This window comes from Orcinus orca, chromosome 12, assembly GCF_937001465.1.
Source record: "Orcinus orca chromosome 12, mOrcOrc1.1, whole genome shotgun sequence".
NCBI classification, from domain to species: Eukaryota; Metazoa; Chordata; class Mammalia; order Artiodactyla; family Delphinidae; genus Orcinus; species Orcinus orca.
The window spans coordinates 11,226,021-12,357,395 of record NC_064570.1 but is presented as its reverse complement, the minus strand read 5'-3'; the positions used below and the strand labels follow the sequence as shown (position 1 = coordinate 12,357,395).

Sequence of the window (1,131,375 nt, the reverse complement as noted above, 5' to 3'; positions counted from 1 at the left end):
CAAGATGTGGTCGCTAGATCGCTAGCACGTGTATTTAGTTATCTATCACTACGTAACAGAAGACCCCAGGACTTAGAGGCTGAAAACAACACACACCTATTACCTCTTAGTCTCTGAGTGTCAGGACTCCGGGCCCACGTTAGCTGGTTCTCCAGCTAAGGTCTCCCCCAAGGTTACTGCCAAGGTGCCAGCGGAGACTTTAATCATCTCAAGGCTCGGCTGGGAAAGGAAATTCCTCCAAGCTCACCCACGTAGTCCTTGGCAGGATTCAGTTTCTCAAGGGCTACGGGACCGAGGGCCTCAGTTCAATGCTGGCTGTTGCCTGGAAGCCACTCTCTGTTCCTCACCCCGTGGGTCTCCCCTCGGGCAGCTCACAACATGGCGTCTGGCCTCATCAGAGCAAATATGCGAGAGTGAAAGAGGATGGGAGCAAGGAGTCCAGCTCCTGGTTACACTCCCACGTGTCATCTTTCAGGCCTGACCATAGGTAATTGCGAGGGCTTTCCCTGGCAGGTCGCACAGGGACACTGCCCTCCCCGCAGCAGACTTGGTGACAGCAGGGCACGGCAGCGTCTGAGGCAAGCTCTTGGCCCTCCCGGGTCAGTCTTGCTCTTTTGCATATTTATATCCCAGAGTCATTTTATCTGAGACCTTGGACAAGGTCCTCTTCTGGTGTCTCTGCTGAGACCCCCTTATAAAGGGAGGTGTGAGAACGCCCGTTACTCAGCCAGGACTAGTCCATTCCCGGCCCCCTCTCACACACGTACACACACCTCGGGGGCCCTCACACCGCTGGAGCCTTTTATTTGGGGTTCCCTGCCCAGTGAGAAGATCCCCACCTTGGTCCTGACCCCCAACAATGCACCTTGCCCTGGGGAAAATGGGACAGGGGGAGCGGGCCCTTCCTCCAGCTATAGACTTGCCTGTGCGCTCACGGGCAGTGATCTCTCACTGTCGCCTTATGGCTGCTCCGCCACCGACAGCTCAGCTCTCCTGCCCAGCTCAGCTGACCTCCTGACAGAAAGCGAGTGTGAGCAAGAGAGAACTCACAGGGCTTCCCTGGTGGTGCAGTGGTTGAGAGTCCGCCTGCCGATACAGGGGACACGGGTTCGTGCCCTGATCCGGGAAGATCCCACATGCCGCGGAGCGGCTGGGGCCATGAGCCATGGCCGCTGAGCCTGCGCATCCGGAGCCTGTGCTCCGCAAGGGGAGGGGCCACAGCGGCTGAGCCTGCGCGTCCGGAGCCTGTGCTCCGCGACGGGAGGGGTCACAGCAGCGAGGGGCCTGCGTAAAAAAAAGAGAGAAGTCACAGTCTTTTGTAACCTACTCTCAGAAGTGATATCCTAACACTTTTGCGTCATTCTGTTTGTTAGAAGCGAGTTACTTGGTCCAGTCTACACTCCGGAGGAGAGGACTCTAGAAAGTGTGCATTCTAGGAGGTGGGGATCACAGGGCGTTACCCTACAGTTTTATTTAAATAAAGTATATAAAATTTTATCCAAACGGAAGTTGTCCCTGTCCATTCAAATATTAACAAGAGGGAAGACTCATCTAAGGATAAAATCATCAATATAGTCATAGTACTAAGGGGAACTCTGAGCCTTTCATCCAAGCGGTAAATTAGCCTGCAGCCCACTCTAGTCATTACCAAGATCACACCGCTCAGACCTGAAAACCTAACGACCCTCATCATTCTATCTCTAAGAAACAAAGTGACACACAAGCAAAAACCTAAATGACACTATAAAACTAGCCTAGAATCTGGAAGGTGGCTGAAGCAATTTCAGTAAAGAGAATACCTTTTCACCTAACCACAGGAATGAGAAAAACCTCAAAGCAAGCCCAGAGTTGGACTCTTCTATAAGCTTATATAGGTTTATACAGTCACCTTAATCACTTACCCCATGAGGATCAGAAATCCCTGAGACCTGGCCTTTCTCCTCTTAATGGTCAATGAATCTGCTCCTTCCTAAGAATGAAAAGGCAGAGCTTCACTGCATGGGGCTCCCCCAACCCTACCAAGTACAAAAGCAGATCACTCCTTCCGTCTTCCTTTCTAAGCAGGAGCTGCTTAGATCAGGGCAAATAGAGGGTCTGTTTCCTGGCCCACAACCACTGGAGATAAGGAGAAAAGGGTCATTCTGGGTGGAGGAGTAAATAATTCTAAGATCTAAATTGACTTTAGATCTTCCTAATTTGAAGAGGTACTGATAACAGGTGACAGAAACCAGTGTCACTTGACTTGCAGTTTAACTGGCAATGGATTAAGGGCAACATTTTCAAAAGCAAAGTGGAAACCCTCTGTAAGGCATGGTTTACGTTTCTGCTTTTTCAGAAGTTTTTGAATTTATAGATTAAACATGACATCCCCCATACCTCACAATCCAAATGTCAATAAAAACTGTGTTAAAAATAAATAACTGTTGAGGGAGCAAAGAAAGAGAATGTATAACAAAGTTGCTATCTTGTCAAAGCTTTGCCTTTGGGGATTAAATAATAGTTTGAAAACTAGTTCAGTCTCTGGTCTCAGACATCTTTGATTTCTTTATGTTAGTTTCATGAGAAGATAAAAATTAAATCAAATCTGTGGAGGAGTGACAGGATTATAAAATACTATACTTTTCTTTTTTTTTTCGGTACGTGGGCCTCTCACTGTTGTTGTGGCCTCTCCTGTTGCAGAGCACAGGCTCCAGACGCGCAGGCTCAGCGGCTATGGCTCATGGGCCCAGCCGCTCCGCGGCATGTGGGATCCTCCTGGACCGGGGCACGAACCTGCATCCCCTGCATCGGCAGGCGGACTCTCAACCACTGCGCCACCAGGGAAGCCCAAAATGCTATACATTTTGACCAGGGATAAAATGAAAGTTCTCCCAGTGGCTTCTTGTTTGTAGAAACTTCTCTTTCTGGGCAGTTCTGCCTCCTCTTATCCCTGTGTTGAGTTGTCCTCTAGTGGTCCTCTAGTAATAGATGTCCTCTAGTGTCCTCTAGTAATAGATGATATGAAAAGTATTTAGTGACATCAGTAGCAGGGCCTCGTTTCTCATCAGGCTTTTAGATGTCATCTTCAAAGACATCCTCAAAGGGCACATAATTTACAATTGTAGGGCTAGAATTGGAGCCACTTAAATTCTCTGAGCGTAATCACCTGATTTATAGAAGTGGAATCCTCTTCAAGTCCCTCCAGTTCAAGATGGGCTGATCACAGATTTTTTTTTCCCCTTTCCCTCCCTCCCAAGACTTCATTAAAATGATAGGAAAAGTATAAAAAATATATAAACCGACAATAGCAAAAGTAAAAAATGGAGGAAGTGCGTTAGAGCTTGAGAGATCTCAACAGATTTCTGGCAGATGGGATGACAGAGGAGGGGTAAGAGATGAAGGAGGGCAGGGGAATCACAGCATCCCACCCATAAGAAGGACACTATGGGAGAAATGGACTGCCTGTGATGAGGAATCCCTGAGCAAATCAGGACTCAGAAAGCCAAGAGAAGCTTGAAAACCTAAATAAGTGAGGGGGCTGAAAATTGGAAGATTCACTGAAAGTCTGTAAGAACCTAGCCCTCCTCCCATACCCCTCTGTCAAACATCTCTATCAGCCCAGCCTTTACACAGCAAACACCCACAATCCTGCAGGCAGCCATTTCACCCCACCCTGGGCAATATTACGGGGGATTCTCCTCTAAAAATTTGAAATTATACAGAGAATACAGGCAATGTATGTGCATATGGGTACTTCAGAGTGAGAACTCCGAATTCTGGTATGAGAGTGTCACTCAGCACATGCTGGGGCATGACATCATCTCCTTTTTGGGTAACCACGAAATGTAGAAAAGCGGGAAAACAACCTTCTAATCAGTGTCCTTACAGATATTTATGAATATATTGTATCCATAAAAAAAGAACAGGGTGCTAAGAAAGATAAATAATCTGAGAACAAGAAAGAACCCTTGGATATTATAAATATGATTGCCAATTAAAGATTCTAATGGAAGCTTGGATGATAAATTCAAGTAAATCTTTCAGGAAATGTTACTCAATGATCTCATCAAAGAAATAACATGACAGGTTTCCGTTAAGCGAGGTTCAAGAGTATTTGGATTAAAAAGTCTCACTGTGGGGCTTCCCAGGTGGCACAGTGGTTGAGAGTCCACCTGCCGATGCAGGGGACATGGGTTCGTGCCCCGGTCCGGGAAGATCCCACATGCCGCGGAGCGGCTGGGCCCATGAGCCATGGCTGGTGAGCCTGCGCGTCCGGAGCCTGTGCTCCGCAACAGGAGGGGCCGCAACAGTGAGAGGCCCGCGTACCACAAAAAAAAAAGTCTCACTGAGTACCCAGGAAAAAGAATTTCAAGTTATGGTCAAATTCCCAAAGACAAAGAGAAAATCCTAAAATCTCCCAAATAGAGAAAACAAGTCACTTCCACAGAAACAAGAAACTGAAAGTTTCCAGATTTCTCTGGAAGTAGAATTGAGGGTTAGAAGGCAAGTGAGCAAAACCTCCCAAGTTCTGCAGGACCTTGATTTCACACTAGAGTACAACATTCATTCATTCAGCAAACATCTTGGAGCACCATTTCAGGCCCTGGGGATACAGCAGAGGATGAACAATAAGGCAAACCCTGCCCTCAGGAGCCTTCTGTTCTTGCCCCAATCAGGATGGTGCGCTCTCTACACAAAACAAGCCACAGCTAATGTGTTAGGTAGTAATAAGTGCTAAGGAGGAAAAAAAATAAAGCAGTGTAAGAAATGCACAGAGTATAGGGAGAAAATTAGGCTAAAAATTAGACGGGGTATCCAGGGAAGGACTCATAAAGAAGGTGATCCCAGAGAAAATATCTGAAAGAAGTGGAGTGAGCCAGCGGACATCAGAGGAAAGAGCATGATCAGAAGAGGGATGAGCAAATGCAAAAGTCCGGAGACTCCAGAGCCTGACTGGTAGGGTAGAAGAACAGCAAGGAGGCCGGTCTGGCCAGAGGAGAGAAGTATTCAGGAAGGTAAAGGGAGGTATTCAGGAAGAGAAGTATTCAGGAAGGTAAAGGTTGGGTTACATGGGGTCATGAAACCTGGCTTTTGGCTCTGATCACCTAAACCAGGAGTTGCCAAGCTTTTTCTGTAAAGGGTTAGATAGTAAATATTTAAATAATAAGTAGTCACAGATCAGCTATTCACCTCTGCTGCTGCAATCTGAAAACAGCCATAGACAATATGTCAGTGAATGAACAAGACTGTGTTCCATTAAAACTTTATGGTCACCAGAATTTGAATTGTGTATGATTTTTGTGCGTCACAAAATATTCTTCTTCTTCTGACTTTTTTTCATCCATTTAAAAATGTCAAAACTATCTTAACTTATGAACTGTACAGAAAACAGTCAGCAGCTAGATTTGGCCCATGGGCAGTAGCTCGTTGATCCTGAACTAAGCTATCAATGAAGTATGAAGGCAGAACATGCCTATTTTCAGTCACAAAAGAGCTGATGCAGAAAGATGACCTCCCACACACCCTGTCTTAGAAATTTACTTGCAAAAAAGGGAGTAAACCAGATAACAGAGGAGGTAGAATCCAGGAAATAGAAGACCCAGCTTAGCAATGGAGTGAAAAGGTGCAGTAAAGCTGCTGGCAGAGACAGCAATGCAGCAGACTGAAGCATGAGGGGAAATGGCTCCAAAAGCAAAGTTTGGGGGAGAAACATGGGATCACAGAGTGTGGTACTATCCTGGAAAATATGGAGTAAGCTAAGGGTCGGTAGAGAATTAAAAAAGTAAATTGAGGGACTTCCTGGCAGTCCAGTGGTTAAGACTTCGCCTTCCACTGCAGGGGGTGTGGGTTCAATCCCTGGTGAAGGAGCTAAGATCCCACATGCCTTGTGGCCAAAAAAACTGAAACATAAAACAGAAGCAATATTGTAACAAATTCAATAAAGACTTTGAAAATGGTCCACATCAAAAAAAAATCTTAAAAAAAAAACAAATTGAAAAAGTAGTTAGAATACCCCAAAATAAAAATAAAAACAGCAAAAGAACTAAAACTCAATTATTCTATATTACTTGGAGGTAAAGTAAGTAATACTTATATAGGCACGACAATGCAATACTCACAACTGATTTCCAACTTTAAGAATCAAGGTATAAAGAAAATATAAAATTAGAAAAGACTGTAAATAAGCCTTGACAATATAAAAGTTAAAATGTGCTGCGCTATCCATTGACAGATGAATGGATGAAGAAGATGTGGTACATATATACAATGGAATATTACTCAGCCATAAAAAGGAATGAAATTGAGACGTGGATGGACCTAGAGACTGTCATACAGAGTGAAGTAAGTCAGAAAGAGAAAAACAAATATCCTATATTAACGCATATATGTGGAATCTAGAAAAATGGTACAGATGAACCGGTTTGCAAGGCAGTAATAGAGACACAGGTGTAGAGAACAAACGTATGGACACCAAGGGAGGAAAGCGGGGGTGGGGTGGTGGTGGTGTGATGAATTGGGAGATTGGGATTGACATATATACACTAATATGTGTAAAATAGACAACTAATAAGAACCTGCTGTATAATTAATTAATTAATTTAAAAAATATATATGCTGGGCTGTAAAACACGATAGCCACTAACCATTGAAATTTAAATGTTAGTTAATTAAGGTGAAATAAAATTTAAAACTCCAGTTCCTAGGTCACACTAGCTGCATTTCAAGTGCTCAAGACCACTTGTGTCCAGTGGCTACCATATTGGACATGGAACATCTCTACTAATGCAGAAATTTCCATTGGAGAGCACTGGAGAAGTGGGGAAGTGGATGGTGCTGGGGGGGGGACACAGTTTGAGGTGCTAACTGACAATGTGAAAAGTCAGGAGATGCTGTATAGGCAAGAAACAAAGTGTAAGCATATTGTTCAGAAAGTCACCCAAGTAACTAACAGAAGCACTAAAAATAGAAATTTAATTATAATGGGAGGAGGAAAGAGATGATGAGGGTATTTGTTCTCAAGTGAGCCAAACTCTCATTGCTTGTTCTCTGAGGTCAGTAGATAATGTCTGAAATTGACAAAACAAGAAGACCATGAATACAGTGTAAAGAAATCACAAGAAGGATTCAAAACAGAAGAGCTAAGTGGAAAGCCTGTGAGCAGGTTGGAGGGAAGAAGGTTGCAGCAGCGGGAAGATGCTTTTCCCTTAGCTCCCCTTGCCGGGATCACCCCAGCTACCCCAGCTGTCTGTCCTTCAAGGTGCAGCCCATGAGTCAATTCCTCGGGAAAGCATTCCCCATCCTTCAGACTATGCTATTTCCTCCTCTTTGCTCTCAAAGTATTATCTACAAAATCTCAAATTCTGTTTTATTATGATTATGTTATGTGACATGTGTCTTCTCAAGTCCCTGTCCTTAGAAAGGCCCTGAACTGGGCTTCCCTGGTGGCACAGTGGTTGAGAGTCCGCCTGCCGATGCAGGGGACACGGGTTCGTGCCCCGGTCCGGGAAGATCCCACATGCCGCGGAGTGGCTGGGCCCGTGAGCCGTGGCCGCTGAGCCTGCGCGTCAGGAGCCTGTGCTCCGCAACGGGAGAGGCCACAACAGTAAGAGGCCCGCATACCGCAAAAAAAAAAAAAAAAAAAAAAGGCCCTGAACTTTGTTTAATGCTCTAATATCACCCTTTCAAAATTCCTAATAATCCATGGACAAGGGTTCCCCTATTTTCATTTTTAACTGGGACCTGCAAATGATGCAGCTGTCCTGCTTGGAAGTTTCGCTGCTAACTGGACGGTCAGCTCTTTGAAAGCAGGGACGGATTGTTTTTTAAATTTGTATCCCCATAGGCCCCTCGGTAAATTACCATTTGCCTAACTGATACTTACATATAGTTTACTTGTGAGGGCTATAATTTTACACTCTAAGATCCAAACACATAATCCATCTTTCAGGAAAACTACGATTTATGCTATGCCAGGAGTCACCCTAACACCATCCATAAAGCATCTCTGACTCTTTCTCTGATTCGAAATGACATAATTACAGTTTTATTCCTTTCTTTTTAAGCCGTCTCCTTCTCTTGTGCTGTCAATCCCTCTGGGTGAGGCAGCCTTTAAATTTCACTAGTGAACCATCACCAATATGAGCTTGTCAGATCCCTTCAGTTCAGACAGAATCGACCCTATCCCAAAAGCGGGCGAATCGTTTCCAGCTCACACTTTGAACACAGCACACAGCTGTGTTCCTGATTTGGGACGGTATTGGTAAAACATACATACAAATAACTCAGCTTCCTGAGCCTCAGCCATTGCAAATCAGTGAAGTGAAAACGTTACATCAATACTCAAGATTTTTTTTAAAAAAGAATATACATATGTCCAAAACATACGACATCCTCTCTAATTTTTGCCTGACCTGAAGCATCTTTTCAATATTTTCCACTAATCAATATAATAACCTTCACCTTATTTACTATTTATTACTATTAATATTAAATACTGTTCAATGTATTTATGGAATATGGGTTTTTTTTGTTTTTTTTTTTGCGGTACGCGGGCCTCTCACTGTTGTGGCCTCTCCCGTTGCGGAGCACAGGCTCCGGACGCGCAGGCTCAGCGGCCATGGCTCATGGGCCCAGCCGCTCCGCGGCATGTGGGATCTTCCCGGACCGGGGCACGAACCCGTGTCCCCTGCATCGGCAGGCGGACTCTCAACCACTGCGCCACCAGGGAAGCCCTGGAATATGTTTCTTGAGTGCTAGAATCTGAGGGTTCTGAAGCCTGGTCAGGAGGAGAACTCAGAGACTTAGGAGGAAAAGGAGGACAGGAGACAGCATAGGACTGGGGCCAAATAGAAGGACTATGAAAGGTCAGAGACGGAGGAAAACAATCTGGTTGGATCTCCCTGAGCCAGATTCGCACAGGACACAGCATAGTCTCTGATCCTTGAGGCACAGATGAAGTATCAACAGGGGAGGTGGGGCAGGGGGTGACCATCTATGCCGAGAGAGAAGGTTCAGGAGGTTGGCACGTTGACGACCAGCTTGGTGGTTCTCACTGAGCTTGTACAGCCGCCTAAGGGACATTTTGGAGATTTATAAGGGCTTTTGTTTGTTACAGGGATTGAGAGTTGTTTCTGGCATTGAGTTGGGCTGGGGGTGGGTTTCATGGCAAGAGTTTGATGCTGCTCAAAACCAAAGCGAAGCCTCATAACAACGAATTATCCTATGTCCCACCCAACTTCGTGTCCTGCCAGATATTCGTAAATATGAGTATTATACAAGTTTTACCTTCCTGAGTCTAGAAGCAAAGAATTTTTTGCATGGCTTTAATATTAAAATATTAAATATTTAACATTATATTAATATTTAATATTAATATTAGTATATTAATATTTAACATTAAAATATCATTACTTCCAAATTTATCTTGTAAATTTGTTTTGTTTGGAACTTTATGAAGAACCATTCACCATTTCAAAAAACCAAAATAGCACTGGAAGCCCTGCTTATGGAATCAGTCTTATATCCACCTGTATTAGTAGCTGTGACATTCACAGTGTTTTGACATATGTATGTGAATATGGTTAGCTAGGTATTCTTCAAAAGCTAAATATCCTTTTAAAGTATCAACAGTATTTAGTTGAGTACCATCTTACTAAACTAAATCAAAACTTATTCCTTGGGAGACGCAAGAGGGAAGAGATATGGGAACATATGTATATGTATAACTGATTCACTTTGTTATAAAGCAGAAACTAACACACCATTGTAAAGCAATTATATTCCAATAAAGATATAAAAAAAAACTGATTCCTTATAAATTGGAGCAAGGGTCTGACTATTTCTTTTGTTTTCCTAGTATGATCATGTCTGAGCATTTATAGATTAAAATACATATTATTTTATTGTAAACCACTTTTATTTCTTCCTCATATCTCATTTAGGACATGAAGAATTAATAGAGCGCTTATTGTGTGCCAGACATATTCTATGAGCTGTGCAGGCGACTCTCTCGATCCTCACAATAACTCCTTGAGACAGGTATTCTTACCCCCATCTCAGAGATGAGAAACTAAGGCACAGAGAGGTCGAGTAACTTGCCCAAGGTACCATGGCAGAGCCCGGTTTCAAACCTGGGCAAGCTGGCTCCAGGCCTCACGCCCTCAGCCAAATTACTGTACTGCATTATATTGGGGTGTTTTCTTTAAGTTTAAATGTAAGTAGGGTTTTTTAAGTTTATAAGTAGGTTATATTATTTGTGAATCTCATTTCGAGATAGTAAAGAGGGCATTTCAATATATATTTTATCAAGAAAAGGGAAGCATGGAGTTGGATAAGGATGAGAATCATTGGTGTAGCTGAGAAATGAAGCTATGGGAGGGAGGAGTAGCAAGAAATAAAAGTGAAAGGATGTCTGAGGCTGGGACTAAGGCACATCTCACCTGCCAAGCCAAGGAGTGTGGAATGAGTTGTATAGAAGGACTCCAGCCCCCTTGAATAAAAAGCATCTTGGGGCTTCCCTGGTGGCGCAGTGGTTGAGAGTCCGCCTGCCGATGCAGGGGACACGGGTTCGTGCCCCGGTCCAGGAAGATCCCACATGCCGCGGAGCGGCTGGGCCCGTGAGCCATGGCCACCGAGCCTGCACGTCCGGAGCCGGTGCTCCGCAACGGGAAAGGCCACAACAGTGAGAGGCCCACGTACCGCAGAAAAAGAAACAAAAACAAAAAGCATCCTGGATATAATGTAGTTTCCTAACATTCTATCATTTTTCTTTGCAGAAATCTTCTCCTTGTTAAAAGAAGCAAGATTTCCAAAGACAGGGATTTTTTTAAAAACTGTAAACCCCAAGGTACAGTGTCTGTCACCTGATGGTCAAGTAATGTTTGTTGAATTAATTAAATTTTCCAGTATTAAAGACTAGAATGTAAAAGCTTGGTGCTTGGCTTCTCTCTGTCTCTCTTTCTCTCTCTCTTTCCTCTCCACCCTTCAGTCACTTGCTTAATTAGGAAAATCAATAGCTCCAACCTGATACCTTTGGGTCTTCCTCTTAACAAGCAAAGATCCCCGTATTAGTCTCACCAATGGGTTATTTTATCACTTTAAGAAACCCCTATGCCTAAGAATTGCAAAGTTTAAAATAATCATTCCCTGTTTCAGTAAATGAGTTAGTCACTGGGGCAATTTTAGCCTGGATTGTTTCTTAATAGCAACCTGCTGACAAATCCCATGGAGTCTGCAATGCTGTTGGTTGAGAACCTTGTTTTACCATCTCTGAATCAAGCCTTAATCAATAATAATAGGAAGACCACACCCAGGTAGGACACAGCATCTCAGCCTTACTTACCTCACTCGGTCTTGAGGACAGGACTAAACCAACATTCTGTAGGTAAGGCCAGGGCCCACCCAAGGCAGGTGAGCCCCCAGCCAGACTGTAGCTGGTTTCACGAAGCAGGCCTTTGGCAAGTGAAGGTCTCATCTCTCAGCCACAAAGTACTCTTCTAGCACTCTTGAGCACTCTTTCCCCATCTCCTACATTTCCAGCCATGACTGTATCCATGGCCCTGGCCCAGGCAGAGGCTCAGCTCCCCTGGATCTTCCACGCCTGCCATCTATGAGCATCGTCCATCAGCAGACACTATGGAGCCTGAAACGATGGATCATGGTGGAGGCAAAATAAGAGACTCTCACAAAATAGATGATCAAAGAATTGGACACACAAGTCATGGGGTAGTTGCTGGAAATATTTTTAAATATATATCTGCCATAAGATTTCTAGTATACATTACAGTAAGTCCCGTACATACAAACCTTCAAGTTGCAAACTTTCAAAGATGCGAACATGCGTTCCATCAACATCAGGCGTGCGTGAAACTGCATCTTGCCCTCCGTCTCCTGTTGCTGGCGATCCTTCAGCTCTACCATCTCCCACCTCCCCTCCCTCCTCCACTCAGTAATTCTTCTTGCCTGTTCACTCGATGCCAGCCCCTGTGTGCCAGCTGTTGTACTGTACTTTTCAAGGCACTGTACTGTAAGATTTAAAATGTTTTCTTTATTTTTTGTGTTTGTTTTTTATGTATTATTTGTGTGAAAAATATTATCAACCTATTACATATAGTACTATATAGCCGCTTGTGTTACTTGGGTACCTAGGCTAACTTAATTGGACTTCCAAACGCGATCTTAGAACAGAACTCATTTGTAGGTAGGGGACTTACTGTATTTGTTGAATTTTCAAGATGTTACTAGCAACTAGAGTCAGTAAAGAATGAAGACAGAAGTGTTGTAGAACAAGGATTCATCTATAAGTAAGGACTGATAGTTTCTTCAACAGCTACAGGTCCAGAAATTCATGGTACTATAAATTGGAGTACTTCTATGATCGTAATTCCCTCTACACTATAAATTCCTATAAGCCAGGGCCAGTATCTTGGTCATCGATGAACCTCACACAGGTCAGCACTCCATTAATATTTGTTGAGAAAGTGAAGGAAAGATGGAAGAAGTAGAGGAACAACGTAAGTGGATGCGCCGGTTTCCCACTGCTCTTGTAACAAATCACCACAAATCTGGTGACTTAAAGCATCACAGACCTATTATCTTATGGTTTTGAAGGTCAAAATTTCAAAATGGGCTGTCAGGGCTGTATTCCTTCAGAGAATCTAAGGGAGAACGACTTCTTTGCTTTTCCAACCTCTAAAGGTTACCTGAATTGCTTGGCCCGTTGCCCCACATCACTCCAATCTCAGCTTCTGTTGTCACATCACCTTCTCTTACTCTGACCTTCCTACCTCCCTCTTATAAGGACCCTGTGATTGCACCGGACCCACTAGGATAATCCAAAATACTTTCTCAGTCTCAAGATCTTTAATCACATCTGCAATGTCCCTTTGCCATGTGAAATGACAGATTCTGGGGATTAGCACAGGGACATAATTGGGGGGCCATTATTCAGACTACCAACAGTCTACTGGGGTAGACTTTTTCCTTCACTTAATTCTAATAGTTTATAATACACACTGCTTGTGTATTCCGTAAGTGGCTAGATTTCACTTAGAATGTGAGCTATTATAATTTCCTTCCAAGCCCTAGCTCGGTTAATGAAACTAACTAAGCCAAAGCAAGAGAGACATTAGGTTTTTTCCAGACCCCTATCTACCCTTATGAGTAACTCACCAAATTTTACCACTTTAACTTTCTTCCAACCCTACCTGCAACCTTACTCCACCTGCAGGTCTCATCCTCAGCAGAACTGCAATACTTTTCCGGCCAATCCCCTCACCTGCAACAGATCTCACCAAGTCATCCTCCGTGATTCCGAGTAATCCCTCAAACACACAGATCTGTCACTCCTCAGGAGCTGCACAAAACCCCTCAAGAAATATTTGCTGAAACATAACTGGTGATAATGGATATTGATTTGAAAAAAACAAATTATTTGAAAAGCAGATCCTATAATCTAGGATCTGCTGCTTCCTGATTATTTTGATTAGATTTCACATATTTCAGTTTTGTAAGGAGGCCCATTAGATTTCCACGATTCAGAAGATAAATCACAGGAGTTTGTAATCGATTCCTTCGGCAGGTCTACACTGATCACTGCCACCCAGTGGCAAATGCTGTCATTGGAATGAGGGAACCCAGACAGCACCCCCTCACTCTTCCCATTAAGCCTTAGACGTGTAAGGAAGGCCATGAAATATATCTCAGACCTTCATTGGCCCAGTGATGAGCTGAGACTTAGAATAGCAATTTGCAGGATTTTTATATCACAACAGGAAAGAAGAGGTAAAAATTCTTGTGAGCGTCACCATAGAAATCAGTTATTTTTTCCTTCTACTTTCCACATTCAACCTTGCAAAACACAATAATACATCGTTTACTTGACATTAAAGGGAATACGACAACCTGGAAGGTTATTTTCAAGGTAACTCAAGCTTATGTCTTTAAGGATTAAAACTTATTTTTACAATGTAACCATCTATAATTAAACTTCCCTGTGATAGAAGTTAGAACTGCATGGTGCGCCTGTTTCTCTTGGTGCAGCCATAAAAGGCCAGTAGTTGCCTAGAGGGTTGGCTCCTGCTGTCCAGGGTCGGGCTCATTCCTGAGGGCACAGAAACTCCACTTTGTCCCTGCCTTGGGGTTTCCTGGACACAAGGATGCTGATTTACCCTAACCTAGTCACACACAAAAACCTGAAAGCAGATTTATGTATGCATTTGAGATAAGAAATGCAGCACATTATATTTTGACATTAACCTGATTACTCTCTTCAGTACCTATAACAGGAGTTGGAGTCAAGGGCAGGAGGAAAGAGGTGGGGGAGACATAGATGCCCCCTAAGAGAGAGAAGCAGGGAGCTGGGTTCTGATGGCATTTCTGCTCCTATTCTAGTTCCTGTAGCTTAGCAACATGCTCCCCTTTTCCTGAGACAAATTACATGACTCTCTGTTCCTTGAGAACAAAAGAATGAGCTAAAAATACTATTAAACCTGAAAGTCATTAAGGATGATGTTTTGATTTGCTTTTTTGTTTGTTTTTGAGTTTGGAGCATTTGATTGTTTTTTATCATTGTTTAAAGTTTTGCTATTCGTTTCTATTTCTGTTACAAAATATAAGAGAATGTAAGGTGTATAATTTATGCTTTGTAAAATAGATTTGCATATTCTTATTATCCAAGTATATGATTGATTACTGTATTTGTTCTATGAACACCTTTTAAAAAAAAAAAGTCAATTCTCTGTATCGTAAATAATTTATATCTATTAATTCAACTTTCAAATTATATCCCTGCTCTTTAAATCCTTATTTACTTTGTCTACTTGATCTGTCAAAGACTGACGGAGGTTTGTTAACCTCTATGACATTTGGGTATTTGTCAATTTCTCCTTATGTTTCCAGTGGGAGTTGTTTTATATGTTTTACATTCATGTACTTGGGCTTACCCAGGCTTTTGACTGCTACATCTTCCTTGTAGATTGTATCTTTTATCTAAAATGACACTCTGTCTTATCTAATGCTTTTGCCTCGAAATTTATCTTATCTGAAATTAATATTGCCACTCCCTGTTTTCTTTTGTCCGCATGACTAATCTTTGCCCATCTTTTTTTTCTTACACCTTTAAGTAATTTCATTTTTGGTGTTTTTTGTTGTTTGTAGTATATTGTTTGGTACTTTGTAGAAACATATTTTAAGACTTTGTATTTGCTTGTGTTTCTCAAAACTGCTATATCTGCTCCTCTGTCAGCTTGTTTTATGCTTTCCGCTCATTTGTGTTTCATTGATGCTGCAGGGTCCAGGACTAGAGCCCATGGCTAAGCCTGAGCCAATCAGAGACTTCCTTGTGATCCGAGCTGGTCCAATCAGCCCGATTCCAGCATTTGTACAGGATCTCTTGGGCAGAGAATCTCTTGCATGTTGAACTTAACTTGTTAAGAGGTGAGATTACAGCTGCTATGGCCATCTTGCTGGACTGAGAATGGAGCCAACACAACAGAAAAAATAGTTGAAAGATAGAAAGAAGCAAGAGTCCCGAAGGCTTTGTTCAAACACCCAAATTCAGCTATACTTGAAAAGTATACCTCTAGGCCCAGCACTGTCCAACAGAATTTCCTGCAAAGATAGAAATGTTTCATGATTTGCACTGTCCAATATGGCAGCCACTAGATACACCATGACTATTGAAATGTGACTCGTGCAACCAAGGAGTTGATAGAGACGGTGCATTATTAACAGATGGGAAAATGCAAATAAAGAAGAAGCATCTCGGGGAGTTCCCTGGTGGCCTAGTGGTTAGGATTCTGGGCTTCCACTGCCATGGCTGTGTTTCAATCCCTGGTCTGGGAACAGAGATTCCACAAGCTGTGTGGCCAAAGAAAGAAGAAGAAGCATCTCAACTAAATTCACAGAATTGGTGGCAGAGTCAAACTAGTAGCCAGGTCTCCTAGAATCTATTCCTGTGCTCTGAATATATGAGCTGAGATTTGCAGTCATTAATTAACGAGGCAGTAATGAGGAACTAAAAAATAAGATCTGCATTTGATGTGTGGATTTCTGACCATCTCTTTTCTGTTTTTCATTGGTTGTAGTCACTGGCACCAAATCTAAACAACAGTCTTTGGAGCTAAATTATCTCTAATTATGATGAATATAAACGAATTGGTCTTATTATGTTTTCACCCCTAAAATTGGTATGCCAAATGTTTCTTAGGATGTGGTTAGGGATCCTGTTGAGAAAACTTTAAATAATTCTGATTCCATATTCTAACTCCTAGTTTACATCAAATACTTCTGACATTTAAAATTACAGGATGGAAAATGTGATTCTTGAAAAAACTAGTTCTGGAATAGCCTCTCGAAGCTACTTGGAAGGACCTGATGCAAAGGGCTGCTGATGGTGTACTAAAGGGCCCTAGTATGGGAATCACAACATGTTCATTTTCCCTTTTATGCAGGCACTGTCCATTATCTTTTGCCTTTTGCCTTTCTCTTATTTGGGTCTATTTAGAGATTTTTTAAATATTTATAATAATATTGTGGTGTATTTAGATTATAATTCTTGGTAAAATGCCAGCCCTCAGTTTTGTTTGAGACAGAACTGGTAACTCAGGACATATCTGAAGCCCAAATTATTCACCAATGACCTCTCAATGATTATGCTGTTACGGCCTCAAATATGTCCTAAATGGGTACGCAAGCAGCAAGGAAATCTAGGTAGCCGCAAAACTTGAAACGAACTAAAATATAGCTGAGTTTGTTTTTTGTTTTTGTTTTTTGTTTTTTTTTTTGATGTGGCATTTCGGATTTACATTTTTGCAGACCCAAGTAAAGTGGAGAAGATTTTCACATGTTGATAATAATCGGGGGAAAAAAATGAACATCAGAGCCAAACCAGGAAGATTTAGGGCCAAGGCTGCACCAGCCAGAGAGCAGAGAAGCAGGAGAAATCCCAAAGAGACTGGACTCTGGAAAGACTATTTTCCCCTACAAGTGGGGCAGAAGAACACCCAGGACCTAACGTCATTCAACTCTCAAGTTAATTGTCAGCAATTTCTATAATGAAATCCCCCGTAGAAAAGTTCTTCCGTTTATCATCAACAGCCTTGCTATGGGACGGATCTAACCCTGTTTTCCTACAGAGTTGCCTGTGGCTCTAAGCTCTGCATTTCAAGGAGAAAAGAATTCCAGAGCACCTTCCTGAAGGCTCACTGCTCTTAGCCTTACATGACCCCTGGGCTGTGCTGCTCTGACATCCTTCCAGAGAGCAAAAAGGGAGGGAGGAGGAACCAGATGCATGGTTAAGCTCATAAAACACACCCCAAGCATCACCACTGAGCAAGAGACTGAACTGTTCCCACCAAAGGCTGTGCGAGCTCCCCAGATCTGTGAGGCCAACGGCAAACGGCCCGCCTGCAGGGTGGTCCAAGCATCTCTCACTGGAATCCTCATGTCTTGCTTCTGACGGGAGTTTACAGAGAGCCCTTGCAGGCACTGGAAGAAGGAAAACAAAGCCTGAAAACCCTGGCTCTGTTTGAAAGACTGAGTCCAAACTAAGATTATAACTAAAAGGCCATGACTGGAAGCAAAATGCATTTAGGGATAAGTTAACACGAAGTTGAATGTGGAATTCGAGATCAGATCAGTAAGCTTCACCTCAGTTTTTGAAATTAAGAGCATGGGGGGGTGGGAAATGCTATTGGGATCATTTTTGACCCAGAGAAAGAGAAAGAAGAAGACTGGGGAGAAATGGTGTCAGAGATTAATTAACTTATTAGCAGTGATGGCATTTTGCAAATAAACTTAAAATTTTATATTAGGATAATATAGGTGGCTTTATTGTATGATTGTCCTTATCAAAAATTAAGAAATAAAACACATCCAAATATTGCAACCTTATATACAGATAGTCCACACTTTGTATAGTTCCAATATGCATGAATTTCAGTTACTATCGTTTAAACAACACCAGACATGCAACAACGTGGTGCAAACGGCAGTTACCGAAGTGTATTAACTGTGAGCAACTGCATAAAGTATAAACTTCGCTGCTAGCCTTTCAGTCCCCTAATCACTACGTAAATAGCAGGCGCACATCAAGATCAGTGTCCAAAGATGGACAAACATGTAATAGCAAAAAGTGCAGCAAAGAAATAAAAAGAAATAACGCTGGAAGTCAATTTCCAACCAAATGTAAATGGGTTAGGGCCAAAGAAGGCAAGCAACTATTCCTGATAAAGTCTTTTACAAAGAAATAAAATGCTTTCAGTCTCAATCTTTCTAACATTTGAAATTACCAGGTACTAAATATATATATCAGTTTTACTAGTGTTTCATTTCCCTATACATTTATAACTGACAGAAAGGGAGCGTTTGAGGTTTTGACAAAAAAGTTTAAAAGTCGCAGAAGAGTTGTACCTTTGCCCATTGATTATTAAGATCACTTTGCAAGGTGTCGGTCTGCATGATCGTACTCATGGTCCTGCACTACTGTGCAAAGCAAGAACTGTCTACTCTGTTTTAAATGGGAACGTAAATTCCGCTTTTTGCTCAAGACACTGATACGTATGCTCTTGATGAGAATTCCCAAGGCGACATCACCTCCTGCCTACCATGCACTGCCATGCGTCCCCCCCAAAAAGAGAAAATAAATGGTCATCACCCTTCCTCCAGATTAACATACACACTATTAAACTGAAAATCAGTGCTGTTTTTCAGGGATCATCATTCTTATTTCACATATAAAGAAAACTATTTCAGTAACCACTCCCTTGGTGATCTTGGCAATTCAAAGACAGATTTCTGAAACCTTGGGTTCTCCCCACACCAAGCATCTTTCCCCATAAAAAGCTGAGTGTACCTGGAGTGTCGTTGCCATCTTCAGGCCAGTTTTCAGCCTCAAAACAAGGGATATGCAGGAGTGTCTCCCCTCAGTCTAGTCTCACATATTACATTTTGCACATATTCTACTTCTATCCTGAATTACCAGCTACTCACTAGAAAGCCTCCTTCTCTGGCAGCCCTGATATTCAGAGTCATTTCCCCTCTAGAATGCCTGCCCCGCCCCCCCAGTGTCTGACTGCCTAACTCAGTGACCTGTTTATGTTTATAGCCTTAGTCTCTGCCACAGCCTATCAAATAGTAGGTGCTCAGTAATATCAGTTTTGAATAAATGAATGAATGACTGAATCCTCAAGTCTCATCTCAGACAACACCTCCTTTGAGAAGCCTTCCCCTCCTCTACCATGTGGACCTCGGACCAGGCCCCTCACCTCTGCAGCTCATACTTCTCTTTGTTCTCAACAACGCTTTGTTATCTTTCAAAAGTAAGTTGCAATCTTTGCCCTTCTTTAAAGAAAACAAACCTCTCCTGTGTCCTCAGAATCTCAGATAAAGTTCAAACTCCTTCGCTGACGTTCGTTTATTCCATTCTTTCACTCAACGAGGATATATTAATCGTTGGGTGTGTTACGAACAGGTTAAGGGCGCTCTTCTCAGAGTCAGCTGTTTGCACTGACAGATACACAAACAGATCATTATGGCACAATGCAGGGAGTGCCGTGGCAGAGATGTGCACAGGGTATTTTAAAAGCAGAGGGGAGGGGCACCTAATCCATCTTGAGAATGAATGGGAAAGAAAGGTTTTTTCCTGAGAAGGCAATTGCTTGTACTCTCTTAAGGATGCATAAGAATCCACCCACCAAAGAAAGGTGAAGAGGCATACTCTGTTTTCATAAACTTAATATATCAGGATACTTAATACACCAGGAGATGACACCCGAGCAGCGGAGAGAGAACCTCACCCCTTCTTACAGCTTGGGAGCACTCCATTATGTGGATGCACTGTAGCTTGTTCAACCAGCCCTCTGCTGATGGGCATTAATGACATTTCTACTTCTGTTATCTGCTATCATAAATAATGCTGCAATGAATGGCGCGGTATCTATTTGCTGCTTTTTGTGTTTTTACCCGTTGTAACTTTGGAATCAATTCTTAGAAGTGCGATTGCTAGGCTTCCCTGGTGGCGCAGTGGTTACGAATCCTCCTGCCAATGCAGGAGACACGGGTTCGAGCCCTGGTCCCGGAAGATCCCACATGCCGCAGAGCAACTAAGCCCGTGCGCCACAACTACTGAGCCTGCACTCTAGAGCCCGGGAGCCACAACTACTGAAGCCCGCGCGCCTGGAGCCCGTGCTCTGCAACAAGAGAAGCCACCGCAAGGAAAATCCTGCGCACCACCTCAAAGAGTAGCCCCCGCTTGCCGCAACTAGAGGAAGCCCACGCGCAGCAACGAAGACCCAACGCAGCCATAAATAAATAAATAAATTTCAAAAAAAAAAAAGAAGTGCGATTGCTGGACCAAAGGGTGAATGCAGGTGTAATTATGCTCAATATTGCCAAATAAACGCATGGGGGTTGTGTCATGTTGCATTCTCATTAGCAATGTATGAGACCAAAAGGCGATTCATAGAAAGATATTTTGAAAGGTGATGTAAAAATTCTGGCCTCAGAACTGTACTCTAGCAGCCTCCATGGGAAAGGGCAGAGTTAAAAACTGAAAAGCACTGGGAAGTCAGAGCTGTGGAGGCTGAATCATAAAATCAGAAGGTTTATTTAAATGGAAACAAGATGCAGAAGAATAAACAAGGCTTCTGACTACCCTTTGTCCTGCAAAAGAACAAAACAAATACCCAACCTGCCCTGAAAACCATGGGGAAGTGATAACCTATCTATCAAGCGAGAGCTAGTGGAAGGAATTAATAGACATTACCCATTATTAGTAATCCAACCTTCCTCTGTTCCCCAACTCCATTTTTCTATCAAGTGAATCTAACAACTACAAACGTTTTCTGTCCTAGAAGTTTTCAAGGTCTTCACCCTCGATGAGGGAGCGCTGTCATCCTCGTCCCTTCTCCTCCCAGACCCTGGAGTCCTCATTTTCCTTGGGAGGGACCTAGTCAGGGCAGCAGCACTTTAAAGCTTGGCAATTTGAACTGCATGGCTGGACTCCTATCCCTGATCTTACTCTGCTGAACTCCTAAATCTATCTTCTGGGTTCTTGGTTTGTGGGGACAGGTAAGGAAGGGAGATTGTGTTGTCTTATTTATTCATTTTCCTATATTTGGTTTAAATAAAAAATGCTACATATATATATGCAAATTCTATGTAACTAATGATGCAAATACAAACACAATGCATGCCGCAATTTAAGAACTAGACTATCACAATATCCTTGAAGCTACCTGTGTGTTCTTGCTTGATCCTATCTGTCTCCTTTCTTTCCTTCTTGCCTCTGCCAAAGAGGATGTGTGTTTGCATTTGCTGAGAGTTGGGTGACTACTGGGCCACCTTTGCCTCCTATGAGTCCTACTGGTGAGACTCTGTATTATTTGGACAAGGCTTAGGCTCCACCTCTCAGGACTGATGTAAGAGTTTGCCCTCAGGAACACTTTTGTGTCCCTCCCCGTCATTCTGAGCTCACTGGTAGAGGTCCCGTGCATTTACAAATCCAGCAATGCCTTATAAAATATCTTCACGGTGATGAATGCAAGATTTATTTGTAGTGTAGCAGGAGGGTTCCTCATAGTAGCTAGCAGGCCAAACTACTCTGAGTAGAAGTCTGTGGTTTCATAATTCTAGCCTCTGGTCTTGTGATAGTATCACTCTTCCTTGCTATACTATAAGGAAGGATTACAACAAATCCTATTTCAAATGCTACTACCCCTTAAGAGTTTTATTATCTACAACAGTTTCAAATAGTTGATAGTGGTTACCTGACATTCTGTCTTGAAGGCCTTGAGATTTTTTTCCTAAACTCTTCAGGAATGCATGCTCAACTTCTACTGTGAGTAGGCATGCGATGAGGGACAGCCTAACAAGAACTTAGCCTGGACAGCCCAAGTTCCAACCTCTGCATTTTTCAGATGAATGTATGTTTCTTGGTATTTTACTCTTCAGGGATTAGTCCTTGATTACCTAGATCTACCCTCAGAGCCCTGCTCGTTAATAAGATAGTAGGAATTTGAAAAACAAACATCTTCTCTCCCTACCCCATTTCTTATCTCATCCTTCACTCATTCAAGTGAGTACTGTAACTCATGTACTGCTTACAAAGTGGACTCCTCAAACTAAAAGGCCTCGCATTGCCTTGGTTTTTAAAATCCTGGTAAAAAGTACGCAACCAAAAAACACTTTTACCTGAGCTTGTGCCTCATCTCGGGTCCTATTCTGATCATTCTTAATGACTAATTCTAATTCCTAGTTAATAATCATCGCTTGGTATCTGTTACCTATTGCTGTGTAACAAATCCTGTAAAATTGAACAGTTTGGAGAAGCAATAAACATTTATTTTCTGACCCCGTTTATGTTAGTCAGAAATTGCGGGATGATCAGCTGAGGGGCCGCAGATTTCATATGGGGTTTTACTGTCAGGGTGTCGGCTGGGGCTGCCGTCATCTGAAGACTTGACTGATCACAGGATCCACCTCCAAGCTGGCTCATTCACATGGCGGGTGACTCAGTGCTAAGTGCTGCAGGGAAACTCACTTTCTCAGCACGTGGTCCTCTCCGTAAAAGGACTGCTTGAGTGTCCTCACAACATGGCAGCTGGCTTCCCTCAGGATGAGTGATCCAAGAGAGAACAAGGTGGAAGCCTCCACACCTCCCATGACCTACCTCAAAAGTCACATGCTGTCCTTTCCACGGTATCACCATTGCTATCCCAAGTCCTCTCTATTCAGTGTGGGAGGGACTGACACAGGGGGTTGAACACTTGGAAATGGAGATCATTGGAGGTCTTCCTTAGGCTGCCTACTAAGCCTGGCAAATCGTTTTCCTTTGAAAGGGATGTAAAGCCAAAGATCCCCAAAGCCTGAAGATTGATAGTTTGTAAGCTGCTCCAACATGCTGAATAAAGAGCAGAAAGTGAACTTCTACATTTCCTGTGCAGACGATGATGATTTCACATTTTTGCAAGAAATCTCCTATCTTTGGGGCTTATCACCTACATCTTTCTTGAGATTCCAAAAATGAAATGACATTTCACGACTAAAGATCAAGAAGCAGCCAGGCTGATAGAAACAATGGGGTGCGGCAGAAAGTTGTTGCTGGAAGGTTCCTAAGTACGCCTCCCGAGAGTCTTTTGGGTTCGTTATTTTTCCACAGAATAATAAGCTCCATTTAATGGAAAAACGTCTTGCCCTTCTACTCCGGACAGTAAGTGTCATCTTAATGAATAATGGCAGACTCCATTTTTTTGTTTTGCTTTGCTTTCGGGAATGCTTGATATGATAGCACCTGCAGAGTTTCCGGAATCTCCTTACAATCTTCTAAGGAGGCGGGAAGTCATAAGTCTAATTGTAAAACCATGGTAGCCTTGTCACTACTAGGTTAGCAAGCCAGAAAGCTGACAAAGTTCAACAAAGCGGTGGTTATAAAATATTTATATATAACTTTAATTGCCAAACCTCTGAAGAACTGGTGGATCTTTCCACAAGGCGCGTCAACATCACAAAGTCATCTCTTCTAAGCGCCCTCTTCCTCCTGAATAATCAAATTCAAGAGATGTTTATAAGAGAATCAACCACCAGAATGTGCCTGACATTTTTCTAGACTTCCAGGAGACAATAAGAAAGCTAAGATCCTGCCCTTCGGCAACTAGTGCATCCCTGTTCAGTGCCGGAAACTTCTCTGACCTCGCGGTGGGTTTTCATCATGTCCTCTCCCCATTATCAACTTGCAGGAAGACACAGAAGCTGGTGATACAGGAATTCAAGGAGGAAGCCTCTGCCTTACTCTTTTCCTTCTTCATCCCCCCCACTCCCCTCAGTTTTCCTGGGAACAGCACACCTGGAGAGGGCAGCCACCTAGCTCTAGGAATGATCTTCCCTCCAAATTTTAGATGTTTGGAATCTCCTTCTGTTTAACTCTTCCCCAAATCTGCTCAACATGGACTGTGAGCCTGCCCAGGCATTACTTTCAGATTTTAGACTTTTCATCGTGTCAGCGTCGTGGTTTTATGATATAATAGCATCCGGAAGCAAAGCTCAGCCCCTGGTGATTTACACAGGACGGGTGGGTCCAGGGCTCCCCCAAAGCCTTGACTGCAAGGAAAACTGCCCAAGTGACAGAGAATGACAACCTTCCAAGGAAAGGAGAGTAGGAGTGCCAAGAGCAATGGCTTTTTCAACTAGACTCTAGAGGTTACATACATCCTAGGAACTTTCTTCTTTTCTAGAGGAAGAAAATGTAATCCTACCCCATCCAAACTAAAGACTCACTCAAACGCATAATCCTATTTATACGCATGAACTTCCTTTTTCTTATCTATCAGAATCCTTTGAAAAGAAAACGGCACAATGCAAAGGCAGCTAGGTTTATGGAGTAGAGCCCTGAGTCTATTCCATCTTGAAATATCTAAATTTCTTAAAGACAACATCTTCCTTTTTTTGAGATATAATCGACATATACCCTTATATTAGTTTCAGGGGTACAACGTAATGAGTCGGTATTTGTATGCATTTTGAAATCATCAGTAAGTCTAGTTAACACTAGTTAACTAGTAAGTCTAGTTAACACTCAGCACCACACATAGATACAACATTTTTTTTTCTCAAGAACGTTTTTTTGTCTCGAGGACTTTTAAGATCTACTTTCTTAGCAACTTTTAAATATGCAACATGGTATTATTAACTGTAGCCGCCATGATGTATATTACATCCCAGGATTTATTTATCTTGTAATTGGAAATGTGTGCCTTTTGACCCCCTTCACCCCTTTTGCTCACCCCCCCACCTTCCACCTCTAGCAACCACCAATCAGTTCTTTGCATTTATGAGCTTGGGTTTTGTTTTTGTTTTTGTTTTTTGCAGATTCCACATATAAGTGAGATCATGCAGTATTGGCCAAAGACATCTTTCTACATTACAGATTAGCAATCCCCAAACCTTCCATTTAAAAGTAATTTTAAGGCACGTATGGATTACATAAATGCAAAGATTCATACGAAATTATTAGCATTCTGCCCTCCTGTGTCCCTCCTCCCTAACAAAGAGCATGTGTTTCTGACACCATCCTTCCACCTGTCCATCCCCAGGATCAAAAACGGTAACAACCATCCCCCGAAATCCAAAGGCAAGTTTCCCCGGTAGAGTGCTTCACTTTTGAAATCGGACTAAGTCCGACTGAATTATTAAAAATGTATTTACCCCTGTAGAATTGCCCTGTGAGTGTATCAAATGCTTTTTGTTTGTCCCGTCAAGAGTTACCCTTCACGCCCTCGAACATCCCCCCTCCCCCCACCCTTGTTTTGGGCCAAGGATACTGCCCTCCATGGACACCCCATCAACGGGGCTCTTCAGCCCCTGGCTTCTGGTTGGGTCCTGCCAAGTGGCGGGTACTCACAGAAGGAGAGAAAGGTCAGAACACATATTCCCTCCTCTCTCTCTCTCTCTTTCTCTCTCTCTCTCTCTCTCTCTCTCTCTCTCTCTTCCTCCCTCCCTTCCTCCCTCTCCCTTCCCACCACCTCCTCTGCATTACCAGTGATCTTCTACCAAAGATCATGGCTACGGAAGGGCATCCCCTCCCCTCTCCAACTGCCACATTCTCCCTGGGTTCCCTGGACCTTTCCCTCCCCTAACCAGCCATCCTTCTTGCTGATCCTGGGATGCTTCACCACCCCTTGTGGAATCTCTACATCTCCTGACACTTTTGTAAACAGCCCGTTCATGAGACTCTCATTAGGGTCCCCTGTGAGGATGCCATGTGTTTCCTTCAATGACCATGACCAGTACTGTGCGCAACTGGCTTTTTTAGCCTTCGTATCAATATATCAAGTATTCCACTCTTTTCCAAATGAAAGTAAATTAGAAAAGAATAAGCCAACCACAGGGTGCACAACTTTACATAACTAAGAAAATAATTTAGGCACTGCTGCAAAGAAAATTAAAGAAAGCTGTTTCACTGTGCGCATTATTTAATCAAGGCAATAGGAAAGGAATGTTAAGAAAAGCTGGAATGTTTGTCAAGTTCAGGGTCCCTGATACCATAGATTGCTGCCTGTTGCAGCCACATGAGTAATTCACAATGGACGTGAACATGCACATGCAACAATTTTTCCACTTTTAATGAAACATAAGAAACTGGCAAGTCTTAGAAGTTAGAAACGTATGTATTTAATTATTTTGTTAGGCTTTATTTAATAAGAAAGGTTTTCTATAATCAAATGTATTGTACATTATTTTTTAACATTTGAAATAATAGCTTAGGAATAAAACTGGTCAAAGACTTAATAGTTGAATTTTTACTGGAGATTTGATTCCTTCTGTCTTCAAAATAGGTTTAAATTAGCTTTTCAAAATAGCCAGCTAATTTCCTGGATGTAAGGAAGAGTAAGGGGTTCTCAGAATAGAAAAGCAGCCTCTATTCTCTTTTGTACAGAAAAACAAACACTCAGGAACACAGAATTGAATTAATCGTAATTTAGTCTTTGATTCTTTATACATCATCATTACCATCATTGGTCCATGCTTGTCCTTCTTTTACTTTTTAAATTTCATTTAAAAAATAATAAATGAACACCTACAGACCCACTATCCTAACCAAGGACTGGAATATTCCCGATTAGTCAAAAATCCAACTCACCTGATTTCCCGGGTCCACGGTCCAGGGCAGATCAGCGCAGGGCAACTCCTTGACCACCGAGCATGCAGCCGGACCAACCTCCTGCATATCCAGTTCCTCCTGCCTTTTGCAGACTCAGGTGAAAAGCTACACTGCACAGCACGGGTGCTGGCATTTTGAGCAGCCATCAGAGAGGCTAGGTGACATGAAAAAGTACAGGGACTTTAACTTCTCATGGGCTGCCCTGACCTGGAAGATAAATCTCCCCTTCAGCTCCCTCCTTAGAGTGTCCAGAGGAGCCCCACTGAGTGGAACACCATTGCCCAGAGACCCACTCTGTGTCCTCCTGGCTCCTCTCAGAAGTGACGGTGGATGAGGCCATGCATCTCTCTGGGTCTTAGTCTTCTCAGGATGCTGTAACCAAGTCCCACAGACTGTGTTGCTTAAAAAGCAGAAATTTATTGTCTCACAGTTCTGGAAACTAGAAGTCTGAGATCAGGGTGTCAGCATGGTTGGTTTTTACTGAGGTCTGTCTCCTTGGCTTGTAGATGGCCGTCTTCTCCCTGTGTCTTCACATGGTCCTTCCTCTGTGCACATACACGTCTGTGTCCAAATTCCCTCTTATAAGGACACCATATTGAATTAAGGCCCATCCTAAAGACCTCATTACTTCTTTGAAGATCTTATCTCCAAATATGGTTACATTCTGAGATACTGGGGTTAGGACTTCAACACATGAATTTGTGGGGGACACAATTCAGCCCATAACACCATGTACCACTTCACATCTTCTTTTGCTTTACGTCTCTTTTTCTCATTCTAGTTGCCCTGAGTTTTAACTTGCAGATAAAGCATCAATACTTTTATCCTTGACTCTGGTGAGAACTGGACTAATACAAGAATCCATTACACACATCCACCTGTGGATTCCTCCCTTTCTTATGCTCTTGTCACCCCACCGGTAATCAACATCCTGAACTGGGTGTTTTCATCCCCTTTCTTTTCTCTTTTCACTTACGTGTTGTGTCTAAATGATATTTCCTTCAGTTTCGCCTGTTTTAGATGTTTAAAGAGTGTTACACTATATGCTGCCTTGTGGTACTTACTTTTCCTGCTCAACATTACATTAATAAAACCCATCTCTTTGATGTGAACAGCTATAATTCATTCATTTTTCACTGGCTGCAGATTATTCCATTTTAAGAATAAACCATAGTATAAACATTATTTTGCTGATGGACATTAGGTTGTGTTGTGCAAACAAAGGCAGATGGCCAAGGAGCACAAGCAGGCCTTTTAGAGACTATGGGCTGGGGACCCTCAGAAAAAGCAGCAGCAGGAGTGCAGCTCCTGTTGTCAGTTTCATCGAGGGCAGTAGATGGAAGGTCGACAGAGCCCAATCTCAGACTCTGGGACAGAGTCACTAGACCTGTGGGGATTTCAAGCTGCATCTTTAAGGAAGCAGCAGGCCCTCCCCTGGCATGATCAGGGGTCGCGATTGCAGCTGAGTGACACTGCCAACCAGCAGCAGGAGTTGCTTCTTTAGCATCCATGGTCGGGAACAACCAGCCCTTTCCTCCCCTGGTAGCACCAGGAAAGTAGGTTCTAAGCCTTGCATTTGATCAGATTTTATTGCCCTAAATGATGGGTCATAGCCAGTTTCCATGGAGCTCTGCAGGAGCCCAACTCCTTTACTGGGATAACAGCTGAGAGGGTATCAGTCTTTGACATGTTAGCATTTACATCTCAGGTAGTTACCATTTTATTCTCTAGAATATATTCCCAGGGGTGAAACTGCTGGGTCACATGGTATGAATATTCAGGGCTAATTCAATCTCACACCAGCCAATGCATGTGAGGTCCCACTGATCCTCTGAGTACATCCTCCTAGTATTTTTCAGTTACTTCATTTCTGGTGATCAATTAGGTATGGAAGAATACCTCCCTGTGGTTTTGATTTCGATTTCTCTGATGACTAATGAGTAGCTTTTCATGTGCATATGGACCATTTGTGGTTTTTTTGTGTGAAATGCTTTTTGCTCATTTTTTCTACTGGTTTATCTTTCTCTAACCAACCTGTAAGAATTATTTATATATTCTTGATGATTATCTTTAAGATTTGTTATTCTTCCTCAATTTGTAGCCTTCCTTTTATTTTCTTTACAGTGTGTTTTGATGAACAGTTCTTAGCTTTAATGTAATTGAATTTATCAATCATCTTTTTAGTTGGCCTTTTTATTGTCTTGTATAAGAAATTCTTCCCTATTCCAATATCATAAAAATATATAAACCTCAAAATGAAGCATGAACCAAGAATAAGTCATAATGGAAATTAAAAATTAGTTGGAATTGAACGATAATGAAAACACTACATACCAAACCTTGTGAAATATAGCAAAAGTAATGTTTTGGGGGAAATTTATAGCCTTAAGTGTTAATATTAGACAAGAAAAATTATATATTAATGAACTAAGTATCCAACTTAGAGAACATGGTAGAGACCATTAGCCCTCACCAATATCCCTTTCCCAACCTCCCTTGCAGTTAAGGTGGCCATGATCGTCATTTCTAGGCCAAGTTGGTTAACTACTCAGTTTCACTTTCTCATATCTCACACCCCAATCTACCAGATGGATAATGCCAGGGTAAGCTTGAAGCCCCAAGTTGGAGAAACCAGAAATAGGAGTGTGGCCTGTGTCCCTGAGTCACTGGTTGGAGCAGGGCCATCGTAGAGTGTTGTCCATCCTGGAACACCCACAGTGGACTTTGCATGTGGAAAATGTAAACTCTTAGTGCGTTAAGTCACTGAGATACTGGGGTTGTTACAGCATGAGCCTAAAACAAGAAGTTTAAAAAAAAGAAAAAAAAAAGAATAACCCCAAAGGAAATAAAGGAGAAAAGGAAAGAGCAGAGGTCAATGAAATGGAAAACAAAGAAGCAGACTCAACAGAGGGAGAGCTGTTCTTTCCTGAGCCTTAGAAAAGCCATCAGGTAACTGCCCAACTCTGGTCTTGGTCTCCTTGTCAAATGTGTTTTCATCTCTCCACACTGTTCCAAAGAACACACTGAGAGCCCACATATATAAATCTGAATAGGCTGGATTATTTGTTTCTTATTCTTCTGATTGCCAAATAAATGTGCTGTATTTTCTCAAGGCAGGAAGCAAAAAGGTTGGAGATGGACTGAGCATAGATAGCAAATCTGGGGAACAGGGGTGACTGGGGTTTGAGTGGCATCAGGAAAACACAAAGGCAAAAGAGCAGAGCAAGAGGCCAAAAGTCAGAGACTGAAGGTGAAAAAGGGCAAGAGGAAGAAAAACAAGCAGAGCCGGAAGCAGGGTTTCCTGGAGCATGCAGGGCAAAGGCTCCCCTGCGATGAGAAAAGACACAAACAGAATAGGTATTATCATTTGAGTGCACCAAGTATTTTCCACCGCCAAGAAGAGGATCCAATTCTATTTCCCACATTTTCAGCTAATTCTACAAGAGCTCTTTTGATAAAAGTACAATACATGGCTGTATTTATTGCAAAATGCAGCCCCACAGAGACCCAGTAATCATCATCATTAACTTCAATTTGCAGTTTACTTAATCATCTGATATTTCTTCCTTTTAATCTTTTTATTGCTTGTTGAACTACATCCTAGTTGAATGTCTCCTGCTACTTGTCATCTTTTTGGAGAGTCAGATTCCTGGGGGAGCAGAGTTTCTGCTTGTTTTCATACATCAACAAAGCAGAATTCCACAGACTCATGTGAGCCCAATGTAGCCTCAAGCAAAGGACATTATTTTAAAACTAGACTTATATCTCACACAGTATCAGCAGCATTGTTTGTTGTCTCTAAAACACAGCAACAATATTCTCGGTAGTTCCTTCACTTGGATGAAGGTTCTTAATAATATTTCACTGTCTGGTCAACAGCTTTAGTATTTATACACTTGGTTTTCTCAGGTCCAAACTACTTCTCCTTCAGCCAAACGTCATACAACTGGAATTGTCCTCCATCTTGCTTAACTTTATAGGAACGTCCTTTTGCCAGTACTCTCCACTATTAATTTTCCTATGGCTAATTTAAAACTGCCTGTATGATTCTTAAATGAGTCCTTTGTAGACTTTGGAAAGTGCTTACATTCTCAGCAGTTACTGTAACCCTGTAACCAAAGAAGCTACGGTTGACAGCCAAGGTTTATTCTTGCTATAAATATGATTGAGTTCTGACACCTGGTATAATGTTTTTCTTTAACATGTGAGCCAATGTAATGAAATTCTATATGTAGTTGTCCGCAAAAAAAACCTTAATATAAAATCTTTTTTTCTCACATAAAAACTTTAATAATCTTTTTCAATTTTCTCCTGACTGCAAGGTCATTAATTTTACCATCTAGTTACTTCAATAATATTGACTCTCCCTACCATGTGAGTTATACAGACCCTGCTTTAGAAAGGTTCAAAATCCAAGCTGGAGAGCCAAACATCTAACAAGATGAGTCAGTGCTATGGAAAAACTGCAGAGACTAATGAATTCTGTCCAGAGGAAGGTCAAGGAGGGTCTCATAGGGACGACCTTGGAAGTCCTGTTGGTGACTGGATCTAGAAGGATGAGTCCATCCTCTGGTTAAGAAGCCAGAACTCAGGGCTAAGTCAGGGGCCTAAGGAAGAGCATTAGCTAAAATTAACTAGTTGTTAGTTAATTTAGTTAATTAAAACTAACACACAAACCCAACCTTACACCTTGATAATTTGTATTTTATGTTGTCTAAAGAGTATAATTCAATTAACTTCCTTGAATACCCTCTAAGGGGGGGTTCAATGACATTCCTTCCTTGAGGAGAAATCTGAAAAAAAGCAGTAGCACTTCCAAGTAAAATACAGTGTTCTAAACAAGATTGGCTTAAATATTTTTCCATTTATTAAACTGTCATAAGAGCTAAAAAGAGAAGCAAATATTGAAAGGTCTAGGTTAATTTCTTTTCTTCTCTAAAAATCAGGTTCTAGGGTTTTTGTTCTGTTTTTTTTTTGTTTGTTTTGTGGGCTTTTTTCTTTTGTTTTCTTAATTGCTCATCTGAGCTAAATACCCTTGGCATTGCCATGAGCATTATAATGTAAAACTGCCACTCTAGTCATTCACCCATGATTGTCTTCCTTTTTTCCTAGGAATTAAACAGATTATTTCCTAGGAAATAAACATAAGTAGGATCCAATTTGAGGGTCTTCTTTGGGTGTTCAGTGAAGTGGGGGAGAGGTCCACAGAGGCAAACAGTTATTACAAAATATAACTGTGACACGCGGCACAGAACAGAATTGAGTTTTGCTAGAAAGTAAAAAGAAGAAACAAATATGATCTCTGTCCTTGGGGCATTTGTAATCTACTAGGTTGAATCACACTGACTGCTGACTATGCAGGTTTTTTATTTCAATACGTCCAAATATTCACAAATTCATACGATTCTGCTTAACAGATGAGAAAGACAAACACAAAAGTTCAAGCAGGGAAGGGCGCTGCTGTGTGTGTATTAGCTAAGCATCCTTGGTCTGTGTGCTCGCAGTCTACACGGCATGTGTCCAGATGGTTGAAAGTCAGGCAAAACTCAGTAAACCAAATGAAAGCTGAGCCTAACAACCATTTTCTAGTTCCCTTTGTCCCTCTCATAGAACCTCTTTCCCTTTTTCTCCCTGGACCTACCAAAGCATTAGTTGGGAGCAGCATCAGAGGACAATCCTTTCCAGCTTCTGCAAAGGCAACACAATCTATTAGTTTTATATGTATGAAAGAGTTCCTTTTCAGGAGAATTTCCAACACAGAAACCATTTTACATGATTCCTTTTTTTTTCTAGTCTTATTGAAACAGGAGTGAAGGGGGCAGGGCACAACCTCTGAAAGAATGACATAGCCCGAGGACATGACATAAACGGATTAGAACCAAATGGGTCCAAGATGGCGGACAAGTCAACTTCCACTAGATCTTGAGCCTCAGTATCGGCTCACTGTAACACTTCAGCAAGCTAAATGACACATCCACAGGCGCCATGACAGTTGAAGACCCACCACAAGGATCAAAAAGTGGGCAGTGGCCCACTTCCTGGAAATCCCCGCCCCTTCTGGAAATAGCTGGAATACTCCTCCCACTCTTTAGCCTATGAAATCACCCACCCCTATAAAAACTGACAACCCCATACCCTGGTGCCTTTCCCACCTTCTGGGATGGCCCACACTCAGTGGAGTGTGTCTCTCTATAAACAAATCCACTTCTTACCTATTGCTTTGTCTCTCGCTGAATTCTTTCTGTGATGAGACATCAAGAACCTGAGCTTCATTAAGTCCTGAAACCAAGTGTGTGATCTCAGTTGGAAGATCATGGGTTTTGGCCGGGTTCGAGTCCCGGCCACGTGGGTTCAAGTTCCAATCTGAGGTGCACGGTTTCAATATGAAACACAGAAATAAATTTGGGGGTACCACTTCGAACCAGGGATGGGAGGCAAAAGTCATTCAGCCAAGTAGGCGATGGGGAAGTGCTCAGATTTCTTTTGTTTTCATACATGATTCTGTTGAAAGTTGGGGGATTAAAGAGGGAAAATATTCTGCTGATGAATCAAGCCAATATTAAAATAATACTCCATTATTCTGAGTGTGTCCAATCATAGACTTTTCTCATTTTTTGGGTTCTGATTCAGCCAAAACTTCTTTGTACCAGTAAACTTTGTACCAGTAAAAGCCACATTTCCAGGCTATGGACTACAGAGCCGCCTTCTGACAGTGTGTCCGTGGCATTATCTTGCTGGTGATGGACGAAAGCCTACTGGCCACCTCTGAATGCTTTATTTACTAAAGGTTAAGACGGAGCAAACTGCTACTAGAGTGTTCCAGCAAGAGTCAACATCTCCTCAGTGCTGGCCGCTGGACTACCCTACGGGCCTTACAAAATTGTCTCATTTAATCCCCAGAAGCCTATGAATGAGATTCTATTATTATCCCCATTTCATAGATAACCGGGGAGCAAAGCGATAAGTAACTTGTTTCAAGTCACAGAGCTTGTGAGACAGCTGGATTATCGAACTTCAAAAGCTGAGCCCTCAACTGCTTCTAACTACTGGACGCATTTCCAAAAGGCAAAGACTTCTAAAGGAGTACGAATCCCTGAAATCCCTCCATTCTTATCCTGACAAGGCCTCAGCTGGAATGACAGAGAAGGTATATATGAGTGAGAAAAGAGAACCCCACACCCACGAAATTCAAAGGACAATTTCTTACTTCAGGCACCATATTACTTCATATTGAACTGCATTTTTAAAGTCTTTTCTCTTTAAGAGAAATCAAAATGTTCAGACTGAGATATGCCAAAATGCTGAAGGATTATCTTAAAATCCAGTCTTTGTCACCCAAAAAACAAAGTTAAATGGGAAATCTTTTTTAATGGGTCTAGTCAATGGAAGCACAAGGAAAACAATGGGTTTTTTCCCTAATGTTCTCTCCTTTTAAATCATTCCTTCACAAACATTTGAGTGTTTACAGTGCTCCAGGCGAGGAGAGAGAAAATGATGAGAATATCAACATCCCTGGACTCGAGGGGTGATGTAGCCCTTCTTCTTTTTAAAATACCTTTGAATTTATTTCTTAATTTTCTCCTACAGCTTCAGTTTCAAAACTTTTCAGAGAAACAGGAAGCTTGGGAAAGGAGAGCATGTGTAATCTTCAGCTGCAAGCATGACAATGTAGGCCCGGGCTGGGAACTGTCTTCCTCTGCGCAGTGACTCCAGGGCCGTCAGATCCAGGAGAAACATTGGAAAGGTCAGCTTTGTGTTCTCTTTAATCCAGTTTTTAATCAATAGAGTTTTAAATACTCACCTTCCAGGTGATTAGCAAGAATATATCAAAAAAATACACAAGCAGGGTAACTCCAAAGGTGAATAAAATCAAATGTCATTGGCCAACCCCAAAAGTGGCCCTACCAAATGGAGTTTTTTCATTTTCAAGGTGCCCACCTTCCATATAATCTCCAAGGAAGTAGCAGGCAGAAGTCGCATCCCAAAGGAAATGATGCAGTGATTCTCTCCATAAGAGTGGGAGCAAAGACAGTTATGAAGACAGTTGCACTGAGGTCAGGAGATGGGAGAATCTGATTAAAGCCAGTCACTGGGAAAATAACATGAGTACAGATACAGACCCTAAGAAGGACATGACAGGTACACTTTCTATAACCTTGTCTATTGCATTGACAATTATGCTCTCACCGGGCATTCTATTTTGACTTTCCAGTATATTCATAATATATTAACAAGAAGTCATTCTAAACAATTCATTTGAATGATGTTCAGTTTTAAAATATGAGCTTGAAAAAACACACACACACCTACTCAAACGCCCTGCTAAGATGCTGTGTCTTCAATAATCTTGAATTACCTGCACCTCCTGGCTAATGGTTTCATTACTCTGACAGCTGAAATAACATGTTCATGGCTTACGTGAGCCTTGGATGTTTGGGGTTAGGAAAAGAATGGGCAGGTTGTGCATGTGTTTTCTAAATTAACTCGACTCTGTGTTTGTCAACAGCGCTACACGGTTCAATCACATGGATGGTACCAGGGGTGGCGGCGGGGTGTTGGGGGAGCAGGCACACTTGGAAGGTGCTACTTGACTGGGTGCCACTGTCATGAGAAGCCAGGTGTCACCCCTTGCAATGTAAAGGAATCAAATAATTTAATCTTTTAAGACAGATTTGATGAATCCATTCTACCTTGAAAGAGATAAACTGGTACATAAACTGGTACATAAAGAGATAAACTGGTACATAAAACATAAAACTGGCACATAAAGAGATAAACTGGTACACATAGCACAGGGAGATCAGCTCTGTGCTTTGTGACCACCTGGAGGGGTGGGATAGGGAGGGTGGGAGGGAGACACAAGAGGGAGGAGATATGGGGATATATGTATATGTATAGCTGATTCACTTTGTTATACAGCAGAAACTAACACACCATTGTAAGGCAATTATACTCCAAGAAAGATGTTTAAAAAAAAAATTGGTACATAAAGGACAAAAAGTTAAAAAAAAAAAAAGAGTGGGAGCAAAATGTGACCCACTTCTCTGTAAGGACTAACCACAGATTCAATAGGTAGAAACATCCAAATTAGGCCTGCATGGCCATCCCATTTATGCCTCTGGTGGCAAAAAAGCAACATACTTGTGTCAAAGACATTTACTTACACCAGCTCTTTGGCAGATGAAAAGTTAAGAGTAAATACCTCTTAGAGTTTTCTGAGGGCTAATAAACTGAAACTTGGGAATACTGATGGTCTTTGGGCCAGAGGAGGCAACAAACAACTGCTTGACTTTCAGGTGGAAAAACAAAAACGAAAACAACCCTCACAAAACAGATTCTAAAACTTCCGGTGTGGTGGGGAGAGAACTGAGGAGACAGAAGTAAAGATAGAAAATTGACAAATATATAACGTGAAGACTGGAACTCGACTCAAAGATGAAACAGCATTTCTTTTAAATCACTTGTTCTCAAAGGGATGGTACTGCCCCTTAGATGTGGTTTTGGAACTGTAAGGGCTTTTGAGGTGCTAATGATAGGACGGCCACTATCTACATTCAGCAGATGGAACACGGATGCTACACAAGTTCTACAGGTTAGACCCCTCCCAGCAAGAAACCGTCCCCCATCAGCACAACTATCAATTGCCCGACGAAATATTCATGTAGATGGAAAGCCAGTCTAGAATTATCTGAGTTTAGTTGAAAATTAGAATCTAATTTTGTTTTATATATAAACATACAGGGAACCTCTAGCCCAGTTTTAATATGCATTGGATTTTTCAGGAATGCAATTATTCTATAAACTGAGGGAAAGTGTACAGCAAAGTGATGATGAACAAGGTTGCCAGAGCTAGACTGCTTTGACTTTAATCCCAGCTCTGCCCTACCAGCCCTGTGCTCTCATATGTAAAATGGGAATCACAGTGGCACCCGCCTCATAACGTTGTCAGGTAAGTATTTAGAACAATCCAGGCACCCAGTAAACACTATATGGATGTAACTGTTACAGAATTCTGTTTTGTCTAGAACCTTATCGAGAATTGGCCACATGTTAAGAAAAGGGAACTCTCGTACAATGTTGGTGGGAATATAGATTGGTGCAGCCACTGTGGAAAACAGTATGGAGGTTTCTCAAAAAACTAAGAATTAGAGCTACCATATGGCCCAGCAATTCCACTCCTGTGTATACATCCAAAAAAACCATAAACACTAATTCAAAAAGATACAAGCACCCCAATGTTCATAGCAGCATTATTTACAATGTCAAGGTATAGAAGCAACCTAGGCGTCCATCAACAGATGAATGGACAAAGAAGATGTGCAATACATACATATATATATATATACATGGAATACTATTCAGCCATAAAAAAGAATGACATTTTGTTATTTGTGCCCACATGGATGGACCTGGAGGGCTTTATGCTAAGTGAAATAAGTCAGACAGAGACAGACACATACTGTGTGACGTCACGTATATGTTGAATCTAAAAAAATACAACCAGTGAATAAAGCAAAAAAGAAGCAGACTCACAGATATAGAGAAGAAACTAGTAGTTATCAGTGGGGAGAGGGAAGGAGAAGGGGCAGGATAGGGGTAGGGGAAAAAAAGGATTATTATGGGATTATATGAAATCACGTGTGTGAAACTTTTAAAAATTGTAAAGCGCTATAGAATTTAAAGAATTGTTCGTTCAATTAAAAAAAAAAGAATTGGCCCCATTTTAGAAAATTGCATTGCTGACATCAATTCCATTTCTGATGTTGAGTTGCCAGCACAGCAGGCCTGCGTAGCTGCCACAGGCCTGGTGATTTCAGGTACAGATACAAGTGTGTGCTTTGTTACATGATTTCATACATCTTGTAATGTAATCATGCTAGAGCATTTACATATTAAAATAATGATGTCATTACAAAATATTTATATATTTGTTTATATTCAGTTAGGACATTATATTGATGGGGATGTATAGAGGTCAGTTATAGTACCTATTTCATTTTGGAACAGCAAATAGGGATCATGCTCTTATGTATGAAAGAAGGTTTTATCATCCATGAATTTCATTTGATGACTGTAGTGATATTATAAAATATTTACTATACAAAAGGGTTAGTGTTGAGTTGGGTCTGGTAGTAATCAAAAATCACTGTTTTAAAGGATCATGTCAAAAAGTGTCATTCTACATCTTCATATGTTCACACATGTCTACCATTAAACCTGGATTAATACTGAGGCCAGCAGTTTCCATTAATTTCTAAGAAATTAGTATTAAACTATTAATTATATATGTCAACAGTAAAGATACATAGAAACTTCTTTAAGCAGCAATCTATTTCTCAAACACATTTCAGGAGAAAATCCCAAATAAAAATAAAACTGAAGTGGTGGAGGCTGACTGAAGGTAGAGAACCCAGAAACTTCTGTGGCCTCCCCTTAGGACTTCAGGGAACAGTCTGAGAAACACTGATTGGGCACAGTTACTGTACTTGAGTTGGGCACTGAAAATTCATCTGAGGATGGTCATTTGATCACAAAGGACATTTACTCCACAGAAAAGGGGCTGACCTCCAGCTAAGACCTCCAAAACCACTAAACTCATTACTCAGGGGATCTGAGAGTGATGTGAGAGGAAGAGTGAGAGGAAGAGTTGCCACCCCATTTTCTGGGCCACGCTAACAGTCAAAGGGCGAGGGCTGGCTCTCCCCAGCTTTCCATAGTCCCTTCTAGTCATCAGTGCCCTGTTACCAGACTTCCCCGCCCCTGCTCTGCCCTTATACTGTATTGTCAAGCACCCAATGAATCACGCATTCCAAGCCTCTTCTCTCCTCCACTGGCCAAACCCCTTTTCATTCCCCATGAAACAACTATATCTTCACTGCAGTTCCCTTGGGGGTTGGTTGACAGGAAAACAGCCTGACTGAATTCATTCACACTAATATACGAGCGGTTGCCAGCTCCCTTAACCCCACCAGAGGCTTTTTTTTTAAATATTTTGCCCGCAACGCGCAGCACGTGGGATCTTTGTTCCCCGACCAGAGATTGAACCTGCACCCCCTACATTGGAAGCATGGAGTCTTAACCACCGGACCGCCTGGGAAGTCCCACCAGAGGCATTTTAAAAGGAAGATGTTAACTCCAAGCAATCTCCAATTTCAGGCAGTTCAGCAAAGTAGACATTTCAAGGGGTGAGGGGAAGATATTTTTGAATAGGAGATACCAGCTTTGCCCAGAGATATAGCTCAGAAAATTTTCCAAATGTAATTTTACTTTACACACGGTCCCTCAACACCCCCATTTCTAATCCATAAAATCCTAAAATGGTTGGGAGGGTTTATTTTGTTTTTTTAACAATAGTGCCCGCAGTGGCAACAGCCAAGGTGGTCACTGGTAAACCTGAAAACATTTTGAACACTTTTTTCGTTAGCTTCATGTAGGACACAAAACAGAAATATATCAATTACATGTGACTAAGAGTAAGAAAAATATACAACTATATTTAAAACACTTAAATTAACAAGATAGTACTTTTCCATTCTAGCAAAATATCATACATTCAGTTTAAACAAGAGTTAATATCCAGACACACTTTTCCAAAATACCTGATGCTAGTTGAAAATGAGTGACCGTGAGATTTTCCAAGAGATTTCTAATTAGCAAAATGTGTACAGTTTTGAAGAACTGTCCATTCTTTTCTAGAAGATAGTCATTGAACAGGTCAAAATGCAAACTGATGTCTCTCTCATAAACCTAAGTATGGTTGTTTCATTTTTCTCAATGATACTTTGGCTGTCAGCAAATCTTATAGCTTCTTTTCCCTTAAAGACAATAATATACAACACCCTTCACAAATAACCATAAACGTCTTTGTGTGTAGTAAGCCCTATCTAAACCTTTTCACGTGCTTCTGTATTAACTGACCTACACTGAGACTGTTATGAAAAGGGCATTAACTAAGTGTAACTGGCCTACACTCAAACCTCTGCTCTGAAAGAGCATCAGATGCTTCCCACGTGTTATTTCAAAGTCAAAGCTGCTACACTTACACATGTGGCATGGAGCTTGAAAGATCAAAACAAAACTGTTTTCTCCACTGGCTTTTTCAGGTGAAGAGGTTGGACCAAAAACCAACACATCTGTGTGACACTGGCCACCAACTGTAGTCCCACCCCCCTAAGAAGAACAATGGCCCAGATCCTCCTAATGACGATAAGATTCCTGGCCAAGGCTCTGGTTTAGGGAGTGTGTCTCCGTGTTCTGACTCTCAAGGAAGCAAAAAGAAAAAGCGGACTCTCCCCATTTCTCTCCTTTGGCCTCCATAAGCCAGCATCTAAGATTCTCTGGATTTGTTCCCATCCAATGATTTCAAAATTCCAAGTGCAGTATACAACTTAAAAAAAACAAAAAAAGAAGAAGAAGAAAAAAGAAAACCCACGAAATCGCATAAGGTCGCTGCATAATACTGTGGATGAAAATCAAAACAAGTTGCTGATTGAGGACGCAAGGCACTTGGTAGCAGGAGACAGGGAGGGTCCCGGGAACGCAGGGCTCAGTGAGTCAACAGTTTCAGGCGAGTAAACCAGCTGACCAGCAGGGACGGTTCTGGAGAAGAGGACTTGGCTGCTGAGGAGCTGGCTTTCTTTTTGGTCCCTTCCTCCGAGAATGGAATCGTGGCGCTGCTGTGGAGATCTGAGCTGATGTAGCACCTGCTGCCTCGGATGTAGTCGGCACCTCGGACCAGCTGCCTCTCGGTCGTGGGCCTTGAGAAACGGTATGGGGGGGATGACCTTTCTTCGATGATCGGAGAGATCCGCTCGTTACTGAAATACCGGCAAAGGCCGTCCTCACCTGTTTTCAGACAAAGCCCACAAGTAGTCCGTTAAAATACCCGTCCTCTGCATGGCGCTGCCTCTGAAGGTGGCGGCACACCCTGCCCTCCTCCCAGGGATGGGCTACCAGGCCCCCCAGGCGGCCAGGCTCACACCACTGGGTGCTGAGAAAGCAGAAACGGAAGAGGTAGGTGCACACTTCAGGCTGCTTTTCCATCTGAGAGGTAACACAGGGGCAGAGCAGAATCAGAGGGCCTGCACTTCTTTTTTTTTTTTTTTTGCGGTACGCGGGCCTCTCACTGCTGTGGCCTCTCCCTTGCGGAGCACAGGCTCCGGACGCGCAGGCTCAGTGGCCATGGCTCACGGGCCCAGCCGCTCCGCGGCATGTGGGATCTTCCCGGACCAGGGCACGAACCCGTGTCCCCTGCATCGGCAGGCGGACTCTCAACCACTGTGCCACCAGGGAAGCCCTTTTTTTTTTCCCCGCACTTCTTAATCAGTGTAGAATTTTCATGATTTCACTTGAAATCAAAAAACCAAAGAGAAAATCTTATAATTCTATCAGTCCTTCCACATCTGTCCCTGCTCAATGCCTGCAGCCCAGAGCACGTGCCCCTGGAACGGTGGTTCTTATTCGCGAGCATCCCTAAGGAGCATTCAGGAGGTGGGATGCCTTTGGGTATCACTCTGAATGCAGGGCAGGCACTCTTCACCTTTAATGGATGGGGTTCAAAGATTTTAATGCTCTGCAAGGCTTGGGACATTTCTGGAGAAGGAAGAATGACCCCACCCTAAAAGCCAGTAGACCCCCTGGGATGGGGGCAGGGGGGTAAGAAACTGAATAGAAACATAAAATGCAGGGCACCCTGGCAACATGTAGCATTCTTTTGACTCAGAAATTCCACTTTTAAAAACGGATGAAGAACTACGTACAAGATGCTTATTGAAGCAATATTAACAACTGGGGGGGAAAACACAGATAACCTAAATGCTCAACCATAGCAGACTGAATGAAGAGGTGCTATTGCCATAAGATGGATTACTAATGCAGCTATTACCAAAAATATACCTGTTAACGTTCCCCTTTCATAGTATTACTGAATATCTATCTATTCCATTTTGCACATTTTTCTAAGCGTATAATACGTAAATATAGGAACAACTAGAAGATACACAAAACATTCAGAGTGATTATTTCTAGGTTGGGGAAGCAGATTACAGATTAGTTTTCTCGTACCTTCTAGAGGTTTTCCAACAATTTGTTTTGTTTCTGTAATCAAAGGGGAAAAGTTACATTAAAAAGTGCCCACTGTCAAAAAGCCACATTTTGTAGGAGTCTATTTATATGAAATGCCTTGAAAAAGTAAATCCAGAGACAGAAAGTAGATTTTCAGGGCTTCCCTGGTGGCTCAGTAGTTAAGAATCCGCCTGCCAATGCAGGGGACGTGGGTTTGAGCCCTGGTCCAGGAAGATCCCACATCCCACACGCCGCAAAGCAACTAAGCCTGTGCGCCGCAACGACTGAACCCACGTGCCACAACTCCTGAAGCCCACGTGCCTAGAGCCCGCGCTCCGCGACAAGAGAAGCCACCAAAATGAGAAGCCCGCGCACTGCAACGAAGACCCAACGCAGCCAAAAATAAATACATTTATTTAAAAAAAAAAAAAAAAGATGACTATGAAAGTTAAAAAAAAAAAGAAAGTAGATTTTTGGTTGCCAGGAGCTGAAGGAGGAGGGAATGAGGAATGACTGCTTACAGGCGTTTTTTGTTGAAGTGACAGAATATTCTGGAATTAGCACAACTCTATGAATATACTAAAAACCACTGAATCGTACATTTTAACAGGGTGAGCTTTATGGTATGCGAGTTGTCTCTCAAAAAAGCTGTTTTTTTTTTAATTGCCCTTTATGCAGGTACCTTTCTTTCTAAAATGATAACACCAGAAAAAATGTAGAAGGTGGGATGGAGGTCAAGTATCTTTCCATTTTCCTGACCTCACACTCCCCACCCCTACACCCCATATCTCAACCTTAAACGAAATAAAAGTCTAAATCGGGGATTTCAAATGCTAAAAAGAATGGCAAAGAAGATGTGGACATTTCTCAATCTAAACAAAGAACTGCCCTGCCCCCTGCTGTCTGCTCCACAGATTTTCTTGTCAACTAAGGGTATCTTGGACCTTAGAAGGCAACTTCTTTCTCCCTTTTCCAATTTAGTGTAATCCAGGTGATTTGGGTACTTAGGTGACAAACTTTACCAAGTCGCAGGGAGAAGTCAGGGGTTGATCACTTTGGAAGTTAGGCCGCCAGAACTTTTCTCTTCTTCCTTTTACAATCTAAGGCCTACTGTTCTCTAACTTTTCACCAGCTCTTTGTTTCAGTGCCACAAAAGCAATGTTACGATGTCCTGACAATCGAATGTAATCTGGCCAAAAATAAGACTATAAACATTTTCCTCAAAAGACCAGTGCTATCACCTGTAACTTTGATTACAGGGTAAATTAAACACAAGTTTCTTTTCCAATAGTAGTTATTCTCTAACTCAAGAAGGATTGGGGAGAAAAACACCCATGTCTGTTGGTCAAAAATCAAACAGGTTCCAATAATAATAGTCATAAAATTGACGATGAGATTGCTTAACGAATAGTGTATTTCTATGTGTTTAGAAATTGGACCATCAGTGTCTACAGCCTTTTTAAAGCACACAATACTGTTTAGGAGATTTACAATCACTACCTAGGAATATATATTTCTGCCATTCTACACACAGATAGGACCTTAGAGGCCTTCAGCAACCCCTGATTTTGCAGATGAGAAGATGATTTTACGGTCATTAGAGCACAAAAGGGCTGAAACGAGGGTCTGGGCTTTGGACTCCAGGTTTGGTGTTTTTCAATTTGCTTAAATTAAACTTACTTTTCCTCCCATGACTTCGAGGTCTAGCAAAAGGGTCCACAATCCCCATCCAGCTCGCATCCGCAGGCATGGACAAAGGCCGGGGCTTGCCTTCAGAGGGAGGGGAAGGAAAAGGAAAAGCTGACAGAGTTTTTGGACTTTAGAGAATCCTTCCCTTTATTTAGAACTAGACCCTCCCCCACCCTGACATCACACTCACTTCAGCATAAGCAAAATAACACAGTTTAAAAATAAGAAAAGTATTTTAAAGCACTGTATTTCCACAGCAAACCATTAGGACAGAGGCATGCTGAACTTGCGTCTGCGGGTCCACAGAGCAAAGCGGCTCCAAGTTAAAATGCAGGCACTGAAAGTTGGAACTGTAACATGATCTCACCCCGCTGGGCTTGCATGCCAGGCAGTGTAATGACTCATCAAGCCTTAGCTTTAGAAAGATGAACAAAGGTCTCATACTTAGAATTTCATTGAGGTTTATGTTTTCCTTGGATTACCCTTCAAGTCTGCCGAATTCATCCAACAGTTCCAAATAAGGAAGGGGGAGGGGAAGAGAAACAAAACAAACACTCAGCAACGTACCATAGGATGGTGTTTTCTCTCTCATTTTTGTGGGCAGAATATTGGTTTCCACGGAATACCCTGGCAACTGATCGGAATCAGCGATGGTAAATCTCCGTCTCCGGCTTTCCTGGTCCAGGAAGGAATTGGGGGACTCAGAACCCTTAGGGACAGGCTGTGGCTGTTTACATTTACTGAATCCGTAAACGGAACTCCCATTCTCTTCCCTGCAAGATAGAGGGCAATAATTACGTTGCTTACGAAGATCCTCTCACACTGAAGAATTATAGGATACACTCTGCTTCTAGCACACGGAAGAAAACAAATCCTCCTCTCCCTGTGGAGGAAAAAGCAACACTTTTTCAATCACAGTTGCTTCTCAAATACACAGAGATCCTATTGAATAAGAGTAAATACCATGATCCTACTAAATAAGAGAAAATGAGATTTTTTTTCATAGTTGTGTAAGGGATACACATATATCTCGAAGAGCTAGCTCTGGTTTTCCTGTACATCTGTCCTAGAGTTGAATCTCCTCCTTACTACAGACACCACAAGTGAAGGTATGATCTATTGAACCTTTTTTCTCATGCCAGGAGTAGTCTCTTTGCCAAGATCCAGCAAAGAAGACACTTGATGTGCAATGGCAGTTGTCAGGTTTGGAAATGATGTCAAAGATTCCAAAGGGGCCTTTAGAGCGGCCAATGGAAAGTGTCTATTTTCTAAACAAAGTACAGAAACCAGCAAAAATTGGACCGCTGCTTGCAACTTCGTTCTTTCTAAATGTCAGCTTATAATAAAACTTAAAATTAATTTTAGTTGAGTCCAGATTACCAGCTGGTTAAATTTTTGGCACTGAGTAAATTCCATTAGGGGCTCATTGCAAAACTACTCGATAAACCCAGAATCCACTGAGTTCAAAAACAGTCTAAGGATCAGCCTTGCCTATTGGTGTTCCCAGTGAGCCTGCTGCCTGCATACCCTTTCCCCACCACGAATCTATCTCCTTCTATACTTTTAAACCTGGCATATAACTTTCCCATTCACAAAGCTTTCACGACTCACCACTTGTTCTCTGTGACCATTTGCACATTTCATTCCTAATAAAATATGCTTCAGTGACTTCCCTGGTGGTCCAGTGGTAAAGAACCCACCTTCCGATGCAGGGGATGCGGGTTCGACCCCTGGTCAGGGAACTAAGATCTCACATGCCGCGGGGCAACTAAGCCCTCGCGCCGCAACTACTGAGCTCGCGCGCCTCGACTAGAGAGGCTGCGTGCTGCAAACTACAGAGCCCACATGCTCTGGAGCCTGTGCGCCACAACTAGTGAGAGAAAACCCGCACGCCACAACTAGAGAGAAGCCCGCGTTGCAACGAAAGATCCCGCATGCTTCAATGAAGATCCCGCGTGCCACAGATCCACTAAGACCCGACACAACCAAAACTAAATAAGTAAATAATAAATTTTTAAAAAATAAAATAAAATATCCTTCATTAATGGTGTGCGTGTGCCCATGTGTTTCCCCCAGTAGAATCAAAGCACCAGATCCCTTTCACTTTTACTACGTACATACCCTTCTTCTTACCACAGCTCCTGTGACCCCTCACTGAGACCCAGACAAGAATATTCAGGATTAGGGGGGTCGGGGCCATCCTCCCTACAGCCTACAGTTTCTGATAGAACAGTCCACACACTGGTTTGTTCTATCAGTGAAACCCTCTGCTCTCTATGTGCAAAAGCAACAACTCCTTGTAATTTTAAACACAATTTAGATCTCGTGACCACAGGACTCTGGTCTGTGAATACAGGGAAGAGCCTGGTCTACCAACCAGAAAGCCCCTGATCACTGCAGCCACTGCTCTACATGCTATAATAACTTCTGGGCAAACCAAGACTCAAGGAAGAGGAAAATGACATTAAGTTTTCTTTGTGCCCAGGAAAGAAACACAGCAGAAGCGAAGAGCACAGCTTCAAACAAAAACAAACAAATGAAAAAGTCCACCCTGAAGTGAAAAATCACTGTAAGTTCAGTCCAAACTGTGTCTTATGAAATATTACAGCATGATTAAGTATTTCTCAATTTATTCTTGAACAGTTGACTAAGATACTGGCAGTTCTCTGGGGGCAAGAACTACATCTGTTTTGCATAAGATGGTAAATCAGGCCCAACTCTCAGTAAATGTATGTTTCATAAATGAGCCAGATTCTCTACTTTACCAGCATATGTAAACATGTAAGATGATACAAATAAGCCTATATTTTCATACCTTAATCGCCCCCTATATAACACCTAGCATAACCGTCCTCATTTTACCATAAACATTTACGATAGCAATTAAGAAAGTAACGATCCTGAAGAATTTCTAATAGACACACACACACACACACACACACATAAACACACGTGGCCCTGAAAATACAGCCCATCCACACCTATTTTCACATTTTTTAAGTCCTACGAAGAACACATCCCTCTCAGCAAAATAAAACTGTAACTTTAATCAATCTCACAGGAATATTTATTATCTTCTGCCCCAGAGATAAATGTACCGTGTAGTTAATGAAACTTCGATGCCCAGTGAAGAATTAAAACAATGCAGTCCCCGAGAGCACGTGCTTTAATCAGCCCCCTCCCCATCATACTGGCTGGCTTCAAGGCCCATAAAACTAGATCTGTTCCTACACTTCCCCCTAAAGGATCACACTTCCCCTACCCCCGGTTTCATGGAGATATAATCGACATATAACACTGTATTCATTTCAGAGGTACAACGTAATGATTTACGTATGTACGGCAAAACAATCATCGCATGTGGTTACCAATTCTTGCTTTCCTGTGAGGAGCACTTTTAAGATCTACTCCCTCCGCAACTTTGAAAGATACACAACATTGTTAACAACAGTCACCACGCTGTACATTACACCCCCAGGACTTCGCCTGTAACTGGAAGTCTGTCCTTTTCGACCCCCTTCACCCATTCCCCAACGCCCACGCCCAGGGCGATACTTTTGGACGGTGGATTCAAGACTCATCCCCAACACACTGGAGTGTCAGCAGCGTCTCCTCTCGAGATACTTGTGGTCTTCACACCACCACTAGCACCTCCACGCAAGGAGACGTGCACACCACAGAAATGGGCACCGACATACCGGGGGGAGTAGGGAACGGTCGGTGGAGGAGGGATATAAAGATCCAGGATGGCTGGCTTCTCCTTCTTCAGTGAGGCATCCATCGTGCTGTCCGGGGACTGAGTGGTTGTGGGCGGAGGCGAGGTCTGAAAGGGAGTAAGTGTAAAAGCATGAACGTTACCTCGGAGATTGTTCTCCCCAAAACCAACACCAGCCCCTGGGTAAACAGGGGCCCAGGTCATTTGTGTGTCTGCAGCTACTGGAAACATCCAACGTGTATTCTGCTTTGCGACACTCAAAATGTACCGAGAGTTTTTTTGTTTTGTTTTTTTTAAAGTATGGTTGATTTACAATGTTGTGTTAGTTTCAGGTGTACAGCAAAGTGATACAGTTGTGTGTGTGTGTGTGTGTGTATATATATATACACATATTCTTTTTCAGATGCTTTTCTATTAAAGGTTATTATAAGGTATTGAATATAGTTCCCTGTGCTATACAATAGGACCTTTTTATTTATTTATTTATTTTTTTGCGGTACGCCGGGCCTCTCACTGTTGTGGCCTCTCCCGTTGCGGAGCACAGGCTCCGGACGCGCAGGCCCAGCGGCCATGGCTCACGGGCCCAGCCGCTCCGCGGCACGTGGGATCTTCCCGGACCGGGGCACGAACCCGTGTCCCCTGCATCGGCAGGCGGACTCTCAACCACTGGGCCACCAGGGAAGCCCGGACCTTTTTATTTTATATATAGTAGTGTGTATCTGTTAATCCCAAACTCCTAATTTATCCCTCCCTCCCTCCCCACTTTGGTAACCATAAGTTTGTTTTCTGTGAGATTGTTTCTGTTTTGTAAATAAGTTCATTTGTATCATTTTTTAGATTCCACGAATGAGTGGTACCATATGGTATTTGTCTCTGACTTACTTCACTTAGTATGATAATGTCTAGGTACTTCCATGTTGTTACAAATGGCATTATTTCATTCTTTTTTATGGCTGAGTGGTATTCCGTTGTATATATTATATAAACCATTTACCAAGAAGTCTAAAAGCCTAGGTGCATAGTGCAAGAAAGGAAGAGGCCCAGGAGCCAGGTGTCAGGCAGGTTAGAATTCCAGCTCTGAGCAAATCACTTAAACTCCCAAGTCTTAGTTTTCTCCTCTGAAAAACAGCCATACTGACACTGCCTCTCACGTAGGGCTGCAGTGAGGACAGAATGAGTTAGTTCACACTAATTACTAACAATGCTACCACTCACTAGGAGTATGGGCTCGGAATTCAGACTGCCTGGGTGCAATCTTGGTTATACCTCTGATTAGGTGTGTATCTTCCAGGCAAATCACTCAACTTCTCTGTGCCTCTTCTATAGAATGGGAATAAACAGGGACAAAGATAGTAGCAACACAGGGTAGCTGTGAGAATTAGGTAACGTAATACATGTAACGGGCTTAGCACAGGGCTCGTCGCACAGTAAGTACCCAACCTTATGCTGTCTAATTTAGTATTATACACACAAGTTAATTTTTCAAATTTAAAATCCACACAGCTTTTAAAAAATATTTTAAAATCTTGTGTGAGACCTTCAATCCTCTCTCTTCTACAATCTAACAGCAATGACTGGCCTTTTCTAGTTGGTAAAGGAACAGCAAGAAAATGAGTCAGGGCACGAAGATGTTGGGTGAAGGCCAGTGGGAGGCAGCAAGTGAGGACAGTGCTAGACCCCGGGGCGTAATAAAAGGACACCTGCGCCCTATCTAGCCCAGGTGGCGATGGATGGAAGACCCCCATCTCCTGGAAGTGAGAGTGGGAATGGGAGTCTAAGGGTTGGGAGGACGGGAGTAGCCAGTGCTCACAGAAAGACAGCCCCATTTTGGGGAGAGATGCCGAGGCCCAGAGAAACAGTCTCCCAGAGCATACACCACAGTCTGTCAACTCTCCGAACTATATAATTGATCCACATCTCATTCGGACAATCTTGGACAATGTCTGAAAACATGGGGCCAGGACCCAGGCCCTCAACAAATAGAAACAGAAGAAAATTGGAGCATTTCCATAGAACAGGCATTTTCCGAAAACTCCAACACTGATGGTTACTTTTAAATAAATAACCCTTGTTAACCATGATTGTGGCCTAAAAACAGAGCGATGAACAGCTTTTCAGTGACAGCATGAATGATGTGGACAAGAACTAAAGATGCTCCCTCCCAGCAGAGGTGGGCACCCAGGCATACAGACCCCTGAAGAATGACACACAGGGCAACAGCCAGGGCGGGGGCTACGAAACTGTACGCAGTACTGGTCTACCAGAGTTCATGTTCTGAAAATATCCTGGACACGTCACCAGATGCCTAATAGCTAAGCTGTAAAACGGGCTCTGCATTTTGACGGTTTTCCCTCCCTGGGTCAGAAGCAAAGCTAGGTGTCTCACGCCTCACCTTCACCTCTTCCCCCAAATTGCACAGTTAGTGGAACCGGGCAGGAAGGTAGAGAAAACCAAAGAAAAAGGAAGCATGCCCCTTCTTAAGTGAGTTTCCATAGGTCAAGGAACTAACTCTAGCCTATACTTAGATATCATTTTCACTTCCCTTCTGAACACATCCACCTGAATTTTCCTGTCACTTCAAGCTCAGCGATGCCCAGAAGACCTGTCATCTCTGCCTCCCAGATGGCTCTTTCCTGACATTCTAACTTTTGTCACTGGTATTGCCACCCAGGTTCACTGCCACGTTTCACATCTGCTTCTTCCTTGCCTTGCCTACCTTCCTCACCCCTACCCCAAAACCTCTGCTGTCAACATGAGTAATTAGGAGTGAGATTCAGAAATACCAAATACTTAGCTGAGGTCCCACAGCTAAGACGTGGCAGAGGTGGGATTTGAACTCAAGGAGTTCAGCTCCGGGGCCCCTTCCCGTCCACTATGCTGTGCTGCTCTGTGAGTCCTCTCGATGCTTCTTCCAAATGGCCTCTTGCATTAGTCTTTCACTAGAATTGCCCCGTCCTAGCCTCGCCCGGAACAACATTACCCATCACCTACACGTGTAACAGCTCCCAACTGGTGTTTCTTGTGTGTAGGTAGTATCATGGGCTAAACTGTGTCCCCCAAACCCCCAGGAGCTCAGAATGTGACTGTACTTTGGAGATAGGATTATTAAAGACATGTTTAATTTAAAATGAGGGGCTTCCCTGGTGGCGCAGTGGCTGAGAGTCCGCCTGCCGATGCAGGGGACGCGGGTTCGTGCCCCGGTCCGGGAAGATCCCACATGCCGCGGAGCGGCTGGGCCCGTGAGCCATGGCCGCTGAGCCTGCGCGTCCGGAGCCTGTGCTCCGCAGCGGGAGAGGCCACAACAGTGAGAGGCCCGCGTACCGCAAAATAAATAATTAAATAAACAAATAAATAAATAAATAAAATGAGGTCATGTGGGAATTCCCTGGTGGTCCAATGGTTAAGACTCTGCACTTTCACTGCAGGGGGCGCAGGTTTGATCCCTGGGTCAGGCAACTAAGATCCCACATGCCACATAGCACGCATCCCCCCACAAAAAAATTAAATAAATAAAAATTAAAAATTAAAAAAATAATACGAGGTCATATGGGTGGGCCTTAATCCAGTATGACTGGTGTCCCTATAAGAAGAGGAGAGGACACAGACACACAGAGGAAAGACAACGTGAAGACAGGGAGAAGACAGTCATCTGCAAGCCAAGGAGAGAGACCTTAGAAGCAGCTAACCTTGATCTGAGACTTCTAGCCTCCAGACTTTTGAAGGAGTAAACTTTTGTTTCGGTCGCCCAGTCGTTGGTACTTTGTTACAGTGGCCCTAGCAAACTGACGCAATATTAGTGTAAAAATCAACCGTCAACCTGCTGACAAAAATTACCTGTGAGATGAAGTCCACACTCCGTAGCCTGGGACTCTATACCCACCCATCCAGCTCAGTCCACTGGTCCAGCTTTCTCTCCCACCCTCTGCCCCAAAGAGTCTGGTCTACTTATTCTTACAGGAGCGCTGTGGTGTCTACCCAGAGCCCTGGGTCAGTCAGTGAACCCGGCTGCTGTGAGTGTCTGTTGCTAAAAGCTCACGGCTGCCCCCTTCTCTGGAAAACTGCCCTCAGCGGACAGCTGCCACCCCTGAGTACAGCTACCAGTGCCCGTGCTGTGTGGTTACACCTGGGTAACAGGCCAAGACTAGACTTTACCTGAGACAGCATCTGCTGGCTTAGCCTCCTTATTCTGCCTCCCTCCCTCCCGGACAAGTTTTACCTAAAGCACAGGCACTAAATCGCTTTCACAAGAATGTCTGTCACACACTCTGCTTCTAGGAAACCTTGTCTGGGCACCGCCCTTCCCTGATGGCAGCACATCCTCGGTTGGTGGGCGTGTGTCTGAAGAACAGCGTTCCTCTCCTCCACCAAACAGCCTCCCATCTGCCTCCCAAATCCCACCTAGTTTTCCAGGCTCCAAAGGGCTCCCACCTCCTCAGGAGGAGGCTCCTTCACCTACCTGTCCATACCCACCGCCCCTTCTTCAGAACCTAACATTTACGCCCCTGCACCAAGGAGCTGACAGAGTTGCTGTGTGGCAAGCACTCCATCAACCATCAGTGAAGACCTCTTCGATGTTACTTAACACACTCTGAGAATCCCAAAACTATTGAAAGATGGTGCCCCTTATACTGAGCGATGCAAACAGAAGCAGCTGGGGTGCGACTGATATGTTCCGTTATTATTTAAAAAGTGAACTTAATTACATGCCCCTTCCTGGCTCCACCCTCCACATCCTGGTCTTTACTTTTATGTGCCTCCACACCCCTAAGGTACACACATAGGCATACTTCCAGTGCTGTATGCATCACGAAGTGTCCAAATTGATGGCTTGAGACCACTGCTGTTCCTTCCATTTGAAGATGTACAATAAGATCACAGAAAGTTACATATAAATGGCAAATCTCAATCTTATGAAAGGGCACTGAAACGTGATTGCTTTTCATTCATGACTTAGGAATTAAACACTAAGAACCGATGACATAAGGAAGAGGTTGCTCAGGGTGCATGGTCCAGCCAGGTGTAGGCAGTAAGGAGTGCACTGTGTGTAGAGAATTTAAATAATAAAACTCACTAAAGACCAGTGTGCTTTTTATTATCACCCAAGACTGCCAAATCTAAACAACGGAGCGATGCAGCTCCCCGCTGGGTGGGCTGTTCTCACAGTCCACACCCCTGCCTTTTTAAACCATGCTGAGGGCTCAACCCCAGGCGGTCTCTCTAAGATCAGCGGTCAAACGGGATTCCTTTATGTGAGCACGTGTTTGCAACGAGAGAGGAAAAGGACCAGAAGGAACTTTGTGTAGTGCTGGCAGCCACTCGCCACCAAGTGGCTACCAAGCACTGAAATGTGGCCGCTGAGACCGAGGAACTGAAGCTTTCATTTTAATTGTTGAAATAGACACTGGTGGCTAGTGGCTGCCATACTGTTCAATGCAAATCCAGCATGGCTATTTTCATATAAGTAAGATTATAGGATAATTATCCATGCACAAGCTCCTGAAACCAATCAAAGTGCAGTCTTTCTTTTTGGAGACAAATCGGATATTGGACATTGTTCTTGCGCCGATGTCAGAGGAAAGGTTTCAACCAGTGACAGTACCTGGACCAGAGGCGGCTTCCATCGTAGGTTTTTCAGGGGGGCGGGAGTGAAGTTGAAGGAACTCGTGGGCCGCTTCTTAAGCAGTAACACAACTCCTGTAGGATTCTCTCTCAACTTTCTCACCAGATTTTTTAGCTGCCATCCCACCTTCAAGGAAAGAAAATGAGGAGAGCGCACTTGCTCATGAATAACGAAAACTCAAACCCCTGTGAACTTATCTCAAGGAAATCAGCTATGAGCAAATAGGTAGACACAAATCTGTTCATCCTAGCACTGCTTAAAATTATGGAAAATTGGATATAAATTGAAAAATTTTTAAATGCATGCAAAACGGTTTAAAAGTTCTAGAGGGGAATATGAAGTCGGAAGTCTCAATGAACAAACTCACCACAGTTTGCTGATTGACCTGAATCACTTCATCACCGGCGTGAATCTTCTGAGATCTGTCTGCAGGAGACTGTTAGAAAAAAACAGAGAGACCTGTCATATTTTTTTAAACCTAATTCTTTCTGCTTCTATTTCTTCTCCCTTCTTTTTTCTACAGAAAACGAGCAATGGAAATATAATCTTCTCAGGAAACGTTACACAGTGTACTTGAGTTCCCTCAAAGTACACAGCCTGTAGAACTTGGCATTGGGTACTGGTGTTCTCTCTTTTATTAGCAGTTTGTTATAACAGATAATCTGTCAGTTGGAACAGCCAAGGTTCATCTAACCTATCGCGAAGAGTGGGACGCACTGTCCACATAAGGGGCTGATCAAAGCCATTGGTTCATCTAAAATGAGACTTACCTATATCCCTATCGAAATTAATCTTGTAAAAGCCAACCAACTGCTTAACGTGGACCAACTGCTTAATGTGTAAAGATCATCATGTACCTCTGTCCTACCGTTTCCTTTTAAGCAATTATTAAAACTAAATCTTACTTTTCCTTAAACTTGTTTTGCATGTTATCATAATGCTATTAACATAGAAAGATAGTGACAATAGAAAATATTTCTTTAGAGAAAATTTAAATTTTTGCATTTTCAGGTGGAATTCTAAGTGCATGTGTTGTCACAGTATCAAAACAAAGTCCAGGCTTTGTTTCTCTCAGATAATAGTTTGCTACAAATTTGCAAATATTGATACAAATATATATACATCCACATATGTATGTACAGACAGATAAATAGATGTAACCTGTCTGTCAAATATTTTCCCATAGTTTCTGGTTCACTGAATCAAACTAAACTCTTTATGTTTAAGGTATTTCAGATGATTTTTAAAAATGGTTAGAAAAAATTCTGCCAACAACCTTTACCTAAGCCTAAGATATCATTAGGTTTATTTTATAGAGTTTTGAGAACACTGAGATTCAGTGTTAAATAACTTACTATGTGTCCAGTGTTATGGACACATAGTAAGTGAAAGATGCAGAATGTAATTTTATGCTTATTATGTGGTTTTTAAAATTAAAATAGTACCTTAAAACTTTTCCCCTGACAAATTATAATTATATGTTGAAGTGATTATTTCATCTTAAAAGGAATCTGTGCCATAATTTCATCTCAAATTTTTTTCTCTCACTAATATATTTTTCAGACTTAAACATTTTGGCATTTAGTTGTACGTGAAATTTGAAAAATATTTTAGAATAAGAGTAATGTCTAATCCTTCCTAGAAGTATAAGTTTATTATTATTTAATTGCAAAAACAACAAATGCATGGAATAAAATAAAACAGAACTATGTAAAAAAAAAGATATTTCCTATGATCAAAAGAGAAAGAAAGGATCAAACTTTAATTTCAAATTATAATCAAATGTTATCTAAGTCAGAGTGTTTTATTTTGTGACTTACATAGCTGACTGAACCTTCAATTTACAACCATCCTTTAAAAATAGCATCTTTGAACACAGTGATGGGGACAGCAACTAAACTCAAGACACCCTTGCTGAATTTTCTCACTCAGCTGTTGTGGTAGGCTCAACAAAGAAATGAGCAAGTTAAAAAAAAAAAAAAGAGAGAGAGGAAAAAAAAGAAAGGAAATGAGCAAGTAGTGTTAAACTGTAGAAACAGTCTCTTTGATTTACCTAGGGCCAACGTAAGGCATAGGTAACTATAACAGTTATTTTTGAAAGCATTTAACCTGCTACCATAACAACCAGCAGTGCCTCACCTGAGAGACTAGCATCGTGGGTACCACAGGGAGATGGCTTGTCTCAAATCTCTTTCTACTGAAGCACTTCTTAAACAAATGAATGTATCAAAGCTCCTTTTTGCCCCTGGTGTCAGATGCCTAACCCATGGTTACAGATCAACTTTAGTAAGTCGGATCGTAATCAGTCCAGTCCAGTTAATCTTCCTGGGCTGGAGATTCTTCTAAGGTCGCTTCACTTTCTAAAAGATGGCCCTGAGGCCAGGAAGTCCCTGTTTATAGATATGCAATCTAAAAAACAAGCCCCGGTGTCCTGAACTGACTTCCCTTCCTAAGGATCCTCTTCCATTCATTTCTCAAATATCCTACCAAGTGATTAAGAGTTGTGCTTGGCAGAACACTGGTAAAGAGAGAGCCTGATAACCAAAATTCTCCCTGGGGCAGTAGCTCTTGCCTATCTTCACCATGTGCCGGACTACTGAAAAATGATGCTTGTTCTGGTTTGCTGCAGAAGAGTGATGACCTGGAGAAGAGTGCATCCATTCTTCAGAGGCTCACCTACTTCCCAACTCATTTTGGGGGTGGGGGATAGGAGTACGGATGAGGTCCTATCAAGACGTCTGCCAAGGTCTTGAACAACATCAAAAAAGAAGATAGAGAATCACTAGATCTTGTTAGTCTCACCTTGGAATGATCCTGGCTGCTCAGGTAACCTCCAAAAAAACCCAGAAAAAGTGGACAGGAGGCCTGAGATGACCTGCTGGCATTGCTTCAGCCTGGAGTCCAAGATAGAGGGAATGCAGTTTGGGAATTCTGTCCACGACCACCCCCCAACACTAGACTTGCATTAAAACATTCTGACTTAGGGTTGCTTAAGTCAGAGCGACCTTAAGTGATAGCCAGAAAGCTGTCCTGGAGCTGGCATTTTTCTACTGTCATTTAAGTGTAAAATGTCCAGCATTAAGTGTAACCTATCCAGCCCAAGCCCTTGAGAAGTGGACTCTTACCTAACTTCCCACTTTCATCGACAAGAATTAGAAAGTATCTGGCATATTCCAGACACACAATGAACACAAGGTGATTGACTGAAAGAATGAGGGACATTTTAAAGTGGATTACCCGATGGAAAAAGACAAGTTTTCCCTTTTTTGATCTTTAACAAGATGGAAACCACCTCTCTCTAGGATGACTTGTTTACCATCCTGTATGGAAGCGGTAGGATCGACCACATCCAGGTGAACCCTGAATCTCTCACCCAGTCCTATATGATCTGGTAGGGATTCTACAGAATGTATCACTTGACATTTCATTTGATTCAAAGGCAGTTTTGTTTAGTTATCGCATCCTTAAAAGTGGCGGCGGGGGGCAGAGGGGGGAGGTGAGGGAGAGCGGTAGACAGTGAAAGGAAGAAATCTGTGCGCCTTCTGCTAATACTATTATAGTGTTCTACATGTTCTTCCGAGATTGAAATTGATTCAAAGACCCGATTGAGTCTGGGACTGCACAGGTCTGGTTGTTAATGCAATCACCAAATTGCTAGACACAAAACTTTAACTCTCTTAAAAACTGAAACGACATTCACCATTCTTTTGAATCTATCCAGCCCCCGCCCCCGCAAAATGTACTGAGTGGTACAAAATGTACTGAGTGGTTCAGCTAAAATATATAAAGTCTCTGATAAGGATGAGGGAGGATCATTTGTTGTGATTTTTTGTTCTTTTGCACCATCCCCAGCCCATAAGGAGAACGTTCTGTGCCATTATTGCCTATTAGGTGATGCAGTATAAAAATTCCCAGTGGTCTCTGTGTATTCTCAGTAGAGCTCAACAAAGAATGCTTAAAGACACTACCATCTTCTATTCATTCATCTCCCAGAACTGCACAATTAATTTATAACTCATTGACTGCCTTAAGCGATGCCACTGTTTTCTTATTACAAAAATCAAGTGTGTGTCACAAACTCTCATCAAAGATCATGCTATTTTATTTTATCAACAGACCTAGCAGCTGAAGCTCAAACTCCGATACATATTTCCACCAGATTAGAAAAGTAGTTGCTAAGTCTCTTGTTTCTTGAACTACTTCCTCTTGTCTTAATTGATTAAATAGTAACTAATTCCATAGACACATGCTTCTTTTCCACAGATGCAGGGAAGCTTTTCAGACATTTCTAGCTTCATATCAGTGTCGTTCAAAAGCTAGCCATACTGTAGGTTGCATAAAGAAAGTATTCAATTAGCTCTACTTTTCACAAATTCAAAATGTTTGAGGGGCTAAAGAAAAACCTTTCATGTAGCAGAATTTTCAAAAGGAAGATAACAGGGTACAAAGTCACTTTCAGTAGAAGCAGCCCTGCTTGTTCTATTCAAAGGATTAGGGGGGAGAAAAACTAAATTTCAATATCATGCAAATATTATGAAATACAGCTCTATAAAAAGAATCTTTGTCATGCAAAAATCCCAAAATAGTCACTCTGGTGACATATATAAATTCCATTTTTAAAAAACCATAGTTTACACATATGGTCACCAATTCCAGCTCTTATAAAAGGGATTCTCAACAACAAAGAGATCATTGTTTTTTGTATTTATGGGTTAACATTTTCAGGGTGCAAAAATAATAATAATAAACGCAAGGGTGGCGGTAAAAACTGGGCAAGGTGTGTGAACGAGAGCAATAAAGGACAACTTAAATAATACATTGACGACAGCTGGATAAGCTGCATGCTAGCCACAGACATAAACAAAATAGGCACGGTTGCTCCCACTACAGATAAGACAACCGAACAGCACACACACATTTAAATGAAAAGTATAGGGACTCTGTCAAATCTGCTGGAACATACAATGGTTTTACATTTAATGGATAAGCACTTACATTTTCTGTGGTTCCAGTAATCACGTGCAATCCATCATAGGTTGATTTGATGTACATGCCCTAGAGTGAGTCAGACATATTAACTCATTAGAAATAGAGCCGCAAGTGAGACGTAAACTTATAAAACATTAAAGGCAGTCCCTTCAGAACACCACTCATTTTTCAGTCTCCTGAAACACTGCAAAGCGAGATCCACAGAGCAGGAAGGGGAACTAACCAAGGCGAAATACTGGGGAAAGAAATCAGAAACGAGATCTCTTTGATATTATAATTTGTGTACCAGGCGCACAGAATTTTGGTCTAACTCTGGGGACTCAGAAAGAATGTTCTCAGACCTGTTGAATGAATGAGGCAGTTCAAACAAGGCCGGTCCTCTCCCCACCACTTCTCTGTGTAGTGAGACAATATATTCAGTTAATTTGGTCTCAGCAGTCCCTGCACGGTAACTTATTCAAGCCACTAACAACCAGACCAGGATGTATGAGCAAAGACTGTTAAGTAACACAACATAGGAAATAAATTAGAAACAGGCACTCCTGCATTTTAAGGGGGGGCGTATAGATTAATACTCTCCTTCCTCAAAGGCCCGACAGTCAAACTCAGAGGTGAATGCCTAGCGTGGAGGAAACATCTCTGTAGTTTGACACAGCATGTATAAAAGAGAAGGTTTATTAAACTTTGATAAGATGGGGAAAGAGCAAAAGTAAACAGAGCAAAGAGTAGTTGCTCACCCTGGTACCAATACTGTATTGATAATAACATAGATTCTCCTCAGAAGTCATTCTGACCGTGAACTTGCCCTGCTCAGTAACATACCGCACTCTGCAACGAGCACCTCATCCGATACTAACACCTGCACGGTTCTGCCTGTCCTCTCCTTTCCCATCACTTTCATCGGCAGAGTAACTGGCTTCCCCCTCCACACAGTACTCCTCTTCCCAGAGCTTTGCATGTATAACTTTACCTTCTGAAACGGCAACTCCATTTCTGCCCACGCCAGGCAGTTCTCCGCTTCAATATGTGAATAAACCCATCCCCAGGAAGTCTTCTGTGTGTACTCCATTATAAGCCATCATTTGCTTTGAAGCCAAGCAGTCTCGGTATGTACATTTCTCCTTACCAAGAATGTGGGCTTGTCAACATTTGGTTGATTTTTGTTTTCCTATCTGAGAGCAGAGACTGCCCTGATACCTTCCCACAGCTACCTACACACTAGGCACTCCCCGTCCCCCTTCCCCTTCCCTCCTCATCAATACCAGTCACAGTAGCTGCAGCCACCAATGACTGCACACGTACTATTCGTCCAGCATCTGCACTCAGCATGCATCATCTAATTTAATACATTCAACAACCTTGTGAGGGTTATTATCATTATTATTATTCACTTTTGACAGACGAGGAAATTGACACATAAAGAGGTAAAGTCACTTGACTGCTGGGATTTGAACCACACTCTCTGACTCAAAGCCTCTAAGCTCATCAATGGGCCTCGCAGTTTCCTCACTTAAATTTCAGCAGATTAACCATATCGGCTGCATGCTAGGTATTTGGAGATGTAGGTACCTAGGTGCTGATCTAGGAATCTACCTGTATGTATTCTCAGGGCCTGTTATTACAGAGCTCATACATTACTTCTAAAGCATTTCTGAACTTCTTCTTAAGAATCATTTCTTTCAGCCAGTCTCTTCTCAGCCTAAGTGGTAACAGAGACTTCAAAGCAGATGTTGTTTCATACCCAGAGACCACCTTTCCTTTGTGGAAATGTTTTCTATCTCCTTAAATTGCTAAGACCTAAAAATAAAACTGTTAAGACAATTCCTTCGAGATATGAGTATATAGTTTTAAAACAGTATTTATTTTTATACTTTGAAGACATAAAACTTATCAACAGTTCAAGATGGCAAATTCCTAACTACATAATGGAAGACAGTCTAACTGAATTCTACTCTTCAGAATTCTAGTGAAAGCAATAAGGAATTTAAAAAAACACACACACATACACACCAACTTTAATAAATGATGATGTTATTTGAAAATAAACAAGTGTTGTCAGAATTCTTACCAAGCCTTCCCCAGGTTTAATGTTTGGTAAGTGAACTTCTTCCAGACATGCACACTGGCTCATAACAGGATCCGTGGTAGATCGGATTGTTTTATCACAGATGCCATTTAAAACCTTGACCTAGAGTTGGAGAGGCAAACAGGGAAGGTTCAATCATTAACCAAGTTTATCTCCAGCTGAATTTTTTTTTAATGCACTTCACCTATCATCTTTAGCTCTGGTTGTGATAATACTGCTCAGTGAACACATGGCACTTGGGTTCCACGTTTGCAATGTGTGGGAATAGTGCCACTATTTCAGCTTTGCTTAAAAAGTGCACCTTTTATATTAACTCGTTTACAACCACTGAAGCGCACAGGCTGGGCAGAAACCCCCTTTCAGCAGTTAAACAATCCTGTATTCCCCAGCCATCTGTGTGGTTTTTTAGGATTGCTCACATTCTCTGCAGACCAAATGCAGAGAAGGTAAAAAGATATATACTTTTGCCTGCACCTTTTTTTTTTTTTGCGGTACGCGGGCCTCTCATTGTTGTGGCCTCTCCCGTTGCGGAGCACAGGCTCCGGACGCGCAGGCTCAGTGGCCATGGCTCACGGGCCCAGCCGCTCCGCGGCATGTGGGATCTTCCCGGACCGGGGCACGAACCCACGTCCCCTGCATCGGCAGGCGGACTCTCAACCACTGCGCCACCAGGGAAGCCCTGCACCATTTTCTTTAAAATAGATTTTATATTTTAAACAGTTTTTAGAGAAAAACTGAGCAGAAATTAGAGTTCTATATACTTCCTTCCCTACCCCAATACAGTTCCCAACACAGTTATATTATTATAACAGTTAATAATAACAAGATTTTATTAACATCTTGCATTAGTGTGGTACATGCGTTACAATTGATCAACCAATAGTGTTACATTATTGTTAACTAAGGTCTGTAGTTTACATCAGGGTTCACCCTCTGTGGTGTACAGTTCTACGCGTTTTCACAAATGCATAATGTCATATATTCACCATCACAGTATCATAGAGAAGAGCTTCACTACCGTAAAAGTTCCCTCTGCCCCACCTACTTGTCTGTCCCCAGTCCCCTACTATGAACCCCTGGCAATCACCCATCTTCTCACTGTCTCTATAGTTTTGTCTTTTCCAGAATCCTATATAGTTGGAATCATACAGTATGTAGCCTGTTCAGATTGGCTTCTTTCCCTTAGTCATATGCATTTAAGATTCCTCCATATCTTTTCAAGGCTTGATAGCTCATTTCTTTTTATTGCTGAATAACATTCCATTGTCTGGATGTACCAGTTTGTTTACCAGTCACCTACAGGCCATCTTGGCTACTTCTAAGTTTTGGCAGCTAGGATTAAAGCTGCTATGACATTCTATGAAGGTTCTTGTGATATAAGCTTCTTTCCTTTGGGTAAATACCTAGGTGTACAACTGCTGGATCGTAGGGTGAGAGTATGTTTAGTTTTGTAAAAAGCTGCCACAGGGTTTTCCAGTGTGGCTGTACCACTTTGCATTCCTATCAGCAACGAACAAGGGTTCCTACTGCCCCACATTTGACGCCGTCATGTGTTGGATTATAGTTATCCTAATAGGTGTAGAGTGGTACCTTGTTACTTTAATTTGCAATTCCTTAATGAAACATGATGTGGAACATCTTTTCATATACTTATCTGCCAGCTGCATATCAGTTTCCATGAGGTGTCTGTTCGGACCTTTTGTCCACTTTTTAATTAGGTTGTTTGTTTTCTTTTTGAGTTTTAAGAATTCTCTGTGTATTTTGGCTACAAGTCCTTTATCTGATATGTGTTTCAGAAAACAGTTTCTCCCAGTCCGTGGCTTGTCTTTTCATTCTCGGTGCACTGATGGAGCAGTGTTTTTCATTTTAATGCCGTCTACCTCGTCCGTGTTTCTCTCACGGATCACGCTTTTCGTGTTGTATCTAAAACCTCATCGCCAAACCCGAGGTCACCAAGATTTTCTCCTGTTATTTCTCGGCATTTTATAGTTTTGCGTTTTACATGTAGGTCTATGATTTTTTAGTGACGGCTCACATTCTCTGAACGCCAAACACTGAGCAGGTACAACTGTAGAGACGTGAGGATCCCTATTAAGTGGTCCCCGTGTAGAAATCACAGTGGCTACGTGTGGTTATTTCTCCCGATCAGATTCATCTAACCTTTGAAAATTAAACAACTAAGGAAATCAGGAGATTCCAAAGAGTGATTTTTTTTTCCCAAGGGGGAGAATCCAAGAAGTGACACTTTTTACATTCCTCCAATGTGTTTAGCCTCCCTATTTATGGAAAATATATTTATAGAAGTTTCATTGCTAAATTCCTCAACACCAGTAGGAGGAAGGCCTTATCAAAAGAGCACAGGCTGGCTTATGTCAAAAGGAGGAAGCGATGATGAATAGTTACAGAATGCTCTTTAAACAGTCACAGTACATCTCCCCTCTATCATAAGGTTTTGGCCAAGATTTTTTTTTTAAACAAAATGGTCCTAAAGTGAAATTTGCACATCAGTTTCACCCTGATTAACAGGCTAGTTAGTAATTTAAGTATAATTGTACCCTGATGAAGGGTTCAGAGCAGGGGAAAAAAAGAGTAAAGCAGAGACCCCAATATACCCAAGTTAAGCACAGGAATTTCCACAGGAGTTGGTCTTATTGTTAAATAGTTTTTATTCTTCCTTTTCCACCTAAATTAATAGACTCATATCCCAAAAGCCAATATTTCGAAGCATATCCTGAAATAATTAGCCACCGTACATTTACGTTAATTCATGTGATTCCCACTGTTTTGGGAAAAGGAATTTTACTGTCACTTTTAGAAGGTATACTTACTACAGCCAAAACTTTATCCTCCATTTCTGCTACAAGGCAATCCTAAAGGAAGAAAGAAGAAAATGAAAACTATAAGAGCTAAAAACTTTCAGAAACCGTCAGCTTAGCTCACTAGATATTTCCTGGGGTCCAAGGAGGTCCCTGACACACCTCCCACCCTGCAGCCCGAGCGGTCCTGGACCATCTGGAGGAGAGACCTGGATGGGAGAAGAGGGCAGACAGGAAAGGAGCTGACATTTGACTCCTCCTAAGATTTCCATCTCTCCTGACCCCGGAGGCTAATCACCCTAGGAATCCATCTGACCAATTATTTAATCAGAAAGCCTATAAAAATCACCAGAACTGAAAGTCCACCTATTATCCAGACCGTACAGAGAGTAGGAAGCCAGAAAGAGTCCAAGAAAGTTGACAATGACTCTCCAATGTGACCCCAGGCTGAGCCAGCACTGGGCCAACAAGCCTGGAGTCTTTCGCTCTGGGCCTGCCCATAAGAATAGCTTTCAAATAAGGGCTTGAGTAAACTTAGCCACAGAGTTTATTTTAAGCACCACTGAGATTAAATCAGATATTTCAGTCCTTAATAGATGAAAAGCGTTCAACAAAACGTTCATTAACACACTGCCAGAAAAGTGGTCTTGAGGTATGCTATTGATGACATTAAAGAATGGGCTGGAATGCAAAGCATTGTTTACTCAGCTTAAGAACAAAAGACTCGGAACCGTATGAACCCAGTTAGCTGATGATAGGAATAACCATTGTCCGGTGGAACGTGAAACTCTCAGTTAACCTTCTAAAGCGTACCTACAGCAGATTTCAATCAACACGGCAGAGGGCATGCAGACGAAGAGGGAGATCAACGAGATTCTTGACAGTTTATTTGGCACCATTCAGTAAATCCCAAACTGGGGCACCCGAAGGAAAATGCGAATTATGATATGTACAGGAAGGATACTGATCAAGTCTGTTGGATTCATCCGACAAAGATGTTCACTTCAATCAAAATGTCATTTTAGGTCACATTTTACTGCCACTGGGGGTAGGGGTGAAAATGTATGATATTCTACCCTATGTCATTTTATAATCAGACGTTAGGTGCCTTCTTCTTAAAAGGTTTTTAAATTTTCTCTACTAGGTAAAAATGTGGGAAATAATAGTCACTCTACTGCTCCCAAAATTTACACAGACTCTCAGGAAAAGAGCAGCCTAGTGAGAAAACACTTAAAAAAAGGAAACTTAGGAATGTATTTTTGCATGTGTGAATCAGATATAAATTCAAACTCCAGGAACAACTGCTGTAAAATATGAATGATTACAGTTCAAAATTGTGCTTTTCGTCCTCCAACTTGTGCATGGAACTAAACCGTCAACTGCTGTGACGGCCCCTCCCCTACTCACACCATCTGAAGGACAGAATTCTCAAATAAATGTCAACTGTAGCAAAACAGAATACTTACACAGTCTCGTGCTAGAAATAAAACTAATGATTTGTGTTTATGATTTTTCACTACACATCCCAAATGACACGAGGGCTGTCGTCCTCAGGAGGTAATCACCCACTGGCAGAGAGCTCCTGTCCATACACTGGGGCCCACGCACCAAGGTGCATGTGTGACCTCATGGTCGATTCCTTGACGGATCCGAGAAGCCACCAAGAAAATGGGCTCCTGTGGTGATGGAGCCAGTGGGAGAGGGGCGCGCCCGTCTCCACGAACTGTCCAAGGCAGCGTGTGAAAGCGCCGCTTTTTACCTTCCGCCCCCGTGAACGTGGGTTCCCACACCCATTCCTACCGGGAGGAAGCAGCTGCAGGCCTGACTTCATGCTATTTGGCATGAAGGCAACAGAATGGAAAAAAGAAGAACTGGAAGCAAGTCAGCCCTTATGACCCCGACAGCAGGCCTGAGCTGTGTCACATTCCTTGGTCACCTGAATCAGCAGACTCAGGCCAATCAACCTGGCAGAGACCCAGCCAGGGCAGCTAGCAGCTGCCCCTTCTCTGCCACTCTTCCTTATTCTACTCTCTTACTAACTGAGGAGCCTTGGGAGATGGGTTTAACCTCTCCAGAGCTCAGTTTCCTTCTCTGTAAAGTGAGGATAATAAAACCCGTCTCAGAGAACTGTTGAGAATTAAACGTGACAACACACGTCAGGCAGACAGTCCACACCTGAGACCCAACCAGCTCCCAGAAATGGTCTCCTGACTTTCCCTCCTCTGCTGGATGGTATGCTTTCTTTCCACGCAGTTTTTCTGGGCTCTCCGCTGCTCAGCATTTCTTCCTACACTGGAACCCGGTATCTGTCACTGCCATGTCGTCTCCTGCCAGTTTTCACGCCCTCGCAACTTCAGGAGGACCGATTAAAGAAAGAGATCAGAATCCCTTCCCACCAGGAGACTTCACCTGAAATTATAGCCTGAAAACTGGACGGAAGGTCTATCCACGGACTCGGCGTGGGACGTAAATGAATCGCTTTGCTATACACCTGAAACTAATACAACGTGGTGGATTGACTATACTTCAACTAAAAAAAGGAAAGAAAAAAGTTAATTAGCACGAGGAAGAAGAAGAGTGCCCTTTTCTTACGGAGGAAGAAAACAACTGTTTATCCTTCCAGTCTGGAGAGGTACACACTCATCAGAGGGAAGGATGCAGAGAAAGTAACAAGAAAGAGGGGGGGAGAGTGGCAGTATGTGGAACAGAGAAAGAAGAAAGGGACAAACAAACGCCTGTCTTCACACACACGGACACAGAGAATAAAGACTCTAGGAGAACATGTTCCTTGTCACCAGAAATAAAGAGACACAGCTTTTATTCCTTCAATTCTCCAGGAAAAAAAAAAAGCAATAAATGGAAAAGGCAGGTTTCTTCCTAAACAGTCAAAAGATCTTTTGCCAAGAAGTTTGGAGAAAAACTGCACTTCTCGCAGTTGTGAGAGGGTGTGAAACCCCTGGCAAATTCCGCCTTGCTGCTGCCACGACACCGCACGTGGAAAAAGACATTCCACTCATCCTTCAACTGTGCACACAAATTTTACTACTTGCCAAAGCGACTACGTTCTCCAATTACTACAGAAAACACACGTCCGTCAAGAGCTAAACATGTTTTTCAAACTAAGTTCATAAAATGACATTCCCATATATATTTACACATGGCCAGTCTTAATCCTTAAAAATTGCTCAAATTTAAATAAACTAAAAAGTACCAGAAATCCCAACATGTTTGTTAACTTTGTCGTCTTCTTAAGCCATCAAGTTCGGCTCCAGAAAAGCAGTACCAGAAAAGATTTTTATATTTCCTACTATAGGCTACTATTTCTTAAGTAGGCACTGTGCTATACATATATCTTATTTAATCTTCATAATCTTTTGAGGTAGGTATTACTATTTTTAAAATATTCTATACTAATTCTCTAGATATAATTTTGCATGAGTAAATGTGGTCACATACATGCTTTTTGTAAAAGAATAAGTGTTTTCTGTTCTTTGGCTTGCCTCCTACATTCTCTCCCCACTTTTCTCCCAGCCAAAGTAAACCCAACTTTTCTTCCAGCCAAAGTAAACCCAACTTTTCTTCCAAATTGCCCACTGTATTTATATATTCCTTTGTATATAGGTTTTCAGATGTACTGCATATTACAAATACATATATAACATATATTTTAAAAATTTTTGGTCACCATTTGTCTTCCTCTTACACTTTTTTTCCCTTTTTTCTTACTCCACGATAACTTGTAGAAATTCCAGCAAATCATCTGGTAAGGTAACTGTTAGTATTCCCATTTTACAGGTAAGAAAATTAAGACTCATAAGTTTGAAGTGACTTGTCCAATGTCCCAGGGCTAAGTAATGGTAGCGGTAGGATTTGAACCCATAGCTGTCTGTCTCTGAAACATACGCTCAATGAGCACCAAAAGGAAAACAAAAACAAAAACTAAACACAAATAGAAACAATACCTGTTGTGTCCCTTAAGTTTGGGTTAAATTTTTCCTGATAAGCGACAAATTCTCAACAGCATATTTGTCAAAAGCATTATCTCATTCGTTTAAACACACATTTAAAAAGTACCATGAAACATGGGCCAGGCATCATGCGGCCCCAGTAAACAGGGGTAAGTGATGAGAATGCCCAGTGGGCACCCTTCTGAGTGGGATCTGTACCCCTGGGCAGCCTCTACCGCAAATGCCAGGACTTGGTGGCTACATGATGAATGCACCGTGATTGGTATCAGACTCTTTCTGTCAAGATTAGTTTATGCACCATAAAAAAGAGCTGAATCTCAGAGCCACTTTACTGCTCTGAGCGTTTTCCTAAGAACATGGCCTCAAAAGCATAATGATGAAGTCCCACGTGCCTCAAGTTCAAGGGCTGCTCAGGACTGGACCTTAAACAACAGCCAAACTTCACTCTTCATGTTCCGGGAACAGACAGAAAGCACATAGCTTTTCAGAACTGCATCTATTTTATGGCATGGTTAGAACTGAGGAAAGGATGTTCTTTACTTTTTGCCAAATCACCAGTGGAAACAAACGTGCAATCACAGAATTTTCAAACCTAGTGAGATGTGAAAAAAGAACAAGTTCTTCCTTACATTTTATGGCCTCAACTCAATTCAAAAATAATTTTACAACAGTCTGCTACATGCCAGTTAATATCTTCCTGGCCTTCACTAAGATGTGAAGGTCTGGCAAATGAGCTGTGTGTGAAACTGACGTGTCACTTCCAAACCAGAACATTTGTCAGTGTGAGAATCACCCAGGTTCTCTGCACCTCTGCCCCAGAGACAAACAACATAAGATACTGGTTGTTCTGTTAGCCTACAACCTGAAGTGAGGCGAGCTGAAGCAGATCCCTCAGCTGACCCATTTGGATGTAGATAATCCAGGAATAAATTGCTGAGGTTTGGGGGCTGTTTGTTACTGAATCACCACCAAGCTCCTCCTGACTGGTAAACCTAACCACCAGAGGTCAAAATGAAAAGAAAATTAACAAGCAGATACAGTAACATACTCAGAACAAAGATTATGGTGAAATGTAGTTACTCCAGAATTTCTATTTAAAAAAAATTAAGTGCTCTAACATTTTAGAGGAAGTAAAGGGCTATTAGCTCAACTATTTTAAAGCAAAAGAAGGTAATCTTTGATGTAAAGGTCACTGGTCATTTTTCACAGAAACTATCGGTAAATTCATCTAACTTAAAGCCCTTCATCTCTCCCCAGCTCTGATGGGGGGAGAAAGAATGGTACTTCATACCTGCACGTAAACCCTTTGAAGAAAAGGAAAAGGGAAAAAAAACTTTTAGAAAACACCAGTGATGTACTGACCTTCTGGACTGTAGTGGTCAGGTCCAAGCAAAGCTGAATGATTTTGTTCTTCGTTATTGAGAAATCAGTGATCCCTGTAAATGGAGCCCTAGGAAGCAACGAAAATTCTCTTTAAAGAAAAAAAGTGGAGAGGATGAACCCACTGGGATCCCACACTGTGTGTTAACAAGCACAGCTACACAACAGGCTGGTTTAAATTGTTATGTAACTGTTTCCTCTCAAGTAACACACAAAATAGGAATCTCAATAGAACAGAGACAGAGAAGTTCTAGATAAAAACACATCCAAAAATGAGCCAAGAGAATGAACATCCCTTCAAAAGTCAACTAACAGCCTTCATACAAACCAATAACCAGTAACGTTTAACCTCAGTAAAACTCAACTTAAACTCTTCTCTACGCTGAGGTTAATTTGTTCCTGCTATTCACCTCAGGAACTTCCAAAGGGACTCTAAAATGGACCACTGGCTCCAAACTCCTGGACAGGTCCAACGGCAAGGGCAAGAAAGGGATAAAGGTTCCTCTTCCTCAGGCAAAACACTGACTTCTATGCATCTCAGACCCTCCTTTTACAGGACAGTAAGGCACACCCATCACTTACCGGTCCAGCCAAGCTAACAAGGCCTTGGCAGCACCTATGAGCTCCACCACAGAAGTCAGGAACTCATTGGGGGGCTTGTGGGAGGTGTTCCCATCATAGGCTGGACTTTTTCTCCGGCTGCTTATGTAATTCTGTAAATTGTGGGAAGATGCTCGTAGTTTCAGAACCAAGTTTTTCATATTGTCAGTTTCGAGGCCATAATTCTGGAAAACAAAATCAAAGGGAAACATTCAAAACAATCAACAACGTCCAAACTCTCATAATAACCAAAAACCCACTGAGTTACCTGAATAACTCCTATGTCAGCCACAAAACCCTACATGATTTGCTCACAGTGTTGATCTCACCCACATGGGCCACACCAGCCTTGCCTCTGTTCCTCTTGCCTCAGGGACTTTGTCTTGCTAGTTTCTCTTCCCGAAATTCTCCTTCCACAAAGGTTGGCATGGACAGCTCTTTCCTATCACATCCTAATTAGCCCAAATGTCCCCTCCTCTTCAAGGCTTCCAGGACCATCTGGAGCAGTTCCTCATCCTGGGCCCTAGTGACACTGAAAGCCTAGTAATTGTTTGTTTGGGTTGCGGGGTGGGATTCCTGTAGATGGTAGAATGTTTAGCTGGCCTCTACTCGTTAGGTATCAGTAGCATCCGGTCCCCAGGTGTGACAAACAAAAATGTCTCCAGACACTGCCAAGTACCTCCTGAGGTCACTCTCTAGCCATCACCTCTGTCATCTCTGAACCACCTTGTTCACTGCTGTCTTTCTAAGTCGGATGCAAGGTCTGTGAGAGCTGGGCTCTGTGTGTATTACTCATGACTGCATTTCCAGGACAGCAGACGTAAAGCAGTCATTGAATGGAGGAATTTCCATCAGATAAAAGTCACACAGAAACAGAACAGCACTGACTAAACATCAATTCACCTGGAAGGTCATTTCCATCTTGTGAGCTTCTAACCTCCGTTCTTTCTGAACAGTGTTTGACTTACCTGGATGCTTTTAAAAATTCCGTTTCACGTGATAATATTGCCCTAGACTACTCTCTTCCAGATAAAGAACAAATCCCAAGTAACAACAAGAAATGACATGTAAATCTGACATGACTTTGGGGGGAGGATGAATTTCAGTATTCAATTGCATGTACACATCCTAACTTGGCGTTTCATCCTTTCTTTAAGAAAAAAGTGAAAATATTTCTGGGGTATATTAAACTGTGTCAATAGCATCCCAAAGCAAGAATGTGGTATCATTTAAAAATTGGTTATAATATATGGCCAACACTATTGAACACTTTATGCCAGAAACCGGGCTTAGTGCTCGGCAAATATTATCTCAGGTAAAACAGCGTATGAGGGTGGAAGTGATATTATCTCTATTTTGCAGGTAAGAAAACTGAGGCACAGAGACATTCCATCAATTCTCCGGAGTCACACAGCTAATCGGTGGGAGTCGGGAGGGATTCTAACCAAGGCAATCTGCACCGAGGGTACAAGCTTTGGATCACGATGCTGTACATGCCCCCTTCCACACGCCCTGTCCAAGAACGGGCAAAGCGATGAGACAGAAACCAGGATGGGCACTGGACAAGAAAAAAGAGAAGTGGCCAGTCACCCTGGATCTAGCACAAACCAGCAAACTGTTTAACCCCCCTAAGTTCTATCCTGACCTGCTCCATCCCCTATGATGTGTTAGAAGCTTCTTTCAGCCAGCTTCGGCCAACCTGGACCTCACTCTTCTGAGAGGCCGGTGGGCCCTCTTTGGATCTGATCACTGCTTTTGTCCCCACTGCATCTAGCCTGTCCCTTGGTCCCTCCTCTGTTATAGCCCCATCTCTAATGCCTCAGGGAGGGGTGAGCCATGTCCCCAAATCAAGAGACATAAAGTATAAATAAACCAGGGAGTCTGTGAGAACTTTTTTCTTTTGGCAAGATGAACAATGGTAAGTAGCAACAGTAACAACAAAAGACAATACCCTGAATGAAAACATTGCAAACTTTCATTAGATTTTATGTGAAGTTTAAATTTATGTGGCATGTTGCTTCTTAGAAAATAAAAAATATTTTTAAAAAATTTATATAGAAAAGAGTTAAGAACAATTATAAAGAAAAAAACCTCTTCAGATGCATTAACTGAAATTGTCTTTGTGAGCTTTAAAAAAAAATGTAAATTTCAGAACAAAAATGAGTCTTCTGTATTAACAGTGATGTTCCGTCTAAACTTGATATTCATTCTTTTTTTTTTCACTGTCATTTTCTGGACACCAAAATATGGCATTGTCCTTCAGTAGAGAAGACAAAAATAAAAAGATGCATTGTCACCAGGGCTTTTTTTTTTTTTTTTTTTTTTTGCGGTACACAGGCCTCTCACCGCCGTGGCCTCTCCCATTGCGGAGCACAGGATCCGGACGCGCAGGCTCTTTGGCCATGGCTCACGGGCCCAGCCGCTCCGCAGCACGTGGGATCTTCCTGGACCGGGGCACGAACCCGTGTCCCCTGCATCAGCAGGCGGACTCTCAACCACTGCGCCACCAGGGAAGCCCCACCATGGCTTTTTAAATCAGAGAATCAAAGACTCAAAACTGAGTGGATAAAGAGCCACATGACACAGCCTGTTTTGAAGCACTTGTGACTATGATTAAAGGGAAGTGTCCCCTTATTCAGTCAGCCTGCCGACTTATAACAAGAGCTCTGAACTAAAAGCAGGAAACTCAGCTTTCTATAGCCAATGACACCATGAATTACTCGGAACTTTTATTACTGTAGACAACATTTATTTCTCAAAGAGGATTAAATTCATCTTAGTGTTACAGGAAATTTTAAACCTCAATCTTCTACAAACCTACGACTTTTAATATTAAAATAAAGGAGAATGTAGCTTGTTAACTGGTTCTTTTCATTTCCATTCAGTTTCTCTGATTCTTTTTTTTTTTTTCCCAAAAAACAAATCACAGGACTAGAAGGATAGACAGATGTAGCTATAATAGATTATAATTTTATTTTATGTTTTAAGGTACTTCAGAGATTTTAATCAGCTTTATTAAGGTATACTTTATGATGTATAAAACTCACTAATTTTAAGTGCACGACATAATCAATTTGAACAAATGTATATAGTCATATAAGCACCATCACAATCACAATACAGAACATTTGCATCGCCCCCAAAACATCCCTCATACCCCTGCATAGTCACTTTCCCCAACCCCCAGGCCCTGGCAACCTCTGATCTTCTTTCTGTCACTGCAGTTTTGCTTTTTCTATATAGATTATAATTTTAAAAAGCAGTAAAGAAGGAACAAAGAAAGGAAGGAAAATTCCATCCCCTTCCACCCCATTCCACAATAAGAAGAGAACAAGAAACTGATTATATTAGCTCCAGAGAACCTCTACTATAGAAACATAATCAGGAAAGGATTATTGACTTAAGTGTCCCACAATGAAAGACAGTAAATGAATAATTTCTCAGACCAGATCTGATTATTTTCACTAATCTTTTCCCTAATATCTGTCTCCTTCAGAAATTGCTTAACTTAAGGTATCAAGACAGTACAAACTAAGAAATGAAATGAATCTCCAAAAATCTAGACACGTACTACGAACCTTCCACTGAGATCTCACGTCATTAGAAGTTAGCCATCAGGGGTCACTTCCTGGTCTGGCTAGAGAAACAACACATGAGACAGGAGAAAAGGAAAGAGGCAGATGCTCACTCTTCTGGTGTCATAAATTGTACACATTTTAGCTAAGGACAAACCTTACACAACTTCTCCGCCACTTTCTTTCCCCATTCCTACTAGCTCTGTCTGTGGTCTAACATACATGGTGATTAAGGAGTTTCACAGTCACACAATCAAATCCATTTTACTGACTTGGGTCAATTAAGTTTCAGCCTAAGAAGTATACTTCACAGTTTAATAAGTTCATAAGCAAGATCAAGTTAAATACAAATTGCTAGAATAGATTCCTCTTCCTTCACTATTTCTCCCCATAACAAAAAGGATACCAGTTTTTAACTGTTGCCATGGCTGGGTAAACGATAAACAGTGAGTCATCTCAGGGGTACACTCAGGGGTACACGAGTGCACAGAAGCACCCAGGGCAGGTAGATACATTACAGGTATTTCACTTAAGCACACAGGTAGGTGGCATCACTTCATACGTGTATGGATTCCAACTTCGTTCACTTTCTCAGCCTACTTCAACCTTAAAAACGAATCTGCCCCTGCCTTGGTCTTTAGGAAACTAGGGTTTGTTGATCTGGCAACGAAAATGGGTCTCACAATTACACATTTTGACTCTCAATCCCACCCTAGAGACAAATGCTGTCCCCAGCAGAACTTTCTGCAATGATGAATATGTTCTCTATCTGTACTATCCAAATATGGTAGACACTGGCCACAAGTAGCTACTGAGCACTTGAAATGTAGCTCTGTGACTAAGGAACTGAATTTTATTATTTCACTTTAATTAATTTTAATGTAAATAGTCACATGTGGCTAATAGCTACTGGAAAAAGCAGCTCTACAGCCGGTCCCAGTCACCCTCTGCCCCAGACAGAGGGAGAAAAATTGGGCTCCGACTCTGAACTCAATCCTGGGAAGTGGTCCTGGTTTGCCTCAGAAAACAAGTCACTCTCCCAAGCCACTCCAGCCAGCCAAGGTCAGTGTTCACGAAAGGGAGTTTTTCTCCTTGCTCCCTATCCAGAAGCAGCTCTTTGTGGCCCATCTGCTCATCGGTTCTGGAAGCTTAATCAATAGCTATTCCCTATTTTAGATTCCTAAAGATCCTATCGGCACTTTTCTTTCCAAAACTTTCCAGTGGTTTTTGTTTTTTCCTCCCCATCTCTTACTTCTAATTCTACTCATTTCCTGTCCATCATAAAATCAACAGCCACTAAACTGTTTACATAAAAATGTCTTCCATAATACCAGGGACAACAGCAAACACATATTAACCGTCCAGGGGATGGACAGTTCAAGGCAAAAACTTACCACCTATGTATATACACAAAGATCTATATGGTGTGAATGGGTTAAATACAGTATAATCAATAGATGCATTACCATAAGAATATTTTAAAAGGAGATTATAGCAAGGCTAAAGATATTTTAGTGAAATGATCTAAAATCCTCCCCAACCCAGAAAAGGCACATTCATTTAAGAACTCTCTGTGACCCTCGTGTCAAATGCATTCACTGGCACTCTGCTACACGGAACACGTCCAGAATGAGTCTGAGGTCAACACTTTGTCTACAAAGGAAATTAGGAGGAAATTGTAAGAGATAAAACACAGCTTTAGGTTCTGGCATTTGTCCAGCTCTGTTCACTTTAGTCTAATATTTTAAGAGGTAGGGAAGGGAGGAAAGCGGGGAGGCAGCTGTTATGTTAATTATCCCACTTGAGGTCCACAACGTGCCTCCAGTCCATCCTGCCTGCTCTCCTCCCACACTGTGGATTTCAAAGTCATTGACCTGCCCTCCAAGTCCTACCACAAAGTGAAAGAGATGATCTGAAATAGCAGAAAAGTCCAAAAAGTAATGTTCCCAGAAAGGACAAGACTAAACTCAAACATCTCTTACTGTATGAAAAACAAACAGTTTTAATAATAAACAGGACTCAGATATCTTCTGGGCAGTGCAAAACACTTACAGGTTAGTACACAGCCACATCTAGGGGAGCATCACTGTACAAACGGGGAAAACACACACCACCATCTCCCTGGAGGTCACAGAGCCAGGAGTGTGCAGCAAAGCCTGGATTAAAATGCAAAAGCCTGCTTCCCAGACCAGCTCTCACATCACTTGGCCACAGCATCTTCCTGGTGGCAGCTCATTTATCAACCACAAATAATTTCCCCATTACTTTCCTAAACAAGAGTAGCACATCTCAGAGCAGAAGACAAGGCTCTATCCACTTTAAGAAGAAGAACACGCGCAATGCAGCAGGTGTTGAAGAATCAATGGAACGCGGACCAGCAACGGCAAAATAATCGGGAGCACATTTCTTCCCACCATTCTCGGTGATATAATTGTATATACCCCTTGCTCAGGTTCACAGCGTAACTAAACCAGCCTGAATGCTGCCGACTTTGCCCAAAACCTGACAGTTAAGGAAACAGCAACCTTCGCATGGCATCACAGCAGACTGACAAGGATTCCACCCTATGCCAACCAATTTATAAACACAGTACCCTTGGAGGTGGTTTTAAACCATACCTAAAAGAGCTACTACCCACACAGCCACAGATGTAATGACGAGTCGGAACCTGGCAGGATTTAACTCACTCACATTCAAGCCAAAACTCAGTCAGCTGCGAAATGTAACTAAGTCCACATTTTTTCCCATCTAGCTGCCATTTCACAGGTTGATTATTCCAAGCACCAGTATCAGTTATTGAAATATCACAGATATCTGTGAAACATAAAAATTCTTTTTATAGTAACAAAAACAGACACGAAAATCAGAACCCATTTGTCCTTTCAATATAGAAGATGACATGTTCATTCAGGACCATCTTCATCTTTTTATTCTTTTTGAAAAGAAAATAAGATGAATACAGAAATTTTTTCCATAAAAGGCCAACTTTTTCTGTAAAGGCCAAGAGAGTAAATATTTTAGGATTTGAGGGGCCACACGGTCCCTGTTACCACTACCCATCTCTGCCACGGTAGCACAAAAGCAGCCACAGATAACACTTAAATGAATGGGCATGGTTGCGTTCCAATAAAACTTTATTTACAAAAATAGTGGGCCAGATTGAACTTGTAGGCCATCGCTTGCCAACTCTACCTAGCAAATGATTTCTTTTCTTCCCTTCTGATATTATCTTCAGCTCATGCTCTACTTCCATGGATCATTAAGAAAATGATGATAAGCTAAAGTGCAAAACTGTGGAGATTTAGAAGATGAGATTCTTAAAAACATATGGTGGTACAGATCACCTTTTCCTGAACTAACCAGTGCACAGAGAAGGTCGACAGCCTCCAACACAAGTTCCTGGTGTCCAATCCGTGTGACACCCAGCTCCTCAAGATCCTGATGGGAAATCTGCAGCAGCTGCTCTCCATTTATCTTCTCCCGTTCAAACTTGTAGACATACTGCTGCAGGCAATCATCTAACCCTACCAAAAAAAAAAGCAAAAGGGTCCATTATTGTCATTTTTGTTCCTTTACTCAAAAAGATGCCCACATTTAAATCAACCTCAGGAATTGTCAATTATGCTCCACTATTTGATTGTCTATACAATGTATATTCCACCTGAAGGACATCTTTCAAGTGTGTCCTCATCTTTTTAAGTAGATTTTAAATCTAATGCACAGCTTATTTGTACAACAGAAAGTAACACAACATTGTAAAGCAATTATACTGCGATAAAAAAGGTTAAAATAGTCAATTTTATGTGCTGTATCTTTTACCACCTTTAAAAAATAAATAATTAAAAATGTTTTATTTTTAAAAATGCAAAAAGAGAAATTTCAAATGGATCCTACACAATTTTTTTTTTTTTTTTTTTTTTGCGGTATGCGGGCCTCTCACTGTCGTGGCCTCTCCCGTTGCAGAGCACAGGCTCCGGACGCGCAGGCTCAGCAGCCATAGCTCACGGGCCCAGCTGCTCCGCGGCATGTGGGATCCTCCCGGACTGGGGCACGAACCCGTGGCCCCTGCATCGGCAGGCGGGCTCTCAACCACTGCGCCACCAGGGAAGCCTTATCCTACACAATTTTGACAGTTACCATCCCATTCCCTTTCAGCTAAAAGAATAAACACTAACCCCTGCTGACTTGAAATGCTAGTTATCTGTGCTAGACATATGTTTGTCTGTTTGCTAAGCAGTCTTCCTCTGGAACACCATCCCTCTCCCAGCCCATGTGATCCCAGTGGACTTGCCAATCAAGATGCTTTGCCACAGTGATTGGCCACACTATTCTATCCATCAGCCAGTTATAGGTTCAGGGATGACCATGTGACTCAAGCAGAACCAATCAAAATCTTCCCTGATATTTGATATATGAACATAGGAAGACAAAGTCCCCTTCTTCCTTTCCAATTAGAAGTCATAAAGATACAAACTTGGGGATGCTGGCAGTCATTTTTCTGATCAATTTTACAAAATAAATCTATTCGAGACAAAGAAGATGTCCCAGTAATATCCAACATGTCCCTGGATCTAACCCTACTTAAAGATACTTCTAACCCCAGCATTTTTTACTTAAATCAAAATAAATTCCCTTGTTAGCTTAAGCTTATCTGTGTTGAGTTTCTGTCCCTTGCAACTGAAAAAGTTCTGATGAATATAAGATCTAGAGGAGTAGGTACCAGCAGTGGTACCAGAGAAAGACAATGTTAAATGGGTTAGTTTATGGGAATTTTTCCAGGTCAAATACTACTGCCAACAGTGTTGTATTTTTTTTTTTTTTTTTTTTTGCAGTACGCGGGCCTCTCACTGTCGCGGCCTCTCCCATTGCGGAGCACAGGCTCCGGACGCGCAGGCTCAGCGGCCATGGCTCACGGGCCCAGCCTTTCCGCAGCATGTGGGATCTTCCCGGACCGGGGCACGAACCCGTGTGCCCTGCATCGGCAGGCGGACTCTCAACCACTGCGCCACCAGGGAAGCCCCAGTGTTGTATTTTAATGTTCTTATATAATGATTAAAATAGGTAACCCTAAAAGAACTTGGGATTCTTTACTCCTGTATAGAGAACTCTCTGGTCAACACGTTAATGGTTTTACTGGAAAATCTTATACTAAATTAGTTGATCTATTTAAGCCCAAAAATAAAAGCCACCTTAGTGTTTTAAAAGGTAGATTTATATAAATTCAATCCCAACACAAAGGATGAAAATTCAATTTAACTAGAATAAAGTATGTGGAAGGCATGCTGCTGTCCCCTTCCCACCCAAACACACAAGCACACACACACTTCATTTAACTCTCACGAAAGCTCTATGCGGGTACTCTGAACCAGGAAAAGTAGACGTAGGTCCGGCACTTACTTCTGGCAATACTAAGGTCCATGCATCTCAAAATCTGATATCCTAGGCTAAACGATATCTCTGCCCCACTTTTTTGAAAGTTTTGAAAGCGGCAAAAGCTTTCACCTCCTGATAAGATGTAGAAAGAGGTGCAATGTCCTGATAACTGTTTGGGACGATCAAATAAATACAGGAAGAGATTAAGAAAAAATTAATTTTATGATAACTAGTCAGAACCAACCCATCCTCCCTGGGGTGACATCTGTCTATCAGAGGGGATCTGTCACACAGCAGCAAGGTTGGGGACACTGATATAAACTCAGCTCTACTTTGATCGCCTCGAGCCACACGTGGCCTCCATGGCATGTGAGTGGGGCAGACAGTGGAGGCCACACAAGTCAGCAGGCATGAAGTATCATGCCACTGGGGCAGCCGGGGGCAGCTGCACAGAATCCAGCTGCAGTAGTCAACAGTGACAAGGGCCAAAAGCCGAGGAGAGCCTCCTTACAACTTTATTCCCATTTCATAGATGACTAAATTAGGGCTCGTGTAAGTTGCATAACTTGTCCACAGTCACATAGCTGGTAAGATGCCAAGAGAAGGATTTTGTCAGCCATTTTCTTCAGCTCAATACAGAAGAGCTCAAATTCAGATCAAGGTTTGTTGCCCCAAGCCCTGATCCTTTTGCATTCTACCCTACTCTCCAAACACCTTCCTAAATCAGCAGTAAGGTCTAATTACAAAACAGTTATTATTAAAATAGAATCATGGAAACCTAGAGGTACTTAAAAGATACTTCACATTTTATTGAATGCAAAAAATTGGGAAAGTATGGACAAAAGACTAATTACTATGAATTTTGCCCTAAATGACTTAGCCAATTTTAAGCCAGATCAAACCAATATCTTACAATCTCCCCTCCTTCAGAAGGTTCTCTTCCTTTGCCTACTTTTAAGCTTTAAAAGGAATTTTTGTTTTAACTTGTCATAAAAATTTAAGACAACTATATTGTACATTTCAACCCTGTCACGGCTGAATTGATCTTCCTAAGATTCATATGTTGAAGTTCTAATCAGCAATACAATACCTCAGAACACCACTGTATTTGGAGGTAGCGTCTTTAAAGAGCTGATTAAGTTAAATGAGGTCATATGGATGAGCCCAAACCCAGTATGACTGAGTCCTTATAAGAAGAGGAGACACACATACACAGACAAGAACATGTAAAGACACAGGGAGAAGAAGGCATCTACAAGCCAAGGAGAGAGGCCTCAGAAGAAACCATCTCTGCTAACACTGTGATCTCAGACTTCTAGCCTCCAGAATTTCAAGAGAATAAATTCCTGTTGTTTCAGCCACGCAGTCTGTGATACTTTGTTATGACAGCCCTAACAAACCAACACAAACCTACACTTTATTTCATGTTCATCCACATGCGATAAACTCTTTCCTAAAATAAACAAGGCCCAATGACCAAAAGAACTGCAATTCATGTTTACTGTGCCAAGCAAGTTCTTTGCTCAAAATACGAGAACAAAACCAACTCATATTAGTTGTCATGTGCAGGATAAACCAGTCCATTAAGTGTAAAGCGAAGGAACCATGCACTATGGATGTTCATAAAATTTCACCCTTGAATAATAAGTAGAAATAAAGATGAGGCCAGATTTCTCTCTCTTTTTTTTTTTTTTTTTTTTGCAGTACGCAGGCCTCTCACTGCTGTGGCCTCTCCCGTTGCGGAGCACAGGCTCCGGACGCGCAGGCTCAGCGGCCATGGCTCACGGGCCCAGCCGCTCCGTGGCACGTGGGATCTTCCTGGACCAGGGCACAAACCCGTGTCCCCTGCATCGGCAGGTGGACTCTCAACCACTGCGCCACCAGGGAAGCCCCAGATTTCTCTTTTAACTATGAAAAGTTTCACTGAAGAAACAGGATTTCAGAAATAGCTTCAGTGCATTAAGGAAATATTTCGGACACAGAGAAGAAGGTTGAGATGAAAGGTGTGATGAAGTTTCTGGATAGGACAAGAGGGAACTGAACAAAACAGCAGAACATTTGCCTGAGAAAAGGCAAGAATCTCCTTGAAGATTCTGAGGAATATAAATGGTCTGATCTCAACTAATCAGAAGATCCCTGAGATGTAGGAGAATTACCAAGTAGACACCATGTTGCTACCTACCCAAATACAGAATCTAGAGTGGCTTAAAGACTTTCCCCTATGGAAGCAGCCTAAATGCCCGTCAACAGATGAATGGATAAAGAAGATGTGATATGCATATTACTCAGCCATAAAAAAGAATGAACTAATGCCATTTGCGGCAACATGGATGGACCTTGAGATTATCATACTACGCAAAGTAAGTCAGACAAAGACAAATATCATATGATATCACTTATATATGGAATCTAAAAAAATGACACAAATGAATTTTGAAACAAACTCACAGACAAAGAAAACAAATTTATGGTTACCAAAGGGGAAGGGGTGGGGAGAGATAAATTAGGAGCTTGGGATTAGCAGATAAACACTACTATATATAAAATATATAAGCAACAAGGGCCTACTGTATAGTACAGGGAACTATATTCAATATCTTGTAATAACCTATAATGGAAAAGACTCTGGAGAGGAATAGAAATACATATATATGTATATATATATATGTATATATATACATATATATATATGTATATATAACTGAATTACTTTGCTAAACACCTGAAACTAACACAACACTGTAAATCAACTATACTTCAATAAAAAATTTAAAAAGTAAAAAGAATTTCCCCTCAAGGGACATGTCTATTGAATATGCTAAGTTTTAAATAGTATTGTCTCCCGTTTTATTATTCCAATACAAGACGGCCTATTGTTCAGTTATCCTATTGTTTAGAATACAATTACACATTTATAAACAGCCAAATCAAACTATTACGCAGTCCCACGAAGGAGGGGAAAATCCCCAATTTCAAATAAACTGGTTTTAGAATTTGGAATACACAGTACACTTTAACCTATTTGTCAAATGTATCTATTTACCAGTTCTTTGCTTCAAAGAACTTACTGAAAGTCTAGCAGCGCTGAGAGAAACACAGAATTAAATAAAATTAGATTAAACACATTCCATTTACACAAATTAAACACATAATTCAATGTGAAAAGAACCAGGAAGGCAAAGGACAGGGAGTTCCCACAGAATGGAAGCAGCAGGGAGAGACAGCCAGACTTTCTCCCCTCTTCCCAAACCTGTAAATGACCCTAAAATTTCAGAGAAATCCCAAAGGCAAAAAGGAAAAAAAAAAAGAAATATCTTACGATTTTTAAAAATACTATTTTATAATTTATATCAGAAAGCAACAGGGCAGTGGTTAAGAGCCTGAGTTCCAATCTCAATCCTACTTCTTGCTAACTGGGTACCTGGGGCAAGTTACCCAGTTGGCTCATTTGTAAAACAGAGATAATAACACTACCTACTACACAGATCTGTGATGAAAATTAAGTGTTAATAGTTATAAAGAGCTTAGAACACTATGAAGCAAATAATTACATATTTCGTTCGATTAAAAAGTGATTTATTCAGGTCGTCAGTCCCCTCGGTGTTCAAAACAAAAGTTGCTAGAGAGACACACAAACTCGCAAAAGCTTAGGTAGCCCCCTCTGGAACAGCATAAATTGGAGATAAAATAAAATCTCAACAGCCTTTCTTATTAGCTTCCCCAGAATATATTCCCAAATTTGGTCGTTTACCGTTATCATTGATCCTACCTAAAAATGTTTTAGGATTTATATATTGGAATACAAGCACCATGAAAGTAGAGTCTTCGTTTTTATTCATTGCTATTCCCCAGCATCTAGAACATTGCTGGTGCATAATGTTTGTGAAATAAATAACTGAATGCATAAGATAGACAAAGAACTTCATGTTCTTACCAATGCACAAGTCACCTGATTTTATTTTCCAACACAAGTGAGTCACTAAAATTAACAGAACTACTGATTGTGATATCAGGGTATTTGTTGCAAGTTTCAATGTTTCAAGATTAAAGGAGGTCATTTCTATACTGGGAAATATTATAAACAAAATGAAACCCCAAAACAAAACTCCAATCTTTGACAAGTTACTTGCTCTGTACTAAGGATTAGTTTTTATTAACTAATTAATGTCTCCAAAATGTGGAAAGGATTGTGTACATGAAGATTAAGACATGAGAGTAAATGCCCCAGTGTAAAAACTCTAGAGCTATTTCCTCTAATTTTCTGTACGAGACTGAAATCAGATTGTTGACTAGATCAGCCTCTGTCCTGGCAGGTGTGGCGCATGAGAAAGACATCCCAAAGCTATGCTTTCAGCCTATAGGCTCAAGGCAGCAAAACCTCTAATTCCACAAAGACAGTGAGCCCAGAGTTGTTCTGACAGCCCTTCACATCAAGTACTTTGATCATTAAAGTATTTTTAACCACAGGATTTTGCTTTATTTTGCTATGTTTTAAAGGAAATGTGTTGGTGTCCCGGTTCAAGATGGCGGAGTAGAAGGACATGCGCTCACTCCCTCTTGCAAGAGCACCAGAATCACAACTAACTGCTGAACAATCATTGACAGGAAGACACTGGAACTCACCAAAAAAGACACCCCACATCCAAAGACAAAGGAGAAGCTGCAATGAAACGGCAGGAAGGGCGCAATCACAATAAAATCAAATCCCATTACCACTGGGCGTGTGAATCACAAACTGGAGATCACTTATACCACAGAAATCCAGCCACTAGAGTGCAGGTTCTGAGCCCCACAGCAGGCTTCCCAACCTGGGGGTCTGGCAACAGGAGGAGAAATTCCCAGAGAATCAGACTTTGGAGGCTAGCAGAATTTGATTGCAGGACTTCGACAGGACTTGGGGAAAAACAGACTCCACTCTTGGAGGGCACACACAAAGTAGTGTGCTCATCAGGACCGGGGGGAAAGAGCAGTGACCCCAGAGGAGACTGAACCAGACCTACCTGCTAGTGTTGGAGGGTCTCCTGCAGAGGCTGGGAGTGGCTATGGCTCACCATGGGGACAAGGACACTGGCAGCAGAATTTCTGGGAAGTACTCCTTGGCATGAGCCCTCCCAGAGTCCGCCATGAGCCCCACCAAAGAGCCGGGTAGACTCCAGTGCTGGGTCGCCTCAGGCCAAACAACCAACAGGGAGGGAACCCAGCCCCACCCATCAGCAGACAAGTGGATTCAAGCTATACTGAGCTCTGTCCACCAGAGCAAAACCCAGCTCTACCCGCCACCAATCCCTCCCATCAGGAAGCTTGCATAAGACTCTTAGATAGCCTCATCCACTAGAGGGCAGACAGCAGAAGCAAGAAGAACTACAATCCTGCAGCCTGTGGAATGAAAACCACATTCACAGAAAGATAGACAAAATGAAAAGGCAGAGGGCTATGAACCAGAAGAAGGAACAAGATAAAACCCCAGAAAAACAATTAAAGGAAGTGGAGATAGGCAACCTTCCAGAAAAATAATTCAGAATAATGATAGTGAAGATGATCCAGGACCTCAGATAAAGAATGGAGGCAAAGATCAAGAAGATGCAAGAAATGTTTAACAAAGGCCTAGAAGAATTAAAGAACAAACAAACAGAGATGAACAACACAGTAACTGAAATGAAAAATACACTAGAAGGAATCAATAGCAGAATAACTGAGGCAGAAGAACAGATAAGTGACCTGGAAGACAGAATGGTGGAATTCACTGCCATGGAACAGAATAAAGAAAAAAGAATGAAAAGAAATGAAGACAGCCTAAGAGAACTCTGGGACAACATTAAATGCACCAACATTCACATTACAGCAGTCCCAGGAGAAGAGAGAGAGAAAGGACCCAAGAAAATATTTGAAGAGATTATAGTCGAAAACTTCCCTAACATGGGAAGGGAAATAGCCACCCAAGTCCAGGAAGTGCAGAGAGTCCCAGGCAGGATAAACACAACGAGAAACACGCTGAGACACATAGTAATCAAACTGACAAAATCAAAGACAAAGAAAAATTATTAAAAGCAACAAGGGAAAAATGACAAATAACATACAAGGGAACTCCCATAAGATTAACAGCTGATTGCTCAGCAGAAATTAAAAAGCCAGAGGGAGTGGCACGATATACTTAAAGTGATGAAGGGGAAGAACCTACAACCAAGATTACTCTACTGGCAAGGATCTCATTCAGACTCGATGGAGAAGTCAAGAGCTTTACAGACAAGCAAAAGCCAAGAGAATTCAGCACCACCAAACGAGCTCTACAACAAATGCTAAAGAAACTTCTCTAAGTGGGAAACACAAGAGAAGAAAAGGACCCACAAAAACAAACCCAAAACAATTAAGGAAATGGTCATAGGAACATATATATAGATAATTACCTTAAACGTGAATGGATTAAATGCTCCAACCAAAAGACACAGGCTTGCTGAATAGATACAAAAACAAGACACATATATATGCTGTGCACAAGAGACCCACTTCAGACCTAGGGACACATACAGACTGAAAGTGAGGGGATGGAAAAAGATATTCCATGCAAATGGAAATCAAAAGAAAGCTGGAGTAGCAATTCTCATATCAGACAAAATAGACTTTAAAATAAAACTATTATAAGAGACAGACAAGGACACTACATAATGATCAAGGGATCAATCCAAGAAGAAGATATAACAATGATAAATATTTATGCACCCAACATAGGAGCACCTCAACACATAAGGCAAGTGCTAACAGCTATAAAAGAGGAAATCGACAGTAACACAATAATAGTGGGGTATTTTAACACCTCATTTACACCAATGGACAGATCATCCAAACAGAAAATTAATAAGGAAACACAAGCTTTAAATGACACAATAGACCAGATAGATTTAATTGATATTTATTGGACATTCCATCCAAACACAGATTACACTTTCTTGTCACACGGAACATTCTCCAGGATAGATCACATCTTGGGTCACAAATCAAGCCTCAGTAAATTTAAGAAAATTGAAATCATATCAAGCATCTTTTCTAACCACAACACTATGAGATTAGAAATGAATTACAGGGAAAAAAACGTAAAGAACACATACACATGGAGGTTAAACAATACGTTACTAAATAACCAGAGATCACTGAAGAAATCAAAGACGAAATCAAAAAATACCTAGAGACAAATGACAATGAAAACACAATGATCCAAAACCTATGGGTGCAGCAAAAGCAGTTCTAAGAGGTAAGTTTATAGCTATAAAAGCCTACCTCAAGAAACAAGAAAAATCTCAAATAAACAATCTAACCTTACACCTAAAGGAACTAGAGAAAGAAGAACAAACAAAACCCAAAGTTAGCAGGAGGAAAGAAATCATAAAGATCACAGCAAAAATAAATGAAATAGACAAAGGATTAATCTGCAAAATTTACAAGCAGCTCATGCAGCTCAATAACAAAAAAACAAACAACCCAATCCAAAAATGGGCAGAAGACCTAAATAGACATTTCTCCAAAGAAGATATACAGACTGCCAACAAACACATGAAAGAATGCTCAACATCATTAATCATTAGAGAAATGCAAATCAAAACTACAATGAGATATCATCTCTCACCAGTCAGAATGGCCATCATCAAAAAATCTAGAAACAATAAATGCTGGAGAGGGTGTGGAGAAAAGGGAACACTCTTGCACTGCTGGTGGGAATGTGAATTGGTTCAGCCACTATGGAGAACAGTATGGAGGTTCCTTAAAAAACTACAAATAGAACTACCATATGACCCAGCAATCCCACTACTGGGCATATACCCTGAGAAAACCAAAATTCAAAAAGAGTCATGTACCAAAACGTTCATTGCAGCTCTATTTACAATAGCCCGGAGATGGAAACAACCTAAGTGCCCATCATCGGATGAATGGATAAAGAAGATGTGGCACATATATACAATGGAATATTACTCAGCCATAAAAAGAAACGAAATTGAGCTATTTGTAATGAGGTGGATAGACCTAGAGTCTGTCATACAGAGTGAAGTAAGTCAGAAAGAAAAAGACAAATACCGTATGCTAACACATATATATGGAATTTAAGAAAAAAAATGTCATGAAGAACCTAGGGGTAAGGCAGGAATAAAGACACAGACCTCCTAGAGAATGGACTTGAGGTTATGGGGAGGGGGAAGGGTGAGCTGTGACAGGGCGAGAGAGAGTCATGGACATATACACACTAACAAACGTAGTAAGGTAGATAGCTAGTGGGAAGCAGCCGCATGGCACAGGGATATTGGCTCGGTGCTTTGTGACAGCCTGGAGGGGTGGGATAGGGAGGGTGGGAGGGAGGGAGACGCAAGAGGGAAGACATATGGGAACATATGTTTATGTATGACTGATTCACTTTGTTATAAAGCAGAAACTAACACACCATTGTAAAGCAATTATGCCCCAATAAAGATGTTAAAAAAAATAATAATAATAAAAATAATAAATAAAATAAATTAAAAAAATGAAATAGAAACAAAGAAAACAATAGCTAAGATAAATAAAAGTAAAAGCTGGTTCTTTGAGAAGATAAACAAAATTGATAAACCATTAGTCAGACTCATCAAGAAAAAGAAACAAAATGGATAAACCATTAGTCAGATTCAAGAAAAAGAGGGAGAGGACTCAAATCAATAAAGTTAGAATTGAAAAGGAAGTTACAACAGACACTGCAGAAATACAAAGCATCCTTAGAGACTACTAAAAGCAACTCTATGCCAATAAAATGGATAACCTGGAAGAAATGGACAAATTCTTAGAAAGGTATAACCTTCCAAGACTGAACCAGGAAGAAATAGAAAATATGAACAGACCAAGCACAAGTAATGAAATTGAAACTGTGATTAAAAATCTTCCAACCAACAAAAGTCCAGGACCAGAGGGCTTCACAGGTGAATTTTATCAAACATTTAGAGAAGAGCTAACACCTATCCTTCTCAAACTCTTCCAAAAAATTCCAGAGGAAGGAACACTCCCAAACTCATTCTATGAGGCCACCATCATCATGATACCAAAACCAGACAAAGATGTTACAAAAAAGAAAATTACAGGCCAATAACCCTGATGAACATAGATGCAAAAATCCTCAACAAAATACTAGCAAACAGAATCCAACAACACATTAAAAGGATCATACACCATGATCAAGTGGGATTTATCCCAGGGATGCAAGGATTCTTCAATATACGCAAATCAATGTGATACACCATATTAAGAAATTGAAGAATAAAAACCATATGATCATCTCAATAGATGCAGAAAAAGCTTTTGACAAAATTCAACACCATTTATGATCAAAACTCTCCAGAAAATGGGCATAGAGGGAACCTACCTCAACATAATAAAGGCCATATACAACAAACGCACAGCAAACATCATTCTCAATGGAGAAAAACTGAAACCATTTCCTCTAAGATAGGAACAAGACAAGGATGTCCACTCTCACCACTATTATCAACATAGTTTTGGAAGTCCTGGTCACAGCAATCAGAGAAGAAAAAGGAATAAAAGGAATACAAATTGGCAAAGAAGAAGTAAAACTGTCACTGTTTGCAGATGACATGGTACTATACATAGAGAATCCTAAAGATGCCACCAGAAAACTACTAGAGCTAATCAATGAATTTGGTAAAGTTTCAGGATATAAAATTAATGCACAGAAATCTCTTGCATTCCTATATACTAATGATGAAAAACCTGAAAGAGAAATTAAGGAAACACTTCCATTTACCATTGCAACAAAAAGAATAAAATACCTAGGAATAAACCTACCTAGGGAGACAAAAGACCTGTATGCAGAAAACTATAAGACACTGATGAAAGAAATTAAAGATGATACCAACAGATGAAAGATATACTATCCAAGATATATGTTCTTGGATTGGAAGAATCAATATTGTGAAAATGACTATACTACCCAAAGCAATCTACAGATTCAATGCAATCCCTATCAAATTACCAATGGAATATTTTACAGAACTAGAACAAAAAATCTTAAAATTTGTATGGAGACAAAAAAGACCCCGAATAGCCAAAGCAGTCTTGAGGGAGAAAAACGGAGCTGGAGAAATCAGACTTCCTGACTTCAGACTATACTACAAAGCTACAGTAATCAAGACAATATGGTGCTGGCACAAAAACAGAAATATAGATCAATGGAACAGGATAGAAAGCCCAGAGATAAACCCACGCACCTATGGGTAACTAATCTATGACAAAGGAGGCAAGGATATACAATGGAGAAAAGGTAGTCTCTTCAGGAAGTGGTGCTGGGAAAACTGGACAGCTACATGTAAAAGAATGAAATTAGAACACTCCCTAACACCATACACAAAAATAAACTCAAAATGGATTAAAGACCTAAATGTAAGGCCAGACACTATGAAACTCTTAGAGGAAAGCATAGGAAGAACACTCTTTGACATAAATCACAGCAGTATCTTTTTTGATACACCTCCTAGAGTAATGGAAATAAAAACAAAAATAAACAAATCGGACCTAACGAAACTTAAACGCTTTTGCAAAGCAAAAGAAACTACAGACAAGACAAAAAGACAACCCTCAAAATGGGAGAAAATATTTGCAAACAAATCAACGGACAAAGGATTAATCTCCAAAATATATAAACAGCGCATGCAGCTCAATATTAAAAAAACAACAATCCAGTCCAAAAATGGGCAGAAGACCTAAGTAGACATTTCTCCAAAGAAGACATACAGATGACCAAGAAGCACATGAAAAGCTGCTCAACATCACTAATTATTAGAGAAATGCAAATCAAAACTGCAGTGAGGTATCATCTCACACCAGTTAGAATGGGCATCATCAGAAAATCTACAAGCAACAAATGCTGGAGAGGGTGTGGAGAAAAGGGAAACCTCTTGAACTGTTGGTGGGAATGTAAATTGATACAGCCACTATGGAGAACAGTAGGGAGGTTCCTTAAAAAACTGAAAATAGAACTACCATATGGCCCAGCAATCCCACTACTGGGCATATACCCAGAGAAAACCATAATTCAAAAAGACACATGCACCCCAATGTTCATTGCAGCACTATTTACAACAGCCAGGTCATGGAAGCCACCTAAATGCCCATCAACAGATGAACGGATAAAGAAGATGTAGTACATATATACAATGGAATGTTACTCAGCCATAAAAAGGAACGAAACTGAGTCAGTTGTAGAGACATGGATGGATCTAGAGACTGTCATACAGAGTGAAGTAAGTCAGAAAGAGAAAAAAAATACCGTATATTAACGCATATATGTGGAACCTAGAAAAATGGTACAGATCATCCAGTTTGCAGGGTAGAAATAGAGACACAGATGTAGAGAACAAACATATGGACACGAAGGGGGGAAAGCGGCAAGGGGTGGGGGTGGCGGTGTGATGAATTGGACGATTGGGATTGACACGTATACACTGATGTGTATAAAATGGATGACTAATAAGTACCTGCTGTATAAAAAAAAATAAGTAAAATAAAACTCAAAAATAAATAAATAAAGTAAATGTGTTGATTTGGAAATCGATCTAACTAACGCTTGTAGATTTGCATCTCATGTAGGTCCCCTAAAAGGGCCACCAAGTGCCAGATGATGCAAACAGGGTTTGGGTATACTGTATTCTTTGACTAGGACAATCAGTCACAGATCACACAATTCAATTTAATTCCACGACAGTATGGAGCAATGACCACATACAAGGCACTGTACTGGGGAGGAACCTCCAATGCAAAGGAGATGAACATTTAGCAGGAGGTCCGTTCTTGATGATCTGAACCAAAGGGAAGGAAGCAAGGCTTGGGTGGAACATTTACATCTCATTACAATATTCTCGGAATTCCCAACACTTCTAAAAACATTAAATGGTTAAGGATCTGACATCAAAACTCCTCCGCCTTCTCAACTTACTGACACTCCTGATTCAATGTATTATAACATCTCCCCAAAATTCAGAAGGGTGGTCTACTGTTCGGACCTCCAAGTATCTTTTCGTGAAGTGAGACACGCAACTCTATCCTAGAATGACTTTCTTTGTCACCCCGTTTTGTTGAAGTCCGTAGGCCTTAATTTTAAAACTAGCTGATAGGGGACTTCCCTGGTGATCCAGTGGCTAAGACTCTGCCTTCCCAATGTAGGGGACCCAGGTTCAATCCCTGATCAGGGAACTAGATCCCACATGCCACATCTAAGAGTTCACTTGCCGCAATGAAAAGATCCTGCATGCAGAAACGAAGATCCCGTGTACTGCAACTAAGACCCGGCGCAGCCAAATAAATAAATAAATATTAAAAAACAAAAAACTACCTGATAAAACTGGTTTAAGTATAGCAGTATGAATTCAGGCAATAACACCATGTTTGAAACACAGGGTGTACTGAGTTTTAGCTCCATAACGTTGAAGGATTGAGGAATTCTTTTTGCCTGGTCAGATGGGCCCCTGACCCACTGGCCTTTCCTAATGAGTCAAAACTACAATCAGTGTCTCCAGGAAGAACGGTGAAGGGGGGAGTCTGTTACCGACCAGGGTTCTTGGCCTCCTTAATCAACAGAAATTGATCAGAGGCCAGACAAAAAATTCCGGCAAGGCTTTATTGGGGCCCCTGCTGCAGCAGGGTGAGCAAAAACAAGTAATAGGTTCCCTTGCTCACTCCCGGAGGTGGGGCAAGCTGGTTCCTTATATAGGGTGAGGGTGGGGGCGGGTCCAGAGGGATGGGCTGGAGTGGGGGCTTAGGTGTTTTGCCCGCCCCTTTGGAGGGGTTGAGTGCAGGGGGCATGCGCAGTGCCCTGCTTTTGCTCCCAGCTCTTCAGAAGCAGCTGTTGGGTTTTTGCTCTTTTTGTATCTTGTCCAGAATCTGCCCCAGCTGTGCATGCACGCAGTTCTTTTTAGTCCCTTGTAGCTTCTTTGTATTCTGTTGCCCGAGGAGACGTGTGTCCAGGTGCAGGCGCTGAAGCAAAGGGTCCCAGGTCCCAGCCTGTCTCAGCCCCAGCGGCAGCCTGAGACAAAAGGACACAGCCAGCTGTGCCGTTGCCTTTGCAGCTGCTGAGACCCCTGATGGAAGCACAGTTCCTCCATCTGGATATGGAAGGACCCAATTTCCTCACAAGCCATCCTCTTTCTCCCGTGTCAGAATATCCTGTGTGCACTCTGAGGGGAGAAAACTGCAGCCATGACCTCCCTTCTTCAGCTCAGGATCCGCCACCGATCTCGAAAGGACAAGGAGTAGCAAGAAAAGCAAAATGAACTGCACACTGAAGGTAACACAAGCCCAAGCCAACTATCAAAAACGGTGAATTGATGTTGCTAATCAAATGATGACCAGATCTAAGAGAACCACTAGAAATATGGTGTCACATCTCATGATGTAACATCTTAATGTTAATGAAGAATCGCACATTAAACATACATTTGCCTTGTGATTTTTAAAAAAATATTTCTTACCCTTTGGATATGCCTAATTCTTACGTTAGGTTTTATAATATGCACTATAGTCCAGTAGAATGTGTGTATTACTTAGAGATAAATGTCTACGTACTGTCAGTGTGTGCCCGCAAATTATTTACTTATGGAAAAGCACGATCAAAAATCTGAAGGCGGGGCTTCCCTGGTGGCGCAGTGGTTGAGAGTCCGCCTGCCGATGCAGGGGACACGGGTTCGTGCCCCGGTCCGGGAAGATCCCACGTGCCGCGGAGCGGCGGGGCCCGTGAGCCATGGCCGCTGAGCCTGCGCGTCCGGAGCCTGTGCTCCGCAACGGGAGAGGCCACAACAGTGAGAGGCCCGTGTACCGCCAAAAAAAAAAATTAAAAAAAAAAAAAATCTGAAGGCTACAGAGCTATACAGTGATGCGTTCCAAATTCTGCTCTCTAATCTAAAACTCAACACAGTTCAAACCTAAACTCATCCTTCTCATCAAGCCTGCCTCTCCCCCATTTTCCTTATTTTGGTCAATGACCCCAAGGCGTACAGAGCTGTCTGGCCAGAAAGTGGAAGCCATCCGCCTCCTCCTCCAGATTCTTCATCCCCAGGACTTCAAGTCTTCAGGTTTTTGAGTTCTCGCCATCTTAATGTTGAGTACCCCTCCACTAGATCTCCTCTGTCTTGTCTTACTGTCACAGCTGCCCAGGTTTCTACAATCATCCAGAAACTGGTTCCCATGCTCAGTCCCTCCTTCCTCTTGGTTCGTCCTCCACAATCTCACCTGAGCAAAACCATCCCCTCCTTGACAGAGCGAAATCTGTGAGCTTAGCTGGGCATTCCAAGCGCTTGAGGACCTGTTGTCTGCCAAACGCCTCTACAATCCCACTTTTCTATAACATTCATCTTTCTGGTGAGGATGTAGAAAAACACCCATTTCGCTGAGTTTCTCCAAAAGGAACGAAGGTGTAACTCACAGATCGGCAAATACAGCGCATGGACCAAATCTGGCCCACCGCCCGGTTTTGGAGGTAAACTTTTATGGGAACACAGCCATGCTCTTTTGTTTACATACTGTCTCTGGCTGTCTTCGAGATACAATAACAGAACTGAGTAACTGAGACAGAGACCAAATGCCCACAAGGCCTAAAATACTTACTATCTGGCCTTCTAGAGAAAAGGTGTGCAAAGCCTTGGTATAAGTAACAGCAGCAAGGAGTACAGAGTGATGGTAAATCTGCCAACTGGAAAAACAGACTAGACTGGGAATGAAGTGAATCTGATTGTTTCTTTTCTTTTGATATTTTTGAAAGAATCATTTAATATAATTACACTGAATTAAAAAGCAGAGAAAGTGTTATCTCCTTCCCTCCCTCCCCAAAAAAATCCTGAACATGTTTTAGGAGACCTCTTACAACTTTTTATCCACTTTGTATATAATAAAACTCACCAATTTTCAGTGTACCAGTCAATGAGTTTTGACTAATACATACAGCCATGTAACCACACCACAATCATGATGTGAACATTTCTGTCACCCCAGACAGTTCCCTTGTGCCCTCTTGCTGTGTCAGTTCTTTCCCTACGGCCCCTGCAGCCAATAACCTGCTTTCTAATGAAGGGAACCTGATTTCTTAGTCTGGCTTTAGTCCATGTCCTGCCATGCACAACACTGGCTAAACCACTTACTTCCGGTTCTTGGGCTCCTCGAGTGAACTAAGAGGCTTCCTTTAAAACTGACACCCACATACACTACTGCTCGCTGCTCTGATTTTCTCAGTCATCCTGCCAGGCTTCTGGTTAAATATAATTTGAAGAAAGGGGACAACAACTCAATTCATTGTCTGAAAAGCAGGTTCAAAGAACTCTCAGTACCTTTCAGATCTAAAAGTCTACACTTCTCCACTTAGTATGTTACCTGTACTTACAATTGCAGAGTATGAAGAAGGAAATAAACTGCCCAGAAACTTAAATCCCAAACCTCCTCAGAGCCAAAAACAATTAGCAAATGAATGAACTTGGTCCTGAGAAAAACTCTGTCAGGTCTTCTGCCCTGATGAGAGCTGTGAGCATGTGAAGTCGTTGCTGAGGCCTCCCAGCTGCCTTCAAAGCAGAAGCTGCGTGAAATCCAAACACAACCACAGATCCAGCCGCGAGGACCCTGGAAGCTCAATTAAGAACCAACAAAGCCTCTTCACTATGTTTATGGAAGAAGCAACCGATTTGAAGGAGGAGGAACGTGCGCCTGTCCATTTGGGGTGGGGAGGAAGGCATCAAGCTGAAAGAACAGAAATGCTGAAGACAAAATAAAAGTCTGTGCTCTTAACCATCTGGGCAAAGCTGGTCTGCACATCATGGAAGAGCTGCAAGAGAATGCAGCAACAAATCCATGGCTTCAAGTTCTTACAAGAAGCAACCAAAAAACAGTACTTTGTTTCTAAAGCAAACTCACCCTTCTTACTAGTTACCAGTGTCTTCTAAGACTTACCTCACTCAGAAGACATCAGAAGATGGAACCGAAAAACAGCTACTCTTTGGGTTTTACTACATAAGTAGAGGATTTATTACTAAAACAAAACTTGGAAGTAGCAAATATGTCCATGCCAGGATAATTTAAGGAAGTGAAAATAGGAGTTCAAGGATTCAAGCTACCCAGAAAACAAGTCAGATGGACTGCTCTCGTCTGAGGTTTCTGAACTGGGAAGGAATGCATCCCAGCTGAAGATTTTAACCAGGAAAGCCTGGGTTCCAAGTTGAAGGCCTGGCAAACCCACCCGCCGCCCCCCAGCCCTCCACCCACCCAGACTCTGCACAACTTCTGATGCTGTGAAAGGGACCCAGCCTGCCATGCCCCCAGCAACCCGAGTCCAGCCACGAAGGGGAGAAGTGCCCAGAGAGGGGACAGGACAGAAGTTAGTGTTATCTGAAATCATCTTCTGGATGATCTTTAGACACTGCTCTAAATCACTGGGGGAAAAAAACTGACATGCAAATCACAATCAACCAAAGAACTGAGGGTCTAAAGGCCAGAATTCAGACTATAATGACAGCCCTGAATGCTCAGCGTCGAGTTCCTCTTCCCTTACCCCCACCCCCAAAAGGTATCATGAACTTGAAAGATAACACCAAGGGCAGGGAAGAAATTGAACAGTGACGTAGACGTCTGAGGTTGTGTGTGTGTGTATGCGTGTGTTTGCGTAGACGTCCATATACGTACATATCATCGTTGTTATTCAACAAAAACTGCAAACCAAGTTTTCAGATTCTAAAAGCAAAACCAAAATTGTGAAGATGAACACAAAGCATGCCACAATACTCTGGTAAAAGAAATGTGTACTTTCCAAGGTTGGTTGTTGTAATTCAGTAACCAAACCATTGTATCCAATTCTGGAACACCTGGACCAAGGGGGGAGGGGGGCAACATGTGAAAGAGGAGGAAAGAATGTCCTTCACCCAGTAAATTGTACTCTCCACCACCCCCAGCACAGTTTATTTTTCCAAAACTATAAATTAGATTTGGTCTAAGAACCAAACATTGGCTACAAGTATTGTCACTGGCATGCCTACCCTGAACCGAAGGAAGAATTAACTAGTTCCCTGGACACGCAGCAAGTGTAAGTTCATAGAACTGCAGACGATCAACTCAGAGTGTGGACCATGCGGTGGCCACGGCAACAAACCTGGAAGCTTCGCCCACTGCTTGGGTGTCATTACTGCCCAGGGGCAAGTCCCATCTTGAGATGAACGTACAATGCATCAATCACCTCCAATTCACCTGGGTCCATCAACATTTCCATGGGAAAACTGCAGTCTATTCAACCATCTACCAACACTGCACAGTCCAAACAGCTGGGCTGCATAGGAAACTGAACTCCTGCATTGCTAGGGGGCTGCAGGGTTTACAGGGCGCCTGCCCATGCGATGATGTCTCATTGATCCCTGCGAGGAGCCGGGGGAGGATGCTGGCCAGGTCATTACTATCTCTACTTTACTGACTGAGGAAACGTAAATGCAGAGCGTGCCTTCCCCGTGACATCATGGCCCTAAAAGGCAGAGCTAAGGCAGAGCCCAAACATCAATGGGGCACCCAAATCCTTGTGGGGTCTGAGGTCATCAGTAAAGAAATGGATGAAAGTGACTTAATTAAGTACATTAACTAAGTACAGACTATGCTTCAGGCACCATGCTGAGCACAGCAGAAATGGTATAAGGTATAGTAATTGAAGATCAAAGGATCATAAACGAAACAAGGGAAGGAGCTTAGATTAAGCCCATTTTACAGGCCAGGAGAGTACCTGTGACCATGGAGGTAGAGCGTTTGGGAGCAAGGCCTCTGGAGCCCGACTGCCTGGATTCAGTTCCGCTACTTCCCAGCTGTGTGACCTCATACAAGTAACTTAACCTCTCTGTGCCTCAGTTTTTTCATCCACAAAATGGAGAAGCTAAGAGTACCTACACCTCGTGGGGATATCTGGATGAGTAAATGTGTTAAAATTTGTAAATAAGTTAATATTCTTAAAGCACTTACAGATATTATTGATAGGTACATAGTAAGTGCTAGTTAAGTGTTTGTGAAAATACAAAGTTTTTGGTTTGTTTTTTTTGGTTTGTTTTTTTTGCGGTACAGGGGCCTCTCACTGTTGTGGCCTCTCACTATTGTGGCCTCTCCCATTACGGAGCACAGGCTCCGGACGCGCAGGCTCAGCGGCCATGGCTCACGGGCCCAGCTGCTCCGCGGCATGTGGGATCTTCCCAGACCGGGGCACGAACCACGTCCCCTGCATCGGCAGGCGGACTCCCAACCACCGCGCCACCAGGGAAGCCCACAAAGTGTTAAATTTTAAAAAAAAGAAATGAAACTGGGGCTCACGGACCTGTCGAATAACTGGCCTAAGTCACACAACCAACAAGACGCAGAGTCAGGATTGAAAACCATTTCTGAGCATTGTGAAAGGACAGCGCAGAAGCCTGTACGGGATCGGAAGACATGGAGGTTTGATGCAAGAAGCTGACATTATCAGCAGCTGATGCCTTTTCCTTGGTGAGGTCGCAGGAGAAGGGGCCGAAGGAGATGCTCACATACCAGGAGGGTGGAGAAAGGCCCTCACAGCTGCTATATTGGGGACAGCTGCCTCGAACAATGAAGCAGGTTTGTCAGGCAGCAGTAGACTTTTTTTATTTTTTAATAACAGCTTTATTGAAATACAATGTATATACCCTACAAGTCACCTATATAGAGTGTACAATTCAATGAGTTCTGGTATATCCATGCCACCATAACCATAACCAATTTTATTTTCAACACCCCCCCCCCAAAAAAACTCCCTGGGCCCAAAATCAGTCACTGCCCATGTCACACAGCCCACCGCCTACCACCGGGCCATCACTAACCTATTTTCTGTCTCTTTGGGTTCGCCTGGCGATTTCACACGATGGATTCCGCACATTGCACATAAATCGGGTCATACAATATACGCTCTTGGGCGATGGGCGTCTTTCACGTAGATTAACGTTCTGAAGACTCATTAAAACCTTCTCAACACACAGTTTAAATGTTACTCCCTTGCTCCAAGCCCTGTGGGATCAAAATCCACAGCCAGCAAAGTCCAGGCCAGTCTGTCCGGGTCCTGCCCGCCTCTCCAACTTCGTCTCCTGCCACATTCTCCCCAGACCACCGCGTTGGACACAGGATATCTGGCCCTTTCTACCTCAAGGCCTGTCACTGTGACGCTCCTTTAACCTGGAACGTTCGTGCCTTCTCACCTCTCAGTCTCAACTCAAATATCACATCGCAGGGATGCCTCCGGTGGAGCCCGGTACGCAAAAGAGCCCCCAAATCGCTGTTCTTCCCTGTGTGTCCCGTTTGCTTCCTTCACAGGACTTAGCAAGCCTGTGAGTATTTATTTGTTCATTATCCTGCATTTGCCTCTCTCCCTCTCTAAAATACGGGGCTGGGGCCACGCCTGTGCTGATGACTCAGCCTTCCACCTCATGCATTGCCTGGCACAATGCGACGCTCAAATATTGGCTGGATAAAAGAGAGAAAAGAAAAGAAATCCTGGTTGAGGTTGAAGATCCCAACTCTGACAGGGGTGAATTGTTGAGGTTGTAGGACCCCCTCACCTGTCACATTCCTCTTAGTGACCCTGTCCGGTTCTCACCTTCTTATCTTTCTTTCATGAACCCCCTGAGACCAGAGCTACAGTTAGTCCTGATGGGAAAATCGATAGAGAAGGTCCTAGCCCTTGCAGCTTATGGTGTGGCGGGGGAAGAATCTTCTAGATTCTTCAACACAAATTCCCCACAAGTTTACCATAATTGTGGCTTGAGAGAACGTCCACTCTGGTTTCCTGAGTGATTAAAGTGAAGTTTTCTCCTCGTCCTCCAGAAAATCCGATTGTTACTGCACTCTGGGGAAACATGAAATGCCTCATGTCCTATGCTACTGAGTGACACTGATCTCATAGGTCCTCATCTTGCAAAGTCGCCTTTATGTTGTGCAGGGGGAACACCAGGTAGGCCTGTGGCTCTAACCTTAGGAGCTATGTGACCTCGAGCAGACCTTGTCCCCTGTTCTCCAGTGTGTAAAGGCAGGGGCTGGAAAGTTGACCCCATGGCCAACCAGCACTGAATTTCTACCACTCTGTAATCTTTTTTGCTTTTCTCTTTGGCCATGCCATGCAGCTTGCAGGATCTTAGTTCCCCAACCAGGGATCAAACCCAGGCCCACGGCAGTAAAAGTGCCAAGCCCTAACCATTGGACCACCAGGGAATTCCCATACGGATCTATAATCTTCCATCATTGCCTTCTTCCCATCTTCAAATTAATAGGATACCACCATCATCCAACCTCCTATTAACAGAAAGGGCAAGGGCCCAAATACCAAAGCCGGCTCCCATCCACAGGGCAGGTAGTTGGCACTATTTGTACACAGTAACGGACACGAGGAAAAAATAGTACTTTTGAGGTTAATACCTTATACGATCATATAGGCCCAGAATGAGGGCAGAATTCAAAAGTATACTTCTTGTTTTTGAATTATACATGATTTAAAGACTGGCCCTCTGCTGGCTCAGCAAGCACTGACTCAGGATGCGGTGCAACTAGCCTCCCTGGATCCGCTCCCTTCTCATGAAGCAGGGCCGGCAGCGCCCGCTCTGCCTCCCTCAACGAGGGACCAGACGATGGCTACAGAGCTTTCTGAGATACACAAAAGAAAAAAATCTACACATGGGAACATTCACACTGACATACAGTACAAATTATAGATTTTAAGAGAACATTAAAGAAAGTCAAGGGCCAGGGCTCCCCTGGTGGTGCAGTGGTTAAGAATCCACCTGCCAATGCAGGGGACACGGGTTCGAGCCCTGGTCCAGGAAGATCCCACATGCCGTGGAGCAACTAAGCCCGTGCTCCGCAACAGGCAAAGCCACTGCAATGAGAAGCCTGCGCACCGCCACGAAGAGCAGCCCCCGCTCGCCTCAAACAGAGAAAGCCCGTGCGCAGCAACAAAGACCCAACGCAGCCAAAATAAATAAATTTATTAAAAAAAAAAAAAGAAAGAAAGAAAGTCAAGGGCCAGACTGAGCCACAAAGCCTAAGCTCCCAGGATCCTCTCAGGTGTGGCATCAGGATACGGGAGGAAATGCAGGTGAACACCCTCCAAGAGGTCTGTATTTGGTGAACAAACAGAGGAGTTTCAGTCTTAAGACCTGCAAAATTGATGGCTTCCAACAAATTCTAAAGCCTTTAATGCAAAATAAAATAGGGTTGATTTCTCTCACCAAATACTATGGCTGAGAAGATATCAAGTTTTCTGTGATATAAAATTAAGAAGAAGAAACTTCTTAAAATTGGGAAAAATAAATATATAAAATTACAAACAGTTAAATGTCACTTACCACATGGCAGGCACCTTGCCAAAATTTAATATATATAAACCATTTAATCCTCCCAGTGTCCCCAAGATTGGGTACTATAAGTGTCCCACTTTGGAGCTGAAGAGCTGAGGCACAGAGAGGGGAGGTGACTTGCCCAAGGCCACACAGAGCCAGGCTGAGAGCCAGGGAGCTGGCACCAGGGTCTCTGCTCTTCACCACCATATAGTGCCTCTCTATCCTCCAATGCAGATTCACAGACATCCCTTTAAATGATCTAAAGAAAGTACAGTGTTATATACCAGGAAATTATTCACGTCATTTAAGCTGACTTAGTTTACCGTCTATGACTACCATCAGAAATTTTAATGGTAATGTAAATATAAATGGCTCTCCCACCTAGATGGGTCGATGAGAAAATTAAGGAACTTGGGACACCAATGCCTACAGGCTTGTTGTTGATAACATCTTGAGTTGCTGTCCCAAGTTTCTTAACAGCACTCTAAAATACAGGTGAGATGGATTCTATTTTTTTTCTAGGAAATCTGAATTGAATTCTTTTCTAGTTCTTTCACTTTTGAAGGTGACTCTCGAAACTGGCCTTTTAGGCCAGCAGTGACTATAAGAGGGTGGTGATACACCAATAAAAATGACTGCCTTTAAAGGATTAAATATCTGCAGGATTCATAAAATTCTCTACATACCTGTATTTCCCAGAGTAAGTTTTCAAAAACTTGAATTTAGAAAAAGGTAAGCTATCTCTTTCCAGGATCAAATAAAAATAGGGAAGATTAGGGGGTGTACTTCAAGATTTCCGCATGCCATAAGCATCCCAGGAAAAGACAAAAGCAGAGAGAGAGAATACAAAAAAAAAAAAAGAGAGAGAGAGAAAACAAGAAGCAGCTGTCAGTGCAGGTCAACACCAACCTGTATATCCTGAGGGCTACAGAAAAAAAAAAAAAAAGGCATGCATCCCAGCATTCATAGCAGCACCATTTACAATCGCCAGGACGTGGAAGCAACCTAGGCATCCATCAACAGATGACTGGATAGAGAAGATGTGGTGCATAGATACAGTGGAATATTACTCAGCCATAAAAAAGAATGAAAAATGCCATCTGCAGCAACATGGATGGACCAAGAGATTATCATACTAAGTGAAGTCAGTCAGACAGAGGAAGACAAGTATCATATGATATCACCTACATGTGGAATCTAAAAAAGTGATACAATGAACTTATTTACCAAACAGAAATAGACTCACAGACACAGAAAACAAACCTGTGGTTACCAGAGGGGAGAGGCGGGCGGGCAGGATAAATTAGGAGTGTGGCAGATAAACACTACCATATATAAAACAGATAATAAGGACCTACTGTATAGCACAGGGAACTTTATTCAATATCTTGTAATAACCTACAATGGAAAAGAATCTGAAAAAGAACAGAGGGAGATATATATATGTATAACTGAATCACTTTGCTGCACACCTGAAACTAACACAACGTTGTAAATCAACTATACTTAAATTAAAAAAAAAATCAGCCAAGTAAACCACAGGAGAAAAAAAGAAAGAAAGAAAAGAAAAAAACCCGTGTGTGGTACGCTTTCTAGGCAGCGAACAGCTCAGTTCACTGGGCTCCTATACTGATTTGCATCTACGATGCACACAAAAAGAAGCACCTGCCCTCCAGAAGCACACGCAAGCATGAGCAAGGATGCTGCAAAAACTGGGAAATACCGTAAAACTGGAAGGTTCTACCACAGTCTGGGACCCAGGCTCTGCTCTCAGGGCAGAATGGAGAACTCCCTGGGAGAAGCCTTTGTTGGGGAGCGATGGGACTGGGGGAGGGGGACAGAGATGTCCTGAGCTGTTGTCCTCCACTTGTATTTTTTTACAAGGGGAAGAAAATGTGGAAGGGTTGCTCTATGAAAAGAGTTAACTGCAGGGCTTCCCTGGTGGCGCAGTGGTTGAGAGTCTGCCTGCCAGTGCAGGGAACACGGGTTCGGGCCCTGGCCCGGGAGGATCCCACATGCCACTGAGCAACTGGGCCCGCAAGCAACAGCTCCTGAGCCTGCGCTCTAGAGCCCGCGAGCCACAACTACTGAAGCCTGCACGCCTAGAGCCCGTGCTCTGCAAGAAGAGAGGCCACGACAGTGAGAGGCCCGCGCACGGCAACGAGGAGTGGCCCCCGCTCACTGCAACTAGAGAAAGCCCATGCGCAGCAACAAAAAGACCCAACACAGCCATAAATAAATAAATAATTAAAAAAAAAAAGTTAACTGCAAGGAGAACATACAGTGTAGGGAGGTACGGAAAAGCAAGGAGGCAGGTGAAGCTTTGAGGAAGAGGAATTGAGGTTCGACAGCGGCTCTGTTTCCACTGAGAGCCCCAGAGAGCCTTGACCATCATCACCGAGACCGGTTCTTAAGGGAGACGGCAGCTACCGAAATCCTTTTCACGGAACCTCCTACCTCATCCTCCCCAAATGCCACTGCAGTCGCCACCAGCCACCTCCCACCCCGAAACTCACAGCATTTGACCCAAATCACCTCTATCCTTTCATCGGCCTGTTTCTTATTTTAGAATGCATGGCACTACCTAAAAAACAAAAGCTTTCTGCTTGGAAGTTCTGAAAGAATGACATCTTCCCTGGAACAAAGTATTCATTCAATCTGAGCCAACTCAGATCTATTTATTTAGCATCAAATAGACACTGCCCGACAGCACTTGTGTGTGTAGGGTTTGCAAATGCCTTCAGGGAGTCTCATGAAATATATGGTCAACAGGTGGTCCTGAGGAGGGCCAACAACTGGAGATGCCACCTTCTTCTCATGGTCATCACAACAACTGTTTAGTCACCCAAGCAAAAACCCCAGGTCAGATTCCTAAGAGGGAATCACTCAAAGTGATGTCGCAAAAGGCTTATGCCTGATAGGAAAATCACACCTTTAGAATGATATTTTTCTACTGAAAAAGAAGTACTTAATTTGAAATTTATTTTTATAATTGTTTATTTATACTATGTATAATACAACGTGTGTTATATCTATAGGTACATACACACACATGCTATATTATACATATATATATACATAGGTATATACACATACACACACACACATACATACACACTGACAAAAAGTAGAAAATGACAGATGTGTGTACAGAAGAAGACCAGAGCAATGGTTTAAATTCAGGACTCAGAAGTCGATTCCTAGAAGGAGCATTAGAAACGCTGGGGCTATGCAGAACACTAGATGTTCATCTTTCTAGAAAAATCTTCTGCCGGATCTTTGCCTGGCTGACTTTTCTCAGGTCCTTCTGGTCTCAACTCAAATGTCACCTTTCAGAGAGGTGCTCCCTGACAATCAAATTTTAAAAAGTCCTTGGACATGTCTCAGTCCCTTCTGTCATACCACCTTCTTATTTTCTTCTTAAGGCATCACTCTTTGAAAGTACCTTGCTTTATTAGGCCAATGGTCTCCAGCTGGGCCCCTCCCTCTAAACCATCTGCACCAAAAGATTTAGGGTCCTCGTCTAGCCTGGCTCCAGCTCCGAGAACAGATTCTTACCCCTACGAGGCACTCAGTAAGTAACCGTCAAATGAATGGAGAATGAATGGATCCACACGTTCCAAACAAAACAACGGGAGGGCGTGAGGAAAGAACGAAAACACAGCAGGCATGGAGTCAGACAACCCGGCTTAAAATCCAGCTTGATTTCTGACTTGCCTGTGTGTCTAGGGCCAGTTACTCAACTTTCAGACTTTGGTTTCCCTAGATTTAAACTAAGATGACATGAAGTATTGTGTTTGAGAGTGCTTTGTAAATTATGAAGTATTCTATTATTGCTGTTTAAGACATCTTGAGTCAATATTGACAGTGGCATCAATGAAAAGGTTCATGAGAATACATCCTTACATAAGTGAGTTAATCTGGCAAGAGTGAACTTTCTCATCTTCAACCCCATTTTGCAACTGTGACCTTGGCCTGCTACCTCTCAAGTGTGTGACAAGTTGTTTACAGATTATAGCAGAAAGTATAGCACAAAGAACTGGTTCAAGGCCCTACCTACTCTACCACCCAACTTCTTTAGTCTCATCTCCCCCATTACATATGAGTAATATATGTATTCATACATCCATATATATATTCAGTTAGGTATATATATGTATATACACATACATGTGGATAGCCCACAGATCTCAGAGTACTACTGTGAAGATGGAGATGTAATGTTACCCTTTGCACAGCATGTTAGAACTTACCCATGGTGGTCTGTGTTAGGATTCTGGCTCCAAAGGCCACGTGGGCACCACTGGGAAAAGCATAATCCTAATAACAGAGGGGCAATGTCATTCTACCGGCAGCAGTAGTAGTCAACACTGCCACGTAAAGCCTTCATACGGACAGCTACACTTTTTTATGCTGCCCAATTTTATTATTGAGATACAATTCACGTACCATAAATTCTATGGTATTAGGAATTATATCCTAATTTTAAAAGCGTACGATTCAGTGATTTTTAGTATATTTAATAGCTTGTCCCTCAACCTTGTGAGGATACAAAGAAAAGTCTGCAACTCAGAAGAGGACCCTCACCCAACCATGCCGGCACCTTGAACTTGGACGTATGGCCTCCAGAACCGTGAGAAATAAATTTGAGCTGTTTATTAAAAAAAAAAAAAAGGTTGTGTGACCACCATCTAATTTGAGAACATTTCCATCACCCAAAAAAGAAACCCCATACCCACTGGCAGCCACTCTCCATTCCCTCTCCACCCAACCCTTGCAGTCACTAATCTACATTCTACCTCTATTGATAGGCCTGTTCTGGACATTTCCCATAAATGGAACGCTACAAGATGTAACCTTTTGTGTCTGGCTTATTTCACTTAGCATAACGTTTCCAAGGTTTATCCAAGTTGCAGCATGCGTCAATACTTCATTCCTTTTTATGGCTGAATAATATCTGCATGGATGGATACACTCTACATTTTAATCCATTCATCAGCTGATGGACGTATGGGTTGTTTCTACTTTTGGGCCATTATGAAGAACGCTGCAATCGGCATTCGGGTACAGGTGTTTACCTGAACACAGGTTTTCAATTCTCTTGAGTATATACCTAGGAGTGAAATTGTTGGATCATAAGGTAACTCTATGTTTTAACTTTGTGAGGAACTGTCACACTGTTTCCCAAAAAAATTGCACCATTTTTCATTCCTACTCTCAATTTATGAGGGTTCCAACTTCTCCATATCCTCACCAACACTTACTATTATCCATCCTTTTGATTAGAGCCACAGTGAGAGTAACATAATATTTTATCGTGTCATCAGATTTTAACACCCAATTTTTATAGGCCCTCAGAACCAGAATACAAATGCCAGATAGCAGGAAAAAAGTCCAGATTACACCAAGGCAGTGTTCCCAAACTTCAGTCATTCAAGAACCACCTTAATGATTTTGTCAACTCTGAGTGCCATTTCTACTATTATGTGCTTTATTTTTTTAAAAATCAATTCATTTTTAACATCATTTTTGAAAAAGTCTGTAAATCACTGCTATAAATTAGTATCACTTGCCATAAACAGAAAGTATCATAAACATAAGTATAATGAAAACAAAGCAAAGTTATTAATGTCCTAGGGCCTGCTTCTTGATGTCAAAAGGGAAACCACAAGTGACAGGTGTTGAAGAAAGGCTAGCTACAAACACAGTCTTCCCTTGACCTAGTCAGGCAGCCTAAAATCATCTCTAATACTATCATGGGCTCATCACTTTGGAAAACTCTGCTGTAATGTTTCAGGAAATACCTTTCCTGAAAGAGGTCAGAAAATGGGTTCCATTGAGATGATTATACTAGGGGAAGCAGCGGGGAGGGGTTTAAAGGACTGTTCCTTAACAGCTATCGTATTTTAGTAGCCCGTTACACCTGGCTGAAGGGTGTCCCTTCTTTGTGTTAACAAACTTCATTCAAATTTCCAAAAAGTTGGCCCATACTCTAGCTGCAAGCACCTGGCTCTCCAAGTTCCAACAAACAACAACTTACAGAGCAAATATACGTAATACAAATTAAAATAAAGAGCGCCTGCCCTTGAGCAGACAAGCCCAGACAGCGCGACCCGCAACGTGACAAAGTGCCTGGGTGAGCCTGACTGACAGCATTGGCCCCGAGTGTAATGAAAACACGACGCCTGACTGTGCTCAAGTACATTCAGCCTCCCTCTCCCAGCCTGACACACACACTATTTACGCACAAGTGAGATAAAAACAGTCAGTGACAGCATATTTAGGCACCCCCAGGTTTGCAAACTAATTATCGTCTGTCATCATCCAAGCTTCACAGAACACTAAATAGCATCTTACATTAAGAGAATAAGAGTGAGTATTAAATCTGAAGGTTTCCCTTGCCTCCTTCCTTGGGCTCTCGTACTCAGCCCTCAGATCTCAGCTCAAACATCTCTTTCACTGGGAACATTTCCCTGGCCTTCAACACTAAATCCCCTTAGCATGTATCTCCTAGCACCTTTGCTTTCCCCTCATAACACATCCAGCTTTATAATGTAATATTTGCATGGCTGGTGTCTGTCTCCCCGGCAGGACAAGCTCTGTGAAGACGAAAACCAGGCTGGTTTTGTCCATCATCATACCCTCGACAGCTAGGACTGTTCTTGGCACAAAGTAGGTATTCAAGAATCATTTGTTGGGTTTCCCTGGTGGCGCAGTGGTTGAGAGTCCGCCTGCCGATGCAGGGGACACGGGTTCGTGCCGCGGTCCGGGAAGATCCCACATGCCGCGGAGCGGCTGGGCCCGTGAGCCATGGCCACTGAGCCTGCACGTCCGGAGCCTGTGCTCCGCAACGGGAGAGGCCACAACAGTGAGAGGCCCGCGTACCACAAAAAAAAAAAAAAAAAAAAAAAGAATCATTTGTTGAATTAATGAGTCCAAAGGATGTCAAAATTTTGTTACACAGTGTAAAACTTGGTTATGTTTATAAGGGACCACCAAGAGTACATTTCAACAAGACCAAAGGGCACAGGGCAAGGGTTCTTCAACTTAGAGTTTCCTGCTACTGGACCTCAATCCAGTCCTTTCCATACAGTAGAAGTCTCCCTTTCTTCCATGTAACTTCCAAACAACGAAGTTAGGACTTGAGTCTGTCAATGAGCCTTTATGGGGGCCTGCTGGTCTGTCGGTAGAGGAGGAGTTGGTGACGAGGGAGGGAAAAAAAGGCAAGAAAACTAAAATTAACTGAGTGCTTACAATGTGTCACATACTCCTTCTTTACTCCACACAAAGAAAACCCTTTTTTATCACCATAATACACCTGAGACTTGTACAATGTAGTAACATGCTCAAAGTCACGCAGCTAATAAATGGTCAAAAAGAAGCAAGTGTCTGGTTCTTTGTGAGCTGAAGAAGTTACACAGGTGTCAGATAGATGATGCGAGTTGAGATAGGCCTAAAAGAAAGACAAAAGTGAGTTGAAAGAGGCAGGGGAGGGCATAATTCTACTGCTTACAAGAGCTGATGTTTATGGACCCTTTTCCACGTGCAGGTACAGGACTAAAGCATTTGACACACGTTACTTCATTGATTCTTCGTGTAAACTTTATGAGGTGGCGTTACTATTATCCCCATTTTGTAGAGGAAAACTGTGGCTTCAGAGAAGTGACCCAACCAAGGTGAAATAGTGGGTAAATGTCTGAGATACGAACCCAGGTTGTATGAGTTCATATCAGACCACCGACCCCTTCCTGAACCTCCCGCCATGATGCTGGGAGAGAACGGCGTGAACTAGGGCCCAGAGAAGGAATGAGGAAATTATGCAGAGAACGCATTCAGTGGTGTCTACTGTATGTCCGGACAAGGCACGGAGCGTGGGGAGCAGTGATAAGTCATGTGGCCCCTGCTCTCTAGGAGTTTATACGGATGGAAGCCAATGAAGATACACAGGTCTGAAGAGTGCAGCCTCTGAGGACTTCCCTGGTGGACCAGGGGTTAGGACTCCAAGCTTCCACTGCAGGGGGCGCAGGTTTGATCCCCAATCGGGGAACTATGATCCCGCATGCCACCTGCTGCAGCAAAAAACAAAAAAAAAAGAGTGAACCCAGATTGCCTGGGTTCAAACACTGATTAACTGTGCAACGTTGGGGGCTGAAATAAAGAAAATGGTCTAATATAAATAAAGTCCTTAACACATACCTGGCACACACGCAGCATAAATAAATGTGTCCGTTATTACTCTAAGAACTAATGAAAAACAAGGTTAGATGGAAAAGGTACGGCCAAATCAAAGGATTATGGAAGGACAGAGGTGCTCAGTGGTATCTAAAGAATGTGCAAGCTGGATAGGGCTGACCAAAGTCAGAAAGCTTCTGAGCAATCCATTCATGACATGGTGTGAGCCCCCCGGAGACGGAGACGATAACATCGCAAGAGAAAGAAACGGACGGGATCAGATGACGGACTAGAAATGTCACATGAAAGGCAAAAGTTAACCAAAGACGACACCAAGGGTTTGAGCTGGGTTAACTGTAAGAATTCAAACGCTAACCAGATAGAAACAGCAACAGGGAAGGGCAAACAATTGAGATCTGTACCTCAACTCAGATCTGTATCTGAGTTGAACTGTACCTCTAATTGAGTTAGTAAGCGGACACAGCCTGTGGGCATCAGGAGCTCAAGGCCCTGAGGAAGGGCTGGCCCGAGGAAATTACCAATGACTGAGCACACGCTATGTTTATATAGCACATGGTCAAATATAACTCTCCTGTATTCTTCCGAGGAGTCCACAGATCGGTCATTCTTCCGAGGAGTCCACAGATGGGTCTTATTATCTCCCTTCCTTTTAGGAGGAAGCTGATGTTACAGGGAGTAAGAAAGCTGCTGAGGATGACACAACTAGAAAGTGGTAGAACTGGTCTGGAGACCAGTTCATCCAACTCCAGAACCCATTGTCTTCCCACTGGGAGGCTCAGAGAGAGAAGTCTTCTTCTCGGGAAGAGAGCAGAACAGAGTTATAACACACACCTGGCCTTTCGGCACCCCCCACCCCCCATCCCAGGCAGTCTTCTCCTCTTGGCCAGCCTTCTCTCCCCTTCTGCAATTCAGCAATTGTACTCATTCATCGAGATCCAACAGTCACCCTCCCATTCCATGTGGTTTTCACGAATCACCCTCCTCCCCACGTGGACGTGATCACCTACCCCAACTCCCATGGCCCTTGCTGTCCACCCCGCTCTCCTGGCACGTGCAGACAATACGCTGATCTGGCCACGATGTGCCACCCCACAGATGGACACGGCTGATTCCACTACTGGGCCTTCCCTGGGGCTGCTTCATTCCCCTCGGTTCCATCTGGGTTGCCTGTATTCTCAGTCAAAGGTCAACCTTCTGGAGAAAGGACTCTTGTTCAGCCCTGGACTTTCTAGGGGTGTACTACGCTGCTGCATCCCCTGACAAAATCCAAGTACTGTAGTTGTTTCTCTTCCACTACTTCCTCTTCCAAACTAGGATTTAAATTTCTAGGAAGAAGGCACTCCCTGTGTTGTTCCCAGTGCCTTACATACGACAGATGCCCAGTAAGTAATCAAAGATGATGACAAACAAACTTTAGTATAGGAACACCTCCAGTGACCTCACCTCATACACCCTGGACCCAAAGGGAAGAGAGGAGGCCTCTGGACAGACACTATAAGAGGCTTGGAGATTTTTCTTTCACTTCGCAAAGCCAGCATCATTGACAGTAGAAGGGGAGATATTCTAATCTTTTTTTTTTTTCCAGATACGGATAGTTTAATGTTAGGAAGACTTGAAAAATACAAAATGAGTCCTCTTTCTTTGAAATGTTAAAGATATAATAAAGCCTGTGCAATAAAATCCGTTCACTTGACTTACACAGGCCTTCTCAGCCTCCCCCCTTACTCTCATTTTACAAAGCGAGTAACCTATCTTGTTTCCCAGGCTTCAAGAGACAAGTTGAGTGAATTCAAGAAAGGCACACGTGGGTATGCTGCTAGAAGCACCCACTACCTAAAAACTAAGGGCAGTAATGTTGAAAACATGGCATTCTGGGGTCACTTGGCAAGACACTCCCAAGTGCCAATACATTATCACATACTTCAATCATTGTGCAAAATTCTTTCTTCCCCAAGAAAGGAATGTTGAGTTCACTCTGCTTATGAGCACAAGAAAGTAAATAATTTTAGAAAGATTTCCATCCAAAACTGAAGAGAAAAATTTTAAATATCCAGGTCTTAAAGTGTTGAAGTTCCGTTACCAGGAAAAGTTATATATGGGGAACTGTTCATTCCCTCCTCAAGCCCAGCCAACAGGATGATACATCATATCAATTCTCTCAGAAGAACTGCAGAATGTCCGCTTTCTTATCTTATTTTTAACCTTCCAGACAACCTAACTAGTGTGACCCAAACAGCTATGAGGTCAGCCATCTTGAAACTATTAAACCTATTTTTACATAAAGAATCCATTTTATATCAAAGCATTCAATGCATTGCAAAGAAAGATAATTCATTAAGATTTCTCAAATCTATCATGGAAGTAGCAATAAATGAAGAAAATGATTATCACGTATGACATCGTGACATCTACTGGAATGCCTGGGCAGCTACTGGCTTTGTAGAATAGGGAAAAAAGATTCTCGGAGCGTCTCTGTAATGTTTAGCAAAGTTTCCAAACATGTGCCATAAAATGAGATTGACACTGGCTACTGATAATTAACCAGGTCGGCAAAGCTGGGCACCATCCAAGGTAGCCAAGGAGTAAGATCAGTACCTCCTTCCTTCTCCTGCCCCCCGTATGCACCAAGGAGCTCGCTTCCTAAAGACCTGTCATCGGCTATAGGCGACATTCACATTGAGCTTCCTAACACCCCAATGGACTCATGGGACCCCACCTCCACTTCCACCCCTATTTAGCATCTGCAGTGGTTCTCCAGCCCTCAGAGGATGAAGCCAAACTCTATAACATCACTGATGCCAGGCACTGGGGACACAGCCATCCACCCAGAAGAAAGTCCCTTCTCTCCTGGGGTCTTCATTCTAACAACGGGGCCTAGGAAATAAACTCACAAGCCTAAAACAGGTCAGGGGTAAGTGCTAGGAAGAAGGCTAAAGCAGGGAAAGGAAATAAGAATGATCCTAGTCAGGGAAGGCCTCTCACACGACGGGAGCAAAGTCCTAAAGGCGACAGCACGACCCTACGACCTGCAGAGGCCTCCGGAAGTTGGCCCTGGGCTTCCTGGGCGCGCCCCTCCCCTGCTTTCTCCCTCCTGCATGCGACTACTCCGGCCTCCCTGGGCTGGGGTTCCTTCTCCCAACACCCTGCTGCTTCATAGATCTGAGTCTCTGCGTTTGCTCTTCTTCTGCCCGCAATGCCGACCACACTCCTCTCTGATCCGGCAAATTCCTCCTGATCTTTCGAGATTCACTTGAAGCTTCTCTTCCTTTATGAGGCCGTCTCTGGACACCGGCCATCCAGCACCTCCCACCCCAGCCAAGTTCATCACCCACTCCTTCCTGCCATCTGGACCAGGTATTTTGACTCATGTCTCTGGCTCCTGAGTAAAAGGGAGCTACTTAAAGGCCAGAGGGTGACACTCATCCCTGTATCCCCAGCACCTGGTCCTTCAAGACAGCTGTACCTTAAGGACTCAGGTAATGCATGAAAGAAATGTATGTCCTCTTTTTACAATTTCCATCTTTGAAAAGATCTGCCCGTGAGGAAAGCATAAACCCATGAATGCCCTTTTATTTAAAACTCTCTTGGTAAAACAGACTTTTTTTTTCCCCGAAAGCTGCACGTTTTAAAAGTCTTTTGGGGTTTTTTGTCCCATAAAATGCTCTTGACACCTAGCCATGCGTCATGGCAATGAAGCAGCTCTAACTCTGCAGTTGGAAAAACATTACACTGCGAAGGAAGAGCCGCTATCTGCCAAGACACTTTACAAGGATTGCCAACGATGCAGTGAGAATGCGGTGTTGGACCCAAGGAAAGCAGCTAATCCTCTCTTTTATAGCCTGGGATCCTTTTCACCAGACTTTCTTTTTTAGGAGGATAAATTGTTCAGAAACGGGGAGGAACACACACTTTTTTTTTTTTTTTTTTTTTGGTTCTTCTTTTCGTACAATTAAACTCTGGACCTTTAACGACTCGGCCTACACCTTCTCCATCCTCATGGTACCCAAGCAGTTGAGGAGAAGGAAAAACCAAAAAAAGGCAGAGAGCAGGACACAAGACATATGGGTCTTGATAAAGAAGACAAATTCAGGGTAAAAAACTCTTCGTTCAGTGAAAATTCCTCTACCCTATTTTAGTTTCCAGTTGGTTTTTAGGGTTGGGCAAACCAAAGTTTTAGAAAGGAGAGCCTCCTGCTTCAACGTAAGGATGCTGGGTTCAGAGCCAGATCTCACGAGGACCGGCCTAAGCCACACTGCCAGCTATTCTGCTGTTCTGCTCAAGCCCCGAGTGGAGCTCTGAAACTGAAGACCCTTTAAAAGTAACAAAGGAAAACAACTCAGCGGCTCCATCCCAACTCAAGCACAAAAGAAAGAGGGGGAAGAAATCGTTTCCATATTTCACATAAACACAGATCTTACTGTGGCGGTGAGGAATGCATGAGTCAAACCGGGGCTGACAGAGATCACCACACAAATTGAGCCCCCTGCTGAAGATTAATACGGAGATGTACAACCCACAACTACAGCAACGACCATCCCTATTGCGAAAAGCTTGTGTTCACGTATTTCAAAATGGCCTTTTAAAAACTGAAGTGTCCTTTTCTGTGGAATTCTAACTTCCTCAGTCTAGAGGAAGCACCTGGAAGAGACTTTCAAATGTAAAACCTGTGCCAAAGTAATCTGAGATTCTGTACATGCAACTCACTGTAACTCTATATTGTTGGTTCTCCCAGCCCCCAGACTCCTTCACTCTGTGGTTAAAACTAGTTCTGCCCTTGCACAGATCTGGGGTTTACTGCACTGCGGAGGTCAGGGTGTGGGAGGGACGGAGGCAAACAGATGGTAGAATGGCTGCAACTCCAGAAGGGTAATTTTTGGAGAAGTCAACTTTCTTTCTGTTGACTGTCAACAAAAGAAAGTTATCACTGGTGAATGAGAACCAAGCACCAGAATGGCCGGGGCTGGGACCATCTCATTTCGGGACAGGGAATATGAAAGAAAAAGAAAGGAAGAAAGAAATCACCCAAGTACCATTGCCTAGGCCTTTCTGTAGTCCCCAGCATGGGCTGGGCACTCACTCCCAGTGTCTGATTAATTCTCAGAAGGACCACATGACGGATTATGATCCCCGTTTTGCAGATGAGGAAGGAAGCTCTGAAGGGCTAAGTGTGTAAGGTTATCCCACCAGAGAAAGCACTGGAGTGAGAACTCTGCACAGGCTTCTCTGCTCCGCCCCAGGCTGGCTCCACCTTCTCCCTGTAGCAGGTGACAGCATGGGAAGCTCCCTTCCTGCAGTGTGACCTCCCCAGGCAAGTAATGCCCTCGAGTGTGGGAGGGTCGCAAGAGCAGGATGGATCCAGGGAAACAGAGCTGAGGACCTGACTGGTCCTCTATGTGATCAAACTGGCTGATGTTTAAGTGATGCTTAAGTGAAGAAAGGCAGTGGGTGAAAAAAAAAAAAACAAATGTGTGAGCCTGTCCCTATTAGCCACAGTGACATGACACCACGGAGCTGGAAAGAGCAATTTCACAGCCAACAGAAGAAATACCACGTTCCCAGCCTCTTAATCTCCCACAAACCCCAACTTCCCTGAAAGCCGGATTAAAACAGTTCACTGCGCGCGTGCCATTTTATCTAGAGATTACGATTTCTTTATAAAGCCACGACATGGCCACACATCCTCGAGAAATTTGAAGGTCATTTTGATGCTTATTTGATAACAGTTCGTTCCGGTAAAAGATCTGAGGAACTTTCCCTGAAAGTCTATCTCTCCTCTAGAATTTCCCTCCTTAAGGCAGCAACTGGCCACGTGAAATATAAGAGACCCGATGCCTTCAAGAGAAGAGATGAGGAAAATAGGCACCCATTGCCATGTGTCCTCTATAATTACATCAGCTTTTTGGATTTTGTGATTTTATACGTGCCTGCGTTGTTATTTTTAAAAGAGGCCTGATGACCAGATTCTGGCCACTTTCAAAGCACTGAAGAAAAAGAATGATAGCAGGTGGTTGGCAAATTGTCAAGCCAAGAAAGCGTCTTCCCCTTTTGTCTAAACAACGTGTACCGAGGTTACAACGACGGCATTCCAACAGCTCCTGGGACAACTGCTGTTGCACTTTGGGGAGCAGACACAAATGCCCGTGGTCTGTTTGGGTTTGGCAAGCTCAAATGTACAATTTTAGCAAGATGTCACCGACTGCTTCCCATGTCAGCAGCCCATGAATATATCAAAACAATGACCTGTCCCATTTCTCCTTCCAAAGGGTTCCCCCTCATCAATTCTGGGTCCCACTTCTCTGGGTTAAAATTCAAAGTCCGCTTGTCTTTTGGGTCAACTTCTCTTAAACAAGCTTTACAAGTTTATAAAGCAAGCTTTGGAGAAAGATTCAAGTCCCACATTCTCCTGATGCCTCAGTCGGAGATCTCAAAGATTATATATCAGGCCACCTCTCACTTTAATATGATTCTGGCAAGAAAAGACTAAAGGTGTGCTTGAAGCAGAGCTGGTGTCACAGTAATAAACTCTCAGAGCAAGAGATCAGTTCTCTCTTGCCAGGCTGATCCAAGATGTTTTGCCAGGTGCCAGCCAGTCTGCCGTAAAACATCCTGAATCCTTGTTCGGTACCCATGTGCGTAAACCATCGCACCCTCCTGTTCCACAGAGGCACCCATATTTCCATACAGCCATTCCTGAATTACTGACAAAGGTAATTAAGTTTGATTGTATAAAAAATTACTTCTGCAATGGTTGAGGATTATCTAAATAGAGTGATGTGGAAAGACCTTTAAGACAGTATGAAACTTAAAAAGAAACTTTGGATCAGATTCAAGCTACATGTGAATCCATTTATGTAAATGAAAATAATTATACATTAATCTGTATAAACATGTATGCAAATGTCTAGGAAGGATTCTGGAAGGTGCTCACACCCAACTCTGAAAAAAGTGAAGAGTTTAAATGAGATATCATCTCACACCAGTCAGAATGGCCATCATCAAAAAATCTACAAACAATAAATGCTGGAGAGGGTGTGGAGAAAAGGGAACCCTCTTGCACTGTTGGTGGGAATGTAAATTGATACAGCCACTGTGGAGAACAGTAGGGAGGTTCCTTAAGAAACTAAAAATAGAACTACCATAGGACCCAGCAATCCCACTACTGGGCATATACCCTGAGAAAACGATAATTCATAAAGAGTCATGTACCAAAATGTTCACTGCAGCCCTATTTACAATAGCCAGGACATGGAAGCAACCTAAGTGTCCATCATCGGATGAATGGATAAAGAAGATGTGGCACATATATACAATGGAATATTACTCAGCCATAAAAAGAAATGAAATTGAGATATTTGTAGTGAGGTGGATGGACCTAGAGTCTGTCATACAGAGTGAAGTAAGTCAGAAAGAGAAAAACAAATACCATATGCTAATACATACATACGGAATCTAAGAAAAAAAAAAAGGTCATGAAGAACCTAGGGGTAAGACGGGAATAAAGACACAGACCCACTGGAGAATGGACTTGAGGATATGGGGAGGGGGAAGGGTAAGCTGTGACAAAATGAGAGAGTGGCATGGACATATATACACTACCAAACGTAAAATAGATAGCTAGTGGGAAGCAGCCGCATAGCACAGGGAGATCAGCTCGGTGCTTTGTGACCACCTAGAGGGGTGGGATAGGGAGGGGGGGAGGGAGGGAGATGCAAGAGGAAAGAGATATGGGAACATATGTATATGTATAACTGATTCACTTCGTTATAAAGCAGAAACTAACACACCATTTTAAGCAATTATACCCCAATAAAGATGTTAAAAAATTAAAAAAATTAAATTAAATTAAAAAGTGAAGGGTCTAGCAGGAAATTAGATTTTTAAAAATTATCTATTTTTTTAAATTACTCTAGATAACTTTCTTGTAATACTTTACAAGAAAGTATTTCTGTATGATTGGACAAATAAAAATAAAATCTGCAGACAACAGAAAGACAATGGGGGGAGGGGTACATATATGAAAACAAACCACATTCCACAGCTCCCAGTGTTTAATCAGAGAGGACTTTCCATTAATATTCTCGTGATTACCACGTTGCTCCATGAGGCTGCATTTCTGGCTGCCACGTTAGGAGCAGCTGTTTCCTATCATTCATTATCTGTTTCCTCCAAGGCCGTGAAAACTGAAAGGCAGTTGTGTCTGGTTCCAGAAGCCGACCATGTAAACCTGCCTCCACCCCTTCACCCCAATGGCACCACGGAGGAAGGGCAGGAAGGCTCCGGACAGAACCTGTTGCCTTTACATTTCTGAGTCCAAAGCAAAGCACTATTCCTGAACTTTCTTCCCTGATCACACCTGAGTCACAGAGCCTCCAGGCACCTGGCAGTCCACACTCGTCACCGCCTCTCCACATCATACCTACTCAAAGACATTTCATGTTCTTTAGCCCGAAAGAAAACAGAGGATCACTGATGAACTTTCAACACCTCTCTCCATTCTGAAACAGGTTGGAGCAGGTGAACGATGTGAGTACAACCTATAGACGTCAGCAGGGGGCCGTGATCCTACCACCAAGTTCACCCTCCAGCACTGCCAATGGACTGGTTTTTAGTTTCCCAAATCTCTTCACCTAGAGGAATCCATCTTCAACCCCAATCTGGCTGGCAAAGTCCCCTTTATCCTTTAAAACCCTCTGCAAACTGCCCCCTAAACTACATGCGCACGCACACACACACACACACACACACACACACACACAATGCATTCTATGCTCCTCTGAACGGCTCCTAGACCTGTAAACATGTCCATCATCGAATGCACCACACCGTATGGTATCCTAATCAGTGTTGCCACCTACCTCCCTGCTAGATGGAAAGCACCTCCCCACTGGACCCCATAAGCCAACACTGAGTCTGCATCACAGATGGTTAACCAGGCTCACTGCATGCCCTGGATGGCAGTACAGACGGGCAAGTGATGCTCCACACTATGCTGGTGGGTGGGACCTACAAGGCCAATAAATTTTATAGGATTTGGGGGTAGAGGGCAATTCGGGTAAGGCTGGGAAAATAGTATAATCAGAAACATCCAGAACCGCGAGTCTGGAGAATTCCATTCCAGTCTGGGTCCTGCCATTCCATCTTAGCCGTGGAACTCTCTGGGCCACAGTTTCTTTAGCGTTAAACTGAAACAATTTATTCACTCAAAAGAACACGTATTTGGGCTGCGTGACCTACGGTTATCACCAACACTCAAGATTAGATAGTTAGCGATGGGAAAAAAACATGGAAATCAGAGTGCTGGAACCACAGCCCGAGGAAAAATGCCCTTGCCTTTCCCAATAGAAGTCAAGAAACACCCCAATTTTCCCAATACACAGGCCGTCTTCCAGTTCACAAACCGAAACAAGATGAACATCTTAGCATTTCCAAACACGTAATAGTTCTTCACTAGAAAGATCATCCTGGTCTCCCTTATCTCAAACCTAATATGATTTTCCCCTACACCTTCCTCCAAACAAAATTAAGAAAAAATATGAAAATAAATCGCTAATATCTTAATTGCAGCAAAGTCCTCTGTTGCAATTTTAAGCAGCAAAGGACACTGACAGTGAACCTGGGTCTTTAAGGCTTGTAAACAGATGGTAATGTAGGCACCCAGGCTGCTCCCAGCCTGACTGCTTCAGGCCCCTGGATGGGGGATTTTTAGCTTGAGTCATCACCCCTGCTTTCTTCGACAGCAAAACTGCAGTTCCCCTGAAGACAGTGCAGCCGATTAACACAGATTTTTAACTCTCTCTTTATGGGATTTTCGGTGGCTTTTTTTTTCAACTTTTAAATTCAGTGTACACTGTATAGCACAGGAAACTATACTCATTATTTTGTAATAACCTATAAGGGAAAAGAATCTGAAAAAGAATATATATATATATATATGTATATATATGTATATAAAACTGAATCTCTTTGCTGTACACCTGAAACTAACACAACATTGTAAATCAACTATACTTCAATTTTAAAAATAATCTTTTTAAAAAATTCAATGTGTAAGTTAAAAATGGGTAGCATCCATTTTTATGGATGCTGTGCATTAATTCATTAATTCCATTTTTATTATGCTGTGCTGTGCATTAATTTATTAACAATGGATTGCATCTCTCTACACAGAGTTCTGAAGCTGTAATGCGGGAGGGAGGGGGGGAGTAGTATAGGTAGCTTACAAACACATATTTTTAAAGCAATAATAAATAGAAACTAATTAAGCAAGTATATTAAGTTGGAAACTGATCGAGAAGAAATCATGTGACAGTTTCTCAAGGGGGAAAGGGGCTTCTCTGGCTAATAGAGATTAATCTAGTTTTAAGACAATTTGTCTACATTCAACACGGCTGAAATCCTGTTCCGGAAGCAGGTACACATGGACTAAAATATAAAAACACTTATTCCCTCAGCTCAAGGACGTTTTACAAAAAGTACTCCATCTATAGATAAGCAAGTCAGGTAAACTCTGAAGCTCTTTCTTTCACTCCCTATGCCTCCCAAAGAAACATCAGGGATGAGTCTTGCCCATAAACCCGGGTCTGCTCTAGCACTAACGGCAGACTCCACATCACTCCAGGTGCCTACCTGCAAAGGTGCCTCTTTGAGACCTGTGGGGACCATTTTTTCTCCCTTTGCAGGTATAACCCTAAATAAAAGTCCTTTGAGAAGTCTGCAACTTTCTGAGGTTTTGAAACTGAGGGAATCAACTCTGGTGACTAAAGAACAGAAGTAATCGCCATTCTGACAGCTATTCCCACAGTGCTTACAGGAGCACATCTTACGAAATAACTTCTTGGCTCCCAAGAAGAAATCGGGCTGGTTTCCTTAATTGGACTTGGTGAGACAGACTGCCTTCCATCGGGGGCTAATGGGCCAGTTGATCACAGAAGATGATTACTCAGAGGAACACACACTACACCAGGGACACACCCAGGGATTACTGTCACACCCACCGGTTATCGAATGCCACAGCAAAGCAGGAAATGGAATAAGCCGCCGTGGACATTAATTGTGATAAAACAGGAAATACAAACTTGAAGGGCCTGACTTTGGCGACAGCCTTCCCTCTGACTTTTAGTGACTGTATTCTACAGATTACTATTAGCAGCGGTCAAGCCTCAGAACACTATGTTAGTGGAATAACCAGGGAAAGAGATTTAAGAAGTCATCCATATCTTACAATTTAAGAGGTATAATTGGCACCTCCCCTTTTTAATGCCATGTGATGTCGACACACTCCCCAAAGGGTATGTGAGCCAATCTTTCTCTTCACCATTCTTCTCACTGAGCTGTAATTTACCATCTGTAAAAGGCAGCGTATGTGTTCACTTTGAAACTATTCTGTCAGAAATGTGAAAATTTTTCCCCAGGATATCCCTGTAATGGATGCAACAAAACAACGGCTAGAGTTTTTTTCAGCACTTACTATATGCTATACAGTTTATTTTACCATTTATTGTGGTAACTGCTTCACCTGCATTATCTCACTGAATCCTCAACATAAACCCTCAAAGTTTAGTAACGGCATGACCCCAAATTTAAAAATAAGCTAGTTGACTAAGCAATGCATAGAAATTGGCCAACATCACACATCTAGTAAGCGACTGGTAAAGGATCCAAACGTAAGCAGCCAGCCCTGGTCTTAACCACCATGTACTACCGTAGCGGCCACAAATGTTTTTAGAATGAGGAATGGCCCAAACACAAACACACAAATTTAGACAACCGTAACAGACAGAAAAGAGAGAGACGGGGCTTCCCTGGTGGCGCGGTGGTTGAGAGTCCGCCTGCCGATGCAGGGGACACGGGTTCGTGCCCCGGTCCGGGAGGATCCCACATGCCGCGGAGCGGCTGGGCCCGTGAGCCATGGCCGCTGGGCCTGCGCGTCCGGAGCCTGTGCTCCGCAACGGGAGAGGCCACAACAGTGAGAGGCCCGCATACCGCAAAAAAAAAAAAAAAAAAGAAAAGAGAGAGACTATGAATGGATACGTGAATACCTTTTCTCTCCAGGCAAAATCCTCAAAGCAGTTATTCCTCTGTTGCAGGCAATTAACTACAGGCATCCAATGTAGACACATTCCATTGAGACCCATGATTTTTAAACACTAATTCCAACTTTGTTAGGGAGACTCCCAGGTTTTTCCTTCTCCCCCATCAAGTGCTGACCAAAGGCCTTTATTGCAGGAGCCCTGATTTGTGCAGATAAACAGACACCATCCCTGACCACCTCAAGTGCAAATGTTAATCCTGTCACTGGGCTTTGGAATGAAAATGTTTGTTTGGGTTTTTTTTAAAGAGAAAAAGAATGTTAACTGCATGGAACAAAAAACCAAAACAAAACAACTCTATTCCTTACATCTCACTGCAACAATATGTTACTTTCATTATGTTGTATCTTTGGATCTATAAAAAGCAAACAAAACCAACAATTATAATAAAAAGATCTATAATATGAAGTCTGCTTTTAGAAGAAAAAATCTTGTAATGTTTTTAGAACATTATAGTCATTATAGTTACCACCAAGGATGATAATTACGTACCTTAACCCACAAAACTGTTTTTAGATCTTCTGGTGACAATTAAGTCATTATAAGAGATTGATTTCACTACGCTCATCACTTGCAGAAAGTCTACCACAACTACATTTAATAAGATAGCTTTCTCTTAGGTCCTCAGCATTCTCCCTGAATTCCCAAGGTTGCTGCTAGGCATTTATACTTTTCTTTTTTTGTTGTTATTAGTTAGTCTTAAATGTTTCTTTTCTCCCTGATTCATTAGAACATGATTTTAGGAGATGGAATTTCTACAGCTGAGCTGGAACATTACATATTATCTAACATTGTTAGTTTTAAAATCAGAAAATAGGAAAAAGGTACCAATATGCATGCTACCTTAATAAGATATTTTTTTAATTATTTTATATTGGAGTAGAGTTGATTGACAATGTTGTGTTAGTTTTAGGTGTACAGCAAAGTGGATTCAATTATACATATACAAGTATCTATTCTTTTTCAAATTCTTTTCCCATTTAGGTTATTACAGAATATTGAGCAGAGTTCCTGTGCTATACAGTAGTCAATAAAATACTTTTGCGATATCCATTCTAGGGCTTTTTTTAAAAAAGATGAGGGAGAAACAGAAACACCCTCAGTGATGCAAGAAGAAGTTATCAAACAGAATTTCAAATTGCTAAAATATACAGAGAAAGGTGTTAAATTGATTAAAGTAATAGCTATAAATATCCTCCAAGGGACCACACACTCAGAAATCATGGGGAAGGAGCGAGGCGGACATAGAAGCAGAAAAACTGCCTGGTTTTTTTAAGTGGTAACTACTAAAAAGTAAAAATTTACCTTGTTAAATTATTTTTAAAACCACATTCCCCTGAACTGTCACTGTGGACGGTTAAAGGTGGAAGCTTTCCCAGAACTGAGTATATGTTTAACCCTGGGAATGGTGTGGCAATGGCAACCACCCACAACAATCTGGGAAACAACGCAGAGCAAGAGAAAGGGCAGCCACGCCCTGCAGAGGTGGGTCCTCAGGTTTTTTTCATCCTATCATAATCTAGCCCCATTAGTTTTAAGTATAATCTGTGCGTTCTTCCAGAGTCCAGGACCTCAGCCATGAAGACCCATGCAGCTGCTTCTGGATCTGGTAGAGCCAGTATGACTCATCTGGGCCTGGGTCTGAAATGCTCAGAGTATATATTTTTAAGATTTCGGTACACCATGCACCAAGCTAAAAGTGGAAATGGGAGTAGGGGGCAGTGTTTCTTACATGCTCCAGCATCCTTCTGGGGTGGCAAGAGTGGGGAGACTTCCAAACACTTGGATTGGGACTTCCCTGGTGGTCCAGTGATTAAAACTCTGGGCATCCACTGCAGGGCTCGATCCCTGATTGGGGAGCTAAGATCCCACACGCAGGTGTGGTCAGAAAAAAACAAACAAACGCTTGCATGTTATTTCTGACCACTTCTAGAGCATACATTCCTACAAATGCTCTGCTATTGTTTTGGCTCAACCACTAGAGTGAAGACTCTGAACATATAAAGACTACATTATATGCAGAGCTAGGAGCGATGGTTAATCATTGATCAGTCACGGGCAGCAGACGGCAGGTGCTAACACACAGGACACCCACAGCTCCAGGCGTGACCTCCAGGCCACACCCCCTCAGCCCTCACTTCCCGCAGCACCCTCCTCTGCAGACACCTTTCCTCTCCGGTCCTCACCGCCTTCTCCCTCTCCCACCTGCACTGCCTGGCAGCCCAAACTCCTCTTTTTTTCACTCTAGTCAATGTTTTAGTAGTTCCTCCTTTTTTCAATGAAGAGGTTTTATGTTTCCTTATGCTATAAAAGTCCAGTCAATTTCACATTTCACAGATCAAAGGAAATAAATACTCAGGAAGTCAAGTTAAGTTTTGCACAGAGCCTTTGACTGGTTTTTCTTCTTGAGATTCAGGGGCTTCCCCTACAGTAGAAGGCCCAGTTCACTCCAGGTCTAAAACCCAGTAGACTGCCATGTTCCTTAACAGCAAGGCAGGTGCCACCCTAATAGAATCCTGAATCGAGTAACATTCAGGAGCCTGAAAAAATTCATATACATATGTGTATAGTTCTATATGTGTGTGTGAGGATAGACAGGTAAATAGATATAGATATTTACATATGTATTACATATGTATACACACACACACACACACACACGCACTTCCTCCACAAAGAAAGGCCACTCAAAAACATAAAGTCCAGGCTTCCCTGGTGGCGCAGTGGTTGAGAGTCTGCCTGCCAATGCAGGGGACACGGGTTCGTGCCCCGATCTGGGAAGATCCCACATGCCGCGGAGCGGCTGGGCCCGTGAGCCATGGCCGCTGAGCCTGCACGTCCGGAGCCTGTGCTCCGCAACGGAAGAGGCCACAGCAGTGAGAGGCCCGCGTACCGCAAAAAACAAACAAACAAACAAAAAACATAAAGTCCTCCATTGGCCTCTACCTACTAAGAGGCATAAACAGGGCCTTGGTGATGTAGCCCACCTCCCCACACAGCACCCCTCCAGGTTCACCTCTCTCCACCCGACCTCAGGACAGGCCCAGCACAATCAAGTTCTTTCAGTTGTGAGCAAATGCCTTATCTCTCTTGCCTCCCAGTTTTCTCCCAAATCTTTTCTTTCCCCTCCTCTAGACCTGGCCACCCCCGCTCATCCTGCAGGTCTGGATTTGGATGTGGCTTCCTCCAGGAAGCCCTCCGTGCTGTGCCTGTTCAAACTCTGAGTGAATTACTCTTCTGCTGACATACCTGTGGGCTTGTCTGTGTTCTCCACTCAATGGAAGGTGCCAAAGACAGGGACCCTGTCCACTTCACCGCACCTAGTAGAGACATTACACATGACAGGTGCTCTATGTATGTTTGATGACTTATATTTAAAGTTAGTTAATCTCTACTTGCACCAATTTTCCTGCTAACAAATGGCTTCCACCTCTGGGCTGTAATAGACATTATTTGTACAAAATTTCACGGCATTCAGAATATTTCAGATAAATCCTACAATATATGAAGGTAAATCAAAAGCAATAAGGTATTCTTCCAAGGTTTTGGGGCGTCCATAACAAATCTTTTCTGCCTAAATGGTTAAACTATGGAATAATACAGAACCCAGGTAGAGACGCATTTACTCTCATTTCAAAAAAAAAAAAAAAAAGTGGGAAAACTTGGAGTAGAGAGAGAGTTTCTGTGGAATAACTCTTCTCTATAGAAGCCACTAGTACATAGTCATTCAATGAATGAATAGCTCTGTTAGTATTAAAGTAAGAGAATGCATAATCTATGGTGTTCTGTTACCCAGTTCAGGGAGGGCGGAACATGTCCCAATTCATCAAACATCTACTTTACCAAACAGTCATCTATTCCAAAAGATGGTTACAGATTTTAAAGAATTCAAATAAAATGCATTCCGTGCTTAAGTCATGCTGAGACTGTGCTGTGCTCATTCAGGAAGATGCTTTAACACAACGTGATCTCTCGGGACAGCGATGCCTCGTCTCCCATTTGCTCTTGGATCTACTCAGACGTTTGCACCCATCAATCCACCAAAACTAACTTTCAAGTTCAATGTCCTCCACACACTAAACACACTGGTCAATTCTCAGTCTCCCCTTATTAGCCCACCAGCAGTACTGGGTCCAGTTGACCACTCTTTCCTTCTGGGAGCACTTTCCTCACTGGCCCCAGGACACCACCCTTCCCGAGATTTCCTGTACTTACAGGCAGCAACTTGCTGGTTGCTCAACCCCCAGACTTGTAAGGGTGGGAACGCCCTAGATTTCTTCTCTCTCCTTGTCTCCCTCTGCCCACTCATTGGGTGATATCATCCAGTCTCAGACATTTAATACCATGTATATACCCCAATGGCCACCAAATTTCTATCTAGTCCCAAACTCCCCCATTAATGCAGACACACATCTCTACTTCACTTGGCGAACTAACAAGCACGGATGTTTCGAACCCAAATATCCCCTTCACCGTCTCCTCCCACGCTCTTCCAGCTCTTTGCGGACGGCAACTCTAACCTTCCAATTCCCCAGACCAAAGACGCCATGGGTATCCTCTCACACCACCACCCGATCTCTTGGTAAATCCCACTGGCCTTTCGGACCACCCAGAACATGGCCACCTCTCGTGATGGTGACCACAGCTGCCACCTGCTCCAAGCATCATCTTTCAGATGGTTATTGCCCCAGTATCTTAACTGGCTTCCTGATTCCACCCTTGCTAACTTCTGTCTACTCAACACAGCAACCACTGTCATCTTAAAATGTAAATCTGATATCACTCCTTGGCTCCGAAGCCTCCAATGGCTCCCCAAACATCAAATTAAAGCCAAAACATACATAACGGTCTCTAAGGCTCTGCACCATCTGGCCTCAACCCGTCCCGTGATCTCATCTCCTGCCGCTCTGCCCTTGGCTCCCGCTGTCCCAGCCACGCTGGCCTCCCTGCTCCCTCCATGTGTCAGGCTCTGGCCTGTCTCAGGGCATTTGCACCGACTGTTCCCTCTGCCAAGAACATCCCTCCGCCTGTTAGCCGAGTGCTCGCTGAGAGCTTTCCCCCAGCCATCCCGGTTAACACTGCATCCCCACTTCCCTCCTGCATCCACCTATGGCCCTTGCCTGCAACATGTACTACAATCCACGCGCTACGAGTTTTACTTACTGTGTGTCAACCCCCACTAGAATGTCAGATCCGGGAAGACAGGAACTACTTACCGTCTCTTCTAGTCACTGCTGTATCCTCAGCTCTCTCGGAACAGCTCCTGGTACAGGGTCAGCACTCAATAAGCACTGCTGAATGAATGCATGGTGACTAGCTACTTTCATCAGACTTAGTGGAAGTGTCAGTTAAGAGGGCACTCTAGTTAACAGGCGACAAGTTAAATGCAAAGGGTTAGTTCTATTTCTCCTAATGTGACCTGGTGCACTACTTCATCCAAAACTTCATTTCCCGAATTAACGTGAAAGACAAGCGCATCATTTCAGAATACCAGGTTGTGCAGTTAGGATTACTTTAAAAATCATAGACGAGAAATGAGCAAAAAAACCTTTTTCTTTTGGCCGCGCCATGCGGCATGCAAGATTTTAGTTCCCCAACCAGGGACTGAACCCGTGCCAACCTGCAGTGGAAGCGAGGAGTCTTAACCACTGGACCGCCAGGGAAGTCCCAGAAATGAGCAAATTCTAATGGAAACGTCAGCTGTGCAGAATACCGGGGAGATGTTATAAGAAAAATCACCTATTGTTTTATAGCTGATCCTATTAAGAATCTGTTCACTTTACCTGAAACTCACAGACAAAATCACAGCTACTTGTAAGGGTTGGATGGGCCAATGACGAACAAGAAAACGGGCCCCATCATGCCTGTGAAGGACGGACCTGCCACCCCCTTGAGCGCCGCGCCCTGGAAGAGCCCTCCACACCCTTGGCTCTCTCCCAGCCGGTACGACCCAAAGGAGGCACTAATCTCAGGGAAACGGCTCCCCATCTCACAAAGCAACTGCAGCCAGAACTGCTGATCTCACTAAGCACTGGGCAAGACTGCAGGGACTACTCTACGATGCATTTAGCATTTATCAGCACTGATTTTGTATCTCCATTGACAAGCTTCCTGTAGGACCCTAATCTTCTCTACTTCACTACGTGTTCTATGTCTTAGACTGCGATGTACAGAAATAATTCAGCGTGCCATATTCATGTATATTGCATCATTTCACACTCAAGTTGGAGGACCTGAATTTCAGCTAACACTCTCCTATTTTAACACATTCCATGTGCCAAGCTGCATGATATTTACACCTCATTAAAACATGAGACAATCAGAGTGCTGCAGTGAGAGAAGGCACTGTGTTTTCTGAAGCATTTGAATCATGCAAGATGCTGGTACCATGCAAGATGTCTCCTCTACAAACTAGAACGGCTTTTGAGGTTGCTACCCGCAAGGTGTGCTCACTCTCGAACCTGCAAAGCAGCTCCTCCTGGACTTCAGCACACTGCAATGGTACTGCCATGCTAAGGCCCTGAGGCACAAACCGTGGACATGAACGTCCCCTTCTCTCCACGCTCACATGCAGACCCTGCCAGGCTTCTGGAACACTCATGGGTGGTGCCTCTCTCAGCAGCCCTTCTCCCGTCTCTGTCTCTCTCAAGGCCCCTGCTCTTACTCAGGCCTCTTCAACTCTCTCCAAGAGACCACCCCGAATGCCTCCCAGAGCTGGTCTCTCAGATTCCAATCACTCCTGCCTGCAAAGCCCTCCCTCTACATCCCACAGTTCTGCCAGCAACACACCTCCTTTCAAACCCCTCTATCATTTCTCCATGATCCACTGAATTAAGTACAAACTTCCTAAAAGTCAGTGGCTCTCAAACTGTGGTCCACAGAACACCTGAAACAGATTCACGGTTTGCCTGCTAAGCACCCAGGGCCTCACCTACACCCACACCTACGGCAGCAGGCTCTGGGGAGTTAGGGCCGGGAATCATTTGATCCTCATTAGTGAGTGACTCTCAGGCCCACTAAAATCTAAGTGCCAACACCCTACGTCTTGCATTCAAGCAACATGGCTGGACACATCTGGCTGTGCTGGCTTAACACATATCAAACCAACCCGTAAGAGTAAAAAGGAAATTTTTTTAAAGATGGGCTAGCAGTTTGAAGGTAAGAGAGAGCCGCTAAGGCTGCCAAACTTAAGGGTTCAAGATCCTGGAGAGAAAGACAGGAAAGTAAGTCCCACGTTCTCTCTCTGTAGCCCTTTATGGCCTTTCTGAGTCCCCAGCAGCCTAAGGATGAGGCCAAGCAGAAAGGAGCCCTGGCTCTGAACACAGTAGAAAAATCATCGGATTACCCTAGAATGTACAAACAAGAGAACAAAAGCCATCTCTAATCCCACCATCCATAGAGGACCAGTGCTGCCATTGTAATATATTTCCTTCTAGTCTTTGTACGTATATATTCATACAACCTCGGAAATTTACCTTAGGCAAAACTAGAACTTGAAAACATTAAGTGACCATCCAAAAGTGCACAATCCCTATTAAGTATATTTTTAAATCCCTCTTCTTCCCTTTCCAGTCACCCTATCAAATATTAAAAAGAGAAAAAATATAGATACAGTATTCCCTACAATTATTTTTATCGAGTGGTAAAATTACAGGTTAAATTTAAGTAGAGCAATTCAGACCATACTGTTAGTAACGTCAGTGTTCTCCTCTTGCCCTCAAAACTTATTATCAGGACGAACTTACGTCGGCGCCTACCCAAGAGCAGCCAGGTAAGGTCAGCTTCTAGAATCAAACGTTTCTTGACTCAAACCCCATCTACTGTGTACACAACCTCAGAAGGATCGGGGCCTGGCCTCCTTCACTCTGAAATGAAGACGATGAAAGTGCTGCCGTCAAACAAGTATTGTGAGGACCAAACGAGATAATTCACGAAAAGCCATAGCAAGGGCCGAGCACGTAAGAAATCTCAGTGAATGTCACCTGCTAACGGCTGCCTCCCCGACCAAGGAGCGTGCTTCTTCATGACAGGCTTGTTTACATCTCATCTTTTTGCTCCTAGCGTGAAGCAGAGGAACTGGTACTAAAAAGGAAATCTATATATTTTTTTTCATTTTAAGTTTCTAAAGGGAATAAATGGTTGAAAGAAACACCTCATGAAGGTTTAACAAAATATCATCCATAATGAATATACGCGTGTATATATATATGTAAATATAGTCTGTATACTTATATGTGTGCATGTGAATACAGACACGTATATGGACGGTTCACTTACAAAACAAGCTGAAAAGTTACAACATTCTGAATTTTTTTTTAATTTATTTCTTTATTTATCTATTCATTTATTTATTTTTGGCTGCGTTGGGTCTTCATTGCTGAGCGTGGGCTTTTCTCTAGTTGCAATGAGCAGGGGCTACTCTTCGCTGTGATGGCTTCTCTTGTTGCGGAGCATGGGCTCTAGGCACACAGGCTTCAGTAGGTGTGGCTCGTGGGCTTCAGTAGTTGTGGCATGTGGGCTCAGTAGTTGTGGCATGTGGGCTCAGTAGTTGTGGCTCACGGGCTTAGTTGCTCTGCGGCATGTGGGATCTTCCAGGGCCAGGGTTCAAACCCGCGTCTCCTGCATTGGCAGGCGGATTCTTAACCACTGCGCCACCAGGGAAGCCCAACATTCTGAGATTTTTATTGAGAAGTTTTGCAGATTGTATCCTGGGGTCAGTACCACTCCAGTTTAAGTATTAAAACTAGTGCTTTTCCTGTTTGTTTTGTCTCCCAATTCAGAGCACCAGGAAGATAGAAAGACCTTGAGTAAACTGATAACTTACTATTTCAAACAGGACCGCACAAGCCAGCACGGAAGTTAGCAGCACATACCTTATTTCCAAAGTATATGCTTTATTTTATACATAGAATCTTTCTGTACAAACAGAAACAGTTCCTGTCAGGGACCAATACCACACAGCCAGTGAGTGGCAAAGTAAACTCACTCAGAAAAAGCCAAATTCTTGCTTTTACACTGAAGAGTAACTACTCAATGGCCTGCTGGGTTCAACAAGGTATTGGTATTTCTGGCTTAACAATACCTGCAGGGAGTTACATGTTACAATTTTAGAAATAAGGTAATCAGTTAAGTAGCAAAATGAAATTATAGGTTAAGAAACAGATTTACTAAATAATTAATGAGTTGCTCTCTGGCTACTTGTATTCACATATCATATGTCTGTTTCTCACTAAGACAAACCTGACCACAGCTGTCCACAGTGGGAATCAACACGCTAGTCCACAGATATGTTATGCTTGGCCTATACCAAAAAAAAACTGACAGATTTCTAAAAACTGGAAAATGTCACAGAGAAATACAGACACCCAACTTCATCTGAAAACAACAAGAACAACAACAAAGAAGCATAAGATTCTAGAAACTGTAGGTCCATAGTCAGCAGAAACTGAGCAGTCCATGTATCTTTGGGTTCGCCACAGTCTCCACCACTCCCTACTGTCTCAGTTGCCCCTACATTTCAATTTCTGACATTGCCTCCTGGCCCCTGCAGGCGTCTAAGTTTGCAACTCTTGTTGCAAGTCTCAGGGCCATTCCCAGTCCTCAATGTTCACTTCTGTAGCAGCTTTTTTTATTTTGGACTCTCTTGGCCTTTGTTGACTGTGCAGAGGGCGGGGTGGGGTGGAGGGGGAATGGGGAACTCTCGAACTCCATCTGCACTGATTCTATGTCCATGAACTAAAACCAAAGAGCTTTTCACCTTGGCCTGCAGCATATTTGCCACTCTGAGTATTTCTCTTTTCTGCTTTTTCTTCCTCTCATTTCCCTTTGCATCTGCATGCATTGTTCAAAGCCAAAACCTGAGTGCTACGTGAAAGAGAACAACTATCCACTCTCCCTCAAAATGGAACGGGGGACGGGGTGTCACATTCTACTCTTCTATGAGAGCGAGGCCTGGAAATTCCACACAAAACCTAAACGGGTCCCTTCAGGCGGTGAAACATTCCCCTCATTCTGTTTTCCTGGGGCTGAACACTCATAGAGATACACAACAAAAGGGTCCCCTGGGCCTGGAGTGGCACAGCTGTCTAGGAGCCCACGGGGACAAAGGTTTTTAACTCTTCCCTGCCCACTCTGTGGGAAGGACACTTACAGACCTCAGTGCATTAATGCACCTACTGAAATATGCAACAACTGTCCCTACTAGAAAAGTTCTCCTTCCTACCCAATCACTATGTATTAGCTGAAAACCAACTGCAGACAAGAATTATGGGGGATGGTCTGACATACATTATTTATTTTTCTAGGCTCCACACGAGTGGTATAGACTGGTGGTCCTCAAATTTCAGCCAGCACTAGAATCACTGAGGGACCACAGCTTCCTGCATCCCACCCCCAGAGTTTCTGATTCTGTGAGTCTGGGATGGGGCCTGAGAATGTACACGTCTAAGCTCTAATGTTGAAAAAGGAAGGTCCATGGATAAACAACAAGGTCCTACCGTATAGCACAAGGAACTCTATTCAATATCCTGCGATAAACCATAACGGAAAAGAATATGAAAAAGAATGTATCAACATATATGTATAACTGAGTCCCTCTGCTGTACAGCAGAAATTAAACACGACATTGTAAATCAACTATACTTCAATAAAAGTTTTTACAAAACTGACAAATTAAAACAGGATCTAGGTTTTAAATGTGTATATTTGTTTAAAACAAAGTAGATTACGCTTTGCAAACACTAAAAAAAAAGAGGAAATTCAAGAACAACGGTGACAAGATGTTGAGCCATATATATGTGGCTGGGAAAGGGTTTCTTGAAAATCTCCATTTAAAAACATCGGGACTCAGGGACAACTGTCATAGGTTTACAGGTGCTCATTAAGTATCCCGATTACATGGCGGCAAATAAGAAGAACAAAGAGTTTCTCCACCTCCAAAAAGAGTCTTTCTTTACACATCAGTTTTAGATGAGATTCTTCAACTTGGCCTAGGGGTGCTTGTAACCAAACCACTTCATACCATCTGTCTTTAGATGTCTTACTCACAAGCAGTATTTGTGTTTTTTATTTAACACTTATTACCAACAATTTTAGGCTTTAGTGTAGACAGCCATCTTCATAAACGCTACTCACAGCTCTGTCATCTGCTCATGGCTAGTTTAAGACGCCAGTTGGAATCCATGTTAAGATGGTGCCTCGTGAAATCTGTTCCACTCTACACATTAAGCTAGTTTTCCTGTTTCAAAGGTCATATTCCAGGTAGACTTTTGACTTGATTCTCCCTAAGACATGGTGATATAAAATTACCCTGAGAACATGAAAATCTGTTCAGTTAACACAGGTTAAAGTTAGAAACACATAAACACACACACACACACACACACACACACACACACACACACACACACACTCATGTACACACACATCCACTCCTAAACCCAAAAGCACTGAATTTCCCTTCTGCTGCAAATCTCTGAAAATAGGAAATAGAGTGTTTCTTTTCACTAAAAGGTTTTCCTCAGGAAAGCATGATTCAGATGACCATAGTCACTGCCTTTTCTGATTGATGACACGTAGGGGTTACTCCTCTAAAAGTCTGAAAGATACTCTCCCTATAGGGGGCGACATGAGGTGTGTGTTGTAAAGTTTCTAGGTTATTCTAACATAAACCTACCAACCTTCGATTCTCTCCCAGTCACTCCTACCCTGTTGATAAGTGATGCACTGAGTGTTTAAAAACAAAAAAGAATGTGTTCAACTCCTACCTGTTGAAATTTCTCAAAATACCATCTATTCAATCAAAAAATGGTGACTCTATTTTCCAAAGTAAAATTAGGACAGTCTATCAGCGGAGCAAAATATTTTAAATTAGATCTATTGACCAGTTCCTTTGACTCCACTATTTTTCACTTTCATAAAAAAATTTTCTAATTTTGACAACAACTGATCTGCATTCTAAGGAACTGTTTTGCTCTAGTAAACACACTGCATCTGCCCTTCTGATCCCAGGTTAAAAACTGTTCCATCAGCCATCTGATGTCAAAGAAAACAAACTAGGCTAAGTCCACTTTCACAAAAACCCTATTCATAGATGAATAAACAGCTTCAGAAACTGTAGCTCCCTGCAAAATGTGCCAGAAGAGAACAATGATGTAAACAAAGCATGTGAATGCAGAAAGACAGACTGTGCTCTGCCTTTCAAATGACAAGAGAGTAATCGGGATGAGGGAAGGGCAGGGAGAGCTCTTAACCCTGGCAGAGAAAGAAAAAAATGAATCTACACCCCAAGTTCAAATATAGTTTTTTGTTTTTTTGCGGTACGTGGGCCTCTCACTGTTGTGGCCTCTTCTGTTGCGGAACACAGGCTCCAGACGCGCAGGCTCAGCGGCCATGGCTCATGGACCCAGCCACTCCGCAGCATGTGGGATCTTCCCAGACCGGGGCACGAACCCGTGTATCCTGCATCGGCAGGCGGACTCTCAACCACTGCACCACCAGGGAAGCCCACAAATACAGTTTTTAAATTATCTGGATGTGAAGCTATCAGTGAACCAACTCTACCTAGAACTTGGCTTCACAAATGCTAGAACCACCAATACCTTCGTTCAAGACACCATCATCTCCAGAATACTGCAATGCCTTCCATCTGGGCTCCCTAAACTCATTTGTGCCCCAATAACCCAAATCAGATCATGTCACTCCCCTGCTTTTCATGATTAGAAAATGTTGCAAATGCCTGTCCAAGACTTATAAGACCCTCCATGATCTGACAGCTGTGTCTCTCACCCCACCCACCACAGCCCCACTGTCCTTGCTCATGACTCCACTGCGCTTCCTTTCCTCAAACACTCCAAGCTCATCTGCACCTCAGGGCCTTTGCACTAGCTATGCCTTCTGCCTACAGTGCTCTTCCCCCTAATTTTCCAATGGCTGGCTCCTTCTTGTCATTCATACCCAGTGTCATCTTCTCAGAGAGGCTTCCCCAATGACACCATCCAAAGAAGTCTCCCACCCGGCCACTCTCCTTCACCTCTCTGCTTTACTTTCTTCTTAGCACTTATCACTAGCGAATATTTTCTTGTTCATCTGCTTCGTTGTGGTGGTGGTTTTGGTATTGTTGTTTGTCATCCCCACATCCACCATATTAAAGGAGGGACCCAGCTGAAACCCTGCACCTAGAACACAGCTGGATTTCCAGCAGCTGGAACAACACCTGGAACTTAGCAGGTCCTCAGCAATCACTTGTTGAATGAATGAAACTCTCTCATTACTACAGGGTGGAATTTGTCATCAAGGAAAGTGCTCCTCTGAAGCTGTCTGCAAGAGAACTACTACTAAACCTTTCCATGGCGTCACCTTCCTCCAGGACATCCGAGGTCCTCAAAGGAAGTGAGGGAAAAGTGTCCAAGGAAACAACGAGGAGAAGACAAAAAGTAGAGTTAATTTAACTCACCACCTATCCACCAATACAGAGAAGGATGGAATTGTAGTAAATTATTAGTAAACACGTGAAAGGTGACTATCAGACACAGCAGCATTAAATATGTAAGCAACAATAATCCAATTATACTACATATTAACTTGGAGTTATTATGAATTAATCAGTAATGAGTTTGTCAACATTTATATGCCGTACATTATGCAAAATGCTTTCCCTACGTTACCTCTTTTAATTCTAACAAAAACAGAAGAGTTATCAGTTAGTAACAGTTATCAGTTAGTAACAGTTAGTAACAGTTATCAGTTAGTAACAGTAACAGTTATCAGTCACATTTCACAAATGAGAAACCTAAGGCGGGCTTGGGGAAGTTAAGATACTTTACTAAGTTTTCAAATCGGTTAGTATCAAATACAAAATCTGTTGTCAAGCAACTACACCTCAATAAAAATTTTTTTAAAAAATACAGAATATGAATCCAGCTCTATTTTATTCCAAAGCCTGTGTGTTATTCGCCATGCCCAATCTCTCCCTCAGCAGTTAAAATGAAAATGCTGTGAAGAATCAAAGGCAAGCAGGAAATGAAGCCATAAAAATCATTTAAGAAAGTTAAATGGATGGATGGATGGGTGTGATTCCACCAAATAGAAATGTTAATTTTACCAGACGAAAAATCTGCCACATGACACTCAAGATAAAATAAAAATTAGATTAAGAGAGTCAAAAAGAGAAATGATTCATTACTGAGTAGCATTCTGAAACAATACAACACAGTCAACAAACTACAATAAAAATAAATGACTGGCAAGAAGTGTCTCAAATGCTAAAAGGTCAGCTTCAGAATAGTAGGGCCCTGCTTAAGCTATGTAATTTTAAAAAAGAAAGAAAGAAAAGAAAAAGAAAGAGAAAGAAAAGGAATGCAGCCCATGAGTGTAAACCCTGAAGGGATAATCGGGAAACACAAAAGTCAAAAGTTCTTTGAAGTTGCCCCTCCCAACACTTGATGAAGAGAGAACGAAAAGCACCACCTTGACCAGAGGAGGAACCAGGGGCTGCACAGAACAAGAGGACAGAAGCCTGTGGAGTCAGGTCCCAACTCCTGGCCTTCTGACCTTGGACAACTCACTTCATGTCCGAAAGCCTCTATCCTCACTGGGCCTTCACTGTGCTCCTCTCGGGCTTGTGAAAATATCAAATGAGAACAAATATGGAAGAGCCCGCGTAAATAAAACTTGCTTTAAAGCCTAGCTAATGGCTATACCAGTGGTGAAAACACCAGAAACCTCACAAAATGAGAGCAAAGAGGGAAAAGGAGGTGAGAACATGGATGTCCCAGAGCTAGAACACAACAGGCTAGGAATGAACAAACATCGAGGCAGTGACACAGAAACAGCAAGACAGAGAACTGAGGTGCCCGCAGCTCTCCACAATGATGTGGACGCAAAAGGGAAGCGTGCAGGTGAGGCCTGAACAAGGACAGGTCACCTCCCAATCTCCACCGACACAGAACTCAGACACCCGGCCTCCGCACAGCATGTACTTCCAAATTTTGGGAACTGCCCTGAATGATGTTCAGTGTCACTTTCCAGCAACAATGAAATCTTCCCCCAAAATCATCTAAGTTTGATAAACCCGGTGCAATCACAGACTACAGGACCATGTGGCTGGCCAAAAGCTCAGCTCATCCTCCAAAGTCCACCTAAGGATCCTGAGAACACACTTCAACCACACAAGCCCACTGACCATCCCATGACTCCCTTCTTCCTACTTGGCTTAAAAAAAAAAAAAAAAAAGGATTGTTATGAGAACTCTTCAAATCCCAAGAAATATGGCAGACAGCTCAAGGGAAATGTCTCATTTAGTTTACAGAGAATCACCTGATGTTGTCGCTAGGTGGTGCTTATAAATATATAAATATAAGCACACACCCTAAGATTGCTTTTCTGTTTTAATTAGTGGCCAAGTCAAGTGTCGTCACCAGGGAACTTAAATAAAATAGGTGGAGCCCATGTCAGATCAGACAGCAGGACCTACCAGTGAAGTGCGAAAACACATTTGCAGTGGCTGCTAGGGCAGAGCTTCTCAAGCTGCAATGTGCACATGGATCACCAGGGGATCTTGTTCGAATGCAGAGTTAGCAGGCTTGTGCTTCTGCATCTCCAACAAGCTCCCGGGAGATGCGGGTACCACTAGCCATGGACCAGGTGCCACAGAGCGGTCAACAGTCCAAAGCAAGAGCCAGTCCTAACGCCATGCTCACTGGAAGTCCAGTGACTATGAGAAAAAAGTTGAGAAAATACGGTTTGAACTTATTTACCCCAAGAGGGCTCATGATATTGGCAAGAGGCATCTACCACTCAGCTCACCAAGAACCTTCCCCTGATTAGTGATGTTGAGCATCCTTTCATATACTTGTTGGGCATCGGTATGTCTCGTCACTTTTTATTATTTCTGCTTCTTAGTATTTTTAAAAGAAATTTGCCTAAGAGGAATTAATAGAGTCCTTCGTATACTTGTTCTAATTTTTTTTTTTTTTTTTTTTTTTTGCGGTACGCAGGCTTCTCACTGTTGTGGCCTCCGGAGCACAGCCTCCGGACGCGCAGGCTCAGTGGCCATGGCTCACGGGCCCAGCCGCTCCGCGGCATGTGGGATCTTCCCGGGCCAAGGCACGAACTCGTGTCCCCTGCATCAGCAGGCAGACTCTCAACCACTGCGCCACCAGGGAAGCCCTGTTCTAATATTTTTAAGTTTGCTCTTCATAATTAAGCTTTAGATACACCTAGAATTTACTTTGCACAGAGGATGCCATAGTATTGTTGTGAGTATAATATGTAAAGAATTTAATAAAATATCAACATAGAAAAAGCAAAAAACAAAAACAAGAACCTTCCTGACCAGCTGCAAGTCCCACCCCGGGTCCTCTGAGTGGTTGGCAAACGGCAGGGAAATCTCCACGGCACTGGCTGGTGTCCCTGAATGGTAAGAATCAACCTTATGACAGACCATGTGGCTCAGAGAGAATAATTTATGTCCTGGAGCTATAGGATAAAAGAGGAGAGGAAGCAATAAAAACAAGTAGTAATTTATTGAGAGCTTACATAAGATCACACAGGCAGAGGTGGTACCGGGATACAAAGCCAGAGACTGATTCCAGAGCCCACACTCTCACCTTTAAGTTCCAATGCCTGGTACAAGCCACAGGAGCGATGAAGTGATGGAGGAGAGGAGAGCATTTAAGAGCACCACCGCCTATCAGCGCGAGACCAGAGACTCCCTGTCTCTGCTTTAGTTTCTTCGCCTTTAATGCGGGCTAATAATTGTTCGCACACCTCACCCGGGTTTTCTGAGGAGTAAATGAGGGAGTCTAAATAAAGCGCTTAGCCCAGTGTCTGATACATAATAAATACCTCAATGAATGTTTTTCTATTATTATGATTAAGAAAACTCTGTGGCTGGAGTCCAGGAGATAGAACTGGCAAGAAATTGGAATGAAGAAAAGAGTTCTTGACCTATAGCCAAATGGTGGACCTACAACTGCCAAAAGAAACGACCTCCCTTTTTCAGCGACCCTAGTGGCTAAAGGAAGGACAACCTAACTGGAATCAGAATGACAAAAAGAACTGGCCTTTGACCAGCCACGAACAAGATCTCTACAGTTAACGTGAGAACTCCAGCTCCTCTGTGACCAGATAGTGAGACACTTTAAAACTGCTGACCTGCCACATGTTACAGACACATCAAGAGAAAAGCAGTGCCCAAGGCCAGATATAGAGAATGAGCAGATGTCCCGAGCACACGCTCAGACCTCAAACAAGAAAGCTCCCTTTCCTCTTGGTTGGTGATGGGGAAACATTAACCACACTGGCCGCACCAGAAGGTGGCCAGAGATACTTCCGTTCTGGGACTAAAGCTGGTGTTATAGATGTGCTCCCCCAACAACAAACACACTTATTTCGAGACTGTCCGTCGCAGATCGATCAATGACCAAGGGCTGGATGGACGGGGCTGCAGGGACAAACCAGTAACCACTCCTCCTTGCTGAAGACACTCCCCCAATGGCCTGAAAGCAGAAACACAACTTGGGACGCGGCATTTTACGATGCAACTTCTAATATTTAAATCAAGCTTAGAATGATTTGGCTTTAAGCCAGACTCTTTCCAACTTTTCCCATTATTACAAGGAACTCCAGATGTGAATTTTTTAATTTAATTCTTTACCATAAAGTTGCAATTAACTGTTGTCAATGAAACATCTTTGTAAATGAAATGAGCATATTAAATATAACAAGAAAAAAAAATCAGGCTTAGAGACGAAGACCTCATAATCAGCTTAAGGTTCTGACCTAAGAAAAAGTAACAGGGATGAAAATACAACACTATTTCTAAAATAAGGCGGACCCATGGGCTTGAGGGAAGTGGGAAATTGTGACATGTGTCCTACTTTGAGAGCTGATCTATGAGTATCAGGACATGTAAATTACCGTATATCAGACACTACAGGCTGCCTACCAATATCTATTCTCCCCCTCTTCCTTACTGAATAAACTCCAAATTTTTTTCAAGGCCACAGTGTACGAAACTTTGGAAAAAAACTACAGTGACCAGCTTCCCTTGTAGCATGAGGTAATCACGTGACAGTTGTAGCAACTACGATGAAGCCAAGGCATTTGATGGAAGCTCTAGGAGAGCTCTTTGAAGGGGAAGACTTGGCTACCACCAGTGTTCTGTCTCCTCTGGGTCTCCTTTCTCCAGCCTGGAACAAGAATATGATCCTGCTGGTGGAGCACCCACCCTGCACTGAGGCGTTTGGTATAAAGGGCTCAGCCCCCTGCTCAGAATGGCTGAACACGATGACAGAAGGAGCCTGGAGTCCTGATGGCGCCACGGAAACCCCACACGATCCTGAATTCCCTATTTCCAGACTTCTTTTCCAAGGAAAAATCAAAACTCTCATTTGGAGAGTCCACCAAAAACTGGGTTTTCTGTTTTATGCAGCTGACCCTATTCTTGCCTGATACAAGTTCATCTGCTTTGCAAAAGCCTTCACCAAATCATTTGGAAGGCAAGGTGTCATCAAACTATGAATTAATTTGATTAACAAATAACTTTCCTGACATATATGGAATAGGCAGAATAAGACACACATATAGCGAAGGACTCTCCTCCACTAACACATGATCTATAAGTCATCACAGGGATCCTGATGGTCTATTCATCAATGTGGTGAAGGTGCTGAGCGTCCTCTGGGGGTGACCCTGCGAAGAACCTCCCAAGAAGATGGAAGGAAATGAAGCCAAACTGTCTGGGGTCAAACGGCGCTCTGTCACTTCGTGGCTGTGTGACGCTGGTCAGAGTACTTAACCTTCCTGTGCCTCGGTGTGCTCAAGTGCAAAGTGGGAATGATAGTTCCTACCTCAAAGCGTGTTAACGCCTTGAAATGAGCTAATGCTTCGCTCATTGAAATGTACAATGCTTAGACCTGCGCTAACACGCACTGAGGATCTACTAATATTACACTGGTGTTGACAGAGCTAGTGATTAATACAAATAAAAATTATAATAATAATAAAATACTACTACTAATAAAAGCCAGATGAATTACTTCATTCTGTAGACAGCAACCTTTTTCCTAATATATGCATCTGCCTAACAACATCAACATGAGAGCAAGTTGGAAATTGTGGCCGGATTTAGACAGTTTTAAGTCTAAGGCTTTCTACAGTGGTCACAATCACCACTGCCACACGCACGCGATGCCAAGAGTGGCAATCTACAAGAAGAGCTACTTATCAGTAGGATGTATTTATAAAATGGGGGTTGGGCAGGGAGGTTAGCAAAGACAGCTAAAAATAGTTCTATCAGCAAACAAGTTTGCATAAGCCAATAGTTCATGAAAAAGTCAATATTTTCACATCATGACTATGAGAAATATTCAAGTAATGTGTTACCCAATTTGGGAGAATGTAGCCTCTCGTCTAAGAGTTCACCACACACTTCCTCCTTTTATCTTCTCTAGATTCTAACACAAAAAGTATCCAGGTCATTCTATGAGGCTGTACTTAAGGGTCCAAAAGGGCACATGAATTTTGTATAAAGTTGCCACGTACTACCCACAGGTATTTAACCTAATCAGTATCCAATGCTCCAGACACCAAGATACTGAACCACCCATAATTCCTCTTTCAGGTCAGTAGAAAACTTTCCCTGGGTGAAAGTAATCTCAACTAAGTCACAATGTCAAGGCACGGGATACCAAAAACAGTTTAATCTGCTCTGACTTAAATGCTAAACAAACATAACAGGATGTGAATTTATGCTTCTCTTCTCCCAATCCCAAGAGGGACCAAAAAAAAAAAAAAAAAGACACAAATCTTGAGGGTGTGAAGATCTCACTCCATAATCTCCCTGTTTGCCTGTTACCGGCTTTCTGGTTGTACCTTATCAACTAGGCTGGCAGCAGCTCAGAAAAGCCAAAGCGTGATAAATTGTAACCCTTTCTTTTACTCAGGAGCAGTACTGTCCAGTACAAATATAATGTGAGCTGCAAAAGTCAGCCGCCTGTGTAATTTTAAAATTTTTCGGAGCCACCTTTCAGAAGGTAAAAATAAATAGGTGAAGTTAATTTTAGTAATAAACTTTATTTAACCCAATATATTAAAATATTATCATTTCAACATGTAATAAGTATAAAAATCTAGCAATGAGATAGTTTATATGCTGTTATTCACACGAGTGTGTATTTTACACTTACAGCACATGGCAATTTGGACCAGCCATATTTCAAGGGCCCAAGAGCCACTTGTGGTCTGGTTACCATTTTGGACAAAGCAGCTCCTGAGGTCAAAAACCGCTGAAGTCATCAGTTTCTTAGTTTGCTTCTATGACGGATACACTGGTAAAATAGATCAACCAACTCAGACTGGGCAAGTCTCTAGACAGGGGACCTAGTAGTATCTTGAATGGGGGAACACACCCCATTTCAAAATAGGATCTGGGTCTTCATAGCTTTTTTAAGTTTATGTTTCGTATCAAGCTGTGACATTGCTGTTTACACGTTACTCAGTGTACAAGTACTTGGTGTTTTCATGTTTGTTTTAAATAAGAGCCCAGGAAATTTTGGTCCCTGGGCAAACCTCTTCTCAGGAGCGATGTACCCTGTCCCTTCTCCCAAAGGAGCAGGAAATGGTCAGACATGCCCCGCTGACAGGTGCCATGCCTCCCATACATCTGGGACATCCCATTCCACGTGGTCTGTGTGTACTACGCAGGCATGAGAAATGAGATGCAGAGATGACCAGTGTTTGTGATGCCGCAGCCATGGGTGAGACAGTTAGAAAGACAACCTGATCTTACCAGTGTTACCTACCTCTCAGGCTGAAGACCAAGGGCAATAACAGAGAGAGAGCTCTTAGCAAACCGTAAAGCGCTATACAATTCTAGTTATTATTATTGAGAAAGGACACCATTCCTCTCACCTGGAAGAGCAGATAGAAGAAAGTAAAAAAAAAAAAAAATAGTAACTTGAAACAGAGAGATGCTGAGCTGGGAGGGGAGTGAGGAACCCATTAAAACACTAGCTGTTCTTGGAGGGCTTGTGCTCTTGGAAGGGTTCAAAGAGGCTTGAGGAACCTCCGTCACTTCTCCCTCGAAATCTTGGCAGGTACTTAAAAGTAACCGTGACAGCTCAGGGTCCAAGCTTCCACCCACCCCTGCTCCAGCACCCGCTGCCTGTCCAACCAAACCCCTGCTTTTCCTCATTCCAAATGACGGCATAACTCAGGGAAAAGGTTCCAAACAGTTCGACTTCTTCTTTCCCGGGTTTAAATATGGCCTAAAAATGCGGCGCCACGGGGGTACTGGCGCCTTCCCGGAGCGAAAGTCGCCGAGTCCCGGGGAGTCTGGCTCAAGGCTCGTCGCCGGCGCGAATGCCTCAGTGTTGGTTCTTGCGCTGCCCTCTCTCCCTCTCCGACAAAAACAGGCTCGCCGAGCCGCCGGGGTCTCCCTTTACCTGTCCAACCGCCTCGTCACGCCTGCGAACTGCTCTGGGCAGGCGGCGTTGACGACGTCCGAGGGGAGTCACCCACACAAAGGCTCCTTGTGCCTCTGCGCTCCGGGACAGGCAGCCGGGGCGCCGGGAAGGGCAGGGACGGCGCCCCGCGTCCGAGATCCGCACCCCCGACCCCCATCCTCCATCAGAGGCCACCCCTACTCCGCCTCAGGTTTAAAGACGGGCCTCTCCTCGTCTTGCCACCACCACTCGCACCCCCGAAAGCAGGCACAAGAGCTAGGGGCGCACAAGCCACTGGGATGAAGTTTGCATTGTCACCGCGCTGCGCTCTCAACGCTTCTCGCCTGCAGGAAGGGCTGAGCACCCCCTACCTCAGCTCCCCGCCAGCCGATGCCCGGGGTCGGAGACGCCGGGCCCCCCCAGGCTCGCTCACCTCTAGTCCAGTCCACCACTTGTTTGGGGCTCCACTTGGTCACGGGCTCCATGGTGGATGACTGGGCACGCAGCGGGGCTGGAGTCGGCGGTAAAGTCCTGCTGCCCGCGCCCGTTGCCCCTTCCCGGGAGGGCGCGCCCCGCGGCTGGTCTCCGCGCTCGAGCGCCCCGTCAAGGCTGCATGACTGCCGCGGTCAGCGGGACATCCCAGCGCGGCTCAGCCCGCGCGGCGCGGCCCCTCCTCCAGCTGCCACCGTCCAGCTGCAGCTCCTCCTCCCGCGGCCGCCGCGGCCGGGACCCCGGGCACAGCTGCTGCTCCTGGGCGACGGCAGCTGCCGAGCCTCGGGGCCGTGAGCCCAGATTCCCCCGGCCTCGGCTCCGAGTGGGACTCTCCCGGCCCTGCTGCTCCCCGCCGCCCCTCTGCGCCTCCGGCCGGGACCGCTGCCTCCAGTTCTCGGGCCGCGCGCTCCGCTCCCCCTCCAGCTCCTCCTCTGGGCTGCGAGCTCTCCCGGGTCCCCGCTCCTCGCGCGCCGGCGTCCGGAGTCTTCCCGCCCGCAGGTCCCACCTCCTGCGCCTCCCTCGCGGGCTGCACCGGGGCGGGGAGGAACGCAGGGCGAGCGCGCTCGGGTTACAAAGTTCCAGCTCCAGGCTGCGCGCTCGGAATAAAAGAAGGGGCGGGGCCGGACACCCAGCGAAACTCGTGGGAGGGGGCGGGGCCGCCCAGCCAGCCTACTCCGGTTACTTTCCCTCTCTCAGCGGGTCTCCGCACACTCGGAGTGGCCCGGGCCGGACTTTCTTTCTCAGGGGGCGGGTTGTAGATACGCGTGCATCCTGCAGAGCCCGTCGGCTTTGGTGAGGCCCGGGTCCTATTGGTAGCTGTACAGGCTGGCTGTGAGCAACAGTGCACTAAAGAAAGTAATAATAAAATCAAAACTAAAGTGAGACCTGCACGTTCTGTTCGTTTTAAGTGCTGTGGGTCAATACTGCTATGCGATTAAGCCCTCCTGCTTTTAAATTGCTTAAGGGAAAATTATTTTATTTTATTTATATTTTGGATGACATTGTGACAATCTAATTCACTTCTTTTTAAATTTATTTTACTGAAGTATAGTTGATTTACCATGTGTTAACTTCTGCTGTATAGCAAAGTGATTCAGTTATACATATACATTCGTTTTCATACCCTTTCCCATTACGGTTTATCACAGGACACTGAATACAATTCCCTGTGCTATACAGTAGGAACCTTGTTTATCCATTCTCTATACAACAGTTTGCATCTGCTAATCCCAAACTCCCAATCCATCCCTCTCCCACCTCCCCTCCCCCTTGGCGACCCGTTCTCTATGTCTGTAACTCACTTCTCTTTTAATGCTACTGCGATATTTCAACTTCGCAACTAAGATGAATCATAATAAACTGGTAGCTTTTAGCGTTCTATATTGCCATACTGTAATATTCATATTTGCAAAGTGAGCTAATGCTCATTTGAATTAGTCATCAATCGTGAAGGGAAAGTTGTTAGCCAGCTCCAAAAATAAAAGATACTGTGTGCAGTTTCAGCGACTGACAGAAGGGCCCTTTTACTTTCAGGGGCTCAATCTGGGGCCAGAGTTAACCCCGAACCGGGGGAAAATCCTAAATTTGAAAACCTACCTCTCCTCCTTCAAGCCTCACTTCACCCCCTCCTCTCCAGCCCCAGTGCGCTCTACCTCCCACTCACAGATGCTCTGGGACTTAGTGATTCTCACCTTCCATTGCGTTATTTATTTACATCTTCCCCTTGGAGACTGTTAACCCCTGGGAGGCAGAACTTACCTGATATTATATAGAGCTTTTTCTCCTCTCCCTCTTCCTACCACCTAGCTGGTGCCACCTAGCAGGGAGTCAAAGGTGCGGTTGGTATTTATTCTTTCATTTAACATATATCTGGATGCCTCCTGTGTGCCAGCCACTTCATTCATGAAATATCTGTTGAATTAGTATGATATGGACTATTTATACAGGTCAACTTGGATGCACCTGTTGGAAGGATGGCTAGCAGAAGGCCTAAGCATCTGTTGCATAGTGTGATGATCTGGAGTACCCAAGAAGAAGAAACCTACTTTAAAAAGTGAAACATCGGACTCACCTTCCATGCAACTCATCTACAGCAGAGGAGCCACAACAACACAAAGACATGCAGTTATCAAATCCAATAATTTTTTTGCTGTCGTTTTTTGAGCAAGAGTTGCTGGTTGACCAGGAAACTTGGTAAAGGCGGTGACAAAATTCCAGATGGCGTAGTTGTCCTTCAAAAAAGAAATGACTTTTAAAACTTAATAACATCAATTGTTAACCATCTTTTCTTTATGGCAGCAAGTAGGGAGCATCTTAACATCTGTCATTGGATTCACTGGAAAATGTAACCCATCTTACCCACACCTTTAGTTACAGCAATCACTGTATTTTGTATCATCTTTAATGATGATTAGTGTGACCACATAATTTATCTCCAAACCAAGATATTCCTGAATCTGAAAGGGGATTTATCAATACTTACACTGGAATAACATGAATAGATTGAGCCATATGGTCCCTGTAACTATGAAGAAAAAGTCAACTGTTAATGATTTTGCCACAGAATTTTACTTGATATTTTCATGACGTTTTCAAATTCATTTGCATTCATCATTACCAGAGAGTTAAAAGCTAAAATTCTGAGAGTCAAACAAGAGTTTGCAAAATTTCACTGCACTCAGTCAACACACTATCTGTATGTTGATGACAAATACATCATTGCTGAAGGGGAAGGCCATGCTAAGATCTCCAACCCAGAAGACCAATTAACTATCTAAATGAATTAGCATTCTGTTTACACCTTAAGTCTTGAAGGCTAATTACTACCTAAATAAGGCCTTCTACCTTAATTACAGCTGTTAGCACGTGAAAGTTTGAGGGAGGCCTTCTGGTCTGAAATGCAAACTTGAAGACATCCAATGTCACTAATGGCAGATAATAAAGGCAGAATCTTAGGTAAATAGCTTTGGAAATTAAAGTGGATACAAAATGATCATTGACGAATGTGCTTATTTTTCTTCTCTGCTAGCTATCATCTTTGCCATCCTATTACATTGTATATGCATGCGCATTACCAAATGACAGCCAGGCCGTCTTCCTGAGAAGCAGAATTCCTCACGGGCAGCCTGATGTTTTACCACAATCCCTGACACAGAACAAAGAGCTGAAGAAATCCTTTTTTTTTTTAATTGAATTGAATTTGTAGAACTGATACTAGAGCCCAGGTTCCCTAGATTTCTCTTTTCAGCACCTTTATTTTTCTGACTTGGGGTTGCACATTTAGGTCATTTATTTATTCTGTACTTGTAAGGCACTAAACTAGGCACGGGGAGGGTTCAGAAACAAATGCCAAGTCGCCTTTGTAGATCAAAGATATCATGTGATTTTCAGAGGGTGGATTTTCTTCTTTGGTCTTTAATCAGAGGAAAGTACCCTGCTAGACCCAGGTGGAGAGTTCTAAGGATCAATGTGATATCAACATTTTGAGCCAGTCCATATTTTATTAATTTTTTGAGAACTAGGAATGGAGCATTTTGAATTAGTAGTTATTACCATACTTTGTTTGATAAACACAAAAGGAGCAAAATAAGCAAACTTTTAAACAAATTAATCTGTAAAGACCCAGCCTCCTTCCCCAGTTCAAAACAATGTTTTCCAGAATGAGAGAAAAAATGAAAAAACGGAGCTGCTCCAAATAATCTACTTTATCTCACAACCTATGATCTTTCTCTTTTTTTTTTTTTTTTTTTTTGCCGTACACGGGCCTCTCACCGTTGTGGTCTCTCCCGTTGCGGAGCACAGGCTCTGGACGCGCAGGCTCAGCGGCCATGGCTCACGGGCCCAGCCACTCCGCGGCATGTGGGATCTTCCCGGACCGGGGCACGAACCCACGTCCCCTGCATTAGCAGACGGACTCTCAACCACTGCGCCACCAGGGAATCCCAATCTTTCTCTTGATTATCACTTTTTTCCCATCACATTGCTTTTTAACTCTTTTCAGAACATTCAAAATTACTTAACATTCTGTGCACATATTGTCTCATGTATGTCTGTTATGCCATCTTTTATCTTGAAAGATCCCAAACAATTCTTCAAAATGCTGCCTGGGAAATATCCTACTTGGTTTGCGTTAAGCATTCTTATCTGTGACATTACCTCACTGCAAAGTAATCAGGTAAGTAAATTATCCAGGCTGTTGATGATCTTGTCTTTCATTCAATTCCATTTGGTCTGAATTCTTCACACCATAGTCATGTTATTATCTTCCTAAATATGCCAGGTCCTCTATCAGATAATTCAGGTGGGAAAGTCCTCCAACTTTTTTTTGTTTTTTTTTAAGTCTCACAGGGGCTGCTGTACGTATTCAAATTCTTCTGATCAGTTATATTAATTGTCCTCCTAACAGTAGGAAAGCTGATATTTGGCTTTCTTTTACTGAGCCCTATTTGTAACCCAGAGATCGTGATTGGGTAAATGTTCAAAAACCTCACCTATTTTAAATCAGACTTGGAGAAGTTGATGACGCTTTTCTTGCACAAAAGAGAAGCATTTGACACCGTTAAATCCTCTTTTCCAGGATTTATAGCTGTATTTTTGAAGAGTTGTTATATGAGGCCATACCCGGAAAAGAAGTTGAGCTTCTTTATGTGCAACTGTTAAAGTAGCTAACAGGGGAGCGTGCTATAGACCAAAAAGAAACAATCAATCCTACTCATTCCCCCACAGATTTATGCTGCCTTTCCTTCCAGCTATCAAGTTGCGGAGTATCCAGAAAGAACCAAATTCCATTTGCACCAGTGGCTCTTACAGTTTCAGTTTAACATTGTGGGGCTCAGCATCTCTGAACAAGTAAATCTAATGCCAAGAGTTTCAGACCCAATGACTTCTGTTTCAAACATAAGTTCCATGTTGATAATGACACACAAAAGCTCAGGGTGAAAAAAGATTAATGTTTGTCATGCTAAACCTAAAACTATAAATTAGGCCAAGTAAAAATATTTTTTAATTTTTTAATTTAAGTATAGTTGATTTATAATGTTTCAGGTGTACAGCAAAGTGATTTAGTTATACACACACACACACATATATGTATATATGTGTGTGTGTGTGTATATATATGTATATATATATGTATGTATATATATTTTTTTCTTTTTCAGATTCTTTTCCATTCTAGGTTATTACAAGATTTTGAATATAGTTCCCTGTGCTATACAGTAGGTCCTTATTTTTTTATCCATTTTATATATAGCAGTGTGTATCTATTAATCCCAAATTCCTAATTTATGCCTCCCCCCAACCCTGCCTTCCCCTTTGGTAACCGTAAGTTTGTTTTCTATGTCTCTGAGTCTCTGTTTTGTAAATAAGTTCATTTGTATCATTTTTTAGATTCCACATATAAGTGATATCACATGGTATTTTTCTATCTGTATCTGATTTACTTCACTTAGTATGATAATCTCTAGGTCCATCCATGTTGCTACAAATGGCATTATTTCATTCTTTTTTATGGCTGTGCAATATTCCATTGTACATATGTACCACATCTTCCTTATCCATTCATCTGTTGATGGACATTTATGTTGTTTCCATGTCTTGGCTATTGTAAATAGTGCTGCTTAGAACTTTGGGGTGTATGTATCTTTTCTAATTAGAGCTTTGGTCTTTTCTGGGTATATGCCCAGGAGTGGGATGGCTGGATCATATGGTGACACTATTTTTACTTTTTTAAGGAACCTCCATATTGTTCTCCATAGTAAACCAAGTACACTTTTAACATTAGAAATAAAAAACAGATTTGAGGGTCATAAACACACTAAGCCACAATTTTACAAAATTCTCTAAAGTGTTAACAAGAAGAATGTAAAAATAATTTGTTTACTATTTTGTATTTTCCTAATTTGACATTGGCATAACAGAGATATTTTATAATGCCACTTCAGATCAAATAGGAATATTTGTGGTCCAGTGGCTAAGACTCCATGCTCCCAATTCAGGGGAGCCCAGGTTCAATTCCTGATCGGAGAACTAGATCCCACATGCTGCAACTAAGAGTTCACATGCCACAACTAAAGATTCTGCACGTCGCAACAAAGATCCCACATGCCACAACTAAAGACCTGGCACAGCCAAATAAATAAATAAATATTTTAAAAAGAAAAAGAAATATAAATTCAAGTGCTCCAGACTGTAATTAAGCACTTTAATGAACTTTGAGTTCAGTCTAAAGGATGCTTGGCTCTTTCATTACATAGTTACACTTGCACACAGAAGAGGAAACTTTCTTCTAGTTGTAACCTATCAAGGGTATTTAAATTCTGCAGCCCCTGCTATTCAACACACCCACATTTTCACTAAAAGCACGTTTACGCCTCCCATTTGGGATCCTTAGAAATGTGAGCCTGTAACAGGAGCCTATTCCTTAATTTTCCACAACAGTCCCTTGTACTTGGAAATACTGTAATCATTGGGGATGGGGGAACGGTGGAAAGAAAAAGAACATATTAGAAAAGCAGGAAGTATTTCAGTCTACTTCGGCATCAAAAGGGAAAGGATGAAAGTTAACACCAATCAGTGTTTTCCCAGAGGAAGTCAGATGATTCCACAGGATTTTAAGAGCACTCCCAAAGGTCTAATTGAACAGGAAAACTCACACTTGCTGCCTAAAAGTCAGCAAAATGGTTGTTAAAACCCACAACCAACTAACTCACAAATGCTAGCCACAGTAATTGTTTTACAGTAATCATTTTACAGTATGCATTCCACTCTGGAAAAAAAACTCCCAGATCAAATCTCTTTTTCCATTTGCATTCCATATAAGTTTTGCTTTGAGTTACAGAGGAATGGGGTTGTATTCGTTCCTTTTCCGCATTGTTTTCCTTCTCCTGGGCTTAGTCCCAGTAAAACAACTGTGGGGTGAGGGTGTGGGGGATTCCAGGAGCTGGAGGAACCTCAGTTCAGGGGCCAACAGAAAGCTCTTTGGTGGTTGAGCTCGTGCTACCTGGGTCCTAGGAAATCCTTGGTGCTGGGAGGAATGAAACAAAGGGGGGACCTGCATAACACCAGGGAGGCAAACCAGCAGGCCTCACCTCTGTCCTGCTCCAAATAATGTCCCCTGTGGATACCACACAGTCACCAGCCAGGTGGAGCAGGAGATAAGAATAGGAGAAATACGATGCTGGCCTCACCTGCGAGGACCCAGGCAACATGGTCAAGGAGGCCAAGTCTGCCTCCTGTATCACCTCTGCTCCCAGGGCCGCCTCCACCCCCTTTGTGTCCATGTCTTGTGGTTAGACAACTTCATCTCTACTAAGATTCTGGCCTAAGATGGTTCCTTTCTCAGAGAATTCATCTTGAAGGAAAACTCTCTGAGATCCCAGCTGACTTTATGATCCCAATCCTGAAGCAGTCTACAACCAGCCCTGTAACCTTGAGAAAACCAGCTTCTTTGGGGCTATATATTGAGGATTTAGGTCTAAAGGAACTCTGAGGATCCATCTAGCTTCAAAATTCCCTTTTCTGGGACTTCCCTAGTGGTACAACGGTTAAGAATCCGCCTGCCAATGCAGGGGACACGGGTTCAATCCCTGGTCCGGGAAGATTCCACATGCCACAGAGCAACTAAGCCCGTGTGCCACAACTACTGAGCCTGCGCTCTAGAGCCTGGGAGCCACAACTACTGAGCCTGCGCTCTAGAGCCTGCAAGCCACAACTACTGAGCCTATGCTCTAGAGCCTGCACACCACAACTACTGAGCCCACGTGCCTAGAGCCTGTGCTCCGCAACAAGAGAAGCCACTGCAATGAGAAGCCTGCGCACCGCAACGAAGAGTAGCCCCCGCTTGTCCAACTAGAGGAAGCCCACGTGCAGCAATGAAGACCCAACGCAGCCAAAAATAAATAAATTTATTTTTTTAAAAAATTCTCTTTTCTAATGCTGCAGTATCAGTTGTTGAGGGCAGACCCGGGGGAAGGCTGTTTTGCATGAGGGACCTGAGCCCTTCCTTTCTGACTACTGTAAATCTGCAGGACTCACCATGGTTGTGTAAACTGACTTGCTGACATTGGCTTTGAAAGCAGGACATGGAATAATGATAAGAGGAGAAAACAGAGATTCAGTATTCTGTGTATTGTTTATAGATTTTAACACAGAGTGGAGATATGCAATTTGTCAGAATGAAGTTTTGCCATTTGTGAGAAGCTATCAATAATGTAATGATAGCAAATCACACTTTGGTTGTCAAACCAAGGGTCTCACTTCTGTCAGTATCAAAACAAAATAAACAAAAATATTAAATGCACAGAGAAGTACTTATTACTATTGCTAGTCATCAGATGCCACCTCTGACTCCTCTGGAGGGTCTGGCTCCCCAAGAAAGAAATGTCACCTGGTGTGAAGGGAGATGCCCCAATTTCATTTAGGACCCAAACCACTGTCTCACTTCCTGTCCCCTTCACCCTGCCTTCTTCTCAGCCCAAGATGTCTCATAGGCAAACACTGTTTGAATTATAATTTCAATGTTGGTTTTTTTTTTTTTACAATTCCTATTCTACTTAATTCTGTGGCTCTTGGTCTTTTTTTTTTTTTTCCTACCCCTCAGATGAAAACATATCCACAAAACAACCTCTAATTAAATTACTGTTTTACCAAATGTAAAAATCCAAAATCAGTGGTTCGGTTTTTCCAGAAAAAAATGTACTGGAAGTTTCTAGAACTAGCTCTGACCACATCCCTTCACCAAGTAATGATTCACCAAATCATTTCATCTCTCTGGGGTCAGAACCAAACCATCTACAAAGTCTCTCCCAGCTCTGTGTCATCATAAATTTAACCATTGCAACGCTGCCTAACATTGGTTAAACATCAGCATAAATACATTTGAGGAGTGCCTCCTCCTACCCAAAAGAATTCCCAGATCCAAGCATGGCTTTAATCAGAAATTGATTTCTTTTTTAGTCTTCATTTCACTCTCACTGTGTAAAATAGTATGCCTTTCCGAGACAACAAGCTTCCATCCTTGTCTGTACAACTAGAAATGTCTCAGATACTCAAGACGCTAAACTCCCACGAATGCAGGGGGAGAAAAATACCTCTCCTGCTCCCCCTTTCCTCTTTAACACCTGACTCCATCCACAGCTTCCTCTATTTAGGGCAGGATCTAGGAGTAGGAATAAAATCTCCACATAAATGACAAGGTCTGAAATTTGATCATCTTTTATATGTTTTTTTCTTATTTCTCCTTCTGACAGCACTTGTTTCCATTGTTATTTGTTGTAAAAGTGGGAACAATTCAAAGAATGGTGCTATTTTCAGTTACTAATTAATCCACTAAGAAACTTAAAAGCATTCTTCCCTTCTGAGAAAGGAGGCCTTATACAGTTGACAAGAGTCCTTTATCTTTAAAGGTCCAAAGGTTAAATCATTGTCAATCTCCAGTAGAGCTGCCGTACTTTTAAAGATTCACTAAAGGCTTCCCATGGAAGACTGTCCAAAGGGGAAGTCCAGTCGTGGAGAAAAGTTAAGTTTGAGGAATTCCAAATTTATCATTTCAGTCATTAAGAGATAAGCCCTGGAACTGTCATCATACATGAGCCACAAAGGGGAGCCTCTCATCTATTCTAGTCAAATGTACAAATATTATAGCCAAGTAGCCAAAGAATTATCCTTCACCCACATTTCTCTATATGTTATTTCTATCTTCTGAACAGCCGTACACGATCTCTCACCAGCTTTCTAAGCTAAGGTGGAGCTGACTGCAATTTTAAATGGTCATCCCATTGTACAGCATTTATGTGCAGACAGGCTTAAGTGGATTCCACACAGGAGCTACGTTTCTGTAGACTTTAGATGCCCCACCAAAAGTAACTTATTTGAGAACCAAAGGGGATTTTATTTTACCCCTGGGCCATGAAATTCCATTCTCCCAGTCACTTAGACAATTCATGTTCAATACAAACATGAAGTAATATAAATAATCTTGAATTCATCAACTAATCCCAGAAATGAAAAAAAAAAATCTCAAATAGTTTCATCTATGGAACCCTAAACAATGTTGACAGCATTGTAGCAAAGCAACCAAAGCAGGAAGAAAAGAGTAAGAAGAAACCTAAATTTTCAATGATTCTGTGTCCAAAAGTAACACTAAAAAGCAATTAAAAAAAAAAGCTGCAAAATAAGGCATAACAAGGCATTATATACTAACAAACAGTGAGTATAAAACAAGGTATAATTCATTGTGAAATATCTCTGAAACATACCATTTAATTTGCTTAATTTGCTCTTAAATGTATCTAAGTAATTATGGTGGTTTTTTTTACAATGTGCAAATTCTTTGATACCACACCTTCAAAAGGCAGACTCTAAATTCTCCTCTCCTAGAGTGAGTGACTCTCTTCTAACAGAATATGGCAGAGGTGAAGATAAGTGATTTGGAGACCAAGGCTTACAGGACATGTGGCTTCTGCCTCTTGCTCTTGGATCACTCTCTTGGGGGGGGGAGGGGGGAAGCCAGCCTCCATGTTGTGGGCACCCCAAGCAGCCCTGCAGAGAGGTCCAGGTGGGGAGTAACTGAGGCCTCCTGCCAAAGACCAGCACCAACTTGCCAACCCTGGGAGTCAGCTTCCTTGAAAGGAATCCTTCAAACGCAGTCCACCCTCAGAAAACTCCAGCCCTGGCCAGCATCTTGATTCCAACCTCATGAGAGACCCTGAGCTGAACCATTAGCTAGGCCGATCCTGGATCCCTGACTCATGGAAAGTAGGTGAGATAATAGGCATTTATTTAGTAGCTAAATTGGGGGTTTAGCTCTGCAGCACTAGGTAACTAAAGAGAATATTTGAACCACTTTTACATTAAGATTTCTTTCACATAAATATACGTCACTATCTCAAACATTATTAATTTTTCCATTGTCAAACCCATTTCAATAGAATGTAAGCTGCCTGAAAGCAGAAAATTCCTGTTTTGTGCTGTGCATTTACAGTGAAAAACAGTGCATGGCACAGAGTGGGTGCTCAATAAATATTTCTTAAGTGTATGACTCACTTGATGAATTTGTTGTAATCTCTATCAGAGGAAGGGTTCAGGTTAAAAAAAAGTTTTCAACTACTGTTTCATCAGTAGTAAACGAAATAAAGTTCAGCAAGGGGGCTAAGTGGTAATAATATTTATAGTAAAGGTGGAATAACGTTTCTAATGTTAAGATAATTTTCATTAGATAGATATAATATCTGTGAAATTTGTTGGCAAAAGGAACAGGCTCAACTGGAGATAAATTTTATAATCTCTCCACGTAGTGTTAACAAACAAATAAGTATGAGAAGAGAATCAATTAAAAAAATACAGGGCTCCCGTGGTGGCGCAGTGGTTGAGAGTCCGCCTGCCGATGCAGGGGACGCAGGTTCGTGCCCCGGTCGGGGAAGATCCCACATGCCCTGGAGCGGCTGGGCCCGTAAGCCATGGCCGCTGAGCCTGCGAGTCCAGAGTCTGTGCTCTGCAACGGGAGAGGCCACAGCAGTGAGAGGCCCGCGTACCGCAAAAAAAAAAAAAAAAAGGATTAGCAGATGAAGCTCAGATTCTTGTGAAGTGACCATCAAGGATCAAACCCGAATGATGGGATGGGATGCACGCAGTAAGTAATCATATGGATATTAAGTTAAGCAGGAAGTGAGTAATGCATTCAGGGCAGGAACATACACAGAATCAAAACCAGAGGAGCCGAAACTTAAAAATTTATCCTAGCTAAGAGAATAATCAAGAAATAAAAAGCTTACTAAAAATAGATGATTCCGGGCTTCCCTGGTGGCGCAGTGGTTGAGAGTCCGCCTGCCGATTCAGGGGACGCGGGTTCGTGCCCCGGTCCGGGAGGATCCCGCATGCCGCGGAGCGGCTGGGCCCGTGAGCCATGGCCGCTGAGCCTGCGCGTCCGGAGCCTGTGCTCCGCGGCGGGAGGGGCCGCGGCAGTGAGAGGCCCGCGTACCGGGAAAAAAAAAAAAAAGATGATTCCAAATCCAATATATGAATGACAGGGCAGAACGAAGCACGTTCAAGCATAAAAAGGGCAAAAAGCCAGTTCAGACTGGCTGGCCTAGAGCAAGGGATTCTGCCGTAAAGGAAACATGGACGTATGAGCCAGGCCCAGGTTAAGTTTGACCAAGGACATGTGTGAAGCATAAGATGTATGATTATGCACAAAAAATACTCGGCAGAAAGATGAGAAGATGCAGTCAAAAACTGATAGACTAATCTGGACTTTTTAACAGCCCCTCAAAGAGCAGATCATGATTGCAAGTTCATTGCCATAGTTGTCTAATGAAACTTCAAATCACCCAATAACAAGAAAATTAAAGAATGATTAGTGACTTTCAAAATAAGCCTTTGATTCCTAAAGTGATGATAATTATGATTAGCAATAATAAGTAAAACACACGCTTCTATGGGCCAAGAACAAGATATTATTTTACTTTCTCATTTAATACTCACAGTAATCTTAGGTAGATACTAGCAATAACTTCAATTTACAGGTTAAAAAAAATGGGTAAGGGCTTCCCTGGTGGCGCAGTGGTTGAGCGTCCGCCTGCCGATGCAAGGGACGCGGGTTCGTGCCCCGGTCCAGGAAGATCCCACATGCCGCGGAGCGGCTGGGCCCGTGAGCCATGGTCGCTGAGCCTGCGTGTCCGGAGCCTGTGCTCTGGAACGGGAGAGGCCACAACAGTGAGAAGCCCGCATACCGCAAAAAAAAAAAAAAGGGTAAGAAAGAGGTCAAGGGACTTCCCTGGTGGTGCAGTGGTTAAGAATCCGCCTGCCAATGCAGGGGACACGGCTTAGAGCCCTGGTCCGGGAAGATCCCACATGCCGCGGAGCAGCTAAGCCTGTGTGCCACAACTACTGAAGCCTACATACCTAGAGCCAGTGCTCCACAGCAAGAGAAGCCACTGTAATGAGAAGCCCACGCACCACAATGAAGAGTAGCCTCCACTCACCTCAACTAGAGAAAGCCCACCTGCAGCAACGAAGACCCAAGGCAGCCAAAAATAACTTAATTTTAAAAATAGATGTTATTCTAAAAAAAATTATTTTCATGATAAAACGAAGTTATTTGCCTTTTTTGCAGTAGAGTTTTCCAGAAACTACATGATGTGTGATATTGCAACAGATTGAAGCAGAAACAGATATGAGAATTCAGCTGTCTTCTATTAAAGCAGATATGGAAGACATTTGCAAAAATGTAAAACAATGCCATTCTCATAAAATTCTTTTGGTTTGGTATTTTTTTATTAAAAAAAGTTACTTCTGTTAAGATTATTATTGCTATTTTAAATGAATTATAGATAAATATTTTGCAACTTTCTTAGTTTTAATTTCTATTATGGGTAAACCTTGGTAGATATACCCCAGAAAAACCCACATAAGAATTCTCTCGGGTTGTTTGATAATTTTTAAGAGTATGAAAGATCCTGAGACTAAAAAGTTTGAGAACCACTGATTTGGTCATTTACAGATCTGCTGGTACATTATAAGTAACATAAACCTGTCTCTACTCATAGAAAAATGATCTGCACATGGAATTCAAAAGGCAAGAGTAAAAAGCAAAAGTCCATAAGAGCAACTGTTCCCCAGCTGCTAAGAGTGGGCTGAGAATATCTTGCCATATAAAAACAACAGATTTTTTAATCTCATTTAAAAATTAAATGAACCTCTTTTCTTATTTTAAAATTAGAAAAGAGTAGGATTAGCAGGGAAGCAGTTCAATATTTAATACTCTGTGGTAGAATATTTTATAGGTGACATTAAAACAACAGAACTCAGCTATTCCAAGAGAAAGAAAGCTTCCTAAGATGTCTCATAGAAGCAATATTTGATGCCAGATGTCAGCAAGTTGAAGGATTTTTATGGTCCCTTCAAATTCATTATAAACAGAATGTGATAATATGACTAGAATGAAGACTGTAGGACGCAATTTCCAAAATTAGGATAGTTTTATTTTCAGTTTTTCAAAATTGCCGCTAATAATTCTTGCTGAGATGAAAAAGTAGACCCTCCAAGGGCCCAGTTCCCTTTTGTGACAGTTCTCTTTTTTAAAAATTAATTAATTAATTAATTAATTTGGTTGCACCAGGTCTTAGTTGCAGTTCTCTGGCTCCTTAGTTGTGGCTCACTGGATCCTTAGTTGTGGCATGAGAACTCTTAGTTGCGGCATGCGTGTGGGATCTAGCTCCCCGACTAGGGATCGAACCTGGGCCCTCTGCATTGGGAGCGCAGAGTCTTAGCCACTGCACCACCAGGGAAGTCCCTTGTGACAGTTCTTAACTGACTGCACAAAGATGAAGGTAAATTGAGGCCAGCCCAACAAAATGGGGAGTGGGAGAGACGAATCACTCTTCTTGGGCCCCCATCTTCCGTTTTCTTTCCCTTCACCTTCACAGCATCTCCTCTGAGTTCCCTGCTTCGTGAGTCAGGGTTCTGGCTTGACCACCGGATGGGATGGCTCATCTCCGAGCCTCAACTGACTTGTTTAAAAATGGGTATAATTGGGGCTTCCCTGGTGGCGCAGTGGTTGAGAGTCCGCCTGCCGATGCAGGGGACACAGGTTCGTGCCCCAGTCCGGGAACATCCCACGTGCCACGGAGCAGCTGGGCCCGTGGGCCATGGCCGCTGAGCCTGTGCGTCCGGAGCCTGTGCTCCGCAACAGGAGAGGCCACAACAGTGAGAGGCCCGTGTACCAAAAAAAAAAAAAAAAAAAAAGGGTATAATTGAAATTTGCTAAGAGAGTAGAACTTAAGTGTTCTCACCAAGGGGGGAGAAAAAAGATAAACATGTGAGGTGATGGACATGTTCATTAACCAAATAGGGGGAATCCTTTCACAATATATGCACGTATCAGATTACCGTGATATACAGTTTAAGTATCTTACAATTTTATACGTCAATTATAACTCAATGAAGCTGAAATTTAAAAATTATTTTTTAAATGGGAATGATAATAATGCCTACCACACAGGGTTACTGGAGTAAAATGAGAACACTCTTAAAATTATATAGCTCCAAACACAATAGGCATGGTATAATTATTAACCTACTAAAATTCACATCCAGGTAGAATATTCACACTAGGCGTGCCCCATGTGAGTACTGAAGGGGAGCCAGGCTACAAGTCTGTGGCTTCGGGTCAGGGTGGGAGGTGATGCTGAGAGCAGGGTTGACACGGTGCTTGCGACAGGCCCTCGTCTTCCTTCCTCTTCCTTCCTGCCACGTCTCCTTCAGCACATGTGATCACAATTCAAGGATTCTGGGGAGTCAGCCCTTAATCTCAATGGATCCTTTTATTCTTATATGACTGTCCCTGAACTTCAGCCTCCCGTCCCTTTTACATCGGACTGTTACCTTCTTACTCACCCTTTTACACTGGATTATTACCTTCTCGCTCAGCCACTGTGGAGTCCACAGCCCTCTGACCTCGCGCTCACCCCCTTGGCTCTGGGCGCAGGGAGCATGGTGTAAGGACCCCATTGATGTGAGTAGTGGGGGAAGATGGAGGAGGCTGGGCCAGGGTCCGAGTGCACAGACAGGACATTGGCTTGGGGATACAGGAGGGATGCCACAGAAGGCAAGGGGTCCCAGGTACTCTGTGAGCAAATGCAGTTGGATTTGGTGATGAGGATGACAGAAAGGAATGGTAGGTTTTACAGGGAATATTCTGGGCTGGTTACAAATACACCCAAGCAAAAAATTAAAAACCTGTGTTTTTTGTAAAAATAGAATAATTATTATAGCAATTTATATAAAATGCTGAACATTTCTGCTTAATTACCATGCATCTCTGTGACAATTATGTTTACTACTAGGCATGTGTGAGCGTACCTGTATTGTTTTCTTTGACAACAATAGCACACAGCTGCATCTGGGTGTTCACAGGTCACCATGTGGTATGGTCATCAGTTAAAGGCCATAAAACACCACATGAGCCCGCAGGGCCGTCACAGAGGCAGCCATTTGTTAGTGTGCACGTGTGTGTGTGTGTGTGTGTGTGTGTGTGCCTCCTTCTCTGTGTCTTCCATCTTGAAGACTTGCCCACAATAACTGCGTCTGGAGTAGTGATTTAAGAGTTCTTTTAATAGCAGCAGCAAACTAAAACATTCAAACAAAAAAGATCCCTGTGTGATTTTTTTAGCTAGAAAAGGATCTGGAGACACTGTCCTGATTTTTCATCCTCTATTCTTTCCCATTGAAATAAATGACTAATTGGCACAAATTAAATTTTATTTCTTTTTGGAGGGTATACGCTGACAAGTGACCTTATTACTTTTTGCAAATCATCTTCCAGGAAGGGAAAAAGCAGCGATGAGAAAGATTTTTCCCCTAATAATTTATTTGACAAGTTAAGAGCCAGGGGGAAATGCAAAAATAAATAAAATCCAGCCCTGATTTCAGAGGCATTACAACATAGTACAAGGGTCAGACAGTCGTGGATACTATAACTGTGATATAAGGAGATGTTATGGTTTCCCATTTAGCAATGCACTAGGAAACTGCAGAACAAAAGGTTTTATATTTTCATTAAAGTTTAAGGTTAAAGAAAAGAAAAGGAGGGCAAAAAATGCCTATATTACAGTACATTATCAAAATCTTCTGAACAGATTTAGCAATAATCAATGATAATTTTTTAAGTAGCACAACCTGTATTAAGATGTTAGTGAAATGAAATTTTTTTGTTTTGTTGTGTCTATTTGTCAATTTGCTTTTAGGTTTTTTTAATTAATTAATTTATTTATTTTATTTTTGGCTGTGTTGGGTCTTCGTTGCTGCACGGGCTTTCTCTAGTTGCGGTGAGTGGGGGCTACTCTTCATTGCAGTGCGCGGGCTCAGTAGTTGTGGCTCAGAGGCTTTGGAGCACAGGCTCAGTAGTTGTGGCTTATGGGCTTAGTTGCTCTGTGGCATGTGGAATCTTCCTGGACCAGGGCTCGAACCCACGTCCCCTGCATTGGCAGGCGGATTCTTAACCACTGCGCCACCAGGGAAGTCCGGCTTTTAGTTTTTAAATACTAAATTCCTTCCCCAGCCACACAATCCCTGATGCCATTTTCAGGTACAGTGGATTCACTTTTATGTGGTATTTAGATCACAGCAAAGATTGATGCAGTATACATGAATTATAAAACTTTTTTGGAAATAATTAGAAAAGCAGATACTCTGAGTTAAGAACAGAAAAAATTAGGTAAAGCAAAAGCTAAGGTTTTTGTGATCAAGTCCAGTACAGACCAGGAACGTAACGTGGGAGTTTATGGAAATGCAAACCTGAGACTCAGAAGAGTTAGACGGGCTAGAGAGATTCAGGCACATGGGCAAGAAGTGATCACGGGCAGAGCTAAGACTATAACCTGTGTTCCGGGAAAAGTGAGGATGGGGGCTTGGGAAATTGAGAAATGTTTAACTATATCAGATAGCTTAAGTAAAGTTTTCTCCAAACTTTTCTCATCCCAACTATTCAGGTCTGCACCTCCTGGGATCATACGGGGACCCCAGAGACCAGCATTAACAGCTCTGGAGGGTGAAGCCAGAAGAGGCTCTGAACGTGTGGATGGAGGACCAGAAAGGGGAAAAACTACTCTTAGGATCTGTTTTGTTACAGAGTAAAATTAATTTATTTAAGATGCTAGAAAAGGAGGAGAGAAAGAAAGCTTCTAGCTAGAGTATATGACAAGAAATGGTCCCTTACTATTAGTGTAATGTGTATAAGATGCCACCAAAAGCATTTTAATTTAGTGTACTCTTTTCTTTTATTAAATGTAAAACTACGAACAAAGGGGGGTTTCCCTGGTGGCGCAGTGGTTGAGAGTCCGCCTGCCGATGCAGGGGACACGGGTTCGTGCCCCGGTCCGGGAAGATCCCATGTGCCGCGGAGCGGCTGGGCCCGTGAGCCATGGCCTCTGAGCCTGCGCGTCCGGAGCCTGTGCTCCGCAACGTGAGAGGCCACAACTGTGAGAGGTCCGCGTACCGCAAAAAAAAAAAAAAAAACTACGAACAAGGGACTTGGTAAAGACTACGTAAATTGTCATCACACAAAGACTGTGTCTTAATTGGACCTTCATCTGCTCTGTACAGAATTAGTTTTGCTTTATACAGAAAAGCCACTCTGGGCCTCTCCTATAGAGGTGGCAAGCACGGACATTCCAGTATTAAGAGAATAGTGGTGAAAATACCTCCACTATTTAAGTTGAAAGCAGAATGTTGATACTTGGCTCGTCGCCAAGTATTAGGACTATAAAAAAGATACTCACATCCCATACATATATAATATTTTTTTAGGTATGATAGTGACAACAGTAAACCATTAATTTGACATCCTATGGTTATAGTAATTTTCTTAACAATAAACAACTTTTACTTCAGCTATTTCCTACAATGCATTTAAAAAAAATATATGTTGGTAAAAACCCAGCCAAGATTTCCTTACAAAAGTTCCTAATGTCAGTCTGCTAAGAATTAGAATGTGCCACCTCCCAGCTGCCACCCTTTCCTCCCAGGGAGTCTCCTCTCTTTAAAGGATGTCAGCAAGACACGTCTTCTGGGGTTTAAACAGCCAGCTTGGGAGCACCCAAACTGGCACACCTTGCAATGATCCCATTTGCCACCATGTTCGGAAACATCTGTATAGCATGTTCCGAGAAACTTTGTAAAATGTCCTAACTATCGTTCTCCAACTGTAAGTGATCTTACAACACCTGCAGAAGTTTGGGCTGCTTTTGTGCTGATTAATGTTCCAAATTTGATTGTCATTAGCTAGAGTTGGTAAATCTGAGGATAGAATCTATCGCATCGTGGCCCAGTCTCCCATCTCTGTTTTGTTTTCCCATAAGGCATTATGTTTCTGAACTGTGAATTCTTTCATATTTTCTGGAACTCAGGTCTAGGGGGAACTTTAAGTCAAGAAGGGCACAACCTGCTACTATGATCACAACTAACAGAAATAAATGGATCTACAAGTGAGCCCCAGAGTTGAGGCACCTGCCCAAGTTACGATCAGGGGCAGGGGAAAAATACTCCCACTGAATACATTTTAAAGAAGACAAAACAAAGCTATATTTTGGAATATATCCTGTGCTCAATGTACTTATTTTTGTTGTTTTTATTTTTGGCCACACCACGAAGTTTGTGGGATCTTAGTTCCCTGACCAGGGATAGAACCCAGGACCTTGGCAGTGAACGCATGAAGTCCCAACCACTGGGACTGCCAGGGAATTCCCTTCGTTGTTTTTAAATGAAGTAAATTGGCTGGGCATAAAATTAAATTTTCTCATGATGGCTAAATTGTAACCACTTGAAATACCTAGGAATTAATATTTCCATATATAACATACTGGAGAAATAAATTCACTTCAAAATGACTGTCTCCTTAATGCTAAAAACTGGGAACAAAGTTTGGCTGTTGCATGATTCCTAATGCATTTGGCTAAGGTGGTGCCTTAACTTTAGTGTATTCTCCACAGACCTAGGCCTCTTTCTTGGCTTTTAGGGATCTCTTTCCTACCAGGGTGACACTTCCTTATTATCTTGAGGCCAGGGACCACATCTTATTCATCTACAGAGATGATGCCCATATTACATGGTACAAAGTGTTATGCAATCAATTCTTAATAACTTTTTATTAAATGAATTTTCTTTATATCTAATAAGTTTTTTAAATGAATTTTATTTGTTCTTAATAAACTTTTTTGAGGGCTTGTCACTCAAAAATTTTATGTGCTGCTACTATCCCATTTCACAGATGAGGAAACTGAGGCTCAAAGAGACTGAGTAATAAAATCAAAGTCCCAAAGGAAGAGTTAGGCCAGCATTCACAGTGAGGCAGGGTAACTCCAGAGGCTTTGCCCTTAATAACTTTACTGTATGCCTATTTCCTACTGGTTTGCTCAATTAAAAATCCATTGGGTACCTGCCATGTGACAAACTCTGTTCCAAATGTCAGAGACAGAGCAGCAACCAGACAGACCAGGCCTGCACTCTCCCGGAGCTTACACTCTAGGGTGGAGAGTTGGAAAGAATGTAGGGAGAAGGGGTAGGGAGAGAGAGAAAGAGGAGTGGAATTGCCCAAACAGGAACTGTATGTTTAACCATTTAAGGAAGTGCCAGACTGTTTTCCAAATCAGCTGCACCATTTTGCATCCCATCAATGAAATACGTGGGTTCCACTTTCTCTACATCTTTGCCAACATTTGTTATTACCCAACTTTTAAAAAAAACAGCCATAATGAACTTCATTTTTAATCTGATGTAATTACTTCTAAAATAAAACCACAGATAATGTCACAAATCACTCAGATTAAGGAAAAAATAAAGTCTTAAATTTCCGAGCCCTAATTAAGCCCAAACACGGGCTGCAGAGCTTCTCCATGCTGTGTGGGACAATGGTGCCCAGCACTCAGTGTCTGGGACGCCCACCGGCTATTTGGAGGCAAGTTTCCCAGATGGTCTTTAAATGATCAATCAGGCTACTTTTCATCACAAGACCCTTTCTCACACATCTTCCTCCCTGCTGTGTCGGTGAAAAAACAGGTGAAACGCTAACTCTTATACAGGCAACAGAAAGTCAACTGAGAAGTATGGGTTCATCTTTCTTTCCTATACATTTGCATTTTACAAGGGTCATATCGCATGAAGACAAAAGCAGATCACCAGTGCATTAGATCTTTACCAGAAAAAAGAAAGTCACCTCTTTATAAGTGGCTTATATCAGAATTGGGGTTATTTTTAAATTAAAGAAATACAAAATAAATTCTTATATACTGGGGGTATATTTTTACATCTACCTGTAATTTTTACCTTTTAAAAGATATGTTCCAACTCTTGGGAATATTTTAAAACCTGGCCTAAAACAGTGTGTAAACAGTACATCCATTTAGCAATTACATTACACGTTGTACAAAATGTAACCGTAATATCTAAAACCCCGGCATAGCAACCTCAGCCAACGTATATTCCTGCAAGAAAATGTTACATAAAACTGGATTTGTAATAAGAACAAGAAGTGACTATACATTTGGACTTTCCCATTTCTCTGTTATGATTAAAGAACTGCCAAACTCAATAAAATAACCAAGCATATTTGTACTAAAGGTTAAGAAAGGAGTGAAGTGGGTTTCAAACCACGGCTTCACGCTCTTTCAACTATGAAAGAACATCAATAAAATGTAACTGAAAATTCTTACCTTAAGAATTCTTTAGATGGTAGTTACATAAAATTCTTGTTTCCTGGTTTTTCACTTAGTGCTTTGATCTTATAACTATTTTTCTTGTCGGGAACTCCCACAGACTCCAATTTAAATAAATAAGGTTTGTTTTGAGATCCACTTCCATGGGAAGGCACTAATGAGAAGCCTTTGCTGTACTTAGTATATATAGCACACTCCTTCCACAATTTTACTTTGCCAATTACCTTGACAATTACCTCATTCCTTTTCCAACATTTGTGACTTTTGACAGAATACTATATTGAAATCATACTTAAAGTAACTTGTATCTTTCATTTGAAGATCTCACAAAACTTGGTCTCTCATAAAATAAAACATCTCCCTGCCCATGCTTTCCAGGTGCCACGAATGTATAAACTTCAGTGTTGAGAAGGTTAAGAATTTTTCGTGCAGGACCTATAATGGAAAAGAATCTGAAAAACAACATATATATATATATATGTATATGTGTAACAATCACTTTGCTGTACACTTGAAACTAACACAACATTGTAAATTAACTACACTTCAATTTAAAAAATGGTTAAAAAAAGAGAAAAAAGAAAATGACGCTGACTTCAGCAGGGCACTGGGGAGCTCTTTGCCTTGATGGAAAAAGTCTTCCCATCTTGCCTGTGGTGGTGGTTACACGCATGAATACATTTGTCCCACCTCACTATCGCCTTAAGATTCATGCATGTCATTGCATGTAAATTACACCTCAATAAAGTTGTTTTTATTTTAAAGAATCCTTTTGTGCAGGAAAAGACCTTTAAAATGATCTCTAAGCCACTAGTTCTCGAAATATGGTCCTCAGACAACCTACAAACTTGTTAGAAATGCAAATTCTCAGGCCCCACCTGGAGGGACTGAACCTGAAACTTGGGGGCTGGGCCTAGATGACTAGTTTTGAACAAGCCCTCCAGGTGATGCATGGTAAAGTTGGAGAATCACTCGTTTCGGCCAACACATTTTTTTTTTTTTAACCATTGAGGCATCTAAGCCTAAAATCGTAAATGTCAAAATTGGGGTTCGATTCAAAATCTCTTGCAGGCTTCAAGGTGTGAAACACATCAAGGCAAATTTCACCTGCTTTTGCCCCTTGACCCTGCTTGGTTAGTTCCATTTGGTTCAGAGTTGTGGATTCCAAAAAGGCTGGACTCAGCAAAGAGAACTCGGTGATAATTATTTTCAAAATCCTGTCCCAATCCCCCTTATTCCCCCTACCTCCACTTACATGATTTGTTGGAAAGTAAGCAGAGCATTGAATTTGGACACTAGAGTTCAGCCCCAGCTCCGTCTCTACCACTAACACCTAAATACCTTCAGACAAATCACCTCCTTTCTCTTCTGCCCTTATCTGTATAAAAATAAGAGAGTTGTATTCGATTATAATAGAATTAAAGATTCTCCATACCTCAGAAATTTCATGATTCTCTGACCCTGACTTCCAAACAAATTTTCTCATTTTCATCTTGCCAGGTGGAAAAAAATCCGTTCCCTGGTGACCAGAAAATCTATATTCCCACTGCTTTTATTTCACACTTTCCCTCCATCCTAAGCCTACGTTCTTTAAAAAATAGCTAGTGAGCTAGGGAATTCCCTGGCGGTCCAGCAGTTAGGACTCCGCGCTTTCACTGCCAGGGGCCCGGGTTCAATCCCTGGTGGGGGAACTCCCACAAGCTGTGCTGTGCAGCCAAAAGCTAACGTGCTGTCATTGTTCAAATGTCAAACTATATCATGCTGTGGTCGTTAAAGCCGGATTTAAAGCATGAATCATAAAACAATCAAGAAAAAAAGACTGACCAAAAGCACTGGACGTTTTAACTTTTCCAAGAGTGGAAATTTAACACGCATAGAAGTTCAGTCTGAATTAACATTTGCATCATTTCCTTCGTGGATTTGATCTCAGTCCAAAACAGCAAGAAAATTTTAAAAACACTTAAAGCAAATAGTGTTATAATATAGGTTAAATCATTGGTAATTAGCAAAGTCAACAGCTTTTCAGTTTGCTCACGTGGTGACGTCTGTTTACAGACATCATACTCAGTACACAGATGCCACTATACAGCTACGCAAAACAACTTACAACTTCAGTTAAACTAAAGGGGTATAGTCCAGAAAGTGGAACCACCTGGACTGCCAAAAAGAGTCACAGCACCAGTGGAGGGGGCTAGATGGTCCAAGGACTGCACTTACATTGACCTCTGACCAGTGGAGGGGGCTAGATGGTCCGAGGACTGCACTTACATTGACCTCTGACCAGTGGAGGGGGCTAGATGGTCCGAGCACTGCACTTACATTGACCTCTGGTCATATTTTCAAGCCAAGCATCTGTACAGGATATCCACATCTGAAGTGTTGATGTATTTCATAGACTTAATATCAAGGAGATAACATCATTAATAAACCCCATGCAGTGTCTTTCCATCTCTTCTCATGACTCTCCTGATAATTGCCATTTAACAGGAAAAGGTCACTTTCCAAGAAAAGTCAAAGAGAGCTGCATGGGTGAAGACCTTTTTCTTACCCATCAGCAACAGATACTGCATCCTAACTTAAACACAAGTCTAAAGCCATAAATTTATTCTGGATTTTTAATTTCCGTGTAAGAAAGCTTTTCTAAGGATAAGAACCTTAACAGTTAGATACCGAAATAAAGAGGTTGCAAACTTCCAAATTAAATTTGAAAGTATGTGAGAAAAAGGAAGAGAAGGAAAAATAACAGTACTTCAGGAAATTTCACAGGTTGTTTCATTAAAACAAGCAACGGCAATTTATAGAAAAAAAAACATTGTTAAATCAGTATCACAATGGATTAAATTAACTTCTTTGATTAATAGCTACATGAAAATACTTGTACATTTTATTTATTATATAAAGAGAACAAGACATACAAAAGAAGTTTAATTCATCTAATGACTTCAAAGATAGTGGATGTTAAAAAAATAAGAGCACAATATTTTAATGGCAATATTACCTGTATTTGTTGAGCAAGGAAAACTACTTACAAAGAAAAATAGCACAAATTTTAAGTAATTTTTTAGGATAGGAGTATTATATGCATATTATATGCTTTCAGAATATGTTTTTAGGGAATTTTCTGGCGGTCCGGTGGTTAGGACTTGGCGCTTTCACTGCCAAGGGCCCAGGTTCAATCCCTGGTCAGGGAACTAGGATCCCGCAAGCCGCGCGGTGCAGCCAGAACTAATATATACGTGTACATGTTTTTAAATGGAAAAAAGAGAATGAGCTGGGTATTTAAATCCATCAAAATATATGTGCCATATAAATTGTGTATCAAAACATTGTACATCAACGCCTATTCCTCAGCCTCTTACTGGATGTAACCTAATCCCATAGCTCTGAGTAAAGAAACCCCACATACGGATTGGACCTAGAAGTAAACTGACATAGCCACCATCACCATCACCAATGCCATCCTTTCCAAGGTAAGGTCCCTTTGCAAGGTAAGAGTCTTCAGGCTGGACCAGACTCAGGTCAAGGTGGGCGATGGGTAGGGAGGCCCCCTCCCAAGCATATACCAGGACAGCTCTCTTGGGTACTGTTTTCCTGTCAAGCCTTATCATTGTAATATGGCTTCTGTTGTTCTTGGGCACAGTACAAAGAGACTTCAGTGTTGGATAAAACCGTTTGCTTAAAAAAATACTTCAGGGGGGAAAAAATATCACTGAACTACAGAGTAACAGAAACCTTAGAAGTCTTAGGAGTTCCCAGCCCCCCTCCACCTCCCCGCAGGCAGCTTTCTAAATGTTATCACTCTCCTCTGGCCCCATCCAGATCCTCCCTCCAGGCCCTTGCTCTCAGACAAGCTCCTCAAGTAGTTCTCTAAGACAATACAGTTCATAATGTAAGAAACCCTTCAGCAACCTCTGCTTCTGTTTCAAAGTCTTTCTCTCTCCCCATGTGTACAGCCTACTGGCTACCTACCTGCTATGGTGCCAGGCATTACGCCAGGCCCTTAGCACGTGTGAGCCAATTTAATCCCAAGGATAATTCTCTGCTTTATAAAAAAGGCTCAGAGAGGTTCAGGAATTCACCAGAGTTTCTTCACTTATGTGTTCCTCCTCTGCGTCTAAAAAGAAGCATCCCAGAGTTGATAACACTGTGTTGCATAATTGAAATTTGCTGAGAGTAGAGCTAAATGTTCTCACCAGAAAAAAAAAAAAAGTAAATATGTGAGGTGATGGATGTAAGTCCCTGGAGGGGATGGGGGAGAATCTTTCACGATATATACATATATCAAATCAGCACGTTGTACACTTTACATACCTTACAATTGTATTTGTCAATTATGCCTCAAAAAACTGGGAAAAAATAAAAAAATAAGATAAAATACAACGGGGACTTCCCTGGTCGTCCAGTGGTTAAGAATCCTCCAGACGCAGGCTCAATCCCTGGTCAGGGAACTAAGATCCCACATGCCGTGGGGAAACTAAGCCCGTGCACCGCAACTACGGAGCCCGAGCACTCTAGAGCCCGTGAGCCACAACTAGAGAGCCCTTGCACCGCAAGTACTGAGCCTGCGTGCTCTGGAGCCTGAGTGCCTCAACAAAGAGCCGTGCGCCACAACGAAGGACCCCGCATGCCGCAACAAAGATCCCATGTGCCGCAATTAAGACCCGATGCAGCCAAATAACTAAATATTAAAAAAAAAAGATAAAATGAAGCATCCCTATCAAATCTTACACACACACACCTGTGAACACACACCCGTGCCTCTCACCTCTTCGAGGGATTTTATCAATTGCTCCATCCTCATGTGACGTCCCTTTTTTCTAATCCAGTCTTTCCTTTAACCCCTGTGATGATAAACTTTATGTGCCAGCTTGACTGGACTGAGGGATGCCCAGATAGCTGGTATTTCTGGGCCTGTCTGTGAGGCTGTTTCTCCATCAGCGTTTGAACCTGAGTGAAGAGTCAAGAGCTCCACATGCCCCGCGAGGGCGGCACCGTCAGTCTCTTGGAGGCCCGCCTGGAACGGGAAAGCGGAAGGAAGGGCCAATCCTCACTCTTTTCTTCTGGAGCGGGACGTCCATCCTCTGCTGCCCTGGCACATCGGCACTGCTGGTTCTCCAGCCTTCGGACTCCCGGCCTTAAACCAGCAGGCCCCTGGTTCTCAGGCCTGTGGGTTGGGACTGAACCACATCACCGACTTTCCTGGGTCTCCTGATGGCATTACATTCCAAAAATGCCCTAAGTGCCACCGCTTGGCAACATCCTCGGTGCCAAACGCCTAGGCCTGGTCCAGGCCCAGCACTCCGGCCTCACCCACCACCCAGGCCTCCCTGCCATGTCTCTTCTCCCAACAGACTCTCTGCATTAATAGCCAAGGTGCCTCAAGAGAAAACATCAAGCCCCCGTTTAAAACCTCCAGTCGTTTCCCAGCGCCATTAAAACACAAAAGCCGATCGCTTTGCCCTGCCCAGCGAAGCCCTGCGCCAGCTGACGCGGCCTGGGTTTCCAGCCTCCCCTCCTGCAGCCCTGCTCCTGCCTGGCGTTCCCCCCCCCATCCCCACCCCTGCCCGCCCCCCGACGGCTCATCTGGGTGACTGGGCGCTGCCCCTCCCCTCACTCAGGTCTCAGCGTCCCCCCCGAGGGGTTCCAGCCTCTGCACAAGGGCCCCTCCCTCACTTCACCCGTCTTGTATGTTGTTTATAACATTTGCCACCGCCTGAAAATGTTTATATACGTTCAGATTTATGTCTGTCTCCCCGACTAGATTGGGGCCCCTGAGGACAGCGTTTTAGTCACTGTTTCACACGCTCCCCTGCAATAACAGTGTCTGACACAGTCGAGCTGTTCCGTAAATATTTGCTGAAAGAACATATTGAATCCATTTGGCTTACTCCTCTCAGTTTACACACATTGTCTTGTTACCCTCCCTAAAACACCCTTCTTCCCAATATGCATCCCAGGGAGCCCCACTGGTTTCCTGCATTTCACCCCAAACTGCCTTGAAAGAGTCTCCTCCTCTTCAGCCCCACCTCAGCTGCCGCAGCTTTACCTCTAATCCCATCACTTTATTGAAACTACATACACTGTGCCTTCCTGGTGGCAAAATCCAGTGGCCTCTTCCAAATTCACTTGCTACCAATGACTTTGCAGCTCTTGTCTTTTCATCTTTGTATCTCCAGAGCCTAATTCCGGGCCCAGGATGAGTGCTTAATTGCTGTCAAATGGATTAATAATTAATTCACTAATTTGACCCAGATTATCACAGACGCTTTCCTGAAACTCTCTCTCCTTTGCCTTCCACGACATTGTCGTGCTTTTTCCCAGTTGGCCACTTGACAAAAAATATTCTTCTTTCTCAGTCTTTTTTACTGGCCTTTTCCTCTGCCATCCATACATGTCCTTCTTAATATTCACAAAAGGAGACCTTATCCAGCCCCATAGCTTCACATATCACTCATCTATTGAAGACTCTCCAGTCTGTACCTCCTGCCCCAATCTCTTGCTTAAGCTCCATGTAGATACCCCCAACTTCCAAAATATATCTTGATGTTGATCGTGCATAATTACATCGAGTTAAACTTGTCCGAAATGCAGTCATAATCACATTCCCAGTTCCCAATCCACTCCAGTCTCACGTGTGTTTGCAGTAGCCTCATGCAATCAGTCGCCCAAAACTGGAGCCTCAAAACATTGCCCTCTGTTCTCTACCGACTTTGCAAAACACTTGAAGCAGGAGAAAGGGGGGAAATGGGAAAGGGGAAGTGAGCATTTTATATTCCACTTTATACCATACTCTTCTTCGAGTTTACAAATAACAACAGCAAGCAGAATGTTTCCCACATTCCAACGGAGACGTGCAGAACCATGTGATTTCTTTCGGTTGGTCTTTTTCATAAGTCTACTTAATAGAAAAACAAATTAAGGTAAGTTCACATCTGTTAAAAGCGTAGCTCAGTCCAGTAGTGGAAATAGCACAGGTAGGGAATGCCAGGTCTCTCTGGAATAAATGCTTAAGAAGCCTGCTCACCTTCTGTGTCTCTCTTGAAGTGTTCATGGGGGTACAGGAACCGAAGTATGGGAGGGATGTGTCTCTGAGGTTTGGGGGAGATGCTACGGTTCTCAGATCCACACAGCATCGTCCAGCGTTCCTCGGCATCCTAGGTGTTTGTGGGACGTATAACCGGGTCCTCTGGGCTTGGTCAGGACCAGAAGGGCCCTGTGGCTGCCCCCCACCTCACCTGGGCTCCAGCCGGCTCTCTTCCCTGGCCCAGGTGCCCTGAGCTCCGAGCCCTGCCGCAGGTCGCCTTGCCATGCCTCAACAGGCCCCAGGCTGACTTAGCTCCGTGGTCACACAGAAACTGAGGCTGAACCTCAGAAAGTATCCATGCTGCTGTATTTTTCCAAGGCCGCACCCTTGGGTGGCTGTGGCGATACCTCCCCAACTTGCCCTCGATGTAACCCGCTGATTTAATGGGTCCCCACCCTCTCAGAGACTCAGGACTGATGTCTGGCTCTCCCCCCCTACCTGAGCCTTCATACAGACGCTCTGGGTCTCCCTGCACCTCCCCACCCTCCCCAGGGCCAGAAAACGAACAGGTGGACTTTTCTTGCACTTTGCCACCATCCTGTCCTTCTCTTTCTGACTTCATCTACGGTTGATGGCAGGAGTCTCTCCTCTACACTGCGGGAAAATTCTGTAAGCTCTCCTCTCCAAGCTTAGTTGTTGGTATGCTAAGAAAGGAATTAAAAGAATTTGGAAAATATTTTCTCAAGCTAGCCTGGCAAGCCTGATATAAATTAAGGCTGATGAAGTGAACTTAATCAAGCAGGCTAAAGGAATTTTGATTGATCCTAAAGGTAACGTGAAGAGCCACTGACTTATAAACATGATGGTATTTTCTTTCAAAGGTCCCTTTGGCTGCAGTGTAGAGTGGATTAGATGCTAGGTCTTCCCTGATTTTGCACCCATGACACTCATGGAAAATGGTAATATTGTAAGACACCATGAGGGAACAGAAAGAGGTGGCCCCAGGCCCTTCCACGAGGGCTGAGGGGATGAACACACCTGGAGTGCATTCATGGTTACGCATTGATAAAGTAGGTAGTACAAGTCTGGAAGTCAGGAAGCCAGTTAAAAGGCGATTGCCACATGATCCAGCAATCCCACTCCTGGGCATATATCCTGAGAAAACTCTAGTTCGCAAAGATACGTGCACCTCTATGTTCATAGCAGCACTGTTTACGATAGCCAAGACGTGGAAGCAACCTAAGTGTCCATCGACAGACAGATGAATGGCTAAAGAAGATGTGGTACACATATACAAGGGAATATTACTCAGCCATAAAAAAGAATAAAATAATGCCATTTGCAGCAACATGGATGGACCTAGAGATGATCATAGGAAGTGAAGGAAGTCAGACAGAAAGACAAATACCATGTGACATCAAATATGTGGAATCTACAAAAGTGATACAAATGAACTCATTAATAAAACAGAAACAGACTCACAGACATGGAAAACAAACTTATGGTTACTGAAAGGGAAAGGCGGGGAGGGATAAATTAGGAGTTTGGGATTAGCAGATACAAACTACTATATATAAAATATTAGATAAACAACAAGGTGCTACTGTAAATTACAGAGAGCTACATTCAATATCTTGTAATAAACTCTAATGCAAAAGAATCTGAAAAAGAATATACGTATATATTATATATACATACTTCAATTTTTTAAAAAAAGGCAATTGCAACAATTCATGCAAGAGATAATTGTCTAAGTTTTAGGACAGTTCTCAAAGTAAAACAAACAGGAAATTTAATACTCTCATAAGTGGATGAAAAGTCAGAAGAGAAACTTAGATTTCTAAATGAAATTTCACAGCTCATACACCAAGATGGTTTCTAACAGTATGTGATGCTAGGATATTAGGTAGCAAGTGACAGGATTAATGGAGATGGTGAGGAAAGCAAAAAAAAAAAAAAAAAAAGCAGGGGAGAGAGAGAGATCATTATCTAAACAGTAGTTCTCTGTGGCAGTGGATATGGGGAAAAATGAATGGATCTGAGGGATACTAATTAGATGGAAGAAGGACCTTGTGTTTGACTGAACAGCTGAATAAAAAGTGGTACCAATTCATGGAGATTGGAAGGAGTTTCCAAAGCAGTGGGGAAGATGTTGTTCTTGCAAAGTCTGAAGTAAGGAAGGTATTACTATGGGGCAAAGGAGTTGCTGATTACAAAGACCCTAGAGATCATGTTACCCAACCTGCCCATTTTACAGAGAATAAGAATTCTTGCTCTTCACTGAGTACCTCCTCTTTTTTAGGCAATGACCTGGTTGCACAACAGATATGATGGCATTAATTCACAGGAAACTCTATGAGGTAGCTATTTTTACTTAAGAGGGAGGGAGTGGAATCCCTGAGAGATTCCAAGGGTAACTTGCCTGGACAATTCAGAAATTCAGTCCCAGAGCCAAGATTCAGACCTGACCTCTCTGCTGCCCAAATAAGTCATTGTTCCCCTATCCCACACAATTTATTTTTAAAAGTTGCAATTCTATGTATATTTTACCACTTCCAAAATGCTTCCATTTTATGTGTAAAGTCACAGAGACAGTTAAAAGTGAACCAGGATAAGGTCCAGGGTTCCACCTGTCCTTCAAGTTTCTGTCCCGGCCCCATGCCTTTTCCTTCCTGAGCAGAACGCACATTGGAAAAAATGAGACTGTTCTGTTTGTGATCCACGGAGGCTCAGTGTTTAACGTACAGCCACACACGTATCTCTAGAGCCTCCCCACTGGTATCGTATTACCATGCCGACTCTCTCTGCAGAGATGTTAGGGTCCTAGGCTCAGCACGCCTCTTGGTCATAGCATCTCCCATTTAGTGGTGTCTAGAGTATCATTGGCAGGTAAAGAATGGGGAAAGGTGGGCAACTTCAGATTTTCCCTGAACCAGTTCACATACTGCTTCTTTGAGTCCAATTGTAGGAAGCCCAGTTTTAAGACTTTGAACATGATTTGCACTTCATTTGCTTTAAACCTGATGTCTTTTCTTCTCGTAGTGAAAGACACAAGATAACTCCCCCTTTATTAAGGATGCAACATACAGTACACATGAGGCCAAACGCCCCAAGTCAGGATGAGGTCGTTTCTGTGTTCAACTTAACCATGACCTAGCCCAAGGGAATGACTCCTTTTACTCATTATAAAAAGTCACAGTTTTGCACCTGTGTTAAGGTAGGCTCGGTGATATGGTTTCACTTTTAAACTATGACATTTCTAATGCCTTAAATTTATGCCACCTTGAGCTGCTTAATGATGTATGTTGCTGGTATAAACAAATGCCAACCTTAGCACCAGCACTGTCGAATTCCTTAGATAGCTCAGCACAATTAAGAGAACTAAGTTTCAAGGTAATTACACAGTCTGGATTAATGTGTAATCCTGGAGCACAGTAACACCCACGGCAAGCAAGCATGAACTCCGTTTTGTTGCCGTGAGGGTGAGAAGTCAGAGGGGTCAGAGGTCGCCCATCTGAACAGGCTGAAATGAGGAGTGTTTTGGTAACACGACATCTAACACTCCTGAATTCTTCCGCTACAGTCGGAATGCCTTGGGAAACCCATTCCATCCTAGGCCAGGCACAACCCCAAAAGGCTTTTTCTGACAGAAGAGAGGGGACAAGTATCCTTATGAAATTTCTTCTAGGGTGTAAACTGGCAACTGTTCTTATAACTCTCACTACTTATTTTCCGGTGAAGAGAAAGGTTTTTTTCTATTTGTCTTTCTCTCATGTGGGCAAAGAAAAGCTCTACAAATATTCTGACCACGTATAGGGTTAGCAAATCAGAGTAAAAACTTGGGTGTGTTGCTCTGATGGAAGTGTTTTCTGTTTTACTACCATGTAATGATTCTACAGAGGACGGGTGAAATGAAACACACTTCCCACACTTAAAAGCAGGTTTTAATGTGACGGAGAAAACAATGACCAATATGTAAAGCAGATGTTCAGCCATCTAAATAACTGTCTGGACATTTACATCTTCGTCCCCATGAGGACTTCCAGGAGCCTGTGGAAGAAAGTGTCTAGAGTCTGGTAGGTTACCAATGGACAGGCCCACGGGTGGCCGGCAGTGAGCGTGTTCCAGGGGCTGACCGGGTTTGCCGAGCTTGCCCCCATCACTCTATTGCTCCTTTGAAGACAGCACCTTGACCACACCTGGCATAGCCGAATAGGGTATCCTGAAAAGTGGCACCACCATCCGGATCCTTCAGAGGGAATCGGGGGAGGGCAGGAGGCTCCCTCAATTCACCCAAACTCCCTGTATTCTCCTGCGCTCAGGGTCTAGCTGCAACCCCGCAAGCAGCAAGCGTGGAACTGACCCAAGAACTCAAATTGTCAGATGTGGAGAAGAGGCATTTTGAAATATTGGGACAAGTTTAAAGCCAAAAGTCATATCCAGTTCACATATTCACCACAACAAACTGCAGCCAAGTACTAGGGAAACACGTAAGGAGAGTGGTTTTGTCCTTTTCCGATTCCCTTATTCACTAGCTTCACTGCATTGATGTTTGTAGTTGTCTATTCCGTCGTGACCTAGGTCCTGCTGACCGCCCCAAGTTCATCTCTTGCTCTGGGCACGCTGAACTGCTTGCAAATTCCCAAAGACCCTGCCCCCCAGGCATCCTTATTTATTCAGTAAGACTCAACTCTGATATAGCATCCTCCTGAGAACGGTCTCTGCCACCAAGCCGGGATGGACGTTCCTCCTACGTCTTCCTTTAGTGCTCTGTGCCTCAGGGATCAACCACATGAAATTACACGTCTTTCTGCCTTTTGGCAGAAAGCTCCTTAAGTAACAGGGACTGACTCTCATTCGCTGTATCTGTGGTGCTCAGCACAGAGCCTGCAATGTGATAAGCGTATAAGAATATTTGCTTTCATGAGTGATCAGATGAAGCTCTTTCTTGTGAACTGCAGTTTGCAGATGACGTGTGTACGGCACACGCACGTGCATGCGTGAGTGGGTGTGAGGGTGACTAGAACGGTGATGAGCATCGCGAGCCTGCGGGTCAAGACCCCCTGTGCCCGCCGTGTTGAAAGTGGTGGAAACAAAATTCTCAAAACCTTATTGGGAAAAGAATTGATTGTTTCCCATCATCCTCGAGAAGAAAGACTGGAGGCTGAGTCTGGTTTCACAAATGGCTAAAATAAGAGGTTCTAACACTGGAATCTCTCTCTCTCTCCCCCCCCCTCTCCCCTCTCCCTCCCTCTCTCCCCCCTCCCTCCCTCCCTCCCTCTCTCTCTCTCTGTCTCTCTCCCCATCTCTTTTTTTTTTTTTTTTTAGATGTTGGGGGTAGGAGTTTATTAATTTATTTATTTTTGCTGCGTTGGGCCTTCGTCTCTGTGCGAGGGCTTTCTCTAGTTGTGGCAAGAGGGGGCCACTCTTCATCGCGGTGCGCGGGCCTCTCACTGTCGCAGCCTCTCTTGTTGCAGAGCACAGGCTCCAGACGCACAGGCTCCAGACACGCAGGCTCAGTAGTTGTGGCTCACGGGCCTAGTTGCTCCACGGCATGTGGGATCTTCCCAGACCAGGGCTCGAACCCGTGTCCCCTGCATTAGCAGGCAGATTCTCAACCACTGCGCCACCAGGGAAGCCCCCCATCTCTTATCTCTGCCCTGGATGAAGCAGGTGGCTTTCTCCAAATGTTAAGAGAAACAGAAACAACCACCGGAAACACTGAACTTACATCCTGCTAACTTCGCAGGGAAAGCCGTCTTCTTCTCTTGGTCCTAATTTGTATCCTGGAGATACTCTCTTCTGGCTGGGGTCACGTGTTTCCCTGCATTTACTTCTGAGCCCTTGACGGGCCTCTTGGTTTTCTAAATAATTCCCACTCCTCCTTCCATTCCCAACCCATCCCTTGTGTTTGCTGTTCTCTCAATAGTCAGTACAACTACTGATTGATCCTCTAATTTACTTTTCTTTCTTTCTTTTTATTTTTTTTCTCCAGTGTCTTTTTTTCCTCTATTTTTGGGAACAGTTTGCTCAACTTCATTTTTCTTACCTTCTATTTAATTTTTTAGTTTTGCCGTCTTCATTTTAATATCCATTAGGCTCTTTTTGTTCTCTGTTATTTTTTAAGCTTTCTCATTTATTTTTATAAGAACTTTGTCTCTCATCCTCTCTGAGTATATTAGCTAATAGTGAGTGGTTTGTTTATTTGTTTGTTTGTTTTTGATGTTTCCTTCTGTTTTTTTCCAAGTTGCCTTTATTTGCGATCGCTCCTGCATCTTAGAGGCTGTCCTCAGATGCCTGGCCATCCCGGGCTCTCTGTTCATATTTAGGCATAAAACAGTCAAATGCTGCTCGAAAGTTCTGAGTGTTGCTGGACTTCCAGATAGGGTGACTGTGATGGTTAAATTTATATGTCAACTTGGCTGGGCCATGGGGTGCCCAGATATTTGGTCAAACATTATTCTGGGTATTTCTTGAGGGTGTTTTGGGATGTGATTAACATTTAAATGGGTAGACTGAGTAAAGCAGATTGCCCTCCCTAATGTGGGTGGGTATCACCCAATCAGTTGAAGGCCTGCATAGAACAAAAAAAGCTGACCTTCCCTCGAATAAGAGGGCATTTCTCCTGCCTGACTGCTTTCAAGGGGGGACACTGGTTTTTTTTTTTCCTCCATGGTGTCTTCAGCCTCAAGCTGAAACATTACCTCTTCCTTTAAAAGTGTTTCAACCAGCTTCCCAATAATCAGAGTCTAACTGCAGCCCCATTCAGCACCTCTGCTTTCAGGTTGCAGATGCCTCACATTTCTGAGCCTTTCTGGGGTCCTGCAGTGAGAATTCGCTTGTTGCTGATTGGCCGCCACCTGCCACCCCTGGCAGGTACTTAGCTTTCAGTGTCCTCTCTTTCAGTCTGAGTCAGTTACAACTTGTCCATTCACAGTTCAGTTTCCAAAATCACTTAGAATCACTTGCTGTTACCTCCTCTCTTCTTTCTGTCTGTGGTTTTAAGCTTTTAAAAGAAATTCTTTCTTTATTATTATTTTAGTGGGGCTTTGAGAAAAAGCAGAGATAAACACATGTATTAATCTTCTGGGTTTAAGCAGAATTTGCAGGGCTGTAATCATATACAAAAGATTGTCCATGCACTACTAAAGAGCATGAGGTTTCTCTTGGGGGTGATGAAATATTCTAAAATTTATTACGGCTGTGGTTGCACAACTCTGTAAACATACTAAAAACCATTGAATTTTATACTGTAAACAAGTGAATTGTATGGCATTTAAATTCTATATCTATAAAGCTGTTATATTTAAAGAAACAAAAATAGGGAATTCCATGGTGGTCCAGTGGTTAAGACTCCACGTTTCCACTGCAGGGGGCATAGGTTCAATCCCTGGTCAGGGAACTAAGATCCCACGTGCTGCATGGTGCGGCCAAAACAAAAAATAAAAGACTTCCCATGCACCTGAAGTCCTGAGCAATACCAAGAAACAAAGCTGTATACACCAAGTTCAAACATGGATCATGGATGAGTGGGTGGATTAATGAATGTTCGAGAAAAGAAATTATAATTCAAAATCTTTTATAAAATCTATTGTTAACTCCTAAGAAAAGCACAAGCTAGCATTTCTGTAGACTTTTGTGTTTGTAATACAAGACAAATACCTAGGTTCCAAAGTATGAACTCAAACAATAAGTGAAATCAGGCGAGGCAATTCAATATATCAATTTAAAGATATAAAATCGAGGGCGCTTGAGTGGGTTCACTTCAGCTGCCTGTGTTTTAAACAGCCGTCAAAATAGCATTTTGGGGTGGACTTTATTGAATGATTTTTTTCAGATCTTTCTGTGTATGCCAGCTGTTAGGTTTTGGGGGGAAACGTCTTGTAATTTGAGGACATGTCAAAACCAGAAGGCAAGTTCAGTTCCTATTTCTGCATCGATTAAATTGCTGCCAGGAAGTAGAAGAGCATCCAGGAAGATTTCCATCAGGTACCAGAGATCTACAGGGATAGCTCTGTGTTTTAGTAACCACTTCGTGCATACAATGAGGGGAAACGGCCCACTAGAAGAATAACATCTGGAGTGCTCTGAATGCATTACTGGTCAGTTTGAATGTCACGAGACGGATGATGGTATCATTGTAAAATACGTTTCCGTCAAAGTGCCAGATGGGGTTGGACACGGTATTATTCTGTGTGGCATATGGGACATTTGCTCTCCTAACATGCTGGAAAGCGATATTTATTTTTTGGTTTGTGTTTTTATGACCGGCTGATACTACGTTCTTACTTTGCGGGCCAAAACCTCATGCCCCAAGAAACAAAACAGACTCCCCCAAACCCAGCACTAAACAGGCCAGCTGGCCCCCGAGTCTAGTGGAAATGAAGTGAGAGAGACTCACATGACCTGGCTTCCTGCCAGAGGCAATTCACCACAGATGTGAGCTTAATGTGATCATAAGATCTCTGACCTCGAGTTTCCTCCCTTGTTAAATGGGTATAATCCAGCCAGCCTGGCTCACAGGGTGAGGTCAAGGAGCCATAAGATAACGTCTGTGAATGTGATCTGTCAAGGACACAGTGCTAGAAGTGTGCATCATCATTCTGAGTGGACAGGGATATGATATGTAAGAGGAAAAAAAGGGGGGAAGAAATAAGTGGGACCTGCTCAATAAGAAATTTCTCACCTCTAATTCTAACAATTTTAAGGTAAAAGGGATACTCGGACAGTATTGATGCCTGCTTTCTATTAAATGTCTGCTGGCACTGATTCTCTCATACTGTTTCACACACACACTAAACCCCAAGTGTAGGTTACCTCACAGTCCACACCAAAAAGCACTAATCTTTAGAGACATTTCAACCATGGCTGCAACAAGCAAGTCAACTTACAGGAAACGCTGTAGAATGTAATTTTATTGACCCAGTTCTGAATGGCCTGGCATTACCTACACCGTGTACCCGCTGAGGAACTGAGGGGATTCCCGTTTGCTGAGCGTTTAGGTACCTCAGCCACGTGAGGAAAGAGTGGCTAAGTCAACAGCGGGCGCGGTGGGCAGGATGTCGAGGGAGGGGCTGCCCAGACCTAAGACACATAGCTACCCAGTTTGGGATTAGGAACTAGATAACTGATCCTGAATTTTGCAGACACACAGAAAAGATCTGACCTATCGATTACAATCATAGTCAAGCAAACTATAGATGGTTAGTGGGATACAGGCAGTCAGGCAGACCCCAGAGGCCCCTCGATTTAAAGGACCCATGCCTTCCTGGGAGAATCCAGCAGCCCAAGTTCAACTTGGGTGGCGGAGGGGCGGGGCAGGGGAAGGAGATCAGAAGAAGGTGACAAAATAACTATCATAAAATATTAATAACAAATAGAGCTGTCTGAATACTAACTCTAGCTGCTCCACAGTCCCAACTCAGTCTCCCATTGCCTTCTCCCTGCCACCTTCCCCGCTATTGCTACCTTTGATCTGAACAAGACTTCAACAGGATAAAAAAACTCAGAAACAGGGACAAGCGATTTCTTATGCAGTGTTATTTGGGGGTTCCTCCTTCAGAAGACATTGTAGAGTCGATTAGAAAAAGTCTGCAAGGATTCGAATCCCACTTTCCTCATTTCCACTTATTATTCACATGATCATGAGCAACTCACTGAACTCCTCCAAGCTTCACTTTTCTCCTCGTGTACAAACCAGAGTCCGCACATAATAATATTCGTCTTAGAGTGGTGTGTGTACCTTAAATGACATAACAACCCATAAGGCAGGTACTCAGTACATGTTAAAAGAGTTATTATTGTTCTTGCTTTTACTAATGGGCTTTGTATTAGGGGATTATTCTTTCAGGAAAAAAAAAATCAAACAGGGGGTTGAGGGAGGGAGAGTTATGGCTTTCAAATTTGGAGAAAAGTATCTTATCTAAGAGGGAAAAAAAAGTTAACTTCATCAAGAGTGTTCTATAGCTCAAGCAATCAGCTTCTTGTTCACTGTCAAGTTCAATAAAAGTACACAAGGTCTTAGAGACCCGATAATAATTAAGGATATTCACAGGCTTCTTCCTAAAGCGCCTTGCAATCACTGCCTCAATATTTGGGTCGTCTTTCAATTGGCTGCTTTTGTTGTTTTATGTCATCTCTCGTTCTCAATCTGGAATAAGTGGGGGAAATTTCTCAATCAGAACATTTGCTACAACACTTGTTCTTCTTTCCTGCTCTGGTTTTCATGAGAGGGTATTCAACTGGAGAAACCTTTCAGAAACTGAACATTGTTTCAAAATCTGCTTATTCACATTTCTCGTGGGACTTGCTGCAGCATGCTGTGTTTGGTAGGAAACATCTGTCTTTGGGGTTTTCATCACTAAGAGACAGTTTACTACAGGGCATGGCAGGCCTGGGTGCAAGCCGATAACTCCCCAGCAGGGATTGGCCGGCACACACGTGTCCACGGACAGCCACAACCGTATCCTCAGGGGAACACTCATGCGAATGAGCAGAGAACACACCGTGGTGTGGTCCAAGGGAAAATGTCCCCAGAGTTTCCCAAAAAAGTGTCTGTTAGTGATAAGAGGCTGGCCCGTTGTTAGAAGAGAGTCCTCAGTGCTGTAGCGATGCTGTAACGCTGGACGCTCTTCTTAAAACAAGCTCAGGTCCTTTGAGGGATGTGCATTTCAGAAAATTTTAACTAATCAGAGTACTAACTTTCCATTGAGATGCCTCATTTCTGTGGAACCCCTAGGTGACAAGTATGACGATGGTCTTTTCTTGTTCTGGGCTTTGTTTGCCTAGACCTGGCCTTTATATTTTGGACTAACAAGTGAAATTCGCTATTTTATTTTTTTACATCTTTATTGGAGTATAATTGCTTTACAATGGTGTGTTAGTTTCTGCTTTATAACAAAGTGAATCAGCTATACATATACATATATCCCCATATCTCCTCCCTCTTGCTTCTCCCTCCCACGCCTCTAGGTGGTCACAAAGCACCAAGCTGATCTCCCTGTGCTATGCGGCTGCTGCCCACTAGCTATCTATTTTACATTTGGTAGTGTATATATGACCATGCCACTCTCTCACTTCATCCCAGCTTATCCTTCCCCCTCCCTGTGTCCTCAAGTCCATTCTCTATGTCTGCGTCTTTTTTCCTGTCCTGCCCCTACGTTCTTCAGAACCTTTTGTTTTGTTTTGTTTTAGATTCCATATATATGTGTTAGGATACAGTATTTGTTTTTCTCTTTCTGACTTACTTCACTCTGTATGATAGACTCTAGGTCCATCCACCTCACTACAAAGAACTCGATTACGTTTCTTTATATGGCTGAGTAATATTCCATTGTATATATGTGCCACATCTTTATCCATTCATCTGTCGATGGACACTTAGGTTGCTTCCATGTCCTGTCTATTGTAAATAGAGCTGCAATGAACATTGTGGTACATGAATGACTCTTTTTAAATTATGGTTTTCTCAGGGTATATCCCAGTAGTGGGATTACTGGGTCGCATGGTAGTTGTATTTTTAATTTTTTAAGGAACCTCCATACTGTTCTCCATAGTGGCTGTATCAATTTACATCCACACCAACAGTGCAAGAGGGTTCCCTTTTCTCCACACCCTCTCCAGCATTTATTGTTTCTAGATTTTTTGATGATGCCCATTCTGACTGGTGTGAAGTGATACCTCATTGTAGTTTTGATTTGCATTCTTCTAATGGTTAGTGATGTTGAGCATCCTTTCATGTGTTTGTTGGCAATCTGTATATCTTCTTTGGAGAAATGTCTGTTTAGGTCTTTTGCCCATTTTTGGATTGGGCTGTTTGTTTTTTTGATATTGAGCTGCATGAGCTGCTTGTAAATTTTGGAGATTAATCCTTGTCATTTGCTTCATTTGTAAATATTTTCTCCCATTCTGAGGGTTGTCTTTTCGTCTTGTTTATAGTTTCCTTTGCTGTGCAAAAGCTTTTAAATTTCATTAGGTCCACTTTGTTTATTTTTGTTTTTATTTCCATTTCTCTAGGAGGTGGGTCAAAAAGGACCTTGCTGTGATTTATGTCATAGAGGGTTCTGCCTGTGTTTTCCTCTAAGAGTTTTATAGCGTCAGGCCTTACGTTTAGGTCTTTAATCCATTTTGAGTTTATTTTTGTGTATGGTGTTAGGGAGTGTTCTAATTTCATTCTTCTACATGTAGCTTTCCAGTTTTTGCAGCACCACTTATTGAAGAGGCTATCTTTTCTCCATTGTATTTTCTCACCTCCTTTATCAAAAATAAGGTGACCATATGTGTGTAGGTTTATCTCTGGGTGTTCTATCCTGTTCCTTTGATCTATATTTCTGTTTTTGTGCCAGTACCATACTGTCTTGCTTACTGTAGCTTTGTAGTATAGTCTGAAGTCAGGGAGCCAGGTACTCCAGCTCCATTTTTCCCACTGATTCTGCATTATGGTGAGTTGTATAATTATTTCATTATATATCACAATGTAATAATAATAGAAATAAAGTGCACAATAAATGGAATGCACTTGAATCATCCCAAAACCATCCCCCCAACCCCCCAGTCCATGGAAAAATTGTCTTCCATGAAACTGGTCCCTGGTGCCAAAAAGATTAGGGACCACTGCTGTAGAAGGTACCCAACTGTCCCTCTGAAGGAGGGCGTCTTGGCATTTGCCCCTGACTCCCTTCCTCTACTGGTAGAGGGCTGCCCCTGGGGATATAACTCCCCAGCACTTCCAGGCTATGAGGCAACTTCCCAGACAACTTCTGAGAAAGCCTGATGCAGAGAAGCAGGGGACTCAGCCTGCAGGTGAGGTGAACCAGCATTCGACGTGCACAGAAAGTCCACCTCCTGGCCACCTCCGCCCCACTGCCCCGGCACAGCTGCAGGCAGAGGGCACCAGTGGTATCTGCTGCAGACAAGATTGATTGGATTTAAACCTACCTAGATTTCAATTCCTGGTCTAATAATTACTAACTTTGTAGTTTTAAACAAATTTTTGTACCCTCTAAGCTTCGTGGGTAAAAGGGAGATAATGTCTACTCTGGAACATTATGGGGACTAAATCAGATCAGGTGTATAAAACATCTGATTCATAATAGAGTATGGAAATGGATTATTATTATTATATCGATCACACAATGGAAACACTGCGATTTGTATGTTTTTTTATCTAAACCAAAAAAACAGTGAAATAGCGCACCCAGAATGGAAGCTAAGTAAACAAACTAAAAGGAGCTTGTAAATAGATCTGACAAAACAGTTCGGTTCAATTAGCCCAAGACACTTATTTAGTATTCATGGGAAATTGCTGGGCGTAGGGAGAAAGGGATACAGTAGAAAGTAAAAGTCAACAGCACGTGGATGATTTCTGGAAAAGTGTTTCTTTCCAGATCTTTTGTTTGAGGACAGGTCAGACTGACGATAAAACACAGATGCTGAAGCGTCACACTGAGGAGTAAGATTCTACAAGGTCCAGTCCCCACAAGGTAATTGTCTTGATGATCCAGCAAGAAATTCTTGTTAGTACAAGAATACATGCCTGCCATCTGTAAAGGGAGGCTGTCATCACCTCACTGGCTCCCACTCAGCAAGTGGAGCATAAGCACCTTTTACTGGGCCACAGAGATCACAGGAGTAAGCCTGCCCCAGGACTGGCACCACCCAGCAAGGTAAGGAATTCACAGGTGTGTCTGGATCCACTTCAGGTCAGCCAGTTTGAGGCAGCTACACTGGGACCTCCCCCAACCCAGAGAAGGCGGTCAGCCCCGGGCAGAATCTCCCACACTAAGGGAAGGGAAGCTGGGTACCACGTGCACCTACTTCACTGTCTCCTGGGCATCAAACTTAATCACATTTAGACTGGACCACAAGCAATGACTACAAATCCAACAGGGAAGTGAAAACCGGAAAGAGTACTGAGAGCAAAAGCTTACTGTTGTCTCATCAGGAAAAGCAGCAAAATAATACAGTACATTCAGAAGTACAGGCCAGAGGGCTACAGAGTTTTCAGACCTCGGAATCTTTCAACAGGCCCCCTACCCTACTCATCATCACTGACCACTACAGCAATGCGTACATGTATGGTGTACGTATGCCTGTATGTATATGGTACTGTGTGACTTGCAACTCATTCTGACATACATGGCTTCATTGTAATCCTTATAACAACTCTTGAACAAAGTTACCATTGTCCTTGTTTTAGAGTTGGAGTCACTGAGCCTCCGAAAAGAATTTATTGGTTCCCCCCAGGATCCATACGAAGTAGATCTTGTGTCAGGGATTTGAACCTAGGACTCCTAACACCAAGTTTTATTTTTGTGACTACACATTCCATAGAGTTGCAGATCCCAAATTTCCCCTTGCAGCCCCATGGTGGTATTGCAGCTGTCTGGGGGGAGGGGGACAACGTGCATTTTACTTGAGGCCACATCAGAGAGTGAACCAGAGAATCCGTTCAAACAAGCCAAGTGGTCATCAATCCAGAATTCAAGTTGCCGGATCTAAGGAAGTATGTTCTGAAAGTGGGATCCCAGCCAAACTAATAATTCTTCAACAGCCAAGGTGATCTAGGGCAACTGAGTTCTGTGAGAAAGGAGGCTTCTTCTGCTCTTTCAGGAAAGCATGAAGTGTGGGTTGAGCAGGATTATTTGATGATCCCTTTGAACCTATCGATATAATTGAAGCAGATCATCCAAATTTGATTGGATGCCCTGGTCTTCAACTTTGGTTATGCACTTCTTCAGAGCAATGTTCTTTTTGTTTTGTTTTTAATATTTATTATTTATTTATTTGTTTGTTTGTTTATTTCGACTGCACCAGGTCTTAACTGCAGCATGTGAACTCTTAGTTGTGGCATGCATGTGGGATCTAGTTCCCCACCCAGGGATTGAACCCCAGCCCCCTGCATTGGGAGCATGGAGTCTTACCTGCTGGGCTACCAGGGAAGTCCCCAGAAGCGATATTGTAACAAATTCAATAAAGACTTTAAAAATGGTCCACATCAAAAAAATCTTAATAAATAAATAAAATTCTCATAACCTGTTTTATTACTTAACGGAAATGTGTGATGTGGAAACTCTGTCTTTAAATTTGAGGGATGTGTGAATGTTTCCTTTGGTGGCCAGTTTCTCTGCCCTGAACCTTAATAAACATGGAAGCTCCGTGAGGACAGAGATTCTTGTCTGTTTGAATCACTCATATATCCTCAATACCTGGCACATATGGAAGCTCAATAAAAATTTGTTGAATGAGTGAATTATGATCATGCGGGAACATTTTACAATGACTTTCTGCAGAAAGAGTCCCTTGTTTGGAAGGTGAACTAAAAATAGATTCCTTCATTATAAAGGAATGATCATTTACCATGATTATCTTGGTAAAATAATGTTAAGTATCTCTTCTTTTCCCTTAACAGGAACCACAGCTAAGATGTAACTTATTTATTGCCTTTCCCACCACATGTAGGCTTCAAAATTACCACACGGTTATGCATTCAGCAGATAAAATACATGAAGTATGAAAGACACCCATTATGCAGACAGTGGTTTCCAACAAGGGCCAAGGATGCCACACCACAGTCCTACACAAGGGATTGTGGTCCCATATCCTACGTGACTTTTCTGTAAAAGGAAAACCCATTTACAGGTATATTATCTGAGCCCAGAACCTAACTCCATTTTACATCTAAACACAAAGTATTTTCATTTTAATATTTACGAAATTCTCTAAGAATGCAACTATCATGTAACGAGGGAAAATTGAGACCTATTTTGTTTGGAAATTTACCAAAAGTAATTCACCATTGAAGAAAATCACCATCAGAAATTGCTCCCGATATGGGAGGCACCAAAAAGAGAGCACCTATGTCAGTTTGTTTTGTAACTGTTGCAGTCACAGTGATACTAAAGTAACATTCAAAGGTACTTATTTAGACTTGCACCGACTGCATAAAGTATGCATGGCTATAGTAATTATCTTCCTGCCGTGCACAAATTGAAAACTGAACCAACTACATGAAACATCTGTTTTCAGATGTTGGACAGCGGGCAGCACCAGCCACACTGTGATCCCTGGAAGGAGATCTAATGAAGCGAGTGCTATCGTTGCTGCAGCTTTCTGCCTAGCAGCAGTTTCCAAACCACGGCACACAGCCCAGGAATCTCACTGAGATGAGGAGACAGAGATTAGAGTTAAAAAGGCCAGAGTGGGTAGAATTTGTGTGACAGAGTATTGGCAAGAAGGGAGCTGCACACATAGAGAGAACGCCTGAGATCTGCAAAAAGTTTCTCTCAATTTTTTTTTTTTTTTGGCAGTACGCGGGCCTCTCACCGCTGTGGCCTCTCCCGTTGCGGAGCACAGGCTCCGGACACGCAGGCTCAGCAGCCATGGCTCACAGGCCCAGCCGCTCCGCAGCATGTGGGACCTTCCCGGACCAGGGCACGAACCCGCGTCCCCTGCATCGGCAGGCGGACTCTCAACCACTGCACCACCAGGGAAGCCCTCAAATTTTTTACTAAATACTGATGATAAATATGATACCTGAAGGAGTTCCCTGGTGGCCTAGTGGTTAGGATTCAGGCTTTTACTGCCATGGCCTGGGTTCAATCCCTGGTCCCAGAACTGAGATCCTGCAAGCCATACAGTGCAGCCAAAAATATATATATTTATGTAAATGAAAAATATATTATATATATATATTTATATATATATATAATATATATGTGATACCTGATAGGAAAAAACACTAGATGGGATTAATAGCAGATTAAACACTGCAGTAAAAATGATCAGTAAACTTGAAACAAGAGTATCTCTCCAAAATGAAGCACAAAGAGAAGATAGAAGAAAAAAAAAATAGAGGATCAGTGACACATCGAAAAACATCAAGTGGTCTAAAACATGTATAAATGGAGTACCAGCTAGAATAGGTGGGAGGAACAAAAAAATTAAAGAATGATAGCTGGAACTGTCAAATTTGATGAAAGTTATAAACTCTCAGATTTAGGATTCTCAAGGAACTCAAAGAAGAACAAACATAAAGAATAAAGCTAAGAAACATCATAAAATCAATGATAAAGAGAAAATCTTAAAAGGTCTGGAGGGAGAGTTGTAGGTACACGTTACATACGGAAGAACAAAGATTAAAAATGACAGCAGATTTCTCATCAGAAACTTTGCAGGCTGGAAGGCAATGGAGTGACATCTCTAAAGTATTGAAGAAAAAGTTTTCTATCTAGAATTCTACATACAAAAGCTGAAAGAACTCTTCACCAGAGAGATGCAACACAGCAACATGAACAGAATTCTTTCAGGCAGAAGGAAAATAACGCCAAATGAAATTCTGTATCTGCGCAAAGGAATGAAGAGCATGGAAATGATAGACATGTGGAAACATATAAAAAGACTCTCATTTTAAATCTCTTTAAAAGAAAAGTGATTATTTAAAGCCACAATAATAGCAAGTACTGTGGGGCATGTATGACAAAAACTGTGCCAATGTATGATAACATATGTAAGAAGCAACAGTGCAAAGGGCTAGAAGGAAAAAAACAAAGGTACCCTGTTGTAAGGGCCTTACATTATATGTGTAGTCATATAATATTATTTGGAGATGGACTGTGGTCATTTAAAGATGTATATTGTAAACCTTGGAGCAGCCACTAAAAAATAAAACAAAATGTATCAGCCAATAGTGAGGAAAGAATGAAATCATCTGGAAAACAAAAACAAACAAACAAAACACATGATTAATCCAAAAGGAAGCAGGAAGCAAGAAAAAAGAGGAAAAAAATCTAAATTGGATAACTAGAAAACAAATAGCGAGATGGTAGATTTAATCCCAACCATATCAATATTTACATTAAACACTCCAATTAAAAGACAGAGGTTGTCAGCTAAAAAATAGCAAGACCTAACTACAGTGCTGTCTATGAGAAAAGAACTTTAAATGTAAAGAAAAAGATGATTGAAAGCAAAAGGATGGAGAAATTGGTGTTTCTTTATGAATTGGACTATTCTAGGTACCTCATAGAGGGGGAATTATTCAGTATTTGTGACTGGCTTATTTCACTTAGCATAATGTTCTCCAGGTTCATCCATGCTGTAGCATGTGTCAGAACTTCCTTCTTTTCTGTTAGGTTTTCTTTCACTGACTTAAGAATCATAGTTCTAGTCTACTGTGATAAACTGGAATATTAATCCTGATGGATTTCATAGAGGTGCCTCCTATCCCCCATTTTTGTGTCATAGATAAGTTTGATTAGCATGTCTTTAGGCAGGAGATGAAATGTCTGACATATTCACATTCATGCTTTTTAATCAATCAGTAATTGCTCTGCTGAAGAACTCCGATATATTGATACTTAGCACCATGGATTCTAAACTGGGGGCTGCCTGGGAGCAGAAGTCTCTTAGTGACTGTTGTCTCCCAGCTCTCTGACCCACCAAGGCTGCGGGTCCGCATGCCACATTCTCTACATCCTTGTCAGCTCTCTAACTGTTAGGTTCTGTCAGGAAGAAGCAGTAATCCGAGGCAGAGAGAAGCCTTTGGTTTAGTGGTAGCTGCTGGCAGTTTTCAGCAGTTGGTAAGATGGAGGTAGGCTGGGAAGCTACCTCATCAGTCCAGGAAGTGTCCACTTCCTTAACGGTACCTACTTCTTCAGTAGATCGAGAAGCAACAGTGGAACAGCAGGTGCAGGCTCAGGATCCTGGGCTTCTTTCAGCTCAGGGGCATCTGTGGCTTCCGGTCTTTGGGAATCACCCTTATTCTTTGTTGCTCTTCAGGCTCCCCTCTCTTCATTCTTTCGCTCCTCCAGCTCTTCTGATGCATTTGAAACCAACTCCCCATAGTAAGTCATCTCTATCGGAAATACTCGGAGTGATCTCTACTTTTCTGTTTGGACTCTGATTAATATAGTGACTATAGAACAACATTCTCAAAGCCCCCAGTTTTTCATTAAAAAATCATAATAATTCATTGGGCAATTACAAAATGCCAGGCACTTTTTTAGGCACTGGAAACACAAAGTTAAATAAATAAGATATGATCCCTATCCTAAAAGAGATTTCATTATGGCCAGGGAGAAAGAAAGGTAAACACATGGTTACAGTCATTGGATATAGGTTAAATTAGACATATGGGTAGGATTTGGGGTATGGAGGAGGAATATCTCAGCAAAAATAATTCACTCCAGAAGTGAACCTGGAGTAGGCGATGCTTGTATGACATTTTGAAGGTTAAATAAGACAGACATAGGTGGAAAAAGTGAGAAGGACATTCTAAGTAGTTGCAATAGATGTAGATGTGAAATACGAGGATAACTTTGAGAATGTTACATTCTGAAAGGCTACAGTTCACAGATGTACAAAGAGTTAACAAAAAGGCAATCACAGGGCTTTGCTGGTGGTGCAGTGGTTGAGAATCTGCCTGCCAATGCAGAGGACACGGGTTCGTGCCCCGGTCTGGGAAGATCCCCCATGCCACGGAGTGGCTGGGCCCGTGAGCCATGACTGCTGAGCCTGCATGTCCGGAGCCTGTGCTCCGCAACGGGAGAGGCCACAGCAGTGAGAGGCCCCCATATGCCAAAAAAAAAAGAAAGGACCTTGCAGAAGCCCGGTGCCTCCTCCTGTTGCACATTGAACTGGTAATTCCTAAGCTTTGGGCTTCTGCAGAGGAAAGCTTTAACAAAACTCAGCCCTGTTGCACTGTGAGTGATGTATCCAGAGCCACCTTCCTTTGTCCAGTTACCCATTTGTGTTTTGAATAATTGACCAGGAATTTTGGTCTGAATACTCTAGCCATCCCCAATTCCACTGGTTTATCTGTACAGTTAAAACTAATTATACTCATATGCACTTAATAAATAGATCATGAAACCAAGCAGGACCCTGTGAGGCCCTCCTGGGCACAAAAGCTTTTCTGTGTCCCCTGTTTCTTGTTTGTAGAAAATAGGCTTCATTCAGCCTCCTTGACCTTCACTAACTTCCAAGGGCAGATTCAAACAGTTGCTAATCAGGGAAGGGAGGAAAGGCAGAAACAAAGGTGGAGCAGTCAAGAAACTATAGTGCAGCCTTGGGCCAAGGTCCTGGTTCCTCCTCAAGGAATATACCTAACAATGTCTCTGAGTTCTTCTGCAAGAACTAAGGCCCCCACCCAAGTGGAGGATGGTAACTTCAGGCTGAGCACAAGATTCCTGGAGCACCACCCTGTTACCACACTATCAACCAAACAGAAGAAAGTTACACACCCTGCAGCCCTCACCCCAAATTTTGCCTATTAAAAACTTCTCCCCAGAAACCATCAGGGAGTTCAGGGTTTTTTGAGCATGAGCCACCCATTCTCCTTGCTTGGCCCTGCAATAAACTTTTCTCTGCTCCAAATTCCGATGTTTCAGTTTGTGTGGCCTCACTGTGTGTCAGGCACATGAACTTGGGTTTGGTAACAATCGGCCTGCTTAACCTTCTCTTCTTCATTCAGAAATCAAAGCTTAGATCACCCTGCTTTTTGCTAGCTTTCTAGTGACATTGATTTGGGAAACATATTATACAAACTTCAAGTCCTGATTCCCAGCTTTTGGACTAATAATTTTTTTAAGTTTACCATTTAAACATATAATAATCACTAAGATTTCAGAAAGTTAAAAACTAAATATATTTGAACTTTTCTAATCATTTTCTCCCCCAGTCTTTTCATACCCCTGCTAATTGGGGTAACATACTTCTTCAGAAATAAAGATGCTGGGTTTCCCTGGTGGCACAGTGGTTGAGAGTCCGCCTGCCGATGCAGGGGACACGGGTTCGTGCCCCGGTCCGGGAAGATCCCAAATGCCACAGAGCGGCTGGGCCCGTGAGCCATGGCCGCTGATCCTGCGCGTCCAGAACCTGTGCTCCGCAACGGGAGAGACCACAACAGTGAGAGGCCCGTGTACCGCAAAAAAAAAAAACAAAAAAAAAAACAAAGATGCTGCCCAAGAATATTCAGTGTTTGCTCAGTCAAAAAGGACATTGGAAAAAGAAACCCTGCAAGCACATTAATAGTAGTTTGGAAGTAACACTTCCTAGTTGTTATATTATCATCATTTTCCTTAAAAATGTGCAGTTAAATACGTGGTGTGTCTCAGTTCCAAGAAAAAATGGAACCTGACATGAAATAAACTAATAACAAAAAATGAATCCAGTATTGTGGGATCAACAAAGCCTGTGTTGTTCTGATCTGACGATAGCACCACTACACTTAAACTCTATACATCTGCTTCTATCTAATATGTACACATATGTACTCTGAGGAAATGAGAAAGCAAAGCTGGCTCAAGAGCAGTAAAGTAAACAGCACTGCACCTACTCTCAGCTGGAATCGTTTGCACACCTGTCTTTCTTGGAAATGTTTCAACTGGTTGTTTTCTCAGGTTCATGTACATTTTCATAGGCTTTGGAAACACCTACTCTGGGTCAACTGTGCTGGCCATTAGAGAGACACAGAGAGAGAGAGAACATTCTATAGTAGATTTAGTTTTCTAGATGCTTGTTCAATGTACGTCAGACACAAATATAAAAACTTATAACTGGGGGCTTCCCTGGTGGCGCAGTGGTTGAGAGTCCACCTGCCGATGCAGGGGACATGGGTTCATGCCCCGGTCCGGGAAGACCCCATGTGCCGTGGAGTGGCTGGCCCCGCGAGCCATGGCCGCTGAGCCTGCGCGGAGCCTGTGCTCTGCAACGGGAGAGGCCACAACAGTGAGAGGCCCGCGTACCACAAAAAAAAAAAAAAAAAAAACTTATAATTGTTACTGAGTCCAAGCTCATACTGCTCCCCACACGACCAAAAGGCCAATATATCAAGAGATGAGTTGTTGTGGCAAAGAATAGCGACTTTATTCAAAAGACAGAGAAGATGGTGGACTAGTGTCCCAAAGAACCATCTTTCCTGCGTTAGAAGGCTTCTTTTTCACTAAAAGGGGAGGGGGTGTATTTGGTTGCTGCAAACCTCTTGGTGCTAGAATCCTTTGTTCTTGCAGCTGCCCATGTTGGTCTGGTCACAATGTTCCTATAAACCTCCAACAAGACAGAGGTTATTCTCTGTTCTACAACTTTTTAATCTTGTATGAATGGGAAAATGTTATACCTTTAAAGGTCAGAACCTTGAGAATGGGCTATCCTGTATATTTCAGGCTATAGGCAACGTTCTTAACTTGTAGGAAAAGCAGTAGAATACAAAGGTTAGAGTAAAAGAAACAGATCCCATATGGAGTCAGATTTATTCTTCCCTATTACATAAATATAACACAGAGTAATAGAGAGTTGCATACATATTAAGGAGGTGAAAACAAGAATCCTAAAGCAGCTAGGGGAGAAGTGAGGAAAGGAGTTAGGGAGGGCTTCCTGGAAGCAGTGACCACTGAATGTTTAAAGAAGAGGAGGAGTGAAGTAGAAGGAAATACATTCTCTACAGAGAACATAGCAGTGAACAGGACTGAGAGATAAAGAGCTGTTCAAAGTCTCTAAAGTCTTCTGTGTGGGGCACGGGGGTATTACAAGAAGTTTAATATTGCCAGAACTTAAAGTGCGAGTCAAGCAAGGCTTGAGAGATGAGGCTAGCAAGATAAGCAAGAATAAAACCATATAGAGCCTTGCACACCACTGTGTTTGGCAAAAGGCACATGTTAGGAAAAGCTGCTCAACACAATGTAATAAAAACTAATTACTGTGGACTCATGAAAGCTTATCCAAGATACATCCTGTCCCTTTAATCCCCAGGCAGGATATTAAAGATAGTTTCGTATCTTTGAAAACCTTTGTAATTCTCATCTCTGTGATGTTGCCATCTACTCTTCCATTTTCAAATTCTAGCTACTTAGGCCTAATGGTGATTCTTTAAGACTGTAGGAAAAGGAAGTACAAACTATAAAAAAAAATTATAATTTTTTTTAAAAAACAAAACAAATAACCAAAAGGGTCTGCTTAAATTCTGCTTTCTGAGCTTCAAAAATCCTGACAGATTCAGGAAACTGAATTGAAGAAAAGTCGTATTTGTCTTAACCAACATTTTCTTCAAATACGAGAGGCTGAAAATGTTGCCATCGTGCAAAGGTTTCCTTATATATAGCTCTGATGTTCCTCAGGTCAAAGAAATAAAGACAGATTCACCCAAAGCCCTCGAAAGGAACAATCAGTCCTTGTCACCAGTGGCTGACTTGGGTCCTTGAAACCCCTGTGAGTAATCCCTGCCTTCTTTCCCTCCCCACCTCGTTCTCTCTCCAGCTCCAAGTAAAGCAGGTCCACTGGATACTCAGATCTAGCTCCCTTTGTCTGTGTGAACATTGCTTTGCTCCCCAGCACACAGGAAGGGTGACCTGGGCTCATCAATTTCTACTTTTATAAAATGAAAGAGTCTTCTAAGGAGGGTGACCAGATGTCCTCCTTTATCAGGTACAGTCCTAGTTTACGTCTGTGTTGCCAACATAAATACAAATCAACGGTAGATTTTTTTCACTCTCAAAAGTGTCTCTGTTTGGATAATAAACTATATGGTCACGCTGTTTCTAACCAATTTTAGTAGGAGCTCAGCCTCTGCTTCTGAGCCTCTCTCCCATTTATTCCACACAGCAGCTGATAGGATGAAATTCCAGTGAATTCCTATGAAACATAATAATTTGAGCAGTGCCTTATGGCTTACGGCTAAGAGTTTGATCTATAATTTACACATTCCAGGAACCTTCAAATCAATTATAGAATTACATTTAATAAACATAAATCCTTGCTGCACTCTCCTGAAAAATAAATGGGTAATTTTTTAAAACACAAAGACGGCCCATCTCCCACGTTAAGCAGAGATGATCAAGGGACTCACAAAACCTAGGTAAAGCATCTAGAGAAAGCAGACCTGGAAGGAGGCCACTGGAAGTGCCGTTCATAAAGAAATGGCTTTTGGTCGTGGTGTGGGTCTTCCGATCTGGCCATCACCTGTGAGCTGAGTTGGCAGCTTTTTCAAAATAGTGCTTTCCACATCCTCTTTGGCCATTTGGAACAGCAGGTCAGCAGACTTCCTGATCGTTTGGCGCTCTCTCCTTCCCTAACTGTTTACACAGTCTTTTTTGAACTGTTTCATTTTTTATAAACAACCTTGTTGAGCTATAATTGACACAGAACAGACTGCACATGCTTAAAGTGTACAATTTAATTAGTTTTGAGGTATGTTTGCTGTTATCAAGATGATGAACATCCTCATCTCCTCAAAAGTTTCCTCCCACTCCTGGGTAATTCCTCCCATCAGCCCCTCCCACTGCCCAACTCCCATCCCCAGGCATCTTTCATTTGGCTTAAAAACAAAACAAAAGAAACAAACAAATCACTTTAAAAAAGTGATTCTTTGCAAATACTCTTTTAATTGCTTAATTTAAACCTTCTGAAGCTCTAAGGCTTCTTGCTAATCCATGTGAAATTTACATGGCAATCTGCCTGGTCGTCTGGCACACTTTTCACGTTAAAAAATAAATAAGTAAAATACAAGAAAATTCCAAGGGAGCAAAGAACGTATTTGGCTTGTTTAGCAAGCATCAGGAAAAGAAGTATTTGCTTTAGCTTAAGGCCATTAAAAGCATTCTTTCCTATGGAAAAGGGAACGCCAGGAACAGCTAGACACTGAAATGGTCCAAGTTTTTATTAAAAATCGAGAGAGGGCATTGCTAAAGGAAATACCCACTCAGATAATAGAAATAAACCAGATTTCACCTGAGTGGAATGCCTTCTGTTTCCATGGAAGTGTCGATTACTGAGCAACTTCTTCATCAATACTTTAGGGAACAAACTAACTGGAAACTTTAACTTTGAAAAACAAAGTGCTCCAAGTTTATTCTTGGTTTGGATTGCATTTGCTCTGGGGAGCGGGGGGGGGGGGGGGGGGGAACTAAGCAACAGCAACAAAACCCTTTTTAATGATGGAAAATTTGGGGGAACGCATGGTTCTGAATTTCTAGAGATTCTTCCATTAACTATGTGAGCCTGCAAGCCCTTTCACTTTGGCTTCGTAGTAGTATTGCTATAATGAAAGGATTGAACTAGAAGAACCTTCAAAGCCCCTGCAAGCTCTAGATTTTATAATGTGTGACTTTTCAGGAACATCTTTGTCCAACAAAAGGCTCAGGTTGCTCAGATTCACCCTGGAAAGAGAAGAAAAGTATCTGCTCTCCTAACCAGTTTCCCCTCCCTTAGGGTTTCTGTGTTGTAACTGTTGCAGTAGCTGTTATTGTATAGCTATTACAGAACGCTGACTGATTGAGACAGAAAATGGATCTATTAAAATTTTTACATATTAACTGAAGGAATGGAGAACGATGTCACAGAAGTGGTCCCAGGGAGAACACTTAGCCCAGGGCAGCCCACTATGCGACATCTTGCAGCAACAATGGAGAGAACCTTCCAAGCTCCCAGTTCAGTTTCCTAGTCCAGTGCCTCCCAGCTTTTTCATGCCACCGCACTACAGAAAATTGTATTTTTACACTACACTGGGGTACATGAGGGTGCTGCAGTCAGAGGTGACATGTCCAGGAGCTTTGACCACCCCAGGCCCTACCAGACTTTTCCAAGGACTGAAGAATTCCCTATCTCAGCCTTCCTATGATCTATTCATGGTCTACCGCTTTGCCACAGCACACTGGTTGAGAAGCTCTGCCCTAGGTAGGTGTGTCTACTTGGTTAAGCCCAGGTCATATTCCCCAGCTGCAAAGGAGAATGGGAAAGCAAGTATCAATTTTCATCTTTTATTTCTATAACAAGGGGCAGCTTCCCACAAACTGAAGAATTCCTCAAACAAATGCAGGCAGTGGAGGGGAAAAGAGGGGCTGAAAAGTGTTGCCAAAGACCTGTCGTGTACACATATCTATTTCAACAGACCTTGCCAAGACCAATGGTACCGTATGACAGGAGGCATCCTACTTGGGCTTAGAGACTTGATTTCAAGAGGCCTAATACCCCATGATCATGAGATCTGTCTGACTCTCTGGAGCTAATCAAAATAGCCACACTGGATTCTGCGAGCCCATTCTTTCAAAGTTATAATTCCAAGATGAAAACTATAAACGGAATGGCCCCCAGGTTCTGGAGCCCCTGTTTTAGAGGGTCCTGTTCTGGCCCTTCTCTGGCCACACCCCTCCTGTTCAGATGAAGTGACCAGGGGACAACTCTGAGCTTCACCTGATGTCCCCACTCTGAGTGCACATCACTCACCACATCTAGAATCTGCTCTGGTCATCCAAGACCCAGAATTTCCTGCCCACGTGATCCTGAGCTCACTTCATGTAGGGCCAACACAGGCCTTTTCCTAAGGGAGCCAACATTGCACAGCTGGGATGCACGCCCTCAGGACTGAAGGATGGCCCGTGGGTGACTGTGTGTGGGGAGAGTACGCATCACTGGGACACATGGGCTGGAGGGTCTGTACTCTTGAGTGAGGTCCTTGAAGTGAAAGACAAAGCTGGGGGCGGGGGAGCGCTGAGAGTGAAGGGCACTGCACGGCAGGTGGAGGGCCTCTGTGTTCTTGTCCCAGACATCGCATCTACCACACCTACTCAAAAGTCAAGTCTGCCAGGCCATTGCCAAGCCCTCAAAGCATGGCCTTTCAGCACTTCCTTCCCCCAGAGCCTGGAGTTCGTTAGCCCCATTCAGAACGGAAAACCCGTACGGAGACTGAGCCACCTCCATGCCTCAGTTAACGGGGATAGGGTTCAAGCGTTCCCATGTCACTGACACCAGCTGAATCTCCCGGCAGACCCGAGAGTACTGCTGTGGAAGGGCTGTCCCCAATGTTGTACTGTACCTAGATGTGCAAAAAATGGGAAGGCCACAGCCAGGACCAAAGACACACTGGGACACTGTCAGGGCAGCGGGTTGCTCCTGCCTGGGATCCTACAACCACAGACTTTGGCACGAGCCCCTACCTTATCCCACGGCCACCACAGTCTTCGTCGGACCAGCCATGCTGGCACCAGCCCCTGTCACTCTGCTTCCGAGAAGGATGGTCAGACTACAGCCTAACCCACTGCAGCACGGCAGATGGAGGGATTCAGGACTACACTCTTCTTCCAGCCACAGTTCACTCCAGCCTTTGAAGGGACAGTGCTACGTCTTTCACTACAGCCATAGGTGACTGGATTGGAGCTGCACACGTGATCCCAGGCCAGCCAATCCATGGACTTCCCAGCATCCAAGCGATTTCCCCCTTGGAAAAAACGTGAACTAATAGATAGCCCCAGCCAGTGATGGTCTGATGTAGCATCAGGGCTGGCAACCAAGCTGGCCCATGTGTGAGATGAAAAAGCAGAGAAAGTCTGCTGTTGGGGACACCGCAGTCAATGCACAGAGAGAAACAGAGGCAAGAAACCGCATTTCCCATGAGAAACTGGGGGAGAGGTTTCAGGTTCCAGCAGGCTTTTCAGCTTTCAGTCTCAGTGAAATAACTGCAGTTTCATTGAAATCAAAATTTCCTTCCTGTGCTTGGAGTCAGTGGGATTTCTATAACATTACACGTGTACACGCGCATGTGCGCACACACGCTCACACACACACACACTCACACACAGGGTGAAATAAACAAAAACGTGATTTCACCTGAGCACACTTGAATATGTCCAGCTTGAAGCCCAAAGAAACTTAACTGGAAGTCTCTGCGGTTCAAAGTCGCTCTTCAAGATCCCATTCATACAAAGCAACGTGCCCAGTGTCTGCCACTTGGGTTCCACGTCCATTCTATGTGGAATGCATGAACCACGTTGCTCTAAGGACACTTGGCCCCATGACCATTTTTTTTTTTTTTTTTTTTTTGCGGTACGTGGGCCTCTCACTGTTGTGGCCTCTCCCATTGCGGAGCACAGGCTCCTGACGCGCAGGCTCAGCGGCCATGGCTCACGGGCACAGCCACTTGGCGGCATGTGGGATCTTCCCGGACCGGGGCACAAACCCGTGGCCCCGGCATCGGCAGGCGGACTCTCAACCACTGCGCCACCAGGGAAGCCCGGCCCCATGACCTTTGATCTTAGGATGACTGGGTCACCCACCTTCCAACTCTGACTTTCCCTGAAACACCATCTGTTCCTCTACACTGAGGTCCTGACACAGAGCTCCCTCTCTCACCCATACAGGACACCAACACCCCCCTGCCCCCCACCCAGGAAAGAATGGAGTCCAGTCTCCGTATGGTTCCTCTGGGCCCGGTTGCATCACACACCAGGCATCGTGGCATCAGCCCCTTCTCGAAGAACTGCCTATAACAACCGTTCCTCACGTTGCACTGTGTCCTGCTTTCAGTCCTCAAACTTCTTTGTTGTTTTTTTTTTCTTTCTGGCCGCACTGAGCGGCTTGTGGGATCTTAGCTCCCCAACCGGGGATTGAACCTGGACCCTCGGCAGTGAGAGCCCGGAGTCTTAACCACTGGACCGCTAAGGAATTCCCACAATCCTCAAACTTCTTACTTTGCAAACGTATCTTATTTCCACCCTTAGATTTAACGCCAAGCGCTATCTTTCTGGATGCACCCTTGGCACCTCAATATCTACAACTGGGGTTCACACCAACTGCTCTCCTCTGAACACCCTCTACAGACCCCCTGATCAACAGCAATCCTTTCCCATCCCTCTCCAAAGGAAGTGTATTCCTCCAATGTGACCCAGACTGGCTGGCAGGTACCAACCACCAGACTTCACTCTTCCCTAGGCACAAAACCAGAAATCATTTGGCTAATACAGAAAATTCATTCCTGCAAAATTGTAGGGAATCAAAACTCTCTGAGTCACAGCTGTACTGAACACTTTTCATACCAAACTTAAAAATCCCATCAGACACATTGTTTACACAAATTCACCTTTTAAATATAAGCTGTCACAACGGAGTTCACAGAAACAACAGTCCAGGGAAAATGTCATTATCTGCACCTGAAGGTCTTAATCTGACCGGGCGGTGAGTGAAATTATCCACAAAGAGTAATTCTCCAGAGAAGGCCTCTAATGACCTGAGTTAAGCAACCAAAGAGATTTTTTTTTTCCTAGTAGAGAAGCTAAACCTTAAAAGTCCAATCACTGATGAAGGGAATGGCTCTCCTGAGCAGTATCAAAAGAGATTCAAGGTTTATAGAATTAAACAAACTGCCTCGCAGGACCATCATTTCTCTTTCTGCTTTTCAACTGAAGTCTTCAGAAAGCTGCCAGTCATTCTTATCTGGGAACTCAAATTTTCCCGTAACACAATGACCACCTGAAAGCCGTGGAGGCTCTGGCCAGTCAATAAAACTGAAGTTCTTTGATGTTATGCAGAGGCTGGTACCTCCTCACCCCTCTGTCTTTGTTCACGCCACCAACCCTGCCTGTGGTTTCACCCCTCCTCTCCTCCTATTGAAATCCCAGCTCTTCTTCAAGGCCAAGCTCAGATTCCACCCCATTCGGAAGTGATTTTCTCACAGCTCTGAATTCTGATAGCGCTCGCTACCCATGCCGCCAATTTGGTATCTATCATGGATTGTATTATGTTGCTGACTTTCAATGAAGTCAGCTTTCTCACTCTATCTCATTCCTTTAGAACTCTGATGTCTCTTAGCATTTAGCCCTCTTAGTTCAGTGACGTAAACATAATTAGTACTTAATAAATTCATTTTACCATATGATATCACTTATAAGTGGAATTTAAAATATGACACAAATGAACTTATCTATGAAACAGAAACAGACTCACAGACGTAGAGAACAGACTTGTGGTTGCCAAGGGGGAGGGCGGATGTGGAAGGGATGGATTGGGAGTTTCGGATTAGCAGATGCAAACTGTTATGTATAGGATGGATAAAGAACAAGGTTCTACTGTATAGCATAAGGAACTATATTCAATATCCTGTAATAAACCATAATGGAAAAGAATATGAAAAAGAATATATATATGTATAACTGAATCACTTTGCTGTACAGCAGAAATTAATACAACATTGTAAACAACTATACTTCAATTTTTTTTAATTCATTTTGATTTATTGGCTAAGCATATTAATGAAGTATAGGCTGGTTTCTAAATATAACAATCTTTTTATAAGGGTTACTGTAATCTTTAAGGATAAGGGTTTAAGCTGATCAACTGCAAAGCAATACAAGAGCCTCAAGTATCAGAAAGATTCAAGTCAATGTATTGTAGAGACATAAGGCGGAAATGGATACAGACATCTGAGAAAGATTTTGAGAAACAAGATTTGAAATAAATTGGGTTTGTTCAAATTCTACTCTTGGATTTGGGATGGCCTCATAAAGTGTCGGTCAGCTGGAACATCCGCAATCCTGGGTCTGGCTGAACTGGGACAGGAGTTAGGCCAAGGAGGGAAAGCTCTGACTGTGGTCCAGGAGAACCCAGGGTATGAGCACCAAGTTCAAGATTCAAGGTTAATCTAGAAAATGGAAAACCAAAAGGAGGAAAAAACGTCATGTATGGAATAGGGCAACTGTTTCAAAATTAGAGCTGTTCAACAGGGCTTCCCTGGTGGCGCAGTGGTTAAGAATCCGCCTGCCAATGCAGGGGACACGGGTTCAAGCCCTGGTCCAGGAAGATCCCACATGCCGCAGAGCAGCTAAGCCCGTGCGCCACAACTACTGAGCCTGCGCTCTAGAGCCCGTGAGCCACAACTAGTGAGCCTGCGTGCCACAACTACCGAAGCCCGCACTCCTAGAGCCTGTGCTCCGCAACAAGAGAAGCCACCACAATGAGAAGCCCACGCACTGCAGCAAAGAGTAGCCCCCGCTCGCCACAACTAGAGAAAAGCCCTCGCGCAGCAGTGAACACCCAATGCAGCCAAAAATAAATAAATATTTAAAAAATAAAGCCGTTCAACAGCTGTAAAATTCTGCTGAAGCTCTTTACTGTGGTGCCTGGGGCGTGATTTAGGGACAAAAGTGGAGACTTGGAGTAACCATACAAGGCTGGGCATCTATTCTTAAGTGTTAACACTCAAGGAGGCAGAAAACCATCTTTACAGGTACTCACGTTCTCCCCATCTGTGAATATGTTCCATCATTGGTATATTTCCTGTGCAGCCAGAACTCATTTTTTCTTGGTGTATCTCCAGAGTGCGCCATAGTGCCTGGAACCTAGGAGGTCCTCAGTAACAATATTTTTAACTCTAAACTCTAAACTTAGCTGCCTTGTTCACTGTTGTATGTTCAGTACCTAAAACGGTGCCTGACACATAGTAGACTCAATAAATATTCCTTGAATGAATGGGAGTGAATGAATTGGTGAATGAACGCTTGCCCATGTGTCAGACCCTCTCTAGGGTGGGAAACATGAGCTTTCTCTCTAGCAGGTTAAAGGAATTAAATTATTGTTATATATTTTATTCACTATCAAGTTCTCCAGGCAATGATTATGGGAGAGATGGGTACATCATTAAATAGAGGTGAATGTGAAATAACCATTGAGTCATCTAAGACCAAATGCCCCCAGGTGATCTAGGTCTAGTGCTATAAACAATTAAATAAAAAACTATCCAGTCATTAACTCATGGCAGACATTAACAGTCAAAGGCATTACTACTTAATATATAAGGCAATCAAAATTTAGTCATTGAAAGGCTGGGCTAATCATAATAACTCACTCCCACAGTATCTGTGAGAACCAAACACCTCTCTATAACAAACACATGCCATAAAAATCAGATTGATAAACACCGTCCCCAAGGGCCCCCAGCCCAGCCATAAAAACACATGCACCTCTCCTTAAATCTGTATCATTGGTGAAAATTAAATTTCAACCCAATTTATAACTTGACGTAGAAAATAGCCAATGACCTCATGTTCTACAGGTTCAGTCTTCAGCACACATACACACATGCGCACACACACACATACACACACACCACACACACACAGACACAAACGTACTTCCTGAAGGTAATCATTTAATACTTCTCTGAAAAAACCAAGAGCTTAAAGACTACTGAATTAGGGGATATCTGTTAATTACTCATTTATTAATTTATTCATGTATTCTGTCTTCATTCATTAAACAATTATCAAGTCCATTCTCCTGCCAAGTATATTTCTAGATAGTGTGGAAGATTCTAAGATAAAATTAAGAAACATTTCTTCTCTTCAAGGAGACTGCAATCAATTGGGGGAAAGAGACAATCAAAAAATCACTGTAGGGCTTCCCTGGTGGCGCAGTGGTTGAGAGTCCGCCTGCCGATGCAGGGGACACGGGTTCGTGCCCCGGTCCGGGAAGATCCCACGTGCCGCAGAGTGGCTGGGCACGTGAGCCATGGCCGCTGAGCCTGCGCGTCCGGAGCCTGTGCTCCGCAACGGGAGAGGCCACAACAGTGAGAGGCCCGCGTACGGCAAAAAAAAAAAAAAAAAAAATCACTGTAGAGTGGGATCTATGCTAAAACAGAGATTCCAAGAAACTACTGTGATTACACAGAAGACAGGAACCCACCTTCACTGAGGGCCTGCCCTGTGCAAGGTGTTTTCCAAGGGTATTCATTCGTTCTTATAACAGCCTAATGAAATATTGATAGGTATTATTATATTCGTTTTCCAAGTTTCAAAAAGGAAACTGAGGAGTATTTGTTCAAAGTCATACAGCCAGCAAGTAGTAGAACCAGGATTTTAATCTAGTTGTATTTGACTCGTAAATCTGATGCCTGGAATATTAGGGCATGGCTTCCCTGAGGAGATGAAACTTTAATTAAATATCGAAAGATGAAAGTCTTATACCAGGAAGGACTTGTGATTGGGTAAGAGGACACTCTTGGCGGGGGGGGGGGGGGTAGGAGCTGCATATTTGGGGGCTCCAAGGAGTATTAGTTAAGGGACAGCAAGTACTGATAGACCAGTGTAGCTGAACAAAGGATAAGGTAAAAGATGGCATTTCATCTGGACCGCTTCCCTACACTTCCTGGTTCCTTGTGGAAGTTATTCTGGACCAGATACACCATCGCACCTGCCATGACGAATCTGAGTTTTTGAACCCATGTGCATAGCCAGCCAAAGGAATTCTGTCACCCTCCCTTCGCTGTCAGCTTAGATATGTTTATTTTTCTTCACTGCCTCTAACTCATTAACCTCACTGTGAGGAATTCAGGCTCATCAAAGCAGCATTACCAATATTTACGTCGGTTTTCAAACTTAATTTCTCAGCGTGGAGGAGGAAACAATGTCGTTGTGGAATGTTTTTATTTCATGAGCACAGAATTTCTAAAATTGCTTCTCATTTGGGCTGAGGTTACAGATACCGCCCTGTTTTCTCAAACAGTAAACATTTCCTTTGACTTCCTGGACTTCCTGAGTAAGAAGATAAATAATAATGACTCTAACAAATTCTACTATAACGATCTATATTTTACTTTTCTATTCTTTTAACATTTTATTGGAGTATAATTGCCTACAATGTTGTGCTAGTTTCCACTGTACAACGAAGCGAATCAGCCACATGTGTACATATATCCCCATACCACCCCCTCTTGCGTCTCGCTCCCTCCCTCCCTATCCCACCCCTCTAGGTGGTCACAAAGCACCGAGCTGATCTCCCTGTGCTATGTGGCTGCTTCCTACTAGCTATCTATTTTACATTTGGTAGCGTATATATGTCAATGCCACTCTCTCACTTCGTCCCAGCTTACCCGTCCCCCTCCTCGTGTCCTCAAGTCCATTCTCTACGTGTGCATCGTTATTCCTGTCCTGCCCCTACGTTCTTAAGAACCTTTTTGTTTTCCTTAGATTCCATATATATGTGTTAGCATACGGTATTTCTTTTTCTCTTTCTGACTTACTTCACTCTGTATGACAGACTCTAGGTTCATCCACCTCACTACAAATAACTCAATTTCGTTTCTTTTTATGGCTGAGTAATATTCCATTTTATATATGTGCCACATCTTCTTTATCCATTCATCTGTCAAGGGACACTTAGGGTGCTTCTATGTCCTGGCTATTATAAATACTGCTGCAGTGAACACTGGGGTACATGACTCTTTGAATTATAGTTTTCTCAGATTATATACCCAATAGCAGGATTGCTAGGTCAAATGGTAGTTCTATTTTTAGTTTTTTAAGGAACCTCCATACTGTTCTCCATAGTAGCTGTATCAATTTACATTCCCAAAAACAGTGCAAGAGGGTTCCCTTTTCTCCACACCCTCTCCAGCATTTATTGTTTGTAGATTTTTGTTGATGGCCATTCTGACTGGTGTGAGGTGATAGCTCACTGTAGTTTTGATTTGCATTTCTCTAATGATTAATGATGTTGAGTGTTCTTTCATGTGTTTGTTGGCAATCTGTATATCTTCTTTGGAAAAATGTCTATTTAGGTCTTCTGCCCATTTTTGGATTGGGTTGTTTGTTTGTTTTTTTGATATTGAGCTGCATGAGCTGCTTGCATATTTTGGAGATAAATCCGTTGTCAGTTGCTTCATTTGCAAATATTTTCTCCCATTCTGAGGGTTGTCTTTTCGTCTTCTTTATGGTTTCCTTTGCTGTGCAAAAGCTTTTAAGTTTTATTAGGTCCCATTTGTTTATTTTTCTTTTTATTTCCATTTCTCTAGGAGGTGGGTCAAAAAGATTCTTGCAGGCTTCCCTGGTGGCGCAGTGGTTGAGAGTCCGCCTGCCGATGCAGGGGACACTGGTTCGTGCCCCGGTCCAGGAAGATCCCACATGCCGCAGAGCGGCTGGGCCCATGAGCCATGGCCGCTGAGCCTGCGCGTCCGGAGCCTGTGCTCCGCAACGGGAGAGACCACAACAACAGTGAGAGGCCCGTGTACCGCAAAAAAAAGAAAAACAAAAAAAAAGATTCTTGCTATGACTTATGTCAAAGAGAGTTCTTCCTATGTTTTCCTCTAAGAGTTTTATAGTGTCTGCCGCAGCAATACAAAGCATCCTAAGAGACTACTACAAGCAACTCTATGCCAATAAAATGGACAACCTGGAAAAAATGGACAAATTCTTAGAAAGGTATAACCTTCCAAGACTGAACCAAGAAGAAATAGAAAATATGAACAGACCAATCACAAGTAATGAAATTGAAACTGTGATTTAAAATCTTGCAACAGGGCTTCCCTGGTGGTGCAGTGATTGAGAGTCCTCCCGCCCATGCAGGGGACATGGGTTCTTGCCCCGGTCCGGGAATATCCCACATGCCGTGGAGCAGTAGGCCCGTGAGCCATGGCCGCTGAGCCTGCGCGTCCAGAGCCTGTGCTCCGCAACGGGAGAGGCCACAACAGTGAGAGGTCCTCATACCGCAAAAAAAAAAAAAAAAAAAAAAAATCTTCCAACAAACAAAAGTCCAGGACCAGATGGCCTCACAAGTCAATTCTACCAAACATTTAGAGAAGAGCTAACACCCATCCTTCTCAAACTCTTCCAAAAAATTTCAGAGGAAGGAATACTCCCAAACTCATTCTATAAGGCAACCATCACCCTGATACTAAAACTACACAAAGATACTACAAAAAAAGAAAATTACAGACCAATATCACTGATGAATATAGATGCAAAAATCCTCAACAAAATACTAGCAAACAGAATCCAACAACACATTAAAAGAATCATACATCATGAACAAGTGGGATTTATCCCAGGGATGCAAGGATTCTTCAATATAGGCAAATCAATCAATGTGATACACCATATTAACAAATTGAAGAATAAAAACCATATGATCATCTCAATAGATGCAGAAAAAGCTTTTGAGAAAGTTCAACACCGATTTATGATAAAAACTCTCCAGAAAGTGGGCATAGTGGGAACCTACCTCAACATAATAAAGGCCATATACGAAAAACCCACAGCAAACATCATTCTCAATGGTGAAAAACTGAAAGCATTGCCTCTAAGATCAGGAACAAGACAAGGATGCCCACTCTCACCATTATTATTCAACATAGTTTTGGAAGTCCTAACCACGGCAGTCAGAGAAGAAAAAGGAATAAAAGGAATCCAAATTGGAAAAGAAGAAGTAAAACTGTCACTGTTTGCAGATGACGTGATACTATACATAGAGAATCCTAAAGATGCCACCAGAAAACTACTAGAGCTAATCAATGAATCTGGTAAACTAGAAGGATACAAAAATAATGCACAGAAATCTCTTGAATTCCTATACACTAATGATGAAAAATCTGAAAGAGAAATTAAGGAAACACTCCCATTTACCATTGCAACAAAAAGAATAAAATACCTAGGAATAAACTTACCTAGGGAGACAAAAGACCTGTATGCAGAAAACTATAAGACACTGATGAAAGAAATTAAAGATGATACAAGCAGAGAGATATACCATGTTCTTGTATTGGAAGAATGAACATTGTGAAAATGACTATACCACCCAAAGCAATCTACAGATTCAATGCAATCCCTATCAAATTACCAATGGAATTTTTTACAGAACTAGAACAAAAAATCTTAAAATTTGCATGGAGACATTAAGACCCCGAATAGCCAAAGCAGTCTTGAGGGAAAAAAACAGAGCTGGAGGAATCGGACTCCTTGACTTCAGACTATACTACAAAGCTACAGTAATCAAGACAATATGGTACTGGTACAAAAACAGAAATATAGATCAATGGAACAGGATAGAAAGCCCAGAGGTAAACTCACGCACCTATGGTCAACTAATCTATGACAAAGGAGGCAAGGATATACAATGGAGAAAAGATAGTCTCTTCAGGAAGTGGTTCTGGGAAAACTGGACAGCTACATGTAAAAGAATGAAATTAGAACATTCCCTAACACCATTCACAAAAATAAATTCAAAATGGATTAAAGACCTAAATGTAAGACCAGACACTATAAAACTCTTAGAGGAAAACATAGGAAGAACACTCTTTGACATAAATCACAGCAATATCTTTTTTGATCCACCTCCTAGAGTAACAGAAATAAAAACAAAAATAAACAAATGGGACCTAATGAAACTTAAAAACATTTGCAAAGCAAAAGAAACTACAGACAAGACAAAAAGAAAACCCTCAGAATGGGAGAAAATATTTGCAAACGAATCAACAGACAAAGGATTAATCTCCAAAATATATAAACAGCTCATGCAGCTCAATATTGAAAAAACAAACAACCCAATTCAAAAATGGGCAGAAGATGTAAACAGACATTTCTCCAAAGAAGACATACAGATGGCCAACAAGCACATGAAAAGCTGCTCAACATCACTAATAAATATTAGAGAAACGCAAATCAAGACTACAATGAGGTATCACCTCACACCAGTCAGAATGGCCATCATCAAAAAATCTAGAAACAATAAATGCTGGAGAGAGTGTGGAGAAAAGGGAACCCTCTTGCACTGTTGGTGGGAATGTAAACTGATACAGCCACTATGGAGAACAGTATGGAGGTTCCTTAAAAAACTAAAAATAGAATTGCCATATGACCCAGCAATCCCACTACTGGGCATATACCCAGAGAAAACCATAATTCAAAAAGACACATGCACCCCAATGTTCACTGCAGCACTATTTACAATAGCCAGGTCATGGAAGCAACCTAAATGCCCATCGACAGACAAATGGATAAAGAAGGTATGGTACATATATACAATGGAATATTACTCAGCCATAAAAAGGAACGAAATTGAGTCATTTGTAGAGACATGGATGAATCTAGAGACTGTCATACAGAGTGAAGTAAGTCAGAAAGAGAACAACAAATATCATATATTAACGTATATATGTGGAACCTAGAAAAATGGTACAGATCATCCAGTTTGCAGGGCAGAAGTAGAGACACAGATGTAGAGAACAAACTTATGGACACCAAGGGGAGAAAGCGGCGGCGGGGGGAGTGGGGGTGATGAATTGGGATATTGGGATTGACATGTTTACACTAATATGTATAAAATGGATAACCAATAAGAAACTGCTATATAAAAAAAATGAATAAAATAAAATTTAAAAATTAAAAAGAGTTTTATATTGTCTGGCCTTACACTTAGGTCTTTAACCCATTTTGAGCTTATTTTTGTGTATGGTGTTAGGAAGTGTTCTTTTTTTTTTTTTTAATTTTCTTTTATTTAGTTATTTTGGGGGGGGCGGGGGCTGCTTTGTGTCTTTGTTGCTGCGTGCAGTCTTTCTCTAGTTGCAGCGACCAGGGGCTACTCTTTGTTGCAGTGTGTGGGCTTCTCATTGCGGTGGCTTCTCTTGCTGCAGAGCACCGTCTCTAGGCAGTCTCTAGGCACGCAGACTTCAGTAGCTGTGGCACGCAGCCTCAGTAGTTGTGGTGCACAGACTTAGTTGCTTCGCGACATGTGGGATCTTCCCGGACCAAGGTTCGTACCCGTGTCCCCTGTACTGGCAGGCAGATTCTTAACCACCGCACCAACAGGGAAGTTCCTGGAAGGGTTCTAATTTCATTCTTTTATATGTAGCTGTCCAGTTTTCCCAGCACCACTTATTGAAGAGGTTGTCTTTTCTCCATTTTATATTCTTGCTTCCTTTGTCAAAGATAAGGTGACTGGGCACAGTGGTTGAGAGTCCGCCTGCCAATGCAGGGGACACGGGTTCGTGCCCCGGTCCGGGAAGGTCCCACATGCTGCGGAGCGGCTAGTGCTGTGAGCCATGGCCGCTGAGCCTGCGCGTCCGGAGCCTGTGCTCCGCGACGGGAGAGGCCACAACAGTGAGAGGCCCACGTACCAAAAAAAAAAAAAAAAAAAAAAAAGATAAGGTGACCGTATGGGCATGGGTTTATCTCTGGGCTTTCTATCCTGTTCTATTGATCTATATTTCTGTTTTTGTGCCAGTACCATACTGTCTTGATTACTGTAGGTTTGTAGTATAGTCTGAAGTCAGGAAGTCCGATTCCTCCAGCTCCGTTTTTCTTTCTCAAGATTGCTTTGGCTATTCAGGGTCTTTTGTGTTTTCATACAAATTGTGAAATTTTTTGTTCTAGTTCTGTGAAAAATGCCATTGGTAGTTTGATAGGAATTGCAATTAATCTGTAGATTGCTTTGGGTGGTATAGTCATTTTCACAATGTTCATTCTTCTAATACAAGAACATGGTATATCTCTCTATTTGCTTGTATCATCTTTAATTTCTTTCATCAGTGTCTTATAGTTTTCTGATACAGCTCTTTTGTCACCTTAGGTATGTTTATTCCTAGGTATTTTATTCTTTTTGTTGCAGTGGTAAATGGGAGTGTTTCCTTAATTTCTCTTTCAGATTTTTCATCATTAGTGTATAGGAATGCAAGAGATTTCTGTGCATTAATTTTGTATCCTGCTACTTTACCAAATTCATTGATTAGCTCTAGTAGTTTTCTGGTGGCATCTTTAGGATTCTCTATGTATAGTATCACGTCATCTGCAAACAGCGACAGTTTTACTTCTTCTTTTCCGATTTGGATTCTTTTTGTTTCTTTTCCTTCTCTGACTGCTGTGGCTAAATCTTCCAAAACTATGTTGCATAATAGTGGTGAGAGTGGGCACCCTTTTCTTGTTCCTGATCTTAGAGGAAATGGTTTCAGTTTTTCGCCATTGAGAATGATGTTGGGTGTGGGGTTGTTGTATATGACCTTGATTATGTTGAGATAAGTTCCCTCTATGCCTACTTTCCAGAGAAAAAAGTTTTTCTCATTTTTTATCATAAATGGGCGTTGAATTTTGTTGAAAGCTTTTTCTGTATCTATTGAGATGATCGTATGGTTTTTCTCCTTCAGTTTGTTAATATGGTGTATCACATTGATTGATTTGTGTATATTGAAGAATCCTTGCATTCCTGGGATAAACCCCACTTGATCATGGTGTATGATCCTTTTAATGTGCTGTTGGATTCTGTTTGCTAGTATTTTGTTGAGGATTTTTGCATCTATGTTCATCAGGGTTATTGGCCTGTAATTTTCTTTTTTGTAACATCTTTGTCTGGTTTTGGTATCAGAGTGATGGTGGCCTCGTAGAATGAGTTTGGGAGTGTTCCATCTCCATCTCCACCTCCACCTCCATCTCCATCTCTATCTCTGCAGCCTCCTGCAAAGCTGCTAACCCAAGTGCCTGCTGAATGGAATGGACTGGAACGGAACTGAGCTGTAATTAAGCCCAGCATCAGATGACATATTCTTTTTAACAACCCCAGTGGTGGCAAATCTTAATGCTCTGAGGATAGATATATGATGAGAAAAAGATCAAAGCAGATTAGTACCTACTTTGATGAACAAAGTGGGTAATTGGGCTGACCAATGCTATCTTATACAAACCCAGAAATGTCTACAAATAATGAGATTAATGTCTTTATATGTGTCATAAGGTAACTTGGTGCAAAAATCAGTCTTAATATTTTATAACTAAATCTGTACCTACTACAAAATGCTTACACATGTAGATAATAGAATCTAGTTATTGCAAGGATTTATTCATTCATTCATTCAACAAAGTACTTTTTAAAAAATTCAATAAGCAGAGCACTGCCTAGGTCTGAGGTACAGGAAGAATGGGTGATACCTGGTCTCTGTGCCTAAGGAACTCACATTCAAGGGTAGGTGAATCAAGACATCTACCTGGTTATCACACAAGTCAGACTGTGAGCAATAACAAATAACGGTGTAAACACTATACTTTGGGAACACAGATTCTGGAATAGGTCTTTTTTTTTAATTTGGCAATAATTTAAGATTTGATTTGATGTGATTTTTTTATTGAGGAGAACATTTAACATACAATCTACCCTCTTAACAAACTTTTATGTGTACAATAGAGTACTGTTGACTAGAGGTACAATGTTCTCTAGAAGTTGCTCATCTTGCTTAACTGAAAAGTTCTGCCCGTTGATTAGTAACTCCCCATTTCCTCCTCTCTCACCAGCCCCTGGCAACCACCATCCCATTGTTTGATTCTATAAATCTAACAATTTTTGATAACTCATATAATTGGAATCATACAGTGTTTGTCTTTCTGTGATTGGCTTATTTCATTTAACAAACGTTCTCAAGATTTATTCACATTGTCACATATTACAGAATTTCCTTATTTTTTTAAGGCTGAGTAAGATTCCACTGTATTTATACCACATTTTCTTTATCCATTCATCTATCAATGGACATTTAGGCTGTTTCCACATCTTGGCTATTGTGAATAGTGCTGCGATGAACATGAGAGTAGGTCATTTTGATTGGGAGGTTATGAAGAAAACGTACTGAGTGAATTGTCTTCAGTCATCTTTAACTCTGGATGCCTAGGGTTTAGGTGATGTGGTATATGGTAGGAGATGGAACTAGAAAGGAAGATTTAGGCCAGACTGTGACAACCTTTCAATGGTCTTCTAGGGTGTCATTCTGTACAAAAATGTGAAACCATTGTAAACATCTAAGCTCAAGGCAACTACCAGAGCTATGTCTCAGAAAGAAGACTCTGTTGTGTGTGTGTATGGTGATCGGGGTAGGGACAAGTCTGCAGAAGCATGAGAAGTAAAGACATCAAGGTCAGCAATTCTCTCACTAGTGGTCTCAAGTCCTCTTTACCCTCTTAAAAATTATTGGGGACCCCAAAAAACTTTCATTTACATGAGTTTTATCTATCTATATACTACTGTGTTATAAATTTAACTTAAGAGAATTCTGAAATACAAGAATGCAAGCACACATTCTGTTAGCCATCAGAGACGTGATAGCATCATAGTTTCTGCAGCTTCTGAAAAGCTCCACTTTCTACTCCCTGAAGCATGAGAGTGAAAGAAGAAATTAATGTTTCACTATTGTTATGAAAATATTTTGATCTCACAGCTCTCCTGCAAGAGTTTCAGGGATCCCAGGGATCTTGAGAACATACTTTGAGAGCCACTGAATAGGTAATAGGCCCAAGGTACAGAGAGCAGGGAAGAAAAAAGCACAGAAAGATTACACTTCAGAGGTAGACTCAGTGGGACTTGATGATAGACTGAATTAGTGGTGGGGTTGAGTGGGGTGGCTGGGAGCAAATTAAGGAGAGGAAAAATAGCTAAGAATAACTCAGATTTTTACCTTGGCATACTGCTTCGAGGGTGAGTCTCCCCATCCCCTTCACATTTAATAATTGATAGATAAAATGCAATAAATAAAATTAACTTTAAAAATGTGTATATGCTTATAAAATACTTCAAACTTGTCCCTTAATTTGTTTTTCATTTTCCTATTGAGATTCTTAAGCAAACTCATGATATTCTACCTATGGAGAGTCTATGAATCTCTTCCTCCTACTGACTTAGTACCAAGTACAGTAAAAACTAAAAAGTATAAATGTTTGATGACTGCATGGGCATTGACTAAACTAATTGAGTCTATTAAATAATTTTCTAAGCCCTCAGATGAAAAAAATAAAAGTGCAAATGTCCAATCTTGAGCAATGAATCACCTTTTAAATATTTATTGAAATTATTTTCATAGGGGGACAGCCTTCAACAGTGCTGGTCCAAGAACAACAGTAATAAACCAACCTTACTCTAAGAAACACCCATCACTTAACTGTGCTTTTCTTTAAGTAGGGCATGTTCATTTAATTAGTTTTAAGGTAAAGTCCAATTAACAAAGTTTCAACATAGCACAAGGTAAAAGTCAACTTTTTATTTCCTGAACTACTGAATCAATCTCTGATGATTCTGACTGAACCTGAACTCATTTTTTTTAATATAATTTTTTAAATTGAAGTAGAGTTGATTTACAATATTGTGTTAGTTTCAAGGGTACAGCAAAGTGATTTGGTTATACATATATATGTATATATCTATATTCTTTTTTTCTATTCTTTTCCATTATCGTTTATAAGAAGATAATGAATACAGTTCCCCGTGCTCTACAGTAAATTTAAAATATAATTTTATACTAGAGTCTTTATTCAGCCCATATTCAGTTAATCTTCCCCGTATTCAGTTCCCCACCCCTCTGTTTTTTAGCCTATTAACCTCAGTAAGTGTATTTGGTTTGACATTTGATTTCAATCAGCCACTTTATTCCATTTTTTCTGTCCTGCAACAGTAATGTTCCAACAAACCCAGATACACTCCCAGAATCCCATACTATGTCTTGTGATGTGGTATGGTAATTAACATGTTTTTAAAATTCAGAAAATTTTTGCTCAGCACATGCAGAGCCATTGTGAGACCTTAGCTCACGTTCATCTATGTCCTTCTCCAACTCTCCATGGACCGCCCCTGCCATGTCCTGGGGGTCTTGTCATTCTCTGATCAGCTTGGGCATGGCATGCTTCTGTGCCTTTCCTCATGCTGTTCCCTTCATCTGGTTTGGTTTTTCCTCCCTCTTCTTCCTTTCCTTCTTCTACAGTTCAATTTTCCCTTTCTCTAGGAAGCCTTTTCCAGTCCCTCTGGCCTGGTTTAATCGCTCAATTCCCATAGCCCCATAGCTCTTCTCTAGCAGTTTCACTATCCTTTACCCCATGACTCATTTGACTGTGAGCTGCTTTTATCCATAACGCCATGTGTATAATCAGCTCTTCGTAGTTGTTGCTTGGATGGCATTGAACACCCAGCAAGGATAAGAGGAGATAAATGCAACCTCATTACTCAATACATATATGGGAGTTTCCTCAAATCCCTAGTCCCCATTTGATCTCTTTCCTTGTCAGTAAGAAAAAACTTCTCTGTAGCATTTAGCAGGTAGTCCCATATATATTTTTGTTTGTTTTGTTTTGTTTTGTTTTTTGGCTGTGTGGCATGCAGGATCTTAGTTCCCCGACCAGGGATCAAATCCTTGCGCCCCGCAGTTGAAGCATGGAGTCTTAACCACTGGACCACCAGCGAATTCCCATGTCATTATATTTTAAGAATTATTAAATTTCCAATTCACCATCTCAGAGTGAAGAGTAAGAAACTTTTAACTAGAGGGAAAATAGATGAGATGAGATTCACAACGAGTGGGTTAAGCATGGACCTCCAAATCCTTTCTACATTGGCATTGCTCTCACCCTCTGTCTAAACTGTACTGTACTTTGCTTTGTGAATGAACTTATGAGGTCTGTTACTGACCCCAAGAATACAGCTTGTCTGAACTCATCTCAGAGCTTAAATTACTCTCCTAATCTGAACTGTCCTTCCATCATTCCTTCACTTCTCCCTTCAAGACAAAGTTCGTATAGTTGTTCCTTCCAAACTTCCTTGATCAGAACCAGAAAACGTTAGCACTGGAACTTCTAATTCTATTGCTCACACTCTTGATTGACAAATGGGAGACTGAGCCCAGTTAGGTTAAGTGACTCACCTAAAACTAACCGGCTGCCCTGGAGTCCAAGTCTCTGGATTTGTAATCCTCTTCCCCATTCCCATCTCAATCTTTTTGCACCTTGTTCTGCTCTCAGCTGCTATATCTGGTAGAGTTTTTTTCATGTGGCAGAAACACTTGCAATGCCCACCAACTGGTACAATTCTGGCACAGGATTGTGAATGTCAGCGCAATGCAATGGAGAATACATGGCATTTGGCGTCAAACAAACCTAGACTCGAAGGGAGGCTCTATCAGACGCTAAGTATGTGACCTTGGGCCGTGTGACCCTGAGCAACTGATGTAACTCTCTGAGTCTCAGTTTCCCCATCAGTAAAATAGGACTAAACATGAGTGGGGCCCAGTGTGTGCCAGGAGACTGGACCAGCCATTAGAAGATAGACACCTACCAGAGCCTACAGTGTAGATGAGGGTAAGTCCCTTATGCTGAATGTCCTAGAAGGTACAGGCCATAACTGTGTGGCTCCCTTTCAGTGCTAAACAGTTCCTTAACTCTGGGACCCGGGGCGATGCCTAGCAGCTTGTTATCAAGAAGGGAAATGTTTATGCTGTCTCTGCATACAGTCATAAGGAAAAAGCAACAGGTAACCTTCCAAGGAGATAGTCTAGAACATAAACATTGAAAACTTTAGCTCTCTGCCAAAGTGACTCCAAAATGTTCTTAAAGAGTTCAAAACTCTAAAGCCTGACTTTACGGTCAAGGGCATCAACCTCCCAGCGCAGCTATTCTGGTTCTCTTACCCTGACCAAGGGCCACGTTTCCTTCTTGAGCAGATATGACATCCTGTAACCCTCACCTCTGGGTCCCTATGCGTGGAATTTCCACTTGTTATCATTTTAATAAAGCAGAGCTTAGCACAAATGGTGCTCACTGAACCCAGGGCCACAGTATGTCATCATAGGGCTACTTTTTTAAAAAGGTAATCCCTTTTGTTAAAAGATAGAAAAGGAAGCTTTAAGTGCTTCACGTTTTATGTGTTCAGAAACGGGAAGAGACAAGATGACTGTCTCTTTCTTTAAATACCTCGCATACTCCAAATTGTACCAATGAGCGATTAGTAGTTTTGGCATTTAATAAAATAAATAAAATAATTACTTTTTTTTAAAGGCACTCCTTTCAGTTTTTAATCCAATAGGTGTTGGTGTTTTTGTTTTTTATCCCCAACTGGGCTTCACTTTCCTAAAGAGCTACAAAAGGAGTTTAAGAGAAAGGGAACAATTTGATCTCAGGTTTATTAAATTAGCAATAAACTTTAAGTTCTCAAAGGTCTGACGGTAAGACGATTCAGTTCTCCCTTTTCTTTTGAGTTATAGACATGACTATGTGCAGGTTCACTTTCCCTGATCAGAAGTCACTTAATAACTGATTAAGATGGAAAATAATTCCAAATGTCAAAGGGCAGCCAAATCCAAGTTTCCCATTTCTGTGAGATTACTGTTAATTTCTCCCTATCCCGCTTCCCTGGGGTGTGTGGTGGACACTGTTGGTGCCTTGCCCTGTCCCTTTACCAGGAGAGCGGCCCACCCCCAAACCCCTGGCCAGCTTCGATAAGTGCCCGCTGCTGGTGGCTCACAGTTACCCCTTCCCAGGAGAACTGTCCTCACCAAGAACCACCCACAAGTTTATGGGCCTCCTACCCCTCCCCGCTGGGCAGGGCACGCCACTGGCTGAGCTAAAAAGCACAGTCCCTTCTCTCCACGCTCCAGAGCTACCCTTGGGATTCATCTAAAGCCAAGTCTTTGCTTATTTTCTTGTTATTTTCTCACTTACCTATAGGTGTTTCCCTCAGTACTAAATCACTTAATTGCACTTGGAACTTCCCTGGCTGTTCAGTGGTTAAGACTCCACGCTCCCAATACTGGTGACACGGGTTCGATCCCTGGGCGGGGAACTGAGATCCCACATGCTGTATGGCCTAAAAAATAAATAAATAAAAATAAAATAAATAAATAAATAAATAAATCACTTGCACTAGATAAGAAAATCACTCTCCCTTCAGGCCCAAGACTGTGCCTTTGGAGTGCCTAATGAGAGGCATTTATATAATTTTTCATGCATTTATAGTTGATATATAAATTTATATAATTCATATAGTTATACAATTTCATATAAATTTTATATAATTTATAGTTGATTGAAACCTAAGTGTTTTTTTAATTTACAAACTATTACAAAGAAATAGTCAATTCACTAACCCAAATATGCAGGTATGACAAAATCCAAAATGTTTTTTAGATTAACAGCAAGAGCCAATGCTCCAAAGCAGAGAAATCAAGACAAAATGCAATTCTGATGTCTGGCATACATGGTGGCTGTTTCATATACATTTAACAACTGGAGAAATTGGAAATTATGCCCAATTCAAGAATGAAAGTAACTGACAAATGAGTGTTTATAAAAATGTTTTTGAGGGCTTCCCTGGTGGCGCAGTGGCTGACAGTCCGCCTGCCGATGCAGGGGACACAGGTTCGTGCCCCGGTCCGGGAAGATTCCACATGCCACGGAGCGGCTGGGCCCGTGAGCCATGGCCGCTGAGCCTGCGCGTCCGGAGCCTGTGCTCCGCAACGGGAGAGGCCGCAACAGTGAGAGGCCCGCGTACCGCAAAAACAAACAAACAAACAAACAAAAAATGTTTTTGAGATGCCACAGATTGAAACAAGCATCTCTGTTCCAGAAATACTAATGTGAAAAACTGTGTGCCTCAGAATCAGTGAAGTACTAACAGAGGTTTAGAAAAGGGCATCTAGATTCTCTTATTGATACATTCTAAGTAGAGCCCCAACCCCAGAAAGGGAAACCTTCCCAAGGTGCAGTTGCAAAGGTAACAGCTGAGCTTTGACTTCAGCAGTGAGGAAGGGAAAGCCCCTAAGGGAAGACTATGTTTTACATGAGGTGAAGAAAATGCAGAGGAACGTGGAAAATTTTGAGTGAGCATAAACGGTTCCTACTGCGGGTGTTCAAAACTCCTCAAGTAAATTCTGAAATTCAGAACTATTTTTCTATCTATGGAAAGAGTACATTGTTCCAGTTAAAAGCAAAATAGCCACCGAAGAGGGAAGAACTCTCAAGCTTCTCTTTCCAAGTTGCCCTTTGGGTTTCCGGTAGCTCCAGGTTTGGCCCTCAACCATAATTACCATCACCTGGGCCGGCTGGTCTTCATCTAATGGTACCAGAGCCCAGAGACCTTGCAAATAGCATTAATGAATGCAAACGGATCAGGAGGCCCCAAAGCCAGATCCCCTTTGAAACCAATTCTTTCTATATTCCGATTCAACAAATGTTAATCAAAGAATCTGGACTACATGCAGAGTATTGTTTTAAAAATGGGACCAGGTGCAGAATATTTGGTCCTAAGGGATGAGAAACTGACTCAAATTTGGCATCCACCTGGAACTTCATTCCGTGCTGGGAACGAAGGGAATATTAATGGGGAGGGGGGCTAGGGAGAGGGGGAAGAGGAGGGGCAAGGAGAGGGAGGTTTACATCTGTAAACAGTCCAATTTTCCTAGTGTCTTAGATGGCCCTAAAAAGAACTTTACACGGAAGTGTAGGAAAGCCTGCCTCTGGTAATCCTTTGTAATCCATCAATCGCAAATTTTTAAGAGACTGACAAAGTGGTCCCAAGTTTCTTTGCATCTCACTCTCCCCCTACCCTCACCAGCCTATGACTGTCTCATTTGTAAATGCGTAGCACATTCCCTATATAAGAATGTGACTTTTGGATCCATCTCCCCAGCTGGTTTGGAGGCATTTTTGCATAAAGTTTAATCTTTTGAGCAAACCTCTGAATGAACCTACTGCTGTTTTGCAGACGAATGGAGTATCATTCAAGACTGATTCATATTGGAACTTCCCTGGCGGTCCAGTGGTTAAGACTCTGTGTTTCCAATGCAGGGGACGAGAGGCAGGGTCGATCCCTGGTTGGGGAGATGGGATCCCACATGCCATGCAGCCAAAAAAAAAGAAGACTGATTCATTTCTTAGTATAAAACCTGGAAGATGATCAGCAGCATAATTTATCATCCTTTTTAAAATCAGGGTAGAAAAAGTGTATCTTATTTTTATCCATTGAAAAATATCTTCTTTATAGAACAATTAACAGCTATGTTTCTGTACTTTCATAGTTATTTAATAATAGTATTGCTCTTACTCTATTACAAGTAATTCTAAATTGTTTAATGTCTTCCACTTATGATTTGGATCTAACGTTACTTGAATTAGACCACTGAACATCTGGGACTTGGAGATCTTATATTTATACAAGGATTTTTAGAAAATAAGATTGGCATTTATTACAGCAGGAACTAGCAGGCATCTATCAGGAGACTGTCTCAGATAATCATTTACCTAACTCAAATTTTCCTTGTTTTTTTTTTTTTTAATCTTATGAATTTTAAAAGACAACTGTGCAAAACATAGAAATAAATAGGTTTGGTTAAATTGTCTCTAGTCTTTGTATAACTAACCCATAGATGTCATTGTTAAAGTTTTTGTATCACGTTTTTCTCATTGGCAAACTGAGTCAGTAACATATTCACAGCCTGGCAGCTCTAATTTTTTGATTATCTTTCAAGCTTACTGACCTCACGGCAAAGAACTTGAAGTCTTTTCCACTACCCCCATTCTTCCTGGTATTTTTCTGACATGCCTGAGCGCTAGGGTTTATGCCATTATGTCTGTGTATCTGAAAGATGGAAATGATAAAGCACATGACATCATGTAAACGATGTAATTTTGACTTTTTTTTTTTTTTTTTTTTTTTTTTTTGTAATTTTGACTTTTAAGTTTTCCTTAAATATAAATCCTGGCTCAGGCTGCCAAGAGGTCTGACAAAGGTCAGCCTGGTTTTACTCGACGTGGGTGAAACCAGAATTCCTTGGCCTTAGAAATTCCTGTGGTCTCCATGAACACCTCTCTTTTCTAACATTAAGTTCATATTCTGTGTTTACTCAAATGTGTTGGGCCCACTAATACCTCTTTTAATGAGAATGCAGCTCCCTGCCAGAAGTCCCATTTGGATCATTTACGTTTCCTTTGTTGATCAAGTCAAGCAAATCATTACAAATAATAATACTGTAATCACATAGTCCTTTCCAGGAGATGTCATCTTACTGATGGCATCTACGACTGGATATTATTAAAATCTGACCTGTTTTTTCTTCCTGACTGCCCTGCAATTTAACACCCCTTGAAGAGAGATGACGTGGAGAGACTTTCTGGTTTGTGATCAGCATTTCAGGTTGGTGGTCAGATGAAAGTTCTGTTAGAATTCTTTCCAAGGATTTGTTGTGCCCACTCAGATTCCTTGTTCTATGTTGACTCTAGCTGTTTTCTAAAATACCTTTGTAAAAACAGGTCATGGAGGCAGTTCAGAATGAAATAGAAAATTTTTTTCATCTTTTAAAAGTGTTTGGAACATGTATAATCCAAATAACTTGATTATCCCTTAACGACAAATTAATGCAAAATTTGCCAAACCATGCAAAAACTTTACAAAAAGCTCATTCTGAAGTAAAAGCATTTGCCTCAATCTTTTATTGCATCTACTCTTATTCCATCCGTTCTGATGTTCTACCAACCACACAGAAAGAGATTCTCCTTAGTTAAACAGTGAAACGGTGCTGGTTTCAATGAACCATACAAAATCGGTCCAAAGTAATATCTGTTTCCAACAGAATTTTGTAGAGCACATTTGTAAATTACTTCTCAGAAAAATGGCAAGAAGTACTTCTTTGGCAGTAGACAGATAACAAAAAGGGGGGGTGGTTAGAGTCTAAGGGAAAAAAGACTTTTAATCTCTTTTTTAATATTTATTTATTTTTTTTTGGCTGCATCAGGTCTTAGTTGCAGCACGCGGGCTCTTTGTTGCAGTGTGTGGGCTTCTCTCTAGTGGTAGCGAGGGCTTGTTAATTGCAGCGGGCGCGTGGGTTCCAGGTGAGTGGGCTCAGTAGTTGTGGCACACCGGCTGTCTAGTTGTGGCACATGGGCTCAGTTGCCCCGTGGCACGTGGGGTCTTAGTTCCCTGACTAGGGATTGAACCGGCGTCCTCTGCATTGCAAGACAGATTCTTAACGACTGGACCACCAGGGAAGTCCCAAAACACTTTTAATCTTAATGTCAGGATCTATTTGACTACAATTACAGAACACCCAAAATAACAAACAATATAAGAATTTCAAAAATAACAAACAATATAAGAATTTCTGTTTCATTTAACCAGAAGCTTCTTAAAGGATTGATAGCACAGCTCGACCATGTCAGAGCCCTGAGTCGACAACATCTATTGAGTTCATTCATTCTTTCATCCAACGTGCCCCTTTACATATTCCCTTGGCCTCCTCTGTGCTAGGAGAAGGTGGCACCTGCTGGTCCTGGACCCAGTACCATGCAGGACTCTGAGGCTGATACAAACAAAAAGCAAGGTAGGGTTTTGTAGTTCAGAAGTGAACTCCCTCTTTATCAGGAAAAGGCGCATATAAACGAAACCAAAGTAAAACAGTCTGACACAGTAGTCAGACATTCATTTGATTGTCACAGACAATATCCATCTGGATATGGGTTCTGGCAAACTTAAAGCCAAAAAAGAATTTTCTGGAAAGTTATTGAGTGGCTCACAAAATTGATTGGTAGGCTGGAGGACTACATTTGGAAAACAGGACAAAACCAAAGGAATCCACAACCAGAGTCATGTAAAAGGAACAGCTTAGTTGCTAAGCCACCACCAGACTCCAGGTATAAGACACGGCCACTGCCAGATGGATTCTAAATTGTCTCTGTTTGGTTGCCTTGTTGGCCCCTTCACAGTAAGAATTCACATCTACTGTGAGTTTATACTCTGTGGAGTCTGTTCTAAGCAAGTTAACACCGTCTCATTTAATTCTCACTGACACCCAGAGGGAAGTGATGGTCCCATTTTACAGGTGAGGCTACTGAGGCTCACAAAAACTGAGCAGCTTGCCTAAGGCCCTCAAACCCAGGCAGGCCAGCTCCACCGCTTTATCTGCCTCTCAGCGTCTAAGGAGCAGCCTCTGAATTCCTGAGCCAATGGCTGGTATCCTAACTGCCAGGAGTCAGGAGAAGCACATAAGTGACTCTTTGGCTTCCAAAACTTACACATGGCTGATTCTCCAACACAGGAAGGGAGGTCAAATGCTGGCAAGGAAAAATTTACAAATATGACTCCAAAGACTACAGAGAGAGATGTGTAAGAAGTAAAATAGGTGAGAGAGCCAAACTTGGGAAGAAATATCCTAATTATTCTCAGAGTGTAATTTTCTACATTCAGCTATATTCTGAATGTTTGTTTCAGCTTAGGAATACCTCAGTATTTTGTTGTTGTCTATGGGAAGACAAATTAAAGTCATGAAATACATTTTCCCTTTTCTCTCCCTTTAAATCGTGCAAAGACAACTCTGGCAAAAGATAGCTATCTAGTTTGAGTGTTCAAATCAATGAAGATAAAAATGTCCTTATGCCATCCTACTTCTCAAATATCTAAATGATTTTCAAGAAATCACATACTCAAGCATGAAATTGGAGATGGTTTTATTGAACGCAAAAGAAGGAAAACCAACCAAGACAAAAGAACCTTATATTTCTATTCTCCCCTATATCTCTGGCTATGGAGTAGAAGGAAAGAATGACCATTTTATGGATGCCAAGTTAAGCCAGCCAGCTTGAGGCCATCTTTTCTTTCTAAGGGATATAGTTAAATAATTGTGATCAGAACTTGCCTTTGTCTCTCCCCTTAGCATTTTGCCCTGAATCTACAGACTATTTCAATTTATATTCTAATAGTAGCACAGAAAAAACACAAATTGCCCATGTTCACATAAATCAACCCTATTTGTTCCCAAATATAGAGGAAAAGAAACAGTGTTATTCCCAAATTACTTATTGGATTTATGTATCCAATATACATTACAACATATATAATATTGATGTATTTTCATAGCAGAGATAGGGAATATAAGAGAGATCAAGGGAAATTTTAAACTGTTTAGAAACGAAGCCTTATTCCAAATCATAAGAATAAATTATAAGGGACTTCCCTGGTGGCACAGTGGTTAAGAATCCATCTGCCAGTGCAAGGGACACGGGTTCGAGTCCTGGTCCAGGAAGATCCCACATGCCGTGGAGCAACCAAGCCCGCGAGCCACAACTACTGAGCCCACGTGCCACAACTACTGAAGCCTGCGGACCCAGAGCCCGTGCTCCGCAACAAGAGAAGCCACTGCCATGAGAAGCCCACGCACCGCAACGAAGAGTAGCCCCCGCTCGCCGCAACTAGAGAAAGCCCGCATGCAGCAATGAAGACCCAACACAGCCATAAATAAATAATTTTTTTTAAAAAAAGAATAAATTATAAGTACAAATTTTTGAAGAAAATGCTCAATGTCTTCTTGGATAAAAGTATATACATAAATATCTAAAGTATATAAGTACTCAGTATTTTTCTTACAGAAGAAATTCTGGCTTGGTAAAATCCAAAATGTAAACTTCAAAGGACACATGCCACAGGACCTGGCTTAGCTAAGTTAGGAACAAAGAGAAAAAAACTAGGAACACATCTCAGAAAAGAATTCTGCTCTCATATTTCCTTTTTCATATTTTGCAGACAATCTATCCTCAATTTCCTGAAATGTCATCACTCTCCGCTTAATAAACAACTGATAAAGAAAGATCAAGTCTTGAAATCAGTGACACAATAGTCTTCATTTAATTTTTTTTAAACCCTACAGTTAGTTCTAAAGGTCATTTTGATTTTAAGCCTAGAGCCAATGACTTTTTGAGACGTTTCCTGTTTTCTTTTTAGAAGAAAAACAGCCAGCATGAAAGATAAGAATTTGTGGCAAATTCTAAACATAAAGCCTTTTGCATTTAAATATTTGTACAGATTTTAATTCTCGCCACAGGACTCTGGCTTTTAAAACTTCATTTCTTTTATAATTCCACAAATATGAATTTCCCTGAATGTGCCTCTTGACAGCTTTCCAACAGCCAGAATGGGGAATTGACTTTATTGTTTTTCTAATAACATGGGCAGTTAGGGAAAAGGAATCTCATTCATTTGTTAGGAACAAATATTAGGAACAAATACTGTTCCTAATATTTGTTTTTCATTTGTAAGGATAATTATTCTGAAAGGAAGTTTTTGGTGACTGGAAGAGACATAATGTTATTTCTATTTAAACTGACATTCATTAAGAAAACTTCCTACTGAGTTAAACCAGCCTACTATCCTATTCCTGACAGGGATGGATTCTGAAAAGCCATGGTTGCCTTCCATGAAGTTAAACTCAAAAGGTAAAAAATGTACTCAGAAGAACTCTAGTTTTTCTTAATAATATAATCATCCATAAACTTAACCTCTTTGTAGTTTAACAGGGAGCATTTTCTGAGGAAATAAGTTCCATGAACTTACTCTTCACATAGAAAAATCATTCCTGTTTGTCCTAAAATGATTTAGTTGAGCTTTCCAAGCTGCCCCTAAATCTCTTTCTGATATTTGAAAACTTATTTCAAATATTTTCTTTATAAGGCAACACATTTTACTTTCTCTTAGGAAGACTGATGAATTAAAAGATTTTTTATTTTCTCTCCCTACTTTCTGTATTTTTATGCATTTCTATAAATCCATAAATACTTTGTTTTAAACCTATTTGCTAGTAATATGAAGTCTGTAGACATGTTATCTGATCTTATTGATCCTTTATTTCTTAATCAGCAAAATGAGAAGATTAAAGATTATCTCCAAAGTAACTTTCTATGGTTCAACTGAACTTTAAACGAAAGCTCAAACTTACTCACAATATGCATTCTATTTCAGCCCTACACTACTGTTGACTTGGAAAAAAAAACGCACAAGGTAAGAGCTGTGAGTTGAGTTTATTCAGTGTTTTAAGGAGGACTACTGCCCAGGAGACTGCCTCTCAGAGAGCTCTGAGAAACTGTTATGAAGAGGTAATGGGGGAGGTCAGGATATACATGATTTGGGCAAAGGGTACTTGCAACCAAGCACACATCTTGGTAGAAGGTTCTGCTAGTGCCAAGGAACAGACATCTTAGTTAATGGTTTTAGTGCTTTTCTAAGTATGGGAAGATGCAAGAATCCAGGTTCATAAAAAATTTCTCCTGAAAATATCTAATTATCTGAAGGCCTGTTCTGCCAGTTTTCCCAGAGCATAGAGTGCCTCATTCCTGATCTCTGCCCTGAATTCCTTTCAGGGTGTGTTGAAGGTCAGCGACTGCTATGGCTAATGACTTAATTATTCTTGTAGAACTGGGTGGCAGCAAGTGGCCTTCTTTAGCAGGCACTACACTTTAACAAAAACAGAGTAAATAACAACCAAGGTCACTCTTAAGTAGACATAAATCCAAAATGTTTTACTTAGTTGAATTATCTGTTTTTACTTTAAATTCCTTAATTAGGTTCAGTAAAAGTTAGCAAAATGATAGAGAAACTTAACAATTTTTCTTCTGCCTTTGGCCCTGAAATCTGTTTATTGACATTTCCTATCTTTCCGCTGTGGTATCCTTTCAATGCCCCCATGCTGGAGAAGTCAAAAGTTACAAAAAGCTTCTGTATGGTCTGGGCTTACAAAATGACCTCTTTCACATGGAAAAACATCCTGAAATACATCAATAAGACTTACTTTACCCAATATGTTAAACACTGATTCTTTTGCAGGAAGTGTTTATTTTTGAGAGGTGCAATTAAGTTCAGCCTCAAATTACGCAAAATAAAATTTTCAATCTGTAATATTAAGATATTTTTTAATGATACAATGGAGATCTTGTACTACAGAAAACAACGTTTATACAGTTAACAATCTACTCGGTAGTGCTTTAAATGTTTCATAACCTTCATGGGCACACTGATTTATTTCTTATTAGATTCAAGTTTCATTCCTTCTAAGAGCCATTGTTGGTTCTATAAACCACACTGACATGGTAACTAACTTTATGAGAGTGGGCATATCAATGACAAAGCAGTCATCTGATACTGCAACAAATTTAAATTAAAGGATCTCACAAATTATACCAACATAAATTTCAGGTGGATCAAAGAATTAAATGTAAATGGAGAGAAAAAAAGAGAGAAAGCCTTACAGAACTCATGGTGAAGGCCTTTTTAAATATGACTCAAAATATAGAAACCATTAAATAAAGAGTTGCTAATCTTGGCTACATAAAAGTAATATTAAACTGGAAAATACTTGCAATTCCTATCACTGACAAAGAGCTCATTTCCCTAATATGTACAGATATCCCAGAATTAAGGAAAAAATCAGGGACTTCCCTGGTGGTCCAGCAGTTAAAGACTCCGTGCTCCCAATGCAGGGGGCCCAGGTTCAATCCCTGGTCGTTTAACTAGATCCCATATGCATGCCACAACTAAGAAGTCTGCATGCCGCAACTAAGAGTCTGGATGCCACAACTAAGCCGGCGCAGCCAAAATAAATAAATATTAAAAAACAACAACAACAGCAAACCAGTAGAAAAATAGGTAAAAGATATTACCAGACAGATCACAGAAAGGGAAATACAAATAGCTTTTTAACGTATGAAAAGATAGTCTACCTCACTTGAAATCAAGGAAATGCTAATTCAAATTTTACTGAGGTATTTTTTTCCAATGATCAGATTTATAAAGATGAAAAATTCAATGATGCAGTGTGTTAGTGCTTGGACATTACTGACTGGGTTGTACTTGATGCCTCCATGGAGGGAATTTGGTAATAACTACTAATATTTAAAATATGCATACCTACTGTATAGCACAGGAAACTCTACTCAATACTTTATAATGACCTATATGGGAATAGAATCTAAAAAAGAGTGGATATATGTATATGTATAACTGATTCACTTTGCCATACAGCAGAAACTAACACAATGTTGTAAATCAACTATACTCCAATAAAAACTAATTTAAAAAAAATAAATTAAATAAAATATGCATACGTTTTAACCTAGCCAATTACACACACACACACACACACACACACACACACTACATATATACTCACACCTCTATAAGATGATATATTTTAAGGCTATTCATTAATTATAGTAGAATATTAAGTAGCAAAATAGCAGAAGTACCATAAAAGTCAATCAAGAGTTGGCTGATTTGAAAAATCATGACACTTCCTACGTTGGCACAGAATGCTAAAGAGCAATTTAAAGCCAGGATGAGGAAGCTCCTTACATTCTTTTTTTTTATATAAATTTGTTTATTTATTTATTTATTTTTGGCTGCATTGGGTCTTCGTTGCTGCGCGCGGGCTTTCTCTAGTTGCGGCGAGCGGGGGCTACTCTTCATTGCGGTGCGTGGGCTTCTCATTGCAGTGGCTTCTCTTGTTGTGGAGCGCGGGCTCTAGAGCGTGGGCTCAGTAGTTGTGGAGCACGGGCTCAGTTGCTCTGCGGCATGTGGGCTCTTCCAGGACCAGGGAGCGAACCCGTGTTCCCTGTATTGGCAGGCGGATTCTTAACCACTGCGCCACCAGGGAAGTCCGCTCCTTATATTCTGATGTGCAACAAAAATCAAGATATATCTTTGGATGAAAAAATGCAGAATATCATTTGGGTAAAAATGGGGCTTGGGGAACCATACATGTAACTATAGGAATATCCAGAGATTGTCACTGGAAGGCCATCCAAGAAACTGGGAATGTTCCCCTCTGAAGAGGGTAACTGGGTGGATGGGGAACAACGCAAAGTGTAACTTTTCAAAAGTCATGGATCAGTGAGTACTTATTACTTATGTAGTACTGAAACCGCACAACTCAGATGGGACTTGAACCCATGGGCAGGGACTTGAGCCCACTGTCTTCTAATTGAGATCACACACCTGGTCTCAGGACTTAACGAAGTTCAGGTTCTTGATGTCTCATCACAGAAAGAATTCAGTGAGAGAAAAAGTGATAGGTAAGAAGTGGATTTATTTAGAGAGATGCACATTCATAGAAAGAATGCAATTTGTCTCAAAAGGCGAGAGCAGCCCCGGGGCATGGGGTCATCTCAGGAAGTAAGAGCGGCCAAGGGAGACACACCCACTGTAGCATGTGGGCCATCTCAGAAGGCCAGAGGCCTGAGATATGGGGTGGTTAGTTTTTATGGGCTGGGTAATTTCATAGGCTAATGAGTGGGAGGATTATTCCAACTATTTGGGGAAAGGGCGGAGATTTCCAAGAATTCAGCCACCGCCCACTTTTTGGCCTTTTATGGTTGACTTTGGGACTGTCATGGTGCTGGTGGGTCATTTAGCTAATGCATTGCAATGAGTATACAATGAGGCTCAGCTTCACTGGAAGTTGAATCTTCCATCATCTTGGACCTAGATGGTTCTAACCAGGTTATGTCCTCAAGGGCTATGTCATTCTTTTAAAGGTTGTACCCTGCCCACTCCTCTCCTGTTTCAGTACCACCATGCATTGTGACACACACGGAGGATTTCTTATGAAGATACAGCGTATTAGAAAGAGAAAGCTAGCAAATAAGATATATTAGAAAACCATTATTTATTAAACTACTTGGCCTTACTTGTCTTTTTTTTTTTTTTTTTTTTTGCCACGCCGCGCAGCTTGTGGGATCTTAGTTACCGGACCAGGGATTGAACCCAGGCCCTCAGCAGTGAGAGTGTGGAGTCCTAACCACTGGACAGCCATGGAATTCCCTCTTGGCCTTACTTGTAAATGCAACTGACATGCAGAGGAGCTAGAGACAGAAAGACTCGTGGAAAACATCTGTGCTGTCATGGAAGAGTCAATATTCCAGGCCACGGCACTAGCACAAAAATGTGTGGCCAGCCTGCCTGTGTCTAGAATTTGGTAATAACTACGAATACTTAAACTAGTGGGAGCTAATGGTATCTTTTTCCTTCCTTCCTTCCTTCCTTTCTTCCTTTCCTTCCTTCCTTCATTTCCTTCCTTCCTTCCTTCCTTCCTTTCCTTCCTTCCTTCCTTCCTTTCCTTCCTTCCTTTCCTGGTCTGCTCCTGCTGCTTTCTCCTCCTCCTCTTCTTCTTCTTCGTCTTCCTCCACCTCCTTTTTCTTCTTTCTTCCTGCAAGTGGGGTCCTTAGCATTCATATTTCATGACTACGGGTCTTTCAAGCACTTTAATGATAAGCAAGTACACGCCAACCTCCAGTGATCTTGCCAGTACTTTCCTGGGTATAGAATGAGGTCTCTACGTTTCCTGTGTTTTGGGTAAGTACATACTAATCCAATGGTCATGAGATCATTCTTAGGTACCTAAAGCATTGGATATGGCCAATTGATATAGATATATAAAAAACAAATTGAGGGGCTTCCCTGGTGGCGCAGTGGTTGAGAGTCCGCCTGCCGATGCAGGGGACACGGGTTCGTGCCCTGGTCCGGGAAGATCCCGCATGCCGCGGAGCGGCTGGGCCCGTGCGCCATGGCCACTGAACCTGCGCGTCCGGAGCGTGTGCTCCGCAACAGGAGAGGCCACAACAGTGAGAGGCCCGCGTACCAAAAAAAAAAAAGCAAAAAAAACAAATTGATTAGAAAGCAAATACTAGGAAGTGTCCATATTTAGTAATACCAAATTTACATCCACAGCAATAGAAGTACAATAGAAGCTTCTCTCTCTCCCGCTCTAGCTCTCTGTATCTCTCTCTCCCTCTGATAAGCTATTGTGAATGAGAAATTTAATTAAAATGCATGTATTTTGTATACGAAAGAGTGAAAGCAACAAAGTTAAAACTTCAGTGTCACTGGCCCTTATTCAGCAGGTTAGAGGGACCAAACCTCTGGGTTGTAGTTGCTTTTTTCATCATAAGATTCTTTCCATCTTCCCACATCAATTCTGAATTGAAAATTCCTAATAACTGTCCAAGTCTGCAACAGAGACACACACACACAGCTTGCTTCCTACTCTGGAAGTCTTCCCTGTGCCCTTGGGTGGAAAGAACGCAGGAATCAAAGCATTTCCTTAAACAATGGAAGCCAAGATAAATCTACTTATTCTGAGAAACAATGGATATGAAATTTCCACTGGGATCAAACTCCACAGAGCTGATTAGCATTTCTTTCATGCTAAGTATTTGGCTTAGATGTCAGGTTAGGGGTTAGTAGAGGTGAGTCCATTAGCCATTATATTAAACTTGGACATTTATTCACATTCAATTAACCTGTGTTTTACTTCTTCAAATGCCCTTTCTCATTCTTAATGATCAGAATTAAGTATCCTATCTTGGGTCATAATTTTTGTTTGGTTCTTACATTTTTCCAGCTTGACAGTAAGAGGCTTATTCTAGAACAATTAACAAGCCAGACCACCCACCAACTGCCAACTGGTAATATCTTGTTGTATTTTATGTTGTGTTTTTAATCCATCTTCAGCAGAATTTATACTCCGTTAATGAAAAGACTCAAGTTTCCTGTTGTTGTTTCTATTCAACATGTAACCTAAGTGGACAGGAGTAGGAATCTAAGAAAATACCAGAAGATGTAATATGTTCTTGTGGGGGGAGAGTATGACCAACAATGTTTATGCATCCTTTACCAGGCAATTAAAACTTTTATCTTCTTTTTAATAAAGATGATACTTAAAACGGAATCAAGTGCAATTTATCTAGGTTTGCAGTTAAGACAAAGCAGACCTAACCACAGGTTCTTGTGAGTTCCAGAGTTATATCACATTTCCTGCACATATATTTTTTCATCTGTTTTCTTTTGTTCCCCTGGCCACCTAGCTCAATGTACTTAACCTTAATATCAAACCTCCAGCGCCAGCAGTTACCTGTGCTTCATTTTACCCTTCTTCACTCTCTTTTAGGACGTTAATTTCCCCATTGCCTTCTACTGTGGATTCACTTCTTTTTGTTGCCCCTGTCTCAAATTTCTGGCTTTGAAACCTGGCCTGCTTATCTTCTACTGACCTGCTTCACTTTTTTACCAACCTCCAAATGCCTCTCCGTGTTTTTAGATCTCTGCTTAGCCTTACTCTAACTAAACATTTCCTTCATTTTTGGCATTCTTTTTTTTTTTCTTTCTTTCATGAGTTCTGCTTAAATACCCACAAGCCCATCCACTGCAGAGACATCACCCTCTCCAGGAAATGCTCCAATGGATGAGAGATAAAGCCAACAGCTTCAGGACACACCACTCTGAGAGACAGGGAACCAAGCCCCTGAGGGCTCAGGGTTCTCTCCAATCTCATCAAGCAGGTAAGTCACCAAGTGGAGGTAGATGACAGAAAAGCAGAAGTTATCCTCCTAAGGTTCCCTCTAAGGAACTAGAGCGGACATTCTCTTTTATGAAAACATGAAGATTCAGAAATATGGTCCCCTCAAGTCTCTGGATATGTGGTTGACTGAATGATCCTTAAGGGCTCCATAAATCGAGATTCTGTGATTCCAAAGGAAAGAAATGCAGTCTTCCTTTTCTATCCTTCACTACAGGGTATCTTAAAGCAAGTTTGTCAATAAGTAAACAAGCAAACAATTTCAGTGAAATAAAAAGAAACTTTAAAGAACTGTATGGAGTCTTATACTTAAAGGACATCTTCTGTCATACAAAGGGTTGAAAGTCCCCGAGAATATCTACATTATTGAAAAGACAAAACAAAGTAAAACTGGCTTGCTAGTAACTGATCCTCTCTGTGCCTGAATTTCCAAACTCATCTTAATCTCATTGTCACAACCTGAGATGATGAGTCACTGGAGTATCTGTGTCAAGGGCAGCTGGCAGTAGATTAAATACTGAAACTGAAATTCCCACCAAGCTGGTTTTTGTAACCTGTGAAACACATCCAAACTACTCAAGGCCCATTTCCTGAAAGGATATTCTCAACTTTCCAGCTACTCTGCTGACTTAAAATTGGGCCCAGCCTTCAGCTGGAGACTGTGAGGATGCTGAAAAGGAAACAAAATTTTTCTTCAAGTAAAAAACTTCAAGGTGGGATGGGAAAGGGAAAAGTTTACAAGATAATGATTTACTTCCCCTTCAAAGAATTCTCAGAAAGACTCCATGCTTGTTTATTTACTTATTTTGTAAGTTAAGTTCATTTTATTGAAACATAACATACACGTAGGAAAGCGCACAAGCCATGAGAGCTTGTTGAATGTTTGAGAATGAACACATCTGTGTAACCAGCCCCAAATCAAGATCTAGAGCATCACCAGCACTGCCAAAACTTCCCACTGCCTCTTCCTCTACATTTCCATCCCCAAAGGGACTGCTATCCTGGCTTCTAATGCCGTACAATAATTTTGCCTAATTTTGAGCTTTATGTAAATGGAATCAGACAGTATGTACTCTGTGTGTCTGGGTGCTTTTGCTCTCTGCTACATTTGGGAGAGTCATCCATGTACTTACACGTAGTAATAGTAGTAGTTCCTTCATTCTCATTGCTGTCTAGTATTCCATTACATGAATATGCCTCAAATACACCTCAATTTATTTATTCATTTTACTGTTGCTGGAGATTTGGATAGTTTCCAGTTGGAAGCTATTATGACTAGTACTACTGTGTGGATTCATAGCATATGTATCTTGATAAGTTTTGGTACACATTTCTGTTGGGTTTAATCCAAGGAGTCATTCATAGATCACTAAGCTTGTGGTAACTTGTTATAGCAGCAGTTAGAAACTCATATAGTAACCTTTTCATATGTGTATTGGCTGTATGGATACCCTTTTTTGTGAAGTGACTGTCTGGTTAAGTCTTTTGTCCACTTTCTTTTTTTTTTTTTTTTTTTTGCGGTATACGGGCCTCTCACTGCTGTGGCCTCTCCCGTTGCGGAGCACAGGCTCCGGATGCGCAGGCCTCAGCGGCCATGGCTCACGGGCCCAGCCGCTCCACGGCATGTGGGATCCTCCCGGACCGGACCGGGGCAAGAACCCGCGTCCCCTGCATCGGCAGGCGGACTCTCAACCGCTGCGCCACTAGGGAAGCCCTAGAAAGTTTTTAAGAGACTTTGTTCTTAAGCTATTATGATACTCGATTGGCTCATGGGGCAGATGTACCTGAACCAGTGGTTGGTAAGTGGAGAGAGGGATTTATGTTATTTGTCTGGAGTGTTTGCCCTGGAATAGTTGACAGTAAGACAGCACCATCTGTTGGAAAGAAGCAATGTCAATCACCAGTTAAACATTTCTGATATATGAAAAAAATGTTTGTCTTTCTGAAGTGCTTGATAAAGAACCATATTAGGGTTGGAAGCCACAGTTCAGTGGGACAAGCACCAAATTGTGTTTACATATCACATCTCCCATTTGTGTAGCAGTCCGTTTGTGTAGGTTGGGCTGTTAAACACACACAAAGTCTAAATTATTTTATATATAATATATAATTTATATATTATTTATATATAAATATAAAAATCTTTATTAATTTTTGAAGCCTGTAGATATCTTTGAAATGTCACCACCTTTACTTCTTCCACTTCTTTAAACTCTGAAACAACTACACTTGTCACACAGAATCTGTTCCTCTGAATTTGTGGAAGTTTCTGATTTTGATAGTTACATATTATACTCCTGTAAACCACTGCCAGATTTGAAGTGATTGTCAATAAATTTTGCACAGTACATTAAAACCCTCTTTCCAAAACAAATAAATTAAAACTTAAATAAATAGACATTCTCATTGCAATACCAATCTTTGGGAAAGATGATATGTTTATTTTGTATTTTGAACAAAATTTCTGGCCTACTACAATGCATAAACATCTAAACACCAGAGTACCTGGTCTTCCTACTTGAGTTCAGTAAGTACAAGAAGGGAAGAAAATGTATTATCACTAATCACAATGACCTAGAAGTCAATCTTTTAGATCCAAATTCTTTTCTCAACCTTTCAAGCTTCCTAAAAACTCAATGCTTCTAAAATCACTTTCTGTGGGCTTCCCTGGTGACGCAGTGTTTAAGAATCCACCTGCCAATGCAGGGGACATGGGTTCGAGCCCTGGTCTGGGAAGATCCCACATGCCGCAGAGCAACTAAGCCCGTGCACCACAACTACTAAGCCTGTGCTCTACAGCCCGTGAGCCATAACTACTGAGCCCACGTGCCACAACTACTGAAGCCCGCGTACCTAGAGCCCGTGCTCCGCAACAAGAGAAGCCACCACAAAGAGAAGCCCACGCACCTCAACGAAGAGTAGCCCCTGCTCGCCGCAACTAGAGAAAGCCCGCCTGCAGCAACGAAGACCTGACGCAGCCAAAAATAAATAAATTTATTTTAAATAAATAAATAAATAAAATAAAATCACTTTCTGTGATAAAAATAAATAAAACATGGGTAGTTCCAGCCATGAGCACAGAAAGTTCTTTAATCCTTTTCTGGAAGATATCAGCCATTATGCAAAAAATATATTTTAAAAAATATGTCTAGCACATAGTAGTTCCTGTGCTTCAAATTTATGATTCCTAAATTTGTTATTAGTTTTGATATAAAATGTTATAGATGAGTCAAAGTATATTTACTACAAAAAAGTTCAGGCATCTTTCATATTATAGAAACATATCACATGAAATCTTATACATGCAATTTACAGTTTCTGGATCCAACTTGCTAACCGTTGTTGTTTAATTGCTTGCAGTTGTAAACTTTCAGATGCTTGTTGATTCCTCTGTACAATTTCCACTTGATCCAGCTTAGGAAGAACCCACTTGAAAGAGTCAGGGAAGAGTTGTCAAGGGGTGTAACTTACCATGATCTAAAAATGGAGACCTGGGGTGGGATGTCTTGTGACAATAGGAAAGACGCAAAAATGAATGTAGAGTAGCCAACCCATGTGAGAGAATCCTAACTCCGATCAGAGATGTCAGCCACCTGGAACATACAGCATCCTTCTCCCTTTGCTTGACAGGCATTGCTACTCAGTAAGAACTGAGCCTTCTCCCATTCTGTGGGTTGTTTATGGTTTCCTGAGCAACCGACAAGGGATTAATCTCCAAAATATACAAACAGCTCATGCAGCTCTATATCAAAAAACCAAACAACCCAATCCGAAAATGGGCAGAAGATCTAAATAGACATTTCTCCAAAGAAGACATACAGATTGCCAAAAAGCATACAAAAATATGCTTGGGCTTCCCTGGTGGCGCAGTGGTTGAGAGTCCGCCTGCTGATGCAGGGGACACGGGTTCGTACCCAGGTCCGGGAAGATCCCACGTGCCACGGAGCGGCTAGGCCCGTGAGCCATGGCCGCTGAGCCTGCGCGTCCAGAGCCTGTGCTCCGCAACGGGAGAGGCCACAACAGTGAGAGGCCCGCGTACCGCAAAAAAAAAAAAAAAAAAAGCTCAACATCACTAATTATTAGAGAAACGCAAATCAAAACTACAATGAGGTATCACGTCACACCAGTCAGAATGGCCATCATCAAAAAATCTATAAATGCGGAAGAGGGTGTGGGGAAAAGGGAAACGTCTTACACTGTTGATGGGAATGTAAGTTGGTACAGCCACCACTATGGAGAACAGTATGGAGGTTCCTCAAAATAGAGCTACCATATGATCCAGCAATCCCACTCCTGAGCATATATCCGGAGACAAAGATAATTTGAAAAGATACATGCACCCCAGTGTTCATTGCAGCACTATTTACAATAGCCAGGGCATGGAGGCAACCTAAATGTCCATAAACAGAGGAATGGATAAAGAAGATGTGGTACATATATACAAAGGAATATTACTCAGCCATAAAAGAGAATGAAATAATGCCATTTGCAGTGACATGGATGGACCTAGAGATTGTCATATGGAGTGAAGTCAGACGGAGAATGACAAATATCTTATGATATCACTTACTTATGTGGAATCTAAAAAAATGGTACAAATGAACTTATTTACAAAACAGAAATAGAGTCACAAATGTAGAGTACAAACATGATTACCAAGGGGGAAAACGGGGGAGGGATAAATCGGGAGATTGACATATGACATAGCAGACATATAAAGTCTACTATATATAAAATAGATAACTAACAAGAACCTACTGTATAGCACAGGGAACTCTACTCAATACTCTGTAATGACCTATATGGGAAAATAATCTAAAAAAGAGTGGATATATGTATATGTATAACTGATTCACTTTGCTGTACAGCAGAAACTAACACAACATTGTAAATCATCTATGCTCCAATAAAAATCAATTAAAAAAAAAAAAGGAGAAGAACTGAGCCTTAATCTAGCCTGAAAATCCAGTTCAACAAGTGCTAAAGAACTGTTGTTTCCAAAGTGGACAGATAAGACAGTTCTTTGTGAGGTAGGAAGAAACTGCCTATTTCTAGTTTTAAGCTCTATTTTTGCCAATGTTTTTCAGTATATGCAATAAGTAGTAGTAATTTATAATTAAATAAATATATATATGAGGGGAGGTGAAAGTAAATAAGTTGTGTGCTTTACCAACAGGAATGAGAAATATCAAAGAAGTTTGGAGTTTGCTATTTTAAGGTGCCATAACCAATCAATTGGAATTTTTATAGAAGATAAAATCGAACTGCCATCTCTACTCTAGAACCTCTCTAACATACTGCAGCATCTTCTGCCCAGAAAACAAACAAAAAACTTGACTTACTACTTTACTTCCTGATCAAAGAAGAGCTTCCTTCCCCCAAGCTCATGAACAATGTGTAATAATGACTACATTAAAATCCCATTTTCCTCCTAACCTTGAACCACACTTCTCATTTAGTGACTATAGCTATGAACAAGCATCTTAGAATAGTCCATTTTTTAGATAATTGTATCATCAACATCATTAGGAAAAAATATTTGATTTACAGGATTTTATTTACCACGGTCTCATCTATTTATGTATGGAGCGTGAGAGCCACTGGTGCTAGTTTCCAGTATTTCCAGTTTTCTGCCTTCTGGGCACACAGTAGGACTGGATTTCCTGGTCCCATTAGGGGCGGAGCCATATGACTGATCTGGCCAGTGGACTATGAACCATGTCGCTTCTATTCTGGAGGATTTTTTTTTTTTTTTTTTTTGCGGTACGCGGGCCTCTCACGGCTGTGGCCTCTCCCGCTGCGGAGCACAGGCTCCGGACGCGCAGGCTCAGCGGCCATGGCTCACGGGCCCAGCCGCTCCGCGGCATGTGGGATCTTCCCGGACCGGGGCACGAACCCGTGTCCCCTGCATCGGCAGGCGGACTCTCAACCGCTGCACCACCAGGGAAGCCCCTATTCTGGAGGATTTGATTTTCAGCGTGAGATTTCCTGGGTTCTCTCTTTGCTCCCTCTATCATGGCGACCTTCTCCATCAGCCTGAAGATCTGAAGGACCACTGTAAGCAAAGCCCCTCTGCCAGCCCACTAGAAAGTGTAGCATGAGTGAGAAAGGAACCTTTGTTGTGTTCAGCCACTGAGATCTGGGGGTTGATTGTTACCAGAGCATGATCTGGTCTGCCCCCATGTCAGCTTGAGAGATACCTGAAATTCCACTCAAAACCCAACAAGTCATAACGCAAAGTTTTGGTTAATAAGCTATTGTATATTGCAAGAGATCCAGCCTTAATTTAAAAACCACAGGAAGTTCTCTATTAATAAATCCCCAAAGAGACAAGTTGGTCCTACATATTCCTATAGTTTTGAAAGAGGAATTTCTCCCTTTGAAATTTCAAAGAGAAGTCTTGGTATCAGGTGCCAGGCTGGTCTGCTCTGAGAGCCAAAAAGCAGGAAACTGTCCTGTTTGATCCCGACTTGGAATTTTCAACCTCGAGACCTGTATCTCGAGGTAAGAGCAGGTAAGATTTGCAGAACCGCCTATTCTTCCCATTTTTCCTTAATGTCACTTTAAGTGAAAAGAGAATCTGATGTAATCAATTCCTGCCCCCAAAGTCCATCTATATTTCACAAATATATTCTCATACCGTTTTACTTTCATCCTAAGTCACTATATTTTTTTCACCCCAGTAGAATAGGAAGGAAGAGATCTGTGCTAGGCTTTTCCCCAGAGCATCACTTAAACACAGGAGGCAGCCTGGCTCAGTGGGTGAGGACTCAACTCAGGACATGTGTGACTCGGGTCACAGCTCTGTCACTAAGCAGCTGTGTGATCTCGCAGGCCTCTTAACTTCTGTCAGCCCATTTCGTCACCCGAAAAGGCAACTCCTAAGAGTGTCCTTGCCTCACTTTGAGGCTTGTCCGTTTCTAAAGAGACTTTATGTCTGAAACCAAACAGTTGAATTACATTATTGGAAGGACCATCTGTTTGTGGGTATTTACGATGTATCAACACAGATTTACTCTCTTATAACATTCTTAATCAAATTGCCTGACACTTTTCTACGATTTTTAATTTTTTATTTCTCCTTTCTTATTTTTCTCACCTCCATTTACAGAACCAGACACACTAGTTTATCCCCTGAACTGGGTAGAGGCCAGTTCAAGGCAAAATGGGAAGCTTAAGCTCTCAACCCGTGCCGTATCCTTCTTCCTCTGGGTGCCTGCCTTTGCTCTGATTCAATGTCAGGTGTGTACAGTCCCCTGAAGTTTGTCGTTTCTTCTACCTGTCCATTGTCTTTACACTTCAGGACGTGGCTTCCCGTATGTACCCACTCGCCAGTCAGCTGACCGGACAGAATCATGTGCGCTAGTGAAGCCTCTGCTGCCTCTGGGTGGCCTTCTGCCCTCACCCCACCTGCCTCGCTAAGCAGAAAAGAAATTATGTGGTTCAGCCTTGGGAAAAGATAGAAAGGGAGAACGGTATTTTGAGAAAGGGGAACTTGAATCACCTTCTGCAAACCACCATGTTCACAGCCCATAAACAGGGGACACTGGCCAAGCCAGTGTGAGACATGAGCTGGAAGCCTGGGCCAGAACCAGGAACCGGGCAGGGGTCAAGCTCTGCACCGGTCACCAGTGGAAACAAAAAGAATCATCCCAGCGACGCTGAGAAAGCAAAGGAAAAGAGTGTTTCTTGTCTGTTTTCTATAAGGGATGGAAAAATATATGTTTGGTGTCTGCCTGCCAAAGAAAACCTCTGGAGTTTGTGTTGCTGGCCTTGAGCTGCAAAGTGTCGAAGGAAATGAAGGGAATGTTGTGAGGGGTGTGTGCGCGTGTGTTTGATTTTTAAATGATCGCTGTGTGCTGCTTAAGAATTTCTGGGTTTGTGATGTGTTGTCCTGTTGTTTTGTTTTCAACGACGTGGAAAACGTGCCACTTTCAGGGACGAGGGCCTGGAGAGGAGGGAGGTTCATGGAAAAGGAATCAAAACAAGACTGGGAACTCCCGGAACGCTCAAGCGTCTCAAACCACATGACCGCAGAGGCAGCGGCAGCTGAGGAATCAACCAGGCTTTCCCGTGAACCGTGTATTTCTTTGTGATCACAACAACGCTTCCTGTCTGAGTCAACAGTGCTTTCAAGGTGGAGTTCATGAGAAAACCTTAGTCATGAAATACCAATTTTCAACTCTTTAATAGAGCCAAGCAATATTCTGTAAGAATATCGTGTCCAGAGTTTGCCAAAAAGATTTCTGAAGAAGTTTTGAATCTTATTGCTGGGCACAGAAGGGGGTACAGAATTAATTCAAGGCACGTCCCCTGCCCTGAAAGAGCTTTTGGAGGCCCTTCTGGGAGGTGTGGGATCTGAGAACTGCAATGTGAGGATGGGGCAGAGAACCACAGTGAAAGGCACTGGACCCGACTTGCTTTCTGTAGCTCTCATTGAATGATCAGCCTATCCAGAGCCAGACCCTCTGAGCGCATCCACTCTGCCTGCTGGTCCTCTGGTTTGCTTTCTCAGTAGAGAAGGGCAGGAGAGTTCAGCTGTCACCATGAAGGGCCAGTCTCATGTGCATTTGCCTGCCTGGAGGACAAAATGGAAGCTAGGAGGGCTCCGTGCCTCTAAAATATTGGTCCCTAATCTATTACAGCACCTGAGGTTGTATAATTAGAGAGTTCTTCCTGTATAGGCAGTGTGATAAAGTAGAGGGAGCTTGGACTTCAATTTCAGGCAGACCTGAGCTCAAATCTCAGCTCTTCTGCACACTATGGACTTTTAGCAGGTCGCTTCTTCTGTGAACACTTATTTCCACATCTGTTACCTGGGGATAATGTATGTGAAAATGGTGAGACATAGGAACTTGGCAAGGACTATTTTCCTTCCTTTCTTTTCCGAGTCTAGTGGCATAAATACTCCAGAGCTGAGGAACATCCTAAGCTCTTATGTTCTGGCAAACTGGATGTCTCTGTAGGGAAGTTAATTACCACCTTCAGCTGTTAGCCGGAATATTGGTACTCTAACCACTCAAGGATGTAATACCTTTGGCAAAGACTTCTCTCTTGTGATTTTTTTCCCCCTTATTCTCATAATCTTTCACTTCACTAGACCATCCTGGAGACGAAGGACTATTATTCGTTTTTGTATTCCTGGCACATGGCATAGAAGGTACTCAATAAATCTCTGCTGGATGAATAAATAAATGTATGAAAATAATTTCTAGGGAAAAGAGTAAAAGAGAGACAACATTAGTTAAAGGAGAAAGTACCCCAGGACTAAGAAGAGGAAGATGAGAAGGCAAAACAATTTTTTTACTAATTTATCATTTTACCCAGAATCAGAACTGCTGCTGCTGCTTTAGAGAGTACAGCACCCCTCCAACTCCCCTCCCTGCTACAGCCACCTGCAGGGTTACAGGTGCCGCTTCCGCTGCTGCGAATGGTGATGATGATGATACTGTGCAACAGGATTAGGAAACCACCTTTTCTTAAAATGACCTTGGCAATTTTTGCAACTATTTTGCTGATTTTTAAATTTTTTTTTTTTTTTTTTTTTTTTTTGCGGTACGCGGGCCTCTCACTGTTGTGGCCTCTCCCATTGCGGAGCACAGGCTCCGGACGCGCAGGCTCAGCGGCCATGGCTCACGGGCCCAGCCGCTCCGCGGCATGTGGGATCTTCCCGGACCGGGGCACGAACCCGTGTCCCCTGCATCAGCAGGCGGACTCTCAACCACTGCGCCACCAGGGAAGCCCTAAATTTTTTTTTTTTTTGATTAACTAATGTATTAATTTATTTTTGGCTACCTTGGGTCTTCATTGCTGCACGCGGGCTTTCTCTAGTTGCAGCGAGCAGGGGCTACTCTTCGTTGCGGTGCGCGGGCTTCTCATCACAGTGGCTTCTCTGGTTGTGGAGCACGGGCTCTAGGCACTCGGGCTTCAGTAGTGGTGGCACGTGGCCTCTCAGTAGTTGTGGCTGGCAGGTTTAGTTGCTCCGCGGCATGTGGGATCTTCCCGGACTAGGGATCTGAACCCATGTCCGCTGTTTTGGCAGGCGGATTCCTAACCACTGCACCACCAAGGAAGTCCCTGCTGCTGATTTTCTGAAGGATTTCAAGCCACATCTGCTTTCTAAGCCACAGCTGTTTTCAACATCTTGACCACACTAAGTACAGAACAGGTGTGACTTATTTTAATACAAATCTGGCCTCACTGGGGATGGGATGAGTGCCCGAAGGGGGCATGCAGGGTATTTATTTCTCAGGCTTCAGGAGCTTTCCCGCTACCCCTGGGGTACCCGCAGGTACCAGTGCATCAATGCAGGCTGAGTTGTGCCCTACGCTGAGTGCCAAAGCCTCATTTTGTTTGTAAGGGTAACTCCCATAGTCAGACATCACATCCCAAAACAAAACGAAACAAAAGCTTCCCACCTGTCGTCAGAATGATCTTTATCTCTGCTTCATATCAGTAACAGGTAGATGTCATATTTTAAACATGGCCATCTCATGGATGTGCTCTGCATGCAGAAACAGGTAGATGTCGTATTTTAAACATGGCCATCTCATGGATGTGCTCTACATGCAGGTACTGGAACTCTGACTCCCCTCTCTGACCCCCCTCTCTCCCCTCACCACTTCACTTTCAAACTCAAGAGCTGGGAGGCAGGATTGAGTAGACTATGCAGTGGAGTCAGGGCACTTTAGAACACCAGAAGTTTATTTCTCACTCACGACATACTCTGATGCCAGTCACATGGCTCTCTTCCAAGGGGTGAGTCAAGAACATATGTATTCTATACAAATGGGTTGTTTCAACGTGTCTCCTGTTGATGCTTCTACTAACAATTCTGCATTTTCCAGGAGGGGAAGGGGGCAACAGGGAGGAAGAAGAGTATGGAAACCAGATATATCAGGGTAATATTTATAAGTGACCTTTATTAATAGTCTATGTAGAAAATTCCTGTAAAAATGGCCGTCGTCTCAGGGGTAGAATTAGATTTGGTAACCAGGGAGAAGGCAAACTAACAATGGGTGAGGTAATACGTTTGTGACTTAGTGTGTAAAGTCTGTCCTTTGGAAGGTTGTCTATTGATGACACCCTGCAGTTTGGACCCAGCAATACAGTGAATGTGAAATTCAGACCCCACTTTCCATACTCAAGTTTGAGTGAGTCTGTGATTCTGAGAGTGAGTGAGACTTCACAGAGGTCCATGCCCCAACTCGTGTGGTTCAGTGACCATTAGCAATAAAGGCTTTTATTTATAATGAGAAACAGTTGAAATATGGAAGGAAATGATAGAATGACAGGATTTCCTATAAAGTGCACGAACAAAGCAATAATACACAAGGTGCCTTTACAAAGAGCTCTAATAAATTTTACACAAATGCCTGACATGACCTTTTGTGCTTCTGAGCTACTTCAGTTACAGTAACATCAGAGACAGTGGCCAAAGCATTTACTATAAATTCAAATGCTTTGGGACTTCCCTGGTGGCGCAGTGGTTAAGAATCCGCCTTCCAATGCAGGAGACACGAGTTCGAGCCCTAGTCCTGGAAGATCCCACATGCCGTGGAGCAATCAAGCCCATGTGCCACAACTACTGAAGCCCGCGCACCTAGAGACCGAGCTCCGCAACAAGAGAAGCCACCGCAATGAGAAGCCTGCGCACCGCAACGAAGAGTAGCACCCGCTCGCTGCAACTAAAGTCTGCGTGCAGCAATGAAAACCCAACGCAGCCAAAAAAAAAAAAAAAAAAAGCTTTCCTATTAATGTGAATCAATGTATGAAAATCAATGCATATTTCATACTCAGACATGCTCAGAAATGCTATGCACAGGCACATACACAGGGAAAAAGAACGTCTATGCCCTGATCTCATTTTCTTTAAAAATGTTACACTCAGGGAGCCCCAGCAAGTACACATAGCCTAGGGAAGAAAACAGCAGACTTCACTAAGCAATTAGGAAATGCAAGCCAACAAGTGAGCATTCTTAAATCGTATGGGAATGACTTCACCGAGATGTGTCCTAAATAATTAACAAGTCAAACACTTTTTCCTTAAGAGCCAAGAACTTTGCAACATTAAAGAATCGTTTCATTAATTGACTTTTAAAATTCATGGACTTCTCCTTTATATGTATTTGAAACTTTTTAAGTTTAAATTTTTTAACTATTAGAAATAAGGGGAGATAATATTAGTCTATCCTGCACTCTCAAAGCTTTTTTTCTTCCTTTATGTTACTTTGGTCAACTGATTGCTATCAAAGAAAGCAATTTCCTGTAACGTTTTATTTTACTGCAAAATGATTTTCCTGTACTTTATCTGGAAAATATATCGTGATGTTGCCTCAGCACCAATATGGGAATGACAGGCAGGCAAGACATTGACAAGAGGGACCAGATGAGAGTAAGGGAAAGTGTAAGCCTTTGGGGACTTGGCAGGTCAGAATAACAGGAAGAGCTATTTAAAATGTATGTCTGGGGCTTACCCTCTGAGCTTCTAGTTCACTACAAATATTATGAGTGGGCACACTTTTTTTGCCACAGGGGCTATCAGAACACTTGGGCCCGGTCTGGGGTTCATCCGCGTCACGTGCCAGCATCACATGTGCATCGTCCGCCAGCATCACTCCTGGGCCCACCTTCTTTCCTCCTCACGTTTTCTATACACCTATTTTTTCTTACTTATTTTTAGTTGATCTTGCTAAATTGTGTGCATCTTCATATGCAGACTTCAATTCCTTTCACTCTGTGGATAATGTTAAATAAGTGAATAAATAAGAACGCTGCAGAGCAAGTTTTCCAATAGGGAGAGTTTATATTCCATATTACAGTTCTGTCCTTTCCATGACCTTTTGTCTTACTTCAGAATTCCGGTGCTGTGGTGTTCACTCCTCACATCATCAACCCTGTTCTTGGGAGAGCACTTCACCCTCGTCATTTATACTCAGAATAAACTTAAACCAGTGTACAACCCCTGCCAGGGGTATTTGCTTTTCCTTTAATTGCAAAATAAGATTTACTACCTCAAATCAATTTTAGATATCAAGGAAATGGGAGAAAATAGAGGAAATAATCATGGACAGAAAGGTGTCTTCTCAGTACTGCAAAAATGATACCACCCACCGAGGATTATTTTTGCTTATAACATTTGAAAGAAAAATGTTAGGGCTTAAGTAACAACTTTAATTTATTTTTTTACTGATGGCCTTCTGTGAGCCATGTGAAAAGCCAAATTAACAAAGATGCTGAAGAGAGAATGAAAGAGATGGCTATGTGAAAACTGAAAGGCAATCTGGAGGAAGGAAGGGAGACAGAAGAGGTCCAAAATATGTATTAAGGAAGAAAAGGTTAAATAAAAATAACTCGATCATTGTTAGGCCCGGATGAGAGTTCAAGGATGGACTTTAAAACACAAGGTCGGACTTCCCTGGTGGCGCAGTGGTTGTGAGTCCGCCGATGCAGGGGACATGGGTTCGTGCCCCGGTCTGGGAAGATCCCACATGCCGCAGAGCAGCTAGGCCTGTGAGCCATGGCCGCTGAGCCTGCGCGTCCAGAGCCTGTGCTCCGCAACGGGAGAGGCCACAACAGTGAGAGGCCCACGTACTGAAAAGAACGTACCAAAAAAAAAAAAAAAAAGATGGACAAAACACAAGGTCAGGGACTTTCCTGGTGGCACAGTGGTTAAGAATCCACCTGCCAATGCAGGAGACATGGGTTCGAGCCCTAGTCTGGGAAGATCCCACATGCCACGGAGCAACTAAGCCCGTGCGCCACAACTACTGAGCTTGTGCTCTAGAGCCCGCGAGCCACAACTACTGAGTCCACATGCCACAACTACTGCAGCCCACATGCCTAGAGCTTGTTCTCCACAAGAGAAGCCACTGCAATGAGAAGCCCACACACCGCAATGAAGAGTAGCCCCCGCTCACTGCAACTAGAGAAAGCCCACATGCAGCAATGAAGACCCAACACAGCCAAAAATTAATTAATTCATTAATTAATTTTTTAAAAACCAGAAGGTCATGTGTTTGAGTGGCTGTGGTGGCAACTGCTGCTTGCTCTGCATTTTGGAGAGAATTTTGCCTATTTGTTTGGACTCCCCTGTGTGGACTCAGAATACAATGTCTCTGTTATGGATTGAATTGTGTCCCCAAAAAAGATATGTTGAAGTCTCAACCCCCAGTACCCATGAACTTGACCTTACTTAGAAATAGGGTCTTGGAAGATCTAACCAAGTTAAGATGAGGTCATGCTGGATTCGGGTGAGCCTTAGCCCAGTATAGCCCAGTGTCTTAGAAGAAGAGGGAAATTCAGAGACAGAGACACACACAGGGAGAAGACTGTGTGAAGAGGAAGGCAGAGGTTGGAGTGATGCCACTACAAGCCAAGGACACCAAGGATTGCTGGGAGTCACCAGAAACTAGGAAGAGGCAAGGAAGGATCCTCGCCTGCTGATTTCACAGTTCACACAGGCCTGCTGACCCCTTGATTTCAGACTTTTAGCCTCCAGAACTGTGAGACATTAAACTTCTGTTGTTTCAAGTCAAGCACGTACGGTACTTTGTTACAGCAACCCTAAGAAACAAATATAGTCACTGTAAGTGCAGAAAGAGATGTTGCAGCAGATGGAACAGCAAACAGAGCAGAATGAGGCCTCTTTCTGCCCCAGACCCTCCAGAACTCACGTACCTCTGAAAGGAACACCTTGCAGGCCAGTTCCCAGCACAGCTTCCTTTCCAGGCATGTTTTGCCTCCATGGCCTTGGGGCTATGATTCCAAATAATCTAGATGACTCCCACCACCCCACAGCCAGCCCCCAACATAAGTAAAAATAAGAACACAAAATTCACGTGTTTTTATAGATTCCTATACTTCTCAAATATTTAGTAGGAAGTATGTATTAATTTTGCTGTAACTAGTAAAAAAAACCCAAAACTTTGTCTAAAATATCGTGTAAGAAAGGCTCTTTGCACAGTATTTAACAGTTTTCTACAATCACCATGAGTCCTGTGTCCTAAAGTCTCTAACTGCACCTGAGAAAACTTAAAATTTTGGTGACATTGGTGTAACAATGTCTCTCAGCTCCCCAGTAAGCCTACACCTTCTTTGTTGGGTGGGGGGTTGTCAAATGTTGGGGCAACCCTCTTTTGAGTTCCTTTTTACTGTGTTGAACATTTGAGAGAGACCAAGTGAAGACACGTCCACCAAGTGAAGACACGTCCAGTGGTGATGCTCAGTAGCAACTTGACTCACCACCCAGATGTCCAGACACTGCCCTGGGGCCCAATTTGTAGCCACTACACAAGTACACAACTCCGGCTTCAAGCATCTTGATAAGGGTCTTCAGACTCTCATCTTTGGGCTTCTTTCCATGTGTCATTGAAGGAATGGCCTGGGTATGAATTGTTGCCTCAAATTTCCCAAGCAACTCTTCTGCCCTGGATGCTACAAGAATGAAGCTCTGGAGTCTAGATGTTCCTAAGAGTGTTGGGGTCCAGAAAAAAAAAATCTCACTATAAAGGATGCTTTTCCCTCACACCCTCATATCCCCATCCCCATCTGCATTCACAGAGATGAAGCCAAGTCAAAATAAAAATTAGGAGCAGACTTGAAGCCAATAGAGAACAATTCAATCTCACCTCCTCAGCTTTAGCTTAATGGGTGGCTTGGAGGAGGATAGGTGAGGAGAAATAGGGGGATGCATATGGCCTTAGTTTCCTTGTGGTTCTTTTTTGTTGGTATACCAGATGGCTTAATTATCCATAATTATTCATACAGCTCTTTCTGTACATCCCCAACACTTCCACCTTTTTATAAACTACCATTTATTGAGAAATTTCTCTCAGTCACTATCCTAAGCATTATTTCCTTTAACCTTTTCAGTGGAATGTGAGGTAATTACTAGTATTATCTCCATACATCACATAGAAAGGTTAACTAACTTGCTCGATTCCATCCTGCTGATAAGAGACAGAGCTGGTCTATCTGATTCCCAAGCCCATTCTCTCCCCCTAAGTTATGTGCTGCCTCCTGACTGCTCCACTTGGCTGTAACTACAGTCTCTTAAGTGTCCCACGAGATACAGTGGTGGAGAGAACTTATATGAAATCCACTGACTGAGAATTCTGAAGAAACTAAATGGAATTTAATGAAGAAATTGAATGGAAAAAGGATTCCAGAGTCTGGAGGAAAACCAAAAGGATGGAGCATGGAAAAGGTACATTTTAGGAAAGGAGGAGAAGTGAACAGAAAAATAGGACTACGACACACACTTATACACATTGTACCTGCTCAATTGCAAGAGGGGAACCATTCACTTATATTTTATGTAAAAGATGTCTTCCAGGGTTGTTCAGTGCACAACCTGGGCAGCCGAGTGAGGTGGTCCTGGGAATGATACTGTACATGCTCCAGCATTGGTAGTAATTTTTTTAATATTTATTTATTCATTGATTTGGCTGCGCCAGATCTTAGTTGCAGCATGCAGGATCTTTGCTGCGGCATGCAGGATCTTTAGTTGCAACACGCAGGCTCTTAGTTGCGGCATGTGGGATCTAGTTCTCTGACCAGGGATCGAACCTGGGCCCCCTGCATTGGGAGCGTGGAGTCTTAACCACTGGACCACCAGGGAAGTGTTGCATTGGTAGTAATTTGAAGAAAAGGAGCTGGGGTTCTTGTTTAAAAGAAAAGGATGGGCTTCCCTGGTGGCACAGTGGTTAAGAATCTGCCTGCCAATGCAGGGGACACAGGTTCAAGCCCTGGTCCAGGAAGATCCCACATGCCGCGGAGCAACTAAGCCCGTGCACCACAACTTCTGTGCCTGCATGCCACAACTACTGAAGCCCACACACCTAGAGCCTGTGCTCCGCGACAAGAAAAGCCACCGCAATGAGAAGCCTGTGCACCGCAACGAGGAGTAGCCCCCGCTCACCGCAACTAGAGGGAGCACATGTGCAGCAACGAAGACCCAACACAGCCATAAATAAATAAATAACATAAATAAATTTTTAAAAAAATAAAAGAAAAGGATGACCCTGAACAGACACAGTATAATATATGAATGGTTTTGTTCACATCACTCAGGCTTCTGACCTGTAACTAATGTTAATAATTACTTATGGGACATACCTATGTACATACATAAAATATATATGAATTGAATACTTGAATACAATGTAATTGTTGTATTATGATTTAAACTTCTCTGAAAATTAGTTTTTCTCCTTCACAGATATATTTGTAGTTCATTCAGATTACATTTAAATGAACTTTTGTAAGAGGTGGGAGTGAAAGTAGAGATTTGGCAAAGGTTAATAGAAAAAGTGAGAGCGAGAACATGCAACAAACTTGCCAAAAAAAGAAAATGAAATTTTGGAGAAATGCTGCGTGTGGTATATAACATCCAAGGTTTTTTTTAAAATAAGGGCATTGTTGACAAGAATATGAAAGTGATCATTTTATTATACTTCAGTAGGATTGAAGACTTGAAGAAACAGTGTGTCCTTCATATCACTTGTGTAAATAATCCAAAATAACAGACGCACCAACCCTAAATTTCTAAAACCACGTATTTGTGGCCTAAACTTGCTCCCAAACTCCTACACCTTCAGTGATTTCCTGCATGGGGGTAGGAGATGGAGAGGCAAGGCAGCATAAATCTATCAGCTATTCCCAAAAGAGGTGACATTTCCCAGATTAAATGATTTTTGCTCCCAAGAGTCTGGGATTATAACAAAATTCTCCTCAAAGAAGGAAGGCGTAAAATAAGAGAGAATGGAGTGGGAGACACAGCAAATTAGAAGTCCCGGTGTCTTGATGGTACTCTGGTCCTCCCAGAGTCCACCTCTGTGAAGCTTTAACCAGGAGTCGGCATAAAGAATTCCTACCCAGTGTCAAGGCGGTCCAGCCCCAAATTCAGTTATACGGGACCTAATAGTAACTGTATAGGTTCTTGGAGGAGAGTGGACTTTGAAGTTAGATTAATCTGGGTTCATATCCTATTTATTCACTTAATAATTATTCAACAAGCACCTGCCACATTCCAAACACTAAAAGTAAAGAATAAAGTAGAGCATGTCTTTCCCTTTGAGAGCTTAATTACATGCCATGTGCCCTGGAGCAATACCAAACCTCTGCTGGCCTCATCCATGAATGGGGATTGTTAATAACCTCCTCTCAAAGGTGGAGTTCCTGGGGAAGGGGATAGGGTTCCCTTCAATGTTACCCTTCCTCCCCAACGTAGCGGGGTGATTTGAGGAAACTTTCCTGCCCCCAAAACTTTCTCTGTGCCCAATGCCTAGATCATGGAAGTATGTTGAAAATATGAATATTATAATATGGTAAGATCTTATCATATTCATTGACTCTCTATTAGAAGCCTTACTACTCATTTTTTATTTTTTTCCACTCCTGATTATTATGCAGTCCTTCACTCAAATACTCCTTCTCTATTTTATTGTGGTAAAATACACATAACATAAAATTTACCATTTTAATTACTTTTAGTGCAGTTCGGTAGTATTAAGGACATTCACACTGTTGTCCAACCACTACCACCATCCGTCTCCAGACCTTTTTCACCTTCCCCAACTGAAACTCCACACCCATCAACCACTAACTCCCCATTCCCCCTCCTATAGCCCCTGGCAACCACCCTTCTACTTTCTGTCACTATGAATTTGGCTACTCTCAGTACCTCATATAAGCGGAATTACACTGTATTTGTCCTCTTGAGACTGGCTTATTTCACTTAATAATGTCCTCAAGGTTCATCCATGCTGTACCATGTGTCAGAATTCCCTTCCTCTCTGAGGGTGAATAATTATTTCATTGCATGCATGAGCCACAGTTCATTTACCCATTCATTCGTCAATGCACAGTTGTATCGTTTCCACCTTTTGGCTGCTGCGAATAGTGCTGCTATGAACATTGGTGGATTTATTCACTTTTGCCTGCTGGGTACATATAGGGTTATGAAAAATTAGAACCACATAGTCCATAGATTATAGAGTCTGAAAATGTGCTTGGAGATAATGGAGTCAGGCTGCCACACTGTGCCAACAAGGAAGCAGTCACAGAGGGATTACACAATACTTCCAAGACTTGAAGAACTTCCAGGTTCTTTATAGCAAAGCCTAGCAATGAAACTCACTACATCAGTGAAACTTACTACAAGTGGTAGTGCTGTATTCATATGTGGATCTAATCAACAAAGCATCCAGCATATATAAAATATTTATCAACAAAAGAAAGGTTATATTTCTGGCCCTAAAGCAAGTCTCAACATATTTCAAAGGACTGAAATCATGCAGACTATATTCTCTGACCAAAATGCAATTCAGATGAAAATTAATAACAAGCCATATGTAGATTACTGTCTATTTAAAAATTAGGAAATATGCTTCAAAAAACCAATGACTCAGAGAAAAAATTATAAGGAAATTAGAAAATATTTGTAACTGTGTAACAATAAAAACATATCAAAATGTATATCAAAATCTTGTAGTATTTAAAGCACACTTATGATCCTTTTGTATGAGAAAGGAATTAAGTTAAAAAGCAACGAGCTGAGTAACCATCTCACGAAGGTGGAAAAGAACAGGAAATAAACACAAAGAAAAGTTAACAATAAAAACAAAAGCCAAATAAATAATATATAATGAAAAGAATCAAGAGTATCAAAACGTTGTTTTGTGAAAAGATTAAGAAAATTAATAAAACAGTTGGTGAAACTGATTAAGGGAAAAAGAAAGAAGGCATAAATGACCAATGCAAAGAATGAAAGGAAGCTATATGTTCTACCAACATTAAAAACATAAGACAACTTTGTGAATAACTATGCCAATGAAGTTGAAAATGTAGGTAAAATGGACAAAATTCCAGCAAAATAAACCTTACCAAAATTAGTTTATGAATATCAGAAAATCTGAATAATCAGTTTAAAGTCTGTGTCTGATAATTAACATTTGAGTCACTTGCAGATCTTTTCTTTCTCTAAATATTGTGCTGAAATAAGTAGTAACTTTTTATTGAATGCTGGACATCGTATATGAAAAACTGCAGAAACTCTGAGTGATCTTTTTCTTTTTTTAACATCTTTATTGGAGTATAGTTGCTTTACAATGATGTGTTAGTTTCTGCTGTATAACAGAGTGAATCAGCTATACGTATGCATATATCCCCTTATCTCCTCCCTCTTGCCTCTCCCTCCCACCCTCCCAATCCCACTCCTCTAGTTGGACACAAGGCACTGAGCTAATCTCCCTGTAATATGTGGCTGCTTCCCACTAGCTATCTATTTTACATTTGGTAGCGTATATATGTCCATGCCACTCTCTCACTTCGTCCCAGCTTACCCTTCCCCCTCCCCGTGTCCTCAAATCCATTCTCTACGTCTGCATCTTTATTCCTGTCCTGTCCCTAGTTTCTTCAGAACCCTTTTTTTTTTTTTTAGATTCCATATGTATGTGTTAACATACAGTATTTGTTTTTCTCTTTCTGACGTCTGTGATGTGGTCTCCATGGATTCTCCATCTAGATTATATGAGGCGACAAGCACAAATGTGAACCCTCCCTTTTATCAAATCTCTCCCCCATCCTCAGGATGAGTCTTTTGTCCTCAGCTTACTCCCAACAAAGAGATAGCTAAGACAGTAATTTTATCACAGAATGAGAGAAACTGCAGGGATTTCGTTAATTTTCTTGTAATAAAAATAGCTAACAGTTGTTGAGTGTTTTACTTTGTGTCAGACAATGTTCTCATCTCTATGATGTAGGTACAATTGTCCCCATTTTAAGCCAAGGAAACTGAGGCACAGGAAAGTTCAATAACCTGCTCAGGGCAAAAATTTACTAAGTGACAAATCCTGTATTTTAACTCTGGCTCTGACTCCAGAGCCTTTGCTCTAAATGACTAAATTACATAGCCTTTTGATATAAAACAACATGTCAATGCAAAATGATAAATCAATAAAACAGGCTATAATCATCAAATTTTATTCTGGTACATCTAGGAGATTTCTCTTCACAGGGCAAAGAACTGAACATCACTGATGAGTTTGAATATGCTCAGTGCTTACACTCTTACCTTTCTTATCCCTAATTATATATTGTCTAAATGGTATTCTAAGCCTTTATAAATTCAATTAAAAAGAAAATTTCCAAGGATCTTTCGCTAGAGGTCACTCTCCTAACTGTGAGGTCTGGTTGTCTTTTGTCACAGTGGAAGAGACAGGGTTAACCAACCAACGATGGCTACCATTTGATGAGTCCAGCAGGTGTCACTAGAATCCCACAGATCCTGAGGTTGATTTTTTTTCACCAACAACTACACTTCGCAGACATAAGCATCTCACTTCTGTCAAGGCAGGTTATGCTAAGTTTATTCTTTTCATAAAACTTAAAGTATTTATAACACTACTTGGTTGTCAAGATAGTCTACCCAAAACTCAAACACAACTCACTTATCTTCTGAGAACGCAAAATAAAATATCTTGCTTGAAATGACAAGGTAACAGGGAAAGATAAGAGGGTTAATTGACAGGAATGACAGCTCAGACTGGGTTCAAGGTTGTTTTCTCAACGGCTTTCACCAAAAACCATACTACACCTAAGATCACGGATACAAATGAGTGTTTCCAGTGTTTCTATTGTCCCCTCATCAGTGTGCTCCCAAGTGTCAGCTTGGGCTGCCGTAACCAAATACCATAGACTGGGGGCCTTAAACAACAGGAGTTTATTTCTCACAGTTCTGGAATCTAGGAAGTCCAAGATCAAGGTGCTGGCCAATTTAGCTCCCTGGTGAGGAATCTTCCTGGCTTGCAGACAGCCGCCTTCTTGATGTGTTCTCACACAGGAGACAGAGAGGAAGCAAACTTTCTGGTATCTCCTCTTACTAGGGCACTAATCCCATCCTGAGGGCCCCAACCTTATGACCTCAACTAAACCTAATTATCTCCCAAAGGCCCCATCCACAAATAACATCACGTTGGAGGTTAGGGCTCCAATATATCAGTTTGGAGGGGACACAATTCAGTCCATAGCACCAAGTTTAGTGGTCAACAGAGGTGGTCAATGAAGTGCAGATTAAGTGAGGACTTGGCTGTGCCAGAGGAACCCAGAACACAGGTTCCTGATCTTTTATACCATGTATAAAGGAGGCCGTGTCAGCCTGGAAGGATGAACCCTATGATCTTATAAGGAATGCATTGCTGCACCAATTGCTTACTTCAGAGTTCTCATTCTTATGCCATCAGCCTACCTAAAGCAGCCCTACCCACACCTTACCTCTTGGACTTTACTTGATTTATCTAGAAAGCTATCTCAATTTATCATTTCATATGCAGATGCAGCCTATATGAGACATTCATGGAGGTCTCTTGTCAACAACCCTCAGAGTCTGGTGTATCTCATCCAATTCTACTTACTGCCTATTTCATAAAGATGACATCCCAAGAGCAAAAGGCTATCTAGTGAGGATGGGTATGGAGATAATCATTAACATCTTTTTGTTGTTATTATGACAGCTGAAGTAGTTAAAACTAATGGTTCCATTTATGAAGACTATTTTACTTGAGGTAAAACCTACCCCACTTTATCAACACTGTTGCTTAAAAGAACCCAGTGCTGAGAAAGACCTGACCAAGACACCAACAAGGGCTTCCACTTGTACTTTTACTCATTTTATAATTTTTAAAATGTTAAGTATATTAAAATATATATCTATATATCTTGAAATATAAAGTGAGAGAGGAAAAGCACTGAGGCAAAGTGTACTTTATAGGTAGGCTGGGATACTGAGAATAGATCGTTCACAGGTAAAGGGTTTAAAGAGACTGGAGAATTTACCCAAAATACAGAACACGTTTCTGGAATATTCCATGCCCATCTTCTGAGTGCCTTTTCAGAGGATGTCTCTTCTGTTTGAACTCTCCTCTCTACCTATAAATCCTACTCATCATTTAAGTTTAAGTTCAAATAGTTCTTCCACTGTAAAATATTCTCCAGCCTCCTCTATCTATGGTCAAAATCAACAGCTCTGACCTCTCTTCCCTCATTATATTTTACAAACTGCTATCATGAAAGAGCTTATCAAATTAAATCACTGCCGGGCAGGTAACATGAGGCAGTGTGTGTAGTGGTGAGAAACATGGGCTCCAGAGTAAACTCCGGCATTGATGTTTGGTTCTCTCACATACTAACTCTGTGGCCTTGGATATGTCGTTAAACTTTGCCCTGACTCATTTGCTCATCCATAAATGGAAGTTGCAATATATTTATCCTATTGGGTTATTGGAGGGATAAAATGATATAAAACATAAGAAAAGACTAGTTCCTGGCATAAAGCAGTCCTCAATACATGTTAACTTGTATTAGCTCACCTATTACGTTGGTTGGTCTTCATTGTATATTAGAATCTCCTGGGGAGCTTTTAAAAAAAATACTGATGCCCAGACTCCACCCAAGACCTATTTTAAAAGATTCTGGTTAGGGCTTCCCTGGTGGTGCAGTGGTTGAAGAGTCCGCCTGCCGATGCAGGGGACACGGGTTCGTGCCCCGGTCCGGGAGGATCCCACATGCTGCGGAGCGGCTGGGCCCGTGAGCCATGGCCGCTGAGCCTGCGCGTCCGGAGCCTGTGCTCCGCAACGGGAGAGGCCACAACAGTGAGACGCCCGCGTACCACAAAAAAAAAAAAAAAAGACTCTGGTTGTGGCTGCTCAGGTATTGGTATGTTTCAGGCTCCCCAAGTGAGCTGCATGCTCCAGGGCTGGGTATCATTGCATTAGATTGTTACCACTGACAACAGGAACTACTCATCTTTGTATCCCCATCACTTGCGTTAATGTTGCACACATGGGAGAATTCAATAATGTTTGTTGAATTGAACTTATGTGAAAGATCCGGAAGGACATCAAATTAAAGTACATCCTCAAAGCACCTCCTAAGACCTAGAGATGATTTTAGGTGTAATTATTTCCCAAGATTCCACCCACTTACCCACCAGGAGTGGAAGGCTTACCAGAGTATATTAACATTTGGGGAATAAGGAGTGGAGGAAAAACATTGATCAGGTGCCATGTTTTCCATACCAAAAATTCATACTGAACCCAGAATTCATACTGATAGAATGTCAACAATTGTAAGGTTAAGTTAAACCCTCTTTTGGAGGGCTTCAGCATATTAGACTACTGTCCAGTCTCCAAAACTATTTTCTAGTCATTTCCTGGTTCTTCCAACAGAATTGGCCGTGCTCTGAACAAGCAGAATGCACTACACCAAGAAGCACAATGGCTAATAAAACTAACTAGTTCGACGGGAAAATGCTGAACCCCCAAAGATTAAGGAAAGATAAAGGACATGGATTTTAGAATTTGAAAACAAAACAGCCCAGAGATTTCCCTCAACAATTTAGAGGCTGTTAGAATTATGAGGGAATCATAGGGGTATTTTTATACTACTTCAGAAAGGCTAGGTGTTGGGAATTGTGCAAACTGAAAATATAAGGGCTTTGATTGCTGAAATTAGAAGCTTTCATTAGGTCCTCTTCTTTCTGTGTATCTGCTTTGCAATGATTATTGTAACCGCAATGAAGACAGTATTTTGAAGCCCTTTGTTATTTTTGAGTGTTCTTTCACCTATCCCCAATTCAACTGAGCTCAGTTTTAGTGAGTGTTATAGAATTTTGCTAAAGATTTTCTTGTAATCAATCAAAAAGCATTTATTAAGTACCCATATACTCAGAGCACTGTACTAGATACTTCAGAGATTGGGTTACGTACGTGATACAAGCTCTCAAGTGGTTCCTAATTCCAATAACTCAACAACAAAATGGTTCAACTAGTAACTCAGAACTTAAACAGACTGAGATAATATATTTAGTACTTTGTGCTTACATTGCAATTTTTTGGCTTACCACTGAGGGAATTTAAGAGTGTCTCAAAACAAATACCATTTATTACAAGCCTAGAAACACATTTCAGTAGGAACACCAAAGGCCGAAAGGTTTTTTCCCCTCACCTGAAAGCTCTATTAATAGCTAGACACGTATATGCCGACCAAGTGATCTTTGTGAGTAAATCAGATGACTATTGATGGACTGAGTGAAAGATTATTCCTAATAAACTGACGTAGAGCTGTCACATTATTGTCTGCAATGAAATAAAGGTCCAAGCTCTTTCACTCTTAACCCTGAGCCCTGTACCACCCCACTGTCCCCTCCGAGGTGTGCCTTCTTCCAAACTTCTTCATTCTCTCTACACGATCACCAGCCAGAGGTGGAAACCGAGACTTCCCCTTTTGAAAGTGAGAAGTATCAAGTGAAATTCCTGATACTCTCACACTTTAGCGGTTTTCTGTTTTTCTCCTAAGTGTTAGCTACTGGAATCTGGGAATCTCTGACAGGCACGTTATTATGGAGAAGAATTTCAGAGTAAGGAATAGAGAGTGCACGATACAGTTACTCGGCAATGAGTCATTTTGTTCAAACCTAAAGCATCTTCATCAGGCATTGCTGTCCTCACTTCCTTCAGTAACTTACAGCTTGTGGGAAGCCTCCACCTAGTCTCTTTTAGTGACCTATGGGTTCTTCGCTCAGTCTCAGGTTTAAGTTGTAACGAATCACTGCCACACACCTCATCAATCTTGAGATCTGAGTGCATTCCAATGCAGCCGATCCTTCCTATGGCCATGACCTAGGCTTTAATGTAGACCATATAGTCTCATTTTAATTATCTGAGAGCATATCTAGCGGTCTCTGACCCACCTCCTCATTGTTGGAATCTCTTATAGATGTGTTTCTGCCTTCTCGCATTTCTAACTTCCTTAACCCTATTTGCCTCTCCTTTTTCCTCTGATTTTCTTATATGACTCAGTTGTAATTTCCAAGCAAAACTTTAAATACATTTGCATCTACTTGTGACTACTTAAAATAATCAAGTCACAGAATGTCTCAAAAGAAAACATGTTTACTTACAATAGTAGTCTTTAACCACACACACCTACACACACACACACACGCACACGCACACACACACACACACATAGAGGCAGCAGTGGGGAAACCTCAGTCTTTTTAATAAATGGTGGTGCCAGGTCAGTTAGGCAACTATGCAGAACAATAATACTTTTTCCATACCGCACGTCATTCACAAAAATTAATTCCAGGTGGATTATAGCTCTAACTATGAAATATAAAACAGTAAAGTTACTAGAAGATAGCAGAGGAAAAGATTCATTACCTTGGGATAGGAAAATCTTTCTTAAACAGGATACAGAAAGCACTTTCAACTGAAAAAAAAAGTGATAGAAAAATTATGCTTTATTAAGTTTCTGCTTTTCAACAAAACACCATTAAAATCATGAAAATGCAAATCAGAGTAGAAGAGGATATTTGCAATTGATATAATTGACTAAAGACTTGTGTCCATAATATATAAGCTCTTACAAATTAGTGAAAACAGACAACCTAATAGAAAAGTGGACAAGAGTCTTGAACAGATACCATATATGAGGATAATTTAATGACCAATGAACATTTGAAAAGGGGCCTAAATTCATTAGTCACCAGGGCAGTGCAAATTATAATGGCAATGAGATAACATAAGCTGCCCCAAGAAATAAAATTTAAAAGACATATTTTTGGTGAGGCTAAGAACAAATGAGAAATCTCTTACACTGTAAGTTAAGCATCAACTGGTACAACTATGCTGGAAAACACTGGCATCATCTACTAAAGTTGAATACATATATATATTCAGATATACCCAACAGAAATGAATGCTCACGTACCCCAAAAGAAATGCACAAGAATGTCCAGAACAGCGTTACTCACAAGAGCCAAAATCTGGGGGTAGATTAGGTAAATAAATTACAGTTTATTTGTACAATGGAATTCTACACAACAGTGAAGAAGAATGAAGTGTCTATATGTAACAACCTGGTTGGATATCACAAACACAATGTGGAGTGTAAGAGGCCAGTCATGAGAGAATATACACTGTACAACTTTCTGTACATAAAGTGCAGCAGCAGGCCCTAGGAGACAGACTAGTGTAAACTTTGGGCAGAAAGGAGCAGATACTGATTGGCAGGGAACACAGACTTCCGGGGTCCTGATAATGTTCTATTTCTTAACCAGGTATTGGTAATAAGTGTGTGCACGTCGAGATAATCTATTGAGCACTTATGATTTGTGCACTTTCCTTTATGCATGTCATACTGTCTGTGTTATAGGAAAAAAAAAGTTTTCAGAGAAAAGATAATTTCTAAATATTAGAAGTGAAGATAGGGTCAAAGCTGGATCATTAGCATTAGTGAGGAAGGTTCTACTGAATTCTACACCGATTGCCGAATATGCTTTAACGTATCCTACTTAAAGACAGGATTGGTCCTAAAGGTAGTGATGTGAGCTTGTGGAGAAAGTTCAATAGTTACCACTGTGGCAAAATGAGGGCTTAAGTCCTAGCTTCAGGATTTTTAATGTATCAGGTCATATTTTATAATATTCAGTATTGCTATGAGAAGCCTATGCCAGTCTGATTCATGTTCTTTCTAGATGACCCGGATTGTTTTTATGCTTTTTTACTCTCTGGAAATGTTTTAATCTACTTTCACTATTAAAAAATGTATAGGGGACTTCCCTGGTGGCACAGCAGTTAAGAATCTGCCTGCCAATGCAGGGGACATGGGTTTCAGCCCTGGTCTGGGAAGATCCCATGTGCCGCAGAGCAACTAGGCCCATGTGCCACAACTACTGAGCCTGCACTCTAGAGCCCACGAGCCATAACTACTGAGCCCATGTGCCACAACTACTGAAGCCTGTGTGCCTAGAGCCCATGCTCCACAAGAGAAGCCCGTGTACCGAAGAGTAGTCCCCACTCGCCACAACTAGAGAAAGCCCGCACACAGCAATGAAGACCCAACACAGCCAACACATAATTTAAAAACATTTTTTGAAATGTATAGAACTATATTTTTATTTTTAAATACAATATATGACTGTAAATATACATCAGAATACCACTTTGCATACTTGCTTTTTTCCTCAACATTATGTTTTTGAGAGTTATCTATGTTGATACATAGCAATTTTTTTTTTTTTTGTGGTACGCAGGCCTCTCACTGTTGTGGCCTCTCCCGTTGCGGAGCACAGGCTCCGGATGCGCAGGCTCAGCGGCCACGGTTCACAGGCCCAGCCGCTCCGCGGCATGTGGGATCCTCCCAGACCAGGGCACGAACCCATGTCCCCTGCATCGGCAGGCGGACTCCCAACCACTGCGCCACCAGGGAAGCCCGATACATAGTAATTTTAACTATTACACAAGCTGTTTTTCTATTATAAACAATGTTGCAAAGAACATTTTTGTTTATGTTTCCTTAAGGAAAGGTAGCATTTTCTCCAGGGAATATATCTTTAAGTGGAAGTATTGAGTCACAGTCTGTGTGTTACCTAACTCAGGTTCTGCTGCTTGTCACTCAAGAATCCAATACTGAGACACAAAGTTGGGTAAAAGGAAAGATAGCTTTATTGAGGAAGCCAGCAATCCTGGGGAGAAGGTTGACTCATGTCCCAAAGAACTGACTTCTCATTGCCAATTGGGAGCAAGAGTTTTTAAAGGGGTACACAGGTGGGAGCTGGGTGGGGGGTTGGACTACATGCAGAACAATACAGTTAGCTCTGACAGTCATCTTGAAATTGGTCACGTGGGGGCTTCCCTGGTGGCGCAGTAGTTAGAATCCGCCTGCCAAAGCAGGGGACACGGGTTCGAGCCCTGGTCCAGGAAGATCCCACATGCCGCAGGATGTGGGACGCAACTAAGCCCGTGCGTCGCAACTACTGAGCCTGTGCCCTAGAACCTGTGAGTCACAAGTACTGAGCCTGCGTGCCACAACTACTGAGCCTGCGCGCCTAGAGCCCACGCTCTGCAACAAGAGAAGCCACTGCAATGAGAAGCCTGCACACCGCAACGAAGAGTAGCCCCCACTCGCCACAACTAGAGGGAGCCCCTGCACAGCAACAAAGACTCAATGCAGCCAAAAATAAGTAAATAAACAAATAAATTTATTTTTTAAAAAAAAGAAAGTGGTCACGTGATGGTCTGATCAGCATCATTTTGATTGTTTTTTTTTTTTTAAACTTTTTTTTTGAAGATGTTGGGGGTAGGGGTTTATTAATTAATTTGTTTGTTTTTGCTATGTTGCGTCTTCATTTCTGTGTGTGGGCCTTCTCTAGTTGTGGCAAGCGGGGGCCACGCTTCATCGCGGTGCGCGGGCCTCTCACTATCGCGGCCTCTCTTGTTGCGGAGCACAGGCTCCAGATGCACAGGCTCAGTAGTTGTGGCGCACGGGCTTAGTTGCTCCGCAGCATGTGGGATCCTCCCAGACCAGGGCTCGAACCTGTGTCCCCTGCATTAGCAGGCAGATTCTCAACCACTGCGCCACCAGGGAAGCCCCCATTTTGATTGTTTTATGTACAGTTAATCTTCAGTCCCACAGTTGGTTTGTTCCCATTTCCTTGAGGCCAGTTCTTGGAATTGTGTGAGATGGAACAGCTGTGTCATGGCTACAGTCTGGTCATCATGTAGTTAACTTCTTCCACCTGGAGGGGTTTCAGTATCTGTAAAACAGCTCAAAGGGTATGGTTCAGAATATTATCTATAGCCCTCGAGGAGGAATTAAGGTCCTTGACTTAAATGCCTAAACTATTATTATTTTGTTCTGTTTGACTGCTTTTCTTTGCTTCTGCATTCTCACTTCTCTGATTAAATTTATTCTTTGGCCAAAGTTTTTCTACAAACAAGAGATGGGCAGAGGACATGGCGGGGGCCTGGGGGGGGGGTCTGTTCCAGGAGGGTCCCATAGGGTCCCGCTGCATTACATGTCTGCATCTTCAGCTTCACTAGATATTGACCAAATGCTCCTCAAAGTAACTGTTCCAGTTAACACGTCCATCAACAGTGTATCACAGTTCTCATTTCCTCACACCCTCACTTGTATCTTTAGACTTTGATATTTGGGATACAAAATACATTTGCTGAATAATACAAATAAAAATACTCTCTTTTGCCTCAATATTCTGAACGTTTACAATGCTCAGTTTAAGTGCTGGCTTTTGCATTCATTTTGTGGACTGCACAACCTGCACAATGACAAACAACTCACCTCTTGTTGGAGCCACTGCAATGTTCCTCTCTGGTCCTTACGTTATTTTTTCCATGTGTTTTTACTCAAATTCCTGAGATTTCTCTTCAGCTTCCCCCCACCACCCCCAGGTATTCCATAACATTTTTGTTAAGAAAATCTTCTTCTTATCTGATTGTGCCTTTTTCAGGGTAAACTTCCCTTGTGTTACAAATCTAGAATCTTAAAGGAGATTTTCATTAGAGAAAAACAAAATGTTCTCTTATGTTTCCTAAGTCATCTGTTTCCTCTCAGGTCAATTTTCCTGCTTGCTGTCTTGTTCTTCCTCATTCATTTCCATGATCTTTGGTCATCCTATTGAAGACTGGAGAATTGGAGACGCTTATGGGAAGTTCTGAATCTATCGGTGAGTTTGTCAACAGGCAGGTGTTGCTTTAGAAAGCATGGACAGGGTGGAACCCCCGTATTCCAGAATGCCGAAGCAGCCCAGATTTTGCCCAGACGCTTCATCTTAACTCTCCAGATTGTGTCCACTTTACTTAATGTCTTCAGGGAAAAAAAGCCATACATTATTCCTCACATTGCTTTTTCTGCCTTTAGCATCACGCACTGTGCGTGGTACCTGCAAATTTTGAGTGTCTGCAAGGTGATGCACGGCAGATTGGCTCTCTTTCGGCAGCACCCCTCTGTACATTGTTTCTAGGTTATAGGTCACCTATGCTGCAATGTTAGTTACTGTTTCATCTATTTTCCATCTTACCCAACAAGTTAAGATCCTTGTCCATCCTTCCTTCCCTTTGTTGTGATGATTTTATATTTTTCATTATTATAAGTTTTCATAAGGGTGCAAGAAGGAAAAGTAAAAAAAGCATGAGCTCAGTTGAGCCATTTGAACCAGAAATCTCAAAGTTAATTTGAATATTAAAAGGAACTTTGTACCCCAAACTAGTGAACTAGACTACATTATTTACATATAACTAAGGTAACATATTGGAACTTCCTAATTTATGATCCATCATGAAATGAGCACAAACAAATAGCATCTAAACTTTTTCTGATTTTATGTGGAGAAGAATATTAGAAAATGAAAGGAGAGTAGTGCCTTAAGGAGGGGAACTGCTCAGAAAATCAAGGTTGGAAAGAAGACAGATAAACTGTCAAATAACCTCGTTTAGGTTTGGCCTCACTGATTTTCAATCCTAAAATGATGCCACACCTAGGAAAAATAGTTTTACATGATTTGGGAAGTTTCTTTTTTTAATATGGAAAATATTATAGAGGCTCTCCATTACTAGAAGATTTACTGATCACTGTTGGTTGTCTAATTTCCCGTCATTCATAATCTATTTATTGATGACTTCTTACTGTATGGCAAGTACAACTGCTCTAGGTCCTGAAAAGAGCAAGACCAACAAAAAACAAGAAAAACCCCTCGCATTCTGGACCTGAAATTGTTTATAGTCTCTTGATGAAATGGAGAAATAAATAGATACATTTACCTCAAGAGGCACCATGGGACCATGGATGAGGAGCTCTTAAGTATATCTTGATACAAGGAAATAATTGTAGAAGCAATGATGTTTCAACCTAGACTTAGAAGAGCAGGAGTCTGTAAGTCTTACATGTAAGCTGGGAAGGACATTCCAAACAGCAGAGGAGAAACACGAAATGTTCAGCCAGCATGATACACTTGGAGACCTACAAGTGGTTTGGTATTTCTGGAGCATGAAGTGTAACAAGAGAAGAATTCTATTTGGCATCACATATAGCAAATGCAAAGTAGTGTGATGCAGACCACTACTGTCACAAAAATATTTATAAAGAAGATTGTTATCAAATGTGTAAAAATACTTTGAAAATACCACAGAAACTCTGGCATTTCCTTCTGAGCCAAAGTCATGTTGCAGCTTCCTTAAAATCTCGTTAGAGTATCTCCTAGCTTCTTCTAACAAATCATTTTGGCCAGATTTTTTTTTCCTCTAGAAATGGAGTTTTCTCCTTCCCTTAAGAAATATGTTAAAGCTAAAACTAACTTCTCATACACCCATCCTTTATCAGACAGTCATGGATGTGTTCCTATAAAACTCTATAAACAGCCATTTACTGTATCATTTCAATCAGATCGATGGCATATAGAACAGTTGAACAGAACACTTCATTTATTCTATTTCAAGTTGGAAAATAGGAGTTATTCGCACCTTTCACACCTTAAGAAACCAGAGGTACCTTCTATTTTCTCATCTTACACATATGGATTCTGAAGATTAACAAATTCACGAAAAGACACCCAATAGTAAAGATTTTCAAAATAAAGTGACATACTGGTACAACTCAAACTGAAGAAGACACTTTAGTATTAAACCAATGTCCCATCCACTAAACTTTTTTTTTTTAATAAATTTATTTATTTTATTTATTTATTTTTGGCTACACTGGGCCTTTGCTGCTGTAGGCAGGCTCCCCCTAGTTGCGGCGAGTGGGGGACACTCCCTGCCTTAGTGGAATTTAAGATGTTTGGCTCCAGTTTCAAAGGCCTCACCTTTTCATTTCACATTTCTGTCTTACTTAAATATTCATGGAGGATATTTTTTTATTCTTGAATTTGTTCCAACATCAGTGCTTAAATATAGAATCTCTGATGAGTAAGCATTTCACCACAGTTTACTCCTAAACAATCCCATATGCCCTTATTCATTTTTAACATTGAAGCTGGGTAATATATTTTTCTATTCCTTTCCTAACCAAATAAAAAGGAACATTTTAAGCTAGAAAGTGTTTGTTCTTCACAAATACTTCTATTAGGGACCAATGTTGCAAATCACATTTTTTGAAAAGGTTTGCCTAGGCAAAATTTTTACTAGATGATCCATTCATGTAGCAGGAATTGGTAAAGTATCTATTATCAGCATACTGTTAGGCATGGAGAAGCAAACAGAATAAATATAATCTCTATACATCAAGAGCACATTATCTTACTGAGGAGAAAGACAGAGGAAACAGGTAACAATAAAAGGCTATCAGTCATTCTATGACAAAAGAAAGCATGATATGTTAGTTTCCTATACTTTCCTATCAAAAGTATTATCTCCTGGAGGAAATTTCCAGACTCCTCCTCTAGAGAACTTATTGATTAGGTCTGGGGAAGAGCCAGGGAATCTGAATTTACAAGAGCCAGATGTTGATTATTATTAAGATAAAAACAAAAGCAAAGTAAGCTGGTGTGCCCAAGGAGTATTTCATTAAGAAAATAAGCACCCAACCAAAGCTAACAGGATGGAGAGGATTTAATTAGTTTTGAGAGGTGGAACAAGGGTGTGTGTGTGTGTGTGTGTGAGTGTGTGTGTGTGTGTGTGTGTGTGTGTGTGTGTTTTAAGAAGAAGTGTGCTAAATGATGTGGTTGGCTGGTGCAAGAGGGCTCATTTTAGAAGCAGCAAACATTAAAAGTAGAAAAGGATTTTATTCAGGCCAAGAACATTTTTACTTTGTAGATAATGCAAGGGTATTTGAGCTGAGGAATGACATGATGCAATCAGCTTTTTAGCAATATTAATGCAACAGAGGCACTGAGGATAAATGCATGGTGAAAGCCAGGAGACCTAGCCTGCTCATTCATTCATGTAGCAAGTATATATTGAACAACCAAATTATGTGAAATGCCCTGTGCTAAGCGGGAAGAATGCACAGTTATAAGCACCAACGGCCAGAACTACAACACCAATTCAGTGAGTTCTCTATGTTAAATCTTTTTTGTTCACTAAAATTTCTTCTTGTAGCCCAACTTAATTTAGGACCATCCTAACAGCTTTCAGTTCTGTATTTATGCTAATTTGCCTAGCTATTTGGAGTGGCTGCATTTGCAATTAAAATGTTCTATGTGGTTGTTAGAAAACTACTCTGTAAGTGAGATGAAAAACAATTTTGTTCCATCCAAAATATACTTAAAAGACTCTGAGGAAAAAAAAAATTAAAGCCCTATTGATGGGTAGCCAGATCTTGAAATACAGAGAACAGTTAAGGAAACTGGCTTAATGTTATTGCACCTATCAGAACAGAGAGGAATAAATCAGTAGACATAGTTATGATTACTGAAAAAGATTTCAGTTTAGAAGTTTGGTTAATCACATTCTGACTGGAGGCCTTGTCTCTGGGATGCAGCTTGGTAAATGTCATAAATCTTACTGCAGAACTTTTGAACGCTTAGTAAGAAGAGACACCATCAGATACCAAAGTATTATTTGTGTTATGAGTTACTGTGAGTATCACACATTCCAAACTGTCAGAAATAGCAAATTTCTCCATTTTCTTTCAATCAACTTAAATCTCTTCCTGAAAACCTCATCCCACCAAATGATGGGAAATTTAATCTGAATTATCTTCCCTGGTCAGTGTCAGAAGGTATTAAAGTCATGTAACTGAGGTCACAAACTGGTGCCCACAAACTGCCCTGGGTTTAGCTCGTTGGTGTGTTCTATTGGCCTACAAAGTATATATATTATAAATAAATAAAATGTGTAACTACTAAAAAGTTTCTAAGTAGTCACCAGAATTCATACAGGAAGTATTGCTGTAAAATTTGTATTTGGGAAGCTCTGGCAATATTTGGCAACAATTCTTGGCCACAACTGCCTGGAGTTGGACAGCCCCATCCCTCTTAGAAGGGTATTTTCTCGTACTTGCCATAAACACAATCTTCTTCACGAGTTTACGCACAACGCTTCAGTCATTTTGTTCTACCACTTGGCCCCTACGGGCATTTGATTTTTACCACTCTGGCCCAGTGAGTTTTTTGGGGCAAATGTAACCTGAGTTCATTAACCCAATAAGCCCACTGTGTTTGTGGTTAAGGTGCTCTGAAAACAGGATCCCATTACATGAGAATTGTTTTTGAAATCTTTATGTTGTTAAAACACTGAAGTCAGCATGAGAAATGCCAGGATTGTACTGGGTTTTCCAATATCTATTTTACAGTGTAGGATTTTTAAATTTTTAATTAAATGGAAAGGGGGCACGTCAATGGTTCTTCAGCACCAAGACAATAAAAATCATGACATGGACCCTAATCTGGGATTCAAGAACTTTCCTCCCCCCAAGATTTTCAGCTATGTTGAATCAGAAATTATAGCCTCTACAGTCCAAATCACTTGGAATACTTTGCCAGAGATCACAAATAAAATTAGCACTGTAGCCAGTGAACTCTCATCTCATCTTCAGTGGTAAGGGTATAAAAATACCCAAGGGTTGGTGAGGGGAAGCTCCTAATTTTTTTTTTTTTTTTTTTTGTGGTACGCGGGCCTCTCACTGCTGTGGCCTCTCCCGTTGCGGAGCACAGGCTCCGGACGCGCAGGCTCAGTGGCCATGGCTCACGGGCCCAGCCGCTCCGCGGCATGTGGGATCTTCGCGGACCGGGGCACGAACCCGTGTCCCCTGCATCGGTAGGTGGACTCTCAACCACTGCGCCACCAGGGAAGCCCGGAAGCTCCTAATTTTGTTCTTCGTTAATTGGGGTCAAAGCAGAATACATATGAAACACACAAAGCTATGCCAAATCCCTTTGATCTTAGCCTGCAGTCACTACCTTTCCTCATATTTTAGTAAGATTTAAAGTTCTTTTTTGCTTCGTGCCCAGACAAGGCAGACCTCAGGGTGCAATAATGAGTGGTGAGAACTGAAACAAGTTAAAATATGCAAAAATATAGACCTTAAGTTTATTATAAAACAAAACAAATATTAAAGATTACTCTCAAAATGAGATTAGCGGATATTAAAAGTACTTTTTTATTTTATTATTGTTATTATTTTATTATTAAATGTATATGAATTAATTTAAGATTATATTAGACAAGAAGAAAAGGAGGAAGAGGGGAGTGAAGATTGAACAACTTACTCTAAAACTGCTTGCCAAAAATAAAGATTTCAAAAGATTCTGTCTCACTATTGACCTTGACCATTACAGAAGTATTGATTAACGACTGCTTTTGAAAAAAATTAGTGATCAACGGTCAGAGACCTGAAAAAAGTATTATAGATGAATTTAAAAGAGCAAGTACCCTACATCAGCAAATTTTAAGTATCTTTGGAATATTTATAAAATGTTCTCTCTTAGGCCATAAAGAGACTCTCATGGTATAGGCCAACCTCCCAGTTCCGGAAGTGACAGCAAACAACTCAGGCTGCAAGCTCAGCTCTAAAGGAAAATGGAGCATTAAGACTAACAATATAATCAAGATATATTTCTTTTCTTTTTGGCAGCACCCCACGGCTTGCGGGATCTTAGTTCCCCCACCAAGGATCAAACCTGGCCCCCAAGCAGTGAAAGCGCTGAGTCCTAACCTCTGGGAACTCCTAAGGGAAATTCCAAGAAACAATTTCTTTTTTTTTTTAATCACAAGTAATATCTTTTATCTGTCACCATTAAAAGCCTGAATTTTAAACAGATCCTTGGACTGGTGGCTCTTATCCATCAGCCTGTTCAACTTTAGCACCTGTCTCATCCCCAGTAGCTTTTCCAGAACTACTACCTTCACCATGTAGATCCATGAGTTTTCTCATTCAAACTTGCCATGGAAATTAGTTAGGCAGTTTTTTCGCTGAACATCCTCAGTAATTAGCTTGAATTTTCTAAATGCACCTTTATCATTCTGCAGATCAGCAAGGCTCACTTCAAAAACACGACCTTGAGGCCATCAGATGCGATTTTGGTTCCTTGAGTCCTCATGACTAGTGTTTTCCCAGTATTTCTTACATTGAACATAGCTGGTGCTTTCACATCATACCAATCTTTCTTAGAATATGAGTCAACCACTTTCTTCTTGGCTTCCTTTTGTCACCTTTCATAAGGTGCTTGTTCTTGCCAACTGCTATGGTGCTACTCAGAGAGCCAAAAGGGCCCAAGAAACAATTTCTAATGCCTTAAAAGATTTATAGCAATAACTGTTAGAATTACAGGGGGAGATTGATAAATTGATAAATGTAGCTGGAGATTTTAACAGACCCTCTCAGAAATTTAATGATAAAGCATACTAACAGTAATTGAAAATATAGATTCTTTAAGTAACATTATTAATAAATTCACATAAATAGCTGTATAAGCAACCAACCAACCAAAGTTCTTTTGGAGCATATGTGAAACTTGGACCAAAATTCCCCAGAAACACCTTCAGTATACTTTTGCCTACATCTCACTGACCAGACTGGTGTCTAATGGCCACTTGTAGCTGCACAAAGTTTATAAACAAGCACTGGGATTTACCAGTCTCTGTTAGATAGGCAGGCAGGGGAGAAGGATGTTGGGAATGGAAACGGGTCAGTCAACCTTTGGTGTCTATCACATCTTGGTTACGTTAATGTTTTGCCCTAACTTTAGTGATCAAGAGCAACAGGATCTAAAAATTCACGTCCCCAGTTTTACACTCAGAATATCGAAGGCGCTGCCTGCCAGCATCCAATCCATCTAAGAGAAGTTCTATATCTGTCTCTTCCAAACTCCTCTGTAGTTGTCCTAACTTTTTACTCTCTGGAAGTTCTTAGGATATTTATATTTATTTATTTTCATGTGTTCTGAAATTGCATATGAATGTGTCTAGAAGTGGGTCTTTTTAAAATTCATCCTACTCAACCCTACTCAATGAGCCCCTTTAATCTGAAGACTTGAATCACTTTCCAATTCCAGAAGTTTTCTTCTGTGGTTTCTTTGACATATTTTATCCATTTTCTCTTCTTGCGACTCTAATTAGTTGCATATGTTGGCTCTCCTAGATTGTCTTTCACTCCTCTTTCTTGTTTTGTAATTCTGAACTCTCTTGTTTTTAACTTCTATATCTATGGGCTTTCTACTCATAGTGTGTCCACGGCCCAGCAGCGCTGGCCTCACCTGGGAGCTTGTTAGAAATATAGAACTTCAGGCCTCACCTCAAAACTACTGAACAAGACTCTACTAATAAGATCCCCAGGTGATTCTTATGCACATTAAACCCTGAAAGGTAACATGGGATATTTTTCAACTTTATCTTCTAGTTCTATTGAAATATTTTTATTGTCACATTTGCATTATTATTGTAGCCATTTTTTATACTGTTACTTTTTCAAAGGATTTTATTTTGTTTTATGTATATAATATTTTCTTGAGGCTAATTATTTTATTTCAAGCCCTCTTTTGTTTCTTGAATTATCTATTTCTTCTGGGATTATTTTTTTCTTGTGTATCTTGGTCTAGCTCTTTCACATTGTTCTTCTTCCCTGATATATCTGTTGAACCTTGTTAGTTCCTTTATATTTAAGAATAAAAGATGTGATGGATTATTTCATGTAGTTGGTATGAGTTTCTACTTTTACTGCCTCCTGATAAACCTCTTGCCCCAGATGGGAAGTTGTTCTATGTTGGAGGGACATTTAGTGCAGATGCAGTGTTTCATCATTAGGGAGTCAAACCCAGTACTCGCCTTGGAAAACATAGGCCTTCAAACTGTTTAATTTCCTGAGAAATCAGAACTTTTTCTCTTCTCTGATGCAGCCTCTGGTGGGTGAGGCAGGAAAGTTGGGATTAGATTAGCACAGCTCCTCCATATACTCAGCCCGAGTCTGCATTCTTACTCTCTGATCTCCAGATTCTGGCTGGTCTCTTAACTACGCTGCTATCTCACTGAACTGCAGTTGGAGCTCCATCTCACCTATTAACACACTTCTGTCCCACTTTGTCTTCCAGATTTGTTTGAAATTTCTTATCTGTGGATAAATCCCCTCATTAACTTCCCTCTTCCGGGGTTCACATAACTTTCTATAATTCCAGAGCATAATATTAGTGGAGTTTCAGAAGGAACACAAGACAAATATTTGTGTTCAGTCCATTATCTTGAGCCAGAGACCTCTAAAACATTTTTGTGATGCTGTATTTAAATCATAAAAGTGTGGTCTTTAACTGTAGGCTTAAAGCTATGATACCCACTATGGAGTTGTACTTATAGATGATTTATGAAATAAATATTACAGAATTTAGAGGGAATGTCAAGAATTGCACGATGCTTTTGTAGACAAGATGACATAACATGGGTGGATTTGTACTCAATGAAGTAATCAGAGAAGACTGAAACAGTGCCCTTTGATGTCAAGCTGGGAAAGTGCTTTAAAACTGAAAAACAGAGGCTTCCCTGGTGGCGCAGTGGTTGAGAGTCCACCTGCCGATGCAGGTGACACGGGTTCGTGCCCCGGTCTGGGAAGATCCCACATGCCGCGGAGCGGCTGGGCACGTGAGCCATGGCCGCTGAGCCTGCGCGTCCGGAGCCTGTGCTCCACAACGGGGGAGGCCACAACAGTGAGAGGCCCGCATACAGCAAAAAAAAAAAAAAAACAAAAAAAAACTGAAAAACAGAGCTTCCGGGAAGATGGCGGAACAGAAAGACGCGGAGATCACCTTCCTCCCCCACAGATACACCAGAAATACATCTACACGTGGAACAATGCCTACAGAACACCTACTGAACGCTGGCAGAAGACCTCAGACCTCCCAAAAGGCAAGAAACCCCCCACGTACCTGGGTAGGGCAAAAGAAAAAAGGATAAACAGAGACAAAATCATAGGGACGGGACCTGCACCAGTGGGAGGGAGCTGTGAAGGAGGAAAGGTCTCCACACACTAGGAAGCCCCTTCGCGGGCGGAGACTGCGGGTGGCGGAGGGGGGAAGCTTCGGAGCCACGGAGGAGAGCATAGCAACAGGGGTGCGGAGGGCAAAGCGGAGAGATTCCCGCACAGAGGATCAGGGCCGACCGGCACTCACCTCGAGACGCTTGTCTGCTGACCCGCCGGGGCGGGCGGGGCTGGGAGCTGAGGCTCGGGCTTCGGTCGGAGCGCAGGGAAAGGACTGGGGTTGGCGGCGTGAACACAGCCTGCAGAGGGTCGGTGCACCACGGCTGGCCGGGAGGGAGTGTGGGAAAGTCTGGAGCTGCCGAAGAGGCAAGAGACTTTTTCTTCCCTCTTTGTTTCCTGGTGCGCGAGGAGAGGGGATTAAGGGCGCTGCCTGAAGGAGCTCCAGAGACGGGTGCGAGCCGCGGCTTAAAGCGCGGATCCCAGAGACGGGCGGGAGACACTAAGGCTGCTGCTGCCGCCACCAAGAAGCCTGTGTGCGAGCACAGGTCACTATCCACACCCCTCTCCCGGGGAGCCTGTGCAGCCCGCCACTGCCAGGGTCCCGGGATCCAGGGACAACTTCCCCGGGAGAACGCACGGCGCGCCTCAGGCTGGTGCAACGGCCGCAGGCCCGCCCCGCAGTCCGTGCCCCTCCCTCCCCCCCGGGCCTGAGTGAGCCAGAGCCCCCGAATCAGCGGCTCCTTTAACCCTGTCCTGTCTGAGTGAAGAACAGACGCCCTCCGGCGACCTACACGCAGAGGCGGGGCCAAATCCAAAGCTGAGCCCCTGGAAGCTGTGAGAACAAAGAAGAGAAAGGGAAACCTCTCCCAGCAGCCTCAGGAGCAGCGGATTAAAGCTCCACAATCAACTTGATGTACCCTGCATCTGTGGAATACATGAATAGACAACGAATCATCTCAAATTGAGGAGGTGGACTTTGACAGCAAGATTTATGATTTTTTCCCCTTTTCCTCTTTTTGTGAGTGTGTATGTGTATGCTTCTGTGTGAGATTTTGTCTGTATAGCTTTGCTTCCACCATTTGTCCTAGGGTTCTATCCGTCCGTTTTTTTTTGTTGTTTTGTTTTAATAATTGTTTTTTTATTTTAATAATTTTATTATATTTTATCTTTATTTTACTTTATCTTCTTTCTTTCTTTTTTTTTCCTTCCCTCCTTCCTCCCTCCCTCCCGCCCTCCCTCCCTCCTTTCTTTCTTTCTACTTCTACTAATTCTTTCTACTTTTTCTGCCTTTTATTCTGAGCCGTGTGGATGAAAGGCTCTTGGTGCGGCAGTCAGGAGTCAGTGCTGTGCCTCTGAGGTGGGAGAGCCAAGTTCAGGACACTGGTCCACAAGAGACCTCCCAGCTCCACATAATATCAAATGGCAAAAATCTCTCAGAGACCTCCATCTCAAAACCAGAACCCAGCTTCACTCAACAACCAGCAAGCTACAGTGCTGGACATTCTATGCCAAACAACTAGCAAGACAGGAACACACCCCACACATTAGCAGAGAGGCTGCCTAAAATCATAGTAATTCCACAGATAACCCAAAACACACCACCAGACGTGGACCTGCCCACCAGAAAGACAAGATCCAGCCTCATCCACCAGAACACAGGCACTAGTCCCCTCCACCAGGAAGCCTACACAACCCACTGAACCAACCTTAGCCACTGGGGACAGCCACCAAGAACAACGGGAACTACGTACCTGCAGCCTGCAAAAAGGAGACCCCAAACACAGTAAGATAAGCAAAATGAGAAGACAAAAAACCCCACAGCAGATGAAGGAGCAAGATAAAAACCCACCAGACCTAACAAATGAAGAGGAAATAGGCAGTCTACCTGGAAAAGAACTCAGAATAATGATAGTAAAGATGATCCAAAATCTTGGAAATAGAATGGACAAAATGCAAGAAACATTTAACAAGGACCTAGAAGAACTAAAGATGAAACAAACAATGATGAACAACACAATAAATGAAATTAAAAATACTCTAGATGGGATCAATAGCAGAATAACTGAGGCAGGAGAACGGATAAGTGACCTGGAAGATAAAATAGTGGAAATAACTACTGCAGAGCAGAATAAAGAAAAAAGAATGAAAAGAACTGAAGACAGTCTCAGAGACCTCTAGGACAACATTAAACGCACCAACATTCGAATTATAGGGGTTCCAGAAGAAGAAGAGAAAAAGAAAGGGACTGAGAAAATATTTGAAGAGATTATAGTTGAAAACTTCCCTAATATGGGAAAGGAAATAGTTTACCAAGTCCAGGAAGCACAGAGAGTCCCATACAGGATAAATCCAAGGAGAAATACGCCAAGACACATATTAATCAAACTGTCAAAAATTAAATACAAAGAAAACATATTAAAAGCAGCAAGAGAAAAACAATAAATAACACACAAGGGAATCCCCATAAGGTTAACAGCTGATCTTTCAGCAGAAACTCTGCAAGCCAGAAGAGACTGGCAGGAGATATTTAAAGTGATGAAGGAGAAAAACCTGCAACCAAGATTACTCTACCCAGCAAGGATCTCATTCAGATTTGATGGAGAAATTAAAACCTTTACAGACAAGCAAAAGCTGAGAGAGTTCAGCACCACCAAACCAGCTTTACAACAACTGCTAAAGGAACTTCTCTAGGCAAGAAACACAAGAGAAGGAAAAGACCTACAACAACAAACCCAAAACAATTAAGAAAATGGGAATAGGAACATACATATCAATAATTACCTTAAATGTAAATGGACTAAATGCTCCCACCAAAAGACACATTGGCTGAATGGATACAAAAACAAGACCCATATATTTGCTGTCTACAAGAGACCCACTTCAGACCTAGGGACACATAGAGACTGAAAGTAAGGGGATGGAAAAAGATATTTCATGCAAATGGAAACCAAAAGAAAACTGGAGTAGCAATTCTCATGTTGGACAAAATAGACTTTAAAATAAAGACTATAAGAAGAGACAAAGAAGGACACTACATAATGATCAAGGGATCGATCCAAGAAGAAGATCTAACAATTGTAAATATTTATGCACCCAACATAGGAGTACGTCAATACATAAGGCAAATACTAACAGCCATAAAAGGGGAAATGGACAGTAACACATTCATAGTAGGGAACTTTAACACCCCACTTTCACCAATGGACAGAGCATCCAAAATGAAAATAAATAAGGAAACACAAGCTTTAAATGATACATTAAACAAGATGGACTTAATTGATATTTATAGGACACTCCATCCAAAAACAACAGAATACACATTTTTCTCAAGTGCTCATGGAACATTCTCCAGGATAGATCATATCTTAGGTCACAAGTCAAGCGTTGGTAAATTTAAGGAAATTGAAATCGTATTAAGTATATTTTCCGACCACAATGCTATGAGACTAGATATCCATTACAGGAAAAATCTGTAAAAAATAGAAACACATGGAGGCTAAACAATACACTACTTAATAACGAAGTGATACTGAAGAAATTAAAGAGGCAAATTAATACCTAGAAACAAATGACAATGGAGACACGACCCAAAATCTATGGGATGCAACAAAAGCAGTTCTAAGAGGGAAGTTTATAGCAATACAATCCTACCTTAAGAAACAGGAAGCATCTCGAATAAACAACCTAATGTTGCACCTAAAGCAATTAGAGAAAGAAGAACAAAAACCCCCAAAGTTAGCAGAAGGAAAGAAATCATAAAAATCAGATCAGAAATAAATGAAAAAGAAATGAAGGGAACGATAGCAAAGATCAATAAAACTAAAAGCTGGTTCTTTGAGAACATAAACAAAATTGATAAACCAGACTCATCAAGAAAAAGAGGGAGAAGACTCCAATCAATAGAATTAGAAATGAAAAAGGAGAAGTAACAACTGACACTGCAGAAATACAAAAGATCATGAGAGATTACTGCAAGCAACTCTATGCCAATAAAATGGACAACCTGGAAGAAATGGACAAATTCTTAGAAATGCACAGCCTGCCAAGACTGAATCAGGAAGAAATAGAAAATATGAACAGACCAATCACAAGCACTGAAATTGAAACTGTGATTAAAAATCTTCCAACAAACAAAAGCCCAGGACCAGATGTCTTCATAGGCGAATTCTATCAAACATTTAGAGAAGAGCTAACACCTATCCTTCTCAAACTCTTCCAAAATATAGGAGAGGGAGGAACACTCCCAAACTCATTCTACGAGGCCACCATCACCTCAATACCAAAACCAGACAAGGATGTCACAAAGAAAGAAAACTACAGGCCAATATCACTGATGAACATAGATGCAAAAATCCTCAACAAAATACTAGCAAACAGAATCCAACAGCACATTAAAAGGATCATACATCATGATCAAGTGGGGTTTATTCCAGGAATGCAAGGATTCTTCAATATATGCAAAACAATCAATGTGATAAACCATATTAACAAATTGAAGGAGAAAAACCATATGATCATCTCAATAGATGCAGAGAAAGCTTTCGACAAAATTCAACACCCATTTATGATAAATACCCTGCAGAAAGTAGGCATAGAGGGAACCTTCCTCAACATAATAAAGGCCATATATGACAAACCCACAGCCAACATTGTCGTCAATGGTGAAAAACTGAAAGCATTTCCACTAAGATCAGGAACAAGACAAGGTTACCCACTTTCACCACTCTTATTCAACATAGTTTTGGAAGTTTTAGCCACAGCAATCAGAGAAGAAAAGGAAATAAAAGGAATCCAAATCGGAAAAGAAGAAGTAAAACTGTCACTGTTTGCAGATGACATGATACTATACATAGAGAATCCTAAAGATGCTACCAGAAAACTACTAGAGCTAATCAATGAATCTGGTAAAGTAGCAGGATACAAAATTAATGCACAGAAATCTCTGGCATTCCTATACACTAATGATGAAAAATCTGAAAGTGAAATCAAGAAAACACTCCCATTTACCACTGCAACAAAAAGAATAAAATATCTAGGAATAAACCTACCTAACGAGACAAAAGACCTGTATGCAGAAAATTATAAGACACTGATGAAAGAAATTAAAGATGATACAAATAGATGGAGAGATATACCATGTTCTTGGATTGGAAGAATCAACATTGTGAAAATGACTCTACTACCCAAAGCAATCTACAGATTCAATGCAATCCCTATCAAACTACCACTGGTATTTTTCACAGAACTAGAACAAAAAATTTCACGATTTGTATGGAAACACAAAAGACCCCAAAGAGCCAAAGCAATCTTGAGAACGAAAAACGGAGCTGGAGGAATCAGGCTCCCTGACTTCAGGCTATACTACAAAGCTACAGTAATCAAGACAGTATGGTACTGGCACCAAAACAGAAAGATAGATCAATGGAACAGGATAGAAAGCCCAGAGATAAACCCACGTACATATGGTCACCTTATCTTTGATAAAGGAGGCAGGAATGTACAGTGGAGAAAGGACAGCCTCTTCAATAAGTGGTGCTGGGAAAACTGGAGAGGTACATGTAAAAGTATGAGATTAGATCACTCCCTAACACCATACACAAAAATAAGCTCAAAGTGATTAAAGACCTAAATGTAAGGCCAGAAACTATCAAACTCTTAGACGAAAACATAGGCAGAACACTCTATGACATAAATCACAGCAAGATCCTTTTTGACCCACCTCCCAGAGAAATGGAAATAAAAACAAAAATAAACAAATGGGACCTAATGAAATTTCAAAGCTTTTGCACAGCAAAGGAAACCGTAAACAAGACCAAAAGACAACACTCAGAATGGGAGAAAATATTTGCAAATGAAGCAACTGACAAAAGATTAATCTCCAAAATTTATAAGCAGCTCATGCAGCTCAATAACAAAAAACCAAACAACCCAATCCAAAAATGGGCAGAAGACCTAAATAGACATTTCTCCAAAGAAGATATACAGACTGCCAACAAACACATGAAAGAATGCTCAACTTCATTAATCATTAGAGAAATGCAAATCAAAACTACAATGAGATATCATCTCACAGCAGTCAGAATGGCCATCATCAAAAAATCTAGAAACAATAAATGCTGGAGAGGGTGTGGAGAAAAGGGTACCCTCTTGCAGTGTTGGTGGGAATGTAAATTGATACAGCCACTGTGGAGAACAGTATGGAGGTTCCTTAAAAAACTACAAATAGAACTACCATATGACCCAGCAATCCCACTACTGGGCATATACCCTGAGAAAACCGTAATTCAAAAAGAGTCATGTACCAAAATGTTCATTGCAGCTCTAGTTACAATAGCCCGGAGATGGAAACAACCTAAGTGTCCATCATCAGATGAATGGATAAAGAAGATGTGGCACATATATACAATGGAATATTACTCAGCCATAAAAAGAAACAAAATTGAGCTATTTGTAATGAGGTGGATAGACCTAGAGTCTGTCATACAGAGTGAAGTAAGTCAGAAAGAGAAAGACAAATACCGTATGCTAACACATATATATATGGAATTTAAGGGGGAAAAATGTCATGAAGAACCTAGGGGTAAGACAGGAATAAAGACACAGACCTACTAGAGAATGGACTTGAGGATATGGGGAGGGGGAAAGGTAAGCTGTGACAAAGCGAGAGAGGCATGGACATATACACACTACCAAATGTAAGGTAGTTAGCTAGTGGGAAGCAGCCGCATAGCACAGGGAGATCAGCTCGGTGCTTTGTGACCGCCTGGAGGGGTGGGATAGGGAGGGTGGGAGGGAGACGCAAGAGGGAAGAGATATGGGAACATATGTATATGTATAACTGATTCACTTTGTTATAAAGCAGAAACTAACACACCATTGTAAAGCAATTATATTCCAATAAAGATGTAAAAACGCAAACAAACAAACAAAAAACTGAAGAATAGACTCCTTAGTGATCAGACTTTTTTTTATGGCTATAGATATAATGACATTGAGAGTATACTGATTAAATCTTTAGATGAGTTAAAACTAGAAGGCTACTGGATTTGACAGAATCACAGTCAAAAAGGTAGTAGGTTGAAAAGGTAGTAGGTTGATGGGCTTAATCTAGGAGAATAAAGTTTAATGTAGACAAATGTAATGGCTGGAACTTGGCCCAGGAAACCAACCACACAGGAGTACAGCTTAAGAGCAAGAAATGCGATGTGATATAGATTCTAAAAATAGCAAATGGAATTTTAAGTTATCCAAAGAGAAGTATAATAGAGGCCTTCATAGATCAGATCCTCTCTGAGTTGGGCTGTCCTTATTTATAGTATTTGAATTGTAAAACAGTATTCTGGAGCTGATCTGAAGACATGGGTTTGGCTGGTAGAAGATCATATGAAGAATGACTAAAAGAAGTGGGAAAAAAGTATAGCTGTTTATGTTGAGTAAAAAACATGACAGTTTTTTTGGGCTTCCCTGGTGGCACAGTGGTTAAGAATCCGCCTGCCGATGCAGGGGACACGGGTTCGTGCCCCGGTCCGGGAGGATCCCACATGCCGCGGAGCAGCTGGGCCCGTGAGCCATGGCCACTGAGCCTGCGCGTCCGGAGCCTGTGCTCCGCAACGGGAGAGGCCACAACAGTGAGACGCCCGCGTACCGCAAAAAAAAAAAAAAAAAAAAAAAAATTACAGTTTTTTAAAATGTTCTTTGAAAGATTATATTGTGGGACAGGAATCAAATCTACATAGTGTGACTTTGGGACAGGCCCGAGATAAGTGGGTGAAAGTACTATGGCAACATATTTAGGCTCAGTTTGAGATAGAACTTTATAGCAAACAGAACTGAAGTCAATTGGATAGTAAATTGGACTTGCCCATCACTGGCACCACAACAGCAGAAACTGTATGACCCCTTGTCAAAAATCCACATAGGAGCTAAGCACTGGTGTATGCTTGCATTCTTTTCCACGCTGAGATTTTATGAAAAACGAGTGAGGGGGAAGGAAATATAGGTTTGATGCTTTATTGAGTTAGAAATGAAAAAAGTCAACTTAGCTGTTTCTGGACAGTTAATCAGTAATTTACAAATCATGGCCTTGTTTTCAGCAAGGCCTAGGATTTGTCCTATAGCCTACCATTTTACTTCTCAGATCCCTTGCCAGGGAAGAAAGAAAATATAAAATGGTGGTTAATCAGATTTGCTATTCTGTTGTATCAAAAATTGGAAAGGCTTAAGCATCCAATGGAACACTTAACTGTTATCGAAATCTTTCCCATTTTCTATGAATTTTAATTATTCATTCCATGCCTGTATTTGGTACCATAGATTATGGATAATTATTTGAATGCTACAAGGGTGAAATTTCTTTTATGATTGATGTTGAAGTTTAATAACAGAGTCTTTAACTATTGTTACATTCTTGGTTATATGATAACTTTTGGGGATAGAAAAATGTTCAGCTTTGTAAGAATACTAATAATTACGTTCTTTAATTAATTAAAATAATGAGGTGATCTCTTCACAGATTTATAGTTTGAAGAATAATCTCTAAAAAGCTAGTTTTACAATAAATTTTACAAAGTAATTTTGAGGTGCTAGTTTAAAAGACCCAAGAAAGGTCACAGTCCCTTGCCCCCTCCTGCCCTCACTTCTCCCCTTATCCAGCGGCAATTCCACAGCCACTGTTTTTATCCTCAAACACTTCATCCTCAGCTTCCTTGCCCTTCTCTTGCCTTGTGATTCCTGCTTGGTTAAATCACAACCCTGAGTAAGTCCAGCTCTTGCGTCCTCCGAGCCTTTACCCACGTGGCTGACTGTGGCTAGAGAACCATGCACAGCCATGTTGACAGTCCTCACTGTGAATCCACAGTCACTATTCTTGAATGGGCCCTTCGTGCTGCCTGCTATTAACACCACCGTCCCCTTCTCCTCCTAACACTGCCTTCCAGATCCTCACTCTGTGCAACTTCCTATTTCACTAAGAAAACAGGAGACTGTCTACCCCAGCCTACCACCGCATCTACCCACTGAACTGCATCTTGGTGGGACCCTCTGCCTGGCCTCCCGTTACTATGGATGAGCTGTTTGTGCTCTTAGGCAAAGCCAATTCTTGAGGGCCTTTGAACTTGCCATTCCCTAGGTCTAGAACATGAACAGTCTCCCTCACTTCATTAGAGTCTATACTAAAATATTGGTGAGTCTCTCCTATTTAAAATAGCAACCTCCAGCCCCACTTCCAGTCTCCTTCCCTGCTTTATTTAGCACTTATCATCAAAAAATATTTCATATATTTAGCTTGCTTATTTTGATTATTGTCTATCTCTCCACAGAAGACTCAATTTCAAAAAGATGTCAGTTCTTTCTAATTTATTCGTAAATTTAGTAGGATTCCAGTAAAAGTATCTAAGGCTATGTATGAGAATAGGCGAATGGATTTTAGTTTCATATATAAAAAGAATCAAGAAATAAGATAAGAAATCTTTTAAACAGAAGAGCAATAAGATGGAACCAACCATACCATATAATAAAATATATCATAAAAGCCTAGAATATCAGAATAGTGTTATAGAGAAATATTAATAGACAAAACCGATAGAGTAGAACAACATGTGGGAATTTAACATAAAAGAAAGGTTGTATCGCAAACCTTTGAGAAAAACATAAACTTTTCAATAAATGAGTTGGAGAAAATTCAGTAACCATTTGGGAAAAAATAAGAGTCAAATCCAGAGCAAAATGTAAATTTAATGAGAATCCCAGAAGATAATTTTGTTGGTTTTTGTACTATGTACTATGCTTCTAAATTCCAAATAAGAAATTAGATGAATTGGAATTGTCAAGAAATTTGGAAAAATAAGACAATTAAGAAAACTGATATTATCAGATATTAAAATAATATAAACCTATGGTAATAAAAAACTATGGACTTGACACATGAACAGACATCTACATCTACATCTGTGCTCATGCCTTCCTAGAACATAATGGATTCTCTACACAAGTTTGTTGAAGATAGAATATAATCCTCAACTCAGTACGGTATTATCTTTAAATTATCTCCTGCCGTATAACTTAATTATTCATTATTCTATTGAAATTTGAGTTGTTTTCACTAATATAAATAATGTATCAGGACTTCCCTGATGGCGCAGTGGTTAAGAATCCGCCTGCCAATACAGGGGACACAGATTCGAGTCCTGGTCCGGGAAGATCCCACATGCCATGGAGCAACTAAACCCGTGCGCCACAACTACTGAGCCTGCCCTCTAGAGCCTACGAGCCACAACTACTGAAGCCCACGTGCTAGAGCCCGTGCTCCAAAGCAAAGATGAGCCACTGCAATGAGAAGCCCACACACTGCATCGAAGAGTAGCCCCGCTCACCAGAACCAGAGAAATGCCGCGTGCAGCAACAAAGACCCAACGTAGCCAAAAATAAACTAATTAATTAATTAAAATTAAAAAAAAGAAACCAGTAAAGTTATTAAAATAAATAATGTATCAATGAGCAAATTTAAAGATAATGCTTTATTGAGTTGAAGATTATATTTTGTCTCCAACAAATGTGTATGTGTATATGTACACACACAACACATACATACATATAATTAAGTTTAAACAATAAAGTATGTGTATATACATACACACACACACACACTAGGAAATGCAGATATTAACATGGATGAACATCACGAGCATTATATAAATGAAAAATTGAAAGGTACATTATTCTACTTAGATGAAGTTCAAAACATTGCAAAACCAAAAATAAATTGTATAGGTATACATACATATAAAATAAATCTGTAGGAAGAAAAGCAAGGTCACAGTAAATATTCATTAATATGGTGGTTACTTGGTGGGTGGAGGGGAAGTGTTTGGGATTTGGGATGGGTATAAACAGGAAGTGGGTACCAGAATAAGTAGCAGGCCTGAGATGCTATCCTTAGAAAGACCTGCTTGTAAGTTTAGACCTTGGCTAGCGTCTGGGAGCTTAGATTTCATCTTGGGAGGGTTCCCACCATTGCCTGATAAGAGTGGCTCACAATATGGTTTATGCCAAACACCTGCTTTCCATCCGGAAGTCTTGAATTTTGGTACATGCCAGGCAGAGGGAGCTGCATGTGCAGTTCCCAGGGAAAACCCTTGGCACTGAGTCCCTAATGAGCTTCTCTAGTAGGCAACACTTTACACATGTTGTCACGACTCATTGCTGGAAGAGTTAAACCCATCCTACTTGACTCCCCTGGGAGAGGACTTTTAGAAGCTTGCACCTGATTTCCTTGTGCCTTTTCCCTGTGCTGATTTTGTTTTGTATCCATTCACTGTAATAAATCATACTGTGAATATGACCTGATTCCGAGACTATGAGTCCTCCTAGCTAATATCAAAGCTAGTGTTGGTTTTAGAAATCCCTTTCAGTGAGGGCTATACAGGTGTTCTTTCAAAAATTTTTATATCTCTCATATATTATAAATATTGCATGTATTTACCGATTAATCAAAAGGAAAATAAAAGGTGAAATGAATAGGAGTTACCAAGTAAAGATGAGATGTGATTGTGTAGAAAGCGTTCCAGTAAAATGAAATAGCATGGCAATGTCTAGAATCAAACCACAGAATATCTCATTCAAGGAACTGAAATTATGAACAGAGGAATCAGAGGAAATGGTAAAACTGGAGAAGTAATCAGAAGTAGCCGTGGTTGTGATCTCCATGAAAAAGTCTTCCCAGTTCCTGCCGACCCCATCTTCCCTCCATGTACTGCCCCTTCTCCTCCTAATTTTCATCTATGGTGTGATGCAAACGTTGAGACACCTTTTTTTCCCATTAGCATCCCCTTTTTTCCATTGCCGTTTATTAGAAAGACAATGAATTACCTTGGTACGTTTTTGAAAATGAATAAACTATATATGTGTGGGAATGTATACACATATGTGTATATTTCTGGATTTTCTAGTCTTCTCTGTTGATACGTAGGTTGATTCACACTCCACCACCACACGACATTATCTTGAAGCTGTAGCTTTATAATAGTATTTTAGATCACATAGAAGTCCTTCCAATTTTCCTTAAAATTGTCTTAGGTATTCTAACTCCTTTTCATCCTCATATATTTGGAATCAGCTTGTCTATTTCTAAGGGGGGGAAAACGCTGCTTTTTAAAAAATTGCACTGAACATTTAAAACATTTTGAGAAAAACTGACATCTTAACAATATTGCCTTCACGCCATGAATGAGGTTATCATTCTTGCTTGGATTATAATTCAGTAATATTTTATTTTGTTCAAATTGTTTCTGCTTTGGCACTGGGAGCTCTTTCAGTTGGTTCCTGTGTTGCTTTGATACACACCATCATTGTGTGTGTGTGCCTATATTTCTTCCCAGGTGTTCAGTGAGGATTTCTCCACTCCGGCTGATGAGAACTCAGTATCTCCTAGTTCTGGGAATTGTTCAGCTTTGGGCTCCCAAGTGCTTTTCTTTGCCTGACCTCGTAGAATTTTCTCTAGGCATGTGCTGCTTTGTAGTCAGCCAAAACTCAAGGTGACCTCTATGATGATTTCTGGAGCCCTTTCTTTAGGATAGATATATTTAAAAATTATTTATTTAGCTGCGCCGGGTCTTAGTTGCCACGTGCAGGATCTTCATTGCAGCATGCAGGATCTAGTTACCTGACCAGGAATCGAACCCAGACGCCCTGCACTGGGAGCTTGGAGTCTTAGTCACTGGACCACCAGGGAAGTCCCTGGAGCCCTTTCTCCACATAGCTCTCTCCGCTCTAGCATCCTGTCCTCCAAATTCCAGCCACCTGTCCAAAATCTGATCTCTGTCTCCTCAACTCAGTAAGACTCTCATGCTCTGTTTGGGTTCCTCCTCCCCACCTGTGGTCCAGAAAGAGCCACCAGGAAGAAAGTAGACGTGTTGCTGGGATACCGTTTTTATTATCCTTCTCTGTCTAGTGCCCAATGTCTGAAAACAATTGTTGCTTATGTTTTGTACATTCTCTAGTTGTTACTATAAAAGGCCAGTGCAGTACCAGTATTCCATCATAGGAGGAAGCACAACGCCCTCTACTAGGGTTGGCCAAAATGTTCGCTCAGGTTTGTCCATAAGATCGTACAGAAAACCCAAACTAAATTTTTGGCCAGCCCAATATTTTGGTTGCTATTTTACTTGGTAAATATTTCTGTAATCAATTACAGTTACTAATATAACTTCCATGTATGGGCATATAGAAATGCAATTGTCAGGGATTCCCTGGCGGCCCAGTGGTTAGGACTCTGCACTCTCACTGCTGAAGGCCTGGATTCAGTCCCTGATCGGGGAACAAAAATCCCACCAGCTGTGTGGGGAGGCCAAAATAAAAAAAAGAAATGCAATTTTCTTAAACTATTAATAATTCTGTAACTTGTCTGTAGATGTTTTTAAAGCTTTATATTCAGATAGTTGTGTTAAAATAATATTTTGTGTGTTTTTCTTTTCAGTTCTTAGAATTTTTATTTCTTTGTCTTGCTGCATTGGTTTGGGTTTCTGGGATAATGTAGAATACAACTGGTAATAATGGACATCCATTCTTATTCCTGGTTTTAAAAGGAATGTTTGATATTAGCTGTAGCTATTTTTTTAAGATCCTGATTAAAATACAAGTTAAGGAAGCTGTCTTTTACAATTCGTTTGTGGTTTGTTTTGCGGTATGCTGGAAGAATGTCCCCTCCCCCCAAGTTATATTTACTTCCTAATCTCTGGACCCTGTGAATATCACATTACACAGCAAGAGTGAAAATTAATATATATGGCAAATGATGTGATTAAGTTAAGGATCTTGAGAGGACTTTATCTTGAATTATCAGGGTTGGCCCTAAATGCAATCATATGTACCCTTAGAAGAGAGAGGCAGAGAGAGATTTTATACAGACAGACACAGAGGAGAGGTCCAGGTGTGGATAGAGGCAGAGATCAGAGTGATGTCACCATCGGTCAGAAAACATCATGCAGAGTGAAGTAAGTCAGAAAGAGAAAAACAAATACCGTATGCTAATGCATATATAGGGAATCTTAAAAAAGAAAAAATGGTCATGAAGTACTTAGGGGCAGGATGGGAATAAAGATGTAGACCTACTGGAGAATGGACTTGAGGACACGGGGAGGGAGAAGGGTAAGCTGGGACAAAGTGAGAGAGTAACATTGACATATATACATTACCAAATGTAAAACTGATAGCTAGTGGGAAGCAGCCGCAGAGCACAGGGAGATCAGCTCGGTGCTTTGTGACCACCTAGAGGGGTGGGATAGGGAGGGTGGGAGGGAGGGAGGCGCAAGAGGGAAGACATATGGGGACGTATGTATATGTATAACTGATTCACTTGTTATAAAGCAGAAACTAACATACCATTGTAAAGCAATTATACTCCAATAAAGATGTTAAAAAAAACACAAAAAAACATTAGGAGAAGCTGTGAGAGGCAAGAACTGACTCTCCCCTAGAGCCTCTGAGGGGAGCCTGACCCTGCTCACATTTAGATTTCTTATTTCTAGCCTTCAGAACTGTTAGAGAATTATTGCTTTAAGCCACCACATTCATGGTAATTTGTTATGGCAGCCATTGGAATCTAATATTGTTTTTATTTAGTTGTGATATTGAATCACATCAAATGCATTTGTTTTGCATCCACTGAAACAGTCATATAGTTTTTCTCTTTTAATCTCTCTTTTTTTACTCTTCGTTGCAGTGCACGGGCTTCTCATTGCGGTGGCTTCTCTTGTTGCGGAGCACAGGCTCTAGGAGCGCGGGCTTCAGTAGTTGCAGCGTGTGGGCTCAGTAGTTGTGCTGCATGGGCTTAGTTGCTTTGTGGCATGTGGGATCTTCCTGGACCAGGGATGGAACCCGTGTCCCCTGCATTGGCAGGCGGATTCTTAACCACTGTGCCTCCAGGGAAGTCCCTCTTTTAATCTCTTAAAATGTGAATTACATTAATGAATTTTTCTAATGTTAAACCAACCCTATATTCCTGTGATTAATCTAACTGGTTTATGATGTATATATGTATGAATGTATGTTTCATCTGTCTTTTCTGCTGATTCTCATTTATGGTATATAATCTTCAAATGTCGTCTCTAGAGCCTCCAGCTAGAAGAAATGCAGCCCTGCTGACACCTTGATGTTAGCACAGTGAGACCCACTGCGAACTCCTGACCTCCAGAACTGTAAGACAATAAATTTGTGTTGTTTTAAGCCACCAACTTTGTGGTAACTTGTCACAGCAGCAATGGGAAACAAATACACTCATTTCCCTTAAGGATTCATTTGCAGGATTTCCTTAAGGCCTTAAAGGAAGGACCAATATTTCAGAGAGGACGTGTATTTCCTTCTCCTAGTTGTCTAGGGCAGGGGTCCCTAACCCCGGGGCCATGGACCAGTAGCTGTCCCGAGGCCTGTTAGGAACAGGGCCTCACAGCAGGAGGGGAGTAGCGGTGGGCAGGCCAGCGAAGCTTCATCTGGCGCTCCCCCTCGCTCGCATCACGGCCTGAGCGAGCCCTGCACCCTCTCAGCACCCCACCCCTGCTCCATCTGTGGAAAATTGTCTCTCACAAAACCAGTCCCTGATGCCAAAAATGTTGGGGACCGCTGACCTAGGGGCACTACTAGCCCGGGAACTCTTTGAACTACATTAAGGGCTAGAGGTAACATGATTTTGAGCTGCAAATCCGTGTAAAGACTAGGCTGTGTTATACTTTTCACTATTCCCCTCTCTTCTTGTTCTGTTAGACAAGGAAAATTTTCTCAGAGTCTCCTGGGTGGAGAGAGATGTGAGTTTACTTCTGTTTTGCCCTAATCCTGGGTTGTAACCCTTTGCAGGTCTAGCCCAGTGTAAAGAGACCCTCCTGTTAGACTTTCCAACTTGGGGGCTCCCAGGCTTTGATTTCTGCCCCTTTTACCCCAGAAGGCTGTCAAAACCCAAAGTTCAAGTTTGTCTGGGATGGAAAATGCACCCAAGGCAGAAGCAATTTCGGGGTCTCTCTGGTTCTCACTTTCTTTAAGTTTTGCCCTGTTTTCAGCGCTTTTGACGCTTTTCATATTTTTCTTTCTTTTAGCCAGAATTTGTTGCGGTTTTCAGTAACGGGACTGATCTGAATAACCTAGCCCAACATATTCCCAGGCACCTATTAAAAATTTTGTCCTCTGAATCTGTCAGTTCTACCATCTAAACTTTTGGATGATCTGATTTTGCTGTCTTGTGTTTCTGCTGGCTCCCACTCACGATGCTTTGTTTTCCTGTTCATTTATTTGTTTGTTTAATTATAATCTCATTTTCAATAGACCTTTATTTGTCAAACTTCTTTGAAGGTTAGGTTGAAGTCACTTACCCCCAGAAAAAAATTGCAGTTGTATTTTCAATTGCCTGGAGGCATGCCGACCCAGTACCAATTAAAAATAATTCCTTTGCTTGAGGTTTTCTACATCACCCAGGTATTATGAAGTGGACCACAAACATGCATGAGGTCTGACTTGTGGTTACACATTCTTGTGGGAATTTCTGCCCTCTCTTTACTCAGTTCTGATGTTGATACAGGAATTTCTGTGCCGCTCCCTCCTCCCTCATCCGCCAACACCTTTTGTTTTTGTTTTATTCTTCCCTTTACACTTTAACCACTTTGCTGATGGTTCCCTTTTGACACTTAGCTTTGTACAAGGTTCTTTTTATAAGACTAAGAGAGTAGATCTTAAAAGTTCCCATCACAAGAAAAAACAAAATTTTGTAACTATGTATGGTGATAGGTGTTAACTAGACTTACGGTGGTGCTCATTTTGCAATATATACAAATATCGAATCATCATCTTGTACACCTAAAACTAATATAGTGTTATTTGTTTAATTATTTAAATTAAAAAGACTCCATAACTTGGCCATCTCATGTCCTATGTACATATCAAAATCAAAGCTTAGTGACACCAGGGATTGGCAGTGTTCTGCCATTACAGTGCTTCCTTATTTCTCTAGATTTCTGCCTCTACTTTTTTTGGCTTCTAAGACTGCTTTTACTCTTTATCAACCTAGCAATACATTTAAAAAGAAAATTTAAATATTTTAATGAGTATTGGTAGTTGCTGTGCAATGGAGGTGTTTAGGAATCTGCTCTGTCATTCTGTCAGAAATTCATCATTTTAAAGTGTCAACAGTCTGCTGGAATTTAAGGGACTAAGGCTATAGTTCCTAAAGTAGGCACCATGGTGTCCTGACCTCCAGAAGTCCTTCCTGACCCGGAGGATAAGATTAGATTCCATTTCACCACCATTTTATGCCTTGAATGCGAATTCTTTCTGCCTTCATACTCAATTCTCTTTTATAACTCTTCTTGATTACTAACCCATTCCTCTCTACAAGCAGTTTATGTGAAGTAAGTCAAAATAACATGACAGGCATATGATCGTTAAGAACTTTTTGAACTTTACATAGCTCTCTTATCTCTTCTTACTAGAAGCAGAACAAAACAATAAAACAAAATCTTAACCCAGGGCTTCTCAGACAAAGATGGGCATTACATAGCAATAAAAGGGTCAATCCAACAAGAGAATACAACATTTGTAAATATTTATGCACCCAACATAGGAGCAGCTAAATATATAAGGCAAAAATTAACAGACTTAAGGGAGAAATAGGCAGTAGTACAATAATAGTAGGGCATTTTAATACTTCACTTACATCAGTGGATAGATCATCCAGACAGAAAATCAATAAGGAAACGTCAGCCTTAAATGACATGTTGTACCAGATGGACTCAACAGATATATACAGAATATCCCCTCCAAAAGCAAAAGAATACACGTTCTTCTGGAGTGCACGTGGGACATTTTCCAGGATAGATCTTATGTTAGGCCACAAGACAAGTCTTAATAAATTTAAGAGGATTGAAATCATCTCAGGCATCTTTTCCAACCACAGTGGTGTGAAACCAGAAATTAATTATACAAAGAAAACCAGAAAATTCACAAGTATGTGGAGATTAAACAACATGCTACTGAACAACCAATGGGTCACTATGTTGTATGCCTAAAACTTATATAATATTGTACATCAACTATACCTCAATTTTAAAAATATATAAAAAAAGAATGCTCAAAAAATAAAATAAAAAGAGGGAAATCCTGCCATTTGCAACAACATGGATGAACTTGGGGGACACTATTATAAGTTAAATAAGCCAGTCACAGAAAGACAAATATTGCATAATCTTACTTATCTGTGGAATTTTTTTCTGAAAAAGGTTAAACTCATAGTAACAGAGAGTAGAATCTTTGTTACCAGAAGCTGGGGGTCAGGGGAGAGGGGAGATATTGATCAAAGGGTACGAACTTTTAGTTATAAGATGAATAAGTTCTAGAGACAGCATGATGACTATGGTTAATAGTAATGTAATATATACTTGAAATTTGCTAAGAGAGTAGATCTCAAGTGTTTTCATTTCCCCAAAAAAGGTGGTAACTGTGGAAAGCGATGGATATATTAATTAGCTTGATTGTGGTATGCATTTCACAATATACATCTAAACATCACCTTGTACACCTTAAATGTATATAATTTTTATTTTTCAATCATATCTCAAGCTGGGATGCAGGGAAGACCCTGTCTCCAAATACAGTCACATTCTGAAGTACTGAGGGTTAGGACTTCCACATATGAATTTTGGGAGACACAATTCAGACTATAAAAACACCCAAAACTGATTTTTAAAAAGTCCCTTGAAACCTTCTGACTTAGATTAAAATCTATACAAATTAACATATAAGGAATAAACTCAAATCTTCAGAAAGCCATGATTTTGCTAGTCTTATTATAGGCTTCAGATTGAGCCAAAAGATATTAGCATAAAAACAAAATAGGTATCAGAGAGATATTTGCAGTGTTTATTCAATATGGTGTAGGAAAAAGGAGCACTGAAGCTTGGGTATACGTCAGGGGGAAGGATATAAAAGTTCTAGTCACTATAAGTTTCTTTTTACAATTTAATAATTCAAAGCAACTGTCAGATTATTAGTTTCCCAGCTACCTTGGTGTAGAAGACTTTGCCTTGAATAGTAGACATGAGAATTCCAGTCACTTGAATGATATATATTATATAGTAAATCAATAAACTTGGATTCTGGGCGGCATATGTCAGTATCTTGTGTTTGGTTATTATTGGTTTGTCCATGAGGCTCTGATCTACTCTGGATGAATTAAATTGAGTTACTAATCCATCAACATATGAGGAATACAGTGGTCACAATGTATTGTCAAAATGTGAGGCCTTATTTGGACAGCCTCGTTGATGCCACTTAGCACAGTGCCCTCAATTTATAACAGCTGTTTGTAGCAGAAAGGTAGACAGAGTTTAGGGTTATAAGAAAATGCCTTTTGGGTGATATGACCTCTTTCATCATACCCTGAGTCTTCTCTCATTGTACTGCAACAAAATAATTTGGTCTCCTTTTCAATGATCTGAAATGAATGAAAATTCCTATAGTCAGAAAGTTCTTCTGTCATTTCACAATAGCTGCATAAAACTTTAAGGCAGGCGAAACAGCTCCTTCTCACCAGCAACTTGAAGTTATGTCCATTTGGAAAGTCTGGGGAACAACTGAAGGTTGTGTCTGTGGGTTGGGCATATACTTTGGGTCAGGAGTGTGTGTGTGTGTGTGTGTGTGTGTGTGTGTGTGTGTGTGTGTGTGTGTGTGTGTGTGTGTAAGTAGTAAGGAAAGATTCATTGTGAAGGAAAAAGACACGAATCTGTTGGTTTACTCATTGAGGGGCAAAGGTTAAGCTTAAATCAATATTCAAACTACAAAGCCTGGAAATTTAGAGATTTTTTTTTTTAAATCTTTGACCACTACTACTGATAACATGTGCTGTTTTACCTTTAGCTATTTGAAGAACCACTTCTTTAACAGAAAACAAAACACATCTGCCAAACTCAAAATTCCTACTTAATTTAAGTGAAGCTGGTGGAAGTAAAATATTTACTTTGTACCTTTAACATCTTATGATTCTCTCAGGAAATATACCTGGTTTCACTATCAAGTTTGGTGAGTTATACTGTGCTCATTTAAAATAATAAGATTGGGAATTCCCTGGCGCTCCAGTGGTTATGACTTGGTGCTTTCACTGCCATGGGCCTGGGTTCAATCCCTGGTTGGGGAACTAAGATCCCACAAGCCACATGGTGGGGTCAAAAAGAAAAAAATAAAATAAAACAATAAGATACAAAATTACCAAATTATTGAAATGGGGCAAAAATATTTTTTAAAAAACCCTTGCAATCCCAGCACCCTAATAGAATTATCTTTATTTTTTATATCATTTTTCAATCTTTGCATATATACTCTTAAAACTAAAATATCAATACATTAAGTTTGTTTTGTATTCTTTTGTATTTAATAGGCTAACATATGCATTTTCCCTTTCCTGTATTTCTAGTCTTATTCTAACCATTAAAAATATTTTAAAAATTGTGATTAAGCAAACATAACATAATATTTACCATTTAACTATTTTTAAGTGTACAGTTCTGTGACACTAAGTACTTTCATACTCTTGTGCAACCATCATCCCCATTCATTTCCAGAACTTTTTCATCTTCCCAAAATGAACTCTATGCCCATTAAACACTAACTCTCCATTTCCACTCTCCCCTGGCAACCCCCATTCTACTTTCTGTCTTTATGAACTTGACTATTCTAGGTCCCCCATATAAGTGGAATCATACAATATTTGTCTTTTTGTGACTGGCTTATCTCACGTAGTATAATATCTTCAAGTTTCATCCATGTTGTAGCAGATGTCAGAATTTCCTTCCATATTAAGGCTGAATAATATTCCATTGTATGCGTATACCCCATTCTGTTTTGTTTGTCCATTTACCTGTCAATGGACACTTGGGTTGCTGCCACTTTTCTTTTTTTTTTTTTGCGATACTCGGGCCTCTCACTGTCGTGGCCTCTCCCGTTGCGGAGCACAGGCTCCGGACACGCAGGCTCAGCGGCCATGGCTCACGGGCCCAGCCGCTCCGTGGCATGTGGGATCCTCCCGGACCGGGGCATGAACCCGTGTCCCCTGCATTGGCAGGCGGACTCTCAACCACTGCGCCACCAGGGAAGCCCTGCTGCCACTTTTTAGTTATTGTGAAAGCGCCACTATGAACATGGGTACACAGATATCTGCTCAAGTCCCTGTTTTCCTTTCTTTCGGGTGAATCCAGAGGTGGAATAGCTGAATCATATGCTAATTCTATTTGATTTTTGAAGAACCATTGTATTGTTTCCCACAGCCTAATCATTGTAATTGGCTATATAATATTCCATTTTGTTTCTGTGTCCTAATTTACTAAACCATTCCCGAAGTGTTTCCTGAGGAATCTCAAGTTTTCATTTTTTTCACTGGATGGAAATTAGTTCTGGTTTAGATAGTGCTCCAGGTTTTTTGCCCTTGTTTAAAAATAACTCATATACATATATAGCTACTTCTGATGGCTGATAATTGTTTTTTGCTTACTGCCACCTCACAATGACTCCCCTTATCCAGGACGTGCCCTATCGATGGGACTAAGTCCTCTCTAGCTAGACTTCTGCTTTCCAATGTGGTGGCCACTAGCATATATTTAAACTTGAGCCAATTAGAGTGAAATAAAATTAAAAACTTATTTTCTCAGTTGCGCATGCCATAGTTCACATGCATGATAGTCGCACGGAGCTAGCGCCACTGAATTGGGCGTCACGGATATAGAACATGTCCACCATCTCAGAAAGCTCTATGGCGAGGGCTGCTTCAGACTGTTTTTGACTCTGACCACTTGGTTACGGCTGAATTAGAGCCTATGAGTTACTTCCCCAAATGATTAAGTCCTAGGGGAAAGGCCAATGATAACTGCACTTGGAAGAGAATGCCATAAACTCTGGAATGTGAGTTTCATAATTCACAATTGGGAATATTGCTTCCAGTGGCTGGGCTACTCCTGCCCGCTATTTCCCACATTAATCTTCTTCAGAAAATGAATTATTGGTCTTAAGTTTCTCGGTGATGATCACCTAATCCAAGCTGGGTCAATCCAGTTCCTTACTTTCCTCTTAAGGACTTTGGAACTGGGAAGGAGAGGCTATCAGTCAGGTCCTCTAGATGTTTAGAACTATAAAACCAGGAGCGACAGTCATATCCCACTAAGTAAAACAGAGAGTGGATAAAGCAACAGAAGGAAAACTCAAGCTGGTAAGCAGATAAGGCTGCTTTAGGCTTTCTAAATTCTGGTTTGGGTGCCTTCCTTAGGCCCATCTGCATTCCTGACTTTGGAGAAAAATCTGCATCCTAATGGTGAATTCTTTAATGCTTAAGCTAGCTCGAATTGGTTTGTTACCTGGGAATCAGAATCCTAATATACATACATACATAAACTACACACATGGGCATTGACATGTTCACATCGTAGAGGTGTGTGTAGTTGTGCACAAACTTTGCATTTACTCTTTGCACTGGGCCTCCAGACTCCCCTTTACCCTCCTCTAACGTTTCTCTACTTTTCCTCTTGCTTTACTTCCTTCTCACTAAAAGAGTGTGCTTAGGTTGTCCTCTGCCTATTTTATTTTTCTTTTCCGTCCCTTGGTCAAAATACGCCTTCTGCAATCCTTCTGGCTATGGAAGCTATATGAAATCAAGTCCTGTAATATGTTAACAATGGATTTAATTCTTTTTTTTTTAAATATAATTCTTTAGCTTGTATTGCATCTTAATCTCTCAGGCCTAAGTAATTCGGTCAACATTCATTCATGAATGACTGAATAAATAATCCCTCATAGGCCAGAGCGGCAAATGTTGAGTGGTAAAAATCTGGCATGAGCAGAACTGAGTGGGTACTTCCGCAAGTCACAGCATGCTACTGTAGATGAACTGATTAGGAGAAACCTCTGGCAGGAGGAAAGAACGAGACCAACAGCACCCCAGAAGGCAGAGGCACACAAGTGTCCTAGGTAGGAAAGCACTCAGTGTTGTCAAGGAACAAAGGAGACCACTGTGACCAGAGTAAAGAGGACAGGGGAAGTAGTGTGAGCTGAGATAGGTAGGACCTTCGGGCCATAATAAGAGGTTAAGATAATATCTGAAGTGCAGTGGGAAAGTCTTAAAAAGATTTAAACAAGTGAGTGACCTGATCTGATTTGTGTATTAAAAAATTCCCCTCTGGCTAGAGTCTGGAGGATGAATGACAGGGACCAGTTAGTTAGGAGGCTACTGCAATTGTTGGCAAGAGATCACAATGGCTTGGCCTATGAACTTTGTGACACATTCGAGATTTTGAAAGTGGACATATAAGCTCTTACGAAAAAGTTATCCGTTTTACCTTCTAAGTAGCCAGCCACCGTATTAAAGCTGTCAATGAAGTAGGCTCTAAAAAGCAGACCCTAAAATGTCAAGAGGCGCCTGCCTTCCCCAGTTTCACACGGTTCTGGGCTCAGCTCTTACATTAGTACCTTGATTCCAACAATCCTCTAGAGAAAAATTCTGCCGTCATCTTTCCCCCCTTTCCTTTGAGTGAACTTCGGAGAAGTGATTGCTGAAAAATGACTCCCAGTAAGACGACAGTGGTGTTTGGGGTTCAGTGATACACCCCTAACTTTTAATTTAAATGCTCGCTTTGAATTTGGTATCGGTTATCTTACATTGCACGACGTGAGAGAGAAGGCGTTTTGCTAGCAGCATCTATTTCATCTAGGAAAACGGTATTCACCCTCTGCCTCTAAACCTAGGGCAAAATTCCTTTAGAATAATTCATCTTTCATAAAAGATGGGTTCTTTCGCCTATGGAAATCTTGTGCGTTCTGGGCACGGCTTCCCGCTGTACAGACAAATGCACTCATTGTCTAGACCACGCCGGTCCCCCCCGGATTTTATGCAGCGTGCATTTCCTGCACTGAGCTGCTTGCTCGCTGCAGGCGTGTTTCCCTCGTCCCCCTGCCCCCGCCCGGATCCAAAGCTTTTGTTTCTAACGTTTTCTCCCGACGCTATTAAAATGCTTGGGCACATCGTTACCAAATAAGTGGCTGACTAGGAGCTTTTCCGGCTGTTAACCTTTAGGCCAACGTCCAGTAAAGTTCTGAAAAGCAACTAAACCTCATGTAAAGGGGCCAAGCCACATGGAAACAACGGAAACGTGTATATTGCCTAAACTTGCCGGAGGGACATTTGGGATTTTCTTAGAGCAATGCTTTGCAGTGGCCCCAAGGGCGCTCCAAGAGGCAGCAGCACTCGCTCCCGCAGCGGCGAGGAGGTGAGGTGCGGGTGAGGGGCAGGGACCCCGGGAGCCGAGATGAGCGGGGCCTCCTGGCGGCGACGCTCTGGCCCGCGCGTGCTCGATGGTTCCGCGCGGCGGCCCGGGCCTGCGCGGTCCCGTCGCCAGGGGGCGCGCTGGCAGGCGCCGCGGATCTCCGAGCTGCGCGGCCCGACTCGTGTCCGCCATATTGGATGCCGCAGCCGCTGCTGCCAGCGCTTCCTCCTCCGTCTTCGCCGTGCGCTGCTGGTTCCTACGGCCCGAGCGGCGGGGAGGTGAAACAGGAGCCTGTCGGAGGAAGAGGAAGAAGGGGGTGGAGAGTGTAGGGGACCGGGCTAGGGGGTGGAAGCCCGAGACCGAGCGGGGCGGAGAAGAGAAGGCGCCCAGCCCCTCCCCCGCCCGCTGCCAACCAGCCCCGGCAGCGCCTCTGTTTCCCGGGCCGGCGCTCCGCCCGTCCTAGCGGCCATGCCGGGGCCTCGCTGCCCCTAAGGGAACCTTTCCCTGCCGGTGCTTGCCCTTCCCCTCCTGCCCGGGGTCGCAGCGGCCCGGCCTCCCGCCGGCGCCCCCTCCTCGCAGCCGCGTTGCCGCCCCCGTCTCGCTCTCCCCACCCAGTGCAGTGGCCGCCGCCTCTTCCGCCGCCGGGCTCCGAGCCTCCGCACCGACAACATGGAGGCTGTGAAAACCTTCAATAGCGAGGTTGGTATTGTACTTTAGCCTCCCCTCCTACCCACGCGCCCCCCAACCCGGAACGAGGCCACTGCGGGAGGGTGGGCACTGGCCCGCAGTGCTTTTCAGGGTGGGGCGAGTGGCGGCCTAGCTGTGGCCGTGGGGGAGGGGTGTTTCTCTGCCCCGGCGCCCCTCCCCCGATTCCGTGGGCGGAGGGCTGGAAGAGGGCCGCCCCGGGGCGGAGGGAGGTTCCGGTGTCTCCAGCAGAGTACTGAGTGGCTGCGGGGCTGGAGGGAAGGCCCGCTTGGGCCCTCCCCCGGAGGCTTACGGCAGGTCTCTCCGGGTCAGTTCCGCCGATGCCTGGCCCGCCCATCTCTTTCCTGGGCCTGCGGGATTTTAACTGGAGGCCGGGCATCACCGCCCAGACCTTTCCCGGGTCCTTAATGAGGCAGGCCGTGATCGGGGGTAGTGCAGGCAGAGCACTTACAGGGGTGATAACCTGTGGTCACCTTGCAAGTAGTGTTTGTTTATAATTGAGATATTGTTGGCTAGGTAACCTGCCAACTAGGGACTTAAGCTAAGGGCATGGTTGATCGGGAGGCGAGATTATTCTGCAATTTCTCCTATTCTTACTCCCCCCCCGTTCTCATCATCCGACATAAAGACAGGCAGGGTGAGTTGTGCATGCAGAGGGAAGATGCTGGAGAAGCATTTCCCACGGGCTCCTTCACGTGTCGTATATAGGGCTAGATTTTTAACAAGCAGGTGTCCAGTTTTCACTGTTTAGTTGAGTTCACTAGTCTGAAGGGAGACAAGTTTTGATAAAATATTTTAAAATCTTTTAAAACTCCGGTAGGAATAGACCTTAATGCTAACATTAAACAAGCATTTAACAAGTACATATCTACACAACCAGAGTTATCCTTACCTGTATGACTTATTTAACAATATTTTAATGTGATGTTAACTAAATTTATATAAATTTTATGAACTTTTCATGTGGAAGTGCTAATACTCCATTCAGTAGTATAATAGTGATATTCTGAACAGGGCAATACTTTAAAAAGCTGTTTTACAATTTTGTTTTCCAAAAGGAGAAAACTCGTTTCCTCCTCCCTCCCACCGTCCCTCTTTTCTCCCTCCCTCCCTAGAATTGACGTTTTGGAAACTTAGCAAAGAGGCTAAAAGTTAGATAATATGTGAATTAAACTCTCCATATTAGACTAGATAGCAGTGACACAGTTACATGAAAGCAAGCATTTTTTTTGGAAAGGATTTTCTTTTTCAATACTGGATTTTCTTTTTTTTTTTAACCGCTTCTTGATACAAATTAGAGCAGTAGACTTGGGAATCTTTTCCATTTTTTTATGGATTTATAGCTGATAATTTGGGTCAGATTATAAAATTTGGTTCCACCCCACAATACTCTTGTCCTTAAAATCTGGAATAAAAAGTAAGAATACTATATGTTCCAGTTTATTGCTAATAGTTTCATGGCTCTGCAGGGGGGAAAAACAACAGGTCTGTAGCCTTTTTATTTGCTACATGTGGTGCTATAGCACTAAGAGAATGTTAAAGTGTTTTTTTTTTAATTATAAAAAATATCCTTTCTCTTATTTCCTTGCCATTATTTGTTTACCCTACGCCTTTTTGTTGGGTGCCTCTCCTATTTATCTTGGGGGTTCCTAATATGTACCGTCCTCCATTCCCAGCCCTCCCTGCCATGTGGTAGATACAAACAAGTGGTTAGTACACTGTGGTTGGTCACTGTAAAGCATGGTGGATTACAGGTGTTAACAATTGGTTTTTCATTTTAGCATTGATGTTAAGAGTAAGGAGTCTAACATTTAAGTGGCTGGCTTGATGCTTCAACTCTTCTCTCAGCTAATCTTCATAAGAACTTGAGATTTGTGGTAGTATTCTCATTTTAGTTTATGTAGCACTCTCTCTTTTCCCCTTACGTATTTCAGAGACCTTAAAACATCTTTTAACTTCCTATTTACTAATACGTTCGCACTTCACCATATTTGAAAATGGGGTTGGCTTAAAAATTGTAGCAGTTAACAGTCATAGAATTGAGAAAGGGCAATAGATTTTGAAGGAGATTCAGAAGAATATACTTTTTTTTTGCTTTAAACTGAAAGTACATCATCCTGTTTTTTTCTGATTTCTGAATATAGTTTCTGTGAATATCTATAACACTTGCTGATGTAGTAAAAGTTTGTTGTTGCAAGGAAGTATATAGTGGGAAATAGTTCAGTAATGACGTTTTTCCATTAAATCACGTTGCAAAGTGCAAAAATGAAAAAGGAATCTGAGTTACAGGATTAGGAGAAAAGGATGTTTTAGAATGTTTACTTGCAGTGAATTTGGCTTTTAAAGGCATCTATCCTTGGGCTGAGCCCAACAGAACTTTCTCTGGCAAGTTTAAAGGTATCTTTGAAGCACTGAATTGTCAAGAAGTGCCATTTGCTTGATAAGGCACCACAATTTAGCTCTATATGTATAATGTTTAAAATAAGAAATGCTTAGCTTTTATAACTTGCTAATTATCAGGTTTTTCAAGATTAAAAAAAAAGACAAGCAAGCAGATCTTGGCTTGAAAACAGGAATGTGCCAGAGATTTTAAAGTTCAGAATGTAGGCTTTTAATCTGCAGATAGTGGCTAAGTCTCAGTCTGAACGTGTGGGGTCTTCTGCAGGATATGTCCGAGTCATGATGGCGTGTCTGCCTCCCTGCCTCCCTCCACCCCCCCAACCCTTTTCTCAAAGGGGCTTTGTGCCTCCCTACCCCGTTTTCAAATGCACTGTCAGAAGATCCTTTACGTGGTAAATCCCTCGTACGTATCATGAGTTAAATGAGATTGAGGCTCAAGAACTGATATTTAAGTGCTCATTGTGCTAGTTTTGTGGGAAAACTTTAATTTCCAGTTAAGCATCATCCTTGTGATAAAAGTTTTCAGAACTAATGTCAGTTCTGAAATGATGAAAGAAAATTTGTCCAGGATGGAATATAAGATTCCCTAACGGTCAGTGCTTGACCTGAGCGGTTAATTCCAGAAGAATTATCATCATTACAAGGTATTGTAGTTACTGCTGCTCAAAGATGGTGGCATTTATTTGTTATGATGGTTTAGAGTTCTCACCTCAGTGGAAAGGGTCTCATCTTTATCTGTTTAAATCTGTGGATTACGTTAGGACCACAGTTGATTACTGGAATGCAGCAATTTTATGTGAGCTACATATTTGTACTCTGTCCGTAAGACTCCTCCTGTATGGAGGTTATTGTGGTAGGGTTTTTGTTTTTGAAAAGAGGGAAAAGAGAATAGCAATACAGGACCCTTTCCTTAGAAAATTATAACTTAATTGGAGAGGGCATTTTAGTAATATAGGAACTCTTAAAATAATATGTGGAAAATATAAGAATCTCTTATGCATTATAAGAATCTGTTATGCATGTATCAGGAAAACTATTGCAGTTTAATTTTTGAATTTACCTTGGTTCTTAAATTCTTTACTCATCTTTAGGATATCTAAATTCTTAGTGTCTTTTGTTCTTAGGATCCTTTGGTTAGTCCGATAGCTTACTCTTTGTTTCAGGATGTAGCCCTTTCCAGAGTCACTTTAACACCCAGTACATTTTCCTCTTCTGTGCCTTGTTTTTCACATCAATAGTGAAATCCCATCTTCATTTTATTCCATTTCCAAGTTTGTATCCAGAGTGTTCATTTGGTTAACTACAGGACTTTTAATACAGTCTTTCCACCGATATCTAGTAGTAGGCATGGTTTGGTAGAGAACAGTGGGAAAGGTAACGGGAATAATAAAAGCATGTGAAATTTGTTTTTATATTTTCCCCTTGTGGTTCAGGAAAGGGAATTTATGTGAAGTAGCTATAAAACGTTGCCTTTTTCTTTTCTTTTTCATGTATGGGGGAAGTCTCTCTCTCCTTTTTCTCTCCTGTTTTGATTTTCCAGTGGGAGTTTTAATTAGTCTTTTTTTTTTTTTTTCTTTTTTTGCGGTACGCGGGCCTTTCACTGTTGTGGCCTCTCCCCTTGCGGAGCACAGGCTCCAGACGCGCAGGCTCAACGGCCATGGCTCACAGGCCTAGCCACTCTGCGGCATGTGGGATCTTCCCGGACCGGGGCACGAACCCGTGTCCCCTGCATTGGCAGGCGGACTCTCAACCACTGGGCCACCAGGGAAGCCCCAGTGGGAGTTTTAATTGTAACAATTAGTCTTTTTTGTTTCTACCTTGTGAAAATCCCTTAAAGACGTAGCAGTCTTGGTGTTATAAAGGAAGGAAGTCTTCACTAACCCCTCCGTGCCCCCAGTGGTTTAGGTCAAGGTTTCTCAGCCTGGGCCCTATTGATATTTTGGGCTGGATAATTATATGTTGTGAGGAGCTGTCCTGTGCATTACAGGATGTTTAGCAGCAACCCTGGCCTCTACCCACTAGCTCCCCCATTGTGACAACCAGGAATGTCTCCAGATACTACCAAATGCCCCTTGGGGGGCAAAATCGACCATGGTTGAGAATCACTGATTTAGGTCCCCTGTTAAACTGTCTTAAAACACTGTGCTTTTCCTTCTAGTGATAACTACAATTTTAAGTAGTTAGCAGTAATCTTTCCCACCATATTATAAATTGCATGAGGACAGTGACCACGTATCTTTATTGCTTCATATCCTTGGTACATAGCATAGTGCCTTAGTACATAGTATATGCTAAATAAAGATTTCTTGAATGGATAGCTTGATGGTATAGTAGGTAGCTGAATGGCCTGGACCAAGGCAGTTAACATTTCTGGACATTTGGTTTTCTCCTCTGTGAAATAAATGATTGATTTGAGATTTTTAGGTTCCCTATTAGTTGGGAGATTCTTTGACTAAATATGAAATTAATGTTTTGGAGGACTTAGTATGTATAAGCATTATTTTAAAGGTCATTTTATGGCATTGTAGGCGTATAGGAGTTTAGATGGGAAATTTAAAATCAAAACTCTGATTTGTTTATGATTTTCACTTCTTACTAAGAGGGGATAGTGGGAAGGGGACTATTCCATTGAAAGTTCCAGTTAGATTTAATCCATCCTAAATTTTATATTGTGTAATTATGCTATTTTCAAATCCTTTTTGCTTTGTTTTTCATTTTAAAACAACATATGGTAAAAGTTGTGTTTTTAACTAATTTAAAAAATTTAGAATACAAGGATAATTGAGACTGATAATAATGATTTTGGGGACTCTGAGAGTGTTTCAGTCATTCAGGATTAAATATAAAAATTTTTTGGCAACATTGAAATTCATAAGATATATATAGTTCAGCCGTTCTACTTTAGGCTAGCATTGAGTTTGTTACAGTAATTTTGATTGGCATTTAGGGGACATCTGTATTCCCCAGTCTTCTAAATAGTCATATTTTATGATCACTTGCTCCATTTTTTTAGAAGTGTAGTTGGCTTAGAATTAGTGCTGGTATTGCTGCTTGTACATGGAATTTTAGGTATTTCTTCTGGGCCAGTTTTCCTGTTATTGGACAACAACTAACTCATAATGGTTTGAGAGAATGTAATCAATCTTGACCTTGAACAGTGGCTGAGCTCCTGAGCTCTTAAGTGAGCTCATTTTATCTGGTTTTGTTTTCTCAACATCTTTCTCTACTCCTCTCTCTCAGGATTGTGCCTCTCTACTCCTGCTTGTACAGACTGCTTTTCCAGCAGCATGGACACAAGAAGCATAGTAAGATGATTATGACCCACATAAGGCAGGCCCTTTGGAAAATACTTAGGGTTAAATTGGTAGTGAAATGATGTCTTGATTATATGGGAAGTACTTGGGAAGCAGAATAAAGTTTGTCACTTAGAGTATGTTGGTAATCTGAAAGAGAACATGTAGGGAATAAGTTGAATTTTTCACAAAAAATAGGTTAAGTGAAAAAAAAGTTACTGTGCTTAGTAGTGAGTATAAATCATATCTAAACTCTTGTGCATTTACTTGCATTCTGCTCCGTATAGTTTTTTGTATAAGAAATATTACTTATGTATATAATGTGAGTAAATTGCAAATCTCTGAATTTGGTGGTAGGAAGTAAAATACATCTTATATTTTGAGGAAGTTCTTCAAACTATAAGATGACAACAGATCATTGACAGATGTTGTGTAGTAATGGAAAAACAAGACTAAATCAAATTTTTGATTTTCTAATTATAGAGGAGCAGATTTTGTTAGCGGTACTATTATGAGAAATAAATGCTGGTGAGAAATGTTTCTGTAGCTTCTGATTCCTTGTCTGAGTTAGTTCTATCTTAAGTTTGATGGTAAACATGATGCATTTGATCTTTCTGATTCTGATTTTATGCATTTATTTCGTCTTTGTAATTCTGCTTTGCCAGTTTCTGATACACCATATTTTAAAGTCAAGGAAGGGTATGTAAATATGTTACGGTATCTACTGTAGGTCAGGAAATACGTTAGGAACTTTGACACTACTATATTTAGTCAGAATGGGGAATATAGATTATTTGTTCATGTTTTTAAAAGACATTTGTGGCTATTAATTTAATGTATGCCAAATTTGTTTTTAAAATAATTCTGCAACTTAGTATACTTTATAAAGACTGACTAGTATACTTTATAAAGACTTAGGATTTCATTCGTTTATTCATTTAACCAGTACTTAATGAATGCTTACCATACACCAGCCGTTTTTCTGTCTGCTGGGATACAGTTGTAAACAAGACAAGCGAAAAGCATACCCTCTTTGAGCTTATGTTCTTGTAATCCTTTTTCTTTCACCTCATCAGCTTTGTGTGCAATGACCTTGCTGCAGAGCTAGTGAGGCTGGGCAGGCGTTACTGACTCTGGGCTTGCTTCTTTGCCAGGAACTGCGTGGGATTGAGCAAGTAGACTTCTTAAACAAGAATGTGATCTTATATTTTCAACAACGGGGAAATAAGACAAGCTACCCTATTTTATTTTAAACTAAATTGTCGTATTAAATCTCCATTTGGCATTTTGAAATCATAACTGTTTTTAGAGAACACAGTTTTAAGGATGTTTTCTTTTGTGAGTGAGATATTAATTAGTCTCCATGTGTAAACAATTAAAAAATACTTTTAAGTGGTGACCAAACCCTTATGAGTTTGGAAGGATAAATTAAGGAATATTTTTATTTTTGAAACAAACTTTCCCTTGATTTGAGTGCATGAAAAAAATTTGGTGTCTCTCTTTTTCTCTCTTCTATAAACACTAATTTTCTGAATTTGATTTAATTCCTTGGGGCTTGTGAGTGAAGGATGAAAAGTTTGGATCATGTATTTTATGATCTTGGGAACTTGGGAAATGATATAATCTTTTTAATCTGGGTCACAGTATCTGAAAGATTGACCAGTAGCGCTGAAACTAATACAAGCTGTATGTCAGCTATATCTTAATTTTTTTAAAAAGGTTGACAGAGTCCTGGTTAATGATTTTCTTTAGTAATGTTTTTGATACTGTAAAGTTTTATGGTTAAAAAAATGATACAGGTATTTGAATTTATTGAAATGGTAAGAAGAATGTTGAATAAGTTAAATTTTTTGCAAACCAGAACACATAGCAAATGTCTAGTTTCTAAAACAGCTGCTTGCTATGGTGAAAAAAATGTCTGGCTTGTGTAATTTTGAAGTATTTTTTGTTTACCAAACATTGTTAAAAGTGAGCCACTTTATAATATATGGTGTTTTATGCACCTCTTTTCCGCAACCATTATTATGTTTCTGTGGATCTTTAGGGTTAATTTGTGAGAAAAGTAGGATAGGTGCTGTCTTCATTTTACAAACAAGGGAACTGAGGCCTGCCATTGTGATTTTACCGAGGAAAAGCAGCTTTGTGTTAGAGCTGAGACTGGAAGGGCCGGCTCTCAACTCCTGGTTGAGATGTAAAGGAGAACCATCCCTCGATTTTTCACAATTCTTTTTGCTGGTATAATGTCCAAATATAAATTAACTGTTTTTCCCCTTTTTATACTTTATTTTTACGACTTCAGGTTTACAGAAAAGTTGCAAGAGTGATAATTTTTATGTACATTTCATCCTGATTCCGCTATCTAGTTAATTTAATCATATTTGCTTTCCTATTCTCTTTCTCTCTTGACATACACATGAACGACACATGTAAACTTTTTTTCTGAACGTTTGGAGAGTAAACTGCAATTAATGCCTTTTACTTCTAAATATAACTGTCTTTTCTGAAAACAAGGACATTCTCTTATGTAACCATAGTACAGTTACCAAAATCAGGAAATTAATATTGATATAATGCAGTTGTCTGCAGACCTTCAGATTTCACTGTCTGTACCAGTAACGTCCTGAATAAAAGGAGTAAATCTAAATCCTACATCACACCTTGCATTCACTTGTCATGTCTGTCTAGTGTCCTTTAATCTGGAGCAGTTGGTTATTACTTTGTCTTTTGTGACCTTTGATGATTGATGAGAATAGGCCAGTTATTTTTAGAATTCCCTCAATATGGATTTGTCTGCTGTTGCTTTATGATTAGTTTAAGGTTATGCTTCTTTAGCAGGAATAATCCAGAAGTAATATTTTGTCCTCAGGAAGCACATGATGTCTATTTATCCCATTAGTAGGGAGGTTAACTTTTTTCTGCAAGGTTTCTCCATTGTAAAATTACTGTTTTTCCCTTGTGACAGATATCTTTTCTAAAAATTAATTAATTTATTTTTGGCCACTCCATGCGGCTTGCAGAGTCTTAATTCCCCAACCAGGGATCGAACCTGTGCCCCCTGCAGTGGAAGCACGGAGTCCTAACATCAAACTTCACTCTTCTTTTTTTAGCATCCAGTTAGTTCTTGCCTGAATCAGGACTAAGATGGTTGTCAGATTTTCTAAGTCTATTGTTTGTTTATTATTGGCAGTGCATAAGAGCTTTTCCTTCTCCCCATTTATGTATTTATGCATATCGGTATGAACTCAAGGATTCTTTTCTTATTCATTGGGGTGTTTTGATGTCAGGGCTCCTTCAGGCTGGCACCTGTGTCATTGTGACATGTGCTTATCAGTTTTTGAGTACTTACTTTCTTGTATAATAAGATATTCCCACCCCAGCTCTGGAATCAGCCATTTCTCTGAGGAACCCTAGTTTCTTCTGGTGGTTATCTGTTAACAGATTGAGCTAGAAATTGGGTATATGTCTGAACATGCTTATATGTGTGTGTGTGTGTGTGTATGTGTGTGTGTGTGTGTGTGTATATACACACACACACACACACACACACACACACACACACACATTTTTGTTGTTTATCCATCTGCCTATCTAAAAAGCCATGAGTTCATCCTATCTCCAATAACAGTCCAGCACTGTAGGGTTCATTCTGGCCTTTCCCTTTTGCAAATCTGTAGTTCCTTTCTCTGACAGTGAGAAAACTAGTTCCCATTATCCACAATATATTTACTTACTGTTTTATCAATCCTAAAATTACTTATTGTTTTATCAGTCCTAAAATATGCAGAAAGTAGTTGCAGAATTCTAAACCATAGGTCTGAAAACAAACCTATTAACTAGAATTTAGTATTTGTTTATAGTTCATCTTTTTTAGCCTGAGGATATATAGTCAAAATGCAGTGTTCAAAGATTGCTTTGTTAGTTTTTTCTCCCTTAATGTACTTGCTATTCTTTTGAAATATAATTTGGCTTTTTTTTCTCTGTTTGTATTCCTTTGTTTTTTCCTCCATCCGTTTTTGTAATGTTTTAGTATGTAAAATATTAAACATAAATTAACTTTAATCCTCCTTTACTTCTTATTAGTCTCAGCATTATAACCACTTATGCTCTGGTGAAAAAAAAGAGAAATGAAACAAAAAACCATTTCCTTAGTATTCTTCAAATCAAATAAACCAAAATTTAGAGGTTTAGATATGGAGAAGGTCTTAGGTGAAAAATACGTTTCTAGTAGCAGAGATTCAGTTCATAGGTGAAAGTACATATTCAAAAAACTTTCATTCTCTTTTGAATGGAAACTCCATTCACGGTTTCTGTAGAGGGCCAGATGGTAAATATTAGGTTTTGTGGGCCGCTTATGTCTCTTTTGCATAATCTTGTTGGTTTCTCACAGTTCTTTTAAAATGCAAGACCATTCTTGGCTTGAGGGCCTACAAAAATAGGCCATGGGCCATACACTTATGGCCTTACTGCACTCTGAAACCTAAGAACTTGGTTAATAGCATGCTACTTGCAAATCAGAATTATAATTGAGCAGGAAGATATATTCTTTTATAGGCTTTATAAGCCTTTTGAACATCAAAAACAGAAACAAAATAACTTTAAAAGCTGCCTTAGTGAAAATATTTATTCAACATGTTTTTTGAGCACCTACCACCATGTGCAGATGTGCAGACACTGTTCTAGGCTCTAGAGATTTAAGTGTACAAAACACACCCACACAAAAAACCTCTGTCCTCTTGGAGTTTACATTCAGTTTTTTTGTGTGGGTGTGTACTGGAAATGAACGTTTCTTGTTTTTCCACATTTAGTGACTTCTGATGGACTAAAAGTTTTTTTCGTATTGCAGAGCGAGCATTCTTTCTTGAAAACTTGATAAAAAATGCAGCAAAGGGAGCAAACTTTTAAAAGCTTTGTTCATTTCTTCCTGTCTCCCAGTCATGATGCTTTCATTGTGTAGCTACACTAACTCACTAAAGGAAGAGAAGAGAAACCTCATTTATTGGGCACAGAACCCAGACCTAATTTAGTGATGAGTACACATGTATTACAGATCCTTAAAAAGCTGTTCAACAGTGTACATAACAGTAAATCAGCTAATCTTCCTTTACTGCTTTAATGAATGAATGAAAAAAATTTTTAATTAATTTATTTGTTTATTAATTATTTTTGGCTGCATTGGTTCTTTGTTGCTGTGCTTGGGCTTTCTCTAGTTGTGGCGAGCAGGGGCTACTCTTTGTTGATTGCGATGCGCAGGCTTCTCATTTGCGGTGGCTTCTCATTGCGGAGCATGTGCTCTAGGCGTGTGGGCTTCAGTAGTTCTGTCGCACGGGCTTAGTTGCTCTGTGGCACGTGGGATCTTCCTGGACCAGGAATCGAACCTGTGTTCCCTGCGTCGGCAGGTGGATTCTTAACCACTGCGCCACCAGGGAAGTCCAAGAATGTTTTTTAAAGTATTGCCCAAAGTTAAGGACCACTGTGAAAGTAGTTGCTTGCGTAGTTTTCTTGAAATAGGGAGAAAGTCTCCTGATAATGCTAATATGCATTTACCTAATAAAAGCTTAAAAACTATGTGCAGGTTATCTATCTTTTGCCTGGCTTTGAATAAAAATCATCAAAATGAGTTTTTACCGTGTTGTATGTTAGTTGCTGAAATGACTTATAGCTTTGGGTAGTTTTTCTGTAAGCATTTAATAAACCAGTTAGTGCCCCCCCCAATGCTTTATTGAAATACGAGTGACTGCTTTTGTAAGGATTATTAACATGTTTGGCTTTGTTTTTTCTACACCAAGAAAAGTGGTTTTTATTTTTATAGCAGTTCCTCTTATTGGGCAGAATTTTCCAAATTCTTGTTCCCATTTTGTCAGAGAACTCAGAACCTCTTTTAGAGGCCTCTCTCTGCTTTGGTGGCAATTACAAGAACAAGGGTTGTGACCAACTTAGCTGAAGAGGATTGATATCCCAAAGGAATAGGCCAGAGGCTGCCACATCATTCCTAGTACAAAATTTCCCAGTCACTACTTTGATTCATTTGCAAAATCAAAGGATTAGATATCTCAGGCATCTTAGAGCTGTTAACAGAGAGTCGTTCCAAATAATTCTGAGTGCTTCCTTTATTTTGCTAGTCCCTCAAGATTGTCAGACAATTTTTTCATTCTATTTTAACTATATTACAGTTTTCAAATTGCTAGAATGCAATAATAACCCGCAAAGGTTCTAATGTAATAGCAACTAGTGGTTGGAAGGAATGCTGGAAAGTAGTGGCTGGTCCTTTGAGCCTTGTTATTTATGTGTATTTGCCATCTGGCAGGCATTGTATTCTGCAGAGTGGTTACCAGGTTAATCAGATACCTGTGTCCTTTTTCTCAGACAGCTCATATTTTAATAGGGGTGGGGTTGGGAATGGACTACCACAAAGGGTAAGAACGTAACGTGACATGAATACTATGATACAGAGTAATGGTGTAGACAGTTTATAAACAGTATGTGTATACTCTTCTGTGTATATCATGTTGTACACAGTATGATGGAGGAGACATTGTGTAAGGCAAAGGCTAGAGATCATTTTCAAGGAAATGGCAGCTTTGGGTAGGGGAGGTGGTTGGGAGGACTGCTGGAGGGTTAGGCAAGGGTCTTCTGATGAAGGGTCTTTGTGTACTATGCACAAGACCGCATTTTTAATCAGAAGGGAATGGAGATTCTGAAGGGTTTTTAATAAAAGCACAAGTTTTAAATTTGTATTTTAGAATGATGATTAATATCTTTGCAGAACAGGGCAGGTCAATGAGGGGTGAGATTGAGGGAAGGAAGGTTAAATTACTATAGAGAAGATGAGCTCAACTACAGTAATAATGGGGAAGAGATGACTAGATGAATGCAAAATAAATTTAGTAATAATAGGGAGCTGGATATAAGGAAGAGGGTGGTGCCACAGGGCTTTGGCTGAGTGACGGTGTAGATAAAATGATATGGTACCAACCATTAATAGGGCAGATCAGGAGGAGCAAAGCACTAGAGGAGGAAGATAATTTGGTGGGTTGGATGAGGGATCATTTTTCCCACCTAGAATAAAAGAGTATGGAAGGGGGATTGAAATCACCCATATCTCAACCACCCAAAGACAGTGTAACTAGTTTGTTGAATACAGTTGTAGTTTTGAGCATCTTGAAGATTTGGTGTCTATGGGACATCAAGGTGGAGATGACCAGCTGGATATAGGTCAAGCACTTAGAGAATAGGCTAGAGATGGAGATTAGGGGGAGATGATGTAGAAAAAGAAGAGAAAAAGGCTTGGGGCAAAATCTTTTAGAATCTTTTATCTTACTCAATTTTTTTTTTTTTCTTTGTTGTTTTAGATAAGGATTGACCCTTTCTGTCATATTGTATTTGTGAATGTAAGGACATTTTAAAGCAACTCTGCTTGGAATTTGCCTGATTTTAAATTCTGTTTATACAACCAGATGTTCTTATATGCAATTAAAAGTTAAGTAGTAAATTGCATGGTCTATGAATAAAATTAAAGATTTAAATTTTGTTTAATGAAACTTTATTAGAATTCCGTAACATTGAGCCGACTTGTATCATTGAGTGTTTTCTTAGCTCCTCTTGGTCACGTAGTTTTTTATCATAACTCTGTCTGCAATAACCAATTTATTGTGAACATGGAATTGTGGTGAATTTAAATACTGTATTTTTAGAAATAGAATCCATATTTATTTGAGAAATTCCAGCTAATATGGTTTGTAATGAAGAGGATTGACAAATTAATTATTCTTTCTCTTGTTCTCATTTTGGCCATTTCACTGTTAATAGATTGCTTATCAGTTATTTAGTAACTCTAAAATTAAGAGGAGGTAAAATTCACATCTTTTTATTTTAATGTTACAAAAAACATAGGAAAGAACTGAAATCAAAGAAAGGTGGTTGTTTGGATTCCTGGGAAAATTTAAACTGAAGACTTATTTTTATATATGTACGTGTTTGTTTATACATTTTGTTTTCTCTCATAGAGAATCATTTCTGTTCTCTTTGATTTTAGAATGGGGTAGCTAAAGACCATTACACTCATGGTAAGCATTTGTAGTTATAGGTTCTATGATTGGGTTTCTTGTTTACTTCCTTGTAATGCTTAAACTTGATTTCCAGAAATTGCAAATTTTAGACCTGAAACACTTGTGATAGTATATCATTTAATAGACAGATGAAGAATCAAGACCCAAAGGTGATGAAACTTGTTAAGAATCAGAGTTTATGAGAGGCATATAGTTAGCAGCCAAATTAGAAGAAATTTCTGTTCTCTGTGTCTCAGTTCATTGTTTTCACTTTTTCAGTATAATTTTTTGAGTGAGATTTTGGTAGTGTTCATGTGTGTTGTAGGTGGAAGAGGAGTGGGAATTGGTGATTCTTAGTAAATTAATATCACTTTATGCTAACCCTGGACCAGAATGAGGAACAAACTACTAGGCTGCTGCTTCCCTGCTCATAAAATAGGTGCCATAGGAGAACACGCACTCCTTGGCAGAGAGGCGTTGTACAGTAACACCCACTTAGCCAGCAGTTCCCTAGCAACCCAGCCCTCTGCAGAAGAGTAAAAAAAGCCTTTTTTACTTATCTTGTACCTTCTTCGTAGAAGAGGGATACAGTTACTCTGTAAGCCTGTATCATTAGCATGTTTCTAATTTTCATTTTAATAATGGTGGCTGCTCTGTAACTGCTTTCTTTAAATTTTCATAGACAGCTGTTTAGAAAGCTCCTGGTACAGGTATTTTAAGGCACAACAATGCTACAAAATTAATGTGGTTGCTTTCAAAGTAAGATGTGATAGATTACAGTTGGCAAGGAAGGAGGTAGTTGTTTTACCATTTATAAAATGTGATTAGACAAGATAAATTTTAGGATCTCTTAAATATTAGCCCTAATGAATAAGTTTTCTAATTAATTTTTCTTAGCTTCAGTTTACTCATTTTAAAAATAGGGATAGTGATACCTTCCCTGACTACCTCTCAGAATTGGTTTAAATATTTAAAATATTGGCTGGTTTGAAATATTCAAAAAAGTTGGTGTATATAAAATTATAAATATTCAGAGAAGGTGGTTTAATATATAAAATTGTAAAATAATTTTATAAAGTACTTGGAAAGCTAAAGAATACTAGTTCTAATATTCTTAATTTCTAGAGAAAACTAAAAAGTACTAAGAAAAGTAGTTTTTTTTTAAAGCTGCTACTGGGAACATTTACTGTCATTGTGGATGTCTCTTTTGCCCTGGAAAGTATTTTCATATTGTAACATTTTAATAATGGATAAAAGTTTTGGAGAGTATGAGCTATAAAGAAAGTGCTGTATTATATTCAACATATTTTCCAAGTTGGAGAAATATTTATAAGTTGAACAAAACTTTTGAATATCAGACAGTAACAAAATACAGACCATGATGTATTTTGGACCAGTATTATTTTTGGTCATCATTTATAAGAATTTCAATGTTCTACTAAATCCAGCAAGACTTTTAAGATAATCAATTTTAAATAGTTACTACGAGTATAATTTTGCACCAGATTGTATTTAAAGTATATATGTCATCATATATAAATGTGTACACATTTATGTTTATATATACACACACAGACACACATATAGATGCATATAGAAAATTCTGCAAAGTAGCCTACCAGCCTTTTAGCCGTGGTTGTTTCTTAAGAGAGAAGTAGGTCGATAGGGTGTAGCGAATGAGAGTTTTCAGTGTTTGGAATTTTTCATTCAGCATCTATTACCATACCAGTTTTGTAATATTTTCCTCAAACCCAAAATATTATGTGTCTTAGCTTTGGGGAGAAAGATGGAGTTGGTCTGTTTTAATGTTATTTGAATTAAATCCTTTAGAAAAAGTGAACTTCCTTGTTAAGGGTTGGAAGACTCTTAAAACTTGATCAGTAGGCATATAAGCTTCATAATCTGTTGTCTTTAAATCTTCTTGGTTATTATTATTGGTTAGGTTGATGCTATTACATGGTTGTCTCCACGGTCATCTACCATCTTACTCAGTGACTCAGTTGTATATGTTTAGTTGGATGCTACTTGGAGGACTTTGCTTTGTTTTTGCAAACTGAGTGTTGGGGTAGCCAGAAGAACTGGGTTTGAGACATGGCTCTGTAGCTTAACACCAGTTTGAATTTAGTTAGGTCATTTACCCTAAGTTTATATATCTGTAAAATGAGAATAATAAATACTAATCTTACTGGGCCATTCTGAAGGTAAAAGTGATATAGCATGTATAATATGATAGTGCTTAATAGTTGACAGTGCCATAGAGATGAAAAGTAATATTTATTTTTAAAGATTTTTTTAATATATATATAAATTTATTTATTTATTTTTGGCTTCATTGGGTCTTCATTGCTGCGCGCGGGCTTTCTCTAGTTGAGGCGAGCGGGGGCTACTCTTCGTTGCAGTGCACGGGCTTCTCATTGCAGTGGCTTCTCTTGCTGCAGAGCACGGGCTCTAGGCACACAGGCTTCAGTAGGTGTGGCACACGGGCTCAGTAGTTGTGGTGAGCAGGCTCTAGAGTGCAGGCTCAGTAGTTGTGGTGCACAGGCTTAGTTGCTCTGTGGTGTGTGGGATCTTCGTGGACGAGGGCTCAAATCCATGTCCCCTGCATTGGCAGGTGGATTCTTAACCACTGCGCCACCAGGGAAGCCTGTAATATTTATTTTTATCTTTCTTCTTTATTATGCTACTGCGTATCTCTTTTTTTAGTTTTTGCATTTGTTGCTTATATTTCTGAAATGATTTTACTGTAAGGCCTGCTAGTCTTTTGGTCTACTTATTCTCTCTCTGATATTTAGTCTTCAGTATTTTATTCTTCATCTCTTCAACTCTTAGCTCTTCAGGAAAGACTGTAATTTTGCTTTTCTCTTCTGGGATGCAGTCCCATATCTTCTAGGTATTATGTGTACATAAAATGGCATTGTTATCATCCCAGTCTAAATTTGTCTTTCTTCTACAAACTTGCTTTTAGACTTCCTCTTTATGTCGGTAGTAAAAGTGTGTTCCCAAACACTCAGACCTGAAAACTTGGAATTTTCATAAGTGTCTCTCTTTTATTTGTATCTTTTCAGTCATGAAATCCAATGAATTATTTTTAAAAATACGCTTTTCATCCTTCCCTTCCCTTTTATTCTTTTTTTTTTTTTTTGCATTTCACTTCTAAAATATATTTTATTTTTTTTTAAAACATCTTTATTGGAGTATAATTGCTTTACAATGGTGTGTTCGTTTCTGCTTTATAACAAAGTGAATCAGTTATACATATACATATGTTCCCATATCTCTTCCCTCTTGCGTCTCCCTCCCCTTTTATTCTTAGTACGAATACTTTGGTCCATATTTTCATAACTCCCCACTTGGTTTGTTATAGTCAGTTTTTTTTTTTTTTTTTGCGGTACGCGGAGCACAGGCTCCGAACGCGCAGGCTCAGCGGCCACGGCCCACAGGGCCAGCCGCTCCGTGGCATGTGGGATCCTCCCGGACCGGGGCACGAACCCACGTCCCCTGCATCGGGAGGCAGACTCCCAACCACTACGCCACCAGGGAAGCCCGTTATGGTCAGTTTTTAATTGACTTTTATTATTCTCTGTTCTCTCTTGTTCGTACAGTAGAACATTTTTTAAGATTGCTAGATTAATTTTTACTAGGTTAATCTCTGAACAACTGTTCTGTTTGAATCACTTTGTATTTTGAAAAACCATTAAGGTTCCTTTACCTTCAACTGTGCAGATCTCTTTTTTTTTTTTTTTTTGCTGTACGCGGGCCTCTCACTGTTGTGGCCTCTCCTGCTGCGGAGCACAGGCTTCGGACCCGCAGGCTCAGCGGCCATGGCTCACAGGCCCAGCTGCTCCGCAGTATGTGGGATCTTCCCAGACCAGGGCATGAACCCGCGTCCCCTGCATTGGCAGGCGGACTCTCAACCACTGCGCCACCAGGGAAGCCCTGTGCAGATTTCTTAACTGTGGATTTAATACTTTTTATAAGACTATTTTATAAATAAGTTATTTATAAATATTTATAAATAAATATTATCAATATGTTTGTCATAAGCATTGCATATTTGAAAATGCTATGAAATAGGACGATTTACTATATGCAAAGCTATACACTATGTATTCCCATCTTTGTGTCTTGTTTTTGGTACTTAGTGATACTCCAGTAGGAAAGCACAGCAGTCTGTTGAGATATTAATGCGTTCCCATTAGGAAATAGCCACTTCTCCAATCCTTTGTGAAAATTACTGCTTGTCAAGAGATTTATTGATGAGTATGCTATATGTGTAAATAGTGTAGAAGCAGAATCACAGCTGTGACAGGAATGCTCTCTTTTTCCAATCAGTCCATTTCACTTGCACTTTCTTTATAAACCTTTTATTTGTTGTTTCTAATTACATTTCATTTGTCTGAATACCTTCCCCAGTAGCATTTTTTATTTTGGCACTAAATTATGCCCCGTGTTCTTGTTTTCATGAGGCTAAGTCTTAAGGTCCTCATGGATCCCCCATTTTTAAATACTAGTTTGGTATGTTATTCCTTTGTTAAATGCGTATGGGAACGTGTGGGAAGAAAAAGATGCTCAGTCACTAATGGTTAAGTAAATTGTTTCCCCATACACCAGCTTTTTAATATACACACTTTGGATTAGTATCTCCAAAAAATTACCTGTGATTACATTTTGGAGAACTTTGGGATCGTTAGTGAATTGTCAAAGCTGACAGTGGTAAATCTCAGAATATGAAGAATCTGCTATGTTAGAGTAATGATGTGTCTATGACCCTCCCTTTCCACTTCAGTAGATTGTTAGATAGTTGAGGTGAAAGGCTTTATGTTATCTTTTATCCCCTGAAGGGCTTAATATATTGTGCATATCTACAGTAGCTTAGCAGTGGATGTTGGTTTGATTTAAGTCACCCACTAGCTTTGACCTGTTAATCAGTTCAGTTTGGCTTTGTATTTCCCAGTTCTTTTTGTTCTATTTGTTTTTAGTTGATTTTGTTTTGTTTTTAGTTGGTTTTACCTTGAAAATAAAACTTGATTGATCTCAGTAAGATTATTGCGTGAGTGCTTATGATTAACTCTCAAAGTAAATTTGAAAGTAAGTACACAAGGGTGATTGTTGTACGTCAGTTACAAGTTATATTGAGATTATTTCAGAGTGAGACATTCCACTCCTTTGAAATAGTTCTTTATTTCCATGAATATTGGCATAGGATTATAGATACAGGGTTGCAGAGATTGTTAAAAGTAAAGTTTGGGGGGGATGGGAGTAAAGAAATGTATGTCATAAATCTGGCTTTGGCATTCTGCTCCTTTGAGCACAATAGATCTGTTGCATTCAGGTGAATTTAGATATGAAGAAGCTGGATAGATTATTTTTCTAGCTGTATTTGGTTACCTGATTATCTTTGGAACCTAGTAAGCTAATTTATCAAAGTTAAATCAGCTTATATTTGAATAACTAATATGTGCAAGGAAGTTTTTGCATTTAATTCTTATAGTTATGAAGTTGCAGTTATTGCAAATATTTTCTATTTGTCATGTAGCATTAGACATTTCCATATTTCTGCATTAATAATGTGTATATCAGGTTTCTATCTCTTAGTATACCTTACTAAATCTCTCTTCCTGGACATTTTTTTTTTAACTGCCATATAAAATGTTGATGTAAAAATAATCATGATTATGGCCTTTTGCTTCTTAAAATGTGTAAAGTCACTGGTGAAATTTTATAGCTCTTATATATAGTGCCATACTGTCTTCTTCTTCCAGGTACTGTAGTTTTCAGTTCTAAAATTTCCATTTGGTTCTTTTTTGTAGTTTCTCATTCTGTGCTGAAAACTTCTATCTTTGCATTTATTTCGGGAGTTTTCTCCTTTACCTTATTTAGAATGATTATAACTTCTTTAAAGTCCTTGACTGGTAATTCCAACATCAGTGTCATTTTGGGGTTGGCATCTGTTGATTATTTTTTCCCTTGATCAGTGTGGACAGATTTTCCAGGACAGTGAGAGAGAGAGAGAGTAAGTGTGTGTGTGTGTGTGTGTGTGTGTGTGTGTGTGTGTGTGTGTGTGTGTGTGTGTGTTTTGGTATGTCAAGTAAGTTTGGCTTGTATGCTAGACATTTTCAATATTGTATTGTAGTATTTTATTAAAATCCTCTGAATAATGTTGATTTTTGTTTCGCAGGTATTCAACTCGGTTTGGTTCAGGATGCAAGTTCTGTCTTGCCTTTTTGGGTGGTTCCAGTGTCAGTTCAGTTTTCAAAGCATTTCTTTTGCTGTTTAGGTGTGCCCAGCATATGTTCCACTCACTTGTCTAGGTATTGGATAATGGTTTACATAGATATTAGTTCTCAAAGCCTCTGCTGGGCTTCTTTGGGTCTGTTTCACACAGGCACAATTTTAGGACAAGCCCAGGACTTACGTTGGGCTCCTCTCTCTCTCTCTCTGGGGTTCCCATACTCTCTCTAGATCCCAGGGCATCCTTTTCCTTGTTCTCTGGCCAAAATGTCAGGTTTCTCTCCAGGTTTAGCCTTCAGAGTGAAGTGGCAAGAGAGAGAAGAAAATGGTATTTTTGGATAGTAGGGGCCCTTTTCCTGTCTGGAGATGGCTTTTCTCTTGGCGTTTTTGGTGCTGGGGTGGCAACAGTGGCTGTCCTTTAACCTTTAGCAGGGCCTGGGAAGAAAAGGGGGAGGAGTTGTTTTTTCCCTCACCCCTGCTTCCCCAGTAGTGTGGACGATTCCTTTTACCTAGTCTTCTGGCTAGATGAAGGGGGTTTCCCCTAGTATTGTGTTTTTAATTCTGGTATTGGCTGCACCATTTAATAATGCCGGCTCTGGGATAAAAGTCCGGAAATAACGGAGGAACACAAAACACTGCGAAATTTTTTACCTTAACATCCACACACAGCTCCCCGCCCCGCTGTAACTGGTCATTATTCAAGTTTGACTCCAGTGGCTTGGTGTTCCCTTTTACAGCATCCTCAGGTAGTTGTTTTTTATATGTAGTCAGTAGGGTTTACTTGTAATCAGTGAGAGAGAGAGAGGCTACAGTTGCTTACTCCATCTTGGCTGACTGTAACTTCTATGTACCTTTTTTTTTTTTTTTAGAAGATGTTGGGGGTAGGAGTTTATTAATTTATTTATTTTTGGCTGTTAGGTCTTTGTTTCTGTGCAAGGGCTTTCTCTAGTTGCGGCAAGCGGGGGCCACTCTTCATCGTGGTGCGCGGGCCTCTCACTATCGCGGCCTCTTGTTGCGGAGCACAGGCTCCAGACGCGCAGTCTCAGTAGTTGTGGCTCACAGGCCCAGTTGCTCTGCGGCATGTGGGATCCTCCCAGACCAGGGCTCGAACCTGTGTCCCCTGCATTGGCAGGCAGACTCTCAACCACTGCGCCACCAGGGAAGCCCTATGTACCTTTTTTAAGAGTATTTTTTAACCCCCCTTTTCCAGGGACTTGGGAGGGTTGTAAAAATTTGGATGTTGGATTAAAGGACCATGAAAATAAGTTCTTGTGGCCTAAATTTAATTCTTTAAATGGTAATATTTTGGGGGGGAGAGATGATAGTTTTTCTTTGCTACTAACACAGTTTTAAGCTATAACTTAGATTCTAAAATAGCTTCCTTTTTGATAGTATTTAAAACTGTAATATTAACCTTAGATGTCTGCCATGCTTGAGAAATGGGATATTCTGCTTAATAATATAAAAGGTTAATTATTTATGTGAAACTGCTTATAGCCAACAGCAAAAGATAATTTATGAAGGATATAAACATTTGTATTTGTCATAATAATCTGGTTAGCACCTTTATATATCAAATTCTCGCTTTTTGTTTTTCATTTTCTTTTTTTTTTTAATTAGAGGATCTCTAACCCACCCCCCGCCAAAGTTTGGTATATAGATTTGATCTTACTGGACAGGTGTTTGCATAATTCAGATTTATAATAAAAAAATAGGCATCATTTCCTTTTATAATATCTTACATTTTTAAAGAAGGGATTCTGGGGCTTCTCTGGTGGCACAGTGGTTAAGAATCTGCCTGCCAATGCAGGGGACACGGGTTTGAGCCTTGGCCTGGGAAGATCCCACATGCTGTGCAGTAACTAAGCCCAGGAGCCACAACTACTGAGCCCACGTGCCACAACTACTGAAGCCCGCACGCCTAGAGCCCGTGCTCTGCAACAGAAGCCACCGCAATGAGAAGCCCATGCACCACAAGGACAGTAGACCCCGCTTGCCCTCAACTAGAGAAATCCCATGGGCAGCAGCGAAGACCCAACACAGCCAAAAATAAAATGAATAAATTAAAAACAGAAAAATTAGAGAAGCTGCCATCCTTTTAAAAAAACAAAAAAAGGGATTCTAGATTTGAGATTCTGAAAAAAATGTACAATTTTGCATACTCTTCACCGTATCACATTGTTACCTTCATTATGTGCTTAACTGTACTCTGCAAAGTGTTTCTATTTGTTTATTAGAATGTTGTCCATCGCCAAAAGCAGCCCATTAGTTTCATGAGAACAGAGACTGTCTACCTGTTCTATTGGATCCATAGTGCCTGGTACTAATTGAGTATATTTGGAATGAGTGATGAATTCTTGGATTATAGATGATTTGCATTTTCTGCTGTCTTCATGCTTTTTTTGCATTTCCAGTTTTTCCATAGTAAAATATTTTTATAATCAGAAAAAAGTTATAAGTTTTTTTTTAAGGTGATTATTTTTTTATGTTCTCTCACTGGTTTTTAGGTATTATGTAACATTTCAGGTTTTGTGCTTTGGTGTTTGCAATTATTTATGCCCCCCCTCCCCCAAAGATGCATTTGAAACTTTGTTCTGCAGTTTTCATGCTGGCACAATATTTAGTGTAAAATTGGGAGCTCTGCCTTTGTTAAAAGCCTGATCTGGTGGTCCTCACAGAATATCTGTGATGTATCTTTTATTTAGCCTTTGTTCTTTAAACATTGTGATTGCTCAAGAATATTGCTACTTCAGTAGAAGTTAGCCCAAGTTTATAAAGAGCTTTGTTTCAAATACTTTTTACAAAGAAATTTACTTTAAAAAACCTTAGGAACATGTCGATATTGGTCACATTATTGTTTTAGAATGTGCTTTTCTTAATGTTGGATCTACTACTGTTAGTCTAATGCTAATGTTCTCTGGTCACATTTTGTCATGTCCTGTGAGTCTGATTTTATACGTCACTTTGTTACATGCTTGTATTATCAGATAGTTTATATTGTATTCCAAACCAAAAATAATATGGAAGATTGTGCTATGTAAAGAAAGGAGAACTCATATGTTAGGGAGTGAGAAGTTTTGGATATGGAGAATACCTAGTTTTTGACTTGTTGAGGTAAAATTTGTAATGAGGTGTATTGGTTCTCAGGTATTAAAATTGGTGAATATTATGCTCTTTAAAATGACTATCAGTGAAACAAGTCTCTTATTTACTTTTTTTATATATATATATATTTATTTTTATTTTTGGCTGTGTTGGGTTTTCGTTGTTGCGCGAGGGCTTTCTCTAGTTGTGGCCAGCGAGGGCTACTCTTTGTTGCGGTGCGCAGGCTTCTCATTGCAGTGGCTTCTCTTGTTGTGGCACGCGGGCTCAGCTGCTGTGGCTCACAGGCTCTAGAGCACAGGCTCAGCAGTTGTGGCTCACGGGCTTAGTTGCTCTGCGGCATGTGGGATCTTCCTGGACCAGGGCTCAAACCTGTGTCCCCTGCATTGGCAGGTGGATTGTTAACCACTGCACCACCAGGGAAGCCCTCTTACTTACTTTTTATTCCTATATGCAAAATACTGAATTTCTATTTTTAAAGTTAGGAAAAGATAGAGAACTGTTTTATTTTGAAATTTTAATTTCTGTTGAATACTTTGAATTATAAAAATGGTTTTTGCAAAAATATTTATGAAAAGTAAAAAAATCTATACAGTCAAGTTAGAAAATTAAGATAAATCGTTCACAGCTTTCTTCTACTTTATTTATTTTCTTTTGCTGTGTAACACATTGCCACAAACTTAGCTTGCGGCTTAAGCACCATGTACTTATTTCACAGTTTCTGTGGGTCAGGATCAGGCACTGGTTAGCTGGGTCCTCTGCTGATGGGCTCACTAGGCCAAAGTCAGGGCGTCAGCCAGGCAGGCTGTGCTCTCATTTGAAATGTGTGGTCCTCTGCCCAGCTCATCCAGATTGTTGGCTTAATACAGTTCCTTGCCATTGTAGGACTGAGGTCTCCATTTTATTTGCTGGCTATGGGCTGGGTGTCTTTCGGAGTTCCTAGCAGCCACCCTCAGGTCCTAGTTGCCTTGTAGCCTTCTTATGTGTGTCTTCACATGGCTGTGAGAGGGAGCTAGTTCTCTGGTGTCTCTTCTTAGAAGGACAGTAATTTTATTGGATAAGGCCTTCACTCTTACGACCTCATTTAACCTTAAATACAATACCTCCATAAAGGCCCTATTTTCAAATACAGTTGACCCTTGAACAGCACGGGTTTGAACTGTGAGGGTTCACTTATATGTGGAATTTTTTCAGTGGTAAATGCTACAGTACTAAACAACCCGTGGTTGGTTGAATCCACGGATACAGAACCATAGATATGGAGGGCTGGCTATAAGTTATATGTGGGTTTTTGACTATGTGGAGGGTCATCACCCCTAACTCTTGCATTGTTCAGTGGTCACTGCATAGTCACGTTAGGCATTGGGACTTCAACATATGAAATTTGGGGGAGAGATACTGTAGAAGGCCAGGGTTGGCAAGTGGAGTTAAAACAAGATTGTATTAAAATGTAATTGTTACATTTTTCAGAATAACGTATGCATGTAGTTTCTTTTTAAGTACAAAAGAGATTTTATTGGAAGCTCTTTCTTCTCACCCTGTGCTGGATCTCCAAAAAGAACAGTGTTTTAATTCATAACACTTCTGATGATAACCTTCATATCACTAAGCAATAATTTTATATGTGTTTCTTTAATGGTCAATTTTAGACAGTGACATTTTGCAACGGTAGGTGAGGCATTAGTTCACTTGTGCTGGTCTTGCCCTCTGAATACCTTGTTGTTGTTTTTTTTTTTTTTGCGGTACGCGGGCCTCTCACTGCTGTGGCCTCTCCCACTGCGGAGCACAGGCTCCGGACGCGCAGGCTCAGCGGCCATGGCTCACGGGCCCAGCCGCTCCGCGGCATGTGGGATCTTCCCAGACCGGGGCACGAACCCGTGTCCCCTGCATCAGCAGGCGGACTCTCAACCACTGCGCCACCAGGGAAGCCCTGAATACCTTGATTTTGAATGGTGAGACTGGATTTTTGCAGGGCAAATTATTTCCCTCTTTGGTTGTATCTGTGTGTTTTGGGGCTTGCGGTTTTCTCTTTGTTTCATCAGTTAACCAGTCCTTTTATGACATTTCCATTTTCTGGAAACTTTCTTGTCTGCTTATTCTGTTCCCATTCCCATTCTACTTTTTATTGTGAGTTTTAAATACCTTTAAAAAATTATTCCTTTTTTATCCTGCCAGTAAGAAGAAGAAAAGGAAAAGGTGGTCAGCATGCTATCTTGAATTGAAAGTACCAAGATTGTGTTGGATCCAGGAACTTTTGTGATTGTCTGATTTCTTAGGAGATTTGAAGGATCCTAACTCTAGTACTCTCAAGGCCCTGAAGGACCATTGTAGAGAAAAATGAATTGGATTGATTAATATTTTAGGTTCACACTTAAGGTTAATTCATATTGGACATAGAATCAACCTTGAAGGCATAAGATTAATCTGTAAATGAGCAAGATTTTACCCCAATTTAATGGTTCTCTTGGGTTTGTCAGGTCACATGTTTTTTTGTTGCACTCTTCCAGGGTCATGGTAGAATTCATTTAATATTGCTCAAATTGGGAAAGGCACTAAAATTTTTGAAGTGGAGAGTTTGCTCGAAATAGCAAGCATGAAGTACAACATTTTGTTAAATTTTGGGTAATGAGCCTTACTCAGTGCATAGATGAGGAAAGGCCTCAATACACTTGGCAGGACGTGAGAGTGTCGTGTTTATCCAAAAACAAACAAAGTGGAGTGTTTGTAGGATTGAGAAATAAAATTGCCCCATATCGGGTTGACCTGGTTTTGTAAAAAGGTTATGTTGGAACACACCCTGCCCATTCATGTGAGTTGTTTGTGGCTGCTTTCTTTACCCAGGGGTAGTGCTGAGTACAGGCATACCTCAGATGTTTCGGGTTTGGTTCTGGACCACCACAATAAAGCAAATTTTGCAATAAAGCAAGTCACATGAATTTTTGCTTTCCCGGTACATATTAAAGTTATGTTTACACTATACTAGTGTGCAGTAGCATTCAGTCTAAAAAATGTACATACTTTGTTTTTAAAACTTACTGCTAAAAAATACCATCATCTCAGCCTTTGGCGACTTGTAATCTTTTTGCTGGTGGAGGGTCTTGCCTCACTGTTGATGGCTGCTGACTGATCAGGGTGGTGGTGCTGAGGCTTGGGATGGCCATGGTAATTCCTTAAAACAACAGTGAAGTTTTTGCTGCATGGATTGACTCTTCCTTTTACAAACAATTTTTCTGTAGAATGCAGTGCTTTTTTAAAGCAGTTTTCCATAGTAGAACTTTCAAATTGGAGTCAGTCCTCCGAAATCCTGCCTAATCAACCACGTTTATGTAATATTCTGTATCCTTTGTGGTCATTTCAGCAGTCTTCACAGCATATTCACCAGGATAGAATTCTGTCTCAAGAAACCACTTTCTTTGCTCATCCATAAGAAGCAACTCCTCATTCTTTAAAATTTTATCATGAGATTGCAGCAATTCAGTCACATCTTCAGGCTCCACTTCTAATTCTACTTCTCTTGCTATTTCTACCACATCTGCAGTTACTTCCTCAGTGAAGTCTTGAACCCCTCGAAGTCAACCATGAGGGTTGGAATCAGCTTCTTCCAAACTCCTGTTAACGTTGATGTTTTGACCCTTTCCCATGAATCATGAATATTCTCAATGGCATCAAGAATGGTGAAACCTTTCCAGAAGGTTTTCAATTTACTTTGCCTAGATTCATGAGAAGAATCACTCTCTATTGCAGCTATAACCTTACGAAATATATTTCTTAATAAGACTTGAAAGTTGAAATGACACCTCAATCCATGGGCTGCAGAATGGATGTTGTGTTAGCAGATGAGAACATTAATCTCATTGTACATCATCAGAGCTCTGGGGTGACCAGGTGCATTGTCAGTGAGCAGTAATATTTTGAAAGGAATTTTTTTTTTTCTGAGCAGTAGGTCTCAACAGTGAGCTTAAAATATTCAGTATGCCATCTTGTAAATAGATGTGCTGTCCTCCAGGTTTTGTTATTCCATTTAGAGAGCACAGGCATAGTAGATTGAGCATAATTCTTCAAGGCGTGTAGGATTTCCACAATGGTAAATGAGCATTGGCTTCAGCTAGTCACCAGCTGCATTAGCCCCTAACAGGAGAGTCAGCCTGTCCTTTGAAACTTTGAAACCAGGCATTGACTTCTCCTCTCTAGCTAGAAAGTCCTACATGGCATCTTCTTCCAGCATAAGGTTATTTTGTCTACATTGAAAATCTGTTGTTTAGTTTAGCCACTTTCATTAATGGTCTGAGCTAGATCTTCTGGATAACTTGCTGCAGCTTCTCCATCAGCACTTGCTGCTTCTCCTTGCACTTTGATGTTATGGAGATGGCATCTTGCCTTAAATCTCATGAATCACCTCTGCTAGCTTCACACTTTTCTTCTGCAGCTTCCTCTCCTCTCTCGGCCTTCAGAGAATTGAAGAGAGTTAGGGACTGGCTCTGGATTTGGCTTTGGCTTAAGGGAATGTGGTGTCTGGTTTAATCTTCTATCCAGACCACTGAAACTTTCTCCGTATCAGCAGTAAGGCTGCTTTGCTGGCTCATCATTCACGTATTCACTGGAATAGCACTTTTAATTTCCTTCAAGACCTTTTCCTTTGTATTCACAACTTGACTGTTTGGTGCAAGAGGTCTATCACCCTGCCTCCTTCACTGACACGGGGTTGCAAAGCACGGTGAAATGAAATATGCCTGTTGTGCGATAGCAAGTGTGTAGCCTCCAAAGCCTAAAATATTTACTGTGCTGACCCCTGGCCTAATCAATAATGGACAACTTAAAAACTCTTCATTAGAAATGAGTTTTTTGGGGGAGTAGCCAGCAGCCACGGAGAAATCTCCGTTTAGGTTAAAGATTTCTCAAACCTTGATTGAAGTCATTAGAAACTGATTTGATTTGAAGAAGTTGTTTTCAGATCTAAAAATGTGCATTTCATGTGGTACATACAAGTGATAGAATAGAAAATTTAAATGTTACTGATTGAAAGAGCACTCTGCAATGTAACTGAAAGGAGTTGAAAAACAAAAGAATGAATGAGTTAGACTGAAAGCCCAGGCTGTTGTTTAGTATCTTTCCTTTGAATCCGTAAGTCTTGAGTAGCCAAAGGAAGGACACGTCAGGACTGGGACTTCATTAAATTTTAGTAAAGGCATTCTGTGAAGAATTAGATGAAGTGATCTATGCCTCTTTTCTGGCTGTCAGATTTAATAAAGAAATGAGATTTTAGAGAATCTAAATAAATGGTTAGTTGGAAGCACATGTATTCAGTGGGCCTTTGAAAAGTACTTAATTGCTTAGTATTTTTCTAAGTAATACCTTAAGTTTCTGCAGTATTAAAAAGAGGGTCTCTCAGACATCCCTGGTGGTGCAGTGGATAAGAATCCACCTTCCGATGCAGGGGACACGGGTTCAAGCCCTGATCAGGGAACTAAGATTCCACATGCCGAGGGGCAGCTAAATCTGTGCACTGCAGCGGCTGAGCCCCCGCGATCTGGAGCCTGCACACCATAACGAAAGATCCTGCATGCTGCAGCGAAGACCCCGAGTGCCGCAACTAAGACCTGACACAGCCAAATAAATAAAAGTAAATAAATAAATTAAAAAAAATAAAGAGGGTCTCTGATAAGAGCTGACTTTTCATGCTGTTGAAATGTTTTACAAGTCTAAGCTATATTTTCCCTACATCATTCTCCCAACCTCCCCCCCGCCCAATAAAAAAAGGAAGGAAGAAAGAGAGCAAAGTTTTTGATCTGCTAGAATATGGACCAGTGCTTGATTGAAACTTTAGGGCTTTACCACACAAAATGAAAGAAGTAATGTATTGTCAACTATAGGAAGACCCTGGTGCCTCTTCATTGCCCCAGTCATATAAATTACTATGGAATGTACCTTCAGGTACCTGAGTGAATAAATGTTTGATGCATACTTTAATATTATTCATTTAAATGGAGAATGCCTCCAAAGAGAAGGATTTTAATTTAATAATGGCTAACCCTGTTGAGTGACTTAAGTATGTTCTAAAAGCTTTATATGCAATGTTTCTGTAAAATGAGTATTGCTTCTGTTTTCTAAACGAGAAAACTAAGGTTCAGAGGTTTAGCAACTTTGTATTAAGGTAACATAGTTGGAATTAAAATCCAGGTCTTTCTGTGCAAAGCTTGTACAATGCTGTGTCTTATATGTACTTGTTCATTTTAATTTATTCTTAACAAATTCTTATTCTCAACGAATTCTTATTCTCTGCCAGACACCGAGGATACAGTTTGGACAAAGGGGGAAAAAAAATCTAAGCATAAAAGGCAGAGTTTCTCTTCTTAGAGCTTATTCTTTAGTAGGAGAGGGCAGGTCTGGATCTCAGATGGGCTGCAGTCTGGGCCTGCTAAGAACTTCTGGGAAATTGACCTTTGCTTTACACAGCTTGCTGAAAACACTGTGTTGATGTTGTTTTGCACCTAGTGAGGTGATTGGCATACAGTTAGATTTTCTAAAACAGACAGGTAGGAATTGAGGCCATGAGTATATTAAAATTCCCTGTGAGTTTGACAGAGGTAGCTTCTTAAATGATCTGATGGGATCCTAACCCCGGTTGGGCAGTATCATCAACAAGTGGACACCTCTGTGGGAACTTAAAGGGAAAGACGTTTATACTTCTCCCAAGGTTGATTTCAGTTTGGACAGCTCTTGGTGTTCAGTTAGTGTCTTATTGCTTAAACTGCATTAAAGGAACTTATATCCTTTGTCTCAAGGATGTCAGTCTTTGTCACCCTTTGGGACAGTCCTTTTAAAAGTCAAATATTAGTTAAATAATCATGCAAGTAAGTGTCAAATTCTGTGATGAATGCTTCAAAGGTGAGTGACAGTACAATGAGGGTATAAAAGGTGGTATAGGGGCTTCCCTTGTGGCGCAGTGGTTGAGAGTCCGCCTGCCAACGCAGGGGACACGGGTTCGTGCCCCGGTCCGGGAAGATCCCACATGCCATGGAGCAGCTGGGCCCGTGGGCCATGGCCGCTGAGCCTGCGCGCCTGGAGCCTGTGCTCCGCAACGGGAGAGGCCACAACAGTGAGAGGCCCACGTACCGCAAAAAAAAAAAAAAAAAAAAAAAAAAAAGGTGGTATAGCTCTGGTTGGGGAGTTGTAGGGAAGGCTTTCCGCATTAGGTGATGCTTTAACTAAGATGAATGAGTATGCATAAACTAGTAGGGAGGTCCTAGTTCTATTCCAAATAGAGGAAACAAGCCCATTTTTAAAGGCTCTGTGGCAGGGAACTGAAAAAAGACCGTTGTGCCTAGGGCAGAGAGCTGGGGAGAGGAGCATGGTATGAGATGAGACTGGAAAGGTAGACAGGAATTAGATCAGGCAAGGGCCTTGTATGTGTAGATTTTTGTGTATCTCCAAAGAGTGGGAAGTCATTGAACCTTTTAGGGTGGTAGAGGAAGTGGGTGAGTATCAGTCACCTGGTCAGATTAGTTTTTGAAAAGATAGACATGCTATCACAATGTGCGAGATGAAGGTAATTTGGACTGTGGTCATGGTAGTGGTTGGAGGAAGAAGAGGCACACATGGAGGAAACTGGGTAAAAATCAATAGAATTCAGTGATGAATAGGTTATAAGGGCTGCTGGAGCAAAGGCTATAGAGCAGCGGTCCCCAACCTTTTTGGCACCAGGGACCGTTTTCGTGGAAGACAGTTTTTCCATGGACGGGGTTGGGGGGCCAGGATGGATGGTTCAGGCGGGAACAGGAGTGATGCGGAGCAGCAGATGGAGCTTTGCTCACTTGCCCCCCGCTTGCCTCCTGCTGTGCGGCCCGGTTCATAACAGGCCATGGACCACTGCTGTCCCGCCCCGGGGGTTGGGGAGCCCCGCTCTAGAGGACTCCCTAGTTGTTAACCAACCAGTGTTGTTTTGAGTTGCTTTGCAAGTCTGTTCAGGTTGTTTTTGCGATGTTCTGAGGGCCAAAGCTTAGTTTCCAGGCTTCTAGTTAATATCTTATAGCATTGTAGTTAAATTCCCAGCATCATTTAATACCAGTTTTCATCAGTATTTATTTAAGCTTAGTTATTTGTCTTTTGCCTAATTCCCCCACCTTGTCTTCATCCGTTTTCTCTCTAAGCAGTATTATTATCCTTTGCGTATATGAGAAATCTTAAAACAAAAATTTGGGGCGGGGGGGTGGGATTATTGCTAAATATTAGATCTCTTGACTTCTAAAAACAATTATATTGAGATGTAATTCACATACCACGCAATTAACCAATTGAAAGTGTATAATTCAGTGGTGTTTAGTATGGTTGTGCAGTCATCACCACAGTCAATTTTAGAATATTTTTGTCACTTAAAAAACATGCTTTACTCATTAGTTATCACTCCTCATTTCTCCCCAGCTCCCCCAGCTCTAGACAATCACCAATAGATTTGCCTTTTCTGGACATTTCATATAAATGCAATTCTGTAACATGTTTTAAATATGGCTTTTTAAACTGAGCATGTTTTCAAGGTTCATCCATGTTGTAGCATGTATCAGTACTTCATTCCATTTTCCTGGCTAATATTTCACTGAATGGGTAGAAGAAATTTTGTTTATCCATTCCTCAGTTGATGGACATTTAGGTGGTTTCCACTTTTTAAATGAATTTTTTATGAATAATGCTGCAGTGACCGTTTGTGTACAAGTTTTTATGGGAACATATATTTTCACCTCTGTTGGGTATATACCTGGGAGTGGAATTGCTGGGTCATATTACATATTATTTTTTTTTTGAAAAACTGCCGAAATGTCTTCCAAAGCTGCTGCACCATTTTACATTCCCATTAGTAATGTGGATAAGGGTTCGTTTCTCTACATCCTTGCTAACACTTGTCTTTTTGATTATAAGCAAGTAAGTGTAAAGTGATAATCTCATTGTGGTTTTGATGTGTATTTGCTTGATGGCTAATAATGTTGAACTTGATTTTTAAAAGAAAAGCAGCACTTTAATTTCACTGAGGATATAAAAATAGAAATGGTTGGTAATTTCATGTAATTTCTTAGAGACCAGTTTTGCTGTGTTTAAAATTTGTTCTTCTTTTTCATCAGTTGTATTCCCTGAATGACTACAAGCCACCCATTTCTAAAGCGAAAATGACCCAAATTACTAAAGCAGCCATCAAAGCTATTAAGGTGAGTAACACCTTTTATTCTTGTGTTTTTCAAAGGAAATACTACACTAATATTTTGCAGGAGGGATGATTTTTATAGATTATATGTTGTCTTCCTCTTTTCAGAGTCAGTACATGTTCAAGAGAAAAAACGCAAAAATGAAAATCTGTCACCTGCAAACTCTCTCACCTAGAGATAAACACTTAATATCTTGATAAATATTGTTCCATAAACTTGGAAGCAATCATTTTCCCTTATTTTTCTTAGGTAAGATTTTAGATGTAGCCACATTGTGGAGAACGTGTTTAACATTGTTATTTGTCACACTGACTTTACAGAATCTTGAAATACAAGTTAAGAAAAGGTTTCTTTAAAAAAATTAATGTATTCTTTTTCTTATTGATTGTATTATAGATTTAAAAATGGGCCATTATGGAAAATAATTGGGCTTCATTGTACATAGGACATTTAAACTGTGGGAAGAGGCCACAGGTATTTAGCCATTGTTCTGATAACAGTGGTTTTGATTTATGGATACTTCTGAAAATCTCAGGAAAAGGTTGGGTCATCTCTAGAGAAATACACATATGTACAGAATTTTGCATAAAATTTCTTGGTTTTAGGGACCTTATGAAGCTCGACCATAGACATCTCTCCAAAATGTTCTTGTCCCCAAAGCTAAGACTCCCTGCTCTAGTAGGGTTGTTAAAACTGAGAATGAGTGAGTGCTTATTTTTAATTAAGTAGGTATTAACCTATAGATATTTGGTGATACGTTTTTCTGCTCTGAGCATTAGCTCATAACCAGAAGCACCATTATTTAAATAAATTGTCTTTTTTGTTTTTTTGTTTGTTTTTGGCCACACTTCGCTGCTTACGGGATTTTAGTTCCTCGATCAGGGATCAAACCCAGGCCCCGGCAGTGAAAGCGCCGGAGTCCTAACCACGGGACCGCCAGGGAATTCCCTGAATAAATTGTCTTTGACTAATAACATTTATCTGTTAGATTTAACAAATTCTTTACAGAGAATCACTACTAGGAGAAAATTTAGGTAGTTGATTTTGCAGTGTTCTAATGCCCCAAACTTAGTTTTCAAACTTATAATTAATATCTGATAGTATTATAGTTCAAATCCCTGTATTTATATGCACAATATCAAAGAGGGGATAAGGACAGTGACCAGTAAACACCTTAAGATAGAGAATTCTTCAAAGAAGTGATTTTTCAGTTTATCTGATAGACTCAATATAGAACGTTAGTCTCTTCTGCTTGCTTTATACCCTTCTTCATTGTGATCTGATTTTTATGGTCATGATCCTGAGAGTATGCGAACGTGTATATTATTATCATTTTTATTCTGAAAATTAATAATTGATGCATTTAATATAACCTTTTGTTGAACAGAATACTTTTTAATTAGAAGACTCTAAGGAATAGGTATTAACATTATTTCCATTTTTCACTTGTTGGAAGGGTCTAAGAGAAGTAATTTGCAACAGTCAGAATAAAATCAGCTAGATTTTGATCTTCTCTCAATTAGTCTAAACATGTTATACTGTACTATTTTGATTTATTGGTACTGTCTTAATGTTTTTAATTTTGAAAAAACACAAACATGTTGCATAATATAATGAGCAACACATAGCCTCTTAGATTCACCAGGTGTTAATATCTTGCTACATTTGGTTTATTTCTACACACGCGCGGGCGTGTACACACACACACACACACACACACACACACACACACACACACACACACACACACACACACTGAAGCACGTACATACACACTTTCACGTTTTTTTGGCTGAATCATTTGAGAGTTCGTTTCAGTGTTCATTCAGACTAGCACATAGTCCCTAAATACTTGAATTTGAATGTCCTAAAGCAAAGAGATTTCCTAGGTAACCAAATACACATCACATGCAAGAAATTTCACTTTGATATAATATTATTATCTAATATATAATCTACACTTTCATTTACCAGTTGTCTCAGTATTAACTTTAGCACCTGCACCTGTGCATTTTCAGGATCCAGTCGAGATCCTGTCATTTATTTATCCTGTCACCCAGCCTTTTTGCTTTGTTTTGTTTTTGTTTTCTTTTTCATTACATTGACATTTTTGAAGAGTTCAGACCAACTTTTTTGCAGTACTGTATTAATTTAAACTGCATTTGATACATATGTAAGTTGATATTTGAACTGCCTTTTAAATCAGATTTAGATGATATTGTGTTTCATATTAAGGTAAGTCATTGGCTTTCTATCAATGTTTAGAGACATGATTATTTTTCTGGGTGCTTGTTAACATTGCACACTGTCAACAAAACTTCTGATAACCTATTGTGGAAGAAGGCCTATGTGAGTTGAGTATCTTTGAATTAACCGTAAGTTGTTTTACTCTGAATTACATATAGTACATGAAGTAACTAGAAGCAAGAAGCACTGCCGAGATGTCTTCCAGAAAAATTAATATTTAATAAAAACCACTCAGTGTGTAATTACTATTTTATATATTGATTTTAAATGTTTAGTTAGTTATAAAGTGCCTAATAACTTTTAAGTAGTTTGGCTTTTTTTTTGCTTGAGTAACTTAAACTGTAGCATAAACTGTTACTTTGTAGTAAGGAAACTTTTATTGTAGATTTTGATTTGGTGAATATGAATAATGAGATTTTCCTTTATTTTTTTAAAATACGCCTTTTTATATACATTTAGTTAGTTAGTTAGTTGGTTGGTTGGTTGGGCCAGGTCTTAGTTGCGGCATGCGAACTCTTAGTTGCAGCATGCACGTGGGATCTAGTTCCCTGACCAGGCATCAAACCTGGACCCCCTGCATTGGGAGCGTGGAGTGTTAACCACTGCACCACCAAGGAAGTCCCAGTTTTCCTTTGTTTTTGACTTTATAAATGTTGGATTTCTTGCTGCAGTTCAGTTGAAAGTTCTTGTGTCTCTTCAGTCTAAGGGGATGTCCCTAAAGAGCATAATTCATGTGATCAGAAATATAAATAGAAGTACAATTCAGGACAGTTTTTTTTAAACAGAAATGTGCTGATTGTGCAGTTGCCATTGAGCTATTAAAATTAAATTAGGTACAAATTCCAGATAATTTTTGTTTAACCTGTAATTTTCATCTAATTTTTTTCACGTTTATTCATAGTGTTGTTTCATAAAACTTAAATCTAAGTTTTCACATAATCGATAGAAGCCCATTTCTAATTTTTAATGTGTGTGCTCACTTCTCTTCCTGCTGATTCGTTTTGGCTGATCCTTTAGAACATTATACATCTCTGTGTTTTGTTATATATACGTGCAGTTCCATTTTCCAGGAGAAGCAGAGGAAGATAATGAAGCTGAAAACATCTCCCTTGCACACATTTATTAATGCTCTTTATTTTCAGTTACTTGATTTTTCTAGTACTAACCTAATTTAGCCAATAAAACGATACTAAAGGAGAGCTTTGCTTTTTTTCCAGGAAGGAAGAATGTACATCTACCAGTGTCTTACCACCAGTATTTTGCTGTCAACCTAACTATTTGTGAAAGTTTGCTTTCTTAAAGACTGTAATAGAATTCTTTTGTATCTGTGTTAACGTAACACACTTTGGATATACTGATCATACACCTACTTGAAGAATCCCTTTACTAATCATAGCTAGTTTAATCATGAATTTAATCAAAATTCATGATTAAAATTCATTGCTTTGATAGACCTTTGAAGCTATGTTAAACCGTATGTTTAGCAGGAAAGTTCTAATCAAACATTTAAAACCACATTTCTTTTTTTTCTTTTAGTTTTATAAACATGTGGTACAGAGTGTTGAGAAATTCATTCAGAAAGTAAGTATATAATTTTCTATATATACGCTAAATGTTCTGTAACTATAGATTAATGGCCTGCACTCTTCTCTTTTAAATCAAATACCCAAGTTTAAATTGTTTTGATGGACTGTTCAGAAGTGATTCCATTTGTTTTAATATTTGATTAAGAGTTAAAATGAAAGTGCTTTTTGGATAATTCTAAAAAACAAAAGCTTTTAGATAGATGTTTTTGTTAATTTGCGTTGCCGTAGTGAGCATCCGCCCCTTGAAGAAAATGTTTCAATATGATTGATTTTTTTTTAATTTATTAATTAATTAATTTATTTTTTGGCTGCGTTGGGTCTTTGTTGCTGTGCACGGGCTTTCTCTAGTTGCGGCGAGCGGGGGCTACTCTTCGTTGCGGTGAGCAGGCTTTTTGTTGCGGTGGCTTCTCTTGTTGCAGAGCAGGGCTCTAGGCACGCGGGCTCAGTAATTGTGGTTCGTGGGCTGTAGAGCGCAGGCTCAGTAGTTGTGGCGCACAGGCTTCGTTGCTTCGCGGCATATGGGATCTTCCTGGGCCAGGGCTTGAACCCGTGTCCCCTGCATTGGCAGGTGGACTCTTAATCACTGTGCCACCAGGGAAGCCCCCCAATATGATTGATTTTTAATGAAATTATAGATTCATTATTTTTTATAGCCTTTGAAGAAATTCTCCCTTGTTATTTGAAGCTGAATGCTTAGAGAGCAGTCTTCCTTTTAGATAAGATGTGGTAAAATGTAGTAAAAATACCAGCCACTTTCCTTCTGCTGATTCATTTTGTCTCATCCATTAGGGCATTACACATCCTACATCTTACTATATAGACCTGAAGTTCCATTTTCCGGGGTAAGCAGAGGGAGATGACGTTGAAAACAGCTGTTTGGCATACACTTAGTAATTTTTTTTGTAACCAGGGCCCGAGGTGACTAGATTATATTTCTTTGCCCCTTTGTGATCAGTGCCCTATTGGTGCCACATTTTTTTGGGAGGAGTACATAACTTTTATAACTTGTAATATTGTACTGTAGGATATCTGTAATTGAATTTAGGTTTTGTATTCTGCCCATTGTTCATGCCTAGATGTAAGCAGAACCAGTTTGAGGATCAGAGGTAAATGGCATTAAGGACTTGGCAAGGTTGCAGTGTGTTTCTTGAACGAAAATAGTTGACTGGAGCATGAATCAAAGTGATATTACTGTGTCACTAAACTAGCTAGATAATCTTGAATAAATCAGTTAACCTTTATGTGATTCAGCTTTTTTTCTCTTAAAGTCTTGTTCTCTCAAAACTTAAAGTATTGGTAAAACATATTTTGAGGTGAACAACTCGTGAGTTGAAGCTTAAGGCATGGGGTAAAATAACACGTATGCTGTGTTTTAGGTAAATCCAACTAGAAAATACAAATGTTGGTGATTGGAAAATTTCATTGTTCTAAAGCTTTTAAAAATCTTTTTCAAAAGGTTCAGTGTCTATAAACAGTGCTTCTTAAACTACTTTTGTGCACAGGAATTACCTAGAGATCTTGTTGAAATGCAGGTTCTGTTTCCCTAAGTGTGGGTTAGTTAGGCTCTGATACAACCTCGGCAAGTTAGGCTCTGGTTAAAAAGTTTCTCCTGAGACAAGACCTTGTGAAGAACTGAATGCTGTGGCTGTCTCAGAATGGTTCCTTTTCCTCTCCTTCCTTTGGAAGCATGCTCTATTCACTGTGAGAATTCATTTGGTATTAGGTATAACTGTTTCCTGAGACCAGCCCTCTTTTTCTTACATGCTCCTGTCAGCATCATTTAGTGCTTTGTAAGTACAGCCACAATTGTTATTCAAAGTGTAAAAAATACCTCGTGACATTGGAGTCTTAGGAATTCTTGTGTTTTCAGTACTGCCAGAACTTGAAAAAGAGATTGAAAACATTTCAGATTTTTTGGTCTTAATTCGCCTCTCAAGTTTCTAGTTGGTGACTTAGCCAAGTTTACCAAATATTGTAATCTTAAAACTTCTACAACATTTAAATCGTACATAATTTTTTTTTGCCATTTTATGTGGCAGACACATAAAAATGCCTAGTCTGTCAGTGAAGGAAATTCTGTACCATAACACGTTAATATAGTGTTTCTAAAGATATTGTGGAAGAAGAATTATCTTTATAGCTTAATAATAAAACTGCTAACATTTTTGAAGCTTTGGAATCTTCACAGTAGGCGAGGAAGGCCCATTTATTGTGTTATGTACTCATGATTCTTATGTATTGTGAGTTTATAATCGAGTTTTTATTATAAATCAGAGAAAAAGGTGTATTTGTTTAAACAAAACTCACTGCATTAATCACTTTTATTACTTACCATTCAGTATTAATTTTAATAACTCTTACCAGCAACTTATAAATTTTATTTAGCCTTAGTCTCAAGATAATCATTTCTGTAAAGTAATAGATTATATATCAGATTATTTTATCTGTGTTTTCGGCATTGGGAAATAGATGATTTTTAACAGAGTTGTCTTGCTTTTCATTAAATTTAAAAAAATTTCTTTTCTTTACTGGATGTATTATTTGCCTGGCTAGGTGAATATTTCTTTGAATGTATGGTAGTCAAAGGAAAATAGCCTTGGCCAGTTATATGAACTGAGGGACAGATATGCTAGATTTGGGGAGGAACGTGAGGGAAAAAACTATTTCAGACTTTTAAAACAGTAACTTTCAATAGAGCAGACAGGTTTTTTTGTTTTGTTTTTTTTTGCGGTACGTGGGCCTCTCACTGCTGTGGCCTCTCCCGTTGCGGAGCACTGGCTCCGGACGCGCAGGCTCAGCGGCCATGGCTCACGGGCCCAGCCGCTCCGCGGCATGTGGGATCCTCCCGGACCGGGGCATCGTGTCCCGTGTCCCCTGCATCGGCAGGCGGACTCTCAACCACTGCGCCACCAGGGAAGCCCGAGCAGACAGTTTTGAAACTTTTTGGTAGGTTAAACCTAAAACTTTAATGTCCAGTCACCAGCATTACTGCCCTTTTATTAAATGTTTCAAGTACTAAACAGCCAGAACCTTGCAGTAGACACTTGTGAATCGGTGCTAAAGGTCTCTTCATTTTCTTAATAATGACCTTAAAGAGAAGGTTCTTAAAAGGGATTTGAAGGAACAAATGAAGAATCATCTAGTCTTTTTGCAGAATGAAATCACTCATTGTCTTGACTGAAAATCCTGTTTAGAAGCATGTATGTCTGTGTTGGAGGTAGATTGAGGATCCTTTACCCACTGGTCCTTGGGTTTCCAGGAAGTTTTTCAAGAATGCAATTTTGATTTAGTCCATATATGATTTCTATGAAATTACTTTGGGTGAAATACCGAATTACACCCAGAATTTGACCCTGCTTTTTGCAGCCATAATTTCATTTTTATCAGTATATGTTTGGGAGGCAGGTGTTCTTATGCTTCTGGATATGGAAGAAATCGAAGCAGTGAGCTTGATTAGTGAAAGGATTCTTCCTTGTGCTCTGGAAAGTAGGAGACTTTCATATTCTTCAGATTGGGTAATGGGTAAGGTTGAGAAACATTGATCAGTGGAGTAGCTAAAAAATGTTTTCATAGGATAGATTCCTAGAATCATAATGGTAGTGTCTTGTCTTTTGTATAGGTGTGGTATTTGAGAAAAGTTTTGAAACTTTGAGTTCATTGTGTTTGGAGTGTTACAATTTGTCATTTGATTTGTACCTTCATTAGTACAGAAATCCTTTCCCTATATGTTTCAGACGAAGTCTAAGGCATGTTGGCAATGCTTTTACCAGTACTTTTCTTTCCTGAATTTGCTGCTTCCTTTTATTTGGCTTTTCAAAATCATTAAACATTTTTTTTTATTATAACAGTACCTTATCTTTTGTTTTTTATTGTTCAAGCCAGTTACTCAGCGCTATTTCAGAACTTAGGTGATTGGCAGTTGAACTGAATATGTAGAGTAGCCAAAGTAGATTCTTTCAAATACCATTCCAGAGACAGACGGTGTGGAATAGTCAACCTCGAATGTTCATCACCTCAGTATGAGCAGTGTTTTTGTGTTTGTACAGGATTTGTGGTGACATTTGTATATCAAGAATTTTAACCTTCTCATTTGCTTCCCTTCCCACTCTTCTTTTTTTCTTCAGTGTAAACCAGAATACAAGGTACCTGGACTTTATGTTATTGACTCTATTGTACGACAATCTCGACATCAGTTTGGTCAAGAAAAGGATGTGTTCGCACCCAGATTTAGTAATAACATCATTAGCACTTTCCAGAATTTATATCGTTGCCCTGGAGACGACAAGGTATGCTGCCTTTTTTCTTTTTTTTTTAAGTCACTACAGTAATTACCTTTCTTGTCTTAATGAGACTCTTTTACATTATCTTAATTTTATCATTTTATGTTATTGTTTACTCTTTGTTATTCCGAATTTGAATATTTAGTTATCGCACTCTCCATGTTCCTCTTTGTTATTAGACTTTTCTTAAACAGAGTGGAAAGATATAGTTGATTTTGCTACTTTTTAATTTATTGAAGCAGTTGGTGTTAAAGAAACTGGCTCTAATAAGCATTTGGAATTATCCTAAAATCTTACTTATTTACACGCACAACCAATTCAGAATTTTGATTATTTGACTTGAGCTGATATTTACCTATTTAGTGTCTGTGAAAAGTGGATTTACCAAATAATTAATAGAAAATAACTGCATATCAAAATTCCTTTGTCATGGTAGAGTTTTCTTAGTGCTAGAAACCACACTACTGGGTCTGCTGGATCTGAATGAATAAATATTCTTTCCCACATTAAACAAAAGCTTTGGGACCTGAGGGAGAATAAAAAGGCGCTGTTTATCCTCATAGGTGCTCAAAGATAGTAGAAGGTTACGTATCTTGGATGCTGATTTGGAAATTTAGTGTCCTTTTTCTGACAGAGTTGATTGCAGTATTGATTTTGTAGGAAAAGGAACGAACAAGTGAAGACTAACTGTTACTCTGAGGAAGAGCCACAAAACTTAAAAGCTCACCACAAATCTTTTACCTTCCCTCAAGTACAAGATTAGGTAGTCTTTATTTTTTTATTTTATTTTATTATTTATTTATTTATTTATTTATTTGCGGTACGTGGGCCTCTCACTGTTGTGGCCTCTCCCATTGCGGAGCACAGGCTCCGGACGCGCAGGCTCAGCGGCCATGGCTCACGGGCCTAGCCGCTCTGCGGCATGTGGGATCTTCCCGGACTGGGGCACGAACCTGTGTCCCCTGCATCGGCAGGTGGACTCTCAACCACCTAGCCACCAGGGAAGCCCTAGGTAGTTTTTATTTTTAATTTAATTTAATTTTAACTATTGTACAGTTTTGAAACAAAAGAAGTCTTGTTATAATAGATAGATATGGAGATAAATTTATCATTGTTTTTCAGTTTTATTTTATTTTATTTTAACTATTGTACAGTTTTGAAACAAAAGAAGTCTTGTTATAATAGACATGGAGATAAATTTATCATTGTATCATTCTTTGTAAACTGTTCTTGGATATGCTTCTTGAAGCAGATTTTTTTCTTTTAATTAACTTTGGTACGTTGATAATTCTATGCAGGCAGAAAGAATGCTTCTAGTTTTTAAGTAACCCATCACAGTTGAGACTTAAAGTAGATGCCTTAGAATCCCACCTAAAATAACTCATTTGAAATTTTATATAAACATTTTTGAAGTAACTTAAACACTTTGATTTAGGAATTTCACTGGTTTGGACTTGGATTTCTATCAGTTACAATGAACAAGTCAGTCTTGAATTCGTAGATTTCATAATAATAATGTTTCTCATTTATAATAAAGTTTAGTATATCGGGATTTTTTTTTTTTAATAACCATAGTAGGAAAGATTACATTGCTGCTGTAATCTCAGTGCATAAACTCCATAAAGGAGAGGCATTATTTGTGTGTAGGTAGATACACAGAATGATACTTACCAGACGGGGACTACTTTTAGTGCTTGGTGAGTATCTTGGGAACTGGAAGATTTTTTTTTTTATGTAAAGCAAAAAAAATATAAGACACTTTCTTAGTGCCTACATCTTAGGAAAAATAGTTAAATCAGAAGATATGAAGCATTCTTTGTGTAACTTTCTTATGCTTCATTTGAAATACAAAAATTTGCATGTTAATTTAGCTTGGACATAGTTTGAAAATATGTCGATATAATATTATGAGTGATTTAAAGGTGAACCAGATATTCTTAAAAATTCCTGGGGCTTCCCTGGTGGCGCAGTGGTTGAGAGTCTGCCTGCCGATGCAGGGGACACGGGTTCGTGCCCCGGTCTGGGAAGATCCCACATACCGCGGAGCAGCTGGGCCCGTGAGCCATGGCCGCTGAGCCTGAGCGTCCGGAGCCTGTGCTCTGCAACAGGAGAGGCCACAACAGTGAGAGGCCCGCATACCGCCAAAAAAAAAAAAAAACAAAAACAACCTATTACAAAATAGATTATTTAACAAAAGGCTCTTTTTAGTACTAATTTCAGCCTCTGTCATTTAACTTATTCTACTGGAGTTAAGTAGCATTACAGTAGTCAGTAACTAATACTGCTGTTTACAGAACTTTTATATGCTGAACAGTGGTGGCAGAAAGTAAATTTGGTTAAATTCTTATGTGAGGAAATACCCTTTCTTGTTCTTAGATAGTTTTAAAATGAAAAATTTTTTTTAAAGTCACATAAGATAGGGATTTTCTCTTGAAGTTACTTTTTTAAAAGATAAAATCAACAGTAAATATAACTTTAGTGCTAAGCCTCAGAATCCTTAACACAGTTCTCCAGCTAACTGTAACCATCTCATTAGTGTTCATGTAGAAGGTGAAACCTAGTTACCATTCCTTCCTTCTTTCTGCTAAATATTGCTTTCATTAACTTGTATATTCATCAGAATGAATATTTTTGCAAGTGAGTTAAAGTTAATAAATGCAAAATTATAGAAACATAATATCAGGGCTGGAAAGTATCATAGCAGTATTTTAATCCATCCTTCCTATCTATTGTCCAAGTAGCCTCTAAGATACGACTGTGCTAAGGTTTTGAAAGCAAAAAAACCAAAATATCATTTTTCTTTTTTCCTGTAGAGTAAAATAGTGAGAGTATTAAACTTATGGCAGAAGAATAATGTATTTAAAAGTGAGATTATTCAACCTCTTTTGGATATGGCAGCAGGGATTCCTCCTCCAGTTGTCACACCTGTTTTGGCCAGTACTACTGCTGCTATGAGCAATACCCCAGGTATGTTGCTTTGATAGATTTTCTGAGTATTCTATTCATGCTTTTCAGGTGATTATTCATAGATGAAATAATAATTTGACAGTGCAGGAGAATTTGTCTAGCATTAGGTAAATGAAAGGAAATGCAGTTTAAGTGAAAAATAAAATCAGAAGTTATATTTGTGTGTAATTCTTTTCTAAAAATTAAAAAGCTTAGTTTTTAAAATCCCTAGAAACATAATGAGCTTTGGAAATTGGTGTGTCAGTTAAGTTTTTCCTGATTTAGACTGTAATCTTTTAAACTTGCATATATATCATCTTGATATTCACAGTGAACTAAGACTACTAATATAAAGAGAACCCTGAAAAATTTATTTAATGGAGAGGAGAATGTTTAGTAATAATCTCAAAATCATGTTTTGTTTTTTTTTAAGGTATTTAAATGACATTTGAAATTTTTTATCATAGTCCAAGAATTACATTTGTTAGCATTTTGGTATATATTTCGTTTTTGATGTGTGTGTGTATACATACACAGACACACATATTTTGGAACAAAAATAGTTTTATGTTATGCACACTATTTTATAATAATTTTTTTCATGAAAGATTGCATTTTGAATATTTCCTTATGTCATTGAATTTTCTTCTTTAATAAGATTTTTAATGACTTGCAAGTATTAAAGCCTCCTTTATTTTGTTTATTTTTTTAAGTTATTTTTTATTTTTGGCCATGCCATGGGGCATGTGGGATCTTAGTTCCCTGACCAGGGGTTGAACCTGTGCCCCCTGCATTAGGAGCGTGGAGTCTTAGCCACTGCACCACCAGGGAAATCCCTGTAGGTTCCTTTAAAGTAGTAACTTAGTTAATTGAGAACAAGTATGGATAGCCCTTTTAGGTCGTTTTTTTTTTAATTGTTGTTGTTTTAACATACCTGATTCTGTAATGGTTTTTCAAAATGGAGACAGTAAAATTACATTTATATAAATCTGTACATATTTTATAAAAGTGACAGAACAAATCTCTCTACTTTTCCAAGTCTTATTTATGTACCTACATATTTATTGGGGTTGGGTTTGATGTCTTTTCTAAAAGGAACTCCTGTGACACCTGTTACTCCAGCCAATGTGGTCCAAGGTTTACCTGATCCGTGGGTGTCTCAGATAACAAATACAGATACACTTGCAGCTGTAGCTCAGATCTTACAAAGTCCTCAAGGCCAACAGGTGAGCAGCTTTTTTATTATGTCAATGATTTAGGACTCATTATTTTCCTAACACATTGTTTCATTATGTACCACCTAAGGAGTATGTGTTTTATTTTTTAAAAATGACTACACTACATATAGTACTGTGTAACTTGGTTTTCTTTTCATTTAGTAATGCATCATGAACACTTTTATGCCATTAAAGATTATTTTACAAATAATTCGTTCCACACCAAAATAATTAAGTGCACAGTTTGTGCCAGACGTTATTAGGTGCTATTGTTATTCCAGTAACAAGGCAGGGAAGTCTTCTACCTTGAAGAAGATACCTATCTATCTTAGGGGAGACAAACAGTAAAGAAGTATAAAACATTATTTAGATAGTGATATATGACTTAAAACAGGGTAAGTCTTTACAGTGACTAAGTTTGGGGGAAGGGGTCAGAATTAGGGTAGCCAGGAGAAGGCATCTTTGACAAAGTGACATTTGAATTGAGACTTTAAATGGAACTAGTCATGGAAAGATATGAGGATAGTCTAGCATCTGTTTGGTTTTTTTTTTTTAACTTATCCTCTAAAAAGCAGGTTAATTGTGATATGAATAAGTAAAAAACGGTGCAGTTGTGGACTCTTTAAAAGACAATCTCAAAAAAAATATGGAACCATTTTAGTGATTTACAAATGTAAAAAAACAGTTCAATTATCGTCTTAGATTGGATCCAGTTTCTACATTTTTGGGACAGTTGGGAAACTGAATTGGATATTAGATTAAATTATAGAATTAATAACCTTTTGTGATAATGATATTTTGAAAGTAATTCGTAAAGCAAATGTCATTTTAAAAGACATCTATTAAAAAAATACTTTTGGCCAGAGTGTGGATTTTCTGGAAGAATAGAACAAGGAGTCAGGAAGACACAGTGATCTATAAGATATGAAGTCAGAGCAGAGGAAAGAAAGTAGGGTGCTGCAGTGTTTGAGCCTGGGTACCTGAAAGAATAACAGTGCTGTGGGGGGAAATGGAGATGTCAAAAGGAACATTTAAAATGTGTAAAGGAGAAATGTGATAATTGCCTTACTTTCTTCTTTCCTCCCTCTCTCCCTCCCTCTTATTCATCCATCCTGTTTTGGAGCTTCCTCAGTGCAGTAGCTCAACTATCATATGTTTTTGTAGTTTCTTTCCTATCACATTAGTAGTTTGTAGTAAATGTTGGTATGATAGGTAAAGACACTAGTTTGTTTCTTAATGTTGCTATTTCAGATGAAATTATTTTACTTACTGTCATCGTGCATGTTTTTACCTTCTCCCACTGTAAACTGAACTTGAAGAGTGCAAATGTCTTATTTAGCAATAGCTTTTCTATTTTTCTTTTTCTATTCTAAACTGATGATTTTCAGATTTAACTTGGGTTTACATCTTGAGTAGGAAAGTATTAATTACTACTAGGTTATATATAGGGTTTACTGAACTGAACTATCTTCAGCATCTTACTACTGTTTCTATTTTTTAAGAGGGAGGGTGAATGGGGGGACAGGGATTGCTTTCAACTCTTGTTGACACTATTCACCTTTAATTTCCTTAGTTTCAGACTGCTCCAAGGGACAGATTTCTTATTTTCTTAGCTGCTTTCAGGAATGTGTTATCAGATGGTAAATCTGAATGATAGTAAAAGCAGTTGTAAGTGCTCGTCCTTTTACAGAGATTGAGTTAATTGAAGAAGGGATGAAAAAGCTTAGTGGAAAAAAGTCTGCTTGTGATGAGTTTTTTTATCCGTTGGTCATGGTGTGATCATTTTATTTTGTTTAAACTTCCCTGACTTTCCAGAAGCAAGACAAACTTATTAAGGACTGTGTTATATATGGCACACACACAAAGTCTTTTTTTAAAAAAAAAAAAACTTTTAAATTAGTATATATTTTTTCTTGGTCTCTAGACTGTAGAATGGTAAATTTTATTGACCAAAAGTTTTAGATGAGTATTCTTATTACAAACCCAACACCTGTTTGTAGTAATTTTCTTTTTTTTTTTTTTCCCCCACCCTTTAGCTTCAGCAGTTAATACAGACTTTACAGATACAGCAGCAGAAGCCTCAGCCTTCCATCTTGCAAGCCCTGGATGCCGGCCTTGTGGTCCAGCTGCAGGCTCTTACAGCACAGCTCACAGCAGCGGCTGCAGCAGCCAGCACCCTTAATCCCCTAGAACAGGGAGTGTCTTTTAACAAGGTAAAAACTAAGATAAGAGATCTGTTCTGTATGAAGAACTGAATTTTCTGTACTATCATGTATATTCCAATTCTGTAAATTACATTTTACCGTAGCACTATTTTATATTTTAACATCCATCATACTCTATAAGATACAAATTTTAGAAAAAGTTCAAATTTCTGAAAGAAATTAAGTAATTTTATAATTCCACTGGCAACATTTAGAATATTTTCTTTTGACTAATAATAACTGGTCAGTAAAATTGTGTATTCACTTTTTTTTAAAATAAATCTGTTTATTTTATTTTTGGGTGCGTTGGGTCTTCGTTGCTGCGTGTGGGCTTTCTCTAGTTGCGGTGCACGGGCTTCTCACTGCGGTGGCTTCTCTTGTTGTGGAGCACAGGCTCTAGGCCCACGGGCTTCAGTAGTTGTGGCTCGCGGGCTCTAGAGCGGCAGGCTCAGTAGTTGTGGCGCACAGGCTTAGTTGCTCCGTGGCATGTGGGATCTTCCTGGACCAGGGCTCGAACCCGTGTCCCCTGCATTGGCAGGTGGATTCTCAACCACTGCGTCACCAGGGAAGCCCCCTGTATTCACTGTTGAGGCAGATAATTATTTTTTATACTTCCTAATTTATTTTATGGATGTTACAAATATATTAATTATGGTGTCCGTCCTGTAATTTTAATCTGCTAGAATTAAAATTGTAAAGTATGTGAAAGTTCAAAGGAAAGCTTCTTTACAAGTTGTTACTATGCTGTGATAAATCGAGGTCTAACTAAAGAATAGTGGGTTTTTTTGTTTTTTTTTTTTGCTGTACGCGGGCCTCTCGCTGTTGTGGCCTCTCCCGTTGTGGAGCACAGGCTCCGGGCATGCAGGCTCAGCGGCCATGGCTCACAGGCCCAGCCGCTCCGCGGCATGTGGGATCTTCCCAGACGGGGGCACGAACCTGTGTCCCCTGCATTGGCAGGCGGACTCTCAACCACTGTGCTACCAGGGAAGCCCCAAGAATAGTGTTTTTAAAGTTGAAAATCTTTTATGTTTAACTTGTGTGATATGCTTAATATTCTTGCTATTTATGGGAATATTATAATACTTTGGAAGTGTTATCTGTATTATTTTTATTTCTGCTACTGTAATTTTCATAGAAGTATAAATATTGATTTATGAGATTATTACTTAGACTTTTTTAGCCTGCAGCTTCCAAAAAGTCTTTAAATTGACCATTTAGAAGACAATGGAGCATTCTGAGAGAACTGCGCTAGTAACAGATCTGTTGATTATAGTTCTAGATTTTTTTTTTAATCAAGCTCTGTTACTGTTGACAAGCCACTTAATTATTTTAATCCTAATCCTCTCTTTTATAAAGTTAAGAGTATTGGTATTTATCCTGCCTGTCATGATTGTTTTGCTTCATAAGGCAGTGTCTGTCAAAATGCCCTCAAGAAAAGTAAAGATCCGCTCAAATAAAATGTTTTATTGGAGTATAACAATAAAATGATATGAAACATTTACATTTTAAATGATAGAGATAAATTAATGGGATGTCAGTGACCTTCAAAATAGCATTTGCAACTTTTATTTGTGCAAAGCACTTTTAAATTTGTCTCTTTCTCTTTTTTTTTTCCCCCACTTAGAAGTTGATGGATAGGTTTGATTTTGGGGAAGATTCTGAGCATAGTGAAGAGCCCAAAAAGGAAATTCCAGCTTCTCAACTGTAAGAGTCATTATGTTTTTCTTTATAAACCATAAATTTTTTCTGTTATCTTTATAAACATTGTATGGGACGTTGCCATTGAGCTACTGAGTGTACTTTGAGTGAGTTGAGTTATTATTTCAGGCTCTTGAGCGCTCACATTACAGAAAGATGGTAGAATTGCTGCTTGTTGCTTCCCTGTGTTATTTTGACTCTTCCTAAGAACTTTGTAAATAATTGGGATATGTCAATATTCTTTACTGGAAAATTGATGTGTTGATAAATCTAGTTGTGTTATTTTCTGTTGTCTATATTAGGCTTTAAGTTATTTAACTCTGTTGTAAGAATATTTATAGGAAAGACGTTTGCTTCTAGTGCCAGTGGGCACTACTAGGAAGTATACTAAATTCTGGGAGTAGATCAGACTAATCAGAAGTAAGGAATAGGGTTGTGGGGATTTTGTTTGTTAAAGAAATGGATTGTATGTTTTTCTTTAAATCAGTGATACAGTTCTGCAGAGCCTTAGTTTCGGTGAGGGTTCATGAGAGGACCAGAGGGAAGGAGGATGTTGGAGAGCAGGGGTGGAAGGTGGGACGATTAGAAAGGGATGATGAGTGGGGAAAGCCTCTAGAAATCTTATTTCAATAGTTACTTAGTTTTCTATATTGTGATAATATATTAAAAATATACTTATATGTAAAATTGCAATTATATGCTTATGATAGAGATTCTACTTGAAAAAATTAAAAACTAATGTTTTAGATTATGAATTCTAAAGTTGTAAGAAGCATTTGAGATCATGTAGCTTAGTGTCCTGAGCAATGTAGTAATCTCCTTTAACCATCTGTATAGGTTATTTATCCATTGTTTTAATGCCTTCTATGACAAGAAGGTAATTTTTAATACTGTATGATCTTTTGTTACTGAATCTTATTTGATTTGCTTTCTATACACTGATCCATTTTGCTTTCTGAAGCAAGGAAACAAATTTGCTCCATTTTCTTTTGAGAAAGAAATAGCCATTCCAGTATTTGAAGATAGGTATCATTCTTCCCCTTAGGTTTATTTGCTCCAGATGAAGTACACTTTTTTCCAACTGTTTCAAGACTTCTCACCATCCTGATTGCCCCTTTTGGGATGCCCTCTTTTTTGTTCATGTCTTGCCTTGTGGCACCCAGAATTCCAGGTGTATTCCAGGTGTGAATTTCCCAGAGTATAGTTAAATTATTAATTCCTCTTATCTAAACACTGTTTCCGTTAACATACCTAATAATGTGAATGCTTTTCTAAAGAAAGCAGATTAGTTTTATGAAGTGTATAATCAATTATGATGGTAGATTTCACATATAGTGATTGATGGAACATTTTTCCCACTGTCTCATAGTTTAAAGAAGGAGTTAGAGTGACAATGCTTAAGTACTTTTAACTCTTTTTATAAGTGTTTTATTGAGATTTTCTTAAAATGCTGTAATGTAAAAAGTACTAATTTATATGTATTTTAATATTGTGAGGCAGTAATATCAGATCTTCATCAGAGTATCTCTAACATGTGATCCATCTATTGAAACACTATTGAAGAGTATATTTCTATTTTAACGTATTAATGTTCTGAGGTATTCTATTTTCTGTGTGAATATTTCAAAAGTAAACATAGAGTATAAGAGTATGTTCCATTTAATTGCATTTTGGGGTGTTCTTTTCGAATATTCAGTTATTATCATATTATCTTTATTGGATTTTAATATACATTTCCACTTGTTTTTCCTTTTAGTTCTCATGTTTCAGAATCTGTGAACAATTCCATCTTTCATCAGATAGCAGAACAGCTACAGCAGCAAAATCTTGAACATCTCAGACAGCAACTCCTGGAACAGCAACAGCCTCAAAAGGTTTATATCCCCATCTTGTGGTCTTTAGAGTTACTGCTTTGTACAGTCTGTCATTTGGCGATTTTTTTTCTTCAGCTGTTTATTACTAGGGAGATCAGTCTTTTCAGGACCTTTACAGTTTTTGTTTGTTTTTTTGTTTCATTTTGTTTTTTGGTAATCAAAATGTTTACTGGCAACTTATGTATCCATTGAGAACATTAATTTCAGTATACTGGAATTAGAGAACAGAAGACAGAGATGGTGTTTCAGTATTACAGCTGAAAACTTTCCTTTCCTCTCAATTCCCTGTCAAGCCAAGATAGTGATGATTTTACTGTTGTTGGTGGTGATGATGACAAAATAGATTGCTGTCTTTAATTAGACTGTTATTAGTATGTGGCAGGAGCTTTATTAGGCATGATTACAGTTAATGCTTATGCGATAGGTATTTTGAATCTCATTTACATTGTAGGAAATTGAAGCTTAGTGAAATCGAAACATCTACTGTTAAAGTACACAGTATCATATATCATCAGTCTTAAGACCCACCATTATTTTACGTATAGCTAAGAATTTTTAGATACTTGTATATATAACATCCCCTGGAGTTTTAAGAATCTTCTAAATTTCAGGGTGATAAAATGTAAAGAAAAATCATACCTTAGAATTGATAAAATATGTCAAATTGTTGTGAAGCTAGGGTTAAATCCATTACAAAGCCTCTTTTTGCTCTATATGAGAAATACTTAACGGATGTTAAACTGTTTGGATATGAGTTTCTGGGAATTCCCCCCACTCACACTTCTTCCTAATCAAACCTTTTTGACTCTAATGAATTTAATACAATACCACAAATATTTTTAAAGTATGAGCATTGTTAGGTAATACATACAGAGATGAACAGAGAAGTGTCTGGCCTCAAGTAAGCTCTTCTCTAATGGAGTGCATATATCTATATGAACACAAGGCAGAATCCTGGTTTCTGAAATAGAGGTATATATGAAGGACTATGGAAATATGGAAGAGGGAGGATTACTTAAGAAGGGATAGTCCCCGAACTTGTCCTTTTAATGCAAAGAGTAAATGTAAAATGGATTTTTTTTTAAAAAATAAATTTATTTATTTATTTTTGGCGGTGTTGGGTCTTCGCTGCTGCACGTGGGCTCCCTCTAGCTGCAGTGAGCAGGGGCCACGCTTGTTGCGGGGCCTGGGCTCCAGGGGTGTGGGCCTCAACAGTTGTGACACGCAGGCCCAGCTGCTCCGCAGCATGTGGGATCCTCCGGGACCGGGGATCGAAACCGTGTTCGATCTCTGCAGTGGCAGGCGGACTCTCAGCCACTGCGCCACCAGGGAAGTCCTTGTAAAATGGATTTTGATGATATTTGTATGTTGGAACTTGTACCTGGAATTATGAGAATGGAATTCCATACCTTGTTTTGTAGAAATAATTCTGATAGAAGTAGTTGGGTAGGTGCATTATTTTATGTCAAGAAAATAAAATATATCTGCCTAAGAATTCAGAAACTTGAAGACAAAGCACAATAAAGAACATTTGGGGACTCCCCTGGCAGTCCAGTGGTTAAGACTCCACACTCCCAATGCAGGGGACCGGGTTCGATCCCTGGTCAGGGAACTAAGATCCCCCATGCCACACAGTGTGGCCAAAAAAAAAAATAACCTGGATGTTATTTAAAGAAAAACATAAGTTGTGACTCAAGGAAGAGAAACAGGTTGTCAGAGCTGTTACAGAGGCAAGAGGTAGTAGTAATGGAACAGTTTATCTAAATAGATTTGTTCAGCTATAGATGTGACACTTTTGAATTGCCTTAGTTCCAATTTCATTTCAGAAGTTTTAGCAGAAGCAGTAGGATGAAGGTTTAGCAGAGACAGTAAAGGTGTTGTACTCTTGACCTGGATCTTGAGCTTGAGCTTGTAATTAACACCAAGTTACTGAAGTGAAAGTTACTAAAAACTTGAGAGTGATTTTGTTTTAAGAATCTTACCAACCAAAAACAGAAAAAAGAACTCTGGTCTTAGTTGATTACTCTATACCATCTCCACAATTTTAGAAGATATAGTAATAAGATCTCTTTGAAAGGAGTAGATGTTCTTAAAAGCTTCCTTATTCAAAAATAAGCAGTGAAGAAAAGGGAGTAGTGAAGGAAAAAAAGCAACTTTTCTAATGCATAAGGTGAATAGTGTTTAAAGCCTATCACAAATTTAAATTGAAAAGTAAATATCAACAGAGTAACAAATTTAATAAGTTGTGTAATTGGCTCTATCAAACCAGTTGCCTTTAGTGTATTTAAGATGGGGTGAAACATGCAGAAAAATTAAGCATTTTTGTTTACCAGTAAGCTCCGTATTGCTGCCTAAAATTTATTAGAGCGCCTCAGAGAAAAGAATAGGTTTGCTAGTGCCACTCTGTTCCTTGCAGCTTTGACCACACTTGGGTGTGGGTTGAGGTCTTTTATCTAATGATGGAAAACCAGTGGAAAATGGGAGCACTTTCTGAGAATGGTTGAATTGTGAAGGGACTAACAATCATATCATAAGAGGAATGATTTCTATTGTCTTGAGTAAGTTGGAGTTGTGATTTTGATGATTGTTTTATCAGGATATCCAGAAGGTGTCAGAGTCATAGAATGAAATGCTGATGATGAAAATGATAAGACTAATAAAAGGGCTTTAAAAAGAATGTTAGGAATAAAAAGATTATAGAAGATTCAGCTACTTAATAAAGAGCTGTCAGTGGGATATCAGAAATATGTAACTTACTTTGCTTCAGTAGTTTTTTATAGAGGAGAATATAATGGAAAGAGGAGAATTGAACATGATAACTAAGATGGGTGATAATTAAGAGACTTGAGTTGCATTTCAGGGTACTGAGGTTGATGTTGTAAGGTTATTAGACTCATAAATTAGGAAAATGCTGTAGGTGTAGCATAGCATGTGTGGATTTCAGTAAGGTTTTTTGACAGTGTTTCCTGCCACTTATACAGAAAAAAATAGAGGAAAGTAGATTTATAAGGGATCAAAATGTGATACTGAGTGAATGTTAATCCAATTTTGAAAAAAGTCTCTGCTAACTGTTGTTATCCTTGTCTTCTATTTTTTTCGATATTATCTTTATTTATTTATTTGGCTGCGTCGGGTCTCAGTTGTGGCACGTGGGATCTTCGTTGCGACATGCAGGATCTTTCGTTGTGGCACATGGGCTCAGTAGTTGCGGTGTGGGCTTAGTTGCCCCGCAGCATGTAGGATCTTAGTTCCCTGACCAGGGATTGAACCCAGGCCCCCTGCATTGGAAGGCGGATTCTTAACCACTGGACCACCAGGGAAGTCCCTCAGTATTATCACTGATGCTTTGCCTGAAGACATTGCTGAAGAAACTAAAGATGAATATACCAGGATGTATTCTAAGGACATATATCAGTATATCAGGGTAAAAAGTCATTTGCCACCTGGGTCCTATGGAGTCTTTTTGGTTTTGTAAAAATATTTTTTAGTCATCTTACAAATAATTTAAAAGCGAAGCTAAAGGGATAGGGGAAAATAAACATAATTAGGAATTTTAATATAGTTGAAATATAGCAAACCTTTTTATGTCAACTAAGTTCAAATGTCACATGTTCTTTTAACAAAACAAACAGTCCAGCTTCTTGTTCCAAAATACTATAAGATGAAGTCCTTCCTGTTGAATGACTAATTGAATGAAAATACCCTTAGAGATTTTTGTCCTTAGAGATACATTTTTCACTCATCAGTTCTTGAGTTTGAGAAATACGTTTGGGATGCAGTCATTTGAAAACTCACCGTCTGATATTTCACTTAAACATTAAATTTCACCGTTACCATTAGAGTCTAGAATGCTGCTGTCTTTTTTTTTGCATTCATCATCTGCTTTGTCTAAGTGTTGTGAAATATTGGGAATTCCTGGTGGTCCAGTGGTTTGGACTCTGCGCTTACACTGGCAAGGGCGCGGGTTCAATCCCTGGTCGGGGAGCTAAGATCCCGCAGGCTTTGTGCCCAAAAAAAAAAAAAAAAAAAAAATTTTTTGTGAAATATGTTTCTTTGTCAGTTTTCTTCTCTTTGCCATTATGGACAGAAAATGAAACATCTAAATATCCATTGTCCAAGGAAAGCTAAAAGCAGACTACAGATATGTCTCCAGTCTTATTTATACCTTCTTGAAATATAATGCAGTGGTTTTGGTGATGCAGTAAAACTGAATGATGATGGTTTCACTGTTGAATCACCCTTCTCAACAATTCCATTTTTTTTTTATTATTTTAGTCTTTTTGGCTACAGTTGGGAGTAATTGATGAGTAATAATGGAATAATTCTTAGGATGATGAAATGGCAAAATGTTTCAGTATATAGGAAAATAAAACCTCTAAGATCCCGTACCATATCTTAGATATAGCTAAGGGTCCAGTGGACCTAATTAATGCTAACTGCAAGATCATAAGATAAAATTTGGTAGAATATTAAAAGTAGATTTTCTCTTTGTTCTTCATAAGATTGTTAAGAAAGAATAAAAGTCATGAATCACAACCTTTTCAAATAGGTAAAACTGCTCAAAAAAGAAGCTCAAGAACTAGCATTGGTTGCAGTGGATTCTGCTGGTTATACCAAGGGTTGACCATTAATAGAAAATCAAAGATGAAAAACAAGTGGGTGGATGGTAGGTAGGATGCTCAAGGTGAATGGTGAGGTAAGAAGTAAATAATGTGAAGGATGTATGAGTACTGAATTAGGAGCAAACAATACAGCTCAGGATAAAGTTGAAAATTATCTTGCTGTGTTGTTAAGAATTTTAGTTTTATTGTACCATTTTAAAGGCATAAGCCAGGACTGTGCTTTAAAAACATTTTGATTTGTTCTCAAACATATACTTGTTTACCAACTCTTTGGTCAATTTTGTGGAATAAAGACTAATAGAACTTTAATTCTGATTTTAGTTTTAATTTATTTCTAAACTTGAAAATGTTACTTGTCTTTGGGGAGCCTGTTCCTTCATAAATTAAGACACTTGGAACAGTTCCTTTTTTTTTTTTTGGAACAGTTCTTTAATGCTCTTTTTGGCTCTTAATTTTTATTCTGCTTTCTTTTCTTTCAGTTTAAATGTCATTAAAGTAAGTTTTAAAAAATAATTTTATTGAGATATAATTGACATATAGCATTGTTTAAGGTGTACAACATATTGATTTGATATGATTATATATTGGGATATGATTACCTCTGTAGTGTTAGCTAACACCTCTATCATGTCAAATAATTATCATTTCTTTTTTGTGGTGGGAACAATTAAGATTTAGTTTCTTAGCAACTTTGAAATTTATAATACAATATTGTTTTTTATAATCACTGTGGTTGTATTCCTTTTACATGTAGGGAGACAAATTCAGAGTTGGAGTAACTTGGTTCACAATCACAGAGTTTGTAGCAAGGGAACAGTAGTTTTGAGTTGCTCTTTTCTGTTAATTATTATAATAGTTCCCAACTTGTGTACCAACTCTTCTTACTAATCCTCAACACCTGTGAGATCATGTTTTAGGAATGTTTAACTAGGGAGTCATTTCTTCATAATAATCAGTTTCTCAATTTTAGTTAACACCATAGTGTATGTAATTGCTAGTCAAGTTCATACTGATTAGTACCATGTAAGCAGTATCCCTATAGCAAGTTGCTGTAATTCTAGTCCTAGGGGGGCAAAAAGGTTTAAATTTTAGTTTTTCCTATAATTAGGCTGCATTGCCTAACTTTTATTAGTCTTTCTGAAATATTTTACATACTTGAGTACTTCCTTATACTCTTTTGTCAATTCCTAGAGGTGGAGGTTGAAAAAGACCCAAGTTGAGAACTGATTTTGCAAGATCAGTGATTTTGATATTAGGGTTTGAGCTTCGTTTTGCTTCTACACGTGCAGTTGGGTGACTTAGTTCTTTATATATCATTCATGATACAGTCCCTTTATTCTTGGTAGTTTATATTTTCCACAATATAAAATTTGTTTGGAGACCTACTTTATCTTACCATTCTCTCTAGTGTTATAATATCTCCCTTTTATGGAGGTATTCTGTGCTTTTAAGTAAACTTGGATTTATACAAAAGTGCCATTTTAGATTGATCATAAAAGATGTAATGGGATTTCTTTAGGTATTGGGCTCCTTTTTAAAATTGTAATTGTGATGTTTCATTTGTAACAATATTCATAATATTCATTATTTCCCAATGTTTGTGTGTTTGTGTACATTCTCAATAGGCAACTCCTCAGGATAGTCAAGAAGGAACATTTGGGTCAGAGCATTCTGTGTCACCATCACAAGGGAGCAGTCAACAGCATTTCCTTGAACCTGAAGCAAATTTGGATGATTCCATAGATATTCAGCAGCAGGTAAAAAGTAAATGTTTTTCTGGGGCATAAATTTATAAAATTAATTACAGAAAAAAAATCTTAAAATATAGTAATAATTTTTATTGTATGTAAATAATGTAAACCTGAATGGTTTTTTCCTACTCATTAAGCTCCACATTCTTACCATTTTACTATTAGTCATTAATGCTACTATGGTGAATATTTTGTAAGGCAGAATTACCAATACACACTGAATCTCAACCAGGCATTTTGTCTGCTGTTCTTTTGACTTTCAAGGATATGGATATAGATGAAGGGCAAGATGGAGTAGAAGAGGAGATCTTTGAACAGGAAGCAAAGAAAGTGGCTGTTCGCTCCAGATCAAGAACGCATTCACGATCTCGTTCAAGGTTCTACAATACTATTTAAGAATAGCTGTGTGCGAACATTTAAATTGTTGGCTTTACTTTTTTGCATCCTTTATTTCTTTGCATCAAGATTAAAGAAAATGTTTTCTGAGAGTGACATTCTCTCAGGAAGAAGTAATTCAGAACTTCAAAAAACAGAAAATATGTGTTCTGTTTTTAATTGGGTGTGGCTGTGGCCATTTATTTGAATAATTTGCATGAGTCCCGGCAGTATCACGAGACTTGGATTTGGGGTTATATCTGGTTTTAGTTAATAACATCATGATAGTCAGCTTAGGGTATTATTGCCCCTGAACAACACTTAAATCAAGCTGTAGAGGAACAGTATTAGAAACTCCATTGTATTTCTCACATTCCATTTCATCTCATAATACCAAAAATGATTATAAAAATAAAACGACAAAAATTATTTTTATAAACATTAAGCATATCAGACTATTACAAAACATACCCTAGAAATGGTTTCTTTGTGGGCTGTTCAGCACGGCTGAGGCTCACTAATGTGCATGCTCATTCAGATTGAGTTGGAGGCGCCTTATTCTTAACCTGGTAAATTTTCTTGTAGCATGTGTATATTGTTTTTGCTATAAACTGTCCTAAAACTTAAAGTCATTAATCTTTAACATTTTAATGCCCTATTTTCTACACACAAATACCCAGAAAATCTGAACAGCGAATGCTGGAAGAGAGGCAGTATCCTTGATGACTTTTTCAGTCATTTCTTACGTGTTTCAAGAACTTACTTGTATTTGCCTCTTGCAAATGAGAGCCTGTCAGTTCATCTTTCTCTAAGCTGACCTCTCTGCAGTGAATTACAGTGTTAGTGCTGAAACTTCTTTGTCTTAGCAATTTCTTTATTTGTCTTAGCAACACCTCCCTACTAAGTATTTTGAAGAGAGTTCAATGGCATATGACTGGCAGGAAAAAAGAAACAGTATTTCAGTATCACATTATATTGTAAAGTCAAGCACAGGAGATTTTAGAAATTGAAAACTTGTAAACAGAATTGTATAGTGGCCTAATGTTCTGTTGAAAACATTCTTTGTTTCTTAATTTTAAGAATGTAACATCTTTGTCACCTAAAGAATCTTTTTGTTTTCTTCCATCTTTCATCCCTGTTCTTGACTCTTGTTTGAAAAAAGAGTTGGAAGACCCTAAGAGAAAGTGAGGCCTTACTAGAATCTCTTTCTCTTACTCTTCCTTGTGGTTGTGGTTCAGTAAGAATCATTGCAAACAAACATCTGTGACTAGTGTGGACCTAAGCAGTATAGAGATTTGAGAAAATACATGTTTGATACTTGATTATGCTTGAATGTTTTTTAAAAGGTAGCTAAATACCAGACAGTCTCGCCCCCGCCCCACCTACAAGTGAGAAATTCGATAGAAGAATAACTTTGTCATTAGAAGTAAAGTAAGATTTTTTTTGTAGGTCACCAAGAAAACGAAGGTCTAGGTCACGATCTGGTTCTCGAAAGCGTAAACACAGAAAGCGATCACGCTCTCGCTCTAGAGAAAGAAAAAGGAAATCATCCCGTTCATACTCAAGTGAAAGAAGAGCTAGAGAAAGGGAGAAAGAACGACAGAAGAAGGGATTGCCTCCAATTAGATCTAAAACATTAAGTGGTAAGTGACGTACAAGCTTTGGTTTCAATAACATTGAGAAAATAGTATCTGTTACAATGTCTCCCAACCTTATTTTCAGACTAAGAGGTTAAATAACTGGTTTGGTATATGAGTAATTATATTTTTGGGTTTTGTAATGTGATAGAGGAGAAAAGGAAAAGGAATAGCAGTTTCTACTCGAGTACTAAAGTCATTGAGAGTTTTTTTTTTTAATGCTAGTTAGAAAATATGGCTTGATTAATGATTTATAAAGTGTCCTAGGCCTCGTGTCTGTTTCATGGACACCGTGACTTCTATGCACAGTGTCCTAACCAATTATGAACACTAGGTCTGTAGGAGTAATTATTATAGGAAGCATGCAAATTTTAAAGCTAATTATAAACTTACTGGATCAGTACTGAAGGAGAGATTTCTCTCATAAAAACTTTCCCTCCTTTATATGTTAATCTATAATGTATGATTAGAACACATTTGGTAGTAGTGGGAGTTTGTTTTGGGAGAGTGCTGCAGGAGAGTTGACTTGGTAGGCATGTGAGGTCTAGGAAAATAATTTGTAATTAGTGCCAAATTCTGCCTAAACGATTCTTAGCGGGTTATGACTTTTAAGGTGAATCAACAGACTGCAGATGGATAAAGTACATAAAAGGAAGTAAATTGTCATTCTTCGCCAAGAGCGAAACACTGATCAGGTTATCTAATTTCTGAATGTATCCAAATAAAGTCCTTCTGCCATGGCGATAGATGAATAACTGGTACAATTTATAATGCTGAAGCATCCTAGAAATCGAGGCTTAGGATTAAAGGCGACGCCATCTTACTAAATTCTAGCCGTTTGAATAAGCCTTGGCTATCTTTCCAGAATCTTACCTGATTATGAGAGCCATTGTTAATTTAGTAATGTTGACATTCCTAACTCTGAAAGTTTCTATTTATCCCTTAGGGTGAGGGACAAAATTCAAACATTTTCGTGCTGTCTGATAAATAATGTCAAAAGTCTGATCGTAAAATCTCGACTGTGCCTCCTCCCATGATTACTATTAGGACGTTCAGAATAACGATTTTTATGATGGGCTTTTACGTGGAGTCTCTCATTTAGTTCCTTACCTAACTTGTCATGTTTCGTTGCCACCGTTTACATAGTTATTGACCGTGGAATTTATTTTCTGTTGCTGTTTTATTTTCATGGGTAAAACACACAATTAAAAAATTTAGAAAGGACATAAGAAAATACAGTGAGAAGTATATCTTGTCTTTTACCTCAAAACTCTACTGAGAAGCAATAACAATTTGATGTGGTCCCAACACATTTTAAACACATGTGGTAGTGTTTCTCTGCCCATTGGTTCTTAGAACATGAGTTTTCATGAATAGTCCAGGGGCTGTGAAACATCAACAAAGAGTAACATTCTAAGAATCAAGTGTCCCCTTCTCGTGGGATGGAGGAGACTCATTACTTTCTGGGGGGGAAAATGGAGTTGTCCATGGGAAAAATTTGTAGAGAGACAATATCAAAAGAGTAGGGGAAACATGGAACAGATTTTGGGGAGATTAAGGCAGCTATAATATGTAGAACAGAGTAATGAAGAGGTGGGAACTGTTCAGTGAAAGAGGTCCAGAAATTTGCTAAGGGTTGGTGGTAGGTTGAATAGTGGCCACCCAGAGATGTCCATGTCCAAATCACTGGAGCTTGTAAATATGTTACCTTACATTTGTATATCTGATTAATAAGGATCTTGAGATGGGGAGATTAACTTGGATTATCCAGAAGGGCCCAGTGTAATCCAAGGGTCCTAATAAGAGGGAAACAAGAGGAGAGGGTCAGAGAGAAAAGGTGATGTGAACGTGGAAAGGAGAAAGAGATTGGTAAATGCTACACTGTTGGCTTTGAAGATGGAGGGTTGGGACCATGAGCTGAGGAGTGCAGATAGCTTGTAGAAGCTAGCAAAGGCAAAGAAACAAATTCTCTCCTAGGGCCTCCAGAAGGAATGCAGCCTTGTTGACTCATTTTAGACCCCCAGAGCTGTAAGAGAATACCTTTTTGTGTTTTCAGGTACTAAGTTTGTGGTGGTTTGTTACAGCAGCAAAAGAAAACTAATATGTTGCCCTTTGAGACTTTGGTTGAATATTAAGTTATTTATGCACAGGGTAAGACTGCATGAGGCAAAGAACAAAGAGCAGGGAAAGAGCAATTTCCAGGCATCTGTTAGCTGAACAGGTTCCTAAAGCTCACACAGGCCTGGAAGACGTTCAAGTTCTGACCAGCCAGAGTAGAGAGATGGAGACCTGATTGAAACCCACATTCAGTAGAATGTAATGTGAAACCCACATTGCAATGGTGACATCTTAGCTCTAGAGTAAAACCTGCTCTAGGCTGTGTTGTAGATGAAAGATAACCCAAAAGCTGGAGACTTCTTTTTTTTTTAATGACATTGACATAAATCCAAATATATTAAAACTCTGCAAATATATCAGCTGTAAATATTTTTAAAGTCAGTGTTTTCAGGAAAAGGAGATGTTCATGGAGACATGAACAGTGCAGCTCAAAGTAGGCAAGATGTCTCACGTGTAGCATTTATTTCTTAAAGGGAAGTGGCTTCCAGCCCTTAAGTATCCCTGAGTCTTTCATGATAATGAGTTCTAAATTAGCCTTTTCCTTTTTGTATATATATTTTTTGTGTATAATTATTCTTTCCTTAAGGATAAGATTTAACTGTTGATTTAGGAGAAACATCCATTTAATCATTCCAGCACAGAAAGATACTTAAAAGGTACACAGATAGGATTGCAATGAGAAGTGGTTTTGAAACTTTGTTGCACATTAGAATCACCTACAGAATTTTAAAACTCCCAGTTCCTGATCTGTCATACCCCATACCTTCCATCATCTTTTAGAGTGGGTTCCAGATATCCACAGGTGACTGATGTGTGCTGCCACGCTTGAGAACAGGTGATAATGCAAGAAGTTGACTTGGCATAGATGTGAATGGGTACCTGGTATTTTAGTTGATTTTAAACATAACATAAAAATGTCTGTTAACAAGTATGTAAAATATACTATCTGAAATTTTAATTTATTATTGTTACTAGTGTTTTTTCCTCAGCTACTTGAAAGAAGTAACTGTCTATGTGATTTGGGTTATTTGTCTCTTATATCTTGACAGTATGTAGTACTACTCTGTGGGTTGGCCAGGTAGACAAGAAGGCAACACAGCAAGATTTAACCAACCTGTTTGAAGAGTTTGGACAGATTGAATCCATTAATGTAAGTATCAGTTCTTAAATAATTTAAAGTTAAAAAAAAATAGGGAGTTTTCAGAGTCACTTTGGTTCCTTATTAGCCCAGCAATATCTGCCTTTAATCAAATTTTAAAAGGATTGTTTGACTCTAATCGTTTTTATGTTTACTCTGCTGTTGCTTATCTCTCTGCTTAATTAATTTTCCTTTTTTTAAATGGAAGTCTAACAAAATATTCTTAGGAGTTTTATAGCAATGTAATAGCACTTGATTCCTAAAAACATCGAATGTTTGAGTTAGCAGGAACCGTATGTGTGATATTGTTTAATTTCTTTTTTAATGAAAGTGAAGAAACTGAGTTAGAATTGTAATCACCTGCACATGAGCACATAGGTAATGGTGGAGACACAACTGGACTTGAGGTCCCAGTCTTTTGCCAGCCTCTTCCCACCCCTTCCCCTTCTCTTCCTCTCAGAGCAAACCTGAGGCAAGAAAACCTGTGTGGCCACAGCATAGCTCTATCACTCCTCAGCTTGATTCTTTCAGTGTACCCAGTCTCCACCTTTGAGTATTTTCTTCCTCCTGCAGGGCTGTTGTTTTTCCTTGAGGCTAAAGATAATGGAATAGTCATTTGAGGAGTCTTGTTCCTTAACTCTCTGATTTTATTCACTGTTACTATACTTTTATGTCTATTGGACCTTTTTATCATTATTTACCAGGAAATTGGCTGGTTTTCCTTTCTAGTCTTATATTCCTTATATTCTCAACATTCCTTATATGGCCAAACTTGACTTTTTGGTATTAATAACAGCACTCTTTATTTAAATTGAATTTGACCATTTTGTATTTTACTTTCAACTATGTATGATCTCATTGGAGCCTCACAAGAAGCTGGTTAAGTAATTCAAATATTGTTATTTTACCTGTGAGGAATCTAAATGATTTGTCTAAGTTACACAGATAATAAATAGCTGATTGATTGGTTAATTAATAGGTAATTGGCTGAGTGTTTCAACTTAGGTATTTCAGATTCCTCTTTTTACACCATGAAAGTGTTGTAGGCTTCTCTTCTCGTCTTTTTAAATTTCACCTGTCAGAACATAAGTAATCTCTGAGTCTGTGATCATATAACCTCTGAAATTTTTTCTGATTTTCTGCTGCCTTTAAACTGGTGGTTCTCAGCTCTAGCTGCATATCAGAAATGGGTTGACATTTGAAAAAATAGGGATGCCCATTATCAGTACCTTTAGATTCTTATCAAAGTGCCATAATTACGCAGGTGATTTTGATGCAAAGCCAGGAACCACTGCTCTGAACAGATCCCGAATCCAAGTAGCATTTTGTATTTTCACGTTGCTTATGACGTTTGTAGTCTTTCTTATACCACAGTCATTTGGACATTAGTTTGCCTTGTCTCCCTCTTCTTCTGTATTACCTTTTAAGAGTGTAGTACTTAAAAGTAATAGGCACTAAGTTATTTTGTGAACTGAAGTGTACTGAATGGCTAGTGATAAAATCCAGGATTTGAAAAATTAATGGAAGATTTATAAACCTTTCACTTCGTTTTGGGGGAGTTTGAAGACTGAGAAAAGTCCATTAGATTTAGCATTTTGTAGGTCATTAGCTCGAAGAAAATATTTTCGGTGGGTTGGTAAGGGGTTGGATCTACATTGCAAGAGATGAATTGTATAAGGGATTGGATAGACTTCTCTTTCGAGAAATTTGGTATTAAAGTGACAGCTGTTAGCAAGGCTGAGGGAAGCGTTACTTTGACAGCGAGAGCTTATTAGGTATTAAGTACTAACAAAGTGATAGAATACCTTTTGAGTTCTTCATAAAGAAACTGAAATGCTCTGTGTATTTTTCTGAGTTAATACATTAAAGATAATTTTATGATCTGGTAGTTAATAGAGTAGTTAAATGCTTTGTAAATAAACCTCTTGAGATCCTTACACTGAGGCTATCTTCTTATTCATATTGAAATCTTTGTCCAGAAGTACTTGGACAAAGTTAAGTTTTATAAAATTGAAAAGCTTTAGTTTTATTATTTGTTGTAGATTTTGGACTTTATATTAAGGATAAGATACTTCCCCAAAACAAAAATCCTTTTCACATTACTCAACATAACATTTGGCAAAATTTAAATACTACTGTAAATAAATTGTATGCCTTCAAATATGTTGGCCGTACAGTATTGTTTTCCTTTTATCTGGTGGTATTATATACACGTCTATACATTGCTTTGTTTTAATAGCTCTTCATTGTATGTTAAAACTTTAGTTGACACTTTCAAGATTTCACATATATCATGGCTTAGAATGAGATCCAACTAGCTTCTGAATTTTTTTTTTCAACTGATTGTGCTTGAATTTTACCAATAAACAGCTGGAGGAAGAAAAGGGGGAACAGTTCAGTATTAATAATCAATATTCTGTTCCATTAAAACTATAAAATGCCAGAAATGACTTGCCCTCCTCATAACACCCTTTCTAAAGAAAATAATTTTTTTAATAGATGATTCCTCCCAGGGGCTGTGCTTATGTCTGCATGGTTCATCGACAAGATGCATTTCGGGCTCTTCAGAAACTTAGTTCCGGGTCATATAAAATTGGGTCCAAGGTCATTAAGGTGAGATTGGGGGGCACGTGCTCTTATTTTATTGGATTGTTAGAATGTTTCCTGTATTTAATTCATCTTCTTCTTTAATGTTATAGGCAAACCTTGACAAATTTATTATTTTAGTATTGTTAAATTATAGAATTTGGCTATAGGTAAAACAATAACCAAAACTTTATTCAAGCAGTTCTTCAAAATCACACATGCACAGTATTCTTAGTCAACCCGGGCACCATTTTATGAGCAGAAGTTTTTCATTTTTACAAGTTTGTCTTTCATTCACTCCTTCCCAATGCTTCCTAATCCTACCCCTTAATTATATTATTAATGTCTCCTTTTTAACATCTTGTCTTATACAACTCAGGCCCTTGTGGAAGGTTTATTTATGTATATTTGTTTCCTCTTAGTCTTTGAGTATTTATTGTGTATTTTTCCATTTTTACTTCTTATAACTAATTTATATTTTATTTCTGCTATTTGGAGTTAATTTATTCCATAGTTTTAGCAACTGAATTAAAAATTTTTAAATAACTTTCAAGGGAGTTAATATGCCCGTGCTTTCTCATTTTATGGCAGAGAGTTTATGTAAGCTAAAGTGTCACTGGTCTCTTGGAGTACCAAGATTTTGTTTAACTATTCTAATTATCGCTAGTGTAGGTTGACATTTTTATGGTGAAAAGTAGATTTGGTTTATTTCTGGAAATGTGTTGTTTTAAGGCCATAGTAAGAAGTGGAAATAAATCCCATATTATAAACACCACCGCTATCTAATGCAGGTTTTATTTTACAAACAAAATCAGAAAATACATGGAAAAAATTTCATTGGCTACTGTTATTCCAGCAGTGATGCTTTGCCTGTCCAGCTGATTTTTAAAACTAATTTTATTCATATTTGCATTGTTAGCATATGATTTTGTATGTTTTACCTTGTTTTTACAGTAAACATGAGCTTTCTTTTTTCCTCTCCTCATTCCTGATAGATTGCTTGGGCTTTAAACAAAGGTGTAAAAACAGAATACAAACAATTCTGGGATGTGGATCTTGGAGTAACATATATACCATGGGAAAAAGTTAAAGTGGATGACTTGGAAGGTTTTGCAGAAGGAGGCATGATTGATCAGGAAACTGTAAATACTGGTAAGAGCCCTGTGGGTAGTTTTATTGTTTAAAAATATGCTTGAGGGGTTGTAATTGATGAGAGTTTTACATGTTGGGGTGAATTGTGTTTATTTCCTGGATCTTCCCCATCCTGCAAAAGAGGGGAAAAAGTGAAACATCACCCTGTTCAATGTGTATACTTAATGGGATCTATTTCATAAATGTCAGAGTATATAGATAGTGTTCTAAAACTCTAAATGTAGCATTTTTATATATGTCTTTTAAAAAGTTTCAGTCTTGGAGAGCATTGTATATATGGAGGCTTGTAAAGACTAGTTTTTTCAGTCACTTGAGTTTCAGTGAGAACCGGGGATGTAGGAAATTCCTTTAAAAAACTTCCTAGACTATTTTGATTAGTATCTATGTTGAGGATGCCAGGAATAGAATCTCAGAGAGCTGTAGTTCAGATTCATGCTGCTTTAGAAAGCTTACAACCAAGTGATAATCCGGCCCGTTCTTTTGAAAAATTTGTCTTTTTGTTTTAAAATTTTTCAGTTATAAATTCACAGAATAATGGATGCTTGGGAAAGAATTGAAATATGTTATACTTATTTCTTGATATCTTAGCTCTTCTACCAAAATTAGCTAATTTTCAGAATAGTATTTTTGTTCTCAGGCCAATGTACATATTTTCAAACACTTTTTCAGTTGTTTTCTTCTTGTCATTCTCTCTCGCTGTCTTTCTCTCTCCTTTTTGGATGGATGTTCCTCCAGAACATTTATTCATTCAAAAAATATTTCAGTTCCTACTGTGTGCCAGGCATAACTTTAGGAGCTGGGATTATAGCAGTGAGACAGACAAAAATCCTTCCTCTCTTGGAGTGCACATTGTAGTACAGGGGTTGACAACAGCCCATGGGCCAGATCTTACTGGCAGCCTGTTCAGTAAATAAAGTTTTATTGAAACACAGCCATGCTCAGTTGTGTTTACCTATTGTATATGACTTTTTAAAATTCAACAACAGTTGAGTCATTGTAACAGAGAACACATGGCCCGCACAATCTAAAATACTTACAAATAGGAAGAGTTTGCCAACCCATGTTCTAGTGGGAAAAAAATGGATAATAGATAAACTAGGTAGTATTTCAGTGTTGGTTAAGTTCTAAGAAGAAAAAACAGGGAAAGGGGATAGGCAGTATGGGTGTGGAGCTGTTGGAGTTTTAAGTGGTTGAAGAGGGTCAAATGGAGAAGGTGGTATTCAGAGGTGTGAGACATGCAGCTATCTGGGTAAGAGTGTTTCATACAGAGAGAACAGCAAGCGCCAAGTCTGTTAGAAAGTCGTGAGACCAGTATGGCTTGAGCATAGTGAGGAGTGAGTAGTAGGAGATGAAGTCAGAGAGGTGCAGAGGGGCGAAGTCATGTGGTCTTACTAGTCATTCTCATGACTTTGAGCTTTAAGGGAGGCGAACCTCTGGAGGAACCTCTTTGTTCTATTTTTGCATTTTTTTGTATTTTCAGAAAGATCTTTCTGTACTGGGTTAGTACTTGTTGTTTCCCCTTATGCCTTATGACAAAATATAGAATAAGGTTGGTTTGTCTTAAATCAGACAGCCTTTGAGATATGTATCTGTTATATCCCTTTTAAGTGTTTTCTCTAGACTGAATATTTTAGTGTCTTTGATTTGTGCCTCATGTCATGCTGCTTTGAACTCCGTAGTACCCTAATCAGATTTATCTCAGCAGAACCAAATAGGTTGGCACCGACAGCTGTGGACACATCTTAAAGATGTGCCAAGGTAGATGAAGGACTATTCAGATGTGAAATAAATGTGTACATATAAAATGAAAAATTGCACCTATCCAGAGGAAATCAATTTCAAATATTTTGTTTAGAGTGGGAGAGTGTGAAAAGCTCAGAACCCGTTAAAGAGACGGTCCAGACAACTCAGAGCCCACCTCCAGTTGAAAAGGAGACAGTGGTCACAACCCAGGCAGAGGTTTTCCCTCCACCTGTTGCTATGTTACAGGTTAGTGCTGGGTGTTTTTTTATTGTTTAATGTGTTGTTTTACAGTTTTGTTTTTACTCACATCTTTACTTCATAAAACTTGGAAGAAATTGTCCAAAATATTTTAATATTAAATATAAGCATTTTTGAAATTTTCCTTTTAGAAAAAGTGTAATTCATATTTAAATGTTTATTTATTGAACAAATATTTATTGATTGCCTGCTCTGTGACATTCACTGTTCTAGGCACCTGGAATAGGGATACATCAGTGGGGAAAAAAAACAAACACAAATCCCTTCCCTTACGGAGAGTTTGTTCTCAATAGGGGAGACAGAAAATATAAAATTAATAAGTTTATAAGATACTGTGGAGGGGAGAAGGTAGTACAAGGGTCATCAAGAGTGCCTAGGTAGGTGTTTAAAATTTTAAATAAAATGGTGAGGTAGACTTAATTGAGAACAAGACATTTGAGCCACAACTTAAAGTTGCTGAGGCAATTAGTCACGTGGCTATCTGAAGCAAGCGTTAGAGGCAGAGGGAACAACCAGTGCAAAGGCCTGCAGCCAGGAGCATGCTTCGTGTGTTCCTGGAATAACAAGCGGACAAGAATAAAGTGAGTGAGAGGCAACTTAGTGTAAGTGAGACCTCTAGGGGGACTTTGGTTTTCACTCTGAGATGGGGAGCCATTAGAGGACTTTGAAGAAAGGAGTGACTCAGTCTGGCTTAGAGTTTTAAAGGATTACACTGGCAACTATTTTGAGAATAGAATAGTGGGCATTGATAAAAGCAAAGAGACCAGTTAAAAGTTGCAGCAATCCAGGTGAGAGATGATGGTGGCTCAGACTGGACTGATGGCAGTGAAGGCAACGAGGAGTCGTCAGATCCTAGGTGTATTGTCATGGTGTGGCCAGTGCGCGTGGTTAGATTTGAGTTGTGAGGAAGAGCAGAGGCAAGGTTTTTGGTCTGAGAAATTGGAAAGATGGAGTTACCATTATCTGAGAATGAAAAAGACTGTGGAAGTGTGGTTTGGGAAGGACAGTTGGGAGTTCAGTTTTATGCGTGTGAAGTTTGAAGTCTTTCTAGACAGCAAAGTTGAGATGTTGAATAGACCATTGATACAGTGTGAACTTTAGGAGAGGGGTACAGCCATGCCATAATACAGATAAATATTTGGGAATTGTTGTACCTAGGATGAGTAAAAGAATTTATGATTAAGAGTAGAAAACAAATTAATGAGAAATTCAGCCATTTTAAAGCTGTTAGTGACATGCTTCCTAATGGTGATTAGATCGCATAATATAGCTAGGTATTATAAACGTAGTAGGAGATGGCAGTGTAAAATTGAGCATGGTATCCACATCTTTACATCACTCGAATGTAAGGTAGATTTCACAATCTCTACACATACTGTTTGTTGAAAAATACTGTCTTGCTTTTACCTCAAGTAAGTTCACTTATAAGAATACAAAAAGGAAGGAAAAAAAAACCAAAACAACTTAATATAATTTGTTACTTTGTTACTTTCCTATAAAAGAAACAGAAATAATTTATCTTTGGTTGTCCTAAGATGTAATCGTTGCAGATGGATAAAATGATACATGGACTTTTTATTTTCTATCCACAAAAGATTCCAGTAGCTCCAGCAGTGCCTACAGTTAGTTTAGTCCCACCAGCATTTCCTGTGTCAATGCCAGTTCCTCCTCCTGGATTCAGTCCAATTCCTCCACCGCCTTTTCTCCGTGCAAGTTTTAACCCTTCACAACCACCTCCTGGTAAGAAATTTTCATCTTATCATTTCAACTCTATTTAGAATATCATTTAAAATGTTCTTTTTCCAGGTTTAAACGCTGTAGAGCAGTGATTCTCAAACCATAGCTTACATGCGAATCACTTGGAGGGCGTGTTAAAGCACAGGTTGCTGGCCCAGCCTCCTTTTGAGTCAGTGGAACTGAGGTGGGGCAGGACAGTTGCATTGAGAACAAGTTCCCAGCTGATGCGTATTGTTGCTGGACCACACTTTAAGAAGCACTGACAGAAAAGAAATGGAATCCTTTAAAATCATTGAAATGCCTTAAGATGATTTAAAATTTATGTTGAAGTTTTTATATAAAAGTTCTCTATAGTTATCACCCATTCATCAGAAAGTATGCATTAAATTATATAGATTAGTCCTCCTAAAAATCATTAGATTTCCATTTTGACATTAGAAATTATAGTATATCTTAAAATGCTAATTGAATTCATAATACTTTTTTTGACCTAATAAATTATAGATAAACAAGTTCCTTGAATCATTGTTTCTAGGTAAAAACTATAGGTTACTTGACATTTATCAATTAAATATAAATAATTGCTTGCATAGGTTAGAGATAGAGCTTTTCGTATTAGATCGTGGAAGGCTTAGACAAAGGAGAGAGATAATACAAGGGATCAAACGATATATGTTGTTTTTCAGAACTATTTTTTTTGAACTTCATGAATTATTTGTGTACTATAGAAAAGAAGTACTGAATTGACTTCTGTAATTTAAGTTCTTAGTCATTGAATAGAGTTCCTAAAAACTGTCAACAAGGCCAAAAAGTAAATTCATTGTCTGAAAACGATTGTAATTTGTCATGTAATGTAAATTTTTTAAATTACAGTTTAATACATAATTTGAAATTGATGCAGATTTTAATAAGAACTTTATCTTTTAATATTTTAAATATTGGAAAACTACTCATCAGATATCTTCAATCACAAATCTGTATTTGTGATTGAAAATTAAAATTTTTTCTCAGAAGGTATTTTTAAATGATTTTTTCAAAAAACATACCACATGGATTTTATAGAGTCTTTATCTAGCATTCATTTGTTGAAAACCACATATCTTTTTTTCCCGTTATTCTTAGCCACTATTTTCTATTGGAATTTAATGGTAGCTCTATATTTTAAAAATGCTAGGGAAGCAGGTTTATAGTTTGATCATATGACATTTAAAATCATAAAACAGCCAATATTAAATTTATTTTATTTATTCCTTACTTATTTTTTATTAAGATTTGTTTCAGTGCTTAAAATAAAATATAGTAACATCCAAGGTTAATAAAAGTATTCTGATATAGTGGGTAAACAGCATATACATCAGAGAAGTACAATAGCACATTTTACAGATGACATTATTGCATATGTTATCAGCCGCTTAAAATACAATGTTTAACTTCCCGTACAGTCACCATGCTAACATATAAACAGGTTGCCTAGCTTGACTTAATCGTTGATTTTACAGCATCGTAGAGCATGCCAAGTAAATAAGTAGTACATGCTCATGATGGGGCTCTCTGCTTTACTTAGCTTACGGAGGATCAAATAAGGTAGTGTATATAAAAGTAATTTTTTAAATGGAAAATATATTCATAAATATGAGGTAGTAATGACTGTTTTAAGAATGTAGGATTTCATTTATAGCTGTTGGAATGTTTGATTTAAAAGAAAGTAACACTTTTTGTTATTTTATTTTTGGTCTTTTTTTTTTCCATGTAGGTTTCATGCCACCTCCAGTTCCACCACCTGTTGTACCACCACCTACTATTCCACCAGTAGTACCAACATGTGAGTTTTCTACTTTAAGAATTTTCTTTCTTTATGATAGTGATAATGTGTTGGTTCTCATTTTTGTGAATTATTGTTAATTTTTTTATCATAGAAGTTTTCAGACAAATGCATTTTTTGGGTTAAATGATTTCTAACAAATTAACAGTATCATATGACAGTTCAGATTTGCTCTGTTGTATCAAATTTGTGTTTTTTGTTTTATGTATAAAATGTCTTAATCTAGAGCAGCCCCACCCACACCCCCTTTTTAAAAATGCTTCATGTCTTTGACTTGTTGAAAAGCAGTTCACTTCTGTATGCAAGATCCCAAATAATGGGTTTGGTTTTTTTGCTTCTTTGTGGTATCTTCCTTGAATCTCCTGCAAATAGAAAGTTTTTAGCACCATAGGCTTGTTTAGAATATGCTTCAACTTTTTTGATAAGAATACTTAACAAGTGGGGTGCTATGGACTTGATATTATATCACATCAGGAGCCTGTGCAGTGCCTTCTTGTCCCACTTTTTTTTTTTTTTTTTTTTTTTTTTTTTGCGTTACGCAGGCCTCTCACTGTTGTGGCCTCTCCCATTGCGGAGCACAGGTTCCAGACGCGCAGGCACAGCGGCCATGGCTCACGGGCCCAGCCGCTCCGCGGCATGTGGGATCTTCCCGGACCAGGGCACGAACCTGTGTCCCCTGCATCGACAGGCGGACTCTCAACCACTGCGCCACCAGGGAAGCCCGTCCCACTTTTAATGATGTCATAATGGATCAGAGCATTCAGATAGTGGGACCTGGTCATTTAAAAAAGTTGCCCTTCAAATTTTCATCAGATGGTTTCATCTTTTGATTATTATTGCTGAATCTACTTTTCATTAGTTGCAAAGTGGTGACCTTCCGAATTTTGTAATTCCTTCCACATTTCTTAGCAGGGATTTTTTCTGTAAAGAAAAACTTTCTCTTATCAACTAGTAGTATTTAGTTACCTTGAAGTACAGTTGTACAGGAGAAGCTAAATTCTTGCCTGTAAGTGCAATTTTTCAGAGTAATGAGTTCTATGGATATTACCTGTGATATCCAGTGACTGAAGGTGGGGGAGGATTTCTCTTATTTCTCCTTCTCCACTCCCTTCCCTCTACTTTTTTCTCCTTCACTTTTAGTAGTGTTTATGGATTAATGCATTTTTACTTCCAAGTGGTTGCATTCACCTTTCTTTTTGAAGTTCAGTTTGTTCATTTTTGGACAGTAAGAGCCTTTCATGTTACTTCTCTATTGTTTTGAGATGACTGCATCAGTTTTTGAGAGCTTTTTGGCCTAATACTAGACCAAAGGACTTTATTGTAAAGAGAGTGTATATGATACAGTTTTACGTTTTGGTGTTATAACCCACTTTTTTAAACTCTTTTCTCTCCTTCAGTGTTTAGACAACATTAGAATCCTTTTTGTGTTACTGTTGGTTAATTAGGAAGAATTGTTTATTCTTTCTGAAAATTAGAAAAGTGTTCAGAAGCCGTTTCTGAATTCACCATTCACAGAGACTCACCTTACTTAGAGCCTCCCTCCCAGTTGTTTCTCCTTACACTGTTCATTTTGGAAAACCGAGCGTCAATTAAAGGAGAAGGAGAAACACCACTGTGTGCCAGCTGCTCCCCTAATTGTTCACACTGTCTTATCTAATTCTCATAATTCCCATACATGATCCCGGTTGATTTTTATCCCAATTTTACAGCTCTGTTCTGTGCTAACAGTTTGTCTAGGTAGTCCAGAGTTAAACGTGAGGATAACAGTTTCTAAAATCCCAAAGTACATGATTTAGTAGTGTTGTGAAATAAATTTGACTAGAAATTCTGTGTGTGATTTTTATACTCCTCTAGCTTAGTTTTTTAACATACAGGTGACATATACAGAAGAGTTTTTCTACCCGTTCTTTATGCCTTTTTTATATCTTTATAAAAAGGAAATGGTTTTACCTTTTTATGTGTAGTTCTCACCTGATGAGTTTCCTGCCTCATTTAACAAAAGGTAGTGAATGTAAAGACCCTCGTACTTACAGATTCAACGGGATTGGGCAGATTTTCACTCTCATATTTGTTGGTTTTCGTCAATCATTTCTCTGTATTTAGATATTCCCATACTGGCATCCTTGAAAAATTATGATTTTTTTTTAATTGCTGGGATTTTGTTCTTAAGTATGGATCCTTATTTTACTAAACATTTCTCTTGAAAATATTTCTAAAAATTGTTGTTTTTCCCTATTTTTAAAAAATGAAGCTTTCTAAATATAATTTAGCTTCTTCAGGATGACTCATTTGTCACTTTGAGCATCAGTTATTATATAATGTGCTAGGTGATACAGAGATGCCATTAAGTGAAACACTCAAGCTGCCAGAAGTTAGTTTTCATTATAAACGAAATAAAGGGACCAGAAGAGAATTCACATATGTCATGTTAACTGAGCAGTCTTACCAAATAATTGGGGAAAGAGGATAGGAAGTCATTTAAAACTTTGGCAAGACCAGTGTTGGTCATACTTAATATTTTTACCTAGCACATGAATTGATTAGCTAATTAAATCTGAAATATATATTCTCCTTCTTTAAACAGCTTTAGTGCAGCCGCCATTATCTATGACTCCAGAAACTGTGAAAGATGTTGGATTTGGTAGCCTTGTTTTGCCAGGTGGTTCTGTTGCCAGCAGTCTTGCTACTTCCACTCTGCCAGCTGGAAGTGTTTTTAATCCTCCAACTAAACAAGCAGAGCCTGAAGAAAAAGTACCTCATCTTATAGACCACCAGATTTCTTCTGGTGAAAACACCAGATCAGGTAAAAAGAAAAAAGAAATCCCCAGAGATACATAGCTAAATCATAATCACTACTTCTCTATATTGGTGTTTAATTCTTAGGTGCCATGAATGTGTAAAACATTTATCTCCTAAAATTCCTGTTAAAAACAAATTTGGCATTCTCTTCAGGATAGTATAGATTTTGACACCTTTCCATTAAGACTCCTTCTCCTCCTGTTTTTGGCCTATTGGAACTGTTTTAATGTGTTATCAAAATAAGATTGCACAAAATATGTATACTTACAGAAAGATTAAAACAAACAAGTATTAGTTATAAGTAACTACTACCAGATATCCAGCTAGGTCTAGAAGATAAATATAGTTTTGAAAGCAGCGAGTCCTTTTTTTTTTTTTTCCCTTCCTGCAACCGTAAAGCAGTTTATTTACTTGCATGATGCCACACACAGGCTTTAAGTAGCAGAGCCAGGAATTAAACTCTCTTTTTTAGATTTTTTAAACCTGCAAGCTCAGTGTTCTTTTGGCTACACTATACATCTTTTTTTTTTTTTTTTCTTTGACATCTTGGAGTATAATTGCTTTACAATGGTGTGTTAGTTTCTGCTATATAACAAAGTGAATCAGCTATACGTATACATATATCCCCATATCTCCTCCCTCTTGCGTCTCCCTCCCACACTCCCTATCCCACCCCTCTAGGTGGTCACAAAGCACCGAGCTGATCTCCCTGGGCTATGTGGCTGCTTCCCACTAGCTATCTGTTTTACATTCGGTAGTGTATGTCCATGCCACTCTCTCCCTTCGTCCCAGCTAACCCTTCCCCCTCCCGGTGTCCTCAAGTCCTTTCTCTACGTCTGCGTCTTTATTCCTGTCCTGCCCCTGGATCTTCAGGACCAAAGTCCTTCTTTTATGGCACCACTGTTAGTATATTAAGAATTGTTTGTACTTTAGAAAGACTTTTGTTAAAGGTGGAGAATCAGTATAAAACCTGATATTTTTATTTAACTTAAAAAGATTCATGTAAAGATTTTAGGTAGCAGCCCCACTTACGTTTTAATATTAAATTTCACTACGTATGGTATTAATTTTAGCTTTAATTTATTAATATCTAGTGTACCTGTGGATTCTTGGGGGGATACAAGTAGCTGATTAAACTAACTGCTGGAAATTATAGCATTAATAATTATAAACATAGTTTCCTTTTCACACCAGAATGATTGTTTGTGTTATTTTTCTTCTTTCCATTTTAGTGATTCCAAATGATGTTTCAGGTGGCTCTGCGATTTTAGGAGGACAGCCGCCAAATGTGACGAACAATTCTGGAATTCTGGGAGTCCAAAGACCAAATGTATCAAGTAATAATGAAATTCTTGGAGTCCGGCCATCTAATGTTTCCAATAGTTCTGGGATTATTGGAGCCCAGCCACCAAATATTCTAAATAACTCTGGAATTTTGGGAATACAGCCACCAAGTGTGTCAAGTAGTTCTGGACTTCTGGGCATGCTACCCCCAAATATACCTAACAATTCCGGACTTATGGGAGTACAGCCACCCAGTGTTCCAAATACTTCTGGACTTTTGGGAACACAGCCACCAGCTGGGCCTCAAAATTTACCCCCTTTAAATCTTTCTAATCAAAGGATGCCTGCAATGCCAATGTTAGACATTCGTCCAGGACTAATACCACAGACACCTGGACCAAGATTCCCTTTAATGCAGCCTGGAATTCCACCTCAGCGGGGACTCCCTCCCCCAGCGGTGCTTGATTCAGCTCTCCATCCACCACCCCGTGGTCCTTTTGCTCCAGGAGATATTTTTAGTCCACCTGAAAGACCTTTTCTAGTTCCTGGAAGACAAAGTGTAGACAATGTTGCTAATCCAGAAAAAAGGATACCACTTGGGAATGATAACATTCAACAGGAAGGAGATAGAGATTACCGGTTTCCTCCCATAGAAACCAGGGAAACCATTAGTAGACCTCCCCCGGTGGATGTTAGGGATGTGGTTGGACGGCCTGTAGATCCAAGAGAAGGTCCTGGAAGGCCTCCATTAGATGGTAGAGATCATTTTGGACGACCTCCTGTAGATATTAGAGAGAATCTTGTGAGGCCAGGCATAGATCATCTTGGTCGAAGAGACCACTTTGGCTTTACTCAAGAGAAGCCCTGGGGGCATAGAGATTTTGACGAGAGAGAGCATCGGGTTCTGCCTGTCTATGGTGGTCCAAAAGGCTTACATGAAGAAAGAGGTAGATTTCGGTCTGGAAACTATCGGTTTGATCCTAGAAGTGGTCCTTGGAACAGAGGATTTGGACAAGAAGTTCACAGAGATTTTGATGACCGCAGAAGACCCTGGGAGAGGCAAAGGGATAGGGATGACAGAGATTTTGATTTCTGCAGAGAAATTAATGGAAGTCGTTTTGGACGAGATAGAATTCAAAACACCTGGGTCCCCCCTCCTCATGCTCGGGTTTTTGATTTTTTTGAAGGGGCCACTTCTCAGCGAAAAGGTGATAATGTGCCTCAGGTTAATGGTGAAAATACCGAGAGACATGCTCAGCCACCACCTTTACCAGCGCAGAGTGATCCTGAACTTTATGAAAAACTGACATCTTCAAGTGAAATAAACAAGGAGAAGAGTGACACAGTTGCTGATATAGAGAGTGAACCAGTGGTAGAAAGCACAGAAACTGAGGGGACATAATCATCACTCAGTAGGTAAAAGATACATTTTGTAAAGTTGTCATCTCTCTGTAATAGATTAATGGCTGACTGGACCATAGTTGTTCACTTTTGTCTGCCAGAATTAAGTTAATCTGATGTTCATGTTCACCTTTCTCTTAAAATAATTGTACAACTGACTTGTATAGACATTGTTCTTAATATGAACATGGTAGGTAAACATTTTTTTATTTTTCTGATAAAATATAAATGTTGCCCCCAGATTCTTTTAACTTCAAGGAAATGAATAACAGCTTGTCAGAGACTTCCTATGGAAGAAAGAATTTTTTAGATACTACCATTAGGTTGGATATGGTAATAGATATATTTCAAAATAGCAAACGGTGGTATATCTTATCCATATCTTTAGGCTGCTGCAGAATTTTAAGGTAGTAGACAAAGCTGTGATATTTTATGCAAAGACTGGCTCTAGATATTTGAGGAGCACAATACAGAGATTTTAAAAAGTGATTTTGTAAAATCTACACTATGGTCTCTGTTTCTCCAAAGTAAGTGTTTGTGATTTGTTCCTCATACTGCAGTGAGTAAAAAAGAAAAAAGAAAAAAAGAAAACAACATAAATATTAAAGTACGTTTCAATGTTGGGTGAATTTTGTTTTTAGATGCCAATAAAACTTATTTGTTTGATAACAGTGTTCTAGGAATTGTATTTTTTTAACCTACAGATTCTTAAAACCATGGATCATTAGCAGCATGTGCTTAGTTGTTGCAGAATTTTTCTATTAACTCGTAATAACAACAACAAAGAACCATGTGGTTGAAAAAAGCGTGTACTTTGATATAAAAATCATGCAGTCTCATTAGTATGTGTGTAATATCTGTGTATATTTATTGCATAAGTCATACGTAGAGTTTTCTTTCTCTGTACGTCTATTTTCATGCACATACAGAGAAAAATAGGAAGTTGGTAGTTTAGATAATAAAATATTCTTTAAAACTGGATAGAAAATAAGAGCAATTTGGCTAATTGACATTGCTCATAGTTACAGCTCTTAGCCTTTATGATGGTAAAATAAGAAATACTGTAAAGAAATACATTGGCAGTTTGGCCGTTCTCTTTTAATACAGTTAAGCATGAAGCCAGATTTAGCATCAAGCTGAATTCCACGTAAATGCTTGCATTGCTTTGTTTCACACTATTTGCCATTCTGCATAGATAGTGCTTATACTGAAGTACTTACTGGTCACTTGCCTGAAGTGAATTTCTCAGTTGCACAAAATGTAGAGTAGTGTTGGTGGATTTTAAAACATTAACTTGTATACCAGAAACAATGTGCCCGTCATGTGTTTTGTAGGCTCTGCATAATGCTGTTCAGATTAGCCTCCAAGGTAAACTGAGTAGCAGAAAAGTTGGGGATAAGTTTCCTGTTTTATTTATTATTATTATGTTTTTGCTTTTGCTTTTCATTAATTTGCTGTTTGTTTCTCCTTTGGGTTTTACATATATACACATATATATAAAACCATTGGTGTTTTTCCGTTTCTAATGATGGCTTTCATTTGATCCCATGAACAGTTGCTTTGTCTCCTATTCCAGTAATTCCTCATTGTTCTATTTATCTAAAATTCTTAAGTTACATTTGTCAAGCCCCCCCACCCCACCCCGCACCAGAAGAAATGATGGAGTACACCAGCCATTGAACGTTGGGTGGTTTTTGCTTCCCTCTGATGATCTATAGGTCTTTAAGGATTCTCGCCAAAAATAAAGTCTTTTCTTCTTGTAGGTTCTGAAATAGAAATAGTACGTTATTTATTTTGTTTTTTTGGAAAAGTGGATGAGAGGGGGAGTTTGGTGTTTATTTCTAGGGTAATTGAATTCAGTCCAATAATTTCGAGTTGGTTTCAGATCATTTCCTTGGGGTAATGGGAAAAACTGTGACATTGGTACGAAGTTTTAATATTCTGGAAAGATTTAGCCTTGTCCTTAAGGAAATTACATTAACTGGGATTTCTCTCAAACTACTTTAGTTACATTTATCATTATCAAAATTAAGTGACATTCACTTGGATTAAGTAGCAATAAAAAAGAAAGTGAGACTTTTCAGTGACTTTTGATCCCAAGTTTTTTTAATCACCCTTGGACCTTCAGGTGCAAACTTGAAAATAAAATGTGTACAAGTATTGCACTGGTTTGATGATTCTGATGGTAGAAGTTACCTAATCAGTTGTCAGTACTGTCTCCTAGAAACCCATCTTGGAAATGTGTGACACGCTTAATTAAAACAGCTGAAAAATAATTATGTGTAGTTAGGCTCACTTTATCCTTGTATTGTTGTGTAATGTTTGAGTGAAAGGATGTTATTCATCCTCATACTGAATTCCCAAAATTGATATTTACGTTCACTATTTTTTTTTAAAACGGTGGAGAGAAAAGTTAATTGTCTTACTTTGCTAAGTTTGACATAAGACCTATCACATTTTTGACGCTTTTGATCACAGTACTGCTGTCGCTAGAATGCTAGCAGTTAGAAATATGCAAGGAGTACCTAAATACTTTAATAAAACAGTTGAAGTGCTGCAGGCAGTAATTACATTAGACAGGAGGTCACATAGTGTTTTGATTTGTGATATTTTAGAGAGAGAGAATGATAGGACTTAGTGTGGTATTAGTAGATTGCAGCGTTAATAGACATTAATTTCTAAATTTTTTTTGTGTTTAAACATTTCATTAAACATTGGCTTCTGTTCTTAGCATGAATGCATATACTGTACTTTGATCATTTTATATTGTAGATAGAAACTTATTTTAAAGCAAGGTAGTCTTTATCTACAGCATATCATAGGTGGAATGTTCCTTTATTTTAATTTTATTTCAATGTGTAGGCTGTGCAGAATACTTAGAAAGCATTGGAAGATGGAATAGTATAAAATTATTTGTTTAAAACTGTGGAAATGACTTCATATAATATTTAATTAATACAATTTGTTTATTATTTAAACTATTACATTCTTACCAGAGCAGTTGCTTTTGTTCTGGTAATTTAGTTGCTTCACCAAATTTATTGGCCATTCTTCACAAATTTGGGGTTGTTTTGGGAATGGGACAGTTTCGTTACATTTAAAAAGAAAGTTACCTCTTTTAATTTGAAAAAGTATTTTTTTATAAACACTAGTTCATTAGATCTAAGGTATCATTGATTGTAAGAAGCACCATTCAGAAATTTTTAAATGCTTCCAATATGACATGCTAGCGATTTATAAGACACATTTGTAATTCAGAAATGTCAAAATGTAAAATGTGTCTTAGGATCAAAGAAATATCGTATTTCTTTGGTGTATATATATATATATATATATACACTCCATATATATATATATATTCCCTTAGTAAGTGATTTAGAAAAATTCTGATTTTTTTTTGTCATTGTATATATTTTAGATGGGCACAACATTTAATGAAAAAATTTAACATTTGATTAAAAATAATTTTGTTGTACCTTATGTGCCTTCATCGTTATTATTGGGTGCTATATTAATAAGATGTTTTAAGGGCTTTTAACTCTTTCAAAGAAAAAAAGCATTAACATTTTACTCTTTAAATATTTTACATAAGAGGAGAGCAAGTGTATATTCATTTTTAAGATAGGCAAAATAAAATTATGTAAGAAATCATAAATATTAGTGTGGCAGAGAATTATAAATGTTTGCTTAATTGATGATGCTGTGATTTTATAGGAACCATCTTTTAAACTAACTTAAGTTGTAGGCTTTAAAAATTTTATTTTCTACTTCTGAAAAAAAAAGTCAGGTTGCTACACTTTTTAATGGGAGATTAAAAACAAGATACCTTGATCCAGCAAAACTTTCTAGAACTAGAATTTAAAATTAATGGCAGAAATTGTTTTCTTTGGGGGCATACTTTAAATGAGGGCATGTGTATTGAAAGCTATATGAAATACACTTTCTCTGTGGTTCTCAGCCAGGAAATGTGTGACAGAAGAATCACCTGTGGAGCTTTTTGAAAATATGGGGTGGGGATGGTCACCACAGACTTACTAATACAGAATCTCCTGGGGAGATATTCATGTTCATACACCAACACACACACATACCTTCCACATATCACCACTTTAGATATGTTAAAATATGCAAATATTTAATGTACCATACACTTGAGATTTTTTTACATTTTTTTTTAAAATAGTGATACAAAATTATTTTTAGTGTTTCAATAAAGTATACAGTTAATTGTGGTAATTGGTATTGGAGGGTGAATAAAAAGTAGAGAAGTCCATCACGGATGTTTTAAATTCAAGTGTTAATCTAAAAATGAATTATTATAGCAAGAAAGGGATGGAAGGATGATGCATATGAGATGGTTTTGTTGGAAGTATTTTTGACCCAGGTGAAACTTTGTTATTGGATACCTCAAAGAAAAATTTACTAGATGTATCATGTAATTAAATGCTTTGATTATAAAAAGGGTCCCTTTGGGACCAAAACTGCAAGCATTAAGCTTATCAGGGATTAGGAGTAATGTTACTAGTAGGACTACTTAGATGTGGGTTGCACATCAAAGACTAATGCAAGTCAGTGGTTTATTTTGGCATGAGCTTTGCTCAGACATTTTTCTTCCCCTCTACTTAGATCTTTTTTTTTCCCCTCAGGGGGCTGTTCACCTCATATGTACTTAGAATTACTCTGCCTTGTTGTAGTCAAGATATAGAAAAAATATTCTAAGTAATCTGTAAAATATGTGTAGTATATCAAGGGGTAGAATGGTGCTAATGGGCTGACTTTATATTGTATGAGCAATGTGAGATGCTTTGGATAGGAGGCTGACCTGTAGTGAAGGAAGCTGAGGGCATGCTTATGCAGAGCCCAGTAGGTGGTAGAGAGTGCGCCTGGAACTTGTAACCTTGAGCCCTGAGTTTAGTGAGAATTAAATGAGTTAGTTTAATGAGCGTATTAAGCTCGCACAGCAGCTTCAGAATGTAGCACTTGGTTGACCTGTGTTGTTTGTCCTCCCACCTCCCACCACTATCACTCAGCCCGTGGGTGGCTGTTACTGTTTTATCTTATTTTTCTGCCTTTCTCAGAATTCTCATCACAGCACCTCCCAGCCTCCTTTTTGACCTATCATTCCAGGAAGAGGCTATCAGTTGGATTTGTCTGGTGAAAGCAATTTGCTACTCCTTTGCTTAGTGATTTCTAAGGTCGTTTCCAGCATTTAAGTACCTTGAGTCAATGAAATAAGTTTTTTCTCTTCTGTAAAAGACCAGCTGAGGAAGCAGGAGGAACAGAGGGAAAGGCTAACAATATTGGAACCCTTTTTAAGAGAGCATAGGTTTTATTGCCTTTGGGTTTTCAAAACTAACATTTCTAAATATATGTCTTCGGACAAGTTACTGCACCTTGAAGCATCATTTCTTAAAAGCTGGCCTGCAGGGCTGCTTTTTTTTTTTTTTAATTGATGATAATATTAGCTAATATTTAATAGGCATATACTGTGTGACAAGAACTGGGATGATTTTATTACCTGCATAATATAATTCTCATTGACAGTCCTGTGAGGTAGTTGTTGCTTTAATATCTCTTACTAAGAGAAACCTGCGTCACGGATTTAATATCCTAAGATCTCACCACTTGTAAATATTTGAGCAAAGATTGAAACCCAGGCCTGTCAGATTAAAAAATTAACATGTACCACTTAATAAAGTGCCAGGCACATGTGGCAGAGGTTCACCAACTATTAGTTCCTCTTCTCTTTAGAAAAGGCAAATAAATTTGTGCAGAAAAACGTAACATGCATACCAGGCTTATCCTTATAGGGTAAGGGTGCAGTGCAACACTGAACTTATGTTTTCACTGGTACAGGTGTACTTGGGGCTGTCTTCTTTTCCAGTGTCTGAACATTCACTTCAGCTTCATTTTCTTAGATCCTACTTTCAGGATATGTTTTTTTTCTTAAAGTGATACCATAGCATAATATTGTTAACTTTCTAAATAACTTGCTACTTTGGAGGCAGGTTTGTGTTGCATTGATATTAAATAAGATTTCTTTTTGAAAACACCTTTTCCCACGAATTAAATAAAATTTCAAAACTTTTTTATTCTTTAAAATGTTTTAATACTTGTAAAGCAGAGCCAGTGGTAGCTTCCAAATTTATACTTTTGTGGCTTTGGCAGCTCCTTTCTAAAATGTGGCGGTTATACACTGTATATTTAGCCATAATTTAGTACTCAGTTTTCTTGTGTATAAAACTCATATATTAGGAATATTCCGTGGCTTGAAATAAATGAAATATGTAAAGTTATCTTTACACATAGTAAGCATTCAATGTTAGTCGTTATTCACCACTTGAATTCAAGCAGTCTGGAGGTTAGCTGTTGTCTTTGGTAGTAGTGAATAATTTACAGTTATTTTACTTTATTAGAATATATAACCTGATTCTAGGCTTTCTTCAAGTCACTAAACTTAGGTTCATATGAGGTTTAATCCACAGCATGTCATGGTGCTGGCCTTTGATCACCTTTTCCAAAGCCTTTGGACAGATGATTCTAAACATTGTGGCCATATTACTGCCTAATCCACACATCAGGGGAACATGCTTATCATATTTGTGAGTTATACTTCTATTTCTACTAATCTTGCCAAAGTTAATTATTATTTGCTTATGTTATTATTACATGAAATAAAAAGTTCTTGCATTTGAACAGTCGCTTTTTAATGACATGAGTCTTGTGTTTATTACTGAACTTGGGTCAGTTTACACATTAGTAAGAATATTAGTAAAATCAGAAGACTTGTATTAAATAAATAACCTTTGAAAGTATAAAAGATAACTTGTTTAAGAATTGACCTTCTCTGGTTATTGAAACTACGTTGAGCCTTTTTAGATAGGGTAGCATTTACCTTCTTAGAAGGTTCTGAAAAACAGCACACCACATAGCACTGTGGTCATACCCAGGGTAAAGATTTAGAGATTTCTAAGTAGTAACGCTATCAGGGCTTCATTTAGGACAGTGTTTTTTATAAAATTTATTTAATAATATTTGAATTAGTCCTCTTTTTATCATATTACTTTCTGAATTGTTAGCCAAATAGTGTCTGACCATATGTTAAAATACATTCTCATTACAGGGAGAGGGGTTTGAGAGTGGACAGAGAAAATTTTTAACCTCTGTGTCATTGACATTCTATATAATTTATCTTCAGAAATACACTGTTTGGTAGGATTCATTTTCCCTTCTTTACAAATAAGCAAACTCAAATCCATGGTCTCACAGCCTTTGATTTGCATAGGTCTTTGAACCCTGGGTTTGCTGACTTAAAAGCTATGCCTTAGTTTAAAAAAATGCTCTTTTGGACAGGTAGATTCTAATTATAATATATGGTCTGTATAATTAATTTCATAGAGCTGCTGTAACAACATACCAAAAAGTGGGTGGCTTAGAACAACAGAAACTTAATTTCTCATAGTTCTAGAGGCTAGAAGTCTGAAATCAAGGTGTTGGCAGGGCCATTCTCTCTCTGAAGGCTCTAGAGGAGAATCCTTCCTTGCCTCTTCCCAACTTCTGGAAGTTCTCAGCAATCCTTGTTCTTGGCTTGTAGATATGTCACTTCAGTCTCTGCCTGTGTCATCACATGGCTGTTTTCCATCATGTATCTTCACATCATCTTCCTTCTATGCTTGTCTGTATCTAAATTTTCTTCTTAAAAGCACACCAGTTTTATTGGATTAGGGGCACACCCTACTCCAGCATGACCTCATCTTGACTAATTATATTTATAATGATCCTGTTTCCAAATAAGGTCACATTCTGTGGTACTGGAAGTTGGGACTTAAACATATGTTTTTGGAGGACACATTTCATAACAACCTATGACTGGATTCTGTAACTATTTAAGATCTACGTAAATACACTTGGAACAGTTTAAAACACACATACAGGGGGGAAAGATAGTCACATTTTAGAGTGATGAAACACATCTTTATAGAATTCCATTTGTAAATTACTTTGGGTGTTATAAACAAATTTACAACCTTCATACAAGTATTGCAAATTGTTAAATACGATAGCCACTGCCTAGCTTTTAACATGAATTTGTAATGCCCATACTTTTATGTTTTTTAGTAATAGTTCAACTAACAAATCGGCAAAGAAAATCCAAAAGTATTGGCATTATGTAGCAAAGAATCTATTTACTGAAAATTATTCTTGCACTTAAAAAAATTCATGCTGACTTTTAAAAGTGAAGGTTTTTTGGACTTCATTAAATACAGCTACACTGAAAATATGCAATGTGTCTTTCCATTTCATTTCTATTGTTTCTTTTTTATAGTATACTAGCATTTGTTTTGTCTGCTCATTAAAATTTCCTGTTAAGCAAGTGATATAACTATCATTTTGCTGTTTTAGTGGTTTGTTAGAAATAGGTTTTTCATTTACCAAATAAATTAACAATTTGTTCACTATTTTTATTTATCTAGTAGCATAACCTTAATATATCTGTTTTTTCATACAATTATCCAGCAAAATCTTTGAGTGAAAATTGGCTTTGTAGCTGACTGAATCCAAGTTGTATAAAAATATAGGTCTTTACTAAATAGGTGTTTTAACAAGGTCCCCTATAACTTTTGTAGAAATTTGAATGGAGAATTCTCCTGATTTTCATTTGAAGAGCACCAAAGCACTTAGAACACTGCCTGACATGTAGTATACCTGGGTGTTCACTATTGTTACAATTGTCCAAAGTGGCTAATAGAGACTTTGGGGGCATGCAAATCACTGTTGTATATTAATTGTAAATAATTAAGGGATAATTTATGCAGATTTGAGTATTAACAACCTCACATCAGGGAGTAGGGAGAGGGGATGGGATGGAGTTATATGTTCTTGGAACTTTAAAGCTCTGAAGTGTTTTTTTCTACCTCTACAGCTTACTTCGTTATTCGAGCTGTATTTGTGTTTCTGGTCCTCAGTACCAGTCTTTAAACAGGAGTTTGATTTGTTAGGCTAGTGGCAAGCCTGCTGGCGTACCTGGCTTGCTGGTAATAAAGAGATGGCTGTGATCTAATTTCAGGAAGAACAATTAGGCGGCTTCCTTCCTTTTGTTAATTGTCCAAATATGTCCAGATAGTAACAATTTAATGGTGAAAACACAGTATTCCTCATTTTCTTATTCAGCAAAGTAGGAACTCAAGTTTTAAGAGTAGAGATTTTTCCATGGGACTTGAAAAAGGATGATTCGATTAAAATGAAAAAAAAAGATTTATACTTTTCTCATAAGTACACTCATACTAAAAAGAAAGTTGTTGGGACTTCCCTGGCGGTCCAGTAGTTAGGACTCCACGCTTTCACTGTTGAGGGTGAGGGCTCGATCCCTGGTCGGGGAGCTAGGATCCCACAAGCTGCGCCATGCAGCCATGTGGGGGAGAAAAGAAAAGTTGTTAATCACTGAAATAAACAAATTACTTTTTAAAAATTGTGTCCGACTCAATCCATTGTATGGGAAAAATTGTCTTACTCAAATCATTTAGAAAAATGCTTTAAAAAATTTTTATTAGACCTCCCTATATGACACTGAGAATTTGAAAAGCATATTTAGAGTTATTTTATCCCAAATTAAGTCTGTCAAATAAAATTTGAGGTCTCAAAAGACATCATCTACTTGGGAGAGAGAAGTGAAGTTACTGTCCATTCTGGACTATCTAGTCATTCATAGCAACCAGGTTAGGAAGACACAGTAGGGATCTTGGTTCCATTGGAAATCATGAAATGCCACAATAACTGTAGTCACCTGTGCTTCCAAATGTAAAGCAGTAATTTAATTTCTCATCAGAGCTTTAAAAAAAATAATAGCTAGACTCTTTAGGGGATAATGTAAAATTTAATTGCTACCTTGATGTAGAGAGCTAAGTTTGGGATTTGGCAGTCCCTTCAACTGTGTTACAGCTGTACTTTTTCTTTGCCACATGCTGTAGATGGAGTACTTTAAATAGGGAGGTGTAAGTACAAACTGTACCTGTCTCCAGATCCACAGTTCAGAGCCTTTGTTTTAATTTGAGCTCTGTGTTGAAAGTTTTCTTCCTAACATGACTTCTATACTCTGAGCAGATAAACTCAGTAGTGTACATTTTAATTAATGGCAGACAAAGAGTGACTTCTTAAATTAGTATCCATTTTCAAAGGGCCAAAAAAGGATTTCCCTTACACCAGCAGCATTTTCATTTAACTGTTAGTAAAAGTAGGGAATGTGGGAATGTTTACGGATGAAGGAAAAATTCGAATGGAGGATTCACCTGAGAAACTATGAGAATAAAGGCACTGACTAGCCTTTGGATCTTATGAGCCTCCAGCTATGTGATTATTCTAACTATCCAAGGGTTGTAGATGAGGGTATGGCCTTGATTCTTTTCTAAAGCACTAAACGTCAGATGGAAATGATTTTCAGAGCATATAGGAATAGTATAACCAGGTCTTGAAATCAGGATGAAGTCTAAGTCCAGAGAGTTGAGTAAGGCTGACATTTTGTGATTTGTCATTGAGTCCTTTCAAGGTGTGATTTTCTCAGTTTCTCCAGAGGAATACTTTGCTACTTTTTCCCTTTGTTCTTAGCAGTTTAGACAGCTCTCTGTCCATTGTCATTAACTCCAGTGGTTGATGGTCTGGTGGAAAAAGAAAGTTGCTCTTGACTACTTAATGCCTTTTGTTGTGTTTTGTTGTCAGATATCTACTTTGGCATCTTAAAGCATCTCTTCTGCCTGGAAGTGGTTGAGCCAGGTTGATTTTTAATGGTATATATTTTTTCTGTTAGTGAGTAGTCTTTGCTTTTGTTTCTTGACTTTACATTTTTAATTTAACATTTCAAAATGGTTTCTGATAATCTAATACAATTTATAATACAATTTATACACATACATGTATATATGTACATGCATATGTGTATATATCAGGCACCTTCTCAACCTTTAGCAAGCTTTGTAGATTTTCTTTTGATCTTTTTATGATAGTACTTGAATATTCTCTCAGGAATCAGACAACTTAAAAGCAATATCTTTCTCTGCTTTGAGTCTCACACATGCTTAGCAAACTTGTAGTTCCTAGGAATTAGATCTTTAAAGGCTGATATAGTCTCATCAGGGCCAACTCAGTCTTTATTAGAAAAATGACTCGTTTAAATGCCCCAACAACTGGAAATTAATTTGTACTCGGTACTAAATGTATTCTCAGAATGAGAGCGAGCAAGAGAGCTGCCTTTAATTTTTAAAGCAGTAATATTTCTGATAGCTGGCTAACAAAAAAAGTAGCTTTAAATGATTTTTGAGTTATGATTCATCTTCTGATTTATTATAGCCTAATAGTACTCTCTAAAATTACTGTCCAGTGCTCTCAATAGCATCAGTCGTATGGTTCACTTGGTGGATTTTCTTCAGCTTCTTTCTTTGCACCAGCTGGTTTCAAAGACACCAAAAGTTAATTGAGACTGAATAAGAAAGACTTCAGAGAGAAGACAGAGATGTGAGATGAGTGAGAGGGATACAGCAGCGGGCAGGCATGTGCCCCTTTTTGGCCTTTTGACTTGTTTCATATTCAGTATTCTACCAAAAAGAAAACTTTCTTCTTTTACTTTTTCGTAAATTTTTTGAAGGCTGTCTTATGGGCGACCTCTTGGATGTTCTAATTTATGAACCCCCATTCTAAACTCCTTTTTATCAAACTGATTAATTCAAAGTGAAGTACAGGGCTTCCCTGGTGGCGCAGTGGTTGAGAGTCCGCCTGCCGATGCAGGGGACACAGGCTCGTGCCCCGGTCCGGGAGGATCCCGCATGCCGCGGAGCGGCGGGGCCCGTGAGCCTGCGCGTCCGGAGCCTGTGCTCCGCAATGGGAGAGGCCACAACAGTGAGAGGCCCGTGTACCGCAAGAAAAACAAAAACAAAGTGAAGTACATGATTTCATTGAGCCATTCTGCCTAGAATGGATTGATAAAAACAAAAACAGTACGTTTGGCTCATCATGTATTTAGAGTACATATTTGAAACCCAAGCAGTAGACCTCTTGGGATGATGATAAACAAGCAAAAAACCCAGACGTTTATATGGTTTTGGAATTTAACCCAGGAAAGAACACTTCATGGGTGGTCCTGCACAGAGAGTCTGATGTACACCCTTGGGCCCTCTTTAGTATTACAACCTATCGTAGTAAATGAGAATTAATAACGTTCTCAATGCCTTTGCGCCAACATGATTGTTCCTACACCCTTCTGCTCTCTAAGCATTTTATGATCTGGAATTTCACTTCTGTTAACAGGAGTGTTGAGGCCCTAGCACCGTTCTTGCTTCTGGCTTTCTGATATTCTTCTGAGCTTATAGCTTTCATCTTTAATTAAAAATCTTTGAAGCCCCAGGAGAGTGACTCACATATTTTAGGGTGCCGTTTCTCCTATAACTTGCACACTAGAAAGAACCCTGAGTCTGGGGGAAGTTAGCTTTGTGATACCCATCAGTAACAGAATTTGTTGCCTTGTGCTAGCACTCTAATATTTACCTAGAGCAAGGTTCAAAAATATGGAAGGTGTACCAGCATTTTCCTTCTCCCCTCAAAAGATGTATATACTTTACAGGTCCAGCTATGTCAGGTACCATTAATCTATCCAGGGACTCTCGCTAAGCCACGAATTTTCCACATTTCTCTAGGTGGCCAGTGCTAGTCACAGTTATTAGCATTAGAACTGAAACCTCTTCATTCTGGCCCTGAAGCATTTTACCATTTAAAATTGTATGCCTTTCTTAAACAGTTATCCCAGCATCTTCTCAGTTTGCAGTGTATAGTTTTTTAGTTCTTAAGGTGACATTGCATGATGTTACTTTCCATTGATTAACACCATTCACAGTTAATATTGTTTTGTCTGTACCTCACTTGAGATGCAGTCACATCTTGCATAATTTAGTTAAGTGTTCTGTTCCTGAATTCTTTTAAGTATTGTAAAACAAAAATAGTAATATAGTTAAGATTATTTACTGACTCTTAATTTTATAGATGTCACAATGCCCCAATTGTGTTTTGGCCTTATTTTCAACTTTTTAGGGAAAAGAATCCTTAATGAAGATGTTAAATGGAATAATTACATCCTTTGCCATTTGTTTCAGGTTTACTTTAACCTTGTCAATAAAATTGTTATAAGTAATTATTAGAAACATGCTAAGGCATGACCTTTGAACCCAGTTAATTTTTGTTTCTGATATTAAAACCTTTTTTTTAAATATTAAGGGGACAGTTTTTTTAATTACATTGGAGGAGGAAAATTGAAAAGAACTCAGAAAAAGAGAATAAAATTAGGACTAGCATACTTGCCTTATTTCCCACAGAAAATAAAGCCAGTGAGAGGCCAACACAGGTTGTTTAAGAAAAGGACGAGCATTGTTCAGCACCTAAATATACCCAGATTTCTTTTTGAAATGAGAAAGTTAACCTTTATGTCAAGGTTGCATGTTTATGTAATCCAAATATGTTAGAATAAAATATTTTAAGATTATGAGTCATCATGGAAATCAGTGCTTATGGCCTTTTTGACTTTTTAGTATTGAGCACCCTCAGAGATTGGATCCAGTTTATATTAAGAAAAATAAGTCTCAGAAGTTTGTCCACTTTGGAACTTGACTGAACTCAGTACTTTGTTGATTGAAGTGTCTAGTGAAATTTTATTTGCTTAATGTTGGTTTTGAAGGAATTTGATTTTAGTAGTAACTTGCAACAGTAAATAGACAACAAGAGTTTTTTTTTTAATCAGTAGCTTAAAATGTGGGCCAGGTATTGAAATCCTTAGATTTTTTTAAGCATAATTGAATTATTTATATCTAGGTTGTTCTTTAACTACACTTAACATTCCCTTTCTCAATTCTTATACCTTTTTTTTTCTTTCATTCTTACACCTTTTAACATGTTTCCAAATCATGTGCACTTTTCATTTCCTTTGGGAGGAATAAAGACATAACCTAACAGCTTTAGAAATAACCCTGATTGCTGTACGAATATGTTTGCCTTCAGTAAATTCTTTCTCACTTGGTAAGAGAGAAAAATGGCCTACGCACCATTTTGTAGTCAGTTTTGGGTGAAGTGCATGGGCTTTTCCTGATGATATAATGCCCGTTATCAGAGCTCATCTTATAGAGGCCTCAAGTGTGCAGATCATGTTGCAAATTAGAAATGCAGTTGAAAGATGTTGTTCACATTGGTCTTTAGAATATGGAATTTCAGCTTAATTTTTTGTCCTTTGATCAGTACATGTAGCAGATCAGAAAACGAACCCAACTTGAATTTTCTTTCTTTGAAAGAGAAGTGGTAACATATCCAAAGTGCTTATCATTCAGTATTGAGACCAACTTCAGATGGTTGTGGAGCCCAGAGGAGTTCTGTTTAGGCAGTGAGACTAATAACCATAGTGAGATTATAACCACCACCGTGGCTTCTCTCTAGCTGAAAAAAGTCATACTTCTGAACATATGCTTATGCTGAGGTTTATTTTAGCAGATGAGAATCTTTGCCTATTATATCTGGAATTATTGTTTGAGCATATTTTAATGTGCTAGATATTTGTGTTGAGCTGAAGTCTCTTGAGGGAGATTTGCAGTTCTCTTAGCTGCGCATGAAAGTGCTACAATAAGTTTATGGATCCAGGAAAAGGAAAAGAGAAAAATTTCTGGGACAAAGTTCCATATCTTTTAAATACATATTTTGGGGAGATTTTTAAGTGAGATAAATTTCTTTGCAGATTACTTTCCTTGGAAATGATGTTGACAAACACTGGAGGTATTATCATACATCTGGCCTGTTTTCACTTGTATAAGGGCAACTGCCTAATGTGTACTGTGAAAAGTATACTTTCAACATTTTCAGAAAATTAGGTTGTTAAAACATAAACCAGATTTTCAAGTCATAAAGACTGTTTTTAGAAGATAAGTTTAAGTGAGGTAGCTAGTTACAACATCTTCTGACCACTTTGTAAGTATGCAGTAATTAAGATTTGGGGACCTAGATATAAATATTAAAATTTTCTCTACACTGAGCACAAATATTAATGTGGAGTATACCCAGCATATGGAAGTTAACATGACAGTTTTTCAAAGGTGATGCATCATTTAAAATATTAGATTGTTTTACTTTTGTGTCTTAAAATAAAAATCAAAGTATTGGTTGTAATGGATAGGAGTGCGAAAATAAAACAGAAGACTTCCTAATGAAGACTTTACAAAATTTTGATAAGATTGTATATTCTGAAAAAAAGATCAATTCACTTTTTACCCCTAAATCTCTATTCTGGTAAACAAGAAGATGGTTCTTCTAAGAGTCAAAACACTTTTCAGAATGATTCACTTCCTTAAATTTTTAAGAATATTTTGAGAAAGATCTTTCAGTGCATTATTCAAGCTCATGTCCTTTTGTGTACTGTTTTCTGGAGAGCCCATAAAGCGAAGTGTACTTGCTTTTTAGGCCTAGGAGAATAGAAAATATTTCTAATACCCAGGTGATTTTGTTTCCCTGCTTATGTGCCTCTCCCATTCGCCACAAAATCATTGCAAATTTTTTCTCACCCACAGCAATACATACTTTTCCCCCACTTTGAGCAAAGGACCCTCCTCCTTTCTCAGGGTACAACTGGTAGATGGGAACCACTTTGTTTCAGTCTCCCTCTAAGCTTTGTCAAAATGATCTAGTCCGTGCCTCTAGGCCAGTAGTTCTGAATCAGGAAGGTTTTGCTCCCTCCTTCCCCCAGGGGACATTTGGCGATGTCTGGAGACATTTTTGGTTGTCACAGCAGGGCTGCGGTTGGTATCAGTACTGGTATTCAGTGAGTATGAGGGGCAGGGGTGCTGCTCAAAGTTCCACAGTGCATAGGGCGGCACCCCGACCCCCTCTGGCAACAAAGAATTCTCCCTCCAAATTCAGAAGTGCTGGGACTAGAAACCTTACTCTCTAGTCTTAGGACGAAGTGTCACTCCTTAGGTCCAAAGCGAATTTCTTGGTATTCTCTCCATCCTGTTTTACTTAGGACACCACTTCGTCAAGTATCATCTCTTTCCTGTGTTTTTAAACTTTCTCTCTTCATTGACCCCAAGTTTTCCTGTTTAATGTGCTCAGATGTCTCACATTTATTAAAAAAATGAAAACTTGCCCTTGACTTTTTGTCCTTTTCCAGTTACTGGTCTCTTTATTTGCTTTAGAGCAAGATCTTTGGAAAGAGTTTTCATTTGTCTCAATTTCTTCTTCCTTTTATTCTCAGTGCACTGTCGTCTGCTTTTGACCTCACCAGTCCACTAAAGTTGCTTTTCTAAAGTCACCAGTGGCATGTTGGACTCCATGATCTAATAACTCTGTTTACCTTTCCCCAGTTACCTATCTGTTCTCTACCACAAACACCATGTGTCCGGCGTTTTGATGTAATCTGCAGTTCCTCCAGTGCTTTAATGCCTGTCTTGCTGTTTCTTCTGCCTGAGATGGGATCCTCCTCTGCTTCACTCTGTGGACTCCTCTTTATCTCCAGGACTCAGTGTGAGAGCCACACCTTTAGCCTTTTCTGTTCCCCCTAGGAAAGTGGCCATTCTCTTCCTTGAGGGCTGAGATCAGACCTTATTTATGCTCCTAGTGAAATGCCTGCCTCATAATATACCTTCAGTAAAAACTTGTGGAAAGAATAAGTGAACATTAAAAAGATATTAGAAGAGTCAAAAAAAAGTCACAGATTTGGAGAAATTAGTTCTTAGCTACACAAAGCCTTAGACCAGCAATTTCAGCATCACACCTGGCAGCTTGGTAGAAACTCAGAATCCCAGGCTCCATCCCAGACCTGCTGAGTCAGTATCTGCATTTTAAAAAGATCCTCAGGTGATTTGTAGGAATGATAAAACTTGAGAAATAGGATTCTACTTCATTTCTTCCCCAACAAATGTGGGTTTTCGTATGTTCAAATGGAATATATATGTATATGTTTATACACACATATATCCATATATACACACACACATATATACACACACATATATACACACACATATACATACACGTATATATATATACACACACATATATACACACACACATATATACACACACACACATTTTTGATGTTTTTAAGGACTAGGATAGCTACTTTTATAAATAGGCTTAATGGTAAGAAAAAAAAGTAAAATGGAAATTTAAGGCAAGGGTAAATTTGATGATGTGTTACATATTCTTTAAAATTATATTTCTCATAAGACAACAGCAGAGGCCCTGTGTGATACTCGTTTCTGAAAAGAAAGAGATCATTTTTTAACTAGAAGGGCTTGGTGTATTCAAGAGTTTTATTTGATACCATCTCTGATAATGTTTCTAAACAAGAGCCTTGAGTACATTTCTCATGTGACTATTCCTGTTTTGTCTATAAGTTGAATTTCATTAATTCTTGGGATGGGGGTGGGGCTATGGATTTGGATCGAGGGCAGGAATTCCTAGATTTCTTTTGGCCATTTCTGATTGGGGAGGGGGAGGTCCCAAAGGTTATCTTGGCCTCACTTTACCCCGTAGATACTAGCAGTGTGCCCATAAAGAGTGAATATAATTTAATAAAGTATGAAAGGCTAAAAACAAGTCATTGATAAATGAGATGAAAAGATTGGGAACTCTCAAGGCTTTATTATTTAAAGTTACTTTAAGCAGTATGACTCAGCTCTGCTTTAAGATGAACATGTAAGGGTGAATGGTATTATATGACACAACTTTTGTGTAAGGTGGGATTTCAGTTGTAGTACTAAAATTTTTGTAACATAATTTCCAGAAGCATGGGAAATCTGATTTTTTGATTGAGTCTGAAAAAACAAGACAGCTCAAAGTTACATGTTTTGATCAGACATTTAAACTTCCAAGTTCCTTGCCAGATTCTTTGAAACTATTTACAAACCTTTATTTTTAATGCTAAGATTTAAATTTGATTCTAAAACTCAAATAAAAATGCTTGAGGTGTAAGAGTTGGAAAAAGCATGTTACCACATGGGTTTATCATTGGAATAGAGAAATTCATAGTGAATTCAGCAAATACTTATTGAAGAGTATATATATTTCAAGTGCTTTGATACATAAAAGCTGGTGGTAGCAGGTGGCTGAGAATGATGGTAAGGAGTTGACAGAACACAGTCCCTGCCTTCAAGGAGTTTACCTTTTAAGTGGGAAACAGCCGGTAAACTACATTTCAGTATGATGTGTGAATTGCAGTAACAGAAGTATATACAGGATGCAGCTGAATCATAGAGGAAGGGCACTTGTTGCTAGATTTCAGTTAGAAGATGCATTTTTATTTAAGCAACTTAACTCCCTAAGTCCCAGTATCCTTATCCATAAAATGAAGAAAATAAATCTATCTATCTGGAAGACTTGCTTTGAGGATTAAGTGAAAATACATGTATGGTGCTTTGTACAATATCTAAAATGGACTGATTGCTTAATAAATGTTAGCTATTATGACGAAGTGGCAGTTCCTGTGTAACCATAGAGAATCTTTCCTTCTGGCTTTGTGGGTTCTGCTTCCCTCCTTCTTCCTTTCTTTTTATATTCAGAGCCCTCGTGCATGGATTTGAAGGAGGCTCTCTAAAATCTTGGAAGTCAAATTTAGATTTCTTTGGAAGTTTATTTTCCCTCATTGTCATTCTCCTCCTTCAGTATGAATAACCCCCGTCTCTCTCACTTTTTAAAGTTTCCAGAACATGAGTGGTGTGGCTCTTTTACGGCATGTTGCCTCTCATTCAACATCTGCACTGTTCAGTAAGGAACTGCTTAGTCACATGTGGCTATTTAAATTGTTAAAAATTCAAAAGTCTGTTCGTCAGTCACACCACCCACACTTAAAAATGCTCAGTAGCCACGTGTGCTTGTGGCTCCCCAGTTGGACAGTGCAGATGCAGAACACTTCCTAAAAGCTCTGTTTTGTAGCGCTATTCTAGAATAGCGATTGCTGGTCTTATAGGACCCAGAAAGTGGGCTGTTTACATGAGCAATTTTATGATTCAAAATCCTTTCTCCACCACTATGTTAAAGCAAAAAAACCTATCACCTTTGGTTATTGGTTATTTGATTAGATTAAATATATTCAACACTGCTTTAATCCCTTTCTTCAATCTTTTATAACTTGTATTTGCCATTTGTTTTTTCTGAGCAACTCAGCATGTATCTTCCATATACAGACAGTGTTCATTTAGGGTTTTCATACTGCAACTGCCATTTACATCTACATTATTACTGTGGCAGACACACCAGCAAATATGCTGACAGATAATTTTGAATAAATCAAAAAAACAAAAAAGGCTAAAAAGTTTCTCTACTGACTGCTCCTGACAAATTTACAGTGAGTGGAAGTGTTCAGTTGTACAAACATTCCATACTGGTTTGCCAAGAACCCACCTATAATTCATCCCATAAAAGTCAACATGTGTGCCTATCAGGATTTTTCCAGAGTGACCTTTTTAAAAAAAATTCTATAGTCCCCAAAACTGATGTTCCTTATTTTCTGACTTGTTGCAATAAAAACAGATTGGATTAACAGATATGTAAGTAAATGCTGAGTTTATTTTTATAATATGAAATATTAATATTGTTGCCCTGTTCCTTTTACTGTATACTTTATTACATGAAGCAGTATTCTCTACAATATAGAGAGATGTCTGTTATAGTAAGTGTAATTGTAGGAATTATTTTGAAAGAGTATGAATCAGATAAAGAGTTGAAGAGAAAGTAACTAAACCCTTAATGTTTTTGAGAACAACTTGAATTTAGAGTTTGAAAGCATCACAGAGATCATTGTATTAAACAGACAATTTAGAGAGATTATGACTTTTACTCATGGTAACCGACGTAGGTGGCAGTTTTTAAAAAAATATGTGCGGTTGACCCTTGAACAACAGGGGGGTTCCATAGAGTCAAAAATTTGCGTGTAACTTATAGTCAGCCCTCCGTATCCAAAGTCCCACATCCGTGGATTCAGCGAACCTCGGATCACTTAGTACTGTAGTGTCTACTATTGTAAAAAAAATTCGAGTATAAGTAGACCCGTGCAGTGCAAGGGTCAACTCTTGTTTATTCTATATAATAAGTTTGTATGTAATTTATATAGTGTTTATACTTTCTACATCTCCGTGGAAGTACAGTGAACTAATTTGAGTTCAGAGAGACTCAAAGAGGGCAAGTTACTTCATCTCTCAATCTTAGGATTTTTATGTAGAGCCAATTATCGTGTCTAGCTCACGTGTTTACTTTGACGTCTTAAAAAGTAATGCATGGTACCAATACAGGCTACAACGCTGTTGAACCTGGAAAATATGCTTAAGTAAAAGAAGCCAGACACAAAAGACCACATATTATATGATTTATTTATATGAAGTGACCAGAATAGGCAAATCAATGGAAACAAAGTGGATTAATGGTTGCCAGTGGCTGAGAGGGAAGGGGGAATGGAGGGTGCTAACAGGTACACAGTTTCTTTTTGGGATGATGAAAATGTTCTCAAATTAGATAGCAGTGATGGTTGCACAACTTTGTGAATACGCTTGATTACTGAACTGTACACTTGAAGAGGGTGAATTTTATGGTATGTGAATTATACCTCAGTAAGAAAACAAAAACCTGTGATGCATATAAAGCACTTATTAGCAGGTACCTGAAACATAATAAACTCTCAATAAAGGTTATCTGCTACCGTTATCAGAAACCATTTGTGAACTTGAAGAAAATGCAGGAAATCTATGAAGTATAATATTTAGTATCTTATTTTACTACCTGAAATATAGGTGACTTAACCATTAATAGCATATTTTAATTTTTTTTTTTTTTTTTTTTTTTTGCGGTACGCGGCCCTCTCACTGTTGTGGCCTCTCCCGTTGCGGAGCACAGGCTCCGGATGCGCAGGCTCAGCGGCCATGGCACGGGCCCAGCCACTCCGCGGCATGTGGGATCTTCCCGGACCGGGGCACGAACCCGCGTCCCCTGCATCGGCAGGCGGACTCTCAACCACTGCACCACCAGGGAAGCCCTATTTTAATTTTTTTGTCAGCAGTAGCAGTACGTATAATGTGCAAAAGGTATTTGGTAACATTAGTTTCCAAATTCAGATGTTAACTATAGCAGTTTTCTTTTGCAGGAAAGAATCCCATGTTTTAGTCAGTATTAACAGTATCATTTAAACAATTTTCTTAGTATAAAAATAAATACCATTAAAGTGGTAAAATTTTATGTTGTGTATATTTTACCCCATTTGAAAGATGATAAATAAATACCAAGTCTAATGAGAGTTGTTCATCCATAGGTAGTCTCTACTTGCCGTGTTTATAGACCTATTCTTTTTTTTTTTTTTGCTGTACACGGGCCTTTCACTGCTGTGGGCTCTCCCATTGCGGAGCACAGGCGTTGGACGCGCAGGCTCAGCGGCCATGGGTCACGGGCCCAGCCGCTCCGCGGCATATGGGATCCTCCCGGACCGGGGCACGAACCCGCGTCCCCTGCATTGGCATGTGGACTCCCAACCACTGCGCCACCAGGGAAGCCCTAGACCTATTCTTTTTTTATTAATTCAGAAAAAGATAATCATAGAGATAGAAATCTTTAATGATGACAGATGATATGTATCCTCAGTTTGGAACTTTTAAAATCAAAATTATTAGCAGCTAACATCTCATGGTCATATATACTAGGTACTGAATAGGGCATACAGGAAATAGATTCCATACCTTAAATTTATCTCAAGATGTTACTATGATCAAATAAAAAATTCAGTGATTTTGGTCTTGGGTGAGGGAGGAGGGAAAATGATGCCTCAGCTTCTCATCTTAGTTGTAATACCAATGTCGGTAACTTATAAAAGTAGAGAACTCTAACTTTCAGAGTCTATAATAAAGAGGTTTTAGGGCTTCATGTACATGCTATAATGCTGGTAGCAAGCGGGGAAGAAAAAATCTGTTGTTTTTGTTTTAAGGACTCACATGAGAGAGAATTGAAGACAAAGACAGTTTACTAAGTGAAGCCCTGGTGCCTAGGAATACTGCTTGATGTATAATGATTACCCAGACGTTTGTCTAATAAATTAATTTGCAGGTATTCGATATAATTTGATAAATACAGAAATTGTGGCGGCTGTTATCAAGCTGATTCTATATGACGTGTTTTGAGTGGGAGTTGATGGGGTTGGCATGGAGATAGCGAGAAATTCTTTCAGTGTTACTGCCTTCAAGGGTCTTGGAAGGTTCATAGGGGAGGGAAGGGTGTGGAATACTACAGAACAGTTGTGATAAAGCATGAGGCTGAATATACTCAGGCGCTTCCGTATTTGGTGAAGGTGTGAGATGCTGCAGCTAATCAGAAAAGGGATGCTGTGGAGACTGCAGTTAACGGAGGTCGACCCTTTGGAGGGGTTGATAAGATGTAAAACCCATCTGACCAGAGCTGGCAAGATCACTCTAGGAATAAGGTGACATATGGTTTGGTTGGTTAAGTGAGACTGGGTTACACAGAATCTTAAGCATCAGGAGCTGAGAGGTTCATATTTCATCATTTAAGTTGTGAGGAACCACTTAGAATAGGTTCTCAAACTGAAAAATGGTTTGGTGAATTGGTGTTTTAGGAGAGGTTAATTTGGTAGTTTTATGTATCATAGGTGAATGGTTGTGGAGAGACCATTGGGGTAGTGTACACTTTTATGTGACATATAAGTCCGGTCCTAGGCAGAATTTTAAGTAGGTTGTTAACCTTTCTTTTTTTCACTTTTTCCTTTCATGGCAGTTAGATGTTATTCATTAAGTCAGTGATTTTTTTTAAAAACTCACTTTAATAAGTGAATTTTGTAAACAGAACTTTCCTTGTCAAATTTTCATTGGAGGTTGATGATAAAAATGGTAGAGAATTCATACTTTTGGACAGGGCACACTGCCCAGTAGAATCACAGTATAGAAGGGACCACCTATAAGGATATCTCACTTTTTAAGATCAGTGTCTCTCAAAGTGTGGACCAAGGGTAACCTGAATTAGAATACTCAAAGGGTTTGTTTAAAATGCAGACTGAGTGGACCTAGTGGAGCCAAAAGCTTTGGGAGTAAGTGGGGGAAACCTGCCTCTTCAGCCAGCAATCCAAGTATACTAAAGGTATAACTAAAATTTGAGAACCACTGATTAAGGAACTGTAATTTTCTATGAAATTATTCTAGCAGGTAGTCTTAGATTTCATTTCCTTCATATTAGTTTCTTTCTTAGTGGAACATTTCTCAGTAGACCAAGTTATATGTAGCATCTTATTCTCAGGTGGAAGCTAAAAGAACATTAAATAATCTACTGGTGTTTGGGGCCTAGTTTTGCAGTTTTTCCTAGAGTGCAGGCAATTTCTTGTTGCATATAGTAAAGCAAACAGTTCCCCCTTGGACGGGTTGACTACTAGCAGCATAAGTAGCCCATCCAGTGTTTGGTTTGGTTTGGTTTGTCAAATCTCATTAAATAAAATTCCTTTTCTATAATAATGTGGACGTTACCAGTGTCTGGAGTTGAATGATTCCTGTTCTACCTGTTGGACTGTTTACTTCAAATCCCCTATAATTATTAGGCTCCGACTTAGAGTGTCATATTAATCATTGAACATGTATTTTTAAATTTTAGTAATTTAACTTGCCAGAGTTTAAAAAAAAAAAAAAATTAAAACAGGAGTTCCAAAACACTGTCTCAGAAGTTAGAGAAGTAACTGAAGTTCGCCTGTTGGGGGAGGTGGACAGAGGGAGTTTGCTGGGTAAAAATTCAAACAATTGACCTTATAGCTGCCTTTTTGTTGCACCTGGCTCCCCTTTACCTTTATCGACCTTTGTTCTGGATAAACATGAGTAAATTTAAACTGTTACCATTTTGTTACTTGACTGAGAAGCAAATTAAATACTTAAGAAATACTACTAAGATAAATGGATTTCTTTATATTCATTTTTAGGTGAGTTTAGGTATGGAACCGGAAATGTTGGTTCCCCATGACTGTACCGTATAGCATGCTACTTTTTATTTTTATTTATTTATTTATTTATTTTTGCGGTACGCGGGCCCCTCACTGTTATGGCTTCTCCCGTTGCGGAGCAGAGGCTCCGGACGCGCAGGCTCAGCGGCTATGGCTCACGGGCCCAGCCGCTCCACGGCATGTGGGATCTTCCCGGACCGGGGCACGAACCCGTGTCCCCTGCATCGGCAGGCGGACTCTCAACCACTGCGCCACCGGGGAAGCCCAGCATGCTACTTTTTAATCTAGTTGTTTCCTGGTAACATTGAAACTAAAATATTTCTTTCTAATGTGTCCAGGCTGATAGTCATCCTTATACTACTAGGACCTCTTATTTGTAGTGTGAGAAGAGCAACAGCAAGAAGGAAGCAATGTATTGATCTCTATTCTAATTAGCCTGTAAAGCGGAAGAGCAGTATTTAAGAAGATACATATAAACAGCAATAATGCACTTTGCATTTTGGGTGAATAAGTTATCATCTCAGATGCAAGTGTGCATTCTATCTTTTTTTCCTAAGGAAAAGATTTTAACAAGGCAGATTTGTCCCTGACCTCCCCCCACCCCTTTTTTTTCTATGTATCTCCTGTGTTAATTTTTAATTTAGAGTGTTTTCTACTAGGTTAAAAATGTTTCTTTAAAGGCAAGAAAAAGGATTTTTGTAGGTAACAGTATTTCAGGAGTCCATCATAGTGTAGATTCACTGTAAATCAAACTGTATAGTATAGTTAGTTTGATGTAGACTGTACAGCATTTTGGTTTGCAGCTTCGTTGCGTATTTAAATGAGGAATAAGTAGCTAACTAGATTCATCAAGGTGAGTGTGAGAGCCTCTCCATTAAAGGCCTGATCAGTCGGTTTCCAACCAGAAAAGTAGGATTTTGAAATTCCCATTAGTTGTCAAAAAAATAAAGTGCTCATGACACAGCATTACTATACAGTAAAAAAAAAAGTCATTTAGCCATAACAAATTAATTTTCAGTTTTTCCAAAGATCTTTTGATTTTTATATCTGCTGTAAGGTTACATTGTGCTGTTAGTTATTAAAATAGAGGACCTGGAGTCTCTGCTATGAAACTCAGAAATGAAGGTGTTTCTAGTTCAATTTGGTCTTAGAAGCATGAAAGCTTTTAGCTGAATATAAAATATTTTATATTATTTTAAAGGATAAATCTTCATTTCTTCAAGATTGTCACTTCATTTTACCATTCATGTGGTGCTGGGTGTACTCCCTTTGGAGTATACTATAGTTTTTAAAGTCTGTGGTTTTTTTTTTTTTTAATTTTAAAGGACTTAGTTTGGAGAGTTATTAACATTCCTCTCATTTTGTAAGCTCCAACAGAATTTTGCCATTGCCAGATGGCTTAACTGGTATAGGATTTTGACTCTAATAAATACTCATGAGGGGCAGATTTTTTTTTTTTTTTTTTTTTTAGGGGCAGATTTTTAAAATCATTTGACAATCAGCTTTGCCAGAAGATGAAGAACGTTACTGTTTTAGGCTCCCAAGATAATAAATCTGAAAGTGGACAAGTGAATTGACTCTAAAAATTATAGCCACAAAAACACCTGCCTTATCAAATTATTCTCATGGCTGATAAAATTGATTATTTTTTTTAAGGTCAGTCGGGACTCAGTGAGAGGTTTGCTTTTGCTTTCTTTACACGCATTATTTTCATACAACTTGTAACGTGCATACACACACGTACACACACAGACACTTTGGGAATTTAATCTGTAAAATACATAGTTAGCCTCAGGTGATATTGTAAAATAAGTGAAGCTTGCCTTTTCCTAGCTTTCTTTTTTTGCTTTCCTCTGTTGAGCTTTAATCTAGCCCTGAACCTTTCAGGAATTAAAAAAAAAGTTATTCTTCACACCCCACCCCAACCCCCAGTGAACTGTCCCTGTCACAACACACATTTTTCTATAGAGCAAGTCTCCCCTTAACGGAAATGAAAAGCCAATAAATGATCGGCAGTTCACAAGTGCAAACTGCATTCCTGATGTTCCGTGACAGACCTGCTTCGTTTCTCCCTCCCCACTCAGGCCCCAATTCCACCCTGGTTTTGTTTTCTTCCTCCTGATTGCTTTTTCCAGTTAATCTCTACCTATACTAGTTAGTAAATTGAAAATTTATAATGTGGAATTTCATACTAGATAACATAGTTGCTTTTGTTGTTGTTTGGGGTTTTTTCCCTACATTATTTTCAAAAAATGAAGGAGAAAAGGATCTCTCAATTACAGCATTTCAGTGCCTTAAAATCTGATCTACATTTAAAAGCAGTGTTACGTGTTTCTGAATTGTTATTTTCAAAACAAATTTTACTGCCTGTAGCCCCCACAGAGAATTCTGTCCTAGGCACAGAACTTGTCATCCGACTATCGTGAGGATTTGTACACATCCTGCACGCTGTGTACTGCATTGCATATGCTTTTGAGGTGTGTGCAGCAAAAGCTTCCACTGGAAGGAGAATGGAGGGTTGCTCACAGCTAATTCTTGGAGTATTAACATTTGGAGCAAAGCATTGAATGAAGCAAACAAATAAGAAAACTTGTGAGGATAACAGTGGAAATAGAAAATATTTTATAAAAGATGATAATACTCCCACATTGAGTAACTCTCATGTAAAGGTTTATTTCCTTTTAAGAATACTGGCCTTTTACCCAATTCGGTCATTTATTTTTTTGCAAATTGACAGTAGTTTATTTTGACAAATGAATTTATCAGAGTATTCATTTGACAAAAAAAATTGATGTATGTCGTTTATTTTTTTCTTCTGAAAATCTCTCACACTCCTGCTTTCATTCCACTCTCCACAGAGCAGTGGTTGGGTTTTTGTCATTCAAAATAGTATTTATCTTATGATTATTTTTCTGTTTTATTTTTTAAACACTACGTTTATCATGAAAAATTCAACAAGTACTAAAGAATATGAAATAAAAAATTCAAAATTAAGCAGCCCGCCAGTGGTCCTGCAGAGGCAACCACTGTCATCAGTTGTCCATGTATTTATCCTTCCAGACACTTCAGTGCATAAAAGCATATCATTTTTTATAATACATCCATAATATTCCAGTTTAGTTACCCGTAATTTAGTTAACCAGTCTTCTGAGGGACGTTGCAGCCGTCTCCTGTTTTTCTATTTATACTTAGTCTCCGCAGAGTTTTAAATGATGTTTCAGTCCTCTACTGAGGAATATTTCAGTTGTTTCCTGTTTTTCTCTGTTACACCCAGTCTTGGTAGAGTTTTAAATGATGTTATTGCTTTTTTGGACATGCTATTTTAGAGTACTGTCAAGACTTCAGTGTTTACATAGAATTTTGTGACTTACTGTTTATAATTTTGAAAAACATTAATTCTTTCAGTGAATTAGAGATAACTTTTAGGAAATTGCTGTTGTCATGTCTTATGTTATCCTAGGCTGACGGTAGAGACTGATGGGCTCACGATGGGTTTTCACTTCTCATTTAGGCTTTCTCTCCTAAAAACTACGTGTCCATTCGGTCTGTGATTCCAGGCGTCCATTCAGTAGTTGATTCCAGGGCATATTTTATGGATATGATTGGTTGAAAAGGAGGAGGTTTATGTGGTGGTAATTGCTTTAACAGCTGTGTATATGGATGGATCTTGTGCCGGAAGCATAATTTCCCCACCCCATCCCCGATAAAAGAGAGGAGAGAGAAGATACTGTCTGGTCTGCAGAAGCAGGCCTTTCACGTGGCTACAGATATGTATGTGGTGGGGTAAGGAGTTGCACAAACTCTTAGATAGCTTTTTAGGGAAAACTTCGTATTTTAAGGCTAAGTTATTTAAAATATGTCCTTGTAGTTATTTGTATAGCAATCCTGTTTTCCCTACTGGCTGCTACTTCCTCAGGAGCAAGAATAATGCCTTATTCACCCTTTTTTTCCTGATTGTGCCTTACATGTAGTACAACAAATACTGACTGATAAATTAATAAGTGGAAATAATGAAAAGGAAATATAGTATAGAAATAGTTAAATCCTAGTTATCAAAGTTAAATAGAAATGTCTTCATTTTTCCTAACCCATTACTCTTATTTAAGCAATAAATAACATTTCTGGAGAAATAACTGCATTTAATCTGAGTATATATTCTGTGCAAAACCCAACTAACTCACCAATCCGCAACTATTTTTATTATGCTTGGTTAAAAAAAATAGAGCAAGATCAGAGAAGCTATATTTCCCCACCGTTGGAACAAAATCTGGTTTGAGTATTCATCACTGAAAAGTATCATTTTGAAGTTTTTCGTACTCGTTTTCTGCAATGGAAATTTATGGAAATGAAGTTTCAAGGAAATTATTTCAGCCTGCAAGAATTAAAAATAGTCCTGTCGGTTTTTTAAAACTCATACTTTCCTGTGAAATTGTGTACAGTATTTCCATCATAGTTGCATGTGTGTGGCTATCATGTAACAAAGCACATTAAGGCTGTCTTTAAGGTCAAGTACAATTGACCCTTGAACAGCGTTGGGGTCAGGAGTGCCTACCCTCCCCACATGTAACGTACAGCTGTTTCTAGTTGGCCTCCATATACTAGGTTCCTTGGTAGCTGCGGTTCCATATCCAGGGACTCGACCTACCTTAGATCGTGTAGTACTACTGTAGTATTCACTCCTGTAAATAATCTGTGAAAATTCTGTGAATAAGTGGACCTGCTCAGTTCAAACCTGTGTTGTTCAAGGGTCAACTGTATTATTTGACATTTTTTTCACATGTATTGAATAGTAAAATTTGTTCATTGTAAGTTTTAGAAACTTAATAAACCTATCTATAATTATTTTATTTCTGATAACCTTTGAGATTTGAAAGAAAAAAACCAAAGCTCTAAGTATTATTTTGGAAACAAGAAAGCAAAATATTCATGAGAACGTGGGCCACATAATATTTGACAGCTGAAAGTTTTGAATTCTTGTTCTGTAGTTGGTGCCTTTGATAACTTTTGGGGTGTATTAGAGGTATTTCCAAAAGGTTATTTTTTTAATAACAGCTTTGATACCATGACACTTTATTATTGCTATCACTGGCAGGATTAATTTTTTAATGAAAATGCTGTTTAGTTCTTTCCATTCTGTGATATTATTTATGTGGTCTGTTTTAATTGGAATGTTTAATACTAGTAGGGGGGAAATTTATTTTTTAATCAAAAACTTTAAAAGGTTCCCAAAGAATAAATATTCTTTTTTTTTTTTTTGGCTGCGTCGGGTCTTCATTGCTGCGCGCGGGCTTTCTCTAGTTGCGGTGAGCAGGGGCTACCCTTCGTTGTGGTGCGCAGGCTTCTCATTGCGGTGGCTTCTCTTGTTGCAGAGCACGGGCTCTAGGCGCGTGAGCTTCAGTAGTTGTGGCACGTGGACTCAGTAGTTGTGGCTCACTGGTTCTAGAATGCAGGCTCAGTAGTTGTGGCGCACGGGCTTAGTTGCTCCGCGGCATGTGGGATGTTCCTGGACCAGGGCTCGAAGCCGTGTCCCCTGAATTGGCAGGCGGATTCTTAACCACTGCGCCACTGGGGAAGCCCCTGAATAAATATTCTTAATTGTGCCTCTGAAAATTCACTTACGGAGAAAGTTGCATTTCAGGATTCCATATTTACACCAGTAGAGGTCACTGTGCACTGCACCTAGGAAAGGAAACCCAGTGGTATCTTCTGGTGATGAGCTGGTTATCCTAGAACTAAGATTCATCATTGGTGTTTCCGGGAACCTAATAAGCACACTCCTCCTCTCCCCTTAAAGTCACTTGCCTTTTATTTAAGAGATAGTAACTCGTTTTTCCACATAAAGGGAGCATATCCTGATGATGTTTAGTGGAGTCATGACACACCTTCCCATCCGATGCTTAGGTGCATCCACTAAAGCACCAGAAATTATGATTTCACAAAATCATAGAATCTCTGAATTTGAAGGAACTTTAATATTCATCAGACTCAGCATCTATTTTAACATTTAATTTGCGAGCTGAAAATAGTCTCAAAGTAATTATTTTCAGTACAGTCATCTGCTAGTTAGTAGTATAGAATTTTACTTATTAAAACTGCTTGTGTCTTTATACCATTATGGTGTGTTCGTATTACATAGTGTTTCATTCTCTGAGTATATAAACAGATTATTTCATAGGAGAATATTGTTTTTAAAGTAATCTCCACAGATGTGTCTCCTCTTAATCACAGAGGAGTATTCAAGAATTAAACAAATGCTGGTTACCAGATAGTCAAAATCTGTAGCCTGTAGAGTGATCCAAGCCCCTTTTAAGGTGGTTGTGAAAGGTGATAAGGAATGCTGTGAAAAGAGGCAGTTGGGAATCAAGGACGACTTCTGTAGGCCAGTGTGACTGGGCCTCAGTTTATAGGATGTGAGAACATTGTTCTAGATGCTTTTACAGGTCCCTTTAGTGCTAACATTCTGGTTGTCCGTGGTCAGTGTATACTGCAGGGGCTAACAGCACGGATCCTGGAAGGCGATTACCTTACCTGGATTTGAATCCTGGCCCTGCCACTTGCTAGTTCTCAGGTTATCTTGTGGTTACCCTCCCTGCACCTCAGTTTCCTCATCTGTAAAGTGGGGTTGATAATAACACCTGCGGTAGTATTAAGTTAATAGATGGAAAGTACTTAGAATAGTATGTACCCGGAACATAGTAAACATTCAAGTGTTATTGTTACAGACCCTCATTTTTTCCTAGTAGAACCCATGCTGTGATATGATAGCTGAATTCTTAGACCTTATTCTGTTCTTGACTGCTCCCTAAGGATCAAAGTAGAGTTTATTCTGTGTTTAATTAACCCGCAATTAATGACATGTGTATCAAGGAACCAGATGTGTATATAATTTTTAATGATTTAAGGTTTCTCCTTTCTTTTCTTTAAAGTTGTTCTCACATTAATCCAATGAGTTTCCTTCTTTTGATCCAATATTTTGCTCTGGAATTTTTCTTGTGGAGTATATAATCACATTTCAGTTGCTGTTTTAATGATTCATATCGACACTTTTTTAATGTTTAAATGTCCTAGGTTCCTGAAAATCACATGACACAAGTTTTTTTAACAGGATTTCTCTGTAACATTCAAATTTTTACAGAATGTTTTTTTAATCGAAATCCATTATGTCATTTATAAAGTATTTTATTCAGTCAGCTCATTAAAAAATTTAGAACAGTGACCTGACCATTTATCTAAAAGGTCTCTATTAACTTTCAAATTCTATACAATAAAAATGTAACACCCACATAATCAGTTCCAAGTGAGGAAACCAATACCTGGCACATAAATATATAGACACATTTTTTTTTTTTTTTGCGGTACGCGGGCCTCTCACTGTTGTGGGCTCTCCCGCTGCGGAGCACAGGCTCTGGACGCGCAGGCCCAGCAGCCATGGCTCACGGGCCCAGCCACTCCACGGCATGTGGGATCTTCCCGGACTGGGGCACGAACCCGTGTCCCCTGCATTGGCAGGTGCACTCTCAACCACTGCGACACCAGGGAAGCCCCTAGACACATTTTTATAGGTGTGGATTTTTGGTCTTGAAAGGTGAGACCAGTAAATACTTTCAATTTTTAAATAAACATCTGTTATTTCTGTAGGGGAGGAATGGAAGGAATTCCCCAGAATAAATGGAAGGCCCTAACTAGACTGTCCTCTCCATTAACCTAAGAGCCATGCATTTCTTAGGTAAAGGGTGTTAAAAATCATGTTGACTGAGATATTCCCTGAAAGAACGCACCTCATTAACACTCAGATATCTGCGCTCAGAATTTTAAATTAGTCACGTATGTGGATACCCCTTCCTGTGCAGACACCCCCCCACATGTGAAACATCCTGATATAGAACATTACATAAGACAGTATGGTACCAGCTATTTCTTACATGCAACTGTATTTTAACTGTTCTGTAAGTCAGCCATCAGAGAAGGAGGCAGCCTTCTTTCTCTACATTTCTCCCAGTGATATTAGCATCTGTTATGTGTTGAATTCAGCATGTTGAATTAATTTAATTTATCCAGAAAGCGTAATGGCTAGGAGACAGAGGGAACTTTTACTGGAAGATTCTTTGATCTATTTCATAAGTCTAAGTTACAAGCCTTTTTTTTTTAAGTAAAAGTAATCGTTACTTTTCAATGTTTTCCATGCATTTTATGAAGTTTAATAAATAAGGTAAACTTATTTATTATACGTTTAATTATTATAGTTAAAATTTCGGTTTCCTAACTTAGTTTTCCAGAATGACAATGTGTCAAGATATGTTTTGTGAATACGCTGTAATTCTTTTGTGGAAACTCAGGAAATAGCCAAGAATACTATTTAGGTCACTTTTCAGTATTTTTTTTCTCACCATACCCTCTTCCTTCTACCCAGATCTATTCTCCAAGTAAAATTTTAGCTAAAGAATTTTAAATTAGGGCATCAGGACAATGTGTGGGTAAAGAACATAACTTGGGAGCAAACTTCTCTGTCTCTGCAGAGTCATATGACATTGGGCAAGTTAGTTTGTTGCTCTGTTTCTTCATCTGTGTCAGAGGGTTTACCATGGCACTTAATAGCGCATATGGCATTTAGAATAGGACTGGCACATGGTGAGCACTTAATTCATGGTAGTTATTATTATTTTCATTGTAATCTAGATTCTAGAGAAAAAGATTTTAAGACTGCAGACATTAGGAGTACCAGGCCCTCTGTTAATATTCATTCTTAAGAGAAAGTTTCCTGTAAAATGTATGGAAATGGAATGGGGATGTCTTCAAAGTCTCCCTCTCTTTTTAGCAATGCTTGGCTTTCAGAAAGCATACATTTTACAAGACATGTGTGTGATAATGTGCTGGATGTGGGATAAAGCCAATAAAAGCTACAGCCTCTGCCATCTTGTCTTATTTATTCAAAAATAGATAGCATTATTGTTCATAAACATGTAGGAGAGTAGAAAGATGAAAGGCAGCCATTCAAGAAATAGCAACCAGAACTAGAGGGACAGAGCCTATTACCCTCACAGTTTGTACACTCTTTTTACTCCACCTGAAAAGGCAGAGGTAGAGACAAGTGTCTGCAGAGGAAAGGAAGGGTGCTTTGTGCAGAGGAAAAGCCAAATGGCCTTCAAAGAACTGGCTCTAGTGAGGCAGGTGACGGGGAAGGAAGTGATGGGCCAGCGCTCCACCTGCCCACACGGGTAACCTGGAGTCTGACGCTGACTGCAGTGAGGTATCACAGGTGACAAGCTGTGTAGTTGTAGTAACAGGCTTTGACAAACTCCATAGGACCCACGTTCCTTTCGTGTAAAGCAGAGTTGGTCTTGCAGAGTGAAGTGCTAGAAAGAGCAGGCTGCAAGGCTGCAGCGTCTGGAGGTACAAGTTCTGTTTGAGATTGTTGAACAAATGGGCCTTGGGACTTAGCAACATCATGGGTCATAGTTCAGAGAAAATTAGAGCCCGAAAGCACTTGAGAGATTATCTAGTCCGTGAATAAGAATTTGGATATGTCAAATTGGGGAGGATAGGAGGGAGTTTGAAAAGCATGTTTAACACGCTTTGTTTCATAATGCGAAATAAAACGTTTTCAAGTCCCCTGGGTTGAAGGAAGATGTGTGGAATCTGGTCACGTGCAAAGGATGGCAGTGGGCTTGAGTTAGCAGCAGCTGTGCAGCCATCGCTCTGCCGTGGTTTCCTCATCTGTAAAGCAGGAGTGCAGGTACCGGCTGTTTAGAATGAGCATCAAATGACGTCACAGTAAAAATTCCTTGGAAGTTTCGGGAAAGTTAGAAAACCTTGTATAAATGAATGATGCTGTTTGTTGCACTGGTAGATACCACGTTATCAGTCTCAGAATTGAAGATAAAGTGGAATTCCCTGAGGCTCCCTTTAAGTGAATTAAGAGAAAAGAGGCAGTAGAAATAGAGTTGCCAGGTTTCACAAATAAAAATACAGGAAACCCAGTTGAATTTGAATTTCAGATAAACAATGAATCTTTTTTTTTTTTTTTTTTTCGGTATGCAGGCCTTTCACTGCTGCTGCCTCTCCCGTTGCGGAGCACAGGCTCCGGATGCGCAGGCTCAGTGGCCATGGCTCACGGGCCCAGCCACCCCGCGGCATGTGGTGGCTTCCCGGACCGGGGCACGAACCCGTGTCCCCTGCATTGGCAGGTGGACTCTCAACCACAGCACCACCAGGGAAACCCCCAATGAATGATTTTTTAAGTATAGGTACAGGATGTCTGAAACTCAAACTTAACTGGGCATCCTGTATTTTATCTTGCACCCCTAATTAATTAGAAACCTAGAATCACAGTAGAGCCAAGACATTGGCTGAAGGATTGATGTCCTGGAATGTGTAGGGATTTCACCGGTGGCCTTGGTCTCCTTGGACTTTTCTAGATACCTAGAAACAATGTCTCACTCCCTTTCTTCTTCCTCATTCCTCCTCATCCCCAGAACTGGAGAGTGTTGGAATCAACACTTTGACCTCATTATTGAGCCATGTGTGGTTGTCGGTGTTATTGTAGAATAATAGTAGTGATTATTCTATAGTGAAAACCTGCTGTTCTAGACCTTTAACAAGTTATTTTTTCTGTGAGAATATTATTTCACTTCACAGATCAAACAAGCAGTTTAGCCCAAATTATACAGCTAATTTGGGCAAAAGGTGGGTTCTAACCCAGGGGCGTCTGATGATAAACCCTGTGTTCTTAATATCCACTCTGCGTGTTTTGGGACAGGACGATTTGTAGCCAAATCTATGACAGAAAATTACTGAGAGCTTTTCCTCTTTTCCTTCACTGTCTGTTAGGTGAATTTCTCTTCAGAAGCGTGTCCTGTGTGTTCAAATTTCATGCTCTGTCATTTTTCTTTTCAGATTTTGACTTTGTTCACTTTGCTTAAAATAATATTTTATCTTGTTAATTAAAATAGCACACTTTGATCCCTGCAGAAATATTTAGGTTCTCTCCTTACATTTGTAGAGATCGGCATGAGATAAATGAATTCATGGCAGGCATTGCATGTGACAGCCTGGAGAAAGGCATGCAGGGGTCTGTAGAATCATGTGGGTCTGTGGTCAGCATTTATCTATTCACTGTACACAGCTTTTAAATGAGTTACATCCAGTTAAAGAATGGAAATCCACTGTCGAAAAATATTTTATCAATCAAATTATGTTTAAAGTTATTTTTATTTTCTTTCAGCTCTTACACACAGCTCTCTTCTCCATCTGATTTCACTTCTGCCATGTTCTTAGCTACAGAGATTTTAGAAAGATGACAGTTGGCTATGAAATGTAGAATCTGTTCTTATTCAAGATCACTGATTTAAGTTTGACAGACTAAAGGAACGTCATGTTCTATTCATTTATACGATTAGTACCTGCCCAGTGAGTTCTTCTGGTCTAGAATATGTTCCCATTTTTCTAGTGATTAAAGATTAAGTTTTGGCTTAAGTGAATCTGTAAGGAGATTTTAGTTAAAAATAAAACTCACATGCGCCCTGACCAGCTTTCACCATGTGGGCCCACTTTCTGCTGGATATTTTTTCTCTTTGGCCCAGTTAAAAGCTCCTGAGGGCTTATGTGTGTGCTGTGTCCTGTAAGGCCTTGTCTTTGTCATCTTATTTTTTTTAAGCTGTTTTTAACAGCTGCATGTGACATTTGGGAAATTGCTTTCCTAATTGCATTTGGGTGTTATTAGCTTATTGAAATGTATAAGAAAACCACATCTTTAAAAATTTTTGAGTTGAAGGCATTTACATTCAGTATCTTTTAAATAAGGAATTAAGTGAACGAACAACGATAAAAAAGGGTCCAATTTTGTTAAGTGTCTTTCGATAGCATTTTGGGCTAAGGGGCATGGAAAATACTCAAATGCAATTCAGTACAGCACTCCAGCATAAACTCAAACTATAGGGAATTCCCTGTCTGTCCAGTAGTTAGGACTCCGTGCTTCTACTGCTGGGGGGCCCGGGTTCGATTCCTGGTCAGGGAACTAAGATCCCGCAAGACAAGTGGCACGACCAAAAAAAAAAGAAAAAAACTTCAAATTATAACCATTAGTAGCTGTAGATTTGAATTTGCTCAATATTGAAATCTAGTTAAGAAATTAAAGTCAAAATATATATCTGATGTCAGTTTTGCAGAACCCATTTATGTGTGGGTTCTTAAGCAGAATTATGTTAAGTAGTAATCATTCACGACAGAAACGATCAAGAGAGAGATTTTGCAAAAACTGCCAGTAGGGCAAGTGTAGAAATTCCACCACATGAATATGTTGATAATTTTTAGTCATAGTGTTTGTCATAGTCAGAGGTATTTGCTCGTAATTACTTTGCTAGGTAATTCTATCCACTGATTATTTGATCGGTAATTTCCACTGCTTACTGTATTACCAGTCTGGGAAACTATGGAGCCAACTTTTTTTCCAGTTTGGTTATTGATATCCATGAGCTAATTTTATTTAAACATAAGATATTACTGGTATGCAGCTTTTTATCTCTACTGCTTAGCAAAATGCCAGACCGTGCCTAGCTCTCAGTAAATATTTGTTGAATTAAAATCAAATGGCCTGGTTGGGGTATTCATATTTATTTATTTTTAAGTTTTTTTTTTTTTTGATGTGGACTATTCTTTTTTTTTTTCAGTCTTTATTGAATTTGTTACAGTATTGCTTCTATTCTATGTTTTGGTTTTTGGGCCATGAGCCATGTGGGATCTTAGCTCCCCGACCAGGGATCGAACCCACACCCCCCGACACGCACATTGGAAGGCGAAGTCTCAACCACCAGACTGCCAGGGAAGTCCCGATATTTATTATTTTTAACAGGGAAATAAAAAGATCCTTTGTCCTTTGTTCATTTCACTTTACGTGTTCCCCTTATTGTTCAGGAATATGGGAACAGAAAATTTGAGGTTCTGAAATATTTCAGTGAACAACCAAGACAGGTAACATTTTTAGACATATTAATAAAATTATTTGTAAGTAAAGAGGTTTTTTCTCAAAAAGCATAGAAATATACTCACCTCTTCATACATATACACCTATAAAAGTGAGAAAATGATACAAGGGACACTGATAAAATAGACGTTTATGAAGATGTCGTATGTATTTATACACGTTTATTTTTATCAGCATCTTTTGCATTGTTTACCCATTTTTTCTGGTTTCCCAAAACAAGTATGATAGAATTCTCCAGGTAGTTTTATATGGTATAATGATAAACATTCTGCCCAGAAGCCAAAACTTCCTGTCATTAAAAGTTTGCTCTTGGGCTCCCCTGGTGGCACAGTGGTTGAGAGTCCGCCTGCCGATGCAGGGGACACGGGTTCGTGCCCCGGTCCGGGAAGATCCCACATGCCGCGGAGCGGCTGGGCCCGTGAGCCATGGCCGCTGAGCCTGCGCGTCCGGAGCCTGTGCCCCGCAACGGGAGAGGGCACAACAGTGAGAGGCCCGCGTACTGCAAAAAAAAAAAAAAAAAAGTTTGCTCTTGTGTATCAACTGTATCTCAGTTTTAAAAAATTTGCTCTTAAAAGCAAGAATCATAGAATAGCATTGGCTTTGTATTCAAACTTTCCTTCAGGTGTTATTTTTGGATACTGTGACAGTTAACATCTCTATTCTGGGGCACATAAGTTGCACCCTGTGCCCAGTGACATAACAGTAAAACTTCGTGACAGTAACAGTATAACTTTGTTCATCCAAATATTAGATAAAAGTCATCTTGCAGAGTTGTCCGCTATATTCCAGTTGTTTCACTATATTTTTCCAATAGGAGAAATCCCACTTTTATAATTGAAATAAGTGAGTAAAAAAATAAGTAAAAATTTGAGGCCTAATGGTTTTTGCTAGAATTTATTCTCCCAAGTAAGAGTTATGCCTATAAAGCAAAGTAACTGACTAAAAGAAGAGGCCCACTGAGTATAAATAGAAAAGCATTTCAGAAAATGTGTTTCTACTCAAAACGTTTATATAGAAACTAACAGTGTTGAGTCCAGTTCGCCTGATTTTTTTATCTTCCTAATAATTTAACTTCAACGACGGACAGTATAGGGAAATTTGGGGCTAAAAGGTTCTGGCCCAGGAATATTGCCTGGTTACTGAGAAAAGTATAAAGTTATAGGGGGGAAAAACATTTTGTAATTTAATTCTCTAAAAAATATTTTATACTTCCAGTCAATGCAAATTGTTTTATTTTAAGCAATCTTGTAGTTAGTTGCCTTAGAATTTGCCAGTCTTCCTACCTTGTAGCATTTTTGCCTCTGATGGTGTAACCTGAGATAGAACAGGGCCACCACTGTGCCCTTGTCACATTTAACTTTTCCTCAAAATTGCTCCAGTCTTATTTGTTTTAGGTCCAAGATATGTAGTTGGGATTCATTTTGGCCAGGTTGAGATTCTTTGTCACCTTACTTAAAATTAGCATGACCGTATGTCCAGGTTTGCTCCAGAGGACCTCAGTTTATGCCTGTTGTCCCCGTGTAATTATTAATAGTGCTTCTTTTCAGTTTTCCATAGACAATAAATTATAAGTTCATCATACTTTTAACTGTGATTTCAGATGAATACAAAACGGTCGTCACAGGTCACACAGCCACACGTGAAATCTGAGTGATTTAGAAAGGCGAGTGGGACTTGTCAGAATTTGGCAGGTTAAACTACTGACTCTGAAGTGGAAGAAATAGCAACTTTCTGATATATTTGAGGAGGACAGAGGCTAGACAGCCGATGCCTCAGAATGACTTCTAATCTTGAGTTAGACATTTATCTCAACAAACATTTGTTGCGTCCCTACTGTGTGCCCGGTGCCACAGGGAGGCACGGGGAACGACTGACCTGGCCTTATCCTCAAGATGCTGCCCCGAATTGCCCCATTAGGCCCTGTCCAGCCCAGTGACATAAACAGGTCTTTCATTTTGTAAACCAAAGACGTAGGCTGTATGTTTATAGTCTGCAGACTAAGTGATATTCCAACCTCATGGCCTTATTGGATCACAGATTCAATGTGGTGTTTCTGTGTGAAGAAACCCCTGTAAGAACGTGGGATTCTCTGCATCAGTTATGCGCCTGCAGTGCCTGATACCCATTGTACTAGCATCATAGCAATTCCTTCAGAGAGACTGTCAGAATGTCCATTGTGATAAACGCTTGAGAACAAAACAAACTGATGATTTTCTTCCAAAACCATTCAAATCAAGTACTTCTAAAAAACTTCTGACTTACTTAAAGTTACTTATGCAGGACCTTCCACTGTTCCTAAACACAGCTGCTTAAAAACCAGGAAGTGAGGACCAGGGGCTCCTGAGCAGCAGCCCAGGCCATTGTGATGAGGTCTGTTTTGGAGGATTATGTAGAACTGGAAGGGCTAGGCGACTACCTGTGGCTTGGGAAGGCCAGGAGGCGTGGCCAGGGCAGGTGGTCAAGGTGGGTGTGGTCAAGCAAGTCTTACTGTCAGGGGGCATCAGGCCACCCGCAAGCTGGTGGGGTGTGTATGTGTTTGTAGGCAGGTTGAAGGGCGGGGCCTGTGTGTCCAGACCACCCCTGGCCTGCTTGAGTGCAGACAGGTTTCCTGTGAGGCCCACGTGTGGCATCAGAGAATGAATTCAGGTTCATATCTCATAAATGGCTCTAAGAATCTTTTGATCATCTGGTTTTCTGCGCCACAATAATTACAGAGATGGGGCTGACAGGTGTCCTGATAGATCAAGAAATTCCATCATAGTCTAGCAACGAGATTAGCCTCTAGCGTGGAGCTGACAGCAGCAGGCAGTGACAGCTAGCAGCTTTACACTGTGAGATAAGATGGAAAACGCTTAATAAAGAGCAGACACCAGCCAAAGGCCATGCACTGTGTCCAAATACGCCACTGCAGACGGAGTTGAATTTACGTTCCATGTGCAGTTATAGTTCTGGAAAAATATCTCGTGTGGAATATCTCATTTTTCAACATTATAGATAGCTGAGATTAAGCGTTTATTGTAGACAAGTCATCTGTTTTCTCTCCCAGTTAGTTTTTATGTCTAAACACGACCAGAAATTCACATTTAACTCTGAAGTCTGGGGGGGTTTGGGGTTTGTTTTGTTGTTGTTGTTGTCGATTGTTTTATTTTTTCTGGTTGATTTTCAAGGGACCAACTTTTATTTTTTAATTTTAAGCTTTGACTTTTTCTTGCATATGTAGAGTATTGAGGACCATTCTTTTTCCTCTCAACACCAAATGGCTTTCTTGAATGTACGCTGCTTAGTTGTCTTTTTCATTTGAAAACACTTTGAAGTTCTTCCAGTGTAATGAAGAAAGTTTAATTTTGTTGAATAAAAACAGTAGCAAGTCTGTTTTACTTGCTTAATAAACTAAGTGCAAAGATTGTTCCATGTAAAACTTGCAGTGTTGTGTCATGTTGAAAGCATGGGCCTTTGAGGTGGACCTGATTCAAATCCAGTATCTCCCATAGGGAACAGCGCGGAGATGGTGGGGAAGACACTTTAATCGTCCAAGCCTCAGTTCTCTCGTGTGCTAGTGAACAGGCGTGCTAGTAACGGTGCGTTCTTCAGAGAGCTCTTTGGGGACTGCAGGAGATAACATAGGTCAAGTGCCTGGTACGTACTTGAGTACTCATGACTGTTATTATTCCGTTTACATGTTTCTTTCGAAGGCTCCTGTACACTTACGTAGACTTAAAAATCCCTTTAAATAGCAGGCAGTGTGTGTTGCTGAGCCACGAGCTGGCCCTGACTTGAGGGAGGACAGGAGGCAGAGAATCACTGTGATGCCCTGGGACATGGGGGATCTGGCCCACAGGGAAAGGAATATTAGGGAGAGATCAGTGGGTGATGGGGAAAATGTACGTTTGACATTCCCTACTTAAGGAAAAGAGCTTGGTGTTTACTCTGAAGGATAATAAACACCACAGCAGACTTTCATTTTCCGTAAAGAATCCCTTTGGACCTTCGGTAACCCTGTCTGGAAGCAGTCGTCGCCCCCCCCCCCCCCCCCCCCCCGCCGCCGCCTTAGGTCTTACATAGCTATTGACGAACAATGACTTGGGTGGGTATTTCATTTTCTGTCAGCCTTACAGTGTGTATGCGTACGTTGTATGTATTTCTGTCTGAGGAGTGAACAGAAGGTATCTTGCATTTATTGGATTTGATGGTTCTTCAAGAATCTAAACGGGAAACGGGTGTGGGTTGCACGCTGACTTGTTTCCAAAGTCCAGATATCTCTGGTCCCCCAGCAGGCTCTTGGTGATCAGCACCGCCCTGCCGTGCAGCTGAGCCGCTTCCCCTTTAGTGGGGAAAACTCTTGGCAGAAAGCAGTGTATAAAAGACACTATTTTGGAAAGCCCTGAACAACATTCCTTGCGTTCTCCAAGGAAGTTCTATTTAAAATGACCACTCTTCATTATACTCAGCTGAAACTGTTCCTCGTGTATCGTCATAAGTGCTCAACCGGGTTGACTATTTATACACATTAAAACCTAGCCTTGACCGTAGTTATGAAGTGTAAGGGGCACTAAGTAAACATACTCCTCCCTTCCACTCGACTGTGGAAAAGCAACACTGGTCAGACTGTGCACGTTTGTGTTTGGGGTGGGAATGCTCTCTCTCCTACGTGGTGTTGCGCCTCCCTTGTGGAATGCGAACGTAAGGCCCGGAGGAGTGGGGAAGCAAGGTGCAGCTGGAGGTGATGAGAGCGAGGGAACCTGGGCAGGTGATGTAGGCGGCGCCGGGAGAGTGTCCAGGGAGAGCTGCTGCTGGAAGACACAGCCCAGTGGCTCCCAGCCCCCCTCGGGAAAGGCGGTGTGAGGGCCGACCGCCAGTGGGCAGCTGTGTCCATCAGGAGGTCATTGGGAGCACACAGTACAGTAAGCCTTGAGAGAAAGGGCTTGAAGAATGAGGGGGCACAAGCTGTAGATTTGTTTAATGTCAGCCAACAGATTTATGTGTAGCAGTATTATCTTCCTGTTCTTGTAGAGGGAAGGAGCCACTCAGCGGCGGGGTCTTATTCCTCTGCCTGCTTTTCCGATGATAGTGCTTTAGCCACGATCCCTCGTGGTTTTGGAGCAAGGAGATCGTGTGTAATTTTAATCAATAGTTTCCTACCAATCAAAGGTGGGGACGTGTGCTTTCACAGGTAGCTGGGATAGAGTGAAAAGAGCGTTGGAAGCTGGGGCTCGAATCCTGGCTCTGACACCTTCCTTACGCAATCACCACACCTGAGACGGTGCTCATCCACGAGGCAGCCTTAACACCTGTCTTGTAAAAATGTGAGGCTAACAGGAGGCCTTGCTCTGGAGACAGGCCTAGCACATGCTCTGCAGACGTTCTGTCAGTGACGTCACCTGTGATGAGACCATCATCACCCAGGTTTTTCCATGTAGCCAGCGTGTCAGCATTAAACCCGTGCTTTGTATAATCAGTGTTACAGGGACAGAGCATCTGTGGCCGCAGAGTGTAAGAAAACTTCCACCATGGCCACCTGCAGTAGCCCTAGAGCATCCTCAGCGTTAAGGACTTATTACGAAACCATTCACTGAGCACATAGATACTCAGTCCCCGTCACGTGTTGCAGGCATTTCAGTGGACACAGGTTCTGGTCTCCTCTAATGGTAAAAATGCACATCCCAACTTGGAGTTCAAAAAAAGTGAATGTGACCTCATGCCTGTTCTGTGCTGCTGTGGATGGTGTTAGAAAACAACTTCAGCAGCAAAATTGACAAAAATGATTATAGTTTTTTACTGCTTGTGTATATTTGGCAGTTAGATACTCTGAGAGCTGTAGGTATCTGACTGTCGATTGTCCCAAAGACCAGATGACCAGTTACTTAAAACGTCCCCGCTGCCCACTGCTCTCTAAAGCTACTGTGCTGTCCATGGTGGCCTATGTGGGCCTGGATCAGCATGTAGAAAAGACACTTCACTTCCTGCTTTTCCTTTCCAAGAGGTTAATACACACACCACGCTCCCCATTTCCTCTGTATTTCACTGCTTGTACTTGTGCTGATTCTAAGTAATAGTCTCTCATGTATACACATACTCTCTTTATCTGCTTCTTTGTTCTCTCTTTCCCATCCAAGGAAAGCAAAGAACGTCCTGCCCAGCCTTCTAGGCATTCCCCCAAATAATTATTGGGACCTGGTGCATGACACTGTACTGGCTTTATAGTTGATACGAGGTTGAATGAGACATTAGCGCCATATCCGCAAAACTCACCGTCTCGTAGAGCTAATGGCTTCTAAACTGAAAGCTATGGGACAAGGTAGCATGTCAGTGCCAGAGTGCGAGGCTTCTTCTCCCATATTTTCAGTTTTCAAATGAAAAAAAATGGATTAGTATAGATTTTCAGATGTTCTATGTCATTGTTCGAGATAGTATAGAAAAAGGAAATGTTGTTAACTATAAAGAATGAGTACATGTTGGTCATTAGTTTGGCTTTAGGCTTTGTTTACTTTTGGCACTGTCGTCTCTTTAGAAGCTCTGAGTATAGTAGCAGCAGAAGGCAGGAAAGGATAGAAACCAAATATGTACGCGGTGTGTAGCATGTGACTCCATGGGACCCAGGTCTGGTGGCTAAGAGGGATTTACCTGAAAGGACAGTTCGTCTCGTGAGTTCTGAAGGTGGTAGCGGCTGTGATCTTACAGACAGATGGGTGGCTGGGGGGCAGGGAAGCCAGCCTAAGAGAACCAAACGAACCTCTGTGGGAGGGTGAATGTTTGTAAAGTCTGATTCCAAGTTTGCTAAGGGCAGAACACAAGGGAAATTGCATAATGCTGAGAAAGGGAGTGATGTAAATATAATGAGATGTGGTTTTAAGTGTTTTTATGACTTAATCCAATAGGTTGGGAAAGATTAAAGGCAGGTCACCTATTAAAGAATGTCGGTTAAGCTTTTTTAGAAAGGCAAACAAAACATTTTTCAAGACATTCTGCCTATTAAGCTTAGATGTGAAAGATTTATAAAAGGCAAAAACTACAATGATGCTTCATATAACCACGTCCCAGAAAATCTTGGCTCTGGTTCCAAAAATCTTGAAATAAAATGTTTTCTGGAACATTAATTGGAAGACAGCTTGCTATCACCAAATTGTTAGTCTGCGGTAGAAACGCAAAACTGCTAACAGATGCACCCTACAGATTTTTAAAATATGGAATTATTTCAGCCAGCTGCCAAACCATTGATCTATATAACTTTCTTAAACTCTGAAATATGCATATAAATCTCCATAACTGTTCAACTGAGAAAAAGTGTTCCTTTTTATACCATATACTGTAAACATCTGATTTCCAAACAGCCTTGCCTCACTAGAATTAAGCTATTTAAATTAACTCAAGAGTTTATCTAAAAATAACTTAGATTAAATTCAGTTTTTACAAATCAGAATTTAGGTTGTAGTGCTTGACTCTGTCAGTAACTGTGTAACCTTGGATAGGTTTCTTAGCGTGCCTAAGAAATTTCCAGATTCCTTTAAGTCCATGTTTCCAGTTTGTGCACTTAAGGTTAGTATAATGCACATACAATCAATATATGTTGTTAGACTATACTTAGGAAAACTCCCCAAGTATTCGCATTAGTTAGTTAATGAGGTTACTAGCGCACTGGGGCTCAGGTCCACTCTGTGCCCATTTACGTTAGTCATGTTTGCTCCCATGTAGAAGTTGAAGAGGGTGGGGAAAGTAAACAGAGGGTCTTTGGGAGTTAGACTCCACTTCTGGGCACATCTGCCAGTCAGCTCAAAGTGGGAGCATCTGCATAGACCTGCTGGACCAGCAGTGGTGGAGGGAAGCTCCGGCCTCTGCAGCAGAAGAATGCTGTTCAGGCTGAGACGCATGATCACCCTGGGCAGTGTCATCCTGTCCCAGACAAATCTCATCACATCTGAAGTTTTCAATTCAGTTCCAGTTTCCATACATTGAGGGACACATTTTGAGTGAGGGCTAATGTGATCATCTTGGAGAACATTTGAGCGGTTTTCTGGCCACTGGCTTAAGTGAAGCACAGTTGAAAGATTGAGTATCCCTTGTAACACCAGAGGGCACAGATCTGGGCTTCCTACCCTTGGAGATGTCCAAGTAGAAGTGGAAACCTCAGGAGACAGGCCCAGCCACTGGAGAGGCTGCTGGACACAGGCCACTTTCAGGGAAGTCAGACAACTCAGAGATCCAAGTAGGCATCCGTCTGATGACATGTAAACCCCTATGGGCTTGAGATTCTGTGCTTCTAGTTCTTTTCTACTTTCCTGTAGCTGTGGTTACCCAGTGCCTCACGTGCCAGTTCCGCATTGTTTCTGTGAAATATGTGCTCTTTGAGATGGTCTCCTTCTTGTGAGTTGTATGACTCAAAACTGAAAAGTTGGGGTAATCTTGTTTGAAAAGGGCATCAATTTCAACCTGGTTCATTTCATGAGACCCATTATTATCCTTCAGGGAGGAATTTGACTGAAAGGTAGAGGGAGACGCAATGAAACTGCAGGTCCTAATCTGCACATCTACGCTTCTCTGTGCCAAAGAGCGGAGCAATTCTTACAGGTTAAAGAGAGCTGTGGTGTCTCCTTAACTCTTGAAAAAAAAAATCATATAGGCAAGTTGTTAAGGAGAGACATTTTAATATATTTTGAATTTTTAAAAAAATTAGTTTATTTATTATAAATGTAAAAGGAAAGTCCTTCCTTAGAACTTTGGGTGCAAGCCAAAAGCCCAGTGTCATTAACTGTAACTGATAAATGATGGCTAGGTTCCTGGTTCTGGTCGGTGCTGCAGTGACCTAAGATCAGATGTTTGTCCTTGTCCTTTTGAACAGGGGAAGGGATTCAGAAGCCATGGGAACGTTGTTTCCAACATGTTCCCAGGTGGAGACAACGATCCACCAGTTGCTCTGCTGGGGAGTGATGGTCCCCTTAGCATCCACACTTGCTTCCTGGTCACACATTCCTCCTGACCCCAAATGGACAACATGCCCTTAGGAAATGAGGGAGTTGTTTTCCTGGTCACGGATGTACCTTCTTATTGCAGTTTGTAAACAGTGTTAGCTGTCGACTTCCCCCCTAGTAGATGGTCGGGTGTTCTTAAATGCAGACGCTTTCTCCATCACTTAGGATGCTGGTTTCAGGTGCTGTAGGATTGGCCTGAAGGCTCTTGCTTTTCTACACTAAGCCCTGCAGAGTGCTTTGCTCTGGGAATGTCAGGTGACCACTCCTCTGTCTTCCTCCCCTTCTCTGCCCGCCACACACCCTCTCATTTTTCCACACTGCTCACCCTCTGTCTCTCACATTGTCTCTGTCCTACTTTAGAGAAAGCCTAAAGAGCACGCAGTAGGAAACAGTGCCCAACCCCCCCCAGTCCCTGTGACTCTCTTTTTTCCCACCGGTTTTCTTTAACAGCACACTTCCGTTCACTTGTCTGTTTAATTCTCTGTCTCCGGGCATGCAGGCAGCCTGAAGACAGAGATGGTGCTTTATTCAACACCTTGTCTCCCACTCCTAGAACAGCATGTTGGGAAGCTCGTAGTAATTATCCGAGGGAGACAAAGGAGAGAACTTGTAACGGGAGTATTCTCACAGCCCGACAGACATCTTCAGTTCTAGACTGCCCACCTTGCTGTGGACATGAACAGGCTCAGAGCTCTTATGCCAGCTCAGTGTCTCTGAGGCACCCACCCACTCCACTCCCTGGTAGGGTGCTAGGTAAGGTACAGGATGCCCAGTTAAACTGAACTTCAGGTACACAAGAAATTTTAGTATGAGTATGTCCCACGCGGTATTTGGGACGTACTCATACTAAAAATTACTTCTTGGGTATTTTCATCTGCTAAGTTTGACAACCCTACCCCCTAGGTCCCTGATATATATTGATTTGCCATAAGTTAGGATGTTTACGTGTTCTTTACAGTTTTCCTAAAAGAAATCAGCTCTAAGTCAGCCTTGCCCCAGTGTATAGCACCACTGATGGAGCCATGGTTCATTCAGAACCTTCCTTTGAGTGAAATACGTATGAAGAGTGATGCTTATGTATGCAACCTACCCCCACCAACCTCTGCTCTTTTTCTCCCACTCAACAAAACATATTGAATGTGAGTGATAAGGACTGTTAGAGGGATAACCTTGAATCCTTTCTGACTGATTATTTAAAACAGGTCATTTGCAGATCTGAACTTCATTACTGTAACTAAACCTAAGAAATGACTTGAGACGCCTCTCTTAGCTGAGTGCAGATTTACTTTGAGGTTGAGGATGGGTGGGCTAGATTTAGTGTTAAAAAAGGAGGATTGTGGACTTTATTTTACTTCTTTGAAAGAGAAAAAAATACCTTGGACTCAAAGAGGACCTTTCTGAGGAGCTAGGGATGGCTCAGTAAAACCTCACCTAACTGCCAGGATGGGTGTCGTTGATAGTGAGTTGACAGTTTCATTTTTACATGTAACAAGACAAAATGGGAATCCATCTAACTCCACTGGCAGGACCATTGAAATAGATGAATGAAACGCTTTTTGACAACACAGAGGATCACATAAATGAGAAATGAGAATATCTTTTTCAGTTTCTAGTCACCACCAAATGTTTACTTGTTACTTAACTGTAAAAATTGCTTAGGCAGTTTAAGAAACATCATATCAGAGGCCTGAGGCGCAGTTGGAATAAACCAAAAATAAATAATATACCATAGTACCCACCGAGATAATTTTTAAATTATGACTTTGAAATGTAATTGAGTATTGGTAGAAAATTTTTTAAAGACAAACCCTAATACACTACCAAAAACTACCAAATTATAACTTGAGTTTCATTTCTTTTTCTTAAATAAGAAATAAGTGAATAGACATATTTATTTGGGTCTTTTGGTTGCAGTCAAGTATCTATCTATCTGTGGTTAGCACTTTTGAGATCCCTGAAGCATGGTTATTTTGAGTATAATGCAAACAAAAGATTGGCATGTGAATGCCCATCTTCCTGTTGCCTGGGACCTTCTAGTTTTCTGTTATTAAAACCACTAGTCATGGGCTGCCTTCTCCCCAGTGTCATGACTCTGTGCCCTGTTCCGATGTGTTAGTGTAAGTCCAGCTACTACTATGTAAACCTTGGACCACTTCTCTAGAGTGACACTCTATTAAGCATCCTGGGAGATGTTCCAAATAGTGAGCTATAGAAAGTTAAAAAAAAAAAAAATTATAGTTTGTCATAATTCCAGAGAGAAAGAAAGCCAGAAATTTTAACAAAATTTTTGGCGAATAGATCGCCTCAAGATGATTTGCTCACATGCGCTTCGCTGGCATCGCACACTCAGCTGTGGGTCATCGATGCAGAGAAGCACTTTGTCGGGCTGGGTTCAGCTTACAGGCAGAAGTTTCCTGGCATTTGACCTGCACCTAAAGCATCAATCACCGCACAGCTGGAGCCCCCTGTTGGGTTGAAATGCAGTCCTCTGTGGAGGCAACATCCCGGGGAAGAGGATGGACTTTGGTTTCAGGTGGGGGCTCTGCCTTGCAGTAGCAGCACAAGCTGAGGAGGTGACAGCCTCAGCTGCCCGTTAGGGTCGCGACAGCTGCTTGAAGGAGGGGAGAAGGACCAAGGTCCAGGCCCGCCTCACACCTGGCACCTAGCACAGGTGACACAGACCCTCATTTCCCCTTCTCCCCGCTGCAATGAGACGGGTTGACAAGCCCGTTTGGGCTCCCTTGCCAGGGTTTACAAAGGTTCGCTGAGTTCAAGCAGTCATTGAAGGAAAAGGATAACTAGTTCAGCGCGAGGTTGTCCAAAGAGGCCGGAGTATTTTCCCAGAAATTGCCAGGGAGGACACAGGCTTTTGGATGTGTTTAGTGGCAGGTGGCTTGAAAAGTAAGTAGCAGTTTCTTTGGAAGATGTAAAGAGACAACTGAGTTGCAAACTCGTAAAATTGGCTGTCTCAAAATGGACATCATTTTCTTGTTGTGTAATACTTTCCTGTAAATAGTTGATAGTCGGGGCTCTGCTCAGGCTGTCCTGGGGCCTGTTAGAAGTTTGTTTTTAGTTCTCCTGTCTCCCAGCCAAGCCACTTATGCCAAGAACACCTAGCTCTGTCCTAACTTTCGATCAGATTTACCCTGCTTTGTACCCGTCATTGTAAACGGTGCTGGGTAAGGGCCGTTCTTTGGGGGCCTCAGGGAGTTCATTTACTTTAATAGTTTCCTTACCAATTGTATACAAATGATAAAAGTACCTACAACTTGGAAGTTTTCTGTGGCCTGTTTTTCAGTGTATATGTGATTGGGGGAAAGGAGGGAGAGACTTAAAGAAAAAGAGATTATTTAGGATCAGCTTGTATTTCTGATGTTTGTATAACGACTAACTAAATGGAAAAGGTTATTTCGTCTTGAATTATTATTTGTAAAGTGGATCGAGCTTTCCTTCAATACCCATTGTAATTGTAGGGAGGGATTCATTCCCAGGGAAACATTTCAATTTTCCGAAATGTGATGCTTGACTTCGACAAGGATCTGGCTCCTAAAAGGCCTAAAGAAATCTCGCAGGGCCTTAGAAGATGTCAGTCAAGACGATGGCCCCTGAGTTGACAGGAAGAGAGATCCCTCCTAGGGAGTCCTCAGGCGTTCTCGTGTGGATCGGGGCAGGTGGTATTTGGAGCGCCCCTAATTTGACCTGATTCATGGGTAGTGCCTAAAATCGTTTCAGAACAAAGCTTTCCAAACCAAAGTTGTAAACGTTAGGTCTGTGGCTTTTCAGACTCTGTCTGTGGGGCAGGGGCCTGCAGGGTCCCCTCAGGGATGGGGAAAAGCCGGCTTCTACTCGGCACTCCCATGTCTCACACGATGGACTCGCACAGCTTGAGAAACAGGAGGCGGGTTATGAGCTAATACTGGGGTTCCTTGGCATTTGTGGCTCTAACGTGTCTGCTTTTAGCTGTTCCAAGCCGACTCAGAGCGTGTAATAATCTGTAGTTTTACTAAGGCACAGATGTGAACAGCCTTGACTGCAGGACGCATGCGGGGCAGTGTGTCTCAAGTGGTGAGTGGACCCTGGGCACTGCGGTCATCTGTGTCTCCACTCGGCCTTTTTCTACTCATCGCTGCATACCTGCTTTAGGGGGAAATTACAGACTATAATGGGGTTTGTACTTTGGGGGCTTGCGGATAGCTGAGAGGTGCCCTCACAAATGTCTAAGGTCTGCTGTGTAAAGGCCTAGGACGCTGGACAGCTGGATGAATGGGGGTGCCGTGGGCCAGGGATTACGAGACGGGTCCTGGGAGGGTCTATGTCACACCCCCTCCTGAGCGCGTGTGGGGTGCAGATGCGGTGCACGTCAGCTCTCAAACACTGCACAGGAAGGGACTTTCTTATCCCACATCCTGGACTTCCGAGGAGCATGACTGTGGAAAGCCACCCATTACAAAAACTCACCTCCCTTTCTATTCAGTGCCTTCAGATCTGCCCAAGCCAAGACAGATGTTCCTGAGACTGTGTTGTGTTTGTAGAAGAATGTCTATTAGTGGTTCATTAACTAGGATCATGTTTGGAAATCTCTGTGAGCTTGTTAAAAGAAGACATTGTGCCTTCCTAAAAGCTGCTATTCTGTTTAAAAAAAAAAAATGCAATTCAAGTATAGTGTTTCTCCCTCATACCAGAGTTACTGCTTGAGGCGCTGAGGGGACCTCAAGCACAAGCTGATGTCGATGAGGTATGGAATAGCTGGCAGGAGTCTTAGCGTGTCCTCTCTGCTCTGTGGTTTTTAGTGTAAATATGACCCCAGTTGTTGCGTTTGCTGAGCCTGCCTCCCTGATGGATGTGGAGTCGCACTTCCTGTCTTAGTCATTTTAAGAGCTCATGAGAGAGAGACTAAAATGGAGACAGAGGGACATAACTCAGACAACTTCTCCAAACAGGCATGAAAGCATTTTCCAGCTATGCCCCGTCAAATGCCCTTGAGGAGTAATAGTCTGTCTTTTTTTTTTTTTCTTTCTTTCATTTCGTTCACCTACCTTCCTGGTGATTCTTTGAAACAGCCAATTCCCGATTTGAAATGCTTTTTCTGGGTAAGGAGATACAGTGTATGCATACCAAGTAAGCGTGGAGGCACTGCTGAGCCCGCTCAGAGGGGCAGCGTGTGCCGAAGGCCAGGTGTGGGCCCGGGTGTGTTCTTCCTGGCTGCCTGGCCCCTGCAGCCCCAGGGCCTTGCTCCGCCCAGGGCTTGCTGTCCCTCGGAGCTGGGCGTGGGTGTCCCTGTCCTGAGAATTCCCATGGTCATCTTTCCTGGGGGTCGTATGTTCTGGCATCTAAGAAAAGTGAGTGCCTCGTCATCTCCTTGACTAAGTCCCATCAATTCTCTGCCACTAATCCAGTTTGCAAATTGAAAAAAAAAAAAGAAAAGAAAAGCATCTGCTCAACTGGGTGGCCATCCAGTCTGTCCAATTGCGAAGACAGCTGAGGACACCAGATTGAATTTGCTTTAAGCAAACTGGGTATATGAAAATTGAAAATTGAAAAAGGGGATGATTGTTCACTTTTCAAAAGTTCCTTTACCGTACAAAAGAGAGGAACAGGAGGATTTCTTTAAACAGCAAGTTCTTCCAGTACTCTAAAAATAAGATGTAATTAAGGTCCTTTGTTTCTAGAGCATACTTTATGCATAAAGGTGGTGTGCCAGTAAAAAATACTGAAAGTCTTTTAAAATTAACTTTTTAAATTACTAAAAATTTTTATCTGATGGGTTCCGTTTTACTGGATACCTACATGTTAATAGTTTGTGCTCCAGATGGGGGGAGGGGAAGAACGCATCCTACTATGGACAGCTTGAACATAACAATTTTAAAACTGAGGGCAGTGCGTCATGTGACCTGCCACTCATTAATCTTCCAGTATCTGTTCTTGGAAACCCAAAGTCAAACCTTTTAACCTTTAAGCCAGAAGGAGAGCTGTCTCGAGCAAGCTCTCATGTAAAATTCATGAGCTCTTAGCCTCAGCCCCCAGCCTAAGGACCTCCTAGAGTCGAGGTGATTCCACTGCCCGCAGAATGAATGTCATAGGCTTTTATACAAGTTGTCTGGGAGGATTGAGGGTTTAGCTGGGTAGACTTTATTCTTCCAGGATGGCTGTGTGGGGTTACTCCTCTTCCGTTCATGCAGACCTTCATTCAGCGTTGAATGTCCGTTGAGAAGCCCCGTGCCAAGCGGCAAAGACAGGCCTTGGCCTCGCTCTCCTGGAGCGCAGGCTGGTCTTCCGGCCCTCACAGCCGCAGCCCGCTTTAAGGTCCCAGAACGGCCCCTTTGATAACCCGTTCTTTTCCTCTTTCTCTTTCTGCTACTTGTCACCTCTCCTACCCGCCTGCCCCAAAGTTCAGGGTGTCAGGGTGTCAGCGTCCAGACTTGTCAGGCCACATGTGAGTTGTTAACAGACACTGGTTTTGTTTTTCTTGTACCTCAACAAGGGCATAAGCTTTGACTTTAAAAAATATAAAGCACCGATTCCTTGTTGCTCGTGGCGATTCTCTAATCCGAATAGGAGTGGCCCAGAGAGAGACAGAGAGAGAAGTGTTGGCAGGTGGAACAAGAAGGGGGAGGCTCGTTGGGCTTTTGGGAGCAGAGTGGAGAAAGGAAGGGTCCTGACCCTGTAACGGCCAGGGTGGCGTGGAGCGTGTGGTCCATAGAGTCACTGACGCCTCCATGAGCGAGGCGAGGGGTTGTGGGCATATTTCATTCGCTTTTTCTATCCGTCATGGAGGCGCTCATATTCCAGGAAAGGAGGGAGAAGATGAGGATGAAAAGAAGGCCCTCCCGGGGGTGTGGACCAAGGGGGGCCTGGGGACGGGGCCTCAACTAATGCAGGAGGCCTTGCAAGGAGGCCGCCATCAAGTAGAGCGTTTTCAGTGGCTGACTGAGCACCGTCAGGTAGAGAAGGGAGCGTTCCACGCAGAGGGAATGGCAAACGTCAGCCTCGCTCCTAAAGCCTAAGTATCAGCCAGCATCTCTGCTCTCCCCTTGCGTCGCCAGGGCCCCTGAGAACACGGCTGGCAAAGGGGAGCCTCCAGACCTCCTGCCTCCTCTGTGATGGCCACTTCCCACGCAGCCCCTCCCATACTCTCCACGGGTAGCCTTGGTGGTGGGTAGTAATCTCCATTTTACAGTTGAGGAAACTCACAGTAGCTAAGGAACTTGGCCAGGGATTGCATATCCAGTAAAGAGCAACTTCAGAGCCGCAAGGCCACCGATGGGTCCGGTTCCAAAGGGCACACTTTTACCCAGAATGCCTTGCCCTAAATGAGCTCGCTGGAGGGCTCTGCCGGACCCTGAGACCCTGTGCCTCCCGCCCACCAGCGCCCATGAGGTTGGATCTCAGCACCTCTGGCGACAGCTCAGTCCATCATGGACCAGAAATCTCTTATATTTGGATCGTTCAAAAGTCTATATTATATTTGGATCATTCATGCCTAGCGGCATAGTTTTCCAGGATTTAGTATCTGAGAGATTTGAATTAAATGAATAAAGGACACTGTAGGGCATACGGTGCATGGTAGGACAAGAAATTTGAGCATTAGCTAGGTTCCCAGTCTTTGTGCACCCGTGGGCAAGCCTGAAACCTCTGAGCTTCAGATTTCTAATGTTTAAGAGGAGAATTTTGTGCCCTGCAATCCCCAAGGTCTGTTTTAGCGCTAATGTATATGACCCTGCTTTCTATTATGTTGGAATTACGTAGCTTCTTTGGGGAATCCAAAAAAGGGTATGCACCGTACACGTGTAGGCGTGACGCAGGAAACAAAACGTGATCTCCGTTTAATAGAGGAGCCCTGGGTGTCCCCCATCGTAGAAAGGAACTTCCGTAATAGGAAATCGTTCCCTTTCTTTTATTTTAATTACTCTTACACCTGATTCTTGGGAAGACCTGACTTCATACTGTTCTAATCTAATGGGACATGGCTGCACACATTTTAAGTAGGTTTTTGTAGAACAATAAAACATTTAGCAAATTATGTTAGAACGCGTCTGCACACGCTGCTACTTTTAGATCTGTGCCAGCCATACTACTCCCATATGGGCTGACCGAGTGGGTCAGCTGGACGAGGCAGATGGGGGTCTGGCATCCAGGAATAACTCTGGCACCTTCCCTTCAGCGTGGCAAGACAGGCTGGCTGAGGCTTGGATCTGAAAGTCTTTTGAAAGGACCTGGTGGTTAATCCAATAGCATCAGTGCCGGGACAGACCATACCCAGGGTAGGTTTCCTTTCCCGTGGCTTCGCAATCACACGCCTCCTCCTTTTGTGGAGGACAGGAGACAGGATGGTGAATTCCAGTCGGTCAGCATGGACGATCACTGGCTACTCTGGTGAGACTTTTACTGGGGCAAGAAATGAAGATCAATTATCAAGGGGTCAGAGCCTCTCTGTAGACTTTGTCTCTTTCTCAACTGTAATTTAGGAGTGATTCTTTAGGCTGTAGGTAATTTTCAGTCTGCTAATAGGTTATTTGGAAATCAGATCACATTTACTTAAGGAGGAAGAACGGGAAAGAGACCACAGAAGTCTCTACGCTGTGACTGACATTAACCTAATACCTGTTTCTCCCTGCTGTTGGTTCACCTGTGGTCATTCCTGCCTGTCCTTATTCCCTCCTCCTTCTGCGGCCCTGCGTTCATGGAAGCCTGGCCACTGGTTCTGGAGCCAGGTTTCCACGGGTAAGAAGGGTGTGGCTGCTTTGGAAGCAGCTGGACCTCCCCTGCGGTGCTGTCCCCTGCCGGCCCCTCGGCAGCCGTGGGGCCCACGGGGCCTGGTACGGGGTGACCATTCTTGTGTGTGTAGCCCAGGGATGTGCGAGGAAAGGCAGATAATTTGGGTGTGAGGCACACTTAACCAGAAAGCCAGTCTCAGCCACCTTCTAGCTGTGTCGTCTTTCCCAGGTTATTTAACCGCTTTGAACCTCATTTTCTCATGTGCAACGTGGAGTTAATGAATCTGTCTACTTGGCAGGGCTGTTTGCGTAGGTTAAGTGAGACGTGTATGTCAGTGACCTGGAACCAGTGCGACCCCCCCCAGTGAGTTACAGTTGGATGCGGGGCCCCCCCAAGTCAATTCGCCTTCATTGTGCCCATTTTATAAAAGAATAACTGCATTTCAGAATTAAGGAGAGTTGCAGCAAATACTTCATTCAGGTGTTACTTCTACCTCCGGGCACTGCTACCTCTCAGTTTACTTAAAAAAACTTTTTTCGTACCATGTTCTCGTTGACAAATGCCGTGTTTGGCCGCCTACTCTTCATGTACTATGAAATTATAGCCCATATTGTGGGCAGCCGTGCAGCGCGCTGATCACTGCTAACAGTGATCCCTGAAGAAGCGGGAATGCTCTTCACAAAACCTCTCTATTTAAGGAGTTTGGAGCAAGCCGTCCTGCCCACAGCGCCACTCGGTGGCAAGTCTCGGGGGGGGGGGGGGGGGGAGCGGCGGTGTCTGTCTTTGTGACCAGGCTGTAGACGCAGAAGCTCGTTTTGGATTCGCCATGTAAAGATGGGACTCCACAGCACGCGTAGACGCTTCTGCCCTGTGGCCCAGCGCGTACCGCAATGAGCTGCAGCTGGGGAACCGCAGCTGCCGCGGCTTTGAGTCCTGGCTCTGCTCTTTGCTGGGTGCCTTGTAACACGGGGCAAGGCGTTTCCCCCAACCCAGCTTCTTTGTGGAGGAGGTTAGGTCTAGTTTGCAGGGTGTTCTTTATAAGACATTCAATCTATGAGGGGTAAGAGTAAGAACAAAACAATGCAGAAGAGATGCATTATAGTAAGTAGTGAATTCATCGATATTCAGTGTTACCAGCCAGGGGTGGTACATAGCGGAGAAGGGGCTGGTCTTTCTCCTGCCCAGTGACTCGGTGACCCGCATACCCATGTAACGCCAGGTAGGTCCCCTAACCCTCAAACCTTAGCCGCCTCTCATGGCAGCAGGGTCCCCATTGTAAGTTCATGCTAGAGAGTTCATACGTGTGAAGGGGCTTTGAAAACTAAAGCGCTGTCCAAACGTGAGCTGTGTGACTGTCATCTCCAGCCCTCTGTACTGTTACTTGCACGAGAACTTGATGTTTTCGTCTTAACGTCCCCCTTCTCCAGTGGCGGAGCGGTTTACCGTACGTGCTCCTGTAGTGATTCCGTCAGGCACTTAGGATATACGCTATCACAGCCTAGAAAGCCACGGCCGTAAAAATACTTGCCAGAATTCCATAATAAATTTTACTTACTGTTTGTTTATTTCGAGTTCATTTGTCAAGACAGCAATCTTTATTTCTCTTACTTGGCAACGAAGAAACCCAGAAATTTAGTCTGTGTTGATAAACGTGCATGTGTTACTAGATCATTCTCATGGACCCCCACCACACGATTTGAGTAAACTTGTGTCTTTTCCCTGTTGTCCCCCGTTGTGGTCTCTGTGCCTTTTATCCCATGAATGCTGGTTTACTCTGGACAGCAACCCTACTGTGTTACAGCAAATCTTATCCAGATTTAAGAAAATGGCTCTGTCCCGTTAGCATTGTAGCTTATTTTCATTGTCGTTTTCTTTCTTGAGTAGCTTTTGTGTCAGCATTTGAAGGATAAACTCATTAGCAAAGCACTTAGAATCATCCAAGTAATAGATGATATCTTGGTGCCAGTTTCGTTTAGTGTGAATTATTCACACATTTCACAAAGTTGTGTCTCCCCTTATGCCAAAGCCACAGTAGAAAGATGAAAAAAAAATAAGCTTTTTTTTGCCACACATGACAGCCATGTTGCCTTAATATATTTGTATACATATATAATATAATAATGGCACAACATAGTATGATATGATATAAAGAATAAACGGTTGTTTCAGCATCATCAAAGTTTTACCAGCCTCCGAAACATAAAGATCAAATCAGAATCGCTAAAGTTTTTCAGTTGTTGAAGCTTATCATTTTGTGACTAATGGGAACTAATGGCCCGAAATTTCCAAATATTGAACCAAATTCCTGGTTGTACCTGTGACAGCCGTGAACTTTACAGTCCCAATTCTTGATCATTTTAACAAGGCATGGTGAGGTAGTTTGCATAGTGGTTAAACGCCTCAGTTTCAGGGTCACACTTCCTGTGTCTAGGTTCCGTCTCTGCTTACCAGTTTGTGTGTCTTTGTAAAGTTATTTGAAGTAATTACTTAAACTAGTCCAGCTAGTTGGATCTTGGGGCTGGGTACTGTGCTCTTACAGATTGCATCCATGCTGTTATACTTACTAATGGATCTTTCAACTTTTACATAATTATTTCTTAATTTAAGGAAACCAGTAGCTACCCCAAATAAAGAGACAATTCTTAGATCTTAAGACACCGAAAGATGTGGAAATGTGTATTTTCAGAATTTTACACCCATAGAGCTTAATCACATCATCATTTAAGAAGATTTTTATTGACTTCAGATGCTAATAGATATGTTGCAACTTCTCTGGTAGTTCAGCTGGTTCTCATCACCAATCTAAACTAGGATGGAAGGCACCCCAGGCGCAGGGATTTTGTAAGCCTAACCATTGCCACAGTCAGAAACGGTTCTACCTGGTTGCGTTCTCTAAGGAGCTACGAAGGCTACATGGACCCATTAAAAGTTAGTCGGTAGCTTTCTTTTTAGACCTCATCCACTGAAGTCCTCAGTGTATATGTGGAGGAACCAAGGCCCAGCAAGGTTAGGTGACGTGTGAGTTACTGGCAGAATCTCGCCTGGAGCCTAGGCATGCTGACCTCCAAGACAGGGGTCTCTCCTGACCCATTCCCCCACGAGGAGAGCGATGAACACTCCGGTTCTTCCTGTTCCACTGGAGGAAGACATGGCACTTTTTTTTTTTTTTTTTTTTTTTTTTTTTTTGCAGTACGCGGGCCTCTCACTGCTGTGGCCTCTCCCGTTGCGGAGCACAGACTCCGGACACGCAGGCCCAGCGGCCATGGCTCACGGGCCCAGCTGCTCCGCGGCATGTGGGATCTTCCCAGACTGGGGCACGAACCCGCGTCCCCTGCATCGGCAGGCGGACTCTCAACCGCTGCGCCACCAGGGAAGCCCAGACATGGCATTTTAGAGCACAGAAATTCATCAAACATTGAAACATTTGCTGTTGTATTCACACCGTCTCTTCTTTAGGAATTATCTTGGAAAAAAAAACTAGGAAAAGTTATTCCATTGACCAGTGATGACCAGTTATTGTTCCTTTTGTCAACAGGCAAGATGATGAATGAAGTTCTGGCAGCTTCCTGTGTCCCAGGCCTTGTAGACATAGATGAGACGTGCTTCAAAGTTCCAATGTGCATCACATCGGATCTTGTTTAAGGAAGCGTTAAAAGGAACCCGCCGTTACCTATTGAAGGCTCTGTGCTCTCAGACATTGTTTCTGATTGAATCCAGAGGTTGCAAGCATGCCTCCCTGTATTACCTGTTGGAGCAGGTTTAATTTTATAAATTTTAAACACAAACTCTATGAGTTTCTAGTCCATAATTGTTCTTTTTGAGGATCTACTCAGACGAACAGTATTGCATCTGTAAGAGATACACACTTCCACAAGACCAGAATTTTTTTTGGAATATAAATGGCAACAAACTCCAGCTGTAGCATCATCCTGTACCAGTGATGAAAAGGACAGATTGCAAGGAAACCGTTCGGGGGGAAATGTCATGTTGTGTTGGAACTACAGATTACTAGAACCATAGCTTTAGCAAATCGAGGCTTTTTTCCTTGAACGTGACATGCATAAACTGTAGTTCTTGACTGGTGGCTTCAATCCATCATTATTAGTCATCTCCCTGGACAATCTCAAATGTTGAAAGCCTTCACCTTTCATTAAAAAAAAAAGAAATGCAGCTTTGAGAAAATCCAGGTTCAGTGTAGTCTTCCAAGTATCTGACTTCAGCCTTCGTGTCCTGGTCGTACAAACAGCGGGTACCTGGTGGCAGATGAGAAGCCTAGTGGGAGAGGAAGGAAGGGACAATAAGTGGGCATATCACATTGTATCGTCAACATACTTTATAAGTACGTTTCTTATTCCTTCTTATTCAGGCAGAGATTAGAAGAGTTTGTTGCAAGTATCCAGACCAGGATTTGTGTTTCAGAAATTATCAGTGTTCACAATACCTGCAGGGAAAAGAAACCAAACTCAAATATGAGCACTCTTTACACTTAAAAGAATATTTTTATCATTCTTTTATTTGTTTTGGCTCTGTCACTAATTAAAGTGCTTGGAATGCTGTAGTCTGTGGTCTCTTGACATTTAATCAATGAGAACCTAACACTGTCACAGTATGCTGCCACTTGGGACATTCATAATAAAAATTGAAACGAATTTTGGTTGATAGTCATTTATTTTGCTTTGTAGCTTAGCGCATCTTTTGTGCTTCACCTTTGCCTATCAGCCAAGCGATTTGTATGGCCATATGTCTAGACATAGAGATATATACATAGTTAAGGCCTTTCACAGTCTCTCATCGAATCACTGTCGTTTTCTAGATTTTAACAGCTACGCTTTATTTGTTGAATGCATTTCGATTATGCATTCTACAACACGGATTAAAAATGGTTCTTGAGGATTCTGCCTTGGCTTTCTTCAGTTTCTGATCATACCGTATTTTCTATTAGATTCATTATAATATCATTATAATATATTTTGATATTTTCTATTAAATAAGTAGAAAATTGAAGAAGGCTATGGGCAATCTGGTTCCAGCTCTGGGCCTTTCAATCACATCTTTCTTGTTTGATTCCGCCCCGTGTGTTGTGTGTTGGAGTATATTTTTATGTATTCCACAGTATTGTCCTAAGAAATTAAAAAACTCCAAAGAAACCCAACACGTGAGCCTGTGTAGAAAACGTAGACCTTGCTTGACACTTTTACTGCATTTGATATGGAAATAAGAAAAGAGCCCTTTCCCTCTATTCTTTTGTAACTAAACCTGCAATTGGCAGATACACCACTCATCCAGCTCCCAGCTCCCACCCCACTGGCATCCCCCAAAAAAGGAACAGCATGGATTTGGGGATCAACATAGACATCCTAGTACATCTGTGAGCAGATGACTTTGGAACTCTTCAATTAGGGAAAAGAAAACCTAATAGGAGGTTCTGGGTTCTTTTCAGTGGGCGGGTGGCAGGAGAAAGAATAGAATAGTGAACAAACTTAACAATAGGATCACCCCTTTAGACTGAGCTGTGTACAGTGTTAGCACTTAGCCGGAGGTGCATTTCTGTGATCAGGTGTACATCCAGGGCCCATCTGTTAGAAGAGTAGTCTTTTTAAAGTCCCAAGGCACCATAATAAGGGCAGAGGTTGATGCTTCTGTCTCCTGGACGAATTCCCTTTTCCGAAGCCTCTGCTCCCTTCTCTCTGCCTGAGCATCTGGACAAGCTCTCTTTGTGAATCAGCATGAATATTTAACAGTGCACACTCCATTCCTGCCTTCAGTCTGTGGCAAAGGAAAGCTTTCAAAAGTCACCATTCTCTAGGGACTTAAAACATTTTGAGCTGGTTTTAAAGACAGTATTAGGTGACTTTGACAAACTGAAGCTATTTGGTGTTTACACAATTAGAAAGAATCCTTGATGTGGGTTGTTTGGTTTTATACTTGAATTCTAATACTGAGATGTCATTTAAATGAGATGGGTGGTCTTAAGCAATGTCTTTGTGGTTGATAAATTCTTCAGAGAGGAAAAAGAAAACACCCTAAACATCTGTTTCAGAATGGTCCCCGCGTAGGAATTACACATAGATGATTACTTATATTCAAAGCAATTTGTGTTTGAAATGATTGAAGAACATAAGTAGTTAAAATGGTTGAGTTTGATTGTTTAGAAGAAAGTTTCTCTCCATTCATTTTAGTAATTTTCCTAAATTTGCTATTTCTGCGTCCATTTGTTAAAATTGGGGAATATTCCACACTTCCGTGGATGGCATCAAATCCCATCCTTTTTACGGCTGGGCTTTCATTCAGGGGACTGCTTCAAGATTACCAGGAAAGGAACCTGGCACAGTATTTAGACTGGGGCATATTTACTGTTTTATAGATACTTACTTCACCCTTTAGCATCTGTGAGAAATGTTATGTTTACTTCTCTTATTTCTTCTGAGTTATACATCTCTTTCAAAACATGTTTTTAAATATCATAGAAAAAGACTCTACCCATGGGCTATCAGGAAATGAGATGGAATTCCCTGGCAGTCCAATGGTTAGGACTCTGGGCTCTCACTGCTGAGGGCTCAGGTTCGATCCCTGGTGGGGGAACTAAGATCCCACAAGCTGTGCAGTGCAGCCAAAAAAAAAAAAAAAAAAAAGGAAATAAAATGAAGCTCATTTTCACATTCTTGTGTTATTGCAAAACTAAATTATTTTTTAATCCAAAAATATACAAACAAATCAAATACAGACAGTTTAGCAAAGAAAATTGTAAACTAGAAAAAAATATATATATATGTTATTATCTAAACTCTATATACAGGCCCAAGTACAATACTCAGTTATATTTTTCTAAAAAGATGTAACACTCATAATATTTTTTATAAGAATAAATTTTTATAGTAAAATATATGTAATAAGACAAGTGAACTCAAAAGAAATTGAATAAAAAATTATTTTACAATAAAGACTAAATTATAACATTATATTGTAAAAATTATTTTACAATAAAGACTAAATTATAACATGACTAAATTATAACATGACCATTAAAATTTTATTTTAATGATAAAATAAAAAACCTATTAAACGTATTTGATTAAAAGTAAGGAAACACTAGAGTAGTTCTCACTAAGAAGGCAAGGATTTTCACTGCCATAACATTCATAATATTAATACAAATTTTAATATCCACCAAGGGATCTGCAGCCTAGAAATAAATGTGGCTTTCAGCTGGCTGAGACTAACAGCTTGCATGGCTGGGAAAGAACCTAATACACCTTTTCTAATTTTGCCTGGATTATCATGGGTGAGAAGACTATTCTCGAGTAGAAGCAATGGCTATTCCAAAGATTTAAAAAAAAACTAGATGAAGACCAAGCCAAGTTCTCATTTTATATCATCTTAAAGGATCCCCCTGAAAGCGTTGCATTAGTATTTAAAAGCCCCCCGCACAACGTCCAGCAAACAAAGGGCCACAACAAACACACTCAGTGGGCACCTCCCTCCTTCTCACTGCATCATTCCTGTCCTTTCACCACTGACAGGAAAAAGAAAAAAGCTAAGGAGGAAAGAAAGTCAGTTTTGCCAGAAATGTCCATGTCATCAAGAGTTTTACTTTGCCTGTGTAGATGTAAGCACATGTACACACTTTGCGGGCCTGGAGGCCATGGCAGAGCGACCCGGATCCACCGAGGTCACAGAGAAGCAAAACTTCCCAAGACGAGGCCTGGCCGGGGACTCCCAGGAGACCCCGGGCAAGGGGAGGACATGCTGGGGTCCTGCCGCTAGAGCTGGTGGGGAGATGCCTCCCCAGAACGTGACCACCAGCACTAGAGATGGAGGCCCTCACCTGTGTGCCTAGGCCGGACCCCAGTGAGGCCCTGACTCCTTCACACTCTCTGACTCCAACCCCAAAGTTTGGCTTTTTACTAGAATGTTATACATTTGTCTCCAAATACCAATACTCCTTTGTGCGTCCAACGCATATGTATTTAGTGCTTACTAAATGCGCAGGACTGGTTTGAGATCAGAGGTAAAGCAATGAATGAAAACGATGCTTGTGCACATCACTCAGATCTGCATGTTAGAAAGGAAGAAGGTGTGCATTGTGTATTAAACAGTAGCTGAATGCAAAAGAGGCTCACGTGGGCAGGTATCAACCAAGTTTCCCTAAAAATGACTAGCTTTTTATTAGCTCAAGTTTCCGCTGTAGGAAAAAGAAAACAGTTCTTACAGTTTATCTTTTTGCTGTTTTCTAGCCAGTGATCAGTTTATTGTTTATTTGGTTTTAAGAATCTTGGCATTATATTTACTTACAACAGCGAACCATCCCTATAGTCAAAAGTATAATATTTCTAAGGACTTATCTAATTTCCGTGGCCTGGCAGCAAAGTTCCCTGGAGAGAGATTTTTGCAAATAGGTCCTCTGATTGGACATTCCTCGCAACAGATCCTAAACAGGACCCCCCTTTTTTGAAATCCCTAAACTTTAGCAAAGAAACAAGTACCACCGTCCATGAATATGGTCGTTAAATTTGACACAAGAAGTGACAGGTTTCAGCTGTAAGTGGATGGAGGGAAAAACTCAAACGACTCTCAGGCACGGTGACTTTGGCTTTACAAAATGACTTTGGAAAACCATAAATAGAACAGGAGAAGCTATTTCTACTATTAAACCATTCAAATTCAGAGTTTCTTAAGAGATCTCTCATTTCCAAAATATATGTGTATTTAATGGAAGAAGGACAGACTAAAATGAGAGGGTGGATGGAATACATGGAAAGTTATTCTTCGCCCTCATTTTTCCTGGAGTGAGTCTGATTTTCCTGGAGCCATCTCAGCAGTACACAAACAACAAGGCTGGTTTTCCCAGATCCTTGTCACAGTAAACAGAGGCATAGAAGTAGATTGACTCAATGTTTTCAGTCTAGTTATAGCATGCTTAGGAAGATACTACTATTAAATACAAAAGAGGAAAATAAAAACAATAGAAAACCAGTGAATTGTGGATTTCATTATCAGTAGCTCCTGTCTTTATCTGAGGTAGAAGGGTGCATCAGATCTAAGTACAAGAATTTACCTAACTGGATTATAAGATGTGTGATGTGTAGGTTTGCTTTGGAAATCCAAGGATATCCATTCAGTGACGAACACTACAGACCCATGCAGGCAATACATGTTACTTAAAACAAAGTATTAACTCTAATAAGTATAAGCATGACCACCATCAAATCATTTGCTAATTATCCTTTCTTGGACTTCAGCCAAGACATAAGCAGTAACGTTTCATTCAACTAAAATTCTATTTACAGTCAAACTAAAAGCAGTAATTCCTCAGGATGCTTAACTGGACCATCAAATTTTTCAAACAGGTTCTGCAAGATGGCATCAAAATAAACTCTTATTTCCTAGCATAGTAGGGGGTTGAGGCTTTTCCAATGAACTATTTTTAAGGAATTTGAATATATTTCTTATATGCACTAACACAAGTGCCCTACTGGCTGTAATCCTACTGTCTTTGCTGTTGCAAAAGGCCGTCAGAAGGCTCCTTACCACTCTGGAGGCCATGGCAGTGCCAGCCACAGAGCCCGCTGTACTAAAGGCTAGCTTCTATCATGAATAAACATGAACTAAAGAGTCACTGCCTCCCGAGAACGAAGCAAAAAGGAACCCCAATTAAAAGAAGAGATTTACGTAGTGCATTTTTATTCAGCCCTTAACCATGGAGTCACTAAAAACCAGCATCCTATTGCAATCCTTGGTGCTTGCATTAAGTAAGTTTCTTCTCTTATCAAATTTCTTCCATTGCCTTTAGAGAAGACAGATTCCCTTATTCTGGTGTCTCCTCAGCGACGCTCAGCTCAGTCTTCAGTTTGCTCCATTTTATTCTTTGCTTGAGTTGTACTTGGCTTGTTTGGCAAATACTTGCAGCTGAAGATGCTTCCAGGCGCTTACACGGTCGTTCCCAACCTTGTCTGCACATGAAAATCACCTGGGCAGCTTCAAAAAATACCTAATGCCTGCATCTTTCCCAAGAGATTGTGATTTCTAGGGTGTGCCCTGGGTGTTGGGAGTTTTAAGAGCTCTCCAGGGGATCCTACTATGCAGAAGGTTGGGAACTGCTGGGCTAGAGGGAAGAAGGGAAAGGTTTGGTGAGCCTGAGCCTGAATCCTAGCCCTGCCTCCTGTTTGTTGTGTGATTTGGGGTAAGTTACTTCACCTCGAGGAGCCCTGATTTCCTGTCTGTAGAGCGGAGATAATCATGCAGGCAATTTTCTCGACTGTGTAGTGAAATATCATGTACGTTACATGATCGGTGACAGCGCGGGTGATGTGTTTGGCACAGGAAGTGGTGGCTGCCGTGATTCATCCCGAGGGTAAAATAACGTTTAATCCGTTCCAAAGACAAGGAAATGCACTGTGGATGATTACGTGATGGGCTTAATGAAAGTGAAAATAGGTAGGGTGACAACCAGACTTGCTGCCGCGTGGGATGCCTTTTTTACCCCCTGACAATTGAATTGTTCGTCTGTTGCTAGCTTGTTGGAGAGAATGATACAATGTTTCAGAGATAAGGCTGTTGTGTGTATCTGTTTTCCCAGGGTGGGGAACAGGATCTGGTTGGCAGGTCAATCTGAAAAACTGGGAAGTGGATGCTTTCGAAAAGGCCAGTTTGACTCCATGGGTTTGGTGGGCACGTTGGCTGATCACAGCTGACCCCGGCCAGGGACATCCCTGGGGACAGATGTGACAGGAAGTAACGGGGTGGGGCTGTCATTGTCTCCCCACACCATGCCTGTCACCTCTTAGGTCCTGGTCACATTAGAATCTGACACCTGATTGTATTTTTTAATCTAAGACATCTCTCTTCCACTCCCCAATCTTTATTTCTTGTTTTGTGTTCATCTCAAATAAACAAAAATTAACTTCATTAAGAAAGAAAGGAAGAACTATAAACACAATGTCTATCGGGATGAGTGTGGTTCCTGCATGCAGACTCAGGGACCAGGGTGGGGTGGGGATAGACTTTCTATCTCATTTTGCCCCGTGTAGCTCTGGGGAGGTGGTCTTTTGTGGAGTGAAGAGGGGAGGTGAGCGGTGTACATTCCCTCCTGATAGAATCAGAGGAAGATCGAGTGTCAGAGCCCAAAGGAACCTGAACAATCACTTGAACCCCAGGGGTTCCTAACTGGGAACACTCTGAGAGTGTATGCAACATCTTAGGCAGATGGAAATGTTTCTTTGGTGGAGGCCATGGCCTTTTCAGCAGATTTGCAAAGAGCTTGGTAACCCTCCAGTACGAACCGATTTTACTAATAAGGGAACTGAAACAAAGGAACCTGTTCATAAGCACATAGGCAGTCACAGTGGGGCAGAACTCAGGTGGCCACGTTTTTCTCCCAGCTCCACTCCCCAGGTTTCACAGCACGTTTGAAGCATCATCGGTGGGTGGGGGGCGCTTAAGCCGCAGGTTCTGCTAATTCCCCATTTATCACAGCCTGAGTCAGCGCTAATGTGATACAGAATGAGGTTTCCACTTTTCCTCTAACCAGGGCCGTTTCATCCCAAAGGCACTAGGAAGAAGGCAGGGCTGTTGTAGCTGCCGAAAATCCTCCTTATTTTAACCTGCAGTGAAGATTCAGTCTGGCTCAGAGTTTTAGCAGGAATCGGGCCGTAAATTGGGGAAAGTAGGTGTCTTAGTCCGTCAGGCTGCTGTAACACTGACATTGACTGGGGAGCTTCTAAACAATAGGCACTTATTTCTCGCCGTCCGGGGGGCTGGGAAGCCCAAGATCAAGGCGCTGGCAGATTTGGTGTCTGGTGAGGGCCATCTCTCTGAGCCCTCATGTGGAGGAAGGCGGGGGCAGCTCCCTGGGGTCTCTCGTATAATCTCATTCATAAGGACTCCGCTCTCACAACCTAATCACCTCCCAAAGGCCTCCATCACACTGGGATTAGGTTTTTAATTTTCTGAATTTTGGGGGAACACAAACACATGGTAAATAGCAGTAGGCAAAGACCTCTAAGAAAAAGGATGCTTTGTATTTCCTTTTTCTTTCTTTAGCATAGTTTCGTTTTCACGAGGGCTCGCCCCCCAGGAGAGAGTGCAATCTGGTGGTTAGCAATTCAGGCTCTGGAGTCGATTTGGCCCGGATTGGAAAACCCCAGCTCCAACACGCGCTAAGTGTTTAACCTCATCTCCCTCTAAGCCTTCACTTCCCGTCTGTCACATGGAGACAACTGTGCCTACTTAACGGGACTGTTTCGAGGACAAATGGGAAAATGATTGAAAGTGGATTCTGGGTCTGACAGATCCCATCTGTTTACTCTGTTGAATGTATTCTGCATTGTGAAATTATATTGTCACTTTCATATTATTTTAAAAATGAATGTTTTAACTGCATTGGGAAGGACTCAGTCCTGATCGTTCAAGTTTTAAGTTGATGATGAAAATAAGGGACTCTTGAATGACCACCTCCTGTTTACCTTTTATTTCGGCTGCTGTGTCATATGACCAACCTCAAACTTTTCCTGATTTGTTTTTTATATTTCCAAGTCAGAAAAGGTTACATTCTTGTTATAAATGATTCTCACAAGCGTAGAAATTTATAGAGTCAAAGATGACTAGTCCATATTTTTCTAAAACAGCTGCTAATAAACTTTCTAGGTAGATTGGTCTGGTTGAGCCCTCCATGTGGAAAAGCCTAGAAAATGTCTTTGATGTGCATTATTTTTACACACGCCTACTGACCTAGCCTCATCCTGGTTTTCTTGTGACAAACGTTTGAGGAGTTTTGCACTCCAGGAAGTAGTATTTTGACAGGATTATTTCCTGCTTTAGAAAGTTTCATAGCTGCTCTAGTGGTGTTGAGCACAGGAGGCGGAGTTTGGCGGGAAAGGAAGACCCACGTCCTGTGTGGGGATGTGGAAGGAAGGAGAGGAGAGATGCAGACTCTTCTGGGGGACAGAGAGTCCTCATGGAGGCAGAGAATTTGGTACTGTGTTGCTGGAGACCAGTAGGTGCCCACTGATGCTATGGTGCTGGGGACTAAGACCAGGCTGACCCCAGGGAGGGCAGGGCTGCTGCCAGCATGGCCTATGCCTTGTGCAGATTGCAGAAGGGGCCCCTTTTGCCCCGAGGGTACACAGCACAGAGAGAGGAACAGAGCTGGATTTCAGCCCTCGTGCACCCCTTCACAGATGCTCTTGTGCAGTACGCAACGTGTGCAACTGTGCTCAGCAGCTCGGTGACAGATGCAGGAGTTCAGTCATCCCCCACCAGCCAGGAAGAACAAAGGTAGTACTGAAGAGCAGGACCCTGCTCACTTAGACCCAGGTTTTGGAGGGATGTGGATGGTGGAGACCGTCCTGGGGAGATGGAGAGGTTAAGGATCTTCCTTTTCAGAATCTGGAGAGCATCTCCTTCAGGCTTCTCCATGGCTTTGTGGACATTCGCAGCCTCTGTCCCCTCCCTACCGGCTGCCCTCTCACATTCTTCCCGCAGCCAGGCTCTGCTCCCCTCCTCATTCTAAGGCCCCTCCCTCCCTTGCCTGGCCCCTAGGATTGTGACCTTGGCGGCGAACGGCCATAGCTGTTGTACAAACACACACACATCACACACGGAGACACCCCCGACACACACCTGTTCCCATTGCTCTTAAGAATAAAACCCAGATCCCTAATGTGCCCTGCACTGGCCTGCAGTGACCTGCCCCTACCCTGCCTACCTCCCAGCCTCCCCCTGCCCTGAGCTCGAGCTGCACTGGTGTCCTCCATCCTGCCAAGATGCCATGCCCTGAGGGCTGTGTCAAGGCTTTCTTTTGAAGGCTCCCAGCTCATATATCAAACACTCAAACGCACCCACATGCCACATTAGATAGTTTTTGGTGCAAATAATATTTTAAAGGTTTCCGTATTTCAAATAATTTTGAGATGATTGAACTATGAGTGACTCCTTTCATTCGAATGCCTGTGATTTCTCAGTTATCTTGCACATGCTTGAGGAGTCTGATCAAGTGAGAGTGTCTAAAACTGCACATTTTCCCCAAACACAGTGAAAGATTTATGACTACTAGGCCCTAAGACAGCTGAGAGCGTGTTTTGTTTTATTTGCATTTTATTAAGCAGTAATGTCAACTTTGTAGTTTTCCTTTCATATTCGGGGGACAATGTCTTTTTTCAGGCCTCACACCTTTCTCTAATGTCCCCCCACCTCTCCCCACCTTGTCTGGCCAACTTCTGCTTCATCCTCAGATCTTGCCTCCATGTAAACTCCCCCTGGGGAGCCTTCCTGACCCTCCATCTGGCTCAGCGCCTCCTGTCACGTCATCTCACAGCACTGAGTCACTTTCCTGCAGAGCACATCCTCTGACTTTCACTTCAGGACCATCTGTGTGACCTGCCCTTCAGGATTTCTTTCTAGCACCGGACAGGCTATAAGTGCCACTTTCATGTGGACGTAAGCGGCCCTCACTCACAGTCTTGGGATAATCAGAGTTGGCCGTGTAAGCAGCAGCCAGGCTGCGTGGCATCTTCTTTTCACATTCACCGGGCTGCCATGCATTTACCTCCTGGCAACTTTAAGAAGTCCCGCCATCTTTACAGAATCAACATGCTGGTGTGGGGAAGATTGGTGCAGTTTCCAGTAACAGAATGTAAATAAAGACCCTTGGCAGTTCAATGGTAGTGTTGTTATGGAGCCAGACTGCTCGAGAGGTCACGCAAGCAAAACGTGTTCCAAGCCCCCCCACCCCGACCTCTTCCATATCTTTCCCAATGGTCTGGGGACAGCGCGTAAGGCACACTGATCAAATTCACGGGGACCCTGACTCAGTGAGATCCTTCAGAAGATCTCAGTGAAAATCCAAATGACCTCAACTAGTTTATAAAATGTCCCCATAACACCGGCATGAAACTCCTTGGGATTAATGCCAGGTGGTTGGTCCCGCTGAAACCATTCCCCTTCCCCTCCCCCCAAAGGAAGAGGACAGGCAAATGGCCGGCCAGAGGGGGTTGTGGGACCCCCTGGGGTGACTGACCCCCATTAGAGACTAGCCTCCTACCGACATGGGCTCGGGGATGGAGCACACCAGTGTTGGGGGCCGTCCTGTGAAAGGATGCGCCCACACCCCTCTGCCCCTCACACACACCCGGCTAGTGACACACACACAAGGAACAGCTCGTTTCTGGAATACTTCCTATGTACCAGGCTCCACACCAGGCCCTTTAGACACATTTTCTTCCTTAATTCTCATAGCACATCTAGCATGTATTCTGTGTATGATGGCATTTAGAAAGGTAGGGTAACTCGCTTAATGTCACAGCTGGTGGGGCTGCAGCTGAACCCCGTTTCTGTCTCCCTAGCTATCGACCTACCCAGCCAACCACCAAGATCACCCAGACAGAGACTGAGAGAAGGACGGTAAACCTGTGGAGGTGTTTGGTTCCCCGCGCAGAGCCCGAGCAGGGCTTTCATGTACTCGGGCGGGTTCCCAGCCAGGATTAACCTGCTTCCTCTCCTGAGATATTTTGGCCTTATATTTCAGCAGACTGGTAAAGAAAATGAAGAATGTGTTGCTGGTAAAAGAAAACAATGTTCAAACCCAGTGAATCGTAGGAAGCCCCTTATCACTCTGGGGCCTCCTATTTCAGGATTGCTTGTAACGTGTCTTGCATCTCGAAGCTGCCTTGGCCAGACAGGGATGTAGCCCAGGAATTCCACCTGTGACTTTAGGCGCAGCAGTTCTTGAGGGAGATGTTCAGGGAGGTGGGAACCAAGAACCAGAGGTCTCCAGTGCGACGTCTGATCTCCTTCCTCTGGCGGGAAGGCAGGCTATTGGGGAGAGCATTTCACTAAAACCAAGAGAGCTGAAAAGTGGAGAGTTGAATGAGGTAGGTGGGGTGGAGGGAAGGGGAAAGACAAAATCCAAGTACCTGATGGGTCGTTTATTCAACCTTTAACAAATATTTATCAGGGCCCTGGGATACAGTCGTGAATAAACAAGCACCCTTCCTACATAGGACGTAGGTTCTGACGTATGAGCTACGTGCATGGTCTGTATGTTCTAAGACAGAAAGCCACAAAGATGTGGCTGAAATAATTTCAGTTGTAATAAGTGCAATGATAAAAGTCAGAGTCTGGGGGAGAGAATTGGGGGCAGGGGAGGAGAGGAGATAAAAAGTACCGCCAAGGAAAACTCTTAAGAGGTGATATTTCGGCTGTGACTATAGTTCAGATTCGTTTCCAGGTGTGCCGGGCAGGCCCCAAGGAGATTAAGTGGGAGAAGGTTATCATTCTAATCACATCACTTCTGCTGCCCTGCGAGGAAAAGGTGGAAGAGGGCCCAGTGGGAGAGCAGCCCCAGGGCTCTCCTGAGGTCAAGGGGGCTACACAAAGATGAGAGAAGGAGAAGTGAGAGAAGAGGGTGCATGTTTTTGGAGACAGCCTCAGTAGGACTTCCCGGTGGGCTGGGAATAAGGGTGTGTGTGTGGGGGGGCACGTGGTCAAAAGATTTCCGGCTGCATAGACATGGAGCCGTTTTTCTAGGTGGAGAAAGTAGCTGTCTAAGCAGAGGGGCCCTGGGGTGGCCGTATGGGGTCTTGGAGAGCCGGGGGGATGAGAGGGCAGGGAGCATTGTGGGTCCGCTGGTCAGGGGTGACGTCGGTGAACAGCAGAGATGGAAATTGGTGTGAGGATTAATCAAATGCGGAACGTGCGGTAAAGCCATCAGCACAGCGCTGGGAGCATCGTGATGAGTCAGTAAACGGGAGCTGTCGTTTCACTAGGAACGGTCCAGATCCCTTGTAGGAGCCGGGACAGGATGGGCAGGATGGGAAAGGACAGGAGTGAGACCTGCAGGGCAAGGCTGGAGACACCCTATAAACGCCGTATGTCCTCTTGGGGTCACCAAGGGAAACCCAGAGAGTGGTGTCAGAAGGGAGTGGGTTTCCGCCCTGATAACCTGCGGGCGGGACGGGCACAGCCATCAGTCAGCCCTGGGAGGGTCGTGGGTCCTCAAGGTCAAGGGGTGGGCGAAGCCTCTGCTGTCCGACTTCTGACCGCAGCGCCTGGCCGGCTCCTGATGCCCTTGGGTACGTGGCCCTGGCAGCAGCAAATCCCCTCCCTCGTGCTTATCCTCCTTCCCGTGGAGAAGGTCCCCTCCAGCCCCCGTTGTTTCTGCTGTTCCCCTTTCCATCTGGTCCCCCCTTCACCTCCCCACGGGGTCCGGTCTGGCCCATCCACTCATTCACGACGTGCTGAGAACACAACTCGGTGACGTGATGAGCAGATGAGAACCCGGGACCAAATGTTTTCCCGCCATCCCGATTTTTTCTGTGCCAAAATAAATACACTCAATTTTTAATTGTTCCCTGTTTCAAACTTATAAATGGAAAGGGGACCTCGATCTCAAGTCTGCACTCTCAAACTAAGTCTCCACTGCCTTGAAGCAGGTGTCTGACCTGAATAGCTCTGTGGACTCAGACCTCGTAGGGAAGAACACTGATATTAGGAATCCATAGCGCCTGTCTTCGTATCAGAAAATGGGGGGAATTCTGTTTATCTATTTCATAGGATCTGAGCTGTAATTATTGAGAGCTAATGTTTTTAAAAACTGGAACTTGGGATTTCCCAGGGGATGCTTTTAAATTCAGGCTGTTTTAACGCAGACCCACATGTCCACACACACACACACACACTCTCATTCCTTCATTTCAGACCACGCACATCTCCGCAAGGTTCACTGACCATCCTAACGAAAACAGCTCACGGTGGCTGTGACCTTGCAGAAACAAAGGCCAGAGCCGCAAGCTTTAAGTAGTGTGTTCCTGATTTTAAAAGCTGCCTGCTTATGACCTTCCTTTCTAAGTTTTCCATCGAGGACAAGTCAAGATTTGAAAAGATGTCACGGTGGGGCAGTTGGGAAATGCGATGCGTGGCTTCTGTTTTCACTGTGAGGACCTTCCCAGGCCTTCCTGGGTCCCAAGAGGCGGGTGGGAAAGGACACAACCTGCCCCTGTCACAGCCCATCCTTCACAGGACAGGAAGCCCAGCCTGCCCCTGGGTCCCTGCTTCCCTGACACAACTGGAAGTCTCTCACCTTTAAAGCCTGGGGAACCAGGTGGGCCCAGGGGTTTTTGGTACCTGCTCTGAAGGGAGGGACATCGGGGGAGTCAGGGTGCCCCATATGGGCAACATCTCGTGCCCCTGGAAGGTTCTGAGCATCCTTCTTGCACGCCCGCTCCCCAAGTGAAGACTTCCGTGGTGAAGGCGCTTTGAAAGGCCAGCAGGTGAAACTGAAAAGAGGTTTTACAAAACCGTACCCGGGATGGGGGCATTTTCCTGATGTTCTTAGGGCGGCACGTCACACTTTTTTCCCATCTACTTAATGGCAAAGGGGAAAAAGTAAATCCCCATCCTCTGGAGGCCAAGGGCACAGCTGTGGTCATCACACACGTTGAAATAGCTTGTTTTATCCCAAAACTCCTGTGATCGTGAAAACGTGCAAACTTTGCACTTTATTCCAGCAAGTAGGTTTGATTCAGTACACAAGTCATGGGTTGTACTGTGTCAAACTACCTAACTCTCCGACTACACCTCCCCTTGGTCTTTCACTTTAATCTGTTGGAAACCGAGATCATTATCTTCCTGCCTCTTGTTCCTTCTTGTTTTCCCCAGACGGTTCAAATCTTGCAGACTTCCCTGCTAGTTTCCCAGCTTTGTTTGCTGTTTGAGTATATGCGCAGAGGTGGAGACCAAAAACAGACAGACAAACAAAAATAAATAGGAGACTGACGAAGAAGTTCCCAACAATGTCCCATTGGCAAGTTGCATCTGCACAAGAGTGTGTGTCACCTCTGTTCTAATACCAGGCTGGGAGGTGGAGGGAGTTAAAGGAACTACAGCAGAAATTCCGGACAGAGTCTGTTCCTTCTACTTCTCAAGGATCACGTCAGAAAGCTCGTAAGAGCTTCGGGAGGAGACCCAGCGTAATACCCTTGTCAGTAAGTTTAGCTGAACCGTGAAAATCAGGCAGGTGACTTAACTGACTCTTCCACTGAACTGACTGTGCTTGTCCAAGTATCCTCTGTACACTACCTTAAAGAAGTTCATTCATTGCTGTGTGAATTTAGCAGATGATGCCCCAAAGGAAGATGAAAAACCTAGGGAAAAAATTAGTTTTCTTAGCTAGAGTAGGAAGTGTGCAGTAATCAGGAATGCAAGAAGCATCCTGGTGATTTCTTTTTTAAATGGTGTCCTGCCCTTCATCTAAGAGTCTTATAAACGGAAGTAATGGGGCACTTAGCACCCAAGCACTTCCCGTGCCTTGCTAACGGTCCCCCTGCAGCCTGACACTTCATTCCCTTCACACCCCCTGAGGTGGACTCTCTTCTCACCCCCATTCGCAGATGGCTTAAGGGGATTTAAAGACTCCCCCAGACTCACACAGCTGCAGAGTGGCAGAGCCAGTCTCCATACCCTGGTCCCTCTGACTCAGGAGACGCACCTAAACCCACACCCGCCATCTCTCTCTCTGGAGAAAACTTGCCTTTCTGCAAGATAACGAACAATATCTAAAACCAGAACTCTAGGACCACATTTATCTTTCTGGTTGTTAGTGTATTTTATATTTAGGGCATGCATTTAGTGAGGCACTGTGTTTATTTTTCTGCCGGAGGTTATATGGTCTTCTGGGAATTAGAATTACTTATAATAAGAAGATATTTACTTCCATAATTTAGCCAACATAGCTTTTGGATTAATTTTATTAGCTCCTGAAGCTGGAACTGTAACAACCAATTCCTACAAACACAAAGTTTTCAGCATCTTTATAAAGGCTACCTCAAGAGGGAGCTCCTTGCAAGCCTTAGATATATTCAGTTCTCTCAATCCTGGAGCTTGATTATAAAGCGTATTTTCAGAGAATGGATTGCAATCCTGTATGAGTGGAGAGGAAGTTCGCAGAAGAGGCTCAAGGGAACAAAACAGAAGTTTAGGAATTTGAATCCTTAGGTGGGTGGCCATGAAGATCCAGGGATTTAAATTTTATAAAAATTACTATCAAGAGAAAGAAGAACTTCTACAGTCTTTTCGTGTGTGGAATCGTAGCACTAGAGGGGCTCTTAAGAAGACAGGGAGAATTGTCGGGACTTCCCTGGCGGTCCAGTGGTTAAGACTCTGTGCTTCCACTGCAGGAGGTGTGGGTTCGATCCCTGGTCAGGAAGCTAAGATCCCACGTGCTGTGCGGCCAAAAACAAGAAGAAGAAGAAGAAGAATTGTCTTTCCCTATTGATAAGGACTTTGGGGCGGGGGTGGGGGGTGGAGGTGCAGGATTCTCAACTCTGCTCAGTAATTGGTTGCGTAGTTTTCTGTACTGATACAGTATCGTGAAGCAAAGGGCACCAGGGCATTTGTTTTGTTCTCTATAAAGTTGTATTGGCTCTTCTGAAGAAAATACAGTGAGGCACAGTTAAAAGGCAGAAAGGAAATGAGAATGGAAATCTATTTAACCCAGAAAGAAATAAGAAAGGAGGCGCATCGGAATTTTTAAAAATCCAGGTGGGACCGACAGAAAACAAATCAGAGTAGCAGACTTAAATCCAACCACATCAGTAACTAACAGTAAATGGACATAAACGGAGTAAACGCTCTGATTTAAAGGCAGAGATTCTTATTAAACTGGAGAAAAAGAAAGACCCAATGACATGCTGCCTTTAAATATAAATACAGGTAGATCAAAAGTAAAAAGATGGAGTAAATATGTCTTACAAACAGTATGCTTTAGAAAGCTGGAATAGCCAAATGAATGCAAGATAGAATAGATTTCAGGATGATGCATATTATCTGAGATAAAAGGGTCAATTCTCCAGGAACACATAACAACCATAAATCTGTAAATATCTGGTAACAGAGCTTAAAATATGCGAAGCAAATATTGACAGAATTTAAGGGAGTAATAGACAAATCTACAATCACAGGTAGAGGTTTTAACATCCCTCTGTCAGTAATTGATAGAACAACTAGAGAAAAAAGCATTTCCTTTCATCTAGATTGGCCATCCACCAGGGACTGAGCTGGTATCAGCCAGTGCGTGCTCTGCTCACGATGGGCTTTTATTTAATTTCCTTGGCTAATGAAGAAGCAGCTGTCTCTGTATCCTCTGTTGCCCAAAGGATGTCTCGAGATTGATTATAATTGCTGTGAGAGTGAACCTGAGGTCTTCACCTTGGCAAGTGAGCTGGAGAGGTTTCCTCATCACTTGTAGGTACACTTGAGATCAACCCTGTAGTCTAGACAGGATGAGTTTCTAGCGCACAGAGTAAACTGCTTCTGCCCAAATAAGGTGAGGCCCCTTTCTCCAAGGAGCATTTTGTAACTGCTACAACACAAGACTCTCAGGGAAGTGGGGCTCCTTCAAGGGTCCTCATGTTCAATGTTTGCTGATGAGCCCTGGAGTTTGGGACTGGAGTTTTACCTCTACAGCTAAGTGACACTTAAAGACTCGTTCATTATCTTACAGCCACTTCAAGCCCAGACTGTGTTGTGCCGGGAACCACTTAACGGGATTATTGCAGGACGAGGAGCAATCTCACTCTCTGGGCTCCAGTCAGATCCCCCTCTCATCCTGCCACTTACCAATTCTCAGCCTAACCGTCTCCTAAGAAGAGAATTTTTCAATTTCCTGCAGTGATTGGAACTAACAGTTTTCCCAGCCTGCAGAAAGAATGGATTGAAAATTGTGGACATGCAGTTAGGATAATACAGAGCCATTATTTAGGTTAAAGCATCTTATGCTCCTGGATCACTTCAGATACGTGTGGTTGTAGAGCCTCGACTCCCTGGCCTGGTCTGAAAGTAATTCTTATTTTGAATTGAATTTTTTTTTAGTTCAGTTTAAGCTTTATTTTCTAAATTAAGGGCAGTTAGAAAATAGAAGATCTGCTCTTATCCAGCTCTGTGGTGGCAATAAGTGCATTCAACCTCAAGTTGAACCAAGAAGCCAAATTAAAGAAATTGCACATGTTTGGTGGTAGGGAGAGAATATCCTAGATCAAAATTTTGTCAGGCAAAGGGAAATAGTCCTAAAGTGTATTTACTAAATAGGGACCTGGTTTCCAATGGGTTTTCATCTTTAGACCCATAACATACATTACGTAAAATCCTACCCAGAGCAGGAGAAAGTCAGAAAAACATTAGGGACTAATCCATGGAAAAGAGATGGGACTGAGTATTCGGGCTAGTCTATGAATCATTCAATCCCCTCTGCCCTGAGACACTCAGGTTCCCAAGTCAATTCTTTTATTTTTAGAATCAAGATTGTGATAAATGCGATATTTGTTTCTCTTGTACAGTACATTTTGCATCTATTGTTCTTTCTATCTGGTTTCCTCAGATAGGTGAGTAACTCTGCCTGATGCCAAAGAAAGCCTTTGTGTGCCCCTTCAATCCTTGCTGGTCCCATCGGTGGGTCCCCAAATGGAACATGGCATTTTTCCATTTTGTCTTTAGTGAAAGTAACAGAACATGAAAGACTTTTTGCTCCAGCCTCCTAAAAGGCCCTACCATTTTGCCCTAACTTTTATTACTATTTAGATAATAAGGGGGAAGGGAGTGTTCATGGTATTGTTTCAGAAATATTCTGATAAATCATCTAAATTAGTTACTTTTCTTCTAATGGTTTAATGACATCTTCCAAAGGGGAGAAAGACATTTAGAGCCCATTTATTTTCATGTAATCGGTGTAGGAAAGGGGGAAAAGGTGACACACTCTTTCTACTTTTTCCTTTGAGCACTTTAATCAAAAAAGAGCATAGGACTCAAGTCAAGTAGGTCACCAGTTATTAATTTTGTGCGCTTGGGCATGCAAGTCTCTTCTGAGCCTGTCCCCTTGTCTATAGACTGGGGGGCTCTGTTCTTTCCTGTTTGCCTCATGAAGCAGTGTGAGGGGAACACACTGCAGGGGAGAGGCTAAAATAGTGAGAGGCCTCATGGACGATCCTTATTTACAAGTTTTCATTATAATTTGGAACTTTTCTTTTCACTTAATTATCCCTTCTCATTGCTAGTTTGTCTGTGCCCTAATCTCAGGCTGTTATTCTTACCGTGATATCTTCCTACTTTGCTTTTTTCTATTTGCTCATTCACTTGGCAGATCAGCTATCGTGTTTTCCTCATTTACCATGTAACCCAGCTTCATTTTTTATTATTTTTTAAATGGAAGTATAGTGGATTTACAATATTATATAAGTTTCAGGTGTAAAACATGGTGATTCACAATTTTTAAAGGTTATACTCCAGTTATAGTTATTATAAAATATTGGCCATATTCCCTGTGCTGTACCATATATCCTTGTAGCTTATTTGTTTTATTTTTTAATAGATATTTATTGGAGTATAATTGCTTCACAATACTGTGTTAGTTTCTGTTGCACAACAAAGTGAATCAGCCATACGCATGTACGTGTCCCCATATCCCCTCCCTCTTGAGCCTCCCTCCCACCCTCCCTATCCCACACCTCTAGGTCATCGCAAAGCACCGAGCTGATCTCCCTGTGCTATGCTGCTGCTTCCCACCAGCCAACTATGTTACATTTGGTAGTGTATATATGTCGATGCTACTCTCACTTTGCCCTAGCTTTGCCCTCCCACCCCATGTCCTCAAGTCCATTTTCTTTGTCTACCTCTTTATTCCCGCCCTGCAACTAGGTTCATCAGTACCCTTTTTTTTAGAGTCCATGTATATGCATTAGCATACGGTATTTGTTTTTCTCTTTCTGACTTACTTCACACTGTATGACAGACTCTAGGTCCATCCACCTCACTACAAATAACTCAATTTTGTTTCTTTCTATGGCTAAGTAGTATTCCACTGTATATATGTGCCACATCTTTATCCATTCATCTGTCGATGGACATTTAGGTTGCTTCCATGTCCTGGCGATTGTAAACAGTGCTGCAGTGAACATTTTGGTACATGTCTCTTTTTGAATTATGGTTTTCTCAGGGTATGTGCCCAGTAATGGGATTGCTGGGTTGTATGGTAGTTCTATTTTTAGCTTTTTAAGGAATGTCCATACTGTTCTCCATAGTGGCTGTATCAATTTACATTCCCACCAACAGTGCAGGAGGGTTCCCTTTTCACCACACCCTTTCCAGCATTTATTGTTTCTAGATTTTTTGATAATGGCCATTCTGACCAGTGTAAGTTGATACCTCATAGTAGTTTTGATTTGTATTTCTCTAATAATTAGTGATGTTGAGCATCCTTTCATGTGCCTCGTGGCCATAGGTATGTCTTCCTTGGTGAAATGTCTATTTAGGTCTGCCGCCCATTTTTTAATTGGATTGTTTGGTTTTTTGATATTGAGCTCCAAAATATACAATTTTGGAGATTAATCCTTTGTCTGTTGTTTCATTTGCAAATATTTTCTCCCATTCTCAGGGTTGTCTTTTTGATGGTTTCCTTTGCTGTGCAAAAGCTTTTAAGTTTCATTAGGTCCCATTTGTTTATTTTTGGTTTTATTTCCTTTACTCTAGGAGGTAGGTCATAAAGGATCTTGCTGTGGTTTATGTCAAAGAGTATTTTTCCTATGTTTTCCTCTAAGAGTTTTATAGTGTCTGGTCTTAAGTCTTTAATCCATTTTGAGTTTATTTTTGTGTATGGTGTTAGGTAGTGTTCTAATTTCATTCTTTTACATGTAGCTGTCCAGTTTTCCCAGCACCACTTATTGAAGAGGCTGTCTTTTCTCCATTGTATATTCTTGCCTCCTTTATCAAAGATAAGGTGACCATACATGTGTGGGTTTATCTCTGGACATTCTATCTTGTACCATTGATCTATATTTCTGTTTTTTTACCAGTACCATACTGTCTTGATTACTGTAGTTTTGTGGTATAGTTTGAAGTCAGGGAGCCTGATTCCTCCAACTCTGTTTTTCTTTCTCAAGATTGCTTTGGCTATTCAGGGTCTTTTGTGTTTCCATATGAATTGTAAAAATTTTTGCTCTAATTTTGTGAAAAATGCCATTGGTAATTTGATAGGGATTTTATTGAATCTGTAGATTGCTTTGGGTAGTATAGTCATTATCACAATATTGATTCTTCCAATCCAAGAACATGGTATGTTTCTCCATCTGTTTATGTCATCTTTGATTTCTTTCTTCAGTGTTTTATAGTTTTCTGAGTACAAGTCTTTCACCTCCTTAGGCAGGTTTATTCCTAGGTATTTTATCCTTTTTGTTGCAATGGTAAATAGGAGTGTTTCCTTAATTTCTCTTTCTGATTTTTTGTTGGTGGTGTATAGGAATGCCAGAGATTTCTGTGCCTTAATTTTGTATCGTGCAACCTTACCAAATTCATTGATTAGTTCTAGTAGTTTTCTGGTGGCATCTTTAGGATTTTCCATGTATAGTATCATGTCATCTGCAAAGAGTGACTGTTTTACTCCTTCTTTTCCAATTTGTATACTTTTTATTTCTTTTTCTTCTCTGATTGCTGTGGCTAGAACTTCCAAAACTATGTTGAATAAGAGTGGCAAGAGTGGACATCCTTGTCCTGTTCCTGATCTTAGCAGAAATGCTTTCAGTTTTTCACCATTGAATATTATGCTTGCTGTGGATTTGTCATATATGGTCTGTATTACGTTGTCAGAGGTTCCCTCTCTGTCCATTTTCTGGAGAGTTTTTATGATAAATGGGTATTGAATTATGTCAAAAGCTTTTTCTACATCTATTGAGACAATCATGTGGTTTTTATTCCTTAATTTGTTAATGTGGTGTATCACACTTATTGGTTTGCGTATATTGAAGAATCGTTGCATCCGTGGGATAAATCCCACTTGATCATGGTGTATGATCCTTTTAATATGCTCTTGGATTCTGTTTGCTAGAATTTTGTTCAGGATTTTTGCATCTATGTTCATCAGTGATATTGGTCTATAATTTTCTTTTTTTGTGATATCTTTTTCTGGTTTTGGTATCAGGGTGATGGTGGCTTCGTAGAATGAATTTGGGAGTGTTTCTCCCTCTGCAATTTTTTGGAAGAGTTTGCAAAGGATTGGTGTTAGCTCTTGTCTAAATGTTTGGTAGAATTTGCCTGTGAAGCCATGTCATCCTGGACTTTTGTTTGTTGGAAGATTTTTAATTATGGTTTCAATTTCATTACTTGTAACAGGTGTGTTTATATTTTCTAATTCTTCCTGGTTCAGTCTTGGAAAATTGTACCTTTCCAAGAATTTGTCCATTTCTTCGTGGTTGTCCATTTTATTGGCATATAGTTGTTTGTAGTAGTCTCTTATCCTTTGTATTTCTGCAGTGTCAGTTGTGATTTCTCCTTTTTCATTTCTAACTTTATTGATTTGCGTCCTCTCCCTTATAGTTTGTACCTCATAATCCCTTACCCCTATCCTACCCCTCCCCTTTCCCTATCCCCACTGGTAACCACTAGATTGTTCTTTACATCTGTTAGTCCGTTTCTTTTTTGTTTTATTCACTAGTTTGTTTTGCTTTTTACGTCCCGCATATAAGTGACATCATACCATATGTGTCTTTCTCTGTCTGGCGTATTTCACTTAGCATAATGCCCCCAAATCCATCCACGTTGTTGCAAATGGCAAAATGTCATTCTCTTTTTAAGGCTGAGTAGTATTCCATTGTGTGTGTGTGTGTGTGTGTGTGTGTGTCTCGCATCTTCTTTATTCATCCATCTATTGATGGACACTTAGGTTGCTTCCATATCTTGGCCATTGTAAATAATGTTGCTATGAACATTGGGATGCATATATGTTTTAAATTAGTGTTTTAGTGTAACTAAGCTTTAAATACAAAATTTTTGTCTCCAAAACCATCTTTAAACATTTCACAATAACCTTCCTATCGGCTTCCTGTTTTAAGAGATGAGTTTTTGGGAATTCCCTGATGGTCCAGTGGTTAGGACTCCATGCTTCCACTGCAGGGGACCTGTGTTCAATCCCTGGTGGGGGAACTAAGATCCTGCAAGCCTCACGGTGTGGCCAAAGGAAAAAAGAAAAGGATGAATTCTCCACATTTATTCTACAGTTTTGTAATCTTAACATTCTGTAGGTTTGCATCTGGTACTGAGTACCCAGGATTTGCTCTCTGGTTGGGGACTTGACTGACTCATGACTTGAGAACGTTTCTTTCCCTGCTCCCTTTCCTGGGGGCGTTGGCTACCTCTGGCCTCACTCCATCCTCAGAGCTGCTTAGCAAGACTTCTGTCTTCAGCAAGCAACTAGCACCCACTGGGTTCCAAAGCTCCTTTTTTAAAAAATACATTTATTTTATTTATTTATTTTTGGCTGCATTGGGTCTTCATTGCTGTGCGCGGGCTTTCTCTAGTTGCAGTGAGCAGGGGCTACTCTTTGTTGTGGTGTGCAGGCTTCTCATTGCGGTGGCTTCTCTTATTGCAGAGCACGGGATCTAGGCGTGCGGGCGTCAGTAGTTGTGGCACGTGGGCTTCAGTAGTTGTGGCTCACGGGCTCCAGAGCACAGGCTCAGTAGTTGTGGCACACAGGCTTAGTTGCTCCACAGCATGTGGGATCTTCCCGGACCAGGACTCAAGCCCGTGTCCCCTTCATTGGCAGGCGGATTCTCAACCACTGCGCCACCAGGGAAGCCCCAAATGCAACTTCTTCTGTTGCTTTTTGTTTTGTTTTGTTCTTAGCTTCAGATGAAGGTCCCTTTGCAAAGAATGTTAACGCTTGATTTGTTGTAAGACATTGTGGAAAGTAGTATTATCCTACACTGCTCTTATACTCTAGTGTTTGAGGGTTGGTGGCCTGATTCTTCTTTTGAGGCTATGTCTCATTGATGTAATTCGAAAACAATTTTAAACCCACAGATTAAGAACATGTGTTTCTTCACGTCACATGTTAAGAGAGACTTTAATTCATTCTGAAATCTATACTGAAGAATATCTTAAAGCAAAATTGCAACTTTGCAGCTATACTAACTACAAATTAGATCGAGTAGGAGTACAGTGACCTGGAGAATCAGACCAGAGGCCCATCCAGCTAGAATTCTTCCTCCACAAAGGCCTCCAGTTTTTTTATGGTTGTGCAGGAGGGTGGGTAGAATGGGGCATGTGATAAGGTGGAAAGATAGGTTTTCCTTCTCTGGTCTCAGTCTCAGAATGTCTGGAATGTTCTTCAGAGGTGGATCTGTCAGCATGACCTTTGCTAACTCCTTCTTGAATCCCTTTATATTTTATCTGCTCCCTCACGGGACATAAGTTTCATATTTTTATTATCTACAGTAGCACAGTACTTCCTCTTTTTGTCCTAAAATTACCTCTTTCAAGCTTTAAGGAGTGCCCTCTGCCTTTAGGATTTGGGAGCGATGATTCCATCTGCGTTTTCTCCCTTCAGTTCCACCCTATCCCAGAGGCTTTGATGGTATCTGCTCAGCCTTTGTTGTCAAGACTGAGAAAGCTAATATGGGTTCAGAAAGTGGAAAATATTCAAAGGAGCCAAATAATTTTTGAGTCAGCGTTCAGTGGTCCTCATTGTTGCAATGCAGGAGCACATTGTGGCAACCGTTGACAAAGGGTTAAGCATCACAGACAGCCTTAATAGAAGTGAAAAAACAGGACCGATCCAAAACATATAACGTATACTCCAAAATAAGCCAGGCTCGCCCCTCTTAATGGGATAACTGCAGACATGCCAAATTCTACAGCTAGTCAGTTGTATACATATGGTAAAACTTTTCATACCATTCAACGTTTGCCTCAATATGATTTTAATTACGTACAGATTGGGTAGCTGGAAGAAAGCGCTGGAATTGAATAAAGTTAAACACAAGCCCTTTTATAAATGGCCCCAGTTTAGGTTAGAACGTATGCAAATGACTGCCGAGGACAGGGAGAGGAATGTGTGGTTTGGGGGAAACTCTGGGGGTGGGAGGTGACTCATCCTCAACCTGGGGACCCTGTTGATCTGGAAGGAGAGAGTTTCCGGAAATGGTGATTATACTTCTTTTGAAGTTGGGACTTATGCTGATGCTTGCGCTTTTTTACTCAAATTCTTCCTGCCCCAGGACAGGGTTGTCTCTGCAAGATGAAATTGCTCTCTGGGCAAACGCCGCCTTCAGTTTGGAAGACCGTGGGGTTGCATACGGCAGATCGGTAGTTTTGAAACTTTTTTTCCCTAATGGTGCTTTCTTGGGCTGTGTTCCTCGTTTCTCTGAAGTTAATTTGACATAATGAATTCAAAGGTGGTGTTGTTTACTTCATTCAAGAAAAGAAATGGAAGCAAATTGTGCTTTATCTGGCCCTTGGCCGTGCCCGAGGAGAAAACCACGGCTCTGGAATGTGCGTTTCTCAAACTTTAACAACATAGCTTTGGTTTTCCTCATAACTTACCAGAATGGCTTTGACTTACTGAATATCTTTTGGGTCAGCCACTCTGAATTCCAGCTTCTCTTCTGTGAAATGAAGATACACCCCACAAAGCCAATTTACGGAGGCTTCAGGACCCGAAAGCTGGCCCATCACAGACCCTGCACACAGGGCTGCTGTGACCCCCAGAGGAGAAAAGATGGAGTTAATATAATAAGGAGTAGAAATAACACCCGGATTTTTGGAGCCTCTTAGGATCACGTCAAACCATTTCAAGGAGGCGGCAAGCCTGTATTCTGTGCCTTTGCTGGTGAGATGGGAGGACCAGGAATTGAACCTGTTGCAGGAAGGGCCCGAGAGTGGGCTCCTGTCTAACACTCAGAAATCAATTGTCCAAGAAGACACAAGTACTGACCAAGCAAAAGACTTTATTGGGAAGGGGCGCCCGTGTGGAGGGCAGCAGGGTAGGGAACCCAGGGGAACCGCCCTGCCACGTGGCTCGCAGTCGCAGGTTGTATGGTAATGGTGTTAGTTTCCGGGTTGTCTCTGGCCAATCATCTTGCTTGGCCCATATTTGGTCTGAATCAGGGTACTTCCTGGTGGCTCATGCAATTCTCAGCCAAGATGGAGTCCAGCGGGAAGGGTCCTGGGCTGTTGGCAGGAGAGTATTATGGGCTGGCGTCTTCTCCCTCTTCTGGACCCCTCCCGATTTCTCCTGGTTGGTATTCGGCTGCAGCACCATGTTCCTTATCGGGATCTCCTGTTGTGAGACAGCTCATGCAAGCGGTTATCATGGTGCCTGGCCAAGGAGGGTGGTTTCAGTCAGCGGTTCCCTAACGAACCTATTAAAGGAGCAGGTTGAGGTCTGGATCAGGCATGGCAGGTTCTTCTCCCCCGGTATCCATGGAGAAGGAGGCAGAGTGAAGGGTCACGGGGAGGATGAGCTGCAGGACCCCAGTTGCTGGGGAGGAAACCACTGCCTTTGGCCAGGTGAGCAGCCGCGACTCCCACCTGCCCCCCGGCCCCCTGCTGATCTGAATGGCGGCCATGGCAGTGGGGAATGTCTGTGTCATGTTCAGCCCCCTGGCTTTGTATTTATGAATATTTGTATACGGACGCTAATCTGCAGACATACACACTCTAGTCTAGTTTTCTATTGTTTGAGCTTCAGTTCAGTAAATTTTCTTGGAAAAGTCACCAGTTAGCTTAGTTGTGGGCTAATTAATTAATCAGTTAATTAAAGTTCCTCCATAAGAACTATCTATGGCGTGAAATGTCTCACTCTGGGGGAAAAGGCAGGGCTATCAGTGAACTAAATGTGGCCTCCAGACTGTGAATTTCTTGAGGGCAACTTTCACATCTTACCCTCTTTTGTGGGATAAATGAAGACCAAATGAAAGACTCTACAATTAATTAATTCACTTGGTGGAAATGGATTTTTTAATGGACTCTTTAATAATGTGTTCAGATATATAAAAATGACATCTACCAGTACTATGAGTTAGTTTTTCCACGTTTAGGAAGGAACAAAAGGAGGGAGAGAGGAAGGGACGGAGGGAGGGAAGAAGGAAGGTCATTTGTACTTAATTTCAGATATGGATTCCTCATTTCTTCTTGCATATTTACTTCAGTAGCCTTAATATATTGGTTCCAGGCAAACTTTACCACTTCTAGAAGCCACTTCCATGGAGCCCAGATTCTTGGTTACCAAAATCAAAAGAGGCAAAAGATACTGGAGTTGGCTGCTGTACACAGCAAAGATCCACTGCAGCCCCAAGAATCAGCCTTGTTCAGAGTGATGCAGTCCTTTCCCCATTGCTACCCCACTCCGTCCCCTGTTGAGACTGCAGCCCTTTGTGGCCTAGGATGAGCTCAGACACAAAGCAACCATCCTCCCCCACACTAGGAAGCAGACAGGAGTGAGGCAGGGGCTTGGACAGCACACAAGGGGTGACTGATTTAAGTGGGGTTTGCCTCAGGCCCTTCGCTCTGAGGTGAGGGCCAGTTTTCCCTGGCTGACCTTGGCCGCTGTGCATTTAGTTCCTAATCCACTTGTGTGCCAAGTGGTAGGTGAGGAGCTAGAAAAGCCACAAGTCCTTAAAACATAGGGGCTGCCCTCAAAGTAGTAGAAAGCACAGACATTTAAACAACGATTGCAGCACAATGTAAGAATTTGCTAGAGTAGAGGTATAAACCGAGAAGAGGCAGCCCTAAAAAAGAAGCTAATAGTTATGCCTGGGAGTATCAGGGAAGGCCTTACAGAGGTGGGGATATTGGGCAAAGTCTTGAAGGATGAATAGCGATTCACTGGGCAGAGGCTCAGGGAGGGCATTCCAAACAGTGGAGATGAAGTAAAGATATGCAGGTATGAAAGAACCTGGCACATTTCTAAATAGCAAAAAATTCAACATAGTTGGAAAACAGGAAAAATGGGTGAGTGGGAATTCACTGAATATGAGACGGGTGCACCGGAGTGGGGCCACATTACAGTTATGATGGTTGATTATAATTATTTCTTTACACGTCTGTATCTCCTGCCCAGGTGTCTGCACCCCGAGGTCAGGGAATGGGTTTTACTGACTTTCTTCAGTCTTCCTGAATCCCACTGTGTTTTTAAGAGGGCCCAATGAATTTTCATTGAATGGATGCCTGAGTGGATGTTGGGTGGTATTGGAAGTTATTTTAGCCCAGGCTGATGAGCTGATTGGACTATAAACTGGTCCTACATCACAGCAATTTGTTTGGACTTTACCTCTTGGGGAATATAGAGCCATTAAACAAGAATGATCTAAAGCTATCTGTGTTTGAGGAGGTAAATCTGGCTATAATGTGACAGATTCATTGAGAGAGACTGGAAGTTGGAAGGCCAGTTAGAAGACTACTGTAATGATCTGGAGGAAATGTTAGAAGGCCTGAGAGTGTGGAGACTTGAGAAATATTTATAAAGCCGCGTTAACATCTAGCCCAATTTTTGATGACCAATGGAATGGGAGGGGGAAGTCAAAGATCACTTTTGACTCAAGTGAAACTAAGTCTGACTTTCAAGTGGATTTATATTCAGAGATGAAAAGGAAAGGAGTTCCTAACACTTGGGCACTAAGCATAATTAACTTATTGATGTTGGTTTAGAACAATGAAACTAAGAGTTGACTAACCAATAAGATTTATGTGGACATAGGATAGAAGCAATTGATTTATATAGAATATGTAATGTACATATTCATTTTGTAATATAAATAATATGCAAATACACAAGGAAAGAGTGTGTTCTGACATCACAAGTATAATCAGGGCTGCCACATGTGGCCTCACAGGTTGTGCACTGCACAAATCTAAGAAGCAGCACTTGTAATAGCAACAGGCCACCCTGTAAAGCTACTGTATGTCCCTCTTGGCCTTCAGCTCGATGCATTCACAGACTGTTGCTTTTAGCCACAAAGGAAGGTGTTTAGGATGGGAACTTGATAGACTTGCAAGGTTAAATCATCTGACGGGAGCCCTCCTATAGCCAGGTCATTAGTGTTAGATGTATGTTGGGTAGGGGGTGTCTTTTCATGTTAAAAATGAGAGAAGTTTTTCTCCCTTTAAAGGACTTAGATTATGCTCTTATCCTGCCTTCTGACAGCAATGGGAGAATCCAGCGTTTCGTTAGTGGTGATGTTTTAAGGCCTCCTAGTGTGTAATGTGTCCCTTGCCGTGGTGCTGGGCGTTTCTGCATCTTGTTCAGAGTGAGTAATGCAGAAAGCCACGTAGATTCAGCCTTTAGAAGGAACGGACTCACGGAAGCAGATGAAGAGAATATAGTTCCATATATTCTTTCACAACAATCACATGTTGCTTTAAAATTGGTGTGGATTTTGCTCACATGCTTCAGGGGAAATAGCTTCCAAAGGCAACAGACCACAGTGTAGCTTAGGCTTGCTCTCCGCTGTGGCATGGCCTGCCATGGCTGGGGTAAACCGTCACAGAGCTTCTCAGCAGACAGAGACTCAGTCCGGGGGATGCAGGAGGCTCTGCAGAACGTGTCAGAGAAGAGCATCTTCTTACATGTCAGACTGCCAAGGGCTCACGGAAGGGAAGGCAGCCCAGACGACTGCATTGTAGACAATCTCCAGATACTCAGGCACTGGGGACCCAGTTGCCGAACTGTGGCCTGGCCTGGGGCCTGGGCACAGCGCAGGTAGTGTACAAGGATCTGTGCTTCCTCACACTTATTCATCTCGTGGAAACATGTCAGGCTGGCTCCTCCAGGGCCCTGTATTTACTTTAAAGAATGTTAGAAAGGAAATAGATCGCTTACCATCTTCCTCCCTCTTTGGGCGTGTTTATTGTGATTGGAAATCATTCTCGGCCACGTGGTTGTAGCTCTCACCCCACTCTTTGTGCTCCTAGGTTAAACAGCCCTCTGTGCAAATAAACAGAAAAGGGAGAACTGTTTTATTCAGCTACAGAAAAAGGAGCGAAGTGAGAGCCTGGAGAGCTGGGAGGGTTCAGCATGGCTTGTGTCCTCTGCTTGTGCTTTCCCCCGCCCACAGAGCCAGGACAAGAGGCACAGAACAGGCCTTCCCAGCGCTGGCTGGGAGCCCGGACCCAGGTGTTCGGCAGTGAACGGGACTGCTGGCCCCGGATTGGTGTTTGCTAGAATTTACCTGGGGATTATCTTGACTATTCCTGGTGGGGGAGGAGATCGGGCGCTGCTCTGAACTTGATTAAAACCTGAAAGCAAGAAATAAAGCTGAAGATACTTTTGGATACCATCTATTTAAAAATTTCATTCCGAAGCTAATAAAACCTCCAGCTGTTGGTACAATCGATTAGACTTACTTGCCATCGAAATCATTTTGAACACATTCTTAGAAGGAGCCCGATACTACCTAAGACCACTCAGGGACTGACACAGGTACTCTGCACCAGAGCCCCTCTAAACGCGGCATTTGTATAACAAATGAAGGGAAGTAGGCTTAAATTGTCATTCTTTTCGTCTTACCAGGCCTGGAAATAACAGTTGATTATTATATTGTTAGTTCCCTATTTCAAGCAAATGATTTCGTTATGTAAATCCCCCTTTAGTTTAAAAGAGAAAAAAGGGAATTCCCTGGTGCTCCAGTGATTAGGACTTCATGCTTTCATTCCAGGGGCCTGGGTTCAATCCCTGGGCGGGGAACTAAGATCCCACATGCCGTGGGGCAACTAAGCCTGCGTGCCACAACTACTGAGCTTGCGCGCCTCAACTAGAGAGACCGCATGCCACAAATTACAGAGCCCAGGCGCCCTGGAGCCCGCACGCCACAACTAGAGAGAGAAAAAAAAAAACCAAAAATGCATGCCACAACTAGAGAGAAGCCCACACGCCACAACTAAGACCAGACACAGCCAAAAAAATAAAGAAAAATAAATAAATAAAACTTAAAAAGTCCATCCATACTTCTGTTATGAAGAATGATTACTTATTAAACTCTCTACCTTATTATTATTATTTTTTTTTTTTGCGGTATGTGGGCCTCTCACTGTTGTGGCCTCTCCCGTTGCAGAGCACAGGCTCCGGACGCGCAGGCTCAGCGGCCATGGCTCACGGGCCCAGCCGCTCCGCGGCATGTGGGATCTCCCTGGACCGGGGCACGAACCCGTGTCCCCTGCATCGGCAGGCGGACTCTCAACCACTGCGCCACCAGGGAAGCCCTCTGCCTTATTATTAATCTTGATTCTTGAAAATGTTAAACCTGAGTCCTTGGTGTAAAAATAAAAAGGTGTGAAAAACAGCATACTCAGGGTCCATCAGATATATTTCATTTACTTGTGGGTACTAATACTTTATATTTTTACCTGATAATAGCTTATTAGCATTGATAATAATAATGATAATAACTAAAATGGTGAATACTTGCAGAATAACATTTAGTTCATGAAATGCTTTCATATGAACTATCTCTGTTTTAATAGAATCAAAAAATCCTACCCTAATTATTTCTCCTGCTTTCAACATGTGCTAGTATTCTCTCCTCAGCCGGTAGTGAAGAGGAACTTATTAAAGACGCAGGTGATGGGTGAAGAAACATAAAACATAAACATCTATTCATTCCTCTTCTATACATTTCTGGGGCTGTTTATTTTGTATAGTACCCAGTGCTTGTCATCATCACGTAAGTCTGTACCACAAAAAAATATGGGTTAAATAACGGATAAGATAATTAATTTGACATTATCTCATGTCATTGCTTGTTAAAAAATAAATATGCAATAACCAAGTCACCAAAATGACACAGTGAATTTAGCTGCCGCCCTGAGCTAGGTCTTACTGCATAGTCTCTTAAACCCACATCAGAGAGGCTTACAGCATGAGTCACTCAGGCTGCTCTACAGGAAGATCTTTTTTCTCTCACCTTGAGTCCATACTCAGACACCTGAGAAAGTATCTCCGCGTGGCCATCCAGTGGACTGCCACAAATCCTCAACCTGTAAGCATGGTATCTAGAATATGTCCGAAGGAAGTTATGTTAAAAGAAAAGAAAACTGAGTTAACTGTTTTATCCTGCTAAGGAAGGTCGCAGTAACCTGTCATCCCAAAGGAGGCGCTGTTCTTGAGATTAAGATCATTTAAAGGAGCCCCATCTGGCTCCCTGGCTTCCACCTTCTGCACTCCGGAGGCTCTCCTACACTCTCTTCACAGTGGGATGCTGGGAATTGAGAGACCTTCCAGCAGCTTCCACAGTTCTAGCAATTTGGGCTAGATTGGGGTTCCATCTCCTTGAGGTTTAATCCCCTCTTCTTGAGTCTGACTCCATTGGTGTCATTGTGCCTTTTGTGGCTTCATGGCTGCCACCTTTCCCAGACTGGGGGAGAAGGGCCCCTACTCTGTTTTCCTCTCTAGTCCTGGAAATTTCACCCCAGCCCTTCTCAAGCTCTTCCTAGCTTTGAGCATTAGATGTGGGCATCCCATCCTTAAGAGGTTTGTCTTTGGTGAGGAACCAAAATTGTCCCCAGCTTCCTCTGGAGCTAAGTGCAAATTCATCTGCAGGCGGACGCTCCCTCGTGTGTGCGCTTACCATTACACATGACCTCCTAACACAGCGCTTGTCACTTTGCTCTATAACTTGACGGCTTTCACAATTTTTTCCACCATCACCTACAAAAGGAAATATATTTTCCATTGCAAATCAATGCACACAGACGTATATATATGATTGATGCAGAGATATAGACATATATCCATGTGAGTTGCCTCACCTTTACGCCATGCTCTCTGATATTTTCCATTCTGTGCTATTCTGTTCTACTTTGTTCATTTATTTATTTTGAGTGCTGTTCAAGACCCACTAAACTGGCTTCATGATCTTCTATCTAATTGGGCTACAAGCCGCTGTTGGAACAACATAGCTCTGATTAACTTGCTTGACTCCCGGCTGCCCCATCCCTGCTAGACTGTGACCTCACTGTGGGCAGGAGGCGGGGCTTATCCATTTCTCCTTTGTAGACTGACCACCCGCCTTGGTGCCTGGCAGGTAGCAGATGCTCAGGTAAATACTAGTTGAACCAAGGAACCCAGTCTCGTTTGTAAAATGTGTGAAATGGAGAGGTGCCCAGGCATACCTGTGGGACAGTTGTGAGAACAGAATGAGATCATGTATTTAAAGCAGAGAACACAGGGCCTAGTGCCAACAGATGTTCAATTAACACATGTTTCTTTCTGGTTTTCTCCAACTGGCTCACCCTTTAATTGATGAGCTGAACTGCTCTGCACTTTCTTTAACTAATGAGAGGTTTGAAGTCCATCAGCCTGAGGCCTCCAGACACTCAGCACTCTGAGATTTTCCAAGTGCCGTGGAGCCAGGGACAGAGAGCCCTTCAGGGAGAGCAATTTCTTCTAGGGTTTAGCCCAGGCCAGCCTCTGGCTGTACATAGGGGAAGGTCATGGGGCGAGTTGGTTTTGTCATACCCTAGTAGGACTCATTTCTCCATGAAAAGTGGAGACGAGCTCATTATTAGAATTTCTTTGCAAAAATGAAAATGACTTGCGCATTTTAAAAGACTACAAAATAAGTTTAAAATCAGCGTGAAATTTAAAGTGTTTTGTGACTCAGAAGTCTTCATGATAAGAGGTATTGTTTCAGAACGCCAACACCTAAATGAAGTCTGATGTAGCAGAAAGAGCAGTGGTCGAAGAACTTGTGGTTCGATCAGTAACCGGTCACTAGACTGTGGGTAGGACACCTTCTCTGGATCTTATTTCTTCATCTTTGAAGGAGAATCCTACCCATTCCCAAGACTTTGTGATCACAAATATGAACTTTAAACCCCTTCATTTTACATTTGCTGGATCGTATTAACCGGCAAGGAGATAACATTTCACTGAAAACGTTATCTCAGCTGCAGAGTCTGAATCAAATACAGGACCTGCAACCTTTTCTCTTTATAACCATTTCTTGCTACTGTCGCACAGCAATACTAAATGACGCTTTAGCTGACCTGATCACCAAAATGAAGAGTCAGGTTATCTGTCATCTGCATAAATGAAACTTCAAAAATCAGGCTTTAAAAAAAAAAAATCAGGCTTTTGCATGCATCGTCACAGTAGTAATTCGTTCTGAACTGTACTTCATCTTGTCCATGAAATGTCAGCTCTTCGTTTAATGCAGTGTGAATCGATCATTCACATATGAGTAATTTAACGAGCCCACTTGCTGTTTTCTTCCAGGACAGAATGACTCGGAAGATAATGGAGCTTCGAAGCCTAGCAGAATATGAAGTCCTTCCTCTGCATGGATCTCGTTTAAATTTAAGGTCAGTAGTGAATTCCATTTGCTACCAGCTGGTCCCTGCCCTCTTCCCAGGCTCCTAACGAGCAGGCTGTCCTGAAATTAGCAGAGCGGTTAGAAATGCCTCGCCTGCATTGGTATGAAAGTCAAGATTTTTTCAGATGTCTAGGAGAAGTAAAATGCTTGGTGTGGGGAGGTTAGCAGCGCAGTTCTGTGGCCCCAGCTCCCTCATACAGAAGCTTCTCATTCGCTCCTTCTCGGCACTGCCCCTCCCCCCCACAAAGATTCTGATTGGAAAAGAAAATCGGATAATATGTGGTTCAGCTTGAAAGGTTAAGCTCCCCGCCAAAAATGTCAAGCAGGACTCCCTTCCCTTTGTTGTTTTCAAAATGAACATAGAGTCAGCTTCCACGGGGCACAGAGGGTGGTGTCACATGGCTTCTTGTATAGAGAGACAAAGAAGTTGGTGTCAAAAATGGTCTTCTGGGCTTCCCTGGTGGCACAGTGGTTGAGAGTCCGCCTGCCGATGCAGGGCACGCGGGTTCGTGCCCCGGTCCGGGAAGATCCCACGTGCCGCGGAGCGGCTGGGCCCGTGAGCCATGGCCGCTGAGCCTGCGCGTCCGGAGCCTGTGCTCCGCAGTGGGAGAGGCCGCAGCAGTGAGAGGCCCGCGTACCGCAAAAAAAAAAAAAAAAAAAAGGTCTTCTGCTGACTCATTTGCTGTCTGTTGCTCGTGTTTTGCTGACTATGTTAACCTTCTGGTCAATCTCCCTGCCCTGCTGTAGTTTTACCACCTTCCGCCTAAAATTAGATGCATGTCCAACCACGTCACTCCCCGGGAAGGCCCCTGTCTCCCCCAGGATTAAATCCAGCCTCCCAGCCTGGCTTCCAAGGGCTTTGTGGCCCATCCCTGCCCGCATCCTCGGCCACATCTCGTGATGCCCCTTCCTCGCTTCTGGACCCATCGTCTGTTGGGTCCCTCCGTGCCTTTGCTCTCGCTGTTCTCTGTCTGGCACGATCTCTAGCCCCCTCCTCCCCTGCCTGCATTGCAAGACTCACTCACGTGTCAGCGCCTCTGGGCAGCCTTTCTGGGGCCCCCGGCACTGGGTGGCAGCCTTCTCCATTGTCCCTGTACACACACCTTCGTTCCTACACCCACGACATCGTGTCCATATGACAGTTTTACTTTTCTCTTGAAACATGACATTAGCCATTTGTTAGCAATGGATCCAACCAATTTTGTGAAACCACATCAGATTATTTCAAATAATTTTTTTGAGTAGAAAAAATATAACTCCTTCCCCCAAACAGGATGATCTTTGAGGCTGATTGAGAAGAGTGTGCCTCCTTTTCACCCATGCGGGGAGTAGTATTTTGCCTGAATTCCTATCTTTGAAAGCGCTCTTAAAATTTGTTATTGGTAAATATCCCATTGAACTGTTATATGAACATTAACGTTAAATACGTGGCTAATGTGAAAATGGTCTTCTTAGAGAGTTAGCTCTTTTTGTCAAATACATGAAAAAGGCCTGGGTTCAGATGAGCTGAGATGCCTGGTCAGTTCTGCACTCTTTCTGGGAAGAGCTTGAATTTCAAGAGCTCCCCTCAGCCACTCCCTCCACAAATAAACGTGGGGTGAAAACCTCAGTGAACTGAGGATCCCATGTGGAGAGAATTCCATTTTTGTGGAATTTCACAGCCTGTGCTCACCGAATGGCATTCCTGAGACTGTTGCGTTTGGATAAGAAGAAAAATTCTCTGTGACCTTGAAACTTCCGTTTTGGATAATTCCTCCTCTATAACTTCCTCATTGTATTCATGGCTGCCCGCGGATCCAAGGTCAACCATTTCTTCGTGCCTGCTGAGAGACCGCAGCTTCAACATTTACTGTTTTGTTGCCACATTATTAGGAGCTGCCTCCTGGTTTGCACCGTAAAATTCTAGAGTGTAAACACTTGGGCATCTATTTTCATGTGTGGCAGACTCACACTGTGGGCACACACACCCCTTTTGTTACCTCTTTGAACTCTGAATGAGATTTCAGGAGTGTGCACCTCAGGGGTAGATCCCTACCTTTGCAATGGGTACATACCCTACTCCACCCTACCTGTACTTTTCCCCCTACCTGAACCTCTGAGCCAAGGGGCAATAAACCAGCACATACCAGCCCCACCATGGCCTACAGACAGCCCTCCCTTCCAGACAGATACGCATGTGCACACGTGCACATTCTTGCCTGCAATCTCCCCGCCCCGCAGGCATAATACACATACCTAAAGGTTTAAGGCTGTCCTTAAACATGCACTGGATGGGGACTTCCCTGGTGGTCCAGTGGTTAAGACTTCACGCTCCTAATGCAGGGGGCCCAGATTTGATCCCTGGTCAGAGAACTAGATCCCACATGGTGCAACTAAGAGTCCGCATGCCACAACTAAAAATCCCACGTGCCACAACGAAGATCCCGCACGTGGCAACGACGGTCCTACATGCTACAACTAAGACCCAGAGCAACCAGATAAATGAATAAATACAAAAAAAAAAAGCACACCCTGGATGTCCACCTGGGGGTCCAAATATGGGATGAGACTGTGCAAAGGCACACCTGGAGTAATTTCTGAATATTCCTCCCATTTTTCTTTGTATATCACCCCTCTTCCCCTCCCTTAGCTGAGACGTATTTCCATGAGGCCATATTTCTCCTGGCTCCTGTCTTTCTTTCTGTCATTGTCTTTTCTTTCTGGCAGAGCGCCAGCCTGCGGTCTCCCTGTGTGGATGCTACCGTGATCTGTTTTTCTAGAGGCCCATGCAGTGATTGTTCTGAGCCACTCACGCTCTGCCTCACCCTGTCATGACGGAGGGCGCTGGCAGGAGGCCCTGGGTCTGGATGGGAAGCCAGTCCCGAGTCCCATCATTCCTTTATGCAAACCAGTTATGCTCTCTGGTACAAAGAGTTCATTGTTGGCTCGAGCCAGGGACTGAGACTGTAACATCAGTTCCACTGATCTCAAGGAGACCTCTTCAGCCTAACGCGAAGTGACCTGCTAAGCCACTCTCTGAGAATTGATATGAATCATATTGACCCTGCAGTCACGTCAGGTTTTATTTTTTGAGTTTAGGCAAGTCACTGTGCACAAAAGACCATTGGGGGAGTGTGTGCACATTTGCACAAAAAATTTTAAGTCATTATTGCAGAAAATTTGGGGCCTCGCCGGTGGGATCAGAATTTTGAAGACGTGCAAAAACATAGAGAAGCGCGAATAACCGAGGATGCGCACGAGAAGGACTTGGGAGAGCAGAAGCCTTACATGAACTGGCTTGCGAGGATGGTAAAAAGGACTTTTAAAACGCTCTTTAGACAGAAGAAAGTGAGAATGGGGGCTCGTCAGCGCCCAACTGGAGAAATTGAGCATGGGGTGGGCTGCCATTTTTTTTTACAGATATCACAGAGGGCGTTTAATGAGCAAAGGGGTGTCAGGATCAGCTGACCCCTCCAGACCTGAGAGTCAATGATTCTATGAAACAGATGTTGAAATTCTGTATGAGGTCCACACACATCCCAGGATGTGAAGTAGTAAGATAATTCTAGAATTGGAAAGATTGCCTGCTGAAGAGTTATCAGTAGTTATGGCTTTTCACCTAAAATGTTTAACGCATTTTCCACAGTTACTGAATTTATTCCCAGGACATAGTTTATTCTCTGGGAGAATCCTATTCATTCAGTGTGCTCCGCCGTTAGCTGATAATACTCTGTACTTAAACAATCCCTTTCATCTGTGGGTCTCAAAGAATTTTATAAGGATTCATTAGTTCTCACGTGTGACTTTCAATTTGTCTGCACACTTGTGAAATGGATAGTAAACAATTTTACACCCAGGCAAAGGCAGAATACTGAGGTGGTGTCTTCTGGGTGTCCGATTGCTGGTGGCCGAGATGCCCAAATGAACTCCAGCCTCTTCCTGCCATTTATTCCCGCCCTTTATATCAGATCTTCTGACATTCAACTATCAAATAAGGTATGAAATTTGGGAGAAATTTCCAGACTTCTAATCAGCATATGGGTTTGAGGATTATGCATCCCGTCTGGCTTTGTCGTGTATCCTGTCCCACACACAAACTCACACACAAAGCCAGAGCTGTCTGGAAGGCTCTGGGACAGGACTGAGCACTTTATTGTTGCCTTACCATCCCCCCCCTCACCCCCATGTCCCACCTTTCCAGCCCCCGTTACCACTTAACACTGTTTAACTAGTAACAGGGAATTCCTCAGGGGTCGGAGATGAAGGGAACGCTCACCTCCCACCCCCTGCAGTTCTGACTTTGACACATTTTAATAGTTAAAATCTAAACATAACCTGATGCCTTCATTTCCTCCCCATCTGTCCCTTCTTAACCCCCTACAGTCCAGCTTGCATCCTCTCCCCTCTACTGGAGTCACTTTTTAAACGTCTTCAATGACCTCCTTGTGGAATTCCACAAGACATTTCTTGGGGTCGTTCCACTTGACCTCCTTGATACTGTTGCCCACCCTGCCCTCCTCCAAACTCTCTTTTCCCTTGACCTCTGTGGCCCTGAAATCCCTGTTTTCCTTTCCCCTCTCTGGCCGTATCTCTTTCTCATTCGGAGGACATCCAGTGCTGTGGTCCTTGAGCTTCTCTTATCCTCCCGTGGGATCAACTCTTGCCATCCTTATCTCCCACGGGCTAGAGATAGCTCTCCCCCGCTCCCAGACTGAAAATCCCAGAGATCATATTAATACTTCTCTTCCTCTCATTTCCTATATCCAGTGGCTCACGGAGTTCCTATTTTTCCCCTGAAGAAGCTCTTAGCACTCACTGCCTTCTCGACTCAGAACCCTAGCACCCAGAGCACCGTCCCCCAAACTGTTTTGATCACACGCATTAACAAAATCTGTACAATTCACGCTTCCAGTTCTTGACTGTTTATGTATTATGTGCTGTATTAGTCTGCTAGGGCTGCCACGGACTGGGCGGCTTGAAGAACAGAATTTTATTTTCTCACAGTTCTGGAGGCCAGAAGTCCAAGATCAAGTTGCCATCAGGGTCGGTTTCTGATGAGACTCTTCTTGCTTGTAGACGGCCACCTCCTTGTATCCTCACATGGCCTCTTCTCTGTGTGTGTGCAGAAAGAGAGAGAGAGAGAGAGTCCTGTCAAAATAAGGCTGCAGGGGCTTCCCTGGTGGCGCAGTGGTTGAGAGTCCGCCTGCCGATGCAGGGGACGCGGGTTCGTGCCCCGGTCCGGGAAGATCCCACATGCCGCGGAGCGGCTGGGCACGTGAGCCATGGCCCCTGAGCCTGCGTGTCCGGAGCCTGTGCTCTGCAACGGGAGAGGCCACAGCGGTGAGAGGCCCGTGTACCGCCAAAAAAAAATAATAATAAAAAAAATAAGGCTGCACACTTATGACCCTATTTAACCTTTAATACCTCCTTAAGGCCCCATCTCCAAATACTGTCTCATTGGGGGTTAGGGCTTCAACATGTGAATTTGGGCACAAGTCAGTCTATAATATACATATTTTCTATTAAGCGGGTATGTTCATTTAAAATACATAAAATAGACTCAAAAAAGATGAAAAATTTAAAAGTAAGTACAAGTAAGAATTCTGATATTTTCTCCTCACATCCCAGGGCGTCACCTCGGTGTACCCGGGATACACACCCAGCATTCAAAACCACGGACCTGAGCAATGACCACAGTGTCCTAACAGATCTGTCCACCGCTGGGCTTTCATGTCGTCTTCCCATCCAACTCAACCTGTGTATTAGCCTTTGTAAAACGGTGGTTTCTTCTTCCCCCTTCCTCAGAAGACATTGGTGCTCTGGGTTGCCCAGGAGAGGCCAGGGCACCTGCCAGCTTGACCTTCAGGGCCCTCCATGTCCCAACACGACCGCTGCTTCAAGCCGTTGTCCCTCCCGCCGCCTCCCTCAGTGCCCTCTTCCTCCTCTGCAGGTCCCGAGCTTGTAATTCACATCCTCACCACCTTCCCTCTTCACTCCCACACGTTTGTCTCTCCCTCCTTGAAGCTCTGTCCCATCCTTTGGTTCAGGCTCACCTGCTGTTCAGCAGTGTTACTTCCACTTTCATGGGTGCCGTCTTTCCCCCTCAACTGGGTTACGGTCTCCAAAAGCTCATGGTCCAGGTTTCTTCTTCCTTTTACATCCTCCCCTGAGCACAGACTCCGAGCCTGTCCTCTGTCCTCCTTCTGGTGGTTGTGGCTGGATCGAGACCACCATGGGGGCGCTGGAAGCAGTGACACCATCTGACTTGCTGTGCACGCACGGCCTGGGTGTGTTCAGAGAAGGCAGCTTAACACGGCTGAGTTCCTAAACCTACTCCAGCTCAGCTTCTTGCCGATGCTATTTCCCAGAATTTGCTAATATATTCTCCTAAAAATTTAATAGAAGGAAAGTTGGCTGCTCATTGAAAAGTGTACGCTTGACTGCAGACTCAGATCACCTTAATTAATGTTGACGAATGCAAGATTTATTAGCAAAGCAGCCATCTCTTTAGTGCCCAGTGGGGCTCAGGACATGCGTGTAAATCATTCCAATAGCCATTTCCTGGATTGAGCACTTGGCATTCACCGACCACAAGGTGCACCTATTCCCAGATAGCAGAGCTGAGATGCTGAGGGTGATTTGAGATGATGAACACTCAGGAAAAGAATGACTTTGCACACTGAAAAGGCAGCAAGTCTGGAGCTGTTTCCAAATCATGAATTCTCCTTTAAAACTCACCAGCTAATGCTGGCCTGAGAATTTCAAAATGAAGGTACCAACTCACTTCCTGAATTATTGTATCTTTATGGCCCTGTGGCTGCAGTCCAGCCATCCAGTTCCCAGAGGTGTGCATGGGGACCATGCCATTCCTGGGATGAAGGCCTTGGAGACCTGTTAGCTGAAACCCACTCTTCTCTGTGAAATGAATGTGTGCAGGCTGCAAATTAGTTTCCTGGTGCACCTTTAGGAGGGGATTGCCCCTCCAATTGAATTGTTTAATATTTAAACTATGTATTTTTTCCTTATCTACGTGGTAAACTTGGCAGACTCAGCGAATGTTATAATTGTGCTGAGTCCAAAAGTCATTTCATAGTATATGTTTCAAGTATAATGTGGTTCAGTGTCCTGAACCAAGATTATCTCACCAACCTCTTTGAGTGTTACACAGTAGCCAAGGATACTAACTGGCCCTGTGGGTGACACCCACGTAATCTGCAGAGACCATGCGGGTAACCTTCAGGCCATGTTTGTCAGATTAAAGTATAATTGCAACAATCCTGTAACGGGTAGTTGTTGATTTTGTCTTGGTTTCTTCATACTTTTGCATAAGAGCTACCTGTATCTCTTACATGGAAAGCAAAGGGCTGAGTTGGAGAGAGGGACGGACCTGGGAAAGGCCAGGGGACACATAGAAATGTCTGCTAGTTGAATAGTTCTTTGAGATTTTTGTTCTTTTCATTTTCACAAGAGACCCACAGAGAGGGAATTCCCTGGTGGTCCAGTGGTTAGGACTCCACGCTTCCATGGCTGAGGGCCCAGGTTTGATCCCTGGTTGGGGAACTAAGATCCCGCAAGCCACACAGTGAGGCCAAAAAAAAAAATTAAAAAAAAAAAAGAGAGAGGGAGAGACCTACAGAGAAAGAAGGAAAGAAGAAGGGCGGGGGAGAGGAGAGAGGGAGGGAAGGATCAAGAAAAGGAGAAACGAAAGAAAAAGAATGAAAAGAAAGGAAGGGAGGAAGAAGAGAGAGAAAGAAAGAAAGAAAGTCTCCCCATGGATCCCATGCGGTTTTGTGAGGCCACCTCTTGGAGGAGAGTTTAACTCAGGACACAGCTTCCCCTCGCAGCCTCCCTCCACCGTGGCTGTTGGCAGGGGCCGCAGGGACATTACAGACGCCACCAGCGAGGGCTGCGGGGCCAGCCTCCTTGCTTCTCCGGGCCCTCGGCTGAGGCCCGTGTGGGGAATAGCCACGTGGGTTGCCAAGTCAAGCATTTTCACGGCCTGAGTCACACAGACAGAGCTTTAACTCTGTGAACACAAACCAGGCAAATAAAGAACAAAATGCCCATCCCAGGAGGCGAGGGAATGATCGTTAAGTGCCCCTACAGGCCCTCAGGGTAATTCCCTGCACCGTTCCCTTCCGCGCGAGGGTAACGCAAACTCCTAAGGCCTTGTTGAGTACCAGGCCTCCTCGCTTTCGTCTTTAAAGCCTGCTTGGAAGCAGAAGGGCGCAAACCAGGACGGAGTTCGGAAAGTCTGCGTTCATCGTTGGGGTTTAATTAAAACACACTGAGCCTTGCAGAAGCTTGTGGTTTAGAGTAATGGAAAATTTAGGGAATCAGAAACAGAGATGGATCTGAGGAAGAAAGGTCTGATTTTCTCTTCAAGCCTCTGGATTTCTTGCCTTCCATTTCCTCCCAGACTTGTAGTTGACACCTTCTTAAACATGTGAATTATTTTTCTAATAAAGGATTAATCAATTTTATAATCGCAAGTATTTGGTATTTACTTATACAGAGGCATTATCCAAATGTTCATGCTATTTCATATTCCCTTCTAATAGGTTAATTTATAAACATATATCTATCATACACCTCCCATGTGCAAAGCAAATGAAGGGTGCAAGGGGTACAATTGTGAGCAAAACTGCTTTCTCTAGTTGCAGCGAGCGGGGGCTACTCTTCGTTGTGGTACACGGGCTTCTCATTGCAGTGGCTTCTCTTGTGGAGCACGGGCTCTAGGCATGCAGGCTTCAGCAGTTGTGGCATGTGGGCTCAGTAGTTGTGTCTCGCGGGCTCTAGAGCACAGGCTCAGTAGTTGTGGCATATGGGCTTAGTTGCTCCGCCGCATGTGGGATCTTCCCAGACCAGGGCTCGAACCCATGTCCCCTGAATTGGCAGGCGGATTCTTAACCACTGCACCACCAGGGAAGCCAGCAAAGTAAGATTTTAAGAACATTATTTTCCGGGCATTCTTGTCAAAATCAATGTACAAACAATCAATCAATTGGTCAAACCAAACAAACTCGATATTAGGGGCTAATATCAGGCAGGTCTATGAGAAGCTTTATTCATCATCATAGCCCCTCCTCCCCAGAGCAATAAATAATGATACAATACTCCTTGCGCTCGGCTGGCTGTGTCAGTGACCTTAATCAAGTCATTTGATTTCTTACTTTCCTTATCTGTGAAGTGAGGGTTTGGGCTTAATGATCTTTAAGCACCTTTTTTATTACTATCAACACACTAAGCAGGTACCTGCAGCGGTGGCCAGTGCTTTTTTTTTTTTTTTTTTTTTTTTTTTGCAGTACGCGGGCCTCTCACTGTTGTGGCCTCTCCCGTTGTGGAGCACAGGCTCCGGACGCGCAAGCTCAGTGGCCGGGCCCAGCCGCTCTGCAGCATGCGGGATCCTCCCGGACGAGGGCACGAACCCATGTCCCCTGCATCTGCAGGCGGACTCTCAACCGCTGCGCCACCAGGGAAGCCCTGGCCAGTACTTTTACACTTTCCTGTCCACGCCGCCCTCCCACATACGACACAAACATTGGCCATCAGGAGATTGAAGGCAGAGAGAAGGAAGCAATAGGATAAGCACAGAAGAAACATGTCAAGTAAATTATGCCTTCAGACTCGAATTCTAATTATTTCTTCTTGTCTTCCTTCTTCTACTAAATCATGTTCTTCTTTCTTCTGTTATGTAGTGATTGAGTTCATCATCTTTAAGTCGTGCATTCATTTGTGGAACACTTCAGGGTGTCCAGAATATTCCAGGACAGGGCTGTGTGTTGAGGATGTGGACATGAACAGTTTGACCTCATATGGTTTTCCCTCTACTAAAATCAGTACATTTTACCCAAAATAGTCCGTTGACACCATTTTCAATTCTAGGCTCCCCCTCCTGAAAGGCTAGTGTGGAAAATATTTTGCAAACATAATGACCAAAAAAAAGACTAGTCTTTTTTTTTTCTTTGAGCTATATCTAATTGCTTAAATTTCAAACCTAAATGTTTGAAAGACAGACCCTACACAATCATCCATCACTCTTGTCCACACGCATAAACAAATAAAACTCATAGTTGTGTCGTCATATGTGCCTTTCCTGTCGTCCGTAATAATGTTCCCTGGGAAGAAGTAAGACAGGTGGAATTTTTAAAGTTTTTTGAATCTCTAGTGACAGAGAAGCTTATGCTCATTTTATAACACCTACTGTATACCAGATAATAAGTGTATACTGATTCATTTTCTATTTTGGTAAATAACTTTCAGAGAATGGCAGTATATCTTCAGAGGATGATAGATGAAGGACCTCCCTTTAAAAAGAATATTTCAAACTAATTTTCCCCTAATTATATTGGAAGGTTTTTAATGACAAAGTTCATGAAAGGGTCATTGGATTTCAAAAATTCTCCTTGGTCTGTCGATATGACTTAAATGTTTTAAACTAAGAGGGTATCTGGATTTATGAGCTTCCACCTACGTCTTGGATTTAAGGGGAAAAATAGGTGTTTGGATTTATCTTCATGACTGATTTTATATTCAGGAAAGAACTCTGTCATGAGGTTGCTTTCGTCAACTATTGTTCATTTCACACAATTTGAACAGATTTTTAATTTATTTTTAAAGTTGTTTAAAATTTAAATTAAAAAAAATTTTTTGGCCGAGCCGCGTGGCATGCAGGACCTTTGTTCCCCAACCAGGGATCTAAACTGTGCCCCCTGCAGTTGAAGCGTGGTGCCCTAACCACTGGACCGCTAGGGAATTCCCACGGACAGATTTTTTTAAACTATTTTATTCAAGTAGAGTTGATTGACCATGTTGCATTATGAACAGGTTTTTAATTAAGGTTTACAGGTGAGTCACCATAAAAATGATGCCAACTCTTCTCCCCCCATCCCCACCCCGTGAAGCCGTCGAAGGACCCTGCCCTTGTTTTGTGTGAAGGGGCCGTGAGTGAGTGTTGGAAGGTCCCCTCCCGTAACCCCACGTCTGAGAGGGGCGTTGCCTGCCGTTTCTCCTTCTCAGTTTAAAAAGATCCTTCTGGACTTCCCCATCACCAAGACACTCATCTATCATGATGACTAAATTAAAGCAACTCGAAGAATTGTTTTTACTTTATTGTCTGCATAAACTAACACCCCCAAGAACTTGCAGGGCGAGTTTAAGGGTGGGCAAACCACACACGTGACCGTGAGAGGGACGGGAAGTCTCCTGTAGCATTTTCCCCGGAAGGTCGGCAGAAATGTGAACCAGGAATTACTTCAGAAGACAAACTGCTGTGTCTGTGGGGAAGGAAGAGTGCAGCATTCAGCCTCCCTGGGCCTCGAGACACTGGGCGGGCAGCACATGGGCCCACGGTGCTCATGGCGCCCACCATTACACAGACTTCCTGTTTCTGATTTCAGGCCTTTCAGAAAATTTCCTGTGAAATGGAAATCCTGACTGGTCTTTTCTGGTGCATTCTTACTACACGGTAGAGAACTAATTTCACATCATTGAGGAAGCTTTTCCCAAAGGGACTAAAACTGGGCTACTGGAGAAAGTATAAAAACACACATGCAGGAGACAGGTTAGCATTCAGGCCCAGTTGCACTGGATGACTGTGAACGCTTCACACTCCACAGAGGAACTCGGGAGCCCCGGCGCTCAGCCCTGTGCAGGGCAGCTTTCAAAAGCTGCAGCAGGCCAGTTTCTTTGTGCGTTGAAGAATCACCTCCTTCAGAACCCTTGGGAATTCTCAAACTTCCATATCTACATCATGAATTACATACACCACCAGTTCTCCTTTTGGAAAATTTGATATTTAAACACTAATGATGTTAATATTTTTTTAAAAATGTGTACATGTCACAGGCAGGGAACGTGCCAAACACCACCCACACGACTCTTCACGACAACCTCACGAAGTAGGAATAGCCCCACTTTACCCGTGAGGAAACTGAGGCCAGAGGAAGAGGAAGTAATTAACCCAAAGCCAAACAGCTAAGAAGCAACGGAAGCAGGATTGCGATCAGCTCCATTTGACTCCAGAGCTCATGATCTCAGTGAGTTTCTGCTGTATTGCCTCGGTGTAAGTGATACAAACAGCTGCTCTAGTTAATGATTGACTTAGGCAAGTGAGGACAGCTTGCATGTACTTATTCTGACGAGCGTTTATGGTACCATATCCAAATGCGTCTGCATTTCCTTAGCAAGGATGGGAGCAGAGAAGCTAAGTGCAGACGGTTTGCTTGTCCTCTTCTTATCTGGAATATCCTCTACTCCAAATATCTAATTTTCTTGTCCCTGTCTTTTCATGACCACTGAATCAACAGCCACGTTTGTCCCTGTCCTTTAAATAGTGTGTGTGTTTTGGAGTAATCAGAAAACAAAGCTACATAAAGAAAACACAAAGAATGTTTTCTGGTGGAGATTGTATTGCAGAATCAAGCTTGGAAATGTGACATAATTTCCAGTTTCCCCATTGATTGAGGCTCTGATGTAAGGGCTTTTTTTTTTTTACTTAATTTGTTTATTTTTGGCTGCGTTGGGTCTTCGTTGCTGTGCACGGGCTTTCTCTAGTTGCAGTGAGCGGGGGCCACTCTTTCGTTGTGGTGCTCAGGCTTCTCACTGCGGTGGCTTCTCTTGTTGCGGAGCACGGGCTCTAGGTGCACGGGCTCCAGTAGTTGTGGCACGCAGGCTCAGTAGTTGTGGCGCACGGGCTTAGTTGCTCTGCGGCATGTGGGATCTTCCCGGACCAGGGCTCGAACCTGTGTCCTTTGCATTGGCAGGCGGATTCCCAACCACTGCACCACCAGGGAAGCCCTAAGGGGATGTTTTACAAAGTCCTTTTTAGTGGCAACTCAGACACACCTTCAGATAGAGACATGCCACTTGGGCATCAAGCAGAGGCTTAGCTGTCTGAAAGCCACCAGCCTGATGGAGAAGGAATGACTCCGAACCCCCAGGCTGGGCTTGTTTGCTTTCCTCCTGGAGGATAATAGGATGCTAAATATTGGGTTTAGCTGCCCCTCTCCCCCGGCCCCCAGAATGGTCTGGAACAGGATTAGCCTCACACCCATCATACTCTGGACTGGAACTTCCTCTAAGGCAGGAGCCACGTCGTTACATTCCCAAGGACTTACACTGTGCCTGGAGCAGCTGATGGATGAAGGCGTAGCTAAATGAGTGGGGCTGTTTGAGCAGATGGAAGATTCGGTGGCTTCTGGCTCTCAACATCACCCTATTTTTGTGAAGATGTTTCCATAGAAGAAGGTTTCAGTTTGTATGTTGGAAACTCATGGGTCAGACTTTCAAACAATGAAAGAATTCAATAAAAGGATTGGAAGTTAAGAAGATTCCCAGGAAAGATTTCTCTGCACAAATTGACAACGTTGCTTGAATAAGAGTCTTCCTCGTGTTTCCCCCATTACCAGATTCTTGGTACTTTAAACTGGCCCTAAGTCTATAGCCCTTGCTCTAGAATTTAGAGCCCCAAACAAAAGCCATGCTGGGGTATATGCCAAATTAAGTAAGCCACTGTGCCTAAATATAAATGTAAATGCCTGAATGTAAATATCAAAGTTTATTAGGACAACCTGTAGCAGCTTCAACCAAGGGTGTGTGACAGTAAACATATGGTAATAACATTGAAACCATTTTTTGTTTAGAAATAAAATGACTATTTTCTATAGATGATAACACACCCCATACTCATTTATCAAAGTCGTTTTTCCCATGTTGCTTTTCTTTCAAACAGGTAAGTGGTGCGATGGATCGTTACACGTTGGACACTGTCTACATTGTGATAAACACTCATGAAAACACCGTGGTCCGTGGGGTATTTTCAGAGCACCAACAGCGCTGTGCCTACCAGGGGCCCTGGTGGTCTTTTCCAGATCTTGCCTATGGTGCCTGGAGGGGTCAGGCCGAGGCGTGTCCATGCGGGGGCTTCCTAGAGCCAGCTCCGACTTTTAGATTTTATCCCATTGATATCTAGATCCAAGATCTTTCCTCTCCAAGGAGGAATTCTGAAAGTGTCTGCTCTCAGCCTAGCTCTACCATGTCATTACGGAAGAAGCTTCAATCTGACTTTCATAATATTGCAACGTGGAGGTGAAATTTACCCACTCACCTTAACTACTGGTGGAATCTCCTGCAGCCAGAAACGATCATTACCCTTTGCTCGTTCTCTTCCCCTGGCACTTACCACAGTCTGTCTGGTAAGATAGATATTTGTGTGCACGTCTTACTACCTCTTCGACTCCTTTAACTACCTATCAGTTCTTTATGTACCTGTTTTCCTTAGACCCTGCTTCGGAGGTCAGGAGACTTGGATTTGAATGCTGGCTTTATTATTTCTACTGCCATGAAAACGTGGACAAGCTACTTTCCCTCCCTTAGCTTTAGTTGTCTCTTCTGCAAAATAGGAAGAATGACGTTTGTACCTCTGTGAGTTGCTCTGAAGATTAGATAGCATATGTGAAATGCTTCTGCAGATGCCTGGCACATTGGAACAACCAGTAACTGTCATCTGTCATTCGTAATGATATTCTGGAGTAGAACCAGGACTTGGTCTGGGAGCTTTGCTCATCAGGGAGGAACTCTGAGTGTCTGTGCTCAGCCCATCTCTGCCGGTGCCGCTGGTGCCTGGTATCCTCCTCCCAGCGCCGCACCTGCTTTGGGACTGCTGCCCTGCAGCAGTGTCGCCCCACAGCAGTGTCACCCCGCTCTGCCACTTTTCCTTGTCAGGGAGTCGGGGCATCAGGTTTGTGTCATGAAACCTGGAGTCACTTGAGTATGACAAGTTCTTTTCTTTGTTTGTTTTAACTTTTATTTATTTATCTTGGCCGTGCTCCGCTCGGCATGGCGTGTAGGATCTTAGTTCCCCGACCAGGGATTGAACCTGTGCCCCCTGCAGTGGAAGCATGGAGTCTTAACCACTGGACTGCCAGGGAAGTCCCTATTTATTTATTTGTTTATTTAATTGAAGTATAGTTGATTTACTATATTCTGTTAGTTTCAGGTGTCCAGCAAAGTGATTCAGTTATACATATACATCTATTCATTCTTTCTTAGATTCTTTTCTCATATAGGTTATTGCAGAATATTAAGTAGAGCTCCTTGTGCTATACAGTAGGTCCTTGTTGGTTCTATTCTTTTTTTTTTTTTTGCGGTACACGGGCCTCTCACTGTTGTGGCCTCTCCCGTTGCGGAGCACAGGCTCCGGACACACAGGCTCAGCAGCCATGGCTCACGGGCCCAGCTGCTCCGCAGCATATGGGATCTTCCCGGACCGGGGCGCGAACCCGTGTCCCCTGCATCGGCAGGCGGACTGTCAACCGCTGTGCCACCAGGGAAGCCCTGGTTCTCTATTTTAGATATAGTATGTGTATGTTAATCCCAAGCTCCGAATTTATCCCTCCCCCTCATTTCCCCTTTGATATCCATAAGTTTGTTTTCAAAATCTGTGAGTCTGTTTCTGTTATGTAAATAAGTTCATTTATATCATTTTTTAGTTAGATTCCACATATAAGTGATATCATATGGTATTTGTCTTTGTCTGATTTACTTCACTTAGTGTGATCATCTCTAGGTCCATCCGTGTTGTTGCAAATGGCATTATTTCATTCTTTTTTATAGCTGAGTAATATTTTATTGTGTGTGTGTATATATATGAACCATATCTTCTTTATCCATTCATCTGTTGATGGGCACTTAGGTCACTTCCATGCAGTGTGACAAGTTCTTATATTAAAAATATTCAGCTAACCTAAGGATGTTCCTGTGCTTCCTTCCTCACCCCTCCAGAGATCAGGGAGGAAAAATGGCTTGTTATCCATCTGACAGCTAATAATTCTAGGCAGTGACTGCACAAGATACCACCAAGGCCGGTGGCATTTAAAAAGTAGTGTGACGTGGACTTCCCTGGTGGCGCAGTGGTTAAGAATCCGCCTGCCAATGCAGGGGACATGGGTTCAAGCCCTGGTCTGGGAAGATCCCACCTGCCGCAGAGCAACTAAGCCCGTGCGCCACAACTACTGAGCCCACGCGCCTAGAGCCCGTGCTCCACAACAAGAGAAGCCACTACAATGAGAAGCCCGCGCACCGCAACGAAGAGTAGCCCCTGATTGCCGCAACTAGAGAAAGCCCGTTCACGGCAATGGAGGCCCACTGCAGCCAAAAATAAAAAGATAAATTTATATATAAAAAAAAAAGTGGTGTGAGGTGCGCTCTGCCTTTCAGGCTGCTACAGTCCCTGTGGCCAAGATGGGATACAGTATTAAAAGGCAACTGACAATGCCAGGAGGGTTCTAAGTGGCAAAGGAGTGAGTGGTACAAAGGAAAGTAAGTTTATGAGACAAGAAAGATCTGGGTGTCTGGAGGAGAAGTGATGATCCTCGGCCTCGAGCAAGACCCTGAATAAAAATGTGCTGTCGGGGGCTTCCCTGGTGGCCCAGTGGGTGAGAGTCTGCCTGCCGATGCAGCGGACACGGGTTCGTGCCCTGGTCCGGGAAGATCCCACGTGCCGCGGAGCGGCTGGGCCCGTGAGCCGTGGCCGCTGAGCCTGCGCGTCCGGAGCCTGTGCTCCGCAACGGGAGAGGCCACAGCAGTGAGAGGCCCGCGTACCGCAAAAAAAAAAAAAAAGTGCTGTCTTTGTATTCTCCAAACTGAAAAACAAAAACAAAAAAACACTGCGAGGGCAAGTCTGTTTTTCACGGAAGAATAATTCCTTTGTTGATTGACTCTAGGAGGAATTAAAGAACATTCATACCTAATTAAAACAAGTAAAGTCTGGAGGTGAGCTCAAGAAGGTGGGTTGATTTATGAATCCCACTTCAAGACTTTCAACTTGAAGGTGATCAACCTGAGCAGGACTTGCCTGAAGGCAAGTATTACCCGGTCTAATTATTAGACCTAAAAAGCAATGTTCATCTTTTTTAAAATTATTATTTATTTATTTATTTTTGGCTGCTTTGGGTCTTTGTTGCTGTGCACGGCTTCCTCTAGTTGCGGTGAGCAGGGGCTACTCTTAGTTGCGGTGCGTGGGCTCTAGGCACACAAACTTCAGTGGTTGTGGCACACGGGCTCAGTAGTTGTGGCTCACGGGCTCTAGAGCGCAGGCTCAGTCGCTGTGATGCACGGGCTTAGTTGCTCCGTGGCATGTGGGATCTTCCCGGACTAGGGCTCAAACCCGTGTCTCCTGCATTGGCAGGTGGATTCTTAACCACTGCGCTACGAGGGAAGCCCCACAATTTCAGTCTTAATGATGCTTATATCCTGTTTTACACAAAGACGAGATGTACTAGGAGCGATAGCTCTAAATTTCAATCTTAAGAGTCTATGTGAGAAATGTTTGTTTAAACAATATTTTTATTACAGTTTCATAAATACAGAAAATGCACTGGACATAAGTTACAGTTTTGTGGGTTTACTCAAATAAACACACCTGTGGAACCACAGTCCAGTTCAAGAAATAGAACATTCCCAGAACTCCTCCCTTCTCTCTGCCCTTCACAGTCACCAAGGTAACCACTCTCCTGACTCCTACACGGTAAATTAGTTTCACCTATTTTTGAACTTTATATAATTGGAACCACCTAGTACCTATTAATTTATGTCTGCCTTCTTTCTCTCAACATCACCTTTGTAAGATTCGTACATGAGTCGATTAATTTACTATGCTGTACAGTATTCCATAATATAAATATACCACACTTGATTTATCCGTTCTACTGTTGAGGGACATTTGAACCGTTTCTCATTTGGTCTATTTCATACAAGTAATGATGCTACATTCTGACACCCACACTGTGCACACGCTAAGTGCGTTTCTGTTAGGTGTATAGACTGGGGAAAAATTGCTGGGTCATTGCAGCTATTGTTTTTGTGGTTATTGTCAAAAAGTTTTTCCAAAGTGTTTGTATGAATTTACACTCCCACCGGCAATTTATGAGACTCACGCATGTCCTTGCTGACACTTGATATTATCGTTTTTTTTGTTTTTTGTTTTTTCCGGTACGCGTGGGCCTCTCACTGTTGTGGCCTCTCCCGTTGCGGAGCACAGGCTCCAGACGCGCAGGCTCAGAGGCCGTGGCTCACGGGCCCAGCCGCTCCGCAGCAGGTGGGATCTTCCCGGACTGGGGCACAAACCCGTGTCCCCTGCATCGGCAGGCGGACTCTCAACCACTGCGCCACCAGGGAAGCCCGATATTATCGTCTTTTTAATTTTAGCCATTTGGAGGGTACGTAATGGGGTCTCTTTGTGGCCTTATGCGTGAGGTGGAGCATCTTTTCGAGTGCTTATTAGCTATTTAAATATCTTCTATTGTGTAGTAAACGTCCAATCTTTTGCGTATTTTTTAATTGCAATGAATTTTTAATATAAATTTATTTTTTCATTTATTTATTTTTGGCTGTGTTGGGTCTTCGTTGCTGCCCGTGGGCTTTCTCTAGTTGCAGCCAGCAGGGGCTACTTTTCGTTGTGGGGCGCGGGCTTCTCATTGCGGTGGCTTCTCTTGTTGCGTAGCACGGGCTCTAGAGCGCAGGCTCAGTAGTTGTGGCTTGTGGGCTCTAGAGCGCAGACTCAGTAGTTGTGGCGCACGGGCTTAGTTGCTCCGCGGCACGTGGGATCTTCCCAGACCAGGAATCGAACCCCTGTTCCCTACATTGGCAGGCAGATTTTTAACTACTGCGCCACCAGGGAAGTCCGACTTTTACTTTTTTTTTTAATTAATTGATTCATCAACGTTTATATATATTCTGGATAGCAGACCTTTATGGGATCCTTATCACAACAGATACCTTCTCTCTGGCTGTCCTGGCAGCTTAGTGAGTGGAAAATGCCTCAAGGGGAAAAGGAATCCAGACATTGTGCTCCTCTCTCCAAAATTCCCTTTTCTCAGGGATTTTGGTCTAAGACTTCAGTGTTCGGGCAGCTCTTTGATGACTCCCAAGCACGTGAGTGTGTGCTCATCTGGATTTCCTGCTAGCTGTTTGCATCAGAAGGGTTAGTCTAATATAAGCTGTTCCTTTATCTCCAGAAGCAAAACGTCAAGAATGAGACTGTTGGTTTAAAAAAAAAAAAAAAAAAAAAAAAAAAGGTGTGGGGGGGACCTCCCTGGCGGTCCAGTGGTTAAGACTCCACGCTTCCACTGCAGGGGGCATGGGTTCAATCCCTGGTCAGGGAAGTAAGATCCCACACGCTGCAGGGTGTGGCCAAGAAATTAAAAAAAAAAAAAAGAGACTGTTGGTTTGGGGCATTTCCAAGGAAAACTGTAGACTAGAGAAGCATGTCTGATATCTTAAGGGCCATCTGCACACACAGAGCAGAGAAACACCTTTCCTGGGCTGGGGCTGAGCTGGTGTGGAGCTGGGATAAAGGCAGGATGAGAAATGCTGTGTGGGGTTCTGCCCTCTGACCCTTGGGCCTTGTCCCTGGGGATGGGCAAAAAATAAACCAGAGAAAAGCTTGGGGATCCCCAAGCGTGTCCCTCCGGTTTAGCCCGCAGAAACTTTGGGAAGCCCCCATCTAGTGGAGCAGTGAACTGAAAAAGAAAAATAAAAAGCTAGACTGATAGCCAGAGGACAGCTCTCAAGTCCTGTGTGCCCAAGGGCCCCAAGTGCGGTGGAAGGGGACTTCCAAAACCTGTCTATTCCTCAAAGCAAAGCACAGAGCTGGGCTGAAAATAGCCCGGCAGACGGGGGGAGGCCTCCCAGTTGAGAGAAGGAGGACACAGTCTGTGGAGTCCTATTGATGGAAGTCCATGGTGGGACGGGTGATGGCAGTGTTTGCTACAAAGACCAAGGTCGATGCCCAGGTCCAGGCAAGACAGACTCGGAGAGGACTGGGGCAAGTCTGCCAAGCGTATCCCTCACCCAGGCCGGCTTGGCCCTGCTTCTCGAGAGCACTGGCCTGACCCACACCCAGCTTCCTCCTGGAACTTACTTACGTCTAGAGAGAAGAAGAAAAGAGATCAGGAACTGAGGAAAACTAAATATCAGAAAGAGATTAGATTTTTAAGCCGGAAGGGACTGAAATTCTTTGGGGGTGAGATTTCTTTTTCCACAACTGTTCTGGATTGAATCATGTCTCTTCAAAAGATATGTTGAAGGCCTGGTACCTGTAAATGTGACCTTATTGGAAAGATGGTCTTTGCAGAGGTAATCAGGCTGAGATGAAGTCATCAGGGTAGGCCCTAATCCAATATGACTGGTGTCCCTTTTTTTTTTTTTTTTTTGCGGTATGCGGGCCTTTCACTGCTGTGGCCTCTCCCGTCGCGGAGCACAGGCTCCAGATGCGCAGGGTCAGCGGCCATGGCTCACGGGCCCAGCCACTCTGCGGTACGTGGGATCTTCCCGGACCGGGGCATGAACCCGCGTCCCCTGCCTTGGCAGGCGGACTCTTAACCACTGCACCACCAGGGAAGCCCTGGTGTCCCTTTAAGAAGAGGAGAAGAGGGCTTCCCTGGTGGCACAGTGGTTAAGAATCCGCCTGCCAATGCAGAGGACACGGGTTTGAGCCCCGGTCCAGGAAGAGCCCACATGCCGCGAAGCAACTAAGCCCGTGCGCCACAACTACTGAGCCTGTGCTCTAGAGCCCGTGAGCCACAACTTCTGAACCCGCGTGCCACAACTACTGAAGTCCACACACCTAGAGCCTGTGCTCTGCAATAAGAGAAGCCACCACAACGAGAAGCCCGTGCACTGCAACAAAGAGTAGTCCCCGCTCGTTGCAACTAGAGAAAGCCCGTGCGCAGCAACAAAGACCCAACGCATAAAGAAATAAATTAAAAAAAAAAAAAAAAAAAAGAAGAGGAGAAGAGGGAATTCCCTGGTGGTGCAGTTGTTAGCACTCTGTGCTCTCATAGCCAAGGGTCCAGGTTCAATCCCTGATCCGGGAACTAAGGTCCCACAAGCTGTGTTGTGCGGCCAAAAAAAAAAAAAAAGAAAAGAAAACCGAAAAACAAACAAAAAAAACCAAATCATTAAAAACAAGAAGAAAAAGAAGAGAGAGACCCAATGGGAGATTCCACGTTGACGACAGAGGCAGAGATGGGAGTGATGTTCCTACAAGCCCAGGAAGTCCGAGGATTACAGGCAACCACCAGAAGCTACGAGAGAGGCATGGAACAGATTCTCCCCTCGAGCCTTCGCAGAGACCATGGTCCTGCAGATGCTCTGATTTCAGACTTCTGGCCTCCAGGACTACGAGACAATAAGTTTCTGTTGTTTAAAGCCACCCAGTTTGTGGACATTTTTTAGGGCAGCCTTAGCAAACGAGTACAACTACAAACTGGAAATGGGGGCTGATGAACTTAAGTTGAGACCAATGATGGAAAAGGAAAGACAATTAGATTTCTGTACCTGTCCCCACATTTTATGTTAACTCAGGCATTGAGCTCGTATTATATTCCTTACAAGGGTAACCTTTCATGTCACCTTTGCATCTGGGCGACCCTGATGTGCTTCTCTCCATGTAGCAGTTCCCCGGGTTTATCTGCTCTCCTGGTTCTTGTGTCATGAAGCTAGCCTGAACTGGCTCAAGTCAGAATTCGCACCAACTGAGGAAACAGATACAGTTTACAACCAAGTATACTTTGCAGTAAAACAAACCAACAAAAGCAACAACCACAACAAACAGGTCAAGGTCTCACCAGGAAGGGAGTTCGTGACAGTTACAGTGTTTTCTCATACAAATGTGTACCATCAGGGTCAATCCGTTGGGGTGACTGAAGGGCTCCGGGGAGGCCTCCTCGGTCAGATTGCTTGTACAGGTGTCTGAGATCCATCGTGTGGCATCACTCCTTTGCTTCTTGAAGGCGTCATCCGTTTTACAATTAAAGCACAAATATCTCCCAAGAAAGTTCAGCTCACAGCTTAAGCTCTTAGCAACAGCTGGCAGATTTTTGTTGTGTGATTTCTGTCCTGGGCCTAGGGGAGAGGTGAGGAAGGAACAAGGAAGGCCGTGGCCAGCTTCCCAGTGTGGCTGAGCGCGAGGTCATCATAATCATCAACAGGCAATATTCGATGAGCGTCCATGTTGTTATGATGACAATTAACTTAGAAAGCATGCACTATATTTTCAAAATAGAAAGGAGTTCATTAATAAAACAAAGAGTCCTGTCTTCCCCCATATGATTGGTGGTGAGGCCCATCTACTCTGGGTCAGCTGACCACTAGCTCTGTGACCATGGCAGGCTGCTTCTCCTTTTTAAACCCCAAGTTATGGCTCATCTGTGAAATGGGCTAATAGTGTTACCTACCTCATTAGGTGGTTATAAGATACAAGTGAAGTAAATTAGCTAAAGCCCTGATGCTATTGCTTGGCGCAGAGCAAGTGCTCAAAAAACGTTAGTATATCATCAATCTGTGACTTTTCTCCTGTCAGGTTAGTGCGTGGTTGGGTTTCTTCATGCAGTGCTGGTTTTGTGCTAAACTCATCTGTGTTGTTCCACAGAGTGGCCAGGGCTGTATTAACATGAATTCAGACATCGGTGCGTCAAAGAGCAGTCAAGACCCCCAACGCTGGGCAGCGCCCACACTGTGCCACTTATTGTGTATTTTTCCTGTTTGAAAATATACTGAAGTAAAAGAAAGCGTCAGGATAAGAGAAATCCCGCAGCTGTTTTTAGCTTGTAAAACACTTAGATAGAGCTTACTGTGTGCTTTACAAATACAGACTCGTTTGATCCCCCTATGATTCCGTCAGGTAAAACCTATTATTATCCTCATTTTACACAGGAGGTGACGGCGACGCGGAGGGGTAAGTCATTTCCTGGGGTCGCCAGGCTAGTGTAAGAAGGGGACGCTTCTCCTCCCATTATGTCTCTATCCACTTTCCTTGAAAATGTCTGCCAGTCAGAGCTTGGTGGACATTTTCAGTGTGACCACATCTGGGATGATGGAGGGCGATCTGGCCGAAAAAGGAAGTGGATTGAATTTTTCGGGAAGGGGAGCCTCTGTGGACCATGTACCATCTTCTGGCAGGCAGAGGGTGAGGGCAAGAGTTGGCATCCCTGAAGAGTTCTGACAGCCTTCTTTATCTCCAACCGCAGGGGAAGAAGCCGAGCAGCCTGAGACAGTGAGGCGGTTATCAGTCACCAGCTCCCGGATGACGGAGGAGAGGAGAAAGGAGATTTTCAGAACCCAGTTATGTTAGACATATTAACAGAGGAATCTAACGTGACAGAAGGAAAAAAAAAGAGGAGATTCTTGCCCCCGAGGGCAAAGCATTTAGTTGCCACATCACTGAACTGGGCTTTGCAAAAGGTGTGTACGCAGCGAGAGTTGAACACAGCTCCGCTGAGGAAACAGATATCCCCCTGTGGAGCGAGGGCCCGTAGTGCCTGGGATGTTCCAAGTCCCTGGCCACTTACCAGGACACCTCCGACCGGCCCTCCCCAACCAAGGTCCACTGTCCCATTGGGGAGGGGGCAAGGGTGAGGGAACAAGAGGTCTCATGCTTGGGAAGCATAGAGCTGGTTCCACCCAGACGGCTGCTAGATGATGCTCAGACAGATGCCATTTCTGCCGGGTCCTGAAGCGTGAGAGCATTACTGGGAGTTGGCTGCAACTCTTCGGGCAGCACTGCTGGGTGTGGTGGTGGACAGGAAGAGAGGATTGGAAACTGTCTAGGAGGTAACAAGGTGAAGACTGGAGACCAGATGGTTGTGGGAGTGAAGGTCAGGAGAGGTCAAAGGCGGCTCCCAGCAGCTTGGGAAATAGGGATGCTACTGACTGAGGCAGGAGGCGGGATAGAGGAGGCGTTCATCTGGGGAGGCATCACAGTGGCGAGGTGGGTGGATAAAGGCCACACCTCCAGGGCCGGGAGTCAGGGTAGCGTGGCATCATCCTCTGGATATTTTTTTGGGGGGGGGGGCGGGAGGGGTGTTGCCCCACTAGTAAGTTTTTTTTTAATGGAATCGTGTTGGATTGGAAATGAAATAGGGACAAAATGTAACTTTCTTCGGGGCTAGCAGGCAGGGAAGGGGCCGAGGGTGGTGGGCCGTGAGGCTGTGAAGCACTTGGGTGACTCTTAGACTTATTGCTTGTTCCTGGGCTCGTTTTCACAGGAGCTGGTAGACGGATGCGCTAACAGCAGGTCTCCACCACTGCCTGTCAATCACCCCCCCCCCCGTTCAGCTTGCCCCTGGGATGATACTGGGGAGACACAGAAGTACCTCTAGCACTTCCTCGGGATGGCTTGTTTCTCATGACCTCATCACAGTGAAAAGAAGATGGATTTCTCAACCACGTCCTCCTGCAGTAGGTAAACCTGGAGTGCCTTCGGGTTTCTGCGCAAGCAGGTAGCAACGGGAGCACTGCTGGTTAATGAGAGTCATCAGGGGAGGGTCCCTTTCTCAGTTGAATTTCAGGTCCAGGTAGGACTCTGCACAAATTGATAATATCCTCTTGCTGTAGGAAATTGTATCAATACTTGAACAGAGAAATTGTCAAAAGCTTGTGACAAATTGGGTCCCTTTATTTCAAAGGATCCAAAATTGCTTTATAAATTCTCTTACGGCCCTGCGGGCTAAGAGCATATGATGAAAAAGGCAATCTGTGAGGCTAGAAGTAAAAAGCAAAGCAGCTCCCTGCACCCAGCTTCTGCTTGTCTCCTATTCTCGGGGCTGCTTGTTTAAAACTGGCTGTCTGTTTTTATTAGTGAATTCCACAAGGGAAAGTATGCTTGCTGAGACTCTCATTACAATGACATGGAATAAGAAGAAAATATGCAAACAGAGTTCCCCATCCCTCGTTGGGAGAAGGGGATGGAAGGTGGAGGTGAGGAAGAATGCAGATTATTCCAGAGGCATAAAGAGTAGACAACAATTATGTTTCTTTTCTTTCTTTCTTTTCCTTTAAAAAATGGTAAAATAGAAATATTTTCAAAACTCTTGACACAATAGCAGGGAAAAGTTGTGGGCAGAAAGATCTCATTAATCCTGTAACTTTGGGGAACCACTACAGATGTTGATGGTAGTTTTAAAATCTAGAAGAGAACATTTCAAAGTGATTTAAAAAATTTTTTTATGGAAACTTGCTCTTTACAGTGTAAAGATACAAACCTAACCTCTTATAGAAAGGTTATATATAGTCCTATTGAAAACTGTATCAATTTAAAAGCCTGGAGTGGGGATTTTAAAGCCTGTGGCTTATTTAAAGCTTAATGAGAAAGTGAGGGTGAAAAAGCAAACAGTAGCCACGAGGTCAAGGTATTATTACTCTAACTTAAGACAATAAAGATTTATTAATTTACATATCTGTTAATTCACTAAGTATTTATATAATGTGCAAGATACAGAGTTTAAAAAGCAGGGTTTTTTTTCTGCATGACACGATTTCCCCATTCTATCACCCAAGTTTGTAAATTTCTTTTTAAAAATGCAATAGAATGAAGCTGTTAAAAGAATCAAGTAAGTCTATAGGTACTGACACGCACATATGTTTATTTCATATATATGTAAGTTTGTGATGTATAGTATGTATTTGATGAATATTTACTATAATTGTTATAGGTCATCCTAAGACTTTCTTTTCCTTTCTTTTGAGATGTATCGGACCAAGGAGAAATCTGAGGTTTCAGCTCATTTAATACCCCAGCTTTGAAACTGAAACCCACAAATCACATATCATCACCAAATTATAACTTTTAGAGGATGTACATAACAGTTAATGTGATTCATTCTCACTACACACTGGTATGCCTAAATGGATTTCATAGCTCTACTTACGAGGAGAAAGCTGCTAGTTCTAATATCCTGGCGGAAGTCCATTCTCTGAGTCATTTAAGTTCAAAACTCACTTCCCTTGTGAAGGATCTTGTCCATACATCAGATGGCTCCACGCCAACCACCCTGAGCTTCAGATGTGGTTTAAATTATCTTTGCCCACGAGCAGAAGTTGATCTGTTTTTCCTCCTTTCCGACCCACTTAGAACTGTCACATGCAAACCCCAAACCCCAATACTTTCAATAATAATAAGCAGCAGCAGTGATAGAACAGAGAGTGAGGAAGACTGTGACGTTGAGGGGGGAGGGGAAATGACCCAACAGAGTGAACAGGGCTGGGAGGAAGTACAAGGAATTCAGGAAGAGTCCAACCAGAGAACCTGCAACAAAGTCCAAGAACACGTTTAATGGCACAAGGGAATTGAAACAGTGGAACTCAGGGCCATAAAGGGAAACTTGAGAGAAAAGACTTGCTCCTATTGTGTACGTTTTGCATTTCATGGAAAGTTTATGGGTTCAGTAAACACATTTCCTAGGCTGAGGGCTCCAGTGAAACGTAAGGCTGGCTGTGTAACCAGCTGGCTAGCAAGAACTGACTGGACATCTTTAAAGTATTATAAGCATTATAATTGGTACTTTATTTTGATTCAGAAAATATTAACTTTTACATGTTCAGATATGTTTATCAGACTTAGTTTATTTATAAATTATGAAAAATGAAACAAACTTAAAATCACATGAGTTTTAGCAACTTAGAACAATCAATGTCACGGGCATTTTTTTTCAAGGATATGCCTTTTGAGAGTGAAGCCCAAGGTTAAAAGTCTTTCACTGGGTGTTGGAGGGTGTCTGTGTATGGGTTACGCAGGAGCCAGACCAGTGCATTGGTAACTTGGGCTGATGCACTCAAAGTTCACTCACAAATATGCGTAGCATACTTCCCAGGGAGCACTGAGGACCTCTGTTTCCTCTTGGGAGATGTGGGGAGATGCTTTCCAGCTCAGGGATGGAGTAGAGACAGGATCAGCCCTGGCCAAGAGAGAGTCTCTGTGGGATTAAATGAGATTTTTAGACTTGGAATCTTGAGCAATCTTCTAAACAAACATAGACCTTTTATCATGGGGTAGTAATCCTATCAGGCGACCTTTTTTTTTTTTTTTTTTTTTTTCCGGTACGCGCGGGCCTCTCACTGTTTTGGCCTCTCCCGTTGCGGAGCACAGGCTCCGGACACGCAGGCTCAGCGGCCATGGCTCACGGGCCCAGCCGCTCTGCGGCATGTGGGATCTTCCCAGACCGGGGCACGAACCCGTGTCCCCTGCATCGGCAGGCGGACTCTCAACCACTGCGCCACCAGGGAAGCCCAGGCGACCTTTTGTTTTTCATTTTTCTTTCAAGAATATATCAGTTAGCTTCTAGTAACTTGTCAGCAGAAAGGAAAAATGGGTCAAAGGAATCCAAGAGAAAGTCCCATCACCCCTGCGAGCAGGTGTACCGCCTGGCCTCCCACTATACATCATACACACGTGCAAATGGTTGGCAGGCAGTGCAGGGTGCATCCAGACTGCTGGGTTAAACGCAGCTTTTTGGAATTGTAATCAGGCCCACTGACTTCTTTCTTTCAGGAGTTTGAAAAGTGCCGTGAAGTAGATGGAGCAAGCTCCTGAAACAGCCGCTAAAAGAACCGTTTGTTTTCCGCCAATGATCTTCAGAAAGGAGAGATGCAGCCTCCCTTGAAAAGGCTGTCCTCTGACTTCTCCAAAGTTAGCCTGACCCACTGGCAGAGATGCCTGCCTACACTGGGGAGACGCTGGGCTGGAGTCAGTGTGGTCTTTGTCTGTTTACTGGATCCTGGGGCACTGGGAGGGAGGCTGCGTGGAGCCTGTTAGTTCGGGGCCTGAAGTAATAGGAAAGCACTTAGTGGAAGTAACCAGCGCTGGGATCCTCCTTCTTGCCCCCAAACAAGCTGTAAAAGTGAATTTGAGCTCCGTGGAGACAGGTATTAAACGCAGTCATTTTTTTTTTAACATCTTTATTGGAGTATAATTGCTTTACAATGGTGTGTTAGTTTCTGCTTTATAACAGTGAATCAGTTATACATATACCCATGTTCCCATATCTCTTCCCTCTTGCGTCTCCCTCCCACCCTCCCTATCCCACCCCTCCAGGCGGTCACAAAGCACCGAGCTGATCTCCCTGTGCTATGCGGCTGCTTCCCACTAGCTATCTATTTTATGTTTGGTAGTGTATATATGTCCATGCCACTCTCTCACTTGTCACAGCTTACCCTTACCCCTCCCCGTATCCTCAAGTCCATTCTCTAGTGGGTCTGTGTCTTTATTCCCGTCTTACCCCTAGGTTCTTCATGACATTTTTTTTTCCTTAAATTCCATATATATGTGTTAGCATACGGTATTTGTCTTTCTCTTTCTGACTTACTTCACTCTGTATGACAGACTCTAGGTCCATCCACCTTACTACAAATAACTCAATTTCGTTTCCTTTTAAATACAGTCATTCTTGACTGGTATTCCACTGTGTGTGTGTGTGTGTGTGTGTGTGTGTGTGTGTGTGTGTGTGTGTGTTCTAATGTCATTTCTGGCGGGGCCCGGGCTGAGGCAGAGAGTTTACTTGGCAAGAAGATTCTCTTTCCTTAGGTTTTGGAAAAGAGAAAAGAGAACAAAACACCCCACAACTTCCAAAACAAACAAAAAACTTCCCAAAACTAGAAAGGTGTTTTAAGAAAACTCTTTCTGACATAGTACAGAGGAAGGATGGCTTGTTTTTTGAAGTGTCCTACTACCAGAAAGTCCAACGAAATCCTGCCCAGTACTGGAAGGATTTTGGAAATGAATTTCAATTCTGCTAACATTGCTAGATACCCTCTAGGCGCCAGAAAATGTACGAAGTTACTGGGGATAAACAGATGAATTGGGCTGATCCCTTACTGCAAGGAATTTAGATCTGAGTAATTTAAGTATGAAGAGTCTGCAAGAGAATATGACAGAATGGTTATTTCTAGGGAGTGGGGTTACAGCTAATATTTAACTTTTTGGTGAATAGTAGGATACTGTAGCTTAAGAGTTTTGGTGGCTATGAAGTGAGTGGATGGTGAGGACCCTGGGGCCGCCTCTTTTAAAAACAGGCTGTTCTGGTCTTTGCCAGGGGTGGAGATTTGAGTTTATCTTTGAGAGTAGGTTTGCTTTAATTGGGCCTTTGGTTATTCTACAGGGAAGTGATCCTGCTTTATAGTGAAGGTGACCCAGCGTAACTTCCTGATGGTCCCCCAGCTCCCTGGCTCTTCCCCCTCAGCTTTCTTTGCTGATTCGACCCCATCTCGCGAGAGTTCTGTCTCTTTCCCAGTCTTTCCCGCAGGCATCTCAGCCAGGCCCTGGGTTAGACTGGATTGCTCCGGGCTGGTTATTTCTCTGTCTTCATCGCCAGGTTCAAACTCTGTTCTGAACACTAGTCTTGTATATTCTCTGCATACCCCTCCCAAATATACCCTCCAGTCTCTTCTCCAGCCCCCAGCCCCCCAGCTACACCGGTGCTTAAAACCTTTCAGAAGGTTCTTATCGTTCAAAGGATAATATCCAAAATTCTTAACATGCCAACAGAAGCATGCGTGACTGACTCTTCTCTGCTTCTTTGGCCTCATCTCTGGCTGCTCTATCCTTACTCCCTTCCGTTCCAATGGGCCCAGCTCTGTCGCACCTCAGAGCTTCAAATTCACCATTCCCTTTACTTGGAATGATCGATCCAACTCAATCATCCTTCAGAGCTCAGCTGGGCCCCCTCTAATCCCCCTCTAACTCTCATTATATGCTCTGCATCTTTAGCAGAGACACAAACAGAACTATCTGTAAAATGATTTGTTTCCTATCTGTCTCCCTCAGATTGTAACGGTGACACAGCTTATATCCCTACTGCCTGGTACAGTGCCAGGTGCCGAGTAAAGGCTCCGTAAATGGATTAATAACTGAACGAGTTTCAGTATTGGGGGCTAATTTCACTTCCTAATCATGCGAATGTTCATCTTGACTGTAGACAGAGCTTCATCTCCACAGGTTATTTTTATTTAATGGAGCGACACTAAGATTATGGAGACACTCCATATTTATTTTTTATTTTATTATTTAGCGGCACTAAAAGTGTGGAGACACTTTTTCTCTCCCTCGCTAGGCCCGGATGGCACTGCGGCCTGGACTCTGGTCGGGGGTACACACTGGCGCCCTGGATGGGGCTTGGACTAAGGAGAGAGAGGCTCCGGATGGTTTCGTCTCTTTGGGACCATTATTTGGTTTTTGCTTTTTTCTTTTCCCCTTCTGTAATTCCCTTCCGTTTCCCCAAGACGTCTGTTCAATCCGATGTGAACTGTGACCTCGCAACTTGGTCTTAGCGTGCTGTGAGAAGCGAGGCAAGGAAGAGGCCACGCCTCCCCCTTGGGGCAAAACTGGAGGAGAAAATGCTAAGAGGCAACTTGCAGCCGAGGGAGTGGGAGTCGGGAACAGAAAGGCCAGCGGAGGGAAGAAGGGCCAGCAGGGCGAGATTTGGAGAGAAGACCGTAAGTACCGGGCAGGCATATTTGGGGAGGGGAAACTGGACAACGCCTGGACTTTTCTGAGGTTGCACAGCATGCCTGTCACTGACTCACTGCCTGTCAGCTCCAAATTCATCCTTTTTGCCATCTCTGTAAAAAGGGATCTCGGCCTTTTATGTAATTTCCCTTACCAGCTGCCTCGTCGTTAGCTTTGTCAGTACAGGGTGTGGGGAGAACTTGCAGGAGGGCAGAACTCTGCCTGCCAGTTGCCTCGCTTGCCTGTGGCTCCTGCATTTTGAGGGGTTTCTCCAGCACCAGGATCCCGCAGTGCAGTGCAGGGCAGCACCCAGTGGCCACCGGCTTCTTCTGGCACCTCTCTTTCTGGGTGGTTTTGCAGCGAACTGCTTCCATGAGACATCTCCCTCTATACCACTTTCCCCACGCCCTAGAGGGTAGATTTCCAGCAAGTTCCACTGGTGTGATACCACAGTGACTTCCCTGGCACTTAGTGAACCATAGCCGTGCTCTCCCCAACAAGGTCTGGGTCTGAGCCTGGGGTAGGGGAGAGATAAGGGAGCACCCTTATCCTTGGGTGTTCTATCTCGGCCCCAGGGGTAGTGGCTGCTTTAAAAGTCTTTGTATCTGCTGTTCCTATTTTCTTTTGCATTCTCTTTACTTCTAACCAGTCAATCCCTCATTGCTCCAAATCCTGTCGTAGTTAATAATTCTTTCTATTAAACTTTTACCACTTAATTGCTGTGTGGTTTCTCTCTTCTGATTGGATCCAGACTGATACACATGGGATGGGGCTCAGAGTCTGATTACTTATCTATCAAGTGAAGGTGTCCCTTGAAGACTGGAGGAATTGGAGACATTTGGATTATATGTCCTAAGTTGTGCAATGAACGTGTTACTTGTATAATCAGAAAAAACAAAAACAAAAACATAACATTGTGAAACAGCATGAAAAAACATGATACAAGAAGCAAGGGTGAAAAACATATAAAGAAGATCCTAGTGTGGTAGCTCTGTGCTAAGGGGAAAAAGCTCCTTAGAGGAGGTGATGCTTGAATTGGGAACTGGAGGGTGAGTGGAGTGGGAGGCATTCCCCGAGGCACTGCCACGTGTGCCCGAGTGGAGACAGGACCAGGGAGAGCCTATGTAGTGGAGAGGGGTCAGTGTGGCCAGAGCCTGTGGCAGTAGAAAGTGGAGAGCCAGGTCTGTCTGAACACAGCAAACCCTTGGGGCTTCATTTAAAAATTGTTAGGTGTGTGTGGGAAAGTTGATTCCATGTGTCTTGTAGACTGGGGAATCGCCAGCTGTGGGAATCTTCCTGGAAGATCTCCAACCATCTCCAGCTTTCTGGGAGTTTAACTGAGGAAGGGCCCTGGCTGTTGTGCTCTGAAATTCATCTCTGGGTTTGTGCCCAAGGCCACACTTCTCATCTGGCTGCTCCCAGCTAAGGGCTGGTAGAGACACGGATGCTCAGGCAGGTGGGTACCGAGGAGAACTGGGCCCCCTGTGATGGGTAACACTGGGTGTAGGACTCACCCATGATCTTCCTGAGGCTGCAGGGAGGTTGGGATGTTGCTTCCCTCTCTCCTTCACTGGGATCAGACTCGCGCGAAGCCTGGCTCTCTGGAAGCCCCTGGCGTTTAATCCCACAGCCATTTCCCCTAAGCAAATTCTTCCGTATCTAGTCCTGTCTTGGCGCCTCCTCCTTGCGGGACCAACACCAGCACACGAACTCTTCCCCCTTCCCGCTCCTCTCTACGCGAGAGCCTTTGTAAAGGCAGGGACAGCGAGGGTGGGAACACAGCCCTCACTCCCGCTTCTCCCGAGCGTCCTCCCCTCCCCATCATCCGGGCCCTGTGGATTCCCCAGGTTTCTCTAATAAACCCTGCAGCTTCCACCTGGGAAGTCCGAATTCTCCCGGACCCTCCGGCTCCTCCCTCTCTCCCTTCTCAGGAAGGTTAGGGGGCGAACAGTCTCTCCTGCCTGCACGAGGCTTCAGATTCCGCCTGCTTCTGTCCTTAGTGGTACCCGAGTAAGCGTCTTCCCACTCTCAGCTCTTTGGGGAAGGCACTGGACCTTACGCACCGCATCCACGATGGCAGGCAGAGCGCCGAGCTCATGGTAGGCGCTTACTCGAAGCTCGTGGAGTTCTCGGTGTTGGTTAGTTGGGAAGTCCTAGAAAGAAAGCGCAGGAGGCTACGGCGGGGGACGCGGGCGGGAGCGCGGGCCGCCCCGGGAGCCGGCTGCGGGGTCCGGGGCCTGGCGCGGTGGGCGCCGCGGGGGATGGGCGCGGGCCGGCGCGGGGCCGGGGGGGGCGGGGGGACTTCTGGTGGGGGGATGGGAGGACGGGGGATGGCGGGGGTGGGCTGGGCTGGGCTGGGCGGCGGGGGCGGGGAGGAGGCGGGCCCAGCGGCCGGGGAGGAAGGTGCGGCTGCTCTCGCCGCCACAGGCGCTGCGTGCGAGGCGAGGGGTAGCGGCGGCGGCTGGAGGCTCAGCGGCGGCTGGAGGCTCAGCGCCCGCTGGAGGCTCAGCGCCCGCGCGGGACGGAGTGACCCTGGCAACTTCTCCAAGTCGGCCGGCGCCGCCCCGCGTGACCCCGGGACCCCGCGGGAACGGCCGTGTCGCCGGTTCGGGCCCGGGCGGGTGCCGGGCGCTCCACCCAGGTAAGGGGGGAGGCGGGGGCCGAGGCCGGACCCCGGCTCGGGGCGGGCGGCCCACCTCCTCGGCTTTGTTCGCCGCGCCCTCCGGCGCCTGCCCCGGGCGGTGAGCCGAGGGTTGCGGCTGCGGTCGCCGAGCCGGCACAACCCGGCGCATGGTGGCAGCTCCCTGGCGCGTCCCGGAACCCCGCGCAGCCTGGCCGGGCGGAGGAAACGCTTTCCAGATCACCGGCCCTCGCGGTGCCCCTGGGCCCGCCCGACCCCCGCGTTCGGGCTTCCGCGCCCCGAGCCCGGTCTCGTGGGTGCGGTGGCCCAGCGCCCTGGAAGGTCCTGGGGGAGCGGACCCTGCGCCCGCGGCTCAGGTCGCCGAGCCCAGGGGTCCCCCAAGCCCGGGGCCACCGGGCGGGAGGGGCAGGAGTCCCGCCGCTGCCCCCGCCCGGCTCTGCTCCGAGGGGCCCAGGTGCCAAGTTTCTGGGAAAGCCGACACGTCGTGTCGCAAACGGATCATATTTACCAAAAAGAGTTTAGAAAGAAAAGAGGCCATTCTTCCAACAATTGACGGCCGGCAGCCGCTGTAAAGGTCCGGGCGCGGGGGTGGGGTACGATTGCACGGCGTCGTTTCTCTTTAAGAAACGGTGAAACTTACCATGATGAGCTTCCATGCGTCTTCATACTTTTAAAAATAGCAAAATAGGGTAACTTTACTTAATTGGGGGAGGGGAGGCTGCTTGGTCCTGAAGATATTTCCCTTCGCGTTGCCTCTGCGGGGGCCCTGTGAGAGGCTGCCTGGTGACAGTTGTAATCTAGGCAGCCTTGCGTCGCGGTAAGACCTTTATTCACTGTGTGGCCAAGGTCTTGGGGTTCTCTTCTCATGCTTATTCACCCGTTCTACCACCCGTCCCTCAAATGCCGCTGACATAATTATTGTAACGGACGGCACCTGGTAATCTCCAGTCCCTCTCCGGTAGATTTAAGCTGGAGGGTCTCTAATAAAAGTTTTTAGTCTTCCAAGTTTCTTACAGGTGCAGACCATATGCTATAAATGTTTCAGACCTAAGCTCAATGAAAAGCGTCAATTTCTGGTCTTATCATTTGAGCATAACCAATAGAACCTGTGTATGTACACACTTCAAAACATCTTCTGGTATTCTTTAAGGTTTTTTTTTTTTTTTTTTGTCTTTAAGGTTTTTATATTCTAAGAATGTAGTATCAAGATTGGTGCTGTGCTGAAAGCAAAATTCTTTTCCATTGGAGTTTACCTGCTCAGCTTACAGGGTAAGACTTGTTGCTTTAGGGAATCAGAGCCCCTAATTACCTTGTGATTGGTAAATGTGAAAAAACAGGGCAAGGTATAATCCAAGAAGAGTTTACTATTTACAGCGGCAAAACGAGCCCCTAATGATCTCCGAATCCGATTTTGACACCTTAATTTGCCATATAAAATGCTTCATCATCTGGCCCCTGCCTGCCTTTACAGCCTCCTCTCCTGACTCTTCCCCAGGTCTCGCCTCCCCCCTCCTCCTTACACACACACAAACACGCACACACACACAGCCAGCCTCATCAGACTCCTTCCAAGTTGTCATTTCCAGACCACTGTCTGGAATGAATGAGCATTCTGTTTATACTCTTCTCGCTCCATTTGTCCATCTGTTGGTTACTCACACGTCCTTCATGTGTCAGTCAGATGCATTCTCTAGTAAGCTCTCCTTCCTCATTATCGCTCGGCAGTTAAGCTCTTTCTTCTCTAGTAGTCATCGTCTCTACTACAATGTGCTTTTTTTTAAACACCTCTGGCCAAGCCACCTTGTAAAATTGTGAGTTGTTCACTGCACAGGGTTATCCTGTCCAGTGGGCAAGTGGAGGCTGAAATCCAATTTACACTCCACTCACCAAGCCCCTGGTGCCCTCCTCTCTGTTGGAAGGGGCCGCCTTTTCTAATTTACCCAACTCGGCACCCATCACAGAGACTGACGGAGCAGAAGCTCAGTTAAGATTCCTTGAATGAGAGAAAAGAAAGCACCGTCTCTACAGACGTCTAGAAAGAAGCCGAAGTTTAGGGGCAGATTCCTCACGTAAGTCAGGATATAGGAATGTGCTTTGGTTTGCTCTTAAGTGATTCTTGAACCAGCCAGACATAAGAGGTGTCTTATCCTTGATTACAGGGAAGACTCTGGGGCTGTAAATTCACAGGTGGGCATCCGAGATGTGTGCCAGCACGTGGTGGGCCTCCTCAGCTGACTGCCTTTCAAGGCTCTAAGGTTTATGCATCTAATCATGATTTGATGTGAGAGATAAGGGTATAAGACTCTTAAAAGTAAGGCCATAAAGAGCTTTGCTTCCATGAACATGTGTTACTACATTGGTGGAGGTGCCATTTTGTACACAAGCCCCAGTCATCCTAAAGTGACATCACAGAATTAAAAGAAGAATCAGAAAAGAAGGCATTGAATCTAATTTATTTAGATTCTTCAAATGAGAGCGGCATTTAAGGTTGCAGTTTACACATTACAGAAAATGCAGTTTTTATGTGAGGCAGTTTGCAAGCTCAGTTGGCTGTAAGGTTCTTAAAAATGCTCCAAATTTGTATGTAGTTTCAAACTTCTAACAATTTGTGGGCAAGCTAGAGATATTTGTCAAGCTAAAGTCTATATGTGGATCATCTCAGCAAAATTTATAACACGGTGGTATAAAATCGTATACCATGGGCTTCCCTGGTGGCGCAGTGGTTGAGAGTCCGCCTGCCGATGCAGGGGACACGGGTTCGTGCCCCGGTCCGGGAAGATCCCACATGCCGCGGAGCGGCTGGGCCCGTGAGCCACGGCCGCTGAGCCTGCGCGTCCGGAGCCTGTGCTCCGCAACAGGAGAGGCCACAGCAGTGAGAGGTCCACGTGCCGCAAAAAAAAAAAAAAAAATCGTATACCATTAAACATCAAAAGTTGTATGGAATCCTGGACTCTCTAGAATTCATAGCATAGAATAACTTTAAAGATAATATAGACCAATTTTCCCATTTTATAGGTAAGGAAAAGTAGTACCAGGGACCTGTCCAAGGTCACAGAGCTTAGGTAGGAGCTCAGCCAAGGTGAGCACTCAGATTCCCTGGCTCTTAGTTCATTGCTTTATTTATTCAAGTGCTTTTATGTATTCAAGCTTCTGTATGTTCCATTGTTGGCTTCAGTTGGGAAATCTGGAAGGTATAGACTAATTATATCTCAGGGAAAGGGAAGATTCCCAGCACCAAACACAATGCCTTGTGTGAAGTAGCCAGGTGATAAATATTTGCTGAGTGAAGGAATGAATGAACGAGCCAGTTGAAAGCTTACTTATTTAAAGTAATTATTTGATATAGCACAAACCAAAGTCATTTGGAGTCCATTATAGTGGAATTTGGCCTATGTGTTTGTATTCCTTAAATGCAATAAAAATGTTAGATAAACTTGGTGGAAGAGATGGGTAAGAGGGCTTCCCTGGTGGCGCAGTGGTTGAGAGTCCTCCTGCTGATGCAGGGGACGCGGGTTCGTGTCCCGGTCCGGGAGGATCCCACATGCCGCGGAGCGGCTGGGCCCGTGAGCCATGGCCGCTGAGCCTGCGCGTCCTGAGCCTGTGCTCCGCAATGGGAGAGGCCACAGCAGTGAGAGGCCCGCGTACTGCAAAAAAAAAAAAAAAAGGGTAAGAAATGTTTTCTGTAAAAGAAGCCAGAACTCCTGACAGAGAGGCATCAGTAGAAAAACTAAGGATATGGAATCAGTAGGTTTGTCCACAGCCCAGCCTTGATTCTGCAAGCCTTGGATATCACCAGCCTCAGTTTCTTCCTGTAACCTCCTGAGTCGCAGAGTCGTGAGAAGGATCGAACGAGCTCACACGTGTGAAAGCACTTTGCAAACTTTAGAACACTGAAGGGTTAGACTGTGTGGCGGGAAGTGCTCTCCAGGCACTCTGCTGGCTTTCTGTATGCATCACCCATTTATTCCTCTGAGTAGAGCAGCAAGGCTCTCGTGGAATGAGGAGGAAACCGAAGCCTAAACAACTGTCCCTCCACATGGAACAGGCATTTGGTGACCCCTAAAGTGTATTAAGTATCTTGAGTCTCTGGACTTGAGTAAAGGACTTTGTTCAAGTGGAGAAGAAAGACAAGTGACATAAAAGCAAGTCACTTTGGCTTTAGGCGGAGGAACGATTTGCATTTTCGACCAGTCCCTCTTTAGAGTGTGGTGAGTGGATTCAAGAAAACAAGCCTGCCAGAAAGATGGTCAGTTGTAATCGTGCAGATGGTCAAAGGCAGCTGGACTGGGCAGTGGGAAAACACAAGGGGACGGAGTCCTGAGATCTGAAGGAGGTGGGATGGACTTGGCGAGGAAGAGTGTGGTGGGCAAGGGGCAGTGGATCCAGTTACGGATGTTCACAGACCTCAGCAATGCAGAAGGAGAAGGCTGGGGACCTGCGGGGGCCCCTCACCCAAGTTCACACAGTTAGGAAGTGGCACAGCTGAGATTCACCCAGGTCTGTCTGACTGCGTGGTCCTTCCTCTCTCCCATTCTGTCTCAACTGTTAGCATGTCTCCAATCGTAAATGCCTCGAGGATTTTAATAAAAAAACAGTGTAGAATTTGAAAGCTTTTATGAGTTAGTTCAGAATTTTAAGAAAGAACAAAAAGTGCCCCTTCCGAAGCCCTCCCACAGACTGAGGTCAGGAGACAAAGGCTGGTGCTCGAGAAGTTTCCCTGCCAGGAGCGTGTAATGTATTTCCTATCTTGGATTCCGTCTGGCCTGGGATCCGGCCCACTCCTCTCCAGGCATTCCATCCAGCTGGAAATGGGTCTGCTTCGTTTCCATTTAGGAGGTTTGCAGATTGAGTAACAGAATCTGGACTGCAGCTTTCATTGTGTTTTTGTGGTGTTGGATTACAAGGTTTCTTTTAAATTCACGGTTAGATTTCTGAATGTGTCTCTTGGACATGGTTCTTTAAGAGTTCCCATTACTAAGTGATTCCTTTGCATTGGGAATAGGATGGAAAACTAGAATTTTGTCATCAGTAGTTTGGGAAATGGCATATAGAAAATAAGCTTGGAAATCTTCTCAAACTGGTAAAAGTTAAGAGTTCCCCAAATCTTTTAGCCTTTAAAATATAGTGATGAATTTTTGTGCAGTATTTTGTTACCATTTTTTAAAAATTTTATTATTTAGTTTTTGCTACATTGGGTGTTTGTTGCTGCACGCGGGCTTTCTCTGGTTGCGGCGAGCGGGGGCTACTCTTCGTTGCGGTGCGCAGGCTTCTCCTTGCAGTGGCTTCTCTTGTTGCGGAGCACAAGGCACGCGGCTTCAGTAGTTGTAGCTCGCGGGCTTAGTTGCTCCGCGGTATCTTCCTGGACCAGGGCTCCACCCGTGTCCCCTGCATTGGCAGGCGGATTCTTAACCACTGTGCCACCAGGGAAGCCCCTGTTATCATTTCTAAAATTCAGAATAGCTTTGTCTTGTAAAGAGTGTTCTGTGCCTCAGGATTTACATCTGAAAGGAGGGTGACAGCAGTGCTTTCCTCATAGAAGATTATTTGGAGAATTGAGAAATTAATGAACTAATTAACATAACGTGCTTAGAACCCTGCCTGCCAGGATGAGAGTTCAGGAAGTGTTAGTTGTTCTTCCCTCCCTGTAGATCGGATCTGGCTGTATCAAATTATGTAAAATAAGGATGGTGAGCAGGATGGAGCTGGGAGTTGGGCTGGCAAAGTAGAGGCCATACTCCATTCCTTTTCCGTTGCTTTGCACTGTTCTCTCTGTCCTTCCCTTTGATGGTTCTTCCCCGTTTGGTCAGCTGTTCATCATTTTTTATTGAGACTCAGCAAAGCCTTTCCTCTGAGTGTGAAGCACTCTTTCTTGTGCTTCCAGGCACTTGGTCCTATGTGGTCTGTATCAGTTGTGGCATTCATCGTGGGATATTTAGTTGTGGGCAGTTTCTCCATCACACAGGGAGTGCTTTGCTTATTTTCTTTTAGTACCTCTTCCAGGGCTAGCATGGTGCCTTTGTGGCTGTTCTTAAATGGCGGTCGATAGAATGCAGGAAGTGCTCATTGAAATTGTTTTTAAATTTCTACGTGTTTGAAATTGTTTGGTGATTATGAAGTTGAGTGACCCTTTGCCAAATATTTGACTCTTTATCAATAATAAAGTGCTAAAAAATAAAGGTTTCTCCATCTGAAGTGTGGAGTGGTAGCAATATCATTATACTGAGTATTAATCTAGACTCTGGTCTGGAATACACCTTTTACTCATTTGGCAACTTGGCTAAACCTTTGAGGGCCTTAGATTCTTCAGGGAGAAAACAAAATTATTCTCTAATGAGTCCCAATGTCTTCTGGCAGCTGAGGCATCAAATTCTTCTCATTAACCTTCCTCTTCAGGCCTCATGCCAGGGCTTGGTTGATAGAGTAACAGTCACATTTACCCTTACCACTCTGGATAACCATGAGGCTTGTTTGTTTTTTTTTTTTGCGGTACGCGGGCCTCTCACTGTTGTGGCCCCTCCCACCGCGGAGCACAGGCTCCGGATGCGCAGGCTCAGCGGCCATGGCTCATATGGCTCATGGGCCCAGCCGCTCTGCAGCATGTGGGATCTTCCCGGACCGGGGCTCGAACCCGTGTCCCCTGCATCGGCAGGCGGATTCTCAGCCACTGCGCCACCAGGGAAGCCCCATGAGGCTTGTTTAAAATGGATTTTATACTTTCATAAGAGAGCATTTATACATATGAACAGAAACCAAGGAAGAACACATCCGGAATACACTGAAATGAATTAAGTTATCCTGTGTGCCAGTGGCATTTGAAACTTGTGGAATCAGCACCTACCATATGAAAACATGAAGCCTTGATGAATGTTAGCCAAATCAGAAACCAGAATATTTACCCATTGAACGGGTCCATTTTGAACTTGCCCTCTGGAAGATCCTAATTGTTCTATGAAACCATAGTCATCTGTAGTAACTCTCCCTTCACAACTGTCTGTTGAACTTCTCATTGGGAAGTGCACTGCATATCATGTGGGCAAATAACTTCATTTTACATAAGATGTAAAAGAAAATGAGAAATACCATGGACTGGATCCATTCATTATGTATACACCAACCCCTGCTAGCAGGTCACTTTTTAAAAACTCAGAATTTTATTATTATAACTGGAGAGCACTGGTTTCCTCAGCCTGCTAGGCTCATCTTAAATGTCATCCTTCTGAAGCTCTCCCTGATCTTCTCCCAACCCCTCATTTTTTCTTGAAATGTAACGCTCTGTCCTCACCATTTTTGGGGTTCATCTTCTGAATGGCTGCATTGCCCACACAATGGCTGTATATGTGTTTGCATCCTCTCCCTGCCCCCAGTTGGATTCCTTATTAACTATATAAAAGTGATCATTCCATAAGGTTTGCTGTTTGTGGTGTTTTGGGACACGTGTGACTTTTATCAGTGCCTCCACTTTTTTTTCCATTCTGATAGGCAACAAGGAGTTAACTATTTGAAAGGTATTTGTATGTGTTTGATTGAATCGTTCTTGGTATTTGTCCAGTCAGAGGTAATAATCCAAGCAGTCAAGATACTGTTTTGGAAGAAAACAAAACAAAACTAGAATTCTGGGTTTTGGGTAGATTTAAGAGCTCTGCATTTTGGGTAGTTTTGCCAAAAATAGCTGTGTGATCTTGAACAAAACATGACATTCTCTCTGGGTTTCCATTGCTTAATTTGAACTTTGGTGGTCAGGGGAGTCATATTGGACTAAATGACTTTTAGGGATCCTTTCAGTTGCAAAAGTCAATGATTCTGTGCAGCAGTAGGATATAAGAAAGCAGAAGAAAAATTTATAAAAATTTAAAAGTGGTGTATTTACAATATGCTATTAGCTCACTGGCATTTGAGCCTTACTGGATGACAGATAACCGTCGCCCAACACTAGTAAGGAGGGCAGTGCTGGTGAACACGTAGGGTCTTGGTAAATCCAGAATGTGTGATGAGACATTGCTGGGAGGTAATTATCTGTGATCTTGGGGGCTGTGGGTAATATGGATTTCAAGGCCTCTGGAACTGGGTGGAGGGGAATTCAGTGTTGAAATAGAAGAATGCCTGGGGAAGAAACTGAGAGATCAGTGCTGTATTGGAGGTGGTGAAGGGAGAGCAGGGCAGGCAGAGAATATATGAAGCACAAAGTAGCCATGTAGTATATATATAAACAGAGTAGCCGTGTAGACTAGATGGAGAACAAAATAGCCATGTAGAGTATAGGTAAACAGAGTAGCCATGTAGAATATAGAACAAAGTAGCTCTGTAGAATATATGTTGAACAAAGTAGCCACATAGAATATGTATAAACAGAGTAGCCACGTAATAGACTATATGTAGAGCAGAGTAGCTCCATAGAATAGATATAAACAGTAGCCGCATAGAATATATGTGGAACAAAGTAGCCGTGTAGACTGTATAGAAGAAGGTGGCCACACTGGGTCCAAGGTAAAGCTATATGAGAATGTTGGTAAAATGATGGCACTGCTGAGTCTTAATATGACAGACTGTGAAGAGGATCCAGAAGAGAATTTAGAGTTAATGGTCAAGTCTTGTTACCTTCACTTATAGATGGAGAAAATGAAGCCAGTGATGGGAGTTCTCAACCTTGAATTTGTATAAATATCACTTTGGGAGCCTGTTAAAATGCAGGTTTCTGAAAGTCACCCTGAGATGATGATTCTGGAGGTCTAGGGTGCAGTCAGTCAGGCACACCAGGTGTGGCTGGTGGCTCTTGGATTGTACACTGAAAAACTCTGCCCTTCAGGTGAGACTGGCCCTCTTAGGACACTCAGCTTGGAGAGGAAGCGTGCAGAGCTGAACCCAGATCTTCTTTCCCACGTCTTTCTGCCGCAGGATCCCTGTCTGAAATGGCTCCTATAGGACTGTGAGAACCTAACCATGTTAATTTTTGCCGGGGATGGGCAAGAGATTTGGAGGTTAGCCACAGAGAAATGCAATGCAGTTTCCCTTATTTCAGACTGATCCATGATTTGTGGTTTGACAGGCACTGTTTTTAAAAAGAAACATCAGGTCCCTAAAGAAAAAAATTGTTCAGTATATTAATTATAAGCGTATTAATAGTGAAAAGCAGCAGGGAAAATTTCCATCTACATAGAAACATCTACTTTGTAACGACTATGACTGAGGAAGCATTTCCATCTCTTTGGTAAGTAATTTCCTAAGAAATACTCACAGGCAGTGTTTTGCTTAGTTGTGTTTCAGCTTGCCATGTAATAGGAATTTTAAAATGACTTGTCTTTAGAAATTTAGAGATGTCACTAAATTCAACTGTAATAAGTTCCACCTCAGTCATTCGTGTAAATGTGTGAGGAAATTGAGTCCAGAAGGGTGGTTGACATTGCTGAAGTCTTGGTGTGTGTTGAGAGGAGAATGTCATTGTAGTATGGCATTTTCTGAAAACCTATCTGTCACAGAAGCTAAATTTTGATGGCTTGATAAATCTCATTAGTTAGAAAATTCACTAAAACTTGAATGGTATATACAGAGTTGGCAGCCAGCATTTGGAATTTTCAGCAAATCAGTCAATGGGTAGTTCTGAAAATGGATGGGCACATCCACATTTTGTTAACATTAAATAACACCTCACATAATTGTTCTGTTGTCTAAAGGAGAACCTTTAAACATTTGTAGAGTGCATTAAAAATTCTTGAATAATTTCAAAATGTAAAAGTACATTTATATTTGTGTGCAGTAGAAGAGAAGACAAACTTTAAAAAAAATTGTAAATAGTGGTGATACAGACATGAGGGTTTATAGTCAGTCATATGCATATTCAAAATGTTGTGGTCCCAAATCACAAACTGTGCTATATTCCTTTAATAGTTATATATCAATAGGCATTCTAGAACAGAGTAAACTTTAGAAATCATCTAATTCAACCCATTTTTCAGAAGAGAAGCTTGATGTTTTGGGAAAGTTAAATGACCTGTTTTAATTCCCCATTGGAAGAAGTTAATGGTAAGCAGAGCGAGGCCTACATCCCAGAATTCTTTACTCTAGAATTTTTCTCTGTGCTTAAAAATTAGGAGGACATGTTAGGAGGACTGCATCAAAAAACCATGAAATGTTTTAGATTTTCTATGGGAAAGGAAGCTAAACCTATGCAATTTTGGAGTTAGCAAAGGCAATAACAACTTATTAGCTTGTGTACTTTAGAGCCTGCCCAAAGGAATGTACAACTTTATATGGAGAGAATGGCCTACAACTGGAGCTTATTATGTGGTTTACAACAGATGGTGTCATCTGTACAAAGATAAATAGACCTTTTCCTAATTAGGTGTGAGTGGGAGATTTGAGGGTACTGTATACATTATTTGAGCTGAAAGGAATCTTAGAAGCAATCTAGTTCACACCTTTATTTTGTGTAAGAGGAAACATAGCTTTGTCCTGCCTTGCTGTTATAAATAACTATGATGTTTTTGATAATAATTGTTTTAAAACAAAAAAACTGACATCTTTAAAGTGTATCAACTTGTATTATAAACAAAATAATGATAAAACAGATGTCCATGAAATTCAAAATTTTGGGCTTGATTATATCCAAACAATGGAAGAAGTTAGTAATGTGTCTACAAAGATGGTAGTTTGGGGCCTACGATTGACTTTCTATTGGAAGATAGTGGGCCATGCTTCCAAACGCACCCTCGATTATAAGGGCAGGTACCTGCAGCCTTGCAATGACAGCAACCAAGAGAAGAAAACTTACTGTTTAGTCAAATAGAAATCATGCTTAAATTGTGGTCTGAAGTCTGGTTCTCAAGTCTGTGTCTTCGCTGAATTAGTGTGTGGGTTTCTGCAAGTACATGCAAACAGGTAGGAGCTTGGGTGGTGTGGGCGTAGGGAGATGCTGCTAAGAGATGAAGAAAGCTCTACCTATCAAAGCATTGTTATTGCAAGGTATTCCGTTATCCCAAGTAAATGAGCAAAGCCCGTGGCAACGTTTATGTTCTTTGTTAGCCAATCACACTACTCACATTACTCAATTCAGGAAGTTAGCGAAAACGCCGCTTCTTCCTCGTGTACACCTTCCCCTTCCCCCATTCTGCCAGCCTCTCCACTTTAGTGTATCCTTACTTTTCAAGATGAAGGTTCATCTCGCGAGTGCTTAATAAAGACTAGTTGAAAAGATTTTACTTCATGAAGGAAAAGTGAGTAACAGGTTCAAATAGGTTGATTCTACAGTAATGCCTCATAGTTTGTGATGTTGAAGCTTCATGTAATTTCTCATTTGGCGTTCTCAAAAATTGTTAAAATCGCATGAAATTGAGATGTGGCTTATGACTGATAGCTAGCCTGCGTGGTGCCTCTTCCATGGTTATTTTGCAGAAGGTCAGCAAGTTCACCCATGTAGATGGCTGACGTATGCCGCGAACTGCACAGAGTTCGAGGTACAGTGAAAGTCAATTATCAAAGGCTGGGGCGAGCGGTAGTCATGTTCCTACTTATTCTGAGGTATCCGAACCAGGTTTTCCTGGAAAGAGCTGTCTCATAGTTTAATAATCCTCCCGTGTTTCATCACTTTGTCTCTTTGGTCCTCTTTTCAGTGGGTATTGGTCACTGACAGTCCAGGGTACCACGATCCTGGTTTTCTGGAAACAAGTTTCTTAGCATTGCTCAGCCCTTTTGAGGTTTAACCTCTAAAATACTAGTAAATTCTGCTCTCGAATTATTCTTTGAAAACATGGAAACTTTTTTTTTTCACATCTTTATTGGAGTATAAATGCTTTACAATGTTGTGTTAGTTTCTACTGTACAACAAAGTGAATCAGCTATATGTATATATATCCCCATATCCCCTCCCTCTTGAGCCTCCCTCCCACCCTCCCTATCCCACCCCTCTAGGTGGTCACAAAGCACCGAGCTGATCTCGCTCTTCTATGCAGCAGCTTCCCACTAGCTATTTTACATTTGGTAGTAGAGTCAGTGCTACTCTATCACTTCATCCCAGCTTGCCCTTACCCCCGCCTCGTGCCCTCAAGTCCATTCTCTATGTCTGCGTCTTTATTCCTGCCCTGCCACTAGGTTCATCAGTACCACTTTTTAAAATGCCATATATATGCATTAGCATACAGTCTTTGTTTTTCTCTTTCTGACTTACTTCACTCTGCATGAGACTCTGGGTCCATCTACCTCACTACAAATAACTCAGTTTTGTTCCTTTTTATAGCTGAGTAGTAGTGCCTTGTATATATGTGCCACATCTTCTTTATCCATTCATCTGTTGATAGACACTTAGGTTGCTTTCATGTCCTGGCTATTGTAAATAGAGCTGCAATGAACATTGTGGTACATGTCTCTCTTTGAATTATGGTCTTCTCAGGGTATATGCCCAGTAGTGGGATTGCTGGGGTGTGTGGTAGTTCTATTTTTAGTTTTTTCAAGGAACCTCCATACTGTTCTCTCCATAGTGGCTGTGTCAGTCTACATTCCCACCAACAATTCAGGAGGGTTCCCTTTTCTCCACACCCTCTCCAGCGTTTATTGTTTCTAGATTTTTTGATGATGGCCATTCTGACTGGTGTGAGGTGATACCTCATTGTGGTTTTGATTTGCATTTCTCTAATAATTAATGATGTTGAGTATCTTTTGATGTATTTGTTGGCCATCTGTATGTCTTCTTTGGAGAAATGTCTATTTAGGTCTTCCTCCCATTTTTGGATTGGGTTTTGTTTTTGTGTGTGTGTGATATTGAGCTGCATGAGCTACTTGTATATTTTGGAGATTAATCCTTTGTCAGTTGCTTCGTTTGCAAATATTTTCTCCCATACTGAGGGTTGTCTTTTCGTCTTGTTTATGGTTTCCCTTGCTGTGCAAATGCTTTTAAGTTTCATTAGGTCCCATTTGTTTAGTTTTGTTTTTATTTCCGTTACTCTAGGAGGTGGGTCAAAAAGGATCTTGCTGTGATTTATGTCATAGAGTGTTCTGCCTATGTTTTCCTCTAAGAGTTTTATAGTGTCTGGCCTTCAGTTTAGGTCTTTAATCCATTTTGAGTTTATTTTTATGTATGGTGTTAGGGTGTGTTCTAATTTCATTCTTTTACATGTAGCCGTCCAGTTTTCCCAGCACCACTTATTGAAGAGGCTGTCTTTTCTCCATTGTATATTCTTGCCTCCTTTGTCAAAGATAGGTGACCATATGTGCGTGGGTTTATCTCTGGGCTTTCTATTCTGTTCAATTGATCTATATTTCTGTCTTTTTGCCGGTACAATACTATCTTGATTTCTGTAGCTTTGTAGTATAGTCTGAAGTCAGGGAGCCTGATTCCTCCAGCTGTGTTTTCTTTCTTAAGATTACTTTGGCTATTCAGGGTCTTTTGTGTTTCCATACAAATTGTAAAATTTCTTGTTCTAATTCTGTGAAAAATACCATTGGTAATTTGATAGGGATTGCATTGAACCTGTAGATTGCTTTGGGTGGTATAGTCATTTTCACAGGATTGATTCTTCTGATCCAGGAGCATGGTATATCTCTCCATCTGTTTATATTATCTTTGATTTCTTTTTTTAAAAAAATTTATTTATTTAATGAATTTATTTAATTTATTTATTTTGGGCTGCATTGGGTCTTTGTTGCTGAGCACAGGCTTTCTCTAGTTGTGGTGAGCGGGGGCTACTCTTCATTGCGGTGCACAGGCTTCTCATTGCGGTGGCTTTTTTGTTGCACAGCATGGGGTCTAGGCATGTGGGCTTCAGTAGGTGTGGTGCACGGGCTCTAGAGTGAAGGCTCACTAGTTGTGGCGCACGGGCTTAGTTGCTCGTGGCATGTGGGATCTTCCCGGACCAGGGCTTGAACCCATATCCCCTGCATTGGCAGGCGGATTCTTATCCACTGCGCCACCAGGGAAGCTCTTATCTTTGATCTCTTTCACCAGTGTTTTATAGTTTTCTGAGTACAGGTCTTTTGCCTCCTTAGGTAGGTTTATTCCTAGGTATTTCATTCTTTTTGTTGTGTTGGTAAATGAGATTGTTTCCTCAATTTCTCTTTCTGATCTTTGATTGTTAGTGTATGATAATGCCAGAGATTTCTGTGCATTAATTTTGTATCCTGCAACCTAACCAAATTCATTGATCAGTTTTAGTGGTTTTCTGGTGGCATCTTTAGGATTTTCTAGAAAACATTGATTGATACTTTGACTCTTTGGATGTGAATCTTCTTATGGTGAGAAAAGAAAGAAATATATCTACTGCACTAGCAGTGACTAAATACCTTCTCATGATATCTTGGCTTTTTCAATGGGTGACTTTCCAGTTAGGTTCAGTGTTTCTGGGGCAGTTGCTGAATGTGTACTGCAGTAGAGACGTGGGACTAACTAGAGAAGAAGAGGAAGAGAATAATGGAAAACATTGGGATTGCTCCAGAGCAGAGGTTCTCAAACTTTAGGGCATCAAATTCACCTGGAGGGCTTGTTGAAACACAAATTGCTAGGTACCCCTCTCACAGGTTCTGGTTCAGGAGATCTGGGATCGGCTTGAGAATTTTCATTTCTGAGACATTTCCAGGGGATGGTGCTTTTGTTGATCCTGGACCACACTTGTAGAACGGCTGCCCTGGAGGTTCAGTGAATGGGGATGTAGCTCTGTGTATACCAGTCCGCTTCTCAGGGGCTCTGTTTTCCTGTCTGTGAAATGGTACGATACTAGTGGTTTTCAAATGTTTGAAATCACAGGAATCTTTTGTTCCAAACTACATATTGTGTGAAACTCCAAAATACAAAAGAGAGAAACTGGAATTGTGTTAACGGCAGCAGAGGTAGAGGATAAAAGGATTTGTGTCTCTTGTGTATCTTTTTTTAAAAAATAAATTTATTTATTTATTTACTTTTGGCTTCGTTGGGTCTTTGTTGCTGCGCACGGGCTTTCTTTAGTTGCAGCGAGCCGGGGCTACTGTTCCTTGCAGTGTGCAGGCTTCTCTTTGTGGTGTCTTCTCTTGTTGTGGAGTACGGGCTCTAGGCATGCAGCATGCAGGCTCAGTAGTTGTGGCATGCAGGCCCTAGAGCACATGGGCTCCAGTAGTTGTGGCGCACGGGCTTAGTTGCTCCGCAGCATGTGGGATCTTCCTGGACCAGGGCTCGAAGCCTTGTCCCCTGCATTGGCAGGCAGTTCTTTACCACTGCGTCACCAGGGAGGTCCCTCTTGTGTATCTTTTTGTCTTGTTCCCCTGGAGTGGAGATGGAAGACATCCCTGGGGTCTCTCTGAAGAACGTAAAACAGTGACAAATCCAATGGAAGTGATGACTTCTAAGGCTCCTGGCGTTTGTCATTTTCCCTTTGCTTCTGCACACTCTTGAAACCGTACACTATTACTTAAAGAGTTGGACAAGTCTAACCAAGAGACTTAACTGTAAGGTTGTGCTTTTTTTTAATATAGGAAACTGTGTTTAGGCTATATAAATAGGCAGGAAGTGAGTCTGAGACTTTCATGGTAATATAAAAGATTTACAGCTCATTTCAGGTGAGAAATGGGGAAATTCTAGTAAGAAAGGAAATGGGTGGAGGGTAGGGGGACGACTTGGGTAACAGGGATGTGCCTTACTGCCTTTGGGTTCAGCAGGTGTGTGTAATTGAATTCAAGGTGTTCGTGTAAGTCTGATGGTCATGCCTAAAATTGGATTTCAGAATCTTTACTGGGAAATAGATAAGAAGGAGACGTCTTAATGAACGTCTCAATGAAAAGAATGAAAGATCCCAGACGTCACAACTGTCCAGAGATGTCTGCCTATTGCTCTTCATTCCTTTTGTCAACCACTTTATGGAAACCCTAAACCAGCTTTAAGGGAAACTGTGGATTAATTTTAACTTGACTTTGGTACTCAGTAGTCTCTGTTCTGGGTTTCTTGAAACCTTTACTTTTACTCTTCTTCCTTGGCTCATTCTCCTTACAAGAAAAGATCTAAATAGAAAGAAACTAAATATCCATAAGAATGGAACAGTCTCTGCCGTCGATTAAGTGGGAAACCCAGGAGCAGAACTGCAGAAGTGCCCAGCCTTTTGAATACAACAGTGTTTTTCAGACAAGTCACAGGTAGTGACATCAGTTTAGTGGTTAGTTCTGTTTTTAATTCTAGTGCTAGACTTTTTAAAAAATTCCAATAACTTTCTGACTTTTTTTTGTGACTAAGACCCATATTAAGACACACAGGAGATGGAATGACATAGCATAATATTGAATAGAAAGTATCTAAATATATTTTAGGAATGTAATTACCACCCTGCTAACTGTGGGATTTAGCTTCAGAAATACATCACGTGCTTTCTGGATTATTTCTGTGCCTTCAACATAATATGTGCTTACTGTGAATTTATGGAGGATGCACTATTAAAATTTCTCTTTTAAATGTTAAGTGTTACAGTTAACGTTTGATCAGAAGGCCTGGGGTAATCCTTGACAATGTACCAAACATGGATTTTATAGTATATCTTGTAAATAAAAGAAAGAAAAGTTTAAAAAAAGAAGAAAGTATCTAAATATATTACATGTAGCAAGGATATTGTTTCTTGAAACTTTTGTTTTAGTTTAATATATATTTGTGTGTGTGTGTATATATATATATACATACACACACAAGCATAGGGATGTATATATATGATATAGATAGGTAGGTAGATAGGGGAGATACATATATATAGTATTAGTTGAAGTTCTTCAGAAAAACAGAATCAATAGGATGTGTCTATATACAGAAAGAATTTTGTAATAAGGAATTGGCTGCATGTGATTATGGAGGCCAGCAAGTCCAAAATCTCAGTGTGGGCAGACAGCCTGGAGACTCAGCCTGGTTCAGATGAAGTTTGCAGGCAGTCTGCTGGAGAACTCCCTCTTGCTCGGGCTGGTCTTTTTGTTCTTAGTCAGGCCTTCAGCTGATGGGATGCGGCCCACCCACATTATGGAGAACAGTTTGTTTTATTGACAGTTCACCGATTTAAATGTTAATCTCATTCGCAAACACTGTCCAAGTTAACAAATAAAATGCATCATCACATATAGGTATACTAAGCCACAAGGCAAAACATGTCTTACCTGTCAAAGTTAAATACACACATCCATCTATATATACAGGGATAAATATCCCTCAGTATATAGGGATCTCTCCACACACTCGCACAGGCATGTGTATCCATTCTAGGGATCTCTCTCTCTGTGTCTCTCTCTTTCTGTCTCTCTCGCTATCTCTAGAAAGGTTGGTAGGTAGATTAGATGGATAGATGTGGATGGATGGATGGCTAATTAGCTAGATACCTCTAGAATATCTCTGAAGCAGAAACATTTAGCTAAAGCAGAGGTTTTCAGTCTGGGGAGAAGGGTCTTCTTAATCACCTGGGGAGCGTTTCTAAAATGTGTATGTATGCGCTGCAGCCCTGTCTTGTTTCTCCTTGAAGAATGAATCTTAAAAAGGGGGGAGGGGGAGGGGAGATAGGAAGTAGCAAACTGTTTTTTGAAAAAGTTTGATGGACTGAAGTGAAGACAAGACTGGCGCTCTGAGAGCGGACTTTTAGGCGTCAGCCCGCAGGTGGGAGGTGATGTGCTCTAGGGGGCTCTGGGCTGAGGTCCCTGAGGTCTCAGGAGCTTGGATAGCCACACATGGTACCTGGTGCTTCCGGAAGTTGACAGACACTCTGATATTTGCTTTGCTCTTAACCATATAGAAACAAGTGCCACTTTACCAGCCCTCCACACGTTACCTAGATGTTAGTGTTCCTGCCAAGTGACTGAAAATACAGTTGACCCTTGAATAACCTGGGTTTGAACTGCGCAGGTCCATTTCTGTGCAGATTTTTTTTCAATCAATGTGCACTGCAGTACTGCACTCTCCGCGGTTGGTTGAATCCGTGGATGTGGGACCACAGATGGAGGGCTGATTGTAAAGTTATACAAGGAGTTTTGACTGCGTGGGGTTGGCGCCCCTACCCCTTCGGTTGTTCAAGGGTCAAATGTGTATGTGACGATCATACCTACAGTTTCTCTCAGCCTGTGCCCTCTACTCCTGGGATACCCATGACCATCTTTAAAATTTTACAGTTGTGTTGTTATAATCTTTTGTGGACTTCCCTGGTGGTGCAGTGGTAAAGAATCTGCCCGCCAGTGCAGGGGACACAGGGTCGATCTCTGGTCCGGGGAAGATCCCACATGCCGCAGAGCAGCTAAGCCTGCGAGCCGCAACTACTGAAGCCCGGGCGCCTAGAGCCCGTGCTCCGCCACAAGAGAAGCCTGCGCACTGCAACGAAGAGTAGCCCCTGCTCGCCGCAACTAGAGAAAGCCCACACATAGCAATGAAGACCCAACACAGCCCTAAATAAATAGATAAATAAATAAATAAATAAAATCTTTTGAAATGTTATAAACATACCCTTTGAATCACAGGTGACCAGCTTTGTTCTGGGTGGAGTTTCCCTAGAGATGGGGCCCGGAGGATCTGGGAGATACTGTTATACTGTTATATACATAAATCAACACGTTTTTCATTTTTCTAAGCCTGGGAAGGAGGTTAAAAAAATTAATTAAATTTGGAAGCAGTTATTTTCAGGCCATATTTATGTTGGGTGAGCACTTCATGACCTCCTTAGGTATTGCAGGTAGCTGCTCAGTTTGTAAGACGTAGTTGTCATAAAGGGGTGGGAGTGTCACTGTGGAACTGACATTAGTTAGAAAACCTTTGGACAGGTGGTCATTTAGTCTGTGCCTCATCTGTTGAATTAAAAGCTCTCTCTCGGCCCTGACCATAGACCTGCTGCATTCTGAGTGTCTCGACTTAAGATTCAAATGAACTGAATTGAGACGGTGTGGCTTTTCAGATTTTCTTATATTAAAATGATTGGGTGTGAAATATTTATTTTGAAAAATGTAGGTAGTCATCAGTCACTCCCAAAGCTGGACTGAAATGGCCTATCTTCAGAGCATACTTCCTTGGGTCAGTTGATCCATCTTTCTCCTCAGAGGTGTGTCTGACAATGGTCTGCCTTATGAGTAGTACATAATTTAAACATGTGCTAAGCATAATTTTAGTTCCTTTGGGATCACCCTCAGTTTTTATACCTTATCTGTCTCTCTGAAATCCATTTAATTACAACTGTTTTGATATTCGGCCAAGTCACTAAAACCAGTGAACTCTCCCTGGGGAGACAGTAAATTTTTGATTGGCATACCAGTAAAAATGGAATTCTTCTGCAAACAGACACTTTTTCAGGATTATTCTTATGTATGCATGGGGAAATTGGCAGCCTTGTGATACTTTTGGAGGGGTTCTGGTGGGTAGCAAATGGTGCATAGCTACTGTGTGCTTGGAAAATGTTAACAAGAGGCTCAGCTTTTCTGAATGTGTGTTTTGGCTTTTTGAGATAGCTTCTATGCAGGAAGAAACTTCTTTTAAAACCAAATGTAGACTCTGGACTTGCTCCAAGTGGAGTATTGTAAATATATCAAAGCTGATACTGTACTGAATTTCTTTATAGAAAGGAAAAAAAGGAGTGGTTAATAAATAACATATAGTGTTTGAGTAGAGCCTGCAAATTCAAGGAGATCCTCTTTTCTTCTGGCCAGTTCAACAAATGTTTTATGTTCGTCCTTTCCCCTACTCCCCACCAGCCCACCCCCTATATCATCCTGTTCACTTTCTACTGTACAGATCTTCACCTGAGGGCCACAGTTCTCATCCTGTTCTTTGGTGTGAGATTTCACTGAGGAAGAGGAAGATAATCCTTACATTTTTTGATTTTTTTCCTCCCTTTGAGCTTTAGATTGAATATAGACTTAAAAAAAAAGTAATTTTTTCTACCTCTGTGTTGGCTGGGTGGGATGTTAAAAACAAAAGCAGAGTCACAACCGAAGCCCTCTAAGTCATGATTCTGTAATGTACATAATGATCTTTCACAGAAGTCACCGCAAGACAGCTTGTGATGCTGTCACAGAATAGTACACACATCCCCACACTAAAAATCTCACACGGCTTTGGAGTCCCTGATCTGTTTGAATCTGAAAATCCCAGGAGAGACCTTCGAGTGAGCCCTGACTCACGTAACAGGACAGAGGGGAGAGAGGTTCAGCTGCTTGCCCAGCTTCTCCCACCTGGGGAGCGTGGACAGCTGCGAGGGCATCTGAGTTTCTGCTCATCTCTTCTCTCGCTCTTCACGCCTTGGTGCTGGCCCCGCCTCGGGCTCGAGGCCCCAGGCTTTCTCTGTGCATAAGACACCCCTCACATCCCCTGAGTGCAGCTGGGGTTTGGGGTCCGCAGCCAGTTGAGTTGGTCTGTGCCACTAAGGGGGTGTGTGCTATAGGTAATCCACAAAGCAGGTCATCAGATGCCTACAGACTCCCCCTGTTCAGAGTTTGGCAAAGAGCTTTATCTCTTTTGCTTTAAAATGTTTGCCTGAGAGAGCTCTGTTGTTGTTGGTTTTATTTTTTAGGTTTTTTTGTTTGTTTTTGCCATGCTGAAGGGCTTGCAGGTTCTTAGTTCCCTGACCAGGGTTAGAACCTGTGCCCCCTGCAGTGGAAGCATGGAGTCCTAACCACTGGACTGCCAGGGAACTCCTAAGAGCTCTGTATTTTGCAAATGGCATGCTGTGAGAGGCTGAGGCACTAAGGGAAGAGAAGAAAGGCCTGGTTACTAACATGTGCTACGTCTCTTGTGTCAGGCACTGTGCTAGGGCTTTTAAAATTCATGCTGCCCACAAGTATGTGAAAAGGATATTGGAAATCCATATTGTAGATAAGGGTACAGAGGCACAGAGCTGGGATTGGGTCGCAGTCCGGCTGACTTCATACCTTTTCTCCTGGTTCTTTCTTGAGAGGGGGCAGGGTGGAAAGCACACGTGCATTTTACAGGCCATATGGAATTCTGAAGCGCCGCTTGGCTCTGACAGCTGTTTCAATTATCTGCGACACTGCATCCAACATTAGCATGTATGATTGATTGTTGACAGTTCCCATCAGAAGAGGCTGGAGTCCTGGTCGCTGGAGCAGCGCTCACAGTTTTTCCAAAGTGCTAAGTATGACTGAAACTTGGATTCTAATCGTTCTTGCTAGGCTGGAAAACATGGAAGACACTGTTAGGCAGGCTTTTTTTTTTTTTTTTTTTAAAAACAGCTTAGGTGGAGCAGATCATTATTCTGTTTGCTTTGACACAAATAATGTGGGGACCTTTTCCACGTACCAGAGTTCAGAAAATCTGTTGGAACTAATCTCATGCTCTTCATCTTGCATTTCTATCCATTTTCTGCCCTTGACAATACATGTCTTCATCCTTTATTTCATTTCCTAGGTGTAAGTTTCATCTCCCTGGTTAGTATTTGTACTCCCTGAGGTCACTGAGCTTGTCTCTTTATTTTTTATTATATTTCCTCAATTACTCAGGACAAAGTTTAACTCATAGGCATCAACTGAAGGTTTATTAAGTAGTGATTTTCATTGTTTCCTTTTCAAATGACTGATTGAAACATAAATTATTATTACAAATAGTTTTTGAGTTTTGTCCCTTCAGGTTTCATTTAGTGAGTTTTGTTTAGTTCACACTAGTGGACTTTTTTTTTCCTACTGTAGTGTAATATAATAGAACTCCCGCTCTCTTGCTGAGTTTTATTGACAGTCATTTGTGAATATCTGATTCGTGAAACTCTATCATGAGACAGATGTGATTGTAAACTGACTCTCTGGTATCTGTGTAAATGTAGGATGCTCTTGACTGTGGCGGATGATTTTCCTGTTTTACTGTCTTTAGTTTTTGGGCATTTTGGAGTGTACACATACGTCTTATTGTAGTTTCTGTCAGTTTATATAATATGTTTCATTTACTTATCCAATTTCTTTTACCTAATATTTTTTCTATTTAATGTTAAGAGGGAGAAAGACATTTCCTTGGCAGTGCCAGGGAGGCAGAGGGAATTCCAGTCTGCATCTGTTTACTTTTTCTGTTCCTTCTCCACGCATTCTTCTCCTATCTGAAAAGGATCTCCCTCAAGGCTACCGGACCTGCTCCTGTTGAGTTTGGAGCATAAGAGGTTGTCAGTGGAAAGGCTGGGCAGTAGATCGGAAGAGAGCTTAGAAGGTCGTGACAGTGTGGTTAGGTTGGGCTCAACTTGGCGAGCAGGTTGGATTGACAGGGTCGGGGGTGTGTGCTGGAGCTGGGGGGTGTGAGCCAGGCTGTTGCAGGCATCCTGGTGATCTGTGAGGAGAGTCTGCACCCACTGGATAAGAGAACAGAGGACTGCCAAGACTGGGCAACTGGCTGGATATGGGGGCAAAGTGTTGGGAAGAGTAAAGTATGATGTTCAGATCTGGGTACCTGTGGTAAAGATGGTGCTGCTGAGAGCACAGGGGGAGGGATAGGTTTGGAGCGAGTCAAGGAGAGTTTGGAGATGGTCCTCCTGATTTTCGAGGTATCAGTAGGCACCGTGTCATGAACAGTTAGAAATGTCCCCTGAAGAGTTAGAAATCTGGAGCTCGAGAGAGACGTCTTGGCTGGCTTTGTAGATCTGGATTCAGCTCCTAGAAATGATGGCTAAACCCTGTACAAGCATGAGATTGTCAGAGAACGGCATGTGAAGAGGAGAGGAAAGGACAGAGAGGCAGCCTTGTTTTGTGTTTAATTTTTGGAGGTAAAATAAGACAGGAGTCAGAGGAGGTGGCTCAGAAGGGGCTGCCAGAGAAGGGAGTTAATTTGCTGAGTGACATGGAGCAGGGTGGGCGGCGAGGGAGAGTTTTTCAGCTTTGTGTATAGCAGATCATCAGACTGGCAAACGGTTTTACAGTGGCACTATCTCCTGCTGGCAGGAATGCTGGGGAAAGGCAGTCTTCCAGCGTTGCTGGTGGGAATAGCCACTGTGGAAAGAGTTCTGGCGGAGTCTATTAAAATTTAAAACGCACATAGCCTTTGACCCACCAATGCCCCCCCACCCCGGGACTCTATCCCATAGAAATAAAAGCAGCTGTATGTAATTTGTTTGTACAAGAATATTTATTACAGCATTGTTTGTAGTGGCAAAGAACTGGAAAGTAAGTGGATGCTTTCAACGGGAATGGTTGGATAAAATGTGGCACATCCATGCCTTGGGTTTCTGTACCACTTGACTTGGAAGGATTCCCATGAGAAAAGGAGAGGCAAGGAACCACGTCTAATAGGATCCTGATTGTGGAGGATATAAAATGATTTAAAAATAATCTTGTATGTATGTTAATGCCGCTTGGAAAGAGAGAAGTTGGTACTATGGGTGGAGGTGGGTGGGAGGTAAATAAAAAACAAGACTGCTTACAAAATGTCTAAGAAAAAACATTGTGAAAAATCACTTGTGTGTGTACGTATAGACAGATGGGAGAAGGATGGTCACCAGAATGTTACAGGTGAGTATCTCAGAGTGTGGAGATATTGTTCTTTACTTTCTTCCTTATGAGTTCTCTGCGTTGGTTGCAAATCAATGAGAAAAGGGCATTGAATTTAGAGTTTAGAAATCACTGGAAACTTTTCCAAGAGCAGTTGGGAATGGAAGCCCCATTTCTTGCTGTGAGGAGTAGTGACAAAGTGGAGATAGTGAAGGGGTGCTTTTTTTACAAAGAAATTTTGAGGGAAAGATCTTTGGCGACAAAAAAGAAAAATGGTGGCTTGAGAGGGTGACAGGGCTGAGAGAGGCTTGTCCAGTGCAGGGGAAATGCGGGCGAGTTTGGAAGCAGCCGCATTGGAAATGGAGGGGCTGAAGTGCAGGTGGCCACGGGGAGTGGACAGTGGTGCCTCTGGGTCAGGAGCACAGGAGCGTGGCCTGGGCAGTGCGGGCATGGCTTTTGGGGCTGGCGGCAGGCAGGCCAGGTGAACAGACAGAGCTTTGGAGAAAGGAAGTTGAGGAAAGGTGTTTTTAAAATAATACAGGAGGCAGAGTTATGGTTGAGCATCAGGGGCTTTTAGGGTCGCTTTGGATACTTTGGTAGATGCAAAAGTTTGGGACAGCCTCTGTAGGAGATGCTAGAAAATTCATATCACGTCAGTAATCACAGTGGGAAGCGGCAGAGGGGCTGTAGGAAAGTTAGAGAACTAGACTTCTAGACAGCTCCACCCCAAAGGCAGTAACACTTAAAGGCAGTCTGCAGGGCCACCGGCCAGGCCAGGAGCAGGGGTGGGAGATGGGCTTTGGAATTTACTTCCGTGGAGGGGAGAAATAAAGCTTATCCAGGGAAATTAAGGGGCCAACGGGCTTCCAGTTGGTGATGATGTCATCATGGAAATGGCTGGGAATGAATAGTGCCCAAGTGATAGAGGGAGATGAGGTGGGTCAGCCGGGCCCCTCAGAAAGGGGCTGAAGGAGGAGGGACCCAGTGAGGGAGGTGAAGGGGCATTTGGAGGGGAATCCAGGGAGCGGCAGCCCCTGAGAGCCTGAGATCTCGGGGCTGGGGCAGTAGCTTCAGTGTTTGGTACAAAGACCTTACTTTATGTCATCTGTTCTAGAACATCACCGACTTCCTTTCATTCCTGAACAGATAAAGTCCAAACCCAGCCTGACTTTTTAAGCCCTCTCTTTAGGCTTTCTCGAAGTCTTTGCTTTGACCTAATTGGTTTAGTCACTACCCTCCCGGAACAGAAAAAGCCCAAACCCGCTCCTGGCTGATTTGCCTCTAGACTTGCCATGTCTTCATCAGTAGCCACTAGTCACGTGTGGCCAGCGCAACTCAGGTGTGCTCTTAAGTGCAAAGTCCACACCCGCTGGGTTTTGAGAACTTCGTGGGGGAAAAAGAATGGACTACCTCATTAATAATTTTTTTAAAATTTATTTAATTTATTTTTATTTATTTTATTTTTGGCTGCGTTGGGTCTTCGTTGCTGCACACGGTCTTTTCTCTGGTTGCGGCGAGCAGGGGCTACTCTTCGTTGCGGTGCGTAGGCTTCTCATTGCGGTGGCTTCTCTTGTTGTGGAGCACGGGCTCTAGGCATGTGGGCTTCAGTAGTTGTGGCCCACGGGCTCTAGAGCGCAGGCTTAGTAGTTGTGGTGCACGGGCTTTGTTGCTCCACGGCATGTGGGATCTTCAGACCAGGGCTCGAACCCGTGTCCCCTGCATTGGCAGGCGGATTCTTAACCACTGTGCCACCAGGGAAGCCCTCATTAATAATTTTTATGTTGTTTTCATGTTAACATGATAATAATTTGGATTCATTGGATTCAAAGAGATTATTTAAATCAATCTCACCTGCGTCTTTTTGCTTTTTTCAAAATAGTTACTAGAAAATGCAGTTACATGCTCAGCTAACATTTTACCTCTGTTGGGTCGCCCAGCTCTAGGCCTGGGCGGGTGCGTTTTCCCTCTGCTGGGTGCCTTCCCAGTTACTGCCCACTTCTCCGTGTCTCAAGCGCACCTTCAGTCTTTCTTCTCCAGCCTGTGACTCTTTCTGTCCGGCCTTTTATCACTTACTCCTAGCTCAGGTTGGGAATGTCCCAGGTTTCTTGTTGTACCTTTATTTGAAATCTGCTTGCAAGCATTTCTTGTCTTGCTTCCTAGAAGATAAGACTGGCATTGCCTTTCCTAGATGGTAATATCCTTGCAAGCAGGACTGATAACATATGTGTCGTAGTTTTTTCTTGGCTTCTGCTATGTCTCTGTTTTGGGCTTTGTCCCCCGTAGTTTGTTTGGATGAGTAAATAGATGATACATTTGCGTTTCCAGTCTTAACAAAATGCACTTTTTAAATCCAGATGAGTCACCTGTATGTGACCTGTAGACCTGAGATTGAGTCTAGAATGATCATTTGCTCTGTGACCTCGGCAAGTTATTGAATTCTTCGCACCTTCGCATCCTTTTTAATTGAGATACTGACACACTTACCTCACAGGCTTGCTTTGAGAAAAGCCCGCATGCTGTGTAAATGTTCAGTGGTTCCGGGGTCCCAGTTACTGGGAAAGTTTGTCTGGAATGTCGAGATTGTGAGTGAAAGCTGCTGCTGAATTGACATGGACCTTCTCCTCCTGAGCTGGGAAACTTTATCGTTGGTGCCATGCATTTTGGCTCTTGGCTGTGTTCTGATAGTATTTTTGTTTGACTGCTTTGTGACAGTTCTGAATAGTGGCAATGTTGAGGATGCCTCTGTCTCTGCCGGAAAAGTCCTTGAAGAAACACACGTTGATAGCATCCCAATTAGTAGGTGACTAAATAAATATCTACTGATTGAGTAATGAATGGGTAGCTATAAGGGAGAATGTGTGTCCAGATGATTTTTTTGTTTGTTTTTTTTTGCGGTACGCGGGCCTCTCACTGTTGTGGCCTTTCCCGTTGCGGAGCACAGGCTCCGGACGCGCAGGCTCAGCGGCTGTGGCTCACGGGCCCAGCCGCTCCACGGCATGTGGGATCTTCCCGGACCGGGGCACGAACCCGTGTCCCCTGCATCGGCAGGCGGACTCTCAACCACTGCGCCACCAGGGCAACCCCAGATGATATTTTTTTAAAGAAAAACTAAGTTCTTATAAATGATTTGTTGAATGAATGAGAGAACAAGAAAGGAAGTGACTTAAATGAAATTAAAAATTAAGTAAACAGAATTAAATGGCAAATGATTAAATGAAAGTCCTTCATGGGGAGAAGGTTGAAAATGGTGGAGGTGGACTGCCTTGGAAATGGCCATGGGACCCCAGAGGTACTTTTTCTCCCCAAATGTGGTTTTCTCTGGTATGTTGGAAAGAACAGTAGACTGGCAACTGGTTGACCTGACTTCCTTCCTTGAGCCTCCTGGCTCCGTGTGGAACTTGGGGAAGTGACTTAACCTTTCTGAGCCTCTGCTTCCTCGTTTGCAGAGCAGGGCAGGCAGATTAGAAAAGGTAGCAAGGTGAGGGTAGGATGTGGCTGGGAGTCAGCCTGGGTCTTCCGTGCTGGCTGTACTAGTTCCCAGCTGAGCAGCCTTGCCCCAGTTCCTTAACTCCTTCCACACTTTTCACGGAGTGGGAGTGAAAGGGTGTTCCCTGTTCCTGCCAGAAGAGCCTCTGAAGAAGCCCATGCGTATCGGCTGCAGATCAGTGGGTGATTGGTAAACATTTGTTGACTTGAAGAATGAAAGGGTAACTGTCAGGGGAACTTTAAAACGTATTTTTATTTTAAAATCAGGCTTATTTAGGTATAATTTATGTGCCATAAACGTCATCCTTTTTTATAAATTTATTTATTTTTGGCCGCGTTGGGTCTTCATTGCTGCACGCGGGCTTTCTCTAGTTGAGGCGAGCAGGGGCTACTCTTCGTTGTGGTGCGCGGGCTTCTCATTGTGGTGGCTTCTCTTGTTGCAGAGCATGGGCTCTAGGCGCATGGGCTTCAGTAGTTGTGGTGTGTGGGTTTCAGTAGTTGTGGCTCGCGGGCTTAGTAGTTGTGGTGTGTGGGCTTCAGTAGTTGTGGCGTGTGGGATTCAGTTGTTGTGGCTCGTAGGCTTAGTAGTTGTGTCTCACAGGCTCTAGAGCGCGGGCTCAGTAGTTGTGGCACACGGGCTTAGTTGCTCCGCGGCATTTGGGATCTTCCCGGACCAGGGATCAAACCCACGTCCCCTGCATTGGCAGGCGGATTCTCAACCACCGCGCCAGCAGGGAAGCCCCATGTCATCCTTTTTTTAACTTAAAAAATTTAATTTTGATAAAGTCTCTATCACATAAAATTTCCCATGTTAACCATTATTAGGTGCACAGCTCAGTGGCCTTAAGCACATTGTTGTGTGACCGTCCGCACCAACCATCTCCAGAACTCATTTCATTTTACAAAACTGAAACTATGTACCCATCAGACAGTAACTCCTGTTCCTCCTCCCCTCCGACTTTGGCAGCCGTCGGTCTGTTTTCTGTCTCAATGAATCTGACTCCTCTAGGTCCCTCTTAGAAGTGGAGTCACACAGTATTAGGCCTTTTGTGACCGGCTCATTTCACTCAGCGTAATGTCCTCAAGGTTCATCCCTGTTGTACCGTGTGTCAGAATTTCCTTCCTTTTTAAGGCTGGATAGTATTCCATTGTATGTATATACCACACCTTGTTCATCCTTCATCCATTCGTGGACACTTGGATTTTTCCATCCTTTGTTTTTTTATGTTAAAGAATAATTTTAATATCATCAGATGAAGATGTATACATTCTACTGTATTTCCTGTTTTGTTTCAGAATAATTAGGTGATTATCTGCTAGATAAAACTTTGAAACTTTTCATTCATAAAAGACTGGAATACATATTCAGATAACATATTCCACCCTCACAATTTGTTTACAGCAGAAGTTGGAATCTCTTCATGCCCACTTCAAATACCTGGGCCACTTGGGCCCTACAAATATATGGTATCTATCTGTCTATCTATATCTGTATCTATCGCTATATATATATATTTAAAATTAATTATGTTTGGCTACATTGGGTCTTCGTTGCTGCACACGGGCTTTCTCTAGTTGCGGTGAGTGGGGGCCACTCTTCATTGTGGTGCGTGGGCTTCTCATTGCGGTGGCTTCTCCTGTTGCAGAGCACAGGCTTTAGGCACGCGGGCCTCAGCAGTTGTGGCATGCGGGCTCAGTAGTTGTGGCTCGCGGGGTCTAGAGCACAGGCTCAGCAGCTGTGGCACATGGGCTTAGTTGCTCCGTGGTATGTGGGATCTTCCTGGACCAGGGATCGAATCCATGTCCTCTGCATTGACAGATGGACTCTTAATCACTGTGCCACCAGGGAAGTCCCAATGTATGTGCATATATATATATATATATATATATATATATATATATGTATATATATATTTTTTTTTTTTTTTTTTTGCGGTACGCAGGCCTCTCACCGCTGTGGCCTCTCCCGTTGCGGAGCACAGGCTCCGGACGCGCAGGCTCAGCGGCCATGGCTCACGGGCCCAGCCGCCCCGCGGCATGTGGTATCTTCCCGGACCGGGGCACGAACCCGTGTCCCCTGCATCGGCAGGCAGACTCTCAACCACTGCGCCACCAGGGAAGCCCCCAATGTATATTTTTTAAAATTAATTTTTATTGGAATGTAGTTGCTTTACAATGTTGTGTTTCTACTGTACAGCAAAATGAATCAGCTGTACGTATACATATATCCCCTTTTTTGGATTTCCTTCCCATTTAGGTCAACACAGTGCATTAAGTAGAGTTCCTTGTGCTATACAGTATGTTCTCATTAGTTATCTATTTTATACATAGTGTCAACAGTGTATATGTGTTAATCCCAATCTCCCAATTCCTTCCGCCTCCCCCTTCCTTTCCCCCTTGGTATCCATACATTTGTTCTCTACGTCTGTGTGTCTATTTCTGCTTTGTAAATAAGATCATCTATACCATTTTTCTAGATTCCACATATATGCGTTAATATACAATATTTGTTTTTCTCTTTCTGACTTACTTTACTCTGTATGACACTCTCTAGGTCCATCCACACGTCTACACATGACCCAATTTCATTCCTTTTTATGGCTGAGTAATATTCCATTGTATATATGTACCACATCTTTATCTATTCCTCTGTCGATGGCCATTTAGGTTGCTTCCATGTCCTGGCTCTGTAAATAGAGCTGCTGTGAACATTGGGGTGCATGTGTCTTTTTGAATTACAGTTTTCTCTGGGTATATGCCCAGTAGTGGGATTGCTGTGTCATATGGTAGTTCTATTGTGAGTTTTTTAAGGAACCTCCATACTGTTTTCCATAGTGGCTGTATCCATTTACATTCCCACCAACAGTGCATGAGGGTTCCCTTTTCTCCACATTTATTGTTTGTAGATTTTTTGATGATGGCCATTCTGACCAGTGTGAGGTGATACCTCATTGTAGTTTTGATTTGCATTTCTCTAATAATTGGTGACGTTGAGTATCTTTTCATGTGTTTGTTGGCCATCTGTATGTCTTCTTTGGAGAAACGTCTATTTATCCATCCTTTGGCTATTGTGAATAATGTTGCTGTGAACATGGGTGTACGTATCTCTTCGAGACACTGCTTTCAGAACTGGAATTGCTGGATCATATGGTGATTCTATTTTTAATTTTTTAAAGAGTCACCATATTGTTTTCCACAATGGCTGCACCATTTGACATTCCCACCAACGGTGCACAAGGGTTCCAACTTCTTTACAGCACTTATTATTTTCTTTCTTTTTTTTTAATAGTAGCTATCCTAATAGATGTGAGGTGGTTATGTAACCAGACTTTAAATAATAAAAGTTTATAGGATCTAAGAACTGTAAGGATCTCTTGATATCATCCGTCCAATTGCTTCATTGAAATAGATAAGGAAACAGTTCCTGAGAGGTTAAATGAGTTGACCACATCTCTTGTCGTACATCTTTTCACAGTCAAAGATAAGACTGAAATTCAAGTCTCCCCACTCTCGTTGTTGCTTGTACAGTGCAGTATGGTCATTCACTTATTCCCTTATTCAACACACAGCACACAGGACACATATCAGTACTGTGTGAGGTGCAGGAGTTGACAAGGGTGGTTCAGATAAAGACTAGTTCCTGACCTCCCATCCCTGGCTGCTGCCGCTGCTGCAGCCCCCAGAGCTGCTCAGCGTGGCCTCGCTGTCATTTAAGGACCAGCTAATAGAATCTGCAGAATCACGAGTGATAACTCTTGCTTTTACTTCCCTCCCCTATTGTATTATCGGTCCAAAGGAGCTTATGAAAAGGAACTCGCTAGTCTCGGTGTAGCTCTCAAAACTGGATAATTTGCCACAAAATCATTTGAGAAGGAAATATAAATGAGATAAAAGGGAAAGGTGCAATGTGGGGAGCTGTCTACTAAGAGTTGTAGAAAGCTTACCATGTTTAAAGGTGACCAAACAGCATTGGGTGTGCTGTGTGGACGCGTGTGCCTGGCCGGTTCTTGAAGAGCTCATTGACCTCATCTCTGATATGTTTAATGCTGAGGAGAGATATAAACGACCACGAAGCCTGAGCTGGGTTAGTGCAGCTCTCACCTCGCAGGGAAAACCACTGGGGGCTGTCTTGCAGAAGCAATACAGTGTCTTTTGTTGTCAAATTTCTGGAGTTTTGAGAAGTTAACGCTTACTCTGACGGTAGAGTACTGCTTAAGTATAAGCTCCCTTAGTGACCGTTGGAACTGATGATGGTTTTTAGTAAGGCATTACTGGGCTTACTTGTGTCATGTTCTGGGTTTGGCTTTGGCTTTGCCTCTGTGGATATGTATAAAGTGAATTCATTTTCATATCCATCTTAGGTTTCCTCATTTCTGGCTTCTGTTTTGAAGAAGTGGTTTTTCAAACAAGGGCATTGAAAGAGAAGGAGGAGCCCAGTTTTTGCTCTATTTTTTCCTGGCATATGATTTTATTTTATGATCTGCATTCTTTTCCTCTTTGTTCAAGATGTCTGAATTTGACTTGGATTTACTAGCAGCTACTTCAGGAAATGGACTTAGGAGGACAATCTGAGCTGGGGGTTGGGGGATCTCAGCTACAGATGCTCTCTGTACCTGGCACCTGGCTCTCTTTAAGCCAGGTCTCAGCCTGGAGTGAGATCGGAGGTGCCACATTTGGCCAAGATGCAGATTGTTGAGGTGTCGGTGTGAGGGGCCTTTATGATTGGAAGTTTAAGAGTTCTTCTGAAAATTTTCAGTTGAGCAGCCGGGAGTTTGCCTCTCCGTCATGAACCTCTGTCCTTTTCAGCTGCTTCCATGCAGGTCTGCCGGGTCTGTGCCTGGGATCAAGTGCAGGTGGGAATCGTACCACGTCTGTGTGTCCTCTGCTGCTCTTGCAGCCGTGATGTGTTGGGCAGCTTACTGGCCTGAAACCAACTGGAAGTGAATGGTCTTTAGTGGCCAAGCAAAGATGCAGAGATATTTGAAGTCGAATAAAGGCAGATGTTACCCATCACGCTTTGGGGGCCTTCTCTTGTGGGGAAAGTTCTCATTTCCTTACACGCTCAGCACTAGTGAGGTTTTGGCCAGCCTTCCTTGGAGGCAGAGCCCCTCGTGAGCATGAGTAGTGTTGTGCTTTCGTTCATCACATCTAGAAGTCCTAACTGAAGCCTTAGACGCTCCTGCTTCGTAAGCCACTTACTGAGATGTAGATTGTTGGTTTGTGCGGTAATTTCTCTGGTCCTCACTTATCTTCATCTGAAAAGTGAAGGGATTGGAGGAAGTATTCCCAAGACTCTGCTTCATCATCAGCAACGTCCTCATCTCGCTGACTTTGTAGGAGTCCACGATGCCATCGTCTCATTTAACTCCGCAGTTCCCCAGAGCGCATTCCCTCCCAGCCCGCGGAGGAGGACCTGGGCTTGGAGAGGGTGAGGGATTCAGCAGTGGGGCTGGGTTTTGACCCAGGCTGATTGCGGAGCACGTGTTCTTTGGACTGTGCCATGCTCTTGTTACCTACAGCTTCATGATTCTGGGAAAAAGAATTATTACCACTTTTCTCTGGTAAGAGATAAGTAATTGAAGAACAAAAGTGGATTCTATATCTGTTTTCCGAGAATCGAGAGCAGTCTAGAAAAGTCTACAGCTTTTCTAACTGTAAGATTTAAGTACCAGTATCTGAACCAGAGAATATAAGAGCTCACAGACATGAGACAACATGATATAATTTTTTTAATCTCGTAGAATTTTCAGACCACAAATTTCCTGGAAGAGATTATGCATTTTTTATTTTGAGAGTGTCATAAAAGCTGGGTTTAGGAATTGTCTTTAGGTAGCAGATGGACACATTATGTTTGATCACTTTAATAATTTTGCTTTATAGGAAGAGATAATCCTATCCCTAAATTGCTGTTATAGTTACGTCTTCAGGGGTGGGATCTTATGTATTTGCTATTATAGTAGACCAAAATCTATATATAGCGACACTCAAATTAAATGTGGTATAAATCCATGTCTTTAAAAAAAGAAAGCAATTACTACGTTTGAAAGCCAAGCTATAAAAAGTAAGTGAAATCATAGGAGAGCCAAGACAGGATTTCATTTTACTAAGCCAATGGCCCTGACTTCCTTTTCCCTTTTGGGTCCTGCAGGGGCAGAGTGGGGAATACGAATATTTGAAAATTAGGATCTTAGACATTTATAGGTGACTGGAGTTTGGAGAGCTTCCTTGTTGGCACTTGCCCTATAGATTAAGAGATGGATCTGGAACGGTGAAGTGCTCATAGACTCAAACACTGTACTTTGTTGAATGTTATTTTAGTTATTGAGCATCCCATAGAACCTTTTTTTTTTTAAGGTCATTTTTTATTTAATGTGTGCTCATACACATTGTACATTTTTTTCATCCAAGTTAAATTAATTTCCTTGAAAGTATATGCATCTTGACCACTGAAGCTAGACTAGTACCTGCCAGTTTTGCCAAGCACATTTAAAAATCTGTTTTCATTGCACGTACACAAATGCATGTGACCCCCTCCACTCCCCCTTTCCCACCCCCAAAGAAAAAAAGGAAGAAGAAAAACCTTAGGAGCCTTCTGAAAAGTACTTGGAACTTTTACTATTGAGTGTCTGGAAGGAAGCCTCTTTGGCAGTTCTGAGGACGAAGAACATTGAGCATTAACTGGTCTATACATTCTCAGTGTTCCCATCTCGGAAATATAATCGGCTTCTTTTATAGTACTTTCCTGCTCAGAGGCGCCTTGCAGCCCTGCTGGAGCTCTGATAACGATAGCTTGGATTTCCATGTGGAAACATAAAATAGCTCATAAGCAGGCGTTTTACTTTGTCCTCTGACAGTGCTGCGTGGATTTGGCTAGGTACTGGATAAAAAAGAGCCTCTATTGAGAGGAATATTTAAGACCTGGGTAAGCTGTCACATCTCAAAATGCTAAACAGTCTTCCCCTCAGGGACATGTTCAGAATTTCAGATGATAAAAACTTTTATTTATTCCTCAGCAAATACAGATGATCTTGGAATCATTTCTGACCTGCTTTGCCCAAGTTCTTCCCAAGTTTCCCATTAAGAATCATCCTTTTGCAATGGGAATTGTTTCTTTCTTTTTTTTTTTTTCTCACTTCAGGAGTAGAATGTTACTTTTCTTTGCAGAATTCACTGTGGTTAACTGTCACATTCTGAAGGGAACAGACCCCTGCTGAAGGAGGACTGGAAGTGTTTTTTGTACCAAGGAGGTTGCACGTTGGAGGTGGAGACATCCAAGCAGGGGCTGGCAGGCTTGGTGGGACAGACTCAGCCATGACTCAGAGGGGAGCCTGTGTGGCCCCTTGGCCTGGGTGCCAGTCCCTGAAAGTGGAGAGGTGGTACCTTAAGGGTTGCTCCCACGAGAACTTAAAGGTTAACATGTACGGCTTTGATTCTGACTTGGTTCAAGCGTGGACTCACCCCTGGTTAGGGACTTGGTGAGAGGCTATAATAAGCTCCCGCGCACCTTTGGGCTTTGGTACCATATGTGATTTGGGAGAGACGGGTATGCTGCTGGTTTTACACACGGGTGAAACTGTACGACAGACAAAGGATTGGGAAGAAAAAACTTAGTTGTTCTAACTTCGGTTGTTTTAGCACCCATCTTTTCTTTTCTCTTTTTTTTTTTTTGGCCACACCATGTGGGATCCAGGGATCGAATCCATGCCCCCTGCATTGGAAGCACAGAGTCTTAACTGCTGGACCGCCAGGGAGGTCCCCATCTTTTCTTATGTACTTGAAATGCCACCTCTGTCATTTTCTAAATCTCCATATCACTTTGTGTCTATTTCTGGACTTTGAATATTTCTGTTTGGTAGTAAGCTATTAAAATTATTATAAATTTGTGGAATAATTTGCTATCTGATAGGGCAGATGCTCTCATGTTACTCTTGTTTTTTTTCCCTTCAAAATACTTTTCTTGGTATTTTCTACAAAGTTAGCCACCCAGATGAACTTTAGAATCAGTCACATCATTTTAAAAATCTATTTGCGACTGCACTGAATATATAGTAATTTAAGAGAATTGACCTCCTATGATTTGAATCTTCCTACCAAGGAACATAGATTGTCTCAGAATTTTTAAAATCTTCTTTATGTCCTTTAGTAAAATTTTAATAGGTTTTTATTATAGATACTATGCATTCTCACTAATTTCTAGTTATTTAATAATTTTTGCTGGTGACAGAAAAAGGATTTTTTTTTTTTTTGCGGTACACAGGCCTTTCACTGTTGTGGCCTCTACCGTTGCGGAGCACAGGCTCCAGACGTGCAGGCTCAGCGGCCATGGCTCACAGGCCCAGTCGCTCCGTGGCATGTGGGATCTTCCTGGACTGGGGCACGAACCCGCGTCCCCTGCATCGGCAGGCGGACTCTCAACCACTGCGCCACCAGGGAAGCCCTTCCCTCACTTTTTAAGTGGTTATTACTCATATATATTAGAAGCCTACTCAACTTGTCTATTCATTGTATGGTCCCCTTACTGAACTTGCTTAATAATTCCAACACATTTTCAGCTGACTATCTTTGATTTTCTAGGCTGACATCATATCATCCATTAAAGTAGGAATAGTAATTGTTCCTCATTTCTCAGTTATTGCATTAGGGTTCATGAAAGGAATTGATGGCCTTTCCATCTTTTTCTATACTCAGGAACTGTATGTAACATATGGATTTGCTGCTCTGTGGAAGTCTCATAGTTACCACCCATACAAGCAAGTGGGGGTGAAGTGATTTTTATATTACTCTACAATAACTTCCTAAAAGTTACACAGCTTGAGAAAGGAGGGAGAGCGATGGGGGTGCAGCTGGAGAGGGATAATGAAAGATCGGGGACGGGACATGAGGCAGGTCCTGATCAAGAGGGAGAAGCTGAGCAACTTGGAAAGAGATTAGCTGATAAAATCATGTTTCTAAGAAGCCTTTGGGAGATTGGCTGTGATACACAAGCAGAGAGATGGTCCAGGGGTAAGAGGACCCCCTCTTACCTCTCCCCTCCCATCTCCCCCTCCACCCCCACCCCCGCACCCCATCTGGTGCTAGAACTTCTTTGAATGTCATTATTTCATGTAGAGGAGAAAGTCCACAACATCCACTTTATCCCTCAGCTACTTCACAGCCAACTTACGATGAATCTTAGGGTCTTTCTCCTGGAAAACAAGGAAGCAGATTAGGGTGTTAAAATGGAACCTCCTTCTGTTGGTAAGAACTTGATCTTCACAACTGTTGTGATGGCTGCTCACATGGTGTTACTAATCACATTTTGATTCCCTGAAGAGATTAAGGCGGCCAGCTGTAAGAAGGATTTAGTTGATGATCTCTGCTTTTATCCTGCGTCTGAGTCCCAGGTCTCCTGTACTGTCCATCCACTGCTCAGGTGGACGCAGTGGGTACTACTGGGAATGCTCGTCAAGCCATGAGTTCGTCAGATTCATCACGTGATTGTGGATGAGTGTTTTAGCTAATTTGCCCTCCCTTTTGTGGAATAACACTCATTTCTAAGTCTTGGAAGAAAGCTATTTTTCTATAAGGGTGGACATTAGCTCTTGGATTCCGCTGTTTACTATGAATGTTTTGGATAAGTGCAGCCCTGGGCTTATGTCTCAACCAGAGAGATTCCGTGGTTCCAAGTAATGAGATCAGACCTCTCATTTCAGTGAGTTTACTGTGTTTAGATCAAGATCTGTGCTGCCTCTTGTTAGAAGACCTGGGAAATAATAAGTAAAGACGTCTCTGGCATGGTAATGATGTCTAATAGACTGCCATAAGTTTTAAAATTTGAGGATGCATTCATGGTTTTGGGAAAGTGAGTTCCCCTGAGGGTCTTTTTCCTCCCCGACTATTGTTATTTCCCTTTGTCATACATGGCTAAGAGTTTTCATGAAATGCCGAACAGTTGGTATTCACAGGACACCTTCTAACATATTTAACCCTTTGACAGTGTGCTGGAAATTCCAGTGTGAACCTGCACATTTATAAATTCTTCCCGTTGTTAACTAAATTAGCTGATTAAAGTTGTTACTTAATTGTTCTGTTTGATTTCGTCATTTTAAAAAGACTAAATACATATGTGCATGTGTTAGGTACATATTAGAATTAGTCAAGTCAGATCCTACTGTATCTTTGTAAATAATTCAGTCACTGTTGCTGATATTTTTTTTTTTTTTTTTCGCGGTACGCGGGCCTCTCACTGTTGTGGCCTCTCCCGTCGCGGAGCACAGGCTCCGGACGCGCAGGCTCAGCGGCCATGGCTCACGCGAGCAGCCGCTCCGCGGCTTGTGGGATCTTCCCAGATCGGGGCACGAACCCGTGTCCCCTGCATCGGCAGGCGGACTCTCAACCACTGCGCCACCAGGGAAGCCCTGTTGCTGATATTTTAAATAATTTTTTTCTATCTTATAGTTTGTCTCCAGTTGTTTTTTTTGTTTTTTTTTTTTAATTAGCTGTCTCAAATTACAGAAGAGTTTTTGTTTTCAAAAATGAAGCGAGGGCTTCCCTGGTGGCGCAGTGGTTGAGAGTCCGCCAGCCGATGCGATGTAGGGGACACGGGTTCGTGCCCCCGGTCCGGGAAGATCCCACATGCCGCGGAGCGGCTGGGCCCGTGAGCCATGGCCGCTGAGCCTGCGCGTCCGGAGCCTGTGCTCTGCAACAGGAGAGGCCACAACAGTGAGAGGCCCGCGTACTGCAAAAAACAACAACAACAGCAACAACAACAAAAAAATGAAGCGATCGTTCATCTGGATATTATCGTAGCTTTCTGGCCTCTTAAAATTGAGAAACTGCAGAGCATATATTTAAGTAAAAAGAACTAAATATCAGATTTCTGTGTCATAGACTTAGAAATGAAAACACAGTTTTGTTAATTTGAATTATCTTATTCACTTTTCTTACTTTTGGGTGGATTTGAGAGAAAGAAAATTTCTAGGAACAAATATATATTTAATTTGAAGGATCTATGAAAAGTTATTTTAACTTGTATTTTGAAGGTGTGTTGGTGGAGACCAGGGGCTATATTAATCGAGGTAGAAAATTCACTGCTTTTGTAAATACTGCAGAGGACAGAAGAGTCTCTAAAAATATAGAATATACTTTATAGCCTATAGAATAGAAGATCTGTGGGGAAAATACCTGTGATTCAGTGAGGTTTCACTAATGTGAGAAAGGAAATTATGTTTAGGTAGAACAATTTAAGCCATTTTGCCAACAAGTTTTCCTAACTGCCTCTGTGTGTTTTCTCCTTGTACACAATGTGTCTTAAGCCTGTGGGAACCTGCTTTTCTGTGGACAGGAATTAAAGCTTGGAAAGATTATGTTGTGATCCTTTCTCCACCACCCACTCACCATGTGGTCCATGAAACGGACCACTCAGTGAGTTTCCATTTGAAAAATGCAGATGCTGACGGTAATCCATGTCACGTGTGTCATTAATCTTTAAATCTCTGTTTACACACAAACGAGATTAAGTGGAGAATTGAGGCATCTGCCGAAATAATTTAGGGAGAATCCTTCGAGAATGAGGATTTTTTTCTTCATCTCTGCATTTCTTCACCTCCTTGGGACGCAGGAGATTTTATTTTTAATATTTGTGTTGTATATAGACTAAAGGAATTTTTGGCACATAAAGGAATCATTTTCCCTAATATTTTCTGTCTTTACCTTTAAAGAAAGCTATATGTTAAGTTATTGTAGTTTGAAATTCCAGGACCATAGTTCATTTGCATTTCCTCTTTGTGTTGGTGGTGTTGGCACTCTTGCCAATGTGTGAGTGTTACATTGTATCGTAAACACACATTTGTTTAAACCGGTTTTGATTTTCCTTGTTCCCAGGTCTTTCAGTTCCCTTATTGGACATTGGGAATAGGATAATACGGCTGGGTCCCATTTTTGAGTACACGTGTATTCACTGCCGCAACAGTGACCTCAGGATCTCTGCGGCACTGCCTAAGCCCTACTTGAATGCAGCCCCAAAAGACCAAGTATCGTGTTGTTACCCCGTACCACTTCTTTGGTCTTTCAGGAGCTGTGGCTAAGTTTTATACTACCTAATTCCCTCAGGGCAACTGGCTTCTCCCTCCAAGGCAATAGTTAAAAAGATAAAATATAGCCTTATGCTTTTGAGCAACATTATATGTGGCTTACAATACCCATTTTATCTTATGATATTCCCTAATCTTGTAATTGGTGTAGCCCCTTGGTTCTGAAATCCAGAATAGAAGCCCAGCAAGTGTTTCAAGTTTAAAGATAACAAAGAAGTTACAGACTAGACTTCCTTGGTGGTGCAGTGGTTAAGAATCCGCCTACCAACACAGGGGACATGGGTTCTATCCCTGGTCTGGGAAGATCCCACATGCCTCAGAGCAGCTAAGCCTGTGCGCCACAACTACTGAGCCTGCGCTCTAGAGCCCACGAGCCACAACTACTGAGCCTGTGTGCCACAACTACTGAAGCCCACATGCTCTAGCACCCGCGTGCCACAACTACTGGATCCTGCACGCTCTAGGGTCTGTGTGCCACAACTGCTGAAGCCCGCGTGCTCTGGGACCCGCGTGCCACAACTACTGGATCCTGCATGCTCTAGGGCCTGCGTGCTGCAACTACTGAAGCCCGTGCGCCTAGAGCCCGTGCTCGGCAACAAGAGAAGCCACTGCAGTGAGAAGCCCACGCACCACAATGAAGACCCAGCATAGCCAAAAAAAATCAAATAAAATTTAAAAATTTAAAAATAAATAAATAAAAATAAAGAGTAGAAAGCCTTAGCTTCTTATTTAAAAAAAAGAACTGTGCCGGATATGAGTTATACTCCGAAGTTCTGTACAGGAGATGTTCTTGTGCATCTTTCTCAGAGCAGCTCCGTCTGCTTCCTTGAACACCCTTGTCTCTTGCCCCTTCTTGAAGCATCTTCTGCAGTTGACTTCTGGGCCAGCCCCTTTCTCTTGGCTTTCTTCTTTGCTCATCATTCCTTTCTTGCTTCCTTCAGATTCTCCTTCCTCTTCTCACTGTCAAATTGATGTGCTCCCTAGGGAGCCATCCCGGATCCCCTTCAGTGGATAACCATATTTTTGCCCAACTTCAGCTACCGTTTATACATGTCCATTACTGCCCAGTTAATACCCCTGTAGTTGGGACCTCTCTTCGGGGTCCAGTGGTTTTAGCTTCCAGCTGGATGTCTTCATTTGGCTGTTTGCTACACTCCTACAACTCAGTGCATCAGATAAATGAAAAGAGCTGCTTTGCCTCAGAGTTCTTTTTTCATGGAGCTTCTGCTTCAGAGCATATGAGAGTCTCAATTTTCTGTAGAATGGGAACAATAAAATACATAATTCAAATTTAATCATGAGCCTTAAATGATATGAAGAGCTTGACACCATACCTGGCATGTATTGGGTCCTAAGTAAACTGAATATTGCTGTCTTTCCTTTTCCTGTGGTCATAAAACTCAGCAATTATCTTTTTCCAATGAGTAAGACTTTAACATTTCTCTGGGTTTCTATTGTCCTGAAAAAAAAAAATTCCAGCCCACTTCTGTTACCCACAACTAAATATTCTTTTCCCCTAATGTTGTAGGTCACCATGAATAGTTTTTTCTGTGTTCTTCAGCGTTTGTTTCTGAGTCCTTACTTCTTCTGTATCCATTACTGTTCTGCATCTTTATCTGAAGCTATGGTTGGCTGGGTCTTTGTTCTCTATCCTGTTTTTACAATACCTAACTGGTCCTAAGGAATTCTTTGTTTCTTCATTTTTACTTTTAGGAAAAAAGAGGCAATCTTTTTCTCCAGTCATAGGAGAAAAGAGCTTGATCTGGAGAATTTTCTCTCGTGCTGAATTACGAAGTGAAGAGCACTTAAAAAACCTGTTCCTTAAAATATAGCAGGCACAAATCATAGTGGGGAGCCTGGTGAATTTTTCTGAAGTGAACATGCCCATGCAATATGGATCACAGTAAACTTAAGAAAAGTCTAACTGCTCCAAGCTTTGTTAAGCCTTCTTCCCCTCGTCATCCTTCAGATTACCGATTACCCACCTGTTGTGAGAAGCATTTCAGCCCCTGGTGCCCTCTGACCCACCAGCTGCCAGCTGGTTCTGTGTGGACCGGGTTTGGCCTGCCCTGCCCTCCCTCTCTTATCCCTGAGATGGGAAGTTTGGGGTTAAAGGGGCAGGCTCTTTGTTCTTCATGCCTCCTGCCTTTGAGTAGATGGCAAAAAGGGAGAGACGTCCACTTTCCCTTCAACAGTCGTCCCCTGTGGCCAGCTGGGGCTGGGATGCAAAGGCAGAGACAATGCTCAGTGAAACCCAGGCTGACTGCGTTTTCCCTCTGCTTTCTTCTCTGTTCAGCGTAGTATTGCAGATAGTGAATGACACAGCAGTGCTAAAGTAAGACGCTAGTGTGAAACAGTCATAAATAATCGTAATAGATTAAAAAACCTAGACTTAGGCTTTGGAAAATGAAGAGTAAATGGGAGCGCGATGAATGGTTAGAGGAGGGTTATATGGTCTGTAGAGCAGAAGGAAATGGACTTAAATCAAGGCAGAGGGATTTCGGTTACATGATGGAGAACTTCCTGGGGGAGGGGGCTCTGTGAGGTGTGTGTTTCGTTGTCTCCTGGGTAGATGGGGGCTGTGTTTACAGCAGCCACCGTCAAGGGTTGCAGTTGACCTTCCTCTCATTCTCATTCTTTCATTACTATGTGGTTTCCTAGGTATGATCAAAAAGATACCAGTACTTTCTACTGCCATTCATTTAATGAGGAGAAATGGAGTATTCAGGCATTCTGGTATGAACTGGAGATTTTTCAGAAGTGATGTGCTAAGTATTGTCAGACTACAGGCATGAGTTTACATCCCAGCTTCACTGCTTAGTAGTTGCAGGACCGACCGTGAAAAAGGATTGTTGGGAAGACTTAGGAGATAATGTAGATGAAGGACTTTATAAATTGCATAGTGTTGGAACTAGAGTGAGCTGTTAGACTTCCAGTAGAATGTACACTTGTGTGTTGACCTCACATCTTTTCTACCTTCTCTTTGGCTTCCAGACCTCCTTGTCTCTCGTGTTGCTTGGGGCACTGGGGTAGAAGGATCTTAGTAGTGTCCTGCTCTTTGTTCGAGTTTTCAGTGCTGTGCCCTGGAAGGTAATGCTGGTTGAGATGAAGGGGGAGCTCTGAGAGGTAGGCAGGTTTTACATTATTGGAGAGTGAGGAAGTTTTTGAGAAACTGTAGATTTAGAAAAGGAGGCTAGAGGTGAAAAACAAATCTGGGAAACATAAACAGGCTGCAGGATCGTGTAGGTGTGGAGTGCCTCAATAAATCTTTTTCAGATTTAATGGATATGTGTTTATAAAGTTGTGTTCCGTTGTGTTTCTACTTGAAAAATGTACAAATGCTTCATCCGTACCTGGGTGTGAGCTGTATTCTTCACAGCAGCAGAGCGCGGGGAAATGCAGCTGCCAGTAGGTTGCTGGAAGGTGTTTAAGATAAAATTTCCTCTGGTTAGTTTTTCTCTTAATATAAGTGCTTGTTTGACTTGACCTGTCACTTTTGTTAAATAAAGTTCGTATGTTGCATTAAAAAAAAAAATCGTGGATTCTCAAACTGCCCTGGGGCAGGGCAGTGGGTCAGACTGAGCGCGTGCCAGTTCTACAGCAAACAACACCCTGATTCCCTTACCGAAGGTAAGAAAGGCTACTAGCCTCTCGGTGTCTGCATGACCAGGGCCCTGTCTTAGGACCAGCCAGCAGCATCCTTGTCTCCGCCGTGAGGGTAATGACTTCAGGGATGGGATGGCCAACTCCAGCTCCTGTGACCCTGGCTCACTTCCTGCTGTAAGTCAGGAGCGGTGGTGTGGGTCTCCATTCCCACCTTGGCCCCATCTTCAGGAGGCCTGACCCTGGTGCTGTGGGGCCTCCTTCAGCAGTTTGTCCCTGGGCGGCATAGGTTGTAATCTTTGTCTTGATGCCAAAACAAGTAGCTTCTGCCTTGGAGAGATTATCAGATTTGTTTTCAGTGATCTTATCTCGTTTTGAATCTTGAAGTATGGCCTATAATAGAGTCATATTTTGTTTTGGTTGTTGGCCTTAACAACATAAATGTATTTTCTCTCTGTTCTGGAGGCTGGAAGTCCAAGATCAAGGTGCTGGTGGGGCTGGTTTCATCTGAGGCTCTCTCCTTGGCTTGCAGACGGCCTCCCTCTTGCCCCCTCCTCACATGGTCACCCCTCTATACAGGCGCAGCCTGGTGTCTCTCTGTGTGTCCTGAGCTCTTCTTTCTTTTCTTTGAATCACATTTTACTAAATTCAGTTCATTGTCTACAACAGTCATACAATATAATTAGCTATTCATTTCTGCGTAATAGAGTACTTCAGAGTCTGAAATGGAAATTTAGAAACGGAAAGAAATATAAGCATTTGTATCTTGATAAGATAATTTGTAAAAGGGTAACTGTATTAGTTATCTGTTGCTGTGCAACCAATTACCAGTTATTCTCTCACAGTTTCTGTGAGTCTGGAATCGTGGCCAGCATTGCTGGGAGCCTCTGGTTCAAGTCTGTTGTCTAGAGATGCTGTCATCTCAGAGCCCAATTGGGGTAGGACCCGCTTCCAGGTTCACTCACATGGTTGCTGGCAATTAGAATCACATTTTAAGTGATGTAGGAAATTTGTCTCTATTTAGAAATTCTGATGTAAAGTGAGCACTCGTTTATAATTTTATATAAGTCTGCAGTTTGATGTTGGGATTTGCTCAAAGATAGCTATACTTAAAAGAACCTTTATTGAGGTATGTAGGTATACTTAAAAAAAAAAGACATGATTTTAATTCTGATCTTATTGAAGCCAATGAGAAGGAAGAACTATGTTCCCGACTACTTACTCTCATGTAATTATAGCCTTCATTGTACCATAGCATTTTAATACTGAATAAATTAAGATATCTTGATTCCTAACTTTGTTTTTTTTTTGCTGAACCTCCCAGCTTGTGGGATCCTAGTTCCCAAACAGGGCTTGAACCCGGGCCCTCGGCAGTGAAAGTGCAGAGTCCTAACCACTGGACCGCCAGGGAATTCCCCCCTCAGCATTTTATATTTGTCATGTTAAATATTTGAAAGAATTGACCTTTTTAATTTTTTTGGCTGCACAGTGCAGCGTGTGGGATCTTAGTTCCCCAAGCAGAGATCGAACCCGTGTCCCCTGCATTAGGCATGCGGAGTCTTAACCACTGGACTGCCAGGGAAGTCCCCCAAAGTTGACTCATTTTGGAAGACAGAATTTAGAGCGTGGATTCTCAAACTGCTCTTCTCTGGAAAGATGGTGTCGGTCATGCAGATAAGGCTGTTTCTCCCCCCTTTTCTCATGCACTCACTATACAAGACCCAGTTTCACATACTATCATATTACACATTTACAGGTTTCATTTACAAAGATATATATAAAATCTTCTATTATATATGTAATATCTATAATCTGTACAATCTTAACTATGTATTGACTATACATAACCCTCTACTATATATTACATATATTACTTTCTTCAATTATATATAATATATAATCTTCCATTATATAATATATAATGTATCATATTGTCTATTTCTCCTATATATATGTAATCTATTATATAGAATATAAAATCTATTGTATATAATCTTCTATTTATGTATGACGTTTATAATCTTCTATTATATATAACATATGTATAATCTTCCAATCTGAAATATAAGCTCATGAGAAGCAGATGTCATAAATCACTTTCATACCCTGTACCACCCTGAACAGTAAGTTAAGGTTCGTGGTTATTTCTCAGCAAACACTTGGAAATTTGATTGTAGTTGATCTGGGGGGATGAACATTGTATTTCTCAGCTGTAGGTAACTGGGGGAAATTGGATGCATGCTCTCCTCGGCTTAGAGATGCTCAGGGGCAGTCAGGCCACCATGCACCGTGAGTTCCCACATCTGCAGATTCAGGGCTCCCACACATGGCGCCTCTGGGGGCGCTGCTCGCATTGGCTCCTCCTGCACCCCCCCCCCCGCCCCCAAACAGAAGGGTTAGAGTGTGTAAAGCGGGCATGCTACGTAGGGTGACAGGAACGTTCTTTTCCGTGTTGTCCCCTTCAGCTGCAGTTCCCTCCTGGGGGCTGGTTCTGGAGGTGAGGACCTCCTGCTGGGCTCTGTACGGTGCCCTTCACTTCACCTAGAGGTGCCTCTTTCCACGGACTGTAATGAGATTGGAACGGAGCAGCGTTCCTGGTGTTTCTGTTGTTTGTGTAGTTTTGTCCCTTTATGAAAAAGCCTTGGTTTGGGTGACTGAGCTGTCTTGCTTTATTATTTTGACGTTTCCCTTCTATTTTCTGGAAAACCCTTCATGATGCTGCTCCTAAATGGGTCTGATGGTGATTCTTGGGCTCTTCTGGTGGTCTTTGAGCCCAGGAGGAAATCGTCCAGGCTGGGCGTGGAACTCAGGACAGTCCAGTTCATTAGAGAAACATCTGGAAAGAATGAGGCGAACAGCTATAGGGAACCATAGTAAGTGATGTCTTAGTTTGGGCTGTAACCAAAATACCATAACTGGGTGGCTTAAACAACATGTATTTTACACAGTTCTGAAGGCTGGGCAGTCCAGGGTCAAAGCACCAGCAGATTCTGAGTCTGGTGAGAGCCTGCTTCCTGGTCCATAGACAGCCATCTTCTCACTGTGTCCTCACATGAGGGTGAGTTCTCTGGAACCTCTGTTATAAGAGTGCTAATTCCATTCGTGAGGGCTCCATCCTCATGACCTATCCACCTGCCAAAGGCCCAGCCTCCTAATTCCATCACATTGGGGGCTGGGATTTCAACATATGAATTGGGGGGGCCCACAGATGTTCATTCATTCATAAATTTGCACTGGCTCCCCAAAATTCATGTCCTTCTCACCTGCATAATACATTCATTCATCTCAATAGTTCCCAAAGTTTTATCTCATTCCAGCATCAACTTTAAAATCTAAGTCGAAATCTCATCTAAATAGCATGTAAATCAGATATGAGTGAGACTCAAGGTACCATTCATGCTGAGGCAAATTCCTCTTCAGCTGTGAAACCAAATAACTTTTCTGCTTCCCAAACATAATGGTGGGACAGGCAAAGGTAGACATTCCCATTCCAAAGGGAGAAATAGGAAAGGTGAAAGGGTAACAAGTCCCATGTAATCCAACAGGGCAAACAACATTCAACCTTAAGGCTGGAGAATAATCCTTGATGCTCTGCCTTCCAGGTCGCTGGGGTGGTAACGTCACCACGATAGCTTGGCAAGATGGCTTTGCAGTGGCTCTCTGTTGGGGCCCTAAGGCTCTCCAGGCTGGGGTCTCATGCCCACAGCTCTCCTGGGCTGAGATAGTGGCCCCCGGCTCCAGCCAGCCCTGTCCTTTGGTATGTAGGTGGAGGAGGCCATGTTTTCCTCTTTGACCCTGGGCCCCTGCTCTTAGGGCCTGTGCTGGGAGTGGCAGCCCTGATGACCTCTGAATTGCCTTTGAGAAAGTTCTCCGCTATCTTGAAAGGGTTGATCCTAGAACCTCTTTATCAGAGGGTAACTTGGCCACTCCGTCAATACTCTCACTTTTTACAATGTGGATAGGCTGAGAATTTCCCATATCTCTAAGTTCTGCTTCCTTTCTGCTTCATGATTCCATATTTAAGTCATTTCTCTCTTCTTGCCTTCTACTGTAAGCTGTCGAAGGAGCCCAGATGCGTCTTCAACACTTTGCTTAGAAATTGCTTCAGCTAAGTGTCCAATTTTGTTGCTCGCAAGTTCAACCTGCCACAGAACACTGGAACACAAACATAATTCAGCCATTTTCTTTGTCATTTTATAATAAGGATTGTCTTTTGCTCACTTCCATCTGAGACCACATCAGAATGACTTTTACTGTTCATATTTCTACCAGCATTCTGTTTGTGAAGATTTAAGTAGTCTGTCAGAAGACAGAAGCTTTCTGTCTTGGTCTTGGGGGGTGGCAGTGGGAGGGTGGGAGAGGGAGGTCCAAAATATTGAGCAAAAAACTGTCCCCCTGGACAAAGGACTTGAAGATGTGCAAATGGCCAACAAGCGCATAAAAAGATGCTCAACATCACTAGTCGTTAGGGAAATGCAGATCAAAACCACAGTGAGATACCAGTTCACACTCATCAGGTTGGCTGTTACCAAAACATTCCCCCCAAACCCCAAACAGAACACCAGAAAATAGCAAGTGTTGGCAAAGATGTGGAGAATTTGGAAACCTTGTACACTGTTGTTGGGAATGTAAAATGGTGCAGTTGCTGTGGAATAACATTACTGTGGAGTAGCATTACTACTGTGGAGTAGCACTACTGTGGAGTAGCATTACTGTATAATCCAGCAACTCCACTTCTGGGTATATACCCCAAAGAATTGAAAGCAGGGAGTCAAACAGGTATCTGTGTATCCACATTCACAGCAGTGCTGTTCACAACAGCCAAAAGGTAGAAGCAAACCAGCTGTCCATGGACAGATAAATGGATAAACAAAATGTGGTCTATACATACAATGGAATTTCATGCAGCCTTAAAAAAGAAGGAAATTCTGACATTTGCTGCAACATGGATGAACCTTGAAGACATTATGCTCGGTGAAATAAACCAGTCACAAGAAGACGAATACTGTATGAGTTCACTCACATGAGGTACCTAGAACAGTCAGATTGGTAGAGACGGAAAGTAGGAGGATGGTTGATTGGTGCTGGGAGGAGTGGAAGTTACTGTCTAACGGGCAGAGCGTTTAGATGAAATGAGTTCTGGAGGCGGTTGCTGGTGATGATTGCACGGCAGGGTGCGTGTGCTTAATCATGGTTAAAATGGCAAGTTTTATGTATAATTTCCCACAGTTTAAAAAAATCATAAAAAAGAAGCCATGTCCCCCTGTGCACTGTTTACCGTGGGGAGTTCAATTGACATATACTGAGGTTTCAATTTAAGAATAATGTTCTGGTCGGCCCTATGAGAAAGTTGCAATCACCAGAACTGTGTTTTCATCCTCTTTGGCTATAATCAAGCTCCTCTCTTTTCTCTGCCCTCCCTCCCAACCTGAGAAGTAAGATAGTCCTTGAAGTCTTACCTGGGCCACGTCTGGAAGACAAATCCTGATGGCCCTGGTGGTGTCCTGGGGCGTGTGCTACTTTTTCTGTCTCCCTTGAGACCAGGGAGCAGTTGCCTCCTTAGCAGGGTTAAAGTGCAGGCAGGATCACGCTGGTCATCCTGTGTTAGCAGGGAACCTCAGGATGTCAGGGACCTTTTTAATAGACTCATCCCGAAGTTTCTTTAATTAGAGAGTTGTAATAGTCTGCCTCCCGCGTCTCATTTGCAGAAGCTGCTGGATAACGAGGTAAAGACTTTGAGGTCCGGGGAAATCCAGGTTTTGTTGGACCTAAAGCTCATCCAATTTGAGGTTCTCCTTAAGAAAAAGCATACAGAAGAGATCTTTCTTCTGTAACTTCTGCAAGAATACTTGTGAGCATATCTGGGGCCCTTCCCAGGGTTTCAGAAGGAGCCCTGAAGCTTAAGCTTCATTAGTCTAATGTAACTGGTCTTTGTTCCGGGATACAGTAGGGAGTGCCCCGAGAAAACTGTTTACCTCCTCTGAGCTTTATTCTCGGAAGCAAAAAGATTTGGGAAGATGTGTTACATCCAGAAGATGGACGAGTAACCAGGAAGCCCCTAGGGATGGAAAACGTTTTACGCCGTTTAAACTCACTGCGGTCCACGTTTAATGTAACCATTTTCCCAAACTTCAATTTGACGACCATTTGTACTGTAATTTAGTATCACAAAGTAACCTTTGACCAAAACCAATTAACTTTGAATTTCTTGCCTAGACTGTTGCCTGATAAAATTTTAGAGGCACTTTCTGAGGAATTGTATAAAATTTCCACGATAATTATGACCTTGAGGTATTCTTGTGTCAAAGAAGATGCATACTCTTCTCTGTCTGGTAATTACTTTCCCATCTTTCCCCCACCCCCTCTGATTAGTCTTCATATCTGTTCTGTACTTAGATAAATACTTCATCAATCAGAGATTAGAATAATCTCATTACCTATGGGAATTCCTCACTGCCACTCAGGCCTTTAATGGAGCTGTTAGGGAGCCTTTGTCATTGAAAACTTGTCTTAGTGACCAGATGGACTCACTGGAGGCAACTTGCGCAAATGTCAGGCAAGAAGACATTTAATGAGGCTTAACACGTGCGGAGGAAGCGAGAGTGGGGTCCTGGGTTTCTGCTTGTTGCATTGTATTACCTTCAGTAATAGCATAATTTCTTCTTTTTTTAAATAAGAGAAATGGAAAAAAAAAGAGAAATGGAACTTTCAGAAGTAAAACAATGTGTTTATTTCATACCATGAAAATGAAAATGAAGGCAAAATATCAAAGCATGCTCCACGCTCTTTTCTGTGGCAGAATTCATTATCCTGAGGGAGCACAGGCCTTGTAATGTGGGACAGGGTGAGGCCAGCCGCCATTCAGGCTTCTCAACTCCGCCAGATCCCTCCTTTTTAAGATGTAGATTTCAGTGTCCAGATTGCCCATTGTTCAGATGCCAATTGGGCGCTGGGACACATTTGCCAAATTCATTTTCACTTCTTGGACAAAGCTGGAATTTGAATCCAAAATTAAAGGTGAAACCCAAATTGGTCTAAGCCAATTAAACCCCATTATCATTCAAGTGGGTCTTTTATACTGTTTCTGCCCATTTGAATAATAGAAAATGGTTCAGAAAAATTGTCCCTCCGCCCATCCCCAGACTCGGGGGAAACTTTATAAAACTTGTTCCTGTTTGTGGTGAATTGAAGGCTGCTTTGCTTATTTTAGTCTCTGGAAAAATGAAATGAAAAGGAGTTCAGAATCTGTGAAGAGTGGCAGTCCTTTCTGTGGGTCTGTATGTAGCCAGACGATTTTGGGCTTGATCCTGTATTCCAAAGAAAAGGGTGTGGTTGAAAAAATGATGTTGAGAATTTGTAAAGCAGGGAGGATTTTGTATGGTTCTGAGTTTTAGTGTGATCAGTGGAAGAAGGAAGGATTTTAAAAAGGAATAATGCTGGCTAAAAAATAGTTTGCATATTCATTTCACAGCTTTGGTTTGGTCATGACTGTTTTCATATGAGTGTCTAAAATGTATAAACTTCATTACCAGCAAATACTTGGTATATAGACATTCTGTCGTCTAAATTCTTATAACACTTGGGTGAAAATATGAACAACAAGGTTTGTTTTAAAATTTTCTTCACAATTTTCCCTTCTTCATCTGAGATATCCGTATTGCCTGTGTGATGGTAGTCCCAATTAGGGCAGCTTAGAGACTTTTATTTTTAGCATGAGAGGAAAATAAGTGGTGTGCTGGTACCAGCTTGCTTTCAAATAAATTAACAGATAGTCTCAGTTAAAACAGTTTTGTATGGGAATTTGTTCCCTCACCCTGGCAGATTGGCCAGAAGCCAGTGTTGCAGCCTTATTCTACTTTTTCATAGACGTTTTATCTACAGTGTTTGTTCCTTTAGGGAGAGGAAAGTCTTTTCCTGCGGCTTCCCAGTGGGTGTGGGCTCCCTGCACCCATCCTGTTGCAGGCCGCTGCCCTGCCCCCGCCTCCTGCCTGTCCAGGGCTTGGTCCACTTGGCAGGTGGGACCCCCCAGCTCCTCCCTTAGCAGCTGCCTCCTTAGCAGGGTTAACCTGCAGGCAGGATCCCATCGGTCATTCTGTGTTAGCAGGGAACCTCAGGATGTCAGTGACCTTTCTAGTTCACTCATCCCGTGGTTTCTTTAATTAGAGAGTTGTCCTAGTAATAATTACATTTTGTGATTCCCTGCTAAGTGCCAGTGGCTGTATCAGGGTTCTTCCCCTGCATGATTTTATTTCCGCCTCATAATGTTGCGGGGGAAGCATTGTTAGCTACATTATACAAGTGAGGAAGGCCCGACTCCAGGAGGAGAGAGACCTAATCAGAGTCACGTGGACGGGAAGGGGCAGAAAGTGGCTTTAAAACCAGGTTTTGCTGACTGCTCTCCCCGCGCCCTCTGCTGCCTCCCATAGAGCTAGAGGGGCTCTTAGAGACCTTCTTGTCTAGTGATCTCAGCACTGGCCGCACATCAGAGTCACCTGGAGAATTTAAAACGAAGACACCACTGGTCTCATCCCTGGCCCGCTAGTTGGAGTCTGGGGGTGGGTCTCAGGAGCTCTCGGGGTGATTCCCTGTGCAGCCACCAGGCTCTCGCTGGTCTAATCCGACTCCCTTGGCTTTCAGAGGAATCTGAAGCCCAGCAATTTCTTCCAGGCCAGTCAGCTAGTTAGTTCCAAGCCGGGACTTGAGCCTAGATCTTCTGACCTCCTTGGTCTCTTCTTACTGTTCTCATTCCAAATCCTGAATAGAGTCTGCATACAGGAAACATCATATGAGAGGCTTCTTGGCCTAGAGGGTGCATGCCACTGTGTATTTGAGGGGCATGGCTCGGTTTTGAAGGATTACAGGAAATCAGATGGCTGTAATAGCATCTTGTGAATATCAGCTGAAATGCTAATATGTAACAATAAATGGGAAGCAGGCCTTAAATTTTATCTCTTAGTTCCACCTGCTATAACAGAATACCATAGACTGGGTGGTGTAATGACGTTTATTTCGCACAGCTCTGAAGGCTGGAAGTCCAAGAACAAGGTGCCAGCAGATCTGGTGTCTGGTGAGAGCCCACTTCCTGGTTCACAGATGGCTGCCTTCTTTCTGTGTCTTCACTTGGTAGAAAAGAGGGAGAACAAGGTCTCTGGTCTCTTCTTATAAGGTCACTGTACCCGTCATAGGTACAGTGGGCTCCACTCTTGTGACCTTATCTAAGCCTAATCATCTCCCAGAGGCTCCACCTTATAATACCGTCACATTGGAGGGGGAGTAGGGGTTCAACATGAGTTTTGGGGGGGAGGGGGACACAAACATTCAGCCTATAGCAGTCCCTATACATGCGCATACGTATGATGTTGCCAGGAACAGTTTAGGTCTGTATGACTCTTCTTGCTTGCTAAATTGTTTGCATTTATAGTATCAGCCACATAACCAGGGAGAGTTACGAGAAGGTGGGTCTGTGACTATCTCCGTTTTCTGGAGAAGCCATATAAGAGTTACAAGTCCTGTACAATCACACAAATCGTTCCTAGAGCCAAAACCGGAAGCGAGGTGTTCTCATGCATGGTTTGGTTCTCTTGCAGTTGAACCACACGGCCATCTTTGATTTCTAAAGTGCGTGGTACGGCCACGTTGCCGAGCCCCTTGGGTGGGAAGAGGCTCGTGGGTGATGTTGCATTCACAGGTATGGCCTGTTTTTCATTCATCCACTGGGAATGCTCGGGGGCCCTTTCGGCGTGGTGGCTCATGTCTTTGATCAGCTGGGGGAGACTTTCTTCACACTCTCATCCCCCCTCCCCCCCCACCCCCGCCTTATCGTCTTGTTTAGCTGCTTCTGAAACTCATCTCGAATGGGTGTCGGACCTCAGGATGTATTATCCCTGTCTCTTAACTTTTCGTTTTGCTCTGTGATGTTTTTCGATATTATCTTCCAGCTCACAGCTTTGGTATTGCTGTGTTTGGTTTTATTTCTCAAATCCATGAAGTTTCTTTATACCAATCATTTTACATTTATTTTTCTCTCTTTCTCTTCTGCAGAGTTCTTTTTCTCAGATGGCTGCTTCTTCATAGCAGCTGGTCTTGCTTTAGGACACAATATTATTTCAAACCTGTCCTAAGATACTAATTAGAATTTTTTTTTTAAGCTTTCTTCTATCCCACAAATTATGTTTTCTTTGGGGCCAGTCGTTCTGTGTGTTCATTAGGACCCTTTTCTTTCATATGCGGAGTTTTCTTCAAATTCCTTGTGGCCCTCACTTGTTGGTTTGCTTTAAGGAATGAAGACCTCCATTGATAAGCTGGGAGGGTTGGCTTTGATCTTCTCTGCAGTTGTAGAGACAGCTTTCAAAGTAAGCCTTCCGTGTAAGTAGCCTGCGACCCCCTCCTTCTCTACATAACTGTCAGAGAAGGGAGGGTGGTGCCTCGAAGTGCGTCTGACCCCTTTGGGGAGCTGCCTTTTCAGGTGTGGAGATGCCAAACCACCCTGAACTCCTCTTCAACATGCACACTGGGATTTTTCCCAGGTTTAGGGCCCAGTTTCTTGGTTTTAGCCAATGGGTCCAACCCTCTGCTGTGACTCCCAGCCTTAAAGGTTCTGTTTTTGTGGGAGAGAAGAGGGGAGGGAGATGGCTGGGGAAGGGCCTGGAGGGCTCAGGGCTTCTGCACTTTGTTCTTTACTCAGCTCCCCTGGGGCGCCCCATGCCCACCCCACTTCTGTCCCTTATCTTTGACTCCTCCGCCCTGTGCCCCCTCCCTCCCCACCCCACTGACTCCCACGAAGGAAAGCTCTCACCTCCAGAAGCACAGCTGGCTCCTTTTCCTGTTTCCAGCTTTGCTGTTTCTAGTCTTTAAACGAATTTTCCCCGTTGTGGTTCTAGCGCTAGCCTGGGAGGGTGGCAGCCTCTGTGCCCTGTCTGCAGTTTAGAGCTGCCAGGTGGACAGACCCGCAGGATGTGAGTGCACGGGATCTGCTCACACATTGTTCTCAAGTGTTTCTGCTTCTCTGGGAGCTTCCCCTGGATACCCCTGCGCCTCTGGGGGGGCGGGGATGCGTGGACTGTGGCTCTCCGCAGGACAGTCCCCTCTTCTGTGTGGCAGTCACTCCCCCCCGCCCCCGCCCCCGCCCCCATTGCCACTGCCACCAGCGTTTGGATTTGTTACTGTGGCTTATTCTTGTTGGAAACTCAAGGTGAGCTAGCGGTGGCAGTAGACTTGTAGGGGTCTGTGAAATGCATCTCGAAAGAGATTTTTTAGTCAGATCTGTGAAGATGTGAGCTTGGGGTAAGGAAGGGAGATGGAAAGAGTGGCAGTGATGCTGAGTTCCGATTTGGTCTGGGGTTGGGGTACACAGTATTTTCTCTCCTTTTTTTTATTTATTTTTTTTGCGGTACGCGGTCTCTCACTGCTGTGGCCTCTCCCGTTGCGGAGCACAGGCTCCGGACGTGCAGGCCTACGGGCCCAGCCGCTCCGCGGCATGTGGGATCTTCCCGGACCGGGGCACGAACCCGCGTCCCCTGCATCGGCAGGCGGACTCCCAACCACTGCGCCACCGGGGAAGCCCCTCTTCTCTCTTTTTTAATCCATCCGCCTCTTTCCCATGTTGTTTGTCCCTCTCAGCAATTCCTTGTCCCAGATTCGCCCCGGAGGCAGCAGGAGCTGGTTGTCCAGCCCCCAAAGATCTTTCTGCCCCACCCCCCAACCTGAGCTTAATGAGGAAAAAAAAAATCCTAACGCCACATCACCTCATGCTCCTCCTTTTCTTCTCTCTTTTCACAACCCCTGGAGAAGCCCATGAGATGGGGGAGCACATGGTATAAAGAGGGTGGTTAGTGAAGGAAAGTGCTTTCCCTTCCAAGGCAGAGGAGGAGAGCTGTGTAAGGACACAGATTCTCCCCCGGTGCTTTGTCTCCATTCGGTCAGCAAGGAAAATAAAAGCGACACACAGGTGAACATTGCAAGTCAATACAATCTCAGTGCTAATGACTGAGTCACGTAGAACTGAATGGCAAACACTGGCATTAGGCTGGTGAAGCCGGGATGATTCAAAAATTCTGATTTGGTGGTCTGCTGCTGTCCTCTGTAATGAGAGAGAATACTTAGAGCAGACCATACACAGAGAAGAAGAGAGCAAAGGAATGAACAAGGCTGCAAGGAGAAAAGCACGGCCCGGAAAGGAAGAGGAAGAAGTAAGAGAAGGGAGGATGCGAGGGCAGGTGTGTTTGGGATAAACGGACTCAGAAAACAGCCCAGCATGGCAGGGCTGGAGGCCGGAGGATGCAGGGGTTGGCACTGGCAAGGCAGGCTCGGAAGGCCCTGATGTCTCTGGGAAGGTAGCGTAAGGACTGTGGGAGAGTTTTGGCTGAATTGCTCTAGAAAACTTTTATAGCGTGGTAAATGGCGCAACAAACAAACAAGCTCAGTGTGTGCTTGAGCAGAAACCGCCCTTGAAATCCTCCATCCACTCGTTGAAAGAGCCTGTGGCACCTTGTTTGAGCTCAGAACCAGAGGCTGCATGATTATGCTGACATGGTGCCGAATTCACCTGCGAAACTCGGAGCAAGGTCTTCCATCACCTTGAGCTTGCAGATTCCGGCCGTGGAGTCCAGGAGTGCATTCCTGACATCACTGTCCTGGGCGAGGGGACCCGGAGATGGTTTCCAGGGTAGAGCCTGGGAGGCAGTGTGTTTTCACAAAAGGCTGCTTCTACAAATAGTACATTTCATACCTAGACTTTGTTGAAATCTTAAAAAAAAATTTAGACAATGGGATATCACTTTGTTTAGTCTCCGTGTTTTCCTAATTTATGCCCACTTAGTTGCCAAGCGTGCTCATTAGCGATGCGTCATTAGTGCCGTAATTACTGTTAGATTTGGCTGTGTCTGGAAAGTTCGTCTGACTTTACTTGCAGCTAAGTCTTGGCATGTCCGTTGCATTAGCAGCAGCTAACCTTGTTCTGAGTGTATGTTTTAACCACCTATTGCAACCCCCAGTTTTACAACTGGTTCACTGATCAGAATAGTTCTAATTTGAAGTAATAGCAGTCCTTAAAAAGAGAGCAAGAATTTAAAAAAATTTGGTATAAACATTTGTTTGGAAAGGAAATTTGAATGATTGACTTAAGGGCAAACAAGATACTTTCGTTTCAAATTGTATTTTTAAATTATCAAAAAAATCTGGTTTGTCAGAAAATTATGTGGTAGTTGTAGGAAAATACATGTTGTAAATATATATCATGATAAGAGAAAGAGCACTATGCTGAATGTTTTATTTAGGTAAAAGCTGAGTAGTTTTTGGTCGTTTTCGCAATCACACTTTCTCAACGCACTGCCTCACTGTCTGTAACTGAAGCAAGTGGTCTCCAGTGGAGAAGAAGAAGACTGGAGTTTCTGGATGCCAAAGACAGAGTCTGGAGGAAAGACCCCAACGAGGGTACAGGTCCACAGTGGAAAGGGAGAGCTTTCCAGAGGCCCGGCAACCCGGGGAGTAAGATCCCATTTGGACTTCTCCATTGGTGCTGGTGATGGAGCACATGTTACGTTGCTGGTTTGTTATTTTTAATCCTCTTACCAATTCAAGTTTGGTTTTATTCTCCACATTTATTTTACTTAGAGAAGGAAAGAATCTTAGTAACTTGCCCAAGGGCAAAAATGCACTATTAATAACAAGTAAGCCAGAAAACCCACCCCAAAAAACAAAAACCAAAAAAATACCCAAGCCAGGACGGAGACCTTAGTCTACCTGGTTCCAAAGCACGTGTTCTTTCTACTAAACCACTGTTTCCTAGATGTCTACTGGCAAGGTATTGTTGTCCTTAAATGCCCTCTTTTCACCTATGGGTCTTTTTTTTTTTAAAGCAATATTTATTTATTTATTTTTGGCTGCGTTGGGTTTTTGTTGGCTGCGCGCAGGCTTTCTCTAGTTGCGACGAGTGGGGGCTACTCTTCCTTTTGGTATGCGGGCTTCTCATTGCGGTGGCTTCTCTTGTTGTAGAGCACGGGCTCTAGGCATGCGGGCTTCAGTAGTTGTGGCACTTGGGCTCAGTAGTTGTGACTAGCGGGCTCTAGAGCTCAGGCTCAGTAGTTGTGGCGCACAGGCTTAGTTTCTCCGTGGCATGTGGGATCTTCCCGGACCAGGGCTTGAACCCGTGTCCCTTGCGTTGGCAGGCAGATTCTTAACTACGGCGCCACCAGGGAAGCCCTAAATACTCTATCTCCTGACTCTGCTTAAGAAACACTAAATTTTTGAAGGATTATGGAATCGATGGTGTGATACACAACACAGGAATATCTTCATTCTCCACAATCTGACTAACCATAAATTCTCTGATAAAAGTAAGTCTTAGGAAATATTCTGTTAATTCCATGAATGCGGGATTACGTTTGTTTTGTTGACTGCTGTAAATTTAGCATCTAACAGAATATAGCAGAGTATATCCTGATATTACTGCAAATTCATCTCAATCTTCTGTACCTTTTATGGTATAATAGAATAAAAATGTGTTGTTACCATGACGTTGGGCATCCAAAGCATTGAAACATTAAGGAAATATTATTTACGTTTAGAAAGGAAATATTTAGTTCAGGTGATAAGAATACAATATATTTATCAAGATATTACTCTGAAGCTTGCACACAAAGAGGGGGAGAGCACAAATATGGTAAAATGGTGATGCTTGGAGAAAGTGGATATCCAGATGAGGGGCATGTGGGAGTTCTTTAAACTCTTTTTACAACTTTTATGTAGGCTTGAAACTATTTCAAAACAAATACTACAAAAACATATTATTATATATTTTGTCATTAGTGAAACACAAGTTTGACAGTGTTTACAGATAAAAAATGATTATCCTTTTTCTCAGTGATTTAGAAACAAGGGGAATTCCTTTCTCTTTGAGAGTTAACTAGGAAACACTTCATGACAGATCAGAGCAGAGACGTGCAGAGTCACCTGATAGAGAGACCTGCAAGATCTGGGTATATAACCTAACACTGTTCATACATCTGATGAACCTTGAACATTTCTGTTTGCTTGGCCAGGAATTATTGGGGAGGTTGAATATATCAGCTCCTTTAGCCTGATGGCATTATATTTTCATTTTCTCCGGCTAACCCCACTTCTCTTGTGTCCAAGTTCAACAAACCCTCCTGATGGTGATTTGCCATCCTGTGTTTATCTGCTGGGTGAGTCCCGCTGGTGTAGATGCCCTGAGTGCTGGAGAGTTACGTTTTCCATCATCAGAAGAGCGGTCCCCAACCTTTTTGGCACCCGGGACCGGTTTTGTGGAAGACAGTTTTTCCACGGATGGGGCAGGGGGATGGATGGTTCAGGTCATAAAGTGAGCAATGGGGAGCGGCAGATGAAGCTTTGCTCGCTAGCCCGCGGCTCACCTCCTGCTGTGCGGCCCGGTTCCTAACAGGCTGCGGACTGCTACCGGTCCGTGGCCCAGCGGTTGGGGATCCCTGAGTTAGAAGGCTGACTCTCTCCGTGAGCTTGGTTCTGAGGTTCGTCCCCTGGGCTGCACTCCCACTCTCCATGTACTGCGGCCATTTGTCCTCTGCTCCTTCTCTCCTTCTAAGCTACAGCCATCCTCTGGTCTATGGGGAATTCACTAAGATGATGGGGTCCAGGGAGGCCTCTGGGTGAAAGCCAGTTGACCTTTCCTGATGATGTTCTGATGTTATTGCATGTCTATTCCGTTTGACTTACACAACCAAGACCTAACGTTCAAGGGGAAAAAAAAAGAATGAGAAGCTGAGTAATGAAGGGAGATAATATTCAGATACACCGGTTTCTCTCTTTTCATCAGCTGCCGTGCTGTCTGTGGATAGTAGGAAGCTAATAAATTAACTTAAAAACTGGCCTTTGACAGGTGAAGTCACAGGGACAGACACCATGAGATTCACAGAAAAACAATTTTCTCTGAAGAGTAGCTCATGGTCATAAATTACAAACAATGTGAAGAAAGAATCCACTCTGAAGAGGCAGAAGAAACAACCATTAATAGTATTTGTATGGGAAGAACTTAGGATACTAAAAAAGTCTGAAAGGAATTATGAAATAAGTACATGAAAATTAAGGTTGAGAATAAAAGTAATAGTACACGATGAAGTGAGCGTGGATTTATTTGAAAAGCAACCAGATGGAACTCGTAGAAATACAATGAACTTATTGCAATTAAAAACTCAGTAGACAGTTAGTAGCAGAGTAGGCAAAGCTGAAGAGAGAACTAGGAAATGTAAAGAGAGATTGGAGCTGATTACCCCAAACGTAGCACAGAGCAATAAAGAGATTGAAAACATGCAAGATATTGAGAGACTTGCAGGATAGAATAAGGTCTAATGCAGCTAACAGGAGTCTAGAAGAAGAGAATAAAATTGGAAAGAGCCAGTATTCAAAAAGATAATAGCAGATATACTTTTCAGAACCAACAAAAGAGACATTGTTATATTGGGAGAATCACACTGAATCATGGGCAGGAAATACAAAATCGAATTTATGTGTAAGTTATATGAAACTTTAGAACTCCAGAGTTGAAGAGAAACATCTTAAGAGAATCAGGTAGAAAAGATAGATTATCTACAAAGACAAGGCCATTCTACTGACTACAGATTCCTCGTTAGCAATAAGAGAGGGCAGAAGATCACGTGGATATCTGTACCCATTTAAATTGTCACTTAAGAGTTGAGGGCAAAACATTTACAGACTCACAGAGGAGGAGATTACCACCCACAGACCTAAAGGAAAAAATTGAAATTGAAAGAAAGGAAGAAATGGAATGTCAGAAGCCATGATGAACAAAGACTTCGGGAAACATGAATACATTTTTATAAGCATCAGATTGTAAAAAAAAAAAAAAAAAAAAAAAAAATTACTAATCTTGGGGTGATTAAAACAGTTTGATGTAAAATACCAGACGACAACATGGAAGATGGGAATGAAGGTATTGGAGCTAAAGTGTTTTAAAATCTGTGTATGGTTTAGAGGAGGATAAACCTACTGATTGTTTTCAGACATTAAATAAATGTGTGAAAACTTTGAAAATACTGCCTTTCTAAGTTCTTTTTCTGCTGAATAGTAAGTATAACAGTTATACTAAGTGAATTTGTTGTATATGGCCTTAAGGTAGTTTTTGTAAATCAGTATTAAAAGCCAGTATCATTTAAAATATATCACCCAATGAAAATTTGTTGTTTTAAAGTACTATATACATTCAGCTGTAACGTGAATAATCACCCTAATTTAGCTTACGTTTGGATGTGGATTTTTACATTAGATTTACGTACATTGGCAATTAGTAGTTTAGAATACTATAAAGTGGGAAAGAATCATAACTGATTATTGATGTCTATCTGGGCATAAGATAGGGATACTTCTTACCTGCCAATCCTGGACTGGAAGGTGTCCAGAGCCCCTTTCAGCTCTAACAGTCTACAAATCGTTTTTATGTTTTGCATTTTGTAAAAATTAAATTTATTTATTTTTCTTTATTTTTGGCTGTGTTGGGTCTTCGTTGCTGCGCACGGGCTTTCTCTAGTTGAGGCGAGCGGGGGCTACTCTTCGTTGCGGTGCGCGGGCTTCTCGTTGCGGTGGCTTCTCTTGTTGCAGAGCACGGGCTCTAGGTGCGCGGGCTCAGTAGTTGTGGCTCGCAGGCTCTAGAGTGCAAGCTCAGTGGTTGTGGGGCACAGGCTTAGTTGCTCCGCGGCATGTGGGATCTTCCTGGACCAGGGCTCGAAGCCATGTCCCCTGCATTGGCAGGTGGATTCTTAACTGCTGAGCTACCCAGGGAAGTCCCTATGTTTTGCATTTTAAAAAAAGCTATTATTGTCACTTGATGCTAAATAGTGCCTAGAGACAGTCTCAGAAATAGAAGTTAGGTGAGGGGCAAAAAGGAACTTGAGAAATCATTTGGTAGTGGGATACCATAAGTATTCATAGGCATAAAAGTGATTTCTATTCTATATAAGAAAAACGTTTAAAAAATATACTATTGGAATTGTGATACAAAAGATCTGCTGTGGTGTTAAGATTGTGTATGTCTGTTGTAAAGTGCCGCTTCATGTTAGCATTCATGACATTTGTGGAAGAGAAGGCAGGGATGTACATCTTCAAGCCTAGAATTTAGTTAGAGACATTGGTTTAATGGCTGTGGTCTGTGTACACATGGAGGAAATAATTTAGAATGTTACTTTTTGTAGCTTGTGTGTGAGGTGGACGAGAACATTCTGCGGTTGCAGGAAGCAGTGGAACGTATTGTTGGCTGTGGAATTACCCTGTGAAGCCATTCCCTCCACCCAGGGAGCCATTGTTTGGGTGTGTTTTGTGTTAGAAGAGGTTTGTCTGGCTCGCTGACCATTCCAGAACGTATTTCATTAGAATAAGAAAGTGTATCTTTCTGGTCTGTGTATATTTTCGAAGCTTTGACTCCTTTTGTGACAAAGTCCTGGAGTTTAACAGCAGCATAAAGAGTCCAAATTCCTCTCATGTGTCAGAAGTACTGTCATATTTCTGTGCAAAAGTTTTCCAAAGAAAACTAGTAAGGACATGCTGATTATCTGCGAAATCCCCAAGGGATCAGCTGTAGGAAGCAAGGTTAAATAAGATGGAATTAATATGTTTTAGTACCATGTTATATCTTCAGTGATGAAAACAAAATCAGTAAAATACTTTTCAATTCAAGTTTGGGGGTCCATCTTCTGGAATCTGAAAACAGCTTTGGATTCCATACATGAGATATTCTTGCCCACTCTCTTAATACACATATTTAATTTGAAAAAATCTTTTATTGTATAAGGAGAGAGAAAATTTGGGGTTGTTAATGAATGAACATGTTAGAGAGCGAATGGTAGAAAATTGAGCCTCTGTGGCCTTAAAAATCAGTCAAAATTAACTACGTTCTTCCAGTGCCTTTTTATTTCACAAGTTGTTTGTTCAGACAATCTTTTAGTTTTTTCCTGTATGCTCTGTGCTCCTGCCAAACTGGTTCTGATGTCTCCTTGCTATTGCTTTCTTGGGTCCTGGGACTTCAGAGATTTTATTAACACCTGCCTTTTCCCCAAATCTCAGTCTACCTCTTTTCTGACAGTTTTCATGACTCTTCAGTAGTTTCTTTGCACTGTGACCAACCACAGTGTCAAGATACCATCCATTTATCTCTTGGTCAACTTTCTTTTTCTTTTAATAAACTTTTTGTTGTAGAACAGTTTTAGTTTCACAAAATTATCACAAAGATAGTATAGCGAGTTCCCAGCACCCAGTTTCCCCTATATTTAACATCTTTCATTACTGTGGTGCATTTTTTTAATAACTAATGAAACAATATTGATACATTGTTATTAACTAAAACCCCTCCTTACTCTATTCAGAATTTCTGTTTTGCCCTAACGTCCTTCTTCTATTTCAGGATCCCATCCAGGATACCCCGTTATATTTTTGTCATCGCGTTTCATTAACCTCCTCTGAGCTGTGACAGTTTTTCTGACTTCTCTGGTTTTGGCTGGCCTTGACAGTTTGAGGAGTTGAGGTGTACTGGTCAGATGTTTTGTACAATGTTTCTTTCTTTCTTTTTTTGGGTTGTGTCAGGTCTTAGTTGTGGCACATGGGCTTCTCTCTAGTTGTGGCGTGCAAGCTCTGGGGCGTGTGGGCTCAGTAGTTTTGGTGCACGGGCTCTATAGTTGAGACGTGTGGGCTCAGTAGTTGTGGCTCACGGGCTTAGTTACCCCACGGCATCTGGGTTCTTAGTTCCCCTACCAGGGATCGAACCTGCATCCCCTGCATTGGAAGGCAGATTCTTTACTACTGGACCACCAGGGAAGTCCCTGTGATGTGTTTCTTAATTTTCTGATTAGGCCAGGCTAATGTGTTTGGGGGAAGAAGATTACAGATATAAAAGCCATAATCATCACATGATATCAAGGGTACATATTATCAGTATGACTTCTCATAGTTTATGTTAACCTTGACCATCTGGCTTGAAGTAGTATTTGGCAGGTTTCTCGACTGTAAAGTTACTCTTTCTTCTCTCTCTTTCCGCAGTATACTCTTTGGAAGAAAGTCCTTTTACAGAGCCCTCCCTTAAAGAGTGGGAGTTATGCTCCAACACTTGAGGTCAAAGGATCTACATAAATTCTTTTAATTCTGCACAGGAGAGTTGTCTGTTTTCCCACATTTACTTATTTATTCAATCATTTATTTATATCAGTATGGATTCATGGATATTTATTTTATACTTTAGATTATAATCCAGTACTACTTTATTTTGTTGCTTTAAATTCTTCCAGCTCTGGCCATTGGAAACTCTTTTAGTTGGCTTTTGTGTCCCTTTGACATACACTCATCATGGTGGGTTTTTCCTGCCCCGGTCCTAGAATCAGTCATTTCTCCAAGGAGCCCTTGTTTCTTGGTATTAGGAACCCAAGATCTGGGTGCTAGGTGTACCTACTGGGGTGCTGTTACTTCTTTACATGTATTTTAATGTATATTTCCTGTTCCTCCAACTAGATTAGTTTCTCAACCTGACCCATTTCAGACCAGTTAAGACAGAATTTCTGAGCATGGGGCTTGGGTATTAGTATATTGTTAAAATTCCCCAGGTGAGGAAAGTGGCGGGGTGGTGGTGGTGGTGGTGATGTGATGAATTGGGAGATTGGGATTGACATATATACACTAATATGTATAAAATAGATAACGAATAAGAACCTGCTGTATAAAAAATAAATAAAATAAAATTTGAAAAAAAATTCCCCAGGTGATTTTAATGTGCAGCTAGAGAAGCAATTCTAGCCTGTAAAACCCTTGAAGATAAAGGCTGCTAATATGTGAGGTAGATACTGGATAAATGTTTCCCAGTGTTAATGTTAATAATTAATTATTTACTTAGAAAAAAGTTACTGAGTCCATAACACCTGCCAGGCACTATACAAATCACTGGAATAAAAGCCTTGGTCCTTGACACTGATAAAAATGATTGGAAACAGTTGATATTGAAAACATACTATATACAAGCACTAAGCTAATCACCTTATGTACATTATTTCATTAAGTCTTGACACAGCTCTTTGTCTTAGGTCTCAGTGTGCCAAATTGAGGCTCTGAAAGGTTTAAATGACTTACCTAAGATCACATGGAAAGCTGTGGAGCTGGGGTTTGAACTGAGATCTGGCTGGTCTCCAAAGCTCATCACAGCCACCCACTATCCTGTCTTCCTCAGGGATTCCAGGTTTGAGTGGCGGAACAAATAGATAATTATATTAGAACGGGATACATTTTATACTATAAGTCCCTGTAGAGGGCGTTAATCAGGAAAAAACAGTACAATACTGAGAGATAAAGGGTTATGATAGAAGCACAGAGAAATGGTATCTAACAACCCAGAGAGAAAGCGTATGTGATCATGGAAGACTTTTTGGAAGAGAGGGCATCTGACCTGTGTTTTGAAAGAGTATTAGGAGCTGACTATGCAATGTGGAGAGGAAGAAGATATTTCAGGCAGCCGTGGTAGGAGATTAACATTGATACAGTACTGTTAACTACATTACAGATCTTGCCCAGTTTTTCCACTAACACATGTTTTCTGTTCCAAGATCCGGTTCATGATTGTACATTCCATTTAGTTGTCATATCTCTTGGTATTCCCCAGTCTGTGACTATGTCTTAGTTTTTCCTTGTGTTTTATGACCTTGACATTTTTGGTGAGTCAGGAATCTCATGGAATGTCCGTCTATTTGTGTTGACCTCTTATTTTTTTCATATTAGACTGAGGTTATGGATTTTGGGCAGAATATCATAAAGGCAATGTGCCCTTTTCTTTGCATGATATTAGGGACATGTGATGTCAACATGATTTATACTTTGGTCACTTGGTTAAAGTGTTGTCAGCCAGCTTTCTCCATAGTGTAGTAACTATTTTTTACTTTCTGTATTCTGTTAGAAGGAAGTCACCAAGTCCAGCCCCTATCAAGGGGAGGGGATTTAGCTCCACCTTCTAGAGGGAGGAGTATCAAATAATTTGTGGTCAAATCTGAAGACTAGCACAGTGTTTAATAAATTTGGGGTGATGTACTTTGAGGCATTGCAAAAATCCTTTCTCTCTATAGCTTCACCCACTGCCCACTGCCTTTAGTATTTATCCAGCCTGAGCAATATGACTGTACTGTTCTTTTTTTTTTTTTTTCCCATGGCCAAGCGTGGCATGCAGGATTATAATTCCCCGATCAGGGATCAAACCTGTGCCCCCTGCAGTGGAAGTGTGGAGTCTTAACCACAGGACAACCACGGAAGTCCCATGACTATGCTGTTCTAATGATGATTTTCTATATCTCTCATTCTTGCAAGTCTTTTGTCATGAAGATTTGTTCCTTCTCTATTTATTTCTTTATTCAGTTATTTATTTATTGTGTATCAGTATGGGTTTGTGGCAATTTATTTTATCCTTTGGGTTATAACCCAATACTATCATTATTATGTTGCTCAAATTGTTCCAAATGTGGTGGTTTTTTTTTTTTTTTTTTGCAGTACGCGGGCCTCACACTGTTGTGGCCTCTGCCGTTGCGGAGCACAGGCTCCGGATGCGCAGGCTCAGCGGCCATGGCTCACGGGCCCAGCCGCTCCGCGGCATGTGGGATCTTCCCGGACCGGGGCACGAACCCGTGTCCCCTGCATCGGCAGGTGGACTCTCAACCACTGCGCCACCAGGGAAGCCCCAAACGTGGTGATTGAAAACTCTTTCATGTTGGCTCCTTTTTCCTCTTGGTGTTCTGGTAATATAGGATGTGCCAGGTTCATCTTCAGTGTTTACCTACTCCAGCTCTAGAATTAGCCTTTAGTTGAAAATGGTATTTAGAAACCAGGACCTGGGTACTGGGTGTGCTCATTGCTACTGGAGTGTTGCTGCTTCTCTTAGGCACTCTCACTGCACAGAGCGAGGAAATATTTGTATATATACTAATCCAAGTATACACATACCTGTATTTCTTTCTCTGTCTTAAACATGAGTTCACACTGGTATCTCTGACTTTACATTTATATCTGTATTTCTGTATCTGTCTCCCTATATATATATATATATGAAAATAAACATGATTTCATACTGATATCACAGAACCTACACACATCTATATTTTTATATCTATTTCCATGTTTATATTTATTATCCAGAAACACAAGGCTCATTTTTTTTTTTTCGGTACGCGGGCCTCTCACTGTTGTGGCCTCTGCCGTTGCGGAGCACAGGCTCCGGATGCGCAGGCTCAGCGGCCATGGCTCATGGGCCCAGCCACTCCGCGGCATGTGGGATCTTCCCGGACCCGGGCATGAACCCGTGTCCCCTGCATCAGCAGGCGGACTCTCAAGCACTGCGCCACCAGGGAAGCCCAAGGCTCATTTTATTCTTCCCCTTTTTCTTCTTCATAGCTTCTCTTTCTGACAGTGAAAATCTTGGCTTCTGTTATCTACAGTTTATTTGCGAATTTGTTTAATCCTGGTTTATATGTAAAGTAGTTTCAGAATTGCTGGTACTCTTGAGAGCAACAGATTTACCAATCACAGTACAGTGTTCAGTGTTTACACTTTTTTTTTTGTCTTGTCATTAGCTTATAGTGTCAGCTAAAATACTGGGCTCCAAAGATATTTAGATCAGCTCCTTTCCCCCACCCACTGTACCGAAGTTATGTCATCCATTTGTTACATTCCTTTCCTATAGCCTGCATCCCATCCTGAGATCCTCTGACACCCTGATTGATTTTTCAAAAATATTGCATAAGAGTTTAACTTGCTCTTTGTGGTGTATAGTTATATGGGTTTTGACAAAGGCATAGGGTCATGTATCCACCATCCAGTGTCATAATGAACATTTCCATCATCCTAAAATTCTCTGTGTGGTCCCCTGCTCCCTGGCAACCACTGATTCTCTCCCTAGAATTTTGTTTTTTCCTGAATGTCATATAAATAGGGTTATAAAACATGCAGCTTTTTTTTCTGAAGGGGGGGTGGTGTCTGGCTTCTTTAAGTTAGGAAAACGCATGTGAGATTCATCCAGTTTATTGGGTGAATGAATACATTGTTCTTTTTTATTGTTGCATAGTATTCCATTGTATGGATGTACCACTGTTAATCATTTGATTGTTGAAGGACATTTTGGTTGTTTGTAATTTTTGGAGATTATGAATAAGCATTTGTATACAGATTTTTGTGCGCGTATAAGTTTTTAATTCAGTTGGTAAATTCCTTGGAGTGGGATTGCTGGGTTATAGGGTGGATGTGTGTTTAGCTTTATAAGAAGCTGTGAAACTGTTTTCCCAAGTGGCTGTCGTTCTGCATCCCTGCCTCCTGTGGCTCCATATCCTCACCAGCTTTTGTTGTTATCAGTTTGTTTTACTCTTTAAAAATTTTAGCCGTTCTCGTAGTGTATAGTGACATCTCCTTGTGTTTTTGTTGTTGTTGTTTTTTTTTTTTTTTGCAGTACGTGGGCCTCTCACTGTTGTGGCCTCCCGTTGCGGAGCACAGGCTCCGGATGCGCAGGCTCAGTGGCCATGGCTCACGGGCCCAGCCGCTCCGCGGCATGCGGGATCTTCCCGGACCGGGGCACGAACCTGTGTCCCCTGCATCGGCAGGCGGACTCAACCACTGCGCCACCAGGAAAGCCCTCCTTGTGGTTTTAATTTGCGTTTCCTGAATAACTAATAATGTTGAGCTTCTTTTCATGTGCTTGTTTGCCATCCATATATATCTTCTTTGGTGAAGTGTCTGTTCAGATCTTTTGCTTATTTAAAAAACTGAGTTGTTTGTTTTCTTATTGTTGGGTTTTGCCAATTTTTTATACATATTTTGGAGACAGGTCCTTTATTGGCTATGTGATTTGCAAATATTTCCTCTCATTCTGAGACTTGTAACTTTTTTTTAAAGAAAATAACTGGTTCAGATTTAGTGGCAAGGCAACATAATTTAATAAAAGGGGTAATGATTCAAGACTTAGAAATGCAGTAACAAGATCTCTGTATCAAATTGTAAATGACACTTTAAATACTTTATTTTTCCACAGTCGACTAAAAAGAATTGTTTTAACAGTTGATCATATTGTGGTTGACCTCTTTTCTGTTTGTTTATACCACAGCTTTAATGTGATCCTAGGGATGGAGTGTGTGTTTGTGTGTGTGTAGGTGGGTGTGTGCATGTGTGTATGGACATGAACAATTGTTTGTACATTTCCTGCAGTATATCTTGATCTGGGTGATAGTTACTTGAGTATATACATATGTAAAAGTTATGGAAAGGTGCAGTTAAGATTTGTGCTTTTTATTGCATGCATGTTATAACTGTATAAAAATAAACAATGTATATGTGGCTATAAGGTGGTGAAGCCTTGGATAAAAGTAATAAATAGAAGAAAGTCGAAATCATGTAGAAATGATGGATGAATACATATGGAAAAAATATTTATCTGCAATTCCACACGATTGTCCTGTGGAAGATACAGAGAAGCTTAGAAGGAAAATAATAGACCCGTGTACACCTCATGCATAAAGGCTAGATATCCTACAGCTTGGAAAATAGATCATTTTCTCTTGATAGCTATGAATAAGTAAGTAGCCTAGTGTCTTGGTTGTAGGGTTTTAATAACAATCTACACATTTACCTGTACATTTTTAAAAGCTTCTTTGACGCTGTGCTGATTTGGTACTTCCCAAAAGACTTCCTCTGCCAGTGTGGAATGTCAGTGTTGTTGGTGAGTAGAATCAAATAATGTGAGATAGAAGTGCCTTATTTTAAGAACTAAACCTGAAACTTGTCGTCTAGTCTACAGCCTTAGGACATGAAAATCGCATAACTCATAGAAATGTATATTGTCTCGTGAACATTGCTAAAACATAAAACCCTGATAAGTTTATGTATCTAGCTTGCCTGTGCTTTAATTGTGAATTGTGACTATATTTTGGGCTGGGATTGGAAGAGTTGACCTCCTCAGAACTTTCGGTTTGGCCCGGAATCAAACGTAGTATAAGAGCTGGCAGACACCGTAAGGAAGCTCTGGTTCTGGAATTTCATTACTGTGTCCGGAGACTTTGTTTCTTTCTCAATGGGGGAAAAATTCTTTTGAATAACTCCAGGTGGAGGCTTGACAGGATTTGAACATTAAAACTGGGTTCGAGTCCCCTACTATTGTGTTACTGTCGATTTCTCCTTTCCTGGTTATTAGCATGTGCCTTATGTATTGAGGTGCTCCTGTGTTGGGTGCATAAACATTTATGATTGTTATTATCTTCTTCTTGGATTGATCCCTTGATCATTATGTAGTGTCCTTATCTCTTGTAACAGTCTTCATTTTAAAGTCTAAAAGAAGAACAAAGAAAACTCAAAGTCAGTAGAAGGAAAGAAATCATAAAGATCAGAGCAGAAATAAAGGAAATAGAAATGAACAAAACAATAGCAAAGATCAGTAAAACTAAAAGCTGGTTCTTTGAGAAGATAAACGAAATTGATAAACCTTTGGCCAGACTCTTCAAGAAAAAAGAGAAAGGGCACAAATCAATAAAATTAGAAATGAAAAAGGAGAAATCATAACTGACACCACAGAAATACAAACATTATAAGAGGCTACTACAAACACCTATATGCCAATAAAATGGACAACCACGAAGAAATGGACAAATTCTTGGAAAGGTACAATTTTCCAAGACTGAACCAGGAAGAATTAGAAAATATAAACAGACCTATCACAAGTAGTGAAATTGAAGCTGTAATCAAAAATCTTTCAACAGGGCTTCCCCGGTGGCGCAGTGGTTGAGAGTCCGCCTGCCGATGCAGGGGACACGGGTTCGTGCCCTGGTCCGGGAGGATCCCACATGCTGCGGAGCGGCTGGACCTGTGGGCCATGGCCGCTGAGCCTGCGCGTCCAGACCCTGTGCTCCGCAACGGGAGAGGCCACAACAGTGAGAGGCCTGCGTACTGCAAAAAAAAAAAAAAAAAAACTTCCAACAAACAAAAGTCCAGGACCAGATGGCTTCACAGGTGAATTCTATCAAACATTTAGAGACGAGCTAACACCTATCCTTCTCAAACTCTTGCAAAATAAGGGAGGAGGAACACTCCCAAATTAATTCTATGAAGCCATCATCACCCTGATACCAAAACCAGAAAAATATATCACAAAAAAGGAAAATTATAGACCATATCACTGATGAACATAGATGCAAAAATCCTTGACAAAATACTGGCAAACAGAATCCAACAACACATTAAAAGGATCATACACCATGATCAAGTGGGGTTTACTCCAGGGATGCAAGGATTCTTCAGTATACACAAATCAATCAATGTGATGTAACATATCAACAAATTAAGGAATAATAACCATATGATGATCTCAATAGAGGCAGAAAAAGCTTTTGACAGAATTCAACACCCATTTATGATAAAAATTCTCCAGAAAATGGGCATACAGGGAACCTACGTCAACATAATAAAGGCCATGTATGACAAACCCACAGCAAGCATCATACTCAGTGGTGAAAAACTGAAAGCATTTCCCCTAAGATCAGGAACAAGACAAGGATGTCCACTCTCGCCACTCTTATGCAACATAGTTTTGGAAATCCTAGCCATGGCAATCAGAGAAGAAAAAGAAATAAAAGGAATACAAATTGGAAAAGAAGAAGTAAAAGTGTCACTGTTTGCAGGTGACATGATACTGTACACAGAAAATCCTAAAGATGCCACCAGAAAACTACTAGAACTAATCAATGAATTTGGTAAAGTTGCAGGATACAAAATTAATGGACAGAAATTAAGGAAACAATCCCATTTACCATCGCAACAAAAAGAATAAAATACCTAGGAATACAGCTACCTAAGGAGGCAAAAGACTTGTACTCAGAAAACTATAAAACACTGATGAAAGAAATCAAAGATGACATAAAAAGATGAAGAAATATACCATGTTCTTAGATTGGAAGAATCAGTATTGTGAGTATGACTATACTACCGAAAGAAACCTACAGATTCAGTGCAATCCCTATCAAACTACTAGTGGCATTCTTCACAGAATTAAAACAAAAAATTTTACAGTTTGTATGGAAACACAAAAGACCCCGAGTAGCCGAAGCAATCTTGAGAAAGAAAAATGGAGCTGGAGGAATCAGGCTCCCCAACTTCAAACTATACTGCAAAGCTATAGTAATCAGGACACTGGCACAGTGTCAGTAGGGTACTGGCACAAAAACAGAAATATAGATCAATGGAACAGGATAGAAAGCCCAGAGATAAACCTATGCACGTATGGTCACCTTATCTTTGACAAAGGAGGCGAGAATATACAATGGAGAAAAGACAGCCTCTTCAATAAGTGGCGCTGGGAAAACTGGACAGCCGCATGTAAAAGAATGAAATTAGAACACTCCCTAACACCATAAACAAAAATAAACTCAAAATGGGTTAAAGACCTGAATTTAAGGCCAGACACTATAAAACTCTTAGAGGAAAACATAGACAGAACACTCTTTGACATAAATCACAGCAAGATCCTTTTTGACCCACTTCCTAGAGAAATGGAAGTAAAAACAAAAATAAACAAATGGGACCTAATGAAACTTAAGAGCTTTTGCACAGCAAAGGAAACCATAAACAAGACGAAAAGACACCCCTCAGAATGGGAGAAAATATTTACAAACGAAGCAACTGACAAAGGATTAATCTCCAAAATATACAAGCAGCTCATGCAGCTCAATATCAAAAAAAACAAACAACCCAATCCAAAAATGGGAAGAAAACCTAAATAGACATTTCTCCAAAGAAGATATACAGATTGCCAACAAACACATGAAAGGATGCTCAACATCACTAATCATTAGAGAAATGCAAATCAAAACTGCAATGAGGTATCACCTCACAGCAGTCAGAATGGCCATTATCAAAAAATCTAGAAACAGTAAATGCTGGGAATGTTGTGGTGAAAAAGGAACCCTCCTGCAGTGTTGGTGGGAATGTAAATTGATCCAACTACTGTGGAGAACAGTACGGAGGTTCCTTGCAAAAACTAAAAATAGAAATACCATATGACCCAGCAATCCCACTACTGGGCATATACCCTGAGAAAACCATAATTCAAAAAGAGACATGTACCACAGTGTTCATTGCAGCACTATTTACAATCGCCAGGACATGGAAGCAACCTAAATGTCCATCGACAGATGAATGGATAAAGATGTGGCACATATATACAATGGAGTATTAGCCATAAAAAGAAACGAAATTGAGTTATTTATAGTGAGGTGGAGGGACCTAGAGTCTGTCATACAGAGTGAAGTAAGTCAGAAAGAGAAAAACAAATGCCATATGCTAACACATATGTATGGAATCTAAAAAAAAAAAAAGTGGTACTGATGAACCTAGTGGCAGGGAAGGAAAGACGTAGACATAGAGAATGTACTTGAGGCCACGGGGTTGGGGGGGAGGGAGAAGCTGGGGCCAAGGGAGAGTAGCATCGACATGTATACACTATCGAATGTAAAATAGTTAGCTTGTGGGAAGCAGCAGCATAGCACAGGGAGATCAGCTCGGTGCTTTGCGATGACCTGGAGGGGTGGGATAGGGAGGGTTGGAGGAGGCTTAAGAGGGAGGGGATATGGGGATGTATGTATGCATATGACTGATTCACTTTGTTGTACAACAGACACTAACACAGTATTGTGAATCAATTTTATTCCAATAAAGATTTATTAAAAAAAAACTGGGTTTGAACATTAAAACTGGGTTACATAATTATACTTCAGGCCAGTGTAATTAATAACTTGTGTGCAAGCATACTGAAAGTAAACAAGGCATGTTTCTCTTAGGTTACATATTTGTCCCCAGTTCTAGTTCCTACTGTGGTGAAGATAAGCATCTCATTTCATTTTTCTCCTCTCCCCCTCATTCCTTTCCCCCTTTTCTCCCCCCTTCCTCCTCCCCTCCTGTCTCCAGAGTAGGATACCGGCAAAATTAATTTTGTTCATATGTGCACACTATTAAACCATTTCCTTCTAGTTTTTCTTATATTCTAACAATGCACATTCTACTACGCACAAATAATTGTGCATTTCCTTTCTCTTGCCCTTATATGACCTTCTTATTTTCAAGTGAAAATAACCTTCTTTTTTTTGGTCATACGAAAGGATAACTTCCGTAAGTGCAAATTTCTATTTGAATTCTAACAATGACCTAGTGAAAAGGAGGGACAGCTTATTGTTTGGCGTGGTGACTCTGGCTGGAAGTCTGGGCAGGAACAGGTGCTAAGTGGATCTGGCGACCGGTCATGCTGCTAATTTGTGTTCATGACCTGGCCGCTAAGGCCAACCCAGTATTGGTAATTTGGAGACAAGGTATTGGATGTGTGTCTGAAAGACCTGCTCCCGTCCTTTAGACTGGATAGCATTGAACTTTGGAAAGTCCAGCTGCTCTCCGAAGCGGTTCCAGAATAATGCTGTCTCTCGCACCATCCACAGGAGTTCTGGGCCCACTCGGGACCGTGCCCTTCCCCCCGCCCCCTCTTCCTAACCTCCACCCCCGCCACCACTTTTAGCCTTACCATGAAGATGTCTCACTGTTTCTAATTTTGAGCGTCTCAGATTCTCATTTGCATTATGTTTTGTTGATATTTGTTATTCATTGATAACATCACATCACGCATGAGACTGTGAAGGCCCAGAGCATGCACAGAAATTAAATCTGTGCGGTTCTGCTGGTGCCCTGCCGTGGCCTGGAAGAGTTTCCTCCCAGGTGAGGAGGTGGTAGGTGTGCGTGTGCAAACTTTCAGAGGGGACCCACTAGGGATGCTTTCAGTGGATAGGCTTCAATATTTTATGGGACTTCTGCATCGTATTTCTAGTGTGTCTTTCCTGTTTGGCCCTGGTTTTCCTTTAGTTTTTATCCTTTGTAATAGACTTTGATTTCAGAAATGGGAAGCAAGCCCGGATTTTTTTGGCTGTGTTGGATTTTTGTTGCTGCGCGCAGCCTTTCTCTAGTTGGAGCGAGCGGGAACTATTCTTCGTTGCGCTGCGCGGGCTTCTCATTGCGATGGCTTTTCTTGTTGCAGAGCATGGGCTCTAGGCGTGCGGGCTTCATTAGTTGTGGCACGTGGGCTTCAGTAGCTGTGGCTCGCGGGCTCTAGAGCGCAGGCTCAGTAGTTCTGTCGCATGGGGGCTTAGATGCTCTGTGGCATGTGGGATCTTCCCGGACCAGGGCTCAAACCCATGTCCCCTGCATTGGCAGGCAGCTTCTTAACCACTTCGCCACCAGGGAAGTCCCGCGAGCCTGGATTTTAACAATAAACTTTAAAAACAATATTTGGTGAAACTCTTCTTTGCATACCTTCCTGAGGTAAAACGGTGACGGTGAAGTAAAAATTGTTTGATGAATTCTTTACCAGCATTTCCATTACGATCTTCCCAACCTGACGGAGCTGCAGGGTCCTCGGAAAAGGACCCCCACGGTGTCTTATGGTGCAGCCACCATATCATAGTACCTCAGTTAGCAGGGCCAATGGAAGATCCATTTGGGCTCTGGGAACTCACTCTAGACTTGGCACAGAGGACGTTAGTTTCTTCCTCGTTCACAGGCAGCAGTGTAACGTCTTGAAGTCGAAGGTCACACTGTCAGTTCTTCGAGGAGACCTCTGGCCATCCCACCACTGGGATCTCACAACGACAGTTGCCTGAAGCTCCCAGGCTCTTGGCATTTTGCTTGGTCTCTCTCTTCCTTAACTGTTGGCGTGGATCTCCTGGCTTTCTCCATTTCTGGAGCCCCTTCCCATTAACTGCTAAAGACAAAGACTCTCTAAAGTAGATAATCATCAAGGACCTATTATATAGCACAGGGAACTGTATTCAGTACCTCGTAAAAACCTATAATGGAAAAGAATCTGAAACTAATACAACTTTGTAAATCAACTATACTTCAATTAAAAAAAAAAAAAGACAAAGGGCTCTCTACTCACCTTTCATATGCATGGAAGACCTGAGAAAGGATTTGAAATTTCTGCTTTTTCTTTCTCCTTCCCTTATGAATCTTCTCAATGGAAAGGAGATATTGAAAGACTGATGTCTCCACAGGTATGAACTGTGCTGCTTCTTCAGGAGACAGAAGTGGCGGCAGTTAGTTTTGGTTTTAAATAACATTCTGCTTTTCACCCTGCCATTATCATTTGAATCGAGGTCCACTTCCTGGCCTAGGTGGCGCTAGATCATCCTTTTATGCCAGGAACCGAATCTGTTCTTCTTTCGTCTCCACACAACCTCAGTGAGGTCCATGTGTGTAATAAACACTCTCTAAATCTTAGTTTAATCTGTGAATCTTAAGCAGGTAAAGTCCTTAAGTTTAAAGGATTTGACCGAAATGATCTGTATGTGTAAGTGCCCCGTTTTGCACATTTTGCTAGTTGATAACAGTCATCCATGAAGATATTAAGGAATCTTAAGGAATTTACAGAAGCTTTAGGATTGGGAAGAGCATTATACAGCTGTATCACCTAGTCAACGTCTTAAGGCCATTTTCACCTCAGAGTCTCCCATTATGTTAAACATAAATATAATATTTGCTTTCTACTGTCCGAACATAGCTTCCTTTTTTTAAAATTGAAGTATAGTTGATTTATAATATCGTGTTAGTTTCAGGTGTACAGCAAAGTGATTCAGTTACATATATACATATATATATTTTTTCAGATTATTTTCCATTATAGGTTATTATAAGATATTGAATAAAGGTATCACCTCACACCAGTTAGAATGGCCATCATCAAAAAATCTAGAAACAATAAATGCTGGAGAGGGTGTGGAGAAAAGGGAACCCTCCTGCACTGTTGGTGGGAATGTAAATTGATATAGCCACTATGGAGAACAGTATGAAGGTTCCTCAAAAAACTAAAAATAGAACTACCATATGACCCAGCAATCCCACTACTGGGCATATACCCTGAGAAAACCATAATTCCAAAAGTGTCATGTACCACAGTGTTCATTGCAGCTCTATTTACAGTAGCCAGGACATGGAAGCAACCTAAGTGTCCATCGACAGATGAATGGATAAAGAAGATGTGGCACATATATACAATGGAATATTACTCAGCCATAAAACGAAACGAAATTGAGTTATTTGTAGTGAGGTGGATGGATCTAGAGTCTGTCATACAGAGTGAAGTAAGTCAGAAAGAGAAAAACAGATACCATATGCTAACACATATGTATGGAATCTAAAAAAAAAAAAATGGTACTGAAGAACCTAGGGGCAGGACAGGAATAAAGACACAGACGTAGAGAATGGAGTTGAGGACACGAGGAGGGGGAAGTGTTAGCTGGGACGAAGTGAGAAAGTGGCATGGACATATATACACTACCAAATGTAAAATAGATAGCTAGTGGGCAGCAGCCACATAGCACAGGGAGATCAGCTCGGTGGGATACGGAGGGTGGGAGGGAGACGCAAGAGGGAGGAGATATGGGGATATATGTATATGTATAGCTGGTTCACTTTGTTATAAAGCAGAAACTAACACACCATTGTAAAGCAATTATACCCCAATAAAGATGTTAAAAATAAATTAAAAAAAATGATTTTTTAAAATTATGGCAAAACAAGTCCGCTGTCAAACATAATTTCTTAACTGTCCTAGAGACAAACATAATGTTTGGGAAGTATGCCCAAGTTATGAAATGTAGCTACATACACTGTGAAACACATAATCACCTTCTCATTGCAACAGTATAAAACTTCACACTCTTTTTGTTATGATAGGAACCCCTCTCCCCCAATCCTGAGTACCCCCTTGTGGAGAGACCTTCTAAGACATCATAGCGGAATTAACTTTCCCTTCTTTCCCAAACTTGTTTTTTTTTTTTTTTAATTTACTTTATTTATTTATTTTTTTGCTGTACGCGGGCCTCTCACTGTTGTGGCCTCTCCTGTTGTGGAGCACAGGTTCTGGACGCGCAGGCTCAGCGGCCATGGCTCACGGGCCCAGCCGCTCCACGGCATGGGGGATCTTCCCGGACCGGGGCACGAACCCGTGTCTCCTGCATCGGCAGGCGGACTCTTAACCACTGCGCCACCAGGGAAGCCCCCAAACTTGTTTTTATACTCTACCAGTGCTGTTGGGAAGAAGTTATATTTATCTGAAAAAAGATGATGATCTGGAGACCCACCACCACCACCACCGTTGATGAGATTCTGGGGAACCAGGCTCTGTGCTGGGCATGGGGACACCAGCTCTCTGAGCCACAGCCTCATGACCCACCTTCATTTTCAGACACAGCTTTGAGGGGTGGTCAGTGTGTCTGAGATACCCTTTGTGGTGACCACCTTGTACCTGTTATCTGCCCTGGTTCTGATGCTGTGGGTGCCCACTTGGTGTGGAAGCGCAGACCAGAGATGGGAGAGTTAACACCCCTGGGCACAGCCTGAAACCTGGAGGGTATGGAAGCCAGTAGACAGATGCTTCTGCCTCCTTCCTGCAGGGGGACAGTCCCAGCTGGCATATGCATGGCTCCCAGGATACCCTGGGATTGATCCCTGTTGTCCACAGTGTTGGCCTTGGTAGCTCATCCTTCTTCCCTGTTTCACCCTCCCTACTCTCTCTTTTTCCTTCCTCTTGGATGACCTTCCAAATGACCCATCTGTACACAAGTCCTTCTCTTAGGCTCTGTTTCAGGAACACCTAAACTAAGATAGTGGTAAAACTTGTTAGTTCCCTACCCTCCTTTGAGTTTAGGGTGAAGTAGAAGAGATATACATTGATTAATTACATAAGTAAAAATAAACTATCTCAACTGTGAAAAGTTCTTTGAAGGACAAAGCATTTGCTTCATTGAGAGGTGGACCTGACCTAGCTTTGAGGATCAGGAAAGGTAATAATTAGGCCAAGAGTGGGGTAGGGAATAAAGAAGGTCCCTCCATTTCAAGCAGAGGAGTGGTGGTGTGTGCAAAGGCCCTGAGGCAGGAGGCAGTGTGGCTGTAGTGTAAGGTGGTAGGAAGGAGAATGGAGGAAGGTGAGCCAGGGAGGCAGGTAAGGGTTGTCTTTGCAAGACTTTGTAGATCCTATTAAGGATCTTGGTGTTCATCCAAGAGAATGGGGAAGACTCCAAAAGGGTTTTAAAGGTGGAGAGAGTTGGTGTCGTGGACTGGGTGGCAGCTGAGGGGGTGGAGGGAGGTGGGTATGCTGGGAAGATACTGAGGAGGAACCATCAGCAGGCCTTGGAGATGAGCTGGGGGTGAGGGAGTGTTGAGTTTTCATTGCCCTTGAGACTGCCTGGTGGAAGTGGCAGGTAGACAGCCTGGAGCTTGGAGGTGAGGTCTGTGCTGGGTGCTTAATACACATTGGCCATCTAATCACCACAGCCCTGTGAGGTAGGGATCTCAGTCCTGATTAAGAAAGTGGTGGAGGCACGATTTGAATCCAGGACTGCCCTTCCCCAGAGAGCACTTTCTCTCTTCTATTGACTTCTCAACTGCAAGATACTCTATTTTCGTTCCATTTCCCCCTTTAGGAAATTCTGTGAGTGGAACCTGCTGGTATCATACCATCCTTTATAGTGACTGGAAGCTGTTAGTAAACATTATAGCCTGATTTTCCATTGTTTGATTCAAGTTCAATCAGAGAAGAAGTAGAGTTCCATTCACTGGAAGGAAATAATGGCACACCTTTGGAGAAATGGTTATCAAAGATTCTATAAAGCAGCATATATTTGCATGTAATCTTGGTAACCATCTGTGCCTGTTTGAAGTTAGACACCAAAAGAAAATAAGAAATGGACATAACAAGGAATTACCAGTACATGGTAGAGGCATAGAAAAAGATTGATAGTCTATGTAGTTGTACACAGTCATTTTAGTATAGAAGAAACACCCTACTTTACGTTAATATTATGTATAGCAGCTATTTAATTAGAAAAATAAAAACAAGTGCAGATGATTTGCTTTGTCATCGGTTTTGAGTCACTGTGTAGCTTCCCACTATGATTTAAGTGAAGAAAATTGAGGGACTTCCCTGGTGGCGCAGTGGTTAAGAATCCCCCTGCCAATGCAGGGGACACGGGTTTGAGCCCTGGTCCAGGAAGATCCCACATGCCGCGGAGCAACTCAGCCCATGCACTGCAACTACTGAGCCTGCGCCCTGGAGCCTGAGAGCCACAACTACTGAAGCCCACGTGCCTAGAGCCCGTGATCCACAACAAGAGAAGCCACTGCAATGAGAAGCCCGAGCAACGCAACAAAGAGTAACTCCCGCTCGCCGCAGCTAGAGAAAGCCCATGTGCATCAACGAAGACCCAGTGCAGCCAAAAATAAATAAATAAATAAACAAATAAATATATTTATTTATTTAAAAAATTGGCATGTTTATTAAAAAAAAAAGAAAAGAAAATTGGGCTTCCCTGGTGGCTCAGTGGTTGGGGGTCCGCCTGCCGATGCAGGGGACGCGGGTTTGTGCCCCGGTCTGGGAGGATCTCATATGCCGCGGAGCGGCTGGGCCCGTGAGCCATGGCCGCTGAGCCTGCGTTTCCGGAGCCTGTGCGCCGCGACGGGAGAGGCCACAACAGTGAGAGGCCCGCGAAGCCCCCCGCCCCCCAAAAAAGAAAATTGAAACAATAGAGATATTGAAGAAATAAATTGTCTTGCTGTTTTTTACCTGTATTGTGAGTTTTGCCATCGTATGTGTTGTCTGCAGTTTGCTATCTGGACAGTTACTTCCTTTGCAAAATGAAATTTGGCTTTCTTTGGTTCTTTAAAAAAAATCCTGTTCCATGCAGTCAGTATTCATTGAAATATATATCTGGTAAGCATAGCCTTCCCGACTCGAAGGCAGTTCCTCAGGAATTTCTTTATGATGGTTAAACAGGGAAATGATAAATAACTAAGGGCAAAAGACCTTAAAAATATTAGGGCACGTTGATCGTCCTACTCTTTTAAAGGGCAGTTTATGTTGGGATGATGATGCCCTGAGGTGTGGGTGGAGACTTAATTCCCAAGAAAGCGCCTTTATTTATGTGTCTTCACTACGGGGCCTTGTGGTTCAGCTTGGGCTTTGAACGTATAAGAAATATTTTCTGAACGTGTGCTTACGTATTATAGAAATGAATAGGGATGCCCTGGCTTTCCAGACAACTTTGGGGCACGTCTCTATGGAATCTTCATCAAGATAAGGAGACGCTTGAGCCAGAAATAACTGGATTTATGGATGGTAGGAAGGAAGTGGAAGCAGCATTTCAGCATGGATTTATTACATTAGGACAACTGTCTTCTGGAACTTGTCTGTGTTGATTAGTTTGTTCATTCAGCAAACACTCTGTGCTCATATAGTCTTTATCATGCCCTGTGTTAGGCAATGCTGAAGTAAGAACAGACAGCAGAGTTTGTGCCCTAGTAAAACAGATGGGCGTATGAGCAAAGAATTTGTATAGTGTAATAAGTGTTCGAACAGAGATTTGTTAGCGAGGACATCTCAAAAGAACCACATAAGTTGGTTTTGAGAATGAGGAGAAATTTGCTGAGCAGTCAAAGCAGAGGGGGGCCTTCTAACCGCACAAAAGCCATGTAGGCACTGGAGAACACAGGATGCCGTGGGCCGTAAGGAGTTTGCATTGGAGGCTGGCCAGACAGGAGCTGGAAGGGTCAGTTGAGTTTTGTGTGCCCTGAAAAGATGTTTGGGATTTTTAGTTGTAAGGGAGGGAGCGTCATAGCATCCGATGTGTGAATTTTCTTCTGCCTACTGGAGAAGAGATTTGTGGATGGAGGAAGGCCTGGGGGTATTCCTGTAGGAAACAAGAGGGTCGTCTGGGGTATGCATGAACGCAGTGCAGCAGAGGAGAGGGAGGCATGTGAAAGAGACACTGAGGGTGCAGGAGGTCTGCTGACACCTGGAGGTGCAAACTGAGGGAAAGGCCAGGCAAGACTAGTGTAACTGAGGGGATTGCATCTTGTGAGAGTAGCCCACTTGGAGGGACCGTTGTCCTGGCTTGGGTACCCAGAACCGGGTTACTTGGGTGCAGGGTGGGGTTGGAATAATGTATCAGTTCAGTTTGGGTCATCCTGATTTCGTGGTGGCACAACAGGTAGCTCTCTAAATGCATCTGGAGCTGAGAAGAGCCATCTCCTCCATGTAAAGCTGGAGAAGGAGACTCACTTGCCGTCCATCAGAGTGGAAGCCATGAAGTCACCAGAAAGAGAATATCGAAGGTGACAAGATGAGGACCAAGACTGGGACCGCGGAACATCCAAGGAGGGGGGTGGAGGTGAAGGAGCTCAAGAAGGAGGCAGAGACTTGGGGCGGGGAGGGGAGTCAAGGACGCCAGCGGAGGATGGAGGGCCAAGAAGCTGCGTACAGAGTATTTCTTACAGATTCCGTGATAAATGAACAGTGTTCACTGAGGGGAAATAGTCTATAGTTAGCAAAATTCAAATCCATATTTCCTATTAGGATCTAAGTCTTTTAGATGCCACTCATAAGTCGATGTTTGTTATGCTTAAAATCTGGTATTAAAGTTTAGAAATTAAAAGACTTTAGAAAGACCCTGTATTAGACTGTATTATTATCCATTTTTAGTTGTACCTGGTACTTTTCGTGTTTCAGATTGACTAAGACCTTTTATAGAAGGGCCTGAGACTATAGCCAAGTCCCACTTTGTGTAATTGTGATATTATACAAATGTTTCCACTTCAGTTTGGCTTCTACTGGGACTCTGTGTACTTAACCTCGATTCCCAGAGCAAGAGGGTGAGGCTCAAGGTTACCCCCAGTGTAGCAGCTGAGGAAAAATGAGAATTGAAGGGTGCCCGGTCTCTGCCCAGCAGTGAGCAGCCCCACCTCCCAGTGATTAAAAGTCCATTGTAATTTCCACCTCAAAGGTAACATTTTCCTACCTGCAGTAAACACCCTGGAAGAATTCTGAATCTTCCTACAGGGCAGTGTGGGAGTGCTTCCCAACAAATACTCATTAGCACCTTTCATGCCCAGAGATGAAAGATTTTCAGACATCGTAATCCCTGCAAAATCCTTTGAGGCTGGTAGGTGGAAAATGCCAAGTGATTCTGGACAGAGTAAGAGACCTTAAGTGTGCTTTTCCCAAAGTGACTTGTTAGTTAGATCCACCTAGAACCAAAATACTGATTTTATCATCTGAAAGAAGACCCACGGCAGGTGCAGTCCTGTGTTGACAATGCCATCATGATACCAGGTCCTACACATCATATTAATTCACGCCTGATCAACAGCTGATGTTACTGATTTGCCGATGTGGCTACAAGGGTTCTAACCAAAGCACGATGCCTGATGATAAACTTAGTCATGAGCTCCTCTCTGTATCAGAGTTAATTTACTTCCAAAGTTAGTCTTTTGTAAAATAGTTAATGTACCGTGACTTTAAAATATCTGGATAAGGTTTAAGCATATTAATCTTATCTAATAAGTTGAGTGTATTGGTAAGTTTCTTTAACATATTTTTCAAATTATTATTACCAATAAGCCTTTAACAGTTTTTTTAACCTTTATTGAAGTATAGTGACTTACAATGTTGTGTTAGTTTCAGGTGTACAGCAAAGTGATTCCGTTGTACACATATACGTATCTATTCTTTCTTAGATTTTTGTCCATTATAGGTTATTACAAGATATTGAATATAGTTCCCTGTGCTATACAGTAGATCCTTGTTGGTACCAATACTCCTTTTCTTGTATGCTTATTAAGTTCTTCCTAAGGGACTAAGAGACTGTTAACTCTTAAACTGTCATTGAGGTACTTTCTGTCTTGAGAACTGATCCCAGTGCTATTTAAAGTGTTATTAGAATCTCAGAGAATTGTCAGTAGAGCTGGAGATGGACCACCAATGTTGATCTCACGACCAGGGCCTGGGGGACTTCGAGGACGGAGTGGGTGGCTGGTAAAATGGTAGAGAAGGACTGGCTCTCAGAGCAGCTCTAGATAAGGATGCTGGAGCAGGTGCGGTTCTGGGCAAGGATAGTGGGGTGTCAGGGGGTACGGGGCCAGAGCACACCGGATTGGGAATGTGATTCTCTCTCCTCCAGATTACTCTCTGCTCCCACTGTGGGATGAGAGTGAGTGTAAGGTAGTAAGGGGAGACTGGGTTGGATTAAATATTCAACTTGTGTATAAAGTTAAAAAACCCTCTGGCTAATTCATACAGAAGATTTTCACGAGCATGCTTAATGCCATAGAAATTTTTTTTTTTTTTTTTTTTTTTTTTTTTTTTTTTGCCGTACGCGGGCCTCTCACTGTTGTGGCCTCTCCCTTTGCGGAGCACAGGCTCCGGACACACAGGCTCCGCGGCCATGGCTCACAGGCCCAGCTGCTCCGCAGCATGTGGGATCTTCCCGGACCGGGGCACGAACCCGTGTCCCCTGCATTGGCAGGCGGACTCCCAACCACTGCGCCACCAGGGAAGCTCCCATAGAAATATTTTTTAATGAAGTCAAGTTCTGTTACAGCAAAAAGATGAAAAGTAAGCTAAATAGAATATTGGCTTTTTTTGCGTCACTACATTGGAACTAAAAAAAAAAAAAATCCAGCAACCAACTGTTGAAGAAAAACTTCATCTTTGTCTTTTTATTTTCGTTTCCTTGGGAGTTGAGGATATAATGACTCTACCTCTTCTTTCCTTGCCTAATATCACTTGGGAGTCCCTAAGTTTTCGAATGAAGTGAGAACAAGACTTGACAAAGGAATCAGTATAAAATAATGGCAAAATGGGGCTTCCCTGGTGGTGCAGTGGTTAAGAATCCACCTGCCAATGCAGGGGACACGGGTTCAGGCCCTGGTCCGGGAAGATCCCACATGCCGCGGAGCAACTAAGCCCGTGTGCCACAACTACTGAACCTGCACTCTGGAGCCCACGAGCCACAACTACTGAGCCCATGTGCCATAACTACTGGAGCCCGCATGCCTAGAGCCCGTGCTTCACAACAAGAGAAGCCCACGCACCACAAGGAAGAGAAGCCCCTGCTCGCTGCAACTAGAGAAAGCCCGTGCGCAGCAGTGAAGACCCAATGCAGCCAAAATAAATAAATAAAAGAAAAGAAACCATGATAACTGTAAGAAAAAAAAAATAATGGCAAAGGAGAGAAGCTGGGTGATAGAGACAGAGTTAGCAGGGACAGGGCAGACAGGATGCCTTAGGCATTAGGAGTGAGGTGGTAGACAATTCTGGGAGGCATCCAGCAGTTTAGGTTTGAGCCGGAAGGAGTTATTAATAGCAGTTTGGTTGAGGTGTGAGGCATGGGTGGTAGAGTTCCTGTGGGTGGTCTAAGTGGTAGAAAGGGAATGGAACATTCATTATGGGCCCTGAAATTCTGACTCACATTATATTCCTAGACTGTCCCTGTAAATGTATTTCACATTGTAAGAATCAATAAATGCGTAGGTCACTGTCCTGCCCCTACGCCCTCTCCATTTACAGGTATTTTCTAATTGACATCTTAGTTAGTCATCCTCATGAAAAACAGGTAATAAAATACCTGTGGGAAATATGTTGCTGATTCCATGCTGAAGTAATTAAAATTAAATGTCTGAAGTACTTTCAGTCTAAGGAAATTCTGTGATTATAGTTGTTTAGAGATGTACAAATCGTTTAGGTACAGTAACTGTAATTTGATGCTAATTGGACTCTCTGGTTTGGTCTCAGGAGAGAAGGTAGAGATTGATTGCTGAATGGTTGGGCATAGGAAGAGCAAAATTAGGAAAATAGCATAGCAAAGCCCTCAGTCACATCAACCTACTGAGAATTTGAAATTCATATCTTTTCCCCCAAATCCTTTTTATCTTGCATACACAGAGTTCACATTTAATAAATTTGCCATAATTTATGCTCATTCCTCAACAGTTCCCCTAGTTTATTTTACTTTGGGCCCAAAGGACCAGAAGCTGTTTATTCTACAACCTCCTAATGTGTGTTGAGCATCTTTCATAGTGATGGGTAATTTTTTCTAAAGAACAGTAGTGCTATAGGGCCCAGCCTGATGCTAAACTCAGAAACAGATGTACAATTACCTGCCCGTTCAGAAGGCTCCCTTGCTGGTCTGGGGTTAGAGGAGGCTTCAGTGCCCCAATTAATTTAATAGCTCTTGATTTTGGAATATTATGAAAATAGTTTCCGAATATTACTATAGATATTGAAACACAGTAATCTCCGAGTCAAATTGTGCCAGTTTCCCAATTGACATTTTCGTTTTAATATTTAATTTACCCACTTTCTCTGTTCCTAGAGAAATATTTTTTTAAAAATGTTTTACAGTATTTGTTAGTAACGGACTTTGAAGTATTACTTGGTATTACTGAGTCATCTTGCTAGCCTTGTGCTTATTAAGAATAATGCAGAGTTTTTATTCGTGCTGCTCCCTGTGGAAGAAAGCCTGCATTTCTGTCTACATCTCAGAAACCAGGACAAGAAGAGAGAATTAACATCTATTATTTAACATTTATTGACTGGGACTAAGCCCCATGTCAGGTAATTTAAAGATATTTTCTCATTTTGCTTTCACAACAGCCCCGGGAGGTGGGTGTCATCATTTCCATTTTGCGTGGATGGAAATAAGGTTTAGGGAGGTAGATAAATGATCCAAAGTCAGGGGTCGTCAAGGGGTTTTCTCCTAACTCCTTACCACATGCTCCAGCCTTCTTATGAATGAACGCTCTCCTATTTTGCAAACACTTTAGGATTTCCTTGTTAATTTTCATCATTATGAACTACAGTTAATTTTCATTCCATGTCGATGAATGGTGCCGGGCTAGTGCCAGTGGGAGGGGCTCATGGATTGCTGGCATGCACGTCTGCTTTTGCGGTCACCGTCTCATGACTAAGCGCAGGTGGCAGCTTGGGCTGGAGCGGCTCCATCCTCATCTGCTTCTCTCTCTGCCTTCACTCCGTGCTGTGCTTCATCGCACTTGATGCTGCTCTGCGTCTTACGTGGGTCTTGGGCTTCCTGGTCTCTCTGTCCTTCATGCATGCTTTCCCCCTTATGATAATGCAGGACCTCCCTGGTTCCACGTCCAAGTTGGACAGGTCTTCAAGGCCAGGTCCACAGGCAAGCCTGTCCTGCTCTGCCCAGCCCAGCGTCACATCCTTCCTGTCCGAGCTGCTCCCCAGCTGCGCCCAGCGATGCTCTGCTGGGCATCACCCCTGGGCCGTCTTTCTTGATCCCAGCCTGTCTCATCTGTGGATGCAGGGTCTGCCTTTATCTTTGGAAATAGGTGCCCTGCAACCTCCAAACTTTTTTTGAAAAGTTCTGTAGTTTGTTTCGTTGTAGAGGTTATTTGTTTTGTTGTTTTGTTAGGTGTGTTTTGTTTTCTTCTCCTTTTAGGCTGGACTCAGATCCTCTTGCTCTAGTTTGGCTTGATGATCTGAGTGGTGTTGCTGCCGAGAATGCCTGTTTTGGATGCATTTAATGGATTTTGTTTTGCTTTGGTGGTTTTTCTTTTTTTTTTTTAACCGAGGGAAGTTTCTGGCGTTCTTCATAGTGTCCTCTTGCTCCCATCCCACATGCCCAGTTTTTCCTGCCCCCTCATATAACGTATGATGTCGTTGCTGTCTTTTCTCCCTTGCTAACTCCAGGCCCTTGGATAAGTGGCGCGGGGTCTGATGCATCTTTGGTTCACTCATGGTGCCCAGCATCACACTTTGCTGTTAGCTGGGACTTAAATGTTACTAAATTAAGATGAGTTATTTGTCAGCACAGCCGGAGATTCAGATGTACGTCGTGTGAAACCACAGGCTGCATTTTATGGGTCCTACTGTTCGCTTTGATCAAAAAGTTTCTGATGTTGGTTTACTTCTTGGGTCATTACATTTCATTCCTGTGATAACGGAATGAAACAGCCACAGCTGTTTGACCACTGGGGACTCTCACATGTGCTGCTTTTTGCAAAATGAATTGATGAATCAAAAACTAAAGCAGCCTTCTGCCACGTGTTTCTCTCACCTTTCAGAAAGGCTTCATCACCTGTACTGTGGCTGTCATTTCTTTGTATTTGTTTGCGTTGTGCGAAACCTTATCTCCGATTTCCATACCAGTGACACAGGATCACTAGAGCCTTCTCTGTGAGCTGGTACCTCTTTATTTCACGTGTACTGTTTGTCAGTGGGAGGACATTAAAACATTTATGAAAGGTGTTCAGAAGAGAATTTACTGTAAAACCTACGCATTCTTTATTTCTGGAAGGAAAAGCATACATCTTTGTGGGCGAGGTGTATATAGCCCGCGTTTTCTTTTTCCTAAATGTTTGACTTTAGGGACTTCCCTGGTGGTCCAGTGGTTAAGAATCCGTCTAGCAATGCAGGGGATGCCGGTTCGATCCCTGGTCAGGGAACTAAGATCCCACTTGCTGCAGGGCCACTAAGCCCGCGTGCCACAACTAGAGAGTCCGAGTGCCGCAACTACAGAGACCCTGTGCTCTGGAGCCCGTGTGCCACAACTAGAGAGAAGCCTGTGCACCGCAACAAAGAACCCACACACCGCAATGAAAGATCCTACGTGCCGCAACTAAGACCCGATGCAGCCAAAAATAATAATAATAAAAATAAATAAATATTTTTAAAAGACCTCTCACGCTCAATAACATGAAAAAAAACCATTAAAAAATTTGAGTTGAAACAGAAGTTTAGGTAAAAACAACATGACTTCTTCAAGTGTCAAGGGTGGCATCTTTTAGATTATAGTGACATTAACATGCTATGTAGTGTGTTACTATCAAGTATCATCTGAGAGAATGTTTTATGCCCGGAGCAACCTCCTCAGCCTTGAGGATGAACCTGTGAGATGTCACCTGAGGGCAGGAGAAGAGCTAAAGCAGTCTTGAAACGAGTCTTGCTCAGGATGAATTTGGTGCTTTTCTGGCAGGTTCCACGGCATGAACTTTCTCAGCTAAGCTCATGACTCTGAGATCATTGTTTCCTGGAGGTCCACAGGGACGGGGCCAGTCAGAAAATATTCCTTTGTCCATTGAAGCATTAGCTCGTGCTCTGTTTCCAGGAAGGAAAAGTGTGGCAGATTTGAAAAGTTCAGGAGGCCGAACTCTTTGATCACCACCATCGTTTGGTGGCAGCCTGTGGTATTAAAGCATTCAAGGACAGATCTTTCCGTAGTCTACTTAAATTCAGGGATGCTTGAATCACCTTGCCACTCTGTGCCATTTTCAGGTGCACGCCCTTTCGCGTTTATTTCCTGTTTTGAGGTCAGTAGACCCTTTCACTAAAGGAGCATTAAATCCATGTTGTAGGGTAACTTCTCCATGTGTTTTGTTCTGTTGCTCATGCCACCTGTTTTGTTTTGTTTTGTTTTGTTTGTTTTTTTGCGGTACGCGGGCCTCTCACTGCTGTGGCCTCTCCCGTCGCGGAGCACAGGCTCCAGATGCGCAGGCTCAGCGGCCATGGCTCACGGGCCCAGCTGCTCCACGGCATGTGGGATCCTCCTGGACCGGGGCACGAACCCGTGTCCCCTGCATCAGCAGGCGGACTCCCAACCACTGCGCCACCAGGGAAGCCCCCACCTGTTTTTTAAATACAATTTTTAGAGGTTGCACTCCATTTAGTTATTACAAAATATTGGCTCTATTCCCCACGTTGTACAATACGTCCTTGTAGCACGTCTTATACCCAATAGCTTGTACGTCCCATTCCTCCTTCCCTCTATTGCCTCCCCACAGTGGTAGCCACTAGTTTGTTCCCTATATCTGTGATCATGCCACCTTTCATAAGCTATTGTGTTGTGCTGATTTGTTAATTTAATAGTTATTCAGCAGTACCTCATTTGATCTCATTTATTTCCTTCTTTCATCCCTGTGGTTCTTCAGTTACTGTAAAGGAACTCATTCTAAGGATGGGATAAAGGAAATGATAGTCTTGTAAGAAATGCATGGATATCGTTTCCTTCCGTCATTCCTTTAGCTATTAAATGGGATAGTTTGCCTGTTATCCATATAAAGGTGGGGCCTTATTATGCTTAGAGCTTGTGTTGGTAACCAAGTAGGAGGGAGAACATGATGGATGGACAGGGATGTAAAAAGACGGTTAACTGAGGCCCTGCTGCTTTTCTTTTTAAACACACGCCCCACGCCCCAACCTCCACATACAAACATTCTGTTTTGTTTGTTTATGAGTCATCCTCTGCCTTTCTTCTCTCTCCTCTCTTCTTCAAGAGGTGCTAGGAGTGATGATAGGATGGTCCTGAGTGTTGATAGGGCTGGAAGAAGTAGAGGTGGGCGGGACCGTTATTTCTCAGGAGACAGCAGGAAGGAAGCAGGTATCTCCTGCCGCGATCATCCAGGTGGTCTCTGCCCCACATGGTTTTGAGTTTCTCATGCCCGAGGTGGTGGCCTGACTCATTTCTGTTTTCCGCAGGCCCAAGGCTGCGTCATAATTGGTTTGCGAGCCCGCCCTGGTGCTGGGTGTGTGTAATTCGTGGTGCGTGGATGCCGTGGTTTGGGAAGTGATGAGGAACTGTTACACTGCAGTTATCTCATGAAGAAAGTCACTCCCTGAGTGTCCGTCAACTGGATGAGGCTCATCTCTTCGTCTAGAAGCCAAAATTCAGCGGTGGCTTTAAGACATCAGTGCTAAATCCGTTTCTTTTGTCTTGGCCAGGGGTGGGCTGGGATGCTTGGCAGTGTCGTCTCATGCTGCCACCCCTGTGGGCTTCCATAGCATCTGCCCCTCTGGACTGTAGTCGTCTCCACACTGTGTTGTGACTGATGGCTTACTTATTTACAGGCTGGCGAGACTGTCCGCAGGCTTCTGATCACCATCGTATTCCCAACACTTAGCGTAGTACCTTGAACACAATAGACGTTCAACAGATACTTCTTTTTTTTTAAAAATATTTATTTACTTTATTTAATTTTTGGGCTGCGTCAGGTCTTCGTTGCAGCGCACAGGATCTTTTCGTTGCAGCGCGTGGGCTTACGTCTCGTTGAGGTGCGGGAGCTCAGTAGTTGTGGTGCGAGGGCTTAGTTGCCCCGCGGCATGTGGGATCTTACTTCCTCCACCAGGGATCGAACCCTCATCCCCTGCATTGGAAGGCAGATTCTTTACCACTGGACCACCAGGGAAGTCCCTCAACAGATACTTCTTGAATTGAATTGAATTAACTGAATACATGACCTGCACGTAGGCATTCAAGGTATACTGTGCCTACTTTGGCATCCTCGAGTTTTCTCTCTGGATACATGAACTTCGTGGGAATCCCGGGGAACACTTACTCTAAACAGAGGCCAGATTGGCTGACAGGGTCACCAGCCCAGGGAATACAGTGGCCCAAATGGATACGCCCTGTCCTGCGTCCTGCTGTCGTTTTGTTTTTGTTTCTGTTTTGGTGTTTCAAATGAGCTGTTTTATAAATAACAAGGGACTTGCTGTGACTTGGTTTGTAGTAAGCAGTAAATGCTGTGCTCCATGGGTCCCAGAATTCTGCTATTTGGGGAGGACAGACCGAAACTGCCTATTTTCATTGTAATCAATCACCCCTTTGTCAGGAGGGCAGATTCTCTAACATGCTATAGTCTCCTGGGCGGCTGTACCGTCGTCTTTTGTTAAGGGCGGCATCTGATTCCATGAGTTCTTTGTGCAGGAACAGTGTGTTAGTGTCAGTGTGAGAAGCTGGTGAAAATTGTCATTTAATGAAGGCATCCAGCACGTCCCTCCTCCCACCTTGGAGTACGAGTCTCAGAGGGGTTTGTTCATTATGTCTCTGAAATCACTACGGGCCTGAGAGACAGAGGTAAGAAATAATCCACCTGTGGGTGACGATGCTGGCGGGCTCCGTCAGGTGGCGCAGACGTGGGTCGCACGAGGGGTTCATGGAGACAGGAGTTCCGTTTACTCCTAGCCCCTTTCTGGCTCCTGGAACACCTCCCACTTGCTGTATTCTTTTACTACAAACACTGGGTTGAGTCTCTGAATTGATAAGCTGCCTTGCTGATAGAGCAAGGCTAAAGGAAACCCAGAAACTTGAAGACATGTTTTTAGTCAGAGAGATAGTAGTTACGGAGGGGATTTAATCTGAAGAAGGCGTGGATTTTAAAGAGAGATTTCTCAGCGGGAAATGCATTCTTCTTACCTAGTTGGGTAGCGAGCAGCCTATTTTCAAGGCCTGGTGAAGTAGTAATTTATCTTTCTCTTTCCCAGCACTTTCTCCTTGACCTGGTTGGCCCAGCAGTGAAAGTTTTATAAACACTGGGTGCTGGGAACTTAGGCCAGGGCTTGACCACAGGCTTCTGGATTGATGAATGTTGTAGCCTTTCTTTAGGTGTGGCCCTTTTTTTTTAACTGTTAGGTAGCTGAAGGTTCAAGTACATTCAGCATTTAGGGAAGGCATGGGGGCAGCTTTTCATCACAAAACTCAAGAGAACAATGTAAGCTATGTTCGTGAATTAAAATGCTATCATGGTGGCAAGCAGGCAGCTCAGGGGCTCTAGGATGGCAGGTTTCCCTGCTGGAAAGAGCATGAGTGAAATCTGTTGGTGGATGATTTTGTCCACACAGGCTATCCACGTGCTGTCACAGATAGAAGCATACGCTTTGCGTGACTAATAATGTAGAATCACTGGAGTCTTACGGTAGGTGTAGTTCACCCAGCACCGCCTTGAATCGCGTGGACTGTACACATAGGGCCTCTTAGACCTTTCTGGAATTGCAGTACCTGTCGCATTGTTGAATTACCTTAAGACATGGCTCTAGATGGCAGCTAGATCCAGTCTACGCTGTTGAGAGAATATCTGCTTATTGAAGGTGGGTTTGAGTCCATCCAACCAGATGAAAGCTGATTGTTCACGTGGCTCCGGAATACATACAGAAAGCGGAGGAGGTCAGGAGGGAGCACTGGGGCCCAGGAGGAGCACTTCGGCAGCCGCTCCTTTGTCGCTGACAGAACCATTGTCACCTGTTCTGGGACCAGAGCCACGGTCGTCGTTTGGTGATCTGAGTTCCTGCCCGACTTCTTTCCCACTCTCTATGTGGCAGGTCTGATTTATCCTTTCTAGGCTTCCCTTTCTTCATCTGCAAAATGAACAGGGCTTAAGCTGATGTACTATAAACTTCCGTGATCCTGCCTAAAATCGTTTGAGTCCAAAATGATTAGTAATTATATTAATCAGGATATCCAGAGAATCAGAACCAACTGCCTCTTCCTTCCTTCCTTCCTTCCTTCCTTCCTTCCTTCCTCCCTCCCTCCCTCCCTCCCTCCCTCCCTGCCTTCCTTCCGTCTTTCCTTTCCTTCCTTCCTCCCTCCCTCCCTCCCTTCCTGCCTTCCTTCCTTTCCTTCCTTCCCTTCCTTCCTCCCTCCCTCCCTCCCTTCCTTCCTCCCTCCCTCCCTTCCTTCCATCCTTCCTCCCTTCCTTCCTTCTGTCCTTCCTTCCTTCCTCCCTTCCTTCCTTCCTTCTGTCCTTTCTTCCGTCCTTCCTTCCTCCCTTCCTCCCTTCTTTCCTCCCTCCCTCCCTCCCTTCCTTCCTTCCTTCATCCCTCCCTCCCTCTATCTATCTATCAAGAGATTTTGAGGAACTGTTTCACGTGATTGGGGTGTGGGGCCGCTAGCAAGTCCGAAATCCACAGGGCAGGCCAGCAGTCTGGAAGTTCAAGGAAAAGTAGATGTTGCAGCCTTGAGTCCAAGTTCTGCATGACAGGCAGCTGGGAACCCAGGCAGAGTTTTTACGTTGCCATCTGGAGGCAGAATTCCTTCTTCAGAAAGCTTCCGTCTTTGCTTTAATGTCTTCAACCGACTGGCTGAGGCCCACCTACATTATGGAGGATAATCTGCTTCACCCAAAGTCTACTGATTTCAATGTTAATTCCACCTAAAAAGGGCCTTCACAGCAACATCTAGACTGGTGTTTGACCAAACATCTGGGCACCATAGCCTAGTTGAGTTGACACATAACGTTAACTCTCACAGTAGTTAAACTGTAAACTCTTTATTTGGAATTTAAGTCATGGTGATGGGATGGAAGAGAAGGCTGGTCTAAAATTAAATCATGCTGTCTTAGCAGTTTAAGGCATCGATTCTTCCATCGATCCTTTTGGCATACAGTTATTAAGCACCCATGTGTAAGGCACTGTGCTTGACATCAGGAAAACAAAGATAAGCCCTTTACATTCAAAGTAATCAACGTCTACTCTAGAAGTAGACAAGTGAAAAAGAAACGATTGCAACATGGCTGCCTTTATTAGCGTAGTGAGGTGAAGGAGGGGAGTATAACACGTCATTGTCTTGGCGGGAGGAAAGTAAGAGATCAGGGAAGGCTTCATGGAAGAGGAGGTAAGCTTGATCTGGAGGGGTAATTAGGAGTTCTCCAGCAGGACACAGTAATATTGTACAGAGGGTGTGGAGAATAAAAGACTGTTACACGCATGAAATAGCAAAGTATTCAGAATGAATGTATGGAAACTTCTGTCACATAGTAGATGCTTGAGACTCAATATCTGCTGTTATTGAAAAAATTAAAGTATGGCAGGTGTTATATTTTATAGTTTCTTGGTTGGGAAATAACCATCTGTCAGGCCATCAGTAAGATATGGTAATTTTTGGCCTTTAAAAATTGTCAGTATAATGTATTTAGATAGAGTTCATCAAAGCTTGTTTAATTTTCCATTCTGTTCAGAAATAGTTTCTTGTCCATACTGGGTTAATTACAAAGAGAATTCAAAATTTATGCCACTTTAGGATTTATCTTATAAGGCAGGCATTCTAGACCAAACATATCTATTATTTAGGTTTCTAAACATTTTTTCTGAACCAGTTATGTCACCTTGGGCAAATCAGTCTACCTCTTTAAGCTTTAAATTCTCCCTTTTAGAGAGAGGGAGTTGGGCTGGTTTTTAAAGGTCCACCCATAGGCCATCCTATGATCTCTCAATGAAAATCGTTATCGCCATTGTTCCTGGTTATATAGGTGTATTTCTGTAGCATGAATCATTGATAACCACACCTTTCCCAATAGCTACAGTTTACAATGAAAGTATATCGCCACTTTGAGTATTTCACATTTTTCAACGACTTTATTAAGTATTTTATGTGCACTATCCTATTAAGTAGGTAGAATAACTCCGCAAAATAGGTATCATTTCCATTTTATAGTTGAAGAAACCAGAGGCTCAGACAATTTAAATAATGTCACTCAGGTGGTAATGGGGGAGCTGGGGGTTGAACTCTGATCCTTTGGCTCCAAAGTCTGCGTTCTTTATCAAGGATTGTGAACTGTGAGCCACATACGCAATTATTCCCACAACGTAGCATCTTGTGTACATAGCAGAGGCGAGATAATGTTTTGTAAAGCAACTCTCCACCTGAGACTAACACAATGTTGTAAATCAACTATAGTTCAATTAAAAAAAGAGAGAGAGACAAGTCTCATTCTCTGAAAGGAATCCCTGTAACATTTTTTTTTCAATGTTTTAAAAATTTATGTTTGGCTGCATTGGGTCTTAATTGCTGCGCATGGGCTTTTCTCTAGTTGCGGCGAGCGGGAGCTACTCTTTGTTGTGGTGCACGGGCTTCTCACTGCGGTGGCTTCTCTTGTTGCGGAGCACGGGCTCTAGGCGCATGGGCTTCAGTAGCTGCGGGCTTAGTTGCTCCGCGGCATGTGGGATCTTCCTGGACCGGGGCTCAAACCCGTGTCCCCTGTGTTGGCAGACAGATTCTTAACCACTGCGCCACCAGAGAAGTCCCAAGCCCTGTAACATTTTAAACAGTGAAAGAAAAGAGAGGTGCTTTTTGGTATGTTGACCAACAGGGCCATGAGTTGTAATATGTCCCTGGGCAGCATTTCAGACATAGGAGGAAGGTATTATTCTCCATAATATGAGAGGACCCAGAAGCCACCTGCTTAATTAGTAACGAAACTCTGGTCCTTTGACTCTGCTCCCTTGCATGTGGGTTCTGCCCCACACGCCGTGATCATTGCTCTTGACTCGCTGCTTCTTATAAGGGTCTTGGCTGGTCCCTCTGTCTGGGGGATCATTTCCGTAATTTCGAAATAGCATTCAAATGTCAGCCTAGTTGCCATCTCAGGGGGCTATTTCTTGACCTTCCAGTTTAAATTAGATGCTTGTCACTCACTAGCTCATCATCCTGTTTTATGTCTCTGCATTGCAAGTATCACTCTAGGATATTTTTCTTATTTGTTTATTTACCTGTTGGTTTGACTGCTTCGTCCCATTTGAATAAAGCTCAGTGAGAGCAGAGACTTTCGCTCTTATTTACTGCTGTATCCTCAGAGGGTGGAATAGTGGCTTGATAACAGTAGGCTCGTTCTGTCTATTTAACCATCCATCTATCTCCCCCACTTCCCTTCTTCTTCCGCCCTCCATCGTTTGTCTTTCCCTCCCTCCCTCCCCTCCCTTTTTCCTTCCCTCCCTCCATATATCTATCGATAAAATGGCTTGGCCGTATAAAGTTATAGCGTGAAGCAGTACATCTGCTTCTCCAATTAGGATGTGGGAGGACCCTCACATTTCCTTTATAGTTCATCACTCAGCACTGGATATTTCTCTTAGATGCTCCCTTTCTGTATCAAGCCCGAGATAGGGCAGAATGCTGAGAAACTGAGCTTTAGTTATAAAATTCTGATGTTTGAAAAATTGTTTCTCAGCACCTCTGTGTTTCTGTTTTCTCTTTCAGGGCTTTGTGCTTGAATTACGGACACCTCTTCAGCCTGCTCGTTCCGGGTGAATGAATGAATGATTACACCAGGTGTGGTCCACACTTCCTCTGGGGGTAAGTTCCAGGCACTTGTACATCTCAAAGCCGATAATGTCTGGCAGCTTGTATCTATGTGTCTGTTTCCCACGTAGCTGTGTTAACTGCTCTTTGCATGTGGACCTGGGTGGGGAAAGGTGGCGAGGTTCCTCAGGTGCTGGTCTGAGGGTCTTGCAGGCAGCGGGCGCCCAATCTGAGGGGCTTATTACAGATGCCCTGTAATTTTGATATGCCGGCTAACCCTCTCTATGTGGGAGAGCATATGTCCATCTTCTCTGGGAGCTTAGGTGGAGAAATTGCAGCCTGGGAAGTGTTCATTTCCTTTTCTGTAGATGTCCAATACTGACAAGCATGTACTTGAACTCCAAGCCAACTAGGACCTCCTGCTGAAGAACAGACTAGAGTATGTCATTTCTAGTTGCAGTGGGAAGATCAGGACAGCTCAGGAGACTCAGACACTAGGAAACCACTGAGGAAAGGTAAGGCTCCAACTCCGATGTGAAGGCTGTTTCGTTCTGACTGGGGCGTCTTACTAGTAGATGTGTTGGTCATTGCAGGGTAAGTGCTACAGCAGGAAAGCTGAGCAGTCCCCAGAGCAGTGTTTGGAATGGTTGCAGGTAATTCCCTGGAAGCGTTTGCCGTGTCTGCAGTCCGTTCTTGCTCTGGTGAAGCACACAGACACAGGCAGAAGCTCTCCAGGCTGCAATGCGTCTCATCTTTCCTGGGCCGCTTTGTGCCCTTTGGATCTCAACTCAGGGTGCTGCGTCTCGAGCACCCAATCTGAGGTGGGCACCCAGCCACCTGCTACACTATCACTCTATTTTATTTTACTTTTATTTTTATTAAAAAAATTTTTTTTAAATTGAAGTAGAGTTCATTTACAATGTTGTGTTAGTTTCAGGTGTACAGCAGTGATTCAGTTTTTTTATGTACATATATATACTTTTTAAGACGGTTTTTCATTATGGGTTATTCTAAGATGCTGAACACGTTCCTTGTGCTGTGCAGTAGGCCCTTGTCGGTTACCTATTTTATATGTAGTAGAGTGTGTACCTCTCACTCCCAAACTCCTAGTTTACCACCCGCCCCCGCCCACCAGCCCCTTTGCCCTTTGGAAACCATAAGATTGTTCTCTATGTCTGTGAGTCTGTTTCTGTTTTGTAAATAAGTTCATTTATATCGTTTTATAGATTCCACAAATAAGTGATGTCATATGAGATTTATCTTTCTTTGACATCACTTAATATGATCGTCTCTAGGTCCATTCATGTTGCTGCAGATGGCATTATTTTATTCTTTTTTATGGCTGAGTAATATTCCACTTTGTGTGTGTGTCTGTGTCTGTGTGTGTGTATGTACACACACACACACCCCCATGTCTTCTTTATCCATTCATCTGTCGATGGGTACTTAGGTTATTTCCATGTCATGGCTATTGTAAATAAATAGTACTGCTATGAACATTAGGGTGCATGTATCTATTCAAATTAGAGTTTGCATCTTTTTTGGATACATGCCCGGGATGGGGTTGCTGGGTCATATGATAGCTCTGTTTTTAGTTTTTTAATGAGCCTCCGTACTGTGCTCCACAGTGGCTGCACCAGTTTACATTCCCACCCACAGACATCACTCTATCTTAGTTCTCTGAAAAGTGCTTGTCCCTACCTGACAGTTTTCTCCTTCCTGTACTTATTTATTGGCTTGTTGTCCAGACCACTGTCACTGGAGCAGAAGTTCCAAGAGCTCAGGGCCCATGTCTGTCTTGTTCCTCACGTGGCTCCGCAGCCAGAATAGTGTCTGGTGCACCACAGATATTGTTTGGCCAAACATGTAATGAGTTCGGCAGCTAAGTGAAGCTCACTGTAAGTTGTCAGTGTCACGTGGTGAGAAATTTGTTCGCTCTGGAGGAGATTTTGAAGACTCGATTTGCCTAGTTACTGTTTTAAAAATGTGAATTGTTCCCTCATAGAATTATCATGTTTAACATTACGTTCCCCGTAAACAGGATGTTTTCTAACATTTCTGGGTTTATTTGTAAATATAGCACACATTAAAGTTACACATCTTGATGGTCATTGGTAACCTATGTGTTGACTGCCCTTTATATCATCTACATTAGAATATTCAGAAGGAATATCCAGTTAGCCTTGGAGAGATGTTTCATTTATGTTTCCATGAAGTTCAAAAACCATGACTGGAAGACACCTGTTTGGAACATCTGAAGTCTAGATTTTTGGAGAGTCGGACTGCCTGTGTTCTTTGACTCCTGTCTCTGACATTTCCTGGCTCAGTTTCTTCTTTTGTAAAACAGGAGTATGAAAAGCATTTTTCTCATTGAGTGTGATTAAGTATGTTCATACACATGTTACGTGAATTTCTATTTTATTTAGTATATACTTGGATTTTTATATGTGAAAACATTAACTAGGTTTTTAAGATAATGTATTTAGATGCTGTTTATCAAGTGGTGACCCACTTGGAGAATTTGTTTTTGCATTAATGTGGATGAAAACAGCAGTCCATTCCTGAGATCACCGGAAAGGATAGACTAGCTTATAATTATTTATCATTTTAAGTTATAACGAGAAAGCATTATAGATATGCCATTTTCCATAAGTATAGCAATGCTGTTGTCTCTTTGGTACCAGACAGACTCTGAGTTTTTCGGTTGTACTATTGGGTTGGCCAAACAGCCCGTTCAGGTTTTTCTGTAACATCGTATGGAAAGGATGTCATGAATGAACTTTTTGGCCAACCCAGTAGTTTTGTGGCCTTCAGCAAATTACTTGACTTAGTTTCTTCACCTGCCAAGTAGTGATAATAATGCAAATCAAAGAGGATTGCTCTGAGAATCAAATATAAAATATTAAAACATAGATAATGCTCTTCCTTGCCAAGGCTATTGGTAACCAGAGGAGAGTGATCATGGTTAGAAATGTTTGGAAATAGCGTCCTACTGCTCATGATGAAGAGAATAGAATACTTAGTGTCGAAAGTAGTACGCTTAGTAGGGAACGTGCTACCCACCCTTCACTCGTAAGGGCCAATGGGTCCAGGGTCAAGGGTCACTCGTAAGCAGGGCCAATGGGGCGCACTTGATCAGCTTCTGAGGAACCACTAGGACTGGTGAGTAGCAGCAGGAGGAAGCCACTTTGGGTTTCCTGTAAGGAAGGACTTTCTTAGCAGCTGTGGGAAAGTGAGGGGGTGACCCTGCGTGGTAATGAACTTCCGGGCAGACATGGTGTCCCGAGGCTCGTTGGCTGCAGATCAGGAATTCCGTAGAAAGGATTCCTCCACTCGCCAGGAAGGTGGGTGCCGTGGCCTGTATGGTCGTTTATGAGGCCCCCTCTGTATATGTGGCCCCTGCAAAATCAGGCCTGCCCGTCTGGGTGTCTTGGCCAAGCTGGTTGTGCAGAGATGGATGGAGACCCAGGATTTGGCCTCCCCCGGACAGGGAGCTGGGACTGCTGATTGTTTTCTTTGAAAATGTTTTTCAGGATTTGAAATTTTCCTGTTTGTGGTGTATCATTTACAGCCGAGGCTGCAAACTGGATGGCTTCTGGCTGGTTCTGGGCTGTGGATAAGCTTTGATGGGTTTGCAAAATATGTCCCTGACAAGTGTTTTCAGGATATTTAAGTTAGTTGCCTACCTTTAAAAATGGAAAAGTTTACCTAAAAGTAGCAGTTTCAGTGTTTCTTAAGAAGGTGGTTCAGCTGGCAGCATCCCCAGGGTCCTGCATTCCCGGGGGCGGGCAGCCCTTTGGGCCAGGTCGTCGTGGGCCGCTTTGCCACCGTTCGGACCGCGCACGCAGTCTCCCCGACGCTGAGTGTCAGTCGCCATGATTGACACTGGAAATGAAATGATTTTTTCATTTACTTAAGCTGTTTTACTTCTGGTAGAATTAGGAGAAAAGTGAAAAGGTTCAGTCTACTTCTGTATCAGTAGTGGAAAAACGAAAGGTATTTCTGTAGAGTTTCATATTTAAAAAAAAAAAACAGAACAGAGCATTTTGGTGTGTGCTGAAGAATACGTGTACGCGTTTCATTTGCAAACAAATGGTTTCTGTTTCTTAAGCACGCAGCACCCAGGCCTGCTTGATTCATACATTTTAAACAGCCCAGGAGCTATGAGACTGATCCCTCCTCTGGACAGTAAAATTTTCCTTCTGTGTTCAGACACCATTCTTTTGCTTTTATTTTAGGCCATTTCTTCTCTTTCAGCAGCAAACTCCCTTGCCTTCCTTAAGATCAATTGTTGGGTCTCCTGCTCGGTGGGCTGGCAACAGTCTGTAATTTGCACACTCATGGGGACTCCGGAAGTAGGTTCCTTTCTGCCTTCTCCACTGGAGCACCAATGTTCCCTAGACTTTGTGGCACCAAAGAGGGCCTGTGGCCTCGTTTATCCTGAGTGGGGTGACCAAGAGAGCTGTGCTCTGGGCTCCCGCAGGCACAAGACTGAAGCCTTAGGACTCTCTACCATGTGCATTTAATTTTTAGTGAAAAACATAATCTGGTGTTGTCTGTTTGTTCTGTTTTACAAGGTGGTTCTGGCTTCATGGTGAAGATAAACTAAAAGGGATGGAGAGAGCAGGGAAGAACCGTGAACATTAACTTCCGTTGTTTTGTAGGGTGATTGGGTGGAAGAGGGATGTAGGGTGTGTGTGGATAATGACAGAAAGACTGAACTTAATTAGTGGAATTTTTAGGATGGCTGATCTAAAGGCCGGGGAAGGAGGTCTCGTCTATCAGTTGGTTACTTCACAGTGGAATGTGCTCCCTAATGGAGAGAGCTGTGAACTTCCCATCACTCCATGTATTTAGGGAGAAGAGATGGGCCCATCTGTCAGGATACTGGAGGCGGTCCTCAAATTAGAAGCAAGACCAGGCTCGATAGATGACCTGCACAGTCTCTTCAAAAACTCAGATTCAGTTATTCTCTGAATTAAACTGATTAGGAACCTTTCAGCTAAAACAGTTTCACTTCAGTCCCTAAAAAGAAAATATTTTGAGTGGAGTGAGAGGCAGAATATAACGCTCCTTAATTACATTTAGTTCTGGGCAGATTACTTGTACTTTCTTAAACATTCTGATATAACCCTTCAAAAATGTAAACAGATGTGTCTAGTGGTTAATATTTATAAGCCAGGATTTTGCAAGCATCATTCCTAAATGATTTTTTTCTGCTAAATTTTTTTATTTTACCTTAGCTGAAACTCATTTTGTAGTTTTCTTTTTGGCAGCATGATTATTAATACAGATTTTGTCATTTATATAAAAATTTTACCTGTTCCTTGTTATAAAGCATTCTATTTAATTTCAAAATTTAGCATTTGATACGTTGTCATAACTGTTAATTGTCAAAGTGTATTTAATTTGGATATAAGGACTTACAGAAAAAGGCCTTTTAAAGGAAAACTTTTTTTAAGAATTTGTTTTAAATCTTAATTTTTACATCACTTAATATTTGCTCATTCTTACAAAAGTAATTAACTGGTCATTTGGTTAAATTATCAGAGCTAGCTTGTTATGGAATGTAAGGTACCACTTGGACTTTATAAACATTTACACCATAAAATCTCTCATTTTCATGATAATTGTCTCCATTAAAAAATTTCTTTTGCACATTTGGTGCCTTTAAAATGCTTAGAAAAAGATTGTATTATGAAATTTAGATTCGTTGTGGTTTTAAAGCAATACATACCATGCTAGTATTGGATATATATTTTTCTATACCCATATCCCCTCCCTCTTGGACCTCCCTCCCACCCCCCAGTATTGCATTTTGAAGCATCTCAAAATTGACTATTAATTTTGTAGGCACCTCCAGTTTGCTTTTAAAAAGTTAAAAATTCATTTTGGTCTTTATTTTGTTCTCACTTAATAAATACTAAGTGTTCCATTGATTCTATGGGGGCGCTCTGTTTTCTTCTTTTTATTTATTTATTTATTTAGAAGATGTTGGGGGTAGGAGTTTATTAATTAATTAATTAATTATTGCCGTGTTGGGTCTTCGTTTCTGTGCGAGGGCTTTCTCTAGTTGTGGCGAGCAGGGGCCACTCTTCATCGCGGTGCGCGGGCCTCTCACTGTCGCGGCCTCTCTTGTTGCGGAGCACAGGCTCCAGACGCGCAGGCTCAGTAGTTGTGGCTCACAGGCCTCGTTGCTGCACCGCATGTGGGATCCTCCCGGACCAGGGCTCGAACCCGTGTCCCCTGCATTAGCAGGCAGATTGTCAACCACTGTGCCACCAGGGAAGCCCTCTATTTTCCTCTTAATCAACATTTGTGAAGCTGTGGTTTTAAAGCAGTGTGTACCATGCTAGCATTACATTTTGAATGATCTTAAAGTCAACTGATTTTAAAGATGCATGGCCGTGGGCTGCTCAGGCATCTTCTTGAGGCCGAAGCATCCTGGAATGGGAAACGCTCCAGGAGAACCACTGGGGAATTTCAAGTGGAAACTCTGAAAGTTGTGCTCAGTGGGCATTGAGAACTTGTGGGTGGCTTCTTTTAAATAAAGGGGTTTTAGAGGCTTCCGACACAACGACATAGACTGCACCACATTCTCTTTTCTTTTTAATAATTTTACTTAAATTATTTATTTATTTGGCTGCTTTGTGCGGCTTGCAGGATCTTAGTTCCCCGACCAGGGATTGAACCTGGGCCCTCGGCAGTGAAAGCACAGTGTCCTAATCACTGGGCCACCAGGGAATTCCCAGATGCTCTTTTCTTTGCATGTTCAGCCCCACTACCATCATCACTGTCATCTCCCACTCATTCATTCACTGACTCAGTGGATACGTATTGGGTATTCATCATGTGCCAGTCACATTTTAAAGGACTAGACGTAACAGTAGACACTTTTAACAAGATCTCTGCTTTATGGAATTTGCATTCTCAGACAGGCACTGTGTTAAACAATCAATGTGTATTATTTTACTTAATCCTTACAGCAGCTCTGTGAGGTAGGTAATATTATCCCCATTTTGTAGATTGAGAAGCTAAGTTAAGTGATGTGTCCAGTATCACACAGTGGGGTCTGAGGTCAGGGCAGAGGGACTCTACTGGCTGGGCCCTGAGCTGTTTTGCTGGCTCCCAGGGAACAATGACTGGGTAGCAAATGAATTGCACGTGTCAGTTGTACATTTGTGTGGGTTTTCAGTGTCACACATGGGAGGTGAAACCTTCACGGCAGTTTGGATATGAAGGCCAACCATGCATGCTTTCACTTGTCTCTGGTCTAATTCAGAAGCATTTGGTTTTAGAAACAGACTTGTGCCTAGACACAACTAGATTTGTGCCTTTTGATGAAGTGGGGAGAAAAGTCACCTCCCCAAGTAATATTTCTTCGGATTTTAGGGTTTTCACATGAATATTTTGCAGGTTTCATTTTCTTCTGGTATTGCCTTCATCTAGGACATTTTTGCAATGACATTACTCAAGTTCCGTGTTTTTTTCAGCCCACGTTATTTGAAGTATTGCTTTTCCATCAGCAGCAAACTAAAAGCTCTTTCAGCACATGAGCGTGTTGTGGAGTTTTTCACTCATTTGTGTAACTTCCTCAAAGGTGGATGTTTATATTTGTGAGAGATTATTTGATCTTTTGGAATGCTGTTTGGGTAAAAGTAATTTATGTTTTTAGCCTTTATTTATTATTACTATTATATTTTACATATATGTGTGTGTGTATCTATATATATATCCAGATGAAGCCCTTAGAATTGACTGTAGATTGTCAGGAAAGAATGACGCTTGGGGGCTTCCCTGGTGGTGCAGTGGTTGAGAGTCCGCCTGCCGATGCAGGGGACACGGGTTCGTTCCCCGGTCTGGGAGGATCCCACATGCCGCGGAGCGGCTGGGCCCGTGAGCCATGGCTGCTGAGCCTGCGTGTCCGGAGCCTGTGCTCCATGACGGGAGAGGCCACAGCAGTGAGAGGCCCGCGTACAGAAAAAAAAAAAAAAAAAAAAGAATGATGCTTGGGACTTCACTGGTGGTGCAGTGGTTAAGAATCCACCTGCCAATGCAGGGGACATGGGTTAGAGCCCTGGTCCGGGAAGATCCCACATGCTGTGGAGCAACTAAGCCCGTGCACCACAACTACTGAGCCCGCGTGCCTAGAGCCCATGCTCCGCAACAAGAGAAGACACTGCAGTGAGAAGCCTGCACACCACCACGAAGAGTAGCCCCTGCTCTCCACAACTAGAGAAAGCCTGCGCGCAGCAAAGAAGACCCAATGCAGCCAAAAATAAATAAATAAACAAACAAACACATAAATAAACAAAAAAGGAGTGGTCTCAGCTATATATGGCTTCACTCTTTTTCTTTTAAATTTTATTGGAGTATAGTTGTTCAGTTATACATATACATATATTCAGTCTTTTTTAGATTCTTTTGTCATATAGGTTATCACAGAATATTGAGTAGAGTTCCCTGTGCTATGTAGGTCCTTGTCGGTTATCTGTCTTATATATAGTAGTGTGTGTATGTTCATTCCAAGCTCCTGATTTATCCCTCCCCCTGCCCCATGTTTCCCCTTTGGTAACCATAAGTTCGTTTTCGATATCTGCAAGTCTGTTTCTGTTTTGTAAATAAGTTCATTTGTATCATTTTAAAAAATCAGATTCCACATATGAGGGATATCATAGGATATTTGTCTTTGTCTGTCTGACTTACTTCACCTAGTCTGGTAATCTCTAGGTCCATCCATGTTGCTGCAGATGGTGTTATTTCATTCTTTTTTACGGCTGAGTAATATTCCCTTGTATAAATGGACCACATCTTCTTCATCCATTCATCTGTTGATGGACATTTAGGTTGTTTCCATGACTTAGCTACTGTAAATAGTGCTGCAATGAACATTGGGGTGCATGTATCTTTTTTTTCTTTTATTTACTGTTTTATACAGCAGGTTCTTATTAGTCATCCATTTTATCCACACCAGTGTATCCATGTCAATCCCAATCTCCCAATTCATCACACCACCATCCCCACCTGCCGCCGCTTTCCCCCCTTGGTGTCCATACGTTTGTTCTCTACTGTGTCTCAATTTCCGCCCTGCAAAACTTTTTTTATACAGCAGGTTCTTATTAGTTATCTATTTTGTACATGTTAGTATATATATGTCAATCCCAATCTCCCCCCCAATCTTTTATTAAGAAAATTTGCAAAAATACAGAAAAGTCCAAAGAATTGTATAGTGAACAATAAACCCACCACGTGAATTCTGTAATTGTTAACATTTTGCTGTATTTGCTTTTACATGTGTCATTTTGCATGGTGTGTTTGAGGACAGAATACTTCTTAAGTAGTAATTTACATAATGCTCAGAGATCTTTGCCAAGGAATTCAGTTTTAGATGCCTGTTAATGCATATGTCCAGTTATATTATTATGTCAGAGTGAGGCATTAGAGAGATAAAGTCTAGGTTTTATGATGTGGAAATATGCTGGGTTTTGTAATTTTAGGATGGAGTACTAAATTGAGAGTATTTTGCTGTAGTTGGACAAAGTCTAAAGAACTTGAAAAATCTGACATAGTTTGAAACCCCAAGTGACTCTGTAAATTTGTAGAACTAAAGTTATTTGGGTGACCTCAGTGATAAAAAATGGAGCCAGGCAATGCAAACCCATTGGAAGTGTCTGAGGAATGTCAGAGATAAGTCAGGCTTCTGGGTAGTTCTGGCTTAGAGCAATCTACGTGTAAAATGTATCAAAAGGTCAGAATTGTCTTAAGAATAATAGGGATGTGCAAGTGTTTCCACGCAATTAATTGTTCTTCTGATACTTTTTCCACCCTCAGAAACATATCTCTTTAAAACTTCCTTCTTCTTTCTGACATAATTCCCCTCTTCTCCTTCACATCAAGGAGCTGTTCTTCTGTCTTGAGGTTGTTTGGAAGACATATGCTTGTTTTATGCTGGCTGATATTTCCTTTTACTTAATTTTTTTGGTAACAGAAATGATGGTGCTGGATCTAAAAGAATAGGAGCTAAGTGACTTAAACAGCATCCTTGCTTCTGTATTTACCCAGAGAATTTTTAAATACAGACACACGTCAAATTAACATTTTGGGAATTCCCATGTTTTCTGTTATGTGACTTGGCTTCCCTGGCAACCTTCTGACTTCAGTCCCAAGGGTTGTGGCTACTTGGGTGGCAGGTCCTGACTCTGCTGCCTGCTGCTGACCTTGGGCATGTCACTTAAAGCCTCGTTTCTGATTTGCTAACTGAGGGGCTTGGAGCAAGGAATTTTTCAGTTTTTCTCCACCAGCACTAAAAATTCCTTGGTTCTCTGTTCACTAATTTAAGTTTTTGTGGAGGTTAGAATACTTTTTATGACTATTGGGCTGATGATCTTATGTAATGGCCCTTATTATTTGTCAACTAAGATTAGAAAGTGTATTTTCAAGCATGTATTAACTACATGGAAACTAGATGGAAACAACATTCTGTTTGCACATGTGTGTACCTGTATGTATAGATTATGCATGTGTACATATGTATTCATTTTTCATGCAAGATAAGGAATTAAAAGCTTATATGTCTAAACTAGAATCTTGTCTTTAATATTATGTAAGAATCTTGTCTGTTGCATGTAAAAAGCCATTCACATTATTTTATGAAAAGTTATTTTCTTAAAAAACTCTTGCCATGTGTTTGTCCAGGATAACTTGGAAACTTCTGCTTAAACTGTTTTCTTCTATGGACTATGATTTCAAAAATTGAAACAAATTAAAATTGAAAATCTGCTCCACAGATGTAACCTTGTTTTTCCATTTGGCAACCCCTCCATCCCCAGTAACTAATATAAAATGATCTGAAAATGTTGCTTTATCTTTTGGGCATACTTTAAATGGAAGGTCTTTCATCAAAAGGTACAGCAAGACTTAACTCTTAAACCTCTGGTCTATCCCTTTTTTTTTTTTTTTTTTTTAACAATTCAATGTTAATTTTTGAGAAAATAGTGACCCTTTGAGATAACAGGGACTTCCAGCGTAGGGCACTGTAGGGCACTGCTACTTCACTGAAAAACGAAGTAACTCCAGCAAGGCACACAGAGTAAGTATACACCCGCTATTTTGCAAATCACAAAATTATTTTGAAGAGCTGCTCTTGAGGCAGGGTTTTTATGACCATCACATTCCAGCTGTGGTTTTGGAGATAGAATGTTTACTACCGCTGGAAACACAAGGATGGTAGGTGTGTATTCTTCCTGCTGAAAAGGCTTAAAAAAACAGCTGAGGTTCCCTTCAAGTGAGTAAACCTTTATTCAGCAAACCCTGGAGCCGCGTTCCTATGGAACTTTGGTGGTAATTCTGGAATGTGAGGCCAACAGCAGCGCAGTCATGGGCGAGCCGAGGCCCTGACGGCAGGCTGTCCTGCCTAATCGCTGCCGGCAGCCCATGGAAAACCACTTTCTGGTTAAGTCTGCATCATACTCCTCCACCAATGGAAAAAATTGAACATGATGAGGGTGTGTAGCTAGCAGACAAAAATATATCCAGCATTGCACAGGATCTGTTTTTAGCTCTTAACGGCCGAGCATTTGAAGTGTTAGACGTTTCCTGCCTTACCATGGGCAGGAAGAAGAGGGAGTCCACGGATGTGTATATAGACCTTGACTCTGGGAAACTTGGTGGACTAATTAAAAGAGCCTGAGAAGAACTGGCTACGTCCAAAGTTCTGGCAAAGGTAAGGGTATAAAAGTTTATTTTCCCCCTTTTGCAGTTGAGACTTCATGTTATATGTGAGATATCTGTGTTTCTGGAAATGTTCCTTTTGGTAACGTCGTTATGTGCTGAATTTTGTTTTCCATTATTTTGTACTTGGGCTGCCCACGTTGGTGTGCATGAGGGAACAGTCCCTTTCACGTTGAGTGTCTGTATGCTTTCACACACCTATTAGTGCTTTATCACAGCTGCCCATCCCGTTTTAACTAATTAACTCTCTCCCAAAGCTGATGGTATATGTTGTATGGATTTATTTTTCCTGCTATCTCAGGAAAGTGCCATTTCTCAGTCTGACCACGTGAAAGCACTGATGACCATGACCTTATCTTTCCCAGTTAATTCTTTCAGGGCACGAAGGGAAATGAAAATGTGCGCAGAGATTATATTTTATAGTTTCCTGCTCATTATGTAACTTGCTCAGGCCTTACTTTTGAGCTGAGTGAGCTCCTTGGTTTAAGAGTTTCGGCTTGTAATTTGATGTTCACTCTTTATTCACGTTTATCCTTAACTTTTGTCTCCAACTTTCTGAGAAAGAAAGGGAATCCTTCGTCGTGTGTGTGTGGCGGGCGGCAGCGGCGGCGGCGGCGGCGGCGGCAGCGGGGAGCACTTTATTTAAGTGGGATGATTGATTCATGTTATAACCCCTCAGGGGCGGCTCATTCATTAGGCGTCTGTCTGAGCGCTGAGTTTATCAGCAAGGACTGAGGGACCCGGCTCAGCAGAGCGCTTCCCTCAGCTTTATGTTAATTTGGCCAAGCATGTAATTCTCGGAAAATTGGTAGGTGGAGAGACAGAAATAGGAAGCTTTCTTGCAGTCATTGTAACTTGGAAGATTATTTATAGAATTTCTGGAAAGTAAGTGTACTGAAGAACAGCTGCTAGAGTTTTCCCTAACACGTCTCAGCGTTTCACTGTGGCCCTCCGTCATACTTAGGGATTCTAAGTTTTGTACTTACTTTCAGCTGAATGAGGTTATGAGTTATTTTAAGGTGGGTGATGTGTGTGCCTCTTCAGTGTGTGTCTTCCTTTACAGAAATGTCTTTTAGGGATGGAGGAATGTGAGTGCTGTCCAGGTAGGTTAGAATTAATAGAAATGCTGGTAGTGTTTTATTTCTTGCTCTTCCTTTGAAAGTAGAAATTGCTGCTGTGACAGAGCCGGCAGCCACGTAGAGCAGGGACAGAGCAAGCCCCACCTGTCTTCTTGTGTAGTCGCATTAACACATGTCAGCCACTTTGATTTTCACCAGAGCTTGTAGACAGAAACTGAAGTCTGTTGAAGAACCTTCTGACTCCACTCCATACTGACATGGTGTTTTGAATGCAAGTAGATAACACCTTTCTTTCAATTCTTCAGTGCAGAGGGAGTGACTTGCAAAGCCTTCTGCTTACCCCAGGCCTGATCTAGGAGGCCTAGAAGTGCGAGATAAGGGCTGGGCTCCTTGCCAAGAGATTATCCTTCTGAAGTGGTCCTTCACTTAACCACTAAGTAGAGCAGATGATTCTGTCTTGGTGGTCCAAGACTGTGTTCGAGAAGAGCCATATTCCCTTTTCCAGAAGTATAAAGTTAGCGTAGGGTCCCTGCAACCTCTTCCTATTCAACAGCTATCGAATGAATGTGGAAACAACACAGAGAGAAGCCTAGAGGGAAAAGCTAACACTCCTTAAATACCTAACGGGGCCCCTTTCTGTGTCTGTCTGTGCCTTCAGGTTTAGCCCACTTTGTAAGACTCACTTACATAAAGATAATAAACCCCATTAGTGAGATCCCTTAAAAGGGGAGTAATAATAAGTATAAATAAATAAATAATAATTTGCATTTGTCATTTGAAATTGTGTTCCTTAAATAAGGAACAAGATAAAATGGTTTTACTGGAGAAACTAAAAAAAAAAAAAATTAGATAAAGGTATGGACTCAAAATAAATAGCAGTAATATTAGAGACAGGGAAAAGAAATAATAGTAGTTGATAAACCTGAATTTCTGGCTGTTGACACAGAAAGGTTCTAAACATTGTGTTTATAACAGTTTGAATTTTAGTAATGGTGGGTTGAGTGTCTTTTGATTATTCAGTTCTATCTCAGATGGACTCCCAAATGCTAGGAGGTGTTAATGTCAGTATCCCAGGAATACATGGTACACTCTATTGTCAGCTATTTATAGTCTGTAGTGTTGTAGAGTTGAAAAGGGACCTTAGGCAATCTTTCAAATGGGAAAACTGAAAACCTACAGAAATGAAATGGCATGTCCAAAGTTACCAAGATGGTTGGCTGCTGGGCTGGGATGTGATACCAGTTATCTTGTTGGTCTTTCCCTACACTACCTGTCTCTTTAATGGGGAATACTTTGGCTCATTCTGGTTTATCTTTTTTTTTTTTTTTTTTTTGTGATACGCGGACCTCTCACTGTTGTGGCCTCTCCCGTTGTGGAGCACAGGATCTGGATGCGCAGGCTCAGCGGCCATGGCCCACGGTCCCAGCCGCTCCGCGGCATGTGGGATCTTCCCGGACCGGGGCACGAACCCGTGTCCCCTGCATTGGCAGGCGGACTCTCAACCACTGCGCCACCAGGGAAGCCCCTCTGATATAAATTGACACATACGTACCCGTTTTCCTCTGTCCCTCCCTCCCTCTCTCTCTCCCTCCCTTCCTTCCTTCCTTCCTTCCTTTCATTGACTTACATACTTACTTACTTACCAAACCAGACAGGCCTAAAGCTCTAGTCAGAGACAAGACAAAGACTTTTGTTTTTCTTGGATCCTAATGAAGTTCAAAGCTGTACACTCAGTCGATGGTCATCATTCCCATTGACTATTGCCAGAGAGAGAGTTAGGTGCCCATGTGTTAACCTGTATGATAAGGCAGCTTTGGCTAGACTTCATCTGTCAATCTGTCCCTCTTTGTGGCCTTATATTGAGAGGTTTTTTTCCCCATGATCCCACTCTAATAGAAGACTGACGTTTTCATTAGTTCTGTGCCTGACGAGAGGCTCTGGAAGGGAACAGAAGACAGCAGATGGACTTTAGCTTTGGTGCCAAGGTAATGTAAGGCCCTTTTGGAAAAATAAACTTTACATATAAAGTGATAGACTAAGTAATCATTTTGTTCTAGGAAAGGGATGTGATAAGTGCTGCAGGTAGTGTTGGGATGAAGTTGGTCCAGGGTGTTCCTAAAACTTAAATAAAGGTTTAGAAATCCTGGGTATCTTTAGGACAACACTGGAAAGAAATTATAATCCCCATCCTGTTTTTGTACTTGACCTTGACACATCTCTAGTTGCAGAATTGAGTAGGATTGCTGAGATGTGAAGGGCTAAAGAGATGCGGAGTGTATGGGCTGGGAAAGACAAAAGCTAAACGTCCATACCATTTAAAGCCAATGAAAAGAAACTCTGAGTGGAGAGAATGAAAATAGATTTGTTTTCAAGTCATCTGTAGCCACTCCTGGAAGGTAGAGTGACAAGTGAAAGGCAGCATTGTTCACAGACAGACATAAGCCAAGAAAACCCAAGATATCAAAAGGTAATAGAGTAAAGAGCTTCATGAAAAGCGTACCCCTGTTCATGGAACACAGACACACACACAGTCACATATATGTATATACATACAGATTCCATTGACAATTGATCACAAATTAATCAAAAGTTAAATACAAAACAACTCCCAAACCCAGAAGTAACCAGAACATAGCAAAAACCTTGACTTACTTTTTCTACCCTACATGTGACCTAGAGAGGAAAAAAACTGGAAATTATAAGAAGGCACAGTGAGAAATAATTTGCCAAAAAGTTCCTTACTAGAGTTGATACCCTTTTGTCCTGGTGCCTCACCTCATGTGTTTATTATTAGTTCTCAGATGTTTTTCTGAAGTTTCTCTAATAGAGCGTCGTGGCTCTAGGGCCAGTTCCCCCTCTGGTGCATGAACAGGCTTGGGGAGAAGCCTCCTTCCCCTTTGGCTAATAAAGGACAACACCAGAATTTCCCCTCTCTCTCCTGCCACATCAAATTCTCGGATTTACACACACACACACGCACGCACACACGCACACACACACACACTTCTTTTACATTCCTACCGCCTGATTCTCCCTTCTTTACAGTAAAACTCCTTGACGAGTTATCTCTATTCACCATCTTCAATTTCATGGACCTCAGACTCACTCCAGCCCAGCTTCCTCCACCTGGACTCTGCTCCGGTCAAGTTCACCGGTAGCCTGCACGGTGCTGAGTCTGGGGCTCTGTTCTCAGTCCTTGTTACATGAACTCCCAGAAGCATTTGGTCCTTGCTCATGATCTCCTCCCTGAAAAGCCTTTTTTCAGTTGGCTTTGTCAGCAACGTATTTTCTTGGTTTCCTCTTAATTGGATCCACTGACCGACCGCTCTTCCTGTTTCTCCTTATTTCTTGGCCTCTTGGTGTTGGAGCACTACCGGGCCTCTTTGGGCCTCTTCTCTTCCCTTTGTTTACTTATTCCCTCGGGGGGCTCATCCAGTGTATGTTTTAAATACCATCTTCACGTGGGTGATAGAAAATTTGTACCTCAGGCCCATCTCTCCCTGGAACTCTAGGCTCCTAAATCCCAGTGTCTACTCAGCGTTGCCACCTTGATGTCCAGTGGGCATCTCCCACCTGATAAAAGCAGACCCCACCCCCTTCTCTTCCTCCCAAGCCCGCTCTGCTCTGCCCTTCCCATTCTCCCAGGGGCTTGGTCTGAGGATCGCGGTGTCGTCCTTGACCTGTCACCGCTCACTCCCAACCACCTGAGACTCCTGTTGGCTCTCCCTTCACCTGTCTCCAGACTCCTAACCCTCCCACCGGAGTCCCATCCACATCACCTCTCATGTGAATTATCCTCCCAGCCCAACAGGCCCTGGCTTCCCCCTTGCTGCCAGCAGTCCAGATCCTCAGGGCAGCTGCAGGGGTCCTCTTGAAATATGCCCCATGATGAGCCGTCTCTATTCACAGCCCTCTAATCACGACTTGCCATCTCAGTGTGAAAGCCAGAGCCCATACAGTGTCCCTTCGGGCTGCATCCTCTGGTTCCTTGTCCCCTCTGACGGCTCCTGCTCTAGCCGAGCTGACTTCCTGCCTGTCCACCAATCTGGGCATTTGTACCTTCTGTCCTCTGCTTCAGAGGCTCTTTCTTTCCCCAGAATCCGCATGTTCTCCCCTCCAGCAAGTCCTTGCTTAAATGTCACCAGTCATGAGGACTTCTCTGCTCCGCTTTCTAGACCTATAGCTCCCCTCTCCCGACATTGCCTGTTTCCCCCTTCCCCCTTTATTTTTTTGCTAAAGTACTTAATCGCCTTCTAATATATAATTTACTTACCTTCTTGGTTTATCGTTCAGTCTCCCCACTATAATATAAGCTCCATGAAAGGAATTTTTTTTTGGGGGGGGGAAGGTGTATTTATTGCTGTATCCCAGGGCCCAGAACAGTTCTAGCACAGACTAGTTGCTCAGGAAACATTTGTCACATTATTCAATGGAAGAATATCCTGCTTAGGATACCCGATGAGGTGGCTAAAGCAACCTAATGTAGATGCTCAATATCATTGACTGCCTGTGTTTTAGCTCAAAATGTAAATTTTATATTTTACTTTGTGATCTATGTTTCTTTATTATGGCAACAATGTTTAAATTACTTAGCATTAGATGAAATGGAAACTTCAGGAAGATTCCCCTTGGTTATTCTATGGTCTTGATACTTAGAATGATGACCATGTAGCTTAAACTATCAAGAAAAAAAAGCTCTCATTTGTGCAATGTTGTTGCAAAGCAGCAGAACAGAATAACTACATTTTAAACTTCCGGCTCCTTAGTTAACTTAAAATTGCAGTTTTTCATTTTATCATGTTCCCATCCCCAGCTGTGGAAGCCTTTGCTGCTTGGAGAACGGATACCGCTGGGGAAAGGTATTTATGAAAGGGGCGTGGATCCCAGTCATTCTTCTGAAGGAGGAAACTGAAAGTTAGATTGTACTTTTTAAAAAAAGATACGGGTTGTTTTCAGGTTTAAAAAGCACAGAAACATTTAAAATTGTATTGATGTAAATACATATATTTTTTTAAAAATTAAAGAAATCCAGGTTGGATTTCTACCTTTGCCCCTTCGGGATCTTGGTCAAATTATTTAATCCCTGGAGGCTAACATTTCCTTTCCTATAAAACAGGGATGATTAGCTAAGCTCTTGGGGTTCTTGTGCCCTGGGTAGCCCTGGCACACAGCATCTCAGGACATATTAAATCCTTCCCTGTCTCTCTGCATGCCCATCTACTTGAGGTATCAAAACTTTTCAATTCCTGTGAATTATGAAATTTAAACTATACGTACTAATGCTATTCTTTTTTTTTTTTCCCCCGAAAGTTTCTGTAAAGTTACTAGCTAAAATCTAATCAGGTTTATTTTGAATAATGTATGATTTATGGAAAAGTTCAGCAGTGATTGGTTTAATTTTACCTTCAGGCCCAAGAACAACTTATATTGTGGCTTTAAGACGTAGACCTATAGAAATGAAGGCTTCAATCAGGCTACAAGCCGAATGGAAGGAAAATAGTTACACATTTATGAGGGTGAGGAAAGCCCCTGTTTAAATGAGGGGAAAAATGTGTGCTTTAAGCCTGTTCATTTTTTAACTTAAGTGGAACAGTATATAATGAAGAAACACTTTGCTAAGAATAACCTGGTACAGTGACCGCGGTGTATTTTGTTCACGGAACACGACCGAGGTTTAGGAGTGCGATGCCTGCTTCTGATTTACTGAAGCACGTGCCTTACAGACAGGTCTCCGAGCCCGTGAGAAGCCATGTGGTTATAGCCTGGGATTCCGATGCATGGTCTTCTGTTTTCCTCTTGGTGTGAAGCTTGGGAGGTGCCTACCCATGTCTGAATTTGCTTGTTGTGGAATGGCTCATGTTCCTAAAAGTTAAAAAAGAGAGGTTATTTAAAAGTCATGCAAACCATTTTGAATCCCAAGTTACAAAAGAGGGTTATTTAAAAGTCATGCTGACCATGTTGAATCTTGTGCATCTTTGGTTCCGGCCGTCACCAAAGCAGCATAAGCTCTGTAGAGACCAGGCTGTTGGCCAAGTTGTGGATAAGACTCGAAGTACACTTGGGAGAAAATGCAGAGTGGGACTCAACATTTGAGATATATATATTTTTAATGTCAGCGATTTTTTTTTTATAAATTTATTTTTATTTAATTAATTAATTTATTTTTGCCTGTGTTGGGTCTTTGTTGCTGTGTGCGGGCTTTCTCTAGTTACGGCGAGCCGGGGCTACTCTTCATTGCGGTGTGCAGGCTTCTCATTGCGGTGGCTTCTCTTGTTGCGGAGCATGGGCTCTAAGCACACGAGCTTCAGTAGTTGTGGTGCGTGGGCTCTGTAGCTGTGGCTCTTGAGTGCAGGTTCAGTAGTTGTGGTGCATGGGCTTAGTTGCTCTGCAGCTTGTGGGTCTTCCTGGACCAGGGCTCGAACCTGTGTTCCCTGCATTGGCAGGCGGATTCTTAACCACTGTGCCACCAGGGAAGTCCCAACATTTGATACTTAAAAAAAAAAAAAAAAATTCCGTGCTACTGTGTTAGAAAGAGCAGGGATGAAAATGTATGAGATGCATTTTGATAATTTTTGAAAGAAAAATAAAAAAGTTTTATCTTTACATGGATGGTTTTATTTTAGACTATGTTAGTTCTGTAATTTTTATTGAAAAGTTGATTTTTAAAAAACCCCTGAAATATTTTCAGTTTCTGTGATGGCTCAGAGGTAGCTGGGCCTCTCAACTCACTGACATTCCAGAAACATACCAGTAATATTTGTGGGACTGTTGGTCTCACCACGTCTCTCATAAACTCAATGCTGTTAAAGTTGTTGTAAACTCGCTTATTGATTCTGCAAATGTTTCCTGTTAATCATTGCTCCCCCTTCCTACACAAGCTGATAAGCCCCTCTGGGGAAGGGATCAGATCATATATCACTCTTGTTTCTCTCCAGTGCCCAGCACACGGGTGGATGTATAGGCGGGTCTGCGGAAATTCAAGTTGAGTTGGTGAGTGGAACTCTTATTTCACATCAGTTCCCAAGTTTCTGCGAACACTAAGGACATTTTCTTCTTTTGCCAACGCTGCCTCCCACGCTGGGCTTCGAGCTACTGATTACTGTGGACTCCTTCCCAGATGGTGTCCCAGAGTGTCCCTAGGAGACGGCTCATGTGTGGTGCTCCTGGGGACAGTGGGGAGGGCGCGAAGGTGATGGGCAGGGACAGGCAAGGTCTCCCCCAGCCTCCTCTCCCTCATCCCTCCTTCCCCTCTTACCTCTTCCTCCTCGTCTCTCTCAACGTTACCCCTGACACTTGTGCTCAGCGCCTGCTGCCCTTGTCACCTCTCCTGAGCAAGCTGGGGGCTTTCTCTGCTTAGTTCACTTGTTGATTCAGTCACATACGGATTCAGCAAGTGGTCCTGGAGCCGCCCGTGTCTTTGGATTGCCATTTTCTATTCCTTGGAATGTCCTTTTCTGTCTCCATCTCGCAGAATCTCACACATCCTCAAGACACAGTTCTTTGGCTGACTTCTTTATGGGGTCATTTTTAACTTTCATAGGAAGGGTCTGAATGTCCAAGGAAAGTTCCTCTTAATCTGTAGCCTGCAGAAGGGTGGGGACGTCACATGTGGTGCCCAGAACTGCACATCAATAACGGAGAGTCCTTTTCTCTCTCGCTCTTCTTCTTTCTAGCTGAAGTGTTTGCCTTGGGTGATGATCCTTTGGATGTTTCAAGACTCTCTAGACTTGGGTTGTCCTTGGGTCTTATTAGAATGGATGTGCCATTCTGATGAAACTGCTACTTGCGGTTTTCTAAGTCATTGTTTTCAAGTTCTTTTTTCAGACCGTTACTCAAGGAGATATAATTTTACTTCACCACCCAGTATACAGGCAAACATACAAGCACACAAAAAATTCTAATGTCATAGAACAATTTTTACCATTATTGGGATACAATTCTCTATTTTCTATTTTATTATAGTCTCTGCTCCATTCCTATTCTATTCTGTTCCTTTGAAAATACTGGTATTAAATCATTAAATGAATTTCATGAGCCAACAATGCATCATGAACCCTTGGACAAACACTTCTGTAAGCAGTGCTGCAGATGTTCAAGTTTTTTTTTTTATGAAAACAGGTGTGAGTGCTGAGACCCTGCTTGTGAGAAATTGGCTTACTGAGGTGATGTGCTCTGCAGAAAGCTGGGCTATTGTCTCTGTGGAATTTATTGCTTTTCCCCTGCTGAATACCAGCCGTGTTTGTCGACTGAGGTCCTGTTAGGCATCCCTTCTGCAGATTGGTTTGTCTTTTCATCTGTTAATATGCATTTGGAAGGAATCCTGCTGAATTGAAATAGACCCAATGGGGCTCCACAATGGCTACTTAGCTTTTGACGCCCTTAGCAGCAGCCCGCTTTCTGCCCACTTTATTTATAAGGGTTACGCTCCCTCAGCACTACTCCTATGGAGACCAGATGTTCCTTTCTCCTGCCTCTTCATACAAATTGGGTTCAAGTTTTCTTATGATTAGAAATGAGCTCCTTCGAGTCCGGGTATCCGTGCATTTGGAGTGCGCTTCCTTGAGGCAAGATGGGAGAAGCAGCTTCAGGCTGTATTTACAGAGTTTGTTAGTAAGTTTGGGTCCTTGACAGAGTTTGAATGCTTTGGTTTTAGATTTTCCGGCATATTTGTTCTTGTATTTTAGTGTTTTTACTGAGACAGGCAGTAACATTTTAAGGCAGGGTTTCTCAGCCTCAACACTAATGACGTATGGAGTCAAGTAATTATTTATTGTGGGGACTGTCCTGTGCGTTGTAAGATCTTTAGCATCTCTGAACTCTACCTGCTCGATGCCAGCGCCCCAGCGTGACAACCAAAAATGTTTCTAGATATTGCCAAATGTCCCCTGGGGACCAACATCGCCGTGGCTGAGATACGCCAGCTGTTCAGTGAACACTTAGGTTACATTTCTACACTTTCTAGCATGTAATAATACAAGTACATGATTTGTGTCATTGTTTCTGTTGACATTTGACACATGTGTGGCAAGTTAGATAGTTTTATATGCTGTAACTATTGGGGAATTGATCAAAATCAGTGCTAACAATGGAACTTGGAAAGTTCCAAATTTATATAATAAACATGTAATAATTAATGTACTGATTAATAGTTAATAAAATGAAACAGCAGACTGTTATAAGATCTGATATCGTAGTACACCAAGTTAAATTTATCACTAAAAATTAATAATAGTACTGTATATTTGTGTTCCACAGTTTTTTAGGTGGTTTCACATATATTTCCACACTTGATTCTCTATCCATGAAGTAGGTAGGACAGATATTTTTATCCTCAAGTTGCAAATGGGGAAAAGAGATTCAGAAAGCATAAGTAGTTCGACCTAAAACTCACATGTTATTTAAGAGCTGGAAGCAGGTCTTAAACCCAAGTTCTGTGACACAAACCAGACAAGGATTCTGAGATTTGTCTCCTTAATGAGTGAAGCTCCCCTCAGCCTCCCACCCCTCAGTAAAGGGAACCAAGTAGATATTGTTATGATTAATGGTTAGTCCTTTTCTTATCTTTTTTCCAGCTCTTATCACTATCTGAAATGTTTGTCTTGTCCAGTGATGAGGCTCCTCTTTCAGTATAAAAATCTTTCTAAAATTACGTGAGAAGCCTTGTTGGTATCTTGTTGAGCTCCCCTTAACTGCCTCGCCAAGGCGTAAGTCTGGCTTTTGTTCCGTGTCCCCACGCCTCCGTTCTGCTTGCCATCACCAGTCAGCCCCCAGCCCTCCGCACAGCCCCATCTGGCCTGCTCGGGTTGTCTCTGATTTCCCTGTAGTTGCTCCATCTGGGCAGCCGGCACAGGCGGAGACCAAGCAGAGTTGGAGGATTTTAGTTTCCTTTGCTCTGAACTCTATATTATGTGGAAGCAGAGAATTTGCCAGTCTGACACATGAGTTCAAGGCCAAGCTCAAGGCAAGTGAAGAAAAGGTAAATCTTGAATTTCCTCCTAGAAGTTTCCTGCTGTGAGGTTCAGTAGGTCACAGTGGCTGCTGGGATTCTGATGACGTATTTGTGGAATTCCTCCACATTGCCGGACATTTCTGGGGTGGTAATTGATTGCAATTTTAAAAAGTTTAAATTAGGAGTTTGGGATTAACATGTACACAGTACTATATATAAAATAGATAACAAGGACCTACTGTATAGCACAGGGAACTATACTCAATATTTTGTAATAAAGAATAAGGGAAAAGAATCTAAAAAAGAATGTGTATGTGAGATATATACATATATACATATAAATACATATATATAACTGAATCATATGTATGTGAACCACTTTGCTGTACACCTGAAACTAACACAACATTGTAAATCAACTATACTTGAATTTAAAAAAAAAAAGGAAAAAAACTTCCATTCTTGTTTGTGATTTTAGCTTAAAAAGCTACATAGCACATTCATCAGATTGGGGATTGGAAGGGAATGTAGAAAACAAAAGACAAGGGTTGTTTTTAGGTTCAGGAGATGGTGATCAATTTTTTAAAATGCCAATATTTTATTATAATTATTCAATAAATAAAAAATAATTGTAAAAAAAGTATATACACAGCATAGAATATTTGTGAAGTCCACACGGTCTTAGCACCCTCTCATTTATTCCTGAGTAACGCATGTAAATTTTCTCTGGGTCAGCTGTGGGCCTTGTACGTTAGCGTACCTGATGTATTACTGTGTGCATGCTTTTTTCTCTTGGGGGCTTTTAGCTATTTCTTTTCTTTTAAAAAAATTTCACAGGAAATCTGTTATTTTGATATTGTCAGCCTGCTTTCTATCAATAAAAATTTTTTTTTAACTTGAATACCATAAAATTCCCTTAGTAAAAGTTCAGAGAGTCGGGCTTGCAGAAAACCTGACCTGTTTATTCTCTTGCTTTCAGACAAAAAAATCACAGCTGAAGTATGACAGATAAATAGCAGTTCAATTTGCCAAACTCCTCAGGGACAGATCTAAAGTTTCCCTCAGAGATTACCCGTCTCTGTCAATAAATTCCTCATAAATATTAGATACATTCTTCTTGCCACAGTTTAAGGCTGTTTTCCTTTTGTGGGATTGATTGACTAGGGGTGTTGAACAGCTGGTCAGCATCGTCCACGTGTCACATTGCATGTTGTATCTGCCTTTCGGCTTTTCTCTAGGCAGTACTGTGTTAATTATTGAGACATCGCCCCATGGATTAATACATCAGTCTTTCAGCCAGATCCTGTTGGGATGATTCCTGCTCTTAGTTTGTGCCCAGATCAACCTTCTAACAGGTGAAATTGCTTTCATTCAATTCAACAGGTGTTTATTAAATGCTTTTGTGAGCCCCAAAGTTGCAGGTCTTAATGGATAGCACCTCAGAAAGGACAGGGTTCAGGGCTATGTGTTTTAAAATAGGACATGAAATTTTAAATTAAGCTATTTAACTTCACAAGGAGTAAGACAAGTTGAGGTTACAATCTGCTGCTGGGGCATAAACTTACAACCCTGAGCCATGCTGCACCTTTGAACCCCTGTCTTTGTGTGTCCTTGAGCGGCTGGCCCAGCGGGACCCTCTCTCAGCGGCAGCGTTATGCCGCTGGGTTGGGGGCCTTAAGCCAGTGCTGTGTGCGCTCGTCTTTGGGCACGTGATCTGGGATCAGAAGGGCCTGACAAAGAGCCGCCCAGGAGACTTTCACCTGTGGGTCATCCCTAGACCTTGGTCTTGATGAAAGTACACAAACACAAAGGCTCACGCCCATCAGCTTATTGTGTGAGGTCTCAGACCCGGCAGCTGGGAGCTTCTCTGGCCACTTTTAGTTCCTGTGTTAAAAGAGTGTAGCTGAGAAAAGACAGACAACTCAGGTTTTGAAGTTTCAAAAGGTGGGGTTCTTGTGTTCTAGCTCCCGTGTCAGAGGTATCACGGGGGCCACTTTTTAGTGGCAGCTCAACCGGTGGCTCTTCTGCCTTTTAGATGTATGGGAGAGCTGCCCACGGGAAGGTGTGGTCAGTAACGTAGTAGGTACCATTTCAGACCTTGTTAGTTAGATGCTGGCCTCAGTCTTTATAAAGGCTGTTAGATCTCCTGCTGATGCCTAAGTGGGAAATCTTTGACATTAAAAAATGTTTTTTTCAATTTACAATGTGTGTGTGTGGATCGTCCCAGATAGACTTGTGTCTTTGGCCTCACTGGACATACTTAGTTCCCATGCTAGTGCTTCATGAACTTTAAAAGTCACCATCGAACCCTCCAAAGAAGCTATACAAGTGGCTAATAAACCATGAAAAAATGCTCAACATCACTAATCCTTAGGGAAATGCAAATCAAAACCACAGTAAGATATCATCTCATTACTGTAGGATGGCCACTATATAAAACAAATAGAAAATCACAAGTATTGGTGAAGATGTAAAGAAATTAGAAGTCTGTGAACTGTTGGTGGGAATGTAAAATGGTGCCGCTGCTATGGGAAACAGTATGGTGTCTCCTTGAAAAATGAAAACTAGAATTACCATATGATCTAGCAATTCCATTTCTGGGTATATACCCAAAGGAAGTAAAAGCAGAGTATTGAAGAGATATTTGTATACCTGTGTTCACAGCAGCATTATTCACAGTGGCCAAGAGGTAGAAAGCAGTCTCTAGGTATCCATTTACAGATGAGTGGATAAACGAATTGTGTACACATACAATGGAATATTATTCAGCCTTAAAAAGGGAGGAAATTCTGATGCATGCTGCAACACGGGTGAGCCTCGAAGACATTATGCTAAGTGAAATATGCCAGTCACAAACAACAAATCCTGTATGATTCCACTTCCATAATGTGCCTGGAGCTATCAGATTCATAGACAGAAAATAGAATGGTTGTTACAAGGGGCTGGGGGGAGGGGGGGAGTTGTTTAATGTAGGAGATTTAGTTTTGCAAGATGAAAAGCATTCTGGAGACGGACTGCGTAACGATGTGAACGTGCTTCGCATTACTGTCTGTACACTTGAAATTGGTTCAGATGGTAAATGTTACATGTGTTGTACCACAATTACAAATAAAAATTTTAAGAGGAAAAAAGTCACTAGTGGCCACTCACTGCTCTGCTCGCTCTGTCTGTGGCGGAAATAAAGGCTTTGTGTCCGGCAATGAGCACAGCCAGATGGCAGCACCGCAAGCCCCCCTCCTCTTTCCCGCAAAGGTGGGCTTCCTGCCTCTAGCCTCGTGCAGTGAGACCCAGGCAGGTGCTGGAGAAAACCTTTTCATCTCATCCACCGGGTCTGCCTCTCTGACCCGCATTATTTTAGCCAAGGGCTGGTTCCCTGCGACTCTACATTTTGGGTTTTGTTTTTGCTGCTTCGTCAAATGGGGAACAGGGACCCGTTCTCGCCATACCAGGACGGTGCTTCTGTGAGTTGTTTTCCTAGCGGTGGTGACAGATGAGCCATGACTCAGGGCAGCACTTTCACCTGCTCTCCCCTGAAAGAAAGGCGTACATTTGAATGCAGACTGTGTGGAGTGAAAGGCCGTTGCAAGGTTGTGGGGTGGGGGGAGGGGTGGGGGAGGGGTGGGGGAGGGGTGGGGGGAGGGGTTGGTCCTGGCTTCCTTCACATCTTCCGAACAACCCCGATGGATCAGGCTGCTCACAGACATTCCATTTATTATTTTGACAGGGATTCTGGGCACCTGTTGTTTCTTCAGGTAACTTACATGAAACCTTCGTTTAATGGGTGTTAAACGCTTGACAGAGTTTACTCCTATTTCTGCTTTTCAGGATCATTTCATGGACTCACTCCTCTCACTTGCTAACCATGCTGCCTTGCTCCCAGGACCCTGTCAAGTCGACTGACCATTAATCTCCCTCAGCGCACAGACCAGACTGCAGGTAAATCCTGCTCATGGGAGCTGCGGTTCATGTCTAGTTGCATGACTGTGATTTGGGGGATTAGTAAAGGTTTAATTATTTGTTCCCATTATTTGCGTTTTAAACTGTGTTTGATAATTGTCACCAAAGAAACGTCAGCCCTTTTGAATTTTGTGGCTGTACGTTCTTAGGTACAAAAGAATTAAAATGAAAAGCCTACTACATATATTTGGAGACATGAGTGGAAGCATCACCTCCACCTTGCCTCAAACAGTGATATACTAGTTGAAATAAAAAACTGAGGGTGGGGTGGGGGGGGGAGGTTTGGATCAAGTTTCACCTTGAATTTGGCTTAACTAATAGACTCCTTAAGCTAATTGGGGTGTTAAAGGGAATTGAAAGAATCTAACCGTTTTTTTTTTTAATACCCACATTCTAACAAGTCAGCTTCAGACTTTTTTCTGTCATCAGGTCCTAAAGTGAGAACCCTTAAAGTCTTTAGAAAAGCTCTAGAGATGGTTCATTAAAATGTTTTTCTGTCCCAAATGAGAGCTTGTATTTTCCTCCCCTTTTTTCCATCTCAGTTTAGTTTTTGAGAACTTCTAGGCCTTATCCTTTTTGATATCCTACTCTGTGTGGTACATGAAAGCTCCAACATAGTATGGTACCCAGAGTCATGTTATTACAAATGTGGTCATTTTTCAGCAGTAATCACTTATATTGGGGTATGGTATGAACTCTTCCAGTAGCTTATGTATAATGAAAATATATCTGTGTGGTCACTGAAAAATCATTATACTGGAGTGACAGTAAAGATACTTTTCCCTCATTTTTCTCTTCAAGAATCATTGGTTCAAAACCTACCAATACCTATAGGAGGTCTCTTGTCTTAAGCTGATTCCTATGCCTGTTCAGTTTCTGAATTAACATCAGACAACAGATTGTGTGCTTAAAATCACCAGCACAGGAGCGGGCAGTACTGTTTATCTGGCTGATGACCTGCATTTTAGGAGGAGAACCAATTCCGTACGTCACTCTTGTCCCTACGTCTCTGAGTTGTGTCAGGTTCAGAAAGAAGTTGCTTGGTTCCTTTGTCATGTGAAGAACGTAGTTTTAGAAAGTTCTATCATAGTGGAAGGTAATTTAGGTCGTGAGTCTTACCAATGCTACTGTTCTTAATTTAGGTTAAAATGGGGAACTCCGAGAGTCAGTACACCCTTCAAGGATCTAAGAATCATAGCAATACTATTACTGGTGCTAAGCAAAAGCCTTGCTCCCTGAAAATCCGTGGCCTTCATGCAAAGGATGACAAGTCATTGCACGGATGGGGTCACGGAAGCAGCGGAGCCGGGTACAAGTCCAGGTCGCTGGCCCGAAGCTGCCTTTCTCACTTCAAGAGCAATCAGCCTTATGCATCGCGACCGGGTGGCCCTTCGTGTAAAGTCTCCAAAGGCAGTGCCTACTCCAAGCACAGGACAAATGCCTCGGCATCGGATTTCCAGGGCAACGATGCTGCTTTCTCCTCCGAGAACGGCTTCCACTACGTCGGACACCCACCGGCGGATAACCACGCGGCCTCGAGGGACTGCAATGGGCACCTTCTCAACTGCTACAGCAGGGACCAGAGCGTCGCGTCCACCCCTCCCGGCGAGGACCGCAAGAGCCCCAGGGTGCTTATCAAGACACTGGGCAAGCTGGACGGGTGCCTCCGGGTGGAATTCCACAGCGGCGGCCAGCACAGCGCCGCGGCCCCGGGGGGCTCGGGCGGCCCCGTGCAGCTCCTGCGCTACTCGGCCGGCGCCCCGCCCAGCCCGCGCGCCTCCCCCGCCGCCACGGCCGCCGCCGCCGCCGCCACCGTCGCGCGCCCGCGCTCCAGCAAGGGCAGCTCACTCAGCTCCGAGTCCTCCTGGTACGACTCGCCCTGGGGCCCGGCCGGCGAGGTCAGCGAGGCCGAGGGCTCCTTCGCGGCGCCCGGCACACCGGAGCCCGAGCCCGGCCTCCACGCCGGCTTCCCGCCCAGGGATGCTCCAAAGCCTTTCAGCCAAAGCGCCTCTCTCTCGTCCCTCCGGGAACCCTACCCGGACGCCACCCTGGGGAGCCTGGCACCCGCGGCCCTGCGGCTCTCCGACGACTACATGGGCACGCGCGCCAGCCTCAGCGCCCGCGTCTCCTTCGCCTCCGACATAGACGTGCCGGCCCGCGTGGAGCGCGGGGAGCCCGGGCAGTTCGCCTCCTTCACCCTTCCCTGCCGCAAGTCCAGGGCCCTGAGCGAGGAGCCCTCCAAGAAGGACACCCTGAAAGCCAGGATGCGCCGCATCAGCGACTGGACGGGAAGCCTCTCCAGAAAGAAAAGAAGACTCCAGGTGAGTCAGGCTTGGAGCGCCAGGAAAGATGCTCTTCTGTTTTCTATCTGCAAAATGGGGAAGTTAGCAGAAGCTACTGCAGAGCGTGTCCTGAGGCTTGAATGAACTCGTGAGAGCGAAGAGTTTAGCCTAAGCCACGGCACATCTCGTTTGCAGGTGTATGTGCGTGTGTGTTTTCTTTCTTTCCTTTTGCTTCAGATGTGCATTTTCATTCTTACCCCTCGACTTCAGTCTCCCGGATTCTGTCCAGTCTCGTCTCCTGGACTCTGGTATGAACCCCACAGGCCGCATCCCAAGACCTGGCCAAACGGTTCTTAGAAAAGACAGTGTTGGAGAGACTTCCCCAACGAATTGGTTATCTGAGTATTTTGCTAGAGCTCATTGTTAAAGCCTAAACAGAAAGGAAGAGAGAGAGATCGTTGTCATTTTTGGATGAGTAGCCTTGCTGAGCTCGATATTACTTTGGAGAAATTAAAATTCCTGTTGTTCAGTTGGTACATCAGGAAGAAAAATGTGGGTGATCTATCTATATGTATAATCTCACCACCTCCTCATGGGGCAGCTAACAGTTTTGAAAACATCTTGATCTAAGTACGTGGAATAGCAAAAGTATGATGATGTTGAGAAAATAAAAAGTATGATGATGTTGAGAAAATAAGAATCATGATGATGACAGTAACCCTTTTAATGGGCATATAAAGTTTGAATGGGGGAAACAAAATGACTTCGACATCAGGAAGGAAAGTAATAGTTTGCCTTCTTAGGTAACGGGATTTCTAGGTTTTCAGTTGCTTGCTCTTTGTTTGTTTTTACTTTTAATCATTTATAGAAGGGAGAAAGTGTTTTGTTTTGTTTTTTTTAACTCAGTATAAGTCAGATTGTTAAAGGAAATTTGAGTGACCAGTTTGTCTCTAGTAGAATTGCATTTAAACCATCCTAGATAGATATATACTTATAAAATTGCATAGAGCTTTAGGGATAGAAAATAACTTCCCTGAGCAGATTGTTTCAGATCTATGAAATTTACCATTAGTTATTTCCTTCTTATGTATGAGGTGCATGCCCCCTGCCCCCAGATTGTACTTTGTGCCCTTTTCTTCTCCTCTACACAGAGACGAAGAATAGATGACTGTTGTCCTATTACAGAACTCTTCATACCCCTGAATATAGTCATTTGCTCCCTCCTTACTTGTTACTTCTTCATGCTAAACTGCTAAGTGCTGTAGTAGAGATTTCTTTGACCTTTTTTCTCAGCTGCCATTTCCCAAACAACTGACAGCAGTCAAGCATAATTGGAGAGAGAACTACTTTCTGGGGAGCTGCAGTCCCACACAGACAGCTTTCCCGTCTTTTTGATGCAAGTGTTGTGTTGTCGACTAGTGTTCAGCTCTCGTCTGCTGTGGCCCTTAAGCCTGTTCCTCCACATCTCTTATTTGCATGTTTCTCATCTGTGCTTGTGGCCTGGCTTACACTCGGCTCTGCTGTGTCTCATTCCGTTTCCATTCAGGTCCAAAGCAGACCCTTTGCCACTGTGAATTGACCACATTCTGCCCCATGCAGGACCTCGCTGCCCAGCCACCCTGGGAAGTGAACCTCCTTCAAGTCTGTATCATCCAAAGATTTAACTGGATGATCTGTAAGCCTGTGAAGTTAAGAACAGACGGGTTACAATCAAAGAATCTGAATGTGAAAGCTAGAAAGGACTCCCTCTCATTTTAAAATGAAGAAACTAATATTCAAGGAGTTTGAAGACACATGGCTCATTAGGGGAGAAGCCAGGGCCAAAGCCACTTCTGCTAAAGCTCAAAGGTGTGCGTTTTCCACGTAGCCACATGGCCGAGGTACTGTTGATAGCCACTAGTAATTACTTTGGGGTTACTGAATATTAAGATAATAAACTATCTTGTATTTTTGAAAAGTGGCCTAGGAAGGCAGCTTTTGAGTTTTGCTTGTGTCAAACTTTGATAATTTATAAAGGTGAGCAAAATGTACTTTTTTGGTAAGTGTGCCACTTCCGTTGGCCACGCCTTTGCTTTTTTGTTCTTTTTTTTTGTTTGGCTGCACCGTGCAGCTTCTGGGATCTCAGTTCCCTGACGAGGGATTGAACCCGAGTCACCAGGCCACCAGGAAACTCTGGCCTTTGTTTTTGTTTTTTTTTTTTTTTGCGGTATGCGGCCCTCTCGCTGTTGTGGCCTCTCCCGTTGCAGAGCACAGGCTCAGCGGCCTGTGGGATCTTCCCAGACCGGGGCACGAACCCGTGTCCCCTGCATCGGCAGGCAGACTCTCACCCACTGTGCCACCAGGGAAGCCCTGGCCTTTGTTTTTCTTTTACAGTTGAACGTGAAGACAAAGTTTGGATCCTTAAAAAATGTAGTCAGTGCATAGGAGCAAAGTTTGTGACAGTACACTATAGTAAGGACCAAATGCTTATCCTCTTACACACGCAGACTTCTGTATGCCAGCAGGGCTGAGGCTTGGAAAATCTTCCTATGATGGGTAGACATATTTGTTTTGACTTTGTAGAAAAAAGTGACGTAAAAAGAGCAGTCCTTTTTTTTATAGGGTTTTCAACCACTCTGGGGAGTTAGAGCCTGAAAGCAGATGAATCAGTGGAAAAACTTACATAGCTGAGAAAGAATATCACACTATTCAAAGCTAGAGGGAGGGGGAGGGAACACACATGTGCTGTAGAAGGGCATGTGTTTGATGCTGGTAAGCTATTCACACTAATGCAGCCTTGCTGTGAGGCCTGTGAGGCCTTGCTCCTGTCCTGGGTAAACTTTCCATTCTGTCAGTCAGGGTGGGCTAGGTTATGCGGAGGTAACAAAAAGCCCGCAGTTCTCTGAGGTTTAGCGCAAGCAAAGTCTTTGTCTCATTCAAGCTGCAACTCTGGTCGGCATTGTTCCTCTCTGGGACCCCAGGTCCACAGAGCAGTTACCATCTGGCACACCGCAAGCCTCTGTGGCAGAGGGAGAAAGAACCGTGTGTTGGCTTTTGAAGCTCCCACTCAGGGGTGACATGTTTCACTTCTGTTTGCATTTATTGGCCAAAGCAAGTCACGTGGCCTTGCCTAACTCCAAGGGAGGGGGGTGGGGAGTAGGGAATGGTCCTGCCGTGTACCCTAGGGGAGGACCAGATATATTTGAGGGGTAGCAGTGACTACTGCTGCAGAGTTTCTTACAGAGGAGATTCAGGACACAGAGACTCCGGCTTTCTGACCATCTTAATTTTAGGCTCTCACTGCCCTTTGAGGGCTACATAGTCACAGGGAATTTCTGCAGAGGACCAGTGGCCATTACTGTGAAAAGGACAATAGCATACGAAGAATGACATAGTAAATTTGGTACTTTTTCCTAGAGAGTGAGGAATGGTGATAAGAGTTTTCCTTTAGCTCTAAAGGAATTTAGTGACATCTCTTGAATTCCTCTCTACTCTTTGCTGTAGTGCTCTTGTCATCGTTATGTTATCCATTGTTTACGATTATCCAGTGGGGGTGGAAATGGAAATCAGACTTCTTTATGTACATGTCTAACATAGCACCTTAGTTTCACACCCATAGCACAGTGATCAGGAAATCGAGCTCCGACTATTTAGGAACTGTCCTCCCTCCCTCCCTCCCTCCCTCCCTCCCTCTCTCTCTCCCTCTCCTTCCTTCCTTCCTTCCTATTAGCCTGAAAATGAGTCACTAGCTATTAGGATTCTAGATGGGAAGCTTTACAAATTTATTAGAGACCAGGAAAGTTCATGTCTGTCTATAAGAATCAGTTATGGATGCTAAAATGCGATCTTTCTCCATTTGTCAAGGAGGAAAATTTGTCTTGCGTTGCTCTAGTTGAACATTTAGAAGTTAGCGCTGTGACTTTAAGTCTCCCTCTTATGAGGAACAGTGACAGGAGTACTAACAGGTTACATTTAAGTTTGCCACCTGATGCCTTTCTCTGGCAGGACTCTGCTTGGTTTGAAACACCCCATTATAGCTCTAGCTGGGTACCAGAGGCAATCCCAGTGTTTTGGGGCTGTGAGTCAGAGACTCCTATTTATAGCTGAAATAATGTCAATACTAGCTAAATTAGAAGTATTCCTTCATCTCCTAAGAACTTTTGAAGAGCAACAAAGTGACAATTGAAAAAAAAAAAAAACCCTTAAACTATGTTGAAAGTTTCCTGTCCAAGTGACTCACCACAGCTGGCTTATTTGCTCTGTTCTTGCATAAGCATCAGTGTATAAATAAATCTGATTATGGGACATAGTATATAAACAGAGCGGAAGATAATATTTTCATTAGTAACAGCTATGTTTGGGGCTCAGTTGCTTGTAGCCCTTGGGTGTTTAGAAGCACTTTTCTATTGATGATTTTCCTGCAAAAGAAGCAACTAATTGCGACTTGATTTCTGGATGAAGTTTCTGAAAAGAAAACCCCTCCACACAGGGGAATATTCAAAATAAGGTCTTTAGTCAATGGTCCTTGATCCTGTTTTCCCTCCTTTTTATTTTAATGGAGAAGGAAAACCCACTAGCCTCTGAGTATTAGAGTCTCTCTGCAGAGTTACCTTAATTTAAGCCGTAAGTTTGGAATGTCAGTGTCTTTTAAGTCATAAATTAGCTCACTTTCTGCTGAAAAATTTCCTTACTGCTGTTGACCAATGAATGGCCTCTATGCAAGTTATTCTTCTTGAATGTCTAGACTTCTAATCTAGACGTTAGAGGAAACCTTTGTGTTTTCATCTCTGTACATGGCCAATTCACTGTTCAGTGCATGTTGTCCTAAGGGGGGCAGCGGTTATTAGAATAAATATTATTTTTATTTAGAACTGCCTGTGTCTGATTTTGTGGCAGAATAAATATTAAAGAATCATGCTTTGGTATTGCCAGTGCTTAAAATAGGTGTTCAAATAAAACAATGTGAATGAATTAATAGTACATTCCTTTCACGAAAGAATTCCAAAGTAAAAAATATTAGTTACGAAGTAAAAGCTACAGTTGGTAACCACTACCCTTTGTGGATAAGGAACCCCAGGTGCGTGGTTTTCACTGTCCAAAGAGGGAAAATACGATGCTAGAGATCTCAGTGTCTAGACCTTGGAAGGGGGTGAGAAGCTGAGACTGTTCACTGTGGGGAGGGGAAGAAAAGTTTGTATAAACCACGCCCTCCTTGAGTCTGGAACTAGTGCTTGTCTAATTTAGCTTAAAAATGATCCAGAAGGAAAACAAGACTGCAAGAACACGAATTCGTTCCCGGAAGATACTGATTCTCAATTAGCAAAGAAGGATCAGTCCAGAAATCTTCGCTAGCGTGTTTTGAATATACCAGTTCATTGTTTGACGCTAACTGTGGGTTAGATTTAGGACCGTCAGGGTTATTTGGTTTACATTTTTTAAGCATTGATTCCACAGGCTATACGTTGGGTTGAGCAGTACTGTTTCTATAATTCTTTCTGATTTGCAGACTTGATGGTTAAAGATGCATTAGAGAAAAAAAAAGAATCTTGCTTTGCAGCAGTCGTATTAGCAAACCACACTATTAACACGTATGCCGTATTGGGGAAGGGGTGCTTTGCTCATATGTAACATCTGATGGGTGGTCATCTGTGTTGCTCACAGGAGCCGAGATCCAAGGAGGGCAGTGACTACTTTGACAGTCGCTCGGATGGGCTGAACGTGGACGTGCAGGGGCCCTCCCAGGCATCTGCATCCCTGTGGTCAGGGGGCTCGGCTCAGATCCTGTCCCACAGAAGCGAATCCGCTCACGCGATCGGCAGCGATCCCCTCCAACAGAACATTTACGAGAATTTCATGCGAGAGCTGGAAATGAGCAGGACCAACACGGAGACCCTCGAAACGTCCACAGAGACCGCCGAATCCAGCAGCGATTCGCTCAGCTCTTTGGAGCAACTGGACCTGCTCTTTGAGAAGGAACAGGGGGTGGTGCGCAAAGCCGGGTGGCTCTTCTTCAAACCCCTCGTCACTCTGCAGAAGGAAAGGAAGCTGGAGCTGGTGGCTCGGAGGAAATGGAAACAGTACTGGGTGACACTTAAAGGTAAGTGATCGTCACCACCCAGAGAGCCCCTGGGGTCCTTTCCTCCGCTGTCCTCTTTCCTAGGAAGTGTCAGTGAGTGCGATGTTGACCTGAGTTCACGTGAAGGCATCTGATCCAGAATCTACCAGCCTGTTTTCCTACAAATACCTTCTCAAACCTGTATAATATGCCTCACTTAACATTCGTATACATTATTCATTCTCATAAGTAATGATTGAATTTAATAACTATTGCTCATTATTTTATAGGTATTTCTGTACCATTCTTTTAATACTTTTCCTGCATCTGGGGGTGGGAGGGGAGCCCCAAATAAGTTACCAAACATAGTTTAGTTATTTGGAATACAGATCATGAATTTCTGTGTGTGTTCAAAACTCCAAAGAGGTATCCTTCCCAGCTTGTACAACTAAATTTCATCTGCATTATTTGATTTGTGTCACCTCGCCTCTATGAACTGAGAGTCTAATTGTCGTCACCAACAAATGCTTTTTTTTCTTCTTTTTTTGATGCAGAGGAAATAGGAGAAAGCATTTGCTTTGTTAAGACGATAAAGTTTTCTCGCAAGCATTTGCCATTTAAAAAATTATAATCGCCTCGCTCATGGTGGATGGATAGATTATTTGAAGTGATCTAAGGCTCTGAGTCAGCATCATGTTGATTTATACAGATGTGAACACAGAGCAGCCCCACAGCCTCTGGCATTTCTTCACAGCTGTCCTGTGACTCTTTGTCAGCAGAACCTGGTGTGGTGCGCAAAGTCAAACCTCATTAGCGGCCACCACCCTTCCTTATCACGGGAGAAGGCAGAAACAGAAATCACGTCTGCACGCAGCGAGTTTGGAAGGCCCAGAGCTGTCTGCGGCGCTCCCCGTATTTAGAAATTGTGAGCCTTGGGGAGCTGGTGTCAATTCATAATTACCCAGAAGCCCCTCTCTGGGCAAGGTGCACCCGCGAAGGCATCTCATCTCCTTTCCCTAGCAAACTGGAGGGTTTATAAAACCCAGGACCCAGCATCCCACACGGATGCCGTCCTCTTTCCCAACTTCTGCATTTGGATCCTTGCGATACCTTGTGGCTGAGGAGGGCAAAGAGCTTACCCAGCTTGGGTGTACTGGAGAGGCGGGGTTTTCTACTGGATGACGGAAGAGATTTGGAAGGTTGGAATTATGGGTCACATCCAGCAAGATAACATTTTGAAGGGATAAGTGATGCTTTAAGGTTTAATAACCAAAGAGCTACCCAAGTACAGGATAGGGAGGTATAGCCGCAAAGTATTCCAAGTGAAAAAGATATGAGGGTTTGATTTGCAGGCCATTCACAGTGGGTTTCCACTGTGATGAGGCTAAAATGAAAGTAAATATGATTTAAAGAGCACACATGGTTGTTGGCTACATCATTAGAGGTGTCATGTCGTCTGCAGCTCCATCATTCCCCCCTGCCTCTGCCCTGGTCAGAGTTGGCCGTTTCTCTCCTTAGGGGCAGGATATTGCAGGAGACTTGTTCATAAACGAGCCAGTGGGTCTTGTAAAAGTTCCAGCTGAAGAGGGGAGTGGAAAATGTCCCCTCAGGGGAATGAGCGTCTGGAATTGTTTGTGACTCGAAGCCTGAAGCTGCATCCCATTCGTGCGGTATTTAGAATGGGTGCACTGTATTCTAGAATGTGTCATGCATAGGATGTGTCAGTCTTGTAAAAGAGACACTGAATTTATTCTGGTTCATCTGAGGTTGGGATAGGACTAATAAATGGAAGACAAGCTGATTGTGAATTAATGTAAAAAATACAACAGTAAAACAACAAACAAACCCACTGCCTCTTCCTGAGTTCCCTGCTACTGGAGACATTTGTGCAACGCCAGAGTGTTGGAGGCTTCCTGGGGGAAGTTCGGGCAGGGATCACTGAAGTTTGGAAGAGGGTGTCTCCAGGACCCTGTCCTCCATCCTGGCAGCTTCCCCGGGGAACTTCTGGTTGCTGACTTCGGGGGCAGGGATGGTCCTGACTTGTCTCTGATGATTGCAAGACCCACAGTCCTTCCTGGGCCCTTGCTGGTTAAACACTTGAAGACCCGTGGATAAAGGGTGCTTTGTAGGGGTAGATGTTATACAGCACACATCCCTTTGTTTCCTTTGCAGCCAAGGGAAGGCATGGGATAGAGATGGTTTTTTCCCAGCATAACCTTTTCCATGTGGTTCTCTACACCTCTTTCCTCTGGGAATTCAATATGTTGAATTCAACTTCCTTGGCTTAGAATCCAAGTTGTAATATTTGGACTTAACTGTTTCATTTAATCATAGTTAAAACATATATGTGTATATGTACACACACACACACATGTACATTTAAGCAGAATTTTTAAATTATCCTTGGAGTTTCTATGTAACTAAAGTAGAAACAGTGTTTTTCAGAGACAGCGGCTATCAGCCAACCATCTGGTTGCCCACCTACATCGAATGTATAGGTATGCTAAGGGCGCAAATGTTTTTTAGGGTTCGGAGGATGTAATAAATTTTTAACAAGGGTAATTCTGCTTTCCATCTGTCTTTTCCAATGAGTGGATTTTCGTGCGGTTCACAGGGGACTTCCTGGGCAGGATAGTTGGCAAGGGGGTGAAAGCTGTCCCTCAAAACACACAATACATAACCGAGGTCAGGAGGGGTGTTCATAAAGGAAGTTTAAGAAGCTGGTCATTCTGCCTGTGACAGGGAAGGACGGATGAGTGTGGGTTGAGAAGGTGGATTTGAAGGGAGACCGAGACTAATTTCTCTCCTTTCACTGGTGATATTTCTAGTAATACAGCCTCTCCTGCTTCCAGTGCTGTCCTGATCTGTTTCCTCTTTTTGCTTCCACTGACAACTGCCCAGGCTGACACCAGCTCCTGGGGAGGCGGGGGTGGACAGGGCAGGGCTGGTGGCCAGAGCATTGGGGGGTGGGGTGGGCACAGGAGGCTCTGCTGACGTGGGCGCGCAGCCCCTTTCCATCAGCCTCATTGCCCCCGCGTCAGAGATGCAGATTAAGTTAAACTCGATGTAACAGACTTACGACTGATTTCCTGTTCCTTAAATTCGATAGCAACAGAATTCTGCAAATTGTTTGACATACTGGTCTGGTTCTAAAGCGAAATGGCCTGTTTTGGTTTCACGCTTCCGCGGGAGAGCTGCATGCTGTCACGGTGGGGCGTAGGGGGATGTTAGGGTTGGCAGTGTTCTGGCATCTGCCCAAGATTGCGTTCATTTCCTCTAGATGCCGCGATTCAAACCACCGCCCCTGGGAGCTCAGAGTTAGGGACGCTGGGAAGTGAACATTAACCCTTTGGAAAGAATTGGGAGTTGGGTGGAGCTGGTGCTGCTCTGTTGTCCTCGGGTCCCATGGTCATGGGATGTCGCACAGGCTTTTCCCGATGGAAAGACTTGGGGACTGTTTCTAAGTCCATTAGTGGCTGGAAGAAAAGACAGGCTCAGACCTGCCGCAGTAGCTCTGGCCATAAACCTCTTGCTCCTTTCCCTTGTTCTAAGAGGCTCTCACAGCTTCTGTGTTTGGGTGAGTTTTGATTGTGGGAGGAGAGATCGCTCAGGGCTTCTTGAGATCAGAAGGTACCATGGAGGGAGAAAGTGCTGTCGTGAGCCGGGGTCCTGCGTTTTTGGATCCTGTGCTGTGCTGGGCTCCATTATATAAACTTGTGCGTCCAAATTAAGATCTGTTTTCAAGGGAAGAAGTGAAACTGGTAAGAGTGAGATAGTTTTCAAAACATGGAAACTTTTATGAATGAAGGCTCATAATGTAGTAGGGTAAAGCAGCCATGAAGTGGACCCCATCCGTTTACAGTGCAGGGGAAAGCAGGCTACTGCTTCATTAACTGTCAGCGTGAAACGTATTGCGTTGGCCAAAAGGTTCATTTGGGTTTTTCCGTAACATCTTATGGGAAAACCGGAATGAACTTTTCGGCCAGCCCAATATTTTCAAAGCAAGGGATGGTGCCCATATCATGATGGTACCATATCACTTACCAGCACATGAGAAGTGCTCAGAAATGTTGATTGGTTGAAGGTTTTAAGGGATATTCAACAAGTAAACATACTTGTGAGTATTTTAGAATTTGCTTAAAAATTACGTCTCATGAGCTTCCCTGGTGGCTCAGTGGTTGAGAGTCCCCCTGCCGATGCAGGGGACACGGGTTCGTGCCCCGGTCCGGGAAATTACGTCTCATTAGAAAGCATTCCTATCGAATTATCAAAACAGATTCCTAGTAACTTCTGCCTAGAATATCTTATTAGCTTATTAGGGGAAAGCTATGTACCTGCAAGCATATGTAGCGGCACTTTAGGGTAATGTTTTAAAATACAGGGACATGTAGCTTCATTTTCCTCTCAGTCTAAATTAGCAAGATGGTAGTAATATTTCCTATCACTGTGAGATAAGAGAATATATTAAAATTAAGTTATTCTATGTGGCATTTGGAGAATAAACTGGGTACTTTCTCACAAATGGCAAAGTGCCCCAGGAGAACTCGGTTTCTTGTGACCCCACATTTTAAGTGTAGAAGTTCGCTTAGTTAATGAATACGGGGTTTTCTTCTGTCTCCTGCGTTTAGATCTCCTAAGAAGTGTGGTGCTGTGGTTATGAAGGAGGCACTCTGTGGTCAGCGTGCCTGGATTCAGATCCTGCTCCACTGCAGTCCAGCTATGGGACCTGCAAAGTGGTGTAAACTCTCAGGCTTTCCATCTGTAAAATGGGACTAATAACTGCGCCTGCCTTCTAAGGCTGCTTTGGGCACCAAATAAGCCAGAACACGTGAAATACTTAGAAGAATTCCTGACACAGAGTAAGCAACAGTAAATGCTTGGTATTGTTATCACCATTATTACCTTTACAAGAAACATCTCATTTTCATCTGGGTTGATGCTAACACAACTAGGCATAATTTAGATACCAAAATTTCCTTTTGTGATAGTCTCATTCAGTCATTTTCTTTTCTCTTTCCTTTCCTTTCCTTTCCTTTCCTTTCCTTTCCTTTTTCTTTTCTTTTCTCTTCTGTTCTTTCTGTCTCTCTCTCTGTTTTCCTCCCTCCTTCCCTTCCCCTTCCTTCCTTCCTTCCTTCCTTCCTTCCGTCTGTCGTATCCTTTACTTCTCATTCCTTTCCTGGATAGATCCTCGGGACATGTGATAAGGACAGTGCTTCTCTCTTTCACAGGATGCACCCTGCTGTTTTATGAGACCTACGGGAAGAATTCCATGGATCAGAGTAGTGCCCCTCGGTGTGCCCTGTTTGCAGAAGACAGCATAGTGCAGGCCGTCCCAGAACATCCTAAGAAGGAAAATGTCTTCTGCCTCAGCAACTCCTTTGGAGATGTCTACCTTTTCCAGGTACTGCCGAGCTTTCTTTTTTTACTTTTTATTAGTTATCTATTTTATACGTATCAGTGTATCCATGTCAATCCCAATCTCCCAGTTCATTCCCCACCGCCACCCCTCCCACCACTTTCCCCCCTTGGTGTCCATACGTTTGTTCTCTACATCTGTGTCTCTATTTCTGCCTTGCAGACCGGTTCATCTGTACCATTTTCCTAGATTCTACATATATACGTTAATATACGATATTTGTTTCTCTCTCTCTTTTTTTTTAAAATAAATTTATTTATTTTTGGCTGCATTGGGTCTTCGTTGCTGCACGTGGGCTTTCTCTAGTTGAGGCGAGCAGGGGCTACTCTTCATTGTGGTGCATGGGCTTCTCATTGCGGTGGCTTCTCTTGTTGCAGAGCACGGGCTCTAGGCGCGCGGGCTTTGGTAGTTGTGGCTCACAGGCTCTAGAGCACAGGCTCAGTAGTTGTGGCGCACGGGCTTAGTTGCTCCGCGGCATGTGGGATCTTCTCGGACCAGGGCTCGAACCCGTGTCCCCTGCATTGGTGGGTGGATTCTTAACCACTGCGCCACCAGGGAAGTCTTGTTTTTCTCTTTCTGACTTACTTCACTCTGTATGACAGTCTGTAGATCCAACCATGTCTCTACAAATGACCGAATTTCGTTCCTTTTTATGGCTGAATAATATTCCACTGTATATATGTACCACACCTTCTTTATCCATTCACCTGTCGATGGGCATTTAGGTTGCTTCCATAACCTGGCTATTATAAATAGAGCTGCAGTGAACATTGGGGTGCATGTGTCTTTTTGAATTATGGTTTTCTCTGGGTATATGCCCAATAGTGGGATTGCTGGGTCATATGGTAATTCTGTTTTTAGTTTTCTTAAGGAACCTCCATACTGTTCTCCATAGTGGCTGTATCAATTTACATTCCCACCAGCAGTGCAGGAGGGTTCCCTTTTCTCCACACCCTCTCCAGCATTTGTTGTTTGTAGATTTTCTGATGATGCCCATCTGCTGAGCTTTCTAAATGGAGGGTGGAGGCGATGGCTTGTGTCCTGCTAGGATGAGAAGGACCAGAATTAAGAGGCACAACTTAGCAATTTGAAATAGACTCAAAGCTGTCAGACTTTGGATTAAGGTTTAAGCAAGAAAATTGGCCTCTGCTGACTGCCAGGTGCCGCAGGGTCGCTACAAATGCAGCCATTCATCCAGTGAGCACTTCTTGGATGCCTGCCCCTGAAATGCCAGGCTGTAGCCCCTGGGCTGCCCTTCAGGATACAAAGAGAGAAAAATTATCGTCCTCTTCTGGACTAGTCCGTGATCTAGTGAGTACAAGATCCGAAGTTCCCAGAGTGGAAGTTTTTAAGTGAAAACCCAGAGAAAATGGACAGTAGAGGCTTAAGTTCTTCCCAGGAATCCCAGTGGAAGTGAAGAAGCTTTTTAGGAAAACCCTCATTGACAAATACTATAGGGTCTCATTACCCTGTGGAGGTGGTCTTAGGACGTTAAGATTCAGGTTATCTACTGCTGTGATTCTTAGAATCTTTCTAGCAAAGGCGGGGTCAGGCTGAGCTGTGGGTCCTGGTGCTCTCATTGAGTCTGCAATCATCTTGCAACACTTAACTTCTCTGAGCTTCAGACCCTTCAACCCGTAGGATAATAATAGCTTCTAGGATTGTTTTAAGGGTAAACAGTATGATTAGGCGTGTGTTAAGTGCTAAAGAAATTCTAACTGTTATGACTGTTGTTATTATGAATTAACTCCAGAGAAATGGGGGTGAGAGCCAGGAAGTGAAGTGTGCTTCTGAAATGCCTCCGAATCCAAACCCAGCACTGGGTGTAGACACGACGTGAGCTGCAGATTCTGTGTGGCTGGAAGCTTCATGGAAACCCTCCTAGGTCCTCGATTCAGGTCTCTGATAAACTTCGTCCTGGCTGCCCCCAGGGCCCCTGTAGAACAATATTAGTTGTTTTGGGCCCCTTTGATTCTAGATTCTTTGGAATCTAGAATTGTGTGAAGTGTTTTGGGCGATAGGATTTCCCAGCACTAACCTGGTAAAGGCCCTGGGCCCCTAGCCTTACTGCTGTCCTCCACCTGACCTGACTGAAAAGAGTTTGATTTTCCTTCTTTTAACAGAAAGGTTTGCTTGAACTTTCTGTGGTGCTTTAAAGCAAAGTAACAAACTGGTGTTCATATGAATTGTAGGAAAGGTAAATACATTGGATTAAATCTGCATGGACTTAGGGGGAGGTATGAAATGAATATTTTATTTTGTGATTCAGGATAAATATCCTTAGTTTTTAAGAAATTTTCCCAGTAATTCCCATTGTACGATCCCCCAGGTCACTGGAGGATTAACCTCGTGGTGTGAACGTGTGTGGTTACTTCTGGGCATTGGGGGAAACTGAACGTGCGTTTCAGCCTGCTTAGAATCATACATCTTTGCCCATTCTGCTTTGTTCAGACCTTCTTTACTGTTTTTAAAATAAAATATTCTTATATGAAAATACTATATGGTCATTGTGTCTGAAGGTACTGAAGGGTAGAAAAAGAAAACCGCTATCCATATTCACAGTATTCACAGACGACTATTTTAATATTATTGTGTCCTCCCCGAAATGTTCTTTTATCGTTATTTTCCATAATTGAGTCCATACCATAGATGAAATTTCATATCCAGGCTTCACAGTGTAACCATTTAGTCCTAATATTTTCTCATCGTATTAAAATTATGGCGATAAACCGCTTTTTAGAGAGCCGCGTGACGCACGCCGCATGGATATACCCTGGTTTTCTTATTCCTCCCCTCTTGCTGGTGTACACCTTGATTCTATCAGTAGCTTGTCTTCCCGTTCCATCTGGGGCCATGTGTCACTCTCGATGTTCTCACAGGCCCTCTGGAGTAAAGGAAGCCTGTGGACCTGTGCTGAGTGTGTGGTTTTTTTTTTTTTTTTTGCGGTACGCGGGCCTCTCACCGTTGTTGCCTCTCCCGTTGCGGAGCCCAGGCTCCGGACACGCAGGCTCAGTGGCCATGGCTCACGGGCCCAGCCGCTCCGCGGACCGGGGCATGAACCCGTGTCCCCTGCATTGGCAGGCGGACTCTCAACCACTGCACCACCAGGGAAGCCCTGAGTGTGTGTTTTTAAAATTAAACAGTTTTTATGAAGCGAAGGTACTTTGGGGTTTTACATATTCAAGCCCAGCCTGCCACTTTGGAGAACACTTTTGTGGTGAAACAATTCCAAATTGCTTTTTTCCCCGTGTTTAGGCCACCAGCCAGACAGATCTGGAGAACTGGGTCACTGCCATCCACTCGGCCTGCGCATCCCTTTTCGCAAAGAAGCACGGCAAAGAGGACACAGTTCGGCTGCTGAAGAACCAGACCAGAAACCTCGTTCAGAAGATAGATATGGACAGCAAGATGAAGAAGATGGCGGAGTTACAGCTGTCCGTGGTGAGCGACCCAAAGAACCGGAAAGCCATAGAAAACCAGGTACAGGTTACTTACACGTGTTTCCTCCCATTGCTTATGTCACTCAGGGCACACTCAGATGGGGGAACCGGTTCCTACACCTCTGCGGGGAGTAGTTTCTGTGGCTTTTTGGTTCAAGTACTTAATGGCTGCACTTTTGTCATAGGAGGGATGTGATGTGCTTTGCAGCCTTTGGTGGCTGTATATGTGCACTGGGACATTTTGTCACCAAATCTTGTTCCCTCGTGTTGAGTAGCTCCTTGCCTGGATGATCCTCTCATATATTGGCACTTTCGGAACAAAATGTATATGATAAAACTGTTGGAAGATTAGACACATACGATTCTAATACAGAAGATGGCTGTGAAAGAGTAGTTTGGTATAATACAGCTATTCCTGTGTCTGTGGATTAGGAAAAAACCACTAGTTTTTTGGTTTGTTTTTTCTGTTTATAACAGATAAGGTGCTAAGGAAGATGCTTTCTTTGGCCTGTCTCCACATTCACATCATAATTAAACAGCTACTTTCTATGCTGTTTGCATTTTAGAGGAGAGGAGAAGCTTAGTTTCTGTTTTCCTTTACTCAGACAACCTGAGCACTTATACAAGTGTCGGTGAAATTTCTAGCACCCCTCTCTTCATTCAGTTTCCCTGGGAAACACACTGAGGTAGAGATTTGCCTGTGAGGAGTTTTATTAGGACCGTTCTCAGGAGTAAGGGAGTGAGGGAGCGTGATTAAGGAGGGACTCGTTGAATTGTGTTGAGCTGAGCCTACAGGGGGCTTGGAAGCTGGGGTGGCCATTCAGAATTGCTTGCTTCCAGTGAGGCATGTCGTGTCATGCCATGTCTACTGGTCAAAGCAGCTGCCTTCAGAGGAGGTGGGTTCCCATTCTTGTGCCGTGAGCAGCTAAGGGAAAGAATGCCTCTGTCTTGAAAGGGAGGTCTGGTGGTGCACAACAGTATCCACTACAGTCCCTTCAAAATTAGTGTCAGATGATTTGGGAACTTAAAGAGGGATAGGGCGAAGATGGGTTGGCGTGTTCCTGAATTTTTCATACTTTTTACTTTGTAAATTATTATAGAGAGACCAGGTTCTTTAAAAAAAGTTCCATGGCCATACAACGATTTGGACACCCCATCAGAAAAGAATTTTCCCTATAGCGTTTGACTTAAATCACAAATCACACAGTACATTATCAATCTTCTATTTGCGTTTGAATATTTAACCTTGCTTAGAATTTTTTTTTCTGCCTGCATATATATGAAGAACTTAGAATGTATAGAAAGAAATGTCTGGCCGTAAATAAGAAACTGATGAAAGGCATGCATTCAAGTGTTACATTTGTGTTACACTAAGAATTTGGGATTTACCAATTGGCAATAGCAAAATAACCAAGTAATTCCCACCTCTTGCCCCTTCATCAAGTATTTCTAAATGATGCACAGTTGAGACAGATCTTCTGCTGACACCTGGATCCATCGTTGCCTTCTCCTTTTCTGATATCCTGTGTCGTCTTTCTCCCTTCCCAATTCTTCCCTCTCGCTTATTTGTCCATCTTCAGATATCGACATACCTAACAGATGCCTATAGCTTCAAAATATAAAAATAATTATAAAATATGGACCCTGTTTCTAAAAAATATATTATATATATATATTATATATATATTATATATATTATATATATATAAAATATATATATATTATATATATAATATATATTATATATATTATATATATAATATATATTATATATATATATTATATATATATTATATATATAAAATATATATTATATATATAATATATATATAATATATATATATATATTATATATATTAGAAAGCAGGCCTCATAAACATGAAACTAAAGCATATTCTAGAATGGTATAAGTTAGTACCAACTAGCATAGTCATCAAATGCTATGAGGCATCAGGGGTTGAGCTGTGCTGTGATCTAGAGGAGATGGAGGAGACTTCCTGGAAGCATATGGCCTTAAAAAATTGGTAAGAGGTGTGCTGGTATGAAGGCTGATCCAGGCTGGGAGGAGAGTGGGCTGCATGGTAGGACAGCTTGGAGGTATAGTTGACCTTTGAATAACGCAAGGATTAGGGGCTCCAACCCTCCAGTGTATAGCTTACAGTTGGCCCTCTGTATTCAGCCAACCACGATCGTGTGGTACTGTAGTATGTAGTATGTAGTACTGTAGTATGTAGTACTGTAGTATGTAGTATTTACTTAAAAAAAATCTGCATATAAGCGGACCCGTGCAGTTCAAATCCTTACTGTTCAAGGGTCAACTGTTGGAGTAGCAGTGGTTGCTTGAGGCTCCTGAGCACGTGGGAGCGGAGGTGTGGGCTAAGAAGTGACGAATAGCTGGTGGTTTGGTGGGACAGGTACTGGTGCCGCTTTCTCAGGGTCTTAAAAGTAACCCTGGGATAGGGCTTCCCTGGTGGCGCAGTGGTTGAGAGTCTGCCTGCCGATGCAGGGGACACGGGTTCGTGTCCCGGTCCGGGAAGATCCCACATGCCGTGGAGCGGCTGGGCCCGTGAGCCATGGCTGCTGAGCCTGCGTGTCCAGAGCCTGTGCTCCGCAACAGGAGAGGCCACCACAGTGAGAGGCCCACGTACTGCAAAAAAATAAAAAAAAATAACCCTGGGCTATAAGGTTTATTATAGGCTCTAGATCTAAGGGAGGAATATAGGTTTTTAAGTTGGGACGAAAATCGTGATGAACGCGTTATCTTTGGAAGATTAATCTGGCAGTGGCTTGGCGGTGGTGATGCTGGTGAGGGGCAAACTGAAGTAGGGAAAAGTGTTGGGTGGTGGAATGGCCCTGATCTGGATGTGCAGTTATGAAGGCCTGGCCCAGAGTAACACAGCAGAAGTTTAACAGTTTATATGGAAAATGTTTTTCAAGAGTACATCATTTTCTCTAATTTTATAGAATATTAAGGATAGTTTCCTATGTTCTTGAATTGAAACAGAATATGCTATTTATTTCAGGAGTGCCGGCTAACAAACTACAAAATAGTGTTTCCAAGGAACTGAAGGGGAAGTTGAAACTGCCAAGGAGAATAGAGGGAGTGGAAGGGTTTGGGGGGTTTGACAAGGACACAGCTTCTGGGGACAGACACGTCTCCGCCCTTGGCCTGCTTCTGCCCAGAAGCCTCACCCTGTTCATGTCTGGGAAGGGGGCCAGTCTTGAGACAGGTCCCGACCGCGCTGCTTCCTGTCTGGGGCATGTAGCGATGTGATGCTGTGTCACCTTTACACGACAAATCAAAAAGCTTGAGGAGAAGGAGAAATAGCTTTTCCTGCATTTTCTCTGTACTACGTCTCCTCTGGGGTCCTGAATTTCCAGGATCCGAAAGTCTGTCATCAGAGATGCAATGCATGGATTCAGGTGCCCCAATTAAAAATTTCATATTGATTGTAGTGGGAAAAGGTATGGTTTTAACTTTTACTGGCGCTCTAAAATTTAAATTCAAAGTCATACTTTAGTCCAGTGGAGGGGATGCCCAGCTTGGAGTCTTCAGGTCCTTGTGTGTTGTCAAATGTTTAGGTCCAGGGAGAGAAAAGGGAAATTGGGCAACACTGAGATGCTCCTGGCCTTTTTTTCCACCCCCTCCTTTTTCTTTCTCTCTTTATGGCCACAAGAAGTCCCAGCAAACATTTTTTAAAAATTTAAATTTTCATTAAATGTAACTTTATTTCTTTTTTCATAGTTGGTAAATGCTTAATTTATGATGTCAAAAGTGGTGCTGTTCTCTCTTGGGAGGGGGGAATTACTGTCACATAAATCCCTACACAAATCCAAGGGTCTATGGTGGTCGGTTGGCCTGAAGAGAAGCTTTTTTAAAATTAAATTTAATTAATTATTTTAATTTTTTGACTGCGTTGGGATTTTGCTGCTTCGCGCAGGCTTTCTCTAGTTGCGGCGAGCGGAGGCTACTCTTTGTTGCGGTGCGTGGGCTTCTCATTGCGGTGGCTTCTCTTGTTTTGGAGCACGGGCTCTAGGCATGCAGGCTTCAGTAGTTGTGGCACGTGGGCTCAGTAGTTGTGGCTCACGGGCTGTAGAGCACAGGCTCAGTAGTCGTGGTGCACGGGCTTAGTTGCTTCGCAGCACGTGGGATCTTCCCGGACCAGGGCTCAAACCCGTGCCCCCTGCACTGGCAGGAGGATTCTCAAGCACTGTGCCACCAGGGAAGTACCAAGAGAAGCTTTTTTAAAGAAAGGGTAATTATTACTGGTGGCCCATTATGCATTCTTTGACAGAATCATTACATCAGTTATTTTAAGCACACTGTCCTAATACTGCTGTTTTTTCATTTCACTTCTCCCCTCCCCCCTCCCCCTTGCTCTCACCCCTTCCCCTACTCCCCGCCCCTGCACACATTCACCTTCTCATATTACACTTCTGAATGTCTGGTAAGAAACAATTTGGGTTGATCTTTAGACATTCCACCTGAAAATATTCTCCTTACCATATTGGCAGTTGTTAAGGTTGTAATTTATCTATGTTTTCCCAGAAGACTTGTGGTGGGTAACATGAGTTATATTTGCTATACCCACTGTCTTTAACTTTTGCCAGATGGTTGTGAAGAGAGCTGTTTGCTCTTTACTTGCAGACACAGAGAGTATGAAGCATTAAGGGCGGAAACAAGCACATGCTTAGAATTGCTTTTATGAGATGGTTTTGGACTAGAGAATGTTCTGTGATGCTACAAAGGCAAAGGTATTTACCAATCAAGATCAGTAAGAACCTGATCTCCTACATATCCCATAAGTATATAGTTTTCTCCAAAGTACTGAGCTGTGCTTTATCCAGTTACCATTTAAAAATCTCAACTTCACTGTATTTTATTTTACATAATAGAAAATATTTATTTACATAGCGCTTTGCCCCAGAGATCCCAAGAAACTCAGATATAGTCACTTACAGCCTTGTAACAGCTGAACTGAGGGTGCATGTTACATCATGTGAGAGGAAAGTCTCTGGAACAGGTTTTCTTGGAAGTGCCGAGGCAGAGGAGTTCCTTGTCAATGCCCTTTCCAGATAAAAAGACACTATCACAGTAGTAACGGCTGAGTTTCATACCGCTGTGTGTAGAGACATGCTTTGCCTAAAAGCGGCCATCGTACGGGCTTGTCCCTGGGCGGCGACTCTGGGACAGGATGATGCAACTTGCATTTGGGCATATCCAACGTGGAGCAGACCGTCCACATGTTGGATTCCTTTTGAAGTCCTGAGGGAGAAAGAGCTGTAAATTAAGTCCAGTTAGTACTTTCCTTTCCTTCCCGTTTGTTATTTTAAACAAGTGAACAAGGACAAAACCTCCCCGCCCTTGGGCGGGTCTTGGCCTCCGGCCAGCCGTCTGCCCTCCCCATCCCGACTCTCTGGGCCTTTCTCACTTCCCGGGGTTAGTGAGGCTGAGAGGGAGGCAGGGAGGTGGTACCTTGGGAGGAGCAAACTGGCAGCGGGTGGGTTTGGGACTGGCTGGGTTCTGTGAACCACCGCAGGCTTCAGTTTCAACATTCAAGTTTGAAAATCATAACGAGGAGGGATTGAACTTAGACCATCGGAGACTGCGGTGAAGGGAAAGAAAATGAACAAAGCCTCGAGGAAGATGTGATCTGAGAGGCGTGGGGGAAGCCATTTGGGCAGTAAAGCATCGGAGGTTTTCGAGAAGCGGGTTTGAGGGAGACAAGGCCAGATTACGGAGGAGCTGGGCCAGGACAAGCCTTCCTTCCGCAGGCCGCAGGGACCTGGTGGACGGGCTGGGGGCAGGAGATTAACATTCAGTCTAGTTCAGCGAACGTTTACTAAGTGCAGACTCTGGGCCAGGTGAGGGTGCAGACTGGGAATTCGAAGATGCTGTCTTTGCCCTCAGGGTGCTCGCAGTCTAGCAGAGTGACAGACAGCTGAGCATATAATTTCAACATAATAGAATGAATTCAGAGCAGATGATATTCCAGAGTGTTGTGGAAGACACACGTGAAGTTTAGCCTCCTGTGTAGTCATGGAGGACTTCCTGGAGGAGGGATGCCTGCATTGCTTCTTAAAGAATGAGGAGTTAATCAGGAGAGGAATGGAGAAGGAAATTTCAGGCCGGGGGTCAGCACGAGCCAAGGCAGAGCACTCTGAAATGCTGTGGTCACCCTGGCAGTTTGAATTTTCAGCACACGGTATGCAGGTGCTGAGAGATGACGAGTGTAAGCAGGACTGTCTTCTCTTTTCCCTGTAAGGCTGCAGAGGCTGCCGGTTTTGCCCTTCCTCAGATGCCTCTTCTGCACAAGGTCAGAGAGGTTTGCATCTAAAAAGCAAATCTGACCATGGGATTGCCAGGATTAAAAATCCCCCAGTGGACCCCATTGCTTACAAGATAAAGTCCCTGACAACCTCACCCCACCTCGACCTTTAGCTACAACACCAAACTTCCTGTAGGTTCCACTTCTCTCTTTGGGTTTTCCCTCAGGCAGAGAGGACCCACGTAGACCACACATGCAAACTGCCCTATCCCACCTGCCCCTGTCATCAGGCTCACCCCTGCTTGCCTGTGATGAAGGATTTAGCTCCTCCAAGGAGCTGCCCTTGACCCCCTTTCCCACCTCGCCATCAGGCACCTTTCTATATTCCCATGATTCTCAGGGTCTCTCTTTATCTCACGCATTGTTGTGTAGTTATCCCTTTGCGTATAAGGTCGCTCCTAGTATGAAATAAGAGCTCCCAAAGGGTGGGTGACTTTCTCCCCATCTGTTTCTCTGGTACTTGGTTCCAGGTTCTGTCTCCTTTCCTCTTCCCTGGGCTGGTCCCCACCCCAGCCCCTCACCAGCTCCTGGCTACCAGGCTTCACTCCTTCATTTCCCAAGGAACGTCCTCTCATTTTCTCTCCGTCCTCATGGTTTCTGAGTCTACTTCTCAAGGCTCCTATCTCAGGCCAGGATCCTGTATGATTCTACAGTAACTCCGTGCGGACCACTTGTCTGTATCACCCACCTGATGGATGAGTGGTTAGACGCTGGGAGAGGTGAGGGAAATGGTCCAGTGTCACACAGCTGTCAGGTGGCAGAGCATAAACACGGATCTGTGCTCCTAACCAAATCAGGCCTCTCAGTGAGACTTCAGTGAGTCAGACTGTGCTTCACTTGCTAAGAAACCATGGATGAATGGTTTTGTGTAAAGTAGAAATTAATCCTTAATTTACGTATTTTCATAACTTGGGTTTTTCAGCTTGATTTGATGGGAAATGTATTTATTATGAATGCACTCGGTGAGTGGATTTCCTAGCATGTGAATTATATCTCAAAGGGAAGAACAAAACAAAACTGATTTTCTAAACCTGTGGCTGGTTATTCTAACTACGGGCAAACTTCAGTGTCTTCTGTGTCACTAGCTGGGTTCTTCTGCGGAGGTGGGTGTTAGTGCTTGGAAAATATTGCATGGGAGTTTTTCAACTTACTCTGCCAGAAGGGAAAAATGAATTATCTTTTAGGACCAACCTAGAAATGGACAAATGGCCAAATACTGTGATCGAATGACTGAACGGCAGAAAATATTTTTCTAGGAGTTTTGGGTGTGGTAGGAATGTACTTGTCATCTTTTTTATGTATCACTTATTCAACTGTTATTTTTAGCATGAACCTTCATCTCCTTCCTCTCCCACTTTCCAGAGCAGACCGTAGCCTTTCTGAGCTCATTAAATAAATATAGCTATATTAGCAATAAAGAGGAAACTTTTGCATTGCATTTGTGTCAGTGCTTAAAAATGGGAGTTTTCCTCAATTTTTTGTTGATAATTTTTCTTTTACAAATGAAAGATAATGAAAACTTCCTTTGCGTGACTTGTCTTCATTCATGTTATTTTTGTGTTTTGTGCACAGGTATTAAAGAAATGAAAGCTCAAGTCCCATAGAAGTTGAATTTTGATTTTCATGTCCTGATGAAATAAATGTCTGGGGCAATTATCAGTACTTGTGGAATGTAGGAAAAAGGGGGGGGGGAAACAGTCTTGGGTTAAAGGAATTGATCTGGGGCATTTTCGTTTTTGATCATATTAGGAAAAAATCTCCAGAAATTCCCTGATAAGTGTGAGGTTGGATAATATTGCTATTTTGGTGACGATGGTTGAAATTTACTGCGGTGGTATGTGTCATAGATACAAAACTGTCTTCTATTTGTCCCCTTCATTTAAGGAAAATGTATCCGTATCTCATCTTTTGAGGGATAAAGGGATAAAAATAAAATGTCTTTCCTTTTAGTTAACATTAATTTGGGGCTGAACTTGAAGATCAAAGCTGGTAGGAAATTGAGGGGCAAGATTGTTCACCCAAATGAGAGTGTGGGTAGTCTTACATCTTCTCTGTAGAACACCTGGGGATTTGTGGGTAGAAATGCAGTTGACAATCAGATGAAGATTTAACTGCAAGTTGCTAAGTAATTACTGGATAGTGCACGATACCCACCTTGTGAGCGAGAGGACCAGGGGCTCAGGGGCTGCGTTCTAAGTGCTCGATTGAAGCTTGTTTCTGCATGTTGCTCCCATCAGGATCAGCTTTGGGCCTTGGCCAACCTGGAGGGGCCGGCTTATTGTGTGGCCCTGGTGAAGTCACTTTCCTCCCTGGGCCTCAGTATTCTCTGCTGAGAAATGAGGGTGTGGCGACCCTAACTCCCTTGCAAGCTCATTGCCTGTGTCCACAGACTTCCCCAGTATTACAAGGTCTGTACTGAGCTCGTGGGTCTGGCCTTTGTACTTCTCTCTTCCCTCTAAGTAACCCAAGCACCTGCGTCCACTGGACTTTTTACCTGCATATTCTGCCACATCCTTCTCTGCAACTTTGTTGAGTCCGTGGATAGAAAAATCAAATATTTCATTGTTTCTTATCCAACCACAGATCCTCATTTGAACACGCTCTCCGATTCTCTCCGTAAAGGACCATGACCTTAAAAGTAAGATAAATATTGTCTTTAAATATGGACTAGCTGTGTGACTAATGATGGCTTACTCTGCCACAGAGCTCTGTGGGATGAAGGATGTATTAGTCAGGGTTCTCCAGAGAAACAGAACCAACAGGACCTGTGAAAAATATATTTGTAAAGAGATTTGTTATAAGGAGTTGGCTCCTGTGATTACAGAGATGGGCAGGCCCCAAGATCTGCAGTGAGTCGGCCAGCTACAGACCCAGGACAGCGGGTGGTGTGGTTTGCCCCTGAACACTGGCAGGCTGGAGACCCAGGATGGGCCAGTATTTCAGTTCCAGTCAAAAGGCAGGAAAAAGGCCGATATCCCAGTGTGAAGGACCATTGGGCAAGAGGAATTCTTCCTTGCTTGGGGAGGGTCAGACTTTTTGTTCTAGCCGGGCCTTCAACTTACTGGATGAGGCCCACCCACATGAGGGACGGCAGTCTGCTTTATTCTATCTACCCATTTAAATGTTAATCCCATCCCAAACACTCATAGAAACGGTCGGATTAGTGTTGGACCACACATCTGGGCACCCCGTGGCTCAGTCAAGATAAGGACAGGACGCATCATTGAAACGGAGAAGTCATAAAGTCCATTCTCATTTTCTACTAAGTTCAGATTAAAAAATTCCTCTACAGTGTGCAGTACTGATTGAGATACCAGTTCTCTTGAAACATAATCACATATATTAACAAACTTCTTGATCTTTGTAAGGTCTGCTTTGGGCTTTTGGGGTCTCCCGGTGCCTTCTTCTTTCAACAAACCTAAGCATCTGAATTCATTTTCTTCCTATGAACTTACCTGCATTTTGTCCCGGGTTTTGGGTAGAGAGGTCTAGGTGTGCTGAAGATGATAAAGTGTTTCTGGCAAAATTGAAGATTCCCTGTGTATCGTTTAGGACGGAACTGTCTTTTCCTTCCAGTGGTGCTTTGATGTGTAGTCATTTAAATACATTCAATGATGCCTTTAAAAATCTTTGTAAACCGCAGAAGTCAGTGAAAATATGAGAGATTGTCATCTTCCCTGATCTGTAGTGATTGGCATGGACCTGGGTTTTATTTTATTTGGTATTTTGTCTTTTTATTCCTCTGTGGATGGCATGGGCTCCTTTATTGTCTGGTATCCAATGCCTCACTGTTTTTCTTTCCTTTCATATCCCACCTACCCCTCCCCAGAACCCCTAGAAAGCATCTCATAAGCTGTTTCACGTGGAGTTATAGATGAGGGATAAGCTTTAATACACTACCCAACCTAGAAATACCTGCATATTATTAGAAGACAGAAGAATGCGTCTAAGTTGTGGATGTTCAGGTGTCAGCTACCGAAGATATTTGTGAGACAGAACTGGGAGTATAGTGTTGCCGGGACTTAGCGCTCCTGGTATGTGTAGTTTATGGTTACAGAATAGCCATCCATTACTTCTGGAATCTAGAACACTGTAACATGGCAAGACCACGAAGAGATTTGCAGTTCAATTGGAACTGCCGTGTTAGTCTAGAACAGTCATCCTCTCTCAGGCTGGCACCAGAGTTGTTGGAGGTGCTTTTGGAGTGTCAGCTTTTCTGGGCCTCATGCCTAATGAGTGGACTCCTCAGGCAGTGGAGCTGGGCATTTTTCACTTGGAAAAGCCAGCAGCTCATTCTGGTATTGATTCAAGGCTGACGTGAGTGGGCTGTTACATCACTAGCAAGGTCACACGGCATCTTAAATGAAGTTAAACTGGAAATTGGGATTTTTCAGTGCACTCTGGGACTTTTGTTTTGCGGACGGACTATGACAGATCAACAAATGATTTGTTTAGACCTTGTAGCCATCATTTTTTTTTTTTTTTTGCGGTACGCAGGCCTCTCACTGTTGTGGCCTCTCCCGTTGCGGAGCACAGGCTCCGGACGCGCAGGCCCAGCGGCCATGGCTCAGGGGCCCAGGCGCTCCGCGGCATGTGGGATCTTCCCAGACCAGGGCACGAACCCGTGTCCCCTGCATTGGCAGGCAGACTCTCAACCACGACGCCACCAGGGAAGCCCCATCATATATCTTTTATGTGGAAAAGTTGTGCAGAGACCTTCCTAAGAAATGGATACAGAGAACTTGGAGGGGGTCTAGGGAGCACCCAGAACTTGTCCTGCTTTTCCCTGGGCAGAGGCTGAGGGGACCATAGTGTTAAATGTCAGAGAGCCTTCAAAATATCATTTGTCCAGGATTACGGGTTGACCTGGAAAGTGTACTGTGAAAGTTTAGGATCTGTTTGGGTGCTAAACTTGGCAAAGCTAGAGATGCAGTTGTTGCAAATGAAATGACACAATTCTTGTACCGAATCGTCGTAAGCCTTCACTACAGACCTTCTCTTGAATTTCGAGATTGCTCTGAATACCATTTGAAGCCCTGCTTTCTGTTCTGTTCTGAATCCCTACGTTGGCAACTTACTAGGGCCTTTCTTCACCTATTCGTTTATGTTTAAGTGAAGGTAATACTTAACACAGAACATACTTTGACATTCTTGGAAGAAGGGAGAGAGTGGCCCCCAGAGTTTGTACTTCTTTACCAACTCATGACTTAAGTTTTGAAGAATACGTAGAAATTTCTGTCGTGTAAATAATTTTATGTGTCTTAATAAAGATGTGTAGATGGTGATTCTTCTCTAATACACTTAAAATAGGAGTAAAAGCTCTGTTTGTCCTTCTGCCTGCAGTTCATCTGCTTGTTATTTTAAGTGATTCTCAGAATGTACAGAAATGTGCAGCCACTTGCCTCCATTCAGCCAGCATCTGTTTGTGTGCAGACCGGTTAATCTGATTAAGATTAGAGGCTGTGAATGTAAATGAGACAAAGTGAAATAACTGACTTTCAGTGGTGCATCCTGCCCTAAGTCAGCCCGGTTTTCAGCGCTAGAGCTCTCCAGAGGCCATGGCACGGCACCGTATTGGGACCGCCGGCTTTGTTTTGTCTTTGGCCATCCTGATGAAGTACAGTGCGGTCCGACCCCATGTGTTTGGGCAGGAGGGCTTGAGATGGGGTGAGCAGGGAAGGCTCATTTCAACCATGCAGCACCAGCTGAAATGACTTTTAAAGTTTGTGAAAGGGGTCACGTTTTCAATTTGACCCATGAGCACTTCTCATTTTTATTTAAATTAGTCCTATTCTTGCTTAAACAGATCCAGCAGTGGGAGCAGAACCTGGAGAAATTTCACATGGATCTGTTCAGGATGCGCTGCTATCTGGCCAGCCTGCAAGGCGGGGAGTTGCCGAACCCCAAGAGCCTCCTTGCTGCTGCCAGCCGCCCCTCCAAGCTGGCCCTGGGCCGGTTGGGCGTCTTGTCAGTTTCCTCTTTCCACGCTCTGGTGAGTTTCCAGGAAGGCTGTTCAGCGGCGTGAAGGGGGAGCGCTGCGGATGCTCACCTTTCTCCAGCCTGTTGACATTCCGCACTGCTGTGACTTAAGCCAATAACTGACCAGGGCCACCCAGGGGCCAGGCGCCGGGGGAGGGATGATTGGCGTCCTGCTACAAAGTCCCAGCATCCCAGCTTCTTTGCTGCCCGTTCTCGGAATCCAACTCCTAATACGCAGTTATTAAATATTCACATCTGCGTCTGCCCTTCTGTCTGTTCCACCTCGTACAGTCAGGAAGGTGGAATCCCCGAGGAGTAGCAACAATGGTGTGAAGAGTTAAAGGGCTGACGGAAGGTTGTTTGATCTGTTCTCCCGAGAGCCCCACTGGGTTTTCTGAAATCGCTCCTGTGCAGGTGGCTTCTGTGGATAGTACTAGCTCAGCGGGGGTGGGGTGGGGGGTGGTGGCGGGTGGTCCGAGGGCTGTTGTGCTGACCCTGCTGTCCACCCCGAAGAGATGTGAATGTTGTAACTAGACGTGTTTATCCAGATAAGGGACATCTCTGTGGTGGATGCGGTCCTGGTATGTCAGACTTGCAGCAGTTTTGGGGGCTGCTCAGAACACATTTATAGCAGGCAGGGCTTTACTCCTGTTCTAGGGCAATGGTTAATTCGCTCTGTCATCTAAATAATGGCGTCTTAAGATTTTTCTAAATTGTTTTGAATTAGGTATGTTCTAGAGATGACTCTGCTCTCCGGAAAAGGACACTCTCACTGACCCAGCGAGGAAGACACAAGAAGGGCTTATTTTCTTCATTAAAAGGGCTGGACACGCTCGCAAGAAAAGGAAAGGAGAAAAGACCGTCTATAACCCAGGTGAGTTTGCCAGCATGGGAAGGACAGCAGACCTAGCGGGAAATCCTTGATATGCCATAAATCATAAATGTTCATCCCCCTTCAGGATGAGATAAAAGTTCCTTCAAAGGGATGCAGTCTTAGCATGGATTTTTTTCCTCAAATGGAAACACACAAATTGCTCAGTCTCTTTTTGGCACTCCCAAAGAGGTATTCACACCTTGCTCACATCTGCAGCGCATGGTAACCCAAAAATAAGAGTCATCAGAAAAGAAGCCTTTAGAAGTAATTGTCATAGATTTTATGTTAAAGAAAAAAAAGGCAGAAAGTGCTGATACATGCTCCCACGTGGATGAACCTTGAAAACATGATGCTAAGTGAAAGAAGCTAAACGCAAAAGGCCACAGGTTTTATGACTCCATTTACATTAAAAGTCCAGGATAGGCACATCCACAGAGACAGAAAGTAACTAGTGATGGCCAAGGGCTGGGGGGAGGGGCGCATAGGGAATGACTGCCAATGGATATGGAGTTTCTTTGGGGAGTGATAAAAAATATTCTGGAATTAGACGGTGGTGATGATTGTAGAACTTTGTAAATATACTAAAAAAAAAAACCCCCAACACCAACATGTAAAATTAATAATAGAGTAGCAGCAACTAAATTCTATGGATGGTGCCAGACGCTTTGCTGACTTCATCTTTATGACACAAAGTAGGCGTTTTGTCATCACATTTTACATATGAGGAGCCTGAGACCCGGAGAGGTTGAGTCACTTCCTTTCCCCGGATGTTCACGCAGCAGCCGAGAGGCAGGGCTGGGACTTGGTCTCCCTGGATGCTGCAACACTGGGCCATTGCTGCTGCTTAGTTTTCTGGAGGAAAGGCGGCTCTTTCAACATTTTGTCAAGTTGAAAATAGCCCGAGTGGGCTTCCCTGGTGGCGCAGTGGTTGAGAGTCCACCTGCCGATGCAAGGGACGCGGGTTCGTACCCCGGTCCAGGAAGACCCCACATGCCGTGGAGCGGCTGGGCCCGTGAGCCATGGCCGCTGAGCCTGCGCGTCCGGAGCCTGTGCTCCGCAACGGGAGAGGCCACAACAGTGAGAGGCCCGCCTACAGCAAAAAAAAAAAAAAAAAAAAAAAAAGCCTGAGTGCTTATTGTTGAAATGTGGCCCAAGGACAGTGAATTGTTTTCAGAACATTTTGAACACTCATATCTGAAGTATTTCCTAATGCTGTTAATACAGTGTATGATAATGATTTTTATGTTGCTGAGTGATATGTTTTAGGATTATTATTTTTTGAAAGACTGTTGAAAAGATGAGCTATCACAAAATGATTGTTTAAGTGAGTTGGGAAGTGAGTTGTGATGAAGTTCAAGGACGTTCTTGTTTTTACTTCTGACGGGTTGCTGTTATTCTGAATATGCTGGCAGAGAGGGTCGCATTTTATGAACTTTATTTTCTAATTTTATATGGGTATACACATTTGATTGTGCATAACAGTTTTGTGAAATAGGTGAGTAACAGGGATAGAATCAACTTCTTTGACCCGTCTGTAATCATAAAACAATAAAGCTGGAGGTGGTGGGACATGGATTGATTGACTGAAGGAGGGCAAACTCACATGGAATCCCTTTTACTTGGCCACTGTTTTTGTATACTCACAATTGGAAAGAATATCACGTTTAAAAATTGTGGTTCTGGACTTCCCTGGTGGCGCAGTGGTTAGGAATCTGCCTGCCAATTCATGGGATGCGGGTTCGAGCCCTGGTCCAGGAAGATCCCACATGCCGTGGAGCAGCTAAGCCCACGAGCCACGACTGCTGAGCCCATGTGCCACAACTACTGAAGCCCGCGCGCCTAGAGCCCGTGCTCCGCAACAAGAGAAACCGCTGCAATGAGAAGCCCGCGCACCGCAACAAAGAGTAGCCCCCGCTCGCCGCAACTAGAGAAAGCCCATGCGCAGTAACAGAGACCCAGCGCAGCCAAAAAAATAAATTAAATAAATACATTTATAAGAAAAAAAATTGTGGTTCTATTTGTACTTCAGTTGTGAAAGTAATCATTTGTTGGTTATAAATGGAAATGTATTTCCTCGTTATAGACTATAGTTAACTATAAACCATTGGCTAATGCTGGGTTTATGTTTTTGAATTCAACTTCTATGAAGTTTAAATAATGTCTTTGAGGCAAATTCTGATTTTAATCAAGGTAGCCAATTCTGTATAATTAAATGACAACGATAAATATCTTGATAATTTGCTTATAAAATGTTGACATTTAGCAATTAGATATGACCCTAATATGGTTTTTACCCCATCATATGTAGTAAATGCCCTTAATGTAAGATTTCTTGAGAAACAAAAGCATTTGGTTGAACATTTTTGTTTTAAAAAGATATGACACTGGTATTTATATAACTGAATGCAGTTGAGGTAGTAGGTATCCGTAAATGTGTAAATGGCCTGTTTGTTAATGTTTAGTATTCTACAAAATCTAGAAGAGAAAAATTGGAAAAAGTAAAGGAAATTTTTCCTAGTCCCTCTACCCAAACACAGCCACTTTTAATATTTAGCTTTATTTCTTCCCAATATTTCTTCTACGCACATTTATAAAACAGTTATAAGCTTGATTTTGGTGGCTTTGCTAACTTTGATTTCTGCATCTTCAGAAACGTGTACTTCTTGGTAAAAGCAGCATCAGGAATATCCAGGGTGACTTGAATAATATGTATCATAGAAAAGTAAAATATTTAACCATATGGGAAGAAAAAAAGCAACTTTAAAGTTAAAACTTTACACGTAGTAGAGTAGTAAATAGTACACATTGCAATATGAAGATCTTATCAAATGTCATAGCCCTTAAATTTTTTAATATTGAGAAAGGGTAGCCGCCAAACGAATATTGCAGAGCCGTTTCATTAGTCTTTTTTTCCCCCCTGCCTATCAGATATTTGATTCAAGTGGCAGCCATGGATTTTCTGGAACTCAGCTACCTCAAAGCTCCAATAACTCCAGTGAGGTAAACGTTGCTGTAGATGGTAGCCATCTTATTTTTACTTGGATGACACAAATGCTAAGTTAACGAGGGGATGCTAGTTCTGAATCTTTACCTGAATCTGTTGAAAATACTGTAAAGTTAGAACTCAGATGGTCCCGAGTAGGTAAAAGATGTTTGCAGAATTCCAAGTGTTTTTGAAGGTATCTAAACTCATGATAACTCCGTCTTCAAAGTGGTATAGCTAGACTAAAGCAACTTTAGTTCAAAATAGCAACTTTCATTTATTCGTCCCTATTCCTCAGCAGTTCTTACCGTCATTTGAGAGTTCGGTGACTCCAAACTTGCATTTACCTCTTAGGGTGTCAGGGGGCTTCACACACATATTACATCATGCTGCAAATCAGTAGCCTTTGGTGCCCTCAGTGGAGCTGAATACAGGGGTCCCGTCTAGTCCCCAGGACAGCTTCTGACCGAGTAAATCCTCAGAACCATTTCTGAATGGAATTCTGGAGTAGGGTGAAGGTGGTCTGGGTGAGCTCATGCCTCTTCTTTGTGTCTTTTTCAAAGACACAAAGCTGTGTCTGCCCTTAAAGCTGTGTTTCATGTTACGATCTATTTCTCTTATCATCTGCTTCAGCAAATTATTTTCTCTTAGGTTTTATGTCCAATAAACCTCTAAACTCTTTGTTGAGGTTGAAACATGATTTTAACGGCTTGGCCAAACTTAATGTGCTGTTGCAGAAGTAGGCAGTATTACTTAACAAATTAATTGGGATAATTCAGTGACTTGGCCATAGTTTGAAAAATCTGAGGAATGGTGGAGTGTTAGACCCAGTGATGGGTCTGGGGGGAGGTGAGTGAGGAACTTTCTGGTGATCCTAAAATATACACCATAGACAACTACCTATTCTGCCTCCATGGGAGGTTGGCCCAACCGTGGGTGCTGAGAATGGGCTCAGTTCCATGGTTATTATAGAGACCACTCCGGGGGGCAACTCTGCCCGAGGTGTCCTGAAATGGGGTAGAGAACCTCTGCTCAGAACCCTACCCTGACCTCCCACTCACAGAGGTCAGGGGCTGCCAGAGGGCAGGTCATGAGATGGGGTGCCTGTGCCCGGAGGCTGTGTCATGGGCACTGCTTCTGGCTGGTCTCTGTGCCCTCCTTTGGCCAGCTTTGACCAAACGGGGCCCTGAGGAAGCCAGACCCATCCATACCTTCCTTTTTTATAAAACACACCATCAAAATGGTGGACTTTTCATAATGAATAATTTCCATTCCCTGTCCCTTTATTTCTGTATACATGCAGAGCTTATTTCAAAATCAGATCAAAATACACTGTCCACCAGGGATTTTGCTTGATTAAAAAAAATTATTTCACTATTATTTACTTGGTTCTTTACAATCTTTTATGGGCAGTCATCCCACCAAGTGTATATATGTCATGTCTCCCAAGCAAACTTGTAACTAGGACCTTTGATTGTGTGTGTGTTCTCAATCCATGGCTCACTGCTAAGGATATAATATAGCTTAATAAATTTGCCTCTTAATTGTCTATATTAGATGTAGCCCTTTAATGGTTGAGAAGAGCTGTTTGATCTGTAATGAAAACCCATAATTTTCGTATGTCTTCCAGCATTAAATAACCATTTAAAATTCCTACTTTGAGAGTTTAGAAATTGTATCATCAAAGCACTTTCTATTAACAGAATTATGTTGGACTTTGAAAATAAATTTTTGCTAAAATAGCCATTAATGGTCAGAATTAAGCTTAGTGTTTATTTAAATTGGGCTTTAATTAACAAATGATCTTCTTGTGATTTAATTGACAAGGCCCACTGGCGCTGGAACGAGTGAGAGGAGAAAATTATTGCATCCTTTTTTTTAGGCATATGTATTTAAACATTTATCCCTATTTGTTTTAACTAAACATTGCTTCTGCTGTAGCAACAGTGAAGAAATTCCTTTGACATATAGGGTTATTTTAATGGTATGTTTATCATTTCTGTACTGTAGTACTCAGATAACTATGTTTAAGTGAGTTGCAGCTAGAATGAAGGGTATTTGGTTTTTTATGTCTCTGGGACTTAAAATTCTGCCTGTAGCTGGTTGAATAATTAATATTTCATTCCACTAGTTTTCCTTTGCTAATCGTTCTTGGGGAATATTTATAACTTGCACAAAACGTCTGTTTGTAAACAGTGTATTGTGTCCATTAGCGTCACACAGAAAGGCAGTCGTTCCTGAGTGTGGGGAGGGAGGAGGTCACGGGTATTTAAGAATATTCTATTCTAATCGGTGCGTCATATAACCGTCCAACAGTGAGTCACCCTAATTTGAAATCTGTTAAGGTTGGAATAAGGCCAGTCTTATTTGAGCATTTTTTTTTTTTTTTTTTTTGGCGGTACGCGGGCCTCTCACTGTTGTGGGCTCTCCCGTTGCGGAGCACAGGCTCCGGACGCGCAGGCCCAGCAGCCACGGCTCACGGGCCCAGCCACTCCGCGGCATGTGGGATCTTCCCGGACCGGGGCACAAACCCGTGTCCCCTGCATCGGCAGGCGGGCTCTCAACCACTGCGCCACCAGGGAAGCCCTTATTTGAGCATTTTTTAAAGGACACTTTGGCCAGCCAAAAACGAAAGCTTTTCCTAGGGTACTTCTTGGTGAGTAATAATGAGTCTCGATCAACGTGTGAAGGGAGATGTTTGTTATGGAGATTGTGGCAACAAATCCCTGCGGAGGCTCTGGATGGCAGCTACCCCAGAAGTTTCATTGCAGTTGCTGTGGAGCCCTGGGCCTTGGCTCTGTCTCCTGGAAAATTGGCTTGGGGTGTCCCAACTTTCTGCGGCAGTGAGTGAATGAAGTATTGTCACATCAGTCGTTAGCTCCAAACTGGAAAAAAAAAACCCGCTAATGTTTTTTTTTTAAATGGAAGCTGTGAATGAAACCGCTTACTCTTGACCACAACTCGGGTCTGTTTAAATAGAACATTTAGTCTGGAACCGTACATAACATCCGTACGTGTACAGATGGATAGTACATAGATAGGTCTTTGTTTCCCTTTCATATCAACTGATGTTTGGGCCTCGGCCCAAGAAGGAAATAAACACCACCCCCTCTGTGACATTTTGCTGTTGTTAAGACAGCCGAGAGCGCGTAACTCCTTTCGTGTTCTCTTCTCATCTCACTTGCTAACGGGCCTCCCTTTTATCAGCGACTGCGGTGGGGGCCCCTTGGCCACAGCCAGGTCGTGGTTTTGCTGCCCACTCCCCTTCACCGATCCCGGCAGTAATTATGAGCCATTTGATCCAAACGCATCTGCTGTGAGAACCCGCGGAGTTTCAGTGTTCTCTCCTTGAGGCACACGGGGCAGAAGTAATTTGACATGTGCTTTCAGGACCATTAATATGATAGTAATAAGAAATGCTTCTGTGGAAGTTGCCCTACCCTGAGGGCGGAAGTGATTTGCAAACCTTAACTGTAGTGGCCTCAGTGGCCTCGGCTGCGGTTCAGTGATGTTGCGTTTTGTGCGTGGCCGCTCAGCGCTGGACCACGCTGTGGTCTGGGCACCCGTAGTCACCATGATTCCCCAGGGTTTTGAAACAAGGGGTGATTCTCATGCGCTTCTTTATAGTGGCCATTGTTGAATTACGGTGGTCAAGCCTACTACAGTGTAATTCCACAGTCCACACTGAACTTCAAAAAAGATCTTTGACATTGTTCATGGCTCTTTACAGTTTATGTAGTACCTTCAAACGCCATTCCTCACACCCATCTCCTGATTTCTCCATGAGGCTGGCGTGCTTTAGCCCCTTGTAAAGGTGAAGAAATAGAAGCCCAGAGACGTGAGATAACCAGCCCTGACAAGGCTGGGATTTGACCCACATTGTCTGTTATATTTTTTGCTGTTTCATTTGTCTTCTCCAGGAACTGGAAACCTTGAACAGGCTGATGGGAAACTAATTCTGTGGGGAGGGGGGATGGAGTGGGTGGGAGGAGTATACAGGGGTCTCAACAGAGGTGGCCAACCAGGGACTTCTGGGTGGGTGGTTAGAAGATTAATGTAGCACCTTTAAGGCTAAGCAGAGAAAGGAGTTTTCCAGATACATCAACTTGCTGGGCTTATTTTCACGATTCCCTGTTCCTTTTATGAAAAACAATGTAGGAGAATATCTTATCTGGCTTATTGAAAATAAAGCATGTGATTTCAGCATGGATAACATTGACCCTTGAGGGAATCAGTCCAGTTGTTTTCTCCAAGTGGGTACATCTTCCAACAGCCTAGGAGATCTGTAAGCACCAAGTAGCCTTTTCTTTTTCTGGTTCTAATTGACGAATCAATGCTACATCCTCATGGCTTCCTTTGAATGGCCAGATTTTACCTTTCTTTCATTGCGTACATTTCTAGGGGGTGTGTGTTGTGAGAGTGTGTGAGATGCACAGGAAAAAATTACACGTAAATGTTCACTGTAGGATCTCTTGAGAGGATCTGAACCTTCCATGGCCTTGGCTTTGATAGGCATCGTCTCATTTGTCAGTCAATTGATCTTAGGTCAACAGTGTAGACTCAAAATGATTCCTCAGAGCACTTGTAGGCACAAAACCGTGTTTCATCGAATAGAATGTGAACATCTCTTGTCCTTTGCATCTCTTAGTTTGCCTGCACACTTTTCCCTAGCCTAGAACTTCTTCCCCTTCGGTAATCCGCTCTTAGTTCTTTTTCTTGAAACTTCAGGGAGGATTAAGAACTTGACACTGTGTAAATAGATTCGAATAGGATACTGAAAATGGACAGCCTTTACTTTCCAAGACTCTGTGTGACTGTGAATTTCTCGTTGCATCCAGTTCAACATCCATGGCTTGGGTGTGTTCTGGGCGCAGGACACACTGTGTGGAGGGCTGAGAGAGACTGAGAATGAGCAAGACGGAGCCTCTGTGGTCATTCATCTCAGCACCTGGGGGCGTGGGAGCAGCCTAGAAATGACTGTCAAGTGGGCCTGGCTTCGCTAAGTGCTGTACCGGGACATTGGGGTGTAGATGCGTCTGAGTGGAATTGGGGTTAGGGGGCGAAGAGAGCAGGAGACACTTCACAAGGGGGGGGCAGTGTTTGAAATAAGGTTGAAAGGTCTATGTAGTTTCAGCACAGAAGCTGTGAGGAGGGTAAAGCAGGTGAAGGAGGCGGAGGTGACCAGGGGTCTGGAGGCAGGAGAGCGCTGCTGCTTTGTGGAGGTGTCAGGGGAGCCAGAACATGCCGTGCGTCGAGAATAACGCCAGAGTCCAGCAAGTTGGCTTGTGTCCATTTTGCGAGAGGTAACTGACTGCCGGGCTGGTATTTCTGTAGTGCAGCGGCAGGGAGCAGAGGCTCAAGCCCGCTTCCAGGGTTCAGATCCCCACAGTACGACAGTCACAGCTTCCTGTGGGAGCGTGGGCAAGTTTCTAGAATTTTCCGAGACTCATGATTCTCACTTGTTAAATGGAGGGTTGGGACAGTGCCGACCGCAGAGGGTTGTGAATGGTGAGTGAACGGGCAGTGTGTAGTATGGTCTCTCTGGGGTGGACAGGAGGGCAGGGGAGGGTAGTTGTGAATTTGTATTTCCCCGTCCCTCCCCCAGCGGGCCATCCTAGATCACGCCTTTCCTATTCTGCTCTGAAAGTGCAGACCTGAATTGCTTTGCAGTGGCAGTCAGGGCGATTTGACTTCCTCTTGGATGAGCTCTTTGTGGTTTCTTACTCCACAGTGACCTCTGCTGGGGTTTTCGTTTGATTCTGAGCAAGCGTAGTTTGAGAGGCGGGTTCTGCGCCTTTAAGGCAGTGCCTGCTTGTTGCCGATGCACGTGAAGTCCCTGCTCAAATGAGCAGAAGTGCCTGGAGGTTTATTTAACCAGAGAAGAAAATGTGACCCATGTGAGATGGGACTCTCTCTCTCTCTCTCTCTCTCTCTCTCTCTCTCTCTCTCTCTCTCTCTCTCTCTCTCTCTCTCTCTCTCTCTCTCTCTCTCTCTCTCTCTCTCTCTCCCTCTCTCCCTCTCTCCCTCTCTCCCTCTCTCCCTCTCTCCCTCTCTCCCTCTCTCCCTCTCTCCCTCTCTCCCTCTCTCCCTCTCTCCCTCTCTCCCTCTCTCCCTCTCTCTCTCTCTCTCTCTCCCTTTTGCTTTGGCACATGAGGTTCATTTTCATTCTAGGCTGTGATCATCTTTCCAGGAAAATGTACAGAAAGTGACAGATCCAGAAATGCCACTTTAAAGATGAGCGAGCACCACGTTTAAAAAGACAACACAGGAAGATTGATTCTTCCCTTTCTTTGCCTAAACCTGTTTTTTTCCTTTTTTAAATTTCTTTACTGTATGTATTCTAGTATTTTGATCCTATACAGGAGGATCTTTTGCTTTGTGGTTTTTAAAAAATGCATAGAATTCAAAGTCAAGTCAGGCATCAATGACAACTTTAGTGTATGATACGTGGGATATAATAATGTGATAGTGTTGGATCTGAATGTAACGTTTTCTGGTGTGTAAGGTGTTTTGGCTTCTGTGATCTCCTTTGCTCACAAAATTTGTATTATTAATTAGTCAACTTAAGCAATTGTATTATATTAACAGTATCCCCTCTTACAAAATAGAAGTCAAGGCTCAGCAAGGGAAATGTCCTGTTGCTGCTGGGGAAGTGGTAGAGTTTGTGACTTGAACATCAGTCTTTTGATTTAAATCCCCAAGTCTTGTCTTTACCGTCAGACTAATGTGAGAACCTAAGCAGAGGGAAACATTTCTGAGTTGCTTAATGAATGTTATTTATTTTTGTTTATAAATTATAGAAGTACGTATTAGCATGAGGTCATGGAGTTACTGTGATGGTGACATTTAGGAAACAAAACTTCCCTGGGAAAAGTTTGTGAGAGGTGGTATGTTTGGGGATGATTTCTAAAAGTGTGTCTAGATGTGAAATAGCTGAAGGATGGAAAACCATTTAGCCCAGGATTAGGGGTTAATTTTAAAAAACAAGTAGAAATAAGAGAGAAGAGAAACGTGCTTGGATTAAGTTAAACACAGCTCATGGTTAGAATGCAGGCGGGTGTCAGAGGCCGTGGATGAGAGTGTATCTGAAATTCACTGGGATCATGGCTTAGATGCAGATTTCACTGTGCCCCAGTCAGCCGGCAATTTCTAGAGCAGTAAGAGGAGATACTAAGCAGCCCATCAGTGACTGCAGTGTCCTAACTTGGGCTAAGGCATAGTGGCTAGAACTCGGGAGGAGCAGTTGATTGACTTTGCTCAGCCTCCCAGGGCTTCAGTTGCACGTGGGTTAAACAAATGAGGAAATCCCAGGCTTGTCTGCCCCAGAGGGTCATGAGAAGCCAGGATGCGAGGAGTGTGAAATGGCTAACTGTAAATTAAGGGGGCATTTTCCCAATAGTTTCCATCATTTGCTTATCAAGTCTGTCCACCTTTTCCTTTGGGATCTGAAAACAGGTGGATGACCTGCTGCACATATACGGGTCAGCAGTAGACCGTGTTCCCCGAGACGGCTCATGGGAGAGCCAGACGGACGTTCAGTTTCAGGACCATCAAGCCGTGACCGTGATGATCAAGCCGGAACACAGAGTAGAAGATATTCTGACCTTGGCGTGCAAGGTAGTGGATTTTGCGGTAGAAATATACTTCTGAATGGAAATAATCGTTCACATCGCCCTCCCGTGCCTTCTAAGTTTGAGCGGTGTTTAAGACCTCACTTTCTACACGAAGGAACCAATGAACCTATTTGTTAATTAACACATTAATTATTAGCATTCTCTTCCTTCATGTCTTAGAAGGATAAGTCATGACCCCTTGCCTTCATGAAGAACCTGAGCTATCTTACTGGAATTCTATATATACCTCTATATCTGGGATAATTATGAAGGCTGTTGTTATTTAGGGTACTTAGAGATGGTGCTCTATGAGAAAGTGGTGTAAACTTCGAATTATTTTGATTTGATCCTAAATAGTTTTATCAAGTTTCTCCAGATTAAATGAGTTACTTGGTACCATCCACAGTTGCTTCATGGAGATTGTTATGAGATGGTGTTTTATTCATTATTCAAACTGGGTTTTATTTTGAAAAGGAAGTTTATGATACATTTTCAAGAGAGCCCTCTGAGATCCATGAAGCCGACTCAGCAGCATCAGATCAGATGCTTTCAGACCACCAGATGGCGCAGTAGAGCTGAAATATTTTTAACTTCGCAGAGAAAATGCAAATACGTGAAATGGTAAAAAAGTCATGTAGAGTTTGCTAACTCTTTACCACGAACACTGACTTACTAGATCATCGTTCATTTCAGTCCTCCTTTGTCACTGACTTACGCCTTAGGATTCCAGACATTTATACACACAGGTTATAATCATGAATTTAATTTCCTTTCACTCCATTATGTCAGGTGTTAATTCAGACAGCAAACAATATTGTTCGATAGCAATGATATTACTTATTAAGTTGGTAAGCATTCTGATAGAGGAGGTCAGAAGTAGTGGGTGAATTAGACCCAATTAGAACAGAGGCCTGAGATAATTTGTCATTGTTGAAAATGTGTCTGAGAGAGAATGTGTGCGTGTATACACCTTTTCTTGTGAAAAGTGGTTGGAATAGGGAATTCCTAATTCTGAAGTCTGTAGAATATGCGATGGTTGACATTTCACAAATTTCCCTACTTCAGTAACAGGAAACAACTTAAAGTTAGGTACAGTCAGTCTATAAAAAGAGAGCACTTGCTGATGATAAGATGTATTCTACTATCAGATATCTATGACCATACTTCTTCAAATTACCGCTCTTGCTTTTAGTGATAAGCAGTATCATTTAGAGAAAACCTTAAAAATAATTATTTGTCCCTTTTTTTCTTTTTTGCATACTTAAATTTGAGCTCTTATGTAGATTTAAACTCAGCAAATTACATATTTCTTTTAGAAATTTCCACTTTGATTTTTAATGAACAGTGATGCATTTAGAAAGAACATTCAACATCTGAATAATTGTCTTTTTCTTTGTAGATGAGGCAGTTGGAACCTAGCCACTATGGCCTACAGCTTCGAAAATTAGTGGATGAGAACGTTGAGTACAGTATTCCTGCACCGTATGAATACATGCAAGAGCAGGTGAGTGGGCTTTGGCTTCAGAAAGGGACACCCCACCTGTGGCCCCTTAATTTTAAAAATATGTAATCTGGGGGGGAAGTTCTGTTTAAATTGGCATCTGGTTTGGAAACAATCAAAATAAATTTCCAGATATTATGACGTCAAATCCTCTGATTTTGGTTTTTACCTTTTGTAGGTTTATGATGAAATAGAAGTCTTTCCACTAAATGTTTATGACGTGCAGCTCACAAAGACCGGGGGTGTGTCTGACTTCGGTAAGGTTAAGGAACACCCTCATCAGAGAACTGTCTGGTCCATCCTTGCCTAGCTTGCCCCAGTATCTTTGCCCCTAATATTTTTTCTTTACATTTTCAGAAACTATGACAATAGTTTCTGAGCTTCCTTTCTCTTTCTTCATTTTTATTTGTTTATATTAGTAGGCTAAAAGGTATGTATTACTATTAGTTAAAAATGCCAAAGTAATTAAAAGGGATGAATGTAAAAATTGAAGAGAAATTTGAAATGATGGTGATAATAACAAGACAATGGATTTATAGTGTGCTGGGGGCGGTTCTAAGCTGATTAACTTCTGATTCATGTAACAGTTCTTTTTGTCTCAGTGTCTTTGCTCTTAGCTTTTCACTCACCTGGACGGCTCCCCTCATTTCTCCCTCCCCCAATCCCTCCTCTCTGAGTATGTAAATCTGACCTGTCCTTCAAGAACTAACTGAAAGTCTGACTTTCTTGAAGAAGCCTTATCTGATTGCTTTGCCTTCAGTTTAACAATTAAGGGTCAGTGTTACCCAGATCACTTCATAGCATTTATTTATTTAACTTACGTAATGGGTTTATATTTAATATAGTACTTCTCACCATGGAGATGTTACTCAGTTAATATAAAGATTGTTTTTGTTAAACATTAAATCTCTTCTCCATTTCAATTTTTTTTTTTAATACCTTTATTTATTTATTTATTTTTGGCTGCGTTAGGTCTTTGTTGCTGCACCCGGGCTTTCTCTAGTTGCAGTGAGCGGGGGCTGCTCTGCATTGTGGTGTGCGGGGGCTTCTCATCGCAGTGGCTTCTCTTGTTGTGGAGCATGGGTTCTAGGTGTACGGGCTTCAGTAGTTCTGGCTCGTGGGCTCCAGAGCACAAGCTCAGTAGTTGTGGCACACAGGCTTCAGTAGTTGTGGCACGTGGGCTCAGTAGTTGTGGCTCGCAGGCTGTAGAGCGCAGGCTCAGTAGTTGTGGTGCACGGGCTTAGTTGTTCCGTGGCATGTGGGATCTTCCCGGACCAGGGCTCGAACCCGTGTCCCCTGCATTGGCAGGTGGATTCTTAACCACTGCGCCACCAGGGAAGCCCCTCTTCTCCATTTCAATGTCAATATAAAGTATTTTTTTTACATTAAACCTTTTCTCCATTTCAACGTTAGATACATCGAATACGTTTTTCTAAACATCTTCCCCCACAAAGAGATAAGTTTTATTTTTTGACCAACTGTATTTAATATCTAGGTGCAGTATTAACTTGGGAGATAACAAAACAAAAATCCATTAAAAATATGGAGAAAAGATTCCTCAGTGATGCAGGAGGCTGTGATTATAACTGAACAGTGGCAGTTTCCTAGGATTCTGGGCAAGAGTTTTCTTCTTCCTATTGAGAATTCTGAAACTATGAAATATTACTTATGCAAAGTTCAGCCATCTCACTTCTTTGACCTTCTTTCTAACTAGCAAATGCAAATTACAGACGGCATTTTTCAGTGCATTATTTGTTGTGAAGAAAACGTTTTGTTTTCCATTTAACATAGAATATCAGTTTGTTCCTATTTATAGGGAAATAACCAAGACCATGAAACTACCCTATTTACTGCTTCTTGGGAACTTTCAGACACCAAAGCTCAGTTCTGAACCTCAATAGCACAAACGTTTTCAGGGCAAGGTTTGATTCAGGAGGCCTTTCAGAGTCACATCTGTTCATTTCTCTTTCGTGCATACACCCCCGAACAAGCACAAATGCCTGTAATGCTGAGAACCACACCTAACAAGAGAGCGATTGCATCTCGGGCTTCTACTTTTGGTGCTGCAACAGGCAGAGATCATGATGTTGAGATCTTGAGGTGACTGGTTCTTGAAGGCTGAAGGTTTCAAAGAAAGTGCTATTTGTTTAACTCTATCAGTTCAGGATGCTGAGGCTAAGAGGTTCCACGTGACAGCGGCTTCAAGGAAGCAGCCATTCACTTGGTAGCATTTAATTCTTGCATTTCTGTCTGTCTGTGTTTAAACTTGGCTTTGAGCTCTTTATAGACTGTGTTCCTGTCTTAAAGTTCCTTCCTATCTTTTGCCTTTTACCATAGGAACTTGATAATTATATAATGGTCAGTAAATATCTCCGTAGAAAGATTATTTCGTGTTAGATATATTGACATAATTATTTTGCTTAAAATGACTCAAGCTGATTAAATCCTAGTCATTGTAATATGTTAAGACTTCCGTTTTATGATTTGTTCTTTTTGTACTTGATAAAATTGACATGTTCTTTGTTTCTTAATTTTACGTCATCTGTTTGGCCCCAAGTGTTATGTTGGTTTTTCCTCTGAAGCCCACTGAGCATGTTGTCTGTGTTTCTATTGGCCTTTACTCTACTCTCCACAGTCCCCGTTGGTGAATCTTCTTTGCATTTGAATGACTGAAGGAAGATACTTGAAAAGATACTTTTTGGTGACCACAATCTTCTGGGCTCTGCCGGAGCACAGAAGAAACAGGGGACATGCCTTTCTTCCTATTGTCAAGGAACTCCCAGTGTTATGGGACCGAGACATGGAAATGTGTGTTCCCACCATGGAATCACAGTCAAGGGCATGGAGTACAGAGGGCGATGCATTCAGAGAAGGGCCGTCTCTCCTGGTTGCCTAGCCCCATATAGAGTTGTTTCTGAACAAATATTTTGTATTGAAACGAACTTAATTTATTTTAATAAGACTATATTTTGTCTCAACTTTTTTAAAAAATTAAAAAACATTTAAATTGTGGTAAACTACCCATAACATAAAGTTTACCTTCATAACGATTGTTAAGAATGGTTAAAATGACAATTCAGCGACATTAAATACATTCATATTGTTGTGTCACCATTAACAGCACCTATTTGCAGAACTGTTTTTGTCTTGCAAAACCGGGACTCTGTTAAACAATAACTTCCCGTTCCTTCTTCCCTCAGCACCTGGCAACCAACCTTCTGTTTTTTGTCTCTATAAATTTGACTGCTCTAGTCCCTCATATAAGTGGACTCATACAGTATTTGTTCTTTTGTGGCTGGCTTATTTCATGTAGCATAATGTCCTCAAGGTTTGTGTTGTAGCGTGTGTCAGAATTTTCTTCCTTTTTCTGAGTGAAGATATTCCCTTGTATGTCTCTACCACGTTCTGTTTTTCCATTCCTCTGTCCGTGGACAGTTGGGTTGCTTCCACCTTCTGGCTGTTGCGAATAATGCTGCTCTGAACATGGATAGATTGTCTCAACTTTTGAACGAGACTGTGCACTCATTTTTCTTATACCTTTAGATCTGACACATTCCCCTTTTTCTCCCCCTGCTAGATATCAAAATAGTTGTAATTTAGACTTTCTAAACACACCATACTTATGAGAATAGGTGGTCAAGGAAGTACTGCCCATTGATTTAGTGTGATGAATTTAGACTCGTTTTCTCCTTTTATTTTCGTTCCTAGGCTTCGCAGTGACTGCGCAGGTGGACGGGCATCAGCACCTCAGCCGCATTTTTATAAGCGATGTTCTCCCGGGTGGCCCGGCATATGGGGAAGGTCCGTGAGGCTCACGGTGTCTCTGTTCTCTCTTAATTCTGTGCGGTGCAGTGCAGTCTGGCTAGTGAAATTTTCTTATGATTTTGTCAGAAAACAGTTTCTCCTAGAATTTTAAAGAAAGTAAACTTAATAGTTGAATTGAAAACGCATCTCCATCTCCATCTCCATACACACCTATATGTATATCTAGAGAGAGAATTTGTGTGTGTGGTTTTGAAAGAGAGAGAGAGAGTATACACACACACAGTACACATGCATACGTACAGACAGATGGAGCCAGGCAGGCAGACAGACACAGGCTAATGTTATTTCCCAGGGCACTGGATATCGCATAGAGGAATAATCAATTTGAGTGACTCTCAAACTATTTCTTCTAACACTAGTCTGAGAGAGCTGAAATTTGTTACCAGTGGAATCTGAATACGACACATTTTGGCGCTTTCTTTTAAAGTGGCGACAGAGCAGTCCCTGAGAACGCTAGACGGTTTGAGTTTGCAGCCGTCTTTCATCTTAAACTATTTCTCTCAGTAATATCTCTCTTTCTTCTTCTTCTATGTCCCCTTTCTCCTCAGGGCTGAGAAAGGGCAATGAAATCATGACCTTAAATGGGGAAGCTGTGTCTGATCTTGACCTCAAGCAGATGGAGGCCCTGTTTTCTGAGAAGAGTGTCGAGCTCACTCTGATCGCCAGGCTGCCGGACACAAGAGCAACTCTGTGTTCTTCCTGGTCAGACAGTGACCTGTTCTCAAGGGACCAGAAGGGTCTGCTGCCCCCTCCTAACCAGTCCCAACTCCTGGAGGAATTCCTGGATAACTTTAAAAAGGATACGGCAAACGGTAAGGTTTTGTTCTTTCTTCCTTCTTCACTGCTGGTATCACAGCTAATATTTGTAGGCTGTGATTTTGCTTGCGAACTGAGATTATTCAAGCTATTCAAAGAATGTTTTCCCCTTTCTTAGAAGAACACAGATGCCAACCAAGTAGATTTGATATAAAATTCCATGCATTTTAGTAATTATCTCTTTTAGTGAAAATAGAAAATAATGGTTTTTGCACAAAATAACTTTCTTGAAAATTGCAGTCTTAAAAAAGAAATCACCCATGATACTTAGTATTGTAATTACTTTGTTACTGAAGGAGATGAAAGCCAGCATAAATGCCAAAGTTGATTTTTCTGTTCAGTTGAGTGTAAGGCAAAGGCATTGTGCAGTCATTTACTGGGTTCGAAGAAGGGTTGATGCAGTTCAGCTCTTTAACTCTTTTGTTGAGTACTGCTTCCTCAATAAACTACGAACTTTTCACGTAGGTCATGAATTCTAAAATTTTGTAAAGGCCTAAAAATTGTATGCCAGCTTATGTTTCTGAAGGTGAGATTTCCATGGAAGGCAGTCATTTGAAGGTTTGAACTGCTGAGCTAATTATTCGTGCATATTCCATATTTTGTGGTCAGGTGAATTAGGGGCTCTAGCTCACACTGAAAACCTGTGGTTTCCTTCTGTACCCCTGGAGGGAGCTGGCCAAGCCCCCATAGTAGACCAAGCGTGAGGTCTTATGTTACAAGCACACAAAGTAATTTTTATACTTAATTATAATGATAATAGATATATAATATTATATAATTATAATTATAATGATAATAGATAATAGACATCTCTGCATGATTACCAAAAATGGATGGAAAACAAAAAGAGAAGCAGTTAGGATCAATTTAATTATAAAACAAGTTTATTAGGTCATTTTTGGAATTAAAAAATCAGATTGTGGGCTTCCCTGGTGGCGCAGTGGTAGAGAGTCCGCCTGCCGATGCAGGGGACACGGGTTCGTGCCCCGGTCCGGGAAGATCCCACATGCCGCCGAGTGGCTGGGCTCGTGAGCCATGGCCACTGAGCCTGCGCGTCCGGAGCCTGTGCGCCGCAACGGCAGAGGCCACAACAGTGAGAGGCCCGTGTACCGCAAAAAAAAAAAAAAAAAAAAAAAAATCAGATTGTCAGATTTGTGATTCAATAAGGTATATACTGCCTTTTCCTCCTGTCTTGAGGTTTCCCTCTAATTTAAAATGCCATTACATTGACTATTGACATATAAAAGTGAGTGTCATAAAACCAAAATTATGATGGAACTAATTAATTACTTGGTTATGTTAGGGTCATCATTCAGCCACCTGGGCTGCTCTTACAGGTCTGAGTATTCTACGTAAGACATCGTGTGACCATTTGCTGGATTCATTATTCTTGAGGGATACATTCACTGCCTGTTATACCTCCATGTATTCTATCATAATAAGCAATCACTGCAGAATCAATAACACTTTTGGTGCTTGCAGGAATGAATTTCTATAGAAAGTAGCAGAAGAGGCAAATTTACCTTTTTTTTTTTCTTTTTCCCAAACAGTTAAGGATCAAGCAGGTCAGTTAATCTTGTTTTTCAGTTTTATTTTTGTCAGGGAAACAGCATAAGAGGAGGGCCTGGATATGTTAGATGACTGCTAGAGTTCTTGTCCTAGGGACCCATTCTTACGGGTTACAGTTTTGTAACTTACCTAGGAATACCCATGTCAGTGTGTACAGGTGGCTTAGCTTAGCCTGTGGCAGGGCTTTTCCACCCTGGTCTGAACTGTGTATGCCAACAGGTGCCCGCACGGATGCAGTGCATACCTCTGCCCATCCTTCCCTGGATGCTTTATCACCACCTTGTCTTCCTGGTGAGACCGTGCTCTGTGGGCATGAAGCATCTTCTCCCCAGGGATTTACTGTCTATGCCCTCCACTGCTCCAGAGTAATGTGCTTGTGTTGGACACAAAACAGCCACGGTGGACTGCTTTCCCAAATGCTTGGCAAATTGGAATTGATTTCTTTTCTTTCTTTTTTTCTCTATCAATTTGTTTTTTTTTAAAAAAAACTGAAGTATAGGGGCTTCCCTGGTGGCGCAGTGGTTAAGAATCTGCCTGCCGATGCAGGGGACACGGGTTCGTGCCCCGGTCCGGGAAGATCCCACATGCCGCGGAGCGGCTAGGCCCATGAGCCATGGCCGCTGAGCCTGCGCGTCCGGAGCCTGTGCTCCGCAACGGGAGAGGCCACAACAGTGAGAGGCCCGCGTACCGCAAACAAACCAAAAACAAACAAACAAAAACAACCCTGAAGTATAGTTTATTTATGAGGTCGTGTTAAGTTCTGCCGTACAACGAAATGATTCAGTTATACATATATATACATTCTTTTTCATGTTCTTTTCCATTATGGTTTATTACAGGATTTTGAATTCAGTTCCCTGTGCTCTACAGCAAGACCTTGTTGCTTATCCGTTCTATATAGAATAGTTTGCCTCTGCTAACCCCAAACTCCCAGTCCGTCCCTCCCCCACCCCCCTGCCCCCTTTGTTTATTTTTTTTTGAAGTAGTTGTGTAGCTTGTGAAGGAAGTTAAATGCCTGTGAGTGAACATCTCAGAAGGAAGCCTGTCTGTTTTTAAGGTCGGGGGCGTGTTGGGGGGATGGAGGGAAGAAGACAAGGGAGAGGAGAGAGCAAAGAGGGAAGCTCTCAGCTGACCTAACATCACGATGGCACGAGAAGCCCATGTTCGTGGAAGTGGGGAAGGTGGATGGTGTGGTGACAGGCAGGCAGGCTTTGAGTCCCACCTGGGCTTGAGTCCGGGCCTGCCCTTCACAGTTTGTGTGACCTTGGGGGCAGCGCTCAGCCAGGGAGGAGTGGGCATCGCTGGATGACACCCCAGCTGCGCTGTCCCCTGCCAAGGCAGTTCTGGGGTGCACCCCACAGTTCTTCAGAGGCCCCTGTGGAGTTGATTCCTCTTGCACGTGGAACCTCATTTCACACCTTCTATGGGCTTTCTGCCCTCTGGTCTCACTGGCCTCACTCCCTCGCTTGGGCTTCTTGGGATCACCTTCTAGAAACTTCTGTACCCACGACCTTGGCTCAGACTCTGCATCTGGGGGAGCCCGAATGAGGACACAGAGGCTTGATTCCTCACCTGGAAGATGAGGCTTCCGTCCCTGCCCCACGGGCCGCTGTGAGCTTGAGCTAGTCGGTGTCTGCTCGGGTCCAGCCCGGCTCCTGTGGGGCAGGAAACCTGAACACGGGAGTCTCCTCTCCCCTCCCCCCGTCCTGTGAGCTCACTGTCTCATTAAAGTTTACCTTGACTTGCTTTGGTGATGAATTAGGAAACAGTAGTCCCACTTTCATGCTAAAAAAAGGTTTTAAAATTACACAGATAAAAGAATTTAAGTGATTTTTGGAAGACAATTTTTCATACAACTTTGAATCATCCTTAGGAGTGGTCATTTCAGAGTCTGCCTTTCCCTAAATTTCATGTGCTCTCAGCGTTACCAAAGGCAGCCTGGTACTTGAAAAGAAGGAAGCTTTCCCTGTTTTATTTTCCCGAGAAGCTAATCCTTTGCCTGTTAATAAAAACCACACAGCTGGCTCTCTGGAAGGGAAGACCTGGTATTTTTGTTTGTTTGTTTGTTTTGAATAGAAACTGTAAGAACATCAGAAGGTGGAGGAAGAAGAAGCCCTCAGCAGCTGTTCTGGGTATATCTTAACTGTCTGGGCTGAATATTCCCTGAGCCCTATTGGGTGTTTAAAATATGCAAAACCGGAGGGTAAGCGACGTGAGTTTAGGACGTTTGGTCTACTTTTGGTTTTAGTCAGGTATCCAGAAATTCATGTTTGTTAGCCTTAGTGTCTTGATCAGGTTTGAGCTGGGGAAAACAAAACCAAAACCCCTCTTATTATATATAAGTGAGTGAAAGAAACGGTGGGAATGGTGACAAGTCCCATGGAACTCCGGCAGGGATTGAGTTGCTGTTCAGGTTCCATGTTTTTCTAGAAAAGAAGCATCCTAGTGGTGTTTGAGACTCATGGATGTGTATAGTGTTTAAGGAAAGGTTGTCAGACTTCATAGTGCTTAAGACTCACCCGATGAGCTTGTGGAAATGCAAATTCCTGGGTCCTGCAATCAGAAAGCCCCCTTCAGGTGGTCTGGGGTAGTGCCAGCTCTGTCGTGGACCAGGGCTTGCTCACACTGTCAAGGCCAGCAGTCTGAAGGAGGTGGTCTGATCCTCAGCAGTAGGACCTACCCTTCCCTGAACGCTTCTGTGCCCAGCTCTTGAGAATTAAACAAGATAATGTGTGTAAAGTTCTCAGCAAGTGACAGCGATTATGCCCGTGTGTTGTTAATCTCTCAATCAGGGGATCCCATGGCCCCAGCCCCACTACTGTCCTCAGTGCAATCAGGAGGCAGCACACAGTATTCTCAAATGAGCAGTTCCCCTCATTGGTTCTCAGCCCACCCTCAGGAGATAGTCCCATTCAGCGGATTAATACACTGAGAAGCAAAGAACTTGCACCAGTCAGCGGCTTTGCTGTGATATTCCCCTGACGCTGTGAGGAGTGGAACGGGCAGGGGTGCACCGAGAAGTGATGGGTGCTCAGTACCAAGTTCCTTTGTATCCTTAGAAATGAATGACCATTTGATTCCAGCCTGTAAGGGTTTGAATTTCTGTTCTAGTTCTCTGTAGGAGAGAGAGAGAAGAAATGTCTAGAGGCTGTATTTGACTTGAGCAGAAATATCGTCTGTAAAGACTTTTTATACAGAGAATTACTTTTACCACTGGAATTCCCCAGAGAAGCCAATGTTATTTTTGAGCCAACAAGGCCACTATTGAAGGCATCAGACGTGCCAGCCCTGTTGATATTGGGTTCCTGTTAATGCTGTTTTTGATTTACATGGAAAATCCCTTTTCCAGTGTATACCATCTTTTGAAAAATTCCAATAGCTGTTAAGAGAGTCTCATCGGGCATAGACTTCCCGAACAAAGCCTTTATGTAAACATTGAACTTGATGTGGCATTAATGTCTTCTCCATCTATAAACAGCTGTTCATATGGCCTTGTTAGGATTGGGGTATACTTAACAGGAGACAAAAATAGAAAAGACCTATGTTCCTGCTTCCATTTAGATAATGTCAGCCCAGCAAATGCTTCTTACTGGATGATGAAGGTAATTGCAGCCTGAGGTTCTTTTTTTTAATTCCCCACCCGACTTTGAATCACTCTTCTTAAATTGCTGTGTGAGTAGTGTAGAGTCTTAGTCTCCCAGAAGCCACTTAGATGCAGATTTGCTCTTTGGAATGAATTGCTCCTGGGAATGTATGTGTCCGCTATACAGCTTTCACCAGGGGAAGAGTTATAGAGCCAGCTCTGATGTGGCGAACCCACTTATCTCCTGTTCATGAGCGTGAGGGCATTTCGGCTTCCACAGCCTGGGTTAGGATAGCTAAGAGCAATGAGCTCAGAAAATGCCCTGTTTGTATGTGAAACTGCTGTTACTGAGTCTCTCTGGCTGACACCCCGGATCCCCAGATGCCAAAACATATTCAAGTTCTTAAAGATGGTTGGCGCATGTAAAAATTGTTTTAAAAATCTGGGCGGGAAATACTGATTTTACCAGGACACAGAGAACTTTGGTCTCAGAGTTCGTAGTTTCTTATGATGGTTCCTAAGGTAGTTTTCAGTTTCATCAGCAGAAGTGAGCAATGTGGTTTTCTGTTAGCAGTAACTATGCTCCTTGGGTGCTAATTCCCTTATAAAACTCAGTGTTGCTATTGGGGAGTTTGTTTTCCTCTTTCCCATATTCATTCATTTATTCACTTGTTTATTTAACAAATAAACAACTTTTTGCTAAATGTTGCAGGTATATAAAAATGAGCTAGATGTTATTTTTTGCCTTCAAGGAGCTTATAGTTGAGTAGGAAAAGTGAAAAACACTTGTAAATAATAATTCACGTTTGAAAAAAAAGCTTTTCAATGAAGAGAATTAGAGGTCCACCTCAGAGGTAGAATTCCCACTGATTTTTCTGTTTGTTTCCGCTGGGAGCAGAGGGGTCCCCAAAGAGAGGTGTGAGAATTGGAGAAAGGTTAGCATTTGATCTGAGCGTGTTAGATGGGCAGGTTGTAGATTGGAAGGTGTGTGGTGGAAGCGAGAGAGCATGTAACCTGTGACACAGGCCCAAAGCAGAGGTCACCTGGCTTTGTGTGAGTGGGAAATAACATTGGAAAGTCTGTTGGGGCCAGATTGTATCAAAACCCTGAATTCCTGGGGTTTTTAACAAGTATATCATGGCAGGTAGCTGAAGAAACTAGCGAGTATTGCCTTACTTTCCCCTGCCTTAAAAAAAACAACAACAGAGAATTTGTCTGGTCATTTAAGGAGCACTAAAGTGTGGCTCGAAATCCTTGCAGGGTAGGTACTCCACCTTCCGCATATTGGCTTTATTATTCCACTGTTAGAGATTCATTCCTTTGGCTCTCACAGTATTGTTATTTTTAATGATCAAAAGTCCCTTGTAAAATAAAGACTCAAATAACTGTTTTTTGGGGAAAGAATGAATATATGAATTACTGTCCGTGCCCTATAAAAACAACGTGCTCCTCAGCATTGTGATGCTGTGTCCACTAGCGGCATGGTCCTTGCAGGTCCCCTTTAGGACGTGGCTGGCCTCAGGCCAGGCCGGCTGGTGGTGAGCAGAGGCCCGTAGCACTGAGGATGAGGCAGTGTTGGAACTGAGGGAGAAGCTGGTGAATAAAATTTGCTGGCATTTTGAGTAAAACCAGTCCTGTATTCTCTGTCCTAACGTAACATGCAAATTCATCTTTCAGGTTAAAATCTACAGAATTCTCTGAAGAACAGAACGTGCGATTTCTGTTGGATATATCACTTTTAATAGCCATTTGAAAGTTGGGGTGCTTGGATCAAATATAGTCTCCTGTTCATGCAAAGTGAGCCAGAGCTCTATGAGGTAGTAGCTCTGTAAAACTGCTACCTATTGCTGGAAAGAGGAAACGTTACATAGCCTGTTACATAAAAGGAAAAAAAGGTCTGACTCTTCCTGTGGATGTTACAAGTACTGATTGACAAATGATGCTCGTTTGTTGGAAAGAGGAAATGTTACATAGCCTGCTACATAGAAGGAAAAAAAAAAAGGTCTGACTCTTCCTGTGGATGTTACAAGTACTGATTGCCAAATGATGCTTGTCTGCATTTCCATTTTTCGTTCCCCTTCTTTTGTAAATGAATTATGTTCCTGACTTTATTCCTTCCTATGAAGGAATTGAGACTCAGGAAGGACCAGGTATAGACATCTCCCTTTTAGCTCTCACTTCTAGAGACAGCTATATGTGGCTGTATCTTTAATTTTTTTGGATTGGTAATACATGGGCATGATATGAAATTCCAGCAGTATACAAGGTTAAACTGTGATAGATAAGTCCCCCTAAGCTATGTAGTCAAGTGGTTAAGAGCACGGACGCCAGCCAGACACCCTGGGTGCGAGTCTTGGCTTCAGTCTCGCCCACTTACTAGCTGGGCGGCCTTGGTTGGGCAAGTCATGTACACTCTCTGTGCTGAGTTTTTGCAACTGTAAAGTAGTTTAGGATTTTGGATCATGGGATCAATGAACTAATACCTGGAAAGAACTAGACTGCGCCTGGCACATAGTAAAGGCCGTGTAAGTGCTAGTTAAACAAATAAAAGAGATAAATTTCTCCCATCCTGTCCTTGGCCACCCAGTTTCTCTCCCAGAGGGAATCTTTGTGCTTAGTTTCTTTCTCATCCTGGCCTGGAGACTCTTAAATGTTGGGGGAAATGGTGGGGTGATTTTTTCTTGGCTTTAACTGCATTACCTTCATCCATGGCTTGTGGTAGGCAGAATAATGGCTCCCCCAGGAATGTCTACATCCTAATCCCTGGAGCCTGTGAATATGGCAGAAGGAACTTACATGGCAAAAGGGACTTCAAAGATGTGATTAAATTAAGAACCTTGAGATGGGGAGATTATCTTGGATTACCTGGATGGGCCTAATCACAGGGTCTTTATAAGAGAGAGGCTGGAGAGTCAGAATCAGAGAAGATGTGATGACATAAGCAGCGATTGATGCAGGCCTGTGAGCCAAGGAATGCAGGCAGCTTCTGGAAGCTGGAAAAGGCCTGGAAACATTATCTCCTGGAGCCTCCACATGAAATGCAGCCCTGCTGACCGAGTTTAGTCTTCTGACTTCCAGAACCAGTAAGATAACAAATTTGTGTTTATGCGTCAAGCACTGTGTTTGATGGCAAAGATACAAAAATAAAGAACCACAGTCCCCACTTTCGGGGTGGGCAGACTCTGAGGGGTAGACATGTGAATAGACAGTAATCAGTCCACCATGATAATGGCTCTGATTCTGCAGTTGCTAAACTTGCTGGTCTCCAGATCCTTTACTGTAAAAAGTTATCAGGGACCCCAAAGAGCTTAGCTGTGTGGGACTCTAAAGAGCTAGGTTGTATTACTATCTGTCCGTATTTAGTATATTAGACATGTAAACTGAGAAATTTAAAAAAATGTATTAAAGTTTATTTTAACGTAACAACAATGAATACACTTCATGTTCACACAATAAGCATATTTCTAAAAATGAACTAGTTCTCCAAACTCAAATCATGTATATATCAGTGAGAAGAGTGGTATTGTTTTACTTCTGTGCAAGTTTCTTTAACGTGTGTCTTAATAGAAGACAGCTGGATTTTTACATCAGCTTCTGCGTTCAGTCTGTTGCACTGTGTTGTTTTGGTGGAAGTGATTTGAAGAAAACTCAACCTCGCATAGATTTGTAGTCGGAAAAGGGAGGAGTATTTTAATGATCCTTTCAGATAGTTGCGGATATTCTCATTTAATATTGCACCAAAGCTCAACAAGAGGTAGTTCCTTCAATGTTAGTTGCAATGTGGAATCTGAAACCTTCTTGGTGGACTTTCCTTACTTTGTCACATTAAAGTCCGTCGGCCTATCTTGCACTTCGAATGGGTCTTTTACTCATGTATTATTTTATAACATGCAATGGTTATTTCCAAAATACTAGATCACTTGGTTATGCAGACCTTTCAAATATGGACATTTTATTATATAGCATTTAAAAATCACATTCATTAATATCACCTCCAATCTCACTGGAAAAGTCTCAAAGTATTGGGAAGCTGTCAGACTCATGGTGGTGAACACAAGTTTTCCAAAATTCCAATTTTTGCTGGAAAGTTTGAATTATATCTACAAATATTGTCATTTTCTTCCCCTTGGAAATGACAGGTTCGTTTTGCTCATTAAAAAAATATATTTTCTGTCGTTTTCTTGAGTAAAAATTGTGTTTTGTGAAAAAAAGCAGCTGGTTCAGCTTGCACCACCATATAAGTGCTTTTTCTTGAAATAACCATTGCAGAAGAGCTGTTTGGCTACTTCCTAGATGTGTTCCCAAGGTCTGACGTTGACTCTGGGGAACACGCGGGATCATCCCGTGTATCTGAGCAGAGAAGTGACATGATCTGACTAGTGTTTCAAAAGAATCAGTGACTGTTGAGAATGAATGGACTGTAGGAGGCCAGGGTGGGACGGAGGCTTTTGCAGTGACCAGGCGAGAGGTGATGGTGGCTTTGTTCTCAGTGGTCACGGGGGAGGGGGAGCCAGCAGAACTTGCTCAGAGATGGCTGTGTGGTGTGAGGGAAGGAATGGAGGCCAAGGGGGACTCCCGGGTTTTGCCTGAGCAGTGGAAGGGATGAAGTTGTCAGCAATGAAGATGGGGAAGCTGTCTGTGGAGCGGTTTTGGCAGATGACCAGGAGTTCATTTTGGAACACCTTGTGTTAAGCCTCTATATCCATAGTGAATATCCCACCTGTTTCCAAATGGTTTTAATGGCTTATACTGAAAGCCATCCATAAAATCCCACAACTCATCAAAGGTAACCACATAAAGGGAAAAGGAGGAGATTTGAATGACAGCTTGCCGACCTTAAAGATTTCCACTCATAGCGTAAGGCAAACACATGTTTGTTTATAGGAGAAAACAATCAAGTTTGAAATTCAAGAGCTGCAAATTAATTCCCTTCATTTCAAACAATTCAGTTATGATTTTTGCAGCTTATTAATTTATTTCTGATCCTACAGGACTCAGGTCTGATTCTCTTTTTATTAATTGTCCAATCCCATGCAAATCCCTTTACCTTTTTTTTTTTTTTTTTTTTTGCTTTTTGGCCATTAACCACCCTAACATGTTACAGGACAATGGGACAAAGTTCAAATTATCCAAGTTTGTTACTTGTTAGTAGCTCTGGGAAAATTTATTTGCTAAGAGACATATGCAGTTGTCAGCAAAATTATTTTGTCTTCAGTGAGGAGCCCTGACCAGCTGCCCCAGGACGGGGGCAGATGCTGTGCCACGTGGAACAGTTTCTAGAATGTCCCTTCCTCCCCAGAGTTTCCCAACGGGCTTCTGAGGGAATCCGGAATTTCCAGTGAAGCACTTTGAAGCTTCTAAACAGAACATGCTATTGTCAACTTTTCTGCCTTTACCTTTTCCAACACTAATGATTTACTCCTAAATTGCTATTTGTGACTCTAATTCTGACTTTCATGTTTCAGTTGATGAAGGACCACCTCACCTTTCTGCGAGGTTTAGGCATCTTTCTTTAGTAGTATCCGCAAAACTATTTGAATGTTTACTGGATTTTGTCATTATTATTTTATAAAAATGAGGGGAAAAGGGACCTGAAAAATGTTGATAAGAAGCCTTGGTTTCATAGCTTAATACCTATGACCCCAAAATGCCAGTCGTCAGGTGTGTTTGGGCTGGTGAGCCTGTAGCCCCCTTGGGGATGTTCTTTGATCTTCAGCGGGTCATGTGCTTTCCCTGGGGAAGGAGGAGATTAAGATATGTGTCAGGTGTGTTTAAAAGCCGAGGTATAAATAGGAATATTATAATTTGTTTAGATCCCTGGGAATAGAAGTCTTCACAGAACGTATAAACTCCGTTTTCCTACTTTTAGGATTATATTCTGTAAGCAGTAGGGGGGCTGCCTGCATGTCACCTTGGAGGGATCATGGGCCCTTCCTCCTCTGAGCTCTGAAAGCATTTTGTCTGTATACCTGATGTGGAAGTTAAGATTTATCGCCTTGCAGTGTCACTCTGTGTGCTTGTCGTAATTTACGTACTGTTTTCAAGAGACTGAAAATCCCTTGAAAAACAGGGCCTTTGAGGAACACAAAGGTGTTTTGGACGCAGCAGCGAGCACGCTTCTTGGTGAATAGCAGGTGTTTCACTCAGCTGTCTGTTAAGTGAAAGGCAGGTGATAGGCGTGTCTAGCAGGGAAAGGCGGCGTCCCAAGTGTGGGTCCTGGGGCATAAAAAGCAACCTTGGAGTGTGCCTTGAAGCTTCCCAGATTTCTTTTTATAAATCTGGTCGCAAGGGAATTGTGCTGAGACTTCCCCAGAGCTGAAGGCTCTGCTCACTTGCCCACGTGCCTGAGGGACTCTGGGATGGCCCGTGACATACACCCCGCTCCAAAGAGCCTGACTGCTCTGCGCCTTTAATGCGTTGCTTGGTGCCCGTGGGTTTGTTTTGACAGATAAACCAAAACCGCGGCTAAAAAAGAATAGTAACATCTGTATCCCCGGTAAAAGTCAATGCTGATAGATGTGTTTTAAGTTTAATTTGGGGGTACTAATGTTTATAAGAGACAGTGGGTCTGGGACCTGGCTTCTAGCTCCAGGCCTCATGCTTGACCTTGGGCAGGTTATTCTAACTCCTCCTTTTCTAAATCCTCTTAAAATGAAGGATCGGATAAAAGAGTTTAACATTTTTTCTTTTTCGAAAATTCAGTTATTCAATATGATTAAAGCACCAAGTTAAACAACTATAGGAGTGTGCATTTATTTTACACAAGTTTATGAAGTGAAAAAGGCAAAGTGACGGATCAAGCATTCCATTTGGTTTTGCAACATATCTCATTACCTCTTTAAATAGAATCAGGTCTTGACCGCTGGAGAGAAGGTGTTTGTTAAGGCTTCGTCATAATAACAGGCTGTCTCAAATATAAAGATCACCAGGAACCCTTAAAAGCATTAATCATCTGTTACATCACCCTATGGAGCAGAGACGTGTTATTATCATTTTACTTTCACAGCTGGGTAAATCAAGGCACAGAGACACATTAAGTTGCCAGTAACTTGGACAAGGTCATGGCCAATCGTAGATAGGGCGAGAACTGTATTTTCTTGTTTTTCCCTCCATGTAGGGGAACTGGATTTTAACCCCTTTTTTTTCCTTTTAAATATTCCTCTATTAACATACATAGAGTAAAACCCAATAATAATGTGTCCTGCAGTACAGCAAATTTAGATGTAACTGCATTGATAAGGGCCCTTGTCTTCTTATCTGGGTCCTTACCTGGGGACTGGGGGTGGCGATTAGGAGCTAACTGCCTTGTGGTCATTTGGGGCTTGCTAAGTGCAGGGAGAGGTCGATTGTTTAGTGATAGTTTTGCTGTCTTTATTCCTGCACCTTTATTTATTTAGATAATTCACACTGATTTTCATTAACCCTGTAGTAACGCAGCTGTATATTTCGTGTGATTTGGTTCTTTGGAGCCCACTTACGATGGAGTTCTGTTGTAACTCTAATTTCTCTCCTGTAAAATCTGCACTGATATCTTGACCTTCTTTTTAAAAAGTTAAGTTTAATTCACACACCATAAGAGTCACCTCTAAGACTGTACACGTCAGTGGTGTTTAGTATATTCACAAAGTTGTACAACCATGACCACTAATTCCAGAACATTTTCATCACTGCAAAAAAAAGAGAAGAAAAGAAGCCCTGGTGCCCTCAGCCGTCCGTCACTCCTTCTCCACTCCCTGCCTCAGCCCCCGACAGCCATGCCTCTGCTTTCGGTTTCTGTGGATTTGCCTTTTCTGCTCTTTCATAGAAGTGGGATCGTACAATATGTAGCCTGTGTGTCTGCCTTCTTTTGTTTAGCGTGTTTTCTAGCTTTATCCATGTTGCTGCGTGACTCAGTACTTCATTCATTCATCCTTTTTATGGCTGAATACTGTTCTTTTTTTACTTTAATCCCACAGAACAGTAGCACTTCCTGAAAGGAGGTGGTGCTCAGGTTTCCCTTTTTCTTACAGCACATCCCCCAATAGAAACTTGCGAGTAATGAGTTTTTAAGGTTCTTCTCAGGGTCTCTATTTTGATTTTAATGTTTTAATTTTATTATTATTTTTTTTTCCTTTTTTGCCACACCGCGCAGCATGTGGGATCTTAGTTCCCCAACCAGGGATCGAAGCCAGCCGTGCCCCCTGCAATGGAAGCGCGGAGTCTTAACCGCTCGACCACCAGGGAAGGCCTTCAGGGTCTTTAAATAGAATTCCAACTAGGTAGTTTGTAAGGGTTTTGAACTTAAATTCTTCTTTACCAAAGTTCTTTAAGTGTCAGAACTACAGTGGTGTCTGTTACATGCCCCTGAGTATAACTGTGACAGCTGCGTGGTCCTCCCAGCTCTGCAGGGACCAGTTTCTGGTGGAAACGAAACTCTGGCTGAAGATCCTGTTGCCTTTGACTTTGTACTTTCCATCAGGGACCCGGATAAGTTACCACGGGAGGACCCCTGCACAGCCATAGCCTCCTGGAGCCCATGAGCATGGGTGCACCTACATTCCCCCCTCCTCTTCCAGGAAGAGGAAGGCCTTTCCCTCCCCCATGTTACAGTGAGCGTGGAGGTGGCCTGCAGCACGTTCCCACCATGGAAACACCCGCCATGTTCCTGTTCCTCTAAGTGTTCTTTCAGATGCCGAGGATATTTACTGCAAGATAATTGAATCAAATCATGGCAGCCTGCTATTAAGAAACATTTACCACCAGTATTTACTTCTCTCTTTTATCGCCAGAGACCTTGCATTGTCAAGAACAGTACCAATTGGAATGTGACCTCAGGTCAAGTGCACTTGGAAGATTTATGAAATTACATTTTTTTCTGGCATGACATTTATGTTATGATAGAATTTATTTCTTTGCAAGCATACTGCTGCCTTGAATTTCCTTGACAAAAGAATAATAACAATAAAGAATTGTAGAGTCCCAGATACCTTCTGAAAAGTAGATCAATTTCTATCTACATCAGAAGAACATAAAGTAATGGTGATCTGTTCGTTAATGGTACAGGTTAGACTTGACTAGCCTTTGAGTGTGGTCAACAAATACGGTTATCTTTTTCTCTCGTGGAGTAGTCCTTCTGTTATTTCGTTTAAATGGTTTGATTTTCATTCTCTTTCCCTGACAGATGATGATTGATATTTGCTTGGATGACAGAGCACAGCAAATGTCACGAATGAAAGACGTCACACACCATTGCATCTTTAAGTAAAAGCATGAGTAAAATCTAGGGACATCTGAGTTAATGAAGAATAACCAATGCTATACAAAGTTTGCAAATTGATATTTAAAAGTTGAGAGATTTTTGAGCTTTTCTGTGCAAATGAACTCAATGCTCAATGTGCTCTTGACACCAAGATAAACTATGTCAAAAGCATTAATACAGAACTTATATAGTGTGTGAAGCTTGGAGAACTGAAAAACAATTGTAATTTTGTATTTACAAAATGCTATATCCTTCTACTGGCAGCCCTGATTTACCAAAATCTTTACCTTTTCTTAAAATTACACTCACACTTTTTTAAGTAACACAGATACATCAGATGAAGGAATTGAATTGGATACTTTCTAAGATTCTTTTCAGATGTAAAATTCATTGATTCTTTACAAGCTGTTCATTTATGGAATTACATAGTAGAGATTCTGAGACATTGAATCGAGAAATTGAACAAATCAAGTAGATTAAGAACATAATTCACACAAACTGTGTATGTGATGAGATTGGGCCCATTCTGGGTGGTACGGCTGTAGATCAAACCGTGAATATAAGTACAGCTGGCGCTCTGTATGTGCAGGTTCTGCGTCCTCGGAGTTAATCAACAGTGGATGGGAAATACTATTCTGTGCTGTAAAGGACTTGAGCATCCTCAGATCTGGTTTCCCTGCGGGTCCTAGAACCAGTCCTCCTCGGATGCTGAGGGATGACTGCAGATGTAAAACTGACTGCAGATGTAAAAAAAGTGTCAAGGATGTACACCTTTGATGCCACAGGGCGTTATGTGGTTGAAAACTTAAATCATTTATTATTTACTTGTAACTTCTTTGATATTATTTTTTACATTTTTTTTTCAGTCGTCTTCATAGAAGATTATCGTTCTGTAGTTTTCACCTCAGAGGGGGTCTGAGGGCTGATGATTCATCAAAACATTTTTGATCCCAAGATGAGAGTCCCAGTTAAATATGCTACATTATTTATTGAAATGCTGTCTTTTAAATTGCTCTGGTGAGTGTATTTCCTTTTCTCAGGAAGCGAGGGCGCTAATATTCCCTTTGCACCTGCTCTGGGCTGTGTGCTTTTTGGTGCATTCGGTGTCCTCTGATGTCACTGACCCTCCCAGAGGCGAAGTTGAAGTCGTCGCCGTGGAGAGGGGCAGAGACAGTTCTCAGCGGCCGAGGCACTGCCCACCAGTGACGTTTTGGAGGTTTATGGGTCTGGATTTTGGTTTTCATAACGAATTGGGGGAAGGCGGCACTTAGTGTTTGGGGCCGTGGTGCTGGCTGTCCTGCGTGTTTAAGTCAGTCCCTCACACTTCAGACCTGTTCTCCTGGACATTCATGTAAGTGAAAACCGTGGTGTAATTACTCGAGCCACGAACCAGCTCCGTTTTACAAGTGAACACAAATTATTTTTTCCCCTCAGCTGTAGGGTACTTTGAATTTTATAGGACTGCATCAACCCAATAAATCAATGGCAGTTTGACCTTTGTTTTGTTCAGAACTTTGTCAAATGTCTTTGCCCGTTTGGAAAATCATGTCGCCCCGTAGGTGTGATGGCAGCACCCAGTAGGCATTTATATCTCCACCAAGACACCCCGGCCTGGGTCTGTGATGAAGCTGAGATATTCCCCGTGATTCTCTGTGGGACAGGCTTTGCACAGCTTCATCACTTTAAGGCCAACTGGCCCGAGACAGGGGAACGCAGTCAGACTCACACGTTGCATCAGACCGAAACTTTCTGGACCACCCAGTTCCAGGAACTGACCTGGGGACTTTCCACCCAGCCCAGCCTTCCCGCCTTTCGAAGGGCGGGACTAACAGTCCCAAGACTGATGCAACCGGCACCAGATATTGCCACGATACCCGAAAAGACCGCCAAATAAGGAATACCCTGCACCCTCCTGGACTCACCACACCCCTTTCCCTTCTTCCCCTATAAATTCTGCCCAAACCCTCGCCCGGGCGCGACTTCTCTGGCCCCTTTCTCTCGGACCAGTGAACCTCGCCCGGGAGCGTCCCCAAATAAAGCTTGTTTAAGCTCTCCTCCGTTCCTGGGTGCCGTTCCTTACAGTCACGGTTTCTAGAGTGTTTGTACCCTAGCATTTACATACTGAAATACATATTTTTTAAAAAATTGTTACTTTCCATTTATTTTTCTCCTTGTGTTACTATTAAGGCATATATTATTTTTTTGTGAAATTATGTGTGGAGATAGATTACGTTAAGAAAGAATTTTATTTCAGGATAGTAAAAGTATATATTATCAAAAGGGGGGCTTTGGAGCTTATAGTATTGAGAATCAGTGTACAATATGCTTTGAAGCACAAAAAGTGTAGTTTCAAAATAATTCCTGTTCTCATTGCCTGTCCTTTCAGTCTCCTTCAAATGAGTCCTCAACCCACAAACTGAAGCAGAGCTTTTCCTGACGCTGTGACTACCATCATTTATTTCTCAAAAAAGTCTTACTGTATTAAATAGGGGGAAACAAACGCTCTCCTCTCATGTTAGTTTCTTGTTTTTGGCCTCGGGATTGATATCTTCTCGAGATTTTAACTCAGTTCCTCTTACAGTTGCTGTTCCTGAGAACACAGTGGCATGCTCAGACTTCTCGCCTTTCTGGGAACCAGCTGTCTGGCTGCCGCCCGGGGAAGAGCACGTTGCCCGCCCTCCTGCAGCTAGAGGCTGCCTGGTGTCTCTGGGCACTGCTGGCAGCCACCTGGGTGGGTGTCGGGGCCTGGGAAGGACTTGTTGCCTCTGCCCTTGCTGCCTGGTTGAGTAAGGAGGAAGCAGCCAGCAAGACGGGGTGATGGGATGGCATCAGCCAGATGAGCCCAACATCCTAGCTGCCTGCTGAGCAGAGAGGTTCCTGAAGAGTAGCAGCAGGTGGGAGATTGGCAGGGACGCCACCAAACCCTCTTCCCGACCCCCAGTGACACCTGTTTCCTGAAAGTCCCCTTTGCACACATCAGACTTAGCACCCAGATAGCCTGCTGCTGCTTACAGGCCTGGGGGAGATAAATGGCAAAGCCCACACTCCTGCATATTAACTGTGCTAAACTGGATTTGGAAGTGACGTAAATGCAAACTTTGAATTCACGTTGTGAGCTGTATGGGCGAAGCAACCTTAACTTTAGCATTTATCCTAACGTTTCCATTTTTACGTTGATACCCAGGATGTTACTTGAACACATGTTTTGACCTTTAATTATGAAGGGTTTGGGGTTGCCAGTTACTTGGCCGACTGTGATACCTGTGGGGTCTGTACTGATGCCCAGAACAGGAAGACACTGAGTGACCAGGGCGTGTCTCACCTGAAGCCCCGTGTTTCCCTTGTTGTCTGTGGGGAACTGTAGGGTGTGCAGGAGAGTGGGGGGCAGTCACCTTCTGGGATAGCCTGCCCAGTGTGTCGTCGCTCTCCAAAAGTGTTTGTTTTAAAGGAGAAAGATGTCTGAGGCTGGTCTCATGTACGGCATCTGACACAGGACCTGGTACCCTGTGGGTGTGCAGTGCTCAGCCCCCATCCGACCAGGGGATAAATAAATGGACCGAGTGGTCCACACGGAGGAACAGAGCCTGTGACGTGGAAAGTCACGGCTCTGCTCACTCACGGCTGAGTAGCAGCTCATGTCAGCAGAGTTAGATGCTACATGTTTCAGATTGCTAGTCCTCCCCCCAAAGTGTTAATTTCCACAAGGAATGAGAGGAGAAAGACAAAAGAGTGTATTTACCAGTTATAAATAGATGGCTTTGTAATTTTGTTATTTTTCATTATTTACAATCACATTGGCTAAAGACTCTTCCGGAGTGCGTCTGACCATCTGTCCTGCAGCAGCTGAGCCCAGGGTGGGCGGTGTTACGGCCCTGGTAACACATGCCCCGTGTTCCCTGGTAGGGATCCCGTGCCCCAACATGTGTCCAGTGAACAGGGCCACACGGAGGCTCTCCCAAGGTGGGAAGGCAGTTTTGGGCTGGGAGGGGAAGGATGGCGCTTCCCTAGCAGCTGGCGCTCAGGATGTGGGCAGAGTGTAAGTGGGGCTATGCCTAGGCATTTGGCATCCAGGACAGGATGTCAGCGCGGTGCCTGTTGCAAAGAGCTTTGTAAATAAGGATTCGAATTTTACCGGCCTCCACTTTTCTTCTATTCTTCCAGAACCTCCTTTGTTCTCATTTCTCCTCTAGAAAGGACGTGAAGGGCACACTGCTTTTTACAGACAGGGATGCAGGTCCAGTTGAAACGTGAGGCTCCTGGACCCCGGTCCGCAGCTGTGGATGCTGTCAAGCTAGGCTTCCTCGTGCTTTGCCGTCTCCAGGACAGCGCGGGCGCCCTGCTGGTGGGGTTGGAAGGGGAATCAGTCACCCCCGAGGCTCTGTCGATGCCCAGCTGCCTGTCAACCTCTTGAAATTTGGGTGGCGGAACAGCTCGAGACGTCCTATCTGCAGACCTGCCTTCTCAGGGGTCCCCGGGGCCAGCCTCGGTGGGAGCTGGGTCCTGTGATCCTTCCTGTCCAAGCCCTGCCTCAGAGAGGACCCACGCCACACCAAGGGCCTCCCTGAAGTTAAGGGGCTGCAGAGCCTCACCGATTCATAGTAAAGCCTTTGGTCCTGGGGTGAGCAGGATTTTGAGAGGAAGGGCATGACATGTTCTGCTAGCAGGAAAACACTTTGCCTTTGTAAGAGGTGAAAGGTGGTTCTGGGAATTTTCAGCGTTTAAGGAAGTTCCAAAGTTGTGTGAATATATTGAAGCGATGACTCAGAATTCACTTCCGCTTTTGACATCAGCCATGTTATTTTCTCCAGCATATCCATCTGGTGCCTCCGGGCTCCAAGGCTCCTTGTGGCCGTGCTGTCTCTGAGATCTTCAGGGACTTGAGGTCGCTTTCATCTTTGTATCCCCAGAACGTAGTACATACCTGACACAGAGCAGGCGCTGTAGAAATCATCATCACGACTAAATGCATGGACTGTGTGTTGTATTTTCCTGTACTTAATACAGCTCTTTGGAAATATTGGAGCTTTTTATTTATAAGGTAAAGGCAGCAGTAATGCAGATCTGACTCTGTTGCCTAGGTAATGTATTTTTACATTGCGTGGCGTCGGTGGCATCGCTCTTTCTTGATTTCTTTGTGCTTCTCTGGCTGTTGCTTCTCTGTAAAGAGACAGGTACCTCCTGTCCTGCACACTGTGCCTTAGCAGCTCCAGGGCTCTCTGCCTGGGCCTCTTGTTGTCCCATTCTGCACATGCTCCCTGGAGGCACCAACCATCCCTGTGGCTTCACTGCCAAGTGTATGATGAGGGCTCCAAAGCCACATCCCTGTGCAGACCTTTCTTGCACTACTGGACTCGGGGGTATGTTGCACTGGGTGGCCCACATGCATCTCAAGATCAGCTTTGCCCGTACTCTCCCCATCTACCCAGTCACCTAAGACATAAAAGCCTTCCCACCTCCCTTGTCTGTATCTCCTTATGTGAAATAGGCGGCGTGGTCCTTTTCTGGGCAGGGTTAGGGTGTTAGAAGAAGTAAAAGGAAGAAGAAATTGGAGCTCCAGAATTCTGTAGACCATTATGACATTTTCTTGAGGTCTCCTCTTGTGTAGTGATTGGTGGTATCAGCCTGGATCATGGACCAGCATTTCTGTCCATGAGTTCCATCAACCTCCTAGGGCTCCCATAGCTTCTAAAGGTCTCCTGGAGACCACTGTCCTTGCCTCCATCATGCTGGATGGTTTGCCAATGTCTATCCATGCCTTTTCTGCCTAGATCAACTCAGACAGGTATGAGATTGATGACTTCTTTTTGTGGCTGACTGAGATCAGAAACCATCTGGTTTCACCTATGAGTCTGGTTTCAGACTATGAGAGGATAGTCTACCAAATACAAAAATTAGAATGAAAATCTGTGTAATATTTTTTTTTTTTTTTTTTTTTTGCGGTCAGCGGGCCCCTCACTGCTGTGGCCTCTTCCATTGCGGAGCACAGGCTCCGGACGCGCAGGCCCAGCCGCTCCGTGGCATGTGGGATCCTCCCAGACCGGGGCACGAACCTACTACATCCCCTGCATCGGCAGGCGGACCCTCAACCACTGCGCCACCAGGGAAGCCCTGTGTAATATTTTGATAGAGGCTGGTCTTTCCATCTTTCTTGAATTTGTTAATTTGAGAGCCACTGGAAAGAACCGTTGAGGATGGCATATGTGTATAAGTGTAGGTTGGAAAGGCACATGCTCTACTCACCTTTTATATTGTTTCTTAACCCTTACTCTGGAAGTTAACAAAGGTTTACTGTTCTTCTTGGGACTTTCAATTTACTATGTGGTCGATGCCAGAAAAAGAAGAATTATGCTCGCAAATGAGCAATTTGTGGACTGTAATAACAATCTATGGTGTTGCATCATTGGTTTACCCAGATATCCCTGGTGATTTTGCCCTCACTTAGCCAAAAATAAAGGAGGGAAAGTACCAACACTGTATAATAGTGTACTTAGTGAAGTTTGCACAGCAGTGACAAGAGTGGCCAGGCATTTAAGTCAGTGTTTTGATTGGTCTTTGGCCTCCTTTGACCAAAACAGGCAAATGCTAAACAGGCAAAACAGATGCAAAACAGGCAGATGCAGTGCTTCTTCACTTAGCCAGGGCCCGGATCTGTTTTAGAAGACCAGCTATGCATATGGTAGCGTCAGTATCACTACGGACAATGGTGTCCTGCCTTCTAGGGTGTTAGTTAACTTTTTTCTTTCCTCTCTTTCTCTGAGCCTCTAAGTCATTCACTACTATTTTTTGCAGATGGCCAAACTCGCCTATGTTTTTGTCACTTTTCATGCAGATTTCAGCAATGTCCCTGACATCACAACTGGCCTGAAAAGGAGTCAGACTGATGGCACGCTGGACCAGGTTTCCCACAGGGAGAAGAAGGAGCAGACCTTCAGGGTAAGATGCTGCCCCAGATCCCAAACAAGGGCCTGGCAGGCAAGTGTTGATTCCCACCTGCACCTGAGGTGGGGAGAAAAAGATGGAGTTCTCCTATCCCTAGGTACAACAGTCAATACAAACATTTTTTTTTTCTTTAAAGAAAATAGTTGCCTTCTTTATTTGAAGTGAAGTACTAGTAGGAATCCTTGACCCTGGCCCAACCTCTTGCCTGACCTGTGGCATGCCACCAAAGAGTACTGCAAACGTGGCCATTTGTACACTAGGATGGTTTGCCAAGGAAAATCTAAGCTCAGGTGTTCTGAGGGCCACATAAAATTACTATTGTATTCATTTACTACATTTATTTTTGGCTGAAGAGAAACTATTTTTGGAATGTTGTCATTTTGTTATAAAATGTATAAAACACAAACTTCGCCATTTTCACCACTTTTAAGTGTGCGCTTCATGGCATTAACATTCACAGTATTGTGCAAACCATTACCACTATCCATTTCCAGAACGTTTTCATCCTGCCAAATAGAAACTCAGTACCCGTTAGACAATAACCACCCATGCATCCCACCCCCTAGTCCCCTGGAAGCCTGTTATACTTTCTGTCTCATTTGCCTGTTCTGGTTATGTCATGTGAGTGTGATCGTATAATATTTGTTCTTTTGTTTCTGCATAATGTTTTCAAGGTTCATCCATGTGGTAGCATGTATCACAACTTTACTCCTTTTATGGCTGAATGATATTCCATTGTGTATATACACGCACACACACAAACACACACACACACACACACTACATTCTGTTTATCCATTCATCTATTGATGGACACGTGGGTTGTTTCCACCGTTTGGCTGTTGTGAGTAACGCTGCAGTGACATTGGCATACAAATATCTGTTTAAAACCTTGTTTTCACTTCTTCTGGGTGTGCCACTCAGAGTGGAATTGCTGAGTCATGTGGTAATTCTATGTTTAGCTTTTTTGAGGAACAGCCCAACTGGCTTGCACAGCCAGCGCTGCGCCGTTTTACGTTCCCACCAGCAGTGCACGAGGGTTCCAGTTTTTGTTTTTTTTTTTTGCGGTATGCTGTTGTGGCCTCTCCCGTTGCGGAGTACAGGCTCCGGACGCGCAGGCTCAGCGGCCATGGCTCACGGGCCCAGCCGCTCCGCGGCATGTGGGATCCTCCCGGACCGGGGCACGAACCCGTGTCCCCTGCATCGGCAGGCGGACTTCCAACCACTGCGCCACCAGGGAAGCCCCCTTTCCTACATTTTTAACTGTTCTTAGTTAGCTCTCTTTTCAGAAATTGTCTGTCTGACATGATCTTTGTAAGTACACAGTCCAGTTTTAACTGACTTTGAGATTATAACTCTTTTATATTTCTTCCTTTTGTCTTAAATACAAAACAAGAGTGGAGGCAATGTAAACTATGATGGGTATTTAAAAAAATTTATAGCAGGACCACACCCCAGTTGGGTTTAAACTAATACTCGTAGGAGCCGGTCCTTAGATGACTGGCCATTGGCCCAGCCCCAGGTGACTGGTGGTGGTGCTCAGTGTGGGATGGGTGGATGGGGTGGGATAGAGCCTGCCAGCTGCAGAGCAGGTTCAAGCGGCCACTGGCACCTGGCCTCACCTCTCTTCTCTGTTTCCCTTTCTTACCCCCTGAATTCCTCCCCCCATTCCCTAGCCACCTCCTCCAAAATCTCCCTTTCCTTTCTTCTCAGTTCCTCATACAAACCAAATACTCAGCTACTTTCACTGGCCTGGTTATGCCCCCAGGAAGCAATGTCTTTTACTAAACTGCAGTCATCAGCATTTTTAGTCTCTCTGCTCTGTTCTCTCTCTGGTGGTTATTTACTTGTGGGAACCCAATATTGCAGCTCAAATTCATCATTGTTTTGGAAGCAGTGGATCCTAGAGCATCAAATAGATGCGTTTGGATTGCTTTGTCTTGACTTTTTTAAAAAAGGAGAATGCTAAGGCAACACTCAAGAAGCTAGGCTCTCTATTTAAGGTCAGTGTGGCTGTGCGGCACTGTCGCAGGTGGCAGCTTTGGGGAGATCATTAACGCCATTAGGGATAATGGTTTCCTCTCTGTTACGATGTTTGAGTTCCCCATTAAAATTCTTAAGGAGGAAATTAAATTCTTTTCCAGGTTTTATTTTATGTGAAGATTCAATCAAATAAATCTGCAGGAAGTTACCATGTTGAGGCTATTGCCATTTCTATTACTTAATGCCTATCATAACTAAACAAAGGTTTCTAAGATGAACATTGGAGCATCAGTTAGAAATTTAGAAGAGGAGTGAAAACTGCAGTTCAGCTTGAAATTGGAGCTCTCTGAGCCCTAATTTTCATTGCTAAGATGATTAAAGGAAAAAGCAAAAGATATCAAGGAACACGGAAGAAAAAAATATTAAAGAATATTAGCATGTTAAGCATTTGCTGTCAGATTCCTCTCAAGTCTAGAGTAGTTATCAGCTCACCTTTTTCAAATTTGAAGATATCTACCTATAATAATGGATTTCAGTATATTTAAAAAAAATCCTAGCAAATGCCTAGCAGCTACTCGGTTTACATATTCTTTGTTCCTTGGGGAAAAAAGAATCTGTGATCATCAGAAGTGATCACTGTGATGGATAGTAGTGAAAAGGAAGTTTTGAATTGAAGAATTAAAAAATAAAATTCCTCTTCTCTCATTATGTTTAGCCTCCTAGAAACGGCAGGTTATATCTAAAAGCAATGCTTTCCTATTTTCCAAACGGTGATTTGGGAGTTTTAGGGTGCCTGTCCAGCGGGTGCTGGTCCTGGGTCTTTCGGGATGGCCCTGGCGCTGTCCCATGGTGCCCACAGGAGGTGGTCACTCCCCAGAGGGGAGACCTGTCTCTGGTTCCTGGGCTTCTCATGCTGGCCCGTCAACCTTCTCAGGGGTCATTAACTTCTTTTCAGATAAGACCCTGGTTGAACCTGGGCTGTTTGGGGTATTTTTACTAACAATATTCTACACCTGAGAATCAGGAATAATGTCCCTTGAAAATCAAATGCAGCCTGGCTTGAAGAAGCACAGCTGTAAGTAGGGCTTTTGACAGCCCCGCAATTTCTGCAAATGGTTCATAATTGATTGCCGCCATTCTCCTCAAGGGTGCCTATTACTGTCACAGCTCTTTGTGTGCCCCTGTCAACCTCTCCGGTTTGGGGAATTTATTTTTTTTCAATATTGTTAGCAGTCAGCTCGCGCTACTGCAATAGTTTGGAGCCTGAAAGGAATAAACAGTTCTTCTGGAAGTGAGGGGGTTGAAGGAGTTTCTGGTTTGTTCTGGGAACTTGAGGTGTGTAAAGCAGTCCCCACAGAAGTGCCGCTTGCTTTGTTCCCCGCCCTCTGAGCTGGCTCTGCAGATGTGGCACTCGGTGGTCCTGCCGTCTCGCTGTGTGCCCTAACCCGGCACCTTCCCAGAGCAGGCGGGTTCAGGGCATGGGGTGGAAATCCAGAGCAAGGGGGTGAGCCTTCCCCAACCCCCAGGCTGCCTTGAAGGAAGAGCTTGGTGGCGCTAGGAAGCCCTTGTGAATGTGACTTGAAAGAACAGTTTGGGATTTTTTTTCACTGCCTGGGATGATGAGAGTGAGAGAGAACGCGTGTCTTACTCATTTCCCAGCAGCCGACTTAGATGGAATCATTTCTCCCAGAGGGTGCAGGTTTCTTTGAACTTTTCCTTTCTATGTACAGCATGTAAGTAAACAAGGGCTTTGATTCTCAGGGATGTGCCTTCTGATCCAAATGTAGGCATGCTTGCGTGGTTTTCTTTTCTCTGTCTTGAAAGTTGATTTCACTCTAAAATGTCTAAAGACTGTTATGCAGACAAGATAAGCCTTTCTTTCCGGAAGGGATCCGGGCAGTAATCTTCAAGCACTCTTTACAGCTCAGGATTAAGAGAATTTCTTTCGGATACTAGTTGTTCGGTGGCACTGTCAACTTTTCCTTCCTCATTCCAAGGATGCATAGGTCTCTAAATGGATCTCTGAAATAGTTTGTCCTTTTGAAATAGAAAGGTATCAGAAAGTCCTAGGGAAATTTCAAAGATTTACTCTGTCAAATATGTTTGAAAAGAGAGAAGGATAATTTGAAGACAGTAAACCATTTTATGCTTTGTCAAATTTTCTTGGAGTGTTGTCCATACTTGTATTGGGCGTATTGCTGTAAAAGAAAATCCACAAGCGTGAAACCCGTTTTCTGTAAGGTAAGCAGTGTTTTACTTCTGTTACTCCTGTTTAAATATTTTTTTTCAGCTTTTTAGAAAAATGTTATGTAATCACCTAGGGTGTAGCTTTGGCAGTGATTATTCTCGCAGTTTGTAGGCGTGGTGTTGATGGAACAGAGAGCACTGAGGATCTGGAGACAGATAGCCTTGACAACTGTGTGTTGTGCTGTTTGCAATTTAATCCTGTTGAGAATATATTTTGTCCTGTTTATTTTTTCAAGGTAGAAAAAAGGGACATGCACTGATGGTTAGGTTTTGGTGTCCGGCATGAACATAACTTGCGTTGAATATTTAATGCCTGCTCACCCCCTTAGCTTAACCTTTTGAGTTTTTTGCATGAATTGCTTTGAAGAGCTTGCGTCTCTAAGAAGCTACAGGAAAAGAAAAAGATTCATGGATCGTGTGATTTATTTTTCAGCATTTTTAACTATATATCTTTCTTGCCTTTCTTTGAGTGTCCTGCATTATTTCAGGATCTCTTGGTTGTAAGATGCTCTTGTTAAAAAGTCCAGCGAAAATAGAATGTATTTGTAAATAGCAGTCTTTCTACATGGCTGCCGTTGGATAGATTAATCATGATCCTTTTTCAGAAACTAAACATGCCTATTTCTGAATGCATGCTATCTGACATAATTCCTGTAGGAGTGAACAGAGAGGTTGCATCCTTACAGCAAACCCATTTGTCCCTGAAAAATGATCCGGAGCCTGATGTTCCCCAGTAGTGAGACAATCATCTTTCACAGTGATTCAATTCCGGGTAGCCTTTTCTTGTAGGTGGTGGTATAATAGAAAGAACTCTTGATCTCAGTGGTTGGAAACCTGGATCTGTATCCTGGGCTACCAGGCTTTACCACTGCGTGCCCTGGGGCAAGGTACTCGGTCTTACTAAGCCTCTGTGTCCTCATCTGTAAGTAAAAATAACAATAGCTCCAAGCCTGTGTACTGGAGAGGATCATGGATGACTAGAAGCCCAGACATGAGAGATTGATTATTAGGCGAGCAGCAACCCCGCTTCCCGACGTGGCTCATACATTTGCACGTTTTGAATGCTTTCCCACTCTGCTCACCTAATGCACGACTTAGCCACAAGGCTGCCTACCCAGTCTTCTTGAAGTTAGTGTCTGTGGTCAAATCCTGCTGAGCTGTCCCCTGAGATAAAAAAGAATTGGAAGCCGAGGGCCTTGGCCATGGAGTCCTCTTAGCTCTTTGTCATCTGCATGGAGACAAAGCCTGCCCATCTTTTAGCTTATTTTTCTTAGGTAGACTGTTGTGAGTTGATGACCTTTTCTAAAGGGCTGTTCAAATGACTGAATAAAAGCAGTGTATGTTAGGTTTGCCTTTATCCTTAGCAGGAGTGAGCTGTGAATGAGAGATGCTTAGGAGGTCTTGCAGACTCTTCGCCTTTTGGAAGAGAGGCATCACTTCAGGGCAGAGAGAGTCACCAAGGGCACAGAAGGACACAGGCTGGGAGGGATCAAAGTAGAGCTGAGTTCCGCATTAGCTCTCCAACGCACTGTTCTACATTTCTAGCACCCTGCTTCCTTTCGGAAGGGACTTGGGGGCAAGTTGGTGAACTTGTTTGAAATGTCTGGGATTCATTTTCATTGGCGTCTGAAAGGCCATTTGGTCTCTTTGTAGTTTGCTGGATTTTTAAAAAAATTTCCCGTTTTCCTAGCTTCAGGGTGTTAGCCCCCTGTTCTTGGTCCGTCCTTGATTGTTAGGGCTGATGTGCCGGGGAGATGCCAAGTCTTTGCTGGAGTGAAAGGAAGGGACATCACTGCCCTCTTTGTGGCCAAGGATTATTTATACACTCTGTCCCACAGGCTTCGATGCCACTCACAGTGTCAGATGAGGGAAGGAAAGAAAGGAGGAAAACCAAATCTCAGCGCCGGGCGTGGGCGGGCCCGTTGCGAGTGGAGGTGTGGGGTGCCTCACGCCCTGCAGCGGGAAGACTTCAAGTGGGTGGCTTCCTGGCCGCAGCCTGGGACAGGAGGGCGTGCCCAGTGGAGGAGGGGACACGGTGGCAGGGGGAAGAAATCTCACCGGTGCTGGCCTCTCTCTCCACTTCCTCTCACAGCCCCTGCCCCCATCGACGTGACTGTGGTCCTAAAGGGGTCTGTGTTAGGCCCGGTGTGTCCCTGGGCAGGGCACACCGGCCAGTGGAAGGGGGCTGTCACTGCTGGCTGAGAGCTGTGGGCCACCTGGGGCCGGATACCCAGAAGCTGCCCCCAGCTGGGTGATGCCTGACGAGGGCCCAAAGGCCTGAGCTTCTGCCTTGGGGGCGGCGCGGGGCTGGCTCGCCCAGGGGGCGGGGCCCTGTGCACACGTGGGATGTGCCTGTGGGCAGGCAGCAGGGGCGGGGAGCCCGACGGCACAGGTCTCGGCTCGGGGAGGCCTGGGGCCGCCGCGCCCCCTGCTCTCCGGCTGCACCTGTGAGGTGGGGACCCCAGCACCCGAGAGCTCACTCAGCCACCTTCCCTTTGTGCCCCGGTGGCGGGGGCTTTCCTATGAACTCGCTGGCTCCGTGTCCCTCTGGCCTCTTCCTTCACTCTGCCCTCTGTTGTCCCCAGCCCTCTGCTTCCCCAGCCTCCGTCCCCTGCTCTCTCGCTCTCCTCCAGGCTTTTCCTTTCCATCCTGTTTTTCTGGGCAAAAGAAAACGTTGTCATGGCGAGGCATCTGCAGAGTCACACAGTGGAGAAGAGCCCCACCCCCCCACCCCCCCCACCGAGTGGCAGAGTGGCAGCGGCGGGAGTCACCGCGGGCCGCTGTGCCGTCGGGGCCCGGCAGCTGGACGGACGCGCTCTGGCTCCGCTTGCTGACGTGGTGAGCGCAGCCCCCTCCTCACGCCGCGGGGCGCTGAGGCTAAGGGGGGCCCAGAGCCAAGGCCACCCAGGGTGGACCCTGACCGCAGAGATGCCGCAGGGCCAGTCCGGGTCTTAACCGGATGACCGACCCACCACACTTACTTCTGATGCCGGCCCCTCCCTCCTCTTCCTCCCCTTTGGAACAGCGGGAGCTGTGGTTTCGCTCCTGTCCTCTCTGGGATGCAACCGCAGAGGGATGTGCTGGTCCTTTGCAAGGTGCCGGCCACCCACACCTCGGGGCTGGACAGGGGCCTCGGCCTGCTCCTTGAGACCTCGCTTTCGGTGCCGGCGCCTGGACTAGTCCAGGAGGGGGCTGGGCTGTGAGCTCCCTGTGTTCTGCTGGCTGAGGAGTGGGCCGCGTGCTCTTGGATACGGTCGTGGGGGAGAGGTCGTGGCCTCCATCTATCCCCCATCCTCATCCTCTTCGGCGTTCAGCCTTCTATTTCTCCATCTTTCTTTCTGGGCCTCCTGGGTTGGACATAGAGAGTTATAGAGACTTGAGTATAGCTTTGCTTTTTTGGAGAAGAAAGCAGGGAGTCTGAGTTTCTCAGGCCGAACCCTAACCTCAGTAAACGCCGTTTGCAGGCTCTTGTGTATGCTCAGGGGAAGCCTCCTGGACGGCAGGTGGCCTCAGAGGAAGGGCACATGGGATTTTGCTCCAGGTCTCACAAGGAAGTCCTTTTGTCCTTGGATAAGTCATCACACATCTGTGTCTGTGCAGCTGGGGGCTGGGTCTGTCCATCTTGGCGGCCCATCCTGGCTCCGAGCGTCTGTGGACGCTCAGAAAATTGCTCAGATGCCTACGTAAAAAGTCACCCACGGGCTTCCCTGGTGGCGCAGTGGTTGAGAGTCCGCCTGCCGATGCAGGGGACACGGGTTCGTGCCCCGGTCCGGGAAGATCCCACATGCCGCGGAGCGGCTGGGCCCGTGAGCCATTGCCGCTGAGCCTGCGTGTCCGGAGCCTGTGCTCCGCAACGGGAGAGGCCATGACAGTGAGAGGCCCGCATACCGCAAAAAAAAAAAAAAAAGTCACCCACGATTCCAGGGAGCTCATTGATCTTATGATGTTTATCCGTGGATTCCCCCTTAGGAATCGATGAACTCTGAGTTCAGAATTCTGACTTGGAGTGAACATCTGAATCATCTAGCTTCTGTCTTGACTTAATATTATGGACATGACAGAATCAGTTATCAAGTACCCACAATAAGAAAAGCACTGCATGACATTTGAACTTTGTTTTCATCTTCAAGTCTACTTGGTTGGGTGGGGTTGGCTATCAGTGCTTGATTCTTTTAACGTGCTAGGAGATCGAGGACCATCAGATACATAACAGCCCCTCCCTAGATGGCAAAACACTGCTAAGCTGAGACAAGGAGGCCATATTGGTGGCGGTGGGCAGACATCCCTAGATGGTTAACACCAACTGTAACACTGTGTGCTGCTGTCAGAGCATTTCAGAAAGTTTTATTTTCTGTAATTAGTGAAAAAGAAGTGATTTGGGGGGGGGACACGAGTTTAAATTTTGATTCCAAAGCAAAATTGTGGAAAACTCATTTTTGTAAAATGAGCCGCCGTCTGAGGACCAGGAGGGGTGGTCTACATGCTCAGTCTGGGGCTGATCAGGCAGCCCCTGTGTTTCTCTTCTGAGAGCATCACCCCGGCCGCTTCCACATCAGCAGGTGAGCTGAGTCTTAGCTGCTGCTCACTCCGTCCCTTTCTTTGGAAGGATTTACAGCCATGGTTACAGTCTAATTCTGGCGGCCACTGCTTGGGCACCAGGAATCTTTATCCATCTTCTCTGTAGTATCTGCCAAGAATAGGGGTAGCATCACACTGCTTGTTCATTCCTTTACTAACATCTCCTTCACAAAGGTGCTGTCAGCTGTTAGCTGTCGCTGAGAGCTCTGAGATAGTCCTTTCAGTGTTCTGTGTACGTAGAGACGGCAGTCGAAGAACCCTCTGATGGTGCTGGGTCAGTGAAGGTGTACTTGAGCCTGAGGGCTTCTTTGTGATTTTCATGACTCATAGCAGATTCTCACCTTTTGATAATGTCCCAGCCCCACGGGGTAGCCGCTTTCACTTTTAAAAAGAGAAAAAAATTCTGAGAAGTTGTTCCGAGTCATTTGGCGTTTCCCCCGCGCTCTCCTCTTTGAGTAGATTTCTGTGCCACCCTCCTTGGGGCTGGGCGGCTGGCCGAGGGGAGCTGGGGAGACGGGGGGCTCTGCCCGGGAGCCCTTCACACAGCAGTCGTTAGTCGTTTCACCCAGATCCCGGCTTCCACCTGCTGAGAGTGAGGAAGGGTTATTAGTTTTGTAAATCAGTCTCCTGCGGTTCTTGATAATAGCATGAAGAACAGGACAACAGAAACTGTATTTGCCGCATAAGATGTTAGCATTAGGGGAAACTGACGGAAAGATAATACAGGAACTCTCTGTCCTTTACGACTCTTCTGTAAGTCTCATATTATTTCAAAATAAAAAATGTTTTTAAATGGCTAAGAAAAATGTATTTGTCACTAACATGGGAGACTGGAGAAAATGGGAGGTGTGTTTTTACAGGCACCCCCCCAGTTCTTTTCTCCACTTCACTGTTTTGCTCGTCGCCACCTCCTTCTCTCTTATTTTGTTGGTTCAGCCCCCAGTGCCCCCCTCGCCCCCGTGGCTCACCTTCCCTCACGCTCTCAGATCCTTGGCTGCCACCTAAGTTCTCTTGTGTTTTCAGAAAACGGATGTCAGATGAGGAAGCCCTTCCATGTGCAACTGCTCAGGCACTGGCACAGGCTGGGGGTTTCGTTCTAAGTGCTTAGAAGCCACAAGTGTCACATAGCTTGAGGAGTCCTGCCGTCTTCCACCTCTCAAGCTGCTCTGAGCTGGCTTTGGAATGTTCTAGAATCCATTCCCTTCTCGGTTCATACAGTCACAAAATAAAGGATAGTCGGATGAGACGGCTGGCCCGGCCCCATGGCCTGGGGGTTCCAGGCATCAGGATGGGCATCAGGATGGGCCCGGGCATGCTCTGCTCTCCCCTCGGTAGCCTTGCGAGATCTTGTATGTCGTGCTTTTATAGATGAGTTTCCAAGATGGAAAGGCTGATTATCCAACCAGTAACTTCAGGTGAGATTTAAAAACAGTCTTCTATGTCTGAGCCTTTAAAAAAAAAAAGATGTTTTTGTTTGTTTTTTTACTGAAGTATAGTTGACTTACAATGCCGTGTTAGTTTCAGGTGTATAGCAAAGGGATTCTTATGCAAAAAAGTTGTAAATTTACATTGTGTCATGGTCACGTTGTCTCTGATGTATTTCAGTTTTACTTGAGGGTATGTCTGTCTGTGCACCCCTTCCCTAGGTCATCAACTGTTCTCCTAACCCCAGGGAAGCATGGCTTTGGTTACTTTGTATTTATTGGTTTGCTATTTTCTAGAAGCTTGATCAGAATTGCCAAACCATTTATTGAACATGGTTGTTGTCCTAGTTTAACTGTTATTACTTCCTTTCTGTTATTTAGTTAATGTTAAATTTTAGAGATGGGTTGGTGGTAAAGTCTCAGATAAATGTGTATGCTGTGGGCACTTTTCGTATGAGGTGATTATTTTGAGACCCCCCCCACCCCCCGTCAGTAAGAAGCAATGCAGAGTAATGTAACAGACTGGACTATCACATTGCTGAAATCCAGCAAAAACATTTAACTAAAACCACAAGTCAGGGGCCACGCAGGTTGTACCTGTGCTCACTCAAGGCAGATAGGTAGTGCTTGGCAATACCCACACCCAATTAAGGCTGTCGGGATTTTAACAATAATTTGATTTTTTTCATACTGTTATGATTTTTTTTCTCCCCAAAGCTGCAATTTTTTTTTTTTTTTTTTTTTTTTTGAGATACACGGGCCTCTCACTGCTGTGGCCTCTCCCGTGGCGGAGCACAGGCTCCGGACGCGCAGGCTCAGCGGCCATGGCTCACGGGCCCAGCCGCTCCGCGGCATGTGGGATCTTCCCAGACCGGGGCACGAACCCGTGTCCCCTGCATCGGCAGGCGGACTCTCAACCACTGCGCCACCAGGGAAGCCCTGCAATTTTTTTTGAAACCAAATTCCAAACGTTACTTTCAGCTGAATATTAGAACTGAAAATCCAGGCCTTTATATGCACGAAGTGGGTGTGGTGTGTTTCAGACAAATCGTAGCACCTGGACCCTTTGTCCCTAACCCCGTGACAGTCTTCATAAGTGACTGTGGGGCGTCCTGGTCCATGAAACCTCGTGGAGCAGAACTCACTGGAAGTCAGTGTAACTGTTAAGCTGTCCCAAAGGTACCAGCCTCAAGAGGGCATGGGGAGGAGGGTGGGCTGCCGTCTTCCTGAAGCTGCAGCGGGGGTCCTATGTGCCGATCTGTCTAGGTGGCCACCTCGGTTTGCTGGGCATCCATGACAGCTCTGCTTCTCAGTGGCAGCTGGAGATGGTAAATGGTAAAGTCGAAATGCTCAGGGAAGTTCTTTAAGAATTTGTAAGTTCAGGCGGGGAAAAAGGCTCCCTGCATTACTCCAGGTCAGAGCAGGTGCCCGTCTACCTGTCCCAGTGAGGGCAGCCATGGCTTGGTTTCTTCTGGACAGTGGTTACGGGGTAGAGGCAAGCGTGCTGCGTGTTTTGTGCCTCCTTCCTTAGGGGTTGAGCATTGCTGTCACCTTCAGTTGACTGATCATCCCCACGGCCAAGGCTATCCCAAACCGCACATTTGCAGTTCACATTAGGAGGGTGAGATACGTAAGAAAAATAAGAGGATTCACTAGAAGGGTTTCATCCCCTGCTGTACTAATTTGAAGAGTAGAGGTTTACCGCTTAACTTGCTGGACCAGGCAGGAGGTGGCCCTGGGTGCCGGGAGCCTCGCTCACTCTCACTGGTTAGTGGACTTTAGGAAAGTCACCTCACCTTCTGAGGCCCTTATATCCTTACTCACTAAAAAAGAATGGGATTATATTGCCATGACAGTTCCATGGAAGTGAAAGGACTTTGCAAGCTGCCCTTAGCATGTGATGCTCAGCCCTTAGCGTGCACTGTGAATTTTATATACAGCATCTCATGAAAACCCCATTTTCTCCCCAGCAGCCCTATTGAGTAGATATCACGAGCCCCTTTCAGTGTGAGAGAACTGAGATGGGAGAAGCTAACTGATGGTCCGGTCAGTGGTGGGGCAGCGTTCACAGCCAGCTCTGCTGGATGCTAAAGTCCATTCTTTCCACTCCACCCATCTGACCAGTAAGGAGAATGTGGTGCTGATTATAGAGGAAAGGGGGAAACCACATGCACAACGGTGCATTTAAATACCAGAGACATGTACTTGACTTAAAGGCAGAGCAACTCTGTTCAGTTGCGGGTATGATGTTAGAAATCCGGACACAGCTTTTTGATTCTTTAGCTGAATTTACAGACGTGGTTAAGCAATGTACATGTGTTATTTTGTTGTTGTTTTGTTTCTTTTGTTTTGGCCTTTAAAGAATCTGTTTCATAGAGCTATAATGAAATTTGTGGAGTTGCTATTGTCAACAAATTTGAAATCTGTTGCAGAAAAGTTCTCAAGTCCCAGACTACCAAGTACTAATATCTGATAGTTGCATCTGACTAGTGATTAGTTTGATAATTTGGAGTGTAGTTTTGTACTAGGTGCAGGCCATATGTGAATATTTTCACCTCCAACTTGTTTTTCAATAGATAAAATTCATGTTTTAAAATCTGTCACTATATAATAACCTTAACATTAAAATAATACAGTATAACTAGTAGATACTGGTCTTTTAAAAAAGAACATTTAAAACTGTATGTTGGGGGTACACAAAAGTACAGCGATACTGGAGAAGACCACTTATATCTGAACAGAATTGCTCTTCTCTCCCGGAGCTGGTTGGGTGTCTTCTTCCTGGATCTTCAGTGCATTGGTAGCTGAGAGTCCCACCCTGGGTATATCTGCATAGAGCAGAGGGTCTAGTAATATTGAATTATAATTTTTGTCAGTAATGCCTAGAGAACATTTCTTCATAAATTTATAACTTTCCTGATGTGAACATACCTTTTAATGTTAGGTTTTCCATGGGAGCTCACTCCTTGTAGGATTTATGTAGACCTCCCCCCAAAAAATCCCATTCCCAAAGGGTTAAAGAAAACACTTGATTTGTATTTGTTTTAACATCTTTATTGGAGTATAATTGCTTTACAATGGTGTGTTAGTTTCTGCTTTATAACAAAGTGAGTCAGTTATACATATGTTCCCATATCTCTTCCCTCTTGCATCTCCCTCCCTCCCACCATCCCTATCCCACCCCTCTAGGTGGTCACAAAGCACCGAGCTGATCTCCCTGTGCTATGTGGCTGCTTCCCACTAGCTATCTGTTTTACGTTTGGTAGTGTATATATGTCCATGCCACTCTCTCACTTTGTCACAGCTTATCCTTGCCCCTCCCCACATCCTCAAGTCCATTCTCCAGTGGGTCTGTGTCTTTATTCCCATCTTATCCCTAGGTTCTTCATGACCTTTTTTTTTTTCCTTAGATTCCATATATATATGTGTTAGCATACGGTATTTGTTTTTCTCTTTCTGACTTACTTCGCTCTGTATGACTGACTCTAGGTCCATCCACCTCACTACAAATAACTCAATTTCGTTTCGTTTTATGGCTGAGTAATATTCCATTGTATATATGTGCCACATCTTCTTTATCCATTCATCCGATGATGGACACTTAGGTTGCTTCCATCTCTATTGTAAATAGAGCTGTAATGAACATTTTGGTACATGACTCTTTTTGAATTATGGTTTTCTCAGGGTATATGCCCAGTAGTAGGATTGCTGGGTCGTATGGTAGTTCTATTTGTAGTTTTTTAAGGAACCTCCATACTGTTCTCCATAGTGGCTGCATCAATTTACATTCCCACCAGCAGTGCAAGAGGGTTCCCTTTTCTCCACACCCTCTCCAGCATTTATTGTTTCTAGATTTTTTGATGATGGCCATTCTGACCGGTGTGAGATGATATCTCATTGTAGTTTTGATTTGCATTTCTCTAATGATTAATGATATTGAGCATTCTTTCATGTGTTTGTTGGCAGTCTGTATATCTTCTTTGGAGAAATGTCTATTTAGGTCTTCTGCCCATTTTTGGATTGGGTTGTTTGTTTTTATGTTATTGAGCTGCATGAGCTGCTTGTAAATTTGGGAGAGTAATCCTTTGTCAGTTGCTTCATTTGCAAATATTTTCTCCCATTCTGAGGGTTGTCTTTTGGTCTTGTTTATGGTTCCCTTTGCTGTGCAAAAGCTTTGAAGTTTCATTAGGTCCCAGTTGTTTATTTTTGTTTTTCTTTCCATTACTCTAGGAGGTGGGTCAAAAAGGATCTTGCTGTGATTTATGTCATAGAGTGTTCTGCCTGTGTTTTCCTCTAGAGTTTGATAGTTTCTGGCCTTACATTTAGATCTTTAATCCATTTTGAGCTTATTTTTGTGTTTGGTGTTAGGGAGTGTTCTAATCTCATACTTTTACATGTACCTGTCCAGTTTTCCCAGCACCACTTATTGAAGAGGCTGTCTTTTCTCCACTGTATATTCTTGCATCCTTTATCAAAGATAAGATGACCATATATGCGTGGGTTTATCTCTGGGCTTTCTGTCCTGTTCCATTGATCTATATTCCTGTTTTTGTGCCAGTACCATACTGTCTTGATTACTGTAGCTTTGTAGTATAGTCTCAAGTCAGGGAGCCTGATTCCTCCAGCTCCATTTTTCATTCTCAAGATTGCTTTGGCTATTCGGGGTCTTTTTTGTTTCCATACAAATTGTGAAATTTTTTGTTCTAGTCTGTGAAAAATGCCAGTGGTAGTTTGATAGGGATTGCATTGAATCTGTAGATTGCTTTGGGTAGTAGAGTCATTTTCACAATGTTGATACTTCCAATCCAAGAACATGGTCTATCTCTCCATCTGTTTGTATCATCTTTAATTTCTTTCATCAGTGTCTTATAATTTTCTGCATACAGGTCTTTTGTCTCCTTAGGTAGGTTTATTCCTAGATATTTTATTCTTTTTGTTGCAATGGTAAATGGGAGTGTTTTCTTAATTTCATTTTCACATTTTTCATCATTAGTGTATAGGAATGCCAGAGATTTCTGTGCATTAATTTTGTATCCTGCTACTTTACCAGATTCATTGATTAGCTCTAGTAGTTTTCTGGTAGCATCTTTGGGATTCTGTATGTATAGTATCATGTCATCTGCAAACAGTGACAGCTTTACTTCTTCTTTTCCGATTTGGATTCCTTTTATTCCTGCTCTCTTTCTTTGGTATTGGGAGAAACATTGCAGGAAAGAAAGGGCACCTTTTAACAACAGTAAACGTGTCCTAGTAGTGTCTATCTTGTGGATTCCTACAAAAATATTTCTTAAGATAAAATTATTATATGGCAACAATAATGATATTTAATAAGAAGACTTGGGACACTGGTGGGGTTACATGCGTTTAGAGCAACGAAGGGCAGATAACAAGATGACGGTATTAGCCTGTGGTGCCGTGAAGCCCCCCACCATCCCCACTTCCCTACGGGTCAGGGAAGTCTGTGAGGGTGTGGAGGCCCCTGGCTTATGTTCCACAAGAAGGTAGACCAGGCCAACTGTTTAGAGCCAGCTGAGATGTAACTCTACGACTGAAGCTGGAAGCTGATCTAAGGTGCCCAAGGAGTATCATCAGAGAACTGGGGTAGGGGAAACTGAATTGTAGTTTTCTGAGAATCTTAGAACTGCTCCCAGGGCTGAGGGCTTGGTCTGCAGCTGGGAAGCAGGTGTTGCCCTGCTTTTTGGTTTTCTAGGTAAGGCAACCAGGAACCCTTGTAGATTACAACGAGAAAGAAAATATAGTTCTCAAGGTACCAGGGCAAAGAGAGAAGACTCAGCTGGGGGACAGTCCGGGCTTAGGTAGGTGGGCAGAGCTGTCCTAGGCAGAGTCATACACAGCCTGAGCTTTGAACCTCAGCGTGCGGGGCCCCCCATCCAGGATTCAACTGTGTCGTCCTCAGTCTTCTGTTTATAGTAGAGACTCTACCTGCCCAGGAAATTGGAGGCTAACAAAGATTTTTCAAAGCTCTAGTCTCTCCAGAATTTGATTACAATTGGTGGTGTTATTGACACATTTTCTCTTCAAATACAGTGACGAAGATAGAAAAAATTCTCAGCTCAGTAAATTCTCAGAATATGTAGCACTTAAAGACTTTTGCTGCAAAAACTGCTCAATAATATATTATCAATCGCCAAGAATAAAGTTAGAGGCACAACTCTTGAATAGAAATGGTGTGTTTGGAAAAATCGGCAATAAACAAAACCAACTAGAATAATAGGGTTCAATGAAAACATAAACCACTGAAGGGAGAGTTACTGTAAATACACAAGTTTAAACTAATTTATGTGATTATCAGAACAAAAGTAGGCTGTGAGAGAAAACCAAAGGAAGAGAATTAAGAGGGAGCTAAGACCTGAGATAAATACCTATGGATAGGAAAGTGAATGAGGATAAGACAGAGAAGTCGTAGATAGGCAAGTATATGTTTTCCAAACCGTGAGTTGAAAGATACTGGTTTAGAGACTTCTTGACCTAGATAAACGTATTTAGAATGAATGTTAAATGGTATAATCACAATAGACCTTAATGCGCCAAGTCACAGGAAAAGCAAACTGAATTCTCCCACGCATCAAAAAGCAACACAAAAGAAAGCAAAAACTGTTACAGAGAATTTGAGTCATTTCTCTGAGCCCTGGATCTGAGCCAGGTGAGCACACAGGTGTTGTTTTGTTTGGCTTTTGACACAGTTGAAAGCATATGACATAAAATGGTTTATATCTTGTTGGAATTAAGATGTCATCCGGAGTCTGTAGACAATTGACATGTAGAAGTCTTTTTTTTTTTTTTTGTGGTACGTGGGCCTCGCGGCATGCGGGATCCTCCCGGACCGGGGCACGAACCCGTGTCCCCTGCATCGGCAGGCGGACTCCCAACCACTGCGCCACCAGGGAAGCCCAGAAGTCATTTTTTAAATATACATTTTACTCACTGAAAACTTTAGAATAAAGTTTTATAGATTATTTCAAGTTTTAATTCAGACTGAATTTCAAAAGAGACATCTTTTTTGGTTGGGCTCAGCTCTTTATCAGGGACTGGCAGACGTCTCCTGTGAAGGGCCAGGTAGTAAATATTATAGACTCTGGCAACCACTTACCTCTGCGTGTCAGTGCGGAAGCAGCCATAGACCATAGGCAGATGCGTGAGCGTGGCTGAGTTCTAATAAAACTTTATCCACAAGGACAACAGGCAGGCTGGGTTTGGCCTGAAAGCTGTAGTTTGCTAACTCCTGCTCTGATGGTCCGCCCTTAGCTCACCTGCTTGTTTCAGGGTGGGGTCATAAGAGTCTCTTTTATACCATTTTTGCGCTCAGAAGTCAAGGAAAAATTCTGGCCCACACGCATCTTCCCTGATGCGCAGGTTTGACTGCACATCAGAAGGAAGCCGTATCTTTCTTTCTGGGTGAAAAGTGGGAAAAAGAGAACACGGTACCTGGCATAGGACCTGGTAGATAGGCTGAGCCGATTCTTGTGAATTACATACGAGTGATATTGAAACACCCGATACTTTATGTGAAAGAAGAGGCTGCTCGTGTAGAAACGCTGCCCTAGCCCTTGAAACATCCTTGGCTGAAAGACCGTATCTTATTCATCCCTGAATTGAGACCAAACTCCAGTTAAATAAGGAAACTGAGCAGAAGGCAGGCAGCAGGCCTGTTTCACACGGGCTCTGGATCGATGGCTCGCTCCCCGAGGGCGTGACTCTGGCCTGGGAGCCACGGAGCCACACACGTGGTGCTTCCCCACCTCCGGGCACACAGCTCGGACCTGCCTTCCCGGGGGTGTGTCTCCTGAGGACGGGCGCTTCCTGCTTGGTACACACAGGTGCCCTCTGCCTTCTCAAACGCTGCGTCCTCTCTGCACGGCCGCTCTCCAAAGGTGAAGTTCGTCTCCTTCTCTGCCCACCTGGTGAGGCTGCAGCCCGTCCCACCGGCCCCCCATAGCCTCCTCTGGTTGCGGCTTTCCCCAGAGCCCTATGCCTCTGTCCAGATGCTGTGGGCTCCACTTTCTGTCATCCGTCCGTGTCCTTGTTGCCTCTCTCTGCCCTTCCTCTCACTCCACCTGATAGTCTTACATGAAGGTCAGAGTTTTCCTCTTTTGTATGCAAGCTTCATCTCCAGCACCTAGAACAGAGCCTGGCATGGAGGAGGTGCTCAAAGAAAAGTTAGTAAATAAATGGAATTTGATTTCTCTGGCCCTTCCTTCAGGGAACTCAGAGGAAATGTCTCCTTCTACACTTGTAAAAACAACAGAACTTGGAAAATTAAACTCCCTGTGCATATTATAACTTTTATGGAGCCCCTGGCCTCTGTTGATCCCTTGCACTGTGCTAAGTAGTTTTACATGTTTCACCTCATTAAATCCTCTCAACGACCCTTTGAAACACGGTCCCTGCTTTATAGGTGAGCAAACTAGGTCAGGGAGGAGTGCGTCAGGACTGGTGATCGCCGTGGCCAGGGTGGTCACTCTAGAACCTGTGTGTTCAAGTCTCCTGTCTTGGAAAAAGTAACTGTCTCAGAAAGCTTCGCCCAGAGCATGCGCTGAGGCCCTTAGTGAAGGTGAGCTTCACACTCATGGGGGGCAATGACAGGACAGAGCTCACGTGACAGGTGCACACCCCACCCTCTCTAATGCTATCCCAGCTACTCACCCTGCCACCTGCTATAAGGTGTGTACCTAAGGGTGGCCCGCGAGCCCGGCACACACTCCAAGTGGGTTTCCTCTGCCGCTCCCCTCCCCCGAGAGCAAGGCCTCCACCTCTGTCTCCTGCCCCGTCTCCCCATGTGACCTGACTTGGCCATGGGCCATGGCTGGGCTGGCCTTCAGTTCTTGGCCCCCTCCCCAGCCCCAAACTTTGCTTAGGGTGGGTGACTTTGTTTCCCTTGAGTCCATCCTAGCTTCCACCTTGCTTTCCCTGACCGTGCTCCGACCACAGAAAGTCACCCTGTTCTGTTCCCAGGCCCCTGCGCTGCTTTGGGCACCGATCGACCTTGACTGACTCGCTGCCAGTTTGTCTTCCCAGCTGAACTCTGGGAGCTGTGAGCCCAAGGACTGTCAGTCTCGTCCATCACTGTGTCCTCCTAGAAATAGGCTGCCTCTGCCTCAAATCGTTTTTGTAAAGCATCAGGAAAGGATTCCGTTAAGAAATTTCTTTTAAAAATTAAACCACTATAAAAAATGAGAAGATATAGATAAGCCAAAGATTAAAATGAAAATAACTTGAAATGCAGTGTTAACCACCGCATTTATGATATATATTATCCCATTAGAAAAATCTATGCACATATGTTTACATGCAGTAGATATACATAAAAGTTACTTTCCAAAATTCAGACCTACCTTCTTCCCTTTCCAATAAATCATGTCCTTTTTTGGTCAACAGATGCCGATTTCTCCCATCATTGGTAATTGCTGCATAGATTTCATTGCATTTTTGTACCATAATTTAGGTTAATCTTTGCCTTTCAACATAAAATAAGAACTCTCATCTGATACGTTTACATTTTAATTTTACATCTTTTAATTTCCATTCTGCCTTTGGAAGTAGAACTGTCTGGTCTAGAAAACAAAGATTATGAGCATTTTCTCATTCTTCTTGTACCATTTTGTTAAGTATAAGAACATCTCAGGCCATTTCTCTAGAGTTTTTAATCCAAGGATTGTGTCACTATAAAGTGAATGACTATCCCCAGGTAGAAAAATCATCATCTTGCGTCTGTCTGTAGCCTCCCCTTCACCCTGCCAAGGTCGTGAATACGACCCTCTTCCCCGCCTCTTCCCTCCCCCTCTGCTGAGACCCCCTAGGATAGACCAGACCCTCTCACCTAGCCCGTGGGCCCGGCCAGCCGCCTCTGAGCGCGGAGCAGAGTGTAGGCTAGGAATCCTGACCTGGCAGAGGTGGGGCAGCACGGGGTGTCTGTGGCTGGACCTGTACGTGGGCGATCCAGCTTACCTGGAATCCAGCCCATCGTCTGTCTCTCTGCCCGTTAGCCTTTCCGGGGAAGCCATTAACCCTTGGTGTTCCTTCTGGATTCCCTCTGCTGGGAACATTTGGGGATAATGTCAGATCTTTCTGTAAGTTAGAGACTTTAATGGATTACAGAGTCAATGGAGAAAAAGTCCTTTGTACAATTTTTAGTTGTTTTTTTTTTTCCCCACCAAAGGGAGCGTTTCTGACTTAATTTGCTAGGTTGTGACCCCTGACTCCGTAGCTGCACTCTGCGGTGATTTACTGACGTGACTTCTCATGCCCTGGACAGTGAACTGGGGGATCTGTATGAGCACAGCTGAGCACACACCATGCAACCACACCTTTCCAGGCCTAGACTGTCCCCGAGGACAACTGACTGTTTGCCCAGGGCCTACAGCTTTTTATTTTTTTTTTCCAGCATTCTTTCTAGGGATGGTAGAAATAGTAGAATCTGGTTCTTCTGATTGGTATCCTGGTAGGATGAGCCTCTGCAGACGTGACCCAGCCCGGGCTTCCATCCCCGTCAGTGGCCCAGCGGGAAGAGCTGGTCTGTGTGACGGAGGGAGAGGAGGACATGGGTGGCAGCTGGGGGTCACATACTGTGTAGGACCAGTTAACCAAGCAGTATGGGGTATCCTCCCTTCTAGGTCCGTGTCTTGGCCGGGTCCATTACTGACCTCCCCTCTGAGTTAACCTCCTTTTCCTCTAAGCCAGGGATTCAAAAGTCGAGCACACTGCAAACGCTGTCATTTACCTTTCAGCATTTCCCTGCAAACTATTACCCGCAAATTATGCAGCACTTTTAAACCGTTTTTCTTCAGCTGAAAGTGTTTTTGGAATCCAAGTCAGACAACAGATGCCTTTGACAAAAGAGTCTGCAGTACCCGAGGCTCCTCAGTGAGGACAGGATTGCAAACTGAGCCCGGAAAGGCGGGGCAGAGCTGAGCCGCTGACGAGGCGCAGGGCTCCTGGTGGGCACTGATATTTCACGGAGTAGCTACGAAACCTCAGTCGTCGTCCGGGAATAGTTCTGGATAATGTGATGTACTTACCCCAGCTTAGGTTTCAAAACCCACAGGGAAATTGAAAAGCCTCAGGTAGCAGTGTCTTCAGAGAAGAGCAAAGCAAACATCAGAGTAGTTACGCTCAGGGGAGCAGATCTTAACTAACCCAGGCCAGGAGGAGCTTGATGCTTCAGATGAAAAGTATTGAGCCAAATGGAGGTTAAAAGGGTCGCCTACGGGATTCCAAGCTTGTTTCAGAAAAAGGCTCAGCCCCCGCCTTCCTCCAAAGAGAATCCGGGGCAGGGCGCTTGGTCATCCTGAGCAGTTTCATTGCCACCCCCAAGAAATGGGGCTCCCGAAAAAGAGACACATTGCAGCCCTAATTACAGGGAAGCAGGTGTCCGTATTCACACGTTTAAGACACAGAAACAAAGATAACTCTGTTTTAGATGTCTTTCCCTGCCAACTTTATCAAGGTATAGTTGACAATTAAAAATTATATATATTTAAGGTGTACAACTTGATTTGATATACGTATACGTTGTGATGTTTATCACGGTCAGGTTAATTAACACACCCGTCACCTCACATAGTTACGTTTTGTTTGTTTTTGGTGAGAACACGGAAGTGTGACTTTGAATTCAGAGGTCTTGAGTGAGATGTCCTCATCTATAAATGAGATCAAATCACTTTCAAGCAGGGATCAGCCTTAGTGAAAACTGAAATGCCTGAAAAAAAATTTTGTGGGTCAATATCACTACTTTTTCATATAGCATAGTTTTAGGGAAATCTGTTTTCATTAAATTTTTTTTTTTTTTGCGGTACGCGGGCCTCTCACTGCTGTGGCCTCTCCCGTTGCGGAGCACAGGCTCCGGACGCGCAGGCTCAGCGGCCACGGCTCACGGGCCCAGCCGGCCCGCGGCATGTGGGATCCTCCCGGACCGGGGCACGAACCCGCGTCCCCTGCATCGGCAGGCGGGCTCTCAACCAGGGAAGCCCTGTTTTCATTAAATTTTAAAAATGAATTCATGAGGAAAAGATCTGTTTCATGCTTTCTTATAAAAGGCAAGGCCCCCAATGAACCCAAGGTTCTGAGCATTGATCACTACGAACTGGGAAATACCAGTCTGAGTTTCAGGTTCCAGTGTGGATTTTGTTCTGCACAGGCACACACTGGCTGCTGAATCCGCACGCACGCCCAGCCCTGATTTGTCAACATCTGTCTCTTGCTTTTACAAGCAGCATCCCTGGGGATGGAGGGGAGCGGGGATTAGCCTAACAGAAGTCACAGTTGTGTGCAGATGTGGGGAGCCGCCTTTGCTTCCCTGAGCAGAGATGGCCTCCAGAGGCCGGTGGCTGCACCCCGGGCACGCCTGGGGTGTGTCTGGATTCTCCTGGGGCCGGGAGAGCCCCGACGGCACTGTGAGCAGAGGCACAGAGAAGCAAGCCTGTTTCGCCCGTGCTCTGCCAGATACCAAGGAAGTGGTCGGCACCGTGCAGACAGCTCGAGAGTAGGAGGATCCTGTTCCATCAGGTGCTGCCTTCGCACTCGGCACCTGTAGTCTCAGCCGGTCTCATCGTCAGGACCGAATGCCTGATAGTTCTAGGAGAACACCGCCCCCTGAGTTTGTCTCGTGTACAGCAAGTGCTCAACAAATCCAAGTTCCCCTTTCTCCGTGGTCCAAATGGCAATTTGAGGGGTTACCTGATGGGCTAGGTAATGCTTCCTCTGTCTCATCAATAAGGAAATTGAAGGTGCAGCAATGAGTCTTGCCCAGCTCGCATGGAGGACTGTGGGCAGGGCCAGGGCTGGAACTCGGTTCCTCTCAATCTTGTCTGTGCTTTTCACCTCCATCACCACGCGTACGTGTGAAAATAGCCCAACCGAAATAGTCGCTGTTCCTAGAAACTGCTTATCAGATACACCCAGAATTCTACCTTTAGCAGTTCAATTTTATAACCATTGCTAAGAACGGAGGAAATGAAATATAACCAACCAAGTGACTCTTTCAGATACGATCTAAAGACGTAGGTACAGTTACTCTTCTCCTTTTAGTGGCTCTGCCCTGTTGGATCCCAGGTAATCCTCACAACCTTCCCTAGACAGCAGCTACGGTGACTGTGTAGCACTTGAGCACTTCATTATGAGCCCTACCTTCAAAAGTGCATTTGCCGTGAAACTCTCAGCTAACATTTACTTTTCCAACTTAATCTTACCAGAAGCGTTCTCAACATGAATTCTGATTTTCTAAAATGGCAAGATACTTTATTTTTAAAATCTCGTTATTTTAACACTGCATTGTTAGGTGTGATTTTTGACATCCCAGCAAGGCAAAGCTGCATCTCACCAGCTGCCGTTTCACTTATGGTGCATTTTGTCAGATCTTATTTTATACAGTGTATGTGAGCTATTAATGTGGATTCTGCAGCCCTGGAAACCGTTGTTTTTCAGGATTGCAAAATTGTATTGTCTGAGCTTGTGGTGCAAATACCAGTATAGAGATTTCAAATAAGTAAGTTTGAGTCTCAGTATTATTATCTTGGGCTGTTGGACCGTGAGTGAAGCCAAACCCAGAACACCAGGCGCACAGGTGTGATTCTGCCTATTTCCTCTTTATCTCGTGAGCTCAGTCCACACACCTTTTACGTGGCCATCCTGTGGTGCAGACCCTGGGGACAACATGATCCTCCCAGAAACCGCAGGCAGAATGCTCGCTCTACTGATGGGTAGACCAGTAGTTCTCATGTGAGTCACACAGCAGCATACCTGGGGCCCCAAAGATTCTGATTCAGGTGGTCCAGCTGTGGGTGTTTTTTAATAGCCCCTCCCAGAGAGCAAACGTGTGACCTGGCTTGAAGTCACCTGCTTCGTGGGAAGCAGGAAGAGGAGGACAGAATTGGGGCTGGTTTGGTGATGTTCCCTTGTGCTCCATCGTGAGGCTCATGTCCTGGAAGAGAAGGAAAGCCACCTTTTGGCTGCACTGCTCTGTTTGGCTTTTGCTGTGTCGTCAGGCTTCTAGGGTAAGACCGAACAGTTTGGAGTTTCTTCAATAATGAATCATGAGATTTGGTTGTTTCAAACATGTTATGAGACATTTTGATAGGTCACGTTGCATTCTAATTGGTGCTTTAAGATCCACGTGTTTTCTTTTTTAAAATTAATTTATTTAATATTTATTTTTGGCTGCATTGGGTCTTCGTTGCTGCGCGCGGGCTTTCTCTAGTTGTGGCAAGCGGGGGCTACTCTTCATTGCAGGCTTCCCACTGCAGTGGCTTCCCTCGTTGCGGAGCACGGGCTGTAGAGCGCAGGCTCAGTAGTTGTGGCTCATGGGCTCTAGCTCACAGGCTCAGTAGTTGTGGCGCATGGGCTTAGTTGCTCCGCGGCGTGTGGGATCTCCCTGGACCAGGGCTCGAACCTGTGTCCCCTGCATTGGCAGGCGGATTCTTAACCACTGCACCACCAGGGAAGCCCCATGTCTGTTTCCTTGTTCTTTGAAAGTTTACTCTGAGTGAACATCTTCTGATAGGCATTACCAGCAATATGCTAGTGTTATAGTTAAGGATAAAAACAAGGGGATAATATGTGTACTTAAGGAGGACCATTAGTGCTTACACATGCTTCAACTGTTTTAGAAGTAAATCACTTCAGATGTGTCTGTGTGTCTAGTTGGAGGTTTAGTATCTGTTACATGGTTGATTTAACTTTTGCACCAAGATTAACGCCAAAATACAGGAGAAGCAGTTATATGAAATAGGCCAGCAGTCTGGGAGTTCTCATCGTAGACATCTGCGGGGGCCCCGCTCTCACCCCCCGCCTTGAGTTGGGCTCTTTATGTTACTGGGCTTATCCCTCCGCCACCACCACCTCCCTCCACCCGCCGCCTTTGGCTCATTCCGTGGTTCTCCCTTGGTACACGCTCCTTCCAGGACCAGTTACAATCCACTCTTCACTGAAGCCTTCCAGACAGCCTGTTCCAACATGATGCTCCCATTCGTCTAACGTGTGTCACATTTCTCGTTTGTTCCACACAGGCTCGTGTTGGTTTCCAGTCTGCCATAGGCTGCGCTTTGGTGTTTCTTGGCAGGTCTTATCTCCTCGTGCAGGGGCTGGTTTCTGTTTCTTTGGAGGCAGAGCAATTGGTTCCCACCAGATTGAATTGAAAGTCTAGCCAGAACATCAATGCCAAGTGTCAGTGTCGTCTGCTCCCATCATATGACGACACCGTGTTGAGGAAAGGCAGGTGGGGCGTAGAACAGAGGAGGAGAGGAGAAGGGAGGCACTGCGGTGTGTCAGGTGGCAGCTTTGTAACAGGTTGGCCGCTGAGGTTGACCAATGTGCTGTGTGGCTTGTTACCGTCCTGAAATATCCAGGCAAAGAAAATGAATTCAGTGAGAATGAAGAGGTGCTTCTGACTGGGGCAGCTTTCGACCCGAGACAGCGTGATGGACATCAGGCATGGAGACATCTAGCTGAAGAAAGGAGAGTTTTAGTTGAGGGACAGAAAGTTGCCAGAGATGGATGGATATTGGCCATTCGTGTCGGGACTAAGCTGCTCTGTTATTCAGTAATCACGTCGGTGCACCAGAGGTGGACTCAGCACTGAGCACTTGGGGGCGACGACGGAGAAAGGCAGGACCCTGCCCTTGGCTGGCTTACGGGCTGCTGGGTGGTAAGATGGGCTGGAGCTTGTGTGTGGGAGGAATGGAAAGAAAGAGGAATAAGAAAGATACTTTGAGTGTAATCTGATGGTGCTCCAGGCAGGTAGAGGCATAGAGGAGGAGGCACATTTGAGACCTCAAAGCGTCAGCCTGAGGCAGGAGTGTACACATGGGTTCCCCTGGAGAAGGCTTTTCATGCCGTGCTTAAGTCTGAGCAGGAACTTGCACAGAAGGCTGTTCACCCCCGCAGACGTTCCCGCTCCTTCTTGCCATTTAACGTGTGTGATTCTGTTCCCACTACCTGGCATGAGAACCCTCCGTGCCCCCACGTCCTGGGTCTGACACATCTGCTTCCCGCTCAGAAGCTGCTCAAGTCTCCCTCCTCCGCGAAGGTTCCCACGGAGCCTCGCCAGGCTTCCCGTGTCATCTGCTCCCCGGGCTCTGCACCCCTTCGGCGTGGGGACCTTATCTTTCCTACACATCCTGCCCTCTACTGCCATTCCTAGCTGATGCAGCGGCTCACACTCTCACTCCTAATGCCGCTACTTGGCCTGAGGCTGCAGAGCTCCAGGGCTGGGTTTAGGGGCAGATCTAAGGCCCTTGTGGTCAGGCCATCCTAAAACTGCTGCCCTGCTGCCCCGTTCCTGAGTCTCTCCGGGCCGTTTAGTGTGAGAACTGAACTCTGTTAGGCCAGCCATTGAGGGGACAGAGTGGACCGGATGAGTCTGTCTCTCATTGTGCTTCCACAGAGCCATGACCTTGATTTTAGAGCAACCTCAGCCGTATTGCAGAGGGTTAGCTCTGCCTTATTCTCTAGTCTCAGCACTAAAGAAGCATCTGTCAGACAGCTACTGTGAAAGCGAAAAAGCATCATGGGTAAGTACTGAACAAGTGTAAGTTCATATCTTCACGACCAGAACCTTGAATGGTAGCCAGCGTCGCTTGAGATGAATGAAGCCGGATGCCCTAGATGAATGCCTCGCGAGACTCCTGAGAGGGCGCTGGGCAAAGAGGGAGCCCCTGTGTCTTCGGTGGGCTGTTGATAATGATGGAGAACGTCCTGTGCCTCTTGTTCCCTCCCAGAGTGCTGAGCAGATCGCCGCGCTCTGTAGGAGTTATAACGACACCCAGACCAACGGCATGGAAGGACCAAGGGAGAGTCAGGACCCGCCTCCGAGGCCGCTGGCTCGCCACCTCTCGGATGCAGATCGCCTCCGAAAAGTCATCCAGGAGCTCATGGACACAGAGAAGTCCTATGTGAAGGTAACAGAAGATGCTGTCACAATTTCCTGCTCCCCTCCTGTGACAGCCAGTTGTATGTATGTTGGCAGGGGTCTCCAGGTATCTGCCGGGGACCCTGCCACTCACGAGGGAGATGCCTGCTCCCTGAAGTGGCGAGTTGCTGAAGGGGAGGGCGAGAGGATGGAAGGGCTGAGAGGGCTTGCAAAAATTAGATTCCCCGGTCGTTTTGTTACCGAGGTAGCTTTCACTATGGAAACAGATGTTCTGGTTTGCCATTTGCAATCTGTGGGAAGGGAGCCTGTACCGGTTTAGGGGAAGGGGGAATGGAGATCACTTTAGGTGTTGAGGAACCAGGGAACAGCTTGTCTGCAAGCAGCTGCTGGGATGGGCTCCGGAGTGCAGGCGGTCACCACGCAGGACAGAGCCCCGCGGTGGGGGTGCCGGGCATCTCGCAGGCGTCCCCAGCCATCACACAGGGCAGCGGCCGTACCTTTCACTACCCGGGGAGTTCATTTATTCATCTCAGAGGCTTCAGTTAGTAGTTTGAGAAGCATTTTACAAAAAATGCAGGTGCCTGGGAAGACAGAGTTCTTTTGCTTTTAAGTATTTGCTGACGGTTTGGAATGGTTTTAAACTCATCTCATCAGCCAATTGCTGGCAGCAGTGTGGGAGCTGAGCATCCAGGCCTGGCCTTGCCTTCACCTTCTGCAGTGGCCTTGGGCAGCTCCCTCCAAGCCCCTCAACTGGGGTCTGAGACAGGGGTGTTCTTGTTCTAGCTCTAACACACTGTGTCCGTGAATTAAGCCTTGGTGTGTGCGTGCGCGCGCGCGCGCACACACACACACACGCGCGCGCACACACACACACAGAGCTCTCACCTTCTTTCTCCACAAGACTTACCTGAGCTTCCCCTTTCATTAACATCACTGTCATTTTATCTGAACTTTGCCGAAAGCCTCATTCACAGGCAGCCCAGGAGAATTACCCATAGCCTCTTCTTTTGGTCCCGCAGGGGAGAAAGGAAAACTGCAGAGACAGCAGTTCCATTTCATTTCCCACTGTGTCTTTTCCTGTATCGGATGTGGGGAGATGAAGTGAACATCCAGGGGCTTCCGACAGTGACCTTGCCCAGCAGCTCTGTGCGCCGTGGCAGCTTGGTGATGGCCATGGTGTTCTCACCTGCAGGGTTGAGGGCATAGTTGAGAGCGGAATCCAAGTCCCTTTTTATTTTTGTCACTGCTGTCGTTATATTTTACTGTTAGACCACTTTGAACGGGAGGGTCACTGCATCGTGACGCTGGTCTAGGACAGATGGATGCTCTGGGCGAAGTGCATACAAAGGATGGCTCTCCCTTCTCTCTGCGAGAGCCCTGCCCTGTCTCCTTGGGGCCCCCGTGTTGCAGCTCTGGCTCCGCGGCTCAGCGAGGCCTCCCTCAGTGTGTCACTGCTCCTGGATGGCAGTGACCGGCTCAGGGAGTGACCACAGCCCACCTCTGCCTCTGACAAAATAACCAGTGCCTGGTGCCTATGGTGATTCTCTCTCTCTCTCTCTCTCACACTCACACACACACACCCCTTTTTCATTTTTTAATTTCTTTTTGTTGCTGACATTCAACGTGGACTTTTACTTGTTTTGTAACCTGGACCCTCTGCACGTGACTTGGCGTTTTGAGCATTCATGTGTTCCCTGAGATAAGACTCGGTGACTTCTCACCTCTCCCTGCTCTGCAGCGGCCGCCGTGGGGTCTGGGGAGGTTGGGAAGGCCAGGGCGGATTTGACTGTGAAGCACTCAGTGTCACAGGCCTGTCTGCTTGCTCTCAGGACCTACACCACAAGGCTGTGGAGGCTTCTGGCTTGACCAGGCTCTCCAGAGCTGGATTTCTCCACTGTAAAAGGAGGCAGACGTAGTTACCTACTTCTCATAGTTTGGGACTCAAAATTCTTTGGAATAAATGAAACAAGAAAAAGAACTCTTTTCTATCACTAAACTATATCCTGATCTTGGCTTCAAATTATTTTAAAAAAACCTTTATCTAAAGAGTTTTGTAAATACAGTCAACTCCCCCTATTCTGTACTGTTGGAGCCCAGTTTACTGGAGATTCAAAGATGGCCTAGACTGTAAACATGATGACTGCTCATCTTCAGAAATGTCTTCTTGCATTTGAGCGTGGGAGTTTGAAATTCTGCTCATGCGTCAGCCCCAAAGCCGAAGAGCTCTCCGGATCTTGTCCTGTCCGTGTCAGCTCAGCCGTCCACGCTGGAGCTGTCGCCTTGCTCTTTGAGGCAGAGAAGGAAGCCAGGTCGGCCAGCGGATGTGGCCACACCTGACAGAGGTACCTGGCCAGAACTCCCTTCTCTGAAGGGAAATGAGTGTTCCTGCTGCAGCAGCCGAAAGAAAGGTCCTGGTTCTGCCACTGAGATATTCAAATACGCAGAGTAGGCGATCGAGCTATAAAGAAAAATGTGGAGTCCAGATGCTGGTCGTACTGTGTTGTTAACCTCTCTGAATTAGCTGAGCAGGAACCACCACTTGCAGGGCCAAGCGTTTCAACCAGACATAAACTTCATTGTTCCTAATGCGAGTCTGAGCTGCAGCCCGGGCTGCTGGAAACGCTTGGGTATTTTGGAGACTTAAGGGTTAAAGACTCTCTTCTGTCTTTCAGGATCTGAGCTGCCTCTTTGACTTATACCTGGAACCACTTCAAAGTGAGACCTTTCTTACCCAGGATGAGGTAAATACCTTCCCTTCGTCCGCTGACCCATAGGTTAGTCTCAGTTTGCCTTTTAGCGGACCTAGATTTTATCTGCTGATCCGCAAAGAACATTTGAGACTTCGGATCTTCAGAGAGACCCAAGCGTCACCTCCTTCAAAGCCATTTATGTGGCCTCCATCCCGTGAAACACAGTGGCAGGAGTTATAAATGACCGTGCCCCTTTTGTAGTAGAAGGTGTCCCCCACATTACTTTTTAATACATGGCTTTTTAATGTTAAATCACAGTAATTAGTTCTTTCCATTTTCCCCCCCGTTTGAATTCTGAAAACTTGACACCCACTTCCAATTATTTTAGTATTACAGGGACCGGGGCAGTCAAAGTCTCTGTGTGTGAGCTATGTCCCCTACTGAATATGCCATCTTCTTTAAAGGCTGCACTTCTGTCTCCTTCTTGGTGAATGACTTGTGGTTCATGTGTGCGTCTGGGACGTAGAGTGGTATCTGGGTCGCCGTCGCTAACACCCTCTCTTCGAATTCTGATCCTCACGTACACAGATGGAGTCACTTTTTGGAAGTTTGCCAGAGATGCTTGACTTTCAAAAGGTATTTCTGGAGACTCTGGAGGATGGGATTTCAGCATCGGCTGACTTTAACATACTTGAAACCCCCTCGCAGTTCAGAGTAAGTATTTTAGACTTAGGTTTAAAGCAAACATAGGTGGGAACAGTGCAAAGTTCTCCCTTTGAAGAGATAGTGTTGTCCCTTGACTATTGAAAAGGTAAGTTTAGCGCTCTCATTGCATGGCTTTCCTCTGGCAGGTGGTAAAAGAAGGCTCCGTGCCTCCCTAGAGTAAATGCTCTGCGACTCAGACGTCTGGGCAGCACAGCTTTTATGGAGTCTGCCTGCTGTTGACACGCACGCTCCTTACTCAGCTCTACAGAAGGATCTGTAGGGCGATTGCTTCTGAGGCAAGAGCACCTACTGCCTCTGATTCTGCATCTCTGTGGTCATGTGACCTAGGTTTTCACTGGCTCTGAGAGACCCTCCTCTTCTATGGAGCCCTGTCTCCAGTGTGGCCATTGGTGACTGGCAAGAGGTCCCTCCAGGGAAGGACAGGCGGAAGGCAGTAGAAAGGGACCAAGAAAGTACACAGCAAGCATCATTCGTCCCAAGTAATGCAGAGTCAGCTTTATTAATTAGCCTCTCAGATTATTTATATCCCACTGTGTCAGACGTATTTTTTATAGAACTTTCTTTCTTGTCCCTGATTGCGCACTGTGTCAATAGGCTCTGCTGCCAGAAACTTTTCAATCAAACTGAAGCTGTGCTAGAGGGACGCCCGGGCTGTTCTCCACCTACTGGGCAAAGGGGGCCGCCCGGGGCTGCTTTTAGTCAGTGCCTTCCCCGAGGCATTAGTGCTCTGGTGTCCGAAAGACAAATGCCATGGAGACAGCAAAGCGGTCAGACACCATGCCAGAGCCAGCAGACAGACACTGATTAAACCACGCCTGATGTAACTTTTCCTCTTTCCTTCTAGAAACTACTGTTTTCCCTCGGAGGCTCTTTCCTTTATTACGCGGACCACTTTAAACTCTATAGCGGATTCTGTGCTAATCATATTAAAGTACAGAAGGTTCTAGAGAGGGGTAAGTTGCTCATACCTTTTATAGCTATACTTTTGAAATTGTAATTGTTAATAAAATCCCACACGCAGCAACGAAGTTCCCGCGTGCTGCAACTAAAGACCCAGTGCAGCCAAATAAATAAATATATATATTTTAAAAAGAGTAAATTTGTATTCGTCAAGTAGGGATAAGTGTAATTTTAACGGATTATGCTCCATTGTTGGCCTTGAAGTTGACAAACATGAAGTTTTCAGTTTATTTCAGTGTACTGGTGACAGTGAACGTGTGTACCGAACAGCAGAGATGTTGCTCTGCCATGTGTCACTTTGCTGTTAAATTGCATCTGGATTCTTTTTTCACCAAATGCCTTGTTCTAAAAACTTTTAACCAACCGTATAAGCCGCTGGAGGGGGTAGGAAGCAATGTATGCCATTTTCTTTCTTTCTTTCTTTTTAAAATTAATTAATTTATTTTTATTTTTGGCTGTGTTGGGTCTTCATTGCTGCGCACGGGCTGTCTAGTTGTGGCGACCGGGGCCTCTCTTGTTGCGGAGGATGGGCTTCAGTAGGTGTGGCTCGCGGGCTCTAGAGCGCAGGCTCAGTTGTTGTGGCGCACAGGCTTAGTTGCTCCGCGGCATGTGGGATCTTCCCGGACCAGGGCTCGAACCAGTGTGCTCTGTATTGGCATGCGGATTCTTAACCACTGCGCCACCAGGGAATTCCCTTCTTTCCTTCCTGTTAACCTTCTTCTTAAGCCCGAGGATCCACTGCAGAAAACCACCACCAAACAGCAACCACCAAACTCACAAGAAGTGTGTTAACTAAAATTAAAGCCTCTTCGGTGAACTGGGCGCTTGTCGCAGGCCACGTTCTGTCACTGAAGTACCTTTCGTCTCTCCACATCGTTATCGTCTTATTTTATTTTATTGACTTTAATTGAACATTTTTATTTTTCTGAAGTCCAAGTGGACCTGGGTGACCCACCTGCATTGCTCGTCCCCTTCATGTCAACAGCAAACGTTACTCTGTGGAGCTGGCGAGATGCCTGAGCTTTGGCCGCCGACTTGCAGCGGGTCAGCTTGGGGGCAGGTGGCCAACACGTTGATCTGCCTGGGCTTTCAGTGACGGGCCGGCCAGTCAGCCCGTCCTGGGAAGCGCAGTCAGAGATTTGATGTTAGCAGTGACCTTCTCCAGGTGTAGGGGTGTTGGAGGGAGTTTTTGTGCCACAGTCACCATCACTGTTGTCATCAACCCAGTGTTTAAGCTATTCCTGTAATAACCTGTTGACAAAAATAATAAACAGTCTGTAATAGGAATAGAAAAGAGTTTTATTTGAGCCAGACTGAGGAGTACTGCCCAGAAGACAGCTTCTCTGATTCCTCTGAGGATCTGCTCTGGAGAAGCAGGGCTGTCAGCACAGTTTCATGTCTTGTCAGAACAAAGAACATCGAACAAGTCAGGGATGCATTCCTTCCAGATTTCAGGAAAACCAGATCAGCACGTACACAGCCAGACAGTATGGCCTTGGCACCTGGGAAGGAAGTCTTATCATGGAAGGAGGACCAGCATTGGCGTCCCAGGAAGGGAGGCATTTCATCTTTAATTTTAACATGGACATTCTTTACTTCTGGTCAACGCACCCTTTTCTTTAATAATTAAAGCAGATGTACAGTGTATGTTTGAAAGGCCACGAACAGGCTGTTTTTTACATTAAAGTTAACTCGTGTATAGGCCAGAATGACTTCCCCAGACCTCAATATGTGAACATTTCCTTTAGCACACCCTAAACTAGCAATGCTCAACTGAGGTTTTGTTATTACCAAAGGCTTCTTTCAGTCATCACACACCTCTTTAGGTATGAGATTAGAATTCTCGGATTTGTCTCTTTCAGAAGATATTTTTCTATCCCATTCTTTGGAATTCTCATTTCTGGGGCAGAGATGAGAGGAGGCCTTTAAGCTCAAGGTCATGAGCAGCAGTAATTCAACCTGCACGGAGAACATCAAACAAATACAGGTCCCCAGGGGTTGCTCCTGTTCTGCATGGGTCCTACAGTGGAAGGCGTCTTATGAAAATACATGCAATCCTATTGAAGGTCACCTGAACCGTCTCCAGGGAAGCTCGCCAGGCTACCTGCGTTTTCTCAAGTGTACCTGGAAGTAGGATCTGAACCTACTGAAGCTTAAACTGTTACAAATTCCCAGGATAAAAAGTGACTTCCCCAGGACTTGAATGCCTTCTTCACAGTTAGGGTTGGCCTCGTGTAGTCACTCCCGTTATGATTTGCCCGGTGAATCAGGGCTGTCTTGCGTGACGACGGCGAGTGTTGGAGGGGATTCTGCATTGGAACTTTTTTAGTTGTGTCAGCAGGGAAGTAGGAGCCAAGCTACGTTCCAAGCCCTTTCTGTCTGTCATCAAACGCTCCTTGATGGCATTGCCATAAAGAATCCGGAGTTTGCTCTTCCGTGTTTCTTTTTCAGAAGTGGGGAATGGCCTCTCTGTACTGTCGTGGAGGGAGCGTAGGCTTCATCCAGACACCGACAGTGTTTAGCCAGGTCCACTGATGCAGTTCTGCCATTTGGTTTAAATCCTAGAACAGGCTCAAGTTGAAAAAGGGAAGTCTTGGAGTGCTTCAGGCCAACAAGACAGAGCCCAATCTGTCTCCTCTAGTTCTTTAAACCAGAAGGAACTAGTTTCCTCCCATGAACACCTTCTTATCGACAGTGTAGTAAATTAAAAGCATACCAATGGTTTGCTCAGTTCCTTCTTTGCCACGAAGATGAAGGATCATCTCCCCATCCACTTTGTGTAGTAGCCACATTCAGAATGGTACTGCATCTCCTACAAGTTCCATTTTACCTTTGTACAAAACCCCAAATAAAGATTTGTTTTCATCCAAATTGGCTGAACTCCAACAGCTGGTCAACCAGTGCCAGCAGGTGGAATCCAAAGCAACGGCTGGGGTGTCCACTGGCACCCTCAAAACTGAAAGCACTTGGGTTCGTGTGTGTACCTTCGTGACACGGAACAGAGAGGTGGTTTTCACTGCCCAGAGGGGTCTGAATCTGGTGGAAGGTTTAGATTGCTTGGAACTGTAGAGATGGAGGCTGCAGTGCTTATCAACTTATTTTTAAAGGAAAAAAAAGCTTGCTTTGCAGATAGCCCTCAAGTGTATAGAATAAGAAGCAATTTGCGCTATAGGTCCGTGGAAAAAAATACTGGTTCGTTTTGTCCTATGAATCTTTTGGGGGGTATGGCACAGGGTTTGGATACACTGTTTTGTGGCTTATGAATCGTTTGAAACTCACTTTTTCGGCACCTATACCGATCTCTCTCATGGGTATGCATGTGAACGTGCCTTTAAAGTCAGACACTCCTGCATTTTGACTCCGTGTTCCTCTTTGGTGTGTGGCTGGGACTCTTCTGGCAGCCTGGTAAGCCCCCTTAAGCTCTCATGGGATTCATCACAGAGCAGCGGTGCTGAATCCACCCTAACAGCCGGGCAGTTGACACACGGGTGCATCTGGGTTTTTCTTGAAGGATGTCATTAGGAGGACTGTAGAAGCGGATCATCTGTAATTCCATTAAAACCTAAATGAAGCAGAATTTAATTCATCCTCCTGTGCTCTTCTAAGGGTCTTTTAATGCATCTGCTTGTAGCTAAAACTGATAAAGCCTTCAAGGCTTTTCTGGACGCCCGGAACCCCACCAAGCAGCATTCCTCCACTCTGGAGTCTTACCTCATTAAGCCCGTTCAGAGGGTGCTCAAGTACCCACTGCTGCTCAAGGAGCTCGTGTCCCTGACAGACCACGAGAGCGAAGAGCACTACCACCTGACAGGTAAGAAGCGAGGGGCCCAGGCCGCGATGTGACGGCTGCCGCCCCCCAGGCCCACGAGCTCCCCTCTTCCCTGCTTGCTTTCACATTCTGGAACATTTGTCAGTACTGTGATTGTTAACCTTAGGTACCATTTTAGTATGTGAAAATAGCTAGGTAGTATGGCCATCCCTGTAAGGTGGGCAAAATATTTTGGCAAAAATTATCTCACTGGAATAGCCTCTGGAAGGGTGTTTCCATTTTCATTTTTCAGAGAAGATAATTGAAGCTCAGTGAGTTGAAATAAACTACTTCAGGTTACGTGGTTAACAAACAAAGAGTGCTGCCAGGACCAAAACCCCGGCCTGTTTTCCTACAACTTTGAAATTGTGTGTGGTTTGCTGCCCAAGTGCGGCTGATCACACATGTGTGAGGCTCCACCCTGTGGACGGCTCTGAGCGGAGCCTGACTCTGAAACCAACACCCGAGGACCCGTGAAGCTTTTTACGGCTGACGCGGAGGTGTCTTCTTTTGTAACCTCAGAAATTACTGGCCTAAGATACAGATTTGTCAGATACACAAAGCCCCTCACTTTGATAGTAAACAGAGTATCTGTTAAAGAGCTGCTGTTTGGATCGCAGAGAAAGAGTGATGTGTTCTCCACGTGTCAAAGCTAGGAGGTCCAGTTACGGTACCTGTAATAAAGCACGTGGAGAGGGAAACAAACTTATTAATAAACATTAGTATTACTGAATAGCAAACACCAAGAAGAGTGTAAATGAAACTAGCTGTTTTTCTGTGACAAGCATACTTTTGTATCGTAAGTAATGAGGATAATTTTTTTGTATGAAAGTTAAAGCTTATACATAAATGATACAGATTACGATTAGCATTCAAATACTGTGTGAATGGTTCACTTTGCATTAAGATGATCTTTAAAGGGGGTCTGTTAAAAAGTTTTCTTCCCAACGTCCCTCCAGACTGAATTAAAATACCAAATCAGAAGAACAAAGTATGAAAAATAGTGAATTTGGAGGTGACTTGAAATTTTCTTTTTGCCTTGGATGAAATCATTTTGTCCCTCACATGCCCACGCATAAATGCAAACAATTGCTCTGGCAACTGGGCATTTACAGAGGCTCTTGCAACTTGTTGTTAAGAAAAATTGTCATTGATCACTATTCCAGTAAGTGGTCCAGGAGGAGAGGCAAAGTTCAAAAGCAGGTATCCTGTGGCCAGTCAGCCTCAGACTCCTTACGTCTGTCTTTGGAAGTCTGGCAAAAAACTGAACCCCTCTGCACCTGAGTTTTCTCACCTGTAAAATGGCATTGGTAACAGGTCCTACAGTCATCGAGTTATTGTGGGGATTAAATGAGATGCTTCACATAAATTGCCTCATAGAACATGCCAAATAGAAAGGGCTCAATAAATAGCTTATTATTAGTGATACTTTTTACTTGTACTCTGCCTCATTTCAAAAAGAATTTGAGGTGGAAGAGAACTCTGCTGTTCTTCATATTGTAACTAGGTTACCGTGGGCTGCCTGCATCATACTCGAATGCTGCTGCTCTTAGTGAGAACGGGTCTCGGATTCTGGCTTGAATCTTGAACCTTTTCATTACTGCTGTTGGGCAGGATTTCAAACAAACCAAAATTGTAAATATGATTTGCGTATTTTGCAGAAGCCCTGAAGGCAATGGAGACAGTAGCGAGTCACATCAACGAGATGCAGAAGATACACGAGGATTACGGGACGGTGTTCGACCAGCTGGTGGCAGAGCAGAGCGGAACAGAGAAGGAGGTCAGTAGGACTTCCGGATCCTGAGAGGCTGAATGCCTGTGACCACCGGGTCTGGAGGCCACCTGTTAGGGACTTCGTGCAGGAGAAAATGCCTAAGATTTTCTTTTTGATCTTAATGCTTATAACAAGCCTCACCACTTAGGTATAAATGTAACATAAAATTGATTACATGGGTTTAAAAATATAACCTTATGTCCTGTTAATATCGTATTAAAAAAAAGAAGAAATATCACTGAGCTCGTATCTGTACCTCTTCCTCCTTTCCCGTGGAGTGTGAGGTTAAGACAGATCCCAGAGGCTAGAACATAAATGGAGCGCTGGGGCTGGTGGGGGTAGGATGGATAAAGGCAGTGGCAGTCAGCATGTGGAGAGAATTAAGAGCTTTTCTCTTGGGCTTCCCTGGTGGCGCAGTGGTTGAGAGTCAGCCTGCTGATGTAGGGGACACGGGTTCGTGCCCCGGTCCGGGAAGATCCCGCCTGCTGATGCAGGGGACACGGGTTCGTGCCCCAGTCCGGGAAGATCCCATATGCCGTGGAGTGGCTGGGCACGTGAGCCGTGGCCGCTGAGCCTGCGCGTCCGGAGCCTGTGCTCCGCAACGGGAGAGGCCTGCATACCGCAAAAAAAAAAAAAAGAGCTTTTCTTTGTTTTTTTCTTTTCTAACCTCAAATATCGGTGCTACCTCCTTACTTATAAAAGTAGTTTAAGTGGAACGTCACAATTTCTCTATTTTTCTTCTCTGGCTGGATTACTAAATTTAGAATTTTGAGTTTTAAAAAGCCTACATATAAGAAGTAATATAATTTAAATAGAAAAAGACAAGAACAGAAAACAGCTGTAGTTTTTTTTTTTTTTATTACAATCAGTTTCAACGTTGGTACCTCTGCAGGCCTAGTGTGCTTTTGGGATTAGAGGTGGTGAGTGTACTAGGTCTTGGATGAAATGTTAACAAAGGCACTTGGGATGAACCTTGACACTGGGGTGGAAGGAATGCCATCCCACAGGGCAGGAGGCGTGTCTCACCCACAAACAATGTGTGCATTGGAGCAAAATGCCTTCACGTTTATGTTATTTTTCAAACAGTTTGATGCTTAGCTCATATTTTCAAAATCGCCACTATTTAAGGCCCCATGTTTACAGGAACCATAAAAATCAAAGTGAACGTACTTCTGTGACCATATATGTGTGATCCCTCTCTCATATGAGACAGCCTCCCCCCAGGGTTTCCACGTCTTCTTGATCTCCTGTTTTTGCCATTTAGGTCACAGAACTTTCAATGGGGGAACTTCTGATGCACTCTACAGTGTCCTGGTTGAATCCATTTCTGTCTCTAGGAAAAGCCAGAAAGGACCTCGAGCTCACAGTATTCGGTCAGTACTCCATTCAAAAGAATGTAAACTTAAAAGAGGCTGTCAAGAATGAAGAACCTGCTAAACCCAGCTAACTCGTGATTTCCAGAAGGACTTAGAATCATTGCTCTAATGGCTTTGACTTAACATGGACAGCTTCCAACTCTTTAGAACTCTTGCCCTACATACTCATCTCCTCCCTTCTGCTTGGCTTAGTGGATCTCACCACGTGTTACGGGAACACATCTCGCCGAGGCTATTTTGAAACCTGCTATCTTAGTAGTTTGCTGCACTTCAGAATGTCTTAATTCTCCCGGACAGCTGGGAGAGTGGGTATAGACCGTGCATGCTCACTGAGACAACACACATGTCCTCAGCGTTCAATAAAACAAAACAGGAATTCAGAAAACAAAATGCCAGGATCTCCTTCAGATAATGGCTCTTAAATTAGCAGGTACCTCTGCATAATTCAAATATGAACAGAAGGAAGTACCACTTATTCACTCATGTCAGCATCATGGGATCTTGTAGAGCTTTGTTCTATTAAAATATTCAGCTACAGTTCAACCTTGGGAGAGTGTGTATTAAATAATGAAAGTCGTTTCTTTCTTTTTTCCTTTCTTTAGTTTTTAAGAGAGCCGTCATATTGGTTTATAAAGAAAACTGCAAACTGAAAAAGAAATTGGTAAGACATGAATTAATTTTAATTAAAGCTATCTTTTCATGCCTGTTATCTTCCTATTGTTGAACTGGGAAGCCTGCTAAGGATTAAGGCCTCACTGAGTGATGCGACTTATTCCGGAGGTAACTAACTAAATCAGATACTCAAGGTGTTTCTTATCCTCCCCACCAAAGACGTCTGTTTTAAAAGAAGATGTAGACAAATACCCATGCTGGGCCCTACAGAGAAAACCAGCTTTTCTATCCCTAAAAATGGTCCACGTTTTCTCCATACACCTGAGTCTGTGTAATTTTGGGTTTTTTTTTTTTAGAGGTAACATGGGGTCATGGAAAGCTTGCTTGTCATTTTTGCTTAAAGATCTAGAACTTTCTGCTTCCCAAAACATGACTCTGCCCTGTCCCCAATCCCTGAGAGCACACCTGACCTGATTCCCTTTTGCATCCTGAGCCCCACACGGTGGCAGGTCTGCACCAGGGTGAGCTCACAGCTTCTGTCGTGCGCGCACATGCCCGCGGGAGCGAGCTTGCTTTAACACTGTTCTTGGTGGGCTCTCACGCTGCAGCCGTCGAACTCCCGGCCGGCACACAACTCTGCTGACCTGGATCCGTTTAAGTTTCGCTGGTTGATCCCCATATCCGCGCTTCAAGTCAGACTGGGGAATACAGCAGGTAATTGTTGTGTGTCGTACAAGTGCCAGAAAAAACATTTTAAGGGAATTTTTAAACTGTGGAATGAAAAAGTAGCAAAGAGCCTGGGAATAATTTTTGGTATTTTATCTTATAGGCAAGGAAAATGAGGACAAGAGAGATTGGAGAAAGTAAATGCCAGTGGATGGCTTTTCTTTGCCAAATACCTCTTTATTGCTTCCTTATTTTCACTGTCGATGGTTTTCAACATTTTTCTAATATCCTAATATTTCTAATTATTTTAATAACTTTAGGGATAATATCTATCTCTAAAATTTGTTAAAGAAACAAAGGTCCACAAATTTAAATTTTTACAAATTTTGATACACCAGAAAATTTCTTAAGATTAAGCTTTATTACAGGTGATATAAAAAAAAAATTTCCACTGTGGAAAATGTTCAGAGATCCTTTCAGAATAACCCTGTCCTGGTGACAGTACCTCTGGTTAAGCAAAGGACCAACAGGCTGAGGCCCGCAGTGACGGCTGGGCCCCTGTTCAGTTTTCGTTGGAAGGGCTCATGTTTCCTGGACCATGACTCAGTTTGGGGCTGGCCTCCTTTACCTCAAGAGCCTGAGCACATCCTACCGTTCCTTCTAAGGAACGGGGTTGAAAAATGGGATCCATTTAACCTCTTTCCCAGAGATGGAATCCAGGGTAGGGCGAAAGCACCGAGACGGATGGGAAACCTTAGCAGGAAGTGTACAAAGTAACTACAACGTATTTAACTTCTTGTAACTATGTGTGAAAGTCATACATAGGAGGAGCCACACCAGAAAATGATGAGGGTCAGGATGGGGAATATTTAACTCTTTAAAAAGTTACTAAAATTGTGGTTTTTAAGCTTCACAAGTGTCCTTTACCACAGCATCTTTGGCAAATTTGCGGCCCCTTGTTTCTTTTTACACAGGGACAGAAAATAATTCCTTATGGGAGCTGATCCACACCAAGTCAGAAATAGAAGGACGGCCAGAAACCATCTTTCAGTTGTGCTGCAGGTATTACTGACTTCCAGAAATTAAAGCCAACGGGCATAAGACAGAATTATGTTCTCTTAAAAGTGGGTTTATTTTTAGTGCCCTCCTAAATGTTGATGACTTCAGGATCACACCCACCCTCTCCAAACTGGCAACTGCGGCTCTAGGAGAATATACATTGATTAAATATACATCCAAATCTTAGTGCTTGAAGGAAGTTCAAAAGCGATCAATTCTCGCTCCTTTTGTAAATGACGAGAGACCGAGGCACACAGAGGCTGGGTGACTTGCTGTCAGTCTGTGCTGAGAGCAGTCACGTGCCACGGGAGGGCCAGGAGGCGTGGAACGGAAGCAGGACGAGACAGCAGACACTACAACATGTCTTCTCTTTCCCCGCCAGTGACAACGAAAGCAAAACCAACATTGTCAAGGTGATTCGATCTATTCTGAGGGAGAACTTCAGGCGTCACATAAAGTGTGAATTACCTCTGGAGAAAACATGTAAAGATCGCCTGGTACCCCTCAAGAACCGCGTTCCTGTCTCAGCCAAATTAGGTAAGAACTCTGCTAGCCTTGGGTTTATTCAGGAAAACATGACGAGCTCCTCTGCAAGGATGTATGCTTTCAGGAGAGAGCAGCAGGCCATCGCTTTGTAACTCATCAGCAGTAGCTTCGTAAGCTCTACACCACACACCCGATACACAGGGTGACATGAGAATGTAGCAGCAATTTTATTTCCTTTTAAGAAGCCTAAACATGCTCGGTCCCAGACCTCCTTTTATAAAACATAAGCACCCCCAATCCAAATCCTTCGTCTTTCACCTGCTGACACAGTCTGCACTTACCGTCTTCTGTCTTTCTTCCACTGAGATGCACAGGAGTCAAGGGACTGTTGTGCTCATTGCCGCATTCCCGGTGCTCAGAACAGTGCAAGGCCTCTAGAAGGTCAACACTCAGTGAATTAAGGTCAAGAAACCTAATGCTCGCTAATACTCATTCTTAATAAGCCCACAGGTAAACATTCCAAATCATGCTGTTCTTCAACTTTCTGCCCATTTTTAAAATGTCAGCTTAAATTTTTAGAACCTTCTTTCTATGTTAACTATTTTGTTAATATCACTGATCTAGTTTTTAGTCTTACAAAGTGTATCTCTTCTTTTTGGTCACAGTTTGACCTCCTCAAATTTACCATATATTTTTTCCTCTACTGGCAAAATAAGCTACAGCCATTAAAAATACACTGTTGTCTGCAGAAACACAACTGAGCTCCCCCTTTCCCTTCTACCCAAGAGAAAGGAATTATACGCACACACACACACACACGATTCAATATTCATGTTAAATCTCAAAGTTGGCTAGAAATTCCGGCAGAGACAGTTCTCATGAGAGAGAAAAAGCATTTTTGTACTTTTAATTGAGCAGCAAGGGAAATGAACCGGTGAGAAGGTGGGCAGAGAAATATGGTGGTGTAATCTTAGTTCTCAAACTACAAAGTACTTTAGTGAAAGAAAGGAACCTAGATTTTATTAGCAACTAACTTTTAAATTTATTCATTAGCAAGAGCTAATTTATTCATTAATTAGCTGTAAAACTAACTTTTAAATTTATTCATTGGTAATAAGAAGCCTAGCCCTTATGATAGTTTATAGCTTATTGTTCTCAGTAATAAGCTCTGGTAATTGGTCCTCTAAAAAATGCCAAATTCCAACTTAAAATTTCAAATAAACATAAATAAAAAATGTCCGTATTTGCAGTATCTACATTTTTTTTAGTCCCAGGAGTGAAGTGAGGTGATGAAATTTTAATTAAGATGTTAAATCTGATAACCCACAAGGCAGAAATGCACACACTGTGGAATCGGTTCCTCTACCATAAGGGAAAATGTGCTTTTCTCACTGCAGCTTCATCCAGGTCCTTAAAAGTCCTTAAGAATTCCTCCAGCAGCGAGTGGCCCGGGGAGCCGGGCAAGGGCAGCTCGCTGGACTCGGATGAGGGCAGCCTGAGCAGTGGCACCCAGAGCAGCGGCTGCCCCCCGGCCGGGAGCAGACAGGACGCCCAGAAACACCCCCACGAGGGCCTGGCCGACTTCTCCGACAGTCTCATCAAAGAGAGCGACATTCTGAGCGACGACGACGAGGACGACCACCAGGCTGGGAAGCAGGGCAGCCCTACCACAGACATCGAGATCCAGTTCCAGAGACTGAGGATCTCGGAGGACCCGGACGCCCGGCCAGCTCAGCAGCCGCCCGGCAAGGACGGGCAGCCCAAGCTGGTCCGGGGGCACTTCTGCGCCATCAAACGCAAAGCCAACAGCACCAAGAGGGACAGGGGAACTCTGCTGAAGGCGCAGATGCGTCACCAGTCCCTGGACAGTCAATCGGAAAATGCCAACCTTGATCTCAGCTCCGTTCTCGAGCGAGAATTCAGCGTCCAGAGCTTAACGTCGGTTGTCAACGAGGAGTGTTTTTATGAAACAGAGAGCCATGGAAAGGCATAATACAGGTCAATCCAGATATGGGTTAAGTTGCTGGTTTCACTTTTAAACTGGGGGTAAAATGGAAATTGCAGAAAAACTATTCATTATTGGGTTTTGTGCAGTATACATTTTTCCCACAAAATAGTTGTAAAGATTTAAGTTATTTTAATTTATTGTGGATCAGAAAACTAGATTAAACTGGTCAGAATCTGTAAATTACTTAGTTTGTATCCCTTTTGAGCAGGTATCAAAATGACTTAGAAACCTTAAAATGAAACTGCGTTCTAATTAATTTATGTGGAAAAGGGTGGGGAAGTTGTGATGAATAGCTTTCGAAAGATCATTTTTTCCAATCCTCTGGGCATTTCCTTTGAGCTCTTAGGTTCTGCTTTATTTAAAGCGTATTTAAATTATTCTCATGTGGGTTAGGGGTACAATGTGCAGGTATTTCATTTTTGTAAGGTTGTAATAGATGCTGTTTATACTAAACATGTCATATCTATGCAGTATATATATTAAAAGAAAGCTTGTACTGTACCTTACTTGACGATATTTACTCTCTTTACCAAGCTGTAAAAGGGGAATAAGTCACACCTGGGGAGCACACATAGGAGAAGTTCAACTCTGTGAACATCAACATCCAGTCGGCTGCCAGCCCCTGACGTAGCAGCTACAGTCTGTAGCTCTCCTTGCCATCCCCTTTTGCTTGAGTTCTTCTCTGAAATTGTAAGCAAAGAGGTGTGGGTCTTCATCACACATTTTTCGGTATGCGTCACAGAGGCTCTTAAAATGTATGACAGAGAGCTGGGTGGGTCGAAGAGTAGGGTCCACATCGGCCAACTGTAACAGTTTCCCAGTGCTTTCTAATCGCTGGGCTTCAGGGAATAACATTCTGAAAGGAAGAGAAAAATGTGAGAATTCTACTTAAAATTCTGCCCATCATCATGCTTCCTTCTACCCTCATTTGAAACCGGCATGGTTCTGACAACTGACAACTTTGCAGAGGCTTTTCTTCCACCCCCTAGAGCCCTGCAGGACCCCGAGCCAGTGGAGGACTCTGCTTACGCCACCAGGCAACAGGTACGAACCACCACTGAAGGCACAGCTAATCGGACCTGCACGGTGTGTCCACATGAGAAAGGAGTTTCTAAAGCTCAATCAATACGTGTATCTTGAAGGTAAATTTTATCATGTGCTCAGTTGCGTTCTTAAAGAAACATAAGTTTGCTGTGCCTCACATTTTAATATAAAAATTGCATATTATTTCTGGTGCACTTTTGATTCTCTGTAACTTGAACTTACCAGCCTTTGGACCTCTTCATCCCAAAAGAATGACCTTTCTTTGCAAAGTTAGAAAACAGTTCATGTGAAACTAGAAAGTTATTTTCCTCTTTAAGATGTTTGAAGCATCTTAAAATTGATTCAAAGTATACCTTTTAAATTTCGTCTAAATCAGATCATTGTTTTAAAATGAATAGTACAAGTGACTGACTGACTGAAATATTGCAAAGCTACACCTGGATTTTATTTTCTTCTCTCAAGTCTCAGAGGGCTCGGAAGACATCGTGGCGAGAGGACACTGACTTTTTCTTACAGGCTGATGGTCCCCGCAACCAGGAGCTGCGTGTCCCTACATTCTCAGGGTGAGCTGACTGAGATCGCTGAGTTCACTTTCATGGCAAGCAGGGGTCTGATCATAGTTTCTAACTATGATCTGGGACTGATTTGTGGTGTGGTGTGACTGAAGGACACCAAAAGGTCAAAGTGGGTCACAAGATTTGGTCCGTATCTGCATAGGGGTCTGTGCATGTGAAGTAAACGGGGCCCATCACTTAGCTGGGGGGTTGTCTTGGAAACACTAGGGCCAACTCCGGGCTCAGGCCAATTCCAGGATTTCTACAAGTAGGATGTACTTTCTGTAATTTTTTCCCTCCACGAATCAGGGCTATCATGTACAACTGTACGGGTCACACCCTGTGTGGAATCCAGCTTGTTTTACTTCAAGTCGTGCATCCTGGCGGGGGCCGGGTGGGGTGCTGCAGCGTAGCAGGGGGGGCCTTCATCCTAATTAGCACGAGGATCGCCGGTGGCACCCCTGTCCCCAGCTAGAGAAGCAGGAACGCTGCTGACCTATGAACGCTGGACTAACTAGAGCCAGCAAACGGCAGGGTGAGGTTCCTTCCATCAGCCGTCTCACATCCTCAAGAGCGTGCTTTGTGGATTCCAGTGGACTCAGGATGCAGCTGTCTAGCTGTGCCTGAAGTAGTTTCATGGGCTATAGGGACCCTTCACAAATGAGAGAACTGAAATGGAGCTATTCTTAGAAAATAAGTACGGGCCACTGAAGCTGAACCCCCTTAAACAGCTAAAGTTGACTATATTAGATGAAAGTCTGTTAAAAATACACATACACTTTCCTGCCTTCGTACACAGACTGCAGTTGGGCCTAATTACCCACTTTCTAGGCTGTCACCGGACGTAACACGTTGCTGCGGTGACTTCAGGGCCATCAGGCCGCAGACTCTTAGGCCGCCCTCTCTGTCTGGGCTTCCGGACGTGCCTCAGGGCCTGGCCAGAGCGGCGCCCACGGCTGAACACAGGAGCCGCCGCTGAATGGAAATGCGCTCATGTGGATACTTCGAGCCACTGTCTTGGCGACTCAGAAGTTATATTTGCTTCCTTCTTCGAAGTACGTCTTTAAAAGCTTCAAGAGATATAACAACTGGATGGAAAGAAAGCAATTAAAACCCACTAGCTCGTGTGATGGTAGGAAATATATATTTGGTCTTTGTCCCAGGTTCTTGAGACAGAGCTTCTAAAATCTTTGGAATTTCCTGAGTGACGGGGTGACAGGAGCATCTTTTGTTACTCGTAACAAGCCCCCTTCAACCACATCTGGGCTCTGTGCTAATGCGGCGACTCCTGGTGGCCCCTGGAAAGCTTCAGGACGGGGCAGTGGCAAGGGGAACCAACCACGTGACTGAAGGATGGACCTCTCTCAGCTCCACTCCTGGAAAACTGAGCTCCATCGCCAAAGGCCAATGATTTAATCAATCCTGCTTAGGGAATGGAGCTTCCATAAAACCCCCAAATGATGGGGTTCGGAGGGCTTCGGGGTTGGTGAACACGCTGAGGTGCTGGGAGGGTGAGAAACCTTGAGAGGGCACGGGAGCTCTGTGCACCCTGCTCCCCATATGATGCCCTGTGCCTCTCTTCCATTTGGTAGTTCCTGAGTTATAGCCTTTAAAATTGATACATGACAGTGAGTTCTGTGACCCATTCTAGCAAATTACTCAACCTGAAGATGAACGGGATCGTGGAAATTGCCAATTTATGGCTATAAATGCAAGTGGCAACCTGGAACCCGCGACTGGCGACTGAAGTGGGGACAGCCTTGCGGCACCGGGCCCATAAGCTGAGGCGCTGCGCTAACGCCAGGTAGTGAATGACCAGACTAGAATTAAGTTGTAGGACGCCCAGGTGCTGTCTGGAGCGTTAGGGAGTTCGTCGGTGTTGGGGAAAACACCACACATTTAGTGCCAGAAGTGTCGAGACTGAAAACAGTTCAGATGGTCTGAGTCCTGAGTGTGAGGGGTCATGACCTCCCCAGTACAGGCTCACTATGAACTGTGTGATGTCAGTTTTAGTTTGTAATGATCAAACCAAACAGAACCTCTCGGTGGCATCTCAGGTTAAATCAACATTTTGCTTTCTCCTCAGTGGCCATCAAGGTTTGTTCATCACAGGATCTGAACTAAGAGTAATGTTTACAGGCACGTTGAACAATCATAAAAACAAAGTTCTTACTCTTTGAAGGTGACTGAGGAGTTTGTAAAGAGTGCTACTGAAAAGGAAGAGAAAGCGTTCTTACCCAAGCCCTCGATGGCAGTATTTCCTTCGGAACTGAAAGGCATTCTGAACGACTCTCTCCACCAGCTTGAATGGCTGCTCTATCCTCGGCTGGGTCAGGGGGGTGAAATGCACCACCCCCGAGTCCACCTTCATGGTCAGAAAACAAACATTTTACTGCCTGGTATAATATATTAAACTATCTAACTTTGTAGAACACAGGAGAACAGGTCATCAAGAGCATGGTTTTCACGAACAACCCTTTATGTGGACTTCAGTTTCATGTTCTCCAGGCACGTAAGATGCTACGCCCGCATCTGAACTGCCGCAGAGAGCTCACGGTTGGCTGCATCTGTTCTATAATGACATCCACTAGGCCTGTGCGTGACAGTCACTTAATTTTAGAACGCAGCTTTACAGTGGCCTTTTAAGGTCAATCCGAATAATCATTAAAGTCAGTAGGCAGATAACAGATAGCATTAGAATATGTTATTTAGCTTTTGAATGAGCAGAAGATAAGCTGCAGCTGTAGTTCTGACTATAAGGCTGGACTTCAAACCAGAGAGACACGGCAGATGGGCCCCCAGGGACCACTCAGCGCTAAACTCCCCAGAGTGTCAGAGGCACTGATTAATCAGCTGGACTGAATTCATACTCGTCTGCACGGCCACATAACTTTCTGGTAGCGACTTTAAATGCCCCAGGAGGCACAGGCAGGATCCAAATAGAATGGAAACCACCACAAATATTACTGTTTAAGTGTCAAGCTGCTAGCCGGTGGCTGAAATTCTTTATCAGAAGATAAAACTTTTCAGGCATATCTGATAAGAGATTTATACCCTGCCCTATTCTAAAAATGGACTCATGGTGATTCACAAGGATCTATTCAAAATAACAACAGAAAAATACTGAAAGTAAAGACTAACGGAGAAATGGAGTCAAAGCAGTTATCGCCCACACAAAAGCCTGACAGAGACCACGGTCTAGGAAATGGGAAGTGTATTCATAATTTACAAAAGCTTTGGTCGCTAAGGGATTACTGCTAAACCTGCTACTCAGAACATCACACAGACTCTACAAAGGCTAAGCAAGTACAGCAATTTATGAAGTGTGGGTTGTACCACTGCTTTTCAGAAGGAATTCTGTATTTTCAAATTCCATAGGGGTTATCATGTTCTCTTGGGAGGACTCACTCCTAAAGCTCCTTGTGGCTACAAAATTCCTTAAAATGGGCCTGTAATATATGAGGATGGGGAAGTTTTTGTTTTGTTTTTGTTTTTAGGTTGGAGGGAAAATACTGGCATGTGACGTGAGACCGTGTGGACGAGACGGACCAAAGATGGCCAACCGGGACGGGCTTCCAGAGGTGTGAGTGGCGTTTCTCCTGCGGGGTCTGAGCTGCCTCACCACGAGCTGCCCCACCAGACCTCTGCCCCATCGTCAGTCACTGAGGCTGGCAAATGCTGGGAATGTTCTAAGCAGTCGAGTGAAAACCGCCAATGGAGAGGACTTTCCGCCTGAAAATGCTCCCCGAAATGTCCCTCAGCCTTCAGACTATTTTAGCGACAATTATACACCTTTGGTGGAAGAGCTGTTATTCCACTGCAGAGAGTGACCATCTCAATGTTCTTATTAAACTTTAATAGTTTTTCAAATTGTGTTCTATGTGTTCCTCCAAGTTCACTAACAAATAATTCCTGTGGGAAAGTAAGTGTTTTGGTTAAAAGGCCGGGACTTTCCTTGGACCATCACAAAAACACCATGGAACAGGGTCCAGGGGTCCCAGAGAGGTTTGTGGTCAGTACAGAGAGGAGAGCCCCTGGAGAGCACATGGGGCTGGGGAACCACTCTAGGGAGGGATGAAAGATGCTTCACGTGAGAGCACTTCTGTGGAAGGGAAAACAGACAGAAGTGAACTCAACTGTTCTAGACCATTCTCTTGACTTCGCCCCACCCCTTTCCACCATCTGCGCTCACTGGCATTCCTGTCCCACCTCTCGTGTTCCGCCAGCCCTCTATGACTCAGGTCCTCCAACCCTTTCAATCCAATCCTTCCAAGTTAGTCAGTTCTGACAGGATTCTTCCACAGTGAGCAGCCTGCCAGTCTCCAGAGAAAATAATCTTTTAGTAAACTATGAGATAAAATTAAACCCTACCCAACCCTAAACCCATGAAATATTATCAAAACGCTAATGTTCAAATACTATTAAGACCAAAGGCACAAAAGCAGGGATAGATGCATTCTCCTTCCAGTACAGAAACTGCCACTTCCGGATTCTTTGAATTTAACATTTTGGCCTCATCTTTATTTGCCTGATTTTATTCCTTTGAGATACAGTTGATGTTTGCAAATACAGGCAATGTCTAATGTTTTTATTTAAATAAAGTTTTAAAACCCCGTATAAATACAGCAGCACCCCGTGTACACTGTAGCAGTAGACTTCTAAAGTTTGATTATAATTTTGATACCCAGTTAAGTTGGCTACTAGTGTCTTTTGGATAAAAGAAAATTTCCACTCACAATCAAATAGTTACTATTTAGTGGAGGACCACATGAAACTCGGCGTCAAAAAGGCTCTTCCTGTAACAAGTCCTGCTTCTCTGGGAAACCTGTACCACCCTGTCTTCTACTCCTGCCTCCAAACGCACTTCTCAGAGTTACTCTGTATGACAGAGCCCATTTTCTCTAGAACCACAGGAAAGCTGCTCGGTAACTATGGTAACATACAAAAATGCTTTTTACTCATAAATGAATGCTTATTTAAAATTACAACCATTATTTTTCCTTGAGTTTTAAGTCCATTAGACGGTTTGATTACAAAAAAGAGATCAGTACATAGGCACTAGATGCACTTAAAAATTCTAGTTTAAATGTTGCCAGCCCCTCTCCAAACTCAGCCTATCAGTATACCAAAATGACCTACTACGATGTCAAATTAGAGGGTTTATAGCGACTGTAAGTATTTGCCTCTCCAATCCACTATGAGGTCAGTGCTGCACAAAGCTACGGTTATGCTTCTCAGCATGAGCAGCCCTGGCTGCAGGCAGGCTGGGGGCGGGTGTCCCATGTCCCAGGCCAGGATGTCTAGGACATGACTGGTTATGAGCTCAGAGCAGCACTGTGGGCTCACAGGAGAACTGGGGTAAGAAGCTATTCAATCTTAAATATTAGATACTGCTAACTCAGACCTTGAATCAACATGGTACAGGGAACACCAAAGACTGCGCAGCCCAGTTTCTGACTCTGAGATGATCATAATATGCCAAAGAGCTCAGTAACTACCGTATGAAAAGGTACAGAAACAATACTGGCCATTGTCGAAGAAAGGGTCTTCAACAGCTCCCATGGTGTTCGAGACCATTAAAGGATAAGCCAGTGGAGAGGAAAAACGATTAGGAAGTTACAGTTTACTTAGCCAAGATATAACCATAACTGGGAGACCATAGAAGGAATGATGAGAACAAAGAATGACTACAGGGAATAATCAGAAGGACTCCAAGAACAACACAAGAGGGATTCACAGTTCAAGGTGGTACTGTCTCAGACAGACTTGTGCAGACGGGAGTGGGAAGGGTCCAGCGATTCTGAGGTGGCCAGCACCACCTGATGGAACATGGGGTCAGGAGTTCGGGAGAGTCACATTCAGTGTCAGGTGAGATGAGAGTAAGGTGAGCACGCTGGGGGATGCCTGGTTCCTCCACCCACCAGTGTCTAGGTTACTCCTCAGGGTCCTACACCGAGCTAAGGACAGTCTCCACTAGAATGTCATGGGCCCTGCAGTTACAACTTCCCCCCAACAAGGGGAGCAGTCGCAAGTCACTGCTGCCTATGCTATTACAATTATGCATCTTGTAGAAAAACATTTACAAACATGCAGATCACATTTCCTAGAACTGTTTTATTCTGCCCATAATTCTCGTCCCAAGCCCAATTTAAGGACAGAATTTCCGCCGTAAAACCTTACAACTCAAACACTCCAACAACATTCCAGGTATTCCAAACCAAGGTATTCCATGAAGACTGACTGTTAGGACCTATAGTTCTTTCTTTAAAGTTTACAATTTGTGTTTGTTATTGAAACAATATTAATTTCTGCAGATGTTCCACCACACCTTTTGTCTCCCACAGATGTCTGAATGGTTTTTCTCTTTTCCTCCTTGGAATCATACAGAAAGAACAGATCTTAAACTGTCAGTGTTTCCTCTCAGAGCACAAGCATGTAAGAGAATGACAGGGTGAGCTGACAGCACGATGAGAAATAAGCCTAAGAGGTGCCCAGGGTGAGGGGAGGGGATGGAGAAAGCTTTTTACTGTGTATATTGTATATGTAAATATAGGTATGTATGTAAATTATGCCTACTAGCAACAACAACAAGATGAATGAGCATCTCTTGGTCCCAAGAAAGGAAACAATTTCAGGGATGTGAACACTTAATTCTAAACAAAGTACAAGAGGGACCAGAACTCACAAACGCTGGATTAGGATTTTCCGTTATCTTAGCCTGTAGTTCCCCAATGAGCACAGGGAAAACACCTTTCTGAAACGAGGACCTTTCCCACAAACCATGACTTCGGTGTCTGTGAAAGGGCGGCACCTGGAGGCGCCTGTGTTAACTGTGCCAGGACTGTGCCCCCCTCTGTGTAGGTGGGGGAGGTCCCTGCCAGGGGAGGAGCCGCGCTGTAGCGGCCCAGGGGGCGAGAGCGAGGGCCCGACCTCCGGTTTCTCATCCACAGTACAGGGAAACTCCTCGGGGACGGTTTCAATCTAAGCAAACTCACAAGGTTCTCAATTGCTGCCGCTATAAATATTACTATTATGAAAAGATTGATAAACAAATATGGATGCAAATACATTCATTCGTAATGAGTCATAACTACCAAAGAGACACTCAAGTTGACTAGTCAGTACATCCCCTTCCTATAAAAACCACCTAACAAGCTCTGTTATGCTGAGAGGGTTCTGCAGAGGCACGGAATGGGAACAAACTCATACAGACGATGCTGCAATGGTCACTGGCCACTCACTGGCACAAGGTACAGGGTACCAGATGCTCCTAGGCCGTGTGCTCTCAGTACCCAGGCCAGCTCTCCATTTGCAGAGCTATTCTTTAAATGTGTTCATGTTGTCCAGCTCTTCCTGTTTCTGACTTGAAAGACATTGTGTCTTTTTAAAGATGAATGCCATAGCTACTGGATCTTCTCCTTTACATGCTGATTTTACTAGTTTAACTCATGGAGGTTTGGGGGACCTCCTATGTATGTAACTGGAGGTATAAAAATAAATAAGAGAAATGATTAAAACTGATGCAAGCTCTCTAATTTGGCAACATCACAAAGTCCACATGAACCCACCAAGGACCCTAGAGTGTGGGCAGGGGCTGAAATGTAGGAGACCCAGTGGGCAGAGAGAGAGAGTCACAGGGAAGGAAGACAAAGAGGAAGATGGGAAGAGGAGGAGAGAGGGGTGAGCTGAGAGCCAGGCCCAGACGAGGAGTGTTCAGCCCACTATCTGAGATACTACCAATAAGTGAGGACGTTTTTTAAAAAAAGTCCTGCTCTTCAAAATAATGTGCAAAGAGAATGCAGTGGTGAGGCCACACTAGATACATACTTACATTATTTACGAGGTTGAAAAAACTAGGCTGACCTGCCAAGTGTCACCACAAACTCCAAGACAGTCTTAATATTCTAAAAGAATGTGATAAAGACATAGAAAACAAATCCTCAAGATCCTTTCACATGAAGACGTAGAAAGGAGCAACAAAATGTTGTCAAAACAAACAATAGAGCAAATGGCAGTGCAACCTACAAGCAGAAACGTACACGACTTGCACAGAGCCATTGGAGCCAGGATGGCCTCTTTAGACATTTGGGGACACACAGCAACCAGAGAATAGCCATCATTTTTAACACGGTCCTCATTATAATCAACTAGTCTACAAACTACCAATTCTAAAAGATAAAGCCTTCGGGCAGCCTAAAGCATTATTTTAGAACTAAAGTAACCATAAAGATGGAGGAAGTAACGCACTGATTGTGCTCATAGCCGATACTGTTAATTTTCCCACGACTGAGTAGGAAGAAAAACATTATTTTAAGATTAAATCAATCACTTTAAATTTGTGGGACTGGAACAGGTAACTATCTTACTTAATCTTACTCTGAACTTTAATTATTTTCAAGGTTGAAGAGAAAGCAAATGAGAAAAGACGCTGCTGTTTTTTTAAAATCAGAACCTTAACTTTTCATTGGAATTACGTGGGCGGCATTTTAAATACACAATGACTGGGCATCATCCCTGACAACGGAATTAAGAGCCACTGGGAGGGGCCTGGGCCTCAAGGCTTTTCTAAAGCTAGATGATGCTCACGTGCCGGCAGGGGTGAGAGACGCAGGTCTGGAGAACTACTTCCCACAAAGGTTTGGTATTGTTATTACTTCTCAAATATTCAGTCAAACTACCGATTCTTTGAGAAGAAAAAGAAAAGCTTGTCTTGACTATCCAGAGTATCATCACTAAGAAAAACACACTAAGGGAATCACATGTAATTTTTTCTTAAAAACAGATAAATAAAAACATTTTAAAGAAAACAGATGGGACTGCTGAGTCACCGGCCAGCTACTCTGCAATCACTCATGGACTTGGCATGAGTGAGAAGCAAATGTTTATATGTAAAGCTACAGAGATGTCAGAGTTCATTTGTTTCCACAGCTTAATCCAGACTACCACTGAAAGGAGCGACTCATTATAATGAGACTTAAAAACACATTCTGTTCTAAATGGGGGCAGGGCTATGAGTGTATGAGGGTTTCAAAAATCACAGTATTCTGGGCCTGAATCCCACATTCCTGCTACTTATATTATGGACCTTAGTCAAGTTATTTAACTTCTCTGGAGCTTAGTTTTCTCACTTGTAAAATTAGGACTTCTGTTATCTCATAGGCTTGTTTTAAGAATTAAATACCTCAACAGTACTTAGCATATAGGAAGCAGTTTATAAATGGTAGATATTATTATTACATCAAGATTATAAAACTAAAGAGTTGCAAAATTACTTAAAATGACAGTCTCTTAAAACAGGACAAAATTATACTTTTAATCATGTAAAGGTAATGTATTATTGTTATTTTATATACTCAAAATCAGCTTCTGAATTCATTCAACAAATATTTATCATACTCGACAATAAGGCAGACACCACTCCTGGCCCAGGAGAACCTGGCGATTAACAAGACAGAAATCCCTGCCCTTGTGCGTTCACATTCTAGAGGTCTTCACCCAGAGCAAGCAGTAGAGGGGCTCAGACGGTAGGATACTTGACTTATTCTGAAGTTTAGAAACAAAAGGATTTGTTGATTGAATGGCTCTTGGGTATGGAATCAAGGATGTTTTTAAGATCCAGGGTCTACCAAATGGCAGGATGACACTGGGAAACTGGGGAGAACTGGTGTGGGGAAAGTCGAGAGCTCAGTTCTGTCCCTGATAGGTCTGAGATGTCTATCAGTCATGTCACACTGGCAGCTTGGACGTATTTGGTTGGATTTTTAAAATTTTACAACTGTAAGATGCTACGGAAAAGCCCGAACGAACTTTTTGGCCAACCCAATACAAACTTTGGGTGTTTAGGGGGGAGGGCTGGAGAAGAGACATAAACTAAGGTAAAGATAAACAAAGAGTTATCTAGGGAAGCCTCTGAACTTAAAAGATTTAATTCTCTTTAATATCCACATTGGAAGTAGATAATAATGTCAATGAATTATATTTCTCTATACACCTCTACTTTCTAGCTCCTTTCTTATACAAGAAATTCTGCCTTGAGTTAAAGGCCTGTAGTTAATGAAAGTTCTTTGCGTTTCAGAAGTTTGCCTTTTTAAAACAGGCAGCTAATGTATTAGAATATAAGTGTTCTCATCAAGGCAGAAAAATAATCAAAAAGGTTTCGAAAACAGCAATGCTTAACCCATTTACCCTCGGCAAGCTGCATTACGCTGGAGGTCAGAGCTGGGAGCAGACTGGTCCCTCCACCGGCCACCAGTCAGCCTCAGCACAGGTCAGTCTGCACAACAGCCACAGCAAGGAGCAAAACAAGCCAAGGCACTGAAGGGACCTGGTGGATTTCTTGCTACAGCAGTAGTAACAGTGCTGTTAGTGCCTGAAATTCAACTCTACTTCACTCAGTACTTAGACAAAGAACTGTTTATGTATCTCGATGAAATTAAGTAAGTTTATAAAGCAAAATTACAACACTATGGCTAAAAACACAAATCCACAGGCATTACATTTCTAAGAGGAGAAAACAATATGTATCTTGCTAAATGCCAGACTTAGAAAAGATGAAAACCAACTAAAAACAACAAAAAATCCAGAAAAATCCAGATAACTGAAACATGCATATCTTTTAACATCTTTATTGGAGTATAATTGCTTTACAGTGTTGTGTTTGTTTCTGGTGTATAACAAAGTGAATCAGCTATATGTATACGGATATCCCCATATCCCCTCCCTCCAGGTGGTCGCAAAGCACCAAGCGGATCTCCCTGTGCTATGCGGCTGCTTCCCACTAGCTATTTCACATTTGGTAGTGTATATATGTCAATGCTACTCTCTCCCTTCATCCCAGCTTACCCTCCCCCCTCCCCTTGTCCTTAAGTCCATTCTCTACGTCTGTGTCTTTATTCCTGTCTTGCCCCTAGGTTCATCAGAACCATTTTTTTTTTTAGATTCTATATGAAACATGCATTTTTATTATTCACTGCTTTTAAAGAAATGGCTAACATCTAACATGGCTATTAGCAGTTGTAAAATTTTAAACATCCAATCATAAAATTATCTTTTTCTCTCTATAGTGGCTATGAATGTACAGCTTGTAGAATTAACATTACTGAGGTAGAAAAAAAATGAGAACCCAAAGTAGATGAAAATGAAATATGTCTGTACCATTATTCATGGTCTAGAACCTCAGTGTTTGATTTTGGTTCATCTAATATTTTTCATCACGTTATTTTGGTGTAATTTCTTTACAATGCTTTCTAAAATCTCTAATTTACTAAGTTATAATTTATTTGTTTTTAACATCTTTATTGGAGTATAATTGCTTTACAATGGTGTGTTAGTTGCTGCTGTATAACAGAGTGAATCAGCTATATGCTTACGTATATCCCCACATCTCCTCCCTCTTGTGTCTCCCTCCCACCCTCCCTATCCCACCCCTCTAGGTGGTCACAAAGCACCGAGCTGATCTCCCTGTGCTCTGTGGCTGCTTCCCACTAGCTATCTATTATACTTTAGAAATCTTTCTCAGTGGAAAGATTAATAGAAGAAAATTCAGGATACCGCCCCCCTGCCCCTGCCAAAAAAAAAAATACTTGTAGGTTTACTGCTCAGATTCTAGTCAACAGCTGTTGCTGGGTTTTCTTTTTACTTTTATCAAGATATATAAAAAACTGTCTTTTGAATGTTTAGTTTGAAAGTTACCAATTTTGTGAATCTTGATTTCAGACAAGTCAGAAGCACCAGAATAAACAGATAGTCTCAATTAACTGTCACTTGCGAAGCACAGTCTAGTGAAAAATATTTCAGACCATATTCTTTAATCGGGGACATAAAATAATAAACGGTATCCTCCAACATAGATAAAAATTCAGAAGTAAATTGTAACTATGGACTAAAACATAATATTAAAAGAAAAGAAAGTCTTTTTGTGAGCACCCAGATAACTCCCCCTCTGTATATAGTGACACAGAAGCATTTTCAGCTTTCAGGTTTCGACAAATCCTGTTGTAACAACAGCTCCCTCCCTCCCCCGCCTCTCTTTTCTGAATTTTCCCCCAGCTCAAAAAATGAGATGGGGAACCCGGTATTTATCTCCTGGCACCACCAGCAGTTTTCCCTGCTCGGATTTCTACGTTGCTCTTCATTTGCTACTTGCAAGTTAACCTATTGGAGCTTCATCACTAACATTCAGAAGCTGTGAACTGAGCCTCAGGTATGTGGCTCCTCTTCATCATGCCTTACTGGGGTTCAATTGAAGACAACTGACAGAAGAGAGTTAAGTCACTGAAGGCTACTGACAAAAGGTATGGAAAACGAGAAGCTTCCACAATGCTTCGGGACCTAAGTATAGATCTTCAAGTATAACTCGGTTTGAACCGTACATTGTAAATCTGTTTTTAAATACTAGATTTGATATAAATAAATCTTGTCTGGAAAACTGACTTTACATTTTAACGAAATCCAGTTCAGAATTTCTTTGGGAAATAGCTCATAAATTTAACATTATAGGTTCTGTTCTATATGCAACAGATTTTAGAACCACGAGAGAGTTCTCATTTAGAACTGTTTTCCATGCTTACTTTCACAGCATGTCACCACCATCACCACCACCGCTGAAACAAAGTATGCCTTTATTCTCTACAAGACAGAAATCTGAGAGAACAGGCCACAAACTGTACCATGCTTGTGGCTGGAGGGGGAAAAAAGAAAAAGATTTCACAGCAATATAGCTAAGATGCCAGTATATTTTTATAAAGGGAAAAGAGTGACCTTCATTTTGGAGAACAAGTTCTTTCTGCCTAAGTTCTCCATGCAGAAGAAAGCACTTAAAGTCCACTATTCAATAGTAAGTGGGCACCATGCTAACTGAACGCAATGTCTTATTGTTTACGCCGAGTTTGGCCATCTGTAATTTATCACTGCCAGCACTTGTTAATTAAGATGAACAAGCTGTCTCCAAGTCTGAATTACACTGGAATTTATAAAATGTATTGGTTAATGGGAAGAAAAGAGTTATAATTGGGAAGCTGAGCAGAGACTGATCAACACATAAAGGTTACTCAACCAAAGTAAAAAGAAAGAAAGGAGATGCTCGCAGGGAATGCTAACAGCAGTCTCGCTCTTGAAGAAGCCCTTAAGCCGAAAATGGTCCGGGAAGGCAGTAATTGAGTGAGCTGGCTGGCGTCTGAAATGTTAAAACCCAAACCTGAAAACAGCTATTATGAAACTATAAACATGTGCTTCATTTTTTTTTCTAGAAACTTTAACTTTCGTTCTATCTTGGTCTCAGATATGAAAAGAAATTTGGAAAACAGAAAAAGAATGAACTGTAGGATGACAGGCAAAGCCAAGGCACTTTGATGCTTAGAGTGAAACTGACTCTAAGAATTCAAAACCTCAGGGAAATCTCCTGAAACTACAGAATTTACGTTTTAAGATTATGAACAAAAATAGAACAATGGAGTTCAGATAGCCCAGGATTTAACCTCTTAGGGAATCAATGTTAGAACTATATTAAACTATACAACTGTATTAAAAGTAACACAGGCATGGATTCACATCACTGCAGATATTTCACAAAAGCCAGGCATCAACCTCCCTGGTGAGTCTCTGAAGCTACGCCACTTGCTCATTTGCTCTATTAATTCCCTCTGGAGTCTTTTTTTCTGTGTGAGAAAGGGAGTGAGTGAGGGGATGGGTAACGGTGCTTTGTCTCTAGATGTAGCATTCTCCCTGCTTCCAACAGGAAGTACACAGGAGGATTTCACCCGGAATTGCTGTGGTAAAGGGGGACAAGGGTGCAAGGTGCAGTGAGGTGGGAAGAGGTGGGGAAGTGGGCACTGCCGATCTTGCCGCTGAGGTCTGTGTGGCGTGGGGCGATCTACTACCTAAGTGTCCTAATCTGAAACAACACTGATGGCCAAGATTACATCTATGGTTTCCTTCATCTCTAAGTTCCTATGAAAACAAATGAAATCGGCCTAAGGAAGGAAGAGAAAAGAAAAATCCAGATGTCATTAAATATCAAGTGTCACGTGACATAATATAAATTTTAGAAATACTAATAACAATGTCAACTGTAATTTACTGAGTACTTTCTATGGGTTAGATATTGTTCTATACCATTTAAAATTCTTTCATGTATATGAAACTCCATGATATAGATACTATAATCCTCCCTGCTTTCCAGAAGAGAATACTGAGGCACAGAGAGGTTCTGGAAAGCCAAGATTTGACCCAAGTGCTTTAGATTCAGAGCTCATACTGCCTTTTGTGACAAATATATGAATCATGATAGAGCCATTCTAATACATCACTCAAAAATTCAGAAACACAAAAAGGTCAATATTGCTGTATTTCAGAAACCATTATATTTTCCTCAAAGAAGGCAGTAAGTACTGCCTGATTAAAATACAGCACGTCACAAAGGAAGTACTATCTATTCCCTCTTACTAAACGGAAGGAAGGGAGGGAGGGAGGAAAAAAGTGTAAATTATTTTTGAATCTCTCTCATACAAATAATGATGTGGTTACTTCTGGTATGTATTTGCAAGATTCAATGTCACTACTTCTGAATTGTTTTGAATAACCAGTTTTGCAGCAGACTACTTCATTTGGGTCAGGGAACGATTCTGGTCCCAACTAGAAAGGATCTCACATTCTCCTAAGCAAAAGACAGTGGCTTAATTGTTTCAGTTTTGAGTAAGCTGTACCTGAAGGGAAACAACTGCTCACTTAGGTAAGGATTTTGCAAGCTGGAAATTAGAGATAATCATGCCAGTGACTTTGATTTCTTTTACTACTTTCTTCTCCTTCTTAAACAATTCACCTGGGCCACGTGAATGACACATGGAGAGTGTCTGATACATTTTAAAAAATAAAATCATTTTTTGAATGCTTCAAACTTTTCTAATATATATTTATAAATCCTTTTTAACAGGTGGGTTTAAACTATTCTTCCTTATTACCTATAGAGTATTTTAACTAGAAATAAGTTTTTAAAACCTGTAATACTATTAAAATTCTATATCAGGGCTTCCCTGGTGGCGCAGTGGTTGGAAGTCCACCTGCCGATGCAGGGGACGCGGGTTCGTGCCCCGATCCGCGAAGATCCCACATGCCGCGGAGCGGCTCGGCCCCTGAGCCATGGCCGCTGAGCCTGCGTGTCCGGAGCCTGTGCTCCGCAACGGGAGAGGCCACAACAGTGAGAGGCCCGCGTACCGCAAAAAAAAAAAAAAAATTCTGTATCAGATATCCTACAGCTGGCGTTCCATGTCTAAAATCTCCTAACAAGGCACACAGACAACTTCAGCAGAGCTTAAATTTTAAATAAAAGAACAAAGTGGACAGCCCTCTCCTTTATGCCATGTATCAAGCACCACCCAACCAAAATCACTCAGGACAATGGCAGCCTCTGTGGGCCTGGTGTGAGCTTTTCTCCTGGGAAGCAGTGTCCTCATCCACTGCTGGGACCTATTCAGATGGGTTCTCAGCTCCCACTGTACACAGAAGTCTTTTTGTTTTTTCTTTCTTTCAACCCTGATTTTGTCTTCTTTCCCCAGCCTTTTGTTACCTGGTTCTCTACTGTACAGAAATAGCTACAATTCTGAGCGAGAGCCATCAGGATTTTCTAGGAGGACAAAGGTAACGGTGACGTTATGATATCGGCGGGTCTCCAGCTCCTTGCTTTTGCCCTGGCCTTAACTGGGGTCTCTGGAGTGCTCATGGCCACCCTGCTGCCCAACTGGAAGGTGAATGTGGACCCGGGCTCCAACATCATCACAGCCATCGTGCAGATGCAAGGGCTGTGGATGGACTGCACGTGGTATAGCACCGGGATGTTCAGCTGCACCTTGAAGTACTCCGTCCTGGCCCTCCCCACCCACGTGCAGGCCGCTCGGGCCGCCATGGTCCTGGCCTGTGTCCTGTCTGCTGTGGGGATGTGCACTGCCACAATCGGGATGAAATGCATTCGCTTAGGAGGGGACAGGGAAACCAAGAGTTACGCTTGTTTTGCTGGGGGAGTCTGCCTCATGTCTGCGGGGATCTCTGGTTTAATACCGACAGTGTGGTACACGAAGGAGATCATAGCAAACTTTGTGGATGTGACAGTTCCAGAAAGCAACAAACATGAACCCGGAGGAGCTGTCTACATTGGATTCATTTCGGCCATGCTGCTGTTTATCTCTGGCATGATTTTCTGTATAAAAAAGGATTCGGAGGCTTGGCTCCACCCATCCAAGCAGGAGCACGTCCCCACCACACAGCCAGAGGACCGTTCAGCAAACAGCCTGAAGGATTATGTGTGAATAACTGTGGGATGCACATGACTTAAGTGCCTGCTGTGATTTCTGTCTTTATTTTAGATTAAATACAAGAATTGTGCTTGCCTTTCTCTACAAAGAATGTAAAATACTTAAAAAATGAAGTTGTTCGAAATGCCAACAAACTTCGTGTACAATTATATCTGTTTTAGATGATTTTTCCATTATTGTTGTCATGTTTTATCTAAAGGTTTATAATGGAAAGAGGTTCTGATTATATTAATAAGGCAATGGAATTGATGGCTTTTTTTTTTCCTTTTTAAGATAAATTGTTGATACATCTTCCTAACTGGTACTTCACTGGATTTTATAAAAGAGCTCCACTGCCAAGTATAAAAAGCACCTTGTCCTGGTGTTAACCCAGGATACCCTCTGCTTCTGCTCCCTCTCCTTGGCAACCCCACAGTCACCTGCTTCTGTTTTCGAGCCCCTCTATAGGCCTGCGCCTTATGACGCAGGGAGAAGCTGCCCGCCTCCTTCACAGGATGCCCAAACAGGCCACCCCAAGTCCCCACCTACTGTCATCTCCCCGGCTCTGTTGACATTTTAGGAAAAATATCTCCATATAATATGGCATTCAAAGATTAGGCAGAAATAAAGAAAAGAAATTGGTAAATGCTACCACAGCAAAGCAAAACCAAACCAAACCCAAACTGAAATCTCTAGGACTTGTAAAGCATCAAGTACAAGCTAAGTGAGAACATGAAGAGTTTATTTTAAAATGGCTTAAGAACTGCCCTGTTCTGGCTGCTAATAAGAGGATTCTCCAGATTAAGTTCATTTCCCTCTATCATTTTTGATTTACCCCTATCATTTAATATCGCAGTGATTAGTATCTGGATGATAAAGGTTACTTTCAAGTTGTCATTTTTTTTCTTTTAGGTTTGACTCATGTTAACAAAAATGTTTTTATAAATGAGCTGCTTCAATTGGTTAATGGATGTGAAAAGAATTCTTAAAGAATAAAAGATGCTTTAAAAGATGTTAAATTATGATATGTAATTCAAACACTTTATAAGAAAATAAAAATTGAATTTTCTAATGTGCAAAGGTAACATTGTACACTGTTGTTTCTAACAATTTATTTGTTCATTTACGCTTAGGTATTGTTCATAATACAGTGGTAAAGGGGAAAAAGGCTACTTCATTGTACATTAATAACTCATGAAGTGGGAAGTTATCTTTTATGTGAGTAAATAATTTTGGATTGTGCATACAGACATACAGACTAAAATGTTTTATACCTGTTTTATTTGGTAGATCATCCTCTTCTGTATCATCATTACATATTAACAGAATAGCTAAAATAAAGGTACGATTTCACATGGGAATTAGGAAGGCATTGAAAGTATATACTCCTGGACTTCCCTGGTGGCGCAGTGGTTAAGAATCCGCCTGCCAATGCAGGGGACACAGGCTTGAGCTCTGGTCCAGGAAGATCCCACATGCCGCGGAGCAACTAAGCCTGTGTGCCACAACTACTGAGCCTGAGCTCTAGAGCCTGCAAGCCACAACTACTGAGCCCGTGTGCTACAACTACTGAGCCCATGCACCACAACTACTGAAGCCCTAGAGCCCGTGCTCTGCAACGAGAAGACACAGCAATGAGAAGCCCGCGCATCGCAATGAAGAGCAGACCCTGCTTGCCTCAACTAGAGAAAGCCCGCGCGCAGCAACGAAGACCCAACGCAGCCAAAAATTTTTAAATATTAAAAAAAAAAAGAAAGTATATATTCCTTTTGAGCGGTCAAGATACTTTCTAAACAAATGCCATCTATATTTTCAGCTATATGACTTGAGAATATACTGACTTTACTGACGTCTGCGGATTTCCATCATAGCCTATAATTTTGCAGAACCCTGTTGCATATCTCTTACCTCCAATAATTTTGTTCATTTCATTGTGCTTCCTACATATAAAAAACGTGTCATCTGCAAAAATGCAATTTTGTTTCTTCCTTCCTTGGATTTATAATACTTATTGCTTATTTTATTCTTGAGTACATATGAAAGCATAACTAACGTTAAATTAGATTGTAAGAGTAAATACTCTTATTTCTATTCAACACTTATTTTATCTGATTTTTAAGGAGGACAACTCAGGTATTTTTTTCTAATTATAAAACTGGTTTTTAGTTTACATATTTATTTCTTTTACACTCATCCACTTTCAAAAAGCATTTGAGTCAACTTACAATAAAACTGCTGGTCCGATAAACAGAAAAACCAAAAGATAAAGAAGAAAGGTTAAAATGACAAAGAAAAGGAAGAGAGAAAGGATGCTATTAAATAATCCTGGTTGAAGGTTGCTGAAGCAATTAAATATGAAATGTAGTTTAAAACTTCCCACACAACCAAGTCGGAGAAGGCCACATAAGGAATCTGATAGTTTTGTCTCCTGGAGGAAACCAACAGAGGCCGTTGCTGCTGCCATACTGCCCCGCCCCCCCATTCCCCAGCTGTTCTGAGCGCTGGGTGCTAATGGCTCATAGATGTGGAGCCACCTCTACTACAAGGTGAGGGCACCAACTGTTCCTAGGAGGTGGCCAGGAGCCAGATCGACTGACAATGGTACAACAGCCGCCCCTTGCCTCAAGGGAGGACAAAACCTGTGGGGCCATTTGTGCCCCAGCACCCCCCTTCAGACCTTACCCTGGGACCCCCGTGGGACCAGGCTGAAGCTGCGTCTCCAAGCGCAACAACACCCTTGCTTAGCTTTTGCCCTGCCTTGGCCTGCTTCCCTCACTCCTCCTCTTCAGAGTCTCCTCAATACATCACTTTTCCGAAAATCCTTACCCCAATCTCTGCTTCTAGGAAGCCAGACCAAATACAAAAGAGTATTAGTTAAGCAGAAAAATATTAGTCTTCTGACCTTATGTCCAAAGGATTTTCAAATACAGGGTAACAGACAGCAGAAGTAACAGCCTCAGTACCAGATTCAAAAAACACAAAAGCATGAAAAATGGCTGTTTCTTATGTGGACCCATCCATTACTAAGCTTATTTGACCAGAGGTCGAGGCCTCAATAGCTGGGGGCTCGTAGCTGAAAGCTTCTAAGATGCTGTTCTCAAAGGTCATGCGTGGATGCCCCAAAGTGCTGACCTTTTCTTTATGTCACAGGTGTAGCATCATTAATTCATCTAAGATTGAATTGACACAACTTATGCTTTAAATCTGTACCATGTTTGGGAGTTACTTGCTCCATGTGCCATACTTCTAAATAGGCAAAACTACATATAAGTTATATGTATGTCTTAAAAGTTATAATCCACATTATTATATCAGGATATAACAACTTAGTCCATAAATATTTGTTTATAATCATAACAGTAAGCTCTACCTTTCACTGACTGCCTCCCTGTGTGAGGTACTCCTGTTAGCACTGTATATTGATTATTTCTATTCCTCACCAACAATCCTTCAAGGGTGGCATTATTGCCCCAATCTGATGTATTATTAACTTATCAGCTTATTAACATGACCAAGTTCTCCTAACTAGGAGCGCTGGAATTCCAGGAGGCCCAGCTGACTTCAAAGTACTTCTAGTTCTTCCACTGCTGTGTACTGCCTCTGTTGTATCAATCAGAAGAGCCGGTTGCAATTCTCAGATTATATCTAAGTGACTTTTCTACTAGGTTGGGGTACAGGACAGTGGTGTGGGAAGGATGTTAAATCACTAGACCCATGACCACAATTTATAAAAGAAAAAAGATGACATAGAATTCTGAGGGACTAGCTAATGGCTCAGGACTTCTCACACTTGAGTATGGTTGTCCCTCAGTATCTGTGGGGGATTGGTTCCAGGAACCCTACACATACCAAAATCAGAGGACACTCAAGTCCCTGATATAAGGTGGCATAGCATTTGCACAGAACCCACACACATCCTCCCGTATACTTTCAATCATCTCTAGATTACTTATAATACCTAATACAATGTAAATGGTATGTAAATAAATAGTTGTCCTATATTTGGCAAATTCAAGTTTTGCTTTTTGGAACATCCTGGAATTTGTTTTTCTTGACTATTTTTAATCTGGGTGTTGGCTGAATCCACCAACGTGGAACCCGTGGATACGGAGGGCCGACTGTAATGTGCAGACTAGTTGAAATAAAAATTACTGTGAAACCCCAGAAATATATGAATTCTCAGGGGTCTTCAGATGCCAGATTGAGAAACTTCAGAAACAAGTCTTACGTTCTCATGGAAGCATTTTTCAACTGTGAATCTGCACTGCAAAAGAGACATTTTGTTTTCTAATTGGTAAAATAATTTTATGAACTCAACAGTGAAATTAAAATACAAAATTTTAAAAATTCTAACTTAAAAATCCATATATTACAAACTCTAGTAGTTTACGAAACATCAGAGTAGACCAGTTAGTCTAATTTTAAGAACCTAAGAGGCTGTGTTTTCTGTAAATAGAAAAGAATTTGGGGTTCAAACTTTGGGGACTGGGCTAGAGAAGTTAATGAGAGGGAAGAATCTGGCAAGAATTGAGCTCAACTACTTAGGAGCAGGGTGTAGTTGTAACAGCTCCACAGCTGTGAAAGTTCTGCCATTAAAGCTTGATTAAGTTAATTTAAAGACTGATAATTAGAAGGGTTAACCGATTCTCACAGGAAAACTCCTAAGATGGTTATAAATAAGCCCTTCTTGTTATATCACACAGGAAGTTCTCCATATCTATTCTTAGAGTTTTGGTTGAGAACAAGCACTGAAGTTTAGTAAATTTTTTCTGGGCATATTTTACCTGTGTTATGCTTTTGACTTTCTCTTCTTGCGTTTAAAAGGGATTAGCCAGAGGGACACCCTTGTACTGTTATTTTTATCATCTCTGTACGAACTCTTCCCCATTCTTACTTAAGAAAATGAATTTTTAAAGATTTGCTCAATGTAACTATCAGTCCAATATTTTCTGGCTTTCCTCAGAGCATTCCTGATTTGCCCTAATATGGTAAAACTACTTCAGAGCAGCAGCATATTCTTTTACAACTAAAATTTAATCATTTGATTTATTGTTTTCCTTTATCATAATACATTCTCTCTCCTCTTTGAAAACTGCTTTCCTGGATTAAAAATAAATCCTCTGCATGTAGTATTTACAACATGATGAAAAGCACATACAGAAAACTGCTATGAGTATGTTTAATTTGCCAAAAAGCAAACATCCTCAATAAAAAGAGAATCAAAGACATAGCTAGCTTTTTAACGCATAATAGTTTCATAAGACCTTAATCCTGGAGGAAAAGTACTTTAACTATATGTGGATCTTGTCCCTAAATCAAAGATAAAGTTGACAATAACCTCTAAACACCATCAATTACTCTCAACTAGGTAACTAAAACAAAGAGTTAGAAACTTTCCACTAAAAATATTCTAATATCTACCCTGAGAAACCCCTGGTAAAATGTAGATGTCTAAAGATTCTGGATTACAGCAATCACCATAACTTTAAAAGCCTAAAAGTGAAGATAGCGGTTTCTGATATAACTGGCTCTTATACTACTGAAAAAGTTATATACACATATATACGCACTACGAGAAGAGAGAAGGCTATATGGTGACTTGGTTTTCTTTATTACAATGGCCACCTATTCTAGGATAAAAATATCCCTGAGAGCACCACTGGGTTAAATCTGATCATGATCTATATCTCCAATCATTAAGTTCTGTCTAGGATCTAATAGGATCTATTATTTTGGAAGAAGTCATTTACAATATCTGAAAGCTTGAGATGCTGAAGGGAGGTAATACTGACCTTGATTTAGAAAAAGCTGACAATTAAGTCTGTTATAAAAGTGGAAGATGGACTGAATTCCTAAAGTCACCCGAAAGCGTGGCTAACTGTGGTCGACAACATGGCGGAGGACGTGGAAGGTGGAGCAAAGGCCATGGAGATGCCTCAGATCACGGTTCAATTTGTACAAACAGGTCAAACGCTATTGGTCAGGGGCTCCATTCTAAATCTATAACTTACGTCTATACCTAAATCTAAAAACCACATGATTTTTTCACGATATCTACTTATATTAGTGAATGTCAAACAACGTAAGGGAAACTTCGCAAGACTTGAGAGTTTCAGCAAGAAGAAAGCTGTCCCTCGCTAGCTGTGCGCTCCCTGAAGGCAGATGTCTGACTGCGCTACCGCTCCTGTCACCACCCCCTCTCTGCCCAGCTAGGGCTTTTCATGCGGCTGGGGCTCAGGATATCTTCAATGAAGAAATAAATAAGTTTTTAGAGCACACGTCCTGTAGTAACTCATCCAGCAGTGCTTTTGCTAAACTAGACACTGGCTTACTGATTTGTACTTTTGTCAGAGAAGCTTGGTTTCTGTAATTAGCACTTACTCTTCTGTGATTAGCATATAATAGTCAGAGTCTAGTTTAATATCCAACTAGTTTTCCACAGATGACTGATCATAAGTAATACTGTCAAAACAAGGTCTCTCAAAAAAATGGGGGAAAAAATCATGATAAATATAATATGTTCGCATCTTTACAGTGACATCAGCATCCTGGCAGCACGACTTGTCTCTCTTTCTCTCCCCTTTTATATACAATTCATCATTCATAACCGAACAGAAAAAAGTGCCTCTGCACGTTACACCGGACCAACCAGGAGATTTCCACCCACCTGTGCTTCAGGAAGTAGACAGACAGGACCGGGAAGGCGGCTGTGGACCCCAGGAAGGCAGTGAGCCTGCCCCACACCCAGCACCTTGATGGGGGTGGGGTGGGGGGAAGTGAAACCGGCGACTGAAAACCGCAGCAGACGCTCAGGGAGACAGAGAACTTGCAGACGTCCAGACAAACAGAGGGAGAACCAGGCACGCCACCGGAGCGTGATAAAGACAAGCGTGGAGCTGAGAAGGAGGAACTCAGGAGTGAGGCCCCCTCCTTTCCTAGAGCGACACAGCAACGTGCTGGGCTTTCACCAGGACAGTGGTGACCTCGCTTCACAGAGGAGGTGGAAAGAGAAAGGGGCGAGTAACCGACCTCCCGGCTGCACAGATCGCAACTAGATGGACCTGCTTCTCTCCAGCAGCATCTGGATTTCTGAGGAGGGACCTCCATGACTGGGACGAGGGAGAGGAAAGGGAAAGAGGCAGACAGGAATAACAGAGTGCATGGAAGGTGCTGTTCTCTGCTGTCTGCCTTGGGATTTCAGCAAGGGGTCTGCCATGGACCTCTGGGCGGACCCCCACTTGAGGACCGTCCCTACTGGGCTGTGAGCACTCAGAGCCTCAGGTGCTAAGCCCAAACCTTCCGCCGCTCTGCCACCGACTTTTTCTGCCGAACTTTTTTTTTTTTTTTTTTAACACCCCCTTCAGAGTGCAGCCCCAAAGCCAGATCAGGTCAAGAGAAACCAAAAACTTGAGCTATAGCGCCACCTTCTGGAAAACAAAAGAAGGGTTTCTATTTGCCGGTCTTATTTTAACAAAAGTAAAACTGAGTGTGCTACTTCAAATGAGATGGCAGAGGCACAATTCATCAAACACGATGAAAAACTGGTAATATGGTATTCACAAAAAGAAAATGATAATTCTCCAGTAACTAAACTCAAAGGCACAGAATATTGTAATCTAACTTACAAAGAATTCAGAATAGCTGTTACGATGAAATTCAGTGAGCTACAAATAAACTCAGAAAGGCAATTCGATGAACTCAGGAATAAAATGAGTAAAAAGAAGGAGTTCTTTACCAGAGGGATTGAAATTTTAAAAAAGAACCAAATTCTGGAGCTGAAGAATTCAATGAATGATATGAAAAATACATTAGAGAGCTTAAGAAATAGGGCAGATCAGACCAAAGAAAGAATTAGCAACTTGGAAGACAGGAATTTAGAAATGACTCAAGGGTGAGAACTAAGGTTTTTAAAAAGTGAAGAAATCCTAGGAAAGCTATCAGATATGATGAGAAAAACAAATATAATAATAATCGGTCTTCCTAAAGGAGAAGAGAGCAGAGAATGTATTTAGAGAATTGCTGAGAACGTCTCAAACCTGGGGAAAGAATTAAGCATACATGTCCAAGAAGCTAATAGAATACCCTATCACCTCAATGCAAAAAGACCTTACCCAAGATACATTATAATGAAACTGTCAAAAATCAATGATAGAGAAAGAATCTTAAAGGCAGCAGGGGGCGGGGGGGGGGAGGGGAGGAAAGTAACCTACAAAGGAACCCCCACTAGGCTATCAGCAGATTTCTCAGCAGAAACACTACAGGCCAGGAGAGAATGGAATGACATATTCAAAGTGTTGAAAGATAAAAACTGCCAGCCAAGAATACTTTATCCAGCAAAGTTATCCTTCAAGTATAATGAACAAGTAAAGGCTTTCCCAGACAAACAAAAAGTGAGGGAGTTCACCACTAGACCTGCCTTGCAAGAAATGCTGAAAAAGAATTCTTCAAGCTAAAATAAAAAGACACTAATAATGACATTAAAGCAACAAAAGAAAGTGCACAGTACTCTTGCAAAGGTGAAAAACAGTCAGAATTAGAAAACTTTATATTAGAATGGTGTGTTAACCACAATTATAGCATAAGGGCTTAAGGAAAAGAATATTAAGGATAACTATAGCTATTACAATTTCTCTGTGAATCCACAGCATAAAAAGTGAGATATCGAAGATATAAAAGAGGAAGAGTGAAAGGGTGGAAACTTTATAGACAAAGATAAGGTGCTATCAGCATAAAAAGAAGTGTTTTGTTTCTGAGATGTTTTACGTAAGCCACATGGCAACCACAAAGCCAAACTCGATAGTAGAGTCATGAAAGATAAAAAAGGGAAGACTGAGCAAGTGACCATGGAAACCCACCACATTAGAAAGGCAGACAGAAACAGAGAGGCAAAAGAAACAATGGTGATACAAAACAACCAGAAGGCAAATGGTAAGATGGCAGCAGTAAACCCTTGTATGTCAATAATCACTCTAAATATAAATGGACTGCATTCACCAATCAAAAGGTACACAATGACTGCATGGATTAAAAAACCAAAACCCAACTGTATGCTGCCTACAGGAAGCTCATTTCGGCTCTAAAGACACACATAGGCTCAAAGTGAAGGAATGGAAGTGGAAACCAAAAGAAACTGGGTAGAGCCACACTTGTATCAGACAAAATAGACTTCAAGCCAAAAAATGATAACAAGAGACAAACAAGGTTGTTATGTAATGATAAAAGGGTCAATACATCTTGAAGATATTGATATAATAATGGTAAATATATATACACTCAACACTGGAGCACTGAAATATATTAAGCAAATACAGTAAGTCCCCTACATACAAACCTTCAAGTTGTGAACTTTCAAAGATGTGAACGTGCCCCTGTATGCCAGCTGCTGTGCTGTACTACTGTACTTTTCAAGGTACTGTACTGTAAGATTAAAAGTGTTTTTTAAAATTTTTGTGGGTTTTTTAATGTATTATTTGTGTGAAAAGTATTATAAACCTATTACAGTACAGTACTATAGAGCCGATTGTGTTAGTTGGGTACCTAGGCTTTGTTGGACTTAGGAAAAATTGGACTTAAGGACACACTCTCGGAATGGAACTCATTCGTATGTAGGGGACTTACTGTACTAACATATCCAAAGGGAGAAATAGACAACAATGCAATAATATGCCACTGTCAGCAATGGACAGATCATCCAGACAGAAAATCAACAAGGAAATGTTGGAAACCATACTCTAGAGCAAATGGACGTAAACATATAAGGAACATTCCACTCAACAGGAGCAAAATACACATCCTTCTCGAGGGCACATGGAACGTTTTCAAGTATAGATCATATGACAGGGCATGAGACAAATCTCAGAAAATTAAAGAAGATGAAAATCACACCAACTATCTTTTCTGACCACAATGGTATAAAACTAGAAATCAGCAAGAGGAAAGCTGGAAGATCTAAAAATACGTGGAAACTAAACACACTTCTGAACAACCAATGGGTCAGAGAAGAAATCAAAAGAGAAATAAAAAATTATCTCAAATAACAAATGAAAATACAACATATTAAAACCTATGGAATGCAGCAAAAGCAGTTCTGAGAAGTTTACAGCAATAAATGCATATATTAAGAAATCAGAAAGATCTCAAATAACCTAACTTTATACCTCGAGGAATTAGAAAAAGAACAAAGCTAGCAGAAGAAAGGAAATAATAAAGATCAGACTGGAAATAAATGAAATGAAGCCCAGAAAAACAATAGAAAGAATCAACAAAACCAAAAGCTGGTTCTTTGAAAAGATTAAAAAAATTGACAAACCTTTAGCCAGACTAAGATAAAAAGAGAAGACTCAAATAAATAAAATTAGAAACGAAAAAGGAGACATTACAACTGAGACTACAGAAATACATAGAACCATACAAGACTATTATGAAAAACTGTATGCCAACAAATTAGACAACCTAGAGGAAATGGATAAGTTCTTAGAAACACACAACCTATCAAGACTGAATCACGAAGAAACGAAATCTGAACAGATCAATAGTGAGCAAAGAGGTTAAATCAGTAATCAAAAACCTCCCCAAACAGAAAACCCCAGGATCAGATGTCTTCACTTGAAAATTCTACCATTCAAAGAAGAATTAACACCAATCCTCTCAAACTCTTCCAAAAACAGAGGAGGAGGGAATACTTCCAAATTCATTCTATGAGGCCAGCATTACTTTGAAACCAAAGCCAGATAAGGATACCACAAGGAAACTATAGACCAATATCCCTAATGAATACATATGCAAAAATTCTCAACAAAATATTAGTAAGCCAAATTCAAGAACACATAAAAAGGATCATGCACCATGACCAAGTGGGATTTATCCCTGACAGGTAAGGATGGTTCAACATACACAAATCAAAAAATGTAATACATCACACTAATAAAATGGAAGATAAAAGTCACATGATCACCTTCCTAGATGCAGAAAAAGCATTTGACAATTACAACAACCTTTCCTGATGAAAACTTTCAGTAGATTGGATATAGAAGGAACATAGTTCCACAGAATAAAGACCACAAACAACAAATGCACAGCTAACATTATACTCAGTGGAGAAAACCTGAAAGCTTTTCCTCTAAGATTAGGAACAAGACAAGGATGCCCACTATCACCACTCTTATTTATTTAAGAATATTGGAAGTCCTAGCTAGACTGATTAGACAAGACAAAGAAAAGGCATCCAAATCGGGAAAGGAGTAAAACTGTCACTATTTGCAGATGATATGATTTTGTACATAGAAAATCCCAAAGACTCAACCAAAAAACTCTTGGAAGTAATCAACAATTTCAGTAAAGTTGCAAGACACAAAAATCAACATACAGAAATCAACTGCATTTCTATATACTAAGGATGAAACATCTGAAAAGAAATAAAACTATCCATTCACAATAGCATCAAAAACAATAAAATACTTAGGAATAAATTTAATCAAGAAGTGAAAGATCTGTACAGTGAAAACTACAAGACTTTGCTGAAAGATATCAAAGAAAACACAAATGGAAAGACATCTTATATTCATGGATTTGAAAAATGAATATTATTACAATGTCCATCCTACCCAAAGCCATCTATAGATTCAATGCAATCCCCATGAAAATACCAATGCCATTCTTTACAGAAACAGAAAAAAGAATTCTAAAATTTGTATGGAACCACAGATGTCCCTGAATAGCCAAAGCAATACTGAGGAAAAAAACAAAGCTGGAGGTATCACACTTTCTGAGATATCATACTTCCCGATTACAAACTATACTACAAAGCTACAGTAAAAACAAAACAGAACAAAACAAAAAACAGTAATGTTACTGGCACAAAAACAGACACATAGACCAATGAACAGGATAGAGAGCCCAGAATTAAACCCTTGCTTATATGATCAACTAATATTTGACAAGGGAGCCAAGAGCACCCAATAGGGAAAGCATAGTTTCTTCAATGAACGGTGTTGGGAAAACCGGATAAACACACGCAGTGAAACTGGACTCCTTTCTAGGATCAAACACTTAAGCACAAGACCTGACACTACACAACTCCCAGAAAAAAACAGTAGGAAGTAAACTCCTCCACTTGGTCCTGGCAATGATTTTTTTTGGATATAACAACAAAAACACATTGAACAAAAGCAAAAATCAACAGAAGGGACCACAAACTTAAGAGCTTCTGCATAGCAAAAATAACACTTCACAAAATGAAAAGACAAACTACAGAATGAGAAAAAATTTTTACAAATCATATACTGGATAAGGAGTTAACACCCAAAATATAAAAAGAACTCCTACTACTCAATAACAACAAAACCCCAAATAATCTGATTAAAAGATGGGCAGAAAAACTAAATAGACTTTTTTTCCAAAGAAGATAACCTAATGGTCAACAGGTACATGAAAAAATGCTCGACATCACTAATCATCAGGGCAATACTAATGAAAACCACAATGAGATATCACCTCACACCTGTCAGAATAGCGATCAAGAAGGTAAGAGGTAAGTGCTGGTGAGGATGTGGAGAAAAGGGAACCCTTGTGCACTGCTGGTGGGAATGTAAGTTGGTGCAGCCACTACGGAAAATGGTATGGAGTATCCTGGCAAAATTAAAAACAGATCTACCATATGATCCAGCAATTCAACTTCTGGGTATTTATCTGAAGAAAATGAAACCACTAACTCAAAAAGATACATGCACCTCTGTATTCATTGCAGCATTATGTACAATAGCCAGACAGGGAAGCTAACCTAAATGTCCATCGATAGAAGAATGGATAAAGAAAATGTGGTGTATATTTTATATACATATATTATGGAATATTATTCAGTCATAAGAAAGGAGGACACCCTGACAACACAACAATCTGTGACAACACAGCTGGACCTTGAGCACATTATGCTAAGTGAGATAAGTCAGACAGAAAGACAAGTACTGTATGTTATCACTTACATGTGGAATTTTAAAAAGCCAGACTTGTGAAATGGTGGTTATCAGGGGAGGGGGGGACAGGAAGCTGTTTAAAGTACAAACTTACAATGAGTCGTAAATAAACCCTAGAGATATAATGCACAGTAAATATAAACAATATTGTATTATCATAAAACTTGCTAAGAGACTAGAACTTAATTATTTCAACTATCAAAAAGAAAGGATAATTATGTAATAAGATAGAGGTGCCAATTATTGCTACAATGGCAACTATATTACAATATATAAATGTACCAAGTTAACATGTTGTATACCTTAAATTTATACAATGTTAAATGTCAAATATATTTCAGTAAAAATAAACAGATAATGTTTGATGTAACTTTAGTTAGAAGTCTCCATCAGAAATCACAAAGAAATACTGATTTCTCTTTTTGAGTATTGGGTGACCATAAAACTCATCTTAAATACTGGGATACTTTTAAGGGTAAAAGGGGATAATAATAATAATGATAATAGCACCACCAGGGCAACATGGATAAACCTAGACATTTGGTCATACTATAGAAGGAGAAGAAAAATTAGAATAAGCACTATTCATACTGTGATGTTTATGGTTCTCATTTAGGAGAGGTAAAGAAAAAGGTGTGGTACGGTGTGCAGATAAGATCAGATTCTAGAGATAATTTCCTATGACATATCCTCACAGGAGCAAAGATTACAATTAAAATCCTAATTCTGGTATGCTAAAACAAACAAAAAGAAACTCACCTCCGGTTTGGGGATGAAAGCCTGACCTGGGATTGTCAAGATGTGCTGAACGTCGCAGAGGTACTGGGCCATGATGGAGAGGCGACTACGCTGCTTGCTTCCTGTACTGGCTGTAAGTCTCTGCACAAGGACACAAAGGAATTTTAGCAAGTAATTCATTCATTATCTATGAACACTAGGTAGATTTTCTGAGATAAATTTTAAAAGCATAGGCTATCTGACATGATACAAAGCCAACATGGAGAATATTTTCCTCCAGTACTAACTGAGGTACATCTAAGAAGCGTGAATTATATCATATACAGCGCACTCAAAAAAATCATATAAGAAAACTTCCCTACCACTGGCTGTTGGGATTTTCAAACCACTGTTATATTATGTAGAAGACACTGCATGAAACAAGTAATCAATAAGTACTGATAAATGAAAAAGTTAGCGAGAATAATGAAGAACTAAAGATGCTTTAATTTTATGAACTACCCCAATATCTGCATGCACATTTTCAGTGGTGTGCTTTTCTTTACTTAAATGTAATAAAACCTTGAATATTCAGAACTATTGAAGAATTGGCTGTTTTTGCAACTAATTTTTACAAAAAACTAGGAATTTATTCTCTTAAGCACCCAAACTTTTTTTTTTGCGGTACGCGGGCCTCTCACTGTTGTGGCCTCTCCCGTTGCGGAGCACAGGCTCCGGATGCGCAGGCTCAGCGGCCATGGCTCACGGGCCCAGCCGCTCCGCGGCATGTGGGATCTTCCCGGACCAGGGCACGAACCCGTGTCCCCTGCATCGGCAGGCGGACTCTCAACCACTGCGCCACCAGGGAAGCCCCAAACATTTTTATTTTAACATTAGGTATATTCAAATTAACTCATAAATATAATTTCAACCAATAACCCAAAAGGATTTTTAGAAAGAACTTTAAATTCCATAAAAATTTCATATAAAAAAGCAAAGGGCCAAGACAGCCAGGATACTCCTGAAGAACATCAGGAACTGGGGGAACAGGGGGCAGGGGCTGCTGTGTGGAGATGAGGTGGGGGGGACTCGCCTTGCCAGATATCAAAATTAAGGCAGTATGGTATTGCTAGAGGTACAGACAGACCAATGGAACAAAAACCTTAGAAAGAGACCCAAGCACATGTGGACATTTGAACTGTGACAGATGTGAGGTAGCAGCTGCCAGTGGGAAAAGGAAGGATCCTTCAGCAATACTGGTATAAACAGGAATCTACAAGGAGGACAATGGAGGTCCATATCTCACATCACAACCAAAAATAAATTCCAAGTGAATTAACAGGAAGTGAAAAATTTTTAATTTTTATAAGTAAATATCTATGACCCCCATGGTAAGGAAGAATTTCTTAATAATGAAAAAGCAGAAGAAAAGACTGATGTATTTTGTTCTATTTAAATTAAAAACTTCTGTGTAATAAAAACACTATAAAGGTAAGGCACAGACTGAGACAAGGTATTTGAAACTGATATCTGACAAAGGATTAGTGCTCAGAAGAAACTCCTATAGCTCCATAATCAAAAGATAAACAACTAACAGAAAATATGATGAGAAATACGGTAAGAGCAACCCCAATGAACCATAACCATAAACTATGCGTAAGTAAATTACAGATCAGGGACCTGCACATTAAAACCATATGAGATACAGTTTCATATTCATGAAATGAACAAAATTTAAACAACAGAAAAAGAACCTGACAGAATCTAATACTGGCAACAATACGGAGCAGCAGGAATTCCCATGTGCCGCTAGTGAGACGTGAAACTGGCACAAGCACTGTGGCCTATGATCTGGCAATATATATGGCAAAGCTAAAGTTGGGTAAACCCTTATGATCCTTTAGGTCTACCTCTATGAATATATCCTAGAGACCTGCTTCACAGGGAGATATGTACAGGGATATTCACTGCAACATTATATGTAGTATGCAAAAAAAAGTGGAAAAACATAAAGGCCCATCATAGGTGAATAAACTGTGGTAATTCTGACAATGGAATGCTAAACAATAGTTACAGTGAATAACAAGAGACACCAACTAAGTCCCAAACAGAGTAAACAATAACGGACAGAAAATATGTACAGTATGACTCCACTCACATAATAACTTCAAAAGATTATTTCTTATTGTTTACTCTCTATGTGCATGTGTATATCTATCTATCTATATCTGTAGAGCAAGCAAAACATGTTCATGGGCATAATATCAATTTTAAGACAGTTCAATTCATAGGAGGGAAAAGGGGGATAGAAGAGGGCTCCAAACATACCTATTTTATTTCTTAAAAAGATATGAAAAATATGGCAGTATATTAAGATTGGACAAAGCTGAGTGGTGGATAAAACAATTAGGCATACTTATTTTTCTAAAATGTAGCCTGCTTCTCTACGTTCTTAGAACTCCCTGGACATTCTAAATCTCTTTTGAATGATAGAGTCAACATTACAAATACCAACAATTACTGGAATAATCCTGGGGCCAGGTATGCCTGTGCTGTGCCGTACTACTAAACAGTCAAAGACGGAGCGCTTTTTGAGTCACTGGGTTGGCCAAAAAGTTCATTTGTCCCCCCGCACCGCCCCCCCCGCAAGATGGCTCTAGTAGCACTCAGCTGTCTCTAACTACATTCGAAACAGATTTGTTAGACTGTGACAGCTGTCATATCAGTGTGCACTGAAAAAGCCTTATCAAAATTGGTAAATTTTTGTGTAGCCATTTTAATATTGAAGATTCAAGAAAAAAAGCGACATTTTCTGAATATTATGCTTTATTATTTCAAGAAAGGTAAAAACGGAAATGAAACGCAAAAAAAAGATTTGTGCCAGTGTATGGAGAAGGTGCTGTGGCTGATCGAATGTGTCAAAAGTGGTCTGTGAAGTTTCGTGCTGGAGATTTCTCGCTGGATGATGCTCCACGGTCAGGTAGACCAGCTGAAGTTGATAGCGATCAAATCGAGAAATTAATTGAGAACTCAACATTATACCACCCAGGAGCTAGCCAACAAACTCAACACATACAAATGAAGTGCTGAAAATCATTTGCACCAACTTGGTTATATTCAACGCTTTGTTGTTTGGGTACCACATAAGTTAAGTGAAAAAAACCTTGACTGTATTTCCGCATGCAATTCTCTATTTAAATGTAATGAAAATGCTCCGTTTTTAAAACAAATTGTGGTGGGTGATGAAACGTAGATACTGCACAATAATGTGGAATGGAAGAGATTGTGGGGCAAACGAAATGAACCATCACCACTCCAAAGGCTGGTCTTCATCCAAAGAAGGTGATGTCGTGTACATGGTGGGAATGGAAGGGAGTCCTCTATTGTGAGCTCCTTCCAGAAAACTAGACGATTAATTCCAACATGTACTGCTCCCAATTAGACCAACTGAAAGCAGCGCTCAATGAAAAGTGTCTGGAATTAGTCAACAGAAAATGCATAATCTTCCATCAGGACAATGCAAGACCACATGTTTCTCTGATGACCAGGCAAAAACCGTTACAGCTTGGCTGGGAAGTTCTGATTCCTCTGCCATATTCACCAGGCATTGCACCTTTGGATTTCCGATTACTTCAGTCTTTACAAAATTCTCTTAATGGAAAAAATTTCAATTCCTTGGAAGACTGTAAAAGGCACCTGGAACAGTTCTTTGCTCAAAAAGATAAAAAGTTTTGGGAAGATGGAATTGTGAAGTTGCCTGAAAAATGGCAGAAGGTAGTAGAGTACATTGTTCAATAAAGTTCTTGGTAAAAATGAAAAATGTGTCTTTTATTTTTACTTAAAAACCGAAGGAATCTTTTGGCCAACCCAATATATTTACTGTGCTGGGTGTTTCTCTTTCCTGCTTCACTGTCATGTGTCAAACTCTAATAGTCCCTTTTACTTTGCTGCTTCTAACCAGCTGTGGGCATAAACACCACATAATTTGGCTTGTAAAAGCTTTGCCTTAGGTAAGATTTAAAAATAGGCTTTAATCTGAGATGCTGAGAAAATTTCCTATGGGCAAAGTTAACTGTAGATTTTGTAGCATATTTTGTTACTTAGAAGCCATCCCTCATCTCAACCCTTTTTACTTTAGATTACCTGGCTCTTGTCTGTATTTGGACAGTTAAAATTACCGGGAAGTCAAGTTAAGACAAGTGATGAGTTGCTACAGTACATATAACAAAATAAATTCTTCCCTTCTAAAATGTAAAGCCGAGAACTGTACATATTCTCATGCAAATATCAAAAACAAAGACAAATAATGGAAGTACAGATTTAAGTTAAAGAATAAGCTTATGGATCAAATGGTCAAAAATATTTCTAGCTCTTTATAAAGAAAAAAGGAACTTTACCACTGGCGTAAGATTCAAAATTTTTAAAATGCATTGTGCAAACTGGCACCATTCAAAGCAGTTGTGTAAAACTAAAATGCAGCATGAACATAATCACAAAATTAGAAAGTAAACCAAAAGAAATGCCCAAACTTAAATGATCTCATCCTGGATTTTCTTCCAGTATTTTACTTTACATCTGAAAGGTGTGTTCCCACTGAAGAGAATTTAAAAATCACTTTAACCAAAAAGCAAACCAGGGAGGCATGGACGATAAGCTAATTTGCTATAAAGACACATTTAAGTACAATGTATTTCACCTAGAGTGCTATGTATCCAGTTATGCCACCTATCCAACGTAACCCATCCAATCTTTGTAGCAAATACACACACAGGCTGTGGAGATGAAAATATGTGAATCATATCTTATAACTTAGAAGAAAGCAGCACACATACCTGTCCCTAATTTATTAAGGAAAAATTCAAGCCACAAACCAGAAAGCTCTGCAAAAAGATTGCATTAAACGCTAGCATAAGAGTTAAACGGTCGATCAACCATTCAAACATGAATTGATGTTTCTTTGATAGATGTATTACAGGTAAAGCTATGAAAATTCAAACTCCATCACAGGATAGATTTGAAAAGCAACAGCCCAGGGAATCAAACCAGGTAATTTTTCAGTAAAAAGAAAAACTCTTAACCCTTAAGCTTTTAAAAAATTCTGATTGAATATAAGAAAAACAATGGGTCCAAGAATTCACAAGGACAGTGTTATTTATTTTCCTATTCATCTAAAATAATTGTAAGTACAAATAGAAAAATTAGGCTTATTCTTGAGAAGCTGCACAGCCAAACACCAGGGACGATGAGAACTAGATAATTAATGGAGAGGTGATTTCCTCCCCGCCAGGGATGTGACCATTCACCAGCCAGGGTCCCCTGGAGGTGGCAGGAGATGAAGAGGCTGATGCTGGACCCAGAAAGAAGAGACCACAGGTCTGGCCACAGAAAGAACGTGAACATCGTGACTTCAGCAGAAAACATATGACCTGTGTTCAAGTTCAGCTTTCCCTGTAACTAGCTCCACAACCTGTGGAAGATGTTAAACTACTTGGAACCTCAGTTTCATCATCTATGAGATTTGTTAAGGTCTCATTTATTGCTACACAGTCTGATTCTATTTTATGAGCTGTTAACTTTAAACTGTCTACACGCCTCGTAATGTGTGAGCTGAATTCTTAAATTTACACCCTGTAGTCTTAAGAGGAACACGCTCGTTTCTGTTCTGTAACTCACAAAGCCAAGCCAAGCAAATGTTTAAAAGTGCTTTCTGTGGCTAAATACAAAATTACAAACATGACAGTGTCAAGAACAAACAGAGGTTACATAAGAGAACGCTGCTTAGTCTCCCATTGAAACTTTCACTTGCAAAAATCAGAGGAGCAGTGTTATCTACACTTCTAAAGCACTCCGTTAATTACAGACTCAATATAAACTCTTCTCAATATTAATACTAAAATCAACTTTTTGTTAAAGAAAAATAATTGCATACGGTTAAGTGGAAGCAACACTATTATTAATAAGCACAACTGACACTGAGTCATTGAAAATGTTATCCCACCTCTTCAGCCTCTGTTCCTTTGCTCTTTCCCCCCAAAGAATCAGAGTACATAGTATTTTGCATTTCTATTGTGTTACTGAAGAACAGAAATACCATAATAATCATGTCAGCTGAGAAAGAAAAACCAAGGACAAATCCAAAAGCTGAGAAAATAAGAAGAACTATTAGCATGGCCTCAATTCAAACCAACAGAAGAGAATTAACAGAGTCACGAGGAGGAGACGACTAGGACCCTAGGAAAAAGAGGATGTCATCTTAGAGTTTCTAACAAACACAAAAGGGTCCTAATTTTTGTGATGGATTTTATAGCCAAATAATCTAAAACAAAGTTTTTCCAACTGTGGCATTATTGACATTTTGGGCTGGTTAGTGTTGAGTAATTCTTTGCTGTGGGGGACTGTCCTGTGTACTGAAGGATGTTTATCATCATCCCTAACCTCTATCCACTAGATGCCAGAAGCATCCCCAACATTAAAAAACCAAAAACCTCAGAATATCCAATATCTTGTCAAAAATTATCAGGCTTGCAAAGAAGCGGAAAAACGGGACCCATAGCAAAGAGGGTGGGCAAAGTCAACTGGTAAAACAGTACAGAAATGACAGAGGTAATGAAATTAGTAGGCAAAGATCTTAAAATAGCTATTACAGATATTATACATATGCATAAGGATGCCGAGGAAAGCATGAACATAATGAGAGAAAGGGAAGATATAATAAGACTCAAATGAAACTTTTAGAGATAAAAATACAATATCTGAAATGAAAAATAAACTGAGTAAAATTAACAACGGATTAGACACTGCAGAAAAGAGTGGTAAATTTAAAGCTGCAGAATGATCCAGCATTGCCACTTTCAGGTTTATACCCTAAATAAATCTTGCCTATGTGCACCAGTTGACATCAAAATAGGAACGTTCATGACAGTTGTTTGTGATAATGAAACACTGAAACTAATGCAGGTCCCAAAACAGGAATATGGACAGATAAATGACAGATAAATAGTCAAAGAGTGGGTAGTAAATAGCTGTACAAATAAACTACAGCTATGAACATGAGCAGATCAGGATAAAAAGAATACAAAGAATACACGTTGTATGAACCCACCTGTATAAAGTTAAAAAATGGACAAAACTAAAGTATATTAATTCTACAGATAAGAATCTATGCGATAAACTATGCAGGGAATAATAATTCACAAACTCATGGTATAGATTATCTTGGTAGCAGGTGGGGGACAGGAGATGTAATCAGAATGAGGTATACAAGAGGGTGTCAAAGATGTTTATAATTTAATTATTGACTTGGGTGGTAGAGATTCATATGTTCTTTTTATTAAGCCATACATACACAAAGCCATGCATATACGTTATATACTCTTTTGTATTTATATGTCATAATGAAATTTTTAAAAAAATGCTTATAGTCTACAGATTCCCTCCTTAAACCTCTGCACTTCAAAAACTGCTCTCATCTGCCCTGAGGGTTTATCTTCTAGAGAGAGAAACTTGGAACACTCCAGCCATGGGAATGCCTAGCAGGCTTATTAGCTGAATCAAAGTCTATCTATTGAATAATAAGACATGCAGCCCCCTTCCCTTTCTCAACTCCAAATTATCACATTCTTTTTGTTTTATTTGGTAATTTGATCACATGATAAAATAGCCAGAAAAAGTTAAAACTTACCTCTGCCACTTCCTTTTGAAAAGTCAAAGTCATCTGGGTTCTGCCATAAGCAAAAGGTCCATTTCTATGAGAAACGTTTTCAAGCCACTTGATAATCAGTGGAGTTGATACACTAAAAGGCAGATTTCCAATAATATGTACATTTGGAGGATCTGGTTGGCATAAGAAAAAAAACTTGGAATGATTATTTCATCAATATATTCTGAATACAATTTCAGCTAAGAGTAAAATCAAACTGGATATTAACAGCATCAAACAAAAATATACAAAAAGATATGGCTGAGTATTTTCCAGTCCATTTATTCTTCAGAAGCAATGTTTTCTCACAATCCTCTTTGAATTATCAAGGAAAAAAAATCCTACCTAATTACTATTCAGTCAAAGTCTTCAGGTTTTGGCTTAGGAAAAATATGAAAAAGAACTGGTTTGAGGGAAAAGATCATTTGCTTTGGACATGATGAGGTCAAAGTTCCTATGGGGCACCCAGATGAAGCTGTCAGATACCTAGGCAGGGGATACAGGCTGGACGTGAAGATTAAGTGTGCAGTATATACACGGTAAGTGAAACCACAGGGGAGGAGTAATCCAGGCAAACCTGCTGCATGAGAACAGCAGGTTCCACCCCTCCCCCCCCAGCTCAGAAACAACATGTAAGATGTGGCTGGAAAAATAACCACCAGCAAAGAATACTTAGAGAAAGCTCCCAACAATGTAAAAGGAGGAATAGGAGCGCCTGGTATCAGGAAGACAGGAGCAGAGAAATAGTCTAGAAGAGAGTAACAGTCAGATTAATGCCAGGGAACTTGAGATGGATTGAAGCAGGCAGTTAGGTCGGTTGTCACTGTGTCTGTGACGGGCTGGGCAGGCAGAAACCTGAAGGCTGGTGCCGAGAAGAGGACAGTGGGAGCCTGGCGTGCAGCGGCCAGAGACAAGGGGGGCAGCCGTGGGGGCATGCCAGAATCGCTCCTCCAGGTGTTCTGAGGGGTTTTATGGGCACGAAACACACCCCATTTATCTATGTATTCCAAGGAGCTGGCACATAGCAGGTACCCAGTAAACACTGTCTGTGAATGAAGAGCACCTTGGTTAGTCATTGAATGTGAAAGACAATGGAGATAAAGTTAGAAAGGTGTGGGTACAGCTTGGTTCACTAAAACACTTCTTTTTTCACCACTTGGAAAAAGTAACACTTTATAGTTCATTCCATCCTTACATGGTATCATAAAAATAGAAAGTTTATTTGAACAGAACCCAAAATATTTGAAAAATATCGGGTAAATAAATTAGAATTATAAAATCAAATTATCTTACTTTGAAACAAAGTGGAAAAGCAGAAAAAAACTGCAATGCGCATTACCTATTTAATTCTAGTCATTTAATTTTTAATATAAATATATAATAAACATTTATAATGTAAAATAAATAACATAAATATTTGTGATCTAAATAATTACAAAAGAAAATAAGAAAACCAACCCAAAGTCACTTACCATCCTCCCACTGTCTTTTGAGACTTTCTGGAAAAGCATTTTCTATCTTAAATGTCAAGACATCTCCATGGACAATTCTCAGTTTTCCAGGTGCTGCATCAGAAAGCATCTAGTTTACAAAAAGGTCAATAAAATGAGCTCATACACTTTGGAGAGTAGACCTAATTTTTTTCTTCAAGTCTGTGCATCGTTAAATAAATCTGAAAAGCCAGACTAAGAATGATCATTAATGAACTAATAGCATGCTGTGTCCACTGCAACAGGCAACTGTGGTGTTTGACTTTCAACACATAAGAATGACTGGGGATAGTGGCAGATACTAGTATAACAATAGCTTATAACATCACAAATAATACATTATCTTAATTCTGACCCGCAGAATGACTTGTATTTCTGTACAGATTTAGCAAAGACTCAACTCTTACCTGTCTTTTTAAATTACAGACTAAGCAGTCTCCCAAGGCAACAGAAATAAAACCAAAAATAAACAAATGGGACCTAATCAAACTTACAAGCTTTTGCACAGCAGAGGAAACCATAAACAATACAACCTACAGAATGGGAGAAAATATTTGCAAACGATGTGACCCATAAGGGCTTAATTTCCAAAATATACAAACAGCTCATACAACTCAACAACAACAAAAAAACCCAATCAAAAAATGGGCAGAAGACCTAAACAGACATTTCTCCAAAGAACACATACAGATGGCCAATAGGCACATGAAGAGATGTTCAACACTGCTCATCAGAGAAATGCAAATCAAAACTGCAATGAGGTACCACCTCACACCGGTCAGAATGGCCATCATTAAAAAGTCTACAAATAACAAACGCTGGAGAGGGTGTAGAGAAAAGGGAACCCTCCCACACTGTTGGTGGGAATGTAAGTTGGTGCAGTCACTGTGGAAAACAGTATGGAGGTTCCTTAGAAAACTAAAAATAGAATCACCATATGACCCAGCAATCCCACTCCTGAGCATATAGTCAGACAAAACTATAATTCAAAAAGATACATGCACCCTAATGTTCATAGTGGCACTATTCACAATAGCCAAGACATGGAAACAACCTAAATGTCCATTGACAGATGAATGGATAAAGAAGATGTGGTACATATATACAATGGACTATTACTCAGCCACAAAAAAGAACGAAATAATGCCATTTGCAGCAACACTGATGCAACTAGAGATTATCATACTAAGTGAAGTCAGAAAGAAAAAGACAAACAGCATATGATAACACATGTAGAATCTAAAATATGACACAAATGAACCTATCTTGAAACAAACAGAATCACGGACATAGAGAACAGACTGGTGGTTGCCAAGGGAGGAAGGGGGAGTGAGTGGGGAATGGAAGGATTGGGAGTTTGGGGTTAGCAGATTCAAACTATTATACGTAGGATGGATAAACACCAAGGTCCTACTGTGTAGCAGGGAACTATATTCAATATCCTATGATAAACCATAATGGAAAATAATATAAAAAAGAATGTATATGTATGTATAACCGAATCTGTTTGCCGTACAACAGAAATTAACACAACATTGTAAGCCAACTATACTTCAATTAAAAATTATTGATAAAAAATAAATTAGAGACTAAGGACATTATAATGAAATACTGAGAATTAATTAGGAGCAAATCATAGGAGAGATGGACTTAATTCAACTAAATCTTTGTAGCCTAAATATATACAAAGGATTCTACATAATACCAAGATCTTTAACTTAATCGACGACTAGAGTCAAACAAGCAGAAAGTCATGTGTTGTCGCCAAGCTGTCCGTGGCAGAGTCTGAATCACTTCCTTGACCAGAGTACCCCTAAAGTACTTCTGATCCCCAGGCACTTGCAACCTAATGAATTACCCTGTATGGGTTTTTTTTTTTTTTTTTTTTTTGTGGTACGCGGGCCTCTCACTGTTGTGGCCTCTCCCGCTGTGGAGCACAGGCTCTGGACGCGCAGGCTCAGCAGCCATGGCTCACGGGCCCAGCTCTCCATGGCATGTGGGATCTTCCCGGACCAGGGCACGAACCCGTGTCCCCTGCATCAGCAGGCGGACTCTCAACCACTGCGCCACCAGGGAAGCCCACCCTGCATGTTTTAACAAAAGCTACCTCCCAGCCTATTTCTACCTTCCACTATTTGCTTTCCTTCCTCTTCCTTCAGTTTTTCTGAGTAAAAAAGAAAAATAAATAAAGGAAAAACGTACTCTTTCCTTAATCTCTTTTTTTTTCCCTCCATCTCATCCATCTTCACATCACATCTTAAGAAATGCCCTTACAATACTGAAGTGCTGGCACCTAACTAAAAAGAGCCTTCCAGCTAAGCCATCTATAAATTTGCATTGTGTTAAGTGCCCTGGACCCAACACAAAACTTGATTCTTTAAGTCCTTAGTTAAAAAACAAACAGCAACAAAAAAATCAGATGCAGTCCCTGAGCTTATAAAGCTCAACATGCAGGAGTGACTAAAATCGATGAAAACAAACACATCTAAAGTAGGTTCCAAAGGAAGAGGTAACCCTCTACCCACATTAAATCTCATCTCAGGGAGCTCAGAGAACCTTGGCTCCAATTCAAGGAACTTTTGCCCTGAGCATCCCTTGGACCTTCTTCTCTAGCTCAATTAAAGCTAACTAATTTTCCTAACTCTCCTCTTCACTAACTGAGGCAACTGAGGAAGGACGAAAGCACCACCACAGAAGCCAGAGAGGAGACATGGACCAGGGCACCCAGTTGTAGATCACTTACACCTTTGGGGCAACAATGTGCCTTGCACATGCTTCTTTAGAGCACTGTGTATTACAATTATGTATATTTAAGTTTCTTTTCCCTGCAACAACATAGGTCCCTTAAGGGCACCTGTTTCTTATCTACCTTAATATCCCCTGCAGCTGCAACAGTACATAGTAGTGCTTCATTATATTTGATAAGTGAATGAATAAGTGAATGCTCAAATGGCATTCAGTTTTCTGTGAAGCTGGAATACTCCTCTCTTAGCCTGTGAGATTTGGGGCTCCCAAAATTTGTAGGGTCCAGAAACTTGCAAAGATTTATTTCACTGATAAATCAATTAGAAGTTGAGAAATGCATAGCTGAAATGCATATACTAATTACAGGCTAAACATTTTAAGTCTGGGAATCATCTGCTTTGATACATTCAGCCATGGTAGTTCAGCAAAAATAATTGCGCACCTCTGATATTAAGGTACTTATGGATTATTTTAAGTTACCATGATTTGCTAAAACTTAATCTGATGAGTTCCAGACAATTAATCTTAGAAAATATAATAACCTCAATATACCATAAAAATAAAAAAGGAGATAGCTCTCTATGGGACAGGTTCTTACTGTATAAAAACTGTGTATTTAATGATAGCATTTACCATCAATGAAGAACTTAAAATTTTTTTCTATAATTATGCTTCACATAATTAAAACAAATAAGCATACCAAAAACGAAGAGGCAGAACTAAAAGCTTATGTTTCACATGTCAATATACAGAAAGTAATGAAGTTATCAGTAATTAAGATTAAAACAATGTAAATTTTGCTTTTTGGCATTAATTTACATGCTCTGATAACTCAACCAAGTTTGAAATGTTAATTTTTTCCACCTTGACACACACAGCTGCATGCCAGAAACCTGATATAATACACATTCACCTTCCTTTTCTAAGTTTAAAGTTGCTTTTTTTTTTTTGGATTCCCCTTCAGGCTTAAGTGTCAGTCAGTGAAACAGCAAGTCGTCCTGTTCTTTAAAAGGTCTACCTTTTCCAGGACCACTCTGTAGCTTAATCTTCCCCTTTCCCACTCCCCACTGCAGAAGGAATGAATGCTGGTGTTCAGTTTTATGGCAAGGCCCTGAAGCAATTATGGAGGCCAAAAAAAAGAAAATGCTATACAAACTGAAACGACAGTATGATTACAGACAGCAGCCATTTCAACACCTGATGATATTCAGCAATGACACAGAAAGACCTTCTAACCAACCACTAATAGAGGAAAATGTTTTCATCGTCATAATGATGTTTGGGGAATGACAAAGGGGTGGGAAAGATCACTATTACAACCCTTCAAGAATAACACTTCAAAACATTGGAGGTGTTGCCTCATGATGTGCTCAAAGGCACAGCTGACTATGAATGCACACACTTGATTACAGCCAAATGGGTATTTATACAGACACTCAAATTATTCTATCATTTTTATTTTAGTTTCCAATCCTATATTCTTCCAAAATGAGGCATGAGTAAGCTTTGAGTAAAAAATATTCATTAAATAAGGCTGTAAAAGAAGAAAGAAAGCCAAACCATGACAGGAGAAACATGCATGTAAATCGTGAGAGCTTTACATCGTGACAATCCTGGAGATGTTAGATCTCACAGGTGACATACTGAATTATATCATTTTCACTCAGTATTGGAGGTAATTATACCCAGTTTCCAAGAGATCATGTGTTTTTCTGGTATTAAGTTTTGTAAAGGGTACAAGGAACAAACAGAGAATGCCTTTAATAAAAGTGAGAAAACAAAATGCAAAAGTATTCTTCACATGGTCACTGAAAAATCTCTCTCCTCTAACAAGTCAAGGTCTTAGTGAATGCTTTCTGCGGGGGGCAAGCAGCTATGGTCTAACTAGATAGTTTGCTGGTGATCTAATTTGATGAGGAAAGAACTTATACCCAATTATAAGGTACTTATGCCCAATTACCAATTCCTTGAGAAAAACTGTATCAAATAGCCATTTTCTCATGGTGAGGGGCTTCTCATGGTGAGGGGCTTCTCATGCCACCTTCTCATGGTGAGTGGCTCATGGCAGCCAACACTGTACAGTGGGCTAAAGATTAATTACCCAGCCCAGTGATATTACCTTCCTTCTAACTTGCCACAAAGTAGGAACCCAAACACTGTTGAAATAAGGGCTGGACAAAACTGTTAGGCAAACTATATGATAATGAATCTACAGTATGAAACACAATAGGTGAAAAAAAGTTTTTTTTATTATATAGAACACAGAGAAAAGACTAATGCTATTATTCAAAAGGAATTTAAGATAATGTTACAAATGACTTTTCTAAGGGTGAAGATTACAGCATGATTTCAAAAAGTCAGCCTGCTTTGCTTTTTAAACAGGACCAGAACATGTACAGTAGAAACTCACTCACTCAGACTCATCAAGGAATTAGATGTTTGATTTAATAAATTTTCTATTCAACCAATGTAACTCCTTTAGGTGTTAACATTTCTTAAACAGAAACATACAGGTGGAAATCTTTCTAAACTGTATTGCACAATTCTCTTCCTAACCCACGAACAATGCACCCAATGTCACCCTTTTCTTGATGAGTTGGGTCACTGTTGCCTGGAGAGCAAAGGCCTCAATGGTTATGATCCCTTAGTGCTGTGCTTTTTTTCAGTTTTATATTTGCTTTTTATAGCTTTTCTGCCACAGTAATAATTGTTACTTCTTGCTCTTGTCAGTGGGTCTGCTTCTAGCATTGGTCTCTGTACTTACGACTTACAGTGGACTAGGAAATCACTTTGGCTGTAAGTCACCTTTTGCTAATTGGTTGAGTGCTGTCTATGTTATGATTAACTATGGTTATAGCTATATCAAGTAACTTACATGTGTAAAGTATGTAATTATCATAACAGAAAGTCCTCCTTATTTAAAATTTGCTAGCAATGAAAGAATTTCAAAATTCTACTACCTCTGATTAAAAACAGCTCCTTTTGTCAGGATGACTAGATTACTTTATATGTCCCTTTACAAGATGACAGGGAAGGAGAATAATTATAATAGCAACCGTTTACTGACTACTGGCAATAGGCCTGGCTCTTTACATAAATTTCTATCTATCCTTGTAATAACCACAAAAGATAACTATCATTCCCATGCTGCAGATGAGAACGCTGAAGCTACAAAAGGTTCAAAGGCAAGCTCAGGGTCACAAAGCTAGTGAGTGACATATATGATATTTGAACATCAGCCTATTTGATTCTCAATGCCATGAACTCTCTACTTTGCCTATCAAGAAATAATCACTCTATTTACCTACTATAAAATCCCAGAGGTAATACTAACAATAATCAATGCCTTACTATCTCCAAAATTCCATGAAATAAACACATAACTTAACGGTTAGGAAGACTCCTAGAGCTTCTTACTCTGGTCGAGATGAAATATAGGAGACCAGATACATTCTTTTGCGTTAAATGAGAAACGGACAAAATAGTTGAGGCAATAATATTCAGACACTGGACAACAGGAAGTGCAGGAAAACCTGCAGATCCAAGAAGCTCTCACTGCCCCACGCGCAAGAAACATGAAGAAAATGACACCAAGGCATATCATGATGAAAATGCTCAAAACCAGTGATAAAGAAAAAAATCTTAAAAACAGCCAGAGAAAAAAGCCAGAAGCAAAGATAAGAATGACAGCAGGGCTTCCCTGGTGGCGCAGTGGTTGAGAGTCCGCCTGCCGATGCAGGGGACACGGGTTCGTGTCCCGGTCCGGGAAGATCCCACATGCCGCAGAGTGGCTGGGCCCGTGAGCCATGGCCGCTGAGCCTGCACGTCTGGAGCCTGTGCTCCGCAATGGGAGAGGCCACAACAGTGAGAGGCCCGCGTACCACCAAAAAAAAAAAAAAAATCTCGAGATGGGGAAATAAGCCTAAATTATCCAAGTGGGCCGAATGTAATCACAAAGGTGATGAGAGGCAGGATTAGAGGCAATAGTAGAGATGTAAAAGCGAGAGGTACATGAGCCAATGACGGCAGGTGGCCTCTAGAAGCTGAAAAAGGCAAGGAAACATTCTGCCCTGAAGCCTCCAGCAGAATACAGCCCTGCTGACCCTGCTTTTAGACTTCCGACACCCAGAACTGTAAGATAAAAATGTCATTTTAAGCTACTGAATTTGTGGTAATTTGTTACAGCAGCAATAGAAAACTAATACATAAGGCAGAGATGGCCAGAGTGGTGGGAAAAATGCAAGATCCACTACACACTCGCCTCTGAGAAACACACTTAAAATATAAAAACAGAAATAGGTAAAAAGGGTGGAAAAGATATACCATTCTAACACTAATCAAAAGAAAGACGGAATGGCTATATTAATACCAGACAATGTAGATTTCAGAGGAAAGAATATCACCAGGGATCAGGAAGTTCATTTCAAAATGATAAAGAAGCCAACCCATAACAAAGATATAACAATCCTAAATGTTTATGCACCTAAAAACGGTGTTTAAAACTAGGTGAAACAAAAACTGATAGGACTGCAAGGAGAGACAGACAAATCTGCAATTAGAGTACAAGATTTCAATACCTTTCTCTCAATAAATGATTGAACAAGTAGACAGAAAATCACTAAGGAGATAGAAGACGTGAGTAATGCCAACTGACCTAATTGAAATTTATGCTGCATCCAACAACAGCAGAATGCATATTCTTTTCAAGAAACGTTTACCAAGACAGATCATATTCCACATGCCATGAACAAGTCTGAATTAATAAAAAATGATTCAACTCATGCAAAGTATGTTCTCTGATTACAATGGAATTAAACTAGAATAACAGAAAGAGGTCTGAAAAGCCCCCAAATTTGCAAACTAAATGATACACTTCTAAATAATCCACAAGTCAAATAAGAAACTATAAGGGAAATTTGAGCTGAAGTCTTTCTTTAATATCTCAAAAAATATTAAGAAAAAGGAAATTAGAAAGTATTCTGAATGCAATGAAAATGAAAACAACATATCAAAATTTGTGGGATTCTCCTAAAGGTGTACTGAGAGGGAAATTTATTGTACTAACACCTATAAGAAAATAAGAAAGGCTTCAAATCAATGACTTGTTTCCACCTTAAACTATAGAAAGAACAAATTAAACCCAAAGCAAGAGGAACAAAAATTTCAGAGCAGAAATCTATGAAATAAGAAAATAGAGAAAAATCAGTGATTCCAGAGCTGTTTTTGTTTAAGATCAATAAAGTTGACTACTCTGTAGCCAGACTGAGCAGTAAAGAGAGATATGCTAATTACCAACATCAGGAATGAGAGAGGTGACATCATTACAGATTCTACAGATGGTTTATTTACCATTAGAAAAATCAATATAATTTGCTATGTTAATTAAAAAAGAAAACCATACGATCATCTCAAAATCTCAGAAAAAGTATTCTTGCAAATCCAATATCCATTCATTATTTAAAACAAACAAAAAACTTCTCAGCAAACTAGGAACAGAAGGGACCTTCTTCAGCCAGAAAAAGGAGATCCAGGAAAAACCTACAACTAACATCATACTCAATGGTTAAGAGTCTGAATGCTTTTTCCCTAAGACCCGAGAAAGACAAGGATGTTCACTCCGACCACTTCTGTTAAACACTGTACTTATCTTAGTTATCTTAGTGCAAGATGAAGAAAAACAGTGACAAATAGATTGGAATGGAGGAGGTGAAACTGTCTTTATTTGCAGATGAAATATTAATATATGCAGACAATACTAAGGAAATCTATAAAACAGCTACTAATAAGTGAGTATAGCAAGGTTGTAGGAATACAAAGTCAATATCTAAAAAAAAAATGGTATTTCTACATAGTAACAACAAACAACTTTGAGTTAAAATTAAAAACCAATACCATGTACAACAGTATCAAAGAATATGAAATAGTTAAGGGTAAATCTAACAAAAGGTGTGCAAGACTTGTCTACTAAGAACAATAAAACATGGCCATGAGAAATTAGAGAAAACCTAATAAATGGGGCAATATGTCACGTTCATGCATCAGAAGACGATACTATTAAGATGCCAGTTCTCCCTAAAGTGATCTACAGTTTTAATCCAATCGCAATCACATGAGGCTTTTTTTTTTTCAAAGTGGAAATTGCCAATATGATTTTAAAACTATTTGGAAATGCAAAGGATCTAGAATAGCAAAAACAATTTTGAAAAAGAAGAACAAGGTTGGAAGACTTACATGACCTGCTCTCAAGTCTTACTATAAAGCTACGGTAATCAACACAGATTGGTATTGGTGAAAAGATAGACCTATAGATCAATAAAACAGAATTGGAAGTCCAGATATGGACCAACACACATAAAGCTAATTGATTTTTGACAACAGTAACAAGGCAACTCGGTGAGGAAAAGATAATATTCTCAACAAATGGTGCAAAAAAAAAAAAATCTTTACCCTTACATCACAATATATACAAAAGTTAACTCAAAATGTGTCATAGGCCTACATGTAAAAGTTAAAACTATGAAACTTCTAGAAGACAGGAGAAATTCTTAGTTTGGGTTCTGGCTTTTTTTTTTTTTTAATTTCTCAAAGTACTGTGACTCTGAAACATGCATTAAATTTAAGTGCTAAAATTTCATGCACTTATAGGGGGTAAGGTGGAAGCAAATTATATTGACTCCATTTTGAGAATTTAGAGTTAGAATGATCTCGCGAAGATTAGTGTCTAAAGTTTCCTTACTGAAAATATTTTAGAGATACCTTCATAATTTTTCTGCTCATTGTAAGGAACTAACATTACCTAGTGATTCACAGGGATTTATTGTAATATTTTACTCCAAACTGTAGATTTGTAGATTTTCAAGGTTCATGTTCCTCTCATTGTGCAAAAAGAAGATCAAAGTGAGACTTCTGCCTTTCACTGTTATTTTTGTTTTGTCGTGGAATGTTTAGAACAAGAGGAGAGCAAGTTCTGGCAGAGTTTATAATTTGGCTCACCTGGAGCAAACCAACGAGGAGGCACTCTAACTACCAAATTAAGGTCTCTACTTAATCAACACTTGGAAAATTGGAGAGGGATTTTATTTTTCTCCTTCCCATTTACAATCATCCCTTGGTATCTGCAGGGGATTGGTTCTAGGACCTGCTGAGAATACCTAAATTCATGGATACTCAAGTCCCATAACCAGCCCTCTGTACCTGTTCAACCTCAGATTCAACTAACCTCGGATCGTGTAGTACTGCATGTATTTACTGAAAAAAAAATTGTGTATAAGTGGACCACTGCAGTTCAAATCCATGTTGTTCTAGGGTCAACTGAACTTTGAAAACCACTGGATCTTATGTTGCTTATGATTCTAAGAATTTGTACATTATTCAGGAAATAAGCTTTCAACTCAATTAGCATTCAACTTTTAAAAAACTGAGATACAATTAACATATAACATTACGTTAGTTTCTGGGGCACAACATAATGATTAGATATATGTGTACACTGTGAAACTATCACCACACACAAACTTTTCTTCTTGTGATGAGCACTTTTTTTTTTTTTGATGAACACTTTTAAGATTCATTCTCTTAGCAACTTTAACATATACAGTACAGTATTAACTGTAGTCAGCATGCTCTACATTACATCCCCAGGACTTATAACTGGAAGTTTGTACCTTTCGACTAACTTCACCCAGTTCACCCAAGCCCAACCCCCAGCCTCTGGCAGTCACCAATCTGTTCTCTCTATCTATGAGTTCACTTTTGTTTTGTTGTTGTTGTTTTTTTAAGATTCCACATCCAGATAAAACATCCAAAAGAAAATGTAGGCGAAATTCTTAGTTTTGGCCAATTATTTTAAAACTAAGGTGTAAAAAGCATCAAATTAAAAAAAACATTGATAAACTTTACATGATAAAAACTAAGTTTTATGCATAATCACAAGAAAATGCAACCACAGTAAGAGAGAAAGAAACTCCACATGTCCAATACTAGTTTGATGAGTAGTCCCAATGTTTCCACAGCACTGGGGATTTTCTAGTGCTCCAAAGGAATAACATTACTTTTCTCTTATACCTCTTTCCAGATTAGCAGTCTCATGAACAATCCTTAATTACCAAAAGTGCCCAAGGCATGGGGATGATAATTTAATTGATTACTTATATCAAAAATTGTATTGAGGGCTTCCCTGGTGGCGCAGTGGTTGAGAATCTGCCTGCTAATGCAGGGGACACGGGTTCGAGCCTTGGTGTGGGAGGATGCCACATGCCGCAGAGCAACTAGGCCCGTGAGCCACAACTACTGAGCCTGCGCGTCTGGAGCCTGTGCTCCGCAACAAGAGAGGCCATGATAGTGAGAGGCCCGCGCACCGCGATGAAGAGTGGCCCCCGCTTGCCACAACTAGAGAAAGCCCTCGCACAGAAACGAAGACCCAACACAGAAAAATAAATAAATTAATAAACTCATACCCCCAACATCTTCTTTAAAAAAAAAAAATGTATTGAGTGCCCACTAAGATAAGGCATTCATTTAATCCATAGCAATCCTATGAGCAAACCAAGGCACAGAGAGATAGTTACCTGCCCAAAGTCATATAAATAGTAAACGGTACAGCCTGAAGTGAACACAAGCCATTTGATGCTAACAGTCTGTTCTTCGCTACAAACTCAGACTATAATGCTTCCACGTATTAGACATGTTTTCTTACATTACAACATGCTGATGGTGAAACCTATGTTATCACTATGTTCTTTCCCTTAGGCTGCCTCGTGATAATATTTTAAGAATTGAATTAAGCTACAAATGACATACTTTCAGCTAGCAGACATCTTATAAATTATTACAATTTCTTTAAAAAGTAATTCTATTAGCTTAGATATCACTAAAATGGAATCCTTAAAATAGATCACTCTCCTTCTGCCTTCACTGAGTTTTATGATTAATTTAGTACCTCTAAAAGAAAGTGGTTTTACATATTGAAACATTCTTTACAGGAAAAAGAAGTCTATTTGATATTTTAGTACCCAACATTTCTTTTTAACGTAAATTCCTTTCCTGCACATAAGACACTAAAAATTAATTTTGCCTCTTCTACAGAAACAAAAAAGAAGTCAAATACACATTTCTTGCACAGTAATTTACCTTGAAATCAACCTTCATGGTTAGGAAAAAAAGCACAAAATGCTTTTGATAATCAATGCTACACAATTATTCACTTTCACCATTAAATAACACATTTAATCAGCTAATTAGATAGATCCCTACAAAGACAGAGAGACATTTATTTATCTCCCACGTGAGACACTACTGAACACCTGCTATGTGCCAGGCACTCTTACATGTCAGGGAACAAACCAAACAAAACTCTCTACCCTCATGGCGCTTACATTCCATGGGGTGAGACTGACAACAAAGAAGAACATAGTGTGTCAGACGATAATAAATCTCATGAGACAAATAAGACAAGGCAGAGGTTAGGAATGCAGGGACTTGCGTAAGTGGTGGGGGTGGGCAGGGGAGAAGAGTACAGTTGTGTTTTAGTCTGTCTTCAAAGATCTTTAGTTGAGATCAGAGAGGAGAATATATAAATTAAGCTGGCGATGAGAAATGTGATTCACCTCCCTGCCTAATGAGAAAGAATTACACATAAGAGAGGGTGAGATTTAGGGTTAAGATGTCCCTTTAAGGGGAAAAAGGTCAGATGAGTCTTCTTCTCTATGCCCACAAAAGGGTTAGATAAATAAACCTGCAGGGAATTACATAGTGTTATTCAGTTGCTTTTTATCACCTTATGCTCTCACCAAAAATAACAATATCATCACTTCCACCTCCCACCGATACACCGCTCTTTCCTCAAATAAAGTTATAAATCTGAAACCAACTCTATCAATAAAGGCTGGCAAAATTAGATGAAACTAAATACATAATTGTTTAAAGCATAAAAACTAGAAATAGCAAAATAATGAGAAAAAAATCACTAGGTTTTTAAAAAAATTCAGAGGCATGAACACAAAGCCCTAGATTTTCAAACAAATCTTTTCTAACTGTTCCGGTGGAAATTAAACATTTATCCATCAATACATACAAAAGTATCAGAACGTCCTAATTTTAAACCAATATGTCCTCTTGTATGAAAGTAACAATGTAGATAATTTTATTATTCTGCTGGACTCGCCTAATAAATTGCTACTCATATGAACTAAAGGCTAAGGGCTCTTTTAAAGTTTCAGAATTGCAGAGGAATCAAACAAAGACTCTTTTAAGTGCATTAAGTGCCCCCCAGGAAAAATTCCCTTTACAAGATCCCTGATATAATCTGTTTCACTGTTTGCCACTGTTTCAAAAATATAAGTCCCTCCTCATTTTAAGTTCACATCTGCCTCCCTCAGTTACCTGTTTTAGTTCCCTTCTAGAGAAAACAAAAACAAGCTGATCCTCCCCCACCACAACCTCTCATAGGCAGCTGTCAATCCCCTCACTCAAAGCTTCTCTTCTCCTGTTGAAACACACCCAATTCCTTCAAATATTTCCCATATGACATCACCTACTGTTTTAGATGCATGTATCATTTCATTTAAACCTCATCGTAACTCTACAGGTACAACGGTACAACTTAATTTCTTCACTTAAAAAATCCTTACACAGGGCTTCCCTGGTGGTGCAGTGGTTGAGAGTCCGCCTGCCGATGCAGGGGACACGGGTTCGTGCCCCGGTCCGGGAAGATCGCACATGCCGCGGAGCGGCTGGGCCTGCGAGCCACGGCCGCTGAGCCTGCGCGTCCGGAGCCTGTGCTCCGCAATGGGAGAGGCCACAACGGTGAGAGGCCCGCGTACCGCAAAAAAAAAAAAAAAAAAAAAAAAAAATCCTTACACAAATGCCTAAGCTTAACAATTAGTCTCTCTCAATGAGGCATATGTCTTCATCTTTTGCTTGTAGACATGATTTTCTGAATTTAAATGAGGTTCTCAGAAGTCAGTATTGGCATTACTTAGTTTGACTTATTTTTGAAAGAATGGGCCATGACATGCACAGCTATTGGTAGATTAAAAAAAGGTCACACAAGGCAATTAGTTTGTTTAGTATAAATGCATAAAGCAGGTTTATTCAAGCTGTGGCCAACAGTTCATGTGGGCATGCTGGCTAGAAATGCAGATTCCTATAGCACTGCAGACTATGGAATCAATCTCTGGAACGAAGCCTGGAGAGCTGCACTTTGAGGAGCAAACTACAGAATCCTTGGATACCCTGGGGTTTAAGAAGCGTTGTTTGAAGATTTATGTTGAGTTTTTGCCTCCTAAAAAAGACACCAAGTATCTCACCTGTAATCCAGGAATAAATCGACCATCCTTTTCAACCACCAGAAGTTCAGCAACACCGGCATTGAGAATGGATCTTGTGATTCCCCCAGGCCCAGGGCCCACTTCATAAACATAAGCATTTGTCAGACTGCCAGCTTTCCTTACAATTTTATCTAGAGAAAAGAAAGTTTCAGTCGATTAGCTTGGCAAATTTCAACATATGGAATTTAAAAAGAAAAATAATCTACACAAATTCTTATCAGCAATTACTCAATCAACTAATCTTTTATATATAATATATAGAATATTTATCCCATTATTTAACGCTCAACCTAAACCAACATATAGTGGCCATTCAATATTCTACCATATAACTGGTGAATTGTACCAAACCCTTAATAAAAATAAGATTACCATAACAAATTTCCTTAACGTAAATTTAGCCGACATGGTCTTTTCTACCCGTTCCTCTGCCAAACCAATCAATTCCTAAGAAGAACTGCCTGGAAAAGCACGCACCACTTCTCTAGTTGTTGAACGCTGAATATCTGAATAAGCAAGAAGAGTTTCACACTCAGAATTTCCAGTGCTGCAAGTTAAAACTCCAGAAGCAGAAAGTGCTGGCAGTCTCTACTTTTACTAGCAGGCATCTAGCTGGTGGTCAGTATGGCAATGGCAACAAGTTCCTAGCTGAGAGGACTTGCAGAAACTTGGATTCTCGGTTATTTTCAGGAAAAAGTGACATTTAGCAGTGGAGGTTTTTTAAGCTTTGCAAACGTGCAAGTTGATGTGAGAAAATTCATTTTTTAATTAATCGATCTAAGTAAGCAGACCTTAAGAAATCACGGAAAAGCAGATTACTGAGGATTCACTGCCATCAACCATCACTTCTGGGAAAACAAACAACAGACTGGTTTTATTGACTGAGATATTAAAATCCAAGCAATTGGCCTTCCTGGGATAGTGGAAATTTAGCCACTGAAAACATACCAGCACTCCACTGCATTGTTCACTGATACCGCACAGTCTCATTTTTGCTTCTATTATTGATAACCAAGCCTTGTAGGCTTAGAGGCAAAAACAGGCTCTCAACCATCCAAAAATAGTTTTCTCTTTAATGGGTGCCAGGAGAAAACTTGCACCCACTGACCACCTATTTATTACAGGTGCTTTACATGCTTTCTCACAGCAAATCCTTACAGCACATTAACTAAGAACTACTATCCCAGTTTAACTTCTCTACACTTCCTGGTTTCCTTGTTTATTATTTTATTTGGGTAAGGTCACCTAGAAAGCAAATGCAAGAGAAGGGACTCCAGCTCAGGTGTAAATCCTAAAGCCAATCCTTCCTCCACTAAAGACCAACGCCTCTCGGAGGGAACAGAGTCTGCATTAAGCACAGGTATCGTGAATTTAATATTCTTTTTTAATGGAGAGCTATCACAGTAGGTAGGACAGTCGTTCCACCTTCAACTTTTCAGAAACATTCAAATACAAATGACTATCAAAGAGGCACTGTCAATTCACTACGCTTGGGTTTCCATCTTGCTCTGCTCACACCTGAGCTTCTCACCTCACACAAGTGCCTTAATTTCCCTTCACTTTGGTTCCTATAGAAGAGGGAATAATAGTACCTAGATTCCAGAATTCATTCCTAAAGGTGAATAAAGACTCACATGAAAAAATGTACATGAAGGATTCTTTTGGAAATTTAAAGACCTGTATTTTCAGTCCTGAAAACGGTGCTCTATACCTAGAATGTGGCTAATGACTAGTAGAAAAGGTTGGTCCTGGTTTACTACCAGAGGCAAAGAATCTGAGAGGTGGGTAACCTTTTAAAGCTCTTATAGTAGAGCTCTCCTCGAATTAAGACGAGAAAACTGAAACCACGTTAAGCTATTTTTACCCAGTTATACTGCTACTGGCCTGTCCACACTGCTATTCTATGTCCAAAAGATAAAACATCCTATCCATGCTTTGTGGACTGTACTTCATTTAACAGAAGATGAACTTTCGGGGTGTGATCTACTGATCCTTTCAGTTTCTGAAGAGGGGCCAAACAGAATGAAATATCAAAACCTCAGAAACGTTAAGTACTCCAACCGTGAACTAGTGGACACATTTGATATACATCGTATTATTGAAGTCTCAGCTTTTAGAACGACCCACACTCAGAAACGGTGGTAGAGGTTAAACGAATATACACGTTTGTCAAAATGTATCACACTGTGCGCTTCAAACAGGTGAATTTTATTGTACCTTTAAATGTTACTTCAGGAGTGGGAATGTAAACTGACTAAAATGTAAGCTCCTTGGGGACAGGCTTCGCCTTGCTCACTCCCATATCCCATCTTCAGCTCTAGCACATAGGGGCTGGTTTAATTTAAATCCTCGAGGATTAGACTCAACAGGTAAAAGTTTAAATAACGAATCCCATGAAACTGACACTCTTCCGACACTGTTACTGATAAAATCCCTGCTCTAATTTAACTGCATAAAAAGCCAACCTAGTCAACACGTGCAGTGTATTTCGTATTGTTAACACACCGAGACTCGAATTCCAAAACCGCCTTTCAGGAAACGCGAACCCTTCTATGCCTAGTGTTTGCTCGGCGTCCGCACAACCTGCCTTCAAGAGCCCACGGCAAACACCCCTGAGCAAACAACGCATTCCACCTCCCCTGGGCGGCGGGACTCCGGAGTTCTTTCAGTTCAAAGCGGCAGAAGGGCCTGACTTAAGTCCATTACACGCCTGTGCCTGACCCCCGTCACCCGCCCGCAGGGTCCGCGCGACCCGCCCCCGACCCACGCCCCAGGGACGCGGGGGGAAGACATCCGGGGAGCACTGATAAGCCATCCACCTGTCAGCCTCAAGTCCAAGAGAAAATTCTGGGATAGCTGCTTCACGGCTTGCAGTCTAAACAACTTAATGATTTCTCGAATCGTGGGTAACGGCGGGAGACGGAAAGTGCCGAGCGTCCTGGACGCGGCCATGAGCCCCGACCCCACCGCACAGGTCTCACGTAGATCCTTCCCCGCGGTTCCTTAAGTGAAGGTGGGCGAAGAGCCGGGTAGGACTATGGCCCGCCTCCGGGCCTGCCTTATTGGTCAGACGTACCCCGCCGGAAGCGATTGGACGCGAACAGGAAGTCCAGGCGCACACATGGCGCATGCTCCCCGTCCGGTTAAGCGCGGTGAGGTCTGGGTACACGCTGGTTTCCGCACGTGAGGGCGGGGGAGGCGTCTACGGCGCCGGGCCTCTAGTGGTTGGGCGGTGGCCGGAGCGGCCCGGGGCGGGGGCGGGGCGAGGCGGGGCCTGGGCAGCAACGGGGAGGGTCGGATCCAGGGATTGGTGGATGAAGTTCTCCAGGTGGATGGGCGTACCTACAGCCTCTCTGTGAGGGGGTGGCGGGTGATTAGAGGCAAGACTGTTGATTGCTAATAAGTCTCTTATGGTTAGGTGTTTTTAGAACCTCAGCACTGCAGGTGCGGGGTAGCAGGTTTCTAACTTCTCTTGACCTTATTGTTACTATTTTTCTTTTAATCTGTTAAGTGAACATAATATCTGCTTTAAAATTGTGGCGCTGAGAGAGGTCACCTGGCGTGTAGATCCAGAACGTAGAGCAGTGCATGCTGTGTGGTAAAGCCGCAGTCAAAGATGGCAGTTACTGCTATAATTATCTGGCAGGTGAATGCGGCCCAGAGGAGTTAAACAACGTCAGCACAGCTTGTTCGTGAGAGAGCCAGAGTAGAACCCAACTCCCGTCCCTTCAAAATGTCATCAATTAGAAAAACCGCTTTGTTTAGTACTTTAGGCTTTAGGAAGTGTTTTCGTGTATATATAAAATACTTGTTTTTGAACCTTTCACTAACAGTGTTGTGAAATAAATAGGGTAAATATTACTAGCCTCCGTTTAGAGCGGAGGAAACAAAAACTTTAGACAGGTGAGATACCCTAATGAAACTCACAAAGCTAGAAAACTGTAGAACCCAGATCCAATCTAAGTTTCCTGACGCGTGTGGTGGCTGCTCTTTCTGCTAATCTGCCTACGAATTGAGTATTGTTTGTCGCCTCTTGCATAGCTCCCCAGACTTTTCTTATTGCCCCTTCATCCTGCAAGCCTCTCTTTGTAGCAACTGGAAAACGAAGGATGAAAGGGAAGGAAAATTAAACATGATAATACTGATAATAGCTAACATTCACTGAGCTTTTCCAAAGTATCAGGCTTCACAGCCGAGTGCTTTAGGACCATCATCTCCTTAATTGTTACAAAAGATTAAGTCTTAGAGAGGTTCAGCAATTTGCCCTAGGCTGCCCAGATAAAAAGTGGTAGAGTCAGGATTTAAATTCACAATTCTGTGTCCAGAGCCTGCTTTTTAAGCAGTGCAGTGGAGAGGTCATATGACTTGCCTAGGATGGAAAACAACAAAGCAAAGAAAGATATTAAAAATCTCTCTGATAGATGGGAGAATTTAGCTTTTCTAACCCTGTTTTTTTGTGAATTGCTCATTGGTCACAAGTGAATGATAAAATTTTATATTTCTCAGAATAGTAAATTTAAAATAAATCTAATGGAAAGCCAAGTAACTGTGGGTATGATTTGGAAATGAGGAGTCCATTGAAATCCCAATGGAAAACCCAGCCACCTGCTGTTATAGCTATATTAAAAGGAACTGTAAGATAATCTGATCTGATCTACCTCCTAGCTTTAGAAAATTGGGAAGTGACTCCCATAAAGGTGAGGTGATTTGCCCAAGGTGGCATAGAAATGTAGGCTGAAAGTCTAGACCCTTGATTCAGAGCCCTTACTTTCCACAGTAAGGGCTGGGAAGGTATTCATTCACAGTTATATTCAGTTTCATTTATTCCTCACAACAGTCCTATGTGGATGAGATTATTATCCTTATTTCTGTGAAGAAATAGAGGGAGATGAGGTCATTTGACTTAGAGAGAAGACTTAACCTGAGTTCTTTCTTTTCTGAGTTCTGATCTTGTCCACACCCCTCAAGTATTAAATTATTTTAAAGTTAATTATTTAATTAATGTATGTTAATTTTAAAATAATCTTATTTTAAATATATAGAATCTGAATATGAATATAAACTTAAGTTTATAGTTTTCATATGACTAACTAAAACACAACTACAGTGAATACATATTTAAAGCTACAAAAGCAGTACAGATGATGCATGATGTTAAATCACTGCTCTTGATACAGACTGGCAGGATTCTGTTTTTTTAAGTTCAGCTTTGCCAAATGCTATAGTGTACCACGTAATGATGGAATTTTCTCATCAGTTTTCTGGATCCAAACTACCACCAAATCTTCGTTCAGAAGTTTTGCCATTGTCGCTTGCCTTTATCTTGCAGGAATATGAAAGCTACATGTTAAGTCAGCTTGTGTCTGTTTTCATTAGCTTCGAAACAAATGAAGTCCAATTACTTGGCACTAATGCTATCATGAGTACACATGTTGCATGGCAGTTGGAAGGAGGGTATTCAGATGATCCAGAATGTGCTCACGTGAACTTTTTAAAAGATTAACATTAGCATAAAAACAAAACAAAAATTTAAACGGCAAAAACAAATTTACATGGAGAATTGGTGGATTCCGAAGAATTTGTTTCCACATCTAAATATGAGAATTATTGTCTTATGCCATGCTGTCTTAATAATCAATATTTGAGAGGTGATGACCTTTTATTCCCAAAACAGTTACTTCAGTTAATTCTCATTTCAATTCCGTGGTGGAGGTTTATAAAGATATTCAGTGTGCCCTGCTATGCTGCCAGCAAGGGCACAGCTCAAACTCCAATCTTCTGACTCGGCTAGGCTCTTTTACCTCTGGTGTGTATTAAATAGTTGCTGAACTGAATTTAAAAATTCCACCTTAAGAGAATCTTCCAAGTTTCTAATAGTTCTTGAGATCTAATTTTTATCATCATAAATATCTCATCCTCAGTCTTTTAGTTTTCAGAAAATTTTGCATAACTCCCTGCAAAGCCTATGAAATCAGCAGGGGGTGTTTTAGTAGTGTATTTCACATATTATTGCAAACAGTTTTATCCCTTAAAAGAGACGTATGCAGTTTCATGAGTTTTGAAGCTTTGAAGTATCTGCTTCATCTAGATACAAATTTTAATATGCTAAAATATTATAATTAATACAGAAATTCCTAGCCCCACCTATCAGTGCAGATGAAGAACTGCAAGTGATTTCTACTAAACTATAGTACAGAATTCTATCCTCATAAATCCCAGAATGGTTATATGGGAAAATTACTTATCATTTTAGTATTATTTTAATGAAAATGCATAGGTGACTTTGTTTGGTATAAGTAACTTAGTGTCTATTCACAGAAAAAGTGCTAATTCTAAAAGGTTGTCATTTTACAGTTCCCTGAAAGAGACTTGAAAGCCACAAAAAGCAGTATGTTTCTGCCATGTGGGAATTTTCAGAGAAAATTAAATGTGGCCAGGAATTGCCAAACTGAACTTTTTAAAATGACTATTATGGTATAGTATTATTTTAATGAAAATGCATAGGTGACTTTGTTTGGTATAAGTAACTTAGTGTCTATTCACAGAAAAAGTGCTAATTCTAAAAGGTTGTCATTTTACAGTTCCCTGAAAGAGACTTGAAAGCCACAAAAAGCAGTATGTTTCTGCCATGTGGGAATTTTCAGAGAAAATTAAATGTGGCCAGGAATTGCCAAACTGAACTTTTTAAAATGACTATTATGGTATGTAGAGTGCCCTTTTCTGATAGTATTTTATAATTCCATGTAATATGACTCCATGCTCTAGAGAAATGTTGAGATACATGTTGCACTATTTAGTTTTGTTTTTTTTAATGACTGTTTGTCATTTAACAGTCATTAAACATTGACTGTTTGATGCCCACTGTTCACAAAGGAATCTAGTGACCTACCTAGAGGGAAGAAGGGAATACATGGTAATTCTGAGCAGAGAGACCAAATGCTTATTCTTTGCAGATGGAAGCAGGGCAATGATGGCAAGCAACACAGGCTAATTGCCTGAGGGAACCATGTAAGAGTTACACTATTTTTTAAAAATATAGTGTTTATCACTGTTACAGGCAGTATTTGAAAGCCCGCTGATTATCCCCAAAGATCTGTGAACTGTTGTCAAGTATCCTAATGAGGTGGTGAGAGCAGGCAACCCTTACCATTCAGGATGACTCAGAGCTGGGGGTAGGGATTTTTCCTACGGAATAAAGCAGATCTTTTTGTGAATGAAGAAGAAGTCAACATATGCTAAAGGCGTTGCAAAAATAATTAGCTTGTATTATATCAATTGTTTATTAGTTTAAGCCTCAACATTTAATTGGGAGAAAAAAAGGTTAAGAATAAATAAAACTGTGAATATGAATACATTTGCATTTAAGGCTTTTCCATGCATTAAAAAATTTACGTGGGAACAAACTGCTCTGTGAATGAGGAGACCCTGTGAACAGCCAGTAAATGGGTCTCCCTGGGCATCTTGGTGACAACTCCCTGTCCCTCCCCAGCAAAGGGACTACGGGGTGGACTAGACCCTCAGTCAGGCCACATCTGTTCCTTCTTTCTCTGTTCTAGGTTCCCTCTCCTTGCCCATCTCTAGCTCAAGCCCCAAAGACCAAGAGTGTAGGCCGAGGCCATAGGAGCATGGCAGTGCCGGCGGGCACATACCTGGCCTGGGATCCTCATTCTTGTCGGTACAAGTTAGTGAGTTGTAATTCACAGCAGCGGGCTGCCTATTCCTCCAGCTGAGAAGGGATTGGTGAAAACAGAAGGAAGAAGGATGGAGGGGCTTGGGCAGAGGAGGAGGGCCAGAGCAGCTCTGTTGGAACCCTGTCCTTTCCCTTGTGGCCCACCTGGAGCCCAGTGCCTTCAGACTGCCGTTGAATTTACCATACTCCTCTGTCATACTATACTTCCCCTCTCCTAAACTCTCCAATCGTGGATGTAACCCCAAGGGCCTTTAATTTAGCCTATTCAATACTTCTGTTGTTCTTTTGTGAGGGCAAGGAAGGGTGAGTGGTTCTAATTAGGCAGAAGGGTTTAGGTAACAGTTATATTAAACCAAATCAAGTGGCAGTGCAAAACAAAGTATTAAATTATCATTACAAAATGTTAAATCATGTTTTGAAATGTATACACATAGTATTGTGACTGAAATCCTGTAATTGTAGACTATATAAAAAACAGTTTGCTCATGAGACTTGCACATGGGAGAGACAGTGGGGAGGGAAATGAGAGTGCTGGCTTAGAGTGCTGTAATAACTGTAATCATTAATTTATATTGTATTGTGTTCATTATATTACACAGTGTCATTATATTAACCATATCATATTTTATCACATTGTACCATATCATACTATAATTTATATATTATATTTTGAGTTAATAAGCTTTTGTGGTTTCACTCAGGAATCCAATCATGACTTAAACTATTATTTCTATTAAAAATGCCTCCCAAATTCCAGTGAATTTACAAATAATCTGCTGCAAATAATCAACCTGAACTCTGGTAACCGTTTCTGTCATTCTTATTCTCTTATGCTGAAATCTGCAGCCACTCCATATCCCTTTTATATACTTTTCAAACTTCTTAGACTGTGACCCACAGTAAAAAAATGCCTTTTACATTGTAACCCTGTACACACATACTGTCACACGCAGACGTTTCATAGAACACTTAACCTAACTATGTGTGATCCAATCTATTTCCTAGTCTATTCTTTTTTAATCATTTATCTTTTTTTTCTAAAAACATGATTGTTACAGTATATTAGTTTCTACTGCTCAATGATGGATTCTGACCTGCAGTTTGTAACACACTGTCTTATTTTCTTATTGTCCCCTAAGCCTAAGAAGTGTATCAGGGTCTACTCTTCCAAGGTCTCTGTCAGTTTTCCTTCATTCCCCTGTGATGACTAACTCATGTGACATTTTTCTTTCTTTCTAAGTTTTGGAGATGCCAGCAGCGTAGGTCACTATCACATACAGTAGGTGGGTAATTCTTTTCTTGAATAAATGTATATAGTCTCAACTTAATTTATTGTAAAATATAATGATTTGTGTCATAACAGAAAGATCATATACTGTTTTCTCACTCTCTTAAACGAATTGATTTGGGGAAGTCTCAGGATGCATATCCATTCCTGTATATTAAGTGGAAGACAGAGCATTTTGCTTCTTTTCTGTTGCAGGATTAAGGTCTCGTATATCATGTTCACTGTTAGAAGGAGCCTTGGGAAGATAATGGACGCTTATACAACTTGGGAGGCTTTAAGAAAAAGAATAAAAAATGATGAATATAAAATTAGATATGAGAGTCATTATTTATTTGGAATAATGAAAGAAATTACAAGCATGACAAATAGCACACACATCACAACGTCTGAAAAGTAATGTAATGTTTTTACGAATTAACTCCTTTCAAATTGCTTTCCTAATTTTTCCCTGACATTTTTGGAAGCAAATTCTTTGGTGGTTTTTTCATATGAGGAGGTTTTGAGAATATCTTCCATAGCGAGAATAGAAAGATAATTTAGTGTTTCCTCCACTCTGATTGATTAAAACTTGGTTTTTATTTTTGATAGTTTAGAGACATTTATTGCAGCTTCAAACTCATTATTGGCAATGTCACGTAAATAGGATTGTTGTCAAATTTGGAAAATCTCTTTTAAGCTTTTTGCGTATATGATCTGTATATTTATAGGCCATTTCAAGTTTTTTTGTGCCGTGTCTAATTTTAAATACTTTGAATTGATGACACTCGTTAACAAATTGGTCATAGGCATCCTCATTGTAATGACGTATCATGAGTTTGTATTAGAGTCACTGATGTCAGTATTTGGTGTCAAATAATCAAGATATTTAATTTTTTCCAATGTATTCATATGATTCACTTCTCTTTATTAATTGGGTTATCAAATAGTCCATAAACCTATTCCTTACTTCTACTCAATTTATTTATTCCTCTTAATAAATTACTGTATTTGATATGATGAATTTTTTGGTTGCAATTCACTTCTTGATATAAGAATAATTTCTATTGACTTTATTGCTCTATTTATCACTCTATTGCTTTTGTTTCTTACTCACTATTTTTTAATCTAAATTTTCTTTCAGCTCTTTAAATACACAAGTTTAAAGATAACAGAAAGCATACTCCATATTCACACAAATCAGGAGTCTATAATTTTGCATTTGTTTTACTGAAATGTTCTAAAACATCTTTCCAAAGTTCAATTAAAATATGTATTCCTAACTCACCTTCCACTTTCGCCAGACTCCCAAAGTGGTCTTGGCCACCAGAATATCACCTGGACAGAGAAAATGGTCTTAACTGTGGTTTAAATGCCTTACGTTTGCAAATTTTACAAAAACGCACAACCATGTGAGTGTATTTCCAGGGACCCTCCCAGGGCCTTGCAAGAGGTTTTTTCAAGTCGAGGCCTGTCGCTTCAACTTCCCGAGCTTCACGGCTCATCTGCCATGTGCAGGAACAAGGGCCAGGCTGAAGGACCTCTGGGAGACACTGTTATTAGAGGACCAGTCCTGCCACCAAGGCAGAACCAGGGCTTCTTTACAGCATGAATATCGTAGCTTGTAGCACCTCAAAATCAGATCCTGAGGCAAAGATGTGGATGCAGGCAGTTTATATGGGAGGTAATTCCAGGAAGGACAGAGGAGGAAATGGGAAAGGGAGAAAAGTTAATTAAATGTGGTTAAAGAGTAGTTTAATGCTAGGGCTCTAGGACAACTAAGCCTCAATCTCGCGGAGGACACGTTGAAAAACTTTGTGAAGCCTAGCTCATAGTTTTCCCACTAGAAGCTGGGGAAGCTGCCCCAAGCCCTCAAAATGGAGGACAGCAGTGGAGGCGGGAAGCTGTCAGTCCGCCTGGCATCACAGCTGCAGGTAAACTTAGGAGGATACAGGGACACGGGGTGGGGCAGGAACTCACAGCACCTGCTGCGCTGTGCAAACCCTATTCCCCCTGAGAACTTAGGAACTCAGAGTTTTTCAGAGTGATAAGGAATCTTCAGTGTTGTGGACCTTTCTTATTTTATTACAACGACTTTGAAGTTAGAGGGAAGGGAGTCCAAAGACAATGAGGACGCATCCCAACTTGCCAAAGAAAGTTCTCTAATGCCTGCAATCAAACCGTAGAATCAAGACGTTCTGAGCTAGAGATAAGTATTTATTTTCCTTAAGCCAAAAGAATACACTTCGAGGGCTTCCCTGGTGGCGCAGTGGTAGAGAGTCCGCCTGCCGATGCAGGGGACACGGGTTCGTGCCCCGGTCCGGGAATATCCCACGTGCCGCGGAGCGGCTGGGCCCGTGAGCCATGGCCGTTGAGCCTGCGCGTGCGGAGCCTGTGCTCTGCAGTGGGAGAGGCCACAACAGTGAGAGGCCCGCGTACCGCAAAAAAAAAAAAAAAAAAAAAAAAGAATACACTTGGAATTTCTAATTCCCTTCACTGAAATTCACCACCTCCTAAATATCATATAAACAAAAGTGGTGAAATATTTTAATACCTGTCCACAAGGAACAGTTCGTTCATGAGAATGAAGTTTGCCTTTCAAAGGGCTCCTCTGATGTGGACTTATTTTGAAGAAGGGAAAAGTTGACCACTTCATTCTCAGATACTGTTGTCACCCATTAAGACTAGAGTTATGATAAATCAAGGCGTCAAACGAAAACATTTTTACACGGGGCTGGTCTTGTAGGAGAATGAATGCCAGGCTAAGTTAATAAAGCTGGGTTCTTGTCCAAATTTGAGCAGCTCTGTGATCCTTGAGAAGCCATTTCCCTACTCTGTGCCTCAGTTTCCCCATCTGTAGGATAGAGGGTTGGATTGGTTGACCCTGAAGTTCAATCCCAGGTGTGAGGCACTGTTGTTGAAAAAATGAAGAGTGTAGCATGTCATGAGGCATTGTGGGCTTGATCAAAGAAATTCACCTTTCTGACCTTCGATTTTCTCATCTGAAGAATGAAGCGGCTGGGTTAGCTATCTTTAGGGACATTTCTGTTCTATATAATCCAATGAAATAAAAATGTGCGTGTGTGGGGGGAAATCTGGAAGGATGCACAGAGGGAAGCCCAGCCTGGCCACTTGGTGGTGATCTTGTTCTACATCAAGAAAGATTTTCTAGCTTTTTCCAATAGTGCTGAAGTCTGAGTTAACTAAGCATAGTGAAGATAGATTTTCCAAAGGATACTGAAATAAAATCAGGTCGGCAAAACCTCCCAGAATTATGGGGGAATGACAATAAACAGCAATGCCAAATAAGAGACATAAAATCTCTATAGTCAAGGCAGTAAAACATAGAGGGGGACGTGAGAGTTGTGTTTTGGGTATTATTTAAAGGAATAGAGGGAGAGGAGTACACTGTACATTTATATGGTTTGTGAAAAACATGGTTTAAAAATTAACCCTAACATTTCAAGATTTAACTTGTAAAATAACCGAATACCTTAAAACTGCGTTGCAGCATAAAAGCCTAAACCACAAAACCTAAACCAAATCAATGAACGCGATATTTCTTCAGTCTGAATCTAAAGGAAACACATAAGGGAATTGTAATTTTGTTCCAATATTTTAATATTAAATAAAAGGAACCAATCTACAAGTTTTGAGCTTTTCCCCATTTTATAGGAGAGTGTGTCTCTATCAGGCCACCTAGCTTACCTTTAAAACCTTGGGATGATTGCTTCTGGAGTAAATGAACTGCACTGGTATCTGCAGGGCTTCGAGTCGAGGTCCGTTTCTGTGGAGATAAACGAGCATCAGTAGGAACGCAGGGGTGGATAAAGCCTTTCTGATTGCAGCACTGCCCACCTCTATCTCTAGAAAAGGTTATATTCAAAAGAAAAACAATCTCCCCAGTAAAGCACCAGTGAAGATGGAGGGGCTTGTGGAAAAGGGCAACGATGGAGAAACTTGACTCTTGCATGAATCCTTCACCCTCCCAAATATTGCACATGGCATCTCGTATTCAATGCGATAAGCTGAGAGACGGTGGGAGGAGACACAGGCCCTGGCCTGCCATTTGCCACCACTGACTCCTCTGCTCATCTTCCCCTCTGGTTTTCTTTCTTATCCTCCCTCTGAGGTGGACACAGGTTTCCTCTGAAGGCCGAAGCGTGGGCCTTGTGGCTCTGGTTGCCATGGCTGCTTCTTTTCTCCCCTTTCCTTTGATACATTAGCTATTAACTTACATAATCCTCTCACAGGAGGATGTCCCTATTCAAAAGAAAAAGAAAGTTAGAGCGCTAAGTAACCTTTAACAATGAATAGCATTCATTATGCATTTGCTTAATGATACAAAGGCTTTGTTTGCTCTGTTTCAGGTGATAACAGCAGATCAAAGGCACGGGACCAGAATGCACTTTCGAAGAGCCAGCAGAGACTGTATGGAAATAATGCTTAGCATTTATGTCGCACTTTATACTCTCAAAGGAGTCTGCAATTATTAATTAATTATCCCACACAATAGCTCTAGGAGGAAGGTCAGTGTCATTAGCTCTATTTTACAGACGAAGAATCAGATAGCAGTTAAGTGATTTCCCCCCAACATTTAAAGATCTCCTGTCAAAGCAGATCCGAGGGTAGGGGCTGCAAGTAAGTTATGAAGTGGCTGAAGGCTAAACAGACCAGAGCTGCCCCTGGTGGAGGTTTTACTTCCTTTGATCTATCTTCTGAAAACCCTCTGAACAGATTGATGTTCTGGACTTGTGGACTGCCTCCCCACGGTTCCTCTTGCGTACTTGTCTTTTCTACATCTCTGCTGTTTTGTATGTAATTTCGTTCCCCTTTCTTTCATTCATTCATGAACCTTAATTGGGTACTTAATGTAGTTGAGATGGGCAGGAAGAATGGAAATGAACAACTGACTCTTCAAATGGTCCCTATCTTCCTGCACACACAGTTAGCAGACATTTGGTTCTGCCCCAAATGGCCATGGAGACAAAAGGTCCTTGAAATTTGATCCTGTCTAAAACCTTTGGGCATGGACCGAACATGTTCAAGGATGTTTTGGATAGGAAAAAATTTCAAGGACCTTTGGTATGGACTAAATGTCTTATGGACCAAATGTCTTACAGACATCTTGCACAGGACCAAATGTCCTGCAGGGACACACACACACATCCCCATCCTGGAGGACACTGGAGGAGGGAGTAGAGTCCCCCTTGTGGAGGGAGGAAGGGCAGCACTCAGGTGATTCTCCTCAGTAGTAGTAGGCAACCTACTCCACTTGCCAGCTAGTCAAGCAGTAGGGCTCCTGAGGGACCCCAGGGGAGAGAGAATGTAGGTAAGGTGTCGTGAATGTTGGTTATTTCATACTTTTTGCCTTAGGCTTGGCCTTCTATTGGCTAATCTGATAAACTCAAATTCTGCAGCGTTTTAATTATTTGTGTGAATGTCTTCTTTTTCTTAATAGGACTCCGACCAATTTGAAAATAGAGACTAATTCTTGTAGCCTGTAGCCATTGCAGGAAATAATGGCACGAATAGCTACTGTGTATTGAGTGCTTAGTTCTTTACAATGCTGCTGTCAGGTAAGCCTCACCATGACCTTTGAGGCAGGTATTGTTATTACCCTTTTTTTTGGTTAACAGTTGAGGGAAGAGAGACTAAGAAAGTTTAAGTAATTTGCTCAAAGCCACATGGTTCTTTCAGCCATTTGAAAGGAATTTAATGACCTATGCTTTGTGCTAAGCATAGAGATCCAAGTGGTGAGTAAAACAGACATGGTCACTCCCTATTTTAGCTTATTCTTGTGCTCATAACTTGCTATCTCTGACACTGAGCAAATTATTTAACATTTCTAAGCCTCTCTTTCCTCATGTGTAAAGAGAGAAAAATAACAATATCTTCTCCATCATAGCGTTGGTGGAGGAATCAGGGCTGCTGCTAGCTCACAGGACATCTTGGCCTAAATTAGAGAAAGGTTCCCACTCTCAAGTAAAACATCTTTTTGAAGTTAGTATAGTATATATTTCTCATTAATTACAGTGATACAAACATAAAATAATTCTGAATAAATAATAGAAATCAAATTATTCAACAATATAATACATGATTTGAATTTTTAATCACAATAATTAAAAAATTAAATTTAAAAATACAAGATATGTAACAATCCCAAAAGTTTAATAGCAGTTAATTATGAAATTTCCATAGCAACAAATAAACAAGTGCTCTAATGTAATTAGCAGATCATTACATAGTAATCTCTAATTTATATCAATTTAATCTCACTTTGTATATTATTAATGCTAAATTAATATTAGTTACTACCTAGTTATTTGTATCATAATGAAAGTGCCTATATGTTTAAAATAGGAACTCTACAATCCCACTTGGCACAAAAAACGCATGGCAGAGTATGTGAACTGCAGTGTATTGACGCTGATAGAGATTTTTATAAAATGTTAAGATACTAAGCAGTAATTCAGTGAGAAAAGCAATTTCTTATTTAGAAACATAGGTTACTTTGAATTTTGTTAGATCATCAAGATATTTTAATAATCAAACATATTCTTCTTTCGTAAGTCCAATCAGACAGTGATAGTATTCCAATCCTATTGAAAAAAGACATTTTATAGGCATCTGCCACAAAATTGCCTTAATAAATATATAGCTCACTCATCTCTGAAGTTAACAAAGTTATGATAAAAATACAAAAAAATTACAGAATCATAAGATGGCTATGATGTGACAGTCTCCTTAGATTTGCTACTTTTGTGCAGTGTACAACCTAAAGCACGTAGGCAGTGGTTTGGGGCAGGATTACAAGAGATAATTCTAGAAAGTACTTAGCATTCATGGGAACTATCATACACTGAGTGGTCAAGGTTAGTTTTTTATCTTTAGTTATTTAACCTACATAGTATTTGAGGTGCTGCAGGATTAAAATGCTCTTGCCCAAATCTTAGCTCCCTTTTTGATTAGTACTGAATATACATCGTTGGTGTGGATAATGCAGTTTAAAGAGTGATGCTCAACTAAACTGCACAAAGACTTTCTCAGCTGACTCCATCTCCTCCCCTCACCAGCACCGCATTACAGCAGGCATGACTATAATTATGGGATGTATGGTGCTTTGTTATCAGTGGAAGTTGATTGCTCATTCTCAGATTCACTACAGAGAAAAATTCACATTGTGGTTTGTTTCAATGTTCTGCTTTAGTTCTCCTAATGGCAGCAGACTGGGAAAGGAGCCCCAGTGCTGACTGCTAAAGTATAAATAACTAGTAGCCCAAGTGGGTATGCTATACAGGGATAGTCAAGGGAAAGAAGTGGGAGTCCTTTAATGCTCAGAGGTAACTATATTTAAAGAAAAGGTAAAAATAGAACTTTGTGATGTGATTTAAAATGATTTAGGAGAAAAAAGGAGTCAAAGGTATAGGAGACATTTTCAGATAGAGAAGATTTAGCCAAAATACTTCCATTATGACCAGGAGACTATGAAAACATGAAAAATAACCAGCAGGAAGTGATGTGGGAAAGGTCAGGCACACTGGTTTGGGAAGCAGTGCAGCAGATAAACGTGAAAACGGAAAGCTGAAATTTAAAGTTGAAGGTGTTAAGAATGAGGTGAAAGCAGAGAAACAAGTGGCCGAAACCAAGCATGACATTTCCACACACCGCGGCGGGTGGGCGTGCATTCGGGACCTTCTGCAAGACGTTGAAAGGAAAGAGAGCTAGTTGAAGGGAGAGAGTTCCTCCACTTTGGTATTGTTTGCTTTATTTTTAGAAAGTTACTTTGTTTTAAAGACCATGTCACAGTATTTTCAAAGGGCTTTGTCTTTCTTTCTTTCTTTTTTTTTTTTTTTTTTTTGCGGTACGCGGGCCTCTCACTGTTGTGGCCTCTCCCGCTGCGGAGCGCGGCATGTGAGATCTTCCCGGACCGCGGCACGAACCCGCGTCCCCTGCATTGGCAGGCGGATTCTCAACCACTGCGCCACCAGGGAAGCCCCCACTTTGTCTTTTTAAAATAATTTTAAGCATTGTTAGTTATATGGGGTTAATTGTTAGTTATATGGGGTTATCCCTCTCTTTAATGAGAAGGGGAGAGAGAGAGAGGGAGCGAACAGCAGACACAAAATGAAGCGATAGGAAGAATCTTTCTAGCAAGGTGAGAGGTGATTGCTGTGATAAGTAAGAAAATGCTAGAGAGAAGCAGAGAGAGATGGGGAATAAATGAGAAGCCTAACCTCTGAGGAAGTGAAATCACCAATAATAGGAACATTTTAAAAATTATATATATATGGATTTCCATACTTGTATATCTGTCTGTCTATATTTATAAAATCAAGAATAATTAGGTCAGGTAAGGGCAAACATTTTCCTGCAAAGTAGTAAATATTCTGTCATGTAATAAATATTTTAGGCTTTGTGAGCCATACAGTGTGTGTTTTAACTATTCAACTCCACCATTGTAGATTTAAAGCAGCCAAGGACAATATGTCAATGGCTGAGGGTGTCTCTGTTCCAATAAAACTTTATTTACAAAAACAGATATCAGACTGGATTTAGCTGGTGGGTTATATTGTGTTGAGCCCTGATCTCAGGAGTCTAATCCCCTCATTTCCAGATGAAAATAGGAGACCCAGAGCATTTCAGGAAGCTACCCCAAGCGTCACAACTCAGTAGTGGGAAGTTCAAATGGAGACTAAGAAGTGTTTAGATATATGCTAATTTTGGAGGGCTCCTAATCTTTTTAAGCAAAACAGTACTCGGTTGCACTGGAATTCGGGCTCTCAGACATGTTTGAATGCTTCAGTCTGAATAATTGAAGCTTCTGAGTAGCCCAGGGGGCTTACTCTTAAAGCAAAAAGTCTTTCCATGTTAATTATTTTGGATAGATCATCTTTCTAAGATCTATTACATATGGCCACACCTTTTTAAACAGCATGTAATTTAACCTTTGCGAAAAAGAAGGTTAAGGTTCACCATTTAAAACCAATTTTAGAGCCAAGAAGCCCATTAGGTACCATCTAACCAAGGGCCCTCAGGAACTACTGGGACTCAGAATCCTGCTTAACCCATGCAGGTCTCTGTTCACTCATTCAAGGGCATCTGCCTCTTCCCAGATGTCAGTTGGTCAACAGGTATCTGACTATGAGAATGCCTGGGTCCAGCAGCATCCCATTCGCCACTTGCTGTCGATAACCAAGATGATCAGATGATGAACTGGTCAGAACTGGGGCTCCTATGAGACTCTCTGTTCTTCCTTTCTTTTTTCTGAAGATTTCCCCTAGCTGCCAGCCTAGCAGAAATTAGAAGCCTCATTCCTGGGTTTAGTATTAGTGCTCTAAATCTGATATTTGGTCCTCAGGTCCCTAGCCCTGGTGAATGCCCCAGGAGCTGCTGCTTCCCGATAAGCTCCGGCTTACACGCCCGGTCCATGTCCCTAAATGTTAAGCTCTGTTCCTCTGTGTTGGGATTGGGGACTGCTTTTGAATTTTACCTCTATTGTCTCAGACTTACCTTCTTGACTTTTGCTGTCTTTTTCTCCATCATTTCTTATCCCTCCTGACCAATCCCCATAGCCCAAACAGAGTAGTTACTCACTGGAAATACTGGGGAACAAAGCCCTGACATGAAGACTCTTCCATTGCCTGACTCAGAGTCTGGGCACTCTGTTTGATCTGGGGACTGATCTGACATTTGAATCGGACATTAGCCACAAGTTCATTAAGTGCCCTGGTGACCATGATTTGGACCATTGGCCTAATTCGTCTGTGTTAGACTCCCGGTCCAAACCTGCCCTTCTAGGCTGACTCTGTACCCCTCACCTGTCAGCTACAGGTAGCATCTTGCCTCACAGGGGAGGCATGTCAGCTACTACAGGAGCAAATAAGCTCTGAGAAAAGGACATGGCTTTGAGCCACCATATTTCTAGGGTGACTGTATGTTCCAGTTTGCCTGGGATCGTCCCAGTTTATGTTTGTTGTTCTGGCGTCATTATTAATAGGGCCTCAATCAATGTCCTGATTTGCATGAAATCTTGTATGGTAACCCTCTATTTCTCATCTGAAAAATGGGGATAATATTGCCAACCCTTTCCTTCTTACAATGTTGTTAAGAATAACCAAATGAGACTATATTTATGAAGGTGTTTCAAAATGATTTAAAGAAAACCCGCTGTGGCAACATGAGGTCGTGGTATTTTTTGTTATCATCTGTTTTGGCTCTCATAGACTTATTAGTTCAATTTCATTTTCTTGGATATGTTTTAGATTGTTGAGGTCATGAAACAAGTTATCTCTAGTTAGAGAGGTTTTGTTATATATATGGTTCCATTAGCAGTAAAAAAAACCCCTTACTTTTTCAAGTTTACACTTCATTTAAAAATACAATTGATTTTTACAAAATAGAAACATGCCAGTGCTATAATTTTTTCCCCCCACTATTCCCCCCACTTCTAACTGATAAAAAAGGTATACAAATAGAATTTCAAGCAAAGGATAAGCCATGAAGCACCATTACTGCAATAACACAAGTAAGGAAAAAAACCCCGACAGAATACTTAATGCTGGGTGTACAGTGTATGTGTGTGTATCTTTGGTTCAACTTAAGGCATATAAACTTGATAAGTCTGCATTTGTCTGCACCTATTAACACTGAAATGGACAAGTATTCTAAGCAAGAAAGGACAAAATTTGGTGTTAGGTCACCAATAAAATGATGAATCAGATCCTAAATACCTGAGAGTTGACTGACTGTCTTTTAAACAGTGACATTATTTCTTTTAGGCAAAACAGACAAACAGTCTGACAATCCCACCTGTAATTAAACTCTGGTCTGATTATGCTGCTCTAAGTGTGGTCTCTGGTATAATAATGCTCTTTCTCAAATGGGATTGCTCTTCCATTGCTCTTTATTCCTGAATGACCTGATCTTTCCTCAATAGGGAGAAAATGTGCTTACTTAAATGAAATAATTCTTTCTTTCAGGGTCTGACAGTGTCATTCGGTGAGTTATCTATTTTTGGGCTTCTGATGATACCTCCAGGCAATGAAGGAGTTAATGTTCCTCAAATGGACACTGTGGGTTCCTTAAAAGGGTGGAAAGCATTTGTGGATTTCACAGAAGGATTCATGGTGGCTCCATTAGAGTTGCTTGTCCTGACTCTTCATTGTAATTTTGTTTTAAAGTGGAGAAATATCGCCCTCTGAAGTTGAAAACTGGTCACCTATATGTTCTGTTTGACCTATAGCATTAAAACTTTTTTTAAATATGAAATTTCATACAGAAATATAGAATTCTGGCTTCTCAAAAAAAAAAAAAAAAAAGGAATATTTCATGTCAACAAGTTGGCTGGAAACTGAGTAATAAGAGGCTGTCCTTCTAATGCTGCCCTCAGTGGAGACCTGGGACATTTGCCAACCCCTTCTCGTCTGAGACTTAAGAGTTTGCAAGTCGTAATCTATATCTTCATTCATTTAACAAATTATAAAGACCTGTTTCATGCAAAACTCTGTTCAAGGAACTGAGTCAATATGTATATAGCTCTTTACCCAAAGGCTCTTATGGAATCCCTGAGATACTCAGTGGAAGGCATTCCATGGACACATGAGTTGGGATGTGCTACCTGTTTCTCTCTTGGAAATTCATAATGCATATTAGCACATTAAAGGCTCTGAAAAGCCTTTCAGTAAGGAAACTTGTTGAATATCGCTTAACCATTGTTTCCTTTCTAAAAAATATATTTTTAAAGTAATAGCTATTACTTCCACAAAGGCTGGCTCTGGTGAACACACTTTAAGAGTGATCTGTAGCTTGGCTCTAAATTGAAGGCTGTTAACATTTACATGTTAATAAATGTAGGGAATGAATTAGAAACCTGGGAAAGTTTCTTGCAAAAATATTCAAAGGGGAAAAATAACTGAATTAAAGATGGTTTGTCTATAACCTGAAATAAGGTCCATAAGATATAAGGACTCATGCCTTTTTTTTCATAAAACACTGGATGTACTTTATACTTTCTCTTTTTAAAAATTACCATTTGTATAGAGAATTTTTCTAAAATTCAGTCAGTGTGGGAAGTGGGAAGAGTAAATGAATGTGAACCGTTTTGAGGACTGATTCACTACTACATTCATGTATTCATTTAACAAGGCCAAGTCCTGTGGGTTTTACTGCCTAAATATCTCCGGAATGCATACACTCCCCTCTAACTCACTGGTATCCTTACAGCAGGTACTACTGTCACCTGTTTTAAGTCAATTGAAAGACCTCCTCACTCTAATATACTGTACCCAGAATGAGCTATTAAAAATGTGAATCTGGGGCTTCCCTGGTGGCCCAGTGGTTGAGAGTCTGCCTGCTGATGCAGGGGACACAGGTTCGTGCCCCGGTCCGGGAAGATTCCACATGCCACGGAGCGGCTGGGCCCGTGAGCCATGGCCGCTGAGCCTGCGTGTCCGGAGCCTGTGCTCCGCAACGGGAGAGGCCACAACAGTGAGAGGCCCGCGTACCGCAAAACAAAAACAAAACAAACGAAACAAAAACAAAACAAAAAAAGTAAATCTGGAAACCTTTGAATAACTTCCAGTTGCTTTTGAAGATCAAACTCCTTAGGAAGCCTGCAAAAACTCACATACTCCAGCCTCAGCTAATTCAACCCTCTCACTCTTTTTCTGTATTACATTCTCTTAAGCCTTTCTGTTCTTCAATGTGCATTCTCCCTCTTGCCCCAGGGCCTTTGCACGTGTTGTTTTTGTCTTGCCTGCAACTTTCTTCTCCCTCTCTTGTCTCTCCCTCCCAAATTCTGTTGGATTAATGTCTATTTATTAAAATCTCTGCTCAAATATTGCTTCTTTCTTGACCCATCACCACTCCAGACCTACAGTTATATCAGGTTCCCCTGGTTTATCCTTTTATATAGCACCTTCTTCAGTCATACTTTTGTAATTCATACTTTTTATGATTATTTAATCAACACTTGTCTCTCTCTTTTGTTTACTAGTTTCCTAGCACCTGGCATAGTGAGGAACACTCAATAAATATAAATGAAGAGGTACGTGACAGAAGATAGAATTTTTATGCACATTGGGAAAAGAAGTGACAGAATCTACATTTTTTGGAGATTTAAAAATAAGCCAAGATTGTTTATAAACTGGGACATTGATCCTTATATCTTGATATGAACATTTTTTTTTTTTTTTTTGCTGGTGGAGGGAGGGAGGTGAGTGGGAGATGGGATGCAACTAATCCAGCAGCAAAGAAAAACAAAACTATTTTTTCTAGCAAAATAAGTAATGGTTTTCTGGTTGGATAATTCTACACACAGAAAATGATTGATGAAAACTTCCTGTAAGCTTGGGCTATGCAAATACAGCAGGTGTCTATGTATATGCCAGGCTTGAATGCAGTCTTCAACTATTTTTTGGAAAAATTGCCCTGGTTGAGTTTTTTTTTTTTTTCGGTACGCGGGCCTCTCACTGTTGTGGCCTCTCCCGTTGCGGAGCACAGGCTCCGGACGTGCAGGCTCAGCGGCCATGGCTCACGGGCCCAGCCTCTCCGCGGCATGCGGGATCCTCCCAGATCAGGGAACGAACCCGTGTCCCCTGCATCGGCAGGCAGACTCTCAACCGCCACACCACCAGGGATGCCCCCTGGTTGAGTTTTGAATCATGCTTCCACATCTGTCAGTATGTTCCAATCACTACCCAAACAGGAACCAGACATGGCCAACTAGGCAAAAAATAATAAAATAATATACATGAATATAGTTTGGCTTCCCAGTATGGGATGAATGTTCCAACTTACTTATTTCTGTTTCATTTTAAAAAAAATGATAGGATGATCATGACTGAGTAAATTTCAGCAGGAAAAGGGCTCTGAGGTCCTGTGGCACTCTTCACTTGATACTATGGTGATCCAATATAGCCAAAGCTCTTCTGAGAATTAGCTCGTCACTTACAACCTTCTAGTACCCCAGGGTTCCTTTGGCAAACACTTTTTATGTGGCGTTAAAGAGTGCCCTAAGGAGCTCTTAAAAAGTTGATGAGAAAAGGTCCACTTTGTAGCAAGGAATGTTTTACCTTTTAGGTAGGTCAGTGGATCAATGTTTCTGGTCCATTTCAGCCTAACTGCATACCTTTTGCAGTATCATTTTTTTTTTTTAATAAATTTATTTATTTATTTTTGGCTGTGTTGGGTCCTCGTTTCTGTGCGAGGGCTTTCTCTAGTTGTGGCGAGCGGGGGCCACTCTTCATCGCGGTGCGCGGGCCTCTCACTATCGCGGCCTCTCTGTTGTGGAGCACAGGCTCCAGACGCGCAGGCTCAGTAGTTGTGGCTCACGGGCCCAGTTGCTCCACGGCATGTGGAATCTTCCCAGACCAGGGCTCGAACCTGTGTCCCCTGCATTGGCAGGCAGATTCTAAACCACTGTGCCACCAGGGAAGCCCTGCAGTATCATTTTTTATCATCATCTTCCAATCTTTTTTTCCTCCTAGGTCTCATTAAGAGGCTCCTGAAGGAGACTGTGGCCACTAAAAAGTGATTTCCAGCAACAAATTCAACAGCAAAAACTCATTCAGACTCATGGGTATGTTATTGTGCAGTTCCTATTTGCCTTACACTGCAAAAAAAAGTTTGACCACTTAAACCGGAATTGCTGAAAATAGCCAGTGATTAGGATGGATTCACATATAATTGGCACTGTTTTCCAAAATCCAGTTTTTTTTTTCATTATTGGTAACATTTTCCAATTGACATATTTATTAAGCACCTATGATGATTGCCAAGGTTCCTTCCAATTCCAAGAACATTCTATTATTCTCTTCTTGTATAACCCATCTTAATTTCTGATTCTGTGACCCTCATTTATATGTGAGTCTGAGTTTAAACTCTGCTCAATTGAAGAGAATAATAATATCCATTTCCAGTAGCACAAGCTTAGAAAATGAGTCATATTACATAAATTAAATAATTGTACTCACTTTAGAAACTGATATTAATATTTTGATTTTTTTTAAGTTAGGGTAGTAACAACATACCACTGGCTCTCTCAACACCTGGATTATTTCTGATCTGAAGAAAGCAGACATGAAAGGAAATCCATTTATTCTCAAACAGAGAAGAAACTTGATAGTATACATGACAACCTTCAGTAATTAGTTCCATTAATATGAGCAACTCTTTAAAATCCTATTTAAAATATTTCCCAATTTAATATTATATTTTTTAGAAGGACAAGTCTATGCTATTTATCTAATGGATTTCTTGACAATTTGAAATGAACATGGCTTACCATGCCATAAATTTAAATGCATTTATTTAAATATGCCATACTTAATATGCAGCTTGAAAGTCTCTGGGATGACATAAAAACATATTTGTCTAGCTCTGAGTTGCTCTTCTGAAGCTTGGCCATAGTTGTTGGTATTGCTTTTCTGGCTCTCAAGGAAATGATGAAAAATTCCCTTGCAGGTCTTAGGACCACTCCCTGCAATACAAACTCTATTTTGTAACTAACCTTTGCAGTTGTATAACTTCAAGTTTGAGATTGATACACATTTAATCATTTTTAATTATTGCTTAGTGTCTCCCTAGGTTTATCACAGTATTTGCCTTATAAAGGGTATCCCTAAAAGGAAAAAAAAATGCTCTAAATTTAGTGTTAGGCTGTGGTAGGTAGGAAGTAGATTCTATTACGAAAACAGTTGAAGTGAGTGGAGAGAGTTTTTGGGTCCTCATTCAAGGCCACTTAAATGGCACTAGAATTCTCAGTGTTGATTTTGACTGCTTTACGTGTACGATAATGGTGGGTGCTCACGCTTGTGTGTTTTCCATTTCCTAGTCGAATATCCTCAAGCCCTGTTTTTTTCAAATTTTAAAACCCAGCTAACCTCTCACTTTTTCAAAGAATCCTGAGTGAAGCTAAATTGTCTTCAATCACAGTAGTGCTGAAATCTCTCTTATTCAGGTGTTGAGGGAATCTTACAATTTAGCCCGTCTTATCCCATGACTGGTATTGTTTTCTTTTTCTGGGGTCATTAAAATGACCACTAGACTTCTCAAAGTTGATTTTTTTTTTTTTTTCGGTACGCGGGCCTCTCACTGTTGTGGCCTCTCCCGTTGCGGGCCACAGGCTCCGGACGCGCAGGCTCAGCGGCCATGGCTCACAGGCCCAGCCGCTCCTTGGCATGTGGGATCTTCCCGGACCGGGGCACGAACCCGTGTCCCCTGCATCGGCAGGCGGACTCTCACCCACTGCGCCACCAGGGAAGCCCTCAAAGTTGATTTTAATGAAAGATAATTATGTTGCCTCACTCAACTTGCCAGGGATAAAATGAGCTAGTCTAGAAATGCTTTGAAAAGTTAAAAACTTTTACATTTCCCTTCTCCCCTGCTAATGGGAAATGGGACTGGGATGACTCCCTGGTGAGTAGCCCATGGATCACAGAGATTTTGTCATTTTTGCTGGCAGAACAAAGGAGGAAGAGGAGTTTCCACATTGGGGAGCAGAGAATGTTTCTGTGTCATCAGGAGTTATAGACACACAGGAGGCTCCTGAAACTCCACAGAGTTACCAATTCATTCATCCATCATCCATCCATCCATCCACCCATCCACCCATCCATGCACTCATTCATTTATTCATTCCACAGATACTTTTAGGATGCCTTCTCTGTGTCAGGTGACAGGATAAAAGACTGATTTGTGCGCCCTGGAGCTTTTATTCCAGGTTAACTACTTTTGTTTTCTGATTTGTCTTCTCTCCTCCTTAAAGGGCCTCTGTGTTCTCCCTACCTGTGTTTGCCAGGTTCAAAGTGAGTTCAATACATGCTTTTGATTGAGGATGATGTTTACAAAGGGTTTTAACCTAATTTAGCTGCTGAAATTTCTTATATAAGAGTTTCTCTTTTGCCAAAATCATTTGTCTCCTTTCTTCCTTGTTCTTTTCTTTAATATTATTTAATTTCTTGTATGACTGTTTGTCATTCCTTTTCTTATCTCCCTATCCTCTTGAATTCATATTCTTCCTTGGCTAACTAAATAAAAATGTTTGGAGGATTTTTTTACCCCCATTTTAAAAAAATCTCTTTTATCTCTATATGACATTTTCCCTTTCTGATAGCTCTTTCATTTTAGTGCTTTTTTCTTTTGCCTTTTATTTGGCATTGCTTTTTATTCCTGTGCTCAGTGAAGTCGGTTTTTTTTACACATTCTTCCATTTCTTTTCAAGTTGGCCTGTATCTGCTCTCAGTTCCTCTTTTTTTTTCTTCTCCACAAATCTCTTTTATCTCTCTGATCTTTTCCTCTCTCCCCTTCTTATTCTCTTCCCTCATTTTTCAAATTTTCCAATCTACCCTCATCTTTTTATTTTCTTCTGTGATTTCTGTCTTCCTTTTTTTCAGTTCTTTTATTCTTTCTTTGTACTTTAAAGGGAAGAACAATTTGGAAACTTTTTTTTTCTTCTTCTTTTTCTTTTTTTTAAAGCTCTTGTCAGAAAAGGCTACCCTTTCTGGGCCTGATTTCCTAAGCACAGCAACAACACCGGAGGTGATGGTTTTGCGAACCCGCTGTCCCCGGCCCCAGGATCAGAGCATCGTAGGGCTGAAGAGGCAGCCAGCAGCCCACACCTCAGCCTTTATGCAAAAGTGCTCTTTCACCCCAGATATACAGAGCTGTTTATGCCTTTCTTAAAAGCCATAGTTTAGCAACTTCTTCAACTTTTCAAAGTACCTATGCCTCCTTTTACCCCAGTTGAATGAGGCAAAATGGCTGTCTCCATTGGATGCATGGGGCAGCTCAGGCAGAGCAAGGAAGAGCGTGTTTCCTGAGCTCTCCCAGTCCTGAAGCAGCTGTGTCGCACCTGGGGACGACCTAGAGCATGCTGTGGTCCTAGGCCTTTCCCTCTGGATTCCAGGGGGGCATTTTCAATACTTCCTCCTGCGTCTCCCAGCAGGGCAGTGTCTGTGGCTTGGCTTCTCCCCCTTCTCTTATGCTCCTCTTCCCCTCTACTCTTCATCCTCTGAGAATATAGCTAATGATTAAGGTAGTTTTCCGTCTACACTTGGATTGGGAGGCATTGCCCTGGGGTCTCACTCATCAAATCCCAGGCTGGCATTGTCCAGTCAGAAACGCCATGGAATGGATTCCTGGCCCTTTGGCTGCTGAGGGAGGACCATGTGTTTTTCAAGTCCCTTCTAGAGGACCACGGGATTCACTGATGTCTCTTTGGGTAATTCTGTGTTGTGCGTGGAAATGCTTGCTGTCGAGAGTTTTTTAAAAATGTACATCCCTATTTCTTCTATTTAAATAGATAATTCCTTTCATATTTTCTTTCCCTGTTTTCACTTTTCCTATATTTCACGAATACTTATCCATGATTACATATGTTTGGATGTAGACTGTTATCACATCCTAGCTTTTCCTCTCTAGGCCCTAACCCCAAATTATTCAGATTTCAAAGTTAGGATGAGAAGGCCCCACAGATACCATCAAGATTGCTTTCACCTTGGAGACTCTGAATATATTTATGTAAGGGTAGCAATCATCTGTTTTCACCTTTAACAGGGGGAATATTTACCAATGATAAACTGTATAGACTATAAAAATGTAATTTTTCAGCCCTTGGCACTAATCATATAGACTTAGTGTGCTAACGCTGGTTGTCTCAAGGGAAAGCTATAAAGGATCGCCTAATGAAAGGGATTTGGCAGTCCAGTATTTTTGTGGCATGAGCCCAACATCGGAAGGAGTAATAAATGTGGTCCTTTGCATTCAAAAGGTGAGGGACCCCCTCACTGGAACTTATTCCAGATCCAGTTGCAGTGAGTGGTTGAGGGGGGTTTAGAACTCAGGGCTTTTGACTCCTACTCAAGTGCTTCTCACTGAAAAAGAGTGTTAATTTGTCCTTTCATTCAACAAACATTTACTGAGGGCTTGTTATTGGTCAGCTTGGTAGAAGACGGGAAGACACAGGGAACACACAGCTGAGCAGGAAGACAGCCATGTCACTCTCTATTGTCACACTGGGTGACATCACAGGTGCTGTGTGCTCTGCTACAGTAGGCAGAGGGGTTAGGGGAACCCCCAAATCTTAAGTTACTGCTTTTATTGACTATTTAATGTCTATGTGTTATACTTACAAAATGTGCCTATTTTATGTTTACTTATGTCTTTTAACTTAGGGTATTAACCTTATCTATGATCAGCCCTTTTACTACTTTTAAACCTCTTACACAACAGTTGTATTTCCCCTAGCTTGATGAGACCTCAGGAAATGTTCTTCTACTGAGATGACAATCTCATCATAAATCCCTATTGAATCTCATTCTTTTGAGGTCCGTCCACTTTTCCAGCTTCTGATCCTTATTAACTTTAAACAAGATCTTAAAGTTGTGGAACATCCCCTACAAATTTTTCTTTTAATAAATAAATAAATAAATAAATTTTTGGCTGTGTTGGGTCTTTGTTGCTGCACGTGGGCGTTCTCTAGTTGCAGCAAGAGGGGGCTACTCTTCGTTGTGGTGCGCGGGCTTCTCATTGCGGTGGCTTCTCTTGTTGCGGAGCACGGGCTCAAGGCACGCAGGCTTCAGTAATTGTGGCACGCGGGCTCCGTAGTTGTGGCTCACGGGCTCTAGAGCACAGCCTCAGTAGTTGTGACGCACAGGATTAGTTGCTCCGTGGCATGTGGGATCTTCCCAGACCAGAGGTCGAATCCATGTCCTCTGCATTGGCAGGTGGATTCTTTTTTTTTTTTTACGGTACGCGGGCCTCTCAGTGTTGCGGCCTCTCCCGTTGTGGAGCACAGGCTCCGGACGCGCAGGCTCAGCGGCCATGGCTCATGGGCCCAGCCGCTCCGCGGCATGTGGGATCTTCCCGGACCGGGGCACAAACCCGTGTCCCCTGCATCGGCAGGCGGACTCTCAACCACTGTGCCACCAGGGAAGCCCTGGCAGGTGGATTCTTAACCACTGCACCACCAGGGAAGTCACTCCCCTACAAATTTAATTAGAATGTTCACTTGTCTCAGTGACTAAATTGAGTGTAAAACAGAACCCCATCCAAGGCCAACACCACGCTCTGACCTAGTCCCTGCTCACCAGCTGGCGTTGTAAGGAGGCTCAACTCACCCAAAGGCTCCCTAGAAAGTTTTTCTAAAGTCAAGGACAGCACACAAAGTTATTGCTAATCAAATGTTTAATATCCATTATATATATTAATTTTTAGTCAAATTTATGACAAGGTAGAGTTGTATTTTTATGTGATCAGTGTAGTTAATAGCAGGTTAGGGTCTGGTCGTAGTCATGGTGCATGCTCTATTTTTGCTCATTTTATAAGACCTGGGGCCTAATTTTACTATTTCAAATGCCTATAAAATTTTATTGTTGTGTCTTTTCCTTTATGACTTATTGTTGGTCATATCTATGATTTATTGAATTTAAGTCCTTGATCAAGAACACAACCCCTAATTACAAACTGGTTTCTATGGGACGATACAATCTGCTTTACAGTGATATGTTTCATGAAGGAGTTTTTCAGGAATTTTTTGTGGTGACAGTTGTGGACTTTTTAACACTTAAAACTGCTTAAAGTTCAAATTCCTATCAAGGGCCTCTGACATTAAAAAAAAAAAGATCATTACATTAAATAAATGAACCTAATTTCATTTTTTTGTAAATTATTTTTGTTTATATATTTTAAGAGCAGAGAGTCTAAAACCCTATTTATTTTGCATAAGAGATATTGAAATGTTTTGATTTAATACAATGACCATTTAAAGGGAAAGGGAGAAGAATGATTTAAAAGCATGAGAAAAGGAGGGAAGTCCAAAGGAAGGAAGAGAGTTTGCAAAAAGGAGAAACATGGAGAAGAAAGGCCTGGAGCAAGGAAAGAAAGATTAAAAACAAAAAGAGGCGGGCTGAGTCAGCAGAATGAAATAAGCTAACTAAACATAAGACCCTGTTGGTCACTGTTCCCATTTTTCTTGTCTACATCCCTTTGAACTAGCGATGACCAAGGACCCCTGTGCACAGACCTTCAGGGACACCAGAGGGTCTGGGTGGGACGACTCCAGCAGTCATTCTTCACAATGACACCCAGTGGCAGCTGGGGTCAGGCTGAGGTGGGAATTAGCGCTCGATCAGTGAGGTTCTCACCCCCTTTTCTCCAGCAAGGAAGCCACCCAGAGGTACATTTGTTATAGGCACCAAACCCCTACCACTGTAACTTCTGGAAGGCCATTGGAATCCAGGGTCAGACAGAGACAGCCTCTACAGAGCCGATCCCCTTCGTGCAGCCTCCTGTAGTCTCATTGCCACCTTCCACAGACCCTGTCTCCCCAAACGCTGGTGGAACTCTTCACAAATCACCCCCACAACTGCCTGAGTGACCTTGCTCATCCCCAAGGCACTGAGCTCAATATCAATCATAAATAGATAAATACATGCCACTGGTCTTAGAGAATTGCTAAGAACTGCATTGGCCTAGCACTCAAAATTTACAAAATTCTTTCCAGCTACACTCTCTCATGAATCTCGATGACAACGTTGTAAGGGACACATTATAATTACTATTCCCATTTTACTGATTAAAAAAAAACAGGCTCAGAAAGATAAAAAAAAATGAAAAAGAAAAAAAAACAAATAAAAAACAGGCAGAGAGGTTAAATAACTTGCTTCATGCCACAGGGCTAGGAAGTAGCATAGAGACAATGTAACCGACTGGTTCTAATTCTAGCAATTTTCCTCTTATACTTTCAGAACTTTCCACTTACATTCAAAATAAATATTTGATGATATGTCAGGGCAGAGATGGTGCAAATAATTCTTAGAAGTGAGAAATACAGGGATCTCGTTCTTCCGAAGGCTAATGCTTCTCTGTTGGAGGCTCCAACAGCTCTGTTCTTTTTTTGTCTCAAACACACACGTGCTCTCTTTTACTTTTACCTCGTGGGTGGAGTTCCACCGTCTTCTGCCCTTAGACTGTTTCATCTGAGTTTGCCCTCTGAGTGTGCAGAGAGAAGAACCATTTTGCTGTGGCTGCTCTGCTCTCCAACCGCCCCGAGCATTCACTTGTTTCTGACTGACTTCAGTTCACGAGTAGCTGAGAACCACGGACGGGAGAATCTTCTTCCTGGATCACCAGAGCTACCAGGAATAATGTTCTACCACTGACAACTCTCCAAGAAAGCCAAAATCATGTCGAATTTATATCCTTGGGTGTTCCTTTCTTTTCTATGACACACATTATTTCTTCCCACGTCTGGTCTTATTGTTGTATTTGTGTCATAAATGAATATCATTAGAAAAGCTGGTTTAGCAAATGTTAGCATCAACTACATTGATAATATCATTTATAGGGGCTTCCCTGGTGGCGCGGTGGTTAAGAATCCGCCTGCCATTGCAGGGGACACGTGTTCGGGCCCTGGTCCGGGAAGATCCCACATGCCGTGGAGCAACTAAGCCCGCAAGCCACAACTACTGAGGCCACGCACCTAGAGCCCGAGCTCCGCAACAAGAGAAGCCACAGCAATGAGAAGCCCGCGCACCCCAACGAAGAGTAGCCCCCTGTCGCCACAGCTAGAGAAAGCCCTCACACAGCAACAAAAACCCACTGTAGCCAAAAATAAATAAATAAATAAATTTTCAAAAATATCATTTATACTCTGTTATTGAAAAAATGTTTTAGATTTGCATGCCATCAAGTTTTACAATTACTAAGACATATACATTACAGCCTACCCCGCAGGAAAATACTCCATTATTATATATATTGATAATTATATATTAGTATATATGTTATATAAATGTGTGTCATACCAAAAAGATATCCAGTTTATATTCAGAGAAGCTTATTATTCTAACATAAAACACATTTACCTCTTTTTTACTATGGTATGTTTGATGCCGAGATTAGAAGGGGAAAGACTAAAAGGAAAATAAAAAATGCTTTTCTTTTTTGATGATGAGTATTTTGGTAGTTTAGTACATTGTTCTATAATTTATTATGTGGGTGGTAGTATATATCCTGCAATGGAAAATCCCAGTACTATCTACCTGCCTCTGAGGATTAACAAAGTTGGGTACTGTTCTAGGGTAAGAGATCATGGGGTTGAATACAGGATCTGTGCAATTGCTCTTGATAAATGGGAGGAAAGAGACCTTAACAAACTCCTGACTTAACTTGCCCAAGGTTTCTGGAGAAGCTTGGCAGTGAGCACAGCACAAAAGATGACTCTTAGAAGCCCGGGAGCTTGGAATGGACAGGGGCAGACTTGGAAAAATGAAAATAAAACACAGTTGGATGAAACACACTGAGTCTACCTACATAGTTCAGGAAATGCCAGGTTGCCCGGTGTCAACGTGCATCCAGAAGAGGACCTTCCGCTAAGTGGCACCATCCAATAAAAGGCGCAAGAAAGCGAGAAAAGTACAACTCAGCCAATCAGGCCAGGTGAACACCCACCAGAAACTCAGTTTCTCATCTCTCTGCTTGTCTTCTCCAGCAGGCACTCTCTTTGAATGGGATTGAACATACCTGAGAAGAGCAAAGATTAAAACCCTTTAATGACAGAAACAAAGGCTCGGTTGGTACTGAGTAACCAGGTTAACTCAGGACTCAGCCCTCAGCACTCCACTCCCCTGCACACTTCCTGTTTGTGCTCATCTGCTCCTTCACTGAAGTACTAATGACTTCAGAGAGAGTGTCTCCTGCCTTGGGTGCAGCTGGCACCAGACATGACTCCATGATAGATCTTTCCCTTGGATGGTTTCCGGTCATCACAAACTCCACGTGACAAGCTCACTCTGCTCTGTCCTGGCTGCACTTCCTTTTCTAGAAACATTTTCCTCTTTCTACTCACAGCGATATCACGCTCCCAGCCACAAACACTCACAGTATCTTTGAATCATCTTGTTCCTTCTCATATCCAGTCAATTTCCAAGTTTTGTCAAGTTTTCCTTAAACAGCTTTTTTGCTTCCTTTTGTGTCCATCTCTACTGTTAATCCCTGCTGGACCTGGATCACACTTCAATCTCTTAACGGTTCCCCCTACAACCTCACCCACTCCATTTTGCCTGACTTACTAATGCCAGAACGTTATTCTTTAAACACTTAAAAAGATCACGTTAAAAGACTTCGAGAGACTTTATTTTGCCAGTGGAATAATGATTGCATAAGACCACACAGTTCATTAGGGACAGAGTTATGACTAGAGCCCAGGATTTTTTAACCTCAGTTCCAATACTTTTTTTTTTTTACTAACGTATATTCACTGTGTCCTAAGAATTCCAGCATAGGAATGCATTATCTGTCCTAGTTTCTCCCCGGCTGCTTTAGTGTGTTTGTACTTTGTTTTAATCTATAAGCTGTCTCAGTTCTTTTTGGAAGTAGGAGGGATCTTAAAACTTAAGTAAATCAAAACAAGTGTTGGTCAAAAGAAAAATCCTGTATAAATAGATAAAACTACATCAAACATGTAGAACCCTTTCTTTTTCAGAGACAAATTATACTGAAAGAATTTGGTTTCACATGCTATCAGCCACCCAGTCCAGATGATTTCTGATCCGGGATTCTCTCTTCAATGACACCTGCTTCCAGGGAGAGTATCTGTTCTGACTGCACAGGCCGAGCTAGCTCTTGGTACTGAGCTCTGGCTCTTGTCCTATTGGGTTTCAAGAATACCTGGATAGCTCAATATCACAATATTGTAGAAGAATGGAATTCCATCCATCCAGGGGAGGTTGGCTGAAATCCCATTTTAACAGAATCGAAAGTTGGGTTGGAAGCTTCTAACAAAGCTATTTATAAAGCCTTCACCTGGCCTTAAGAGGTCTCCTGCAAGAGGCCTGTAGCAGAGGGATTGGCAAACAAAAGCAGAGAACAGCAGGGATGGTAGCTCCATAGCTGTAACCTCGCAGATACTGGGGGAAGATGCTCTCCCTAAATCCTAAAGCGGGGCTACGCTGGGCTCAGTCTTCTGAGGGCCAAAGACCTTCTATAGCCTGTTTTGGGCATAACAGTTGTCTCAACTATTAGTGGAATTGTTTCTTATGCCACCCAGTTATAACAAATGAGAAACTGATTCAACATGCAAAGCCCTTATTTGGCAATTTTCATCTTCAATGCACTTTCCAAATGTTAACTAATTAATCTGCTTGACAGTGTTCTATTTAACAGTGGTACCTACCTGTTTTATGTTCATAAATTCTTTGATATTTCATTTCTAGGTCTTTTTTCCTGTCTTCTTCGAAGGCCAAAATAATGAGGTTCTTTGCTGATGTGGTGCCTGTTCTCTTCCACAATCTAGATGCCCTCCTGGTGGTAGACGATCAAGTGAGAAAATGAGATCAGGATATGGGAAAAGAGAGAAGGAGGGAAAGAGCCTCACCCTTGTGAATGTCAGAAATGCCACCCAGCGGAAGACCCTGCATTCAGACAGCGCTACCTCTGATGGCGCCAACAAGATCCCACCAGCTCCTGAGTGATCAGCAAGTATTTAGTGAGCGCTTACTACGTGCCAGGCCCCTGTTCTAAGCACTAGGCATAGAGCAGCAAAGAAAAGAGACCTCACTCTTTGCCCTCATGGAGCCCCAATATCAGAAACTCAGAGATCTACCTAAAACATCTCCCTCGAACAGTCTCGTAAGTTTACGTCTTCTTCTTCTACAGCCTTTCTCAGGGAAATGAGCTCCTCACATTTATTTTTCATGGGATAAACACAACTTGATTTATTCTAAAACTTTCTCTTGCAAGCCTCAAGGTCTGCTCCCAGGAATTAGTGACTGAATCCATACCCTTACCATCTAGACCACTAGTTCTTGAGATTTTGGGGTTTTGACCACTGTTAAGAATCTGATGATAACTAGGCATCTAATCAACAGAAGAAATATATACGTATCATAAATATATACAATTTTTATTTATATATATTTATATACAGATATATGTAAATACATATGTATAGAAAAATGTGCATGCCATTCTAAAGGCCATGCACCCCAGGTTAAGATGCATCGCCTAATCTAGAAATATCACTATTTTAAAGACTTCATTTCACTTAGATTTCAGCTATCACAATTAGACTTTGGAGACTGGAGAATACCAGTTAAAATCACCGACTCTCATAGGCAAGTGTCTTCACTTCTTTGACCTTTTTGAGCGTTTTAAAAAATTGAGGTATAGTTGATTTATAGTACTATACTAGTTTCAGGTGTACAACATAGTGATTCAAAAATTTTATAGATTATACTTCATTTATAGTTATTATAAAATAGTGGCTATATTCCTGTGCTGTACATCATTTTAGCTTATTTATTTTATTCTTCATAAAATATACCTCTTAATTCCCTACCCCTATCTTGCTTTGATCATTTCTTTGAATTATTTTGGCCCTTCTTAAGGCGGGACTGAAAATGCACAGAGCACTCTAGCTGTGGATATACAGTTCTTTTTGAGAGTATAATACTGGTTTCTGCATAATTTTTAATCTTTTAGTTGAATCAGTACATTGTCTTTAAGGTACAGTCTGTAATGATGGCATGCTCCATGTTCTAGACGGTGACTAAAACCTTGGAATCCATCACTTTTCTAGGATAATTGGTCTTACACTTCCCTAAATGTATTCTCTTATACTTGCCTATAAGGAATTTCATCTGCCAGTTTTCTGCTCCCATATGCAGTCTTGTGAAAATTTCACAGCTTCCTCTGCATAAGTGGCATAATATTTCATTATTAAAAAGAACTTAGTGTCATGTGCAGACCTGAGGATTTTATTGTAAACAGTCTCTTGTTAAGATCTTAGCATCCATTTGTGAGTTGGCACAAGTTAAAAAATATTTTTCCTTTCCCTTCTCTCCTTTTTGGGAGCCAGTGTCAGTTCTCTTCTAAGATAAAACAGTTAATTAAATTCTGTGTTTGGTCCCAAATAATATATGGCAAAATATCAACAGTGGATATCTCTGGTTAGCTAGATTATGGATGATTTTAATTGAACTCATTTTGCTTCTCTGTGTTTTCCACATTTTCTACAAAGAATAAATATTGCTTTTGTAATTAAAACTATCAAATATGCATAATTTTTCATGGACTCGTATCCCACCCAGGCCTACTGAGTATTTAAATGGAGGACATTTATTGCATGCTTCCGTCAGAATATTAGGGAGGTGTAATATCCCTTTCAGAAGCTATCTTGCCTTACTCTGCAGACTATCTTATTCTTAAATGTACAGGGAATCATACCCTTTGGTCCTTACTCATGAATGCTCGTCACATTAGCAGCTCCATTAAATTGATCTGTCTACACAAGTTTCGGTGGATCCCAAATTTCACCCTTGAAATGTCTTCTAAACTCTTGGGTAGAGCCCATTTATTTCCAGTGATTACTCAGGTTTGGGAAAGAAAATTGTGACAAAATGCATTATTGATTCAGCCAAGACATCTAGTTTATTTATTGCTATTTGATTTTGTATCTGTCACTGATCTGCTTCAAAAGTTAATTTAGGGGCTTCCCTGGTGGCGCAGTGGTTGGGAGTCCGCCTGCCCATGCAGGGGACGTGGGTTCGTGCTCCGGTCCGGGAAGATCCCACATGCTGCGGAGCGGCTGGGCCCGTGAGCCATGGCCGCTGGGCCTGCACGTCCGGAGCCTGTGCTCCGCAACGGAGAGGCCACAACAGTGAGAGGCCTGCGTACCGCAAAAACAAACAAACAGAAAGTTAATTTAGGAGTGAGACTGTCACTAATGCTTTCCTTTATAAGATGATTCATTCTGCTATCTCCTTTTCAGACCTGCATGGACTTCTTATTTTGTGATCATCACTCAGTTGATCTCATTGATTCTCTTGCTATCTTTCTGGCTCCCCTGTTTCTAACAAGTATTTTAATACTGGGGTTGGTTCCTCAGACATGTGTCCTGATTCTTTTTTTAGCTTAAAATTTTTTTTATTTGCATCTTTTCTGCTATGTATGACATCACTGATATTTTTCTACTCAGGCACATTTATTTTTAACATGATGCCTTTAAAACAAGGCATTTCCTTTTTATTTATTTATTTATTTATTTTTGCGGTACGCGGGCCTCTCACTGTTGCGGCCTCTCCCGTTGCGGAGCACAGGCTCCGGACGCGCAGGCTCAGCGGCCATGGCTCACGGGCCCAGCCGCTCCGCGGCATGTGGGATCTTCCTGGACCGGGGCACGAACCTGCGTCCCCTGCATCGTCAGGCGGACTCTCAACCACTGCGCCACCAGGGAAGCCCTACATTTCCTTTTTAAACTTCACTTAGATTGCAGGTTATACGGAAATAAGCTGTAGGCTGGATTTGGCCTACAGGCTGTTATCTGCCAAGCTCTGATCTAGATATTTAAGTATGGCACTTTCTATCCCCAGTGATTCTATCATATTTCCTTTGCTCATAAAGTTCTGCAACTTGTTTTTGTTTAAGAGGCCCTAAAATACAAAGCCATATCCCCTCCCGTGTGCTTACACCATATTCTTCCTATACGGAGTTTTTGTTTGGCAGCAAGAGGTTATCTGGTTCCTTACTTGCTAATTATATCACAGCCCTCATTTGTTACCATGTATTTCCATCTGGCCATTTGGTCTGATAAGTCTTTAATGTTTATGTGAAGCAGTTATGCACACTACATTGGTCTTTCACCACTTCTCCCATCTATTAGTTCTTAAGTTGCAGCATCCTTATTTTATTATCCTTATTTTGCTCAGATATGTTCTGCACTTCCTCCTTGATTGCTTTATTTGAATCTTGGATAATTCAGATATTATGTTTCCAGCCATTTTTCTCCCCATTTCTTAATCTTAAACTTTCTGAAGTTTGAAAAGTAACCCTAACAGTCTGGTGCTTTTATCTCAGATGATAGCCTACTTTTTTTTTTTCTTTTCTGTATGGACTCTAATTTTCCAAAAGATATCCTGGTTCTTGGTGAAATCTATAAATCTCTTCCTTTTACCATTATCTTCTCTATATATTCAGACACTGGGAATCTGCTCTCTTAAAAATTTATCATAGAATCTACCTTACTTCAGGAGGTTGGACTGAAGCTGTTTGCCTTGTAACTTAAATTTGACCCAGGCATGATTCAAATTAAGTCCCTATAATTGTTCATTGTTTATTGTCCCCAGGGATTGCAGCTTGTTTTACGAAGGGCACCATAGGTGTTATGATGGGCATTTCAGTACATGGATCATGGCCAACACAGTCTATTTTTGAGCCAGTTGTCCAATCAACTAATGAAACTAGCTCCTATCCAAAACTAGCATCCTTCATCTTGGAGAAGTTTGGTCAGGCAAGAGGACTCTGGAAATGTCTTAGGAGTTGGATTCTAACTAAAGACCACTATTCTCACTATTTCTTTCCTCACTATTTAGGTATTTTTATTTGGTGTGAGGAAAATAGCTTGAAATAAGATTCAAGAGATGGGAATTTTTATTCTAGTTACATGAACTCAACTGAGTTAAACTAGTCTGGACCAAAGTTTCCTCAACTGAAAAATGAAGAATTTGTTGTAGTTGGCTTCCAATTCTGTCTCCAACATTCTGAGGTTCTGTAACAAACTGTGTATTAAGAATAATGATGTGCCCAAGTGGTATATAAGAATTGACATCTAGAGATGCGATTTTCAGGACCATGACACTTTCATATGAAGTAAAGTCAAGATTTAACTGCTTAATTCTTTAATGGAAGATTTTTTTCAGTGATTATGAAAATGACTATGTCTGTCAGGACTTCAACTCTGAACTCTGAAACTTGAAAATTACTGCCTTGACTAAGAATATGAAGAATCTGAGGCACAGAAAGGCAGACTCTTCCCAAAATGAGAAACAATTAATTCTTCTGGGACCCAGAATTAATTACAAAGTTTTATATACAGTAATATCAGTTTGAAAAATACATTATTATTAGTTCCTGAACACTGTTTCTAATTATGGCTTCATGATATTCAGTGTGTGCTATTTCAGGGCCAAAGGTCAAATTGGTTTTGACTTCTTATTCCCAGCATCACTTTTCATAAGAGAAACAACTATCCAAGACAAAAGATCCCTCTTTCCTCTCGGTCCTAAGACCTGAGTTTTTGTTTCTTAATATAAAGCAAGGTGTTTAAATAGAAGAAATAACACTTGCATTAAGTGAGATTCCATTCAGCTTTTGGATTTGGTATCTTCTGTTGGTAGAAATGAGATGATTAAGGAATATGATTTAGTTTAATTTAATATTAAACAATAAAAGGAGAGAATATAGAATATTTTCTTAATATGTCTTATACACGGGACACATTTTGCTGGTAAAGGGCACCCTCTGACACACGTGATGCCTTGCTGTGCTCCAGCGGAGCTACTGAAAAGGCACAGTGGATCTTCCTTCAGTTGAGACTTCTTTGCCTGTGATGTTGCCTGTTGACATCTTTTGTTCATGGCTTTGTCTCCAGACTCCTGACTGCTTATTTTTACTCTCTGAGTCTGGCTTTGGTCGCCCCTCTTTTTGGTGTCTGCTGCGCATGACCCAGGCCGATACCACGTTGAGGAGGCTTCCAGAGATTGGTACAGACAAATTGGAGAGTGTTTTGATCTTACAAATTTAACTTTGAACAAAGAAAACAGGCTATGGCACAGAGGCCTTATTTGACATGGTGATTGTTAATGCAAAAGTCAAGGGAAAGAGGTGGTCTTCTGAATGTAAAATTGCCTGGCTTATGTGTTGGTACAATTGCTGGGTGGGTTACTGGGCAAATACCCATGGCCAAGTGTACATAAGTGATGGGCAGAACACAGGAAGGAAGCCACGTAAAAATAATTGTCTTTAGTCACAAAAAGACAAATACTGTATGATTCCACCTATAGGAGGTGCCGAGAATGGTCAAATTCATAAAGACAGAAAGTAGAATGGTGGTTGCCAGGGGTTGGGGGGATGGGAGGGAATGAGAAGTCATTTACTTGGTACAGAGTTTCAGTTTTGCAGGATGAAAGAGTTCTGGAGACGGATGGTGGTGATGGTTGCACAATAATGTGAATGTACTTAATAACCCTGATCTACCCTTAAAAAATAGCTAAGTTGATACATCTTATGTATATTTTACCACATTTAAAATTGTATTAAAAATCATTGTCTTTAGTTTATTTGGCTTACGTATAGGTGTAGGTCTTAACTGCGGCTCCTTAGTTGTGGCATGCAAGCTCCTTAGTTGTGGCATGTGGGATCCAGTTCTCTGACCAGGGATTGAACCCCGGCCCCCTGCATTGGGAGCACGGGGTCTTAACCACTGTGCTACCAGGGAAGTCCTCCTCATCTATATTTAATAGTTATTCATACTTTTCTGCACTGGTGTCTTTTTTTATTTTGGTGGAAGTACTTTAAGTTACAGATATCACGACGTTACACTCTTAAGTATTTCAGTATGCACCTCCAAAATGTAAGGACATTTTCTACATAACCATAACATTATTATCATCCTTGACAATTCTCCAATATCTAAAACTCAGTGTATATTCAAATTTCCCCAATTCTTCTCCACATATGTCTTTATAGCTCTTTTGTTTGAACCAGAATTAAATTGTCACATCTATTATGTCTCTTTAAATATCTCTTGATCTAGAAAATCCTCCCTTTCATTTTTTTTTACAGTACAACATTGCTCTCTCTCTTTTTTTTTAAATCATGACTTAGGCTTGAAGAGAGCAGGTCTTTTATCTTTAAAATGTCCCTCCTTCTGTATTTGTCTGATTGTTTTCTGTGGTGTCATCTAACCCATTCCTCTGTCCCCTGTATTGAAAAGCCCAATTAGATTTAGGTTGAACATTCCGGCAAGAATGCTTCACAGGCGTTGCTGTGTATTTCATTTTACGTTACATTGGGAGGTACCTAATTTCTGGCTGTCGCACCATTAGTGACACTAAAATTTATCACCAGGTTAAAGTGGTAACCGTCTGATCTTCCTATGGTGGCATTTATCATCTGAGTCTCACAACTGTGGTTATTTTACACACGTGACTGGCATCTGACCCCAGATTCTATGTGCTTAACCCCTCTCCTGTCTCCTGTCAACGGTGTCTTTAACTCAGGTCCGAGGCATGGCCGACCTTTTGTGAGTAATACATGTCACCACAGTGAGCTGATGCAAGAAGAGAGGAAAATGGCAGGGAACTCTTCTGAGTATTCCAGACCCATCTGATAGAAATTTATGAGAGCAAAATCAGAAAAAAAGTTTGTGTAAACTGGTATCATAAGGTTAAAATTTTTGTTTACTTTCTTACTCGTAAGTTATTTTGGCCTGAAAAAACATGGGTAGACAAAACCAAGTGTGTTAGTAATTAGTTTCCTTCCCCCTCATGGTACAGATGTGGGAGTGAGTGGGTTAGTAGCTGCTGCCAGAGAAAGGGTGCTGGGGCTGTGTGAGCGTAAGGCGTGCTCAGGGAAATCATTTGCACAAGCATTCCGTTCTCTTAATCACATCCTACCTTGGGCCATTTGTTCTCAGCTTGTACATGCTAAGTGTTGTTTCCCTATTTGATGGTAAGCCCTTTGAGGTCAGGCTTATTAGACCTTCTGTTTTTCAGCAACAATGCTTATGTGGAAAGAAGATGGCCTTTGGAGTCAGACCTAATTAGTCTTAAATATGGGTAATTGTATCCATGTGTTGTGTGACCAGGTGCAGATGGTTCAATCTTTGAGTTGAAGTTTCATCATCAGTAAGATGAGGTAATGATACACGTCACAGAGTTTGCTATAAAGATTCATTCATTCAACAGGTATTTACTGAGCATGTTCTATCTGCCAAGACCAGCTCTAGGTAGAGGGGATACAGTGTTGATTATAAGACAAGGTCCCTGCTCTTGCTGAAATTCCATGAATCAGATGTGATAACAGGTGAAACCTTTAGCATCATTCCATGGTTCTAGCACAGAGTGAAGCTCGGAGCTGATTGTTTTCTTTGCCCTCCTCTTAGCCTTACTTCGCCTCCAGCACTAGCAGTAGTCCACACCATGCGGGGTGTGGGTGGGGGTGGGGGTGGGCACAGCCGGTGGCGGGGGCATCAATTACAACTTGAATTGACAAGGAAAACATCTAGAGACTCCTTTATGCTGCTGAGAGTGGGATGTGAAGACAAAGTCTTCCACTCTCAGTTCTGTGGTCTGGAGTGTACCTCTGACATGGAGAAAGTCTTAGAAATAAGGAAACAGAGACTTCCTAATTGAGTGTGTTAGGATAAAAAGGTAAAAACATATCATCTATGTAAAGAAAATGTTAATATATAGGTGTATATGTATAGATATATACACATACTCACAGACATTCTGGAGAGAGTGGCTAAATTCCTAGAATATTCCCCTTAGAATTTGGATCATTTCAGCAATTCATTTGAAATCCACCCCCCACCCCCAATTCTAATTATCTCTCTATCTGTATTTGTTTTGCCTGCTCAACTGGACTGTAAGCTCCTTGCAGACAGCACTGCTGCCTTGCACATTATTTTGCCCAACTCATCAGCTGTGGGTATAATTCGTGCTCAAGGAGCACTTACGCCCAAGTCACAATACAGGATCAACTATTCTGAGGATGCCAGGGTCTGGTCAGCATTGCACTGTTTCCAGTGGACATGTGACTTTCATGCAAACCTGCATAGTTCTTTGAGACTCTGCATTTTGGCCACTGTTACTATTCCACACCTCCAAGCATTTTCTGCTACAGAAGCTGACTGAGCAAACCCATGGAGATATTTTTCATTTCCTCTGATGGAGCATAGTGCTTTCGTATATAAACACAATAACACAGTCATCACATATGCACTTACATTATTGTAGCGGCTGTGTACTCAGCAACACTCCCGTCCAGGCAAGGAGCCCAGTTGTTCTATTTTCCATTCTGATCTAAATTATGTTCATAATAAAAGAGTTTTCAATCAAGGTAAATACAATTTCCTCCCAGCATAACATCTACATTCCTGCTCTCTCTGTCTCTCTTTCCCCCCCCCCCTTTTTTCCATTTATTCTGGGTCACTCATCCTGCTATGCAGGAGATTCTCCTCTGGTAGGGATAAAACCTGGCTCCTCAATGAACTATAACAACGGCTCTAAATGCATCTCCTATAACATACCTCCGTGATTTGCAAAAGTGGGAATAAATCAAAGCCGGGAAGAGATGCCACGTTAGGCCAGAAGCTAAATGTTACATCATGTAGCGCGAGGCTGGGGGAAGAGAGAACCTGCTTTGTCCTGGCAGCACAGTATCTTTGTGCTTGTTACCTCTGCCACAGCCCCATTAAACAATCTTTCCGAATCTGTGGGACATTGTCACCTCTTTCTTCCCTGCCACAGCAGCTGGTATTGGAGGCTGCAGACATTGCTCATTCCTTTCAAGGTTCTTAACACACGCGTGAAAAGGAAAATGAAGCTTAATTTGTTAAAAAAGAAAAAAAAAGTGTCAGCTTACCCTCAGGCTCAGTGCAGGCACCAGGGGGAAAAAAAGCAAAGATAAATGCTTCGAGGTGAACTGGCACCAACTCTAATTCTCCACTCACTCTGCTGCTCTCCTGTATGTATCACATTAATCATGCTGGATGGAGAGACATTTCCAAAACGTAAGCAATTTTCAAACCAAGATGCACCATTTCAAACAATACAATAACACGACTTTATTTTGTAACGCTTTCTTTGTACCAGCAGTGAATCTGAACAATGTGCTGCAGATGTTAGTACAAATAATTAATACCTGGGTGGGGACAGGAGGGAGAGGTGGGAGGAAATTGACAAGCGTACGAAGAAGAGGAACAGGCAGCTGCCCTCCCCTTTCTCTTCCTGTGACTTTCCCCAGGTCACAGGAGCTAGGCTGGGTCTTGCCATTCACCGCAAGGCCCTGGTTCCAGGACCAATTCAAACAACAGATGGGCAGAATTTAAACAGCTCCATCGCTTCATCCCATGGAACTGAATATTCCAGCTTCCCAGACCCCAGAGCCCTGTGATGTTCCTGGGCTCCTGTGTACTCCACTGCTGAGAACTGAGCTCTGTTTCGGTTCTCGCTACCCTGCCATCCTCAGTCAAGTCCAGGCACCTCTGCCTCTGATACCCAGTCCTGCAGCCAGTACTCTGATTCCTGGGTGTGAAGCTTCCTGTTGATGACACTTGCCATCCTCAATCCAATGTGCTACCCATCTGGGATTTCTACTACCCTGGTCTACTTTCCTTCCTGGGACATGCCCGTCTCTTGGAAGTCTTAATGTCCACCATTGCCCAACCCACAGCCCTTCTTTGGGCACTACACTTTGTCTTCCTGCCCAGCTGCTCTTGCACATAGGTTGGGTCTGTCTCCTGGCCCCCAAACTGCTGTAGCGGGGGGGGGGGGTTTGTGCCAGATCCCTTCTCATATTTTCTTTCCATATTGTGTTTTTACCATATTCTGACACTTACTCCAGGGTTTGAAGAAAGTAAATGAATAGAAGCAGAGTGGAGGGTCCTAGAACTCAATACTGTGTGATGGTGGCCAAGACAGGGAGTGTTAGAAAAGGACATCTTTGTGGACTGGAGGATCTTGGTGTGTTGTCCTAAAAATCCAAATCCTACAGTGACTGGGCAAGTGATCATGTGGGTTGGGAGATGGCAGTGGTGGGAGAGGCTAAGACAGCCTGGGTCTCTTTCACCACAGACTTCTGGAAAATTTCTAGACATCTGTTGTTGAGAGACAAGCCAGGCTTCCTTGACACAGACACAATGATGAATTGAACATGCCTTCCTGGGTTCCAGAAAACCAAGTGTTTTCAAACCCTTATCTTTAATATATGGGATAAGTGCATAAACCCTCAAGAAGGATGAACTTGGGAACCTCCATCCACTCAGGACAATCCACATGTCCCTTGATAACTTGAGGAGTCATCCCTTGCCTAGCAGAGCAAAGAATCTACCAAGAATGTCTTAATATTATGAAATATATCAGGTGCATACAAAATTACAGCTTAAGTAATACCTATTAAAAAATCCAACTTAAGAAGGAAATATTACAGAAACTATTGAGGTCCTTCATCTTTTTCCTCTTATTAGAAACAAACAGCGTTCTGAATTTGGGGTGCATAATTTAATTTCTGTACACTTACGTGCATGTGATTATGTGTGTGTATGAGTAAATAATATTGTTTCGCATGTTTTATAATCTTATTTGAGTAGTTCCACACACTATTCTTCTACACCTTTTCTTTTCTCAATACGATCTTGAGGCTTATTCATGTCCTTCTAATTCTGGCATCGGCAAACTACGGCCCATGGGCCAAATCTAGCTGGTGGTTTGTTTTTATACACCCCTTGAGCTCAGAATGGTTTTTACATCTGTAAAGGATTGAATAATAAATCAAAACAGTAGACATGACAGAGGTGGACAAAGCCTAAAATATTTATTTTCTTGCCCTTTGTGGGAAAATGTTTGACGATTCTTGTTCTTTAATTTCATCTGGGTTATTCTTATTCCTGTATTCTTCTAAATATTTTTTTTTCAATAAGCTTATCAAGATTCATAAAAAACCTTTTCAGAATTCTGATTGAAGTTACTTAGAATCTGTGGATTGTTTTGAGGAGAATTGACACATTGATAACATTGCACCTTTCTATCTGTATCCGTTATCCATTGCTGCTATAACAAATTACCCCAAATTTAGCACCTTGCAAAAACATAATGCAAATTTATTATCTTACATATATATATTTAAATTAATTAGTTAAAAAAATTGAAGTATAGTTGATTTACAATATTATATTAGTTTCAGGTGTACAACATAGTGATTCAATTTGTTTGTTTGTTTGTTTGTTTTTGGCTGTGCTGCAAGGCATGTGGGATTTTAATTCCCCAACTAGGTTATCGAACCCACGCCCCCAGTGGTGGAAGCACAGAGTCTTAACCACTGGACCGGTGGGGAAGTCCTAGTGATTCAATATTTTTATAGATTATACTCCATTTAAAGTTATTACAAAATAATGGATATATTTCCCTGTTCTATACAATATATCCTTGTTGCTTATCTATTTTATATCAATACATAGCAGTTTGTATCTCTTAATTCCATAACCCTATCTTGCTATCTTAAATTTTTTTAGGTCAAACTCCAACATGAATCTCACTGGATTAAAATCAGGATGTTGGTAGGGCTGTGCTTCCTTCTGAAGGGTCATGGGGAGAATCTGCATCCTTGCCTCTCTCAGCTTCCAGCGGCTGCCTACATCCTTTGGCTTGCAGCCCCTTTCACCTTTAAAGTCATCCATCACATCATTCCAACTTCTGTTTCTTGACTCTGACTTTTCTGCCTCCCTCTTCCATTTCTAAAGTCCCTTTTGATAACACTGGGCCCACCCAGGTAATCTAGGATGACCTTCCCATCTCAAGGGGATCATCTCAAAGCAACCATCATTTCATCTAGAATTTTAATTCCCCTTTGCCAAAGAACCTCACAAGTTCTAGGGATTAGGATGTACGCATCTTCAGGGCCTTATCCTACCTACCACAAGCCATCTAGTGAGTTTTTTTTTTTGGTTATTATATTTTTAAGTTCTAAAACTTGCATTGAGTTCTTTTTGTATCTTCTATGTCTTTGCCGAGACTATTTATTTTTGCATTTGTTTCACAGTGATTGCAGTTGCCTGTTGGAACCTCTTGATGATAGCTGCTTTAAAATTCTTGTTAGATAATTCCAACATTTGTGTCATCTTGGTGTTGGCATCTGTTGATTTTCTTTTCTCATTTGAGTTGAGATTTTCCTAGTTCTTCGTATGACAAAAATTTTGGATTGTGTCCTGCACATTTTGAGTATAATGTTATGACACTCTGGTTCTTATTTAGATCTTCTATTTTAGCTGGCAGTTAACAGGTTTGGGTTCAGAACACACATCCTGGCCCACTTTTGTGGTTTGTGGTTCCAATATCAATTTAGTTTTTAAAGTCTTTGCAATGCTATTCTGGTATGCTTCACTTGTGTGCAGCCCAGAGGCCAATCTGAAAACTGGATAATATTCCTCACCAGAGTACAAGTCTCAAGTCATTTGCTGTTGATTCTGGTTGGTTTTACACACTGGCCTTTTGGGAATTTGCCCAGGACTTCAGATGTAGATTTAAGAATCCTTTTCTTCAGCAATCTTAGTTCTGGGATACCCCCCTCTCCGCCCTCTCCCCAGGCCCTTCTTCTCAACATTTTCTAGATATTTGTTTAGTGTAGGGCAAGAACACTTGACAGGTCCCCACCACACAGTCTCAAGGTGGAGGTGGGGCAGCAAAGGGGTGACACCTCTGTTCATGTTAGTGTGATGAGGATATGGTTGATAGAGTTTTATCATTTTCTTTGTAAAGCTTTCATGTATTTTGCCAGAATTATTTATTGGCACCATATATTGTTGATGCTGTTTCTACACACTCCAAACATTAAAAAAATAAAATTGAATTTTGAGTTAAGTTGGCTAGAGATTTGGAGGATGTGGCACAAGATTGTCACATAAAAAATGTAATGGTGATTGTCCTTTCCTTAGTTAGTGGATTATTTAATTGAACAGTAAATCAAGATTGGATCGTTATTGAGCTGTTTTCTTTAAGATCAATCAGGAAGTTTTGTAATAAACTGAAGGTGTTTGGAATTGATAAGGAATTGTTAAAGCAGCTTTTCTTCTGTTCAGTCTGAGGGAGAGAACTGAGAAAAAGCAACTTAGATTCAGAATTCGTATGAAAATTGATAGGGAGAACGATTTAAGAATTCAAGAAAAGAAAAAAGAAAAAGAGGAGAAAAAAAAAATCCAGCATGATAACTGCTGATAGATATACAAGAAAACACTTTAGATTATTTGGTAATAAGGTGACCTGTGTAGATGAAATGCACAGATAGGATGTCATCCACCTCTTAGTGAAGGGAAAGACTAGTTAACCTGATGATCAGGCCTTTCTTTGTGCCTATATGTGGATCAGCTTTGCCTATAAGTATGGACAGAGTGCCTGAAGTTGGACTATCCATAAGCATTAACCTGGAAGTTTCTATTGTACATATTTGAGGTCACGAAAGCACTACATATGCTTTCCTGAAATGTTTTTAGGAAAAGATGGAGAAATAAGATGATGAAACAGTGGTTTGGGATAGGGATTTGAGGGCATGATGATAAAAAGAGAAGAATTAAAGATGACTCAGATGTATTTAGCATTTTTAGCATAGGCATTCTGGTAGAGGACGGTGGCATTAACTGAAACTTAAAAACGTGGAAGAGCAGGATTATGAGGAGAAAAATAAAGAGTTTGGTTTTGGATATGTAAAATTTGAGAGGCTTGTTATACTTCCAATGGTGGAACAGGAAGTTGGATATATCAGACTGGAATCCAAAGGAGAAGTCTATAATGGAGTTTTAAATTGGGAACTCATCAGCAAACAGTGTTCAAAGCCATGGCAATGCATGCGATCAGTCAACGGTAGAGGGGAGACAGAAGGCGGCAAGAACTATGATCAAGTCCTAGGAGACTCCAACATTTTAAAGTTGGACAGAGGACCCTGAGGAGAAAACTAAGGGGCTACTATATCACCAGAGTCAGAAGAAGGGAGAAGTAGTCAACTGTTTCAGTTACGGCTAACAACAAAAAAGAGATGAATTTCACATCCTGCAGGTATGTCTCTTGAAAATAGTTATAGCTGTGGAGATAAACAATCCAATTGGAGTGCGTTAAGAGAGACCATTGTGGACGTTCAACCACAGAGAGTAGATTGATATTGCCACAGTCACACACACATTCACCCATAGACAAAATAAAGGGCAAATCTAATCTAATAAATTTTAAAAACTTGTGCACAAGACAAGACACAGAGGATTCCGGAGCAGAAAGGAGACCAACAGTATGACTTGCCTTCTACCTCACTCTACTCCTCTGAAGCTTCACTCCTGAGTCACTAATACTCTTATTTCTGGAAAGAAGTGAAGAGAAAGGGTATTCTTATCTTTTTCCTCTTCCACTAGGAAGCTATGAATGGAGAGGGAAAGAAATCAATAGAGCTGACTTTCCCTGTTGGAAGAGACAGATCCAAGCTTCACACTTAACTCCCCCAAAATGGTCTGAAGCCTGGGAGTATCTCCCCATGGAAATACACTACACCCTCCCTCGCCCAGTTAGTTGGAGTAAACCAAGATACAAGACAGACAGTATACCCTTAGAAGATAAAATGGAGCCCAGGAAATCTAAGATAGTCTGTACACCACTCAAGCTGAGCTTCCCTCCTCTCTTACACTGTGCTCCAACCCAGCTGCTGTTCTCTCAGATGACAGAAAAGTGGATAAAACATGAAATACCCAGGCTAAACCAAACTCTGGAGGAGAAAACATGATTCACACAAAAATCTGTACGTGAATATAGTGTACATTCTGAACAGTGACTGCTAATTGATATGGGTTTTCTTTTGTAATGGTAAAACTGCTGTAAAATTGATTGTGGTGATGCTTGCCCAACTCTGTTAATATACAAAACAATTGAATAGTACACTTTAAGTGGGTTAATTTTATGGTTGTGAATTACACCTCAATAAAGGTGTTACAGTAGAGAGAGAGAGAGAGAGAGAGAGAGAGAGGGAGAGAAAGGTGGTTTTAGAGATGGCATGGAAAAAGAAAACCCAAGAAAGTATTCATAATATGGAAGAATCAATAAAATAACTGGACAGAGTCAACTAACATGAACAAGGTAAAAAAAAATACAAGGAGCAAAGCAACTTTGCAGACATACTACAGGAAAAAAGAGGAAACAACCATAAGAATGAATTAACCAAATCTAGTAGAAATGATAACTCAAGTAATTCCTCAATATTCTTTCATGTAATGGAGAACTTAATGAGCACATTAATTTAATAAGAAAGAGAAAAAAGACAGAATTATAAAACAACAAAATGAAATCAACAGAGATACTGCAGGTCTAAAGTAACAAAGGGCTCCAAACAGCTTCTTTACAGAACTAATTAAAAAATTGTCAACAGTAAGATTTATTGCTGAAAGCATATTCCAAGCCCATAATCTCTCCCTAAGCTGAACTTTCAAAATTTTAAAAATGAAGAATTTTAGAGGGTTTTTCTTGGTCACCTACTTGGCAGCATAACCTATCCTGAACAGATACGAAGTTACTTACGATCTTTATTTATCCCACTTAATTTGAATATTCATATTTATACTTTTCATTGAAAAACATTAAAGCTTTTGAGTGCTGGGTACTGCCCCTGATTCTACTGGGAGTTTATGCAATATATGAAATATACATTTATTTTCTACAATACAGAATAATTTTGAATTCCAAAACATATATGGCTCTAAGCATTTCAGAAAGAGATTGTGGACCAGTAAGAAGATAGGAGAAGCCACAAGTAAATTAAAGAGACAATGAGATTAATTAGAAAAATTCACGTACAAGAAAAAAGATCCAGTACAGAGATAACTGAAGTCTCTGAAATAAGAAGACAAAGGAAATAGAAGTGTATCCAAAGACCTAATGCAAGAAAATTCTCCTGAAATGAAGAAAAAATATTCAGAAAAGCACACTGTAATACAGGAAAAATCAGTATGAAGTATTCAATACCAAAAAGTTATGAACTTCTAAGATAAAGAAGAATTATTTAGACATCTAGGCAAAAAAGGGAATTTATTTTCAAAGGGAAAAGAATGTAATTGGCCTCATACTTCACCACAGCAATATTAGATGACAGAAAACACCAGAGTAATACTGCAAACTTCTGAGGGGAAAAGAATATGGTCTAAGAGCACTAGATGCAACCAACTGTCAGCTGAGTGAAAAAGCAACAGACTGACATTCTCAAATATGAACTAAGGGAATATAACACTCATGAGTCCTTCTTAAAACATATTGCTTGACAATTAATTCAACAAATTAGTCATTTAGGCTGAATAAAAACTCAAGAATAGAGAAATTATATTACAAGGAATGGTGGTGAGCAGGGAATCCATTTCAGGTTATCCCTTTTAAAGTTATTTATAGAACTTAATAAAAGGCTACAATTAGTCAATATTTCTTGGATACTCCTGAACAATTCTATATGGACCTTAGAATCCCTCAATTCTAGTGTCATCTTCCCATTTTCCATATTATCGTCATCCAGTATTTTAGTTTTGCTTTTTAAAAGCATTCCTTCTGAAATAATCATTTATTTCTTTTACAGCCAATGCTTAGAGATTTTGACAAAATATTTCTCACTGTCTTTGCTCATCACTGCTTTTTGTATCTCATTAACTGAATTTACTCCTTCCTTAAATCTATTCTTTTGTAGTTGTTTCAGTGAGGGAGATAAATTACAGGATTTTCTTTTGTTTGAAAATATCTGTATTTTGACTTCACTTTTTTTTTAATTAATTAATTAATTTTTGGCTGCGTTGGGTCTTTGCTGCTGCATGCGGGCTTTCTCTAGTTGCGGCGAGTGGGGGCTGCTCTTTGTTGTGGTGCACGGGCTTCTCGTTGCGGTGGCTTCCCTTGTCGCAGAGCACAGGCTCTAGGCGCACGGGTTTCAGTAGTTGTGGCACGCAGGCTTCAGTAGTTGTGGCATGCAGGCTTCGGTAGTTGTGGCTCGCGGGCTCTAGAGGGCAGGCTCAGTAGTTGTGGTGTATGGGCTTAGTTGCTCCACAACATGTGGGATCTTCCCGGACCAGGGCTCAAACCCGTGTCCCCTGCATCGGCAGGCGGATTCTTAACCACTGTGCCACCAGGGAAGCCCTTGCCTTCACTTTTGACCAATAATTTCACTGAACACAAAATTCTCAATTGTTTTCTTCAGCACTTTGAAGATATTACTTCAGTATCATCTGGTCTCTACGGATGCTTCTGAAATGCAGCTGTCCAATTTATTGTTGTTTATTTGTAAGTAACAGCGTTTTCTCTCTGGTTACTTTACAGTCTTCTGTTTTACAGTGATGCTCTGGATGTTGAATTTTCTTTTCCTTTCTCTTCCTTCTCTTCCCTTCCTTTCTGTTCTGTTCTTTTTTTTCTCTCCTCTCCTCTTTTCTTTTCTTCCCTTTGCTTGCTCTTTTCTTTCTCACATGGTTTTGCTTCTCTGTTGCTTATATATTTTCCTAGGTAAACTTTAGCATATCTACCATTTCAAAAAGTTTTAAAGAGAATTTAAATTTTGATTGTAATTTTATTTAACCTATTAATTAATTTGGAACAAATCAATATTTTTGGTATAATATTCCTATTTAGGAACATGCTATTTCTACCCATTTAAAAATCTCTCTCTGTAAATATTTGCTCATTATCAAGTTATCTTGCATAATTCTTGTTAAATAAATTTATGTTTGCTACATTTTTGTTTCTACTTTGAATGTCATACAGAGTGAAGTAAGTCAAAAAGAGAAAGACAAATACCGTACGCTAACACATTTATATGGAATCTAAGAAAAAAAATGTCATGAAGAACCTAGGGGTAAGACAGGAATAAAGACACAGACCTACTAGAGAATGGACTTGAGGATATGGGGAGGGGGAAGGGTAAGCTGTGACAAAGCGAGAGAGAGGCATGGACTTATATACACTACCAAACGTAAGGTAGATAGCTAGTGGGAAGCAGCCGCATAGCACAGGGAGATCAGCTTGGTGCTTTGTGACCGCCTGGAGGGGTGGGATAGGGAGGGTGGGAGGGAGGGAGACGTAAGAGGGAAGAGATATGGGAACATATGTATATGTATAACTGATTCACTTTGTTATAAAGCAGAAACTAACACACCATTGTAAAGCAAAAAAAAAAAATCCACATTTCCTATTTGATTATTGCTGCATTAAAGAAATCTACTGACTTTTTTTGTAATTTTTCTATCTAGATAGGTCAGATTCTACATAGTATGTAGAGAAGTAACCTAAAGCTCAAAACTAAAAAGCAATGCAAACAGCAAAGATTTTAAAAAATGCAGCAAAATCTTTTTTTTAAAGTTTATTTTTTGAACAGTTTTAGGTTTATAACAAAATTAAGAGACATGTACAGAGATTGAAATCTATTTTTAATGACAAGTATACTTATTAGACAAAATTAGTTGACCAGAGAGTGCATTTTATTTACAAATAGACAGGGAAAGAAAAGTAATAACTGAATATGATCAAGAGAAAATCTTTTAATATATTTAATTTTCCTGCTAAAGATTTTAGATATATACATTTGACTGCAGAAATTCCTAGTTGTAGAGCCTGAATCAAGTTTAAATGGAGAAATAAATAGAAAGATTAGGTATATTAAAATTAGTGGAGTTTGAATAATATTCACCAGTGCAAAATTAGTAGAAATAATTTTTGAGACATCAGGGAATATACCCAACTTTTTTCCTAGAATATAGTTAAGTATATACCCTAGAAATTATAGAATCAACATTAATATCTGAGGATAAAGTAAAAGAAATGATCAATTTATAATTTAGAAATACCTGAAAGAGCTTACGTGGTTGCCTAACTTTGTAAAAACAAATCATGTCATACCAATTTAATTCTGTTCTATGGAAAAATGGCAGTCTACAAAGATAAGAAGCATTTGTAAAACAGTCTATTTTCATTTCAATAAATGCTTTTGTTTCATTGTATATGACATGTTATTGTTAAGCTAAGAAAGTATAGGGTGACGTGCCATTCTCAATGGCTAGTTATTACTAACATATTCCCAAGTGGGTGCTCACATTAACAGGCAGTTACAAGAATTCATGATGGAGTTCTTTGGATTTGATCACTTGAATCTAAACAAAAGAATCTAAACTTGAACATCTAAACAAAAGGTTTGAGATATCACTAATTAAATCTATAGATATTACTGAGCTAAATACCAGTATTAGTCACTGGTGCTAGACTTGAAAACAATCTCGAAATATTAGAAAGAAAAGTCCTAAAAAATAATTGATAATAGTAGAGAAAACTATACGATATGAGGATTATTTTGTGAACACTTTGGGGGTAAAAGAGCTGCATGGCATGGAAAGACTGGCTCAGTGTGAGTATATATAAAAAAAAAAATCCCAGTATGTTTGTGGGGCAGAAGTTGAGTTGGGGTATAAGTGTCAAGATGATCATAGATCAAAATGTGATAGTAATGAAAAGTATTTGTTAAAAGAGAGTGAGAAAGAATGTGGAATCAAGGAAAGAAGGAAGGAAAAAAGGAGAGGCAAACAGAATTTAGTCGTATTGAAAAGCATACGTCACACAAGCTCTAAAAAGAATCACACTTCTAGCCACTACTAGTCATGCTTAGATTAGAACGTTGTCTCATTTTAGTCAACACATTTTAAAAGGATGTGAAGAAATGAAAATGGATTTGAAGAAGGGCAACAAGAATGATTGAAGTGCTAGGGTATATATCTTAGGCTGAAAAGTTAAGAGTTCAGTATTGTTTGGACTAGAAAAGGGATAGCTAAAGGATGATTTTATTATCATTTTCAAGTATAGAAAGGATTTTTGTGAAAGATAACCTCCATTGGTGATTTCTCAGATCTATAGAGGATGAAAAAAAGCACAAAGGAGCTTAAGTTTAAAGCAGAAAAGATCAGGTTTGGATACAAGACAGATGTCTCTGCCATCAGGGAGATGAAATTTGAAATGACTTCTAAAGGAGGCTTCGAGCCAAGCAGCCATGCTGGTCTCCACTTGGACATATTGTTAAGCATGAAAACAAGCTTGGGAAAGATGACCTATATCAGGGCTCAGCAAACTACCTCCTACAGGCCAAATCTGGCCCACCGTTTTTTGGACAGCCCATGAACCAAGAATGACTTTCACATTTTTAAATTGTTGAAAACGAATCAAAAGAAGAATATTTCATGACAGAAGAAACTACTGTGAGATTTGATTTCGGTGTCCATAAATAAAATTTTGCTGGAACACAGCCATGCTCATTTGTTGAGGTCCTGGGGCTACTTTGGTGCTTGTAATGGCAGAGTTGAGTAGTTGCCACTGAGACCATGTAGTCCACGGAATCTGAAATAATTATTACTTGGCCCTTTATGGGGAAAGTTTCCCGACTCTTGACCTATATGATTGCAGCCACTTACACAACAGGTGGATTTTTTTCCTCCAAAGTCTAGAAGCTTTCTCTGTTATAATGAAAATGAATGCCCCTGGGGTCAGCTGATGAATATAAGCGGCACATTCTTTGAATTATCTTTGAGAGAGCTTTGGGTCCACAGAAGAACACTCCAATGTTACTGCTGCAATAGAGGTAAGACAAGGGTAGAACGTGTTACACAGGGCACGGCCAGCCAGGAGCCAAGACAGAATGATACAGTCAGTGAGTAGCTGCGGTTGTGACTTTATATATTTGTTTTTCTCCACCCACTTCCTTTTTTCTTAGACTTTTTTCTCCTACTTTCAGTACCACGTTCTCCCACAGGTTCCCAGAGTCCTGTTATGCCCTGCATCACACAGGTAGGTGAGACCAAGAAGACTGAGGCTGGCAGGGGCCATGAGGGCAGGTGAGCGCGTTTCAATATAGAGGTGATAACGCCTGGAGTTCTGGTCCAACTCTTGGATTGGTGATTAGAATGTAAGCTCCCTGAGAGCAGGCATCTGGTCTGTTTTACTCATCACTGTAATCCTAGCACTCAGAATAGTATCCAGCATACAGTAGACACTCAATACATGTTTGTTGAAGGAATGAATGAAGGGCTCTGCTCATTATTATCTGCGTGGTCTTGAGTAAGACTCGAAACCTCAATCTCCGCATGATTAAAGCCAAGATAATAACGACTACGTGGTATGTTTTATCCAAAGCAAAATGAGATGATGCATTCCAAAAGGTTTTAAAAGTGTTAGTTATTACTATTGTTCAACCCTGCCTTTTCATAGTTGATAACATTTACACAAAAGTTCTAGCAACTTAGTTTAGTTCTCCCTTTGGAATGACTTTACTTTTCAAGGAAGGTCAAAAAGAAGAGGTGGAAAGGAAAATCACATTCCTGAAAATGGAGTCACCCCAAAGTTGTCATCTCTAATTATGGCATTTCAGCAAACAGTGTTGAAGAGGTGTTTCTGCATATAGTGACTATCCCAGGGCTGCTCAACTCCCTTGTAAACACAACTGACAGCTCTCGTTATATATAAACAATGAGTCAGCACCAGGATTCAAGTTGTCTCTGGGAATCGGGAGGGGCCGGTCTCTGGAGGGACTTGTAGAGACCACGTTTTCCCCTTATCTTGCGTTGAACTATTCCTTGTAGTATTTTTGCAATCTCTGGCACAAGCTTAATTAGTTGCTCTAGGCTGGATCAAAAGTTCTCATACTTTGCTATGCAAAAAGTTATCTAGGCAGACTATTAAAACATAGAGTCCCGGGCTTGAATCCAAGGAATGCATTTTTAGCAAGGCCCCCAGGTGACATTAAAGCACATGGCACTATGAGCTACACTTTGAGAAACACTGTCTGAGAGAAATTCCTCGGACTCCGGGACCAGCTCACTGCACCCCCTTTACCTCCTCAGACCGTTTTGGTTGGGAAATGCCTCTATAGTCTCTTTCTTCTTAGCTTGTATATTAATATGGTTCCGTGCCATGTATTGAATCCACATTTAATTATGTGTTCCAGGACCATAATATCCACGGTAGAAATTGATGGTTCAATTACATTTCAAACTCTAGCTTCAAAGGAACTTATCAAGTGGATTCATTTGTAAATGACAGTATGTTTAAAATGTATAAGTATTATTTTTAAAGACATCATTCCCATGGCTAAATTCGAGAAAATACTTTTTCAGAAAGTATTGCCCACTGGAAAAATTATGTTTATGACTTAATGAAGCACTTTCAAGGTGTTTATGGAAATATCACCCAACGGTTAAGAGTGCTACTGGTTCCACCACTTCGCTGCTGGGAAATTTAGGGTATATTAATTCATCTCTTAAAAGCCCCCCTTTCTTTATCTCTCCATGGGGACAGTTCTATGCCAAACTCCTAGTGCCTCCGTGAGGGTTAGACCAGACTTAGCACACGGTGAGCTCTTGGGAACCGCTGTCTTACGTTATGACCCACACGATGTCTGCCTGCTCCGCGAGGCTGACCACAAGGTGCGATGTGGGCTGTTAACCCAGCAGTGATTACAGATTTCCTGGAATCAGCACTCTTGCACTAGGTTTTTTGAGCTCTGGACTGCAACATTTTGAATGATACACGGGTCAGGCAAAACGCTTCCCAGTGGGGAGTCTGCTGCCCCGAAGCATCCTTGCATCTATATTCAAAGACATTGTTATGGGTGGTGATATTTTTCCAGTAGTGTAGGTGTTACCAAAGAGATTGCCCACTGGCCCATTCCCAACAGGCTAAGATTGCCCTTTCGTTTGCAGCCATGGTGACTGTTTGCAGATCGTGAAGATGCTCTTTGATGCTCTGCCTTTAAGACTCCATTTCAAAGGATTCTGATTGCTGGCTGCCAGGTGTACCACTGGTGTCTGCAGCAGTTCACAGTCACCCTGCCTCTTGTGAAGTTGTGGCTGCTACATTACACAGCTGAGTACACACGTTTCTGTATTTATGTAACTGTCATGGTTACGCAATGACCAAAAAGTCTCACAAAGGCCATTCATTATCTGCCTTCCACTAAGGCAGAAAGGCCAGTGGTTCACTAGCTCTCCCTGCATCACTGTCCCCACACATGGCATTCTTTTGCTTGTCTTGCTTCCCCTCCTCGGCGTTTGTGGTTTCAAGTACGGAGCTTTCTCACCACGAAGGCTTACTGTGAAGCATGGAGCTGAGAAGCCCCACAAAGTGGTTAAGGCACAGATGCGGCAGCATTTTTTTCTTTTATGAGGCAACGGACAACTGCAACAGAACCCTAATGGGGTTGGTAAAGAAAAAATTCTTCTATAAACTTTAATTATCCACGATTGCTCAGAATGAAAAAAAAAAAGATTCTCTCTAAAAGAAGTATAAAAACACAAGGTATTATTCTTCAGTTTACAGCCTGCAAGCTGCAGAGTTTGCACACCCAGGAGGCACTGGATTAGGGACAACATTAGCGGCATCGATCAGTCTGGGCTGCTGACTTTCATGGGAAAAAGACAAATTTTACACAAGCTGCAAAGATGGTTAACATTAACAGCATTATTTTTAGCTCTGATAAACAATAAGGAAAATCCTCCTGTCCCCCTCTTATTTGCTAAATAACTATTGTGCTCTTTTTTTGTGGGCTTGATGCATTTTTCAAAACAGTTCAGCTATGCCATGCCTGAAAGGCAGCCAAAATGTCACCTCCCAGGAGATTTCCGCCCAGCAGATATATGGGAGAGTGGGTGTGCTTGGGAATAATCCCACCATCTTGCTGGCTTCCCAGGTTCTGCTGCCTTGAGCCCTGCTCTCTTTAAATTGTATGTTTGTTTTTCTGTGTTGGCTTTTATGCTTGGTAAGTTATAACCCTGTAGGGGCAGACCCTAAACCCCATTTAAAAAAAATCAAATTACTTTATGCCCTGAGTGCATTCTGCAAATAAAATCGATAAACAGAAGCTTCCCATGGATTTATGGAGGCTTAGAGAGAAGACAACAAGAGCTACAAGCTCGGTATCAGACAATGGACACAACTTCTGGTTAATCTTTCCTAGAGAATGTTTTTCATTAGAAATGCCTCCAAAAGATTCACCACATAATTATATTTTGTACAACACCTTCTTTTTCATAACCACAGATGATAACTGTGTTGGCCTTTTTTTTTTTTTAAACCCATCTCCCAACTGATTTGTAGCAGCCTGCTCTACTACTTTTCTCTGCATCCTAATTATTCAGTTGTTGATTAGGGGCTACAGGCGTCCCTAATGGTGCTTTGCTCACGGCTGAGGCGCTTCTCTAGCTCTTCCCACCAACTCCATCTTCTTTGGCGAGTCAGCACTCCTGTCCTAGCTTCCTCATCCCTCTTGGGGTCCCTTCACTTGCTGAAGCTGGTTACTGTGCTTGGCTCTGAGGAGCACAGATAAAGTTGCTGCCCTTGAGGATGTCACAGTTAAAGAGGGGAGAGAAATGAAAGCAGTTGACTCGTAGTATTGGATCCCTGGGAATGGTCGAGCCATGTTTCTGCCAATCTTGTCCCCTGCCCTTCTGATAAAACACTAAAAAATATACACCTTCATACTGATATACTTCACCCAGAAATATCCCAATATTTTTGCCATATCTAATGATTTGACAGATAATATCACCAAAGAAAATTTGCAGAATAGTGATAAATCCACCCTGTGCTCACCCATCTCCCTAATCCCACCTGCCACAAATGGAATAGTGCCAGTAATTTTCGTTGAATCTTCACTTGATTATAACTGGAGGGCTGGATGCCCTCTGGTGCAAAGGTATATTTACGTATGCTAATAATATCCAGTCATAAGTTTATGGTGGCTTTCTTTTTCTTATGAAGCTATAATTTATTTTGTGTGGGATTTCCACTTAAGTCTATTTCTTTGAATATTCTGAACAATTTAGTCATGTAAGGAATGTTTAGGATATCCTTTTAGATAGGCAGACTTGTGTGCTATAATCAGAATGTTAATTTCTTAAAAATATCATTTGAAAACATTTTGCACATATGCACGTACAAATGAGAATTGGAGGGTGTGCACACAAGCAAATGTGGTTCCAGATGGACACATTTACTCGATTTAGTATAAAGGTATTTTTATATTTCTGAAAACAATGGGTGGTCTAAAATACATTTATGCAGCATGGATTAGAAGCTCCCAATCTTATGGTAAATTGGCACCTTCCTTCACAGTTGGGCTGGGTTGTGCTGTTCTAACAAATGGTAGTATTCTTCTTTATTTTTTCCTTCAAGAGAAAAGAAACGCTTCTACTGAAGTTATGAAGAAAAATGGCCAAACCTTCAAAGTTTTTATGGTAATTAGTTGCATAAAGTTTTATGCCTAAAAGGCATGGTGAAGTTATTAGTAGATAAGTCAAAAGTGGCAAACTATAAATATTATGTGAAATGTAAGGTCGAAGATTGAAGTCTTATGGAATCATTTTATTCAATTAATTAAAAACAACTGATCTACAAATCCAGAAGGTTGGGTACACGCATAATGTGTGTTTATCAAAAAAGTAGCTAGATGTGATCAAGATGTATTTATTTGCATTCTGTCTACCTTCTTGGAAACGATTTCCTGATTTTCTGAACATTTGCCAAAAGCTTGGGAACATATTGAGAACATCTACAAAAAATGAAATATAACTTCTATTTTTGTATAAGATGCACATTTCTAAAGATTAATAAGACATAGGTATCAGTGTATTATTGTATGTATTTAATTAACCTATTTATTTTAATTAAGACAATAATTTCCATTGTTTTTGTGTTTAGAGTAATTTTCTGTGCTTGTCTAACTTAAGCAATATACAACAATTGTCACATGTGTGTGAGTTTGGCCGTATCAGTAAAAGACTTACTTTTTACATATCCACTTGCTATTTGTTGATCTTCTTTTAAAAATATACTTGTGTTTTTGTAATACAGCTGATACAATTACGAAAATTAATTGCACATAAAAACAACAGAATATACTTTCCTATTTTCTACTCTTGGTCTTTGATCTCTTTTTAATTTTTTCTTTCCCTTTCCTTATTTCTTTTCATTTTGATGCCCATCAATTTGTTTCTCTATTACTGTTATTACTGCAATTTTCTGCTTCCTTTATAGCGTGCACTGTTCTCTTTGATCTGCTTCCCTTCAAGCTTTATTTTTGGTGCTGTTTTTCATGTTCTGTAAAAAAAACATTTTTGCCCCTCTTCCCTTTATTCTTTTGATTCAACTCCTTCTTCTTATAACAAGAACAGAGTCCAGCTTTAAGTGAACAGGTAAATGTTTTTAAAAGAGTAAGCCCTAAGAATCCTTGGCTTCATGCTGATGAGTAGAAATGGTTGAGAGCCTATTTCAAAGACCCTCAAGAACAAAGAACCTTTTCTGAGGCCACGAACAAATACACCAATTCTTTATGGCTCATCTTTGCCAAAAGATCTGAGCTAATGACAGGACAGACCTGTCTTATAAGAGTAGCCAAGAAGGCTTGGGAGGGAACAAACATCTCCTTGACATAATCAGGGGAAAACATACCATTTATCTCTTTAATAACCATCTTGAGGAAAATTAATGTGACCTTGTCCTTTGTGCAGAACAATAATTGAATTGTGTGTTTTATTTATATCTGGACAAAGGCCAGGATATTGAAATACTTCTCAATATTAGATTTTCTTTTTAAAAAATTAGATTCTATTGGCATTCTCTTTCTGAGATTTCTTCATTAAAAGCTTCATTAAACATAAATCTTCTTTACACAGCAGAAAACAAAATTTTAAGGAGGACATTTAAAAGGTCTTTTGGAAGAGGAGTGCTAAGTGTTTTACTGGTGACTTGTCTCTTCCCAGGGATCTGGCATTCCATGGACAAAATGATAATTGATCTTTGCCTACACATGTCTGATATTAGTTACATTGAAAGTTGAAGCTATATAACAAGTTGCAGTGTTCTAGAGCCTAAATCTATTACAAATACACTATTTTTAGAATTTGGGGCTAGGGGGTATGATATAGAGGCTTAATTCAGGGACATCCAAATCTTGGGGCCTCCTTCTACTCTGGAAGAGATGAAGTCATCCATTAGGAAGAGAGAGATTCCACAAGTTTTCAGCTGTGCTGAAAGATTCAGCTGGGCTTTAGGTACATGTATGTACTACACTTTGATTATGGCTTTTGAAAAGGAATGAACACACTCCTCACAAGGGCAACGAGAAAAGTGAGAGCTATATAGTTTTCCCACCTTCAAACTCTTCTGTACTCATCACTCCCTGCAAAATCAGGCAGACTCACTTTTCAGCATGATGCAATATAATTTTGGAGACAGTGTGTGTGCAAACTCAGTTCCACCCTTGGTCTCTTGATGCTGTGTTTCTGGTTCACACCTTTCTGAGGGAAGGGAGGTAGTTAAATGGTTTGATCTGAAAGGCCTTCCCACTGGGCTGCAAACTTCATGTGTAACACAAATACAAATGTGAGGAGTCAATGAGGGACAATCATAGCAAAGAGCAGTCTCATCTATAAAAACTTAAAAACCAAGATCTATGTGTCCGTGTCAAAAGCCTGCAACATGGGAACATTCACCCCATGATAATTGAAAACTCAGTGTAAAACATTTATCAGATGAATAGATTTTTTTTTCCAAAAGGAGAAAATACCAATGTGATTGTAACATAGAAGCTTGTAACATTTTGTTAGTTTTCGACCTATAATTTTTAAAGGAAACTGCAGATATAATAATCCAGTCCCTGCCTCTGGACGAGAAGTACTGGATGGGTGTGAGATGAAGGGTGACTTTCAGGGCTCAGAGGAGGCTGGGAGTCTAGGAGCCAGGACTGGGTGTTGAGTAAGGAGCACAGAGGAACTGGATTCTGAGGCTCCAGAAGCCGGGATGGGTTCAAAGCACCACATTTGGACGGATGGAGGGCGAGAATTGGATTCTAGACCAAATGTCAGCAAGAGTCAAGGCAAGAGGTGAAATGAAGCAGCTGGGTTTCAGGAGTGGTGCCTGCAGAGTCCCAAGGCCACCTTCACGGGGCTTGGCCAGCCTTATAGGGCATCTGAAGCTGAGCCCGAGGTGAGGAAGAGGTAGTGCAGCTGGTCCACTCGTTCCTTCCCTTAATCCTGAAGCCAAAGATTAAGCTTTTCTTGGCTTTTCCCTTTGGAGTCTTTTATTCTCAGGACAATTCAAGACCAGGAGTAAGTCCCCACAAGCACTCCTTCTGTCTCTTCCCCGGGCTGACACTGGCATGGTGTGGTCAGGGGTTCAGAGTGTCCGCAGTGAACACTGTTTGGGGTCCAGGGTTTCTCCCAAAGGCTGCCTGGGCACAGGGTTGCAGAAGGGTTGGCTGGGGGCCTCACAGCGCACGACAGTTTAGGTCAGAGTGAATTCACACAAAGGAAGCCATTGGAATTGGATAGGTTATGAACCTTGGGCAGCCATCTGGTCCCTCCTGCACACCTCCCTCCTCACCAAATCTCCTTCAAATAGCTGGTCCAGGGAAGTCTAACAGATTCAGTTCAATTAATTTTTTTTAAAAAAAGTAGAATAGTTCTGGCACAAAGAGAATATAAGAAAAAGTATAAAACAGCATCCAATTTGACCAAAAGAGGAATAATATTCACCAGAAAAGTATTCCAGAGAGCAGAAAAATGCTAGGGAACTACAAAAAGTTTAATGAAGCAATAACCTCTGTGAAGGAAGGCCACAAAGCATCAATGCCAGAACTGGGGGGAAAGATGTGAAGACAACAGGGAAACCACAGGAAATGAGAAATTAGTCAGAAATACCTTAGATTTTTGTTTTACTGTTACTGGTTCAATACTGATAAAATGGATAGAAAATAGGTTCTACAGAAGACCTGAACAACATGATTAAATAAAATAGTGATGAATAATATATATTGAACTCCATAACCTGCAAATAGACAATACAATTCCCTATCCTCCAAATACTGTGGTTTTTGGAACTCTCATCAATCTATATTTGCTTCTTTCTCCATCTCATCTAGTTTCATGGCCCCAAACACAATTTATATGCTCACACCTTCCAAGCATGTATCTCCAATCTGAACTTCTCCCGTGAACTCCTGACTCATATTCATCTGCCTACTCAACATCCCTGCCTGGATGTATAACAGGCAACTTAAAGCTAAACATGTTAAGAAACTGGACTCCTGACATCCCATGCCTGCCAACCACTCCTTACAGCTGTCCTCATCTCGGCTGTTGGGAACTCCATTCTAGCTTGGGCCATGTTTCCTATCCAACCCATTAGCAAGTCATGCTGGTTCTACCTTCAAAAAATATCCAGAATCCAAAGGCTTCTCAGTACCTCCACTGTGGCCCCCCTATCCAGGCCACCTCCTCACTGGCCTCTCCATTTCCGTCCAAGGCCCCTTACAATCTCGTCTCTTATAGCAGCCAGAGGGATCCAATTAAACATAAAATGGATGGATTATTTCACTCTTCTGCTCAATCCTTCAAGTAGCTTCCCCTCTCAGAGTAAAATCCAAATAAAATGGCCTGTACTATTCCCTAGTTGTCTCTCCTAAATGCCTTCTCCTGCTACTCTTTCATTCAACCGCTGTGTTCCGCAACCTCACTGGTCTCTTGGATCATGCCAGGAACAGTGTATCCTGCCTCAGGGCCTTGGCACGTGCTGCCCTTTTGCTCTTTCCCAGTTGTTCATGTGGCACACTCCCTTGCTCCCTCCAGGACTTTCCTCAAATGTGGAAACTATTCTTTAAACAAAGACCATATTAGGACAGGCTACTTTCAAGATTTTTAGATGACTGGGTTCAAAACAAAGACTGATTTAGGCGATATATAATAACAACAACTATTTATATTAGTGCTTGGCCCTTTACGAAGCTCTTCAACATACTATGCACCTTTAAAATATGAAAATAACACTGTGGATGCATAGAATCATTCATGTTTTATAATGAGGGCTTGTCTAAGGTCACATAGCCAGTATCTTCTAGAATCTTCTAGAATCAGCCTTCACTCCTGCCTTATAGTCCCAGAGCAAATGCTCTTCTTCCTCTACATATAATGATAATAATAGTAATAATTAAAATAATAATATTAATGATAGCAGCTAACATTTACTGAACTCAAAGCACTGTTTTAGGCTCTTTATAAGTATTCTCACATTTAATCCTCACAGAAGCCTAGGAGGTAAACAGTTTTATTATTTGCAGTTTACGGAGATGGGGACTAAGTCAGTGCCAGGTTAAATAACCTGTTCATGGTAAATTGGTGGTAATGGCAGAGGTAGGATTTATACAGGCACTAGGACTCCAGTTCCTGGGTCCCTACTACCACCCCAAATCCCTGCTTGGTTGTAGAGTAGTTTTGTCTGCTTTGCTAGATATGCTAGATACAGTTTACAGTCTGGCATAAGTGAGTTCTCCAGTTGAGTAATTAGAGGTCAACTGTGTTCACCCAAGATTTCTTGAAGGCATAGGGAGTTTAAGAAATAACATCTTGGGCTTCCCTGGTGGCAGAGTGGTTAAGAATCCACCTGCCAGTGCAGGGGACATGGGTTTGATTGCTGGTCCGGGAAGATCTCACATGCTATGGAGCAACTAAGCCTGTGTGCCACAACTACTGAGCCTGTGCTCTAGAGCCCACAAGCCACAACTACTGAGCCCGCATGCCTAGAACCTGTGCTCCACAACAAGAGAAGCCACTGCAATAAGAAGCCCGTGCACTGCAACGAACAGTAGCCCCGAGTACCCGCAACTAGAGAAAGCCTGTGTGCAACAATGAAGACCCAACACAGCCAAAATTAAATTAATTAATTAAAAAAAAAAAAAGAAAAAGAAATGCCATCTTCTGGACCTAGAGATGATCACACTAAGCGAAGTAAGTCAGAAAGAGAAAGACAAATACCATATGATATCACTTATACGTGGAATCTAAAATACAACACAGATGAACATATCTATGAAACAGAAACAGACTCACAGACATAGAGAACAGATGTGTGGTTGTCAAGGGGGAGGGAGGGTGGGGAATGGAAGGACTGGGAGTTTGGGATGAGCAGATGCAAACTCCTATACGTAGGATGGATAAACAACAAGGTACAGCACAGGGAACTATGTTCAATATCCTGTAATAAACCATAATGGAAAAGAATATATATATGTATAACTGAGACACTTTGCTGTACAGCAGAAATTAACACAACATTGTAAATCAACTCTACTTCAATAAAATTAAGAAAAAAGGAATACCATCTTCGATTGGGTTTAAGTGTGAAAAATTTCAATGGAATTGATAATTGTCAGATGTTGTAATCTGCTTAAGCAGAGGTTTGTAATTCCTGAAACATCCCATGACCACCTTTTCTAAGGTGGATGTTTTCTCTCTAAACAAGATGCCCACTGCTGCAGATTAACCAGTTTGTGCCCGAGAGCTTTCCATTCCAGCAGCAATGGAGGCATTGTCTCTCCACGGAGGCTCCCAACAGGCAGAGGAGAGAGAGCTGCCTTACCTGGGGTGACTGTAGGCTACCTGCCGGAACTCGTGATTCCAGTTCGGTCTTCCATAGAAGGTTTTCTGCCTTAATCCCGTAATCACGTCAGTATTTTCATCCCAGTGTAAAGCTATGTGAAAGGCCTAAAGTAAAAATTGGGTATCAGATGACATTTAGAGGGAAAAGAAAAGGAACCTCTAATAAATGAAGGATGAAGTAATTATGCTCATTTGTAGATTCAATACACAACTTTTTATAGGAAATTCTTTGTAGTCTACCTTGGGCACTATTGAAACAAAGTGCTTTCTATGTGGTTGATGTACAGAAATGTGAGCCTGGAAAGAAGATTTTTCTTGAAAGGATGAGAGAAATACGGTAAAAAGGGGTAAAGGAAAGCAAGCACTAAGCTACTTCCTTTTTTTTTTTTTTTCTGCCAAATTTCTCAAAAAGTAATCTCTAGCTCTGTCCCCATTCACTTCACAGTAAATCCTGGGGATGTGAGAAGGGCCCTGACAGATTAAAGTGATAGAAAAAGCCCAGGGTGAAGCTGGATTTTACGGTGAGATCTGCCTACTGGAGTGAAACGGTCTGTGTCCAGGTTCAAGTGCTGGGAGGATGTTGAGTCTGGCAGGCAGAGAGGTGGCCAGAACTAGCAAGGGGCATGGCTGGAGCTCTGTGGCCAACGGCTTGCCTTCAAATTACACGAAAGCACCCAGGCATCAAGTGGTCGATAAATAAGAGTCTGGGGAATAGCCATGCCTAGTGATGATTTTTTAAGTTGCTATGATTTGGTTCAGCCCACGCTGAACTCTGGTAGGTAAGAAGGATTCTTGCTTCTTACCTCCTGGGATATGTGTCTGCTCTGCTCAGATCCCGCCACAGCTCTTGAGCTCATGGGTTTTTACCCTTTGGTGCTTCACTTGCTTACATCCTCTGAGCAGTATGGGTAACAACCCTGCTGGGCCCAACTCTTACCCCACGATCCTGCTGCAAGACTGGCTTCCCCGGCTGGCCTTCACATCAGTCTAGGAAAGCAGCCAGGGGTAGGGAGGCTGCACCCTAACAGGCAGTAGACGGTGGCAGACTTTGGTGGAGTCTAAGATATCCAGGCTGCAGGAAGTTGGCACCAGGCAAGTCTGAGCCTAGGTAGCAGGGCTACTACAGGAACTGAATTTGGGAAGAGGACTCCAGGCAAGAGAGGGAAAACTGGCAAGAGTGGGGCAGGACCCCCTTCTTAGGCAAGTTTTTCAAAGCACGAAATATGAGACAAGAGTTCAGGGATAAGAACGGAGGTGGTAGTTGAGGACAGAGCCTTGAAAACTGGCGGAAGCCGCATTATCAGAACTGGAACTCAGGGTCAGAGTTGTATCGGCCTCCGGATTAGAATGGCAGTGTTGCATCTCCACAGGCTTTTGCTTAACAGTAGGATGGATTGGTGCTCTAGAGGAAGCTGGTTCCAGCAGTGGGCAGAATAAGAAGGCAGAGACAGTTGACTCCCTTTTGACTAAGTGCCAAATCTAATGACCAACTCAGGCCTTATTTTCCTTGGCTTCTCCACCATGTGGTTGAACATTGCTTCTTCTTGATTCTATTTGCATTACAAAATCCTAGTTCTTCTATTTCTCTCTGATTTAAGAAAGAAACAGTAGTTGTTATTTTCTTATCATATTCTCCTGTCTTGATATGTAGCTGGCTTCTCAGTCTCTAGCTCAGCTCTCTGCATCTTTTTCAGACCACTACTCCCCAAAGAGCTTCCATTTTCACAATCCAATTAGCATAATCTACAAAGATGAATTCAAACTTTCTCTCCCAAGCCTTCCTCTTCCTGCTTGAGTAGAATTCTGCATATCAAACTCCCCAAACATATTTTTATGTAGAATTCTTTCTGTTCCTTCAAATTGACCATCATAGCTAAAAATGAATCATCTCACTTTCCAAATAATTTGTGACTTCAAGTTACTTCCACGTACAACTGTTAAGTGATTTCCATAGGCAGGCAGAATGCTATGAATCGAATGGTACAAAGAAGACAGACAGAAGGTCTCTGCTCTGTGAGGCACTGGTCATTGGAGGGAGAGGCAGACCATGTGCACGACTTCTATGCCCTGATTCAGACCACCACCCTTCTTCACCAGAGACAGAAGCGAAGTGCTCTGGAGAAGTAAGCATGTTACTCTGGTGAAGCCCCAAGTAATTCTGACTAAGAGAACTGGGCAAGGCCTTAGTGGGGACTGGTCTTGAAAGGATGATTCCATGCAGTAGTGCAGCTGGTGGGACAGAGGGCACTGAGTGACATGTCAGGGAAAGGAAACAGGATGAGGGGAGATGGAATTAAGAAAGTCCTTGGTGTGATTGGAGAACATGTATTGTTTGGTGGCTCTGGTGCCAGGGGAAAATGATGGGAATTCTATAGAACAAGTGGGTTTTGCCCTCAGGTCAGGAGGGGCCTGGAAATATCTGCTAAGAAGTTTGGGCATTATTCAGTAGAAAAAAGAGTTTTACCACTTCCGCCCATGGTACCTTCCAGCTACCAATCACTGATGTTCAAACATTTGGAATTATGTTTGCTCCATATTTCTCAGCCCAGTGTTCAATTAATTCTCCAAACCCTGTTGATTTGCCCTTCATAATAATAATAATTTGCCCTTTTCCATCTGTCCCTTCTGTTCTTGTCATTCTGCCACTTTGAGGTTGTTGAATTCAGTTTAGCAATTGGCTGTTTCTAAAACAGCCTCTTGATTCCTGACTGACAGCATGTACCAATTATTTTGTCCTGAAATTTAAGCATCTCAAGAATTTCCAACATGTCATGGCAAAAATTTAAGAACATGTCTATTTTAATTTGCTCGTATTCAGAAGAAAACTATCTCTTAACAGCGTACTTTTGGAAGTGGCAGGGATGGGATGGGGTAGAGCTGTGTTGTCACAAAATCAAACAGAGCCTCGGTCTTGCAACTTCCAAGTGACTGGGGTTGCTTAAGTGGACACTCAGGATCGATTCACTTTAGAAGCAGAAGAGCCAGCACAGGACCAGAAAGCAGAAGACAAAGGCTTGTTTGTACTTCACCAAGTGGATCATTAGTCAAAAATCCCATTGAATATGAAAAAAGTATTTGTTTGGAAAATATAATTAACACTATTTAATTCATGAAGATGTTTCAAGCCTAATTCCCAGGAAACCTCTATTTCAGAGTATCCCAGAGGAATAAATATGTAAGGCCGACTGCAAATAAGACCCTAAAAAATTGTTTAGCTACTGAATTTCAAGCAAGTCTTATTCATTTGCAGAAGCACAGAGTCAAATTACAGTGATGTTCTATAGGGCCAATTTGTGTGTGTGTGTGTGTGTGTGTGTGTGTGTGTGAGAGAGAGAGAGAGAGAGGCTCTCAGGAGTGCATTCATTTGTAAATTTAGTAACTAATGCAAATCTCTGGTTCAAACACACTTTCCTTAAATATCTATAGTAGCTGTCACAGAAGTGCTGATTAGGACATAAATGTCATAACCTAGTAATCACTTCATTGTTAACTTCCATATTTGAGGAGTTAAAAAAGATTGGAAATGTAATAGTTATCATTCAATACTATCAACACTGAAATAGTACCATAGTGCAATATTTTGATATGCATTATTTTTGGTAAACTCAACCTTAATATGTCATTAATACATATTAATGGACACAGCAGAACACCTGTCCCAACAGATCATTTTGATCTTAGGTGAATAAACATACATGCACACAATTTCTAAGAATGCCTTAAGAAAAATAAATCTCTAGATAAATCATGTATTCATAATAATTATTTTCTGTAGGAACTCACATGGTTTACAATACAAAATGCTGAACGTCAACACCTGTCAGCTTTTTCTGTTTAACTCTGAACAGCTCAAAACATAGAATTAGAACCAATTCGGAGCTCAACGAGACAATATAGCCAATCCATAATGTTTGCTTGATGTTACTAAATTTCAAATGCAGCTTTTAAAAAAAATTTATTTATTTTATTTATTTTTTATTTTTGGCTGCATTGGGTTTTCGTTGCAGGGTGTGGGCTTTCTCAGTTGCAGTGAGCGGGGGCTACTCTTCATTGCAGTGTGCGGGCTTCTCATTGCGGTGGCTTCTCTTGTTGCAGACCACGGGCTCTAGGCATGCGGACTCAGTAGCTGTGGCACACAAGCTCAGTAGTTGTGGCTCACAGGCTCTAGAGCACAGGCTCAGTAGCTGTGGCACACGGGCTTAATTGCTCCGTGGCATGTGGGATCTTCCTGGACCAGGGCTCAAACACGTGTCCGCTGCATTGGCAGGCGGATTCTCAACCACTGCGCCACCAGGGAAGCCCCAAATGCAACTTTTAATGACATAATTTCTCTTGGATTTCCAAACTTGGGGTTTTCTCCCTTTAACCAACCTCTTTTTCCAATCTTCTTTTCTATTCCTCAGCAAATTAACTGTAGCTTTTTTTTTTTTTTTTTTTTTTGCGGTACGCAGGCCTCTCACTGCTGTGGCCTGTCCCGTTGCGGAGCACAGGCTCCAGACGCGCAGGCTCAGCGGCCATGGCTCACGGGCCCAGCCGCTCCGCGGCATGTGGGATCTTCCCGGACCGGGGCACAACCCCGTGTCCCCTGCATCGGCAGGCGGACTCTCAACCACTGCGCCACCAGGGAAGCCCAACTGTAGCTTTTATTGCTACAACTGAATAGCTCTTTCTTATCTGGTTTTATTTTATTCTCTTTTTCTTTTAAAGAACATAAAAACAATACTTTCATGCTGCTAGATAACCATGTAGCTCATTATTGAAATTATTCCTCTTCTCTTTGCTCTATCATGACACAAGTTAGATAATATTGCTCATTCTCAAAGTCTTATCTATACCTGATTTTCATCCCAGCCAGTAAGAAATATATGATAACTCAGGAAGTGAGTTTTCCCTTGCTCACTCATCCTTGTTTCCAGCGAGAGTAAGAGATCGGCAAACCACTCAAAGGCTCCTGGATCTCGGCAGATCCAGTAGAAGTACACCTGTTAAGAGAGAAGGCAAGAAAACAGATCTGTCCCTCTTTTCATAATGTGCTGATAATCGCAGACTACTTTATCTCCACTAAATTATTTGAGCCCAAATGGGCACTTCTGCAAAATAACACGCTTCCCTCTGCCAGCGAACAAATAGTCACACTGTGATTTCTTTTGAAAAAATTCACATTGTGTTTGAAAAGGCCCAGAATGAATTCAGAGTCAGGAGCCTGTGGGCTGTTGCCAGTTTCACTGGATGAGGATCAATTTACCCCATTCCTGGCTGTGCTTCTTCTGAATGAGGTTAATAATCATAACTAGCTGTGCCTTTCACTCTTCCCAAAGGGGGATAAACTGTTAGACCAACGCCCTTCATCTTCACTTATGACCTAAGCTCTGGATTTGAACCGTCTCCAGAGACCCAAAGGCTTGTTCACTAATCCACTTCACCAGCCATGCCCTCCGGAGGGTGGAGATTATGGTAATTGCAGAATCAAGCCACACAGGCCAGAAGTTTCCCATCAGCCAGACATATCAGTGTCCAAGGAAGCTGGTGGGTAGTGGCAGAGGTTGTGTGTCAACTGCTATAATGAAATTACACTGAGGAACATTTCTTTTCTTCTTTTCTTTCCTTTTTTTTTTTTTTAAACTCTCTGGGTTTAGCAAATGGCATGTGATGAGAAGTAGTTTGGCTTTGCTAAAATAAAGGCTTAGATTTTGTGCTTTGAGTTTCAGATAATTGTATCTAGAAGAAACCACGGGAGATAGGTCTATTAATTCTCCTCTTTTTCTCACACTCCTACCCCCTACTGCCCACTGCTCTTTCCTGCACCCCCTCCCAAAAGAGATGCTGATTAACAGGATAGAGGAGGGGGCCAGCCTTGATCTCCACCAGGAAATATCGTCTCCAATAGCCAGTGTTCTCACCCTCCCCTCCCCCGCCAGGCTGCAAGCTCACCATCATCATATAATGAAATTTACAGGCGAGATTTAATTAACAGATCATATTCATGAGGAAAAAGAAATCACAGAACGTGTTTCCAGGCTAAGTATCTTGCCTATTCTTTCCAGGTTTGTGCAGGAATTTATGAAATTAATACTCAAGAAGAACAAAAGCTTAGAGCCTACATATTTGTTGGACAGTTGCTGCTTGGAAGGGTTCTTGGAATATTAATCTCAGGACTACTAATAATCCCCAGGTATTTTAGCTCCCCTACCCCAAAAGGAGCTTCTTCTCAGCTGTAAAACTGAGTCAGTGGGGCCCTCCTGACAATCGTGTTCATCCTTGTTGATTCAAAGAATTGAATTGAATGTACTGAACATTCTGAATCCTCACTCCATGTCAAGACTGTTTTCAGCTCTGGAGCTCGAAGAGCAAACAAAGGAGACAAAAATTCCCTGTCTTCATGGCGTCTGCATTTTAGAGGGAGAAGAAAGATGATAAATTAACAACTAAAATATAGACTATGTCAGAGGGTGATTGGTACTCTGAAAAAAAAAAAAAGGCAGGCTGGAAAGTCCTGCAATATTAAGTCAAATGGACAAGGAAAGAGGACATTGAAGCCAAGACATGGAGAGAATTGAATGGTTAGGGGAGAGGCCCGGGGTGGGAGCTGTCAGAGGGGAGCCAGGAGCTGGTGGAGTGGAGTGTGGGGTGGGGGGTGGGCAGCGAGAGGTGAGGTCTGAGGGGAAGGCGGAGAGGTGCAGACGGGGGCTGTGAGGCCGTCCTGACTTTTACTCTGAGTAAGGTGGGGAGACACTGCAGGGTGCCCAGCAGGGGAATGACGTCATCTGAGGAAGGATCCTGGGCCCGACCATTCTGGCAGCATTTTTATAGACTGGGCGGTGAATCGGGGAGGGGTAGGGGAAGGAAGGAAGAATGGAGGCCAGAGGCTGATTTTATATGCTATGTAGGTGATGAGTACTGCTATCCTCTTTCTTTCCACCTTGTATAGTGCCTCATTTAAATTACTCTTTCAAAACCTCAGCCCTGCCTTTAACTCGCTTTGCTCCCTGTGGAAATCAAAACCAACTAACTGAATTTAATGCCCTTCTCACCTATGCTCCTCCCCTCGTTCCTGTCCCTAGTAGCTTGTTTGATCTAAGAATATTAACGGTGCATTTGGTATAGAACAAACAACACTGACTTATTTTCTATTATTTTCACTCTTTAAGAAACATGCTAAAAATACATTCATCTGAAACAACAAACCAAAAAATCGTTGTTTTTTTTAAACCTGTCAATTTCAAATCCAGTCCCAATCACCCTTACTTGAAAAACAGTCACATCTTAGCTTTCCTCCACTTACTGACCCTTATTCTTTCAAACAGAAATCATTCCTGTCCTTACTTTCCTGTGGCTTAGCTGTGTGTCAGTGTTCTGAGGGTTCGCCAAGCCTTTTATACGTTCTGCTTCCTTGTAATGGCTTTGTGTGTTTTTCCCTCTGTAACTGACTCACAGGTGACACTGGGCAGCTTTGGTGCAAGAGGCAATGGAGGGGCACTGAATGGGCTCCGGTGAAGTGCCTCGGGCAGAAAGAGAAGAAAATGGACTTTGAAGAGAGGAAAAAGCACATTTACTTTGACTCCCTTTCATCTTTCTAATAGTGAGGGACGCTCACTGTGAAGGGACAGAGGCTCCCCACCTCTGTGTTTCCTCCAGTAGGAAGGGTCTGGTCAATGGTAGAACAAACGTCCCAAACAATAGGCTACACGTCTGTGATCTGTGCTTCCCAACTCTTGCCCCGCCTCAGTCTCCAAAAATAAAACCAATCTAAAATCGGTTACCTGTATAAAGCATGGCTTTCAGAAATCTATAGTAGATAACAGAGGCCTAAAATACCTCAGGTAACTTTAAAAGGTTTTGTTACACAGAAAGTCATCCTCAGTAAAATGATGAAAGTTCTGAACTTCTGTAGTAATGAAGTTTTCTTTTACAGGACTCAGCCCACACATTTTTGTAGATCTGATGGATCCCCAGATGTTGCAGGGCACCGCTCCAGGACGTTGTTATGGGGTTAGGGAGTTCTGTATGCATGTGGCCTATCACAGGCCTTCGCTGCCACATCGTTCCTAGCACGAACCACGAGATAAACTCAGCCAGAGCCAATCTCAGGGGGGGCCTGGGTCTCAGCTCCAGCTCATCCCCACCTTTCCCACAGCCTGGGCTTCTCTTTAAGAGAGTGTGGACCAGGTCATCTGGGCCCAGTAGGAAATGTCCCCATGCTATTTTTGGATAAACAATTCCAGGAAATGAAATAAGAAAAGCTACTTATCTATTTTACTACCAGAGCACCAGACTCTTCCATCAGACATTCCCGTGCCATGGCCTGGATAGGTACCCACAAACACAGCAGGGGACACATCCTCAAATACAACCTGCATTTCTTTAGACCCAAAATCAATTTCCTGAGGGTGGAATGGGGACAAAAATTACCTATCTATCTATCTATCGCTGAGAGCACCCAAGGGGCTTTTTCCTTTCTAAGGAAGGAAATTGCACATGAGGGTGCAGGTTGAAGGTATAATATAACATAGTAGTTAACCATTGTGAGCATGGAGTCCTGCAACCTGTCCTAGTCTCCTGGCTTCACCACCTTCAAGCTGTGTAACTGGGAGCAAGTTATGTAATTTGAGTCTAGATTATCACACATTGAAATGGCAAAAAAACCCCAGAACAAAAACACAGAACAATAATCCATGAGATTATTTTGAAGATGAAAGGATAGGTTTCATGGAAGCATTTAGCTCAAAGTCTAAAGATGCAGTAAGTGCTCTGAGATGTTAGCTGAGATATTGCTACTACCTCACTGTCATCTGGAGGAGCTTACAGAATGAATGCCACATGTTTATATTAGAGAGCAAAGAGGGACACTTGCCTTACTTGGGGGTCTGTGTCCACCGTCACTCCTGAACTATAGAGATGGTGGTTATTGACAGGAGGTGAAACCAAAATCTCTAGCACCAGTCTCGAAACCTCAGCATTGGTCATAAAGATGTAGTTCTGAAAGAGGAACCCATTCACTAGTGAAAGGTACTCTAAGATCCATGTTGGGTGCCAGGGTTGACCTTGACCTTGAACAACAGCTCCCTCTAGGAGGCCAGTGGGATTGCACTGTGACCTTGCCTCCTCCTGGGCAGCATCCTATGTTCCCCACTGTTATGGTATGAATGCATCCCCCCTAAATTTGTGTGTTGAAATCTTAACCGCCAATGTGATGATTTGGAAATGGGGCCTTTAAGAGATGGTTAGATTTAGATGAGGTCATGAGGGTGGGCCCCCATGATGGGATTAGTGCCCTTATAGGAAGAGGAAGAGACCAGAGCTCCCTCTCTCGTCATGTGAAGACACAGCAAGAAGGTAGCCATCTGCAAGTCAGGAAGAGTCCTCTCCAGAACACAATCATCCTGGCACCCTGATTTCAGACTTCCAGCCTCCAGACCTATGAGAAATGTTTGTTGTTTTAAGCCACTCAGCCTTGGTACTTTGTTATAGTAGCCTGAGCTAAGATTCCACGCTCCCTATACAATGTAACAGAACTGACAGAAGCTTCAATCAGGGAGGGTGATGGTGACTTTCCATGGAGGGAATCATGAATATTTTCTAAAAAGAGAACTTTTCTCTTTGAAAAGATAGAGACTGATATTTAGAAAACATAATAACTCCTCAATAAATGGTAACTATTATTGTCCTGGTTTTTATTTTGTGGTTGCTGTTACCAAGGTCATCGTGGGTGAAGACAATAGCAAACAGTTTTTGAAGCAACTAGTTTTGAGAAGCTTCCCTAACATGGCTTCCACATCTGGTTTTAAAGAAATAAAATTATAAAACTATTTTTCCCATTATCCATTGTAATACTAAGACCAGCCTTTGTCAATCACTTTTAGTCCTTAAGACTATTGTTTAAAGCCATTATCCTTAATGTTAACTATTTCATGGCTATGCTGCTGCTTTGCCCTTTGACTGGGGCCTAAAGTTTATTGTGCCTCAGTTTGCTCAAATTATAGTTGTTGGATAACTGGAATGTTCATTAATAATAGAATGATAAAATCAATTGTGAGATAGTCATACTACAGAATTCACTGAAGGCGCTAAATAAAATAAAGTCAATAAATAGGCAGTGACACTTGAAGGAGCGCCAGGCCATGTTAGAATGAAAAACAAAAACACAAATTGCACACCTTTCTTTCTCTCCCTCCTTCCCCATCCCCACATCCCTATTTATGTAAAAATAAAATAACACCTTGCATATGTGTGTAGGTGCATATGTGTACACAAAAGTGCAGGAAAGGAATGGAATAAGATGCGCTCAACCGTTTCAGGTGAGAACCCTGGAGGGCCAAGCGGTGGCGGTGGTTAATTTGGGAAGGGAGGTGAATAAAGGGAGTTTTTTATTTTCAAACTGCTAAATCAATTTATTTCTAAACAGAAATGAGGTTTAAAAAAAAAACACAGCTAAATGAAGTCTTGATGTCTTTCATTGCAAGGGTGCCCAGAACAGTGCACTTTGCTCTCTGTAATGCCATGCTTACACATTCTTTTTTTTAATTGAAGTCTAGTTGATTTACAAAGTTGTGCTCATTTCTGCTGTACAGCAAGGTCACTCAGTTGTACATACATATATATACATTCTTTTTCAGATTCTTTTCCATTATGGTTTATCTCAGGATATTGAATATAGTTCCCTGTGCTCTACAGTAGGACCTTGTTTATCCATTCCAAATGTAATAGTTTGCATCTACCAACCCCAAACTCCCAGTCCATCCCTCACCACCGCCCCCCACCCCACCCCCAGCAACCACAAGTCTGTTCTGATTGAGATTTTTGACGGAGTATTTTATTTGCCTCTTTTACAAGGGCCCTGTAGTCATGTACGGCTTGTGTGGTTAATAAACCAAGGTATTAAAGATATTAATACTGGCCACTTCCCCACAGGGCGATGGGGAGGCCTCCTGGGGGACTGGAGTCTTTTGAGGCTGCCTAGTGAAAGGTGAGAAGCACGTGAGTCTCCTGGAGATGCAAGCTGGCCTCATGTTCCCTGGTTCAATTTATCAGGACACTCTCAGCGGCTACCAGAGATGATCAGTTCCAGGAGTAGCCAGAGCAGCAGGGTGAGGGAAAGTGAAAGTAAATAATTCCTCAAAACAGATTAAATTAAATGCATTTTTCATTCATTAGAAAAGAGAGCAGGCCCTCCTTTGTTTTATTAATATATTTAAGGAGAGTATGGATTTTTGCCTTTCTTGGCCTCTTTGCCTTGTTCCCACTGGCCCATGCTGTCTTTTTATTTGAATTATCTGTTTATTATATTAGGTTAAGAACCCAAAGGCCATTTTGCGCGGGACACACTATAAATACTCATTATCACGGTTATGTATTATTGAGCTGATGAAGGAAGACCATTTATGAAGAAATTAGGTTAGCTCAGTTTTTCTAGAATCTATTTTATTATCATCTGAAGATTACATATGCAGTTAAGAAAATGAACCAAATCATCCAGTTGGCCGTCCTCTCGGGTCTGACTGCACGGCTGTGATATTAGGGAACTAAAATGTGGAGGCCAATACATTTATGTCAGCAATCTGCCCCCTCCCCACCCCTGGTTTGTACACACCTATTTCCATTCATCATTTTGACAGTTTGCACAAGCAAACTGTCCTAACTTTTTTCAAGAGCTCTTTTCACAAATTGAGTGTGATGTAGAATTAATCATCTCCGTTAGGCAGGAGCTGGGGGGACATTCATCCCCAAGGGGCATTTTAACCCTCGGCTTCCTCCATACTGTATCACAGGGATGTCCCAGCCGCTCACACCCCCTTCCTTCATCCCAAAAGAGCACTGGGTTCTCATGTGCCTCCAACTAAGTGAAGTGTGGCTCTTACTCTTGGGTTGGAAATATCCCTCTAATATATTACAACTTTTTCCCATTTTCTTCACAGCAGGGCATCATTATCTTTATTGTTATTTTGCCTTCTTGGGAAGTGTCCTCCTAACCACTTCTCTCTCTTCCTCTGCCGCTCCTCACCACTATCTTTAGTAATAACACATAGCTAGAAAAAATTTGAAAAACGCTAGCTTCAAACAGAAAGTGCTACATATGACCCCAAAGAAGATGCAGGAGTCCTATTGGATATCTTTTTGCATTTTACTTAGAAGTGTTCTAGAATAATGTGGCAGAGGAGAAGGAGGAAGAGATGTAGTTTGCAATGGTCACAACTAAGAAAACTTTGGTGCAAATTTTTTACTCTAGACTTGCAGTATAAGCCTTGTTCGTAAAAACGACTGCCTTTATGCCAACTTTTACACAAGAGGGAGAAAATCCGAACCAATTGCAGTTAACTATTTAAACTTAAAATTCCAGCTCTGAACCTCTATGCTGTTTTTTCCCCTTTCCTTGTTGCAGAAAAGAACACTCTGAAAACTATAGCCCAGATCTATAATTGTGAAGATGCTGTTAGATAAGAATGTACTGCTTTGCTCTCCCGCACTTAAAAAATTATAGAGATGCTGACAGTTTAGTGGAAGGAGTAGCATTTATATCTCAAAAGCATGTGGGCGGCCCTGACAAATATTAGTTACATAAGCCTAATGTTAGCTGTACTCAAATAAACACAGAATTGCTTTAAAACAGAAATTTCCTAAGCTTTTTCTCAAGCATGCAGATTCTGAGGAAGTGGATGTCAAGTGTGATTTTCAGCCTGAACTTTCTGTAGCGTGAAACCTCACTTCTTTCATAAAAGCGCTTTGAAACCAGAAACACAGGCTCCTGTCCTGAATCAGTGGCTAGCCAGATAGGGACTTTGGACCAATCACTTCCCACTGTAAGTATTGTCCTATGCAAAACTGGAAGGTCAAGCCCCTTCAATTTTGTGATTTCATGCTTTTAGCTTCTTTTCTCCCATATACTATAACTCCTGCCTTTAATTTTCAGTTGAGGGTTGTCTCAATATTACCCCCAATTTTTATAAGTCATTAAAACAGTGTGTTTTATTTCCAATTCTATGATCTCTGTTTTTTGGACTAGAGATCGAAGCCCCTGTTTTATACTTTTGTGGTAAATCCTTAGCCCTCCCACTGAAACAGCTTTGAGAAAGCCCATAAACAGCCCGGGAATAACACTGAAATGGTGAGAGAGAAGGTGGTATTAATATTCTGTGGGTTCCAATATGGACTTTAAGATTTTGTGGATTCTTAGAAGAATTTTCCTATTTGTGATAAAATAATTGGAATGTATTATTTTAATTTTAAAGTTGCTGAACTAATAGTCTTTTGTTTAAATAAAAAAAAATTAATCTTAGTAACCTAGAATTTTACAGAAAATTGTGCAGAAGCCATTTGTTAATTCTTTTGGCCAAGTGGACATTTATTCACTCATTGATTTATTCAAAATTTATAGTGTGTGTGCATATATAAATATATATCTCTCTAATAATGGAGATATCGAGAAAAGCCACGCTTAAGGAGCTCAGAATCTGTTAAGGGAAATAAAGTACTTTGTGAATGTTAAAATAAAAAAGAAGGATAAATGATATAAAAGGAGAACAGCACAGGGGTAATGGATGTTGAGAGAAGGGTCAGGTATTGTGAGTCTGGTGAGAGGAGAGTGATAGGCTGTTCAGCCAGTACGAGTGGGGCTTGGCACATAGTAGGTGCTGCATAAATACTCATTGAGTGAATAAGTGAATGAAAGTGAGACACACAATTCCATCACTATCTCCATGTGAAGCATAATGTGACCTTTTGTACAGTGAGAACCATGAAGCAATGAGCCGCTGCTATAAGTGGGTCTGACTTGGTAGACAGCAAGAGGAAAGAGCTTACAGAGATGGGGAAATCAACATAAACCATAACAAAGCTTTGCAGTGGAGTCCAAATGTATGAAACAGTGTCTGTTTTGCTTGCTTTGTGCCCTAGACTGAATGTTTGTGCCCCCGCCCCAAATTCATATGTTGAAATCTAATCCCCAGTGTGATGGTATTTGGAGGTGGGGAGTTTGGGAGGTGATTAGGTCATAAGGGTGGAGCCCTCTTGAATTGGATTAGTGCCCATCAGTGTCCAAAAAACTTGCCCTCTTTTGCAGTGGAAAGTTAGAGCTAGAAGATGACCGTCCATAAACCAGGAAGTGGGCTCTCATCAGACACCAAGTCTGATGCTGGTGCATTGATCTTGGACTTCCCAGGCTCCAGAACTGTAGGAGAAATACATTTCTGTTGTATGTATGGTATACCACCCCATCTATGGTATTTTGCTATAGCAGCCCGAACAGACTAATACACTTGGTTAATCTTATTGTGTTATAAAGGAAAGAAGATGGGATTTAGCTTAAGAAGAACCTGGGTTCAAACTCTCATTCTGATATTTATTAGCTCTCTGTGCTTCTGTTTCCTCGCTGGTAATCTGAGGATACTACTTATCTGAAAGAGGTATTATAACAATTCAATGATATGATTCTATCATTCCTATTAGCTTTGTGATCCAGCTTCAGTTTTCTCATCTGTAAAATGGAAAAGTGGTAAGTAAAGATGATGTGAGATAGTATGTGTAAAATGCCTAACTCCCTGCCTTCTAGGTAGTCAATGATTGATTAATCTAGGCTATTAGTATTAGTACTAGTAATTTATATCTTTGGCAGATATAATTAATTTAATTATAATCTTATACACACTTAATATATCTTATACACATTTATACAGTAATGTTTCTACATTATTTATTTGTCTTATTTGGTATTAAAACTCCCTGATGGATATGGACTCTTATTTCTCCATCGTGTATATCAGGAAACCTAGCTCCGAGAGGTGATCTGATGCACTCAGGGTGATGCGTCTAGTGAGGGTGGAATCAGGCTGAGGTAGATTCTTGTGGGGTAGATTGTGGGGTAGAATCCCACAATCTTCCTACAATACAGTAGGTGGAAGCCATGTCTACCATGTGTTGGTTATGTCAAACCAGAGAGCCAAATGCACCTGAGTTCGAACCCTGATTTTGCCCTTCATTAACAGTGTATTTCCAAGAAAGTGACTTTAGTGTCTCTAAAGCTTCAGAGGCCTTATTTGGAGAACAGAGCTTGTGCTATCTACTTTCTAAGGTTGTTGGGAAGATTATAAAAATAAAATGAAAAAACATATGTCAAGCGCCTGTCACTTGGAAACTTATGAAATGATAGCTAATTTTACTCTAATTTCTTGGTTGAGAAAGCCCCACCTGTAGAGATCTTCCCTTCTGGCCTTGCCCCAGTGCTTCGCAAAGTGCCATTTCTTAAAGAATGATAGATGAAGAAAGTTTCCATGGCTAAATATGCTTGGGAAGGGTGGGTGAAATGAAACTGAATGAGTTTCTTTTCTGCAGAATTTATTTAACAGGCCAATAGAAGATGTGAATCTTCTAAAGGGGGATCTGTGACAGCATTTCTGAAATCATTTCACTACACAATTCTCTTTAGTGGACCTTCTCATATGACTAACGTCCCATAGACATGCTGACTTAATCAAGCATCTTCCTGGGATAGACGAGGAAACTGCAGCCAAAGTGTCAGTCAGAGAAGCGGCAGAACCAGGACCAGAACCAAGTTTGCCCGATGTCCTTGGCCCTCCTGAGTTGACACCATTTAGTGTTAGCATGGCTCCCTTTCTCCTGCTGCTCTAGTGTCTTTTGCTGATCCTAAGAGGGTTAAAACATGGGATGCACAAAGGGAGCAAGGGAACCATGGAGGCAGCTAGTCAGAGAACATACAAGAAATGACAAAAAGGAGATTTGGAGCTGGATGGCAACACCAGGCAAGCAGACAAATGAATCCCAACTGTGGCATTTTTGCTTCTCAGTTAAGACCCCGAGTCCATGAGATGAAGATATTGAATAGTACACTTGCAACCACAGTATCAAGCTTGAGTCTAAGGCTGCCTGTTAATAGTACTCACTGCAGCGCAGTCACATAGCCATTTGCAGCCTGTCCATATTTTACTGACATGAGCAATTACATGTCCTGTAATGGCAATGAAGCAATAAAATTTATGTCTTGTCATCTTTAACAAGATTAGACATAACCCTTCTCATAAATGTAATACTGAATGGAGATTTTTAAGAACATAAGTATGGTTAAGGATCCTTGAGTTTATCCCTCATAGTTAATTAAAACCCTCCCCAGGAATCGGCAGATGATAGATAGAAGGATGTTGAACCTTTGAATTCATGGAAGGGTAAGCTGATGATATTTTCCATACCTTGCTCAGCTTCCACTGGGTTTGTGACTCACAGCATTGGTACCAGATAGATTTCAGAAGAGCGGCAAAGGGAGTGACCCCTATTCCCGTGGCAATGCACATGCTCACTGGATAGTGAAACACATCTGTCAGTGCAGCTCCGAACGGCCCGTCCACCGCCAGCCTGCAATCACAAAGTGTGCCGTTTGACATTCAGAACACTCCGCTCTTGAAAACAAAGCCATCCTAAACGAGTGCTTTGTATAGGATGTGTTAGCAAATGTGTGCAGGGAAGTTGGCTCTGTGCTTGAGAATGCCCTATTGGGACACACATAGTGTAGGGCTGTGGTGGCCGGCCTTATGGCACAGCTCTTTTTTACAGTTCTTAAGAGTTTGTTTTGCCTTCAAGCATCATGAGGATTGGTAGAAGATGCCTTTTCTTTTCCTTTTTTTTCCCATCTGCCCTCAGAGGGAAAAAACAGAATCATCAAGGTGGCTTAGAAGGCTTACCTGTCCTTTTGCTAATATGATTCTCCCCGTTCCCACCTCTTCGTATGTTTATATAATTTTAGTCTAATGGAAGCCATTCATTTGGAATAAACATAATTTTGGAATAATTTGTCAGTTGTGTGGAATTTCTAAAACTCATTATTTTAGATTATGCGAACTCAAAAATCTGTGATAATTAGGCCAGGGGTTGCACTGATGTTTCGTCTTTGCTTAGCAAATTTTTCTTTATAAGGATAATGCATATTCATTGAATAAGTGCAACTGTCTTTAACTTGGTCCTAAATGGACTGACCCCGGATTCTGCTCCATCTCTCATGGCCAGTTCTCCACACTGGCTTTTCTTCTGTTTCTTAACGTACACAGGACCCTCTTTGGCTAAGGGGCCTTTGCACATGATAATCCAACTAGTCACTTGGAATGCTCTGCCCCAAGTTCTCTCCTATCTTCTTATTTGGTTCATAGTTACCCTTCCATTAGGTCTCATCCCAATTATCATTTCTCTGGGGAAGTCTTCATGGATTTCTTAGACTAGGTTAAATCCCCTCTTAGATAATTTATAACACCATGCATCTCTCCTCTGTAGTCCTTATCACAGTTGTAATTTTATAGTTGTTTTGGGTGGTGTGTGTGTGTGTGTGTGTGTGTGCATGACTTAATTTGTGTCTGTTTGGTCACTAGACTCTCAGGTCTGCAGAGGTAGGGACCATGTCTGTCTTTGCCCACCACTGTATCCCAGCACCTTACATGGAGCTGTTCAATAACAATTTATTGAATAAATTGTAAAGGGAATGTTTAAAATATTTCAGTCAACGAAATGTATTAAATAACCTCAACTATTCCAAAAGCACACATTTACATATGAACAAAGATATGCTAATTAAGAAGCTTCTAAGTTATTCATAACCATTCCCTAAGGAGTGTCTGTTGAAGGCACCCGAGGTTGCCCCTTTTGGGCTTACTACGTGTTCATGAAAGTTCAATTGGGTTTATTTTAAAATATTCCATATGCCAGACCTCCTAACAATTCAAATTAACTCTCCTCAAGTTATCTTAATTAATAAGGCTTTATTACATATTGATATATGGAAATAGAAGAATAAAAATAAAAGGTCATTAATCAGAAAGGGTTAGTATCTCAGCCCACGGTAGATTCTTTTATAAATAATTAGATAAGGGGAATTGAGAGAAAGAGAATAAATATGAAACGGTCCACGATTAAAGTGTCTTATTGTTAATTGTTTTTATAATTAGTTGTATTTGGGATTTATTTGACACTGATTTTAAATGGTAACAATTAAACCCAAAGAAGAATTGTGTCATATAATTCATAGAAGTGCATAATAAACAAATTTCTACATAATTAAAATTGAGAACCTAAGCTGGAAGCAGCAGGAGGAAATATTGAGTCCTACCTCCTAGTTCATACAGAGATTCCCTCCTTTCACATCCCTGATCACTAATCACTTTCCCACGTGAAATTGTAGGACCCCTTGTTCCATAGAGGGGCAGGGAGGGCTAAGTATTAGACAGGTTTTCCTCATGTCTCACTGGGATCTGTCTTCTGACAACTCATGCCTTTTGCCTGCCTGAGAAACAAACCAGGTGTTTTCCCTTTCCTGCCTCTCAACCCTTAAACTAGTTGATCTAGCTATCATGACACCCCAATTGTTCTTTTTTGGACCAAAATATCTCCATCTCTCACAGTGTTGAATTGGCTTCCTTTGCACAAATTCTCATTTGTCAAGTTCACTCAGTTACTTCCTGTCTGATGTGGATACAGTTTCTAATAAAGCAGCTTAGAAGTGAGTCCCCTTTCCAGCAGCCACATCACCTGGCCCTTGCTGCTCCTGTCAGCAGCACCACCCACCACCTCATCAACCTCCCGTCTTGTCTCTCTGAACCCATGAACTTTATTCATCCACGTTGTCCCTCCTGTGTCATCAGCACTTTCACTGTCGACTCTGTGGTAGATGACCTTTCTTATTTTGCCAATGACAATAGTAGCTAACTTTTTTTTTTTTACTATGCATTATGCTAAGGGCTTCATATGGACTGTCATATTTAATCCTAAACAGAACCTATGTACTATTATTGTCATCTTCATTTTACAGATGAGGAAACTGAGGCAGGTGTTACATACATCCTCCAAGATCCCATGCAAAATTGGGCTTTGAACCCAGGCTGTCGGACGCTGGAACCCTTGGCTCTGGGCAGTAGATTAAATCGCTAAAAACTCTAACACAGACTCTGAGAAATTCCTCCATTTTACTTCAGAAGGTGAGGTCTTTTATTTTATTTATTTATTTTTATTGAAGTATAGTTGATTTACATTGTCTCAGGTGTACAGCAAAGTGATTCAGTGATACATACATATATATCTATTCTTTTTCAGATTCTTTTCCATTATAGGTTATTGTAAGGTATTGAATACTGTTCCCTGTGCTATACAGTGGGTCCTTGTTGTTTGTCTCTTTTATATACAGTAGTGTGTATCTGTTAATGCGAAGTCTTTTAAAAGAGCTTCATTGTCCTTTTTCCTGAGTTCAGAGGAAGAGCTTCCCTGCTCTTCACTAAGCTTTGCATGTCCTCTTGGGGTCCTCAGTCACTGCTTGTCTCACAGGTTCCTGGGACTGGATTAAATCCTTTCTGGGTGCAAAGCAGTGAAAAATTATGGTACTCTCCCTAAACTGTTCCGTTTAATCCAAAATTAAAACAATGATGAGAGGTAAAATCATCGAAGGAAGTTCAATAAGATTCTGATTTGTCATGTGCTGAAGATTTAAACAAATTCTAGGTTTTGGGGGGTTTCTTATGCCTACACATATATAGAGGCAGAGGTCAAACGAAGTTAACAAATGAAGGGAACCTGCACTGTGTACAACGACTCATTTTTATTCACTTGGTAAATATTTATTGAGTGCCAGCTGAGAGTTAGGGCCCGTTCTGGTCACTGGGGCCAACAAAGTGAATCAAAGAGATAAAGTCCCCATTCTCGTGTGGGGAGATAAATGGTAAACAAATAAACAACCAGGTATTTAGTGTGTCAGGTGGAGAGGAAGAAAGTAAGGCGCGGGGCACAGTGACCACGATGAGTGTGGAGTGTCTGTCGGGGTTGCTGGATCACAGGAAATGGGAAGGGAAGGCCTCATTAGGAGACATTAGAGCAGAGACCTGGGGGCAGTGACGGGGCGGCCAAGCAGAGACCGGGGGAAGAGTGTGCCAGGGAGAGGGAGCTGCAGCAGCAAAGGCCCTGAGGCGAGTGTGCTTGGTGTGGGAGGGAAGCAAGAGGCTGGAAGACTGGCTGAGTGAGCGAGGGAGCAGGTGGTGCAGCAGGGGTGCCCAGGGAGGTCTGGGGGCCAGATCATGTCAGGCCTTGCGCTGAAGATGCACTCTGGAGATAAAGGCATGCTAAGTATCATACGATATTATGTGGAACCCTAAGAAAAAGATACAAATGAACTTATATACAAAACACAAATAGACCCACAGGCATAGAAAACATACATATGGTTACCAAAGGGGAAAGTGGGGGAGGGATAAATTAGGAGGTTGGGATTGACATGTACACACTACTGTATATAAAATAGATAACCAACAAGGACCTACTGTATAGCACAGGGAACTATACACAGTATTTTGTAATAATCTCTAAGGGGAAAGAATCTAAAAGAAATAGATATATGTATATATGTAAAATGGAATCACTTTGCTGTACACCTGAAACTAACACAACATTGTAAATCAACTCTACTTCAATAAAACAAAAAGAAAGAAAGCATACCGACTACGGAGAAACACTTCCCGAGCTCTTGTTGGGGGACTGGCTGAAATGAGAGCTGGTTTGTGAAGAGGAAGGTTGGTCGATAGGCCGGACGACTGTATACACTCAGAGCAGAAACCAGGCTAGCAAACAGGATGAAGGTATCCACCTTGGCAATGCCAAGGGAGGGCTGGGACCTGTGTGTGTGCATGCATGTGCGTGTGCGTATGTGTGTTTACTTTCATTCCTGATTTTAAGCATTCACACTACACTCTGAACCTCAGAATTCTGTTACATGGCTTCCTTTCCATGATAAAAAGGATAAGGTCTTAATGGAATAGTCAGATGTTGTCTTGTGACTTGGGGCTCTAGTCTGAATAGATGATGTTTGTACTTGGTTTATCATCACACTGCTCTTTAGTACCAGTGTTTGAAATGAAGACTGTGGCTCTTCCCACCCACCCAACACAAGCAAGCCCAGTGCTACATAGTCACAGTTCAGTGTCCCATGGGAAGACAGAGGAGGGACAATAAGCTGAGTAGATCCTGTGCCTTAAATTTATTCTGGTGCCTAGTTTACCACCGGTAAATATTTGTTAAATTAAATGAGTTGAAGCGTCCATCTTGGGTCCAGGTATTCATTCCTCATCAAATATTTACTCTGTATCCACTACGTGTCAGACACTGTTCTAGGCATGGGACATATAGAGGAGGACAACCTCTTGCCCTTAGGAAGTTCCATTCTAAGTGTGTCCTTACTGGGTTCACCACCTGAAGTCTTGTAGCTGTGGTCACCTGCTTGGCAGTTCCTGATACCCTCCAAGGATGGCAGAAGAGGGGATGTCCTGAGGCTTCTTTTGAAATATCAAATTCCTTCACAAAGTTTTTCTCAACATTTTTTTGTGTGTGTCCCTGTTTTTCTGGGTCCCGAAACATGGGCTTTGAGTGCTTATTGTGTGATCCTGCAGCAAGAGTGGGAATCAATTCTAAGCCATTGTTTACTAAAAGGAGCCAAGGACACTGGGACTTCTGTCGCATGCCCAGGCTTTTCTGAATAGGATGTTGTTTTGGATTCAATTGTTTAGTCCAGTTGATATGCTGAAATCCTATCTTCCGATGTGACCTTATTTGGAAATAGGATTGTTGCAGATGTAATCAAGTTAAGATGAGGTCATCCAGGAAGATGGGCCCTTAATCCAGTGTGACTGGTGTCTTTGCAAGAAGGGACCACAGAAACACAGAGACACAGACACAAGAGGGGAGGACAACATGTAATGACAGATGCAGAAACTGGACTGTCACAGCCGCAGCCTCGGAACGCCGAGGATGGCTGGCAAGCCACCAGGAGCTGGGAGGAGCTAAGGAAGAATCCTTCCTACAGCTTTCAGAGGGAGCACGGCCCTGCTGACACCGAGATTTCAGACCTGCAGGCTCCAGAACTGTGAGAGAATATACTTCTGTTGTTTTAAGGCCCTTGGTTCATGGTACTTTGTTACGACAACTCCAGGAAACTACATATGGTATCAGTGTTATTCCACTTTCTCAGGTCTACCCATCGTCCTTGTAGCAAAATTAAATCATTTGTTTGCACACCAGTGTTGATTTCAGAAGTCCTAGAGAATGGAGGCAATGTTTTGCCATCTTTGTATTCCTGGCACACAGTGGAGGTTAATTAATACTTTTTGCAATCACACATGTGGGACTGACAATGCACACCACCACTAACTTTCTTGCTTCTCAGATTATTTTGTCATTTTCGGAGCTTTAGTCTAATCGTTTAGCTCTTTCTCCAGTGTATGGAGGCTGCCAGGTTAATTTGGACTGTAAAGCATCCTTTTTACGAAGACCAAACTTTACAAATACAATTGAAAAACCTCGGACCGTGACAGCAAAAAGTTCACCGGGCTGCCTTACTCATCACAAGCTGCTTATAATTTGCCAAAGTGATGTTTTGGACCTGGGAAAGCAAAATGTTTCCTCTCCCTGGATCATCACCTGTCTTGAACATTTGTTTTTTAAAGAAATGTACTTGCTCCAAATGGAAATCTGCTGAGTTATATTTTTTTAATAGAGAGTCTCAAATTTTATAAATGGATTCAAATTTACCATACAGAATAAGATACTGCAGAAGTTGTTAGCATGTTGATGCACTAAAGGACCTTATTTTTTATAATATTCTAACTTACACATAAAAAAGAAATGGGCTCCCACCTTGGCAGGCTCCAGGGCTCCTTCAGGGCCTGTCCGTCTGCCCCAAAGGCCTTGCATAAAGCTTCTGTCCAGTCTCCTGCTGCCCGGATGTGCACACTGAAGAAGTCCTCCTGGGGAGCGGAGGTGAGGGTGAAGGGGTGCCACTCTAGCGAGGATATGGACGGGCACTGGATCAAGACGTACTGCCCCGGTGCCATTTTAAAGTCACGCTTTTTCATGTGAAGTTCCAGCACTCCAGATGGATGGCTTACCACCTAAATCACAGCAAGAGAGGTGCTGGTTCTTTCACTCAGGTTAAATACGAAGACAATGGCCTTCATTCCATCAAAGGTTTTAAAATTTTTATATCAACTTTTCTGAGGTAGGATTGACATAGACCATGCATTATGAGTTTTCAAGAATCGTTCCAACCCGGACATGAAAGTGATGGCAACTCCAGCACGAACGGCATTGACCTCCTTCAGCGCGCTAGGTAGGAAATTTGGGTAGCTGCATCCAGGGGCAAAGTGGTGTCCAGCACGTGACTGTTTGTCCCAAGTGGCCACTATTTCGATAGCACAGTTAATTTCAGGCCCAAGAGAATATAAACTAGCATATCATCCACAGCACTTAATCATGCTTAAAGTTATCAAAATAGCCACAGAATCAACTTCGTGTTTTAAAATGTAGGTCCAGTTTGTTACTATTTTCAATGATGTGCATCTTTTCCTGCTTCTTTGTGAACTAACCCTGGTATTTCTCCATTCTGTGTAAAAAACAGCCTTCGTACTCTGAAATGTTTTATTCATTTGGTTTGGTTTTAGTCAAGTCTCGTCCAATCTCCTACCTAGGCTCTGAGTCTTAGATGTAAGAAAGCGTGATGCAAAGGCTATTCCTTTTTAAAGAGCTCTATAACTTGCTACTTATCAGAGACAATGAACTAATTTCCCTTCTTAGACCTCCCTCTTGTTTCCAGGCCCCCACGTCTTCTTTTGTGGCAGGAGGTATAAGGGGGCAGAATCTAGTGTCTAGATACTGTGACAGTATTTTTCCATTCAGAAGAGAATTTCACAGCATTTTAATCATTAGTTTCTCCTCTCCCTACTGATACTCGTTCTGATTCTGCTGTTAAATGGTCTCCCTAGTAACAGCTCGAGTAGATTTCCAGAAGTTTTACTGTCTGGCTCTTGATACAGCTTGATATCCTTTGGTGCTTAACTTAAAAACAGCAACAGGGAAGCAGTTTAAAACAGAAATATGAAGCAATTTCTGTGCATCTGCGTTCATGAAGACAGTTAAAGAGACAGAGTATTCTGTTAATATTGTATTCGCAAAGCTGCATGGGTTTGGTTAGCAGAGAGTTTCTTTTAAGAGATTGAAACAACTAGGGGGAGAGTCTGGGGTAGGCTTTCGGTCTCCTTGGCATTTATTCTTTTTTAAAACATTTTTTGGCTGCACCGCGCAGCATGCCTGATCCTGGTCCCCAACCAGGGATTGAACCCCTGCAGTGGAAGCATGGAGTCTTAACCACTGGACCTTCAGGGAAGTCCTCCTAGGCACGTATTCTTGATCTATCTGCTGAGGTCTTCCTCCAGCACGAGGTAAAAATTGGAGAGCGGTGAGGAGGGAGGGCAAGATTGGAAAATATTACCACCGTGACTTCATTCCTTAGGGCAGGGCCCTTCCTCTCCATTTTGAACCCCCCCAGTGCCCTTTCTCCCTTTGAACCTGAGGGTGACTGTTCCCGCATCTTCTGTTGAGTGGTTCCAAGTGAGAGTGTGTGTATTTGAAAATACGTGAACATTATTTGAGTGTTCGCAACGTTCGTATTTTTATGCTGTGGAGGAAGTGATTATACTCTAAGTCACTATGACCCATGTAAAGCATACTCAGCCCTCCTGCGTTTTCCCCCTAGAGAGACACCGAAATAAAGAGAAATACAGATGACTCCAGGGCTGCACCATAACCCTTATCAGAATTCTGTGTACCAGTCAGAGCCCTGCTCCCTGTCTTCAGTAAAATTAGTCTCACTAAAAGATGCACAGGATACAAGAAATTATTAGAACAGAAGATGAGCCTCTAAATTACAGATGGTTCTGCAATAAAAATGGCAAATTAAAAACTTGGGCTAATAAAAAATTTTCATCTACACTCAGGTTTTTATCCAGACATAAACCTGCATGCATACCTTGGTAATGACAACTTCTTGTTGAAATCGCCAGAACCTAAGTATTCTTTCACACGCATACAAGACCACAGGGCCTAAAACCCATTTCCAAGCCTGCAGAGAGAGAGGAAAAGGAAATGAAAATAGAATCCAAATATTTCCAATTTGAACCAATCAATATGTAACATGACGGAGTTTAGACATTTTCCTTTAAGTTTGGGCCAGTTATCAACAACAAAGATATCTCCTTGTATTAAATGCTATAACATTCAATTATTCCTTGAAGTCTACAAGCTTATTTAAGAGACTAAACCCTTCTGTATTGGTTTTTAGGCTTACTTGATCAGTGATGCTTTTATGTAATTAGAAATAATTGCATTTGCAAAGAAATAGAAAGCAGATTGATGTTTATGTCATATATGATAGGGTCATAAATGTTCCCAAACTCAGCCAAAGTCAAAGGCTTACAAACTACATTACTGAGTTAATAGGACACGAAAATTCAATAAAAAATGTTTCGAACAGTAATTTTGGGGGCCAACAATGCATCACAACTTGGGGGATCTGCCTAGAGCAACTCACACACCCACCCTCCCACTCCCACTCCCACACATGCGTGCAGCCAATGTTATATGGAATAAAACAAACTTAGTTTCTCAGCACTTTATTTTTTTAAAAGTCTTTCTTTATTGAATTTGTTACAATATTGCTTCTGTTTTATGTTTTGGTTTTTTTGGCCACGAGGCATGTGGGATCACAGCTCCCCGACCAAGGATCGAACCCACACCCCCTGCATTGGAAAGCGAAGTCTTAACCACTGGAATGCCAGGGAAGTCCCCAGTTTTCAACACTTTAAATCTAGGTTTACAGAATCAGAGCAAAAGCCTCAACACTTGTCTGGAGAATTTTGACAGGGAACTTCCCCATTCTGTGTTAACCTTTTATGAGTATAATCTGCCTTACTGAGGGTCAGTTTACCAGCAGGCCACTCTTGTACCATGGGTTGAGTTACAGCATTAGGTGTGTGCTTCCCCTAAAAGGCAAGGAATGGCAACTTAAAATTTTTGAAGATTTGATATCTAGGTTTGATATCAAACAACCTTCTGAGGCATATGATATTCTCTTTATTTTGCAGAAAAGGAAACTAAGGCTCAGCAAGATGAAACAAATTGTCCAGGGTCACAAAGGTGATAAACAAGGTGCACAGTGAAGACATGAACTGGTCTTGACCACCCAGCCTGTGCTCTTCCCATGTTATCATGCTTCTTTCTGTCCAATGCTGACATTAGAAAGGGTACGTATTTTACAAACTATTAGAGACTCATTAATTCATTGAATTTTAGGAGGATAAGGGTTCTTGGATATCTAGTCTAGCTCTTCTTTTAAAGAAGAAATAACATAACGTTCTGGGAATGAGTATGAGTTGCCTAGGGACACAGAAGGCGGTCCCAAGAGAGCCAGGACTAGAACCCAAGCCTTCTCCTAACTTCCCCGAATTCCCTCCTTGGAATTCTAAATCCACCGACCTTACTCTTAGAATCCTACCTCAGGAACAGAAAGGGTGTCCCCTTCTCTTGAACTCAGATATTCACTAAAAACCTCACCGACTGACTCATCACCTTCCTTGTTCACTACTCCCCTATCTATTATCCTTCTCTGTCTTTTCTGTTGACATGACGACACAAGCCCTTCAGCATCATTTTTGCTTTTGTTATCTTTCCTGTTTCTTCTAAATCTCTTTTGTTTATTTCTAGGTCTGTTTGCACTGCACTTTTTCTCACCTACATCAACCTTCTGTGCTTTTTCCCTGGGAGCCTCTTGTTTGCCTGACAAAGGCTTGATTTATGTAGGCAACACAAAGCAATTTGACCCACTTATTCTTTTCTGCCTCAGTGGGGTTCAGCAATGTGTGCAGAATAGCAGAGAGAATAAAACCTTCTGTCCACCTATGCTGTGGGTGAGGTAAGGATGATGATCAGAGTAAGGGATGAGGCAGGAAGGGGTAGACATGAAGGATGTGGTTGGACGAAAGCAGTGAATCCTTAGGTCTCTTATGCTCGAATGAACCAAAAAATATTTTGAGAGTTGGCTTGGATATTTACAGAAATGATAACAAGGATGCAATTCTTTCTGTATGAGCTTAGAGAGAGATTTGCAAAAACACTCCCATGGTTTCTATGTAATTTTACAAGTAATCTTCCACACCCATTTTAGGAAGTTTGCGACATCATACACTTCATTTTGTTGGTGTCAAGTCAGTCATGCTCTCTGCTTTTTCCATGTTGACAAAATGGAACGGATTATTTTTCTTTGTACGGTTAGTCAGGGAGGAGAATGTAAGCTATTAATCCTTGGCTCTATCTCTATCTAGTATATAAATTGCTCCAGGAGGAGAAAGCCCAGTTTAGTTACACTGTGATACTCCTGGGGCCCCTGGAAGGTAGGAATGGAGGGAGAGGATGGCCAGAGATGAATATTCAAAGATAAATATCCCGGCAGTGATGACCAGGATAGGCAAGAGCAAGTAAAAACAAGAAGGAGACACGGCCCAGAGCGGGAGGGGCAAGGTAGAACTTGGACTGGGTCCCAGAAGACCTGGCTTCTGGTCTTGGGGTAACCATCCCTCACCCTATGCCTTTAGGAAAATCTTGGGTATTTTTATGTTCAAATTTTCTGCTTTATAAAATGGGAGAATTGAAGGAAATTATTATTTGGGTTCCCTCCAAGCTCTTATATGTTTTAGTTCTACTCACAGAGATAAACACAATGTCGGGGTCATAGAGCTGTAGATAGCAGCAGAGAGATGACAAAATGAGGAGTGGAAGGAGGCCAGAGATTCAGAATGAATGTCGAAGAGTAGAGAGGTGAAAGTTCATGGCCACAGAGTTAGGAGCTCTGGCTCCTTGATGTGATTTTCCTAGGAATGCCCTTTGTGACCATAGGTAAGAAATAAAAGCTCCTTGGACCTCGATTTCTCCATCTATTAAATAAAGGGTCAGGTCTATTTAGTATCTAAGTTTCTTTAATGTTAAAAGACCTGTGGATTTTTAGCTTTATTTTTTCTTCTCTAAAAATACTCAAAAAGTCATGGTACAGTGAGTATTTTATGATAGAAATAAAACCATGTTGATTTAAAAGCTGCAGTAATGAAACTTGTTTCCTCCACTTTCACTCCTGGTTTTTCATTCCTACCAGAAATAAGAACATGCTGGCTTTGATTTTATTTTATGTATGTGTTTATGAATGGCCTCTTTTTCTAGACAATAAGATTTCCAGGAGCGGAAACCACATCCCTGAATCCTGCGTCTACTGCGATGCCAAGAATATAATAACCACTCGGCAAAAGTTTGCTGAATTGACTCTACCTCAGTTAAAGCTTTTTCCTATACCACTGACATCATTCCCTAGTAATTTAAAAAGTGCCCGTCTTATTACTATTATTATTTGTTAATGTTGCAGTTAAATGAAATAAGGTGCTTCTTTGGCTAAGGAAGACCAAGGCATCTTTTGGGATGGATTTTGCATGAGGAATTCTATAGAGTCTGGAGTCTTGCATGTGTCTGTGAGTTTGGGTAGAGAGGGGGAGTGAGACAAGTGGGGGAAAAGGGGATTGCAAAGTATAACTGTTTCCTTTGATCAGTTCAGTTTATATGAAGTGATGTACAAAGCATCCTTAGCTCTACCGTGGGAGTAGTACACCCCTAAAGGTGAACTGATAAATATTCTATTGAGAAAAGCACCGTGAAAATGCACCGAGTTAAGAGAGGCAAAGAGGAAGAGATGGATTCCTGCAAAGACGGGGTAGGTGCGGTGCAGTGAAGCGAGGGCACTTGTCCTTGGGATGCCTTTTGGATTCAGCGTCTCTAAGACATCAGAGAGAATATCGTACAGCTCAGCCAAGCGGTAATTGCAGAGCCCACACACGCTTTGAATCAGGATCCATTAAAAATAATGGGAAAGAGTGACAACCTGAGTTTGGGTGTGCAAGGAAGTATAGCAGGGGAGAGGGAACAGGGAGGTGGGTACGTTCCCCCCTTCTCATGATAGTTAACGTCAGCAGACGCTTCTGGGAGCAGGCTCTAGTCTGTATTCATGAGGTGTGGGAGAGTATTGATTTTTTTTATGGAGACACTGTAGCTGAACATTTTAGTGAGGCATTCATGTTCCTCATTAATATGCAGGCTGGGTAGTGGCTCCCGATGGTTGGGTTTAAGACAGAGACAATCTATACCGGCCATTAAAAGAACCACAGTCTAATGGACACATCCATTCCACTTCTCTCGGTTTTAAACATTCTTCCTAGCTGTTTCCACTCTTAAAATCCAGCGCTTAATTTAATAGAGTTAGGGATTTTCGAAAAAGTCAATCATTATATTCTTCATATGCTGATGACATAATTTCCTGAATCCTCACCATTTATATACAGAAAACTATCTTCCCATTGTTTAATGATACATATTTTTTGGTACTTGTTTCCTCCTTGTTTTAATCTGCTGGCTTTATTTACTTTCCTTCATGCATTACCCAGCTGCCCCAAGGTTTGCATTGTTCTAAGACCTGTGAGGATACCAAAGAGAATTACTATTTCTATTTATCTATGCCACCAAGTGTCATGCTTACAGCATACCCTGGAAATCTTACTTTTGAGATCTTGTGGACATTATCGTCTACTCTAGTTAAGTCTATTTGGGGCTAATATTCTCATTATTTCAGTAGTAAAAGCTTAATTAGAACAGGAAGTAAATGCGCGTAAACTCAATTTTTTCCATCTCGAAAGTTGTGGAAAGAAAGAAGGCAAGCTTATAAAGAGGGCATGATTCTCATTTGGTCGTCGCCTAATGTTCATTTGGGAAGGGATGCTATTAATTCTCAGAGTGGAGAGGGCAGTTGTTTTGGGGGTAGGGAGCTGAGTGCAGAGGGAGGTGAGCCAAACAGTTTTCTGACTCCTCTGGAGACAGGACTGTGCTTTCAGGGGCGGGGGGGGGGGGGGGGCTCTGAATTCCCACCCTCTCAGCCATCCATATTTAAATGTAAGTACAAGAACACATTTCAAAATGAACAAAGTGCTTTTGGCAGGCAACCTCTCGTAAAATGATCCATAACTCGAGTTCCCCATTAGCACACTTAATAAAGAGCTGGCTTTGTCTCATGGTGACATGCGCTGTTCTTTTTTCAAGCATATAAAAGCTCTAGCTATTTCGACTGTGGCGACAGCTATTTTTAAAAGCTCCTGGGCTCATTCTTACCGACGGTTCCTTGCCAGAAAATTGAGGCACGGGGCACCGGGCAGCTGTCTGCCACTCAGCGAGGTGTTCTCTACAGAAGGTGACGTTGTGTAGCAGAAGACTCTCAGCGGTTTGCCCTCGAACAATCCGACTTGCCATTAAAAACAAAACAAAACAAAACCGCCAGATTTGAAACTGATTTTGTGCAGTGTTGGGATGCCACAGATACATAGTCTACGACGGACTCTGCAATAACATTTCCACTGTCTTGAAATCTGGGCTGGGGTGTATTTCCCTGAGCATCTTTAAAAATAGGAATTTAAGAAGCTTCGAGTAACTCTGAAGATACCAGAAAAGAAGTACCGCTCAGTGGTATCCTGTGTTAAACTGAAAGCGTCTGTAGTAGAGAATTCATAATGAAGGGAAACTGTGGGAACACATCCTTTTGTAGACTGTTGACTTTAATTAGGTTACGTCTTGTCCTGAGTGCTGATTTGGGCTAATTGGCTACCTTTGTACTATTTGGAAATTTTGCAAATTTATTGAACTTCTACCCTTCCTGGTTTGTTTCTGGAGTTTCTGAAGCACCTAGAAGTTATCAAGTGAAGAAGTCAAAAGAAGTGCCCTGAATAATGGTATTTTTCCCGCCAGTGACCGATAGCAGGCGTAGTATTTGACAGGGTAAAAATAGGTCAGTGTGAAATGTGCCTTCAAGACGATATTGTTGAATTGGAGAGTGAAAAAGGAAGCTGGCCTTCGTGAATGGAGCACTGGATCAAGAGTCCTGTGGTACTGCTATATATATATATTTTTTTTTTTTTTTCATTTTTTGGCCGTGCCATGCAGCATGTGGGATCTTAGTTCCGTGACCAGGGATCGAACCCATGCCCCCTATAGTGGAAGCACGGAGTCTTAACCACTGGACTGCCAGGGAAGTTCTGATCCTGCTATATTATATTTGCTACAGATGCAGTACCCATTGACCCTGGACAATTTGCTTAGGTACAAATTCCTCCCTTTACCCACTGGTGCACAGGCTGTGAAGCATGTGATGCTGAGGTCATGTAATCCAGGTGTTGCTCAATTCCTAGCAGTTTATGAGTAAAATACATGGATTAACTTTTGAGGAACATGATCCTCACAGAGAAAGTTTAGCATGACACAGCTCAGGTCCTGGGTAGCCTGTGGAGTAACATGTCTCCTTTTGCATCGTAGGGCCTGGGAGGAGGGCACAGCAATGCCCTTGGAAACAGCCTGGAGAACTGCCATCCTGGCTTTTGTCCCAGTCTGTTTTATGGAAGTCATCCAACTTGATAACATCCCACTGAGTTAGATGAGCAAAACTATCTGTGAATCTCCCATGAGCAAATGATGCCCAGACAGAGGAAGGGTGAATAAAAAATAGGAGCCAGAGGAAAAGAATCTGTCAATTTTAACACCTTCGTTCTCAGGCCTTGGACAACATTTCTTATTTTACCTAAAGGAACCTCAGAACACTTCTCAAATGCAGTAGGTATCTTTTTAAAAATTTTTAAACTTTTTATGTCTTCATCTATGCCATCCCAAAATAAGAAGATTAGTGGGCTTTAACACATTCCAATAATCCTACTTGGCATTTTTGTACAGAATTTGCAAATTACTTTTTGCTGTAAACAGTAGCTGTAGAATACTTCACGCTGAGAAGATTAAATGAGGCCCTTATCCCAAAATAAGCCTTCCAACTAAGTTAAAATGACTAAAAAAAATTTCATCTCATGAAATGGTATTTGGATATTAAAAAATATCTCCAATGAAACACTGCCCATTGAAATCCTCTTGCGCTTCTACAATGGACCAGGGTGTGAATGCCGGGGAGGAAGGATCAGGGCGACGCACGTGTCATTTTTGTGAAGAGTTCCTCTAGACACATGTGAATTATGAAGAGCCTCTCAAGTGAACTACAGGGGTTAACACCCTGGCACCGGCAAAAGAGGCCACAGAGAAAGGAAGGCCTGACAGTCTTTGGGGTGGAAGGCTTAGGGACCATCCACCCCACCCTCCAAATACAAAAAGTCAGGGTGAGGGATGGCACATTCAGAAGAGTCAACTGCAGGTATTTTAAAGTTAAAAGAGCTAGAAAGCCCTTAGCCAGGCAGCAGCATCAATATGAACATTGACTGACTAGGTTTCTAAAGGTTAGCAGAGGGATGGCCAATTTTTTAGGGTAAAATACACCCCTGGGGCAATTCTTCCTCCTACAATGTCTGTGTCAGACAAGCTGACAGATGTTGGGGGAGCTCTTAACTGGGCAGAGGCAGTGGCAGCCGCTCGGAGCCCCTTCAAGAAGTGGAGGGCTGAGATGAGGGGTGCTTCTAGTGTGGGAGGGAGACTGGAGGACGCAGTTGACTTGCTGGGAGGTGCTGATTGAGAAGAGCTCCCAGAGGGCCCCGCATGGGATCCACAGTCACCGCGTGGTGTGTGACTTGCTTGGCCATCCAGCCTCTTGGGCCGTGTGTTTGCCCTTCCAGGTCTGGGCAGAAACAGAGCCCACCTCTGAGACTCGGCCCCCCTGCACTCAGCAGCTGCCGTGGTGGGAGAACAAGGTGCAGGACATGGTATCATGTGAGTGTGGGTAGCAGATGAAGAACTTCTGGCAAGCCATACAGGGCTTTGCAATATCACCAGGCACAGTCTTGCAAGTGCCGAGGAATGGTTTATTCACGAAAGTAGAGACCCAATCTTCAGGGCTTGTTACGAGTAAAGGTTTGGTTGCCTGAAGACGGGTGTCTTGGGTCTGACTCTGCCATTTATTTGTCCTGGGATCTTGAGCGAATCACTTAACCCTTTGAACATCTGTTTCCTCCTTATGAAATAGGGAATAACAGCACCGTCTCTATTGGACAGGACGGTTTTCAAGGTCAAATTGATCATGCATATACATAAATGTACTTTGAAAATTTAACATGGGAAAAAAGGGCATCAATTTATGAAACAATTAATATGGGACAACCTAGTTTACAGATATCAATTGGTTAATTGGTCTAGAGCCATTTTGGTAATATTTAAAGAATTGAAAACATTACCTTTGAAGGTGCTATACTTCAAATGCTGCTGCTCTAGCTTCCTGATGAAGGAATTAAGAGTATCAGGTGGGTGTTGAATGCCAGCACAGCATTTTATTGGATGTTTGAGGAAAAAGGATTCCTAGAGGTCAGACGGGGAAACTGAGGTTCAGGGAATTGAAAGCCTTGCACATGGTCACTCTGAAGACCAGTGGCAGAGCCTAGGTCAGATTGGCCATTTCACACGCTGTCCCCTCCCCGACACTGGGATGATTTTGGTCAAGCAGAAGTAAACTCTGGGTGTCAAAAATATATATCCCAACGAATCCCATATAAATTGGATCGTGAAAATAGGTTCTGAATGAAACAGAGATCTATTGTTACTCAGCATTCATTAAAATTCTTATATACATGTCAAGACTCTCCAACAGAGTTAGCTAGGAAAAGTATAATCCTTCACCATCTACGTTGCTTATTTTCAGTATTATTAAAAAGGTGTTTGGCACAGAGAATGTGCTTTTTGCATACATTCTATGTGTCCATTAGTCTTGCATGTCATGTTTTTCCATCTAAAAGACTTTCTAAGACGCCGTAAGGACTCACCCTGCCCCGTGGATAGCCAGACCAATAAAGAAGATGATAAAAACATGGTGTGTGTACCAGAACAACTCATAGGACGCCTGCCGGATGAACTCGGTGGAAGAGGTCATGATCAAGATCAAAGCCAGAGAGATCAACAGGCCAGTAATACCCGCGACTGTCCTTAGCAACTCAGTGATTGTGTTCTAAAAGAAACAAGCACCATGACATTAATGTCTCAGTCCTGTTTTTCCATTTTAGGATCAATATTTGAGAGTCCAAGCAGGTAGCAATTCACAATGTTCTCATCAGAAGCGTATTAGCCTCGAAAAGCATCCCCATACACTTCAAGAGGGAACTACCTTGCCCTCTCCTCTACTCCACCTGAGGGTAGAAATTCACTCTGCTCAAATTTTGCCCAATGCCATTATGTTAACTACATTTATTTTTTCATCTGTATAAATCAATTGTCATGTCAAAGTTATTATGTTGAATTGAAATTAGGACAATATATGAAAATGCATTTTAAGATACAATACGGCAAAATAAAGCCAAGTTTCAAGTTTTTAGTTTTTAAAATAAGAATGTCCATGATTAATTGCATCTTAACATTAATAAACACTGTTTTGGAGAGGCCCCTCAGGGGCATTCCTAACAAAGCAGCTGCACACTCTGTTCCCCTGGCGGTTATTCCTTGCTCTCGCTTTTTAATTGGAAGGACCATGACTTGCATTTCTTTCATGTTACCTCAGGAGGCTTGGAATAAGGCTTTGTAAATCCCAGGTGATCAATAAAGATACAGCTCTCCTTATCAGATAGACCCTGCCAAAAGGCCAGAATTCTGCCCTGTGAAGGTAGAGGTTGATTAAATAGCTTTCTAGAATGTGAATCACAAAGCATTTTGTTTTTATTGTGAGTTTCCCATATTCTGGCCAAGTCATTAGTATTCACACATTGTGTTACTATCTTTGAGACAACAATGAGCTCAGTGAACTCACACTATATCTTTTGTCAGTAAAATCTCATTAATTTGGGCTGCTTTGAGATCTTAAGGTAATTTGGACAGGGACTTCTCTGTTGTTTATTTCTTCTTCATAGAGCAAACAGTGGAAATAAAATGGAAAGGGGTATGTGTAAAACATTTAAAAGACTTTTTTCAAGTGTACTCAGGCATTTTAGAAATCCATTTACATCATATGATGTGCTAATTACAAATCATTCTTCTTTGCTTATTAAAGCAAATCCCCACTTCCCTCTTGTCACGACATATTTATAGACTGGTTTCAGTTGCAATGATTTGTCTTAAACAATTCCACCCTGTCTCTTTAGAAATACTCTGTAATGTACACACTGTGTTACTGATACCCATCTTTCTCTAAATATCCCAAATTAGAGGGTTTCCTGAACTTAATTAGTACTTAAATAGTATATTGCTTCTAAAATTACAAAATAACCATATAGGGAGTAGCTTAATCATCTTGTTAAATTGCTTTAAAAATATTTATAATAAGTGCTATTTATTACATAGTCTCTTCAAAATGTTGAGATTTATTCTCCGGTGTGTATTGCAATGAGTTTTCCAGAGCCTTAGTGCGGAAAAGAGTTAACCCCAGTAGGTGCCCAGACACATCCCGCAGCTCAGATGAGTACACCAAAGGCATTCCCTTCCCACAAGCTTAGGGCATCTGTAGCTTCTAATTGTTGTCAGCTAAGAAAATGTAGCTCTACTTGATCAGTGGCCTGCTTTTCAAAATCATCTTAGGATAATTAGAGGACATGACATGGAAGAATTTCCCTAAAAAGAGACTTTGAATTTTGCTTCTTCAAATCAGGCTGCGTGGGCAAAAGGGTCACTTAAAGGGATGGCCCAGATGGTAGTGGAGAAATTCCCATTCTGGAGAGTATTGTCTTAGGGCTCTCCTTGGGCAGTACAGATTTTTGAGCTTCGTCAACTTGCTGGATACATGTTCCAATATAGTAGGTAGTACATGGCAAAAGTTTAAATCCATCAGGAAAAGAGAGGTAGAGGGTGGATTAAAGGAGAGAAATGTCTTAGTCTTTACAGATGGCTTTCTGTGGCTACACTTTGGGTATTCTTTTTTGTTTCCCACATGGGCACACAGCTAATTAGCATTAATGATGTCACTGGCCATGTGGGTCTTATTCTGGAATTAGCTGCTTTGCCCAGCATCAGATTTGCCAAACTAGCTAGTCACCTGTGTGCCAAAAATGACACAGGAGAAGGGATCCAGAAAACCATCTGCAAACTGAAAATGAAGACATCCAATTCCTCCTCCCTGAATTTAGATGGTACTTCACATTCTTTATGATTCTAACATAGGCAAAAAAATATCTAATCATGAGCTACTTAAAAAAATTTAAATGTTAGGGTTTTAACAGGTTATTGCATTTCTTGTTTAGGTGTATTTACTATTTTTTGCTATAAACTAAGTGGCATCGGTTTTTCTTCTTGTTCATAACTTCTCAGCAACATTGATGGCAGAAGAAAATAACTTTTTTAAAAGGTGAAACTGATGTTAGCATTTGGCCTAAAAACCTCTCTAGCTTTTTGTTTCATTAAAAGCTTTTGAAATACAGTATTCCTGATAAAGGGATCAGAAAAGGAAGAATCTGGGGGATGAGCAGCCAGGTGGCATGCGAGGAGAACTCACTGTGTGGAAGGTCCGGATGGGGTTGAGGTAGGTCTCATCTGGGGCGTTGCCAAGTTTGGAAAGTGCGGCTACAAGTCCCTCTGCTTCCGGCGACTGGCTCCAGTGGTAGTACTCCAGGTTACACAAATGCGCCAAGATGTGGATGGCTACGGGCCAGGGATGATATGGGACATGCACCATGTGGATTTCTTCCTTGGTAGTTACTCAGAAACTCAGTGCCTATCTGGTCAAGTTTCTCTGTTCTGGTTTTTGTAATATCTAAGGAAGAGTAATTTGTGCATCTTTCCCAAGTGTCTTGAATGGAATGAATCAAATACTTCTGAAGATATTGTATGATTCACAGCATTCATTTTAATTATATTCACATAAGTTAAATTTCAATTCACCATAATTTAATTATAAACATATAATCATTCTGGACCTGGAATAGATATTATGATATACAAGCTACTTTTATATATATATATATATATATATATGTATTCCATCCTATACATATATATAAGAAGATACACACACACACACACACACACACACACACACACACCCCTTCTTTCCCGAGAAATAAGAAAGCATTGTCTAGAATACTGTACGTCATGCACACTAATATATATGCACACGACATACGTTATGGATACCAGAGGAGACAGTGTTTTTGTTCTCTTTCAGACTTTATATTTTTTATTCTTACTTTATACATTTTAGTGTACATGTATATATATACCTACATGTACACATACACACATATACTTGCATGTGTTATTCCTAGTGGACTGAAATAAGCCAGTATTTATGGAACTAAGCCTCTCTGTATATTCTTAAGAAGAAAATTCAGCTTTCTAATTCTGGGAATTGGTGATGTCTAAATTCCAAATGAAGAGAATAAGCTCAGAACACAGCATCATCCAGCCTACGAAGTCTGTGCCCGATGCTACTCTTCCCGGTCTTCTGAAATCTGTGGGGAAGCCAGCAGTCACAACATCCAGACAAAGACATCCTGAGTCTTTTCCTATCAATGGAAGCCCTGCTGGGTGGCCAGTTGATACTTGCCATTGGGATCAGATTCAAGTGTGAAATGAGAATTTATTACCCAGAGTACAGATAATTTCCCAGTTGATATGTTTTTCTTTTTTTCCTGCACCCACAGTGAAAAGCAGCAGAGGCTACTACTATTATAAATCTCTACAGTTGTGGGTGAATTCTGGGGTCCTCTACGGCTCTAAGTTCTGGCTGGAGGTATGGGGAATGAGGGAAAAAGGAACAGCAGAAAGTTCTGTGAGTATCAGTGGCATTTGATTCCTGTGGTCCCAGTATCAGATACATCTAGAAATGACATCTTCTATTTAGCCTCTTCTCTCTGCTACCTGAGTTTCTTTTAACAGAGCCATTCCCTCTTCTGCGCTGCAAAGCAGTCCTCACACTTTAAGACCCAATTCAAAAGCTGTCTTCTCAAGCATTCTTCGATTCCACAAGCACGGATGTCATACCTTGATGACATTTCCCAGATACTATGGTTCTGAGTATTTATTTATACCTGCGTTTCTTTTCTTTTCTTTTTTTTTTATACCTGCGTTTCTTGATGGACTTTGACGCCTCAAGACTTGTTCATCTTGAACTTCAACACCTGGCACATGCTTAGCACCAGCCTGTCCTTAGTAATGATCTGCAGAGTGACCATAAGATTACAGAAAGGGAGAAAGGTCCAGGGAGTCAATCTGTGTGCAACATCGTTGGAGTAGTGTTTTCCCTGCTCATACGTGTTTTAACACATTTTTCTACAGCCTTTTAGTTAGAAATCAGTTCAAATATACTTTTGGTTGAAGCTCACTTAAGAAGGCAAAGCACATTATAGTGTTTCTGAGTCTGTGCTGTTGACTGTCTCATTATGGGTTTGGTGAGGTTAGCACCAAAAGGGCGGTGTCTTTCCTCGTTAAGTTCCATTTGTTACTATATGCGGCCACGTCTACGAAGGGGCTGCCTTGTTTGGTCTTAGCGTCCACAGAGCTAGAAAAGCTTACCCGGCAGCAGTCTCTTGCAATATGCTGTATATAAAATAGGAACTATTTGCTATATTGAACATAAACATTGTCCAGTATTTTTTTTTTTTTTTTTTTTTTTTTTTTTTTTTTGCATTACACGAGCCTCTCACTGCTGTGCCTCTCCCGTTGCGGAGCACAGGCTCCGGATGCGCAGGCTCAGCGGCCATGGCTCACGGGCCCAGCCGCTCCGCGGCTTGTGGGATCCTCCCGGACCGGGGCACAAACCCGTGTCCTCTGCATCAGCAGGCGGACTCTCAACCACTGTGCCACCAGGGAAGCCCCTGTCCAGTATTTTTAATTGCTGTTTTCTGGTAAGTATCTTAAAGTTTTGAAAAAAACAGGTAATATTTTTCATAGCTAACAGATATTGAATACTTCTTATACCGCAAACACTGTTATAAATTCTTTAGGCATACGATCTCATGTAATCCTCAAGTATTAATCTTATTCCCACTTTACAGACCAGTATATAACAAGTTAAGAGACCTGTAGTCCATTAATGGCAAAGGTAGGATAAAACCCTGTTTGCTTGATTCCAGGGCCCCATCTTTTGACCTTTAAGTTATACTGCTTCTTTTCACTAATCAATAACTGTTATACCCTTACAGTTTACTGAAAATGAATTTCTCCTAAGGGCTTAGCTAGACTCTTTGAATGGCTCAGTTGGTGTCTTTAATCTAGAGTCAAATAGCTCCTAAGACTTATGACCTTTGGAGTCCTCTTTGTAGGTGGGTGTAAATACTCCTTTTACATTATATCCCTTTACCCTCACTCCTCTGCTCCTAGCTTTCTTCAATTCTCCCTTTGTGGACTAAAGCACACCAGACAGAGAGGAGCTGTTCCCATTTTACAGAAATAGATACTGAGCTTCAAGCAAAAAATTAAGTGATGTATTTACCATTACATAATCCACATGTGATGGTCAGAAACGGAACACAGGATAAATTCTAGGTCTTTTATAGTCTACGTTCTGTAACACCTTTCTCCCATGTAATGAGTTGTTGATCACAATCTATTTTCTGTTAGGTTGATTTCCACATGAGAATTTGACACTGATAAACTAAATTTAAGTACATTTATTGAATGAGCAAAGATATTGAACTCTTTATTTATTCTTCTTGCCAGGTTTCCCATAACAGAGCTGAAGAAACTAATGAAGTAGTATAAGAAAACCCAAGGTGCTTTGCAAAAGGTAGCTCCTGAGGGAATATATTGAAAATTATTCTTTCCAGCTTTTTTATGTACTTTGAAATTCATGTCTTAAATGTTCCTTTGCTCCAGCTACCTCTATTTTGTTTTCTTTTCACAGGTAGAAAATAAAAAGTAGAATATCTTATTTTACTTATCTCAGGAATTCTCAGAGAGGATACTGCTTGTGCCCATTTTGTTTGTCTAAATGTTTTATTTCCTCTTAGATCAGACCCTAATTTTACTGTGATCTTGGCTTGGAACCAAAGGTATCCCAGCTACCAGATCCAGGACTGTTGGGACTTGATAGATACCAGGAGAGATACTGATTTTGTTCTTTTTCAGACATTATATTTCCTATTCTTCCCTTTATACATTTTAGTTATTTTAATATGAATAGCCATGCTATATTTACAGTGACGGTTGCTTCAAGTATGTGATAAAATAGAGATATGGTTTTATTTTCCTCTTTCTTAGTCATCAAAATCATATCATGTTACTAGATTTGATATGAGCATGTAGGAGAAACAATACTGAAGAGGATACTTCTCAGTTACTTAACTTCTTTCAGTCCCTGTTTTCTCATCTGTAAAATGTGTGGACTGGACTAAACCTTGATGTCTAGGCTCCCTTCCAGCTGTCTGGCTCCTATGTCTCCGTCTGAAGCTAATTGGGAGTATCTGTCAATCTAAAAGGGAGCTGGAGTCCAATACGAGAGCAATGCAAACATGAAACTTATGTTTCAATATGTTTTCAAAGTCAACACTGTCTCAAAGGTGTTTCTTAAGTGTTACGGCAAATCCAGTGTCACCAACTACACAGGTTCCTTCTTCCTGGTGCCTCTGGGGACTTTCTGCCAAAGCCCTTGGAAGAGCCCTAGGTACGCATTTCCAGATCCCACCTTAATGCCAGACGAAAAGATGCTGTGACTGGGTCTTCCCACAATTTTATTTTCTTACCAAAGTACTTTTACAGTTAAAAGAGAGCCACAATCTTAGACACACTACAAATGCACATTTAATTGGTGTCTGAACTTCTGAGCTCACATAAGGAGATTTTATTGAAGAGTGAACAAAAAAACCATAAAGGCTACAATTAGAGCCAGTTGCCCTGAGAAAGTTCCTTTCCCTTCTTTCTTTCCTTCTTTTTCTTTTGCAGGAGATCAAAGGGAGTGTGATTGAGGGAGAATCTTGGAAGTGTGGTCAGTTCTTGCTATCTTTCTGCCTGCCTGTCAGTGATAACAGTCATTCTGAAGTTAGTCACCTCCTAATTAAGCAGCTTTTAGAAAGAAGGATGCTGGGACAAATCCTGGCTGCGCTTCTTGATTCTGCATTTCAGAATCTGGCCCCAAACTTTCAAGTGTGTGGTCTGATTTCTGCAAGAACACACATATTCTCTGGCATCCTGTGCATGCCACTCGTTTGTAAATCCCATTAAATCATGTTATAGGCAGGACAGGGTAGAGAGCCTCCTTGGACCTCCCCGTGCCTCAAGCAGAACTAGTAGCCATTCCTTTGGGATCAAGTCCTGAAGAGTTTGGGCCTCTGGGACTGTTCTCTGTGGTGAGTCCTCCAAATCACTTTTTCTTAGCACCCCGATTCTGAGGTCGTTTCTCTCAACCTGTCTGTGTTGTGTTTCTTGAGGTTTAATCAGCAACTCATCAGGAGCTACACGTGGGTCACTGTCCGCCCTGGAACCTAGCGGATGCAAGCTGCAGAATTTGCCAGAGAGAGCTGCCTTGGTCTCTATTCACAGACCTCTTGAAGGAAGCTCGGGCTCAAAGTACTACTATTCCATTGGAAGCGTCTTCAAGGTCTACTGTGGACCAGAGAGCCCAGAAAGACCTGCATTAATAAGAACGGAGAAGCTGCGAAACTATGATTTTTATACCAGTGAGGTTACAGGGCTCTGAAAATGATTTATTAGTGGCTGAAGAAGGCTCCAGCAGCTCTTATCATAGGCAGGCATGCAGGAAGGCAGGAAGCCAAAGGAAGAAGAGTTCCTGTCACTGCATTTTCGGTGATGCCCTTGATTATGGATACCATTGTCTGCCTCTTCCCTCCTCCACCCCAGCCTACTTTCACAAGGCTCTAATTACATCCTTTAATGATTTGACCAATTAAAGCCTGCAGTTCAACTTACAGGGGAATGGATGAGAAATTAGAGGCTGGCACGCAAACCTCGATGTGGACGCACTTCTTCCAAGGTTACACACCTCTATTAAGCCAGTCGGCTATTTGAAAAGCAGCATCATGGGCGATGCTAATAAAATAAGCACGGGGACATTTTCAGCTGCTCCCAAGTGAATACACCGGAAGGACAAAATGTGAAAAGCAAAGGTATATCTATGAAACCAGGGCTTAGCATTTTTTTTTTTTCTTCTAAAAGCACCGTTGCCAGCCACGTTTTGTAGTTAATGTGAAATGTAGTAATTGCTTTGTCAGGGTCTGGGAGAAGCAGAGAGCGATCTCCCCACCTTCCCGCCTTTGCCTGGAATGGAAACAACCGCAGCGCCACTGGTTGCCATGGAGGTGGGAGAAGAGGGGCGCTCTGCTCTCAAAAGCAGTCAGACCCTGCTGGCACAGCTCCGGGAGATGTTTGGGAGCTTGGCAAACAGTGGGGACTCAAGCAGAAGAGGGCCAGAGAGAATACCTGATTCTCTCCAGGGATCTGTGAGGGAAAGACGGAGGAGAAAGAGCTGCCTGCTTTGTCTTGTCATAGCAGAATGCGAACTGATTACCTTGGATGACTGACGTCATTCTGAACCTCTTCACTGCCCACTCTATCTTTCGTCCACCCCAAACTGCTCCCGGTTCCCTGGGAACTCCCGCACTCTCATATCTTGTCTCTTTTTCGAGGAATTCTCTTGATCTCTTTTGCCTGCTAGCTGACTTCTCTGCTCATCCTCAGGTTTGACCAATTTGTTCAGGACCTATTGTGTGCCGGGCCCAGGAAAGCCAAGAGGCATAAGGCACAGTCGCAAATTTTAAGGCGATGAGAGTCTGAGAAATAGTACTATAGGGCAGGAGGTGAGGCTGGACCCGCAGGTGAGGAGGGCCAACAGCCCAGACCTGGAGGCTCAGAGGAAAGCTGGCCAGGCAACGAGTCCTGGGTACAGCAACCACTTACCCAACGAAGAAGGAGAGGATAAGCATTTTGGACAAAGGGAATACCAAGAGCAAAGGCACAGACTGCTCAGGGACCGCCGGGAGCTAGGGAAAAGCAAAGGGGTGCGGTGAGAGGTGAGGGGAAGCACCAGTGGGCGGGGCTTGACGAGCGGAGCCTGCTGGCCCTGTTAAACCTGGACCTGATTCTCTTTGCAATAGCCACAGTGAATGACCTTGAGTCTGTCGGTTTCCTAGAGGTCCACTCCTGACAACTGGTCTGCGCATCTTATAAGGATGGATAGATTGGATTATTGTTCTTTTAATTCCACAGAGGAGGACATAAGGAACTTATCCGAGATCACACAACCCATCACTAGCAGGGGTATAAAATAACTTGGTTATCTGATTCTAGTCAACTGCTGTCCCTATGAATTATACTCCATCCTGAAAACATTACTGACTGTACCAGTTTCAGACGGTTACAGCTCCTATCAGGGTATCTTGCACATGGGCGGGAGATATTCAGTACACATCACTGATGCAGGTATACTATTGATATATGATTCCAGATGAAGAAATATACATACGCAAAGGTTTAAGGAGAAACCTATTGTATAATACATATTTTCCTTTATCCTTTGATTTCTTTTTTGATTGTTTTGATGCTGTGGGTTTTTTTGTTCCTTCTCTCTGTAATATCTTTGTAACGTTCTCTTAGAGTCCAATTCTGCCTTAAAGCTATTGCAGAGTGATCATATTCTTCCTGCCATTGTACTGTGTTTTATGTCCTCTTTTAATACAGAATTAAAGATTCTTAAGATTTTAAAGGAAGCCTAGAGATTCCTTGAATTCCTTCTCTGAAGTGCTTTTCAAGGAGCAATTTGGATTCCACTAGGACACCTCCCCCAACAGGGAACTCAGCACTCTCAGGGGACCCTCGTTCTAATTTTAGATAATTTTCAAGGTCTGGCAAAGACTTGCATTTCTGAGCTGAAATCTGCTTCCCTGAGTCTTCATCCCTTCCCGCATTCACAAAGATTATTGGCACCTACATATACTCAGCGCTATTGCAGGCCTTGGAACACAAACATGAATTAGCCCTGTTCCTTGTCCTCCATCCCTTCGCTAGTGTTCTCTAAGACATGATGTATTTTTACGCTTAAGTCTTAACAAACTCCAAAGACCTTTTGCAAACGTTTCCGGGGTTGGTTTAGTCTGGCATTGAAGACAGCCGGTAGGGAACTCTCCCCACACATCTCAGCGCACACCCGAAGTTGTGCTAATTGGCACTGGGGCACCGTCTGTCATGTCTTGTTGCTTAATTAAACCCGCATTTGTTTTGAGTGTTCTTTTTACTCTGCTATTTTTTATGCATGAGAGGATAAAAACAAATGAGAAAAACGGTTTATTGTTAAATTAGTTTGAGGGAAACAGTCCTGAATCATAACTCTTTATTGTTCAGATAGCCTTTTATTTCAATGTCTTTGTCGCCCAACAAAACCACAAGCCAGTTGGTTATTGCCCCTGTTCCTTTCTTCCTCACCAGAGTTTAACCTTAACCTTTGATGCTAATTTCTAGTGCCTGTATCTTGAATTCTCTTGTTTTCTATTCAAGAAATAGTGATAACAGTTTATATACCTATAAAGCTTCATATCTTTTCAAGATCCTTTTATATCCACTAGCTCAATACTGTTCAGAACCTTGTTCACATGATCTTGCTTTTCTTTTTTCTTTTTATTGCCCATGATACCATTTGATAGTCGTTTTCCTACGACTGAATGGGACTTTGAGTATAGGTCAATTTTATTTCTGATGTGAATTATATTGACTAACAAAGTGTTCATTTTTCAAGTGGGTTTTTACCATGGTATTATCAACAAGCTTAGTTATTCACAAATGAAAATGAAGTTTCATAAACTTTTCCTTGACAAACTGAAGGCTTGGTAGGGAAGACTGCATGAGTATAAATCAGAAATTAAAAAATCCATTTATATAAGGTTTGTATGGTCAGATGGAAGGCAAAGATTTCTTTTACCTAAGGGTGAGTCTTTGGCAGGGAGGAAATAAAACTATAAAGTGAATGGGAGGTATTATAAAATTAATCAGGCAATTAATAACTAGCACTTACTTGCATTCATGGCTATCCCATAGGCAACCAGTTTGTGGAATTTGAGATTTTTGTCTAATTGCCTCCTCCATGGTCCTCTGAAGCACTAGAATAACAAAAATTAAAAGTCTTATTCAGGGAAAATCATAGCAATAACAGTATTATAAGAGTTAAGAAAGCAAGACTCAGGCCCTGTCTCTAAATTACTGAAGGTGAGGCGACATGACACAAAAATTAGTGGCCATTAATTAAACAAGCAAAATCAAATGGTTATTACTGGCTTTGCTGAAATTTCAACTCAATAAAAGTGACTGAGTTAGTAGTTGCCTGGCTATAAGCCAAAACTCTAGAATAAACCTGCTAATAATCACGCCTCAGCTAATTTAGAAAATGAAGATTATAACCATCATCCTCAGTGACATGGTTTAAGTAGTCTATAAATTATTCCTTACTACACCAAGAAAGGCTCTATATGCATCTACAACTAACTATTCATAAAATTATGAAGATGATTATATAATAAATTATGTAGTCTAGAAGGGTTATTGAAGGTCTTATTTTTCTGTACAGTGCATTATTCTGTTTGGCAGGAAACACAGGTAAGCACCCAACACGGTGACATCTACATAATTAGGAAATACCCCAATATGTCTGGTAGGGGCTAAAATTTACATACTAAAATCTATGTACAGTGACTGTGTTTTCCTGGGCTGAAAACTCAGAGAGATGCTTCTTGAGTGCATTTGGCTCATCTACTTATTTAGCTCCTTTTAATCAGAAACTGTAGTAATTCAAGCTGTTATAATACTTCCATCTTCACGAGTCAGGTCAATCTTATTAGCTCTTCTTTTCCAATGAAGCAAATGCATCAGGGGAAGGTTGAGCAATGAGTCCAATGTCATGTAGGGAGTCAATGGCAAAAGCAAAAGACAAATCAGATGTTCCAATTTCAGACGTTCAGTTTTAGTCCTTGTGTTCTCACTACAGAGAAACAGACCTCAATCTAACCAGGATTATTGGGAATTTCATAGTGAAGTACATCTTTGTTTTCAATGACACACATTAGATCATAACAACTGAAATTATTTCAGATAATTTAGTACTTACACTACTTGTCCCTCTCATGAGTGAAAGGAGGTTTCGACTGATTGGTAACAGAATTAGCATGCAGTTAAAATTCAGGCACACTGCAGATGCTCGAGCCCAAGCCAGTGTTGACTGTCCATACATAAACACACAAGAAAGAGATACAGTGAAAACAAGGAAGCCAGGGAAAAGAGAATGCATTTTCTTTCTGAAATGATAATTAATGTATAGTCCCCAAATCTACTTACACCCAGAATAACTCGTGTATAAAGGAAAGACTCTTCCTCTTCGTACCAACAGAATGTGTCAATAAACAGATATAAATTTACTCCCAGCCATGAGAGCTAGAGTAGAATGAAAAAAGAACCAATCAATACTGTCTTCAAACTTTTCTTCTATTCAAAATCACTTGGGGTTCTTGGGGTTCTTCTTTTAAAGTGAAATGAAGAGCTTCTCAATATCAACCACAATATACAGTACTTATTTCTCATAGATCAGTTTTTTAACAGTGATTGTACTGGTAAGAAATTGTTAACTTTATAAAAAAAGACTTTAAACATATATGGGTGTATTTTAAGGAAATTAATGAAAAGTACAAAACCATCCTAATCAACATTGCTATAACATTTTAAGTCAATAATGTCAAGAAGGAGGAAATCTTTAAAAACAACTCAGAAAGTACTCTGGAAAAATTCCAATTTCATAGTCTAATTCAAAGCCTTCATTCGATTTAGAGAAACATTCATACATGATGCAAAAGCAAACTACTTGACTTTAAAAGTCATGACTTACATGATTCTGCAAGGGTAAATTAAATATATCTATTGAATGTTTTCTAACAAGTTTTAGTCCTTTAACCAGAGCAATACTTGAAGTTATTTCATATCGCTCTACAAGTTATCCTAAGAATCAAGACATTCAATGTATATATTTAAAGTTAAATAACAAAAATGATACTTACTACTAATATGATGGAGAGACTTTCATTCAAAATCCAGCAACCCATCATGACAGCTTTGCTCTTTTGCTGTCAGCAAATTGTTTCTTTCATTCACCTGAACCTGGACGTTGTAACCTTACCCTTAGTAAGGGCTTCCCTGCTAAGTTATTTTGTCTTTTCGTCTTAGGAAGCACCTACTGGGAGCAGCTCCCGAGGAATTTCTAATTAAGGACTTCTCGCCAAGGGCACATCTCCAAGTTGACATGCCTCCTGACCTTGGTGAAAACAAGGCAAGTCTCTGTCTAATGAGTCCTTTCTTCAAAGATTTCACAAGCAAAGAAAGCTCGTTTTATTAAATTAGCCTCATGTACTTTGTACCCCATTCGTTTTCTACATGATTGCAGTCAAGATGATAATAAATCCTTATGTAAATTTGAAGAATAACCTAGCTGCTGATGGCTGGATACAGCAAAACATTTTTATAGAGTTTTCTCTATTTAGCTTCTTTACTTCCTTTCTCCCTCTTTGAAAAAAGCTTTTTATAGAAGACATAGAAGAGCGGGTAAATAAATATAAGTTAAACAATCTTTCAGAAGATGGTGAAGAAAAAAGAAAAGGATCTTAAAAAAACACACATGGAAGAATTTTCATAAATTTAACATGTGGCTATGAAGAATAAAGGAGACATTTTTGTGGGATTGATGGAATAAACCCTATTTTCTTCCTAATCCCACTTGGTGCACCCATGAGGTCAGTGAGAATACTCTTTCATACCTTAGTGATCCCAGGAGTGGCTATGCGCAGGCCTGGTCCATTCTCTGATTTTGTTTAAGTTATAGTTATTAAACAGTGACTATGGTTGCTCTGGTAGGCAAACTTGGCCCACCTGAAGCAAATTTTTGGCTAGTTTTGACTCAAATATTTCATTTAAAATTTTCAGACAATTAAGATGAAAACAGGAGGAGATTTGAATCATTTGAATAATTGCTTTAGCTTTCTGCATCTTCATACGGTGAATCTATTTAGTTATCCTAAAAAAATTAAAACATTGAAAAAACCTGTCGAGAATAATAATTATGAGTATTCATTGACCTAAATAATAAGAGTAATTCTAAATCCTAAATCAATAACCAGGCACCAGGTTAAGGACTTTTCCAGTATTGTCCAATTAAATCATACACTGACTCACTCTATGAGGTAGGTTATGATAAGCCCCCTTACACAAAAGTGGAAACAGGCCCAATGAAGTAACTTGCAGTAGGGGCAGCTGGGACCTCAATCCAGTTCTCTCTGATTTTAGCATCTTCATTTTTAACCATTACCCTAAACATTTCTTTTTTCCCCACAAATACACAATTTTATTTGCTATTTTCAGGGGAAACTTAGGCATGAACTGTAAGCCGATAAAATATGGATACTTAAAGAAGTACAAAAGTAAAAATATCCACTTAGAATAAATTTTAGTGAATTAAGTCTTGATATCTTTAAATTAAAAAAAAAAAGCCACAAGCCTATGTATTATGTCAAGATCACAGCAGCCCCCAGGGGCCAAGAAGGGGCCGCCCACGCCTGCGGGCTCCGGGGAGGGCGCGTCAGCAGGGTTAAGTGTGCCCTATAGAAAGGTTGCTATAAACCAATGAAGCCAAACATTTAGCAACATACAACAGACCTTACAAAAAGGAGGAGGCAAGTCCTAGGTGCTGCAGAACTTGGTTCATCAGGTAATATTGGCAAATGAGAAGAGGGCACAGGCGAGAAGCCTCTGGAAGCGTTTGGAGCCAGACCTGCCTAGAAGCCCAAGGTCAGGTAGCAGAGCTGCCCTCCAACCCAGGCCCCCCCGGACTGACAGGCCGCACGGCCAGCCGAAGAAGGTTTCAAAGGAATCCTAGCAGCGCCAACGTCATGTCGGGGAGCAGGGCCCATGCAGGCTGTGTCACCAACGCCCCAGATATATCAGGGAGACGTGCATAGTTACACAAGAGGACTAGAGGGCCCGTGGGAAAGAGATGTTTGCGATGTGCTGTAAACGTCCGCTTTGCAACGTGACCCGGAGTTTCGGCTCCAGAAACTGCACAGACACCCCGCCCTGACCTCCATCCCAGGCCAGACCGAGGCAGGAATGGGCGCCAGGTTCCCCGAGGCCCTGGGTGGGTCCGCCGAGGCAAAACTTGTACCTCCTTTTAACTGACTTAACAGATCAGCCCCAAAGGCAGCAGGACTTTCAGGCATTTCTAAGAAGTAAAAGAAGTAAAAGCGTCCACACAGGGAAAGAAAGGATGCGCAGGGCTCTCGCCTGGAAATGACCAATGGAGAAGCCTCGATTGGAACCTCCTTCCGTGTCAGGAAGGAGGCCCGGGAAGCACTGAACACGCGGAGGCCAGGAGAAACCACCAACCCATCTCATCGAGGAGGCAGCGCAGACCCCCTGCCCCGAGGACCAGGGCCTGGTGCTGCCAGGGTGAGCAGCGGGCACCCAGAGCCCAGGGCCGGGGCGCTGCTGCCACTGCCCACCAGTGTGGCCCGGGCTCCGTTACAGTCTGTTTATGTAGCACCAGGAACGCTGTCCTTTCAGCTATCTTCGGTGATTAAAAGGGTCAGTCAGGAGCGCCCTGCCTCAGGCCTGAGCGGCCCTTGGCGAAACCAAGCGGAAGTCCCTATGGGGACGCCCACCCGGGCCTCCTGGGTGGGGACGCCCGGCCTTGGACAGCTGGCCCCGTCCTCACCGCCCACCTCGAGGGCCCAGGAGTCGCACCCAGACCTCTCTCGAGAAATTGTACAAAGCAGGTTTCTTCTCACAGCCAGTCTTCCTCGACATGGGGGACCATTGCATCTTGGGAAAAGGTAAAACATTTCTAAAGCTGTGGATACTGTCTTCCTCACATCCTTCCTTGAACCCCGTGCTTACAAAATGGTGGCCTTCTCGCAGGGCTCCCTGCGTGGGCCGTCGGGGGAGTCGAGCAACTCCTGGGAAACCCCGCAGAGGAACCCACCTGTTCTGCACCCCTGTCGTTGCAGGAAGAGCCGATGCTGCTGCTCAGACCTCCCGCCATCGGCCTGGTGGGCCCGGTCTGCGGGAGCTCCGCCCCTGGAACCTGGAGCCCTCGGTGCACATGCGTCACCCGCAGCTGTGATGTTTTGCTGTCTCCTTCTCTAATTCTGTCCTTTGCAAGTTTTACTAGTGAGGTGATATTGTAAAATTCCGCTCCCTCTGCAAGGTCTTTGTGAATGACCAGTGTCTCGGGGAGGGCACCACAGGCCGAACTAGCTGGCGTCTCTGACCATGAAAGAGACACCTGTTTCATGCTTGTCCGAGTCCGGGTCCAGGGGGGCCTGGCACAGACGGTGCAGGAAGGATTTCGGATCCCCGTCACAAGGCCTGAGGATCGGCGCCTCGGCCGTTGAGCAGGACACGCTCTGGGGCAGTGCCGCGCTGAGGCGCAGAGCCCCTCCCCGAGGCCACCCCAGCCCCGCCCCTGCCCGCCCCCAACCCCGCCCCGAGGCCAACCCCCAACCCCGCCCCGAGGCCAACCCCCAACCCCAGGAGCTCCCAGCGATTCTCCTCCAAGATGGCGGCAAACCCCAGCACAGCTCCCTAAACATCTCCTTTTATGAAGTACTAATAAATGGATTTGTGCATCAAACACACTTAACATACAGTATAAATTGCATTCTTGTAATCGGACACATTTATGTCATAGGAATTAATTTAATTTAGTTAATAATTAATTGTGAATAAACACAGTCCTCCCTCAGTAAATGCAGGGGATTGGTTCGAAGACGCCCTCGCATACCGAAATCTGCGGATGCTCAAGTCCCTTATATAAAGTGGTGTAGTATTTGCATATAACCTATACTCATCACCCTGTATACTTTAAATCATCTCTAGAGTACTTATAATACCTAATACAATGAAAATGCTAGTAAATAGTTGCCAGAGTGCATCAACTTCAAGTTTGCCTTTTGGAACTTTCTGAAATGGAAAAAAAAATTTTTTTTTTCAGTCCGTGGTTGTTGAATCCGTGGATGTGGAGCCTGCAGGTACAGAGCACTAACTGTATGCTGTTATATGTGATTAAGTATGCCATCTATTTCTACATAATGCCGATAGGTTATAGAGAAATGAATATATGTTATCCTATTTTATTAACCATTTTCTTTTTAATTTTCTATATAGGAAGATGTCTTTGACATGTTGGAGACTTGCAGACTCAGGGGAGGAACTGTATCTTCCAGGGTTGGCTAATTCCTAGCGATAGAAAGCAACCTGCAGAGAACAGCCTTTGATATGCAAACCAATCAATCTAGAGCCCATTCCCCAAACGTCTCCTGGATCAAACTCTCACACACCAATCTAATGTTCTCTTTTCCCTAAGTCACCTGAGGGCCAGATACTGGACAACTAGGCACCACTTTTCCATCCCAGAGCCTATTGGAATTATTCAGTCTACCCAATCCTAAACTTGCTCAGGTTGCCCTCCCTGTCTCACCCATTCATTCCCACAAAAACCTCAATAAAGGCTCTGGCTCATGCTCATCCCCTTTCTCCTGCCTCCTGACTGACCCTGGTGCTTCCCTATGTGGCCCTGTGTGGTGTGTGTGTCCCCTCCTCTTGGGAACTCTAGGTAAGAAACTCTTCTTTCAAGGCAGACGTCTCCATGTCTGTCATCTTACCATACTTGGCTGGAACAAATCCCAGGTACCTTTTAAAACACCCATATTTCTAACCATTTTGAACTTTGGTATCAGAAGTTAAGCATTTTGATGGATGGGTGAGCTTTCTCCTTGTCACCCAGACCTGGCTGTGTTACCTCTTTTGAGCCTCAGTTTATACATTTGCTTAGAGAGGTTAATTGTAATATCTACCTCGTGAATTCAACCTCATTCCTCCTCCACTTCCAGTCCCCCTAACCAAGGCACATACACCCACACAGTTATAAAACACTCACACTTATGTGAGATAATGCTTCTTTGGGAGAAGTTTTAGAGTAGCCACAAAAATTAGCAAATTTGCTTCTCTTTAGAAAAAGATATCATTTTTGTAAGGAACCTTCCCCTCTAGAAACAGATAAAAATACATGTATTTTGGCAGCATTAACCTGAGGTAAGCGTGCAGCTAGTGAAATATCCTCAGTAGCTTTTTTAACAGTGAGAAATAACAAAGGTGTAAAGTCTTCATATTCATTTCTTTAAGCCAATAATCTTCCATGATGAGATGATTTGTTATTTCTGAAGTGTTTAGGATTTACATGTCTTAGAGGCATTATTCAGTTGGGTTATAAAAATTAATTCAGAGAGACTACCTCCAGAATTTTATACTATCTTGTCTATTTTAGATTCAGTGATTGTCAGGAAGAGTTGGGCTTTTCTAGCCTTCTGTATTCTTCACACAGTGTTACAAATGAGAGGCACATATTGCTGAATAATAATTGTGGTCACATTTTTGTTGTTAATTGCTTAGACTATTTCTAGTGCTACAATAAAAATATAAAGGCTTAGGTTTAAAAACACATCTTTGCATGCTCCATTCTTATTTCTAAAATGTGACGTGTTTGTTCCTCATTTTGAATATGTAAAGATACTTTGTGTTAAAGTGAAGCTATTATTCATTTATAGTGTAAAAAAATGGCTCATAGTTGTATTATGAAAGTATAAATCATGATTTAACTTCAGCACTTTTCTTTATAGATTTTATTTTTGTAGAACTTGCATGATATTTAGTTTACTCATGTTAAAAAATATGTGACTTTCAAATTATATTCAATTCACTCAGAACTCAACACTTGTTCAGTTGATGGACATACCTTTTCTTCTCATCTTCTCTATATTCACACATAAGAATAATCTGTTGACATCACTGGTTGGTTTACAATGTTGGAATCAGATTTTACAAAACACAAGATATCATACCTTATATCACACACCCACATACAACTCAGTTCAGCCTCTGGGCTCCTCAGAAGCTCTCAGTTTTGATAACTAAGATATTGTGGCTGCGCTCTTTATTTTTAATTTACCTGGTGAAGTTCGAGGATGCCTATCATGCCCCAAAATGTCTGCCGCAGTTTTTACTTCAGTGAAGAAATCTGTACAGATCAGAATTTAAATCAGAACTATCTGAATCATCTCCCAAGAATTGGGGCCAAGTGAATGGAGTTGCACCTAAGCAGAGGAAATTGTACGAAATCTACTAAAATGATATAAATGCTCAGAATTTAATCTAGTCTCATCTAATTGTTTTTCGTTGCTAATACGTTGTGTCCATTTCATTTTCAGACTTTTCTCAGAACAAATGACGTGAAATCTGCATTGTGTGTTTCTAAGGCAGATACAGTCTTTCTAATTAAATGGATATCCTCGTTGGTTCTTCCAGCTCACTACATAAAAGATGTCGGTTTTTTCCCTTGTAAAGATCACCAACAACAAACTTTCTATAATGGAACAAGTAGGAGGGAAACCAAACAAATACGTTTACAAAGGCAGGTTAATTGCTTGTATGTATGACACAAACTCCGTGCTGCCCACAATACATTCCTGGACTGGATTTGCTGCATTATATTTTTAGTTCTTTTTAGTTTCTTAGTTGAACAGTTGACCAAAGAAAAACTTTGATCCTCAAGGGCAAGATTGATCATCTAGTAGCTTTTGCTGCTGCATACTAAAATCTAAGTTTCCTGTAGATATAGCAGAGTTCACAGAGCATAAAAATAGCATTGCCAAATTTCCTCTTCTAAGCGTTGAACATGTTTTTGCCCCTTTTCCTAAAAGCATTTATAAACAACTAAGTATTAAAGTGAAAAGAGGTGAAAAAAAATTAAAAAATACAAACACATATATCTCAGGTCTTTACATAGTTATTTTGAAGAACATTTGTTGTGAAAATTATGAAATTCTGTTAGATAAATCGTATGTTGAATAAATTCAACTTTTTAAAGAAAAAGTAGAATAAAAGAAAAAAGAAAGGCCATGCATTGAAATATATCTGATTTTAAAATAAAATTTAATTAAATATATCACCAATACCCTACCTTTTCTTGTATTTTTGTTTTAGGAAACATTGTGCTCTCTTAATGTCATGTAAAAATGGCTTGTTTCACAAACTTTGTTAACATTATCCAGTTCGAGCCTTTTTTTTCCCACCTAGGCATAATTCTTTCATTTATCCAAGTTTCATAATTTCAAATGAATACTTACTGAGACCGCTGTGCGCATCTCATGATGCTAGGCACAGAGGGTCTTAGAGTCTGGTGAATAGTGAATAGTCCCCTATTTAGAAGCTTAGTGTAGCAGGGAACATGTGCAGCAACTAAAGAATCATTTAAAAGTGAGTACATCCTGGAGTGGTAGAGATTGTCCACCTGAGGGTCACTGAAGCACCAAGAGATCTAGCTGAAGGATTTACTGTAGGGAGAATTCTCTCTAGATGGGGATCAATCTGGGTTTTGCCAAAAATTATAGGGGCTTCCCTGGTGGTGCAGTGGTTGGGAGTCCGCCTGCTGATGCAAGGGATGCGGGTTCGTGCCCCGGTCCGGGAGGATCCCACATGCCGCGGAGCAGCTGGGCCCGTGAGCCATGGCCGCTGGGCCTGCGCGTCCGGAACCTGTGCTCCGCAACGGGAGAGGCCACAACCGTGAGAGGCCCGCGTACCGCAAAAAAAAAAAAAAAAAAAAAAAAATTATATAACGTGAAGAAGAGAAGGAGGCAAATAAGTTTGAATTTCTATGTCTCTCAAAGGGTCAATTTGAAAAGCTCCCAAAACATCAAACAGCAAAAGCAGAAATTACTCCTGCTTCTAGTCCTTTCTGTGGTTACCTCTGATCCGGTTGCTAAGCCCAGAGGGCTTTGTGCTTTGTTTGCCTTCATCTTCCCTATCGCTCACATATGTTTGCAGCACGTTTCATCTTTACATTTACTGAGTCACCTAAAATATTTCTGAGAGTCATTTGGAGAGCTACTTCTTATAGGGCACGGATGCTGGGTAGCCTCAGGATCATAGTTCAAAAGCAAGCAGAGTGACTAACTCATCATTTCTTACCCCCAAACTAAGTGGAACAGTTCAAAGCCTCCTGTTTTGCCAGTTTTAACTTTTTGGTTTAGGAATCCGGTGAACGTCAGAATTATCATGCTTTTTATGTGTTTTATATCGTATCTAGCATACACTGAAACTTAATAAATGTTAAATAATAAACACAGAACCACATTCATTTCTCTTCTTCCTAAAACATAAGACAATTCTGTACAAATCCCTACACAGATACAATTGCAGGATTTTCGAGCAACGTTTTTCCTTAAAGTTTAAAAGTGAGAGGAAAGTTCTCCTGTCTAGGTAGTGAATTATTTAACTTCTAGTTCAGGAAAATTTAAAGTTTAAGAAGGCTAGTCTAGAAATCCCTTCTTTGCATATCCAAGCTGTTCATCTCTCAAAAGTCAAAGTGGATGCCAGAATTCCATAGATTTCATTTTTCAAGATGAACATTCATATTTGAACATATTTCAAGCCAGATGGTTTACAGTTCATGTATTTGTTGCTGTTTTCCTGCCACAACAACTAAATATTGAAGACACATATTTGTGATGAGGAGAGCACTTCCAAACCATCTCTCCTGCTGCTCTTTCACATTGCATGCTTCCTAATCCCCTGTGTGCTGCAGGGAAAGTTTCTGAGGCATCAAGCAGTGGATTACATCCATTTGATTTAATAGACAGGGGAGGGGTGAAGCAACATAAAACAAGCGTCCTAAAAATAAATATTTTTTTGTAACAGCCATGAATTTTCTGGTAGCAAATAAAAAAGCAAATGAACACCTATTGAAATATTCTGTTTTCATGATCCATTTAGACAAGCTGGAGAGTTTACTTTTAAGCCAAACTGTGGGACTGTTTGATCAGAGTTCAGAAAAGAACAGAAAGATGAAACAAAGATTTTGTATCTTTTTTTTAAATAAAGCCATCAGATAAAGTATTAGCTGGAGAAAGCATTGTACATTTGTTCTGAAGGATGCCAATGTCACTCAACAAGCTCAACGGTATCTCTCTTCTAGGATGAAATGATTTGCTGCTCATTCGTCATCTCATGTGCAATTTGTTATTATTCTGCTCAGCTATCAATATTTGTATTATTACAACATTAAAGATTCATTTTGTTGACAAAGGACTCAGTTAGGAAGCTGAACCATAATAATACAAAAATTTAAAAAATGGAAAAGAGAAGAAAGAATTGTAAGCACAGAAAAGAGGTATGTTTGCTTGGTAGCTTAACAAAATTTCTATGAATATTCAATAAACACTAAACTAGAAACTGGCAAAAAGGGACAAACCTGTCCACAGTCATCACCACAACCACCATCCAACAACACAGGACATGCACACACAAAAGACTCAGTAATAACTTTTTTTTTTGGCCATGCTGTGCGGCATGCAAGATCCCCACCAGGGATCGAACCCATGCCCCCTACAGTGGAAGTGAAGAGTCTTAACCATTGGACTGCCAGAGAAGTCCCAAGTAAAATTTTTTTTTTTTAGGTACGTGAGCCTCTCACTGTTGTGGCCTCTCCCGTTGTGGAGCACAGGCTCCGGACGCGCAGGCTCAGCAGCCATGGCTCACGGGCCCAGCTGCTCTGCGGCATGCGGGATCTTCCCGGACCGGGGCACGAACCCGTGTCCCCTGCATCGGCAGGTGGACTCTCAGCCACTGCGCCACCAGGGAAGCCCCCAAGTAAAAGTTTTTAAAAGATGGTCTTCAGAACTTCATACTTAGAATCAAAATTGCCTAGACTCATCTGGGGGCTAGCCCTACTACCAGCACCTCACAGCAGCTGTGGTCAGGTTCTGTAGCCATTCCAGGGGCCAGCCTTGCCCACCAGCATGCCATAGCAGCCATGGCCAGGCTCTGCAGCTGGTCTAGGGGCAGCCTTGCCTATGCATCATCGAAAATATAAAATGTGAGGGAGGGGGAATTAAAAGATGAAGCTTTGGCATTTAATTTCTTTTTAAAGTTTATAAAAATGGCAATAAATACATATCAATAATTACTTTGAAAGTAAATGAACTAAATTTGCCAATCAAAAAACAGAATGGCTGAATGGATTAAAAAAAAAGCTATCTATATTCTTTCTACAAGAGACTCACTTCAGTAGAAAGGACATACACAGACTGAAAGTGAGGGGATGGAAAGAGCTGTTTCAAGCAAATGGTAATGAAAAGAGACATGGAGTAGCTATTCATATCAGACAAAATAGACTTTGAAACAAAGACTGTAATAAAAGACAAAGAAGGGCATTATGTAATGACAAAGGGGTCAATCCAGCAAGAAGATATAACATTTATAAAAGTATATGTATCCAACAGATGAGCACCAAGATATGTAAGCAAATATTAATAGACTTAAAGGGGAAAATTGAAAGCAATACGACAATAGTAGGGGCCTTTAACACCTCACTTACATCAATGGATCATCCAGACAGAAAATCAATAAGAAAACATTGGACTTAAACACCACATTAAAGCAGATGAACTTAATAGCTATACATAGAACATTCATCCAAAAGGAGCAGAATATACATTCTTCTCAAATTGACATGGAATATTCTCCAGGACAGATAACATGTTAGGTCACAAAACAAGTCTCAATAAATCGAGAAGATTGAAATCATATCAAACATCTTCTCTGATCACAATGGCATGAAACTAGAAATCAATCACAAAAAAGGGAAATGCCACAAAAAATATGGAGATTAAACAACATGCTACTGTAAAATCAATGGGTAATCAAAGAATTTAAAAAATACCTAGAGACAAATGAAAAGAGAAATATAGCATACCAAACACTATGGGATGCAGCAAAAATGGTTCTAAGAAGGCAGCTCATAACAATATCAGCCTACCTCAAGAAACAAGAAAAATCTCAAATAAGCAGTTTAACTTTATACCAGAAGGAAGTAGAAAAGGAAGAACAAATGAAGCCCAAAATTAGGAGAAGGGAGGAAATAATATAGATCAGAGCAGAAATAGAGACAGATAAAACAATAGAAAGATCAGTGAAACTAAGAGCTGGTTCTTTGAAAAGATAAATGAAATTGATAAGACTTTAGCTAGACTAATTAACAAAAAAAGAGAGAGAGAGAGGACTCAAATAAATAAAACCAGAAATGAAAGAAGAGAAGTTATGACAGATAACACAGAAATACAAAGGATCATAAGAGACTATAAGAACTATTATATACCAGCAAGTTGGACAACAATAAGAAAAGAAATGGATAAGTTCCTAGAGACATACAATCTTCCAAGACTGTATGATGAAGAAACAGAAAATTTGGATAGACAAATTATTAGTAAGGAGATTGAAACAGTAATCAAAGATCTCCTAAGAAAGAAAAGCCCAGGACCAGACAGCTTCATTGGCAAATTCTACAAAATAATCAAAGAAGATTTAAAACGCATCCCTATCAAACTCTTCCAAAATATAGCAGAGGAAAGAAACCTTCCAAACACATTTTACAAAACCAGCATTACTCTGATACCAAAACCAGACAAGGATACCACAAAAGAAGAAATTACAGGCCAATATCCTTGATAAACATAGATGCAAAAATCTTCAACAAAATATTAGCAAACCAGATCCAACAATACAGTAAAGGGATCATATACCATGATCAGGTGGGATGTATTCCAGGTTTACAAGTGTGGTTCAACATCTGCAAATCAATCAGTGTGATACTCACATTACAAAATGAAGAATAAAAATTATATGAACATCTCAATAGATGCAGAAAAAGCATTTGACAAAATCCAACATCCATTTTGATAAAGCTTCTCAATGAAAAAGAAAGAGGACTTAAATAAAAAGAGAGAAGACTCATAATAAAAGTCATATACGACAAACCCACAGCTACTCAAGGGTGAAAAGCTCAAAGCTTTTCCTCTAAGATCAGAAAAAAGAAAAGGAGGCCAACTCTCACCACTTTTATTCAACATAGTATTGGAAGTCCTAGCCACAGCAATTAGGCAAGAAAAAAATGAAAAGCATCCAAATCAGATAGGAAGAAGTAAAACTGTCACTATTTGCAGATGGCAGGATACTATATATAGAAAACCTAAAGTCTCCATCGAAAAACTTAGAACTAATAAACAAATTCAGTAATGTTGCAGAATACAAAATCAATATACAGAAATCTGTGGCATTTCTATGCACTAATAAGGAAATATCAGAAAGAGAAATTAAGAAAATATTTCCATTTACAATTGTATCAAAAAGGAATAAAATACCTAGGAATAAATTTAACCAAGGATGTGAAAGACCTGTATATGGAAAACTATGACACTCATGAAAGAAATTGAAGAAGACACAAATAAAGGGAAAGATATTCCATGTTCATGGATTGGAAGAATTGATATTAAAATGTCCATAATGCCCAAACTAATCTAGAGTCAATGCAGTTGTTATCAAAATGTCAATGGCATATTTCACAGAACAAGAACAAATAATTCTAAAATTTGTATGGAGACATGAAAGATCCCAAATAGTCAAAAGAATCTGCAGAGATTCTAAAGAACAGATGGAGATATCATGCTCCCTGATTTCAAAATATGTTACAAAGCTATAGTAATCAAAACCATATTTTACTGGCATAAAAACAGACACAGATCAATGGAACAGAATTGAGAGCCCAGAAGTAAATCCCCATATATATAAACAGTTAATTTACAACTAAGTAGCAAAGAACATACAAAGGAAAGAGGATAGTCTCATCAATAAATGGTGTTGAGAAACCTGGATAGTCACACATGCAAAAGAATGAAACTAGACCCCTATCTTACACTTTACACAAAAATTAACTTAACATGGATTTAAAACTTGTATGTAAGACCTGAAACCATAAAATTCCTAGAAGAAAACATAGGCAGTAACCTCATTGACGTCTGTCTTAGAGGTATTATTATGGATCTGAATCCCAAGGCAAGGAAACAAAATCAAAAGTAAACAAATGGAACTACATCAAACTAAAAGCCTCTGCAACATATCAAAATGAAGAGGCAACTTATGGAACTGAAGAACTATTTACAAATCATATATCCAATAAAGGGTTAATATACAAATATATAAAGAACACATACAAGTGAACAACAATAAAACAAACAACCAGATTAAAAAATGGGCAGAGGATTTGAATAGACATTTTTCCAAAGAAGACATACAGATGGCTTACAGGTACATGAAAAGATGTTCAACATTTCTAAGTATTAGGGAAAGTAGATCAAAACCACAATGAGATACCACCTCATGCTGACTCTTATTGAAAAGACAAAAATAACAGATGTTGGAGAGGATGTAGAGAAAAGGAAATCCTGTACTGTTGGTAGAACTGTAAACTGGAAAACAGTATGCAGATTCCTCGAAAAATTAAGAATAGAACTACCATATGACCCAGTAATACCACTTCTGGGTATTCATCTGAAGAACAGGAAAACACTAATTAGAAAAAATATATGCACCCCTATGTTCATAGAAGCATTATTTACAATAGCTACAATGTGGAAACAACCTAAGTGTTCACTGATAGGTGAATAGATAAGGAAGATGTGGCACATATATATAATGGAATACTACTCAGCTATAAAAAAGAATGAAATCCTGCCATTTGTGACAACACAGATGGACCTTAAAGGTATTTGACTAAGTCAAGTAAGTGAGAGATAAAGACAAATACTGTGATTTCATTCATACATGGAATCTAAAAAAAAAAAAAATGAATGAGCAAACAAGATAAAACATAAACCAACTCATATATACAGAGAACTGACTAGTGGTTACCAGAGTGGAAGTGTGTTGGGGGCAGGGTAATGGGTGATGGGAGTCAGCTGTGTGGTGATGGGTGGTTACTAGACTTGTGGTGGTGATAACTTTGTAGTGCATACAGGTGTCGTATTATAATGCTGTACACCCAAAACTTATACAATAAAAAAATTGCCTAGAATCATAATACTCAAGAACTGAGGGAAACCTAGGGATCATGTAGATCAACATTCTCACTTTACGAAGGAGAAAACAGAGACAGGGAGCTTAAGGGACTAGTTTAAAGTAATATTGCAGGTTAATAGTAAAAAAGGACAAGAGTCCAGCTGTTCAAGTCAACCGGCTATTCCATTGTATCACTCACTACACCTCTGTTTTCATATCTTTGCAGTCTACAGTATACAGAGGTGAAATAATTAGCGAAAAGCATCAAAGGGCTCATTCCAGGAGCCTGGGTCCTACACAATGGGGCCTGGAAGTGCTAATAGGGAGAATGTATTTACTCTCCAGAAGCCTGGAGTGTGGACATTTCCAGAGAGCCTCCCAGGTGCCAGGCATTTCATATATTATGAAACTTAATCCTGCAGATCTATGAGGGTGGTATAAGGCATTTTTTACAGATGTAGAGGATATAGCGATGCAAAGAGGCTCAGAAGTCATCCTAAGATCTCCTAGTTAGTAAATATAGCTGAGCTGCACGTGTCTGACCCCTGGTCCTGTGGTCTGCCTGTTACTCTAAAGACAGATGCACAGATGCACTTATGCACTTCCCAAACTACCAATGACAACTTCCCCTATGCGCATGGAGGCTTCTGTTTGACTGGTTCCAGAGCTAGATGCATTTTACAATGGTCTGGCTAATTAACTTGAACCAATAAAGAAAAAGTATTATTCAGAATGACTAGAGCCATTAAGCTGTGTTTTTGGCGCATGTAAAGATGGGATCAGTCATCTAGCGCTCCTCTGGCCTCACTGACAACATAGCTCTTGCGGATTTTATGTCAAAGTTTAAAAGTTGATACTTAAAACCTAAATTTTCCTGGGAAAAGTACAGCTTAATAGGACAATAGTCCTGAAGAAGTGCTTTGTTACTTGTAGATAATTTAAAAATAAAATTTACTTTTCCCATTGCCATATTTTTAGCAATTCTTTTGGCCGAGGGTGGGGGGGAAAACAAAATTGCTCAGAATCCATGTTAGAGTGCTTTTTAGAAGATGGATATTCATTAAGAACAATGAGCTCCTATAAGTATGTTGAAAATCAGTATTTTGGTCTATTGTCACTTTTGATATCTGGTTCTCCTCCTCTCTGTGTGGCCTCAATCATCCCAGCTGATTTGTGTCAACTGAAGCTGCAGGTGCTACAATGCTACAGTCCCCTACTATAACTGTTCCTTTTTCAGTTTAAAGTCACTTCCAGGAGGTGAGACCAATGGATCCAAAATCCTGGCTGCACATCATTTGACTGATTGACGCTGGTTGTGAATAAACCCATCTGTTCTTTGTACTTTATCCTTTTTGTAATATAACTTCAATATTCCCTCCTTACCCCATCTTGTGTTAGTGGTACAATCTCTTCAGATACCTTCCCACTTATTTCTCCAGGTGGAGCTAGCTTAGCCATATATATTCCACCTATAATTAATACTTTCTTAATTTGCAAGCACTTTTCTTGGTATGATATTATTGTCCTAAGAAAGAGGATTTGTTGTCAAGGTGACCAATATGGTACAAAGTACAATTTGGGTTTTCTCAAAACTGATTGGTCACACGCTGACTCTGTTCAGGTGATTTTGTCAGATGACTGCAAAATACCCAATGGTATCTTGACATCGTCCTAATTTTCTTCCTGTCCACATTGTACAGGTAGGCCTTGACTACCTATACATTCTCCCGTAAGTTTGCTAACAAAATATTTTTTCTAACCAACCTTGACTCCACTTCCCTAAACTAGATCTCCTCACTGATCACCATATCCTCATACTCATCAATCACATCTCATACATTCATGGCTCCAAATGATACAAAGGAAAACTGGAGGATGGAAAAAGGGAAGAGATTAGAGGTAAGGCTCAAGGGGGAAGAAGTTTTGTGCAAAGTTAAATCCACGCTGTTCCTGATTATTTTTAGATGATACAGATTTTGAGGATGGGCAAGAAGTAGAACTTTAAAAAGGCACTGAAAGGGAAAAGAATGGATATGCTGAGGTATCAATAGAAACATCAAGGCTGTCTTTAAACCTTTCTTCATTCTTCTCCTGTATATTCTTCCATTTATCCCTCATTTAACAAGTTATTGCATGCTGTGTCCCATGAGTGCTGGGTGGGCCCTGGGGGGCCAAGAGGAATAAGACATAAGCCTGACTTCAAGAAGTTACAGTGCAGCACGCCAGCCATCCCATTCATTCCAGGTCCCGCACTACATGCCTTTATTACATTTTACTTGCATTTTTGCAACAGTCCATAATTGATATCTGTCTGTAGTTATTCTGCTTCCATCTTGATATTGCAATCAAAGTAGCTACCTTTCTAAAGCACAGAACAAATCGACTGATTGGATGAGGCCCACCTGTATTGTGGAGGATAATCTGCTTAACTCACAGTCTACTGATTTTTTTTTGAGGTTTATTTATATATTTTTTTAATAGATGGATTTTTTTCTTTCTTTTTTTTCTGCATTGGGTCTTTGTTGCTGCGTGTAGGCTTTCTCTAGTTGCAGTGAGCGGGACTACTTTTCATTGTGGTGCATGGGCTCCTCATTGTGATGGCTTCTCTTATTGCAGAGCACAGGCCCTAGAGCATGCAGGCCTCAGTAGTTGCAGCGCATGGGCTCAGTAGTTGTGGCTCGCAGGCTCTAGAGCGCAGGCTCAGTAGTTGTGGCGCATGGGCTTAGTGGCTCTGTGGCATGTGGGATCTTCCTGGACCAGGGCTCGAACCTGTGTCCCCTGCATTGGCAGGCGGATTCTTAACCACTGTGACACCAGGGAAGTCCCAAAGTCTACTGATTTAAATGTTAAATACATCTAAAAAAATACCTTCACAGTAGCATGTAGATTGGTGTATGACCAAACAACATTGTCACAGGTTAGTCATAGCTTAGTCAAGTTGACAGATAAAATTAACCATCACATGCCTCATAATCTTCACCGCCATCAAGGATTAGTTCAAATATGAACACCTCTGGAAGCTTTCTTACCCTGGCATGCTTTCAGCCTAGTGTGGCGAGTACTAAAAGGTGTTGTAGGTCAAGGAACATTGTTACCACTAGGGGGCAGCAGTCTGCTCATTTTCCCAGCTAAGGAAGAGGGGTTCTCCAAGGAGTTTGCCCTCTGATAAGAGCCTTAAAGTGAAGTGAAATTCAACCAGGAAGAAAGAGATGTAAGAGTTTTCCAGGCAGGGGGAGCAGCAGGTGCAAAAACAGAATCACAAAACCACGTGGCTGTGAGGGAACGGCAAGCATGTACAGGGGCAGAGACTGGAGAGGTAGACCAGGGCCAGATCACAGAGGGACTTTGTTAGTTTCCTAGGGCTGCGGTAACAAATTACCACCAGCTGGAAGCTTAAAACAACAGAAAGTTGTTGTCCTACACTGCTGGTGGCTGCCAACACCCTTGGCTCTCCTTGGCTTGGGACTGTGTAATTCCAATCTCTGCCTCCGTCTTCACTTGGCCTTCTGCTCTCTGTGTGTCTCTGTCTTCTCCTTTTCTGTCTCCTATGACAACAGCCCATCATCATATTTAAGGCCTGTCCTGATCCAAGATAATCTCATCTCAGATACTTACCTTTATTATATCTGCAAAGACCCTTATTCTATATGAAGTCATATTCTGACATTCCAGGTGGACCTATCTTTTGGGGGCAACAATTTAATCCACTACAGCCTTGTAGGAAAAAAATAACAGATTTGGATCTGAGCCTGCTTTCAGGGACCACAGATGCAGATTCCAGGTGGTTAATGTCAGTGAGCTGGGGCCCAAGTTGCCTGCTGTGACCGACGTCATCTGAGAGGAGCAGCCTTACTCAGCTCCTGAAGGAACGTGGGCCAGCATTATTATATCTTTTCAAGTTTTGAAGAAAAGTCAGATTTCTAGAATTTTACATAAAATCTCCTTATTTTAAAATTTGGGAACAAATTTAAATGAAAATTAAACCAAAGCTTATATTACAGTATGAGCCCAAGAAATGAATCTGTTGATTGGGAATGGCTCATGGACCCTTGGTTGAGAACCAAGGGGTGATCAGCCCTGTAAAAATATGAAACACAGGGTACCAGCCCCAGATTGCAGCATCAGAAGATGATCTTGGTGTCAGGGTGGAGGATGGATCGGAGGGAGTGAGCCTAGAAGCCAGAAGGCAAAGTAGAAGGTCATTGCATTAGGCTGGGAGAGAGCACTTTCAGTTAATTCAGGAGTGGCAGCCCTAACGCATCACCGAGCCCCTGTGAACACTTACTGAATGATACAGGAATTAATAGGCATTTAAAAAACTAGGACATATGAAATAATAAAACCTAAGGAGACAAACATTTTTTCCTGTAGAATTAAAATATCAAAGAATTCTTTTTTCTCTTTTTAAAAAACTGGATCAACGAACATTCTGCTTTCATTTTCAAATGAAAAATGTAACCATATGCACAACTAATTAAATTAATATAGCTTATTATGACAAAAATAATTTTCTTTTAACTTTGTGGACAGCACCACATTTTATATTAAGCTGCTAATACTCATAACCATATGATTTCAAAATCAGCCAAGCTTGAAAAATTATTGTCTGTGACATTCCCTATGATCAAAGCAACCCCAATTATAATATTATATTAACCAAGCTAAAAAATAGTATTACAATTTCTAACCTTTCTGAATGGTAATTAGTCATCTAACTATGTATCCACACTTATTTGATATATTTGCATAGTTAATTAATTATGATTTATTTAAAAGTATTCCATTTGTAAAACTTTGCGCTCCTTACCCTACAAATCAAATTGCCGAGGGATAAATTTAATTTTAAAATATCTTAAAAAAATCGTGTTAAGATAGGTTTAAGACATAAAAGAAGAAAGTGCTGAAAACATGTGGTTCTTTCTCTTCTGAAAAATTAAACTTTTAAGAAGAGATGGGGGCTAAGTTTGAGGAACCTAATAACAAATGCAAATGAGACACTTGGGGAGCCCTGAAGTCTCCTTCAGAACAACAATTGACTAAATAAGGAACTGGAAAAGATAATACCCCTAAACTGTGCCGGGTACACATGCAGAGAAAAAGCTTTCAAACTTGTAGGATCTATTAGCCTGTAGTGCATCAGTGCATCGGTTATAGTCACACGATCTAGAAGGCAGAGTCCCCATGGAATCACTAAGAGTGTAAGTATCAAGTTCAAGGTCAAATTATTGCAGGACGTAGATTAAAAGGTTAAAAACTGTCTAAAATGAGTACCAGAAATTAAACTGGATATATATCTACATGAACTCAAGTGTCCAGGTGAAAAATTCAATTATTCAGATGTTTACAAATATCAAAATATCTGGATGAAGAAAGCTTCCAGATTTCACCTGGATTTTCTGGACTGTGTGCACATATCTGTACAAGTTTAATTTCTGACACTTCTGATCAAGGCTGTGGTGTTCATAGATGCAGGGAACTCCACTACTACTTAAAGTACACAGAAATTGCCACCTAAATTATTTTTAAATATTAAGAAACCAAGTTTATGAGAAAACTCCAGGTAGCAAAATGAAGAGGGCACAGTATGCAGAGAAGCAGTGGTGAGAGGTGGGTTCCAGTGTGGAAACTGACCTCAGGACTTACAGGTCAGGAAAGATGCCCCACGCATACCCAAGAGGTGATACAGGCTACCTACCCAATGGAAGAAGCTGTGACATCACTGTCCTGTCTGTCAATAAGAACTGAAAGATCTTTGCTTATAATCCTGGAAGACAGGAGTTCATACCATACTGTGGGAGGAGACAATTGCCTTGAGAGTTGGAACCCTGAATTTGTGCTAAAAGGCAATAAACAGAGAGCCATGAATTAATGTAAAAATGGTTGATAACCAGCAAAACTTTTAAGGTCTTGGCAGAGACACTGGAAAATGTCCCATGGAAGGTAGCACTCACCTACTGGGTTTCCTTTAAGATTGAGAGATAATCTTACATAGGGAAATTTTTAGTACATTTAAGGTTCGGTACACAGCAAGACAGTCCATAGACAGTAAATTAGATAATTATCATCTAAATTATTAGGAATAAAGGAGCAATAACTACATAAAAAAGAATTATTCCAACTGATTTTTAAAAGTAATTGAATTACATTTGAGGTATAAACTGTAAGGACTAAAAGAACTAAAGTATACTTTTATTGGTAATATTACTGTAAGACTGTTGTGTGTATTGAAGGATAAAGAAAATGAATATTTATTTTTGTGTCATTGAGAACCAAGGTTTTCAATGTGGGGAAAAAGGATACATATGTGAGCTTAATGAGGATAAATGGAAACTCTATAATTATGGATTTGAACTAGAAATATCAGTATAACATCATGATATATTTATCTAAAAGATTATTTTCTAGTTATGCTAATAAAAAAGGCCAGTGGTGGGAACAGGGAGGGGACCAAGTGGCAAAGGGGCAATGAACATCTCTTGGCTCAGGTTGTGGTTTCTAAATACCATTTGCCAATAAAAGCAACCACAAATCCATGGAGAAGTGGTTGAGTTCTGGAGCAGGAAATTTACAAGAGCCTGGACTACCTTGTCATGCCAGAAAACAAGGGAACTATCAAAGACTCCAAGTAACATGTCAATGAGACTTCAGAGCCAAACTGAGAAAGTTCCCACAGGCCAGAGATGGAACAATTTGAGGACCAAGAAAGACAGCACATATCAAATATAGTTAAAGGCATGAGTTCATAAAGATATTAAAAGGAAGCACCTCCTTCATCACCTTTCAAAGCTGTTGGGATACCAGCTCATTTGAAACCTGTTAAAAGGAAAGAGTCAACCATTTTTACATTTTTATCCTTTCTGCTTGAACTGTCCCTAGGGTAACCAAATAATTGATGAAGAAAAATTCTCTTTCTAGAATCTAAAAATTCTCTTTCTAGATTTCAAGCTTATGACTGCAAAAGGAATAATAAAATTTTAGAATTATCATTTGGAAATGCAACTTGAATGGACTTAGGCAACTTTTATCACTAGTCGATAACATCAAAAAAAGAAATTCAACCAGGCATTATGAATCTCTTCATGGTCCATAACATTATAAAGTATTTTTGCCGAGCAAAATATTGAATATGATAAAGTTTCTAGATCTAACCACCAATTTTCAGGGAATAGTGGGTATAGAAGAGTATAAAATACTCTATTATTTAAAATAATACCTGGAGGCATTTAGCAAATTCCAGACTAAGAGGTGCTCTGTAGGACAACCTATTCAGTTTCTTCAGACAACAACATGAAAGTTAGAGGAAATCTATATATCAAAATAGATTTAAGACACATTAGCCAGTTACAGTGCATGGACCTTAATAAAAAACTGAAAATAAAACTATAAAAAATTATGAGACTGTAAAGAAAATTGAACACTGAGTGGATCTGGTGATATCAAATATATATATATATATATATATATATATATTTAATCTTTAGGTATGACAATGTTATGGTGATTACATTTAAAAAAGAGTCTTTATCATTTAGAGATATATATTAAAATATGTGTGGATGCAAAGATATAATGTCTGAGATTTGTTTAAAAATAATCAAGGGGTAGGAGAAAGTGGATGGGGGGTAACAAATGAATAAAGACTGGCCGAGAGTTTATTATTTTTGAATCTAGGACAAGTACATGCGGGTTCATAATATTACCCTCTCTAATATTTAACAAAATAAAGAGTTCTAGAAAAAGAAATAATAGAAAAATGTGAAAGAGACTTTAAAATAAATGTTTAAAATAGAGAGTTAAGAGAGGAAGATGATCATTAAATAATAGCATGAAATAATGAAAGATAAGTAAAACAAAATAGTAAAGACAAAACTGAAACAATGAACCCAACAACACAGATTTTTTTAAAGCATCAGAGTATACTATGAATAACTCTCTAAAATTTTGAAAAAATAGATAAAACATATGACTTTCAAGAAAAATATACATTAGTGCAATGTACTCAAGGAGAAATAGAAGACCTGAGTAGAAAAGTAATTATTAAAGAAATTAATTAATAGTCAAAATCCTACCCTGTCCTTTCCCAAAGCTGTGATAGGACAAAGGGCCCGGGAAGTTTTAGAAGAAAGTTTTATGGAACCTTTACAAGAGATGTCTCTGTTGTAAAAACAATTCTATGCTAGTATAATCTTGATAGCCAAACTAGATAAAGTACAAGAAAATTATAGACAAATTTTGATGTAAAATTCCTAAGTAAGATATTAGCAAATTGACTATAAGTGTATAGAGAAAAAATTGTTAGGACAAACTACTGTTTATTTAAGGAATTCAAGAATGTTTCTTAAAAAATTAGACATCTCTAAATATTATTCACTGTATTAACAAATTCAGATCAAAATCAATAGAACTGTCTCAACGGTTGGAGAAAAATTATTCTATAAAAGTCAATATTCATTTATGATGAAAGCTCTTATTAGACTATGAATATGAGATAGAGTTCTTAAACTAAAGAAGGGCATCTAACAAAAAGTTATAATGAACCTCAGACTTAATGATAAAACTTAAAAGCATTTTCCATTAGTGTACTTTATAAAACAAAGATGCTCGTTATAGTCATCCAACCTTGTTCTCGAGGACCTAACCAAGAAGATAATACAAGAAATAGAACTACAATTTATACAATTATAAAGAAAAAGGCAGACTGCAAATGATTATCTACATATATGGTCCTAGAGAATCAGAAATTATAGCAACTAAAAGACTTTAGGAAAGTTGGTATATAAAAGATTAACATACACAGTTAATAGATTTTCTATTTCTAAAATACAATTGATAAAATCCTATTCACAATGGCAATAAAATTTATGTGGTAGCCAGGAAGAAATTTAGCAAAACATATGTTATATTGTTATGGAAAAAATTATAAAACTTTGAAATGTAAACATTGAAATCAGCTTAAAGTAATAAACAATGTATCATTTTCATGAATGAGAAGACTCACAATAATGAAGATGCCATTTCCCCACCAAATCAATTTTTAAATTCAATGCAATTACATTAAAATCTCATAACTAAGTTTTTGGAATTTGAGAAAGAGATTCAAAAATTAAAATGAAAAAATAAAAAATTGAAAAATAAGATAATTCTAAAAGCAAAATTAAGCAAAGGTAATAGGCACAAAGAAAGGACAATTATTCTAAGTACCAAGATAATATAAAGCTTAATTAAAAATATGATACAATATAAAATGATGTGGTTTTGGAATAAGAACAAATTATTGAATGGAACAGAATATAATGTCTAGTAGAGGATTTATCTTATGTGGGAACTTATATGAGAGGTGCCGTTACAACTCAGTGGGCAGAAGATGGACTGTTTAATACGTGATAAGGAGATAAATGGCTTTCAATATGGAAAAAATAGAATTGGTTCCCTTTCTCACTCTATCTATACAAGTGAATTCTGTGTGGATTAAATGTGTAAAGATGAAAACCAAAAATTTGAAACTATTAGAAGAAAATACAGGAGATAGATTTATCACCTGGGAATAATAAAGGATGTCTTAAACAAGGTACAAAAAACGAGATTTATAAATTTGACCACACCAAAATTAAAGCTTTAATTTATACAATAACAAACATAATATGTAGTTAAAGGAGTGTGAAAACTGAGAGAAAATGTTCACATATATTAATGCTATATAATTAATACCTTTAATATAAAGATAGAAGGAAATCCTAGAAATCCATAAGAAAGAGACAGAAAACGCTCTAGAAAACTAAACACGTGAATCTGGACAGCAATGAGAAGAGGAAATCAAATTGGTCAACACACCTATAAAAGGAAATTTAACTTTATTAATAATTTGAGAAATACAAACTGAAGAAACAAAGAACCATTTCTGACACATTCGATTGGCAGAATTTTAAATGCCAGCGTATACTGAGTTGGCAAGGATTAAGGAAAAGGAATTCCCCCAACCATTTAACTGTTAAAACCACTCTGGAAAGGCTTTGAGTAGTACATAGCTGTCTGGAATATTTGTACACCCTACCACCTAGCAACTCTGCTAGGTACCTGCCTTAAAGAAGCTTCACACATGTATCCAGGGAGATATGTACAAGAAGTTTGTTGCTTTTTTGTTTGTTTGTTTGTTTTTGTTTGTTTTTTGCGGTACGCGGGCCTCTCACTGTTGTGGCCTCTCCCGTTGTGGAGCACAGGCTCCGGACGCGCAGGCTCAGCGGCCATGGCTCACGGGCCCAGCCGCTCCGCGGCATGTGGGATCTTCCCGGACCGGGGCGCGAACCCGTGTCCCCTGCATCGGCAGGCGGACTCTCAACCACTGCGCCACTAGGGGAGCCCTTGTTGCATTTTTTTAAAGAAATAAATTTGAAACCACCTCATGTCTACAACTAGGAGAACGTATAAAAGGCACTCGACTCTGAATTTTGTTTGCTATTATGATTCTTAGTATTACCTTTATCACTCAATCAAATTTGTCTCTTGCCCTGTGTTTTGTCGTGGATTTGGGGTACAAAATTATGTGACCTCCCCATCCTCAGTGATTTTCCGTGATTGCATTTCTCTATGTTCTTATGGATCCTTAACTAGGAAAAAAAATTGACCAGAAATTAAAAATAACAAAGTCTTGGTTTTGGAGGATGGCCCTCAGTAGCAAACAAAGACTCAAGAGAAAGAAGAAATGTATGGGGTGGATGGAGGAGGATTTGACTGGAGAAACATTTGGGATGGAGAATGATTGGGAGCTCAGTGGGAGCTGGGGAATATGGAGGGATGTGTGAACTGATTTGAAAACCAGAGGCAGCATCCTTCCGGTACTAAGTTCTAGGTCAAATTTTTAGATTTTCTGTTAGAAATTTAAAAAAAAGATTGAGAAAATATTTTATAAAATACCGTATTATCTTCATTAAAAATATTTTTAAAAAACATATATAGCCTTTTAAATACAGTCCTGTTGTTGACTTTGGGGCACAGATGCTGTGAGACTATTTTCTTCTTTTATGATTATATGTTAATTACATATTCTGATTACATTACATAGTGATTACATTCCCTTGCTTCAGTCTTTCCAAAGGCAGCATTTTAGACAATCTTGAAATAGTCTTTCATAAATTATCTTTTAATAAAAGAAAAGAAGCATAACCAATTATAATTAAGTGTTCAAGAGGTGACAATTCTTTTTTCTTTGCAAAAATAAGTTCTGGGCAATTTGTGCAGCCTTGTGTTCTGAGAGGCTAAAAAACCCTATAGCAACTGAAAAATGACATTGTTAAATAAATGAGGTGCAAAATTTGATTTACCTTAATATTGTTATAGTCTGGTGGGGAAAATCCACAATATTCTTCATCCTGTCACTTGCAAATTAAAAAAGTATCCATTGTTTACTTAGCCCCTAAAATGCTGTGGCTGTCAGTGCGACCGTAGATGCTGTGATTGACCTAAGCTCTTCCATGTTAGGGAACATGTGAATACTGCACACATACACACACGTGCTAACATATTTATGTCTACTCCTTGAGGACAGGCGTGATTTGTATGTGTGTGTGCCACGAAATGAATTTTAGTTACAATGAGTTACAATTTAGGGCGGCTGGTGATACCCTTCCACTCACCTGTCTTGAATAATTTATAAACTTTCACTTACGTGCAAATTTAGGACTCTCTGTCATGCAGATCATTTAGGAGAACATTTTTAACTTCTGGTAATTGCTCTACTAAATCATTATTTAAGTTTATGTCATCACATCCATTCGGTTTGGGGTCACTTAGGAAGGTAGAATAGAAGTGCCGTTCAGGTTCAGTGTTAGTTTAAGCAAAATTAATTATCTGTCTAGTGGTTTATCTGGATTGTGTTGGACCTGCTAATTAAATTTCTGCAGTCTAGAGTTAGCCAAGTCAATGATGTAGGGATAACTTTGGAAATTAACAACATAGTACTTCTGAATGTTCTAGTAGAACCTACAATAGAGTTGGTTTGTGTTGTTAGTCTTAAATTTTCACTTCTGGTTTTTTGCTTTTGTCTGTATAGTCACAGGAATGAATTATTTTGTTATTCTGTGTTGTCAACCACAGTGCTTTTGTGGTGGGATTGAGCAGGTTAGGCATACAGGAAACTGGAATCAACAGACTGGGTTCCTGTGAAACCTGGCTCTGCTCTTACCAGCTGGCTAACGTTGGCTAAAGTCCTAACCTTCCTGAGCCTCAGTTTCCACAGCCATATAATGGGGATGATTATCATACTCATACTCACAGGGTGATGGTAAGGATGCATTAAGATGGTGTACATCAACTCCTGGGCACAGTGCAGCATAAACACATAAAACATATGAGTTATTATTACTCAAAGTCCCTGCCACGCAACAGGATTCTACCCATTTCTTTCATGAGATAGCCAGAAGGCTTGTGATTCGTTTCTTCCTTGTTGTCTATGACAATGGTCCTTAAACCTGGCTGCAAATTCGAATCACTTTTGAAACTTTAAAACAATATGAATGTCAGATCTATTTCAAAATCAACTGGATAAGAATTTAGGCACAGTGTCATTATTTCTTAAACTATCTTGAAGTGATTCTAATTAGCAGGCAGGGTTGAAAGCTCCTGGCAAATGAAATCTTTCTTTAAAGAATATTCTGCTCTTGGCTGTGTGGAGTTGCAGGGGTGGGCATAGAGGGATGTATCTCTTTCATCTCACCAAGAAGCACCTAAGAATGTAGCCCATAACCTTGCTTTCATTGTTTCACCTGCCATTCTCTTTTCTAGCTGTTGCAGGTAGGTTTCTACCCTTGCCAGGGCACACGTTACTGATGGCTTTCTCATTGCAGGGTCTACTTACCTACGTCGTTGACTACTCTCTCCTTCCTTTCTTCCTCCTCCTTGGCTATTGTCAGCCTCATATGTTCCCATTGTATTTCTCCCAATTGTTCCTTCTAATTTCCTTCATGAACTCTTCTTTGTCTATGCTGATCAACATCACATCAAATGTTGGTTATCTCAAAGGTTTTATTCTTGACCCTTTTTTCTTCTCAAGCTTCATGTTCTCCATCAGCAATTTCAACCAGCCCCATAGTTTCACCCTAATGATGATGAACCCCAAACTATTTCTAGTCCAGAACTTCATCTTGAGCTCTAGACTTTGAATTACCAGGTTTGTAGCTGTTTTTGTTTGCACATCTAGAATAGTTCCTGGCACATAAGAGGTGCTTACTTATTTTTAAAATGAAACTAATCTACCAATGAATGAATGGCCTACAAGGCTAGTACCAGACTAAGCAGTTTGAATTTCATCCTGGATGCAAAGAGAAATCACTGGAAGTTTTTATTTCTTTTTCAATTAAAACCTTTTTTTATTCTTATTGATTTATGTTTTTAACATCTTTATTGGAGCATAATTGCTTTACTTTGTTGTATTAGTTGCTGCTGTATAACAAAGTGAATCAGCTATACGTATACATATGTCCCCCATATCACCTCCCTTTTGCGTCTCCCTCCCTCCCAACCTCCCTATCCCACCCCTCCAGGCGGTCACAAAGCACCGAACTGATCTCCCTGTGCTATGGGGCTGCTTCCCACTAGCTATCTATTTTAATTTGGTCGGGTATATATGTCAATGCCAATCTCTCACTTTGTCCCAGCTTCCCCTTCCCCTTCCCTGTGTCCTCAAGTCCATTCTCTATGTCTGGGTCTTTATTACTGTCCTGCCCATAGGTTCTTCAGAACCTTTTTTTTTTTTTTTTTGATTCCATATATATGTGTTAGCATACGGTATTTGTTTTTCTCTTTCTCACTTACTTCACTCTGTATGACAGACTCTAGGTCCATCCACCTCACTACAAATAACTCAGTTTCATTTCTTTTTATGGCTGAGTGATATTTCATTGTATATATGTGCCACGTCTTCTTTATCCATTCATCTGTCGATGGACACTTAGGTTGCTTCCATGTCCTGGCTATTGTAAATAGTGCTGCCATGAACATTGTGGTACATGACTCTTTTAGAATTATGGTTTTCTCTGGATATATGCCCAGGAGTGGGATTGCTGGGTCATACGGTAGTTCTATTTTTAGTTTTTTAAGGAACCTCCATACTGTTCTCCATAGTGGCTGTGTCAATTTACACTCCCACCAACAGTGCAAGAGGGTTCCCTTTTCTCCACACCCTTTCCAGCATTTATTGTTTGTAGATTTTTGTTGATGGCCATTCTGACTGGTGTGAGGTGATAGCTCACTGTAGTTTTGATTTGCATTTCTCTAATAATTAGTGATGTTGATCATCCCTTCATGTGTTTGTTGGCCATCTGTGTACCTTTTTTGGAGAAATGTCTATTTAGGTCTTCTGCCCATTTTTGGATTGGATTGTTTGTTTTTTTGATACTGAGCTGCATGAGCTGCTTGTATATTTTGGAGAGTAATCCTTTGTCAGTTGCTTCATTTGCAAATATTTTCTCCCATTCTGGGGGTTGTCTTTTTGTCTTGTTTGTGGTTTCCTTTGCTGTGCAAAAGCTTTGAAGTTTCATTAGGTCCCATTTGTTCATTTTTGTTTTTATTTCCATTTCTCTAGGAGGTGGGTCACAAAGGATATTGCTGTGATTTATGTCAGAGTGTGTTCTTTCTATGCTTTCCTCTAAGAGTTTTATAGTGTCTGGCCTTAAAGTTAGGTCTTTAATCCATTTTGAGTTTATTTTTGTGTATGGTGTTAGGGAGTGTTCTGATTTCACTCTTTTACATGTGGCTGTCCAGTTTTCCCAGCACCACTTATTGAAGAGGCTGTCTTTTCTCCATTGTATATTCTTGCCTCTTTTATCAAAGATAAGGTGACCATATGTGTGTGGGTTTATCTCTGGGCTTTCTATCCTGTTCCATTGATCTATATTTCTGTTTTTGTGCCAGTACCATACTGTCTTGAGCACTACAAGCTACAGCTTGTAGTATAGTCTGAAATGAGGGAGGCTGATTCCTCCATCTCCATTTTTGTTTCTCAGGATTGCTTTGTCTATTTGGGGTCTTTTGTGTTTCCATACAAATTGTGAAATTTTTTGTTCTAGTTCTGTGAAAAATGCCAGTGGTTGTTTGATAGGGATTGCATTGAATCTGTAGATTGCTTTGGGTTGTAGAGTCATTTTCACAATGTTGATTCTTCCAATCCAAGAACATGGTATATCTCCATTGGTTTGTATCATCTTTAATTTCTTTCATCAGTGTCTTATAGTTTTCTGCATACAGGTCTTTTGTCTCCTTAGGTAGGTTTATTCCTAGGTATATATTTCTTTTTGTTGCAGTGGTAAATGGGAGTGTTTCCTTAATTTCTCTTTCAGATTTTTCATCATTAGTGTATAGGAATGCAAGAGATTTCTGTGTACAAATTTTGTATCCTGCTACTTTACCAAATTCATTGATTAGCTCTAGTAGTTTTCTGGTAGCATCTTTAGGATTCTCTATGTATAGTATCATGTCATCTGCAAACAGTGACAGTTTTACTTCTTTTTTTCCAATTTGGATTCCTCTTGTTTCTTTTACATCTCTGATTGCTGTGGCTAAAACTTCCAAAACTATGTTGACTAATAGTGGTGAGAGTGGGCAACCTTGACTTGTTTCTGATCTTAGTGGAAACGGTTTCAGTTTTTCACCATTGAGAAAGATGTTGGCTGTGGGTTTGTCATATGTGTCCTTCATCATGTTGAGGTAAGTTTCCTCTATGCCTACTTTTCTGGAGAGTTTTTATGATAAATGGGTGCTGAATTTTGTTGAAAGCTTTTTCTGCATCTATTGAGATGATCATATGGTTTTTCTCCTTCAATTTGTTAATATGGTGTATCACATTGATTGATTTGCATATATTGAAAAATCCTTGCATTCCTGTTATAAACCCCAATTGATCATGGTGTATGATCCTTTTAATGTGCTGTTGGATTCTGTTTGCTAGTGTTTTGTTGAGGATTTTTGCATCTATGTTCATCAGTGATATTGGCCTGTAGTTTTCTTTTTTTGTGACATTTTTGTCTGGTTTTGGTATCAGGGTGATGGTGGCCTCGTAGAATGAGTTTGGGAGTGTTCCTCCCTCTGCTATCTTTTGGAAGGGTTTGAGAAGGATAAGTGTTAGCTCTTCTCTAAATGTTTGATAGAATTTGCCTGTGAAGCCATCTGGTCCTGGGCTTTTGTTTGTTGGAAGATTTTTAGTCACAGTTTCAATTTCAGTGCTTGTGATTGGTCTGTTTATATTTTCTATTTCTTCCTGGTTCAGTCTCAGAAGGTTGTGCTTTTCTAAGAATTTGTCCATTTTTTCCAGGTTGTCAATTTTATTGGCAAATAGTTGCTTGAAGTAATCTCTCATGATCTTTTGTATTTCTGCAGTGTCAGTTGTTACTTCTCCTTTTTCATTTCTAATACTGTTGACTCGAGTCTTCTCCCTTTTTTTCTGATGAGTCTGGCTAATAGTTTATCAATTTTGTTTATCTTCTCAAAGAACCAGCTTTTAGTTTTATGGATCTTTGCTATAGTTTCCTTCATTTCTTTTTCATTTATTTCTGATCTGAGCTTTATGATTTCCTTCCTTCTGCTAACTTTGGGGTTCTTTTGTTCTTCTTTCTCTAATTGCTTTAGGTGTAAGGTTAGGTTGTTTATTTGAGATTTTTCTTTTTTCTTGAGGTAGGATTGTATTGCTATAAACTTTCCTCTTAGGACTGTTTTTGTTGCATCCCATAGGTTTTGGGACGTCGTGTTTTCATTGTCATTTGTTTCTAGGTATTTTTTGATTTCCTCTTTGATTTTTTCAGTGATCACTTCATTATTAAGTAGTGTATTGTTTAGCCTCCATGTGTTTGTATTCTTTACAGTTTTTTTCCTGTAATTGATATCTAGTCTCATAGTGTTGTGGTCAGAAAAGATACTTGATATGATTTCAGTTTTCTTAAATTTACCAAGGCTTGATTTGTGACCCAAGATACGATCTATCCTAGAGAATGTTCCATGAGCACTTGAGAAGAAGATGTATTCTTTTGTTTTTGGATGGAATGTCCTATAGATTTCAATTAAGTCCATCTTGTTTAATGTATCATTTAAAGCTTGTGTTTCCTTATGTATTTTCATTTTTGTTGATGTGTCTATTGGTGAAAGTGGGGTGTTAAAGTCCCCTGCTATGATTGTGTTACTGTTGATTTCCCCTTTTATGGCTGTTAGCATTTGCCTTACATATTGAGGTGCTCCAATGTTGGATGCATAAATATTTACAACTGTTATATCTTCTTCTTGGATTGATCCCTTGATCATTATGTAGTGTCCTTCTTTGTCTCTTCTAACTGTCTGTATTTTAAAGTCTATTTTGTCTGATATAAGAATTGCTACTCCAGCTTTCTTTTGACTTCCATTTGCATGGAATATCTTTTTCCATTCCCTCACTTTCAGTCTGTATATGTCCTTAGGTCTGAAGCGGGTCTCTTGTAGACAGCATATATACGGGTCTTGTTTTTGTATCCCTTCAGCCAGTCTATGTCTTTTGGTTGGAGCATTTAATCCATTTACATTTAAGGTAAGTATCAATATGTATGTTCTTATTACCATTTTCTTAATTTTGGGGGGTTTGTTATTGTTATTGTCAGTCTTTTCCTTCTCTTGCTAAGTTCCTTTAGCATTTGTTGTAAAGCTGGTTTGGTGGTGCTGAATTCTCTTAGCTTTTGCTTGTCTGTAAAGTTTTTAATTTCTCCATCGAATCTGGATGAGATCCTTGCTGGGTAGAGTAATCTTGGTTGTAGGTTTTTCCCTTTCATCACTTTAAATATTTTCTGCCACTCCCTTCTGGCTTGCAGAGTTTCTGCTGAAAGGTCAGCTGTTAACCTTATGGGGATTCTGTTGTATGTTATTTGTTGTTTTTCCCTTGCTGCTTTTAATATTTTTTCTTTGTATTTAATTTTTGATAGCTTGATTAATATGTGTCTCGGCATGTTTCTCCTTGGATTTATCTTCTATAGGGCTCTCTCCGCTTCCTGGACCTGATTAACTATTTCCTTCCCCATATTAGGGAAGTTCTCAACTACAATCTCTTCAAATATTTTCTCAGTCCCTTTCTTTTTCTCTTCTTCTTCTGGGACCCCTATAATTCGAATGTTGGTACATTTACCATGTTGTACCAACATGTACAATGTTGGTACAATTCGAATGTTGTCCTAGAGGTCTCTGAGGCTGTCCTCGATTCCTTTCCATTCTGTTTTCTTTATTCTGCTCTGTGATAGTTATTCCCACTATTTTATCTTCCAGGTCACTTATCCATTCTTCTGCCTCAGTTATTCTGCTATTGATCCCATCTAGAGTATTTTTAATTTCATTTATTGTGTTGTTCATCATTGTTTGTTTGCTCTTTAGTTCTTCTAGGTCCTTGTTAAATGTTTCTTGTATTTTCTCCATTCTATTTCCAAGATTTTGGATATCTTTACTGTCATTACTCTGAATTCTTTTCCAGGTAGACTGCCTATTTCCTCTGCATTTGTTTGGTCTGTTAGGTTTTTACCTTGCTTCTTCATCTGCTGTGTATTTCTCTGTCTTCTCATTTTTCTTAACTTACTGTGTTTGGGGTCTCCTTTTCGCAAGCTGCAGGTTCATAGTTCCTGTTGTTCTTGGTGGCTGTCCCCAGTGGCTAAGGTTGGTTCAGTGGGTTGTGTAGGCTTCCTGGTGGAGGGGACTGGTGCCTGTGTTCTGGTGGATGAGGCTGGATCTTGTCTTTCTGGTAGGCAGGACCACGTCTGGTGGTGTGTTTTGGGGTGTCTGTGAACTTAGTATGATTTTAGGCAGCCTCTCTGCTAATGGATGGGGTTGTGTTCCTTGCTAGTTGTTTGGCATGTGGGGTCCAGCACTGGAGCTTGCTGGTCATTGATTGGAGCTGGGTCTTAGTGTTGAGACGGAGATCTCTGGGAGAGCTCTCGTCGAGTGATATTACATGGGGCCATTAGGTCTCTGGTGGTCCAATGTCCTAAGCTTGGCTCTCCCACCTCAGAGACATAGGCTTGACACCTGGCCAGAGCACCAAGACACTGTCAGCCACATGGCAAATACGTGGGTAGTGCCTTGCCTTTTGGGAAGTCTGAGGTCTTCTGCCAGCGTTCAGTAGGTGTTCTGTAGGAGTTGTTCCACATGTAGAGGTATTTTTGATGTATTTGTGGGGAGGAAGGTGATCTCCATGTCTTACTTCTCTACCATTTTGAAGGTCCTCTCACTGGAAAATTTTAAAGCAGCAAACTGAAATGATGAGATGTGCATTTAGGGAAACATTAACTCTAGCAGTATTTTAGGAGATAGGTAACAGAGGAGACATTATAAAAAGATGAGATAAGAAAATGGCAAAACTAATATTTATTGAGTTCATACTATGTGCCAGGTAAATAGTACTGAGCTATGTACTTTACGTGTATTGTTTTATTCAATGCACATACTAGCCTTGAAACAGGTTTTATTCTCCTATTCACTTCTCTAATAGGAAAACTTAGGATTAGAGAGAGATTTAATACTTTGCATGAAAGTAAATTATGTTGGAGCACAAATCTGAGGAAGAAATTGTGTAGTTGGGAACTAAGGTTTTGTTGGTGGACATGGAAAGGAGAAAACTGATTCAAAAGCTAAGTGAACAGTCTTGGTGTCATTAAGAAAGGGCTGATGGAGGAGGGGAGGATGGTGGTTCATTAGTTTTAGGTTGCCATCTTGAGCATATCCATTGGTCTTGGTAGACTCATGGTCAAAAAGCATCCATCCCATTAAATTATCTGCTCCTAGACAGATCTCATCATTTCACATAAATTTGCATTGACATTTTTGGATTTACTATTCCACACTTTCACTTTGATATTACCAGTTCTTCTATTTATTCAAATAATATAAATCATGCCCACACTTCAGGACCTGTATCTCAAGTTTTGTCTATTCCATGAAACTTAAAAAAAATTAATTTTAGCCAAAACAGAATCTCTATTCCTTAGAGTATATTGTCTACTTCCAAAAATTTAGGCAGGTGACCAGAGACGGTAGAGCATAATGGTTAAGTGCATGAATTTCGGAGCCAGAAAGACCATTGGTTCAAATTAATTGGCAAATTATTTAAATGCTTTGGGCTGAGTCTTCTCAGCTATAAAATGGGTATTTCAATGACATGAGTATAAAGTACTGTGAACATTAGATAAAGTAATGCATGTATAATGCTTGACACCTTGACTGACACATAGTAAGCACTTACTAAATGTTGGCTAATACTACCTTTATCGTTAAATGCTTATATTTATGCCAGTGTTCTCAGTGTCCTATTTTACACTTGCAGGCCTTGGTTTCCCAGGAACAATGTAGTTATCTCAAGGGCAGGGAAAGTGTTCAACACATCTGGCAAATTACTAAATAATAAATGCTGAATGAATGGATGATTGCACAACTTCTTTTGCTTTTCTTTCAGTGGATAGCATAATATCAGACTTGTGCTAGACACTTAATAAACACTACTTGAGTATTTTAAAATTATGCAGACATAGAGAATGGACTTGAGGATGCGGGGCGGGGGAGGGGGAAGTGAGAGAAGCATCAACGTATATACACTACCAAATGAAAAATAGACGGCTAGTGGGAAGCAGCAGCATAGCACAGGGAGATCAGCTTGGTGCTTTGTGACCACCTAGAGGGGTGGGATAGGGAGGGTGGGAGGGAGGCTCAAGAGGGAGGGGATGTGGGGATATATGTATTCATATGGCCGATTCACTTTGCTGTACAACAGTAACTAACACAGCATTGTGAAGCAATTATACTCCAATAAAGATGTATAAAAAGAAAAAAAAATGATCAGTATGATCTCATGCTTGATTAACCTAATTAAATAGAACTCCAAGCACACTGTAACCAGAGGAATTTTCTCTAAGTTTCATAGCAGCAGAACATTGTGCTGATGTCTTTTGTTGGTATCAATCGTATCTGTGTGATATCTTCATCTAGAATTCACATTTCCTTCATATGTATGTCATTGCTAGGACTACAAGGATGGAGTCTGTTAGTTTAAGAAGAGGATGCAGCAGAATTCATTCCTCCTTCCTTCCTTCCTTCCTCTCTTCCTTCTTTCCTTCCTCCCTTCCCTCTCTCCCTCCCTTCCATCAATCTTTCCCTCTCTCCCTCTTTTTTTCCTTTCTTCACTCCACAAATGGATGTCACATGCCTACTGTGTTCAAGGTAATGTGCCTGTATTGAAAATCCAAAGAGGAACATGCAGATTCAAAGAGGAAGAAGACAGAGTCATCATCTCAAGGAACTTATAATTTAGGGGGAGATAGGCCCCCTAAATTAGTAAATAGACAATTACAGAACAATGAGACATAAGAAAACACAGTGTTATGGGGCAAACACGAGGATCACAAACAAGATTCATTACACCATTTTCTGTCATCTTGAAGGTATCCAAGATGTAATTGTTTGAGCAAACTAAGTGAATGTGAAAACACATCATTGTGACCTTCAGTCTAGAAGACATAGGGTAAAATTAGGCTGGAGCATTTTTTCTCTTCTGGCATTATACATCTGATTTCATTGATATATAGTACACAATTACTTGAAACAATTGCCCATAGAAGTCCATAAAACCAAGTGACCTTTCAAGACATAACAAAGGTAAAAGGTTACCGTCATCACTCCCTGTGAATCACTTCATTATCAATATTTTAGACTTTGAAGTAAAATAATGACATAAGATAATTAAGCCATTCTTTGGTATTTAATACCAATATTTCAGAAATAGGACTCCAAAGTATTTCCAGATATCATTCTTCCCTTCATAACTACATTGATAGAAATAGTTCTCTTCACAGGAGGATTAATTGTGGTGACATTTGTCACTCAGACATTAACTAAAAACAGGGCACAAATGGATAAGTATAGAGGTAGCAAGGCAAAAATGACAAAATGTATAACAACGTTTTATTTGTATGCTGCAGTTCATTGTTTATCATATTTACTTCTTATTTAATGTTTTAATTTGTGCCATTAAGTAAATGTCCCCATACATTCATAAATATATTTCATAATGTTATTGCTAGGGAATACCCACAATGTATCTGACTTGTTAAAAATGAACAGCTATATATGATTTGTGCTGTCATCCATGTGACAAGCTACAAACTTGGTATCACTATGGTAGCCATTTATGGGAAATAGAATAATTACGCCACTGCTGTAAATTATAGGAAGAGTTCTCATTGGAAACATAGACTGTTAATAAAGGTTGCATTCATTACAGATTTATTAGGTTTGCATTTCTGCTTTGAGCTTGCATTTACATATCTGTAAATTCATTTGCATAAGAAATTGAAAGCAATTGATGAGGCTATTGGAAAAAGAGCTTTCAAATCTCATGAAGTTGTTATCTGCGTAGTAGAAGATAGACTGGTCCTAAATCTGCTCCAAGTGAAGTTCTTAATAAATTTCCATTGGATTCCTTCAGTGCAAAGGCTCTGGAACCAGATTGCCAGGATCTGACCGTTGACGTATCTTTGGTTAGTAATATGATCTTTCTTTTCTTTAATTTTTTCTTTTTTTTTAGCAGAGAAAGATTTATTGCAGGGCCAAGCAAGAAGTGGTGGTTCGGGGGCTTCCCTGGTGGCGCAGTGGTTGAGGATCCGCCTGCTGATGCAGGAGACACGGGTTCGTGCCCCGGTCCGGGAAGATCCCACATGCCGCGGAGCGGCTGGGCCCGTGAGCCATGGCCGCTGAGCCTGCGCGTCCGGAGCCTGTGCTCCGCAATGGGAGAGGCCACAACAGTGAGAGGCCCGCGTACCGCAAAAAACAAACAAACAAAAAAAGGAATTGGTGGCTCATACTCAAAAACCCCGAACTCCCGAGCAATATGATCGATCAAGTTCTCTTTGACCTTCTCTTTCTTCAACTGCATACTGGAGCAGTAGTGCTATCCACCTTGTAGTTTTGTGCTGAGAATTAAATGAAAAAAAAAAAAAAAATATATATATATATATATATATATATGGCCCTTCACAAGGGCTTGGCACACAATAGGTACTCCATAAATTTTAACTATTGCTACACATATATATTTTAATTTTTAAAAATTGAGATATAATTGACATATAATATTGGATTAGTTTTAGGTGTACAACCTAATGATTTTATATATGTATATATCGGGACATGATTACCACAATAATTTTTAGTTAACATTCATCATGAGACATAGTTACAAATTTTTTCTTTCTTGTGATAAGAACTTTTAAGATCTCTCTTAGCAACTTTCAAATATGCAATACAGTATTGTTAACTATACTTTCCATGCTGTGCCCTACGTCCTCAGGACTTGTCATATAACTGGGAGTTTGTACCTTTGACCGCCTTCACCCATTTTGTCCAACCCTGAACTCCTGCCTCTGGCGATCACTAATCTGTTCTCTGTATCTCTGAATTCAGTTTTCTTAAGATTCCACATATCAGTGAAGTCATACAAGGATTTGTCTTTCTCTGACTGACTTAGTTCGCATAGCATAACGTTTCAAGTTCCATCCATATTGTCACAAATGGCAGAATTTCCTTCTTTTTATGGCTGAATATATATATATATATATATATATATATATATATGCATTTTCTTTGTCCATTTATCTGTCAGTGGCCTCTTAGGTTGTTTCCATGTCTTGGCTATTGTACATAATGCAGCATTTAACATGGGAGTGCAGATGTCTCTTTGAGATAATGATTTTATTTCCTTCAGATAAATATCCAGAAGCAGAATTACTGGATCATATGATAGTTCTATTTTTAATTTTTGGAGGAAGCCTCCATACTCTTTTTCATAGTGGCTGCACCAATTTACATTTCTACTAACGTGCAACATGTCAACAGTGTAACAGTGCAATCTTAAATACTGATATAAGTACAACAATTAGATTTGTCCTCTTGGTTCTCATTCTGGTGGTCTTAATCACATTTTTAGGCTTAGTATGAAAATGTGTATGTCTAATGGAGTAATTTGATGGTATAGATGTAATAGCTCTTAATAGCTTTGTCACAATGCCTCGGATATTCCTTTTCAAATCTTAACAAAGTATTCACAATTCCTGAACCCTAAGTGAAAACAACAAAGATCAGAAAACAACACTTTCTAAAAGATAATTTCAAGGTTAGAGAAACAGTAAAAATAAGTTCCATGAACCATCAGTAAAAATAAAACAACAAAAATAGAAAAAAAAAGTGGCTGATATTGTATGTAACACCCAAGAACAATTTGGTTTTTACCTAGTTTTATTTTTTTAAATATTATAGTAATCATGGAGTCCTTCAAATTGTCATTCAAGGATGGCAAAAAATTTCACACACACTCTACCACTTTGCTTTTCTACGGTCATGTAGACATGAGATGGTCTGGTGGAAACAATATTGTCGTAGAAGACAGAGTCCTGTATTCTTACATAATCTCTTCCTTCAAACAGCTGTGTGATAATCCACTTCTCCACTCAGATATGTCCGGTGTAAAATAAAGGTGCAAGACTAGATTATCTTTCACAGTCCCTTTGCTCTCTGATGTCTTGTAAGCTAAGAAATTTGTTAGAAAGTCCACGTAGATCTGTAGTTGCAGAAAGCCTGTATCTGCGGAAGCTTTCTTTTCTACGGTGTAATGGTGTGTTTGCACTAACTGGTTTTTGTTCACGTATTTGCAGCATTGCTTATTTCAGAGGGGTTGAGAAAATCTGTCACACTAGAAATATTCAAAATTACAGCCTATTTAAAACAATTAAATAGTAGTTCTGTGTTTTGCCATTGTGTTTGCATTTAGGATAAAATAGCTGCTTAATCTGTATAACAATTTGAAACTAATGATGGTTAAATCACCTAATACTCCTTGATATCAATGCAAATTAATCTGAAATTTAACTCCATTTGTTGGAGCCCTAGCATTTCCAGGCACTTGTATTAGATCTCCTCTAGGAAATGATTTAAAAACATTCTGACATCAAATCCTTCTTGACTTTGGGGACTGCATCTCAAAGTACAAAAGTTTTTCATACTGGATCATAAATCTACTCCATAGGAATTTGATCTCCTTAGATTTCAGCTTTCGGTTTATGACTCTAAAAACAATTATACTAATAAAAAATGTCTAAGCAGGGGATGAACGGAAGTAGCAAGTATATTAGAAGTCAAAACAGGATTTTCTTTTTGTAATCGGAGAAGGAGAGACACATCTTTGGCATTCACCATTATAAAACACAAGATTAATGCAGTTCTCAATAAGAAGGTTAAGTGCATAAAATAAAAGAGCACAGCCATTATCCATCTCAATGGATATGCCTCCAACTTACGAATCCCAACAATACATGAAAAATACATGATGTTATTAGGTGGTGGAAGCTGGCAATATATTGTCCATAACTTATTTATATAAGGCTGTCCTGAGAAGCAGTGTTTAACTCTGCTGGCTGGGCAGATAGAACGGGGACCTGGGCCGCTATTAACTGACAGTCAGAGGGGAGCTGACAAACACTCCTTGAAAACAAATGAAACGTGGGGCATCTTAACACTTCTTTCGTTATTCTGGGCCAGTTCTGTTTTCCTCTAAGCTTCTGCTGATCTCACAAAACAGGGGTCATCTCCTTGTTTTGTCTAAACGTTGTACTCGGTTGTTTACCTCATTAGTGGATTTATTAAACTAATAAGTGCCAGTAAAATTAGGAACTGGTGGTTGTAGTCAATCACGGAGTTATCTCAAGGGATGGCCACCACCCCGGCTAACATACTGGAGCTTGGTTTGCTCTTCCATGGGACAAGGGCTGCTTCGATGTCAGGGGTCTCCGGAGAGGAAGCTTCTCTGCAACAGGTCGTACGTCATGTGGGGAGGTCCACTGATCTTGATATAAAATTTAATAGAAACAAGGTTCAGCCTTAGGAAAGGGACTCCTGAATCTGGATGGTCAGGGATCCTGGGCCCCTGACAGACAGAAAGCACGTGGTGAGGCCATGGCCACTTGTGGGAGGTGGACTCGTTCGAGTGTTATGATAATTCATGGTGACGGCTACTGTTTCCTGCATCTATATACTGAAAATTGTGTCTCCATGACTACCTCTAAAGTTTGTCTAGAGACAAACCACTTCACCTTTTATTTTTCCAAAACAGAACATTTATTACTTTTAAAATAAAGATTTTAATCAAGGACTGACTTTAATTTTTATTTAAGTAATCAAAACAATGAGTGGGTGAGACCAAAACAGTGTTTATAAAAATTGCTAAATGTTTCTCCAGAGAACCAAACTCAGAGCTGGCTCTCAGTGTTCATCCCTCGTTTTGTGGAGACTCAAAGTTTCCCATTAGGACATAAGAGTCTGTCATCGAACTTGAACCGTGAAAGTGGACTCCCAATATATTTGGTAGGGATGGTACATGACTTTTAAGGTCATCAATTTACAGGGAAGTTAGATCATCTTTTTGCCTGGAATACTACACAATTGATTTCTCAAAGGTCACCAATGAACTCCTTCAAGTGAATTGAATTTAAAATTTAGTTTAGCCTTAAAGGGCATTGCAGTTCAATGGTCTAAATCAGGGATTAACAATTAAAATTCTGAAGCCTGCTTTTCTGGTGTATTAGTGACAGGAAATATTTCTTGGATGCCCGTTGTTGGCAATGGGCTGAAAGCTCTTGCTCCTGTTCATGTGTCCTTTCCTTGTACACGATGTGGGATATATTTATATATATGTAAATAAATCTTGAGAATTTTAAGGTTATTGGATTTCATAACTTAATATAACTTATAGTAATCAGTTAATTAGAATGCTGTTTCCCTGCTGAGTTCGACTCCACTAGGGCAGGCAATCTTAACCAAGAGCGCTTAGATGCATCATCTATTTATGAATCAGTTGGTGTAGACCCCATCCAGAGATACTCTAATTTGATAGGTTAGAGTTAAGACACTGGAAAGTATATGTATGTACATGTGTATGTATATATTTTTTTATTTTAACTTTATTTTATTGAAGTATAGCTGATTTACAGTGTTGTGTTAATTTCTGCTGTACAGCAAAGTAATTCAGTTATACATGTATATTCATTCTTTTCATATTCTTTTCCATTATGATTTATCACAGGATATTGGATATCGTTCCCTGTGCTAGACAGTAGGACCTTGTTGTTTCTACATCCGACGTATAACAATTTGCATCTGCTAATCCCAAACTCTCAAATCATCCCCTCACTCTCATTGGCAATTACAAGTCTGTTCTATCTGTGAGTCTGTTTCTGTTTTGTAGATAAGTTCATTTGTGTCATATTTTAGATTCCACATATAAGTGATATCGTATGATATTTGCTTTCTTTTTCTGATTTACTTCACTTGGTATGATAATCTCTAGGTTCATCCATATTGCTGCAAATGGCACTATTTCATTCTTTTTTATGCCTGACTAGTGTGGAAAGTATATTTTTGACAAAGTTCCCTGGTGATTAAAAGAAAACAAACAATAGCAACACACACACATATATAGGTACATATGTACATATATATACATATATGTATTTACACACATACATAAATGCATATTTTTTTCACTTAACAATAAACTATGGAAATCTTACAGTATCAATAATGTGTACAGTATGTACACATTGTCAACTTATTATTTTTAATGGCTGCACTGTCTCATTAAATTGAAGAATATTTTAAGAGCTAGTTTCTTTGCTTCTTTGTGCCTTTTTTGTGTCTTTGTGTAAAGTGGGGATAATAGGACCTGCCCCATAGTGTTTTGAGGATTAAATGCGCTAATATACGTAAAGGGCTTAGAAGTATACTTGGAAGCTAAGAGGCATGATAAAGGAGTTTAATATTATTATCATCATCACTATTATTTTTAACCACAATTTGACAGTATTCCCAAGAGATATTTAAATATCTATGCAGTTTATTGTGCTTCCCCATAATGGCAATTGCATAAGGATAGGATAATTTTCCCCAAACTTTTGTATGAGGTGCATTTTGAATTGAATTTTAAATGGACTAGAAGATGAATTAGGTGGACAGTGGGAGGATCACAAACCCTGCAGGAGGTGGGAGAACTCCATTCTCGTTTCCTTCTGCTGCTGAGAGCGTGTGACCTCGGACAAGTCAGAGAGAAATCCTGGGACTAAAGTTTTCCATGTAGAAAATGAAGGTGTTGGAAGAAGTGATCTCTTAGGTTTCAACAGTTTTAACTGTGCCTTGGTGTTGTGAAAACAAAGAGAGGGTGAGTCTGCGTAATGTAAAGTTTCCCCCAGAGTGTAAGCTCTGTGAGGAAGGCACCCCAATGCCTCATCCAGCGTGAAAGTCACAAGGTCTAGAGTGACTTTTTGCCCAGAGTAGGCGCTTAATAAAATGCTGTTGAAAAAACTGTTTAATAAAGGGTGATCAAAATGCAAAATGAATATCAGGCACACAATGGGTCTTCATAGCCTTTTCTTTTTTTAAAATTCTTGTTTTGGAATATGTATATATATTTGAGAATGTATATATATATATATATATATACTTACATATATATGTATTATATATATGTATAAAACTGAATCACTTTGCTGTATACCTGAAACACTGTAAATCAACTAAACTTCAATTTAAAAACAGAATTCATACCTATTTCTTCTTTAACTGATTATCTGAGTTCCTCTGTAGGAACCTCTCTAGAAATTTGACCAAATAGCTTATCTTATTTTTCAACATCAGAAAAAAAATTTAAATAGATTTCATTTTATTCTTAGCATGTCAATGCATATCTATTTCTATTGCTACATTAAAATAGTCTAATTGAACCACTTCAACAGTTGCAAAATACTCTGTCTAGAATACTTTGTTAAACTAAAGGAATGGAAGACGCATGAAAAAAATGCCACGTGCACTTAGCATGTACAAAGAGAACGCCATCTGAAAAGTAGAACTCTTCTTAGGGAAAGGATTTAAATGCAGTAACAAAGGCTCTATGGATTATTAATTAGAGTGATCCTTTTCATGGTGATGAATGAGGATGAATTTTTATAAAGCAGCATGATTAGATGCAGTTACATTATACTTTCATAACATTAGCGTTTGTTATGTGATTGGAGAAGAGCCCAAAGATGTTGGAGGGTAAAAAATGGGCCCCTTGAATCCGTTAGTCTCACTTTCTATTTGATGATCTGCAGTTACTACTTCCAGAGACTCCGAGACATGTGTGTATCCCTGTGCTTAGAAGCCTCTGAAATAGAATTAATTTTTTCATGCCGCAGTATGGATTTTTAAAATGCCAAGTTTCATTTAATTAAACAATGAAACCAAACCACACTTCTTCTTAATCAGAAGTATTGTGGGGAAAAAAGTTTGGAAAGCCAATAAATTATAATAAATAATGGTGAGTTTTAATATAAAACTCACTGAAAGATGCAACAGGTCAACCAATCTATGAACCTCTGGAGGGTAACAAGACAGTAAACTTGACACTGCACAGTATTTGACATACTGTGGTATTTGACATACAGTGAATCATTATTTACATTTTATCCAAAAACATTTACCTGAGAAAAGGTCATGACGTTAAATTTGGAGACATTTACAGCAATTGCTAAATGTTTACTATCTACATGAATGTCATGCTTCTCAGTCAAAAGCGGGTTGATGTGCTAAATGTCAATTATTTCAACTTGTTTGAAGGTAGCACAGATTGCCAAGCAACATAAAAAGAGGTTTAATAAATAATATACACACTGCTAACCATTCATCTCGCCTAGCGGAGGCTAGAGTTTTACATATAGAGGATTTATGACAAGCAACAGCTCAGGACATTAAAACTCAGTTACTGCAGTCCTGGATTGTGGCACTGTCATTAGCTTCTGCAAGCTGCACCTTGTTTCTTCTGCTTCTGCTGTCACTTTCGAGAAGGCATTGAGGAGAATGGAATTACTTCAGGAAGTAGCACTTTGATGTTTTCTTTGTGTTTTCTGGTCCTTTCCAGAATTAGCAGCAAAGGAGGATTACCCAGAGTTATGTTGGTGGGAAATTGAATTGTTCCATTTTTCTCAGTGATTACAAGACACAATGTTATTCTGCAACAACTCCAAGGACTTTAAGAGAGCAACGCAGAAATGCTAAAAGGAAAGCAAGAGCACCAATGGAATGCAACATTGTGATGGAGCCAGCAATGAATGAAACACAAAAGAGTTTCCAGGGTGGTTTATCAGTACTAAAACTTGGTGGGAGCGAGTGATGAGCTTTTTTCATTGTCTTCTAATAGCAAAATATATAAATAACATAGGACTCAGTGATACAACCACAAAAACGCCTTGGATCAAGTGCCCAAGGTCAATATTCTAAAAAGCTGGTCTTGGGCCTAAAATGAACATGTGTATGTGTCATTTATATATCTCTTCTTTCTTATGTCTTTTTCATTGGAATTTGAGTTTATGAATAAACTCAGGTTAATGGCTTTAGCTTGATGCCATCTGATAAGCACTTACTGAGCGCCAATGGATTCAAACACAGTACTAGGTGCTGGTGTAAGACATTATTATAGGCAGGTAGGAAGATGATAAAATAGTGCAAGTTAGGCTCTTTGTAAGTACCACAAAAAAGTAATAAAGCCAATCTCCTGAGAGTTTAGAAGGAAATGTTATGAGCAATATCAAAGAACCCTTGATGGAAGCATTAGTGTTAGATTCTGAAGGGCAGCAGAACGTATCCCTTTGGGAACAAGTAGCAAAGGAAGTTTCAGGCAGAAAGGACATCAAGGGCTGGTGTGAAAGGGTCTGTGTTTATGGGAGGTGAGCCCAATGGTTAGCTCTGCCTAAGAGGATTTGTGAAGGGAATATGGGAGGTCAGCCCCAGTGGGAAGGTCAGTCACAGCCCCACTGAAGGTCAGGTCAGTGGGAAGAGGCTCACTCATGAAGAATCTGGAATGCCTGGTTAGACTTCGGCTTTTACTCTGGAAGCAAATGGAACGTCTGGAGTTCTTTGAGGTCAGAGCTGGCCCAGTAAAGATTAATCTGTCAGGACCAGAAGGGTGAAAAATGCCTTCATGGGGAGAGTAGAAAAAGGCAGGGAGGCTCAGAGGGTTTGGAATCAGGGTTGGGGGGGGCAGGGCGACATACAGGCATATTTACGTGCCACACTGACAAAGGTAACCACAGGAGTCAGTGGCATTTGCTTCCTGGGAAACCTTTAACTTCTCATCAGTCAGAGAAGGTGCAGGAGTGCTGCCTTGGTAGAGAAACAGCTAAGCTAATGGGTCTCTCTGTCCATAGAATGAAGGGATTTCTAGAAATGAGGGTAAAGATATAGTCAAGACCTTTCTTCCCTTGAATATATGACTAATCAAGGGAGAATGCTTATGGTAAGCTTCTTACTTCCCAGATGCAAATGCAATTCAGCTGAGCTGATTTGCAGCTTACGCTGGAAGTGTTGAGTCATCTCCCCAAACAAAAAAACATAAGCAATTCTTTAACGTTGACATGGAGGTTTATTCAAGAATCTGAAACACATTACTGTTACTCTCCAGCACTGCACCCTAGGCTAGACAAACAATGTACTTTTAAAAGGGTCAAAATTACTTTTCAGAGCTCAGGGTCTCACCCCTTTCAAACTATTAGGTCATCTGGTGTTTGCACTATCCTGTATTTATTAGTGTTAAATATTGATGGTCTCTCATAAAATGATGTTGTCAGAGAAGGCTAAGTCATTCTGTCCTGGTCACTTAGTCGTCCAAATTCACATGTTAGATTTTTAACCAATTACGTAGTAGGGACTTAAGGAAAATATAGGTAAATGATGGGGGAAAAGGTAAAAGTAAAGGCTCTCCAGGGAGAACAAGCAGGACACTGACCAAAAAAAGACATGGGGAGGGTGGAAATTCCGTAAATAGCACTTGGATGCTTTCTTTGTGTTTTTTCCAGTCAAGCTAATGAGTAAGTAGGTAGACAATTTGCTTACTTCATAGTTAAATTTAATGTACGCCCTTACTATCTGACCTTAGCTAGAGTCTTGGGGATAGTCAATGAGCTCGAAACTTGTTTTCAATACTTGATCAGCTGCATGTGTAAAGAATAGACTCTTGTTTAGTGCTAAGAGCATGGAACAATAGTTGGAAGCCACAGATTTTTTTTTTCCCCACTAGAACAAAAAAACACACAGAAAAACCATATCCACTGTCCAAAGAAAGAGTTGCTTCACAAGGTACCGAGTTACCTGAGGGCTGAGTAGCCATTTGAGGTTCTTTTTATTGGTCTTCTGGGTGAATGGGATTTAGATATCAATTAGGTGGCTGGACTAAGGTGATCTTTAAAATTTCTCCCAGCTTTGAGATCTTCTGCCAGAAAAGTGCTAGGGACGATAAAGAGACCATGTCAAGGATTTAAGCCTGAGAAAGGTGGCTAAAATAACTCACTATGCTTTATACGTCTTAACTAAGTGATGAATTGGAGAGATGCAATAACTCTTGACTGCTAGCTAAAGGGTAAGAAGAAGGGTAGGATTATATATAGTGCCAAGAGGAAGTATAACAAGAAATAATACTGTGAAATTTACTAAAGGAAACTGGAGGATCTGAATTAGAATCATTTTTTCAAATTAGAGCTTCAAAATCTAATGTATTTTGGCGCTGTCTCCCAAGGGCAGCCACAGAAGCCCCTTTGAAGAGCTCTGCACAGCCTTGGTTGGAACAATTTAAGCATCATGCCCTTTAGAAAATAAAAAGCCTTTTCTGGAGGACAGGGAGGGAAGGATTGTACAATTTCTTTTCAACACCGAGTATTCCAACGTGAGGATTTCTTCTTAGGTTTATCCCTAAGATAAACTATCCCTAAGATAAACCTAAGACAGACCATTTCTTCTGTCAACAGGCTGCAGGCAGATCCAGGCTTACTTGTGTCTGACATACATAGGCTGCATATTAAGGAACGTTGGCCTGGAACACCTGATACTGGTCTGCAAACCTGTTCCCCTGTGGTCGTGGGAGCAGCTATCTCTTGGGATAGCCTTCTGCCATCTTTCCTTTTAGAAAATGGTTTTGGGAAGCCCAGGCAGCTCTGCCTAGCTCTTCCCTCGTGTTTCCCCTAAGCTAGCACTTCAGACTTTTGTCTGGGGACCCTCAGCCTAGCAGAGGTGTGGGGAGGGGAAGCACACTATTTCCCCTCCTGGTTGGGGTTTGTATTGTACTTTCTGAATATTGCAGCCTACTTACCTTACTTATTTTCTTCCGTTTCTCCTAGGACTGAATCTGCTCATTACTCCTTGGACAAATCTACCCTCCATCCTTACCTCCTTTTTCTCAATCAGAAATAACACACATTTTTAAAAAAATACATCTTTATTGGAGTATACTTGCTTCACAATACTGTGTTAGTTCTGTTGTACAGCAAGGTGAATCAGCCATATGCATACACATGTCCCCATATCCCCTCCCTCTTGAGCCTCCCTCCCACCCTCCTTATCTTACCCCTCTAGGGCATTGCAAAGCACCAAACTGATCTCCCTGTGCTATGCTGCTTCTTTCCACCAGCCAACTATGTTATATTCAGTAGTGTATATATGTCGATACCACTCTCACTTTGCCCCAGCTTTGCCCTCCCACCCCATGTCATCAAGTTCATTCTCTATGTCTACCTCTTTATTCCTGCCTTGCAACTAGGTTCATCGGTACCTTTTTTTTTTTTTTAAGATTCCACATGTATGCGTTAGCATATGGTATTTGTTTTTCTCTTTCTGACTTACTTCACTCTGTATGACAGACTCTAGGTCCACCCACCTCACTACAAATAACTCAGTTTCATTTTTTTTATGGCTGAGTAATATTCCATTGCATATATGTGCCACATCTTTATCCATTCATCTGCTGATGGACAGAAATGACACACTTTCATTTACATTTAAAATAGGAAGGTTCTAGCTTTGAATATCTGAATAATATCAGGTACAAATAGCCCCAAGTCTTTGTCAGAGCCATGGGATTTTTCTGGTTGTATAACCTAGTTGTATAATCTTAGGCAAAATCACTGAAACTCTTTAAAGCTCAGATCCTTCATTTGTAAATTGGGGGTGACCTATTTTCCTCACAGGCTACCATAAGGATGAAAAGTGATGATATATGTATATGTATATTATGGTGGCCGGCAAAGTTCGATGTTAATGTGAGTTAGTGTTATTAACAGTAAACTAGACAAATCTTCCTTCTGTCCATTGTATATACAACAGTCTCTTCTAGTATAACTATGTCTGTCCTAACAAGGTTTAAGTTCTGAAAGAGGGAAAGAATATTTATTACACACTACTTTAAACATATGGAAATCTTCAGATGACTATGAGCATGCTCTATAGGCTGGAGAAATACGGAAGAAGCTGGGAGATTTTATCTGTTCTTTGGTAGACTAGGATGGGAAGAAATCCAGATCCTACACAGCTGGTGGTGGCCATGGAAAGGGAAGTGGGAAGTACAGGTACAGAGACAGGTGAAACAAAGAAAAGGAAAATATAGGGGCTGGTTTTACACTTAAGTGTTTCTGGGTTTTCTCTGAGAGAAGGTATTACAGGCTGAATTGTATTCAAATTCATACATTGAAGTCCTAACCCCCAGTGCCTCAGAATGTGACTATTTGTAGACAGGGTCTTTAAATGATTAAATTAGACTGAGGTCATTAAGGTGGGCTCTAATGTAATATGACTGGTGCCTGTTGACGTGCTTGATCTTGGACATCCAGCCTCCAGGATTGTGAGAAAATAAATTTCTGTTGTTTAAGCCTCCCAGTCTGTGGCAACAGCCCTAGCAAACTAATCCAGAAGGCTTGGGCAGTTGTAGCTCCCCATTCTCTGGCTGCATGAACCCAGCTCCCTCCTCAGGAGTCAGTCATCACTGAAGGTATAGAATCGGCAGTCTATCTTCCTCTTGGTCAGCTGAATGCCTGATGCAGATGTGATTCTGATACTTTAGGTTGTAATAATGAAAAAGATTTCTCTTTGAACTAGCACCCTCTGCCCCTGCTGTTTAGTTAAACAGGTCTGTAATGACAGCACTGTGTTCTAGGTACATCATGATAGACCAGGAGTTGACTACGTACTGCTTGCTGCCCAAATCTGATCTGTTACCTATTTTTATAAACAAAGTTTTATTGGAACACAGGCACACTCATTTGTTTACGTTTTGTCTGTGTCTGCTTTTGTGCTACAATGGTGGAACTGAGTAGCTGTAACAGAGGACAGATAGCCCGAAATGTATTTACTATCTGATCCTTTTTAGAATAAAAATGTTGACACTGCTATTGACTGAAGAGGCTTCTTGTGCCTATGCCCACCCCCCCCCCCCCCCCCCCCCGCCTTTATGGATGTCTGGGTTTCTGGAGGTGGAAAAAAAATGTAAAAGCCACAGCATTTGCTATACAGCCAAAGATCATTTGTAAGTCAAGGACTGCATCTTTTGTCTTCAGCAACCACTCCTGGGGTGACTTTCTCCAATATCTTTTGGCATATTATCTTCATTTCCTCGTTCGTGATCATTGGATCATTCAGCTCCCACAATAGGTAATAAATTAACTTTCAGTAAAAGTTATTTATTCAATGCTTACAAATTAACTTTCTGTGGAGTATCTTATACTCTAACCGGGTGCTGTGGGAGATTCAAAGTCAACAGAAAAGAGAATTTGCAGCTTTAAAGAACTTTTATACATAACAAGTCAAACTGCCTGGTCAGTAGGCACAGTGACAGTTAATTCGCGGGACTGATTGTAAAACACATTAACAAAAGAAACAAATTAACAAAAGGAGTGCAAACCACAAAACAGAAGACTTAGTATTGTTAAAACACAATACTTCCCCAACTGATCTTCTGATTCAACACAATCTCTGTCAAAATCCTAGCTGCTTTTTCTTTGGTTGTGGTAGGAATTGATAAAGTGATTCTAAAATCCATATGGAATCTGAAGGGGCCCAGAATAGCAAAAACTATCTTGAAAAAGAAAAAGCTAAAGGACTCATGCTTCCCAATTTTGAAACTTACTGCAAAGCTACAGTAATCAAGGTAGTGTGGTACTTGCAAAAAAATAAATATGTAGATCAATGAAATAGAATTCACGGTTGAGAAATAAACCCATACATTTATGGTTTTTGACAAGGGTGTCAAGACAATTCAATAGAGAAACAAATAGTTTTTTCAGCAAATACCATCAAGAAAATGAAAAGACAACCCACAGAATGGGAGAAAATATTTGAAAATCATGTATCTGATAAAATATTTGTATCCAGAATATATTAAGAACTGTTACAACTCAATAATAGAAAAGTTAAATAACCCAATTAACATATGGGCAAACTATTTGAATAGACAGTTATCCAAATAAGATATTAAAGTGGTTAATTAGCACATGAAAAGTTGATTGTGGATCAACTAGAACGGCAGTAAGAAAAAAGACACAAGACAAATCACAAGTGTGGAGAGGATGTGTAGGACATTGCTGGTAGGAATGTAACACTGTGCAGCCACTTTGCGAAAAAATTTGGTGGTCCCTCAAAATGTTAACCACATCATATGATCCATCATTCCACTCTTAGTACGTATCTAAGAGAAATGAAAACATACATCTGCACAAAAACTTGTGTGACAAATGAATGATTAAAGCAGTATTATTCATAATAACCAAAAAGTGGAAATAACCCAAATGTCCATCAACTGATAAATGGGTAAATAAAATGCTATATATTCATAGAGTGGAATATTATCTAGCCATAAAAAGGAATGATGAACGGATACATACCACAGTGTGGATAAACCTTGAAACATTGGGCTAAGTGAAAAAAAACAGTCTTAAAGATATGATTCCATATATTTATTGAATATCCAAAACAAGCACATCTACAGATACACAAAGCAGATTAGTGGTTGCCAGTGGCTGGGGGAAGAAAGAATGCTGGGAAGACTTTTAATGGGATTCCTTCTGGAGTGATGGAAATGTTCTAACCAGACTGGGATGATGGCTGTACAACTCTAAATACACTAAAACCACTTTAAAAACTCTTTAAATGGGTGAATTTTTGGTATGTGAATTATAGCTCAATAACTTTGTTAAATAGGAGATAGGAAGAATCAGACCATGGTAGGTACTTAATAAATATTGACTGAAAGATTTTTCAAGAAGAAGCAGACTTCAACAGCTGAGTTATATATGACAATAAATGTTCCAAAAATGCTATATCAATATGAGTTGCCATAGGACACTGGGAAATTCCCCTTTCTAGAGGACTTTTTCAAACCAGAAAATTTTATCCACTTGAGATGGTATTGTCCTTCTTAAGAAGAGGACATATTACATAGTAAGCTCCACTTTGAGTTTGCCCTTTACAGATGTCCGGGTACAATTTAAAAAATAAATGTTGACTCAATAAGGAGAATTTCCCCTCAATTTTTCTGATACTCCTTTACTGGAGACCATACATTGTAAGTGAGATATGGTGTATTCTTATTATCAAAGTGGAAGTTCTCCTGGCAGGGGTTTAATGCTCTCTACCACGTTCTGCAGTGCAGAACATTTTCTAGGGAGGTACCAGCATCTTTTTCTATTCTAGTTTTGTTGTTGATGTCAGAAGACAGAAAATAGAATCTTCTGCTTCTGAGATTTATGTTTGGAAGGAGGTAATTGGTAATCTGGTATTATTAGCTAACGTACCTTAATATTAAATGAAAGGATGGGGAGAAACCACGTGAAGAGTTAAGACCTCGTTAGTGATAATGAAAAGCATTCCCTCCTTTGGAGTACTGACTCAGAGTTACCACATAAATAATCGTGATCTTTCCAAACTACTCACTGTATCCTAGAGAGACCACTCCTCTCTTTTCTGTTCTTTACTACTATTCTTGTGCTGTTAATAAAAATAATCTTGCTGTGAGTTAACTAATGATCAGCTATATAACCATCTCCCCAAAGTTACAACACTCCAATTCTACTGTTTAGATTGTCAAGGAATTTTATTCTCAAAGTTAGCTTCCTTAGTCCAAAGGAACGAGAAAGATCCTTTTAGAAGGACTGCATCTTGATGCAAATACTAACATATGTGCTTCACTAACCTACAGCGACCTCACATGCAATGCCTAAAAGAATAATTCAAAAGAAGTTTTCCAATCTTCACTGTCAGCATGGTAGCCTTGACATTGTGGTCACAGTGTAAGACTTAAATAAATTCAGGAGAGAAATATTTATTTAAACTCTCTGGGAATGATACTGTTATCCTCTTTTGTTACTGAATAATTGAAAAGGTATCAAATAGCAAAGTTTCAATTATTCACCAAGTTATTTCATTTACTAGACAAATGTCTGTAGGCAAATAAATGACACTGGAATTAAAAACTGGTACCATCTCCATAGGTTTGCTTATCGGGACATCACTTCTTGAATCCTCAAATATAAAATCTTCAGACAAATTGTCCATTAGCGTTTACAGAGGGAGTTTAGTGTTGTATTAGTTTCTATTTCTGCCATAAAAAATTACCACAAATTTAGCACTTAAAACAACACCCATTTATTATCACACAGTTCTATAGGTCAGAATTTCCGGGTATAGCTTAGCTTAGCTGGGTCTTCTGCTTAAAGGATTGTAAGGCAGAATTCAATGTGACGGCAGCGTTACACTCCTTTCTGAAGCTCTGGGATGAATCCACTTCTAAGGTCATTCTGGTCATTGGCTGAATTCAGTTCCATGAAGTTGTAGGACTGAGGTCTCCCTTTTCTTGCTGATGGTCAGCAAAGGTCTTGCCCCTAGCTGGTCTTTGCTCCTAGAGGCTGCCCACATTCCTTCTCATGCATTCCATGTGGTGCCCCTCCAGCAACAACTAGTCGAGTCCCTCTCATGCTTCAAATCTCCCCGACTTTCCCACTGCTGCATCTTTACTGGCTCTAGCTGGAAAAAAGTTCTCTGCTTTCAGGAATTTGCCTGACTAGATTGGTCCACCCAAACAAGGCAGAATAATCTCCGCATTTGCAACTTTGTAACCTTGATTATATCTGAAAGGTCTCTTTTGCCATGTACTGTAACTTACTTACAGGTTCAGAGGATTAAGGCATGAATATTTATGGGGTTGTTATTCTGCTTACCACAGTATTGAATAATAAGACCCAGGGTTTCATCATCCAAAACTTTGGGATTTTTGGTCCTAAAAGAATAAAATGGACAAAATGGTATAGGAATAACTTGTTAGGTGCTAACCATGAGTGTAGAGAGTAGGATCTTATTTCTCTAATTCTAGAGCGTTTATTTTTCTGGAATGTTCTCCTTTGCAGTTTGTCCTTATTCCAAGTTACCTTTCAAGTCCTTTCTTCCATTCTAGAATTGCAAGCATGAAGTACGTATTCTGATCATGCCTGAGCAACCAAAATAAGACGTACTACAGTTTACACAGAACTATTTTAGCTTTTTAGATTTTTTCTTGCAGATCTATAGAATAGACTTGTCCTGACTCTCCCAGATTCTAGCTTCCTGTCACTCTTTTCTGCTTGTAAGTCCCATAAACTGTGTAGAAGGTACAGCTGGACGATGAAAACAAAATCACTGTGTTCTGAAATTCTGCCTCTGTTATTTCTTTCTGACTTTGTCATTGTGTCTTACATTGGCCATTCCTGGGAACCAATGGTATGTATTTGGTTCTTTCAATAAGACTAAGCCTCCTTTGAGACTTCCCTAGTGGCACAGCTGTTAAGAATCTGCCCCCCAGTGAAGGGGACATAGGTTCGATCCATGGTCCGGGAAGATCCCACATGCCACGGAGCAGCTAAGCCCATGTGCCACAACTACTGAGCCTGCATGCCACAACTACTGAAGCCCGTGCACCTAGAGCCCATGCTCCGCAACAAGAGAAGCCACTGCAGTAAGAAGCCCGTGCACTGCAACTAGAGAAATCCTGTGCACAGCAACGAAGACCCAATACAGCCAAAAAATAAAAATAAAAATAAAATAAAATAAAAGACTAAGCCTCCTTACTCCTTCCCTGACTTGTGCTGTTCAATCCTCCACAGACATCTTCAAACTTTTCTTGCTGTTATATAGGAAGTTATTCACCTGAAAGTGTCACCTCAGTGTAAATGTTACAGCTGCCAAGAACTATGAAAAGTCTGAGCTTTTATCCTATTTGCAAGCTAATGATAGCCTGTCACAGTTTCATGGATGCTTGCAGATACGAGACTCCTGGGTCAGAGACAAAGGATCTTATTACTCATGGCACAGCAGGAAGCTTGAACTTCATGTTCACAATGTTCCTCTTGCACCGTGAGGCCCGTGGGTGTGATACGGAGCAGCCCAGGTGGACACTCCAATGCAGTGCATCTGTCTCATGGCTGAGAAGCCCTGAGTGTTTAAAGGGAGTTCAGGGACCAAACTTTAAAGGAATTATTCTTTTGAAGGGGACTGCTAGCAAACCTGCCCAACCTTTGTCTGGAGTACTGTGCCCCAGAGGAAGACTCTATATCTTCCAAGGCTGTTTGCTAGACAAATGTCTTTCAAAAGATAGTACTGAAAAAACTCTCAATGCCTCTGGTCATAAGACATGCAGAAATGCATAAGACCCATGGAGAATTGTCTTCTAACAACTGCTCTTGTTTAAAAAGTGTCCCTTTGTAGATAAGAGGGTATGTCTATCTACTATAAAGCAGACTAGCTTTGCCTAGGTTTAGAAAATGTTATAGAGCCATTCATCATTAGCTAAATTATATACATACATTTTATAATTATTTACTTATTGAAAATGTGTACAAATAAACACTTTCCAAGAGATTATTAAAAAACAAGCAACAAAATAATTATTTCGGGCATTTACCAAACAGAACAAATAAAACAACATACCTATTAAAAGATTAAGTAAGATGTGGTTTAGAGAACTGTGCTCATATATGTAAGAGTTTCTCTGGGAAAATAAACACCAATTTAGGCCAGCTTTCCCAAAGTTCGTTTTTAAAATACAAACTCCAGTAGCTGATCCTGGATAAAAGATTTCATAGTTAAATAATTTGTGGTACATGCAACTTTCTCCAGTAAGAATCCCAATGTAGATTAGCATATTAAAAGTTCTGAGACGTCCTGATATGAGAAAATTGGTTTTATTTTGTTTACATCTACATTATTGTGATTGGTTTGATAATGAACCCATGGTGTGTGTGTGTGTGTGTGTGTGTGTATCTGACACAAACCTTCTGCAGAGCACACTCCAGGCATTGCCAATTTATTTTATTTATTTATTTATTTAACATCTTTATTGGAGTATAATTGCTTTACAGTGGTGTGTTAGTTTCTGTTTTGTAACACAGTGAATCAGTTATACATATACATATGTTCCCACATCTCTTCCCTCTTGCGTCTCCCTCCCTCCCACTCTCCCTATCCCACCCCTCCAGGCAGTCACAAAGCACCGAGCTGATCTCCCTGTGCTATGCGGCTGCTTCCCACTAGCTATCCACCTTACGTTTGGTAGTGTATATATGTCCATGCCTCTCTCTCGCCCTGTCACAGCTCACCCTTCCCCCCCCCCATATCCGCAAGTCTGTTCTCCAGTAGGTCTGTGTCTTTATTCCTGTCTTACCCCTAGGTTCTTCATGACATTTTTTTTTCTTAAATTCCATATATATGTGTTAGCATACGGTATTTGTCTTTCTCTTTCTGACTTACTTCACTCTGTATGACAGACTCTAGGTCTATCCACCTTATTACAAATAGCTCAATTTCGTCTCTTTTTATGGCTGAGTAATATTCCATTATATATATATGCCACATCTTCTTTATCCATTCATCCGATGATGGGCACTTAGGTTGTTTCCATCTCCGGGCTATTGTAAATAGAGCTGCAATGAACATTTTGGTACATGATTCTTTTTGAATTATGGTTTTCTCAGGGTATATGCCCAGTAGTGGGATTGCTGGGTCATATGATAGTTCTATTTGTAGATTTTAAGGAACCTCCATACTGTTCTCTATAGTGGCTGTACCAATTCACATTCCCACCAGCAGTGCATGAGTGTTCCTTTTTCTCCACACCCTCTCCAGCATTTATTGTTTCTAGATTTTTTGATGATGGCCATTCTGACTGGTGTGAGATGATATCTCATTGTAGTTTTGATTTGCATTTCTCTAATGATGAATGAAGTTGAGCATTTTTTCATGTGTTTGTTGGCAGTCTGTATATCTTCTTTGGAGAAATGTCTATTTAGGTCTTCTGCCCATTTTTGGATTGGGTTGCTTGTTTTTTCGTTATTGAGATGCATGATCTGCTTATAAATTTTGGAGATTAATCCTTTGTCAGTTGCTTCATTTGCAAATATTTTCTCCCATTCTGAGGGTTGTCTTTTTGTCTTGTTTATGGTTTCCTTTGCTGTGCAAAAGCTTTGAAGTTTCATTAGGTCCCATTTGTTTATTTTTGTTTTTCTTTCCATTTCTCTAGGAGGTGGGTCAAAAAGGATCTTGCTGTGATTTATGTCATAGAGTGTTCTGCCTATGTTTTCCTCTAAGAGTTTGATAGTTTCTGGCCTTACATTTAGAACTTTAATCAATTTTGAGCTTATTTTTGTGTATGGTGTTAGGGAGTGATCTAATCTCATACTTTTACATGTACCTGTCCAGTTTTCTCAGCACCACTTATTGAAGAGGCTGTCCTTTCTCCACTGTACATTCCTGCCTCCCTTATCAAAGATAAGGTGACCATATGTGCGTGGGTTGATCTCTGGGCTTTTTATACTGTTCCATGGATTTATATTTCTGTTTTTGTGCCAGTACCACTATTGTGCTATTGTTTCCTTCATTTCTTTTTCATTTATTTCTGATCTGATTTTTATGATTTCTTTCCTTCTGCTAACTTTGGGGTTTTTTTGTTCTTCTTTCTTTAATTGCTTTAGGTGCAAGATTAGGTTGTTTATTCGAGATGTTCCTGTTTCTTAAGGTAGGATTGTATTGCTATAAACTTCCCTCGTAGAACTGCTTTTGCTGCATCCCATAGATTTTGGGTCATCATGTCTCCATTGTCATTTGTTTCTAGGTATTCTTTTATTTCCTCTTTGATTTTTTTCAGTGATCAATTCGTTATTAAGTAGTGTATTGTTTAGCCTCCACGTGTTTGTATTTTTTACAGATCTTTTCCTGTAATTGATATCTAGTCTCATAGCGTTGTGGTCGGAAAAGATACTTGAAACAATTTCAATTTTCTTAAATTTACCAAGGCTTGACTTGTTACCCAAGATGTGATCTATCCTGGAGAATGTTCCATGAGCACTTGAGAAAAATGTGTATTCTGTTGCTTTGGGATGGAATGTCCTATAAATATCAATTAAGTCCATCTTGTTTAATGTATCATTTAAAGCTTGTGTTTCCTTATTTATTTTCATTTTGGATGATCTGTCCATTGGTGAAAGTGGGGTGTTAAAGTCCCCTACTATGAATGTGTTACTGTCAATTTCCCCTTTTATGGCTGTTAGTATTTGCCTTATGTATTGAGGTGCTCCTATATTGGGTGCATAAATATTTACAATTGTTATATCTTCTTCTTGGATCGATCCCTTGATCATTATGTAGTGTCCTTCTTTGTCTCTTCTAATAGTCTTTATTTTAAAGTCTATTTTGTCTGATATGAGAATTGCTACTCCAGCTTTCTTTTGATTTCCATTTGCATGAAATATCTTTTTCAATCCCCTTTCAGTCTGTATGTGTCTCTAGGTCTGAAGTGGGTCTCTTGTAGACAGAAAATATATGGGTCTTGTTTTTGTATCCATTCAGCCAATCTGTGTCTTTTGGTGTGAGCATTAATCCATTTATATTTAAGGTAATTATCGATATGTATGTTCCTATTCCCATTTTCTTAATTGTTTTGGGTTTGTTATTGTAGGTCTTTTCCTTCTCTTGTGTTTCTTGCCTAGAGAAGTTCCTTTACAAGTTGTTGTAAAGCTGTTTTGGTGGTGCTGAACTCTCTCAGCTTTTGCTTGTCTGTAAAGGTTTTAATTTCTCCATCAAATCTGAATGAGATCCTTGCTGGGTAGAGTAATCTTGGTTGCAGGTTTTTCTCCTTCATCACTTTAAATATGTCCTGCCACTCCCTTCTGGCTTGCAGAGTTTCTGCTGAAAGATCAGCTGTTAACCTTATGGGGATTCCCTTGTGTGTTATTTGTTGTTTTTCCCTTGCTGCTTTTAATATGTTTTCTTTGTATTTAACTTTTGAGAGTTTGATTAATATGTGTCTTGGTATATTTCTCCTTGGATTTATCCTGTATGGGACTCTCTGTGCTTCCTGGACTTGATTAACTATTTCCTTCCCCATATTAGGGAAGTTTTCAACAATAATCTCTTCAAATATTTTCGCAGTCCCTTTCTTTTTCTCTTATTCTTCTGGAACCCCTATAATTCGAATGTTGGTGCGTTTAATGTTGTCCCAGAGGTCTCTGAGACTGTCCTCAGTTCTTTTCATTCTTTTCTCTTTATTCTGCTCTGCAGTAGTTATTTCCACTATTTTATCTTCCAGGTCACTTATCCGTTCTTCTGCCTCAGTTATTCTGCTATTGATCCCATCTAGAGTATTTTTAATTTCATTTATTGTGTTGTTCATCGTTGTTTGTTGCATCTTTAGTTCTTCTAGGTCCTTGTTAAATGTTTCTTGCATTTTGTCTATTCTCTTTCCAAGATTTTGGATCATCTTTACTCTCATTATTCTGAATTCTTTTTTAGGTAGACTGCCTATTTCCTCTTCATTTGTTAGTTCTGGTGGGTTTTTATCTTGCTCCTTCATCTGCTGTGTGTTTTTCTGTCTTCTCATTTTGCTTATCTTACTGTGTTTGGGGTCTCCTTTCTGCAGGCTGCAGGTTCGTAGTTCCCGTTGTGTTTGGTGTCTGTCCCCAGTGGCTAAGGTTGGTTCAGTTGGTTGTGTAGGCTTCCTGGTGGAGGGGACTAGTGCCTATGTTCTGGTGGATGAGGCTGGATATTGTCTTTCTGGTGGGCAGGTCCACGTCTGGTGGTGTGTTTTGGGGTGTCTGTGGACTTATTATGATTTTAGGCAGCCTGTCTGCTAATGGGTGGGGTTGTGTTCCTGTCTTGCTAGTTGTGTGGCATAAGATGTCCAGCACTGTAGCTTGCTGGTTGTTGAGTGAAGCTGGGGGCTGGTGTTGAGATGGAAATCTCTGGGAGATTTTTGCCATTTGATATTATGTGGAGCTGGGAGGTCTCTTGTGGACTAGTGTCCTGAAGTTGGCTCTCCCACCTCAGAGGCACAGCACTGACTCCTGGCTGCAGCACCAAGAGCCTTTCATCCACACGGCTCAGAATAAAAGGGAGAAAAAAAGAATTAGTAGAAGTAGAAAGAAAGAAAGAAAGAAAGAAAGAAAGAAGGGAGGGAGGGAGGCAGGAAGGAAGGAAGGAAGGAGGGAAGGAAGGAAAAAAGAGAAAGAACGAAGATAAAGTGAAATAAAATAAAGATAAAATATAATAAAATTATTAAAATAAAAAAATAATTATTAAGAAAACAAAACAAACAAACAAAAAAAACGGACGGATAGAACCCTAGGACAAATGGTGGAAGCAAAGCTATACAGACAAAATCTCACACAGAAGCATCCACATACACACTCACAAAAAGAGGAAAAGGGGAAAAAATCATAAATCTTGCTGTCAAAGTCCACCTCCTCAATTTGGGATGATTCGTTGTCTATTCAGGTATTCCACAGATGCAGGGTACATAAAGTTGATTGTGGAGCTTTAATTCGCTGCTTCTGAGGCTGCTGGAAGAGATTTCCCTTTCTCTTCTTTGTTCTCACAGCTCCCAGGGCTCAGCTTTGGATTTGGCCCCGCCTCTGCGTGTAGGTTGCCGGAGGGTGTCTGTTCTTCGCTCAGACAGGATGGGGTTAAACGAGCCGCTGATTCCGCTGATTCACTCAGGCCGGGGGGGAGGGAGGGGCACGGAGTGCGGGGCGGGCCTGCGGCAGCAGAGGCCGGCGTGACGTTGCACCAGCCTGAGGCGCGCCGTGCGTTCTCCCGGGGGAGCTGTCCCTGAATCCTGGGACCCAGGCAGTGGCGGGCTGCACAGGCTCCCCGGAAGGGGGGTGTGGAGAGTGACCTGTGATCGCACACAGGCTTCTGGGTGGCGGCAGCAGCAGCCTTAGCGTCTCCCGCCCGTCTCTGGGGTTCGTGCTTTTAGCCGCGGCTCGCGCCCGTCTCTGGAGCTCCTTTAAGCAGAGCTGTTAATCCCCTCTCCTCGCGCACCAGGAAACAAAGAGGGAAGAAAAAGTCTCTTGCCTCTTAGGCACGTTCAGACTTTTCCCCGGACTCCCTCCCGGCTAGCCGTGGTGCACCAACCCCCTGCAGGCTGTGTTCACGCCGCCAACCCCAGTCCTCTCCCGGCGCTCCGACCGAAGCCCGAGCCTCAACTCCAGGCCCCGCCCGCCCCGGCAGGTGAGCAAACAAGCCTCTCGGCCTGGTGAGTGCCGGTCGGCCCTGATCCTCTGTGCGGGAATCTCTCCGCTTTGCCCTCCGCACCCCTGTTGCTGTGGTCTCCTCCGCGGCTACAAAGCTTTTCCCCTCCGCCACCCGCAGTCTCCGCCCGCGAAGGGGCTTTCTCGTGTGTAGAAACCTTTCCTCCTTCACAGCTCCCTCCCACTGGTGTAGGTACGTGGGGGGTTTCTTGCCTTTTGGGAGGTCTGAGGTCTGCCAGCGTTCAGTAGGTGTTCTGTAGGAGTTGTTCCACGTGTAGATGTATTTCTGGTGTATCTGTAGGGAGGAAAGTGATCACCGCGTCTTACTCTTCCGCCATCTTCCCGGAAGCCTCCGGTGTTGCCAATTTAAAGTGATCAAGATTTACTAGGTTACTCTTTTCTCTTTCAGCATAGGCTATTTTTTTTTTTTTTCGGTACGCGGGACTGTTGTGGCCTCTCCCGTTGCGGAGCACAGGCTCCGGACGCGCAGGCTCAGCGGCCATGGCTCACGGGCTCAGCTGCTCCACGGCATTTGGGATCTTCCCGGACAGGGGCACGAACCCGCGTCCCCTGCATCTGTAGACGGACTCTCAACCGCTGCGCCACCAGGGAAGCCCCAGCATAGGCTATTTAAAGTCTGGGAACATACCTTTCAATTTGATTTATTTTGCAATTTCACATTCAAACACTACATTTTTATTGGGCTTGATTATCTGGAAATGTTGTTAACTTATTCTCAGTGTCCTTCTGCTTTCTCTGATCTATTTATAAGGTCAGTCCCTGAAGTTTAATTTTTGTATTGATGAGGAAATGTGCTTAATGTTACAGGATTGATTACAATGAATTTGAAAGCCAAGCAGAGGAAATCTATTCCCATCAGTGAATTTGTTTTTCAGCTTTTTACGAAATAGTCTAGAAGTGAAACTGCAAAACAGTAAACATAATGTTATCCCAACGTTATGTTCATTATAATTGTATGTGAAAAGTAATGACTTATTGATTATAAAAATTAGAATTCTCTAAATGAAACTGTAATTCAAATGAAGTACTGAAAGTAGTAAATATTGAGATTTGAGTAGAGCCATCCAACTACTTAATAAATCACAATAAAGATAAGCATCTGATATGTATATGTATGGATGATTCACTTTGTTGTGCAGCAGAAACTAACACGTAAATCAACTACACTCCAATAAAAATTAATTTTAAAAAGATAAGCATCCATGTGTATTCTCTGCACTTCTAAAATATATGTTAAAAAAACCCCATCAATTAGTATTGTAAAGTACTCTAATTTTAATATAAATGTATTTATACCACTTGACGCTCTTTCCACATAATCTCAGTTTAAAATAGCTTGATTTTTCCCCTATTCGATAAAAGATAAAACACACCTCAGGACACACAATAATAGGGAAAAAAGAGCAATATCTTTTTGCATAGAATTTTAAATAAATGATGATGGCTTCTTTTTATTATGTTTCCTTCTGATATTTTTAAAGAATAAGCTTTATTGATGAACAATTAAACGATAAAATTAATCAACTTAAGTGTATAATTTTGACAAATGTATACTGCTAAGTAAGCATCACCACAATAAAAATATAGAGCATTTTTATCATCCCTAAAATCCTCTTATGACCCTTTGCATTCAGTCTCTCCTTTGCTCTGGACGCTGGAAACTCTTGATCTTTGCATGACATTAGTTTTGTCTTTGTCATTTGGCCTGTAGGTTCTCTGTGTCTGGCTTCTTTCCCTTGCGTTGTTCATTTGAGAATCATCTATGCTTCAAGTCTTTCAGTATTTCTTTTTGTGACTGAGTAGTAGTCACCTGTATAATTATACCATTTGTTTATTCACTCATTACTTGAGGCATATCTGGCTTGTTTCCAGTTTGGAGCTATTATGAATAAAACTGCTATGAACCTTCAGGTATATCTTTGCATGGCATATATTTTCATTTTTCTTAAGTAAATATATAGGAGTGGGATTTCTGTGTAGTATGGTAAATGTACTTGCAGCATTTCTAAGAAGCTGCCAAACTATTTCACGTAGTAGCTATAGCAAGTTTCATTTTATTTATACATTGAAGCAATGTAAGAAAGTTCAGTTACTCCATATCTTCAATAACGTTTGGTAGCGTTAGTCTTTAATTTTAGCCAATTTAGTGGGCATTAGTAGCAATTGAATTTCTTTAATGACTGATGATATTGAGCACCTATTGATGTGCTTATTTGCCGCTTGTATATCTTCTTTTAAGAAATGTTCACATGTTTTGCCCAGTCTTTATTGGATTCTCCTCTTAACAAATTATGACTTATTTTGATATTCTGGGTAAAAGTCGTTTATCAGCTATATGTTTTGAAAATATCTCCTCCAAGAGTGACTTACCTTCTTTACAGTGTGATTTGAAGATTTTTTTTTGTAGATGTTCTTTATCAAGTTGAGGAAGTTTTTTTCTTTTTGTAGTTTATTGACAGTTTTTGATATGAGTATGTGTTGAATTTTTTCACATGTTCTTTCTGTATCTATTGAAATGATCATGTAGTTTTGCTTTTTTTTTTTTAACATCTTAACATGGTGAATTACATTGATTTTTGAATGTTGCATTCCTGAAATAGATCCCACTTGGTCATGGTGCATTGTCTTTATATATGGCTGGATTTGATTTCCTAATATTTCATTAAAAATTTTTACCTCTATGTTTATGAAAGATCTTCAACTGTAGTTTTCTTTTCTTGTAATATTTTATTGTCTTGTTTTGGAATCGGGATAGTGTTGGTCTTAGGGAAATATTCCTTTCTCTTCTGTTTTCTGGAAGCTTTGGTGTTATTCTTTCCTTTCATGTTTGGTTCAATTTACCAATAAGGTCACTTAAGCCTGGAATTTTCTTTGTGGGATGGTGTTTAAACTATAAATTCAACTTCTTGACTAGGATATAGGTCTTTAACATTATTTCTTCTTGAGTGAATTTTTTTTGTCTTTCAAGGAATTTTTCTGTTTTATCTAAGCTGTCAAATTTATTAGTATAAATATGTTTATAGTATTTTCTTATTATTCTTTTAATTTTTATAGACTCAGAAGTGATGTCACTTCATTTAGTCTTGATATTGGTAATTTATATTCTTTCTCTTTTTTTAAGATAACCAGCTTTTGGTTACACTGATTTTTTCTCTATTGTGTGTCCTGTTTCTATTTCATAGTCCCTTTCCTTATTATTGCCTTTCTTCTGCTTACTTTGGGTTTAATTTCTTAGATAATAATTTTTAGACCATTTTTCTTTCTTAATATAAGTATTTAAAGCTTTGAGTTTCCCTCTAAGCACTGCTTTTGCTACATTCCACAGATATCAAATGTTGTATTTTCATTATCATTTGTTGAAAATATTTTCTCATTTTCCTTATAATTTTTCTTGACCCCTGGATTATTTAGAAGTGTGTTATTTAATTTCCAAATAGTTGGTGATTTTTCCAGATAGCTTTTTAAATTTTTAGTTTAATCCTGCTGTGATCAAAGAATATACTTTATATGATTTTGGTCTGTCTAAATTTATTGAGATAAATAAATTTATTGTCTTATAACTCAGAACATGGTCTATCTTGGTAAATGTGTTTCATCTACAGTTGAAAAGAATATTTATTCTTCTGTTTTTTTTTTTTGCGGTACGCGGGCCTCTCACTGTTGTGGCCTCTCCCACTGCAGAGCACAGGCTCCGGAGGTGCAGGCTCAGCAGCCATGGCTCACAGGCCTAGCCGCTCCGCAGCATGTGGGATCTTCCTGGACTGGGGCACGAACCCATGTCCCCTGCATCAGCAGATGGACTCTCAACCACTGTGCCACCAGGGAAGCCCTATTCTTCTGTTTTTGAGTGGAGTTTTCTATAAATATCAGTTAGGTCAAAGTTGATTGATAGTGTTATTCCTCAAGTCTTCAATATTTTAATGATTTTTCTCTCAACTTGTCACTTCAGGTACTGAAAAAAACATTATTGACATATCTAACAATAATTTTGGATTCATCTATATCTCCCTTTCGTTCCATCAATATTCACTTCATATATTTTGGGGCTCTGTTATTAGGTATGTACACCTTTAAGATTGTGTTGGACTGACTGTTTTATTGTGATGAAGTATCCCTCTTAATTACTGGTAATATTTATTGTTCTGAAGTCTAGTTTGTCTGACGTTAATATAGCCACTCTGGCTTTCTTTAGATTATTTTTCTTGGTATATCTTTTTCCATTCCTTTATATTTAATTTATCTGAGTATTTATATTTAAAATTGGTTTCTTGAAGCTAGCGTATAGCTGGTTTTGGTTTTTTATTAAATCTAACAATTTCTGTCTCTTAATTAGTTTTTAGACCATTTATATTAAATGTAATTATTGACAAGTTTTGGGTTAAATCTACCGTCTTGCTAGTTGTTACCTATTTGTCCCATCTGGGGTTTTTTGGTCGTTGTTTTCTCCTGTTTTTCCTGCCTTCTCTTAGATTAATTTTTCATCCTACTGCTTTCTGGTTCTTCCCCCAGCATTCTGGAGTTCTACCATACACATGTATAGTTTAGTATTTAGGCAACGATTTCAGTGGACACTTCTGCAGATCTCTGGAGCTACCTCTGTGTAGCTCCCTCCTCTCCCCTATTCTGTTCTGTAAATTTTAGACAATCTGGCTTAGATAATCAAACTCCAAACCTGATCTCTTCAACTCAGTGAGAACTTCAGCCTCTCTTTATTTCCTGCTTCACTGTTTTGGACCTAGAAACTGACCCCAGGCAGTAAACAAGGGCAATTGTAGGACTTACTTCATTTTCTCCTTCTCTTAGGAACCACTGACCTACACATTGCCTGGTGTTCACTGTTTGAAAATATTTGTTTCATATATATTGTCTCGTTTTCTAGTTGTTTATTGCAGGTGGAAATTTTCATAGCAGTTAATCCTTCATGGGTGAAATCTTTCATGATGGTTTCCTTACTCTGTAGATATAGTAAGTTGTCCACATAAATTTTCAGAACCATTTTGTATGTGAGTGAATGATGTTAACCTTAGAAATTAGTCCTCACTGTGGAAGAATGGCCTCCCTCTTCCCTTCCTAAACTTCATTCTCCAAACCTTAATCATTTCTCATGAAAGAATTTTCTATTGAGTTGAATTTATATTTTTCTTAGCTGGAGCTGCTTAAGGGAATAAAAAAAGGTTTCCTGAAATCTTATTAATCTGTTCTTCATTAGGTTGACTTTGGTGTCTTAAAGGGATTTTAATTTTATGTTCCTGACAACTTTAGAGGACACTTTAAAACTGTTCTTTTTTTTCCATTTGCAAAATATCTTTAAAAAAATAAAAATGCTCATATGGTCCTTTATTGGGACTGGAAGATACATGAAATAAATTGGGAATGTGAAATGGGATGAACTGACTAATTATGAAAATCACCCTTGGATGGAAACAGCTTACTCTACTCCTTGGCCTTGAAAATGAAGCTGGGATATGTTTTGTGAAGAAAGAGAAGGGGCAATTCAAGTAGGAACAGGAACAGGAAAATCACTGCTAGAGAAATCTAGAATAGACACAGACGCTCTGTCCTCTTCTATGACAGAGCATGTGATACCCGCCACAGGAGTCGCGTGGCGTGATGCCACCGTGCCCATAGGGAGGGGTGGGGAGTTTACCAGTTTTCTCATGCTGTTGCAGCTCAATCCTCGGCGAGCTTTGTGCACACTTCTAGGTATTTCTTCTCTGATGTGGCAGAAGGAAGGTTCAAGAAAATGGAATTCTCTTTTCAGCGGGGAGATCTCACTGATGGGAGAAATGTGGTTTCCTATGGAACAATGCAAGCCCAACCTGTTGGAAGACAGCATTTTCTCTAGAAAAATAACCACCCAGCACTATCAGATTCCTGCCTGGAAGAGTATAAGTAGCCTTTTCAGAGATGCTTCTGAAACTGCTTGTGGTTTATAAATCAAAATTTGTAGTTTGGATTCAGGAAAAAACCTACTTAAACAGCCTCATTTTGAAAAAGCTTTTCTGAAACTCTCCCTTTTCACACAATCATTTCTAGAATGAAACCTAATGAGTTTGGCATCAAGGATATTTATTCAATTTTTTTTCATACTGTACTACAAGAAAAGAGAGTAAACATGCTCATTTTTTTCTGTTTATAGTAGGTGATAAACTATTCCCATTTCTGCATCTCACAGAGAGGCACTTAGATCTCCCTTCAGCATTGCTGTGTAAAGGTACAGTAGCTTCCTTTCTAAAACCTGAGGACCAAAAAGTCCTGTGAGCTGCTGCCAGGAAGTTGGTTGGTTATGCCTCTTGGGGCCTCAGATGAAAGTATTGGTCTTTAGACATAGAAAGCTGACATATGGAAGGACATTTTATTTTAAATATAGCAGTGTGTACATGTCAATCCCAAACTCCCAATCTATTCCCCCCACCCCCATAACCATAAATTCGCTCTCTATGTTTGTGAATCTGTGTCTGTTTTGTAAATAACTTCATTTGTATCTTTTTTTTTTTAGATTCCGCAAAAACAAAAGAAGAAAAAATAAGCTGACATGGTCAAATGCCTGGTCACTACTCAGTTCAACCGGTAAGAACATGTTCTGTGAACTTTTGAGTGACGTGCAGTTATTGCTTGAGGCTGCAGACGCAAAGCTGAGTAACAGAAAGCTCCTACTCTCGTAGAGCTTATTGTCTATTCATTCACATGATGTTTGGATTAATATCAACACGGTGGGTTCTGTGCCAGGATCGAGGTAAAGAGAACTGCAGGAGCACCAAGGAGAGGTGAGGTCTCACGGGAAAATGAGAGCGACCCAGGTCAGGTCGCTCCAGAACCTTGTGTGACATCACTGCAACAGAGTGAAAGCTGTAACATTCAGTAGAACATATCACGTATTTCTGTAATCCTCCAGTGTAGGAACTGTGGTGTTTAGAGGAGGCTTGTCATGGTGGATTCGCTGGAGTACTATAACTGCAGAGTAAAAGCTAGACAAACGTCAGTTTCACAGGAGAGTCTCTGAAGGCTATTGGAGAAGATCTTTGTAAACCAAGCCTTTAAAAAGAATTATAATCGTGTTCTTCTTTTAAAAGTTAACAAACTACTAATGTTCATTTGATTGTACTAAAAATATATTTAAACACTTTCCCTTGACGTTTGTATCAAATATAACCAATGATTTTACTTCTGAATCACATTACAACTGATTATATCAAGTTATTTGTGAGAACAAACATTCTTCTTCTGATAAAAATGCCTGTAAGGTTTTACACGGTAATAAATTAAGGTTGAGCAGTTACATTTACAAGTGACCCTCCTCAAGGCTTGGGATCTATAGCAATTTGTCATTTTTCTGAAAAAGCAGTTGGAATTCCATGCACTGGGATTCCTCTACTGGTTATGATATTCAAAGTAACTCTTTGGAGCAATTGCAGACATCATTTGAGTCTGTTTTTCAGATATAACTTGCTTTATTTTACAGAAGGATTTATAAGCTATGTTGTTGGGTGTTCATTTGTAGTACGCAAAGCTCTTGGGATTTAGGTCTCCCTGAATGTCGAGTCACTATATTACTTCGGACAATTTGGTTTCTTGGCATAAGGTAACCAATGGTTTGAATTTCTAGTTGTCTCCTTTCAAAGTTTGTTTCCCCCATATTTTAAGGTCCCCAAGGAGTGTCTGCATCAACACTGTACAAGTGGGAGATGGAGCGTGGAGCATGAGGGGTGCCCTGAAATCTCAGGCACCAGGCATAGGCAAGCATGTCAAATGCCCGTGAATGTAGCCCCGGCTGGAGGCTGTTCAAGCAAGGCATCAAAATAGATGTGTCAATCCCAGGGAAACATCGACTGGAAAGCTTGAGTGATCTGGATAATCTTGTGGATTAGTCTAGAAATTTATGAGATCGGTAACTATTTTTCCCAGTTTTTCTCAGGGCTGGCATTGTTATTAAAATCCTGCTCATCATGGAATAAGCACTTAAACATATCTCTACCAGGCAGTTATATTGCTAATGCAGGTATTTCCCATTCTTTAAATTCTTTTATGTTCTTTCAGGCTCAGTAGGACATCTACTAGGTCTCAGATGATGGGCCAGGGCTTATTTGTATTATTTCTATTTGTGAAATAATAATTACAACAACAATAAGAATTGCTGAGAGGGAAGGAGAGGTTTTTCTAGAGCTGGAGTCTCCAACCCCTGGACCGTGGATGGGTACCAGTCTGTGGCCTGTTAGGAACCTGGCCACAGAGCAGGATGTGAGTGGTGGGTGAGCGAGCGAAGCTTCATCTGCCGCTCCCCATCGCCTGAACCATCCCCCTCCCCGCCACCATCCGTTCAAAAATTGTCTTCCACGAGACCAGTCCCTGGTGCCAAAAACATTGGGGACCACTGTTCTAGAGGGTGCTTTGCTGTTACGTGTCCATAACAATGTCCAAACATCCAAAATGGTGCACGAATTTGGCGTTCTTCCTCTTTAAAGTGCCTACAAGGTCGATTGGAAACAACTCACTCCCACACGCGTACTTTGACATTCCCACAGATGCTCAGCTGCCCTGTAGTGTTGCAGGATGGAAATCCAATGTGCCAGCCAGCAGTCACTTGCATCTCCCTAAAGTTAATGCCTTTCGTAGGAGCTGCTTTGCCATTAGAGATGGCTCTTAGTTATGGGACCAGACTCCACACACCAGTGTCTAATCTATCTTGCAGTTAAGTTTATAGCAACAAGATGGTACTGCCTAGCTTGATATGCTAAATGCCTTGCATAGGTGGTGTTACAGTTCTACTCTAAATAAAGCAATCAATCAATATTTCTTCTCTGCTTACATTCCAATCTTCAGAACTGCTTGTTACGCTAGCTAGATGGATTTACTTAGAGCAGTGAAAGACATTCAGCAAGTCCATCCAATTTCTTGATTTATTTGCTATTGATGCATAAAATAAGCTTGTCTGTGAAATAGCCAGGTTGAAATTACTGTTCTCATGCATTTTCATTGTTATTATTTGGCTAGACTGACTCTTGAGGGTCAAATTAAAATTCATTCATCCAGAGCTACATGAGTGACAATGGATATCTTCTTAAGTTAAAATCAGTACTAGTACTGTATTTGAATAAAACTGTTGAAGAATCATGCATAGGATCTGGGTTTACCAAATATTCTAAAAGCTAAGGGGAAAGAACATTCATATGAGCTGTTCATTATAGGATCTTGCTTAGAACTTAACATCTAGATTTTATCGTCACTAAAAATGTAAAGGAATAATCCATAAACCTAAGAACTCAGCAGCGTATGTAGAATTTTCTAGCACTAACAATAATAGCAGTGATATTTATATTTTTTATTGCCTTTCAGTTGACAAAAGATTTTTACAGGTATCACGTGTTCTGCTATCATATTGCAAGATATTTTTAAAATAAATAATTATCAACTTGTTTGAAGACTGAATAATTTAAAAACATTTTAGACATAGTTGTTATTCAGAAACATTTCAAGTCTCACCTGACTTTCCAACCTTTAATAATGCAAAATTCTTGAGAAAAACATCATAGATGTCTTTTTTAATAGAAATTATTTTTGCAAAATATCAAATGTAAAAATTTTTTTCTAAAAGAAACAATAGTCAATGTATTACTTCTTCCAAAATATGTTTTAAAATTTTGACTCCTAATACTTAAAAAAACATATTTCCTATTGTGTAGAGCTTAGAAATAATTCTAGTTTAAGGCCTTCATAGAAATTAAGACTTAACGAAGTTAAGTGACTTGCTCGAGGTCACACATTTAGTATCAGTTGACATTGGAAACTTCATTTTATTACTTTTAGTTCCCCATTTGTTTTCATAACACTAAATCTCCTTAATATTCTGCCATAGTTTCTAAACAGGATTTTACAGTGCACAGCAAGTCTTGACAAGGTAAAGCATTCCATGCCAAATATTCCATGTAAATCATTGCTTCCTTTCTCCAATGGTGACTCTTGTTTCCTTCTTTACCTCTCTTCTTCTCTTTATAATCTTTTGCATCACTGAACAATTTGGTATGCTGGTTATACTATTCAGTTACAAATTCCTTGAATACAAGGAAAAAACTTAGGGGAGTCAGCTGAATTAAGCTTTGTATATATTTTTTTAAAAAGCTGGTATATAACTTTAGGTTATCCTAGTAACTCTGTTGAATTAAAAGTGATTTTATTATTCTATGGGCTGCTGTCTTAAAATCTTTCAGACTCGGGTTCCACAGGTTTGCCTGTGTCCTTCACATATGCCACTTAGTACTATAGTGAAAGCAGAAAGGGAATACTATGTTGATTTAAAGAAATTTGGATCTTCAAAATACTTATACATGTTTTGCATACACTATTTTAGGGCATTTTGTTCTTCTAGGTTTAAACAATATAATCCATAAGAGTTGAAATCCCAAGTGCCTTCTGTATCTATTTTGTACTGGAATTTAAATATGGGCTAAGAAGAGGGCTGTCACAAAATAAATTGCAGCATTAGGCAATGAGTTTTGGCGTCTCTGGTTGGGAGCCAAGTGGAAGATTGTATTCTTGGCTTTAAGGAAACTGAGTGTATCCAAGAAGCTTAAGCCTACTGGTGAATGCTAGTGCAAGATCTGGTCTGTTTTTTTTTTTTTTTTTACTGTTAGGCAAGCATAGGCCAAAAGTAGTTTGTCCAAGATGAAATCATGATTTTCAATTAAATAGGTCATTTGATTATATAAAAAACCGCTCCATCTCAATGTGCTGACTAATGCACCTTAGTTATCCACAGGAATCAAATGAGCTTCACTTGACAGGGAGGTAGATAGAATTCTAATATGGCAACCACTACAGTAATTTCTTCATCTCTTCACTTAGAAATGTGCCACTTCTAAGGCCACTAGACAGAAGAGACGGGTGACAAGGATAGGCAATGGGGTCCTTAAGACCAACTCCTCTTTGGTGGTTTTTCTTGTCATTTCTTCCATTTAATCTAAATATTCTTCCTGTACCTCCAAATACCACTTCTTTCCTAGGTTTGAATCACGCTTACAAGTGTATTGTCTTGTACTGTTGTATTTTTTCTAGGGAAAAAAATCCTGTTTTGTTTTCTTTTAATTTAAGGATTTTTGGATAATATTATTTTTTATCTAGGAAGAAATTCTCTTTTTACTTGAGGTTTTAACAAATTAATTAATTAATTAATTTTTGGCTGCATTGGGTCTTCGTTGCTACGCGTGGGCTTTGTCTAGTTGCAGTGAGCGGGGCTTCTCTTTGTTGTGGAGCACGGGCTCTAGGCGCATGGGCTTCAGTAGTTGTGGCATGCAGGCTTAGTAGTTGTGGCTCGTGGGCTCTAGAGGGCAGGCTCAGTAGTTGTGGTGCACGAGCTTAGTTGCTCTGCAGCATGTGGGATCTTCCCGGACCAGGGCTCGAAACCATGTCCCCTGCATTGGCAGGTGGATTCTTAACCACTGTGCCACCATGGAAGTCCCTACTTAAGGGTTTTGATCAGGAACTTGAACCGTTCTACATTTTCTGTTTCCTTTGGCAATAAAATTGTCTGGAGTGAAAGAACCTACAGAATATCTATTTGTCAGTGTAATGTCCTGAGAAACACACTTTAAACTTTTAAGCATATACATTTTTAAAAGATTTCCGTATAAATAGCTAATGGGGAAACCATAATGTATGAAAGCACTGAGTCATCTATCTCACCCACTGCTACTGTCATGAAAGAGGAAACAGAATTTGTCATCAGGGTTCTGATCATGGGGCATTTTCTTCCTGAATTTGAAAATGGATGTAGGTATATTGCAAACATGGTATAGATGCTTTAAGTAGCTTGTATCTAAGGAACATGATTCTTTTGTTATAATTTAGAAATAATACTTAAGTAATTAAAATAGTAAATCTTGTCAATGGGCATTACCACTGAAAAATTTTGAGAACTCTGGATGAATTGTTTTTGGTCAAACCATTTTTTTTTCCGGTACATGGGCCTCTCACTGTTGTGGCCTCTCCCGCCGCGGAGCACAGGCTCTGGACTCGCAGGCACAGCAGCCATGGCTCACGGGCCCAGCCGCTCTGCGGCATGTGGGATCCTCCCAAACCAGGGCACGAACCCGTGTCCCCTGCATCGGCAGGCGGACCCCCAACCACTGCGCCACCAGGGAAGCCCTGGTCAAACCATTTAAGGCAGTCTTTCCACAAGTGGACACAAGTGGCCTAGACCAAGGTATAGGTCATGCTGCTGTCACCTAATGGTCAGCTAAAAGTCTCTCTTCTTTGAGCTGAAAAGGAGATGAGCTTGAACAACCACACATGACTGTAAAATTCAATGGCTTCATCAAGATTTCTGTGACTCTCTGGTGGATGGGGATGGGAGGGCAAGGGGGACTTATATTTTTATTAGCAACTTTGGCTCTCTCTTGCCTCTGCTGAGCTATTATTCTTCATTCTTTAGCTTGTGGCTATTCCTATATCTCAGTCCCAGTGTTGACACAAAGAGGGAACATGTGTCCTTTTCCATGATTCTCCTTTAACTCTAGAGCAATATTGATGCAGATAACTCACATAATGTGGGACTTTTACTAATGGTTTGTGGTTGGCCTTGGTGGGGTCTATTATTCCACTACTATAGTAACATAACATTGTTTAGTAGATAGTCCTTACGTTTTATTAACCAAAGTTATTTTCTTCAGTTTATTTTTACATAAACTTGCATAAACTTTACCAGTGCATGTGTTAAATTTTTTAAAGTGCATGGAAGGGTAGACAGTGAAAAGTATTCTCATACCAGATCCCCAATTACCCTCATTGGAACTAAATACTGTTAATGGTTTTTTGTAGCCTTCTGTAACATTTTTTTCAGTGCTTTTTTTTTTTTTTGCGGTACGCGGGCCTCTCACTGTTGTGGCCTCTCCCGTTGCAGAGCACAGGCTCCGGACGCGCAGGCTCAGCGGCCATGGCTCACGGGCCCAGCCGCTCCACGGCATGTGGGATCTTCCCGGACCGGGGCACGAACCCGTGTCCCCTGCATCGGCAGGCGGACTCTCAACCACTGCGCCACCAGGGAAGCCCTTCTGTAACATTTTTATACATATACAAGCTTATGCATGTATCTCAATCCCTTTTCATAAACAAAATGATATGCCTTTTTTCATCCTTTTTCTTTCAACCTACCTATGCCATTGAATTTGAAGTAAATTTCTTGTTAACGGCATGTAATTGGATCATTTTTTTAAAAATCCAGTCTGCCAATTTCTGCCTTCCAGTTGGGATATTTAAACCATTTACCCTTAAAGTAATTACTGATGTGTTAGAGCTTAAATCTAACATTTTGTTATTTGTTTTCTGTTTATTTCCTCTGTTTCTTGTTCTTTGGTTTTTTTCCCCCTTGCCTTCCTGCGGGTTACTTGAACATGTTTTAAAGATTCCACCTTGATGTAATTTTTGTATTTTTGAGAATTTTGCTTAGTATAGTTTTCTTGGTATCTGCTCTGGGCATTACAATATATATACATGCTTTACCACTGACTACTGGTATCAGCATTTGGCCACTTCCAGTTAAATGTGGAAACCCCATTTCAATTTATCTTTTACCCTCTCTACTTTAAATATCATTGTCTTAAGTATTAGATGGTGTTATAATTTTAATTTCAATCATAACACATATTTTAGAAAACTCAAGAGAAGAATGACAGTCTATTGTATTGCTTTTCTCGCTGTTTTTTCCTTCCTTCTTCGTGGCTTGGAAACCTTCTTTTTCATTTCATTTTTGTTTGAAGAACTTCTTCTGGCCATTCTTTAAGGTCAGCCACGGGACTCCAACAGATCTTCGCTGGTGCTCCTTGAAGGGGTGGAAGGAATGGCATCAGGTGTGTCACCTGTCCTGAATCTCGAGGTGAGAAAATGAAGTCTCTGACCTGTGGGGACAGAGAGGGCTTCTTGGGAAGGTGCTTGTGGTGGGATCTGCTTCGTGGGTGTCTCTGAGTAGGAGAGGGGACTCCCAGGACTGTCAGGGAAGGAGAATATTTCCCTGGGCAACCTGTTTTCACTGGGGCTTCGGTCAAACCCCTGTGGACTACGTTAGCACTTTCTGTCGTTAGTTTTGGGGGTTGGGAAATGCCAACCATGTGCCCTTCTGTTGGGCATGAGGTTGTAAGATGCCCAGACATAATGCTGTTTCTTCGGTCCTGGGCTCCTTAAAGCAGTTTGCCTTTCACCAACCACCTCTCAGAGTTCTCCTTTGATTTTATCCTGCATTATTTCCAGTGTTTATCGTTATCCTAAGTAGGAAAAAGTAGGGAGAGACGAGTCTATACTAGTTATCTTGTTTGGACAGAAGTCTCTCTTGTTAGCTTTTTAAAAGTGAGATTGTTAGGTTCATAGATATGCTTTAGCCACCACAGACCAAGGGCTTTCTCCCTGGCCATGTTACCCCATGTAATGCCTGGACTCTTGCCTTCCCTATTCCATCCCTATTCTGCTCCCATTCTTACCTAAGTTTTCCAGCAAATCACAAATTCTCACTTAATTATGCAGAGAACTCTGCTCTCTCCAGTCCCATACCTGTAACTCTGCTCTAAGTCCCTTTGTCTATCTCAAACCCATCAATGGGCCCAGTTGAACAAAAGAGCCTTCTGGTCTCTTGGGCGGCTCAAAAGATAGGCAGAGACCCAGGGCAAAGGGTCTTCCCCTTCACAGTAGCCTTTGTCCTTTGAAGACATTCACTGTTTTAAATAGCATCTTCTATCACCCATGTGTTAACACTTATGTAGATGGAGCATTTTTGCTTCACCTTCTGACCAAAGCCTGTGATCTCCTTAAAGGCTGAGATTATATCTCTAGCACCAAGCAGCGTGCCAAGCACAGAGAGGGTCTGTAATAAATGTGCGTTTAGTGTAGGAATAAAAGGCAGGCTGTTAGAGTCTTTCTTCCACGGTGCGAATAGGTTCAGCGTGACAATAATAGGTCTGGAGGGACTCTGAAAGGTCAACTAGTTCGTCTTTCTGCTTCTGTCCAAGGGCACATACCAGATAACAAGGTAGCTAGTTTGATTTTAAGTACTTTAAAAGAAAATTACAGTTTCCTTTAGTAATCCATTGCAGTGTTTAAAAACTTTCATTGTCAGCGAGATTTTCTTTACATCTAGCCTAAGTCTCCCATGCTGCATCCTGAAACCTTAGCGGGTAGAAATGTGCAGCCAGGTTTTGAGTGGCCTGTCTTCCTTTAATTACTTTTCAGCAAGTATTTACAAGTGAAATATTTGCCTTCCCTGCATCAGTTCCCAGGCTCTTCTTCATCAGAAGGTATGTGCACTTACCTGTCCTTATCATTTAGCTCCAAACTACCAATGCCCTGATACTGGCTCCTTAGTATGGTATATGGATTGTATGAAAGGTTCCAACTTAACACCATCTTCTTTGGTTGTGCCCTTCCATATTAGTTCCAGGATTAACTGCATGGCTTTCTTTAGGCAATGGGGCGATAGCAGACCAGATGTGAGCAAAGGCTTGAAAAGGCACTTGTATAATCTCTTTTCTTGTACTTCACTGTGAGAATATACCCAGGCTAACCTGGAAAAGAGCTGAGTCTTCTTTTTTTTTTTTTTTTTAACATCTTTATTGGGGTATAATTGCTTTACAATGGTGTGTTAGTTTCTGCTTTATAACAAAGTGAATCAGTTATACATATACATATGTTCCCATATCTCTTCCCTCTTTTTTGTTTTTTTTTTAAATTAATTTATTTATTTTTGGCTGCGGTGGGTTTTCGTTGCTGGGTGAGGGCTTCCTCTAGTTGCGGCTAGCGGGGGCTACTCTTCGTTGAAGTGCGCGGACTTCTTACTGTGGTGGTTTTGTCTTGTTGCGGAGCACGGGCTCTAAGCGCGTGGGCTTCGGTAGTTGGGACACGCGGGCTCAGTAGTTGTAGCACACGGGCTTAGTTGCTCCGCGGCATGTGGGATCTTCCCAGACCAGGGCTCGAACCCGTGTCCCCTGCATTGGCAGGCGGATTCTTAACCCCTGCGCCACCAGGGGAGTCCCTATCTCTTCCCTCTTGTGTCTCCCTCCCTCCCACCCTCCCTATCCCACCCCTCCAGGCAGTCACAAAGCACCGAGCTGATCTCCCTGTGCTATGCGGCTGCTTCCCACCAGCTATCAACCTTACGTTTGGTAGTGTATATATGTCCATGCCTCTCTCTCGCTTTGTCACAGCTTACCCTTCCCCCTCCCCATATCCTCAAGTCCATTCTCTAGTAGGTCTGTGTCTTTATTCCTGTCTTACCCCTAGGTTCTTCATGATATTTTTCTTCTTAAATTCCATATATATGTGTTAACATACGGTATTTGTCTTTCTCTTTCTGACTTTACTCTGTATGACAGACTCTGGGTCTATCCACCTCATTACAAATAGAAGAGCTGAGTCTTCTGAGGCGAGGCCCTCCGAGGCCAGCCAGCCCCAGCCAACACCCCAGCTGTCCACAGACACATGAGGAGCTCAGCCAAGATCAGCTGAGCCTGGCCCACATCATCAGAAATAACTGTCCAGTGGGTCCCTATACCTGTGTTACATAAGCGTGGATATTGTTTTAAACCACTCATTTCTAAGGTGGTTTGTTTGCAACAAAAATGATACTCTATGTGGGAGGAAATTCCTGGCTCTGGTAGAACTTGACCTCACAGTGTGTTCCCCTCGCTTCCTGTGGAACATGTCTGCTTCTCTGAACTCATACTGTCTTTCCTTCGTGCCTGTGTATTTCCTCATTCCCTCGCTCTGAGTGGTCAACCAGCACAGATCACCATGAACTGCTGGCTTCTGACCCTCAGCTCTTTTTTTGACCAGGGTTCTTGTTGTTTACCTCTGTACATGTTTGGTGTGTACCAGTGTCTCTCCCTGTATTGTGGTACCTGATCCTGTTTCCTTGCTTTATTTTTGAAATCTTCCTAGAGCACCACCCTTTCCAACAATACTGATATATTAGCATGAGATTGTATTCTGATTTATAAATAAAAATATTTCAGGGTAATAATGCCTCCTGGGAGTTAACAAAGCCAGTTTGAACATCATGCTAATGAGTCCAAATTCTCAGGCTTAGTTTCCATATAGACCACATGTTTATACAAAAGAAATAATGACTGTTTTATTTGGATGATACACTTAAGCAGGTCAAAAGTTGCATGAATATACACTCCATCACAAAGGATTCTAAGCAAAGGAGTATGGGTAGCCCAGGGCCAATGATACCAGTGTTGAGTTTCACATACAGATACACATTTTGGTGACTAGGGGGCAGGGACAAATCTTTATATGAAGATAATATAAACACATGCAAGTTACTTTTGAAGAAAAACCAAGAATTTGTGTGTGCAGAATTGGCAATCAGGGAGAGTCTGTTTGGCATAACTATGTATCATAAAATAATCAGTAGGGCTTCCCTGGTGGCACAGTGGTTAAGAATCCTCCTACCAATGCAGGGGACACAGGTTCAAGCCCTGGTCTGGGAAGATCCCATGTGCCATCCACGGCAACTAAGCCCGTGCGCCACAACTACCGAAGCCCGCGCACCTAGAGCCCGTGCTCTGCAACAAGAGAAGCCACCACAATGAGAAGCCCGCGCACTGCAATGAAGAGTAGCCCCCACTCTGCATGCAGCAACAAAGACCCAATGCAGCCAAAAATAAACATAAATAAAATAAATTTATAAAAAAAATAAATAAAATAATAGAATAATGTCTTGAGTTATTTTATATAGGACTATTATTGAATATACTAAATATTTTTAAATGACAACACATTCCTTTGGTGAACCCTCTTAGATTTTACTATTAAGATGACTGATTACCAAATAGATCAAATGTTGAGTGAACTCAGGTCTCTGTTAAGAGGTTAAGAGTTCTGGCTAAATAGGGGGATATGCCTGAGGTACAGACAGAGGACTGGGTCTTAAACAGAGGTTTGGCATTTTTTAATCTATCACCAGTTGGGTATGTAATGTCAAGAGGATGACAGGATCTTTATGTTTTTTCCTTCCTCTGAAGAATGGAGAGTAGGGAAGGCAGTGGGTGACAACCATAAGTGATAATTACAGTATTGCATATTCAGTGAGGCAAAACATGGGCTCAGACTGGACCAGAAGATTCCCAAGGCCTCTTTCTGCCACGTTTGTTTCCATGTTTGCTGCTCTGACTTTGGCTGAGCAGAGATGTGCACAGAAAAAATAAAAAATTTGTTTAGAAAGATTTTTCTATAAAATTATTATCAAAGGATAGTATTATTACCAAGGGATAAAACTAATAACTCCAAGAAATCAAAGAAATGGGCGATGTTTTTTTATAAAGTGAGTTTTAAGGTCATTTTAGTGCTAAATTATACCAACTTTAAGTGTATTTATATTTGTATATAAATACAGAGCAGTCTTTGTATGCTTCTCATATTAATTTCCCAACTGTTTCAGAGCAAAGCCCATTATATTCCTTTAGCTCTGCTCCGTGTGTCCCTCTCAGAAGTGATGTGGCATCACCTACCATGACTAGAAAACTGACCCGTCTGGCATGGATCCTCTCCATGTTATGTTGACATAAATGTGTTTTCTCCATCCTGTTCTCAAAACTCTTAATTTTGTTATTCCCTCTTAACCTTCTTCCATACAAGGTTAAACTTCTCCATTTCCCTGCGAACACATTATCTTTTAAATGTAACCCTTCCTAATGTCATTTATATTAATTCTAATTACGCTACATACTCAAGGTAAAATGCTGCTTGTGAAATCCAGTGACTTTTCGTCAGTGCTCATACCTCTTGAGTTTTCTTGAATATTTAATGCAATTGGGCACCTCTATCCCTTTCCCAAGTCATTTCTTGTCTTTGGCTTCTGTGCTAATACATTTGACTCTGACCAGTCCTTTTAGTGACTTTTCATGGCTCTTCTCTCTCTTCCCGTCCCTAAGTATAAAATTTCCCTGAAGTTAAGTCCTTGGCTCTGTCTTTCGTTATATTTTCTTCAATAACACATTCCTTAGGCCCTCAATGTCTCCTACCCATTTCACTCCAATACTCATAGGGTTCAACCTGTAACAATGTCCTACCCGCCCACAGAACATGTGCTTCAATATTCAGGCAAGTCACACTGACCCTGACAACTGTTAAAGAATAAGTTGTTTTTTCTCCTCAGTATTCAATTGGATGTGTCATAGCCAAAACCATTTTGTCTAGAACTATGGTAACATAAGGCCCATAAATTATGTTTTGTTATTTGAACAAGGAAGTCAAACCTTGAAACTTCCAAATTCAAAGGTCTCTGCATCTTCTCTTTGCCGTAGGTGGATGAGTTTGCTGTTTCCGGTATACTCACATCTACTCCAACGTATATTTCTGCTCAGTCAGTTAGGAAAATAACTGTCTGACTTTGCTTTGTTTCTCAATGCAGCACAACAGGACACGCCAGAGAATTCTGTAGGAAAAGCTCAAAAGTAAATGACTTTTACTCAAGTTATGAATTTTCAGCAAGTTGAAGAGCTTTTCTGAGTGCTTTTATTTGGTATTTCCCCCTAGGCTTTTTCACATAATTGTCTCCTTTCTTTTGTTCTGTGCTGGTCAGGTGTAGCCTCTGATGCTGAATGTGTCCTGGGGAGGGGCAGGGATGCTCGCCGTGGCCCAGCGTGGTGCTTGGAGGAGGCAGGGGACCAGAGCGCCCCCAGGAGGCAAGGCAGCGGCAAGCTGCAGGCATCCAGGTAGTGCAGAGCTTCTCTAGGCCTTCTTGCCCAACGCGCCTGGTCACACTTTAAAGACTTTTCCTAAAGTTCAAGGCTAAGTGGACAAATCATGTCTACAGATGAACTTCTAACAGCCTTTATTCTTCCTAACTGTAGCCATTCACCAAACTCAATCCTGACTCTTCCGTTCTTTACAAAATTTTGTCTGGATAGATGTGACTTTTTTTTGTTGTTGTTGTTGTGGTATGCGGGCCTCTCACTGCCGTGGCCTCTCCTGTTGCGGAGCACAGGCTCCAGACGCGCAGGCTTAGCGGCCATGGCTCACGGGCCCAGCTGCTCCGCGGCATGTGGGATCCTCCCGGACCGGGGCACGAACCCGTGTCCCCTGCATCGGCAGGCGGACTCTCAACCATTGCGCCACCAGGGAAGCCCTAATCACTGGTTTTATACAGTGCTGCTGCACAGGATTCTATTTCTTTTTCCTATAAACGTGGAATGTGCTAAAGGCGAGACTTATTGTGTAGCTCTTGAATTCAAGCAATAAAAACTCATGGCAACAACCGCAGACTAAGCGTCAATGATTCGTGCTTGTGACAGGAAGGGAGCTTGAACTATAACACATGATAAAATACTGATTTCTTCCCATAATGTAATCATGGTCTTCCAATGAGTTGACAATGATTCAGGGGCTTTCTAAAATCACTTTGGGCTTTGACCTGCCTTGTTTGGGTGGCTTCTTTCTCATTTGGGGGGACCAGGCCTTTGTCAGCATGTCTGCAAACATTGTTAGTCAAAGTGTGATCTGTGGACCAGCAGGCATCAGTATCACCTGGGACTTGTTGGAAATGCAGAATCTCAGTCCCAATCCAGGTCCACTGAGCAAAAACTTGCATTTTTAACAAGATCCTTGGGTGATATGTGTGCACTTTCAATTCTGAAAACAATATTCTAAGGCCTTCAGTCCAGTTTTCTAAATTTAACTTATTGATACTTCAATATAGTAACCTTTCTTCTCTACTTATGTTTTTTTCCTTTCTGTGTTTTTGAGAGAATATCACCCAACCACACGTGTCTAGTGGAGTTCAAGACTTCTTGATCACACTGAGTGAAGTCAGTATCAATCAGGTCATGTTTAAACTATCTGAATGTAAACCAATGAGAATCTATGTCTAATTCCTGATTGACTAATTGTCAAGCCAGCTCTGAGTATGTTCTCTCTTTTTCTCACTCTCTCTCTGTCTCTATCTCTGTTTCTCCACCACACACACACACACACACACACACACACACACACACACACACACACACACACACACACACACACAACCAGTAGGCATATGAAAGTCCAGATTTATGGTCCCAAGGAGAGAGCTGGTTAAGCATTATATGTCTGAGGCACCCTTTATTTGACACAGTAATTTTGGGAGTCCGAATGTCAAGAATAGAAATGGTTCTAATAAAATTCTATTGCTAGGGCTTCCCTGGTGGCACAGTGGTTGAGAGTCTGCCTGCCGATGCAGGGGACAAGGGTTCATGCCCCGGTCCGGGAAGATCCCACATGCCGCGGAGCGGCTGGGCCCGTGAGCCATGGCCGCTGAGCCTGCACATCCGGAGCCTGTGCTCCGCAACGGTAGAGGCCACAGCAGTGAGAGGCCCGCGTACTGCAAAAAAAAAAAAAATTCTATTGCTAGATTACCTAGCTTAGGATAATGTTAGGATATTGTTTCCCAATAGGCCATTGTTCTTACAATGATATCCTATCCAGCAAGAGAAATTTTGGATCAAACTCACAACTACAACTCAATATATTTAAGTGAAACTCAAAGATAAATCTTGCGGTAACCTCGTTTGCATCGAAGGAGCAAAAATGTATTGATAATTGACTATTTAGCATATCCTTGTTTGTCCGTGAGAAGAACATCTTAGTTGGAATTCAAAGTATAATGGTGCCCTAGCCTTGCTTCTCCCTCCACAATAATGCCCTGAGTTTTTATGCCGACTTGGAGCCTGAACTGGAGTGAGGTCTCTCCTCCGGCGGTGGGGGGTGGGGAGGAGTTGAAAACAATTTACAGTGTTCAAGCCTGGAAATCTTTAGGGAGAGATGTCTGTACTGACTGTAGATTCAAACATCAGAGAGGAAGTGACACACACTTGCATCGCCAGGGGTTGACTGGTTTCCTGACTCTATTTCAGAGACCTTGGTTAGAAGTCAAGGAAGGCCTTGACAAGAAGTAGGACATTTAATCAGAACCTGGGATACTGTATGGAAATCCTTTCAGTTTGACTGTTTCGTTTATTCCTTTACTCATATACGTATTTATTCAATAAGTAGTTACTAAGGGCCTCTTATCTTTTAGGCACTATTCTAGGTACTAAGTTTAAAGCAGTGATCAAAACGGACAAAGATTCCTGCCATCTGTGGCTTAATAACTTTCTAGTAGAAAGCTGTTGGAGGTGTGACAGGATTAAGAGGTATAATAGCTAGAGAACATCCCTCTGGCTGATCTGTTGAAAATAGATTAATAATGCATTTATTCAATAGAATGGACTGGTGAACTACCAAAGACATCAGTTGTTAAGGCCTTCTCCATGTTCCTCTGGGCCTATGAGTATAGATTCTCAGACCCCAGTTGCTGAAGATGCTAGGACAACTCACTCATGAAAGCCCTTTTGATTTAACATCTTATATTAAAGATAAAGATAAGGCAACTCTTCTGCAGAAGGCATTGCTTAAATCTTATCTGGGGTGGCAGATTCCTCTTCATGTAGGGTAGCTTCAGGTTGAATGTCTGGTGTAGACTACTATAAAAAAATCTTCCTTAAAATTACAGTGACTGTTGAATGTCTCCTGAAACTTCCTATCATACTTTTATTAAAAATTCAGGCTTGATCTCTCAATATATTAACTTGCATGAGAAATGGATTTGGGGATTAAGCAAAAAGAAGCTAACATTTGTTGATAGCATATTATGTGCCAGACACTTTACGTACATCCTTTCATTTAATCCTCATGCCAACAATGTGCTGTGCAGTAGATATCATTATTCCCAATTCACAAATGTGGGAAATGAGCTCAGAGTGGTTAAGTATTTTCCCACATCCTATAACTTGACAGTGGCAGGATCAGGGTTGGGAAACTCAAGCCGTCTTCTCTGACAGCGCTATACCACGTTACCGAAGACTACTGCCTCAACAAAGACCACAACTGTATAGCATGGGCACCACTATTTGACTGCCCACCATTATTAAACCATTTCAAATTAATTAAATGTATACATTTAAGATTGTTGCAACCCTGACAATTCAGGGCATCCAAACAACCTCCATCTTGAATTGCTTGCTATACAATATTCCTATCAAGAGACTGGCTGGCACAGTTGATATTTGATAGGGCAACACAGAAGTTAGGATCACCACTAACAAAAGAAAATGTCAGGTGTTGACAAGGATATGGAGAAATTGAAACCCTTGTGCACCATTGGCGGGAATGTAAAATGTTGCAGCCATTATGGAAAACGATATGGAGGCTTCTTAAAAAATTAAATGTAGAATTACCAAATGACCCAGCAATCCCACTTCTGGGTATATATTCAGAAGAATTCAGAGGAGGATTTTAGAGAGAGATTTGCATGCTCATGTTCATTGCAGTATTATTCATAATAGCCAAGAGGTGGAAGCAACCCAAATGTCCTTTGATGGATAAATGCATTAAGAAAATGTGGTATATACATGTAACGGAATATTATTCAGTTTTGAAAAAGAAGGAAGTCTTGTCATATGCTACAACATGGATGAACCTTGAGGATGTTATGCTAAATTAAACAAGCCAGTCACAAAAGGACAAATACTGTAAGATTCCACTCATATGAAGAATCTAAACTAGTCAAAACAGAAAGTTGAAAGGTGGTTTCCAAAGGTTAAGAGCAGGAAGGAAAGGGGATTAGCGTTTAATCAGTGGAGTTTTTCAGTTTTGTGAGTTTAAAAAATTCTAGAGATCTGTTGCACAAAAATGTGAATATACTTAACACCACTGAGCTGTACACTTAAATAATTAAGAAGGTAAATTTAACATTGTGTGGTTTTTTTAAACCACAATAAAAAAATATCAAGGAAAAAGTCATCTACTGATCAGTATTTAATCACCATTACAGTTTGAAAATCTAAGACAAGAATTAACAATGTATTCCCAGTCCCAATTTACCATGGGCTCTTGGATAAATATTTGTGGGTTTTTTCTTTTCAGGGATACAAAACGTCTCTTGTATGGTCTCTGTTTTAAACAACTAATATTTAAGGATACAACGGAACTTACTCTTTTTAGTAAAACATGGATTTCTTGTGGAATTGGTGACATTTTAATGTGCAAAATTATAAAAATTAAGTACTTACCATTTAAAAAGCAGTGGTCATTCATTTCTCCATGTTCTCTGAGATCTACCCTTGTATCAAGTTAGGTCGCTGAAATGCTACAAGGCTGGAACACATTAGTGTTCAACTTTCTGCAGAAGTGATTTGACAAGTTTCCAATACAGCAACATGTTTTTCACCTTTTCCAAGGTCAAGCTAAGAAATGACTTTATAAAGGGTACTTCTCCATAATTTATAAAATTACTATTATATACAATGTTCATTATATAATCCTAATGTTCCTTATAAAAATGCACCTGCATTTGGCCTCTCTGATTTTTCTGAATTTGGATATATTTGTCTACTCTCCTTTACAATATTATTCATTTAGTATAAAATGAGAATGCCATCACTTATTCTATTTTCCTTTTACTTAGCTTCCAGTAAGCTCAGAGTATCTGCTTTTATACAATTTAGTAATTATTTAGCCCAGATTTCTGGTGTAATTAGCACCATCATCACTATTAACCATTACATTTTTATTTTGTATTTTATTGTGAACTAACCATAACCTTACCATGTATTTAACCAAATGAAATTTCTGGACTTGCGGACCTTATTCAAACCATGGTCAAGTCTCCAAACTTGTCATTGGAAGGCTTTCACTCCTGTGCAGCTGCCCATTGAGGCATTTCTCAAGTGTGTAAAAACTGTCCTTAAAGGCAGAAAGAATGAATGAGAACTCCTGGAGGGATTTGGGAGTGTATCTCAAATAGCCCACAACAGGCATAATATTCCTTTGTAGCTTCATGTTTTATCTCCTCCATAACACGTCTGCATTTTTTAAAGATAAAAGAATAATTTTAAAATCACTTACTAGTCAAAGTACTTAACCTTCCCTCCTCACGTCTTTGAATAAAATTACTACTCAGGGTGGATGTACTATCTTTTATCCTGTGACTTTGAAACTGCTTGAATTCCGAACACTAAATGTGATACAAGAGATAAATTTAGAGCTAAAAGTAAACTTCCACATAACCTTTCTTAATCCTTTCTTGTCTATGTAACAAAAGTTAGGTACAGAAAAGTTCAACCAAGATCACCCAAGATAGAATTTTTTCTGGTCTCCTGTACTAGGGGACTGTCGTGTTACATGACTTGCCTCATTTTTTGGTCCTGTCTCCTAATGCATCACACAGGAGGCTGGATCAGATGATCTCCAGGTTTCTTCTCAGCTCTACTATTTTGTTTTTCTGTTTCTGAAACCATGACCATGCTGGGCTTCAATAATATAAGTAAAGTTAAAAAAATAATTATGACAGTGGCTGCTCGGAAGATGTCCAAAATTATACACTCTAAACACATGGTCCACGTGTGGATTATTTTACAGGATGCAGCAATGTTCCTGTGTACACACTGTACACAAAAGTGTGAGAAAGTTTACATTTTCATTTCAACTTTCTATCACCTCTATTTCCACTTCAGAATGTATGTGTCACAGTGAAAGACACTGATGGGGGATACGATTTCTACATATCAGTTCTGGGAAATACATCCAGGTCTTTGAGCCACTATCGTTTAGGCAGTGCTGTCCAATAGAACTTCCTGTGCTGGTAAGAATGCTCTGTATGGCTTGGTGCAGTATGGCAGCTATTAGCCTCAGGTGGTTATTGAAGGACTGAATTTTGAGTTTTATTTAACTTTGATTAATTAACATTTAAATTGCATACGTGGATACTGATGACTGGACTGCACAGTCTCAGAATTTTATCACAGAAGAGAGACATAGAAGCCCGAGGAATGAGGGGATCAACTTTCAAAACACAAATGCGAAGTAGAAGATGTAGGCAAGTGATTTTCTTTTATTTCAGTATTTCCAGAAATTATAAAGTTAATCACTGTTAATCATATTAAATATATCCCAGAAGAGGAAAATTTTTTATCTTTTTCTTAAAAAAAAAGAAAAAAAGACAATTAAATGACTTGTAAAATTAACGTGCTTAAAAAGAAAAAAAAAAAAAGTGAACACTAACGCCATCTTGTGGATTCTGGATGCTGGGACACGTTCAGAGTCAGAATGTGTGCTCACGGAGGAGCTGAGTTAATGAGGTTGAGACGGTGCTCACAGGAGCCTTTCAGTTGCATCTTTTGAATGTCGTAGTGTGAATTATAGTCACAGGGCCTCAAAGAATACCCCCATGACGCAAATCGATTTTAGAAAAACTATCGTTTAGTCTTGAATGACTTATAGAGTTCGGGCGACTATCTGAATTCGGTAACACTGAGCTTTCGAAAAAAAAAATTATTGGCTCTTATTTTGCTTCATATCTACAATTTAACCAGTGTCCTCCTTTACTTCTTTAAATATTACAGAAAGGGAGATACAGTCACGTATTTGGAAGTTTTCAGGATTTTTGAATCGCAATAAAAGTATCTTCCTATGTACGTTTCTATTTTACAGTTCTAAGAATGTTTTTGATTGTCATCCATGGTCCATTTGCTTATTCAAACACACACACGTGCACACACACCCCTGCAGTAATTCATTTTCCTTTTTCGCATTCCATATTCCTCTCATTAAAAGAATTGTAGGACCCTTTAAGGCAGGAATTCTGCCCTTGGTAACATGGTGCTGGTCAAATATTAATTATAATTTACATTTAATAACTGATTTATCTTCTGGATCCTCTTCTCTTAAGACTCTCACATATACTCCCTTGGTACAACTAAAGATATGGATATTGCTTTTATTCTAGACAGTGCTTATCTGATAGAGTAAAAAGATAAAAATGATTTTGCACACATGAAGGGGATGAGCAGGAGTAATCCTGCATATATAATCACGATAGGATGTGGGAAAGACGAGGTGACTGCACATATTTTATTCCTTCCCATTTGCCTCTGAAATGGTGCTGATGATTGGTATTGGAGACAGTTTTTAAAATAAAGTACCAAAAACTAGCTTAAAAATTTTTTTATTTGGCAATATCAAACTGACCATTACATTAAGGTATTTTATAAGCCTGAATTCGAAGGCAAGGGAAAAAGGAGGGGAAGAAAAAAGTCAAAATGGATGGAAAAAATCTTGAATTCAGAATTCTGGAAATTTAATCGAGGAAATAGTAATCATGCACCTTGGTACATACACAGGGCAGAGACTGAAGAGAAGAGAGTAGGGAGCATGGGGACATCAGGACCTCAAGCATCAGAAGATCTTTTGTCTCCAAACAAATAATTTTTTGATGCCAGAAAGTGGGATAGGGAGACAACATACTATTCTGTAGAAGGAAATAGCTGGATTTTGAATATATCATGATGAACAAAAAGTACAATGTGTGCTGTAAAAGACACAAATACTGAGTCTGAGGCAGCATGTCCAGCACAGCTGGATTAGGAAGAATAGCTAAAGCTGTAGTAAGAGACCTGGTCATTTAGGTGAACTAGTGCAATCAGGACAGGAAAAGAACTTCCCGGATCATTGACTTAAAAAGGGAATAGAAGGCTTGTCTTTCAGTGGGATAGGTAAAAATAGGAGAACATACAGGTACAGAAGAAGCTGTCTGAGAAATCAGACACAAATCAAGTATAATTCCCAAGGAATAGAAAAGACGGCACTATCAGATCTATTAAAGCTGACAATAATAAAGACGAACAAATGAAAACCAGGAGCATTTTAAATGAAAGAAGACAGTACTTCCCTTACCTAATTTCCATTTGCCGCAATAAATTTATTGGCCAAATGTAGGTCAACGAAATAACAGTAGCAGATTTTTAAGGTTTATACACCAGGAACTTCAGAGGAACATACCTTATCCTGGGAGATGTTCATGAAAGAACACTCAGATATTAGGATGCATATGTTCATTTTTTCTTCTTCTGGAATTTAAGTAGAAATGTTAAAGGCAATGAGAAAAATTTATGTCACATAAGTTTAAAAGAAAAAACCCAAAATTAATATGCCCATTTCTGGCAATATGGCAGACTAGGTAATCTGAAAATTTACCTGCAACTAACATCTAGAAATGCAGGATAAAATATAACAAAAATTCTCTGAAATATAGAGGTGAACTACAAAGGGAGCATGATATAGGAGCCAAAAAGGAAGAGGGAAATGAAAGCCACTGTTGTGAGTTTGTGAGCTGAAACTCTACAACTCTGGAGTGTCTGATTATCATAGAAACACTCATATAGAGATAAGAGAAATTGGGGCTTAGCAAGGAAGGAGGAACTGATGTGGCTTACAGCTTCATAAAGCCAAGACCCTCAAAGGGCTACATACTAAGTGAAAAGGAATCTTAGAAAATTTCTGCATATCAGCTGGCGAAGATGTCAAAAATAATTGGATGTCTCAGCCTGGGCTCTGAGAATTGAGAAACACAGGCATAGCCTCACCATAATTTGAGGACTAAAGTTATGTTTTCTGAATTGTCTGGAAATCCTTAAACTGAGAGTAACATCAAGTTATCCTAGGCTAGTGATAGCCCTGGGGCTCCTAGCAGAAGAAAAATCACTGGGAATACTTTTATAATCCAGATCATAAGAGGTTTCACTAATAAAGACCCCATCTTCCAAACAACGAGCTCACAATACAATATTTCAAAAAACTCCAAGATCAAACAGTCTACTATGGGTAAAAGTCAGCATATAAAATAAACAAGAATATTAAACTTAAAAAATTTGACAGGATTGCAATATGACATATAAAGTAAATAGGTTTAATGGGTACAAAGACTGGTCCTGTTAGAAAAGGGAACTAATGTATTTTCATGAAATTAAAAATACAGTCTTCAAAATAAAAAATCTATTAGATAGGTTAAGCAACTGAACATAGAATTAGTGAACTATAAGATATATTTGAAGGAATTGTGCAACTTTCATCATGGAGACATAAATAGATGGAAAGTATGAAGAGAAGTTAAGAGACATGAAGAACAGAATGACAAGTTTCAACAGAGTAAATAGCAGATGTAGAAAGAGAAACTAGTGAGGATGGTGGAGAGTGATATTCAAAGGTACCAGGTAATAGATTTTCCAGAATTTTTGTAAGACATGCATTTTTAGATTCAATGAGCACAACGAATTCATGGCAGGATAAAGAAAATTTCAGAGCTAAAAATATCTAGTGAAAAAAACAGAACACCAAAAAATAATAACCACAAATGAATAACAATTAGATTGTCTCTATACTTCCCAACTACAACAAAAGCAAGCAGTGAACAAATAAGATTTGAAAGAGCTTTGGGAAATAATCTCCAGCTAGATTCCTATACCCAGATCAACTATGATTTAAACATGGGAGTTAGATAAAGACTTTTTCAGACAAAAAATATTGGAAGAGTTTACCAATCACGGAATAATACTGAAAGAACTATCAAAGAATGAAGTACAGGAAGAAGAATTGTGAACTTGTATAGGATACAAGAAGCAATGATTAACCAGCAAAATGCAAACATGTGGGAAATCTAAAGATGATGATGATGATGATTACAATGATGACACAATGATGACAAGTGATTGGATATAAACACAAAGTTTAAAATGCAGAGCGACAGCATGTAAGATAAAAGGAGTAGGATTAGTGTTAAACATTTCTCTAGGGTCTTGTATTGTTTATGAAGAATGTGGGGAAACTGATCAACCTCAGACTTTATTATGTTTATTTAACACATATTATTATCTATATTAAAATATAAAGGGCTAATGATAGAGAAAAGAAATATATATATTATATATTTATATATTTGCATAAAATAACAATTTTTTAACCTAAATTGAGATCTACTTCTGTAGTAGAGAAGATTGATATAACAGAAAAATAGAGACATGAGGGATATACTTCATTTGTTTATACAGCCATTATTTTATTATATTTTTTCTACTTTAGATTGCTTCTTAAAACTAGAAACATTTCCTTATATATCCAAAATAACATTATCACATATGGTAATAATTTCTTAATATCTCTTGATATTTATTTTGCTTACTTGTATAAAAAATCCTTAAGAACTGATATTTTTTCCTAAGTAGAATCCAATGTTGTTTTTCCTTATGAGGGTGTAGTGCTCCTTTGGTATCAAAGAGACGTTCAGCTCCCCACTAACCATTTACTTAAGGTTAACAACAATGGATAATCTTTTTCTGAATCAATTAAGGTTGTAAGGTGATAATTTTCTAATTCCATCATTTCTTCTAAATATATAACCTGACATTTTCTATAAAGTAGTACTTTTTTTTCATCAGTTTGATTTGTTTTATCAATTGAGACTATTTGGTTATCCTAAAATAAAGTTCTTGCTTGAAAGGCAGAGTAAATACTGAGTTTCTTCCCTTTATTTAACATTTTTCAAAGTAAGGAGTTACTTTAAGAGTGGCCTCAATTGACCACAAAAGATTTTTTTCGCTTTCTCTTTTTTTAGTATCATTATAAACAGATGGATTTCCATAAATGTGGTTCAATCAATTACAATCATTATTTTTTTATACTCTAATTGACATAATTCTGGCCGTAGAAGAGCTCCATTAGTTTGGCTCCTGTGTCCTTTTGACACGCTTCATTAATCTTGAAAATGTTCTTGCTTTTTGGCAGGACAAGATATTCCAGGCTTACACTGTACCTTCTTTACTCAGACCTGTACTCAGCCCTATCCTCAAGGGCCCTTGTTTCTTTTAGTCATGCATTATATAAAAGATGAGAATCCAAGCAATAAGAAAATTCATTACTGCTGTGGTGACCATCCTTCTAGGCCATTGGAGTGGACAGTATGAGGCAGTCAGCAAACTTATTTTACCTTCTCACCTTCTTTCCCCTTTTTCTCTTTTTTCCCTCCTTTGTTGTGCTATTTCTACACTGTTACATAAAAGTTATATTCTTTAGCCACCAATATCCTTTACTATATCAATGATCACAGTAAATGTAAACAGACAAAAATTGACAGAATACAGAGATTGTCTCAAAAAGTCACAGGTACGCTGTTTACAAGCAATATATCTAAGGATGAGATATACTCATTGATATACTCATCTCATTACAAAGGATGCTACTCATCTCATTACAAAGGATGAGAGTAAAGGAGATCAGGAAATACATGCAGGGAAAACACTAACCAGAAAAAAAGGCAGAGTGGCTGCGTTAATATAACAACACAGACTTTAAGGCAAAAATTTTATTAGAGATAATGAGGACTGTTACATAATGGTAAGAGGAATAAATCTTGTACAAAATATAACAATTCAGCAATTGTACATATCTAGCTACATAGCCTCAAATTTCATAATATAAAATTGTTAGAATTTCCAGGGCAAACTTACACATCTACAGTCATACTGGCATGCAAGTATCTGGGATGTTTTAACATTTAAGGCAAAAACTTAATATAGCCATAGAAGTTGAAACAAAAACAATGGGCAAGTTTCATCTAATGGACATATATGGAAACTTGTAGCCCACAGTTACAGAATGTACTTCCAAACATACATGGAACATGTATGAAAACATCACTCACTGGGCTACAAGACAGTGTCATCAAAACCAAAGAGTCAGTATCATAGGGACCACATTCTCTGACCAATAAAGTTGGGACTCAGAATTAAAATGACAAGATTATAAAACATGCCTTTCTAAATAATTCAAAAAACCAAAAAAATTAATGAAAATGTTACATATCAGAACTGTGGAATACAAGCCAATCAGCTCTCAGAAGGACAGTTACAACCTCCAAATATGTCTCTTAGAAAGACTGAAAATTAAAGAACCAAGCAGGCAACTCAAGAAGTTAGGAAAAGGAACAGCAGGGTATGTGCAAAGAAAGCAGAGGAAAAAATAATAAAGTGAAAAAATTAAGTAAATAGAAAACAAAGTTTAATGAATAGCATTGATGGAGGTAAAAACTGTTCCTTTTAAAAGACGAACAACATAGAAAACCCCCTGGTATTAAAGACCTAAATGTAAGACCAGATGATATAAAACTCCTAGAGGAAAACATAGGTACAACACTCTTTGACATAAATTACAGAAATAATTTTTAGATCCATCTCCTTGAGTAATGGAAACAAAAGCAAAAATAAACAAATGGGACCTAATTAAACTTAAAAGCTTTTGCACAGCATAAACATAACAAACCATAAACATAAAAAGACAACCTACAGAATGGGAGAAAATATGTGCAAATGATGCTACTGACAAGGGATTAATTTCCAAAATATATAAACAGCTCACACAGCTTAATATCAAAAAACCAAACAACCAAACAAAAAATGGGCAGAAGACCTAAATAGACATTTCTCCAAAGAAGATATACAAATGGCCAACAGGCACATAAAAAGATGCCCAACATCACTAATCGTTAGAGAAATGCAAATCAAAACTACCATGAGGTATCACCTCACACCAGTCAGAATGGCCATCATCATAAAGTCTACAAATAATAAATGCTGGAGAGGGTGTGGAGAAAAGGGAACCCTCCTATGTTGGTAGGAATGTAAATTGGTACAGCCACTATGGAGAACAGTATGAATATTCCTTTAAAAACTAAAAATAGAGTTACCATATGATCCAGCAATCCCACTCCTGGGCATATATCCAGAAAAGGAAAAATCTCTAATTTGAGAAGATACGTGCACCACTATGTTCATAGCAACACTATTTACAATAGCCAAGACATGGAAGCAACCTAAATGCCTATAGACAGACAAATGGATAAAGAAGATGTGGTATATGTATATAATGGAATAGTATTCAGTCATTAAAAAGAATGAAATAATGCCATTTGTAACAACATGGATGGACCTAGAGATTATCATGCTAAGTGAAGTTAAGTCAGACAGAGAAAGACAAATATTGTATATCACTTATATGTAGAATCTAAAAAAAGGATATAAATGAACTTATTTATAAAACAGAAATTGAGTCACAGACAAAGAAGGCAAACTTATGGTTACCAAATGGGAAAAGGGGGGGGTAGAAATTAGGTGTTTGGGATTGATGGATACACACTACTATATATAAAATAGATAAATGACAAGGACCTATTGTATAGCACAGGGAACTATATTCAATATCTTGCAATAACCTATAATGGAAAAGGATATGGAAAAGAATGTGCATATATATAACTGAATCACTTTGCTGTATACCTGAAACTAACATAACATTGTAAATCAACTATACTTCAATTAAGAAAAAGAACCCCCCTGGTAAGGAAGATCAAGAGAAAATAAAGAAACAAAACAAAAAAACCCCAAAAACTATTAGGAATGACGAAGGGCATGTAACCATAGCTTCAGAAGATAAGACACGTGTATCTTGCTCCAGGCTGCGTTTTCCATTAGGAAAAAAATCCCTGCAGAGTGGGTACTGCAATAATATTTGTTGAGCAACTACATGGACCAAGCAAATGTCCTTGACAGTTGTGAATCTTAACCACTAATTTATGGACAAATAAATTTATTAGATTGTTTTTTTTTCATGACAAGGGACAGCTGGGGGAGAGTGAAATTTTCTAAGGAACAAGGTGGTGGTTTGGGGGAGACTTAGGATAGGAGTAAGGGGGGATATAGGGCAACGATGTTGAAAGTTTAATGTGACTCAACCTCTGCATGCCTGGTTCATGAGAATTCACAGGCTTTGGGGGGATCCCACCCTAAAATGGAATGTTAAGGAGTTTTCAGAGGTTTAATCATGCTTTTAAGACAGTAGATCCACAGTTTAATTTTTAATTAACTAGATTCACAACAAAGAAAGACATTTAAAATGATACAGCTCTACATGAACACGGAGTTAGACTCCTTCGCAGGAATAGGTGCTTGGTGAACTGTGTCCAGCAAAGGTTTTAAGAAGGGAAACCATGCCACTGAATACAAGCAACCTTCAAACAAAGTATTATTGAAGGATATTCCCTGAAGATAGTTTTTTCTTTCCCTGATTATTTGAAGTGTTGCCAGATTCTGGCAAAAAGAACATGAAAGGGAAACACTGAATAACACACACTGTATACATATTTATAACAGTTCCAAATATATATACTCATTTTGGACTCTGACATATTAATACTTAATGCCTCCTTTTAATGTTTATTTCTGGGAACAAATGTGATATTAAATGAGTATTGATTTGAATATGATCTTATTGTTCCTTGCAATTTTTACATAAGAGAATCCAAGTGTATTTGATTGTTCTCTGAGGAGACTGATCCTTACCTGGGTTTGGTTAAGTCAAATCTGGTTATATACTTTTGCCAAGTAGTCTGATAGGTGTACCTCAATGTGGAAAATACCCTGCTTTATTTCTTAGGTTCAGGAGATAGTATAGGACAGGAAAAAGTATGCATGTCACAAACTAGTAAAAAAAAAAAAAAAGAAGACTTCAAAAAATAATAATAAAAAAAAGACTTCAGTCATTAAAAACATTTCTTCTCTTGATGTTCTGATATTAATTGTCAAGTGATTAGCTCCTGGTGTTGTAGGCCTAAGAACTGAGAAAAGCAAATAAAGTCACTATTGTTCTCAACTCTCTCATAAGATTTTTGTTTGTGGAATTCGGTGGTAGGAGGGCCACAAGTAAAAGCCAACAATTAAAATTTCACAGACTTTCTTTCAGTTAAATAAAATTTGTATGTTGCACAAATGAATTGGACATTTATAACAGATGGAGGCAGATCTAGGGTCAGCAGAAAGAAAGTTTTCAGTTGACTGGTGAGACTGGATGAAAATTTCTTACCTCCTTTATAGAATAAAACAACTTTACAGTGATAATTCGAGTCCATCAGTGTAGCCTGAGCACAGGCATCAAGGTGAAAATATATTAGGGCCACTTCAGTGTCTGTTCTGAATCAGCACAGCTGACACTTTTCCCGTAGGAAGGCATTTTTCTTTTTCTCTCAATTGTGTTGGCTAAGTGACAACACAATGAAGGTGAATTTCTCCCAGGGTCTCAGTAAGCATAGCTGGTGCATCACACCATTTAAGGACAGTTATTTCAGCTTTCTGCAATAAGAATCCCAGAGTGGCATCTGTGAATAGACTACATGATCTCTATTAAAAAACATTGCACCCAACCAGCCTCCACATGAGGTAGTGTAAACATCTTGTCATTGTCTGTCATCTGAATGAGTTAACTTTGTATAAAATTTTGTTAGGAGTGTCTTAGGCAATCTAGCTATTTCTTTTTAAGAGACACAGATTTAAAAAATATATATATATATGACTTGAAAAAACAACTTTATATGCTTCTCAAAGATCGAAAATATTGAAGGTAGAGTCAATTGCAGTCACATATAGATATTTTTCTGAACATTTCTCTGACATCCCTACTCAGTTTGTTGTCCTTTGGTGACCTGCAATGTGGGCTTCTGCTCACAGCAGTGGTTGAATATACATTTGGCACTGAAGGGACTAAAAATCCCCAAAGTGTTACTGGCCTGGGTGTAATAAAACAGACAGCTGAACTCGAACCGATTGAAATGCAGTCTAGCCTACAGCTACAGGCAAAGTTAAAGACGTGGGCATGGCGATGCTTATAAATTGAGTTAGCTATTACCACTGGCTCCATGGAGTTTCTACCATCCTTGTATGTGTCTTTTTGAACTTGAGGTTATACTGAGAATGATATTCACCCGGAAGAGCTTAACAGCCAGAAAGACTTCCCCCAAATCACCGATCTAAACTACGCATTTATACACATTCTGAGTACGCGTTTTTGTGTGTGTGTGTGTTCAGGTGCACACACAAAAGATGTAATGGCTATGGAAAATGGATGTCCAAAGGCAAAAAAGTAATAATTCTTTTTATTGACTCATTAAACACAGAATCTTCAAGTTCCAGTGTGTGGGAGGCACATGTAATGCAGAATAAGGGTTAAATTTCTGTATTTACATCTGAGAATGGAAATTAGGGTTTGCCAGGAACACACTGAACACCTTCAGTTTCTCATCTGCAAAAGTGCACAGGATACACTAGCAATCTCTCCAACGCCATCTTTACTGACTCCCTTGTGGCAGGGCATCTCCCCGAGAAACAGGCAAAGTAGTAGCTGTTATTGGTTTCTAAGGTTTGATCACGGTTGTCCAGTGTCATTTATAGATGTGGCCATGAAGCAATGTGATTAGATGCGTTTGATTTCAGAAAGGATCATCTCATCATAGATCTGCCTCCCAACACTGTATGGACAACTCTCCATCATTCCAAGTCCCTTGCATTTATATTCATTTATATAAAAGATGCACTAACAATTAAATGAGGAATGGCTGGGGATATGCAGGCTCAGGTCCTAGGTTGAAAAAAGGGGGAAAGTTCCACTGAAAGCAGAATATGAAAGATAAATTAGTAAATAATGAACTGTAGTGCTCAGTTGGTTAATTTAAGAGACTTTTCATGGTATCTTACTGGATAGCAAGCAAGTTGTCCTTGTCCAAGAGAATCACATAAGGACTGAGAACATGACTAATGTCCAAAGAGAGACATGGGACCATAGCTTAGGCAGAGGCAAAGGCAAGATCTCAACCTCATAAGATAAAGTGCACACGCCTGTGGTCAGACTTCTCATAGAGTGTATATTTCAAGTCAAAAATAATATTTCCAATACATTTCATAAACCTGAATGAAAATTGAGGCAGAGAATTAGAAACTGGATAAAAGTCATACAGAATTCTATCTTGAAATATGGTTTCTGAAGATGTTTCAAATAAGCATTTTTTTTCCCTTGTGCCACTGGCTCTTTTCTCCTTACCTCTTCCTTAAATCAGGAGCAGGAAGGGCGCAGGGATTTGTTACAACATTAAGCATTGTTTACTTTTACAGTTGCCTCTCTAATTAGACATATGCACAGTTTACATGCAAATAAAGCAACGATACAGGTTTATGTGTGAACCGCTTGTGCTTGTCCCTGTAAATGATTACAGCTAATTTTGGTAAATAATTTATATTGCACTTGGAGGCATAAAATGAATTTACAAATGAGAAAAAATTAAAACAATTGTTTCATACCCTCTGACATTTCTTCACATCTTGAATCTGAAGGTTTTTATCTCCCTGGTTGGCCTTAATTATCCTAGTGTTGTAGTAATTCTTTTAGAAGTGATTATCAGAAAATCATCTTCATTTTTTTTTCATCATATTGATGACTCTGAAAATATTTTTTACTACTATGCTTTTTTTTTTTTTTTGTGGTACGCGGGCCTCTCACTGTTGTGGCCTCTCCCGTTGCGGAGCACAGGCTCCAGACGCGCAGGCTCAGCGGCCATGGCTCACGGGCCCAGCCGCTCCGTGGCATGTGGGATCTTCCCGGACCCAGGCACGAACCCGTGTCCCCTGCATCGGCAGGCGGACTCTCAACCACTGCGCCACCAGGAAAGCCCACTACTATGCTTTTATAGGTTACATTATTAAAGTTGCTTTTGAAAATATCCTATTATTGCATATGCAACTTGGTAGTTGAATTTAACTTTAGCAAGGATAATTTGGCCATCTGCTTCAATTTTGAAGACATAAATGACCAGATACTCTGTTCCTCTGTATTTCCCATGTGAAATGCAGCTCCTTTGGAATACGTAGGGTATCGCTTATTGGATTCTTTTTTTTTTTTTTGAATGTCAAGATTAGCACTTTATTATACCATTTAGTTTAGTCACACATGTCAACTTCAGGGCAACAGAGAATATGAAGATGACGGGTAGTCCATAGCATGACCTGGACATAGAAGCATGGGTTTCAGACAATGAGTGTGCCACTCCTTCCTATGTTAGACACATCATTTTTTCCCCTTTTTTCCTTCCAGTTTTACTGAGATATAATTGGCATACAGGACTCTATATGTTTAAGGTGTACAGCATAATGATTTGACTTACATTATGAAATGATTACCGCAAAAATTTAGTGAACATTCATCAACTTATGTAAATACAAAATTAAAGAAATAGAAAAAAATACATTTTTCCTTGTGATGAGGACTCTTAGGATTTACTGTCTTAACAACTTTCATATATAGTGTACAGTGGTGTTAATTATATTCATTATGTTGTACATTACATCCCTAGTACTTATCTTATAACTGAAAGTTTGTACCCTTTCACTACCTTCATCCAATTCCCCCTCCACTAAGTCCCCACCCTTGGTAACCACAAATCTGATCTCTTTTTCTACGAGTTTGTCTGTTTGCTTTCGAAGTATAATTGACCTACAATGCTATGTTAGTTCCTGGTACCCACAATGATTTGATATTTCTATACATTTCAAAATGTTAGTTCTTGGATTCTTAACATAGAGAGCCAAACACAGGCTTCACTTTCATGAAAACTGTTTGATTAATTAATGATCCAACAAATATTTAGAGAATGCCTATTATGTACTAAGTCTAAGCAAGTTCTTGGAGATATGCATATGGGAAAAAGCCCTACTTTTAGGGACCTCAAAATCTAGAGGAAAAACCAACATGTAAACATATATGATTATATGCCAGCCGTAATAGAGTTAATCATAAGAGGTACTGGCAGTGGAGTGGAAAAGTAAGCATACAGCTAAGAAGACTGGCTAGGGGCGAGGACTCTGGAACCAGTCTGCTGGGATCTGAATCTTAATTCTACCATTTACTAGCTACATGACAGATCTCCTACCTATAAATGAGGCACAAATAATAGCACATAACATGTAGTGGTATTGTAAGGAAAAAGGTCAGATAATATTTGAAAAACACTTAGAATAGAAATCATAAAGCACTGATAATAGTATGTGCTCTGAAAGTGTCTGTTTAATTAATTCTGCTAGAGAGTTGGAGGTTAGGTAGAGAAATCTTCACAGAGGTGATGTATTAATTGAATCTCGAAGGACGGGTGGGGATTTGTCATTGTAGATAAGGGGGCTGATCAGATGGGCAGCTTTTGGGGGTACCACTCTATATGGGGTGCTAAAACATCACTTGACAATTAAAAGATGGCACAATTGTATTTATTAGAGCTCCTCCCAGGGAGAGCACTGATTGTAGTTGTAAGGAATGTGATGAAAAGCTGGTTGGGGTAGAGGAGGGGGACTCCCAAGGACTATGCTTATGTAACAGCAGATGGTCACTAAGTGGCTTCCTGGGAGATGGGTCTGCTTAATTGCTAGATGGTTATTTGGATGAGCTCTTACCCCACAATGCTTTCAGGCTTTTCTCTAGATTACTATTAATTTGACACTGTGCCTCTTGCTAGCTTGCCTTGAATTAGCATTATATGGTTCTCCTATGGCAGGGATGCATAAGCAAGTGTGGTAGAATACTTCAGTGTGGGGCAGGAGGTGATGATGGGAAAACAGATGGGACCATGGGATGAAGGGCCTCACACACATGCTAAAGAGTCTGGACTTAACCTCAGCAATGGATAGCCATTGATGGAATATAAGCTGGGGATGATGTAAATAGATTCAAATTTTAGTAAGATGGCTCTTGTTACGAGGGGACTGGGGGCAAGGAAATACTATAGGAAGACTTTGAGTCCATCCAGGAGCTGGAAGATGAGCATCTGAAATAATTCAGTGGTTGTGGATGAAAAGGGATTAGACTCAAAGATAGAGAGAGGGCAGCAGCTATAAACTTGGTGACCAAACAGATGCAGAAGGTGGTTCTTTTATTACTGTTATGACTATTTGCATATTGATTGTAAAAAGGTAAAAACTCCTAAGAATGCTACAAAGCCCTGCCAAGTCAAATTTGAGTATATGAATTGGAACTCAGCTACAGGAGCAGCTGTAGCCATATCAGTGCAGCTTGGGCACTTGACTGTTCCGAGGGACGCAGATTTCCTGAAAGAATTCAAATCAATGATGGACTACTGTCATTGAGAAATGTAGTTATTTATAACTTCTTAAGCCCAAAGGTAATTATTAATAAATGATATCTGTGTATGCTTTTAAAAAGAAAAACTCAATGCAACCTCCTTCAGCACAAAAGATAAATCAACGTACAAAGAACAGTATATAAAACCTTGTTCTTTTTTTTTCTTTTTTGCTTCAGTTATGTTAACATTTCCTTCAGAATTTTATTTATATCTGTCACTCTCTATGGCTCCTAGTAAGTTCTCTTGTCGCCTTCTCTGAAAGGAATTTGACAGAAGTCTGCATATACTTTGAACTTTAAAATCCTTGGCTTTCCAGTAGCTTAATCAAGGATTCTTTAGCTTAACTAGGTTTTATATATATATATATATATATATATATATATATATATATATCTTCGTTCAATCCTAATTGGGCTCTGAGCCAGGTCTCTTAGCACTTCTTGACTAATATTTCTGACATATTTTTTTATTGCCACTCCATTGTAACTTCTCCCAGACTTCCTTTCTACCCTAAAAGAATAATGGGTTCTGCCTTAAACAGGTTTCAACCAGGAAAGACTGGAACTTCTTTAGCCCATAAATTACATAATCCTATATGCAACAGAGATTTTATTAAACTCAAAATGCTTAAAGAAAACATGTATCATGCTGTGATTAGAGCACTGAAATAAAATAACGTCAGACCTAAAACCCTGTGTGTGAAGAGGACCTCCTTGTATAGCTTTTTCGAGGCTCAGAGAACCAGCATGGCAGCGGCGGCTGGCTCAGGCCGTGAGAGAGGAGCTCACACCCTTTAACCTGCTGCTCTTCAAGAATGAAGGCCACAGGGCAGACTTACAAAGGTGGAAACACTGCCTCAAGCAGCCCCTGTGTTTCAGTAGATCCCAGGAAAAGAACTATTCTCTTTCAGATTGAAAACAATAAATTTCATTAAAAAAAGATACAAGGGAAAGACAAACAATGTTTATTGAGTAGCACCTACTGTGTGTGATACACTTCACATACATGGTAATATGTAATTCCCGTAGCAAACCTATGAGGTGGATGTTATTGGTAAGCAGTAGAATCAGGGTTTAAAACATTTGACATGGTGCAGAAGCCCATGTTCCTTCTACTGGCCCATACTGTGTTGTCAATTTTATTGTGCTTTGACTTTTTAGAATTGAATATGTAAAACCAATTTTCAATATGTGGTTATGGGGAATATTCACATCTTAATGCCTCCCCCCCTTAAAAAGTTTATTTATAAGTCGATTGTATAGAATTTGAAGCAGGTTTTGCAAAGTAAATGGGATACAAAAATGGGATTAGATTCCAAGACCTAACCCCTCCTAATCTCTAGGTTAGGGTCCTGAAATCAAGGGGCCAGTTGGGATAGGACAATGTAGATGGGGAAAAGGAAGAGAAGAGTTGAGTTCCCTTTTCATGTCCTGGGACTGGGCTTAGCTCTGTGTAGACTATTGGAATTGGCAAAGTTTTTGTTGGCATCTTTTTAGTTTTTCTTTCTTTCACCATTGGCTACTCTTTTGGTATCTTGTCTCAAAAGCCCTTTGTATCAGTCTGGGTAGAGTTAGGAAACAGAAACCACACAGTAATTTAAAGACTGGAAGTTTAATATAAAGTATGAATAAGCTATGATAGGAAAGTGATTATAAAGGCGTAAACAGAATCTAAAAATAAAGTACCCTGGTACTGACAGAAGGAGAATACCTAAGAAAGGACAAACTTGGAAGAGGGTGTCTCCTACACCAGGCTGGATTTCCGACCTTGTTGGGGAAGGTGTGACTGTAGCCACCACTGGGTGGTGCAGAAGTTCACTGGATTGCCCAAGCCAGAGCTGGTCCAGTCCCTGGGAAACGAGGAAGCAACCTCACAGGGGTATAGGCCACTCAAGGGCTCTGTGACTCTGGGATGTCAGTGAGCCACGGTCGGTGGTGGGTACACGTAGGGGGTCAGAGTGCTGTTGTGGGCACCGGCCAAGAGCGTGTGGCGTTTGCATTGGGACAACTGGAGGGAGGTGGCCACTGGACCCAGGACAGGGCTGTGAGGTCACCAAGGGACTGTGAGCTCTGAGGCAGAACAGCAGCAGATGTGTCACACAGATCCACAACACTGTAGAAACAACACCAATAATAACGATAGTAAACAGCAGCAGTGAGCCCCTTCTTCTTTCAATATCCCTTCAGTGCCTCTACTGATAAGCATCACATCATGCCCACTGTGGAGGAGAAACCCTTAGAGTCTAGCCCATTATCACAGCTCAGGTAGTGAAGGGTGAATTTGGACCTAGGAGGCGGTAAATGGATAAGTAGCCCATTTCTAATCAGAGGAGGACATTCTTATTCTCAAACCATCTATTTTCCTCCTTACCCATATACACAGTAGTTTTTTCCTCAGTGAAAATAATTTCACATGTATGCCAGTTAAGAAAAGCAAATAAATAATTTTTACTGATTGTAAATGACTGATCATGTATCATCATCCCCAAATGTGTCTTCTTTTTTTGTTTTACTTTTGCTGCTTCGTTGCCTGTTACTAGCACAGCACCTGGCATTTGGTAGGTTTCAATCAATATTTGTTGAATGAATGAATCCTAGAAATATTTATATGTATAAAAAATAGGTATTAATGAATACTGATCATCTGTAAGTTGTAGACATGTAGATAGTGAAAATGAGTGAAATGAGAAAGGACATAGAGCAGGACATACAGCATTGGTAAGAAGAGTGATTTTGGACACGTATGTAAATAATTTGTTTCATTCATAGCTGGAGGGTGGGCATTGGATCAACTCCCTACCTAGCTTCTGCTTTCATAGCTTCCTCCCTTCTTCTGTTCTGAAATTACAGCTTCACTAGACCCTCTAAATAGTTTTATTGAGTGTTTCTAAATAGAGAGAGGAGATGGATGGATCCTCTGCACTTGGGGTTATAAGCAGTAGGGATTATTCTCTTGATTAGGATTAATTTTAATTGGGGAATTGTCATCATTAGCAGAAACGAACAAGTGCTTTATTGAAGATGTGTGAAAAATCTGGTTCATATTGATAGTTTTTGCTTTTTTTCCTTGTCACCTAAATGTGATTTAACTTTTGTTATTGCCAAGGGAATCAGCAAGCCTCAGATGTATAATCTAAGGGTCTACTAATTTATTTATGATACCTCACCTTTTTCAAAAAGTGATTTAAAGCAAACATAATTAAACCACATAAAAGATTAATTAAAAGGCCAGGAAGAAGGATTAGAAACACATAAAAGAAGGGAAAAAATCTATAACCAAAATTAGAGTAATACGGTTACCGTGGAGAATGAAATTGCAGGGTGCCATGTGTTGGGTGCCTAAAATATTTGTTTAGTTAGAAAAATAATTGATTTGAGATCTAAGTCTCCGGAATCAGTCTCTCGCTTTGCCATATGCTAGCTCAGTGGCCTTGGCAGTTGCTTTTCCAGAGTCTCAATTTTCTCATCTGTAAAACAGGTAGTATTGACATGTTACTATGATGATTAAAAGAGCTTTTGTATGTGTACATGCTTTGTAAAGACACTTACACACCTGAGATGTTACTATGAGGGAAACAATACCCACATGCTTGTCATATTAAATACGTGGGTAATAAAATTGGCATGAATTCGAAAGAGATTAACTCATATTTTCCTTCAACAATAATGGTAATTTAGTTGCTCCCAGGTAGACCATAGGGGTGCCTATTCTCAGGGGTCAAATGTTGTCAAAAGGAAAATTCTAGGTGGAGACTCCAGAGCTGAGTGCCACAAAATATGAAAAAGCCAAAGTGGTCTAGATACTTTTAGGAAAAAAATATTACCAATCATTTCCCTCAGCCACAAAGAGCCCTCCACAGAATGGTTAATTTGAAATAATTCTGCCTCCTGATCAATTAACTACAAAATACACCTTGAAGCACATTGCGAAGTTATGCCCCCAATAGAGGTCCCCTATTATTCAGAATGTACTTTGAGAATACGTGTCCCAAACAGAACTTTTGATTTGGGTTGTCTGTGTGATTAACCTACAGCTTCATAAAACGGGTCTTGAGGGCAACGCTTTAGAAGTTTATCTTCAGTTCGGGGATTCTGAGACTGATCTTAGGGCTTTGCATGGTGTCTGGAACAAAAGTAGGCATTGAATGAATGCACTAATTCTGTCTTCATTTACTGAGAACCCCAGGAAACGTCATCTGAGGAAGCCAGTGACTCCCACGTTGAGATACCCATTACACATCCTGCTGCTTTTCTTGTCCAACACAGAGATGGCATCTTTAAGTACTATTCCCTTGAGATTCTGTCTGGGGTCTCATCTCTTCTTTCTCCCCTTGGTCTCCCCTGTGTGGTTACAGCAACTCCTTCGGTGTCAATCACAGCCTCTGTGCTCAAGACTCAGGGCCTCCATCTGGAATTCCCACTCCCTACAGCCAACTGCCCACCATATATCCAACTAAGGCAGTTCCCTTTGCATGTCTCACAGGCATCTCAAATTCAACATTTCTCAAGCTCATTATTTTATCCCCCAAACTTCCTCTCCAACAAAACTGACCTCAGTAGTAACATCCAGAATCTTGGGGCTTATTCATAATAGTTCCCTGTTCCTCACCTGTCCCCCATTTCCAGCCAGTCATCAAGTTTTATTTATTTTATTCTCTCCCATGAATACCTCTCAATTCAGTCTTCTCTCTCCATTCTCACTACTGCTACCATAGTTCATGTTGCCATCACTCTTTACCTTGATTATGCTTAATAGGTCGTCAAACTACTAATCCAGGCTTCCTCGTTCCTGTCCACTATTCAGACCGGAGGATTATTCTAAAACCCAGATCTGGTAACTCCTATCCATCCTTCAGTCTCTGTATAGAAGTCACTTACTTTGAAAAGACTTGTCTGATTTCCTGTGGACTAGATATGAAAACTATGAAGCAGTTTTTTAGGACATTAAAGTATAGATCCTACATAAAAAAATGTGTTAAAGCCCTATTTATATGTCAGATCTGTTGAATAAACAAATGGAACTTAGAGTTAGTAAAAGTTATTAAACATCTTACAAAATAAACATTCCTGAAACCACAAGGTAATCAGGCTTTTTAGCCTTGCAGTCTGATTCCATCTCTACCTCTCTAAGTCTATCTACTTTCACTGTTTCTACTTAGAACCATCAAATCATTTGCCACCATCACCAAGCAGAATCTCCTGAACACTGGTAAATTGTTACTAGGTTATTCTATCATTTGTGGACTTAGCTACTCAAGGAAACTTCTTGCTATTAAGCATTTTTCTTTTGCAGTCTACAGTAGTATTCCCCAATACCCCAATACCCTTCTTAACTCGTTTTAAAATGATATTTATTTGAACACACTATTCATGTTGGTCATATGTTTTCCTGCCTTAGAAAATCCTTTACAACAGGAACAATTTCTCTATTTCTATATACTGTGTAATCCTAAGTGCTTAGAGATGGTAGTGTTGGCTCCATGGGTCTTCAATAAATATTTGCTGACTTAGTGATTAATCTATGTGTTTGTAACTGTATTAAGGATTCCATGTGGGAAACATGAGGCATCTAGGTTCTTCTCCATGTGCTAATTGCTATTTAGGACTGGAATAAAAATATAACTGAATTTGTGTTACAAAACTTTTGACTATATTCAAATCCTTGGAAACTACATCTCATAAAATCCGATGGAAAGGGAATTTAGAGATAAACTAGTATCTAAAATAATAAGTGTGTGAGTTATGACTGAATATGTCCATTTGAAAAATTTGAGGAGTATCTTATGTAGTAGAAATATAAAGAAATATTTGGAAATTTTATCACTGATCACACCAATTTTTGATACAGCTAGGGACTTTAAATTATGATATTGGTCACACGACGGCCTTTGAAAACTGTAAACAATTTTGGGCCAGTTCTGATAATGATTCACGAAACAATCACCCAGAGATACTCACTTGTGATGCTTTGTAGAAATTTAATGGCTTTTATCACTCCAGTTTTTAAAAAATTTTTGGTTACTCCCTAAAGACATATTGTGGTGGGTGGAATTCTGAAAATGTCCACTCAAGATTCCAACCTCTGGCTATTCAATCAAACACTAAGTAGGTGCTATTGTGAAGGCACTTTCTGATGGAATTAAGGTTATTATTAGGCTGACCTTAAGAGAATGGAACCTGTATTCTCAAGGGGGGACCAATGTAATCACGTGAAACTTTAAAAGTAGAAAAGGAAGGTAGAAGAGAGAGTGAGCTAGAGGGATAAGGCAGACAAGGAAAGCAGAGAGATTCCAAGCATTCAGAGGATTCTACCTTCTGTTTTTGCTTCTGAGATGAAGGGGGCTAAGTGCAAAGGCTGGAGGGGGGCCTCTAGGAGCTCAGAGTGACTCCCAGCTGACAGCCAGCAAGAAAGCAGGAGCTTCAGTCCTACAACCCCAAGGAACTGGATTCTGCCCACCTTCTGAATCACTGTGGAAGCATGTTTTTTTCCCAATAAGATCCTGGCCAGCGACACTTTGATTTTGACCTTGTGAAACCTGTGGGTAGAGAAACCGGTCACGCCAACCTAGACGTCTGACTACAGAACTGTGAGAAAATAGGTGTTATTTTAAGCTGCTAAATTTGTGGTAACTTGTTAAAGCAACAATAGAATACTAATACACATATCAAAGACAAACGAGGGTTATTGTACTCTTTCCTTTTTGTAGGGGAAATTTTAACTCATTTTGGGCTGGGCCTTTCCAGGCACCATCCTGAAATTTACAGTGCTCTACGGGGAGCTAATTCAAGCTTTGCTTTAATACGCTTTGTTATAGAGCAAAATGTAGCTTATAATTCAAGTCAATTTTCAATGCCATTTAGAAGGATTTGTGTAAATTAAAACTGATAAGACCTTGCTTTGATGGAAGTTGCACCCGTAGAACAGTATTTGTGATGCACTATTTGTGGAACTGCCCTTCAGGTGGTGGCATTCAGATTCTACCTCAGCAGTAAGACGACCATGGGTTAAAATATGTATGATCTGAAAAGAGTCAAATGGAATTTTCCTCTCCAGAGAAAAACATTTCTTTCGTTAGCCTGCCTGAAAATTTCACCTTTGGAGATGTGGTATTAAATGGAGTTGTTAAAATGTTACCTTGAAGAAGAGGTAACACTTAATCAAAATGCCTTTGTAGAGCTTGTCATAGTTTACAAAGCATTTTTACATACATTACCTAATTCCCTCATCACTGTAATTCTGTGAGACGAATGGGGTGAGCCATTCGGGTGTTTTTTTTTTTTATTTCCTCACAACACTTTTTAATCTCCATCTTGTTTCCAGCACTTTTGTTTCCTTATGGGGAATTGCCCTCTCCTCTGTTGGATGCTATCGGTTAGGACCCTGTTGGATGCTATCCGTTAGGACCCTGAATCAGGTGCGCGGTCCTCTGCTAGCCAAGTAGAAGTGCCACGCCTCCCCGTCCCCACGTGACCATGCTCCCTCTCCGGAGTGTGCTCACCGAAAGCAGCTGACACACGTGTTCATCCAGGAAAAGACCCGCCACTTGGTGCCCAGAGATGGAGCTGCCCTGGGGTTCTCACCTCCAGCCCCCAGGGCCTTCCTTCACCCTTCTGGTTTTCAAGCTTGGATCCTCAAACTTCCCGTCAATTCTGTGAGCTCTTAATATCCTTTCAATAATTCCCTTTTGCTCAACTTACCCAGAGCAGGTCAAACCGCCCTTTTCTTCTATGTCATGCTTCCCCCTACCTTTTAAGATGATTTTGAAAGCCATTCAGTGTTTTATAAAGAGCGCTAGACTGGAAGTTAGGAGATCCAGACTCTAGCTCTGACGTACCATTTAATTAGCTACAGATGAGTCTGTTTCTGGAGAGGGAAAAAAACACCCAGAACTACCCAAAACGTTAAAAATTAGACTAAAATACCTTCTCAGTTTCTTACAGGCTGGGATAATTAGGCTGTTGGGAGCACTAAAAGCAAAGAGATTCTGCTAAATTAAACCCAACAAACATTTTTTTAAGACCATTTAAAAAAACATATAGAAAGAGGAGATAGGAACGGAGAAAGACTTTGGAAGAAAACAGGATATGCTGTTTGATAAGAGGTTCAGCTCTGGAAATAAAAGCAGGGCTTCTGACTCTGGGGTTTGCAAAATGGGTGCAGGAAGCTACAAGATTAACGTGGCAAGTTCCCTCAGGGGTCCTTTATAACAGTTTTGGGGGAGACAATTTCTATGTAGTTGGGGTATTTTATATTACAATAGATGCAAGTTTCATAATACAAACTTTGAATGTATTTGAAGATAAAATATAAGATTCAAAGATATTTTATTATTGTGGCAAAATCTTAGAACACTACCGTCAGTCTGTTGGCTGTTACTGGATGCCTTGGTGGGAGAGTTCGAAAATTACTCTTTATGGAGAACAAAGGAGAAAGTTAATTATCAAATGTATGTGGGCACAGCTTAGACAAAGTTGGCTATTTGCCCAGTTTAAGAAGGAAGGAGAATGGGTAAGAGTAGAAGAAAAGAAGAAATGGTTAAATACAGTTTCGATTTTCAGAAAGGGGTAGAAGTACATGCCATAAATATATGCCAGTGATCTTAGCATCAGTGTCATCGAAGTATTCTTTTCTGCTGCTTTGGACTTCTTAGTTTTCATTTTTGAATCACTGAATGCTTTGTTTTCGAATAAAAAATTCAGTTTTTGGTATTAGTAAGAAATACATACTCAGGAAACAATTTAATCAGTATGAGTTGTTGAAAGTAGTTATTTCTCCCCCACTTTTCCAGTTTTGCCCTCCGTGAGAAGACGGTTATTTGGCTATGTAGATTTCCAGTTGTCTATATTTCTGAAATCTTTATTCTAATTGTTTGACAGTTGACTTTACAAGATTTTTTTTTTTTTTTTCGGTACGCGGGTCTCTCACTGTTGTGGCCTCTCCCGTTGCGGAGCACAGGCTCCGGACGCGCAGGCTCAGCGGCCATGGCTCACAAGCCCAGCCGCTCCACGGCATGTGGGATCTTCCCGGACCGGGGCACGAACTCGTGTCCCCTGCATCGGCAGGCGGACTCTCAACCACTGCGCCACCAGGGAAGCCCTATAAGATTTTTATATCATTGTCAAATCATGACATTTGTTCTTCGTTTCTTCTATTTATGACTTTAGGGCTTTTTGTTTTTTTTTTTTACTTGTAGAAACTTCAATATACTGCTGAATAGTAATAATGACTGGGCACTTCAGTCTTTTCTTTGATTTAATTGGAGTCCTAATGTTTTATGATATAGCATATTTATAGGAAATTTACTAATTTGGGAAGTTGTCCATATTTTTTCCTTGATTCAGGAAAGATTGTTTAAGATGGGAAATTTCTGTTGCTTGAAAATTTATTACAATTCTATCATAAAGCTATCCATGCCTAGTAGTTCCAGGGGTTGTAACTTTACTTATGGTTTTAATTCCTTCAGTAGAGGTGGTCTACTCAAGATTTTATTCTTGGGCCATTTTTGAGAAATTTCTTACTTTAAGTTGTTTACAAATTTATTAATAGACATTTGTTCTTATTAAAAAATCTCCCTCATACAGTTTCCCTTTTCATTCTCAATTTACTTTCTTTGTGCTTTTGAAAAAAGTCTTTATTGTTCTCACTAGTTTTTTTAAAGGCATTAAAAAAAAATAAATTTATTTATTTTATTTATTTATTTTTGGCTGAGTTGGGTCTTCGTTGCGTGCGGGCTTTCTCTAGTTGCGGCGAGCAGGGGCTACTTTTTATTGCGGTGTGCAGGCTTCTCATTGCAGTGGCTTCTCTTTGTTGCAGAGCACGGGTTCTAGACGTGCGGGCTTTAGCAGTTGTGGCACGTGGGCTCAGTAGTTGTGGCTCACAGGCTCTAGAGTGCAGGCTCAGTAATTGTGGCGCACGGGCTTAGTTGCTCCGTGGCATGTGAGATCTTCCTGGACCAGGGCTTGAACCTGTGTCCCCTGCATTGGCAGGCAGATTCTTAACCACTGTGCCACCAGGGAGGCCCTAAAGGCATTTTTCATACTTTTTTTTTTTTTTGTGGTACGCAGGCCTCTCACCGTTGTGGCCTCTCCCGCTGTGGAGCACAGGCTCAGCGGCCATGGCTCATGGGCCCAGCCGCTCTGCGGCATGTGGGATCTTCCCGGACTGGGGCATGAACCCGCATCCCCTGCATCGGCAGGCAGACCCTCAACCACTGTGCCACCAGGGAAGCCCTTTCATACATTTTTATTGGACAAAAATGTCAAACATATACAAATGCAGAGTAAATGTTTAATAACCCAACATATCCATCATCCAGCTTCAACAATTATCAACATGGGCTGTCTTATTTTATTCATACCTCTACCTACCCATGTCCCCTCACCATATTCCCCAGATTATTTTAAGCAAATTCTAAACATCATATCATTTCAAATATGAATATTTAATGTAAATATTTCAGTTTATATCTCTAAACAATAGTTACATTAAAAAATACATAGCAACAATACTATCACACCTAAATATTAATAATAAGAATTTATTACTATCAAATATTAATAATGTTCATGTTTTCATATTATCTCGAATGCATGTGTACACACATACTGTTTGAATTAGGATCCAAATAAATCTATCATTGCAATTGTTTGACTGTATCTTAAATCTTTAATCTACAGATTCTCTCCCTCCACCTTTTCTTCTCTGCAGTTTGTTCGTTAAACAACCTACACGATTTGTCCGATAGAGTTTCTCACACTTTGAATTTTGCTGACTACATTCTCATTTCACATTTCTCTGTCCCTTTAAATCCTGTAAATTTTAGTAAGATCTAAGAGCTTGATCAGACTCAGTTTTATTTATTTATTAAGTTTTGGCAAGCCTACTTCAGAGTGATGTGCTCTTCCATCAGTAGAGCTCTTCTCTTAATGTGATGTTATTAGCTGTGATCATGATTGGTGATCCCATGTAATCTAATTCCCATAGGATCTGAGGTTAGCTCCTAGAGGAAAAGCAGGATAAATATTTGATGCTTTCTCTTTATTTACCAGTTTTCAAAATAATGAATTTATGATTGTGAACAATGAGCTTTTAAAAATATCATTATAAGTTTACAGATTTAAACATGTTTGTGTTTCAGTTGATTGTAGTTGTTGTCATTATTGATGTTCTAACTGACTCACCTTTAGCCAAAGGGAGCTTATCCAGGTTGGATGCTAGATCCTCTTGACATGACCTTTGTGGCCTTTGATAACTTTCTACTTTCTAGTATGACAAGGATCCTCATCTTGTACATTTTCTGCCCTTTACCTGGAATCAGCCACTTGTCCAGGGAACCCTGATTCTTTTTAGTGGGAAATACACATAGAGATCACAGTCTTGGTGGTACGGATGTTCTTTGCTTCTGAGTTGGTGATCATTTCCAGGCCTTGTTAATGGCAAGAGCTAGAAAATGTTTTTTATAATAAATTCATCATGAGTTTATAATGACACTTTGAAGTTAAAATTTAAATATGTACCTGGTTTCAAAATCAAAACTAAAAAAATATATATATTAAAGGAAATAAAGCCAGTATATAACTATATTCCTTATAATCATTATTTAACTTTAATTTTACAGGTAAATAGATATTGTCAAAAGTCTGATGTCTTTTTATATAAGTGACTTGACCTTTTTGCTTGGATGCCCAGATAGCTTTTTCATTCTCTTTTCTGCCTGTCTGTCTGGCTGACTTTCTGATATGTCTTGATGTTGGCCATTCTAGGCCAATCTTCAAAGACATATGGTAGCCCTTTAAGATATGGTTTCAAGTCATCTTATATTTCAGAAAACTTTTCTTGAATTAGTTTTAGTGTTACTTTTAGTCTTTGGGGACTCTTATCATATGTATGTTAGCTTTTCTTTAACCAAAGCCCCAATCCATCCATTTCTTCCAACTCCTATTGATCTCTCTCATCATATCTTTTAGGTTTAAAGAATTTCTTCTTTTCCATCTATTTCTCTTAAGACATTATCTGTTATGTTCACTAGCTCTTATGTTCTTTCTAGTTTATTCTTCATTTTGGATATGATTTAAAGAAATTTAAAAAATTCTTTTGTGAACTATGTCACCTCTTCACAACAGTATTTTCCTTAATATCTTCATTGCTGAGTTTTTTTTTCTAATTTGGATTTATATTGTTCTTTCATAGTGTCTGACATAGCTTGTGCTAAAATATGAGGTTACAGTTTTATCTGTAGGGCTTGTCCTTCTGACATGTTGGCATTGCTTATTAAGGTATTATCCTGTCCTTTTCTTCCTTTTGCTTATGGTAACTTTCTATGGCATTTGAATGATTCTTTTCTGTTCCTCATTTATTGTATAAATTATTTTAAGATTCACAGCTCTGGAAGTCTTCTGTCTTCTTAAAAAATGGTGAGAAAAATTGCCTCGTGTTTTCCAAGATCTGCTTTCACTGCTTTCCTTCCCAGCTTTTTATAGACCTTCACCTTCTTTTGTTTTGAATGTCCTTGCCCGGCTCAGTTTGGATTTTACTTCCAGCTATTTCTCTTCAGTGTAAGGCTTCATCTTGGAATGGAGCTTTGATTTACTAGTTTTAAGGTCGAAATGGTCCCAACACCATCAGACCTTTGGCGACCTGACCTGGGACATGGTCCAGTCCTTTGCACACACCTGTGAATTGGATCCTGCAGATCACCTTCTGGTTTCTGCTGCTGTTCTCGGGTTGCCACCTGTGTACCTTTACAGTGAGTGTTTCCTGGCTTTGGGGGTCTGTGGGAAGCCTGGTCATGTTTCCACTGCTTCCTCCTGCACAGATGCATTTGTAGTCTCTCAGCTGGCAGTATTTTGTCCCTATCACTTGAATTTGGGGGATTCATAGGATAACTTATCACCCAGCTTTATGCATCTTTGGTTTTGCTCTGTTTTCATGGTGGTTTTGGGAGATCAAAAAAACCCAAAAAAAACAAACCAGCTCCCACTATCATATCTCCCATCCAGATCTGGGCTTTATTGATCAATTTTTGTCTATATCACAAAGTTTTATTTTTAATGATTCATTCACACATGATTAATGACTTGTCTGGTGTAGATTCCTGGGTTCTAAGTTATTTTTCCTAAGAGTTTGAAGATATCGTTCCCTTGTTTTCTTACATTGCTGGTGAGAAGACGTTGCTAATCTGATTTAAAAAATTTTTATCTTTCTTAAAGTATTTAAGGTTTTCTGTTCATTTGTAATAACCTGAAATTCAGTAATGATATGTCTAGGGTATGTGCATGTGTGTGTGTTCTTAAATTCTACTCAAGACTAGAGGAACTACTTTAATCTGAGGATTTTTTCCTTCAGTTCTGGGAAAATGTTTTCCATTATTTCTTAGAATTTTAATCCTCCATCTGTCTATTCCTCCCTTTCAGAAATCCTATGAAATAGGTTGCAGAACTTCTGGACCCTATATTCCATGTCCCTTGCCTCATACTTTATAATTTTAATCTTTTAATCCTTTTATTTGGCATTCTGAAATAACTCGTTGGCCCCGTCTTCCAACTCAATTATTTTTCTCTTTAACTGATCATTTAACTATTTAGCCTAATTGAATTTTCTTTTCATGATAAATTTTAAATTTAACTCACTTTCCTTGATTTTTAAATAAATATTCTCACAGATACTAGGCTCTTTAGTATACTTGTTCTAAAGAACTGTTTGCCTTACAAAATGTTTTCTTAGATGTACTTTTTCATTTTCTTGAAATCGGTATCTTCTGTAACGGAGCTGGTTTTTATAAACTGTTCGGTGATTCTTGCCACTTGCTCATCTTTTAGTTGGAGATTCCCTGTCAGACGCTTGCTTTATCTGTTTCACACACTGCTGGGTAGGCAGGGCAGTCTGTTTGACTGAGGCTTGCTGAAACACCTTCAGGAAGAGGGAGAAAATATGCCTTGCTGGGTGTCTTGATGGCTAGTCTCCTGGATATGAGTGGTCTGTTTCTTCCAGATGTCACCACCATTGCGGACACTGTCTCTCCAACTTTAGCTCCTGGATCACAGGCAAAGGACTTATTATTCACAGCACAGTAAGCAGCATGGGCTTTCTGTGCACAGCAGTCCTCCATTCTCCTCACGTCCCACAGGGGAGACCTGGAATGGCCCAGGTGGATGCTGTACACAGTGGGTTCGCATCACAGCTGAGCAAGGCTGAGCTTAGGGAACTCAAATTTTTATAATGAACAGCAAGCAAACCTACTTGACCTTTGCTCTGGAGAGAGATATTATTTTTATTTTATTGGACAGTAAGCAAACCTGCTCTCTGCGCCAGAGAAATACCATCTCTATCTTCCAAGGCTGGTTGCTATACACCCATCCTTGAAAAGATAGTCTGGAACAAGAGCTGTCAGAGCCTCTATTTGCAAGACATGCAAAAACATGAGACCCATGAAGGCCTATCTCCCAATGTCACCTTATTAACCATATCATTAATAGTAATAGATTTTGAGTGTTAGATTTTCTAGATATAGTCCTAGCTGCAAATAGTGATTATTTCTTTCCTCTAGCTTTACTATATTTATAGGACTTTTTTCTCTCATCTTATTAGCTGGACCCTTAAACAGTGTTAAATAATAATACCGCTTAATGGGTTATCCCTGTTCTGATTTCTGATATCACGGCAATGTATTTCTTTTAATACATTTGCTATTAGTTTCTGGAAAATATTCCTTATTATGTTTAGAAACTATTCTTTGACTTTTATTTTACTTTTTTTTTTTTTATTAAGAAGGGGCTGTTGAGTTTTATCTAACACATATTCTTCATGGGGTTATAATCACATGAGTTTTTCTTTTTAAGTTTTAAATGCAATAAACAACATCAAATGCTGATGTTGAATCATCTGGAATAAATCCTTTTTAGTTATAGTATAATATTACTATGTAATTCTGGACTTAGTTTTTTAATACTTTATTTTAAATTTGTATCTATATTCATAAGTGAAATTTTCTATAATTTTCTTTCGGAGGTTTGCTATAAGGATGAATTAGAAAGCTTACTGTATTTTCTTACCATATTTGAAATAGTTCAAATAATGTAGCTGAAATAGTTCAAATAACAAAAGGCTTTGTTCCAACTGAATTTATATAACTCACCCATAAAACCATTTGGTAAAGCCCTCTTTACCCCTTTCAAAAATTAGTTTTCACTTTTTCATTTGTATTTTTATCTTCTGATAACTATTATTATTATTTTTAATAAATTTATTTATTTATTTTTGGCTGCGTTGGGTCTTCGTTGCGTGCAGGCTTTCTCTGGTTGCAGCGAGTGGGGACTACTCTTGGTTGCGGTGCACGGGCTTCTCATTGTGGTGGCTTCTCTTGTTGCGGAGCACAGGCTCTAGACATGTAGACTTCAGTAGTTGTGGCACATGGGCTCAGTAGTTGTGGCTCGTGGGCTCTAGAACACAGGCTCAGTAGTTGTGGCACTCGGGCTTAGTTGCTCTGTGGCATGTGGGATCTTCCCGGGCCAGGGCTTGAACCGCATTGGCAGGCGGATTCTTAACCACTGCACCACCGGGGAAGTCCACATAACTAAGTATTATATTAACATTTTAAGAGTCAAATAATGCTTAAAGGCCAATAAGCAAAAACAACAATACTTTTCCACATTTCTTTAACCATGTTCCCCAAGGCAACTACTTTCAATTTTTCTGTTTTTATCTTAATATTTCAAAATGTTGTGTTTAAACTGCCACTTTTTCTCATTTATTTAATAACTACCAACTGATTGTCTGTAATCAATGAGTAGATGCGGATTTAATTACACTTACCCTCATTTTCTCATTGCTTACTTTATCAGTATATTGATAGTTACCTTTTTTCATTTAAATCAATGTTTAATATTTATATTATGACTATTTAATGTTTTTCACTCTTGATCCAGGTTGTATACTATATTTTTCCTTTCTTTCCAAGTTCTTTTTGTAAGGAGGAAAGAGGAATATTATTGCCTCATTAAAACTTTTTTTTTTTTGCTTAGTTACCTAGTGCCAATTATTCTCCAATACTCCATGAACAACAAATCAGGAAAATTCTCCCTTCCATATCCTTTCTCTGGCTACTTCTCCTAGCCTCCCATTACAATCAGGACAACAGCATATCCCAGACCTGTGACACAGCTATCATTCTGGTACTTCATTTTTCTATTATTTGGGGAAACTCCTTAACTTTGTCCTGTGTTGATATTGTTTCTTGGATCTTGAGTCTTTCTCTTTTTTGATTAATTACTAAATTTTTGTGAAGCATGTCCTCCAGAATTTTCCTAAGTGAAAGTACATGGGAAGTATCAATAATATTTGAAGATTTCCATGTTTTGTATTAATCGATAGTTTTGATGGGTATAGAATTCTAAATTGAAAATTTCTTTCTCTCAGGATTTTGAATACGCTAGTCTACCTTCTAGTTTTCAGTGATATGTTAAAATTTAATGCCATTCTTATTTTTTGTTCAATTAAAAAAACAAGTTTGTTCGTTTTTTTAAAAACAAGTTTATGGAGGTATGTACTATATGAAGTACACTCATCTTAAATATAGAACTTGATGGAGTTTTAATATGGAAAGAGACATCTATTGAGATCAAGGTTACAGAGAACATGTCCAGCCACCCCAGAAGGCTCCCTGTGTCCTTCACAGTAAATCATTCTTGACTCCTGAACCTAAATGCTGTTCTGACTTTGCCTGTTCTTAAGCGTCACATAAATGGAATCATATAGCACATGATCTTCTGTGTTTGGTTTATTGTGCACAACATTATGTTTCTGATATCCATCTATGTTGCGACATGTAGCAGTAGCTCAATTTTTTATTTGCTGAATTTAGTGCTATTGTTGGTGGACATCATGGAAATCTGGATTATTTCCAGTTTTTTACTTTTATGAATAAAGATGCTATGAAGATTATTGTGCAGACTTTTAAAGTTCTTGGTTCTTTGTGTATCTTTTGTTTCTCTCTAGAAACTGAAAGAAAAAGCAAATATTCTAAAAGTGTTATAAAATTTTATTATGTACCTTTAGTGTGGGCTTCCTTTTTCTTTATATTGGGAAGTTATTTCAATTGTACAGGAAAATTTCTTGTATTTTCTTTAACAATTTCTTCCCCTGCATTTTTCTCTATTTATTTCTAGAATTTCTACCAATCATATTGTGGACTCCTTGGTGTGATCATCTAATTTTCACTTTTTCTATCTTATTGTCTACATATGTCTTTTTCTTTTCCTTTATGGCAGATTTCCAAGACTTTTCCCTACTATTGAAAATTTATTTTCAGTATATTTTCAATCTCCAAGTGCTCTTTCTTTATGCCTTATTCCATTTCTTAGAGCAGTGTGGGTGTAGCAGGGTTAAGTTAAGGGTTAAGTTAAGTTCTACTGTCTCATATTTAGAATTTCACTTCGTCCTTCTATTTTACTCTCCATTCCTCAATACTGTTCTTGCCTGGTATACAGGAGTCTGTTTCCCTCTGATTTTGTTTAATTGAATTTTAGTTTCCTCTGTTCCCTTGTGCATATTGGGGGAAAAAGGCTGTCCCTGAATGTGCAGGATGAGGGGATACTTAGGGGTCTAACTAACCATATACATACTTTTAACTAGTACCCCAGTTTTAACAGAGAGGCATCATCTTTACCCTGCACATTTCCTGGTTCTTCCATACCCTGAGCTTTTCAGGTTCCTGTTGGGTATATTGGCACACTTCTCATTGATATTCTATTCTGTAAGCTCTTAGGTTATAGATTCCTAGATTTTACTAAGTCATCTACTTTTTATCTTCCAAATGATAGTTTTATTTACTGTTGTGTCATTTCTTCTCTTGGTTCTTATAGTTTTACAGGGTTTTATGCCTTTAACTGTCATTTTATTGAGTTTCTATGAGGGAGAAGAGATCAAAGTATGTGGTCCCAGACATATTTCAAAATATGTATGTGTTTCTCTAGCCTATGATCAATTGCTTTGATAGCATCAGGTTTTCTATTTTCAAATTTATTTTTGTGAATTATACGTTGTATTATTTTGTGGTTTCTTGTAATCTTTTTGGCTGGTGGTTATATATGAGCAAGATTTTACATTCAGAGTAAAGGGTTTAATTGTGAGAATCTGGACAAGGAAATAATGATCTCTAATAACCAGCATGCACTTACCAAATACAAATTCTATCTAACCAAGTTAATTTTATTCTTTTGACAGGTTTATACCTATGTCAAAATTTTCATTTTCTGATAAAACTGTACTGCTCCTTTTATTAAAAATGTTGAAAATAAAAATTGGGAACTCAGTTTTAACTTTGAATTCTATGTATTTAGCACAAAAATTATTTTGAATCAGATGAACAGAATAGTTCTTACTATTGTGGAAAGAAGAGAGCATTCTTGAATATGGGACATTTATACCTCATCAACACAAATAGTTCAGGACCCATTTATGTAAGAGATTTTGCAATAAATATATTCCTACAAAGTTGAGTTTTGTCATAATCAATTTGATAATTAGAGAAAAATCTCAGTGTAAGACAGTAGGGTTGGCATTCATTAAAACAGCTCATAGTAATATGTCTTCGTAAGAATTCACACAAAGGCTGAGAGGTTTTCTTTTTGTATTCTTTCCACATAAATATCCTCTTATTGTTCAATAATTACAGTTGAGTCCCCAGAGATTTCAAAGAAAATGTTGAAAAACTATTCTGCATGAGTAGTGGACCAAATACCTAAGTGAACTTCTGCAGACCATATCAAATTTGAACATCATGGAATTTCCTGATGTGCAGAGGAGCTGGATAGTGTTTTATAACTATAACAAACTTCCCTTTTAGTTCTGTAGTGTTTTTCTGTTTTAACTGATGTTAAATAAACTTTAGAATTATCTTTGTCCAACATTTATTTCACGACCAAATCAATGTTAGTAAAATGTTTCAAAGAGACTAGGTTATATGTGTCTTTTTTAATTCCTTTTTTTTCCTAAGATAAAAAAATTTATAATTCTCTTATAAAACAATTTGGGAGAAAACTCTAGTTACACTGGGTTTATGAGGCTTTTAAAAAATTGATTGATCAGCTGTTTTAATAACTCATAACTTTTCACATAGATAGACCTGGGTTATATTTTTAGAACCTGGAATTAGTTACTCTAAATCTAAACCTTGGGTTCTCATCTGAAAAATTGGAAGGTATGAGGTTGAAATGAAATACTGTAAGCAGATTATTTAGCTCAGAATTTAGAACCCAGTGATGTTATTATTTTTCTAATTATTATAACTTTCTAAGACCTAATAAAACTTGGAAATCTACATTGCTTATAGAATGGGAACAACACTCTGCTCCTAATAAAGAAAATGAGAAATAGTACTTAGAGGTATAGAATGATTAAATCAGAATACTTTGGGTTAAGACAACTTTCATGTCGTTATACAGATTTTATTAGCTACCAATATACGGGATATTATAAAGTTGCCAATGTAAAATGATTTTTATACCATTCATTATTTACTTTTCAGGAACATTAAAAATGATACATAAGTATCTTGCAGTTTTATTATCTAATGGATATTTAAATAGATTAACAAATTGTGTGATAGATAACATGGGGGGATTGCTAGAAAAAAATTGTTTTATGAGTAATACAATTTTCAGTCTAGAATATATTAAGTAAGTTTATTTTGACTCGTTCTTATACATTTCTTTCATCAAGTTACTGACAAGTCACTCTCTTTCAGTTATGTTGCCTTTGGCTGCAAATAACAGGAAACCTGAGTAAAAATGAAAAACAGAAAAATTCTTTTCTCACATAAGAAATCCTGATGGTAGGGTGGTTCCAGGGTCAGTGAATTTTTCCTTAGATCTGTCAACGTCCAAGCAATGTTTAGGCAAGAAGGGGGTGAGTCCTGTGTTAAGCGTTTCTTTATTAACCATTTGTTCAGGAGCCATGGTTCTGGCACATACTCATGCCTATGTCTAAACTAGTCAGGAACAAAAAAATATAATTACAGTGATGGGCTTAGACTCATCATTTCCTGTGTCAGTCTTGGGAGTGGCCCATGAAATGCAGGGCTACCAGATGCATGAACAGAATGGGGCTCTGTTGGAAAGAGAAGGGAATACCTTGGGATTCTGCCATAGAATCATATAAATACTTAGTAGTGAACTTGGGTGTCTGGTTCTTAAATTGGTTCCAGTTCCTAGTCCCTCTATTTCTGAAGGTGCCCAGACTCCCTTCCCTCATATCTTGGACTTCTCTCTCTTCCTCCTCCTCTCTCCGCTCCTTCTCCACCATCTCCTCCCAGAAGCATAAATAATCTCTGTTTTCATGTAAAGCAGTTTACCCATAATGCCTTGTTGCCTTGGTATTTTCCAATAGGTTCTCACTTTCTCCTTTTAGAAATTCATCAAGATGTTCTCCCAAACAAAAACAGAATGTTTCCTAAAAGTGTACTCAGTATGAGCTGGTATAGTAATTCACTTTTCTCCTTTTTTTTTAATTCTATTTTTCCTTCCAGCTTTATTAAGATGTAATTGACATACAAAACTGTATAAGTTTAAGGTGTACAGCATAATGATTTGACTCACATACATCATGAAATGATTACACAAGTTCAGTGAGCATCCATCATCTCATATAGATACAAAATTAAAGAAATAGAAAAAATTTTATTCTCATTCTTTTCACAGTGGGTTAACATAAAAACAGAATGAGAAACTGCATTAGAAAAATTTATTAGAAATCTTTATAATTGTATTATTCAGCATTCTCCATAGACATAGAACCATATACTGCATGTATAAGGAATTGGCTCACATGATTATGGAGGCTGGCAAGTTCCAAGATCTACAGGGTGAGTTGGCCCGTTGGGAGCCCAGGGGAGCTGATGATGTAAGGTCCAGTCTGAGTCTAAAGGCCTGAGAACCAGGAGAGCTGATGATGTAGCTCTGGTCCCAAGGCCAGCAGCCTTGAGACACAGGAAGAGCTCGTGTTTCAGTTCCAGTCTGAAGGCAAGAAAAATCTGATGTCCCAGTTTGAAGGCTGTCAGGAATGTCAGGAAGAATTCTTTTCTGGGGGGGGGGGGCGGGGTTGTCAACGTTTTTGTTGAATTCAGCTCTTCAACTAATTAAATAAGGCTGACCCACATTAGGGTGGGCAATGTGCTTTACTCTGTCTACTGATTTAAAGTGGAATATTATTTTATTTTTTTGGCCACGGCATGTGGGATATTAGTTCCCCAACCAGGGATCAAACCCACGCCCCCTGCATTGGAAGCGCAGAGGCTTAATCACTGGACTGCCAGCGAAGTCCTACTGATTTAAATGTTACTCTCACATAATAATGTTTGACCAGATGTCTGTGTACTCCATGGCCCAGTCAAGTTGACACATAATAATAGCCATCCCAATAACCTATTGGTTGTAAGAATTCAGAGAACTGAAAGAAAAAGTGAAGGAATATTCTAATCTTCTTACCTTGAATGTTACTGTCTGAGGAGCAGTTATTCCTTGGGTCATGGTTGCGGTTTCTGGGGGTATGGGAAGCCAGCCTACCAGACTCTACTTTTCCTTCAGTTTTTGTCTTCCAGGAATGCCTTCCTTGAGTTTCTGGATTAAGTCAATCTCCTAATTATTCTAACAGCATCACATACATATCCTTTATTATATACCTCACAGTTATAGGCTTTTATCTATTTTTAATCAAATAATCACAAAGAAATGATGAAAAGGATTGCGCCCGGTATGTTTAACATTGTAACCTCAATGCTTGGAATATCTGGTGCATGGTAAACACTGCATAGGTATCTACTAAATAAATAAATGAATAAAGCAAGGAGTTTTCTGAAGTAGCTGAGCTTGAAAAGGTCATGTCTATTTGGGAAAACAGTGGTGAGCAAAGCCAGCATCTACTGGTTGGAGAAAAAAGTCATCCATGGGAACTACTAGATTAAATAGAAGTATTAGCAAGGCAGAAGTTAAGTGAGGTATGTTGCTTTCGTATCAAATTTGAGGGTTGGTAGAATGTTTAGGTGGAGATGGGTGTGTAGCCAGCAGTTGGTAATGAAGAATTTGAGTAATGAAGGCACAGAATGGATTTGGGGAAGCTTGTGGTCATCTAGAAGAGACTAGAAGATGATCTGTATAGGACCTAGGAAGAAATGTCTATATTCAGAGAATGAGGAGATGAAGCGATAGCAGTGGAAGAGGGTGAGAAAGTATAATCAGAGACCTATTGAGAGAACCAGGAATTTTAAAACCAGGAAAGGAAAGAGGAAGAAGGTACAAATGAAGTGGAGTAGAGCTACAGCGTAAAATGCTGGAAAAAAGTCAAGGAGAGGGTGTCTTGAGAAAAGGCTGTTGGGATGGCAACTGTCTTTGTGGCCCCTGAGAGCAGAGTGGTAGTAAAGGTTGGATTGCAAAGGATTAAGGAGGAGTTAGGTGAGGTGCAAGTGAAAATTGCAAGTGTGACCATTTCATTTGCAAATGAAGGTAATAAACAGGAAGTGAGAGACTGAAAACCAAGGGAATCTCCTTGAAGAGGGAAGAAATATGTATGTATGTAGTTTTTGGCTATGCTACACAGCCTGCAGGATCTTAGTTTCCCAACCAGGGATTGAACGCATGCCCTTGGCAGTGAAAGCATGGAGTCCTAACCACTGGACCGCCAGGGAATTCTCTGGAAGAAATTTTTAGAATAGAAAAGATGAACATAGTCCACAGAACAGGAGGGGGCAGGACATAGAAACTAAAGATAGTTCTTTTTTTTTTTTTTTGAGGTACGCAGGCCTCTCACTATTGTGGCCTCTCCCGTTGCGGAGCACAGGCTCCGGACGCGCAGGCTCCGCGGCGATGGCTCACGGGCCCAGCCGCTCTGCGGCATGTGGGATCCTCCCAGACCGGGGCACGAACCCGCGTCCCCTGCATCGGCAGGCGGACTCTCAACCACTGCTCCACCAGGGAAGCCCCGATAGTTCTTATAAATAAAATCAGTTTGATGTATTCAGAATTTTGCTTTTTCAGTCCCTATTTGTGCCTTATGGAAAATGAGAATACCTGAACAAGTCTCACTTTTATCTCAGCTGCCTTCGTTGTAACGAGTCAACCCATGTCGGTTCAGCTTGTAAAATGGTTTCTCTTGCCCGGAATTGAAGACCTTGAGATAAAATTTCAGTTGATATTTCCTTTCGCCTCATGTTGTTTTTTTGTAGTAGGATTATCCTGGGTTCATTCTCAAACTAATTTCTTGTTCCGCAAATTCTAGGAACTAAGAAGTATCATAGAAAGGATGGCAAAATAAGTTACTGTGCTCAGAAAGGGAGATTTCTCAGAGCTCTCACCACTTCCCATGTTCCCTCTCATTCCACTGGGGTCCAGCTCTAAGGCTGGTGGTGTCCCTCCATCACGTTGTTCTTTCCACTCTTCTAACCCAATTCAGAGTGACCATGGTGTTAACCAACCTAGATCTTTGATCAAGAGATGTATTAATAGTTAATTTACTCTTAAGAAATTTGTGGAACAAAGAGATAATTTTGGAACTTGTGCTTTTATAACCTCAAGGTCTAAATGTAGCAAGTTCTAGTCTGTGTGGGTTCTCTGACCCACTGGGTTCTCTGACCTCCTTTCTAGAAATAAGTAAGGTGGTTGTTTTTTTCCTTTTCTTTCTTCACCATGTTTCTTATTGTAAATAAAACTCTTTTTGCCTTTCTTCCCGAACCATTGATTCCAGTCCTTCGCAAAATTTAAACTTGAAACCATCCTTGGGGTATTCAGTGAATGGCCTTTGAAGTAGCTTGGTAATTCTGAGTTTTGTGGGAGTCGATTTTATTCAAATAAAAATGGTTTGCTGTTCTTTTACTGTGCTTCTGAAAACGTTATTAGACTTAAAATGCAATGGATCCGTGCAATAGCCCGCCTAAGGCCTGAATTTTCTTCACTTGGTCTTTTCTAAAGTGAATTTTCAGAATAAGTTGTGTGTTAGCCTCTTCTTTGGTGTGCCGCTAGGTACAGCAGTTATCTGAGCTCTTCTGATTTTTGTTATATGTTAAGATAAAGACAAAATAAAGCTTTTTGGGGAGTATTAAATGTTTCAAATATGAACATTTAAACAATGAACTACCTCAAAACTAAATAGATTGCAAGGAAATCAGTCTCCTGGAGAAAAAAGTTGGCTCTAAAGTTATTGGTGGGAGCAAGAGAGATGAAGTGAACAAACATATGGGCCTTATGCCCCAGAAACTTTCTTTTTCATCTTACAATGTGTGTAGGATATGACACACGGCATGGATACAAGAGTGTTCAGTGCCATTTACAACTGTGGTCTCCTTGATTTTGAGCGATTATGTTGGTCATATTTTATCCATTCTGATACTTATGACTTGAAGTGATTTTATTAAAACTGTATTCCTTTGTTATTATTTGTATATAGAAATTGCTAGTTGTCTTACTTCTTCTGTAACAGATATAAAAGGTAATCCTAATTATTGTTATAAAAATATTTCCTGAACTACTTCTCAAAGCCTTATTCATAATTCTTTGATATTGGTGCGACCGGTAAATGCCAGGCCTATATCATACCTAAAGGCTTATAGGATTATGTATATAGGGATAGTGAAGAGAACTCTATGGTTATGTATTAACATGCAGAATAAAATATAGCCGCATAGTGACTTTGCTAGGAAAGCAGCTCATTTAACATAATGAAACTTTCTCTAGTTTAACAATAACCAGGGTAGAATATGATAGGTTTAATTTCTGGCATCTCACATCCTGCAGATTTGAAGAATTAGGTGTAAGTGAGAATGTGAAGTTAGCAATTTATGTTAGTGCTATGGGGGGAATTGTGTCTCCCAGAAAAGAAAGGTTAGAGTCCTAAGCCCCAGGACCTCAGAATGGAACCTTATTTGGACATAGTCTTTACAGAGGTCATCAAGTTAAAATGAGATCATGAGGATGGGCCCTAATCCAATATGATTAGTGTCCTTATAAAAGGAGAAACTTTGGATACAAACACACAATCTTCATGTGGCATTATGAAGCTAGGAGTTCATGTGAAGACCAGAAGCCAAAGCCAAGGAACTTCTAGAAGTTTGGAGACATGCCTGGAGTAGACCCTTCCATAGGTTTTTCAGAGGGAGCTTGGCCCTGCTGGCACCTTGATCTCAGACTTCTAGCCTCCAGAACTGTAAGAAAATAGACTTGTTGTTAAGCCAGTTGTGGGACTTGGTTGCAGCAGTCCTAGCTATCTCATACAATTAGGGTGGGTAATGCCAGATGGTATAATAGACAAGCCTCCAAATCTCAGTGCACAGACACAGTGAAAAGTTGTTTTTTGCTCATGCAGATGCTAATGACTTTGACTGAAGGGCAGCCTTCCACACAGACATTCAGAGGCCCCGGTTCTTCCTATGTTATGGCCTCACCAGTCCCAGAGCCTTGCGTCTTTTGCTGGGTCCTCTGTATCCACACAGCTGTGGTGGAGATGGAGGGGTCTAGAAAGGAGGAAAGTTATATTTGATCAAGGGCAGAAGAATAGGATCCTATGAGTTTCCCTAGGAGCTCAGAAATGTATTGGTTATTCAGTATTATTATCATCAAATAATGTTGACATATTTTAAAGCACTTTATACCAGATACTTCTAAAGTGCTTTACATGTAACAGCGTATTTGTCTCATTTAGTTCTAAATAGTTGGTACTGTTATTAACCTCATTTACAATGAAAACCAGGGATCAGAGAGCTCACCCAGGTGTATATGGCGGAGCCGTGATTCAGACCCTGTCAGTCTGACTGCAGAATCTGTTTTTAACTCCTACACCATGGTGGCTCCACAACATACACAAATACCCTTATGAGTATTTAAAGGGCCCACAGTCATTCCTGCCTGTGGTCATCATTCAAACTAAATTGAATGAATTCAACCTTGGCAGTAACAGCCTGAATACAGCCTCATGGGGAAGGTGACACTTAAAGACCCTTAGGAGAGAAGGAAGGGGCACAAGAAAGGACCTTCGTTCATAGCCACTCTTTGTCTCAAAATACGTTAAAGAAATTGGTCTTTAGAGTTTTTACCTTTTCTTTTACACTCCTTTTCTCTCCTTGTCATTTCCAATTTTTTATTAAAGTATCCAAAGCTTTTCTTCTCCTGCCCTCTACCACCTGAAAGAGTAAAAATATCGACTGTGCTGTTTTGTGAAACTCATACCTACCAGTCTATTAACCCCTTTGAGTAATTGTAATTCTAGTAATTCTAGGATTTTTGCTATTTAGAATTAGATTTGGCTGCAAATAAGAGTAATCCCCCAAATAAGCTCCTGTCTTATTTAAGTTTCTTTGATTTCTCTTTTGCTATAAAGACTAGATGTAGGCACGTAGGTCTGCTTCGAAGCCTCTACTCCATGAAAGCCTCAGGCACCCCGGTTCCTTTTCTCTCCTTCTTCTGCTGTGTGTGGCCATTTCCAAGGGCATGTCCTGTGTTCTGTGCAAGACAGCTGGTCCATGTCCAGCTGTTACATATGCATTCCAGCCAGCAGGAAAGAGGAAAGGGAAGGAGAAGTACAAAACTCTGTTTTGGGAGCTTGTTGTAGTTACCCACTTCACGTGTGTCCCATTGTCCAGAACTTCGTCAAATGGCCACACCTAAAGAGAGGCTCCCAGCTAAAAACCAGGGATTCCATTATGGCAGACTAATGAAAATCAAATAGATATTGGGGGATAAATAACTGTCTCTGCCACATGCATTAAAATTCTAACTGTGGAATCAAAACTTATTGTTCTGCCAAAGAAATCCAGGCATCACTTTGGAAGAATGCGTTTTCTGTAAGTTGCCTTATTCTTGGTTCTGAATCATTGCTACACTTAAAGCTGGACCTTAGGATTCATCTTCTCAGGCTGTTTAGGGCTGGGGTTTAGGTTCAGTTAATAGGACCAATTGTTTTTCTTTCTTTCTCTTTACTTTCACATATTCTTACATCAGTGCAAAGATTCTCAGGTTTGGAGGATGTAAGGGCCTTTCCTATTTGGCTTCTCCGTGCCTGTGCCACCACCTCAGGCTTGCATAAACGCACCTCCCCTCACTGCCTGGAATGTCTGGTGCTTGGACTTCATTTCCTCCATTCCTGTAATGCAGTGTTTACTCAAATTACAAAGTCAGATTAAAACATCTAAGCCATACATGGGAGGTCCACGGTGGCTATTAGAGGTAGGAAAGCAGCTCACAGCCTTAGATCCACAATGATATATTCTACGTCATGCTTGCCGTCACAATATCTTTACGCTTTTTTCTGTTCTCTTCATTAACAAGATTTATATATCACCCTAAGTGTGAGTAATATGCACTAAGGACTTAATTAGCATATCAATATAAGGTAATTTGTCTGACCAGTGAATACTAAATCTTAACTGATATGGAAATGAGAAAATGCTTTTTCTGCCTTTTCCAGAAGGATACAAATTAAAATAAATTTCAAGTTGCATGATCCTCGGCCACTGTTTTCTTGGGAGACCCATTATCTTTATTAATACGAGTTATAACATTTGCATAAATGTATTTTGTTTATACAAACAATTCTGTATATTTGTGAAGGAAAAAGAAAAAAAAAATTTTTAATTCTTTAAAAGAACCCAAAGCGAGCCGGAATTCAACATTGAAAATTTTACTTTATTACAGGGTTTTGATACATTTAATTGTGTGGGTGTGAGTATAAAATAGGTCATTTATTAGAGCCGAAGTACTGCCCACAACATGTGAAGAGGGAGGAGAATGTTTTCAGTTTAATAAAGTTAACATCTGGACACTAAATAGAAGTGCAGTTTCTATCAGGGATTCTTTTTTTCCTGCAGGAAAATGATGCCAAGTTTTTAGCTTTGCTACACTCACATTGAAGATTCTAATTGCAAAATGAGTCATGGTTGCAGTGATCCTGTTGGAGATATAAACTGAATGGACCTTCTGAGTAAGAGCTGAGCCAAGACAGTAAACCACTGATGGGAACGTTTTAGCCATGTGGATTTATTTTGTTTGCATAACTGAGCAAAGTTAGAATATTTCCCTTTTATGATGATTTGTTTTGGTTATTTTAATCAGACTCTTTAATATATATTTTTGTTATCTAGGTTATACTTGATTCTTTTTCGTTAAGGACAAGGTAGAGTACAGGTGTTTTCCAACTTGAGTGAAGGATAATTTACATGCAATGAACTACATATGTTTTAAATGTGTGAGTTCCAGTTGCTCCCTCTGCCTGCCTTCTCTCTGCGTTGTCAGCCTTTTAGTTTTAGTGATATCATATTTTGATTTGAATCTATATTTCCCAGCTGACTAATAATGTTGAATATCTTTTCATGTGTTTCTTGGCTATTTCTATATTGCCTTTGGGGACGTGTCTTCTTTTTCAAATCTTTTGCTCTTTTTTTTAAACTGGGTTGTTTAATTTATTATTATTATTATATATATATGTTTTTTTTCTTTTTGCGGTACGTGGGCCTCTCACTGTTGTGGCCTCTCCCATTGCGGAGCACAGGCTCTGGACGCGCAGGCTCAGCGGCCATGGCTCACAGGCCCAGCCGCTCTGCGGCATGTGGCATCTTCCCGGACCGGGGCACGAACCCGTGTCCCCTGCATCGGCAGGCGGACTCTCAACCACTGCGCCACCAGGGAAGCCCGGGTTGTTTAATTTATTATTGAATGTAAGTGTTCTTTATATATAGTGTTCTAAATACAAGTCCTTTGTTCTACATATTTTCTAATATTTTCTCCAAGACTGTGGCTTAACTGTTTGTTCAATAGTGTCATTTATTCAAAGATCAGAAGCTTTTAATCTTGATGAGGTCAAATTTTTCAAAAATCTTTTATGTACTCTGGATTTTGTGACGTAAGAAATTTTTACCTATCCCAAGGTCACAAAGATCTTCTCCCATGTTTATTGTAGAAGTTTCATACTATTAGGTTTTACATTTAGGTCTGTGATCTATGTTGAATTGATTTTTATGCATTGTGGGAAGTAAAGTTCAATGTTAATTTTCAAGATATGGATTATCCAATTGTTCAAATACCATTTAATGAAAAGACTCTCCTTTCTCCATTGAATTACCTTGGCACCTTTACCAAAAATTAATTGACTATATGTGTGGATATACTTTTGCATTCTTTATTGCATTTTATTATCTGTTTATGTTTAGTAATTCTAAGCTGTCTTGGGTATTGTAGCTTTGTAAAAAGCTTTTTTATCATAGTAAGTCCTCCAACATTGTTCTTCCTTTAAATAATTTCCTGGGCTATTCTAAGTTCTTTTATTTTCATATATATTTTTAAAATTAGCTTGACAGTTTCTACAAAAATAAAGCATTAATTGAAATTGTGTTCAACTCATAAATCAGTTTTGTTATAACCAACATCTTAGTGATGTTGGGTTTTCTAATCCATGAACATGTTCTGTTTATTCACTTAGGTCTACAAGTGATTTGTAGATTCATTGGGATTTTTGTAAATAGGAACAGTTTTAGTTTTTCCCTTTCTGATTGGTATGCCTTGTATTTCTGTTTCTTGCCTTACCGCAATGGCTAAGACTTCAATTATAATGTTAACTAGAAGTGGTGGATATGAGCATTCTTGCCTTAATGATTTTAGGGAGATTTTTTTGGCCCTTAATTATGATATTAACTATGTATGCTTTTTTAAATGTCAGATTGATGAATACCTTCCTATTTCCAGTTTCCTTAAAATTTTAATGTGAATATGTGTTGAATTCTATCAGCTGCTTTTTCTGTATCTACTGGAATTATATGAAGTTTCCCTTTTGTTATTTTAATAGAGTAAATTACATTTTTTTAAATGTTCAACCAGCCTTGAATCTCTGTGATAAGGTATATTTAGTAATAATGTATTATATATTTTTAAATATATTGTTAGATTCTATTTGCTAATATTTTGCAAAGGATTTTTACACCTATGTTCTATAAAAGTTTGGGTTTATAGCCCCAGAAAGTGAGTTTGTCAGTATTTCTTCCTTTTGTTTTTTAAAATGTATAAGGTGGGTATTATTTTTTTCCTGAAGTTTAATAGAGTTCACCAATAAAACTATTTTAGGTATTTTGTCATTGTTGAAATTTTTTTTTATAACAAATTCAATTTCTTAATTGATATAGGTATATTCAATTTCTCTGTTTTGTTTTTTGTCATTCTTAGAATGGTATTTTTCAAGGTATTTGTCCTTTTTACCTAAATTGTCAAATTTATTGACATTAAAAATTTCCCTTTTTAGTATTTGTAAGATCTGAATTGATAATCCCTTTTTTTATTTCTGATATTAGTAATTAGAGTCTCTCCTTTTGAACTGTGTTTTCATATCTAAAATGTATCTCTTATTGGAAGTGTTTTATGGTGGTTTTGCTTTTTAATCCACTGTGACAACCTCTGACTTGTAATTAAAGTGTTTATATCATTACCACTTAATGTAATTTTTTATATGCTTGGATTTTGTCATCCATTTAACTTTTTTCTTCTTGTTTCCTTTGCTTTTATTGTTTTTATGTTCCCCCTTTCCTTTCCTAAATTTTTTAAGTTATTAGAATATTTTTTAGCATTCTATTTTAATTTATATACTGCTATATCTCATTGCCATTCTATCTATATCTTATTGCAGTTTTTTAAATGGTTGTTTGGCAGACAACAATGTGTATCCTTAATCTTTCTCAGATTACTTAAAATTAGTTTGTATCATTTAATGTAACATTAGAAAACTTGCAATCATATCGATCTCTTTAATACTTATACAATGACAATGTATATAAATATAAAATATTACAACTGCAAACATTGAAAACATCACTAAACAATGTTTTAGTTTTTATTTTAAACAGTCATAGGTATTTTATGGAAATTGAGAAAAAATAGATATTTACCATTTCCAGTGCTTTTCAGTTTTTCCTGAAGATCCAAATTTTTCTCTGGAAACATTTCTTTTAGCCTAAAGAAATGTATTAAGTATTTCTTATAGTGAAGGTTTGCTGGTGACATATTTTGTTGGCTTTTCTTTATCTTAAAATTTCTGGGGCTTCCCTGGTGGCGCCGTGGTTGAGAGTCCGCCTGCCGATGCAGGGGACACGGGTTCGTGCCCCGGTCTGGGAAGATCCCACATGCCGCGGAGCGACTAGGCCCGTGAGCCGTGGCCGCTGAGCCTGCGCGTCTGGAGCCTGTGCTCCGCAACGGGAGAGGCCACAACAGTGAGAGGCCCACGTACCAACAAAAAAAAAAATTTTCTTTGTTTCACCTTCATTTCTAAAGATATTTTTCACTTGGCATAGAATTTTGCATTGACAACTTTTTTTTTAATTTCAGTACTTTAAATATATTATTCCACTGTCTCTAGTTTCCCTGGTTTCTACTGAGAAATTTCTGATTATTTGCACTATGATTCCACTGTATGTACTGCATCTTTTCTTCTTCTGACTACTTTCAAGTTTTTCTCCTTACCTTTGGTGTTTTGCAGTTTGAACTTTAATATGAATAGGCAGTTTTTCTTTGAATTTTCTTTTTCGGGGAATTTTCTGACCTTCTTGAATATATAAATTTAAAACATTCACATAACCTGGGAAGTGTTTGGCCATATTAAATTTAAACACCTTTTCCTGCCCTGTTTTCTCTTTCTTCTTTTCTCCTGAAATGGAACTGGTACGTAGAGCTACCCTCCCCTGCTGTTCGTGGTGGGTGGAAGAGACAAATGAGGCAAATTTCTTTTGTTGCATAATTTGGCCTAGGGTGGGTTTTGTCAGAGGGTATTATTTCATTCCGCATTGGTCAGATCTTTACATTTTCCATGTACAAGTTCTGGAAATAAAGGAAAATTTTAAGAGAATTTAGGATAACAAGTGACAACTGAAAAAGGAAGAAAAAGAAGGTGCTACTTATAAGTTAGAAGCAGTGGGCTATTTAGCCTGGACAGGGAATAGTTCCTGAGGGAAATGAAACAATACTGGCTGACCTAGAGGATGGGCTCCAGGTGTGTTCTCAGGCTACTCTGAAGATGGCAACTAAATGGTGTATTGGAAGGATTTTTTTCATGCTACGTACATTCATCTCTGGATTAGATCATGAAAAGACCTTGTAAACAACAACAAAAATTTTTTTTACTAAGATTTGAAAAATAAGGTAGTTTTCCTCGGGTTTAGAATAGTTTATATGTGGTCCTTACAGAGGATGTAGGTGCTGACTCAATCTCTCAAGGTCCCTTTCAACCCACCATTCTATAATTCTATAATTAATTACTGAATGAGAAGATCATTTAATTAGTGTTACAGTTAAATCTGCGCTAGGAACACTTATATCCCTGGCATTCCTGAAAAAGCCGTAGATGTAGTTTTCTTGAAAAGACCCTTTTGGGAAGTAGTTAGAGGTAGTGTTGCTGAGTTATCAAAGAATCATCTGCCTTTTGGCATCATTGATGGGCCATTTTGTTTATCATAGGACAATGCTTGAAAGAAAATTAGTAATCATATACAACAGCATGGCAAGAGATCAACTGCTTTGCTTTTGGCAAGAGCTAATGATTCCTTTTTGCAAGACCAGCATAATGCATGACTTTGCCTTTCATTTTTCACAAAATAAAAACATTTGCATACATTTTTGCAAGAGTCAGTCATAGTATTAAAGAAAAACTAAGTATCATCTAAAACAATAGCTTAGCATAAATAAAAAAGATTGGATGTAACACAGCACCACAAAAAATACTAGACCTGCCTCATTGCACTGAATTTCTGCAGGACATAACACTTTCATCAGAAAACAAAACAGTGGAAATAATAAATGGATACTATAAATTAAAACTGGTGCAATTACAAGGAGGCATCCCACAAATAATTCTTCTTTGTACAGTGTGTTCCAATTGTATTAAAAGATCTTTTTTGTATTGCAAAACAAATTTTACTCTCCAGATTAAAGAAAATATTTTTGATGTACATGATTATAATGGGCTGTTGAATTAAGATTCTAAGTCTTCTGCTAAATAGAGAATCTGAATATTCCTAATACGACACAATCTAATACAATAAAGCTGAATTTCTCTTATCATATAAAGCTCTCTTTCTCTACATTCAAATGATTTCCCAGAGATGCACTTAAACCCAGACTCATTATAACGTTTATATTATTCCTATTATTGTGGTTAGAAAGCATGGTTGTACTTCATGAAAGGGAAGAATGTAATAGCCATTGTTAAAAAGAAGTCAGAGGGGTGTGAAACAGCTGTTTTAGCTCTCCAAAGAAGAAAGTATAAGTTCATTTAATCTAAATACATTTGGATGCCTCTTGGCCAATACTTTTAACCCATGGTGATTTATTCTAATTTTCATGGATGACTAATATGGCACACCTTTTTCCAATGATGAAAACTGACCTTTTCTGAAGTTCTCTGCTGAATTATTCATCCACAGGGGAATTTGCTTAAGGAGTGTTAGAAACTCTCTCTTGGGGAACAGAACCAAACTTTTACAATCAGTTAAAAAAAAGAGTAAATAAGCATATTGACATTTCATATTATCAATTTCTGCTTTCCAATCTAAATTTTCTATTGACTCTGTTGGAATGTGAATGCAAAAAAATATTTCACTTCTATTTACAAAGAAATTATTTGGCGTGTGTGATGGGCAATTAAATGATGACTTCAGTTTTTCAACTATAAGTTGGAGTGTTGACTCATCTGGGCCAGCATTGTTATACAATCTTTAAAACAGATGATTATGTGGTACTGGGCCAGTAGCACTGTCACACACATATTTCTGGATCATCAGCTTCCATTGTGGCTGCTTCCCTTTCAGTCACCCTTTATTGGCTTAATAAAATTGTTAGGATTGTCATTGACTCAAAAAGAGAAACCAGGAAGAAAATAAAGAATAAAGACTAGTTTCAGCGTGGATCTTTATTTTTTGCCAAATATTCCTCTCAAACCTAGCCTTCACCACAGACTTCTGCATGGTGGATAATTTGCCTGGTTCTAGTTTATATTCGAAAGAACTAGTTAAAATAATTTTAATTTTTGTTCTATATTTGGAACAATGAGGACTTAGTTACTTGGAAACCCACCATAAATTTCTGTGACCCATGCATGGTGACTTTTTTTTTTAATAGAAAAAAAAGGTAAGAAAAGCAAATAAAAGTATTTGTAAAATCATTGTATAGGATGTATTATGGGGAAAGTAAATATTCAGGCTGATCTTATCTACTTAACTTTTTCACAAATTTGGTTATGATGTAGCAGATCTGGACATCTATTGTTTCATTTTCCAGGTGACTTTCATGCCTACCTCGTCAGCAGGTCCCGGCATACGGCTGATAGTTGGAATGTGATGTCACAACTGGAAGAAGGTAAGGTGTCTGTACTTTCACTGCCTGTAACTCCAGAGTCAGCCTAAGAGGGGAATACATGCACTATGAGCCTTGGGAGAAATAAAATTTGCTTTTCTTTGGAAAATGTTGGGAAACTTGTCTTAAATTTTTTACATGGAGCTATAATAAAATGATGACCTTGGGATACTGTAAGATGGCTATTACATTTTTGCATTTCACAAGGGAATGTCCTTTTTCAAAGTAGAATAGAAAGACTTTCAGAGGTTGTATTAGTTTGAGTTTCATCAAACGCAGATCCTGAAAGAAAGCTTCGGGGGTAAATACTTTGGAAGGTGATCCCAAAGGTGCTGTTTTGTGGTAGAGAAGTAAGGCAGGGACGGAATGGGGCCAATCAAATATATTTTAAAGAGCACATCATGGCCATGGGCAATGGGGGCTTAAGTGCAATGGGGACCCTCATAAAAACTGTGGAACACACCTCAGAACTCCCCTGTGGTGGGGTGAGGAACCTGGAAGGCTTGTCCACCAATTCCTGCCTCTCTTCGTTTGAGGGTTACTTCTGTGGTGCTAACATCTTATTTCTGGCCTCCCCCAGGTGTGAGCCAAGTGCATTCCTGTCACCAGCAAAATCATTCTGGGAAGTAGATGCATGGGGCCATGGTGTATAAAAGAGCTGTGTGCAGGTTAGCGCCGGCTTGGAGTGAAGGGATGTGGGTAGGGCACCAACAGGTGTGTATTGCTATCTATCAAGGAGAGAGAATACCTATGAAGTCATAATCCTATACATCCATTGTATAGATTAGGGCTCAATCAGGAAGACAGAACCACTATGCATTATACGGAACATGGTACTGTTGGGGTGAGGACAAACGGGAACCTGTCACCACTTGCAATCTCTACAGCAAAGGTGACTCACAGAAGAAGCTGGTGCTCTTTGCCTAAGAGCAGCACCCAAGTCTGGCTCCAGACTAGAGAAGCTAAAGGAGGAGAGGAAGCAGCAGTACAGGTTGCCGTGGGCACAACTGCTGGATCCCACCAACGATGTGGCCAGGAGATCAGCAACCACGTGCACACAGTGCAACCATGCCCAGTGCCCTGTATCAACCTTCAGAAGAAAGTGACTACTGCTTGTCTTCTGACTTCCAAATCGCACAAACATCTCTCTTCTTACCCCAAACAATAAAGAGAAGAGATTTCTTAGCATTCCACCAAGTTCACAGGCTGCAAAGCCATCACACCCATGTTCTGTTAGTTAAATTCTATTTCCTGGGAAGGCCAAGGGAAGTGTACACATACATTCATAAAATCTAGGGGACGAAGAAATTTGACAGTTCCTGATTTTTTTCTTAGCTCTAAAATTTAAAAGCTTTTAGAAGTTTAGAGATACTTGACTAAAGTAGTCCTCTGAATTAATCTTTATTTTAACAAAGAAAGTTATTTAATTTCTCATGGTGTTGGATAATCGAGGTTTTATTTGATTAGGTGTAGTGTGTGTGAAGGGAAAGGGGATGTCTATTTGTGTGGTTCATCAAGGCATGAACTTCACATTTCCTTTGAATTCCCCCCCTTAACACACCCTCAAAAAATCAGGTGCTCTCATTGTGTGAGCTTGAACTAGTCACCACAGAAAGTAACTGGAAGCGTTTCATGAACCATGTTGGACCTTTAAGGGTATGTACTTTTTATTTTCCAATTCTTTACTATAACTGTACTTTTAATGATTTTTATAGGTTTAACATGACTTTAAGTGATGGTCTAAAGATGTTCTTGATTAAAAAACCTTTTTTTTGGAATTTACCATCAGGATGTCAATGGACCCAGGGCAAATGCATGGTTTTCTTCTAACGCAGGCTGGAAAAACACTGTGGGATTCTTGTGCCCACAAGAAATCTATAGATGAGGCATAGTTATTTTGGATTCTTTAATATTAGAGTTACAGAGGACCTGGGGGAGTAATGAAAGCAGCTGAAGGTAAGATGTAAATCACAGTGTAGAGGTGATGATACAGTGCTGACAGAGGACAGAGGGAAAGCTCAGGATAAAACTAGTGGTATATTGGAACCGGCTTGAACTTGCTTATACGAGCTGATCGTGGGCAACTTTTCCCAAACCTCAGTTTAGTGATACCACATTGGTAACTTGGAAACATCCACGGTGAAAGTATCTGTACTATAGAATTTGGAAGACCCTGCAAACCAGGGCTTCCTCCACCTTTCGCCCCTACCAGCCTGAGAGCTGATTGTTAAACTTTTCCCAGCACATGACTGGGTAAGTATGAAGTCACCTAGTTGCTGTTCTTCTGTCATGTTTTGGACAGACCTTTCTATGCACAGGGTACTGAATGGTGGTTGATGAATGTGTGCTTTGGTCTATGATTTTATTTAACGGTTTGTAACTCTCATCCTGAGATTTGAATTCAGGCAGTCTGCAGACCTTTGTTTTGCACTACTATTCATTCCATATTTACTGCACACCCACCATGTGCCAGGTGCAGTGCTTGGTGCCAGGGATACCATAGTGATGACCGACATGGCTCTTGTCTTCATAGGGTTTACGTCTCCAGAGGTTCTCAGCCTTGCCACTCTTGACATTTTAGACTGGATGATTCTCTGTTGTGGGATTAAGCAGCATCCTGGCCTCTATCCACTAGATGTCAGTAGCAACTCCCCCCAGCTGTGAAAATCAAAAATGTCTCCATGTTGCCAAATGTCCCCTTTGGCACAAAATTTCCCTGGTTGAGAACCCCTATGATAAACAACTGTAATGCAAGAGAAGCTAGTTCTGAGAGAAGCCGGCACTTGAATAGATATTTACAGGTGTCATCTCTGTTTTACAGGTGGACAAACTGAGGCGCTCAGAGTAAGAAGTCACTTGGGTAAAACACCTTTTTAAGTAGTCAAAGTAGGATTATAACTCTTGTCTTCTTGATTTTACAAATAATTCTGAAATTGGACAAACAGGAAAAAACTGGCTAGGTAGCTAGAAATGATGCAAACTTAGAAAAAATCGTTAATGGCCAAGAATAGCAACATTGGTCATAGCTTTTAGGAAAGGAATTTTAAATATTTATTAAAAATATGACTATTCATATTACGGTCAGAGACCATATGTGAGTAAATAAAGTGCAGTTTTTCTAGAACTAAAATTCTAAAAATGTAATTGCACAGGTGAAATTGAAAAGTGAGGGGGGAATTGTTGAAACCTCATGTGACTGTGTGACTCCTTAGGGCCTTCCAGATGAGCTCACGTTGGATGAGGACATGTCCAAGGCACGATGGGAGCTGATCCTGAATCGTGATGAATGACGCGCAGTTATAAAAAGGATTTCTGGAGGTGATGCTCAGTAATTGGCGTATTCCACAGAATATTGTTTTGCTTTTATCTCATTTTAAAATAAATTTTGTATTAGTGTTTTGTACACATTTTAAAAAGAACATGTTACCTTTTGTCATAGAACTTTCTAAGTATTAGAATTAAAATTAAATTAAAGTTAAACATTGTTTTAATTAAAAAATTTTTTTTTTCGCCCGCGCCACATGGCTTGCGGATCTTAATTCCCCAACCAGGGATAGAACCTGTGCCCCCTGCAGTGGAAGTATGGAGTCCTAACCACTTGTCGACTTAAAAAAAATGCACAATGGGAGGGTTGCGAGTTAAGTTTTATTTGGGGCAAAATGAGGGCTGCAGCCCAGGAGACAGCGTTTCAGATAGCTCTGAGGAACTGTTCGAAAGAGGTAGGGGGGAAGGTCAGTATATAGGTGATTTTGGTGAAGGGGGAGTACATGCAATCGAGCACATATTTTCTTGCAGAAGGTTTCTGCTAGTCACGAGGAGCAGTCGTCACCATGAAGGATTTTAGTGTTTTTCTAGATATGAGGAGATACAAGCATTTGGCTCATAAAATCGGCTCCTGAAAATATCTAACTATCTGAAGACCTGTTCTGCCAGTTTTTCCCAGAGCACAGAGTGTCTCATTTCTTCTCTCCACCCTGAACTCCTTTCAGAGGGTGTTGAAAATCAGCAGCTGCAGCAGCACATGATTTAATCCTTGTAGAGGTAGATGGCATGCGCCAGTGACAAGTGCCAATTTTTAGTTGACACACTGGACCGCCAGGGAATAAACTGAGGCTTGCAAAAAATAAATGCCAAAGACAACAAAAAGACTCTTTAAAGCTATGTTTGGAGTAAGAGAGAAACAGGGAGGCCCTCTGCCTGGAGCAAATGGTATGATGCTAACAGATGACAGAGGGAAAGCACAGCCCTTCAGCTTTATTTCTGCTCAGCCTGTTCAAGGAAAATCGTGTTCCGATGGGGAAGATATTTGAGAACAAATGTTTTGAAAGAAATCAAAGTCTGAGAAATTGAAGAAGTCATAAAACACCTGTTTTAAATGTATTAAAATTCAGTTTCATCTTTGTTCATTCATTCATCAAATGTTAACTAACATTCATACACTGGGCTGAGCAAGGGAGAAATGGTCATTCTCAGTTCCTGAATTTTAGTGGAAGTAAGCAAATGAAATTCACTGGGATACCTTGTACATCTGGTGTTCCATGTACCATGTTAGGGCACGTATAGAATTCAATGGTGGCCAAACCTGGTGTGAAGAAGGGAGGATGTTAGGTCATGGTCTTCTCAGAGTCCTTCCCCCCACCCCCTGCCCCAGCAAATGAGAAGGGTTTAACAGGTGGAAAAGTGAAGGGTAGGGATGGAAAAGGATGCTGCTGATATGGATAATGTACGCTCATGGGCCAAAAATTATATTATGGGCTCCTGAGGGAACCTGCCCATGTGACCACACAACCACTCCCAGCAAGTTTTAAGAAACCATGGTGAATGGACTATTACTCAGCCATAAAAAGAAACGAGATTGAGTTATTTGTAGTGAGGTGGATGGACCTAGAGTCTGTCATACAGAGTGAAGTAAGTCAGAAAAAGAAAAACAAATACTGTATGCTAACACATATATATGGAATAAAAAAAAATGGTCATGAAGAACCTAGGGGCAGGACAGGAATAAAGACGCAGATGTAGAGAATGGACTTGAGGACACAGGGAGGGGGAAGGGTAAGCTGTGACAAAGCGAGAGAGTGGCATGGACATATATACACTACCAAACGTAAAATAGATAGCTAGTGGGAAGCAGCCGCATAGCACAGGGAGATCAGCTCCGTGCTTTGTGACCACCTAGAGGGGTGGGATAGGGAGGGTGGGAGGGAGGGAGATGCAAAAGGGAGGAGATAGGGGAACATATGTATATATATATAGCTGATTCACTTTGTTATAAAGCAGAAACTAACACACCATTGTAAAGCAATTATACTTCAAAAAAGATGTTAAAAAAATAAAAATTAAAAAATTAAGAAAAGAAACCATGGTGACAGTAAGTGGTTCTGGAAGACTGGAGATGATTAAAAACTTGATTTTCAAAAATAGGGTCACATAGAAGAACTGGTCCTCTTGTTCAAATCTTAACGGTTTGACTCATACATTTAATACTCTTTGTACCAGACACTTACAAAGTAAAAGAGAGGCCTATTTCACACATGGTTTTGTTCATGAAGACGGAAGAGGTCCCGGTGATGCCTCTCTTCCTCCTCCCACGTCTGGCTCTAGGTGGGATATTTCTAGGTTCAGATAGTTTGTCTCTCTGGCTAGAATCACCTTATGGCGCTTACTGATTCTGGTGGGAAATGCTTGGAGGATTGTGATCTGGGCAATCAGAGCCACCATCTATGGTCATGCAGGGTGTGCACAACCCCACAGGGTACCAGTCAGGGGGCCCCACAGGTGGAATGATTAGGTGCAGAGACAGTCTGCTGGTAGAACAATTTAAATTGATGTTTATTAATGTATCTCCACTTCCGAGCAGGAAATCTCTAGTGAAGGAATGCAGGACTCTTTGGTTCTGTCTCAGCAGCACTATTTTAGCATTGAAATGCGGTGACCAAAATTACGGATGATAAATAACCAGGAGAGATAGATTGTAAGTTGAATCAAAGAGTCAAAATTAAACGACTGCCGGTTTTGCAATGAAAGACCAGAGCATGGAATGTGAAACTATCACAGATTAAATATAAGGCTCTGAATTTTGTTTGAAAAATCAATTTTATGAGTAGAGGTTTGAGGAGACGAAACGATTTATGTAAAAGAAGGCTTGTAAAATTTAATTAATCATGAGCTCAATATAAACCAGTAATGCAATGTGGCTGCTGAGAAAACAAAGGTGATCTTTCTTTTCTCTTGAAAGTTTCCTTCCTTGATGCTTTGCAAATTACAAAACTAAGAAATGCTTGTTTTAAAAAGTGAAATCAAAATAAAATTCTAAAAGGCTGTAAAAAGGAAATGCTAATTCTCTCCTTCTTTCTAGTTCTTGGCCCTTGCAACAAAAGATTATCCACCCAAAATGTCAACAGTGATGAGGTTAAGAAATCCCTGCGTCATACTAACATATTCAGCGTATTTCTCTGCACACCACGAGTCCTGGAAATTACCACCAAGTAAATTTTTCCTGCCAGAGTTTCTCCTTCTATAAAATGGGGATAGTAATAGCACCCACCTCAAGAGTTGTTATGAAAATTAGATTAAATAAAACATGTAAAGCATTTAGACTAGTGTGGAAGAAAATCTAGCAGAGCACTGGGAAAAGCCTTTATTCAAATTGCCATGGCCAGAGAAGGCGCTGAAGGAATGTTCTGCCTTGGGAGAGAAGGGTGGAATTTTTATAGAGCTGAGCAAAGAGAGGTCAGTAGAAGAAGTTCAGCTAGTTTGGGGACTAGGTGCTGAAAATGGGTCCTCAGGTGGAGAGGAGTTGCTTTTTTGGACTAGCCACTGTTGGCTGGGCAATTCGGGTTTTATCAAGAGGAAGAGGGAGGGAGAGCTGTGGAGCTAAGGTCACCAGAGGGCAGGATGGAAGTTAGTTAGTCCTTTAGGGTCTCTTATATTGGCAGGTAGAACGTGCTCAAAACTGTTGTAGATGTTATTCTGATCTCCCCTCATCCTGGGCAGACTCTCTGTAAAGCGTCTCACCTCTGGGAGCCATTGGGAAACAAGGCAGAAGTTCTCCCTGCTCTTGGGATTCACAACGGACCTAGAGGTTGGACTGCAACCCTCCAAGGAGGAAGTGGCTCCCCTTGGGCACCCTGGATCCCTGGAAATAAACGAAGACCACCTAAACGAGAAAAGCAAAGGCTATCAATTCAGAGCTTGCTATGCAAGGGAGTCAGCCACCGTTACTTGAATTTTGGCGGAGACCCAATGACAGACAGAGGGGTGGGAAGGTTGACATGTGCCCTGATGGAGGCTGTGGGCACCAGGATGCTGGAGGCGGCTGGCTAGGGGCAGGAGGTCCATGGGATGGGTTAGTGGTGGGCACGTGGCTTTCGGTAGTTGGTCCTAAGTTGGAAATGGAGACAGAAATTAGGGAACCTCTCAGTTATCAGTCAAGTCCTGGCTATTTGGAGCCAATAGTTACAGGTGTTTTTGTTTGGCTTCCTGGATTGTTACTAAAGATGGTTACATGGTTTCCTGCAAGTCTGCCTTATAGCCGACTGGCTTCTTGGGTGATGTATTTTAGATAAGGGGTTGGTTTCCTGGGCAGGTAGCTGCAGGTTGTGGGTCAGAGTTCTGTTTTTATATAGGGTCCAGACTTCATCCATTTGTATCTTCAGATTCAGCCTCTTACTTTGCTTTCCTCTCATTATCTTTTCCTTTCTAAGTTCGAGTTGTTTTTGCTGGTCTGGGGACAGGAAAAACAAAACAAAACAAAACTGTCTTTAATTGATCATGTATTCATTCAGGTTTATTGTTTCTAACATAAATTTTATGATATAAAGGGCTAAAGAGTTTGATGCTCAGATTCTTGAGACTTGACTCTTAACATTCAAAAGCTAAGAATTGCATGTTTTGAATTCTTATTCTGTCTTCCCAGAGACAATGACAAGGAATCGGGAAAGGGCAACCTGTGAAAGGGTATTAAAAAACTAAAAGCCCATAATAAACACATATGACATAAGACTTACTATATCTGCATTATGTAATAGCAAGTTGTTCTCCATAGAACTTCCAAACAAACCTAGAATGATTGAAAGGATTGTTGAAGAACAAACTTTTAGAGCCAGGATATTGGATAAGAGTCTAGAATGAAATATGGTGGTAAGAGGGGTTAGAGAAGACTGACTTTTCAAAAAATGCTATACATTAATTGCTGACTTAGTTTATTGAACTTAGTTTTCTACCTTCTTTCTAGGCATACTTGTTGGTATGTAGATGTCAGTTTTCTTATAGCCTGTGGTATTTGTTATAGATCTTTGAGTGCATACATTGATGAAGGCTACTGCCTGTATCCTAAACTTGAAAGACAGTTCAAGCGAGTCCCTTGAATGTTGGCACATGCGCCCTCTGTAATTTCTCATCGGGGTGATTAGTCTAAAGTTAATTTCTACTTGCAATTCTCACAGGTCATTGGCATTTTCATTTTATCATCAGGTTCACTTTCTGTAATGCAAGTGCCAGAGCATGGTTATAGCATATTTCCTCTGTTGTTCTAAGATTATTACTGAATAAAATACAGATTACCAGGTAAATGATAGTCCCAATAAGTTGGAACTTTACTCATGTTTATCCCATTTGATTTTAAATTAAGCAGTATTTCTTAAAATATTTGTAAGCTAACTTTTGCTTAAAGTTATTTAAAAAATTATATATAAAAACAATTTAAAAAATTGTTTTTAATTATTATTTTTTGGCCGCGCTGTGCGGCATGCAGGATCTTAGTTCCCTGACCAGGCATGGAACCCGCAGCCCCTGCAGTGGAAGTGCAGAGTCTTAACCATTGGACCGCCAGGGAAGTCCCTATAAGCTAACTTTTGGATGGTGCAAATGATGACATTTGAAGGTAAGGATGTCAATATTATAGAACTACATGACAAAAATAAACCACAGGGAGCAGATTTTCAAATATCCCTATCTCGCCAGCACTAATGAGAGATTTTTGCAATAAATACATTTTGCATATGACATTTAAAGCAGTTGATTAAAGGAAAAGAAAGATTGAAAGTGATCAGGAGCAGAGATAAGATTTGTATTTGGTATCTTCTCTCTTTTCTCTTTATGATTGCATTAGTGAGCTACTGATGGACGGTGGCTCATGGAGCCTTGGTTGTAACCTGCTGGGGTCCTTACAGGTAAAAGATTGCTGAGTTCTGTTTCCTTGGTCCTAATGTCTCTTCTTGTAAAGCTTGGGGTATAGGAGAGGTGTTTTTATTGTTTTGTATGAGTGCAGCTGCTTTCAGAAGACTTATAATTTGACTAAAGGGGGTATCTGTGAAAAAGGTGTGGTCAGGTATGTCCCGCTGCACTGAATACTAATATACCTTCGGTAGAGGCACATTATGCTTTTATTTCTGACTGTACTTTGAATTATTTACACCTTCAAGGCAGCTGATTGAACTGTAGCATCAGTCAATTAGCAAATCAAAAATTTATATGATTCCAATTTAGCATGGAGTCCTTCTCTCTCTCCTTTTTTCTTTTTAGATTTTCACCCTGACAGTGACAAATTACTCCTCTGCTGGCTGAGATTGGAAATTAAAAGCATTTAGAGTTGCTCATGCATTTATGCTAATGAGAACTTTTGATATGATTTGCATGCAAAAGAGGACAATCTGAAAGCTCGTCAGTTTTTCATGCTTCCGCATTTTGATGTAGCAGAATCTTGTTCTGTTTTTCCGCGGAGCAAAATTTTTTCTCCAGGAAACAATACCGAGTGTGAACAAAAAGAGTTCTTTTAAGTCAGAAAGTTCTTCTTCGTTTTTTTACCCTCCAGATTCTTGTCAAATCGTTTGCTTGCTCCTTCAGAGCTGCAGCCCACGTTCATTAGCATTTTAGATGTTTATCAAAGGAAGGATCCAGTATCTGCCACACAAGATTATAGCTCAGCTTCATTTTCAATTCAACAAGGAAAAAAAGAAGACCCGAGGACAGACAGGAAGTGGGACATGCACCCTGACAATCTTTTTCTTACATCCACCCGAATTAATCCCATTTAGAGAAAATTTGATTAATCATCAAAGGTGGCAGTTTTACCTTTCAGAGATGGCACTGACAAGTTTTAGGCAGAGTCTTAGTATAAAAGTCTTACCCTGATATTTGTATAAAAGAGAGCAACATTAAAAATGAATCCAGAAAACTGGAGGGAAGAAATGAATGGGGAAGAAATGTACTATCCAAAATTTTTGAAATGGATTTTATTGCATCCATAAATATGCATTCATTAAACCATTAAGATGACAAAGGGGGAGTTGAAAGGATGGGATATTCTTTTTAATTTTTATTTTTCTTAGAAATGAGTCCCTCTCTTGGGATTCTTTTAATTTGGTGAAAGTTATGGGCCATCTTATCAGAATGTAATTAATGCTGTGGAAATTTTATCTTGCCAAAATAAATATGCTTTGTTGTTGCTTTCAACAGTTACCATTTTATTTACATTTAATGCAGTGCAGAAATATTTTGCACCAACTATGTGGAAGGTAACGTGTGTTACCCCATAAATATACTGTCCACTCAAACAGAGACATCAGGAGGTCTCTTCGGCTTTAAATGCATAGGAACTTCTTATTTACCTAAGATGTTTCAAGGATGATTGGTACCAGAGTTTAATGACGGAAACGTGGCTGTCTATCTGCCTACTTGCATCTGGTGCCCTTAAGCTGCTCTAACATAGAAAAACATGTGCAGATCTACCTGAGGGCATTGCCTGGTCTTTGGAATCCATTCAGATCACTTTCTATTTTATCTATTAGGCTTGTACAATTCCCTGCTGTCACCCCCACCCCAATACCTCTTTCAGGATCCTTGGACTTCTGTTCTACATTCTGACTTGACTGAAAATGTGTATTTTCAGAAATCCAGTGTCCCTGGATTTCTCCAAGCATAATGGACACCTAAGCCAGGCATTTCATTTTGGGTACCATCTAATATTGACTGGCTAGCACTTTAACATCAAGTGAGAGACTCCTAGCTCTGGATTCTCCAGACTTTTCTTGCTATAACTGATTGACTGGCTGGGTCAACTCATAGTTTAGCTGGCCTACTTACCTACCATGAAAGGGGATCAAACCCAATGTGGTCATTGTCTGTTTTGAGTTAGGGAGTGCTATGGATGGATGGAATTGTGTCCCCCCCAAATTCCTATGTTGAACCTTTAAGCTTCTATGTGAGTATATTTGGAGATAGGGCCTATAAGGAGGTAATTAAGTTTAAATGAGGTCATAAGGATGGGGCCCTGGTCCAAAAGGATTAGTATACTTACAAGAAGAGACACCAGAGCACTTGCACTCTTAGTTCTCTTTCCTTTCTTTCTCTGTCTTTCCCTTCCTCCCCCCCCTCTTCCTCCCCCCCACCCCACCTCCTTCTTCCCCAACCCCACCAAATGAGGGCATAGCCAGAAGGTGGCTGTCTGCAAGCCAGGAAGAGGGCTCTCACTAGGAAGCAAATCAGCTGGTACCTTGATCTTAGACTTCCCAGCCTCCAGAACTGTAAGAAAATAAGTATCTGTTGTTTAAGCCATTCAGTCTATGACATTTTGTTATAAAAGCAGACTAACAGTACAGGGAGAAGAGATAAGAAATATATTATTTCTAGACTTGGAACTTAATCATTTGTTGTGATTTATCTTATGCTTCCTGAGCATGGTCTAACATGACTGATCTTATGAAATAAACTTTCGATGTATTATCTTCTGTGACAATTTAATTAATCTATCATCTTTGTATGAAATTATATAAATGAATATTCAATGACAGAAAAGTCTGTTCACTGTGGGTAGAGGTATGTGCAATATGAAAGTAATCATTGAGTAGAATTTTGGCAGTAAGATTACTTCTAGAATCTATCAGATATCTATAAACCCTCCCACCTATTCAGCACATACGGAGGGAAGACTTTTCCACACAGATATAATAGGCTTATTTGTCATCTGGTAGAGAGTTACATAATCTTAAGCTCAGGAGTTGTAGGTCTTCATTTGATGGCTAAAAGGCAAGAACAAGCCAGAATCAGCTATTATTACATGAAGGCTGTAGACTCTAAAGCTTGAGTTTCGAGAAGTCATATTAAAAAAAGACTGAGAATTCTCTATAGGCAGAATGTCAGCCCGACTATAAAAATTATATTGAAATTTTCCTGGTAGAATTCCTGATTTCCTTTTTTTTTTAGGCTGTATGTACAAGGGAAACCATTGACATCTTTTTATTTACACAAGGTGAATTGTTTTTATTGCAAAATTTCTAAGAAAAACAAAATGATATTTTGGTGCTAACTTCTTGGTCTTGCTGATTCATTTATCTTTTGATGTCTAGAGAAGTATTAATGGCAAAACACTGTGAAGCTGCAATACTGCTGGAATGGGATGGGCAACAGCTAAAAACGGAGGAGTGGTGGGGATGTCTGGGCAGCCCTGTGGCTGAACAACACTCCTGTCCTATCATAAGGTAAGGAGTCCCAAATTATTTATCCCACTTGGCTTTGCCCTTGGCTGTCAGGAACTATCTTTTTACTACATTTCTAGTATAATTATTTCCTCTTCTGTCTTATAAGTTTTTTTTGTATTCTTGTGCTTTTATTATATATTTGTTTTTCATTACAAATGATCTCCAATTCTTTCAAGGGGTGTCAATAAATCTAACACTCACTAACATTTATTAAAATTATACTAAGTGTTTACGTGTTAAATGTTGACGTGTGTTACAGTTCTATGAGGAAGATAATAGTTCACAGTTGGGGGGATGTAGACTTAGAAAGGATACATGGCTTGCCCAAGGCTCAGAGTTTCTGTAAGTGGCTGAGCCAGGACTAACATCCGGGTTCATCTGTCACCGAAGTTGGCAGTGCTGTTAGTGGCAGAGGATTGCTACCTGGAACTTCCTCAGATATTATCTCCTGAAGTATCCATTGAAAATACTCAACTTCAAAAAGAGATAAACAACCTATCTCTTTGGAAAGAGGTCAACTTGCTGGATTCTATCAGCTGCATGGAAATGCACAGAGCAGTGTTTTACTCCCACACACTGAGTTACAGTTATTTGGCTGTTCCTTTTAAGTTATTATTACAAAGAAAAGGTTCAAATTAATGATGCAGATCATGTTCCTTGACCCTTTCTTTATCAGCATAGATTTCCATCCCGAGTTAAGACAATCCTCTAGCACCTGCACTAATGTTAATTCGTGGAACATGCCTCTTGCATAGCAAAAGCCCCATCCATTTTCCATTCTAATGGATCCTCCTACAATATAACAGCATAAGCTCATATTTACCCCAAGCCATTGTCTGTGTCCAGCTGATCATTCATTTACTGAAGCCTTTTGAATGTGCTTATGCAAGAGAAGGCAGGCAGACAATACTCTCTATTTCTTTAGCACACGTGCTTTTGTGGGCACAATTCTTACTTTGATAAATTACAATGATGGTTTTGCCAGATGGAATATGGACTCCCCAAGGAAATGTGAGGACTGCTGAGGACTCTGCAAAGGCAGCAAAACTTGTTCTACTTGGAACTGGAGGTGATAGTCAAAAGTCAAATAGAGGTTGTACCAACAACCATTTACACTTATAAAGCCCCCTTTACAAAGGAGTCCCAAGACACAGTGCATTTAGACTTTTTAAAATGTCAGTGGTTAAGGACAACAGAGAGCAGCAGCAAACATAACCTTTAGTGTAGCCCTAAATGCTGACAGGGAGGAAGAGGTTGTGTTCTTTTTATAGGAAGCGCATTACACTCTCTGCATTGTCTTAAACCCACCATTGTTCCACATGTGAAACTTCCATCAGATGCCAATGAGTTTTGTGCTGCTGTGTGATGGCGGGATGTGATCCTAACTCCGAACTTGCAAGCATTTGGCTACATAAAATAAAAGTACTATAAGGCAGGTCTACTTTTTAGGGACTAAGAATTATGGCTGGTCACTCACTGTTCTTTTAAAACAAGATACAGTATAGGTATTTTACATTCATACTAGAGCAATCTTTCTAATACTTAAGCATGCATTTCTATTTTGATTCTTTGTCAAACAAATTGTTGCACTTTTTTATTCCAAGCGAATGATACTAATAATTAACAATGCCCATGTGGGTGTCAAGGAGCTTTCCTGTACTGTATATGTATAAAAATTTGCCTTTTTTAGACACAATAGTACAGTACATTGAAGATCAGTGTAGTTACATTCTAAAATTTCAGATACGTAACCTACTTTATGGTTTCTTTAGGAAAAAGCTGCCGTTTTCTAAACAATGCAGCCCACAAAATTTATTAAATAAAATCTATAGTTTTTTTTTTTTTAATCTATAGTTTTCTATCACATTTTTATTCAGCTGACTGGTTCTACTAAGTCACTGTAGGATATAAATATTTTCTGTCTGTACTTTTCTAATCTCCCAAAGGATGAGATGAGGAAATAGTTGGCAAATCAAGCAGGGATCAGCAAGCAGTTTAAGTAAGTTTTCATATTATTAATTCATATTGCTTCATATTATCAATTACTTCACAAATATTACTCCCCCCACCCTTTCTGATAGGTGAATGAAAAAATCAGATACTTTTGGGGTGAATTTATCAACTGTCATAATTTATCTTATAGGGTTTCCTTTGATTTATCATTATAATTCATTTTTTAGCCTTTAGTGAAAGTGGATGAATTTTATCTCTAAATATAAATGAGAACTAATTGACAATAGTTTCTAAATTACTCCAAATCCATCATGAACCTGACTCTTGAAACATGAACATTCTTTTCATGGATTACGGATCTTAAAATTTTATCATAAAATACATAAATTTTAGCGATGGGGAAGGTATGCTATATTCTATATCTCAAGTATGGACTTTTGTGGGTGAGGATCTAAAATAGTAGAAATTCACATTTTATCTTTTTCTCTCAGTTGGCTGCGGGACTCTGCTTTAGGCTTGCAAGTCTACAAGTTGGCTAGGGAAGTGTCATGCTATAAGTCTGATTTGGATATTCTTTACCTTGAAGCTCAGGCAGAAAGAATGTTGGCTACCTGATGTATGTTCTCATAGAAATGGCAGAAGCCCAATAGAGAAACCCATATGTATAATCGCATTCCAGGCCTCTGTTTCTGTCATGTCATTAACTTTTCATTTACCAAAACAAGTCAAATGGCTAAGCCCAAAGTCATGGGGTAGAAAAGTATATACTGCCTTTCATGAGAACATTGCAAATGTGTGAATATATCATACTAGTACAAGGGAGTGACAGTTGTGGGCACTTTATCTATTTCTGCTTAAACCAGCTATAGTGGATTTTGTTATCTACAAGTAGTAATATCGCAACCTCAGTGAGGTACACAGTATTATTACCATTATTTTATACAGGAATATGCTGTGGTAGAGAGAGAATCAGTAACTCGCCTAAGGTCACATGGCTAATAAATGGCAGAGCTAGAATTCACACCGTGTAGTCCGGATACAGAGTCCTGAATAACCTCCTGTATGGATGTGGCACCTTGACACAACAGTTTCTGTCATGAGTATTACACAAAAACAAAAGATAGTAATAAAGATAATAAAACTTCTCCATCTTCACCATAACTAGGAGATGGAATATCATATTATGTTATATTTTACTATATTATGCTGTAATAGACAATATTAAAATGCACAAGTTTACCAAAAGTAATCAAAATTAGTACAGAAATTACAGGAGCGAAGTGCTTCTGAAATCATGTTCGAAGAAGTAAAATTGAGATGATCCGATGATGGCAGACTTCAAGAAAAATCAGGAAAAATATATTTCCTATAAGTGAGAGGAAGCATCACTTTCAAGTGATAAGCCAATATCACTTGCATACAACAAAATCTGCACAACCTGCAGAGAATCACAAGGAAATGGAGCAGAAGGTACATGGGGGAGAAAGCTCAGAGAATAATGAGGTGGCAGGTCTAAGAAAATTAGCATTAAACTGGGTCTAGATTTATAAAAAGATGTCATCGTGTTGATTCACAGATACCTGAGGGAAGTAGGTGGGAAAGGACAGCACAACTTTCCCCTAAGGAACACCCACTACAAAAGGTTGCTGTGGTCAGATTAAAGGACTAAGATTTTGCCATTTAACAAAAAACCTTTAAAAGGGGGCTAAAAAATGAAGAAACAGTGTAAAGCAGAAACACAATAACTCAAAGAAAAGATGGTGAGAAAATAAGGAGAGTTGAAACATGACCTGGCAGAACTTAGGAAAAATGCAATAGAATAAAAATTACTGGTAGAAATACAGACAAGAAATAGAAACCCAAAAGAGCACATACAGGGTAGTAGGTACAGACAGAGACCTAAAGGCTCGCCCAAGAATAGTGGTCAAAATAAAATGGAAAATTATTAAAAAAGATTAGGGATAATACTCAAAATGTAGTTTAAGTCAAAGGAGGTGCAACATATACACAACTGGAGTCTGAAAAAGAAAAACAAGAACAATGGAGTGGAACAAATATTTAAAGATATAATTAAAACAGATTTAAAAAAATACAAGTCTCCCTCTATAGATATTTAAAGACACACTGCATGCCAAAGGAAAGAACACCAGACTAATCAATACTGAGATGTAGCCTAACAAAGTTTTGATCTTTAAAAGAGAGGAAAGAAACCTCTGTACAACCAGATTATAGGGGAAGGTATTATCCTGGTTTCAAATTTGTCTACAGTAACATTTGATGCTAGACATGAGAAAAAGTACAAAATCATAAAAATATATTGTCTCAGTAATTAGTAGAAAGTAAAAAGAGGAATAAAATAGAATGTCTAGAAATGACACCAAATACATAGTGAATGTAGGAAATAAGACAAAATGGCATCACAAACCAATGGGCACAAATAGTTTCTTCAACATAAGATGTTGTGACCTCTGAGTGGTCACCTGAAAAAAATAAAATTGAATCTATACTTTATATTTTTCACTAGGATAAATTTTAAATAAACTAAAAAATGTGAGAAATAAAACCATAAAAGTTATAGAAGAAAACATGGAATAAGTCCTTGAAAATCAAGTGAAAAAGTCTTTCTAACCATAACTCATAATTCAGAAGCTATAACAGAAAAGATTGATAAAGTTGCATAAAAATAAAAGATGTTGTGCATGGTTAAAAAGGAATATAAAGGGAGCCAAAAGACCAATGACCAACAGGAAAAATATTTTTTCAACTTATATAATAGACAAAGAGCATATATAAAAACGTCTCATTAGTCAACAGAAAAAAGGAAAATATATAGAAGACAGTTTACAAAAAAACCTTATCAACATATGACAAAAAGTCAGTCTCAACCCTAGTAAGGAAATGCAAATCAAACTACAATTAAAATGTTCTTTTTTTCCCCTATTGGAAAAAATATCTAAGTTTGATAACCTACTACTGAGACTAAGGAATCTGACATTCATTGCTGATGAAAGTACTGATTCATAATACTGCAGAGGGCATTCATCCCACCTTAAAATATTTACAATTTAATCCTTTTTTCTTCTTTAGACTTTATTTCTGAGTATGGGTTTTATTCTTATTTCATCACTATCAAATATTAAATTTTGTCAAATCCTTCTTCAGCCTCTGTTAAGATCATGATGATTTACTTCTATACTCAGTTAGCAAATAAATTAATAGAGATGACCTGATTAAACCATTCTTTTTTCTATCAGTCAGGATAGAGTCAGGAAAATGGATATTACTCTGGGTAGTTCAAAAGTACAAATTGAACTTGGGGAACTAGTTATTTACAGAGGTATTGGGAGAGCTGAAAGGGATAACTAGGGCTGGTAAAGTGCACAGAGGCTGCACTACCATCCCATCCCTGGGACTGGAGAGCCAAGCAGAGGGGGTCCTGTTCCAAGGCCTCAGGAGCTCAGGCCAGCAGGAGCTGGGACCTCAGAAGAAGGGCAGCAACTGCTCGAGATGCCATCAGAAGTGGTGGGTTTGGAGAACTAACCATAGGTTTTCTGCAACTTCTGCCCCCCCCCCCCAATTTTCTTCCAATAACTTCCATGGGCCAAACCTAATCAGAAACCAGTACAACATGAAATCAAGGAAATGGAGTTTGCATGGTTTAGAACCCTTTCAAACAGCAGAACAGGAAAGGGTAGGAATGTATCTGAGAGTAAAATGGCAGATGATCTGTACCTTCATATCTGGAGATAAACTGTCCTGCTTTTAATACATTGCTGAATATATTTTGTGTACGTTTTACTTAGGATTTTGATTTCTGTATTTTATAAAGCCAAATGAGATTGGCTTTATGCTTGTGTGTATATGTGTGAGTTGTGATAATAGGGTTATAATCTATGATCTATAGGCCTTATAGAACATAAGATGATATTGTACATTTTTATGCTCTGGAAATATGGGAATTAACTTTCTCTTGATGCAATTTTATTATTTTATAACTGATTTGTATAAAGTTGTTTAATGAAACTTAAATTTAAAAAAATCTCCCCCAAATCCTTCGTTATATCTCCTTTCTCACTTCCATTGTTTCTTTTTCTAAGTTCGGATATTTATTCTTTTTTTCCTGATTAAATTTGCCACAGTTTGGCTTTTGTATTGTTATCTTGAAGTTTAAAAATAATTCATTTTGTTAGTAAGTCTGCTATTTATTCTTGCCTTTCCACATAATTTTCTGCTTTTATGGTTATTTAATTCCTTTGAATTTAAAGTATTGTTCATTTTCTATCATCTTGAGTTGAATGTTTATTTCATTTATTATCAATAAATTTAATTTTGTCAATTTAGTATGCATTAAGACTTCATTTTTCTCTGAATAGTGCTTAGTCCATATCCCACGGATTCTGATAGGTAAAACTTTCATTGTCATTTATTTCTAAATAAAAAAATCTTGTTTTCTTCTCTTTATAATGTAAATTTTTAAAGTTTTGAAATGTTTACATGTATGGAAAAATAGTGAAAATGGTATTATTATCTGATGCTCACAGTAAAGATTAAGTACTAGTAGAACTCAGAATTCTGTCATATTTTTATTTCAGTTTTAATTTTTTAAAGAAGTGAAACAGTAGATAAAGCCAAAGCTTACCAGTTATTCTCACCTTTCTCTTGCTAATAGGATAGATGTGCATCATTCTGTGTATTTTTAATAATTTTTTGTATCAAAAATCAATATGCACTGTTGTTTTGTGTCTTAAATTTCCAAAATTTTCTCATATAGTGAACCTTATTATGCATAGTTTTTTCACCTAATATTACCATTTTAGGTTTATTATATGTGTTGATATTCATGTACCTAGTTTTTTCATTTAAACTTCCAAATGGTACCTAATTGTATGAGTAAACCATTGAATGTTTTACTACAAGACAATTTGTTTCTAAATTTGTTTTTACAAATAGTGTGACAATAACCATCCTTTTGTATGTTTTCTTTTGCAGATAAACATTCTCTAAGATAGTTATTTAGAAATAAAATTGCTTGATAATAGGATATTTCTAAATTAAGCTATACTCAATATTGCTAAATTTTCTTCGAAAAAGTTTTATCCGTTTACACTTCCACCAGCAACTCCCACTGTCTTATACTCTCACCAGCATTTAGTGTTGTCACTTTAAACTTTGCTAATGTATTTTTAATTTCCATCCAGGTTTTTAGCTCTGGGGGTTGCTTGTTAATATCCTTTGTTAATTTTCCTGTAGGTTCTTTGCATTTTTCTTATTGATTTGTAGGTATTCTTTTATCCTCTATATTCAAATGCTTTACTAGTTATATTGGTTACAAATATCTTTTCTCATAAATGACTTTCCCTTCCACTGGTGTCTTTTACCAAAATCAAGGTTTTAATTTCAATGAAGTCCTATTTAATGATTTTTTCTTCATTGGATATGCTTTTGTGTCTTTCTTAAGAAATCATTTCCTATTGTAATGCCATCAAACTATGATGAATGGTTCATAGTTTTACTTTTTAATAAAAGTATTTATTATTAAAGTGTGTACTTATTAAAAACACAATGCATCCTTCAGTCTTAATCCTTCTGAGATAGAATTCAGTATATGGTATGAGGTAGAGATCAAATTTTGTCCTTTTCTGTATGAACAATTAATTGCCTCATTGACATTTATTGAATGTGGCTTTCTCCACTGATTTATAATGCCATCTCTGCCACATATAAAAAATATCAGTTATATGTAGATTGGTTTCTACGCTGTGTTTTTTTTTTACCAATGGAATATTTGTTTATCTTTGTACTAATTTCTCCCAGTTTTAATTACTGTAGCTTTATAGTAGGTCTTGACATATAGTATAGAAAATCCTCCATTTTTGTTCTTGAAAATTGTCCTGGATATTCTTCACCTTTTATTTTTTCATACAAATTTTAAGATCAGTTTATCAATTTTTATGACAAATATTAGTGGTTTGATTGGAATTAATTTAATTTATAAGTTAATCTTGGGAGAATTTTACAATCTTGATGCTTCCCCCATTTTTCTTTTTATTTATATTTTCTACTGTGACTTTCTAGAAAGTTTCATAACTTTCACCATGAAGGTCTTGTTTGTCTTTTGTTACATTTATCCCTAAATATGTTATTGTTGCTGTATATGTTATCTGTTAGAAAATTACAGGGTTTAACTATCCACTGTGGGAAAGAGGAGAGCAAAGCAAGCCAGTACAGGAGGAAATGCAGAGTGAAACGAGATGAAACCTTTTCAAGTAAGATAACTACAGAGCTATTGCTGTGTCTAAATCAGGGGAGGGATGACGAGACATACTTGCCAGCATATATTTGACTCCAGACAACCAGTACCTAATTAGAGAGGTGGAATGCCTTGCAAGTATCCAGAAGAGCAGTCAGTATTTGTCATCTCATCTGAATCTTGCTTGCCTGAGTGTTTAGAGCAATAGCAATAACTAAAATGAGGAATACAGCAGCCAACCTATGACAGGGGAGTAACACTGACACGTATAATACAATAGCAATGGCTCTCATTTTCTAAGATGGCTAGAGATTGACTTTTGTGTGGACCATACATATGGCCTTGGGCATCAAATCTCAAAGCCAATCTCCATACTAAAGTACTAAGCTCCTACAGAAAGTAAGGAGGCTTAGTGGGAAGATTTGGGGAAGAGGAGACAGAATTTTGACAGTCTTGATATTACATATTTCATTGCTTCTCAGATGCATAGGAAGTACCTGAACTTCTGTAGTTCAAAGGAGTTTCACAAATTTGCTTTCACACTCCTTTCTTCCAATTTAAAGTAAAATCCCTATAGTTTACACTGTTGACTCAGGCTTTATTAATATTTTTCTTGACACAACATTATTCCACTGTAGCATACCTACAAAATTAGAAAACTAAAAGTGTGTTCAAGTAACTGCAGCACAATTGACTATGAAATGAAGGAAATTCTGATACCGAATAATCCAAGCTCATTCACACACACACACACACTCACACACACACACACACACTCACACCCCTCCTCCCAAACCATTCATATCAGTCTTTCTTTTTTAAAAATACTCATATAGAAATTTTAATATTCCATTACAGAGTCCTTTAGAGAGCCATTTTTATGAATATATATGGGGAATATTTTCCAGTTTATCTAGTATTTTCTTTAGATTACCAATTCCCAGAGGGCCAAAAATCTACCTTTCCTATGGTATGGAAATCCACATCATACCTAATGTAGTGTAATGTATGAAATAGGTTCTTAATGCCACTTGCAGCTCAAAGTCCATAATCAGTAGAAAAATTCTACTCTTTATAAAAGCTTCCCATAGCAATAGTTTTCTATTGCATTCTTGCCTCCTACTTATTCTGCATTAGGCAACAGACAGACTGAAATACAGGATTGGAATGAACTCATTGCTGAGCTTGTGAAAATTCAAACACAGATGTTAAATCAAAAGCAAAATTCCAAAGAACTGCAGTTTCCTCCATCATTGAAATGTTTACATAATTTTAATTTCCGTACCTTTAACAAATGTCACTGTCATGTTTGTGATATAGATTTTTTTTTTTCCTCCAAAGAAGTGTCTGGGAAACTCTATAATGCAAGTAAGACCCAATGAGTCAGAAGGTGAACATCAAAGTCTAGAGCAGGCAATGGAATGAAGAAGATATTTTAAGCAAAAAAAAAAAAAGAAAGAAAAAAATGCATAAGCAGTTATGGAGAGCAAGGAACCAAAGAAAGAATGGAGGGAAAAGTGTTATCACCTAATAAAAACTCAATAAACAGACACTAATGGAGAGAAGCTGGGTGTATACAAGCAACGGCAATCAGATTCAGAAAATGCTTTGAAAGGGAATGACAAATATTATTCAAATGTCAAACTGGTTCTCCCGATTTTAAAATTTAATTTATTTTTAAATTTACATACAGTAAAATTCATTCTTTGTAGTATGACTCTGCTCAATTTCAATATATGTCAATAGCATCTACAGATCACTCTAGTCACCTGTCTAAATAAAATCAGCAGTGAATGAACACAAACACACGCACACACCCTGCAACCTTCACAGAATGTCATGGGATTTTCTGGCCCTTACACACAAAAGACCAGAACATTCATTGAAAAGAGGACAATAGTGATCTTGTTAACATTCTAGTGATCTCCAAGGGCATAGTAAGATTGTCCTGCCCCAGAGACCTTTCCTATTGTCCCAGTGACAGCAATTTATATGCCTGCAGTGCAGAAACTCTGCACCCTGCTTCGTTGGAATCATTGTTTTCAACTTGTCACAAAGATTTGTACCACTGAGATAAATATTAGTGAGTTAAAATTCTCTATCTTTTTGATTAACTCTCATATCACGAAAGAATATCCTGGAAAAGGGTTATTTCCAAGAACCTTTGGAGAGGGTTTTTGCAATGATATTGGATTGAAAACTTGCATCGTGTCATTATCTTTTTATATAACACTGCACAGTCATAAGCAAAAATATTGTGATGGTCTCATCAGAAATTCCACAGTTAAATTATTTCCAGATAAATAATATAAAAGATTGACAAACTCCCTTTTCATCCAGGAGAATATGATCTTCCTAGAAATAGAATTAAAAGACTTTGCAAGGTATAGGGGAAAATTCTGTCCATTTATACTCAGAATAAGGCTCTTACACACTGTATCAGGTACAAATGAAAAAGAAAGATGCCTCATTGGTACTTATCCACTTTGTTCCAGATAAAATGAGAACTTTACATGACTTGAAAAGGTATATATATTAGTATTTCATCCCCTTCTAACACCAAGACACAATAAAGTGGAGTGTGAGTGGAACTTCTTATAACAATTAATGCGGCAATTGACTTTTTACCAGAAGTTTGGTAAGATGCTGCTCTTTTACCCGTGTAGTACTGAAAACACTCTGGCTGTGTCAATACATATTAAATAATTTCAACAGCATCGCTATTTGACATTGAGATGCAGTATTATTCTAGTAAGTGCTCCCTAGACATTTTTTGAAGAGATGCATTATTTTTATTTTCCAAATAACGTTTTAATTTGGCTTATTAGTATATAGAATGGGATTTCCTACCCTTCCGTGCTGGCTACCATGTCTTAAAATTCAGCTGGGATCACCTAAGGGGATGAGGTCTGTCTTCCAGATCTCTACACCTTACAGGGATAAGAAGATTCACTTACGGCAACATCTCCAGGAAGATTTTTTCTTTTTCTTTTTCTTTTTTTGAGTGAAACTTCCAATCTTCCTGGTGAAGGCCCCTGTCTATGCCTTCCTTGTAACACTACCAACAACTTATATTTGCATGGCAAGAAGATGATTTTCCCTGTATTGGGAAAAAGAGGCTCAAGCGGTCTGGGTTCACCAGCTGTTAAACATATAGATTAGAATTAGACCTGAGTGAAGATTCTTGTGCAAGTCAACATTTTTCATACAGCTCTAATGAGCCCCGATTGTATTGGTAAGCCTTGAGCTCTAAAACTCTCAAGTTTGCCATGGTGGAGGAGACATACAGGAAATTGTGAATTCAGGTTAATATTCCTGTAAACTATAAGAGCAGCCCCAGCTGCTAAATCTGGGAAAGTGACTAGGTAATTCTGTGGTTGTACTGTCTTGTATCAGATGATAACTCAGAGATAGCTTCTGAGAATGCATTTAATCAATCTTGTGTCCTTTCTTATATGAATGCGTTCTATGCTAAGATTCTGGTGGCTAGCTTTCTTGAGGGGACAATACAGTCATGTTATAATTTGTATGCATCAATACATGCTTAAGTTTTATATCAAAATAATCAAATACATGATTAATAGCTCATAAAAATCCACTGAGCACAGAGTGGTAGTTTTCAAGAGAGTGTCTATTCTTCATTAAGAATTGAGTTTAGGCCAGACATCACTGAACATAGCCAGGAGACTATAATCTCAAACTATTAATGAATGTTTGACAACAAACTTATTCTGAATTTCCTCTGCTGCTTTAGAAATTTTATCTTCATTCACATGAAAATGTCTATTAGTGACTGACAAGACATCCTTTATGTCTCTCAGACAGGATGTCAGCAACATCATCAGATAGATTGTTAGCTCCATGAAGTTAGTTTTGTCTGAAGCACATAGACTGCCAAAGGCCTGATGAGTAAATGAATGAATAAATTACCAATGCTCAAATTTCTTATAAATATTATCAGGTTTCAGACTAAATCTACTTTTGCTGGTAGATGAACATTTGATGATAGTTGAAGGAAAGGCCAAAAAGTTCCCCAAAATGCCATTGAAAATAAACGATGTGCTTCTCAGGACACAGTGGGCTTATTGGGCTTGCAGCATGCTTTAGTTTCTGAAATGAACATTTGAGATTCAGATATGGACTTGGCAAATAAGTGTGAGATCATGGTTCCAGGTAAGAGTCATTATTTCTCTTTTCTATTCCTTTTCAAAGAAAGGTATCACTGATCAATTAAATTTTTCAAAGTCCAGTTTTGACTCATGAGCTGCAATCAAAGGTCTGTAAGTCTGGACTCCACATGGATGTGGCAACTTCATAACCAAGGCAGTAAATGTGCAGGAAGATGAAGCTATTTGATTTGGTTTAATGTAGAAAGAAAAGCTAACAGAATACTACTTTAATACTCAAAGAAGGCTTTCAAACATTTTTCTTTTTTTCATTCAATCCAATTAGCAGATTAGCTACAATCTCCACTGCCTGAAAATGCAAAAATTAATGGACTTTTATATAGATTCCACATGTAATGTAGAATTATTGAAGAACATTAGAGTGGCTTAGCAGTACCTTTGTTCCTGAAGCATCCCTGAAGGCATCTAAGAAAAAATTTGAAATGCCACCTACATTTCTTTTAAAGGTAAGATGCACTATTCAATAAAAATACCCCAGCAGGACATTTCTGCCTAAGGCTGAGATTAGAAGATTTCATGTTCAAACCAAAAGTCGAAGACCACCAACAGCAAGACCCCAAGCTGCAAGTTAACATTAAAACCACTGTAAATGTAGGGCTAAGAATTAGCAGTTTGAAGAACAACAAAAATTATATGGCTGAAGATAACTGATTAATAAGAAAATCAACACAAGAGCACCAGACTGAGAATCCAGAAACATGAATTATATTCATGTTTGACTGAAAGAAAACCACTCTGCTTGGGTGGAAAGTGTGCTCTTGCCCTAAATTCTATGATTCAATGAAGTGGGTAACAAAAATAAGCTTGTTTAGACATCTTCAATGGCAAAGGTAGATGGCCACCTTGGGAGACTGAGAGTGGTAGTATATTAGTCAGGGTTCCCCAGAGAAACAAAATCAATTTTTATATCTACATCTATATTTTTATATCAATTGATCAATAGGAGAAAGAGAGATTTTAAGGAATTGGCTCACATGGTTATGAGGGCTGACAAGTCTGAAATATGTAGAGCAGCTGGCAGACTGGAAATTTAGGTAAGAATTGATGTTGGAGTCTAGAAGCCAAATTCCTCCTTCTTCAGAAAACTCTGATCTTCGCTCTTAAGGCCTTCAGCTGATTGGATGAGGCCCACTCACATTATCAAGGGTAATCTGCTTTACTCAGTCTACTGCTTTAAATGTTAATCACATCTAAAAGAAAATTACCTTCTTAGCAACATCTAGACTAGTGTTTGACCGAATATCTGGGCACCACAGCTTAGCTATATTGACAGATAAAATTAGCCATCATAGTAGGCTTCTAGAGTTTTGCCAGAAGACTATTTCAGTAGACAATAGACAAACTTGGTGAATTCAACTCCAGGCTATGGTATCTTCTTCAACATAGGAGACTTAGAAAACTGATTTTGTCAACATCTTGAGAGGTATCTGCCTTTCAAGATAAGACCCATAGTAAAAAAGCTCATAAGACTGATAGTTAAATGGGAAAGCCAGTTGTGAACTTGACGTACACCTGTCATGGGAATTGAATACTTGCATTGGAATGACCAGCACATTCCCTTTGTGTAGGCACATATACTTAAGAGGCCAAATTGTAATCAAAAGTTAGCTTAGTGAACAAGGAATCAGGACAAAGAATTAGACAATTCGAATGTTTAATAGCACAAGGTTAGGACAGGTTGACATATTTATCTGCACAATAGGAATATTATCACCAGAGAGGTTGGAATTATGCATATATTGGCCAAGCACTCCCTTTCTTGGATGGGACTCAGATATGCTGAGAGCACTTTTCTAGACTTACGTTACAGATACCTCCTTTTTTGATTGACACCTTCTTTATCTATGTTAATATATTCAGTCATGTTAAGTTTTACAGGTCTGGTATTCATTCTATTTCTTTAAGATGACTCTACCTATTTTTTTCTGATGTATTTTTTAATCTTCAGGAGTGAATATTGTTCTCTCTTATGATTTCAGTGCTGGCATCATTTACCAATGATAATTAATATTTACCAAAGAATAGAGGAAGGGATAGATGAACAACATTTCAACTCTAAACTTAAAGTCAAGTCTAGAATCTAGAAGGTAGATAATTAACATGGGTGTTGGACAGGTCTTGTCTCAGAACCCTGTTACAAGTGCCCTCCTCTGTAAAATGAAAGTAATAAACTTCATGGAATTATTTTGAAGATTAAAATGAGATAATGTAGGTAAAACAACAAATACTTACTGGCATAGAGGAGGTGATTAATAACGAATAATTGTCAGAAATTGTCTGAATTTGCACATTTATCCCCTTCCCTGCCCTGGAATTTGTACATATTTGCAGGTGCAGAATGAGGGGAGATATTTATCTTTTATCTAGAGTCAGGTTCCTAATATTTGGCAGTGCTGGAGCCATCGTGCTTGATAAGAAGACTTATGAGACCTCCCCCTCAGTTCTTGTAAATTCTAGACAAATAGGCTATGAACAAATAAATGACAATCTCAAGTCATACTCTGAGATAAGGTATATCTGAGCAGTTGATGATAAAAACTGAGCAGGCCTAGGTCTAAAATAGATGACTGATCCAGTGAAGGATGTTGAAGCAGATGGTCGAAGATGAAGGATGTCATAAAGTATTCGCTCTTCTAACTTAGTAGGGGACAAGGAGAATTACTGCTTCCCATACTTTTCTCTGATCTTTGCCTTCCACATTTTAGTTTATGAACTATTAATAAAGTTGCTGGAAGATGAATATATATTTTAAAGTAATTTCTATAAATGGCACAATATGACATGATCTAAGAAGCCCAGGTTGGGGGTCTGATGATTTGGTTTACGTTCTGATTTAGGCAAGTACTTAATGTACTTACTTGAATGCCCTAAAGTTCAATTTCTTCATGTTAATAACTCCCTCTAGGGCTGTATTGAGAAGTAATAAGAAAGGCCTTTTGTAAGATGCTATTCAAATGTTCATCATTCAGATGTTCAAGTATCAGTTATTACCATAATTAAATAACTTTGTAATTGAAAATTTTTATGTACCATATTTGTTACATTTCTGTAATACCTGTCATTTGGGATCATAAATTCCTGTTGAGCCTGAATAATATATGTGTTATATATACAATATATTTTAAAAAGTGATTTTAAAATATACCTGGTTACACTAAATGCAAGTTACCTTAATTTGAAAGGCATCATCACATTTCATATTTAAAGGTACAAATATTTTTACACAAGTTTCACAGTTTTGCATTTAATGTGTTTAGATGATATTAGATACAAAATCACAAGGAATAAGAGTTCACTGTAAACAAAGGGACAAAGAAAAGTTAGCATGATAGATGTAATCTCTTAATTGACCTGGAAACTGGTCTCTATTCTCAGCTTTTAGCCAGAGGGAAATGTGGGTGGAACATAACGGAAGATGTCGTTACTGTATCCATCAAAACCACAAATTGTTGGACCAGAGAAATAGTCACATCACAGACAGAGGGCTGATGAAGCAGATGAGGACATCTGAAGGAAAGAGCAATGGGCTTCTGTATCCCAGGTCTTTCTGGAATTCTCTCTTCTGCCCTGAATTTGTTCTCAAAACTTTATTCATCCTTTAAGAATCAATTCAAATTCTGCCTTCACTGTCCCTCCTCTGGGATTTCATGACATATATTGTGCGACATTCCTATTCCATCTTTTTTTTTTCTTTTTTTTTCTGCGGGATCCTAATTCCCAGACCAAGGATCGAACCCAGGGTCCCTGGCAGTGAAAGTGCTGAGTCCTAACACTGGACCACCAGGGAATTCTCCTATTCCATCTTGTATCATAATTAAAATTAATTGTTTCTATAGAATTTTACAGCTTATAAAGTACTTACAGGTACATTATCTTCATTGATGGTCAAAACTAACCAGTAAGGGAGATATCCTTGTGATCCTTGTTGGGCAGAAGAGGAAAAACATTTCAGGGAGGCTCACAATTGGAACTGAGGCCCCAGAAGCAGCACCTTGGTCTTCTGCCCAAGTTGGGATCATCTCCAGTCTAAGCTGCCGCCTTCTTGCGCTCACTGCCATCTCTGACTATAATTAATCTGAGGATGAAGGTGTGTCTGAATCTCTGTCTCCACCCTCTCCTCTGAGCCTTCTGGACCAGACCCTCCTGGACCGGACCCTCCTGGACCTCCACCCAGATCCCTGGACTAGTTCCTGTTTGCCTCTAACAACCCCCTATGAATGCTCATCTTTCTTCTTTCCAATAGCCATAAGCTACTGCAGCAGCTTTGCTCCAAAGAGAGAAGGTGAGAAGAGGTGATGGGGAGTTTAAGTTTCCTGGGGGTACTTGCCAACACTCTTGCCTCAGATTGGAAGGATTTTTTACCTTCCAGAGTCTTTTGAAGAGTCAGGCTGCACCCACTGCTCTGAGACTGCTGGAGATGTGCGTTTGCTTGCGCCTTCAGATCCATGTTCCCCCAGCCTCTCACTATTGTAGTTTTATTTTTCTGGGAGTATTTTATTAATAAATCATTTGCACATGAATCCTCTTCTGAGAAACTGATCTTCCCCACCCCCAGACCTGAAACATCTGACCCAAACTCCTTCCCCACCCTCAGGGTCTAGCATAACGTGTTCAACACAGTAGACCTTGTTGGCCATGGACCAATCTTACAGAGGATAAGCAATATACTGATGTACACTACTGTTTGTGTAACAAACATTACTATTGGGCTGCCTTCCATTTATCTATCATTCTATCACATTCATAAAAATAAGCATGACTCCTCTTTTATCAGTTACAAGAGGGTGAGTCTACTCTTAACCTAACAGTATTTGTTACCTCAGTGTTGGGTTTTTTTCCCCTTATAGTATAAATAGTAAAAATATGTTAGATTTCTCAGAGCCACCAAGACTGATTAGGACATTTAATTATTATATGATTTTTATAGTTAACGTGCAAAAATATTGCATATTATATTTTTAAATTTAGCAATCTCTATTGCTGTCAAAGTAGAAGGCAGTTTTTTTCAAGGTAAAAAGTTTTGTTTTGGCTATAAGTTTTTAAAAATGCAGAGTTCTGATGGAAGGATTAATTTAAAATGAAGTAATCTAGATGTATGGAATGAGGCCCACAAATAATGGAAAGGACACTCTTTGGTATCATTATTTAGTTTTTCCAAGAAACCTCATTCCCTATTTGAGTAAAAAGACACACTCATGCACAAACACAGACGTGCACATACACAGCACAGACTGTGTTAAAGCATATGTTTTTCCAACTATATATGCTATATGCTTAAATGTCTACAACGCAGTCTTCCCACCCCATCTTCAGCCTCCTCAACCAGATGAGAGTTTTCTCTTTTCCCAAGATTTCCACATGTGCCTCTCTTGTGGCATGTGGTATGTTTATCCTGAAACTGTGAATGTTCTCAACTAGTTTTATCCTTAAATCTAGCTTGTGGGCTTCTTGAGATAGTCTGCTACATATTCATAGCCATCACCACATTTTAAAAAACCTTTGAACATTGGAATCACTCATAAAACTTTAAAACTCAGTAAGTTAATTTTTTCCTGATTACAAAAATAATACCTGCTTTTGTAAAAAAAGGAAAATTATAGAAATTTGGGGAGAACAATAATAAAATTATCTAAGATCTAATCCCCTAGAGGTAATTATTGCTAGTATTTTATGATAGATATTTCCTTTCACCATTTTTCTATGTATATCTAATATATACAAGCACATTTAAGTATTGAAGAATTATTTTTTAATTATATGTTGTTGCAAAATAGTTTGGTACCTGACTTTTCTGATGTAATACATCAGTAGAATTTGCCATTGCTTTATTCTACAAATTTATGACTTTTATATGTTACCCATTATTCCATCGCATTGCTATATCATAATTTTTTTAATCCTCCCCATATTTTTGGACTTTTACATCGCTTCCAATATTTTACTCTTATAAGTGTTATATATAATGCTGTAATAAACATTCTTGTACATATAAATATAGTCTTTGAAGTAAATGAATAGAACCATAGAAATATATTATTTTTGGAAAGTTTGTACCAATTTATTTTCCCATGAATAGTGCAAAAAACTATTGCACAATCTCCGTCAACAACCATAGTCAGTTTCATTAAAAAAATAAAACTTTAATTTCATAGATGAAAAATGCTACCTCATTATTTGTTTTAATTTTCATTTTAGAAGAGTAGTAAAGATGAAATATTTTCACCATTTTCTGGGGCAATTTAGAGATTTTCTTAGTAATTTGTATGGTTCAATATAGTGAAGATATTAAAAATTTGTTATATACATTACAAATGTTTTTCATTATGTATATTATACTTAAAAATGCATATATATGTATATATTATATATATATAATATATACATATATATATGCAATTTAAAGTAATACAGTGAATACCCATGATTCCCAAACTCAGCCTAAAGAAATAGAAAGTTACCAGTACGTTAGAGCCCTGTTTATGTCCCTTTGTCATGACTTACCCCTCTCCCTACCGCAAAGGTAACCATTAACTTGAAATTTGTATAAATTGTTCCCTTGCTGTTTCATAGCTTAGAAATATCTGCATACTAACCATTGATTGTTTAATTTTGCATTTGTGCTTTATACACATGAGATAATACTGTATGTATTGTATTGTGGCTTGTTATTTATTTATTTTTGCACAACCCTTTTTCTTTTTCTGAGATTCATCCATGCTAATGCATGAAGCCATAGTTCATTCACTTCCATTATTTTATATTATTTCATTGACACATATTTGGAATACTTAACATTGATATGTTCTTATAAACAATGCTGTCCACACATGCCATCCCAGTGTTTTTCATCTGATGAAAAAATCAGTGATTTTTCTAGGGATATAACTAAAAATGGAATTGCTGGGGCTTCCTTATGTGCTCAGGTACAGTTTTATTTGGTTATATCAAATTGCTTTTCAAACTAATTGTACTGATTTATATTCCCTTCAACAATGTATAAGAATTTCAGCTGTTCCACATCTTTGCTATATAGTTATTATCCAACTGTTTAACTTTTGCCAGTGTAGTGTGTTTGGTATTTTCTTGTGATTTCAATTTGTGTATTTTGGTCATTCATGTTTCCTCTTCTGTGTTCATGTCCTTTGAATAGTTTCCTACTATGTAGGAATTAATTAATTCATAGAAGATCTTTACATATTCTGAATGATCATTATTTCTTTGATAAAGTTTGGCAAAAATCTTCCACTTTATGGCTAGTCTTTTTATTTTATTTGTCTTTTTTTGTCTTTATGTGCCTTCTCTGACCAGAAAAAATCTTAATTTTAATATAGTTGGGACTTTCCATCTTTGCTCTTATAGTTGCTATGGTTTGTATTGGTTGTGATTGTCTTAAGGATTCTTTCTTTACTCCAAATTTATAAATATATCTTCCATATCATCTTATAAAAATATTATAGTTTTGATCTTCACATTTAAGTCTTTAATCCACCTAGAACTAGTTTTGTGTATGGTTTGAAGAAGGGATCTATTTAAAAATTTTCTATGTGATGAACATTTTCTCCAACACAAATTATTAAATAGCCTCTCCACTGATCTATGTTTCCACCTCTGCCCCATTTTGTGTTTCTATATATATATATGTCTCTACTTCCAGGTGCTGTGTTCTGTTCCTGTTGTCTATTTGTCCTTCCTTCCAAAACAATGTGGTTTACTACTATGTCGTAGGACAAATTGCATTTTCTTGGCTTGGCCTTTTTTACTATTCCATATAAATTTATAAATCACCTTGTCAAGTTTTGAAAACTAAGCAAAAAAACAAAAACAAAAAAGCCCAAAACCCATAGGAATTTTAATTAGAATTGCTTGAGTCTTTAGCTCAATTTAGGAAAAATTGACTCTTAACAATAACTCTTCCTATACATGAACAATGTATTTCTCTTCATTTATTTATGTTTTCTTGAAATTTCCTATTTTCTGCATAAGGGTCTTGTTAGATTTATACCTAGGTGGCTTATGTTACTTTGTTGCTACTATAAATTTTACCACCTTTAGATGTCCTTTACAGTTTGTTGCTTCTGTCTATTGATCTTCTAGCAAACTTATCAAACTTTCTTATTAATTATATTATGTGGGTTATTTTGGAGCTTTTTCATAGGTAATCATACTATCTACAAATAATGCTTTCAATTTTTCAGAATTGCTTTTAAATTTAATTTTTGTTTTATAATTGTTTAAAACATATACCTGGGCCCAAGGTCAAATCTCCAAAACAAGAAATATTTAGAGAAATCAATATCCTTCTTCTGTTCATATATAAGGCTTTCAATTTATCTTTAGTTTTAAGAATGCTTCTTACATTCTTAGATAAATGATAACAAACTATACTCATCTTTGACACTTTGCTTTTTTTTTTTTTAAATAAAATATCCTGGAACCACTTTATGGTCACACATAGAGATATTCCTCATTCTGTTAAACAGCTCTACCACATTCCATTGTGTGTATGTACCGTAGTTTATATAATTAGTTTTCTGTTAGTAGGTATTTGAATTGTCTCTTTTTTTCTATTAATTGAATTTTAAATGAATAGCCTGTGTAAAACCTTCTAACATTTCTACAGGTGTATCTTTGAGGGCTGTCCCTTAGAGTAGGGTTGCTAGATCAAGGAACATGTGCATATATAATTTTGTTTGATATGGCCAAATTCCTTCTACAAGGTTTATTTTATTTTTCATCTTGCCAGCAATATGAGGCCAGACTCTTCAACAGAGAATGTTGTCAAACATTTGGGTTTTGCTAATCTGATACATGAGAAATGGTATCTCAAGGTAATTGTAGTTCATTTGCATTGAGTAATAGTTTAATATTTTTCTCTTTGTCTCTGGAGTTCTGTTGTTTCATGAAAATATTTTTAGGTGTGACTAATTTTAAAAATTTATTTTGTTTGTGTTTCATTGAGATTTCTGAATTTGAGAGTTGTAGTCTTTTACCAATTCTGGAATATACTTGACCACCTTTATCTCCTTGAATTTTGTGTTGCCATTATTTTATTTATTTTTTCCTGTTGGAAAGAATAAAGTGTTTTTGACTCTTTTATTCTACCCATATTGCATAAGCTATTTTCTAACACTGTGACTCTGTGCTGCATTCTAGATATTTATTCTTCTTGTAGTTCATCAGTTCTCTCATCATCTGAATCTAATGTGCCATTTAATTCATTCATTGAGTTTCTAATTTCAGTAATCATATTTTTTATTCCTGGACATTCTCTTTCTTTCTTTATATTTCCTAGTCAAGTTTGTTGATTTCTTCTTCCTTAACTGTACTGTCAAGCCCCTCTTTTATTTCTTTGAATGTGTTAATATACTCATACTCTGTTTCATATAATTCCAGTTTCATCTCTGTGTGGATCTGATTCTGTAGGATGTTTTTTCTCTTGATTTTAAATCATGGTCATTTGTGGTGCCTTAGAAATGATTGACATTTGCTCTGTCCAGTGCCTGGAGACCGCTTGAAAATAAATTTTTGATTTGGACTTTTCAGGCCACAAAGGTAGTGTGAATTCTAGCCCCAAACACAGCTTATAGTCAGGAATTCTTGGGGACATGCATCCTTTTATTTCCCTTTATCCTGAGCTAAGTGTGAAATTGGCAAGCCTACTTCCAGGGTTGGTTTTTTTCCCTGGTTCATCCATTGAAGGTGTCACTTTGCAGAGGTGCTAGATTTATAGTTTCTGACCCAGACCTCACACTCAACTCGGGCCCCGGGCTTTGTCTCTTTTCCCCTGTGCTAATGTGACCTTTTCAAATCCAGCCTCTAGGCCACCAAGGATTGGCAGATTTCTTAGGGCATCTCCAGATCCTGGAGAAATTTTTCTTACTCATCATTTCTAGCTTCTGGTTATCTATTTTACTTTATTATAGCTTAACCTTGCTTTCAAAGAGTTCTTTTTGAAGTTTACTTTTTTATCTTGCTATTGTAACATTTATACAAAAAAGTACACGTTATAAGTGTACATCATGATGCAGTTTTACAATGCGAACATATTATTGTCAGTACAGACCATTCCCTGGTCTCCAGAGGCTCCCCTTCTACCTCCTTCAAGTCACCCTGCGATGTGACACAGCAGAAGTGACTACAATGGTCCACAACCACACAGATGATCTCACAGATATAATGCTGTGCAAAAGAGGCCCCAGGTAGGAGATGTGCACTGCATCATTTCATTTATGCAAAGCTCAAAACCAGAATGAGCCAAAAGAGTTACTTCTGTAAGTCGACTCCTGGTGTTACAATTTGAGACACAAAAGCTTTAAATTTTTAATAGCAAAGTCTAGTAATTTCTCTCCTTATGTTATTTATCCCATTTTCTTTTGAGCAAGATCAGATAGCAGTTTCTCTATAAGGTCTTCTAGGTTTTGGGGTTTTTGTTTTTGTTTTTGAATTTCTGCATTTTATTTAATTTATTTTTTTACACAGCATGTTCTTATTAGTTATCCATTTTATACACATCAGTGTATCCATGTCAGTCCCAATCTCCCAACTGATCACACCCCCACCCCCACCCCCCACCGCTTTCCCCCCTTGATGTCCATATGTTTGTTCTCTACATCTGTGTCTCAATTTCTGCCAAACACTGGGATGAACCAATTCATCTGTACCATTTTTCTAGGTTCCACATATATGCATTAATATATGATATTTGTTTTTCTCTTTCTGACTTACTTCACTCTGTATGACAGTCTCTAGATCCATCCACGTCTCTACAAATGACCCAATTTCATTCCTTTATATGGCTGAGTAATATTCCATTGTACATATATACCACATCTTCTTTATCCATTCATCTGTCGATGGATATTTAGGTTGCTTCCATGACCTGGCTATTGTAAATAGTGCTGCAATGAACATTGGGGTGCATGTGTCTTTTTGAATTATGGTTTTCTCTGGGTATATGGTTTTCTCTGGGTATATTGAGATGCTCCTATGTTAAGTGCATATATATTTATAATTGTTATATCTTCTACTTGGATTGATCCCTTGATCATTATGTAGTGTCCTTCCTTGTCTCTTGTAACATTCTTTATTTTAAAGTCTGTTTTATCTGCTATGAGTATTGCTACTCGAGCTTTCTTTTGATTTACATTTGCATGGAATATCTTTTTCCATCCACTTTCAATTTGTATGTGTCCCTAGGTCTGAAGTGGGTCTTTTGTAGACAGCATATATATGGGTCTTGTTTTTGTATCCATTCAGCAAGCCTGTGTCTTTTGGTTGGAGCATTTAATCCATTCACGTTTAAGGTAATTATCGATATGTATGTTCCTATGACCATTTTCTTAATTGTTTTGGGTTTGTCTTTGTAGTTCCTTGTCTTGTCTTGTGTTTCCCACTTAGAGAAGTTCCTTTAGCATTTGTTGTAGAGCTGGTTTGGTGGTGCTGAATTCTCTTAGCTTTTGCTTGCCTGTAAAGATTTTAATTTCTCCATCGAATCTGAATGAGATCCTTTCTGGGTAGAGTAATCTTGGTTGTAGGTTCTTCCCTTACATCACTTTAAGTATATCATGCCACTCCCTTCCGGTTGTAGGGTTTCTGCTGAGAAATCAGCTGTTAACCTTATGGGAGTTCCCTTTTATGTTATTTGTTGTTTTTCCCTTGCTGCTTTCAATAATTTTTCTTTGTCTTTAACTTTTGCCGGTTTGATTACTATGTGTCTTGGAGTGTTTCTCCTTGGGTTTATCCTGTATAGGACTCTCTGCACTTCCTGGACTTGGGTGGCTATTTCCTTTCCCATGTTAGGGAAGTTTTCGACTATAATCTCTTCAAATATTTTCTCGGGTCCTTTCTCTCTCTCTTCTCCTTATGGGACCCTTATAATGCGAATGTTGTTGCATTTAATGTTGTCCCAGAGGTCTTGTAAGCTGCCTTTATTTCTTTTCTTTTTTTTTTCTTTATTCAGTTCCACAGCAGTGAATTCCACCATTCTGTCTTCCAGGTCACTTATCTGTTCTTCTACCTCAGTTATTCTACTATTTATTCCTTCTAGTGTAGTTTTCATTTCAGTTATTTTATTGTTCATCTCTGTTTGTTTGTTCATTAATTCTTCTAGTTCTTTGTTAAACATTTCTTTTATCTTCTTGATCTTTGCCTCCATTCTTTTTCCGAGGTCCTGGATCATCTTCATTATCATTATTATGAATTCTTCTTATGGAAGGTTGACTATCTCCACTTCATTTAGTTGTTTTTCTGGGGTTTTATCTTGTTTCTTCATCTGGTACATAGCCCACTGCCTTTTCATCTATCTTTCTGTTCCTGTGGTTTTTGTTCCACAGGCTGCAGGATTGTAGTTCTTCTTGCTTCCACTGTCTGCCCACTGGTGGATAAGGCTATCTAAGAGGCTTAGATAAGAGTCTAAGAGTCCAGGTTTTTTATTGTAAATAAACTTTCTTAGGTTTATTTTGCTTTAGTTCATGTCTTGTGATTTTCAGTTAATTGATTGTTCCAGAATAGTGTATTCATATGATATTTCTAGGTTGTATTATCATTTCCATTTTATTATTTGTTCAAGCATCAATATATTACTCTGTCTATTCCTGTCCTATTTTGATTATCACAGCTTTATATTATGTAGTTTTTATTGGGTTGACCAAAAATTGCCTTTGGTTTTTAAGTAAAAATAAAAAAATAAAATAAATTTTTTTATTTTCACCAAGATATTTACTGAACAACATATTCATCTTTTTGTTCCACTACCTTCTCCCATTTTTTAGGTAACTTCATAATTCCATCTTCCCTAAACTTTTTATCTTTTTGAGCAAAGAACTGTTCCAAGTGCCTTTTACAGTCTTCCAGGGAACTGAATTTTTTTCCCCTAAGAGAATTTTGTAAAAACATAAAAAAATGGAAATCTGAAGGTGCAGTCTCTGGTGAATACAGTAGATGAATCAGAACTTCACAGCCAAGGTGTAACAGTTTTTACATGGTCATCAAAGAAACATGCAGTCTTGCATTATCCTGATGGAAGATTATGCACTTTCTGTAGACTCATTCTGGATGCTTTTTGTCAAGTGCTGCTTTCAGATGGTCTAATTGGGAGCAGTACTTATTGGAATTAATCGTTTGGATTTCAGGAAGGAGCTCATAATAGAGGACTCCCTTCCAATCCCACCATATACACAACATCACCTTATTTGGATGAAGACCAGCCTTTGGTGTGGTTGGTGGTGGTTTATTTCAACAGAACTCTTTTGTTCCACATTATTGTGTAGTATCCACTTTTCATTGGCAGTCAGAATTTGTTTTAAAAATGGAACATTTTCATTATGTTTAAGTAGAGAATTGCATGCGTAAATATAGTCAAGAAGGTTTCTTTCACTTAACTTCTGTGGAACCCAGACATCAAAGCACTGAACATAACCAAGCTTGAGCAAATGACTTTCAATGCTTAATTTGGATATTTTGAGTATGTCGACTATCTCCTGGGTAGTATAACGCTGATTATTCTCAATTAATGTCTCAATTTGGTGTCTATCAACTTCAACTGGTTTACCTGACCGTGGATCGAAAAATCCAGCGAAAAATCTCCAGCACGAAACATTGCAAACCACTTTTGACATGTTCGGTTGTCACAACACCTTCTCCATACACTGCACAAATCATTCTTTTGCATTTAAGTTGCATTTTTACCTTTCTTGAGATAATAAAGCATAATATGCCAAAAATTTTTCTTTTTCTTCCATCTTCAACATTAAAATGACTACACAAAAATTCACCAATTTTGATGTCCTTTTTTTAAATGCACGCTGATATGACAGCTGTCACAGTCTAACAAAATTGTTTCAAATGAAGTTAAAGACAACTAAGTGCTACTAGAGTCATCTTATGGAAAAAAACAAACCTTTGGCCAGCCCAATAATATATCTTAAGGCACAGTCTACCGTATTTTCTGTTTTTCTTTCAAACATTTCTTCAGTTATTCTTAACATTCAAATTTTTTAGGTGAACATTAGAACTATCACCCCTCCCTCAATATTCCACTAGGATACTAATCAGAAAAGCAAAAATTCTATAAATATATTTGAATAGATTTTAAATATTCAGCTATCCAATAAAAGAATATGGATCATTTTTCCATTTATTTAAGTATTATTCTCTTATGTCCATCATTAATGTTGACACACCTCATTATAGTGTGTGTTTTCTGTGTATTTACTGTTGTAGATGAGCTCTATTTTAACATTATATTTTCTAACATGTTAACATATAGGACAATTACTGACTTGTTACTGACAATTATTGAACAAAGTATATTTGTTTTGTTCTCACTGCGCAGCTGAAAGTGGAAGCATGGAGTCTTAACCATTGGACCACCAGGGAAGTCCCTATGTTAGTTCTAATAGTCTTCATTTGCTTCTTTTGTGTTTTCTAAGTAAATATATATGTACATATATATATATATATATATATATATATATATATATATATATAAAATGTATAAATAATGATTCCTCCCTTTAATCTTTTTCTGATGGGGTATCTCCTATTTTTATCTTATGTCCAATTGCATTGGTGAGACAGATAAAAAATAATCACAATGCTAGTAGATGTCTTTGTTTTTCCTCTTGTTTTAAGAGAATGTATCTAGTGTTCCTACCATTAGGTGCAATGCTGGCTGTTGGTTAAAATTGTTTTGACCATGTTAAGAAGGACTTTCTGAGAAGTTTGTTTTCCTTCTTTTTTTTGACTTAAATTAGGAATGGATGCTAATTTAATCTAAACACATTTTAAGATGATCTTTTTTTAAGATCTTTTTTAAAGTCATTTCATTCATTGGGTATAATTAATTACACTATGTTCCAACTATGAAGTAAGCCATGAATGAATAAGCCATGAGTATCTATGTATATATCTATAAATACAGATTATATACATATCTCTCTATTTATCTATCTATAAAAGAGATGTATGTCTATAGGTATATGTGGAAAGGAGATGTGTATACATCCTTTAGATACTTTCTAAATAGTCTGTAATTACAGTTTTTTTCCCCCCTTCATTTACAAAGTCATTTTTGGAAATGTAAAAAAAAAAACCCACAAATGTTTATTTATAATCTTTTGATTCATTGTATTGTGTCAGAGGCTAATGTGGTTTCTCCTTTTTTTCTCTGATGTGCATTATACAATCTATACTATACCTATACCTATATCTATATCTATTGATATATCTGTATCTATATTTAGACATTTTAAAAGATATATGCTCTGTAAGGTGTATATTTTAATATCCATCTCTTAATTCAAGTTTATTAATAAAACTAACTTCTTTAGAGTCTTATTAAATTTGTTTTCTGTTTTGCTTCTGTTAGTTTCTCCTTATACTTCAAAGAATTTTCAAATAGAGTAATAAAATGCTATTTGGTACATAATGTTCACTATTATATCCTCATTGTATATTTTATACTTTATCAATATGAATTTATTATCTTTTACACACTTATATTTTAAACTTGAGTTTCATCTAGTCTGAAAATAATATCGTCAACTCTTCTTACCTCATGTTTACATTTTGCTTATAAATAGTCATACAATCATATTATTAATGATTTACTCTCCTGCCTTTAGAATTTTCTAAAATTTTAGAATTTAGAATATTTTGGAAAATTTGGATAATATTGTTGTATTCTGTTTTAGTCTAATTTGAGTCTTTGCTGTTTAACAGGGAGCTTAGCTTAAAAAATTTACTTTCTCAAAACTTAAGTCATCTGTCATTTTGTTTCCTACTTTCTGTTTTTTATACTCCCTTAATGTTAGTTTTGTTTTCTATGTTTTGATGTACAAACTTTTATTTTTAAGCTGCTATCTTTTTCAGCTTTTAATTCTACTAGGAGTTTCCTTCTTACTTTTCCTCATACTATTTTTTTGTATGTAACTCAAGAATAAATTGGAATCTTTGGACTTGCTTTTCTGTATAGGAATTTTGCATATATGTGTAAAAGCTCCTATAAGGTCCTTCCCAAATTTTTGCACTTTTTTACTTTATTTATAAACCTAGTTTTACATTTTTTTACTAAATTATTTCTCCTCAAATATAATTCTTGTCATGTAATTCAGTTTTACAACTAATTTGCTACAATTTCCTAAACATAAATCTGTATTTAACTGGTTATCAACCTCTTTCTGACAATCTTTGTATACAACAAATTTCCCCTTTTTCTATGTTGAATCTTGGTCAGATGGAAAACATTTTTAAGTACCTTTTTTTCCTAGAGGGATAAGTGAATGATATATTTATGAGCCATACATACCTGAAATGTATTTCTATTGCTTTCACATACAAACACACACACAAAATCAAAACCTTGACTGGCCATAGCATTCTTGAGTCTTCATATTTTTCTTTCAAAGTTCTGTAATTATTCTTCTGTTTTTTCTAAAATGTAGTATTGCAGATGTGATTGAAACATGCTTAACTTTAGATAATCTGTGCATAATGTATAACCTTTCTGAATTTTATCTAATGGCTGAATAGGATATTCAGTAGGATATTTTGCTTAATTAAAAATTTTTTAAAACTTAATTTAAAAAATTAAAAATTTTTTTCCAGTTTGCCTTCAGGATTGGGATTCATTGATTCTGTCTTTAATACAGTGAATTTTTAAAAATCTATGTGCAAATGTGTTTACTGGGCTAATGAAAAAAATATTTTAATTATATCTTTGAATTTCTTGAATTTCTCTTCTATTCTGATTATTCTGTATTCCTCAGAAACAACTCTAATTCTAAAATTTAATTTTGATCCTATCTAATTTTGTCCATTAATTTTTCAATCATCTTTTCTCTCCTTGGTCTTGTTTCTTTGTCTCTTTCCTCTGTTTCAAATCTGAGAGAGTTTGGAACTTATTCAACATCATTAATCCAGTTTTTTGTAGATTGATCTTTTTATTTAATGGCTCTAATTTGAATATAAACACTGTAAATCCTACAATAATTTACTCCATAATAATGCTAATTTTCATATAACAATTGACCTCCTCGGTATAGCCAAATTCTCAATCAGAAACAGTTAAAGTTCTTATCTTCTTGGGACAACAGGAAGGCAAGGCGAACAAAGACACAGTGGGCTTCTTGGGAAGCTTGGAAGAAGAGATGGTATCCTGTTCTCAGGATTATTTCAGTTCAATTTTGCTGAATTGGGCAGATAAAAAAGTATCATCCACCTAGGAAACTCCTGGAATTGCTGCCACTGTATTGGAAAACAGCCAACTACAGGACCCAGACTGGCCCTATTGTTGTCCAAGTGGAGTAGATAGCCTTTACCAGGTGGCGCCAATCAGTGGCCAGGAGCAGCATCGATTTGGATTGTGCCGTTTGATCTCCTTGGCATAATGTAACTCTACATTTTATGCAATTGAATTTTAGGGATCTTACTGTATTCCTACTCATCGTTTAGTTTCAAGGAATCCCTCCTCAGCTCACCCTTCTTTGTTTTCATCATGATCTCCCCTCTCTTTAGGTGTTCTGCTTCCTGTGTCTCAAAGCCATGTCCTTTCACATGTCTGTATTTCTCTATGAGCCGAACTGAAGAAACCTAGGCAAACCCACAGCATACTGCATGTTCTTCTCACAGAGTTCCTCATAGCTCTTTATTCTTTTGCCATTTACCCAATTCATATACTTTTAGGGCCTAAATAACCTAACCTGCAATAACTCATAATTTACTCCCCTCCACCATCCCCTCTTACTCTGTTGTTTTTGGGAGTAGCTGAAAGGTGTAGAAAGATGGTTGTAGCTGAGTGGGAAGGAAGCCTCAAAAGTACAAAAGCCTATAAGATCACACTATACAGTTGATATACAGCTACTCTTTTACTGATACTTGTTGATTACAATTAAAGTATTTGGATAGGAATAATAATAGTTTCTTGAAGATAAGTTGCACCAATAATTAATATTTTAAATCCTGGTTGTAGCTTTGTCCACAGCACCTCAGTAGTCAGCAGTGCAGGACAATGGTATTTTTCTTATAGAAATCTGACCTCAAAATTGCTTTTGCAATTTGAAGGACATCGAAATTTCTCTCTTGGCATGGATTCTCAGCCAGCTCAAATCCATGCCATTTCTCTGTAACCTCCAGAATTTGCCTGTCATCTCTGAGAAGTCTAGTTTCTCTTTTATTCACCAGGGCTCTAGTATTTGTGGATGTCATGACAAGTGTGGCAACTCTTTGACCTGAGGTTTGTGAATGAGTCTGCATCATAAATACTTCTAAAGAGGAGCCAACAGGTCATGGTCAACACTTACCAAGAAGTGGCTCTGTGACAGGTCCTGGCTAAGCACTCATTATTCTATCTTATTCTTATACCCACATGATGAGAAAGGCATGAATCTTAGCCTCATTTGACACATTCAAGGATTAGGTCAGACAGTTCACTTCTCCAAGATGACACAACTAGTAAATGGCACTAGTAAGCTTCAAAACCAACTCTACCTGAGATTTGAGCCCATGGTCAAGACCATATTCTCCCAAAGACCATCTCCAACCTTGCTTGATCCTTAGGAGTGGGGCTAATTTGTGGGAGAAAATGTCTAGGCACCATGTCAGAATAAATTTATTAAAATCATGCAGTTGGAATGGCATTGCTGGACCTCATTTGTAGTTATATTGGTTGAGGACATAGTCAAATATATACTGATAAACTTCCATGGTCAAATAAAATAAAATATTTATGAACATGTCATATCTGCTTGTATAATAAATCATCATATTTTCTATAGACAGCTATCTTACAAATTCTCACTTCTCTAGACTTGACTGAACTAATTTTTCTTTAATTGGACAGACTATAAGAGAGAGGAACATAAAGAATTTGATAGAGTGTTATTGATATGTTATACTATCTTGCTAACTGGCAGCTCAACCATACTACCACCGCTCACATTTTCCCTGGTTTGGTGTTATAGAGGCATCTACACTCTGAAAGTATCTACCCATCCTTTCTGACTAACGCCAAATATATTTGTTGGACTTCGATATCAGAAAGGAGAGAACAAGGCAGTTAAGGTGTAGAGTTTTGTGTGACATTCTTTTTAAATGACAAAACATACATATCTCCTAAAAATTAGCTTAAATGTTTTTCTGTAATCTTACGAACATATATTATTATTCATTTAAAAGCTACTAGTTTATTTGCTTTTGAAAGTAATTATCAAATCTCTAATATATTAAATTTAAGTAATTAAACCTAATAGGAGTTAAGAGGAATTCTGGAGCGGCTGTGTGGCAAGTGAGGAGAGGCTTCCACAAGCTTTCTCAGAAATAAAAAGTGCACGGCTGAGGTGTAAAGGGCTACAGATAAAAGCAGATTTCTGTGCTTACTAAATGTCTTCTCACTCTTGAGCTCCACCCAGGGTGTCATTGATCTTTTAGGAAGTTTCTTGACATGGTAGAGGCATGAGAGAAAGGAAGGAAACACAGTGAAGCAATTTAACAGGAGGAGAAAGAGCCCAAAGAAGATCTGCTTAGGAAACCAGTTTCAAACTCTACACTTCTTCGATTAAAAGTCCTAAGTCCTCACACTTTGTTTTCCTGAAGTACTAGTGACACACATCAGACCTACCGTTTCTTGGAGGTGAAGAGCTGACTTGTAAAGGATGGGGTGGAGCATGGTGGAGAATTGAGGCGGCATAGAACTCTCCTTAGAGGACAACATGTGGTTAATGCAAAAACAGGGACCTGGGTATCAGAGTCAACAGCACAGAGGAGCAAATATATTTTTTCTTTCTTCATGTGGTGAAACGTAAGTCACTGATCAATTTTCTTGATCCAGCCCCATTGGTCTTACTGTCATTGGAAATTCCTCCAGATTCTGGCAATAGGTTTTTCTTTGGGCTTGATGCTCTATGAGTCCACGAAATTTCAGCATACAAGTTAGAGAAAGTTCCTAGGCAGATGACTTTTTTTCACTTCAAAGAGTAAGCATTATGGATGAATAAATAAATGAATGAGAAATTTTTAGGAAAACACTTCTAACTTCTTTACCTAAAGCCCAACTCTAATAGGATATATTGAATTCATTAGTATCCAATAAGAATAGCAATTGACTGATTTTAAGTCACATTAGATTATCTGTGTTTCTCAAAATAAACACACTTTTTAAGGTACTTTATGTAGAAGTAGAAATGTCAAGTTGTGAGTGTGTGTGTGTGTGTGTGTGTGTGTGTGGTTGTGGTTGTGATTGTTCTTGGAGCCTCTAACTCCAAGGCTCATAATAAATGATTCTATTCTCCTTCCATAATTTGGTCGGTTTAGTCGCTTTGGCCTCCCTCTACAATATTTTTGCTGATAATTTTTTTTTCAGTTTCTTATTACTCTACAGATTTCAACTCCTGAAATTTTATACCTGAAGCCTTGCTATGAAATATTCAAAAGATGCTATATTTCATACTGCTGAATAAGCAGTTTTTTAATTCTCCCTTGGCAAGTATGCTGCATAACATTGTTTCTAGGAAAGGAGTTTATGTGAGATGATTAAAAATTCTATTTTCATAACCTGTCTCTGATAGACTGCTCATCCAGCCCCCAATATTTGTAGAAAACTATTAAATTGTAGATTATAACAAAACACCTCAGCAAGTGACTTTCATTTCCATTTTACTCAGATGATGACTTTTACTCAGAGCTGCCCCACTATCCTTTAAACTGACTCTTTTTATATATCTACCTTTTTTTGCTTTTCTACTTTTTTCAGTCAGAAAGAACAAATATTTCTCCTTTCCGACGCCAACCACTCTTATCTGTGACTCAGGTCCCAGCATCCAGTATCTCTTCTGAGCCCTCACTCTCTTTCTTTTTCATTTTCCTTTTAATATTTTAATCTCTCTTTCTTCACTGCTTGTTTCTTCTCTTCTTTCAAATATACACTGGCCTCCATTTAGGAATTTTTTTACTTGACTCTTCTGTTTTACTCTAGTTGATCCAAACAAGCTATTTTAGCTTTTTTTGAACCATCACATTCTGACCTTAATCCCACACAGTTTAGTCTAACTTTTCTGATAATATTGAATACACAGTCGAATTTGCCAATAACCTCCTAATTGCCAACTATGATATTTTTCTCATTCCTCTTTTTCTTCACTATTGGCACCTATCGACCATTCCTTCTAAAACTCTCTACCCTTGAATTTCATAATACTTTACATTGATTTCCTTCTCAATTCTTAGTCTCTTATTTTCTTTTCCCTTTTCCTTTTCTGGCCCCCTATATGTGGTCCCTTATACCACTAATTTCTTAACACTAATATCGCTGCCTTTTTCTCTTCTTTAAGTTCTTTCCTGAGAGGTTTCACCCCTTTCCAGGGCTTCGTCGTTTTACGACTCACCCACCATTCTGGGTATCAATACAATTATGTATTTACAATATCTTGTGATTCCCAATCCAAATTTGCTTCTTCTTGTTGAACTGTTTTACCTGAGGGGCCAATCTTTATTCCCAAAACTAATCAAAAACAAAAACAGGAAACAGAATAAACAAGCAAACAAAAACCCAAGGCAGAGCAAAATAAAAACAAACAAAACAACCCCCCCCCAAACTCTACAGAACTTATTACCCTTCCTTCAAAATGAACCTCTCCACTTTGGGCCAACATATTTTTGATATTGTTGTCAATAATTCCTTCAGGACCTTTAGCTTAATGGGGGTAGTGATTTTTGGCTCCACTTCCCCTTTCCTGGCTCTGGTCAAGCAGCCTCTGAGGTCACATGGGAACGCAAGATAATCATGGACTAGAGGTCAGGCTAGCTGGGTAGAGATCTCATAATGAATGCTTTGGGTATGACGGCCACCACACTATTGATCAGGAACAGCTATTTGATTGCTGGGATCCAGTGTGAAATGAAGACGCAGGGCTCCTTTTTCAAAAATTATTAAGAATTTTAAGGTGGCAATAGCAGAACATTAAACCAAATGTGGGGTCCATCTAAGCATGGGGCCCTGTGTGGCTTCACAAATCACAAGCCCATGATGCCAGCCTTGTTATTTATCTGCCTGGGTGGAAGAATCCCTATCAGCTAAATTGAAGAGGTTGACTTACATGATCTCGAAGGTGACATCCCATTTTGCTTTAAAATTCAGTAATTCTAAGCTGCCTTTCTCTGCAATAGCTCCTGGATCCCTGCCTTTCTTCCTTTCTTACCTTGATGGTACAGCAATCCCCAAATACTTGATGGTAACTTTTTTCTTACCTACTTCAGTCCATCGTACCTAGATTATTAGCTCCAAAACTTATTCATAAATTAAAGCCTCAAGTTCAAACTTGACTTAGGCATCAAATTTGCTTTCCAACAAAGCGTATTTGTTAAGCATATTAATTAATACTTTAACTGTATTAATTTCCTAGGGCTGCCGTAAAAAAATACACAGACTGGGTGGCTTAAACCACAGATACGTATGTTGTCACAGCTGTAGAGGCTACAAGTCCAAGGTCAAGATCAAGGTGTCAGTAGGGATGGTTTCCAGATGGCCACCTTCTCACCCTGTCCTCACATGGCCTTTTTTTCTGTACTCACACATCCCTGGTGTCTCTCCCTGGTCCTATAAGGACACCAGTCATATTGGATTAGGGTCCCACCCTTATGTCTTCATTTGACCTTAATTACCTCTTTAAAGGCCTGGTGTCTAAATACAGTCATATTGGGAGTTAGGGTGCCAACATATGAGTTTTGGGGAGATACAATTCAGCCCATAACATCCACTCTTTATTTACATGATTCTAAGTGTATTGAGATAAGCTCTGTACAATCCCAACACATTGAAGACATTACAGGGACTCCAAAATGTGAATGAGAGAGTGAACACTCCCTTCTGTAAGATGTGCAGCTCCCTGGTCAGGTCTTACCTGTTCCCCCCCGTGCCTTTGCTTCATGTATAAAGCCAGCTTAATTTTCTCTTTTAATGTCCTCTCCCCTTTACCTCTGGTTTGTCATATCTCCTTCCCTTCCACATTAAGCCTCACCTCTGTAGACATTTGCAATGTCTTGTCCTTGACTGTGATCTCCCTTTCCTCTGAATCTCAAAAATATTTAAGGTCTTCACCACTCCTTTGAGATCTTGTGTCATCCTCTAACTTTAACCTTGTATACCTCTCAATCCCAATGAGTCTCTGAACTCCTCTAGCAAAGACACTGGGTCCTCAATCAGTGCTTCTTAAATTTAACATGTATAAGCTCCTCCTGGGGCTCTTGTTAAATCCAGATTCTGAGTTAGTAGCTGGTGGGATCTGGGATTCTGCATTTTGAACAAACTCCTAGGTGATGCTGGCACTGCTGTCCCATGGGTTTCGTTTCAGCAGCAGGGTGTTAGACTTGGTGGAAAATGTCCCCTTTTCTCACTCACCTTTCCCTTACAAACAAGCAGCATGCAGATATTTTCATAATGGATTATACTCTATTGATTAACCTCCTCTTAACCTTCATGTATTAATTCAGCTTAGACCCAGGATGCTGGGCAGGGTGGAAAGCTGTGATCTCTGGAGTTAAAGTCTGGGAAAGGTAACATTTACTTAGACATTTACGTGGCTATATATTCTTTGTTAGGGAAACACAAGGTAAAGTGTGTAATAAAGCAGCAATTCCAATCAGTTAAAGTTTCCCCCACAACCTAAAACTTTGTAAGACTCTATTTCCAAGAGGAGGCTAAACGTACACTGCTGTGGGTTGGACAGAGCAAGAATGAAACACGTTGTGTTTATTCTTTGAACACGCAGTACATTGACTTCATGTGAAATTATTTCTCTTAGTATTTACTTTATTCTGGAGGAAAAATATAAATGTCTTTAGGGGCTTTAGTTTTGTGAAGGCTATTCTTTTACTCTTGTTCTTCTCACTTTAGACATAAAATAACTTTTGATGCATTAAATTCTAATGAATAAGAACACATTTTAAAGGCCATTCTTTGTATTTTATTCAGTAGCTGACTTTAGTTGCCTACAAAATACTTTCTAAATTCAGTTTCTTATCATGGGTTCCAACCAGAATAAAATATATACGGTCCCTGGAGCACACAGATGTTTATGTACCAGGCCAGTATGTCTCAGGGAGAGGTCTGTAGGATGCATAGGCTATAATTTAAAAAATAAAAATAAAATCCCAACTCCACATCAAGTATTTAGAGCTGCTCAGTGGGAAGACAAGGCAGAAAAGGAGAAAAGAAGGCAACTTATTAATTAGCTCCTTTTGCCTTGAACAGCACATTTCTATGCTGTTTTCAAGCCATCTATTTTCACATATAATACTTCAGAGCATATTCTGGCATGCTTTAAACTCAAATGGAGGAAAGAGAGAGTTGGAAAGATGAAACGATTTTTTAAAAATTAAATTCTCTTACAAAATTTTCAGTAACAGTTTCCTGGAGGTGAAGAAGAGCGTGTGTCTAAGTTACTACATTTTCAAAGACTGCACAGAGGGTGGAGTCGTGTGGAACAACCCATAAGCTTTTGTTTGGAAAAGGGGGCACTTTCTAGTGGTGCTGCCACCAGGGAATTCTTGTAGGTGAAGTTTTCAGCCTGCCTTTAGAAAAGCGCAGTTCTTGTGAAAAGCACAAACCTCAGAGCAGTTCTTAGGATTGCTGTCTGCCATCTCAACAGCCATCTAATCAAGTACTTGCCCCCCACCCCCCCAAAAAAGAAACCTGGTCCCACATTTCTAGATGGTGCGAGTCCAAGCACAAAGGGCTCTGACCCTGCCGAGAGCTTCATGTCAAGCAGCTTAAAGACACTGATGACAGAGTCAAGCGTGACGTGCTACGCCAACCTGTGGGTCAAGGCCACAATGAAGACAAGATATCACCACCAGATAGCAGCTCTTTCTTGAGCTAGGCCTCTTTAGCTGTGCTCTCTCTGCCAGGCTCCTGAAGGACATGATGGGCTTGTTCATCCAATTCTCAACCTTGCCAGTTGCTGGAAAGTCAATTCTGTTCATTATCAGCAGGAACAGAGTCCAGTGACAGCTTTCCAATTCTCATTGCCAATGAAGATAGTTGGCTCAGGATAAAGTGTCCCTGGGGCATGATGTTATGCAATGATATGTCTTCTTTGAGATTGTTATTAGTTTCTTGTACTATATTTTGATTGATTTCAAATGCCTTGGGGGCTCAATTCTTAGCATATGGAAGTGCCTATTTAGAAACATGGTGATTGCTTCATCCATCCATGGACCCATTTTTTCATCCATCCATCTACCAAAATGATTATTGAACGCTTACTGTACGATAGAACCATGCATCGTACTTGTACTCAAGAGGCTCACAGTTGAAGGAGGAAGACAGACCAGTAAGATGAGGACTACCATTCAGTGTAACAGGTGGAGACAGAAAATAGCTAACAGGGAGCAGGAGACCCCTGAGGAGAAACTCTTATGTCAGTGCAAAAACAGTGTAGAGCCACATTGCCCACCACCAGGGGGCACCAGTCAAGTAGCAGGGTGAGTGAATGACACTTCCCAAGGATGTTCAGTGCACAGTCTACTCAGTCTGCTGAGGGATAAGGGAAACTGGGTTTGCGGGAGAAGTTGGTATTTGCCATGCCCCCAGAGGGGCCAATATGGAGACAGGAAGATTGTGTCTGTGAGCTGTACATGGGGTGTTGGAGTGGTAGTAGGAAAAAAAAAGATTAGTAAAGTGTAGGAACCAGACTCTATGGGGTCTTGTCAGCAAGGCCAAAGGCATTTAGACTTCATTGCTGTAGAAAAATAAGTGACAGATATTCAGCAGGGGAGAGCCCTGTTACTGATGTGGCACAGAGGTGGAGTGGTAAGGCATTGTATCCCTAGTGTCATTTGAAGGAGACTTCAAAGCAACCCTAAAGCTGTGCCCATTCCTGGTCCTGTGAGAACACAGGATAAGGCTGGTATAGTCGTAGAGAGGGAAACACTGACCTCTCTTCTGACACTTCACTGTTTCACTTGTGGCTGGCCCTTGTCAGTAGCTTGAGTGGCTTTTAGTGATGTTCATAGCCTGTGAAGTTGGAATTTTCTCAAAGGAGTCCAAGAGAGCTCTCTCACCAGCTGTAGTGTCTCTTGCTGTGTCCTTAAGCAGAGTTGCATAAAACTCTGACCTAACCAGCTTCACCATCAGAGTGTAGCTTTGCTACAGTTCTCTGGGTAGCTAACCTTGCTTCACAGCTTCAAGAGCCCAAACTACTGATGATATAAAATGATAATGAAGGGTTGATGAATACAAGAATGGGTTCTCAATGATTTTCCTGTGCTTCTACTATACGTGGAATGTAGAAGAGTTGTAGCCAGGATCTTATAGCACTGTAAGAAAGAGCCTTGCTCTGTAAGTCATGCTAATGTGAGCAATCCCAGTACTACTGTGGCCCAGTACCTACACCCTGATGATGATCTCTAGTGAATAAGAAATCTCACTTAGGATCAGTACTCACTTAACTGGTGATTTTCAAATCACGGTCTGACCACCTGCATCAGGGTACCTTTTAAGATACAGATTCATGGTTCTTGTCCGTAACCTACTGGACCAGAATATCTGTTGGGAAGCCTAGGAATCTGTATTTTAACAAGCTCTGTTGCCTAGGTGATTTTTATGGTCATGAAAATTTGAGAACCACTGCATGGACTGTTCCTACTGATGTTGATATGTAGTCTTGTGTAAAAATATCTTTCTGATTAGATATTTTTGTGATGTTGAGAGCTTTGTGAAATTCTTTCTTCACAAGATAAAGAACTTTTCAGGTGGAATCATATCATTAAAATTTTTATATTACATCAAAAGATACTACATGCAAAAATGATTACTTATCTTTTATTTGATTATTAATTAATTATTGGAATCCACTGTTAAAAATCATCCTGTGTATTTCGTTGACAACTCCATTGTCCAGGTATGTGTGGTTATGTAATTTCCTGATTCAAACTTGGTAACCACTAAGCATGTATAGAATAAGAAATTGAAGGTTCTTTTAAACTGAAATATCAGGGAGGATTCTGTGAAGCCCCACTGATGACAGACCTGGTCTGGTGATGTGGCCACAATCCAAGGAATGCCAGCAGCCACAAAAAAGTTGGAAGGAGTAAGAATGACTTCTTCATTAGAGACTCCAGAGAGAGTGCAGTCTTGCCAATAACTTGATTTCAACCCAATGAAACTGATTTGGAACTTTTATCTCCAAAAAATGAGAACAATAAGAATAAATTTCTGTTGATTTAAGCCAAAAGATTTGTGGTAATTTGTTATAGCAGCCACAGGAAACTGATACATTGGGGAAATAGTAATCATTTTCTAATTACCCATGTTTCTAGGGAAGATATCTTCATTAAAAGTGGAAAGATATACTCAAATACAACAATAACTTTTTGAACATGATGACACAAAACCTATGGGATGCAGCAAAAGCAGTTCTAAGAGGGAAGTTTATAGCAATATAATCTTACCTCAAGAAACAAGAAAAATAAACAACCTAACCTTACACCTAAAGCAATTAGAGAAAGAAGAACAAAAAACTGCCAAAGTTAGCAGAAGTAGAGAAATCATAAAGATCAGATCAGAAACAAATGAAAAAGAAATGAAGGAAACAATTACAAAGATCAATAAAACTAAAAGCTGGTTCTTTGAGAACATAAACAAAATTGATAAACCATTAGCCAGCCTCATCAAGAAAAAAAGGGAGAAGACTCAAACCAACAGAATTAGAAATGAAAAAGGAGAAGTAACAACTGACACTGCAGAAATACAAAGGATCATGAGAAATTACTACGGGCAACTATGTGCCAATAAAATGGACAACCTGGAAGAAATGGACAAATTCTTAGAGAAGCACAACATTCTGAGACTGAATCAGGAAGAAATAGAAAATACAAACAGACCAATCACAAGCACTGAAACTGAGACTGTGGTTCAAAATCTTCCAACAAACAAAAGCCCTGGACCAGATGGCTTCACAGGCGAATTCTATCAAACATTTAGAGAAGAGCTAAAACCTATCCTTCTCAAATTACACTTCAAAACTCATTCTATGAGGCCACCATCACACTGATACCAAAACCAGACAAAGATGTCACAAAGAAAGAAAACTACAGGCCAATATCACTGATGAATATAGATGCAAAAATCCTCAACAAAATACTAGCAAACAGAATCCAAAAGCACACTAAAAGGATCATATACCATGGTCAAGTGGGTTTATCACAGGAATGCAAGGATTCTTCAATATATGCAAATCAATCAATGTGATAAACTATATTAACAAATTGAAGGAGAAAAACCATATGATCATCTCAATAGATGCAGAAAAAGCTTTCAGCAAAATTCAACACCCATGTATGATAAAAACCCTCCAGAAAAGTAGACATAGAGGAAACTTACCTCAACATAATAAAGGATATATATGACAAACACACAGCCAACATCGTTCTCAATCGTGAAAAACTGAAACCATTTCTTCTAAGATCAGGAACAAGACAAGGTTGTCCACTCTCACCACTATTGTTCAACATAGTTTTGGAAGTTTTAGCCACAGCAATCAGAGAAGAAAATGAAATAAAAGGAATCCAAATCAGAAAAGGAGAGGTAAATCTGGCACTGTTTGCAGATGACATGATACCATACATAGAGAATACTAAAGCTGCTACCAGAAAACTACTAGAGCTAATGAATGAATTTGGTAAAGTAGCAGGACACAAAATTAATGCACAGAAATCTCTTGCATTCCTATAGACAAATGATGAAAAATTTGAAGGAGAAATTAAGGAAACACTCCCATTTACCATTGCAACAAAAAGAATAAAATACCTAGGAATAAACCTACCTAAGGAGACAAAAGACCTGTATGCAGAAAACTATAAGACACTGATGAAAGAAATTAAAGATGATACAAACAGATGGAGAGATAGACCATGTTCTTGGATTGGAAGAATCAACATTGTGAAAATGACTATACTACCCAAAGCAATCTACAGATTCAGTGTAATCCTTATCAAATTACCAATGGCATTTTTCACACAACTAGAACAAAAAATTTCACAATTTGTATGGAAACACAAAAGACTCCGAATAGCCAAAGCAATCTTGAGAAAGAAAAACGGAGCTGGAGGTATCAGTATCCTTGACTTCAGACTATACTAAAAATTTACAGTAATCAAGACAGTATGGTACTGGCACAAAAACAGAAAGATAGATCAATGGAACAGGATAGAAAGCCCAGAGATAAACCCACGCACATATGTTCACCTATCTTTGACAAAGGAGGCTAGAATATACAATGGAGAAAAGACAGCCTCTTCAATAAGTGGTGCTGGGAAAACTGGACAGCTACATGTAAAAGAATGTAATTAGAACACTCCCTAACACCATACACAAAAATAAACTCAAAATGGATTAAAGACCTAAATGTAAGGCCAGACACTATAAAACTCTTAGAGGGAAACTTAGGAAGAACACTCTATGACATAAATCACAGCAAGATCCCTTTTGACCCACCTCCTAGAGAAATGGAAATAAAAATAAAAATAAACAAATGGTACCTAATGAAACTTAAAAGGTTTTGCACAGCAAAGGAAACCATAAACAAGATGAAAAGACAACCCTCAGAATGGGAGAAAATATTTGCAAATGAAGCAACTGACAAAGGATTAATCTCCAAAATATACAAGCACCTCATGCAACTCAATATCAAAAAAATAAACAACCCAATCAAATTTTCTGATTGACCCAATCAAAAAATGGGCAGAAGACCTAAATAGATTTAAATTGACATTTCTCCAAAGAAATAGACATTTCTCCATATACAGATGGTCAACAAACACTTGAAAGGATGCTCAACATCACTAATCATTAGAGAAATGTAAGTCAAAACTACAATGAGGTATCACCTCACAGCAGTTAGAATGGCCATCATCAAAAAATCTACAAATGATAAATTCTGGAGAGGGTGTGGAGAAAAGGCAACCCTCCTGCACTGTTGGTGGGAATGTAAATTGATACAGCCATTATGGAGATCAGTATGGAGGGGTTCCTTAAAAAACTAAAAATAGAACTACCACACGATCCAGCAATCCCACTACTGGGCATATACCCTGAGAAAACCATAATTCAAAAAGAGTCATGTACCACAATGTTCATTGCAGCTCTATTTACAATAACAAGGACATGAAAACAACCTAAGTGTCCATCGACAGATGAATGGATAAAGAAGATGTGGCACATATATACAATGGCATATTATTCAGCCATAAAAAGAAATGAAGTTGAGTTATTTGTAGTTAGGTAGATGGACCTAGAGTTTGCCATACAGAGTGAAGTAAGTCAGAAAGAGAAAAACAAATACCGTATGCTAACACATATATATGGAATCTAAAAAAAAAAAAAAAGGTTCTGAAGAAACTAGGGGCAGGACAGGAATAAAGACGCAGACGTAGAGAATGGACTTGAGGACACAGGGAGGGGGAAGGGTAAGCTGGGAGAAAGTGAGAGAGTGGCATGGACTTATATATACTACCAAATGTAAAATCAATAGCTAGTGGGAAGCAGCTGCATGGCACAGGGAGATCAGCTAGGTCTTATGTGACCACCTAGAGGGGTGGGATAGGGAGGGTGGGAGGGAGATGCAAGAGGGAGGAGATATGGGGATATATGTATATGTATAGCTGATTCATTTTGTTATAAAGCAAAAACTAACACACCATTGTAAAACACTTATACTCCAATAAAGATGCTAAAAAATAAAAATAAAAAAACCAAAATACTTTAAATAGAAAAAAAAATTTAGGAAGTTATTGGTCTTTATTACTTCAAATATTTTTTCTGTCTTTTTTTCTCTCTCCTTATGGGGCTCTCGTTACTCATGTATTGGTATGTTTGATATTGTCTCATAGGTCTCTGAGACTGTGTTCATTTTTCTTAATATTTTTCTTTATGTTTCTCAGATTATATAATCTTAATTGAAATATAGTCAAATTGGCTAATTCTTTCTTGTGACATTTCAAATCTGCTGTTAACACCTTTAATGATTTTTTTTCGGCTATTGTAATTTTCAACTACAGAATTTTACTTGGTTACTTCTATAATTTCTATCTGTTTAATGATATCCTCTATTTGGCAAGACAGAATTCTCCCATTTTCTTTTAATTTTTGCACATGGATTCCTTTAATTCTTTAACCATATTTTATATAGCTGATTTAAAAATCTTTTTTTACTATGTTCAACATCTGGACTTCCTCAGGGACATTTTTTTATTAACTGCTTTTTTTTTCTGTTTATGTGTCATATTTTCCTGTTTCTTTGCACATCCTGTAATTTTTTGTTGAAAACTGAATATTTTTAATAATATAATATGTTAAGTCTGGAAATCCAGTATCTATTCCCAATTCCATAAGGTGTTTTTGTTTGTTTATTGTTTGGTGACTGTTTCTTTGTTCTGTGACCTTACTGGACTAATTCCATATAATCTGTATTCTTTGTCTTTTGTGGCCACTGATGTCTCTGCTTGGTTAGCCTAGTGGTCAGCTAATGAAGAGACGTAGTATGTCTCTCAGGCTTTGCAGATTGGTCCTTTGTGTGTGTTGAGGCACACCTTCAGTGCTCATGCAGGCAGTTGACAACTCCACCTCAGCTTGCACAGTGCGTCATGGTCAGTCAGGGGTGAGAGATCAGGATGCTCCCACGTCTTTCCTGAGCATATGCACAGTCCTATGTGTACGCCTGGCCTTCTAGATTTCCAGGAATATGTTGGAAGTTTTAAATGTCCTCTATGAACATCTTACTCCCCTGTTTGTTTCTTTTAAATGTTTTGGTCAGCTTCTTATTAGCTCCAACTGGAATCACTGCCTTGGGCAGCTCTGGTGTTAAACAATTGTTGCTGATTGTTTTCTACAAGTACTTGCACGGAGTGTGCTCTAAGCTGCAGACCCACTCAGCCCCACCTAATGGCTGCTAGGCTGCTGGCATTCACGGCTATAGTGATTTTGAGTCTGTTGGTTTTCAAGGCTGCTCCAGAGTTGCAGAGATGGGGATGGGGATAGGCCAAGTTGAAACACCACGACACCTGTAGTTCTTGCCAAGATTCAGCTACTTTTCTTGAATAATGCTCCTTAGATGGTTGTAAGCCTGTAGTTAATTTCCAGATTTCTAAAAATGTAAGTTTTGACTATTTTTGCAAATGTTCCTGTTGCTTTAATAGAGGAGTGGGTTTTCAGATGTTGTTACTCTACAATTCCAGAAGTGCTTCTCTTTCTGCCTTACTAAACTTTACTCATCATTTAGGACACAAGTTAGTTGTCAATTCTATTAGGATATCTATGTGCTCTTAAGATTGGTTTCTCTCCCAGATCTCCCAGAATACCTGTGCTTTTCACAAACATTTCTCAATTGCCTGTTTCCCATCTGTCTCTTTCATAAGCTTCTAAATTCAAAGATCATGTCCTGCTCACTTCTTTATCACCACCGCCTAGAAAAGTGCCTGGTACATGGCCCCCACTAACTACTGTTGAATAAATGAATATATCCGACCTATTTTTTTTAATGTGTAAGCTTAAATAACCAATTAAATATCCAACAGGTATAATTTTGCTTGTTTCATTCAAAGTTTTAAGTCTTTAGGGTAATTTGTTTTGGACATATTTTGCACTATTACAGACTGAAAATGTCCTTGAGAACAGATGGATATTTGCATATATTTCCAGACTTAATAGAAACTTCACTTAACCCTAAAGATTTTCCATTTTTTCTTCCTTCTATCTTCTTCCCTATGTCCATCCTGACACAAGAATTACCAAGATCAGACATAAAAGGGGAAAGTAATATAAGGTTAGTCTTAGTAGTGCATGTGGAAGAGAAAAAGGATAATCATACTCTTTCCCTTGGTGATGAAGGGGTGGTGTTTATAGGCTGATTACATGAATAAGAGTTTCATGATTTTTTTTTTAATTCTAGCACCAGCAGCAGGGTTCCTTCAGCAGAAATCCTTGATTGAGGCGCTAAAGGCAATGAGAAATAAGAGTGGCTGCTAATTAGACACTTTGAATGAGCCAAGTGGGAAAACGAGCCATATAGAACAGCAGGGACTGCCTATACCCTTTTGATATCTGACAATCCAAATTTTAAGACTGTAGAGGCAATGGATATATTGCTATTCTCTCTGGACAGTTTTGATTTGGGCGTATTGTCAAGCCAATGAACATATTGGATAAATCAAGAGAAAAATGAATCACCCAAACAGTACCCTACTCTTTAATGTACTTTCCAAAAAGTATTGACAAAATATCTGGATGTCGAGTCTGGTATGTCTACTTTATTCTACTATGTTATATGTAACAAATTCATAACCTAATGGTATTGACATTTTAATTAGCTGCTCTCTTTTTCTTTCATGCTTTTCTTTGTCGCTGAAATGGTAGCTGACTATTAACAGCCTAAGAACACAGAAACGTATCTGATACATCATAATACAATCACTTAGAATGCAGGGTGTGACTGATGCAGTGATCTTTGTTCTGTATTACTCTGCCACAACCTCGGCAAGCCTACATTAGTACCCGACGCACTTAAACTTCTCTGGCTTATAACATTGTCTCAGCACAAGAACATTAGTAATCAAGTCAAACATTAAAAGGTAAAAGTACATGTATATTCTCTTCTGCAAGTCATCCATTCAGAAAATAACAGGTACAAGTTGAAGAGGAACGTACTGCAAGCACGTGCAATAAGCCTGAAACAAAGATTTCAAATACAGGGTGTCAAACATTTCATAAGATTCAAAAGTGCAGTCATTTGTTCAGATTTTTAAAATAAATCTGCCTGATAAACCCTCAGATGCTTTGACTGTTTTCTTTTGTGTTTGTTTTCGGTGTGTTGCCAAAAGGTTTAGGGTGTTAGTTATGTTGGCAGAATCTTAAGAAATAGTGATTGATCCCTTTTTATTTGACACGCAAGTTAAAAATAATAATAATTACAACAACTTTCTCTTATAATGTAACTCTAATTTATAGGGTTTTACTTTCAGGTCAGTTTATACAGTCATGTTAGGGAACTTATTTCTAAATCATCCTTTTTTGTTTTTTTCTTAATACTGATTGATTTGCTCTAAGTAATTTATTTGCTTGTTTAGGGACACATCTATTCTTGGTCTAGTAACATCATTGTTCAGACTTGCTCTAGATTTTGTATTGGGTCCAGACATATTTCCTGAAAAAATTGAAAAATGCAAATTTAGTTGTAAAGCTTCCCATATCTTGGACATGAGGGACAACAAATTATCATTTCAAATAAATTTAAGTTCAATTTTCAATCCAGTGGAACAATGTTCCATTGTGTTTCAGTGGTGGCTTGCTGTGCATACTAGATGAACAAAAGCAATATGAAAATATCAGGGGGAGAATTCTCCTGCTCTTCTGCTCATGAGGACAAATGAAGGCTTTGTTTCCCTGTGTTCTAGCTCAGCTGCCAAGTTCAGAGCATGTGCCTTGACTAACTATTTGCAACAGAAAGGCTTAGCCAAAGCAACACAATCTTCAAGTGTCCACCATTGTAAGAGGCTTCTGGTTTCATATCTTTTTTTCCTGTGTGAATGTGCCTTTCCACCACGGTCCTGCACAGCTATTCCAACAGTGTTGCCTTCTCAAGAGTAGTGACTGCTGAGTGACACACGAAATGTTGTTGATAAATGTGATCTGGAAGTCACAAAATGCTGACCCAGCAGTAAACTGATAGCCACTGACTTGACTTCCAGAGACCTGTTCTGTGAAATCATGAAGTGGAACCATGAAGGCTAATTAAACTCTTGTTGAGCTCTCTGGTTGAGATATTGATTCCAATCAGAAGTTAGCTACTTCTTATTAAAAGGTAATCCAGGAACCAAAGAATTTTCCCAAGATAAAGAAGCTGTAAAAATCTTCCAAGCAGTGACACATCATTCATAAAGATGACTCTTAAACTTGAGGTCAGGGCAGAACATTCCTAATCCAAAGTCCTTCTTCTGAAACAACCTCTTCCATGAGCCATGTGATCTGCTAAAGTCAAAGACTTTCCATAAAGAGAATTCATCACTCAGAATTTAATTCACTTTCTATAATATGGATTCCAATTTTCACAGCACGTTATCTATTTAATAAAACTGGGGCATGTGTATTGTCTTCATTAAATGATTTAAGAATTAAAATGAGGTTTCAGTGTTTTACTTATTATTATCTTTAAAAGTTGCAAGCATTAATATTGTACAGTTTCTAATTTTGTCATGGGTGTATTAAATAAAAGGCTTATAAAAGTAAATTACTCAGTTCTCATAACCATCAATTTCTTTATGTGATCAAAGCTTCTGAACTTATAAACAAGCCATGACTACCATAACTTTTTCTGTTTTGAAAACACTGGAACTTAGCATATGAGGCTTTCTAATTTCAAAACAGGGATATGGACTCTTGAAAGTCTGCAAGAGTTTATATGCCTCCATCAGCAACTGAATTCCAGGGCAAGGCATGACTCTAGGGGATAAAATGCATTCCGTGTGGAACAGAGTTACACAAGATGGAAGACTCATCCAGCCCTCAGGTAGTCCAAGACAAACAACAACTTTAGACAAAGAGTGCTTCATCTAGAAATTTTGAAATCTTAGGCAGGGGAGAATTTTTCAAGGATGAAATATGCATGAAATTAAAAGGAGTAAGAAATCTTTTAGAATTGGAGGTGCCCTAGGAAATTTTGTGGGTGGGGAGAAACTCATTTCCTGTCCTATGTGCAGATTTCTTTATTCATCTCTCTTACCCCCATGCCCTTCTCTTTTATCCCCTCCCTGCCTTTTCTCTCTCTCTCTTTCCCCCTCTCCCCCCATTCCACAGCCTGGCATGCCTTTGTTGTGAGGAAAGTGAAGTGTCAAATATGTAATAAGTACATGTTGGCCACTAGGTGTAATTAAATGAAAATTGGAGTTGAAATAAGAGGAATGGTATTTAGTTCCAGCTCTGCAGCTTACAAACTGTGTGATCTCGTAAAAGTCACTCAACCTCTCTGAACTTCAGTTCTCCCTGATGTTAAATCTACTATCCAAGATTGTTGTGAAGCACAAATAAAATGATACAGGTTGGAGTGTTTCATACACCATAAATGAGCATTGTCCAAATGCAACTATTGTTACATTTTGTGTCTGAGTTTTGTCTTGTATTATAACTGCTTCCATACTTTTCATACCCCTACTGTCAGAATGCTCAGATTTCTTGGGGGTAATCACTGTTCCTTATTGATCGCACACACACACACACACACACACCACTTAGCACTATGGGTTTGTGCAGAGCAATGATTTTTTAAATGGAAATAACTATATTTAAAAATAACAAAACAAATTCAGGTCATGTAGGCCTTTGTATAATCAAATTGTATCTTCAGAGAGGAAGCCAGTGCATTCCAAGGGGCAGTTCAGGAGCCCCAGCTACGGAAGCGGCTCTCATTCCCAGCTTCACCCTCCCTCACAATTCCCATCTCCACAGTCAGCCAATTTCAGCTTCTCCTTCTCTCTTAGAATAGCTCACACTGTCTGAATGTGCTCACATTCCTGCCGTATCCATATCTGGGTCCTATTCTAGCCAATGCTGCCTTGCTAGAACTGTACAGTACTAAGCACACAATAGGATTGATTTCTGTTCCTTTTTAAGTTCCAAACGTTACACTCTGTTCATGCCATTTTTAAGAAAAAAATATGCCACTATTTCTGATACTTCTGACTTCTTTGGAAATGAATTCACTCTTATTTTGATCCATGAAACAAAATGTATACTTTCTATTTCTTGTGACCGATTTAGTGGATTATTATCTGTTTGCAGGCATTCTGATTTTCAAAATTGGAATTTCCATGAACAGTTTCAAAGACAAAGAAAATAGAGGGAAGAAAATCTGCTGCTGCTTTTGACCTGGGTTACCATAACAGAATGAATATATGCTACTGAAGCTTGAAACACCTCAGCCTTGAACACTCATAAAATTCTAGTCTCACAGGGTACAGCAACTTATGTGCACCGAGCAGTCAAGGGGTTAAGCAAGCTTTCTATTTTATGGGCCCTTAAATCCTAAGTGATGTTCTGTGTTGCACATTACGAGGGCAGCCATGAAAGGATATATATATAACTTTTTTTTTTAATTCTTCACATCACCTAAGATTTTGAAAGCTTGGTAACATCCCAGGAGCAAGAAAAGCATAAAAGCATTCACCAAACACAGAAGGCAGAGTAGATGCATTAAGATTAGTCACCACTTTGGAAAATATATGTGCGTGCACACACACACGCACACACAAAGGAAACAATTTCAGAAAGATTTCAGGTTTGCTTTTATTAAAAAAAAATGTGAGCTCTAGAACACTTGAAAGAAATTTTTTAAATTCCAAGGTTTCTCTGTAACCTGGACACATGATCAAATATGGAAATACCTATTTAAGTTTTATTTCTAAAAATACAGTGTGGTGATTGTTTCTTGGTTCACATTACTTTTTATGAATATGGAACATCCTTATAGTGTAGCTTTAAAATAAAATCTTTGATTTCAAACACTGATAAATTCCTCAAGGTCTTGTATTCTCTAAATGTTATGGATATTAGTTTTATTTCTTATCTTTTGTAATTCATATTAAGATATCATTGTTGAAGGAATAATCTATGTAAAATACTTTTATATTCTGCATTTGAAAGCCTTCACTTTATGGACTGAAAGATTATAATAGGATACAAGTGTAGGGAGATGAAATTCATACTTATGTTTTTGCATAATTCAAAGTGTCTCCTTTTTTTTTAATAAAAGGAAATCAATAACCTGCTATGCAGAAATACTTAAAAGATAAAAAGAATAACAAAACCCTCCATCTTTTAAATGTAAGACAGTATACACACATACGACAAATATACATGTTCAGCCTTTCTTCATAATTAGAAACAGTTTTAAATTAGACCCATGGCTAATGAAAAAAATCTTGGTGTTCATCGCTCTGTATTAGATATAACTGAAGCAAACTATTTTAATTAAGTGATTCTAACTGGGCAGGGAAAGTACAAGAACAATATTGTTTCAAACTCAAGCTGGTGAAAATTGAGTGCAAAAATAACAGGGTTATAAAATACAGATAATAGTGCATAGCTTTTAGGATCGTTATGAGAGATAAAATAATAGTTGCAAATTACTTAGTGTAAAACAAGCACTTGATAAAGTTGCCTGTTTTTATGATTACTTATTATTGATTTACCTATTGACAAAATATGAGGATAATATCTATCTTTCATGGGTTTTAGTAGGATTAGTGGTATTAGTGATATGTTTTTTCCTGCACTTATTTAAATGCTATGTTTTTTCACCTTTCATCTATTAATGTGGTGGATTACACTAATCAATCGATTTGCTCATAGTAACTCAAACCTTCATTCCTAGTATAAATTCAGTTTGGGTATGCTGAATTACCTTTTTATACATTGGTAGATTTGTTTTGCTTATATTTTGTTTAGAATCTTTACAGTTCTATTTATAAATTAAGTTAGCTTTTAGTTTCTCTTTCTCATATTGTTTTATTTTGCTATTTAATACAAAATATTGGGGAGTTTCTATTTTTGTTTATTATATAGAAGAGTTTATTGAAAACTGGAATGACTTGCTTCTTTGATTATATGATAGATGAATTTTAACTAATTATTCAACTTGTTATATAATATTTTAAGATTTTTTTTCATTTCCTCTTGAGACAGTGTTGCTAAATTATCTTTTTCTGGGGATTTACTAATTTTTTCTTGGTTTTAAAATTCATTGGCATAAATCTACTTTCAAAAGATGGCTGTAATAAAATACCCACTTCAAGGAATTGCCACAAGGATTAAATGAAGTAATAAATATGCACAGCACTTAGAGCAAGCCTAATACATAACAGATATTCAATAAATGTTAGCTACTTGTCGTTACTGTTATTATCTTTTATATATCTGCTCTATTTGTAGTTATATCCCATTCTTTGTTTCTAATACTTACTTGTCCCATCTTTCTTTTACTTGTTCAAACTTTCCAGAGCTTTGTTAATTTCATCGGTCTTTTAAAAGAACCATCTTTTTTTTTTTAACTTGATTTTCTCGCTATGTATTCTTTTTCTGGTTCATTAATTTCTGCTTTGATTTTTTTAAAAGCTCCTCTTTCTACTTTGCCTTTTGTTCCCCGCTTTTTTCCATCCTCTTATGTAGTATGCTTAGCTCATTAAATTTTAGCTTTTGTCTTTTCTAAATGTAATGTTTCTGAGGATTTATACATTCTTCTAAGACCTCCATTAGTTACAGCTAACAAGTTTTATTTTTTCTTTTTATTGAGAACAAAAACACATATAGTGAAATGAATAAAATGCACTGATCTTATGCATACATTTAGAAGAATTTATATGTTTATATAGTTGTGACTACACCAAGATCAAGGTATGAAACATTTCAAGTACTCAGAAGTCCCCTCATATCTCAACCCAGTCAATAACATCCCACCCTGAGATAACCACTTATGTTGACATCTAACCCCATGGATTAGTTTTGCTTTTTCTTCACTGTCTTATGGAATGATACAATGTGTTCTCTTTTGTGTCTGGCTTCTTTGGCCCCAAACAATGCTCGTGACTTTTATCCTTGCTGTAGTATCAGAGATTCATCATTTTTGACTGGTATGAATGTATCATACTTCATTTAACATTCTAATTTAACATTCTAATGTTAGTGGGCATTTGTTTTTTTTCTAGAATTTGTCAATCATGAATAAAACTAGTAAGAACTTCTGAGACATGTCATCTGACGGACCTATGCATCCCACAAGTTTTGCTATACATGCTGTGTAGCATTTTCATTAAAATTTAGCTATCAGTGTCTTAAAATGTCTATTAGAATATATATACATCGTTTTCAAACACTTGTTTTTAATTACCTGTTTTGTCATTCATTTGAAAACTAATTGTATTGTGGACAGAAAATATAATTTGAAAAATATCACTTCTTTGAAATTTGTGTAAATTTGCTCTATGATTAATTTAGATAAATGGCTAAAGTATCCTTGAAAAGAATGTCTATTCTTAACTTGTTTAAATATGATATTTGACGTGTATTCTTTATATCAAGTTTGGCTTTTATATCATTCAAATCTTTTATATTTGTTTCAGTTTAATAACAATGAGAGAGGTATATTAAAATCTCACAATAATGGTGACCTTTTCAATTTCTCCTAATTTTGTTAATTTTTGCTTTCTGTAATTTTAAACTCTTCTATTAGGTTTCTGCGAGTCCAAAATTATTATATTTCTTCAATAAATTGAACTTTTTTTGAACATTTTTTGTGTCCCAGTTTCCTCATCTGCAAAATGGGGGTAATAATGTACTTCACCAAGTTCTAATGAGAACTTGTAGATTCTTTTGTATATCACACCTTCCTTCTGGAATCTTTTTCCTACTTCCTTTAGAAGTTTCTATAGAGAATGCTTTTATTTTGTTGTCTAAACTTGTTTTTATTTTAACCTTGATCTTTAAGGGAAGTTTTGCCATCTAAGTTGACAGTCATTTTTCTGTTATACTTTGATGATATTATTCTTTTGCCTTATGGTTTCCATTGTTTCTACTTAGAAACAGGACATTTGTCATTATTTTATACGCAATCTAATCTTCTGACTACTCTTCAGAACTTCTGCCTTTTGTCTTCTTCCACTTTATTTTAGTATAGCTAGATTTATTTTTATTTATCCTGCTTGATATTTATTGAGCTTAATGAATAATACATTTTAGTCTTTTATCAATTATAGAAAATTCTCAGCTATTTTTCTTTGAATATTGCCTTTCTTTATCTCTCTGTCCTTTGTCTCTAAATATGAGTATACATTTTATTATTTTTTAATTTATTTAATTTATTTATTTATTTTACATCTTTATTGGAGTATAACTGCTTTACAATGGTGTGTTAGTTTCTGCTTTATAACAAAGTGAATCAGTTATACATACACATATGTTCCCATATCTCTTCCCTCTTGTGTCTCCCTCCCTCCCACCCTCTCTATCCCACCCCTCTAGGTGGTCACAAAGCACCGAGCTGATCTCCCTGTGCTATGCGGCTGCTTCCCACTAGCTATCTATTTTACATTCGGTAGTGTATATATGTCCGTGCCACTCTCTCACTTTGTCACAGCTTACCCTTCCCCTTCCCCATATCCTCAAGTCCATTCTCTAGTAAGTCTGTGTCTTTATTCCTGTCTTACCCCTAGGTTCTTCATGACATTTTTTTTTCTTAAATTCCATATATATGTGTTAGCATACGATATTCATCTTTCTCTTTCTGACTTACTTCACTCTGTATGACAGACTCTAGGTCCATCCACCTCATTACAAATAGCTCAATTTTGTTTCTTTTTATGGCTGAGTAATATTCCACTGTATATATGTGCCACATCTTCTTTATCCATAAATATGAGTATACATTTTAGACTCCCTCATTCTGTATGACTCTTATTCTTTCTTTCCTATTTTCCATCTGGATTGTCTATGCTGCAATATGTTGAATAATGCCTTCAGATCTATCTTCCAGCTCACTATTTATCTTTTCAGCAGGATCTAGAACAGTTTAAAAATTAGTGGATGTTTTAATTTCAATTTTTATATCTATAAAATTGAAAAGTGTACATAAATTGTACTTTTGATTAGGTTATTTTAATGTTGTATTTTCATTTATATTTCTACTTTATTATATTATTTTAATTTATATTTTATTTCTAAAAATGTTATTTCGTTATTTTTCAGATCTCATTAGTTAAGTTTCTTTTTTTGTCACATTTTAAATTCTGTCTTATATTTCTTAAAACATATTATATATGTGTTTTATGTTCCGTGTCTGATAATTCCAATATCTGATATCTCTTCAGGTTTTAATCTGCTGTTGAGTTGTTTCTCCTGGCTCTTGGTTATGTGCCTTTGTCTTTCATGTGTGTTGTAATTTTAAAAATAATATGCTGTTTTCATTAGAACTGTATTCGTGGGAATTATTTGAGGCTTGGATGGAGGGAGCATTCCTTCCAACAGGCTTTGTGTTTGTTTTTGTAAGGTGTCTGGGCCATCAGCCCTGGGCATCTTAAGCTACTTTTAAGCTCCAGGTTTTTATCTCATTAACCAGTTCAAGTTGGTTAATACCTTCTGGAGCAATGGACCAACTTGGAGATGAAGAGATTTGGGAGAGAGGACTGCTGGGTGTTTATCAAAACCCTAGTTATGTTTTATCTAAATAGTTTACAGAAAGCATTGGGATTTAAAATATTCTTTTTTCACCGCAACAGTTATAATTTTATTCCAAAATCTTCCATCATTATCTTCTTCTATTTTTCTTTCTTTCCACTCCCAACATTAACCTGTACCCTAAGATAATGTCACATCAGGATATTGTAGAAAAACATCTTGCAAGATATTTAGGGCCACCTTCCTTATACATACATGGGAAATCTCCTTCATCATCCCAGACTGTGGGACACTCTCTCCTCTTCCAATGCCAATATTACTTATTGCTCTTACCACTATGACGCCCTTCCTCCAGCTCTATTGGATTGAATACACATATTCTTTCTTTACAACTAAACTGTAAGGTTCTATAGTCAGGGACAATGTCTTTTTAGTTGTGTATCCTTCATCGTTTATACAATATACTGGATAAAGTAAGTATTTAGAGAAAAATTGCTAACTGATTGCTGGTTTGTCTCTGCCAAACTTTGGATCACGCTGTGAGTGTGCCTTACACTGCATGGTTCTCATGTTTGGCTTGCTAACTTGATCTTTCTTCCTGGAGTCTGCCTCTGCTTCTTCCCTTTCCTAATTCCTATTTTTCTAACCCTCGTCTACTCTGCTTTCAATTTCACCCCTTTTAGAACAACAAGGGATTTGGGGCAGCAATTATCTCAGTCATAAATATCCATGAAATTTAACCTAAAAGCAGACTAAATGTCTTTTATTCCAAATGTCTGGCTTTCATTAGTCTTGACTTTGTTCCTTGGATCAGACAGGTGAACCAGTGCTTTTCTTCTAACACTAAATCGTTAAAGGAAAAGAGGAAGAAGAGCCTTCATAATACCAGGTACCCATCTGCTATACTAACGACTTGTCTGCCTTTCTATTCCTGCAGCCTTTAGGATCACCTGGCTCCCAACTGCATGTGTTCCACTTTGCCAAACCCAAGGATCAATCCTGAACTTCAATGTCAGCATACATGGAGTTCGAAACAGTGTTCCGCCGGCATACCATCAATAACACCCTCTATCTCAGTCTCTTTAACTGTGTGGCTTTGCATCCTAATTTGAGCAACTGAAGTATTTTCTTTCTTTCATTTCTTCTCATACCTCTGGCTCTGTCTCAATACCTAGATGGCCTGCTACCCCTCATTTACCTTAGGTTGGGTCTTGTCCACGTGGAGTCCTGTTGTTGCTGCCCCCTGATGCTGCCTGTGTTCCTTTCCTTTTGCTAAGACTTTGCACCTCCCGAAAGCTTATTTCACATCTCAATATTCATCTGTTGTCTGAGTTTACTTGTTTCTTTGGTTTGCAGGGTATTCATATGAGCTGTTGCTTATCGAAGACCACTTATCACCAAGCTGTTTACTAAAACTTTTAGAATAGTCAAGGAAAGGAAATAAAGATGCAGCAGTTAATAATTGGAAACAGATAACTCTTATCTCTGCTTCTAAATCTTGAGTTGACAAAGTCACTATTCCAGTGCTTTGGGCATTAGATATGAATGCATCTAGTAATGGGTAATATGACTGTGTTAAAGGTATGGTTATAATTAGAAACATCAATTTTTAGGGAACATATATTTTAGACACATAATAGTGTCATTAAACAAAAAAATCAAATAATGCCTACCATCTCCCTAAGCCTAATATATCTGCACTATGTTAACTCATTTTATTTGCCTACGTTGTTTGTAGGATACAACAAACTGTACAATGTAAGAAAAGTTATAATAATGCCATTAAAATTGATTTTCATGTTGTCACGATTGTACAGTAAGTCATCAAAATCATATTTTAATACTCAAATCTCTAAAAAAAATCCATACGACCTAGTTTTTACCTCTTCTCTGACTTGAGGGATTTCTGGAAACACCATCACTGAATTCTTACTGTTTAATAGGATAGGGTCAATGGAGAGGGAGCAAAAATTGATAGAAATATACTTTCTACAGATAGTATTTGACAGGAGTGGAGCACAATCAATATGAAACCTCCAGTTTCCTACTATTACAGAGAAAAACACAATATCAAACTTTTTTAGCAGTAAAGAAACATATTAAAATCAATATTAAGCACAAGTACATACGGGTCCAAAGAAAATGCCAGATGAAAACCCTGTGGAGATCAATATAGGGACAAAAAATTTCACATATTTTCTTTGTGAGGTTGTTGCTAAATGAAGAAATTCATATTTGTGACATTGACAATGTGCAAGATTCTTTCATTAAATAACATCCAGCTTTATGTGCCTATTATAATTCTGGGCTTGTTCCAAACTCTCTCCACCCATTTTTGGCATTTGCTCATGGAGGATGTTCAGACACACCTGGTGAGAATGACTTGTGTTACTTTCAGCCTGGGTGTAGGAACAGTACAAGGCGTGAGCTGGCAGTGGTGGCAGCCTTAAGAGACAGAGTACGGAGGGTGACAGGCTTGGGTGCATATATTTATTGGTGACATTTCTAATGTGTCACTGAGGGAAACAAAAGTTGAGAAACATAATTTTATTTATCCTACAGGATTTACTTCTCCCCTGAATAATAGAATTAATACTTTTTTCCTCAGTGTCTTTCAGAAATGTCACCTAGTCTCCCCATCTCCTATCCAGAAGTAGCCTTGTGTAACTGAACATTAAGTTAGATAACAAGTTCAGTTTAGGTCCATTTATTTGGGGTTGTGCCTCCATCAGAGAACAATTTTGCATTGAGATATGTTTGCAAATTTCAGGAAGGTTTTGTCTGTCACTACACAGAGAATTTTCAACACCTCTTTGCATGAAGATTAGGCTCCCGAAGTGGGCACTCCATCAGATCAGAGGACTCTCTTCCTTGGCTTTGTTGCTTTGGCAAAATGTTAATGTCAACAAAGTCATGCCGACAACTCCTTTATGTAATTATTCATCTTTCTAGAGGTGTTGGAGAGGCACCTCTACCACGTATTAGCCACAAGATCAAGGCAGGTCACTCAATCTCATTGACTCTGTTTCCTAATTTGTGAGATGTATATAATATCTGAACTGTATGCTTCACAGGCTGTAACAATCAAATAAAATGATAGGTATAAAAGTGCTTTTGAAAACTGCTAAGCACTATACAAATGTGAGGTGTCATTCAACCTGGAATGTGAAATTCCATGAGTACAACTGTAGTGTTTGGGGTGGAGTCAACAAGGCAAATTTTGCATCAAGATCCAGATCTTATTCAGGGGTTACAAAGCAACAGTGAGGTTTACGCCCCAGTGTAGACAGCCGGCCAAGGTGAGTTTTATCAGTGCTAGATCTGTTTTGTTCTTTCAGTGTATTTTTTGAGTCCTTGACCTCATGTACCTAAAAACTGTCCTTACCAGGAGTGGTTAAAAAGATGTGGCCCTTTGACTCTCAGCATTGTTTGATGAATGAATCCAGAATAACCACTTTAATCTATCAAGAGATAAATGTGATTATCATTTAAATACGCAAAATTAGAAAAAATTGTTAAACACATTTTCGAATCATGTTGAAAGATATTCGTAATTTTGACAAGGATGTGTGAATGTAGGTTCTGATGTTCAGAAGTATAAATAAAGCAATTTGCAGCCTACACTGTAAAAACTAGAGCTTTGCATCCCCCCACTAGAAAACTGTCCTTTGTCTTTCCCCATCACCATAATTAACTAGCTCCTATTCATTAAACAATGAAACAGACAATTAAATAGTAATAATAGTACTTTAATTATGAAGGTATTGTTATCTGCATAGAATGTGGAAAGGGAGATCACTTTAGCTGCTTTTAAAACGTTTGCTTGTCTGCTTTTTACATACTGGAGAAGAAAGTGTTCATATTTTCAGAGACTCTAACAAGAAAAAGGATAGAATCTATATCCTCATAAGGCCATTTCTGATAAACAGGAGTCTCATTTATTAATGGAGTAAGCATTGATTAAGACATGTGAATTCTTAATAAGCATCCTTAGTATTCTTTCAAGAGGAATCTTTAACAGTCCTAAGAATCATCCTCAAGTATTTTTAGACACAAGGATGCATGATTAAGATGAAAGTCGGTACATGATGACTTTCAGAGTTTGTTAAGCACCACGATACTGGGGTTAAATCCAACTTAAACTACTCTTTCACTTGCCTTCTCTTTTCTCCTTTGGGTTGAGAGTGATTTTAAGAGTATTGTTATTTTATGTTTCTATAAACTGAATAAGTTATCATATATCCTGTTATACAAAAAACAAGCTGAATCTCCAAAATTTGTTTTGTGCTTAAAATTGGTAACAATTCCCCACTTTTTGGCATTTTATTTCTCAGGAAAATATAGCTTCAGGTATGAACAATTTTCTCCTTTATCACAGTCACCTTTCATCCTGTAAAATCTTAGGTCATGGACAGCTTTGGTAATTAGAAAAGAGTGCTTCCTTTCTATTTCATAATCAAATATAAACTTGTGTTTACTAAATGTTATGTATTCACTTACAAGAAAGGTGATATTGTATGACCATTACATCTAGACGTGAATCTATGCTTTGCCATTTAGAAGCTCTGCAACCTTAGGCAAATAATTCCTCTGAGCCTCTGTTGCATCACCTGTAAAATGGAGCTACATTATAGGCTATGAGGATTAAATGATCATTATATACAAAATACTTAGCCTGGAGCCAGGCTTAGTGAGTGCTTAATAACCTCACTTTTCATTGTTATAGTACATTTCTTAGCCTTTTGGCATACTTCTTGGGACAATGAACCACTGAAACTTCCTAGAAAATATAAAAAATCAGTGATTCTTGTGTTGTTTTTTTTAATCAGGTGCACTTTGGCTTTTAAATCCTCCTGACCCCCTCCTACACTGTTGGTGGGAACTTAAATTGGTGCAGCCACTATGGAGAACCATATGGAAGTTCCTTTAAAAACTAAAACTAAAACTTTTTTTTTAGTTTTTTTTCCCTTTTTTTAAAGGAAGTTCCTTTAAAAACTAAAAAACTAAAAATAGGGGCTTCCCAGGTGGCGCAGTGGTTGAGAGTCTGCCTGCCGATGCAGGGGACACGGGTTCGTGCCCCGGTCCAGGAGGATCCCACATGCCGTGGAGCGGCTGGGCCCGTGAGCCATGGCCTCTGAGCCTGTGCGTCTGGAGCCTGTGCTCCACAGCGGGAGAGGCCGCAGCGGTGAGAGGCCCTCGTACCGCAAAAAAAAAAAAAAAAAACCCAAAAAACTAAAAATAGAGTTACCGTACAATCCAGTGATCCCACTCCTGGTATATATCCGGAGAAAACTGTAATTCGAAAAGATGTAATGTAAAAGATGAAAATGTTCACTGCAGCACTATTTACAATAGCCAAGACATGGAAGCAACCTAAGTGTCCATTGAAAGATGAATGGATAAAGAAAATGTGGTACATATATACACAAAGGAATATTACTCAGCCATAAAAGAAAATGAAAAAATGCCATTTGCAGCAACGTGGCTGGACCTAGAAATTATCATACTAAGTGAGGTAAGCCAGAAAGAGAAAAACATATATCATATGATATTGCTTGTATGTGGAATCTTAAAAAATGATAGAAATGAACTTACTTACAAAACAGAAATAGACTCACAGACATAGAAACCAAACTCACGGTTACCAAAGGGGAAAGTGAGGGGGAGGCATAAATTAGGAGTTAGGGATTAACATATACACACTACTATCTATAAAATAGTTAAACAACAAGGACATACTGTATAGCACAGGGAACGCTACTCAATATCTTGTAATAACCTATAATGGAAAAGAATCTTAAAAAGGATAGTTATATATATTTAACTGACTCACTTTGCTGTACACCTGAAACTAACACAACATTGTAAAACAACTGTATTTCAATAAAAATTAAAAAAAAAATTCTCCTGAAAACAATGACATTTTCTCCCACACAATCTAAGCAGTCTCCAAGGGACATAACAGGACCTTCCTTGTAGTCTCAGAGTTGACTGTTCACCCAGCTGTCCTGACTCCTGCTCTTATTATGTCCAAAACACAGCATTGCTTCTTTTCTAAACTGAGAGACATTAACTTTTCCCAGTTAGACATTAAAAGAGCACTTAAGGCTAAGATCTTAAAAGTTTAAGCAATTCCGGATTCCCTTGGGAGTTCCTGTCCATTTCAGATTTTCTAAGGGTACTGATGTATTCTCTTCCGGTTCCTTGTGTTTCCTGATCAACAGTAAGCTAATGGCAGGATATTAGCAGGTGACTAGTTAAAAACTTGGACAAAGGAATATTCAATGTAAATATAAATATCAGAAAATTCTAACTTGGATCTGTGAAATTTTAATTTACAAGGTCAACCACGAGAAAGGTACAGTCACACAACTGAATGTATATTTAGGACTCTGGATTATATGTTTTGCTCTTTGAGTACCCAATGCGTCAGTATTTAGACAACCCCTCAGGCTAATGTTGGGTGTGAGGCTCTCATGTAATCCTGAGTAAATAAATAATTCTCTGTCTTTTTAATTAAAAAACAATGTTTCTTAATAAGTCTGTGTCAAGTTCTCCAATCAGTCTCACTGTCTTCTGACAAGGAGGAGAGTAAGCCCAAGAAAACATGCCAGCTGTGACCCCAGCATTGTATGAGGAGGCCCTTTAGGCTGAGGTATACAATTCTTTGCACCTGGCAGTATCCGTCAAGATCCCCACTGGACCCGAGAAACACATTGATCTTTAAAGTGCCACACGATCATTTGAAACTCAACCATCTACTTGCGTCCTACCAAGGAAGAACTGTTTTGATCAATTTAATCATCAATTTTTTGCCAAGATCATATTGTATCTCATTAATTTACTGTCTAGTATCTTACTTTATTAATTAGGGAGCTCACAAAATCAGAAAGAATTAATACCTTACCTTTAGTCACACAGTACTCCTGACTGATTTTCCATGTCCCATATCCACAGCTATTCAATTTTATTTTCAACTTATACTTCAGAGTTCATGTAATCACCATTTTGTATTTGATTATAATCACACTGTTACATCATTTCCTTAGAACAAATTTTTTGAGTTTTTTGAGTATCTACTTTAAGGCCATTTTTTAGGGAAGATTTCACCATGAGTAAAACATAGGCCTGCCCTCAGTTGCTTGAATCTCCAGTCAGTGAAGTAAAGATACATTATCTTTTAAGAAAGATGGAATAAAAATAGAATTAAAAAGGTAGACTATAAAAATAGCCACCGAGCAGATTGTGTGCCAAGTGCCTAATATGTATTACCTTATTTAATCCCCTCAATGTCTTATGTGCTAGGTGTAACTATCCCCATTTCACAGGTAGGGAAACTGAGGCGAGAGATGTTAAATAATTTGCCTAGGGTCTTACTACTGTGGAGTGGCAGGAATGAGACTGAAGTCACTCTGACTTACTGTAATATATTGCCCTCATCTATACATAAAACATGCAGACACAGGGTTATATCCCAAGAAAGAAGATAATAAATGCCATGAGAGGATTCAATCAATTACGATGGGACTTCAGAGGAGGGCAAGATTTACTTGTGGCTCCAAATAATCAGGGAAATTTCACTGAAGTGATGGCACTTAATCAAAAATTTAAAGTACAGGTAGATTTAAACCATGTTGGAGTAAAGATCATAAGAGGTGGATGGGATAGCTTAAGGGAGGAAAAGACATTGAGGGGAAGGGAAAGACACATTCTAGAAAAGTGAATAATCAAATGTGGCTGGAGTATGGTCCATATTAAGGAGAGTAGTAGGAGATGAGTTTGAAAAAGTAGGTTGTGTATAGTTGTTTGGAGCATTTCATTTCTGGCTAAGTAATTTGTACTTAATTTGAGACACAATAGAGAGTTCTAGGAAATTTTCAAGTAGGAAATTGGGTTAGCGGACATTTGATGCTGTCCAAAATGTCCATAAGACATTTGGTCCATGCCAAAAGTTCTTGATATTTGGTCTTGTCTAAAATGTCCACGAACATACTTGGTACACTTGGTATCAAGGACTGAATATCAAAGAATTTTTGGAATGGACCAAATGTCTCCGTGGACATTTTGAATAGGAACAAATATGACCAAATATCAGGGACTTTTTGGTGTGGACCAAACCTATTCTGGATGTTTTGGACAGGACCAAATGTCCTGCAAGCAGAGAATGACGTGATCACAGCTGTGCTTTAGCCAGGTTAATCTAGGAACGCTGTGATGGTCTGGAGGAGCCAGCTTGGTCAGGAGCATATAGGTTATTCCAAAGGAGTAAAGCTGTAAAGGTGAGGGTAGATGTGCAATAGGACAAGGCAGAGAGAGGAGTGAAATGTGTCTTCAAGATTCTTGAACCTGAATGACTGTAAGAATTTGATGACAGATAGATAATGACATCAGTAGGACAAGATCTTAGCTTTCTATGTTGCTTAGTTTCAGAGGGGGAGGAGATATTTATTTGCTTTGGTGGAAGATGAAGTTGAGGTGTTCATAGGGCATTGTCTTAGTCCATTGGAGCTGCCATAATTGGATACCATAGACTAAGGGGCTTAAAAACAACACAAATTTATTTCTCACAGTTCTGGAGGCTAGAAGTCCAAAATCTGGGTGCCAGCTGACTTGGTGTCTGGTGAGAGCCCACTTCCTGTTCTTCTTGCCCTGTCCTCACATGATGGAAAGGGCAAGGGAGCTCTCTGGGGTCTCTTTTATAAGGGCATTAATCCTGTTTGTTAGAGCTTCATCCTCATGACCTAATCACCTCCCAAAGGTCCCACCTTGAAGTAACACCACATTGTGGGTTAGGATTTAACATATGAATTTTGGGGCAGGGGTGTAAACCTTCAGTCTATAGCAGACACCTAAGTGGAGATATCCTGAAGGCAGTGGGAAAATTCTGCTCAGAACTTACAGAAGTGGAACTAGAATATCGATATGGGAGTTGTCTGCCTCAATGAAGAGTTACAAGTGAGAAAAATGAGAAAAAACCTGAGGGAACAATCTTAGGCAGAGTGTTATGATAGAAGTTTAAGGAATGCCTAATTTTGAGAATAAGAAGAAGGAATTCACCTGGAGGAGGAGAGGGCAATAGGAGGAAATGCTTAATGCCTTTCTTGAGAACCTACTGTGGACCAGAGCCAGAGCTGCATGCCTCAGGTTCAATAAACAGCAAACCTATGAAGCAGTACATATCACGTTCAGTTTACAGAATAGGAAACCGAGACTCAGAGAGGCTAATTTGCTTAAGATCAGACAACAGCATAGTAGGTGAGGGAGTTGGAAATGTAATCTGATGTTCTTGATTTTACAGCCTGCGTTTTTTTTCTAGGTAAGGATTTGCCAAATGTTCTGGAAAGGACCAGATAGTAAATATTTTAGACATTGTGGGCCATATGGTGTCTGTCACAACTACTTCATTCTGCTGCTGTCATGCAAACTCAGTCATAGACAATAGTAAATGGATCTGGCTGTGTTCCAATAAAACTAGATTTATGGACACCGAAATTTGAATTTCATATAATTTTCACGAGTCACAAAATATTATTCTTGTTTTGATTTTTTTCCAACCATTTAAAAATATAAAAACTCTTCTTCACTCTCAAGGAGTGCAAAACCGTGGCAGGTTGGATTTGACCCATAAGCTGTAGACCTTTGGAAAAGGTGTGACGGAGAAAGATAGAAATATATCAAACCACAGAAGTTTGCAGGACTGCACCCTGATTATTGACTCGAGTCTTTATCTGGTCATTTGCACTGACACAGATTTTGTTTGATGCCTTCTCCTTGAGCCTTTAACAGTAAATGAGCTTAATTACAAACTTCTTAGCGTGATGGCTCTTCTGGAATTGGGGAGTCTCCTCAGGCATAAGTTGATCAGCTCTGTTTTCTCACTTCACTCAGCATATTTTCCTCATCTTTTTGTCATTCTGTGATGAAGCCTGACCCCACACTTTGAGCCTTTTCTCTAGGGACCTGAGCTGCATTTTATCTCTGGTTCTTGTATCAGAATCAATCTGCTTGTTAAGGATGATACAGTCTTATCTACCTCCATAGTAATGAACTTTCACCATGAGAAGCAAAACAAAGATACTCACTCTCTTCTCATTCTTCAGTCAAAATCACTATTTCAGATTTTGTTCTTCTTGTTTCAAAGCCAAGTATGAGAGTTTGGGGGCATTCTGCCTTTTACCTCCTATTCACTTCTTTGTGTAGTTACATTTTTATTTGTTTGACTTCCAGTTCTTGGGACCTAGTTCCTCTCTCATACACACATACTCAGGCCTGAAGAAACTCTTTATTTCTGCACATGTGTGCTTTCCTTGGCTTATGTTTTTCTCAAGACTAACTTCTCTTTTTCCTCCCTACTTCTAGCAATGCAATTCTTCTTAGCTTTACTAATTTGGGGGAGATTATGTTTACTAGAAAAGACATGACTGAGAAAGAAATGAGATTCCTTGGTTAACTGGAAGAATATTTGGCAAGGGTAGAAGTTACATTTTACTATCTCAATTTATCCAGTTCTTCAATATTCTTCAAACTGGACCATGCATTTTGAAAAGTTCACAAAGACATTTCAAGGGTAGGGTCAACCATAATCCACAATTTCTTGTGAGAAATCAGGCAAGAGTGTGTTGGAAGATCCACAGTCTTTCTTTTCAGGCTTACACTCTCCACTTGAGTCATCTTCCAGGGGATATCTTTTCTTTGTTCCATTCCTTGCTGACTGCAGGACATTGATATCCCAGCTGTAGAGACAAATAAGCAGTGAGTAGGTGGTAGATGTAGATGGAATTGGCATATCCTTTGCCAGAAAATAATAAATGAAGGACAGAATGGCTCAGCTTGCCTCATTGGCCACTAAGCTTACAGTTTTTTTCAAGTTGCCTCTTTCTTTTGCTTGGCTCAAAAGAGGGGGCCATATTAATCTCATTCTTTGTTGATAAACATCATCAAGTGATGATATGGGCCATTTAGAAATCAAAGAAATCCAAAGAGAAGGTTCTGATTGAACAGTCTCAAATCATTGCTTTGAAAAGAGAATATGAATATGATACAAATATATACTCTCATGTAATGAGCACTAGTTATGTACCAGGACCTTCACTGGTCCTTCACAGACTTGGTTTTATTTAATCCCCATTCTTTACGTGAATTACTATTGTCCTTTTATGTAGATGAAGAAACTGAGGCGCAGGGGAGGTTATTTACCCGGCTAGGATTTGAAGCAGATATGACGGGGCTCCCAAATGTTGCAGTAGATGACAAGGGTCATTTATATTGATAACCTTGACTTCATATTGAATTCATTTTTTTTTAGCTCTGGGACATCTGTAAACCTTCACGCAGGTGTAACTGGGAGAGAAAAGCAGCTTTCTCCCAGGGTATACAAAATAAAGCTAAATGGGTGCTACCAAGCTCCTTGACTGTTAGAATGGTGGCATTTGGGATCAGAACCGGGGTGTGCTCAGAGGTGCTATTGTTCCCATAAATGAATAGAGTTGTCCCTGGATGAAAGGGCTGTGGGTCTGTGGGAGTACACAGAAGGGCACCCCGGTCAACTAGGAAAGAGTAAACACTTACTACCAGGGAACATTTAAATAAGAGAGGAACAGACTTCAACATTTAACGGGCTGGAAGATGACGTGTTGTGTAATATTTTCAAAGTGGGATTCTTACATACATAATTTATCCCTGTAATTAAAGAGCCTAATTTAAAAAATAATACAGATGCAGCACATCATGGTGTGATTTCTTGCCACAAAAGCAAATTATTATCTTGATAATGCAAAACTATAATTTACATTGTGAAAAAATACAGTAGTTTCACCCATTGCATGATAAACGTTGCCTGATTATTTTCCTTCTGATTCTCTCCTCATTCACTTGTTTTGCTCATTAGAGCCTAGTTGTCAGTGGTGGGCCGAGACCTCTCCATCAGCATCTGTGGGGTGAGGACAAAATTCAGGAAGGTGCCTTGGTTTTGTCCCATTGGATAAGCAAAGCAAATGCCATCCTATGCTTCAATATGAACAGGTATGTCATACAGAAGGTCTCCAGGGGGGCTGTGTTTGGTGTGTGCATGCATTTCATTGCAAATTCCTCAAGTCTGCTGCAGAGGAGAGCTAGGGGCCTACTGTTATGGGGGTACTTTAGCCATAAATGACCATTATGCTTCTGAGCAGCCCATTCAATTCCCCTTGCTTTCCTCCTGGTTACGGCACCATAATTCTCGGCCAAGAAGGGAGTATAAATAGCTCTTCCGCCGCTGATGCCACTTAGCGGGCTGCAAATTGATGTGGATGGCTCTTTAGCTTTGGAGACTGTGTGTTTCACCTTCACAGTGCACGTGGCTTTCATCGGCCTGGGGCTTCGGTGCCTGAGATAAATCCTTAACTAGAGCTGGGCTTTCTGCATGGCAACACATCAGAACCGGTGGACAGAAATCTCAAACATTTTGGAAATTTACAACTTGTTACTCTCTTGAGGGCAATGATTTTAAGAAATGACACCATCTCTACCCACCTTTGCATACTAAGTCTAAAAACCCAGCGCCATCTCTGACTCCAGCTAAAGAGCTGAAGGTCAGAGAGGTTAAGACAAGCCGAAGCTTTGTGTCTGTTTCCCATTATTATGCTAATCATATGCATGGTCTTTCTGCACTTAACACAGTCATTTTCATGGCCCCCCAAAATACATCAGTGTTTCGAATAATGCTAATATTTAAAACAGTGACAAATGACTGAAAATTTCAAGTAAAGATTCACATTTTGCCCTTGGCTTGTAATGTTTGGGAGAACGGAGGAAAGATAGGACCTAAAATGTGGTTTTTACATTCTGTTAACTCTTTCTTGTTTGTTTTATTTTTTTTGTTTCCTGCCTTTGGTGTTCATACCATAAGATACCTAAAAAGCTGTTTGTCTACTGTGAACTTTCTCGTGCTTTTGGTGGATGGTTGAAAATAAATTTTAGGATATATATTAGCATATTTTCTATAAAATTATCTTGGGTTTCTAAGAGTGGCATTCTCCATGAAGAGTCTGCTGGTTTTGTGAGAGATTCCAAACCAATCATGATTTTTCCACTTGACATTCTGAAAACAGTTATTAGTAAATTAGTTAACTTTCTCTTCTCTGGATGAAAACGTTCCAACTAATGTAACCCCTTCTCATCTTTTTCATTGTGTAACACATTCATTATTTTTTTTATTTTCTTTGCTAAAGTCTGTAGATTAATTTCATCAAACAATTTTAATTAAGCCTGGTGCTATCCTAGGCATTTAGTACATGAAAAGCATAAGGAAAGGAGGAATCACGTAGACAACAAAGGGTAATAGCATGTAATGCCTGTAACAGTTACATTCCTGAGATGAAAAATCATACTAAAATGCTACTCTGGAGCCCAGAGTGGTTAGTTTAGCCACATTGGAGGGAAGGTGACCAGAGACCTTCCCAGAAGAGGGCCAGTGACTGTGGGTGTGGAGGATGAGAAAAATCTCCCTGGTGGAGAACAGAGAGTGCTTTGCGAGCAGAAGGAGGGGAATGAACAAAGTCATGGATGATCCAGGTGGGAACTAGGGAGAGGGCAGGAGCCTGGGAGCTGATGCAGTGTGAACCGTAGGGTATTTTAAGACATGAGGTTAGTAAGAGGGGTTAGGAACACCTGGAGAAAGGCTTTTAGTGATTCACCATGAATTAAAAAAGAATAAACATCATTCTAATTTTTTTCTCACTATCCCTCAAATGCGGTAGTCCTCATTAACCGTATCGGTAATGCTATTGCTTAAATCGTAATATCCAATTAGTGTGCCTGACATCTCCCAAAAGGAAGAGAATGGCCTAAGCTTTATATTTCTTTCCTATTCTCCACTCAACCCTGGACTCTGCTGAGTGTACCCTCTTCCTTCAGCAGGTAGCCCAAGAATTGACTCTGACGTGTCCCACGGTCCCTAGAACAATGGATGCAGCTACAGGGCCTTTGCATGGCTCTCTGCACCATGTCTTGTGGTGGATATACTGAGTCCCCACCTGTCCTCAGGTTTGCCACATTAAGCATATTTCCTGCTTCTAGAATCAGATTTCTGGATTAAAGCATGGTTTTTAGAAAGCCACAGGGAAAATACCCTCCCTAGTGGAAAGGAAGAGCATGGAGCTGTCCTAAACATAGGATTCTTTAGCATGGGACTATTTGTCAGGTGGATTGGTTATCTCTGAATACGGACCACAGAACATGTTGGGTTAACACCCAGTGGTCCTGCAGGTGGAATGCTAAGGCACTAAAGGGCAGGGAGGGAGCAGGGTCGTCATGAGATAACAGGAAGAAGGATGGTCTGAGTACCTCAGTGAAGCAAACTAGGCATCCAGGAGCTGGCCTCACCTTACCTCCAGCCCCATCCACCCCTGCCATCCTGTTGCACAGGCTCCCCTCGGACAGTACCATGCTGCTGGCGCTTCCCCAAACATACCAGGATATCCCGCCTTATATTGCCACGGTTTGCTCATTCCCTTCCATCCGCCGTGCCATCGTACCATGTATGTACTGGGCTAACCCTTCCTCACTCGCTAACAATCCCGAGTTATCATTTTCTCCTCGAATCCTGATGGATCAGGAGCCCTGAGCACCTGTAGCATACCCAGGATGCCTCCCATCAGAAGATTTCATTTTAATAAATTCCATTTACTTTCAGGTGTCCATCCTGCTCCCAGCTTCACTGTGAGAGTCTCATGAGATGAGCCAGGCCTGGGGTGAGGCAATATCCTTCAGTACAACATTTAAGGGGCATCAAAAACCCCTCCAGGGCTCCCCTGGTGGCGCAGTGGTTGAGAGTCCGCCTGCCGATGCAGGGGACGCGGGTTCGTGCCCCGGTCCGGGAAGATCCCGCATGCCCGGAGCGGCTGGGCCCGTGAGCCATGGCCGCTGAGCCTGTGCGTCCGGAACCTGTGCTCCGCAATGGGAGACGCCACGACAGTGAGAGGCCCGCGTACCGCAAAAAAACAAACAACAAAATACCCCTCCATAATCAAAAGAAAGAATACTTTAGTGCAGTATTTTAAAAAATCAAAACTAATGCAAAAAATTATGATGAGCAAAATATCGACAATTTAAAAGAAACGCAGGATTTGCATCACTGAATTTGTCTTTTTGCCTCAGGCTCCAATATAGCTTGGTACAACCCTGTTACTGATTCTGTCTTTATTAGAAAAGGTTGATGTTTTGTTACTCATGGATTTTTGCATTAATTTTGATTTTTTAAAAAGACTGCATTCGACTCTGACTTACCTTGATTAGAGAGAGCTTTTGGTAGCCCCTTAAATTGTGTGCCAAGGATACAGTTCGTCGCTTGCCGCATCCAGAGCTGATGTGGGGTGGAGACAAGGTCTTACTCTTCTTTGATACTTAAAGCTTGGCACAAGGCCTTCGCTGGAGTAGCTACTTTTTTTTTTCTCCATTTTTATTTATTTTTTTATCGAAACATAGTTGATTTACAATGTTGTGTTAATTTCTGCTGTACAGCAAAGTGACTCAGTTATACATATAGACATTTCTTTTCATATTCTTTTCCATTATGTTTTATCCCAGGATATTGAATATAGTTCCCTGTGCTATACAGCAGGACCTTGTTGTTTATCCATCCTATATGCAATCGTCAGAAAGTCTCTCTTGGACTTAAACATCACGTGGCATAGCTGCTTATTAAATGCTGCTTCATCTCCTTCCAGATTCAGTTTAGCATGAACTCCAGAATCCAGGCATGTGAATCTTACTCTAAGCTTCAGACTTGTTATCAACACTCCCAGTTCTATATATACACAATGGAATATTACTCAGCCATAAAAAAGAATCAAATAATGCCATTTGCAGCAACATGGATGAACCTAGAGATTATCATACCTAAGTGAAGGAAGTCAGACAGAGAAAGACAAATAGCTTGTGATATCACTTATATGTGGAATCTAAAAAATGATGTACGTGAACTTATTAACAAAACAGAAATAGACTCACAGACATAGAAAACAAACTTATGGCTACCAGAGGGAACGGGGAGGGGTGTGGGGGAAGAGATAAATTAGGAGTTTAGGTTTAACGGTTATACATTAATATATATAAAATTGATAAACCACAAGGACCTACCATATACCACAGGGAATTATATTCACTATCATGTAATAACTTATAATGGAAAAGAATCTGAAAAAGAATAGAACTCTCTCTATATATAAACAGAATTACTTTGCTGTACACCTGAAAGTAACACAACATTGTAAATTAACTATACTTCAATTTAAAAAAATGGTAAAAAAAGCCTGTCCCAATTCAATGTTTCCACTAACATAATCTCAGGGGCTGAGAAAACTCTTTATTAATCTAAAGTAACACTGAACCCCTAGGCCTGCTCTTCAGGCTGATCTTGAGTAAACTGACACTTATTTAAGGTTGTATCCAGATCCATCAGTTTCCTTTCAGGTTTGCATTAAGTACCTACTATATGCCAGGGGTTTCCCTGGGCATCATTCCTGTTCCCATGATGCTTAATAAAATGTGGAAGGGGAGTAGATAAGTGAACTGATTATGCATGAAATCATAGAAATATATACAAGATAAAGAAGGAATCCAGATAAGTGAATGATCATAACATAAATAAAACTCTTTCCCCAGCTTGCTTTCTACTCCACTGGCCAAAGATCATAAAATAAAGATGTTTTCTTTCCTACTTGCCCATTGAAAGTTGTTACTTACTTTGGGTGAAAAGATATTTGCAAGGCTGCTTGTATGATATACAGCTCTTTTCACCCCAAGTCAAAGCATTTAGAGATCAATTTTCACAACACCAGCAGAAGACAAGGGATATATATCTGTTAGTTGCCCTGAATTTCACTTCTGACATTGATTGAAATGGCTAAGACTACCTCTGCCTCCACACATCCCCACTCAACATCAGTTACCTGCAAAATGACTGTAGATGATCAAAGCAAAGAGCAGCTTCCAGGAATGCCAAAAGCTAGTCAGTTTGGCATCTGTCTCCCTGGGATGAAGCTTTGACCATATTTTGTTAGCATATGCATGAGACTGTCATAAAGGAGAAAAGGAAAATACATACTGAGAATTAAACACATAATAACTATTTCACCTTTCATATGTATATCTCACTCTTGGCTTGAGTCTAGGGACTTTGTTTTCCATTTAATTCAAGAAATGTTTATCAAGCACCTACTATGACCCAGCACTGTTCCATAGGTGCTACAGATACAAAGATATTAGACGTAGTCTCTGCCCTAAAGGAGTTTCTCATAATATGGAGGGAGATAGTGAGCAAGAGAATCACATAATCATAGAGACTCAGGGTGCACATATGCGTGTGTTTTGTGTAACCTGGCCATTAACAGGGTGGGCTCTGGGGTCATGCTGCCTATGTGGCCTTAGGTAAGTTACTTAAATTTTTTACACCTCAGTTTCCTCTTCTCTAAAATGAGAATACTATTTCCTTGAACGAGTTAACATATGTAAAGCACTTAGAACAGTGTCTAACACATAGTAAACCTTCAATAAATATTAGCTACGATGAGAAGATTGTGTGTAGATTTCTGTGGGAGTACAAAGTAGAGTCACTTTTCCCAAACTGGATGGAGTCCCTGGAGAAGATGACAGCATCTCAGTTGAGTCTTGAAGACTTCAGCGGTTTTATCCAGAGGACGAGGAAGGGGAGGGGCGCTCAGAGGAAACGGCCTGGGCAAGTGGAAGGATGTGAGGAGGAAGGGACCTATAGGATGCACTTTACTTCCTAACATCCAAAGGAGTGCAGACCTGCAACCACCAGAACCTCAAGTCTGAGGATGGCAGGGACAGGAAACAAGACCAAAAACAGGGACAGAGGCCAGGCCCTGGAGGATCATATGGTTACAGAGGATTTAATCCTGCAAATAACCAGGAACCTTGAAGGGTTTACCTGGTGAATTAAAACTTCAGACTGATCACTTGGTTGGCTCTGTGAAGGGTGGAAGATCAAGGAAAAAGAGAAACTCTTGCAATGATCCAAATGAGAGAAGATACATTAAGACATTTGCAGTAGAAATATAGAGCATGCATCAGTTTTATTCACTTGTCATTCACATAAAAATATTTATTGAGCGTCTACTTTGTGCCACACTCTCTGGATATAGAGGAGAGGTTAAGACTAACACCATGGTTATTCTTGTGAAGTTTACAATACAGTAGTGGAGAAAGCTATTATCCAAATAATTTGAGGATGTGGCATTGTGGCTGGGGGGAGATTAAGCACTCATCTGTTTATAAAGGTAAAAATTGAAGCCATAATTTAAGGCATGTGAGACAGGTGAAGAGCGAGGAATGAAAGACAAAATTCTGAAATGAGAAAATCCGAAGAGGAATTCTTAAAGTAGTCCAAGAATGAGTGGATGGGATGAGTCAGATGGGATGACCCAAGAGTGAGTCAGAGGGATGTCTCAGAAGCAAAAGGCTGAGCTAAGATGCCTCATTGAGGTCCTATAACTTAAGGATTAAGAAAGGTGCATTAGAGTTTTCAATTAGAGGACAACAATGGAATCTGTCACAGTGGTCCAGGGTGGGGTTGAGGATGGAAGCCAAACTGTAGTTGAAGAATAAAGTGATGGGGAAGTAGAAGAGGAGAAAAGCTCATGGAGGTTGACACGGGGCCAGATGCGATGGGTTTCTTGGTTTGTTTTCATCTTTCTGGGAGTACTTCATCATGTTGATGGGCAGAGGCAAAGGAACCAAAGTGAGCAAACAGTATAAATGAGAGAGCTGTGTGGCTGGCTGGCAGAGGAGATCAACTTAGTTGAGTCAGGGAGGTCAGAGAAATTCCAGGCTATGGTGTTGAGTCATCCGCGTGCCTGCAGACATCACCTGGAAAGGCAGTAAGACTTCAAGATAGATGGAAAAAGTAATCTCTGTATAGTCATGACATTTAAAACAGTGCCGTGCACTTAATAAATATTGTATTATTTGATATGGCAATCCATGGATTATTGCTTCTGGGTTACTTATCTGGTCTGCCACTTTAATACAGAAGAAATGTTGGCTTCATTGAAGTTTTAGTGCAATTGTTCATTTGGGACAAGTTCTCCCACAATTCTCATACTTCATTCCTAATTAATTTCCGTTCCACGACTTCACATCTTTGTTATTGAAATGATTATCTTGGGACACTGAATTTAGTTCTTCTAAGAAAAATCATTTCTAGAAATTCATTAGTAGGTTTAGCTCAAAAATAAAAATTAAGGTAAATCTCCGGTCCAAAGGAAGGATAGAGCAGGGGAAGTAAAGGACCATTTGGCGGGTGATGCCAACACCTGGGCTCATGGACTGGATAACCTAGACTCATTTCTTTTCCAAATAAAATGCACCTTCGGTATTTTCCTATTGCGTTTGTCAAATACATTCCGGACACCTTTTCTACAAATTGCCACCTTAGTTTCAAATTAAATAATTTCAATCAGCTTTCTTTCTGTCCACAATGTCTAAGCAATACCAAATTTGGGGAATAGCATTTTAATAATGCCATAATTATTAAGTCAGCAGGTGGCTCGTAATGAGATCTTGAAACAGAACTGTTTCCCCTACGTCCAATCAAAATCCACACTTTGCTGCACTGACAGGAAACACTGAACTGTTTTTCTCAATTCTGGTGAGATGAATCAATGAAGAGTCTGATTATTCTAAAACTTCAAGTTTCTGATTGAACCTGTTTTTGTGTTTTCTGTGATGGTGAGATATTTTTAGGAAATGAACAATAACTACACTGGCCCAAAATTAGAAGAAATTCACGCAAATTATTCCAAAGCTAGTGTGAACAATTAATTCTGAACTACAACTAAGAAGTTCTATTTTTCAATTCTCAAGGAGTTTTATGGAGAGAAACCTGAAAATCTGTGAAAATGCATGTACTTATTCAGCACGAGAGTTCTAGCAATCAGGACTTTTAACAGTTTAGAAAGAGTTATTATTACCTTTTTAAACCCAAATAAATCTGTCAGGTTTTTGTTTTGTTTTGTTTTTGCATACAGCTCAGAAAGTTCATCAAAATTTCTCAGAACTTACGTTCTCTCTGTTTCTGAAAAGCTTGTCGGTTTAGAAGTAAACAGAAACAAGGTCCTCCACCAAAGAAGCAAATGCTCATATTGTAAATTATTGTTTTCTTAAAGTTCACCATCATAACCTCTACATATAGGTGTGGAGTAAACAGATGACCATTAAGCACAAATATAGAAATACTTCTTATACTGCCAACATATTAACAGCTTTTGCTTGGTGGAATCTAGGTATTTTACTTCTTTTATTTCCTACATACCTGTTTGTTTGCAGATAGAAGTAAAAGATTTACAGAATGAGGTAATCTAGACGTCTATGCTTCTAAGGTAGTACCATAAATGAGGTTTCAACTCTTTAATATAACGAATCTTACCTCGTCCACTCCTTTATCCCCTACAACATCTAAGACTCTTGCTCAACTGCTGATTCGACTTGCTATATAAAGAAAAGTCACAGGTAGGTGGCATGTTGACCCCAATAATAAATCATGTTAATTTAGGTTCTGGGATTTAAGGGCGTCAGTAGCACCTCATCGAGCACCCAGAAGTGGGGACTTTGCGATCCTCAAATCAATTCCAACAGTGTAGTGCCAAATGAGTGATGGAACTGAAAGTAGTCAACTGAACTCATCTTGTGCTCAAATTCCTTGAATCCAAAGAGTTTGACTAATTGCTTTCTCTTGTCTTGTCACAGAATCTATTGGAACCCATTCCCATCCCATAAAAATCAACAAGGAAAGCACTCCCAGGAACCAGTGTCAAGAATGAGTGTTGGGAGCTCTGGAAAGGACTTCAGTGGGTCCTGAGTAGAAGGTAGGCTTTGGAGGTGAGGACAGTAGAGAAGAGGGCATCTAGGCACCTTGGACCTGACACTAGGGGCACTGGAACCCCGCTGAGGTATTTAAAACAGAAAAATGACATAAGAAAAATTGTATTTGAGAATAAACTTGAGAGAACAAAATTGAAAACAAGGAAATAATGCAGCAGGGCAGGGAGAGATGCCGGGAGCATGAACTAGGAGAGAATGGTGGGAAAATGAAAGTTTTAAGAAATACAAAACTAAGCCAAATTGGTAACAGAGTGCTTAGTAGTGGTGACAGAGTGAAATCTAGGATTTGAGCAACTGTGTGGACAGTGGTATCCAATCTCTTTATTTGGGGCACAATGAAATTTTACAGCAAAAGTAGAATTTCATCACACTGAAAGAGCAAAAAAAAAAAAAAAAATTTCAGAAGGGTAAGTTCTTAAAGTATAGGGAACCGTACCCGTCTATGCGGTGTCCCCTATGGAGATGTGGTGGGTAGTCAGTAAAATTCTGATATTCTCTCTACGTTCAGTTCATTCCTTTCCCATTGGGTATTGTCAGTTTTCCTATCATTTTCTCTCTCTCTCTCTCTCTCTCTCTCTCTCTTTCTTTCTTTTGCATCTTAACTTACATCTGTTTTCCTGAACAAGTTTTTAGCACACAGTAGAAATTCTATTAAATGAATTGGTACATAAGTACCTCACATATTAAGATGCAATTTTCTTTCTGATACTGTACATTCTAAATATTGAAATCACACCTCACTTGTTGGACAGTGATTTGAGAAGAACTGCTAGCTCCTTATACGACAGAGGCACCATTTTTCCTTCTATAACTCTTACACTCAGGGCTGACAACCAGGATAAGAAAACGACTTAAGACATTTCAGCAACAAGGAAATGTAAAGATTTTAAAACATGTGATTCTCCATAAGTATAGTTTTAATAATAGCATTACCAATAAATGCCAGTCCTCATTTTACCATCATTATTTTAAAAAGAGATGAAGAATATTAGCTCACTTTATTTGAATGTGATGGAAAAACATAATTCCTAACATTGTGAGTGATATTATTAACATTTTAAACAAAGTTGTAGTCTTTCTTCTAAATATATTATAATTATAAATCGGTTTCATTTTTAACATATCCAGGAATCAGTATCATCAGCTGTCCATTTTCCCTGATTTTATAATGAAAGTAAATTAGAAGATAGAGTTTGCTTGGCATAAATTTGCTTTACTGAAAAATATTGGAATGCCTCTGCACCAACGGCAAGACATAACTGAAATAATATGATTGCCATTATCTGACTTACGTTGGAAAGAAATAGAAGGAAATAATTCTATGTCTTCTTCATAACCATTCATTCATTCTCTCACCTGCTCATTTATTCTTTCCTTTCTTCAGGAAATAGTTATTGGGTGTCTACTATGTGTGGACGTTTCTGGCCACCCAACAACCATTCCCCCTTTTAAGAGCCCCCCGAATTTTGTGGGGGACATTAACTTCCCTCCACTGTTTGAAACCTTGGTTGGGTGGTAAATCAAAGCATCCCTGTTCCACCACAGAAGCCCAAGGACTCCATGGAGGAGCCTCTCTCCATGTCTTTCCTTTCACTATCCTGGAGGGTCCAATATGCTGACATGTGACCTAAACTTAGCTGCTTACACACTCTCTCCTGGAATGATAAACTTTGAGGAGCATAACATATTAACAGAAATTTGATTAGAACAGGTCCCTTCATTCTAGTGTTGGTGGCAGGGAAGAAAGAGGGGCAGTCTTTGCCTATTTCCTGTCTCTGAAACCTTTCAGTGCTTCTTGTTTCCTGCCTATTATCAAACCTGCTCTTTCTGCCTTCTCTTTTGTCCTTTCTGCGAGTACCTTATTTTTCCAATGATTCCTTTCTCCCCTTAATTTAGGCAGAATTAATTTCTGCTGCTTGCAGTCAAAGAATCCATGTTAATGAAGACACAAACCCTAAATCTAGGGAGTTTATAGGCCAGTAAGCACATGCTAGATCTTTAGATCAGAACACTTTTGAATGACAGTGGATACTGTGTCCCCTTCAGCACTCTATTTTTCAAGCCACCAGGATTCCAGACTTGTCAGATACCATGAGCACACACAGACCCCATTTACTCACTACACAGTAAGCGCCCAGCAGTGTTTCTCTGAGTTGCTCTGCTGCTTAAGGGGAGTTGACTTATCACAGACAAAACATGAAGCAAGGATGGTTTCATCCACATAGCAATGGTCACGGCTAGCACTAAAGTGACTTAGATTTCCTTGAGTTCTAAGTAATTGATGGCAGATGTAATCTGCTACCACAAAGACCGAATCTAACCACTCAACAAGTTAATGTGAGGATAAATTTAATTTTCTTATCAAAAAAAGCCTACTTTACATTATTTTTGGCATTTGATTCCCTTAAAAGATAATTTAAGTCAAAGGAACCAAAGCATTCAATCCAATTTAATGAGAAATAAATCTTTTAGAGTCTATAGTTGTATTGGCTTGAGGAGGTAAAGGAGAGTAAGTTTAACTTTTTTTCTAAATGGATATTACTGGGCTACTTTCTCATGCAGCCTCTGCACTCAAGTTGAAAGAGATTTTTGCACTAATGCCAATAATGGTTTTAAATAATATAAATACTAGCTTGAAGGTGGATACTAATGCTCTCTTTGGAAGTATTGTGGTCTATCAGGTCAATAATATTCATTTTAAAAAACTCTTCAAAAGTGTTTTCATACAATAGTCCCTGAAGATAATGAAAGGCCCATTATGGTCTCCCAAGTCAATAATCTATGTTTTTAACACATATTCCAAAATTCATTTCTTTTCTTATGTCAGTGTCTGTTTAAATGATTTCAATTAATTATTGTTAAGAAGAGGAGAGGTAATCGGTTTGAACTTTATCTTCACCTGTAATTTATCATACAGTTCTCAGGTTACTTCTCCTGATATCTTAGGTAGATCATTACCCATAGTTTAGAGCAATGGAAGGTGGCAAAAATCGTGTGTTGGGGTGAAGCAAGAGGAAACATTTGTGGGAATAAAAAATAAAACAACCTAGAAAAATTGAACAAAACAAGTTTGTGTGCTCATTTGGCCAGATTGTTGCAGATAATTTCAAGTTTTCTGGATATTTTTTTTAAAACTTAGCTTTAGAAAATGGTTATATCAGAGATGTCAAATGTGGCCAAACAACACAAGCATGACCAATGGGCTCAAAACAGCCTGTTTTGAGCTATAATTTCACATTTATTTGATTTGTGAGAATAAGAAACACTATACTGTTTAAAATATAGACATTTTAAACATAGTTTATATATTTAGCATCTGACAATTGAGACTAAAATTGCTTATACTTTTATAGAAAATCTGCCAAGGTTTTAAGGACTAAATTGTAAAATTTATTCTGGAGGGAAGCGCTGATGATTTGAACAAGGTTACATTTATTTTTCAAACATCTTGTTTGTATGTATGTATGCAGGATTTAAAGCGTTGGTATTCTGTAATTTAACTGTATGATTTTATGCCAACTGCACTTTTGATGCTCGTGCAAATGAGATGCCTGTTCTCCTTGCTTCTCTGCTGAACAATATTTCAGTAAATATTTTCTTCCCCTTCTTCTCTATTGTGGTTTTATTTTAAAAAACTTTTAGCTTAATTATTTAACCTTGGTTTCTTTGGCTGGGTGGAAAGAGGCTAGCATTTCTGCTTAAGCCCTTTTATTTGAATCTGACAAGGTTCACAATTTCAATTAAGCTGGATTTTCTAATCTCTTGGTTATCCTCTGCTGTGAGATCTTAAGAACAGAGCAGCCCTCGGGAACTGTGAGAGCTCAAACAGCCGCGTAATGAAAAAGGATGGATGAATCCTGGATCCTGGATCCTGGAGTGACCTGAATCTATAGCATGAGGGGAAACGATGTGGCCATGGGGGTGTTGGGAGTCCTGCTTTAGTAGGAAGATTCACATTCTTTGAACCGGGCACAGAACCATTAGTTGTGGCTAGTTCTGGACCTGTGGTGTACCAAGATCAATGATGTTAGAAAATAATGACCGGTGAAACTTTCAAGCCCGGGGCAAATTCAGACTTCATAACCGCCATGCCCTGGTTGGTACCACCCCACGTATCTTACAAGATCTGTGTCTGAGTTAGCAAGACCAATCACAGGAATTAGAGCTTTTAATACAATTTATTCATTCATACAAGAAAGATTTATTGAGGGCTGACCATGTACCGTGACCTAACAGTTTGGGAAAAAATGGGGAGCAAAGACTGGCCCTACACCCTGCCTTCATGGAGTATAGACAGAAATGTAGAATCAGAACCCAGAGGAAAAGACACAGTAGGTAAGAAATGTGGACATGTTCAGTAGAGGCTGCCCCAGGAAATAAAGAGTTTGGATGAGAGCTGAAGCATTATTCAAAGTTAATAATAATGATAGTACTAATGCGAACATTTCTAGTGATAATAAGTTATCTGTTTATTCTATGTTTTGGGGCACGATTTAAATGTAATAATTCATTAAATCCTCGTAGCAACTCTGTAAGGTAGATATTGTAGTTAGTGTCATTTAACACAAGGGGAAACTGAGGCACAGAGAGGTTAAGTAACTTCCCCAAGGCCACATAGCTCATAAGGGAAGAAGTGACATTTGAATCAACACAGTCTAGCTCCAGAGTTCTTGTTCTTCATAATTACATGTGATGCTTCTAAGCAAATACAATTTGGAATTGTAGGCCCTTTACCACTAGAAAATAATTATGGTAGTGAATACATATAAATTTGCAGGACACCACTCTGAAGCTTCTGATTCTGTTAACTCATTTAAGCCTTGAAACAGGACCCCCAGATGGGTTCTGTACAACCTCTATTGTACCAGTGAGGAAATTGCAAAGCACCTCCAGAGTTCTTGCTCTGAGTCACTTTGCTGTGCAGCTTTTCACTAAGTAAATAGTAGACAGAAGTACAGGACCTTTCCAACCAGGACATAGAGGGTGCCAGCTGTATCCTCGTGGACAAAGGATGTCCGGAAGCACTGTTTATAAGCAACTTGAGAGACCTCTTAGAGGATAGATTAGGTTATACTGAAAATTTTTGCTTCAGTATTATAAATATGTATATACTCTCATCTGAATAATAGGAACTCATGATAAAGAAGAGGCTATGGAAGACAGCCATGGATCAAAAATGTAACTCTATAAACCAGCCTGTTGAGTAGATGTGTTAGGAGTAAACATATACAGATTAGACCAAAGGGGTCCAATGACTGTAATAATCTAATATCTCTGAATCTAGAAAGGCTTTTTAAATAATTCTCTGAAAAATCAAATGATTTTTAAAATATTGGACTTTTTCTATATCTCAAGACATTTACAGACAAATTTAGCTGACATGTAATATTGTATTAATCAAGAGCATTGGTTACAGGCATGATGGCCATTTGGTTTTTTAAAATTAAATCTGCAATTTGAGAATGTGAAACAGAAATACTTTATTAGTTAATATTTGTGCTTATAATTTCACATTGCTGTACACAATTTCAAAGCAAGTTCCCAGAGACAACATACATAATACCATATTTTCTTCTAATATTGGATTCATATGCTTTAAAAAAAAAGTTTCATGTTAAAAAGAAAACACTACAGTCATGTTAAAGCTTGGTTCTTTGTTTTTGAACTGATATTCAGAGAGAACACAATGGTAGCAAAAATTTACTCTATGACATCCCCAAGTTCAGCATAACTGAGAAAAATGGGATATTATTCAGAGATTAAATGGAACCTCATTTGCCACAGTTAGCCTAGATTGGTCTTTACACACCTAAGAATGAGAAGTTACACTTCTAGTGATTTAAAATTCATTATTCATAATCCATTATGCTAAACCTTTTAGTAAGAGCAGGTTCGTACCTCCTGTCAGGCCAAACAGAGCCATGAAATAGAAAACTCTTTTCTCTGAATTCAAACCTTCTGTTGGTGTAAATCTATTTATAGGTGTCCTCATCAAGTGGGAAGAAAATTCACATCTCTCTCTATTAACCTGTGACCAGGGCTGGGGCTGGGGAGCACACAGAAACCGAGATACAGACCCGCATATATGGTTGTGGGTGACCCTAGACCCCCAAGCACCCCTGAGGGTGAAGAGGGGTGAGTTTCTTCTAACTGCACAAAGGAAGATGCAGCTCTATCTACAGAAAATCAAATCTAAATTTTCAGTGGTGAAATTTCTTACTAGGGTGATTATTTTATTATTAAACTTTTATTATTCAGAAGAATAGGAAAATCAAGAAGTTAGGAAAATATGATTCCAAATTAAGAAGTTAGGAAAATCTGATTACAGACACACATACAAGTGCATGTCTGGGGTCCCATGAGACACACATTACGTTCTCTTAAAATACTTAAATCTGGAGATGTGTTCCTACACAGTTGATAGGCATGGTCTTAAAAGACATAAAAATTCTGTGAGATTTTTGAGGGAATTTCAGCCCCTTTGTTGTAAGAAGGTCATAATCCCAGACTCTAAATCCCAGGTTTGTTGTCCCTTGATCCTGGTCCCTCACAGATCACAGGGAGCTCCTGGTACACACTTGAGGAGTGAATGCAAATATATGTGAACCTGACATCTCTTACTCCTCCCATAGAGAAATAAAGATGCACAGAGATGAAAACAATTCACGGAAAAAGGCAATTTTTTAACGTGTATATTAGTAGGAAGCCTCATCAATATTTTCTCTATGAAGAGCATGTAAATTGATTTCCCATCATTATTAGATTATTTCTAGCTTTTAAAAAAGTCATTTAAACATCATTTTAAAACAAACTGCAAAAAAGTTATAAAGACCTGTCTTCTTTTCATCGTATCGGCTAGAATTTATGAAGACATCCTCTTCTTCCTCTAAGTGACTGATCTCAGAAATTCACAGACCTTTACTTAAACCATGTGAAAATAAAAACCAGGCACAGCATTTCTATCATGAGGGTCATCTTTCTTTCTATTTCTTTCACTATATTTGATCATGGACAGTGAGATATATAGATGTATAGAGACATGTACATTTGCCTTTCCACAGAGTTCTCAATAATATATTGTCCATCATTCATTGTGACAATTTCGGTTTTCTCCAGGTTGATTTTCTCCATCTCATTTCTTTCACTCTGAAGGCTTCTGCCCAGACTACAAATTTTTTCCTCCTTTTAAAAAAATCAGTTCTGACAAAAGGCTATGGATTTCTATAGAGCTGGCCTTTTTTGAGGGAGTATTTCTTCTTCAAAACACTGAGGACTGCCCATTTATATCTTGATTAGGAAAGGATATTTTTTTCTTCAATAGAATTGCCTCTTCTATTAAGAGAAGAAAAACATAGCTCCTTCTCTTCCCATAGATCTATTGACAGTTGAATCTCTTTAAGCCACACATTTGCCAAAAGAATTCATGGGATTTACTGAGTCAGTGATTCTTATTTTACCCAATATTCTGAAAAGTAAGGACTAGAAGCAGAGCGTTGAGCTTTGTTTTATAATAATGATACCAGGGTTGTTTATGAGGGTCATGTTTGATTTACATATTTTTTATGCTTATAAATCAGAGGGGAATAGGAGCTACTGTCGACTCATCAACTTTTTTAATTCTGTGAAGCAAATTTCTCTGGAAAAATGAATATAAATAATTAGACAATATCCAATTAGGGTCCAGAGGCCAGAGCTAAGGCCTCAACTCAAAAATCCACAAAGCACATGTGATAGTAGAAACTTTAGTTAACATACCCTATTACCATAAAATTAATGAGAATAGTATAATGTGGGAGATTTCAGCCCCCTCCAACTAAGAGCCTTTTGACATAACTTCTTTTCTTTTTCTCAGGAATTTATTTTTATCAGAAGACTTCATTTTTATCTTAAGACATAAGGAGCACTTCTCAAATTGAGAACACATTTCTGTTTGTATTTTCTTTATTTGAACAGAGAAATTACTGTGTTTCCAACAATTAAATGAGGAATTGCTCCACTCTTGACTGATATAGAGGTGCTAGATGTCTCATAATAATTTATAGTTTTATTAGTATGTTAAATTGCTAAAGACTTGTATGTCCATTATGTCAGTAGTGGTCTTTACATGGTAGTTATGAAGTCCATTTTACAGAGAAGGCAATGGGGGCTCTGACTAGTTAAATGAGTTGCAGAAGGTCACAAGTACATATCAGTTGAATGAAATCTGGGTGGCAGAATGAGTCTTGAGCTGACATGGTCTCTCCTGTGTTCATCACCTCCATAACTTTATCTTCTGCCAATTATCCAGGGAACTGCTGGAACTTCCCATGGTTTTTGTCCCTCATCCTGACCCTTGGCTTGGTCAGAGGGAAGGAAAACAAAATATGAGGCAAGAGAAGTAATGGAAATAAACTCTGTTTCCTGCAATCCATAGCAATGTTCCCTTTGAATCTAGTCTAGAGATTTTCTCCACTGTTTTACAATAAAATAATATATTTTCATATCACTCTCCTTCATCTTGCTGGAAACTGCATCAGGGACAGATCTGAAAAATACTTATGTGTCTTTCTATACATAAAACTGGAAACTAACCCTCTATGTATCAGTTTTTGCATACAAATAAAATTGACCAAATGCTACTGGGAGGAAGGTATTTACCAGCTTCCGAACAATAAAAGAAAAGGGGCTCCAAATATATTAAAGCCTAAATTATACAGCACCCACAAGTAGACACAGGCAAGAATAATCTACAAACTGTTCCCTTCATGTATAATTCAGTACGCAGATGATTTTTATCTCACTAAATCAGAATTCAGTAAAAAGCGCTAAAGCTTCATTATTAACCAAATCTCCTCAACTCCCTATTAAATGCTGATGCTACTTTTCACTTCCACAATTTAGAAATTACTTTCATGGATACATATGTGTATGCTTGATTTTTTTTTCTTAAAAGTTTCTTGAAGTCAAATTTATATGGGATGCAAGTGTCATACTTGTAGTCTGTTTCTTTTCAAAATGAGAATATCTGTTCATTTGGTTGTCAAAGGTCCTCAGATCTTCCAAACTAGAGGCAAAAAGAGAGAAGAAATAATTTTATCTTTTATCCGTTCCATTCACATTCTGATGAAGTTTTTAAAAATGTTTATTTTAGCCAATATGAAAATTCAACTTTAATAGTTTCTAAAATGCAGATTTAAAACAACAAAGAAACACAAGTTTTAGCCCATCAGATTGGCAAAGTTTATGAAGAACGATAATGCTCTGTGTCGGCTAGGTTGTGGGAAAATGGGCATAATTACACACAGCTGGCAGGAATTTAGAATTGGTACAGCATGTCTTTAGCAACATCTGTCAAGATATATTAAAATGTACCTAGCTTCTGACCCAGAAACACCATTTCTAGGAATTCCTAAGGAAAATATCAAGATGTGTATAAAGATATTCGTTCAGAGGTTTTTCTTGTGCAGTTATTTATAGTAAGGAAACTTACAAAAATATCCAATAATCTTGGATTAGTTAAGCAAACTGTAGTACACCTGTATTATGTTAAAATCATGTTGTACAAGAGTATTGGACCTAAGAAGATATTCACCGTATTTATATAGTATCTTGAACTGAAAGAAGGAGTCCATAGAACAGTACATAGTATGATGTTGTGCAACTCATCATACTATGATGTGAGATATATTTCCGGAAAAAAATACACCAAAATGTTACAGTGGTTTTATCTGTGTAGTAGATTTCAGATGGGTTTTCTTTTTAAATTTCTTTATTTCTCTTCTTTCTCTCCTCTTTATATCCTTCCTTCCTTCCCTTCTTTTGACTCCTTTTTCGTAATCTGTATTGTAAGGAAATTTGAAATAAACAGACTACCCAATGGCATTGGGTATCTACAATGTAAAATGATGCATTGTTTAGAGCACACTTTTATGTGTTACCTGATTTTTAGCCTTTAATTGGCTTTGAGTTATATTACAACTCTGTTAATTGTGGATAACTGAGAACAATGCAAAAAAATCTTTTTCTTTAGGCATAAAAATAATTCTGTCTAAGGGAGGTTCAATTGTCATCCCTTCTTCCTGTTGGTAAAAACAATTTGGTATCTAGTTGAAATTCATTTCAAGGGTCCTCTAGATTAATTTCTGCTTCTTTAACTTTTCCTCTGAACTGGTTGCAACATCTTTCCTGGTTCTCTCATTTAATTAATGGGTTAAATAGAATATCTGACAAGTGTTCATTTTATTTGTATGAGAATCATGATTTTACCTTTTCAGAAAATTACCCTTTTGCCTAGGTTTCCTACTCTGATAGATTGAGCATGTATTTTTTTTATTATAACAACAAAATAACAGCAAATGTGATTTAAAAGAGTAGTGTGCCACAGTCCACTATTACAATGTCGATCTATTATTTTTATAAAACATCTCACATTAAAATTTCTTAACATCTCTACAAATCAATTTAATGAACATTTATTGGCTGTATAGTCTTTTTAGGTCAATATACTAAATCGGAGAACATATAAAGATGAATCAGACTATGGCCATAATATTCAATATCTTATAATACCTACTTTTTTCATACAAAATAGCAAAATATCTTCTATTTTGTTATTAAATATCTTAAAATATCAACTATTTCAATATCTGGTTATTCCAAATGGTTTTGGCCATTTTTGGCTTCCTCTTTGACAGAAATAATGTAATGCTGAGAAGCACAGAAGCTCCTTAGACACAGTGGCTGTTGATTTATAGAATCAGTACCAGCAGGTTCCTATAGTCTTACATATTCACAAATTGCTGTTTGCCTTCAGAATCTGACCATTAACATATAGACTATAATAGAGCAAAGAGTTAGATATGGTGAAAA

The 1,131,375-nt window shown here is 40.9% G+C and overlaps 6 protein-coding genes, 3 long non-coding RNA genes, 1 other non-coding gene and 1 pseudogene across 41 annotated transcripts; 4 read left to right on the top strand and 7 right to left on the bottom strand.

The window, feature by feature from the left end:
• Window positions 1-38,951: 38,951 nt before the first annotated feature.
• CNKSR3 (CNKSR family member 3) lies at window positions 38,952-141,608 on the bottom strand. 8 transcript variants are annotated; one of them, XM_033404478.2, is made up of 15 exons: window positions 124,367-124,444; window positions 122,400-122,470; window positions 75,481-75,660; window positions 68,544-68,746; window positions 67,944-68,031; window positions 62,626-62,667; window positions 59,780-59,899; window positions 57,718-57,777; window positions 53,090-53,158; window positions 52,702-52,848; window positions 47,086-47,210; window positions 43,955-44,160; window positions 43,379-43,468; window positions 41,699-41,731; window positions 38,952-40,480 (listed from the first exon to the last, which is right to left on the bottom strand). In XM_033404478.2, the coding sequence occupies exons 3-15, from the start codon at window positions 75,604-75,606 to the stop codon at window positions 40,182-40,184; spliced, it is 1,608 nt and encodes a 535-aa protein (XP_033260369.1). In that variant the 5' UTR covers window positions 75,607-75,660; window positions 122,400-122,470; window positions 124,367-124,444; the 3' UTR covers window positions 38,952-40,181. The 8 variants fall into 8 exon arrangements, with proteins under 8 accessions (XP_033260369.1, XP_033260362.1, XP_033260344.1 ...); XM_033404471.2 differs by lacking the exons at window positions 122,400-122,470; window positions 124,367-124,444 and adding an exon at window positions 141,030-141,608; XM_033404453.2 differs by lacking the exons at window positions 122,400-122,470; window positions 124,367-124,444 and adding an exon at window positions 141,030-141,607 and having other exon boundaries at window positions 75,497-75,660.
• Window positions 97,672-97,744, bottom strand: TRNAK-UUU (transfer RNA lysine (anticodon UUU)). The gene has a single exon. It is a non-coding gene; the product is annotated as a tRNA-Lys (tRNA).
• Window positions 141,609-293,890: 152,282 nt separating the features above from the next.
• SCAF8 (SR-related CTD associated factor 8) lies at window positions 293,891-491,636 on the top strand. Of its 10 annotated transcripts, XM_004263691.4 has the most exons (26): window positions 293,914-293,994; window positions 294,332-294,419; window positions 300,062-300,126; window positions 326,603-326,686; window positions 330,467-330,511; window positions 334,641-334,802; window positions 337,610-337,763; window positions 338,838-338,968; window positions 340,996-341,172; window positions 342,788-342,867; window positions 344,618-344,735; window positions 350,983-351,114; window positions 351,373-351,485; window positions 352,933-353,126; window positions 356,288-356,388; window positions 358,876-358,989; window positions 359,958-360,114; window positions 361,970-362,103; window positions 363,711-363,855; window positions 365,606-365,674; window positions 368,259-368,477; window positions 369,706-371,173; window positions 463,819-463,904; window positions 486,327-487,138; window positions 487,942-488,138; window positions 491,223-491,636. In XM_004263691.4, exons 1-22 carry the CDS (start codon window positions 293,914-293,916, stop codon window positions 371,157-371,159), a joined length of 4,017 nt encoding a protein of 1,338 aa, XP_004263739.1. In that variant the 3' UTR covers window positions 371,160-371,173; window positions 463,819-463,904; window positions 486,327-487,138; window positions 487,942-488,138; window positions 491,223-491,636. The 10 variants fall into 10 exon arrangements, with proteins under 10 accessions (XP_033260314.1, XP_033260319.1, XP_033260302.1 ...); XM_033404423.2 differs by having other exon boundaries at window positions 293,891-294,415; window positions 491,223-491,635; XM_033404405.2 differs by lacking the exon at window positions 300,062-300,126 and having other exon boundaries at window positions 293,892-294,415; window positions 487,942-488,134; window positions 491,223-491,635.
• Window positions 491,637-496,671: 5,035 nt separating this feature from the next.
• On the top strand, window positions 496,672-735,897 carry TIAM2 (TIAM Rac1 associated GEF 2). 12 transcript variants are annotated; one of them, XR_007470439.1, is made up of 31 exons: window positions 496,679-496,815; window positions 591,968-592,063; window positions 618,593-618,703; window positions 619,867-621,045; window positions 626,647-627,082; window positions 632,269-632,441; window positions 635,712-635,936; window positions 648,032-648,217; window positions 648,932-649,078; window positions 652,007-652,078; window positions 659,517-659,678; window positions 661,074-661,178; window positions 661,354-661,432; window positions 664,884-664,976; window positions 665,549-665,812; window positions 687,036-687,139; window positions 714,108-714,287; window positions 716,932-717,000; window positions 717,538-717,663; window positions 718,520-718,628; window positions 722,267-722,446; window positions 724,105-724,223; window positions 725,482-725,590; window positions 726,196-726,254; window positions 726,814-726,919; window positions 727,846-727,933; window positions 728,313-728,467; window positions 729,814-730,414; window positions 730,959-731,566; window positions 731,931-732,031; window positions 735,520-735,897. XR_007470439.1 is itself a non-coding variant. In XM_033404342.2 (28 exons), exons 4-28 carry the CDS (start codon window positions 619,873-619,875, stop codon window positions 730,407-730,409), a joined length of 5,115 nt encoding a protein of 1,704 aa, XP_033260233.2. In that variant the 5' UTR covers window positions 496,679-496,815; window positions 591,968-592,063; window positions 618,593-618,703; window positions 619,867-619,872; the 3' UTR covers window positions 730,410-730,925. The 12 variants fall into 12 exon arrangements, 5 of the variants coding, with proteins under 5 accessions (XP_049551129.1, XP_033260233.2, XP_049551126.1 ...); XM_033404342.2 differs by lacking the exons at window positions 730,959-731,566; window positions 731,931-732,031; window positions 735,520-735,897 and having other exon boundaries at window positions 729,814-730,925; XM_049695172.1 differs by lacking the exons at window positions 714,108-714,287; window positions 730,959-731,566; window positions 731,931-732,031; window positions 735,520-735,897 and having other exon boundaries at window positions 496,678-496,815; window positions 729,814-730,925.
• Window positions 729,233-788,288, bottom strand: TFB1M (transcription factor B1, mitochondrial). 3 transcript variants are annotated; one of them, XR_007470447.1, is made up of 8 exons: window positions 788,074-788,286; window positions 785,234-785,385; window positions 771,165-771,273; window positions 769,675-769,826; window positions 762,036-762,155; window positions 734,260-734,387; window positions 730,927-731,280; window positions 729,233-730,456 (listed from the first exon to the last, which is right to left on the bottom strand). XR_007470447.1 is itself a non-coding variant. In XM_033404433.2 (7 exons), exons 1-7 carry the CDS (start codon window positions 788,204-788,206, stop codon window positions 731,022-731,024), a joined length of 1,053 nt encoding a protein of 350 aa, XP_033260324.1. In that variant the 5' UTR covers window positions 788,207-788,286; the 3' UTR covers window positions 729,233-731,021. The 3 variants fall into 3 exon arrangements, 2 of the variants coding, with proteins under 2 accessions (XP_033260324.1, XP_033260329.1); XM_033404433.2 differs by having other exon boundaries at window positions 729,233-731,280; XM_033404438.2 differs by lacking the exons at window positions 729,233-730,456; window positions 730,927-731,280 and adding an exon at window positions 732,978-733,110 and having other exon boundaries at window positions 788,074-788,288.
• Window positions 747,467-750,073, top strand: CLDN20 (claudin 20). Its single transcript, XM_049695190.1, has one exon. The coding sequence runs from the start codon at window positions 747,670-747,672 to the stop codon at window positions 748,318-748,320; it is 651 nt and encodes a 216-aa protein (XP_049551147.1). The 5' UTR covers window positions 747,467-747,669; the 3' UTR covers window positions 748,321-750,073.
• A 6,102-nt stretch (window positions 788,289-794,390) lies between the features above and the next one.
• On the bottom strand, window positions 794,391-798,124 carry LOC125960662 (uncharacterized). Its single transcript, XR_007470551.1, has 3 exons — window positions 797,917-798,124; window positions 795,493-795,546; window positions 794,391-794,504 (listed from the first exon to the last, which is right to left on the bottom strand). It is a non-coding gene; the product is annotated as an uncharacterized LOC125960662 (long non-coding RNA).
• A 19,549-nt stretch (window positions 798,125-817,673) lies between these two features.
• On the bottom strand, window positions 817,674-828,757 carry LOC125960644 (uncharacterized). The gene is made up of 3 exons (XR_007470511.1): window positions 828,640-828,757; window positions 828,002-828,077; window positions 817,674-817,737 (listed from the first exon to the last, which is right to left on the bottom strand). It is a non-coding gene; the product is annotated as an uncharacterized LOC125960644 (long non-coding RNA).
• A 9,475-nt stretch (window positions 828,758-838,232) lies between these two features.
• On the bottom strand, window positions 838,233-900,237 carry NOX3 (NADPH oxidase 3). The gene is made up of 13 exons (XM_049695609.1): window positions 900,100-900,237; window positions 897,317-897,412; window positions 897,090-897,200; window positions 896,004-896,088; window positions 887,541-887,686; window positions 884,893-885,074; window positions 881,270-881,399; window positions 876,045-876,137; window positions 873,878-874,131; window positions 867,418-867,580; window positions 856,060-856,206; window positions 851,205-851,329; window positions 838,233-840,370 (listed from the first exon to the last, which is right to left on the bottom strand). The coding sequence occupies exons 1-13, from the start codon at window positions 900,235-900,237 to the stop codon at window positions 840,244-840,246; spliced, it is 1,797 nt and encodes a 598-aa protein (XP_049551566.1). The 3' UTR covers window positions 838,233-840,243.
• Window positions 900,238-900,909: 672 nt separating this feature from the next.
• Window positions 900,910-901,608, bottom strand: LOC117197152 (BTB/POZ domain-containing protein KCTD5-like; annotated as a pseudogene).
• Window positions 901,609-957,878: 56,270 nt separating this feature from the next.
• LOC117196332 (uncharacterized) lies at window positions 957,879-1,101,702 on the top strand. 3 transcript variants are annotated; one of them, XR_007470589.1, is made up of 14 exons: window positions 957,891-958,570; window positions 962,348-962,456; window positions 964,898-964,968; window positions 972,147-972,262; window positions 1,026,066-1,026,178; window positions 1,032,505-1,034,235; window positions 1,035,401-1,035,439; window positions 1,035,792-1,035,897; window positions 1,041,052-1,041,144; window positions 1,041,332-1,041,460; window positions 1,044,924-1,053,274; window positions 1,057,356-1,057,431; window positions 1,057,711-1,057,891; window positions 1,097,184-1,099,163. It is a non-coding gene; the product is annotated as an uncharacterized LOC117196332 (long non-coding RNA). The 3 variants fall into 3 exon arrangements; XR_007470590.1 differs by lacking the exons at window positions 972,147-972,262; window positions 1,026,066-1,026,178; window positions 1,057,356-1,057,431; window positions 1,057,711-1,057,891 and having other exon boundaries at window positions 957,879-958,570; window positions 1,044,924-1,045,055; window positions 1,097,184-1,101,702; XR_004476473.2 differs by lacking the exons at window positions 972,147-972,262; window positions 1,026,066-1,026,178; window positions 1,057,356-1,057,431; window positions 1,057,711-1,057,891; window positions 1,097,184-1,099,163 and having other exon boundaries at window positions 957,879-958,570; window positions 1,044,924-1,051,344.
• The last annotated feature ends 29,673 nt before the right edge of the window (window positions 1,101,703-1,131,375 follow it).

Excerpts from the sequence above, each read along its gene's own strand:
- CNKSR3 (XM_033404453.2), bottom strand. The coding sequence starts at position 141,081 with ATGGAGCCCGTGACCAAGTGGAGCCCCAAACAAGTGGTGGACTGGACT. Across the intron at positions 68,747-75,496 it reads TCGACCTTCTCTGTGCACTG|AATTATGGCCTCGAAACTGA; the intron begins GTTAGTTCAGGA and ends TTTGTTTTCCAG. Across the intron at positions 41,732-43,378 it reads TCGAAGTCATGGGAGGAAAA|AAACAAAACAAATTGTTGGA; the intron begins GTAAGTTTAATT and ends CTTTGATTACAG.
- SCAF8 (XM_004263691.4), top strand. The coding sequence starts at position 293,914 with ATGCCGCAGCCGCTGCTGCCAGCGCTTCCTCCTCCGTCTTCGCCGTGC. Across the intron at positions 326,687-330,466 it reads CAGCCATCAAAGCTATTAAG|TTTTATAAACATGTGGTACA; the intron begins GTGAGTAACACC and ends TTTTTCTTTTAG. Across the intron at positions 363,856-365,605 it reads CCCTTCACAACCACCTCCTG|GTTTCATGCCACCTCCAGTT; the intron begins GTAAGAAATTTT and ends TTTTCCATGTAG.
- TIAM2 (XM_033404342.2), top strand. The coding sequence starts at position 619,873 with ATGGGGAACTCCGAGAGTCAGTACACCCTTCAAGGATCTAAGAATCAT. Across the intron at positions 661,179-661,353 it reads ATGAATACATGCAAGAGCAG|GTTTATGATGAAATAGAAGT; the intron begins GTGAGTGGGCTT and ends TACCTTTTGTAG. Across the intron at positions 725,591-726,195 it reads CCTCGAGCTCACAGTATTCG|TTTTTAAGAGAGCCGTCATA; the intron begins GTCAGTACTCCA and ends TCCTTTCTTTAG.
- CLDN20 (XM_049695190.1), top strand. The coding sequence starts at position 747,670 with ATGATATCGGCGGGTCTCCAGCTCCTTGCTTTTGCCCTGGCCTTAACT.
- TFB1M (XM_033404433.2), bottom strand. The coding sequence starts at position 788,206 with ATGGCCGCGTCCAGGACGCTCGGCACTTTCCGTCTCCCGCCGTTACCC. Across the intron at positions 769,827-771,164 it reads CAAAAGACAGTGGGAGGATG|ATCCTCCAAATGTACATATT; the intron begins GTAAGTGACTTT and ends TATGCCAACCAG. Across the intron at positions 731,281-734,259 it reads TACTGCCATCGAGGGCTTGG|AATGTTATTCCCTGAAGCCC; the intron begins GTAAGAACGCTT and ends TCTTCCTTTCAG.
- NOX3 (XM_049695609.1), bottom strand. The coding sequence starts at position 900,237 with ATGCCTGAAAGTCCTGCTGCCTTTGGGGCTGATCTGTTAAGTCAGTTA. Across the intron at positions 896,089-897,089 it reads TCATGAGAGGGACAAGTAGT|TGCTTCAGAGGACCATGGAG; the intron begins GTAAGTACTAAA and ends TTGTTATTCTAG. Across the intron at positions 885,075-887,540 it reads CCATCCGGACCTTCCACACA|AACACAATCACTGAGTTGCT; the intron begins GTGAGTTCTCCT and ends TGTTTCTTTTAG.